This window comes from Zootermopsis nevadensis, unplaced genomic scaffold (genome assembly GCF_977971745.1).
Source record: "Zootermopsis nevadensis isolate Lab colony 2312 unplaced genomic scaffold, Znev_1.0 Znev_ptg000005l, whole genome shotgun sequence".
In the NCBI taxonomy this organism is placed as follows: Eukaryota; Metazoa; Arthropoda; class Insecta; order Blattodea; family Termopsidae; genus Zootermopsis; species Zootermopsis nevadensis.
This window is the reverse complement of record NW_028259137.1, coordinates 1,786,914-2,605,578: the sequence shown is the minus strand read 5'-3', so window position 1 is coordinate 2,605,578 and position 818,665 is coordinate 1,786,914. Positions and strand designations below refer to the sequence as shown.

The following is an 818,665-nucleotide window of genomic DNA, read 5'->3' as shown; positions in this document are numbered from 1 at the left end:
TTTTTTTATATTCTCACGTAAATATATGATTTTTATTATTGAAACATGGTGGTTCATGTAACATCTTTCGCTAATTTTCATAACACTAAGCTCTGACCAAGTGGACAGTGATTCTGAGAGAGATACCAACTTTGAAATGAAAAAAATACCTTTTATGTATTATTCAGATATTAGATCAGTGTAACAGTGTTATATGATGAGAGACGTCACTTCGCTCTGCCTACTTATTTACAGAACGTGTTCTTATGCATAAGTACCACTCCATGCGTTGTATAAAGTTTTCAGGTAAATCTCCACGCACGTTCCTAATCTCAACACTAGATGGAACCATGTGTTGAGTCTCATTTTCCACAGTTTATCCGCACGGAAACAGACCCCAGAAGGTTAAAATGTGTATTGGAGAGGTGCGTAATCTACGAAACCTGTTAGATAAACTAAATATTGTCAATAGACATTGCATCAGATCTGATGCAGGATTTATGTACAAAAAAGATATATAAACTAGAGTACAGCGTATGCAACGTAACTCTGAGCCTGGATTTCGTGAGGCGAGCTTAAAATTCAGCTATTTAAAGGGTCTGCTTAAGGATATCGCCCTGATGATGGAGGCAGTAAGGGCCTTTGAAACTTTTGCAAACTTCTACCAAACTGCACGGCGCTATAACTCAAGAGACAGCTATAAGTTTTGAATTAACATTCACATACGTAGGCGGTGAGTATGAGAAGGTTGGCTACTCGATTGTAGCGCCGTGTAGTGTGGCATTTGTGTACCAATGTTTCAGAGGTCCTAGGTTAGTTTGGATTACGTGCCTTCATCATTATCGCTACATCGCAGAACAAATCCATCTTTTTAACATTCACATAAAATAAATTGTATTGTATCTAATATTCGATGTCAAGTCTGGTCGTAAAATACAGCAATTTGTCGGATGTCGTGAATCGGATGTAGCGATCATCAGAGACATCTATGATGTATTCCGGAAATTATTTAATCCGATACGTTAGTCGACCTGCACCTACGAAACACATTACGTCTACAAGCAGATCTCATCCTGGTAAGCGAAACATAATTGTATTTAATTCAGATGTTACAGGTTTTAACAAGATGATCTACTTTAAAATACGTACCATATAAACAAAATCTGAGGTGGGATATTTAAAAATAAGAAAAGTGATAACATATTTATACTACTTAGTAGGATTTTAGGTTACCATGGTCAGTACGAAGATGAAGGTGTACCAACCTTACAGAGGTCGTTATGGCGATGGTCATATTTTATATATACACGATTTTTTTCGCTATTTTGACATTTCAACGGAATTTATTTGTTAAACCCGGAATTTCTTAATGTAATTAATGTAAATTTTTTTTTGTATAATACATCAACTTCTCTTCCCAGTTTGCGTGATTTCTATTGCAGAGATCAGAAAAATGTATTCATGCAATTATGATCCGTATTTTCTCTTACTGTCTAAAAATTTCTCATCCGTAAGGAAAAGCGAAATTTTCTCGTCGACATTTGGTGTTTTTCTCTGCGGTAAAGATGTCGATATTATTTTCTTTGCAATGTAACTCCGAAACGTCGGTATGTACAGGTTTACCCCGCGTTTTTAAAGGTTTTAAAGGGTTTTTTTAACCTAATTTTCTTAAATTCGGATATATTCAAGAATTTAAATCATTCAATATTTTCAGATAATCTATCGATAAATTCTGTGAATTTATTTATATTTTGAATTAGTGCGTTTTTAACACCACAGTTTAAATATAAATATAATATTTGTAGGTTAAGAACAGGTGTTATGGGTTTTTTTAAAAAAAAAGCTATATCTCCGTCTCCCTACTCGTCTATAGAGTCCTGGGAGATGATACATTATTATAATAGACCTACTATAAACAAAATCTTGACCTCTTCTACTCATGTATTTGTAGATGAACTTAAACTTAACATCGACTTTCGGGTGAGAATCTAATCGGATATTTGGTGTTAATCAACGTTTTGACAAACATCGCAGTTGTCATTTTCAAGAGGTGGGGTCAGTTCTGGTAGATCTTGTATAAGACAAGCAGCGAGAGGTAAAATACTCGACACGGTTCTCACTGTTAAGTCGAAGTTAACGAAGTATTTAACGTTACATTTGTAGGATTTGAAAGAGAAATTTGGATCACTTAAACAAATTTTAAATCTGCTGATCGGAAAATAGATTTTTTCCATCTTTTCTCTTATCTACGTTAGCGTCCGTCATTTTTCCTGTTACATACGTTATACATTATGTACGAGGTGCGATCGGAAAGTTTCAAGACTGTGTCAATGGAGGGCGAACCGGATGTAGTACCAGCTTATGCCGCTAGGGGCTGCGGCCTACATTCATAGTGAATCAGTGTGCCAGCCGGCATCATCGAATTAGCATTTGTTTCTTAGTTACGGGCGTTTTGGTAGTGCATTACACCGACCCTCCTGCGATTTCGGAATGGCGTGTGCATCAAATTTTGCCAAAGACTCGCCAAAACGGCTACGGAAACCTATGAAATGCTAAAGCAAGCATTTGGGGAGTCCGCAATGGGTCGTGCACAAACTTTTGTGTGGCATTCACGTTTTAAAAATGGCCGAACCTCTGTCGATGATGACGAGCGTTCTGGACGACCATCTTCCAGCACAACGCCCGAAAATGTTACGAAGATTCGGCAGGCCATTCACGAAGATCGACGTCGTACCATCAACGACTTGTGCGACATTGTTGGGATAGGCTATGGGACCTGTCAGCTGATTCTAAAGGAAGAACTCCACATGCGACGCCAAGGCTCCTGTCTGAGGACCAGAAGCAGAATCGACTTCTCGTTTGTCAGGAGCTCAAAGATCTTGCAAGAACCGACCCCAACTTCCTTTCTAAGCTCCGTGTGTGACTTCTTCCTCTTCCCAAAGATGAAAATTCAGCTAAAGGGAAGGAGATTTGAGACGATAGAAGATATTCAGGCAGAATCGCAGATGGTGCTTGACAGGCTGACAAAGAAAGATTTCCAGGGATGCTTCCAGGCTTGGCAGCGGCGCTGGGATCGTTGTGTTCACTCCCAGGGGAACTACTTCGAGGGTGATGGATGAATTTAATACCTGAGATAAGTGTACGGGTTTTTATACGCGCAGTCTGGAAACCTTCCGATCGCACCTCGTACGTCTGGATTTCTACCACGATGGCGGACAATTCTAGCGTCTTTTCTGCGGATCGAAGACTTGGGTGGGGCCGTATTTCATCTTTTTTTTTATATTATTTCTCCTTCAGAGGCTTTGAGGGTGTCGTAGCAACCTCCTACTCCATCCATCAACCCCTACTGTCTCGAGAGGGTGGCAGGAACCCTGACAAGCAAGTGGAGTCTAAGGCTTAGGAGATAAGAGGGAACATTTTTTCCCTTTGCCTGCTAACTCCTCCCAATACCAGTTAAAGCCGTCCAATCAGATTTTATCCACCGCTCATTTACTCTCCCGTATTATTTATATCTCTTTATTTTTGAAAGTATGTGTCCATTATATTTGCGTTATGTATGAGGGAATGTTTGAAAGAGTTCACTGATATTCGTACATAAATAGGAATCAATTGGTCGAAACAAACGAGGTCATTGGTTATTTAATAACGTCTATTAAGCCTCGCAATGCATCTACATTCGTGACAGCTCGTTTTCGAATTATACCATTATTTATGTGTTTCGTCCTACGTTGAGAGAATTATGTCTCTGAAAATCAATTTTGCGTATTGCAGACAAGAATATGTTATATAAATTCACATAAAAAGTATAACGATATTTTCCGAAATAATTTGTCACAACTGAAATTAATTTAGCCACCACGTAGTTAATGTTGGTAGCAATGAGAATAAACACAATACGAAGTTAAATGGAGAAACTGTCATATTTTTATAATAATTACATATTAGTTTGTATAAGTAGAATTTGAGGTTCTCACGGCGGTGAATACCATCGTTTCTACGGTTCCTGCTGCCTCAATCGTTACAGAGATAAGAAAGTAATTTAGCAATAACTTATTTCAAGCACCTCTGAAACGTCGGTAACATTCGACCAAACTGTTCGGCGCTACAACCCAAAATACTGTCATATTCATTACAAATTATTATTTAAACGAATCGAAATTGATTTATAAATAATTTTATTTCTACATAAGGAAATTTTGTAATAATTTTCAGTTGATATATGTTGCATAAGCCCAAGGGAAATGTCCAGCAGACCCTGATACCAACTTTAATGTCACCGTGGTGTAGTACGTAATATTGGTTGCTACTCTGAAGGTCGTAAACACGTTCAGTCAGGTTACAACAGAGAACAGCTTTGAGATATCTGGAAATATTTGTCTCAACATTGGGATTACAATTACAAGCATCTCAGAATTACATCAAACTTTACGTTCAGTAAACATAAGTCAGTATACACGAATTCATTTGCTCGTATCTGTATAAAAGTTTTACGAGATTTTATCCAATCGATATTTACTGCAAAAACTATCACGAGTGGCATATCTCGAAGAGTAATCGATGTTCTCTTGAAGTGGAGCGTCACATCAAAGTTAGAAGTGTTCAAAAGACACTACTATACAAGAAAGTCCAGTTGATTCTCTAGGCGTGTATACACATCAAATCCCACTTTGACTATAGAGATTTTATGAGTAATTATGAGTCGATGAATGCTTTTTGTTAGTTTGTTTGTTTGTTCGTTGGATACTCAAGTTTCGGACTTTTGACAGCAACACATACACAGTGACTCTATCGTCTTTATAATGTATAGAACTTTCACACATAAAATATTCAGTAACACAGAACAAATAACATTTGACAATACTGTCACTCGCTTTGTTTAGATTTGAAATTATTTCTTTGCTATAAAACTGAAACAACTTAGATATAATATTATATAGAAATGTTGATATCTTTTTAAGGACTTAACAACTCTCTCTGAGACGCTATTAGTAACTTTCATAAACGAATTTACTGAAAATGTTCTGCAAAATATTTACATTTATTTAAACAAACTGAAGTCTAAGATGGTTTTAAACATAAATGAATCATTAAAAATTATAGTGGCAAACTATTTATATATAAATATATATATATTTCAAAATACATTTATAATATATAATATTTTAGGTTCTTAGGGTAATATTAAAATGACAGTCATCTGAGATCTTGCACCGTGTAGTCTGAAAAAATATTTCTCGACTTTCAAGAAGAGTTTACTGTCTTCATCGTCAGGGTAATAATAGAGACGTAACCCTGATGATTGGAGTAGCCTACATCCCAGAAGATAACATCTTCAAATTTATATCTGAGCTTAAACGACACTGCTGACATTAATGTATTCGAGAAAAAATAACAAAAACAAAACTCATTTAGGCCTACAGACACATTAAAAAGAAAAGTTTCAAAATTCCATATTATAATAGTTGTGCTATGACCGGTCTTTTGCAATGGAGCTTCTTCGTATGTGACACATTCCTATAAAAATAGATTATGGTATGGTACACCAAATTCTTTTGGAGAAATTTATTTTTTGTTTATCCCCATGGTTTCACTGCAGGTTGCAGGGGGTTCGTGAGAAAACAGTCCCAAATGACGGAATCTAAAAATCTAAAAAAAATTAATCTTTGCTACTTACTTAGATTTTCACATTCGTAATTTGCTGGATTTCAAATATTGAAATGTCTGAACCATCTTTCTTTACCTTTTGGGAAGGGAATTTATTTTTGGAATACTTCGTAGAACATATGTTTTTGTGACGTCAAGTTCTTAAGAATGGGCGATTGAAGTTTCTTACCATTTCGACTAGTAATCCGCATGAAGTAATTCCCTAATATTTACCTTTCGTTTGTGGTACCGGACAATCAACCACTGTGCCAGTCAAGACAAGCGCGTCCTTCGGATCGAAGTCCTCATTCAAGGCTCTTATGGGCTACTACAGATTTCATAATTACACGCGAATGAAGTTAAATAAACGTGTGTTTGAGGAAAAATGAAAGATCTTAAAATGTTTTGTGTTTTATAGATGTGATGACTTGAAACAGTGCATGAAGTGAAACATTGAAAATATTACAGTGTTATTAATAAATTTATAATACAATTAATTATACAAATGCAATTTAAACAGATCTATCAAACTGAGTCAGTTTATTATGAACTTCGTGGACATCGTGTGATATTAATCTGCACCCTAGAAATTTGAAGCTGCGATAAATTATTCTGGTAAGGTGATATTAATTATTCTTAACTAATCCCTTCATAAAATGTCAAGACACTTTTATTAATGTTACTGAGATTATAGCGGAATATTAATATGGAGATCGTTGCTACTGACTGTCAAATTTTGTATAGAAAGCAGAGATATCTTCGTTTTCTTTATTCGATCGATTCTTCATTTAGGCAAGTGTTTTGGTTTTCGTGATTGGATATTCTTCAGATATTTACAAGTGATATTTTAATCTCGTGTTTTCTGGAAATTTCATATTTACCTGATAACTGTTTCTGTACACAAGGAAGATTTAAAGTGAGAAAAAAAATGACAGGGGGTTTATCAAAATTTGTTATTCTCGTGAAAGGAATAAAAAATATTAAAAGTATCGGGAACCAGTAGCATATAGAGTATTTCCAGAAACTTCTATTACGTAATAATTATCGTGAGTAACCTTAAGAATCATACTTCTTAATTATAATGACATATTTATTTAAGGGCCAATAAGTTATTTACTGAGGACACTAAATATAATATTTGGGTTTATTCCGTTAAATATTTATTTTTGGAAATAAAAACGAATCACACGTTTTGATGCCGTCGTGAAGAGAACATAAACTAAAATATTCTGTCCTTTAATATTAAAGAATTTCTCTAATTTCAGAGAACAATATTCTATTATTATTACATTAAAATTATCTTAGATACGTCAGAATTGTATAATCCACCAAAACAATTTGTAGTTCCTGCACTTAAAAAAGTTCCTCCTTTCCAAAGAAACGTCAGTTCATACATAGACAAAAATTCTGTTCCTTTTATATTCGCTACGAATTTGTTTTGATAATAAAATTATATTTCTTATACTTGCTTAGGTGTTGCATTGAAGAATCTTATTCCATTGCCTAAGAGTCAACACAAAGCCTGTTCAAGGGGAATTATTATTTTTTATTCATCTGTCTTTCGTATGTCGAAACTCCTAAGCTGGTCTTCAAATGCGCTGATGTCTGTTGTAAAGTCGGTGTTTATTTCGTGCTAATTAAAGTCCCTTGACCGTCTGTATCAGTAACATTTTACTACCCGAGAAATAGGATTATCTACCTTTGAAGTTACCGCCTCGCTGCAGGCTGACAGACAATACAAATTTTGAGTTCTTTGTTGTCATTATGCGAGCACGTGTCGAGGAATGTCGAATGTGAAGGCTGTGATGAGAGGATCGTCCTCTTTTGCTTCTGAACGTCTCTGTTGAGAAGTTCTTTGATCTTTATTAGTGTTCCACGTGGTGACAGCGAATGCCAAGTTCTAAACAGCTGACATGCGCTAGCCGTGTGACTGTGCTGGCAGTATAGAAAGTGGATAGAGTTACCTGACTGCAGTCATCAGACGAAAAGAACAAAAACATATTTCAGTGCAGTAATCCAGGAAAAAGGCTCAGAGACTGGACAGAGATGTGACGTTTCCCAAACTGTGTTCACGAAACCTGAGGGTTCCCAGCAAAAAAAAAAATGTTAAAATATTTTTTTGAAAAAATGTATCATTAAATCGATTCATATATTTGGACATTTTTTTCCCTATATTAATTTAAATATTTTAATTTTTTTTCAAAATACACGACGTTTCGAAAGCTGGCTTCGTGCTCTTTCCTTGTTTTTTTAGTTATTTATTATGAATATATAGTACTGTACGTTTTATTTTTGGTGATTGGTTCATATTTTTTTATATTTATGTTGTTTTTTAACTCAGACTCAGTCATCATGTAAAACCATACAAAATAGTCAGATCTATCGGATCCAGTCTGGGAATTGATCATCAGCTCCGAAACGTCGTATTTTTTATACTTAGGAAAACGTCCAACGATATGCGTTAATAAATAGTTGACGTGGATTATTTAATTGGAACCAGCAGAATATTTACAGTGAAGATAAGTACAATTCAAATTGTAGGCTTTGTATTTTGACCTTGAAATTTCTCATCTCTTCCAATAAGTCTTAGTAATGTCACGATATTAATTTTGCTGGTAAAGATTTAAACCCGTAGTCCTGATTTAACCAAATTACTGTTGATATCAGTAGCATTTGAGGAAAATTAAAATTAATTTTAATGTTGGTAGTGTACTAATTGTTTTCATTGTCTGTTTGAATCGAATTTGGTTTGTTTTGTTTTTGAATTTTCCACTCCGTCCTATCTCTCAGAATGCGAGTGATTCGTGAAACACCTAGTAAACTTTAAGCTACATGAGGGCGAACTGAGTCAAATGGGGAAGACAAAGTGTGCACCTAAGGAACATATTACATGACGAAAGTTATAAAGCCTTCGGTTAACCGACATTCTGTTTTATCCTACGTGCAGTGTCGGAACGTTCCATTTTATCAACAGTCAACGAAATGAATCATTCCCACACCACGCACTGCTATATAATATTTTCGTTTATGTGAATTTTTTCATGAGATGATAAAGTTGCGTCATATTGTGATAAATATATATTTGTTTGTTTAAATCTTGTCAGTCTAATCACAATAAAATTCCTATTAAATATTAAAATATTACTATAATTAACATTTAAATATTTAAAATATATTAAATGATGTTCTCTATCGAAATGTTCGATTTACATTAGACCATCACTTTTTACACGACATGTTTCAGTTCTAAAAGAACCATCTTCAGGGGTATAAAAAATTATATAAACTTAAATATAATTTATTAAATGCAACTTTTAGTCAGATGTTTATCAGAATTCAAATGATGTTTTCTTCCAGATTTTATTGTATTTTAATATCGTATTCGAAGTTGTTCTGTATACGTACGTCGTGCTTATTATGATTTTGTGTGGGTGAACGTTTTGTTGTTGTTTTTGTATCATCCAGAAATGAAGTTGTGGAGGAGTTACGTCCGTCTGGAAGTATTGCCGTGTCGTGTAAAAATTGATGATCTAATGTAAATCGAACATTTCGATAGAGAACATCATTAATATATTTTAAATATTTAAATGTTAATTATGGTAATATTTTAATATTTAATAGGAATTTTATTGTGATTAGACTGACAAGATTTAAACAAATATGACTTTTTTCATTTGATATATTGCATCTTCTTCGTAATTTATTAACTTCTTAAATTGAATTATAAGAGGTCCTCAGTGGCCACGCGGTCACTGGGACCTTGGGTTCGAATCCCACTCAAGGCACGGATGTTTATCCGCGTTCTTCTTTCCTGTGTACAGGTAGAGGCCTTGCGACGGGCCGATCCCTCGTCTAAGGAGTCCTACCGAATATCTATAGATCAAGCCAATGTAAAGTTGGGACCCGCAGTGATCAGACACTAAAAATGATACCGGAAAAATGTATAAATATTATTAAAACCGGAAATATATATATATATATAAATTGAGTTATAAATTAAATTGATATTTATATACTTATTAGTCTTCTGCATTATCTAATATTTCTGTATTATCTGACCGTCTTTTGGTATCATTTTGGTCGGATAATCGAGATTCTGCTGTTATTTATAAATCTAGAAGCCGACTCGTGCATTCTGAATTTTTAAAGAAAATTAAACTGTGAAGTAATGAGTATTTTCGTTGTCCTGGTTTTATCAGTAACTGTTCCTAGAACACGGATGTGGCATGAGGTCTAAATAATTACGTAAACTATCATATTATAACGGAGATGAGTAATTAGACTGTTGTGGGTTATACATAATGAGACAGATTTATCTCAAACAGTATTACAACTGACTGATTATCATTCTTCATAAGTTTTGTGTTGGTTTTTAAAAATCGTTGTTTTGACTGCTCGTTCGTGTGTTCTCATCTGACTGACCGATTACGCGCACAGCACAGTTAAAATATGGTTGTCTTCAGCGTTGTTGTGCCTTGTAGTCTGGTAATTTACGGACGTTTCGTAGGTGCTTACTGCCTTCATCATCAAGGCGATAGCTCTGATACATTCTAATATCTTACATAAATTTCTTACATCTGTATTTTATAGTCACTGATTGATTTTTATCATTTTAGCGATGAAATAATACGTTAATATTTTCTACATTACGCGGATGAGACTTTGTAACTTAATTGGGAATACCTTTCTCTCCGTTACAGTAAACTTCCGAGAACTTAAAAAAAAATATATTTGCCTTGGTACACAGTTCTTAATTGAAAATGTTCTATTTTGTTGATTATGACGTCTGTTCGATTTTAAAAAGATATAAAAATATTTTTTTCGTAAAAACACGTCCGATCTTGTATTTAAAAACCGCATTTGTTGGAACTTGTGTTGGAGAAAAATATTTAAAAAGTTTAATCCGAAAAAAAAACATTCTTATATTACTAGTCAATAAATGATAATAGATTTAGAATGAGTCGGTTAAGAAACAGGTATTGAAGAATGTTTACTTATTTCTCCTTTCTTGGGTTTTAAAGAGATTGTTATATAACCGAAGTACTACATTGCTCGTAATATGTATTTTCTCACATAAATTTAAAGGTCTATTTCACCTTTAATACGAGGCGCGTCTTCAAAGTAAGTTTCCCACTCGTCCCACAGCTAGCAAACCTTATATTGCGCGAAGCGACTGTGCGTACGTGATAGAGCAATGACGTAGCATGGCGCATGCACTAACGGCACCTCCCGCGTTCTCACAGTAGCATCGTTGCAGCTGTTGAAGATGGAGGTTCTTATTCCAGCTCCCGCCGACTGTGAAGTGCGGTCAGTGATAACGCTAGGCCGCACACGGCTCGACGGACAGCAAGTCTCCTGCAGGAGTTCAGCTGGGAGGTGTTTAATCATTCACCCTACAGCCCGGACCTCGCTCCCAGTGATTTCCATCTTTTCCTACACCTCAAGAAATTCCTGTCCGGTCAGCGTCAGCGTTTTGAGAATGACAGAGAGGCGGAGATGGTTGTCACACAGTGGTTCCAATCCCAGGCAGCAGACTTCTACGACACAGGTATTTAAAAGTTGGTCCCACGGTATGACAAATGTCTCAATTCCGGTGGCGAATATGTTGAAAAATAGCTGGACACTTGCTGTATCTGTTGCAATAAATATTTTCATGAAATTGTGTTTTGTTTCTGTAAACGGCCCCAGGGAAACTTACTTTTGGGACGCGCCTCGTATATCGACATAAAGCCAACGCAATTTTGTTACACCTGCTTAATAATTACAACGTAAATCCCTGCCCATCAGAACAAAGGTGTGATTCATGATGACTTAGGTACACAAACCTACAATTTAGGTCATTAGTGTCACAACACATTTAGTGTATCACGGAATAACACACTCGCTGAGAACATGGCAGGTGTTGATGAAAATGTACACAAGAATCGAGGATTCTGATTAATAACACATTTAGCCATATTTTAAAGGTGCGTATGAACCATCTGCTTCGTGTTCAAGATCCATGACGTCAAGAGACTAGAAACATTTTCATCAATAGAAGTAATTGCATTTTTAGTCGTGTGAGGGCACTTTACATAATAACCATTTTCCTGTGTACTATTTCGCCTACACCATATTAATTTCGCCTCTAAGCCATTTTTTCTACCATCCTAATTACCTAATGTTTAGTTTATTCCGTTTTACGTGCATTACATCGAACAAAGCTGTGTCATTGCACTTTATATCTGACAAAACTACATCCTTGCATTTTACCCAAAACCCACCCAAACATCAACAATTATTTTGTAAGACTGCCAGAAAGAAAGATTAAGATTTTGATGAATTAATTTTTTTCTGTCTTATTGGCATGACTGTAGGTTGAATTCTGGTGTCTGAAAACTTTGTTTAATGAGCGGTATAGAACTGAATATTAAGAAGTTAGAAATTTCAAATATGAACTTCTTATATTTAACAAGTTTCGTGTTTAAATTATGTTAGTTGTATTAAAACAGATACATTTTAATAATAATTTATACATAATAAAGTTTTGTTAGTGTAACAAGGAAATTATAGAAAAATTGAGTTTTAATTATTTTATAAATCAGGCAAAAATATTATACAGTTGGTTGAAATTGGATTTAAAGTAGTTTCAAAGACTTTTATCGTTCGGATAGAATGAATAATGGTTTTTTTAGATATAATTTACATTTATTTGCCGTAACTGACAGCATAATTGGTTACACAGATAAATACTGATATTAATCTTTTAAAACCGAAGCTCATCTAAATAATATTTAAAAATTAATTCCGTACTTCAATGAAAAAACGTCACTATTACAGAGATAAATTGTCTATTGCTGTTTATTGAATGGATCATTGTTTACAGTGAAAATTATACGAAACCCATTAGTACGTAATCCAGAGTTCATGATTATTAAAGTAATGGGTTTTAAAATGTTAAACATCTCGAAAATAAATTCATATAAAAATTAATTTCATTTACAGATTATAAAGAAAGAGATAAATTAGCATAACTTGAAAACTTTTGGAACATTCCTATAAATTAACTATAAAACATAAAATTAGAAAATTTTCAAATTAAGATTACCCACAGTCTTATAGGATTTCTAGTGGTGTTTGGTATATGGAAAATTCAATACACAGCTTAGGATTTAAAACACTTCTGCAGTCGGTAGTGAGAATATCATTCACGCAAACTCGTCTAGACATATCAACCGTGAAGCAAACCTATGGTTAGACACCTGCCTTCACATAATATCAACATAACCCCATAATAATTTCACTACAGTGTTATAAGAATTATGAAGAGTGACATCCTGGCTTTTAATACCACGTTGTTGTCTACAAACGCATCAGTTATTTTAAAAATTATTCAAAGGATGTGGTAGCAGTGCATCCATGCCACTATTATTGTATAAATGCAAGAACCAGCCCGAGTATGAAATTAAAAAAAAAATATATGAATAATAAATAAATTGTGGTCATGCTCTTAATGTAATGTAGTGTCAGGTTCAGTGGTTTTTATCCATTAAAAGTTCAACCATTCGATGTACCTACATCGAGTCACGCAAATGTAGTTAAACATTTTAAGTCTGAAAGGTTTTAAATGCGATATGACACGCAAAATATGTGTATAAGTTTATCCTTCACAAAGAGTAAAGTTGTCTCTGTTCCTAAGCGCAAAGCTAACATATAATATTTTTATATTTGTATTTTAGTCTTATTTTGTCGATCACAGTGGTCGAGCGATCTGATATCTAACAATCGAGACATATTTTAGTGTAGGAAGGACCGATCTCTCGTCCATGGGGCCCTGACGCGTGTCCAAGAATAAGATATACTTGCTCAATTTTTATCAGTCAAATCACAATAAAATATTATTATTAAATGTTAAAATATTAAAATATTATTACAATTAACATTTAAATATTTAAAATATATTGAAATGATGCTCTCTATCGAATAGTTCGATTTACATTAGAACATCATCTTGTAATAATATTTTAATATTTTAACATTTAATAATAATATTTTATTGTGATTTGACTGATAAAATTGAGCAAGTATATATTCAACACAATAATGACGCAACATTATCATCTCAAGAATAAGATAATTTATCGAAATCTGTTTTAAATTGTACACTCTACAGACAAAAAAAACATGATCTAGAATAACAAAGTTCTGTTTTTCTTACTACATTAACCACAGTCAGCAACAAGCCAGGAACAATATTTATTAACAAGTAGAAGGTAACAGACTAATGACCTGTATACCAACAAAATAATGCTAACTAAAAACCAGCTAGTTCCATCCGCTTTCTAAGCGAACGTTTCCCAAGAGTGACATTTGAGGTTCTGTCGAGGGTTAAAATGTCGATTTTCAACCCTGAAAATATTCCCCTGAAACACTGGTATCTACCTAAAAGCCCACAAAGTGTTACCACCCAGAACAACAACACAATAGTCTCATAATAAATTTCGCCTCTAAAATTTTGTAAGTATTTATTCTTTCTCCAACACTAGTCATATATCCATTACATCATTCCCCCATCCCCCAAGACTTAACTTTTTTAACACAGTGTCCACTTCTTAGATATGTTAATAGGAATGTCTTTCAAAAATGGAATCTTTACGAATATCCAGGAAAAAAAACATCGTAACAGGACTTCTGTTAATAATAATGTTCACATTTTATGTGCAAACTGTTTTGTACTTGAAAATAATTACTGTCGAAAATATAATTTTGTAACACGAGTTTAAAATATCTTTTATAAAATTTAAGATACTTCCTTATGGATCCTATAAACCTGTAATCCGTTTGCCGCCTAATGAATGTGATTATGTTAAATTTTCGCTTTGTTATGTACGTAATGAAAGAACTTTACAACCCTAGACAAACATTTTTGTAATTATATCAACACTCGAAGGGACAAATATGATCTTATAATAGATTCCATGTACTTTAATAATCTAAAGATGTGTTACCCTGCTCTTAAATAAAACGTCATTAAGGCCTAAAATAAGTAACACCCATTATTATTTTTGTTGTAAGTAAAACGAAGTATCGGACAGGGAATGAATCCGTATGTTATAGCCACGTATCCATTAGCTGTAATATTAATATACCTTCCGGGCAAACATTTTTATGAGAATTATACATCAAGTAATTAAAAACAAAATATGTTGCTTATACTAATCCATTTACTGTGTAATCCGCGTTTTACCTCGGTTCTATGATTTTTACATATCCCTAAAGCTATTATCTAAATATAAAATCATGAATTAGGGTCGGAATTTTTAAGCTTTCGAAAACCAGTAGTTACAGCTGTTTTAAATTTACCCACAGATATAATTTATGGTATTTGCATGACAGTTCAAATAAACTGCGATATACGGAAACAGCATTAAGCAATTGATCTTTGCAATGGAATTCATGTGTTTTCTTTTAGGTACGGACTGAATTTTTAAATTGTGAGCTTCGGCTAAAATGTCTACCTTCTCAACTATAAATTATTTCAAATATATATTTATTATTCAAGTCTATACACAAACTTTTAAATGTTGATGTTAAAATTTAAAATTAATATTAATATTTTGCGCTATTCATCGTTATCTCGATGTTACAATATTGCGCTTTATACTACTACATGTTTCAATGTCATAGCATCATCTTCAGGTTTTTTATCTTTAAAATTTTCAATTTTAAATTTTAACATCAACATTTAAAAGTTGTGTATAGACTTGAATAATAAATATATATTTGAATTTTAAACACAAACATGACGCATCTAAACTATAAATATAAATTATTTATTTGTATATATTCTACTGTCCCCCCTAGCTGATTTCTTTTCATCCTGAAAGGGTTAAATGTCTCACACTTTACTTCTTCAGTTATGTAAGGACACTTCATCAACTGATGAAAGTTAAATAAACTTAATTTCTAATGATACCAAGCAGAGTTATAATTAAGTAAGTAATTAGTATTTTAAAGACAGGTTTTAAACTTTATATATTAGACTCGATGTATATTCTGAGTGACGTTTATCGTGATTTTACTGTGGTTCAATATTAAAATTATTTTCTATTAAATCTTATCTTCACTAAAGTACTAATACGTTCTTTAAAATTTATACCTACTAATTATTCATGATTATCTACTAATATTATACAAAGCTATATAACATTTGGTGCTGAATCAGCGTCATTAAATAACAGTAAACTTATTCCATACAAAGCATATAGTTAATTTATAATAATTCTGTTAATTGAATCAAGTAGTTGGTTTGATTTTTAATCCACTGCACATGTAAGTGATATGTCCCTGACTCGGGTATTATTGAACTAATCGGGCAACAAAGCGACCGGATAATCGTCCTAATTAAAAGAGTAAAACGTGTGGTTAAACAATATTATTTAAGTAGTTAGTATTTACCTGAACAAAATAGGTTCCCCATTTTCTATAACTAGACTTGAAATTATTTCACTAGTTCTGAAATTCAAAACGGAATGTTAAATAGTTGTCTATAATTAATGTCTGAATAATCTCCAAAATTTAACTGGCTTTCTTATGGAACCACTCTCTTGAAAAAGAAAAATCTCTCCGTCGGACTTCGCTACCAATTAAAATTATATTCTTCTTGAAAAAGGCAGACATGAAACGTACGCACTTTGCCAGAAAATGAGACCGACCGTTTATTTAAACAGAAGCAGAGGGAGATAAAGAAACCAATTTAAAACGTGCCTATAACAAATATTAACTGCTCTGATATAAACGCGGTTGAGAAGAAACAGAAATGAATTTATCTTATCGTGGGCCTGTTTGAATTCGATTAGAATTATTCATCGCCCTGATGACGGAGGCAGTATGACCTCCGAAACGTTGGTAAACTTCTACCAGACTACACAGCGCAACAACCCAGAAGACAGAAATCTTCATACTCTGATGACGGAGGCAGTATGACCTCTGAAACTTTGGTAAACATCGACCAGACTACACAGCGCAACAACCCAGACGACGGAAATCTTCATACTCATCGCCCTGATGATGGAGGCAGTATGACCTCCGAAACGTTGGTAAACATCGACCAGACTACACAGCGCAACAACCCAGAAGACAGAAATCTTCATACTCATCGCCCTGATGATGGAGGCAGTATGACCTCCGAAACGTTGGTAAACATCGACCAGACTGCACAGCGCAACAACCCAGAAGACAGAAATCTTCATACTCTGATGACGGAGGCAGTATGACCTCTGAAACGTTGGTTAACATCGACCAGACTACACAGCGCAACAACCCAGAAGACAGAAATCTTCATACTCTGATGACAGAGGCAGTATGACCTCTGAAACGTTGGAAAACATCGACCAGACTACACAGCGCAACAACCCAGAAGACAGAAATCTTCATACTCTGATGACGGAGGCAGTATGACCTCTGAAACGTTGGTAAACTTCTACCACACTAAACAGCGCAACAACCCAGAAGACAGAAATCTTCATACTCTGATGACGGAGGCAGTATGACCTCTGAAACGTTGGTAAACTTCTACCAGACTACACAGCGCAACAACCCAGAAGACAGAAATCTTCATACTCTGATGACGGAGGCAGTATGACCTCTGAAACGTTGGTAAACTTCTACCAGACTACACAGCGCAACAACCCAGAAGACAGAAATCTTCATACTCTGATGACGGAGGCAGTATGACCTCTGAAACGTTGGAAAACATCGACCAGACTACACAGCGCAACAACCCAGAAGACAGAAATCTTCATACTCTGATGACGGAGGCAGTATGACCTCTGAAACGTTGGTAAACTTCTACCAGACTAAACAGCGCAACAACCCAGAAGACAGAAATCTTCATACTCTGATGACGGAGGCAGTATGACCTCTGAAACGTTGGTAAACTTCTACCAGACTACACAGCGCAACAACCCAGAAGACAGAAATCTTCATACTCTGATGACGGAGGCAGTATGACCTCTGAAACGTTGGTAAACTTCTACCAGACTACACAGCGCAACAACCCAGAAGACAGAAATCTTCATACTCATCGCCCTGATGATGGAGGCAGTATGACCTCTGAAACGTTGGTAAACATCGACCAGACTACACAGCGCAACAACCCAGAAGACAGAAATCTTCATACTCATCGCCCTGATGACGGAGGCAGTATGACCTCTGAAACGTTGGTTAACATCGACCAGACTACACAGCGCAACAACCCAGAAGACAGAAATCTTCATACTCTGATGACGGAGGCAGTATGACCTCTGAAACGTTGGTAAACTTCTACCAGACTACACAGCGTAACAACCCAGAAGACAGAAATCTTCATACTCTGATGACGGAGGCAGTATGACCTCTGAAACGTTGGTAAACTTCTACCAGACTACACAGCGCAACAACCCAGAAGACAGAAATCTTCATACTCATCGCCCTGATGACGGAGGCAGTATGACCTCTGAAACGTTGGTTAACATCGACCAGACTACACAGCGCAACAACCCAGAAGACAGAAATCTTCATACTCTGATGACGGAGGCAGTATGACCTCTGAAACGTTGGTAAACTTCTACCAGACTAAACAGCGCAACAACCCAGAAGACAGAAATCTTCATACTCTGATGACGGAGGCAGTATGACCTCTGAAACGTTGGTAAACTTCTACCAGACTACACAGCGCAACAACCCAGAAGACAGAAATCTTCATACTCTGATGACGGAGGCAGTATGACCTCTGAAACGTTGGTAAACTTCTACCAGACTACACAGCGCAACAACCCAGAAGACAGAAATCTTCATACTCATCGCCCTGATGATGGAGGCAGTATGACCTCTGAAACGTTGGTAAACATCGACCAGACTACACAGCGCAACAACCCAGAAGACAGAAATCTTCATACTCATCGCCCTGATGACGGAGGCAGTATGACCTCTGAAACGTTGGTTAACATCGACCAGACTACACAGCGCAAAAACCCAGAAGACAGAAATCTTCATACTCTGATGACGGAGGCAGTATGACCTCTGAAACGTTGGTAAACTTCTACCAGACTACACAGCGTAACAACCCAGAAGACAGAAATCTTCATACTCTGATGACGGAGGCAGTATGACCTCTGAAACGTTGGTAAACTTCTACCAGACTACACAGCGCAACAACCCAGAAGACAGAAATCTTCATACTCATCGCCCTGATGACGGAGGCAGTATGACCTCTGAAACGTTGGTTAACATCGACCAGACTACACAGCGCAACAACCCAGAAGACAGAAATCTTCATACTCTGATGACGGAGGCAGTATGACCTCTGAAACGTTGGTAAACTTCTACCAGACTAAACAGCGCAACAACCCAGAAGACAGAAATCTTCATACTCTGATGACGGAGGCAGTATGACCTCTGAAACGTTGGTAAACTTCTACCAGACTACACAGCGCAACAACCCAGAAGACAGAAATCTTCATACTCTGATGACGGAGGCAGTATGACCTCTGAAACGTTGGTAAACTTCTACCAGACTACACAGCGCAACAACCCAGAAGACAGAAATCTTCATACTCATCGCCCTGATGATGGAGGCAGTATGACCTCTGAAACGTTGGTAAACATCGACCAGACTACACAGCGCAACAACCCAGAAGACAGAAATCTTCATACTCATCGCCCTGATGACGGAGGCAGTATGACCTCTGAAACGTTGGTTAACATCGACCAGACTACACAGCGCAACAACCCAGAAGACAGAAATCTTCATACTCTGATGACGGAGGCAGTATGACCTCTGAAACGTTGGTAAACTTCTACCAGACTACACAGCGTAACAACCCAGAAGACAGAAATCTTCATACTCTGATGACGGAGGCAGTATGACCTCTGAAACGTTGGTAAACTTCTACCAGACTACACAGCGCAACAACCCAGAAGACAGAAATCTTCATACTCATCGCCCTGATGACGGAGGCAGTATGACCTCTGAAACGTTGGTTAACATCGACCAGACTACACAGCGCAACAACCCAGAAGACAGAAATCTTCATACTCTGATGACGGAGGCAGTATGACCTCTGAAACGTTGGTAAACTTCTACCAGACTAAACAGCGCAACAACCCAGAAGACAGAAATCTTCATACTCTGATGACGGAGGCAGTATGACCTCTGAAACGTTGGTAAACTTCTACCAGACTACACAGCGCAACAACCCAGAAGACAGAAATCTTCATACTCTGATGACGGAGGCAGTATGACCTCTGAAACGTTGGTAAACTTCTACCAGACTACACAGCGCAACAACCCAGAAGACAGAAATCTTCATACTCATCGCCCTGATGATGGAGGCAGTATGACCTCTGAAACGTTGGTAAACATCGACCAGACTACACAGCGCAACAACCCAGAAGACAGAAATCTTCATACTCATCGCCCTGATGACGGAGGCAGTATGACCTCTGAAACGTTGGTTAACATCGACCAGACTACACAGCGCAACAACCCAGAAGACAGAAATCTTCATACTCTGATGACGGAGGCAGTATGACCTCTGAAACGTTGGTAAACTTCTACCAGACTACACAGCGTAACAACCCAGAAGACAGAAATCTTCATACTCTGATGACGGAGGCAGTATGACCTCTAAAACGTTGGTAAACTTCTACCAGACTACACAGCGCAACAACCCAGAAGACAGAAATCTTCATACTCATCGCCCTGATGACGGAGGCAGTATGACCTCTGAAACGTTGGTTAACATCGACCAGACTACACAGCGCAACAACCCAGAAGACAGAAATCTTCATACTCTGATGACGGAGGCAGTATGACCTCTGAAACGTTGGTAAACTTCTACCAGACTAAACAGCGCAACAACCCAGAAGACAGAAATCTTCATACTCTGATGACGGAGGCAGTATGACCTCTGAAACGTTGGTAAACTTCTACCAGACTACACAGCGCAACAACCCAGAAGACAGAAATCTTCATACTCTGATGACGGAGGCAGTATGACCTCTGAAACGTTGGTAAACTTCTACCAGACTACACAGCGCAACAACCCAGAAGACAGAAATCTTCATACTCATCGCCCTGATGAAGGAGGCAGTATGACCTCTGAAACGTTGGTAAACATCGACCAGACTACACAGCGCAACAACCCAGAAGACAGAAATCTTCATACTCATCGCCCTGGTGAAGGAGGCAGTATGACCTCTGAAACGTTGGTAAACTTCTACCAGACTACACAGCGCAACAACCCAGAAGACAGAAATCTTCATACTCTGATGACGGAGGCAGTATGACCTCTGAAACGTTGGTAAACTTCTACCAGACTACACAGCGCAACAACCCAGAAGACAGAAATCTTCATACTCATCGCCCTGATGAAGGAGGCAGTATGACCTCTGAAACGTTGGTAAACATCGACCAGACTACACAGCGCAACAACCCAGAAGACAGAAATCTTCATACTCATCGCCCTGATGAAGGAGGCAGTATGACCTCTGAAACGTTGGTAAACATCGACCAGACTACACAGCGCAACAACCCAGAAGACAGAAATCTTCATACTCATCGCCCTGATGAAGGAGGCAGTATGACCTCTGAAACGTTGGTAAACATCGACCAGACTACACAGCGCAACAACCCAGAAGACAGAAATCTTCATACTCATCGCCCTGATGATGGAGGCAGTATGACCCCTGAAACGTTGTTAAACATCGACCAGACTACACAGCGCAACAACCCAGAAGACAGAAATCTTCATACTCATCGCCCTGATGAAGGAGGCAGTATGACCTCTGAAACGTTGGTAAACATCGACCAGACTACACAGCGCAACAACCCAGAAGACAGAAATCTTCATACTCATCGCCCTGATGAAGGAGGCAGTATGACCTCTGAAACGTTGGTAAACTTCTACCAGACTACACAGCGCAACAACCCAGAAGACAGAAATCTTCATACTCATCGCCCTGATGAAGGAGGCAGTATGACCTCTGAAACGTTGGTAAACATCGACCAGACCACACAGCGCAACAACCCAGAAGACAGAAATCTTCATACTCATCGCCCTGATGAAGGAGGCAGTATGACCTCTGAAACGTTGGTAAACATCGACCAGACTACACAGCGCAACAACCCAGAAGACAGAAATCTTCATACTCATCGCCCTGATGAAGGAGGCAGTATGACCTCTGAAACGTTGGTAAACATCGACCAGACTACACAGCGCAACAACCCAGAAGACAGAAATCTTCATACTCATCGCCCTGATGAAGGAGGCAGTATGACCTCTGAAACGTTGGTAAACATCGACCAGACTACACAGCGCAACAACCCAGAAGACAGAAATCTTCATACTCATCGCCCTGATGAAGGAGGCAGTATGATCTCTGAAACGTTGGTAAACTTCTACCAGACTACACAGCGCAACAACCCAGAAGACAGAAATCTTCATACTCATCGCCCTGATGATGGAGGCAGTATGACCCCTGAAACGTTGTTAAACATCGACCAGACTACACAGCGCAACAACCCAGAAGACAGAAATCTTCATACTCATCGCCCTGATGAAGGAGGCAGTATGACCTCTGAAACGTTGGTAAACATCGACCAGACTACACAGCGCAACAACCCAGAAGACAGAAATCTTCATACTCATCGCCCTGATGAAGGAGGCAGTATGACCTCTGAAACGTTGGTAAACATCGACCAGACTACACAGCGCAACAACCCAGAAGACAGAAATCTTCATACTCATCGCCCTGATGAAGGAGGCAGTATGACCTCTGAAACGTTGGTAAACATCGACCAGACTACACAGCGCAACAACCCAGAAGACAGAAATCTTCATACTCATCGCCCTGATGAAGGAGGCAGTATGACCTCTGAAACGTTGGTAAACATCGACCAGGCTACACAGCGCAACAACCCAGAAGACAGAAATCTTCATACTCATCGCCCTGATGAAGGAGGCAGTATGACCTCTGAAACGTTGGTAAACTTCTACCAGACTACACAGCGCAACAACCCAGAAGACAGAAATCTTCATACTCATCGCCCTGATGAAGGAGGCAGTATGACCTCTGAAACGTTGGTAAACATCGACCAGACTACACAGCGCAACAACCCAGAAGACAGAAATCTTCATACTCATCGCCCTGATGAAGGAGGCAGTATGACCTCTGAAACGTTGGTAAACATCGACCAGACTACACAGCGCAACAACCCAGAAGACAGAAATCTTCATACTCATCGCCCTGATGAAGGAGGCAGTATGACCTCTGAAACGTTGGTAAACATCGACCAGACTACACAGCGCAACAACCCAGAAGACAGAAATCTTCATACTCATCGCCCTGATGAAGGAGGCAGTATGACCTCTGAAACGTTGGTAAACTTCTACCAGACTACACAGCGCAACAACCCAGAAGACAGAAATCTTCATACTCTGATGACGGAGGCAGTATGACCTCTGAAACGTTGGTAAACTTCTACCAGACTACACAGCGCAACAACCCAGAAGACAGAAATCTTCATACTCATCGCCCTGATGAAGGAGGCAGTATGACCTCTGAAACGTTGGTAAACATCGACCAGACTACACAGCGCAACAACCCAGAAGACAGAAATCTTCATACTCATCGCCCTGATGAAGGAGGCAGTATGACCTCTGAAACGTTGGTTAACTTCTACCAGACTACACAGCGCAACAACCCAGAAGACAGAAATCTTCATACTCATCGCCCTGATGAAGGAGGCAGTATGACCTCTGAAACGTTGGTAAACTTCTACCAGACTACACAGCGCAACAACCCAGAAGACAGAAATCTTCATACTCTGATGAAGGAGGCAGTATGACCTCTGAAACGTTGGTAAACATCGACCAGACTACACAGCGCAACAACCCAGAAGACAGAAATCTTCATACTCATCGCCCTGATGAAGGAGGCAGTATGACCTCTGAAACGTTGGTTAACTTCTACCAGACTACACAGCGCAACAACCCAGAAGACAGAAATCTTCATACTCATCGCCCTGATGAAGGAGGCAGTATGACCTCCGAAACGTTGTTAAACTTCTACCAGACTACACAGCGCAACAACCCAGAAGACAGAAATCTTCATACTCTGATGACGGAGGCAGTATGACCTCCGAAACGTTGTTAAACTTCTACCAGACTACACAGCGCAACAACCCAGAAGACAGAAATCTTCATACTCATCGCCCTGATGAAGGAGGCAGTATGACCTCTGAAACGTTGGTTAACTTCTACCAGACTACACAGCGCAACAACCCAGAAGACAGAAATCTTCATACTCATCGCCCTGATGAAGGAGGCAGTATGACCTCTGAAACGTTGGTAAACATCGACCAGACTACACAGCGCAACAACCCAGAAGACAGAAATCTTCATACTCTGATGATGGAGGCAGTATGACCTCTGAAACGTTGGTAACTTCTACCAGACTACACAGCGCAACAACCCAGAAGACAGAAATCTTCATACTCATCGCCCTGATGAAGGAGGCAGTATGACCTCTGAAACGTTGGTAAACTTCTACCAGACTACACAGCGCAACAACCCAGAAGACAGAAATCTTCATACTCTGATGAAGGAGGCAGTATGACCTCTGAAACGTTGGTAAACATCGACCAGACTACACAGCGCAACAACCCAGAAGACAGAAATCTTCATACTCATCGCCCTGATGAAGGAGGCAGTATGACCTCTGAAACGTTGGTTAACTTCTACCAGACTACACAGCGCAACAACCCAGAAGACAGAAATCTTCATACTCATCGCCCTGATGAAGGAGGCAGTATGACCTCCGAAACGTTGTTAAACTTCTACCAGACTACACAGCGCAACAACCCAGAAGACAGAAATCTTCATACTCTGATGACGGAGGCAGTATGACCTCCGAAACGTTGTTAAACTTCTACCAGACTACACAGCGCAACAACCCAGAAGACAGAAATCTTCATACTCTGATGACGGAGGCAGTATGACCTCTGAAACGTTGGTTAACATCTACCAGACTACACAGCGCAACAACCCAGAAGACAGAAATCTTCATACTCATCGCCCTGATGAAGGAGGCAGTATGACCTCTGAAACGTTGGTAAACTTCTACCAGACTACACAGCGCAACAACCCAGAAGACAGAAATCTTCATACTCTGATGAAGGAGGCAGTATGACCTCTGAAACGTTGGTAAACATCGACCAGACTACACAGCGCAACAACCCAGAAGACAGAAATCTTCATACTCATCGCCCTGATGAAGGAGGCAGTATGACCTCTGAAACGTTGGTTAACTTCTACCAGACTACACAGCGCAACAACCCAGAAGACAGAAATCTTCATACTCATCGCCCTGATGAAGGAGGCAGTATGACCTCCGAAACGTTGTTAAACTTCTACCAGACTACACAGCGCAACAACCCAGAAGACAGAAATCTTCATACTCTGATGACGGAGGCAGTATGACCTCCGAAACGTTGTTAAACTTCTACCAGACTACACAGCGCAACAACCCAGAAGACAGAAATCTTCATACTCTGATGACGGAGGCAGTATGACCTCCGAAACGTTGTTAAACTTCTACCAGACTACACAGCGCAACAACCCAGAAGACAGAAATCTTCATACTCATCGCCCTGATGAAGGAGGCAGTATGACCTCTGAAACGTTGGTAAACTTCTACCAGACTACACAGCGCAACAACCCAGAAGACAGAAATCTTCATACTCATCGCCCTGATGAAGGAGGCAGTATGACCTCTGAAACGTTGGTTAACTTCTACCAGACTACACAGCGCAACAACCCAGAAGACAGAAATCTTCATACTCTGATGACGGAGGCAGTATGACCTCTGAAACGTTGGTTAACATCTACCAGACTACACAGCGCAACAACCCAGAAGACAGAAATCTTCATACTCATCGCCCTGATGAAGGAGGCAGTATGACCTCTGAAACGTTGGTAAACTTCTACCAGACTACACAGCGCAACAACCCAGAAGACAGAAATCTTCATACTCTGATGAAGGAGGCAGTATGACCTCTGAAACGTTGGTAAACATCGACCAGACTACACAGCGCAACAACCCAGAAGACAGAAATCTTCATACTCATCGCCCTGATGAAGGAGGCAGTATGACCTCTGAAACGTTGTTAAACTTCTACCAGACTACACAGCGCAACAACCCAGAAGACAGAAATCTTCATACTCATCGCCCTGATGAAGGAGGCAGTATGACCTCTGAAACGTTGGTAAACATCGACCAGACTACACAGCGCAACAACCCAGAAGACAGAAATCTTCATACTCATCGCCCTGATGAAGGAGGCAGTATGACCTCTGAAACGTTGTTAAACTTCTACCAGACTACACAGCGCAACAACCCAGAAGACAGAAATCTTCATACTCATCGCCCTGATGAAGGAGGCAGTATGACCTCTGAAACGTTGTTAAACTTCTACCAGACTACACAGCGCAACAACCCAGAAGACAGAAATCTTCATACTCATCGCCCTGATGAAGGAGGCAGTATGACCTCTGAAACGTTGGTAAACTTCTACCAGACTACACAGCGCAACAACCCAGAAGACAGAAATCTTCATACTCATCGCCCTGATGAAGGAGGCAGTATGACCTCTGAAACGTTGGTTAACTTCTACCAGACTACACAGCGCAACAACCCAGAAGACAGAAATCTTCATACTCTGATGACGGAGGCAGTATGACCTCTGAAACGTTGGTTAACATCTACCAGACTACACAGCGCAACAACCCAGAAGACAGAAATCTTCATACTCATCGCCCTGATGAAGGAGGCAGTATGACCTCTGAAACGTTGGTAAACTTCTACCAGACTACACAGCGCAACAACCCAGAAGACAGAAATCTTCATACTCTGATGACGGAGGCAGTATGACCTCTGAAACGTTGGTTAACATCTACCAGACTACACAGCGCAACAACCCAGAAGACAGAAATCTTCATACTCATCGCCCTGATGAAGGAGGCAGTATGACCTCTGAAACGTTGTTAAACTTCTACCAGACTACACAGCGCAACAACCCAGAAGACAGAAATCTTCATACTCTGATGACGGAGGCAGTATGACCTCTGAAACGTTGGTTAACATCTACCAGACTACACAGCGCAACAACCCAGAAGACAGAAATCTTCATACTCATCGCCCTGATGAAGGAGGCAGTATGACCTCTGAAACGTTGGTAAACTTCTACCAGACTACACAGCGCAACAACCCAGAAGACAGAAATCTTCATACTCTGATGACGGAGGCAGTATGACCTCTGAAACGTTGGTTAACATCTACCAGACTACACAGCGAAACAACCCAGAAGACAGAAATCTTCATACTCATCGCCCTGATGATGGAGGCAGTATGACCTCTGAAACGTTGGTAAACTTCTACCAGACTACACAGCGCAACAACCCAGAAGACAGAAATCTTCATACTCTGATGACGGAGGCAGTATGACCTCTGAAACGTTGGTTAACATCTACCAGACTACACAGCGAAACAACCCAGAAGACAGAAATCTTCATACTCATCGCCCTGATGAAGGAGGCAGTATGACCTCTGAAACGTTGGTAAACTTCTACCAGACTACACAGCGCAACAACCCAGAAGACAGAAATCTTCATACTCTGATGACGGAGGCAGTATGACCTCTGAAACGTTGGTTAACATCTACCAGACTACACAGCGAAACAACCCAGAAGACAGAAATCTTCATACTCATCGCCCTGATGAAGGAGGCAGTATGACCTCTGAAACGTTGGTAAACTTCTACCAGACTACACAGCGCAACAACCCAGAAGACAGAAATCTTCATACTCTGATGACGGAGGCAGTATGACCTCTGAAACGTTGGTTAACATCTACCAGACTACACAGCGAAACAACCCAGAAGACAGAAATCTTCATACTCATCGCCCTGATGATGGAGGCAGTATGACCTCTGAAACGTTGGTAAACTTCTACCAGACTACACAGCGCAACAACCCAGAAGACAGAAATCTTCATACTCTGATGACGGAGGCAGTATGACCTCTGAAACGTTGGTTAACATCTACCAGACTACACAGCGCAACAACCCAGAAGACAGAAATCTTCATACTCTGATGACGGAGGCAGTATGACCTCTGAAACGTTGGTTAACATCGACCAGACTACACAGCGCAACAACCCAGAAGACAGAAATCTTCATAATTTGTACTGCTCACCAAATATTATGGATGGAATGGATTAATGTGGCTCAGGATAGGTATCGGTCCTGAATATGAAATTTTCTTTTAATAATTTTTACATCAGCGGAACCCAAGTTATCCGACTATAAATACCACTGAAATGTGGAGTTCTCCGTTGTGGTTTGTTCCCGTACCTTATGTTACGACAGAATGAACGGATCTGTCTTCAGCTGGAGCGAAGAACAGAGCTCACAAATCCACGTCAGATGGCGGTGTTCTTGGTGACAAGCCTGTCAGCGGATCAATAGACATTAGCGCCGAGACGCGGACGTTCGGCAACCCTCCCTACACCCATTAGTGAACCTAGCTACAGCGGTACGCCATGACTGTTCCGCCATTATCCATCATCCGAATCGATCTGATATCGATATTCTGCATCGCATTACACAAAGAGGTTTTGTTGATGTCAGTGACGGTAATTCAAGTTCACTTACACCAGTTTTAATTTTGAAAATGTATCTCGCTTAAAGTGAGAGTTTTAGATTCATATCTTTTACTAAAATTTATAAGACAGAACATGAATATATCTTATTTTTGCTAGAAAAAAAACTTTGTTAGAAATAAAATATTTTTTGATCAAGACGCCAATATTTATACCAACAAAATATTTGATTTATGAATGTCTAAAAGTATGATTACAATGTATTTGTCATATATATATATATATATATATATATATGAAAAGCTATTAATGACCTTATGACCTTTCCCTAAAAATTTTATAATGATGATCATTTGTCAGCAGTATAGACAGGTTAATTTTCAAAATGAATTTTTCAAATTTGAAGTGTCTGTCCTCGCCGGGTATGAACGTAGTCCATACAGGTATCCCCAAAAGATGTATTAACATCGTGTGTATACATATTTTTGGTACACCGTATATCAGTTTCGCGTCTCGATATTTCTCTTGACGTCTGTTCGTGAAAATCTACAATCGACAGCCGAATGTCACGACAGAATTCTTCATAATTTTCCGTCTTTCTAGATAAATCCCGAAATAATTTGAAACATGTCAAGATTAATTTCCTCTAAATCGTAAATTATCTTCATTCCGTCCAGTTACATTCTGTATAATCTCTACATTTCAAAGAAGTCTTTAAATTTGTTTTCAAGAATTAATGTTGTCATATAACGCATGCATCTGATAAAGAGTGGCTTAATAAACTAAGGAACCAAACACAAGGCACAAAATGCGATAATTGGATTACTCGAGTGAATATTTTGAAATTGACAAAAATAAAAGACGCTGTAAGTTGAGCCAGCGTCTTACGTCGATCGATGGAAGATCCAGCCAGTCACTGATGATTAATGACCAGTCACAAAGTGTTCCTACTTCTGATACTTAATTTGGTATTACATCATGGCACAAATGCTAATATAACGACTGTACTTTGATCATAACAGAGCTGAAATATCTGAGTTTGCATCGCACATTACGACAAGCAGAAACACGGCGTAAACGTAGTACGGTGATCGCTAGCCCAAGGGTAGATAAAATACATATAAAAGCTGTTTTATGTACTATATATATATATATATATATATATATATATATACATAGTCTTTTTGGTTTATTTATTTAGTGTTCTGTCTGACGACAGGTCCATATGAACAGGATCCTTTCATCCTTTTCTCGGACTGGGACCTGTTCATATACGTTCTTGGCAGATGATCCAGAAGTGGTTTACCATTGCCTTCTTCTGTGTGTGAATGGAGTAATTGTTGGGATGCCACGGAGGAAAACTCCGTGTTGCCTAGACCACGGCCTTGCCCAACACAAGTTATAAATTCGGGCACCGCCGGGAATCGAACCCGAGACCCCAGGATTACAAGGCCAGCGTTCTAACCGCTAGACCACCTCATCTTATTATTATTTAGTGTTCTGTCTGACGACAGGTCCATATGAACAGGATCCTTCCATCCTTTTCTCGGACTGGGACCTGTTCATATACGTTCTTGGCAGATGATCCAGAAGTGGTTTGCCATTGCCTTCTTCTGTGTGTGAATGGAGTAATTGTTGGGATGCCACGGAGAAACCGGGGAAGCCCCCGGAGGAAAACTCCGTGTTGCCTAGACCACGGCCTTGCCCAACACAAGTTATAAATTCGGACACCACCGGGAATCGAACCCGAGGCCCCAGGATTACAAGGCCAGCTTTCTAACCGCTAGAGTCTTTTTGGTATACATATATATATATATATATATATATATATATATATATATATATAAGATTCAGTTTTGTCTTTATAACTACATAAATCAGAATATTTCTTGTTAATCCACTAGTCAGCTGGTAAATAAAGTTCTTCCACCCATACCTACAATAGTTCGCCCTAATGACCTATTTTCTTTAATTTTTTAGAACTTTAAAATGAAAGCGTCTGATTATAATGTACACTTTGCATTGAGCAGAGTCTTTCTTGAAAAGCCAATTAATACGCTCAGCTACTTAAGAAATTTCCTACCTCTTATATTACCCGAAGATTCATTACTATGTGCATAATAATCCGACACAATTCTATATCCTGAACCATACGAATCCAATCAGTATCTCTAAAATGTATTTCTAAAAATCTTTTTTAATATTATCCTACTGTCTACACCTAGGTCTTTCGAGTGGTGTCTTCCTTCCAATCTTCCTAATTTTCTCCAAATTCCCTTCACCTCTTTCCTGTTTTATTCAAATCTTCTCATAAGCTTCGTGTTCTTAAACATAAGTCATCTATATTATTTCGTCTATACGATGAACCAAAGCTCGATAATAATCCGAAATTGTTTAAATAAAAATCATAATAATGATAAATTACTACGGTTAGGGTAATCTAAATCAGGGGTTCTTACCCCTTTTTCGCTGGAGTACCACTAATTCTGATTTAACACACTAAATGTACCACTAACCAAGTGGCTTCATGTAAAACTCATTTATGTTAATATTAATCATTTCATTTTCTTACTTATTTCGCGTACCACCAGTGGTACGCGTACCATAGGTTGAGAAACGCTGGTCTAAATCATTCATCTATTTCATTTATTGATGATTTAGCACAAAACAATCTATCACAAATTCGGATTGTACAGTCTTACGGCAGAATGAGTCATTAATAATGAATTGGAATGGATAAGGAAGGAAACTATCCCGGCCTTTGCTTGTGAGGGAAGGGTAAAGATATCCGGTCACTGGGCCGGTAGTTGAACCCGGGACCTCCCAGCTATGAAACAGGACTGTTTACCTCTTGGTCGCGAAATTCGATTTAAAGGTGTGTAAGATAGTGTACTTGCGTCATATTGTGATTTATTAAGTTAAAATTAAATTATTTGGTTATTCCGTCAAATCACAATGTATTTAAAATAATATAATTAAAATAATTAAAATATCATTCTGTGTTCCATATCGAATAATCGATTTACAATTGGAATTATTCGATATGGAACACAGAATGATATTTTAATTACTTTAATTATCTTATTTTAAATACATTGTGATTTGACGGAATAACCAAATAATTTAATTTTAATTTAAAGGTGTGTGATAATTGTCGATTCATTATGGGGCCTACTAATGTCTGTCTGTCTGTCTGTGGGCACGTAGAAAATTTGATTAAAAACTTACCATTCTCGAAAGTCTGACTAAACCGGAATCTAGTGGCTAATTTATTCTAATTTCACACAGCAAGTTAACATTCACTACATTAAACTGTTTTATCCGATCTTCATTAGTCGTCTTTCATTTTATTAAAATTATGCCTCAGTAATTTTATGTTAATTTTGTAATATCTCACTCCGTACAAATAAATTATCATGACCCTTCACTGAATTACATTAGCTTTACTCCCACCTCACAAATTTCAATGTGTCTTTGTTTATACGATATAGTTGAGAAGTAAAAGATTATTAAGTCCTCCAGTGGCATGATATCCATACCAACAGTCATATAAATCACTAATTACCGTGTAGGCTATAATATTTATGCTTACGTGTAAATTAGTGGACCAGAGGATAGACGCAAATATAATCCAGAAGAACGAATTATTCCTCCATAACCTACAATTTAACCAATTCGACTCCAGTAAAGAGAAAATTATCGCATAGAAATAATAACGTGTATTCGATTTGAAACTTTTAATTTTTATTTACTTTCAATTATTTTCATAACAATCCTCCATTTTCTTTTAATAAATTTTGGGGGAGCGAATTTTAACGTCTAAATCGAGTTCAAATATCGATTCTTCGATTACAGCTCCTGGTCGAAAGAGTCACATGGTGTTCACTTATCATCATTCATTTTATGAGACAAGCTTTTCCTTGTGTACAAGCGAGAGAACACTAACATGGCTTGTTGCTTGTGATATGAAGTACATTTTCGTGTTGTTTATTACTCATGGAGTCCAATAATTGGAATGTAAGAAACAAAGAGCATTATGATATTTGTCACTATGACAGGTAGTAATTTTATAGCCATAAATGTTAGATATATCATTAATACGAACATTTTATATAGCCTGATTATTATACGAGGCGCGTCCACAAAGTAAGTTTCCCACTCGTCCCACAGCTAGCAAACCTTATATTGCGCGAAGCGACTGTGCGTACGTGATAGAGCAATGACGTAGCATGGCGCATGCACTAACGGCACTTCCCGCTTTCTCACAGTAGCATCGTTGCAGCTGTTGAAGATGGAGGTTCTTATTCCAGCTCCCGCCGACTGTGAAGTGCGGTCAGTGATAACGCTAGGCCGCACACGGCTCGACGGACAGCAAGTCTCCTGCAGGAGTTCAGCTGGGAGGTGTTTAATCATTCACCCTACAGCCCGGACCTCGCTCCCAGTGATTTCCATCTTTTCCTACACCTCAAGAAATTCCTGTCCGGTCAGCGTCAGCGTTTTGAGAATGACAGAGAGGCGGAGATGGTTGTCACACAGTGGTTCCAATCCCAGGCGGCAGACTTCTACGACACAGGTATTCAAAAGTTGGTCCCACGGTATGACAAATGTCTCAATTCCGGTGGCGAATATGTTGAAAAATAGCTGGACACTTGCTGTATCTGTTGCAATAAATATTTCCATGAAGTTATGTTTTGTTTCTGTAAACGGCCCCAGGGAAACTTACTTTGTGGACGAGCCTCGTATTTTGACCATGTTAAAAGCATAGCACACTATTTGTTCAAATTTCTCTTATCTAGACTGAAACAATGGCGTAGTTATTTTAATTGTCTCAAGGATAAGAATAAATATAAACAACATACTGACAATGAGTGAGTTCGTACAATGATATCGCACTAAGGAGAATCGATTTTGAATTTTAGCAGGAAACCAGCAACATATGGCTTTGATGCTCATTTGGTGTGGATGTATTTGAGTGGTGATAATAATGTACATTTTAATTATTTCTGATTATCTTGGGACTAATTCTGTGGGTTATAATCGTTGTCCAACTCTCGTCATCTGTTACGATATGTCTTAAGAGTTTTTCATCAATTTCTCAACATTCAAGCAAGACAGAAGCCATAGATAGTGAGGTGTTTATTTTTTCGTTCTTGTGTTGGTAATTTTTCTTTCGTGTGTTGGTAGTGTCGTAAGAAATTCCTGTTTATTCATCCATTGTATGTTATTTCGCACTAATTCACACATTTTTAAAGCTGATTTATCGTTTCTGTTGGTTAAAAGTCGTCTAAGACTCTTGCCACATTTAACAGGCGACCGGATCGTGTAACTGTCCATCTCATGCCTAATTTAAAAATGCGTGGAACTTAACATCCATTAATCCATTCGTCTACGTTGTGTAATGCATAAATACAGAGAAACTTTGACAATTTTATCTGGATTAGACTTTGCTGTTTCTTGGTTATCTCCCTGGCCATACTCATAGTCTGACAAAATTAGTTATTTCAAATTAAATTAAAAGAGGACGAGGTAGAGGTTTCCTCTAAAACTTCAGTGAATTTTGAGATTTCGAAATGATGTGGTACCCAGATAATACTAAGGCCACATTTCTTCAACCGAACACGACTTAACTCGATGTGTATAAAAAAACCTATCCATTGAGAATTTTTTTATGTGTTTCACAATCTTATTTCTGTTTTAAATATTGTTAATTTGAATTAAATGAAAAATATTTACTAAATTATTTTATTTTCGCCTTGTATTGTAATGAATTTTAATGACGTTTCCTTCTATCCTGCAACACTTTTGTAAAGATATCGATATTAAAAGAAAAAAGTATTTGTTTTTAAAGGGAAATATCCAAGCTGCTTTAAAATAATTTATTTATACAAAAACTTTCACATTTTATGGTCAAAATAATTAAATAATATGTCTAAAGAAATATTTTGTAATGTACAATACTGAAATGTAGGCAGCAACATGCAAGGAAAATGTCAAAATATTATAAATTTATTCAATAATGATTATTTTAACTATTTTTTTTGCGAAGTTTTTTTCACAGCGTAAATCATGGTACACCTGCATTCTTGATTATGTAACAATCAACTTCCTGGGAGCCCCAGGGGACGGAAGTGCATTAAATTTCTCTCGCTAGCTCACGTCCTGTGTCCCTCTGTTAACTTTGTATGGAATTTCCACCCACGAGGACGATAGTTCGGTCAGACTGAACTGCAACTTCAAATTGAATTTAACCATCCCTGTGTGGTCCACGTCCTGTAACTTAATTTTGATTAAGCCCCGTGCTTCCTAGTGAGTTTCTTTCAGTGACTGAGGTTGCTTGTGCCATCGGGGTGGAGTGAGTAGTCTTGGCAACTGGAAAATAACAACGGAGGTCGAATTCAAAGCTCATTGCCGTAAGAAATGTGAACCGGACCGGTACGAGCTGGTACATCTTTAAAAATTGTAGTGAAGTTAGAATATTTGAGAAAAATTTATGAAGGAACTGAAAATATGTTTCAAATACGAGGGAAACTTTGCCACAATCCACGTAAAAATCTTCTAGTCCTCATGTCTCATATCAAGAACTTGAAGATTAAAATGACGCTTACTTAATAAGTTACTATTTTTTGGAGTCTCGACTATTTGTGAAGACACAGTGCGTTATAATACGCAGAATTGTTCTTTTAGACTTTGTACATCGTCTAAATTATAAAAATTCAGAGTTCTGGAAGCTGCAATTTGCTTCTAGCTTCAGGTACAAAGAGGGGTATTGAGTCAGGTTATTATTTGTTTGTCAAAACAGATTCTGCTCCATAGAATTAGGTTAGGTTAGGTTAGGTTAGGTTAGGTTATGTTAGGTTATGTTAGGTTATGTTAGGCTAGGTTAGGTTATGTTAGGTTATGTTATGTTAGGTTATGTTAGGCTAGGTTAGGTTAGGTTATGTTAGGTTAGGTTAGGTTAGGTTAGGTTATGTTAGGTTATGTTAGGCTAGGTTAGGTTATGTTAGGTTATGTTATGTTAGGTTATGTTAGGCTAGGTTAGGTTAGGTTATGTTAGGTTAGGTTATGTTAGGTTAGGTTAGGTTAGGTTAGGTAGGTATAATTTATGTAATTTCTTACTCCTTAATAACAGCCTTTTGCGTACTAGATTTTGTTCAATATCATCATCTTACAGATTACGTCTTGTGACATGTTCCAATTCAGAATTAATTCTAAAATTATGAACCATTTTATACATTTGGTAGAACTCCTTGGATCAGTGACCAGCCCGCCACAAAAGACGGATACAAACATCCATGCCTTGAGCGGGATTTGAAACAGGACCCATTCCCCTCGGCCACTGAGATCTTTCGTAGAATATAATTTACTGAAAATTTGTTGTTTATTTTTTTAGTTTTACTTTTGTTCAATGCCTATAATGGTAGTTAGACGGTTGATTCGACATTCCGAGAGTAAATAATGAAATTATTTATTATTATTATTATTATTATTTATATACATGTTTCCCCTTTCTCTCTTCCATTAATTAAATTTGATCAACCGTGTGTTATAATTCTCTGATATTGTACCTTGTCACTCGTGTATTTTTTAATAATTTTTCTTGTTACATTTCTGTATTTATTATTCTGTTCTTCTCTTGCGATGTATCTATAATTGGTCTTCTGACTTTGAAGCAGTACACTGATAATAAATTAATTAATTTAATCATAATTGTTGCCAGTACATTTGCCATTTCATTCAACTCCTCATTTTCAAGATGGGACATTCGTCTGCACATAAATTTATCCACCGGACGTGCACAGCAGGTAACGTGCAACATTTGCGTCAGAATAAGTCATTTGATTTCTTAACATATCTGGATTATCATTTTGTTACCAGCGGTCATAAACAGAAGCGATCCACAGTGACTCCGGTAGGCGGCTCTGCCCTTTGGTAGTAGACATCACGCCTCACGATGTTCTTTTATTACGCCAAAGATTCGTCAGCTTAATTGCAGCCCACCGAGGCTATAAAACCATTTTTACAACGCACTTTACGACCTGCCTTTTGAATTATGACTCTTTGCCACCCAATGATAACCTAAAACCCAGAATATAATACATTTTTAAGGCTACCTGTTGCAACTATCTTTCTTACAAAAACAGGGGTGGATAAACCAAAAAAACATCGTCCATCTTCGACTTTCAAGCGATTATTATTATTATTTAGTGTTCTGTGTGACGACAGATCCATATGAACAGGATCCTTCCATCCTTTTCTCGGACTGGGACCTGTTCATATACGTTCTTGGCAGATGATCCAGAAGTGGTTTGCCATTGCCTTCTTCTGTGTGTGAATGGAGTAATTGTTGGGATGCCACGGAGAAACCGGGGAAGCCCCCGGAGGAAAACTCCGTGTTGCCTAGACCACGGCCTTGCCCAACACAAGTTATAAATTCGGGCACCGCCGGGAATCGAACCCGAGACCCCAGGATTACAAGGCCAGCGTTCTAACCGCTAATGTTGAAAAGTATCCGTTTCGACAAACGTTCCAGTTGCCATCTTCAGGACGGTTGTTGAGAGTTTTAGTAGGCAATAGGTGGAGATGTGGATTTGATTGGTGGAACGGAAGAGCGGGCTTCTACCCAATGGGAGACTAGTAAGTGACTGAGGAAAAGAGGAGTCCTTTAAAGTTTATTTAATAAAATATGGCAACTTGCCTGTCATGTTCGTGTATTCATTATTTATGGAGTTGTAAACATTTAGCTTACGTATTCTGATTTGTGCATGGAAGAAGGTTCAGATAGTGCTTAGTTCAAAGGATCTCGTCAAGATATTTAATGTTTCTCGTGTTCTCTAAATCAAACAGAAATTAACTACAGAGAGAAAAGTCTTTCTTGAGAAGCTTATAGTCTCTCAGTCAAATTTCCTTAATTGTATGAACTTAAACGTTCATGGCTGTGTTCACAAATCCTTCCATTTCAACTTATCCTAAGCCAGCATTATCCACACACCTTCTCACCCTAGTTCCTTAAAATCTATATTAATATTATCCTCCCACCTACGACTGGATGTCTTTCATTTAGCTTTAAATATGGCAGGTATTTATTTATCAAACCCTGTCCATTTTACGTGTCACATCTCCTAATTATCTCGTACTATTTGAAGAAATTATTAGATAAGTAAAAGTTTTTAAAATTTTGTGTACAAATGATTACGTTTGCATTAATAATGTCTTATGAATACTGTAAAGATTTTAACTGGATTCGATAATGACGCAAAATACAGGGTTCTATGAGAAAAAGGAGAAATATAATTAAATGAAAGGGTGGTATTTTGTGACCAGCTGGTTAAGTATCTTTTCAAAAAAATCTCTCCTTAGTCATCCAGACCCTCAGACCACGAAGATAAATTAAAAACAAACTCTATTCTTATTGACAGAAAGAATTTATTAAAACACTTTATATTCTAAGAATTATTCTTAACTAACATTTTATATTATAACGTTCGGAAAATATTCCCTGTATAAATCCATGTTACCAAATTTGTTTAATTTTCTACTTTAATTACATGAAGTGTAACTATATATAATTTAATGTGCTATCAACATGGCTCTGCACAAAATCATTCAATATGAAGGCCTTTCCACCTATAAGTAAAAATGGCTAATATTTCCATCGACTTATAAACTAACAAGCGCTATTATATGTTCTCTGGTTTAACGTTCTTTCGTAGTTAATGACAATGAAAGAGATGAAACATTTTAAAGAAACTAATATCACAAAGTTGCAGTTAGAACGCCATGCCCGATATAACTCGTTACGTGTTTCCGAACCACAACTGACAGTTACAATGGAATATATTTGAACACACCAAAGTACACAGTATTTTGCCGTATTATAGTTGTTATCGGCATTTGTAATTACATTAAATTCTTATGTCTTAGAAACTGTAAAGCTTCTTTATTCTTATAATTAATTTATGTAATACTGCATATTATTAAGTGCCTTTGACATGGTATTAAGAGTCTTGATATGGAATATTTGAGTGTCAAACTTATCTCAAATATCTTAGTTAATTCTTATGGCAATAAATATTTACAGACCGATGTTCGTATTTTTATTAGAGTCTGAGATTTCCACGAACGTAATCAAAATTATTTATTCTTGGACTGAAATAGATTTCACAACAGATACCCCTCACCCTATAATATAAATTTTGGGATATCATTTACCTTTTATATTTTGATGTAATTCAGATAAGTGCATCGAAGACAGAATTCATAAAAGTTATATATTACATCTGTGATTTTTGCAGGCCTATATAGAATCATATTTAATCATAAAAATTTAACCCTTAATATAATTATGTTAAATTAATTGGCTTATCTCTGACAGGAAGTTAATATTTGGCCTTTATTCTTATATACAGAAATAATAATTGTGATTTCAACACGTATTGTTCAATGAAGACTGACATTAACATTTTTGTGGTTAGTAATAAGTGAATTTCTGTTTAACTTTTCTCCATTTTTCATACTTACGTTCTGTATCCCATATGTACATATTTTCTTATTATTTGTAATTGGTAGCAAACATATATATCAATTAAACATTTCCCAGTTTAAACCAACGCCCAAATAATTTGAAACTGATGGTTATGTTCCTTCATATGTTAATTACAGTTATAAATAAACGCAAACAATGTTAATGAAGCTTTTGAGGTTATGTAGTATTATTGACAGGGCTTTAGTAGACCATAACTTTTGATTTTTAATCCATATACCAGCCATGACAGGTTTCGTGTAGTTTTAAATACCACTTCTAGGCAAACAATGGATAATACGTGTGGCAATGAAACTTATTTTTCATACCCTTTTCATAGTTTCCAAGGTTTGATAATCATCCTCTCAGCTCACATTTTATAAATACCATATGCAGCTGATAAAGCGTCATAAGTTAATCACTACCTATGTTAAGGGTAGAAAAAGGATTAGATTTAAAACGGATCTGATCTGTAACGGGCTTGAAGCCACACTCCTTCAGTTGGTGTCATGATAAATTTTCTCTGGTCTATTTTCAAAGAATCTGCAGTTTTATCGCAAACTTGGAATTCATATTTTGACAGCAGACACACGAGTCCCACTTTGGTTTGAATTACACCAAACCGTTTTCCTGAAACAGTAAACAAATATGTTTTATGTGAGATACTCGCCATTTTCTTCTGGAAGGTAACAATTTGTATTGTAGTCTTTGTGTTATGACTGTGTGATATTGTCGGTGGTTACCAAGCTAACGGACAAGTACTAATTACTAATTCTTAAGGTCCAGAGTTAAGGCACATATACTATTCATCAAAACATCAAAAATATTTCGTTTTTTTAATTACAATTATTTATCGAATTTAATACTTGTGTGGGCCTCGAAATCCACTTCCCAGGTTTTTAAACCCGGATCTTCCTCTAAAACCTTACAGGACTGCACTGTGTCACAACACAGAAGACGTAATCCAGATATATTTTAGTGATTTTCAAACCACACGTAAGCTTATTCTCTGGAAGTCTGTGATAGTGATTCACAAATTACGCTACAGTTACTTAAAACTTTGTCCGCTAAGTTGCACTTAATGTAACTTAATAATTTCTCACTCACATCTTCAGGGAACAGATGCTACTTGTTCCAAACCCCTGACATAGTCATCATTTAATATCATCATTCCATTTCATTCATCACTTTTCTTCCTTATGAATAATTCCGTGTTAATCACCAATAATTCAAATCCAGATCTTCTATTCAGTTAGAGTAAAATACCTTATTTCCTCGACTTTAAAATGTATTTTCTTCACATTTTAAAATATCTGAAATCGCGGTGCGTTTTATATATTATGGCGTCTAAGAATCGATAAGGCATTTTTTTTTTATAGAAAACCTATACCGCGTGTATCACTTCGTCTAAGTAAGTTAAATAATTGGGCTTGAATATGGTAATCAGTAAGACACGTTGATTATTAAATTAAATATTACTCAGATAGTATAAACTGATAAAAATAGTCCAGTCTATTGCAAGAAATATTCAAATTTGTGTAGAATAACCTTCACGAATTTCATTATATCTAACTAACTTCAAGCTGCAAATTCCTTTTACATCTTCCACACCGAAGTAATCAACTACTTGATAAAATCTTCCATAAGAAATTGTTAATTTCTATTTGGCAAGAAATGTCCTGATTTTATGACATTAAAATGTTCATAACAGTATTTACAAAATCAAGTTTCTGGAACTTATCCAGGTTAGAACTTCGGATTATTATTTTCCAAAATCAATTTTAACATCATTTCATCCATGTACATGTATAGTAAATGACATTTTTCATCTACAATTTCCAAACAAAATTTGTTTATACATTTCTTATTTAATTCTAACTCCATTTTACTTGATTTAATCACATTAAAATATTACATTGTCGTCAAATACAAGTTAAAAATACTTTATAGAATTAATTAAATAAATAATGACTTACCTATACAAACTCTGGGTCCATCCCCAAAAGGCAGGTACACGTAGTTTGGCCTACGAGATTTTGTTTCCTCATTGAATCTCTCAGGATCGAATTTTTCTGGATCGGGGAAGTACTCCGGGTCTTTGTGCAGCCCCAAGACAGGCACAACCATCTGGACTCCCTTCTCAATGACGAGGTCAGTCTCAGGAATGTTGTAGTCTTTGGTACAGTGGCGGTTCAGGAATGTTACTGGTGGATATTTGCGCAGTGTCTCTACAGTAAAGACGAAACACGTTTAGATTAGGATTTTGTACATTTGATAAAAATAATATCGCTTGTTAATTAAAATTGCCAATATTTTCTCCCTTCTCACTCACAAAAATAAAGATATTAGTGGATTTAAGATTGTTTAGGTGTGGGCTATGTTCTGTAATCATCAGGACATTCCAGATTGTACTTAGTAGTGTAAACACTTACATGTTGGAAAACATATCACCATATTTATTAACATAAATGTCTTGATAAAGTTTTAAACTGAGATTTCAGAAGCACTTGAATTAACTAATTTTGTTTCCCTTCAAATATCTGATCTATTCTAAACAAAAATACTGTATATAGAATTTATGTTTTACCATATCAAATGGAAAATACGTAATTTCAGGGAAGGAAATAAACCCATATTTTTATTTTCACCTTTCCGAAGGAATATCTAGCGTTATGTTTGTTTGTTGGCACTGTAAAGTCAATTTACGAATATACGAAAGTTAAAAATATTTAGAAAATTTCATTTTGCGTAATGTAATTATATGCGTCCCAGAAATGTTACTGAGTTCAACATACACATTTCTTGTAAATTATAAAATTAGAATATGGCTGTCTTCTGCGTTGTTACGCCGTGTAGTCTGGTAGACGTTTATCGACGTTTCAAAGGTCATTGTTTCTTCTATAATCAGCCTGATGATGTAGGCAGCAAGGAACGCTGAAAGGTCGATAAACTTCTACGAAACTACACGGTCCTACAAACCAGAAGATAGGTATCTTCGTACTCATCGCCGTGAGAACCTAACATCTCACAATATAAGTCTTGTTACAGAAAATATATAATTTATATAAAAAAAACTGCATCTACAAAATAAAATAATTCAGGGCACTTTCGAAATTAATACCCAAATACCTCAAATCCTACAAATATAAAATTAGTTAACAGTTGTACTTTACAATATGAAAACACAAATTTATTATTATGTCAAGATTGTGGAAGTTATTTTTATTTGAAGAGTTCTCTGCCTTCTGGGTTGTTGCGCTGTGTAGTATGGTCGATGTTTACCAACGTTTCAGAGGTCATACTGCCTCCATCATCAGGGCGATGAGTATGAAGATTTCTGTCTTCTGGGTTGTTGCGCTGTGTAGTCTGGTCGATGTTTACCAACGTTTCAGAGGTCATACTGCCTCCGTCATCAGGGCTATGAATGTGTCAATTTCTTTTTATTTGACTCTCGAAGCTGCATTATTAATATTATGGAAGATTAACTTTCGCTTAATGAATAACTGCGTCTCACCTGACACAACTTTGTCCAAATATTTCATCTCCTTTATGGCTTCATATGTGACTCTACCGTTATATTGCTGCAGCACCGTATTTATCTCAGTTGACAGACGCGTCTGGACGTCCATGTTCATTGCAAGTTCATACAAACAAAAGCTCATTGTCACAGAAGTTGTATCGAAACCTCCAACGAAGAAGACAATTACTTGCGCAGTTATTTCATCCATCGTGAAACCAGGTTCATCTGTGATGAAAACAAATTTCTGCATCAGAAGTTGCTCACTGATTTATAGGTACCAGGGCAGTGACGTTTTGAGCTCGGATGCAGCTAAAAAGATTTTGATTTTACTACAAACTAACATTCTCATAACCACGAGCCAACTTTCCCCACCTAACTTCATCCCTAAACACATGACAATTACTTATTCCTTTTTATTACTTTATTTTGCAAATTATTCACGCGTGCCTGACGACACAAAGGTGTTTGAAACACCACGAGACAAATGTTTTACAGTGACTTACAGATAAAGAGGCGTGTTTCTGCAAAAAAAGAGTGTTTTTTCTCATAGATGAAAGGTATGAAGAACTATTAAGGGACGTACATAACGCTAAAACCATGAAGAAGAGGGAACTATTGAATCTGAACATAACAAAAGTTTTGAGAATTAAAAAAAATTGTTGCAAATATAAAATAAAACTGTATAAATCGTATTATAGAAACTTCTATGTTATATACTTTGCCTAAAGAATCTGAGGCATTTTATAAAACTCCTAGGTATTCTACAGAATACCTAGGCAAAGTATAAAATAAACTGTTAGTTTCATACATTGCCTAAAATTTCTAGGCATTTCATAAAATGCCTGGGCATTCGGTAGAATGCCTGAATTTAACAATTTGCCTACTGACTTTAGGCATTATATACATTGCCTAAAATTTCTGGGCATTTCCGTAGAATGCCTGAATTTCATAATTTGCCTACTTACTTTAGGCATTATATACATTGCCTAAAATTTCTGGGCATTTCCGTGGAATGCCTGAATTTCATAATTTGCCTACTGACTTTAGGCATTATATACATTGCCTAAAATTTCTGGGCATTTCCGTAGAATGCCTGAATTTCATAATTTGCCTACTGACTTTAGGCATTATATACATTGTCTAAAATTTCTGGGCATTTCCGTAGAATGCCTGAATTTCATAATTTGGCTACTGACTTTAGGCATTATATACATTGCCTAAAATTTCTGGGCATTTCCGTAGAATGCCTAAATTTCATAATTTGCCTACTGACTTTAGGCATTATATACATTGCCTAAAATTTCTGGGCATTTCCGTAGAATGCCTGAATTTAATAATTTGCCTACTGACTTTAGGCATTATATACATTGCCGGATTTCATAATTTGCCAGTAACATATACATAAAGTAATAAAATTAATTAATCGGAATGTTGAATTGTCTAAACTTACCTTCCTTTCCCCGTTTTTGGTTCTTGAGGTCAATCAGGAGTTGTAAGAAATCATTCCGTTTGACAGCATTTTTCTCCCTGAATTCAATTGTTTCTCTGACGACCTTCCGGAAAAAAGCTGATACACTCCTCGAAGTCAGGGGCAGATTAAAGAAGATTGGGATAGATGGCACAAGAACGTACAGAATCCCTATGATAGATTCCATCAAAGACTGTTCTATCATCCGTTTCCCCCATCGTCTGAATTCTGCGTCCGGATGCTTCAGACAGTTGCATTGAATACCAAAAGCACAGGACGCGATCACATCTGTCGTGAATTTTGCGACAACTTCATTCATCTCGACGTTATCTTTAGAGTACGCATATTCGTCGAGAAACTCCGTCAACCCTTGTCCGCACTCTACCATTGTTTCGAACATGATCTTCATTTTACCGGAGCTGAACGTAGGAGACAAAACGGCTCGAAGATCCTTCCACTTCTTTCCGGTCAACATGAACAGATTACCAGTTAGGGGATCGATTTTCTCGTCGAAGACAAATCCATGGTCATGAAAATATTCGAAGTCTTTAATAAGAAAATTCCTGATCATTTCCGGATCCCTGACAATAAACTGTGGACGGTGCATCAGATAAACTCCTCCAAATTTCATTCCGTTCATCTGTCTGTAAATGTCAGCGTATACTTCTCCCATACTCTTCAGTCTTGTTAAAAGTACTCCAAGGTTCCCGAAAGGAAAAGTCGGTCTCAGATAAGGAAAATTCCTTTTTCTCCAATATAAAAATGCCACATTTAAATATAGATACAAAACACCAATTAAGATTAGGACGACGCTGAACGTTACCGCAAGCCATGAAATTATCCCCATGCCTGGACTCACTTCTATCCTCTGTTGACGCTACACCGAAGTTGAACAGACGACTTTGTGTAGTTGGCTCCTCTCGCTGTAATGAAATGTTACAAGCAGTCTGAGTAGTCTGGACAGGGAGTAAGTACACTTTTCCTCGAGGGCGCTAGTGTCTGTTTATATCATTTATCGGCTTCTAAAGGGGTAGAAGCCAATTTGAAGCTACATCCACAGACATAAGATAGCGTCAGCAATGATAATTTTAAAATCTATAGTTTTTTTTAGCATAATTTCCTTAAAATATTAAGGAAAATTTGGAATTTGAAGTCACACAACCTTGTGTGTCTTTATTTAATTAATTTTTAAATTCTTATAAATCTTAGAAACAGCCATTAGATGTCACCTTAGTTTTACACTGTTTACCATAATTACTTTCCTTAAAACATCGTCTGAGATTCTCTGACAAACATCTTTGAAAATATGCAACGTATGTTAAGGCATTTTTATGTATAATGTAACAAATAACAAGATGGCTGAACAACGAAATTTTGTATTCTTATTTCATTTCGACGATGATAACTAACCAATCATTAGAGACAAACGTATTAATTTTTTGTATAAATACAGCTTATATACATTACCTTAAATTACGTATGAAATGTTGTTTATGAACCAGAAACTTGAAACTTGGCTTCGGTGCGAATCTTTGAGGTTATATTTAACACATTCAACGTAGAATCTGAATTTTAGTATAAAGTCTTTTGTTAGAAGTAAATACTATTACCATATCAATAGAAATAAAAACAACAATAATAATAATATATTAATAATAATAAGTAACGTATTTATAATAATAAAAATAATTTATATTTATAATAATGAAAATAATAAAAGATTCTCTATGGTATTCGATTATGACACGTGCACATCTAGCCCATTTCGCTAAAACATTATATAAATTAAGTTTTATTGTTGGATTACAAACTTACATTACCTATAACAACACTAACAACACACAACTTGCATAAACAACTTGATAACCTTCTGTAGTGTGACTTATGGTTAGCAACTACTGTCTGTCAGTAGGTTACTGTGTCTCACAACAAATATATAGAAACTCGTGTGCTGATAAGAAATTCGTGATAAGTCTGTGACGACAGTGTTCGTTGATCCTAAATGATATTTACAATCATTATGCTACAAAGTCGGTACAATTCGAAATGCTTGAAATTTCATTGACTGCTTAGTTACTCACGAATTCTGTTTTATCATTTCGTACTTGGAACTATAAAACACAATTTTAAAAATGTTGGGTATTTCCAGGTCTCGATCACGTAACATTCTACGCTGTGACGAAACTTCAGCTGTTAGTGCAACGATGACAGGCCACAAGTGTTTAATTTGGTTAACAAAATAACGTTTAAATATTAACGTAATGGAACAGAGCGTCTCTATTAAATTTTTAGCACCCCTGATTTGTATTTTGCAGGTCCAGGGTTTGAATTTTGGTATCGAGACCGATTATTCTGATTGAAGTTTTTCGTAGTTTTTCTCAGTATCCCCAGACAAATCACGGGTAGTGCCACGACCGGGTCCTTAAATATTATTTTTATATTTGTTTGTTTAAATCTTGTCAGTATAATCACAATAAAATTCCTATTAAATATTAAAATATTACTATATATAAAATATTAATATTGTATATAATTTTATACCCCTGAAGATGGTTCTTTTAGAACTGAAACATGCGTAAAAAGTGATGATCTAATGTAAATCGAACATATCGATAGAGAACATCATTTAATATATTTTAAATATTTAAATGTTAATTATAGTAATATTTTAATATTTAATAGGAATTTTATTGTGATTAGACTGACAAGATTTAAACAAACAAATATATATTTATATCACAATATGACGCAACTTTATCATCTCATATTATTTTTAGTTTATTAATCATTATCCGAAGCTAGAGGCTTACATTCTGGGGGGGTTTTATAGCATCGTAAAATATAATATAAATACCTAAACAAATAAATATTAATGTGAGTCTGTAGATGAATGTGTTGGTGAGTGTTTCTTTATATGCTACATTTTACACATTTAATATGTAATTACTTTTAAGTCACACTCTTACAAGTAGAGATACTTCATAGTTATGAAGACGGATTAATCGTTTTCTATTTTTTTATTATACAAACCAGTAATTAATTTTCCATCTGCACATTCTGTATTAACCACAAAATTCCTAGGTAGGGACCATGTGCAATTTATATCTTGCCTTCAGAGTATGAAATCCTGCTGTAATACAAAATAAACACTAATTTAATATCTTAATAATTATCTCGTTCATATTTAATTTATAAAACAAAATATGACACTTTAAGACAAATCTTAAGACACACATCTTAAAGTTTCCTAACGAGAGTATCAGTGTATATATTTTCTCCATCTGTGTATCCACTAAATTTTAAACCATTTCATAAAACCCTGTATTTACGCCATAAAAATGTAGGCTAAATCACTACATGCATAGCCAAGCTAACTTCTAAGACAGAAACGAAACTATTGCTACCTAACGAAGGGCCCTGAAACTTTGTATGGCAAAAGAATATTTTTTTAAGGATTATTTGTTCTTCCGAACGTAAAGTAACACTGTGGTGTTCAACATAAAAATTAAAGACCAGCCATCTTCTAATTTTCTTGGAATTTCTTGAGGATATGATCTTACAAGATTAAAAAACCCACTGAGTATAAAGAATTTACTTTTCGTAGACTGTGAATTGAAAGTTCGTTAGGAAATTATTTTTCTTGTAAACAAGTGTGAGATTATGCTCAGTTCGTTTAATTAGTATTAAATATTTGCCAAACCTCACATTTCCTCGTGTACAGAGTTTTAATCTGCTCTGGCGAAACTGCGCCCAGTTCAAGGCCACGTTTATGCTAAACTGCGAAATCTTGGCTTCTGAAACCTTCTTTCTAGCAGGTTTTATCAGATAAACACTTTTCATCGTAATGCAAGTAATTGTCATTAAAAGATATTACTCGAGCCGTAGAACACGCATTGACGGGCTTTGAGTCGATAAACCCTGTTTTAGAGAATCGATAACCTGATAACCGAAATAGATTAGGTCTAAAAGTAGAATAATGTGTAATGTAAGGTATATAGGTACGTCTTTTTATAATCTCTGGATATTCGGTCATTGTCCTATGAGGCATTTCGAAACAAAATGCCAATGACCTATAACAACGACTCACAGCTTGTGCGTAAGTAAACTCAGTTTTAAGAGACTATTTACAGTGTAAACTAATGAAGAACTTCAGATCAAAGATTCGGACGCATTTTACTCGTGAACGGTTAGACGAATGCATGAGGAAAGCTTTAATATTAATTAACCCTGATCTTGAAACTGACATGGAAAGATTTCTTAAGCAAAATCATTGCTATTTCACGATGATTTTCGGACATTAAATTCCCCTTTAACGATCGTAGTTCTCAGCCACTGGAATATATTTTCTTAGTATTCTTTAGTAAGATAGTGTAATTGCGTCATATTGTGAATATTATAACAATTATTTATTTTAATCCGTCTGATCACAATATTTAAAATTTCTTATAATTAAGATAATAAAATATCATTTATAGGCAGTAAGTAATATGTCTTCCACTCAGAGCTTCGATTCAATCTGAAGTTTTCTAAACAAACAGAAGATTTTTAATTAATATGAGCTTACTCATGCAATTTCTGTGGCGAAGATAGCTGCCTTCTAAGTTGTAGTCCCGTGTAGTTTGGAAGAATATACCAGACTACACCGCGCTACAAACCAGAAGATAGGTATCTTCGTACTCACCACCGTGAGAACCTAACATCTCACAATATGTCTTGTTACAGAAAATATATAATTTATATAAAAAAAAAACTGCATCTACAAAATAAAATAATTCAGGGCACTTTCGAAATTAATACCCACACAGGGTATTTTTTGTGAAAATCCTGCCGAAAACCCCATTTAAAATTTGTCACAAATTTTGGGGAATGGAACTCAAGCACCCAAAAACTTCCTCCATTAGACTCCATTTTCTGGTATATCAACAGTTGCGCTCCTAGTGGTCATCTTTAGATTTACGTCACATTTCTCGTAAGCCACAAAATTCTTTTTTTAAAGTTTTCCTTCCAATGCATACACGACACGATTTAGATTTTGTTAAATAAATATTTGTAACAGTTCAGATAATTTGTGTTAACACTGTACGCCCGAAATTTCTAATGGTAGGTTCATTGGACTGTAGTAGATATTCTAATGTTCGCATTTCTTATCGTCAAGGTCACTGTTCTGAGATATGACAATGAAAGCAAATAGCAAAGTTACCAGATCGATGACCGATAGATAAATATTCCCGTAATTTCTTTGGAATCTCTTATCTTCAGATAATAACATTCTTATTTGCTTGGTCCGTGAGTCTTCAGTCCTCGACGGTCCTTGGCTTCCTCCCTCGCATGTGGGAGGCTTCTTAAGTTATTTAGACATTTTATAGGACTCCTTGGACGAGGGATCAGCCCGTCGCAAGGCCTCTACCTGTACACAGAACAGCATAACACAGAAAAACGCAGACAAACATCCTTGCCTTGAGTGGGATTCGAACCCACAGTCCCAGTGTTCGTGCGAAAATAAAATTCTTCTATGAAGTTTAAAAAATACTAAATGATCACAAAAAGATTTTTTGAAGAAACAAATCAAATTCAGTGTAAACATTTTACATTCCGTAGATTATAATTGGGAGTACAATTGGTCAGCGTATCACTAGGAAGTCTTAAGACTCAGGAGAGAAGATAATTACCATTCAATTTGGTATTTAATTAAAACAAGTAAAGTTTATTAAAATGTCTTCAATAGAAACGTACAGATACATACGTTTTATATCAGTTTCCTGTTCAGAAGAGTCTGATTTGGAAATGCATTAACGAAACTGATTCCAAATTTCCTTCAACTCTCAATGGACCATCAAAATCGTCCAAGAAAATAAGAAGGAATTTTATTAGAAAAAAGCACAGAGCGCAGAGGAAATTAGAATATAAAGGTAGTCACAAGAATTCTGGATGAAACTAACTCTATTGAACAGAGGCCTTCCTGGGTACCTGGCAGTCACCCTAGCTGAAGAAATTTCTCGCCTTTTGTCTACCTTATGACTATCTAGGGGGCAAAATTTGTAGCACGCTGTCTCTGGAAATGCGTCGGTAATGTTTTTGGTTTGCATAGTACTTGCGTTTGATTTCCTTCTACCAGCAAACTAGTGACGTAAGCGAAACTCAAATTTTTGTCCCGGTATTGAAAAAATCTTTTAAAATATGGTTTAGTTAATATTAACCTACTTTAGAGAGTAAATAACAGATCTATAGATCGCATTCATGATGAATTTAGAAATATATTGAGTCATTTTGTCTGTCTCATAGCTAAAACTTTAAAATATAAAAGAGATATAATGTTACTTCCTGTTGTACATGGATGTTAAAATTTGATCTGTCACCATAATGCCACAAGATCTCAGGTGTGCCTTGAAATTTACTAAGAAATTTTATCTCACATGCGGTCGTTACTGTAATAAAATTGCAATATCTTATCTGTCGTAATGATAATTTGTAGTACACACTGGTTTCGGTAGATTTATCTAAAATGTGTGTCGTGTTTTGCATTCATGTCCTTGAACTCTCATAGGGCACGCATTTATATGGATATATATAAATTTGTAACCTCTTTAGGTAAGACGAAATTTTGTGGTGTGACGTCACGTGTCTTTAACAAATTGTGGCCCATGTTTTGAACTAGTGACAGGCTCTTGTAAATAAGGTAATTATTCTTCTAATTTCATGAAAATAAAGGTAATTTATTTCACTAACTCTCAGTTTGTGATACAGGACTCAGATTCAGGTTACAACGAATCAATGAGAGATTTCTCTCTTTGAATTTTAAGGCTCATAGAATTAAGAATGTTAGTTATAGAAATATCTGTTATCATGTTTTACCTTGCACAGAATTTACTTAATAAATAATAGGTTTTTATGTTAACAACTGACGTGTAACTGTTAAGTTTCTCAGACACATTGAGAAAACTACCCTTGTTAATTTTTTTTAATTTTTATTGTATCATCCCAGTGTGAATTCTTTAGATACTTTATATATTTTCATTTGTATTTTTTTTTCAAACACTTTCTATGTGTTTATCGAATTAATATTATGGTAATCCAATTTACGAAGTAATGCATAAGTATTTACAAAACAGTCACATAGATATCAGCACAAAACCGCCCCCTTCCCCAAACACCCTCACATCCTTTAGAGAAAAATACACACTGTTTAAAGCGTCATTCAACATCAGCACGCACTAGGAGACTCCTCAAAAAATTATAAAATCGAAAAAGCATATTTTTACAAAAACACTTTCTGTTACAAATAAATCTGTATCAAACTACATCTCGTTCAAATTTGATCCATACTGTGTGTTAGATAATTTCTGATATAATACATGTGTAATACTTGTGAGGAAGTTAGGAGGAGACTAAATTCCGGAAATGCTTGCTACTTCTCAGTCCAAAATATTTTGTCTTCCCGTCTGATTTCTAAGAACCTGAAAATTAAAGTATACAAAACAATAATCTTGCCTGTTGTTTTGTATGGGTGCGAAACTTGGTCTCTTACTCTGAGGGAGGAACACTGATTACAGGTGTTTGAGAATCGGGTGTTGAGGAGGATATTTGGGCCTAAGAGGGAAGACGATGGGGCGTGGAGAAAACTGCACAATGACGAGCTTAAAAATCTGTACTGCTCCCCCAGTATTGTGAGGGTGATTAAGTCGAGAAGAGTGAGATGGGCTGGGCATGTAGCGCGCATGGATGGGACAAGAGGTGTGCACCGGGTACTGGTTGGGAAACCTGAAGGGAAGAGACCGCTGGGGAGACCTAGACGTAGATGGGAGGATAATCTCAGGCGGGATCTATGGGAGATAGGAGTTGAAGGAGACTGGATTTTGTTGGCCCAGGACAGGGTCCGGTGGAGGGCTTTGGTTAGTTCGGTGATGAACGTTCGGGTTCGGTAAGCCATCTAGTTAGTTAGTTAGTTATAATACATGTGGTACAATTTTTGAATACGTCAGTTTTTCTTTGAATTATATGCTTTCTAAGTATTTTAAATCTAAAGACAAGTTTCAAAAATTTTCATTGAAAGTGTAGCTTAATATTCCTTCGATCATATGGTGGCTAATAACATGATGACTGAATGGTGGATTAAGGAAGATATTGAAGGAAATGTCCCAAATGCCTGTTTTAACGTTGACGTGCTATCAAAGGATTTACATGGAGAATAACAGATGAACCATGGAAAGTCTCAGTTCAGATAAGAGGCTGATAATTGAACCTCTTCATAACTTAATGTATAATCCTAAAAAAGTTATATGGTAAAAACGCTTATAAAGCATTAAACTTATCTCACTGTCATTTTATGTTTTTCTCGTAAAATACTGATAACTGCTCTATATTATTCTTAGCTTATAATGACATGTCGTTAATTCATAAGTTTTCACGTAGGAATGAAAAGTTCTGTTAGGTATAGACACCTACAATTTTGTTTTATAAAAAATATAAACGTAACAGAAGTGCAGAATTTTGAGGTTATGTCTGCAACATTTAGATAATATAAATCTATGTAATTCTATATTAGGTTTTATACATGTAAATAAAATGTTATTCGTATTTTGTTTAGGCATTTTTGTAGTTTTTAAACATTGCCTCTGTTAACATTATGTTTATACAGTTAAATGAAATTGTCCATTGGCCTAAACGTTAAGTTAAAAGTGATATAGTTATAATATAAATAAATTTTCTTTCTTTCTTTCTTTCTTTCTTTCTTTCTTCGTAGTCATTGTACATTGAGTGAGAAAGTACTCCCCTCTAGAAAACTAATTTTTTTTTTTTATTTATTATTAGTGTTCTGTCTGACGACAGGTCCATATGAACAGGATCCTTCCATCCTTTTCTCGGACTGGGACCTGTTCATATACGTTCTTGGCAGATGATCCAGAAGTGGTTTGCCATTGCCTTCTTCTGTGTGTGAATGGAGTAATTGTTGGGATGCCACGGAGAAACCGGGGAAGCCCCCGGAGGAAAACTCTGTGTTGCCTAGACCACGGCCTTGCCCAACACAAGTTATAAATTCGGGCACCGCCGAGAATCGAACCCGGGACCCCAGGATTACAAGGCCAGTGTTCTAACCGCTAGACCACCTCATCTTATTATTATTTAGTGTTCTGTCTGACGACAGGTCCATATGAACAGGATCCTTCCATCCTTTTCTCGGACTGGGACCTGTTCATATACGTTCTTGGCAGATGATCCAGAAGTGGTTTGCCATTGCCTTCTTCTGTGTGTGAATCGAGTAATTGTTGGGATGCCACGGAGGAAAACTCCGTGTTGCCTAGACCACGGCCTTGCCCAACACAAGTTATAAATTCGGGCACCGCCGGGAATCGAACCCGAGACCCCAGGAAGAAAATTAATAGTACAAAAGAAATAATTCGAAACTATTTTTCTAACATTAAAGTTTCTTAACTTGCAAAATTTGTCTTTTTATTTATTTGTGGGTTGTTTATTAAGACACCTGTCTTCTGGGTTATGCAATCTAGTAGAATTTTACCAACGTGTTAAAGATTCTTATTTCTTGCACCATCAATAGTCATCACACTGATGATAGAGGCACGAAATACTTCCGAAACGTTGATAGATTTCTATCATATTTCACGGCGCAACAACCCAGACGACAGCTACTCCTTCACTAGCTGCCGTGAGAACCTAAAATTTCAGAACAATTAATATCAATCATTCTTGAAGTTGATGTAAATTGTCTGAAAGCTGTTCTGTTACAGTAAATAATCCGGGTCATTGTTCTCGACTGTACAGGCAGAAGATAGAAATTTTAAGAGAAAGACAAAATTCCCTTCGCTAGTCACTCCAGTGATAACCACAACATCTTCATGCACTTGCGAGAATTCGTTCCAATTTGTTTGTGATGCGTAATTTGAATGATGTTATCTCGTTTCGTTTCTTCAATCAGCTGATTTCTAAACATTGAAGTAAAAAAGTTTATCAGCTACTACAAATGACGTATGCAGATTCTAGAGGCATGTTTATAAACGATGTTACTTTAAAAAAAACAGTCCCATTTGTCTCGTGCTTTGACGTCGGAATGACCAGGTCACAGAATTTTGTATACGCTTATGTTTATATACAGAATACCCCCAAAAGATGTATACTAATGTATGTAACAGTTATGTGTATACATCTTTTTGGTTTATTTAGCGATATTTATATTAATAATCAAATTTATTTATACCCTTCCTATAAAAATGTCTTGTCTTACGATTAAACTTGTTGAATCGTAGGTTGTTTAAAACATTAAATCAACTACAAACGTTACTTATCATCAAGTTTGTCTGTAGATAGATTTTTTTTCCTAGGAACTAGACAACCCGCGTGATTCGGTCCGCAGTAGATGGAGTTGTGCTGGAGCTGTCTTTTGCCCAAGTTCTTTTTGATTTAACGTTGCAGGAGACACTTTATCATACTTTGGTCTTAACTTAGGGGTTTCATCTCTTACCCTGCATTTGACTGGTCTTGAATCAAAGGCAATTTACATTTAGACGCCGTTTGAATCCCAATGCATGCTACATAACCTGTCTATCTCATCATCCTTTATTTTCGTACGCTAATAATACTTCAAGAACGAATTTCACACACATATAGGCCTAAATAATAAAGTAGGTTTTGAAATAGGCTGTGGGAGTTGTAAAAAATTCTAAATTGAACGTTAGTGAGCATTCTGTGAATATATTCTGTTCTTTGTCTCCACGGTGGTCTAGCGGTCAGAACGCTGGCCTTGTAATCCTGGTGTCTCGGGTTCGATTCCCGGCGGTGCCCGAATTTATAACTTGTGTTGGGCAAGGCCGTGGTCTAGGCAACACGGAGTTTTCCTCCGTGGCATCCCAACAATTACTCCATTCACACACAGAAGAAGGCAATGGCAAACCACTTCTGGATCATCTGCCAAGAACGTATATGAACAGGTCCCAGTCCGAGAAAAGGATGGAAGGATCCTGTTCATATGGACCTGTCGTCAGACAGAACACTAAATAATAATAATAATAATTCTGTTCTTGGCTTCATCATGATTTGTTAATGTCATTCTAAACTACTTATATTTTTCAACTTGAAAACCTATTACCTATCTTCATATTATGATTTTGTCTCATTTTCTATGACAAGACATTAATATTAGGGTCTATTTAATTTTCTCTGCATTCTACACCAAAATTACTTACTACCTTCTAACAGAGTATCTTTGTGGAGTTACAGATGCAGCCAAATCATAAATTATACCAAATATATGAGGAGACAGACTTAATAAAAGTGATAATAACAGGAAGACTTAGGTGGCTGGGATAACTGTTTAGATAAAAAAGATGTTAATTTTTGCAGGAAAATAACTTTCACAAGGTCTGAAAATATCGTAAGAACGAGGCTGGACAGCATTGAACAAGATCTATAGGTTTCTGGAACAAGAGAGTGGAAGACTAAAGCGTTAGTTAGGAATCAACTGAGAAACAGTTGAGGCGTGCACCAGGCTGTACCACCAAGGCAGAAGGCTGTAGTTAACGTCTCAGTAAAGGACGTACTGAAATTCGATTTAGAGAAGCAGTAAATCTCATTGGATGATTTATAGATTATTTCTTTATTTCGCATACATTCAGTTTATCCAAGTTAAAAACATCAATGATATTCACGCCAAAGAACCAACCTTCCTGCATTACAGAGTCACACAATAAAAACTGTTTCCAAGACTTCAGAATAGTAATTGATCCATTCCTTACAAATAAAAACGTGTATGTTCTAGTGACAGATTCTATAAGTTCGCACCTTGTGTTAATCTGATATGCAGAGCTATAAGAAAACCATTTAACTAGGGTCAGTAACCTTTTAACCCCTGGTTTTGAATTCCTCTAGTGCATAATGCTGTCGTTGGGTGGATTAAAACAAATGGCGTAAAGGATATTTAAGTTCTGAAGTCAATAGTTCCTGTAATCTACAATCTGAGGCTGGACAATTATTCTTCCGCGGGGTCCTGAAAGGTACAAAGTCACTGCTTTGTCACATGTGAATATAACTTAACTAACTAACTAACTAAATGGCTTACCGAACCTGAAGGTTTATCACCGAATTAACCAAAGCCCTCCATCGGACCCTGTCCTGGGCCAACAAAATCCAGTCTCCTTCGACTCCTATCTCCCATAGATCCCGCCTGACATTATCCTCCCATCTACGTCTAGGTCTCCCCAGGGGTCTCCTCCCCTCAGGCTTCCCAAATAGTGGACCCAACCAACTAGATGGCTTAGGGAACCCGAAGGTTCATCACCGAATTAACCAAAGCCCTCCACCGGACCCTGTCCTAGGCCAACAAAATCCAGTCTCCTTCAACTCCTATCTCCCATATATCCCGCCTGAGATTATCCTCCCATCTACGTCTAGGTCTCCCCAGCGGTCTCTTGCCTTCAGGTTTCCCAACCAATACCCGGTGCACACCTCTTGTCCCATCCATGCGTGCTACATGCCCAGCCCATCTCATTCTTCTCGACTTAATCACCCTGACAATACTGGGTGAGGAGTACAGATTTTTAAGTTCGTCATTATGCAGTTTTCTCCTCGCCCCATCGTCTTCTCTCCTAGGCCCAAATATCCTCCTCAAACACCTGCAATCTGTGTTCCTCTCTCTTAGTGAGAGACCATGTTTCGCACCCATACATAGCAACAGGCAAAATTGTTGTTTTGTATACTTTAATTTTCAGGTTCTTATAAATCAGACGGTAATATTTCTTACCAACCAAATTTCAGTTCGAAATATCATATCTACAAAATCTCAGTACCTGAACTTACCTCATCAATAACAGTAAACAATTTTATTGGTTGTAAGGACATTTAATATATTTCACAGTATTTAAATGTTGAGATTACAGAATACATATTTTTAATACATTATCACGTTGTACTTAGGATTTCCAACTTATAGATAACTATTCTACCAAAGAAGTCTGTGCTTCCTTTAAAAACAAACCTTAGATGTTTAGCGGAAATAGGTTTTTTCAGTTTGAATATCTGCAAAGAATTTATATCTTCGGGATAAAAATGTTCCACTATTTCCAGTGATCCGTCTTCAAATCCAGCTTCTAGATGACAGTCACGACCAACAAAACCACCTTGAAACTGAATGTGGAACGTATTTATGGTTTGTTTCTTATGCAGATTAAGGTCAATCCACTGTGGTGATCCCTGTTAACGAACAATTAGGATTTCGTGTCAATATCTTTATAATCTTCTGGGTTGCTGCATATATAATATTTTGGCTTTATGCTACTGTTTCGGAGGATTATGGTGATAAAATGTTCCTCCGAAATGTTGACACAGAGCCAAAATACTTTACGTGCAACAACCCAGAAGATCACCACCTGTAAATAAAAATTACAATATTATGTATTATACGTACATTATTTTTCATTGTTTGTATCAAGAGAGTTCAAATTTGACCTGGAATTTTATTTTTCCAGAAGGCAAATCAATATCTATAGTTTAACTATAAATATTAAGTTGGCTGCCCACAACAGATATAATGAATAAAAATTTACTTGGATATTATCCATCGTCTAGTAATAAAACGTAAAACGACGTTTCGGAGATGAGGCTCTATCTCCGTCTTCAGGTTCCTACTCAGTTGGGCCCACTAGATAGAGCTAATCCCTATCTCCGGACAAATTAAAAAGTGAAAGCCCCACTTTCACTTTTTAATTTGCAAACGGAGATAGAGCCTCATCTCCGAAACGTCGTTTTACGTTTTATTACTAGACGATGGATAATATCCAAGTAAATTTTTATTCAATTGACTCTTCACCATCGTCAAGAAGTTTTAGATTTAACAGATATAATGTTCTATTTTAACTAAAAGTGACTATTCGATAAATCACGGCAGAAAGTGATGTTCAAATCTCTGCTACTATAAATGTCTATCACGCGTGATCCACAGAGTACCCTGCCACTGCACTGAACTAGGGTCTGTATGATCTGAAGTTTTCACGGCAACGAAGTATAATGAATTCTTCTCGGGTCTACCAGCCACGTCAGGTTTATTTAAAGGAGAAAACACCATCTCAAAAAACCAACTTTGTCCTCGTCCTCAGGGTCTGAGGTTGTAGGAGATCCCATCCATAATACCCGCTCAAGACTCGTATTATTGGCCGCATGTTAGCCAATAGGGCCTGGTATGTGGAGTGACGTCTGGTTTACGCTGACATATTTATAAAGAGGAAAACGATACTGTGATCCACCATCAAAACCAAAAGGTGCAGATGACTGTACATAGGGATCCAGTTTCATGTTTGGATAGACTTATAATGATGGGCAATGTCCGAAATAATTATCGTATTTGTGACAACACGCCATTATCACCAACATTTAGACTTAGCTTAGAGATTATCCTGTCTGTGCACACTAATGGAACCAACCACCATGTAATTTGTGTAAAAAGTAAAATAGAAAATTTTATATATTCCATACTTAAAAGACTGAATAAACATTCGCAATTTTCCTGTAATTTCTTATGGTGCCATAAGTAGGGTTATGTGTGTTCTTTAAAATCATAAACCATTTGCTATTTTATATTACATCTGAGGTTCTCAAGAGTAGCACAGATGTCACTGTCGATCATCCGCGTAGTAATGCTATGTGGACATATACCCGCTGTCAACCATAACCTCAAATATAATAAGGAAATATTACAACGTACAATTTTCTGCACATTTATAGCATAACTCATAAACAAAAAATAAATTACCTGATCAGAATTCCAGCAAGTTTCTTCATCATCATCAAAGAGATGTTTCTTTCCAAACTGTTTAACATCCCTGTTGAGGACCGAACTTACCCTGAAGAATACGGCACGTAATCTATTAGACAATTTACAACTTTCTAATACGTACTGTTTCAGATTACAAAGTACAGCTCCAGAGAAATAAAACTAAACTTGTGGAACATAATGCCTCCATTTTCAGGGCTGAAGAGGCAGTACGTTCTTCTTATTGAAGAATGGCATATGTGAAAAGGGGAAGATATGCAACAATACATTAGGGTATTTACAATTAACCAATTCCAAACAATGCACCGGGACTTCTAATTTAGAGCAGAACAAAGTGTAGCAATTAAAAAACCCGCTAATTTCTCAAATCTTCACTGTACACTATTTAAAATCTAATAAAATAACTCTTAATTGTACACCTTTTTCAGGACCTAGGTGATATTTCAAGGACATACAAAACAAAAACTATGCCAAAACAAATTCAAGGGAAAACTGAACTGAACCTTTGGTGATGGTGGGCAATTATTGAATAGAGGGGAAAGGTTGTACATGTGCAATAACAGTGGGATTTTTTAATAACTGAGCCACCGAAAACAAGTTCGGTACATACACATGGAATTCAAATAAAATTCCAATAGATGGAAGTAATGTCTCTGGTGAGTTCTGCCAACTTCCAACCGTTGCTGTAGAACCCATTGCATCACTAGATCACTGCTTCATATAAATCAAAACAAATTACTCTAAATTTGGCGGAAAATCGAATGAGTACATACACCTACAGATTTACAAAACCATCTCCAAAATACGATCCCAATTTCAAAACTCAATAGAGAATGTTTACTTTATGCACAAAGTTGGTATCTGAAAACAATACTAACCTATAATCAAATGTTCCTTCTTTCAAAACAGATGTCATTTAATAGCCGCTCCTTGCACGGGTTTCAAAAAATACAGCTTTTAGCAACGTTCTAATACTGCTGTAGTCCCGACTGTAAAGTATAACTCTTCTATCTAAAAAAATTACCTCACTTCGAGTGATACTAAACCAATCATACCTCTAATAACACGATTACATTCTCATGTTGGCAGTACTGGAAATGTGGCTTCATGTATGAAATATACAAAAGTGTTTCCGTATTAATTTCGTTTTAGATACTGTATTTTTTCGAACGTTCGACTTAAATTTTTTGTGTTGGGTATAAAGATACACATTTTAATGACAACCGACAAAAAACATGTTACTTGGCAGTAGCATCATTGCAGTGCTCCTCTGGCATCAAATATACAGATAGCCTACTCCATCTTACATACAATGTCATGAGCAGTCATCAGTGCCACAGAGATAATTGAAACCATCAGTGTTTCTTTTAAAATGAATAGGCATAAACTATGTTTGGAATGTTTTGGTGGGAAGTACAAGATAAACACTAAAAGTGACGTAGTGTTATCAGCAACTTGGACTTTCACCCAAATTTTCCATGCGCTGTGTAGTTCAGTGAAGAGAGGGTTCATTCTCTCATTACAAGGGGAGCGAAATAATCAGTGCCTTTTTTTACATAGTGCTGAATATTTGTTGGGATGGGAACATGTAATGTGGTGTAATATTACCAGTAAATTATATAACTTAAACTAATTGAATGTGTTATTGACGCTGTCATAGTGAAAGTGTTGTTACTGGTATAATCTCTTAGCGTTTTCACCGGTGTTTTCATTCTTAATAACAAAATAGTTTGGGGGAAAATGGCATGTTGTGCGTGGGTTAAGAGTATTACTGTTGAACCAGTATTACTTTTTTACATGTTAGCAATTTTTATGCAGTATGGAATTTTTCAAGACTTGGTGTATGAGGAAGTATGTAGAACAACATTCAATGTTACAGTTTGTGAAAATCTTCATGACCCCATATACACGGAATGTCTTGATACAGTGCAGAATGATGCATCAATGTGGATATTAAGCTCGACTGTGTCATTAGCTTTGCCATCTATAATATCGGCGAACGTTTTGGGTTCTTGGGGTGATCGTTTCGGAAGGAAACTTCCACTAGTATTGCCATCAGTAGGAGGCCTTCTTAGTGCTCTTGTGTATATATGGATGTCATTGTGCAATTTATCTGGCCCAGTATGGCCAATTCTTGTTGCTAGTGGTATATCAGGCATATTTGGTGGGTTTGTAAGTTGCATCATGGCAGTCACTAGCTATGTGTCCAGCATATCTTCTCAGCATAGTCGAACTGCTCGAGTGACCGTTCTAGAAGCTATGACATTTATTGGTGGAACGATTGGTCCATTTGCAGGTGGGGGATTGCTTTCAGTTTCAAGTCATGCAGCAGTGTTTGGCTGCATCTTCATCTTTCACTTGATTGTTATAGCGTATGTGTTATTGTTTGTGCGTGAAGTTGTAGGAACTGAGACAGACAGCTCTTATTGCAGTTGTTTTCATATCAGAGACTCAATAACAACATGCTTCAGATCCAGGGATGGTTGCAAGAGAGCTAATTTGATGTGTTTCTTAGCATGTTGTCTAATTATCATGACTATCATTGCAGGTATGTAAACAAGACTGTACCTTTGTATTATTAATGTGCAGCTTATACAACAGGTTCTACATTACACCATGTTCTAGAATGGTTTTCTCATAAGATATGATTTGGTTTGTGTAGTTTTGAATAAGATAGATTGGGTTAGTTGAGCACAATATAGTCTGTTTTTGAAGCTATTTTATAGAAATTAATTTTAGTCCAGTTCACAAAATTGGAATGGACTATTTTAGCACAGTATCATTATCCAGAGGTCATCTTAAATTCACCTGCTGTAATTATGAGTCAAATTTTTAAATATGTAAGCACACAATGAGTTTTAAAATTAATTTTGTGCAGTTTGATGTGTAGCGTAACTAATATTGTTTGTTTAAATGATCATACAGGCGAATTGGACATCACCTATCTCTACACTAAAGATGAACCTTTGAAGTGGAATTACCAAACCTACAGTTACTATTTTGGTTTTAAATATGCTTTGGCATCTCTCGTACTAATTTTTGCAACTCCTGCATTAAATTACTTTTTAATACCTGATCATATAATATGCCTTGTTGGCATTGTTTCCAAAGCGGTTGGTTTTGTGGTGTTGGGATTTAGTACAACAAACACAATGATGTTTATTGGTAAGTAACCTCTTTATGAAAATAGGTTTCCTTATGTTTAACTTGTGTTTATCTGAAAGTGAATTTAATAATAATTTTACTGTAAATGGATTCAGAGAGAGAAAATTCTTGTCAGTTTTCTGAGAGTATCAGAATTCCTATAAAGACGTACTCATTTCATTATTTTTGTGAAAAATCAAAACGCAAATTTTGTATCATTTTAAATGTGGAAACTGAAATAAATTAAATTTACTCCTGTTAAATTTCATTACTGTATTTTATTATAATTTATTCTGTTTAGTTCCAGTCGTGTCTATGTTCAGTTCATTTTGTGTGCCATCTCTTCGTTCACTTCTGTCCAAACAAGTTGAAACTTGTGAATTAGGTGAGTTTATATTCTGTCTTAAACATAATGGATGATATTTAAATATGTATTTGATGCCTGTGCATAAGAACATGCTGTGAGGGCAGGAGGTAAACCTCAACACATTCTCAGTGTCAACATTAGACTGACTGGGATTTGACGACTATTCTGTCACCGGTCGTCATGTGGTAATTTAGATATAATTTAGGCACAATAGAAGAATGGTGCCAACACTGAAGTTGTTTATTTCAATCGGGAGATTGCAAGAACAAAGAAACAGGTACAAAAATCTGTCCTGTGTTCAAGTCATGGTGACGGAGGTTTCTGTAGTTCAGTAACTAAATAAGATTGTTGGACAGTGCTAAGAATTTGTAAGGATGTAAGAATTTATCAAATTTCATCACAGTAACACTGTGAGTATCTAAATAATTTCTTCTCCTTCTTCTATGACTCTCCGGTCCGTGTTCAGTCCATGGCCTCCTCAGTTCTCCTCTTGCATTCGGTCCTCTGTTAGGTCCGTCTGTCCGGGGCTTTGATTGAGGTTTCAAAACATCTTCCTTTTTACGGTGCAAGGTTGTTAGCCTTGCGACCAACCCCCAACCTGGAGGACCGGGGTACCTGTCTTAGTCTGACCTCCCCCCCTGGCCCTACCAGTAGCTATGCTACCGCCAGCATAGCTCTTGGGGTCACTGAGGTACTCGAGCCCCACCACCACGACAAGGTGCAGGTACCATTAATTTAATTTAACAGAACAAAATTGGTATTGCCATAAAATACATATGAAGAGGTAATTCAGGCCTTAAGTAATATTTTTGTAATGTCATAGCTTCAGGTTCTTAAGGTGTGATACTAAATGATTCATTGTTTTCTCATGCAGTGAACTATTCCAACTAGAATCTTTCTCCTTTGAATGATAACATGTTTATGTCCTAGTACATTATGTGTATTTTGAATACCATTGAATTAATTTCTTTTTGTAACACATTTTACAGTGGTTATAGATCACTTTGCCACTTAAAGAATATATTAATTAATTGTCTGTATGATTAAATATACAGGTTAGTGTATTCTCACAACAACCAAGAAGACACTTAGCAATGAAGGAGCGTTATTTGTAAGTGGTAATTTTCCTTATCCTATGCTGGCGGTAGCATAGCTACTGGTAGGGCGTCCCTAGCCAGATTGGTCGAGGGGGAGAGGTCAGACTAAGACAGGTACCCTGGTCCTCCAGATTGGGGGTTTGTCGCAAGGCTAACAACCTTGCACCGTAAAAAGGAAGATGTTTCGAAACCTTGATCAAAGCATTTCATCTGACAAAAATCTAATCCTTATGAACATGCTGTAATTGTCCTGCTGTACCTACATTTGCTAACTTATTTTAAAAATGTTTCCTTAATTGGCATTTTTATATGATTCATTACCGAATGTCACAACCAAGCAACTAGCGTCACTGCTTTGTGTTCAGAAGGTCTAGGTTTCACTACGAAACCTAGAAACTACTATCTTGACTGATATTTCTTCAGTTCCTTCTGGTAAATGTGAGGACAGTACCTCAAATTCCTTCCTTCCAAATCCTTGTCATCCATCATTCACTATCATTGTCATTCAACATTGTTTAAGCTGATCTATTATCACTGTCATTAAGTAAGCCATAAATAAACGTGATAAATTTAAATTTCCTTTTAAATGAGCTGACTTTATTAAATATTGTCATGGAAACTGTCAATATTTGCAGGAAATATGTACAAATTAAAAACAACAATTTATTAGCTATTGAGGTACTGCATTTTCATAACATTTGCATCTGTGCAAAAAATCTTTGCTTCATATTTTTAAAAAGAACATATTTGAGCAAAAACAATGCCATGACGAACGTGGCTTTCTCTTTGAAAGCCACTGCTTTTATTAACAAGAATTTGTATGTAAGACTTGAAGCTTTCATGATCACTGAACTCGATAAAATCTTCTTCGCTGTCGGTTGCAAACAAAATCCCAAAATATTTCAGAGACCATCTCCGCATCTGCCATCAGGCAAATGAAGTTCACGTACGACGATGGTTTTTAAGATGGATTTGGCCGCTATTCCTTGTCGTCCATTGTATGTCACAGCGAAACTTTGACCATGTACATGAATATTACCAGTGGTAAACCTTCACATTATTCTCCTGATGAGGCGGTAGATCTGGTCTCCAAAACATTGGGCTTTTGTCCACAAGTGACATTCTTAAGAAGAATTTATCAAGAATTTTAATATCTTATTGTTCTGCTATTAACGAAATGCAGATTCTTTGTCTGTCATCTTCTGTTTCTATAAATAATATGTGATCGTATATCTTCTTCTTAATACCATAACGTGCTCCACATATTTAATACATTTCGTCATTTATATTAATGCTAATTAAACAGCAAAAGAAAATGGTTGCAATAACTTAATGACTTACTTTTGCTTTCAGGTAAAATGTATGCATTTGTTGCATGTGTGGAGAATATTTGTACGCTCCTCGGATCGCTTGTGTTTAATAGTTTGTATCCGATTACCAGAACATTTCAGAAGGGACTCATTTTCCACTTTGCAGCTGTGTTACATATTGTTCCGTTCATTATAATGTGGTAAGTAAAAGAATGTACTTCGTTACAATATCACATCTTAATGATTACAGAAATTTAAATGGTATGAGGCAGATATTTACATTAATACAAAGTACATGGCATAAAATTATCGCCAAACGTGGTCAAGTTGTTAATACTGCTGCTTTGTATTTTGGAAGTTTTGGGTTAAAAGTCTCAACTGGCTATCCTGGCTGAGGCATTTCATGGCTTTCCTCAGTCCTTGCAAGCAAATGCTGGAAGAGTATCTTTAATAAGGCCATTACCACTTGCATGATGTGATGTGAATTAGCACTTAAAAAATAGAACCAAATTAGGGTGCTTGTTGGTTATCCGGACACAAAACGGGAGAGTTGAATATCTGGACTTGATTGGATGGAAAACTGTGCATGCATATCAGTATACTGTAATGGAACAAATTGTGGCGGCGTACAAATGATAACAGCGATATTTTTAAAACGATTCTAAAATATATAAGCGAATTTTGGCCTCCGGAGACAGTTAACATCTCATGCATATCAAAATAAAATATAATAATTTGTCATTTATTGAAATAAAATATAATAACTTTCAAGTATATGTCATTTATCCACACATATTAACCTAACCTAACCTATTTTTAAAGTGATGTGTCCCGATAACCCACAAGTACAAGTAGTTATAGTTTAATATCTTTCGGTTTGATTTTGTTCCTTCATTAAGTCTTCTTCTTCTTCTTCTATGGCTCTCCGGTCCATATTCGGTCCATGGCCTCCTCAATTCTCCTCTTCCATTCGGTCCTCTGTTAGGTCTGTCTGTCCGAGGCTTTGATTGAGGTTTCGAAACATCTTCCTTTTTACAGTGCAATGTTGTTAGCCTTGCGACCAACCCCCAACCTGGAGGATCAGGGTACCTGTCTTAGTCTGACCTCTCCCCCTCGACCAATCTGGCTAGGGAGGCCCTACCAGTAGCTCTTGGGGTCACTGAGGTACTCAAGCCCCACCACCACGACAAGGGGCAGGTACCATTAAGTGGGGACATATACCAAGCCAAATGTATCCAGTCTATACACCCCTACACTTTCGTCAAGATACATTTTAATATATTCCTACCCCTAGGTCTTCATCATGCTTTGTCTGGTGTGATACCGTGAACACTGCAATAAGGACCCCCAGTTTTACAGCTGAGATTAGAATCGGGGACCTCCGAAATATGATGGAGGTGTGCTAGCCACTACGCACAATAAAGTGCGGTGTACGCCTACCACTGGTAGGGAAACGTCTTGTAAATCGTGAACAAGTTTAATGCTACCTTATTGAGTAAAAGTAAAGTAAAGTTTGTCCCGCTACTTTCCATACAGGCGCGTGGGGTGAGCGGAGGTATAGCTCCTACTCTTTCTTGACCTCGGCACTAGATGGGGGCGAGTGGTCAGCATCACGCCCCGGTCGTGCTTTACGTCCGGGAAAGGACCCCGGTAGCCATTGGATAGGAGGCTGGGTGGGCCCCAGAGCCAGTTTGGATGCAGAGGCTAGAGGAAAAATCCTCTGCCCCCGTCGGGGATCGAACCCCAGTCATCCGCCCCATAGCTAGTCACTATACTGACTGAGCTATCCTGGCTCATTACCTTATTGAGTACTGAAATGAAAGTTCTTATTTTGTAGGTGGACTTTTCTATCCAACGAATCTGCGGCTTATACAAATTTGAACCAGGGAGGATAGTTTTAGATACCTTTATATTTCAACTCTAGTCTTCCATTGTAAGTATAATGAAGTAATGTACAGCTGTGTTTTGTTATTTTATATAAAAGCAAGTATAATATAACTATCCCCGTTGATGCACTAACTTGGAGTACCTGTTTCAGAAATAATTGGCAGCTTACTGGTCACGGTATGTTGGGAATTTATTTGAAGTTTTACTGAATCGAGGAGGTATGAATCATACACAAATGTGTTTAGTTACTTTGCTAGTTTACTTATTGATTTTAAGAAAATTAACGAGCCATTCAAGAGTCGTTATTGACACGACTGAGTGCTGAAATAATGAAAATTCTCACTTATTTTAAATCTGACGTGTGAATAATGAATATTCCTATTCTGTGCAGATGTCATTCTATTTGATTTCGGAATGTACTCCGGAACTTTAATTGATTTTATCTTTTATGGTATAGAATTGTTGTAAAGCCGTGCAGATCTGACCTGTTTTATGCGGTAGTTGCATTATCGAGAATAATAAATGTGTAAGTGAATGACTTTTTTTTTTCTTTGATGAAATGTGAGAAATATGTACGATGTTCCCGATCAAATACCTGTCAACATTAAATTTTAATTCTGTGATGTCTTTTTGTTACTGGAAAGTGAAATAATACTGTAATAACATTGAAAAGAAATTTAAAATTATAAATATAATATCATCAACCATGAGTTTGCTTAAAAAGTATTTATTTGTGATACTACATGATCCTGCTCTTGCATGGGGATTGCGTGTGGAAAATTCGCGAAGTATTTGAAACATGTCTTCATATTACTCTCTGTCTTCCTTTTCCCTTCAGTAAAATGGTCAGAGAAATTTGTATGAACTGCAATATTTACTTGCATTATTGATCTTTTCCTCCCCTAATTTTTATTCTAGAATTTGTGCAAAATTTGTATTGCTAAAATAAAATTCTACGCAGTGTAATGGTAAACTCTAACGCAGTTGTATCTGTAGTGAATTGTGAAGATATTTTGTATTATTTTGCTGTTTACTGCAAATTATTTTATAAATTAATGGTTAATGTGATTCTCACATACAAGGGTGGTGGTCATACTGCTTGTAAGTTACAGATTAATATTATTATTATTTTGAAAGTAATTCTGTTTCTCAAAAATTGTAAATTTAATGATTTTTTTATTCTGTATCAACTAAAAGAGCATAAAATTTCAAATCATTTCAGTTTCGTGCAGATATTTAGCTGACTCAGACACCAAACAGTATATCTGTATCATAATCTGAATTTAAAAACATTTTTGCATAAAATTTTATTACTTATGGGACAGGCACAGGCACAGTAGGAACTATTTTGTTTTCTGCAAAGTCATAGCTGATAAAGTGAGACAGAAAAATAGATCTTTGAAAAGCTAATCTTATTCTGCAGGGTTGTATATACTCGTAAGATGTTTGGAACAGTGGGAATCCTAGAAGGAAATCTTTTATTACACTTCAATAAATTTGTTTCTGTATAATTTCCTGTATAAACCATATTGCAATCCACTCCTTTACCTAAGAAACTAATTGTTATGTTATCTGTTTATGCAACATTGTTGTGTTTCATTACTGCCGTCAACAATCCGCTTTCGTTATTGCAGAAAGAGCTGAGCTGTGAATCGCTTGAAGAAGTGCGTCGTAGACTAGATAATTTTGTGCTGTTAAAAACGTTTTAGAATATCACTATTACTTATCTTATAAAAGAATTATTAAGAAATCTGTGATACTGCCCTCCACACTCTCCATTTTAGTTTTGATTAAATTGATCATTGCCTGTGGGCATCGTGGTCTCTTACAATTGAACAAAGTTTGAGATAAGGGATTCCTATTTATTATTATTGTTCATCACATTTAATATTTTCATCTGCATTTGTGAACTCGTGTAAGAGAATTAGGCTTGTCTTCTTTTGACGTAAATACGTCTATATGGAAGGGTCATTCGTTCATTACGAAGATGTGTAAGATCCAGCGCCGAGTCACCGTTAAACGTTCATTCCTCAGGAATGGTAAGAGTAAGGTTAATGTAACCTATATGTAAAACGATCAGTAAATAAGGACAAATAAAGGCGCATCCCACTTCACCCAAAACTACGTTTGCGTATTTACGTCTGATTCTCAAGAACCGTGGTTCCACTGTCAATTTTTCCTTAAGTTTGCCAGCATGTAAAAAGTTAAAAAATATAAATTTAATAAAGGCTAAAGGCTGTGAAATTTGTCTTTAAAGTAAAAGAAATAAGTGTACAAATTGAGAAGTGACATTGAGATGACTGTCTTCTGGGTTGTAACGCTGTATAGCTTAGTCGAAGCTTCCCAACATTTCATGGCGGCGATGGGGCCTTTTGAAGGACCCAGCAAAGACCTTTGAATCGTTTGTGAACTGCTGCGAGACTACATGGTGCTACAACCCGGAAGACAACCATTTTCATCAGCTTTATTGTGTGGTCCAAAGGAAACCAACGTCATTTGGTTAACTAGTGTGTGTAGTTTGCCTTTACATCATGTATTTTCCTCACCCAGGATGAGTTGTTTTATCTTTTAAAGTAGCTTAAATGACTATGAATCACGAAACATCGGATCTGGATATTGACCGTAGTTGCCAGGAATTTGAGACTTATTATCATACCACTTTAACAAGCCTGCCGGGTCGTTTCGAAGGATTTGCCATTCGTTACAAGCAAGAAATCTTCAAACACACCGAATTTTGTTTAGATCACCCACCATGTACTACAAAGGAATTCCTTTCACTTCTTTCCTGTTTCCGTTCCCTGTATTATAGTTCAGTGTCGTGTTGAAGATACATCTCTGTCATATACGGTAGTTCTTACTCTATAAACCGTGGTATAAGGGAACTCGTATGATTTTGTTATGTTTTAGTAGGGATATTATAACGCAGTAGAAACAAAAAATGTAATTATATTTAAAAGTGACGTAACATGCATACATCATGCCTAAGATTTTAAGAAGCATTTCAATGACCCAAATATTTATACCTCGTTATCGTTTAGTGGACGAACCACCACAGAAACCCCATTATGTTTATGTTGTAGAAGTGTTGGAAGGAGGTGAACATCTTCGAGTTGAAAGGCGTTACAGCGCATTCCACTGTCTCCACAGAGAGGTAATTCTGATACTAAGTAAAATGTTGAGTTATATAAATCTTTAAAGTAATGACATAGTATGATTGCATCTTTATCAATCTCTGGTATTAAATTGATACAAATGATGCTTCATGGAATAATGACATAATGACGTGTACTGTATCAGACGAATAAAATACTCATTCAAATAACCTTCTCTCTTGTAATAAGAATATATGTTGCAGTCGATTTATGACGGTGAAACGTGTTTATCATACGAGTCCAGGACAATAACAAGGGTTATTGGTAGTAGTGCATTACAGTTTTGGATATTCTGTTTTAATACCACCTATGTCTTCCTCTGGTTACCAGTTGAGAAAATGCTATAGTACCCCATTGTTTCCACCAAAAAGGGTACGTAGCTGTCAACCAAAGGTTCTGGAAAGAAGAAGACAGACTCTGGAACAGTATTTACAGGCAATGTTCAGGTTTGGACCAAGTAGAGCAGAAGTACTGGCATTTCTTGGGGTAAAGAAATTGAAAGACAGTCTTGAGTAAGTATTTTTTTTTCCTAGTTTATATAATGATGCTATAGCAACTTTTCCAATTTTTCTGTTGTTTTTATTATTTTTCTGCTATATTATTGCTATTCATACATTATTATTTTCCATTACTACCACTGAATCTACTAAACTAAAGGAAATTTATAGCTTTATGTTATACCAGATTCTTTAATGGCCTATGTAACTATAAATATGGAGAAATATTAGTTAGGTTAAATTTCCTTTCACTTGACCTGAGGAGGCATCTTGAAGCTCTTTTCTCATTACTTTTAAAGCAAGATTTGCTGCCCATCCATTTTTGGATTCAGTTTGCTTCTGAGTTTCCTCCAGATCCATTAGAGAATACTTCATGTTTTCCATTCATCATAGTATCAAGGCCAGTTCTTCATCTAGGTGTATTTCTTCTGCCAATGCAGTCTGTAAGAGCATCGACATCTTTAACAAAGAGTATATTTCACTTATGCATATTATTTAGCCCTTTTACTTATATTGTGTCTTCTTACTGTTTTTTTTGTATCATACATTGGTTTCTATTTCTGTGTTTGGCTGTAATTGGATATTATACATAATACAGGAAATGTTTTGTTGATCTATTATATATATATATATATATGTTCTTTCTTGGCTCTACAACCCTGCCAGTAACAACCTGAAGAAAATTAGCACTTCACAAATGTATTTTTGATGTATTTGTGGCTAACAATTTAAAAAATGCACCTATTAGTTTTCCATGTCTGTTCAGTTGTCCATATATAATAACCCAAGAACTTCAGAACAGATTTTTATTAAATCTGATATTGTGGAGCTTTACTAAAATTTACTGAACACATTTGAATTTTGGTTAAAACTGGGACAATAATTATGGACACTTTTGTCCATAACTTGCTAAATAATTGACAGAATCAAAAATGTTTCAAAAACAAAAGCTGTAGAAAGAATAACCACATTTTGTGTCCATCCTTTTTCAATATATTCAACAAGATATTTTTACGCTTTGTTATCTCAAACTCGAGAACCATTTTAACTTTATATTGAAGGTCCTTGCTCACCCACCACCTGCTTTCTCTCATAACCCTAAAACTGATGGGTTAATTTTCATCAGAGTTTATAATGGAGGCCATTGTTCATTTGCCGTGTCTGTTTAAAGCTATTTATAAGGGGAAAACAAACATTAACAGTCACAAATTTAAAATAAAGACAATAGCAGCAAAAGCACTGACTTACCTCTTCTGCTTTGCATGGAGCAGAGTATAATTTGTTTTATTTAAATTGGTCTGTTGCTTTATTCAGAGTACTGTGTTCATTGTCTTGTGTAGGTAGGTACAGCTGTTTCTAGCTCCTCTGATTTATCCCCATATGTGTGATTGAGGCAAAGCGCGGGCAGGGCGTGATGCTGACCACTCACCCCTATCCAGTGCCAAGGTTGAGAATTAGTAGCAGCTATACCTCCTCTCCCCTGTACGCCTACGAGGTGCGATCGGAAAGTTTCCAGACTGTGTCCTTTACCTTTTACCCTTTTGTGCCCTGTTGTAAAGTGAGATTCAATATGAGTATGTGGGATACCGAGGCTAGGTTGTTTCTTGAGAGCAGGCTCAAAATCCACCATCGGCCTGCTGAATGTGGCGTTTGTTATTGTAGCATCATTAGCCATTCATTTTCAGGGTCCTTGCAAGACTTTTTCACGTACCTTGGAGGTGTCATGGACTAGGTCTCCGAAAGAAAGTATTGTAGAAAAGAAAATACAAAGGTTGTTACAGCATGTAAAGATTTTGAATTAAATGTCAGTTTACATAAATGAGTGATTATGAAAGTAAGCTGGAGGACATAGGACATGGGAAAGATAAAATATAATAATCATGAAATAAAATAAGTTGGGAGCTTTAAGGGTATCTTCTTCTTCTTCCGTTTCTTGACCTTTACTTCGGTCTTCCAGTGCCACGCTTTGTACCATTGTTTTATATATTCTCTCTTTCGTTCTTTTTGTGATATTTTTGTCCCATTAAATTTGAGTTTAGGGCTCCTATGAGTCTCCTTCCTAGTTTTATTCTTTACTCTGTTTCAATTCCATACATCCCTTGGTCCCCTATCATCGCTCTTAGATAAGGTTTAAGGGCATAAGAAAGAAAATAGTGACTTGTTGAAGTGTCAAGATATTTCAGGAACGTTGGCAGAAGATATGGTTTATTCACCTTTCAGAAACTCGACGCAGCTTGTAGCCTGAGAGTCTTTCATCAACTTCGGTCGCCGCGAGAGCTTCACTTTATACAATTATTGCCACGTTCAAATCAACACTATTTGCAAATATGAGTCGATACACTGCAAATATATTGTTTTTGATTTCATATGGCAATAATACGAAGAAAGGGGAAATGCATTAAAAACAGATAGAAAGAAAACTGAGACACACAGTCTGTTCTTGCCGCATAGTAACTAAGAATGCATGAAACTCAATAATTTAACATCATACGAGGTCACTAGTCCTTTTCTTGATAACGTTCTTATGACCAAAGTCTGAGAGATAGCACCATGAAAGCCAGCATATTTTTGGTTCATTATCTTCTGCATCTGTCTCGGGAGGCTGTGATGTGTTGTTCAAGTAATTGTGCTTTGAAGATGAGTTGCGTCAGCTGATATTAATTTCAAAATAAGATAATGTGCTTTATTAAAGACATCCTAGATGTTAAAGTTACTTCTGTTTTGTTCTCTTCCACTTTAATACTTAAGAAGTTTGTCTTTATTTATTTTTTATGTTATGTGCATTTTTACATATGACGATTCCTGTATTATTAATTTACATTGTTTTGAATTCAGAGAACATTTTTCTGTATGTAAATATTATGGGAAACTTTGGGAATCCTGTGCTAATTTACTGAAATTGGAAATTATGAAAGAGTTTAAGATTTTAAATGCATACAGGATTGGTAAGTATGGGCAGCAAGAAGAGCCTTCGTTTGTAACGGTGAATTATTTTTTGTTTCTTTGGTTTAGTTTTCAGTTTTAAAAAAATACTTCTTAAAAAAAGGGACACAATATTGCATGGGTGACCAAATTTTGACAATCTTGGCTAATATACAGCTTCCAAACATTTTTTTACTACTGTTCACAGGGTTAATTATTAATTTGGTAGCATTGTACATCTGTTTTTCTCCATTTGTATATCAATGAACTTAAAAGTCACTAATTATTAATTTGTTAAGTTTTGAGCATTAAAATTATTCCCCAGACAATTCATATAAATTGTTAAAATTATGTAGGCCTTTCAACCAAAATATTTAATATTTATCTTACATGTTATTAACCACAAATAGAATTTTGCACAGCTGGATTATATAGGCTAGCGAGCTCATCTCTCATTTTCCGCGGATCAAGATTAGCTACTTCTGATGGGTTCAACTGTGTAAGTTCACCTGAGGATGGGGGGAAGACCCATCTCCTGAAACTTGGCAGTTTTTCAGAAAGTATAATGGTGATTGAAGACGACCAAAAAACTAAAATTGGTAAAAAAAATTATATGACTGTTTTCTTCGCAGATGCATGGATTTTGCTGCTGAAGATAAATCTATGGACCATCAGCCAATATATAATTATAAGAAGGATCCATACATGCAAGTAGAAGAGAACAGTAATTTACCTGATGTCGTAACTCAAGGCGTGTTACTGGGATTGTATGGAAACTCTCAATGACTTCAGATCAGAAACTGTTTTTATCGCTGAAACATATTTTGTGAAAAACTGTCCGTAATGGCTCAATTAAAAGTTCTGCAGATATTTACTTTCATATGCGTGTGGGTGCTCTATGGAGCAACGTACCTGGTCCGCAAACCGCTAGGAGCATTAAAAGTGGGAATGAAGGAAGATCTAGGGTTCAGCCAGGTACAGCTTGGCTGCCTTGATACAGCAATGTTGTTGCCATACTCTCTGGCGCAGATGGTACTTGGTTCAGCTGCCGATCGCATGGGACCTCGTCATACCGTGACCATATGCCTTGGCATTGCTGGAATAAGTATGTTTTCGTTTGGATCGTGGGATCATTTTGGGATCCTTTTGATATTGATCTTCATTAATGGAGCTGCTCAGGGTCCGATATGGCCCGCTTGTTGTAAGTGCGTATCAGCTTGGTTTTCCGATGACAAACTTAATTCTGTGTTTGGTTTTATAAATACATCTGCATATGGTGGAAGCATAATTGCTTCAGGACTCGCAGGATATCTTTATAGTGAATACGGCTGGCGCTTTGTTTATTGCCCCTTGTCTGTGGTGGTAATGATGTTGGCTGTAGTAGCATGGTTGATGTTAAAAATGCCCAAAGATTATAAAATTATAATACCAGGCAAAGAGCCGGTAGAAGAAAAGACAGCCTCGTCGAACAAGGTGAATTCATTTCTTGCATTATGGCGTTTGCCCATGGTATTGGAATTGGCAGTAGCGATGTTGTGTAACAAGGTGGTCCGCTATTTTATCTATCTGTGGTTTCCTGTTTATTTGATGAAGGAACTAAATTACTCGGCAGCCAATACAGGATTGCTGGTGTCCTTTTTTGATGTTGGTGGCATTTTAGGTAGCGTGTTCCTCGGAATTGCAGCCGATCGTTACAATTCCCTTGTGCTTGCATTACTTGCCACTGTTGCTGGAACAGCTGGTTTCCTCCTCTTCATGTTTACTGCTGTATGGGGAATGGCTTATAATTCTGTCATGCTAAGCGTAGGTGGCGCTTGTGTGTGTGGATTAGACGCACTCCTTGGTGGCTCTGTCGCAGTGAAAATTGGTGAGAAGGATGGTGGTAATGTAGGCGCAGCAGTCGCTGGTCTTATAAATGGCTTTGGCAGCATGGGAGCTGTAATCCAAGGCCCACTGATAGGATTCATGTCAGATATGTATGGCTGGAATTCCGTATTCCTCCTTGTTGTAAGTTTACTATCAGTTAGTTCCTTCTTAATTTTGAAAGCAATGTATATACAAAGGAGACAAATGGTTGTCAACAACTTGATGCATTTAGAAGATGGTATTACGGTACATTGAATTTATATACGTAGGGCAGTCAAAAAGTTCCTGGAATTGTGGTATAGCACTGTAATGGTATGACATATGGCAACGCTTACCTAATCACCTTCAAAGTAGGACCCTTGCGCACACACACACTTGCTCCATCGAACCTGCCATTGTTGGAAGCACCGGCGGAGTTCGGCCGTCGCATTCGACACCTCGCTGGTTGTGCAGCAATTCCTCGCCAAGAAAAGCATTCCCATCATCACCCAACCACCATACTCTCCGGATCTCACTCCGAGTGACTTCTGGCTGTTCCCTACTCTGAAAATGGGCCTCAAGGGGGCGCGTTTCGCAACCATGGAGGACATCAAATCGAATGCAACGGCTGAACTCCGGAAGATTCCAAACGAAGCCTTCCGCCGGTGCTTCGAACAATGGCAGGATCGCTGGAGCAAGTGTGTGTGTGCACAAGGGTCCTACTTTGAAGGTGATTAGGTAAGTGTTGCCATATGTCTTACCATTACAATGCTATACCACAATTACGGGAACTTTTTGACTGCCCCTCGTAATACCCTTCTGGTGCTAACACTTTCACTGCCTCAGTTTTGAAGAACTGACCTCCAGTTTGGTTTTGTAAAATTATAGTTTTCAGCATGGTATTTGATACATGAATTAATGTTTTTGGTTGTAGTTCTGATGATCTTTGCTAGGTAAGGTCAGCTGTCATACCAACTTCATTCTTTGCAGTCTGTTGCTAGAATTCAATAAATATGATGCAACAGTTTTTATTATATTTGGTATCGGCTTTATCTAGGAAATGGGCGTGCTTGAGCTTGGCAGTGAAAGAGTCAGTGTTTAATCCTGCTTGGATCTGATAATAATTAAATTACCAGCAGTGTGGAATATTGGTTCATTTTATGATTTAAATGTATGCTGTTTGTGATTGAATGTCATATGTGTTTTTAAATGCTGTGTTTTAACTCTGATATTAACTTAATAAGATGTTAATAATTTCTTCAGTGTTACAGAGATCTGTGATTTGTACTGAATGATACTTATGCTAGTTAACTGTCCTTTATGGTCAATTACATGATGATGAAATTAATGCTGGTGTTTTTATTACAGTTTTTGTTGGTATCTTATTAGTGTCCCTCGGGGCTTTCCATTTTAACTCTTAACCTTTAAGAGGGTAATTAAAATTGTAAAAAGATAAGTTTACCTTTAAAATGTCAGTGAGTCAGGCTCATAGCGGTAAGCATTCATTGTGTCCACAGATCAGAAAGAATATTGCCTTCCACTTAACATTCCAGCCAAGACTAAGATTGGACAGCTCCAGTACGTGAGTGTGGTAGGTTGAGTCAGTTTTAGAAAATAGTGATTTTTTTAAATTATCATCCATTGTCATTACAATAAGAATGTATCATCTGGTGACAAAGCCTTCCCCATTTTCCTGTATCCTCTTCTAAGACTGTATTATTATATGTGTGGTCACTTTTCCCTTCTCTGTTTTGTTCATGTTCCTTTACTGGGTCTATCCATTTATTTAATGTAATGATGCATATTAAGCTTGCTGAACTATGAATAGAAGAATTTTTATCATTCAATTAATGTTTTATTGGCTACTCTCTATTGTAACAGATATTAGAGCATGAAAATAGTCTTGCACTTACACATAGCAACTTTATTACAGAACACTGGACATCATCTGAAATGGAGGTAAAGAAGTTCACTGTTCAAATTTGTTTCGGAATGTAAGCCGGGAATTTCTCAATTAGAATTAGTGAGCAAGAATAACTTATTATTGGTTGTGTGGGTTGTACACTGAATTTTTTAGACAGTAAATTTTTGGGAGAACTTAAGCTGAAGTTTGAGGCAGTGTGGTCTTCTAAAATGTTTGTGCCTACCTAAAAGTCCATGCAGTATTTGAATGTGGAAGATCAGTATCTTCACCATGAGAACTTCAAATCTCGTAAAAACATGAATGTGGATATTCGTTGAATCAAGAATTGGTACAATGCATGCCTTGTAAAAGAAGATTGTAGATTTCTTAGGTGATCTTATACACCAGTCAAATATTGACACCAAATCCAAGGTACTGGTCATGTCTTGCAGAACATTTGTGGTTGTGGAAGATGAGGCCTGTATGAAGTCTGGCCATATCATTTTGGTAGCATATTACGGAAACTGTGTAGAGGGTCCGAAGTATTACAAATATAATTAATACAATAATGGAACCAAATAGTACAACTACATCACAGAAGCACCCATGGTATAGAGTTCAGTGATATGTATAGAATAGACAGCAGTGAGGTTGGCAGCACGTTAAATGTTACCAGAGAACGGTGGTCTGAACTGTTTAGTATTTTTCCTATCACTCTTTTATTGTATCACAATTAAGTAGCCTGTTATATGGTAATGTAACACAACCGAAATAGGACAATCTCTGGCATTGAAAATTAAAATTCTGTACTTTGTTTTTTTATCACAGGGTTACGGCCACAGTTGATTACCACAGAGGTTGTGGCACTACCATATGTTTTAATCTGTGGCCGTATTGGTTGAGGAAGGCTCAGTGTGTGAGTAGCAGAGCGTAGGTGGATTGTAGTAACCTCTCTGTTGCAAGTAATTGTTCAGAATTTACTGGAGCAGTAAGAATCCATGTTTGTTGAACTAATGGAAGCAGGATATTGAGCTGTCATTTTTATTTTAGAAACTACTTTTGCTTTGTTTTTAAACTATGGAACCAAAACCTTGTGCTGTAATAGCGAGCTGCACAAGTACCCATCCCCAAGAAATAATCAAATGTAATTATCCACATGTGTGCCATGCCTACAAATTTCTTTGGTCTTTAATTATATTGCAAATACACTCTTTTTGGCTATTTCGTTTCAGTGATATTGGGCGTTGATGAACTTCCCAAGCCAAGCCAAATAGAAGACGGAATTTATGCCTATCCTTGGCATATTGATACAAAGTATTATACCACAGATGTCAATTTGTGCTCTGTCGAAAAGAAAACTTTGGGTAGTGAGCAGTTTGCTATGTCTGTTGAAGCGGTTGTTATACATTTTGATAGTAACAAGGTATTCATGAATCTCAGTGTATTGTGAAAGATGTTGAATTTTGTAAATGTCTTTTAAGTTGTTTGCTTTATCTTAAGTATTCTGAAGTGTGTGGAGGCCACTATGTGTAAATTAGTCATAGAAATGCCTCAGAAAGTAGTTGTACAAAGAACTGCTTTCTTACAGAGTTTTATTGTGTGATATATACAATAATGGTGATATTTCTGATTGGGTCTTCTACATATATTTGAAACTGTACTTTTTGACCATTTCATCCACTTTGTCAACTCTACCATTTGGATTATTATGTTCTGTTATTATTTCAGGCTTTCTTTCTCGCCCTGGATCATTGGTTCCTCCAAAATGCATAATAGATAACAGTGTAACCCCCTTTTGCTAATGATGTAAGACAGTTATCATGTCCTCTTGAAATCTAAACTGACTGCTACAATCTTCTCTGCTTCTAGTAGTTACAAATTGTGGAAATATCTCACTCTTGTTACTTTATAGTGTACCAGTCATTGTTATCTTTTTGTTAAAATGTCTGGTGCATATTTTATGCTACATAACCAATTTTCCATAGTCACAATTCTACATGAATTAGCTGTTGATGACACTAGATATATCACCACATCGTAGGTGCTGTTTGAAACACTATATACCCCTTGCAGTTATTTTACAGCATAAATTGTATATCATACTCTTGTATCTGTATGGGCATGTATTTTAAACCTATGGGATTTGAGGTTTTCACAACAGTGAGTCTGAAGATGGCTGTCTTTTTGGTTGTTGCACAGTGTAGTCTGGTAGAAGTTTAAACCTGGAATTTTTATTACACATGCATGTATAATCTACATCTTACTCTGAAGTCAACCAGTTTATTCATCTGTTTTAGTCACAGCCCCAAAATTATCTAAAATTAATCTGTCAAACAAGAGCTAAATTATCAACCTAACTTATTTCTTGTATGTCCATGATATTGTCAAAACATAAAACATGAAGCAGAATTGAAATTCTTTTCTTGGACACTGCACACTGAATAAAAATTATACCTATTTCACTTCTCTCCAAACTTTCATTGATACTGAGATTTCTTGATTTGGATGTAGGAAGCCGATAATTGTTTGAAGTTCTTGTGTTGTCCCCCTAGCATCCCTTTGTCTGGAGACATTTGTTGAATGGAACAAATACAAATATTTGTACAGTGAGTGATCAAGTCCAAATTGTCAATATCAAAAAATATTGAAAAACATGCAGGTTTAGAACTTGCAATCCTAGCATTTTGTTTAGGTCCAAGTCTTTGAGAATTTGTATTTGTAGCTATGGTACGAACATTTTGAGGGAACACATCTTTTTACCTCTTTGTTTCATTGTCTTCTCCATAGAAATATTTAGAGGACGTCTGCCGTTAGTTTTTATTCATTCTCACATCTGTGCGAGCTGCCTCTGTTTGAGACACCGTGGTTTTAGTTTTGTGACAGGAAGTGAAAGTTTAATGTGGAAAGGCATGGGCTGACTGAGTCACCCCAGAAATAATTTTTCCTTCTCTGTTTCACTGACTAAAAATTACTGAAAAAAAAGTAAATCTTTCCCACTGTACGCCATGTAGGCGCTTGGGGGGGAGAAGAGGTATAGCTCCTACTGATTCTTAACCTCAGCACTAGATGGGGGTGAGTGGTTAACGTCATGTCCCAGCCGCACTTTGCCCCAGGAAGGGACACTAAAAAATATGTTGGTGAGCCTGTTCTTGTCAACAGTATAAACAAACATCTAATTAAATTTGTGTTATGCGGAAGGAAGTGGACGACTCGGGCACCTGGCTCGGCTGTTTCGAGTTAAGGGAAAGTCTTGAACTTGAAGGGTTGAAGATCTGAAGTAATTGTTTTATTGCTTAATGTTGTTTCAGGTTACTGTAGTGCATTTTATTTTGACTTTACTTGATACTTGTTTGTGTTTAATTGTAGAATGATGGTTTAGCTGCTGTGGAGAGTTGGCTTTCATTCCTTAAAGAATTTGAGCCAGAAGTACAAATACTTTTGTGTGAAAGATGTCATGAGAACCCATCGGTTGGAGTTTGTAGAGTGACAGGTACTTTGTTTTAAATACACTGGGTTACAGTCACACGTATTGCAGTAATTAACTTTCTAATTAAGCAATGGCTTCTTTTCACTTCCCATTCACTCTTTGCCCGTGTATGGCGAACAAGATCACTCTTCATAACTTGAACTTAGTGTCCAGTACACACCATTCAGCATGGTGTGCATTGGTGGTTAGCAGGATTCACGACCCATCAGTACATGGGTTTGATCGGGACCACGACATATAACGCTCTTGCTGTGACCCCCTTTTTGCGAGATGATGATGAAAGTGGAGTAATTGTTGGGATGCCCCGGGGAAACCCCGGAGGAAAACTCCGTGTTGCCTAGACCACGGCCTTGCCCAACACAAGTTATAAATTCGGGCACCGCCGGGAATCGAACTCGAGACCCCAGGATTACAAGCCCAGCGTTCTAACCGCTAGACCACCGTGGCGGTTATACAATTATTGATTGAAACTAATAAGTAGTAATGGTAGGTTTAAGTTCCTTACTATGAGACTACCAGTTGGACTTAACTTTAACTTCATGGTTAATGGTTTGGCAGTATGGTAGTGTGATGCACGGCCATCTGAACTTTGTTCAGGACATGACACAGTCAAAAAAAAGGATGTTAATCTTTGCAGTTTTTATTTGGTTAGGTTTTTAAAGCATTCTGTGTATGTAAATGCATTATATTAGTTACTTTTTTCCTCAAAGGCTGTAACTAAATGTAAAGACAAATATTTCAGCCCAAGAGTGGTGCGTCGAGCAAGGCTTCGAGCTTGTGGAGCTGAATCCAGAACTGGATACAGAGTGGGAGGCGGAACAAGATTTTATTGAAACAACTGGCATTAAACGAGTCGTTCAAGCCATGCATGCTCATCTGTGGCCAAATCTGCGGATGAAAGGTAGAGAGGAACATTTACATTTCATGTTTTGTGTGTGTATATATATGTATATATATTACTGGTACTTGTGGGTTATCGGGACACATCGCTTTAAAAATAGGTTAGGTTAAGTTAGGTTAATATGTGTGGATAAATGACATATACTTGAAAGTTATTATATTTTATTTCAATAAATGACAAATTATTATACAGTAGGGCCCCGCTTTACGGCGATTCGCTAATACGGCGCTCAACAGCTGAGTCAGAGAAGTGCGTCCGGCACCATTTTCTCGTCGCTGATTCAATCTGTTTACAGCTTTTGTACGCTCCGCGTCTCCGTATTTCTGGCAATTTTTCAAAGTTATTACAAACTGTAATATTTTTGTGTTTCTACAGTGTAATTACAATGGCGTCAAAGGGTAGAAGCGATAAAAAGAGGAGTCGTAAGCCTCTTACTTTAAATACCAAGTTAGATATAATTAAACTTCGTGAACAAGGCATGTCTATGGCCGAGATAGGACGTAAGCTAAGCTTAGCTCGCAAAACTGTTAGTGCCATCGTGAACGCTAAGGAGAAAGTGTTAAAGGAATTAAAAGTGCCACACGAATGAACTCTAAAGTCATAAGAAAAAGAGATATCCTTATTGCCGACGTGGAAAAACTTTTAGTTGTGTGGATTGAAGATCAAACCAGCCACAATGTGTGTACTACTGATATTCATTTTATTTCATATCGTTTTCTTAGGCCTAGCGCTATTGTGCACTTACTATATGATAGTGTAACATCTTATTAGGCTTTGATATGCATTTGCAAGTGAAATAAGGCAAAGATCCGCTTTTCGGCGATTTTCGCTTTATGGCGGGGGTCTGGTCCCTAACCCGCCGTATAAGCGGTGCCCTACTGTATTTTATTTTGATATGCCTGAGATGTTAATTGTTACAACCTGTCTCCGACGGCCAAAGTTCGCTTATAGATTTTAGAATCGTTCTAAAAATATCGCTGTTATCATTTGTACGCCGCCACATGAACTCGGCTAAATATGAATCCAGACAATGTCGGGCTGTGCCTCTCTGTTTTTTATTCCGCCATTTAGCTGATCCCCATAGTCTCTCTATTATTTGGGTGTGTGCACCGGATTCCGGATCAGCAAAGTTGTATCGATGGTTCACCTTCAAGTGGTTGAAACCTTCCTTTTCAAATTCCGTCGTTATGTACGACTTCCGGCTATCGGAATAAACAACAACAACCGAGTATGCGGGTATACTGATACACATGCTCAATTTCCGTCCAATCCAAGTCCAGATATCCGACTCTCCCGTTTTGTGTCGCAATAACCAACAAGTACCATATTACTTTTTTTTGCAGAATGTGAGATTTGAGGTTCTCGTAACAGTGAAGATGTTGATTGTGGCATGATGCTGTGTCATCTTATACACGCTTACCAGTGTTTCAGAGAAACATACTGCGTCTATTTTCAGAATTGAAGTGGCTTCTGGGTTGTCACATTACATAGTCTTGTAGGTGGTTACCAGTGTTTCCAAAGAATATATTCCCTCCGTCTTCAGGGTTGAAGTAGTTTCTGGGTTATGACACTGACAATTCTGCGTTGTATATTAGCCAGGGGATTAGACAGACCACCGTAGTGTGTTTGTTATACTTTATATGAATTTATTAATGCCTCACGTGACTTAATTTTAATCACCCTCACCAAGAAATAAATTGTCGGAAAATGATGAGGCAACACAGTTTTTTGCAAAAATTTATGTGCACTTTATAAGTGCTATCATGTGGATGTGGTGTGGCTTGAGTACATTTGTTATCTCCTGGAAGGGATTTTGTTGGTAACTGTTGTTTGTCGTCAGTACTAAGTTACATTGTAGATGCTGTGGTGCTGATCATTTGGCATCATACAAGTAAAGTATGTAACAGAAATGGGCATTTATAGTAAGTAAAGCTGTCCCACTATACGCCATGTAGGCGTTTGGGGTGAGTGGAGGTATAGCTCCTCTCTTCCTTGACCTCGGCACCAGATGGGGGTGAGTGGTCAGCATCACGCCCTGGTTGTGCTTATCCCCGGGAAAGGACCCCGGTACCCATTGTAGAGGAGGCTGGGTGGGCCCCAGAGCCGGTCTGGACGCAGAGGCTAGAGGAAAAATCCTCTACCCCTGTCGCCCAGTCCGTAGCCAGTCACTATACCGACTGAGCTACGCCAGCTCTCGCATTTATTGTGTATTGAAATTAATTTTGCAGGTAAACCTCAACATTTGTCTAGAACCGTACAGTCAATGTTGAATGGTGGTGAAACTGTGGGTGGTGAGAGATGCCCGGTGTCCGAATTAGTTCAGAATTTACAGAATGTTCAACTGGGTGCACATAGTGAACCAGTACATGATGCATCTGTTACTGGTGCAAATATAAATGACATTGAGGACCGAATTGGTAAGCATTGCCATTCGTTAATAGGTTTTAATTTATGGACGATGTTTTATTTTACCGTGATTATTGATTTTTTAGTATACGCTATTATGGTTGATGCAGTTTAGTGAGCAGGACTCGTTGGGTTTCTCTATTTTGATTTTCATTTCATTTATTCCATTATTCTATAAGGCAGTGGTCCCCAACCTTTTTGTGCCTACGGGCACATTTGAGAGTTTATGAGATCGTGGCGGGCACCAACCAATTAACAAAGCCAAATTTTCTTTTCGCTGGACAAATAAGATATGGACACCAAATAATACACAAAACAACACGACGTTTAGCGATACAAGAAACCATGCAATCAAAAATACGTAGTTTTATAAGTACAATTATTATTACTCAAGTGGGAAGTTAGTGTGATGTTTGGCGCTGCATTTCATCGGACAGTTTTTCAAATTTGGGAGTGTAGGATGATGTTGCTGCTCGCAAACAATCGTCAAGATGGGCGTCAGTAAGTCGAGATCTGCGCTTTGATTTTATAATGTTCATGGTTGAACAGCCTTCATTGTTCAGTATAACCTCTTTCTGTAACAATGCGGGCACCCAAAAAAGCCTTGAGGACCACTGCTGTAATGCTTCAAAATATATCGGTGCCAGTCTTTACACGTTTCCAGCAGTGAAGGAAAAGCCAGAATATTATTTGTAATAAGGTGAAGACAAAATGTGTTTTTAATGTTTGTAAGGCATGAGGTATTTCTGAAATTTATGTAAATATTTTTAATTGCGAAAGTCTCAAATTTGGGACAAGATTTGTAATAAATCATCGTACTTCGCATCAAGTGCATCTTGTAGATTGTATATAGATTAAATAAATTATAACTTAATAATATTTAACTCTTGTTTGTTTTTAAAGATGAGTTGTTAGGAGACAGTGGTGGGGTGGCTGGATTTTCATCCCTGTTTGAACAACTTCACAACATGAAGGAGCACGTTCAAGGTCTTCCAAGTGATCAGAGAAAGGCCTGTGCTGAGGAGGTAGTTATGGCATTCTGGCGTGCAATCGGCGGTGACGCAGATGAATTGGATGGTCTCGGTGAATCTGGCAGTACTTTTGGTTGAATGGTACCAACAGTTTAATCGCAGTAATTTCACTATTTATTTGAAACTATGTGCATTATATGAATGTATATATCTTGTTTTCTATAACTCCAGGTAAATATTGAACCAGAATAGTAAAATAACCAATGTAATTTTCTGATTTTCTTATTGCGTGTAAATTGTTATTATAGTCGGCTCATACAGCTTGACGTTCAGATATGGTCTTTGATACCCGTCAGTTCACGAACAAATATCTAATCTGTACTTGCCTACACAATCCCATATTGAGAATTTGTGTAAGGTGTGTACTGTTTGTAAGAGTTAAGAAAGTCCCTGTGATGAAGGCGGCCTGGCAGGCAAGTGTTGTGAACATGCGAAACCCGTATTCCGGAGTGGAGAACATTTCTCATGCATCTTTGATGCTTTATGCCACTGCTTCCCAAACTTTTTCCTTCATTACCCAAAACCGCTAATCAGAAAGTCCTTTTTACCCAATGTAGGTAAATTTTTATTATTTTAAATAAATTAAAAATTATATAATGAAGATTACCTTTTCCAGTTGTGTACGGTTCGATTTATAAACGCAGCCAGCGCGATACATACCTCACATCGCCATAGTTAGCAGCACACTGCACCTACAGTTTAGACTAGACAACTAGACTCACTAACTTTAGTTTAGGGGTAGACATATTTTTTCAATTCTCCACGTGCGTGCGAGAACGGCAAAAATGATTGAATCTAATAACAAGCGTATGGCGTATTTATTAAATATCAAATAAATACTCAGGACTGTTTTAGAGCATCAGTGCACGATGACCGATCTCTTTCTTCAGAGTACTTCTACGCTTTTACGGTAAATTTTAATGTGTATTCCGAGGCGTGTCGTTACCCGAAGAAAAACCACTTTTACCCCCTTTTTGGGTAATTTACCCAGGTTTGGGAAGCACTGCTTTATGCTGTCCTTAATATCATTATTCATTTATTTAATTTGTTATTACGGACTTTCATAACTTCTAGTGTTTTAATTTATTTTCAATAAAATTTACATAAACTTAGAAGAAGTGTGTTTTTTGGTCTGCTAATTGGCACAGGGCCTTATTTAACTCCCATGTACAGAAGTACCTCTCCCTAAAAAAATTGTATTCAGAATGTTCTGTAATTATTTGTTAATACTAAAAGTGGAAATTGTTTGGTCAAAAGAAAGTGAAAAATTTCCAAAGTTGACCGATCCCTAAGGCTTTTGTTTCCGAGACAGTTGTATGTTGACATCGGAGTTTCGCCATGAACTTTGGTGAGCTGGTGATCAGTTTTGGCTGATGATACTTTCATCCATAAAGTTTGGATCACTGCATGGATTTTGTAACCTGGTTGTAATTGTGAACTGTCGCTGCACATCGCCTTTGTGCAGCTGGGTAAGTTAGCTGCGCAGTGTTGCCAAAGTGATATATTACGCTGCAGCTTTTGTATGTTCTGTATTTCCTGTTGGTTAATGACGGACCTTGTGAACTTTATTTCTGATCATTTCTCATAACTGCAACATATTTCACAAGTTAAATGTCGAGGGACGGAATTTCTTTGTCTCTCTCGACATGGGGCAAACAGACTCGATGCCAGTACTTTGATTGTGCAGTTATTTTCAGTGTGATGCAATGTATCTTTTACAAATCTGGGATAAGTCATACTGGGGACTCCCGCAATATGCAGGAAGCATCATTAATGCCTCAGATTTATTGGGTATGGCTGGTTTTCCATGTATATTCTACAGGTCACAGTGGCCACGTGGTCTGAGGCATTTGCCTCGTGCCGCTTGGTCACTGGGACCGTGGGTTCGAATCCCACTCAAGGCATGGATGTTTGTCCGCGTCTTTCTGTGTTGTGCTATCCTGTGTACAGGTAGAGGCCTTGCGACGGGCCAATCCCTCATCCAAGGAGTCCTGCCAACTGTCTATAGATCAAAGCCAACAAAAAGTTGGGACCCCCATCTAGTAATATTGTATCCACTGGGCAATGGGCCCAGTTACATAGAGTTTGGAGACAGGTAATTATTAACATTTTTTGGTAAAAGTAAGTTTGTTCTGATTTCACGAAAATACCTATTATCTTTACCCATTATCTTGGAACAGATGATCCCAAAGGAGGTCATCTTTTGAAATAGATTTATCGCACAAAATGTCTGTGATGGGCATATTCAAATTCTTGAGTCATTCTTAGTTTTCTCAAAAAACCTGATAAGAAATAAGAATAAAATGGCTGAGCTGCTATATGTGTTTGACAGTTGGATAAACATGTCGTAGATTTGCGGCATGTAAAAGAAACTTACGAGCATGAAACGGGACGTTTTGTAAGCAAAATTCAGCAGCCATGTTAGTAGTTGATTTTTGAAGTTCTGTTTGTGAATTCAGATGAACATTTTAAAGTAATCTGGTATGTGAGCTTCATAAATATGAAATGTGGAAATTTATGCTGTTGAGTTTGTGGGATGTCTGTTTTGTACATATTTTTTTAAGTTTGAGCTATGTTTGTTGCTTATTCTTGCATATATCATATTTCACAAAATCAACATCAGATAATTCCACATTTCACTTCTCTTCCATTTAGGTAACTCCAGTTTAAACTTGAGGGCGAGATATTGGTGAACTGATAGGAGAAACATATAATTTCAGAACATAGAAATGTAGTCAAACACTTCAAGTTTTGTGTCCATCGGATTTTTATGGTTCAAAGTGACTTCCATTTGTTATGCGGCAGACGTCCCATCTGTAGTCAATATCTTGCCACATGGGGTGTAGCATCTTCGGTGTCACTTCGGCAACTGCGGCGGTAATTCGAGTTCGGAGTTCGGCCACATTTGCAGGTAAGGGTGGCACGTACACTCGATCTGTAACAAATCCCCACAAGAAAAAATCTAAAGGCGTTAGATTCGGGGAACGAGGTGGCCGTGCTATTGGTGCGGCCCGACCGATCCACCGACCTGGGAAACGGTCGTTGAGGTACTCGCACACTTTTCCGAGGTAATGAGGGGGTGCACCGTCTTGCTGGAAGTGAATGCGTCCTGCCTGGTCATCTTCATCAAGTTGAGGAATGAGGAACTGTTGGAGGATGTCCAGATTCATAATGCCGGTAATGGTAGTTCGGTACAATTTTCTCTTTGCCACTGTGGGCCATTGCTTTTGTGCCACTGACAGCAGTGAATTGTGACTGAGCGGCATGTGGAAGTATTTAACTGTCACATTCAGTAAGATCGCTGTAATTAGAATCGTCTCCCAGTTGACCCTGCAGGTGTTGTATTTGAAGTTAAAGAACTGTGTTGTCACTCTTCAACAAGTCTGCTTCATCGTTGAGCTTTGTGACCATATGAAATATTATTTTACCAAGTTCACATCACTAATAGGGGTAAAATAAATTCCTTAATTGGTGTATCATCTTAAAACTGAAGTGAAATAAATGTATTTATGTGCAGACATAATAATGATGATTTTAGTACATCTAAGGATTTTCATCTTGTAAGGTCAGGTCTTAATGTTTGAGAAAATTATGCTAGGTGAATATTTGGACAGAGATGGGAGGAAGTGACAGGAGGCTGAAGAAAATGGCATATTGAGAAACTTCATAATTTGTGGTCTTCACCAAATGTTAGGATGATGAAATCAAAGAGGATGAGGTGGACAGGATATGGAGAGATGAGATATACATTCAGAATTTTGATCAGAAGATTTGAAGAAAAGAGACACTTAGAAGACTTATGTGTGAATGGTAGGGTAATATTAAAATGGGTCTTACTGAGACTAGTAGCTGCTCATCAAGGTACCATTTAATTTTGCGTAATTAATCTATATATTCAAATATCCCCTTATTAAGCTTTTGATATCGATTTATAATTTCATTTGTTTCTATATTAATTTGCATGTGAGTTTTTCAATCTGTATGCATATTCCTGAGTTATGTGTTGTAAATTGTTCACTTTTGTATATTCTGCTTGTGAAGTTTCTGTTACCACATATATTAAAGGAAATGGCACATTGCTCCATTTATTCTACGTGAGCAATAAATGGAAAAATTATTTACTTGTTTTTTTCTCCCCACATTTTAGATATTGGTGCTTTTACTGCAATTTGTATTTTATTGCATTGTTCATCACTTAAGGACATGAAAGTATCAAAATTCTGAGACTAAATGTTTCACACATGTAACAAAATCGTCAGTGTTGTGAAAAGAAATGGGTGGCATTTGTGACCCTTGAGCCAATAGGACATTTTGTAACATATTTATTGGTTATAGGTTGTAACTTTGTTAAACAGTCAGGAGTAAGAGATTTCCTGTAAATGTGTCCTGTTTCTATCTTGTGAAGTGATGGCGATATTCACGGTAATTACGAAAACATTTTCTGATTTGGTCTTCAGAGAAGTGGCCACACATGTCCATTTTGTTCATTTAATAAATAATAGTCAACAAATTTAACCTAAAAAAAATTGTGTTATGGAATGCATCAGAAAATACCATACCATGTTTGTAACTGATTTAATTCAATCATGTAATCGTTATCAAGGCATCTATATGCCAATGCTGTAATATATATATATATATGTAATCACAGTAAATAGTTCAAGTAATATCTTCAAAGAAAAATCACAACTTTATTAGCTGCAAACAGGCCCTGAACACAACCCAAGAGATAGTTTCCTCAAACCTCAACAATGAAAGTTGTCCTGATATAACCATTATTAATGCCCAGCCCACAGGATATTACCTACCACCCGACAGTGATCTACCAACACAATAAATTGTAATGTCAGCGCACACCATGAAGGTAACGCAGAGTGTGGATTGAATTTCTTTGTCCTACAGTAATAATCAGTGGCCGGCTCTTCTGAACATAGTAATGAACCTTTTGATAATGGTAAGGTTACTTTCTCTTTTGGAGATTCACAATTCAAAATCAGAGAAGCACAATTTGCTAGTTTTATACAACAGTAGGGATTTTCATACATTTTTTTTATAAATTCCATAAGTTTATAATTTTTTAGTTAATTTATGTCACTTCATTATAATTATTAACATACCAGACTAAACATTTACAAAATTGTGGTATATAGAATTGAAGCCTGGACATTTAGAGAAAGCACATAAGAAATTAACAAAAAGTATGTAGTGAACTGCAGTGTGGTACGTAAAGGCGCCTTTGATTAACAATAAAAACTGCATTGAGTGTGTATGAAAACATGAATTGTTGCATAAATAAGGTAATACATGGAAACACAAATGTGACTGTATTCTCAAGAAGTTGGTAGTATGCTCAGTTCATTAAGAAATTTCCCACCTTTTGCAGAACCAAAATGGACATTATCTTATTCACAAGTTGCCACATGTGTTTTTTCTGAGATTGATAATCCAATCCACAATTTCTCTAATTCCATTTTAGTATTGTTCTCCCACATATGCCTCGGTCATCCAGTTCTCTCTTCTGTTTGTTTTTTCCAACCAAAACTGTGTACATGTTCCTCATCTCCCTGATGCACATTACATACCACATCTATCTCATCCTCCTAATATTCGGAGAACAGTACGTATGGAGCTGGTCATTATCAATTTTTCTCCTGTCACTAAATCCCTCCTAGGTCCAGATATTAAAAGTACATAACTGTCTTTCTATGATATTCTTACCAGTCACTCCGTTGTGGGTTCAAGTTTAGTCAGGGGATATTCGGGAGTACATATTGGTTAACGACCTCCTTATCATGCATACGTTTAACAGTGTGACATTCATGAGGTGCAGGACATGTATCAATACCCTAAAATATGATAATAAGACTCGGCAAAGATAAACATAAATGTACCCACAATAGACATAAAAATATTATGTTTGCTGTTTGGACGTTCTTTCAGACAATTCATTACAGTTCAAAATTTTACTTATATTTCAATATACTGAAATTCACCACGTTTACCAACTGCTTTTGTTACCTAACAAGAAATGAATGATGTTTGGCAGGAATATGTCTGTGTCTCCTTGACCACAAAGTATGTGGATAGAGAATCATTTCCCCTCAAGAATGCACAACCACAAGGTAACCATTAACACTATAGATGGTTTTCTCTTTCATGATAGTATCTAATAAAATATTCAGTTATGAATAAATACTACCAGAGTAGACATCGATCAGTCTTTACACTTCTTCTTCTTCTTCTTGTATGGCTCTCCGGTCCGAATTCGGTCTATGGCCTCCTCAATTCTGCTCTTTACACTATAACAGGTAATTAATCAATTGTGCATATAACATATATTTAATTTATTTTGGTCACAGATCATAACACAAGCCTGCAAATTATATGTGGCATATTTGTTATTTAATAGCATGATGTAAAATTCTGAGGTTATGTGTGCCAAGTTCTAATTAGGTAATAATCAGTACAAAGAAAAGCGATAAACTGAAATGAACCCCAGAACAGCAAAATGTTATATATTTAGTTCCCACTCTCTTTGCCATATAGACTGCATAATTTAAATGAAAAATACATCTCGAGTTATTTGCTAAACTGGTCACAAATATATATGTCTGTGTTGACATTTCGATTCCTGGTTGCTGACTGGCAAACTGGGATTTGATTAAGGGTAGGTACAGGCATTTTTGACGTAAATACGTCTATATGGAAGGGTCAGTGTCATTCCGCAAAAAAGTGTTACGAAAAAGTGTAACGAAAAAGTGACAGGAAAATGTGTAAGATGGTTACGTAGGAAATATCAACAATTTGTAAATATGGACTGACAACAATGGTCAGCTTGCATGCATTGTTATGTTACCTAGGAAATGTCATCTGTTTATGCAGCATTGTTGTGTTTCATTACTGCCGTCAACAATCCGCTTTCATTATTGCGGAGAGAGCTGAGCTGTGAATCGGTTGTAGAAGAAGTGCATCGTATATTATATAATTTTGTGCTGGTAAAAACGTTTTACAATGTCACAGGTACTTATCTTATATAAGAATTATTAAGAAATCTATTGTTGCATCATACTATGTACAAGATGTACACAATTTTTGATGATTGTAAGAGATTTATTTTGAGTCATTTGAGAAATTATACAAAGATGTTTTCAGTTATGGCCACTGAAGATCCTAATACAATGCCGATAATATTGACAGGAGATTTTAACATTGATTTAAAGAAGGAGGAAAATCAAAGCTTTGTCACATTTATGGAGGAAACATTTGGCTTAATGTTGATGTCAAATCCTTAATGTAGTACTACTAGATCAAAGTCTTGTATAGATATGGTGTTTGCACGAGATGTTGATACTCTAAAATGTACAAATTTTATAAGAATTTGACGTATATACGTCTATACAGTAAGGAGTTTATATAATGGCTTTATTCTAAATATTTTCTTTATACACGCTTTACAATTGATTAAAGTTTGAGTAAGACAATACTGCCTACCTTGAATTAGTTACGCTTAAGATGGGTCTGTGGTAGCTGAAATATGTTATAATATTTGTACATTTTAGAGAATACAGGGCAAAGCGCCCTTTGGAAATGTAGCAAAGTTCAGATATTTGGGAGCAACAGTAACAAATCAAAATGTGTGTGCAGATAAAATTAAAAAGTATCTTAGAGAAGTAGGATAAGGTGGTATGGATTGGATTGATCTGGTTCAGGCTTCCCAGGAAGGACGTGGCTCCATGGAGTAAGTAAGATTGTGTACAGAGTGTAGCGTGATAAATGTCACATTTCCATTATATACAAAACCCATATGCACAATTCAGAGATGCGTTACAAAGTCTTGACATTTCGGAATTTATTTGGCTTGTAAGGATAATGTATGAAGTGGTGTAGTTCTGCATTGACACTTTAAATTACAAGAAACTGAAATGTCTGAATATGCTACAATTTTGCCTGTTATTCTGCATGACTGTCAAACAGTGTTTGTGTGATCAAAGAAATAAGACAGACTGAGGATGTCCAAGGACCATGTTCAAATATAGATTAGAATATCCTTGGACCTAAGCGTGGTAGAGCAGCATAAGTCCTGAGGAAATTGCTTGAGGAATTTACGTGTTTTGTTCAATCATTCTGTTATGTTTTTAGTGTGAATAATTATCTTAATATTATGGAGATGATTACGTCTAGAATGAAGTGGCTAGGGCAAGTAGTATGTATGGGAGAATTAAAAAATTCTGATGAAATGTCTGTTGGAAAGATTTAGACGATGAACCCACGAGGAAGATGTGGGTGTAGATGGAAATATATTAACGCTTATATAAAATAGTCTGTGTGAATGTGGAGTGGACTGATCTATTCAGAACTTGAGCCTTTACTGTTTAATCGTCTTTGCAGTTATAATTTTTTGGGGTTGTAGGCACTAAATATTAAATTTCATTACAATTTATCTACTCACAAAAGAATGAAATTTGTGTAAAATGCATACTATATATTTGTAAACACTAAATAACAAATGCAGTGAAGATCCTTGCACTGATATCAAGGATACTGTTCATTGATAGCAAAATTGAAGCTTTGTTACCGAAGGATGTAGATGCAATGATAGGATATTCAGTGAATTTTAATACGCTGATATTTACGCCTCTTCCCCCATTCACGACTCTTACATTAGAGGAGACGTAAATGTTATTCTGTAGCTCTTCGTTTATTTGATTTGGAATACTTAAAGTTTTAAAATACTTTCTCGCAAACATAGGAAGTTGCAAATAAACTATATATGCACATATCCTTTTGTAGAACTGAAGGAAATTATTTAAGGATTGCAAAGTTTATAAATCTCCAAAAGAGAGGGTGATGCGAATATTCAAAAAAAAAATTCTCGTATTGTAAATCCTATTAGCTATATTTGAAATTTCTGTCAAAGCGGCAAATTTAGTTTAATATTCTGCTTCATTAAAGGATACAGAGTCTTCCGCCTCACTTAAAATTACAAGACTTAATGTAGATCTTTCCACAAATAACAATACTGTGACACATAAGCGTAAATGTTATTTTCTCCTGGTTGTAGGTTCAGGTCCAAAAGAATAGGATTGAGTATACGAAAAGTATAATTCAAATCTTGGAGGCAGCACTACAAGAGGAAATTTCAGCAAATGAGTTTTTCGTAAGTTTGGGGCCTTTACTGGCTAGGACACCTTGCTATTAGAAAAATGGTTTACAACCCTTAACACAAAAGGAATAAACTTTTTATTAATTGCACTGCTGTTTTAGGAGTGACCATTGTCAGGTGAATGCAAATTTATTGTTGTATTTATTATTGAGACAGTTTGTCTAGCAGAAGCTGTGAGGTATTCAAATTCTCCCTTTCCGTTGTTAATGCATTCTTCAAGCTTAACATATTTCGCACTGCCGCTACAACACAGCGGCCAAGTATAAAGAAATGGTCAATTCTGTCTACTAATTTTTTTCAAGGTCGCATGGCGATAAAGTGAAACAGCCGTGGCTGTTGACTGCCTCAAACTTGTGTTTGTTAAAATTTCCATAGAAACATAAATCATAAAGTGCAGCTCATGGACCTGATTTTGTCAGGGTGGTTTTTAGATACAGAGTGAATTGGGGTTCAAATCCTGTACAAGACATGCATATTTTTGTGTGTTTCTGTAGTACAGGTCAGCCAACTTATATGCTTATTGACATAATTCTACCATTGCATTGATTATGCCATGATTTATTCCTTCATTCAGAAGAATACACGAGAATACAGGCACTGTGATGTGCGTGGTAACAGAGGGCAATATTCTAAAGGATAGAATTGACAGTTTTTTTCCTTGCGCTTTTTGCAAAGTATGCATGAATGTTAATTTAATTTAGTATTTGCCCATATAACTGGCCTCATTTATAAATGCTTAGAACAAGGGGAAAATATATAGTTGTCTCATAATGCATTTTATGTAGAATACTACTCATACGTGAGAGCTGGTTAGTTCTGGCCTTGTTCAGTGAGAGTTTGACTTTATATTTAAACATTGTCTTTTAAACTCAGGCCTGTTCTTATCAGCTTATCTGATACGTACTTTGTCACAGGGTCTGGATCTTAAACTGTTTTAAAGCTTATTGAAGTACATTGGCTTTGTTGTAATCCCAGAACAGAAATAAGAATTTATTGTATAATTAATATACGTTGGCTCCACCGCCACGGTGGTCTAGCGGTTAGACCGCTGGCCTTGTAATCTTGGGGTGTCGGGTTCGATTCCCGGCGGTGCCCGAATTTATAACTTGTGTTGGGCAAGGCCGTGGTCTAGGCAACACGGAGTTTTCCTCCGTGGCATCCCAACAATTACTCCATTCACACACAGAAGAAGGCAATGGCAAACCACTTCTGGATCATCTGCCAAGAACGTATATGAACAGGTCCCAGTCCGAGAAAAGGATGGAAGGATCCTGTTCATATGGACCTGTCGTCAGACAGAACACTAAATAATAATAATAATAATAATACTAATGAGTAGCACCACTTCTCCCAGGCCTGCATTCCTCTGTGGTGCAGATATTTCCCCCTGACAACTGTGTCACTGGTGTTATTTGCATATGTCACATTCTGGCAAGAACTCCGTTCTTATGTGATCAGTATATTTCCTAATTTCTTCATTGCTTAGAACAGAAGATAAATGATATGGTATTCTTTACACATAGTGAAATAATGCCACCCATCACAGTTCTGGGTTATGTTTAAAATATTTATCTGTTCTAGGTGCGTATGATAGATGTGTATAAGAAGCTAATAGAAATGCAGGAAGAAATCATTGCTGGCTTAAAAAAGATAACTGAAATTGGCTGTCCATAGTTGAATGATCAATCCCTGTTCATGTATGAAGTTGGTAAACACTTAAATGAAAAAGGTAATGAAAGGGAAATTGTACATTGGATCAGAGAATAATGTGAACGAAGCAGAACACAGTATGAAGATACTGATGATGATAATGTTCCATGTTACTCATGTATGATTTGGGAGATGGGCATGAATCAAGAAGTGGCAATATGGATTCTGATGCGTAATGTAATAAGTATTATTTCCATTGAAACAGCAAATTTATTATACGCTGTCATTGAAGGTTACCGTCGTTTTAGAGGTGATCGCTTTCTCCATCGTCAGGGCTAACTGGCAGTGCTTTACGAAAAAGTAGAAACCATTACCACTTCAGGTCTGGAGATACAGACCATGTTTCTGTGGAATATCTCCATGGTTCAAGGTTATGGTTTTGTGCTTCTTAAAAAATAATAAGCGTCACCACATCTGCTCTGGTGGCTTCTGCCGATGACTATACATGCTACTGAAATACAGAAAAGCATCATCATGTTGTTTACATGCTTCATACAAGGCAAAAAGCTATTTTGTTAATCTTTCTGTTATTATAAATAAGAATTTTTACGAGGACACTCGTATATTTGACTTCAGTAGTGAAAGGATGTTTCTTATGTTTTCAAAACCCCGAAGGGACTTTGTGGACACACTGTATTCTCTTAATATATCATGTACACAGAGACAGGAGGACAACAGGTCATAGAGCAGGTGCCCTGACATACTGAATTTGGTTTATAAGATAGTGTAATTGTGTCATATTGTGAATATTCTAACAATTATTTATTTTAATCCGTCTTATCACAATATTTAAAATTTCTTATAATTAAGATAATAAAATATCATTGATGTTCCATATCGACTGATCGATTTACATTTTGGAACATCTTTTACACAACATGTTTCAGTTTTTATAAAACCATCATCAGGTGTAAATTATTTACGAACTTAAAACTCAAATATGATTCCATTTGGTGATGTTTCATGCCATTTGTTTTTCAATTTTGGGCGAGGTGTTGTCTTTTCTTAATTTTATCAGATGTACATATCGGTCTTAGATGTAGGAGTGATTGTTCCGATATGTCCAAAAGTACTACTGTCATCGTATAGGCGTGGGTCAATAAAATTAAGAAAAGACAACACCTCGCCCAAAATTGAAAAACAAATGGCATGAAACATCACCAAATGGAATCATATTTGAGTTTTAAGTTCGTAACACCTGATGATGGTTTTATAAAAACTGAAACATGTTGTGTAAAAGATGTTCCAAAATGTAAATCGATCAATCGATATGGAACATCAATGATATTTTATTATCTTAATTATAAGAAATTTTAAATATTGTGATAAGACGGATTAAAATAAATAATTGTTTCAATTTGGTTTAGCTGACCCCGAGGTGGCCTCCTGAATATACTCAGTGGAGTAACACCAGTACATCATTCACCCGGATTCAAGGCTCCACTATTTTGGTTGTATTGCTTTTTTCACTGGCAAACACCCTAGTAGAAGGAGGTGGCAGCCTCCAGCACAACTGGGAGTCAGCTGAGAAAAGGATTAAATTAAATGAATTTATAAAAATGTGAAGAATGTACTCATGGAAGTCCACGCAAGACCTTTAGGAAGACAGACTGGGGGTCAACAAGACTAGACAGAGTCAAACGGGGTATTACTGGCTGCACATGAGGAGTGATATCAGGAGAATATGCCAAGAGTGATACACTCCCGCAGGAAGCTGGGTCATCAGACCCAGGACCCAGAAACTGATGCATCCCGGTACATAGGGACACCATTCCAGACGGTCAACATTGACACTGTACGACTCCACCTGGACAGCAAAAAAGACAAATTACAGAATCAATATTACTTAATCACGGTTCCTCACTAACAGCTAAAACAGACTTCTTATCCTTATACAGTTCATCAAACTGGAGAACTGGTCTTGGTACAGAAATTCATACTGCATTTAGTACTACCAGTAACATTGCCAGGCAAATGAAGCCACATAAACATCAAACCAATCTTTAAGAACTATCACATTTACCAACTAGTTTGCCAAGATTGCCCAAAAAGTACTTGGGCCAAACTGGGCATATTCTCAAACAATTTCACAGTGAATATAACTTGCATAAAAACTGAATTGAAATATTCTAAGCATACTCCTGATACTGGACACTCCTATGGCTCTGCTCAAAACATAAGAAACATCCTGTCACTACTGAAGTCAAATAGCTCAAATTGTTTGCGTGCCACAAGTTTTCAAAACCCCGAAGGGACTTTGTGGACACACTGTACTATTCATAGTGATCAATATTGTCTACTGATAAATAAGTGAATTTAAGATGGATGTGAATATTTTGAAGAACCCAAAATATAAAAGTAAGGCATTTCCCTCAAATGGTGCCATGAAGTATGTTCTGCTGCAAACAGAAAGCTGAATACATGTAATTAAGGAATTAACTGAAACAGTACAATTTGTCAAGATATTCCATGCCAAACATGCAATAAAATTATTAACCATTGAGGCATTAGTTATTTACATTTAAATATACTGAGATTTACCATGTCTACCAACTGCTGAGTGATGATGTTTCGTCTGAATATGTCAGTGTGTATAATTGACCGCAAGGTAACCATTAAGACTATAGGTGGTTTTCACTTTCATGATGGAACCTAATAAGTGTTCAGTTATGAATAAATGCAACTGGGGTAGGCATCAAAGCAACAACAGGTAACTAAACAATTGTGCATGTGAAATATGTTTAATTTATTTTGGTCACAGATCATAACACAAGCCTGCAAATTATGTGTGACACATTTGTTATATAATAGCATGATGTAAAATTTTGAGGTTATGTGTGCCAAGTTTTAATATGGTAATAATCAGTACTCATAAAAACGATACACTGTAATGAACCTTAGAACTGCAAAATTTTATATATATAGTTACCACTATCCTTGCCACATAGACTGCAGAATTTAAAGCAAAAATACATCTCAAGTTGTTTCCTAAAAGGCTTGCATAATAAAATGGTCACAAATGTATGTTTGTGTTGACATTCCAATTCCTTAATATTATCAATGAATAAAGATGGTCAACTGGGATTTGATTAGAGGTTAGGTATAGGAATTGCCATCTCTTCTAATAAACAGTGAAAAAATAAAGGAACGTCAATAATTTTCTTCTGACAATTACTGAAAGCTTAAATTTAAATCAAGCAGGGACAGAAGATGCTGTTTCATTTTTAAAAGCTACATTTCTGTAAAATTACCTGGCCTTAATATTCCAACCCCTGGAACTGAGATGAAAAGTAATACAGTCCTTCAAATCAAAAAACCCATCAGGTTATGATGAAATAAGAAGTAAAATTTTGAAAGCTTGTTCAGCGTTAATTAGTTGTCCATTAACCCACATTTGTAATCATTCACTGTATACAGGCATTTTCCCGGACCGCCTTAAAAATACCAGTAGTACGACCGCTGTAAAAGAAAGATGCCAACACTAGTGTGATATACTACAGGCGAATTTTACTTTTAACTACTTTTTCCTAAAGTACTTGAGACGATTATGTTCAGTAGATTAAGGCATCATATGCATACTAACAACATATTGGTCCCAGAACAATTTGGCTTCAGGAAAGGTGTATCCACTGAAGATGCAGTATTCAAACTAACACACAATGTGCTAAAAACTATTAAACAAAAAATGCAATTTGGAGGAATTTTCTGTGATTTAGCGAATGCTTTTGAATGTAAATCATGAAATTTTGTTGGATAAATTACATTTTTATGGCATTCAAGGAATAGCAGCGCAATGGTTCAGATCCTATCTAACAGATAGAAAACAAAAGGTCGAAGTAAAATCACCTAAAACAATCAGAATTTTTTCTCAAACTGGGGAACAATAAAACATGAAGCTCCCAAAGGGTCAATTTTAGGGCCCTTGCATTTTATAATATACATAAATGACCTTCCTCCAACAATAAATACTTTAACAGAACCCATAATATTTGCTGATGACACAAGTGTCATAATTTCTAATAAAAATTTTGATGATTTCTGTTCAACATCAAACATAGTTCTGTCTCATATGAGTAAATGGTTTACTGCTAACAAGCTGGCCCTAAATCTAGATAAAATGAATATAATAAAATTTATAACAAATAACTCACCACAATGTGCTTTAAGTATTGGTTATAATGGGAAGTATATACAAGAGTCAATAAACACAAAATTCTTGGGTTTGCAAATTGATAATCCCCTAAATTGGACAAATCAAATTGTTAAACTGATACCTAACTTAAGTGGAGCATGTAACGCAGTTAGATCTCTGTTGTGTATCAGCAACACTGACACTGACTCTATAATGAAGTGTGGAACAAATTTGGGGGTAATTAATCAAACAGCAAAAATATTTTCATTTTACAAAAGAAAATTATTAGATTATTGGCTGGTGTAAAACCTAGAAATTCATGTAGAAGTCTATTTAAGAGATTAGAGAACTTATCTCTTCCTTGTGAATGCATATTCTCAATAATGAACTTTATTGTAAATAACCAAGAAATTTTCCAAACTAATTCTGCTGTACACAGTGTCAACACAAGGAATAAAAATCAACTTTGTAGACAAGTTGCCAACCTCTCATGCTTTCAGAAGAGTGCATATTATGCAGGAATCAAAATTTTCAACAGTCTACCATCAAATCTCACAAGTCTTGTAAATAAGAAGGAGCAATTTAAGGTAGCATTAAAAAGATACTTAATTACACACTCCTTTTACGTTGTTTACAAATAAGTGATAAATTTTCTTCTGTGTGTAATGGGTAGATTTATTTGTAACTTATCATTTCTCTAGGTGAATACTTTGTTTTGTATTATGTGAAATTTATATAATAGTACGAATTGTACTTTATAATATGTATTGTATTATTATCATTATGACTTTTTCCACATCCTATTGTCGTCTGTCTTATGGAACCATATGTATGTATGTTCTTTTAAGATCTGACGTCCACATATACTCCAGTGTAGTATGTCCTCCATCCCTGGCAATGAAATATGCAGAATATACACTCCATCATAACCTCAAATTCTTCTTGCATACATTTTATGTTTCCACAGATTTTCACATCTTGCAATATATACATTTTTAAAGTAATTTGGATTTAAAGATTGTTCCTTTGTAAAATTATATTTGGGATATGTGAAATATGGAAACATTTGGTAATCATACACTCTGAAAAATGGCAAATGAAAGCTATAAGGTAGTGCTTAAATAACTTAATTCAATTAATTAAATTCTAGATGGTGCCTTGTTTAATTCTTTTATCACATGTAAGGAATGATTTTAGTGCAGACGAATATTTTACTTCCTGTTTGTTTCAGTATGTATAAGATTAGTACTTTTAATACTGCAAAGACAATACAGGAACAGTAATATTTCTCTTACCACACATTACTGTAGTTAGAGTTTGCCATGGGCTTAAAACATGCTGTATGCGTTTGGGAAATGGCAAGCCTACCGTTGAGAAATACGCGGTCATTCAACTGGTCATAAAATTTCCCACCTATGTGGGAAAATCAGTACTCCCGAAGACTTTAATTCTACATGCATATAGTTGGCCATGTATGGTTGGGGTGCCCTCGTACCACCGCAAGCCGCGTCTTCAAATTGCGGATAGAGGGACGGCCTCCAGGTATGGAGGTCAGCTGCGAATATATTGAATAAGCAGTCGTGGACAGCCGTTGAGGGGTGGTCCTCCAGCTTGGGGGTTGGGCGTAAGGCAAACAACCTTTCGCCGTAAAAAGAGAGTTGCTACGAACACTTTAACTAAGCCTCGGACCAGGACGGACTCTTTGGCACGACCATGGCAATTAAAAAAGGATATGAGGTTTGGGAGATAGAAATTGAAGGAGACTGGATTTTGTTGGCCCAGGACAGGGTCCGGTGGACGGCTTTGGTTAATTCGGTGATGAACCTTTGGGTTCGGTAAGCCATCTAGTCAGTTATGCATATAGTAGGCCGTGGTTGATCTAGCTGTTATTATTTGGAGTCCATTGTTGTAGGAGAAACAAGTATTGTTGCATTACAATAGAAATGTGTTATAACAATCCATTGTTTCCAATAAACAGTTCCTATTTGCATAGCCATAGGAACGTGTTGTATTAGTGAGGACATACTTTTGTTCTAAACATGTTCGGAAATGCAGATTTTGGTAAGTAGAATAGTGAATATTTAAAATCATTATAATATGTTTGAGTGCAACCATGTTCTGTAAACGCTTATGAGAATGTGATTGTGTATGGAAAATTACTTGTTAAGTATCAGATTTCCATCAGTTCCGAACCTATAAACAGAAGTCGGAAATGCGTTTCAAATTTTCATTTTCGGAATTTATCTTGTAAGGACAAAGTAAAAGTGATTTAGTTCTACGTTGCCAATATAAATTACTAAATTGCTATAATGGCTTCAAATAGCTGTGACCATGGCAATTGAAAAGGGATATGAGATTTGGGAGATAGGAGTTGAAGGAGACTGGATTTTGTTGGCCCAGGACAGGGTCCGGTGGACGGCTTTGGTTAATTCGGTGATGAACCTTCGGGTTCAGTAAGCCATCTAGTCAGTTATGCATATAGTAGGCTCTGGTTGTTCTAACTGTCATTATTTGGAGTCCATTGTTGTCGGGAAACAAGTATTATTGCATTACCATAGAAATGTGTTATAACAATCCATTGTTTCCAATAAACAGTTACTATTTGCATTGCCATAGAAACGTGTTGTATTAGTGAGGACATACTTTTGTTGTAAACATTTTCGGAAATGCAGATTTTGGTAAGTAGAATAGTGAATATTTAAAATCATTATAATATGTTTGAGTGCAACCATATTCTGTAAACGCTTATGAGAATGTGATTGTGTATGGAAAATTACTTGTTAAGTATCAGATTTCCATCAGTTCCGAACCTATGAACAGAAGTCGGAAATGCGTTTCAAATTTTCATTTTCGGAATTTATCTTGTAAGGACAAAGTAAAAGTGATTTAGTTCTACGTTGCCAATATAAATTACTAAATTGCTATAATGGCTTCAAATTGCTGTGAGTTTCAATTTTAGAGAACTATGTGGTCAATTAATATGATTCGTGTAATTTGTTGTATCTCGGGATAATACAAACAACGTTTGGAGGTGGCAAATTCCGTTTGCGTCATACTGCAACTATGTTGCCAGTAACAAAATCCAGACACCCGTAAAGATTTAAAAATCCAATACCACAATTTTACCTCTTGTTATGCATTGGGTTTGAATCACTGTCTCTGTGGTTAAGAAAATAAGATAGACTGGTGATGCCCAAGGACATTCAGATGTAGAGGAGAATATTCTTGGACTTTGGCGTGATAAAGCAGCTGAAGTATTGACGAATTTGCAAGTTAAAATAAAGAATGGAAATTTTTTGAGGAGATTACTATCCATTTTCCAAGGAGGACCACAATAACAGGCGAGCTTAAGTATTGCAATCAATGGTGTAATATTTTCTGTTGCAGCTGTCTCGTTTCTAAGGTGCCCGAAGGCCGTTATAGTTGACAAGATCGCCTTCCAGATAAAGTGTCTGGAGCAAGCATGCACTGCGGTCCTACCGAGCTATTTCTGTCCTGTTAGTGTGGTTTGGTTCTCGGCTCTGATATTGTTTGGATTATACGTTTACAAGGTAAGTACGAGGTAAATATTTCTGATCGAATTTGTGGGTTGGTAGGAGAGCACAGAGTAGTAGTCCAGTCAGCAGTACTTTCATTGGTCCAGGTTTTTAGTTGGCACGACTGGAAGGAGAGAGAATTATGCAATTTTGTTCGGAGAAACTTTGAAAGCGGCAGCTTAGTGCACAGAAGTAATGTAGGTTAATGCTTAAATAAGAATAAATACGAAACGCGATGTGAAGTTAACTTCTATGACACCTGAAGATTTATTGACGTGTTTTGACTATCATAAGGTAGGTAACCTAACGTTCGGCTAAATAACTCAGGAATATTATAGGAGGGCACATGCCCCAATAACCCAGAAGACAGTCATCGTAATTCTCGTCAGTGTGAGTGCCATAAATTGTGAGGTATTTCGTGGTTTTCTTAAGTGTCTTCAGTCATGTGCTGTGATAGTATCGTTAATTAGCTGATGATTGTTTTTTTCCAATTCATCATTTGGCACTATGTAGTTTTATGCACATAAAACATTGTCTGAGTGCATATTCATAGATATTTATGTTGTAATACGTTATTTGTGGACATATGTTCTGAACGGCTTCTCTGGCGAAGGTAGAATCTGTCTACTATAAATTAATCTGAGTGATCTGGGCTGACGTATGTTGACCAATGTATGTATTTCCTTTACTTTGCATAATGTATAGGCCTATGCACATATATAATTTTCTTGAACTAATGCAGATGTGTATATTACAGTCTTTTTCCTCCGTGAAAGAAGAACAAAATTAATTATTCCATGTAAAATCTTTGTGGCATTACTAAATAGATACCAAATATTGTCAAAGTTAATTCTCTCACGACAGAATGAGATGAATAGAGCAATGTACAAATGGTAGTGTTTTTTTAACGTAAATACGTCTATACGGAAGGGTCATTCGGCAAAAAAGTGTAACTAAAAAGTGACAGGAAAATGTGTAAGATCCGATAACAATGGTTCCCTAGGGAACGTCATCTGTTTACTCGGCATTGTTGTTACCAAGGAAACGTAAAACGTGTAAGATCCGTATCAACAAATAAACAACAATGGTTACCTAGGAAACGTCAAGGAAATATTTAGAATAAAGCCAGTATATAAACTCCTTACCGTATAGACGTATTTACAGTACTTGCTTCGGCACCGTGGTTCCACTGACAATTTTTTGCGTATATTTCCGCCCATAACAGTGACACACAATTGTAAATGTTATTTTCTCTTGGTGCCAGATTCTCATACCAGACCTGAAAGCTTTCTGTATTGGAATGGTAGACGACACTAAAGAAGTAGTAGGGAAACTCAACAATGAAAATCCAGCAAATAATGAAGTGGTAAGTGGAGCCTTTACTGTGTAATTGTCTTTGCAGTTATAATTTTTGGGGTAGTAGCCACTAAATACTAAATTTCATTACAATTTATCCACTCACAAAAGAATCAAATTTGTGTAAAATGCATACTATATATTTGTAAACACTAAATAACAAATGCAATGAAGATCCTTGCACTGATATCAAGGATACTGTTCATTGATAGCAAAATTGAAGCTTTGTTACCGAAGGATGTAGATGCAATGATAGGATATTCAGTGAATTTTAATATAAGTTTATTCATCTTGTAAATGTTATTCTTGGTACTTGTGGGTTTATCGGGACACATCGCTTTAAAAATACATTAGGTTAGCTTAGGTTAGGTTAGGTTACGTTAGGTTAATGTGTGTGGATAAATGCCATATACTTGAAATTTATTATATTTTATTTCAATAAATGACAAATTATTATAAACCAAATTTAGTTTCATAGTCTTCGGTCTCACTTAAAGTTACAAAGTGCCAAGTACAAGACTTAATGTTGATCTTTCCACAAATAACAATTTTACGACACAGAAGCATAAATGTTATTTTCTCTTCGCTCCAGATTGCTGTATCAGGCCTCAGAGGTGTGTACGGTTCAACAGCTGCGGTCATAAAAACCTGTCTTCAAAGGGTGAAATTGGTAAGTGTGGATCCCTTACTGGTTGGAATATCTTCACTATTATCACCTTTTGGTTTGTTCATTCTGAATATTGAATTTCAGGAAGGTTATTTCACTCACAACAGAATCAGATGCCTAGAGAAATTTGTAAATGCAGTTATACAGTGTGTCCACAAAGTTCCTTGGGCGTTTTGAAAAATTGTGGCACGCGAACAATTTGAGCTAGCCACATGCGGTTTGCGGCAGATTACAGTGAAACTCTGGAAGTTTTTTACTGACCTCAGTAGGCCTCGATGCGGGCTCCCTTGGTAGCACGGAGAACGTCCAGACGATATTCGAGCTCTTGCCATGTTCTGTGGAGCATGTCCGCTGGAATAGTCGAGATCGCATTCCTGATAGGGGCCTTCAGGTCATCAAGTATGTTAACTGGTGTTCGGAACACATTGTTCTTGACATAACCCCACAGGAAAAAAATCCAGTGGTGTTATGTCTGCTGATCCATCTTCCTGGAAATGTCCTGTCTAGGTACGCGCGTACCTGCAGACCCCAATGAGGTGGATCACCATCTTCCAGAGTTTTACTGTATTCTGCCCGCAAACCGCATGTGGCTAGCTCAATTTGTTTGCGCGCCACAATTTTTCAAAACCCCGAAGGATTTTTGTAAGTTCTGTGAATGCAAAATTTGGCAAAATCTTCCCAGCAATGACAGAGTAGTGTGACATGTGTAAATAAGATTTTCTCTTGTCGACACTTTCTTATACGAGTCTTGAACGCCCTATGCACACCGGTTGTGGCAATAAAAGCTTGTCTTCAAACAGTGCCCTGGAGACCTAGTAAGTGACGAGCCCTTACTGGCTGTAACATTTACACTGTCATAATTTTTGGGGGTTTTGTATGGGCTAAATACCATATTTTATTAATGCTAATCCACTCACAACAGAGTGAGATGCGTGTAAATTACTTTACAATTTTGACGTAAATATGTCTATAAGGAAGGGTCATTCGGCAAAAAAGGAGAATGAAAGTGTAACCTGGTTACCTAGGAAACGTCGTGTTTACTCGGCATTGTTACCTAAGAAACGTTACATTACATTACTCGGCATTGTTGTTACCTAGGAAATGTCATCTGTTTACTCAGCATTGTTGTTACCTAGGAAACGTCATCTGTTTACTCGGCATTGTTGTTACTTATAAAACATTTCATTACCTTACCTTACCTTACATTACATTACATTTCATTACATTACTTTACATTAAATTCAGCTACCACAGACCCATCTTAAGCGTAACTAATCTTACTATAAAAATTTGTGATTTCGTCGTCGTCAACCAATTTGTCGTCAAAAAATGACGTCATCAACAATATCACATTATATTTGTTTACTCGGCATTGTTGTGGAACACAACAATGCCGAGTACAAGATAACAATGCCAAGTAAACAAATAACGCTTCACTACCAAGCCAGTCGCATTATCACTGCTCCAGAAGCAGCACGTCGCCACCGAACAACGACATAAAACTATTTAAGAAATTAAGAAAAGAGAAAGAAGACGTTATCAAGTATTTGAAACGTTATCAACAATTTGAAGTACCAACTCCAACAAGGTAAAGTGATACTCATTCGATATATTACGATTACGAAAACTATTATGAAAACTGACTTTATGATCGATTTTAAGACGAAGATTTGCAAGGGGGGTTCGTCAAGTGTTTTAACCCCCATTCCGGGGGGAGTTTAGTTTCTTACACAAGGGTTAAAACACTTGAATGAGACACTAAACTAACCCCCCCTGGGTGGGGGGGTTGGTCAGTTGTTTTCAACCCTCCGTTAGAGGGGGTTAGTTTAGTTTCTTACACAAGGTTGGTTGCGTTTTAAAAAAATTGACAACCCCCCCCCCCCCCCCCCCCCCCCCCCCCCGAGGCGCTCCGAAAGGAGCGTTCTGCTCTAGTTCAAGTTAAATAAGCAATGTCTTAATCAAACTTTACTCAATTGTAAAGCATGTATAAAGGAAATATTTAGAATAAAGCCAATATATAAACTTCCTTTCTGTATAGACGTATTTACGTCAAATTCTCTGGAACCATGGTTCCACTGAAAATTTTTTTCTAAGTACTGTAAATACGAAATTAAATGAAGATCTATCAACTAATGTCATAGTTTTCTATCAAAAATATATACATTTCATTTTCTTCTTGTGTTGACTGAAATTTACAAAGTACACGTTGTTTTGTTTTGACATGACCGTGTTTTAAAGAAAACTATACATTTTTATGTTTGATCCACAAGCCGCAAGCAGCCTGTGGGAAGTGCGTTCCAAGCCTCTGCCTTACTGGGTAGGATATCCTACCTGTCCTCTTCAGTATTGTAAGGATTAAAGTTGAAATTTTGTCAAATTTAATCCACTGACATCAGAATCAGTTTATGGAGGAATGTGTAAACAGCCTTTTATCTTTGTAGGTACTGTAAGAACAAAATTTAACGAAGATCTTTCTACAAATAACAGAGTACTGTGACGTGTGCGTAAATATTATTTTCTCTTTGTTCCAGATTGTTATTGAAGGCCCGAAAAGTTTATACAATTCAGTGGTTGAGACCATAGATTTCTGTCTTCGAAGAATGCCCTGGAGATCCAAGAGGGGAGATGTACCGGATGAGACGGCTGTAAGTGACGAACCCTTACTGGCTGTACCGTTTAAACTATCTTAATTTTTTGGGGTTGTAGCGACTAAATACCACATTTTGTTGATGTTAATTCACAGGCAACAGCGTCAGATGAATGTAAATTACCTTATAACTTTGAAAGTACTGTATATATGAAAATTAAACGAAGATCTGTCTATTAAATTTATTTTTTTCTTTTACTAGACTCCTGTCATGAATACTAAGACTGTGTCTCCAGATGAGCAAGGAGGGAGACCGGAAGAATTGGATCTGTCTCCAGAGGTGATGGTAAATGTGTAGTCCTTACTGCAACCGTCCTTCCACACTCTCGTCTCGATGTTTGTTTAGGTCACGGGTCAAACCCGGTGACGTGCCAGGGGCTCGTACAGTTGCAGCCTCGAATCATTTTAATAAAAGTTTAAATTTGATAATGGGCTGAGATTTAGGTCGGTGAGCATGGAACTCCGATTCCCAGGGAATATACGGGGGAAGGCAGTGGTGCGGTTGATGTTCTATGTAGGATGAGCAATCTCCGAGTAACAAAAGACACCACTGGAGATGTTCACTTTATTGTCTTTTGAGACTCTCTGAAGACCAGTTGCAATTAATACTAAGCAGCGCGTTGAATCGGCTGTTGTACGAAGAATCTGAAGTAAGTGGAGCACGTTCTGCACGACCTGGAGATCAAAAACTTGAGCGGCTAAGAGAGAGCCCATAAGGTGTATTCAAATTCAATTGGTCCGTCACAGTAAGGTGATGGTTGTAATGCAGTGGTCACCCAACATCTGAAAGGGTTCATTCTATGTCTGGGATGACTCAAGTGCACTCTGTTTACGTCTCGCTCCCTCCAGATGGAATATCGAGGAGGGAGACACATTCTTTCAATGTAATACATTTAACAAGTCCAAAATTAATAACTGAGTCAAATTTAGATGAAGTAAGGCATCTAATTACACCTTCTTCGTTTATATAAACCAGATCTACAGTTCAAAGTCTGGTTTGCCTTTCATCTCGAGGTTCGGCCCGTTCGGGAATCGAACTATGAACTTGGACTGGCACATTACCATGTAGAACATCTACACTGTTATGAGCTTTGGGATTGTAGGGTCTAAATACCAAATTTCATGAACGCTAAATCCATTTGACAACAAAATGAGATGCATAGTGCATCGTGTAATTTGCATTCCACAGCATATTGTGAATTCTAAATAAAATGGACGTCATTCCACCAGTAACAGAGTTCTGCGAGAGGTGAGCGTAAATTTTATTTTCTCCTGGTTGTAGGTCGAGTACCAACAGAAACAGCTCAAGGGTATGGAACATTTAGTTGAAGCCTTGGGGACGGCAGTACGAGAGGAAATTTTAGCAAATGAGCACTCGGTAAGTTTTGGGGCCCTTACTTTCTAGGACACCCTTGCTGTTATGAAAAATGGTTTATAACCTGTAACATATTAAGGTAAGATCACACCCTATGTCGTTTTCAACAAGATTGTCATATGCAAAGGAACGGGGAATTCTCAAGTGGTAATTTAGGAATTTGTCGCTGTGTGTAACGTGTAATTTTAACACAAAAGGAATAAACTTTTTATGAATTACGCTGCTCTTTTAGTAGTGAAAATTGTCAGGTGAATGCACATTTATTGTTGTATTTATTATTGAGACAGTTCGTCTAGCAGAAGCTGTGAGGTATTCAAATTATCCTTTTCCATTGTTAATGCATTCTTCTTATTTCCCACTGCCGCTACAACACAGCGGCCAAGTATAAAGAAATGGTCAATTCTGTCTACTAATTTTTTTCAAGGTCGCATGGCGATAAAGTGAAACAGCCGTGGCTGTTGACTGCCTCAAACTTGTGTTTGTCAAAATTTCCACAGAAACATAAATCATAAAGTGCAGCTCATGGACCTGATTTTGTCAGGGTGGTCTTAAATATAGGGTGAAGAATGCTGTTAGGGTTCGAGTCATTTATATATTTTTGTGCATGTTTCTTTGTCTCGTATGAATTTACTTACTTATTCGCTGAGATAATTCTGGAAATATGTTTTGGTTCTGCGACGACATACTCCTTCATCCAGAGAAGGATGTAGTGTCCGGGACCAAGGTCTGTAACCCTCGAGGAATGCGGAAACTGTGATGAGGATGGTAGCGAACGGAAGGAAATATTCCGAATCAAGGGATTGACCAAGTTTTTTGCATTTTTCACTAAGTCTTCATGTTAATTTTCTTCAGTTTTTTTTCCATATTACGAACCTGGTTTAGAAGTGCTTGTGCTTTGTGTATAGTATAACACTAAGATGTGAGAGCTATTTAGTCCTGGCCTCATGTAGTGGGAGTTTGACCCCATACTATTCTTATTTAAACATTCTCTGTTAAACTCAAACCTGTTCTTTTTTTTTTCTATTTCTCTCCGATCCGTATTCGGTCCTTGGCCTCCTCAATTATCCTCTTCCATTCGGTCCTCTGTTAAGTCTGTCCGTCCGAAGCTTTGATCGAGGTTTTGAAACGTCTTCCTTTTTATGGTGCAAGGTTGTTAGCCTGGAGGACCAGGGTACCTGTCTTAGTCTGACCTCTCCCCCTCGACCAATCTGGCTAGGGAGGCCCTACCAATAGCTCTTGGGGTCACTGAGGTACTCAAGCCCCACCACCACGACAAGGTGCAGGTACCATTAAGTGGGGCAAACCTGTTCTTATCAGCTTAATTTCTTATACATTTCCATCACAGAACCAGGAACTTAGACTGTTTTAAATCATATTAAATTTTATTAGGTTTTTTTTTTAATCCCAGAACAGAAATAAGAATTTATTCTGTGATAAATATACAGGTTGTCTTTTTTTTTTTTGTTCTACAAATGTTAATGAGTTTCACCCCTTCTCGTCGGAGGCCTGCATTCCTTTAGGGGCGGCTGCAACAAATTTTCCTGAGACAAATTTGATTTCACTATTGCTATTTGCGTATGTCAAGTTCTGGCAAGAACTTGGTCGTTATTTGATCAGTACGTTTCCTAAAATTATTCCGCCCATAACAGTTCTGGGTTATGTTTAAAATATTTCTCTGTTCTAGGATTGTATGCTGGACCACTATAAGCAATTAACGGGTCTACAGGAAGAAATTATCACTAGTATGAAAGAACTAAAATTATACATAGAATCAGAATAAGAATCACAGATTAAAATCAGGTGAGAAATACACAGAAGTGGAGTTCAGACAAACAGGGAAATAGTTTCTCAGATTAGAATACAGAAATAATTTAAGTATTTGCTAATGGGTGGAGCAGTATCATTCAACCACTGCCCCATATTCACTCATGTATCGTTTTCGAGATGAATAAATTGCCCACAGCGATAGTCATGAAAGAGGGCACCGGATTTGAGATCGCAAAGAAGGAAAAATGTGCAGTTCCACCGAACTAACCAACCTGGGCCAACAAAATCCAGTCTCCTTCAGCTCCGATCTCCCATAGATCCCGCCTGACATTATCCTCCCATCTACGTCTAGGTCTCCCCAGCGGTCAGTTTGATGAAGGTGTTAAGTAACGGCTGAAACGAGATTCCATTTGATAGGACTGTTACGGTATTGCATACACTTGGTGAAATAGTTCTGCGAACGACGACGCTGGATTAAATTTAAAATTTGTTACTGTTCTAGGTGAATTTCCCTATGCAGACATTAACGGAGGTCGAGGAAGAAGTGGATTCGTCTTGATTTTAGATCTTGCTGTCGCAGTAAGGATCCTGTCTGGGTTATTATGCTATGTAGCGTGGCAGGAGCTTACCAACATCTTAGAGGTCCTCGCTTTCTCCGTCGTCAGGCCGACTGGCAGCGCTTCTCAAATCATCGCTACCTCGGCTCTAGAGATACAGACGATGTCTCCGCAAGTATTCAGCTTAGGCATGTGAACGTGAACGTGAGGCCAGCAGTCAAGCTAGTCGGCTTTGGCTCTCTGGAGCTGTTATGCCACGGATTTAATTTTTTTTTTAACAAACACAAAGTAATGCTTCAATGGTTAACAATTTTATTGAATGCGTACATGTATAAGTTTAGTTAATCCGTTTGTGTAATATTATCCATTATTATTTCACTATTATTGTATATATTATCAGTGTTTGCCTGTTATTGGCTTCTTGCTGTTGGCAAACACGTAAATAAATTAATTGAATTGAATTACTTTGTGTTTGTTAAAAAAAAATTAAATCCGTGGCATAACAGCTCCAGAGAGCCAAAGCCGACTAGCTTGACTGCTGGCCTCACGTTCACATGCCTAAGCAGAGGTGAACGATCATCCGACCAGATATAGGATGACGTATGGTCAGCACGACGAACCCCCAGCCATTGCTGGTTTTCATGACCGGATTACGCTACCCATCGTAGCTCCCCAATTTCCTCACGATGCTGAGTTGGCACCGGTCGAAAATCTCATGAGAAATTTCTTTTCCCGAGACTCGAACCAGCGTGCATACCGTATCACCGGTCCGAAGCATGATGCCTCAGACCTTGTGGCTATGGCGCTGGACACTTTGTGTTTGTTACTCCCCATATATTTCCTTAAATGTGTATAAGAAATTAATCCAAATTCATTGACAATTGACGTTATTTTGGTGTATTTTATTTAAAACCAAATTCCAGACCTTATTTCATTTTCCTTTACAGGTGCTTTTGACATTTTAATCTAATTATACAAAGGGTCAAAGTGGTTCCCCTTTTTAATTTTTTTTAGAGATAGGCATTTGATGTTCATGTGATTATTTTGTTTTTTATGGAACTACGTTTTTAATACATGTTTTAATGAATTTTTTAAAAGTATACATAAAATAGTGCCCGAATAAGCTACATGGACATGATTAGTAATACATTTGTTTGACTACCGGAGTTAGCTAATATTTTTTTTCAATCAACATGTCTTACGAGCTGCGTTGCAGAAACTGATTCTATTATTTTTGTCTACTATATTTCACAGTTGTGTAAGTGGGCAAAGACTAATCCTTGTCTAGAATTATGAAGGGGTCTGAAAAGTAAGGTAACAGTTTTTTTCTGAGAAGCCAGATTGGTCCAGGGGGAGAGGTCAGACTGAGACAGGTACCCTGGTCCTCCAGGCTGGGGGTTGATCACAAGTGTAACAACCTTGCGCCGTAAAAAGGAAGATGTTTCGAAACCTCGACCAAAGCCTCGAACAGACGAATCTAACAGGACCGAATGGAAGAGGAGAATTGAGGAGGCCATGGACTGAATATGGACCGGAGAGCCATAGAAGAAGAAGAAGAAGATATTTCCAAAAGTTAGCCAGATCACAGTAAGATGTGGAATAATTTATATTAATACAATACATGTATGCAATTACAATTTGTACAGTTTTAATACTTTCACATTATAAAAGCAAATGGTTCACTTAATGTGATATGTCGCAATAAATACACCCATTACAGGTAAGAATAGATAAACTGTTCTGCCCCTTTAATACCATAATGAGTGTTCGAGACTTATAGGATTCGAGGTTCTCAGAGTGGTGAGAATAAAGATGGCTTTCCTCTAGGTTATAGCACTGAAATCTGGTAGAATTTTACATATTTGTCGGATCTCTTTGCTGCTGCCTTGATCAGGGAATGAGTCATTTCCCTGATGATTATCTTCGTAACATTATGACGTATTTGTGAACATTAGCAGAGTAAAAGGAGAGTGTTTAACATTTCTGAACCCACCAGCATCCTACTTTATTTTTATTCCGAACATGAATGTAGGATGATAGGTGGTTTTAGTTTACGTCAATGCCATGTGCTTAGTTGATTCTGAAGACGGTTGGCAAGGAGGTTTTATGCCTAAGTTTTGGCTATACTGTGTTGCCTTGTTGTTAGTACTAAAGCGTGGAGTTTCCTTTTCAACCTTTACAAGGTAAGACTGTTATACGCATTTATTATTTTGTATCTGAAGTGAAGTATAATAGTGACATTTTAATCTTAGAATGTCAGAAAAAAATTAACTCGAAATATAATTTTACCAGAGGGTCGAAAACTGTAGTGGTTACATATTTCATCATTGAACATTAGCTTAGTATAGTGACTAATTACGGACTGGATGACCGGGGTTCGATCTCCGACGGGGGCGTTGGACTTTCCCTGTAGCCTCTTCGTGCAAACCGACTGGGGCCCACCCAGGCTCCTGTCCAATGGGTACCGGGGTCCATTTCAGGGGGTAAAGCACGGCCGGGGTGTGACTCTGATAGCTGACAACTGTCTAATTCAAAGGTTAAGAATGAATAAGAGATACTTCTTCTCTTCCCAAGTGCCTACATGGCGTGCAACTTTACTTCTTTTATCACTGAACATTTTCAATGGTCCATTCACTGAAAATACATAACCTCAAAATTTGTGTTCTGTCATATTCATGAAAGAAGTTTGTGAACAATCTCATTAGCCCTGTTTGAAGCATGTGTGATTTTATTTTTTTGTTATATTTATTTACATAAATCGAAATAGATATTATTTACCTACTTCACAAAATAAAACCCGCAGGAAAAGCAATGACAAATGCTGTGTTACTGCTCTTACTGGATGGAGACATTTGAGTACTAGATCCAGAGATAATTGAGGTACAGGAAGAGGAGGAAATGGAAGTGGATGATGTGCCCTTCACCTTATGTTTGCAAGCTTGTGGTGGTGCAGCAGTTCCAGACAAGCTCTGTGAAGGACGTTGAAGAAGTGTACACTATTTTCAATATGAGTTTTCCGATCTTCCTGAAGATTAAATTATATCATTTCAGAAATATATAAAAACGAAGTGACTGAAAACATTTTTGAAGAATCAAGTTTTACCGTGTTCTGAAATATGGCAGCTCTTTGAACACAAGTTGTATGGGATAGATCAATGTACGTATAGGCATGGTTGGTATCGTAAACGTACCTAGCTACAGGATGTATTGGACTTATGCAAACAGGTTTTCCCCAGTTGCAGATGTTACGTCAAGACACAGATTTGACAAGGCGAGGATTTTATTTTCATATCAACAACAACATGAAGGCCTGTGCTTATCTGGACTATGACAAGTTGTTCAAAGTCAAAACATCTGTGGACACCTTCAAGGCCAGTTTCTTAGAAACGGAAATTGAACCGAAGTGGCGTGACAATAAGTCTGTTTCATCGTACAGAGGGAGGAATGCGGTAGAAGCTGTGAAATGGTTATCAGAAGCACAAAAGAAACACACAGAAGTCCCAAGACGAGTCATAAAAATACAATTGCTTTATGGAAGGTGTTGACTTTCATGATATGCTGGTTGCCCTGTACAGACGTAACACAGGGGTGAGGCGATATTACTTATGCACTGTGTTTCATCAGCTGAAAGTGTGTGACTTCTATACAGCTGTCATTGAACCCAACAAGGGATTAAAAAATGCAGATCATTTCTTGTTTTCTCATCAGAAGTAGTTCATGCTCTGCTGAGAGCAGGGCGTAACAGCAATAAGGAAAAGATATGTCAGCGTATGATAGCCTATCATCATCTAAAGTTGGACCGAGAGGATAGAAATTGTGCCTATGCCAGCGAACGATTTGATGTGTGGCCGTGTCTGTGATAGAAACAGAGGTGTATGTTGAATGTCAGTGCTTTATTTTATTTAGTGTTCTGTCTGACGACAGGTCCATATGAAGAGGATCCTTCCATCCTTTTCTCGGACTGGGACCTGTTCATATGTTTTTTAGGCAGGTGATCCAGAAGTGGTTTGCCATTGCCTTCTTCTGTGTGTGAATTGAGTAATTGTTGGGATGCCACGGAGAAACCGGGGAAGCAGCAAGTGTGACAAAGCTCTTTGTCTATACAAAGACAAAAATTGTTTCACTACTTATCGTGTAAAATCAAATAAGCCAGATTATATTTGTGCTCGTGTTTATATTAATGCCATATGGAAACATGTTAGATTTTTCACAGAAATGCTAAGGAAATTAAGTTGTGTTGAATCTATATTCAGGAAACTTATTTCAGCAAATGTTTTTTTAAAAAGTAATTATTTACCGTTGAAACTAAGTTGGGCTAGAAAGGGTTAAGTAACTTTCTAATGGAATTTTAAACTATGTCCTTTTATTTATGACTTCTGATACTAGATGGCATCTAGTATCTAATAATTTTATTATTAGATACTAGATGGCAGACTTGTGAAACTTTTGATTTCATATGTTCTATAAAGCCAATTCTTCTTATTCTGCGTGTTGACACTGTATGCAAGAGAATTAGTTTTGAAAGTGTTTGTGGTTATTTACATTGAGAATATGTATTGACATGGAAAAGATCTCTAATCTTTTGAACAGACTTGTCCATGAATTTCTGAGTTAGCACCAGCCATTAATCTGACAGTTTTATTTTGTAAAATGAATATAATTTCACTGTTAGACGAATTACCCCCCAAATTGTTCAATACTTATTGTTGAAGGAAGGTTATTTATTTATATTACGAAAAACAAGGGCCATAAAATTGACCCAGGTTGAGAAAAAAAAATTCTGATTTTCTTGGTCAGACTTTACTTGAACCTTGCGTTTTCTGTGTTAGACAGGACCCGAATCACTTTGCAGTATCCCATGAATGCCTTAAAAATGTAATTTAGTTGACTAAATTTCGTGATTTACGCAGTCAATAACTTGTGCTAAATTACAGAATATTCCTTCAGCTTGCATTTTTTGTAGATTTTAGTGCATTATCTGTTAGTTTGAAGGCTGAATCTCTGTTGGATACTCTCATTTTCTGCGCCAAATCGTTCTGGGACTAATATGTTGCTGTATAGTATGCACGAGATGACATAACCTTCCTCGTAAGTACAACTGAAAAAGTTATTAGTGAAACTGGCGTGTAGTTTGTCACACTGACATTTTAACTCTTGACACGAGATGGCAGTCGTGTTCATCTTAGATGATTGGCGTACTGAGGAGTTTCATAAAAACATTTGTTGACGCATGAAGATTACGTGTGGCGTCGTAATTGTTACGCTATGCCAACATTTGATAACTTGTCTATAATTAGGCGTATTTTACGGGATTTGAAACTTGATTCGTTATGTTTTGACTTGTTACGATTACCGATACGACTGGTATATCAGGTCTCAAGGTTTCCATAACAACAGTAGTCGTCGGATAGGCCATCGTATGAGGGGTCTCGAGTATTCAAGGACAAAAATGTACGAAGGCTGACTCAGGTAACGTGCTCCGTAGCGCTTGCGCAGTGGTATTGCATAGATTCTCACAGCGGTGAGTGCGAAGATGGCTGTCTTCTGGGTTGTAGCGCCATCATCAGGACGATGAGTCATCGCCCTGATGATGGAGGCAAAAAGGACCTCAGAAACGTTAGTAAACTTCTATCATATCTACTGTATGGAGCTGTAGTGCAGAAAACAGACATCTAGGGGAAATATTTTGTAAAACAACTGTATGCAAGGTGAAGGAAATAATATTAAAATTTATGATAAGGTACAGATAAGTTCGTGTTCTAAGTGTGTAGATTTTATTTAATTCTCTTTTGAGACATAAGGTAATGTAAAAAGCTCGGAATGCGTTTTCTGTACCGGGATTCACATATTATCATACGCGCTTTGCAACGTGCTTTTAGAAGCATTACATTCGCATTGTCCGGCGAAATAAATAAACAAATGTCGAAGTTCTGCATTTTTAGAATGTATAAAAACCAACAATTTTAAAATTCTAAATTTTTTTTCGAAATTTCAAAATTCAGAATTAAAAACTTCGTTATTTTCAAATTCGAAATTTCAAAACTTAAAATTCATATTTAAATATTATCCCAACTGCCACCAGATTGTAGCACCTCAGTGTCAACCTCACGACTCTACTCATCCATCATTTTGCCATCTCCGCTCGTAGGATATTCAAAGTACGATTTTTAAGGTCGTGCAGAATGGCACAACATCCACACCAAATTTCATCCCAATCCGTCCAGTAATTCTCGAGGCGAATCGACTGGACAGATGGACGGACGGAGAGACAGACATAACATGCCCGTAATGCGTTCTCGCTATGCACTTCATGCAAAGAACGCATAGTAATTGATGAGTTGTTAGGAAAACGAGAGATAACGAACCTCCAACATCAGCTAATGTTTCCTCAGGACCGAAATGTGCAAAATAGAAGTTCAGGTCAATGATGTCGAAATCCGCGGGATGTAATTTGTGGCAATGTACTGACAAACATTAACCTCAAATCTTGTCTACTTTTCCGCCATTTTGAAACTGGGCACACCACTCAAATGATTAACAAAACCATCGACTTTTACAATCGCAAACTGGTCGAATCGAAAAGTTATTGAAATGTGCGATTATTACGAACTGAAATCGAGATTTAGAAGACGGCAACTTATCAAATTTCTGCTGAGCGCATGGAAATACTTCTGTAATGTTGTTAAAATTTTCAACTACAGAGTAATCAAAAAGTTAATCATTCTATTCCTGGCACGAAGATGGGGGTAATGTATCTTTAAACTCTTTATGGCAATTTAATTAAGAACGAGATGCTAGGTAGTGTTCGACAGTGAACACTCTTTGCACTTGTGAAAAAGACATCCTCGTACTTCGACTGTTGAAAGACAAATGACGGACTGGGAGCGAGCAGGTTACATCACGTGACTTGACCTGCGTGAGTTCTTGTGTAGTCACAGCGATGTTATGGTTATTATTCTGCAAATCTAATTGAACTGTATTGCAACCATCAATAAATATTTTAATGTGAGGGGTTGCGTGATTTTCGTCTTGCGCAGATCTGAAAACTAAGCACGAAACAGACTCAAATCAGAACCGGATTTGAGACTTTGTCTCTTTCCGGTGGTATCGGACTGTCAACCACTGTGCCAACCAAAACAAGTGCGTCCTTCACAACGAAGGCTCTTATGGGCTCCTACAGATTTCGAAATTACACGCGAGTGTTTGAGGAAAAATGGAAGATCTTAAAATGTTCTGTGTATTATAGATGTGATGACTTAAAACAGTCCATGAAGTGAAACTTTGAAAATATTACAGCGCTATTAATAATTTTATAACACGATTAATTACGAACACTTAAATAAAGTGTACATTGTTTATTCAGATGTACCACACACATCTGCCAGTTGAACAGATGACATCATGTAATATTAATCTGCGTCTTAGGGACCTGAATCTGCGACAAACAATTCTGGTAAGGTTACAATTATACTTAATTAACCGATTCGTAACTAACTGACTGACTATCTAACTCCCTGGTAGCAGAACTCGCAGGTCCAACACCGACAACACCAAAGCCCGCAATCGGCCACGATCCTGAGCCAACTCCATCCATTTGCCATCATCACAGCTCACCTCCCTAAGATACATCTTGATGCTATCCTCCCATCTCCTTCTTGATGTGCTCAGTGGTCGTTTTCCAGGATTCCCTAACAAGATCCTGTATGCACCACTTGCCTTCCCCTCCATGCGTGCTACATTCATAGCCCATCGGAGCGTCCTATATTTCACTATCCTCGCTATGCTAGGTGACCCGTACAATTCACGCAGTTCCTCGTTATGCAATATTCTAAATTCCCTCACTTGAGATGGTAAAGTTGCGTCATATTGTGATATAATAAATATATATATTTTAAATCTTGTCCGTCTAATCACAATAAATTCTTATTTAATATTAAAATATTACAATAATTAACATTTAAAATATATCAAATGATGGTCTAATGTAAATCGAATATTTCGATAAAGAATATTTGATATTTTAAATATTTTAAATGTTAATTATTGTAATATTTTAATATTTAATAAGAATTTATTGTGATTAGACGGACAAGATTTAAAATATATATTCCCTCACTTATTTAATTCTTCAAACAATTGTAGTCCACGGTCTTCGTTCAAAGTAAGAGACCATATTTTACAACCATACAAGACAACAGGCAAAATTATTGTTTTATATATCCTGATCTTCAGATATTTCCTGAAAATATGTTAAGTTTGTGGAGGGAAATAGATTTTAATCTGTAAGTTCTTTCTAAAATTCCTGTTTCTAGGGCAGTTAAATAAAGCTAAGTCTGCCATATTTTTGACGTAAATACGTGAATGCTAACCTAACGGGAAATATTAACCATTACGCAACTTAAACCCATCTCTACTAGTAAAAATCTAATATCTCTGTTTTGTGTATTTATTTTGGCACGCACTGTACGCACTAAACCATGGAGTCGACGTAGGCAGGTAATAGGATTTTGAGTAAGGTTTCCTGTATTTTTTAAGAAAGATAATACAGCTGAATCAGTACGTCGTAAAGTATAGGATGAATCTAATATCCATTTAGTCACAAAATCGGCGTTCACACAAACCTGGGCTTGCTGGAGAATTAAATAAACTATTTTCTAGGAAGAATAGTCCGTTCGAATGATGAATGGTTACCAGTGATAAAATAGAAACAGACCTGACATGTTTTAAAATATACCCCATAATTTGTTCGAAAGTTATCCCTGGGCCGAAATTTAAATACGTGACCCTGTCCCCCCCCTTTACGCCTGTCGAATGTGAATCAGGACTTTTAAAAACAAAAGAATTCGGCACGAGGGTTTTGGATCAAACAATGGAATTACCATCAGTTGAAATTCCGTGTAGGATTTGAGGTTTTCATGGAGATGAATCTTCTGGGTCGTTGCGTCGCGTAGTCTGGTAGAAGTTTACCGACGTTTCAGAGGTGATTGCTGCCTCCATCATCAGGGTGATATTTCAATATCATTTGGGACATGAAAGTTTCCCTAATTTTTTTTTTTTATTTTGGGTGGGAAGGAGAAATTAAGGATGTAGGATTACGAAAAGGATTAAACAGAGAGAGGGATTTAGTACTAACATTTCTCGCTGAATGACACTGGATGGAATCACAAACCAGCGTTGAAGAAGATAAAATTTGGAATTGATTGTTTATGATCAGATAAGATGCTGCTTTTGACTAAACAAATTGCGTTATTTCGTAATTAAAGATGTAGGTCTTTATATAATTGAAAGAGAACTTCTACCGAGTACAGCCATTTCAACCCTCGAGTCATAACGTTTCTGGCATGACTGTACACTAGGCGCTGGGCCTGAAACCTGTCTTGCCACATTCCTCGACTCCGACCAAACAGCTAACCCCTATTTCTAACTCGTGAATACACTTCTGCGTCTTCTTCTCTAGTTGCTAAGGAGCAGAACCTGTGAAGTTTTCCCAATTCGTAATTAACTTCTGAATTATGAATTCCTTAGACTGGCGATTAGAACGACTCAAGACCTCCACCAACACGGGACAGCGATTCATGCCTCGAGTGGGCTTCGAAAACACAATCTAAGTGTTTTATGATTCAAAAAACGTACACGCCTATTTTAGATTGCCCAATCAGTGTGACCGCCTCAAACACGGATTTTGAAAAAGATATATTATGATTGGAATTGTTTAATACCGCTCAGTTTTACTATTTTTCTCTGTCATAGAGATGATAATGTTGCGTCATATTGTGATGATTATAATTGTTTAATTTTAACCGTCTAATCACAATAAAATATTTTATTAAATATTAAAATATTATTACTACAATTAACTTTTAATATTTAAAATATATTAAAATGATGCTCTTTCTATCGAAATGTTCGATTTACAATTAGAGCATCATCTTTTTCACGACATGTTTCGGTTTTCAATGAACCATCTTCAAATGTAATATTCTAAATATTATATTTGAATTTATATCGATTATACACTTGAAGATGGTTCATTGAAAACCGAAACATGTCGTGAAAAAGATGATGCTCTAATTGTAAATCGAACATTTCGATAGAAAGAGCATCATTTTAATATATTTTAAATATTAAATGTTAATTGTAGTAATAATATTTTAATATTTAATAAAATATTTTATTGTGATTAGAAGGTTAAAATTAAACGACAACTCTGTCATAGAGTTTGAAATTCGTTAAATCTAGACGCGAGGAAGAAAAACTTTAAATTTCTGTAAGAAATAACCGATATTTTATCTGGACGGGGTATGACGTCTAAAAAGAAATATTTTGTCACTATAATCTTCAATTTAGATTTAGAATACGCCGGTCCTTGGTTAAATACCCGGCAGGGGTAGGAATGGTCCTCTTCGCTGGCTCGTTCAGACCGGCCTGGGCCCCATTCAGGGTTCTACGTTGCGTAGAAGCTGTTTTTTTTTTCCAGGGATATAGCGGCCGTGACGTCAGGCTGTCTACTCACCTACAATTAGAGATGGAAAAATTTAATTATTTGTGAGCGACTTGTATTCACGAATTTACGAGCATACTTCGTTCGAGGAATCATTTCTACAATTAAATTCAGAATCTTTCATCTTCTCGTCTTATCCAAAATAATAATTATTAATATATACACAAATATAATTTGACCTGGATGTGAAACCCGGCCTCTCAGGCTGTCACAGAGAAGAGAGAGAAAATTACAAGAAATTACTCATTGAACGGGTCCATAATTCCTACTCTTTTTTAATCGGGAGGTCTCAGGTTCAATTCTCGGCTGTGAGATTCTAATTTCCGCCATGTCGTTTTGCTTAGCTTATCCAGGGAAATGCCGAGATATTGTTTTAAATCGGCCCCGGCCGCTTCCTTCCACATTCTTCCCAGTTCACTATTCCCTAATTTTTTCCAACATTGGATGCTGTAGTCTGAAATTTAGATAACGTTGTTAAATAAATAAAATGAAATATTATACATTAGGAGATCCAAAAATAATTAATATTGACTATTGAAGGTATTATTATGAAATTTTCTTTTGCATTGCAAATTTATAATTTAATGAGACTTATTTTATATTAATGTGTGTGAATTAACCTTAGATCACTGTTGTTCTCAAAAACGGTTCATAGGCTCCATTTTGGGAGACGGTGAATTATAAAACTGACTTATAGTGCCATCAGACTCATGAAATCGCGGAATTACAAGGAAGGACAAATTTAATAATTTGCAAATAAATAAATGTACATTACACAAAATACATTTCACTTTAAGATATGCTACTCTTATGTTAAATATTTTTAGTGTTTTGGATATTTAAGGTAAATATGATGAAGGTAATACTGATTTACGAAATGCTTGCTTTAGCATTTCATAGGTTTCCGTAGCCGTTTTGGCGAGTCTTTGGCAAAATTTGATGCACAAGCCATTCCGAAATCGCAGGAGGGTCGGTGTAATGCACTACCAAAACGCCCGTAACTAAGAAACAAATGCTAATTCGATGATGCCGGCTGGCACACTGATTCACTGTGAATGTAGGCCGCACCCCCTAGCGGCAGAAGCTCGTACTACATCCGATTCGCCCTCTACTGACACAGTCTTGAAACTTTCCGATCGCACCTCGTATATGGAGAACAGCAAAAGATATCTACAGTAAACGATAAAGGAGTTAACGTTAAATCATTGTAAACGGATCTAACACTTTAAGGCCAACTGGTAACTATATGTACCATTTGCTTTAATATTCATTAACTCAACATTTTCCCCACATTTTTATTTACGAGTTTCATATGATTCTCAGAGTATACATTTTTTCCTGGACAGATGTTTTTGAGTACATATTTATAAATTCCATTTCGCACATGTTAAAGAAATTATTGGCATATTATTATTTATTTATCCTTTCAATGATGGTATGTGTGGTGTATTAACAGCTGAATTTATAGTTCTCTTCTGACTTCATCTGCTTTCTATTGCATAATCCTTTTTTATTCTGCACTCATTTTTAATAATATCATTTGTGCTATACAATAACTTTGATTGATATAGCGACTTAAGTAAGCTACCAGTAATGGCTAATTAGAAACTCCTGCGTCATTCCTCTCATGTTGTTAAGCGTACCTGCTATTGACTTGGATCGTGCTGAATCCTGAAGGACAAAGGCCATATAAATGCATGACGAAATTCAAACTACAAAAAACATTCGACCTTCCATGAAAATCTCTCGATATGTTGCTCGATTCAGTAACACGACATTTTGAATCTCGATTAGCCGGTTTGGTCATTTCGTTGTAATCTCTACAATCAGCGAAGGGAGAATACATTTCGGGAAAGTTTTATTTCATTCTTTCCCCCCCCCCCTTCCTGTATCTGCCCCCCTCTTCAAATCCAAAACCTGTTTAGAGATACGAGGACTCTTTCAGAAACTGAGAAACGTCATTGAGCGTGATGCAGTAATTATTTGTCAGCTTTACAGTACGATATCACAGAATAAGAGCTCAGAATTTTACGGTCATTTCCGGACCACTGCCTACACGCAAAATCACAAATTGCTTATTTGATTCTTAGTGATTTAAGTATCACTAAGAACATTTTTGATACTTAGTGGATATGTCCTTTTAAATTAAACGGGGATCGGCTTCTTTTATTACCATAATCCGTTATATATTTCTTCCTTATAATACGAGGTACGATCGGAAAGTTTCAAGACTGTGTCAATACAGGGCGAACCGGATGTAGTACGAGCTTCTGCCTTTACGGGGTGCGGCCTACATTCATAGTGAATCAGTGTGCCAGCCGGCATCATCGAATTGCCATTTGTTTCTTAGTTACGGGCGTTTTGGTAGTGCATTACACCGACCCTCCTGCGATTTCGGAATGGCGTGTGCATCAAATTTTGCCAAAGACTCGCCAAAACGGCTACGGAAACCTATGAAATGCTAAAGCAAGCATTTGGGGAGTCCGCAATGGGTCGTGCACAAACTTTTGTGTGGCATTCACGTTTTAAAAATGGCCGAACCTCTGTCGATGATGACGAGCGTTCTGGACGACCATCTTCGAGCACAACGCCCGAAAATGTTACGAAGATCGACGTCGTACCATCAACGACTTGTGCGACATTGTTGGGATAGGCTATGGGACCTGTCAGCTGATTCTAAAGGAAGAACTCCACATGCGACGCCAAGGCTCCTGTCTGAGGACCAGAAGCAGAATCGACTTCTCGTTTGTCAGGAGCTCAAAGATCTTGCAAGAACCGACCCCAACTTCCTTTCTAAGCTCCGTGTGACTTCTTCCTCTTCCCAAAGATGAAAATTCAGCTAAAGGGAAGGAGATTTGAGACGATAGAAGAGATTCAGGCAGAATCGCAGATGGTGCTTGACAGGCTGACAAAGAAAGATTTCCAGGGATGCTTCCAGGCTTGGCAGCGGCGCTGGGATCGTTGTGTTCACTCCCAGGGGAACTACTTCGAGGGTGATGGATGAATTTAATACCTGAGATAAGTGTACGGGTTTTTATAGGCGCAGTCTTGAAACTTTCCGATCGCACCTCGTATATCCATTTCGTACATTTATCATCTAATCTCATTTTTAGCTTTCTCATTTTACATTAATTTCAACAAGAAAATGGCAGTCAAAAATGTCATCCATTGTACGTACTAAGTTCTCATAACGTATATTAGAAGTATTACAGAAATTTTTTCTAATGGTTTCAGCCTCTGTATAATACAATATTTTTCCATCTATCCCCTGTGAGCAAAGACCAAAGTTGATTTTTGTAGACTAATACCGAATAACTTTCTAGCTCCAAAGTACGAGCCCAACCTCAAAAGATTTCTCATCTAGTCAACAAATTCCCTGTTTTTATGGAAACCGAATTTTTACGGTCGTGTTACGAACGTCCGTTCATTGGACCATATATCTGGAGCCACCTGAATCCAATTTACACTTTTATATCCTATTTATCTAACGTCTGATTTTAATATTATTCACAAATCTACGTCTTGGTTTTCTTGAAGACCAAAGGAGTGTGTGTGTGTGTTCCTTGTCATCGTCCGACCACTGCATTGATACACAGATTATGAAGAACTATAATTTTTAGTTTATTGTTAGTCTCGGTTAATTAATTTATTCCTTAATAACCAAACGTTTCATCTCACCCATTAAGTTATTGATAAAATGTACATTATAAGACTTACGTTTTTTTACAAAACACATAGAAATTAAAAGTCAGGTACTGAGAATGACCAAGTAACGTAAGATGAAATGTGGATTAAATTTGTAATTTATCTTACAATTTATGAATAATATTAAAAAAAACAGCTGCTCATTTAATTACATGTGATTGCTAAAACTTTTATTTCTAAACTCCTTCCATTTTAAACTCCTCGCGTGACGAAACTCGACAAAACCAGGAAACACCTCAGACAGGATTACCAGTTTGCCGAGTATCCGAGCTACTTGTAAGAATAATTACACACTTTTTCCACCTTGCAAGTTCTATTTTCAGAGTTTCGTCTGTAACTTTGTAATCAACTGCTGTTACTGGTGAAACTTTGCTAAAAGTGGACATACATTATCGTAAAAGTTAGCCTAGGGTCAATCATGACTTTATTCGTAAGCCTCCAAAAGGTTACTTATATTCTTTTGCTCTGTGAACAAATTTTAACTGTCCTGTGTACGTTCATACTGGGATAAAGTATTACAAGAAAACTGCTTTGCTCTTAATTTACTGAGAATTCTTAGTGATTTTAATTTCTCTGACATAAACATGAAAGAACTCTAATACAAGATCTGAGGTTTCCGTGGTTATCCGTGGTAAAAATCTTCTTAGTATCCTCTCATATTAAAGTTGTTGAAATTACCGACGTTTCGGTGTAACTTTCTGCCTCATAATAGTATTTCTAAATTAACACTATGTTTTATACCTAAAATGCTAGTCTTTGAAAGAATTTAACCTATAATTTTATAACAATTATTTATTTTAATCCGTCTGATAACAATATTTAAAATTTCTTATAATTAAGATAATAAAATATCATTCATGTTCCATATCGATTGATCGATTTACATTTTCGGAACATTTACACAACATGTTTCGGTTTTTATAAAACCATCATCAGGTGTAAAATATATCTAAGAACTTAAAACTCAATTATGATTTCTGTAGTTTTTTGGTGATGTTTCATTACGTTTGTTTTTCCATTTTTGGGCGGAGGTGTTGTTTTTCTTAAATGTTATTAGATGTACATATCGGCCAAAGATGTAGGAGTGAGTGTCCCGATATGTCCAGAAGTACTACTGTCTTCGAATAGGTGTGGGTCGCCCAAAAATGGAAAAACAAACGTAATGAAACATCACCAAAAAAACTACAGAAATCATAATTGAGTTTTAAGTTCTTAGATATATTTTACACCTGATGATGGTTTTATAAAAACCGAAACATGTTGTGTAAATGTTCCGAAAATGTAAATCGATCAATCGATATGGAACATGAATGATATTTTATTATCTTAATTATAAGAAATTTTAAATATTGTTATCAGACGGATTAAAATAAATAATTGTTATAATATTCACAATATGACGCAATTACACTATCCTATAATTTTATGTTCTTTCGGAGTACAAATGAAGATAAGAAATTGTGGGGGGGGGGTATTTGCGAACGAAGTGCTGAGTATTATAATTGTACCTGGAAGTAATTAAGAACTAATGAAAATTATATAATGAGTAGCTTAAAAATTTCTTACCTAATATTTTTAACTAAGAAGAAAGGTATGTAATTTTTAAAAAAATGAAAATTTTGGGAATTGTGAACAGTGTTATTGAACTGAATTTATTTCTAACACCATCACGGTTTAAATATTATTTTTCAATCAGCCCATCAGTTTTATGTCTAATGAAATTTGGATGTTGTAACAAAAGAATATATGAAGACCAAAGAAACATGGACGAAAGCCCTGAGACGCAGATCAGTTATTAGACCACAGAAGAAAATTAGATATTTTAGACGAACATGATATGGATTTGTCGAAATCAAATTATCGAAGTACGTATAAATAAAACTGATCAGATAATATTAAAAGAATCAAATTTCATTATACACTTAAAATAACTTTTAGAGTACGGGCTGGACGATTTTCAAAACTGACTGCTAGAAGGTTACGCTTTCGAGAGGCCGAAATAGGTCATTTATTGGTCTAACTTCGTGTGTAGAAGAATGAGATATATCGTAAAAGAAAGACAGGCTTTATTAAAGTTATGATTAAATGTAATTTAAAGACAAAATTGGATTAAAATATATAATAAAATACAGGTCAATACACAAAACAATTTTTTTAGGATGTTAAAAATTTAAAATTTAAATTTTAAAATTTTAAAAAATAAAATTTTAAATTTTAACATTTAAATTTTAAATTTTAACTTCCTAAAAAAAAATTGTTTTGTGTATTGACCTGTATTTTATTATATATTTTAATCAAAAACACAAACATGACGCATGTAAACCTTGAACAAAATTGGAGTTAAGGTACTAACATTCCAAATGTTCTTGGGAATAGATTTATACGTACCCACAAATTTTGTATAAAACATTTTATTTTACTTGTTAAAGATTACAAACATGAGAGGGATGCAAAATTTTGAGTTTATATTTGAAGATTTTTACGGCGATGGGTCTAAAGATGGCTGTCCTCTGGGTTGTTGCGCATTGTAGCCTTGTAGAAGTTTACCGACGTTTCAGAGGTACTTGCTACATCCATTATCAGGGCGATGATGGAGAAAGCAAATACTTTTGAAACGTCGATAAACTTCTACCATATTACACGACGCAACAACCCAGAGGACAGCCATCTTTAGAAATTTTATTAGAATTACGGATTTATACATATGTATATATTGTTTTATTCAGGTTGAAGTGGCTTATCTGCTGTCTATTGTGTTCTGTATCAGCCTGTTGGTTGACACAGTGAATGGTACCATCACCTTTAAGGTTTTCCTGCAAGTCATGGAGCCCAGCCTCGAAGTCATTGTAAGTACTTACATTTTCGTTGTATTTTTATTATGTCTGGACTGTAAGGAAAACCACGTCTGTAGTGGATGATCATTCGGTCGCTTTATTAAAAAATATATGTTGGGCCTGTAGTTAGTTATAATTTTGTCTGTTATGACTTCTAAAGTGTTACGCCCTTTATAAGTCCAAGTGTCTGCACTGCTATATTTAATTAACAACAATATATTAGCTGTTTTCTTATCAGAATGTCTGGTATAGTATATTAAGATGTTTTACATAGATTTTTTATTATTATTATCAGTAGTGATTGCAGTATAAAGTTAAACTTTTAGGTTCATGAGAACTTTGTAAATAGAAATCTGGCACCATTTTGTATGAGGGTATTAAGATGGCTGTCACGTTAGTTCTGTGGGTCCAATAGCCTTGTGTGGCAGAATGAAGAATGAATGCAGAAATTCAATTCGGGAACTTCAAGCAATGCCAAATCGACTTCCCAAACGTTAACCTCTAAACGGAGAAGACTTTAAACCAATGTCAGAAAAAGCTTATCCCTTATCCGGTTTCATTGTGTTCCTCGGAGGTCTTAAATAATGATCTAATAAATTTTGTTTCGTCTTTGGTTTCAATTCCATTTTGGGGCAAAGGGGCCAAACGACTTTTTTTTATGGACATTGCTCTCCAGTTTCCATATATGGATCTGAAGATCTTCGGAAGAATGGTAGTCGAGGAACGCAAACTGGATTTGCATTCATGGAAACATATTGAGAATAATCTATTAATTAAAATAAACTAACAAGACGGTTTTCGACCAAACTTATGCACCGAAACTTTCAACTTTATCATGCTTTCTTTACATGAAATAGGCACGTATAAAATGAACTCATAATCGTGAGGTTGTGTCCGTCTTTCCATCTTCAGATTTGACTTTGTATCTGTTGAGAGGAATTAGATTAAATTGGTAATCCAAATCAGGCTATAAATCAGTTGCACATCATTCTAATTTCTTGGAAACTAATTTGGATTCAAAAACTTTCCGAGTATTCTCATTACGAGATTTTATTGTCCCTAGTTAGGGTTGCCTTTCCTTAAGAATCGGTAAAGTAGCGTGTTGTGACTTCGGTGTATCGACTCGTGGAGAGGGATTACAATTTCACATGACAATTAAGTTGACTGAAATTTTGGAGAGGATGAATCTTTATCCTCCCAAAACGGAGAATGTCGTTTTTGGTTTTTAGTTTTGATAAAACCGAAGACTGTTGGGATTTTGGCAACTCGGTGCTTGAACGCCACTGGAACATTCTACTTGTATCTTTATAGGAGATGCTTGTAACACAAAAGAAACTTTGTTGCGTTTTGTTTCGTTAACAATTTCAATAAATCATTTAACTTTAAATTTTTAATAACCTTGCATAACATTGTCTCTTTGCTAGTTTTAATAACGTGTCCACGTCTTTTTGAAAAGTTTATGAAGATAAGAATTATGTCTTCATGCCGTAAGATGTCACATCTAAGATTTAGACTCATAATATTATTTTGTGATGATGTCTATTGTGTAATTTTCGTGGAGTTTAATGTGAAATATGGGACCAAGTCTTTCGCGTGTCTTCAGCGAAGTACACTTGACTGGACTGGTCGAGTCTATTAACAGACACAGGTTGGCAAGAAAATATAAGTTTTTACAAACTATAGGCATAATGAATTCATTTTATACAGAAAACAATCTATCTAAATTTAAAATTTTAACAAAATAACAATAAAAATTCTTCGTAATTGTAGCACGAATTTGGTAGTAATAGGTAAATGTTTTCAATCTTTAATATAACTACTTTTCCACCATCCCTCGTCTTGATTTTTTACAGCGGAGCAAATTTGTGCGATTTTTCCCACCAGAATTATTTTTCTTTCCATCTTGGGTAGACCACGAACAACCATGAAGTTACATATGATTACCAACTACTACTCGTACATGTGCCTTGTGTGACATTCTCACAACACTCAAAAATGAATAAAAATTCTGTCGTTAATTCGAACCAGTCGCCAGAAAAATGGAATTTAGCCAACTCCCGAAACGTCGTGTAACAATATATAAAGTGAATCTCCGTCAAAATCTCAAATCCCATAATGTCAAATATAATATATAATATTTACACAATATGTCTCTTCACTGTGAGGTATTTATAATTTTTATTTAAATCCATTTCACAGATACAATGGTGAACGAATTATAATTAGTTGTCTTGTTACGTAGTGGCGTATTCTGCAGTGGAAATGTGCAACTAAGATATAAACCAGTGGTTTTCAACCTGGGGTACGCGTACCCCCGGGGGTACGCGAAGAAATCTTAGGGGGTACGTGAAATTTAAAAATATATATATATATATTATTTTATGATAAACACTGAATAATCAGTAATGTAATTTATTTAATTTATTTTAGATGTAGATTATATACTATGTATAACTTGAATTATACACCAACAACTTTGGGGGTACAAAGTTGAAGAGAAATTATATCTGGGGGTACGCGAAGACATCTTAGGGGGTACGTGAAATTTAAAAAAATATATATATTATTTTATGATAAACACTGAATAATCAGTAATGTAATTTATTTAATTTATTTTAGATGTAGATTATATACTATGTATAACTTGAATTATACACCAACAACTTTGGGGGTACAAAGTTGAAGAGAAATTATATCTGGGGGTACGCGAAGACATCTTAGGGGGTACGTGAAATTTTAAAAAAAAAAAAAAATATTATTTTATGATAAACACTGAATAATCAGTAATGTAATTTAATATATTTTAGATGTAGATTACGTAAAAAAAAGTTGAATACCACTGTTATAAACCGTCGGAAGAAATATATTAAAATGTATTTCCATTGAAATGATGAACTCCTGATGAGGGGGTGCTGTTCTTAACTTCGGTAACCTAGCTTTATGACGTCAGTTTTACTCATACAGCTAGATAACCAAAGAAAACATCAGCGCCAATATTTCACTGAAGTACTGTATTTAGAGGTACTTACTTATAAGTACTTACCGTAAACTTTCACGAGTTGATTGATGTTCTGTCTGAGCTGACAACTAAAATAAATTTTTCATCGAATAATCGAAACATTTTTATAGTTTATGTACTATTTATGTACTGGGGTCTCGGGTTCGATTCCCGGCTGTGCCCGAATTTATAACTTGTGTTGGGCAACCGTGGTCTAGGCAACACGGAGTTTTCCTCCGTGGCATCCCAACAATTACTCCATTCACACACAGAAGAAGGCAATGGCAAACCACTTCTGGATCATCTGCCAAGAACGTATATGAACAGGTCCCAGTCCGAGAAAATGATGGAAGGATCCTGTTCATATGGACCTGTCCTCAGACAGAACACTAAATAATACGAGGGTCGCTCATTAAGTAATGCCCCACATTTTTTTCCTCAGAATATATTTATTCAAGATGGCTCAAATTTAGTGACAATATAAATCAATGTTTCCCTTACACATACTATTTTTCCACATAGTCCCCATCAACTTGTACGGCTTTACGCCATCGTGGAACAAGAGCATGCATGCCTTGCCGGTACCAGCTCTTGTCCTGTGCACGTAGCCATGTCCTCACTGCTTGAATCACGCTCTCGTCATCTTCAAACCTTGTTCCGCGGATAGCATCTTTAAGTGGCCCAAAGAGATGGAAGTCAGAGGGTGGATGGGGCAGCACCGTCCAACCCAATTTGGTGATTTCTTCCCGGGTTCTCGGACTTGTGTGAGGGCGTGCATTGTCGTGCAGGAGCAAAATTTCTGCTGGATGCTTGTGAGGCCGAACTCGTCGGAAACGCTTCTTGAGGGTTTCAGGGTCCTGATGTACGCGTCTGAATTGATGGTCGCACCTCTTGGCATCACATCCACAAGAATGACTCCATCACTGTCCCAAACGACAGTCATCATGACTTTTCCGGCGGAGGGATTTGACTTGAATTTCTTCTTTCTCGGTGATTGAGGATGATGCCACTCCATTGACTGCCTTTTTGTCTCCGGCTCAAAGTGGTGTATCCAGGTTTCGTCACCTGTAATGATCCGGGACAGAAAGACCTCTCCCTTAGCATCAAAATGCTCCAACAATTCAGAAGAAATCGTTTTCGTTTGAATCCTGTGGTCTGCTGTGAGACTTCGTGGAACCCATCTTGCGCACACCTTCGAATATCCGAGAGCCCGGATAATTGCAATCACACTTCCATTGCTGACTGAAAGCTGTTGGGCCAATTGTCGAGTTGTGATGCGCCGATCCTCACGAATAATGGCATCCGCGCGGTTCAACATGTCTGGAGTGGTGGCTGTGGCAGGACGCCCAGAGCGCGGCAGATCACGGAGCTCGGTTTCTTCACTTCCTGAAGCTTTAACTGTCTTAGCCCAGCGACCAACGGTACTCCTATCGACTGCACAGCTTCCATACACAGCACACAAACGTTTATGAATGTTCACCACAGTTTCTTTTTCAGCAAAAAAGAATTCAATTACAGCTCGTTGCTTGTAACGAGAGTCGTTCACAGACGCCATTTTAACAGTTCACTACAGCTCCGCCATCGGTTGGAATCATTTGAAACTCCGTACACGAACGCGGGAAACATCAAATCTCAAGCATGTAAAAGTACACTTTTCTATCTTCATTATTGGCTGAGAAAAAAAATGTGGGGCATTATTTAATGAGCGACCCTCGTAATAATACATATATATTTATTTAGGATGTTTCTTCTCGTACCAATGGTGTTCCGGATCACTGGTGATATTTCTAGTCCATTTAGCACAAAATTGCCGGGTTTTTTTTATAACCGTTCTTCACTCAAGCATTATATATACTTAGTGTAATTTCTTGGTTGGTGCGATAAAGTTTTAAAAATAGAGAAGAAAGTCTGACATGGAAACCCATTTCACGAGCCACAACGCCAAGTCTGTGGTCAGCATTCCAATCATACCTGATGTTCGTTGTCTGGTCGAGCAGACCAACCCAGGTACAGAACGGGTACTCGGAGGGTGGGTTGGAACCGGCCTGCCTCCTCGCTTGCCGCGGCTAATATAACAATACATTTCGTGGTATAAGAACCGACTGAATGGTTTGCTTGAGGCATCCAGAACTGGTTTTTTATGGTTATACTCTCTTACATGCATTCGGTCTGTTTTGTGAGCTTTATATTTCGACTTCATAGCACTCTCTTCTATAGCACTATCAACAATTTTTCGGCTGATAACTTTGAAGTTACCCCGAAGGAAACTGTAGATGTCTGCTAGTTGAGAAATTCCTCGGTTTTAATGAAAATATTATAGGATTTGGGGTTTTAGAGGCGGTGAGTCTGAAGGTGGCTGCCTTCTGGGTTAGCGCCGTGTAGTCTGGTAGAAGTTTACCACACTTTCGATGGTTATTTCTACCCCCATCATCAGGGCGATGACTATCGTAAACTTCTACCAGACGCTTAAGCCTACAAGATATATATCTTCGTACACTACTTTGTTCACAAGAGTCAACCACGGTTCTTATTCTGAGCTATTTGAATCCAATCCACACCCGAAACCGGTTTTTCTTAAAATATGTTCTCTCGATTATTTCATCCTCCTGCTGATGTGGTCGCTGGGACCATGGGTTCGAATCCCACTCAAGGCACGGATGTTTGTCCGCGTTTTTCTGTGTTGTCCTGCCGATCCCTCGTCCAAGGAATCCTACCAGCCAGCATAGCTAATGTGCGACCTTGTGGAACACCGTTGAATGTTGTGCGTTGACATTTTGTTGAAGTATTTTAAAAAAAAATGTAGATATTATTGAGAATATTTTAAAATAATGTAAAAACCACAGTGTGACTAAAACATATATTTTTTTTGTTTGATGGTGTGTACGTAGTTTTGAATAATTGTAATTTTACATGCGAAACGTTTCTAGTATTGCGAGTGTTATAGAAACCTAAATATTGAACCTTTTGGAATCCTACACAAATGTCTTGTACCGTTAATTTAATTTATATTAAAATTTTGTATCAGTATAATGGGACAGCTTTACTTTTATCAGTTCAGGAAACACTTAATCAAACTTCTGTTTCGATACGATCTATTGTCACGCATGGCTGGCTTTCCTAATGTGTTGAAAGTTGTCTCCCTGCAATTACTATAAAGTTATCTAAAAGTTACGTACACAAAATTTTTGAGACATGTTTTGTTCGCCAACAAAAATAAATTGCACTGGAAAAAAAAAGTTTCTTAAGTGTAGGATATGTCGAGAGCGTGACAAAGTTTGACGGATATCGTCCAAACTATCGCCATTTAACGGCGAAGTTCGACCGGGACTGTTTCTCTCCTGCGCGCTTCCAGCGTCAGGGGAATGTTTCACCAGACGAGATATTTTCAATTTGTTTTCCGAAAGAAAATCGAGAAATGTTTCCCTAAATTAATTCTATGAAGTTATGTAAGAACGAGTTGCCACGTAGTGTTCGACAATGAACATTCGCTGCGCTTGTGAAAAAGACATCCTTGCACTTCGACTGTTGAAAGACGACTGACGGGACTGGAGCGAGTGGGTTACATCACGTGACTTGACCTGCGTGAGGTCCTCTATAGTCACAGCGATGTTGTTTATTTGTTAATTGAAGCATATTGTATTGAATTACAACTATCGACAAATATTTTATCAGCTATTGTCACCGGCATAAAGGACCTCACTTTCGAAGTAATTAATTTAACCTGAACGACGTCAGAGTCTTTGGTTTATATTTACATGTTTCTGGGCAGAATGATGTTGAATTATGTTTCCAGTATAGACAACATTGAGTATGTTATGAGTTGTTGGTTACGTAAACGCCCTTTCTGACTTCTTTGTAAATTTTAAAATGTAGTTGGTACTGATGTTAATTTCTTTAATATAACAAGATTTATTCGTACACAGATATGCTGTTCCAAGGCAGATATCATACGAGAAAATTACTTATTAATTTTTTCGTGAAACAGTAACAAATCAGAAATACATTCACGGACAGGTTAAGAGAAAATCAGATTTGAAGAATGCTTTCTACCGTTCACAATATTGTATCTGTTTACATCGTAAAATATAAACAAATCGAAACGTAGGCTGTGTATGTACAGAGTACTTCAAAAAGGTTTTGCCAAAAACTTACCTTAAGTTCAGGGGGTTGAGATAATACGATAACGTTTCTTGTACCTTCAAACTTTCCCTGTAGTCTGCAAGGCTTTTGTAAACCATCTCGATTATTTCTGTCCATACGTCAGGTGGCTGAACGGTGAACAAACCATATGTTCTTCTACAGTTATCAACAAACACATTTCCTCATAACTGATTCGGAATTTACATGTGGGCCTGCATTCATGGGAAATGTTTTAATCGTCTAAACCAGTGGTCTTCAACCTAGGGTAAGCGTACCCCCGGGGGTACGAAGACATCTTAGGGGGTACGTGAAATTTAAGAATATATATTATTTTATGATAAACACTGAATAATCAGTAATTTATTTAATTTATTTTAAATGTAGATTATATACTATGTATAACTTGAATTATACACCAACAACTTTTGGGGTACAAATTTGAAGAGAAATTATATCTGGGGGTACGCGAACAAAAAAGGTTGAATACCACTGGTCTAAACCTCCTGTACACATGAAATGCGTTTGACTCAACCTCCTTGAAACGTCCTGTATAAGGGAAATACTGATTATTGTAACCGATCGGTCATGCCGCACGGGAGAAAATGTTATAATCGGCCGTGGTCGATGTCGGTGTCGGCTACCGTTGTGTCGTAATCCAGTTTTTGCCTCTGCGATTACTCAGGTGTAATAAGACGTGAAGGAATTTGATATAAATAAAAAGCCGAGTTAATGAGATTCTTCATCAAGGGGTTTGTGGGAGTTAGCAGACAATCAGGCTTGTTTGTGTTTGATAGGGTTACACTTGCACGTTGGAAAAGCTAAGATTCCCCTATAGGGTGCCTCGGAGTTGTATAAAATATATAATATAAGTGCCCCGGGATAGCTCAGTCGGTATAGTGACGGGCTGGACGACTGGGGTTCGATCCCCGATGGGGGCAGAGGATATTTCCTCTAGCCTCTGCCCCCAGACAGGCACTGGGGTCCACCCAGCCTCCTATCCAATGGGTACCGGGGTCCTTTACCAGGGGTAAAGCCGGCAGGGGCGTGATGCTGACCACTCACCCCCATCTAGTGCCGAGGTCAAGAATGAGTAGGATCTCTACCGCCTCTCCCCCCAAGCGCCTAAATGGGGTATAGTGGGACAGCTTTACTTTATTTTAGCTGTGGCATAGGTTTTCTTATTGGAATGATTGTTAGATATTAATTCTTCAGCACGAATATTGTTGGATGACGCACTGATGTACATATAGCACTGTTACAAAAACCTGTACGTCTGCGATTAATCCGTGAGTGTAATGATTGAATGATTGGTTGGCGTCAGTTAACTGCAAATCGCTTTTGAAATTGTTTAATTTCTAGCCTTGGATCCAGGTAAAGTGATGATACATTTCGATAATAGGTGATTAATGAAGCAATACATTACAGACACGAAGTGTCTTCTAGAAACAAAGTCAATTAGCTCAGGGGTAAACGTAAAAAATTCTCACTTTTATACCGAAACTTGAATTTTGTAGGTTTGTTGTGTTTTTTCCGCGTTGTTTTTGGATTGGTGGACTAATTATTTTTTTTTGTCAAAATAACTTTAACTGGTCGGACTGTTCTGTGTCCGAGGTCAAACCTGGCAGTTGGTTCACGTGTTGTCGCTTTGTAACACCTACTCTTGCATACGTTCAATTAACAGTGGCACGATCTGTTCTGGGTGAAATATTGTAATGGTCTGTCAAAGTACGGAGTTAAAATAAGTTTTAAACTTCATGAGTGCGTATGTTTCTCAGATGACCAAATCACAGTCAGAAATAAATGTCTTTTGTCAAGAATTCAAAATTCCAATACCTGTGAATGTTTTTGTTTTTTTATAAATTTAGTACTGGAACAATAGAATTCTACTTTCATCACTTATAAGGAGTCAAAATCTGTGGTCGATTCCAGAAATTGACGATATTTCTGAACAACTTGATGAAAAAAATAAGTAGAATGAAGCAATTATATAATGGAGAGGTTCATAATTTCTGCACGCCACAAGATTTTATGACTGTTATCAAATTGAGATTAATTAAGTGGGCGGAGCACGTTAGCACGTAAGGAAGAGACGAGAAATGCATATTACGTGTTAGATGGAGAAAGTATGGATCATATAAAGGACACCTAGAAGATTTAGGCATAAAAGGAAAGCTGATGTTAAACATGGATGTCTGAGACATTTTGTATACAGGCTGTCTCCGGCTTGAATACAGTGGTGGTGTCTTGTAAAGACGTAACGAACTTTCGAATTCCATTAAAGGTGAGTATATTTTGATGATTTGAAAAAGTATCAGCTTCTCAAGTAGCATTTATAAATAGTTAAATATGTATTACTCAATTTTTTTAAGTACGAGTTGTTAGGTCCATATTTTATGTCATGTTACTATTTCTCGGTTCGTCCTTTAGCAGACCCGAAAACTAAGATTAATTGAGATATTTTTTATCTTTAAGATCCACCATAATATTAGCTAGCCTTACAGCTGCACCATTGTTTGTCAAAGTGTGGTCCGCTAGCTCCCAGAGAGTCGTAGAATGTTCCAAGGTGTTTGAGAGAAAACTTCAAATCGAACTTCGTACTGTTTTAAAACGACCCATCTGAAAACATGGCAAGGAGATAACTTTTGAACAAAGCACTCGAAATGAGTTAAAAAACAGCAGCTTATATAAGAAACGTATAATAATTCCATTTTAATTTTTTGTAGTATTCATTATAAATTTTTTTCAGTTGACTGCATAACTCCGAATTCTTAATTAACTTTCCAAAATGAAAATTAAATGATGAAGACTATGTACATTCTTGTGAGCTTACGTAATGAATTAAAATAAATTTAAATTTTTTTGTCAGTATGTTGCGTCTATTTTTGAACACACTGTAGCCTATTGTATATGTATTGGCATAAACTTAGGCTGCTTTATGCATTGACTTCACCAAATATTATTTGAAATTCTTTGGGTGGGAAAACCTCTTGAACGTGGATGTCCAGTGAAAACATCCAGGCTGTGGCCTAGGCGTCCAGAATTCCCTGTGCATATGTTAGCTTGTATATATATATATATACATATATATATACATATATATATATATATACCAAGGGCCATCATAAATTAGTAAAGCGGTGTACCATTTATCAGTAGACATCAACAAAGTCCATTATTCAGTCATGATAGTATTTTTCAACATCGCCTCATTGAAAATGGAGAACAAATGAAATTAGATAGGGTATTTAAAAATGTTTAAACTGCAGTTGTATTTAAGTTCGTATAGACGAATATTTGTGGGATGCATTTCGTATAAAATGTGGTCTGAAATAAGGAGATGTTTTATCACAATTGCTTTTTAAACTTTATTTTAGAATACGCCATCAGGAAGGTAAGATATAAAATAAAGAGGGATTGAAATTGAACGGAATACATTCGATTCTGGGCTGTGCTGATGTTAATTTATTGGGCGAAACAAAAATATAATAGATAAATTGTAATAAGGGAATTCGTTTAGAAGGTCTCTTAAAGGAAGGACACAGATCTAGGGTGTCTGAGTAGAGTGTACTTATGGATATATTAGGACCTAAGAGGGATATACGAGTGGGGCTTTGTAATTTGTACTCATAACTATTAATAGGTTGATCAGATCAAGGAGGATGAGATGGACAGGGTATGTAGCACGCATAAGGAATATGAGAAATATATGCATAATTTCGGTTGGAGAGCATGGTTGGAAAAGAACACTCGGAAGACCAAAGCGTAGAAGGGAGGATATTTGTATCTTATGACATTAAGGTGGTTTAGGATTAGCAGCGGGCTCTTTTGAATATGGAAACTTTCCTTTAGGTTTCATAAATGTGGAGAATTTATTGTCTAGCTGGATGTATTATTTACTTCTCACTAAGGATTCTCATCCTTTTAGTCAGTCATTTAGTGTCTGGGGGTATATTTCAGCCGTGGCCGTAGAAATATACAGGAACACAAATTAACTCTTACGTAATGGTCAACTGTCGCAGAGATATATTAATGTAAGTAGGTGGCTTGAAAGAACTGGTTTGACTTGCCTCGCAAATTTAAGAATGACTAGCATTATGGTAAAAGTAAAGTTTGTCCCACTATACGCCATGTAGGCGTTTGGGGTGAGTGGAGGTATAGCTCCTCTCTTTCTTGACCTCGGCACTAGATGGGGGTGAGTGGTCAGCATCACGCCCCGGCCGGCTTTACCCCCGGGAAAGGACCCCGGTACCCATTGTAGAGGAGGCTGGGTGGGCCCCAGAGCCGGTCTGGACGCAGAGGCTAGAGGAAAAATCCTGCCCCCATCGGGGATCGAACCCCGGTCGTCCAGCCCGTAGCTAGTCACTATACTGACTGAGCTATCCCGGCTCATACTAGTATTATGGTAATGTATATATATATATATATATATATATATATATATATATATATATATATATATATATAGTCTCGCGAAATTACTAATGTGAAAATCCATATAATTCGAATTTCCAATTTTCCCCTGTGAGTTTATTCCGTTACAAAAATTTTATAGTTTTCCTAATGAAAGCAAATACTTTTTACGTATCTCGCATTTCTGCATATATTTTTCTTGTAAATGTATTTTTGGATGCGAAAAGTTACCGTACTGAATAAGTCGTTTATTTAAAATGCGTTTTCTTACAGGGTTTTTGCTTTAATTCCTCTAAAATCCGTTTTATATTAGGGGTGATGCTAGGCGTTCAGATACACCTCCCCCGAAAAAAATAAAATAAAATTAAAAGCTTAATTCCACCACAGTTTAAATTTCGATGTGCAATAAATGTACCATGCATTGAATTTATACATTTTAAAGTAGACCCTTTCAGCGAATGTTTCTGTTGTAAAATAATAGGAATTATTAAATGTTTTAGAGGGGCTATTGAGGGAAACTATTGACTTGTCGGACTTTTCTCGTGTAACTCCTCGTTTCATTACGCGAAACACGAAGGTACTCAGTTTCCAATGCGTTGTATTTTACAGATCGATCTAACATTCACGCCTCCCATTTCTGACACATGTTCTGTTTGTCAAAAAATAAATTATATTGAAATTAGAAAACGAAAATAATATAATAAGTTTTCGAAATGTCCATCAGCGCTAGCAGGTTATAACATGACGTGACCTGACGGTTAGAACGCTGGCCTTGTAATCCTGGGGTCTCGGGTTCGATTCCCGGCGGTGCCCGAATTTATAACTTGTGTTGGGCAAGGCCGTGGTCTAGGCAACACGGAGTTTTCCTCCGTGGCATCCCAACAATTACTCCATTCACACACAGAAGAAGGCAATGGCAAACCACTTCTGGATCATCTGCCAAGAACGTATATGAACAGGTCCCAGTCCGAGAAAAGGATGGAAGGATCCTGTTCATATGGACCTGTCCTCAGACAGAACACTAAATAAAAAATCAAGTAATATTGTAATATGGACTGTCTGACTCTTCAGTTAATCTGTAGATTTCTCTCGCTATTATATTTATTCCAGGAATTAAAATATAGGCAGTTTTACTGTACATAGGCCCGTATTTATCGACTTCATCCACGTTTCGATTTGTATTTATAATTAGCAACATCTCATAATAAATATCATAACTGTTTGTATGCAGTTTGTCATTCGTCAGATGCTGTGAATCGATTACCGAGCATTGGAAGAGACGCACGTCCGAGCTGTGACCAGTGAACAGAGGTTCTTTCTTAAACATGTTATGTAAACCAAGATTTTATCACGATGCAGATGAAAGTTGTGTAATCAAGAAAAGGTAAAGATAAATCCTGAAACACCGGTTTGAAATACGAATTAAATTAGTGAAAGTGACAACTTGGTAGGTATAAAGTGAAGGCTAGAATTTATTTTCCTCGTGTATAAATATGAAATAACTTGCTGGAGATAACAGGAGATTATTTGAGCAAACTGATAGTTATCAAGATTCATTCTTATTATGGAAATTATTAGTTTATAACAGCCACTATATTTTGTCATTATTGAATTCAAGGATTTATAACAGTCATTAGGTATTTCGAACATTCATAACCTCCGTTACAGCGTGTGTATTATACAGGTGTCCCGAAAAAATGTTTTCACACATTCATTGAATTAAATATAGACATTTTAATAAACTAAACCATTACATACGTCAGAAATGGAAGTTATTGAATTTGTGTTTAAAATTACAACTTTCCATGTCTTTCGTAAACACGACAAACAGAGATCAACAACATATATTCGAACGTTGTAGGACTGCGACCTGTGAAATGGAAAATGGTAAACTAAGGACCAATTTATCCTTAGGTATTTTATTCAGTTAAAATCATGTTTTCAGAATCTACTTCGCGGATGTATGTGCAATACATCTTTGCTTAGACCTCCAAAAGGTACATGATTTGAAGCTTTCGCTTCGACGTAACTCAATAAAATTTTCTCGGGTGATAAGTCGTGTTAAATGGTTAAATGATAAAACCGACGTTTCAGAGACCATCTCTCTCCCTATTATTATTTAGCGTTCTGTCTCACGACAGGTCCATATGAACAGGATCCTTCCATCCTTTTCTCGGACTGGGACCTGTTCATATACGTTCTTGGCAGATGATCCAGAAGTGGTTTGCCATTGCCTTCTTCTGTGTGTGAGTGGAGTAATTGTTGGGATGCCACGGAGGAAAACTCCGTGTTGCCTAGACCACGGCCTTGCCCAACACAAGTTATAAATTCGGGCACCGCCGGGAATCGAATCATCAGAAAATTGTATTGACCTCCAAAAGGTCTTTTAAGATTAGGTTTACTTGTACATCTCATTATTTTGTTTGCGTCTAGAGACGCCTTAGCTTCTAAGGTTGTTTGCCCTATACATTTTTGAGTCAAGTGAAACCCTTACATAAACATATTTCAGTACTGTTTTGTGTTGACAACTTCGTGGCCGAGTGATTATCACTCATGATTCACATTCAGAGACCCGCTGTTCCTGACTGAGATTTCCTCCAGGAAAATGCCGAGAGAGCACCGTAAAGCAGGCCACGGCCGATTCGTTCCATATAATTTCACATAATTTGCAACATTAGTCATCCTATCATTTGGCACTAAGGTCTGAGTTACTGAAATCGAAGTTAAATAAACCAAATGTAAATATCGTGTTTTTGGTAGGACGTAAGACAAAAACACTCAAATATGAATAGCAGTTGCTTTTTCCGGGTCTCTTTCGTTCTTAAAGTCATTTTTAATGTCATTTTAGTGTAGCATATTTGTAAACGAAATTAAATGTAATTTAAATGATATAAATTAGACAGTAAATGATACGTGGGCTAGTAACTGTGTTGTATTTTGTAAACGTATTACGCTTTTTTTTTCTAAAAGACGAAACACGAACCGAAATAATTGCCACTGTATGTGCCAGGCCATTGGCGGACGGAATTCAATCCACTTAGGCGTTAAAGTGTCATTAAGAGCAGGGACACGTCAGCTTTAAGTTCCTGTATAAGGAAAGGAAAGTGTTTTTTAATAATAGCAACAGTTAACACAAATAAAATTCTATACTTTGACAGACATAAAGTTTAAGTGATTATTATGTCTATTTGCTGTTCATATTTGCAGTGCCTAGAAGTGACGTCACTTCGGATTCAGTTTAACGCTTTTAACGACTTTCGTGTTCAACTTACATATGTTTCTTTACTTGTGGCTAGAAGATTTCTGTCTTCTGGGTTATTGCGCTGTGTAGTATGGTCGATGTTAACCAACGTTTCAGAGGTCATACTGCCTCCGTCATCAGAGTATGAAGATTTCTGTCTTCTGGGTTGTTGCGCTGTGTAGTCTGGTCGATGTAACCAACGTTTCAGAGGTCATACTGCCTCCATCATCAGGGCGATGAGTATGAAGATTTCTGTCTTCTGGGTTGTTGCGCTGTGAATCGCCCTGATGACGGAGGCAGTATGACCTCTGAAACGTTGGTAAACATCGACCAGACTACACAGCGCAACAACCCAGAAGACAGAAATCTTCATACTCACCGCCCTGATGACGGAGGCAGTATGACCTCTGAAACGTTGGTAAACATCGACCAGACTACACAGCGCAACAACCCAGAAGACAGAAATCTTCGTACTCATCGCCCTGATGATGGAGGCAGTATGACCCCTGAAACGTTGGTTAACATCGACCAGACTACACAGCGCAACAACCCAGAAGACAGAAATCTTCATACTCATCGCCCTGATGATGGAGGCAGTATGACCTCCGAAACGTTGGTAAACATCTACCAGACTACACAGCGCAACAAACCAGAAGACAGAAATCTTCATACTCTGATGACCGAGGCAGTATGACCTCTGAAACGTTGGTTAACATCGACCAGACTACACAGCGCAACAACCCAGAAGACAGAAATCTTCGTACTCATCGCCCTGATGATGGAGGCAGTATGACCCCTGAAACGTTGGTTAACATCGACCAGACTACACAGCGCAACAACCCAGAAGACAGAAATCTTCATACTCATCGCCCTGATGATGGAGGCAGTATGACCTCCGAAACGTTGGTAAACATCTACCAGACTACACAGCGCAACAAATCAGAAGACAGAAATCTTCATACTCTGATGACCGAGGCAGTATGACCTCTGAAACGTTGGTTAACATCGACCAGACTACACAGCGCAACAACCCAGAAGACAGAAATCTTCGTACTCATCGCCCTGATGATGGAGGCAGTATGACCCCTGAAACGTTGGTTAACATCGACCAGACTACACAGCGCAACAACCCAGAAGACAGAAATCTTCATACTCATCGCCCTGATGATGGAGGCAGTATGACCTCCGAAACGTTGGTAAACATCTACCAGACTACACAGCGCAACAACCCAGAAGACAGAAATCTTCATACTCACCGCTGTGAAAACCTCAAATCATACATATATGTGGCTAATTTAACGACGCTGTCAGTAGATCTGAACATATAGACTGATTACTGAGTAATGAATTGGAAAGCACATGGAAAAAACTAATTTGAGGCGAATTCCGTCGTGTCTGGAAATATGGAGGAAAACCACGGAAGAATTTGAGTTTGTCCGGTCGCCGGGCCGAGATTTTAACCCGGGAGCTCAGGACGTTTCTCAAAAGATGCACCTTTCTCCAGCCTTTCGTCCTTTAACTCACTTTCTCTGCCCTTCTACCTTTTTTAGCATTCTCATTCAACCCCCGTCACCCTACTGCATGGACTCATATACCCATCTTGATTTCCGTCTATCCTGAAGATGAAGGTGATAAGTTTCTCCGAAACGTTGGAACCCCGTACGAGACTGCTCGGGGTCACAACCCGAAGAACAAATCGATATCTTAAAATTAAGTCTTCTGAGGTGATGAGCGTGTGATGGAGTTGTTATCCAACGTTTCGGGGCGTGTCTTTGCCTCCATCATCAGGTTTGATAAATTAATTTTCATACACATGCTTTTCTCGAATGACTTGATTGTATTAATTTGCTGTGAAAACTTGAAATCCTAAGATAGTGTGAGAACTTCAAGTATCAGATATGTTAATTTCAAATAGTTTATAGATATTCGAACAACTTTTGGACTACAAACTTTCTTTTTCTCTAGGAACTTCGGCTCATGAAATAGCTTTATTCTGCCCCAAAGTGAAATTATACGCACAACTCATTAATATGCAGTTGAAACAAAAAAATATTTTTGTTATATTTCGGTAGATTTAAGCCATCCTTGCCATTTGTTGTTAAATGTCTTGCCGTCTTTAAATTGTCGAGTGTTATATCATGTACGCGAATCTTAGCCTGACTTTCTCGTTACATAATGGGCTTGTTGAATGACGTGTCGCAAGCAACTTTAATGTAACAGTACATTCCTGTTAGATATGACTCTCTCGTACTTCAAATGTCTGAATGTATTTATCGACTCTCTATAGTCCAATACGTCACTGACAGACTGATTTAAAATAGGGTCTTATTACTATATCTTGAAATGGATCTATGGTTAGAGCTATCAATTTACGTTTTTTCGTATTTTCGAGAAGATGACTAAATTACAGCCATACTTAACTAATCCGCAAAGGAGAACTGGATGTTTGTATAAACATCCGAAATAATTCTACAAATATTTTCAAGTTTTATATTAGTTTTAAGTGGCTTTTCATCTTACCAAATGTCGCTGTACATTTGTTTCGCTCAGACCGGAAACCGATTCGAGGCCCCGTGTTCGGGTGTCCTGTTTGAGAGAGTATGTAGTTTTCCTCAGTCCCTTCCTAGAAAAATATTGGGAGAGTAGTGACCGCCTCCTTTCGTAATCAAGTTCTCTATAGTCGTATTATTCTAGGTATGTAACTGAAAGGCTTCGTTAAATTAACCAAGAATCCTTAAATTATTCTTAGCGTTACAGTCGATTCCAGCTTGATCGACTATTCTAGATAGTAGATAAGAAGTGGTTAGTCCGTCAACAGGACAAGAGGGAAACATAAATTCCCGGTCCCAATTCGAACACGCGATTTCTGTGTTAAAAATACTCTAAGACACTTTTGCGTCTTGAACTGTTTTAAGAATATGTTTGTACCAATGAATCGTAAGAGATTATATAATTTAAACACTGTCTTAGTATCAATATCGTAGTATATTTAAACTAATCTTAAAACGTTTCTTATCGTTGTGTTATGTAAGCTACGGAGCCATCGGTCTTAGCATTTAGTGAACTTACGAAAAAATTAATGCTCTTTATTAAAGTATTTCTCATTTTTTTAAAAGATATGCTTTGCTGTTAGATAACAGCGAAAAATGTGTCCTTCAATATTTTTGTAATTTTTTTTTCTGTTAACGTTAGCGACTTTGAACATTCAGGTTCTAGTACCAAAACTGGTTCTTGGTTCGTATTAAAATATATTGTAATACGGAATGCGTTCAGGTTATGTAACAAATTAACCATCACAGAAATCATGTTGGTAATAATATTTAATGACTCATTGGTATTGCCATCCCAAATCGATTATCAAAGAAAAATTCGAAGAATTAAAAAAATAACGATTATTAATGGAATATCTGACCGTGGTGCTAAGTTCATTACCCATCACCAGTTTTCAGTTTAAAACATTTTGATGTTTATAACAGTCCTACTGTTAACTCTCAATAGTCTTCATACACAGAAGATAAGACGTCTATAAAAAGTAACTGGTTACTTTTAAATTTATACAAAGATACGTAACACATGTAACGTTATGTCGTAGCCAAACCATAAAAATTATTTCCCGTATAAATAATTAAGAAAATTATTAAAATGCATAATAATTTTATTATATCGTAAAAATAATTATATATCCACCACTGAATAGGCTTACGTGTATTAATTTTTGCTTCCAGTTTTGTGTTTTATTCATTGACTGTAAGCTTAATGATATTTCGTTTGAACAGAAACATGTAATAGAAATAAAATAATAACATCAGGCACTAAATATAATTAAGAATTAGATTTGTGAAATCATTATACAGGGTGTCCCGCAATACGCAAATTTTTCTACATTAGAGTTAAGTGGGTTACCTGCAAAACGGAGTTATCATGATTAGAGCTTCGATTTGATAATGGTGGCCGTTTCGTGGAACAACTGTGATAGTGAATTCAGAATGTAGTGCTATGTATTCCTGAAAACTAAATTGTAATTAAATTACAAACATTAAAAATTCAATTAAATGATATATCTTATTTTCTTTACAAACCGTTGAGGATTGGACCCATGTTAATTAAAACCTTTCTACTCAAAATGATCCCTGGATCGTGTAGCTAAGCTATTGTCATCCTATTACGGGGTAGCCTTTATATACAGGGTGATTCGAAAGGTTAGGGCCAAACTGAAAGAGCGTATAGAGGGACTCAGAGAGAACAACTTTCGAATAGGAATCCATGTCCTCCGAAGTTATCAGCCTAGGGGTCTCTGTAGAATCTGACGGGATATGTGCGATTCAAATTTAAGATAGTAGTTGAATAGCAAAGTACGATTATTTCAGCGGTATGTTATCAGACTGACTCAGGATAACTTCGGATCGAAAATTGTTCTCTCCGAGTCCCTCTATAAGCTCCTTCAGTTTGGCCCTCACGTTTTGAATCACCCTGTATATACATCTTGATATGAAGGCAAGAGAGCATCGATTCGTACGAAGACACAAATAATAACACTGGCTTTGAGGTAGATATCGGAAAAGGAAGACTTCCTGTAATGGAGTCAGTTGCAAATGTAGAGTTGTAATAAAAGTAATCCTCATTCTACCGGAAATGGTGTGTAAGAGCTAAGTGTTGGCGCGTGTGGGTAAGAACAGCCATGTCAAGGGTGAGTGCCCCACAGAGCAAAATTACTTAACGTCTGTCTGGCAAAGACTGGCTGGCATGCGAGAAAACGATTCTGTAATTACCACTGCCACGCCCTGGTCATTAAGAAGTGGTGGGCCGTGGGTAATATTGCAGCGTAGAACATGCCTCGGTGAGTTTAATGTATGTAGCATGAGAAACTGCTCCCATAGACAGTCGTCATACTTCAGCGAGGTTACTGAGTTTCGCTATACAAATTTTACCTCTCTAAAATACTTTCACGATCATCAGCTGTTCGCGTTGATTGAACTATGAACTAGACAGGAGAGATATTTGATTGTTTTAAACTTCTGGCTTGTGTGGTTGCCAACGCACGTTCGAAACGTCGGTGACAACTTATAAGACTACACGATGTTACAACCCTGATGATATGAATCTACAGTTCTGTTTATAATTTCTTGAATACAGATATTTATAGTAAGTACTAGAAATTAAAAACAAATACACTATTATTATTCCATCTATCACCACTTTATAGGACAATCCTTGCCACTGAGATACATAGTGCAGCAGGTATTTCCGAAATACATTTTGTTTTTAATACATGTTACATGTATTATAATTTTATTGTTAGAGATGACTACATATTTTACGACAGCGTCTTTCGAATTACGTATGAAGATCCTAAAATGGCGGTCTTTTGAAGTTCCCTGACGTCGTGATCGCCTGGGATGTTGGCCCCAAATATTTTCTGAGTGACTTGGAGACAGTTCAAATTGCTCCTATAATTATTGGGATTACTTTCACTTTCCACATTCGCTGTATTTCAATGAGAAGGTCCTTGTATTTCAAGATCTTCGTCGCGTCCTTCTTAATCACATTTCTGTCAGTTGGTATTGCTATATCAATTAAGAGACAAGTTCCATTTTTGTTTCGGATTATAATATCTGGTTTGTTATTTGGAATATTTCAATCTGTTTTGACTTGTTGGTTCCATAAAATAGTTATTTGGTTATCCTTACTTGACTGCCTTCGGAATGTGTCCATAATGGCACTGTTGGAATATTGCCCTTTTCCTGTCTTCAGGACGAATTTCGTCAGTGTGGAGCCAAACAGTGTTGGTCTTATGTTTTTTTGTATACATTTTAATTAATTTTACTTCTAAGATTTCTCCAATTATGTCCCACATCTTCTGTAAGTGCATTCTGGTATTTTAGTCATAATTATGATTAACGTTACAAATCCTACACAAGACCTCGAAGAAACTAAAATGGGCCAACATTTTCATAAAAATGAACACTGCACAGTGATTCGAAAATCGAAGTTTGTTTATATAAATTTATGATTTACGTATTCGAAATTTTTGTGTAAATTAGTGGATTTATACTTTTTCATAATCATCAGTTCACCAGAAACGTTGCTGAATAATGCCAAATTGGTAAGCGTATTTTAGGTCCAGTTCAGGTCGAGGGGGAGTAATCTGAAATATCGGTTAGTTAGTTTAAGAGTAACTGACAGCTCGCGGCTGGACACACATGTGCAGTGTACGAACCATCCCGAGACCAAGCGTATTCTCGAATTAAACCATACGAGGTGCGATCGGAAAGTTTCAAGACTGTGTCAATAGAGGGCGAACCGGATGTAGTACGAGCTTCTGCCGCTAGGGGGTACGGCCTACATTCATAGTGAATCAGTGTGCCAGCCGGCATCATCGAATTAGCATTTGTTTCTTAGTTACGGGCGTTTTGGTAGTGCATTACACTGACCCTCCTGCGATTTCGGAATGGCGTGTGCATCAAATTTTACCAAAGACTCGCCAAAACGGCTACGGAAACCTATGAAATGCTAAAGCAAGCATTTGGGGAGTCCGCAATGGGTCGTGCACAAACTTTTGTGTGGCATTCACGTTTTAAAAATGGCCGAATCTCTGTCGATGATGACGAGCGTTCTGGACGACCATCTTCGAGCACAACGCCCGAAAATGTTACGAAGATTCGGCAGGCCATTCACGAAGATCGACGTCGTACCATCAACGACTTGTGCGACATTGTTGGGATAGGCTATGGGACCTGTCAGCTGATTCTAAAGGAAGAACTCCACATGCGACGCATCCTGTCTGAGGACCAGAAGCAGAATCGACTTCTCGTTTGTCAGGAGCTCAAAGATCTTGCAAGAACCGACCCCAACTTCCTTTCTAAGCTTCGTGTGACTTCTTCCTCTTCCCAAAGATGAAAATTCAGCTAAAGGGAAGGAGATTTGAGACGATAGAAGAGATTCAGGCAGAATCGCAGATGGTGCTTGACAGGCTGACAAAGAAAGATTTCCAGGGATGCTTCCAGGCTTGGCAGCGGCGCTGGGATCGTTGTGTTCACTCCCAGGGGAACTACTTCGAGGGTGATGGATGAATTTAATACCTGAGATAAGTGTACGGGTTTTTTTATACGCGCAGTCTTGAAACTTTCCGATCGCACCTCGTACATCCCTACACTTTATTATACACACTGATATCTAACCATGATATGGCGTAATCCTTGGTCCTTTCATTGCCAAATATTTATTTATTTATCCTTGAATCACTTTAACAACGTTATTTTAACTGCAAATGTAATTTCTTTGATGGTCAGTTAAGAAAAGTCTATGTCAACACAAATTATTCTTTACGTCAGCTTTTCTGACCTATAAATAAACGAAATGACGTATAAGATTGGAAGATGTGAGTGATGGGTTAAATATGATTTGGTAGGAAGCAGCCTTGAAGATTTCATAGCCCGCAACTACTAATCCTCGCGAAGGACATTTGTAATCTGCGCAATTTCCAAAATAGTGGAAACCATTCAGTAGTTATTTCCTCAGAGGTGTACAGTTTACTTACAGCAGTGCGAAATATGTTGTTAGCTGTTTTCATGTTTTAAGAATACAGATTCTTCTTAATTATAACTGTTTTGAAGCGTAAGGTTAGCCTATGTGTACTTGAATAATAGATGAGTGGTTAAACATGAAATGTTAGAAAAGAAAAGTTGACGAACATTCAACATCAGCTAAAGTTTCGTCAGGATAGGAATGTGCAAAATCGAGGTCGGATGATCAGACACAAGATAGAGAAGATATACCACTACAACGTTGTTACGATTTTCAGCAAATTTTTGCGGAAAAACAATTTCTTCCTGCGCAGATCTCAAAACCAAGTACAGCACAGACGAAAATCAGAACTGGATTTGAGACTTTGTCTCTTTCCGGTGGTACCGGACTGTCAACCACTGTGCTAATCAAAACAAATGCGTCCTTCTGATCGAAGTCCTCATACAAGGCTCTTATGGGCTACTACAGATTTCATAATTACACGCGAATGAAGTTAAATAAACTTTTGTTTGAGGAAAAATGAAAGATCTTAAAATGTTCTGTGTTTTATAGATGTGATGACTTGAAACAGTGCATGAAGTGAAATATTGAAAATATTACAGTGTCCTTAATAATTTTATAACACAATTAATTATACAAATAAGTGCCGTTTAAACAGATCCAGCAAACGGAGTCAGTTTATTATAAACGTCGTGGACATCATGTGATATTAATCTGCACCCTAGAAATTTGAAGCTGCGATAAATTATTCTGGTAAGAGAAAGTGAAATACTTTAAACTATGTCTTTATAAAAAGTGAAGAAACATGGTTTTATGTTTAATGAGATTTAGTGGAAATCTGTTGTCTGACTCGATCGTACTGACTGTCGAATTTTATGTCAAAGAGAAGAGATATTTCTGTTTACTTCTCTTCTAGCACTTTTTCATTGTCTTTATTTAAGTGATTCTTCTATCATGCACCTCGATTTTATAATTGTTTGTATCTTATAATTATTATTTCCGTTAAGAATGGGATTTTTTTTACATTTACGTAGCAGCCTTTTATACACATATTATTATATTTATTTAGTGTTCTGTCTGACGACAGGTCCATATGAACAGGATCCTTCCATCCTTTTCTCGGACTGGGACCTGTTCATATACGTTCTTGGCAGATGATCCAGAAGTGGTTTGCCATTGCCTTCTTCTGTGTGTGAATGGAGTAATTGTTGGGATGCCACGGAGAAACCGGGGAAGCCCCCGGAGGAAAACTCCGTGTTGCCTAGACCACGGCCTTGCCCAACACAAGTTATAAATTCGGGCACCGCCGGGAATCGAACCCGAGACCCCAGGATTACAAGGCCAGCGTTCTAACCGCTAGACACATACGAAATAAAAAATTCGAATAAATTAGAAATGTTTTACCAGGTTTGGAATTTTCATTAAAGAGGCTTGTGGGACGAAAAGTGTAGGGAACTATAAATCTAGAGGAAAACTGAGGAAAATAACATTAACAAAATGAGGATTTCCGGTAATCTGGTCTGTCAGAAATACGAGTAGGGTCTTAACGATGCATTAACATGCTGGGTGCATTAATTTTATTACCTTCCTAATCCATGCTTTATCCTACGGTCCCAAGTCTTGGTGAATTTCGAATCATTCCTGACACGTAAGAGATGTAGAGTACACATTCTGTTATTGCAAATATACTTGGTTCCAGCGTTTTTGTCCGCTGAGTTTTGTGAATAGGAACCTCGGAGCGAGTCACTTACCAGAAGTTTGCTGGAAGGGATGGCAGCAGGCCGCGTACAGTACACTCCAAATAAAATATCACCACGTTATGTAACACAGGAAAGTCTATTTAACTACATTACACATCATTAGAAAATTAATACTGCAGAAAGTATTGGATAATTTTATCTTCTTAACAACTCTTTCAATTCTTCCACTCCTCACAGACCTTCAATTTCTGACATATCACTCGATTCATCACTGTCCACTCCATCATCTTCAATTACAATGCGTTCAATAGCGTCTTCGATTATGCCTTTTCGCTCATAATAAATTTGTTATAGTTTTTCCACATGCCGACATACATTCTCCCATTCCTCTCGCCCAATTTCTTCGAATCTCTGGCGACACAGATCCTCGACGTCCTTAATTTTAAATGTCGTGTTCTTGCTTGCAACCCATTGTTTTACATCTGCCCAAATAAGTTCATTGGGGTTTAAATCAGGATGGTACGGCGGAAGTCTGAGCACAGTACGTTCTTTGTCTGCTAAAATCTGATCAATCAAGTCATATTTGTGCTTTGACTTATTTAATTTGATTAAATCTTACAGTCGAGCTTTCAAGATGTAACAAAATGGGATGTTTATTTCCAATAGCCAGGCTTTAATTTCGTCCTTCCTTGATTAAGACGTCGTTGGTTTGTCTGTCTGAGTTTTGTGATAAGATGAGTTATCAATGACCAGAAAGGAGAGTGCATCGATTAGGTGGCATGTTGTTAACACAGCACAGTCAAAAGATAATAATTATCAGGTTTCTACACTTCTGCACTGACACAGACTGTACTGACCGACAGAAACTCCTTCCTTCCTTCATTGAGTGGTCCGCATACTGGACACTCCCTACAAGGTCAGCGGCCATAAACGCTGGATCGAGTTATACCAGTGCTTATTAGTGCCACCAACTGATAGGGGAAACGACATTATACCTGATTTTATCTAAAGTTTTATCTGGTGTTCATGAAACAACCCTTCGTAGAGTAATAGATGTTTTAAGTTGTCATTATTCTACATTTTTGCGTAATAAAACGAACACGGCGTTTGGAATATACATTACGAAATTACTTTTCGCAAGATAGCGAGCTTCTGTCTTGGCTATAAAATACTCCGTTCGTGCTTTTCTGGAGAGTAAATGATTTCCTTTGTTTAAACGGGGCGTTTTTATGACGCCTTCCACACTTTCATTTTACTCGTACGTAATAACAAGGGACAAATGCAGCCTCTGTTCTGCCTGCCGGTATACCGAAGTGCTGAATAACCCTTACATTTAATGCTTATTAAGTTTAATGTTGTTGTATTTCATAAATTAACGAGCGTCTTCTAAACGGTAAGGTTTTACTAGACAAATTTTTTGAATTGATATCTTTAATCTATTAGCTCTGAAGCATAGAAATGAAATCAGGGAAAGAACATTAGTTAAATTCCATGACGTCTTTGCAAGCGATCAGTCGAACTCCGACGTTTTGGAGATAGTTCCCATCTGATAGAGGAGATCGAGTAAGCCACGGTGGTCTAGCGGTTAGAACGCTGGCCTTGTAATCCTGGGGGCCTCGGGTTCGATTCCCGGCGGTGCCCGAATTTATAACTTGTGTTGGGCAAGGCCGTGGTCTAGGCAACACGGAGTTTTCCTCCGGGGGCTTCCCCGGTTTCTCCGTGGCATCCCAACAATTACTCCATTCACACACAGAAGAAGGCAATGGCAAACCACTTCTGGATCATCTGCCAAGAACGTATATGAACAGGTCCCAGTCCGAGAAAAGGATGGAAGGATCCTGTTCATATGGACCTGTCGTCAGACAGAACACTAAATAATAATAAGATGAGGTGGTCTAGCGGTTAGAACGCTGGCCTTGTAATCCTGGGGTCTCGGGTTCGATTCCCGGCGGTGCCCGAATTTATAACTTGTGTTGGGCAAGGCCGTGGTCTAGGCAACACGGAGTTTTCCTCCGTGGCATCCCAACAATTCCTCCATTCACACACAGAAGAAGGCAATGGCAAACCACTTCTGGATCATCTGCCAAGAACGTATATGAACAGGTCCCAGTCCGAGAAAAGGATGGAAGGATCCTGTTCATATGGACCTGTCGTCAGACAGAAAACTAAATAAATAGATGAGATCAATTCATTAGTCACAATAACAACTTTAGATTGTGTACAAAATTGGATGCTGTTCAACAGACACTTTGTGTTGTATTCATGAGAAAAGTAATGCCTACTTCATATAATGGCTGTTACGACGTGGAATTCTTATTTCTGCAGAGGGTCAATTACCTTCAATACTACTAGGATTCAAATACCACGATGACTTTCACCGGTAACAAGTATTTTGTATTGTGGAATATTCTTCTTAAAAGTTAATACCGTGTATTTTAATTCTAAATAACACCCGGGCTGTAATTGGTTACACTTTTCACAGGTCTCCTGTTATCCGATTATAGTGTTAAGTAGGTAAATACTTTAAAAACTTGGTCTTTAATTTCGGATTACTCTTAAAATACATCGAAATGTCATAACATCTGAACAACCACCATACAAAACTTATTTTCACAAAAGAATAAAGTTGTGAAAGATGAAAGAAAGTCTACGATGAGAGTATCAGAGATTAACTGATGCTCTGACTGGTTTAAGTTAAATCACGTGACACTTTGCTAACAGCGCTTGCCCGTGAAGCCATAAGAAAGTTAGTCTTCACTACTGGAAGAGAAATTACTTGCTAACTGAATTAACAAACATGAACATGTAATAAAACAAACAATCTTATATTTCACAACTTTGTTCTTGCTTTTAGTGTGGTTGTTCCAAGCTGAAAGGGATTATAATGGAATACGAGAAGAATGAAAGAGGCTGATAAAAGTGCTGATGGTAGCCTAAGAAGGAAAACAGAAGGGGCAAGGCATGAAGCCCTTTTCACTAGTTTATTACAATCGTCAGAATCTGTCGTCTTTCCATTTACTTAAAATTTACTTAAAATTAATCAACTATACTCTTTCAGAAAAGCCAAAAATTTTGCGAAATGGCTAGTAGCTACTGTACGCTGGAGATGAAAAAGTCCCTGTGACGTATACGACCTCAAAAATCACGTGCTGCTGTGCTAGCAGATCGAGAAACGTTGGGCTTGTTCTAATTTGATATAAACTTTGCTAATAATACGTTATAAAGTTATAAAATATTCAGTAATGTAAAAAATAAAACAAAATATTAATTATACTAAGAACAGCTGAGCAGCGGAAAGCAACAAACACATGAGAAATATCTTTGTAATAAAGACCAATAAGGTAGTATATTTGCGTCATATTGTGAATTAGGTTAATATTTTAATATTTTCCGTCAAATCACAATTTTAATAAGATAATAAAATATAAAATATTTAAAATACCACGCCATATAAAAAAACAATACCTTCGTTCTAATATATAAGAGTAATCTGATAAGAACATTTCAATAAATTGCATAACATTGTAAATGATTGTAATTCGAGTTTTAAATTTTAAAAATCTAATTTATACCTGAGGACGGTTAAATATAACCGAAACATGTCGTAAGAGACGTTCCAATTTGTAAATCGATCATTCGATGCGGAACGTGAAATGATATTTTAAATATTTTAAATATTTTATTATTTTATTAAAAATTGTGATTTGACGTAAAATATTAAAATATAAAGACCAATGTTCTCCACTCATGAATAGGGGTATTACGCATGCGCAAACGTGGCTGCCCTACGTAAGAGGTATTTATTTAACTCTCGCGGACAGAATCTGCAGCAATGTTATGAGCAAAGCTGGATGTTCATTCTATAAATTTGTTTTTACCGTGAATGTTTTTTTTCTACCTCGTATTTGGGCCAAAGATTCCAACGCTGTACTTTTCTAGTCCGACCGACCCATAACGTGAAGGGTCACTTCACGGTTGCGCTGACAATAAATCTCACTGTAGGCCTTGGATAAATGTATAAAGCTTGAAGTTTCTGCTAGGTGATTTGTGCTTTTGTCGAAAGGTATGTAGTAGAATGGAGGGCAAATGAAATAAATCAATAAGACAATTACAAGAACTGAAGAGACCGAGGGAAATTCCAGACAGTACAGGTTTAGAATGTAATACTTTTCCGGATGATGCATAGATTTGTGTTCATTCTTCCAGGCTTCTCGGGAATTTTATTTCGTATTAGTTGGAGGATTATCTTATGGCCAATTACACAAGTATTAGTTACAAGTGATATATAATACGAATGTAATGCGAACTGGACCACTTTCTTGCTACTGTGTGTGCTCTCGATGACATCAAGACGGCCGCACTGTGGTATGATCGTATTATGAACTGAGTCACAGAACAAACACATTCATAGACAGAAAAGAAAACTCTTAGCTAGTTTATATATCGAAGTTCTATCTGTTCTTAACCCTTTAAGCTTTGTGGTAAAAGTGCTACCTAGTTTTAAAACCAGAAGCTCTTTATTATATATTTGTATTTCGTGTAATTCTCAAAGTAAGCAGACGTAATTTCCATAAAAGATGATATTTATAACGGTGAAGTGCTGTGTTTCCTTTGCGGTACGGACTGAATTATTAAATATTACTCAATCGAGCTCTTAATTCTGAGGGTTAATTAATTCTATATCTTTTCATCGTGTTAAATAATCTTTCATGACAATCCACGTACAGAAATTTCACGTAAATTAAACTTAATGTACGTTAACTAATTTCACCTACGAAAAATTGTACCCATGTTTCATTCGGTGACATATAACCTACTTCAGTTCACATGTTAATTGGTTTTTACCGGTCCGATTGCAAAGGCGTGAGAGATTGCTTAACTGATATTTTAGCAGACAATGTAAGAATTTCATTGGCTTGTCGAAAATAAATAAAAGTTCCTGTTTTGTTCGTATGACCTTACATTGCCGTACTCGAGTATTAAGCTACCGTAATCCAATAAAATTTAAATTGCCTTTCTAAAACCCAAATTAATTAACCAGCCTAACCTAATGTAGTACTAAAACCCCGAAGACAGCACAATTTAATTTAAAATTAAAAGTAAAGTCACAGAAAAAAGTTTCTAACTTAATTTTCTTTCATATTTCGAAGTCCTTACAAAGATATGAAATATTGCCATCCAAATAAGTAAACTGTATAGACAAACTTTGCTTAAACTACGAGAATAAAATTCAGTACAAATATTTATTATTCTCGCCTTTACTTAGTCTCTCAGTAGAATTTATTTCTTTGATGTTGTAATTTTTTAATATAGTCCGACCTGATCTAAGACAATGTAAACCTTGTGTCATATATGATAAGACGCTTTCGTATTTCGAAGTTCCTTGGCTTGAATCTCGGCCCAGAAAGCAGATATTTTCAGTAGTCTAAATACCATAATAACTACCTTACAATGTGATAAATCCACATTCTTCCATCAACCATAATCATCCTGTCATTCGGCACTGTTAACACTTGTGACGAAATGTCATTAAATGAACCGACAAATTGTTAGTATATATTGATGAAAACTATTTTGAGAACTACAACTTCAAAAGAAGTGTTTTCACAGATAAGGAGTGTAACAGAATTCTGTCGTTACAAGACATGATCTGATACTTTTATGCTGATTTCTGTAATTTGTAAATTTTAATTGTCTAAGAAATTTTATTTGAAGACAATGGATAGGAATGAGACCGTATCGTGGTCTACAGTACATCACGTGTTATTAGGAAAAGACGATTGGGTTTTCAAGAACTCTGTTTTAATCCATGATAAGTTTTGTTTTTAAGAATTCTCCTTCCTTGACAAACAAACAAACAAGCAAACAAATTTCATAGGCCAGAATTCTTCTTGAGAAGCCGGTAGTTAGCTGACCCACAGCTATTCAAGAAATTTCCCGCCTTTTATGGAAGAAAAATGTTTATTGCCGTGTACACAAGAGCCTTCCGCTGGTCCCTATCCTAAGCCAGACGAATCCAATCCACACATTTCTAATCTTCTATACTTTATAATGCTCTGATCCGCGCCTAGGTCTTCAGAGTGAATGTTATCTTCTTTTTATGCTTTGCAATCAAAATTTTTGTAGGCATCTCTTGATTCTCCCACTTCGCTTTCCTTCTCGGGTTCGATTCCCGGCGGTGCCCGAATTTATAACTTGTGTTGGGCAAGGCCGTGGTCTAGGCAACACGGAGTTTTCCTCCGAGGCATCCCAACAATTACTCCATTCACACACAGAAGAAGGCAATGGCAAACCACTTCTGGATCATCTGCCAAGAACGTATATGAACAGGTCCCAGTCCGATAAAAGGATGGAAGGATCCTGTTCATATGGACCTGTCGTCAGACACAACACTACAAATAAATAAATAAATACCTTAATGATATCTGGTGAAGGATGCAAATTATGGGGTAACTTGTTCTACAGATTTCTCCAGGGTCTTGACACTTGGTCCGTCTTAGGACTAAATGTCCTAAGCACCGTTTTCTCAGACACAATAAATTTGTATTCTACCCTGAATGTAAGTGACCAAATTTTAAACTTGTAAAAAAACAGGTAAAATTTTTGTTTTTGGAATTTAATATTTACATTCTCGTGTAGCAGACGAAAAGACAAAAGAGTATGAAATTCACAGTTGGACATGTTGCCCTAATACGTCCACAAATTTATCTCTCTGTAGGAGACGAACTTAAAAGATCCATAATCGCTTTCCGCCTGCATCGTTCTTCGAGAATATCTTATAAACATGGAGAGACAAGTCTTCGGTGCGGTTAGAAGAAAGCGTAGTTCACAATGAGATGACGACTCTTAAGAGTAAATTGAGAAATTCTGACGAGCAGTCGCTGTTTATTATTATTATTATTATTATTAGTGTTCTGTGTGACGACAGGTCCATATGAACAGGATCCTTCCATCCTTTTCTCGGACTGGGACCTGTTCATATACGTTCTTGGCAGATGATCCAGAAGTGGTTTGCCATTGCCTTCTTCTGTGTGTGAATGGAGTAATTGTTGGGATGCCACGGAGGAAAACTCCGTGTTGCCTAGACCACGGCCTTGCCCAACACAAGTTATAAATTCGGGCACCGCCGGGAATCGAACCCGAGACCCCAGGATTACAAGGCCAGCGTTCTAACCGCTAGACCACCTCATCTTATTATTATTTAGTGTTCTGTCTGACGACAGGTCCATATGAACAGGATCCTTCCATCCTTTTCTCGGACTGGGACCTGTTCATATACGTTCTTGGCAGATGATCCAGAAGTGGTTTGCCATAGCCTTCTTCTGTGTGTGAATGGAGTAATTGTTGGGATGCCACGGAGAAACCGGGGAATCCCCCGGAGGAAAACTCCGTGTTGCCTAGACCACGGTCTTGCCCAACAAAAGTTATAAATCTGAGCACTGCCGGGAATTGAACCTGGGACCCCAGGATTACAAGGCTAGTGTTCTGACCGCTACACCACCGTGGCGGTAGCCAGTCGCTGTTATGTGACATTTAAAGACCCTAAATTTCATAAATATATGCGTACATTGATATAGCTCAGAGTAATTTGTTCTGACGGGTTTTGTGAATGCGTTAATGAACATTAGTGTCTCAATAAAGACGGATGATTTCTTTACTGCCAACTTTACAGGAATGTCACTGTTAAATGAGTTAGTAATCTATACGATTATTATACTACGTTGCTGTTAATCAGGTCGCGTATTTTTAAACAAATCAGGATATAACATGTGATCTGTGTTCTCTGGAAATTTCACGGTCGGTGGTCAGTTTTAGCTAAATATGTTTGTACTTTATCCATAGACTTGGAGCTCGAAATAACCTATAATAACATCACTTCGTGTCACTTAACTTACGTCACAAAGACCCGTTTCTCATCTAAACGTCAATTCGGACTATCCGATAATCAGGTTTATAATCCAATCTAAGACATCCCAAATACGAATTGGGAGCTGTTAACTGTGGCACTACGACTTTCCGTAAAATACTTAAGAAATGACGAGTTATTTAAAAAATATATTCCAGTCTTTTATATTTTTTCACGTTGAGAGTAATCACGTTAAGATTCAGTCAGAAAAACTGGATCTCATAAGTTAAACTTTAATCCTTTCTAAGGATCTTACTTGGTAGACAGTCAGTTATTTGATTTCGTATGCCTGATAAATAGAATCGGACATTATTCAGAAATGACGCGTTTCCTGTTGTGATTATTCTGTGCTGAGAATATTATTAACACTGAATTATAGATCTATTTTAGGGATTTGGGTCGTGTGAAATCGAAAGACTATGGAAAGTTCGGCCCTTGTCACCTCAGAAAGGGACGCCGTCAAATTTTAGACGAAGGAGACGTCCTTTACATATCTATAGCTGGGAATCTGTTTAATAAGGAATTGCGGAGAAGTCCTCCAGCTTGGGGGTTTAATGAGGACTCAAAAGTGGTTACCGTGTAAAGCTATCAATTACAAAACTTCGCACAAGGCTTGATATTGGCTGAGGATAGAGTCCTAGAGAGACCTCTTGTGCAAATATGATACTGTGTGTTATTTGATAGAAAAACTTTGACCTTGGTAGTGCAGACCCGCGTCGAAGGCCGATGACTATAAATTTATGACTAGAAATTCATCAGTTGAAACGTATTTATTTCAAGCAGAATTAAAGGTTTATATTTTTTGACAATGTTCGTATGTCTCCCTGTCCACACATTGCTCTTCTACAAATCTTTCTCCTGAGCTTCTGGGCTCCATAAACGGTGAGAATTTCCTTTAATGTCTCAGCTGACTATATTATTTCTCAAAGAGGACTCTACTGCATAGAATTAATTAGTCAGCTAGTCAATCAGTAACTATGTTAATTAAAATTCAAAGAACATTTTTTAAAAGAGAACAGGTTTGAAAGTGATGGCGTTCACAAAGCACAGACATGTAAATCCAGATGAAGAAAAGACCCTCAAAGAATGTATGGACGAGTGAAATTATTTGTAATAAAGTAGCTAGATCATTTAGTAAAAAGGTTCTGATAAGGAGGACACCTGAACCTCTCTTTCGAGTGGTCCAATTCTCAGGCGTTCGAAAGTTTGTTTATTCAATCCAGACAAATAAATGCTTAGGTTACTCGAATTTTTGAAGAAACTGTACTTTCATTCTTCCATCTTTTCAGTTTTTTTTTTAAACTTGATCTGATTGTCACATAACGTTAACTAAACGTGAAGGTACGCCATCTTGTTCCTTCAAAGTGTGGACAAAATGGCTGTTTGCAAATACAGTCACATCCGTAATGTTGTATCGTCATAGGATAGGTTATGAAATAGGTGTAGATGGCGACAAACGGAGTTTACATATTTCATATAATCCTATGTCGAACTACAAATGGAGCTCATTTCGATGTAACTCTCGTTGGTCTTGCCAACATCTTGAACAACGAAAAATAATAATAAAAAAGTCTTTCTTTTTGTGGTTCAGTGTGGTAAGTTCCTCGCCTGTGTGTACAGGCGCAATTAGAAAACACTATAGCGGTCAGAACGCTGGCCTTGTAATCCTGGCGTCTCGGGTTTGATTCCCGGCGGTGCCCGAATTTATAACTTGTGTTGGGCAAGGCCGTGGTCTAGGCAACACGGAGTTTTCCTCCGTGGCATCCCAACAGTTACTCCATTCACACACAGAAGAAGGCAATGGCAAACCACTTCTGGATCATCTGCCAAGAACGTATATGAACAGGTCCCAGTCCGAGAAGAGAAAAGGATGGAAGGATCCTGTTCATATGGACCTGTCGTCAGACAGAACACTAAATAAATAAATAAATAAATAAATAAAAATATCATGTAGGCTTGAGGGGAGGAGAAAATACATGATCTTCCAAGCTAACATGTTAACCAAACCTCGACTGCTAACAGGCTACTTATGTGCTGACTTTTGACGCGCTGAATCATATTTCTGGATTTTGTCATTGTGCATAATGGAAGGTTAAATACGATACTGAATTTCTCAAAATTTGACGTTCTTCCACGCCTTCGGATTTGGCTGACATGTTTGAAAAAAGCCACGCTTCGCCACTGGTGACTCCAGTTCGGGTTGTTGCTCGTGTCTTATCGAAGTCAATATATTTCCATTTGACTCACCGGCAATCTTCGATGGAAACTCTCTGTATATTTGTGCTTTGAAATTTGAATGGGACGCTCGCCATCTGTCGGACGCGGGCTGAGGACCTATAATTGAAGACCTACTTAGCTCAGGGGTGGACAGTTAGTTTTACACTACTGAATAGGTTCCTGAAGATGAATTACTCCTTGGATATTCCTCAGTTGATACTGCTAGAATTTGACCGACGTTTCAGAGGTGCTTACTGCATCCATCATCAGAGTAATACTGAATTCGTTCACATATTTAATTCCTATATCTATAAGATTTATTTTAATATTATTATTCCATCTACGTATTTCTCCCAAGTAATACCTTTCGTCAAAGTAATGTAATATTTTTTATTCATTCGGGACACGCAAATTACCTATATTTTATGTACACACGAGCTCACATCCGTTATGTTGTGCAAGTATTTTCCTCGTCTGTATTCAGAAAGATTCAGTAGAAGCAGAGGTGTTTGCTCATGGGATTGGTCACTGACGTCAGAGCAGGAGAGAATTCAAGTCGCGTCGCCATGCTAATAGATTCTACAAACCGTGTGCTTTATTGGAGACAGACGTTTTCACACGAAGGGATTTACCAGGACATTGTCCAGTAACGCTGTAGTACCGAGAAATATCGATGTGAAATGATCCCAATAATTTATCATTGGCACGCATATATTAATGTCATCATGACAAATGTAATCGTAAACTGTTATTTTTACTTCGAATTCTAAGAATTTTAAAAATAACAATAAATAATATTTTGGAGCTTTCTGTATACCTAAAATCTGGCCTCTTGACTTTGAAGAAAGTACATAAATTATAGAAGTGTTTAAAAACTAAGTTCTCAGGAAAATATTTGAACCTGAGGAGGATAAAGGTATGTGAGGAATTTCGTGTTTAATCTGTAAGACACGTAATATATTATTAATAGGTTAATGAAATGTAGAAGGTTGTGATTCGCTGGAGAAAATGAAGGAGTACGGAGAAATCTTGTCGAAAAAATACTTCGAAAAACTTTCACGTGGTAAGATTCCGATGTAATTTTTGAGGATGGGAGGTGGATGGAACTGACTTGGCTTCGTGAGTATACGGTTCTTTTATTGGCTCTAGGGGGGTTTGTAGAGTGGATCAGGAAAATTTTCCTGTAAAGTCATTGACCTAAACATATAGTGAATATTCAATGCCTTCGAATTTTTTGTTATGCAATGCAGCAAACCTATTAAAGTCCCTTAACCCGCTTTTACTTCAAGAGATTGTTATGGGAAAACAGCGCTACTGCTATGAATGCTGTGCATTAACCGACTAACAACCAATTACTGCCGTGTTTCTATACAACCTGTGGAAGAACATTTTAATGGGGTACAGTTATATTTAAAAATAATTTATTGGACAAGGAATAGGATTGGTGGAGGGGAACAGTGCTGGAGGACGAAATGAAGACTGATGCTTTCAAGCAAGAGTGCATAAAAGTTGAGATGATAATGTTGCGTCATATTGTGATGATTATAATTGTTTAATTTTAACCGTCTAATCACAATAAAATATTTTATTAAATATTAAAATATTATTACTACAATTAACATTTAATATTTAAAATATTTAAAATATATTAAAATGATGCTCTTTCCATCGAAATGTTCGATTTACAATTAGAGCATCATCTTTTTCACGACATGTTTCGGTTTTCAATGAACCATCTTCAAATGTAATATTCTAAATATTATATTTGAATTTATATCGATTATACACCTGAAGATGGTTCATTGAAAACCGAAACATGTCGTGAAAAAGATGATGCTCTAATTGTAAATCGAACATTTCGATGGAAAGAGCATCATTTTAATATATTTTAAATATTTTAAATATTAAATGTTAATTGTAGTAATAATATTTTAATATTTTAATATTTAATAAAATATTTTATTGTGATTAGACGGTTAAAATTAAACAATGCATATAAAAGTTGTTGTGCGTGACTTTATAACATAAAGAATCCGAAGGCACTGAAGATATAAGACGAAATGGTTTGCTCAATGCTGTCTGAAAATTTCGACACGATGAAATTTCTTGTAGCCGTGATAGGTCAGTCGGTAAGCTGGCTGGGTACAGATCGGAGATCTGGGGTTTTTCCGTCTCAGTGACCCTCCGAGAATTACATCACTCGCACGGACGCAACGACATCAGAAGCTTCAATTTCCTTATTAAAGAGATGTAACTGTTTGAAGGTTAGCTGAATGTCTCATCGCAAATTTATCATAATCTCGATTATATTTTATTATGTATCTATAAAAAATTAAATTTTCTACAATTAAAACCAAACACTAGTCGAAAATACAGTGATTTACACTATTTCCTGGTGGCTAATCGCTTGATACGAAGTAAAACGCCGACGTTTCGGAGACTATCTCTATCTTTATGGACGAAGATTTGTGAATGAGACAGTGATGCAAACTGTGGTTTGGCTCTGAAAAGTCTCTAGTGTTGGCGACGTGTTCTCCGAAGTGTTGGATACTTAGTTTGGACGGGAAAATCCGAACACACGTGCATTCCTAAAGCAGCTCAATTGAGACCAGCTGTGTTAACTTGCTCATAGCTTTATTTTATGAAAGAAGACGAAGCATAATGTTCGTTTAGAGAGCTTCTCTTGGGGCCGGGTTCGACGCCTTCGTATTACATGTGCCAGAGGAAATTTTCTTATCCTCTACATTTTAGTTTTAATATTATCATGATTTTAATCGATTTATGAAAAATGTGAACGATTCGATAATAGAACTGCATCTCTTGTGTTGAAATTTCCTTTGACAGGTAGATAATAACAGTGGGCAATTAGTAATTATCTCAAGTATTTTTCAGAGATGTACGGAAAACAGCGAAGTGTTATTCACGAAGATGTCCACGTGAAGACGAATGTAATGGAATAAAACAGAAGTAAATGATATTTTAAATGTGTAGGAGGTATATATTAATTAAAGTATTTCAATGTGCGAATAAATAACGAAGAAAATAATTTCATAGAGCCTACCTTAGAACTAAGTAAACGCAAGGTCCTTGTCTGTAAATACCACAAATTAAGACTCGTGTAGAATTATTATTAATTTTATTATTTATATTATTTCTGTATTAATTATTGTAGTTACAGGAAATTATGGATTTAAAATAAGATTTAGTGCAGAAAAGTAACAAATTTAAAACTAATTTTTACGATGTTTAAATTTGAGGGTTGTAGTTTTATTCGGTTGAATTATAAATAATTGTTTATATAATCTGAGGGATGCAGTTTAGAAAGCGTCTTTAAATATATTAATATAAATAATTAGGAAAAAAAAACGTAATTTTCAATAAAATGTAACCAATTACAGCGACCGTTGATGTAAGTAAAAGACTTGTCTGTGTTGGACGGATGTTCCTTAACGCAAGTTAAATCAGAGTTTCTGTCCCTGCCAGTAAGTTCATTAAGCTGAAATTATATTTACATTTTTGCTCGGAAATTAATAACTTTATAGTGTAATGACAGTTTGAAGGTATTACGACCAGCATCGACGTGATTTTCAATAGTCTCTTTAATCTCGAAATAAGTTTGGTCTAAGTTTGCAAAGAAGAAACATGTGAATATCGCGGTAATTAAACTGACCTTAAAGGACAGAAATTCTCTCTCCCTTTCTTATTCCAACATGCTACTACTCACAGTGGCGTGTTAAATGTCGCTATATAAATCCAATTCAAATCCCATGTTTAATATCAGTTTTAATATTTGACTTCTATCTGTGCCTATACCTCAAGGTTGATATGCTGATGGTCGCTCAGTTAGTCAATTTTTATCTCTTATTGAACCCGATGGTCGCAACCTGTACACATCCTGAGCCATTTGTATCCAATCAACAACATTTTTTATTATATTTCTATGAGATCTATTTGAATATTATCCTCCCAGCTATTTTCAGGTTTACAAATGGCCTCCTTTTAAGTTTTACAACCTTAAATGTTGAAATTTTCTCATCTCTCACTCCGAAGCCTTGATATTATGAAACTCTTAATATCTTGTGACGTGTATATGAAGCTGCTTATTTGTTCATTATACAATCTTCTTCTTAAGCCTTCTTACCACCCAATATCACCTTAGTAACCATCAAGTAATAATTTATTTAAAAATGACTCAATTTCGAAATCATTTTATTTTCTGTATCATGAAATCAAAAGTTCCTTCTCATCTCTTCTCTATCATAAATGCAAAGATAGGACTTGAGGTTTAGATTCAGACTTTCTACGATTTGTTGAAAGAAACTTTGTGTGTAATTGAATGCGGTTGTAGACTGACCCCGAAAAGAAATTTTAGTAAAACGAATATAATATTTTTATGTGGCTGTACACATATTAGGTTCCCATTAATTAATTAATTAATTAAAATATTGATATTTTAAACACAAATTATTCACGCGAATTGATTTTACCCCGATAGTTTTATTCAACACAAAACTTACGAAGATTTTCCGAATTACTCGATGTTAAATGAATGCAGAACAGAAAAATATGTTCTTCTATTTGTAATCTATGCGACAGACATGAATTTTCGAGTCAACTTACAACTTCCCATCTTATCCTTGAATTAAATTCTGCTGTTATTATTTCATGATTAATATCATCATTACTTCAGACACAAAACTATGGACGTATCGGGCTTAATGCCATTCCAAACCGCTGCTGATTATACATTAGAATTGACTTAAGGAAAATCGAAAAAAAAATCACACTGAATTCTGTATTAAACAGTGCTATGCGAAACGTAGTTTATTTAACGTATCTTTAAATAATTGAAGCTTATTCTAATATATTTTTTAAAGATGGCTTCTCGTCATTCTTGATTCTCACAGATTGAACTGCCTTTTCCTTTATTAAGAAATACATTATATCAAATTATGCCAATGCATTATCATTTCAGAAAATACAGTCAGAATTTGTGATTCAGACTTTTGTGGTTTCACTATGACACACTTGGCAAATGCCACCATAGCGTACATATGTTTACCCTGTGGATTACCCCTGACAATCATTCTGACATTTTAAATTAATTAACTGCGTAATCTCTATGTTCGATATATGACTGCAAATGACATAATAATTTGTCAGTTTATCGCAAAGGAAGTTGCCGTGGTCTAGGCAACACGGAGTTTTCCTCCGTGGCATCCCAACAATTACTCCATTCACACACAGAAGAAGGCAATGGCAAACCACTTCTGGATCATCTGCCAAGAACGTATATGAACAGGTCCCAGTCCGAGAAAAGGATGGAAGGATCCTGTTCATATGGACCTGTCGTCAGACAGAACACTAAATAAATAAAATAATATATTACTAGCGCAATCTCAATCACCATGTCAGTCGGCTAGAAACATTTACATCTAGAAACATCGTTAAATAATCAATGTATATATCAATGAGCTATTTCTGGTCATTGGTAAAACAGGTCTATTAACTATACTCTTACTCTGGTGTTGTGTTTATTTATTTCTATGAAGTCTTTGAGGTTTATCATCTGCAGGAGTAACAGTTTGGTGCACTAGGCTGTATGTAATGTGATAAATAAATAGTTTATTCCAACGTGAGGATGGAGACTATAAGCCGCTTGCATTCATAACTAGTTCTAACGCTTTATTGGTAACTCCAGACACGCAGGGAAAGCTGTCCAACAAGTTCTGTCGTCGCAAATACGAAAGTTGAACAGAAAAATGTAACGTAATCCTGGTACGGTCGCCTGTGTTTCACAGAAAACCACGAATTGTACTATCAATTTTATTAAATTTTAAGTAAGCTGTGTTGTTGAAGATGCAGAGACTTTAATGCACGAAGAAGCACTTAATTGTGCAAGCTTGCCAAGTCATCACCTTTGAGGTTCAGTATAAGACGTTGTTAACTGCGTCGTTGAGGAAAGAGCATTATATTTTTATAAATACATCGCTATAAGTTATGGCTGTCATGATTAATTCTTTCATTTCTGAACTGATATCTGCTTAGAAATGCCAATTTATTTGTAGGAAAAAAAAATTACTCTTTTCTTAATTAGTTCGTGCATATCAGAAATTGTATTTGACGTTGTTGGCTTCGTGAACGTATTTGGAGTAATTCAGGAAAACACACGCAAACCTCCAAGAAGAACTGTTATGTATCCTCATTTTATAAACGGTAATGAGAATTTGGAACGTCAGTCTGAACTCTAATAAATTTACTTCAAGTAGAAATTAATTAAATATGTCAGAACAGGATTTCCAACCTGGACACACAAACAGGTTTCAACTTATGTTGCTCAAAGCAATATCCTTTGAATACATAAATACGAAATTTATATAAAAGAATGAGTTTCTGTATCAAAGAATATATACAATACGTCTCTGTTACAAAGATCAGTTGGTTAATGCTGTTTAGTGAAGTAATCGCTGTTTATTCTGAGAATCGTACACTTTGTGATTAAACTGATTACTTATTGAATTTTAAAAATGTGTCATATATAGGTACCACTGTGTTTTAAGGGGTTTAATTGAAATGGCCGTTGTCCAATAATATTTTAATTAAGCACAGTTTGACCAAAATTTTTCATAAATGTAGACATTTTTACATAAGGTTTGGCAACCTGACGCCCCAAACCTGATGAGCCCCTGGAATCTGTTGTTTTACAACAAAAAGGATATATAGTTCTAAAAGTATGTATTTCGCAGAATATATGAAAATTTAAAAGATAAATTTAAAAATATTAAACAAAATGTAATATTGAGGAATATCGCTGCTATCAACCTCATACAAAATTCTATCCAACATTCTTTTGGCAAGATTAACCCCATATGCGAATGAAACTATTGGGGATCATCAGTGTGGGTTCAGACGAAACAGATCAACGATTGATCAGATCTTTTGCATTCGTCAGATACTAGAGAAAAAATGGGAGTTCGGTGGGACTGTACATCAGTTATTTATAGATTTCAAAAAAGCCTATGACTCTGTGAAGAGAGAAGTGCTATATAATATTCTTATTGAATTTGGTATACCAAAGAAGCTAGTGGGTCTAATAAAAATGTGCTTAAATGAAACCTGCAGCAAAATTCGAGTAGGTAAATATGTATCTGAGACATTCCTCATCAAGAACGGTCTAAAACAAGGAGATGCTTTGTCTCCCTTGCTCTTTAACTTTGCGCTAGAATACGCCATCAGGAAGGTCCAAGGTAGGCAGGAGGGTTTGCAATTGAACGGGACACATCAGCTATTGGCATATGCTGATGATGTTAATTTATTGGGGGACGATATAAATACAATAAAGAGGAACGCAGAAGTTTTACTAGAGGCTGGTAGACAAGTGGGGCTGGAAGTAAATTCAGAAAAAACTAAGTACATGTTAGTATCTCGTCATCAGAAGACAGGCGGGCAAAATTATCTTAGGGTAGCTAATAAATCCTTTGAAAGGGTTACAAAGTTCAAATATTTGGGAACAACAATAACAAATCAAAATGATACTTGTGAGGAAGTTAGGAGGAGACTAAATTCCGGAAATGCTTGCTACTTCTCAGTCCAAAATATTTTGTCTTCCCGTCTGATTTCTAAGAACCTGAAAATTAAAGTATACAAAACAATAATCTTGCCTGTTGTTTTGTATGGGTGCGAAACATGGTCTCTCACTCAGAGGGAGGAACACAGATTGCAGGTGTTTGAGAATCGGGTGTTGAGGAGGATATTTGGGCCTAAGAGGGAAGACGATGGGGCGTGGAGAAAACTGCACAATGACGAGCTTAAAAATCTGTACTGCTCCCCCAGTATTGTGAGGGTGATTAAGTCGAGAAGAGTGAGATGGGTGGGACATGTAGCGCGCATGGATGGGACAAGAGGTGTGCACCGGGTACTGGTTGGGAAACCTGAAGGGAAGAGACCGCTGGGGAGACCTAGACGTAGATGGGAGGATAATCTCAGGCGGGATCTATGGGAGATAGGAGTTGAAGGAGACTGGATTTTGTTGGCCCAGGACAGGGTCCGGTGGAGGGCTTTGGTTAATTCGGTGATGAACCTTCGGGTTCGGTAAGCCATCTAGTTAGTTAGTTAGTAATATTAATATAATATATTATATATATTAATGTAATATGTTGCTGTTAAAAGAGTGGGACAAATTTTATTATTGTGTAATAGTTTGTGTATTGAAGAAGAACACTTTCTGTTTGTAAGTATACTTTTAAGGTGTATTTTACTTACGTGTTAAACTCCTTTTGTCAGCATTTCGTAACAGCTTCTTTACGGAGCCGACGGTTCAGCGTCGTGATCACAAAAGCTCGAAATTATACCCTGCTCTAAACTTCTTTAGTTCGAACCACACCGCACATCCTAATCATTAAACTAATTTCGTATCTGTGCGTAGATATCCCAAGTGGTCTATTACCTTTCAACGTTTCAAACAACATTTTTACATTTGTAATGTACATAACCTCTTTCATCATGCGTTGATTATTCTGGGGTGAAGATTACACTTTATGGTGCTCAAAAAATTTCTCAATTGCTTGTTTATGTATTTGATCAAAATGTTATACCTCATCATTATGTTTTCAAACATCATGAATTTTTGTTCTTTTTTTCAGAGTAACAGATCAGAAAATTTTCGTGTTATATGTTTAAGTTTATAATATAACACCAGAAGGTACATTTTTTAAAAAAATTAAGTCGAAATTTAATTTTCATGCCGAGGAATTTTATCTTACTCACTTGGAGAACATGTCTTGAGACACCACTAACTAGATTGTGAAGAATTCTGTACTCCCGAAGACCACACACTCGGATCACATAGACGTAAGAGTAAAGCTCACATATAGATAGGATGTACACACACACACACTACTATCACTCACCGTCCAAAAAACAGACAACACGTCTCAGTTCTAACAACTCACTACACTGCTTTCTAAATCCTCAACTCCTCAACCTTTATACATTACCAACCACTTTACCTTCACGTGGCTTCTCATTGGTTCAGTTCGAATGTTTCCGCGTGACGTCAGGCAAACTCTCCATTTGGCTTTCAATGTTCAAATGATTGGGGAAAAATAGGTAGGGGGATGTGACCGACGGTCTGACTCAGTCTGGTCCAGTGATCAAGGTTTGTAGGACGCTAGAAGTTTCGAGACCTCGAATCTCCTTGTCTCTCCCACCATCACGTTACCTGCCTCACCGCAAAGCATCCGCGATGCTGAAAGATATCAAGGCTGAATTTTTACAGAGCCTAAAATGGGGTATCGCCTATCATTCAAAAATATTTTCCGGGTCTCCGTTTCCTTTTTATTCATTTACTTTGCTAAAAATAAACTCGTGTGTAACGATGTTACGAAACCACAGACATACGGAATTGAAAGTTCTCTGTACGCTATTCCTAAAATAGTCTTAAATGTTGTGGTCATAAGAATATTGGGCACTCAAACGCGGAAAAGATTCTGGGACCTTATTATTTTCTGTACAGCTTTGACTGATCGAGGAAATCACACCCACTAGGTATCCTTCAGAAAATTATCCTGTGACGGATTAGTCATTATGTCTTTGTGCTGATGAGCATATAAAGACGCTGATGCTCTCCTGGGTTTACAGTGTTCCTGGGACAGACCCTGGAACATGAGTAAAGTTAACAGCGCACTTGGTAATTGTCAAATAAAGTGACTGCTTCTTCTTGTTAATATCTAACACGGCATTAAACTCATCATCGGTGTTCATATTAGTGTCTGTTTAATGTTTTTTTCAGTAACAAAATAAAATAATTACGTAGAACACGTGATGTGAAACATGAAAACAGGTAGAATTTTAAGTTATGACGGCGGTGAGTATGAAGATGGCTGTCTTCTGTCGTCTTCGGCTGTGTAGTCTCAGTGTAGATACCCGACGTATTTTAGGTGCTTGCTACCTTCATGATGAGGGCGATAAGGCCTGATGATGGAGGCAGCAGTATCGCCTCTCAGATTACACTGCTCAAGGAGACAAAAGACAGCCATCTTAAAGAAATTTGTGTATTTTGTTTCAGAAAAGTCACTTGGATACTCAGTGGTAAATGAGAGGGTTATATTATTAGCACATATTAGAGAAAATATTGAATTTTATTTAAAGACGATGTTTCAGTTAAATAGACTAGTAAAGAGTCGAGAGAGAAATATTGTGAAGAGTGGAACTGGATTAAGTTAGCTCAGGATGATAACTTTGTGTACATTCTAATGTTTTCATGAAATTAGAACATTTCTTGAAATTTTTAAGAGCTACAAACTGTTTAATTAAGGCAACAAATGTGTAATTATTATCACGTAGGGACAGTATTTAAACTTTTTACCATAAACACGTATCTGCACTGACCGATTTCATGGGGTTCACACCCCATGAATAATCGGCGACTTTCAGATTCTCAACAGATGCGAGTCTGAAGATGGCTGCGTTTTGGGCGGTCGCGCTGATTAGTCTGGTAGAACTGCTACTTGTTTCGGTATAACCTAAACCATTCTCAGGTGGCAGGTAAGGTTTTATTGAAATGTGTCCGGCTTATTTTCTATTAATAATTAAAGTATGAATTAAAAACTAATTTATTATGTTCTACACATTAGATCGATGGTTAAAACATAACACTTTAGAGCACTTTTAAAAACATTCTGTTACAATATTTCATCTAAGAGTAAAATTATATTAAATAAATAGGTAAATAATCAAACATCTTTACCAGCTTATCAGCCCTACAAGGATCCTTGAAGAATATGTTGTATAGTATAAATAATTAAAATATATAATATAATTCAGGTCTATACACAAACTTTATTTACAGATGTTAAAATTTAAAATTTGCGCTATTCATCGTAGTAACGATGATTATATTATATATTTTAATTATAAAACACAAACATGACGCATTTAAACTTTAAACTTAAATATAAATAATTAATCCATATAGATTCATATGTTTCTTGTTTCGATCATTAGGACGATGATTTACTCATCGTCGTGATGATGATGATAGCAAGAAACTCTGAAACGTCATTAAACATTCACCTGACAACACTAAACAACAACCCAGAACACAGCTACCATCTTTCAAACTTATATTTATTAACGATACTTTCGTACTACAATGAAATACGTATTTCAGTATACTATGTATAATTATATTTCCTTTATACCTTAAATATATGTTTTACTAATTTGATTCTAGTGACAATTATTTATTTTAATCCGTCTGATCACAATATTTAAAATTTCTTATAATTAAGATAATAAAATATCATTTATAAATTCTTTCAAATTCTTTAGTGTTTCTTTCAATCATTTACTTACAGGCCGATATGTACATCTAATAACATTTAAGAAAAACAACACCTTCGCCCAAAAAATGGAAAAACAAACGTAATGAAACATCACCAAAAAACTACAGAAATCATAATTGAGTTTTAAGTTCTTAGATATATTTTACACCTGATGATGGTTTTATAAAAACCGAAACATGTTGTGTAAATGTTCCGAAATGTAAATCGATCAATCGATATGGAACATCAATGATATTTTATTATCGTAATTATAAGAAATTTTAAATATTGTGATCAGACGGATTAAAATAAATAATTGTTATAATATTCAAAATATGACGCAATTACACTATCTTATGATTGATTCTAGTGCTTATACGTAATTCTATGTGGACGTTTTTAAAATCACAACGTTACGACAACTTATTATTCCTCATAAGCTATGTCTCCAGACATTTGTTACGTTACTTTTTCGTATATAGAAATCTCAGTGGTTTGTGAAGAACGTGTTTACTGAGAGCATTAATTTTGTTTCCTTATGAGACTCAGTTTTCAGATTCCTGCCTTCAACAGTGCAGTTTAGACTTCTTAAATTGTAGTAATGTGATTTAGAGTTTTGCAAGCTGCTTGTTAATAAGATATCTTAAAGTGTTAGTAGTTATTTGATAGCCCTGCAACAAAAGCTGTGTTAATAATATGCATTGTTTTGTGAAAATAGAAGCGAGCGGTAGTAGCTTATTACAAAAGTACTATTTAAGTCTGGGTTTTAAAATACCTTATATATTATAAAATACCTAGTAATTTTGTATAATACCTTGCAAGATTTATAAACTCACACACGTTATTTTTCAGAGTATATGATATTGCCCACGCAAAACTTATATTATTAGTGTCATATCACATATTGCCAGTGAATAAGCCTTATATTCGGTATAATTATTAGTGTTTTTCAGTCTACAGAACTTTTATTTTTTAAGTGTCTTATTTTAAACCAATATATATTTGCCAGCTTTGAGCATCTTCAGGTGGATCATAAAATTGTCAAATTAAAATCTGTGGTTTATTTATATGTGTGAAGCTTTCGATAATTAAACCATCATCATCATACGACTTCTGTTTCGTTCTCTAGTTGAACAGCTAAAAGGTGGCAACCCCATCAGTGGACTTAACCAGCGTCACGCTAGAAACACAATTATATGTAAAGAATAAAACAGTAATTTTCATTCAGCCATATCTTGCTAAATATTATTAATATAAAATATGCTAAATATTAAGTATATAATAGATAAGATAAAACATTGAAACTGTGAATGGTACAGACACACCTTTCACTAACACTTATAAGTATCCTTATGGGATGTAGTATCGGTAATTTACACTAGTTAAATCGGTAGTGGTGTTTTAAATATTTAAAATCTTCAGTTAGCTTCAATTAAATCTGTAAAATAAAGATGTGAAGTTAATATGTAAATTATTGTAATGAATAACAAGAGCAAGGGTGTGGTATGTAATTATATTTACTATGTGTTAATGGTTAAGGAGGCCCACGGTGGTCTAGCGGTTAGAACGCTGTCCTTGTAATCCTGGGGTCACGGGTTCGATTCCTGGCGGTGCCCGAATTTATAACTTGTGTTGGGCTAGGCCGTGGTCTAGGCAACACGGAGGTTTCCTCCGGGGGCTTCCCCGGTTTCTCCGTGGCATCCCATTCACACACAGAAGAAGGCAATGGCAAACCACTTCTGGATCATCTGCCAAGAACGTATATGAACAGGTCCCAGTCCGAGAAAAGGATGGAAGGATCCTGTTCATATGGACCTGTCGTCACACAGAACACTAAATAATAATAAGATGAGGTGGTCTAGCGGTTAGAACGCTGGCCTTGTAATCCTGGGGTCTCGGGTTCGATTGCCGGCGGTGCCCGAATTTATAACTTGTGTTGGGCAAGGCCGTGGTCTAGGCAACACGGAGTTTTCCTCCGTGGCATCCCAACAATTACTCCATTCACACACAGAAGAAGGCAATGGCAAACCACTTCTGGATCATCTGCCAAGAACGTATATGAACAGGTCCCAGTCCGAGAAAAGGATGGAAGGATCCTGTTCATATGGACCTGTCGTCACACAGAACACTAAATAATAATAAGATGAGGTGGTCTAGCGGTTAGAACGCTGGCCTTGTAATCCTGGGATCTCGGGTTCGATTGCCGGCGGTGCCCGAATTTATAACTTGTGTTGGGCAAGGCCGTGGTCTAGGCAACACGGAGTTTTCCTCCGTGGCATCCCAACAATTACTCCATTCACACACAGAAGAAGGCAATGGCAAACCACTTCTGGATCATCTGCCAAGAACGTATATGAACAGGTCCCAGTCCGAGAAAAGGATGGAAGGATCCTGTTCATATGGACCTGTCGTCAGACAGAACACTAAATAATAATGGTTAAGGTAAGCATGTAGCATGAACTGCTTATGTGTCTTTCATGTGATGATGTGATGAAATATGACGGAGATGTGTAGAATTTGTAATGTACGTATATGAGCAAAGTCTCTCTCCGGTTTTTGTGTGTAACAACATACGAGGGTTATTTTTTTAAATAAGGTGCGAAGTAATCGTGACTTAAAAGTACATATAAAAGTTGCTCCCGGTTTGGCCTGCGTACTTCTTGGGGGAATTTCGTGGGGTTAATTGGCAATTGCCACTGATGTTGTAAATATTTGTTTTTGTGTTTCATGGTTCTAAGAGATTTCCTATTGTACTGATATCTTGAAGGCAATATTACTTTCTGTGCTTTTGAAGAGGTTACTTATTTTTCTAGTTTGAAGACCTACGTATGTGAAGGTTTCCGACGTTCAAGACTGTTTACTTTATTTCTGTGTCTTTCTGAATTCTCCTGTTGTATCGAAGAATATTTATTATGAAATATTATTCCTGTCATTTTATTTTCGATATATGCGATTTGTGTTCATCCTGCTTTCTAAATAACCAATGTCTGCTCGTTTTTGTTCCCAAAGGTGGCGTGAATCATGATAAATGGTGTATTCTGTAGTAGTTGGTTTACTGTAAATGTCAAAGACGAATTTCTACTTCATGTTACGTCCAAGTAGTTTAAGTTATAATCTGATTTTTTCTTCAGCAAATTTCAAAGGGTGTATTGAATTAAAATCAGATAGGGTACTATCAATTTCTGTAGTATGCGTATTATAGACTATCAGTATACGTCGATATATCTCAAGTATCCGATAATATTTTATTTATTCGGAATGTGTAGAATTTAATTATGTTCTAGGAACTGTATACAATTTCGGCAAAGATTATTAATTTTGAATTGTTTATGATTAAATTAGAAATAGTTTCGGATTAAAATAGTGTCCAGTGATTTTCGTAATCCTTAGTGAAAATTACATGAACAAACTCCCAGAGAAATTATCAAGTATATCTTTTTATTTTAGTAACTCTGTTGTGCGTTGAAAATTTTTTATATGTTCAATATGTCATCTGTGATGATTAAATAATTTATTAGAGTAGTGAAGTTTTTGACAAAGAATGTGTTGGGATAATCGGAAAGTTTCATTTTGTTAAACTGGAGCATAACACAAATTTGATTTTGGTCAAATGGGATGAATCAGACGAGGTAAACATTAAAGCGATGTGGTGAGTCGATCACTGGAAGGGGGGGGGGGTGTGCTGTTGCCGGAAGCGACACATAAGAAACTTCAATTGTTTTAAATAATGTATGTATTTTTATAGATTCTTTTGTTGAGGTAGGGGTCTAAATAAATATATTAACTGCATTTGTTAGTCATAAGCTTTGTAATAATTTACTTGAGGCGTAACTGTCTTTCTTTATTTTGAAGCACAGATAGTTTTGAGGCGTCAGGGGGTAGGTTTGCATTTTGGAATGGCGCGAGCTCTCGCTGAGGAAGACGGTTCACTACTGTTTTGACCGCTCAACGTACATCAATTACTTTGAAGCTTTCAGACTGACGTGTGTTGTGTGCTGTGGTGTTAAGACATTTTTACGCTGTTCATTTTTCCAGAGGAGTCCTGTGTACGGAGCAGTGGTAAGTGTTATTGTATAAAATAGGTTTCATTGTCAATCCAGTGTTTTCGAACACGTAGTACAGAGAGTCACAAGGGGAAGGGTGGGGCTTTGTTTAACTCGCCTATCAAACGTTGACGAATCAGGTACAGGCTTGAGTAGTTTTATTAGACCACAAATGGTGAAAGTTTCAGGGTTAAACTCTTGTACATTTTGTTGGTATGAGGTTCTGATACCAATTGTAGCGTGTAGTGTAGATCTAGTGTATTGTAATTCTCTGATGACGTTTTTGATTCAAGGATTCCATTATTTATTCTTGTGTGACGTTAAAGAGGTATATGGTTTATCTCTGTGGGTTTGGGCGAGTTCATATTTCGATATTGCATCAAAAAAGGGGTGTATGGGTTAGTTTCGCTGCAGTTGTAGACACGTGAGGTTGTATTGGTGACACAGCCCAGTTGCGATTACAACGTACAGACAAACATTCGGCCGCTTGTAAGATACATCCTATTCAAATACCATAGTGCAGTGAAAGTGTCTTCTTGTAGTCGTGTTCTTACAGCTACACTACAAAGCTATAAAAATCCAGAGTTGTGTTCTGCGTGTCTCGAGTGTTGGATACGTATGGCAGATGTTTTTTTTTTTCATAGTGATTGCGAACCAGCTCGCTGTAGTGAAGTAAGTAGCTTCTCCGAACGTTCCCCCACTACTTTCCCCTACATTCCCTTAACACGCCGGCCAGAGGCCAGGAATAATAACATGGACTATATACTAGGGTTATTTTTTCTCTGGAGATGAAGCGAGGGGGGTGTCTTCTGTAGGACTACTGCAGAGTTTAATGCGTTATGCTATAGGTCCATTCTTTAAGACATTTTCATAGCCTGGCGCTTAATTAAATCCCAGGGAAAAATTTATTTTATTGTGACGTCCATTGTGTTTGACATATAGTACAAGTGGACACTTCGGGATATTTCCCGCCCGGGAGATGTGAAGGCGTGTGTTTATTATATAGTTCATTTAAAGACGCTTTCGGTCTCAGGCTCTATCGTCTAAGGAGAGGATGTTAGTGAATAATGAATTGGAAGGGATGTGGAAGGAAGCGGGACCGGTCTAATTTGAGGTTCTATAGCGGCATTTGCCTGGAGGGGCCGAGGATAGCCGATCTTCGGGTCGAGATTTCAACCCGGGATCTACCGATTACGAAGCAGGAGTGGAAAGTCGAATAGGCCTAAGGGGCAAGCCCACGTTTGCCTTTAAATGACAGATGTCTGTTCAGAAAGATTTTGTTTCCATTACCATAGCAGACGTGGAGTTGAACGTAATTGATGACTTGAGTACTTGTAACACCTTAATGTGTCTCGTTCTTCATTATACATACAACTCAGGGGTAGACAAATCAGTTTTACTCAGGGGAAGGTAGGAGGCATTTCGATGTGGTCGCTGGCCTGAGCTTTAAAAGTTTGTACAGTCATTACTAATTCGGAAATGTCCCCAAATTTTGACCTGTGTTCCCAAGCATTGTATCTATTCTGGTATAGGACTTACTCGATTTTCTTTCACGTAGTTCAAAATTAGTAAAATCAGGCAATAAATGGTCTCTATTTGTGTCTACAGATACTGAAACACGAATCTGTATCAAAAACAAAAATTATTTTAATATATTTTTAATTTTTTCTGCATATTTTCGAGATTTAGACCTATCAGAAGTTAAGAATCGATATAAAGTTCGTATTATTTATAATACTTGACTAAAGCTTCGGGTCAGATTGACGTTTTTAGCTGATTATAATTTGCTCATCCCTTATGGAACTACATTAGTGTGATATTAATTAATGTAGAAGACAGATCTATTTCTGTCCCATTAAATGTAAATTAACTGTAGCAGATAACATGTTTCAGCAGTTGAATAAATTCACTCTACATGTCGAGCATAACTTTAGAATGAGGCATTTGTGCAACAGAGGGTTATAGGACGCTTTCAATAAGGTTTAGATTATATTTACGTAAAGGTGGTACTTTCAGAAAGTGTTAAGCAGCCTTCTTTTAATCTGTTTCATCTCGGCGAAAGTTAATGAGTGATTTACAATTCTTCACAGAGGTTGTTTCAGATGCAAACATTTCTCGGAGTCTGTCATAGTCTATCAGCTTGTGTCCTTGCGGTGGGATCGTATTCAGTTTGTGCCAATAGACCTAATAGACTTCGATGTCTGTCAGGGGCTACTCTCTTGTCCCCGATGGAGGCCGGTTATTGAACCTCCAAACAAACTAACATGTCCTTACCTGTGATGAATTCGTCGTTAGGTAGAAAGACGTGCTCTATATACAGGGTGAGAAGAAAATAACTCTACGCTTTTCAAAATGGTACAGAAAGCAATTGATGCGTGCTTAGAAATTCACGTGTATACCATTCGATAAAAAACCTTTCGTGGTTTTTCTCGACGTATATGATTTTATTTTCACGTGTTTTGTTTGTTATTGCTGCGTTGATCTTATGAAATGTTTTTTTTTTGGAGTCCTATGCCCTCCGAGTCTTCTCTTTGCGATATCTTCGGTGTTTGAGGTGTCCCGTCGTTCACTAAAGAAGGCCACCTCGCTGTTTCCAAGGGTACTATATCGCCCGTTGCGACGTCGGTCCGGCAAGCAATTTTTGCTCTAATTCCCCGTTTTGGGATTTATCCCCTGGACTGTAGACGCCCACATTCATCTTCGTGGTTTTTGTTTTGTGTTGGCCGTTCGTGTTCGCTGGCATTACTGATTTTTCTGTTATATAATTTTATAATATGTATGTTGTTTAATTTAATTAGATTTTATCACGTTTTTTTGTGTATCTGGATTTGGGATATCCGTCCTCGATCCACGTCCCAGCTAGTGACTTTGTTTTGGCACAGAATCTTTTAGAACACGTTGCTGAGAAGAATATTTTGACTAAGGGAGATAAAATGACGGGAGACTTTAGAAAGTTGCATATTGACAAGCTCCACAATTTATGTTCATCATAAAATAATTCCTTGATAATGAAGTCGATGAATATGAAATTAGTATGGGGAGATGAGAAATGCATACAGAATTTTGTTTCAATGTCTGAAGTGAAGAGATCGCGAAGGAAATCTTGACGTATATGGGAGGATGATATTAAAATGGATCTTGTGTAATAGATTGAGGGTGTGGATTGAATTCATTTGGTTTAGGATAGGGGCCATTGATGGGCTCTTATGAATAAGATAATAAACCTTAGAGTTTCATAAAACTTGGGGAATTTTTTGAAACGTTCAATGGGAAGATGTTTGTGGGCTTAGATGGACCCTGTGGTGTTTAGAATTTTTCTTTTTATAGTTTTACGCTCCAGGAACAAGAGAGAAGTAAAACAGAGTGACCACTAGATCACACTTTGTAACCGCACTTAAATCTCTTGTTTTTGTCAGTAGAATAGCAGCCAGTATAATTCGCTTTTATTGGTCTGAGACGCCACTGTGCACTCCGTTGTCCTGCGGTCCTCGACATTCTACACTTACTTTACTCAGTACTGCCAATCGGAAGAGTTTGTTGACGACAATAACAGAAACGAAGTTCGTTATAAAACTAATAAAATAATAAATTGGAGAATTTTTTTATATAATTCATTTCAGAAACTGTAAATTTTATGATCCTTCCTAATTTCCGAACACAGCTGATTAATCTCTTATATTGTTAATGCCGAATTTCTATTTTTAACTGTTACGTCTAATTTTAAATAGATATTGCAGAAACTTTTAATTTGACTAAAATTTAAGTTTCGTTAGTTACCTAGTCGAGAATAAGAAGTGTTTTAACAGCATCTTAAACTTCGATAGTGGATCCAATGTAGCACTAAAATTGAACACATTGTAAATCAGTAGCAACAATTAAATATTTTTGAATGTGCTCGAACTTATCAGACCTTTCCCAGGTGGAAAGATGTTCTAATTATTGTAAATACGCTGTGAAAAGTTAAAATAATATATTTACGATACAAGTCTTCATGATAATGCCTTCTTAAATTAAATCTGTTTAATTTGATTTTAAGAACCACAAACGAAAGGAAAGGATAGTTATTTATTTGTCTAACTCCATGGAGCGAAGGTTTTTGGAAAGCTAACAGTCGCTCAGCTTATCAAGTCTGAGAAATCCAGTCCAGTCTTTAAGGTATACGAGGTCGCAGATGGTGCTTGACAGGCTGACAAAGAAAGATTTCCAGGGATGCTTCCAGGCTTGGCAGCGGCGCTGGGATCGTTGTGTTCACTCCCAGGGGAACTACTTCGAGGGTGATGGATGAATTTAATACCTGAGATAAGTGTACGGGTTTTTATACGCGCAGTCTTGAAACTTTCCGATCACACCTCGTATTTCTGTATTATTCCTCCACTTGAGTCTAGGTCTTTCTAGTGGGCTCTTTCCTTAAGAATTTCCAACTAAAACTTTGCTTGCTTTTCCTATGTCCGTCACGTGTGCTATATTCCCCGCCAATGTAATATTTTTTTGGTCTGATTATTATAATATGTGGAGAAGAACCCAAGTTATGAAGCTCCATCAAATGAACTTTTCTTCAGTTTCCTGTAAACTTGAGGCCTGGAATGGCTGGTTAGGCGAGGTGTTAACTGTTTTATGTTGTAGACCCAATTATGTATTAAGTTTAGTTCGTGGATTAAATTGCTTTCATGGATTTTCTCAAAATACGTACTTAACTGGTTGGTCTTTTAACTTTTGATCTAATCAAATCTGAGTTATTTCTCTAACTTTCCCTGAACCCGAAAGTTCATTACCGTGCTCACAAGAATCTGCGTTAACTTTATTGTCTACACAATGACAATTTAACGAAGTTTAATGAAATGTAATTTCTGAATTTTTGAAATATACGTAGATTTACGTCTTCTAACTCGTCAGTGACCGTCAGTTCCATTGAGATTTGTACAGTTGAGAAGGAGGCATTCGGAAAATATTATCAGTACTTTTTTCATTCATTTATATGCAAATTCTGTCTTCTGTCGGTATTTGAAACAGGGTTTGTCGTACAGGTTATTAATTGATGAAGCCTTTCATATTTTAGGCCTATAAGAAGGATGGCGTCTATTTTGATCTTTAATTCATGGACGTGGAAACGAGATTTACATTTCAGAACACCAGCTTTCTGCATTTAATTTAGAGATGGTTGACCCCATGTGAATTCAGGCAGCATGTCATAAATTACATAGAACGTAAGCCATTAGCTTTGCATGACGTAATGGTGTACACTTGTATGGAGATACGAAATAAATCATATAGCCGGTGATATGCCTTTTTCACGTTTAGCCTTTGTCACTACAGAGTCTCCTGTGAACGAATTTTTGTTTTAAGGTATAATTTTGCAAGTGTACAGTGAGTGACTTCTGGTAACTGTTTGTATTTCAAAGCAAACAAAATGCACAGTCTATAGTTTGTTTACGTTGTTTTAATTTCGCGTACCGCGTCTGCTGCTCGCTTGTTTAATTTAGTTCCACCTCTGTTAGCCGTTCTACAGGGTGTTTTGAATCGTTACCGTATAAATTTCGCAGTTTTATTTATTTATTTAGTGTTCTGTCTGACGACAGGTCCATATGAACAGGATCCTTCCAACCTTTTCTCGGACTGGGACCTGTTCATATACGTTCTTGGCAGATGATCCAGAAGTGGTTTGCCATTGCCTTCTTCTGTGTGTGAATGGAGTAATTGTTGGGATGCCACGGAGGAAAACTCCGTGTTGCCTAGACCACGGCCTTGCCCAACACAAGTTATAAATTCGGGCACCGCCGGGAATCGAACCCGAGACCCCAGGATTACAAGGCCAGCGTTCTAACCGCTAGACCACCTCATCTTATTATTATTTAGTGTTCTGTCTGACGACAGGTCCATATGAACAGGATCCTTCCATCCTTTTCTCGGACTGGGACCTGTTCATATACGTTCTTGGCAGATGATCCAGAAGTGGTTTGCCATTGCCTTCTTCTGTGTGTGAATGGGATGCCACGGAGAAACCGGGGAAGCCCCCGGAGGAGAACTCCTGCTTTTGTACAACATTTCGCATGGTCGCCATGTTGTTATTTTTACTTTTTATTGAAATGTGTAAATTTGTTAAAAAAAATCATTCTTCATACAATATCTCGATCCTTTCTTGACTGGTTCTAGTGTTACTACCACCTCACATGTTCCCACACAATTAAATTTTCTTACTGTTTATAGAATTTAAATAAGAATTTAAATGTTAAATACCAATATTTTTTACGGAACACTGATATTTGTAGATTGATCAAAGACTCTGGGGTTACAAGCCACGTCAGATGGTTGAATGGTGAATAAACCATATCTTCTGTCAACGTTTCGAGAACAATCTCTGTTGCCATCCTCAGGGTTAGCTGCGTAACAAATCTGATCCTTTGTAGCGCCATTATTTATAGAACGTAGTTATTGCACGTTTTTATTTTTATTGTTCGACTTTTATTTGGTAGTACTCATTACTCTTCAGGACTCCACGTTTGACGTCCCTGACATGATAGTGCAGATGTCAGTGTTAACGACAGAAGATGACCACTGGCGCTATGATCTATGTGTAGTAGGCTGGGCGAATCTGTGTTTTCGACGTCCGTTAAACATGAAAGGCGTGGCGGTGAGATGAATGAGGGGGTAGCAGATAAAGAAGATTATACTATCCATACTTTAAACATTTCCCAGCTGCAATACTTTGTAGCACGCTGTCTCTGTTAATGTTTTTGGTTTAGGTAGTATTTGCGTTTGTTTTCCTTCTACCAGCAAGATAACAAGCTAGTGACGCGGAAATATTACAGGAAAGAGAACTCTTAAGACGAAATAGATGTGAGGATAATATTAAAATGAATATTAAGGAAATAGTGTGGGAGGGTATGGTTCGGTATAGGTATCTGGTTGTACTGCAGCGTGTTTTGTGGATTAAGCGATTTATTTCATACAGCAGTTGTAAAAAGTATTTTAATAAAGTATAATAACGTTAATAAATGAAGGTTTTTAATAAGTCACAGGTTGGGAAAATAAATGAAGAATGAATACGGAATCAAGACTGATGTTTTGTAGTAAGAGTATAGAATAGTTGTGGTTGGGGACCGCATAATATATGAAATTCGTAGACTGTATTCACTCTGTTCATATAATAGGATACCGTTTATGACTTTTTGTGTATGTTAAGTTTAGTGTATTAAATTCTAGGTAACGACGTTAGATGGCAGAATGTAATATTTTGCAAGTGCTGAAGATTTTAGAAGTGCTTTTAAAAGAGATAAAAACACTGAAGAAGTATAATAGCAAGGGATGATGATTCAAAAGAATATCCTCCGTTGAATTGCAACGGGCATTTCTTTTACCACTGTCAGTAAAATTACTGGCTACTGCGAGTCCAGGATTCATGCTCCATCCTGGCAAACCATAACTGAGGAGTTTGCCCGAGACTGAATCGACACTCGGTTTAAGATACTGGCCACGTGTCTTCATGACGTGATACTAATGCATGAGGTCAACTTGGCTTAATAACAAATAATGTAATTAATTTATTTAATATTAGCGTGCTGCATCTACAGCCAGAAGGCCAATTATAGATACGAGGTGCGATCGGAAAGTTTCAAGACTGTGTCAATAGAGGGCGAACCGGATGTAGTACGAGCTTCTGCCGCTAGGGGGTGCGGCCTACATTCATAGTGAATCAGTGTGCCAGCCGGCATCATCGAATTAGCATTTGTTTCTTAGTTACGGGCGTTTTGGTAGTGCATTACACCGACCCTCCTGCGATTTCGGAATGGCGTGTGCATCAAATTTTGCCAAAGACTCGCCAAAACGGCTACGGAAACCTATGAAATGCTAAAGCGAGCATTTGAAGAGTCCGCAATGGGTCGTGCACAAACTTTTGTGTGGCATTCACGTTTTAAAAATGGCCGAACCTCTGTCGATGATGATGACGAGCGTTCTGGACGACCATCTTCGAGCACAACGCCCGAAAATGTTACGAAGATCCGGCAGGCCATTCACGAAGATCGACGTCGTACCATCAACGACTTGTGCGACATTGTTGGGATAGGCTATGGGACCTGTCAGCTGATTCTAAAGGAAGAACTCCACATGCGACGCATCCTGTCTGAGGACCAGAAGCAGAATCGACTTCTCGTTTGTCAGGAGCTGAAAGATCTTGTAAGAACCGACCCCAACTTCCTTTCTAAGCTCCGTGTGACTTCTTCCTCTTCCCAAAGATGAAAATTCAGCTAAAGGGAAGGAGATTTGAGACGATAGAAGAGATTCAGGCAGAATCGCAGATGGTGCTTGACAGGCTGACAAAGAAAGATTTCCAGGGATGCTTCCAGGCTTGGCAGCGGCGCTGGGATCGTTGTGTTCACTCCCAGGGGAACTACTTCGAGGGTGATGGATGAATTTAATACCTGAGATAAGTGTACGGGTTTTTTTATAGGCGCAGTCTTGAAACTTTCCGATCGCACCTCGTATATGTGTCGATAACATGTACAACAGTTTTGCTTGATGTATACTGACCGTCACGAAAGATGGCGGATTGGACGTATGCGCGCGCATCTGCTGTCGCCTGGCACGTGACAACTAGGACAAAGTCGTGCTCGCCTTCTCGCTTTGTTTCTGTCTGTCTCGATAAACATCTCAGAATGTTGCAGGTGAAAATTTTTTTATAACAAATTACAGAACCCCAGAGATGAACCCTCATAGACTATGCATCAACATAAATTTACCTCCAGCAGAGAAGTAAATAGCAATAATAATTATAAATAATAAATCAGTACTTAGTTTAATTGCATGGAAACCATTATACCACCTGTACTGGACTAGCGAAGTTCAAGTGGTTTATCTACGTGTTTTATGCGGATTGAATTTATGTTTTATGATATGTAAATCTGGAAAAAAATGGTTACGTGATTTTAAGAGTCATACGTTGTCAGTAATTGGCAGTTTTTAACCGCTGAGGGTAACTGCTCAGTGTAACGAAGAGCGTAAAATCGAACGCTAAGAGGCGTCTTACTGATGAAATCTCAGAGGAATGAATACAAAACGTAGCAAACAAAAATTAACCTCGTATTGAAGGATTATTCAAGTTAAAGTGACGTCATACAGCGCACTAATGAGTGGTATTATTAAAGAAATGTATGAAATTAATATGTGAAACTGTTTGCAATAAATAAATAACATTCAGAAACTGCCATAAGTTTCAATAAATTGTTCTCATTTATAAACCTGGCTGCCTTTGAGTCTATAAGAATAGATTTAGGGGCTTCAAGTCTTGAAAGATTGTAAACTTGTTACCGGTTGTATGATTCTGTGTCTTATTTAACGACGCTGTCTCTAGCAGAAACTGTATAGCGTCCGATGATTAATGAATAATTAATTGGAAAGGATGAAGCTATCGTTATCCCGGAGTAACTGACGAAAACTGTGGAACATCTCAGTTACGATAGTCGGTCTAGGGGCTTGAACATAGGACACCCGCAATATGAAGTAGAGGTCCTCATCATTCATCAACGATATCTTGGCATTTTGAATACCAGTATCGTGGCTTCATATCCTACCAAAGGCATTGATGTTTGTCCGCGTCATTCTGTTTTGCGATGTCCCGTATAGGTAGAGGCCTTGCGATTGGCTGATAACTCGTAAAGGGAGTAATGCGAAATGTCTAAACCGATTCACAATTTCACATGTAATTAATTCAGATACGGAACGGGTCACAAAGCCTAATCCGTAATATATTATTATTAGCCTCCTGTTATGTAGACTTTCGCTGTTGTAAAAAATCGCTGTTAAAGAATTATTGCTACTAAGGCTGCTAGAATGAGTCATTACAAATAAAATAGTTCTGTCCACTAGACCGGAATGTTCGATTCATCTTAATATTGAGTTAAAAATAGTATTAAAATATATTAAAATTGTCCGTCAATCACAATAAAGTAATATAAGATAATTAAATGGTTAAAATATTATCCTTTGTTCCGCATCGAGTACTCGATTTACATATGGAACATTCTCGACATGTTTCGGCTTTCATAGAGCCGTCATCAGGTGTATGTTATAAACTCTTAATATTACTTTATTGTGATTGACGGACAATTTTAATATATTTTAATACTATTTTTAAATAAAATCACAATATGACGCACCTACAATATCTTAATATTGAGCATTATACACGTGATCCTCGGAGCGGTTGCACTTAGCAACAATTTTAAATATGAATAAATAAGAGAATTGTAATTAGTATTTGGAGCCTGCACAGGGATTAAAGCAGATAGACTGAATACCATGCAGATCTAGACAAACAAGCCATTGGTCGAATGATAACACAGGGGTCGATAACCAGCGTCTCGCCAGTCTCATTAGCAGTACAGGTTACTAGATTATTTATGTGACTTTCAACTGTTTTCATGGAGAATATAAAAAACTAGAATGTTTCACACGTCTCTGTTGCAGGTCGTAATACAGAAATCAATTTATTGTACTTATTTGTATAAACAAAATAAAAATGTAAGTCAGTAGAGACAAGTTTGGTGTAAAATCTCTGTCTAACTTTAAATATGTACAAGTTAATTCAGCTGTCAAGAGCTTTATGCTAAGAATATCAAAATAAATGACCCGTCTAATTTAAAATGTTGATCCTGCTACAGACAGGGAATACGAGGTGCGATCGGAAAGTTTCAAGACTGCGCTTATATATATATATATATATATATATATATATATATATATATAAAACCTGTACACTTATCTCAGGTATTAAATTCATCCATCACCCTCGAAGTAGTTCCCCTCGGAATGAACACAACGATCCCAGCGCCGCTGCCAAGCCTGGAAGCATCCCTGGAAATCTTTCTTTGTCAGCCTGTCAAGCACCATCTGCGATTCTGCCTGAATCTCTTCTATCGTCTCAAAACATTTTCGGGCGTTGTGCTCGAAGATGGTCGTCCAGAACGCTCGTCATCATCGACAGAGGTTCGGCCATTTTTAAAACGTGAATGCCACACAAAAGTTTGCGGACTCCCCAAATGCTTGCTTTAGCATTTCATAGGTTTCCGTAGCCGTTTTGGCGAGTCTTTGGCAAAATTTGATGCACACGCCATTCCGAAATCGCAGGAGGGTCGGTGTAATGCACTACCAAAACGCCCGTAACTAAGAAACAAATGCTAATTCGATGATGCCGGCTGGCACACTGATTCACTATGAATGTAGGCCGCACCCCCTAACGGCAGAAGCTCGTACTACATCCGGTTCGCCCTCTATTGACACAGTCTTGAAACTTTCCGATCGCACCTCGTATGACGACAGTCTGGTTAAGAATTAGAACAGAGATTTCAGTAACGTTCGTCATTTCTTTCATCTTGAAATTGGCCATTTGTTCTAAATATTTCATTTCTTATTGTGTTTCTGATATTTTCATCTCGAGACACGCATCTTTAAGGTTTCTGGCCACTTGAGATCATTTCCAATCGCAGTCTGCGGTGAACAGACTAATTTTATTACCATCTTTCTGTTTTAAAATTTCATAACCGCATTTCCATCATACTAAGGGTGGATAACTTCGTGAACGTTAAAGTAGGTCCTTACTGCACTGTAGTTGGGATAAAGACCGGTCAATACATTCATCCTCATTCCTTCGTGAGAGAATCGTGGGTTTTATATCCCGACAAAGGCCAGTGGTTATCTATGAGTGCGCTGATGTCTACGTCCGGCTAATAAACAGAATTGTTGGGTCGCTAGTTCCTTTTCTCGCCACAAAACCATTAGACTTTGTCGCGATATATTTATAAAGAATAAACTGGATCAGTTGATACGGATTGTTGTTTAGTGTGAGCTGCGGTTAAAAATGTACGGAGTTTTACCTTAACCAGCTAAAGAAAACCGAATCATAACAGCCAGTACAATAGGGGATTCGGGTTTCTAGACGCATTGGTTTATAATGCTAGACAACATCGTATTCCTTTAACATCAGTCCACGATTTTTATAATAAGATATTAAAGTACTTTCCACATTCTAGAGTTAATACTTAACTATTTATCAGCGCGATTAAAATTTCATCCTAACAAACTACCTAAGTATCTTTCTTTAGAAGCTAATCAACAAATTCCCTATTTTACGAAACCCGAAGACATAACCCTGTTTATAAAAGCCCTCTAATGGATCCTATCCTGATTCTGATGAAACCAGTCCACACTAAGATCCATTTTAATATTATCCTTATATTTACACTCAAGTCTTTGAAGTGGTTACTTTCTATTCAGGTTTTCGAACCAAAATTTTGTAGCAAGTTTTTTATATATCTTGCGTTTGCTACGTGTTCCGTCCATCCTATTCTCTTTGTTTTGATGTTCGGTGAAAAGTAAGAATTATAAAGCTTATTATTGTGTAGTTTTCTCTACCCTCATGTTGTTTCATCCTCTTTGGTCCAGATATTCTCCTTGCACCCTATTCTCAAACGTCCTCAGCCAGTGTATTTCCTTAACTTGGGAGATCAGGTTTAAGACCTGTAAGTAACAATATTGTTCTGTATTTTTAATCTACACATTTTTAGACAGAAAATAGGAAGGTAATATATTTGATTCGGGATAAATTTTTTTCAGTTCATTTAGCTATCTACTAAAACAGGCACTGTAACGATATTATTGTTTTAAACACAATTCTAAATTAATATTCAGGTTATTATACATATACGCGTATTCTGTGTTCATTATATACGAGACGCGTCCACAAAGTAAGTTTCCCACTCGTCCCACAGCTAGCAAACCTTATATTGCGCGAAGCGACTGTGCGTACGTGATAGAGCAATGACGTAGCATGGCGCATGCACTAACGGCACTTCCCGCGTTCTCACAGTAGCATCGTTGCAGCTGTTGAAGATGGAGGTTCTTATTCCAGCTCCCGCCGACTGTGAAGTGCGGTCAGTGATAACGCTAGGCCGCACACGGCTCGACGGACAGCAAGTCTCCTGCAGGAGTTCAGCTGGGAGGTGTTTAATCATTCACCCTACAGCCCGAACCTCGCTACCAGTGATTTCCATCTTTTCCTACACCTCAAGAAATTCCTGTCCGGTCAGCGTCAGCGTTTTGAGAATGACAGAGAGGCGGAGATGGTTGTCACACAGTGGTTCCAATCCCAGGCGGCAGACTTCTACGACACAGGTATTCAAAAGTTGGTCCCACGGTATGACAAATGTCTCAATTCCGGTGGCGAATATGTTGAAAAATAGCTGGACACTTGCTGTATCTGTTGCAATAAATATTTCCATGAAATTGTGTTTTGTTTCTGTAAACGGCCCCAGGGAAACTTACTTTGTGGACGAGCCTCGTATTAATTTTCTATTAAAATTATTTTGTTTTCTGAAATAACTTTTTCTACATTTTGAAGTGAAATTACACAAGTTACTTATTATAATCTTTATAATTAGGCTGTATTTTTACGAGAAAATGTGCCTACTTTAACTGATTAGCTTATCGGGTAAGAAAATTGCAATTTATGGCAGTTTAAACGGAACCCTGAGTCAGTTCTATGTTCTTGTCGCTGTCAAAACCTGTTTTTTTTTCTTCTAAGACCCTTCTAAAAACTGTTCACACGTTTCTTTTTCAGTCTTCCAGAATGTTCCCCCATTAAACCCGATCAATCGTAAATGATTAATCATTTTTATACAGTTTCACAACTCCTGTAATACTCCATAGCGTCGAATTATGTAAGCTTGGATGCTTTAATCTCTGTCTCCTTCAAGCTATTGTCTGAATACACGTGCTTTTACGTATTGTACTTTTTATGTCGTAAGAAACTTGGCCGTCTACCGTAGATAGGAATTCTATTCAACAGATTCACGACAAAGAAGTAGAGAATTCAAATTCGATTCTTACTGCAAGTACGACGTAGCTTAGAAACAATATCCTTCTGAGTGTTCCTCTTTCTGTGTTCTCGTGTTGTTTGCGTCTGTGGTTTAGCCAGAACTGGAAAGAAGTATATAGGTCATCAGAAATTACAGTTTGTGTTCAAAAAATTGTTGAAATTCGAGCGTACTATGACAACCATCGCAAATCGCCTCAAAGAATTTCGACGTCTACACATTTCGTAACAAAACAAGTAATTAAAATAGTATTTCCGAAGACAAATGCTGTTTTAGAGCGTTCGGGTTTTTTTAAAAAAAATGTTAAATTTTTCCGAACGCTGTATATTTTTTATCAAAACACCCCTCCCCCCAAAAAGGACGGAAATTAATGAAAATAGCTTGTATTGTTAAGAAATCGTATTGTAATTACTCCCCAAGATTAGTCAGATTCCGATGAAATTTGGTATTGGAAGGCGGCATTGAATTTTTCAGGGTGACTTGGCAGGTATTTGCCCCAGAATAATTTTGACAAAACCACATCTCATATTTTATTTTTTTAATAGACTTTGTAACTAAAGTTGCAGATACACGTTCATTAGCTTCGCCGTGTCTCTGCTCATTTGCGTGTCCACGTCTGGGAATTAGACACTCGCTTAAAGGACGTTTAAAAATTGTAGTTGTAATTAAATTTTGTTGAAATTCAAATCTTGGTAGAAATTGGAAAACAATAACTAGCTATTCACATGGAAATCTATATGCATTTCCGATAGTCAAAGTTAGTGTATGGGTAATCCCCAGGCATAGAAACCTCCAGCTGTTTACAAAAGTGAAATTCTGGAGAAGGTGCGGAATTATTACGTATATTTTATCTATTTTCAGAGACGTTTCAATGTATATTATTTCCACATGACGTAAGCTATACGTAGATGTTCACCATTTTAGAAATTAAAAAAGAATTATGTGGTTTATGGACTCCTTTTAATGAAATTATATTAATTATACTGATATCTGTAGTAGTATTTATTTTTCAAAAATTAAAATCTACCAGCAATAATGATATGTATTCGTAACAAACGAACAGCAGGACCAACTAAGCGCACTAAATCACATAGAATGGATTTGGAAAATTTGTGTTCTCGAATTTGTAGTGCACCTTTTCGCTGTTATTAATGACACAGCTACTGTAAATAAACAAAAAAAGAGTTGATTTGGAATGTCCGAATGAAGTGAATTCCATAATGTTGTTAATTCGACACCAAATATTTTCACGACCTCACCCGAGTCCAGTAATTTATAGTTTAAAATTATCTGTGAAGTCATGCCTTTAATTAATATTTAACCTGTTAACTTCGTTCCTCAAACATTTTTTCTTTCTTAGTATGAATTCTCGTAGGCGTGTCAGCTATTTATAACGTTCAAGAAAGTCTGCGATTCCGTCTAGAGTGAAATACTGTTCAGAATTGTTATTGAATTTGGTACACAACAAAACGAGTTCAGCTAATTAAACATAAATTCCTCACAGGTAAATATAGGTATGTAGACCTGCAATTTTTCTGGAGTATTTTTTGTTTCGAAATAGTCTGAAGCAAGGAAATGATATAACGTTCTTTGTTTTAAATTTCTTTTATAATATGCTATGAGGAAAACCATGGAAAAATAAGAGGGATTGTAACTGAGCAGATGTCTGATTTTAATTATTTTAAATTTTTATTGAAATAATGTTATGCAGTTCAATTATCAACATTTTATCATGTCACCTGTTGGCAGATAGGCAGATGTTATGCCGAAATACATTTTTATGTATTACAGATTTTTGTTAACACATGTTAATATATACAAAATATTTGTGTAGACGGAAATAATACTACTTATGTCATATTACACAATATTATGAGTGAATTACTTAACGATTTTTACAGTAATAAATTACAAGATATTTAATATACTGCACAAGTGTCAGACACAACGTACATGGGGACCCAATGATGGTATTATTAATTTTAAATTGAAAAAGTTTGATATAGTCGCCATATTTAATTAGTCAGAATGAGGCGGATGTTGAGAGAAATGTAATGACTACCCTATTTCCGAATCACATGTAGTCTTTAGTCATTTCAATAACTTCTGAGCATCCATTCGGTTTTTCCAAAATTCGTGCGCAGGAAGCCATTTTGCACTGATCCAGATTACTCCGTTTGGTTGGTTTGGGTTAGGTTAGGTTAGGTTAGGTTAGTGGGGCATCTGCGCAGACGTTGTTGCGCAGTGCAGTCGTATGACGTGCGCATGTGAGGGCAACTTGAGCTCGTTATGGTTAATTGTAAATTATTAAACACTGAAATATTCTATTCCGTCACTTTAAAAAGAATGTTATATTCTGGGCTTCACTTTGATTCCTAATTTAAACATTTTACAAGGATATTATATTGGACACATACTTTCTGTAATTGCATGTATACCAATCACTTATCACTTAAATATGATGTTATTGAATATTTCATTGTGGAAATATATTATGTTGCCACACGAAGAAGAATTTATTAAAATATTTATTTAATTTTATATTGCACTACATGTAATTACTACAAGAATATTAAGTTAATGCCACCCAACTTTGTAGTAAAATTTCAACTGTTTCCGGGTTAGACACGAACGAGATAGTGTGCTTGATATTTCGTGGTTTGAAACATCATGTTATTGGAAGGAAGAACCTGTTTGGTGCAACGACGCGTAGGCGAAGAGGCGTCTAGCCAGACGTGGTGATGTTAATCACCAACACGGACTAGTACCACGTTGCGTGTTGCTTGAGGTGGTTCCACCTATAACTTGAAGTGGAATTATTCATACGCGATGTATTTTATCTGTTTTATATTTTCTTATAGAATGACTCAGGAATCTAATGACAAATAATTCTGACCCACAATTAATGTTATTATTGAAGGAATTACGAGCAGTTCAAATTTAGGTTTGTACATTGAGATTATTTGCGAATAATAATTTGGTGTAATATGAAAGTACCAGAAGAATGAACAAATTAGGCCAAAAAGTAAGATTTTTTTAAAAAAATTGTATTGTTAAGAAGATATTATTATGGTCATCATATCAAGGACAGAGTGGGCGAGACAAGTACAGACAACTCTCGGTTTACGAACATTCGCTATAACGAACGCCACAATTCATTCAAAATTTCTTAAAGTCGCCAATAGATAGAGTTCCTTATAAAACGAAATGCCGAACTTATAGTTAACATAATTGTGAGATTTAAATAAATAAACTTTTAAAAAAATTATATTAATTATCAGAAGATTATTATATGATAATTAGTACATGGTTTTAATGCTTTAAAGCGGCTGCTAACGTATACGATATGTAACGTAAAAGCTCAGGAATGAAAGATACACATAACTAAATAACTAGATGGCTTACGGAACCCGAAGATTCATCACCGAATTAACCAAAGCCCTCCACCGGACCCTGTCCTGGGCCAGCAAAATCCAGTCTCCTTCAACTCCTATCTCCCATAGATCCCGCCTGAGATTATCCTCCCATCTACGTCTAGGTCTCCCCAGAGGTCTCTTCCCCTCAGGCTTCCCAAATAGTGGACCCAACCAACCAGATGGCTTACCGAACCCGAAGGTTCATCACCGAACCAACCAAAGCCCTCCACCGGACCCTGTCCTGTGCCAACAAAATCCAGTCTCCTTCAACTCCTATCTCCCGTAGATTCCGCCTGAGATTATCCTCCCATCTACGTCTAGGTCTCCCCAGCGGTCTCTTCCCCTCAGGCTTCCCAAATAGTGGACCTAACCAACCAGATGGCTTAGCGAACACAAAGGTTCATCACCGAACTAACCAAAGCCCTCCACCGGACCCTGTCCTGGGCCAACAAAATCCAGTCTCCTTCAACTCCTATCTCCCATAGATCCCGCCTGAGATTATCCTCCCATCTACGTCTAGGTCTCCCCAGCGGCCTCTTCCCCTCAGGCTTCCCGACCAATACCCGGTGCACACCTCTTGTATTATTGTTAGTAAACTGTTATGAATTAAGGCGTGTGGGAAACCATGAGGATGATGTGCTTGGCCAATTCCCTGACACTCAGGGTCGCGTGGCATGGCGCCTTGTCGTGGTGTAGAAGTCAGATACCGGAAGACTTATTAGTGACGCTGTTTCCAACGAACTGAATCCAGCAGGCGACGTAGAATGATTCTGTACACAGTGCGATTCATGGCCTGGAGTTTGGGAAGAATCTCGCGATGCACCAGACCCTCCGCTTCAAAGGAAGCGATCATATTTACGTGATATTTGACGGGATTTGGATTTGCCTCAGGGTCTTAGCCATAAAACCATGATTCATCCTCCGTGGCCGTCTTACCGAGTTTCTTACAGAACTTAGACGCAGACGTGGTGCTCCTTTAACACGTCTTTTTTCACATTACAACGGACGGATGAAAAAGACTATTACATTCGTTCATCAACTCACGACTTTCACCCGTTCCTCTGGTATGTGGCGTCAGGAGATGTTGCCAAGTATCCTACATGGAAGACACTCCGATACTATCAGTGGTTTCTCTATAAAAAAATGTGTCAGATATTTTTTTGTTCAGCCCTAATATGGTAGAAAATGTTGTCAGTGGAACTACGGTTCCGGAGAATTTGACGTAAATACGTCTTTACGGAAAGGAAGTTTATATATTGGCTTTATTCTAAATAAGTATATATTAAATTTTGTTCATCTAATCACAATAATTCTTATTAAATACTAAAATATTACAATAATTAACATTTAAAATATTTAAAATATTAAATGATGTTCTTTATCGAAATATTCTAAATATTTCCTTTATACATGCTTTACAATCGAGATAAGTTTGATTAAGGCATTGCTTATTTAACTTAAATTAGTTACGCTTAAGATGGGTCTGTGGTAGCTGAATGTAATGTAAAGAAATGTTTTGTAGGTAACAACAATGCCGAGTAAACAGACGACGTTTCCTAGGTAACATAACAATGAAGTTACACTTTTTCGTAACACTTTTTTGCCGAATGACCCTTCCTCATAGACGTATTTACGTCAAAAAATAGACGAATCCGAAATGGTTTATTTCGGCGGGATTACAGAAACAATGCAATTGTGTAATTTATTGTTTTGTAACATTGAAGGCAGTTTGTCTTATTGGTTTAACTTATCAAGAAAGTTGCTGCCTGTGAAGGGCAAACTGTACCATTTTTTCGATGTCAAAATGTCAGCGAATCATCGAAGCTGCTGTGGAAATTTTACGAAAGTTCTTTGTCCTTCTCTTTGTAATTCAAGTTAGAATCCGGCAACTTATCCCCGCAGTAGAGACCTTTATTTATTTTAACAGATCAGTTTATTTCCGAACCTGTCAAATGTCGATGACATCCATTACGATATTGTATTTCATCTTTTATTCATTTTCTGTCCATACTCCCTCCTACTACATTCTGTGTTGTCCGTGATGGTATTATGGGTATTTTCGCCGTGTGGACTCCTATGCAGAAAAACAGTGTTTCGTAGGAAAATACTACTTTCATCTTCAGGGCTAAAATTAGAATTTTGGGAAGTGAATAGTTTATATTGTGACAGGAGAACGACCATGCTGTGGGGAATCTGTGTTATATGCCTCTAAATTCACACAGCTTTATATCACAGATGACCAACACCCTGAAGATGGAGGCAGAAGGTTTGCACAAAATGTAAGGAGTAACAGGATGTAGGATTTCACGAAGAGCCACACGTTCCTTGCTCTGAAGTTACTGAAAGGTTTTTATTTATATTTATTACTGGGGAGATTTTACACTGAACATTGTCGGTAATATTTAATTAATTTTTGGTTGTGTTTAGCAGAAGCTCAGATTTACATAAATCAGAAATTTAAATTTGTTGATTCTTTTAAAAATTCCTGATCGAAGTTGGACTTAGCCCCTTCTTAATTGTAATCTGTAAATTTTTTGTATGGTTATGTATTAATATGAAAATTGATGGCTTTGATGACTTAATGTTGGAAAAAAAAATTATGTAACTCGGACAAAGCTGACTACACGTGAAATAATCAGTACTTATCGTTCATGTGATACAAATATCTGAATAAGAATATTAACGTATGTTAATAAGCGTTTGGTTCACTGGCACTTTGAGTGTGGCGAAGGAAGACATTTTAAATTTACCTATGGGTTCATATTTATCAAGGTTTCAATCTTAAAATTAAATGTGTATGGCAGGAAAATAAATTAGTCTGATATACATACTTGTTTTTTTTTAATCTGTGTTAAAAATTCTATTACTTTCTATGCAATCTAAACCTCCCCCATGATAGGTGAGATTTTCTGCAATGTAAGGAGACTTTACAGATCAGGATTTATCCAGCGAGGATATACTTTGCGGGTCAGATGATTCATTTGTTTCGTAAGTTGAAATTTGAATACACCTACGAGTGGGATTATGACATTGTGCCAAGACGTTGGTTTCTGGACAGCAGGGTCAGTAGTGACACCTACTGAATAAATTAACAGTCGACTGACAACCAGGAGCTTCGTGTTTAATGAACCTGCATCTGCTGATGAAAATATCACATTGGAATAAGATAGGATGTGTACATTTTCAAGTTGGATTAATGCTCACAGCGTTACAGAAATCAGATTGGTAAATAATACGACTGGGGTTCGATCCCCGATGGGGTCAGAGGATTTTTACTCTAGCCTCTGCGTCCAGACCGGCTCTGGGGCCCACACAGCCTCCTACAGTGAGAAATTCTTACTTATTTAACGCAGTTATCAGAATCTTAGGCTTTTAAGCAGGAATTTCTTTCCTTTTGGGAATAAAAAATGTTTATTTCGAGAATAATAACCATTTTATATACAGTAAAACCTCTTTAAGTTGGACACTTGGGGTTCCACGAAAATGTGTCCAACTTACAGATGGTGTCCAAGATAGAGGGAAAGAGAAATATCAGATTGTGGTCTAATGACAATATAATCTATTTACTTACATACACAAACTGCTGTAGGCTTACTTGAATTAAGAATTAATAACAGTAACATTAATAATAATCTTTTAAAGCCCATTTTCTAAAGTTAATTCCACCAACACAGTCTGAACTCAAATGCAAGCACAGTACTGACAGAGTTAAAACTGTGTCTTCTTCAATACTGTAGTCCAGTTAAGGGTTCAGCAAAAGAACAGTTAAACACTTGCAATGCATTCCAATGATGGGTTCAATGTCCATAAGATATTCCTCCAGAGAGGAGGCATTCATCAGTCAGAAATTCAAAATAACAAAATATGGAACTGAAAAAGTTTCCCTGAAAAGCATCGAAGTTAAGTGCACGAACCTGTCCGACTTACAACAAAAGGGGTGTCCAAGTTCCAGGATAAAGGGGTGTCCAAGATATAAGGTATTGTGGACATGTAAAATTATAGGATATTCGCAGGTTACAATTAAAAGTGTCCAACATAAAGGGCTGTCCAGGATATAGGGGTGTCCAACTTGAGGGGTTTTACTGTACATGTAATGACCCAGTGTTGTGTATCATTTAATGGAGTGCATATTCCAGTCTTTTCGACTACAAAATGTTGTCTTTCGTTTTAATATCCTTCGCCTTTCATCCTCATTTCTTCCTCTGTTTTGTTCTGTGCTTCACTTCCAATGGACCTGAATATTGGCTTGTCTATATTCCGTGATATTTATTTTATGTACAGTTAGTACTGAAAAATGACGGGGAAAAATTCCATTCTCTGTTTGCCTAAACTTTATAATATGCCTGTAATATTTTGAGGCACCGTATAATTTCAGTGACCTGCCGAAGCACATGCAGTTGATTCAACATAGGCGAGAAACTATCGAGAATTTCCAGTTCTTATTCCGATTAAGCCTTCAATGCGAGTTTTTTTTCAGCCCTTCATAAATAATACGGATTTAAATAGGCCACGACATGATTTTTTCATCACTGCGAATTCACTCGATGCTCCAAGTGGTAAATCGCTGTCTTAAAGTAATATTCTGGTTCGATTAATCGGTCTCTCTCTCACCCACTCGATGTGTGTCCTTAAATTTCTCGCTCTCTTATCGATTAATATGTGACGTTTACTCGATCAATCTCACCCACTCAATCTTATCCATTATATATCTCACCCACCAAATCGGTCTGTTCAGTCTCTGCCACTCATTCGAATCTGGTGCCAAGAAACACGTGTCTCGGAGTGGAGTTCCACCTCCACTCCTCAAGAGGTCATTGCGTAATGCTTAGCTAACCACTGGAGTAATTTTACTTTTTGCCGGTGCTTAAGTATCGTGTTATGAAAGATTTCTGAGGAGGGGGAGTGGAGGTAAGATTCCATGCTTCAATATGAGATGGAGCTGAACTGTTGTTACCTTCTGTCTCTCACAGTTTTACCATTGGGAAAAGAGCCCTTCGACTTGTTTCGGAAAAGAGAGTTTATCAGGGCGATGATGGAGGCAGTATGACCTCTGAAACGTCGGTAAACATCGACCATACTACACAGCGCAACAACCCAGAAGACAGAAATCTTCATACTCATCGCCCTGATGATGGAGGCAGTATGACCTCTGAAACGTTGGTTAACATCTACCAGACTACACGGCGCAACAACCCAGAAGACGGAAATCTTCATACTCATCGCCCTGATGACGGAGGCAGTATGACCTCCGAAACGTTGGTTAACATCGACCATACTACACAGCGCAACAACCCAGAAGACAGAAATCTTCATACTCATCGCCCTGATGATGGAGGCAGTATGACCTCTGAAACGTTGGTTAACATCTACCAGACTACACGGCGCAACAACCCAGAAGACGGAAATCTTCATACTCATCGCCCTGATGACGGAGGCAGTATGACCTCCGAAACGTTGGTTAACATCGACCAGACTACACAGCGCAACAACCCAGAAGACAGAAATCTTCATACTCATCGCCCTGATGATGGAGGCAGTATGACCTCTGAAACGTTGGTTAACATCTACCAGACTACACGGCGCAACAACCCAGAAGACGGAAATCTTCATACTCATCGCCCTGATGACGGAGGCAGTATGACCTCCGAAACGTTGGTTAACATCGACCAGACTACACAGCGCAACAACCCAGAAGACAGAAATCTTCATACTCATCGCCCTGATGACGGAGGCAGTATGACCTCCGAAACGTTGGTTAACATCGACCAGACTACACAGCGCAACAACCCAGAAGACAGAAATCTTCATACTCATCGCCCTGATGATGGAGGCAGTATGACCTCTGAAACGTTGGTTAACATCGACCAGACTACACAGCGCAACAACCCAGAGGACAGAAATCTTCTTACTCATCGCCCTGATGACGGAGGCAGTATGACCTCCGAAACGTTGGTTAACATCGACCAGACTACACAGCGCAACAACCCAGAAGACAGAAATCTTCATACTCATCGCCCTGATGATGGAGGCAGTATGACCTCTGAAACGTTGGTTAACATCGACCAGACTACACAGCGCAACAACCCAGAAGACAGAAATCTTCATACTCACCGCCGCGGAAACCTCAGATACTACAAGAGGGTTTGTGACCCCATGACGCTTTCAGAATCTCTAGTATTCGTAGCTTTAGACTTTTGCGTGTTTTTTGTGTGAGAGCAACAAACATTGTACCTTCTTCTGCACGAGAGTGGATGTCTGATCCGTTGTAGAATCAAAGACCTGGGCAGGGAAGCCGGTGGATGACGTAACTGGCAACGCACGGATCCGTGCTTCGGGCGATGTTCTTATTCGAGGCAGTTCTGCAGCCAGAGCGGCAGCTTGTTTGAGTTTCAAAACTGGAAACCAAGATACACGTTCTAGAACACTTTTTTTCATAAGTAGAATCAGGCTGGAGTAACTAAGTCGATAAAGAGACTGCCTACAATAGATGACATGAGTTTGATTACCGGTAGGTATATTTCTCTCTGACTCTGGAATCCACCAACTCTCTAGTACAATAGATTTCGGGTACTTTCCCCTGGAAGCTTGTAGATGAACGCTCATTTTGGGCTAGTCAAGCTGTAGACAACCTTATGCTTATTAAGCACTAACTAACCAACCAGATGGCTTACCGAACCTGAAGGTCTCTGAGGGGACTCAGGCTTCCCAAATAGTGGACCCAATCAACTAGATGGCTTAGGGAACCCGAAGGTTCATCACCGAATTAACCAAAGCCCTCCACCGGACCCTGTCCTGGGCCAACAAAATCCAGTCTCCTTCAACTCCCATCTCCCATAGATCCCGCTTGATATTATCCTCCCATCTACGTCTAGGTCTTCCCAGCGGTCTCTTCCCCTCAGGCTTCCCAAATAGTGGACCCAATCAACTAGATGGCTTAGGGAACCCGAAGGTTCATCACCGAATTAACCAAAGCCCTCCACCGGACCCTGTCCTGGGCCAACAAAATCCAGTCTCCTTCAACTCCTATCTCCCATAGATCCCGCCTGACATTATCCTCCCATCTACGTCTTGGTCTTCCCAGCGGTCTCTTCCCCTCAGGCTTCCCAAATAGTGGACCCAACCAACTAGATGGCTTAGGGAACCCGAAGGTTCATCACCGAATTAACCAAAGCCCTCCACCGGACCCTGTCCTGGGCCAACAAAATCCAGTCTCCTTCAACTCCTATCTCCCATAGATCCCGCCTGAGATTATCCTCCCATCTACGTCTAGGTCTCCCCAGCGGTCTCTTCCTCTCAGGCTTCCCAATCAATACCCGGTGCACACCTCTTGTCCCATCCATGCGCGCTATATTCCAAGCCCATCTCATTCTTCACTGCGCTGTGAAAATATTATATATGGAGCCATTAAGACATAACTCCGCGTTTTTAATCTCTACACCAGATTGAAATACGTTACACATATACACTAGGCCGTAGAAACCATTTCCAATTTTTACTTGACAGAAGACTTTAAGGAAAGCGTCTCTCTATTAAGACTAGGAGCAAATGTACCTCAAAATAAGTCACAACAGCTTCCTTCCACATAATTCCGAGTCCTCTGTTAAGTCACTAGTCACAGTAATAAAGGTTACAGAGAACTTAATCGTCTCTCATTTGTTCAACAAATTTCCCGTTTTCTTATAAATGCCTTTTCAGAGAATGCCGGCCATTAAAACCTCTACTGATCCAGTACGTATCAGTACACCCTATGTTTTAAAAGACATATTTTCGTCCATACATTACTTACTGTTAACAAATGCGTTGAAGAAGTGTTGTGTGTTTCAGAAATGGTTCTTTATCTTGCTTTTATTAATGTTAAAACTGGAGATATTTAAACATGGTTAATGCCCGATTGCTACAATTCGGTACAAAATCTGTTATCTTTCCATCCGTACTCCATTTTCCACGTTGCTATAATGGGCGTGAAACTTTTATGTCTGAGAAGACGTGCTCGTGAGATTATGTAATCCAAAACGAGAGGAAGTAACTTGGGGCTAGATAAAACCACATAATAAGATTAATTAAGAAATGCGAGAAAATATAATATTATATAAGGCGATCAAATCGAGGAATATGATTATTCTAGCCTTCTGGGTTGTAACGCTGTGTGGACTAGGAGGTGGATAGCAACGTTTCGGAGGAAAATCTCTCCCTGAAGATGGAGAGCACACAATAGATCTAGGTAAAGGTGAGAGGACAGTATTAATATACTGGGAACGACCCGTTCTTCAAGTGCCTGAGCACTGCGGGTCCGAACTTTTCGTTGGCTTTGATCTATTACACAGTTGGTAGGACTCCTTAGACGAGGGATTGGCCCATCGCGAGGCCTCTACCTGTACACAGGACAGAAAAACGAGGACAGACATCCATGGGATTCGAACCCACGGTCCCAGTGACCGCGCGGCCACTGTGACCCCGTATTAATATAGATTTTAAATATGTAATTTGCACCGATTAACGCGTGATTTATCTGACTCAGGACAGGGTACAGTGGAACTCGATAATGAACTTGTGAGTTCCATAAAAGGCAGGGAATTTGTAACTAACTCGTGGGCTTCTGAAGAGCGTGGCGTTGGTCTAGTAATGTTGTGGCGATGTTGGTGGTTCTGTGTCTGCGTCATCGCCCGGCTATTACTGGACCCTGCGTGGTCCATTATCATAACCGGTTTGTCGAGTCTCATTCCGATCTGCAAGTGCCGGGGCCTCGCTCTCATCCTCTGATGGGAGATTTTCGACGGAATGTGACTCTCTCCCTCAACATTCAACAGAAACGAAGTTTTAGAGATTTTCCTGCGTACATACCGACTAAATATCAGTCCGGGGGTCTCGTGTCTGGTTGCTGAAAAGCACATGTATGATGAGCTGGCGATGTATTTTTCTTAACTTCGATTTACCCTCAAGATGGTGGCGGTACGTTCTTTAGTAACATCAGTAACTGCCTATAAGACGCTACTGCATTACAATCGAGACTAACATTATCGATATCGTCACATGCTTGTCTCATAGGTTAGGTTTTATAAATTTCTGACAGTTGATTGATGTACTCTTTGGAGTACAGAACAATTTCAGAAGTGTTCTGCACTTCAAATCATTGGCGATTACGTCATCAGGGTAACCATGGGAATAACCTGATATCAAATAATCGTATCCAAGGAACGCAACAGACAGACACATGGAAGGGTCGTAACGTTTTCTTCGCTGACTTTAGGCCGTAAAGAACGCCTCGTAACTGAGCTGGCAGTGTGGTCGCGTAGTTGGCTGTCTTCTGGGTTTTTGCGCCGTGAAATCTGGTAGAAGTTTATCAACGTTTCGAATGTCCCTGTTGCTTCCATCATCAGGGCTCTGATGACCTCTGAAACGTTTCTAAAATTTTACCAAACTACAGCCATCTTCGGACTCACGGTCGAGAGAACCTCAAATTAGACTTGGGGTCCCCCGTGGTTCAGGCCTTGAGTTGGGTCAGGCTCTTCACCTTAGGGATCTACCTTCATTTGCACTGTGACTAAGTTGCTTTACGTTGAAGTTAAACAGCAAATTCCAGTCTCTTCCCGAGATGTTTTCCTTATACCACTTGCTTTAATAACTAGTAACTCTGCATTTTGTTTGCTGAGTTTTTTATTCCATATGACTCTTAGAGTAAACATTGACCAAGTGATCTTTGTAATCGTAAATCGTTGTGTTTTCTTTGAGGTAAGAACTGAATGTTAAATATTATTCAGGAAAGCTTCGGTTCGAAGGGATTAAAGACAATTTGTGTTGAAGCACGGGACAAGATATGGTTTAAATTGTTACTCAGTAAACTCCAGAATTAATTGTGTGAATTTATTTATTTGTTGTTTGTTTTCGGACGTTGTTAACAGATCAGATTACATACTGCGAAATCATATGATGAAATGGAAATTATGAGAAGCGATCCTGACGTAATTTTAAGTATTATTCCAGATTTTACGTGGGGGGACTGAGAGATATTACGAAAAGTTCCTTCTGAACATGAATCAGTTTTGCTAACTACTTGAATGGGGCTATTGGTTTATTGTATAAAAGAATGTTCAAGGATGGATATTCGTATTGGTCAATTTCTTTGTATTCTGTACGTGTTTTGATATGAGATGCTACTTTTGACTTCATTGCCACAAGAACATTTGTTACTCCTAAGATACTTAAGATTAAACATAGAGAGACTGTGTACTGTACTGCGTTTACAGAAACCCCAACAGCCCCTATCCTGAGCCGTATGAATCCAATCCAACTCTATTTCCGTAAGATAAGTTTTATCTAATATTTATATTTATCATTTTTGTTGAAATGTTATCCTAATTATTCTCTTCTCAGACAGTTTTAGTCGATGTTTTTACCTTAAAGTGAGAAACTCGTTTCATACTTATAAAACATGAACAATAGCGTTATATAAATTTATAATTTTAATACATAACAAATGATAAATATAGTCATATCATTTGTATTTAGTTCTTAATTATTTAATGCTGTGTCATCCAATGTACTCCATAGCTGCAAATGCACTTACGAGGTGCGATCGGAAAGTTTTAAGACTGCGCCTATAAAAACCCGTACACTTATCTCAGGTATTAAATTCATCCATCACCCTCGAAGTAGTTCCCCTGGGAGTGAACACAACGATCCCAGCGCCGCTGCCAAGCCTGGAAGCATCCCTGGAAATCTTTCTTTGTCAGCCTGTCAAGCACCATCTGCGATTCTGCCTGAATCTCTTCTATCGTCTCAAATCTCCTTCCCTTTAGCTGAATTTTCATCTTTGGGAAGAGGAAGAAGTCACACGGAGCTTAGAAAGGAAGTTTGGGTCGGTTCTTGCAAGATCTTTGAGCTCCTGACAAACGAGAAGTCGATTCTGCTTCTGGTCCTCAGACAGGATGCGTCGCATGTGGAGTTCTTCCTTTAGAATCAGCTGACAGGTCCCATAGCCTATCCCAACAATGTCGCACAAGTCGTTGATGGTACGACGTCGATCTTCGTAACATTTTCGGGCGTTGTGCTCGAAGATGGTCGTCCAGAACGCTCGTCATCATCGACAGAGGTTCGGCCATTTTTAAAACGTGAATGCCACACAAAAGTTTGTGCACGACCCATTGCGGACTCCCCAAATGCTTGCTTTAGCATTTCATAGGTTTCCGTAGCCGTTTTGGCGAGTCTTTGGCAAAAAATTTGATGCACACGCCATTCCGAAATCGCAGGAGGGTCGGTGTAATGCACTACCAAAACGCCCGTAACTAAGAAACAAATGCTAATTCGATGATGCCGGCTGGCACACGGATTCACTATGAATGTAGGCCGCACCCCCTAGAGGCAGAAGCTCGTACTACATCCTGTTCGCCCTCTATTGACACAGTCTAGAAACTTTCCGATCGCACCTCGTAGAACAGAATAAAAACTATTTAGAATTAAAATTATTATGCGTTCCTTGTAACTAACATGTTTTGCCATTTTCCAGGTAACTTTTGATCTCTGTTACTTTTACGTACGTACAAAAAAGTGTCCGTTGTTTTGCTGCGTCAATAAATTCCAGACCTGATCCTGACATTAAGAGAATAAAAACTCGTTACAGTTTCCGTTTTACCCCTACTGTGTGGATGTGAAAGCAGAATTTAAACTGTAGCCGTATTTTAAATGAGGGCTTATATTTAATGTTTTTATTGTTTTCATGTCATATCCCTTATTAATCTCAGTTATATGTGTGCGTCTCTTTTATCTGTCTTGTAGGAGAGGGACTTTTTATCTGATTATGAGTAAATGATTCATTACGGTGTGTCGTTTCCAAAATAGAAATTTTTATCGTTTTTTTTTCTCGCATAATTTCTATAAATGTACAGCCAAATGTTAAAATATGCAACAAAAGAATATTTTCTGTTATTTTGTGCTGGTGGGAGAGAAGTCTTTTCGCCCTAATAGAAGAGCACGGATGAAGATGTTCGATAAAAAGTTGCTGAGGAAGAGAGAATAACACAAAAAGAACTTCATAATAAGCACTTTTAACCAAATATGATGGCGGTGGCAGAATCGAGGAGGATGAGATGGAATCAGTAGGAGGCCAGACAAAACAATTTTTATTTGAAAATCCTATTGGAATGATAAAAGGTGGGAGACGAAGGAATGGATGTTGGGCAACATTAAAATGGATCCTACAGAAATAGGTTTTGGACTGGATTCGTTCACATTCGGGCTATTGTAGGTACGGAAATGTAATTTCTGTTTCAGTATCCGACTGAGTATTTCTACTCTGAGTGGTTGAAGGTTTATCGTGGACTCCGCTCCGTGCAATCTATTATTATTATTATAATTGTTGTTGTTATTATTCCATCTATTCACCATTTTATAGGTTATTTACTTCTATGTACCCTGGACAAACCTTGCCACTGAGATACATAGTGCAGCAGCTATTTCCGAAATACATTTTGTTTTAATACGTGTTACATGTATTATAATTTTATTATTAGATATGATTATATATTTTACGACAGCGTCTTTCGAATTACGTATGAAGATCCTAAAATGGCGGTCTTCTGAAGTTCCCTGACGTCGTGTTCGCCCGGAAAGTTGGCCAAATATTTTCTAAGTGACTTGGAGACAGTTCCAGTTGCTCCTATAATTATTGGGATTACTTTCACTTTCCACATTCGCTGTATTTCAATGAGAAGGTCCTTGTATTTCAAGATCGTCTCCGCGTCCTTGTTAATTAGATTCCTGTCAGTTGGTATTATTATATCATTTAAGAGGCAAGTTCCATTTTTGTTTCGGATTATAATATCTGGTTTGTTATTTGGAATAGTTCAATCTGTTTTGACTTGTTGGTTCCACAAAATAGTTATTTTGTTATCCTGACATTATTATTATTATTATTATTATTATTATTTTATAATTTCATAAACCAGAAGAAGCTTAGTCACGAAACACTGTAAACCTTTGCTGCCCAACCTTTTTTGTACGTTCAAATTCTCTGTCATCAGTAATGCCAACATCACAGTTTTACGAACTTTATTTGATCTATTTGAACGATAGTAGGACTCCTTGGATGAGTGATCAGCCCGACGCAAGGCCTCTACCTATACGGAACAGACATCGATGCCTTGAGTGGGACTCGAACCCACGGTCCCAGCGATCAGGCGCACGAGTTCATTGCCTCAGACCGCGTGGCCACTGCCAATACATTGGATGTTAATACCTGACAAATTGAATACTGTTTGAAATTACGTAAGTTATAATTATGCACTGAAATTAACCATTAAATTACCGAGGTATCTTTACTACTAATATCACTTAGCAGCGTTTCAATATGTTCTCGTTTTCATATTCGTACAAGGGGTCGAAATTGGTGTAGTATATCCCGACAAAGTCTAGTGGTTATCTGCAAAATGTACGACTAATAAATAGCGAGGACCCCTAGTTCCGTGTCTTGCCACCTGAGGCGTAATCCGTTTGATACAGAATGGTAGAGATTTCATCTCTTCTCACTTCACCCGAAAAGTCTTGTGTGATACGACAATGCATAACGTTTGCGGCGGATAGATAAATTCTGAGCTCATTTTAGTGTCTAGTCAGAGCCTAACTCTCAACTGAGGACCAAGATATAGATGGCATTCCGGTTGGTCTGGCCTATCGAGTTCCTCAGGAATTACTCGTGGAACGATTATAGCGGATGAAACCAATATATTCGAGGTTATCTTTACGACAAATTCCACTCGAAAGGACTTCGGATTGAACCTTGCACCCCACTCTGAAGTACTCGAGTTTTGTGAGATAAATGTGTCTCAATTTTTACGGTACTAAGATCCATGATTAATAAAAATGAGTTAGCCTGGAAACAGTAAAGTTAACCATTTCGTGGTTCCATGTGACACAAGTCAAGTTTTGTCTGTAAATCCATAGAGGAAATAGACGTACGACCAAAATGCTGTTGGTCCCCGAGGCATTCCTAGGTTCTAATGTCACGTAGATGACGGAGTTAACAATCCATTCATAACGCTCGGCTGTCAGTTGGTCGGCCTCCATCTGTACCTTTTATAGAGAATAGGAACGAGACGAATCTTAAGATGCAACGTCATTCCAGTAAGAAAAAAAAAAGTACAACCACATGATTGCATTTTAATGGGACGGACAGAGGAGCATTGACAGTCCACATTTCTAGATTTCGTGCATTTACAAGCCTTATTTGTCCTTCTGGTATGTGGAATGTGTGTGCTGACTTGTATACCTTATTAGAACAAATCATGGCGCCATCTGTGTATTTCCTGTATTTTGTCAGTTCATTATTTCTAAGGGAGTTGCTTTGTTTGTGCAGGGACTCCAGCTAATCAACAATAAAGATCTGATCGCAGCTTCCCAATTATTTTAATACCACTATATTTAACTTATAAATAAAGTAAACTGAAGCTAGTGCAATAGTTTAACCACTGCACGTGGCCGAGTAATTGGCAACCCTGATTCGTATTCGGGAACACCCGGATTTAAATCTGGGCTCCGGAGACTAACTATACTTAATGGTTTTTCGTAGCTTCTCTCAGCCCTTCCATGTAAGTACTACGATAGGCCACGACCGCTTCCTTCTACATTATTTTTAATTAATTATTCGACGCTACACAGCCTCCTCTACAATGGGTACCGGGGTCCTTTCCCGGGGGTAAAGCCGGCTGGGACGTGATGCTGACCACTCACCCCCCCATCTAGTGCCGAGGTCAAGGAGCTATACCTCCACTCACCCCAAACGCCTACATGGCGTATAGCGGCACAAACTTTACTTTACTTGAGATGATAATGTTGCGTCATATTGTGATGATTATAATTGTTTAATTTTAACCGTCCAATCACAATAAAATATTTTATTAAATATTAAAATATTAAAATATTATTACTACAATTAACATTTAATATTTAAAATATATTAAAATGATGCTCTTTCTATCGAAATGTTCGATTTACAATTAGAGCATCATCTTTTTCACGACATGTTTCGGTTTTCAATGAAACATCTTCAAATGTAATATTCTAAATATTATATTTGAATTTATATCGATTATACACCTGAAGATGGTTCATTGAAAACCGAAACATGTCGTGAAAAAGATGATGCTCTAATTGTAAATCGAACATTTCGATAGAAAGAGCATAATTTTAATATATTTTAAATATTTTAAATATTAAATGTTAATTGTAGTAATAATATTTTAATATTTTAATATTTAATAAAATATTTTATTGTGATTGGACGGTTAAAATTAAACATTTACTTTACTTACTTAGTCTGAGCTAAAAGCCTAGTAAATATTTTAGGCCCTTTGTGAACTTTTGGGTCGTCGCGCTTACAAACCTAACCTAACAGCCTAGCTCAACCTAACCCAACCCAACATCACCTACCCAACGCAACATAATCTTACCCAACCATCAATTTAGACACTTTTGGTCATTTATTCCTTTTGGGAAGTCTCGCTTACAAACCTAACGCAACACACGTAACATAACCAAACCTAACATAACCAAACCTAACCTAACCTAACCTAACTTAACCTAACATAACACAACCTTCTTATCCTATCCTAACCTAACGTATTTTGTCATAATTTCATCTAACGTATTGTAAAGTAACACGAATTAACCGATTTTTACGTAACATAACTTAAGCGTGCCAAAGTTTGACTTAGTGAAGTGTTCCCAAGCGTGACTAGGCGTGATCTACTTTCAGGTCGTGACAATGGATCACCATAAGTGTCGAAACGTGACGTGACCAAACGTGATCATGCGCGACGAAGCGTGACTAGGCTTGTAATGTAACGGCGTGACGAGATGTGGCCATAAGTGTCGAAACGTGACAATTATTTTCAACACGTTACCTATCCTAACAAAGTAACCCAACCTAACTTAACCTAACCTAACTCAGCCTATCCTAACCTGTCGTAACATCATCTAAGTTATTGCAAAAATTACAAAATTAACCGTGCGTTACGTATACTGCGTTCCAGCGTTTTTGGCCACTGATCTTTTGTGAATAGGAACCTCGGAGCGAGTCACTTACCAGACGTTTGCTGGAAGGGATTGCAGCAGGCCGCGTACAGTACACTCCAAATAAATATCACCACGTTATGTAACACAGGAAAGACGATTTCATTACATTACACATCATTAGAAAATTAACACTGCAGAAAGTATTGGATGATTTTATCTTCTTAACAACTCTTCCAATTCTTCCACTCCTCACAGACCTTCAATTTCTGACATATCACTCGATTCATCACTGTCCACTCCATCATCTTCAATTATAATGCGTTCAATAGCGTCTTCGATTATGCCTTCTCGCTCGTAATAAATTTGTTATAGTTTTTCCACGTGCCGACATACATTCTCCCATTCCTCTCGCCCAATTTCTTCGAATCTCTGGCGACACAGATCCTCGACGTCCTTAATTTTAAATGTTGTGTTCTTGCTTGCAACCCATTGTTTTACATCTGCCCAAATAAGTTCATTGGGGTTTAAATCGGGATGTTACGGCGGAAGTCTGAGCACAGTACGTTCTTTGTCTGCTAAAATCTGATCAATCAAGTCATATTTGTGCTTTGACTTATTTAATTTGATTAAATCTTACAGTCGAGCTTTCAAGATGTCACAAAATGGGATGTTTCTTTCCAATAGCCAGGCTTTAATTTCGTCCTACTTTGAGTAAGACGTCGGTGGTTTGTCTGTCTGAGTTTTGTGATAAGATGAGTTATCAATGACCAGAAAGGAGATTGCATCGATTAGGTGGCGTGTTGTTAACACAGCACAGTAAAAAGACAATAATTATCAGGTTTCTACACTTCTGCACTGACACAGACTGTACTGACCGACAGAAACTCCTTCCTTCCTTCATTGAGTGGTCCGCATACTGGACATTCCCTACAAGGTCATCGGCCATAATCGGTGGATCCAGTTCTAACACACCTTACCTAACCCAACTTAATTTAACCTAACTTACTGTAAACCAATATAACCTAACCTAACCTAACCTAACCTAACCTAACATAACCTAACCTAACATAACCTAACCTAACCTAACCTAACCCAACCTAACCTAACCTAACCCAACCCAACCTAACCTAACCTAACCCAACCTAACCTAACCTAACCTAACTTAACCTAACCCAACCTAACCTAACCTAACCTAACCTAACCCAACCCAACCTAACCTAACCTAACCCAACCTAACCTAACCCAACCCAACCCAACCTAACCTAACCTAACCCAACCCAACCTAACCTAACCTAACATAACCTAACCTAACCTAACATAACCTTACCCAACCAGACGTTTAGGTCTTAGGGTCATCTTGGCCCTTCCATCCGTTGTCCAATATTCCGTTTTATGCGACCATTCGAAACGCTCCATTTTTAATTAGTAAACTCAGCATTTAGCGTAATGAATAACACTCCCCAGACCACGCAACGAATACGTCTTATGGTTTCAGTTGCTACAGACACTCTCTTGTCCAGGGGCTGGCGTGACCTTACCGGAAAAAAGCAAATTGTTTTAGCGAATTTGCGTCATCGTTTGGTACTGTTTTTGTTTGCGAGATTTTTTATTTGGTTCCCAATTGTTTCTTATAAGTAATTTAATAGTATAGTAAGTTAATTTCTTGTTCAAGTAGGTATCTGCCCTCGTTAGTTTCATTATTATTCCGTATTATCCGACATTTTCGATCGGATAATAGTGACTCTGCTATATTATGGTATCCGGCTGTGTTGTTTTCTGGTTTCTTATAACTGTAAGTTGTTTACTGAACAACACATTTGATGCTGTTCGAGCTAATAGGCGTATTTTTTTTAAATAAAAATTCGTTGTGATTACAACTATATAAATAATAATATGAGGAAGGGCAGAAACTTAGTATTACAGCTTCTCTGGGCAGCGTAGGTCGTCTATTATTACAAACAAAACACGTCATTGGACCAGTGACTGAGAGTGGTAGAGACGCAGGTGTGTAGGAAGTATGGAACCCACCTCTTAAGCTGAGGAGGTAGCTCGCCAAGTGTTTGGTGACGTTGTATCCTGTTTGGAGTAACAGATTATGAATGAGGTCCATAGTCCCAACAAAACTAATTCCATCGTCAGAATTCTTTGGAATAATTACAATTCTTATTCGGTAATTGACGGAATACATGAGTGTTAACGAATGTGGTCTACTGAACTCGGTAATTTCTAACATTTGGATTAACATTGGACCGAGATTCGATGTTCTTAGTGCTGAGATGTCGATGTTGATTTTCCTATGTTCAGCCCTGAATATTTTGGTATCGATCTTGGTATCGATAATCCTGAAGACCAATATCGACAGCCGTGGGCCTGTTAGATTAGGATGAGATAAACGTGTGTTAAGGTAAAAAAAATTATTAATGTTAATGGAGACGAAGGTAATATTTTTGTTTATTTATTATAATGTACTGAATTTTCTCACTTCGCCGTTGTTTTGTCTGAGTGTTGGTCTGGTTTCCTCGTGACATTACTCAAACATCTGGGGTTAACGACGAAACAAATGATCTGCTATTATGGAGAAACTAGCAGAAACATCTATCCGTTCCTCAGAGGAGATTCCAACCAGTGAACGGTCATCTCTGGGCGTTGGTGGTGTTAAATTATGAATCGAAGGAGTCAAGTCCTTGAGAAGCTGATAATAGCACAGTTTGTCAAGGAATTTTACGTCTTAACCCGATGGTTAATTATCATGTTCACAAGAGGCCGACAGTGGATCCTGTTCTGAGGCAGATTAATGCGCTCGCGGTGACGGAATTCGGTACTACAGCACAACGGGAGTCAAACTTGATTTGGTTTACTACAAAATGACACCTCAACCGATTCTGTAAGCATTCTGAATAAATTTCTATACATTTTCAAAGTTGTAAAGTCCTTTTAGAATCACCCTGTATATACCATCTCTCAATTGTACCGGGAAAACATCTGTTTACGTCTCTCGTAGACCATATTCGTGCTACGTGTCTTGCCAGTCTCAAACTATATTTTATTATCTTTGGACGTAATACCTCGTGAATAGTTTGAATTATGACGTTTCTTACTTTGTAAATTTCTCCATCTTCATATTTTGTCCTTTCTCTTACCACTTCATATTCTCCTTGCCGCTTTACGAAAGTACAGCGGTTGGAGTTAATTGAATGGGTGGTTATGACAGTCCAATATCTCATTACTCTCTTGTTGGCATCCGTGATATAGAATGCCCAATCTTCTGCAGGGAACACCACCACAGTACTGTACAATGTAGGTGTATTTTGTGGGTTCAGTACAGAAATTACACGTGAATGAAAGGGCGTGGTGAAGAACCGGTATTTGAGTTACTCGTCCAAGAGACGCCATTCTGAAGGTTCCCAGAACTGCCGTCGGCTGCGCTGTACAGAATGCCAACTTTAACAGAAGCATTAACGTAAAATTATGATGTGGGTAACGTCATATATTAATATATATATATATATATATATATATGTATATATATACACATACACCAGAATCTCATAGAAAAGCAAATCGTACAGAGCGGGTTTTCGCAGCAATAAGGTGTCTGATACATTTGAGAGAATCTTAGTTCGAATTTCAGCTGGGTATCTGTTTTCCTGAGACATCTTGGGTTTTATATATGTCTTACCGCAAGCGAAAAACGCTTTATGATCATGTTATTTCTGTCCGTCTGTCTGTTTTGTCGAAGATAATCGTGGTATCATGTGAAATATTCGTGCTGCCATCTGTCAGTGGCCGGAAGAAGTGAGAGTACCAAAAGCAGAGACTGAATTCTCTGGTTTCCATGACAGCTTGTCTCTCTGTAGTAGCGTCTTCAACCAAACAGTACAACAGTTGTTCAGAGGTGAAAATCACAGTGTTATTTTATAAATTAATTTCTGTAATGGTGACGCATTGTGGTGATTGAATATTTTGAGACATTGAATGTTGTACTCCAAGTATATTTCTTCCTCACGGATAATATTGGAGCTGGGCCAAAAATTAAGCCACTGTAAAATTCCGATTCACCAAAGCATTTGGTTTTTTGTTCTCAGTACAGCTAGGATGCTCAGAATTGTTTGGAAATTACTAATTTTTGTGCACAAAATGAATGTGTGGCATTTCCGTTTTCAGGTACAATACCCGTTATGCCATTATCACTAGAGACTGCCTGGTAAGTACTGGATTTATGTAACAAGCACCACGAAGTTACTTAGTACAGTACAATCCCTCTATAACGCGGTTCGCTATACCGCGGTTCCGGATATAACGCGGGTACATCATGTCCCCCATAGTACAGCAAAAAAAAAAGGTGTATCAATTATCCTTCACACAGAACTCAAGATTCATTTCTTAACATGTACTGTTACCGTGACCTAAGAAAAATATTTTACGTAAGTACAATACAGTTTCTCATAATTATTTTTTTACGGACTCTGATAACAAAAATATTGCTAAATTTACACCTAAATTTCGATATATAAAAAGTATGTACATAGTGTTTATTTGTAAATAAAAAATACAGTACAGTAGTATAATATATTTTAGTAATGTATATTAAAATGCAAGCCAGATTAATTATTTATTACTTTTTCCGCAAAAATCATTCGTAACATAGTCAAATAAGTATGTATACTCTTAAATGACGATAGTCTATCAATACAGTACGTCCAGTACTTGTACAGTTTTTTGTCCGATGCACTCCCGTAATAACGCGGTTTCTCTACAACGCGGGTTTACCCCTATACCCCGTGACCCGCGTTATAGCGGGGTTGTACTGTACTTGAAGGGGGAAATATAACCAGAACAGGGTCATTTATCAGTGTTCAGAATCCTTGAGAAATTTTAATCACTGCCATCTATAAGCTGGACCATTTTCACTGTTTCTGTCATTTGAACACGCAATCGTCTGACCCTACAGCTCTGAATCTGATACACATTTACTCACGCTGCAATATTTTTGGCGAGGAAACAGTTGGAAAACTCAAATCTTCTCTGATTTTTCGTCATCTTACAGCAAGTCTGATTAATGCCCGCATTGGACATACGAGGTGCGATCAGAAAGTTTCAAGACTGCGCCTATAAAAACCCGTACACTTATCTCAGGTATTAAATTTATCCATCACCCTCGAAGTAGTTCCCCTGGGAGTGAACACAACGATCCCAGCGCCGCTGCCAAGCCTGGAAGCATCCCTGGAAATCTTTCTTTGTCAGCCTGCCGAATCTTCGTAACATTTTCGGGCGTTGTGCTCGAAGATGGTCGTCCAGAACGCTCGTCATCATCGACAGAGGTTCGGCCATTTTTAAAACGTGAATGCCACACAAAAGTTTGTGCACGACCCATTGCGGACTCCCCAAATGCTTGCTTTAGCATTTCATAGGTTTCCGTAGCCGTTTTGGCGAGTCTTTGGCAAAATTTGATGCACACGCCATTCCGAAATCGCAGGAGGGTCGGTGTAATGCACTACCAAAACGCCCGTAACTAAGAAACAAATGCTAATTCGATGATGCCGGCTGGCACACTGATTCACTATGAATGTAGGCCGCACCCCCTAGCGGCAGAAGCTCGTACTACATCCGGTTCGCCCTCAATTGACACAGTCTTGAAACTTTCCGATCGCACCTCGTATCTTAATTCCAACGGTGCGATTCCAGATTCATTTTAAAGTAGGCACCGGATTCTTTTTAAACATTTTCGTCATTATTATAATCATGATAAAATACAACCAATGGATGCATTAGCCGTTCCAGGTCCAATGTCCAACCCGGAATTGTCATAGGGTTCTATATCCAGCAACATTCCTTCGGGACTCCATGTCCTGACAAATGCCAACACGTGACCTCGCATGAGCGGTCGGGAGGTTTACAAAATGACTATTATTACTGGTTCTGTACTAGACGGTTGTTTAAGAGATATGTAAAGTGACTAATAAACTTGTTACTCCACGTAGACAAATTTAAGTAAACATTTCCATGATCGATGTCTTTCTTTAGGTAGGTGATGGTTTTTCAACCGTTTGAGATATGTCTCGATGTTCATGACCGTAGAAACATCGTGTACCGATGCAGTTGAACCCCAATTTAAAACTATAAACCTTTTTATGTTAAATATATTTTAATATCCCAGTTTATCTTTATCTCAGAAATTGTATTACTGCAAAGTGCGTTCATTGAAAATTATTTTAGATTATGAATATGTCATAGTTGTCCGTCCCGAATGTCCATTCCTTATCAACTTTTTTGATTTCATTATCCTAAAATATCAGAGGATGTTCATAGATATTCATGAATTTTAATAATTACATAATATTTTCTCGGTACATAAAGTGAATTCATCTCCTTATCTGTCGAAATTCTGAAATACAAAAATAAATACAGTGTTAATCTGTTATACGCGGGATAGTTTAGCTTGTTAACAGAAGTAGACTTGCACATATGAAGTAAATAAAATCATTTGCTCATTAGTAACATGTTTCTTAGGTTTTATTTTCATACGAGGTGCGATCGGAAACTTTCCAAACTGCGCGTATAAAAACCCGTACACTTATCTCAGGTATTAAATTCATCCATCACCCTCGAAGTAGTTCCCCTGGGAGTGAACACAACGATCCCAGCGCCGCTGCCAAGCCTGGAAGCATCCCTGGAAATCTTTCTTTGTCAGCCTGTTGGGATAGGCTATGGGACCTGTCAGCTGATTCTAAAGGAACAACTCCACATGCGACGCATCCTGTCTGAGGACCAGAAGCAGAATCGACTTCTCGTTTGTCAGGAGCTCAAAGATCTTGCAAGAACCGACCCCAACTTCCTTTCTAAGCTCCGTGTGACTTCTTCCTCTTCCCAAAGATGAAAATTCAGCTAAAGGGAAGGAGATTTGAGACGATAGAAGAGATTCAGGCAGAATCGCAGATGGTGCTTGACAGGCTGACAAAGAAAGATTTCCAGGGATGCTTCCAGGCTTGGCAGCGGCGCTGGGATCGTTGTGTTCACTCCCAGGGGAACTACTTCGAGGGTGATGGATGAATTTAATACCTGAGATACGTGTACGGGTTTTTATAGGCGCAGTCTGGAAAATTTCCGATCGCACCTCGTACATGCTACTAAAGAGCCCGGGTAGCTCAGTCAGTATAGTAACTGGCTACGGACCGGGGTTCGATCCCCGATGGGCCCGGAGATTTTTCCACACCAGCTCTGGGACTCACCCAGTATCCTATCCAATGGGTACCAAGGCTAAAACGTGTCCGGGACTTGATGTAACTCCTCAGTTTTATTGACATTTTCGTGAATATCAACTGCTCGTGAAAGATATTGCACTGTGAATTTAGGTGACTGTATGTCTCATGCCAGGCGTAGTCTAATCCTGCTCTTTTGTAAATGAAACACGTATTTCTCTTGGTCCCTTGCAGTCCATTCGTCCAGTATTATGTTAAATTCACAATTTATTACCCGTGAGCGACCGTTGCTACTGAATTTTAATTCAACTTGGCTTGTGAATTAAATGTTGTCGTCACAGACCAGGAAACTGATATACGAATTGAGGTTAGGTTAGGTCTGCGAGAGAGTTTAAGTATGAGTCTTGAGTAACGGACGGCTTTATTTTAAAACTTAAATTGCTAACGCGATTTGACATTGTCACTAAATCACAGGTCTCTTATTGTCTGAAAATTTGTATATTTTTATAATTTTAATGAATTTAATTAATTAATCTTGTCCGTCTAATCACAATTTAAAATTTAAAATTAAGATAGTTAAAATACCATGTGATGCTCCTTATCGAAACATTCGATTTACATTTGGAACATCACTTTCTCACTACATGTTTCGGTTCTTAGATGAACCATCTTCAGGTGTGTAAAAGGTACAATTATATAAACTTAAAACTTAATCATAATTTCTTATATGCAACGTTTTTGTAGTTGTTTATCAGTTATTAGTGGTGTTCAATTCCAGATTCCATTTTAATATATTTGAAGTTGTTCTATATATGTGCGTCGTGTTCGAATAAACTTTTAGGTTGGTGAATGTTTTTGTTGATGTTTTTTATGTCAGTCTGTAATGTAAATAATTCAAAGAATAAATGAATATTAATGAATGAATAAGAATAAAGAGAATAGATAACAAAATAATATATTTGAAAAGTAAATATGAACATACCTGAGTTGAGAGGTGTAGATGAGTTCCGACTGTCTGGAAGTACTATCGTATTTGAAATTTTAATGAAGATTCACAAATCTCTACGTGAAGAATTCAATTTAAAATGCAGTTAATTTGGGTTCAAATCCCATTTTTTGAAACTGTTCTGTATCTATCTTATTTATTAGTTTGTGTCTTTGTCTACAAAAGATTACACTAAACTTTTGTGGGTGCTGGTATTGAATCATGTGATCACTCTCTACTGTAATTGGGTCTCCCTAGAGATGAGACATTCCGATACCCATGATTTAATAATATTAAACATATAAAAGTAATGAGACAAATTCATGTCGAGGTAGACTGATTTGTATTCCTATACTTGCTTCGTATTTGAGAAGTCGCGGGTTCAGACCTCGGTCCGGAGAACGATTTTCCCCAATGTTTTCTTGTGGTTTAGCTTAGTCCCTGCAGGCCAATTCGAGGTATGATATTAAATTAGGCCACGGCAGGTTATTTCTTTAACCAGTCTGCTATTAGTCGCTGTGTTAACTGGGCTACTGGCACTTGTTACATCATAAATACGAGTTTAACTTGTTAATATGTTGTGATTGTAAGATAATGCCAGATTTTCTACGTTCCAATACTCCACTTTAATATCAAAGTCATGAAAAATGAGGTAACGTTTATATTTAGGACTTGCAGTCTGATATTTTGTTTGTTCAGCCCCTGAATGAGATGTGGGACCAGGTGAGCATGGTATGTCCGCTTGTCCGTGGGCGGGCAAGAGGTCTCTCCTCTGCCTTTGTCCTGTCCGGGCTGGTCGCCCCTTGCAGGGGAACGAACACTCAAGGCCGACAGGTAACCAGCGCATTCCACCGCCAGACTGAAGCCTAGTTCACAGCGCTAGGCTCTTGGTCAGTTGACTGTAGGAACACCGAAGTACGTTCGTTTCTCGACAGAGGTACACATCTGACCGAATGGATCAGGGTCGTCGCTGAAAATGTGATAGCTGCTTACGTGGTCAAACATTTCTTAATCTCTATGGATCGTTGAAGTTCAAAAGAGCTGCCGTTGGACCATACATCCTTGAATCATACATCCTTTCAGCCTCCCCCCCCCCCTCCAATTTCAGATTTATTTAATATTACTAATGGGAAATACGAGGTGCGATCAGAAAGTTACAAGACTGCGCGTATAAAAACCCGTACACTTATCTCAGGTATTAAATTCATCCATCACCCTCGAAGTAGTTCCCCTGGGAGTGAACACAACGATCCCAGCGCCGCTGCCAAGCCTGGAAGCATCCCTGGAAATCTTTCTTTGTCAGCCTGTCAAGCACCATCTGCGATTCTGCCTGAATCTCTTCTATCGTCTCAAATCTCCTTCCCTTTAGCTGAATTTTCATCTTTGGGAAGAGTAAGAAGTCACACGGAGCTTAGAAAGGAAGTTGGGGTCGGTTCTTGCAAGATCTTTGAGCTCCTGACAAACGAGAAGTCGATTCTGCTTCTGGTCCTCAGACAGGATGCGTCGCATGTGGAGTTCTTCCTTTAGAATCAGCTGACAGGTCCCATAGCCTATCCCAACAATGTCGCACAAGTCGTTGATGGTACGACGTCGATCTTCGTGAATGGCCTGCCGAATCTTCGTAACATTTTCGGGCGTTGTGCTCGAAGATGGTCGTCCAGAACGCTCGTCATCATCGACAGAGGTTCGGCCATTTTTAAAACGTGAATGCCACACAAAAGTTTGTGCACGACCCATTGCGGACTCCCCAAATGCTTGCTTTAGCATTTCATAGGTTTCCGTAGCCGTTTTGGCGAGTCTTTGGCAAAATTTGATGCACACGCCATTCCGAAATCGCAGGAGGGTCGGTGTAATGCACTACCAAAACGCCCGTAACTAAGAAACAAATGCTAATTCGATGATGCCGGCTGGCACACTGATTCACTATGAATGTAGGCCGCACCCCCTAAAGGCAGAAGCTCGTACTACATCCGGTTCGCACTCTATTGACACAGTCTTGAAACTTTCCGATCGCACCGTACTTGTTGAAATTGCATTTTCTTTATCATTCCTTATTTTATTTAAGATTTAATTTGTCGCTCTAGTGCCTTTATGTCCTTCAGTGGCACTTCTGAAAATTGCCTAATGACAGCAGCATTTATAAAATAGGATATCCTGCCATCTGTAGTCATTTCTTCGAAACTGTCGCGTAAAGCCCAACACACGAAGTCACAAACATTATCCTGTGTTATGATACTTGAGGCAAGACTTCACGTCCTGCATACGCCATTATGGCGTGGGGCTTAGAAACAAAATAGTTTTGGCTTTGCCTTGAATCTCGTATCAGATTTTTTGTGTTTAAGGTTTAGATGCCTATCTCAGCGTTAACATAGAATAGCTGAGACAACCAGTTTTCAGTCAGGACGGCATACAAACAGAGTCGCTGTTTAATACGAAGCAGGACTGCTAACAACTCATCGGTGACGTATAATACCGGATTTACAAATATATGTGAAGTTCATGGGGGAAAAATGCCACCTTGAAGGTATTCGGGAACAGGGTACTGAGTAAAATACTTGGGCGTCAGAGACAGACTTGAGAAACTTCATAGTCTATACCAGAGGTCCCCAAACTTTTATACCTTGGGCCCCCCTTAAAATATTTTATAAATTTCACGCCCCCCTTACAGAACAAGTGCAAGCAAACAGATTTGACATAAAATTTAGCTATGAGTATACATTTTTTTTTATAATTTAGTATATATTATTCAATACATTTAATTTAAAGACTGTAATAAAATATTCACTTCATACCTGGATTAGTGGGATGGATGTGGTTGCTTCTGTGAAAGTAACTTATCATAACGAGGTTGGAGTTTTGAAATGGCCGCTCTAAGGTCGTTTTCCAGGTTCATCGTAGAACGATACTTTGTTTTGGTGTGAGGATGGTCAAATCTTGGAACATGGGATTGCCAGGGGACGGGGATGTAAAAGAATAGAGAATAAAATGTTGGTCGGATCGTCTAAAATACAGGGATTATTTGGTGGACCTAAGCGTAAATTGTAGGATATAAATAGACCTTGAAGAAATAGGGTCGGAGGGTCTGATAAACCAGTGGTATTCAACCTGGGGTACGCGTACCCCCGGGGGTACGTGAATTTTTTTTAAAATATATATATATTATTTTATGATAAACACTGAATAATCAGTAATGTAATTTATTTAATTTATTTTAGATGTAGATTATATACTATGTATAACTTGAATTATACACCAACAACTTTGGGGGTACAAAGTTGAAGAGAAATTATATCTGGGAGTACGCGAAGACATCTTAGGGGATACGTGAAATTTTAAAAAAAATATATTATTTTATGATAAACACTGAATAATCAGTAATGTAATTTGTTTAATTTATTTTAGATGTAGATTATATACTATGTATAACTTGAATTATACACCAACAACTTTGGGGGTACGAAGTTGAAAGGAATTATATCTGGGGGTACGCGAACAAAAAATGGTTGAATACAACTGTGCTAAACGGTAGAGACTGTAATGAACCTTTGGTTTCCATAAAATGCGGGAAATTTCTTGGCTGTTTGAGCGAAAGTTGGCATTCCTAAGACTCTGCTTTGTGGAGATTATTCTTACGTAAAATACTTTACTCAACGGCAGAAGCATCTTGTGGGCGTTTATAAGGAAATAGACATTGTACTTTGTCGAAAACTACGCAGGTAATTTTACGTATGCTTTAACGTAGTAGGAGCATTGAACCATTGCCTCACGCGTCTGCTGGTACTTACTACCAAGAGTTGTCATGCGCATGCGCGAGAAAGTAGAAGCCTTGCGGTGGAAATAGTGTGGTGGGGATACCTTTCAAGGCAGTAATGAAAATAATCTCCGTTTTCTATAGTATAATCGTTATCAGATGATTGAATGTTCGTAAAACCAGACAGCAAACTGACCGGGTTTCACGTCAATGTACCTCGTTCGACCACAGTGGACTCGTCCATGAGCTTGACTCCGCCCAAAAGAAAGGAATATCTTTCCTGACTACATGCCATGACTTGTCTGTCGCCTTGGGTTCACCGACAGGGCGGCTGGACACGACGACGACGACGACGACATGCTCGTTCAGGGAATCAAATCTCGGTCGCCCACATCGTGGGCAGGAAATTCTAAAATGAGATTTTGTTGGCAAATTTCGTTATCTGCGTGATTTTGAAGTTATCAAAGCTACTCGTACGAAGATATCTCTTCTGAGATCTTTCACCGTGAAGTCTGGTACAAACTGACCGCTGTCTTAACTGCCTCCATCATCAGGGCGATGAGTATCGTTATTTAATATAAACAGATCTTTGTCGAAGTGGTGTTGGTTGTCCGTTTATTTAATCGATTCGGTGGCACGGACAATTTAAATAAAGTTAGCGAAATCAATTGAGCAGAGTTCTTATTGATAAGTTGATAATAGATAAGCTGATAAGTACATTTTTGGAACTTTACACAAGTCAAAACTTCGCCGTGTTAGAAAGAACCTTTTGAAGGCAATATTTTTAGCCAGTTGAATCCAGGTCATACACACAGCAACCCAGAAGACAATCATCTTCAGGATTTGAATTTTTAATTATTTTTCTATTATATCTTTAATTTCTATCCTAGTTTGTTAGTGGGTTATTAAATGGATAAATTAGTTTACCTTCGTTAGGAATTTTTATTTTCATATTTATACAGTTCTGTAGTTAGGGTTTTCTTTAAATTTCAAAATAGTTGTTTTTGTTCATTAGAATTCTGTGTGTTCGTCTCAGTGCCTTTGTCTGTGTCTTGGTATTACCGTATTCATAAATTCTCTTTAAACTTATCACTTCCAAGTGCATTAAAAATTACAATGTCGTGACTGCGAAAACATGAAATTAATGTCAATGAAATCTACAAGGTCTAATCTTTCTGAATCAGCAAGCCATTGGCAACTGAACGAAATATTATGATGTGCTGACGATAACAGATGAATCATTGTAGCTCTGATACGTGAAATTTGTGTCGTGACTTGTCAGAGAAAAGGCGTATAATGCAACGAAGCGCGAAACCTGTTCATTGCAACACCTCTTCCAGCCCCTGGCATGTACGACAGTGCAAACCAAACGCAAGTTAGTGCTTAAACACGGAAATGAGCAGGACATTGGCGGAAAATAAAATTCGCTTTAATGTTTATTGTTAGTATAATTTTGATTCATACTGTGATTCTTGGAAGATAACGCAGACATTCTTGTCAAAAGTTGGAAACAGTTAATTTTAAACGTCGACAAAATATGTGCACAACATGTTAAAAGGAATTCTGGGAAATGTGAAAATAAGAAGAAAAAATAAAAACCAAAGAAGAGAGTATGGAGACCAAGGAGCCACGGTGGTGTAGCGGTTAGAACGCTGGCCTTGTAATCCTGGGGTCTCGGGTTAGATTCCCGGCGGTGCCCGAATTTATAACTTGTGTTGGGCAAGGCCGTGGTCTAGGCAACACGGAGTTTTCCTCCGTGGCATCCCAACAATTACTCCATTCACACACAGAAGAAGGCAATGGCAAACCACTTCTGGATCATCTGCCAAGAACGTATATGAACAGGTCCCAGTCCGAGAAAAGGATGGAAGGATCCTGTTCATATGGACCTGTCGTCAGACAGAACACTAAGTAATAATAAGATGGAGACCTATTCTGTGCAGTAACAATAAAGACACGAGTTTGTGTTTCTTGGTTAGGATCACAAACCTAACCTAACTTATTGTCCAACATTCTGTTTCTGTAAGTATCTTCCTGTATTAATGTAAATCGTCTTTAACGTAGTGTATATTGCAATTGGAATTACGTTATAAGCAGGTTTTTCTGTGGTTTAATTGATATTAAAACCCGTAAAGATATCATCCGAGTCAACGTCTAGCTTTTAATATATTTATTTGCTATACAGTTCTCAAAAAGAAGTATAATTACAATGTAATTTATAGTTGTCATGCTAATGTTCACATTAGCGATAAATTTGCATCAATTGTAATTAATATGGAACAACATGAGATAAATGAAACATTCTTGTGTTGATAAAGTTACGTATTATATGCAGTAGAATTCCGATTAACCAGGTTGGTTACATTTTACCCCATGCATACACAGTCACCCATGAGTTGCAGGTGGGAATCACTGTTCTAAAAATAAATAAATAAAATAAAAATTGTTACTTATCTTTAACACTTTTAATTTGCTTGTAAGTAGGGGTGAGATCTCCATCCGGTTTTCAGGTCCAGGAGTTTAGTACTATTACTTTCAATAGACCCCTTAGTTCAAGCTTTTTCATTGTGAAACCCTTTCTCTGTGAACTTCAGGTACAGATAATGATTTATCTACGCTGAGTAACCTTTATTTGAAATTTTAAGAGAATTCATACATTCATGTATTTATAAATTTAATACGTAAGTCCCCTGATACCCGACTGTTAAAGTTTTCATCTTCTCTCTATTAAATACGAAAGTATGTGTCTTTTCTCTCACATCTGATTCAATTCATAGAAGCATATATGTAGGAACTGGTTATATCAGTACGAAACAGGCAGATTCTCTGCTAAGTCTTTTATAGTTGACGCCTTCATATATTTGAATTACACAGTCGAAATGTTAAATATTTATTGAAAACAACATAGCAGTCATATTGTTCAAAATATCAAATTACTGCTGTAATAAACGTAATAGTCCAAGGTATAGGCGTAATAGTAGAAGTTCTGTGTAATTTAGGTTAGGTTCTTACGACGAGCTGACGCGTCCCTCTGGTGGCGGACAAGGGAAACTGCCTCAAGGGGGATACCAGCGAATGCGATGTGTGAGTTGTATCACATAACCTAAAACTGCAACTTCGGCTAACGATATTTCGCCTTAAAAGCTAACATGTTAAAGGATGAAACGTTACAGAGGGCCTCGGACGTATTCAGTGACAAGATTTTATTTAATTGTATGAAAATTGATCTCCCACCTGAAGAACAGAACGCACATCTATGACGTTCTAGAAAGAAATTGCGATAATATTTGAACTATCGAAAGTGTAACAGGATGACGGATTAAAATCAATAATAACTAACTTTGTAATTTTAAACCTTTATGTATTTTAATCAATGCCTGATAATAATTACGGTCTATATGAACATTTATAATTTATTGTCAATTATTAATAATTTGTGTTCTACACCAGACTTTATCAGGGTCGTGATATCAGGTAGTATTAAATCTTAGTGTGTCAGATGTGGACTGATATATTCTGGTCGTTGTCAGGTTAGAGGCTTTTGTAAACTTTCGAGGTTCATTTGTTCTGTAATTTCTCTACCAGCTGAGCCACTGCCAGATTTCGAATAATGACTCTTCTTTATGTAGTGAGATCGAACTTGCGACCTTGTTAGCACGCAGAGCTGTAGAACAGCACAAAAATTGAGAAGGAATTTTTTGGAGTCGACTTAACAGAATTAAACACAAAGATTCTTTTTATGTACTTCGTAAAAAAAATGTTGTTGTTGAATTATTTCGAAACTCTCTTTATAGTGTAAATTCAAAAGTGAAAGGGAACGATAAATTTTCGACTGGAATTTCCTGCGTTGGGGTAAATGTAGAGCGAATTGCAGTTTAAAAGAATGTCGGATTTGCTATTTTCACGGCGGTGAGTCTGAAGACAGACATCTAAAGAAATGTCTTGTCAGTCAGCTGTTGGCTGTTCGATAGTATCGCAAAAGTCTCGAATCGATTTAGTAGCGTTATAAATGAGATGGTAAAGTTGCGTCATATTGTGATATAATAAATATATATTAAATCTTGTCCGTCTAATCACAATAAATTCTTATTAAATATTAAAATATTACAATAATTAACATTTAAAATATTTAAAATATCAAATGATGTTCTTTATCGAAATATTCGATTTACATTAGACCATCATGGTCTAATGTAAATCGAATATTTGATATTTTAAATATTTTAAATGTTAATTATTGTAATATTTTAATATTTAATAAGAATTTCTTGTGATTAGACGGACAAGATTTAATATATAGCGTTATAAAGTTCCAAGAAGCGATCCCAAATGTTACGTCAATCATTTTTTTTTAAAATTAACGGTAGTGTGCCAAGAAATTTCCTATTCTGGAAGATTGTCTGTGTTGTTAAGAATGAGTGTGTCTGTGACTGTTCATTATTCTTGATGACGTCATGGCGACAGTGTTTGGGCCAAGGCTGCTCGATGTACCACGTGGCTGAAATAGCCCTTATACGGTGTGGTCCTCGCAAGGTCGTCGACATATGACTGGAATAATGTCACTACAGCGCTTTGATTTGCACAGAGTAAAGTCTTGGTACTCATTGTGTGCCAAAGATTACTAATGCTTTGACATAATGTCCATTTATGTATACGCATTGAATTTTAAGAGTTTATGCTTAACACAGTTAGACAATCGTATGAGGAAATGTAATTTTAGAGATAAAATAAAAAGTGATAGTGGAACCACGGTTCCGGAGAATTTGACGTAAATACTTCTATACGGAATGGAAGTTTATATATTGTTTCCTAGGTAACAACAATGCTGAGTAAACAGATGAGGTTTCCTAAGTAACATAACAATGAAGTTACACTTTTTCGTAACACTTTTTCGTAACACTATTTCGTAACACTATTTCGTAACACTTTTTCGTAACACTTTTTCGTAACACTTTTTCGTAACACTTTTTCGTAACACTATTTCGTAACACTATTTCGTAACACTATTTCGTAACACTATTTCGTAACACTTTTTCGTAACACTTTTTCGTAACACTATTTCGTAACACTATTTCGTAACACTATTTCGTAACACTTTTTCGTAACACTTTTTCGTAACACTATTTCGTAACACTTTTTCGTAACACTTTTTCGTAACACATTTTTGCCGAATAACACTGAACCTAAAATATAGACGTATTTACGTCAAAAGTTAAATGTTATTTTAGGAAACATATCCATGTTATAGAGCATATTTGTATGATTAAATACACAGTTTTATAGATAAATCCATCATAATTCAAATCTGAATGAAAAATAAGATATATTAACTATTGTATTTCAAAGTACGTACTTAAAAAACACAACGAAGTCAGAGATCAAAGTTGTGTGTGAAAATGTTTATGTTTTAGAGATAAGAGTGACACATAGTTTGTGTTGTGTCAGGAAAATGCACCTTTGAGAGGTAACTCCTCTGAAGTACAAAGTTGTGTGGATTAAGTACTTATATAAGAGATAAAATCGTCATATATTAAAGTTGAATGAAGAAGTTCTGTAGCTTTCTCGATGATAACTGATTTAGAGAAAGCTCAGTGAAGATATTTAAATGCAATCCTTGACATGACTTGCAATGAGGCTACTATCAATTTGAATGATCAGCACGTTTGTACATCCTGATTTACAGTTTTCGTCTTTATCACCAGGTTATATATTTATTTTTTTTTATTTGTAGTGTTCTGTCTGACGACAGGTCCATATGAACAGGATCCTTCCATCCTTTTCTCGGACTGGGACCTGTTCATATACGTTCTTGGCAGATGATCCAGAAGTGGTTTGCCATTGCCTTCTTCTGTGTGTGAATGGAATAATTGTTGGGATGCCACGGAGGAAAACTCCGTGTTGCCTAGACCACGGCCTTGCCCAACACAAGTTATAAATTCGGGCACCGCCTGGAATCGAACCCGAGACCCCAGGATTACAAGGCCAGCCTTCTAACCGCTAGACCACCTCATCTTATTATTATTTAGTGTTCTGTCTGACGACAGGTCCATATGAACAGGATCCTTCCATCCTTTTCTCGGACTGGGACCTGTTCATATACGTTCTTGGCAGATGATCCAGAAGTGGTTTGCCATTGCCTTCTATTGTGTGTGAATGGGATGCCACGGAGAAACCAGGGAAGCCCCCGGAGGAAAACTCCGTGTTGCCCAGACCACGGCCTTGCCCAACACAAGTTATAAATTCGGGCACCGCCTGGAATCGAACCCGAGACCCCAGGATTACAAGGCCAGCGTTCTAACCGCTAGACCACCGTGGCCATCATTTATTTATTTAGTATTCTGTCTGACGACAGGTCCATATGAACAGGATCCTTCCATCCTTTTCTCGGACTGGGACCTGTTCATATACGTTCTTGGCAGATGATCCAGAAGTGGTTTGCCATTGCCTTCTTCTGTGTGTGAATGGAGTAATTGTTGGGATGCCACGGAGAAACCGGGGAAGCTCCCGGAGGAAAACTCCGTGTTGCCTAGACCACGGCCTTGCCCAACACAAGTTATAAATTCGGGCACCGCCGGGAATCGAACCCGAGACCCCAGGATTACAAGGCCAGCGTTCTAACCGCTAGACCACCGTGGCTATTAGGTTATATTACGGAAACTGAAAGTGGATAGAAAATTTTTATATGCATATCATATTAATTTCATGAAGTGGGGATATTATGTTATTCTTCCAGCTTAAACAGACGGAGAATAATTACATTTAAGATAATACATATAAATCTAAATTATAATTTACGCGTTGAAATTAGTTTTTGTTGTTGTAATTATCAGTTTCTGTAATCCCCACGAGACATGAGATCTTTTACGGCGGTGAAAAGTTGGACTGTGGTCTTATAGATTTTTAAGTCGCGAAGTCTTGTAAGTGATTACCGGCGTTTCGAAGGAATCTGCCCCTTCATCTTCAAGGTACTGAACGCGGACACTGTCAGCTCCAGTCTGCAGAGGTTAAATGCTCGGTGACCATTATCATACAAGGAACTCATATTTCTTTAACTGGCGAAGAAATCTCTGATTCTATAAATGTTAGAAATAGTTAAAATATAAATATATAATTAAACAATTTTCTTTTTCAAGTAAGGATTTTATTTGTTTATGTATGGGACGTAATGAATAAATAGCGGGTATTGTAAAGGATAAAACCACGTAGGATCTATGCCCGAAAACATTCGGCCTCAGAACGTGTTAAATCGGTATACATTGGTATTCGACCTATACAGATTTTCTACCACATTTGTAATTAAATGATCAGTTGATATCATTCTGCCATTTCTCACTCGACGCTTAGTAAATTATGCAGGTGATACAGTGTTGTTAAATAAACCGAGAAACAAACACTTGACTATGTAGGATTTGAGGTTATCATGAGTTCGAAGATGTCTGTCTTCTGAGTTGTAGCTTCTTGTAGTTTGGTAGAAGTTTACCAACGTTTCGGCGGTGTTTTCTGCGTCCATCATCAGGACGATACTATATATTTTCTCCCATTTCCCAGTGGTCTTTACTGTAAACAACTTTTAAAAATTGCTTCATAATTAAAGTTATCTCTTTTATAAACTTCAAATTTCGGTTGGTAATAACACCTTGTACTCTGATTAGCAAATTGATTCGAGTTAGAGAGTCAGGGTTAGATTCCCGGCTAGGTAAGCATGAATAGATAGGCTCTAGAGTCCAGCCAGTCCAGACTAATGGATAACGTAGGCTCTCTCTTTTTTCGACTTAATGACGTGATGATTACTTACAGGGGCAACTTTTATCTTACTCTCAGTAGCAAACGCAGAATTCAAAAATAGCATTTCCCCCTGTATTTGGGTTTAAGGAAACACCGCTTTGTGGAAAATTAAAGTTTGATTTTACCATCACGATTGTAATTTTTCTATAGTAATTAGTCATATAATTAATTTGATTTGATTACTTTTGAATAATTTTAAACAGAAAACAATGTAAAATGAGGTCACTTTTATATTGCGTTCATACATCTCTAAAGCATTTTTTTTTTGGTGTGTTAAACCCAACATGCATTCGCGTTATGAAAACAGCTTTCATTTACAAATGAGTCGCGTTATATAGTCAATTCGCGTTATGAAATGTTAATATTCATACGCGAGACCAAATTGAAATCAGTTTTCCAAATATATTTATGCGCCGTTCAGATTTATATTCGGTTGTACAATGATTTTGTACAGATACGGTGGTCTAGCGGTTAGAACGCTGGCCTTGTAATCCTGGGGTCTCGGGTTCGATTCCCGGCGGTGCCCGAATTTATAACTTGTGTTGGGCAAGGCCGTGGTCTAGGCAACACGGAGTTTTCCTCCGTGGCATCCCAACAATTACTCCATTCACACACAGAAGAAGGCAATGGCAAACCACTTCTGGATCATCTGCCAAGAACGTATATGAACAGGTCCCAGTCCGAGAAAAGGATGGAAGGATCCTGTTCATATGGACCTGTCGTCAGACAGAACACTAAATAAATAATAAACAGACAGAGCGCATAAGAGTGATTGTCACCCCTTTAAGTTAGGTTAAGGGCTCGTGTGTGATTTGCAGTATCTTAAAAAAAAACTTGAATCAAACACCTGATGTTTATGACCTGACCTTTTTTTAGATCTTGACACTTCAAGGGCAGCTTCATACTTCCAAATTTAGAAATGTTTATATCTTAGAAGCTTTTTTGAAACCGAATTTCTCTAATATATGTGTGTGTTCTATGCTTAATCGGTGTGCAAGTAATGAAATACATTATGACCGATAAATTTTGTGTTCCTTTGCGTGAAATGAGCTCCTTTCAGTTAATTTGCATATTTATCTCTCAAACTACTGTGAGAGTTTCTGATAAAATTTCTTGTTGGCGAATTGTAAATAGAACTTTTAGAGCAGATTCAGTTCTGATTTGTATTTGGCGAATATAAGCCGTGATTTACGTAAATATCAACAAAACTTCACCAGTTCTTCTGGAAAACAAATATCTTACGAAAAATGAAATGAAATCCTGAACAAAATCCAGTTATATTGAACAGAAACCTCCTCACGGATAAAACAGTCGGTCACATTATGAACAAAGTAGCAGCTTTTTATATGAACCGATTGTTCATCGCCTGAGTTAAATTAATCGAGTCCACGCACTAATAAAGTATTATTTTTATTAATTTTATCAAACATTATTCTCGCTTCCGTGCTTAGATGTTACAATTTGTCTCTTTCCTTGATGTTTACCTTCCAAAACTTTGTGGTTCTTACTTACTTCTATGAGTGTCATAATACTTGGCTTGACTACGCTAATTACGTATGGTGAACAAATTATAAGGCTCCGCGTTCTTCAGATTCCTTCAGCCCCCGTCACTTCATTTTCGTACGTCCAGATGTCCTCACCGTCCTGTTTTATACTAACTAACTTCCTCTCTCAATCATTACATTAAAACTTTGTATAGACATTATTACCATTTTTAAAAATTTATTTCAAATTATGGCTACGAGGTGCGATCGGAAAGTTTCAAGACTGCGCGTATAAAAACCCGTACACTTATCTCAGGTATTAAATTCATCCATCACCCTCGAAGTAGTTCCCCTGGGAGTGAACACAACGATCCCAGCGCCGCTGCCAAGCCTGGAAGCATCCCTGGAAATCTTTCTTTGTCAGCCTGTCAAGCACCATCTCACCACCTCACGCAAACTGGGGCAGTGGCGTAGCTCATATTTACTGGTATCCTCCTTTTACAGCGAGACTAATGCTGGATGACATTGGTGTACGAGCAGAATATGTCATGGGTCACAACGGTGCAGCCATCATGGCTGGTCGGCGAACTACATCTGGATAGACGCAGATGACAAAGTTCCTCGCCATGAATTCGTCCGTGGAAAACATCATCTCCAGTAAGGTAAATACACAAATTTTGTTACTGTTGTTGTATAAACAGTGGTTTCAGATAAAGACATTCCGAGGCCGGAACCTCGTTGTCCACTGAGTGCCCCACCACGCGAATCAGGCTGACCATTAACCCCGTAAAACACGGTGATATCTTCATGCAGAATACAACATTCATCAAAAACTGCTTTTTCCCAGAGTGTATTTTATGACTGTCGAATCATCTTCAAAATGAGCAAATGAACTTTAAACGGAGACGAGTTTTTATTGAAATAGAAAGTAAAATTTAAATATTAATTGGATTAACTTTGCGGTTAATCAAACACAACTGTTTTAAGTCGATCGCGATATAACCTAACTGACATTGTTTCACAGTAATAGCATTACTACTGATATGATTCCATAAAGAAATCGAGATAGAGCACGACCTAGAAACCGATGGAGAGACCAATTCCTATTATACAAATATGTCTCAATCACAGTAACCTCGGTTAAGGAATTTGTGTTTGTTGCTGTGGTTTAATTATAATTGTTGTAATATTGCCTTCTTCTGTGTGAGTGTGAGTGGAGTAATTGTCGGGATGCCACGGAGAAACCGGGGAAGCCCCAGGAGGAAAACTCCGTGTTGCCTAGACCACGGCCTTGCCCAAAACAAGTTATAAATTCGGGCACCGCCGGGAATCGAACCCGAGACCCCAGGATTACAAGGCTAGCGTCATCAGGGCGATGAGTATGAAGATTTTTGTCTTCTGGGTTGTTGCGCTGTGTAGTCTGGTCGATGTTTACCAACGTTTCGGAGGTCATACTGCCTCCATCATCAGAGTATGAAGATTTCTGTCTTCTGGGTTGTTGCACCGTGTAGTCTGGTAGATGTTAACCAACGTTTCAGAGGTCATACTGCCTCTATCATCAGGGCGATGAGTATGAAGATTTCTGTCTTCTGGGTTGTTGCACCGTGTAGTCTGGTCGATGTTTACCAACGTTTCGGAGGTCATACTGCCTCCATCATCAGAGTATGAAGATTTCTGTCTTCTGGGTTGTTGCGCTGTGTAGTCTGGTCGATGTTTACCGACGTTTCAGAGGTCATACTGCCTCCGTCATCAGGGTGATGAAGATTTCTGTCTTCTGGGTTGTTGCACTGTGTAGTCTGGTAGATGTTTACCAACGTTTCAGAGGTCATACTGCCTCCGTCATCAGGGCGATGAAGATTTCTGTCTTCTGGGTTGTTGCGCTGTGTAGTCTGGTCGATGTTTACCAACGTTTCAGAGGTCATACTGCCTCCATCATCAGGGCGGTGAGTATGAAGATTTCTGTCTTCTGGGTTGTTGCGCTGTGTAGTCTGGTCGATGTTAACCAACGTTTCAGAGGTCATACTGCCTCCGTCATCAGGGCGAAGACAGAAATCTTCATACTCAACGCTGTGAAAACCTCAAATCTTACAAATGTTGTTTCGTTTTGTAAACACATTTTTATTAATTTTTGTCTTTCTGTTTTGAAGATTACACAGTTACCATTCTCATTCCTCAGAAGGGAATCTGGCTGATATTGAATAAAAAATAAAATACATGCAAACATCTAAAAATTGTGGTTCTGTTTTGAAGATGGTAGACATTAAGCCCGGCGTACGCTACCAACCAAACCGTACGTTTGAATTGGATTTGCTGTTTGCGTGGGTTTGAAGATGACGTAATAACTTGGCAGTTGCCACTGGCGTGTTACGTGGGTGATGATGTCACGATGTTCTCTGAAGTTTATGTTCTGTTAGACACAAGTCAAAGGGTCTCAGAGACTTCTAAATTTATTCTTGGAGTCATGCATTGTGTTTTCGCATCAAAAGGATCATTAAAAATGCACCTTCCATGAATCACAGGTCGAAATTATTATACTACGTCTGAACATGTGTGTGTAATATAATGAGTGAGGACCTCCATACAGTGCCCAGTTTAGGGATTTCTGGGAATTTACCTTCACTTCCCCATACGTCTTCATGTTTCTGTGGTTTAATAATAATACTACGAAAATACTTGTTATGTTCTCCGGTCTTTTTTGTGGCGATAAGCAGTGATTAATTATGCCCCACTCCAGAAACGTTTCTCTGAAGGAACGTTCTAAAAAAAGGGGTTTCCGATGTTTTTAAGGCCCTTTGTTCTGCAAGGGCATGAAACTTGATCACGAACCCAAAAAGGAAGAATGCAGACTGAAGAGACCATTTCGACGCAAGAGTGAGTAATAATTAATTCAAGGCTGGAAAACATTTCAAAACGATGAGCTTCAAAATTTACACTATTCACCACATACTATTAACTAACTATATGGCTTACCGAACCCGAAGGTTCATCACCGAAGTAACCAAAGCCATCCACCGGACCCTGTCCTGGGCCAACAAAATCCAGTCGCCTTCAACTCCTATCTCCCATAGATCCCGCCTGAGATTATCCTCCCATCTACGTCTAGGTCTCCCCAGCGGTCTCTTCCCCTCAGGCTTCCCAAATAGTAGACCCAACCAACTAGATGGCTTACCGAACCCGAAGGTTCATCACCGAATTAACCAAAGCCCTCCACCGGACCCTGTCCTGGGCCAACAAAATCCAGTCTCCTTCAACTCCTATCTCCCATAGATCCCACCTGACATTATCCTCCCATCTACGTCTAGGTCTCCCCAGCGGTCTCTTCCCCTCAGGCTTCCCAAATAGTAGACCCAACCAACCAGATGGCTTACGGAACCCGAAGGTTCATCACCGAATTAACCAAAGCCCTCCACCGGACCCTGTCATGGGCCAACAAAATCCAGTCTCCTTCAACTCCTATCTCCGATAGATCCCGCCTGAGATTATCCTCCCATCTACGTCTAGGTCTCCCCAGGGGTCTCTTCCCCTCAGGCTTCCCAAATAGTGGACCCAACCAACCAGATGGCTTACGGAACCCGAAGGTTCATCACCGAATTAACCAAAGCCCTCCACCGGACCCTGTCATGGGCCAACAAAATCCAGTCTCCTTCAACTCCTATCTCCGATAGATCCCGCCTGAGATTATCCTCCCATCTACGTCTAGGTCTCCCCAGGGGTCTCTTCCCCTCAGGCTTCCCAAATAGTGGACCCAACCAACCAGATGGCTTACGGAACCCGAAGGTTCATCACCGAATTAACCAAAGCCCTCCACCGGACCCTGTCATGGGCCAACAAAATCCAGTCTCCTTCAACTCCTATCTCCGATAGATCCCGCCTGAGATTATCCTCCCATCTACGTCTAGGTCTCCCCAGGGGTCTCTTCCCCTCAGGCTTCCCAAATAGTGGACCCAACCAACCAGATGGCTTACGGAACCCGAAGGTTCATCACCGAATTAACCAAAGCCCTCCACCGGACCCTGTCCTGGGCCAACAAAATCCATTCTCCTTCAACTCCTATCTCCCATAGATCCCGCCTGACATTATCCTCCCATCTACGTCTAGGTCTCCCCAGCGGTCTCTTCCCCTCAGGCTTCCCAACCAATACCCGGTACCCACCTATTGCCCCACAAACTATTAGATGATTTATCAAGGGAATTTAGGCTGGGCGGGTGTATGTTACTAATGCGTAATATAAGAAATTCATTCAGAATTTTCGTCGGAAACCGTAAGGGAAGAGAACACTTGGGAAAGATAATATTAAAGTGAATCTCAAGGCATAGGATTCTATTGGCTAAGAAAAAACACTGTGATGAATTTTCGAATTCCATAAAGACGGGCAAATTCTTTGCAATGAGTGAATAAGACTTTGCTCTATGAAACTGGTGATGATGGGATGGTATTTGTGTATCGTTACTGAGCTCATAATTGTGACCAAAAGGGATAAGAATGCAAACAAACAGGTTGAAGAAAATGGCGATCTGGATTAGCAAGTCAGATGACGTAACCAAACAGGGTCCAGATGGAGGGGAAAAGTGCTTCTCTCCGTCTGCGTCCAAGTTTTGTCTTATTACTAACTATATAGGTGCAACGTCGCCATCTACAAACTGAGGTTGAAACTACATAACTAGCCCACGATCGGCTACATGATGCAATAGTGACGTGTACAGGTAGCCCTCGATTTATGCCAGTCTAATTTGCGCCGATTCAGAATAACGCCGATTTTGTAACCAGAAAGTGAAAAAAATATATTTTAATATTATTTATAACGTTTTAAAATGTTTCTCGTACTAATTCGTATACTTAATCGTAATTCTTACATCGCTGATTTTGAATAAAAATTATAAATACAGTCATCTCTGCAATTACGTGTGTTTCGTTAACGCGAATTTGCTCCAATGAGATCGATGAATCGGTAAAAGCTGTTTGTGAAATGCAAACTTTTGCATATGCGAGTTTACTCTTATGCAATTTCATTCCTGGCGCTTTAAATTTTCAAAGGACTAATTTAATCTATGTGGAGGTACTGGGGTTATTTTTACTACGCGATTTTCTATAGGTCGGCGTCTTATATGAATGCAACTATCGCATAACAGCAGAGATGACGGTACACTGTACCAAAGAAGTGTATAAAATATTTTGTTTAAATTACCTTTATTTAATTTACGTTATTTCAGAGGTTTAAATGTAATGCCATTATATTACTCGTCAATGTTTGGGTGCTGGGAACGCATGCCATTGACTTCCTATTGATTTACATTATAAAAGAGTTTCAATTTACGCCGGTTCGTGCAGGAACACATCCCCGGCGTAAATCGAGGGCTACCTGTATATAAAACTCACAGATTGGAGAAGTGTACTCTTAATGGAGTATAGCAATTGTTTGGCAACAGCCGTTTTTGACAATCGCGGATTTTATTTTCTGTTTATGTCAAACAATTTTGAATTTGCTTTTTATGTATCAGTGGTTTTTGTGTTCACACAGAAAGAAATTTGTGGCATTGCGCACCGAGATTCACATTTGTTGGGGACAAGGCTGTAATTATCGCTTGCATACAATCAATTTTTAGAGTGATTTTAATATTAACGTGCTATCTTCGTCATGGTTTCTCAAGTAGGCTCTTTGCTTCAGGTTTTACGACTAAAATTTTGCATGTGTTTACGGTTTTATGGGTGTCGGCAGAAGCTGGGCTCCTTCAAATATGATATTTCCCATTCCACCAGGCACTCTATAGAATATACCACTGAATGATCAACCTAAAATGTCCCATACCAGAAATCATTACAAGAACAATGTCGCTGTTTTTTTTAGAACATCAGTTCCTCTCGGTTGCCCTCGGGTGACCTCTGACAGCCCTCGTTCGGCACAAGTGCCTCTCGAGTTACCGGACTAAGCCGCGCCGCGTCAGTGGGTTTCGCACCTTTAAAAAGCAATACAAATAACAGCCGACAACACGCGACACGCCGCGCGCGGCTAGTCGCGCCAGTGGGTCCCTAGCCACACCAGCTAACTCTGGGTCGAAGCTCTCGGTCAGTGCTCTGACGTGGTCGGCGAAGAGCGGGAATTTGCCTGTTACTATCGTACCAAGGCGCGTTAGTCGCAATTCGAAAGAAATAGACTAGAATCAAAAGAGGAAAATACGAGGCGCGTCCTCAAAGTAAGTTTCCCACTCGTCCCACAGCTAGCAAACCTTATATTGCGCGAAGCGACTGTGCGTACGTGATAGAGCAATGACGTAGCATGGCGCATGCACTAACGGCACCTCCCGCGTTCTCACAGTAGCATCGTTGCAGCTGTTGAAGATGGAGGTTCTTATTCCAGCTCCCGCCGACTGTGAAGTGCGGTCAGTGATAACGCTAGGCCGCACACGGCTCGACGGACAGCAAGTCTCCTGCAGGAGTTCAGCTGGGAGGTGTTTAATCATTCACCCTACAGCCCGGACCTCGCTCCCAGTGATTTCCATCTTTTCCTACACCTCAAGAAATTCCTGTCCGGTCAGCGTCAGCGTTTTGAGAATGACAGAGAGGCGGAGATGGTTGTCACACAGTGGTTCCAATCCCAGGCGGCAGACTTCTACGACACAGGTATTCAAAAGTTGGTCCCACGGTATGACAAATGTCTCAATTCCGGTGGCGAATATGTTGAAAAATAGCTGGACACTTGCTGTATCTGTTGCAATAAATATTTCCATGAAATTGTGTTTTGTTTCTGTAAGCGGCCCCAGGGAAACTTACTTTTGGGACGCGCCTCGTAGTTGATAATCTTACGAAGACGTTAAGGGAACAGATTTATCCTGGTAAATCCATTATGAGACCAGTAACAGCGATAAAACCTAATCTTGAATCAAACACGTTACCTGCCCTCCTCTGTACGATATCATAGTAATGTCTTAGGGGCTACAAGCTGAATTCAAATTTCTGTCTCAAATTTTGTCAGGTAACGACTACATTACTCGTCATGTAATTTCGTCCGAGTCCTTGAAGCTATCACCAACCTCCATACGATGAAGGTTTTTAAGTATAAGCTAAATACGCCATAGCTGACGTTTAAATTGACCTAAAAATTAAAATATTTAATAATTTAAACCCTAACTCTTTTAAGTACTAAATTATTTTTACGTAAAATAAATTAATAATGGAATTACACAACTTAAAATTACCGTTGTTAGTTACTGCTAGTCCAGTAATTATTTAGGATGTCCGATTCACTGTCCTGACGTGTTTTTACGCAGACACTCCTTTTGAGACAGGAAACAAACGACTTTTGCCTTGCGCAAGTTCCAATGTCGTCTGACCTCGTTTAATCCGGCAATAAGGGAAAATTGATATTTGATTTTGCTACACGGTGTTTATAAAGCGTTGCTGCTTTACAGAATTTTCTATTTGTCGGACTGAAACATCGATTGGAATGTTTCCAAATGGCTGTTACACCGATACTGTGTTTGAACTGTGAAATGCCTCTCGTTGTATTCACATACGAGGTGCGATCGGAAAGTTTCAAGACTGTGTCAATAGAGGGCGAACCGGATGTAGTACGAGCTTCTGCTTTTAGGGGATGCAGCCTACATTCATAGTGAATCAGTGTGCCAGCCGGCATCATCGAATTAGCATTTGTTTCTTAGTTACGGGCGTTTTGGTAGTGCATTACACCGACCCTCCTGCGATTTCGGAATGGCGTGTGCATCAAATTTTGCCAAAGACTCGCCAAAACGGCTACGGAAACCTATGAAATGCTAAAGCAAGCATTTGGGGAGTCCGCAATGGGTCGTGCACAAACTTTTGTGTGGCATTCACGTTTTAAAAATGGCCGAACCTCTGTCGATGATGACGAGCGTTCTGGACGACCATCTTCGAGCACAACGCCCGAAAATGTTACGAAGATTCGGCAGGCCTTTCACGAAGATCGACGTCGTACCATCAACGACTTGTGCGACATTGTTGGGATAGGCTATGGGACCTGTCAGCTGATTCTTAAGGAAGAACTCCACATGCGACGCATCCTGTCTGAGGACCAGAAGCAGAATCGACTTCTCGTTTGTCAGGAGCTCAAAGATCTTGCAAGAACCGACCCCAACTTCTTTTCTAAGCTCCGTGTGACTTCTTCCTGTTCCCAAAGATAAAAATTCAGCTAAAGGGAAGGAGATTTGAGACGATAGAAGAGATTCAGGCAGAATCGCAGATGGTGCTTGACAGGCTGACAAAGAAAGATTTTCAGGGATGCTTCCAGGCTTGGCAGCGGCGCTGGGATCGTTGTGTTCACTCCCAGGGGAACTACTTCGAGGGTGATGGATGAATTTAATACCTGAGATAAGTGTACGGGTTTTTATACGCGCAGTCTAGAAACTTTCCGATCGCACCTCGTATTCACAGATAACGTTTGTGTCCGCTGATCGCCTTTTGTGTTTCTGTGACGCACAGAATACCTCGTTTCTGTAAACAAAACTGTTTCAAGCCGCCACGTTTGAGGTGCAAAACGTTTAATTTACACATTGAGGTAGAGTTTGATAAGCGAAATGAATTATTTATGTACCTATCACAAAGAGGCATGATATTGCGAACTTCTAGCGAGTACTGAAGTGTTGACGTTGGTTTTGTGACTCCTCTTGTGTTGACCTGTGACTAAAATTACAACATGGAATGTTAGTTCGGACGGAAACAGGATTTACATTCGACATACTCGGAAATGCTGTTCATTTCAAGTCTCTGTGTTCTCCTGAAATTGTGTTTTGTCTATCTGCCGAGAGGTTTATACTCCGTTCTTTGGTTACAGGAGTAATGAATGCCTCTGAAATAGTCTTCTGTGTGACGCAGAATTGCGTATCGACTACCCGCATAATCAGTACGAGCATAGAAACTGAGTTTCCGAAACTAGTAAAGATACTTTTCTGCAAACAAATTCAGAGAAGTAATTATACATGTGTTTCTCTTGAACACACTCGAGAAGTTATAACGAGACGATTACTAACGGAACCATAAATCTTTACGGAATATCCATGTTATCGGAGTTAATGCAATTAATTAATAAAGTGTTTATTTATTTTATTTAGTGTTCTGTCTGACGACAGGTCCATATGAACAGGATCCTTCCATCCTTTTCTCGGACTGGGACCTGTTCATATACGTTCTTGGCAGATGATCCAGAAGTGGTTTGCCATTGCCTTCTTCTGTGTGTGAATGGAGTAATTGTTGGGATGCCACGGAGGAAAACTCCGTGTTGCCTAGACCACGGCCTTTGCCCAACACAAGTTATAAATTCGGGCACTGCCGGGAATCGAACCCGAGACCCCAGGATTACAAGGCCAGCGTTCTAACCTCTAGACCACCGTGGCTATTAATAAAGTGTCTACACAGTAATATTTTATGACCATGGAATATTATAAAATACTAGGCTTCATATTTCGATGTGAATAGCATAATCTTCATGTCTTAAAGCTTTCGTGGCAAACGAATCCACACTCTTTTCGGGTGATTGGTCGGATTAAAGTGGGGTTGAAAACCGACGTTTCGGATAAATACTCTGTCACAATTATTTTTGGTCGTTGTGGTGAAGTGCAAACCAGTCAGAGTTGTCGGGTAGTTATAATGCTCGTTGCTCTGTCCAGGTCGTCTTTTAAGGGACTGCATCAGCTAGCCTCCGTCATCCTCGAGGTGTCTTCAGTCAGACTTTGTTCGGTTCATATCCCAGTGAATTTGCTTGTTATCAGTATGCTGTCAGATGTACCAGTGGGACGAAGTTATTGGGCGCTGGATGTTGTGTTGTTTGTGCGCGTGGATAAAGCAGGATTTTCTGATGGAGTAATCATGTAGGAGAGAACCCCTGGCTGTGGTTAGCTTTTTAAGATCTCCCAACGTCCCTCGGTCAACCGCGACTCCATCAAGGGTCGTACGGGCTAGCTTCGCTGCTCTGTTCGCCGATGATAGGAGAACGGATGCAACCCTGCATATCAGAAGCTCGCAGAGCGTAATGATCTCTGCCTCTGAGGACAAGGATCGCTGTTCATCTTCCCCGTGATGAGCGGTTTGTCCTGTGGTAATCACAATTTGAGAACCTCCAAGCCCTATTCGTATTTAGGCGTGTCTTGTGATGCAAATATGAACGCCATGCTGACTGACGAACGATTCTATTTCTAGCTTCCTACCGCGAACAAGGTCAACGTTCGATCAAGGGCGATTATTCCGTCTTGGGAGGGAAGATGTCAGCTCTGTGCAGTTCTCTACACGAACGTTCTCCACATCGGCTATCGCTTCGAAGGTAGTGATTCGGCGGAGGGGAAATGTGTTGGCTCTGTCTATCTGTTGTTTGGAACAGAGCGGTTTGGATTCCACACACCGAAGCCACTTTCTACTTAAAAGTGACTTACCGTTTCTCGTATCGACGATTAACAATCGATTAGTCACGTAGTTTTAAACATGCAGGCCTAACCTTCCATCTGTGTTATGTATTGTTCGTTATTTTTACTTTTCCACATATAAAATGTAAGAAATAAGAAACTCATGTCCCTTCGTCGAACCCAGGACCGTTTGAATGTGAGGTTTTACTGGTTGTGTGATGACCTATTATTCGAAAGGTTTCCGTTTCGATTCCAACTGTCGTCAGTAATATTTATACGTATTTTAAATCATGTCTTTACCATGACAACCGGACACGGAAATAGAATAAATTACAAACCGTCGTTAATATTAAATGTAGGCCTGTTTAAAAAAAGTGTAATATGTCGATAATAATATTGTTAGTACGAAAACGTAGATCTGCAGTTGCCAATAAGAAGATTAATGTTGAAAGACAAAGTAATCACACAACTGTTCCACCACTGGCCTTTACTCGTCTCTCATCCCTTCATTGTTTGTGCGATAGCCATGACCAAGCAACATTTTATTACACCCTTCATCCTAGGGGACACTTGTGTTAGTGACAAATTTATTCCGCTAGCGATTTTAAATTCAGCGCCGTTATAGTTGTCACGTTGGTACTAGGTTTCAGTTGAAAATGGCGTATTGGAGTGAGAAAGAGTTGAGTTCTGTCTTTGTGAAACAATGTTCTTCTGCGGTTTCTCTTAAGGTTTTACAGTTAAAGTGCATCATCGTTGGAAGTCTAAGATTTTCTATGGATTTATTGAAACAGATATCAAGTGAAGACTTTGAAAGGAAATCGTAAGTAATACTTTTTGATTGGATTACTTTTTCCGGTGCTTCTTGTTTATGGTTAGTGAAACAAGTGCAGCCAACTTCGGTTAAATGACTCACCAGGTTCATGTGGAGTCCACACATACCAAGCAGCACGGAGTATTTATGTCACTAGACGTTTTTGATTTCTCGGTTTAATGCTTTCATACTGCTTTTGATTTTGATTATTTGAAAGTGTTCTTTTTTTACTTGTTATTAATAAGAAAGTGCTGTTCTTACTGCTTTATGCATTTCTCGTCTGGTTTCTGTGTGGCATTACTATGTCTAATGTTTTTATTCGTGATAAATGAATTATATTTATAGCATGTTATTTTAAGCCAATCTTTATCACTGACTCAGAACTTGATTGATCGGAGTAGATATAGATTATTACGGAAATTGGGCACAGATTTTGTACAAGAATAGGTTTTATGAAAAAAAAAGGTCTTGTTATTCGAGATATTGATTTTAAATTTATTTTCAGTATGAAGTATTGGTGACGGAGACGGAATTTTTGTATTTGCAGACGTACTAACAAGTCGTAGTTAAAGATGTGGTTTGCTAGACGACAGAATACAGTTCACTGTTTGTGTTTGTGAATGACCTTCACACGTGTTACTTTGTATTCGATTCGATGAATCGAGAGATGACTGACTGTGCAGTTTCTAGCGATTGGGGGGGGGGGGGGGGGGGAGTGAGGGTTCATGTTCCGTGATAATCCCACGAAGGAAGGATTTCTTACATTTCTCTTCGGAAACACGGAACGAGAGGTAACATTTTTATGGAACCTTCAAAACAGTCTGCTTCTAAAAACAAAATTCCTATTCAAAACCTTGTGTTTGTGACACGGATGGAGGTCATGCATTTGTAGGTTAGGAATGCTTTTATAGCTCTGTACAAGAAAGACGCATTGTTTCCTGTTATACATTCAGCACAAAACAATGAATGCTATTGCACACACAGGATACACTAAACATAAAACTACTTATTTTTGGAATATGTTGAACGTGTTTACTAAGACAGTGTCTCTTATACTTGCCTTTATATATTTTATTAATATCTCGAGACGACGTAAGACACTGCAAATATTGAGACAAGAAATCAAGTGTCCATCCTGTCTGCAGGTTTTCAAAAAAAACTTGTCTGAGGTCTCTTACAAGTAATTGAATCTGAAAACTTAAGTTAATTAACTCGGAATAATGGTATCTGGGCAGGCGTAGTAGAAAAAAATACTTCACAAATTTCTGAAGCTCATTTCACAAACTCAATGAACACAACACGACTTATGGTATGTTATTGAGTTCTTACTGTTACAATATAGTTCATATTCCAAAACTTATTTGCATATAAAATAAATAACTTCCAAATTTTATTACATTTATTTACAGAATAATCTAAACAAAACATAAGATGCGTAAAACGGGAGAATCAACAGAATACATGCTACAATAATAAATATATTGCAAGAATGCATTTTAATATAAAATAGTTTAAAAAAAAACACCTGAAGATGATGTATTACATCGAAACATGTTGTGAAGTGAACGAAAGCGCTCAAATATAACATCCTCATAGTGATGAATAGCGCAAATTTAAAATTTAAAATTTTAACATTTAAATTTTAACATCTAAATAAAGTATTGTTTTGTGTATTGACCTGAATTTTATTATATATTTTAATCAAAAAACACAAACATGACGCATGTAAACCTTAAACCTTATATTCAGGAAAGTACCAACAACCAAATTACCTCCCTTGGTTGCTTGAGTTAGCGGTTTTAACTCGTTATGTTAATATATCAATATTTAACTTGATACAAAGATAAAAGCAACACGTAACTCAAATTATTACGCCAGTCAGTTCGTTCTTTAGACCTTCGGTCTTGTGGAGGCCTCGACTTAGAATAATGGACCGGAAACCGGCTATCTTGACTGGGGGGGGGGGGGGGGATTTCTTGGTTTTCCTCAGCCTTTCCAGACAAATGCCAAGATAGTAGTTCAGATTAGGGCACGTTTGCTATTTTACACACCCCTTTCTATTCAATATTCATTATATCTTTCGAAGTCAATAAAATTTAATAATTTAGTCCGTACCGCAAAGAAAACACCACACTCCACCTTTTCGAAAATGAGTTTCTTAATGGTGTTTAAGGAAGTAATCCCTGTTGACAATGAGATTCATACGTAACACATAAATTTAAAAAGAAAATCAGATTTAATTATTGGTAACAGGTGGGACATAACTTGGCTCTTAGTAGGTGTGCTTAAACAATCAGCAGTTCTGCATTTTGGCCATAAATTTTATTTGTCGGTTTAATATTATTTTATTTATTTAGTGTTCTGTCTGACGACAGGTCCATATGAACAGGATCCTTCTATCCTTTTCTCGGACCGGGACCTGTTCATATACGTTCTTGGCAGATGATCCAGAAGTGGTTTGCCATTGCCTTCTTCTGTGTGTGAATGGATGCCACGGAGAAACCGGGGAAGCCCCCGGAGGAAAACTCCGTGTTGCCTAGACCACGGCCTTGCCCAACACAAGTTATAAATCGAACCCGAGACCCCAGGATTACAAGGCCAGCGTTCTAACCGCTAGACCACCGTGGCCATCATTTATTTATTTAGTGATCTGTCTGACGACAGGTCCATATGAACAGGATCCTTCCATCCTTTTCTCGGATTGGGACCTGTTCATATACGTTCTTGGCAGATGATCCAGAAGTGGTTTGCCATTGCCTTCTTCTGTGTGTGAATGGAGTAATTGTTGGGATGCCACGGAGGAAAACTCCGTGTTGCCTAGACCACGGCCTTGCCCAACACAAGTTATAAATTCGGGCACCGCCGGGAATCGAACCCGAGTCCCCAGGATTACAAGGTCTGACCGCTAGACCACCGTGGCTATGCGGTTTAATATTATTCTCAGATTAAACAGCAATTATTTTCTTAAACAGCTTTGGCTGCTCGACCTTTCTAATGGTTAAGGGTTGTTGTGTTTACTTTGTGGCACTGACTGAAATCTTATGTATTACGTAGAAGAGTTTCGGATAATAATCAAATGGGTTATCAAGAAACTGCACGCATTTTACGGAACCCGAAGGTCCATTACCGTGTTTATAAAAATCCACCACCTGTCCCAATTCTGATCGAAATGAATCGACTTCCTGGGATCCTGTTTTTTCAAGAGCCATTTTAATATCATCCTCCGATCCACGTCTTAGTCTTCCGACTGATTTATTTTATATTCAGGCTTTCTAATCGAAATTTTGTACACATTTATCATCTCCCCCTTTTGTGTTATATAATTATCCTCTCTTGATTTCATCATCCTACCAATATTTTGTGAAGAGTGAAAGTTACGAAGTTCCTCGTCATTACATTTCTCCAGCCTCCAGTCACTCCTTCCTAGTTACGTTCAAATACGTCAGCAGCCTTTAGTCAAACACCTTCAATCTGTGTTATTCCTTTACTACGAGGGACCCAGTTCAACTCCCGCACAAAACAATAGGTGACATTGTATAGTTTTGCATATTTGAACCTTCAAGCTGGGAAGACAAATTATTTTAAAGTACGTATTATCTAGAATTTAATTTTTTTTATTTCATTATTCGTGAACAAGTACGATATATATTTATCAAATCTAAAACTTCTTGACGATGGTGAAGAGTCAATTGAATAAAAATTGTCTTGGATATTATCCATCGTCTAGTAAATATAAAACGTAAAACGACGTTTCGGAGATGGGACTCTATCTCCGTCTTCAGGTTCCTACACAGTTGGGCCCACTAGATAGAGCTAATCCCTATCTCCGGACCTTGAATAAAAATTTTCTTGGATATTATCCATCGTCTAGTAAATATAAAACGTAAAACGACGTTTCGGAGATGGGACTCTATCTCCGTCTTCAGGTTCCTACACAGTTGGGCCCACTAGATAGAGCTAATCCCTATCTCCGGACCTTGAATAAAAAATTTCTTGGATATTATCCATCGTCTAGTAAATATAAAACGTAAAACGACGTTTCGGAGATGGGACTCTATCTCCGTCTTCAGGTTCCTACACAGTTGGGCCCACTAGATAGAGCTAATCCCTATCTCCGGACTTTTTCCTTGGATATTATCCATCGTCTAGTAAATATAGAACGTAAAACGACGTTTCGGAGATGGGACTCTATCTCCGTCTTCAGGTTCCTACACAGTTGGGCCCACTAGATAGAGCTAATCCCTATCTCCGGACCTTGAATAAAAATTTTCTTGGATATTATCCATCGTCTAGTAAATATAAAACGTAAAACGACGTTTCGGAGATGGGACTCTATCTCCGTCTTCAGGTTCCTACACAGTTGGGCCCACTAGATAGAGCTAATCCCTATCTCCGGACCTTGAATAAAAATTTTCTTGGATATTATCCATCGTCTAGTAAATATAAAACGTAAAACGACGTTTCGGAGATGGGACTCTATCTCCGTCTTCAGGTTCCTACACAGTTGGGCCCACTAGATAGAGCTAATCCCTATCTCCGGACCTATCCATCGTCTAGTAAATATAAAACGTAAAACGACGTTTCGGAGATGGGACACTATCTCCGTCTTCAGGTTCCTACACAGTTGGGCCCACTAGATAGAGCTAATCCCTATCTCCGGACCTTCCATCGTCTAGTAAATATAAAACGTAAAACGACGTTTCGGAGATGGGACACTATCTCCGTCTTCAGGTTCCTACACAGTTGGGCCCACTAGATAGAGCTAATCCCTATCTCCGGAGATAGGGATTAGCTTACGTTTTATATTTACTAGACGATGGATAATATCCAAGAAAATTTTTATTCAATTGACGATATATATTTGTTACCTTCCTTTCAAAATATTTAAACATAATTTATTACTAATACTAATTTATATATTTTTCAATGACTAACATCAACTTTTGGATAGTTTTCTTAATTCACTGTTATTGGCTTCTTTCCACAACTGTTTTAACATTCCATGTACCAGTCTGTCTTGAGGTTGTTACGTAACATTGTTCCGAGGTTTATAAATCTTAATTATTTCTTTTGCATACAACTTTTAATTGTGGTATTAGTTAACTAATAAAATATATCAGTATAATAAAAATGAGTCATCTGAAGGTGAGGTCACCATCAAATCCCGAAAGGTGTTGTGTATTAAATATATGTACACGTCAGTCCCTAATTATAATATTAGTACAAAAGAGTTCAGGTATATTTTGCTTCGTGGTTGACTTTTACACATTCACTCAGTCCCTCCAGGAAAATTCCGGGTTAGTGCCTTAAATTAGGCCACGACCGCTTCCTTCCACGTCTTTTGAATACATTGTCATCCTCTCATTCGACTATTTATAGTCTCGATACTTAAATTAAATAAATAAAATATGAAAATAAATAAATACACACCGTAAACTTTGATAACGTTGCAAGGCTACGTCGTCACTTTGTAGAATTTTCATGACGTCATATTCATTGCAGATCTGATGAGAACGCTTTCGTGCACACAATTTCTGGGACGGCGTATCCTGTGACATGCAATCTCTGCCCTGCCTCCACTCTGTGATTATCAATTAATCAACATAATCACCACCAATCTTACACGTAACAATTTTGACATTTTCCTCATATGTCATGGCTCACAGACTTGATTTTCAATTAGGCCGTGGTATTTTGTAACGTTATTGCATTTTGTATCCCCAGAATACTCTACTATGTTATGAAAATGCTGAATAAATGTCGTTTTATTGTGATCAAAGGACATACGAAACTTTCAAGCTTTCAATTTGTTATGTTGTTGTCATTAATATTGTAAGGAGATTTAAAAGCACAAAGGAAATTTGATAATTTTCTACTGGGTTGTTTCTACGTGTAGTCTGATATAAGTTTATCGACGTTTCAGAGTTTCGTGCTGTCTCCATCATCAGGGTATTTACCCCCATGTTGATAGAGCAAGGTAGCAGTACCTCTGAAACGACATTTGAAGTAGTAATAACCTAATTATTAACGGAACACGACATGTTTCTGCCTCAGTAGACATATTGGATCCTATTAAAATATTAGTCGACCTCTGTGGACTGGTTAGCGTGCTCGCCACTGGACCCAAGGTTCGCGGGTTCAATCCCGGCCGAGGTCGATGGATTTTTAAGGGGAAGTGAAGCCGGCGGTCCCATGTCGTGGATTTACGGCTTGTAAAAGAACCTTACGAGAACGATACGAGATGTTTCGTAAGCAAAATTCATCGGCCATTTCTCACCCAAATAGTTTCCTGATTGGCTGCTAGATAGCTCTGGCAGTTAAATCAGGATTGAGTAGAAATTGTACAGAGTCAGTGGGCTAGTCACTCATTACTCACAGATACACACTTCAAGACCAAGAAACCTCCCACATGGGAGGAGGCCAGGGCCCGATTTGGGCTGCAGAGCCATTGGATGGATGGATGGATTAAAATATCAGTGTGTATTGTCATTTTTTTCAGAACAGCATAGACACAATGATGTAAAGATTAAAATATATGTTTTATTGCATCGGATGGGAAAAGAGTTGAAATTTACGACATTAAAAGTTATGTCACATGCAAAATAATGTTTAAATTATGAAATAGTTTCGACACAATCAGATCGATGTTGCCTGACATTGTCATAAACGGTGTTGGTTCAGTTTATAGCACGGATAATTATTTTATTTTAATATTAATATCCCTTCTTGTCCGCCACGGTGGTCTAGCGGTCAGAACACTAGCCTTGTAAGCCTGGGGTCCCGGGTTCAAATTTGGTGCTCAAATTTATAACTTGTGTTGGGCAAGGCCGTGGTCTAGTCATCACGGAGTTTTCCTCCGGGGGCTTCCCCGGTTTCTCCGTGGCATCCCAACAATTACTCCACTCACACACAGAAGAAGGCAATGGCAAACCACTTCTGGATCATCTGCCAAGAACGTATATGAACAGGTCCCAGTCCGAGAAAAGGATGGAAGGATCCTGTTCATATGGGCCTGTCGTCAGACAGAACACTAAATAATAATAAGATGAGGTGGTGTAGCGGTTAGAACGCTGGCCTTGTAATCCTGGGGGTCTCGGGTTCGATTCCCGGCGGTGCCCGAATTTATAACTTGTGTTGGGCAAGGCCGTGGTCTAGGCAACACGGAGTTTTCCTCCGTGGCATCCCAACAATTACTCCATTCACACACAGAAGAAGGCAATGGCAAACCACTTCTGGATCATCTGCCAAGAACGTATATGAACAGGTCCCAGTCCGAGAAAAGGATGGAAGGATCCTGTTCATATGGACCTGTCGTCAGACAGAACACTAAATAATAATAAGATGAGGTGGTCTAGCGGTTAGAACGCTGGCCTTGTAATCCTGGGGTCTCGGATTCGATTCCCGGCGGTGCCCTAATTTATAACTTGTGTTGGGCAAGGCCGTGGTCTAGGCAACACGGAGTTTTCCTCCGTGGCACCCAAACAATTACTCCATTCACACACAGAAGAAGGCAATGGCAAACCACTTCTGATCATCTCTGCCAAGAATGTATATATCTGTATGAGCAGGTCCCTGACAACCTGAAGAGGTTGGAAGGATCCTGTTCATAATATATGGACCTGTCGTCAGACAGAACACTACAAAAAAAAATCCCTTCTTAATTAGAACGTTCTCAAATTTAAATATAAACGCTGAAGACATTAATAGCAGTGCACGAACGAGATGCACACGTTATGGAAGTATAACAAGATTTAAATTCCTCGTAGGTGCCAGACGCCAGAGGCTTTATCAAGCTGGAGCGACGGACGTCTCGTGTCGTAATGGCGTGAATTCCCCGACTAAATTAAGAGCCGGGAACTGGGGAAATGCTTCACGTCAGTGAGATTTTCTTTCCACCTTTACCCTTTTTATAAAGTGCAAAGATAAATCAGCCAGGTCTAGAAACAGATGTGTCGGAATATGGCGCCCAGCTTGTGATCCATCGCCTTCAACAGTCATCGAAAATATATCTTCAATCACCAGAGATAAACAAATATGATGTTTATTATCGACTTAGATGAATAAACCTAAGAAATACGACGCGCGTCCCAAAAGTAAGTTTCCCACTCGTCCCACAGCTAGCAAACCTAATATTGCGCGAAGCGACTGTGCGTACGTGATAGAGCAATGACGTAGCATGGCGCATGCACTAACGGAACTTCCCGCGTTCTCACAGTAGCATCGTTGCAGCTGTTGAAGATGGAGGTTCTTATTCCAGCTCCCGCCGACTATGAAGTGCGGTCAGTGATAACGCTAGGCCGCACACGGCTCGACGGACAGCAAGTCTCCTGCAGGAGTTCAGCTGGGAGGTGTTTAATCATCCACCCTACAGCCCGGACCTCGCTCCCAGTGATTTCCATCTTTTCCTACACCTCAAGAAATTCCTGTCCGGTCAGCGTCAGCGTTTTGAGAATGACAGAGAGGCGGAGATGGTTGTCACACAGTGGTTCTAATCCCAGGCGGCAGACTTCTACGACACAGGTATTCAAAAGTTGGTCCCATGGTATGACAAATGACTCAATTCCGGTGGCGAATATGTTGAAAAATAGCTGGACACTTGCTGTATCTGTTGCAATAAATATTTCCATGAAATTGTGTTTTGTTTCTGTAAACGGCCCCAGGGAAACTTACTTTTGGGAGGCGCCTCGTATATATTATTCCGTTCCGAGGCTGTTGTATCGTCTACTTCTTCAAAAACTGAAGACTGATGTAAACAATAACTTAATTTTTCAAGTTCAGATTGCTGTCTTCTGGACAGTGACACGCTGTAGTCTTGTAGTTTGTTGCCAACGTTTCGGAGGATTTTAGTGCTTCCATGTTCAGGGCAGACTACAACAACCACCGTGAAAACCTCAAATCTATTTATTTGTTGTTTCGTTGTGAAACGTGGTAGCTTAATCTCAGGGAGAAATTTAAATAACGAATAGCCTGTATGAAAGCAGATTTATGAAAACGTTTTAACTCAGGATAAATAAGTAATTTTAAAATAGACATAAATAAGATATTTGCCATTCATTCACGAAATGCGTCGAGAATTTTCGTCAGGACTATAGAAGTCCTCGAAGATGATGAGGGGAAGATAACATTAATATTTATTGAAATTTGTTTCGAGTTAATGTCTTGTGGCAGACTTTGATGTATCGGTGTTGGATGCTTAGGTCCTGCTGCCTGAAATTTGTCTGATCAATCTGAGCGGTATACGTCAGGAGGTACCCGGTTCGACTCTAGTCCGGGTACAGTTGTTTTCCTCAGTCTCGTTAGACCAGTAGTTAACTTCTTTGAAACCGCTACTCGATAAGACCAGGAAACATAGCAAACGTTCTTTTTGGAGTAAAAATCTAAAAACCACTGCAACAGGAAAAAATAAAAATAAAATAGGTTCATAAGGTAGTATATTTGCGTCATATTGTGAATTAAGTTAATATTTTCCGTCAAATCACAATTTTTAATAAGATAATAAAATATAAAATATATTAAACCTCGACCCGACACAGTAATACTTCTAGATGTCTTCCGCTATACACGTTATGTCTCTATCAACTCATCACCGACTAATATTGAACATCAGATGAACCACGCCATATATATAAAAAACAATAAAAATCAATACCTTCGTTCTAATATATAAGAGTAATCTGATAAGAACATCTTCAATAAACTGCATAACATTGTAAATGATTGTAATTCGAGTTTTAAATTTCGCCAATCTAATTTATACCTGAGGACGGTTAAATATAACCGAAACATGTCGTAAGAAAACGTTCCAATTTGTAAATCGATCATTCGATGCGGAACGTGAAATGATATTTTAAATATATTTTATTATCTTATTAAAAATTGTGATTTGACGGAAAATATTAATAAAATAGGTTATTAATTTTATTGTTTTTTTACGTTATGTTGAATAAAACAGTTGAGTGTCTGCTGTGTTTTAAACTTATACCTCGTTTGTTAGGTTCGTTATTCGTAAAATCAAAACACATCACTAGTAGCATTTCTGATGCGAATTTCGCGGTGTGAAATTTGATACAATTTCTGCCAGACGAGCTCAGAGCCCCGAAGTTCAGTCACAGCTAATCCACATGTCAAGTCATGATCTCGTCTGTTCCTTGCCTTAGTTTTGAAGTTGACCTTTGCAGAAAATCCGGATTTATAGCGTTGCGTGGTGGCAAATGGGATTAGAAGTTTGAGGGCGCTGTCAGGATTGCGTGTTCTTAATACTCTTTGCCCGAAAATGTTGTCTGACCAGAATCCTGAAAAATCTTTCAGTGTGTTTTCTTATCTCTATCGAAGTAATTATGATTTTGTCTTTACATACTCGAATTCCATTAATTTTGCTTCCAATATAAATATTTACACAATCTATGTATTCGCGTCGTATGTGACCTTGAAATGTACCCTCCTATGGATTTCGTTGCCGAAAGCAAATTTATTGCAATTCCTTCACCAAATGAGCATCTCTGGATGTATATTAAACCATGTGGACGTATCTCCATTTTACGTCCTTGAAGCTTGAAATGACTGAGGACCTAAGCAACCTTGTATCGAGGTGTGAGAATTTTTGCCATATTTACTTCTAGTGAGAGGTTTAGCTTATTAATTTCATTAACAAAATCTGCGAAATATGTTAATTTTAGAATGAACGTATGATCTATTGTTTTCATAAAAAAATCTTGCTTTATCGAAGAAAACCAATATTTGTTCTCTTAGTTGAAACACTCTTCAGAAGACTTATGCGCAAGACTACAAATTTTCTTCTGTATGAAACAAAAGTTAGCTAAATTAAACTCTGACCTCTCCTCTTAATAATTTTAAAAAGTAATGAGTTTCAGTAACTTCATAGACACTTGTCTAGAGTTGGTGGTAATGTCTTCACAGCCAAAGCGTTTTTTACGAAGCACGTAGTTGGTGAATTTGGAATTACGGGCTACCTGATTTATGTGTACCTTAAACCCAGAAAGGCCCTTTTTATCATCAGTGATGTTTCATCAATACATCACGCGTAGAAGTGATCCGCAATTTTGTGATTACCAATCTTACCTTCACAGATTCACATGTTTACAAGCAGCAACATCTGTTAATTCATTGGGGCTTTTCAATTGAATTGCTTACAAATATCCATTGCAGAGTGCTTGTATATATATATATATATATATATATATATATATATATATATGATCTTTTTTATTTTGCTAAAGCTTTGCCTATAATTAAACACACAAAGTTAAAAAATATTAAAATTAATTTAAAAAATGGTAGTTTACTAATTACATTTGCAAAAAACATATACGATTGTATGCAGTGTTGTAAATTACGTTGTACTACGTTAAAATATTCATACCCTAAAGGAGAAAACTTAGAACACCAGTTAATTATTAAAAGTAATTCAATTTAGTATTAATAAAACTGACATATACTTCAAGTAACAACTGTGTCTGATTTAAGTAGTTTCTCGTTTTACTCAAGGCTGCACCGAAACTGATATATCATTGTAATAATATTTTATAATTACAGATTAGGGATTCTGGAATATTTTTTCTCGTTGATTTTACTCTGTTTATGAGAAGTGTGTATCTGACCAGCTCATCACGACACCTAAAATTCTTTATATTTATTTTGTACAGTCTATACACAAACTTTTGAAGTTTATTGGTGTTGTAAAAAATTATATAATATTAAAACATTTTATTGTGTAAAATATTATATTAGCGCTCTTAATCGTAAATACGATTTTACATTATATTTTTTAGCGCTTTTATTAAAACGACATGTTTCGACGGGTAATACCGTCGTCTTCAGGTTTTTATCAATTTAAAATATTTTAAAAACTATTAGATATTTGATGCAATATATTATAATGATCCGTAGTTCTGTTTGTAGCTTTTAAAATATTTTAAATTGATAAAAACCTGAAGACGACGGTATTACCCGTCGAAACATGTCGTTTTAATAAAAGCGCTAAAAAATATAATGTAAAATCGTATTTACGATTAAGAGCGCTACTCTAATATTTTACACAATAAAATGTTTTAATATTATATAATTTTTACAACACCAATAAACTTCAAACGTTTGTGTATAGACTGTACAAAATAAATATATTTAATCAAACACAAACATGACGCATATAAGATACAAAAAGTTAAAATTCTTTCTTTCCATTTTACCTCGACATTTGATACGGTTTCATTAAATAACCTACGTACCTTTTTTTTATTTTAGATCTAAGTAGGAATGATGTGTAATGAGCGATTACATTGTACGCGGTTATTGGTAGAATGATGGAATGATTTATGAATAACGGATTGAAAATTATGCCTACAGAAGCTACCGTGGTCTGATTTAAGATTCTACCCCGGCATTTGCCTGGGGTACTAGAAACCTCATTCAGGATAGCATTTGTCCAGATCGAGATTTGAACCAGAGACCTGTCGAATGAGAAGCAGGAGTGTGCTAACCACTGACCTGGACGTTCGATGAGTAAGAATGTGGTATGTTATATCCTGTGACTAAGGACGCCTATGATATATAATTTTATCGAAATCCATTGAATAAATCCACAAATGAAAGATTTATGAAGGCCGATTATACAAACGAATTTCTCGTAATTCGAAAAATAACTCATAAAACCTAGGGAGTTACATACATTTTCTCTTGATAGGATATCTCGGCATGTATCCACGCTAAACACAATCTGAGCCCTTGAAAAGAGACTGGCCTATGTTTTTCATTGTACGTTTTTACTGCCGTGTTAGAACCGTACGCCAAATTGATTTACCGACCCCAAGCTCTTTGACCTAAATGTATATGGCTGAGAGCTACTACATGAAGTTGACATGAAATTATAGTGTGTTTCGTAACGTTTTTAAGCCGCTGCTTGGAAAACTATTTATAGTTTCATATTTATATGTCATAGCCACGGTGGTCTAGCGATTAGAACGCTGGCCTTGTAATCCTGGGGTCTCGGGTTCGATTCCCGGCGGTGCCCGAATTTATAACTTGTGTTGGGCAAGGCCGTGGTCTAGGCAACACGGAGTTTTCCTCCGTGGCATCCCAACAATTACTCCATTCACACACAGAAGAAGGCAATGGCAAACCACTTCTGGATCATCTGCCAAGAACGTATGTGAACAGGTCCCAGTCCGAGAAAAGGATGGAAGGATCCTGTTCATATGGACCTGTCGTCAGACAGAACACTAATAATAATAAGATGAGGTGGTCTAGCGGTTAGAACGCTGGCCTTGTAATCCTGGGGTCTCGGGTTCGATTCCCGGCGGTGCCCGAATTTATAACTTGTGTTGGGCAAGGCCGTGGTCTAGGCAACACGGAGTTTTCCTCCGTGGCATCCCTACAATTACTCCATTCACACACAGAAGAAGGCAATGGCAAACCACTTCTGGATCATCTGCCAAGAACGTATGTGAACAGGTCCCAGTCCGAGAGAAGGATGGAAGGATCCTGTTCATATGGACCTGTCGTCAGACAGAACACTAAATAAATAATAAATATAAACTACTGTATCTCGTACTATTTTTCTATTGTTGTAGCGTATTCTAGGACAGCGTTTTCAACATATGGTACGCGTACCATTGGTGGTACGCGAGCCAATGTTGAGTGGTACGCGAACTAAGTAATATAATCAAAAGATAATATTAACATAATTAAGTTTTCCCTGAACGCATTTGGTTAGTGGTACATTTAATGTGTTCAATTATAATTAGTGGTACGCCAGCGAAAAAGGTTGAGAATCTCTGTTCTAGGATAATGTCTGTTGCAGTATATATTTTATAGTCCACCACGTAAATAACAACTTTGCGTAAGTTATGTGAGGTATCTGTCAGTATTTCATGGCAAAGTTTTGTTTTTTTTTTAAATTAGGCCTTATACGTCCGAATAGTGTCTAAATAAAGTTCAGTGTTTGAATTGTTTAGAATTATATTTAATGTATATTATAATTAACTTTCAGGAGAATTATTATCGTACAAACGCTGTAAATATTCGATTCATTTTTGTTTTTAATCTCGTTACGGAAAATATTTGTAAATGTTTCTCAGTTATTCGTTCAATGTTCTGTCAATTTCTTGTGCGTCACTTTGCTTTGAGTGGAAATTTCATTTCAACCGATGATTCAAAGACCCATTTGTCGCTGTGACACGACTAAAAATACACATTTTAATTTAATCTTTTTTATTCTTTTACATTTTCATTTTGTACTCATATTTTCTCATATATATTGGATCTTAGGGTACACGGGTTTTGTTGTGTTATCGTCATATTCACGGTTAAAAGAACATTAAATATTTTAAGTGTACCGTCTGCTCCGTAATATGGCTATAAATATTATATTTTATTTCGTAGGATTTCTATGAAGGCCATAACATTTGTATTTTAATGCCCATGTTTTACAATTGTATTATTCCTATATCTGCTTTAACCACTGAACCGTATTGATTTTATTCTGAATTAATATTTGATTATCAGCGAGCAGCGACGTGTTTATACATTTACTTGTTTGTCGGAATTCATGTATTTGCTGAAATTTTGAATTGTCTAGTAGTAATGTATGTGTATATATTTATTATCACATAAGCGGATTTGAAATCAATTAACGCAACTGCGTTTTATTAAACAAAAATCTACTCACAAATGACCCCGGATGTTGAAATGGGTGTCGGTCCTTCATTTACCATGTTATTTTTATTGTTAACTTGTATGAGAATACACTTATCTACGTGGTCTTAAAGAGACTTTTTTGAGGGGGGTTAAACTCGTGATATTTTATTTGTTTGATCTCCCTCCTGGAAATTTATTAGCTACTAACCAAGAGATACAGCCACGGTGGTCTAGCGGATAGAACGCTGGCCTTGTAATCCTGGGGTCTCGGGTTCGATTCCCGGCGGTGCCCGAATTTATAACTTGTGTTGGGAAAGGCCATGGTCTAGGCAACACGGAGTTTCCCTCCGGGGGCTTCCCCGGTTTCTCCGTGGCATCCCAACAATTACTCCATTCACACACAGAAGAAGGCAATGGCAAACCACTTCTGGATCATCTGCCAAGAACGTATATGAACAGGTCCCAGTCCGAGAAAAGGATGGAAGGATCCTGTTCATATGGACCTGTCGTCAGACAGAACACTAAATAATAACCAAGAGATATAAGATGGTGGTGATACTGAGGAGCTGGAAATAATGGTTCCAATTAGAACCGTGTTATCTCTAGTATTGGGAGGGTGTGATCCATTTTAGGCTGTACGTGATACGATAATTTACGTAATTTCCTACACCTCACCCCTCCCTAAGCCACCAATTCTGGGGTTTTGCAGACATAAATAATTAATCAATCGTCATTTTGTGTAAGAATGGCCTTGTTACATTTTATAACTAGACAGATGTAAGTGTTAACCTAACCTAACCCAACCCAACCCAACCTAACCTAACCTATCCTAACCCAACCCAACCTAACCTAACCCAAACTAACCTAACCTAACCTAACCTAACCCAACCTAACCTAACCTAAACTAACCTAACCCAACCTAACCTAACCCAACCCAACCCAACCCAACCTAACCTAACCCAACCTAACCTAACCTAACCCAACCCAACCTAACCTAACCTAACCTAACCTAATCCAACCTAACCTAACCTAACCCAACTCAACCCAACCCAACCCAACCTAAACTAACCTAACCCAACCTAACCTAACCCAACCCAACCCAACCCAACCTAACCTAACCTAACCCAACCTAACCTAACCTAACTAACCTTTTGTTTACAGTGTCTTATGTTTTGAACTTTTGCTGATGATATTTAATATCGCACCCAGTGTTCTAGATATAAACCAGTTGTAATCTTTTGCAAGAATGGATTTAAGTGTCAAGATTTCAGTGGTTTTTATTGTAGGACAGATCTAAGTGCCAAAGTCTGTAGTCGTTGAAATATGGCTGTCAGTTCTACCTGTGACAATCCTTTGATCGGAGGACTCTGAACTTTTGTATCAACATTGACTTCGTCCTTGCCTGGGGGAAATGGTTTTATGTCACTGAACGTTACCGTCTATAGTTTTAACATCATGTGTGGGCGTCGTAGTCAATGCCTGATTTCTACTCCCTCCTTCCGTCCATCTGCGTATGCATACCTTTTTCCTCGCCCCGTCAAGGTACGGAAAGTATCACTTGTAAGTGAAAAATATTTTACTATATTATATATACAACCGGATATAAACGCAAATAAAATATCGCATAATTGTCGGAGATGGAAATTTATGCCCATAATACCCAAGAGGAAAATTTGCTTTTGAAACAAAACCCCTACAGAACTAGACCGTTGATAAACTTGACATAGTAACTCTGCGGTCCACTACAATATGTGACCACGGTTTAAGACACCTAATGGGAGTTTTGCTATACTTTAACATAGGAATTTTCATAAGATAGTGTAATTGCGTCATATTGTGAATATTATAACAATTATTTAGTTTAATCCGTCTTATCACAATATTTAAAATTTCTTATAATTAAGATAATAAAATATCATTCATGTTCCATATCGATTGATCGATTTACATTTTGGAACAACTTAAGTTTTAAGTTCGTAGATATTTTACACCTGATGATGGTTTTATAAAAACTGAAACATGTTGTGTAAAATGTTCCAAAATGTAAATCGATCAATCGATATGGAACATCAATGATATTTTATTATCTTAATTATAAGAAATTTTAAATATTGTGATAAGACGGATTAAACTAAATAATTGTTATAAGAATTTTATAACTGAGTTGATTTAGTGTGAGTACCTGAACAACATTCTTTGTTTAACAAATAATCTTGTGTGCAGACTTAAAGATTTAATATTTCGATGTTCAATCGGCCACGGCACAACCGCTCCAGTGGAAATTTTATCTTATTTTCAACACCAAGACATTAATTTAACTGATAGAATGGCAACACAGTGCTAAGATGCGTGGATTTTATGTATTCAGTATTTTATTGTTCTAAAGAATTTTTTTTAAAAAAATATTCGATGTTCATTATTATCGGTTTTCGATTAAATGTGGGGGCCAGAATATGGGCCGTGGATTCCGAAATTTGTCGTCCAATACGTGAGGATATGCGGTAAACTGAGTGTATGGATTTTCAATGTGGACGTGTTGTGTGGTTAGGGACATTCAGTAACTTTACATTTGCACCGTGGCGCTCCATTATGACGTTAGGGAGATTACATTTCTACACTTTTTACAACACTGCGGCAAAGATCCTTTGGGAAAATGTTGAACAACGACTCTAGCTAAACTTTTAACGCTGAAAAACCTGCAGTGTATTTATCTGTAGAAAAATTTCAAAAGACCATTAAGGTGAAAGGGAGAGATGCAGGCCAGGGTACGCACACATTACAAAAGTCTCCATGAAAACTGTAATGTCGGAATGTACGAGGCGCGTCCCAAAAGTAAGTTTCCCTGGGGCCGTTTACAGAAACAAAACACAATTTCATGGAAATATTTATTGCAACAGATACAGCAAGTGTCCAGCTATTTTTCAACATATTCGCCACCGGAATTGAGACATTTGTCATACCGTGGGACCAACTTTTGAATACCTGTGTCGTAGAAGTCTGCCGCCTGGGATTTGAACCACTGTGTGACAACCATCTCCGCCTCTCTGTCATTCTCAAAACGCTGACGCTGACCGGACAGGAATTTCTTGAGGTGTAGGAAAAGATGGAAATCACTGGGAGCGAGGTCCGGGCTGTAGGGTGAATGATTAAACACCTCCCAGCTGAACTCCTGCAGGAGACTTGCTGTCCGTCGAGCCGTGTGCGGCCTAGCGTTATCACTGACCGCACTTCACAGTCGGCGGGAGCTGGAATAAGAACCTCCATCTTCAACAGCTGCAACGATGCTACTGTGAGAACGCGGGAAGTACCGTTAGTGCATGCGCCATGCTACGTCATTGTTCTATCACGTACGCACAGTCGCTTCGCTCAATATAAGGTTTGCTAGCTGTGGGACGAGTGGGAAACTTACTTTTGGGACGCGCCTCGTATAACGACGGGTATAAATATGTATTAAGTGTAAAGTATGTCTTTTCGAGATACACTTGGAATGTATTTCTTAAGTATAAAAGTGGTAATGTTTCCTGGGTCTTAGGTTCGACAGCCGATTACGCAACTGTTTTATGAGAGACAATGCCTGCAGATTTCACTCGTGTCTTGGACAAAATTATTATCGTGTACAACGAATCTACTCACTTCTACGATGAGAATCTTTAAAATATCTACGCCATTTAGCAGGGATTGTGCATTACAATGCGAGATTAAAGAAAGGAGAAATAATGATAAAATATGGAGATTTCGTTTTATGACAAGGGAGGAGAATAATAGATAAAGCTTACTAGAAGACATTTTTGACCGAAATATTTCGTGTAGTATCAGTAATAGACCAAAAACAAGTCTTTAGCTGCGTGTACGTACATCAGAATATTAAATTTATAAAGTCTGAACACTCTGTCACCTTTTATTCGAAGAGCAATGTTCAGGCAATGACATTTAACTAAATAATTATCTTAATATTTATATAAAATATATAAAATCATGCATACAGACAAAACTGTTTACAATTTGAAAAAAACAATTAGTGCCAAAAGCGTTTCGACCTCATGAGGTCATTATCAGTGGCAAAAATATTAATTCATTAGTCTGTCTATTAAATCATACAGTTCATAAGACGGTGGTTTGTCGTAAAGCTCTGGGCATAGAAAAGGTCGAAATTATAAAAAAAAAACATACTTCATGTAATACAACATAGAACTTTTAATTGCACGTGAGTTGGTGTATTATCCAAATTGAGTTACTTAGCTTAATGTCCACTGGCCTAAGTTGAGGTTTCTGTTATTGATATTAACACCCACGCAACGTTGAAGTTGACAGGCACAGACAACGGAACCATGGCTCACCGTTGACCAACAACGGGAACCTCAACTTAGGCCAGTGGACATTAAACTAAGTAACTGAATTTAGATAATACGAGGTGCGATCGGAAGGTTTCAAGACTGCGCGTATAAAAACTCGTACACTTATCTCAGGTATTAAATTCATCCATCACCCTCGAAGTAGTTCCCCTGGGAGTGAACACAACGATCCCAGCGCCGCTGCCAAGCCTGGAAGCATCCCTGGAAATCTTTCTTTGTCAGCCTGTCAAGCACCATCTGCGATTCTGCCTGAATCTCTTGCCAAAGACTCGCCAAAACGGCTACGGAAACCTATGAAATGCTAAAGCAAGCATTTGGGGAATTCGCAATGGTTCGTGCACAAACTTTTGTGTGGCATTCACGTTTTAAAAATGGCCGAACCTCTGTCGATGATGACGAGCGTTCTGGACGACCATCTTCGAGCACAACGCCCGAAAATGTTACGACGATCGACGTCGTACCATCAACGACTTGTGCGACATTGTTGGGATAGGCTATGGGACGTGTCAGCTGATTCTAAAGGAAGAACTCCACATGCGACGCATCCTGTCTGAGGACCAGAAGCAGAATCGACTTCTCGCTTGTCAGGAGCTCAAAGATCTTGCAAGAACCGACCCCAACTTTCTTTCTAAGCTCCGTGTGACTTCTTCCTGTTCCCAAAGATGAAAATTCAGCTAAAGGGAAGGAGATTTGAGACGATAGAAGAGATTCAGGCAGAATCGCAGATGGTGCTTGACAGGCTGACAAAGAAAGATTTCCAGGGATGCTTCCAGGCTTGGCAGCGGCGCTGGGATCGTTGTGTTCACTCCCAGGGGAACTACTTCGAGGGTGATGGATTAATTTAATACCTGAGATAAGTGTACGGGTTTTTATAGGCGCAGTCTAGAAACTTTCCGATCGCACCTCATACACCAACTCTTGTGCAATCAACGTCCAGTGTGATATTACGTAAAGTATGGTTTTATAAATTGCCACCTTTTAAGCTTTATAATGAACCATCGTCTTATGAATTGTAATATTTAATATTAATTAAATTGTTTGCCACTGATGGTGCCCCCTTGAGGTCGAAACGCGTTTGGCACTTTTTAAAGTGTAAACAGTTTTGTTTGTAGGCATAATTTTATATATTTTAGATAAATATTGAACACTGCACGATGTGCAAGGTTTTAAGATATTATCTTCATGTATTAAGGTTAAAATATCTAAAACGTTCCACTAGCACAGTATTGAATTGTGGTTACGTAATGTATAGACCATTAAGTTACGGTGTAAAGTTCGCGAATGTTCTTGGTTTGTGAAGTATCTTTGGAGATTTTTCTATTGCGTGATGTGGGCGTCAACTCTGACTGCAAGAGGGCAAGACATGCTATTTGTGATAAGGCATTGAAACGAGATGAAACATTTCTGTGTAATTTAATTAAGATTTTAGTTTTGTTGTAAATACTTTTCTCTGAGAATCAGGCAAGATGTTTGACTTTACTAGCCGTTTAGGTTTGCAACGTTTTTTTGTGAACGTTCCTAGGTAGTGAGTCGTGGAATATCTGAAGTTACTGTATCAACATTATGACTCAAAAACTGGGGAAAACTGTATTAAATATCTGTTAGGAAAACGGTAAGTTCGGGAAGATTCGAACCAGGTAGGCCTTTGTCCTGAATAGAGGTCTGGAACTTTACGACGATAAAAATTTGCTCGCTACAAAGTCTAGAGTAGTAAAGTAAAATTACTTAAAATTTATCTAGAAGGCAATTTAACTTAAAAATAGTTCTTTTTCTGTCCTTCAGTTCGTGACTCAATTTGTGAGGTTGGATCACCTGTCCCTTTACTTTGACGAGTGGATGTTTATTTACATTTATTTATTTATTGTTTTATTTATCGATGCTGTGATTATCTCAGATTTAATTTATGGAGCCTTGTTCAGAGGACCTCATAAACGGTCACTATGCTGAGCCAGATTAATCCACGCTGGCCTTGTAAGCCTGGGGTCCCGGGTTCAATTCCCGGTGGTGCTCAAATTTATAACTTGTGTTGGGCAAGGCCGTGGTCTAGGCAACACGGAGTTTTCCTCCGTGGCATCCCAACAATTACTCCATTCACACACAGAAGAAGGCAATGGCAAACCACTTCTGGATCATCTGCCAAGAACGTATATGAACAGGTCCCAGTCCGAGAAAAGGATGGAAGGATCCTGTTCATATGGACCTGTCGTCAGACAGAACACTAATAAATAATAATAATATGAGGTGGTCTAGCGGTTAGAACGCTGGCCTTGTAATCCTGGGGTCTTGGGTTCGATTCCCAGCGGTGCCCGAATTTATAACTTGTGTTGGGCAAGGCCGTGGTCTAGGCAACACGGAGTTTTCCTCCGTGGCATCCCAACAATTACTCCATTCACACACAGAAGAAGGCAATGGCAAACCACTTCTGGATCATCTGCCAAGAACGTATATGAACAGGTCGCAGTCCGAGAAAAGGATGGAAGGATCCTGTTCATATGGACCTGTCCTCAGACAGAACACTACAAATAAAAAAAAATATCCATTTTATTATCTTCCGAAGTGTCTCGTAACTTCTGGTATTTCAACCAAAATTATTGACGTATTTCTGATGTACTCATGCGTGCTACATTCCCCGTCCATCTCAGGAGCCTTTGGTTGGTCGTCCTTAGAGTAATTTGTCCAAGGAACGTGATCGTTAGGGTGTAATACACGTCGTTTGTTTGATGGTTTACGTTTATGTGCTGTGTAGGTTACGTAACGATATGAAATGTGTATACTAGAACGTGCTTTGTTTCAGGCCTAGATAAATGTTCCATAATTTGTAATTGTCACCTTGGAAATGTATAAATGTCTGGTTCATTTCATTGCTACGTATATATGCGTAGTGTGCCTGTTCGTAGGTTGATGTAGGCGTCGGAATCTTGACGGAAATCCCCGAAGTCCACGCCGAGACGCGATGCTGAGGAGAGGGTAGACGACCAGTTGCGACCTGGCGTGGTGATCGGTTGGCTGTCACTGCGTCATCTCTCACCTCGAAATTCTTCTCGTATCACATCGCAGGCGCTCTGTGGTGAGTCACTATTTAACGTTTCTTCAATTCTTAGAGACAGTAACGCAGATTTTTTGTGGTTAAAATGGGCAACGAACACGTGAGTGTAAAATTGAATATATACGAGTTTATCTGTTTTGAATAATTTAAAGTAAAAATTAAATATCGAAGAATATGAAATTCGAGGCATGAATTTATGTTACATATTAATGAATTAAATGAATATATTTATGTTGCAAGAAGTATATATGTGTTTATGGTTATGGGAAGTTAGGTTATGTTTGTTTTTGAGGTTATGATACCTTGTCTTGTACGTCTATGACGTTTAGATGGAATCCATTTCTTCAATTTTAAGGTTAGAAGTGACGCAGAGGACCACATTATAAATACCAAAGTGGAAATCTGAGCAGTTTTGTCCAAATTAAAGTGAATTAATGATGTCTATATTAAATACTACTGTAATATTTGTACTGTAGGACTCCCAGCAAAGAAACATTTCACGAAATCAAGTCGGTAGTAGTCAATTTTATGCAAATCAGATCTGTTCTTTTCACACGTTGTTTTAAAATAATAAAACAGTAATTTATTAAACAATTCTAGTAGGTACACTTTAGTGCGGTAATTTTTAAAATTAAACTCGGAATTGTAAAGATAGTTTAAGGATTGTATAATTAATAAATTAATCGAATAATTATGTTTGTACAGACAATGCAGAAATCCTTTCCTATCGCCTGTTCATATATTTTATTCAGGAAATCACTGGACAGATTTATTCTAAATTTAGTATTTGAGTCGTGTGCTTATTTTATCGAGATTATTTGTGGTATTTTAACGAGGCTGTTAGCAGTTCAGAATGTATAGCGTTGTATGATAGGATAATTGAATAATGATTTAGGAAGTATGCGAAAGATATGCATGTACTAATTTGCATTTAGGGACTACGGAGAAATCTTAGTTAGGAGATTTAATCTTCGGGGGCGCCTGAATGCGAATCCTCCACGACTTGATGGTCGAATGGTCTACACGAAATTCATCAGATGAATTAATGTAGAATTTTTTTAAAAAAATGGTCACGTCATAGAAAACTGAAAATTATATGAACCGCCGTCTGATATGTGACATGCTTAGCGCGATAGCTGCAGAACAATGAATTTGTATCTGCAATGAAATATGTACACCAAGTCCTGTGTTTAAGGTTTAAATGCGTCATGTTTGTGTTTTATGATTAAAATATATAATAAAATTCAGGTCAATACACAAACTTTATTTAGATGTTAAAATTTAAAATTTAAATGTTAAAATTTAAAATTTAAATTTGCGCCATTCATCGCTATAACGATGTTACAATAGAGCGCCTTCATTCACTTCACTACATGTTTCGATGCGAAGCATCATCTTCAGGTGTTATCCTTTAAAACTACTTTATGTTATAATGCATGTTTTTCAATTTTCAAAACGGACGAATAAATTTAAAAACATGCATTATAATATAAAGTAGTTTTAAAGGATAACACCTGAAGATGATGCTTCGCATCGAAACATGTAGTGAAGTGAATGAAGGCGCTCTATTGTAACATCGTTATAGCGATGAATGGCGCAAATTTAAATTTCAAATTTTAACATTTAAATTTTAAATTTTAACATCTAAATAAAGTTTGTGTATTGACCTGAATTTTATTATATATTTTAAGTCCTGTGTATAAATAAATAAAATAATCTGTGTTATTATCTCATTGGACAACGAGCGTATGTATCACATGACCTAATTATTGGCATAAAATAAGGGTTGACATTTATGTATTCTTTGAACCCTGAGTAAATTAAATTAGTACTAGAATTATTTAGTACGCGTATGCGCTATTGACTGATGACTTATATCTCGAAATTCCATGTTGTGTCCCAATAGATCGTAGCGTAATTATTTCTGTGAAATTTGAACGGAATGAAGTTCGGTGGGAAAATTGCAGCGGTTGATTAGAATTTGTGCCTAATTGCCGCTGATTGACATTGGATATGAAATCATCATTTGTTTTTCCGCTGTCTTGTGTGAAATCGGCGTGCTGAATTTATTAGCATTGAATAAAAATTGTGGTCGGTGTTATTAAAATATCTGCGCTGTGTAGTCTGGTCGATGTTAACCAACGTTTCAGAGGTCATACTGCCTCCGTCGTCAGGGCGATGAGTATGAAGATTTCTGTCTTCTGGGTTGTTGCGCTGTGTAGTCTGGTCGATGTTAACCGACGTTTCAGAGGTCATACTGCCTCCATCATCAGGGCGATGAAGATTTCTGTCTTCTGGGTTGTTGCGCTGTGTAGTCTGGTCGATGTTAACCGACGTTTCAGAGGTCATACTGCCTCCGTCATCAGGGCGATGAGTAGGAAGATTTCTGTCTTCTGGGTTGTTGCGCTGTGTAGTCTGGTCGATGTTAACCAACGTTTCAGAGGTCATACTGCCTCCGTCGTCAGGGCGATGAGTATGAAGATTTCTGTCTTCTGGGTTGTTGCGCTGTGTAGTCTGGTCGATGTTAACCGACGTTTCAGAGGTCATACTGCCTCCGTCATCAGGGCGATGAGTAGGAAGATTTCTGTCTTCTGGGTTGTTGCGCTGTGTAGTCTGGTCGATGTTAACCAACGTTTCAGAGGTCATACTGCCTCCGTCATCAGGGCGATGAGTATGAAGATTTCTGTCTTCTGGGTTGTTGCGCTGTGTAGTCTGGTCGATGTTAACCAACGTTTCAGAGGTCATACTGCCTCCATCATCAGGGCGATGAGTATGAAGATTTCTGTCTTCTGGGTTGTTGCGCTGTGTAGTCTGTTCGATGTTAACCAACGTTTCACAGGTCATACTGCCTCCATCATCAGGGCGATGAGTATGAAGATTTCTGTCTTCTGGGTTGTTGCGCTGTGTAGTCTGGTCGATGTTTACCGACGTTTCAGAGGTCATACTGCCTCCGTCGTCAGGGCGATGAGTATGAAGATTTCTGTCTTCTGGGTTGTTGCGCTGTGTAGTCTGGTCGATGTTAACCAACGTTTCAGAGGTCTTACTGCCTCCATCAACAGAGCGATGAAAATTTCTGTCTTCTGGGTTCTTCCGCTGTGTAGTCTGGTTGATGTTAACCAACGTTTCAGAGGTCATACTGCCTCTGTCATCAGGGCGATGTTTCTGTACGTCTTTATCGAGTACTTATTACGTAGAGAAGAAAGTGGTGATGAATATTTGAAGAACAATGTAGTTAATGACTCCATCCCATTAGTGACGTTGATTATTCCAGAAGGTGTGTGAGGGAGTCAACAGGTAACATTTACTGTGGTTGAACGAATTTGGTTAGTGGAAACTGAAAAGAAATGTTAACCAAAATATAAATAATTACGAGGAAATTTTACAAAAGACGGAGTTCATTGCCTTCAATACCAGTCTCTCTACTGAAGAGTGAAAATCCTGTGTTGTATTTCTGTCTACGCCTTTCATAAATCAGGCAATCGCTTATGTTATTTTTAGTTCGTATATATCCAAGATTAAATTAGTTTCAACAGTGAGACCCCCTCGTAAAAAAGAACACAGTGAATTGTTATTTGAATTATGAGCCAGCCATATTTGTATGCCAAGAAGTGTATTTTGGCTGAAATTAAGTATCCATGAACTTTAAATTTAACTACAATATTTTATTGGCAACAGTTAAGCACATAGAAAAGTAATTCGTTATTACAGACAATATTTGGATAAGCGTTACTTCTTGTCGTTATTTTAACAACGTGGGATACAACGAAATTGATCTCGTAACGTGTTAGAACTGTAGCTACATTCGTAAGTTTCTTTTAGTGAGAGATAACGTAATGAAAATGTGATTTATAAGTATTTCAAAAGTTATAATTTTTTTTAATTATACGTGTTTTACAGAAGGAATAGTTTTGAGCGTTATATAATTAATGTTCCTGTGCTTGTTATTAAGTTAACTGAATATTATTTTACCGCTCAATTCTTGAAGTAATGACAGATCCCTTGTTAGAGATATTCAATGTGGAAGTTTACAGTGAGCTTTATATTTCTTGCTGGTTGAAATGCTTTTGTGACGACAGCTGATGATAACGTCGTCATTTTTAGATTATTTGTTTTTGTTTTCGAGAACACGTACGGAGTTTGAAAGGTAGAAATGAATCATAGAGGTTGGCACATAGGTTGGCGTATGGAATAGACGAATTTGGAAAAATAGATCATTATCATCATCATCATCTTCATCGTGTCCTCAGACTTAGTTGGTTGCATCGGTGGCACGATTTAAGGAGAGCTACCATCTTGAATTTTGATATCGTGTTTCAGAGTGGAATCTAACACGTAAATATTTCTGATCGCTTTTTGAAATTCCTAGCCATCTTGATTATCCACCGCCTTTGAAATTTGAACCTTTGGCGTCCGGCGTGTTGTCCAAACACCAGAGTTCTGGTGCGGGTTAGCACGCATTTCGAGGTGATGAGAAGAAACGATAACATCATGCAAGTACAGGAATTATGGGAGCAAAACACCTTCGTATTTTGTCTTCAATACTGAATTATTTTTGAAAGTTTGGAGAGTAATATATTCGGAGCGGGGTTACGTCATCCGTGTTATTGGCTTTAATACGCGTACCAGGGAAAGTCGCGGTTCTCAGGACAAAGGGGGTTGCCGATGAAGACCTCCTTAGCTCTACTGCAACTCTGCTTAAGACTTTAGTGATTTTACAAGATTGGTCGAACGTGTGTAATGCAGTAAAAGCTGTCGGAGAAAAATATTAAGACATTAATTGTTTGTGTTGAAATAGCAGTGAAAATACGTTTTGAAAAAGGAAATTGTCTTTGTAATTAATAATTCTGTGGAGACGGTTTTAATTTCAGTTCATTAAAGATTTATTTAAATAATGAAATAAATGTATGAGGTAATATTAGGTCTTATGTTTTGTGATCTAACATTTCCACATGTACAAGTAACTCGATACAAGAACTTACCACAGGCCTTCATTTGATTTAAGAGTCAAAGATTTTTTAAATAGCGCATCGGAGTCATTCTAAAAAATGTCATTCACGTTATGAATAATACATTTTGACACTTAATTTTTATCCGATTGTTCCATGGAACTTAAATTTGAGATTTTCACTGTGATTTTCGTTGTGTTCACTCCCAGGGGAACTACTTCGAGGGTGATGGATGAATTTAATACCTGAAATAAGTGTACGGGTTTTTATACGCGCAGTCTGGAAACTTTCCGATCGCACCTAGTATTTATTAATCATTTATAATATTTTTGCTATAAAATATTACTATTACTACTTCAAGTTCCAACATGATTGATGAACGCTGCTAATACACTGCTGGAGGGACTGAGTGAAGTTGGTAACTCTAGCGGAGAGTCATGTAAGCCGAACTCTGAATTGCTTATCGGCTCAGCGAGCCGCTCACGGGCTCTTAGATGATCCATGTCGATTTCATGTGAACTGCCGAGTATTTCTGCAAAGTGACCTCTACTTTATGATGGCTTTGGCTGATGGGCAGGAAAAGCTAAGTATCCCTAAAAGTACAATGGTTCTATTCATTTGACTTCGAAATATGGCTGAGCCCATACTAACATAACATTCATTTGTCGATCCGTGTGTTTTGTGGTGTTGGAGCGTTATTAAAATCTCTTTATATTTTACTTGCGTGGTTATTATTATTATTATTAATTCACCGTTGAATTGGGTTTTATCGATGGCTGTGCGTATATAGAAATGTAAATTTGCGAAATAACTGTATGAAATATATCGAAATACTTTTGTGTAAAATACAAGTAAATTCTTTGTAATGTAATTAAAAATGTCCTGGCTACACAGCATACGTGCGCATTGACATTTGGTAAGTAAGTAATGGAACACCGAGTTGAAACCTTTTTTTGTGACAGCTGTTAGGATCGAACCCAGAACCTTTTTAATATTAGTGTTGTTCACTGAAAGCTGCTCCCTCCCGCGTGTGGAATCCCCAAGTGGGGGATTTCCAATGCCATTCCGATGGAACTAATACCATGTTTACAAGAAAACCAAGTATAGATGTAGGTATTGATAATACGTTTGTTTATTTATTTGTTTGTTTGTGTGTGCATGCGTGTGTTATTGTTAGTATATTAGTGTATTCATATCTGAACATGTTTGAATGTATTACACCGTATGACTATTGAATTTATATCCACTACGCCAAGACGCCATAGATTAATCCTAGTAGCGAGAAGCCGAGAATAGGAACAACTGGAGAGCTCTTTTTGGGCAGAGCAATGGACCTGTCGTAAGACAGAACACTTAATAATAATAAGAGTAACTTATTAATCCTAGTGCATACGCAAAATGGCACATGCGTAGAGAAACATTAGCAACAAGACGAATCACTGCTCTACGAACATAATTTCTCTTGATGTTTATACATGTTTAAGTTAAGTTTAACCCTCTAGAGTCCACTGGTAAATAAATGTACCACCTAATCTGCATTATGCTTACATAGTATCTAGTGGGTGTAGTATTGTTCTCAGAGTAAACACTTAGTATTTCATCAAACAGCGTTAACCAGTCTGTATTTTTAATGGAGACGCGTAGTATTTGAATTGAATTGTTAAATATTATGTAGAAGATTCGAGCATCGAAGTGTTAAATTCCTGACGATCTTAAACAGACAGGTCGACATAAAAGTAGATTATCTATATACAGGATTGTGAAAGGCATTTGAAGTCGGTCATGGCAGAATTTAGGAGTGAAAGTGAATATAAAGATGCTCGTAACTTCAAGCAAACATTTTATCAGACTCTCCTTCTGAAGCACTAGGTACAAATCCCGTTTGAGGGACGGCTAATCTGTCTGGGGGTTCATGCAAAGTAGGAATTATATTCCACCGATTCAGGCCGAAATGAAAATCGGTTCACAGGTTATAACATCTTGAAAATTTGCTTACGAGTTTTAGTAATTAAACTAGGGAACAGGCAGACAGATATTATTTCCTCAAAACACTCTTTATCGACTGTGTGCAAAGAATACGTGAAGACTTAACTGGATAAATTTGAACCTAAATGAAAATATTGATACGTAATATTTATGTTTAAATATTATTTTGTATCAGTTTTAAGGGGCAATGGATTGTCTGCAATCATAATCCAATTACCCATGTTTTGGGGAATGGTTTTGTAGTGGAAAAAACAAAAAAAATATATAACATTTATTCTCCTCCACTGTTCTTTCATTGAAGAAGAATTTTCGTGAAGAATTATATGCAGACAATAATTCCTCTTCGTTGTCCACGGTGGATATGAAGTTAACGTCCACAATACCGTACTGGTATCAGTACCAGTGGAGGTTTAGTCTGCGTTAAGTGCCTTTCATGTTGGATCTCCATTTCATGTTCTAGAACATTCGAGAGTCAGGGACTCGAACACATTGATGAATATGTAAAGTGGTAGAGATCAAGTGAGACTGGTGATTAGTTCTGTCAGATGTCATGCTGTAACTACGGAAATGCTCAGTTCCAGATTTCAGGAATTTCTCGTGATAAACATTTGAAAATTTCAGAATCTCGTCACTGGTGTTCGATTTCATCATGGAAATGAAGATTTTTTTTTATATATTTCAGTATTTATGTTTCGTCTTACAGTGAAAATTCTGCTGTGGTGTGTCCTGTTGGTTTGTAAATTTACGAATTTACACTGGCTGTAAATGTTCTAATACGACTTACCGTTTCCTTAAATTCGGCAAATCTGACATTTTTGTTGATTAATGGGCTAGCTCTGTTCCATTCTTTACGTGACCCGAGTTTCTTAACGCTGGTGGACGAATGAGTAAGTCTGCGCGTTTAGATATCACCGAGAATACTTTTAAATATATTCTGGGACGACTTTTATATGTTCTTTTAAATTCTTCAGTGTGTACAGAGAAACGAATGAAGTTATCTAACATTTTTCATTCTCCCATAGCGAACGTTTCAAGCCCCTCAAAGTTATACGAAACGTTAAACTTGAAGTTTTACATCGCCGTGAATGAATATAGACGTAACACAGATCACAGCAGATATTTTTCTCGTACAAATTGTGTTGATACAGCCTTGATGTATCAGACTTATATAGTTAAGTTGGTTTCTGTACTATTGCCATCAACTCGTAAGGTCGCTATGGTTCAGTTTTTACGTCACACATAGAAACTTTAACAAGATTTGCATATTCAAAAAAAGAAAATTTCTCAGGTTCTGTACAAAATTACTTTGCCGCAAGATATTATGAAGGTAAATGTCGCTTAAACAAATTCGCATTCTGATTAATATATTCTGGATACACATTTTTAGCGATGAGGTATGTGAGACATGGTTAAATATATTTCGTTACGTTAAACTATTACGTTGTCAGATTTTAGTGTGTGGCATCTGCACGTTGTGAAGAATTGATGGAAGTCATCACTAATGTTATTAGGAATATCCTCCATTCTAGGACCTATTTCCAACACTTGGAGGTCCTTGGAACCTGTAAGTTAATCGTAATAAATTAAATCTAAAACTTATTGACGATGGTGAAGAGTCAATTGAATAAAAATTTTCTTGGATATTATCCATCGTCTAGTAAATATAAAACGTGAAACGACGTTTCGGAGATGGGACCGGTCCGGAGATAGGGATTAGCTCTATCTAGTGGGCCCAACTGTATAGGAACCTGAAGACGAAGATAGAATCCCATCTCCGAAACGTCGTTTTACGTTTTATATTTACTAGACGATGGATAATATCCAAGAAAATTTTTATTCAAGGTCCGGAGATATGGATTAGCTCTATCTAGTGGGCCCAACTGTGTAGGAACCTGAAGACTGAGATAGAGTCCCATCTCCGAAACGTCGTTTTACGTTTTATATTTACTAGACGATGGATAATATCCAAGAAAATTTTTATTCAAGGTCCGGAGATAGGGATTAGCTCTATCTAGTGGGCCCAACTGTGTAGGAACCTGAAGACGGAGATAGAGTGCCATCTCCGAAACGTCGTTTTACGTTTTATATTTACTAGACGATGGATAATATCCAAGAAAATTTGTATTCAATCGTAATAAATTAATTTGTGTTCTTGCACGTTCATAAGAACTTTAGAATCATCCTGTAGTTATACATATTTCTATTAAATAAGGAATATGAGGTTTGAAGGAGAGAGGACAGATGTGACAGTTTTAAAGCTAAATCTTTCTTCGCGGTGCTCGTTTTATGTTACATTTGTTGGTCTGATCTCAAAAGTTCTGAAAGTCGTATTTGGAACCAGCAGCTGTAATGTGAAAGACTACCTTATGTTACCATTTTTCATATTTTTTTACTCGTTCATTGTATAAGGTTATCGGCGATTCCATTTATAGTTTATGGGGGCTGCAAGATTTTTTTTTTTTTTTCCAATCTCTCCCTTCTCAAGAAATGTTATGGTCTTCCTCGCTTTCGAAATATATAGATATATTTTTTTTTTAAAATTATCCGATAAAACATACAGGCTTGCCAACACACTTCAGTGGATTTCACATGTATTGAACTGGAAAAATTGTGCTGAATAAATGAAACTAGTTTTCTGTCGTGAGACAACATTTGTTTTGTGACAGATTACATGTTTCAGATATTAATTACCGTGAAAAAAAAACATTTTGTACGACAGTCATTTTGAATCACTGCACCACTAGAAACCTCTTACATGAAATAAAATTAAGCGGAAACTAAAAAAATAGACCCAGTTTAAATTAATTATGCACGCTTTAATTAACTCTACGGAACAGAGTCCTCTATGAGAAGCTGATGTCACTCAGTTGGTCAAGCAATTTCCCGCATTTTATGGAACTACAAGATTTATTGTTGTGTTACCGGTCCCTGTCCTGAGCCAGATTAATCCAGTTTTCACCTCTTTAATATTATTATTATTCATTATCCGCCTGTGTCTTCTGCTTTAGACATTCAAAACAAAATTTGACATTTCGTTGTTTCCAGCTCAACTATTCATGTTGTTACCCATGAAGCAGAACCGTTTATCGTGTGTTTCGACACCTTTTATGCCATCTTCAGACTCATGTTTTCACACGACATGTTGTGGGTGACCAATAGCAGTCACTTTTTAATCTTTGGTCAATTACTTTCTTCAAGACTTTATTTTCGAATTAATTATCGCTCTATGTTCGTTTAATACACGAGACCACGTATCACAGAATAGATGCAAAGTGATATGTCGAATTGTTTGGAAACGTGCAGTGAACACCTGTAATTTATATTAAATATGAGGTTTTCACGTAAATGAGGAATTCGATAAGGGCCTTCTGGGTTGTGGGACTTGTGGTCTTGTAGTTGGAAACCAGGCGGCGTCATAACCAACACGATCGAACGATAATTTGTTTTTATTTAAAAATAAGTGTCCGAATTCGACAGAATAATTGCAGTTTGATTACTTAAACTGTTATAGAGTAATTTATATACGTATGTGATACGAACACATTTGTGTTTATGTGTGGTATGAAAAGTTCGTTCAATTTGCTTAACGTCATTGCTATTTATTTGTGGATTATTTAACGACGGATTTGGAATAATGTCGAAGGATGCGGTCGTGATATAATAATCTATCCGCGGATTAACCTGAAGGGACTTAAGGGCACTTGGAAAGAGTCGTATATAGAATAGCCGGTGTGCGGTCCGGGTGTTGAACCCGGGGCGTCTGTAATATGAATCAGGAATGATATCGATTCGACAGTGCCATTAGGTTTCGTACATATTTGAATTGCAGTGATGTTGGTTGGTAGCCTGATTATGTCTTAGCGAAGCAAATATGAGTCTCGAAATAGTGATCTATGTCCCATAGAGTCGAGTGTTATTAAGTACGCTACACGGGAGAGAATAATTTATATCTGAACGCAAAGGAAATCGAGCGTAGATTTTGTAAACAGAACACAAAGTATGTTATTTATTTGTATAAATGTATTTTTGGTGGATACAAGAGGCTGTGTATGTGTACCAGTGAGTTGAAGCATTTGAGTCAAGGCTGGGTCATTTTACAGTCAGTTTCTGTTTGTCATCTGACAAGCTGACCTGGTTCTTTGTGTGCAGTCCATCGAGCTGAGTGCAGAACCTTTGTTTACAGTAGGATTGTGTTGATATAAATGGGTTGAATGTTAGGATGGAAGTTTATACAATGCGCATACCAAAATAAACGAAATAAAGTTTAGGAGCATTTAAAACTTTTAACAGCTTCTTCCGAGACGATTCGATGTTAGGACATGACAGCAGGCAAATGTATCATGTGATATTCTTTACGTTTTAGGAAGAAGACAAGATTTTTAACTGACTGTCAGAAGTATTTTCGTTTCTTATTCGAGTACGTGGCTCTAATTTGTTATTCTCGTTACAAAATGCTATTTTGCTTGTTAGTGCAATGTTAATTTACTTCTAAATTGTAAGAATTTTTAACTCTTATAACATTTACAAGTAAGAACATGCTGCCCGAAGTTCTAACTTTCAGTGTAAAAACAATCTGTTGTCATGAAGGTACCTGACTCTTCTGCGTTGTAGCGCCGTGTAGTCTGGTAGAAGTTTACCGATGTTTCAAGGGTTCTTGCTGCCTCCATCATCAGGGCGATCGTCGCTACAGTCCGGAAGACAGCCAACTTCGTACTCACCAACGTGAGAACTTCAAATTTTTACGATATCTTATTCCAAATAGATTTGTTACTACTCTAATATTTATCAGTGTGTTTGTTAAAAATATTTTTTCGCTCTTTCCCATTACGCAACGCTTTAGAGGTACGGGACTTCTCGCATTCGGAGTATTTCTTCAGGATCTACCATGTTTGTAGTTATCCCTCATTTGACCTCTCTGAGATACGAGCACCTCACGTCAGTGAAGATATCGATATTGGTCTTCTTGATCGCATCGTAATTCCGCGTAGAATTGTAGATAAATGCTAAAGTTTTTAGGAACATACTGTCTTCATCTTCAGCCCTGAAGTCTGCCCTTCATTTCAGTGCTGAAGACGAACATCGATATATTATTTGCATTTCCCTCGTGGTACATGAGACGTGCGCCGACAAGTGGTCACACTTGAAGAGACGTGAGATGTCTCTGTCCTGCCTCAGGATGTGGGTCTATTTAGGTCTATTTATTCGATCCGCTGAATTCACAAAGGAAATCAAACGCCCGTTACGAGTAACCGCTTTGAATGATAAGGTAAAGTTTGCGTCTGGGTTCCTACTAATGAGATAGGCGTACATAACAAGCAAGGTCTCGTTTAACAACTGTTGATACTTTTAGTAACATTCTGAAGATGGAAGTTATAAACGCGGTCGTATCACCAGAACGGCTCCCGTTTAGTTAATTGTCGCACAAAACATTGTGTAAGATAAAAGTTCATGGTTTATTTATTTTAGTATTTCCATTTAACTCAGGATATACGAGGCGCGTACCAAAAGTAAGTTTCCCTGGGGCCGTTTACAGAAACAAAACACAATTTCATGGAAATATTTATTGCAACAGATACAGCAAGTGTCCAGCTATTTTTCAACATATTCGCCACCGGAATTGAGACATTTGTCATACCGTGGGACCAACTTTTGAATACCTGTGTCGTAGAAGTCTGCCGCCTGGGATTGGAACCACTGTGTGACAACCATCTCCGCCTCTCTGTCATTCTCAAAACGCTGACGCTGACCGGACAGGAATTTCTTGAGGTGTAGGAAAAGATGGAAATCACTGGGAGCGAGGTCCGGGCTGTAGGGTGGATGATTAAACACCTCCCAGCTGAACTCCTGCAGGAGACTTGCTGTCCGTCGAGCCGTGTGCGGCCTAGCGTTATCACTGACCGCACTTCACAGTCGGCGGGAGCTGGAATAAGAACCTCCATCTTCAACAGCTGCAACGATGCTACTGTGAGAACGCGGGAAGTACCGTTAGTGCATGCGCCATGCTACGTCATTGCTCTATCACGTACGCACAGTCGCTTCGCGCAATATAAGGTTTGCTAGCTGTGGGACGAGTGGGAAACTTACTTTTGGGACGCGCCTCGTACTTCGTATAAGAGCTGCAGATATTCAGTTTTAAATCTGAAAAATAAATAAGGAGTATCTTTTTATTGCCGTCGTTAAATAACGATACCTAGTGAAGATTTCTGTCTTCTGTACCCTCTTTGTTTAAAAGACCAATCTTTTTTCTGAATTATTAAAATTGCTTTTTAATTTTAATACATTTTACTTTTCGTTTGTGATATTTTGGTTTTTTGTGCTGATCGCAGGGATTGTTGAGATCTTTGAATTATTTAATTTTTATTTTGGGTGTTATGTCCTTTTTTTTTTAAAAAAAAATATTTTAGTGTTTTAATTTGAGTTTTATTGTAAGGAGTGTATCTCAGAGGTTCAAATATACTGATACATTATTCATTTCTAACAGTGAAGAAATATTATTTCAATTGTGTTTGGTCTATTATGAAGATGCATAGTTTTAACTCTGCTAAAAATCTATTTATTAACTATAGATCATGGAATAGTAGATTAAGCTACTAATCTGTTCTGCCAGTTCCATTTCTGAACAAGAAGACATTTTCGTAAATGACATCCTCAGAGCCAATTTATACGTTGAAGGAGAGAGTCTTAATAGAAGGTGGCGACAAAAGGAAGGAAGTTGAGTATAAATTAATTTACAAGACCAAGCCTTCGCCTTTCGTTCCTAGTTGGCTTCCTTTCGCCCTCTACGCATTTCTGCTGAGATCACTGGAATTGAAAATATATTCTCTTTCCTCTGAACGATCGTTACCACGACTTTCAGAAAGCCTCGATAATTAGTCCCCAGGTTCTGGAGCCAGGAAACGATGTGAACCGTTAACAAGTTTATTTCCTGAGTTTGTCGTGATGAGTAGAATCTCGAGATTGATTGCAAATTTTATCCCCCTTCTAACACCGTATACAGTAACAACATCGTCTCGTTATAAGGGTGAGTTGAGCTGTACATACAAGGTTTAAGAAGTTTATACTTAAATCACTCGTCGTTGACAAGGATTAGGCCCCGTTTTGGTACTAGTTGATTTATTTATTTAGTGTTCTGTCTGACGACAGGTCCATATGAACAGGATCCTTCCATCCTTTTCTCGGACTGGGACCTGTTCATATACGTTCTTGGCAGATGATCCAGAAGTGGTTTGCCATTGCCTTCTTCTGTGTGTGAATGGAGTAATTGTTGGGATGCCACGGAGGAAAACTCCGTGTTGCCTAGACCACGTCCTTGCCCAACACAAGTTATAAATTCGGGTACCGCCGGGAATCGAACCCGAGACCCCAGGATTACAAGGCCAGCGTTCTAACCGCTAGACCACCTCATCTTATTATTATTTAGTGTTCTGTCTGAGGACAGGTCCATATGAACAGGATCCTTCCATCCTTTTCTCGGACTGGGACCTGTTCATATACGTTCTTGGCAGATGATCCAGAAGTGGTTTGCCATTGCCTTCTTCTGTGTGTGAATGGAGTAATTGTTGGGATGCCACGGAGGAAAACTCCGTGTTGCCTAGACCACGTCCTTGCCCAACACAAGTTATAAATTCGGGTACCGCCGGGAATCGAACCCGAGACCCCAGGATTACAAGGCCAGCGTTCTAACCGCTAGACCACCTCATCTTATTATTATTTAGTGTTCTGTCTGAGGACAGGTCCATATGAACAGGATCCTTCCATTCTTTTCTCGGACTGGGACCTGTTCATATACGTTCTTGGCAGATGATCCAGAAGTGGTTTGCCATTGCCTTCTTCTGTGTGTGAATGGAGTAATTGTTGGGATGCCACGGAGGAAAACTCCGTGTTGCCTAGACCACGGCCTTGCCCAACACAAGTTATAAATTCGGGCACCGCCGGGAATCGAACCCGAGACCCCCGGGATTACAAGGCCAGCGTTCTAACCGCTAGACCACCGTGGCACGGTTTGGAGGATTATTTTTTATTTGTAGTGTTCTGTCTGACGACAGGTCCATATATTATGAACAGGATCCTTCCAACCTCTTCAGGTTGTCAGGGACCTGCTCATACATATATACATTCTTGGCAGAGATGATCAGAAGTGGTTTGCCATTGCCTTCTTCTTTGTGTGAATGGAGTAATTGTTGGGATGCCACGGAGAAACCGGGGAAGCCCCCGGAGGAAAACTCCGTGATGCCTAGACCACGGCCTTGCCCAACACAAGTTATAAATTCGGGCACCGCCGGGAATGGAACCCGAGACCCCAGGATTACAAGGCCAGCGTTCTAACCTCTAGACCACCGTGGCCATCATTTATTTATTTAGTGTTCTGTCTGACGACAGGTCCATATGAACAGGATCCTTCCATCCTTTTCTCGGACTGGGACCTGTTCATATACGTTCTTGGCAGATGATCCAGAAGTGGTTTGCCATTGCCTTCTTCTGTGTGTGAATGGAGTAATTGTTGGGATGCCACGGAGAAACCGGGGAAGCCCCAGGAGGAAAACTGCGTGATGCCTAGACCACGGCCTTGCCCAACACAAGTTATAAATTCGGGCACCGCCGGGAATCGAACCCGAGACATCAGGATTACAAGGCCAGCGTTCTAACCGCTAGACCATCTCATCTTATTATTATTTAGTGTTCTGTCTGACGACAGGTCCATATGAACAGGATCCTTCCATCCTTTTCTCGGACTGGGACCTGTTCATATACGTTCTTGGCAGATGATCCAGAAGTGGTTTGCCATTGCCTTCTTCTGTGTGTGAATGGAGTAATTGTTGGGATGCCACGGAGGAAAACTCCGTGTTGCCTAGACCACGGCCTTGCCCAACACAAGTTATAAATTCGGGCACCGCCGGGAATCGAACCCGAGACCGCAGGATTACAAGGCCAGCGTTCTAACCGCTAGACCACCGTGGCCATCATTTATTTATTTAGTGTTCTGTCTTAGGACAGGTCCATATGAACAGGATCCTTCCATCCTTTTCTCGGACTGGGACCTGTTCATATACGTTCTTGGCAGATGATCCAGAAGTGGTTTGCCATTGCCTTCTTCTGTGTGTGAATGGAGTAATTGTTGGGATGCCACGGAGAAACCGGGGAAGCCCCCGGAGGAAAACTCCGTGATGCTTAGACCACGGCCTTGCCCAACACAAGTTATAAATTTGAGCACCACCGGGAATTGAACCCGTGACCCCAGGCTTACAAGGCTAGTGTTGTGACCGCTAGACCACCGTGGCGGTGTACTAGTTGATATAATCGTAAAATTAAATCGCATTAAGTTGGATGTTGTGCTTTACCTGAAGAATATTTAACTCGCTACATTTCGGAATGTTCCCGTACACTCGTTTTCTCATGATCGCCTGTGGTAACACAAACGTGCGTTCATATCTTTTGTGTTTTATATAATAAAACACAGTTATATGATACTAAGTTGATCTGGAGGTAAATACGTAGAAAATAAATCTTTGTAGTCATCAGCTTGCAGGACGAAATCATGATCAAGGATGGGTGAAAATCCCGAAAATGAGAGACTTTAATATTCAGCACTAAAACTTGTAGAAGTCCGTTCTTAATTCAATACGAGGTCTCGTTTCTGCATATTCTATGTCGCCTGAGTGAATCGGTGTTTGGTACAGTGTGTATAATAACCAATTCGTAACATGCTGAATATTATGTAACGATTCTGTAAAACGTATTTTATATACAAAGCATTCGGGAACTTTTTTACTTCTCTCGACTGAAAATAATTGGATGCCGTTGTAAAGACTTGTTTCTATTAACGTTACAGTTTTATTTATAACTAGCAGAGCTTACATTTCTGATCAACTTTTCTTATCCAGAATTTTCTCATAGATGTGATCGTTAAATATAACAGGAAAGAATAATTATTCCCAATCGAAGAATATTTGTTTTTACAGTATAATCTAGAGTAATTAGTTTGAGGGTTATTTGCCATTATTTTACCATACTCTGCCCTCTTCAATAACTCGCTACTAACTAGAACCACTTTAAAACGTGTTTTAAATGAATGTACGATGTTTTAAATATAAATTGAATTAAGAATTTATATTACGGTGTCGAGTAGGAAGATGGTTCTGATAATGGAGGTAGCAGAGACCTCTAAAACGTTGGTAAACTTGTACCAGACTACACGACGCTACAACCCAGAAGACAGTTAACGTCATAAATTGTTACAACACTTAGAGTCCTACCTGATGTACCATCCTAAAATAATGCATTCTATCAGAGGCTGTCTTAAGTCGAAACAGGCGGCACAGCATTATCAAAGACAACTGAAACAGAATAATATTGAATATCTTATTTAGGTGTGTAGCAATTACGTTGGCCCATCGCCATATAATATATTTGGGAATATAATTTTGATAAATATCCGAAGATAATAACTGGGTTAATGTGAGGGAAGTAGGAGGAGACTTAAGAAAGTCACATATTTTCATAATTTATAAAATTCGACGAATTTTAGGATCACCGAGCCAACACTGGCGTGAACCCCTGAAGGAATGATACAACTTAGAAAATGCAATGACATATAAATGACAGTATTAAAATTGACAACTCGGAGATTTTCGCATGACTTCTGAACTTTTCTTACGTAGATAATCCATATTAGAATCGATAGATCCAACAACTGAACCAAGTTCGACAATACGAGGTGCGATCGGAAAGTTTAAAGACTGTGTCAATACAGGGCGAACCGGATGTAGTACGAGCTTCTGCCGCTAGGGGGTGCGGCCTACATTCATAGTGAATCAGTGTGCCAGCCGGCATCATCGAATTAGCATTTGTTTCTTAGTTACGGGCGTTTTGGTAGTGCATTACACCGACCCTCCTGCGATTTCGGAATGGCGTGTGCATCAATTTTGCCAAAACGGCTACGGAAACCTATGAAATGCTAAAGCAAGCATTTGGGGAGTCCGCAATGGGTCGTGCACAAACGTTTGTGTGGCATTCACGTTTTAAAAATGGCCGAACCTCTGTCGATGATGACGAGCGTTCTGGACGACCATCTTCGAGCACAACGCCCGAAAATGTTACGAAGATTCGGCAGGCCATTCACGAAGATCGACGTCGTACCATCAACGACTTGTGCGACATTGTTGGGATAGGCTATGGGACCTGTCAGCTGATTCTAAGGGAAGAACTCCACATGCGACGCATCCTGTCTGAGGACCAGAAGCAGAATCGACTTATCGTTTGTCAGGAGCTCAAAGATCTTGCAAGAACCGACCCCAACTTCCTTTCTAAGCTTCGTGTGACTTCTTCCTCTTCCCAAAGATGAAAATTCAGCTAAAGGGAAGGAGATTTGAGACGATAAAAGAGATTCAGGCAGAATCGCAGATGGTGCTTGAATGATTTCCAGGGATGCTTCCAGGCTTGGCAGCGGCGCTGGGATCGTTGTGTTCATTCCCAGGGGAACTACTTCGAGGGTGATGGATGAATTTAATACCTGAGATAAGTGTACGGGTTTTTAATAGGCGCAGTCTTGAAACTTTCCGATCGCACCTCATACATTGTTTCTTCACTACTGGTGTTGGTAAGCATTGTCTTGTTTCAAGAGCAAAAGATGTAGTTGTTATCCATTGAACCGTGTCATCGATTCCATCATCTGATCGTTCTATAAATACTCAAAAGTCGAAATCTTGGCTTTCAGACCTTCTGTGACGCGAGATATTATTTATAGGAGCGTTCGTACCCCTGCGATGCGCCTATTAAAATTCATTTGTCCTTTCCTCACTCAGCCTGTCACCGTGCGTGGCGCTGAATGTAGAAAATGGTCACTCGTCTAATGACACTTGGGAATTTGACTCGTAAAATCTGATGCTTGTTTCTGGTGTAACTTTCTGACAAGGAAAAGATAAACGAAGAATAAATAGATAAAAGGGAAAGACAAACAATTTAATTATATTTAATATTTGTAGCCTTAGTTATCTCCATATTACTGTTTAGAAAACAATAGAGAAATGTTGGCCAACTTATTCGTTATTATTGCACTGTAAGCGAGTTCTTTTAGCGTCGAAACTGTTTTTTTCAGAGACTGATCATGACAGGAGGGGGAAAAGTGTTTCTTGTAGCTAACTAACTAACTAGATGGCTTACCGAACCCGAAGGTTCATCACCGAATTAACCAAAGCCCTCCACCGGACCCTGTCCTGGGCCAACAAAATCCAGTCTCCTTCAACTCCTATCTCCCATAGATCCCGCCTGAGATTATCCTCCCATCTACGTCTAGGTCTCCCCAGCGGTCTCTTCCCTTCAGGTTTCCCAACCAGTACCCGGTGCATACCTCTTGTCCCATCCATGCCCGCTACATGTCCCGCCCATCTCACTCTTCTCGACTTAATCACCCTGACAATATTGGGGGAGGAGTACAGATTTTTAAGCTCGTAATTATGCAGTTTTCTCCATGCCCCATCGTCTTCTCTCTTAGGCCCAAACATCTTCCTCTACACCTTAAATCTGTGTTCCTCCCTCTGAGTGAGAGACCATGTTTCGCACCCATACAAAACAACAGGCAAGACTTTTCGAAAATGGCGAATACCTGTTTATTTAACTGTCCAACGTGACAGGTAATACCTCCGTTGATAGGCTTACGAAGATATTGATTTTATCGAATACTGAATATTTTAGACGATACATTAAATTTGAACTTCAAAGTGTCATCAGCTGTGCCAACATTATAATCGTGCGAATATGCTGGATAATGTACAATATATTTTTGAATTTAAGAATGAGAGTTATAATAAAAATTACTAGGAAACTTAAGCAAAACAGGAGGACTTTTTCCTGAGAATCGTACCTCGTACTCCTTGACTACGAACCTTAATATTATCACTTAGTTAAGAGGAGGTCCCGACATATATATACCGTAAAATATTGACATTTGAACTCTGTTAACAGATTTAATTGGTTTCGAAGTTAACCCAGTCTGAAAGCAAACTATTCTAAATATGTATTTAATACAATGTTTTATATTTTTATACCCAGCCTCCTCTACAATGGGTATCGGGGTCCTTTCCCGGGGGTAAAACCGGCCGGGGCGTGATGCTGACCACTCACCCCCCCATCTAGTGCCGAGGTCAAGGAAGAAAGGAGTCATACCTCCACTCCCCCCAAACGCCTACATGGCGTATAGTGGGACAGCTTTACTTTTTACTTTTATTAGTGATTAGTTTGGGAAAAAAATCAACAAGATGGCAGAAGGTCGTGATACTGCCCTCATAATTTCAAAATTTTACAATCGCGCAAATATATAAAAAGCTCACGTTATAACTTTCTTCCTCACCCACAAGTAGTTGTACAGTTTTTACGTATAACATTTACAGAGTTCTTGTGCAAATATGTTTTGAAATGAATATATATATATATATATACTTTTTTCCCCCATTTATAACATATGTCAGTAAACACGCTACCATTCAGATCGCTTCCGTTGAATCTTCATATTTTTCGTCCCATTTGCTTTTTCGTCTTTGAATTCTCCACTCACAAAGAAATGTCCCCCCCCCAGCAATTTTCTATATGCATTTCTGGTACTTCTCCAAGACACATCACTAACCCAATGCGAAAACCTTGACATCCCTCTATGAAAGCCAAAACAATAAAGACGATTTCTGTCTTCTGGGTTGATGCGCAGTGTACAGACGTTTCAGAAGTCCTTGTTGCCTCCATCATCAGGGCGATGACTCAGCAAAGACCTCTGAAACGTCTGTAAACTTCTACCAGATTACAAGATTCAACAATCCAAGGTTCAAACTCACCGCCGTGAAAACCTCAAATCCTTAACCATAATTACTGCCAAATACAAAACACGAAATTTCTCTTTTATTAGTCCGAAATATTATCTTCTATTCAGATAATAATCTATGCACAAAAAATTCCTAGTAACAAACTTGTTTGGACTTTGTCTTGTTTAAATCAAAACGACGTTTCGGATGAGTGGAATCTGACTCCGTCCTCTGGTAAACCGCCCTCTGTTGGACCCCAATCGATGGAGCTAGTCCCTATCTCCGACCTGAATGTAAGGGCGGTCGTAGGTGCAAGGTCTCGTGTACATTTCTGTACTTTTTAGGAGTGGTTTCGTCATTTTTTTAAACTAGGTGTTTGTGGTATCCTTTAGTTTATATACCATGACTACTACTATAGTCTGGTCATAGAGACATTGGTTCAACCCAACAGATTAGGTTTTACATGAGGGTGGAGACAAAATCCTGTGTCCGAAACGTCGATTATAATTAAAATTAGAGCGATGTATAATGTCCATAAAGTGTATTGTAATAATGCACCATCGCCACAGAACCTTCTAATTAAGTTTAAATAATAGAAGAATTTTCTGATTCAGTTTGAAAAATAGAAGCAACTGAGTTGGGTTTCATGAATCAAGGAGTACATCATGAGAACGGAAAACACTTTAGATGAAGGATAGAAAGGACTATCCAAGGGAGGTTTCAATTATGATTCACGAAGAAGATGGAGTGTTTTAAGACCTGTAAATATTTAACAAAGGATATTAATATAAATGGTCACAAAAGTAGTATATGAGTACAAAAATGGGTTTACTTCTGAGTTGTAGCGCAGTGTAGTCTGTTTAATTATCGCCCTGATGATGGAGGCAGTATGACCTATGAAACGTTGGTACATATCGACCAGACTACACAGCGCAACAACCCAGAAGACAGAAATCTTCATACTCATCGCCCTGATGACGGAGGCAGTATGACCTCTGAAACGTTGGTAAACATCGACCAGACTACACAGCGCAACAACCCAGAAGACAGAAATCTTCATACTCATCGCCATGATGACGGAGGCAGTATGACCTCTGAAACGTTGGTTAACATCGACCAGACTACACAGCGCAACAACCCAGAAGACAGAAATCTTCATACTCATCGCCCTGATGACGGAGGCAGTATGACCTCTGAAACGTTGGTAAACATCGACCAGACTACACAGCGCAACAACCCAGAAGACAGAAATCTTCATACTCATCGCCCTGATGACGGAGGCAGTATGACCTCTGAAACGTTGGTAAACATCGACCAGTCTACACAGCGCAACAACCCAGAAGACAGAAATCTTCATACTCATCGCCCTGATGACGGAGGCAGTATGACCTCTGAAACGTTGGTTAACATCGACCAGACTACACAGCGCAACAACCCAGAAGACAAATCTTCATAGTCTAGGTCGCAAAGCTAATCATGTTTAATACAAAGAATTACTTTATCCGTGGTTACGGGAAGTTTTGTGCGCGATGGTTGGCACCTGAAATAAGAGAATATCAGATACAGAACTACATTTGTTGGATAAAACTCGGGACTTTATTATAGGAATTAAACAAGCTTGTTATTAGTTGTGGAGCATGTGTGTGGGTGTGTGGTCTCTCGGGAGTTTACTTTGAAAACTAATTATAAAATATTATTCGGTCTCCTCAGTTTATTGTAACAAATTACTAAAGTTTACTATGTAGAAGTGTTAAAGTAGAAGGAAAATCCTTACGGAGCTGACATACTCTTTTAATATCACAAGAAAGACAGAATTAAACTAAGCCAAAGGTGTTACGTCATTAAAACGAGAATATTCTTGGACATGCGTCAGTTTAAGTTAACAGTCGTTCCTCTTGTCAAGAAATTTGATGACACCAATAATTTCATTACCGTGTTTAGAACGATCCGTCACTGTTCTCTAGTCTAAGCCCGATGAATCCAACTCGTGATTTCACATCTTATAAACTTGAGGTCCGCTTTAATATTATCCTTCTCATCTTCGCTTACGTTTTATAAATTGTCTCCCAATTCAGGTATTTTTTTAAAAAAATTATGTACACATTTGACTTGTCCCATGCGTTCTACTCGTACATACCCTGCACGTGTAATCCTCCTTGATTTGATCATCTTAAAGCAGCGTTTATCAACCTATGGTACGCGTGCCACTGGTGGTACGCGAGTTAAGTAAGATCATCAAAAGATAATTTTAACATAAATAAGTTTTCCCTGGACGCATTTGGTTAGTGTTACATTTAATGTGTTCAATTATAATTAGTGTTACGCCAGCGAAAAAGGTTGACAACCCCTGTCTTAAAGTATGTTCGTCTTTAATCAGTCTCCTGTGACTTATTCGTTTTTATCTAAGAATTTTAAAAGTCACTCTCAGTATCTGTTCTTCACTTTGAGTGGCCACGGTTAGAATGACTGAAGTAGCTGGTTTCAAATTTTCACCGAGTTTGCTTCCCAGCCTGAAGCCGCCGTCAGTGCAACACTAATTGAGATTTCCACGGCGGTGAAGATGTCTCTTGCATCTGTAGGAGACAAGACGGTCCTCCGACATATCGGCGACCACCAACAGAACTTCAGAACCCAGAAGACCCCAGGCTGAGAGCGTATTAACCACCACGAAAAGCGAATCATGGAAATTTAGGTCGTGACTCTGAACCTCATTTCGCCGATTTAAGGATTTTGGTTCCTCAGGATACGTTGAAAGGTTCAGGAAAACGTCCTGTGGTGGCCTCTTGTGTACGTACGCGATAACGAACCTTTTGGCCTCCGTAAAAGTCGTAAATTATTCGCAGAGCGACTTCTAGCTTTTTAAAGACTTCAGTCAGGGAAGTTGGTTGTCTACTTTTACCTTGATGTACTCAAATAAGGTATTACCCTTTAATTGCAAATTAATATAGATCTTAATGAATATTTGAGGTTTCGTGTCCCCTGTGAACGTATTTATTATCCTGATTTAGAATGATTTAAAGTTACATATTCGGTTTACAGCGTTTATTGGCTAATGGAGAAAAATAGCCTAGTGTTTAGAATATCGTATACGAAATACTTTTTATAATATTTATTTTAAGTGCAACTGTCAGTTTCTCAAGATATACTCTGCTCCATCGTGTTAGTCAGTGAGAATAAAACCATCATTTTAACAGTTTTGAACTTAACATAATTTTTCGTGGGTGGTTTTCTCACTGTTTGTCACTCTAAAATAAGACAATAATCCCAAGTTACAACCCCCCTTTTAGACACTTCTGAGGGCCCCAGTTGTAATATTTGTATTTAATTACAGGCAGTAATATTCCGTCTGAACTCTGTTTTTTAAACTTATGTATCTTCATGTCTATAAGCAGCGTTGCTCTAAACTTTGAAACCTCGAGGAGATGTTTGTGGATCGACACTCACGATTAATTACCCTGTCAAGAGTTTTCCCATTTTCTGTAGAAGAAGACTGGGGTAGTGAGTGAAAGGGTACAGGTGTTTATTTCTCGTCCCATAACAATCTTTCGTGGTTCTCATTATTTGTCTTGGCAGAAATAGCACTTACCTCGTAGGTGAACTACAGGGTGTTACAAAGATCCTTCATATTTTAAGCTTTATGTCAGCATGGGTAGCCATTCACATTCAAGAACTTATGACTGAATTGTATCATAACCTGATCCTCCGTGCGTTTGTCCTGCGCTCGCAAATCCCTAAATATTCTCAGTAAAGTCTAGGGAAGAATTTTTTTTATGTGTTAAAATATAGCAAAAGTATATTTTTATATGCATTAAAGTAAAAAATATTTTTATTCGTCTTGGCTCTATTACCCAGTTGTGGAGTCTTCGCCGCCTCGTTTTCGGAGGTTTTCCTAGTCTTTTGAAGTGTGCGTTTGTGAGTAGTGAGTGACGAGAACACTGCCTCTGCACAATTTCTACTCAATCCTCATTCGCTTCTCCTCCGAAGGACGTAGTTGTACTACGGATTTTTATCACCCTTAAAAATATAACGACCTCGAATGAGATTGAACCCGCGGACTAGGTTTGAAAATGGCTACACAACAGAGGAGTTGGTGTGTTCTGTAGCTAGAAGAGTCTGTAACAGCTGTGAAACGTTCATTTCGCACGTGGAACCACCCAGCCAAGTAGAAATTTATTCCGCAATCTTTGCCAGAGTTGAGACAGCGAAACAAAACTGCCATAGCTTCCTGGGCAACGGAGACACTACACAAAGTTTCGGACGAGTTGGATTATCGTCTCGACATCTTCCCTATAACTCACGGAGCACATATCGAGTATCTGTGAGTTGTGCACAAAACTTTGAGAGATTTTCTATCGACTGGAGTAGGTCTGAAGTTCATAGTACGCCGTATTTGTTTTCTGTATCATTTTGAAAGTATAAAGTGCTTTTGTTCTCACCCTGTATAAGAATAATAATTATAGTAAATGTAACGTTAATTTTTGATAGCTGATAAGAATTTCTTTCCTCTAGAAATCCGTTGCTTGTTAATGACAATAGGTTGTAGTGTTACCTGTTTTATAAGTGCTGGTACCATTAGGCGGTCTTAGAAATACTTGTAATAGGACTGTGGGTGACGAAAATGTTGCATGGTAAGGCTGATTATTTTATTGTTCGAAGTCGAAAAGTGTAGGAGACGAATAGACAAGGAAGGAAGGAACAAAGGAGGAATGTGTCAAAGGAATGGAAAAGTAACGATAGGTGATAGACATAAAACAAATATTTCCGTTGAATTTAAACGGGTTTTCAGACTTGTTATGCGTTCTTTGCACGAAGTGCATGAGGATAACGCGTTATGAGATGGTCTTGTCTGTCCGTCCTTGCGTCTTTTCTAGTCCATTCAACTCGAGAACCAATGGACGGATTTGGATGAAATTTGGTGTGTAGGTTATGCTATTTATCGTGACCTGAGAATTGTACATTTGAATATCCTATGAGCTGTGTTAACAAATTGACGGATGAGGGATGTTGTGAGGTGGACGTTGAGGTGCTGCGATCTGGTGGTCGAAGTGGAAAGTATGGAACAAGGCAAAGAACGTATGATGATATTTGTATTTCAGTAGAGAATACAGTTTCCGAGGTTCTTAATTTGTACTTCGTGCTTACCTTGGTTTGTAGATTAAACAAACTGAGCGGAAATAAGTCCCACAAGTCTTTTGCAGTCTTTTTGTAAGTTGAAAATTACATTTCGAACACATTTTCATAACTGACACGAGGTCTTCTCTGTCTACCTGGTATTTTCAAAGTTATTTTTTCAAAAGCTAAGCTCTGTGTAGTTGTTGACACTTGTTGTGGGAAGACATGTTGGCCATTTCTAGATGTATCAAAATGTGCTGTCGATGGATTTCTTTCTTCAGGGCGAGCGTTCGAACGCAGTATTGAACAGGAAAGTCTTATCGTGAAGTAGTAGATTAATTCAATACCGCTAATAACACTGAATCCAAGAAACAAGGAAAGAATTCCTCCAATTGATCCTGCAACACAAATGTTTCACTGTTGGTAAGATTTGAGGTTTATACGGCGGTGAGTCTGAAGATTGCTGTCTTCTGGGTTGTTACGCCCTGATGATGGAGGCAGCAAGGACCTCCGAAACGTCGGTAAAGTTCTACCAGAGTACACGACGCAACAACCCAGAAGACAGCCATCTTCAGACTCACCGCCGTGGAAACCTTAAATCCTAATTATAATTTCGCTTACATTTTAATAGCGTTTTGAAACTTCGCCTCTGGCTATAAATGAAGAACATATATATTGCGGGTGTTTGATAAATCGTGCAGAGTGGAAAGGATGCGAAAGGAGAGCAGAAAATTACATAATGAGATGCTTTATGTTATTTAAAAAAATATATTAGATTAATAAAGATGACGAGGAAGCATCCGTTGGTGACGCGGTAAATGCATATGAAATGCTATAGTGTGTCTGCTGACAAAGTTAAACGCAGGTATTACTTCCCGGCACCGGAAGGAACTACATGACACACCGCCAAGCTCTATCAGAAATTACCGCTAAAATTATTCACACAGCAATGCAACAGCGTGTTAAGAAGGCCTGTGACTTTGAACACCGTGGTTTTTGTATGAATCGTATGCAAAATTTGGTTCCCCTACAGAATGTTGGGGAAGTTCAGTTGGTATCAAAATAAATATCCAAAAACTATGTATCGAGTTATCCCGTGAGGTTTATAACATAGATAGGAATTAAACATTAGTAAAATTAATAAATAGAGAATAAAAGTGGTTGGTTTATAAAACATTACGAACAAAAGGACGTGATTTCAAAGGTTTTAAACTCCAACAACCGTGGAATATTTATTGGTTATTATTTAAATAAATTTTTAAAGAAATTTGATTTATCAACCGGAACTTTCTGTGACAATGGTGTCACATTCATAAGCTGACTTGTCATTGAATGACCCAGTTTGATATCATCAGCTTCGGTGTATGTTAACATTGGTTTAACAAACTTTAATATTTTAGTGGTAAGCGAAAACAATTTGTTTTAAACAATATCGGCCACGATAGTCGTAAATTTAATTTCATATTGAAACGTCATTTCAAAAAATTTATGTTAACCACCAATATTGTAAAGCTTGTTGAACCAGTACAGCTTACACCGAAGCTGATGGTGGCCTTTTGAGTCATTCCATCAGAAGTGAACAATATCACAGCCACAGATGAGACTTGTCAGTCTTAATGTGTGAGTTATTTTGAAACAGTACAAAAGAACTGAGTTTCCCTGATATCACCGTTTCTCAGAAATTACCAGTTTTCAGAAAGTATACACAGAGGATAATGTCACGTGTGCCATCGTCACAAGTTAACTAAAAAAATATCTGTGGAAACTTTGATTAGATTCGTATTATGTTGCCCTGGAATTGTAGGTATATGAGAATATTTTAGCGTATACTTATCGGATTAATTTTGTTTGTTACCAAATTTTAGTATGTATTTTATAAGATAGTATAATTGCGTCATATTGTGAATCAAATATTAAATTAATTATTCGGTTTTGTCCGTCTAATCACAATTATATTTAAAATTTAAAATTTACAAATAAGATAATTAAAATATCATTTTATGTTCCACATCGAATAATAGATTTACATTTGGAACATTTTTACAACATGTTTCGGTTTCATCGAACCATCTTCAGGTGTAAAATTATATCAACAAGCTTAAAATATATGAAAATAATCTGGATATGAACATTTCCAAAATGCTACACAACAGAAATTGTAATTGAGTTTTAAGCTTGTTGATATAATTTTACACCTGAAGATGGTTCGATGAAACCGAAACATGTTGTAAAAATGTTCCAAATGTAAATCGATTATTCGATGTGGAACATAAAATGATATTTTAATTATCTTATTTGTAAAATTTTAAATTTAATTGTGATTAGACGGACAAATCCGAATAATTAATTTAGTATGTATTTTAGTTTAAACTTGCCACAAAATTACATCTCTTTCATAAGTTAGTCAAAAATGTATGTGCATAGATCGAATATTTCATAACTGTTAAGAAATTCCAGTATGACATCCTATGCACGTTACCTGGACGATAACTAAGGTTAAAAGCTGTACAGAATTTGGTGATATTGAATATTATTATATATTTTTTTTCTCAGAAATTTGTTGAAATGAGTCTCAGTGTCCCTACTAGGCCGAAAAGAGTCTGAAAACTAATTCTAATCTTGATTTCTAAATTATATATTAATAATAAGTAATCGATGTGTTAAAGGTTTTTTTTTTGTGGTTTTAGGTTTTAGAACCACGTGATTGTAAAACGTGTTACATAAGCCAGCAGCTTTTATTTACTGTTTATTAATTTAACTAACGGGTGACTTCTGGGTCAGGAATTTTCTAATAAACGCCTTGTTCTTACGGAAAAAAACATAGACGAACATACACGATTAAAGTCTCTTTGAGACGCCTTGCAGAAGAGACCGGGATCTCGAAACAGTCAGCAATCAGCGGCGAAAATGACCACACTTCTGCCGTACAAAACCACGTGACCTACCTAGAGAATTAACTTACGAAATCTTTTTTTTTATGACTTAATGATGCTGAATGTGACTAATTTTTGACTTCCTTGTTTCGATGAAGTATGATTTCATTTACAGGAATGTTTCCTTTCAATGTAATCTGTACGAAGTTACTGATCATGACGTAATTTCAACATATTTAAACTGTCAGCACATCGATTAATATCGGTAAATTGAATTATATTTATGGAGCGATGTTTGAATCGTATCTGCACCTTAGAAGAACCGATTGACATGAAATGGAGAAAATTACATGAATAGGAGTTTCGTAGTTTCTACTCTTCAAGGAATAAAATATGGTGATAAAATCAAGGAGGGTGAAATGGACGGGACATGTAGCACGCATCAGAAGTTGAGAAATGCGCACAGAATTTTTTGATGAAAATCTTGTGAATAGATGATAGGATAATATGAAAATGGAACATAAGATATTTGTAGCTTAGATGCGTCATGTTTGTGTTGATTAAATATATATTTATTTTCACAGTCTATACACAAACGTTTTAGTTAAAAATATCTAATAATTTTAAAATATTATAAGATTGATATAAAACCTGAAGATGAGGTCTTATCCATCGAAACATGTCGTTCAATGAATAAAAAAGCGCTAAACAATGTAAATCGTATTTACGATAAAAAGCGCCGAAATATAATATTTTAGACTACATTATGTTTTAATATTATATAATTTTAACAACATCGTTTAACTAAAACGTTTGTGTATAGACTGTGAAAATAAATATATATGGAACATAAGATAGTTTGATGTGAGGATGTGAACTGGTACAGCGACCTCTTTTGAACACGATAATGAACTTTCGGATTCCATAAAAGTTCGTAAATTTCTTGACTGTATCAGAAGGACTGTTTGTTTCTCAATTCTCTGCATCATGGAATTAGTTCTTAATTTTACTAAGATTGGACTAAGCCTGAGGGAAATTAGGTTTTATAGCTCCCACCAGAACGTTATGCCTTTGTTTATATGTCTGTCTTTACAAGGTAAATTTGTGTTATTTTTTATATTTATTGTAGCGTTATACATAGCAGTCTAAATTAAACAGGCATGGGTAGATGTTATCAATACACCATTTGAAATTGGAATTAGATTATAAAATTAATGATTTTAATCTTCCCTTTTGGGGCAGATTTTCTTAAACAAGGAACACCGTCTAGCCACATGGCTGCACCAGCTTCATTTAATATGTGGACCCCAATTTGTGAATAAGCTCGTAACGGAATGTAAACAGTGAAATGGATAGGATTCTGTAGTAATAAAAATGCTCTTTACGTTTTAGATTGCATTGCTTATGAAGTTGTTCGCTATGTGTGAGTTTACATGTTTATATTTAGAGAATATATTTCAAGTGATCTATTTATTAGTAACCAAATATACCTGAGAGAGAGATATACGAGGTGCGATCGGAAAGTTTCAAGACTGTGTCAATAGCGGGCGAACCGGATGTAGTACGAGCTTCTGCCGCTAGGGGGTGCGGCCTACATTCATAGTGAATCAGTGTGCCAGCCGGCATCATCGAATTAGCATTTGTTTCTTAATTACGGGCGTTTTGGTAGTGCATTACATCGACCCTCCTGCGATTTCGGAATGGCGTGTGCATCAAATTTTGCCAAAGACTCGCCAAAATGGCTACGGAAACCTATGAAATGCTAAAGCAAGCATTTGAGGAGTCCGCAATGGGTCGTGCACAAACTTTTGCGTGGCATTCACGTTTTAAAAATGGCCGAACCTCTGTCGATGATGACGAGCGTTCTGGACGACCATCTTCGAGCACAACGCCCGAAAATGTTACGAAGATTCGGCAGGCCATTCACGAAGATCGACGTCGTACCATCAACGACTTGTGCGACATTGTTGGGATAGGCTATGGGACCTGTCAGCTGATTCTAAAGGAAGAACTCCACATGCGACGCATCTCAGCCAAGTTTGTGCCAAGGCTCCTGTCTGAGGACCAGAAGCAGAATCGACTTCTCGTTTGTCAGGAGCTCAAAGATCTTGCAAGAACCGACCCCAACTTCCTTTCTAAGCTCCGTGTGACTTCTTCCTCTTCCCAAAGATGAAAATTCAGCTAAAGGGAAGGAGATTTGAGACGATAGAAGAGATTCAGGCAGAATCGCAGATGGTGCTTGACAGGCTGACAAAGAAAGATTTCCAGGGATGCTTCCAGGCTTGGCAGCGGCGCTGGGATCGTTGTGTTCACTCCCAGGGGAACTACTTCGAGGGTGATGGATGAATTTAATACCTGAGATAAGTGTACGGGTTTTTATAGGCGCAGTCTAGAAACTTTCCGATCGCACCTCGTATATGTACCCGCTGGCGGTGTCTGGTTAAATGGATTTATCTGTGTTTCACGAATTTTCATATCGCTGCCTTTAAAACCTTCAGAGAAACGAATTCTAATATCAATGTACAGTTTTGGTACTAGACAGTATAGAGACTTCAACTGCGATTACTGTTTGATGGAGCGCCGATATATCCACTCAGAATTATCATCGTTGGTTGTTTCGTCTGTACATTATTGGCCGTGTAAACAGGCAATTCTGTATTGTCAATTTTATCGACAGAATATCAGTTTGCTGTAAACAAACCTGTGCATGCATTGTATGTGTGTATTTTGTGAGCTTTAACGGCTGGTTATAGTCATCGATCTGTTAATAAACATCCCGTTACACGTGGGGATTAACGGAGTGTAATAATTAGACTGAGAATCTGTGTTTCATGTGGAAACTTATATTTATGTTGTTACATTTAATCAGTTATGCAAATACATGGATTTGTATTATTAGTGTACTGTTTGTCAAGGTATATTATGTCAGTCCTACCAGTATTTGAAAGAACTACACTCTTACAATCGCTTGGGTTGGTATCACAAGCCTCGTTAATTGTAATTTGTATTTATTTAGAATTGTTTTAGTAGGACACGGTCATTAGAAAAGAATTTTAATCAGAGCTAGTGTTACTCAGCGTCAACACCTCCTGTCCAATGGGTACCGAGGTCATTTCCCGGGGGTAAAGCTGACTGTCACCACGGTGGTCTAGCGGTCAGAACACTAGCCTTGTAAGCCTGGGGTCCCGGGTTCAATTCCCGGTGGTGCTCAAATTTATAACTTGTGTTGGGCAAGGCCGTGGTCTAGGCAACACGGAGTTTTCCTCCGGGGGCTTCCCCGGTTTCTCCGTGGCATCCCAAAAAAACTACTCCACTCACACACAGAAGAAGGCAATGGCAAACCACTTCTGATCATCTCTGCCAAGAATGTATATATGTATGAGCAGGTCCCTGACAACCTGAAGAGGTTGGAAGGATGCTGTTCATAATATATGGACCTGTCGTCAGACAAAACACTACAAATAAAAATAAAGCTGACTACTCACCCCCCATCTAGTGCCGAGGTTAAGAATGAGTAGGAGTTATACCACCTCTCCCCCCAAGCGCCTACATGGACGTAGCGGGATTACTTTATTTTTAATTTTATAGAGCTGTTCATAAAAAACTGAGCTACGTTTTACAGTCAAATCTCATATTAAGTGTATGCAAAATTCATTGGTCCTTACACTAGAACATATCGATATTGATGGCTGAATGAGTGGGTTTATGCATGGCTGGTTGTATGTGTATAAAGTGTATAGTTATAGGTAGGTATATAGACACGTATGTGGAAAAGTAGATAATATACACAGAAAATCAAAGAGGTCATTAGGTGGATATATATATGTGAATAGACTGACAGATGGACAGGTGTAACATAGGTGAATGGGTACATGTGTGTTTATATATTTTGTGGACACTCTGTATCATGTTAGAATGTCATTGGTATTTAAAAGTAAACTTCACGGACTATCTTGTCTTTAGAAAATTCTAAATATAATGAACCTATTCAAAAAATCAGAATCTACGGTATTCATATAGTTCTATACAAAATTTATTCCGTAATGGACACACAGTGGAATGTAAATAACTACGAAGAGCAATTATTTGTGTAAGATATTTTTTTTTACCGATCTTACATTACATTGGCGCTACAAATATTTATAATAATAATTATTATTATTATATTTGAGATTTTAGCTGTGATAGTTGTGTCCATTAGCCGTCTAGAGCCCAACCAGCTTTTTGTAAAATGGTTAACGTGAGATCTCCTGGGGTTAAGATGCCTGAGTAACGCTGACCAGACACTTTTAGTGCGGAGGTAAAGAATTATTTAATGACACGGTGGCACAGAGTGTTTTATTGTTAATTATTAATAAATAACTGGACACAGAATCGTAATTTACGAGTCCACAAGGCATTGTTTCTTGTACAATAAAATTCTATAAAGTATGCAAAACGTGTAAAGAAATAAGCATTTATACAGGATGTATTTGAGGTTATATAAAATTTGCAGTTTGAAAAGCATCGTTAAATAAACGAAGAATTTCTTTAGCAAATGAAATGGTTGATAACGATTCCAATAATTGGTTGTAGTCTCATAATTTCTTAATGTTCTTATAAGTTGTTGTTTTACAAGATTATTGCCTCTCAAAGCTGTTTAAATAATTCCACGAAACGAGAAGGAATAAACTATATATGATGAAGATCTGCAGTATTTGTAACGAAATTTAGTCTACGAATGTGAGAAGTGAAACATAATGTAAATAAAATGTTATTTAGCAAGAGTTAATTAACTTAGAAAACTAAGGTATGTTACAGTCATATTGAAGGAATGAATTAAGAAGAGACATTATCGAAGAAACGTGTTGTACTGATCACCAATAAAGGGTAGAATATTAATATGAGGCTTTGGGTTGTTGATATGGAAACTCAAGCCGTAGAATGAAGAAATGAAAAAGACAAATTTCGGTTGTGAAATTATTAACGGAAGGACAGTCGGACAGACACAATCTCTTCATGTACTTTGTACAAAAAAGAATAAAATTGTGTGTAATGCTCTTCACTAAATTCTTCATCGCTCGCTGCCAAGGGATTTCATCCGACATAAAAAAGTACATATTTATGGGGACATATGAGACCGAGCACGGACCTCGGCCCAAACCGGAATAATCTCGACTCATCTTAAGCTTTGCCACTTGCTAGCGGCGATGCAGACTGACTTTAACCGGAAAGTGACAAGTTTGGAGCTTTTTGGTAACGTGTCTTTGTTTGAAGTGGTTGTCGCCTCAGAATCTCGTCAGTTTAATTACTTACGTGGTACAAGAAGTGTTTAGGAACACCGCATTGTGATTTACTTTGGGGTTAGAAAAGGGACGAATCAAGAAAAATATCTAATAAATCTAGATTTGTCGTCAAATTGAAGTTTAGTTTATTCAGACATAACCTAAAACTTAATTGAAGAACGTGACCTAACCTCCAATCGAATTAATGTTGTTATGAAACCATGAGAGCAAAATCATTTTGCAAACATAATCAATTGCTCAAGGAAAATAAGTTTCTGTAACTGGTCACCAACGCTGGCTTTGTAATCCTGGGGTCTCGGGTTCGATTCCCGGCGGTGCCCGAATTTATAACTTGTGTTGGGCAAGGCCGTGGTCTAGGCAACACGGAGTTTTCCTCCGGGGGCTTCCCCGGTTTCTCCGTGGCATCCCAACAATTACTCCATTCACACACAGAAGAAGGCAATGGCAAACCACTTCTGGATCATCTGCCAAGAACGTATATGAACAGGTCCCAATCCGAGAAAAGGATGGAAGGATCCTGTTCATATGGACCTGTCGTCAGACAGAACACTAAATAATAATAAGATGAGGTGGTCTAGCGGTTAGAACGCTGGCCTTGTAATCCTGGGATCTCGGGTTCGATTCCCAGCGGTGCCCGAATTTATAACTTGTGTTGGGCAAGGCCGTGGTCTAGGCAACACGGAGTTTTCCTCCGTGGCATCCCAACAATTACTCCATTCACACACAGAAGAAGGCAATGGCAAACCACTTCTGGATCATCTGCCAAGAACGTATATGAACAGGTCCCAGTCCGAGAAAAGGATGGAAGGATCCTGTTCATATTGACCTGTCGTCAGACAGAACACTAAATAAATAAATAATAAATAACTGGTCACCGCGAGGAAAAAAAGTTTTATACTCACCCAGGAGTTGGTGCCATGTGTATAACAAGTTTCGCATGTAACGCGTGCCCACCAGGTCGATATAATACACGTGTAGCAAACTGTGGTCTCGCTGTAAGTTCACGCCCTCGCTGGAACACAATTCCATTTCGTACAGAATAAGAAATATGGCCCCAGTTGGGTTGAAACACTATAAAGATATTAAATATTTACACCAAGTTTCTAGAATGAAGACAATGTAAATTCCACGACCTTCTATACGTCCGAAAGTTTCGTATCCGAAACTGCTGAACAAATTTGTGTTCATTTGGTATGCGGTGTTTGAATCTGAATGGTCGATCCACTTATGGAGATCAAATCGAAATTTAATTATCGTATTGTTCTCCCCAAAAGACTGTAGTACAAATTATTTCCAGCATTTCCACAAGATCTTCAGCTTTTGTTTGGGAAAGTTTTTGGCGAAACAACTGTATGAGCCTCCATCATTAACGTTATACGTAGAGGCTTCTTATCTACCATCCACTCAAAGAGCGTTGTAAGAATTCTGCATCTGCCCGGACGTGTAAAATGTCCCATAGTTTCTGTCCCACGTGATTTAATTATTCTGATTATAGCCTGTTATTCGAAGACACGAGGGCCAATTGAATGGCCTCCTCGGTCGCCGTATCTGTCTCGGATACTTTTCTTGTGGGGACACGCAGTTTCTCCGAGGACTGCAGAAGATCTCGTGACAAGATTTCAAGCAGCTGTGATGACGGTAGATGCCAACGTGTTGGGACGTGTTTGAGAAAATGACGTGCGGCGTACGGCCATGTTCCTTGAAATGGACGGAGGCCGCTTCGAAAACCGATTGTAACTACGAGGCGCACGTGGTTAGTGCGCCATTTGACGGTGGTGTGTATCGTGAACGCTAAACGTCACAGGACATATGTTGTATGATATTTTCGATTTTTTAAAACAAAGAATCACTCTGTATGAGAAGACGTGTGAATAAATGGTACGATCATAATATCGTGACGAGTTTTACACTGACCATTGGTTGTAGAGGAGAATTAGTGATTAAAGAAGTTTTAGAAGAAAAATACATGAAGGCAACATTACAAGTATAAGTTAAATTGTTTTAATGAACAGAAGGATTTATTGTAGTATTTATTATGACCTGATACTTACAAGAACGTGGTAGAATCGTGAGCCAAGTGATCCGGCCTATCGATGTCAATCTCGGAGGTGTCTGTTCGATAGAAGAGGGCAGAACATTCAGGAAGACAGTTGCATGGAGTGTGGGAATTTTCCGTACTGTTTTGGGCGTCTCGATTGGTCAGAAAGTAATCATCTGGAAATAACGGACCAAATAATTCTTGTAGGATTTGAGGTTTTTACGGCTGTGAGTCTGAAGATTTCTGTCTTCTGGGTTGTTGCGCCGTGTAGTCTAGTCGATGTTAACCGACGTTTCAGAGGTCATACTGCCTCCGTCATCAGAGTATGAAGATTTCTGTCTTCTGGGTTGTTGCGCCGTGTAGTCTGGTCGATGTTAACCGACGTTTCAGAGGTCATACTGCCTCCGTCATCAGAGTATGAAGATTTCTGTCTTCTGGGTTGTTGCGCCGTGTAGTCTGGTCGATGTTAACCGACGTTTCAGAGGTCATACTGCCTCCGTCATCAGAGTATGAAGATTTCTGTCTTCTGGGTTGTTGCGCTGTGTAGTCTAGTCGATGTTAACCGACGTTTCAGAGGTCATACTGCCTCCGTCATCAGAGTATGAAGATTTCTGTCTTCTGGGTTGTTGCGCCGTGTAGTCTGGTCGATGTTAACCGACGTTTCAGAGGTCATACTGCCTCCGTCATCAGAGTATGAAGATTTCTGTCTTCTGGGTTGTTGCGCTGTGTAGTCTGGTCGATGTTAACCGACGTTTCAGAGGTCCTTACTGCTTCCATGATCAGGGTGCCCCGATGACGAAGGCAGAATGACCTCTGAAACGTCGGCAGTCTTCTACCAGACTACACTGCGCAACAACCCAGAAGACAACCATCTTCAAAGAATTCTTCAGATGTCTCCGTAAGGATCGGAAAGTTTCAAGACTGTGTCAATAGAGGGCGAACCGGATGTAGTACGAGCTTTTGCCGCTAGGGGGTGCGGCCTACATTCATAGTGAATCAGTGTGCCAGCCGGCATCATCGAATTAGCATTTGTTCCTTAGTTACGGGCGTTTTGGTAGTGCATTACACCGACCCTCCTGCGATTTCGGAATGGCGTGTGCATCAAATTTTGCCAAAGACTCGCCAAAACGGCTACGGAAACCTATGAAATGCTAAAGCAAGCATTTGGGGAGTCCGCAATGGGTCGTGCACAAACTTTTGTGTGGCATTCACGTTTTAAAAATGGCCGAACCTCTGTCGATGATGACGAGCGTTCTGGACGACCATCTTCGAGCACAAGGAAAGATTTCCAGGGATGCTTCCAGGCTTGGCAGCGGCGCTGGGATCGTTGTGTACACTCCCAGGGGAACTACTTCGAGGGTGATGGATGAATTTAATACCTGAGATAAGTGTACGGGTTTTTATAGGCGCAGTCTTGAAACTTTCCGATCGCACCTCGTATACGTTGGGAAGTTATTAGAAATTCTTAATTTACTTACATTTGTGTCTTCCTAAGCAAGGGATATCCGTTAAGTTGCAAATTCTTTGCCCGTCTGGAAAAGAAAAAAGACTTCCGATAATTATGCCAGTGTTTATCAGATTAAAACGGAGGAAAATTAAATAATATGCGTACTTCCATGTAGTCTGTCCTTAATACAGAGTTTCCATATAAACCGCCTCCCTTGCATTGCACACAAGAAAGTCTTGGAATAGAAATAATAATATTGAAATAGAATCCCCCTTTAAAGCTACCATCCCCCAAAATCTATGGCAGTACAAATTTAGTGTTAAGCATTTTAATGAAGCCCGATTTCGCTCTACGCCATTTTGTTTGCACGGGCTATACAAGCAAATTCGTGAAATATTGAATTGTAAAACGTTACAATTATGCGTCAACAAATAAGAATCCACCTACAGTGCTGGGAGCTGGTTCGTTACTTAGGGCGGTATCGCACTAGGATGCCATGGCAGCGACACCAACAGCGATGCCATGGCGTCCAGCTGCCAGAAAAAGACGCCAGACAAGCTGCCAGCTTTCGACGCCAGTCGAGCGAATAGATGGATCAACATTATGAGATCACGAAATGATAGAAACACTTCTTAGCTAATTTTTTCTTTTCTACTGTAAATAAATCTCCTCCAAATATTTCCACAAGTTCTTCCCAGTTTCTTTTTTTCAAGTCCCGGTTTGCGTATTCAATAGCAGATGAATCCCATAGTGATGGTCAGGACTGAATTTCAATTATCAATCTTTCGGTGTCGAAATTATCCATATTTGGAAGTAACAGAAATACACACAAGCACATTAACGCACGGACGTCAATGGACTGGCCAGACTGTCATGTGATGTTGATTTGGCTTTGGCCGTGGCAGCGATGCCAGTAGCATTTGAACTTGGCATCTTGGTTGGCAGCGATGCCAAGTTGGAAGCGCTGCCAGACGGATGCCAGGTGCGATATATGACTACTAAATTAATGCATTGAGTTTGGCCGAGATGCTGGCAGCTGCGCCATGGCCTCCCGTTGGCATCCTAGTGTGATACCACCCTTAAGGTCACCGTTGAGTAACTAACAGCACACGAAGACACTTGCAAGTCTTTTGAAAGATTAGAGAAGGTGTGAAATTTTATCTTTCATAAGTAAGACGAACATCCATTTTAATTTACTCTGTCGGTGATGTTTGTTTCTGGTTTATTACTGTATACTGACAACGTAAGAGACCTTACGGCGAGCCCAGAAGACCCAACACCGATATCTTCACCCCCGTGAAGACCTCAGGTCAGATTCAATGATATGTTGTTCCAAAAACCACTTAAATATGTGAAGAATGTCGATTTGTTACTTACATTTTTCTGGGTAATAGAAAGGCGAGCAGCCACAGTGACGTATGGTCAGGTTTTGTCGACATTCAGACAGGCAGTTACTATAGGAATATCGCTGCATACTCCTCAGGTAACTCTCCTTTCGCAGCAAACATTGACGTCTCTTCGAGGGCATTTCCCTGACGCCATTTGTGGTCTGCAATTTCTCGGGGTAGACGGACATCAGCATCATCCTTCCAGCACCCAGAATATTCTCGTCGATGTTGTCGTTCGGATAGTCGTACGGATCGTGCAGCACAACCTGATACAAGAAATATTTTAACGCTATAATCCACCTGCAAACTCTTCGATTCATAAATGAAGTACCGATGTTATAATGTGTATAACAGAACATAAGATTAGCAGATTTGTTTGTAATTATTTCTATTCAGGAGGTGTCCCGGCCTTTAATCTCGACCCAGAAACCGAATATCGTGTCAGTTAATAGCGTACCTTATATCAAGCAAGCTCGCCCGAATAATATTTAATAATTCAGGCCGTACCGTAAAGAAAACACAACGAGTCACCTTTACACACATCAGTTGTAATGTGTTCAAGGAAATAATCTCTGTTTATTCTGAGAATATTTAAAAAAGAAATATATATACAAAATGCATCCTTTAGACTACTTATTGGTAAACGAGGTGGTGAATATAGTTACCACTGTGCTTTAAAGCAGTGGTATTCAAACTTTTTTTTGTTCGCGTACCCCCAAATATAATTTCTATTCAACTTTGTACCCCCAAAGTTGTTGGTGTATAATTCAAGTTATACATAGTATATAATCTACATCTGAAATAAATTAAATAAATTACATTACTGATTATTCAGTGTTTATAATAAAATAATATATATTTTTTTAAATTTCACGTACCCCCTAAGATGTCTTCGCGTACCCCCAGATATAATTTCTCTTCAACTTTGTACCCCCAAAGTTGTTGGTGTATAATTCAAGTTATATATAGTATATAATCTACATCTAAAATAAATTAAATAAATTACATTACTGATTATTCAGTGTTTATCATAAAATAATATATATATATTTTTTTAAATTTCACGTTCCCTCTAAGATGTATTCGCGTACCCCAGATTGAAGACCACTGCTTTAAAGGATTAAAGATAAAATTGGGTTATTATTCGTGATTCTAAATTGTGATCTCATAGAAACTCTCATCGTACACTGTTCAAAGTTATAACGCAGACTGCATATACGTATATAATCTTTGTGAATATATGGCTTCTGAGGTTATATACCTCCAGCGTTCTAGAGTTAAATGGTAAAGTTTGATTACAGACTGTATGTCTTGTGGCGTGTCTACTTCATTACATCCTCTCCCATGTCTTAAGCTCGGCATTGTTATTCGTTTCCCTGTAGATAAATTCTATTTTGACGTTACCATGGAAACAGTGACTCGTCGTAACCATGTTTTACTTAAAGAACTGGTTTTAGAGGGAGTTTGGTGGTGAGAACAAACGAATTCTCACAAAGCTTACAGTAGCGATGTATCAAATATTCTTACAGCTTTGTTAAAGGAATTACATTGTAATATTTGTAGTATTTTGTGTGTAACACGCACGGGACTACTGGTATTGTGAAATGAGATGTTTGATACTGTGACTTAAGTGATTTAGGCCCAGATTCTTGTGTGTGTATTTATAAAGATATAATTTTGAAAATAAGTTCGTTCTTTCACTTAGCCTACGTGGAGTGTCTGATAGATTTGAATTTCCACTCGGTGGGAAAAAACGTTCCTTGTTTACGAAACATTTAGATTTACACACAAAAAAAATCTCTATTATTTTAAAATCTAAAACTTCTTGACGATGGTGAAGAGTCAATTGAATAAAAATTTTCTTGGATATTATCCATCGTCTAGTAAATATAAAACGTAAAACGACGTTTCGGATATGGGACTCTATCTCCGTCTTCAGGTTCCTACACAGTTGGGCCCACTAGATAGAGCTAATACCTATCTCCGAAACGTCGTTTTACGTTTTATATTTACTAGACGATGGATAATATCCAAGAACATTTTTATTCAATTGTCTATTATTTTCGCTCAGTGGTTACAAAATACACGCTACTTTGACATAAATATGGCACTGATTGAATCTATTTTAGGCCTGCGTTATAAAGTTTTGACGGTTGTAAGAACTTGGGTTATATTTCTCTGGGTTACGTCGCCAACTCGGCTTGTATATGGTTACAAACGTTTCTGAACTACCTTCCCTGAAGATGGAAGCTAAAAATTCTTACGAAACAACCTACAAGACTACTCTGCACTGAAAACCTTAACTCGAGCCTAAATTTGAACTCTGGATTGCCGAAATACGAAGCGGGAATGCTAACCACTGGGTCTGTTTGCTCTTGGCAAAATGTGAAATTATACTTATTTAATACGAATAGAAGATGAATGGCTTAGTGGCGAGTAGCCACTTTGACTGAAGGCTTGTGCCTATCTAGACCCCAGAGGTTTTGCTGCTTTTGAACTCAGATTCTGAATTACACCGTTATGCTTTCAACTAGTCTTCCAAATTTAAACATCAAAATTACACCATACTCTGTGGTTCTACCAGATTCCTCGAAGTTTGAGAGTCGAGGTTCATAGTGCAACGTTAGAGACGCTTGGTTGCTGGAGTGGAGACGGACACACAGTACGTTAATTAATTTAAATAATATCTGCATTTGAATAAGTCCTTTTGTTGTAGTACGGGAGAAAATGAATCTTTTATTAGCATTTGTTAGTCATAAGCTGAGTTATATTCTGTATCTGCCTGTATTTTAAAGCGCATAATTTTAAAAGTATCAGGAGGTATGGATGAATCTTGGAATAGAGAAAGCTCCCGTTGAGAAAACGTAATCTACAGTACTGACCAATCTGTGTTCAGTTCACAGATTGAGCGACCTTTGGGCAGTTTTACTATGTCGCCCGTCACCTACTACATATTACAAAACAAGACTTGGGCCCACCTAAAGATGTGTTATTTTAAATAAACTAGAAACCTACAAAAGTTGAACCTAATACATGAAAAAGAACAGTGATTTCGAAGAAAAATAATATAAATCTAAACGTTTTGTTATGGTACTGTCAAACCGTGGGGTATAATTTATCGTTTACCTTACTATTTTTATGTAAAGAAATATGTTTTAAGACAATTTATGATACTTATGATATTGTAACTTATGTTTGCAAAGATAATTGTTGTGAGATTTATTATTCAGATTTGTTGCACATTAAATTGTAATTTGTGTTCTCTTGTCTTTTTTGTCGATTTTTTCAACGAAACTTGCAGGTAATTATCTTAAAAATGGCCACGTGTCTTATTCTTAGCCTTCAACATCCGCCAACATATATTGCAATGAACCATGGATTTTGCATTGCTGAAAAATGTTTCAGAATGGAGAATCGATCCCACAACCACGTGTCTGTAACAAGGAAATCTACTCCTACTTAAAAGCCTTCCTTTGTAAGACATAGTTTTGCTTTTGTTGCTATGGCAGCACTGCGCATTACTTAGCCCTGCGGCAAGTGATGGTTACCATATTTCTTGTGTTACAAGCCGGGACACTCTCTTTCTTATATGAGGAAGAAGATGGCATGTATTGTAGTTCACAAATGCGTTTCGTGCCAATTCATTATGTTTTTTTTTTTCATGTAATAATCAGAGTTTCTTGTTTCTCGTCTCTACAACCCGGTTGTTGGTTTTTGCCGCCTCGTTTTTCGGAGGTTTCCTTCTCTTTGAAGTGTGCATTTTGATTAGTGAGTGACAAACCCACCGCCTCTGCACAATTTCTACTCAATCCTGATTTTTGTCTGCTATAGCCATCTAGTAGTGAATCAGGGGAGATTTTGATAAGAAATGACCGCTGAATTTTGCTTACGGAACATCTCGTTCATGCTTGTAAGGTTCTTTAACCTGCCGTAAATCTACAATATGGGACGGCCGGCTTTATTTCCCCTCCGGAGGAAGTTGTGCTACGGTTTCCCCTCCGGAGGAAGTTGTGCTACGGTTTCCCCTCCGGAGGAAGTTGTGCTACGGTTTCCCCTCCGGAGGAAGTTGTGCTACGGTTTCCCCTCCGGAGGAAGTTGTGCTACGGTTTCCCCTCCTGAGGAAGTTGTGCTACGGTTTCCCCTCCGGAGGAAGTTGTGCTATGGTTTCCCCTCCGGAGGAAGTTGTGCTACGGTTTCCCCTCCGGAGGAAGTTGTGCTACGGTTTCCCCTCCGGAGGAAGTTGTGCTACGGTTTCCCCTCCGGAGGAAGTTGTGCTACGGTTTCCCCTCCGGAGGAAGTTGTGCTATGGTTTCCCCTCCGGAGGAAGTTGTGCTACGGATTTTTATCACCCTTAAAAATCCACCGAGCTCGGCAGGGATTGAACCCACGAACCTTGGGTCTAGTGGCGAGCACGATAACCACCAATTACATCAAATTTCTGTCCTCATATCTGATAGTTATTTTCACATTTTAAGTAACCGAAATCTATTATGACGTTGTACTTCTGGTGGTTGAAATGTTTTTTTATGTACTGAATTCTTTTGAGTGTTTCGGTGTTGACATTCTTTTTGTAATAAATCTCCTTTCGTGTGAACTTGTAGTTCTTCCTGTGGCTCAACAAGGGTGAACTGTTATCCATTATATTTCTCTCAAGTGACAAAACATTGTTTAAAATTGAGAACGCACGTTCTAGAAGTGTTGATGTTGTAGATGAAGATAATTCAAACTGAGAACTTTAGAGCTATTGGGAATAGGAATGTTCCATTTGTTGAAGCGTTTAAATATTTTGACTAAATTGTCTTCAAAGCTGATAGTTACTTCCTTCTAGCCCCTAGCTTGCTGGTTAAGGACTCAACATATCTTATAAAATATCTGACCATTATTATTAATTGGAGACTGTCCTATTTTAATATTTACCAGTTCTGCAATAGTTTTAAATCCAGGCAACTTCACATCATTTTGAGTTCCTTAGCTGAGGGACTCAGTTTTTTTATTTCCTTCCCAATTTATGTGTAACTTACGCTAATTGCATTTCAAAGCGACAGCTTTACCTGGGAACTGTCTAGCATTAAAGCTGTCTAAAAGTACCTTAACTTTCTTGGGTGAACTGGTTATCCCCTGTCTTCAATTTTTGCTTAAGTTCATTGAGTTAGCTAGCAATAATATTTCTTGCAGTAATTGTGCTTTTCTCAGTTTTAAGATTCGTATGATAAACAAATGAAGATCGCTATAGAAAAATTTCAGGAACAATTCTCAACGCAGGTTCTTAAATAAATTTTTGTACTGGTATATATTATTCCTGTGAACCTCAAGGATACTTTGGTCGCAGGAGGGGTGGGGAAATTGAATGTGTCCACGTTGCAAAAGCTCGTACGAAAATTTGACAAAATCGGAAAAGAATTTCGACTGTGTAATACGCGCTGTCTGTATATTGGAAGCGTTTATGAATCTTCACCATAAGAATTGCAGTACGAATGTGTAGTGAATTAATCGTTGTTTGTAGGCAGTTATGGTATATACGTACAGCACAACCCAATTTTTGTGTGAAAACCCTTTCTTCAATCGACTCTACACGTAGTTTCAATCTCTTCTTTCAGAATTCCAAAGTTTGTGTTGTGTTCGTCGGCACATAGGTTAATACTGCAACTCTTGCGTCGTACTTCAACTGTTCGCTGAAAAACGACTTATGGTCTAAAGTTGTAGGTACTTTCTCTCCCAAGCAGTGGTACCTTTTTTGAAACATTCTGCACAAAATTTTATTACCTACGGATTCTGTTCCAAAGTTAAAGTGGACGTCTAATCTGTGTTGTTAAATTAATTGATTTAACAGTTATTTAAAGTTATCTCTGAACATTAATTTAACTTATCAAATGTTACGGGTGTGTGTGTTTCGACTGTTTTGATGTTGGGTATAAATATTATCAACACTAAACTATAAGACTTATATTCAGAATCCAGTGTTCGTACAATCTTTAACCCTTTGAAGCCGGAGATCGTCTGAATATTATTTACGAATCCAGACCGTACCGCGAAGAAAACACTTCACTTAACCATTAGAAGTCGAATCAGGCGGTACCACATAAGATTTAACATCCCGGTCAAAGCCTTAAGAAGATGGATGTCTTCTGGGTTGTTGTGCCGTGTAGTCTGGTAGAAGTTTAATGACGTTTCAGAGGTCCTTGCCGCCTCCATCATCAGGGCGATGAAGTCTGGTAGAAGTTTATCTACCAGATGAAAGCAGCAATGACCCAGAAGACAACCATCTTCATAATGACCGCCGAGAAAACTTTATATCTTACCAAGCAAGATATCAATGCACGGGAGGAAGGCTTCCGGGAAAAGACTGCTTGGAAAACCAAGCGGAGTGTGTGAGAATTACATAGATCTGAGAAAGAGAGAGGAAAAAGCATGGATGTGAATTAGACCGTGTCCAATTAGGGACGTGTCAATAGCGTTGTAGCTTCGGTTTACCACAAGTGGGCAGGATTTTCACGTATCTTTAACACGTAGTTTCATGACATAAAGAATTATTCAAAGACATGGAAACGTGCCGGGTTTTTCTGGTTCTCTTTCAAATCCTCCGCCTTGTTTAGAAGTGCATTGGTTTGTTTTAATGTCACGACAGAGGATTAGTATCCCTGCTTCGTGTATTAGAAGTCCTGAGTTAAAATCTCAGCCAGAGACCTATATCCTGACAGATGCTTATTGGCTTTTCGTAATCCCAGTGAAATGCTGAGATAGTACCTTAAATTACGCTATGACATAAGCTTTCATATACACAGTGGATTCCGGTTAATTGGGACACATCGGGACTAGAACACTTTGGTCCAATTAAGTGGTTGTCCCAATTATGCTAAGTTCCACGTAAAGAGTTAAAAAGGTTTGTTCTTTAAGATTGTCCCCAAATAAAGGGCTGCCCCGATTAACCGGAATCTACTGTATTTCCAATTAATTATTGATTAATCATTATATTATTTGAGGCCAGATAGACTTGAACTACTGATAGTGTCGTTTTTTATGAAATAAATATGTAAATACGTTTAGTAGGGTTACGTGGTCCTTAGGATAGTTCAATGGGGTTTGTTTCCATATGCCGTTGACAGGTCAGGAACTTGTGAAGAGTCAGCTACTGACTTATAAGGAGAATCCTATCACATTGATTTTATCGCAATACAGAGACGAATGAAATGATTTGACCTCCAACTAAATGTTAATTTGAATATTTGGCTTTGTAACATCTGCGAGATTATTTTTCGTCGTTTGTATATGACAAAATGATTCTCATTGGACGAAATGTGTGACGAGGCTGCTTTGTGTAATGAATTTTTGCGACGTTAAGCCTCATTATAGTCTTTCCTCTTCAGTGTTATGGGATGTTTTCTTCACCGATACCAAGTTAATTTATTTCTTGGTTTAATTAACGACACTTTGGCTACTTGGTGAATCTCAAGGTTACTTACATCATAATGGTTTATTTTGTTAAAACAGTTGCTTTGGATACAATGGTTACGTAATTTGTATGTTACTTACGTGCAAATTTTTTAGTGTTTGTGGAGTTAAATGTCAGAAAATATTAAATTTGTAATGAACATTTCAAATATCACCACAATGTGGAAGGAAACTGCTGTGGTCTATTTTAAGTACAGTTTCAGCAAATTTATGTGGAGCCGAGGAAAACCACGAAAAGTCCGAATAACCCTATGTCTGGGTCTGAAATCGAATCTGGGGCCTTCAGAATATGTGGGCTTCTTGATCATCAAATTTAAATGCAAAATTTATCGTGAATGACGTGTGATTATCAAATTTAAAAAAAAATTAATATGGATTACTTACCACATTTGAATAAAAACGGTACTGTATCCGGTTTATTTTTTCAACAAATTTGAATCGAAGTTTTTTCTAATGATCAGCGAAAGTTAAAATACAAAATTTTCAGCTGATGACACATTAACAAATTTTAATAAAGGATTTACCTACGATGACTTCATGATCGATAAATCTGAGTAAATGTTTGCCCTGGTTGACTCATTATCAATAAATTTGGATAAAAATATTACCGTCGATGATCGACAAATCCGATTAAAATATTTACAGTTAATTATTCACGTTCAGGAATTCCGGATAAAGAATTTACCTTGTTCGTTAAATGGTAAACGAATAAATAATTTACCGTGGATGACTCGGAGTGAATAAATTTGAATAAGACGTATTCATTTTCTAGCAAAAAAAAAAAAAATTAGAAAATATTTTGCCGCGATTGATTTCTGTTCAAGAAAGAAGTTGAATAAAGAATTTGCCATGGGCAATGATTGCTTCATGATGAACAAATGTTTGTAATAAATTTATAATATTCGTTTCATGATAGTATATTTGCAGTCCCTGATTCAAGATTGAAAATCCAGTGAGTCTGCTTTATGTTCATAATTTACTATTAATACATGACGAAATGTTTATCGTGGTACTTGAAGTTGATAACACCTACCGTGACCACTTTATGATCAAAAGCTTTGCTGTGACCACTTAATTATGAGGGAAATTGAGTGTCCACTTCATGAACTACAGACATACAACAGAAAGAGACTGACGTTGTAAAATACAAGATGAGCATTAATTTGAACGTTAAACTGTAAACTGAGGATAATAGGATCAGGGGTGTGCTTTGTTAGTTTTTATATGATTATCCGAAAATCACGGAAAATCAAAATATCGATATATCTTTCCGTCCATACTTCATATGCCAAAACGAAAATGAAAAAAAAAATACAAGGTACTGACGCGAGACCTTTGCTAATAATTGTCAGTACACCCCTGAATAAATTTATATTTAATTTAATCGGATTTCAGGCAATGTACTTTTAATCGTAACTTATTTGTTGCAGTAACTGGACGCTTAAAAAATAAAACATGGTCTAACTCAGTGATATTCAAACCTAGGGTACGCGTACCCCCGGGGGTACGCGAAGACATCTTAGGGGGTACGTGAAATTTAAAAAATATATATTTATTTTATGATAAACACTGAACAATCAGTAATGTAATTTATTTAATTTATTATAGATGTAGATTATATACTATGTATAACTTGAATTATTCACCAACAACTTTGGGGGTACAAAGTTGAAGAGAAATTATATCTGGGGGTACGCGAAGACATCTTAGGGGATACGTGAAATTTTAAAAATATATATATTATTTTATGATAATCACTGAATAATCAGTAATGTAATTTATTTAATTTATTTTAGATGTAGATTATATACTATTTATAACTTGAATTATAAACCAACAACTTTGGGGGTACAAAGTTGAAGAGAAATTATATCTGGGGGTACGCGAAGACATCTTAGGGGATACGTGAAATTTTAAAAAAATATATATTATTTTATGATAAAGACTGAATAATCAGTAATGTAATTTATTTAATATATTGTAGATGTAGATTACATATTATGTATAACTTGAATTATACACAAACAACTTTGGGGGTACAAAGTTGAAGAGAAATTATATCTGGGGGTACGCGAACAAAAAAGGTTGAATACCACTGGTGTATAGAGACAAATGATTTTGGAGATCATATGTTTCACTGATAATTTCTATGCGCTTATGCATTCTGAATATCATCATCATATTTGTAAAGCCAAGGAACATTACAGATATTACTCGATGTGGGCATACTCAAGACATCATTTTCCATTTATTTTCTTGAGTTACGATGATTCTGAGAAAACATTTGAGTAAAATATGCAGGTCTTAATTATATATTTGTTATAACTTAAGCGGTTTCTTTGTAGCGTGGGCAATTCTGTATAGAACAAAGATTTAATTGGGTTCCAGTACCAAATTTATTCCACATTAGTTAAGCGATTATGGAGATGAAATAGAAGGTGAAGTTACTTTTCACTGTGGTCTGATTTCATGTAATACTTGCAGTGAACCCACGAGAAACCTCGATGGATGGAACATTATGTGTGACATTTTAGGTTATCGCGATATCGTTGGTCTTTGCGTTGTATCTACGAGGTGCGTCCACAAATTAAGTTTGCCACTCGTCCCACAGCTAGCAAACCTTATTTTGCGTGAAGCGACTGTGCGTACGTGATAGAGCAATGACGTAGCATGGCGCATGCGCTAACGGTACTTCCCGCGTTCTCACAGTAGCATCGTTGCAGCTGTTGAAGATGGAGGTTCTTATTCCAGCTCCCGCCGACTGTGAAGTGCGGTCAGTGATAACGCTAGGCCGCACACGGCTCGACGGACAGCAAGTCTCCTGCAGGAGTTCAGCTGGGAGGTGTTTAATCATCCACCCTACAGCCCGGACCTCGCTCCCAGTGATTTCCATCTTTTCCTACACCTCAAGAAATTCCTGTCCGGTCAGCGTCAGCGTTTTGAGAATGACAGAGAGGCGGAGATGGTTGTCACACAGTGGTTCCAATCCCAGGCGGCAGACTTCTACGACACAGGTATTCAAAAGTTGGTCCCACGGTATGACAAATGTCTCAATTCCGGTGGCGAATATGTTGAAAAATAGCTGGACATTTGCTGTATCTGTTGCAATAAATATTTCCATGAAATTGTGTTTTGTTTCTGTAAACGGCCCCAGGGAAACTTACTTTAAGGACGAGCCTCGTACATACAACGTTTAGGAGGAAAACATTGTATCCATCTTCAGGGTACTTCAGCGCTCAAGGTGGAGACAGAATGTTCCTCAGAAACGCTGATAGTTGCTTACAAGTACACACGGTGTTACAACATAGAAGACCGCAGCTGATTCTTAATTTAGCATTATTCATGGATGTAGCTTGATAGTTGCAAGGTTAGTGTGCAGTCAGCCATATTCCGAAATCGACTTACACGCCCAGTCGATTCATGGCGTATTGAGTTATGACGGAATAATAGCGTTTCAGAGCAGAATTCCTGGAGATCGCATTATCGTTTTGTCATTCACTGGCCAATCCCTGTATTGTTTTTACACTGTTACCAATATCACGGACGATATTAATGATGGTGTTTGATATCTCGTTGACGAAGCTAATCAATAGTCCGGGAGACACGTGCGATATTTCCCTGGTACGAAGTTGCCTGTCTTCTGGGTTGTAGCGCCGTGTAGTCTGGTTTCAGAGGGTCTTGCTGCCTCTATCGTCATACAAAAATACGTCTCACACGTCTTTGTTGCTACATGATACTCCACTGTTCGTAGTATCGGTATTAATTTATTTGTTTAATTATTACTCACTGTTTGTTTTCAACTTCAGTGTCTTAAAGTATTTACCATTAAAGTTTAAATCAAATTAGAATAAGTATGACGTTTTTCGGTCTGATAGTACTGCAGATCGTGAATTTCCAGGTCGCATACGTCACAGAGATTTTAACTTAACTCTTGCTTTTTGTAGATAGTGATCACGTGATTTTATGAACTGAACTCAGTGGGTTGTAAAGCTTATACAGTGGAGTTTCTTTTACTAAACGAAATTGTCATCGTCGACTTTCGTATTGCCCTTTGCCATCCTCAAAATCAATATATCTCTCTCTCCGAGTTTATCCACTGCTCCGTGGAGTACAGTCTCTCCTGAGAATCCTTTAGTTCTGAGCTAGTACAGAAATATTTCATCTTCTATCACTTTCCCCTATCCTTAGTTAACCTGCCACGGTGGTCTAGCGGTTAGAACGCTGGCCTTGTAATCCTGGGGTCTCGGGTTCGATTCCCGGCGGTGCCCGAATTTATAACTTGTGTTGGGCAAGGCCGTGGTCTAGGCAACACGGAGTTTTCCTCCGTGGCATCCCAGCAATTACTCCATTCACACACAGAAGAAGGCAATGGCAAACCACTTCTGGATCATCTGCCAAGAACGTATATGAACAGGTCCCAGTCCGAGAAAAGGATGGAAGGATCCTGTTCATATGGACCTGTCGTCAGACAGAACACTAAATAAATAATATCCTTAGTCATACGAGTCTGTTTGTTTGTCTGTTACTAAGGAGAAAAGATTTGACCTTGAAATGAGGTTACGTGTTGTCGGGGGAGAGGGTTACATATGGACCTTTTCAAAAATATAACAATTTAACTCTGCATAATGTAGCGTTTTAACAAATATGTTTTAACTGATAAATTCTAGCCACATATCTATCTGATTTCCACGTGAGTCTGTATTGCCAAGGTCAAATATATTTTCCTAAATTTAAAACAGTTGCACTCTTATCTTGTTTCCTGAAGATTCATTTTAATATTATCCTTCTATCTACTCCTATGTATTACAAGTGGTATATTTCGTACCAAAGTAAATATGTGGTTAAAAACGCGTTATAAAGTACTGGCTGGATATACAGGGTTTGATTAATGGAATATCGGTTTTATTTTTCATTTGTAGGTAAATTAGCCGGAGCGTCAATCTAACTATTCACCTCCCTCACACGTCCTATACGTCAGTGTTTCTCAACATTTATGGTACCACGGACTAATTCCCAAAAATTGTCTTATATTTTGATATAATAGAATGTACGAGGTGCGATCGAAAGGTTTCCAGACTGCGCGTATAAAAACCCGTACACTTATCTCAGGTATTAAATTCATCCATCACCCTCGAAGTAGTTCCCCTGGGAGTGAACACAACGATCCCAGCGCCGCTGCCAAGCCTGGAAGCATCCCTGGAAATCTTTCTTTGTCAGCCTGTCAAGCACCATCTGCGATTTTGCCTGAATCTCTTCTATCGTCTCAAATCTCCTTCCCTTTAGCTGAATTTTCATCTTTGGGAAGAGGAAGAAGTCACACGGAGCTTAGAAAGGAAGTTTAATGAATACAGCATAAAAAGACAAGAGTAGAATCAACTCAAGTCGCGGACGCCTTGAGCACAAATTGCGGACACCAGTTTAAGAAACACTGCTGTACGTCTTTATGTATTTGCGTTTAAGGACAAGAAAAATATCTTTACTTGTAGATTTACACCAGTACCGACGTGTCACGAGCCCGGGACTTTGGCACGAGATAAAAAGTATGAAAGCCGATTAGAATCAACAGTGGCTTGTGTCTTGAGAAGTGATTCAACTCCGAAATTAAACGTAAATATAAGAAACGAATTGAAAGGATTTTAATACAAGAAAGACTGTGATAAGTAAAATGGCTGGGACATTTAGGAAGGACAGAATTTTTCCATTTACATATTCCAGGGACATTTATGGCCGAATCTTGCCACTGGGTGGTAGCACTGTGGCTACTTATTGAGAAGATCCCAGGTCCAAATCTCGTTCCGGAGACAAGCTGTATTTTTAAGTGTTTCTCGTTGTTATCCTCAGTCCCTCCAGCCTACTGTCTGGATAGTGCATTAAATGAGGTCACGTCAGTTTCCTTCCACATCCCTTTTGCACGGCGTGTAGCGGGACAGCTTTACTTTCCCAACTTTTTATTTTACTCTTCAATGTTTGCCTTAAAATTCGGCGCTATATAATCACTGCTATTAAAACATCGTTAAATTGGCCACAGATAAATAATAACACTTATGAGTGTCAATCCAATGGAAAGAGAGTTTTCGTGCACGACAGGGGTACCAAATTTAGAATATGTGTAGTGTTGGGAAATTTTTAAAGAGATAAGTTTTCACGCTGTTTATAATGAATTTTAGATTTACGGAAATAAGTCTTAAGAATTACTCTTGGAGATAACGAATTTTGGTTTATTAAATTACTGACAATATAGTCCGAACCGCCACGGTGGTCTAGCGGTTAGAACGCTGGCCTTGTAATCCTGGGGTCTCGGGTTCGATTCCTGGCGGTGCCCGAATTTATAACTTGTGTTGGGCAAGGCCGTGGTCTAGGCAACACGGAGTTTTCCTCCGGGGGCTTCCCCGGTTTCTGCGTGGCATCCCAACAATCACTCCATTCACACACAGAAGAAGGCAATGGCAAACCACTTCTGGATCATCTGCCAAGAACGTATATGAACAGGTCCCAGTCCGAGAAAAGGATGGAAGGATCCTGTTCATATGGACCTGTCGTCAGACAGAACACAAAATAAATAATAAATATAGTCCATAGAATCTGAGTACTTCGGCGACGTCATAATTCAAATTTTATATTAATTTGGCAGATTTACGCTGTGTATGGACATTGTCTGTTGATTTTACTTTTTGGATGCTTGAATATCTCAGCGGAACACTCTTTATAAATACTTAACGCATATTTATCACGAGTTTATGATTGCGTCTTTGTTATTTAAATTCACCATATCAACTACCTAGGCTTACAGAGTAGGCCTATTTAAAAGTTTCATCATTGATTTGAATTGTCAATGTATTCTGGTACTTTCTGTCAACTGTAAGGGCAAGGATGATGATCTAGCTTGGCAGGAATATTACCCATTCGAATAGGGTTTTATGTAACGTTACGTAATGTAACCGTAGAATTAAATATTAAAGTGGATTATCATTATTTACGAAGTGCAATACTGGCTATTGTGTATCGTTTTGTTATCTTGATGTCCATTTATCACAAGTAACAAATGAAATATTTCGCTTCTTTGAGGTTGTATATAGAAATTCGTGTAAGGTTGATGAGTATATAACAATGTTTGTTATCACGTCTGTTGATAGAACCAAGAGCGAGGCATATTATTTATGCCTGTGTTACGTAGAGTATACACAAACAAGCCGAGATAGCTCAGTGATTATATTTACCAGGCCACTACGATATAATGTCGAGCAGGGAGAGGTATTTTCTACTTCAAAATGTTTATTCCGGCTTTGGGGCCCCACACAGTCTCCTATCCAATGGGTACCGGGTTCGTTCCTCGCGGAGGGTACGGTCATTACATTAAGCTAACCACTTACCATCATCTAATGGCGCTGTTAATAATACGTGATGTTACAAGTCCATTCCGCCATAGTTTTGCGTGGAGTGAGGCAGAGTTAAGTACGAAGGACGACTTATGAATCACAGAGAAGAATATTTCAATTTGTTTTTTACATTTCTTACAATTTTTTTACAGTAAATTTCTCAGTCAAATAATGAAGTTGTAAATTTCTTGAGATGCATTTAAAGTTAAGATTGGATATGGCATTTATAAATAGAAATTAAATCAGTCCTACGGAAATTTATTGCAGACAACTTTGACTAGATTTAACTAAAATCTCTTTATTAATTTGTGATACGAAATCCAGACGATCTATGTATTCGTTTAAAAGAGTTTAATTTTCGTATGTTTGCCTGTTATTAACTGAACAGACGTTTAAACGCTCCCTGACCTTGTGTAAGCGTGACAATTATGTAGTGCGCAGTCGCAGTAGATGCTTTTCGTCACTGCTAACCCACAGCGCCATTTCTAGATGCTCTACTGTTTGTGTCGTATGTTTAAATGTGTGTTAATATTTGGGAGGAAGGAGACAGATGGAACGAATTAGGAGGTTAAGATGCGAGGAAACATAATTACCAGTTAAAATATTTGTTAATTTGTGTTTGCTCTTGAGTGCAAAGTACGCGTACTAAACTGACCTTGATTCCATAAGATGCCATTGAAGCTTCATAGTAATCTTGGAGGTGGTTGTGTACTAGAACTGTAAGACCAAGCTGGAAGCCACAGGCGCTCATCCGGTACGACGCGTGTGGGTCAACTTCTCCGGACGGGGTGTCTTTTAACCTGCGCAAAATATTAAATTTTACTCTTCCATGAACAGTGAGAGGGAAAGAGAGACAGAGATGTTCTTCCCAACCTAACCTAACCTAACCTAACCCAACCTGACCCAACCCAACCTAACCCAACCTAACCTAACCTAACCCAACCTAACCTAACCCAACGTAACCTAACCTAACCCAACCTAACCCAACCTAACCTAACCTAACCCAACCTAACCTAACCTAAACCTAACCTAAGCTAAGCTAACATAACCTAACCTAAACCTAACCTAACCCAACCTAACTTAACCTAACCTAACCCAACCCAACCTAACCTAAGCCAACCTAACCTAACCCAACCTAACCTAACCCAACGTAACCTAACCCAACCTTACCTAACCCAACCTAACATAACTTAACTCAACCTAACCTATCGAGTTTCTGTAGACAGTATAAAGCGAGTAGCGCTTAGACAAGGACATTAAAACACTTGAAGGCTTAAACACATGATTTGCAACAAATGTTAAATTTAAATTTTTCCGTATTTCGTCAAAATAACTGGATTTTTCTATGACCCCGGTCTACATATCCGGTAGCCATTCACTTTAATGGGGAATCTCTGCTACTTGATGGCGTTCGTTAACATGGCTGCCGATTAATTCTTAAGTTATACGGATAATACTGGTAAATGTATTATAAATTAATATCAGGCTAGTCAGGGCTTTGGAGAAGTTTCCGCGGTGGTTTTTAGGTAGGCAACACTGATGCATGAAGTTTTACGATGGCGAAATTTATTATTCCTAAGTTTGAAGTACTTTAAAGGTAAAGTTGTACCTGTGCTTAATTATGCGCCATGAAGAGGCATGGAAGAACGGAGAAAAGTCTTAACCTCTGCACTAGAATAATAACTAAATATAGGACTATGGCATATCTTTTGTCATTTCTTGCTTTCATCAGGCGATTTTTTGGATAGTGCCTAATAATCGGCCATGACCGGTATCTGCTAAACCATAAATTACTGCCCGAAAATGAAATAGTCCATTCATTTGCCAGGATTTAACCTGTATATAAGCTACTAATACTTGTTAATTTTAACTTGCCGTTGATAATAATCCTTTCAATGGCTTATGCATCTGAATAAATAATCTTCAAACGAGTCCTTCATTAAAATTCCTTTGTTTATGGCTATAAAGTGAACTTAGGAGCATAATCGGGATGGAGTAGCAGCCCGTCGGTTTATTTCAGTCAGAGGAATTTCTATTAGATTTATTGTTAATGCCTGCACTGGAAGTTGCTTACCGAAGTCGATTGTGGTACTTGTCATTAAGTTATAATCGCATCTTTACTGTAATTTAATATTTAATTAAAATCTTTCTTAAAAACGAGGCTTATGCTACATAACTGCGGTAAAGATGAAGTCTTAACGTGTGAGTTCATGGAATGGAGCCCTGGAAAAGCTGTTAGTCGCTCAACTAATCACCAAAGAACCAACCAACAAAAAATTGATTAAGGGCGGAGTCCCTAGGCAACACTCTTTGCTTCAAATGGCAAACGTGCCTTAAAACCTAAAGCCTCGACTATTCAAACTAGGGTCTGTTGCTGCTGATGAGAGGGTATCCGGTAAGGCAGTTTGTCCTTCGTGAAAGGATTTTGGTTGGTTGGGTCTCTGGGTTTTGAACCCAGAGTGGGTTGGGATCGCTTCGGCTGAAGGCCTCCGTCTTTGGGGATAGCGGGCCGTGCGCCCCTCTTGAATTATACCCTGGTATTTGCCGTAGAACTGAGGAAAAACACGGAAAACCTCCTTAAAGTTAATTTTAATATTCTCTCCCATCTACACCTAGATCTTACTAGTGGAGAAGATTCCATGAGTGGTAAAGTAGGACTTTGAAGGAAGTGGTCACTTTTATTTGTTAGTCCAAAAAATATTTGGTAAGGAGTACAGATTACGAAAAGAGAAAATGTCGTAGCTGAGTGGTCAGCACCCCTTCCTCAAATCAGGCCTCGACCACTTCCACAGAATTTCCTATTCGCTATACACTCTCATCCTCTGATTCGACTGTATACGTCGTTAAACGAACTGTAAAAGTGAATTATGAAACCATCTGTCACTTCATCTGTTAGAGGTCCAAATATTTTCCTCAGTACCCTGTTTTCGACACTCTTCTGTTATTTCCTTTTTCAGAGAGGATAATCCCCTCATGCATGCAAGTTTATATATTTTGTATATTTAAAAATTGTAGCTTTTAGGATTCGAGATATTCAAAGCGGCGAGTCTGAAGATGGTTGTCTTCTGAGTTGTAGCACCGTGTAGTCTGGTAGAAATTTGCCGACGTTTCAGAGGTCCTTGCTGCCTGCGTCATGTACCAGACTACACGGCCCAACAACCCAGAAGACAACCATCTTCTAGCTTGTATAGAGCAGATGGGGGGAAAAATACTGGCGAATGTTATGAAATGAAACGAATTCGAGTAAATTATTGTTGCCAGTTTCCAGCTTTGTTGTAGCGAGGTCTAGTATTTAATTGTAGAAGATGTAATTGTAATTAGTGGATTCAGATTAATCTCTGGTGCTCTGTACTTACTCGGTTGCATTCAGTTTGTTTGCAAGATAATTGAACGAGCAGCAATAACCATGCGCTGTAGTCAGGACACTGAAAATATCTCTACAATTTGATATTTTCCCCTTTAACGCGCATTTTATCAGAAGATCCTCACAAGGAAGTGTTACCTGCAATGAAGAATAAATATCAATATAATATTTTATGTTTTTTTTTATAGATTTGTCTTCACTGGTTATCTCTGGTTGTTAGCACGTTAATTCAATTTACTTTACATTACAAGCACAACTTAATTTTTAACAGCAACATGTGTTCATATTGTCAAGATTCGCTGGCTAGAACTTCGCTGATTAAAACAAGCGATTAGTAATTATCACTTTTCAATTCTTCATTTCCTAGTGGTCGGAGAAGAATAAATTATTTGACAGTCAAAATAATGTCATTTGAATATGTTCTTTCGTCTTAAAGTACTACCATTTTGCTTACTACACTTGGACACGAAATATCACACTTACGTGTAACTGTTCTAAGCACAGTCCTTGATGACAAGCTAATAGTAGCTCACTTGATCAATAAACGTAGATTATTTCATCGAACCAGAAGATACATATTGCCTTCACTAGAAGCCGTCACAGGATCCCGTCTTGGGCCAAATAACCCTCATATGTTTTTTCATTAAAATCCATTTTAATATTATTATTATATTCCGATCTACTTCTGCATCTCACAGAAATGTAACTCCCTTTAGGTTTTCTGAATAAAAATTGTACACATGTTTTGTGTCTTCCATACGTACTACATTCCTCGCCAATCTTAATATTCGTTTTTAAATGTAATAACATAGGCCTGTAGTGAATAATTTTAATCATGGAGCTGCCCTTGTCATGAAGTTTTCCTCAGACTCCTGTTACTTTCTGTAACTGAGGTTCAAATACCGTCAGCACCCCAATCTCAAATACCCTCAGTCTATGTTCCTCCCTTAGAAACAACTGATATTAATATTTTTATGTCAGTCTTTAAATTTTTAGATAGGAGACGGAGGGCAAGATTTTGAATTCCTCCCCGTATTAAATCTGCTTTTAATTTCATCGTGAATGATTTGAAAGACTGTAGTTACAATTTCCGACGATGAACTGAGACAGGCTAACCCAAGTAATTCAGTCAAATTATGTCGACTTTTCATTTTTAAAGGCTTGAGATCTGATGTTTGTGGATAGTAGGACTTAAAAGAGCTTAGAGATGTTAAACCTTTTCCATACTGGGCTTACATTTCCAGAAAAAGATGTCATCATTCATTTGTTTCCATGGCGGCCTAATTCTGTTGATAAATAAATTATGTGTCAAAATATGACGGAATAGTTTACTTTCATGGATATTATAATACGCTAAAGACGAACTGTTGTACGCTTGTGTTAAGAAAGCTCCTGTGACGTAGGCAAGTGATTTGCGCATGCGTGAATTACTATTGTGGGGAGAGCATTGGTCCTTAGTACAAAGATATTTCTAGCACGTCATTGTTTGTTTCCGCTGTTCATACTATCGTTATCAATTTATTTGTTTTATTATTACTGGTTTTGTTCCTCACAGTGTTATAAAATATTACCATTAAAGTTAGTATCAAATTAGAAAGAGCACGACATTTTTCGGTCTGCTAGTATTGCAGCACGTGACTTTCTAGGCTGCGTACGTCAAAAGGTCTTACTAACTCTCGCATACTGTATCCAGTGCTTGTAAGAAGGTGTTGTGTTCATGCGAGGTGCGATCGGAAAGTTTCGAGACTGCGCGTATAAAAACCCGTACACTTATCTCAGGTATTAAATTCATCCATCACCCTCGAAGTAGTTCCGCTGGGAGTGAACACAACGATCCCAGCGCCGCTGCCAAGCCTGGAAGCATCCCTGGAAATCTTTCTTTGTCAGCCTGTCAAGCACCATCTGCGATTCTGCCTGAATCTCTTCTATCGTCTCAAATCTCCTTCCCTTTAGCTGAATTTTCATCTTTGGGAAGAGGAAGAAGTCACACGGAGCTTAGAAAGGAAGTTGGGGTCGGTTCTTGCAAGATCTTTGAGCTCCTGATAAACGAGAAGTCGATTCTGCTTCTGGTCCTCAGACAGGATGCGTCGCATGTGGAGTTCTTCCTTTAGAATCAGCTGACAGGTCCCATAGCCTATCCCAACAATGTCGCACAAGTCGTTGATGGTACGACGTCGATCTTCGTGAATGGCAACATTTTCGGGCGTTGTGCTCGAAGATGGTCGTCCAGAACGCTCGTCATCATCGACAGAGGTTCGGCCATTTTTAAAACGTGAATGCCACACAAAAGTTTGTGCACGACCCATTGCGGACTCCCCAAATGCTTGCTTTAGCATTTCATAGGTTTCCGTAGCCGTTTTGGCGAGTCTTTGGCAAAATTTGATGCACACGCCATTCCGAAATCGCAGGAGGGTCGGTGTAATGCACTACCAAAACGCCCGTAACTAAGAAACAAATGCTAATTCGATGATGCCGGCTGGCACACTGATTCACTATGAATGTAGGCCGCACCCCCTAGCGGCAGAAGCTCGTACTACATCCGGTTCGCCCTCTATTGACACAGTCTTGAAACTTTCCGATCGCACCTCGTAGGTCAAGGTTCATCCGACGTCGCAATGTCGCTCTTACCTTCTGTAATGCAGCCGTCGCCGTGATATTATTCATGTCTAACACGGTCTGTAAACGTCCAAGTTTCGTGGCATCATGTTCGTCCATGTCGATCAGTTGTGAGAGGAAGTGAAGGTCGTCTAAAACTTGACCTCGAGTCATCCCAAGGGGCAGTTTCCTAGAACATGAACGTCAATTTCTTCCATTAGCTTGTAACCTAAAACAAACGTGTTCTGTTGAGTGTGAAATTTTATCTTCGTGTCCTTCGGGGAGAAAAAGAGGCTCATGGGAATTTTCAGATCTAAGACAGAGAGGAAGAAACACAGGGAGATGGAAAAATAAGCCTTATTAACTAGCATTAAAATAATTCATACTCTACAACGAAGGTTTTATAAAAAAACGAGATGGTTGAGTCATGTTGTTTACGATAACTGTGAAATGTTTATGAAAACGTCTCACGCCCACCTTCTACAGCCGAAACGTAATAATTTCACATTTATAAGGACTGAGTTATCTCTGCGCATGTGCGAATCGCAGTCTTCACCTCCCGCGCGTGTATGTTTCTGCCATACTCGCTCGGAGATATGTTGCGGAAACTGTAAAAGAGGATTTTGTTGCTAGTGTCGTTACTGGGAACCTTAATGCCTCTGAGCGAAAACAGACATTCAAATATGTTTTATTTACTACAGATTAGAAGTTACTTACGAATACTTAACTGTGTGTATACTTGAAACACTGAAGTCAATATTACGAAACAGATTTCTTGCTACCGTTACTTCGATGACAACTGACACCGAGGAAATCGGTGGTTTTGTAGGAGTGATTTATGAATAGTAATTAGAATGCGTTCTGTCGGCAAAGTGGAAGGATGCGGGTTTGAATCTCCAGATTTTCGATAAATAAATGAATTAATTAATTTAGTGGAGTTGAATCCTTGAAAACGTGTCAGTCGCTTACGTAATCGGGAAGAACGTGTTATTTTATGGAACACAAAGGTTCGTTATTGTATTCACAATACCCCACATCCAGCCTCTGTCTTAAGTCATCTCAACAAACAAAGTGTTGAACGTGTTACTCATCTCACAACGCGTGCTACATTTCGCCTATCTCATCCTTCCTAATTTGACTATTCTAATTTTTTTTTTAAAAAAAAGCACAAGTTATTCAGATTCTCAGTGTTAAATTTCTCCAACCTCGTGTCACTTCATAAATATCCGTTCCTCAAACGCCCTCAATCTGTGTCATTTCTTATAAATGTGGTAATCGTACATAGAATTTTTTAATGAATTCATTCCACAGGACCATTTTTGTGCAAATATTTATTTACTTAGCCTGTTGAATTATATATTGTATAAATTCCTTGTTATTAATCTCGAAGATACATCACTATGCCTGCTTTATGTAACAACATTAAATGTGAAACAGATCTGATACTGGCGTAACCCGGTTTTACCAACCTGTGCATCTTTTAACACATTATGGGGTAGGGATGATATATCTTTTTAGCGTTTGTGTCTTCATGTGTCTTATCATTCTTGCAGAATTAACAGCGACACGTCGTGACGTCGTTAATTTTGTTGTAGATTTTTCATTAATAAGGCTGTTATTTAGAAGAGTTTTATCATTCAAGCAATTAGAGCTTTTTCATTGCTAGTATTCTAATGTTTGATGCAATATTGTTTTATCAGGGCAATCTCTTTTCAATTTTTTCTTTCGACGCATTCGATATATCGATTTTAAACTCGACAAATGCTAATTACAGACAGTAAGTAAGAGTGGTTAAGTTCGTAAACTTACTTTAAAACATAATAATGTTACATTATGTGTAAGTTTCATGTAGGCCGTTATATGTTTATTTTACTTAATGCATTAATAGATTCATTTTTGCACAATTTAAATTTACTGTGCGTTGTTTAAACGAAGTGCACGGAACGAATTAATATGAAGCTGTTCATGTCTGTCTGTTCGAATGATTCAACTCGAGGACCACTAGACGGATTTGGGTGGAATTTGGTATGGACGTTGTGCCACTGTGGGGGATGGGGGTATTTGGATGTGTCTTGGGACGTTGGCACTGGTGAATGAACCAGCTTTTGGTATCGGCATTTAGTAATAAAATTTGCTAATATCGCTTTTGAAACCTGGGTATTTTCGGTGTACATATTACAATTTACAGTCTTGTTAACCTGTTCTTGGTCATAGTTAAATGTTTTCATCCGCGAAAATGGCGATAAATGATGATATAAGATGGATGAAATATATGGTCCTGATATTATTCAGACATCCAACTGGTTTTACATTGGTGTACAAAAAATCTCTTCAGATCGCGATGTTTTTCTGATGTTATCGTTGAAGCCCCATGTTAACTTGCATTTCTTTTCATAAGACGCATAAATTACAGCCCTGTATTGTAACCAAAAGATTATTTATATATTATGGAAATATTTTGGTGTTATAATACGTTGAGTTACTGTATGTGCAACTGGATACAAGAAAATTAAGTGGGACTTACCAAAAGTGGGTTTAATTCATACGAGCACCAATCACAGTTGGGTATATACTGTCAGAATTAATTATTAATCCTAACGATATTACATGTGTGTCATTTGAGGTATGTGCAGTTATATTCAATCAGAACAAAAACGCTGAGAGTTCCCGTACAGGGCTAAAAATTTCCCGTCTGTATTTTCACTTGGATGTTGTTTGCATCCTCTGCTTATGAGCCTCGTGATAGAATAATTCCTGGAAGGTAGGCCACATTCGAGGCAGTTGAACGTGTGATTGAGAAAAAAATTAAATAACTTACAGGTAAATTAACAGAAAGTTTTGTTTTGTAGAATTCGTGAAAGATTTTTTTATAAATTATTTGGAAAAGAAACTTAATGTTGAAGATTTCTGTCTTCTAGGTTGTTGCGCTGTGTAGTCTGGTCGATGTTAACCAACGTTTCAGAGGTCATACTGCCTCCATCATCAGGGCGATGAGTATGAAGATTTCTGTCTTCTGGGTTGTTGCGCTGTGTAGTCTGGTAGATGTTAACCAACGTTTCAGAGAAGATTTCTGTCTTCTGGGTTATTGCGCTGTGTAGTCTGGTCGATGTTAACCAACGTTTCAGAGGTCATACTGCCTCCGTCATCAGGACGATGAGTATGAAGATTTCTGTCTTCTGGGTTGTTGCGCTGTGTAGTCTGGTAGATGTTAACCAACGTTTCAGAGATCATACTGCCTCCGTCATCAGAGTATGAAGATTTCTGTCTTCTGGGTTGTTGCGTTGTGTAGTCTGGTCGATGTTAACCAACGTTTCAGAGGTCATACTGCCTCCATCATCAGGGTGATGAGTATGAAGATTTCCGTCTTCTGGGTTGTTGCGCTGTGTAGTCTGGTAGATGTTAACCAACGTTTCAGAGGTCATACTGCCTCCGTCATCAGAGTATGAAGATTTCTGTCTTCTGGGTTGTTGCGTTGTGTAGTCTGGTCGATGTTAACCAACGTTTCAGAGGTCATACTGCCTCCGTCATCAGGGCCGTGATGACGGAGGTAGTATGACCTCTGAAACGTTGGTTAACATCGACCAGACTACACAGCGCAACAACCCAGAAGACAGAAATCTTCATACTCATCGCCCTGATGATGGAGGCAGTATGACCTCTGAAACGTTGGCAAACATCGACCAGACTACACAGCGCAACAACCCAGAAGACGGAAATCTTCATACTCACCGCTGTGAAAACTTCAAATCTTACAAACTTAATGTTCTTTTAAATAACTATTTTATTTACAGATCTGATACAAAAAGATGGTGAGGCCATGTTACCTGTAAGTTTCACGGCCTGAGCAGAGACTCCAGGCTCTATGAAGATTAAATTTTCGACTCCTGACAGCGGGCCAACCTGCCAGCATTTGAAAAGGTGAGTGGTCCACGCTTTGTGACGATGTATGTTCTCCGTTTGTTAACATACGCGATAAAGCTCAGAGAATTTCGATGATAATTTATATTTTTCGAATTTGTATCAAAATATGTTGACCTAATATTATTTTATATGACATTCGAATCGGACTTCAGCGTTTTTCTTAAAGAAAGGAAAGGATAGTTCATGACGTTGAAATATCGAGTGTACTGACTATTATTTGAAAATTGTAGATGTCATGTAGCCTACATTCAACGAAATAAATTAAATATGACTTCGTTTCCTTAAAAGTGTCTTGTAGCGCCCTCTAATTTAACAATATTTTAGCTCTTACTTTGGGTGTAAGATTACATTGTGATATGTATAAAACTCAGTAAGTGGATATTCAAGACTTTGTATTAACTCATATTCACAAGGAAAGGACTTCGAAATTTGTGTGGTATGAACGAAAATAAGTCTTTAGAAAGAATGGCAATGTGAAAACGTTTAAAATAGAAACTGTTTTCACAAATTTACAAGTACATTCAGTTCGGGAAATAGTTGATATCAGGCAGATGAGAATTTCTTGTCTTCGCGTCAGCTATGTCACTCAATCACTCTATGATGCAGAAAATTTTCACAAAATTCCGCCACCGGACTCTATCCTGAGCCAGCTGCATCCAATTCGTTGCATCGAGTCCTATCTCCCTTAATGTCCATCTTAATGTTATCCTCCCATCTACGCCTAGTAAAGGCCTTTCAGGTCCAAATATCTCCCTCAAAAATCTCTGTTCTCAAAGACCCTCAATCTATATCCCTCCTTCAAATCAAAGTGAGAGACCAAGTTTCGCACCCATACACCACAACCGGCAAATTAAATTTTTGTGAATTTTAATATTTAGTTTTCTTGGTATGAGACGGGAAGACAAAACATTTGGACTGAATGATAGCAAAGCATTCCCTGGATTTAATCTGCTCTTGAATTGGTCATGAGTGTCATTATGACTTGTTAGTATCGTCCCCAAGTTCTTGAATTCTGTCGCATTTTCGAACGATTCGTAAGCTGCCCTTATATTCTGGTTCTGTCCCTTCTTTCCTGCATTTATTTATAGATCAAGATCCCTTAAGAGCGTTTCTGTGTTTGCTTTTATAGGATTTATATTATCACCAAAGACCGAACGCCGATGTGTCCCATTCAATTCCAAACCGCCCTGATTTTCTTGGACTTTTCTGATGACATATTCGAAGGCAAAATTTAAAAGCATCGGCGATAAAGCATCTCCTTGTTTCAGGTCATTGTGTCGGAGAGATGTTTAAGTGCACGAATTTTGCTAGAGGTTTCACTTAAATACTTTTTTAATTAGCCTGACTAACTTCTTAGGTACATCAAATTAAAGCAAGATATTTAAATGAATCATAGACTTTCTAGAAGTCTATAAACAGTTGTTGGACTGTCCCATTGTATGCCCAGGCAAATATATAAAAAATTATGATCCCCAATAATTTGTAAAAGAATGATGGATAAAATTTTGTAGGCAGATGTTAAGAGGAATATTCCTCGATAATTATTAAAATCAGTTATCATCCGTATTCCATATAAAGCAAATAAGTTAGTTCTCGGAGCGCCACGTTTCTCCTTTTAATATGTATGGGTGTGAAATTTCCGATATCAATTAAAGGAACAGGATACTGAAAATTATTTTTGGACTTCAGAGGGGAAAAATAACGGTGAATAAAAGTGTTACGCTTGGTCCAAAGTTGGTGGACCCGAGATTAATGTTTTGTCTCCACAGACGTTCATTCTCAAGAAGTAAGTTGCATCGTAAACTTCAAGGACAGTTTGTTGAAAGATGATATAAAATGTGGGTTAGATTAGAACAATTTTGTTACGTGATTTTTATATATCTAAGGGGAATTAAGGAGAAATGGTGGTACTACGAGGGTCGCTCATTAAATAATGCCCCACATTTTTTTTCTCAGCCAATAATGAAGATAGAAAAGTGTACTTTTACATGCTTGAGATTTGATGTTTCTCGCGTTCGTGTACGGAGTTTCAAATGATTCCAACCGATGGCGGAGCTGTAGTGAACTGTTAAAATGGCGTCTGTGAACGACTCTCGTTACAAGCAACGAGCTGTAATTGAATTCTTTTTTGCTGAAAAAGAAACTGTGGTGAACATTCATAAACGTTTGTGTGCTGTGTATGGAAGCTGTGCAGTCGATAGGAGCACCGTTGGTCGCTGGGCTAAGAGAGTTAAAGCTTCAGGAAGTGAAGAAACCGAGCTCCGTGATCTGCCGCGCTCTGGGCGTCCTGCCACAGCCACACTCCAGACATGTTGAACCGCGCGGATGCCATTATTCGTGAGGATCGGCGCGTCACAACTCGACAATTGGCCCAACAGCTTTCAGTCAGCAATGGAAGTGTGATTGCAATTATCCGGGCTCTTGCATATTCGAAGGTGTGCGCAAGATGGGTTCCACGAAGTCTCACAGCAGACCACAGGATTCAAAGGAAAACAATTTCTTCTGAATTGTTGGAGTGTTTTGATGCTGAGGGATCATTACAGGTGACGAAACCTGGATACACCACTTTGAGCGGGAGACAAAAAGGCAGTCAATGGATTGGCATCATCCTCAATCACCGAGAAAGAAGAAATTCAAGACAACTCCCTCCGCCGGAAAAGTCATGATGACTGTCTTTTGGGACAGTGATGGGGTCATTCTTGTGGATGTGATGCCAAGAGGTGCGACCATCAATTCAAACGCGTACATCAGGACCCTGAAACCCTCAAGAAGCGTTTTCGACGAGTTCGGCTTCACAAGCATCCAGCAGAAATTTTGCTCCTGCACGACAATGTACACCCTCACACAAGTCCGAGAACCCGGGAAGAAATCACCAAATTGGGTTGGACGGTGCTGCCCCATCCACCCTCCGACTTCCATCTCTTTGGGCCACTCAAAGATGCTATCCGCGGAACAAGATTTGAAGATGACGAGAGCGTAATTCAAGCAGTGAGGACATGGCTACGTGCACAGGACAAGAGCTGGTACCGGCAAGGCATGCATGCACTTGTTCCACGCTGGCGTAAAACCGTACAAGTTGATGGGGACTATGTGGAAAAATAGTATGTGTAAAGGAAACATTGATTTATATTGTCACTAAATTTCAGCCATCTTGAATAAATATATTCTGAGGAAAAAAATGTGGGGCATTACTTAATGAGCGACCCTCGTAGATTTGTGTAAGAAAGAAGCTTATGTTAATGTCACAAAAAGTCAAAAAGAGCATGGCTGAAGTGATTTTGAAACTTCATTGATCGTTTCGGCACTGAAAATTCCGTTCAAGGCATGGATATTTATTTGTTTGTCAGCACCTTTCAGCGTTCTGGTGGTGACGGGCTGATCACTCATCTAAGGGGTCATACCAAATGTCTGTAATTATTAATATTTTCAGATGTATTTCAGAATTTAAATATGTCAGAGGGCCTAATCCGTAAATGCATCCTATTTTGAGTATCTGCTGCAACTGTTAATTATTGTCATTACTTTTGTGTTGCTCATAACTGATTCAGAATTAATGTGAGGACCCACATTCATAGAAATTTTCATTATTTGGACCAGTCCCCTGAACACCTAGTTTATGTTTTAATCATTATTTTTGAACACCCTGTATATAGTGTAATAATTTGAGACTCCCAGACTGAAATAATCAATGAAGACTAACATCAATGCGAGTAGACCTGTGTATCGTATTGTGTGCAAAGCCTCGTTACACTCCACACATTGAGAGCTTTACAAGCGGACGTCTGCTGGAAACGTCTTGTCAGAATCAAGACACGCTCTTGATGTTAAAGGTAAATTGATGTGACGCATAGCGTGATCAACCGTACGTATCAGTCAAATCGAGAACGGATAACCCGATTTTAATTAATTCTTTTAATTGTGGAGCGATTTACGACAAATTGTCGAATTACGTCAAATATAATTTACTTCCGACAATTAAAACGACTACTTTACTTACACAAGAGCATAAATATTTATTCAGGTTTATTTAAGTTACTTTCGACGAAGATCGCGGAAATGGATTTTAGCTCTGAGAAATATTCACTTCAGTATTAATAGACTGAGTTGATCATTATTATTAAAGATGTCATGTGCAGTTCAGTTAAATTCTCGTCATTAATTTGGCTACATCGTACTTTCCCAACACCAGCCGGACTAGTTTCCACATGAACATACAAGTGGCGAGGCCATTTTGGTCAAGATGAATTGATGGACGGCCTGCAGATGACGCGAACTCTTCGAAGCACGTCCAGCCATTTTCACACAAGCCGCTACTATTCGGTAAAAGGAGAGACAAAGAATGTTAATTAATGGCGGAATACGACATAACATTAATTTTTTTTAAAAAAAAAGCAGTAATATGAAATATAGACATAAAGTAACGAGAATCTTTAACCCTTTGAAACCGAAGCTCGTCTAAATAATATTAAAGAATTTGGTCCGTACCGCGAAGTAAACGCAACACTTCACCATTACGAATGTCAACTGGTTAACGCTGTTTAAGGATATAATCGCTGTTTACAGTGAGAATCATACGAAATGTATACATAAAAATTAAGACATTGATTCTTAAAGCAGGTGGGACATATAATTACCAGTAAGCTTTAAAGGGTTAATAATTTCTGTACTAACATTCATATTGATTGAGTGCTAATGTTTATTTGCGATGGAACCTTGTAGAAGTCGAGCATCTTTGTGACTTGTCGATATTCCTTAATAAAGAATTAAATATCGCGAGGCTACCGGAAACAGAAATTGAATTCCAATGTTACTATTATTCAATATCTATGGTAGTATATTTGCGTCATATTGTGAATTAGGTTAATATTTTAATGTTTTCCGTCAAATCACACTTTTAATAAGATAATAAAATATAAAATATTTAAAATATCATTTCACGTTCCGCATTTCGATTAATATTTTAATATTTTCCGTCAAATCACAATTTTAATAAGATAATAAAATATAAAATATTTAAAATATCATTTCACGTTCCGCATTTCGATTAATATTTTAATATTTTCCGTCAAATCACAATTTTAATAAGATAATAAAATATAAAATATTTAAAATATCATTTCACGTTCCGCATTTCGATTAATATTTTAATATTTTCCGTCAAATCACAATTTTAATAAGATAATAAAATATTTAAAATATCATTTCACGTTCCGCATTTCGATTAATATTTTAATATTTTCCGTCAAATCACAATTTTAATAAGATAATAAAATATAAAATATTTAAAATATCATTTCACGTTCCGCATTTCGATTAATATTTTAATATTTTCCGTCAAATCACAATTTTAATAAGATAATAAAATATAAAATATTTAAAATATCATTTCACGTTCCGCATTTCGATTAATATTTTAATATTTTCCGTCAAATCACAATTTTAATAAGATAATAAAATATAAAATATTTAAAATATCATTTCACGTTCCGCATTTCGATTAATATTTTAATATTTTCCGTCAAATCACAATTTTAATAAGATAATAAAATATAAAATATTTAAAACATCATTTCACGTTCCGCATTTCGATTAATATTTTAATATTTTCCGTCAAATCACAATTTTAATAAGATAATAAAATATAAAATATTTAAAATATCATTTCACGTTCCGCATTTCGATTAATATTTTAATATTTTCCGTCAAATCACAATTTTAATAAGATAATAAAATATAAAATATTTAAAATATCATTTCACGTTCCGCATTTCGATTAATATTTTAATATTTTCCGTCAAATCACACTTTTAATAAGATAATAAAATATAAAATATTTAAAATATCATTCCACGTTCCGCATTTCGATTAATATTTTAATATTTTCCGTCAAATCACAATTTTAATAAGATAATAAAATATAAAATATTTAAAATATCATTTCACGTTCCGCATTTCGATTAATATTTTAATATTTTCCGTCAAATCACAATTTTAATAAGATAATAAAATATAAAATATTTAAAATATCATTTCACGTTCCGCATTTCGATTAATATTTTAATATTTTTCGTCAAATCACACTTTTAATAAGATAATAAAATATAAAATATTTAAAATATCATTTCACGTTCCGCATTTCGATTAATATTTTAATATTTTCCGTCAAATCACAATTTTAATAAGATAATAAAATATAAAATATTTAAAATATCATTTCACGTTCCGCATTTCGATTAATATTTTAATATTTTCCGTCAAATCACAATTTTAATAAGATAATAAAATATAAAATATTTAAAATATCATTTCACGTTCCGCATTTCGATTAATATTTTAATATTTTCCGTCAAATCACAATTTTAATAAGATAATAAAATATAAAATATTTAAAATATCATTTCACGTTCCGCATTTCGATTAATATTTTAATATTTTCCGTCAAATCACAATTTTAATAAGATAATAAAATATAAAATATTTAAAATATCATTTCACGTTCCGCATTTCGATTAATATTTTAATATTTTCCGTCAAATCACACTTTTAATAAGATAATAAAATATAAAATATTTAAAATATCATTTCACGTTCCGCATTTCGATTAATATTTTAATATTTTCCGTGAAATCACAATTTTAATAAGGTAATAAAATATAAAATATTTTAAATATTAAAATAAAATATCAATATCTATGCTTCAGCTTTAGAAATAACCACTGTTAAATTGATTGTATTTGAATGAAATGGGGTTGGTTTTAACCTCAGTTTAGACAACATAGATAGAGGTCGGTATGCGTGTTACATTGTACTGATAGGTAATTAGGTTTTATTCGTCAGACAAAACAACTCGATGCTCCAAGCTCTTTTTTTTTTTTAGAAAGTCCGTTGTTACAGAGGTGATTAAACCCTAAAGATGCATGGTCTTGTTCATAAATAACTACCTACGAGTGGAACTTATCCTCGAACGATTCAATCCAGTCTACAGCCATCCGTACTATATCCTAAGACCGATTTTAATATTATTTCCAATGTTTCGTAAGTAATATTCTTCTCTTAAGGTATTCTGATTAGTATTTTGTATGCATTTAACATTTCCTTCATGCTGATACGTGTTGCATTAATCCGTTATGTGATACCATAATTATAGATGAATACACATTTTGAATCTCTTTATTCAATGTGTAATTTTCTCCACCTCTGAGGTTCAAATATTCTTTTGAACACCGTATTTTATAACACTCCGTCATATAACCTTTCCTGAGGTAAAAAGAAATTTTCACGTTTTTAATACGTAATATTACAATATACAGTACTATTAAATTTTAATATTTACACCTTAGATAGAAGGCAGGAGATGAAATGCAATAAGGATTCACAGTTTTTATATGTTATATGTGAAAAATATTTTTATTCGAGCTTGTGTATGAATAAAAGTAAATAAAGCTGATTGTGTCTGTCTGTCTGTCTGTCCGCGTGTTGAAGTCTAGAACAGATGGACGAATTTGGGTGAAATTTGGTATAGACGTATTATATCAAGAGATCTGTACCGAAATCATTATTTTAAATTTCTTTCAGTTGATAATGCCAACATGGCGGACGAACAAACTTCTGAGGTGTGATCAAGAATAGTGTCATTTTCAATGTAGCCATATAGTGATGTATGGTTATTAGATTTTCTGAAATACAAAACTTTGGTACAGAAAGTTTTGCATATTGTAAATTAAAACATGGCGGATTTATGAAATCAAAAAAAGGATTTTGCTTGAAGAGGATGCTGCCACAGAGCTGACACACCCTGTGATGTATCAGTCTTGATTTACAGGACTTAAAGGATGCATGGAGACCATATGATTTGTTTTGTTTCAAACTAACAACTCTGAATTTGGATGTGTGTATTCCGGTATTAATTTAATATTTATAATCTTATTACACTGATTTATTATAAATATACCGTAGTAAATATCGAATCCATCAACGAGTTAAACTTAGCAGAATATGCATTGTCTACAACGTTACCGAGGGTGGTAATGTCTGTTGAATATCTGACTAGTAAATGGGCCCGTATATGTCTGTCCGCCCGTTTAAAAACTACGATGTTAGCTGCTACGACACGATTAGAGTCTGAAGTAGGAAGGATATGTCATATTGAAAAATTGCGTCGCCAATTTCCAAAAATACTCACAAAATGTCACATCTTTATTGATATAATAACTCTTTCAGTGTCATGGTTATGAATAGACTTGCGTATCAAAGCATTCATATACAGTTTCTTTAAAAAAAATTGATACTCGTAAATAAAAAAAATGTGAATCCATATTACACAACTTTTCTGTTATAGGAATTTATATATATATATATATTTTTTTTTTTTACATACCATTCATTGGACACAGCGGAAACCATCGACTTCTGTATTCTGTTTATACCGCATAGGGTGACGGCTGGGAAATCGATGTTCCAAATCGGGTAGTGGGCGGTGTCCAGGGCAATAAACGTTGGGTTGGTGTCATTTCGGGTCCACTCAATATGTACCATGGCGATGGCCGAAATTATACTTATCAACAGCACGATACCCCATAAGATCCTGCGAGAGAGATGAGACTGGGTTCAGATAAAGGAGGAGATGGACAGGGCATGTAGCACGCACTTGGAGATTAGGAATGCTGCGGCCTCTTGTAAACATGGCAATGGACCTTCTGGTTCCATTGAAGACGTTAAACCTTCTTGAGCTTAATATCAGATTTTTATGAAATATTAATCCTCGTACTAGCATTTTGGAAGGAGTCCCTGAAGATGGAAGCAGTATTTTCTCCGAAATTTTGTCACTCAGCCAGAGGGCTACACGAAGCAAGAACCCAGAGTAACTTGATTCTTGGATAATTTAACACATCTTCAACTGTGAGGATGACAGTCATTGATGAAATGGAAAATGTATGGAAAGCGACAGTCGTGGCCTACTTGAGGAATGATGATTAATCTGTCATTTGCTGACGCTAAATAGGCCGGCCATCGGATCTAGATTTGAAGCAATGACATACGAAATAAAATCTCTAATCGCTGAACGTCGACGTTTAGACACAAATATGTTCAGAACCCGCTGAACTTAAAATTATGTCTTTTACCAAATTATCATTTCTTATTGTCTAGCGGTTAGAACGCTGGCCTTGTAATCCTGGGGCCTCGGGTTCGATTCCCGGCGGTGCCCGAATTTATAACTTGTGTTGGGCAAGGCCGTGGTCTAGGCAACACGGAGTTTTCCTCCGTGGCATCCCAACAATTACTCCATTCACACACAGAAGAAGGCAATGGCAAACCACTTCTGGATCATCTGCCGAGAACGTATATGAACAGGTCCCAGTCCGAGAAAAGGATGGAAGGATCCTGTTCATATGGACCTGTCGTCAGACAGAACACTAAATAATAATAATAATTGTCGACGAATTGTTATATTGAACGAGCATAGTGTTTATAATTATGTAATAATAAATTATAAGACGACAACCAACATCGATCACGTACTGTAGTATAAAAAAATAAATCAGAAGCAGGTCCACCCCCCGTATAATAGACTCCGCCCAATCTCAGCCATTGGGTCAAGGTCACTTGTTACTAGGCCGCTCCTAACGCCAGCTGTTCTAAAGCTGTGCATATGCAAGCATGGTGTGTTTAAAAGCAGAACGTGTGTTCATTATCCAACATCATTTGTTATTGTTTATGAGGAAGTTAGCGATTTTCGTCCTGGAAAGGAAGTATCGAGTAAGGCAATAATATACCGGCGGGGACATTTCGTGATTTGGAAAGTGTTTGCCAATGACAATTGCTCGCCGAGCGACAAAGCTGAAATTACGGCTGTAGTGATTTAACATTGTACATAAGCAGCAACAACGAGATGCATGGAAAGGATTCAGTATTACCGTTGGATTCGTCGGTTTTTGTGTAGTAGTTTGAATTGCGTATCAGATTGAACACCCTGTATAGTCGGATGGGAACGGAATATCGATCGTACTCAAAATAGTAACCGAGCCGAAAGTTTCGACACTGCTAATACAGAAACCCACAATTGAACAGGTCCTCAACTAATCAAATTCAGGTCACAGACTTATGATGCGTTTTGACGTCACTTCACCGACTCCATCACTTTCCAAGTGATCCCTTTCAAGGAAGTTTTCCAGCGGTATTGTTCCTCAACTCCACTGATGAGATTATGTGATGGAATGAATTTCAGACGTTCTGCAAGTTACAGATCTTGGAAGAATACAGGCAAATAAGTTGGTCTTTATATTGGCGTTAGTTGAAGAAAAGTACTTTTTTTAATTTTGGGAAAGTGTACTAAAGAAATAATGACATTGAATTGAAAGATAAGTTTTTAAATCGCAATTGTGCATTATTATTTTTTTAATTTTTAAGATATACGAGGTGCGATCGGAAAGTTTCAAGACTGCGCGTATAAAAACCCGTACACTTATCTCAGGTGTTAAATTCATCCATCACCCTCGAAGTAGTTCCCCTGGGAGTGAACACAACGATCCCAGCGCCGCTGCCAAGCCTGGAAGCATCCCTGGAAATTTTTCTTTGTCAGCCTGTCAAGCACCATCTGCGATTCTGCCTGAATCTCTTCTATCGTCTCAAATCTCCTTCCCTTTAGCTGAATTTTCATCTTTGGGAAGAGGAAGAAGTCACACGGAGCTTAGAAAGGAAGTTGGGGTCGGTTCTTGCAAGATCTTTGAGCTCCTGACAAACGAGAAGTCGATTCTGCTTCTGGTCCTCAGACTACCAAAACGCCCGTAACTAAGAAACAAATGCTAATTCGATGATGCCGGCTGGCACACTGATTCACTATGAATGTAGGCCGCACCCCCTAGCGGCAGAAGCTCGTACTACATCCGGTTCGCCCTCTATTGACACAGTCTTTAAACTTTCCGATCGCACCTCGTATTTACAATTAATCTTCCCGGCCATTCGTATTTGAGAATAAATTTAGTTCCCAACGTTTCGGAGGTTAACACTGCTTCCATTATCAAGGGTCGACAAGCTGATCGCCCTAGGTATATTCATTATATTTAATTGTCAAGAAAACTTTAAATATTATAAAAGTCTTATCTGTAGAGCGCAAGTTTGGAATATAAACTCTTAATGAACAAATTACCCAAAGAACTTTGAATTCTGAATATAAAATTTTAAACTAGATTCCTTTTCCGATAGAGGGATAGATAAGAGGATGATATTAAAACGGATATTAGGAAAATGGCGGACGTGTAGCGGGCTCTTGTGACCACAGTAATGAACCTTCAGATCCATGAAATGCGGGTAATATCTTAACTACGAATGAGCGCTCTGAAGAAGTACTCATATTTCTGGGGCGAATTAGTTGGATTATTTTCTCTACCATCAGAGTCTTTGACTGAGCCTTGTTACATAGCGATTTGCATTTGTACTTGACTCGAATTCAGAAGATAGCGTGTTCGAATTCCGATGAGGAATTGCTGATAATGGGCGATGTTTGTATTTTTTAATTCACTACCGGTAAATGAAACAGATTACGAAAATTTTTCCCGGTACTACCAATTCACAGTTCATAGTAATCTTCCCACCATACTCAGAGCTAAATGACTTCTTCAGTTGATAAAAGTTGTTAAGCATTTTACTAAACAGAGAAATTAAAGTTGATTTAACCTTACGCCTGAAGATTCGTGTTCGAAAGGTAATCTCACCTATTTACAATCGTGATCAGGCTGTGGCTGTCATAACTGAATATTTCATGATTTTCCTTCGTCACTCCAAGACATTTTCAGTACATTACCTTAAAATGTCTTACCTAAGTTTCAAAAACATGTCACTTCCCTACTCGGCAGTGTATAACTTCTGACGTGAAACATCGTTGTAAAATATGTATTCCATTTTAATTCCATTGAACAGAGTTCCTTTTAGAAGCTGATAATCGCTCAACTAGTCAAAGAAATTCTCGTCTTTTATGGAACCCAAAGACTTCGTTTATTCATGTCTTATTCTGAAATATATTTTTTTAATATTATCACCCCATTTTCCGAATTCCCCGAATTTATAACTTGTGTTGGGTAAGATCGTGGTCTAGGCAACACGGAGTCTTCCTCCGTGGCATCCCAACAATTACTCCATTCACACACAGAAGAAGGCAATGGCAAACCACTTCTGGATCATCTGCCAAGAACGTATATGAACATGTCCCAGTCCGAGAAAAGGATGGAAGGATCCTGTTCATAATATATGGACCTGTCGTCAGACAGAACACTAAATAATAATAAGATGAGGTGGTCTAGCGGTTAGAACGCTGGCCTTGTAATCCTGGGGTCCTGGGTTCGATTACCGGCGGTGCCCGAATTTATAACTTGTGTTGGGCAAGGCCGTGGTCTAGGCAACACGGAGTTTTCCTCCGTGGCATCCCAACAATTACTCCATTCACACACAGAAGAAGGCAATGGCAAACCACTTCTGGATCATCTGCCAAGAACGTATATGAACAGGTCCCAGTCCGAGAAAAGGATAGAAGGATCCTGTTCATATGGACCTGTCGTCAGACAGAACACTACAAATAAATAACCCAAGTGACATATTCCCTCAAAGTTTCCGCCTGTAATAAGCTGCATTTATGTCCACTTCTGTAAATGCGAACTACGATGGGACATCATGTCAATAACGGACCTGATTTTGATACGTACACGGTTCTGTATCTATTATTAACGCGGCTAACAATAATACAGATCACCATAAACGTCATGAATGCACTAGAGGCAAGTCTCACTGTAACCCACTCCAGGAATTCCACCATTATTATCAGTACTCGTAGTGATTCTCCAATTGCGATTGGATGCTGAAATGTGCAGGTACGCTAATCCAAATTGATTATCCCTTCCCGTAATATTGTTTTAATATGTGCTCAATATACAATAAATCATAACATAATAACAGCTTCACACGTTAATTCATTTATAAAATACATTCTTCAACAAGACACTTCACTATTATAAATCAGTTCCATTACAACCTTCCATCTAAGCCTAGATCTTATCAGTGGCCTTTTTCCATCAGATTTTCGATTAGAAATTTATGTGCCTTTATAATTTCCATATTCTTATAATTTGTTTTGATACTCGAGACTCTGTCTGTGGAAATGGGCCTCTGACGAGCCCACTGTATTAACACGTGATACTGACAGGAAAGAATCGAATGACTGAGGAAAACCTTACCCCACTGCCACGTTGCTCACTACAAATCTCACATGGACTGACCTGGAACAAACTCAGGGCCTCCGCGGTGAGAAGATGGCGGCTAACCGCCTTAGCTAAGACACCTACACGTTTCCAAATTTTTCTATCATAAGTATTTTAATCATTCTGACTATATTAGTTTAGGGTGATAATTATGAAATTCCTATGTAATTTTTAATCTCATCTCAGCGTTTATGATATCGTGTTATTAGCTTTCGCGACAAAGAATTAATGTGCGTGACCTTACCTTTCCGCTAGGTTCTCTCCTGGAAGTGCCATGAATTTGTAGCCATGTTGACCCGTGACCAGGCAGTATTCTTTGATATATTCCACCACATGTATCCCCTGCTTTTGCGGTTTCATAATATTTTAACAGACTTCGAAAAACGATCATATAAACGTCTATGTCCAATTTCGTTTCACGTTTAATTAAATCTCGTGCGTGTTAGGTAGCAATAAACAATTTTATTTTCACATGTTGGCCACGCCGTACTTCGAATCAATCAATTATACCATACACTGTTTGAAGCCGAGAGCTTTGAATTTCAGTAATATAGTAATCAGTTTTAATTGTACAATTATACTTCGGATATATAATTGTGCTCGAATTTCGTAACGTCTTGTAATTCTAATCGATGTCTCGAGAGGGTCTGACACAACGCTGTTGTGTCTTAATGAATAAACACTGATTATCGTTTGAGCCCGTTAATTATATGTACCTGTATAAAAAGTATATTTGCGCTATAAATTATGAAATTTATAAGAAAGTATAATTTTACACGAAGAGATTCAATTATATTGACAGCTACAGATTTTGAATTTAAGTTAGTGCATGGACTGACTTTCTGGAGAGACGTTTGTTAATATGTTACAATTTTTATCTTATCAAAATGTAAATTATGGATTAATTAAGTTATAAAAACCACATTGAACTAATATTCAGTTGTCTGATTGCATTTCTTGCATCCCGATCCGCGTTGTCAGTTATTGGTTGAAAATACGGCCTGTTCCTGATGTAGGTTGTTAATCTACCTCCGTGAATTTCATTCCGAGAGCCTCCCGGAAAGACCCTGTGGTTGAAACGGATGTTCTGTACTGAGCAGACAAATCCAGAGAAGCGGGCAACATGACTTGCAGGGGCTGGTTGTTGCCAGTTAGGCTACCCGCACCGCCTGAGTCCGGAACCCACTCGCTTTTAGTGCGTGATTGATCGCTCCGTGTACAAAACTCGGTTCATATGTTACAAGGTCATTTGCTGATTCAGGTCTCGCACGCATCACACATATAGCCAGTCCTGGAAGACTTGATTGTCTGTTATAAAGATTTGCGTATAAAACGCGTATTGCGTCTTGTTTTTAGGAAATCGGTAATGTTTCTTGCTATTCGCCACGGCGTCAGTGGGGACTTTTCCGTGCGGTAAAGTGATTTGGGTAAGAAGCTGACCATGTACTATCCGTCTAATGCCACGGTTAACCTTTTGAAGCCGAAGATCGTCTGAATATTATTTATGAATTCAGTCCGTACCGCGAAGAAAACACTACACCTCACCATTACGAAAATCAGCTGGTTAACCCTTTGAAGCCGAAGCTCGTCTGAATATTATTTACGAATCCAGACCGTACCGCGAAGAAAACACTTCACTTAACCATTAGAAGTCGAATCAGGCGGTACCACATAAGATTTAACAAAAGAACATCCCGGTCAAAGCCTTAATGATTAAGTCTGCGTGAAATTATACATCCAGTCCCCATATATCTTCATGTGGATTATAGCCTTTCAAAAACTGAGATGATGAACTGTAGGTGGTGTGGGAGTAGATGTGTTGTATTTTAAGGCAGTTGTATTCAACCTGGGGTACGCGAAGACATCTTAGGGGGTACGTGATTTTTTTTAAAAAAAATATTTTATGATAAACACTGAATAATCAGTAATGTAATATTTAATTTATTTTAGATGTAGATTATATACTATGTATAACTTGAATTATATACCAACAACTTTGGGGGTACAAAGTTGGAAGAGAAATTATATCTGGGGGTACGCGAACAAAACAAGGTTGAATACCACTGTTTTAAGGTACTGTTTCAGAATTTTCCTCAGGAAAACTATGAAACAATATATAATTGCTGATATCCAGGCAGTAATTCGAAGCAGACACCCCAGAAAGACAAAATGCTACCCACGTGACAACAAAGCATGGTTGTTGTTTTTTAACTGGTTCTCTCCTCCAAAATTTATAGGTCAAAGTTCGACCATGGTGTGGCAACCATTTTGAAAGCATGTACAGAGTCGATGGAACGGAGTTAAAAAGTTATTTTCACGCCAAATTTAACAGAAATTTTTACAAATTATCTTGTCCGCTTGTGTGTGATGTCGCCATAAACCTAAAGATTGACAGTAGTTCAATTCGTGTTTGGCGAGCTCAAAAAAGGAACATAAAACAAAGGAATATAAAAGAAAAATAAATATGCGTGTACCGTAAAACTCACAGGCGTGGAGAAACTGACGCATTTTTATAGCTTTCGGTTGCAAACGCACCTAAATATTGATCTAGAAAGGAAAAAAGTTGAAGAATTGTAGTAAGTAGGAAAGGGGACCTTTAATAAGCACATAATTTCATGTTTAGTGCTGTTAATTTACAGACGTTTGGTGACTGGTATTTTTTGAACACACTTATTTCACACAAACAACTTAAAGATTCTGATATACGAGGTGCGATCGGAAAGTTTCAAGACTGTGTCAATAGAGGGCGAACCGGATGTAGTACGAGCTTCTGCCGCTAGGGGCTGCGGCCTACATTCATAGTGAATCAGTGTGCCAGCCTGCATCATCGAATTACCATTTGTTTCTTAGTTACGGGCGTTTTGGTAGTGCATTACACCGACCCTCCTGCGATTTCGGAATGGCGTGTGCATCAAATTTTGCCAAAGACTCGCCAAAACGGCTACGGATACCTATGAAATGCTAAAGCAAGCATTTGGGGAGTCCGCAATGGGTCGTGCACAAACTTTTGTGTGGCATTCACGTTTTAAAAATGGCCGAACCTCTGTCGATGATGACGAGCGTTCTGGACGACCATCTTCGAGCACAACGCCCGAAAATGTTACGAAGATCGACGTCGCACCATCAACGACTTGTGCGACATTGTTGGGATAGGCTATGGGACCTGTCAGCTGATTCTAAAGGAAGAACTCCACATGCGACGCATCCTGTCTGAGGACCAGAAGCAGAATCGACTTCTCGTTTGTCAGGAGCTGAAAGATCTTGCAAGAACCGACCCCAACTTCCTTTCTAAGCTCCGTGTGACTTCTTCCTCTTCCCAAAGATGAAAATTCAGCTAAAGGGAAGGAGATTTGAGACGATAGAAGAGATTCAGGCAGAATCGCAGATGGTGCTTGACAGGCTGACAAAGAAAGATTTCCAGGGATGCTTCCAGGCTTGGCAGCGGCGCTGGGATCGTTGTGTTCACTCCCAGGGGAACTACTTCGAGGGTGATGGATGAATTTAATACCTGAGATAAGTGTACGGGTTTTTATAGGCGCAGTCTTGAAACTTTTCGATCGCACCTCGTACATTGATCCGGAAACATTTTTGAGTTATAGCCTTTTAGATTTGATGCGTGTTGCAAATTTCTTGGGTCGTACAGACCGCTTATGTACGTAAACATGTCCACATTTAATGTAGCCGTCTTCTGTGTACAGACAATTAGGGACACATTTATTCATATCGATTGTTATGTGGCTATTCAATTATGCCACGAATGTGGTACCACGTTCATTAATATGACTCTGAAAGCTACATTAGCGTTAAGTACCAAAAGCAGCTAATTACAACTGCATCGCCGTAACTCGTCTCGCGAGCCAGTTAAAAGTCTTTGTTTTCTCGTAGAAACCTTGACATTTTAAGAATACGCCTATGACACAGAGAAATGCTGAATAAAACACACCTTGAAGATGGTTGTCTTGTGGATCGTTGCGCCATATAGTCTAGTAGAAGCTTACCGACGTTTCAGAGGTCCTTTCTACCTCCATCATCAGGGCGGTGACTGTCTTATGGGTCGTTGCACGGTGTGATCTGGTAGAATGTTACCGACGTTTCGGAGGTCCTTTCTACCTCCATCATCAGGGCGGTGACTGTCTTATGGGTCGTTGCACGGTGTGATCTGGTAGAATGTTACCGACGTTTTGGAGGTCCTTTCTACCTCCATCATCAGGGCGGTGACTGTCTTAAGGGTCGTTGCACGGTGTGATCTGGTAGAATGTTACCGACGTTTCGGAGGTCCTTTCTACCTCCATCATCAGGGCGGTGACTGTCTTATGGGTCGTTGCACGGTGTGATCTGGTAGAATGTTACCGACGTTTCAGAGGTCCTTTCTACCTCCATCATCAGGGCGGTGACTGTCTTAAGGGTCGTTGCACGGTGTGATCTGGTAGAATGTTACCGACGTTTCAGAGGTCCTTTCTACCTCCATCATCAGGGCGGTGACTGTCTTAAGGGTCGTTGCACGGTGTGATCTTGTAGAATGTTACCGACGTTTCGGAGTGGCTGCCTGCATCAGGGCGATTAGGGTGAGTGATGAGGACAGTGACTCGTCGCCCTGATTATGGAGGCAGCAAGGACCTCTGTAACGTCGGTAAACATTTAAGAAATTACAAGGCGCAACGACCTAGAAGACAAATCTTCATATTCGTCGTCATGAGAACCTCAAATCTCATTCTACAATAGAAGTCTCAACAAAATTGGTAATCGGGAGACAGGCGTCCAGGTGAAAGTTGATTTGGGCTCTGAAATAGATTGGATCTTGGAATTAGCAAAATGAATATTGCCCGATCGAGGTTTTTTTCTAAATGTGTTCTATATTTTTTTTGAGGACGGTCAAAGAGATGTGATTTCGGTTTCTTTCGACCGATCCCACAAAAGAGTCAATGTTGGGCCTCTGTAACTGGTTTTAGATGCGTTATTAAATTAGCTCCAATACGACCTACTCTCTCGACTGCTACAGCCCGATAGTTAAACGGTTCTGGCATCGGAATAGAAGACAGGAGGCAATCAGAAAGCTGTTTTATCTTAGTCCCAGTTCCTGGTATCTTAAAGCTCCATGAAGACAAACACACGTCTTCAATGAAAGTTTTCGTGTATGTAATTAATTTGAGTGCTTTTGATGGAGAAAAAGGTCATAGGTTATTCAGTCATTTGTTTACTTCGAGAACTCTCCTGTGACAATGTTTGGAACGTTTTAGTCTTAAATCTGTTCAAAGTGAGAGAATTTCCTTGTATTCATCATATATTTTTTTTATCGTAATGGAGAATGGTTTATGAGAGATTTAAAATACATTTCATTGTGGCGTATGAGAACAGAGACGCGCAGAATGTTTAGAAATAAGAGAATAAAATGTTAGGAAATTATATGTTAAAGAGTTTCGTACTTGTATTATCACTGTGATAAAATGGAGGAGATTGCGATGGTGTGACATGTAGCATGCATATTCATGATGAATGGTATGGTTGAAAAACTTGAAGGGGAGAGATGTAGCTGGAGTGGAATACTAAAATGGATATTAAAGAAATTGGACATGTCTGTGTTGACTGTTCAACTGGCTTCAGATGTGTTCTTCCAAAACGTCGGTAATCATCTGTAAGACCACGCGTCGCCAAACCCCCAAAAGACCACAATCGATATCGTAACTGTTCTGATAAATTTAAATATCGATTGTACTCAGGCGAAATTTATACTCGACAAAATGTATAATCTTTCTATTACAATCATTACGCCACCGTATCTGTAATTTTTGTTTTTAAATGAATAAGGATTAATTTATTAAAATGGGCTTCACATGGAACATATCCATTCCAGACTTGGTAGTGTTTTACTGTAGCGTTGATATCTATGTTTAACGACGACGTTTTAACTGCATTGTGGATTGAGAAGTGTCATGGTTATAAATACGAAGCTGAAAGGGTAACGATTCTGTCACAGCTTCTCAAATAACAGAAGAAATTTCGTATTGTTTTATGGCGTACTTAAAGACGCTTCCAATAACTTATTATATATTGTCTAATGATAGGATAATTAGCGAATGGTGAATTGGAGAGGATACGAAAGGAGTATGTGGCATAATTTAAGATGATATAGGAATACTATCCCGGAGTTTTCAGGACGTGCAGTTTGCTTAAAATGTTTCTCTCTTGTAGTAATTATCTGTGCCTTGCCAAAGTTGTAATTTGCACTTTTGACGAAGTATTATTAGGGGTGATCAAATTGAGGACGATCAGATGGGCCAGGCATGTAGAACGATTGGGAGACATAAGAATGTACGTAAAATTTCAGTGAGAATACATAATTTGTGTCACATGAAATGTGTACCATTTTACTGCAACAACTGTATTTCGTGTATCAAATCTAAAACTTCTTGACGATGGTGAAGAGTCAATTGAATAAAAATTTACTTGGATATTATCCATCCCGGAATAAAAAGGCATGCCTTTTTATTCCGGGACTTTCACTTTTTAATTTGTCCGGAGATAAGGATTAGCTCTATCTAGTGGGCCCAACTGAGTAGGAACCTGAAGACGGAGATAGAGTCCCATCTCCGAAACGTCGTTTTACGTTTTATATTTACTAGACGATGGATAATATCCAAGTAAATTTTTATTTAATTGTATTTCGTGGCATATTATGGTAAAATAGTTTTCATCTGCTGCCAGGTCTTTCAAGTAATGTCTTCTCTTTAAATTTTCCGATTAAAATGCACGTATTTATGGATTATCCTATGCGTTCTGCATGCCACACTCATCACAACTTCCGTGATTCGATCTCCAGCAATACGTAATGGAGAATATGGTTATGAACGTCATTATATAAATTTGTACACCTCCTTTTTAAAACTACCGGTATTTATTGTTTATATTAAGTATTTTTCAATTGAATAAAATTTTCTTGGATATTATCCGTCGTCTAGTAAATATAAAACGGAGATAGGGATTAGCTCTATCTAGTGGGCCCAACTGTGTAGGAACCTGAAGACGGAGATAGAGTCCCATCTCCGAAACGTCGTTTTACGTTTTATATTTACTAGACGATGGATAATATCCAAGAAAATTTTTATTCAATTGACTCTTCACCATCGTCAAGAACTTTTAGATTTGATATAAGTATTTTTCGTTCAACATAATTTTGTACGATATGCACATGGTGTCAACATTACATGCTATACTTTACAGGACAATTCCTAGTCATTTATGAAATAAAAAGATTAATGCGAATCCCTGAGAACCTCCTTTAAAAAGTTACAGCAATTTAAATTTCAGTTTTCATGACAGCAACTTCAGTACTTTGAGACTGTCTCGTAACATATGAGAGAGACAAAAGTTCTTATAGTAACCTCTATATTTGTAAATTATCACCAAGGAGTCTGGAAATTGCCATTTTCAGGGACACACATTTCAGCTCTCTTGTAAAAAAATTCATGCGCGTCCGAAGGTCCGGGTTTATTCCTTACTTTGTATGCAAAACTCCGAATTCGATTCCAAGGTTCCCTCTGATATAAATTGTAGTGGCACTGACGTGTTCTTCAAATAAATATGCGGGTTTTACGTCCGCAACCAATCCGGCATCCAGGATAATTTTCATACAACTGCCACGTTGAAACCACATACAGTGACCCTATTGTATGTAACATCTTTCAGTTTAGTGACCTTCACGATCACCTAACTTCATTCGTCTAGATTCTTTTCTATGGAAATACGTTATTTGAAGAACAATGTCTAGGCCACTGCATTTGATGCTAGGGATTTTAGAAAGGGCGCGAATTTTTTCACGCCAAGCTCAGATGTGAGGCCGTGGACTTGGAGGCATTTTTGAGTAAAATGAGATTACTAACAGTTAGTTTGTTAGTTACCTTGGTACGTTACAACCCGCCACATTCACAAAGCACCAAGTAGGATCAGAGGTTTTCAATGCGGTGAGTCTGAAGATTTCTGTCTTCTGGGTTATTGCGCTGTGTAGTCTAGTCGATGTTAACCAACGTTTCAGAGGTCATACTGCCTCCGTCATCAGGGCGATGAAGATTTCTGTCTTCTGGGTTGTTGCGCTGTGTAGTCTGGTAGATGTTAACCAACGTTTCAGAGGTCATACTGCCTCCGTCATAAGGGCGATGAAGATTTCTGTCTTCTGGGTTGTTGCGCTGTGTAGTCTGGTCGATGTTAACCAACGTTTCAGAGGTCATACTGCCTCCGTCATCAGAGTATGAAGATTTCTGTCTTCTGGGTTGTTGCGCTGTGTAGTCTGGTCGATGTTTACCAACGTTTCAGAGGTCATACTGCCTCCGTCATCAGAGTATGAAGATTTCTGTCTTCTGAGTTGTTGCGCTGTGTAGTCTGGTCGATGTTAACCAACGTTTCAGAGGTCATACTGCCTCCATCATCAGGGCGATGAGTATGAAGATTTCTGTCTTCTGGGTTGTAGCGCCGTGTAATCGGGCAGAAGTTTATCAACATTTTATCGTCCTGATGATGGAGGCAGCAAGGACCTCTGAAACGTTTTAAACTTTTACCAGACTACACGGCGCTACAACCCAGAAGACAGCCATCTTCAGATGATACAACCATGGACGTTTAAGCTAAAAATGGCTGCAACTTTTAAAGAGATCGATGTTAGGGAAAATATTAATATCGGCTTCTTTACATACTTTGTTGTACATAAATCGTCATGAAAAATATGGCATTTAATAATCAGACACATACATTTTTTGCTCGTTTCTATACACATTCTGGAAGCTGTAATTTCACTTTCGTCCTCTCAGCCAGTTTCTCTCTCTTATCCTTCCCTGATTCAACTAAAATACAGTCCTTAACTACAGGCCATACAATGCATACGTGAGCGCTCTCTGCCTTATGCTACAGTGAACCTCCCAGAAATGTGTTACTAACTTTCTGCTTATCAGGGAATTTTGCACAGACCAAGAAAATATTACATTATGAAAGCCTTGCACGAAAATATGAGGACGCATAGGTATAATTCATAATACGTAGCGTGATACTTTAATATATAAAAAAATATTATATGAGATGAGAGAGACGCAAAAGCACTCCTCATATTCACGCATTAACACGCTCACAAGTAATAAATAAAAGTATACGCCACAGAAGACTTTAATGTAGTTGTACAGGGAGCCAACTCAAATGTGGCTTTCCGGCTCGCTGAAGAACATGAAAGTAATAAAATGAATTTACTAAACATATAAGATGTGCTTAAAACGTGCGCTACATGCCCAGCCCATCTCATTCTTCTCGACTTAATCACCCTGACAATATTGGGGGAGGAGTACAGATTTTTAAGTTCGTCATTATGCAGTTTTCTCCATGCCCCATCGTCTTCTCTCCTAGGCCCAAATATCCTCCTCAAACACGTGCAATCTGTGTTCCTCCCTCTGAGTGAGAGACCATGTTTCGCACCCATACACAAAAACAGGCAAAATTATTGTTTTGTATATTTTAATTTTCAGGTTCTTAGAAATCAGACGGGAAGCCAAAATATTTTGGACTGAGAAGTAGCAAGCATTTCCGGAATTTAATCTCCTCCTAACTTCCTCACGAGTATCATTTTGATTTGTTATTGTTGTTCCCAAATATTTGAACTTTGTAACACTTTCAAATAATTTATTAGCCACCCTGTGACTACACGGCGTTTTTAAGCAGATTTCTTGTTCAGTAGTGACTCAGTAGACCGACGTTTTAGTAAGTGACGGATGCCTATTTGGCAGAGAAAAAAAACTCTGATCATGGGAGATTTACGACGAAATCTTTTTCCGACGCTCTGCGCTAAACCACATTTCTCATGCGATTCTCGCAGGAAAAAAAAACCCACACCCTCCTCAACGTTATATCCAACCACGTCCACACGTACAACAATAACCATTGTTTATCACTGTTTACACTTCGTTTCACTTTTGTGTGAGTAATTTTACGTGTGGTTGGCTTTAACGCTTGGTTATGAGTCTTACGTAGATTATGCACGGAGCTTTTAAGGGATTCTTTGTGTGTTCCTCTCTCTTTCTCTCCCTCTCTCCCAATCCTTCTTTCTGCATGTCCAATTTTTCTTGATTAATTTCCGCACACACGTCTTCATTGTTCGAGATAATCGACCATGTTTGTTTGCGAGCGGATTATATGAATATATAATCAGCTACATGCACCAGATTCGTTTTGGGAAGCTGCTTGTAGCTCAGCTAATTAAAGAGTTGTATGGTGTTCTCGAATAAAGCCAGAAGTGTTTCAACTAACGACTATGTTCTCTTTTGATAAGTTACCTGTTACAACATTTTCACAGACGGAATAAATTTTTAAAACATCGTAAAGGTATGATGGATCATCAGAGCCAGGACAAGATACAGTATCTGGCTCTTTTGAATACGGTAATAAAGTTTTGGGTTTCATAAAATACGGTACAACTCTTTAATTAGCTGAGCTACAAGCAGCTTCGATTTACGTACATTCGCTATAACGAAAGTCACAATTCATTCAAAATTTCTTGAAGTCGCCAATAGATAGAGTTCCTTATAAAACCAAATACCAAACTTATAGTGAACACAATTGTAAGATTTAAATAAATAAACTTTTAAAAAATGTATTTATTACAATAATTATCAGAAAATTAAATATGATAATTATACTGAACTTTTCTTGGCTAATAAAACTAATCTTTTATTTTATTTTACGTTACGTATAGCATACGATAAACCATAACGCATATATACATTATAATTAAACGTATTGTATAGACCATTCGATGTTTAGTAAATGGTTTTAATTCTTTAAAATGGCTGATAACGTATACGATACGTATCGTAAAAGCTCAGGAATGCAAGATACACATAACGAACAAAAACGTATAACGAACGTCTTGGAACGGAACTTGTTCGTAAACCGATTATTGTGATTATAGCTGAATTTTATTAACTTTGCAACAAACTTCAGAGTCAGAAAAATGATGAGTTAAGATCCCTACAGGGTAAGCTAATCGCAAACAGATTCCACAGATTTCATAGGTTTCCGTAGCCGTTTTGGCGAGTCTTTGGCAAAATTTGATGCCCAGGCCATTCCGAAATCGCAGGAGGGTCGGTGTAATGCACTACCAAAACGCCCGTAACTAAGAAACAAATGCTAATTCGATGATGCCGGCTGGCACACTGATTCACTATGAATGTAGGCCGCACCCCCTAGCGGCAGAAGCTCGTACTACATCCGGTTCGTCCCCTATTGACACAGTCTTGAAACTTTCCGATCGCACCTCGTATGACCTATCTAATACCGATTGATTACGTCATCACCGAAAGAGATAGTTTGTTTTGGACTGCGTAATGTTTATAAGGGAAAAAATGAGGATACAAATACAAAGTAACAAACAAAGGTAAAAGTAAGTGGAGCTTTGAGCGGTATGTCCTCCAAGTACCTCCATATGAGAGCTCAAGTGTTGCCGTAGACACACGGCGGCCAAACTCTTATGATAGCAAAACTGATTTCTGCAACTGGTTTTTACAACCAGTACGTCACGATTAAATTTGTCCAAATTCGACTACTTTTTTTAAATACGCCAATTAAACAGTTTTTGTTCAGGGACATTTTCAGCAACTTTTACAGGAGAGACACTTTCGATTTTATTGTTGGCTTGAATTCTATCGGAAAAATCTTTTGGCGCTTAGCGGTGAATCATGCAGTTCCTGCCGTGAAGCGGGAAGTGACATTCGCGTTTAACTTTGTAAATGTACGCATCGTATAAGAAATAGCTTACGACAGAAAAGTGGTCTTTTATTGAAATCTATTATTTCTGATCTTGTGGTTAATATTTCATTTTGTAAAGTTTGTTTATTGTTTATCGTCTAATGTGAATTGGTTTTGGAAGAACGGGAAGATTTTATTCAAAACAATGCAAGTGTTTATATTTGAAAAGATGTAATTTTGGTATAAACTACGTTCCCGAAACTATTAAATCCCAATATTCTGTTTTGAAACATTTGTAGATTTTGTACAATCCAATGGATGTGAAATATTTAAGATTATTTGAATTTATATCTGCATGAATATCTTAATCTGTATTTGAATAAAGTTACTCATTATGACATGCATATTACTTCAATTTACACTAGAATACTTAAGTTTTGTAATGTTTACGCTCTTGTAAAATTTAACCTCTTAGTCAAGACTCAGTCCTCAGTAATATTGGTAGCTTCATTATACCTTCGGGATAATATTATTTTATTAAAACAATTTGTAGAGAAATTACAGACTTTCTACAGACATTTCTGTAAATAGTGAGGCGCAATGATTGATGTATATGTTCTTTTGGAACAGAGAGGCAAGAAATTTAAACTTTGTGACAGGTTCGCGTGCATCTGTTAGCAAACTTTTTTTCACAAATATCTTGATTTACTGTGTTACCAATTTCCTTGAATTAAGTTTTTAATTTAGGCCATGAAATTTAACAAAAACGCATGAATCTTTTTGGGGACTTTCATTATCTGAGTTGTATTTTCAGCGAAAGGGTTGAATTTCTCTGGAATTATATCCAAACTTTATAAAACCAGAAAATCAATATTTTTGCCCTATTCTCCCATTCTGATGTAAATTAGCCTTGTTTACAATTTCTAGTGCGTTGTCTCTGCAGATGATTTGCTTTGACAACACTGGATTCGTATTAACTTCAAGATCAGTGAGAAATACAAAGCATTGGATTGCATCCACTTGGTCTTATAAGTCAGTGGAATCACGTTTGTGTTCAGCGAGGCATGAATGTCACCCAAATTGCAAACACGCTTTGAATCTAAAAAAAAAAAAAAATGGTGGAGGAAAATCAGGCAGTCGTAGGAACCGAATTACTCACGATCCAGCGATCAAAAGGAAAATGGCTGTAGGTGTTTACAAATTACAAACTGTACTACAATTGATAGGTTAAACATTGTAATTACCTTTGTAATCAGTATCGATAGCTCGAGAGTCGTTTGTTTATCGAATTTATTCCTTCTTCTCTAAAGAAAATTTAATTGTGTACCCAACGTCGTGGTCTAGTGGTATTCGGGAGATCCCGGAAGGAAGAATTGATTAATATTGATTATCAGTTGACACCATTAATAAGGCTGTATTCTGGGTTGTTGTTGTTGATTTTTGTTTTTTATTTAGTGTTCTGTCTTACGACAGGTCCATATGAACAGGAACCTTCCATCCTTTTCTCGGACTGGGACCTGTTCATATACGTTCTTGGCAGATGATCCAGAAGTGGTTTGCCATTGCCTTCTTCTGTGTGTGTGAATGGAGTAATTGTTGGGATGCCACGGAGGAAAACTCCGTGTTGCCTAGACCACGGCCTTGCCCAACACAAGTTATAAATTCGGGCACCGCGGGGAATCGAACGCGAGACCCCAGGATTACAAGGCCAGCGTTCTAACCGCTAGACCACCGTGGCCATCATTTATTTATTTAGTGTTCTGTGTGACGACAGGTCCATATGAACAGGATCCTTCCATCCTTTTCTCGGACTGGGACCTGTTCATATACGTTCTTGGCAGATGATCCAGAAGTGGTTTGCCATTGCCTTCTTCTGTGTGTGAATGGAGTAATTGTTGGGATGCCACGGAGAAACCGGGGAAGTCCCCGGTGGAAAACTCCGTGTTGCCTAGACCACGGCCTTGCCCAACACAAGTTATAAATTCGGGCATCGCCAGGAATCGAACCCGAGACCCCAGGATTACATCTAACCGCTAGACCACCGTGGCTCTAATTCTGGGTTGTAGCGCCGTGTAATATTGTAGAAATAAGTTTGCCAACTTCTCGAAAGTCCTTGCTGCCTACATTATCATCCTGATGATGGAGGCAGCAAGGACCTCTGAAACGCTGGTAAACGTCTACGGAACTACACAGCGTTACAACCCAGGATACAGCCATCTTCGTACTTACCGCCGTCAGGACCTGAAATTTACTTAATTGACTGATTTTATAACCGTTCACACTTTCCTCAACTGCTTGCAGTTTTGGATTCGAGATTATAGGTAGGGGATACGAGGTTTGCTGGACCATATCATGGGTAGGGGACCTCTTAATCAAGCTGACCGTTCTCTCATCTGGTCATTGACCAGAATTGTACGAGTGCTTTGAGATTTATGGTCGTAGGAGAGTGGGTCTTGATTTGACGTGATACGGTCGAGTAGATACTTTTGAGTTATTACGTCATATTTTACTTGTCGCTGGATGTACAATTTATCATAAGGTCGCTTACGTTTTGTCAGAAACAGACATTCTGAATTTTGAAGCAATTGGCGACAATCTCACAAAGATGTCGCAGTCGGTCACCATTTTTTACGCTACTTCGTAAAACCAGAAGTGGCTTTCGATAGGACGGTTCATGGAAGGGTGTGAGCATTCTTTATGAGGTTTCTGATATCCTCCTCGCTGCCTTTTGGATTTTCATGTTAAGGAAACTTTTTTATTCATGAACAAGTAGCTTAGTCTCCGCCTATCAGACTGCGTGCCAGGTTACAATATAAAGTCTGTTGTTGATGGTGTTAACATGAACACCGAATTAAAAGCAGAACTGTCATGGTACCTGCTTTTAGTATTTTAAATAATTTATTAATATAATTTTTAATCGAATAATGGAATGTAATCTAGCTCATGGGTTTGCGTAGTGAAATCGTGTGTTTACGGTCATAGGTTTGGATCAAATTCGATTCAGAGTTTTATTACTTGTGATTACAAAATCTTGGATTGTTTTTAATGTTATTATTTTCTTCTGGTTAAGAACTCGTTGGACAAGTGTAGATTCTGCCTGCTTTAAAATATGTTTTATAATCTCGAAGTTTGTTTGTAGTTGTTCATTTACAAACAATATTATTACTCAGTTCGTACATCTGCCAGTAGATAGCAGGAAATTGTGGGGTAAGATGGAGTCTGACGTTACAACGCGCATAGTTATTGAAGGTCTGACAAACTGTTCAGAAGTTTAATCAGAAAACGCACGTAGGCAACATGGTGATATCATAATCGTACATTTTTCCTGACGAAATAAAATAAACTGGAAACTGATGATAAATTCTGCAGCGTTGTATTGCAAATCAAAATGACGGTGATGCAATGTTCTGAGGTGGAAGTATGTGTGTCAGATAACATACAAGATATTGCATTGCGTCTGTGAAGTGGAAATCAGACACCCCGATGATAGTATTGTTAGGGCCCAAAACACGTAGGATAAAATCTCCAATACATTTGTGCATTTCATCTTAAAATAGTTTCAGACCGGTTTTCCCAACTTTATTCAAAATTATCCTAAATACGAGAATAATTCTACACTGTATATACACAATAATTGATGTAACTTCGTAAAATAACCAAAAACTGCGAAATAATTTAATTCAACGTGGTCTTGGTTGTGTCACATTTCGTTGGTCATGTCTGATAATCGTCAAATCGAATCTTGTTCAGTCTCACGTTCGTGGGTGTTCAGCCCTGAAACCCGGTCCCACGATTTGGAAAACTCTCATTCATTCATGTTTTTTCTTCGAATTAGGAAGACATGTTGATGTTTTTAGGTGATACATATCTTGTATACATAATTGCAATTAATAGAAGGCACAGGAGATCCACAAACAAACAAATACAAGGAAATTAATAATATCTGGAACTATGACATAACTCGACTTCTCTTTCAAGAGCGTCGATTCTTGTTACACAGTCGATAGGTATCGAACAACAAGTCACAACATGTATGCAGAGTAATGTGTTTCCAGCGTTGTACTCTTAACAAAATGGCAGCTGTGTGTTAAAAAATATTATCCTGGTTGCAATTGAGAATGTCCGGTTCCGTGTCATTCTGATTTGCTTCTGAAATTTGTGTTAAATACGTGACGTATTTATTCTAGGGATTTTTAATGAAGAACGACTCTGAAGCGAAATGTGAAGATTGGTTCTTCTTGAATTATTTGAGCCTCGGGGCCTACATTTAAGGCGAAAAGGAGTGAATACAAAGTAGTTGAATATATTAAGGAAATGTATAATGGTACCACGTTTCATATGAAGCGAGGAGGCGATAAAGTGTCAGTCTCTGCTGAGCAAAAGTGGCATATACGAGGCGCGTCCTCAAAGTAAGTTTTCCTGGGGCCGTTTACAGAAACAAAACACAATTTCATGGAAATATTTATTGCAACAGATACAGCAAGTGTCCAGCTATTTTTCAACATATTCGCCACCGGAATTGAGACATTTGTCATACCGTGGGACCAAGTTTTGAATACCTGTGTCGTAGAAGTCTGCCGCCTGGGATTGGAACCACTGTGTGACAACCATCTCCGCCTCTCTGTCATTCTCAAAACGCTGACGCTGACCGGACAGGAATTTCTTGAGGTGTAGGAAAAGATGGAAATCACTGGGAGCGAGGTCCGGGCTGTAGGGTGAATGATTAAACACCTCCCAGCTGAACTCCTGCAGGAGACTTGCTGTCCGTCGAGCCGTGTGCGGCCTAGCGTTATCACTGACCGCACTTCACAGTCGGCGGGAGCTGGAATAAGAACCTCCATCTTCAACAGCTGCAACGATGCTACTGTGAGAACGCGGGAAGTGCCGTTAGTGCATGCGCCATGCTACGTCATTGCTCTATCACGTACGCACAGTCGCTTCGCGCAATATAAGGTTTGCTAGCTGTGGGACGAGTGGGAAACTTACTTTGAGGACGCGCCTCGTAGCAAGGCTGTGGATTGTTTCTCTCTGTTTAATATTTGTATTGATGATGTGATCGATTTATTTGGCCGAATTGATGTTATTGGTGTACGTGAGGGACCTGGATCAGGTGGTAAAGCGATTACAAAATTTTTCATGAAATAAGCCATAAAAATGTTTAAAAGTGAAATTGAATGATTAATTAAATGAAAGAAATTAATGATACATTTTTCGTGATACAGATTAGAATATTATGGGGAAAACGTGGACATTTAAGGAAAGATGCAGTGGAAATTTTTAATAATCCTTTTCCAGGTACTAGGAATGCGAATCCATTAACAATCATCTTTACAATAAATGGAAAACTTGCGTGGACGCTTTAAATTTTGTACTTTGAAGGTGAGAAGGCGAAGGAAAATAATGGTAAAGGAGAGAGAAAGAGAGAGAATGCGTAGAGTCGAAGGTTATATTTATACAGATCGCATTAAAATGCTTCCTGATGAATAAGTAGAGGAAACAGTTTTTAACATAAAACAGCCTATTATTAACGACGAAGTAGCTAACAAGATATTGATTGACTATCATTACATCCTGACATTTTAGGCGTGGTCACCTAAAGTGCACAACCAAATCACATAGATGTTACCTTGCCCAGTTAAAGAATAAATATCACATGCCCTCAAAGAATTATTCATTATTCGAACTAAATAATACATTATTTCTGAATACACTGGACCAAACCCATGTATCAAACACCAGTTGTCGATAAAATATTATTTTATCGTGCGTTTTCTGTTTCAAAATGTTGTTCTTTAAGAAATATATTGGGTTAAAAAGCATGTTTGTATAGGCGATAGTTGTTTTATGTTGTCTAAACAAGCTGTCGAATTAAGGTTTTTGTCATTCTTGACAAGACTGGCGTTTTTGAAAAATTTTATAAATACGTTCTTATGTTGCAAAGATTGTGGGGGTGTTACTAGAGTTAATTTTCGAGCTTAACTCCGATTTGTACATTGTTACGTCTTGAAAAATGTAGGATACAAGCGATTATGCTGGTAATGGTGGTCGTTATTATGACAAAATAGTAAGGTATGTTTTATAACATTGCATTTTATTATGTTGTGTGCGTGTTAGTTGTGACCTTCAGTCGCCAGGAGCAGTTAATCTTTATCAGGATAATCGATTAGTGACGCAACCCATTCCTTACACTTGTCTTGTTTGTCAAAAAATAAATTACACCGAAATCAGAAAACAATATTACATTAAGAGTAGGAAATATCCACCACGTTCAGCGAGGCATTAATTCGTCCAAATTATTAACACTTGACAAGCGGAAACTTTTCTGTCCCGTACACTTCCTGTGTCACGGAAATGGTTTACAAGACGAGATAATATCGATTTGTTTGGCACAGGAGAATCGGGAAATGTTTTCGTGAACTCGCCTGGCAAATTAATCAAGAACGAGTTGCCACGTAGTGTTCGACAATGAACACTCGTTGAGCTTGTGAAAAAGACATCCTTGCACTTCGGCTGTTGAAAGACGACTGACGGACTGGAGCGAGTGGGTTACATCACGTGACGTGGCGTGCGTGGGGTCCTCTATAGTCAGAGCGACATTGCGTGTCCATTAATCCAATGGAATTGTATTGGATTGTAGCAATTAAATATATCAGTATGGTGTATACGAATGTTCTGTCATTCTGTATTAAGGGTGTAGAAATACGGATTATAGGAGAATATTTTGACAGCAAAATTAGTAATCTAAAGTATTCATAAATATTATGTGATAAGGTTAAAAAATGCTTAATGTTATCGTGCCAACGATACAGCACAAATATTAACCTGTAAGGCCTAAAATCCCGTAATAGAAAATTACGACTAGCCAGCACTTATACGTACTTCAGATTCTACGGAACATCGCGTCCGAACTGTTAGGTCTCTATCTTTGTATCCCTCAGGTCACGGTTCAAATTTCCACCTGAGACAAGGTTATCGGAAAACAGAGAGAGTTTCCTGTTTGAACTACGCTCCTCAAGGCAAATACTGTGATAGTACCACTTCCTTCCTTATCCTTACTATTTATTCATTCATTAGCCATCCTGTTATTCGATGTTATATAATTTAAACCATATTTGTCATTAGATAAGCCATAAGTAAACAAGTAAATACATTAACACAAATAAAGGAAGGCATATCTGATTCCTTAATCGCAAAGTTTCTACACTGGAGGACCGGCCGGAGTGTTAATTGTGTACTGTCTGATCTATAGATCGTGAAAATTGTAACCAAATGGAACATAATAAAGATCACACAATTTGTAACATTATACTATGAATAAAATAACTAACTTGATGGCTTACCGAACCCGAAGGTTCATCACCGAATTAACCAAAGCCCTCCACCGGACCCTGTCCTGGGCCAACAAAATCCAGTCTCCTTCAACTCCTATCTCCCATAGATCCCGCCTGAGATTATCCTCCCATCTACGTCTAGGTCTCTCCAGCGGTCTCTTCCCCTCAGGCTTCCCAAATAGTGGACCCAACCAACTAGATGGCTTACCGAACCTAAACGTTCATCACCGAATTAACCAAAGCCCTCCACCGGACCCTGACCTGGGCCAACAAAATCCAGTCGCCTTCGACTCCTATCTCCCATAGATCCCACCTGACATTATCCTCCCATCTACGTCTAGGTCTCCCCAGAGGTCTCTTCCCCCGAGGATTCCCAAATAGTGGACCCAACCAACCAGATGGCTTACGGAATTCGAAGGTTCATCACCGAATTAACCAAAGCCCTCCACCGGACCCTGTCCTGGGCCAACAAAATCCAGTCTCCTTCAACTCCTATCTCCCATAGATCCCGCCTGAGATTGTCCTCCCATCTACGTCTAGGTCTCCCCAGAGGCTTGTTCCCTTTAGGCTTCCCAACCAGTACCCGGTGCACACCTCTTGTCCCATCCATGCGCGCTACATGCACCGCCCATCTCAATATTCTCGACTTAATCACATTTATAATATTGGGGGAGGAGTACAGATTTTTAAGCTCATCATTATGCAGTTTTCTCCACGCCCCATCGTCTTCTCTCCTAGGCCCAAATATCCTCCTCAAACACCTGCAATCTGTGTTCCTCCCTCTGAGTGAGAGACCATGTTTCGCACCCATACAAAACAACAGGCAGAATCCATGAATAAAATATATTTATTTAATTCGAACTATGTTGGCAATTTAAGACTTTACTACTGATAATTAAATTTGTCATTGAGTTTCATTTTATGCGCATGTAAATGCAAAGAAGTGTTAAAAGCTTTGGCTTTTGGAGCGATGACTTATAGGCCTTTATGTTTTTTAGTATCGCGCAATACCTCAATAGATGGAACCACATACAATCGCGTATATTCGAAATCCCAATAACCTGCTTCACCGAATGGACATCACATCGCTCATTATTCAATAAAAAATATTGTTTTACCTTTTGAAGTGTTCATGCACTAGTGAACAGTTTACCGTCATAAAACGAAAATAATTCGCTCTGTTTCAGTAAAATGTTGTTCTGAAGTGCTTTATTACTATGGATATATTGTCACACTTCACTTTTGAACCTCACGTTGAATTCTGTGCGTTGATTGAATCATATCACAACTTTATATGACAGCCGCGTAGTAATTTCTAAAACTGATATTCGTGTAAGCTTTTATGAAATTGGTCTATTAGAGATTATACTCATGATTATGCGAGGATGCGAAGGGTAGAATGACACACAGTAAGTTCTAAACCCTAGAAATTCTAATAAAACATTGCTTTATATGTACTAAGTTGGTTTAATAGAATGTAATTGGAAATTATCAAAGCTAGAAAGACATAAATGGATTATACGAGGCGCGTCCACAAATTAAGTTTCCCACTCGTCCCACAGCTAGCAAACCTTATATTGCGCGAAGCGACTGTGCGTACGTGATAGAGCAATGACGTAGCATGGCGCATGCACTAACGGTACTTCCCGCGTTCTCACAGTAGCATCGTTGCAGCTGTTGAAGATGGAGGTTCTTATTCCAGCTCCCGCCGACTGTGAAGTGCGGTCGGTGATAACGCTAGGCCGCACACGGCTCGACGGACAGCAAGTCTCCTGGAGGAGTTCAGCTGGGAGGTGTTTAATCATTCACCCTACAGCCCGGACCTCGCTCCCAGTGATTTCCATCTTTTCCTACACCTCAAGAAATTCCTGTCCGGTCAGCGTCAGCGTTTTGAGAATGACAGAGAGGCGGAGATGGTTGTCACACAGTGGTTCCAATCCCAGGCGGCAGACTTCTACGACACAGGTATTCAAAAGTTGGTCCCACGGTATGACAAATGTCTCAATTCCGGTGGCGAATATGTTGAAAAATAGCTGGACACTTGCTGTATCTGTTGCAATAAATATTTCCATGAAATTGTGTTTTGTTTCTGTAAACGGCCCCAGGGAAACTTACTTTGTGGACGAGCCTCGTATCTATCCTGTTCGACATCGCCTCTTCTAGTGTGAATGTCAATGTATCTGACAGTGAAAAATATATTCTGCCATGTATTTAGAATGTATTTTATATTATCTGTATAGCTCACAGTTGATTCACGTGTTATAATGGTAAGACAAAAAAAACCTCGACTCACATTTCTTTCGTAAATGATAAAATATGTTTATGAGAGTCATTATGTCATGAGCGTTCCACTTTAAATTATTAACAAACTGATTTTTACAAAACTTTGTGTGAACGTTGTGGAGACGAAGTTCTGTACATTTTATTTTTCTATAGTAGGTAATAACTTCATGGCAAACTCAACTGTTTGTAAAGTGAGAACGAAGGGGAGAAATATATATAAAAATCATGCAATTTTTGTTGAGGTATTTTCTGTACACTATCTAACAATCTTGCTTTGTGGTTGTAGATTTAATAGACCACTGGAGTAGCAGATTTCAAAGCTGATATCGACAATTCATAAACACAAATTCTGCGAAGCGAGAAGGAAAATGTTCTTCTACAAAAGATAATTTGTATTTTATTATTTATTTAGTGTTCTGTCTGACGACAGGTCCATATGAACAGGATCCTTCCATCCTTTTCTCTTCTCAGACTGGGACCTGTTCATATACGTTCTTGGCAGATGATCCAGAAGTGGTTTGCCATTGCCTTCTTCTGTGTGTGAATGGAGTAATTGTTGGGATGCCACGGAGAAACCGGGGAAGCCCCAGGAGGAAAACTGCGTGATGCCTAGACCACGGCCTTGCCCAACACAAGTTATAAATTCGGGCACCGCCGGGAATCGAACCCGAGACCCCAGGATTACAAGGCCAGCGTTCTAACCGCTAGACCACCTCATCTTACTATTATTTAGTGTTCTGTCTGACGACAGGTCCATATGAACAGGATCCTTCCATCCTTTTCTCGGACTGGGACCTGTTCATATACGTTCTTGGCAGATGATCCAGAAGTGGTTTGCCATTGCCTTCTTCTGTGTGTGAATGGAGTAATTGTTGGGATGCCACGGAGGAAAACTCCGTGTTGCCTAGACCACGGCCTTGCCCAACACAAGTTATAAATTCGGGCACCGCCGGGAATCGAACCCGAGACCCCAGGAATCTGAACGTAATACAGTTCAATCGACACTAATTTTTTTCTCGACTAAGATATGATCATCGAGTCAGCACGCTATCGTATTAATGTTAAATGTAAATTTGTATTAATTGTCTGTGGTAATAAGAACACTAGATTCCTTTGTCTCTTCTGTGTAATTTAAACTTTTGGGATAAGCCACGGCGTGTTCTGAAAGCCATTCATACAACAGAAGAGTTTTAGGATTAGAATTATGTGAAATAGGATTCTTCCTGAAACTACCTATCGATTAAAATAATTTGCATTGTAAGGTAAGCTTATTTTGATAATGAATTTTATTATAAAATATGATGTTATTCTTTCCACGTGAAATACAAAATGTTAAAATTGGTACTTTAGTTGTAAATTAATGAGTTCTGTTTGTAAAATTATAAGCCGAAGTTTACCACGAAAATATTAAATTCATCGTTAGGTTGTTTATTGATTATTAATGTTGACTTGTAGCACCTTACAGTACCCTGAGTGTGAACTTGTGGAATGCCGTTCAGTATTGGAAGACATTGGGATGAATGTCTGTAAAGAAAGACACAGAAGGGAGATATTCTGTATATAAACGCAGTTTTATAGGGAAAGAATTTTGCCTGTCTTTATTTTACAAGAAAGAATTTTATGTATTTACGTGTAGGAACTTCCGTTATGAAAATAAACTTCCACTTCTCATTGCTAAAGCAAATTTACTTTACTCTTGAACACTACTGCACTGCAAGTAACTTAATTAATTTAATGTAGTTTAAACAGAACCCGGGGTTATAAACTAATTCCTTAATTTTGTCTTAAAATGTCTTGCTTTGTATTTTATTTCTGGCGTCGAAATTGGATTCTTTAACGGTATGAAGGTAAAGTTGACCCTGATATTTTACTGAGTATAACGCCATAAAGACGTATGGAGGAGTGGAGGTATAGCTCCACTTTTCTTAGCCTCGGTAGTATATGAATGTAAGTGGTTAGTCGCGTTAACCCTGGAAAAATGTAATACTGGTTGAATTCGAAGCTGGGTGAGCCTCAGAAACTGTAGCTAAGGAAAATATCTAGCCCCTGCCTGGAATCGAAGCTTGATTAATCTAGTCCGTAGCCTGGACATAATGATTACTGAGCTGTTCCGGCTTACAATTGGATTCTGCGCGAATGGCGACTTAAGTCCGGGAGTAGTTATTCACACTTTGCAGAGGTTAATCGAATTATCTGAAGACCCTCGTCAGTGACGGAAACACCTGTTACACACAGCGAATTAATCTGAAGTCGTCCTCTTCAGTTTCAAGATTTAAGGGAGCACAGTCGTGGAAACTGTTCGAAGCGATTTGACTAAGTTCTTTGCACTCGACAGTGGTTCGTATCTAACGGCCTTCTTTGATTCTTTAACTGCGCGTTTTTAAGCTGAATGTAATCATTCAAAATATTCCATTTTGTATCCTATTTGTATGTGTGATGAACTCTAAAGAAATAGCTCCGTATAAAACAGTAATATTTATACTTAAAATTATTCATTGTCAGGACTTTTTCCATCGTCTGTTCTTTAAAACTACGATGTTTCGGAGGCTAATTCTGGTCCAGTGACAGAGACTAGCTCTATCTAAGGGGCCCAACATAGTAGGTACCTCTCACCTGAAGACGGAGACTGAACCAGCCTCCGAAACGTCGTGGTTTTAAAGAACAGACGATGGAAAAAAGTCCTGACAATGAATAATTTTAAGTTTAAACTACCGTCGTCAAAATCCTTTAGAATTGAGTAATATTTATAATGGTTTAAAAAATGTGCACCTAAGTGTTTGGATTTACATTTTATAACTTGCGTCTACAGGAAAATTACTTAACAGAAATTCATACTTTGTCCTCTGGCAAAATGTCGAACTTGTCCCATCTGACACAATGCATTTTACTAAATTGTATTAAACGTGGTCTCTCACTCAGAGGGAGGAACACAGATTCCAGGTGTTTGAGAATCGGGTGTTGAGGAGGATATTTGGGCCTAAGAGGGAAGACGATGGGGCATGGAGAAAACTGCACAATTACGAGCTTAAAAATCTGTACTCCTCCCCCAATATTTTCAGGGTGATTCAGTCGAGAAGAGTGAGATGGGCTGGGCATGTAGCGCGCATGGATGGGACAAGAGGTGTGCACCGGGTATTGGTCGGGAAGCCTGAGGGGAAGAGACCTCTGAGGAGACCTAGACGTAGATGGGAGGATAATCTCAGGCGGGATCTATGGGAGATAGAAGTCGAAGGAGACTGGATTTTGTTGGCCCAGGACAGGGTCCGGTGGAGAGCTTTGGTTAATTCGGTGATGAACCTTCGGGTTCCGTAAGCCATCTAGTTGGTTGGGTCCACTGTTTGGGAAGCCTGAGGGGAAGAGACCGCTGGGAAGACCTAGACGTAGATGGGAGGATAATCTCAGGCGGGATCTATGGGAGATAGGAGCTGAAGGAGGCTGGATTTTGTTGGCCCAGGACAGGGTCCGGTGGAGGGCTTTGGTTAATTCGGTGATGAACCTTTGGGTTCGGTAAGCCATCTAGTTGGTTGGGTCCACTATTTGGGAAGCCTGAGGGGAAGAGACCCCTGGGGAGACCTAGACGTAGATGGGAGGATAATCTCAAGCGGGATCTATGGGAGATAGGAGTTGAAGGAGACTGGATTTTGTTGGCCCAGGACAGGGTCCGGTGGAGGGCTTTGGTTAATTCGGTGATGAACCTTCGTGTTCGGTAAGCCATATAGTTAGTTAGTTAGTTAGTTAGATAGTCTTAAACGTTACTATTTTTCTCGTCCTGTAGAGACCGATGTCGTTCCAAGTTTCCAATCTTATGTCCTTATTCGTCTGTGTCAGTTTTTACCGCCTTACCAAAGCATTTATCATAGCTGAAAGCCTGTTGTAACATTTCGTGACAGGTTATGGTTAGCGGTTGCTAAAATGGCGTCTTTCCCCACATTCTCAGTGTTCGCGTGACTGATTATTGAACATATTCCAAACCTTTTCTTCGTATCTGAGACCGTCTCCATCTGCTACCTGAGGACTCGCCTTGCCGACTGATTTAACTTGATTGATAACAGATTCGTAACTCAACTCCTTGTCACTAGGGTATTTCCTTATATATTTGTAATTCACATTATTCTTGTAATATAAATAAACACGAAGGTTAAAATATGAGAATATTTATTTTAGCTATTGTTTAACATGGCTGTGAAACATATCTCACGCTAACAGAAATTGCCGCCACGGTGGTCTAGCGGTCAGAACACTAGACTTGTAATGCTGGGGTCTCGGGTTCAATTCCCGGTGGTGCTCAGATTTATAACTTGTGTTGGGCAAGGCCGTGGTCTAGGCAACACGGAGTTTTCCTCCGTGGCATCCCAACAATTACTCCATTCACACACAGAAGAAGGCAATGGCAAACCACTTCTGGATCATCTGCCAAGAACGTATATGAACAGGTCCCAGTCCGAGAAAAGGATGGAAGGATCCTGTTCATATGGACCTGTCGTCAGACAGAACACTAATAATAATAATAATAATAAAAAACAGAAATTAAAGATTATATATTAAGGGTTTATATAGTGTTTTTAAGGTTACTGCGTCACTTAGAGCAAATAAAATTGTGTATATTGAATTATTAACACTCAGTTCTGTGCCCAGGATTCGAAGCGGAACATTAACTTGAGGATATTAAATGTACAACTTCATGAAGACAGTATTTACTCTTTACCATCCTTATGGGAACACGAGACAACTTTCTAGATTTGTGTAAATTCTAAGTCAGAATTGCCAGGTCATGAGTTTCTAGAGACTTCGAACTTAGCTGCTGTTTCAACCACATTCAACCTTTGCATATTCAAGTTTCAAAGTCTGAGTACACATGGCAAATGTATATTACGTGTGCTTCTTGGGAATGAGAATTTTATGAGGCAAGACGACGTAGTGACAGCGCCGAGGATTTGTTGTAGAAGGTACACGCTTTGAATGCTGTCCTGGACCAATGACCGACCTTTAGTGGTCTGTCGGAGTTTTATTCAGTATATACAGACGAATTTCGGTGAGAACATTACTTACAAATGAATCAAAAGTCGTATCCTTCCAAATCCTATCACACTCAGCATTAATGATAACATTTCTGGATACGCTGTCCACCAAACTTTAACGTAACCGAAAAACACGTTAAGGGCCCATCCATGTCTATTGCGTTTTTGAACAGCCACTAGGAAATGCTCAACGTCCAGGGTTTGCCCACAGAACTTGCACTCTTAGTTTTGAAACGTTTCAGAGGTCTTTGCTTCCTCCGTCATCAGGACGATGAGATCGCCCTGATGATGGATGGATGGATAGTGTCTTACATGGCTACTGTGTAAACTCTTGAGGTGTGAACAATTCTATCATCATTAAACACACAGGCCAACAATTTTGTGTGGAGCTAGACCTTCGAAAAGCATTCGTTTTTATTATTATTATTATTATTATTTAGTGTTCTGTCTGAGGACAGGTCCATATGAACAGGATCCTTCCATCCTTTTCTCGGACTGGGACCTGTTCATATACGTTCTTGGCAGATGATCCAGAAGTGGTTTGCCATTGCCTTCTTCTGTGTGTGAATGGAGTAATTGTTGGGATACCACGGAGAAACCGGGGAAGCCCCCGGAGAAAAAATCCGTGTTGCCTAGACCACGGCCTTGCCCAACACAAGTTATAAATTCGGGCACCGCCGGGAATCGAACCCGAGACCCCAGGATTACAAGGCCAGCGTTCTAACCGCTAGACCGCCGTGGCTGATTCAACGTCTGGTGAAGCAAAATTTTTGTAATTTTTTTGAGGGGGATTGGGCTTTAATGGCCGTGTTATTAAATTTAAATTTGCTTTCCGTTTGGTAAAGTTAGTCTTTAAATCACTGAATTTTGGTACACGAGGACCATTAGTATGCCTATAGATTTATTATGATGCAATTTTGAATGTTAAAAAATTGTAATTTGGCTAAGATTGTGTGATACAAATATTTTAGAACTGAAAACTGTGCGCTGACATATATCACACTTATAATATGTAATGTTCGCGAGTTTTTAAGCTAATTTACGTTTTCATGTTCGTCACAGAACTGCTAGTCGTTAGAGGAATTCTATTTACCCATGAGGTCACCGAATGTCATTTCCAAGAGGTCAGCACAGCTGCACCATTTAATGTGTTGTCCATGAAACCCGCTATCCCTCTGATTGAGGTTTTCTTTGTTTTACTCAGCCCCTCTATACAATTTCCGGGGCATCCTTACAGATAATTTATCATCCACCCATTGTCCTAAGACTCGACGCTATATGAATAAAGTTGTTTCAACACTGTTACCTTTGAAACTAACTAACTAACTAACTCCCTGGTAGCAGAACCCGTGAGTTAGTTAGTTCGTTACGTTTGATAGAAATGTTGCATTTGCTATTCGTTTTGAAGAGTGATGTAAGTCGATCCATCGTTAATATCGTAATGTCCTTTACTTCGTGGTTGAGTGGTTTTCGCTTTCTCTGGAGTAAATCGCTATGAAATTGGCTTAGGTGGGAAAATTAATTGATTCCCAGCATTGCACGCAAAAGCGTTCTTTGCGTGCTAGCTAATTACTCTTGTTCCTTGTATATTTGTTCAGTATCATTTAATGTTTTGTTTTATTATTAATAAAATAGTTTTCTTTTTTTGTAATTTTGATGTGAATATGTTACACCGTGAGAGTTAATGACGTATGGTTAGTAAAGAAATTAAATATGTACTAGATTAAATAGACTCATACGAAGTGATAATAAATTTTTATAAAATAGTATAGTTGCGTCATATTGTGAATCAAATATTAAATTAATTATTCGGTTTTTGTCCGTCTAATCACAATTATATTTAAAATTTAAAATTTACAAATAAGATAAATAAATTATCATTTTATGTTCAACATCGAATAATCGATTTACATTTGGAACATTTTTACAACATGTTTCGGTTTCATCGAACCATCTTCAGGTGTAAAATTATATCAACAAACTTAAAACTCAATTACAACATGTTGTAAAAATGTTCCAAATGTAAATCAATTATTCGATGTGGAACATAAAATGATAATTTATTTATCTTATTTGTAAATTTTAAATTTTAAATATAATTGTGATTAGACTGACAAAACCGAATAATTAATAAATTTTTAATTCAAAAGGACTAATAGATTCTACTAACGCAACAGGACTTATATGTCAAGCTAAACATCTTTAGTAAGGAGCGTGAATACTGAAATTTGCCCTATAATTAAAATACTCGACGTTTAAAATTGCATCGTTTCTGTCTGTTTTATTTTATATCTTTATTTTAGTATTTTCGTAATGAAAAGTAATTTCTGTAATAGACTTTGTTTAATAATAATTGTTTAGTATAAAACTGATATAATTCTATGAAATGAAAGTACATAAAAACTCTCATATGAGTTTATTAAATTAAAATTAATGGGATGAAAATATTCGCTACCGACGTTTCTTCTGTTTGTAATTGTAAACATCGAACACAAACACCAAAGGAAAACGCAGTAAACAGATTTTTTTTTCGAGGATTTTCTTTTAAGCTGAGGAAAATTAGGTTTACTCAGCGATTCAGTTATACATTTGATATTTATAAATTCGCATTTCGTAAACACCTGTAGGCCACGTTTTCATAAAAGAAAGATTATTTATATTTTCATTTTTTGTTTTCTTCAGAGAAAGTTGTTAAATCCCTCCGATAACTTTTTGTCCTAAAGGTTTTTGTTTTGCGAAGTGTAATAAACTGGTATTTGAAGAATAAAGCAAACGAAAACCCATTTTGATGTATAATTAAAATGGTTGTGTCATTACACTTACATTACCTCCAGCTTATTCTCCTCCTCAGTCTGTATCCTGTGTAATTATTCATTGTTTCTACATTTTGATTCGTATTTCTACCCACCTCGCTTAGACTCTGCATCTTTTCGTTCATCACCAGTGAGATCATCCATCTCTAAAAATAGAACTCCATGTCGTAAACCAATAATTAAGCTCTTCCCTCACTCTTACGCGTGATTTTCTTCAGTCTCTAAAGAGCTACCGTATTTCATGTATTCCTGCCTGTCCGAGAGAATTAACGCTGAAACCGTGTTATGTACTCCGCCGACAAATATACCAATGGAACTTGCAGAATTTACTAAATTAGTTTAATTCTAAACCTACATTGACTCAGCTGGTAAAAAGTTTTGCGTTGAGTAGAATTATTATTTTGGATTTAATCCATTTTTAAAAATTTTGTAATTGAAACCACGGCGTTTCGATAGCTGTTTGTACTTCCGTCTTCAGGTGACCGATTGGAGGAAGAAGCCGGTATTCTGATGGGATCCCTGACCGAATTACTCAAAACCTTTGTCTGTGCTCAGTATTATTAAATCGTCTGAAAGTTTTAATTAAACGACGACATATCTCAAATTGGCGTCATTTGCCATTTCAGGTGACAGGTCGACTGTCTGAAAATGGATGTAGAACCGACTTCTAAAGCATCGTTTAATTTTAAAAATAACTTAGGCCTGTGTTTCTCAACCTATGGTACGCGAACTAAGTATGATAATCAAAAGATATTATTATTAGTGTTCTGTCTGACGACAGGTCCATTTGAACAGGATCCTTCCATCCTTTTCTCGGACTGGGACCTGTTCATATACGTTCTTGGTAGATGATCCAGAAGTGGTTTGCCATTGCCTTCTTCTGTGTGTGAATGGAGTAATTGTTGGGATGCCACGGAGGAAAACTCCGTGTTGCCTAGACCACGGCCTTGCCCAACACAAGTTATAAATTCGGGCACCGCCGAGAATCGAACCCGAGACCCCAGGATTACAAGGCCAGCGTTCTAACCGCTAGATAACCTCATCTTATTATTATTTAGTGTTCTGTCTGACGACAGGTCCATATGAACAGGATCCTTCCATCCTTTTCTCGGACTGGGACCTGTTCATATACGTTCTTGGCAGATGATCCAGAAGTGGTTTGCCATTGCCTTCTTCTGTGTGTGAATGGGATGCCACGGAGAAACCGGGGAAGCCCCCGGAGGAAAACTCCGTGTTGCCTAGACCACGGCCTTGTAAACATAAATAAGTTTTCCCTGAACGTATTTGGTTAATGGTACATTTAATGTGTTAAATTAGAATTAGTGGTAGGCCAGCGAAAAATAGTGACTAGACCATTAATAATATCCAGTCGAATAATTATACACAGTGTGTATTGTCAGGAGACTTTGTAAGTACAAAATTCTGGCTTATTCCGAAAAAGGGTAACTTTGATCCTTTGCCGCTTGTAATGCACCAGAATTTAATGCAAATAAATTCTCCGTGCCCTTAATAAACTGTAGTGTGTTTGAAGGATGTATAATTGAAGTGCCTTTAACAGCGTCAGGATTCTTGGAAAGTGTTACGTGTTGAAATTCGACAATTTCATAAACAAATTGTTGCAGTATAGTGGTTAGCATTCCTGATTTTATTTGTAGAGACTCGATTCTCGGTACGGACGCCACATAACACAGATTAAGATTATGTCGTGTTTTTCCTCAGGCTTTCCAGTCTCATGTCTTTAATGTATCATTCTAAGTTAACTTAGTGCCCGACTCGACTTTAGATTAAGAAATATGAACAGAGAATATTTTGCTGGCAGAAGTTGGTAGCAAAGGATTTAGTTCTGGGTACACTAACAGCGATACAGATGGTTTGTGAATCTGTGTAATTAAATTCATGTCATTTACGTTTAAAAAAAGAACATTGGCTATCCCTGCCGGCTATACCTTTGTAAGGTTATGTTCAAACTTTACTATCATAAGCATTTGCTTTTGCGAGCACGTAAGTAGTTTATATGAATATCCTGCTTGTTAATGAAAGTGTTTTAAAGTCGTGGGCTTGGCTTAGTTTCGAACCTTCTCACACATTAACCTGGAAAGCAACTGTGATATAGCTGTACAGTAAGTGGGCTAGAATCGATATCGCAGTCGAGATTGCAAAGTAACCACAAGCATGCCTTGTGCAAGGGTAATTTTACATTTTCTACGATGTACGTTGTGTTTGATCTCAACAGGGCTCGGTGTTTGTCGCCATATTATCCAGTGTCTTTTATCTTTCTGTCTGGTTTTAAGAAACTTAAAGATTAAAATATATAAAGTAATCTATAAATTTATATGTTGTTTTGTATGGGCGTGAAACTTGGGTTTGCATATTAAGGAAATAACGCAGGTTCAGGGTGCCCGAATTTATAACTTGTGTTGGGCAAGGCCGTGGTCTAGGCAACACGGAGTTTTCCTCCGTGGCATCCCAACAATTACTCCATTCACACACAGAAGAAGGCTATGGCAAACCACTTCTGGATCATCTGCCAAGAACGTATATGAATAGGTCCCAGTCCGAGAAAAGGATGGAAGGATCCTGTTCATATGGACCTGTCGTCAGACAGAACACTAAATAATAATAAGATGAGGTGGTCTAGCGGTTAGAACGCTGGCCTTGTAATCCTGGGGGTCTCGGGTTCGATTCCCGGCGGTGCCCGAATTTATAACTTGTGTTGGGCAAGGCCGTGGTCTAGGCACCACGGAGTTTTCCTCCGTGGCATCCCAACAATTACTCCATTCACACACAGAAGAAGGCAATGGCAAACCACTTCTGGATCATCTGCCAAGAACGTATATGAACAGGTCCCAGTCCGAGAAAAGGATGGAAGGATCCTGTTCATATGGACCTGTCGTCAGACAGAACACTAATAATAATAATACCTAATATTATTAGGATAATGAAATCAAAGACGATAAGATGGACGAAACAGGTAGCACAAATCGGGGATAGAAAATACATGCAAAATTTTGAGTCGTACGCCAGGATAGAAGAGACCACTTCAACACTAAGGAGTAGATGTGAGGATAATATTAAAATAGATAATAAGAAAATAGGATTGGATGGTGTATACTGGATTTATTTGTTACTTGACAGGGAAGGCTGGCTGTTACGTGTTAATACTGTAATGAACCTTCGCGTTGTATAATAGACGGGGAAGTTCTTAACAGGTTGAGAAATTATGAGCTTCTGAAGTACTGTACTTCGTGGATTTAGTTAGTGTGTTGGTTAAGAGAGAGGAAGAAACATGAACGTGGAGAAAAGTATGATAATGAGCTTCGTAATTCGTGGCCTGCGTCAGATTTCCTACTAGAAAGATCAAACGATTTAGTGGGGCGGGCGGTAAATGTGATTCCCGTGAAGGAAATGAACGAAAATTCATTCCGAAAACCCGAATGAAAGCGTATATTTCGGAGACAGACGGATAATAAAACGATTCTTAGATAAATATGGTGTGGGGCTGTGGACTGAGTTCTTCGTTTTCACTGTAGGGGCGTTGTTGGGAGGGGTCCAGGGTCTTTCTTATTGAACGACACGGGTCCATATTTTCTTATTGTCCCATGGTTCTCGTCGATAGGCAGTTCCCTTAAGTGATAGACCGATTCTATCGCGAGAGAGGTCGCCACAGGACGACACATTCTGTAACATTCTGATCTGTGAATATAAATCGGGTAGGGGGCTCGACACCAAGACGGAGTTGCTGACTGACTAAATAGCGACGTGACTTGGCAGTCACCTTGAGCTGATCCTTTAAACGAAGAAAGAAAACGTTAATTTTTAAACAATCCTAACTTCAGTCCTGAAGATGGAAGTAATATGTTGCTAGGAAACGTTGGACAACAGCCAGAATACAGCACAACAACCCAAAAGACCACCAATTGTATGTAGTCGTAAATCATCTTTCTCTTATAGAATTGTTTCATACACAAAATTTTGTTCTTAATAATGTATTCAGTGCTGACTCCTTACCAGAATTTTGTTGCCTGCATTCGAAATTACAGATTAATACACTAGGAAGGCGCAGTCATAGAGGAGGAAACGGAATTTTGAAGGTTTTTGCAATATGAGGTTCTCACGGAGATGAAAATTTGGATTGTGTTTTTTTTTTGTTTTCTAACGCATTGTGAACTTACTCTGTTACGATATTTCGGAAATATGTATTCAAAATATTCACCGCTGAAGTTCTGCCGAAATGGAGGTTTTAAATATCAGCCGGCCGTCTCTAAAACGGCGTAAGTTTCAGAGATCAGCCGAGTCAGAATAATATTGAGAACCATCCAACGTTTTCGCAGACATTACAGTTGTCATCTTCAGGGCGAAAGTAAGTATATTGGTGGTTTAGGGCGCCTTATGTAGACAGGCATTAGATGGTGAATAGAACCAAGGTCATTTTTGGAACAGTGGCCTTGGGGTACTCTTTGTGGATCCGTTGTTGAACACTCAGTCGGCCCCAATCCGGATCCCTGGTGTCTCCCCTTAAATTATTGAACCTGAGTGCTTCCCTGGATATGATACAAAGACGCCATTGTCATGGAACACTAAAATGGATGCCAAACACTTTTCAGCCTACTTTTGTTCCATGCAATAAGGTTACGTGTTTGTTACTTTTCTTAAATGTTTCAGTCTGTATAGTGGAGCTATCAGTAGCTGTGAATTAACAATTAATACAGATTATTTTATTTGTAGTGTTCTGTCTGACGACAGGTCCATATGAACAGGATCCTTCCATCCTTTTCTCGGACTGGGACCTGTTCATATACGTTCTTGGCAGATGATCCAGAAGTGGTTTGCCATTGCCTTCTTCTGTGTGTGAATGGAGGAATTGTTGGGATGCCACGGAGGAAAACTCCGTGTTGCCTAGACCACGGCCTTGCCCAACACAAGTTATAAATTCGGGCACCGCCGGGAATCGAACCCGAGACCCCAGGATTACAAAGCCAGCGTTCTAACCGCTAGACCACCGTGGCGGGATCTATAAGTCTAACCATTTAAAATTATATCAGTAAACCCTTTGAAATAACAATATATTGTTTATGTTTTAATTAATTTTTATTAATTTTGTTTAAATTATACAAAAACTTATTTGGTTTCAATGTCCTTTCTATAAATGCATGTTTGATGTATTTTGGCGCATTACGCAGACTGGTACACGAAAAAAGGGGTTGAGGTTGTGGACTGATGATTAAAAATTGTTTGCTGTTATGAACTCCGAAACTTCATCAGCATCAGTACAAATACTCTTATTTGGAACCTGAATTGTTCTCTCAAAACCATATTAAAACTTCATATTTCGGAGTATTTTCCCATAAAATGTGTTCTACAATGAAATTCCAATATCCGTCCTATGAGTTGGTATAGCTCAGTCAGTGTAGTGACTAGCTACGGGTTGTGGATCGATCCCCAACAGGGGCAAAGGATTTTTCCTCTAGCCTCTGCGTCCAGACCGACTCTGGGGCTCACCAAGCCTCCTATCCAATGGGAACCGGGAATATTTCCCCGGGCTTAAAGCGCGGTCGGGTTGTGACGCTGACCACTCACCCCCCATCTGGTGCCGAGGTCAAGAATGAGTAGGAGCTATACCACCTCTCCCCCCAAGCGCCTACATGGCGTATAGTGGGACAGCTTTAGTTTTCACTTTCCAATCTGCGTCAAGGTTTTACAATGTAAGATTTGAGGTTCTCACAGCGGTGAGTATGAAGATTTCTGTCTTCTGGGTTGTTGCGCTGTGTAGTCCGGTCGATGTTAACCAACGTTTCAGAGGTCATACTGCCTCCGTCATCAGGGCGGTGAGTATGAAGATTTCTGTCTTCTGGGTTGTTGCGCCGTGTAGTCTAGTCGATGTTAACCAACGTTTCGGAGGTCATACTGCCTCCGTCATCAGGGCGATGAGTATGAAGATTTCTGTCTTCTGGGTTGTTGCGCTGTGTAGTCTGGTCGATGTTTACCAACGTTTCAGAGGTCATTCTGCCTCCGTCATCAGGGCGATGAGTATGAAGATTTCTGTCTTCTGGGTTGTTGCGCTGTGTAGTCTGGTCGATGTTTACCAACGTTTCAGAGGTCATTCTGCCTCCGTCATCAGAGTATGAAGATTTCTGTCTTCTGGGTTGTTGCGCTGTGTAGTCTGGTCGATGTTTACCAACGTTTCAGAGGTCATACTGCCTCCGTCATCAGGGCGGTGAGTATGAAGATTTCTGTCTTCTGGGTTGTTGCGCCGTGTAGTCTAGTCGATGTTAACCAACGTTTCGGAGGTCATACTGCCTCCGTCATCAGGGCGATGAGTATGAAGATTTCTGTCTTCTGGGTTGTTGCGCTGTGTAGTCTGGTCGATGTTTACCAATGTTTCAGAGGTCATTCTGCCTCCGTCATCAGGGCGGTGAGTATGAAGATTTCTGTCTTCTGGGTTGTTGCGCCGTGTAGTCTAGTCGATGTTAACCAACGTTTCGGAGGTCATACTGCCTCCGTCATCAGGGCGATGAGTATGAAGATTTCTGTCTTCTGGGTTGTTGCGCTGTGTAGTCTGGTCGATGTTTACCAACGTTTCAGAGGTCATTCTGCCTCCGTCATCAGGGCGATGAGTATGAAGATTTCTGTCTTCTGGGTTGTTGCGCTGTGTAGTCTGGTCGATGTTTACCAACGTTTCAGAGGTCATTCTGCCTCCGTCATCAGAGTATGAAGATTTCTGTCTTCTGGGTTGTTGCGCTGTGTAGTCTGGTCGATGTTTACCAACGTTTCAGAGGTCATACTGCCTCCGTCATCAGGGCGGTGAGTATGAAGATTTCTGTCTTCTGGGTTGTTGCGCCGTGTAGTCTAGTCGATGTTAACCAACGTTTCGGAGGTCATACTGCCTCCGTCATCAGGGCGATGAGTATGAAGATTTCTGTCTTCTGGGTTGTTGCGCTGTGTAGTCTGGTCGATGTTTACCAACGTTTCAGAGGTCATTCTGCCTCCGTCATCAGGGCGATGAGTATGAAGATTTCTGTCTTCTGGGTTGTTGCGCTGTGTAGTCTGGTCGATGTTTACCAACGTTTCAGAGGTCATTCTGCCTCCGTCATCAGAGTATGAAGATTTCTGTCTTCTGGGTTGTTGCGCTGTGTAGTCTGGTCGATGTTTACCAACGTTTCAGAGGTCATACTGCCTCCGTCATCAGGGCGGTGAGTATGAAGATTTCTGTCTTCTGGGTTGTTGCGCTGTGTAGTCTGGTCGATGTTTACCAATGTTTCAGAGGTCATTCTGCCTCCGTCATCAGAGTATGAAGATTTCTGTCTTCTGGGTTGTTGCGCTGTGTAGTCTGGTCGATGTTAACCAACGTTTCAGAGGTCATACTGTCTCCGTCATCAGGGCGATGAGTATGAAGATTCCTGCCTTCTGGGTTGTTGCGCTCAGGGCATCCATCATCAAGGCGATGAATATTCATCGCCCTGATGACGGAGGCAGTATGACCTCTGAAACGTTGGTTAACATCGACCAGACTACACAGCGCAATAACCCAGAAGACGGATATCTTCAAGGTTTTACAAGTTTCTCATCCGAAGAATGCTCCTGATGAAATCACCAGGTGTGTTTGTCTGCATTTCTGCAAACGTTGAACAGACTTTAAAAAATGTTATGGTGAAATTTTACTGAAATTGATATACGTATTCCAGTTTTGGTTCAAATTTATTAAAAATAAAGGATATTTTTTCATGAAGACCTGAATACTTTTCTGAGCTCGAAAGTGACTGGGTGTAAAATCCCCAGCCGGGGAATCCCCCACGGGGGAAACTACGGGTCCCCGCGCACCAGTATAGGGGAAATACCCGGGAATCCCCTTGTGACGTCACCAACCATCTAACGTGCTTCAGACTCCCAGCTTACACACGTTAGTCACAAGAAACTAACGATAAAGTCACTAGCGCTATTGTCGAAAGCAGGAATATCGTTTTGTGGCTAACTCGCCAGAATTGTTGGGTTGTGTGTACATTTGCTAATTTACTTGTTTTCTCCAGTGGATTAATGTTAGAGTATGTTCACTTTATGGTGTTATTGCAAGGCTCGAGGAGTTTTATTATGAACCAGTGAATATTTAAGTAAAGTTCTGCCTGGTGTCATGCAAAAGTAGACTGTGCCAGGATTCGTTTTGGAGTGGGCGAAGGAAAACCACAGGAATAAAGTAGCTCCAAGTCAGATCCCTTCCACTTGGTAGTCAAAGGTTCTGTGCCCTCGGTGATCGGCTTCAGGGTAATGATCTTGAGGCTGCAGGAACAAAGCCATGAGGACGCTTTGTGCTTTTCGCACTTGAGTGAAAATCCAGTTTATTGCGTGTATCACGTGAGCACGTCTTTTATCACTGGCCGAAGCGCAAGTTTGTTGGATTTATTTTCCTTTGAGATCGCATTCACGGTCTAAATCAATTTTCGTCAACTACTTTGGGACTTAGGACACAATTATCTAAGTCTAGCACAACCATTCTAGCGAAGCTAGTGCGCTAAGACCGCCACGGTGGTCTAGCGGTCAGAACGCTGGCCTTGTAATCCTGGGGTCTCGGGTTCGATTCCCGGCGGTGCCCGAATTTATAACTTGTGTTGGGCAAGGCCGTGGTCTAGGCAACACGGAGTTTTCCTCCGTGGCATCCCAACAATTACTCCATTCACACACAGAAGAAGGCAATGGCAAACCACTTCTGGATCATCTGCCAAGAACGTATATGAACAGGTCCCAGTCCGAGAAAAGGATGGAAGGATCGTGTTCATATGAACCTGTCGTCAGACAGAACACTAAATAAATAATAAGATGAGGTGGTCTAGCGGTTAGAACGCTGACCTTGTAATCCTGGGGTCTCGGGTTCGATTCCCGGCGGTGCCCGAATTTATAACTTGTGTTGGGCAAGGCCGTGGTCTAGGCAACACGGAGTTTTCCTCCGTGGCATCCCAACAATTATTCCATTCACACACAGAAGAAGGCAATGGCAAACCACTTCTGGATCATCTGCCAAGAACGTATATGAACAGGTCCCAGTCCGAGAAAAGGATGGAAGGATCCTGTTCATATGGACCTGTCCTCAGACAGAACACTAAATAATAATAAGATGAGGTGGTCTAGCGGTTAGAACGCTGGCCTTGTAATCCTGGGGTCTCGGGTTCGATTCCCGGCGGTGCCCGAATTTAGAACTTGTGTTGGGCAAGGCCGTGGTCTAGGCAACACGGAGTTTTCCTCCGGGGGCTTCCCCGGTTTCTCTGTGGCATCCCAACAATTACTCCATTCACACACAGAAGAAGGCAATGGCAAACCACTTCTGGATCATCTGCCAAGAACGTATATGAACAGGTCCCTATCAGAGGGAACTTGTTCATGATGTCACCAGGGGTCGGCTCCGACCCGATGGTACAAAGAAAGACAAATACTTCAGAACGTTTTGTATGTCTTTTAAACTTGGCCTCTCACAATAGTAAGGGAAGAACATGTTATAGATTCTGAGAAGAGGGTGCTTAGGAGAATATTAGGACTTAAGAGAGAGATGAAATTACAGGAGGCTGCGATAAACAATGTAATGAGGAATACTAGACGGGTGAGCGAGATGAGAAATACGTGGAAAATTTGATCAGACTCTGAAGGGAAGAAACCACTTGAATGACCTAGGCTTGTGCGAGAGGATAATATTAAAATGTGTCTTAGGTGAATGGTCGGCGATGTGTGTGCACTTTTATTTGTCTGAGTATAAGGGCGAGTAGCGGACTCTTGTGGGCTCGGAAATTAACTTTCCACTTCTAAAAGAAACCGTTAATTTCTAGACTATTTCACCGATTTCAGCTTCCCAAGAAGGAAACTGTTGCATGGAGATTGCTATTTCGGGCACGAAATGCGATGGATATTTTCAGTAATTGTAAAAAAGTTTTATATGCTTCGTGAAGTGAACAGAATTATGTATCTGAATATTTATTTATGCGTTATTTGAACGTAGCACCATAAAATGCATCATAAACTGAACTTTGTGTCGGACAGTGCTCGGTAAATCCCGATTTAATTCGGAACAAAACGTCGCTAGCTAATTTTATTACGATCTTTCGACCCATTATAAATTCAAAAAGTAGCCATTTGTAAATTGTTTGTCGTATAAAATGTATTTGATATGTTCTTTACGACGTTTAGATAGGCTGTGAAGTCTACCCAACTTCATATTCAGTTGGTACTAAGGGCTCCTCAGCTTAGGGTGAGGCGTCAGAGTTTAAAGGTGCTCACTTCCCCGCGTCTAGTGTCGATTTTAAGAATGCGTGGAGGTATTTCGCCATTGACCGGTGCTTAATTAAACATGGGTGCCCGTGTCCTTGGGTTGACAGTCCCATGCCAGCGTGAAAGACTTGATCGTCCCGTTACGAATTGGCGAAGTTTTGTCCATGTCAGAAGGAAGAAAACTCAGTCTAAAAGTTTGCAGCAAGAAGCAGTGGACTTTACTTCTTGGATTATTGCAATGTTTATATAAAATACGAACATAATTACGAAACATTCTTCTGCAGAATTACTAGCAGGAGCCTTAATGTTAAGAATATAAACCAAATTAATGAAGGTTTAGTAAACTGTTTAAATATAGCTAACAAGAATTTAAGGGAAAGTCTAATGGCTTCTTAAAGAAGATCTTTTAAACAGGATAAATATGAATTAAGTGCAATGTTCAGTAGTAATAGCGTAAATATATTTTAAATATGATAAAAGTAATTGCATATTCTCACGTTATAGTTAGGAAAAAATACAATATATTTTATTTTGTAATTAGGATTCGTGACACGCCCGTTCATTATCAATAGTTGTATCCATCATATGTTTAGTCTCCATTAGCCTTAATTCTTATAGGGCAAGTATTTACTCGCAGATAAATATTTATGACTGTGTGTAGTTTCGTATACCGTTTTCGTGAGGCGACATTTCTGTGTCGTGCTGTTTTTTTTTTTTGTCAAATGAAGGTGTGACGAGGATGAAAAAATGTCGCGGAACAGTGGCCTATACTACAATTATTAAAATTCACACAGACATTAAATATGATACTGCGTGTCTACCAGTTATTATTAACTAACTAACTAGATGGCTTACCGAACCCGAAGGTTCATCACCGAATTAACCAAAGCCCTCCACCGGACCCTGTCCTGGGCCAACAAAATCCAGTCTCCTTCAACTCCTATCTCCCATAGATCCCGCCTGAGATTATCCTCCCATCTACGTCTAGGTCTCCCCAGGGTCTCTTCCCCTCAGGCTTCCCAAATAGTGGACCCAACCAACCAGATGGCTTACGGAACCCAAAGGTTCATCACCGAATTAACCAAAGCCCTCCACCGGACCCTGTCCTGGCCAACAAAATTCAGTCTCCTTCGACTCCTATCTCCCATAGATCCCGCCTGAGATTATCCTCCCATCTACGTCTAGGTCTCCCCAGGGTCTCTTCCCCTCAGGCTTCCCAAATAGTGGACCCAACCAACCAGATGGCTTACGGAACCCAAAGGTTCATCACCGAATTAACCAAAGCCCTCCACCGGACCCTGTCCTGGGCCAACAAAATCCAGTCTCCTTCGACTCCTATCTCCCATAGATCCCGCCTCAGATTATCCTCCCATCTACGTCTATTTCTCCCCAGCGGTCTCTTCCCCTCAGGCTTCCCAAATAGTGGACCCAACCAACCAGATGGCTTACGGAACCCAAAGGTTCATCACCGAATTAACCAAAGCCCTCCACCGGACCCTGTCCTGGGCCAACAAAATCCAGTTTCCTTCAACTCCTATCTCCCATAGATCCCGCCTGAGATTATCCTCCCATCTACGTCTAGGTCTCCCCAGCGGTCTCTTCCCTTCAGGTTTCCCAACCAGTACCCGGTGCACACCTCTTGTCCCATCCATGCGCGCTACATGTCCCGCCCATCTCACTCTTCTCGACTTAATCACCCTCACAATACTGGGGGAGCAGTACAGATTTTTAAGCTCGTCATTGTGCAGTTTTCTCCACGCCCCATCGTCTTCCCTCTTAGGCCCAAATATCCTCCTCAACACCCGATTCTCAAACACCTGCAATCTGTGTTCCTCCCTCTGAGTGAGAGACCATGTTTCGCACCCATACAAAACAACAGGCAAGATTATTGTTTTGTATACTTTAATTTTCAGGTTCTTAGAAATCAGACGGGAAGACAAAATATTTTGGACCAGTTATTATTAGGATGATAAAATTAAAGAGGATGAGATGAGTAGAAAGTTAAATACCCACAACATTCCTCAACGGTTGAGACGACTCGGGCAGAAATTGAATAAAAATATCAAAATGGATCTTCACGATGTAGGGTGTGAGGTTATGGGGATCAATTTTTCTGGTTCAAGATGAGGCGAAGTGGCAGGATCTTTTAAAGACAGTAATGGTCCTGTGGGTTCTATAAAAGAATGGGAAATTGTACAATTCTAAATTGACTACTTGGGCGACTGTAAGTTACTCATTAAGGGCTCTGCTAGATGGAATTACTTGCAGTCTGGTTGGTAAGAACTGTAGGAATTTCAGTCTGATCCATAAATGATCAGTGGAGATAAAGTGTAATGATAAGGTTTCTATAAAACGTCTCGTTGCACAAAGTAACATGAAAAAATTCACTTGTCTATTATCTAGCCCAGTGGTATTCAACCTGGGGTACGCGTACCCCCGGGGGTACGCGAAGACATCTTAGGGGGGTACGTGAAATTTTTAAAAAAATATATACTATTTTATGATAAACACTGAATCATCAGTAATATAATTTATTTAATTTATTATAGATGTAGATTATATACTATGTATAACTTGAATTATACACCAACAACTTTGGGGGTACAAAGTTAAAGAGAAATTCTATCTGGGGGTACGCGAAGACATCTTAGGGGGTACGTGAAATTTTTAAAAAATATATATTATTTTATGATAAACACTGAATCATCAGTAATATAATTTATTTAATTTATTTTAGATGTAGATTACATACTGTGTATAACTTGAATTATACACCAACAACTTTGGGGGTACAAAGTTGAAGAGAAATTATATCTGGGGGTACGCGAAGACATCTTAGGGGGTACGTGAAATTTTTAAAAAATATGTATTATTTTATGATAAACACTGAATAATCAGTAATGTAATTTATTTAATTTATTTTAGATGTAGATTACATACTGTGTATAACTTGAATTATAAACCAACAATTTTGGGGGTACAAAGTTGAAGAGAAATTATATCTGGGGGTACGCGAACAAAAAAGGTTGAATATCACTGATCTAGCCTATAGACCTAGACTAGGTATGGCCTCTGGCTTCATCTGATATTCTCATAATGGCCGCGGGTCATGATACTACGTGTCAGGTAAGTTGTTACCAGAATGTAGAAGGATGAATTCTGAAATATAATATAAAAAATATAAAATATAAGCGGGCCAGATTTGGCCTGAGGACCTGGGATTGCCCATGCAATCTCTACAGAATGTTAAGTAATGATCATCTGTCTCAGTAATAAATACGATTTATGATTTCATGGATTACGATGTGTATAATCTCGATTGTCTTTGACAGTAAGCCAATATTTCTTTGTTACAAAATTTTTGTTTTCAAGTTCAAATTTTATGAGACGTTTTCAAAATGCGCGAATATGTTTAGAAACATAGACTAAATGTTAATATTTCCCGTTACGTGTGTCAACTGTTCAAATAAGGTATTTTGTGTGTTTGTGTGTAAGAGATTAACTATTCTGTAAAGACAACTTTCTTTGTATGTTGAACTACTAAGATTTTAACTCATTCGAATACTGATCATCCAATGTGTCTCCGGGTTACTAATACACTTTATAAATGAACGTATACATTAGATTATTTCTGAATAAAATGGCTTGAGACTTTCAAACTTCTCTGACGGTATAACCTGAAGTCTAATTAAAATTTCGCGTTCCATTCCCGTGTTTTACTGTGGTTGAGTACCCGGGCGAGAACTGTCTCTTTTAAAATTCATGTTTTTCCATCGTCAGCAACATTTGTTACGTGTAGAAAGACTGCTGGTTATTTCACACATAGACCACGTAGGCCTAATATCTATGTGATATATATACCGGTCTAGCGGTTAGAATGCTGGCCTTGTAATCCTGGGGTCCCGGGTTCGATTCCCGGCGGTGCCCGAATTTATAACTTGTGTTGGGCAAGGCCGTGGTCTAGGCAACACGGAGTTTTCCTCCGTGGCATCCCAACAATTACTCCATTCACACACAGAAGAAGGCAATGGCAAACCACTTCTGGATCATCTGCCAAGAACGTATATGAACAGGTCCCAGTCCGAGAAAAGGATGGAAGGATCCTGTTCATATGGACCTGTCGTCAGACAGAACACTAAATAAATAAATAAATAATATATTAAAACTGTATACAATTAGTATGATGGCTTCTACATACTTTGAATGAGTCGTTTTTGTAAAATCAATACATATGACTAGTCTATTCCTCCTGTAATTTATAGTAACGCTTGGTAAATGTTTATAAAGACTAATCGAGGAAAAAAAAAGTCAAATGTTTACATCGATGTTGGTCAGTGAATATGAGGATAGAATACATTGTGTTTATTTTAAATTTACATTAATAAATTCTACCATTGTACAAATACACTTCATTGAATTTACAAGCGATTAAAAACAAGAGTTTTTGTTTTACTGACTACATATATAAATACAGAAGTTATATTAACTCGCATTATGGTTTTAAAATGTAACGTTCTGTCAGAAACTGCATATAATCCTACCTCGTGTAAAAACACCAGTTACAAAATGCACACACGGCGTAGTAATCGTGGAACATTTCGCAGAATTTTATAATACACTCTTGTTAATGGTCGGGGAATTTCTCGTCTGGGGACTCCCCCACGTGGCAATTCCCTATCCAATTACTTCGAAGCGCAGATGTATATGTAGATCTTCATTTAAAGTTCCCGTCGTGATTCGATTTTTTCCCAATATTATAATGTGTCGACATATTTTACTACAACTCCCCAATTTAATGAGAATCCGTCACGCGTACAGACAGACGGAGCGATTTTAATAGGCTTTTCGCAGGGTTTGTGGGCTCAAGGTTGAAATTGCTTCAACCATGAAGATAATTTGGTAACCATCTTAAAGACTACTTGTTGACAGTTCTCACAGAATCACTGCTGTGAGTACCTCAGGTTAGGTTATGTTAGGTTCTAAATTAACCACTAATATTTCAGGTACAAATAGACTTATTTACTTAAAATTTTTGTTTTGAAATTCATTCAGCTTGTATTTTTCATTAAAATTAATACGCTACCTTTCACGATCGGTACATAAATCCAGTTTTATTTTAAATTATATTTAGAATTTATGCCGTTAATCTTCATCTGGATGTCACCATTTTGTAAGTATCTAAGAAACAGTCTATAAATCCGATCACAAATTAATTCTTTTGATTTGTAGGCGACTTCAATAAATGTTTATTTTCTTAATATATGGTGTATGTATGATTGGTTATCGAGCCTGCTTTGTGCACGGGAGGTCTCGGGTTAAAATCTCGGCTTAGAAACTGACCAACATTTTTCGTGGTTTTACTCATTTCCTTTACGTAAATACGGAGCTGTATTTCAAATTACGTTCCAAACCCTTCAATTAATTATCCCATCAATTGATGCTGTACAGTCTGAGCTAATTACAACATCGTTAAATGAACCACAAATAAAATAAACCAAAGAACAAAATAATATGAACAAAGAGATGGCTGTCTTCTGGGTTGTTGCACCGTGTAGTCATCATCCTGATGATGGAGGCAGCAAATACCTCTGTAACGTCGATAAATTTATACCAGATTACGGCGCTACAACCCAGAAGACAGCCATCTTCGGACTCACCACCGTGTAAACCTCAAATCCTGCTTGGTATGAACCTGAAAAATCCAATAATAAAAGTGCGTACATACGACCGGGTTTGATTCTCGGAAAAAAGGCAAGATTTTTGTTTTAGCCAGTGTGTCCTGTACACCTCTTTCCAGTAGTCCACTGGTTCATTTCCCTGTGAGTGATGCAACTGGACACTGAAACAGACAAATCAGTACCATGGTTAACAACAAGAGTAGATTATCTCCACTGTGGTATGGCGTAGTATTTGGAGAAATAATTAATTTTTTAATTGAATAAAAAAATTTCTTGGATATTATCCATCGTCTAGTAAATATAAAACGTAAAAACGACGTTTCGGAGATAGGGATCAGCTCTATCTAGTGGGCCCAACTGTATAGGAACCTGAAGACGGAGATAGAGTCCCATCTCCGAAACGTCGTTTTTTACGTTTTATATTTACTAGACGATGGATAATATCCAAGAAAATTTTTATTTAAGGTCCGGAGATATGGATTAGCTCTATCTAGTGGGCCCAACTGTGTAGGAACCTGAAGACGGAGATAGAGTCCCATCTCCGAAACGTCGTTTTTTACGTTTTATATTTACTAGACGATGGATAATATCCAAGAAAATTTTTATTCAAGGTCCGGAGATATGGATTAGCTCTATCTAGTGGGCCCAACTGTGTAGGAACCTGAAGACGGAGATAGAGTCCCATCTCCGAAACGTCGTTTTACGTTTTATATTTACTAGACGATGGATAGGTCCGGAGATAGGGATTAGCTCTATCTAGTGGGCCCAACTGTGTAGAAACCTGAAGACGGAGATAGAGTCCCATCTCCGAAACGTCGTTTTTTACGTTTTATATTTACTAGACGATGGATAATATCCAAGAAAATTTTTATTTAAGGTCCGGAGATATGGATTAGCTCTATCTAGTGGGCCCAACTGTGTAGGAACCTGAAGACGGAGATAGAGTCCCATCTCCGAAACGTCGTTTTTTACGTTTTATATTTACTAGACGATGGATAATATCCAAGAAAATTTTTATTCAAGGTCCGGAGATATGGATTAACTCTATCTAGTGGGCCCAACTGTGTAGGAACCTGAAGACGGAGATAGAGTCCCATCTCCGAAACGTCGTTTTACGTTTTATATTTACTAGACGATGGATAGGTCCGGAGATAGGGATTAGCTCTATCTAGTGGGCCCAACTGTGTAGAAACCTGAAGACGGAGATAGAGTCCCATCTCCGAAACGTCGTTTTTTACGTTTTATATTTACTAGACGATGGATAATATCCAAGAAAATTTTTATTTAAGGTCCGGAGATATGGATTAGCTCTATCTAGTGGGCCCAACTGTGTAGGAACCTGAAGACGGAGATAGAGTCCCATCTCCGAAACGTCGTTTTTTACGTTTTATATTTACTAGACGATGGATAATATCCAAGAAAATTTTTATTCAAGGTCCGGAGATATGGATTAACTCTATCTAGTGGGCCCAACTGTGTAGGAACCTGAAGACGGAGATAGAGTCCCATCTCCGAAACGTCGTTTTACGTTTTATATTTACTAGACGATGGATAGGTCCGGAGATAGGGATTAGCTCTATCTAGTGGGCCCAACTGTGTAGAAACCTGAAGACGGAGATAGAGTCCCATCTCCGAAACGTCGTTTTTTACGTTTTATATTTACTAGACGATGGATAATATCCAAGAAAATTTTTATCCAATTGACTCTTCACCATCGTCAAGAAGTTTTAGATTTGATAATTAATTTTTTGCTTTTAAACACACGCGAATTCATGAAAATGAAGATAAATGTTAGTTCCATGTTTAAAATCCTAACGGCAAATTAAGGCGATGAACGTAACAAGTTAAAAAAAGTTTTTGCATAACCAAGATTTGACCTTTGACCTTTGCGTATGGATCCCGTGACGTCATAGTAGAGTGTTTCTCACGTGGGAATCCCTCCACGAGGGGTTGTCACCTCCTCTCTCATTCCTGACACACGAAGACTGACCTTGACCGCTCTCGGGGAATCCATATTGTGTTTGGAACTGTTTCTCCCGTGATGTGATAAGGTACTCGTTTGATGTGTGGAAATTTTCGGGAATGTGGGACGGGCGGCATCGACAGAATCTAAACAATGCAGGCCTAAAGTTTTAAATATACAAAGCAACAGATTCCGTCACAAACAATACAGTGGATTCCAGTTAAGACACGTCGGGACTAGTCCCAATTTTGCTAAGTTCCACGTGAAGAGTTAACCGGAATCTACTGTATATTTATATTAACGAAGTAGAATTAAACTTTTTTTTTGTTTAAGTCTTGTCTAATCACAATGAAATTCCTATTAAATATTAAAATATTACCATAATTAACATTTAAATATTTAAAAAAATATATTAAATGATATTCTCTATCGAAATGTTCGATTTACATTAGAATATCACTTTGTAAAAATAAATATTTAAATGTTAATTATGGTAATATTTTAATATTTTTAATAGGAATTTTATTGTGATTAGACTGACAAGATTTAAACAAATATATATTTATCACAATATGACGCAACTTTATCATCTCATAGAATTAAACTATATAATCTGGATCATCTTCAGGCCCTCATGGATACAGAAGTGGAGTTATATGTGATTTATTGTCTAGAATTATGTATTACAAAAATTAAATTAAGTAAATAATTACAAATTACAAGTTGTTCTCATGCAGGTAATTGTTGAAACTAATATAAAAATTGTTTATTGTAGTTAAGTAGGTTTATATAATTGTGAGTTATAACCCATTAGCTAAGTTGTTACAGTTACGAGCATGAAAATACAGACCGTATAAAACGCTCAGTACGATGAGGCAGCAAGGACCTCTGAAACGTCGGTAAACTTCTACCAAACTACACGGCCCAATAACCAAGACATCCATATTCTGTTTTTTTTTAAAAAAAATCTTTTGTAATATTTGTAGTAAAATCCCAAATAATTTTAGCCTGTTATTGCGAAATTCATGGATATATCGTGATTTATATATAAATAAAATACGAGCCGCTGTATGTGCATTTCTTACTTCCTTCATCTTATTTCTGAACGTTCAAATTGGCACTTTTTCGCAAAGTTCTTCAACATATGTCGATGCCGGTCATCTGGGTTGTTACTCCGTGTTAAGGTTAGGTTAGGTTACAGCGTTGCATAGGAACATACTGTCTCTATTTTAAGGCTTTACCACCCAGATGACCAACATCGACGTATTCACAGCCGTGAATACATGAAATATTATATAACGTCGTTAATACATTCCCTCTAGGATTATGAGACGAAGTCTGACACACAGTTTGTGTAGTTAAACCTCGATTAAACAGGCTTCCAGCAGGTATAACGAATCTCATTTCCGTTCCAGGCAAAAGAATATTGACGGAGACGCCATGGTGTGACGTAATGACACCTGTTAATGTGACGGCGACGGAGGCTGAGCCCCTGCTTAGCGCCGAGTTCCTGGTTCTACTGTCGCTCTATGGCGTTGTGCTGGTGGTCGGCGTCGTGGGAAATTCGATGGTGGCTGTGGTCATGTGCACCCAACAGACCGCTCGTATGAGGAACAACCTCATGTTAAGTGTGTGCGTGTCTGATCTCTTGGTGTGCGCACTGAGTGGACCGCTGGCTGCAGCATCCAACACATACCACAGCGTCTGGATGTTGAGTCACATCGCCTGTAAGCTAACAGCCTTCTTACAGGTGAGAGACGTTGTATTAAATGAGAGTCGTGATTTGATTTTAACTCCAATCAGCTCACCGCGTTCTCCGCCTGGAGGGAACCATTAGTCGACTGTCACGTGATTGTCATGCGCGTTACGCTTGGTCTGTTTTGCAAGTGAATCACGCGGCATCAGGGATGGTTTATTTCAGTTGGTTATTCGCATACTTTTTATTTTGTAATCAGACTTACGAAACCATTAAAATTACACTATTATTCAAATAGTATTAAAAATATATTAAAATTGGCCGTCAATCACAATATAAGATAATTAAAAGATTAAAATATCATTTTACGTTCCGTATCGAGTACTCGATTTACATATGGAACATTTACGACATGTTTCGTCTATATATAGCCGTCATCAGGTGTTATGTTATAAACTTTTTAACTGAATAACTGATTTTTAATGATTTTTAGTTTTCATTTTTCTTATCATGTTCTCGTCCTTCATATAATATAACATAACACCTGATGACGGCTATATATAGCCGAAACATGTCGTAAATGTTCCACATGTAAATCGAGTACTCGATACGGAACGTAAAATGATATTTTAATCTTTTAATTATCTTATATTGTGATTGACGGCCAATTTTAATATATTTTTAATACTATTTAAATAAATCACAATATGACGCATCTACAATATCTTACACTATTATTCGTTAACACACAAAAATCTGTATGTTTTTTTATATAGAAATACATTCATATAGTAGACCACGGACGAGCTAAATCTTTTGTTTCCGTTATCTGAATAATTTTTATATGTGGATGTGTGGAGTTTGTGTTTATAGTGGAATGAGAATTAGTTTAAATATTTGGAAGAGTTATTTTTAAAAAGGGAACTGAAAGATGTCAACATATACCAGTTCAGTTATATCGTGTTTAAGAGATCTGTAATTTGAAACTAAGTGAACGATGCAAAGGCCTAAGGTAACGGAAACACGTCAGCACGTCGGAGATTGCAAACCTCTGGGGTGTATGATTTTATTCTGAATTTCATTCATCCTTTCTGAAGTAAATAGTGGTGACTTTATCTCGAGTGACATATAACATGAAAAATGGCTCCAATATTGACATTTTTATGTCCCAATGTTTGCTGCCGGCCATTCCAGTGGTCTTTATTTTAAAAAAGCTTTTTGGACTCGAATCACTGACGGTAAATTAATACGCTTCTCTCTACACTTTCTCAGTATTACGCATTCTTTGATCAAACAATAGAAATGTGACGCAAAAGAGAGAGGCCGTAACTGTCTGTTAAATTAATTTCGATTTAATATACGTGATCAGCTCTAAACTTCCTCACACGTAGGCCTACTGTACTCATGTCTATAGAAATCTATAAACCTTGTCAGAATTTGTCAAGAAACTTCGCTGTCAATTGATTAGTACTCGTAATTTGATTTCCAAAAGTCTGTGGTTTAAACCTCTGCTCAGAGACTAGTCCTTCCTGGCAGGTGCTGGGATAGTAAATCAAATAGGCCATGACCACTTCCTTTCATATAATTTTCAGTTTATTATTCATTTGTCATCCTATCATTTGACACTATACAGTATTAACTACGAGCAGCATCTTTAAATAAGCCACAAATAAATGAATAAATAAAAGTAACATTTTCGGATTTATGATAAACGGATTAACGTAGAAACTATATTTGATGTAAAACATATAAAATTTTGTACAAGTTTCGTATAAATCCTCTGAGAGTCTGCACAAGCTCCGTATTTATAACATTTTTATGGGGGGAAAACTGTAAAATGTGTACTAAATTTGAGCACGATTTGCGACGTCTTTATAAATGTTTGTGCAGTGACGGAATGTGCGAGTTTTTTAAAAAAAAATTGTTGGCGAAAATCTTGAAAATTGAGTTCTTACCTCGTGCTTCAGTCACAACACGGCACACGCAAGCAAAGTAGCGTGTTAACAGCCGAGTTTTGGCTAACAACGCCAATGACGGGCTGGCTAACGATAAGTTTTGTCTTTGTGATATCGCATGGCTCTAATGAAACTTGAAGTGGGTAGAGACTGGATTCGATTGATTCAGTGCAGTGACCAGTGTCAGATTCTTTTGCAGGGTGGAATGAAGCTTTGATTCCATAAAAGACGTTGTGGTTGAACGAGGTTTGTAGTTGTATCAGTCATGAAACTGTGAGATTTGAGGTGTGCGGATTGTGGTCTCGTGGAATGTGACACCGTATATTCTTATGGTAGGTGATTACCATCTTCTGCCCTGAAGATGGAGGCTACAAGTTCCTTTCGAGTCCAGTTTAATACCTGTATTCAGATTTGCCAGCAGTTGAATTTGGCTGCATGGTACGTGGAAATTTACTGTTGGTGATAGATTTGTTTATTTAATAAGTAGCACGAATATCATGATATTCTTGAAAATTCAAAGACTTTTTTTTTTTCGAAAACGTGTACTCCAAATTGAAGGACACTTTACCTCTAGAAATCTTACGTTGTGTTTCTCTATGTATGTGCAGCTTCAAACGTTTTTCATTTACGATATGAAGTGTCCACAAGGAGCTTTGATTTCACATAAACAACTATGACGGTTCACTCACATTGATTGAACAGGATCGAGAAAGATCGATCATTCGATCACAGTAGATTAGGGTCGTAGCTGCAATTTTAGGTTATTGGAAAATGTTCTGTATGTTTTTGTTTTTTTCTCCGCGATAATTGGCGTAGACATTGGATTTATGAGCAGTGTTCAGTTTTGTGATTTTTAGTAACCGCGTCCATCTACACATCGAACTATTTACTGTGGCGGACTGATTTACAGAAGTAGTTCTACGCGTTTCATGTAACTCTACGCAGTTGACTGATGGAGCAGAGGTCTGAAACCTAACCTCACTTTTGTAACGCGAAAGCATAATTTGCAATGTAGGAAACGAGACAGCAAATGAATAAAAGGAGAGAGAGGGAGACAGTAAAAGATCTAGAGAACATAAAACAAAGAAGAATAAAGGAAAATACGGAAGAAAACAGTAAAATAGCAATAAATAATGTTATTACTGCATTTGACATATACAATCTTAAAAATATTGATAAAGTTTCCTTGTATTTGTTTTATTACGTCATATCCTTGCTGAGAGGAGATGACGTGCCGTGTGCAGCGGTTACGACGATTACCATCTCATTGCTCGTTGGACTGAATGGTGGAATGAAAATAGAAAAGAGATGCAAAATGAAAAGAAATAGTCTGTAAATGAGCTTCATCTAGAATTCCGTACGTGCCCAACAGAATCCAGAACCTAATGTTTTTCTGGGTTGACAAGGCAATGTTAAAATCTGTAGTACTTAATAACCCTGTTAGGACCTTCTACGTACCATGATTTATGATGGCCGTCAGTTCAGAAGTTACTAGAACGTACAGTCACGATACAATACACATATATTTCGTTTTATAATAAGAAACTCCGCCACGGTGGTCTAGCGGTTAGAACGCTGGGCTTGTAATCCTGGGGTCTCGGGTTCGATTCCCGGCGGTGCCCGAATATATAACTTGTGTTGGGCAAGGCCGTGGTCTAGGCAACGCGGAGTTTTCCTCCGTGGCATCCCAACAATTACTCCATTCACACACAGAAGAAGGCAATGGCAAACCACTTCTGGATCATCTGCCAAGAACGTATATGAACAGGTCCCAGTCCGAGAAAAGGATGGAAGGATCCTGTTCATATGGACCTGTCGTCAGACAGAACACTAAATAATAATAAGATGAGGTGGTCTAGCGGTTAGAACGCTGGCCTTGTAATCCTGGGGTCTCGGGTTCGATTCCCGGCGGTGCCCGAATTTATAACTTGTGTTGGGCAAGGCCGTGGTCTAGGCAACACGGAGTTTTCCTCCGTGGCATCCCAACAATTACTCCATTCACACACAGAAGAAGGCAATGGCAAACCACTTCTGGATCATCTGCCAAGAACGTATATGAACAGGTCCCAGTCCGAGAAAAGGATGGAAGGATCCTGTTCATATGGACCTGTCGTCAGACAGAACACTAAATAATAATAAGATGAGGTGGTCTAGCGGTTAGAACGCTGGCCTTGTAATCCTGGGGTCTCGGGTTCGATTCCCGGCGGTGCCCGAATTTATAACTTGTGTTGGGCAAGGCCGTGGTCTAGGCAACACGGAGTTTTCCTCCGTGGCATCCCAACAATTACTCCATTCACACACAGAAGAAGGCAATGGCAAACCACTTCTGGATCATCTGCCAAGAACGTATATGAACAGGTCCCAGTCCGAGAAAAGGATGGAAGGATCCTGTTCATATGGACCTGTCGTCAGACAGAACACTAATAATAATAATAAGAAACTGGCTACATTTTAATATGCTTAAAACTGTTTTAAAAAAATTTCACGATAAAATCATTCAAAATGATATTCTTCGACGTAAGTGCACAGCCAATTTGTATTAGTTTAATGTTCTATTGATTGACGTATTGTGTGTGTGATTTGAAACCTGTTCTTGAATATCTCAGTGGAGAGGGTTAAGTCAGTAAGTATTAGATTTTAAGATACACAGCAGGCGGTAGGTAACTGTTGGTCGCGGTACTTCGAAGGGAGTTTCAACCTGGGATAGCGTATCATTTCTCATTTCCCACTTAGCTGTTTGTTTTTGCGGGATAACCCCCATGTTCTACGTCAGTTCGGAGTTATATTTATTTATTCACATCATCACCCATTGCTGTTAAAACCGCCATTTTATTCTCACTTTGAACAAATAACTTTCAAATGTCCTTGAAATAAATAACTGTTATTACAGTTAATCATTTTCTTAATGATGAAATAGTTTTTTGATATTTTAACTTCTTATCACTGACTTAGGAGGAAAATGATATTAAAGTCGACCTCTCGAAAATTGTGTATCGAAGTATTTGGTGTAGTCATTTGTCTTAGCGTAGAGTCAAACACAAATTGTTTCTTTATTTCTTTCTATGTAAAAAATAGTGAAGAATCTTTGAGTTTTGAAAAATCATTTAGGTTGTTTGATATGGCTTTAATTTGATGATTATTTACTCATATTGTTATTTGTTATTTAGACATTCGATTAGCCAGGTTACGTAACAAGTTGGCAAGATTTCTGTCTTTCATATTTTTTTCCAATACATTAATCATATCAGAATTTGACGCTATATAATCTGAGCTATCTACAGGGTAAGTTGGTTGGACATTTAATCACTTCGTGAAGTTCCCAATTATTGAAAGAATCTCGTAATTCGTAAGCTGAACAGACGCTGGTTGTTCAGCGAGCACATAACCTCATTCTTTGCTACTGCACGTTCGTGTATTGTCATTTTAAGTCTATTTTAGAGCCCATTAAGGAATTTTATAGTGATAGTCGTTACTGTAGTAATGAAGATTAAAATTAAAATAGGAACACAGTTACCTTTGGCTACAGAACTCAATTAAAATTGTAATTAGATTATAAATGTTCAAAATTAAATTTAGCTGCAATGAATGGAGTCACTGATACATAATTCCTGCAATTTTATGGTAGGGAGTCATTTAATGTTACGTACCAGGATAGTGCCCCCTATAACTTTAATTTATGCAGGAATGATTATTATGCTTGCATATCGATATATGAATCCATCTCAGCTGAACATGTCGATATACTGTAATAAATATTCGATCTGCTTCCGGTCCAGATAATACGAGACATTGTGGCAGAGTTGAAATCAGTTAAGGGCAGGTAGAAAAATACTGGCGACCATTTAGGGGAACTGAGGTAAATATGAACATGTTTTTAAAAATTATATTTCTAGTTTACGTAAAAGGATAACGATTAGACGGTCACACACCAGAGTTATTTACCGACTCTCAGTACCGATGGGATGTGCTCCGACTTAAAATAGCTCGTCTTACAATTAAAAATATTACCCTGTCATTAAGCTGATGTTGTCCCTAACTGTGGATAGCATGACGTCCCTTACAAAATCACTAAGTTTATAATTTTTAGTCAGACAACAGTTTCAAGCAATTACAGAGAAGGCTGTTGTATTTTCCCATCAACAGAAGACAAGCACATGAAAATTTATAATCTTTCACGTTCATCGTATTTCAGCACTCCAAAGACTATTCTTTCCCTTCGAATCACACAGTCTCCTAAATATAATTAGTCATTATAACAGCTTTTGAATTAAAATTATTATTGTTACAAATGTCAAACCTACCTCCATGATGAAACTGTGTTCATATTACCTTTACATGGGTTGATCCTTTATCCCGAAACACTAGTATTTATTTCAGAATGTGGTAACACTGCAAGCTTGATGGATTCAACTTGAAATAAACCACGTAATGTTGCTAAGCGTGGTATCAATGTTAATCTTACATTACTAATAGTAAACGTTCTGTGTCTGGTAAGTCAACCTGATTTAAAAAGAAAATTAAGCAGGAAAATTAGCAGCTGTTATTCAACCATGGCCGTAACACTACATCCGAGCCCCTGATATCATGAACTCTATTCCGTACAATTCCGCTTAAGTTACAATTACTATAAATGCCAATAGTGCTCATATTTTCCCGAATTCCCCCGCTTATGACAAAACGAATGTTAAAAATGTAAACTATACAAGGAATAACCTAATCAAGTTGGAATTCATTGCTATTATTTTTTAAACATCGTTACTAGAACATTACGTCATGTTGTGTAAGAATCGATAATAAGTCAGAGGTTAAAGATGACATAAGCCAATTATGTTTATGATTATATTAGGAGCGGATTCGTAAAATGGTTGATAAAGTTCAGTTTAGAATATATTATCTTTCAGTCTGTTCTCTAAACATTGTAATATTTAATATATAGTAAATACAGACTTATTTGTTTCGTAATATATTCTAACGAAGTTTGTTCTCTCGACTGTGAGAGATGAAAATAAGTTGAGGAGAAAATTTTGACCTGAGAAAGAGGGAGTAACTGGTGAATTGAGAAATTTGCATAATAAGGAACTGTAAAACTTTAATCTTCATCTAATATTCTCTAGAATTGTTGACACGTCAGATAATAAAGAAAAGGGCGAGAAGCCTTAACTCACAAAGGAACACAAGAAGTACGCAGAACATTTTTGTTGAAAAATCTTAAGAGACTGGAGCACGTGGGATACATGTTTATGAATGACTTCTAATGACTCTAAACCACGATGAAAGGAAGATAAATATTAAAATGCATCTTCCAGAGAAAGTTTATGGACGAAATTGAACCCTGTGAAGATGAAATACAAGTTTAGGTTTCTATAAACGCAGAATTTTTCTTAGGAATTTTCTCCAGCTCTTGGCTCACTTTTGTATGCTATGAGTCTCAGGTTTGAGCGTATTTAAAACTTTCTGTGTACGTCACATTGTTTTAAATATTTTCTCGCTTTTCTTACTGACTCAATATAGTTGTCAAACTAAATGCGTTTATCAATAAAACGTAATGTAAAATCGAATATTTCGATAAAGAACATCATTTAATATTTTAAATATTTTAAATGTTAATTATTGTAATATTTTAATATTTAATAAGAATTATTGTGATTAGACGGACAAGATTTAATATATACCCATTATATCACAATATGACGCAACTTTACCATCTTATGAATAGTTGTTTTAGTTAATAAGGTTCATTTATCGTAGATATTTCGTTTTCTCCTGAAGTTGTGCGTCTTGTCTGCTGACTATAATTATATTTATTTAAGATAAATTTTAATGGTGATGCTTATTAAATGTGATAGATTAATAACTTTATATAATTCAGTGGGTTTCATGCAAATACCACCCCTGCTGCTTAGGGGATACGTGGGAAAACAAAAATTTTCCCCGAAAATAGACTACATTTCTCTCAAACACTCGGTAAGAGAGCTCAAGAATGTATTTAAACCCTAAAGCAATGTTGACCTTGAAAACGAATTGAACGGAACGTATGAATTAAGATCCGAATAACAAAAGTGGTGATGTCGAGTTTTATAAAAATTGCGTCAAATGACTCCAAATATTTATGTAAACATTCTTTTGCCCTCCTGAGCAACACATCAATTGAAATTAATTAAGTTCATTAAATTCATACTAATTAATAATCACGTTGGTTTTGTAGGAAGGAATTCAGTCAAGTTATCATATATGACCTTGAAATAAATTATTGTGACAGAATATTTATTCCACGCTAAATAACCAATGTAACTGATAAAAAAATCTTTGAGTACATCAAGAAAGTAGTTATTTATTATTTTATGAACAGTGGTGTTTGGAATTCGATCATATAAATGTGTAGAAATGCAGGTTGACATGTGGAGTTGTGCCACATAGAATAACACGAGTTAAAATACAGTATTCTAGAAATATTTTCTCATTCAGCTCATTATAATAAGCAAAGTAGAGAGTTAATTTTCAAAGGCCCTTTGTCTGTGTGTTGACTGTTCACAGATTCTGCCAGTGACCGCGAGTCTCCTGTCTCTCACTGCCCTGTCCCTTGACCGCTATGCGTCAGTGAAACACCCTCGTTCTTTCACCCAGCTGAGACCTCCGAGCCACGCGATGGTCATCACGATGATCTGTGTATGGGGTGGGGCAGCTCTGACCTCGTCGCCAGTGGTCGTCGTCAACTTTGCGGGTACCGGAGGGCAATGCGAGGAGACGTGGTCTTCTCCGATGTGGCGTACGTCTTTTACGATCTGCCACTTGGGGCTCGTGTACCTGGCGCCTTGTCTCACTGTCGCCGTGTGTCACTTCGCCGTGGGTCACAAACTCTGCGAGGTCTCACTTACGGCAGCAGCTGCCCGAGGTCAACTTCCGCTGCCAATGCCAATCCTACGTAGACCCAAACACGTCATTATTGTAGCGTCCCTAGCGAATGATGCCCCGTCCAAGGTAAAGCAAGTGAATACTTTATGGAGGTTTACAGGAAATTACATCGAATCTGTGAGGTGAGCCCTAATGGCTTTCGAGAGGTTACCGTGACGGTACTGGAGAACATAAAGTCTTGGGAATTCTTTTGCAGCTTTGTTAAGGCAAACAAATTTCTATACATTCGGAGTCCTAAATTTTAATCAAGTACTACGGTATTTACTTCATTGTGGCACTTATTTATTTATTTAGTGTTCTGTCTGACGACAGGTCCATATGAACAGGATCCTTCCATCCTTTTCTCGGACTGGGACCTGATCATATACGTTCTTGGCAGATGATCCAGAAGTGGTTTGCCATTGCCTTCTTCTGTGTGTGAATGGAGTAATTGTTGGGATGCCACGGAGGAAAACTCCGTGTTGCCTAGACCACGGCCTTGCCCAACACAAGTTATAAATTCGGGCACCGCCGGGAATCGAACCCGAGACCCCAGGATTACAAGGCCAGCATTCTAACAGCTAGACCACCTCATCTTATTATTATTTAGTGTTCTGTCTGACGACAGGTCCATATGAACAGGGTCCTTCCATCCTTTTCTCGGACTGGGACCTGTTCATATACGTTCTTGGCAGATGATCCAGAAGTGGTTTGCCATTGCCTTCTTCTGTGTGTGAATGGAGTAATTGTTGGGATGCCACGGAGGAAAACTCCGTGTTGCCTAGACCACGGCCTTGCCCAACACAAGTTATAAATTCGAACCCGAGACCCCAGGATTACAAGGCCAGCGTTCTAACCGCTAGACCACCGTTCATACACGTTGTTAATACTGTATTTAAACGTGGAAATTGACATAAATGCGTTAATGAATGGATTTTATGGTTTTCATCAATTCCCAAACTCGTATCGTAACTTACGAGATCCATCATTTCTTACGTATGATATTCGACACTAAGTAACTTGAGTAACTGATACTGTGTCATAACAAAAGCAATGCAGTGACCAGGTATTTTTATGTGTAGTGTCTCTACGTACTGAAGTAGACACGTCGTATCCTTTTGAATCTGTCGCAGCCATTATCTAACTGTTTTCCCTTTGCCTAATGCACAATTCCATCCACTAGAGTTCGCCATTGATCCATAAACAGTACCAACTTTGACCATTTGTTATCGGAATGAAAATAATTCTGCCTTTTCTAATATGTGACGTAGAGCAAACTGAATTTTTTTTATTCAATTTCTGAATCTCTTGGCTACGTCTTCCTACGATAATTTTTTAATTTACTTTTAATATTTCTGTGGCGTGTCTGTAAAAATATGGCGAAGTCAAAAGTTTTTGGTAATTGGTTAAGTGTTTCACGAAGTGAGAATCGAATTATTTAATTAAAACACAACACTTTCAACCCAGTGACATGATTAGATACCGAATTAAGTACATTATTACGTAGACGTCTAAAATTATTTCTTATTTTACTTAAAATGGATGCCAAGTGGCTTGAACTCCATTTCGTAGGGAACAGACAACGCCAAATCAGATTAAGAGTTTTATATCTTGTTTAAGTCCATGTGACATTTGTCAGCCGGGATAGCTTAGTCAGTATAGTGACTAGCTACGGGCTGGACGACCGGGGTTCGATCCCCGACGGGGGCAGAGGATTTTTTTTCCTCTAGCCTCTGCGTCCAGACCGGCTCTGGGGCCCACCCAGCCTCCTCTACAAAAGGTACCGGGGTCCTTTCCTGGGGGTAAAGCCGGCCGGGGCGTGATGCTGACCACTCACCCCCATCTAGTGCCAAGGTCAAAGAAGAGAGGAGCTATACCTCCACTCACCCCAAGCGCCTACATGGCGTATAGTGGGACAAACTTTAATTTACATTAATTCATGTGACATTTATTTAATTTTTGGTTTTTATTTTGAGTAACTTTCTGATTCACGTATTTTTCCCAGTTGCAATCGGCAAAAGCTTCTGAGTGAAAGGAGTCTATTGCTGCTATTATCCAAATTGATGAATAGCTTGAGTGTTTATTGTTAACTGTGTTTCTTCGAGTTGAAGATATTGAAAAGCGCATTTAGTGACAGAGGATGGTAATTTGTCACGACAGACGCAAAGAATTCCGGAAACGTCGATAAGTCTCGTGACAACATATTTAGAGACTTTCCTCGTGGTCTATAAGGTTTTTTTCGTCTCGTACCCAAAACTTGGACAGTAAAAAAATTGTAACAAACGTCTTTTGGACTGGTGTCCATTCCAAGTACCCAAATGTTAATCTTCGATTATCGTCTCTACAGTTAACCTACGAAATATCAGTTATTATTAATCTACGGTTAAAACCGCGGACGTCAAACTTTAATTCACTTTAATCAGTCGTCGAGTTTACGTATTTAATTTCGGTCCTACTCAGTACAAGTTAATCTGGTTCAAAATCAAGCTAAACCTACCGCTAACATTCCTTGGCACAACAAAGTTAATAACATCGCCTAGAGTAGCATTTATTTATGGTTTATTAAACGACGTTTTTTCAGTAGCGTTGAATGAGAGGATGATGGTGAATAACAAATTTGTCGTGGCCTAATTTAAGGTACTATCCCGGAATTTGCCTGAAGGGAAATATGAAGTCCACGAAAAACCTTAGTCTCCGGGTCGTGATTTGAACACGGGAGCTCCTGAATACGACGTTTGGTCCTAGAGTACGGACCGGCTTTGTCATTAGTGGAGCTGTGACCAACCACAGTTTCTTTTTTGCTTGGCGATACGAGCGTGTGGCAATGAGCCAATGAAATATACATACAGTACAATGTTCGTACTCCAACAACGATCAAAATCTCTATGGATTCTTTGTTAATTGTAACACAAATTAAACCAGACACCTCATTGGCATCTCAGTGTACTAAAATATCCTGGCTGCCTAACATAACCTAACATAACATAACAACATAACCTAACCTAACATAACAACATAACCTAACATAACAACATAACCTAACATAACATAACAACATAACCTAACATAACAACATAACCTAACATAACATAACAACATAACCTAACCTAACATAACAACATAACCTAACCTAACATAACATAACAACATAACCTAACATAACATAAGAACATAACCTAACATAACATAACAACATAACCTAACATAACAACATAACCTAACCTAACCTAACATAACAACATAACCTAACCTAACATAACAACATAACCTAACCTAACATAACTACATAACCTAACCTGACATAACAACATAACCTAACATAACAACATAACCTAACATAACATAACAACATAACCTAACATAACAACATAACCTAACATAACAACATAACCTAACATAACATAACAACATAACCTAACCTAACATAACCTAACATAACAACATAACATAACAACATAACCTAACATAACATAACCTAACATAACAACATAACCTAACATAACATAACAACATAACCTAACCTAACCTAACATAACAACATAACATAACATAACATAACAACATAACCTAACATAACCTAACATAACATAACCTATGTATGGTATATTTAATTACGCTTTCAGGAGCTTACTCTTTCTGGCGTCTAATGATCTGATCATTAATGAGTATTTAATTAGGAAATGAAGCCATTGTGGCCTCATTCGAGGTACTATCTCGACATTTGTCTGGAAGGACTGAGGAAACCCATGAACCACTTCAGTCAATATAGCCCTTGTCCTCTCGAAGATGAAGAAGGGTTGCCAACAACTCTTTCTAGTTTCCATGGTGCTGCAAACATACATTCTCCACTTTCAGTTGTACTAATACGACAGCACAAGACAGGAGGACAAAGACGGATATCCGTGCCTTCAGCGGGTTTCGAACCCGCGATTCAATCGGGCATTATGTCATTCGCCACTATGTACGTAATATACGTGTAATGACCATTTAGTTGTTCAGTTTTAAACAACATTGGAATACGTTTACAAATTTCTTGCGTGAGAACTATATAGACATGGCGAAGCTAATAGGCCCACTCTTGGAACTTCGTTCTGAATAATCGTAGTGAAATAAATTCAAAAACCTTCAGTAGGATGATGTGCATGCCACATTTCATGAGAATCCATTTGTGAAACCTATTAGACGAAAATCAGACGTGGCGTTATCGGCATATATGCATAATTTAAAATAATGATTCGGCCTAAAATGGTATTTATTCTACCAATCGTGATTTAACATTACTAGCGATTAAAACGATGAGTAGGCATTTAGCATATAAGACCAGGGAAGAAATACGAATAGCACGGAATATTTTTGTCGGAAAAGAATAAACCACTTTAGAGTCTTAGGTGTATATGAGAGGATAATATTAAACTGGATCTTAAAATAGTAGGTAGTGATACTGTGCGCTACGTTAAACATGCTTAGGGACACTGTCGATTGGAGGGGGTTTTTTTCTGAAGAATATAACGTACTAAGCGACCGTCAGCTTATTAAGAAAGGTTGGGTTCTCTGTAATTGGATTTAAAATTACTTTGGAATGATTTAACGGGTTTCATAGTCTCTTGAATGTTTTTGTGGTGTGTTGGAAGGAGTCAGATATCCGATCACCAAACATTTAAAATTAAAAAAAATTAACTTGGACGCTGTAGGTTGTCAATAAATACACACAAGTGAGCACAGCTGACTGCAGTATTGTGCAGCTCATGTTCCAATCCAGTGTCGAGATTTTAAAATTGAAATTTTGGTGGATGTAAAATGCGAAAACGAATCGAACTTCGAGAGTTATTTCAGAGTTTACATCAAACGAAAAGTTTTTTTTTTTTTTTAAAATAAACTGTGACGCATATTGAACAAAATAATTATCGCAAAGGCACTACCACTGACATAGCCTACGGCTACCCCGACACGCAACCCTTTCCTGAAACGTGTTCAATTTATCAAAAATAAATTACTTTGAAATTAGAGAACGAAAATCAGAGTTATACAAAATCTCTGTCGCTCTCAGCTTTACATTTATCCAGTCTTTTCCTCATGTTTGATGCAATTGGCCGGTTTATTTGGCATAAAAGAATCGGGAAATATTTCAAACTTATTCTGGAAAGTTTATTAAGGACGACAGTGAAATAAGCCTGTGCAAATTTTGTGAAAAATTTTCGATTTACAGGATAAGGCAGTTTAGAAATTTGACATGAGATCTGAGGTTCTAGCGGCGGTGAAAATGTCGATGTTATTGCTCTCGATTGTAAAGCCGTGTTCACTTGTAGGTAGGTACTAACGTTTCGCCAATTTAGCCCTGAAAACGCAGGCGGTATGTTCTTCCAGAATGTTGGTATCTGTCTACAAGAAGATTAACATTTACGTCAACAATTTGTACTAGTTATAGTAATATTCTTGACTTTGAAAATATACATGTTATTAAAATTATTCAAATTAAGTTAATAGTCTTCGTCATAATGGTGAATGTATTTCATACTCTGTTCTCATTTTGTTAAAACTAAGTCAAATTTTGTTTGACCGTCGTGTAATTGATAAGGACTCTCGCAATGTCACATGCCGTATTTTGCTGAAATCCTGCCGTGATTAGTTTTCGAAATAAATCATGGATATCGCGTACATGATTTGCTTACTATACCATCATTTCACACATCTATGCAATGGGTACACAAACGTTGATAAGTCTTCCAGTAATCGTAGCTGAAACAGCATCCTTTATAGGATCTCTGTAAAAACGAGGAGACTAGTGCTACACATATAATCGTCGATTCACGAGAAAATAATCCCGCTAATCTGGTTTGCCAATGGTAGCTGGATAATGACAACAAATTTGCGACATCGTCCATAATTTCATTACGTGTAACACAATTTGATGTTGGCGGGATTTTTTTTTTCCCACGCAGTAGAAATGCCCCAAATGCATATTTTAAAATATTTACTGATGACCGCAATCCAATACAATTCGATTGGATTAATGGACACACAACATCGCTGTGACTATAGAGGACCCCCCACGCAGGTCACGTCACGTGATGTAACCCACTCGCTCCAGTCCCGTCAGTCGTCTTTCAACAGTCGAAGTGCAAGGATGTCTTTTTCACAAGCTCAACGAGTGTTCATTGTCGAACACTACGTGGCAACTCGTTATTGATTAATTTGCCAGGTGAGATCACGAAAACATTTCCCGATTCTCCTGTGCAAAACAAATCGATATTATCTCGTCTTGTAAACCATTTCCGTGACCTTTGGTGTTAAGTGATGATAGTTTCCGTCGCTTTATATAACATTGTTTTTTGTATCTTATATGCGTCATGTTTGTGTTTGATTAAATATATTTATTTTTTGTACAGTCTATACACAAACGTTTGAAGTTTATTGGTGTTGTAAAAAATTATATAATATTAAAACATTTTGTTGTGTAAAATATTATATTAGCGCTCTTAATCGTAAATACGATTTTACATTATATTTTTTTTAGCGCTTTTTATTAAAACGACATGTTTCGACGGGTAATACCGTCGTCTTCAGGTTTTTATCAATTTAAAATATTTTAAAAACTATTAGATATTTGATGCAATATATTATAATGATCCGTAGTTCTGTTTGTAGCTTTCCATTTTCATGGTAAGTTGTTTATTGTAGTCAGACGTTATATTTATCTGTGGAATTAATGTTTAATTATTTTCTTGGAATGAGTATGAATTGACATAGGAAATAAATAAATAATCGTATAAATATATATTAAAATAGTAAACGAGGAACATACCAAGAGGTGTTGTGTAGAGTAACGTGCGTCTGACAGCTGGTGAAGAGAGTCTGTGTCTGGTGTATGTATGTTGTTTGAGGGTTATTTATATATAAGTGAAAGAATTGTTTTTTGTTTATTGATTTCAACGCAGTTTATTTTTTGACTAATAGAACATGTGTCAGGAATAGGTTGAGTGACGTTTCGAACACCCAGTATTTATTTCGAGACTGGATTCAACGAATCCCGGAATATTTCCGTGAATGTTGGTCACAGACAACCCCCTTTCAAAATTATCCTTTACATATGATTCATGATCACATATCCATGTTATTCATCGTTATGTAACTTGCACAGTGTTTTTAAGTAAATTAGGAATCTGTAGTTACTTTGCACGTATCATTCGGTTAATTATCAGCTTTTCAAAATATAGGCCCTGATTTAATTTGATAATAGCAAAAATTTTATTTGTGGTTAAAAAGTGACACTGGGGTAGATTTTTCTATGACGGAAAGCTACTTGGATTTCCTGGAGCCATTAATCATTGAACTACATTTTACACTCATCTGTGATCTTAATATACAACGGTTAATATAACAGGAAAACTTGACAAGTGTCTTACAGATAAATAATTAGCTCCAAAAATAAGTCCTTCAGAAATTGACAATCATTCTACTGAAAAAAAATCCTCCGCCTTCTATGGAATACTAAGCTTCATCATAATTTTCTCGGCACGGTAAATCCCATCCTGAACACGTTAAGCAGTTCACACATTCACACTATATATCTTTCTTCTTTAAATTAGGCCACGACCGCTTCCTTCCACGTCATTTCCAATTCATCTATTTACTGTAATCCTCTCATTCGACACTATATAGTCTTAAATAAACTATAAATGAATAAATATTCTTTGTAATATTATCCTAGTCTCTCCCAAGTGATTCCTTTACTTCGTAATTTCTGAATAATATTTTATATTAATTTTATCATCTTTCCCAAGCGTGTTATGTGTCCCGCCCATCTCATTATGCATTGATTCTAACACCTTGATAATTTTTGTTGGAGAACAAATTATAAATCTTCTGTTCTGTACTCTCCTGTTAGTTCTGTTTCGTATGTCCGAATACTCGGTGTCATTATGTGGTCTCTTTTATTAGATCTTGAGACTTAGTTTCACATTCATATGAAACAAGAGAGATTTCAGAGTATCACAGCGGAGAATATGAAGTAGACAGCCTTTGGAGGCAATGTTTTAACTTAGACGTATTCTTGGAATAATTTTGTCAACTGTTTACGCTGTTATTTCGTCATGCGTTCGAGTTATGGGACATTGAAGATTTGTCAGGGTTTGATTATAATTTATTTATATTATACCAAATCAAGTAATATTAACGAAGTTCTGAGATATATACCAATGTATATTCCAGGTGATACCGTACCGAGGTGGAGACTTGCAAGATGATGACGATTCTTCAGAAAATGAAGATCTCGCACTACAGATCCGTGCGGATCTGGATGATCTACGACCCCGATTTTCAACGCAGAGAAAACTAAGTCAGATTCAGAGACGCGAAGGAGGACCCGTGAAGCTGAACAAATTACAAAGGGCCACTCGCTCCGAGCGTAGCATTGTTCGCGCCAACCGACGACTCCGACGCCCACCGCCGCCTTGTCCTAGGCCGCCTCTTGTCAAGACGGCCAGCAGACAGTCCCTTCACAGTCGCCGTCACCTGGCCAACATGCTCGCTTTTCAGGTACAGGCAGAACATCGCCACATCGTGCGAACATCTGACCGTAACTTATTCCTTTTTGTCTCCCGTAACACTTTTCATGCTGTACGTGAGATAGGTTGATTAAAAGTCTTTACCTCCGAGCGGTGAGCTATATGGATTATTAAAACAGGTAGGAAGGCTTCCGCTGTCACAACCCCGAGTTAACTCCCGAGTCTATTCTGGCGACGTAGTTTGATAATTTGCCGCTAGATGGAAAATCCGACAATCGATCTACACACAGTAAACAATTCTATCGATTGCTCCACTTGAGATATCGATGTTTTTGTGTGGTGAACTATACGGATTATTAAAACAGGTAGGTAGGCTAACATGGCTTCCGCTGTCCCAACCCCGAGTTAACTCTGAATTGAAATGTCGCGTCGTGTCCCACTCCCGAGACTATTTTGGCGACGTAGTTTGATAATTTGCCGCTAGATGGAAAATCTGACAATCGATCTACACACACAGTAGACAATTCTATCGATTGCTGCACTTGAGATATCGATGTTTTTGTGTGATCGTAATTTTTCTTGACAGCTGTCTTGTGAACAAGGCTTCAAGTATGACTGAAGATGAGATTTTAGATGTTTTAAATAATGACAATGTGTCTTTTATGAAGACAGCGATTATGACTTTGCTATCGACGATACTGTCGAAAGCAAAGACGAAAGTGACGATACGGAAAGAGAGGAAGAAGATGACAACGACGAGGCTGCTCGAACTTTCCTAAAAAGAAAAGTAGACTGCTGCCACAAAATGTGATTCCACGTACAATACGAGTGAATGACACGAATTTTGTGCTACAGAAACGTGATTTTGACCGATCCCAGTGAGTGATTATAAACCTGGGTTGGGACATGCGAAAATTGGGTTAAAACTCGGGAGTTAAATGGTAATCTCTGGCCTTTTCATCTGTGCTAGCCACGGTCAGAATCAGAGTGAGAGAGACACTAGTGTCTTTGCGCAGGTGGCCATCTTGGCGGTGTGCTGGTTGCCGTACGTCGGGTGTGCGCTCTGCGTGGAGCTGTGCCCCTCCTCCGACATGGAGACAGCAAGTTCCCTGCTTCCATTTTGCTTGTTGCTGGGTCACGCACACTCCGCCATCAACCCGGCACTGTATTGGCTTCTCAACAGGCAGTCACTCCAGTTACCCGGTTGTGTTGGTTCACAGCATCGCCTGCTATCCGGAAAACTCCGGATATTCCGGCTACCGGACTTTCACCGCAATTCTGCCGCAGCTGCCCCTTCGTCAACCAATGAGGCCGCACTTGGACCTTTCCACCCGAGATATATCAACTTCAGACAACCTCAACCACAGCGTTTCCCCACCTCACACTTCCTACAGTAGTGAGACATGAATAAATGGTCTTGTTCGTCCTAATGATACCTCGAGGCAACTTCCTAATAAATATCATTGTTGTGTTTAGTCGAATGATTAGTGTTTGGAGTTACAAAAATTCTCCCTGTACCTTCACGACGCCCGTCTGTTCGAAATACGGACAGAGCTAGAACGGATGAACACGTTTTCATGTAGACTTGGTGGACATTTTTTGTAAAATTCGTTGACATTCCCATTGCACTTGACAAAATTACGTAAACGTGACGCTGGGGGCATATCGAACGTAACTCGCTCCATGTGTCAGTACGAAACATTCTTCAAATAAGAACACGAAAATATTTATTTTCTAACAAATATATTGATATTACGTAATAGTACTCATTTTTCACGATAATCTACGATTGGTGATATATAAATAACTAGCAGCGTGTCCACAGTGTTTCTGTATCGAAATCTGACAAATACTTACATTTACTATCGATACTTGGAAGCGTATCGATGATTCGATACTTACTTATATCGAAATCTGACAAATGCTTACGTTTACTATCGATACTTGGAAGCGTATCGATGATTCGATACTTACTTATATCGAAATCTGACAAATGCTTACGTTTACTATCGATACTTGGAAGCGTATCGATGAATCGATACTTACTTATGATCGAACATCGTGGAAAAAAAAATTATCTTCCGTAAACTTACGAATCTTTGTCGTTACATTGTCATCAGCACTGACGAGTTTCGAAGATTTGGTCAGAATTTTACCCGTCCCTGTCGCATGAATATAAGTACCACTTGGGCTCATTCTACCTTCTCAGGTTATTTTAGGTTACTCAGACTGTATTAGTGATATTCTTGAAATAAATAATGTTTCTCGTGGATTCTGTTGCAGCCTTTCTTAAATTTTTAACCCGGAGTCTCGTCACATTGCGTAGAAATAAATTATTCCCAAAAAGGAACAATTTTGACTTTAGAACTGTTGATTTATCATCTTCGATCCATTTGCCTTTAAACAGTCATTTACCACAGTCATATTTTAATGTATATAAAAACAATCTTCACCAGAGTTTGAGCCGAAGACATTTTTTAAGGTTATGGCATCATTAGTTCAGAAACCTCATTACTGGGACTCGAATATAGTACATATCTTCGGGTCTTTGCCCTCTGGTTCTGTAATCCCGTCGCCGGAAAAAATAATTTAGTCTCCAGTTCTTTATTTTAACGCATAGTTTATTTTGATTGATTTCTTTTAATTTTCTGAGTAGAGATTTTTACCTTTCAGCCTTAAAATTTCTATTTTTGTACAGTTCACTTTTCGGATGCCAGAGAACAGTAAACTTCAACAAATATCGTGATAATTGTCGTCTGTATAATTGTTTTCCTCGACTTATCCAGCGTTTAAATTATAGATAAAAACACGATTTGGAATTTAGATTCTCTTTCCATCGTCAGGGTAGAAGAGACTTTTTCCATACTGTTCCTTCTTTACATGAGGGTGGAAGCAGAATCCAGCTTCCAAAATATGATCTTATTTATAATTTAGATGACGAATAACTTTACAAATAATAATGTACCATTTTTAGAAACGTTCAGACTTCATGCCAATTGGTACTGTAACTTGAACACGAAAAATGGTAGCTCATGATTGCGTAAAAGTATCAGAACCTCTCGATATCATGCGAGATGTTTGTACAATCGATCGTGCGAGATGTGTGTACAATCGATAGTTACCACGCAGCGCTCGACCAATTTCGCAATCGTTTGCACATTCAGGCTGGTGTCAAAGATCCCGATACATAAATGGAGCTTCGAAATAAAACAATTTATTGCGGTAAAATCTTGTCGACGTGGGGAAATAAACGTTTTGGGGATTACCTCTGTTTCTATCATCAATGGATTGACGATGAATCACATTTGGTGTTGACCCGTCGTTAATCAATTTTACGTTAAACGGAGTATTTTTTGGTGTGACGTATACACGTTATATGTGGTAAGTAACATATTTAATAAAATACAAACTAAACATTATTTATGCATATGTTAAGTATAATATTTGTACTGTTTATTACGATTGAAAATAACAAAATTTGGTAGTCTGTGTAGTGTAATGTTTCTGCTGTTAATCTGATCAGGATATCTTGAATCCAGGTGCATGATTCTATATTAGTCTCTGCAATTAAATAAATCTAGCAAATGTTTTGCATACTGCAGAGAATGCTTTTGGAAGTCATTTAGTTAAAATCTGGGTAGGCACACATTTTTTTTCTGTTGTTTACTGTAATGACAAACACTCCATATTTCTCAATTATTTGAGAATTTTCATGATTTATATCGATATAGAACTCAAGTGCCCAGAATATGAAATTATCTTAAGAAGATTTTGGTCTTTGAGAATTGTAGATAATTACTACAAATTACATGAATACTAATTTTGATCAAATGAGTGTCCTTTTTGATAACTGGACGTGTTATAAACAAAGGTATCAGGTGGCTAAGTGTCCTAATTCGTAACGAGCTGGCAGCTATAGCAAAGAACGAGTGAAATTCTGACATAACCATAACACACGTCATAAATCACTGTCCTATCGACAATAAAATACACAAATGACAGTACTGTACATGTGCATAGTTATTTTACTTATTTTATCCTGACAATGCTGTTCTGATGTGAGAAATAAACTTTCCTATTGGTGACCAGTTTTGTTGCAACCAGTCTTATATCAATGTTTTCCTTTACTCCATATTCCATACCAGAATATACATAATACACCGATACGTTCTTTGCTACGTGCATTTAGAGGTTGTTCAGTAGTTCCCACTTTGGCCACCAGATCGCAGCACTTCACTGTCTACCGCTTGATTTCCTGACCCGCCATCACCACTCGGATATTCAAAAGTATGATTTTGAGGTTATGCAGAATGGCACAATATCCACATCAAATTGCATCCAGTTATGTCCAGTGGTTTATGAGTGGAATCGACTGACAGAGAGACACAACCATCTCATAATGTGTTCTCATTATGCACATCTGGCAAAGAATGCATAATAATATATAAGCAGTCATCAAACCCAAGGCCTGTAATCTTATGTAACTTATTTTATATTTTATAACAGCAGTTATGGTATCCTTATGCCCATTGACATATGATTGATGATACTGTAATTGAATATCATGCCCCAAATCAGATATACCAAGCCTTTTTAAGCATGCACTACACAAATTCTTGTGCAATGTCAGAGGCAAGAAATGTAGACAGACAGTTGCAGGAAGTATTTTTATGAGTGCACACCCAGACAGATAATTGTGATGCTCGTCCCATCAAGTCGGATCAACACATACTGGTTAAGTTTCCTTAACAGTGACACTGCCTAGAAAATTGACTATGTGTAGTACTCAGAAGTAGGCATAGTTTCGCTTTTGGAGCTATATTTTATGGATATATGAGCATGTTACATTGTTCCAGATCAATACAAAATATTTGCCAAGTTCACGAGATGGTGCATGTGGAATTAAAATTTACTCCAGCTCCATAAAATATTTTGTGATGAATAAATCTTGATTTATGTAAACTGTGTAAGTCATTTGTAAATATTACTTAGTTGTGATACTGGCCATTGGTTTAACGTTTCTTCCCTCTCTCAATTTAAGTCCTGGCATATGGCTTTATTCATTAAAATACAGGCATTGAGATCAAATTAATGCCAAGCTGTACACTGATACTTGCAGTGCCATCTCCTGTTGAAATTTTGAACATGCGCTTCTGATTCTAGAAACCATGGAAAAATATTGATTAGTATTTGGATGCAAGATTATTGGAATTAAGAAATCTTGTTTTAGAACAATAAAAAGTCTTTATGCGGCATTTTAAATAATAAACTTCCTCGCAATCATTCAGTTGCACAAATCATTTTTAAATAACATTGTGTATGTGAAATACGTTCATTATCACAGAACATCAAACGTTAACTGGAATACTTACTATTTCAGAGGCGTACAATATTTTATCATATAGAGAGTACAGCAATGTTCCAGGACAGGTCTCCGCTTGTCCGTATTAAAAGTAATGATATATGTATGGTGATTACTTCACACAGCTTTGTTTCTGTAACTACTTTTGACATGAGCGAAACCTCACCGATGTTGTGAACGTACCCAAGTGGGAGTGTCGATGACGTCATAGATCACGTGGTTTCAACCGGAATCTGGCACAAGCTGAGAGTTTATTGGCGTGGGTAACGGCCGTTGAATGGTAGTATTGTGTTCGACATATTCTTACAGAATTCAGTGCATTTTCACTTGAAAGTTACAACATGGCAACGAAAAGTAGCAAAAAATCAACTGTAACTTCGTCTTCAACTACAACTTCATCTGTACGTGATACGCACACTCCACAACCGAGCACATCATCGCCACAAGGGAGGCCTGGTAGCCCGTTGAGTCCTACCCGGTATAGCCGGCTTCAGGAAAAGGCAGATCTTCAAAATTTGAATGATCGTTTAGCATGTTATATAGATCGGGTGAGGCATTTGGAAGCAGAAAATAGCAGACTTACTCGTGAAGTACAATCGACACAGGAAACGGTTACACGTGAAGTGACTAGTATAAAATCTATGTATGAGAATGAGTTGGCCGATGCCCGGAAGTTACTTGATGAAACTGCACGGGAAAGAGCCAAGTTGGAGATTGACGTCAAACGATTATGGGAGGAAAATGACGACCTCAAATTCAGGTGAGATTTCTCATATATCAGATTGTTTCAGCAGAGTTGTAATGTTTACATTACGTAGACTTGCATATTGGACTCAGGTACATTGGAATTGTAGTTTGATCGTACTCATTAGATTGCTTGATGAGGAACGAACCGATGTTTTCCGCAAGCGCCCGTTACTTGGTGTTGCCTGTAACGAATGCAGAAAGTAGGTCATTGGTACAGCGGTTTGACCTTTCCTTGCCCATGCATAAAATTGATATAAGTTAAGCTTGAACAATGTACAGATAGTAAATTCGTGTATAGGCATTTGTAGGCATATCTTTTTTGTAATGGAAATAAGTATGGATTGATTTGTTTACATCAGTAACTACTAGCACATGCGAATGTTTGAAACATTATATGGCAGAAGTTAATTTCTTACAAGAAAGGAATATAAATGGAAAACCAGTTTTGATGTAGGGCATTCTTCCTTCTGCAGATTATATGTAAGAAAATCAAAACAAATGTAGTCCTTCATGTAGGCCTAGTTTGTTATTGTTCTTTGTCCAGTGCAAGTAGCATACACTTTGTATATTAAGTGGTTTATTCCAGGCATCATTATTGTTCATTATAGATTAGTACTTGCTAGATTCATTGCTCGTGACATTTTATAATGTATTTTCTCCATTGAAATATCCAGGAATGCTGTTGAAGTGCATTCATACTTTGTTAGTTAGGGACTAGGATCAAGAACTGAATGTATGTGGAGTAGCAGCCCCATTTTAAATGTTTTAAATTTTGGCATTAAATTGTTTACTAGGTAGCCATGACTGTTGTTAGTGGTTTGGAAAATATTCAGTAGTTTTCCCCTTTTTGAGTTTTAGAATCAGTGCATTTCTGTCACAGTCGAACTTCGCGGTATTGTGACCCACCATGAACACATGCATTTGGGTTTTATTTAGTCAAACTTTCAGCTTTGCAACTAAAATAAGGCATTGGTCTGTATATTATAAAGATACACTGAGAGAAATTTGTAGGTATTTTTTAATTTCGTGTTGATTCAATGTGTTTCTGTACAACGAATATAGAACAAACATTTGTCTTTAGAAAGATTGGTTGGTTAATGCTGTTTGAGGAAATAAAATCATTTTGCTTCGAGAATCATATAAATCCCATAAATATACTCTGGGCACAGTACAGAATTATTGGTGATTAGAACAGATGGGACATAAAATTATCTCGGGTCTTTAAAAGGTTAATGTTTCATGAAATCTGCTTTGTACTATTCTTGTATAAATGTGAAGGATGAATGAGTGAATTAATGCTTTCAGTCTTATATTTTCCCCCTTAAAAACACATCTTTGGTTAGGGTATAAGGAAATGTGTAAAATGAAGATAACATTTTTGTGATTGTATTCAGTAACATTTTGAGTTCTGTGTGAGTTGGATTATAAATAATGCCAAGATTTCTACTGTTAAGAGTTTTTGTTTGGTTATGTAGCACCAATCTATTAATATCTGATTAATCATGACGAGTAGGTCATGAACTATTTTCAAATATACCAGTTTTCACCTGCAGCTGTTAATGAAGGGTTATTTCCACTCGAGATAGCCAAGAATATCCCATTGAATAAGTTACACAGTTGTATTTTTCAGTATTTTTTTCAAAACATTGTAAGTTCTGAGTTTGGCTCAGACTTGTTTGATAAATATGACGTGCGTTTGGTTGCCGCTTATGGAAGCGTTTAAAAACTGTCTTCTGCGTTGTTGTGCTATGTAGTAGGACTTTCCTGATATTTCAGAGCTACTTGCTGCTGTCGTCATCAGGATGATGTTCGTCCAATGATCACGACTCATCACACTTGTGATGGAGGCAGCATGTGCCCTTAACTGTCAGAACTAAAATATTAGCCTGATCTCAAATTATTGCTGTGTAGTAGGACGTTGTAATTTGTGGCTAGGTCTGTCCGTTTCCAGAACTAAATAGCATCTTGGGCACATGAGAGTTCAAAACTCGCTACACCGTGTAGCAGCATCATAATGGCAACATAAATCACTTTATTCTGCTCGTGTGGCTAAAATAGTAATCTCGGCTTTAATTGTGATACTGTTTGAACATTTGCAGTAACTTTCATTTAGAAGACTTTGTTTTGTAACAAAAAAGTTTTGTATCGATTCAACCAGTGGGCAAAATTGGACCTGGTATTCTTTTCTTGTCATATAGGTTGTTATGTAGTAACTTATTTATATCCATGCTGTGTGTGTGTTTGAGAGGGAGAGAGGTGGCCTAAATATCCTATTTCCTTTCAAACGTTTAATTGAAATAAGTGATTCAAGAGTTATTGTCATTGTACTGAGATATAATAAGACCTTAATTGATAGGTGTGCTAATGATAAACATGAATATTTAAGCTCCAGATATTTCAGTTTGAATTGGAAATATTTTAGTACAACTCTCCAGAATTTGCAACGTTCTGGAAACCGAAGTTTTCAAGATCTGGGTTACCAGCTTTGCACATGCCTCAGTTCTAGCCGAAAATATCCATTACGTCATGCCACTCCATTGCGTCATTCCTAGAACATGACGTCATGGCTTCTTAGGCTGTAGTGTCAACAGCTGCTTGGTTAGAGTTGCATGTTGACCAATCTGACGCTACCTGTCCTTTTATTTGTCGCTTTTGTATAACGTTTAGCAAAAAAACTGGCCCAAGAAGGCAGTAATTCGAAAAAAATGTTTTCAAGTTGGGTTGCTTTGATTCTAAAATGTACGTGTATTTTGTACATCGTAGGTTGGTAGAACAGAATTTAGGTCACGTTACCCTACTTGCCGTCCTTGGCCAAAATACGAATGTATATCTGATGATACTTCACATAGAATCACCTACTACCTCTTCGCCCGAGGTCAGTGAAAGGTGTAAAGTGTACATCACTGATAAATCCATCTTACAGGACACCGACAATAAACAACGCTGTTCTTTAAATGATATTCGTTTGTGTTTTTTTTTATTCTTTCTTTTCGCATTCCTTGGCTTCAGTTTACGCAATCTGCTACCACGGAAATGTGTTGAATAGCTTCGCAGATAAACGCTACCTTGCAGTTGTATCCCCGTCGTATCAAGAACGCGTACAAATGCTGGAATTGTTATGTTTCTTTATAGTTTATTTAACGACGCTTTTCCAGTAGCCCAGACTATAGCGTCGAATGAGAGGATGGTAGGAAGTGGTCGTGGCTTATTTTAAGATTCTATCTCGGTATTTGCCCGCCAGCTTCATCCTCTTATGAGTTTATCTCCCTAATGTTTGGTGAAGGGTGACTTGTGTTAGTAACCAGATAAACATTTTGATGAGTTATGTGTTTATTTTGGTGTATTTGTATGTATCCTTTCGACTTATCAACTATTCTGAAACCGGGCTGCTGCTTTTATTTTGCATATGTTTCTACTTTATTATTCCCCGCTGATCGTGTTATTAATATTTTAAATATTACTATGCGTGGTTTTGACGTGTGCTGACTCGTAGAAAAATGCCCGGAAAGTTTGCTTTTGTGAGGCATTTGTTTGATGGCGATGGTGTAAGTTGTTACCAAGGCAGAGAATTCAAGGTGGGGTTTGCGTAACTTCCCATTCCACGCACAGGTTCATATCCATATTTAGAATTTACGTTCTTTGTGTGAGGTTGGCTTGCTCGCCATGCATTACGTGGGGCAAGCTACACCACTAACCTTGGCGGTGGTTGAATCGGTTATACTTCCAGACGCCAACACGTCACGGGGCAAGGGGAGAGCATGAAGCTTTCACAATAAAACATGGCGGCTTTATTAACTGTTTGCAGCGCCTTTTGGGAGCAGCGGAAAAGTTGAGTGCTTCTTTCTAGCGCGAATGCTGTTTATTACGCTGACGTCATTGGTTTTGTATGGAATAACGATGACGTCATCTACAGAAGCATTTGCTATGACGTCCACGCCCTTTTTTTTTATAGCTGGCTACAAGCACGGTTGAAAGGACAGCGTATTGCATGGAAAGTGAGCGTGATTGTGGGAAGTATGTTTGGAGGGAGGGTTGGGAGTCCCATGAAGGAATGCCATTCTTTTTTGTTTTCGTTTTCAAGGTTGGAGGTAATGGAACTCCACTTTCGTTCAAATTTAGTTGATATAGAAATGTAAATACAAGCTAAAATAAATGAAGAATGCAGTTCATGTGTTTTGACGCCATCATAAAGACAAATGTTTTCCTGTGATGTCAGTAACCAACCAACAAGGCTATATGGTGTTATAATCGAGAACACCACAATCCACAGTCCACATTTCCACCACTGAAAACCCCAAAACTTGACATATAGTTTTCTTTTATTCTATTTTGGCTTTGATATTTTTATATCAATGTCCATTCCTTATTTTATTATAATGATTGTGTGGTGTTTGCTGTAAGGCTGTTGAAAGTTTAAGAGATTGTTGTAAATTGAGTCAGATTGGGGAAGCCATCTTTGTAAAGTGTTCCTTCTTTACAAGATTAATAATGTGAAAGTTGTTAAAATGCCTGAGGTCAGGTTTTGTATTTCTGTGCACAAAAGATGTGCATGTATCTGTCATCGGAGAAGTTTATTAGAAACTTAGCTTTTCCCCATAACTGCGCTGTATTATCGTGGTTATTTGATATTCATGTGATTGTAGTAGGGCTGTTATGAAACCGAAATATTCTGATATCAGCCAATATATCCTGTCATGATCCAATTCATTCTGGTTCACATCGTCAACTGCTTTCAGTTCATCCCCTTCTTAATTTTTCATTGGTTTATTTTATAGGTTGGACAAGAAGACCAAGGATCTGGGAATTGCAGAGAAGAGTCTATCCATTTATGAGTCTCGGGTGTCAGACCTGAGCGCCAAGTATAACCAGGCAGTAGCAGACCGCAAGAAAGCCACTGACGAAGTGAAAGAGCTGGAAAAGGAATGCGAGAAACTACGCAAACAAGTGGAAGATCTGCGTAAGCACCTGGAAGACGAGACCCTTGCAAGAATAGACCTGGAGAACAACGTGCAAAGCCTCCGAGAAGAACTGCAGTTTAAGGAACAGGTTTACAACCAAGAGCTGACTGAAACTCGCACACGACGTCAGGTGGAGATCAGCGAGATTGACGGACGCCTCACAGAACAGTACGAGGCGAAGATGCAGCAGTCACTTCACGAACTGAGAGATCAATACGAGGCACAAATGAGAGCCAACAGAGATGAAATTGAACTGCTGTATGAGAACAAGGTATAACAAATTTAATTTGCTGCATATTTCAGGATTTACAGTATTACTTTCTCTCTTCTTTCTATGGCGCAACAGCCCGAAGTCGAGCCTTGGCCTCCTCCCATGTCGGAGGTTTCTTTGTCTCTTGAAGCGTCCACTGCCTCTGCACAATTTCTATTCAATCCTGATTTGACTGCTAGAGCCATCTAGTAGTGAATCAGGAGAGACTTGCGTGAGAAATGGCTGCTAAATTTTGCTTATGAATCATCTTTGTTTATGCTCGTAAGGTTCTTTGGTACTCGCGGGTTATCGGGACACATCGCTTTAAAAATGGGTTAGGTTAGTTGTCATTTATTGAAATAAAATGTAATAACTTTCAAATATATGCCATTTATCCGCACACGTTAGAAACCAATCAGAATACGATACAAATTATTTAGGATAAACGATAAAAGAGTGATGTAAGATATAATTTATCAGTAATTTCTGCCATCTGCAGTTTGAGATCGTTTTGTCATTAGCAGTTGGTTCTGATTCTGTACTACGTTCGCTTTCTAGCTTTTGTGTCACGTTAACTAAACTTGTGCAGTGACTGAAAGGTAAACAAATGAAGAGAGGATCGAGGGAGGGGTTTGCGACAAGCTGGAAAATTCAAGGGGTCTGTCACGGCGCAACACGCAAAATGTGCTGGAATTATTTTAAGAGTTAACATGAGTAGGAATATTCACACAAAAAGTACTTTTTCTGTCCTGAATAAAGTATTTAATACATTTTCATTTGTATTTTGTCAAGAAACACTATGTGCTGTCATCGGTAGTCATTTAATAAGTGATTGGTGTTAGTCGTAAAGTTGCCGTCATGTAACCGTTTCTTTTCGTCTTTATTTTGCAGATAAAGAATCTGACCAACCAAGCGCAGAGAAACAGTGGCGCCGCGACCGTAGCCGTAGATGAGCTGCGACAGGCTCGTTCCCGCCTCGACGCGTACAACAGCAAAATCGGTGAATTAGAATCATCCAATGCTGCGCTCTTGGTAAGTGTACATTTGAATTTCCCTTGTCTTGTGTTTTGAAGATAATTTTAATCAGCCAGGCGTGTGCGTCAGAATTAAATCTCTATATTATCCTCAGTCTACGCTGTTTATAAGATAAGTTTTACAGGAGAAATTATGACAAGTTATGTAATCGTTTTACAGATTACAAAATATCATTCAAACTGCTTCAGGGTTGATTAATAAGATCCGTGTCATCCCAACACATTTTGCTCAAGCCATACTCAAACATATGTCATATTTCGTATTTTTAATATTATACTTTATTAATTGGAAGTTCTAAGTAATTTCTGTGGTGTGTGATTTTACCACTCTTCTATTTTGTCTAGATTTTCTTCAGGAAGCTAACTTGTTTAAAAGCAGGTTTCTTGTCCATAAGTAACCCAGTCGACCTTAATCAAAATTTACCACCTCTTAGAGCCGTCAACCCCCCCCAGTAGGAACTTCTAAATTAATAGCCCCATCTTTCTCTAATACAAAATTCAAAATTCCGCCTCTTCTGCCAATTATCGCGCTAACGTCTTCACTCTTACTTTATCCTTAACAGAAGGATGAGCGGGCACTGCCTGGGGACCTTCTAAATATAAGGTGCTCTTTCTCCCGACCTGAAATCGAAGCGTCTCTCACTTCTCCCCCCACCGATTTCCCCCCCCCCCTCCCCCCTCTCAGTAGATCTGGCTTTGGTAAGTTCTTAGATGTACTTGGAATGCGAACCTAGAAATTTCTCAGGTTGTTCAGGGTTATTTTGAAACACGTCCATCCGCACACTAATCAGTACTTAACACGATGTTAAACCGAACCGCGTTGTTACGCGATTAAATTTAGCTCCAGATGCTGCTAATACTTTGTGACGAGACTTGTAACTTCTGCCGGGAGCTGGAAAGTGAACTCGCTATTTAAGAGTAGTTTTCTAGAGATCTGCGTGTGATTTCAGATTCGTGTGCGGGACCTAGAGAAGATGTTGGATCTCGAACGGCAACATCACGCAGAGGAGAGGGCTGCTTTGGAGTTGGAATTGCAGCAACTCCGTGACGAGATGGCGAACCAACTACAAGAATATCAAGATCTTATGGACATCAAGGTGGCACTGGATCTGGAGATCACGGCATACCGCAAGTTGCTCGAGTCCGAGGAGGCGAGGCTTAACATCAGTCCCACGCAATCGCCGAACGTACGTGTCACACGAGGAACACCCGTGAGGAGAACACCAGTACGTGGCGGTAAAAGAAAACGCACGACTTTGGAGGAATCCGAAGAATCGTCGACATCCAATTACCACGTAACTTCTCACGCTAAAGGAGAGATTGAGGTCAGTGATGTCTGCGCTGATGGAAAGTACGTGAAACTTCATAACAAAGGAAGTAAGGTAAGCTCGAAGTTTCAATTAAATCTGTAATTATTAGTAAACATTTACTAGAGCTCTGTCGTAATTTTTTTTTTATCGTGACGGAACGTACGATTTATACGTTTAATAACACGGACATGATTTGGGTAAAAGATGACTTCGACATAACCGCGTACCCCTTCGTTTGTAGTACAGCGTGTGCTTGTAATATTCAGACAGTACAGCATATTATTACGCCACTTTTTATCGCAAGTGTCGCACTACCGCGGGTTACGGAATGAGATTTAAGAATGAAAATAAGCGGGATTTCGGGTTCTCACGGTTATGAGCACGGTGATGAAGATGGCCGTCTTCAGGGTTGTAGCACCGTGTAGTCTGGTAGGCCAATGACTGTCGTTGCTTCGATGATGGAGGCAGCCGGGACGTCTGAGATGTTGGTAAAATTCTACTTGATGCAGATACAACTGAGAAGACAGCCATCATCATCTTCAAAATCAAAAATATTTGCTTATTGATCGTTTAGAATGTAGCGTGAGCAAAGAACAGGTTGTGAATTATTTGTTTTGGCAAGGCGATTACAGGAGGAAAGGCCACAGCACAGAAAAAAAAAAACTACTGTGTTCGAGCCGTGACAGTGATTTCTGTACGTAGAAACTGAGCATGATAGAAAATGGCACCACAAAGGCAGAAAATTTGGGTACTTGTGGGTTATCGGGACACATCTCTTTAAAAATAGGTTAGATTAGGTTAATGTGTGTGGATAAATGACATATACTTGAAAGTTATTATATTTTATTTCAATAAATGACAAATTATTATATTTTATTTTGATATGCCTGAGATGTCGCAACCTGTCTCCGGCGGCCAAAATTTGCTTATAGAATCGTTTTAAAAATATCGCAGTTATCATTTGTACGCCGCCACGTGAACTCAGCTAAATATGAATCCAGACGATGTTGGGCCGTGCCTCTCTGTTTTTTATTCCGCCATTTAGCTGATACCCATAGTCCAATCCAAGTCCAGATATTCGACTCTCCCGTTTTGTGTCCCGATAACCAACAAGTACCGAAAATTTGTTTGTTGTGGTGAGGAGATTACTGGTACTTTGGTCACACTTGAAAACTATCCTCAGTTGAGACCTGGCGAGATAAGTTTAGGAAATTAATCCTGAATATCTCCACCGATGCAAGTTTTTTTACTTTTAATTTTATGATACTGTAAAGCTCTGCAGATTGTAGATGGTTTGACAGGTAAGTCCGACTACAAATTTTTTATAACGTACAAGCTGGAGCAGAACATCACTGCTCTCGTCAAGATGGAACAAAAGAGTGTTTTGAAAAACTTCGACAAGCTCAAGGTAAGGGGAGAACATTCCCAAAATCTTTAAATGTCAAGTAAGATTTCTGATTGGCTGATTATTTCATCGTTCAAATGATTCTAATCAACTGTCAATAACTTGATTGATTGATTGATTGTCTATTAAAAATAACCGTGTTGCAAGCAAATTTGATGACTGGAGGCATGACTAGATGTTTTCATGGCAATTTTTGTATATGTAGGAGGTGGTGTTGAGTGGCTGGCAACTTATTCGTCGAGCCGGAGATCTGGAGACTTCATTCAAGTTTCACCGCAGCGTCAAGATAGAGCCAGGTGCGACAGTCACAGTTTGGTCTTCTGACTTGGGCCAAACTCATGAGCCACCCTACAATATAGTCATGAAGGGTCAGAAATGGTTTGTCGCTGATTCCATGACTACTACCCTTCTCAACAATACTGGCGAAGTAAGTTGAAGTGCTTTTAACTTTCTCCTACGCCAGGCACTTTTAAAAGAACTAGATGGAAATCAGTGGTCCCCAACGCGGTGCCCGCGGGCGCCAAGGCTTTTTTTGGGTGCCCGCGTTGTCACGGAAAGAGGTTATATTGAATAATGAAGGCCGTTCAACCATGAACATTATAAAATCAAAGCGCAGATCTCTACTCACTGACGCCCATGTTGACGATTGTTTGCGAGCAGCATCATCCTACACTCCCAAATTTGAAAAACTGGCCGATGAAATGCAGCGCCAAACATCACACTAACTTCCCACTTGAGTAATAATAATTGTACTTATAAAACTACGTATTTTTGATTGCATGGTTTCTTGTATCATTAAACGTCGTGTTGTTTTGTGTATTATTTGGTGTCCATATCTTATTTGTCCAGAGAAAAGAAAATTTTGCTTTGTTAATTGGTTGGTGCCCGCCACGATCTCATAAACTCTCAAAAAAGGTTGGGGACCACTGATGTAAATTATTGCTTTAGCTCTCAAACACACTCTTGTCTTCTTCATTTCTTGTAGTGACATCTGTTAACTAATGTTTTAATCCTTTGATAAATCATAGGTAATTCTGTTTTCATGTATTAACTCCAGTTCCCATCTCCTTTTTTTGAGGGGGGGGGGGGGTGTAGTGGAGTATAACAGAGTGAAGCTTGGGTAAAAGTTTGTCTAAATAGGATCAGGAGACAGTAGGAGGTTAAAGATGACTGTCTTCTGGGTTGTGCCGTCTAGTCTGGTAGAAGTTTTCCGACGTTTCAGAGGTCCTTGCTGCCTCTGTCAGCAGGGCGATGAGTGCAAACTCCTGATTTTTTTTTTATAGAGTAGCCGGGATATTTTAGTAAAATGCCTTGGTATGAACAGGATGGCCAGGATTTGATTTCTGGTGGGGGCAGGATTTTTTGTGTTCGCTGCCATATCCAGACCAATTCTTCAGCCTGCTCAAGGCTGTCTAGTGGATGCTGAGGTGGAAGGGTGGATTAAGCTTGCTGATGCACAAAGCTGATGACCACTTATTGTAGAGGTCTAAAGCATGCGGATTTACATACATGTTCGTATACTCCTTCATGGTGGTGAAGTTTGGCAGGATAAGCAGCATGGGGTGTCATATGAAGCGGGGAAACGCTTGTGTCCTACGTGAGAGACCGCAATAGAAGCAACACGGCCTTCCTGCGCATGCGTCTTCCTTGTACTGGATGGTCAGAGCTGCCTTTTCCTCATTCACCTTACTGCCCAGCGCAGCGACTCGCTCGAAAATATCAAAATATTTGATCCCTCTCCTGACAGCTTCGCTGTAACCTAGGACAGCGCCACACAAACAGCCAGTTTGATATTTCCGCTTCACCCACGCAACTCGCACCGCTCGCATTTAATCGCTCACGTAGGACAGCGGGTAATGGTCTGTGTTCTAGATTCCTGGATGTCATTAATTTACTGTGTCTTTTATTTAGTAGGAAATATACGTTTTTCATCTGTTCTTGATATTCCTCTTTAGGAAATGGCAGTATCTGAACGACGGCGCCAACAGCTTTCCAGTTCATCATCACGCCACAGAGAAGTATCTGGCTTTCTTGCATCACACAGATCCTTGGACATTGGCTCTGAAGATCTGTACCATCAGCAGGTACAGTTTTAGATAATGAGTGACTGAATTTCTGCGTTGGATGGTTTAAAAGGGTCGAGAGGGGTGGCAGATAAGGAAGCGCGTACTGTCCGTACTATAAACATTTCCCAGCGGAAGGACTTCACTTACTTAGGACGGATGATATAGGCAGTGTGTATTAGTATTATCTGTGGCCCATTTTGGTTAGTGGAAGTGTTTCAGTGATGCCCTCGGTGGACTAGTGGTTAGCGTGCTCGCCACTGGACCCAAGGTTCGCGGGTTCAATCCCGGCCGAGGTCGATGGATTTTTAAGGGTGATAAAAATCCGTAGCACGACTTCCTTCGGAGGGGAAGTAAAGCCGGCGGTCCCATGTCGTAGATTTATGGCACGTAAAAGAACCTTGCGAGCATGATATGAGTTGTTTTCGCAAGCAAAATTCAGCAGCCATTTCTCACCCAAGTCTCTCCTGATTCACTGCTTCTGTGCTAGATGGCTCTGACAGTCAAATCAGGAATGAGTAGAAATTGTGCAGTCAGTGGGCTGGTCACTCACTACGCATAAATGCACGCTTTAAAGACTATGAAACGTCTGAAAGGAGGCGGCGATGACCCGCTACTGGGATAAGCTACAAATAGAAGTAGAATTGATGCACTGCATTACAAAAAGGGATATTTACATAAAGAGATGTTTTGTGTGTTTCTGTAAACGCAAAAGTCCAGTCTTCATTTCTCATTACAAAATGAGATGGTACAGAAATCCATGTCTCTTGGGTGCCCTTTTGGGAATTTCAAAGTGACGTTGGCAGATAGTGTTGAATTTCCAAGAGTCCAAGTGAAATATGTCTGGGTAGCTACATATTAAAATTTGAAGATTTCTGTCTTCTGGGTTGTTGCGCTGTGTAGTCTGGGTGATCGCCCTGATGACGGAGGCAGTATGACCTCTGAAACGTTGGTTAATATCGACCAGACTACACAGCGCAACAACCCAGAGGACAGAAATCTTCATACTCACCGCTGTAAAAACCTCAAATCTTACATTAAAATTTATTTTTTGTAGTTTCCTTCCCAGATTTGTGTCAAATCTTGGATTTCGTAATGGAATCTCTTTGTGTGTGAGGAGTAAATGTAAACTGTTCTGGTAAGATTCTACGCTGTGGCAGTCGGGAGTGAATCCTTGTCTACTGCGCTGTTATTGCGGGAAAAACACATGTTTTACTGTTCTGTTTTTCTGTTGCAGGGCGATCCCCAAGGAGAAGACCGGTGCAAAATCATGTGAAATTTTAAAATGTAATTGAGAATTTGTGTCCTTGAATGAAACTTCACAAAGAAAATGAACAGCTGGTTGGTGTTTGATTGAATTCAGTGTTCGGTGATGTGGCATGCCATGAGACTGCCAACATTCAAGGTGGTAAGAGTTCTGTATTTTAACAGCAGAGAGTTATGTTGCCTGCCTGTGCATGGTAACGTGCATTGAAGTGGTGCTGCATTCTCTTCAGGACTTTCAAGTGGTTGCACTTGCTACTGATACCACTTTATATTTTATGGAACTTATTCATATCATAAAAATAATGTGAGCTTTTCATATTTCTGTTACCTCTTTTTTTATGTAAGGTTTATTTTGTTACACATTTTCTAGGATCTGATCATCATAATTCGCTTATCGCTTGCACGGCAGGTCTTTCATGAAAGCTTTGTCTAAGGAAATTAGAATAATGGTGAATTAATTTTAGTATGTATGTAGTTCTAGTAGAATTGTAGGGTCTGGTATATTAACAAAAGATTTTGATGCTTCATTAGTAGTAATACATATAATATTCTGGTGTTAATGGAATCATCAATAATTCCACGGGATGTAGACGCGGATATCCTGCATTCAGCGCTGTCCGTTCTCTTCCGAGTTCGTTGCTTATTCTCTTACAGTCATTAGTAATGTATGACTAAGAAATGTATTTAAATCGTGAGCAACTAAAGTTGGCACATTTTTCTTGTTGCTTTTCACTGCCACTTAATAATACATTTTGTTTGAAGGTTTCGTATGTAGGATTTTACTGATCAAAACATGGTTTGCTAATTGAATATCTGTCGGACGTCATTTATTTTTAGGTGCGAAATCTTGGCTTTCATTTTATAAAAAGTCGCTAAATATAAGGTTTGAATTTGTAGAATTTTCCTTTATAGAGTGAATGACTTTTAGTACGTTGCACTGGGGTGTTGTATTAATAGGGTGTATATCGTTAGATGTCACTGACATTAACTGACGAGTAGCCATATTTTTGGTTCCGACTCCCATTAGCATCACACAGAATCTTTAGTGGATCATATCAGAATTCCATTGCAAATCACAGTTCATGGGAACGTAACGTTCAGATTTAGTACGGACATGCACGCGGCATGACTGATACGGTTCTTGTGCACACTATATTTTTTGTGTGAATGAATCAATCAATCAGGAATATATATGAAAACTTTCATCATTTGTTGCATTAAGTCACCTTGTTTCACTGCAGAACAGTTTGCAGTTGAAATAACATGTTTAATTCAAACCTTATATTCTGCCTCTTTTTTTATTATTATTATTACAAAATGGAAAGAAAAGTATTGTCTAAATGAAGCCGTAACGTAAATTACATCCCATCAGCAAAGACTTTCTTAAACATCAATTCCAAGGTTTTACACTTTAAATAAATGATTAAGAGTAGAAAAAACATTTCTCCTTCCTCTCTTTTCAGCTGAGGCTCGTTTCCTTAATTTTCCCTTTAGTGGATGAAACGTCTTTTATTTCGGTAAATAAGATACTTTTTCTTCTGAACAGACTTGATGACTTGCATAGCCCACTTACATGTTACTGGTTTCACTCCCACCCAAATACCCACATCCATCAAAAACTGTGTCAAAGTAAAATTTTATACAAGAAGTCCCCAAGTTACAAACATCTGACTTGCGTACATCCGTGTCATATACATTAATTACCGTAGCTGACTGATGTGTTCGGGAAGGAAAAAATTGACAGTGAATGCACGGTTGCCTAGTTATCGTTGAATAACGTTTAACTGTAGAAGTGTATTTGTACTGAAATAAAATTTTATTTACACATTAATGCATACCTTTACAGCTTATCTATGCGTGACATCATCCGCCGACAGCTTATCTATGTGTTGCGTCACGTACTCAACACACTCACTCTAGAACCGTTCTTTGTTACCAAATAAATGGCCAAAACTCCTAAACCGTAAGAGTTGGCTGAAATCTGTTTGAAAATTTGAAAAGCTCGTGTTTATTTACGTATTTCACTCGCAATATGTCCCGATCTAACTCTTACGCTTTAGACGTGGCAAGCGGTTGAAGTTGAGGAACGAGGGTATAGTTATTACATGTTTTGGGTAATTATTTCAACAATTTATAGAATAAAGTAAACATCATGTAGAGAAAGCCTTTTATTTACTCTTTAATTTGCATATTAGGTTTATATTCTCTATCTTACAAAGGTCTCGAGTTATTGGCGTTTGAAGTTACACACCGGCGTTACCTTACGTCTTACAGTTTCCGTCGAGTGTACTGCGATTTTATAAACGTTATTCAACGTTAAAAATAGTCTGATAATGTAACAGGAAATTTGGACAATCTGATATATTTCATTTAAAAATACATTTTGTAAATCACAGATTTTTTTAGCGAGGTAAAGCATTTTGTTGGTGTGCGGCCAGCGTTACAATGATTTTAACTGAGTATTTATGCTGCTCCTTTCACCGCTGATATGGGATCGGATTGCACGCAGCAAGGCGGAACTGAACCCCTTGGTAAGCATCAGTATTACCCACTAATATTTATATGATTTAGTCATACAGGCGAAGCTTACGAAACTACACGTAGCAGTGGAATATCGGGTCTACACTACGTGTATGAATGGAAAAGCCTCTTGGTAAGGGCTGCGTAAAATATGCGTACAAATAATTTTTTTTTAGTTTTATTATTTGTATGCTTTGTTTCATTATTGGTAATAGAACAGTGTTTTCCATTATTCAATGAAAGTGTATTATATTTCAGCTTAATTGTATGTTAATTAGGCTGTTATAATCTGACCTGGAAATCCAACAGTCACGAGATAGTTTGTGTTGAAAACATATTTCTAAATAGGATTTTGGAATCAGAACGTAACTAGGGGACTTGATACTGCTTGAAAGTAAATGAGTTGATACCTGCATTTGGCATATCACGTATTTCACTTGTGCAGTAGGTAAGTATCAAATTGAAATGTTCGAATTACTGATGGCCGTTATTTGAATGATAATTTTATCAACTACTATAATCAGATCAACCCACTCCACGTGTCTTGAGCTGCTTACCTTATCCAGCATACTCCACTGTATTCGGATGCAGCTGTTTTGTTTATAGATATGTTGATAAAGATAACCTTCACCAGTGACCGATCAGCTTCTTCTTCTTCTTCTATGGCTCTCCAGGCCGTATTCGGTCCATGGCCTCTTCCATTTGGTCCTCTGTTAAGTCCGTCTGTCCGAGGTTTTGAAACGTCTTCCTTTTTACGGTGCAAGGTTGTTAGCTTTGCGACCAACCCCCAACCTGGAGGACCAGGGTACCTGTTTTAGTCTGATCTCTCCCCCCCTCGACCAATCTGGCTAGGCAGGTCCTACCAGTAGCTCTTGGGGTCACTGAGGTACTCGAGCCCCACCACCACGACAAGGTGCAGGTACCATTAAGTGGGGTACCGATAAGCTCCTTGGGCTTTTTATCTGGGTTCGAGGAGAATGCTACAGTAAGTAGGAATGGGTAATGTTCAGACATAACCCATGCATCTTCACAGCATAGTACACAGTAGATTATGGAATTGATCCTACCGATTTATGTTTTTAACCATCGGGTATTTTGCTTAATGTTGGTGCACACAAATTAAAGTCATAAATGTTTATGGGCTATGTAAGCAAAAACTTATTTTACTTCATTTTTGTGTAACTTCCTCTTTGATCAGTGGTTATAATTTGAAGTAATTATTATTGCTGAACTCTTGTTTTCTTAATCACTATTGCCAGTTATTGAAAATAATGTTCACTATTACTGCTTTTATTCTACCAGTTCAGAATTGAATTTAATCAATGGTCATGACAGTTACAGAAATACAAAATAGATTTGCTTTTATACAGACACTGAATTAGAAATAAGTACAGTAGTGAGCATATAGTGTATTGCTATTTCCCATAAGCACAATGTTGTAATTGTGGGTTATGTTCTTGAATGAGTGAAACATAAATCAAGTTTATTGCCTTAAAACACACAAGCCAAAGAAATATTTAGATTATTACAGTTTAACAGAAATGTGTCCTGTAAACAACAATGGGAAAAATAAACATTTTTCTTGCCTTTTTCTTCCTTTATCTTGGCTTAAGTTACGAGTTTGCATTTAATTGATGAGCCAGGTGGGGAGAATATGTTTTTCATTATGAAAGTTCATATGGGCAAAATGTCACATTGCAAATCTTAATAAATGAAAGGTGGACTTTTAGAAGATAGGAAGAAAGTAACTGAAGAAATTGCATGAAACTGTATAGGTCATGTCTAACCTCACCAATGACAAAAGTTGCTGTGTTCAAATGCAACGTTTGCCCTTTCCTGAAAAGACGAGATTCTTTTTCGTTTCCTTTAATACTTTGAAGCAGAGTATTCCTATGCTATTTTTACCATGCTCTTCAAATTGTTAAGAATATTCAGTGCCAGTAGCCATTTTTAAAAATTTCCTTTTTTTGGGTCATGAAAAGTGAACTTTGGCAAGTTCAAATAATAGGCCAAGAATAAGCAACCATTCTTACTATGCTTCTAAGTTATTATATTTTAATTTTGTACAAGACTCCATATATACAGGATGGGTGGGAAGTAAGTAGGCATTGAGAAATGGTTATAACCTCTATATTTCCAATGTATAGTGATTATTTAATGCCTACTTACTTCCCACCCACCCTGTAGTTCATAGTATGAGTGCCTGCAGAAGACTTTAATGTCTGAAGCACCTTGCTGGAAGACTATATATAATACACTAGTTTCACTCTCTATATGACTTCCATTAACTCTTATTACATTCTTGACCCACAAAACTGATGATAGTTAGGGTTATGAAAGGTAATTGCTTCTGTGTTAAGTGAAGATTGTGCTATGAGTGTTGGCAGGCATTTCTAATATGGGTCTACCAGTAATGTGGAGAAGTATTGTTAAGATTTTGTAGGTAGTAGGTGTTTATTACTAGTGTTGTCCTTGTACTACTGACCTGAGTTCATGTACAGGTCTTTTAGCATTATATTATAATAATCATTGGCATTAAGTGTCAGTGGGTTCAGATTCCAGATACCAGGGAAATGTACAATCATGTGGTTGATTCCTAACCCCAAATTTCATATTTTATGTTTCAAGATGAAGGTTATGAGACCGACTAATTATTGTCTGTAATGCCATTATGAGAAGTATAGCAAAAGTGAGATGCAAGGTTTTCATGGCGGTGAAGTCTGATGATGTTATGGGTTGTGTTGCTGTGTAGACTCCGCTACATTTTGTTTTCAGGGTTATGTGTACATGGTCAACCCAAAAGAGCATCATTACAGGAAAACTAAGTATTGCATTGGTATAATTTATGTGAATTTAATTTAATAAATTATATACTTAATGGCATTTGCAGTATATACTTAAGTCTAGTATATTTGAGTACCATTAGGTGTTGTATTGTCATTTTTATGTATTCCTACTGCTAAATAACTGTGTTTCAGGGAACATCGATGTATAACAAACCTAATTTAATAATAAAATAGAATTCTCTGAATTAATGCAGACTCAAAAGTTTCAACAATGTGTTGGGAAACTTTACTGTTCAGAATTTTTAAATGGCATGGATTTTCAAATGAGACTGGCGGTATATCAATTAAGTATGAACATTACCACAGTTTTTAATCAACTTCTCCTGTACTCGTTCGTGCCCTGGTGTGAGTAGGAAACACCTTATTGGCTGCTTTTTCTCTCTACATGATTCAACTCATGAACTGCAGGACAGATATGGATAAAATATGGATTGTGCTGTTGGGGACTGCCCTAAAAATTGTACTTTTCAATCACCTGTAATAAGTAATAGCAACATGACAGCCAAACAAAAGATTAAATTTGATCATTTGTGCTCTAATGTAATCAACTCCCATTGTTGGGATTGGTTGTTGGGTGTAGATTTGTACACAAATAACCTAGGAGGTAAAATGAATTAAGTTAGGTTGTGGTTCAGGTCAAATTGTATTGGAGTTGGGTAAGGCACAGATTAGGTTTTTTAAGGTTGGGGTAAGATTGGCTAGGTTAGGCAACTTGTGTGTGGGATTCATTAGGTGTTACTGGGTCATGTTTGGTTAATTTACATTAGTAAAGGTTAAGATGGTTGGGTTTTGGGGCTGCAGTTCATTTTGTCAAAGGGGTGCCATGATGGGTACAATTGGTATGTTCTGGAAAGAATAAATAGGAAGGAGAGAGTTACACGTGTCCTGAAATGTTGGAAGACTTTTTGAAGATTGGATGTGGTAGCCTGTTGTGGGATGCTATAAAGCAAAGGGAACAAATTTTTAATAAAATAAAGTGGGGATCAGACTGGGTAAGAGAATATTGTTAAAAATTGAGAAGAGAATAATAGACATGCATGGACAGAATAATATGAAAGTTGTGTGAGGTATGAGGAAATTCAAGTTGAGAGTGATCCATGTTCTGTGCAAGGAGTGGAATACATAGGAAAATAACCACAGTAAAGCCACCTACTTACGGGGGTGAGCCCATGATGCTGGCGGAGTCCGAGGATGGCGCTATGTCTTCTGATGGGGCAGAGAGAGTATGAGTGCGCCTGATGAGGAAGGGGGGACCTCAACCCATGTAAAGCCTCAGCAGCAGATTGTGGAAACTCAACCACCTGCTACCAAGCACACTGACTTGTCGCCTTCCACCCACCGAGTCATTCACCTCTTGGGTTTGCCTATGTCTTATGGGGCCTGATTTGAGCTTGGTTGGTTTTACGTTTGCTACGAAAAGTATAGGAAACTATTTCACTCTAGAGGATTGTGTTCTCTCAACAGTCCCCTCCCTTCGAAAGGGAAAGCACGTTTAAGAGATATCCGACAACCGTCTTCCTCTTTACAGCCGGTAATAATGGCTTAACGAGTGGAGGAACGAACAGTAGGGATATACGCTGGAATTTGGGCAGTGAGGACGAAGATGAAAATGCAAATTCGGACCCAACCACCTGTAAGATATTTCCTTCTAGAAATAGAAGCCCTGGCCGAGTCTTCAGGTTCAATTCCAGCGGGTGAAACACCCATCGGAACCGGCACAAATTGAAAACGTGAATGTAGCAATGCCTACGGCCTACCAAATGACTCAACGTTGGTGGGGACAGGTGAAGTCAGGCCTTGCTGAATCTCTCCATCTCGGTTGTTTCCCTGGTTATGTGCGGAAGGTAAATGCCCTTTACCTTGTCGACGCCCATGACACAGATAATAAAGTTATTGCAAGGTACCATACGTTTAACGCTGGTTGTTCAGTCATTTGTCTGATGTGTTCCAATGAAAGGATACTGAAAATATTCCAATAATGCTGCATCCCTGAATTGCGGCTTACGACTATTCTTTATTCTAGTAATCTCCCATGTCTAATCTGAATTGATTTTATCAAACACATTTACTTCAAATTTAAAGGCTTTTATAATGACTTCTGCGGGGACACGATATCATAATAAATTATGGTAGATGCATAACATCGTTTATGACATAACCTTGTTTCAATGCAATGTTTTTATTTTCAAGGCACAGATTAATGAGTTTCACGTATATGTCTCTGTGGTCAGGTCATCAGATCAAGCAGTTTGTTGCTGTGGCTTCTCATGTTCTTTGCACGGATTACAAATATGGCGGGTGTTTTTGCCATTGCTCTCGAGAACTCGGCCAGTGTTGTTACCGTATAGAAAGTGATTTCAGAACAGGCTTATTTTGCAATGACTGCATACAAACGCGTACAGGTAGGCGTTTGGAATTGTTACGTACCAAAATATGCACTCATCCCGAAATTAAATGCTAATTGTTTTTTTAGATGCAGGTGCACATATTACATGTCTTGTACATGTCCAGGAATCATAACCTATACTTTCAAGGTCTACTCTTACAGAAAGTCTTAAAGTGTGTGTATGAAATGCAGGTGAATGTGTAAGATTTCAATGACATGTAGGTGTTGTTAACTTATTTTATACTTTTGTTTTAGCAATGGAATACATTTGCTCGGGTTTGGCATCTCTACGATGCTACATGGCAAAATCCGTTTGAATCTGCTCAGAGAATAATGAAATATCTTAAGGGTTTACACAAGCCAATCTATCATCCTCTCAGTAAGTAAGTCAGAAATATTCAGGATGTTCTTTGGAAGTGGGCCACTTGTTTTATGTAACATAGTATAGTACATAAATGTGACTGAGCAGTGGTTATTTAATATAATTATTAATATATTATAATTAGTATTATTGCTGTGGTGTGAAGTACTCCCCTTCCTTCTGTGTAGTCTGCTGTTTATTAACTGTGTCAACAGAAGATTTGTGTGTGCAGTAAGTGAACATCCAAGACCATTGGTGAACATCAAACCTTGTAAATTAAGAAATTTGTTAGTATACCCATGAAAATATTGCAGTGTGATGAGACAAAGAACAGCCACAGTTATTTCAGTCTGTGTCTGCTAAAGAAGAAGAAGAAGTGTTGTGTGAATATTGTCAGGCACTTCATTAAATAAAATGAGGTGACATTGGGCCTGATAGTTCTTCCCTTTCCCTTTCTAGATGACTGTGGTGATCATGTGGTGGTGATAAATAGTGGGGAAATTGCACTGCTAGGTGATGAGTGGCGGAAACGGGTTTACTTCCATCACACAGGATATCCAGGTGGTGCTACATGGACATTGGCTTGGGAACTTCATGATAAAGATCCTACAATGGTAAGATATTGAGATAGTCAAACCTGAGCCTCTTTGTAACATATTTATATATAATTGACTTTAATGTTTCACGTCTGTTGCTAGATCTAACAAGTTATGACATTCCTTAAAGTTTTACACCCATTATGTTTAGATTCTGTGGTGTTATTGTTTATTTAATGGCAGTGTTTGAGTAGCTCAAACTGTATATTGTCAAGTGGGAGGATGATGGTGAATAATGAAATGGAAAAATGTGTGGAAGGAAGCGGTCATGGCCTAATTTAAGGTACTATCCTGGCGTTTGCCCGGCAGGACTGACCATAACCATGACATTCAGTTCTGTGGTGTTATTAATATGACACTACACTCCAACAAACAGTGCAATACCGCTTTGGAAATATTCTAATATTGATGTTCCATTAAGTTTTAGTTTTAGGTATGATACAGTTACCAATGTCCACAACCCCAGAAATATTTGAATCAAGTTCAGTTTTTGTGCGTTTTTATTGATTTAACAACGATACCCTATTTTTAAATGTACAGGTAGCCCTCGATTTGTGCCGATTTTGAAACCAGAAAGTCAAGAAGTGAAAAGAAATATATTTTACTAATATTTATAACGTTTTACAATGTTTCTCGTACTGCATCTTATACCAAATCGTAATTCTTACATCGATGATTTCGAATAAAAATTATAAATACAGTCATCTCGTTAACGCGAATTTGCTCTAGGAATGCATCCCCGGCTTAAATCGAGGGCTACTTGTAAATAGTTAGGTAAATATTTGGTAATTTTTCATAACATTTCTAATGCTACTGGTTGTTTCTGTATACAGATTATGAAGAAAGCCGTTTATAATGTTATGGACGGCAATCTTCAGCGTCGATACACAATGCAAAGGCTTCACATCTACCCTGATGATGATGTTCCTGAAAAGATCAAGCAGAACATTACAAATCAAATCAGACAGTTGCGTCCGGTACCAAAGCGACTTGACCGTTATGCTCCCGAGGAGGTGCAACGGTTTCCGAAGGTCATGGACTGGCCAAAGAATTATATCTTACGTTGATAGCCCGAATCTTTAAGACAGTTTACTTTGTACAGAATTATTGTGAAGTTGCTTTACTTTAAACCAAAAATAAAAATTGTAGGTTATGAATTATGGTATTCCCTATGACGCCATCTTGTCTCCTCTTCCTTTCCCACGTAACTTTGGTGCAGCTGCACCGAAATTGTCGGTTTATAGTTACGCTGGTTGCGGTCTGAGTCCAATTAGGCGAGAAATGAGGGAGGTAAGAATTTTCTTTGTGACGATGACATCGAACCAACTGAGCAAATCGGCCCAGTGGTGATCACGGAGTGCCTGGGTAGATACCAGACGTCCCGACTGAAGATTTTTTTCCCTCTTCATTTTTTTGAATCAGCTCATTGTCCTTTTGTTATTTATTTGTGGTTTGTTCAACGATGTTACCGGTAGCTGAGGTCTTATACAGCGTCAGATAATGGGATTAATGAATAATAAACTGGAAAGGATGTGGAAGGAAGCAGTTGTAGCCCATTTTATCGTCTTATATGATCTGAATGTAAATAAACTGTGAAGTTGATAACAGCATGATTAAATATTCTGTCCATTTAACTGAATCTGTTCAGTGATAAGGGAAAATATGATCAAGAATGATTACTGTAGTATGTAAATGTGTCCCTGTGCCTAAGCACCATTCTAAATAAGGGAATGGAGGTAAAACTCCATGCATTCTTGACCTCGTGTCAGAATCGGATAGGGGTGGGTGGTCAACCTCATGTTTTGGTAGCGTTATGACTTCGAAAGGGTCTCTGGCACTGGGTGTGATCCAGAGCCAGTTTAATCCACTAGAAGTCGCTGTACTGGATAAGCTGTCGAGTGTGTATTTTACAGTTCTCGTTCAATAAGAATTGGGTTTCTGAATTTCCTCCAGAGTTCCTTATATGATGTACCCACGTAAGAGTAAAGAATGTTTTCTGCAGAAGGGATACCAACAGCATTGCTGTATCGCTAAACATCTTGAGTTATATCCAGAATCTTTTTCGTCGTGGGATTGATTTTGAAGTAAAATAAAACCACGCTAGCCTGGACCTTATAAACGCACGTATTGAGTAATCTTGTCAGCTGTACCCAAAAGTATTTTCGGTAAAAAGGAAATTTTATAATCTCGTAAGTAGCTGAAGTATCAGCTTTGATAATCATGCAAGAGTGGCATAGCACGAAAATGAACCTTAAATAATTATTTAATTAATTATTCTACCATGACAATTTTATGTAATTTTTCATCAACATTAAAAATAATTTCTATTGCAAGTAGGTAATATAATTATTATGGTGCTGAAAGATTACTTTAGGTGATGTGGTTAAAGGTTCATTTATATTACATTAGATTACGTTTTGGTGTAACTGTAAACATAAGATACAAATTTGGCGATAAGTGGGTTGTAAATAGAGTTATTTTAGTGCACTCTTAAACAGAATCAAGAATGTGATTTATAATATGTAGAAGTGGTATTTAGGACTTTGCCAGTTGTCCCTATTTCAATGAAATTACCGTTTCTTGAGGCTAGCTTAACCAGGGGTTCCAAAGGCTAGGGTTTTAGCCTTCGATTTTTTTTACCTGAAGATGGAAGTAGATGCAGCGTCCGAAATGTAATTTTATTAAAATACACACTATGGACAAAGTCCTGAATGCCACTTTTGAAGATTCTTGGAAATATTGGCAGAAACTTGAATATAAGTGTAAAGTAGTTCGTGAATATGTTTCAAGGTCAGATTTATTTCAGCGTGTCCAGCGTTGTGCTGTAATTACATAATTTTAGAATTAGATAGGCCCTGTTGTTACTCTGAAAGTAATTTCTTAGGTTATGAACAGATGTCTTTAATGAATTTTCAGTCTTTAAAACCTTCAAGTGTTTTCCATTTCTGATTGCGATTGAACAGTCAGTCTTGAACAGAATTTTCCCAGCACTTAACAAAGAAGTGATGTGCAAAAAAGTTAAGCTTCTTGATTTTCTGACAAATAAGTCATTAAAAGTTTTAAACGAAGGAAAAACCCATTAAACTAAGAAGAGTTTGAAAAACACTGGTAAAAGGTTTGATAATCTCTTAAATAATTCACCGAATGGTTATAAATTGATGAAGCTTGATAAATGTTATAATTAAAAAGCTAACTTTGTGCAGATTGACTTTTAATTCAAATTACAACAAATCATTAAAACTGCCTTTTTATTTATGATTTAATATTACTAAACTAATCGTCTAAAAGACTCGAAAGGCTAAAACGTGTTAAAGTGCAAATTTCACATGCCAGGCACACGACAATCACAAATTCTAATGCTACACTGTAAGGCGCTTGTACAAATACAGACCGTAAATTGAATTTCTGAAAAAGAAAGCCTTGCATTAACTGCCATCTATATTCTTCTTTTATAATCAATTCAGTGGCCGCGATTCGCTTCTGTCTACGGCGTTAAGTTAGCAGGAGATCTCGAATGGAGTGGTGTTCATATCGAGTTTCACGAAAATAGTTAAATTAGTGTCTAAGATATACGAGATGCCCACAATTGAATTAAGGAGAGGACAGAAGAAAGATGTAGATAAATATGTTTAAAGTTGTGTATTGTTGATCAAATCCTACTTGTATATTGTTGGCATCAAAATCGATTCTCGGCTATTCTGATATTTGTCATGGTTATTTATATCATGAAAATGGGCAAGATATAGAATTGTGAAGACATGTAAAAAATTAAAGTTTAAAATTAAAGTCTCTGTACATATTTCAATGTACGCAAATATAAAAGGCCCATTGCGGAAGATGGTGACGAAAACATGCAACTTAACTTTCTCTATGAAATGTGTAACTTGAAAGTAGTGGAGACATGTAAAGCAAAGGCAGCCAATGTGGAATTGTTTTTTTTAGCGTGTTAATTAGCGCTTGAAGTGTGCAAGTCAGTGAACTACGTCGCAGGATACATTATGCGCATGGCATGTGGGTAGTAACGTCTCGTAGCGGCCGTGCTGTGAACTATGTTCACGATCACTTGTCAGTAGGGCATCTCTGCCGGAGAATGCTACAGGCTAGCGGCCAGTGCGGTTCGTGACAGGTTATTTGTGGGATATTTAAACCACCTGCCGTTCTCCCATGGTCGTCATTGAATTATATTGTAATATTTAAAAAAGTTCGCATATACCAGTGTATTATTAAGCAGTGGATACTGAAGTTTTGTGCGTGTGTGAATGAAAATGAACGTACTTAAAAACATACAACACGTGATATAATATTGGGAAAATAAGGATCAACAAACGTATAATTGTCAAAACATGTTCAGAAATTGACTTTGATTTGTAGTGTTTACCGCCTGATACTTGAATAGGCTTGATAGTTAATTTTTTACACAGAGCTTTGACATAAATTGATTCTAGTATAATCTAGTTTTTGTAGCATGGTGGCTTTTATATTATGATTTCAACGAAACTGACGTGATATACAGATTATCTTTCGAACAACCTAACCTAGAGACCAGTAATACGTGTTTAATAACGTTATATATGCCAAGTGTGTGTTTTATTTGTCGTGTAACATCGTGGTAATTGTTTTAGAGCTACAAAATGTGGAGTAAATAGAAGTGCACAGACACGGTCTATAAAGACAATGGAATCTACTACGCAAGTAAAATTGCTACATTATTAACTTCGAACTTGGAGAAACTTTAGCTGAGAAGAATGTCAAGCTCCATATTGCGATGGTTAACAAGACTTATTTTACATCTTTATATTTGTGGTAAGTACTGCACAAAGTATTTCATTTTAATTGTTATTAATTAATTAATTAGTACTGTTATGAATTTTCAGCAATTACGAGTAGAACTGTCCATTTGTCCCTGTCTTTCGAGCCGTGACTAATTTCTTTGTGTGAAAGGTGCCTTTCTCCTCAGTTAGACCAAAATTGTGTTAGATAAAATGTCATTATTAATAGCTTAATCGTGTTAGTTACTGTTACAATTTCAAGGCTTTAAAATATTCCGCGAGAGATTTGAGTCTTGCAGGGAGTTTAAATTTTATTTAATTTAACATAAATAATTTCGTAAACATATTTTACAGCCTTGAATTTTGCTAAGAGTAAATATTTTACTGTGATTTTTTTAAATCCCGATATTTTTTATAAATTTATAAGACTTGCTAATGAGACGTCATGCGAGTTGCAAAAGTATAACATTTGCTATTTTGATACTAATTAAATAGTATCATAAATCATCGATTACAATAGCGTAGACTCAAATAATAGTGGTCGGGGTTATAATGCTAACGACGTTTCGGTTCGTTTGTTAATTACAACGGAATAAACTTTTATCGTATGACGATTTTTCAAACTGTTTTTGATAAATCTTTTATATTTTCATGAAGGATAGATTTTATTTGAGTTAGAAAATTATAATTCTAAGGTATACTTGAGATGTGTTAGCAATACAAATTATCAGTATAGACTAATAATGAGGAATAATGCACATTGCGAAAACAATTTCGTAATAAAATTGAAATATCGAAGTGAAATCAAATGGGTTTGTTGTAACTCTCATCTCATTTAAAGTTAATTAATTTACTGTTCAGACTTATACATATTTTAATGCCAGATTAATTATGATTATTCGTGGTTTGTTTATTGTTTAACATTGCTGACAACTTCTGCGACTATGCAGTCTCTAATGGGGTATGTTAGGAATACTCAAATTAATCGTGACGTATGTCTGGCCCAAATTAAGGCAATATTATCGCATTTTGTCGAGGAACTGACAGGTCTCGATCGGTATTCATGTTTTGCTGATAATTATAATCGGATGCATTATCACAATGCTAACACGCTTAATCGGTTTTGAGATGATGAAATGTTGTGGACAACAGTGACAATGAGTTAATATCCACGATTTACACGTAGAATATGTGCAAGCTTAGCGGTAGAAATGTTCATAGCGCATACTAGGTATTGCACTGCTTTTTATATGTGTCCTGTATCCTTCCGCGTCAGTGAACAAACTAGAGCATTGTGTATAAACATCAAAGTTTTGTAAAGCAGCTCGTAACATAACCTCAACTCATAGGCCTGCGTGTTTCTTATATATTGGACGAGTTACAGAGAACTTTGGTCGGTATTATAATTATCGTCATTTGCAGGCAAAGAATGAAAGTGGTTTATTCCCCTAAGGCACAATGGCGACCTTGTACAGCCTGCGGTAACTGAGCATTTTGCCGACAGAGTGCATTTATGATATTTGTATGATCCTCAGAGTTTACAGCGACAGTTTACCGACTGATTTTTTTATAATGGAGAAGTGTTCTCTTTGAGGTAGGAACTGAAATTTTAACTGTTACAAGGACGAGTTTTTGCGTCAATGGGATTTTTGGGCGAAGTATAAACTCGTAAATTAATTAAACACTGTGCGTTTTAATTGGTATTATATTTTTGATGTAGGTGTCATTTGTTGATGAAAGCAGTCATGTGATCACGACTTTTAAGTAATCGTCCGCAATATGTGTTTTTTTAGACTCGAGATTTATTTTATAAGAGCTGACTGAAGTGGTAATATAGCAGATTAATCCGCGCTGAAAAGCGTTTTTCAAACATACGAACTGAAAATTGATATTTATCCTGCAGAATTAAACATTTTCAAGCTATTTCTACATCACCGCGTGTGGTCAGAGTAGTTAAATGATTGCTGTAGACTCGAAAGCTTTGCGTTTTAACGATTCTGACCAGAAATCTGGAATATTATACAGTGGGATAAGTCGATTTTGCACATTATAGAGCTTTTGCATTGGAGGATGAAGTGTAATTCGGATTTGAAATACAGTGAATGCGATAAGACAGGGGAACAGAGCAAAACGTGACTTACAGATAACTTGTTTTTATAAGGTCCGTTGGTAGCTCGGTGTATAATAGAACCAAACTGTGCACCTATTGTCATGTGTATTGTGTAAAGCTCCCGATATTCTTCTTTTTAGCTGTTTTATGACTAACTTTTGAGTACACTTTATCCTTTACGTGTCCCAAAAATGAAGTCTAATGGTCTGAGGTCGGCGAAAGCCAGGAAATGTAACGTACCCAACTTAACTGTTACTGTTTGTTGTGTATCTTTTCGAAGAGTCGGACGTATAATATCATTTGAGTGTCCTCTATGTCTTCATTAGGTTTCAGGTAAGTATAAATTACGAGGATGTGGGAACGTCCCCTGGCATAACACGTATAGAGGTTCGTGAAAATCGTCAAACTGGTTCTTGTCCATGAATTAAGAGTCGGTAACGAGAGAGTGCAATTAACTCACGAGGTTCTGCAGTTAATTTTAAATTTAATTCATTTATTTAAGTGCTTGACAACAGCCAAGCACTAACAACAGTACAGTATAAAATATAATAAAAATAAAAGTAAACATTACAAATACAAAAACAAATAAACAATGAACTAAATATATAAATGTACAGTATTAATGATAATAATTCAATTTAAATTAATTTATTTCATAATAATTAATAAGTAAATGGACTAAAAATAATAATTAAATTAAAATCAGTTAAATTTTAAACAAAACACAGATAACATACAAAATAAAATATTATACTAAATAAACAATAAAAGAACAATAATTATTGTTTAAAAAGCTGACTGACATCAGTAAGCAAAACACGATCTTTGTTAAAGATGTCGATGCTCTTACAGACTGCATTGGCACCAGAAACATCTGGCAGAGGGACTGACCTTGAAATTACGTTGTACGGTCTCTGATAGACCTAGTGGGTATACGGAGACTAGCTGTATCAGAAATAGACGAGGAACTAATGACAACAATAATAATAAGCAATAATGAACTCAATCACTGAGACAGCATCGAAAATCAAAGAACTAAGAAAGTATAAAGAAAAATGGGAGAACAAAATAATGCATGGACAGTATCTCCGAAGTTTGGACACCTCGTGTAGGAACCTTGTTGATAAGATCTTCTCACAGAACTTGGCGACCGTGTCAGGAAGACTGATGGGTCTGTGGGAAGAGGATAGCGTGGGGTCCTTCCCCGGTTTCAGTATGGACAGCAAGCGAGCGTGTTTCCATGCCGAGGGGGAGTGCTGCCTGCGGAGGACCGCGTTGAACACCTTCGAGAGAAAGGTTATCGCGCGCCGTGGAAGATGTCTCAGGACCCTGATGGTATACCGGTGGGGCCCGGAGCCTTGCAAACCTTGAGTCCCTTGATGGCCTGAAGGACTTCCGAGGGACTGGTTAATTTCGGTTCACTTGCGGGGGCATACGCGTATGCTCGCATCGCCTCGTTAACCACGTCAATTACAGCCGGATCCGACGGGTCGTCCACCGGCTGAAACTGGATCTCGAGGTTGTCGGCCAGGGCTTCTGCCTTCTCGGAGTCCGAGAGAGTCAGTCCTCCCGGCACTAGCAAGGGGGGCGACGGAGTGGGGACTCGCATCACCAGCTTTGTCATCTTCCAGAGCGACTGGTCCTCGCAGTCCAAGGATTCCAGCTTATCGATCCACTGTTCGTTCCTCCACTCGTTGAGCCGATAGGTCACCGACCTCTGGAGTCGATTGACCTGGGTCTTAAGAGCGGGGTCCCTCGTGACCTGCCACCGCCTCCTCAGCCGGTTCTTAAGGCGTATTTCATCCTGAATACTAGCGGGCAGGGGCGGTCGCCTGTCAACGCGGGGTCGAATCTTGGGAGCGGACGCCGCTGTGGCCTCGTGGATGGCGCTGGTCAGCTCCTCGACGCACTGTCTCCTCGTCGTTTACCAAGGGATTCCCCGGGAGTCTGCTTTCGAGGCAAGCCTGGAATGCACCCCAGACCATTCTCGCGAAGTCCGGGCGGTCAGGTACGTTATGAAAGGATGATCGGCACGTGGTGTCGATGAGGACGGGCAGGTGATCTGAGCTGAGCGCTGGGCAGACAGTCAGATACACCGGTAGGACGAAGTCCTTGATGAGTGCCTTCGCTTAATTCCACTTACCGCAACCTCTGTAGTTTGCTGTGTGGGCGTCCCCGCAGGCCACGCACTTGGGTGCATGTGCCCGAAGCGTTGACACCGCTTGCATTGCATTGCCCCCTTCGGTGCGACGTACGTCTCCATCTTGACCCGCAGACCGCAGATATCGGTGAGAGCACGTACCCTCGCCACGTCGGGGCCCCGTGTAACAGACACTATAAAGTGCGGCGTAAGGGGACGGTCCCTGTCCTGGTCCATGTCCCGCCGCCGAGATCAGAGTTGCGTGACCCCCTGCACGTTGATGTGTATGGCGATCATCTCCTCGCGGATCTCAGCCTCGGGCATGCGCGCACTCAGGTTTTTAATCAAGAGTCGCACGCACTGATCCTCGGGGAGGGAGAATGTGTGGAGACTCACAAACTCGCCCTCTCCGAGGGATCGCAGGACCCTGACAGTGGCCCTGAACCCTTCGGAGGTCTCGGGCACCTGAGTCACCAGGTTGCCCATCATCTGGGCCAAGATCCAGCAGGCCGACTCCGCGCGAATCCTCCGCAGGAAGCTGCTGATGTTCTTCACCCCGGAGACGTACACCGGGGTTTTATTCCGGCCCTCCCAAGGAACCGGTTTGTCCACTTGGGCGCGAGCAGTGGTGTCAGCTGAGAGGCCCGGACACGTCTCCGGGAGACGTGCGCCTAGATGCTACGTCCGTCGAGGTAACGGGTCCCGGCTGGGACCCGGGTCCGGACATTAGCCCGGGCGCCAGGCGCCTAGTGGCAGGTTCCAGCGAACCGCCTGAGTTGGACGAGTCGTTGGTTTTATGCTTGTCCGATCCAGCTAGCCCCACAATCCACCTGCGGGGGTGTCACCGCCCCCGGAGAAATCAGCCTCGGCTGCCTTTCTGCCCTATGTTGGGACGACCTTCAACCGCATAAGCAGTCTATTGGCCAAGCACAACATCAAATCTATTGGTCCTCCGCCGAAGAAGGTTCCCAGTTTTGTCCGGCCGGTCAAGGACGATCTATTGCTGTAGACGCCTGGCGTATACAATTTGCCCTGCGAGTGCGACAAATTGGTGTAAAATAAGGAACTCGTAAAGATCCACAAGTTTCATTTGGGAAATTCTTTGTCTTATATATTTGATAGAAAAGAAAAACATTGTATTCCCACAGATTCAACATCCGCACTTTTGATTAGCTTCATCAGCAATGGAATTTGTGAATCTGTAACACGTGGTATTTGTACCACTGTTTAGCTTATCAAGAGTTGAAATGTATCGTGATTAAGTGAATATCAAGACGAGTGAACAATCCAAATCACAGAGAATGTTTGTATTCCAAATTAGACTACAGTTTTCCTTTCCTGTCAAATTCATACTCTGGTAAAGCAGCACTCACAAGGTGCTAATGTTACATTATGAGAGTGGGTATTTGTACATAATAACATAAACACGAAAATAGGACTTGGCTATGTCGACAGTACAAGTACTCCATTTTATTATACCCTCTTGCATGTAGTATCCTGTCTGAGCATCAATTAGACGGCTGTACTCCTGGCAACTCTATTGTTATTGGTAATATCACGTAGGTCGGAATTTACTTACCTATTAACACCACGGTTAAGAACATTAGGGGTGTGATCACATTTCTGTTAGTATATAAACAATCAAGAAACGTCTTCTTCATTCCTGAAACACAAAGAACTTTGTATCAGTACTGAGAATTATGGGGTCCCACGCCATAGCCTCGCGGTCTGAGGCTTCGGACCGGTGATACGGAATGCGGGCTGGTTCGAGTCTCGGGGAAAGAAATTTCTCATGAGCTTTCGACCGTGTATGGGGGCGGTGCCAACCCAGCATTGTGAGGAAATTGGGGAGCTACAATAAGTAGCGTAATCCGGTCATGAAAACTAGCAGTGGCTGGGGGTTCGTCGTGCTGACCACACGTCACCCTGTATCTGGTTGGATGATCGTAAACGTGAGGCCAGCAGTCAAGCTAGTCGGCTTTGGCCCTCAGAGGGCTGTTACGCCACGGATTATTATTATTATTATTACTGAGAATTATTAAGGGCATATTTTTTTAGCCTTGTCTACTTTATTGGATAAAAATGTATATGATTTCATTTGTCTTTGGCATTTGGTATTAGCAAAACGTATGTTCTTGAGGTACGACGTTAACTGCATGGCAAGATTCTGTTAAAAATTTCTTTTAAGAGCGGGTAAGTGGACTGAACTTACCAGTTTTATAGAATTTTGTTATATTTGGTTCATGTAATGAACATAATTTATCTAATTTTGATTAAATATAAGGAATTTTCAACAATAAGCAACTGGAAATTAAATTTACCTTGCAAATACTTCTTTATTCTCATTCCAGAAGATACTGATGCCTGTCCTTCGCTATCATCAGAGTCAGAGTCAAAGTCAGAGTCAGATGTATTATCAGAAATATCCAATTCAGAATCTTGTTCCACATCGTGATATTGAGTTTCATCACCAGCTGGGTGTTCCTGATCTCGCACATTACCCATTGTACTCAAAATTATTTTTCTGTTAATCTAGACTTTGCAGGTCTATGCTTCTTCTGACTGCAACACAACAAATATTTGTTGTTTATTTATTATGCCTAGCAACGGGCCACATTATCAACAATGGGCAAGACCAACAATACGAGTTGGAGCTTGCCTCAGTGATTAGCCGATATTTTGCCCCTGACCATGATGGAACAAATAATATTTTAGAATATCCTACAAGCGGCGATAACAAAATGACATATGATTAAAGACAGGAAGTAAATATACGAGGTGCGATCGGAAAGTTTCAAGACTGCGCCTATAAAAACCCGTACACTTATCTCAGGTATTAAATTCATCCATCACCCTCGAAGTAGTTCCCCTGGGAGTGAACACAACGATCCCAGTGCCGCTGCCAAGCCTGGAAGCATCCCTGGAAATCTTTCTTTGTCAGCCTGTCAAGCACCATCTGCGATTCTGCCTGAATCTCTTCTATCGTCTCAAATCTCCTTCCCTTTAGCTGAATTTTCATCTTTGAGAAGAGGAAGAAGTCACACGGAGCTTAGAAAGGAAGTTGGGGTCGGTTCTTGCAAGATCTTTGAGCTCCTGACAAACGAGAAGTCGATTCTGCTTCTGGTCCTCAGACAGGATGCGTCGCATGTGGAGTTCTTCCTTTAGAATCAGCTGACAGGTCCCATAGCCTATCCCAACAATGTCGCACAAGTCGTTGATGGTACGACGTCGATCTTCGTGAATGGCCTGCCGAATCTTCGTAACATTTTCGAGCGTTGTGCTCGAAGATGGTCGTCCAGAACGCTCGTCATCATCGACAGAGGTTCGGCCATTTTTAAAACGTGAATGCCACACAAAAGTTTGTGCACGACCCATTGCGGACTCCCCAAATGTTTGCTTTAGCATTTCATAGGTTTCCGTAGCCGTTTTGGCGAGTTTTTGGCAAAATTTGATGCACACGCCATTCCGAAATCGCAGGAGGGTCGGTGTAATGCAGTACCAAAACGCCCGTAACTAAGAAACAAATGCTAATTCGATGATGCCGGCTGGCACACTGATTCACTATGAATGTAGGCCGCACCGCCTAGCGGCAGTAGCTCGTACTACATCCGGTTCGCCCTCTATTGACACAGTCTTGAAACTTTCCGATTGCACCTCGTATAGTAGAAATATTGAAGGCGACTGAGCTGCTGTGATCTGGTGGCCATTGTTGTGTGTATATATATATATATATATATATGTATATACATACATATATATATATACATATAGAAGCCACAGTGGTCTACCGGTTAGAACGCTGGCCTTGTAATCCTGGGGTCTCGGGTTCGATTCGCGGCGGCGCCCGAATTTATAACTTGTGTTGGACAAGGCCGTGGTCTAGGCAACACGGAGTTTTCCTCCGTGGCATCCCAACAATTACTCCATTCACACACAGAAGAAGGCAATGGCAAACCACTTCTGGATCATCTGCCAAGAACGTATATGAACAGGTCCCCGTCCGAGAAAAGGATGGAAGGATCCTGTTCATATGGACCTGTCGTCAGACAGAACACTAAATAAATAAATGATGGCCACGGTGGTCTAGCGGTTAGAATGCTGGCCTTGTAATCCTGGGGGTCTCGGGTTCGATTCCCGGCGGTGCCCGAATTTATAACTTGTGTTGGGCAAGGCCGTGGTCTAGGCAACACGGAGTTTTCCTCCGTGGCATCCCAACAATTACTCCATTCACACACAGAAGAAGGCAATGGCAAACCACTTCTGGATCATCTGCCAAGAACGTATATGAACAGGTCCCAGTCCGAGAAAAGGATGGAAGGATCCTGTTCATATGGACCTGTCGTCAGACAGAACACTAAATAAATAAAAAATATACATATATAGGGAAAGCAATCTCACTCTGCGCCATGTCGGTGTTTGGGGGGAGGTATAGCTCTTACTCGGCCTTGACCTCAGCACTAGATGGGGGCGAGTGGTCAGTATCACGTACCGGCCGCACTTTAACCCCGCGAAAGGACCCTGGTACCTATTAGATAGGAGGCTGGGTGGGCCCCAGAGCCGGTCTGGACGCAGAGTCTTAGAGGAAAATTCCTCTTCGACTCTCTGGTATCGAACCCCTGTCGTCCAGTCCATGGACAGTCACTATACTGACTGAGCTAAGCCAGCTCATACATTTATATATTTTTTGCAGTGTATCCACAGATTAAATCTTAAAAACCGATGATAACAAAATGTCTGAATAATTCCTATGAAATGTGTATATTGGATTGTTTTCAAAGCTTTTCAATTACACAGAATATCTTGTCTACGACGCACTTCTTCCACAAGCGATTCCCTGCTCATTTGTTTCCGCAGTAACAAATGGCGATTGTTGGCGTCAATAAATAACAATGAAACACAACAATATCAGAGAAAGTATGACGCAACAATTATTGTTTCTTCAGTAAAGAACATGGAGTGCTTTTCACTTTACAGAGGCAATTCTACTGCATTTATAGGTTCGACCCACGCACGCAAAATAAAAATAAAAATAAAACAAATTCTTCACAACTGGCAAAGAAGCTTTAACAAAGCTGATGTATCAAGAAATGATAGCATTTCGAATTATTTTTCTCGATATGTGCCCCGTTTATTAACCATCTGAAGCCGAAGATCGTCTGAATGCTATTTAAGAATTCAGTTCGTACCGCAAAGAAAACACTGCACCTTACCATTGCAAAATCGACCGGTTAATTCTGTTTAAGAAAATTATCGCTGTTTACCTTGAGAAACTTAAGAAACCCACAAATACACAAAGAAGGTTTATTAATTGTGAAAGCAGGTGGTACAAATATTTACCACCAGGCTCTGTTTTATCAAGAATTTCGGCAACTAAAGATGCCTCGTCGTCTTAAACATTCGAATTTCTAATTGTTTAATTGAATATTCAACCGCAATCAATTTTTGCAGTAAATAACCAAAGTCAGTCTAACATTCTTTGAAATTGTGTTCATTTTCTTGCAATTGTTCATTAGTATCAATGAACACATGTAAATATGTTAATAAAATAATAATAGTAAAATAAGAAAATGTCCTTACCTATCTCTTCGTTCAAGGTAAGAGAATTTGATGTCCACTGGCAATAAACAATCGAATTTATAACAAAATTCAGAAAGTTTAGGGCAGTATTCCGCAACAGCACAAAATTGTCTTATCTACGACGCACTTCCTCCACAAGTGATTCTCAGCTCTGTTCTTTACACAGTAAGGAAAGCTGATTGTTGATAGCAACATAACCTAATAAACAAAGGGGACGAAAACTATGACGTAACAATGTTTACTCGGCATTGTTGTTACCTAGGAAACTTGACCACCCCTCCAGGGGGGGTTAAAACACTTGACACTAAAATGTAATGTAATGTAACGTTTCCTAGGTAACAACAATGCCGAGTAAACAGATGACGTTTCCTAGGTAACAACATTGTTGGTAGTTGAAGAAATTACAAAGCGAATTACTCTGTTATAATTTGCTTATTCCCTACTACATATAAAAGGTCAATAATTAATATTAAATGTGTTCTCTATAAGAAGGAAATAAATTTAAAAATAACGAGAGTAGGCACTAAGAAAAATTTGCAATTTTATTTGCCCTTAGAAATGCCAGGTTTTTATTATACTTGATTAATTTTAAAGATGATTTTTGAGGTGCCCGGGCGCTGTTGACCGCATCACCCCTGGGCGAGAGAAATATGGTTCCTTTCTTCGAATCCCGGCAAAGATGTTCTCTGTAGTTCTGATAGTAAGCACTAGGGAAGAATGGCGCTAAGGCAAATTCTGTTTCTGGATAAGGATCTGATTAACTAACCCTGAAAATTGCACCTGAGTTCCAGAAGATGGATTTGTAAGACACTATCGAATTTCCCTTTAGTAAATACTGTTCGTGATATTTAAACTCGATAATTGCGGGTTGACGTGTTTGTTCGCTCACGGCTCGTGATTGAAAAATCTTGCGTGGTTTTCCCATAAGACCCGTAGCAGAACACGCCATATTTAACTGCCGTAAGTGAGTGCTGATTTTGAGGTAATGCTGTTTAAATACAAACTAGCAATGGCTGGGGGTTCGTCGTGCTGACCACACGTCACCCTATTTCTGGTTGAATGATCGTTCACCTCTGCTTAGACATGTGAAGTCGGCTTCGGCTCTCAGAGGGCTGTTACGCCATGGATTATTATTATATAAATACAATTTCGTATCAACTGTCATTTGTTTACCAAATTAAAACCAATAAATTTATTATATTTCTGTAAAATTAAGTCTATATCATTTTTGTGGTCTGAAAAAGTATTTACCACGTATGTAAAATCAGAAACTTGCTCTGTTATTTTCCCTTCTGTTTATATTTTTAGTGTCATATTTTTTCTTCATATTTCCATTGTTTTGGATTTTAAAGTGGAAATTTTCATATTATATTTGTGCGAAATTTTTGTTAGCTGGTATGCTGCAAATTGAACTTTTTTTCAAATTTTGTTATTAATTCTTTATCATCTGCATTCATTATTGTCTTAATTACTTTAATCCTTGTTAACTGAATTCCTTTACTTATAGTTTGTTTCCATTCTTTAACTATTCTACCAATAAATATAATAAATAAAGATGGGGTAGTCCACATCCTTGCCTTACCCGTTTATTGGTAATTATGGGTTCTGAGGTTCGTCCATTTAAATAATTAAAACAATTTTTTAAATTTGTATAAAGCCTTTGTGATGCTCTTATTAATTTTAACTATGATTTCTTCATTTAAAACATGCCACGATTCAAACTGTCACATGCTTTCTCGTAGCCAATGAATAATATAAATTCTGGAGAACTTTAAACTTTTTTTTTTTTTGGATAATATGTAGAAGTGTAAATATAACATCCATAGTGCTTCTTCCTGCCGTAAAACCGCATTGTTCTTCCACTAATGAATGAATTCAATTTATTTCTAAGTATGTTTGCATACAATTTGGAAGCAGTTGATAGTAATGTAATACATCTAAAATTATTGCTTTCGTTTTTAGGTCATTTTTTGTGTATTCTGATAACCAAACGTGTTTCCCTGTCCTTTGGTATTTGAAGACATTGACATATGTTATTAGAAAGTTCAAGTAATTTCTCCTTTAGCAACTGTACCCCATGTTTGAAAAATTAAATTCTTAAACCATCCTTTGTTTCCATCTGTAATTTCTTGGATAAATACAACTGTTATAGCGTATGTCATTATTTTGACGTAAATACGTCTATAAGGAAGGGTCATTCGGCAAAAAAGTGTAACGAAAAAGGGAAACGTCATATGTAAGATCCGGTAACAAGTGTACCTAGGGAACGTCGTGTTTACTCGGCATTGTTGTTACCTAGGAAACGTTACATTACATTACATTACTTTACATTACATTCATCTACCACAGACCCATCTTAAGCGTAACTAATTCAAGTTAAATAACCAAATTCTTAATCAAACTTATCTCAAATGTAAAACATTTATAAAGGAAATATTTAGAATATTTCGATAAAGAACATCATTTAATATTTTAAATATTTTAAATGTTAATTATTGTAATATTTTAATATTTAATAAGAATTATAGTGATTAGATGGACAAAATTTAATATATACTTATTTAGAATAAAGCCAATATATAAACTTCCTTTCCATAAAGACGTATTTACGTCAAATTCTCCGGAACCTTGGTTCCACTGACAATTTTTGTTCCGATTATTACAATACTAACCTACAAATGCACATGACGTCACAACTCAGAAGACATGTTAGATTTAATCTATTTAAATTTAATAATAATTGAAAGAAAGGAAAAATGTAATTGTCATAAAAATGAAACATCCTCACGGGACAAAATGTAAACCGGAATTTGATATTACAATAACAGCGGTATAATTGAATATGATCGTCAGGATTTACTGTCGGGATTGTGATGGGGTCATTCTTGTTATATGACCTCCCTTGTAAAGCAGTTTATATTTACATTCACGATTTTAATTCAATACATCACTTCGATAATCAATACAGACAGAACGTTCCCTATCTTCATATAGAATCAGTATTCATTGGCATATTCATAACTCTATAGGAGTAAAAAAAGGCAGATGTCATCACCAGATTCGTTCAGCAATCCGCCCCTTCAGTTCGACTTCAGTCTTCAGCAACCAACCCCCAGTGGACCGACTAGGATATGTGTTGATATTACTTTGTGGTTGAATCCAAGTCTGCACTAGACCTGCATGCATTCGAACAGAATGTTTCTTCTCTATTACAGCTGTTAAATACAAATCATAATTTAAGATATATATTTTGACCGTAGTGTAAAAATATCGCAGTCAAGGGGTAACATTTCGTATCGTATCAAAAATATTCTCGTACAATTCCGAAATCAGTAATTTTAGTTTCATTTTAACCAAATATTTTCAAAATTTTCCTCGTGTAATCTTGTCTCATTACGAACGTTTGTTAAGAACGTTAAATTCCAGAAATATGACCATGTTTCGCTTATAAGGTAAAATATTACTTTCGGTTATACACAGAACGTCTTTTTTCGATTTTGTTATATTGTTAATTTATTTATTTTGGACTCATCCGTCATCTGCCTTAAAATCGAAAATTTCTTCGTCAACAAGTACAGAGGGAGACATTCTTTTGGATATGAAATCTGTTTTATTTGACAAAATTCGATAAATTTTATATATGACATGATATGTAACGAGTGTTATAGTAAGTTTAATTAACTTTAATTCGGTTAAAGATTTCGTATCACTTTAGAACCTAAATACTAAGGCCTTTTCTACACCTCGCTAAATATTCATCGTAGAGAAAAGTGTCTTGAATAAAAGTTGTAGTAACTGGGACCAAAATGTGCGTTTATCTTACGTCATTAGCTTGCGGTAGAACGAAAAACCGCATATACTACGTAAACTAAAGACATTACTATCACGGGATCTGAGACAGCCAGCTACAAAATACTGCCGTTGGGAAGTAATGTTTTTTGTGTGGATAGTAAATGTTTCCTTATCCCACAACTCTTGACATTTACTTTTAACGGACGTGGAACGCACAGATTCATCCCGAATACTGTACATTGATCCTTGACAAGTTTCAGCCCATACAGTATTGACATTTGCATAAAAATTAATTTATCTCAAGAACATGATTAGTGTAACAACACCTGTAATAAAGTGTCCATCATCGAAAGCGTCATCCGAGCTTCCGAGATTGTCCCACCAAAATAGCTGACGTTCTATTCACAACAAATTCCATTATACGTGGATAACACGACAGGGTTTATGCTCAAAGGTAAGGCGTTGGAGACTAACCTAACCCCAAGGCTTGTTCCCGCTTATTAACAACTCGACTCTGCCTCTGAAATCCTTGACGCTGATATTTTAAACAGCATGCCAGGACAGGATTTGCAACAGCTCGACATGGTCCAATGAAATTTCCTCGATTAGTTTATGAGGAAGTTTCTATTCAGTGTAGCTCAGAGTCGAATTATGTAGTATTCAAATTTGCCACTGCATTACGCTTGGTGCCAAATATCCCGTAAGATTTCGGTTCTGTGACATTATTACCAATATTATGATAATTTGTAATAAGTAAAGACGAAAGATTAATTTATTATTTGTAAGCTCCAGAAAAGTGTTTTCAATATAAGATTTCTTTGGGGCTTTTATTTTGTATATCATACGAGAACCGCACTGATTACGCAATTTTTTTACCCTCTGTGAGTTTTAATTTGGGACTGATATTTATAATTTCTGATACCGAAAATGTTGCGAGCGGAGGAAATTAGAAATTATGCTCTAGGCTATTACACTGCAGTCGGTTTTTAAATTACGAAACCCTCATTATGTGATAACTCATTTTATTCAATCGGAGTAGGCTATAGCTCTCTCTCTCCTTCCACATCCTTACCTCTCCACCAATTGATATACTAAGATATTATTCGTATTGTTATCGATGTTTGTCTTATGGGTTGTAACGCCATGTGGACGTTTAGGTAGATAACGTTTCAGGGAAGGTGGTGTTTAAATATTCCGGGCGTACCATGAAGATAGAGAAGGTATGTTCCCATAAAATATTGGTTTCTACGTAAAAGTCCATAAGGTATAATAACTTAGACATCTTCACTGCCATGAGAATTTCAAGACACATTCTGTTGTTAATTACCTCCATTAATGGATTTGTGTCTGCTATAAATCAGATCTGTGAACTTTTTTATTTTTTATTTGTAGTGTTCTGTCTGACGACAGGTCCATATATTATGAACAGGATCCTTCCAACCTCTTCAGGTTGTCAGGGACCTGCTCATACATATATACATTCTTGGCAGAGATGATCAGAAGTGGTTTGCCATTGCCTTCTTCTGTGTGTGAGTGGAGTAATTGTTGGGATGCCACGGAGAAACCGGGGAAGCCCCCGGAGGAAAACTCCGTGATGCCTAGACCGTGATTGTTGAATGATATTCATGCTTCTGCACGTGAAAGTCTCTCCCAGCTAAAAAAACAATTAAATATTGTAAAAGAAAATCGGGTAATTGTCAGCGTCAGATGGTAAAATTTTAAAGTTTTAGACGGTTGGTAGTGTGAAGCAATGAAGTTACGATACGCGACACAATTTAGACCTTCCTTTTGAAAATCCACTCAATTCCATTCGCGTAAACTTATACTCGTCCTAAGAACTTTACTGGAAGTTCGTAAGAGACGTGATGTGTTTTAGCAATTCGTGTGTTACTACAGGTCTGAGCCCAATGTGACACGAAAGCAGATGTCTGTATGGGAGTTCACGACGAAGTGTGTAATTCACAGAACAACCAGCGTTGATAATATGTTGAGCTTTAATATTATAGTTAAGAGGATAATAGTACAATTGATATTAAAGAAACGAGATGCATAATTTAAACTGGTCTTGACTGCCGACTGTAGAATTTATCGGAGGACTTTTATAAATACAATAATAATACATGGGGTTTAACATAAAAAGAGAATCTATAAATTAGACAAGTCACCATAAAGATTTCAATCTGAGCAAAATAAATACAAATTTATAACTGAAGTAATTCGTAAGATAGTGTAATTGCGTCATATTGTGAATATTATAAAAAATATTTATTTTAATCCGTCTTATCACAATATAATTTTTTATTTAAAATTTCTTATAATTAAGATAATAAAATATCATTCATGTTCCATATCGATTGATCGATTTACATTTCGATCAATCGATATGGAACATGAATGATATTTTATTATCTTAATTATAAGAAATTTTAAATAAAAAATTATATTGTGATCAGACGGATTAAAATAAATAACTGAAGTTAAGTTATATTGAAAATAATTTGGGATAAAATGTGATTTAATATATATATATATATATATTCATAATGCTTGCTCTGAACTGAAGATTACAACGTATGAGTGACGATAAGATTCAGCAACTGAAAGGCAAATATATAAAACAGTTTAAGTGAATTCAGATACGTGTTTTTGTACGGTGTTTAAATTTGTGTGAGGTGTACGTATTTGCATAATGCTCACCTGACAATCTGTTATCCAATCTATTTCTTTACATCCGTAATTTTTCAGTAAGAAGCAACACGCATATTACGCTTTTGAATGAGTGATTGCTATATGAATGTGATATTCCCTGTATGCCCTTCATAAATTTTGTAAGTAAAATTCTGATGAGAAAATTCTTCTCTCGCAGAGAAACTCAGAACACGTAATTCGTTTTACACGAAAAGTTACACTAATTTAAAAATATGCGGAATAGTGCATCGGTGGTCAAGACTACGTAAAAGTATTTACAGAAGCCAGGAATTTAATTCTGTAACATTTATTGCAAATGTAACGTAAAAGAATTTTATTGTTTTATTATCAAGCGTCTAAATGAATTTTTTTTTCCTGAAATTCAGAGTCTAACCTTAATTTATTTAAATATACGAGGCTCGTCCACAAAGTAAGTTTCCCTGGGGCCGTTTACAGAAACAAAACACAATTTCATGGAAATATTTATTGCAACAGATACAGCAAGTGTCCAGCTATTTTTCAACATATTCGCCACCGGAATTGAGACATTTGTCATACCGTGGTACCAACTTTTGAATACCTGTGTCGTAGAAGTCTGCCGCCTGGGATTGGAACCACTGTGTGACAACCATCTCCGCCTCTCTGTCATTCTCAAAACGCTGACGCTGACCGGACAGGAATTTCTTGAGGTGTAGGAAAAGATGGAAATCACTGGGAGCGAGGTCCGGGCTGTAGGGTGGATGATTAAACACCTCCCAGCTGAACTCCTGCAGGAGACTTGCTGTCCGTCGAGCCGTGTGCGGCCTAGCGTTATCACTGACCGCACTTCACAGTCGGCGGGAGCTGGAATAAGAACCTCCATCTTCAACAGCTGCAACGATGCTACTATGAGAACGCGGGAAGTACCGTTAGTGCATGCGCCATGTTACGTCATTGCTCTATCACGTACGCACAGTCGCTTCGCGCAATATAAGGTTTGCTAGCTGTGGGACGAGTGGGAAACTTACTTTGTGGACGCGCCTCGTATCTTTATGGTATGTGGCATGTCACGAAATTTATGACGATATAGTAACTTTTTTATACTTTCGGAGTGCCATAGGACAGGAGTTATACGCCAGGTTATCACCACGATTTCATTTCAGTCCGAATGCCATCTTTGAAAATTGTCGTTGGTGGGACAGACACTGTATCGAGTGTTGCATTTCCCCCTGATAATTATCATTCCTCTAATGATAAACTTCACTTCCAAAAAATATGCGACGATACATTGCCACGACCTATTTCTTAGTTCTAGTGGGGGGGGGGTCCGAAATGAAATTTAACCCCGTGACCTCTCGAATACATAGCAGAAATGATAAAGGTTCATCTGTGACACTCGGTATATATAGGTACATCATACGTAAGGACAGAACATGTGTGTATAACGGGTAATTTAGTCGAGTGGTTAGGATGCATACATACTGAGAACGAGGACAGACAGACTAACTTTAGTGTGCGAGAGAATTTAATTAAGAAAACTGCAAACATCTTTCTCTAACAGAACAGTGTCACATCGACAGTTTTCTAGGGTCACTAGTTACGTAATGAATACTGGAGAGTGTGGAATCAATGTTTAGATTCCACGCAGAGCCCACAAAGCCTACACTCCTATTGTACAGGCCTACAGTCCAATATCTTTCGTGTTGTATTTATATCTTCAAGGCCCTTAGAACCTGAAATCTGATACATGTAGTTTAAGTTTATAATCTACCAACAAAGTTTACCTAATTTATGGTTAGGTTAGGTTAGGTTGTGAGAAGTTGCAGTTTCGGTCTATGTTACATACAGAATGTTGCTATTTTATTTTTATTTATTAATATTGTCATTTTGTTTAGGAAGTATTATTAGTTTAATGCAGATTATGTGTTACATATTCCATCACCAAGCTTATAATTATCGATTTACAAACATATTTAATACGTGACAGGTTTTAGGTTACATCGTACGGACTCGCAGGTAGATATGATACCAATTAACACCTGAAGATGGATACAGTTTACGGCGTAGCAACCCATATCGTCATATCTGATACATGTTTTTGTTGTTGTTGCAATTTTAGGTATGTTTATAGTCTATTTTCTTACAGAAGTTTATATTCGTAGATCCAGTATTTAATTAATTATCTCTGTCAGATTGAATGTCTGAAATGTCGTTGCAATATTTTATGTTGTACAAGTAATTAGTTTAAAAAATATCCATTTCTTGAGATGTATTCTCATGCATTATTTGAAAACCGTAATGGTATTAGTAATGGTATTATGAAACGACAGTCAAAGCGATTAGACACGAGCAGATTTTTAAGTAAGAGGTTTTATAACGTTTGAGATTTCAACTGTTCTCAAACGAAAATAATTGTTACAAACCGATAGAACTGAAATTAATCCTGCAACCAGTTTTATCCACAAGCCATCTCTTTCCAGATATTAATGCCCGTTGCATTGGCCACGGAAGACTTAAGCTCTGTAGAATTGTACCCTGATTACAGCCGGCCAATTCTCAACTCGTTAAAGCCTTTTGGAATCTGAGACGTAAGTTTAGAGTCGGATATAATGAAGATTATTATCGTTGTACAAACGAATGCCCATCGTTATTATATATAATTACAGAATACTGAACATACAAGATTTTAAAAAAACACTGGTTTCTCATTTTTGATAAACTCTCGTTCAGTTTGAAGAATTGTTTTTTTTAGAAATCTGCTTAAAAATGATTTTTTGTCATGTTAATATTGACGATTTACCCGAGTCTCTACAAATTAATGCTGGGATATTAGTTACATTGAAATTTACCTCAATCGAAGGTTTTTAAATTTGTATCTACACACAATTTGTGGTCATTCTTCCATCACATTTGATAATAATTTCCAGTTGAAGCGACGTTTTAATTCAACCGAAGAATAAATTATTTACGCTTTGGATGGGAAATTTTTTCTTAGGAATCCTGTTAACGGACTGATTGCTTGTCCATGTTTGCAACATTTTTATGCGTTTGTCATATTTTTCATCAGTTATGAAATTTAATATTTGCCAGATTTTTGATAAACTTTATATGAAAACTAGTATTATGAAGCCAGGTATAAATGGTGTTCATATTTAACGTAAATTACAATTGTTTTCGTGCGACGTGCTTTCTTTAAGAGGCTAATTCTGCTTTATTTGAGCATCGTAAATCTGAAATTGTAGTAGGTCCATAGGCGTAATGACGTGAAACCCTCCTAAAGTTGCTACACTGATATTAACCAACAAATTAAATTTCTTCGAAATCTGTAAATTAGTTTGGGAGGAGATTATTGTTTTCTTGGTTATGTAACAACGCTTTTAATTATTGTCAGGTGGAACTGAAGGGCGATTAGCGAATTACAAACAATAAAGGATATGGTAGGAATAGGGCGTGGTTTGGAAGGGACTGAGGAAAAATATGATAACACTCAGCTCAGTCATGACACCTGACCTCCAGGACGAGACGTGAACCTAGGACCTCATGAAAGAAGTATAATTGCTGTCTACGAGAAAGTTCGTCAGTCTGTGGATAAAATATGCGGACGGACGGACGGACGGACGGACGGACTTAATTATTCTACTATTCATTCTCCTTGTGTAGTTAGTTAAAATAAAATACATAATAGTACATTTTACTTGAAATCGAATGTGTCTACGGAATTTCGACTGGAAGCCAGAAAGATCTTTACGTGACTTCTACAAACAAGCGATATTCAGTAGGCAATAGTTTTGAGCCTGTGCCGACACTGATAACAGTGAAACGGGTTTATTGACGTATTCTAAAGCTTAGGTTGACACATTTTTATTTTTTTTATTTCTCAGACAGTTAAAGCTTTTACCCAACACGAAAAATGTGACACAGCGTTACCCGTTTGAAGAAAAGCTGTTATGATTATCAATCTGGTAGTAATTTTAATCAACGTTCAGTAACACGTAGTCCATTAAGTGAGACTGAGTGATTACTTAGTTATTATTCTAGGAAACTGAGTAGAAATCTTAGTGTAAAACTGATAGTTCCTAAACCAGCCAAAGAAATTTATGGAGCCAGAAGTTTCATTGCAGTGTTTATAACGTCTGTTGCTCAATCTTATTCTGGGACAGTTAAATGAAACGCACATCCTCACACCCACCTCTAATCCAAAAATATCGACCACAAACTTTCTTATCGGAACACAGTTGTCAACTTAAACGGTGGCCTTGTTAAAAGACGATGAAATAACACGGAAGTATGGATTTGTTGTAAGTGACGATATTTTGATATAAGAATTTATTACAAATAAAACAAGATGCTACGTCATTACAGAATCTGTACGGTATATTCGTAATGAGTAATCACATCCATCCTCCTGTGATTATATTTAAATGTATATCAGTTATCGACATCAGTCTGACACGTAAATTTAAATTTCAATTACAGTGATACTGGAGATTACCACTTACCATTTCGAATGATTTACATGTTGATATTTATATGATAATGAACTAAAATATATGATAGGTGTGTGTTCCACAGTATTCTTTTAATACCCTGTTTTAAAACATTATTCATGTTGTACACACACGCTCATGTATTATAATTAGCCTCTCTTCACAGGACATTAATATAGGTCAATATCTATTCTGTCAAGATTATTTAAATATCGAAATTAACATCACCGTACCCTTCGGATTTTTAAAACGTGCAGTTAAATAACCCAGGGTGATCTAGCGGTTAGAACGCTGGCCTTGTAATTCTGGGGTCTCGGGTTTGATTCCCGGCGGTGCCCGAATTTATAACTTGTGTTGGGCAAGGCCGTGGTCTAGGCAACACGGAGCTTTCCTCCGGGGGCTTCCCCGGTTTCTCCGTGGCATCCCAACAATTACTCCATTCACACACAGAAGAAGGCAATGGCAAACCACTTCTGGATCATCTGCCAAGAACGTATATGAACAGGTCCCAGTCCGAGAAAAGGATGGAAGGATCCTGTTCATATGGACCTGTCGTCAAACAGAACACTAAATAAATAAAACGATGTTAACGAATAAAATATAAAAGTTGTGAAGATTAACAAAGTTTGTGTTTATGTGATAGACCGTGTATGAAGAATGTTATTGAGTTGACATGTAAAAGTGACGTAGAGGACTATACCGAAATGAACCAAAATTATTGACAACAAATGATCGCGTAAGCCACCACGTTTGATGAATTCGGTATGTCGTGTGAGTGATATATCATGTGGATATACTGTCATTACTTTGTAACTTTATGTAACATGTGAAAAATACTCACATGTTTTGTATAGAAGTTTCTAGAATATTTTTGTCTTCCTATGCGTCAGTTTGACGTAGCTACTGGTGGTAATGGAACGGGAAGGAGGGACAGAAACTGAAGACGTGTTGGTTAGCAGACGAACATTTGCGTCAAAATCCAACCACTCTAACTTTTGTCAAAAAAAAACAACAACATAAAATGAAAACTGTAACACTGATGTTACAAGCAGTACCAGAATTTATACTGTTTTCGTGTTCAGCGCTCTGTCAAGTAAAACTTTTACAACATCAGGCAATCCTGAAATGATAAAGCTGAGTCAAAATCACGTAGGAACTTTCCGTGTGTGTGTGTGTGTGTGTGTGTATGAATGTAATGGAGTGGCCTATGTTCTTTGAATAGCTTTGTCACTTACAGGTTTTGAAATATTTAATTGATTTTTGAGACTTATTTCTGTATGTTTAACACTGATATTTCAGGTTATCCTTTACATTATTTAAGTCTATTCTAAGGAAAATTATCTACATACATATTGTAACAGAATCTGCAAGTTGATACCGCGTAATAGAAGCCAGCTATTAGATACGATACTGAGACAGTTACTTAAAATCCATGTTGATATTAAACTTTCATGACACAGAAATGTTTTATTCTGAAAGGTTGTTAATCCTGTACCCATAAATCACTAAAGTGTATAATTATTGATGTATAATGTATCCTGGCCTATGTACATTAAAGTACCTAAGTACCGTCTTAAGTTGTTCACGAAACTTTAGGTTTGGAAATTTATTTACCTTTAAACGTATTTAATGACGGTGCAGAGAAATTTATACCATTAGCGAAAGTTCACTGAATTGTTATTTATGTTATGTAATGTTGTCAGGCCTTCAGCATATAGGAGATCTAATTGCCTGCTCACGTTTTCCTTGGAAACGTCTCGGGACGTAACTTAAAAGACAACAAATATCTGTTTGTCGCACAATCAATTCAGATTTGCCAACCGTAACCATGCCTTACTAAACAGACTTATTGACGTAAATACGTCTATGAGGAAGGGTCATTCGGCAAAAAAGTTTTACGAAAAAGTGTTACGAAAAAGGGAAACGAAAAAGTGTAACTTCTTTGTTACGTTACCTAGGAAACGTCGTCTGTTTACTCGGCATTGTTGTTACCTATAAAACATTTCATTACATTACATTCAGCTACCACAGACCCATCTTAAGCGTAACTAATTCAAGTTAAATAAGCAAAGTCTTAATCAAAGTTTACTCAATTGTAAAGCATGTATAATGGAAATATTTAGAATAAAGCCAATATATAAACTTCCTTTCCGTATAGACGTATTTACGTCTAATTCTCCGGAACCTTGGTTCCACTACCACTTTTTTCTGTGCCTGAATAACATTAACTGTAACTTTTACCTTTTTAAGACTGTTTATAAAACACCCGTTAAATGAAAGCAGGCTGATGATGTAGTCTACTATGTGTTCGTATGTTAAATCCCTAAAGCGACTTAACGGATTTGAATCAGAGTTCGTATTTGCCGTATGATGAGAGTTGATGCGAGAATTTTGTTTCCAACCGTGGGAAATATATTTCCCGCTTTACACAAAGTTCACATAAGAGTATTTGGTTTATAAAATGATCCATAGTACAAGAAATTGGTACATGAAATATATACAGCGTAAGACTGTAATCTTGAGACTTGTGGGGTGAGAAAGTGGGGTCTGCCTTTAACACTTCGGACTCCCTGCATTCCTTGCAAGTCTCAAGATTACAGTCGCATACTAGGTCTCTCTAAAGGTACAGAACTTATATGTAGAATATTTTAGATTTAGTGTATTATTAATGAAATACACAATAAAATAATTGATTTATCATTGTTCGGTTTATATATGTAGTAAAGTTAGATTTGTTTATAATAAGTGGTAAATACAGTATGTAGAATGCACTTGAGTTAAAGTTTTCCATATTTATTTAATTTTCTTTCAGATATTATATGTTATTAAACCCTGAAGCAAAACCTTTATATTACCTGCTGTACACTAGAAATAATGGTGACTGGCTACCAGATACCAGAAGGACGATTATCACCAAAGTACCAAGCCTGAGGCCACTAATCGTTATTCAGGATAGTTAACCAATTAACACGCGTTTACGTGATGTTCTCCTACTCACGTTGTACGGCCAGGCCACAATGAATCCCCTGCAAGGGACATACTGACATTAATCTGTTATTATAATAGTTCAACATTATTCGGTACACAAAAATTTACCCATTGTTTTGTATATGTGTGAAACTTTGTCTCTAATGAAAAAAAATTCAAAGATCTTTAAGAGCTTTGCTGGGTAACATATTTAGATTTGGGATAAATGAAAAATGCAGGCATAATATTTTTTTTAGAAATCTTTGAGAAGGGAGACCACTTGGATAACCGAAATGTGTTGGATAATGTTGAAGTGAATTTTATTGAAATAGTGTGTAAAGTCGTGGACTGGATTAAAGTTTCTCAGGTTTTTGTGATTACGATGATGAACGTGAGGTTTTCATGTGAAATTAGTACTTATGATCAATTTGGATTATACATATAACTCTGTGGATTATATTATTTTTTAGAAGTTGGTAACGCAGAAATATTAAAGGAATTTCCCCACCTTTTGTGGTATCAAAACGTTCATTAAAGTTTTTCCACAACCTCGCTACTGTATCTTGTCTTACCGGAGCTACTAAAATTAAGCCGACACCCACACGTCTTATTCCATTAAGTAATATTAGAGATGTATATTCCATCTTCGCCTAATCTTCCAAATTGTAATTTCCTTTCAGGTTTTCTGGCCAAAAAGTATGATTTATAATTAACTCCATGCATGATTCATGACTATAAATTATGAAGCTCCTCATTAAAAGACATCTAAACTTTAACATGAATTTGACTTTTGACATTTCCATCATAAATTAGATGAATGTAGTGCAAGTATTTGAGTTTCATGAGTTTACGTAATCTCGATTTATCTAATGTTGATGCAGTGATTTAACTGTAATGATTTGGACACCACACTACGTTTATGAAAATATGTTATCCACGTGCTATTTAAATTCTCATGTTTGGGGATATATATATATATATATATATATATATATATATATATATATATATATGCGTGTGTATGAGTTTTTGTGGGCTACAAAACAAGTTTCATTGAGGAACAAGTATTGTGATTCTGTTTATGCTCTGCCTGCTACACACAAAGAGGCTAGGAATAAATTTCCCTCGTAACAAACACAAGTTATAATGCGTTTCTGCTTTTCTTCATAGAGATGCAGACGCAAACACACAAACATTTGTTTTTAACAAGAAACAGGGAAAATGTTCCTTTCCTCGTAGGAGGATGTAACTAGCTGTAAGAGAAACAAATTCTTTGAAATTAAAACGGCTTTAGAAAGTAGACTGTAACTAAAATGAATATCTTGGCATTACGAGACGAATTAGCTTTCCTCATATATGCTACTGCAGTGAACATAACTTTCTCACGAGTGTTGATTTAACCTCTGACAGTTGAAACGAAAATATTTTCGCATGTTGAAGGGCATTAAAACAATCTTAACAAATGAGTGACGATCATATAAATGATAATTTACTCGGATCCGACGTATCCACTTAATAATGAAGTTCGAAAATAAATGATTACTTTGAAAGGACTTGAAATTCCGTCCTTAAAAACCTACAAAGTCCTTGTTCGGATCAGAAACTTTGTGTATCTCATTGGCTGTGATCTTATTAACATTCGAGATAGGAATTACAGAAGTTACTATTATTAACATACGTACCGTGTAAGTTATTATTTTTCTGGGGATGGTAAAATGTGTTTAGAGCATGTAAATGCAATTTTTTTTCTTTAAATTTTCTTTGGAACAATAATCCGGTGAGGTAGAGTGGAAAAACCTTAAAGCCAAGTGTTAAAATCTCTGCAGATTTTCTTTAAAGTTTCTGCACACGAGATAAATTTTACACGCTATAAAATTTTCTCTTTAGCGGATAAATTACACACGGAATAATTGTTTTATGTAATACGATACCACAGTCTTTTTTATCTTTTGTCTAAAGTAGGACCTGTTGCTTAAATACGCACTACGTTACTCAGGCGTATGGTGAAGAGGAGGTATTTCTAACCTCGACATTTAGATTCACGATTCGGACACTTTACTGCTGAGGAAATGACTCAGGTAGAAATTGTATAGGAGACTGAGTGGGCCTCAGTGCCTGTTTCGATGTCGTGGCGAAGAAAGGAATTCTCCCCTGCTTGAAGCCTAACCCCGAATCGAAATCCATTTGTTAAATGTATCGTGCATTACGCGAAACGTTTTGTCGGCCAGCGATCTGTACTTTTGTACTCTTTATGATTTCTCTCACGCTTCATGTATGTCGCATTCGTTCTTAACAAACTTCCCAGCGAACGGAAGAAACCCTGGAGAGAGGACATTCTTTTCAATATCTTGTCATCTGTTTCTTATTTTTCAAATTCATTGTGCTGGTTCATCCTTTGTATTCTCCATCTATGTCCTAGTTGGCGTTCATTTTTCAGAGTCGATGAAGCAGGCTCCAAGATTATTCAAGATAAAATTGTTGGGCAATGCGCCGACTAATCGAATTTTTCTTGCAGATTTGCTGATATTCAAACAGTTTCTAATCCAAATGGGTGTGAAACTTCGTGTCTCGTCCTGAAGGGAAAATATACAGTTTGTCTCAAAAAGATTTACGCACAACAGCAGCTTTGGTGACCTCTTGTCAGTTACTCGTGGCTGTCAACTGCGCCACGAAGCTAACGGTGGTCATTTTGAGCACTAGATTCGCTAATTCACTAATTTCCAATTATGACGAATGCAACGGTTTAATTTAATAAATGTCTTTTTTTAATTCACTAAATAAGAGCATACATCTTTTAGGAACACCCTGTAGATTGAATGTCACTGTTGAATGGTTCTTATTCAGGAGGTACCGAATTCAAATTCCAGCCCGGCAACTGGCTCTCTTGACTGAGGTTTTATGCAATTTTCGTCACTTAGATTCCGGGATAGTATATTAAATAGGCCACGACCACATCCTTATATATTCATTACAATTAATTATTTATTAATTATCCTATTCCGCTATGCTGTACTGTCTGAGCTACTGATAGCATCATTAAGGGTGTCTGAATAAGAAATACTGACGAAAATATTTAGACTGAAGACAGTCGAATTTATAGAAAATTACCAGACACCAAACATTATATTGATGGTCAAACCAGTGAGGTTAAGACGGGGGTTACACACTGGACATGTGGGGGGGGGGGAGATGAAGTCTGTAAAATTGTAGCCGGGAACCCCGAAAGACACCTTTTGAGAAACCTAGGTATACATGGGAGAACGATGTTAGTTATTATGAATATATTTGGTTGAGTACTCAATACAGTGATCTGTGGCCGACTAATACCAGGTTTTCTGAGACACTATAATCTCGTATGTGGGTTATGGAAATTTCTGAGAGAGGTAATGCCTCATCCTCAGGACAGAAGTGTATAAACCAATCATACCGAGATAGCCAAGTTACTTTTATAGACAGTAGAATGTTCTGCTTTAACGTCGGTAAACGCCCTCAAGGTATCATAAATCAAAAGGTCACGATCCAATTTATTGGTGAGACTGGAGGAGATCGAGTTCGGAAAATAATTTTAGGCGTATTTCGTAAAGAAAATTATTCTAAAACTATCCTCAAGGTTCAAGCTCCAGAACGATCTGACCAATTTCGATCAAACTTGGTACGGTAGATTCTACATTTTCTGCACCGTTTAGATTCCTCTGTTGTAAGGGCCAATATTTAATTCCATAAATGGCGTTTTAATTGATTTTTTTATAATAAGACTTACTTAATGACAGAAATGGACTCGAATTTTCGAGGTCTTTGACGGATTTGTATGAAACTCGACATATCTCATTACTTTTTTGCGACTTATTACGTTAACTTTAATTTATTTTTAACTCATTTAAAGGATTACTTTACTAAATGCCTTAAATACGTGTTTGCGTGTATCTTTTGAGCACTTTAAAAGTGTTATATGTTAGATAATTAATATAGGCCTGACACCTTGTCACTTGTTTGTTGTACGCTCGATTTAAAACGCCTTGCAACGCATATGTCACGTGTGAAAGAAATTACCATTTCAGTGTCACATCAAGGGTGCATTTAGAAATTTTTCTTATTTTTATGACTTCGAAACTTACAATTTCGTATATTTTCCAACAAAAATAAAGATTATGATAAACACATCACAATACCAGGTAAACCAATTACAATATGGGATAAATTGACTGACGTAAATGAAGTTTACATTTATAAGATTAATCAAGTCGCTCTGTTAAAGTTTCTGTGGTTAAACTCGTGGCTCTCAACTGAAGAAGCTATACCGTATGAGAAATTACAAGAGCAAATTAAGTTATGTTTCGAAATCGTCATAAAGGTTAGAAGAAAGGACGTAAACAATGATACAGTAAAATGGTACAGGGAATTTCAGAAAGCAGTCAATTTGATACAAAAAATTCATATACGACATCAGGGCGTTTGAAGTCGTTTAGTGGCCAGAATCTGTAACACCGAATTCGAAATGAAAACTGAAAATTTAAAATGAAATCAAAGCCTATCTTTTTAAAAAGATTCTTTGTTTCTTTTCGTGCTAAATCATTAATATCATGGGTTTTTTTTTAAAAAAATGTCGTGTTTTTTCCCCCACTACAACCTTCATGGACATCGATGTCCTAGTTTTGCATTATATCAATTTCCATTTTCCTGCCGCAGAGTGTAACGTTGTTAATTACAGACTTTGAACCTCTTACAGTCACTAGAAGCATTGAATACGTCAAAGAGAAAATTTATTTATCAGATTATTATAGCCACACCGTGTTTTAGAGCATACAGCTCCGAAGAAAATAATTTCATCTAAGATGGGTAAAGTGATAGGAGGCTGGAGAAAATATGCATAATAATAATAAGTTTAAAATTTGTAATTTTCACCAGATTTTGTTACGGTAACTAAATAGGAACATGTGATGGGAAAGGCGTGTAGCAAACGTCTAGGAGAAGGCGAAGATGCACAGGAATTTGATCGGGAAACCTGAAGGGAAAATACCATTAGGAGGTTCTAGGCGGGTAGACAGTATTAAAGCGGATCTTATAGATGGCATAAGTGTCGTCTAACCGCCACGGTGGTCTAGCGGTTAGAACGCTGACCTTGTAATCCTGGGGTCTCGGGTTCGATTCCCGGCGGTGCCCGAATATATAACTTGTGTTGGGCAAGGCCGTGGTCTAGGCAACACGGAGTTTTCCTCCGGGGGCTTCCCCGGTTTCTCCGTGGCATCCCAACAATTACTCCATTCACACACAGAAGAAGGCAATGGCAAACCACTTCTGGATCATCTGCCAAGAACGTATATGAATAGGTCCCAGTCCGAGAAAAGGATGGAAGGATCCTGTTCATATGGACCTGTCGTCAGACAGAACACTAAATAAATAAATGATGGCCACGGTGGTCTAGCGGTTAGAACGCTGGGCTTGTAATCCTGGGGTCTCGGGTTCGATTCCCGGCGGTGCCCGAATATATAACTTGTGTTGGGCAAGGCCGTGGTCTAGGCAACACGGAGTTTTCCTCCGGGGGCTTCCCCGGTTTCTCCGTCGCATCCCAACAATTACTCCATTCACACACAGAAGAAGGCAATGGCAAACCACTTCTGGATCATCTGCCAAGAACGTATATGAATAGGTCCCAGTCCGAGAAAAGGATGGAAGGATCCTGTTCATATGGACCTGTCGTCAGACAGAACACTAAATAAATAAATGATGGCCACGGTGGTCTAGCGGTTAGAACGCTGGGCTTGTAATCCTGGGGTCTCGGGTTCGATTCCCGGCGGTGCCCGAATATATAACTTGTGTTGGGCAAGGCCGTGGTCTAGGCAACACGGAGTTTTCCTCCGGGGGCTTCCCCGGTTTCTCCGTCGCATCCCAACAATTACTCCATTCACACACAGAAGAAGGCAATGGCAAACCACTTCTGGATCATCTGTCAAGAACGTATATGAACAGGTCCCAGTCCGAGAAAAGGATGGAAGGATCCTGTTCATATGGACCTGTCCTCAGACAGAACACTAAATAATAATAATAAATAAGTGTGTTTGTGGGTTGACTGCATCTGGGTGGGAATACTTACCAGTAACCAGTTGATTTTAATATGCCCAGTTATAATCCCTCGGATTCAATGAACAGAAGTCCTCTGTCGATTAACTGACTATCCTTCGCTTGTCAAGGATTCTGCTTTATGAATTGTACGTTGAAGAACGCTAATGTTCCACCAAAAACTTTTCACGGAGTCAACTTGGAATATCTGAGTAAGCTTTTAAATGATGTTGCTATGATCTCTTCAGATTTTGAGTTATAACATCTAAAGTAATTGGATTTTATTAACAACCATTCACATACTCGTGAACGAATTACGTAGCTCTGTTTGGCTGCATTACTTCTGAGGACGGTTGAAAGAGTTATTTATACTTCGGAAATACACCGTGGTTATAGTATAAATTGAATTCAGACTCATATGTTTGTTCTCATAAGTTTATCTGTTTTACATTTAATTTTAGAAACAATGGCGACTTTATAATCTCAAACCTCGGACAGAGTGACATACATTAATCAGCTGTAGTAAATCCTGGGGTCTCGGGTTCGATTCCCGGCGGTGCCCGAATTTATAACTTGTGTTGGGCAAGGCCGTGGTCTAGGCAACACGGAGTTTTCCTCCGTGGCATCCCAACAATTACTCCATTCACACACAGAAGAAGGCAATGGCAAACCACTTCTGGATCATCTGCCAAGAACATATATGAACAGGTCCCAGTCCGAGAAAAGGATGGAAGGATCCTGTTCATATGGACCTGTCCTCAGACAGAACACTAAATAATAATAATAATAATAATAATAATAAAATAATAGTAAATCGCGGGAGTATTTTAGGCGCCTGTCATGATCTCTTTGCTGTAATTATTCCACCAGTTGAATCTTGTACGGACAAAATAGATCGAAGTCCTGCTTCAAGATTTTCTGTAGTCGTTCGGGTGTTAAAATGTCAGAGATATTCTCTCTGTGTCAATGAAACCGAGCAATTGTTTGTGTAATAACAGTTCAAAAATTACTGCACGTTACTGAGCTCTATAGAAATTCATAATAATTTCCCTCGAGTCTTAATTTATTTCTGAAAAGTAAACAAGTAATAAATACAAAATTAAGTTATTTCAAATTGGACTATTAATTATGCCCAAAACTGTTAATTACATTGTGTGTTATATGCTCCCAGAGGATTAAAGTTCTCAGCAATGCCGCTGGATACAAAAATAATTGTATTTTGTAAGAGCTGCGGTCATTAAACAGCCTTAAGAAACACTTGTACTATGCGTGACGAAAACGTTGGATTAAAATAGATGGGAATGGACTATGCGAAGACGGAGGGAAGATATTAGTGGTTGATAAGTTACAGGGAGGTAATGGTAAGGTTGAAGATGGGGAATCAATCATTACCTGATGAATTTCAAAGGCCTTCTAGAGTAATGTTATCTAATATTTAAAAGGTAGTATATTTGCGTCATATTGTGAATTAGGTTAATATTTTAATATTTTCCGTCAAATCACAATTTTAATAAGATAATAAAATATAAAATATTTAAAATATCATTTCACGTTCCGCATCGAATGATCGATTTACAAATTGGAACGTCTCTTACGACATGTTTCGGTTATATGTAACCGTCCTCAGGTATAAATTAGATTGGTAAAATTTAAAACTCGAATTACAATCATTTACAATGTTATGCAGTTTATTGAAGATGTTCTTATCAGATTACTCTTATATATTAGAACGAAGGTATTGTTTTTTATATGGTGTGGTTCATCTGATGTTTAATATTAGTCGGTGATGAGTTGATAGAGACATGACGTGTCTAGCGGAAGACATCTAGAAGTATTACTATGTCGGGTCGAGGTTTAAATTTACCAATCTAATTTATACCTGAGGACGGTTAAATATAACCGAAACATGTCGTAAGAGACGTTCCAATTTGTAAATCGATCATTCGATGCGGAACGTGAAATGATATTTTAAATATTTTATATTTTATTATCTTATTAAAATTGTGATTTGACGGAAAATATTAAAATACTAATATTTAAACTTGCAATTTTAAACTGATTCTGGAGAATGTCACTGTCTTACTAAAGTTGGAAGATAAGTCAGAGTTTGTGATGTTTGATAGTTTTCTGTCCATCTCAACAGACAATCTTAAGATGCGGCTGGGAAGTTTACTTCTTCATAATGCCAATAAATCTCCATAGTAAAGATCGTCTTTAATGACACTTCATTTCCTTCTAGTGGCAAATAGCTCCATTATGACTAGCAGCGCGCGTCGCTAAGACCACAAAAATTGACGGAATATGAAAGAAGCATTTTAAAGATATGACACAAGAGAGACGTAATAATAATACAATTATTATTATTAAGCATCTTGACGTTATGGTAAGATCATTAAAGGAATTTAATACTGTTCTATTTGTGCATGTCTAATAATCGCCACTGTATTTCCCATTAATTATTTTGTTTCACGAAATTTTAATTTATTTTGTAGATTTTTTGTAATATATTAATTTTTGTTGAATATTAACCAAAGTAGCTTATACGAGTTGATTTTTTTCCCCGCAAAGCACATACAAGTTCTAATAAAATAAAATAAGATGATTTTGAATATTAGTATTTGTATGGACAGAAATTCATTAAGAATTTTTATATCAGTTTGCCAGAATAGATGTTTATTATGCCTTATTGATGTGTATTTTTAAATGACGATATCAATGGTCTTTGTCGGGATAGAACAGTCAGACTTTAGCAACATTTTATAATTATATTATAAACCAGGAAGTCGTTGGTGTTTTAAGCCCGTTAAGTTTGATGATAAAACTGTAATTCATCTTCACATTAATTTACTTCAGTTATAAATATATCGTTGATAAAACTAATAAACAATATAAATACTTGCGGTTAGAACGCTGGCCTTGTAATCCTGGGGTCTCGGGTTCGATTCCCGGCGGTGCACAAATTTATAACTTGTGTTGGGCAAGGCCGTGGTCTAGGCAACACGGAGTTTTCCTCCGTGGCATCCCAACAATTACTCTATTCACACACAGAAGAAGGCAATGGCAAACCACTTCTGGATCATCTGCCAAGAACGTATATGAACAGGTCCCAGTCCGAGAAAAGGATGGAAGGATCCTGTTCATATGGACCTGTCCTCAGACAGAACACTAAATAATAATAAGATGAGGTGGTCTAGCGGTTATAACGCTGGCCTTGTAATCCTGGGGTCTCGGGTTCGATTCCCGGTGGTGCCCGAATTTATAACTTGTGTTGGGCAAGGCCGTGGTCTAGGCAACACGGAGTTTTCCTCCGTGGCATCCCAACAATTACTCCATTCACACACAGAAGAAGGCAATGGCAAACCACTTCTGGATCATCTGCCAAGAACGTATATGAACAGGTCCCAGTCCGAGAAAAGGATGGAAGGATCCTGTTCATATGGACCTGTCCTCAGACAGAACACTAAATAATAATAAGATGAGGTGGTCTAGCGGTTAGAACGCTGGCCTTGTAATCCTGGGGTCTCTGGGTTCGATTCCCGGCCGTGCCCGAATTTATAACTTGTGTTGGGTAAGGCCGTGGTCTAGGCAACACGGAGTTTTCCTCCGTGGCATCCCAACAATTACTCCATTCACACACAGAAGAAAGCAATGGCTAACCACTTCTGGATCATCTGCCAAGAACGTATATGAACAGGTCCCAGTCCGAGAAAAGGATGGAAGGATCCTGTTCATATGGACCTGTCGTCAGACAGAACACTAAATAAATATAAATAAATAATATACTCTTTGTAAATAAATAATAACTCTTTGTAGGCGAAGCAGTTCAAGTATGGCGATGTCACAATGTACGGAGGCAGAGGTCACTTATTTGAATACTACTACATTACACTAACAGACGAAGGAGTCAGTTGACTGCAAAGTGTATTTATCCCCTTCCACCTTAGTATTATCGTCGAATTTTCTTCTCTACCTTTTGAATTAATGTTTTCGAGACCTTTCTCCACGTTCTCCATTTTTCCACATTTATCACCCATCGTATTTGTATTTATGGAGTCTGAATGGGAAAGAACACGGAAGAAAGCGGTCTTCGCCTAATTTAAGACTCTGTCACGGAATTTTCTTGGAGCGACATAAGACAATCGAGAAATGCCTCAGGATAGCTTCAAGAAGCTGCTTGAATCCGGGACCTTCAGAAGAGAAAGTAAGATTTCTAACTATTCAGACGTGATGTTCGGTCCCACAGTATTGATTTCACATTTTAACAATAGGTCTACTATGGGACTTGGTATAAATCACAAAGTTTCTTCTTGTGTAATATCATAAATTATTTTAACCTTCGTATTCCAAATTTTTTCCTTAACGTATTGTTATATTCATATTTTTGTTTTTACGCTTTAGAGCATTTTTACAGACATACGATGTGACAAAATTATTGTTTTACATATTTTAATTTTCGGTGATTTGGAAACTAAAATGGTAACATAGTTTAAATAAATACACGACTTGACACTTTAGAAATTTACATCAACGCAAACACGATATTAATTTTTTTACAGCGGAAACTAAAGCAATAGTGGACATGTGGAAGAAGTTTGTGACTTTAGTTACTTAGGAAATATGACTTGGCAACTGCAACGAGACTTTGGACGACCAAAAATGCGATGGACATGTAAAGCCCATATTGGAATTTACAGGAATAGGTCTCAAAGACCTAACTATATTGAGTTCATGTTATGGATGATAGTTATATAAAATGTTTGAAATAATAGCATCGGTGAGTATATGTATATGTGTGTTATTGTGTGTACATTTCTTATTGGAAGAAATTTTGTATGAAATTTCAAATTCATACAAAATTGCTGTTATTAAGTAGTGGTAGGGAGAAAAATTTGTTCCATATATAAAATTTGGTCTAGACTTCGTTTTCGAAATTTCGGTAAAATCCATTACGTGCATTGGGAAAAGAAACACGCAGATAGAAAAGATTTTTTCACCGTAATTGTATTTTATGTTGTTGGTGCAAAGTTCATGGCAGTGTATTCCAAAAGTCTTGATTAAAAAGAAGTACATACATGCGAAAGCCTTGGGTTTTTTTCATTAGTTTTACTATCGCGTGCTGTGAAGTTTTAAAGATTTGTGAGATTCATTGTACTATGGACAGGTGTTTGAAACCTCTCTCTTTTCTTTGTAGAAATTCATAGTCTCTTATTGTTTTCAGTTTAACAACGTTTTCTCAACTGTATAGGTTATATAACATCTATTACCACAAATAACTAAAATACTGCCAAGATTTATTTTGAAGTGACATTGCTGTACCTAATTATAACACGTCTCTTATATAGAATTTGATTTCGGGATCTCCCGAATGCAAAGCATTCACCTGTTGAAATAAATCCCTAATTTAAACAGAGAGACCTAAGAAATAGGGCACGGTAAATCTTTCCAGTGACGTATTATATTTCGAGAGGTCGTTTTGCATACAGAGTAGTGATAAGCAATCTCCTTGCAAAGGAGTCAATTTTACCCGGAGTTGGAAATCAAGACTGAACATTCTCGTAATTGTAATGTGGGCCTAAATATCATAAGTGAAAGATTAAAAGTTATCGACGACTTGATCGAATCGAAATTCAAAATATATCAATCACATAAAAATATATAGGATTATTTAAAAATGACGTTTAACTAACTTCAAAGAGCAGAATTTTTAGAGAAGTTGATACCTGCTTAACTGCTCAAGAAATTTCGTGCTCGTTTGTATTCGAACGTTCATTACCGTGTTCACAACAGTTGATATAGGAAAAAAAAATACGAAGAATCTTAGAAGATGGCTGTATTATGGGTTGTTGCGCTGTGTAGTCTGGTCGATGTTAACCAACGTTTCAGAGGTCATACTGCCTCCGTCATCAGAGTATGAAGATTTCTGCCTTCTGGGTTGTTGCGCTGTGTAGTCTGGGCGATGTTAACCAACGTTTCAGAGGTCATACTGCCTCCGTCATCAGAGTATGAAGATTTCCGTCTTCTGGGTTGTTGCGCTGTGTAGTCTGGTCGATGTTAACCAACGTTTCAGAGGTCATACTGCCTCCGTCATCAGAGTATGAAGATTTCTGTCTTCTGGGTTGTTGCGCTGTGTAGTCTGGTCGATGTTAACCAACGTTTCAGAGGTCATACTGCCTCCGTCATCAGAGTATGAAGATTTCTGTCTTCTGGGTTGTTGCGCTGTGTAGTCTGGTCGATGTTAACCAACGTTTCGGAGGTCATACTGCCTCCGTCATCAGAGTATGAAGATTTCTGTTTTCTGGGTTGTTGCGCTGTGTAGTCTGGTCGATGTTAACCAACGTTTCAGAGGTCATACTGCCTCCGTCATCAGAGTATGAAGATTTCTGTCTTCTGGGTTGTTGCGCTGTGTAGTCTGGTCGATATTAACCAACGTTTCAGAGGTCATACTGCCTCCGTCATCAGAGTATGAAGATTTCTGTCTTCTGGGTTGTTGCGCCGTGTAGTGTGGTCGATGTTAACCAACGTTTCAGAGGTCATACTGCCTCCGTCATCAGAGTATGAAGATTTCTGTCTTCTGGGTTGTTGCGCTGTGTAGTCTGGTCGATGTTAACCAACGTTTCGGAGGTCATACTGCCTCCGTCATCAGAGTATGAAGATTTCTGTCTTCTGGGTTGTTGCGCCGTGTAGTCTGGTCGATGTTAACCAACGTTTCAGAGGTCATACTGCCTCCGTCATCAGAGTATGAAGATTTCTGTCTTCTGGGTTGTTGCGCTGTGTAGTCTGGTCGATGTTAACCAATGTTTCAGAGGTCACACTGCCTCCGTCATCAGAGTATGAAGATTTCTGTCTTCTGGGTTGTTGCGCCGTGTAGTCTGGTAGAATTTTACCGACGTTTCGGAGGTCATCAAATCCTACAAGAATCTGAGACTATGACCGACTTTAAATTGTAGATCGTGTTTTTAACTTGAAGTTAACTTATGAGAAGAGCGTTAAACCAACACTCAAAGGACTTGAGAAAGAACCGAAACTAATCCAAAGGAGGTGACAAAAACGGATAGGAGAGATATCCTACAGATATAGTCTTTGTGAAGGTGGAGAGATAGGCTTGGTATTTACGGGTCGGGGCACAAATACGAAGCCTGGAGATGGAACACATTTATCCAGATTCCAGAGAATGGAGACCTCCAGCTCAGGGGCGAGGAGAATGAAACGAAGAAATGGGACACCCACAATAAAGAGATGAAGGTACGTTGGAAGGAAATTGGAGAGATGAAACAGATAAAGAGAAAAGAAATAAGAAGTATAAAAAAGCTCTTCAAGATGTGCTTCTTGAAAGAGGAGTAGTGGCTGAGCTCTGGTTGGGGGACGACTTTCTTTCATTTCAATGAAATATTTTCCAGAGAAAAGTGATAGAATTGGCTTTAGTAAATTGAGAGTCACCGGGAGAAGAATTTTATTATCAATAAGAAAAACCTATTTTACTACTTTTCTTATTCTTTTCGCGAGTAAACCAATATTGAAACGGGCTGCAACAGACAGAAACGCGCATATAAACATTGATTACGCTAGATCAGACTTGTCTCCGCATATGCCATCTTCCGTCAAAACTGGTGTACCAAAAATCTGACGTAAAAGACAGTACAAACTTGCTTCATCCTGTTTAACTTAAATACTGTGCATTGTATTCCGTATATTTAGGCTAATTATATTACATTATTCATCCTTAAACAATGCTGCATAAACTGAGAACTGTGTAACGGCTAATGAGATGAAAAAACCAAACCTAACCTAACTTAACCAAACCTAACCTAACCAAACCTAACCTAACTTAACCAAACCTAACCAAACCTAACTTAACCAAACCTAACCTAACCTAACTTACCCAAACCTAACCTAACTTAACCAAACCTAACCTAACTTAACCAAACCTAACCTAACCTAACTTAACCAAACCTAACCTAACCTAACTCAAAGGAGACCAAGAAAGAGAAGGGGGGACAATGTCAAGATGGATCTTACGGAAGAGGTCTGTTAGGATTCTAAATGGATGGAGCGGGCTCAGAATCGTGTTCAGTGGCGGGCCTAGATGTTGTCAGTGTTGGACCTGCGGGTTATGCTATCAGGGAGTTAGTTAGTTTATCATTAGAAAAATGTGATAAGAAGAATATGTGGACAAAAGAGGATATAACAGGAGGGTGATACAATTTCATAACGACGAGTTTCGTGATTTATACTCTTTCTGGAATATTTTTTATGGATGTTAATGTAACTTGCATATAGGCATTATATTTTACAAGGTAACCGACAAATTAAAAGACCACATGTTAGATCCTGACGTAGAGGGAATGATAATGTTGAAAATTATTTTAAATTAGTAGGTTGTGTTGGCGTGGACTGGATTAAATTAGCACAAAATAGAGTCCCGGGGGGGGGAGGCTGTTGCGAATACGACAATTAACCTCAAAGTTATAAACGTGCGTAGTTCTCGATCATCTGAGGGACTTTAATTTTCTGAAGAAGGACTCTGTTCTTATGGTGCCAACTAGTCAACTGGACACGGAAGGGGAGCCAGCTATTTAAAAGTCGTGGATGTCTCAGTTTCACCAGTAACTTAGAAATAAGTGCAACATTTGCAGAGTAGTCAATCAGATCTTTGAATAAAATTTAGTCTTTAGAGGCGAAGATGTTATTGCCTATTTCTAGGGACTCTTCTGACAATTATACTGCTTGGAATGACTGAGGAAACACGTAGTATATACCAGTCGAGTTACGCTGTAACATAACCAAGAGATTAGAAAAGAAGTACCTTGTCAGTGTACTCCAAAGAGTATATCTTCCCAATCTTCTTACAAATTTGGAAGATGACAAGAGTAAATTTAACTAGCAGGAATAAGAATTCCAGAACAGATTCGAGGCTGAGACATATTAGAGGGCTCGGCAATCTACTGAACGACCACGCTCTGGCGTTGGGTCACATTTATCTTAGCAGGATCACTCAGTCTCCTCTTTAAGAGGACGGAATTCCTGTGACACGAAACTTACGTCCCAAACGCCTGTACGTAGCTACAGCTTTGAGTCTGATGAGTAACCAAACCCAGTTACCAACTTCACAGTGTCACTATGTAAACAGGTATTAGCTAAGTATATTTGCATGCTCAGATAGATGTCCCCGCTAAAGTAAGGCCTAACTCTTAATTACGTACATTAATTTCAGACTGACCTCTCTAGTCCAATATGGCGGTAAAACGGCTCGTTTTAGAGCTGTAACAATTCAACGTTCTCCCCAGTCTCATAACTGTACAGACAGTTACAAAATCGAATATTTGTTCACAGTCGAAGTTTTCTTCTAAATTTCCCTTCAATTAATTACTTTCTTAATTTATTTATTTATCTTAATCTTTCTCTAAACTTACTCTGCGTCTTCCTTCAATTCAATCATTCATTAAAAATCCCATTCTTTGTTCCAATAATTCGTCCCTGCCTTAAATTTTCCGTTCGTTCATTCACTTTCTTTTGTTAATCCCATTATCCTCACTTCTCTGTCTTTATTTCGTCCATTTTCCCCTCAGTCTTTCCTTGTATCCTTCAACCTTTCTTGTTTTAATATTTTATTTTATTTTTCTTTCCACCAGATTCCTTTTCTACTTATTGTATTAAAATTCAAATGATAAGTAACCATATCTATTTTAAGTCACGAATTATTAACGCTTTGTTTATAACAAAATATGACTATTTATAAAATTGTAGAATTAAAATTAAATTATTTGGTTATTCCGTCAAATCACAATGTATTTAAAATAAGAATAATTAAAATAATTTAAATATCATTCTTTGTTCCATATCGAATAATCGATTTACAATTGGAACAGTTACAACATGTTTCGGTTTTATTAAACCATCATCAGGTGTAAAATTATATTAAATTTAAAACTCAATTACAATTTTTTCGTAGTGTAGTTTTGGAGGTCGTGTCCAGATATTTTCATATAATGGATCAACTTTATTGTTTGAAGTGATGCTTTTGATGTTTACAACGGTCTGCGAATTAAATGATTCAAAGAAACATTAATGAATATGGATGAATATAGAAAACAATTAAATAAATAAATAAAATAATATTATAAGGAAAGTAAAATAAAGTTTTCTGTTGAATGAATTTTACTACCGTGGCGAAAATGGGTAAGGAATGGAGGAATTCTAACTACTATATTTATCTACTAATTAATACAAAGCAGCCTTCAGTATCTGCCGGGTAACTGACAATATTCTACTCGATGTCGACAGCGAAAAAAATTAATAAAATTTCAAATTTTCTAGTAAATTGAATTGCAGTACAGGAGGGAACGGGTTGTCATTTTCCCCACAGATCACCAAATCGTCACGAGTATTCACTGCCCGCATCTATGACTATTTGCAGAACACGGCAGGAATTGTAACGATGTCATGTGGGCACCTTCTCTGTAGACACAAGCCACTGAACATCTACAATTAAAAAAAATCCGTCCACGTGCGTAAATTTACACATGGATTCAATTCCAATTGGGTGGAATCTGGCATATGAATACACACCTGGCAATACAAGCCGCGTATGAAATACAGAGCAATATTTCCAGAGATCATTCTATAACCGGATCGACGCTCCCTGGCTGTAGGTTGAACAACTGACAGCGTCGTTAAATGAACCGCAAATAAATACGTGAATATCATCGAGCAGGTTGCGTTCTGTTACCGCGTGACTCGATCGGTATATACTAAGTATTCTCTCAGTCCTTCCACGCAGTATAATTGTCAGAAGAGCCCCTAGAAATAGGCAATAACATCTTGACACGTCATGGGCGATGACGTCACCAGGGAAATAAAAGGAATTATAAATGTAAAAGTGGTTTAAAAGCAACAATAGTATCAGAGTGAGCGAAATGTTTTATTTTTTATTTGTAGTGTTCTGTCTGACGACAGGTCCATATGAACAGGATCCTTCCATCCTTTTCTCGGACTGGGACCTGTTCATATACGTTCTTGGCAGATGATCCAGAAGTGGTTTGCCATTGCCTTCTTCTGTGTGTGAATGGAGTAATTGTTGGGATGCCACGGAGGAAAACTCCGTGTTGCCTAGACCACGGCCTTGCCCAACACAAGTTATAAATTCGGGCACCGCTGGGAATCGAACCCGAGACCCCAGGATTACAAGGCCAGCGTTCTAACCGCTAGACCACCTCATCTATTTATTTATTTAGTGTTCTGTGTGACGACAGGTCCATATGAACAGGAGCCTTCCATCCTTTTCTCGGACTGGGACCTGTTCATATACGTTCTTGGCAGATGATCCAGAAGTGGTTTGCCATTGCCTTCTTCTGTGTGTGAATGGAGTAATTGTTGGGATGCCACGGAGGAAAACTCCGTGTTGCTTAGACCACGGCCTTGCCCAACACAAGTTATAAATTCGGGTACCGCCGGGAATCGAACCCGAGACCCCAGGATTACAAGGCCAGCGTTCTAACCGCTAGACCACCGTCAGTCATGAGCGAAATGTATTCGAAGGTAAATGTTGCAGCTGTGTGGACATACAGTGTACTCAAAGACGCTAATAATTATGATTTTCCTCAGAGCAGTTTTGTGAAACGTAATATACTAATAATGACTGCGTTAAGACCCAAAAAACAAACAGACGTTAAGATGTGAAATTCTGTCTCGTAGAAATAATAATACTGAATTAAGGTGAAAGTGAGTGTGTGTGGGTGGGGGGGGGGTGTGGTGATCACGGGGTAGCGTCTAGCACTTCCTCAAAGTGAACGCAAAATAGGGGTGCCGGTCAAAAGAATGAGGTCTTATTGGAGTGTTCAGAATTGCACGAAAACCATTTTGGCGATCACACAAAAGCAGGAACATTCGAAGCTTGTAGCACTCTCACCCCATCTACACACACACACACGCGTGGTTCACTCAATCCAATAGGACCAATAGCTATCAGCTCCAAATGGCTGTCTCGAGAATTGAATAGGATTGGGTTCCAGGGATGATTTTCTCTTGGCGCATTTGTTACGATCGATATGGAACGCCTTTTAGTATTTCGCAACCTAAAGTTGGAATTTTTCATCTGCACGACATTTCTCTGTTCCTGAACGTTGGTATGGTGGTATAAATTTTAAAAGAATGTTGCTTAAATCTACGATGGAAGTCATGGAGTCATTTTAAGACTGCTCAGCGTTCTTAGTCTGAAGACACTTTCTGGAAAAAACGAGGCAAGTACGAGCTTTGTTCTGGTAATCGGTTGTCGGTTGTTCGCTATTGTCTGTCTTCTCGAAAGACCGATAATATAAGAAAATAACGAGAGTAATAAGGAGAATAAGAGTAAAAAATCAAAGAGAATAACGAAAGAAGGTTACACGCAATCACCCGGAAAACAGTATACAGGCTTGGACAAGTTTCACTCATCATTGTAAAAATTATAATAGTCGACCAAAATTTATTAAAATTTTGTTCCAAGTAATTTAAATTGAGAGAAAAGTGTTTGTCATTATTGATGAACACTGTAACAAAGTTACTTCTTAAAAATAAAACCCGCCTATGAAGATTGATGCACTGATTTCGTGACACTTTTACGCGGTAACATTGCCGGTGATAAGGCATTGTCTTTTTGAATTTGTTTAAGTCCGTCTGTAAACTTCAGATTCTGGCAAACGTTGAATAATATCATTGTTGTATTTATTATTTTATTGTTAAACATTTTAACGATTACAACAGATTTTCTAAATTAACTTTTAATTTTCACTTAAACCCTATAGACGTAGGATTAAGAATTCTGTCAAATAATAACAAAGAATTAATTGTGAAAGGATTTTGAGAACGTACAGTACAATATTTTTATTTATTTTCTTAAGCGGATTAATGAATCCTCATAAGTAACTTCGGCTTCTCTAATTATGAATGAAGATTATAAGACCTTTGTTAAAAAGAAAATTAAAATAACTAAAGGCCTCCTAAAGCGAAGTATCTTAATATATTCGCGTATTACTTCCATGCCTGAGGAGAATACTTGAAATGATTTTTATGCGGAAACTTTGCAAGAAGATCGTAAAAGAACCAGTTTTTATGAAAATCATAAATTTCGGATAGTTTATTTGTGGAAGGGGGTGGGGGGTGGGTCCCCGTTTGACATATCTCCGTCAAGACGAAAGGCCTACGTGTGGCGTATCAGTCCACTGGCAGACATCTCGTTCCGGAGTTATGGGCCTGCTATCGTGATACTTTATTTTCTGTGTCTCCACAGTTACATAACTTCGACTCTCTTGTAAGCTACAGTGTTTAGAGCTGGAGATATCGTGCTCATAATCTAGCTTTCACTTCTAACTCTAAATCTAGATTAAGCAGATCAATGCTGTTTCCGACCCTAACTCGTTGGAAACTGAAAATATCTGAGCCGTAAATTCTAAGTTCGGTGCAAGCACCATGGATTCTGAACTTAGTTTTAACACGAGTACTGGATTAATGGATGAGAAGATGAAATATTTTTAGCACAAATTAGTTTTGAAGCTGCAATAACATACGGCTTACTTTCTCATTTTAAACTATAACACAAAACCTAACAAACTAAGGGATTTCGTATCTCCTGCTCGATCACTTAAGTTCCAAATATTTCGAATTGATTTGTATATTTTAGAATATCTATTCATATTCGCTAAAACTTAACAATTTTGAAAATAAAAGGTTTTCTGTCTCTATTTTCATCTTCAAAAAACTTTCCAATTTTTTCGAAAATTTTTGGTTTTGTCGGCTTTTTAGACAATTTGTAGCATTTATTGTTTTTGCGAAAAATTTGAAAAATTTGAATATTTTTTCGAAAACCTCCCCACCCGATCTCTAAGAGACTTGGTGTCTGCAAAACTCGGTCTTTGCCTTACCCGATCTCTGACGGTCAAGGTCTCTGCCTCAAACGGTCTATGCCGGACTCTGTCTCAATAACCGTGTCTCTGACACACTCGGTCTCTTCCGGATTCGGTCTTTCCAGAGACGGCAAGACTAAGAATCGTTCTGCCTGTGATCGAGTGGGGAGAATTCTGAAAATTTTTTTTTTTTCAAAAATTAAAAAATTACTGAAAATTGTCCAGAAAGCGCACAAAACAAATAAAATTGAAAAATTCCATCTTCAAAAAACTTTTCAAATATTTCGAAATATTTTGTTATGTGGGCTTTTTAGACACTTTGCAGCTCTTTGTGATTTTTCGGAAATTTTGAAAAATTTGATAATTTTCTCAATTTCGATTTCTACCAGACTCGGTGTCTGCGGAACACGGTCTTTGACTTTCGCGATCTCTGCGGGTCACGTTCTCTGCCTCACACGGTCTATGCGGCACTAGGGCTCTGCATCACAAAGTCACTGCGTTACTCGGTTTCCGCCTCAAAACCTTTCCTCTCGATTCGGTGTCTCCCTCACCGTGTCTCTGACAATCGGTCTCTTCCACACACGTGCTATACCAGGCATGGTCTAAGCGTCACGTGGCCACTACCGGACTGTCTCTACTTCACCCGATCTCTTTCGTTGCCCGTCTTTCCAGAGACGGCAAGTCAGATACCGGTTCTACCTGAGATCGACTGGGGAGATTTAACAATTATTTTTTAAATTTTTCAAAATTGCCAAAATTAAGAAATACTGGAAATTGTCCAGAAAGTGCAGAAAACTCAAATTTTTTGAAAATCTCATCTTCAAAATCTTTTCAAATATTTCGAAAGTTTATGGTTTTGTGGGATTTTTAGACAATTTAAAATATTTAATTATTTTTCGATAATTTTGAAAAAATTGAATATTTTTTTTCAAAAGACCCCCTACCCGATCTCTACCAGACTGGGTTTGTGTGGAACTCGGTCTTTGCTTTACCCGAACGACGCCGGCAAAGTCTGCATCAAACGTTTACTGCCGGATACTGTGTCCACTCACAGTGTCTCTGACACACTCGGTCTCTTCCTCACACGTTTTATGCCGGACAAGGTTTAAGCCTCATTTGGACTCTGTCGGAATCCGTCTCTATCTCATTCCATCTCTTCCGGATTCTGTCTTTACAGAGACGGCAAGGCTAGGAATCGTTCTGCCTGTGATCGAGTGAGGAGAATTTTTAAAAAATTTTTTTTACAAATTTTTAAAAATTAAAAGAACATTGGATATTGTCCAAGAGAGCGAACAAAATTAATTTTTTTTAAAAACTTCTTATTAAAATTTATTTTCCATATATTTCGAAATTTTCTTATTTTGAGGGCTTTTTAGACACTATGTAGCAATTTGTAGACAATTTCCAGCATTTCTCTTTCGAAAATTTTCAAAAATTCTCAAAATTCCCCACAACCGAACTTCACTAGAACAGCTTCCTGCTACAACTCGACTATACCACAGCAGGCCTCTGCATGACTCTTTGACAGCCTCATCAGATCTCTGCCTTACTCAGTCTCTTCCAGACAAGGTCTCTGGCGGACGCGTTCTCTGCCTCACACTGTCTCTGACGGACGTGTATGCCTCACCCGGTCTCCGGCTGAGGCGTTGCTTGCGATGACGGCGCGTAAGAAACAGGGTATAGAGACTGTGTACAGCATAGTCCCTGTCAGTCAGTGAGAGGATTCGCCATAGACAGGCCTCGTCAGATAACGTGTCTGGCAGGTATCGGGTGGGGAGGATTTTGAAGCAAATTTTTCTAAATTTCAAAAAATCGAAAAATGCTGGAAATCTTCCAAATGGCGCACATAACTAAAATATTTTTGAAAATTTTCACATCAAAATTTTCTTTGAAATCTTTCGAAAATTTTTGGTTTTGTGCGCGTTTTAGACAATTTCCAACATTTTTTGTATTTTCGAAAATTATCAAAATTCCCAACAACCTTGGTTCAATAGAAGAGCTTCCTGCTACAACTCGACTATACCACAGCAGGCCTCTGCATGACTCTTTGACAGCCTCATCAGATCTCTGCCTTACTCAGTCTCTTCCAGACAAGGTCTCTGGCGGACGCGTTCTCTGCCTCACACTGTCTCTGACGGACGTGTATGCCTCACCCGGTCTCCGGCTGAGGCGTTGCTTGCGATGACGGCGCGTAAGAAACAGGGTATAGAGACTGTGTACAGCATAGTCCCTGTCAGTCAGTGAGAGGATTCGCCATAGACAGGCCTCGTCAGATAACGTGTCTGGCAGGTATCGGGTGGGGAGGATTTTGAAGCAAATTTTTCTAAATTTCAAAAAATCGAAAAATGCTGGAAATCTTCCAAATGGCGCACATAACTAAAATATTTTTGAAAATTTTCACATCAAAATTTTCTTTGAAATCTTTCGAAAATTTTTGGTTTTGTGCGCGTTTTAGACAATTTCCAACATTTTTTGTATTTTCGAAAATTATCAAAATTCCCAACAACCTTGGTTCAATAGAAGAGCTTCCTGCTACAACTCGACTATACCACAGCAGGCCTCTGCATGACTCTTTGACAGCCTCATCAGATCTCTGCCTTACTCAGTCTCTTCCAGACAAGGTCTCTGCCGGACGCGTTCTCTGCCTCACACTGTCTCTGACGGACGTCTATGCCTCACCCGGTCTTCGCCGGAAGTGTTCCTTGCAACGACTTCGCGTAAGAAACAGGGCTGTACAGAGAACGGTAGGTCTATAGATTGTGTACTGCAGAGTCCCTGTCTGTTAGTCAGTCAGTGAGAGGTTACACCAGAGACCGGCAACGCCAGATAACGTGTGTGGCAAGTATAGGGTGGGGAGAATTTCGAAAGAAATTTTCAAATTTTTCAAAATTATCAAAAAATCGAAAAATGCTGGAAATCTTCCAAATGGCGCACAAAACAAATTTTTTTTGAAAATTTTAACATCAAAACGTTTTTGAAATTTTTCGAAAATTTTTGATTTTGTGCGCGTTTTAGACAATTTCCAGCATTTTTTTGTTTTTACGAAAATTTTCAAAAATTCTCAAAATTACCAACACCCGAAATTCACTAAAAGAGTTTTCTGCTACAACTCGACTATACCACAGCAGGCCTCTGCATGACTCTTTGACAGCCTCATCAGATCTCTGCCTTACTCAGTCTCTCCCACACAAGGTCTTTGGCGGACGCGTTCTCTGCCTCACACTGTCTGTGACGGACGTCTATGCCTCACCCGGTCTTCGCCGGAAGCGTTCCTTGCAACTACTTCGCGTAAGAAACAGGGTTTTAGAGAGGACGGAAGGTCTATAGACTGTGTATTTCAGAGTCCCTGTCAGTCAGTGAGAGGTTTCACCAGAGACTGGCAACGCCAGATAATGTGTCTGGCAGGTATCGGGTGGGGAGAATTTTGAAGCAAATTTTCAAATTCTTAAAATTTTCAAAAAATGCTGGAAATCTTCCAAATGGGGCACAAACCTAATTTTTTTTGAAAATTTTAACATGAAATGTTTTTAAACTTTTTCGAAAATTTATGGTTTTGTGCACGTTTTAGACAATTTCCAGCATTTTTTGTTTCTTCGAAAATTTTCAAAAATTCTCAAAATTCCCAACACCCGAACTTCACTAGAAGAGCTTCCTGCTACAACTCGAGTATACCACAGCAAGCCTCTGCATGACTCTTTGACAGCCTCATCAGATCTCTGCCTTACTCAGTCTCTCCCACACAAGGTCTTTGGCGGACGCGTTCTCTGCCTCACACTGTCTGTGACGGACGTCTATGCCTCACCCGTTCTTCGCCATCTTTGACATCATTTTTTTTTAAATTTTTCGAAAATATTTGGTTTTGTGCGCTTTCTAGACAATTTCCAGCGTTTTTTGATTTTTCGAAAATTTTTGAAAATTTTGAAATTTTTTTCAAAACTCTCACAAAGGGATACATGCCAAGCTCGGCGAAAGCCTCACCCTGTCTCTGCCGGACTCGGCCTCGATTCTTTCCGATTGCTGACTGCCTCATTTTCTGCACAACCGGCCTATGCAGGGCTCGATGTGTGGCCGACTGTGTCCCTGCCCGGCTCTGTATCTGCCTTACGTGTTGCATACCGCACCACGGCTTATAGAAGACCGTGTGAGGCACAGACCGCGTTCGTCAGAGACACAGTACATCAGACACAGTCCGACGGCGATCTGTCCTGCATGGCATTAGGTGGGGTGAAATTTGAAAGAAATTTTGAAATTTTTTCAAAATTTAAGAAAAATAAAAAATGCTGGAATTGTCCAAAAAGCGCACAAAACCAAAATTTTTAAAAAATTCCACTTTCAAATTTTTTCAAAAATTTCAAAATTCTTTGTTTTTGTGCGCTTTTTAGACAATTTCCAGCGTTTTTTGATTTTTCTAAAATTTTGAATTTTTTTTTCAAAACTCTCACCAAGAGATGCATGCCAACCTCGGCGAATTCCTCACCTTGTCTCTGCCGGACTTGGCCTCGATCCTTTCCGATTGCTGACTGCCTCGTTTTCTGCACAACCGGCCTATGCAGGGCTCGATGTGTGGCCGACTGTGTCCATGCCCGGCTCTGTATCTGCCTTACGTGTTGCATCCCACACCACGGCTAATAGAAGACGGCACAGACCGCGTTCGACAGAGACACAATACAACAGACACAGTCCGACGCCGATCTGTCTTGCATGGCATCAGGTGGGGTGAAATTTGAAAGAAATTTTGAAAAATTTTCAAAATTTTCGAAAAATCAAAAAACACATAAAAGAAAATATTTTTGAAAAATTCCACTTTCAAATTAATTCAAAAATTCCAAATTTTTGGTTTTGTGCGCTTTTCAGACAATTTCCAGCGATTTTTGATTTTTCGAAAATTTTGAAATTTTTTCAAAACTCTCACCAAGAGATGCATAAAAACTTCGGCGAATGCCTCACCCTGTCCCCTCCAGACTTGGCCTCGATACTTTCCGATTGCTGACTGCCTCGGTTTCTAAACAACCCGCCTATGCAGGGCTCGATGTGTTTCCGACCGTGTCCCTGCCCATCTCTGTAACTGCCTTATGTGTTGCATCCCGCACCACGGCTTTAGAGAAGTCACTTGTCCAAAGTCGTGAGAAGTCACTTGTCCCGAGTCTTGAGAAGTCACTTATACTAACATTTGAGAAGTCACTTGTCACAAGTCATGAGAAGTCACTTGTCCCAAGTCGTGAGAAGTCACTTGTCCCAAGTCTTGAGAAGTCACTTGTCCCAAGATTTGAGAGGTCAATTTTACCAAGTCTTGAGTTGTCAATTGTCCCAAGTCTTGAGAAGTCACTTGTCCCAAGTTTTGAGAAGTCACTTGTTTCAAGTCTTGAGAAGTCAATTGTCCCAAATCTTGAGAAGTCACTTGTCCCAAGTCTTGAGAAGTCACTTGTCCCAAGTGGGGAGAAGTCACTTGTCCCAAGTCTTGAGAAGTAACTTGACCCAAGTCTTGAGAAGTCACTTTTCCCAAGTCTTGAGAAGACCCTTGTCCCAATTCTTGAGAAGTCACTTATCCCAAGTCTCGAGAAGTCACTTGTCCCAAGTCTTGAGAAGTCACTTGTCAAAAGTCTTGAGACGTCACTTGTCCCAAGTCTTGAGAAGTCACTTGTCCCAAGTCTTGAGAAGTCACTTGTCCCAAGTTTTGAGAAGTCACTTGTAAAAAACGTGGGAAATCGTCTAAAAAGCGCACAAAACTAAGAATTTTTTAAATTTTTTGGTTTCTATGCGTTTCATGCCATTTGCAGCCATTTTTAATTTTTTTAAAATTTCGAAGATTTTTGATTTGATTTGAGAAATTTCAATTTTTTCGAAAATGTTCGAAAAATCGAACGTGGGAAATCGTCCAAAAAGCGCACAAAACTAAGTCACTCGTCAAAAGTCTTGAGAATTCACTTGTCCCAAGTCTTGAGAAGTTACTTGTCCGAAGTCTAGAGAAGTTCTTGTAACAAGTCTTGAGAAGTTCTTGTCCCAAGTCTTCAGAAGTCACTTGTCCCAAGTCTTGAGAATCCACTTGTCCCAAGTCTTGGGAAGTCACTTGTCCCAAGTCTTGAGAAGTCACTTGTCCCAAGTCGTGAGAAGTCACTTGTCCCAAGACTTGAGAAGTCACTTGTCCCAAGTCTTGAGAAGTCACTTGTCACAAGTCTTGAGAAGTCACTTGTCCCAAGTCTTGAGAAGTCACTTGTCCCAAGTCTTGAGAAGTCACTTGTCCCAAGTCTTGAGAAGTCACTTGTACCATGTCGTTAGAAGTCACTTGTCCCAAGTCTTGAGAAGTCACTTGTCCCAAGTCTTGAGAATTCACTTGTCCCAAGTCTTGAGAAGTCACTTGTCCCAAGTCTTCAGAAGTCACTTGTCCCAAGTCTTCAGAAGTCACTTGTCCTAAGTCTTGAGAAGTCACTTGTCCGAAGTCTTGAGAAGTCACTTGTCCCAAGTCTTGAGAAGTCACTTGTCCCAAGTCTTGAGAAGTCACTTGTCCCAAGTCTTGAGAACTCACTTGTCCCAAGTCTTGAGAAGTCACTTGTCCCAAGTCTTGAGACGACACTTGTCTGAAGTCTTGAGAAGTCACTTGTCCCAAGTCTTGAGAAGTCACTTGTCCCAAGTCTTGAGAAGTCACTTGACCCAAGTCTTGAGAAGTCACTTGTCCCAAGTCTTGAGAAGTCACTTGTCCCAAGTCTTCAGAAGTCACTTGTCCCAAGTCTTCATAAGTCACTTGTCCCAAGTGTTTTTGAAGTACTTGTCCCAAGTCTTTAGAAGTCACTTGTCCCAAGTCTTGAGACGTCACTTGTCCCGAGTCTTGAGAAGTCACTTGTCCCAAGTCTTAAGAAGTCACTTGTCCCAAGTCTTGAGAAGTCACTTGTCCCAAGTCTTGAGAAGTCACTTGTCCCAAGTCTTGAGAAGTCACATGTCCCAAGTCTTCAGAAGTCACTTGTCCCAAGTCTTCAGAAGTACTTGTCCCAAGTCTTGAGAAGTCATTTGTCCCAAGTCTTGAGAAGTCACTTGTCCCAAGTCTTGAGAAGTCACTTGTCCCAAGTCTTGAGAAGTCACTTGTCCCAAGTCTTGAGAATTCACTTGTCCCAAGTCTTGAGAAGTTACTTGTCCCAAGTCTTGAGAAGTTCTTGTCCCAAGTCTTGAGAAATCATTTGTATCATGTCGTGAGAAGTCACTTGTCCCAAGTCTTGAGAAGTCACTTGTCCCAAGTCTTGAGAAGTCACTTGTCCCAAGTCTTGAGAAGTCACTTGTCCCAAGTCTTGAAAAGTCATTGTCCCAAGTCTTGAGAAGTCACTTGTCCCAAGTCTTGAGAAGTCACTTGTCCCAAGTCTTGAGAAGTCACTTGTCCCAAGTCTTGAGAAGTCACTTGTCCCAAGTCTTGAGAAGTCACTTGTACCATGTCGTTACAAGTCACTTGTCCCAAGCCTTGAGAAGTCACTTGTCCCAAGTCTTGAGAAGTCACTTGTCCCAAGTCTTGAGAAGTCACTTGTCCCAAGTCTTGAGAAGTCACTTGTTCCAAGTCTTGAGAAGTCACTTGTCCTAAGTCTTGAGAAGTCACTTGTCCCAAGTCTTGAGAATTCAATTGTCCCAAGTCTTGAGACGACACATGTCCGAAGTCTTGAGAAGTCACTTGTCCCAAGTCTTGAGACGTCACTTGTCCCAAGTCTTGAGAAGTCACTTGTCCCAAGTCTTGAGAAGTCACTTGTCCCAAGTCTTGAGAAGTCACTTGACCCAAGTCTTGAGAAGTTCTTGTCCCAAGTCTTGAGAAGTCACTTGTCCCAAGTCTTGAGAAGTCACTTGTCCCAAGTCTTGAGAAGTCACTTGTCCTAAGTCTTGAGAAGTCAGTTGTACCATGTCGTGAGAAGTCACTTGTCCCAAGTCTTGAGAAGTCACTTGTCCCAAGTCTTGAGAAGTCACTTGTCCCAAGTCTTGAGAAGTCACTTGTCCCAAGTCTTGAGAAGTCACTTGTCCCAAGTCTTGAGAAGTCACTTGTCCCAAGTGTTGAGAAGTCACTTGTCCCAAGTCTTGAGAAGTCACTTGTCCCAAGTCTTGAGAAGTCACTTGTCCTAAGTCTTGAGAAGTCACTTGTCCCAAGTCTTGAGAAATCACATGTCCCAAGTCCTGAGAAGTCACTTGTAAAAAAAGTGGGAAATCGTCTAAAAAGCGCACAAAACTAAGAATTTTTTAAAATTTTCAATTTTTATTTTTTTTTCGAATTTTCCGAAAGGTTTGGTTTCTATGCGTTTCAGGCCATTTGCAGCCATTTTTACTTTTTTTAAAATTTTGAAGATTTTTGAAAATTTTCAACTGGTACACCTTTGAGAAATTTCAATTTTTTCGAAAATGTTCGAAAAATCGAACGTGGGAAATCGTCTAAAAAGCGCACAAAACTAAGTCACTTGTCCCAAGTCTTGAGAAGTCACTTGTCCCAAGTCTTGAGAAGTCACTTGTCCCAAGTCTTGAGAAGTCACTTGTAACATGTCTTGAGAAGTCACTTGTCCCAAGTCTTGAGAAATCACTTGTGCCAAGTCCTGAGAAGTCACTTGTAAAAAACGTGGGAAATCGTCTAAAAAGCGCACAAAACAGGATTTTTTAAAATTTTCAATTTTTTTTTTCGAACTTTCCGAAAGGTTTTGTTTCTATGCGTTTCAGGCCATTTGCAGCCATTTTTACTTTTTTAAAATTTTGAAGATTTTTGAAAATTTTCAAAGGGATATCCCTTTGAGAAATTTCAATTTTTTCAAAAATTTTCGAAAAATCAAAAAACGATGGAAATCGTCCAAAAACCGCACAAAACTAAATTTTTTTTAAAATTTTCAACTTTTAATTTTTTTTCGAATTTTCCGAAAATTTTTGGTTTCTATGCGTTTCATGCCATTTGCAGCCATTTTTAATTTTTTAAAATTTTGAAGATTTTTGAAAATTTTCAAAGGGGTACCCCTTTGAGAAATTTCAATTTTTTCGAAAATTTTCGAAAAATCAAACGTGGGAAATCGTCCAAAAAGCGCACAAAACTAAGTCACTCGTCAAAAGTCTTGAGAATTCACTTGTCCGAAGGCTTGAGAAGTTACTTGTCCCAAGTCTTGAGAAGTTCTTGTCCCAAGTCTTGAGAAGTTCTTGTCCCAAGTCTTGAGAAGTCACTTGTCCCAAGTCTTGAGAAGTCACTTGTCCCAAGTCTTAAGAAGTTCTTGTCCCAAGTCTTGAGAAGTCACTTGTCCCAAGTCTTGAGAAGTCACTTGTCCCAAGTCTTGGGAAGTCACTTGTCCCAATTCTTGAGAAGTCACTTGTCCCAAGTCTTGAGAAGTCACTTGTCCCAAGTCGTGAGAAGTCACTTGTCCCAAGACTTGAGAAGTCACTTGTCCCAAGTCTTGTGAAGTCACTTGTCACAAGTCATGAGAAGTCACTTGTCCCAAGTCTTGAGAAGTCACTTGTCCCAAGTCTTGAGAAGTCACTTGTCCCAAGTCTTGAGAAGTCACTTGTACCATGTCGTTACAAGTTACTTGTCCCAAGTCTTGAGAAGTCACTTGTCCCAAGTCTTGAGAAGTCACTTGTCCCAAGTCTTGAGAAGTCACTTTCCCAAGTCTTGAGAAGTCACTTGTCCCAAGTTTTGAGAAGTCACTTGTCCTAAGACTTGAGAAGTCACTTGTCCCAAGTCTTGAGAAGTCACTTGTCCCAAGTCTTGAGACGACACTTGTCCGAAGTCTTGAGAAGTCACTTGTCCCAAGTCTTGAGAAGTCATTGTCCCAAGACTTGAGAAGTCACTTGTCCCAAGTCTTGAGAAGTAACTTGTCCCAAGTCTTGAGAAGTCACTTGTCCCAAGTCTTGAGAAGTCACTTGTCCCAAGTCTTCAGAAGTCACTTGTCTCAAGTCTTCAGAAGTCACTTGTCCCAAGTGTTGTGAAGTACTTGTCCCAAGTCTTTTGAAGTCACTTGTCCCAAGTCTTGAGACGTCACTTGTCCCGAGTCTTGAAAAGTCACTTGTCCCAAGTCTTAAGAAGTCACTTGTCCCAAGTCTTGAGAAGTCACTTGTCCAAGTCTTGAGAAGTCACTTGTCCCAAGTCTTGAGAAGTCACATGTCCCAAGTCTTGAGAAGTCACTTGTCCCAAGTCTTCAGAAGTACTTGTCCCAAGTCTTGAGAAGTCATTTGTCACAAGTCTTGAGAAGTCACTTGTCACAAGTCTTGAGAAGTCACTTGTCCAAAGTCTTGAGAAGTCACTTGTCCCAAGTCTTGAGAAATCACTTGTCCCAAGTTTTGAGAAGTCACTTGTACCATGTCGTGAGAAGTCACTTGTCCCAAGTCTTGAGAAATCACTTGTCCCAAGTCTTGAGAAGTCACTTGTCCCAAGTCTTGAGAAGTCACTTGGCCCAAGTCTTGAGAAGTCACTTGTCCCAAGTCTTGAGACGTCACTTGTCCCAAGTATTGAGACGTCACCTGTCCCAAGTCTTGAGAAGTCACTTGTCAATAGTCTTGAGAAGTCACTTGTCCAAAGTCTTGAGAAGTCACTTGTCCCAAGTCGTGAGAAGTCACCTGTCCCAAGACTTGAGAAGTCACTTGTCCCAAGTCTTGAGAAGTCACTTGTCACAAGTCTTGAGAAGTCACTTGTCCCAAGTCTTGAGAAGTCACTTGTCTTAAGTCTTGAGAAGTCACTTGTCCCAAGTCTTGAGAAGTCACTAGTACCATGTCGTTACAAGTCACTTGTCCCAAGTCTTGAGAAGTCACTTGTCCCAAGTCTTGAGAAGTCACTTGTCCCAAGTCTTGAGAAGTCACTTGTCCCAAGTTTTGAGAAGTCACTTGTCCTAAGTTTTGAGAAGTCACTTGTCACAAGTCTTGAGAAGTCACTTGTCCCAAGTCTTGAGACGACACATGTCCGAAGTCTTGAGATGTCACTTGTCCCAAGTCTTGAGAAGTCACTCGTCCCAAGTCTTGAGAAGTCACTTGTCCCAAGTCTTGAGAAGTCACTTGTACCATGTCGTGAGAAGTCAGTTGTCCCAAGTTTTGAGAAGTCACCTGTCCCAAGTCTTGAGAATTCACTTGTCCCAAGTCTTGAGAAGTCACTTGTCCCAAGTCTTGAGAAATCACTTGTCCCAAGTCTTGAGAAGTCACTTGTCCCAAGTCTTGAGAAGTCACTTGTCCCAAGTCTTGAGAAGTCACTTGTCCCAAGTCTTGAGAAATCACTTGTCCCAAGTCTTGAGAAGTCACTTGTCCCAAGTCTTGAGAAGTCACTTGTCCCAAGTCTTGAAAAGTCACTTGTCCCAAGTCTTGAGAAGTCACTTGTCCTAAGTCTTGAGAAGCCACTTGTCCCAAGTCTTGAGAAGTCAGTTGTCCCAAGTCTTGAGAAGTCACTTGTCCCAAGTCTTGAGAAGTCACTTGTAACATGTCTTGAGAAGTCACTTGTTCCAAGTCTTGAGAAATCACTTGTGCCAAGTCCTGAGAAGTCACTTGTAAAAAACGTGGGAAATCGTCTAAAAAGCGCACAAAACAAGATTTTTTAAAATTTTCATTTTTTTTTCGAATTTTCCGAAAGGTTTGGTTTCTATGCGTTTCAGGCCATTTGCAGCCATTTTTACTTTTTTTAAAATTTTGAAGATTTTTGAAAATTTTCAAAGGGATATCCCTTTGAGAATTTTCAATTTTTTCAAAAATTTTCGAAAAATCAAAAAACGATGGAAATCGTCCAAAAACCGCACAAAACTAAATTTTTTTTAAAATTTTCAACTTTTAATTTTTTTTCGAATTTTCCGAAAATTTTTGGTTTCTATGCGTTTCATTCCATTTGCAGCCATTTTTAATTTTTTTAAAATTTTTAAGATTTTTGAAAATTTTCAAAGGGGTACCCCTTTGAGAAATTTCAATTTTTTCGAAAATTTTCGAAAAATCAAACGTTGGAAATCGTCCAAAAAGCTCTCAAAACTAAGTCACTCGTCAAAAGTCTTGAGAATTAACTTGTCCGAAGTCTTTTTGAAGTTACTTGTCCCAAGTCTTGAGAAGTTCTTGTCCCAAGTCTTGAGAAGTTCTTGTCCCAAGTCTTGAGAAGTCACTTGTCCCAAGTCTTGAGAAGTTCTTGTCCCAAGTCTTGAGAAGTTACTTGTCCCAAGTCTTGAGAAGTCACTTGTCACAAGTCTTGAGAAGTCACTTGTCCCAAGTCTTGAGAAGTCACTTGTCTTAAGTCTTGAGAAGTCACTTGTCCCAAGTCTTGAGAAGTCACTAGTACCATGTCGTTACAAGTCACTTGTCCCAAGTCTTGAGAAGTCACTTGTCCCAAGTCTTGAGAAGTCACTTGTCCCAAGTCTTGAGAAGTCACTTGTCCCAAGTTTTGAGAAGTCACTTGTCCTAAGTTTTGAGAAGTCACTTGTCACAAGTCTTGAGAAGTCACTTGTCCCAAGTCTTGAGACGACACATGTCCGAAGTCTTGAGAAGTCACTTGTCCCAAGTCTTGAGAAGTCACTCGTCCCAAGTCTTGAGAAGTCACTTGTCCCAAGTCTTGAGAAGTCACTTGTACCATGTCGTGAGAAGTCAGTTGTCCCAAGTTTTGAGAAGTCACCTGTCCCAAGTCTTGAGAATTCACTTGTCCCAAGTCTTGAGAAGTCACTTGTCCCAAGTCTTGAGAAATCACTTGTCCCAAGTCTTGAGAAGTCACTTGTCCCAAGTCTTGAGAAGTCACTTGTCCCAAGTCTTGAGAAGTCACTTGTCCCAAGTCTTGAGAAATCACTTGTCCCAAGTCTTGAGAAGTCACTTGTCCCAAGTCTTGAGAAGTCACTTGTCCCAAGTCTTGAAAAGTCACTTGTCCCAAGTCTTGAGAAGTCACTTGTCCTAAGTCTTGAGAAGCCACTTGTCCCAAGTCTTGAGAAGTCAGTTGTCCCAAGTCTTGAGAAGTCACTTGTCCCAAGTCTTGAGAAGTCACTTGTAACATGTCTTGAGAAGTCACTTGTTCCAAGTCTTGAGAAATCACTTGTGCCAAGTCCTGAGAAGTCACTTGTAAAAAACGTGGGAAATCGTCTAAAAAGCGCACAAAACAAGATTTTTTAAAATTTTCATTTTTTTTTCGAATTTTCCGAAAGGTTTGGTTTCTATGCGTTTCAGGCCATTTGCAGCCATTTTTACTTTTTTTAAAATTTTGAAGATTTTTGAAAATTTTCAAAGGGATATCCCTTTGAGAATTTTCAATTTTTTCAAAAATTTTCGAAAAATCAAAAAACGATGGAAATCGTCCAAAAACCGCACAAAACTAAATTTTTTTTAAAATTTTCAACTTTTAATTTTTTTTCGAATTTTCCGAAAATTTTTGGTTTCTATGCGTTTCATTCCATTTGCAGCCATTTTTAATTTTTTTAAAATTTTTAAGATTTTTGAAAATTTTCAAAGGGGTACCCCTTTGAGAAATTTCAATTTTTTCGAAAATTTTCGAAAAATCAAACGTGGGAAATCGTCCAAAAAGCTCTCAAAACTAAGTCACTCGTCAAAAGTCTTGAGAATTAACTTGTCCGAAGTCTTTTTGAACTTACTTGTCCCAAGTCTTGAGAAGTTCTTGTCCCAAGTCTTGAGAAGTTCTTGTCCCAAGTCTTGAGAAGTCACTTGTCCCAAGTCTTGAGAAGTTCTTGTCCCAAGTCTTGAGAAGTTACTTGTCCCAAGTCTTGAGAAGTCACTTGTCCCAAGTCTTGGGAAGTCACTTGTCCCAATTCTTGAGAAGTCACTTGTCCCAAGTCTTGAGAAGTCACTTGTCCCAAGTCGTGAGAAGTCACTTGTCCCAAGACTTGAGAAGTCACTTGTCCCAAGTCTTGAGAAGTCACTTGTCACAAGTCTTGAGAAGTCACTTGTCCCAAGTCTTGAGAAGTCACTTGTCCCAAGTCTTGAGAAGTCACTTGTACCATGTCGTTACAAGTTACTTGTCCCAAGTCTTGAGAAGTCACTTGTCCCAAGTCTTGAGAAGTCACTTGTCCCAAGTCTTGAGAAGTCACTTTCCCAAGTCTTGAGAAGTCACTTGTCCTAAGACTTGAGAAGTCACTTGTCCCAAGTATTGAGAAGTCACTTGTCCCAAGTTTTGAGACGACACTTGTCCGAAGTCTTGAGAAGTCACTTGTCCCAAGTCTTGAGAAGTCATTGTCCCAAGACTTGAGAAGTCACTTGTCCCAAGTCTTGAGAAGTCACTTGTCCCAAGTCTTGAGAAGTCACTTGTCCCAAGTCTTGAGAAGTCACTTGTCCCAAGTCTTCAGAAGTCACTTGTCCCAAGTCTTCAGAAGTCACTTGTCCCAAGTGTTGTGAAGTACTTGTCCCAAGTCTTTAGAAGTCACTTGTCCCAAGTCTTGAGACGTCACTTGTCCCGAGTCTTGAGAAGTCACTTGTCCCAAGTCTTAAGAAGTCACTTGTCCCAAGTCTTGAGAAGTCACTTGTCCAAGTCTTGAGAAGTCTCTTGTCCCAAGTCTTGAGAAGTCACATGTCCCAAGTCTTGAGAAGTCACTTGTCCCAAGTCTTCAGAAGTACTTGTCCCAAGTCTTGAGAAGTCATTTGTCCCAAGTCTTGAGAAGTCACTTGTCACAAGTCTTGAGAAGTCACTTCTCCAAAGTCTTGAGAAGTCACTTGTCCCAAGTCTTGAGAAATCACTTGTCCCAAGTTTTGAGAAGTCACTTGTACCATGTCGTGAGAAGTCACTTGTCCCAAGTCTTGAGAAATCATTTGTCCCAAGTCTTGAGAAGTCACTTGTCCCAAGTCTTGAGAAGACACTTGTCCCAAGTCTTGAGAAGTCACTTGTCCCAAGTCTTGAGACGTCACTTGTCCCAAGTATTGAGACGTCACTTGTCCGAAGTCTTGAGAAGTCACTTGTCAAAAGTCTTGAGAAGTCACTTGTCCCAAGTCTTGAGAAGTCACTTGTCCCAAGTCGTGAGAAGTCACCTGTCCCAAGACTTGAGAAGTCACTTGTCCCAAGTCTTGAGAAGTCACTTGTCACAAGTCTTGAGAAGTCACTTGTCCCAAGTCTTGAGAAGTCACTTGTCCCAAGTCTTGAGAAGTCACTTGTCCCAAGTCTTGAGAAGTCACTAGTACCATGTCGTTACAAGTCACTTGTCCCAAGTCTTGAGAAGTCACTTGTCCCAAGTCTTGAGAAGTCACTTGTCCCAAGTCTTGAGAAGTCACTTGTCCCAAGTTTTGAGAAGTCACTTGTCCTAAGTGTTGAGAAGTTACTTGTCCCAAGTCTTGAGACGACACATGTCCGAAGTCTTGAGAAGTCACTTGTCCCAAGTCTTGAGAAGTTACTTGTCCCAAATCTTTAGAAGTTCTTGTCCCAAGTCTTGAGAAGTTCTTGTCCCAAGTCTTGAGAAGTCACTTGTCCCAAGTCATGAGAAGTCACTTGTCCCAAGTCTTAAGAAGTTCTTGTCCCAAGTCTTGAGAAGTCACTTGTCCCAAGTCTTGAGAAGTCACTTGTCCCAAGTCTTGGGAAGTCACTTGTCCCAATTCTTGAGAAGTCACTTGTCCCAAGTCTTGAGAAGTCACTTGTCCCAAGTCATGAGAAGTCACTTGTCCCAAGTCTTAAGAAGTCACTTGTCACAAGTCTTGAGAAGTCACTTGTCCCAAGTCTTGAGAAGTCACTTGTCCCAAGTCTTGAGAAGTCACTTGTCCCAAGTCTTGAGAAGTCACTTGTCCCAAGTCTTGAGAAGTCACTTGTCCCAAGACTTGAGAAATCACTTGTCCCAAGTCTTGAGAAGTCACTTGTCACAAGTCTTGAGAAGTCACTTGTCCCAAGTCTTGAGAAGTCACTTGTCGCAAGTCTTGAGAAGTCACTTGTCCCAAGTCTTGAGAAGTCATTAGTACCATGTCGTTACAAGTCACTTGTCCCAAGTCTTGAGAAGTCACTTGTCCCAAGTCTTGAGAAGTCACTTGTCCCAAGTCTTGAGAAGTCACTTGTCCCAAGTCTTGGGAAGTCACTTGTCCCAATTCTTGAGAAGTAACTTGTCCCAAGTCTTGAGAAGTCACTTGTCCCAAGTCATGAGAAGTCACTTGTCCCAAGTCTTGAGAAGTCACTTGTCCCAAGTCTTGAGAAGTCACTTGTACCATGTCGTGAGAAGTCACTTGTCCCAAGTCTTGAGAAGTCACTTGTCCCAAGTCTTGAGAAGTCACTTTTCCCAAGTCTTGAGAAATCACTTGTCCCAAGTCTTGAGAATTCACTTGTCCCAAGTCTTGAGAAGTCACTTGTCCCAAGTCTTGAGAAGTCACTTGTCCCAAGTCTTGAGAAGTCACTTGTCCTAAGTCTTGAGAAGTCACTTGTCCCAAGTCTTGAGAAGTCAGTTGTCCCAAGTCTTGAGAAGTCACTTGTCCCAAGTCTTGAGAAGTCACTTGTAACATGTCTTGAGAAGTCACTTGTGCCAAGTCTTGAGAAATCACTTGTGCCAAGTCCTGAGAAGTCAATTGTAAAAAAACGTGGGAAATCGTCTAAAAAGAGCACAAAACAGGATTTTTTAAAATTTTCAATTTTTTTTCCAATTTTCCGAAAGGTTTGGTTTCTATGCGTTTCAGGCCATTTGCAGCCATTTTTACTTTTTTTAAATTTTGAAGATTTTTGAGAAATTTCAATTTTTTCAAAATTTTTCGAAAAATCAAGAAACGTTGGAAATCGTCAAAAACAACACAAAACTAAATTTTTTTTAAAAGTCTCAACTTTTAATTTTTTTTCGAATTTTCCGAAAATTTTTGGTTTCTATGCGTTTCATGCCATTTGCAGCCATTTTTAATTTTTTTAAAATTTTGAAGATTTTTGAAAATTTTCAAAGGGATATCCCTTTGAGAAATTTCAATTTTTTCGAAAATTTTCGAAAAGTCAAACGTGGAAAATCGTCCAAAAAGCGCACAAAACTAAGTCACTCCTCAAAAGTTTTGAGAATTCACTTGTCCCAAGTCTTGAGAAGTTACTTTTCCCAAGTCTTGAGAAGTTCTTGTCCCAAGTCTTGAGAAGATCTTGTCCCAAGTCTTGAGAAGTCACTTGTCCCAAGTCATGAGAAGTCACTTGTCCCAAGTCTTAAGAAGTTCTTGTCCCAAGTCTTGAGAAGTCACTTGTCCCAAGTCTTGAGAAGTCACTTGTCCCAAGTCTTGGGAAGTCACTTGTCCCAATTCTTGAGAAGTCACTTGTCCCAAGTCTTGAGAAGTCACTTGTCCCAAGTCGTGAGAAGTCACTTGTCCCAAGACTTGAGAAATCACTTGTCCCAAGTCTTGAGAAGTCACTTGTCACAAGTCTTGAGAAGTCACTTGTCCCAAGTCTTGAGAAGTCACTTGTCCCAAGTCTTGAGAAGTCACTTGTCGCAAGTCTAGAGAAGTCTCTTGTCCCAAGTCTTGAGAAGTCACTTGTCCCAAGTCTTGAGACGTCACTTGTACCAAGTCTTGAGAAGTCACTTGTCCCAAGTCTTGAGAAGTCACTTGTCCCAAGTCTTGAGAAGCCATTTGTCCCAAGTCTTGAGACGACACATGTCCGAAGTCTTGAGAAGTCGCTTGTCCCAAGTCTTGAGAAGTCACTTGTCCCAAGTCTTGAGAAGTCACTTGTCCCAAGTCTTGAGAAGTCACTTGTCGCAAGTGTTCAGAAGTCAATGTCCCAAGTCTTCAGAAGTCACTTGTCCCAAGTGTTGTGAAGTACTTGTCCCAACTCTTTAGAAGTCACTTGTCCCAAGTCTTGAGGCATCTCTTGTCCCGAGTCTTGAGAAGTCACTTGTCCCGAGTCTTGAGAAGTCATTTGTCCCAAGTCTTGAGAAGTCACATGTCCCAAGTCTTGAGAAGTCACTTGTCCCAAATCTTCAGAAGTACTTGTCCCAAGTCTTGAGAAGTCATTTGTCCCAAGTCTTGAGAAGTCACTTGTCACAAGTCTTGAGAAGTCACTTGTCCCAAGTCTTGAGAAGTCACTTGTCCCAAGTCTTGAGAAGTCACTTGTCCCAAGTCTTGTGACGTCACTTGTCCCAAGTCTTGAGAAGTTACTTGTCCCAAGTCTTGAGAAGTCACTTGTCCCAAGTCTTGAGAAGTTACTTGTCATAAGTTTTGAGAATTTCTTGTCCCAAGTCTTGAGAAATCACATGTATCATGTCGTGAGAAGTCACTTGTCCCAAGTCTTGAGAAGTCACTTGTCCCAAGTCTTGAGAAGTCACATGTCCCAAGTCTTGAGAAGTCACTTGTCCCAAGTCTCGAGAAGTCACTTGTCCCAAGTCTTGAAAAGTCACTTGTCCCAAGTCTTGAAAAGTCATTGTCCCAAGTCTTGAGAAGTTACTTGTCCCAAGTCTTGAGAAGTTCTTGTACCAAGTCTTGAGAAGTTCTTGTCCCAAGTCTTGAGAAGTCACTTGTCCCAAGTCTTGAGAAGTTACTTGTCCCAAGTCTTGAGAAGTTCTTGTCCCAAGTCTTGAGAAGTTCTTGTCCCAAGTCTTGAGAAGTCACTTGTCCCAAGTCTTGAGAAGTCACTTGTCGCAAATCTTGAGAATTTCTTGTCCCAAGTCTTGAGAAGTCACTTGTCCCAAGTCTTGAGAAGTCACTTGTCCCAAGTCTTGGGAAGTCACTTGTCCCAATTCTTGAGAAGTCACTTGTCCCAAGTCTTGAGAAGTCACTTGTAACATGTCTTGACAAGTCACTTGTCCCAAGACTTGAGAAATCACTTGTCCCAAGTCTTGAGAAGTCACTTGTCACAAGTCTTGAGAAGTCACTTGTCCCAAGTCTTGAGAAGTCACTTTTCCCAAGTCTTGAGAAGTCACTTGTCCCAAGTCTTGAGAAGTCACTTGTCCCAAGTCTTGAGAAGTCACTTGTCCCAAGTCTTGAGAAGTCAGTTGTACCAAGTCTTGAGAAGTCACTTTTCCCAAGTCTTGAGAAGTCACTTGTCCCAAGTCTTGAGAAGTCATTTGTCCCAAGTCTTGAGACGACACTTGTCCGAAGTCTTGAGAAGTCACATGTCCCGAGTCTTGAGAAGTCACTTGTCCCAAGTCTTGAGAAGTCACTTGTCCCAAGTCTTGAGAAGTCACTTGTCCCAAGTCTTGAGAAGTCACTTGTCGCAAGTGTTTAGAAGTCACTTGTCCCAAGTTTTCAGAAGTCACTTGTCCCAAGTGTTGTGAAGTACTTGTCCCAACTCTTTAGAAGACACTTGTCCCAAGTCTTGAGACATCACTTGTCCCGAGTCTTGAGAAGTCACTTGTCCCGAGTCTTGAGAAGTCACTTGTCCCAAGTCTTGAGAAGTCACATGTCCCAAGTCTTCAGAAGTCACTTGTCCCAAGTCTTAGTAGTACTTGACCCAAGTCTTGAGAAGTCATTTGTCCCAAGTCTTGAGAAGTCACTTGTCACAAGTCTTGAGAAGTCACTTGTCCCAAGTCTTGAGAAGTCACTTGTCCCAAGTCTTGAGAAGTCACTTGTCCCAAGTCTTGAGACGTCACTTGTCCCAAGTCTTGAGAAGTTACTTGTCCCAAGTCTTGAGAAGTCACTTGTCCCAAGTCTTGAGAATTTATTTGTAATAAGTCTTGAGAAGTTCTTGTGCCAAGTCTTGAGAAATCACTTGTATCATGTCGTGAGAAGTCACTTGTCCCAAGTCTTGAGAAGTCACTTGTCTCAAGTCTTGAGAAGTCACATGTCCCAAGTCTTGAGAAGTCACTTGTCCCAAGTCTTGAGAAGTCACTTGTCCCAAGTCTTGAAAATTCACTTGTCCCAAGTCTTGAAAAGTCATTGTCCCAAGTCTTGAGAAGTTACTTGTCCCAAGTCTGGAGAAGTTCTTGTCCCAAGTCTTGAGAAGTTCTTGTCCCAAGTCTTGAGAAGTCACTTGTCCCAAGTCTTGAGAAGTCACTTGTCCCAAGTCTTGAGAAGTCACTTGTCCCAAGTCTTGAGAAGTCACTTGTCCCAAGTCTTGAGAAATCACTTGTATCATGTCGTGAGAAGTCACTTGTCCCAAGTCTTGAGAAGTCACTTGTCCCAAGTCTTGAGAAGTCACATGTCCCAAGTCTTGAGAAGTCACTTGTCCCAAGTCTTGAAAAGTCACTTGTCCCAAGTCTTGAAAAGTCATTGTCCCAAGTCTTGAGAAGTTACTTGTCCCAAGACTGGAGAAGTTCTTGTCCCAAGTCTTGAGAAGTTCTTGTCCCAAGTCTTGAGAAGTCACTTGTCCCAAGTCTTGAGAAGTCACTAGTACCATGTCGTTACAAGTCACTTGTCCCAAGTCTTGAGAAGTCACTTGTCCCAAGTCTTGAGAAGTCACTTGTCCCAAGTCTTGAGAAGTCACTTGTCCCAAGTTTTGAGAAGTCACTTGTCCTAAGTGTTGAGAAGTCACTTGTCACAAGTCTTGAGAAGTCACTTGTCCCAAGTCTTGAGACGACACATGTCCGAAGTCTTGAGAAGTCACTTGTCCCAAGTCTTGAGAAGTTACTCGTCCCAAGTCTTGAGAAGTCACTTGTCCCAAGTCTTGAGAAGTCACTTGTACCATGTCGTGAGAAGTCAGTTGTCCCAAGTTTTGAGAAGTCACTTGTCCCAAGTCTTGAGAATTCACTTGTCCCAAGTCTTGAGAAGTCACTTGTCCCAAGTCTTGAGAAATTACTTGTCCCAAGTCTTGAGAAGTCACTTGTCCCAAGTCTTGAGAAGTCACTTGTCCCAAGTCTTGAGAAGTCACTTGTCCCAAGTCTTGAGAAATCACTTGTCCCAAGTCTTGAGAAGTCACTTGTCCCAAGTCTTGAGAAGTCACTTGTCCCAAGTCTTGAGAAGTCACTTGTCCCAAGTCTTGAGAAGTCACTTGTCCTAAGTCTTGAGAAGCCACTTGTCCCAAGTCTTGAGAAGTCAGTTGTCCCAAGTCTTGAGAAGTCACTTGTCCCAAGTCTTGAGAAGTCACTTGTAACATGTCTTGAGAAGTCACTTGTTCCAAGTCTTGAGAAATCACTTGTGCCAAGTCCTGAGAAGTCACTTGTAAAAAACGTGGGAAATCGTCTAAAAAGCGCACAAAACAAGATTTTTTAAAATTTTCAATTTTTTTTTCGAATTTTCCGAAAGGTTTGGTTTCTATGCGTTTCAGGCCATTTGCAGCCATTTTTACTTTTTTAAAATTTTGAAGATTTTTGAAAATTTTCAAAGGGATATCCCTTTGAGAAATTTCAATTTTTTCAAAAATTTTCGAAAAATCAAAAAACGATGGAAATCGTCCAAAAACCGCACAAAACTAATTTTTTTTTAAAATTTTCAACTTTTAATTTTTTTTCGAATTTTCCGAAAATTTTTGGTTTCTATGCGTTTCATTCCATTTGCAGCCATTTTTAATTTTTTTAAAATTTTGAAGATTTTTGAAAATTTTCAAAGGGGTACCCCTTTGAGAAATTTCAATTTTTTCGAAAATTTTCGAAAAATCAAACGTGGGAAATCGTCCAAAATGCTCTCAAAACTAAGTCACTCGTCAAAAGTCTTGAGAATTAACTTGTCCGAAGTCTTGAGAAGTTACTTGTCCCAAGTCTTGAGAAGTTCTTGTCCCAAGTCTTGAGAAGTTCTTGTCCCAAGTCTTGAGAAGTCACTTGTCCCAAGTCTTAAGAAGTCACTTGTCCCAAGTCTTGAGAAGTTCTTGTCCCAAGTCTTGAGAAGTCACTTGTCCCAAGTCTTGAGAAGTCACTTGTCCCAAGTCTTGGGAAGACACTTGTCCCAATTCTTGAGAAGTCACTTGTCCCAAGTCTTGAGAAGTCACTTGTCCCAAGTCGTGAGAAGTCACTTGTCCCAAGACTTGAGAAGTCACTTGTCCCAAGTCTTGAGAAGTCACTTGTCACAAGTCTTGAGAAGTCACTTGTCCCAAGTCTTGAGAAGTCACTTGTCCCAAGTCTTGAGAAGTCACTTGTCCCAAGTCTTGAGAAGTCACTTGTACCATGTCGTTACAAGTTACTTGCCCCAAGTCTTGAGAAGTCACTTGTCCTAAGTCTTGAGAAGTCACTTGTCCCAAGTCTTGAAGAGTCACTTTCCCAAGTCTTGAGATGTCACTTGTCCCAAGTTTTGAGAAGTCACTTGTCCTAAGACTTGAGAAGTCACTTGTCCCAAGTCTTGAGAAGTCACTTGTCCCAAGTCTTGAGACGACACTTGTCCGAAGTCTTGAGAAGTCACTTGTCCCAAGTCTTGAGAAGTCATTGTCCCAAGACTTGAGAAGTCACTTGTCCCAAGTCTTGAGAAGTCACTTGTCCCAAGTCTTGAGAAGTCACTTGTCCCAAGTCTTGAGAAGTCACTTGTCCCAAGTCTTGAGAAGTCACTTGTCCCAAGTCTTCAGAAGTCACTTGTCCCAAGTGTTGTGAAGTACTTGTCCCAAGTCTTTAGAAGTCACTTGTCCCAAGTCTTGAGACGTCACTTGTCCCGAGTCTTGAGAAGTCACTTGTCCCAAGTCTTAAGAAGTCACTTGTCCCAAGTCTTGAGAAGTCACTTGTCCAAGTCTTGAGAAGTCACTTGTCCCAAGTCTTGAGAAGTCACATGTCCCAAGTCTTGAGAAGTCACTTGTCCCAAGTCTTCAGAAGTACTTGTCCAAAGTCTTCAGAAGTCATTTGTCCCAAGTCTTGAGAAGTCACTTGTCACAAGTCTTGAGAAGTCACTTGTCCAAAGTCTTGAGAAGTCACTTGTCTCAAGTCTTGAGAAATCACTTGTCCCAAGTTTTGAGAAGTCACTTGTACCATGTTGTGAGAAGTCACTTGTCCCAAGTCTTGAGAAATCACTTGTCTCAAGTCTTGAGGAGTCACTTGTCCCAAGTCTTGAGAAGTCACTTGTCCCAAGTCTTGAGAAGTCACTTGTCCCAAGTCTTGAGACGTCACTTGTCCCAAGTATTGAGACGTCACTTGTCCCAAGTCTTGAGAAGTCACTTGTCAAAAGTCTTGAGAAGTCACTTGTCCCAAGTCTTGAGAAGTCACTTGTCCCAAGTCGTGAGAAGTCACCTGTCCCAAGACTTGAGAAGTCACTTGTCCCAAGTCTTGAGAAGTCACTTGTCACAAGTCTTGAGAAGTCACTTGTCCCAAGTCTTGAGAAGTCACTTGTCCCAAGTCTTGAGAAGTCACTTGTCCCAAGTCTTGAGAAGTCACTAGTACCATGTCGTTACAAGTCACTTGTCCCAAGTCTTGAGAAGTCACTTGTCCCAAGTCTTGAGAAGTCACTTGTCCCAAGTCTTAAGAAGTCACTTGTCCCAAGTCTTGAGAAGTCACTTTTCCCAAGTTTTGAGAAGTCACTTGTCCTAAGTGTTGAGAAGTCACTTGTCACAAGTCTTGAGAAGGCACTTGTCCCAAGTCTTGAGACGACACATGTCCGAAGTCTTGAGAAATCACATGTCCCAAGTCTTGAGAAGTCACTTGTCCCAAGTCTTGAGAAGTCACTTGTCCCAAGTCTTGAGAAGTCACTTGTACCATGTCGTGAGAAGTCACTTGTCCCAAGTTTTGAGAAGTCACTTGTCCCAAGTCTTGAGAAGTCACTTGTCCCAAGTCTTGAGAAGTCACTTGTCCCAAGTCTTGAGAAATCACTTGTCCCAAGTCTTGAGAAGTCACTTGTCCCAAGTCTTGAGAAGTCACTTGTCCCAAGTTTTGAGAAGTCACTTGTCCTAAGTCTTGAGAAGTCACTTGTCCCAAGTCTTGAGAAGTCAGTTGTCCCAAGTCTTGAGAAGTCACTTGTCCCAAGTCTTGAGAAGTCACTTTTAACATGTCTTGAGAAGTCACTTGTCCCAAGTCTTGAGAAATCACTTGTGCCAAGTCCTGAGAAGTCACTTGAAAAAAACGTGGGAAATCGTCTAAAAAGCGCACAAAACAGGATTTTTTAAAATTTTCAATTTTTTTTTCGAATTTTCCGAAAGGTTTGGTTTCTATGCGTTTCAGGCCATTTGCAGGCATTTTTACTTTTTTAAAATTTTGATGATTTTTGAAAATTTTCAAAGGGATATCCCTTTGAGAAATTTCAATTTTTTCAGAAATTTTCGAAAAATCAAAAAACGATGGAAATCGTCCAAAAACCGCACAAAACTAAAATTTTTTTAAAATTTTCAACTTTTAATTTTTTTTCGAATTTTCCGAAAATTTTTGGTTTCTATGCGTTTCATGCCATTTGCAGCCATTTTTAATTTTTTTAAAATTTTGAAGATATTTGAAAATTTTCAAAGGGGTACCCCTTTGAGAAATTTCAATTTTTTCGAAAATTTTCGAAAAATCAAACGTGGGAAATCGTCCAAAAAGCCCACAAAACTAAGTCACTCGTCAAAAGTCTTGAGAATTCACTTGTCCGAAGTCTTGAGAAGTTACTTGTCCTAAGTCTTGAGAAGTTCTTGTCCCATGTCTTGAGAAGTTCTTGTCCCAAGTCTTGAGAAGTCACTTGTCCCAAGTCTTGAGAAGTCACTTGTCCCAAGTCTTGAGAAGTTCTTGTCCCAAGTCTTGAAATGTCACTTGTCCCAAGTCTTGAGAAGTCACTTGTCCCAAGTCTTGGGAAGTCACTTGTCCCAATTCTTGAGAAGTCACTTGTCCCAAGTCTTGAGAAGTCACTTGTCCCAAGTCGTGAGAAGTCACTTGTCCCAAGACTTGAGAAGTCACTTGTCCCAAGTCTTGAGAAGTCACTTGTCACAAGTCTTGAGAAGTCACTTGTCCCAAGTCTTGAGAAGTCACTTGTCCCAAGTCTTGAGAAGTCACTTGTCCCAAGTCTTGAGAAGTCACTTGTACCATGTCGTTACAAGTTACTTGTCCCAAGTCTTGAGAAGTCACTTGTCCCAAGTCTTGAGAAGTCACTTGTCCCAAGTCTTGAGAAGTCACTTTCCCAAGTCTTGAGAAGTCATTGTCCCAAGTCTTGAGAAGTCACTTGTCCCAAGTTTTGAAACGACACTTGTCCGAAGTCTTGAGAAGTCACTTGTCCCAAGTCTTGAGAAGTCATTGTCCCAAGACTTGAGAAGTCACTTGTCCCAAGTCTTGAGAAGTCACTTGTCCCAAGTCTTGAGAAGTCACTTGTCCCAAGTCTTGAGAAGTCACTTGTCCCAAGTCTTGAGAAGTCACTTGTCCCAAGTCTTCAGAAGTCACTTGTCCCAAGTCTTCAGAAGTCACTTGTCCCAAGTCTTCAGAATTCACTTGTCCCAAGTGTTGTGAAGTACTTGTCCCAAGTCTTTAGAAGTCACTTGTCCCAAGTCTTGAGACGTCACTTGTCCCGAGTCTTGAGAAGTCACTTGTCCCAAGTCTTAAGAAGTCACTTGTCCCAAGTCTTGAGAAGTCACTTGTCCAAGTCTTGAGAAGTCACTTGTCCCAAGTCTTGAGAAGTCCATGTCCCAAGTCTTGAGAAGTCACTTGTCCCAAGTCTTCAGAAGTACTTGTCCCAAGTCTTGAGAAGTCATTTGTCCCAAGTCTTGAGAAGTCACTTGTCACAAGTCTTGAGAAGTCACTTGTCAAAAGTCTTGAGAAGTCACTTGTCCCAAGTCTTGAGAAATCTCTTGTCCCAAGTTTTGAGAAGTCACTTGTACCATGTCGTGAGAAGTCACTTGTCCCAAGTCTTGAGAAATCACTTGTCCCAAGTCTTGAGAAGTCACTTGTCCAAGTCTTGAGAAGACTCTTGTCCCAAGTCTTGAGAAGTCACTTGTCCCAAGTCTTGAGACGTCACTTGTCCCAAGTATTGAGACGTCACTTGTCCGAAGTCTTGAGAAGTCACTTGTCAAAAGTCTTGAGAAGTCACTTGTCCCAAGTCTTGAGAAGTCACTTGTCCCAAGTCGTGAGAAGTCACCTGTCCCAAGACTTGAGAAGTCACTTGTCCCAAGTCTTGAGAAGTCACTTGTCACAAGTCTTGAGAAGTCACTTGTCCCAAGTCTTGAGAAGTCACTTGTCCCAAGTCTTGAGAAGTCACTTGTCCCAAGTCTTGAGAAGTCACTAGTACCATGTCGTTACAAGTCACTTGTCCCAAGTCTTGAGAAGTCACTTGTCCCAAGTCTTGAGAAGTCACTTGTCCCAAGTCTTGAGAAGTCACTTGTCCCAAGTTTTGAGAAGTCACTTGTCCTAAGTGTTGAGAAGTCACTTGTCATAAGTCTTGTGAAGTCACTTGTCCCAAGTCTTGAGACGACACATGTCCGAAGTCTTGAGAAGTCACTTGTCCCAAGTCTTGAGAAGTCACTTGTCCCAAGTCTTGAGAAGTCACTTGTCCCAAGTCTTGAGAAGTCACTTGTACCATGTCGTGAGAAGTCACTTGTCCCAAGTTTTGAGAAGTCACTTGTCCCAAGTCTTGAGAAGTCACTTGTCCCAAGTCTTGAGAAGTCACTTGTCCCAAGTCTTGAGAAATCACTTGTCCCAAATCTTGAGAAGTCACTTGTCCCAAGTCTTGAGAAGTCACTTGTCCCAAGTCTTGAGAAGTCACTTGTCCCAAGTCTTGAGAAGTCACTTGTCCTAAGTCTTGAGAAGTCACTTGTCCCAAGTCTTGAGAAGTCAGTTGTCCCAAGTCTTGAGAAGTCACTTGTCCCAAGTCTTGAGAAGTCACTTGTCCCAAGTCTTGAGAAGTCACTAGTACCATGTCGTTACAAGTCACTTGTCCCAAGTCTTGAGAAGTCACTTGTCCCAAGTCTTGAGAAGTCACTTGTCCCAAGTTTTGAGAAGTCACTTGTCCTAAGTGTTGAGAAGTCACTTGTCATAAGTCTTGTGAAGTCATTTGTCCCAAGTCTTGAGACGACACATGTCCGAAGTCTTGAGAAGTCACTTGTCCCAAGTCTTGAGAAGTCACTTGTCCCAAGTCTTGAGAAGTCACTTGTCCCAAGTCTTGAGAAGTCACTTGTACCATGTCGTGAGAAGTCACTTGTCCCAAGTTTTGAGAAGTCACTTGTCCCAAGTCTTGAGAAGTCACTTGTCCCAAGTCTTGAGAAGTCACTTGTCCCAAGTCTTGAGAAGTCACTTGTCCCAAATCTTGAGAAGTCACTTGTCCCAAGTCTTGAGAAGTCACTTGTCCCAAGTCTTGAGAAGTCACTTGTCCCAAGTCTTGAGAAGTCACTTGTCCTAAGTCTTGAGAAGTCACTTGTCCCAAGTCTTAAGAAGTCAGTTGTCCCAAGTCTTGAGAAATCACTTGTGCCAAGTCCTGAGAAGTCACTTGTAAAAAACGTGGGAAATCGTCTAAAAAGAGCACAAAACAGGATTTTTTAAAATTTTCAATTTTTTTTTCGAATTTTCCGAAAGGTTTGTTTTCTATGCGTTTCAGGCCATTTGCAGCCATTTTTACTTTTTTTAAATTTTGAAGATTTTTGAAAATTTTCAAAATTTTTCGAAAAATCAAGAAACGTTGGAAATCGTCCAAAAACAACACAAAACTAAATTTTTTTTAAAAGTTTCAAATTTTAATTTTTTTTCGAATTTTCCGAAAATTTTTGGTTTCTATGCGTTTCATGCCATTTGCAGCCATTTTTAATTTTTTTAAAATTTTGAAGATTTTTGAAAATTTTCAAAGGGATACCCCTTTGAGAAATTTCAATTTTTTCGAAAATTTTCGAAAAATCAAACGTGGGAAATCGTCCAAAAAGCGCACAAAACTAAGTCACTCCTCAAAAGTCTTGAGAATTCACTTGTCCCAAGTCTTGAGAAGTTACTTGTCCCAAATCTTGAGAAGTTCTTGTCCCAAGTCTTGAGAAGTTCTTGTCCCAAGTCTTGAGAAGTCACTTGTCCCAAGTCATGAGAAGTCACTTGTCCCAAGTCTTAAGAAGTTCTTGTCCCAAGTCTTGAGAAGTCACTTGTCCCAAGTCTTGAGAAGTCACTTGTCCCAAGTCTTGGGAAGTCACTTGTCCCAATTCTTGAGAAGTCACTTGTCCCAAGTCTTGAGAAGTCACTTGTCCCAAGTCATGAGAAGTCACTTGTCCCAAGTCTTGAGAAGTCACTTGTCAAGTCTTGAGAAGTCACTTGTCCTAAGTCTTGAGAAGTCACTTGTCCCAAGTCTTGAGAAATCACTTGTCCCAAGTCTTGAGAAGTCACTTGTCCCAAGTCTTGAGAAGTCACTTGTCCCAAGACTTGAGAAATCACTTGTCCCAAGTCTTGAGAAGTCACTTGTCACAAGTCTTGAGAAGTCACTTGTCCCAAGTCTTGAGAAGTCACTTGTCGCAAGTCTTGAGAAGTCACTTGTCCCAAGTCTTGAGAAGTCACTAGTACCATGTCGTTACAAGTCACTTGTCCCAAGTCTTGAGAAGTCACTTGTCCCAAGTCTTGAGAAATCACTTGTCCCAAGTCTTGAGAAGTCACTTGTCCCAAGTCTTGGGAAGTCACTTGTCCCAATTCTTGAGAAGTAACTTGTCCCAAGTCTTGAGAAGTCACTTGTCCCAAGTCATGAGAAGTCACTTGTCCCAAGTCTTGAGAAGTCACTTGTCCCAAGTCTTGAGAAGTCACTTGTACCATGTCGTGAGAAGTCACTTGTCCCAAGTCTTGAGAAGTCACTTGTCCCAAGTCTTGAGAAGTCACTTGTCCCAAGTCTTGAGAAATCACTTGTCCCAAGTCTTGAGAATTCACTTGTCCCAAGTCTTGAGAAGTCACTTGTCCCAAGTCTTGAGAAGTCACTTGTCCCAAGTCTTGAGAAGTCACTTGTCCTAAGTCTTGAGAAGTCACTTGTCCCAAGTCTTGAGAAGCCAGTTGTCCCAAGTCTTGAGAAGTCACTTGTCCCAAGTCTTGAGAAGTCACTTGTAACATGTCTTGAGAAGTCACTTGTGCCAAGTCTTGAGAAATCACTTGTGCCAAGTCCTGAGAAGTCACTTGTAAAAAAACGTGGGAAATCGTCTAAAAAGAGCACAAAACAGGATTTTTTAAAATTTTCAATTTTTTTCCAATTTTCCGAAAGGTTTGGTTTCTATGCGTTTCAGGCCATTTGCAGCCATTTTTACTTTTTTTAAATTTTGAAGATTTTTGAGAAATTTCAATTTTTTCAAAATTTTTCGAAAAATCAAGAAACGTTGGAAATCGTCAAAAACAACACAAAACTAAATTTTTTTTAAAAGTCTCAACTTTTAATTTTTTTTCGAATTTTCCGAAAATTTTTGGTTTCTATGCGTTTCATGCCATTTGCAGCCATTTTTAATTTTTTTAAAATTTTGAAGATTTTTGAAAATTTTCAAAGGGATACCCCTTTGAGAAATTTCAATTTTTTCGAAAATTTTCGAAAAGTCAAAAGTGGAAAATCGTCCAAAAAGCGCACAAAACTAAGTCACTCCTCAATAGTCTTGAGAATTCACTTGTCCCAAGTCTTGAGAAGTTACTTTTCCCAAGTCTTGAGAAGTTCTTGTCCCAAGTCTTGAGAAGATCTTGTCCCAAGTCTTGAGAAGTCACTTGTCCCAAGTCATGAGAAGTCACTTGTCCCAAGTCTTAAGAAGTTCTTGTCCCAAGTCTTGAGAAGTCACTTGTCCCAAGTCTTGAGAAGTCACTTGTCCCAAGTCTTGGGAAGTCACTTGTCCCAATTCTTGAGAAGTCACTTGTCCCAAGTCTTGAGAAGTCACTTGTCCCAAGTCGTGAGAAGTCACTTGTCCCAAGACTTGAGAAATCACTTGTCCCAAGTCTTGAGAAGTCACTTGTCACAAGTCTTGAGAAGTCACTTGTCCCAAGTCTTGAGAAGTCACTTGTCCCAAGTCTTGAGAAGTCACTTGTCGCAAGTCTTGAGAAGTCTCTTGTCCCAAGTCTTGAGAAGTCACTTCTCCCAAGTCTTGAGAAGTCACTTGTACCAAGTCTTGAGAAGTCACTTGTCCCAAGTCTTGAGAAGTCACTTGTCCCAAGTCTTGAGAAGCCATTTGTCCCAAGTCTTGAGACGACACATGTCCGAAGTCTTGAGAAGTCACTTGTCCCAAGTCTTGAGAAGTCACTTGTCCCAAGTCTTGAGAAGTCACTTGTCCCAAGTCTTGAGAAGTCACTTGTCGCAAGTGTTCAGAAGTCAATGTCCCAAGTCTTCAGAAGTCACTTGTCCCAAGTGTTGTGAAGTACTTGTCCCAACTCTTTAGAAGTCACTTGTTCCAAGTCTTGAGGCATCACTTGTCCCGAGTCTTGAGAAGTCACTTGTCCCGAGTCTTGAGAAGTCACTTGTCCCAAGTCTTGAGAAGTCACATGTCCCAAGTCTTGAGAAGTCACTTGTCCCAAGTCTTCAGAAGTACTTGTCCCAAGTCTTGAGAAGTCATTTGTCCCAAGTCTTGAGAAGTCACTTGTCACAAGTCTTGAGAAGTCACTTGTCCCAAGTCTTGAGAAGTCACTTGTCCCAAGTCTTGAGAAGTCACTTGTCCCAAGTCTTGAGACGTCACTTGTCCCAAGTCTTGAGAAGTTACTTGTCCCAAGTCTTGAGAAGTCACTTGTCCCAAGTCTTGAGAAGTTACTTGTCATAAGTCTTGAGAATTTCTTGTCCCAAGTCTTGAGAAATCACTTGTCCCAAGTCTTGAGAAGTCACTTGTCCCAAGTCTTGAGAAGTTACTTGTCCCAAGTCTTGAGAAGTTCTTGTCCCAAGTCTTGAGAAGTCACTTGTCCCAAGTCTTGAGAAGTCACATGTCCCAAGTCTTGAGAAGTCACTTGTCCCAAGTCTTGAGAAGTCACTTGTCCCAAGTCTTGAGAAGTCACTTGTCCCAAGTCTTGAGAAGTCACATGTCCCAAGTCTTGAGAAATCACTTGTCCCAAGTCCTGAGAAATCACTTGTCCCAAGTCTTGAAAAGTCACTTGTCCCAAGTCTTGAAAAGTCATTGTCCCAAGTCTTGAGAAGTTACTTGTCCCAAGTCTTGAGAAGTTCTTGTCCCAAGTCTTGAGAAGTTCTTGTCCCAAGTCTTGAGAAGTCACTTGTCCCAAGTCTTGAGAAGTCACTAGTACCATGTCGTTACAAGTCACTTGTCCCAAGTCTTGAGAAGTCACTTGTCCCAAGTCTTGAGAAGTCACTTGTCCCAAGTCTTGAGAAGTCACTTGTCCCAAGTTTTGAGAAGTCACTTGTCCTAAGTGTTGAGAAGTCACTTGTCATAAGTCTTGTGAAGTCACTTGTCCCAAGTCTTGAGACGACACATGTCCGAAGTCTTGAGAAGTCACTTGTCCCAAGTCTTGAGAAGTCACTTGTCCCAAGTCTTGAGAAGTCACTTGTCCCAAGTCTTGAGAAGTCACTTGTACCATGTCGTGAGAAGTCACTTGTCCCAAGTTTTGAGAAGTCACTTGTCCCAAGTCTTGAGAAGTCACTTGTCCCAAGTCTTGAGAAGTCACTTGTCCCAAGTCTTGAGAAATCACTTGTCCCAAATCTTGAGAAGTCACTTGTCCCAAGTCTTGAGAAGTCACTTGTCCCAAGTCTTGAGAAGTCACTTGTCCCAAGTCTTGAGAAGTCACTTGTCCTAAGTCTTGAGAAGTCACTTGTCCCAAGTCTTGAGAAGTCAGTTGTCCCAAGTCTTGAGAAGTCACTTGTCCCAAGTCTTGAGAAGTCACTTGTCCCAAGTCTTGAGAAGTCACTAGTAGCATGTCGTTACAAGTCACTTGTCCCAAGTCTTGAGAAGTCACTTGTCCCAAGTCTTGAGAAGTCACTTGTCCCAAGTCTTGAGAAGTCACTTGTCCCAAGTTTTGAGAAGTCACTTGTCCTAAGTGTTGAGAAGTCACTTGTCATAAGTCTTGTGAAGTCACTTGTCCCAAGTCTTGAGACGACACATGTCCGAAGTCTTGAGAAGTCACTTGTCCCAAGTCTTGAGAAGTCACTTGTCCCAAGTCTTGAGAAGTCACTTGTCCCAAGTCTTGAGAAGTCACTTGTACCATGTCGTGAGAAGTCACTTGTCCCAAGTTTTGAGAAGTCACTTGTCCCAAGTCTTGAGAAGTCACTTGTCCCAAGTCTTGAGAAGTCACTTGTCCCAAGTCTTGAGAAGTCACTTGTCCCAAATCTTGAGAAGTCACTTGTCCCAAGTCTTGAGAAGTCACTTGTCCCAAGTCTTGAGAAGTCACTTGTCCCAAGTCTTGAGAAGTCACATGTCCCAAGTCTTGAGAAGTCACTTGTCCCAAGTCTTGGGAAGACACTTGTCCCAATTCTTGAGAAGTCACTTGTCCCAAGTCTTGAAAAGTCATTGTCCCAAGTCTTGAGAAGTTACTTGTCCCAAGTCTTGAGAAGTTCTTGTCCCAAGTCTTGAGAAGTTCTTGTCCCAAGTCTTGAGAAGTCACTTGTCCCAAGTCTTGAGAAGTTACTTGTCCCAAGTCTTGAGAAGTTCTTGTCCCAAGTCTTGAGAAGTTCTTGTCCCAAGTCTTGAGAAGTCACTTGTCCCAAGTCTTGAGAAGTCACTTGTCGCAAATCTTGAGAATTTCTTGTCCCAAGTCTTGAGAAGTCACTTGTCCCAAGTCTTGAGAAGTCACTTGTCCCAAGTCTTGGGAAGTCACTTGTCCCAATTCTTGAGAAGTCACTTGTCCCAAGTCTTGAGAAGTCACTTGTAACATGTCTTGACAAGTCACTTGTCCCAAGACTTGAGAATTCACTTGTCCCAAGTCTTGAGAAGTCACTTGTCACAAGTCTTGAGAAGTCACTTGTCCCAAGTCTTGAGAAGTCACTTTTCCCAAGTCTTGAGAAGTCACTTGTTCCAAGTCTTGAGAAGTCACTTGTCCCAAGTCTTGAGAAGTCACTTGTCCCAAGTCTTGAGAAGTCAGTTGTACCAAGTCTTGAGAAGTCACTTTTCCCAAGTCTTGAGAAGTCACTTGTCCCAAGTCTTGAGAAGTCATTTGTCCCAAGTCTTGAGACGACACTTGTCCGAAGTCTTGAGAAGTCACATGTCCCAAGTCTTGAGAAGTCACTTGTCCCAAGTCTTGAGAAGTCACTTGTCCCAAGTCTTGAGAAGTCACTTGTCCCAAGTCTTGAGAAGTCACTTGTCCCAAGTCTTGAGAAGTCACTTGTCGCAAGTGTTCAGAAGTCACTTGTCCCAAGTCTTCAGAAGTCACTTGTCCCAAGTGTTGTGAAGTACTTGTCCCAACACTTTAGAAGTCACTTGTCCCAAGTCTTGAGACATCACTTGTCCCGAGTCTTGAGAAGTCACTTGTCCCGAGTCTTGAGAAGTCACTTGTCCCAAGTCTTGAGAAGTCACATGTCCCAAGTCTTCAGAAGTCACTTGTCCCAAGTCTTGAGACGTCACTTGTCCCAAGTCTTGAGAAGTCATTTGTCCCAAGTCTTGAGAAGTCACTTGTCACAAGTCTTGAGAAGTCACTTGTCCCAAGTCTTGAGAAGTCACTTGTCCCAAGTCTTGAGAAATCACTTGTCCCAAGTTTTGAGAAGTCACTTGTACCATGTCGTGAGAAGTCACTTGTTCCAAGTCTTGAGAAGTCACTTGTCCCAAGTCTTCAGAAGTCACTTGTCCCAAGTCTTGAGAAGTCACTTGTCAAAAGTCTTGAGAAGTCACTTGTCCCAAGTCTTGAGACGTCACTTGTCCCAAGTCTTGAGAAGTTACTTGTCCCAATTCTTGAGAAGTCACTTGTCCCAAGTCTTGAGAATTTATTTGTAATAAGTCTTGAGAAGTTCTTGTGCCAAGTCTTGAGAAATCACTTGTATCATGTCGTGAGAAGTCACTTGTCCCAAGTCTTGAGAAGTCACTTGTCCCAAGTCTTGAGAAGTCACATGTCCCAAGTCTTGAGAAGTCACTTGTCCCAAGTCTTGAGAAGTCACTTGTCCCAAGTCTTGAAAAGTCACTTGTCCCAAGTCTTGAAAATTCATTGTCCCAAGTCTTGAGAAGTTACTTGTCCCAAGTCTGGAGAAGTTCTTGTCCCAAGTCTTGAGAAGTTCTTGTGCCAAGTCTTGAGAAGTCACTTGTCCCAAGTCTTGAGAAGTCACTTGTCCCAAGTCTTGAGAAGTCACTTGTCCCAAGTCTTGAGAAGTCACTTGTCCCAAGTCTTGAGAAGTCACTTGTCCCAAGTCTTGAGAAGTCACTTGTCAAAAGTCTTTAGAAGTCACTTGTCCCAAGTCTTGAGAAGTCACTTGTCCCAAGTCTTGAGAAGTCAGTTGTAACATGTCGTGAGAAGTCACTTGTCCCAAGTCTTGAGACGTCACTTGTCCCAAGTCTTGAGAAGTCACTTGTCCCAAGTCTTGAGAAGTCACTTGTCCCAAGTCTTGAGAAGTCACTTGTCCCAAGTCTTGAGAAGTCACTTGTCCCAAGTCTTGAGAAGTCAGTTGTACTATGTCGTGAGAAGTCACTTGTCCCAAGTCTTGAGAAGTCACTTGTCCCAAGTCTTGAAAGTTCACTTGTCCCAAGTCTTGAGAAGTCACTTGTCCCAAGTCTTGAGAAGTCACTTGTCCCAAGTCTTGAGAAGTCACTTGTTCCAAGTCTTGAGAAGACACTTGTCCCAAGTCTTGAGAAGTCACTTGTCCCAAGTCTTGAGAAGTCACTTGTCCCAAGTCTTGAGACGTTCTTGTCCCAAGTCTTGAGAAGTTCTTGTCCCAAGTCTTGAGAAGTCACTTGTCCCAAGTCTTGAGAAGTCACTTGTCCCAAGTCTTGAGAATTTCTTGTCCCAAGTCTTGAGAAGTCACTTGTCCCAAGTCTTGAGAAGTCACTTGTCCCAAGTCTTGGGAAGTCACTTGTCCCAATTCTTGAGAAGTCACTTGTCCCAAGTCTTGAGAAGTCACTTTTCCCAAGTCGTGAGAAGTCACTTGTCCCAAGACTTGAGAAGTCACTTGCCCCAAGTCTTGAGAAGTCACTTGTCACAAGTCTTGAGAAGTCACTTGTTCCAAGTCTTGAGCAGTCACTTGTCCCAAGTCTTGAGAAGTCACTTGTCCCAAGTCTTGAGAAGTCACTTGTCCCAATTCTTGAGAAATCACTTGTCCCAAGTCATTTGGGAAGTCACTTGTCCCAAGTCTTGAGAAGTCACTTGTCCCAAGTCTTGAGAAGTCACTTGTCCCAAGTCTTGAGAAGTCACTTGTCCCAAGTCTTAAGACGTCACTTGTTCCAAGTCTTGAGAAATCACTTGTCCCAAGTCTTGAGAAGTCACTTGTCGCAAGTGTTCAGAAGTCACTTGTCCCAAGTCTTCAGAAGTCACTTGTCCCAAGTGTTGTGAAGTACTTGTCCCAACTCTTTAGAAGTCACTTGTCCCAAGTCTTGAGGCATCACTTGTAACGAGTCTTGAGAAGTCACTTGTCCCGAGTCTTGAGAAGTCACTTGTCCCAAGTCTTGAGAAGTCACATGTCCCAAGTCTTGAGAAGTCACTTGTCCCAAGTCTTCAGAAGTACTTGTCCCAAGTCTTGAGAAGTCATTTGTCCCAAGTCTTGAGAAGTCACTTGTCACAAGTCTTGAGAAGTCACTTGTCCCAAGTCTTGAGAAGACACTTGTCCCAAGTCTTGAGAAATCACTTGTCCCAAGTTTTGAGAAGTCACTTGTACCATGTCGTGAGAAGTCACTTGTCCCAAGTCTTGAGAAGACACTTGTCCCAAGTCTTGAGAAGTCACTTGTCCCAAGTCTTGAGAAGTCACTTGTCCCAAGTCTTGAGACGTCACTTGTCCCAAGTCTTGAGAAGTTACTTGTCCCAAGTCTTGAGAAGTCACTTGTCCCAAGTCTTGAGAAGTTACTTGTCATAAGTCTTGAGAAGTTCTTGTCCCAAGTCTTGAGAAATCACTTGTATCATGTCGTGAGAAGTCACTTGTCCCAAGTCTTGAGAAGTCACTTGTCCCAAGTCTTGAGAAGTCACATGTCCCAAGTCTTGAGAAGTCACTTGTCCCAAGTCTCGAGAAGTCACTTGTCCCAAGTCTTGAAAAGTCACTTGTCCCAAGTCTTGAAAAGTCATTGTCCCATGTCTTGAGAAGTTACTTGTCCCAAGTCTTGAGAAGTTCTTGTCCCAAGTCTTGAGAAGTTCTTGTCCCAAGTCTTGAGAAGTCACTTGTCCCAAGTCTTGAGAAGTTACTTGTCCCAAGTCTTGAGAGGTTCTTTTCCCAAGTCTTGAGAAGTTCTTGTCCCAAGTCTTGAGAAGTCACTTGTCCCAAGTCTTGAGAAGTCACTTGTCGCAAATCTTGAGAATTTCTTGTTCCAAGTCTTGAGAAGTCACTTGTCCCAAGTCTTGAGAAGTCACTTGTCCCAAGTCTTGAGAAGTCACTTGTCCCAAGTCTTGAGAAGTCACTTGTCCCAAGTCTTGAGAAGACAGTTGTACCAAGTCTTGAGAAGTCACTGTTCCCAAGTCTTGAGAAGTCACTTGTCCCAAGTCTTGAGAAGTCATTTGTCCCAAGTCTTGAGACGACACTTGTCCGAAGTCTTGAGAAGTCACTTGTCCCAAGTCTTGAGAAGTCACTTGTCCCAAGTCTTGAAAAGTCACTTGTCCCAAGTCTTGAGAAGTCACTTGTCCCAAGTCTTGAGAAGTCACTTGTCGCAAGTGTTCAGAAGTCTATTGTCCCAAGTCCTCAGAAGTCACTTGTCCCAAGTGTTGTGAAGTACTTGTCCGAACTCTTTAGAAGTCACTTGTCCCAAGTCTTGAGACATCACTTGTCCCGAGTCTTGAGAAGTCACTTGTCCCAAGTCTTGAGAAGTCAGTTGTAACATGTCGTGAGAAGTCACTTGTCCCAAGTCTTGAGACGTCACTTGTCCCAAGTCTTGAGAAGTCACTTGTCCCAAGTCTTGAGAAGTCACTTGTCCCAAGTCTTGAGAAGTCACTTGTCCCAAGTCTTGAGAAGTCAGTTGTACTATGTCGTGAGAAGTCACTTGTCCCAAGTCTTGAGAAGTCACTTGTCCCAAGTCTTGAAAGTTCACTTGTCCCAAGTCTTGAGAAGTCACTTGTCCCAAGTCTTGAGAAGTCACTTGTCCCAAGTCTTGAGAAGTCACTTGTTCCAAGTCTTGAGAAGTCACTTGTCCCAAGTCTTGAGAATTCACTTGTCCCAAGTCTTGAGAAGTCACTTGTCCCAAGTCTTGAGACGTTCTTGTCCCAAGTCTTGAGAAGTTCTTGTCCCAAGTCTTGAGAAGTCACTTGTCCCAAGTCTTGAGAAGTCACTTGTCCCAAGTCTTGAGAATTTATTGTCCCAAGTCTTGAGAATTCACTTGTCCCAAGTCTTGAGAAGTCACTTGTCCCAAGTCTTGGGAAGTCACTTGTCCCAATTCTTGAGAAGTAACTTGTTCCAAGTCTTGAGAAGTCACTTGTCCCAAGTCGTGAGAAGACACTTGTCCCAAGCCTTGGGAAGTCACTTGTCCCAAGTCTTGAGAAGTCACTTGTCACAAGTCTTGAGAAGTCACTTGTCACAAGTCTTGAGAAGTCACTTGTCCCAAGTCTTGAGAAGTCACTTGTCCCAAGTCTTGTGAAGTCACTTGTCCCAAGTCTTGAGAAGTCACTTGTCCCAATTCTTGAGAAATCACTTGTCCCAAGTCATTTGGGAAGTCACTTGTCCCAAGTCTTGAGAAGTCACTTGTCCCAAGTCTTGAGAAGTCACTTGTCCCAAGTCTTGAGAAGTCACTTGTCCCAAGTCTTGAGAAATCACTTGTGCCAAGTCCTGAGAAGTCACTTGTAAAAAACGTGGGAAATCGTCTAAAAAGCGCACAAAACAGGATTTTTTAAAATTTTCAATTTTTTTTTTCGAATTTTCCGAAAGGTTTGGTTTCTATGAGTTTCAGGCCATTTGCAGCCATTTTTACTTTTTTTAAAATTTTGAAGATTTTTGAAAATTTTCGAAGGGGTACCCCTTTGAGAAATTTCAATTTTTTCGAAAATTTTCGAAAAATCAAACGTGGGAAATCGTCCAAAAAGCGCACAAAACTAAGTCACTCGTCAAAATTCTTGAGAATTCACTTGTCCCAAGTCTTGAGAAGTTACTTGTCCCAAGTCTTAAGAAGTTCTTTTCCCAAGTCTTGAGAAGTTCTTGTCCCAAGTCTTGAGAAGTCACTTGTCCCAAGTCTTGAGAAGTCACTTGTCCCAAGTCTTGAGAAGTTCTTGTCCCAAGTCTTGAGAAGTCACTTGTCGTAAGTCTTGAGAGGTCACTTGTCCCAAGTCTTGAGAAGTCAATTGTTCCAAGTCTTGAGAAGTCACTTGTCCCAAGTCTTGAGAAGTCAGTTGTACCATGACATGAGAAGTCACTTGTCCCAAGTCTTGAGAAGTCAATTGTCCCAAGTCTTGAGAAGTCATTTGTCCCAAGTCTTGAGAAGTCACTTGTCCCAAGTCTTGAAAGTTCACTTGTCCCAAGTCTTGAGAAGTCACTTGTCCCAAGTCTTGAGAAGTCACTTGTCCCAAGTCTTGAGAAGTCACTTGTTCCAAGTCTTGAGAAGACACTTGTCCCAAGTCTTGAGAAGTCACTTGTCCCAAGTCTTGAGAAGTCACTTGTCCCAAGTCTTGAGACGTTCTTGTCCCAAGTCTTGAGAAGTTCTTGTCCCAAGTCTTGAGAAGTCACTTGTCCCAAGTCTTGAGAAGTCACTTGTCCCAAGTCTTGAGAATTTCTTGTCCCAAGTCTTGAGAAGTCACTTGTCCCAAGTCTTGAGAAGTCACTTGTCCCAAGTCTTGGGAAGTCACTTGTCCCAATTCTTGAGAAGTCACTTGTCCCAAGTCTTGAGAAGTCACTTTTCCCAAGTCGTGAGAAGTCACTTGTCCCAAGACTTGAGAAGTCACTTGCCCCAAGTCTTGAGAAGTCACTTGTCACAAGTCTTGAGAAGTCACTTGTTCCAAGTCTTGAGCAGTCACTTGTCCCAAGTCTTGAGAAGTCACTTGTCCCAAGTCTTGAGAAGTCACTTGTCCCAATTCTTGAGAAATCACTTGTCCCAAGTCATTTGGGAAGTCACTTGTCCCAAGTCTTGAGAAGTCACTTGTCCCAAGTCTTGAGAAGTCACTTGTCCCAAGTCTTGAGAAGTCACTTGTCCCAAGTCTTAAGACGTCACTTGTTCCAAGTCTTGAGAAATCACTTGTCCCAAGTCTTGAGAAGTCACTTGTCGCAAGTGTTCAGAAGTCACTTGTCCCAAGTCTTCAGAAGTCACTTGTCCCAAGTGTTGTGAAGTACTTGTCCCAACTCTTTAGAAGTCACTTGTCCCAAGTCTTGAGGCATCACTTGTAACGAGTCTTGAGAAGTCACTTGTCCCGAGTCTTGAGAAGTCACTTGTCCCAAGTCTTGAGAAGTCACATGTCCCAAGTCTTGAGAAGTCACTTGTCCCAAGTCTTCAGAAGTACTTGTCCCAAGTCTTGAGAAGTCATTTGTCCCAAGTCTTGAGAAGTCACTTGTCACAAGTCTTGAGAAGTCACTTGTCCCAAGTCTTGAGAAGACACTTGTCCCAAGTCTTGAGAAATCACTTGTCCCAAGTTTTGAGAAGTCACTTGTACCATGTCGTGAGAAGTCACTTGTCCCAAGTCTTGAGAAGACACTTGTCCCAAGTCTTGAGAAGTCACTTGTCCCAAGTCTTGAGAAGTCACTTGTCCCAAGTCTTGAGACGTCACTTGTCCCAAGTCTTGAGAAGTTACTTGTCCCAAGTCTTGAGAAGTCACTTGTCCCAAGTCTTGAGAAGTTACTTGTCATAAGTCTTGAGAAGTTCTTGTCCCAAGTCTTGAGAAATCACTTGTATCATGTCGTGAGAAGTCACTTGTCCCAAGTCTTGAGAAGTCACTTGTCCCAAGTCTTGAGAAGTCACATGTCCCAAGTCTTGAGAAGTCACTTGTCCCAAGTCTCGAGAAGTCACTTGTCCCAAGTCTTGAAAAGTCACTTGTCCCAAGTCTTGAAAAGTCATTGTCCCATGTCTTGAGAAGTTACTTGTCCCAAGTCTTGAGAAGTTCTTGTCCCAAGTCTTGAGAAGTTCTTGTCCCAAGTCTTGAGAAGTCACTTGTCCCAAGTCTTGAGAAGTTACTTGTCCCAAGTCTTGAGAGGTTCTTTTCCCAAGTCTTGAGAAGTTCTTGTCCCAAGTCTTGAGAAGTCACTTGTCCCAAGTCTTGAGAAGTCACTTGTCGCAAATCTTGAGAATTTCTTGTTCCAAGTCTTGAGAAGTCACTTGTCCCAAGTCTTGAGAAGTCACTTGTCCCAAGTCTTGAGAAGTCACTTGTCCCAAGTCTTGAGAAGTCACTTGTCCCAAGTCTTGAGAAGACAGTTGTACCAAGTCTTGAGAAGTCACTGTTCCCAAGTCTTGAGAAGTCACTTGTCCCAAGTCTTGAGAAGTCATTTGTCCCAAGTCTTGAGACGACACTTGTCCGAAGTCTTGAGAAGTCACTTGTCCCAAGTCTTGAGAAGTCACTTGTCCCAAGTCTTGAAAAGTCACTTGTCCCAAGTCTTGAGAAGTCACTTGTCCCAAGTCTTGAGAAGTCACTTGTCGCAAGTGTTCAGAAGTCTATTGTCCCAAGTCCTCAGAAGTCACTTGTCCCAAGTGTTGTGAAGTACTTGTCCGAACTCTTTAGAAGTCACTTGTCCCAAGTCTTGAGACATCACTTGTCCCGAGTCTTGAGAAGTCACTTGTCCCAAGTCTTGAGAAGTCAGTTGTAACATGTCGTGAGAAGTCACTTGTCCCAAGTCTTGAGACGTCACTTGTCCCAAGTCTTGAGAAGTCACTTGTCCCAAGTCTTGAGAAGTCACTTGTCCCAAGTCTTGAGAAGTCACTTGTCCCAAGTCTTGAGAAGTCAGTTGTACTATGTCGTGAGAAGTCACTTGTCCCAAGTCTTGAGAAGTCACTTGTCCCAAGTCTTGAAAGTTCACTTGTCCCAAGTCTTGAGAAGTCACTTGTCCCAAGTCTTGAGAAGTCACTTGTCCCAAGTCTTGAGAAGTCACTTGTTCCAAGTCTTGAGAAGTCACTTGTCCCAAGTCTTGAGAATTCACTTGTCCCAAGTCTTGAGAAGTCACTTGTCCCAAGTCTTGAGACGTTCTTGTCCCAAGTCTTGAGAAGTTCTTGTCCCAAGTCTTGAGAAGTCACTTGTCCCAAGTCTTGAGAAGTCACTTGTCCCAAGTCTTGAGAATTTATTGTCCCAAGTCTTGAGAATTCACTTGTCCCAAGTCTTGAGAAGTCACTTGTCCCAAGTCTTGGGAAGTCACTTGTCCCAATTCTTGAGAAGTAACTTGTTCCAAGTCTTGAGAAGTCACTTGTCCCAAGTCGTGAGAAGACACTTGTCCCAAGCCTTGGGAAGTCACTTGTCCCAAGTCTTGAGAAGTCACTTGTCACAAGTCTTGAGAAGTCACTTGTCACAAGTCTTGAGAAGTCACTTGTCCCAAGTCTTGAGAAGTCACTTGTCCCAAGTCTTGTGAAGTCACTTGTCCCAAGTCTTGAGAAGTCACTTGTCCCAATTCTTGAGAAATCACTTGTCCCAAGTCATTTGGGAAGTCACTTGTCCCAAGTCTTGAGAAGTCACTTGTCCCAAGTCTTGAGAAGTCACTTGTCCCAAGTCTTGAGAAGTCACTTGTCCCAAGTCTTGAGAAATCACTTGTGCCAAGTCCTGAGAAGTCACTTGTAAAAAACGTGGGAAATCGTCTAAAAAGCGCACAAAACAGGATTTTTTAAAATTTTCAATTTTTTTTTTCGAATTTTCCGAAAGGTTTGGTTTCTATGAGTTTCAGGCCATTTGCAGCCATTTTTACTTTTTTTAAAATTTTGAAGATTTTTGAAAATTTTCGAAGGGGTACCCCTTTGAGAAATTTCAATTTTTTCGAAAATTTTCGAAAAATCAAACGTGGGAAATCGTCCAAAAAGCGCACAAAACTAAGTCACTCGTCAAAATTCTTGAGAATTCACTTGTCCCAAGTCTTGAGAAGTTACTTGTCCCAAGTCTTAAGAAGTTCTTTTCCCAAGTCTTGAGAAGTTCTTGTCCCAAGTCTTGAGAAGTCACTTGTCCCAAGTCTTGAGAAGTCACTTGTCCCAAGTCTTGAGAAGTTCTTGTCCCAAGTCTTGAGAAGTCACTTGTCGTAAGTCTTGAGAGGTCACTTGTCCCAAGTCTTGAGAAGTCAATTGTTCCAAGTCTTGAGAAGTCACTTGTCCCAAGTCTTGAGAAGTCAGTTGTACCATGACATGAGAAGTCACTTGTCCCAAGTCTTGAGAAGTCAATTGTCCCAAGTCTTGAGAAGTCATTTGTCCCAAGTCTTGAGAAGTCACTTTCCCCAAGTCTTGGAATAAGTGACTTCTCACGACTTGGGACAAGTGAATTCTCAAGACTAGGGACAAGTGACTTCTCAAGGCTTGGGAAAAGTGTTCTGAAGACTTGGGGAAAGTGACTTCTCAAGACTTGGAAAAAGTGATTTCTAAAGACTTGGGACAAGTGTCATGTCAAGACTTGGCACAAGTGACTTCTCAAGACTTGGGAAGAGTGACTTCTCAAGACTCTGGTCAAGTGACTTCTGAATACTTGGGACAAGTGGCTTCTCAAGGCTTGGGTCGAGTGACTTCTCGTGAATTGGTACAATTGACTACTCAACACTTAAGACGAGTGACTTCTCAATCCTTGGGACAAGTGACTACTTACGACTTGGGACAAGTGACTTCTGAAGACTTGGGACAAGAGACTTCTCACGACTTGGGACAAGTGACTTCTCAAGACTTAGCACAAGTGACTTCTGAAGACGTGGGCATGTGACTTCTCAAGACTTAGGACAAGTGACTTCTCAAGGCTTGGGTCGAGTGACTTCTCATGAATTGGTACAATTGACTACTCTAGACTTAAGGCGAGTGACTTCTCAATCCTTGGGACAAGTGACTTCTTACGACTTGGGACAAGTGACTTCTCAAGATTTGGGACAAGAGACTTCTCACGACTTGGGACAAGTGACTTCTCAAGACTTAGGACAAGTGACTTCTGAAGACGTGGGCATGTGACTTCTCAAGACTTAGGAAAAGTGACTTCTCAAGACTTGGGACAAGTGATTTGTCACGACTTGGGAAAAGTGACTTATCACGACTTTGGACAAGTGACTTCTCAAGACATAGGACAAGTGACTTCTCAAGACTTGGGACAAGTGATTTGTCACGACTTGGGAAAAGTTACTTATCACGACTTGGGACAAGTGACTTCTCAAGACTTGGGACAATTGACTTCTTATAACTTGGGACAAGTGTCTTCTCAAAACTTGGGACAAGTGACTTCTCAATACTTGAGACAAGTGACTTCTGACAACTTTGGACAAGTGACTTCTCAAGACTTGGGAAAATTAACTTCACAAAACTTGGGACTAGTGAATTTTCAAGAATTGGGACAAGTGACTTATCAACACTTCGGACAAGTGACAACTCAAGACTTGGGAGGAGTGACTTCTCAAAACTTGGGACAAGTGACTTCTCAATATTTGAGACAAGTGACGTCTCACGACTTGGGACAAGTGACTTCTCAAGACATGGGACAAGTGTCTTCTCACAACTTGGGACAAGTGATTTCTCAAGACTTGGGACGAGTGACTTCTCGCAATTTGGGACAAGCGACTTTTCAAGCCTTGGGACAAGCGAATTCTAAGACTTGCGACAAGTTACTTCCCTACACTTGGGACAAGTGACTTCTCAATACTTGGGACAAGTGACTTCTCAAGACTTGGGTCAAGTGACTTCTCAAGATTTGGGTCAAGTGACTTCTCAAGACTTGGGACAAGTGACTTCTCAAGACTTGGGACAAGTGATTTCTCAAGACTTGGGACAATTGACTTCTCAAGACTTGGGACAAGTGACGTCTCAGGACTTGTGACGAGTGACTTCTCAAGACTTGGTAAGGGTGAATTCCCAAGACTTGGGACGAGTGACGTTACAGGACTTGACACAAGTGAATTCTCAAGATTTCGGACAAGTGCCTTCTCAAGACTTGGGACGAGTGACTTCTCAAAACTTGGGTCAAGTAACGTCTCAAGACTTGGGACAAGAGACTTCGTACGACTTGGTACAAGTGACTTCTCACGACTTGGGACATGTGACTTATCACGACTTGGGACAAGTGACGTCTCAAGACTTGGGACTAGTGACATATCAAGAATTTGGACGAGTGACTTCTCTCGACTTGGGACAAGTGACTTCTCAAGACTTGGGACAAGTGACTTCTCAAGAATAGGGACAAGTGACTTCCCAAGACTTGGGACAAGTGACTTCTCAAGATTGGGACAAGTGACTTTTCACTACTTGGGACAAGTTGCTTCTCAAGACTTGGGACAAATGACTTCTCAAGAATTGTCACAACTGACTTCTCAAGACGGGACAAGTGACTTCTCAAGACATGGGTCAATTGATTCCTCAAGAATTGGGAAAACGGTTTTCTCAAGATTTGCGACAAGTGACTTCTCAAACTTGGGACAAGTGAATTCTCACGACTTGGGACAAGTGTCTTCTCATGACTTGGGAGAAGTGACTTCTCAAGACTAGGGACAAGTGACTTCTCAAAACTTGGGACAAATGAGTTCTCAAGACTTGGGACAAGGGACTTCTCAAGACTTGGGAGAAGTGACGTCTCAACACTTAGGACAAGTGACTTCTCAAGACTTGGGACAAGTGACTTCTCAAGACTTGGGACAAGTGACTACTCACGACATGTTACAAGTGCCTTCTCAAGACTTGGGACAAGTGACTTCTCAAGACTTATGACAAGTGACTTCTCAAGACTTGGGACAAGTGACTTCTCAAGACTTGGGACAATTGACTTCTCAAGACTTGGGACAAGTGACGTCTCAACACTTAGGACAAGTGACTTCTCAAGACTTGGGACAAGTGACTTCTCAAGACATAGGACAAGTGACTTCTCAAGACTTGGGACAAGTGACTTCTCAAGACTTGGGACAAGTAACTTCTCAAAACTCGGGACAAATGACTTCTCAAGACTTGGGACAAGGGACTTCTCAATACTTGGGAGAAGTGAATTCTCAAAACTTGGGACAAGTGACTTCTCAAGACTTGGGACAAGTGAATTCTCACGACATGTTACAAATGCCTTCTCAAGACTTGGGACAAGTGACTTCTCAAGACTTGGGACAAGTGACTTCTCAAGACTTGGGACAAGTGACTTCTCAAGACTTGGGACAAGTGACGTCTCAACACTTAGGACAAGTGACTTCTCAAGACTTGGGACAAGTGACTTCTCAAAACTTAGGACAAGTGACTTCTCAAGACTTGGGACAAGTGACTTCTCAAGACTTGGGACAAGTGACTTCTCAAGACTTGGGACAAGTGACTTCTCAAGACTTGGGACAAGTGACTTCTCAAGACTTGGGACAAGTGACTTCTCATGACATGGTACAAATGACTTCTCAAGACTTGGGACAAGTGACTTCTCAAGCCTTGGGACAAGTGACTTCTCAAGACATGGGACAAGTGACTACTGAAGACTTGGGACAAGTGACTTCTCAAGAATTGGGACAAGTGACTTCTCAATACTTGGGACAATTGACATCTCAAGACTTGACACAAGTGACTTCTCAAGACTTCTGACGAGTGACTTCTCAAGACATGGGACAAGGGACCTCTCAAGACTTGGGACAAGTGACTTCTGAATACTTGGGACAAGTGATTTCTCAAGACTTGGGTCGAGTGACTTCTCATGAATTGGGACATTTGACTACTCAAGTCTTAGGACGAGTGACTTCTCAAGACTTGGGAGAAGTGACTTCTCACGACTTGGGACAAGTGACTTCTAAAGAATTGGGAAAAGAGACTTCTCACGACTTGGGACAAGTGACTTCTCAAGACTTAGGACAAGTGACTTCTCAAGACTTGAAACAAGTGACTTCTCAAGACTTGTGACAAGTGACTTCTCTAGACTTGGGACAAGTGACTTCTCAAGTCTTGGGACAAGTGACTTCTCACGACTTGGGACAAGTGACTTCTCAAGACTTGGGACAAGTGACTTCTCAAGACTTGGAACATGTGAATTCTCAAGAATTGGGACAAGTGACGTCTCAAGACTAAGGTCAATTGATTTCTCATGAATTGGAAAAGGTACTTCTCAAGACTTGGGACAAGTTTCTTCTCAAGACTTGGGACAAGTGACTTTTCACTACTTGGGACAAGTTGCTTCTCAAGACTTGGGACAAATGACTTCTCAAGCCTTGGGACAAGTGACTTCTCAAGATTTGGGACAAGTGACTTCTTAAGACTTGGGACTAGGGATTTCTCAGGACTTGGGACAAGTGGCTTCTCAAGACTTAGGTCGATTGACTTCTCATGAATTGGGACATTTGGTTCTCAAGACTTGGGAAAAGCGACTTCTCAAGTCTTAGGGCAAGTGAGTTCTCAAGTGTTGGGACAAGTGACTTCTGAAGACTTGGGTCATGTGAAGTCTCACGAGTTAGGAAAAGTGACTTTTCACGACTTGGGACAAGTGATTTCTGAAGACATGGGACAATTGTCTTCTCACGACTTGGGACAAGTGACTTCTCAAGAGTTGGTAAAAGTGATTTCTCAAGACTTGGGGCAAGTGACTTCCCAAGACTTGTGACAAGTGACTTCTCAAGACTTGGGACAAGTGAATTCTCAAGTCTTGGGACAAGTGACTTCTCACGACTTGAGACAAGTGACTTCTCAAGACTTGGGACAAGTGACTTCTCAAGACTTGGGACAAGTGACTTCTGAAGACTTGGAACATGTGACTTCTCAAGAGTTGGGACAAGTGACTTCTCAAGACGGGACAAGTGACTTCTCAAGACTAAGGTCAATTGATTTCTCAAGAATTGGGAAAAGGGACTTCTCAAAATTTGCGACAAGGGACTTCTCAAGACTTGGGACAAGTGACTTCTCAAGACTTGGGACAAGTGACTTCTCAAGACTTGGGACAAGGGACTTCTCAGGACTTGGGACAAGTGGCTTATCAAGACTTGGGAGAAATGGCTTCTCAAGACTTGGGTCGAGTGACTTCTCAAGACTTGGGACAAGTGACTTCTCAAAACTTCTGACATGTGAGTTCTCAAGTGTTGGGACAAGTGACTTCTGAAGACTTGGGTCATGTGAAGTCTCACGACTTAGGACAAGTGACTTTTCACGACTTGGGACATGTGATTTCTGAAGACTTGGGACAAGTGACATTTCACGACTTGGGACAATTGACTTCTCAAGAGTAGGGACAAGTGATTTCTCAAGACTTGGGGCAAGTGACTACTCAAGACTTGGGAAAAGTGAATTCTCAAGACTTGGGACAAGTGACTTCTCAAGACTTGGGACAAGTGACGTCTCAGGACTTGGGACAAGTGACTTCTCAAGACTTCGGACAAGTGCCTTCTCAAGAATTGGGACGATAAACTTCTCAAAACTGGGTTAAGTAACGTCTCAAGACTTGGGACAAGAGACTTCGTACGATTTGGGACAAGTGACTTATCAAGACTGTGGACGAATCTTGGGACAAGTGACTTCTCAAGACGTGGGACAAGTGACTTCTGAGGACTTGGGACAAGTGACTTCTCAAGACTTGGGACAAAGGACTTCTCAGGACTTGGGACAAGTGGCTTCTCAAGACTTGGGACAAGTGGATTCTCAAGACTTAGGTCGAGTGACTTCTCAAGACTTGGTACATGTGACTTCTCAAAACTTGGGACAAGTGACTTCTCAAGATTTGGGACAAGGTCCTTCTCAAGACTTTTAACATGTGACTTCTCAAGACTTGGGACAAGTGACTTCTCAAGACTTGGGACAAGTGACTTCTCAAGCTTTGGGACAAGGGACTTCTCAGGACTTGGGACAAGTGGCTTCTCAAGACTAGGGTCGATTGACTTCTCATGAATTGGGACATTTGGTTCTCAAGACTTGGGAAAAGCGACTTCTCAAGACTTAGGGCAAGTGACTTCTCAAGACTTGGGACAAGTGACTTCTCAAGACTTGGGACAAGTGACTTCTCAAGACGTGGGACAGGTGACTTCTCAAGACTTGGGACAAGTGACTTATCAAGACTTGGGACAAGTGACTTCTCAAGACTTGAAACAAGTGACTTCTCAAGACTTGGGACAAGTAACTTCTCAAGGCTTGGGACAAGTGACTTCTCAAGACTTGGGACAAGTAACTTCTCAAGACTTGGGTCGAGTGACTTCTTAAGACTTGGGAAATGTGACTTCTCAAAACTTGGGACAAGTGACTTCTCAAGATTTGGGACAAGGTCCTTCTCAAGACTTTTAACATGTGACTTCTCAAGACTTGGGACAAGTGACTTCTCAAGACTTGGGACAAGTGACTTCTCAAGACTTGAGACAAGGGACTTCTCAGGACTTGGGACAAGTGGCTTCTCAAGACTTAGGGCAAGTGACTTCTCAAGACTTGGGTCGGGTGACGTCTCAAGACTTGGTACATGTAACTTATCAAGACGTGGGAAAAGTGACTTCTCAAAACATGGGACAAGTGAATTCTCAAGACTTAGGACAAGGGACTTCTCAGGACTTGGGACAAGTAGCTTCTCAAGACTTGGGACAAGTGACTTCTCAAGACTTGGGTCGAGTGACTTCTCATGAATTGGGAAAATTGACTTTTCAGGACTTGGGAAAAGCGACTTCTCAAGACTTAGGACAAGTGTCTTCTCAAGACTTGGGACAAGTGACTTCTCAAGACGTGGGACAAGTGATTTCTCAAGACTTGGGACAAGTGACTTCTCAAGACTTGGGACAAGTGACTTCTCAAGACTTGGGACAAGTGTCTTCTCAAGACTTGGGACGAGTGGCTTCTCAAGACATGGGACAAGTGACTTCTCAAGACTTGGGACTAGTGACTTCTCACGACATGAGACAATTGACTTCTCACGACATGTGAAATGTGACTTCTCGAGACTTGAGACAAGTGATTTCTCAAGTCTTGGAACAAGTGACTTCTCACGACTTGGGACAAGTGACTTAACAAGACTAGGGACAAGTGACTTTTCAAGGCTTGGCACAAGTGAGTTCTGAAGACTTGGGAAAAGTGACTTCTCAAGACTTGGAAAAAGTGACTTCTAAAGACTTGGGACAAGTGACATCTCAAGACTTGGCACAAGTGACTTCTCAAGACTTGGGAACAGTGACTTCTCAAGAGTCTGGTCAAGTGACTTCTGAATACTTGGGACAAGTGACTTCTCAAGACTTGGGATAAGTAACTTCACAAAACTTGGGACTAGTGAATTTTCAAGACTTGGGACAAGTAACTTATCAACACTTCGGACAAGTGACATCTCAAGACTTGGGACAAGTGACTTCTCAATATTTGGTACAAGTGACGTCTCACGACTTGGGACAAGTGACTTCACAATACTTGGCACAAGTGACTTCTCAAGACTTGGGACGAGTGACTTCTCAAGACATGGGACAAGGGACCGTTCAAGACTTGGGACAAGTGACTTCTCACGACTTGGGATAAGTGATTTCTCAAGACTTGCGACGAGTGACTTATCAAGACTTCGGACGAGTGACTTCTCACTACTTGGGACGAGTGACTTCTCAAGACTTGGGAGGAGTGAATTCTCAAGACTTGGGACAAGTGACTTTTCACGACTTGTGTCAATTGACTTCTACGACTTGGGAAAAGTGACTTCTCGAGACGTGAGACAAGTGATTTCTCAAGAATTGGGACAAGTGACTTCTGAAGTCTTGGCACAAGTAACTTTTCAAAACTTGTTACAAGTGACTTCTCACGACTTGGGACAAGTGACTTCTCAAGAGTTGGGACAGGTTACTTCTCAAAACTTGAGACAATTGACTCCTCAAGACTTGGGACAAGTGACTTCTAACGACTTTGGACAAGTGACTTCTGAAGACTTGTGACAAGTGACTTCTCAAGAGATGGTACGAGTGAATTCTAACGACTTGGGACGAGTGACTTCTGAAGACTTGGGACGAGTTACTTCTCAGGACTTGGGACAAGTGACTTCTCAATACTTGGGACAAGTGACTTCTCAAGACTTGGTACAAGTGACTTCTCAAGACTTGGGATAAGTGATTTCTCAAGACTTGCGACGAGTGACTTATCAAGACTTGGGACGAGTGACTTCACACGACTTGGGACGTGTGACTTCTCAAGACTTCGGACAAGTGCCTTATCAAGACTTGGGACGAGTGACTTCTCAAAACTTGGGACAAGTGACTTCTCACGAGTTCGGTCAAAGTGACGTCTCACGACTTGGGACAAGTGATTTCTCAAGACTTGGGACAAGTGACGTCTCAAGACTTGGGACGAATGACTTCTCAGGACTTGGGACGAGTTAATTTCGTCGACTTGGGAAGAGACTCCTCAAGAGTTGGGAAGACTGACTTCTCAGGACTTGGGACAAGTATGTTCTCAAGTGTTGGGACAAGTGACTTCTGAAGACTTGGGTCATGTGAAGTCTCACGACTTAGGACAAATGACTTTTCACGACTTGGGACATGTGATTTCTCAAGACTTGGGACAATTGACTTCTCACGACTTGGGACAAGTGACTTCTCAAGACTTGATAAGAGTGACTTCCCAAGACTTGGGACGAGTGACGTTTCAGGACTTGGGACAAGTGACTTCTCAAGACTTGGGACAAGTGACGTCTCAGGACTTGGGACGAGTGACTTCTCAAGACTTGATAAGAGTGACTTCCCAAGACTTGGGACGAGTGACGTTTCAGGAGTTGGGACAAGTGACTTCTCGAGACTTCGGACAAGTGCTTTCTCAAGACTTGGGACGAGTGACTTCTCAAAACTTGGGACATGTAACGTCTCAAGACTTGGGACAAGAGACTTCGTACGACTTGGGACAAGTGACTTCTCACGACTTGGGACAAGTGACTTAACACGACTTGGGACAAGTGACGTCTCAAGACTTGTGACAAGAGACTTCGCACAACATGGGACAAGTGCCTTTTCAAGACTTGGGACAAGTGACGTCTCAGGAATTGGGACGAGTGACTTCTCAAAACTTGGTAAGAGTGACTTCCCAAAACTTGGGACGAGTGACGTTTCGGGACTTGGTAAAAGTGACTTCTCAAGACTTCGGACAAGTACCTTCTCAAGACTTGGGACGAGTGACTTCTCAAAACTTGAGACAAGTGACTACTAACGAGTTCGGACAAGTGACTTCTCTTAACTTGGGACAAGTGATTTCTCAAGACTTGGGACGAGTGACTTATCAAGACTTTGGACGAGTGACTTATCAAGACTTGGGACAAATGACTTCTCAAAACTTGGAACAAGTGACTTCTCAAGACGGGACAAGTGACTTCTCAAGACTAAGGTCAATTGATTTCTCAAGAATTGGGAAAAGGGACTTCTCAAGATTTGCGATAAGGGACTTCTCAAGACTTGGGACAAGTGACTTCTCAAGACTTGGGACAAGTGACTTGTCACGACTTGGGACAATTTGCTTCTCAAGACTTGGGACAAGTGACTTCTCAAGACTTGGGACAAGTGACTTCTCAAGACTTGGGACAAGTGACTTCTCAAGATTTGGGACAAGGGACTACTCAGGACTTGGGACAAGTGGCTTAACAAGACTTGGGAGAAGTGGCTTCTCAAGACTAGGGTCGAGTGACTTCTCAAGACTTGGGACAAGTGACTTCTCAAAACTTGGTACAAGTGAGTTCTCAAGTGTTGGCACAAGTGACGTCTGAAGACTTGGGTCATGTGAAGTCTCACGACTTAGGACAAGTGACTTTTCACGACTTGGGACATGTCATTTCTCAAGACTTGGGACAAGTGACTTCTCACGACTTGGGACAAGTGACTTCTCAAGAGGTGGGACAAGTGATTTCTCAAGACTTGGGGCAAGTGACTTCTCAAGACTTGGGACAAGTGACTTCTCAAGACTTGGGACAAGTGACGTCTCAGGACTTGGGACAAGTGACCTGTCAAGACTTGGTAAGAGTGACTTCCCAAGACTTGGGACGAGTGACGTTTCAGGACTTGGGACAAGTGACTTCTCAAGACTTCGGACAAGTGCCTTCTCAAGACTTGGGACGAGTGAGTTCTCAAAACTTGGGGCAAGTAACGTCTCAAGACTTGGGACAAGAGACTTTGTACGACTTGGAACAAGTGACTTCTCACGACTTGGGACAAGTGACTTAACACGACTTGGGACAAGTGACGTCTCAAGACTTGGGACAAGAGACTTCGCACGACTTCGGACAAGTGCCTTCTCAAGACTTGGGAAAAGTGACGTCTCAGGTCTTGGGACGAGTGACTTCTCAAAACTTGGTAAGAGTGACTTCCCAAGACTTGGGACGAGTGACGTTTCGGGACTTGGTAAAAGTGACTTCTCAAGACTTCGGACAAGTGCCTTCCCAAGACTTGGGACAAGTGATTTCTTAAGACTTGGGACGAGTCACTTATCAAGACTTGGGACAAGTGACTTCTGAAGACTTGGAACATGCGACTTCTCAAGAATTGGGACAAGTGACTTCTCAAGACGGGACAAGTGACTTCTCAAGACTAAGGTCAATTGATTTCTCAAGAATTGGGAAAAGGGACTTCTCAAGACTTGGGACAAGTGACTTCTCAAGACTTGGGACAAGTGACTTCTCTCGACTTGGGACAAGTGACTTCTCAAGACTTGGGACAAGTGACTTCTCAAGACTTGGGACAAGTGACTTCTCAAGACTTGGGACAAGGGACTTCTCAGGACTTGGGACAAGTGGCTTCTCAAGACTTGGGACAAGTGGCTTATCAAGACTTAGGTCGAGTGACTTCTCAAGACTTGGGACATGTGACTTCTCAAAACTTGGGACAAGTGACTTCTCAAGATTTGGGACAAGGTCATTCTCAAGACTTTTAACATGTGACTTCTCAAGACTTGGGACAAGTGACTTCTCAAGACTTGGGACAAATGACTTCTCAAGACTTGGGACAAGGGACTTCTCAGGACTTGGGACAAGTGGTTTCTCAAGACTTGGGTCGAGTGATTTCTCATGAATTGGGACATTTGACTTCTCAAGACTTGGGAAAAGCGACTTCTCAAGACTTTGGGCAAGTGACTTCTCAAGACTTGGGACAAGTGACTTCTCAAGACTTTGGACAAGTGACTTCTCAAGACTTGGGACAAGTGACTTCTCAGGACTTGGGACAAGTGTCTTCTCAAGACTTGGAAAAATTGACATCTCATTACTTGGGACAAGTGACATCAAGACTTGGCACAAGTGACTTCTCAAGACTTGGGACGAGTGACTTCTCAAGACATGGGACAAGGGACCTCTCAAGACTTGGGACAAGTGACGTCTCACGACTTGGGATAAGTGATTTCTCAAGACTTGGGACAAGTGACTTCTCAAAACTTGGGACAAGTGACTTCTCAAAACTTGGGACAAGTGACTTCTCTAGACTTGGGACAAGGGACTTCTCAGGACTTGGGACAAGTGGCTTCTCAAGACTTGGGACAAGTGGCTTATCAAGACTTAGGTCGAGTGACTTCTCAAGACTTGGGACATGTGACTTCTCAAAACTTGGGACAAGTGACTTCTCAAGATTTGGGACAAGGTCATTCTCAAGACTTTTAACATGTGACTTCTCAAGACTTGGGACAAGTGACTTCTCAAGACTTGGGACAAATGACTTCTCAAGACTTGGGACAAGGGACTTCTCAGGACTTGGGACAAGTGGTTTCTCAAGACTTGGGTCGAGTGATTTCTCATGAATTGGGACAAGTGACTTCTCAAGACTTTGCACAAGTGACTTCTCAAGACTTGGGACAAGTGACTTCTCAGGACTTGGGACAAGTGTCTTCTCAAGACTTGGAAAAATTGACATCTCATTACTTGGGACAAGTGACATCAAGACTTGTCACAAGTGACTTCTCAAGACTTGGGACGAGTGACTTCTCAAGACATGGGACAAGGGACCTCTCAAGACTTGGGACAAGTGACTCCTCAAGACTTGGGACAAGTGACTTCTAACGACTTGCGACGAGTGACTTATCAAGACTTCGGACGAATGACTTCTCACGACTTGGGACGTGTGACTTCTCAAGACTTGGGAGGAGTGATTTCTCAAGACTTTGGACCAGTGACTTCTCACGACTTGGGACAATTGACTTCTCACGACTTGGGAAAAGTGACTTCTCGAGACGTGAGACAAGTGATTTCTCAAGACTTGGGACAAGTGAATTCTGAAGACTTGGCACAAGTGACTTTTCAAGACTTGTTACAAGTGACTTCTCACGACTTTGGACAAGTGACTTCTCAAGACTTGGGACAGGTTACTTCTCAAAACTTGAGACAAGTGACTCCTCAAGACTTGGGACAAGTGACTTCTAACGACTTTGGACAAGTGACTTCTCAAGACTTGTGACAAGTGACTTCTGAAGAGATGGTACGAGTGACTTCTCACGACTTGGGACGAGTGACTTCTGAAGACTTGGGACTAGTGACTTCTCAGGACTTGGGACAAGTGACGTCTCAAGACTTGGGACGAATGACTTCTCAGGACTTGGGACGAGTTAATTTCGACGACTTGGGAAGAGACTCCTCAAGAGTTGGGAAGACTGACTTCTCAGGACTTGGGACAAGTATGTTCTCAAGTGTTGGGACAAGTGACTTCTGAAGACTTGGGTCATGTGAAGTCTCACGACTTAGGACAAATGACTTTTCACGACTTGGGACATGTGATTTCTCAAGACTTGGGACAATTGACTTCTCACGACTTGGGACAAGTGACTTCTCAAGACTTGATAAGAGTGACTTCCCAAGACTTGGGACGAGTGACGTTTCAGGAGTTGGGACAAGTGACTTCTCGAGACTTCGGACAAGTGCTTTCTCAAGACTTGGGACGAGTGACTTCTCAAAACTTGGGACATGTAACGTCTCAAGACTTGGGACAAGAGACTTCGTACGACTTGGGACAAGTGACTTCTCACGACTTGGGACAAGTGACTTAACACGACTTGGGACAAGTGACGTCTCAAGACTTGTGACAAGAGACTTCGCACAACATGGGACAAGTGCCTTTTCAAGACTTGGGACAAGTGACGTCTCAGGAATTGGGACGAGTGACTTCTCAAAACTTGGTAAGAGTGACTTCCCAAAACTTGGGACGAGTGACGTTTCGGGACTTGGTAAAAGTGACTTCTCAAGACTTCGGACAAGTACCTTCTCAAGACTTGGGACGAGTGACTTCTCAAAACTTGAGACAAGTGACTACTAACGAGTTCGGACAAGTGACTTCTCTTAACTTGGGACAAGTGATTTCTCAAGACTTGGGACGAGTGACTTATCAAGACTTTGGACGAGTGACTTATCAAGACTTGGGACAAATGACTTCTCAAAACTTGGAACAAGTGACTTCTCAAGACTTGGGACAAGTGACTTCTGAAGACTTGGAACATGTGACTTCTCAAGAATTGGGACAAGTGACTTCTCAAGACGGGACAAGTGACTTCTCAAGACTAAGGTCAATTGATTTCTCAAGAATTGGGAAAAGGGACTTCTCAAGATTTGCGATAAGGGACTTCTCAAGACTTGGGACAAGTGACTTCTCAAGACTTGGGACAAGTGACTTGTCACGACTTGGGACAATTTGCTTCTCAAGACTTGGGACAAGTGACTTCTCAAGACTTGGGACAAGTGACTTCTCAAGACTTGGGACAAGTGACTTCTCAAGACTTGGGACAAGTGACTTCTCAAGATTTGGGACAAGGGACTACTCAGGACTTGGGACAAGTGGCTTAACAAGACTTGGGAGAAGTGGCTTCTCAAGACTAGGGTCGAGTGACTTCTCAAGACTTGGGACAAGTGACTTCTCAAAACTTGGTACAAGTGAGTTCTCAAGTGTTGGCACAAGTGACGTCTGAAGACTTGGGTCATGTGAAGTCTCACGACTTAGGACAAGTGACTTTTCACGACTTGGGACATGTCATTTCTCAAGACTTGGGACAAGTGACTTCTCACGACTTGGGACAAGTGACTTCTCAAGAGGTGGGACAAGTGATTTCTCAAGACTTGGGGCAAGTGACTTCTCAAGACTTGGGACAAGTGACTTCTCAAGACTTGGGACAAATGACGTCTCAGGACTTGGGACAAGTGACCTGTCAAGACTTGGTAAGAGTGACTTCCCAAGACTTGGGACGAGTGACGTTTCAGGACTTGGGACAAGTGACTTCTCAAGACTTCGGACAAGTGCCTTCTCAAGACTTGGGACGAGTGAGTTCTCAAAACTTGGGGCAAGTAACGTCTCAAGACTTGGGACAAGAGACTTTGTACGACTTGGAACAAGTGACTTCTCACGACTTGGGACAAGTGACTTAACACGACTTGGGACAAGTGACGTCTCAAGACTTGGGACAAGAGACTTCGCACGACTTCGGACAAGTGCCTTCTCAAGACTTGGGACAAGTGACGTCTCAGGTCTTGGGACGAGTGACTTCTCAAAACTTGGTAAGAGTGACTTCCCAAGACTTGGGACGAGTGACGTTTCGGGACTTGGTAAAAGTGACTTCTCAAGACTTCGGACAAGTGCCTTCTCAAGACTTGGGACAAGTGATTTCTTAAGACTTGGGACGAGTCACTTATCAAGACTTGGGACAAGTGACTTCTGAAGACTTGGAACATGTGACTTCTCAAGAATTGGGACAAGTGACTTCTCAAGACGGGACAAGTGACTTCTCAAGACTAAGGTCAATTGATTTCTCAAGAATTGGGAAAAGGGACTTCTCAAGACTTGGGACAAGTGACTTCTCAAGACTTGGGACAAGTGACTTCTCTCGACTTGGGACAAGTGACTTCTCAAGACTTGGGACAAGTGACTTCTCAAGACTTGGGACAAGTGACTTCTCAAGACTTGGGACAAGGGACTTCTCAGGACTTGGGACAAGTGGCTTCTCAAGACTTGGGACAAGTGGCTTATCAAGACTTAGGTCGAGTGACTTCTCAAGACTTGGGACATGTGACTTCTCAAAACTTGGGACAAGTGACTTCTCAAGATTTGGGACAAGGTCATTCTCAAGACTTTTAACATGTGACTTCTCAAGACTTGGGACAAGTGACTTCTCAAGACTTGGGACAAATGACTTCTCAAGACTTGGGACAAGGGACTTCTCAGGACTTGGGACAAGTGGTTTCTCAAGACTTGGGTCGAGTGATTTCTCATGAATTGGGACATTTGACTTCTCAAGACTTGGGAAAAGCGACTTCTCAAGACTTTGGGCAAGTGACTTCTCAAGACTTGGGACAAGTGACTTCTCAAGACTTTGGACAAGTGACTTCTCAAGACTTGGGACAAGTGACTTCTCAGGACTTGGGACAAGTGTCTTCTCAAGACTTGGAAAAATTGACATCTCATTACTTGGGACAAGTGACATCAAGACTTGGCACAAGTGACTTCTCAAGACTTGGGACGAGTGACTTCTCAAGACATGGGACAAGGGACCTCTCAAGACTTGGGACAAGTGACGTCTCACGACTTGGGATAAGTGATTTCTCAAGACTTGGGACAAGTGACTTCTCAAGACTTGGGACAAGTGACTTCTCTAGACTTGGGACAAGGGACTTCTCAGGACTTGGGACAAGTGGCTTCTCAAGACTTGGGACAAGTGGCTTATCAAGACTTAGGTCGAGTGACTTCTCAAGACTTGGGACATGTGACTTCTCAAAACTTGGGACAAGTGACTTCTCAAGATTTGGGACAAGGTCATTCTCAAGACTTTTAACATGTGACTTCTCAAGACTTGGGACAAGTGACTTCTCAAGACTTGGGACAAATGACTTCTCAAGACTTGGGACAAGGGACTTCTCAGGACTTGGGACAAGTGGTTTCTCAAGACTTGGGTCGAGTGATTTCTCATGAATTGAGACAAGTGACTTCTCAAGACTTTGGACAAGTGACTTCTCAAGACTTGGGACAAGTGACTTCTCAGGACTTGGGACAAGTGTCTTCTCAAGACTTGGAAAAATTGACATCTCATTACTTGGGACAAGTGACATCAAGACTTGTCACAAGTGACTTCTCAAGACTTGGGACGAGTGACTTCTCAAGACATGGGACAAGGGACCTCTCAAGACTTGGGACAAGTGACGTCTCACGACTTGGGATAAGTGATTTCTGAAGACTTGCGACGAGTGACTTATCAAGACTTCGGACGAATGACTTCTCACGACTTGGGACGTGTGACTTCTCAAGACTTGGGAGGAGTGATTTCTCAAGACTTTGGACCAGTGACTTCTCACGACTTGGGACAATTGACTTCTCACGACTTGGGAAAAGTGACTTCTCGCGACGTGAGACAAGTGATTTCTCAAGACTTGGGACAAGTGAATTCTGAAGACTTGGCACAAGTGACTTTTCAAGACTTGTTACAAGTGACTTCTCACGACTTTGGACAAGTGACTTCTCAAGACTTGGGACAGGTTACTTCTCAAAACTTGAGACAAGTGACTCCTCAAGACTTGGGACAAGTGACTTCTAACGACTTTGGACAAGTGACTTCTCAAGACTTGTGACAAGTGACTTCTGAAGAGATGGTACGAGTGACTTCTCACGACTTGGGACGAGTGACTTCTGAAGACTTGGGACTAGTGACTTCTCAGGACTTGGGACAAGTGACTTCTCAATACTTGGGACAAGTGACTTCTCAAAACTTGGTACAAGTGACTTCTCAAGACTTCTGATAAGTGATTTCTCAAGTCTTGCGACGAGTGACTTATCAAGACTTGGGACGAGTGACTTCTCACGACTTGGGACGAGTGGCTTCTCAAGACTTGGGACAAGTGACTTCTCAAGACTTGGGACTAGTGACTTCTCACGAATTCACATCAAAATTTTCTTGAAATTGTTCGAAAATTTTTGTAGAGCCTTACTCTGTCGGACTGTTTCCGATGTACTTTGTCTCTGATGAATGGTGTCTGTGCCAGACTCGGTCCCTGCACGGACCGGTCTCTTTATGACATGGCTCTGACGTGTCGTCTCTGAAAAGCCCTAGTGGGAAAGACAGGACGTCAGGCAGAGATCTTGAACGGCAGTGAAACGGTTGGTGCAGACACCGAGGCAGGCAGCAACCGGGAGATACAGAGGCGGGGTACGGCAAAGACAGGTTGTGGCATTCACCGAGTTTGGCAGGCATCTCTTGGGGAGGTTTTAGAAAAAATTATTCAAAATTTTCAAAATTTTCGAAAAAGCAAAATGTGCAGGAAATTGTCTGAAAAGCGCATAAAACCAAAATTTTCTGAAATATGTGAAAAAAATTTTGAATGTGAAATTTTTCAAATTTCTTTTGGTTTTGTGCTACTTATGACATTGTCTAAGCCTCACGAGGTCTCAACCGAGCTCTTTCGGTTTCGGTCTTGTAAGAAAAGCGCACATCATATCTTTTCAAAAATTTGGAAAATTTGTGGTATTGTGGGCTTTTTAGACAATTTGCATTATTTATTGTTTTTCCGAAATATTTTGAAAAAATTGAATATTTTTTCAAAAAATTCCCCACCCAATCTCTACAAGACTCGGTGTCTGCGGGACTCGGTCTTTGCCGTACCCGATCTCTGACGGTCAAGGTCTCTTTCTCAAACGGTCTATGCCGGACGCGGTCTCTGCCTTACCCGGTCAATGTCTGACTCGGTGTCTGCATCAAACGTTTTCTGCCGGATACTGTGTCCACTCACAGTGTCTCTGACACACTCGGTCTCTTCCTCACACGTTTTACGCCGGACACGGTTTAAGCCTCATTTGGACTGTGTCGGAATCCTTCTCTATCTCATCCGATCTCTTCCGGATTCGGTCTTTCCAGAGACGGCAAGTCTGAGAATCGATTTGCCTGTGATCGACTGGGGAGATTTTTGAAATTCTTTTATAGATTTCCAAAATTTTCAAAAAATTCTGGAAATTGTCCAGAAAGCGCACAAATGAAAAAAAGAAAAATGTCATCTTCAAATTTTTTCGAAAATTTTGAATATTTTTTCGTAATTCTCCCCACCCGAATTCTATCAGACTCGGTGTCTGCGGAACTCCGTCATTGTCTTACCAGATCTCTGTCGGTCACTTTTTCTGTCCCCCACGGTCTATGCGGCACTCGGTCTCTGCCTCAATATGTCACTGCGTGACTCAGTTTCTGCTTCAAAAGGTTTCTGCCGGTTTCAGTGTCTCACTCACCTTGTCCTTGACAATCGGTCTCTCCCTCACCGGGTCTATACCGGACACGGTCCAAGCTTCACGTGGTCCCTGCCTGACTGTCTCTACCTCACCGTCTCTTTCGGTTTCGGTCTTTCCAAAGACGGCAAGTCTGAGACCGGTTCTGCCGGTGATCGAGTGGGGAGATTTTACAATTTTTTTTTTAAAATTTCCAAAATTTTAAAAAATTTAAAAACACCTCATATTGTCCAGAAAGCGAACAAAACTAAAAAAAAATTTGAAAAATGTCATCTTTCGAAAAATTTTGTTTCGTGGGCTTTTTAGACAATTTTCATATTTTGTTATTTTGAAAAATTTGAACTTTTTTCAAAATTCTCCCCACGTGATACCTGTCAAAATCGGTCTCTGACTTACCCAGTCTCTGTCTGACTGTCACCGATGCGGCCTCTGTGACTCGGTCTGCAGGTTCGTCTCTGTAAAGACTGGTTGAGGCAGAGACCGTATATGAGGTGCGATCGGAAAGTTTCAAGACTGCGCGTATAAAAACCCGTACACTTATCTCAGGTATTAAATTCATCCATCACCCTCGAAGTAGTTCCCCTGGGAGTGAACACAACGATCCCAGCGCCGCTGCCAAGCCTGGAAGCATCCCTGGAAATCTTTCTTTGTCAGCCTGTCAAGCACCATCTGCGATTCTGCCTGAATCTCTTCTATCGTCTCAAATCTCCTTCCCTTTACCTGAATTTTCATCTTTGGGAAGAGGAAGAAGTCACACGGAGCTTAGAAAGGAAGTTGGGGTCGGTTCTTGCAAGGTCTTTGAGCTCCTGACAAACGAGAAGTCGATTCTGCTTCTGGTCCTCAGACAGGATGCGTCGCATGTGGAGTTCTTCCTTTAGAATCAGCTGACAGGTCCCATAGCCTATCCCAACAATGTCGCACAAGTCGTTGATGGTACGACGTCGATCTTCGTGAATGGCCTGCCGAATCTCCGTAACATTTTCGGGCGTTGTGCTCGAAGATGGTCGTCCAGAACGCTTGTCATCATCGACAGAGGTTCGGCCATTTTTAAAACGTGAATGCCACACAAAAGTTTGTGCACGACCCATTGCGGACTCCCCAAATGCTTGCTTTAGCATTCATAGGTTTCCGTAGCCGTTTTGGCGAGTCTTTGGCAAAATTTGATGCACACGCCATTCCGAAATCGCAGGAGGGTCGGTGTAATGCACTACCAAAACGCCCGTAACTAAGAAACAAATGCTAATTCGATGATGCCGGCTGGCACACTGATTCACTATGAATGTAGGCAGCACCCCCTAGCGGCAGAAGCTCGTACTACATCCGATTCGCCCTCTATTGACAGTCTTTAATCTTTCCGATCGCACCTCGTATAAAAATAACTAAATCATTTAAAACATGTTAACTGTAATTGATGTACGAGGCTCGTCCTTAAAGTAAGTTTCCCTGGGGCCGTTTACAGAAACAAAACACAATTTCATGGAAATATTTATTGCAACAGATACAGCAAGTGTCCAGCTATTTTTCAACATATTCGCCACCGGAATTGAGACATTTGTCATACCGTGGGACCAACTTTTGAATACCTGTGTCGTAGAAGTCTGCCGCCTGGGATTGGAACCACTGTCTGACATCCATCTCCGCCTCTCTGTCATTCTCAAAACGCTGACGCTGACCGGACAGGAATTTCTTGAGGTGTAGGAAAATATGGAAATCACTGGGAGCGAGGTCCGGGCTGTAGGGTGGATGATTAAACACCTCCCAGCTGAACTCCTGCTGGAGACTTGCTGTCCGTCGAGCCGTGTGCGGCCTAGCGTTATCACTGACCGCACTTCACAGTCGGCGGGAGCTGGAATAAGAACCTCCATCTTCAACAGCTGCAACGATACTACTGTGAGAACGCGGGAAGTGCCGTTAGTGCATGCGCCATGTTACGTCATTGCTCTATCACGTACGCACAGTCGCTTCGCGCAATATAAGGTTTGCTAGCTGTGGGACGAGTGGGAAATTTACTTTTGGGACGCGCCTCGTAGTTTCCAGACAAGGTCATACTATTATTGTAAAGGACAGGACAGGTAAAATGTTACAAACGCATCGGAGTCTTCCTTTAGTTGAATTAATGACGTTGTTTCAACTGCATCCGTTATTTAGTCCGAAATTTTATTTATTGTAACTGCGTTTATAAATTGTAAACGATAAAGTAGAAAAGGTCGCGGTTATTTCATGTTTGTTCTAGAAACTGAGAAAAACAGCGATAGATATCAGGATAGTTTTTGTCCCGGTCAAGATTCGAAATCAGCACCTCCCAAATGCTGCTCAGAAACTTTATTGCTTAAGACTATTTGATCGGTCACTTTTATATTTGTCGTTGAATTTGTAAGCATCCATTATCGTTCTTTGTTGCATGTAGACATATATATTTGTCTTGTACTTATCTGCAATTAGAGGTTCCCTTACTTCGTTAGAGCTGGTGTTAATCCGGAAAATGAACAAATAACTGCTCCTTCAAACAAATAAATTGCATGCCACTATGCCAAATTACAGGCTGAATAGTAGAGCTCTTAATGTACGTAAAATTCTCTCTCGGTAAATCAAGTCTGTTGATGTACTACACACGACGAGCTCTTTGCAAATCCACTACAGCACATTTCTTTGTCCTAGATCTCGCCAAATTGTCGCATAGAGTGCCTTTAATTTATAGCCCTAGTTTAAAAGTAAAATTTGGTCTCTTAGCCAATTGATAAGTGTAACGTAGCAACATAACATGGGACAGAGATAAACAGAATGTAGATACTTGTAACATCTTGAGGCAATATTTCTAAACGGTGAGCCACACACACACAATATGGCTCTCGACATACCGCATCGATTTACATAAAGTCAGACTTCAGTCATTCAAAGCATTTCATTGCACATGTGTACGAGGTGCGATCGGAAGGTTTCCAGACCGCGTATAAAAACCCGCACACTTATCTCAGGTATTAAATTCATCCATCACCCTCGAAGTAGTTCCCCTGGGAGTGAACACAACGATCCCAGCGCCGCTGCCAAGCCTGGAAGCATCCCTGGAAATCTTTCTTTGTCAGCCTGTTGGGATAGGCTATGGGACCTGTCAGCTGATTCTAAAGGAAGAACTCCACATGCGACGCATCCTGTCTGAGGACCAGAAGCAGAATCGACTTCTCGTTTGTCAGGAGCTCAAAGATCTTGCAAGAACCGACCCCAACTTCCTTTCTAAGCTCCGTGTGACTTCTTCCTCTTTCCAAAGATGAAAATTCAGCTAAAGGGAAGGAGATTTGAGACGATAGAAGAGATTCAGGCAGAATCGCAGATGGTGCTTGACAGGCTGACAAAGAAAGATTTCCAGGGATGCTTCCAGGCTTGGCAGCGGCGCTGGGATCGTTGTGTTCACTCCCAGGGGAACCACTTCGAGGGTGATGGATGAATTTAATACCTGAGATAAGTGTACGGGTTTTTATACGCGCAGTCTTGAAACTTTCCGATCGCACCTCGTATACCGCATGGCGAAGATGTTCTGACACGTTGATTTTAAAATCCAAGATGATAATTGGGGTCACAGTGGCCGAGCGGTCTGAGGCGTGGGCCTTGTGCCGTTTGGTCACTGGGACCGTGGGTTCGAATCCCACTCAAGCCATAGATGTTTGTCGGCGTTTCTCAAGAAATCCGTAAAGTAACGTACTGTTAAGTTAATTTCTAAGGAAGATTGTTACTGAACATGTATTCCGCACGTCATTAGACAATATCAGAAGATTTACTGAACGTCCATGTAGGACAGATTGTAAATAATCAGGGATGTTAGAAAAAAGATGATAATAAGTTCTAACATACGTTTCGAAAAGTTAATTAAACTTTTTTAAAGTTTGTTATTTTTATGTTCAATACTTGAGGTAATTGTCGCCCTGGTTAGCGTACTCGCCACTGGAACCAAGGTTCACGGGTTCAATCCCGGTCGAGGTCGATGGATTTTTAAGGGTGATAAAAATCTGTTCATTAAATATTATATACGTATAAGGTCTTTCAGACCTTAATCAAAGGGATTTCTTCTGCCACATTAGACTATTATTTTTTGTAAAACTAGCAGGTTTTTATTTAGATAATCGATGAAATTGGACTTCAGTGATATGTAAATTGGAGTTTAAAGGCCTCTTAACCAGATGAAACCAAAATTAAATTAATCTGACATTGTTTATAAGAGAATTCTATTACGAAATTTAATCAAAATTATTTCAGTAAATTTGTAGTTAGAATCCAGCAGTAAGACACGGGTATGCCAAGAACGTAAAGTATCAAACCACCGTGACTACTAGACAAATCGAAATAATGTAAAGGCTTCGAACGATGTGAAGAAGTAGGACGATTATGAAATATAAGGAAACATAAGAAGATGCCATATTGGGTATTGATTTGTAGCCCCAGTAATAATAATAATAATAATGAGATATCTAAATATGATACATACATCTCAGTTACTTAATGATTTAATCTTATGCGTTTACAAATTATACACGCTGACCTATTACACCTCAGAATTTAAGTATGTGACAATACATCTGAGTCATTATATGTTATTATTAAGTTTCATCTCTTTGTCTTATTTTGTAGATTTTAAAAATTCTGTCTAGAGGATGTATTTAGGTTAATGATATAAAATCAATGTACCTGTCATTATAAAATAATAATAACATCTTTATGGCAATTATTAACTACTCCCTGAGTTGACTCTGAACTTGGAAGGAAATGCAGGAAACAGAGAAACCGCTCTCTAGCACTGTCGGAATCCGGGACCCCAGCGTATTTGCGGGTCAAAGTCACGTGACTGGTCTAATAACAAATGTATTCTATTATCTTGTTACAAATCTTCAAACTCCAATCACAGTTACAACAGCTAATGAGTAGATACGTTTTGGAGGATCTAGCGCCTTGCGGTTTAGGCAACTTCTATGTCACTTGTGTTATGCAGTAGTGTCTGATCATAACTGACAGGGTTTGCCTGCAAACTTGATAATGAACAAACTGCAGAGCTCTGTTTTCGTGTCTCATTAAGTTTTATTACAGCACTTTACGTAACCAAGCACATTTCAGACAAAACTTGATCGTACACAAAGTGTGTTTGTCATAACAGACCGACAAACGAATAGAAAGAATGTTCGACTACAACAACCGACTTCCAAATTCTGCACACTCCATACGCATTCTTTGTACAAAATGTATGAAATGAACGCGTAATGGGAGGGTCGTGTTTCAGTCCGAATTTTTCAGCTCCAATACATTTAACGAATTTTGATCAAATTTTATAATGGAGGTCTACAATACAAATACCCAACTTAGTGACATTTCTTATGGTTCTGGAATAAAGTTTGGTGGTCTAGCCATGTAGCTAGAATAAGAAAAAAAAACAAATGTGTACAAAATTTTGGTCAACCGTTTTGGAAATATATCACTAAAACGGATCTTGAGAAATATTCTGAGGTTATGAAGTGAATTTAATTTGCTTAAAACGATGACGTATAGTGGACAATGTTATTCACAGTCCGGAGTCTCCTAGTTCTTAGATCGTACGCTTGAATAGGTTGTTAATTTTATATTTATTTATTTATTTATTTTAAAAATTATAATAAATTGACGATTTTCTATGTAACTGCAACTGAAAATGACAGTCCGTTTAGACGTGAATGACAATAGAATATCTCCAATATAGCTCAACTCTACACTTTTCGGTAGTTAAAGAACACATTAAAATAAAGTGAAAATCAATCACTTGCATGAAACAGTTGAACCAGCATTAACTTTAGCTTGTGATGGGACATCTGCCTTTGATGGCATTATCGACCGAGCATGTTGGTGTAACTACCGTAGGCAAGAGTTAAAGTAAATACTTTGCGATTTGGCAGGCAAGTGATGTTGTGCGCATGAGCAACCTACCTATTCATATAATTAATACATGTTTTTGTTGATTTCCGATGTTCAGTTTTAAATATATTTATTTTATTATTGCTGCCGATTTTATAACTTCCAGTGCTTTAAAGTATTACCAATAAATTGTAAATTAAATTAAAACAAGTACAACTTTTTTCGGTCTGCTAGTAGACCAGAATGTGACTTCCCCAGGCTGCATACGTCATAGGGATTTACAGAATTAGCTATTTCCACAGACATGTTTATAATTGTTTTCCTCAGTCTCTTCAGACGAATGTTAAGATTGTGATGTCGAAAAATCCGAAAAGCATGCCTGTGATTAGTAAGCTGTACCCAGAGCGTCTGGCCTTATAAAGATCCAGTAACTGTTTCTCGTCTCTCTGCAAATTTTCTCAAATATCCCAGAAACAATGAGAACAGATGACGCAGTTTAGAACCTTTAGGGGGAAGCTCCCAGAAGACGATGCTCCCGGCATTGCGTTACGCAGTTAACCAACGCCATCGCAGGGCTCCTAGAATGTGATCCAAACAATTCGGTGACATTTGGAGTGATTTTGGAAATTCGACGCCGGGCGTCGAGAAGCCTATCATCGTGACGTCATCTCAGGGTCACACTAATGTGATCAGAACCCTTCGGATAACATTTTTCGCAAGTTCAGAAATTCGACGCCAGGCGTCGCGACGCCCACAGCCGCGGCGGCTTCATATGACGTCAAATTTATATCAGACGAGCAACCAGAAGACGATGATCAGTCAACTAAAAAATCGACGTCAGGTGTCACGACGCCTAATGTTTCGACGCGTTCAGAAGACGCCAGAATAGGTGATAAACCCGTTGTACAACAGTTGTCACAATGGTAGAAAATCGACGCCAAGCGTAGCAACGAAGACGGTCATGGCGCCGAGGGGATATTATCGGATACTCAGCGTGACTTATCATAAACCAACCCAACCTAACCTAACTTAAACGGGCTACCTGGAATCACGTCGACCTGTGTGTGACCTTGAAGTATTGAGTGACGTCACAGCTGGACAGCATTTTAAGGCCGTCTACTTTTGATTTTCTGCATGTCATCTACGACAATTTCCCCGTATTTTCTCCTCTCAATTGGATTCTTAAAATGTTAAAGTAATTTATAGAAAAAACACGTCTGCTTTTTATTTTGTTTAATTTGTGAAATTTTTAATAATGCGTCCCTAGGTCTGGTAAAGGTTGAGAAAGCCATATTTTGAAGCCAGGATGGACTGAGTAAAACCACAGTAAAACAATATGATAGCCGATCTCCGTGTCCAGATTTGTAACAGGGACATCCCAAATACGAAGAAAGAGTGCTTAAATTTCTGTCGCGAAATTTCATTACAGAAATTATTCTACAGACTTAGTGCGCCTCGCTGCTGGGACCGTGGGTTCGAATCCCACTCAAGGCATGGATGTTTGTCCGCGTTTTTCTATGTTTGCACAGGTAGAGGCCTTGCGTCGAGCTGATCACTCATCCAAGGAGTCCTACCATCGTCCAAATATATCAAAATGAATAAATAAAAACCTCGACACCTACGGGTAAAATAGGAAAAGTTAACTTTTATTCATCTGAAAATACCATGTTTAATTCATTTCGTTGAGATCATTAACCATGCCTCCAAGTAATTACTTGTAAGATGCCTTGTAGGCAGAAGTTGTCCTCCCAATGTGAATTGTAATTTACGCAATTCATAAATTCACACAAATAAATACTTAAAAATAATATATTTGAGGGGAGGGGTGTTATTTGAAAACATCCCGGTTGTTGCTGACTGACTCGCACATCGAGTTTCTCTGCTGTTAAATCCTCGTGGAACGAGGGTAGAATTAATACCTCTCAGACAGATTTTAAACCGGCGTTGCAATCATAGATGAATTCCTGCTTAATTATGCATACTCAGTAGTATATTAAATAGTATTGGAAAATTCTGTCATGGGAGGAGATGGGAAAGAACGTGTTTCCCAGGGGTAAGTTTCAAACAATTTTCGGTTATCTGGAGCTCTGAAGGCGATGGTTAGGCAGAAATCATGCACAACTTTTAAATTCTCCTCAGCAAACGATTTAGCCTTATTCTGGTTATAAGTGCTTCGCATTCCAGAATTTCGCGGGTTCCAGAACTGTCCCTACCTCACACCCATCACGAAAATGACAACTACAGTGTTTTGCAAAAAATCTTTGGTTAATACCAAACATTTGACGGGGCTCTCACTAAAAAGGAAAATAAGTGAATATAATTCGATGTTATGACTATTCAGGTACATTCTTTGAGGCGGCCGTGTGTTGTAAGGATCGCGTTTTAGGTCATGAGTTCTAATCCCACGGCATACATTTTTACATGCGTTTTTTTACATTTCGGTGATTCTGTATTAGATTGCCTTGAGCTAAACTGAGGCGTTGGGGGAACACGAAAATTAATCTATTTCTGTCTTCTGCTTTAATTATTTATTCCTAATTATCAATATTGAAAGATTATCAAAAACGTTTGCAGTTAATCAAAGGTAAATCACAGATTTTTCTAGTAATATCTGAGTTAATATCAACAAGACAGACCTCCAATGTCCGTTCTTTACATTCATAAATAATAAAAACAAATTTATTATATATGGTGAGCTCTGCTAACAATACTGGTATTTGAGTTACTTAATTCGACTGGTAGATGACTCTGCCGACATTAATAATAACACAGGCGAACATAATTTCTGTCATAATTTGAAGAACTTTTAATTGAGGATTTTAAACATTAAAAAAACATTCATTGTAATAAATATTTCGCATTCGTTTCGTTTAACGCGAGACAAGATGATTGTAATCGGCGATGTTTTATCCAGAGCTGTTTCGAGAACTTTATGAACACTGACTGCAGTTAAGTCACAGTATGGTCAGATGAACGCATGACTAAACCCAATAAAAATTTTCATGTCCAAAACACTAGTCATTGACAAAGCAACAAAGTAAATACCTAAATATTAAAAAAAGGTAAATTTTATGTTTGAATATTGGTAATTCCTATAGTAATATAAGTTATTCTATCCTGAACAACTATAACCAAACGAAGGGTGTGTTTTACAATCGATTGCGTCTTAATATCGAGGACATACAGTGATATTCTATTAGTCACAGAGTATTAACCAGTATTTAAATTTATTTTACGTTGATTTGTCTCCAAAATTCTTAAAACGAGAGAAGGTGAGGGCATTGGAAAAGAAGGGGTGGAATCATCCGTTTGGGTTGGCAACCGAAGCCAACAGGAACATAGCTATAACTATCATTGCATCATGAAGGCAATTGAGCACAAGTGAGCGCTTAGCTGGACTGAAAACATTTTATCGCTCAATATACATTACATTTTGGAGCCATAATGCCATTATACACCACGCATATAAACTGTCGGCATAACGAAAACTATCATAATCTCAAAGTTTAATGAACATAAAACAGTAAGGCATTTACATTATAAATGTCCTGGTTGTTTGCTTATATATTTAACGACCCTGAGTCAACTGTAGTGGTTATTCAGCGCTGAATGAGAAATTTCAGAATGGTTATGAATCGTGGAAAGGAACAGATGAGGTGGCCACGAAGTAATTCATTTGGAAGGTCTGAATATATTTACGATAAACTTACATTGAATTGGAATCCGGTCGTATATTAAATTACAATTAAAAAGGTTTGTAACATTGTATTCATATATTGCTGGTGTTTGAGAATTGGGTGTTGAGGAGGATATTTGGGCCTAGGAGAGAAGACGATGGGGTCTAGAGAAAAGTACATAATCACGAACTTAAAAATCTGTTCTCCTCCCCCAGTATTGTCAGGATGATTAAGTTGAGAAGAATGAGATGGGCTGGGCATGTGACACGCATTGATGGGGCACGAAGTGTGTACCAGGTATTGGTTGGGACCCTGAGGGAAAGAGACCTCTGAGGAGACATAGACGTGATAGAAGGATAATGTCAGGCGGGATCTATGGGAGATAGGAGTTGAAGGAGACTGGATTTTGTTGGCCCAGGACAGGGTCCAGTGGAGGGCTTTGGTTAATTCGGTGATGAACTTTCGGGTTCGTTAAGCCATTTAGTTAGTTAATTAGTTAGTTATAACATTGTATTCCGGTCACATATTGGATAACGAAGTTCTTCAGAACAGTGGTCCAGATTTTTTAAGTTTTGCTATTAGGTGCCCGAAGTGGCTTCCACAGGAGACGCTGCACGCGTCCCAACTTCATGCAGTCTCATGCCACACTCAATGTAGCATATATCGATCGACACTCATTACGCCGTCACAGATTCTGTCTCGCAGTTATGTCAAGGATTCTGGCAAAGGACATACTCATTTTCCTTGACATAGCCCCAGAAAAGAGAATCAACGGATGTGAGGTCGGGAGACAGCGGAGGCCACCTGAAAGGCCAATCTTGGATAATTCAATTATAAAGAGTTCTGACGATGATGGATTACACTTAAAATAGACGGAGACTAGCTCTATCTAACTGACCCAACTGAGAAGGTATGTCTCACCTGAAGACGGAAACAGAGACAGCTTCCGAAACGTTGTGGTTTATTTGCTTAAACAAGGACGATGGAAAATTCCAGACAAAGAATAAGTTTAAATGCAATCTTGAATAACGTTATTTTAGACAAGTGTGGTATCAAGGAAACAGGTGATTCTGCAGTGATATTATTCCTTACCGAAGAACACTGGTTCATTAATCAAGTACCCAAGTACAACAATTTCATTGTCGGGCCACTGTTTTGGAGCAACGAGGTTAAAATATTTTCCATGGATAAAAATATATAAGCCTTTAAAACTGTATTATCCTTTGTGGTCAGGGTTTAAAATACCAATCATAATTATCATCTTCAATTAGTCCTAACGACGTGGTCCATATAATTATTAATCTCGTACAATATTACAGAGTGCATGAGTAGGGGTCAAATCTTCCTTCTCCCACTAAACATCTGGAAAATACATCTCGAAATTAATGAAGTACTACGTTAATATATTATTCAAGTTACGCCATGTTCTCTGATTGACAGTCTTTCGTAGTTCAAGCTGAAATATTTACCAAAAATTTCTTCTAACCACTTTTCAAATGCCTGTGATGGAGTTTTTCTTGTATTGGTAATTACTGATACTTCCACACTTTGGTTTCTGTTTTGTGCTCGCCCTGACGTGACATTTTAAACACCGGTTCCTAGATAGAGCTGAATATCCCTGTTTCAAATAATCTCCCGTCTCATCAGATACCTGGTATATTTTACGTTTATTGTATTTTTCAAGTTTTCAGTTTCTTTATTGTTATTATTATATTTTACTGTGTTCGTCAGTCTTAAGAGATAGCATTACAACAGAGAGGCATGATCTAATATTTGATACTTCTGAGAATGCTTTACAGAAGTATTGAATTCATAACGTTGAAAATTTAAGGTTTTCCGAGATACGAGGTGCGATCTTCGAGCACAACGCCCGAAAATGTTACGAAGATTCGGCAGGCCATTCACGAAGATCGACGTCGTACCATCAACGACTTGTGCGACATTGTTGGGATAGGCTATGGGACCTGTCAGCTGATTCTAAAGGAAGAATTCCACATGCGACGCATCGCAGTCAAATTTGTGCCAAGGCTCCTGTCTGAGGACCAGAAGCAGAATCGACTTCTCGTTTGTCAGGAGCTCAAAGATCTTGCAAGAACCGACCCAACTTCCTTTCTAAGCTCCGTATGACTTCTTCCTCTTCCCAAAGATGCAAATTCAGCTAAAGGGAAGGAGATTTGAGACGATAGAAGAGATTCAGGCAGAATCGCAGATGGTGCTTGACAGGCTGACAAAGAAAGATTTCCAGGGATGCTTCCAGGCTTGGCAGCGGCGCTGGGATCGTTGTGTTCACTCCCAGGGGAACTACTTCGAGGGTGATGGATGAATTTAATACCTGAGATAAGTGTACGGGTTTTTATACGCGCAGTCTTGAAACTTTCCGATCGCACCTCGTACGTACTTTTAGATGTGGATTTGTCTCAGAAGCATTTATGTGTGTTCTGTCTTCCACACCTCACAAAATTAATTTTCGCACAACATCTGTGGTCAGTCAGTGCTAATGTTGAAATCCGCCGATCGTCGCATTGTTTAACGTCCCTCATCTGAGAGCACTTACAAAATAGCCGCTAACTTTGAGCGACTTTTCAATTAAATCTGTTGTTTTAGCACAGCTTTTACACTAGAAGAGTTGATGTAGTGCGATTTCAATGATGAGGAACCAGAAAAAGAGAGGTTTGTTGAGTTCTCTTCTGTCTGTATGCTGGAGATAGCGCACTTGAACTGAGGGATTAATCCAATCCGGAAAATCCTCCCCACCTTTCTGTTTGTCCCAATTTGCTTCTCTACCATTTCCAACTCCAACTCTATTCCTTTCATTCACCTTTACACGTTACCCAGTTTAATCTAAACTCTGATTTACTCTCCCTCGTCTCCTATTCCTCTGCTAACATGAACTAAGCTTTGCCGAATTATATTAGACTATCAAGGGACGTCAATTAGTAGCTAAGGCTCGTCTCATGTGATGATGTTTGAGTCATTTCTGTAATGCTTTAACTGGATGTAAGGGTTTCAGAACTCGTCTCTTCCAGGCAAGTAATTTTAGATTACAGAACTATCATCTTTCTAGGATGTTCTACCGCAATATGAATCCATCCATGCATCTCCGTTGTAGGATAGACTGACGCAAAGGTCCGTTAACTTTCTTACACCACCAGGGAAAAGTCTGTGTTAGATACAATTTAAACGTCTTCTATAAATAATGCAATATATATTTTTCAACACCGATGTTCTTTAAAGCCATTTATAGATTATTAACTCGATAGAATGTAAGATTTGAGGTTTTCACGGCAGTGAGTATGAAGATTTCTGTCTTCTGGGTTGTTGCGCTGTGTAGTCTGGTCGATATTTACCAACGTTTCAGAGGTCATACTGCCTCCGTCATCAGAGTATGAAGATTTCCGTCTTCTGGGTTGTTGCGCTGTGCAGTCTGGTCGATGTTAACCGACGTTTCAGAGGTCATACTGCCTCCGTCATCAGGGCGATGAGTATGAAGATTTCTGTCTTCTGGGTTGTTGCGCTGTGTAGTCTGGTCGATGTTAACCGACGTTTCAGAGGTCATACTGCCTCCGTCATCAGAGTATGAAGATTTCCGTCTTCTGGGTTGTTGCGCTGTGCAGTCTGGTCGATGTTAACCGACGTTTCAGAGGTCATACTGCCTCCGTCATCAGGGCGATGAGTATGAAGATTTCTGTCTTCTGGGTTGTTGCGCTGTGTAGTCTGGTCGATATTTACCAACGTTTCAGAGGTCATACTGCCTCCGTCATCAGAGTATGAAGATTTCCGTCTTCTGGGTTGTTGCGCTGTGTAGGCTGGTCGATGATTACCAACGTTTCAGAGGTCATACTGCCTCCGTCATCAGAGTATGAAGATTTCTGTCTTCTGGGTTGTTGCGCTGTGTAGTCTGGTCGATGTTTACCAACGTTTCAGAGGTCATACTGCCTCCATCATCAGGGCGATTCTTAGTATGAAGATTTCTGTCTTCTGGGTTGTTGCGCTGTGTAGTCTGGTCGATATTTACCAACGTTTCAGAGGTCATACTGCCTCCGTCATCAGAGTATGAAGATTTCTGTCTTCTGGGTTGTTGCGTTGTGTAGTCTGGTTGATGTTAACCAACGTTTCAGAGGTCATACTGCCTCCATCATCAGAGTATGAAGATTTCTGTCTTCTGGGTTGTTGCGTTGTGTAGTCTGGTTGATGTTAACCAACGTTTCAGAGGTCATACTGCCTCCATCATCAGGGCGATTCTTAGTATGAAGATTTCTGTCTTCTGGGTTGTTGCGCTGTGTAGTCTGGTCGATGTTTACCAACGTTTCAGAGGTCATACTGCCTCCGTCATCAGAGTATGAAGATTTCTGTCTTCTGGGTTGTTGCGTTGTGTAGTCTGGTTGATGTTAACCAACGTTTCAGAGGTCATACTGCCTCCATCATCAGGGCGATTCTTAGTATGAAGATTTCTGTCTTCTGGGTTGTTGCGCTGTGTAGTCTGGTCGATATTTACCAACGTTTCAGAGGTCATACTGCCTCCGTCATCAGAGTATGAAGATTTCTGTCTTCTGGGTTGTTGCGCTGTGTAGTCTGGTCGATGTTTACCAACGTTTCAGAGGTCATACTGCCTCCATCATCAGGACGATTCTTAGTATGAAGATTTCTGCCTTCTGGGTTGTTGCGCTGTGTAGTCTGGTCGACGTCCACTAACGTTTCAGAGGTCATACTGCCTCCATCATCAGGGCGATTCTTAGTATGAAGATTTCTGTCTACTGGGTTGTTGCGCTGTGTAGTCTGGTCGATGTTTACCAACGTTTCCGAGGTCATACTGCCTCCATCATCAGGGCGATTCTTAGTATGAAGATTTCTGTCTTCTGGGTTGTTGCGCTGTGTAGTCTGGTCGATGTTAACCAACGTTTCTGAGGTCATACTGCCTTCATCATCAGGGCGATTCTTAGTATGAAGATTTCTGTCTTCTGGGTTGTTGCGCTGTGTAGTCTGGTCGATGTCCACTAACGTTTCAGATGTCCTTACAGCCTCCATTATCAGGGCGATGATGGAGGCAGCAAGGACCTCTGAAACGTCTGCAAACTTCTACCAGACTACACGGCGCAACAACCCAGAAGACAGAAATATTCATATTCTATAGAACTTTATATAATACAGATATTAATTAGTCATATCACGATAAATGTAATCAACGTGACGCTATCACAGTCTTTAAACTGTGCCCAGTATCAGTAAATTCATCTTATGTGTGAATGTTTTTATGGAATACTGTAATATCTTCTTTGTACGTGAAGTAAGTAATGAGGAGCATTAGCTGTGTCCTGTTTCCCTGAAAAATGCAATTTTTCACCGAAACGTAACATTTCCTAATACTCCACGTCTGTTCACTTGCACGTATTGTAAATTCGCTGTACACGTTCCAGCCAATTTGACTGGCAACGTCCAAGTTCCTCACAAAAAGGAAAACAAGTTTAGTCAAATTCTATTCTTGAAAAGGGCTGTCTTCTGGGATCTTGCACAGTGCAGTCTGTCAGAAACTTACCGACGTTACAGAGGAGCTTATTGTTTCTATAATCAGGGTGATAAAATCTTAGAAGTCACATTTTAAATTTCGCCGCGGCGATAACTTCAACGTACGTAATTTGTTTTCATTTGTTTATTGGTAGAAAACTTTGCACAGCGTTTCAAGTAACTTATAAATTTAACGTCGCAGTCTGCAAATGTAGTTTTGTATTGTGTCCCAGATTTCAGTCCAGTTTTAAAATGTTGGAGCGACCTTAATTTTGTACCCTTCCTCGTTTTACCTTTTAACGGAATAAGTTTTATCGTAAATAAATCAACAAACTTCCTTCTTCTGAGCAAAATCAGCGAATTCTGATTCAATTATGGACATCAATGTTACAGCCAGATTATTGTAGGAACAATGCAGGTCAACCTTTCGTGATACTTTAAATTTCTGTCATCGGTTGTACGAGTTCGTAGTGACGTAATATCGACGCCGATTAATATATGACACGAATCTTTCTGTTGTGATGGGTTTACAACTGAAAACAACATTACATTGAAATATAGAATGATGAACGTGGGAAATATTTTTGTCTCGTAACGATAAATGGTAAAAAATTAAAATTGCGTAAAATCTGAGTAACAGTTTTTACATTAACTTTAAAATTCCATGTTTTCTGCCTTTGAACAATACATAACAAATATGCTCTGGCCTTAGGCCAACGTCTACGATGACAGTCTTAAAGGAACATTGCGTTGTGTTTCTCCTAGGTATTATTTCAAAATGTTTGTAACCGCATTATAAAATTTATCTCGGTATTAAGTCTGTTAATGAGTGGGTTTAATTAGGTTAAATCTTGTATCAAAATGTATATGAATATGTGCTTTATTTAATATCTTAATTCAGTTTTGTCCATACCAGAACTTCCTTAAAAATTATTTCACTGAACTTTGTAGGTCTACATAATGTGAAGTCAGAGCTGTCCATATTTTATAAAAATCTAGTTCACATCTCTCGTCTTTGGGGTTATATTTTTAAAAATTTATACACTACAAACAACAAACCTACGGAAAGCGTAGTTACTAGGGGGGGGGGGGGGATCTGTCCAGACCGAGATAAGGTGGCGTAGTAACTTCAGTCAGGAAATTGCCTTAAAAAGAAAAAAGAAAAAAGTTACTGAATGTTTTAGTGCGAATCTGACTACGAACTCCAAATAAAGCAAGAGGGAAAAATCCTGTGTGCATTTTACTTGCTTAGGAATAGGTCATCTTCATTTATGAAGGAACTCCAATCTTTAATATATTCTGTACAGAGGGCCATATTTCTTACAACCTCGTGGCTCGTAAAATAATTTCTCTTTCCCACGTAACAGCTAAAATGATTTTGTCATCTCATTTTCCAATTGATATTGTCATTAGAACTATCACCATCTCGTCTCCTCACCACGTGCTCATCGCCAATTGGATATCAGCCCGTTCTCACACCCCGCCAATCACATGGCATACCAAACCCTATATAAGGCTTCCGAAAACTACCACGTAATATATATTTATCCCTGAAGATGTCAACTAAAATGTCTGCCGAAACAGACAATTTTTCGACATTCGACGCTGCTCATCCACAAATGCGGAATAACAATGTAGATTAGCAGTGATCAACAAAAGATTATATTTTTGTGGGCTCTACATTTAAATTTCCTACTTTAAGAACATTTTTGCGTACATGTGGAAAATTTAGAAGCGAGGTTTGCTGTCGGGATATTTAGAAGTCACGAGAATGTTTTACAAGCGTTAAAACCACAATCTAGCAATTAAAGTTTGTCAAGAATGAAGATTAGTAGACAGGAAGATAACAGTAAATTTGGATTAGGTTTACGTGACAGGTAAGTGTATTTATACCGCTGGGAATTTCCATGTGAGTATAAAGTTAACTTTTACGATCTCAGTTAGATAGTTTTGAAATTGTGGGATGGGTAAGATTACAGTAAAATCGACTTCCCAAATATTCTAAAGCTAATGTCACAAATCCGGAATTAAAATTAGAATCTGAAAAATTATTTCCCTTCCCGTAAATATCCGAAGTATCTCATAAACTTTAATTCACATGGTTTTAATAATTCCGTGTAGAAATGACTTGAATTTTATTCGCAGAGGAGAGTGATACTCGGGAGACATTGGGTTCCACTTCATTTGGGTGTTAACGGAGTCATAAAAACCACAAGATAAATGAACAGCGCTTGAGAAAGACTGAAAATCACGAGGAGGGATACAGAAAGACAGAGAGAGGAAACTAAGATAAGTAGCTTCCTCGCGTAGCGTCGATTAGGCGTTAAAATTAATGAGACAGCGTGTTAATCGTTTGAAATAAGGCCACGTCAGTCTTATTATGAATTTTCATTTGCTTTTTTTATCCTCGACTTTAATATTTTATATAAAAACAGAAAGCTCAGTAACTGACTTACTGATGCGGGACCAGAGAGGCTGTGACTACGAACCCCAGAATTCAAAACTGTAACAATAAGACGAAACGAAAACAGATTAACATTTAATTTCCTTGTTTAATTGTTTAATTTTAACCGTCTAATCACAATAAAATATTTTATTAAATATTAAAATATTATTATTACAATTAACATTTAATATTTAAAATATTTAAAATATATTAAAATGATGCTCTTTCTATCGAAATGTTCGATTTACAAAATAGAGCATCATCTTTTTCACGACATGTTTCGATTTTCAATGAACCATCTTCAGGTGTATAATCAATATAAATTTAAATGTAATATTCTAAATGCAATCCTTCGTCAGATGTCCATTAAATATCGGAAAGTTATCCTCTTCTAGATCAATTGTACTTTGTTATCACATTCAATGTTGTTTCGTAAATGTATGTCGCGTATAGTGTGATCTTGCGTGGGTGAAATGTTTGTAGTGGTTTTTTATAATCGGCCTGTAATCATCTCATTTAATTTCCATCATTTCTGTGGGGTTTTAAGAACGTTTTATTCTCTACATTAAAAGTATCTTTCTCCATTTATCTACGTGCCATAGGGGTTTAAATACACCTCGTCAGTCATTATAACAAATATGGAATGAATAAGGTTTACCAAAATAGAGCACATAATGTTTTTCGTTCCAAACTGGCATTGATGACGTATTGAAAACAAATTTCTGTTATTACATATACGTCTACAAATTCGTTACTTTAAAACTCATCACGTCATAACGTCTACTTGTGTCACGAAATAGTTGGAAGATGGCTGTTTTCTGGGTTGTTTCACCGTGTAGTCTGATAGAAGCCTTGATGATGGAGGCAGCAAGAACCTCCGAAACGTCGGTAAGCTTCTACCAGACTATACGGCGTAACAACCCATAAGACAGCTCATATTCAGAATCATCGCCGTAAAAGCCTCAAATCCTACGTAAGAAAAAGTTAATTATAAATAAATATAATATTATTGTTAATGGAAGACGTAAATAATATATTTGAGGTGATTCATTATTTCTGGAGAGAAAGTTAGTAGAAATATACACATCTGGAGGTCTCAATTAGGACTGTCTTCGTTTTTCTGATACCGAGAGGAGACCGTCTCTGTGTTGTGTTTTATATTATCCTATTGTTAGTTATGAACTTGGCGGGAGACTAACAAAGCTTGTAAGATGATAATGTTGCGTCATATTGTGTTGAATATATACTTGTTCAATTTTATCAGTCTAATCACAATAAAATATTAGATATTAAAATATTATTACAATTAACATTTAAATATTTAAAATATAATGTAAATCGAACATTTCGATAGAAAACATCATTTTAATATATTTTAAATATTTAAATGTTAATTGTAATAATATTTTAATATTTAATAATAATGTTTTATTGTGATTAGACTGATAAAATTGAACAAAAAAGCTTGTAAGTCTGACCTATGATCGATGCTGGAAGCTTCAACGTGGTCGGTCAGTCAACACTCGGTGCATCACACGACGCTTATAAGTACGACGCCATTCTAGCTTATCCTGTGAGAAGTTACAGTCTGACGATAAATAATGGAAATGTGTTCCTCTCTGACTCTTTCAGCTACTTTACTCTCAAATCCGCTTCACCCACGATCAGATGAATGTGACGTCATGTACTGGCGTTCAAAGGGCCGTGCTTTTAATCTTCCCAGTTTGAAATGTGACGGGTCGTTCAACACCATGAGGCATGACCGGTTAATGCAGGCCAAACAATTTTAAATTATTAATTATAAAGATCATTAAGATTCACACAAGAAGCAACTCAACTATTTTTAACTCTTTTAAAACTAAAAACTCTGTAGAGAGTTTACATACCGTGAATATAAAGGTTTAACAGTGACTTTTATATCAGTCGTTCACTTTTCTGTTACCAGACTGTATTCGTTCGATAATGTAGCGATACTTTATGCCTGTCCAAAGTGGCCCTATGAAAGCATGGTTCACTTAACTGAAAAATATATATAGCATATTGATACAAAGAATTTATAAATAAATTTTGGACAACTTATTTTAATTCTTATCGATATTATAAAAAAATATCAGATTATAATATTAAATATATTATTAGTATAATGAAATAAAATAACGAATATTAAACCGAAATATAAAAACCTAACCTGTATTAATTATTTTTACTATGATACAGCTGTGATAAGGGGTTTGTTAATAAATTACTTACATATCACCACAATTAAGAATGTGAAAAGTTATCATCCTCGGTATAAAAATTTCGATTTGAAAACTGAGCTTTCGTTACCAAGAAACTTTGAAACAGCAGAACTTATACTGCATGTGAGAGATGTTTCCAGATACAGCCGCATAACACAAAATTCTCTGAGGGTTAAACGACACATCCATTTGTCGCAATGCGCGCAGTAGAATAACATCTCGGATAATCTGAACATACAAACCAGTTCACAGCAGAGAATCCCTTCATAGTTGCGGTTCTACTCTGAAGTTACTGATAATAAAGATCTCCCTCCAAGCGATACATGACGTGTAGCGGGAATTCTTTACTTCACTTACTAGTTATATACGATGCGTCGCATGTGGAGTTCTTCCTTTAGAATCAGCTGACAGGTCCCATAGCCTATCCCAACAATGTCGCACAAGTCGTTGATGGTACGACGTCGATCTTCGTGAATGGCCTGCCGAATCTTCGTAACATTTTCGGGCGTTGTGCTCGAAGATGGTCGTCCAGAACGCTCGTCATCATCGACAGAGGTTCGGCCATTTTTAAAACGTGAATGCCACACAAAAGTTTGTGCACGACCCATTGCGGACTCCCCAAATGCTTGCTTTAGCATTTCATAGGTTTCCGTAGCCGTTTTGGCGAGTCTTTGGCAAAATTTGATGCACACGCCATTCCGAAATCGCAGGAGGGTCGGTGTAATGCACTACCAAAACGCCCGTAACTAAGAAACAAATGCTAATTCAATGATGCCGGCTGGCACACTGATTCACTATGAATGTAGGCCGCACCCCCTAGCGGTAGAATCTCGTACTACATCCGGTTCGTCCTCTATTGACACAGTCTTTAAACTTTCCGATCGCACCTCGTATATCCTGTTCGCTTCTACGTGAAGCATATGGTCCCTTCTTTAAGACGTTTCTTGATCTATATAGACATATGGTAGGATTCCTTGGATGAGCGATCAGCCCGTCGCAAGGCCTTTACCAATAGAACACAACGCAGAAAGTCGCTGACAAACTTCAATGCATTGAGTGGGATTCGAACCTACTGTCCTAGTGTCCAAGGCCCACGCCACAGACCGTCCGGTCACCGTCAATATTAATTAATTAATGTAGTGGTGGTCAGCTTCTTAAATTCCTCGGATATTTCAAGTCTCCCCCTTTATCAGGTTAGGTTAGGTTAGGTAGCGTCCGTGTTTATCTTAGTCTCTGGAAGTTACGTGGGGATCTTCGACAGACTTCTCTGGAACGGATGTATTACTAATTTCGGTTCCAAAGAACTGTATCTCATTCCTTAGGATTTACTTTATTGCAGCTTGGTACAGAGCTGTAGCACTTTACTTAATGTCGTATGTAGGAACTCGCACATCACAATGGGGAGAGACAGAACACGCTTAAATATGCATTAGCAAGGAGTTTGTTTGCACACTTTCCATAAACAAGCTATTCACTCCGCGAAGTCTCTTTGTCTTCCAGCTACAAAGTTGGATGTAAATATTCATTAAACGGAAGGAGACATCGCAGAAAATGGAAAATGGAGAAATTATAAGCTATTCCCACATGGCCACCCACTTTGGAATAAGAAGAATACTAATCCTGAACATTGTGCATTGGAAAACCATGGGAGGAAGGTCTTTAAAATGGGGATGAATTTATTTTCCTGAGCACGATAATAATTATGTTCGCTAACAGTGTGAGTGCTAATGTTAATAATATTCATGAATATGCAATACTAATATGTGAGATGTTACATAATTTACTCGATTTTCTGTGTTTCTAGTCATGCTCTGTATATTTTAAATGATAATTAAGAAAGATTTTAATATATTTTTCTCCGCGTTCAAGATATATCACATCATTTTTCATTGATACGTGTTGTATTTCAAATGAAATTATTTTATTTCATAACTATATCAAACGAAAGTCCATGTTATTAAGGCGAAACAATATTTTTACAAATATTAATTTATAAATAAAGTTTAAAGATTTCTGACAATGTTACGTTATAATATGTAAAAGTCGTATATATTTTAAAATAAAATTACAATGTTTCGGAAGCTGGATCTTCTTCCATCTTCAGGTAAAATAAGGACAGAAACTCTAACTGCTCAGCTTTCTGATTGGGCAATGCTCAGACCTGGACGAGTACAAGTCAACCATGGGCTGAAGAAGATGTAGCTTTCGAAACGTCGTCATTTTATTTAAATACAGAAGATGGATAGAGCATAAAATAACACTTTTACAGACTAATTTATAACTCACAGATGTATAAAAGGGAATTATTTCTAAAGAACTGATTAATGGATCGTCTGAAGCATTCTTCATGTTTATTGCTAAGTGATATATTCTCTAGACACGCGAACTAATTAAGGCAACTTAGACAAAGGGAGCTGCTAATAACAAAGCATGCCACTGGACATGATCCTGTGGGCTCATTACAATCCGCTTTATATTCTCACAATATATTTTTCTTGTAACGTGCCATCTGATTCCTGGACTTCCAATTAGTTGTCTTCCAAGAGTTTCAGCTAAAAGAATGACGTATTTATTATCCCTCTCGTCTGAACTGATATCAAGGCAATCTTAATTTCCTTGATTTCACAACTATAATGAGAATCAGTTTTTAGTATAGCAAAATCAAGAATTTAATTCGTAACGTATTATACTATTGTTAATACAATTAATAACCAAGAATTTTAACCTTATATTTATGTTTAGCAAATATTTGTAACTACGGCTACTCAGGAATATTAAACTCTGCAAAATTGCATTCACCAAGCATTCATGGCAAGGTAGCGTTAATTATATTCTATTTGTAACACACGAAGTGAGTGGACTGTCAACGTGCGAACTTCTTTAATTAAGAGTTTACGACCTTGCCGAATTGTCGCTTGAATTGAAAGAATCATTTGGTGGGCAGCTGTGTTGTATTCTGAGAATTAACATACCCTAATAATTCGGTCGACATAATATGGCAACTTGGGATTGTCTGTTCTCCTTGTATGGAGTACACCCCCATTTCACACTCATTAAAATATTTGGATTGCTACTTTTCCAGACACGTCAGTACTGTTTTGTTCCATTCCTAATACATTCACTTATCAATATTTCTGATACTAAAACAAACTCTAATAATGCACGAGTCATTTATTATTCAGTTCCATATATCTCTTAGACCAGGGGTTATCAGTCATTTACCCTTTCTTGTAAACTCGCGGGTCTCTGAAATGTAAAATTTTTACAGCAATAGATTATATTCATGCAACAGTAATTTCCTATAGTAAAGTGGTTCTCATTAATCAATTATTTTCTTTAATAAATTTAATGGTTTGCTATTTTTGCTAATTACTCACTTAAAATAAAATATTTATTTCAGATCTTACCTACTTTTATTATACAGGATGATTCAAAAGCTTAGGATCAAACTGAAGGAGCGTATAGAGAGACTCAGAGAGAACAACTTTTGAATAGGAATCCATGTCCTCCGAAGTTATCCTGAGTCAGTCGTGGCCATTGAGGGTAAGAAAGTCTGATAACATACCGCTGAAATAATCGTACTTTGCTATTCTCCTACTGGCTTAATTTTGTTTTTCTATTAATGTACAAGGATTACATTATCAATCTTACAAACCAAATAATTTCAGCGTTATGTTATCAGACTTATCTACCTTCAATGGCCACGACTGACTCAGGATAACTTCGGAGGACATGGATTCCTATTCAAAAGTTGTTCTCTCTGAGTCTCTCTATACGCTCCTTCAGTTTGGCCCTAACCTATCGAATCACCCTGTATATTCAAGTTCAGTGTTACGGTACTTCTCATGAAATATTCCGTTCTATGGAGTCAGAAACTGCCATGATATTATAAATGAGAACTGAAACTTATTGTTTCTTCAACATCATGAATCTGAGGTTTTCTCCAATACTCTATAAACCAGGATTCTGTTCGCAGTCTGTATGTGGATTGAAAGGCGTTATACAGGGTGGGTGGGAAGTAAGTAGACATTAAATAATCGCTATGCATTGGAAATATAGAGTTTATAACCATTTCTCAATGCGTACTTACTTCCCATTCACCCTGTAGATGACTTAAGTTCTGACGACAATATTGTAATTTAAAAGTGCTGCTACAATAAGGCAGCATATAGATGCACGTCTAAACGACACGAAGAAATAGAAACAAGTGATAATTTTAATGTCTGTTCGGATCAGTACTTATAATTTAGCAGAAAAGTAATTCTTAACATTTAAATTTCAAAGCTTCTAGACAACTTAGTGGGTTGTCGTCTAATGTATTATGTGACGTAGGAATTGTACGCTGTGATGCAGTATGCATACCTAAAGGGAAGGTTTGCGAAATTACAGCTTAGCTAATTACATCAGTTCAAACAGAAGGTTATCAGAGTAGCATAGCAGAGTGGAGCGTTCTAATAAACAATATGGCGTAGACTTACTCACCCATCCATGCGGTATAATCGATAAAAATTCTTACTCCCAGCAAACACACCAAACTAAGTTTTTACCCAATTTAAAAATTCTGACCCTAGGTAGCGTTGTAAGAAATGCTGAGGTGTTCCGGAGAGAATGGTTTTGTCTGTCGGAACGTCCACATAAACTGCTAATGCTACTCAGAGGATTTCAGGGAAAATTCATGTTGTGGATGATCTACGTAGCCCATAATTTGTATGAAAATAAACTGATATTTATCGCTTATATAACAGCTCATTGTAAATAACATGTGGAGTTTTTGAAGAAACTTTATCTGATTTAAACATTTTTGACGTGACGCTAACTTAATGAAACATACAAACTAAAAAATACGTAATATACAACGATGGAAAATCTGGAATCATGAAAATAATGTAATTTCACTTTTGGCCTTCAATTGTATACACAACCTCGATCGGTTTGTTATATTTAAATGTGTGTCTTTCAGAATCTTTCAAAATATAATTAGAATTACTATTTAGATTTACTAAATTTATATTTATCTAATGTATTCTCAGTTTTAATAAGGTGTTGGTTAGCCCGTTCTACTTCTCAGCTGTACAAATCTCCGGGAATATTTTCTACTCACATATGAATTATATATAAACACAGTTCACACAAGCTAACTTTTGCATTAATATTCATGCATTATTTTGTGTATCTTATGCGAGTGAAAGTATGCTTTTTGCTGACAAATCTTGGGAAAGACTGGGACATGATTTCCAAGAATCCTTGTTGCCATGTAAGTCTATTAAATTAAGCTACATTAAGCTGTGAGATAGTTTACCTTGTGTTTGTTGTATTACGAAGTATCTTACAAGATATTAAATAGTAATATTACAGCACAACATTCAAGGGGAAGGAAAACTGAGGAATAAACAGTGATAAAGAACAGAAATGTAATAAAACGGAGTGGGGGGGGGGGGGGGCAGACGAGAGGAATTTCTAGGTAGCTGCTAACTCAACTTCCTGTTTCTCCGCGCGCACATCAACATCGTATGGGATAGAGAGAAAGATTCCAAATTTGATGACATCGTAGGCTAGACGTGGTCCAAGCCCTTTTGAAGTTTACGAATAGCAGAATCAAGACAAACAAACAAACAAACACTACGATTGAAGGATGTTTTGTACTGTACCTACGGACACAGAGCTATCTGACGGGAAGTCCACAAAACTTCCAATCCACTTTATTCAATCCAAGAAAAAGAAAGGTCAATATGTAGTAAAGGAATGCTATAAAGCCTTGTTTTTCTCGATAGCATCTGACATCTATATTGTGTCTCTTACATACAGTAGCTGGAAACATAAACAGAAAACATCAGTATAGTCTCTCGTCTTGATTAAGTCGGTTTACCTCTGACGTTGGCAGAGGTTATAAACAATATTGCATAGTTGGTCCTTGTTGTCTTTTGTTTATTAATGTTCTGTGACACATCTAATATGACTGCTGCACCGATAGAATGCTATAAAGAACACCGATCTGTCATCTTTCTCTAAAATTAGTGCTTTGAAATGCTTAATGACGATTCAATGTGGCGAAAAATTTTTGAACCGAAAGATGGAATACGAGTGGGTAGGAATATTCAAGAGTCGTCGAAAGTAACACGTGTTATGATTAAATAATATATAAATCAGCGTATCCGGTACAACATAATTATCAAAACTAATGAAACTACAGCTGATATAAGCATCATACATTGAAGAAAGCTGTGCACGAATGTCATGACGTTTTTCGTGGTTTCTCCCAGACTCTTGAGAAAAATACTATGGTCGTTTTATTCAACAAAATAGAATTATTTCTCAAAATGAATGCAAATTTTTCTATTACTTTTATACTTTGGACCAACATTCATCTTACACAAAACCTACAAAGGATAAGTAATTACTGTTTCCCTGTGCTTATTAACATAAGCTACAACATAATTAAAGGCATTCGAAATAGAAGCTTAAGACCTTTATGTAACACATACGTCATATTTAAAGTTTATACACGATGATGAACCGCCACGGTGGTCTAGCGGTTAGAACGCTGGCCTTATAATCCTGGGGTCTCGGGTTCGAGTCCCGGCGGTGCCCGAATTTATAACTTGTGTTGGGCAAGGCCGTGGTCTAGGCAACACGGAGTTTTCCTCCGTGGAATCCCAACAATTACTCCATTCACACACAGAAGAAGGCAATGGCAAACCACTTCTGGATCATCTGCCAAGAACGTATATGAACAGGTCCCAGTCCGAGAAAAGGATGGAAGGATCCTGTTCATATGGACCTGGCGTCAGACAGAACACTAAATAAATAAATGATGGCCACGGTGGTCTAGCGGTTAGAACGCTGGCCTTGTAATCCTGGGGTCTCGGGTTCGATTCCCGGCGGTGCCCGAATTTATAACTTGTGTTGGGCAAGGCCGTGGTCTAGGCAACACGGAGTTTTCCTCCGGGGGCTTCCCCGGTTTCTCCGTGGCATCCCAACAATTACTCCATTCACACACAGAAGAAGGCAATGGCAAACCACTTCTGGATCATCTGCCAAGAACGTATATGAACAGGTCCCAGTCCGAGAAAAGGATGGAAGGATCCTGTTCATATGGACCTGTCGTCAGACAGAACACTAAATAAATAAAACGATGATGTTCATAGGGAAATGTATCGTTATTAAATTTATGGTTCGTTTTAAATTGGTATCACAGGACCAAAATGCGACTCTGTTTATCAGTTAATTTTAATCTAAGTTAACAAAAAACAAAGGGACTACTTATAATCTTCCGAATAATTTAATAAATTGGTAACAAAGAAACTAAGGACAGAAAATCAGAACAAAAATATCCCTTTTACAGACAGCCAGTGTTTTAGGAAATTGTGGTTGTGGTTATAAAATTTTGTGACGTAAAAAAAATCCATACAGTACTCAGTCTGAAGCCATGTAAAATAATTCACTTAACGAAGCTTTAAGAATATGCTCTTATATTTGAAGAGAAATGCAATTTTACATATATTTCTATAAAAGAAAACTTACAATGCTCTCGGAGTAGTTCTACATAAAGCATGAATGTCAGTCGATAACATTAAATTATTCCCTTTTGGTTGCCATACGTATACAGTATGATACCAAATCTGGTAACATCAACTCTTTTAATCAATTTTAACGAGATCGGCTTCTGGGATGATATTAAAAAATTTAAATATAAATATTTAATACATTTCGGACACCGAACTTTCCTTCATCTTCATGCATGCATGTCTACATACCTACTCTGTGAAGTCCGTAGATAAAGCCAATGTTTATCACTGGCAGATAAATTAAAATATATAAATGTCTTCCTGTCGTTAATAATACCAACTCGTTGCTCACGGAAACATTCGAGGTGGACGCAACACTAGCTAATGTTAATGTTTGCTGGCTGTAAGTTTTTATGGGGATGAACGTCCATAAAATATACAATTTATTTTAAATTAATTTTCAAAAAAGAATCCAAACAATTTGTTTAATAGCAGCTGGGTAGAACTGTGTGAAACTTCATATGACATGGATTATAATCATACCTATGGATTTATTAAATATCACTTCACATTAATTTGCATTCCGTTGTAATACATGGATCACATAAACATTATCATCGAATTACGAGAACTGGAGTTATTAACGAACTAACATGTTCCGAACTTCGAAAGATCATCATGAAGACTGACATTCAAGCGCGTATAACGCAAGTAACTAAAGTGTTATACGATATTTATTTTAAATTTTTGAGAAAAGTTTTCTTTTCCACGTATCTGTAAGAAATATGACTTGTAACTTTTATTTTCCTTGTTTCGCAAACCAGTGACACAAATCTCCTTCAAATGATAAATTTTTGATAATCTGAAATTTTATTGTCGTAATCCGAACACTTTTATCGTCTAATTATAAACCTACAAAAATACGAGCAGAATGTTATGTTTCCAATGAACATGGTGATAAAACAGCTTTATCTTGTTTTAGTCGGAGACTGTGACTAGATGGATAAAGAAGAGAGAGAAGTAGTTTGATCATAAGACACAAGATGTCCTTAATGTAGACCGACTGGAGTTTACGAGCTTGAGAGCTTATTATATTCAAGTTTTAAGTTGAGTACGGTTAAAACACAAAGACCTACTGACTCTGAAGGATAAGAAAAGAACAGAACATACTTATATTTACAGAAAGTCGGCAGGTATATGGAATGTCTAGCTTAAAACAATGAATACGAATTGGTATTACAACTAAGTCTCAGAACGTAATTCGCAACTAAGCACTTATGTATAATTGATGAGTACAGGAGAAAACTTCTGTGTACGTGGTGTAGAAATGAAGTTTTTTTTCTTAAAATACTTATACGACGTTTTAATACGCAAGGTACTGGATTAATTTTTAAACACAGCCGCTATTTAAGATTCATTACCGTATTCACAAAAGCGAATATTGTGAACGAAGAAAGACAGAATTTAAATAAATAAAGACGGAGATAAATAAATAAATGTTAAATCGTCAGAAATACGTGTAATAACAATTTTAAGTAGAGTTTATAGATGACCCGACAAAATTTTGCAGGTTATGTACGTATAGTATTTTCAAAAGAGAATTAATTTTTTATCTTAATTGCAACAAATAAGAGAACTCTTTTTCTGTAATACAAAAACTGCGATATCGGTGGTGTAACAGATGGCAAATAGGCAGCAAACGCTTTGAGGCTCGTTGGCCGCCATATTGATCCATCTCACACTGAGCCACCGTCACCACACGTCTTAATTTTTTTTTTCCATTGTCTACATAATTAGCCGAAACCCCATCTTCAGTTAACCTTTTGCTCTGTTCTGTAATCAACCAATCTCAAAAGCCAGAAAGACAAACATTTATAGACCTGCTAACTTGTGTCTTTTCAGCAGACTTGGCCCAGAGTTTACGAGGCGTTCTCCTAGACGTCCCTGCAGCGGTTCTGACTGGAGACACGGCGAGGCTGGCTTGCGATTACGACCTGGAACATGCAGCTCTCTACTCTATCAAATGGTACAGAGGTGACGAGGAATTCTACCGGTTTGTGCCCAAGGAGTCGCCTCCCACCAGGGTGTTCCCCTTGCCCGGCATTCACGTGGACGTGAGTAGAAGCCACATCATCACTTGTTCTCTGTGTACTGTGTTCAGTCGACCTACTCCAATAGACTAATCGATTGTCGATCGTGAGTGAATTTATCGCTTTGAGGAACGTTGGTCGATAGAACACTTTGTCTTCACTTCATAATACAGATATACGCCAACTATGTCGCTCTGGAAGGCCTTGTTTGGTTGATTGTCGTCATTTAAGGCTTCAGATATACGCTGTATAGCTCCGAGGAACGCGAATTGATATAATTAAGCATTTGACTTCAATCGGGAGTTTTGATATGTGTTAAGATTTCGTAGACTTTTTCTCACTGAAGGAGATTTATTTATTGACATGAACATTTGTAATCAAAGTTATAAATATGCTTCAGACGTGAGCCGGTCACCCAAATTTTTAGGGCCCATCCAGTGGTTAATGTAGTGGCCCCACTTATCCAATAAAATAAACTGTTCCCCATTTTTTATTCATTCCTTAATTATTCTGTTTGCTGATTTCCTTCAACGCTAAAGGCTCGCATGCTACATGCCATTGAAAAAAAGTCAAAAATTTTAAGTACTTTAATACTTTAAATACTAAATACTTTAAATTTTAAATAAATAAAAGAGTATTGGTTATTTTTATATATACATATAGACACTAATTACGAAAAAAGAATGTTATACATAAAAACGAACAATTAATTCTCCTTTAGTAGCTATTATATACGAATATCATAAACGCATCCCTTTAGAAAAATAAATATTTTTTTTGGAAACCGACGTATAACTTAAAAATTCTGTCGTCACAAACCAAAGACCAAAGATTATCGGTCAACAGCCTTATTTAATCATTCAGATGACGTGACGGAGATATATAGTTTAATTCTCGATGTATTTGATGCTATTATGTGATGTGCAATATTATAAGTGAGAATAAACTTCATCGGTTCCGTAGCTAATAATTCGCGAGTTCCTGCAAACTATTACGTAGCTTTAAAAGCAATTTTTACAAAAGGAAAATAATAAAAATGAAATGGTTAATACAACATTGTTAGGGGCACATGACTAGACAAAGCAGGTATTAACTTTTTAGAGTTAAGTTCTAGATACAAAAAGGCAGTTTTGCTTAGAACTAAACTCCTGATCTCATGCTCTGAGACGCTTATGTAAAAGTGTTAAAATACACGTTAAATACGTTACTTCCTCAGTTGTCCTGTAGTAATTTCACTATTCAAATGTAGTACATCTGTGCGCATAAATTAAGGTGGTTTATTAAAATTTATGTTGGGAAAAAAAAAATGCTCAAAATTATTCGAAGGTATAAACAACCTACAGAAATATTTTTCTCGGTTATTACGAAAAGAAAAATAGCCTATATGATACTTCTGTGAAGCAAATAAAAACAAGTATGAAGACCGAATTTTTTATTTAAACAATTTTAAAAATTATTACCTATATAAAATTTATATATATGAGGACAGTTTAAAATGTAAACAAATCTGGCACATAGTGTTTAAGACTGAATTTAAGTAGTTCGTAATTTTTAAAACTCTAATCTTGTAAAAGTATCCAGATTCTATATAAATGTCTCTCATGTTCTTACAGAATTCCTTATGTTGGTCAACCATATAGAGCGAGTAATGAGTCACAGAACTTCAGTCAGTAATTGATCTTATTAAACAATTTTTAACATTTAATGAGTTGAATGTTTCGGCCTGTATGGGTTACATGAGAAGGTATATAAATACCGCAAATATCGACAATTCGGTTTGTATTGCTGGTAATTTAATCACTCGTTTCGGTTGAACGCTTTAAAAAATCCGGAAAAAAAAATCAGTACAGCCGTACCTATTCATACCTAGAAATGAGAGATAAGTGAGTGACGATGTTTTTATTCACATAGAAGCCGGAATATCGGGAAAAAAATAAATATGGATAATTTGTTTCCACATTTTTACGTACAGAATTTGCTTTCGGCACGTAATAATGAATGATGGGACAATTTTGAAATAATTGAGACTGGGATGAAAGTAGGGATTAGTAGATTTTGAAGTGTCATTCGAGAATTAATCTCGAGTAATTAGGTAACAGAACACATTCAGTCTGAATTTCTGGGCTTTGTGACGCGATCCAAATACGCAAAGCGTATAATGAGCCTATTACTGTTAAGTGGAAGGAAGGATGTGGGAACAGACAAGAACGAGCAGACATTGAGCACGTTAAAGTGCTGTTTACATGTGCACATTTATTTTTATTTTATTTAGTGTTCTGTCTGACGACAGGTCCATATTGAACAGGATCCTTCCATCCTTTTCTCGGACTGGGACCTGTTCATATACGTTCTTGGCAGATGATCCAGAAGTGGTTTGCCATTGCCTTCTTCTGTGTGTGAATGGAGTAATTGTTGGGATGCCACGGAGGAAAACTCCGTGTTGCCTAGACCACGGCCTTGCCCAACACAAGTTATAAATTCGGGCACCGCCGGGAATCGAACCCGAGACCCCAGGATTACAAGGCCAGCGTTCTAACCGGTAGACCACCTCATCTTATTATTATTTAGTGTTCTGTCTGACGACAGGTCCATATTGAACAGGATCCTTCCATCCTTTTCTCGGACTGGGACCTGTTCATATACGTTCTTGGCAGATGATCCAGAAGTGGTTTGCCATTGCCTTCTTCTGTGTGTGAATGGAGTAATTGTTGGGATGCCACGGAGGAAAACTCCGTGTTGCCTAGACCACGGCCTTGCCCAACACAAGTTATAAATTCGGGCACCGCCGGGAATCGAACCCGAGACCCCAGGATTACAAGCCCAGCGTTCTAAACCTGTAGTTCCCATATGTTAAAAGGAAGACGTTAATAAAACGAGAAATTAAAGAGGAAAAGGAAGGATTAAAAGAATTAAAACCTGAAATAAAGGGTGCACTTCATTTCATATAGACATGTTACCGCCAGGGTGTACCACAGTAGCAAATTTCACTGCAATCAGACATCCATTTGAGTGCCAGATTGTATCGTTCTACATTTAACCGCATTTAGACGTCGTACTAAACACAAAAATATATTCATTTTCAGTTGATTGAGTTAATATCCCGGTATTTTTACGTTATCCATAAGGCTACATCAGCAAAACTGAAAGTCTGCTGTTTATATACCGATTTTTAGATTACAACTTAACACGATATCTATGACGTGTACACTAAAGTAATATTGGTATTCATAATGTTGAAATTATATACTGCATATACGCTGGCCTTGTAATTCTGGGGTCTCGGGTTCGATTCCCGGCGGTGCCCGAATTTATAACTTGTGTTGGGCAAGGCCGTGGTCTAGGCAACACGGGGGATTCCTCCGTGGCATCCCAACAATTACTCCATTTACACACAGAAGAAGGCAATGGCAAACCACTTCTGGATCATCTGCCAAGAACGTATATGAACAGGTCCCAGTCCGAGAAAAGGATGGAAGGATCCTGTTCATATGGACCTGTCGTCAGACAGAACACTAAGTAGTAGTAATCTCTTCTCGATATCTTGATGTAGCTCCTTTAATTTTAAAATCGAAAGACAAGTTGTTCAGTGTCTCTGACACGCCTCTGAAACGTATTGATCGATGAACAAATAACATAATCCCTGAGCCAAGACCGTGTTACAACCAGAATGATTAATTTCCTCCTTTCTACCTTAACAACTCCCAAGATAAACCAAAATTACTTGTCACAGTCCATGGATGACACTTTTGAGACACAGAGCTCACAATTATTCTGGTCAGGTAGTTGAAACCTAACACTAGGGTGTTTTAATGTCACTGTAAGAAGGCACTTCTCTGTCATCGTCATAAATTCTAACCTTCATCCCTTCAAGATGAAAGCATTGCAAGCTAGGGAAAATAATTATAAGGATTCAATAAAATGTGTACTTTTTATTACTTACAGTTTCTTTTAAATTTTGAATCAAACACGGATCGAACAGGAAAATTCCACAAGGAAACAAGATTTCTAACCACCAGACCACTGGTGACAAAAGACGGTTTAAATGGAACTTTTAAATGTAAATTTTACTCGTATATAAGGCGAAAACATACGAAACATACAACCAGTGAAAACACGACAGTGTAAAATAGAATCTCCATCTCTATTGAGCGCAATGTCCTATGAACATTCATATTCGATTTGTAAATACCAAAATTACTTGATTACAAATCAAATGAATTTCAAATGCGCTTAGAATCAATGCCACACGCCGACACATGCAAATCTAAATACATGGTCTAGAGCAGTGGTATTCAACCTTTTTTGTTCGCGTACCCCCAGATATAATGAGCCGGGATAGCTCAGTCAGTATAGTGACTAGCTACGGGCTGAACGACCGGGGTTCGATTCCCGACGGGGGCAGAGGATTTTTCCTCTAGCCTCTGCGTCCAGACCGGCTCTGGGGCCTACCCAGCCTCCTCTACAATGGGTACCGGGGTCCTTTCCCGGAGGTAAAGCCGGCCGGGGCGTGATGCTGACCACTCACCCCCATCTAGTGCCGAGGTCAAGGAAGAGAGGAGCTATACCTCCACTCCCCCCAAACGCCTACATGGCGTATAGTGGGACAAACTTTACTTTACTTTTTACCCCCAGATATAATTTCTCTTCAACTTTGTACCCCCAAAGTTGTTGGTGTATAATTCAAGTTATACATAGTATATAATCTACATCTAAAATAAATTATACAAATTACATTCAAAATAATGTATTATATCTGAACCTGATTATTCAGTGCTTATCTTTTTTTTTAAATTTCACGTACCCCCTAAGATGTCTTCGCGTACCCCAGGATGAATACCACTGGTCTAGAGCCTGTACCCTTATCAAGCGTTTCCTGTGTTATAAGAAACACTTCAGCATATGGAATCGATATTTCAATATCTATCGATGTGTCTGTTGTAAATCCGTTGCTTATGCATAAGCGGACGTGTTAAGACACACGAGATTTATCGTAGTGCATTCATCTCACTAATGTTTAATTCACAAGATTTGCAGTTTTTCAATCTTTTACTGACAAACTTAAGACAAAAGTTAGGTACATGTTAATTATTTCAGTAGCTAAACGTTCTGAAATAAATGAATTAGTCTGATAGTTCCCTACGTATTTTTAATATTAACACATTTTTTATAGCTCCGCTAACGTTTCCCATTTGACGGGTGTCAATGTCCTACATTACGTACGAGATCTGTGTTTTCCAAACATATACATGGAATGGACAACCAAAAAACTCCTAAAAGTGCAATGCAATGTACGGTCCACGACTGTAATCTTGGGACTTATAAGGAATGCAGGAAGTCCGTAGCTTTAAAGGCAAGTCTCAAGATTACAGTCGTAGACTTTAGACACAGACGAAGATGAAGTTAGAACTCTACGGAAAATAAATTGCCTTAACTTGTCTACGTTAGACGTGATTTTGAAAACTGTTGTTAGAATGTCGTATATACAAACCACGAACCAACAAAGTTTAGTGCTTAGTGCTAAATAGTTGAATATATTATAGCTTTAACAAGTTCACATTTTTTAAAAAAGGGGGATGTCATTGTGTCTGATATTGGTTGTTCACGGAATTTATGAGGTCATAAAATTGGGTAGCCATAAACCCGTATAAAACATAGATACACACTCGGGTAGTATCGATAAACTTCTCGATACTATTTATATTTCGTCGATAGAGTGCATTATGCGATATTTTAGGTCGGCAGACATTAAAATCCAATACTATTCTTCGCTTTGGATACCTAAGCTGCTGTATTAAGGAAATAAATCTTAAATCCACAGCTATTAATAATACCACTTACTTAGCTTGTGTTCTAATTATATTCTGATTAGGTACGAACAAAATACAACTTGTATGCGAATATTTGTGTTTAATAAAACTCAGGTAAAATGAAATATCAATAGTTATTTCGATTTGAAAGTCATAAAGGATCGGTAATTGAAATATACGCACTATATTTGTCTTCAAAGGCAAATGTATAGAGAACGTATTGGTCTTTAGACCCAGCGGTCCATGCAATTTGTAGAGACCCACTTCAATGCTTTACAACCCCAAACATTACGTGAAATTAACACATTTTCCAGGCTACAAATAAAGCTATTGTGTTAGGAAATTACAGTGTTATATGTTGGTATGCCATAGAATTTGGCTTCATCAAAACTGGACTATAGAACATTCAACAATTTTTAATCTGGATATTGACAGTCTAAAAGATGTTTTTTCCTGTTATCTATTCCCGGAAGTGAATTTTTCTTACAGTCACGTTTAAACCGGCTGGGGACGCACAGAAATTCCTATGTAGAAAGCGAGGATTGTTTCCCCGGGGCTAGTGACCGGAGCGTGAAATTTCCCTCTGTGTAATGCAAATTGCTAAAAAGGCATAGTTTAGCTCTGCTTTACTCTTTATACAGAGCGTCGTGTTTAGACTCCAGAACTACTTTATTTCTAAGATTTTAAGCTTTCAAGGAGATTAAGTATAATGAATTCTTCTCGAGCTACCAGCAATGTAAGGTAGTTTAACGGAGAAAACACCAACGTTTCGAAAATTACCTCTGGGTACCTTTGGTGATAGGATGTTTTATATTTAGCATGGGTTATTAAGATTTTCACGAGCTGTCTTATGGGTTATGGCGTGTCGAGTAAGTGGTTACAGAAATTTTGGCTCAGCGAATAGCCTCCAATTACTCTGATGATGCGGACAACAGGTTCCCACTAATTCTGATAATATAAATTTCAAATTTTCTAATTTGACCATAAGCTATCTCCCGCTTAGCATATTCGAAACATTGTTTTTAGAAATTAATTTTAATATTATCTTTCCAACACCTTGATTTTCCAGGTGGTCACTGTTGTATCTGTGAAACTGAGGACAATGTTTGCTTAAATATGTAAGATTCGAGGTTTTTACAGCGGTGAGTATGAATATTTCTGTCTTCTGGGTTGTTGCGCCGTGTAGTCTGGTCGATGTTAACCAACGTTCCAGAGGTCATACTGCCTCCATCATCAGGGCGATGAGTATGAAGATTTCAGTCTTCTGGGTTGTTGCGCTGTGTAGTCTGGTAGATGTTTACCAACGTTTCAGAGGTCATACTGCCTCCGTCATCAGAGTATGAAGATTTCTGTCTTCTGGGTTGTTGCACTGTGTAGTATGGTCGATGTTACCCAACATTTCAGAGGTCATACTGCCTCCATCATCAGGGCGATGAGTATGAAGATTTCTGTCTTCTGGGTTGTTGCGCTGTGTAGTCTGGTCGATGTTTACCAACGTTTCAGAGGTCATACTGCCTCCGTCATCAGGGCGATGAGTATGAAGATTTCTGTCTTCTGGGTTGTTGCGCTGTGTAGTCTGGTCGATGTTAACCAACGTTTCAGAGGTCATACTGCCTCCATCATCAGGGCGATTCTTAGTATGAAGATTCCTGTCTTCTGGGTTGTTATGCTGTGTGATCTGGTCGATGTTTACCAACGTTTCAGAGGTCATACTGCCTCCATCATCAGGGCGATGAGTATGAAGATTTCTGTCTTCTGGGTTGTTGCACTGTGTAGTATGGTCGATGTTAACCAACGTTTCAGAGGTCATACTGCCTCCGTCATCAGAGTATGAAGATTTCTGTCTTCTGGGTTGTTGCGTCGTGTAGTCTGGTCGATGATAACCAACATTTCAGAGGTCATACGGAGGCAGTATGACCTCTGAAACGTTGGTAAACATCGACCAGACTACACAGCGCAACAACCCAGAAGACAGAAACCTTCATACTCATCGCCCTGATGATGGAGGCAGTATGACCTCTGAAACGTTGGTTAACATCTACCAGACTACACGGCGCAACAAACCAGAAGACAGAAACCTTCATACTCATCGCCCTGATGATGGAGGCAGTATGACCTCTGAAACGTTGTTAAACATCGACCAGACTACACAGCGCAACAACCCAGAAGACAGAAATCTTCATACTCATCGCCCTGATGATGGAGGCAGTATAACCTCTGAAACGTTGGTAAACATCGACCAGATCACACAGCATAACAACCCAGAAGACAGGAATCTTCATACTAAGAATCGCCCTGATGATGGAGGCAGTATGACCTCTGAAACGTTGTTAAACATCGACCAGACTACACAGCGCAACAACCCAGAAGACAGAAATCTTCATACTCATCGCCCTGATGATGGAGGCAGTATGACCTCTGAAACGTTGGTAAACATCGACCAGATCACACAGCATAACAACCCAGAAGACAGGAATCTTCATACTAAGAATCGCCCTGATGATGGAGGCAGTATGACCTCTGAAACGTTGGTAAACATCGACCAGACTACACAGCGCAACAACCCAGAAGACAGAAATCTTCATACTCTGATGACGGAGGCAGTATGACCTCTGAAACGTTGGTTAACATCGACCAGACTACACAGCGCAACAACCCAGAAGACAGAAATCTTCATACTCTGATGACGGAGGCAGTATGACCTCTGAAACGTTGGTAAACATCGACCAGACTACACAGCGCAACAACCCAGAAGACAGAAATCTTCATACTCATCGCCCTGATGACGGAGGCAGTATGACCTTTGAAACGTTGGTAAACATCGACCAGACCACACAGCGCAACAACCCAGAAGACAGAAATCTTCATACTAAGAATCTCCCTGATGATGGAGGCAGTATGACCTCTGAAACGTTGGTAAACATCGACCAGACTACACAGCGCAACAACCCAGAAGACAGAAATCTTCATACTCATCGCCCTGATGACGGAGGCAGTATGACCTTTGAAACGTTGGTAAACATCGACCAGACTACACAGCGCAACAACCCAGAAGACAGAAATCTTCATACTAAGAATCTCCCTGATGACGGAGGCAGTATGACCTTTGAAACGTTGGTAAACATCGACCAGACTACACAGCGCAACAACCCACAAGACAGAAATCTTCATACTCATCGCCCTGATGACGGAGGCAGTATGACCTTTGAAACGTTGGTAAACATCGACCAGACTACACAGCGCAACAACCCAGAAGACAGAAATCTTCATACTAAGAATCTCCCTGATGATGGAGGCAGTATGACCTTTGAAACGTTGGTAAACATCGACCAGACTACACAGCGCAACAACCCAGAAGACAGAAATCTTCATACTAAGAATTTCCCTGATGATGGAGGCAGTATGACCTTTGAAACGTTGGTAAACATCGACCAGACTACACAGCGCAACAACCCAGAAGACAGAAATCTTCATACTAAGAATCTCCCTGATGATGGAGGCAGTATGACCTTTGAAACGTTGGTAAACATCGACCAGACTACACAGCGCAACAACCCAGAAGACAGAAATCTTCATACTAAGAATCTCCCTGATGATGGAGGCAGTATGACCTTTGAAACGTTGGTAAACATCGACCAGACTACACAGCGCAACAACCCAGAAGACAGAAATCTTCATACTAAGAATCTCCCTGATGATGGAGGCAGTATGACCTTTGAAACGTTGGTAAACATCGACCAGACTACACAGCGCAACAACCCAGAAGACAGAAATCTTCATACTAAGAATCTCCCTGATGATGGAGGCAGTATGACCTTTGAAACGTTGGTAAACATCGACCAGACTACACAGCGCAACAACCCAGAAGACAGAAATCTTCATACTAAGAATCTCCCTGATGACGGAGGCAGTATGACCTTTGAAACGTTGGTAAACATCGACCAGACTACACAGCGCAACAACCCAGAAGACAGAAATCTTCATACTAAGAATCTCCCTGATGACGGAGGCAGTATGACCTTTGAAACGTTGTTAAACATCGACCAGACTACACAGCGCAACAACCCAGAGGACAGAAATCTTCATACTAAGAATCTCCCTGATGACGGAGGCAGTATGACCTTTGAAACGTTGGTAAACATCGACCAGACTACACAGCGCAACAACCCAGAAGACAGAAATCTTCATACTAAGAATCTCCCTGATGACGGAGGCAGTATGACCTTTGAAACGTTTTTAAACATCGACCAGACTACACAGCGCAACAACCCAGAAGACAGAAATCTTCATACTCATCGCCCTGATGACGGAGGCAGTATGACCTTTGAAACGTTGGTAAACATCGACCAGACTACACAGCGCAACAACCCAGAAGACAGAAATCTTCATACTAAGAATCTCCCTGATGACGGAGGCAGTATGACCTTTGAAACGTTGTTAAACATCGACCAGACTACACAGCGCAACAACCCAGAAGACAGAAATCTTCATACTAAGAATCTCCCTGATGATGGAAGCAGTATGACCTTTGAAACGTTGTTAAACATCGACCAGACTACACAGCGCAACAACCCAGAAGACAGAAATCTTCATACTAAGAATCTCCCTGATGACGGAGGCAGTATGACCTTTGAAACGTTGTTAAACATCGACCAGACTACACAGCGCAACAACCCAGAAGACAGAAATCTTCATACTAAGAATCTCCCTGATGACGGAGGCAGTATGACCTTTGAAACGTTGGTAAACATCGACCAGACTACACAGCGCAACAACCCAGAAGACAGAAATCTTCATACTAAGAATCTCCCTGATGACGGAGGCAGTATGACCTTTGAAACGTTGTTAAACATCGACCAGACTACACAGCGCAACAACCCAGAAGACAGAAATCTTCATACTAAGAATCTCCCTGATGATGGAGGCAGTATGACCTTTGAAACGTTGGTAAACATCGACCAGACTACACAGCGCAACAACCCAGAAGACAGAAATCTTCATACTAAGAATCTCCCTGATGACGGAGGCAGTATGACCTTTGAAACGTTGTTAAACATCGACCAGACTACACAGCGCAACAACCCAGAAGACAGAAATCTTCATACTAAGAATCTCCCTGATGATGGAGGCAGTATGACCTTTGAAACGTTGTTAAACATCGACCAGACTACACAGCGCAACAACCCAGAAGACAGAAATCTTCATATTAAGAATCTCCCTGATGACGGAGGCAGTATGACCTCCGAAACGTTGGTAAACATCGACCAGACTACACAGCGCAACAACCCAGAAGACAGAAATCTTCATACTAAGAATCTCCCTGATGACGGAGGCAGTATGACCTTTGAAACGTTGTTAAACATCGACCAGACTACACAGCGCAACAACCCAGAAGACAGAAATCTTCATACTAAGAATCTCCCTGATGACGGAGGCAGTATGACCTTTGAAACGTTGTTAAACATCGACCAGACTACACAGCGCAACAACCCAGAAGACAGAAATCTTCATACTAAGAATCTCCCTGATGATGGAGGCAGTATGACCTTTGAAACGTTGTTAAACATCGACCAGACTACACAGCGCAACAACCCAGAAGACAGAAATCTTCATACTAAGAATCTCCCTGATGATGGAGGCAATATGACCTCCGAAACGTTGGTAAACATCGACCAGACTACACAGCGCAACAACCCAGAAGACAGAAATCTTCATACTCATCACACTGATGATGGAGGCAGTATGACCTCTGAAACGTTGGTAAACATCGACCAGACTACACAGCGCAACAACCCAGAAGACAGAAATCTTCATACTAAGAATCTCCCTGATGATGGAGGCAGTATGACCTTTGAAACGTTGTTAAACATCGACCAGACTACACAGCGCAACAACCCAGAAGACAGAAATCTTCATACTAAGAATCTCCCTGATGACGGAGGCAGTATGACCTCCGAAACGTTGGTAAACATCGACCAGACTACACAGCGCAACAACCCAGAAGACAGAAATCTTCATACTAAGAATCTCCCTGATGACGGAGGCAGTATGACCTTTGAAACGTTGTTAAACATCGACCAGACTACACAGCGCAACAACCCAGAAGACAGAAATCTTCATACTAAGAATCTCCCTGATGATGGAGGCAGTATGACCTTTGAAACGTTGTTAAACATCGACCAGACTACACAGCGCAACAACCCAGAAGACAGAAATCTTCATACTAAGAATCTCCCTGATGATGGAGGCAGTATGACCTCCGAAACGTTGGTAAACATCGACCAGACTACACAGCGCAACAACCCAGAAGACAGAAATCTTCATACTCATCACACTGATGATGGAGGCAGTATGACCTCCGAAACGTTGGTAAACATCGACCAGACTACACAGCGCAACAACCCAGAAGACAGAAATCTTCATACTAAGAATCTCCCTGATGACGGAGGCAGTATGACCTTTGAAACGTTGTTAAACATCGACCAGACTACACAGCGCAACAACCCAGAAGACAGAAATCTTCATACTAAGAATCTCCCTGATGACGGAGGCAGTATGACCTTTGAAACGTTGTTAAACATCGACCAGACTACACAGCGCAACAACCCAGAAGACAGAAATCTTCATACTAAGAATCTCCCTGATGATGGAGGCAGTATGACCTTTGAAACGTTGTTAAACATCGACCAGACTACACAGCGCAACAACCCAGAAGACAGAAATCTTCATACTAAGAATCTCCCTGATGATGGAGGCAGTATGACCTCCGAAACGTTGGTAAACATCGACCAGACTACACAGCGCAACAACCCAGAAGACAGAAATCTTCATACTCATCACACTGATGATGGAGGCAGTATGACCTCCGAAACGTTGGTAAACATCGACCAGACTACACAGCGCAACAACCCAGAAGACAGAAATCTTCATACTAAGAATCTCCCTGATGACGGAGGCAGTATGACCTTTGAAACGTTGTTAAACATCGACCAGACTACACAGCGCAACAACCCAGAAGACAGAAATCTTCATACTAAGAATCTCCCTGATGACGGAGGCAGTATGACCTTTGAAACGTTGTTAAACATCGACCAGACTACACAGCGCAACAACCCAGAAGACAGAAATCTTCATACTAAGAATCTCCCTGATGACGGAGGCAGTATGACCTTTGAAACGTTGGTAAACATCGACCAGACTACACAGCGCAACAACCCAGAAGACAGAAATCTTCATACTAAGAATCTCCCTGATGACGGAGGCAGTATGACCTTTGAAACGTTGTTAAACATCGACCAGACTACACAGCGCAACAACCCAGAAGACAGAAATCTTCATACTAAGAATCTCCCTGATGACGGAGGCAGTATGACCTCTGAAACGTTGGTAAACATCGACCAGACTACACAGCGCAACAACCCAGAAGACAGAAATCTTCATACTAAGAATCTCCCTGATGACGGAGGCAGTATGACCTCTGAAACGTTGGTAAACATCGACCAGACTACACAGCGCAACAACCCAGAAGACAGAAATCTTCATACTAAGAATCTCCCTGATGACGGAGGCAGTATGACCTCTGAAACGTTGGTAAACATCGACCAGACTACACAGCGCAACAACCCAGAAGACAGAAATCTTCATACTAAGAATCTCCCTGATGACGGAGGCAGTATGACCTTTGAAACGTTGGTAAACATCGACCAGACTACACAGCGCAACAACCCAGAAGACAGAAATCTTCATACTAAGAATCTCCCTGATGACGGAGGCAGTATGACCTCTGAAACGTTGGTAAACATCGACCAGACTACACAGCGCAACAACCCAGAAGACAGAAATCTTCATACTAAGAATCTCCCTGATGACGGAGGCAGTATGACCTTTGAAACGTTGTTAAACATCGACCAGACTACACAGCGCAACAACCCAGAAGACAGAAATCTTCATACTCATCACCCTGATGACGGAGGCAGTATGACCTCTGAAACGTTGGTAAACATCGACCAGACTACACAGCGCAACAACCCAGAAGACAGAAATCTTCATACTAAGAATCTCCCTGATGACGGAGGCAGTATGACCTTTGAAACGTTGTTAAACATCGACCAGACTACACAGCGCAACAACCCAGAAGACAGAAATCTTCATACTCATCACCCTGATGACGGAGGCAGTATGACCTCTGAAACGTTGGTAAACATCGACCAGACTACACAGCGCAACAACCCAGAAGACAGAAATCTTCATACTAAGAATCTCCCTGATGACGGAGGCAGTATGACCTTTGAAACGTTGTTAAACATCGACCAGACTACACAGCGCAACAACCCAGAAGACAGAAATCTTCATACTAAGAATCTCCCTGATGACGGAGGCAGTATGACCTCTGAAACGTTGGTAATCATCGACCAGACTACACAGCGCAATAACCCAGAAGACAGAAATCTTCATACTAAGAATCTCCCTGATGACGGAGGCAGTATGACCTTTGAAACGTTGTTAAACATCGACCAGACTACACAGCGCAACAACCCAGAAGACAGAAATCTTCATACTAAGAATCTCCCTGATGACGGAGGCAGTATGACCTTTGAAACGTTGTTAAACATCGACCAGACTACACAGCGCAACAACCCAGAAGACAGAAATCTTCATACTAAGAATCTCCCTGATGACGGAGGCAGTATGACCTTTGAAACGTTGTTAAACATCGACCAGACTACACAGCGCAACAACCCAGAAGACAGAAATCTTCATACTAAGAATCTCCCTGATGACGGAGGCAGTATGACCTCTGAAACGTTGGTAAACATCGACCAGACTACACAGCGCAACAACCCAGAAGACAGAAATCTTCATACTAAGAATCTCCCTGATGACGGAGGCAGTATGACCTCTGAAACGTTGGTAAACATCGACCAGACTACACAGCGCAACAACCCAGAAGACAGAAATCTTCATACTAAGAATCTCCCTGATGACGGAGGCAGTATGACCTTTGAAATGTTGTTAAACATCGACCAGACTACACAGCGCAACAACCCAGAAGACAGAAATCTTCATACTAAGAATCTCCCTGATGACGGAGGCAGTATGACCTTTGAAACGTTGTTAAACATCGACCAGACTACACAGCGCAACAACCCAGAAGACAGAAATCTTCATACTAAGAATCTCCCTGATGACGGAGGCAGTATGACCTTTGAAACGTTGTTAAACATCGACCAGACTACACAGCGCAACAACCCAGAAGACAGAAATCTTCATACTAAGAATCTCCCTGATGACGGAGGCAGTATGACCTTTGAAACGTTGTTAAACATCGACCAGACTACACAGCGCAACAACCCAGAAGACAGAAATCTTCATACTAAGAATCTCCCTGATGACGGAGGCAGTATGACCTTTGAAACGTTGTTAAACATCGACCAGACTACACAGCGCAACAACCCAGAAGACAGAAATCTTCATACTAAGAATCTCCCTGATGACGGAGGCAGTATGACCTTTGAAACGTTGTTAAACATCGACCAGACTACACAGCGCAACAACCCAGAAGACAGAAATCTTCATACTAAGAATCTCCCTGATGACGGAGGCAGTATGACCTTTGAAACGTTGTTAAACATCGACCAGACTACACAGCGCAACAACCCAGAAGACAGAAATCTTCATACTAAGAATCTCCCTGATGACGGAGGCAGTATGACCTTTGAAACGTTGTTAAACATCGACCAGACTACACAGCGCAACAACCCAGAAGACAGAAATCTTCATACTAAGAATCTCCCTGATGACGGAGGCAGTATGACCTTTGAAACGTTGTTAAACATCGACCAGACTACACAGCGCAACAACCCAGAAGACAGAAATCTTCATACTAAGAATCTCCCTGATGACGGAGGCAGTATGACCTTTGAAACGTTGTTAAACATCGACCAGACTACACAGCGCAACAACCCAGAAGACAGAAATCTTCATACTAAGAATCTCCCTGATGACGGAGGCAGTATGACCTTTGAAACGTTGTTAAACATCGACCAGACTACACAGCGCAACAACCCAGAAGACAGAAATCTTCATACTAAGAATCTCCCTGATGACGGAGGCAGTATGACCTTTGAAACGTTGTTAAACATCGACCAGACTACACAGCGCAACAACCCAGAAGACAGAAATCTTCATACTAAGAATCTCCCTGATGACGGAGGCAGTATGACCTTTGAAACGTTGGTTAACATCGACCAGACTACACAGCGCAACAACCCAGAAGACAGAAATCTTCATACTAAGAATCTCCCTGATGACGGAGGCAGTATGACCTTTGAAACGTTGGTTAACATCGACCAGACTACACAGCGCAACAACCCAGAAGACAGAAATCTTCATACTAAGAATCTCCCTGATGACGGAGGCAGTATGACCTTTGAAACGTTGGTTAACATCGACCAGACTACACAGCGCAACAACCCAGAAGACAGAAATCTTCATACTAAGAATCTCCCTGATGACGGAGGCAGTATGACCTTTGAAACGTTGGTTAACATCGACCAGACTACACAGCGCAACAACCCAGAAGACAGAAATCTTCATACTAAGAATCTCCCTGATGACGGAGGCAGTATGACCTTTGAAACGTTGGTTAACATCGACCAGACTACACAGCGCAACAACCCAGAAGACAGAAATCTTCATACTAAGAATCTCCCTGATGACGGAGGCAGTATGACCTTTGAAACGTTGGTAAACATCGACCAGACTACACAGCGCAACAACCCAGAAGACAGAAATCTTCATACTAAGAATCTCCCTGATGACGGAGGCAGTATGACCTTTGAAACGTTGTTAAACATCGACCAGACTACACAGCGCAACAACCCAGAAGACAGAAATCTTCATACTAAGAATCTCCCTGATGACGGAGGCAGTATGACCTTTGAAACGTTGTTAAACATCGACCAGACTACACAGCGCAACAACCCAGAAGACAGAAATCTTCATACTAAGAATCTCCCTGATGACGGAGGCAGTATGACCTTTGAAACGTTGTTAAACATCGACCAGACTACACAGCGCAACAACCCAGAAGACAGAAATCTTCATACTAAGAATCTCCCTGATGACGGAGGCAGTATGACCTTTGAAACGTTGTTAAACATCGACCAGACTACACAGCGCAACAACCCAGAAGACAGAAATCTTCATACTAAGAATCTCCCTGATGACGGAGGCAGTATGACCTTTGAAACGTTGTTAAACATCGACCAGACTACACAGCGCAACAACCCAGAAGACAGAAATCTTCATACTAAGAATCTCCCTGATGACGGAGGCAGTATGACCTTTGAAACGTTGTTAAACATCGACCAGACTACACAGCGCAACAACCCAGAAGACAGAAATCTTCATACTAAGAATCTCCCTGATGACGGAGGCAGTATGACCTTTGAAACGTTGTTAAACATCGACCAGACTACACAGCGCAACAACCCAGAAGACAGAAATCTTCATACTAAGAATCTCCCTGATGACGGAGGCAGTATGACCTCTGAAACGTTGGTAAACATCGACCAGACTACACAGCGCAACAACCCAGAAGACAGAAATCTTCATACTAAGAATCTCCCTGATGACGGAGGCAGTATGACCTTTGAAACGTTGGTTAACATCGACCAGACTACACAGCGCAACAACCCAGAAGACAGAAATCTTCATACTAAGAATCTCCCTGATGATGGAGGCAGTATGACCTCCGAAACGTTGTTAAACATCGACCAGACTACACAGCGCAACAACCCAGAAGACAGAAATCTTCATACTAAGAATCTCCCTGATGACGGAGGCAGTATGACCTTTGAAACGTTGTTAAACATCGACCAGACTACACAGCGCAACAACCCAGAAGACAGAAATCTTCATACTAAGAATCTCCCTGATGACGGAGGCAGTATGACCTTTGAAACGTTGTTAAACATCGACCAGACTACACAGCGCAACAACCCAGAAGACAGAAATCTTCATACTAAGAATCTCCCTGATGACGGAGGCAGTATGACCTTTGAAACGTTGTTAAACATCGACCAGACTACACAGCGCAACAACCCAGAAGACAGAAATCTTCATACTAAGAATCTCCCTGATGACGGAGGCAGTATGACCTCTGAAACGTTGGTAAACATCGACCAGACTACACAGCGCAACAACCCAGAAGACAGAAATCTTCATACTAAGAATCTCCCTGATGACGGAGGCAGTATGACCTTTGAAACGTTGGTTAACATCGACCAGACTACACAGCGCAACAACCCAGAAGACAGAAATCTTCATACTAAGAATCTCCCTGATGATGGAGGCAGTATGACCTCCGAAACGTTGTTAAACATCGACCAGACTACACAGCGCAACAACCCAGAAGACAGACATCTTTTTTGCTTAACTAATTTGCCTCAAGTATTCTTCTGCATAATACAATTTATGGTACAACTTCACATCGTTTTTACTTTTCAGTAATGAATGACGTCATTTTGAAATAAAAATAATTTGTTGAGTTTATATAAAAGGGTGTAACTGATGTTTCCTGTCAGCTCTGGGATACAGCATCAGGCTCAACACGAACTGCGACAAGAAATTGATTGAGATGGATTTTCCACCATCGATCATAACGTGAAGCAGGTTCTTACACAACAAAGTGCAGACTAACTCAGCGTTACACACGATAAAGGCGTGTCTACAAGCATCGCCCGCCCCACATTCATTTTACAGAATTTGCAATTCAATAAGCTCTAGTGTGTTCTAGAAGAATAAGTAAAGATGATACCCCAGAATAATTTGTTTAACGGTGGCCGAAATTCGTTTAATACGTCGTCATCTGTTTTCGACTGAGCGTTTCCCGTGGTTAGGTTCTTGGTTCGAATCCCGTCAGAAACCGACTGTCGTCCTCGTGTTCAGTTTGTTCCTTCCAGACAATTGCTGGACATGTAACTTAAATTTCGCTATTTGCATCGAAGTGTTCAGATCATTGGCATATGCTGATGATGTTAATTCATTGGGTGACGAAATTAATACGACAAAGAGGAACACAGAAGTTTTACTAGAGGCTAGTATAAAGGTTGGCCTAGAAATACATTCAGAAAGAAACTGACTTTATGTAAGTTACCCGACAGTAGACAGCCGGGCAAAATCATATTAGAGTGGCTAATAAATCATTTGAAAGTGTAACAAAGTTCAAATATTTGGGAACAACAACAACAAATGAAAATGACACTCATGAGGAAGTTAGGAGGAGATTAAATTCTGGAAATGCTTGCTACTTCTCAGTTCAAAATATTTTGGCCTCCCGTCTAATTTCTAAGAACCTGGAAATTAAAGTATACAAAACAATAATTTTGCCTGTTGTTTTGTATGGGTGCGAAACATGGTCTCTCACTCAGAGGGAGGAACACAGATTGCAGGTGTTTGAGAATCGGGTGTTGAGGAGGATATTTGGGCCTAGGAGAGAAGACGATGGGGCGTGGAGAAAACTGCAGAATGACGAGCTTAAAAATCTGTACTCCTCCCCCAATATTTTCAGGGTGATTCAGTCGAGAAGAATGAGATTGGCTGGGCATGTAGCGCGCATAGATGGGACAAGAGGTGTGCACCGGGTATTGGTCGGGAAGCCTGAGGGGAAGAGACCTCTGGGGAGACCTAGACGTAGATGGGAGGATAATGTCAGGCGGGATCTATGGGAGATAGGAGTTGAAGGAGACTGGATTTTGTTGGCCCAGGACAGGGTCCGGTGGAGGGCTTTGGTTAGTTCGGTGATGAACGTTCGGGTTCTGTAAGCCATCTGGTTGGTTGGGTCCACTATTTGGGAAGTCTGAGGGGAAGAGACCTCTGGGGAGACCTAGACGTAGATGGGAGGATAATCTCAGGCGGGATCTATGGGAGATAGGAGTTGAAGGAGACTGGATTTTGTTGGCCCAGGACAGGGTCCGGTGGAGGGCTTTGGTTAGTTCGGTGATGAACGTTCGGGTTCTGTAAGCCATCTGGTTGGTTGGGTCCACTATTTGGGAAGTCTGAGGGGAAGAGACCTCTGGGGAGACCTAGACGTAGATGGGAGGATAATCTCAGGCGGGATCTATGGGAGATAGGAGTTGAAGGAGACTGGATTTTGTTGGCCCAGGACAGGGTCCGGTGGAGGGCTTTGGTTAGTTCGGTGATGAACGTTCGGGTTCTGTAAGCCATCTGGTTGGTTGGGTCCACTATTTGGGAAGTCTGAGGGGAAGAGACCTCTGGGGAGACCTAGACGTAGATGGGAGGATAATCTCAGGCGGGATCTATGGGAGATAGGAGTTGAAGGAGACTGGATTTTGTTGGCCCAGGACAGGGTCCGGTGGAGGGCTTTGGTTAGTTCGGTGATGAACCTTCGGGTTCCGTAAGCCATCTGGTTGGTTGGGTCCACTAATTGGGAAGCCTGAGGGGAAGAGACCTCTGGGGAGACCTAGACGTAGATGGGAGGATAATAACAGGTGGGATCTATGGGAGATAGGAGTCGAAGGAGACTGCATTTTGTTGGCCTAGGACAGGGACATGTGGAGGGCTTTGGTTAATACGGTGATGAACCTTCGGGTTCCGTAAGCCATCTATAGATAGTTTAGATCATTAATGACACATTAAAATCGTATGTTCCAATTATTAATAAATCTAAGACGAGTTATGAAATCTTTTGTTTTCCGGAATGACATGTGGAAGGTCCGTCGACCGATTATTTTAACATAGATTTTACTGTTTTTCTCTGTCTTCTGGCTAATTATGAGATTTTAGCAATTTAAAGTTACTACATGCTTTTCATGCAACCCTCTCAATGCAGGATACGAGGATATAACCTCAGTGACTGTTTGTAAGTTGTAGTACGATGTAGTGTGGTAGAAATTTTACCACAATTTCAGAGGTCCTTGCTGCCTCCATCGTCAGGGCGGCTGATTTATGTCCATGATTTTCTCTTTACACATACTCTTGTAGTATTTTTCTCAACTCGATTTTTTCGTAAGGTTTGATAATAAATTATTTGAATATTTCTTTAGCTTGTATGTTTTGCAGAAATTTAGCGATGGTGAGGATTTAGAGCAGGCCTATGCAACGAATGATCATTTAGTGTTCAGTACGTCTTGAAAAATGGTTAATCTCTGCAGCGTTTTTCCATTGACAAACACTGCCATTGAACATCTAATTATTAATTTAAGGGTGATTTATGTATAAATAGAATATGTGTATATTTTTATAAGGCTTTTGTTTGGGGACACAGTACGTATTCACAAATATACAACTACGCATAAGAAATGTCCCAAAAAAGACGTATACATACAACGTTAATATTTCCTATTACAAGGCGTGTACATCTTTTCGAACAGTCTGTATTTACTTAAACTCAAAATTAGCTGTGCGAATTATAAACGTAAACTTTTACGAACTAGTGGTAAATATATATACCACTGTCGCAATGTATAATAACTGCATTTTTTCCTAAAGAGTGTATTTATGAATTCCACGTGATTCTAGGAATAAACAGTAATTAATTCTTTGCGCTGAATTAACCAACTGATATTTGTATTAGAGGTGCGTTGTGTTTTCTTTGAGGTCCGACCTGTATTTTTAAACATTATTTAGATTAACTTCGGATAAAAAGGGGTTATCTGTTTTAATATACGGATTCGACTAACAGAGAAATGTCTTTTTAAAGCGAATAATTTGCTTCAAATGTAGTAGGACTAATACATCAATGTATTTCGGTATGCGGTGAGGTTTCTGGACATCGTCGCTGTGAATCGATCTCACGCGTTATGAATCTGCCTGACTTGGTTCGAGAAGCGTCCGCACATGTAAAGTAGAAATGGAAAACTCAGTTATGGTTTTTGTCAAACGGTTTCATGAACAGTGATAAATTTCTTAAAAGGTTGATTTAACAAGTTCAAAAGTACTTTATGATAAATAAATGTTTATAAAATACATCGCGTCTGTGATGTTACCGAGGACTTTAATTTATTCTTAACTCCAAATTCAACCACTCGCAGTCAACTTCAAATGATGTCAATCAAAGTTGACTGGCTGTGCAACACGTTTGTGTCAAAACTTGAAGACGAGGACCTTAACATAGAGGCAGAAAATATCTCTGTAACGCTGATAAACTTCTACCAGATTACACGGCACTACAATGAAGTTGTCAGTTACTTAGATGTTTTATGTATAAAGTGAAGCTTTCGCAAAGTTGCTGAAAGACTCTCGGGTTACAAGTCGCGTCAGGTGGCTTGAACGGTGAATAAACCATATCTTATGGCAACGTTTCGAGAACAATCTCTGCTGCCATCCTCAGGGCAGTTGGGTAACAAATCTGATTATTTCTAGCGCAGTCGCTGATGGACGAAACGTTGATAGGGGATATGGTTTATTCATCATGCAACCACGTGACGCGGTTTGTAGATGTTTTACGTTTGGTTCTCAATGACACGGGTTAAAGCCAGATGTAATATGTATCGAATTAAGCCCTTGTGACAAGATATCTGACCGAAACGAACGAAATTAAACCTTTTCGACAGCGTTTAACTGTACATTCCCCTCAAAATTTCATAAAAATCGTTTGGGTAAGTTTCGAAATTGTGTGTTCTTGAAAACAGCGTACTTTCATATTATATGTTATTTTATACGCTATATACAGAAAATTCATAATAGAACGAAAATGTATATATTACTTGGCTTTTAAATAAACTTCCTACAGGCAATTATTAAGGGAGTAGATTTGATATTTTTACGTATTCGAGATCAAATTAACGATTTAGGAAGTAACAAAATTACGATGTCAATACTAAATACATCCATCAATAATAATTATTATTTTAATTTACCAGATATAACATGGTATTATGCTTGGGTTAAATTCCTATCGTAAATATGGCACAGGAATACCTGTATCAAATATTTAGCTGTCGTACACAATATTTTGACATGTTATCAACTCACTATATGATAATGGACGGATTACGCATATGAAGATTTCGTCTTGTAACACGTTTGTGTCTCGTTTTCCTAATTCTCTAGTGCCCATTAGTGAAATTAGCACTTCGTAATGTTCATTTCTATCGAGTCAATTCACACCGACAATTTTAACGTAATTATCTTCATCTATGCGTAACCTCTGCTAATTAACGTATTTTGCATCCAGAAATTTACACACACGCATCATACAGTGAACCTGGAAACAGTGCAGAGGATATTATTTGGTCTAAGCGACATAATATGATACATTATTACGGCCAACGAGTGAAACAGCAAAATTTCTTCGTGGCATATAGCAGGCGTGTATAAAAATTTGAGCGGAAAATCTAGAGTTAAGATATCAGATGGAAGACCTGGGCATAGATGGATTAATAATATTAAAATGGACCTTCATTAAGAGCGTGTGGTTTTGATTCACTTGGTTCGGAATAGATCAACTTCATGGATTCTTAAAACAGTGGGGATTTTCTTGACTAGATGGGCAACTATTAGCTTCTCAAAAACTACTATGCTCTTTGGCGTTAGTAGAGGTAGTGAAATGCTCAATCATTCCGGCCTGTTAACCCAGGAAGAAATCTCAAATCTCATATAAAGAGCAGTTAACACGTTCAATTTCCATAGTGTTTTTTGGTAATTCAAATACACATCCGTCTTATAAGCTACGAACATTTCACTGTTGGTGATAACTTTGGGATGAAGTCTTTAGAGACAATGATCATACTGGGAATGTTGATGATATAATGTTTTGAAAGCGAAATGCTTTACATCTGGTACAGCAAATTGGTAGCCCTCTGACAGATATTTCATGTTGGAGGTGTGTTGTGGATCATATTATTTATGTAATTTTAGTATTATGCTCCAAATAATCATCTAAATTTAACTATACCTCTATGAATAATATATCGTAAAAACTTAATATTTATTCTCTACTTTAATTGATATACATTTATGATTTACTCAAACACGAAATGTGGAAGAATTGTGACACTGAACATAACCTGTACAGCCAACAGGATTATATCCGAGAATGGGACATATTTAAGCCTGTTCTTATGCTGGAAAATTCTCTGAGGCAGGCTTATATTTGATATACAAGACTTCTGAGAGTTGGCTACACTCCCTTCTTCAGAGTAATTAATGTTGGTATTATAACAGACAGCCACCTGTAATGTGTGAATGTACAGGTCGCGTGAGAACTGCTGGCACATGCGCAAAGGACTGATTTTGGTCGTATGAGATGGACTCGTCCAAAGCACGCGCTAGAGGGGTGTAACCTTCAGTTGTTTTGTAGCTCAAGCTGTGTTTAGTTTGGTGAGTCACCGCAGCTGAGGATGTGCGACCCCCACTACTACCGAACTCCCCTCTCTCACGGCTTACACATCGCACATTTAGGTGCCACGACTACTCAGCGACCTATAATGAGAGGAAGTAATGATTACTTTAATGCATAAATTTACATTATGTTTGTGATATTTTTATATGATTTCGTGTTGTATTTTCTTTGTAATTTAATAATGTCGTAAATTTAGTTATGCATTGGGTTGACACTTACCCTTTCGTATTATACGACTGTCCTTTGGACCCGTTTAGGTCGATTAATCGATTAATCGAGACTCTACACAAGTTTGGAAAAAGATAACATTTCCTGTCCTGTTAAAGTCCGGTCTCAAACTTCAGCAGGAGGGTATATTTCTAACGCCTTTGATTCGGAGAATGTTGTCTTTATTCGTCAACTCCTCTTTGTACCTCAGACAGAGGGTTGGACGTCATGATAGACATTGGGGATACAGGCTGCAAGTTCGATAGGTCGATGTACGTCCAGTAGAGGGCTTTGATACGTGTTTTTGATTTATTGGTTTTGCTGCCAGAGAGTTTGTTATTTATTCTCCTGCATAGTTTGCGCACAAGGATTTAAGATTTTAAACTATTAATCATTCTTTGTCACGGTGTTTGACGTCGCACAATAAAAGGGGACTAGGAACATTGAACATTGATTTTTGTGTTATTTTAACTCAAGTGAAATAATGTCGACATGTAAAATCATAAATCATTCGAAACTGATTTTAATTCGAACTATGGCTGTAAAGTATAATCATAAATGGATTTTGTATTGGGTAAAACGTATGGAAAATCTTAATAACTTAACATCTGTGCGACATACTGGCTGTTTTCAGCTAATTACCAGTAGAATATTGGTAATAGAAAAGTTTAGGTTATTCTCCTACGAGTCTGCGGTCGGCCATTATTATTTCTGATATAATTAAAATCTAGGGTGTTTATGAATTATATATCTTCTGTGACAGATACATCTCTTAGGTCCTCATTACAAATCCTGTAAGCCGAAGTTCATTTAACAATATTTATAAATTTTACTTTATTAAACCTTCACGTAACCGTAAGATGGTTGTGTTAAAGAACTTCTAAGAAGCCTTGGGAATTGGACAAATTCGTTAGACAGATCCCAGACGTGTTTGCAGGCCATGATTAATGGAACGTTAAAAGCTTATTAAGTAAAGATCTCTTCGGCGATGAATTATCCCAGAAGCATGTCTACATGCGAGCTTTGATATTAGAGGACTCCGCTATCACAGTTTTAGCCAAGTAGTTCGTTGAAAAAATTAGTGACGTATTTCTATACGCAGTTAAAGTAAATTTCTACCATCTGACTGTTCACCGAATCTATAAGTCTTGTACAGTAACCACATATAAAAATACAATATGTAAAGCAATTCAAATAAGAATGGTATATGTTTAATTAATCCGAATCGTTCATAATTATTTATTGAAAACTGTTTGCTCTGATTGCCTAGCGTCAAGGTTTCAAAGGTTCAGTAATATCTCCTTTATGTTATGCATTACTTGATGCAATGATTTATCATTTAATCTGCTCATTTTTTGATCTCTCCGACTGTGTAAAACACTTTTCAAATACCCTAGTCATTTTGTAGAATCCGAAAGAAAAAGAAAACAATATATATATAAATAAAACTAGATCAATTAATTACATCGGAAGACAATGTGGGCCTCAAAACGTCTTCAATTTTTTTGTAGCCTGTAATTCCTGAACCTGTTAAATCTAAAAGGAGAAGAAATTGGCAAACGAAATCTCATAGATGAATCACTTAAAGCCTTTCTTCGCAAGGATTAATACAGCCGCTGTCAAAGTTAATTACTCATAGATAACAGAAATGTATTTATTTTACTTGTCACTTAATTACAAAACATTTGCTTAGTTAAACATGTTTTTCTGTTATATAAACCAAATTTTCGCTTTAGTGCCTCAGAAATATGACATTCCTATTACGTACATAAATCTCTACGACGCAAATCCGACTTCGTGATCCATCCTATCGACTCATTCCGCCGTTGGTTAGTTCTGATCGTCCTAGCCCTTTTTATGTACCGATATTTTTAGTACAAAACCTTCTTTTGTCTCTAAATTAACAAACCTCATGAAACAGAATGTCTTTTCACAAATGACAGTCAATAAATCCCTCACAAGAACCGGTCAACAGCCTCTGTACTTAGCCAAATTATTCCAGTCTAAAAATTCCAGCTACAAATATCTTTAAACGCTGATTTAAGTATTATGTGAACTTTCGGATATGATTGGAATCCACCTCACTATGTGCCCAGGTCTTAGTGACGTCGTAGACATTAATATTTCGGAAAATTTTACTGGTTTTATCGTCGATTTAAATCTGTATTGGACTGCCAGAAATAGACCAATGGCTGAGAGGCTTAAGTCTGGCGTAGGATTAAAAAAAATATTATTCTCCAACCGATGCCAGATTCTTCCAAGCTCTCTTTTCCCTTTGGGACATCCGATCAAAACATCACTTTTCTGATGATTTCCCGTGTCCATAACAGCCTAAATTTTGTCAACATAACATTTTATACTGCCGTATTTGATTAATCCTGATTCTTCTGTTTTTTATAATTATTATATGTTCCACAGCCTTCTTTACATAGTATGTTAACTCTTTGCATTGTTTATATTACTAAAAGTTTGTGTTTTCTGTTGCGTCATTAATGTTTGTCTCCACAAAACACTCATGTTGAACGTTCGCCTCTAAAAAACAGATATTCAAATTGTGACGCGTATCATTACTCTAACATTCTACCCTGTTTTCAGTTCGTTATTTTCGGTCTAAACATTCTTCTCGGCACTTTTATCATCAACACCCTCAAACTGTATTCTCCTCCTTAATTTACTTCCATACTAATACATTTACGAGTTTGTAGGAACCTAGAGTATCAAAAAGATTTGGAGATTGACCGAATTTCGTTGTTATTTCAAATCAAACAGGCTATATTTAAGCATCAGGCAGCCACCTTCATTGTAAAATATCTCACTCGTACCGTGCAAAGTGTTAACAGAGATATTTAGTATCGTAAAAACAAATGTCTTAAGTATATACGATAAAAGTGATTATTACAACATGGCTAGAAAAATTCGTAATATAAAACTGCTTTATTACTCTTTGAGTAGATGCATAAATTCGAACTGGGCACTTCTTAAATGGAAAGTATACACGTTACCATTTGACAAATGAAGAATCATCACACTAATGATCGAGTCTGTTACTCCAGTCATATGTAAACACATATTAACATTCAAAATATCACTAATGTAATATACGTTAACGAAAAATACGTATAAAGATTAGTAAAGCAAAAACTTGCATGTTAATAAAATACGTGCTATGCTTATAATTTAATTTTCACGGTGGTCTAGCGGATAGAACGCTGGCCTTGTAATCCTGGGGTCTCGGGTTCGATTCCTGGCGGTGCCCTAATTTATAACTTGTGTTGGGCAAGGCCGTGGTCTAGGCAACACGGAGTTTTCCTCTGGGGGCTTCCCCGGTTTCTCCGTGGCATCCCAACAATTACTCCATTCACACACAGAAGAAGGCAATGGCAAACCACTTCTGGATCATCTGTCAAGAACGTATATGAACAGGTCCCAGTCCGAGAAAAGGATGGAAGGATCCTGTTCATATGGACCTGTCGTCAGACAGAACACTAAATAATAATAAGATGAGGTGGTCTAGCGGTTAGAACGCTGGCCTTGTAATCCTGGGGTCTCGGGTTCGATTCCCGGCGGTGCCCGAATTTTTAACTTGTGTTGGACAAGGCCGTGGTCTAGGCAACACGGAGTTTTCCTCCGGGGGCTTACCCGTGGCATCCCGACAATTACTCCATTCACACACAGAAGAAGGCAATGGCAAACCACTTCTGGATCATCTGCCAAGAACGTATATGAACAGGTCCCAGTCCGAGAAAAGGATGGAAGGATCCTGTTCATATGGACCTGTCGTCAGACAGAACAATAAATAAATAAATAAATAAATATCACATAGACTTATGTACGTTACCTACAGGCCTGCATATGATTTGAAGAATGGAATATTACAGAACGTCTATTGAACAAAGGAACTTCACCATTTTAGGAGCCAAATATTTTATGTCTACGATTTAAGTGAATTTCTAGCAACGAAAATTCATCGTTTTAAAATAGATTTCATAGGTAATATGGGTCTTTGCTGGTCTTTGTAGCTTGCGTGAATGTCATGCATATAAGGACGGAAAACGGATACCATTAGCTTACAGTACAGCCTTTGACTGAGGGCCACATGGTTAACGAGACAGACGGCGAAACATCAAAGTGAAATTCTGCTTCAGAATCAACTATTTGTGTATTTAATAAAGTAAAACTAACAAACATTTAATAAAAGTACTCTAAAAATACAGACAGAAGTTTTGAAGAAAATTTCCACGCATAAAATAAGTTTATACACATTTTTCATCGGCACAACAAAGCTAAAAATTTACAAAGGATAAACAGTTTCATATATTTGCCTGAGATAAAGAGAAGGTGTTTCTAAATTTAAATGCACTTAAAAAAAATCCAAGTGTTCGGCAAATCGTTGATCACAGCACGTAAAAGAGGAATTTGGATTCATAGATGTACGGTGTAAAGATTATCTTTCAACGCGGTTGAACATTGACTTTGTCTAGCTTTTGTGTGATGGCGGTGTGTAAAAAAGGGCTTCATCGCCGGAATTTCAGAGATTGTCACTGGGTCCACATCGAAATTACAGGGTCTCAGAAAAGTGTCCGGCAAAACAACCTACCTTGTATTTTACTGTCAATCGAAAAACGGCAGAAATATTTAGTACGAGCAACTTATATTACTGTACATTATTAACAAGCGTACATTAACGATTTCTGTCTTCTGGGTTGTTGCGCTGTGTAGTCTGGTTGATGTTCACCAACGTTTCAGAGGTCATACTGCCTCCGTCATCAGAGTATGAAGATTTCTGTCTTCTGGGTTGTTGCGCTGTGTAGTCTAGTCGATGTTAACCAACGTTTCAGAGGTCATACTGCCTCCGTCATCAGAGCGATGAGTATGAAGATTTCTGTCTTCTGGGTAGTTGCGCTGTGTAGTCTGGTAGAAGTTAACCAACGTTTCAGAGGTCATACTGCCTCCGTCATCAGAGTATGAAGATTTCTGTCTTCTGGATTGTTGCGCTGTGTAGTCTGGTCGATGTTAACCAACGTTTCAGAGGTCATACTGCCTCCGTCATCAGAGTATGAAGATTTCTGTCTTCTGGGTTGTTGCGCTGTGTAGTCTGGTCGATGTTTACCAACGTTTCAGAGGTCATACTGCCTCCGTCATCAGGGCGATGAAGATTTCTGTCTTATGGGTTGTTGCACTGTGTAGTCTGGTCGATGTTTACCAACGTTTCAGAGGTCATACTGCCTCCGCCAACTTCAAACTGACCGCCGTGAAAACCTCAAATCCTACAAGCGTACATTGTTTTCAAGTTAGCTTTTCTGAAATCCGAACGTTCATACCCGTCTTCACAAAAGCTCGCAAGTCCCGCTGCAGCCATCCACTCCACAGTTCTACGTCCCAATTAATACTCATTTTAATAGGTAATTATTCTCCCACCCACACTTGTCTTACAGATCGTCTCCTTACAGATTTTATGGTTAAAATCCAGGAATATCTGATCTTTCAATGTGAGTATTTGTAAACACCACCAATCTCGACATCCTTAGCTTTATTGCTTCAAGAATAGTTATGTATCTTCTAATATTAAGCATATAATCCATAAAAGATACATCTCCATGAATTTTGCTTTGTTTTCATATATATATATATATATATATATAATATCTTCCCAGTTACCGGCTATCCTGACAGAGGTGTTCATGGTTTTCTTCAGTCCTTTTGGGAAGATAAGATAGCGTCTTAAATTAGACCACAGTAGCTTTATTTTATATCCTTTCCAATTCGTTATCGATAAATCGTTGTGTTATTTGTCTATAGTCTGAAATATTCAACGTCGGTAACTAAACCACGTTTAAAATAAATATTAATCAATCCCGCATTTCCTATCACAATCGGTTATAAAGTGTAACACGACGTGAAACACAGGAGCCAATATGTCGTCGTGTTTTTTTGTCTGTATGACCCGAATAATTATTCTACCACATGTGACATGCCCTACTCATGTACCGACAAAATAACCCAATATATAATAATGTGTGACGCTGTCAAAATAATTAAACCTTTATCAAAGTTTTCAAAATGGACAGCACAGTTTAATTTCGTATTTAGATGTTGATTAATCATGGAATTAAGCCTTGGATTTTTAAGGTACATGCATTCAACACGTGTCAACATCCACTGACATGTCAACAACCGCCATCCGGTTGATAAAAACCTCCTCTCGCCAACTTCTCTGTTCAGACAATGTACAGACATAAATGGAATTGACAGTATTAGGCGAACATTTTGGAATGGGATGATCAATGTAGTCCGGGCGACGGTGGATGTTCTAGAGCGTCGTCAAATCTCCCCCGCCCCCGGGCCGATAACCCCATTGTGCTGCTAAATGTTCTATGACGCACACAGCGGCAAATTCCATACCCACATCTCGCACGTCCTGGAACTCATCCGGGGGAAAGTAGGAACATAGTAGGAATACAGCCATCTTCAGACTCACCGCCGTGAAAACCCCAAATCTTACTTAGGAACCAAGTATTTTATTTTAGTATTTTCGAAAATTATGTGCAATTTAAAAAAAATCTGCCCGCCTAAAATATTGGTGCTACGTAGCCTTCTGTGTGTGTAGAACTTTGAAATAGAAGCGAATTTCTCAGTTCCACGCTAAAATATAAAAGTACCAACTCGCATGACACGACTACAAGCCGGAGGTTTCTGGAAGATGATACCGGAAGTGACGCCACTAGCAGAGATTTCTGAATTCTGACCAAAAACTGTTATTCTTATAATTCCATAACTCTCTCGTTACTCTTCATACCATAAATAGTATTAAAATATATTAAAATTGTCCGTCAATCACAATAAAGTAATATAAGATAATTAAATGGTTAAAATATTATCCTTTGTTCCGCATCGAGTACTCGATTTACATATGGAACATTCTCGACATGTTTCGGCTTTCATAGAGCCGTCATCAGGTGTATGTTATAAACTCTTAATTCAATTACTAATTTTTAATTTTATTATCATTTCTTCGTTTTTCATATTGTATCAACTTTTTTGATGTGTTATATAACATTGATGTAATCGTATTGTCGGAGTGATGTTAATGCTGCGTATATTGGTCTGTGAATTAAAGGATTCAAAACCATTAATGAAATTGAATATAGAAAACAAAATAAATAAATGAAAGTAAACGTATAAACTTACCAGAGAAGTAATATCGAAGTTGTAAGAGGAGAGATCAGAAGTACATCGTATCGGAGCGAGGTTGGTTATTGACTGCGGTGTTGGTGGGTGAAAGGTGGTTTGTCAGGGTTGAGGTCAAGGTACTGGAGTGCTTTAAAAATAGGGTTGTTAAGTACAATATTATTATCATTAAGGCATAAGTTTTGTTTATAAGTTTGATATGTTATATTTTTCTATTGTATCTCTGTGTCTTTTGTTTTTTACTATTTTTAATATGTCCATTGTTTCGTCAATTGTGTTGTAAGCACGTCCTGTATTGAGAATGTGATAAGAAAATTAAAAATTAGTAATTGAATTAAGAGTTTATAACATACACCTGATGACGGCTCTATGAAAGCCGAAACATGTCGAGAATGTTCCATATGTAAATCGAGTACTCGATACGGAACAAAGGATAATATTTTAACCATTTAATTATCTTTTATTACTTTATTGTGATTTACGGACAATTTTAATATATTTTAATACAATTTTTAAATAAAATCACAATATGACGCACCTACAATATATTCATACCATGTACGTAAACGAACCGCGTATATGTAGTAACTAAGTCCTTAAGAATGAAAACTTGCCAACTAACGAGAACACGTAATCTGAAGACGTTTAGGTCAAGGTCATCTGTAAACAAGCAAGTTACTCGTTGGGACAAATATGTCCTTGAGAAGTTTATATTCACTGATGTAGTCAAAATTTCCCCGCCATGTATACAACTCGAAGATTGATTAACGTGTCCACAGGAGCCAGATGAAATCTTCTCCATTCATAACTTATTAAAACAGTACACGCTTTACAGAACACAGAAAATCATTACATATGACGAAAATCATTGTCTGTGCGTCACTGCTAACGAGCAAAGTAGTTGACGCATCGCAGAAACATTCTGTCAAGTACATGAACTCTTTTTTTAAAATCCGTCCAGCATCCCCATAATAATCCCATCCCGAAATATATGAATCACGGAATATATTGACCACGGAAATCAGATAGAAAATACCAACATTTTTGAATATATAAGTAGAATATTCTGGTTGGGTCCTACATCATAGGCGGAGGACCATTGGTAATGTTGACATCACGAGAGATCATACTCCCACCAAATTTAATAAAAAGTTGTCAGTGGAAGAATTTGACGTAAATACGTCTATACGGAAAGGAAGTTTATATACTGGCTTTATTCTAAATATTTCCTTTATACAGGCTTTACAATTGAGTAAAGTTTGATTAAGACATTGCTTATTTAACTTAAATTAGTTACGCTTAAGATGGGTCTGTGGTAGCTGAATGTAATGTAAAGTAATATAATGTAAGGTAAGGTAATGTAATGAAATGTTTTGTAGGTAACAACAATGCCGAGTAAACAGACGTTTCTTAGGTAACCATTATTGTCGATTTGTTGATAAACAGATGACGTTTCCTAGGTAACCATCTTACACTTTTTTGCGGAATGACACTGACCCTAAAATATAGACGTATTTACGTAAAAAAATCATAAAATAGTGTAGTTGAGTCATATTGTGATTTATTAAATTAAAATTAAATTATTTGGTTATTCCGTCAAATCACAATGTATTTAAAATATGATAATTAAAATATCATTCTTTGTTCCATATCCAATAATCGATTTACAATTGGAACAGTTACAACATGTTTCGGTTTTATTAAACCATCATCAGGTGTAAAATTATATTAAATTTAAAACTCAATTACAATTTTTTACAATTTTTTCGTAGTGTAGTTTTTTGGAGGTCGTGTCCAGATATTTTCATATAATGGATCAACTTTTATTGTTTGAAGTGATGCTTTTGATGTTTACATCGGTCAGAGATGAAATAGTAGACAACACAGTTGTGTCTGGAGGTGATTCAGAAGTATTACCGTATCCGATCAAGGTTTAATACATTTTAAATACATTGTGATTTGACGGAATAACCAAATAATTTAATTTTAAAAAAAATTCGTTCAGACATTCTCTAGTTCTTACATGCAACGGGCATACAAACTTAATAGGAAATTCGCAGAGATGCTGAAAAAACACTTAAAATTAGTAGGATTACATGTATGATTGATATAATTTTGTATAAACTCTCTAATTAGCAGACTATAAGATACTTAATACACATCGTTTCACTGTGAGGACCTAACTTTGAAATCTATTAAGTCATTAAGTAAACTGTGGATGTAAAAGCGGTTGATTATAAATGATTTTGACAATAGTGTGTCAGAATCTGGAGTACCGAGTTTTTGAAATTTTTCCATAGTCCATCATCTGGTATTATACAAACACTCATCATTTCGAAAACTAAATTTGTTGTTCTGGCTTAGGTTTTCGAGTGATTGATGTTAGGTATTTGAAAAGGACTTAACTGGGTAGGTACCCCTCTTCCGTACAGTTGAGGACGAAACCAGATACAGTTTTCGACACGTATGGTTTTTAGAATACCAGACGATGTACCAACCGCTCATGGTGAAATATACATTACGCGCCGTCACTAACTGCCTCTGAGAATAAGTCTAAGCAACTGAAGAAAGGAACATCTTCAAAGCAAATGTTGATTTATAATCTCATGAAATTAAAATTTTACCTCAGTGTCGTTCTTCAACCGCCGATTATACGTAATTATCTTCAATTTGAAGTTCTCAAAACGGACAGGACCTCAACACTCATCTGTGGTTTTCTGAACTGTGAAGCTGTGTAGTCACGTATCAACGTTTCGAAAGGAAATATCCCTTAGAAGTCCGCTCGCTTCATCAACAAACTACTCCTCGGATATCGTCGAAAGTTATCGCACATAATGCTCACTGCTGTTCAGCTACTCTACGTGAAAATGTCATTAAACATTTTCCAACTAAATTAACTAACTAGATGGCGTACGGAATCCGAAGGTACATTACCGAATTAATCAAATCCCTCCACCGAACCGGACGAGTCTTTGTTAACTTTTTCGTAACGATGCTGTTTTTTTACGGTAAAAGGTTATTAGCATCACGCCCAACCCCCAAGTTCGAGGACCACCTCTCGTCGGCTGTCCGAGACTGCTTGTTCAATATATTCGCAGCTAACCTCCATAACTGGGGGGGTGTTCCCCCATCTGCAAACCTGAGGACGCGTCTTACCATGGTGACAGGGGCCCACCAAACATGGATTAAACATGTTATGTAGGTTACATAAATTAAGTTGAAAATCGTTTTTTTAACCAGACTTTCCTCTATATGGCGTGTTTAAGAATATACAAGCTTTTTCATTAGCGTCACTGAACTTTTGAGGTTTGTTATCTTAATGGTTCTTAATTCATTTTCTAAAAAAGTAAGAAGTAATTAAGAATGTCTGCTAAAAATTTTTTTGACGTAAATACGTCTATAAGGAAGGGTCATTCGGCAAAAATGTGTTACGAAAAAGTTTTACGAAAAAGGGAAACGAAAAAGTGTAACTTCATTGTTATTTTACCTAGGAAACCTAATCTGTTTACTCGTCATTGTTGTTACCTATAAAACATTACCTTACATTACCTTACCTTAACTTACCTTACATTACATTACATTACTTTACATTTCATTACATTACATTACATTACTTTACATTACATTCAGCTACCACAGACCCATCTTAAGCGTAACTAATTCAAGTTAAATAAGCAATGTCTTAATCAAACTTTACTCAATTGTAAAGCATGTATAAAGGAAATATTTAGAATAAAGCCAATATATAAACTTCATTTCCGTATAGACGTATTTACGTCAAATTCTCCGGAACCGTGGTTCCACTGACAACTTTTTTTTCTATTAAATACTGTCAACATCGGGATCATTAAGCGAGCAGTCATTTGACATCTTATTCAGTCTTTCATCCTGAAATTTGAATTGATAACATTCCTCCGAAATGTTGGTAACTCTCTACAAGACCACGAGTCGTTACAACCAACAAGACCATCCGTCACGTCATCTTTGAGTATCACACTTTAAGGCCCTTTCTACTACGGAATAAATTCCAACTTCTGTTCAAGTTTTGCGTCCGTATCTGACTTGAAGAACTCCCATATTGTAACATTCATTGCCATCTGTATTTTCTGTTATACGTGATTTCCTTTTAAATTCGTCTGTTTCGCGAGTGACGTGCACTATTTCTTAAAGACTTAACACGACTTTCTGGTATTTTAGATTGCTTTCGTTTAAAGAAACCGTCCACCAGTATATGGTGTGCATTTAGTCGTGAATTATTTTACGGAGATATATGTAAATGTTGCTTTAAATCGGTACAGGCCTAGTTTCGTCGCTTGATGGGCACTTGTCATAGACAGACACGTTCTGTGTCACGATATTTTGTTACCAGTCGGTATAAATTCATTATATTCGTCAATTTCCTTGCCAGAATAACGCTTCAAGTCCAGCAATGACCATCATTCGGTTAAACGTCAAATGCAACGTATAAAATCCTATAGAACTTAAAATGACAGGCGAACCAATATTAGTAATAAATAAAACTCTACATACGAGGTGCGATCGGAAAGTTTTCAGACTGCGCCTATAAAAAACCCGTACACTTATCTCAGGTATTAAATTCATCCATCACCCTCGAAGTAGTTCCCCTGGGAGTGAACACAACGATCCCAGCGCCGCTGCCAAGCCTGGAAGCATCCCTGGAAATCTTTCTTTGTCAGCCAGTCAAGCACCATCTGCGATTCTGCCTGAATCTCTTCTATCGTCTCAAATCTCCTTCCCTTTAGCTGAATTTTCATCTTTGGGAAGAGGAAGAAGTCACACGGAGCGTAGAAAGGAAGTTGGGGTCGGTTCTTGCAAGATCTTTGAGCTCCTGACAAACGAGAAGTCGATTCTGCTTCTGGTCCTCAGACAGGATGCGTCGCATGTGGAGTTCTTTCTTTAGAATCAGCTGACAGGTCCCATAGCCTATCCCAACAATATCGCACAAGTCGTTGATGGTACGACGTCGATCTTCGTGAATGGCCTGCCGAATCTTCGTAACATTTTCGGGAGTTGTGCTCGAAGATGGTCGTCCAGAACGCTCGTCATCATCGACAGAGTTTCGGCCATTTTTAAAACGTGAATGCCACACAAAAGTTTGCGGACTCCCCAAATGCTTGCTTTAGCATTTCATAGGTTTCCGTAGCCGTTTTGGCGAGTCTTTGGCAAAATTTGATGCACACGCCATTCCGAAATCGCAGGAGGGTCGGTGTAATGCACTACCATAACGCCCGTAACTAAGAAACAAATGCTAATTCGATGATGCCGGCTGGCACACTGATTCACTATGAATGTAGGCCGCACCCCCTAGCGGCAGAAGCTCGTACTACATCCGGTTCGCCCTCTATTGACACAGTCTCGAAACTTTCCGATCGTACCTCGTATGTAGAATTCAACAAAAATACTACAAACTATAGTAAAATAACATTTAATTTTACAAGTTTCGAATAAATCTAATATTAATTAAATAAGAACTATTTAATTGTATTTGAAAATCATGAAGATTTATAGTTTTTAATATCAGACGTCGTTCAGGATGAATAAAGGGATTTGTAATGTCTCATAACCAACCCTTTTCTGCGTCAGAGTTCAATCTCATTAAATTTTACACGTTTTAAATAAAGCGGTGCCTGAATTATATTACTTTATTTAACATATAATATTAAAAATGTCTACCCCTCTGAGCATGATATCCTGTTTGCACGTCTAACATATTTTAAAAAAATTGTTCAACTCTCTTGCACAATTTACGTGTACTTTATGCTTTAGAAATATATTAAAGGTGTTTAATATTGATTCTAGGATTCAATATCGATATAAAGGCGAATGTTTGGTAAGATTTATTTTTAATTCTAAAAATTCTGAACATTTTCATTCAATTCTTCACTTCATGTTTTTGAGTTTGTGTACTGAAGATGTTCTGCACAAATAGAGATTATATCAAAGGCTCTACTACGAGAGTAAATATTTAGTTAGCTTTGCGAGTATAAGGATACTATTCCTTCTTTTAGTAAGGTTAACTGAGAGGATAAAACATATTAAATTCAATGAAACATATACCAAATATTGCATCATGATACTTAATACTACAAAAAAATATAATTTTTAATTTAATACATGCTTAAAAATTAAGGTAAAAAATAACTTTTTATATCTTAACGTTATTTAATAATTACGTAAGTTTTTCTTCAGGATTGTCGCCATAAAAATCCTCATTCAAGATTCCGGCCTGTGGTCGAGTTTCGAACCCTAGACCTTCAAGACTCTTAGCAGAAATTCTAACCTCTGAACCTAAAACATTTATTTCCAACCTGTAAAACCTGTAAAATAATTCCGGCCGAGAAATTGTACCTCTAAAAGAAGTTCAGTGGTGTTCCGGTGAACGTCGCGTCAAAGCAGGTGACCGAGAATCTACGCGGAGGCCAGCTTCATGAGTCTTGCCGAGTTGCTGTTATTTCTTGTAAGCAATTCTTACCACGGATCATTATCTTCTATGTCTTTCTTCTCTCCTTCTGCGTCTTGTTCTTATTCTACTCCCTTGTCCACGATTTCTTTCGTCTTTTATATCTCTTTCTCCATCTTCCTCACAGATTCAGCGACAAAATCCTCTTAGGGATTTTATAATATTACGATATCTGTACACGATCCAAGTCCCTTGCCTCAGAAACCCATTTTTCATCATACACAAGCCTCTTTAAATTTTTCGGTAATTTCACAGAGCGAATTTATATCTTGTTTATTGTTCTTACGTTGAACATAACCCAATTTTCACTTAAATGTTGACGTTACAAGAGAAACGAATTAATGGGATTGTAAAACGAGAAGTAACTGATCATCTTTTGTTACGAAACTAAGATTGAAACAGTCGTGGGATATCATCCCAGCATACACTTGGAAACGCTGCGAAAATCTACGAATATACTCGTCATGTTTGGTATTTGACCGTGAGAGAAACCGTGTATAAGTGAGGCGCGTTCTTTGCTTACACGGCAGTCCCTAGCTTATTTAAACGCCCCAACGTATTTATCTCGCTGGCCCCCGGTCGTTAGAACACTCTGCACAACACCGAAAGGTAGAAACTCGCTACGAAGGCAGTGGAAAATAGTAATAATTCCTTCCTTGGCTTCTAAGGTGCGCTGAACTCCCAAAAGTTTACACAGGTCTGTTTTTAAAAGTCGGTCGTAATTTCTTACCCCTCTGTTCTTGATATACATAACTCTTTTCGTTTGTCTTTTTCTATTTCTTTTATAACTCTTTCTCTCAAAATATTAGCAGTTGAGACCAGCAGTGTTTCCCCCCCTCCACCACCCCCAAACACAATTCACTTCAAGGCTAAGCTTTTGCTAGGTGGCAGCACTAGCTTGGATTCTTCTCACGATCCGAGCTGCAAGACTGATGACCTAAGGGGCAGACTATGACATCAGAGCTTAAGGGTATTGGGGGAGGGGAGGGGAGGTGCAGTTGGGAATTTTCCTTTACCATTTCTTTCACGGTCACCTTGGGAAAACGAAGTATATAGGGAACGTGTCTGGTGGCGCTGTTGTTCAAGTTGCGTAGTATATGGTAACAACACACATTAAGTCGGATCGAAGTCACTATACGAAACCACCCCTCCAAATAAAAAAGTTCTGTTCAGATAAACGATTGTAACTGCTTATATTCTCGATAAGAGGTAATTTCGCCAAGTATTTTAATATTATTATTGATTTCGAGACGACAATGCTATCAGTTGTGAGCAAACGTTGATTTTATTGGACGGTAGACGGATATGCGTCTAGGGGATGGAAAGATTTCTAAGAAAGTTTTTCCATTGGGGCTCTCAAGTTGATGGATAGGGTGTTTATACAATACTGAAATTTCTCCCGTAGGAAGCGGAAACAGATTCAACCAGGTGTATAAACCCAAAGTTTCTTTATCCAGTGTAAAAAAAAATTTCCAACGTCATTTCTTGCACGCTCTTGTAAAACTTTTGTTTGACGTAAAGATATAAAGCTAGAAAGAAATTATACACTCGTTACGTCATATTACATGATTGATCACGGTTATAATGTCTGATTTTCTTTTTTTAGATTCATAATACATAAAAAATAGACTTTTAACTAACGTTACCGACTTATTTTGAAGTCAGATTGACTCAGGAACAGAATAGCGAAAAACGTGACGAATTTATCGCCGGACTGCCGCTAAAAAACGTAAAAACGTGAAAATGTGAACACCCGCTATAAGTGTGGAGATATTACTAGTAGAAGACGCATTTAAAATAGACATCGTACAAAATTCAGGTATACACGCAATCTTATGTCTCTGACTACTAAAGCTATGGGAATCTGTAGGGAATTTCCACTACGCAGTACTGCAACTTGTAACACACTCATTCTCTGTGGGATATGCGCGATGCAATGGAAATCACTCGGTCTCTGACGGCGGCCATAGAAGGCGCGGAGTTGAAGAACAAATTCCGAGCGCTATAGTCAGCCCGCCCTGCCCTCACGCGGTAACAAAGCCAGTTAGTGCAGCTACTGCTAGAGATGTACTCGCCGTTTATATGCTTCAGCCAACAGGCAAAGGTTAGAAATAATACTTTTATCGAAGGCGGTGCGTACCAAATTTACCGCCAACCTCCGATGACCACTTGAAATTGTCTTTTTAGCAAATGTAACGCGCAGTGCTGTAGATGATAAAGATAAGAATACAGAATTTATTACTTAACTTACTTCATCCCTCAAATATCTTTGTTACATCCGTACTACTTATTTATTAATTTTGTTTTATATATATTTTTTTTATAAATCTACTTATTCCACGGACATTTCAGGAACCTCTGGTTTGGTGTACCGGTAACTATTATCAGTAACCCTTAAATTATGCCCTTACACGCAGAAAACGGGACCACAAAGCCGAAACTGCACAGTACCATACATTAGGGATAATTTATACGAAGGGACAATTTTAAATCCTGGAGCAATTAGTTTATAACCTTCCAAGGAAATTATCGAAACACATACGAACAGAAAAGTAAGTACATGTTAATGCTTCATTAGCAGGCTGTAGGACGAAAGAATTAGACCTCTATAAAGAGTAGGTAATAATATTTATTCGCAAATGACAGTAATTAATAAGAATTGCATTCATCAGGGTAATAAAAACAGACAAAATTAGGGGAATGCTTATTACCATGAAGATTATTAAATTCAGCTAAAGGGAGGGAGATTTTATACGATAGAAGAGATTCAGGCAGAATCGCAGATGGTGCTTGACAGGCTGACAAAGAAAGATTTCCAGGGATGCTTCCAGGCTTGGCAGCGGCGCTGGGATCGTTGTGTTCACTCCCAGGGGAACTACTTCGAGGGTGATGGATGAATTTAATACCTGAGATAAGTGTACGGGTTTTTATAGGCGCAGTCTTGAAATTTTCCGATCGCACCTCGTATATAAACTTTCGACTTCCCATCAACTGTCTAAAATCTTAATATACGATATATAATATGTCTGTAGGGACGAGACCACGTGGAGGACGTAGTTATGCATGGAAGTATAATATTAAAATGGTTTCTATTAAAATAAAGGTTGACGGTGTGGATTGGATTTATCTGGCTGACAGTAGAGTCCAATATTTTCTCAAGGTCTCTTGACATATGCCTACTGAGTGTAGTTGGAGAATGGAGGGCACGAAGGTTAATATTTAAGTTTTAAAATTAAGGAAGACGAAATCACATTCTTTCGTGACGTATTCAATAGTCGAAGATCATGACGTCACGTATCCTAACCGTTCCATTGAAGCAATGAAGCCACAATTCTCAATTATTTCAAGCACAATACAGGTTGAACTTAAATTAACTGTCAAGTAGTTTGTTCTTGCAACTATATCAAAGGTGCATTCTGAACAAAGGATGTTCTGACGCATTAAACTAGCTCGTAATATTAATAGGTGATCTTCCTGTGGATGTGACGTATCTCTACAGGAATTACCAGTAATAATTATTCCACTGTTCACTGATTTACGTGCTTGTGTGACTTCATCTGTTCTCTACATTAAATCAGTTGTAAGTTTTCCCGAGATTCCTTTAGATTCTCGAACGTCGTGCGTGTTTGGCAGGGCAACGTGTTCTTAGTACAAAGCAGTATACGTGTATCAAGGTTTCTGATCTCCTCGTCTGCAAGGCAGAGCCATCTGGACTCCGTAAAAAAAATACAAGACAAATTTAGCAAATGTAAAACTTAAAGCAGGTTAATTACCGCATCATTTATCGATGTTCAAAAAATTTAAGATGGCTGTCTTCTGGGTTGTTGTCACGTGTAATCCGGTAGAATTTTACCGGAATTTGAGAGGTCCTAGGTCTGAAACATCGGTATACGAGGTGCGATCGAAAGGTTTCAAGACTGCGCGTATAAAAACCCGTACATTTATCTCAGGTATTAAATTCATCCATCACCCTCGACGTAGTTCCCCTGGGAGTGCACACAACGATCCCAGCGCCGCTGCCAAGCCTGGAAGCATCCCTGGAAATCTTTCTTTGTCAGCCTGTCAAGCACCATCTGCGATTCTGCCTGAATCTCTTCTATCTTCTCAAATCTCCTTCCCTTTAGCTGAATTTTTATCTTTGGGAAGAGGAAGAAGTCACACGGCGAATAAGGAGGGTGCGGGATGACGGCCATGGTGTTTGAGGCCAAAAACTGCCGAACATTTTCGGGCGTTGTGCTCGAAGATGGTCGTCCAGAACGCTCGTCATCATCGACAGAGGTTCGGCCATTTTTAAAACGTGAATGCCACACAAAAGTTTGTGCACGACCCATTGCGGACTCCCCAAATGCTTGCTTTAGCATTTCATAGGTTTCCGTAGCCGTTTTGGCGAGTCTTTGGCAAAATTTGATGCACACGCCATTCCGAAATCGCAGGAGGGTCGGTGTAATGCACTACCAAAACGCCCGTAACTAAGAAACAAATGCTAATTCGATCATGCCGGCTGGCACACTGATTTACTATGAATGTAGGCCGCACCCCCTAGCGGCAGAAGCTCGTACTACATCCGGTTCGCCCTCTATTTACACAGTCTTGAAACTTTCCGATCGCACCTCGTACTTCTCCTAGACTACACTGTGCAATATCCCAGAAACTAGTTGTCCTTATATTTTATTTGATATATTTTTACCGTGTGTTTGACTTTGAAAATAAAAAGGGTTTAATATACATACACAGAAATATCTACGTACACTCCCATTGCAAGTAATGCTAAGACTGGATAAAGAACCAGGTACATGTAGGATTTTATGCAGTTTATAAAACTTGCTTATATTTCAGTAGTTCAATAGCTGTAAGCTAGAATATTTATATTATATTTATCGCTTATTTTCGTTTCATTTTACGTTCGCGTTTGGTACCAGAACTTGAAAAAAAAAATATAAAAAAAAGTCTTGAAAAGATTTCTCCAACGTTTAAGCTAGGTTTATCTTCAAGTAACCCTATATTTTTTGCAATTTTCGTCTAGAGATGACGGTACAGAGGATCGTACGTCTCTTTCAAAGATAATGTGAGCTGAAATATGAAGTAAGTTATCGATGTTCAGGAAACACAAAGTTAAGTTCTCATGTCGTCCTCATCGGGAATCGAAATCACAATTTTCTTGGAATTCGAGCTGGTATTTATACTTTGACTAAACTGTTGAAAGAGTTCACAACTGCACAGAAAATGACATACTCTCTTTTTCCTGAAAGGAAATTAAGTTTCAAATGATAAGAAAGAATTAGTGTGACGTAAGGCCTATTAGATTTACAAACAAGTTGAATATATTACATCGTTTTAAACATTTAGTAAATTGATGAAGTTCAGATGAAGAAATTTCAGCGAAACGTTTATTTGCTTCAGAGAAATTATTTGTAGACCCGTTAAGACCGTAATTAACTCGATAATGAAGCGATGTCCTACCTCAGAAACTAACAGCTGCTCAGGGAGTTAAAAAGTTTTCTGCATTTTAAAGGAATTCCAAAGGTTCATCAAATACACACTAAAGCTTGCAACTGTGGGTAAAAACGACTGTAAAATTGGGGTGAGACATCAGTTCGCGTATTACGGCATATACCTTAAATAATTTTTATTAAAATTTATTTAAAACAATGGAAGTAATAATTTAACCAATTAAATCCAATTGATCTTCGCCAATTATAATATAAATATTTATAAATTGGACGTAATCGTACTTGTCCCATAAATCCTTGGGGACATTTTAACATTTTATTATTATAATAAAGATCAAAAATTTTAAGGATGGCGTGGTATCTTCTGAAAAACAGTTACTTCATGTTCGATTACATAATGTTTTACGGTTAATCTATGTGTAAAGTGGCCTTTCTTATGAAAGTGACTCACTTCTGCCTACTGGAAATCAAAAACAGCCTTCAAATAAATTGGTCGTCTCTGTTAAAATTCAACAAAAATCAGAATTTACCTTTAAATTTTAAAGCATAACCCAGGATCAAATTTAATAAACGCATGTACATGGCGATGAGCGGGAGGAATTAATTTAAATTAATATAAATTAATTTAATGAAAATGGCTAACTACTTGAACATGACATAATGGCCGATTTGCAAGGCTTTTACTTCGTTACAAACCAAAGGGAAATTTCACGATATTCCGTAGAGGGCAGAAATGGTGTTTTCCGACGTCTGGAAATAACGATGAAAAGCAGTTTTTTAATTATTTAATAATTGTGATTGTCTGTATAAATAACAATATTCTTCTACAGGGGGAGGATAATATTAAAATGGATCTTGGCATAATTTATCAGTGTATGAACTGAGGACTGACTAAGGAGCGTGTACATTGTGATGTGATTGTATATAGAGACATGTTCCGCAAATAATGTTAGAGAACTTGATTAAAATGGTGGTCATTATGTTCCTTACGTAACATTACAAGGCAAATCATGTTATGGAACGCCCATTGTAAAGTATCTGTTGACATGGCGTCTGTTGCATGATGAACACTGATCCACAGCACTTTCAGCACATAAATAAAATCAAAATAGAAAATTATCGGTTGGACTTTTCACTCATTTACCAAGAAATTCAGATATTGCGTTCATGAAATTGTAAACTATGTGAGGTGAAGAATTGTCCTTTGTCTTACGTAACGTTTGGAATACATTGGTTCCGTTATTCTCCGAGCGCTAATTAAGCACCACGATCAGATTTTCAAATCACTGAACAGGTAAACCTTACGAAGAACGACTACATATTGTTTTGAGCCAGTGGTTAGTTTTCCGGGAAGAAGTAGCTACCCAGCTGACTTCAGATTTTGAAAATGTCGGTCTCGCGACAAACTGGACACCTCTATATTGTCTGTGGCATAACTGTAACTGGTTAATTATTTTGAATTGTATATTAACACTGGACCGATTATAATTTTTTAAAGTAAAATCCATGAGCTCGCTAAAATAACCATGAAAGTCCGTGATGAATTTTGGTAACTAAAGTATCTTAATAAGAGAATTATTCGAAATGTGATAATCAATTGCGTTATGAGTAGTTGATATTGAATATAATACACAATGAGGTAATTACATTTAGAATTTTAATTAAAGAAACATCGTCATATAATATAGCCTGGAATATGTTACCTTGCTGAACTGAAGTGATTAATTGATAGTGTTGAAAATGTGATTTGTATGTAATGTTTCCTTAACTTAATTATGTTTGTTCTTGGCTAGAGGTAGAACATTTATAAAGCATAGTTGTGTACTCTGTTCTTGGCTTCGCCTAAACAAATTTTAACCTGACCTTTGCTGTGTAATAATTCAGACACTTAATAAATAGCATGTTATTTACTACTGCTGTTGATATTTGAAAGCACCGTTCCACATTCGTTAGTGTCAAAATAAAACATCGACTTGAACAATGCCGAAATAACAGACTCCTTTGAGGGAGCAGAAAATCTTATTTTACTCAAAACAAAATTAAATAATATAACATATTTCAGTGCATAGAAACCATTGTAATTCGAACTGAAAATGTACGCAAATTAAATTTTCATATCATCCAGATACGTAAATCTCGACTACAGATTTCACAATCCAGAAAGACACGAATTATGTGACCTTGTAATTAGTAAAATATCCACCTACACAAAATATTTCAAATAAATCATAAAGGACTTGATTAAATCTGTTTTTATGTCACGTACAATATTTTTAAAAAGAGTCCTTCTTGAGAAATCCTAATATGATATATTCTATTTCGACTTTAAATAAAGTAGGAATAAAAATTAAATGTGTTAAATAATTTCAAATCTGTGCAGAAGATTAAAGGTCACGATCTCCTCCTTGTACAATCTCCATCTTCAGATGCAAATAATCTTAAATATTTAAACTTCCCAGCAGAACGTTAAAGTACAGTATTTTTATAAGTATAAAAGATGTAACGTAAACTTCTATAAGACTAGTCTTTAATTAGTATTTTGATGAGAAGTTTGTTCCACTGTTTCATTCACTTGCCAGGAAGAAACACACTAACAAAGAGTAGAGCATGGTGGTCTCATCTCTTTGCAATGCTCCTACGGACGAAAAATCCTTTTTTTTTTCCTAGCTCCGCCCCTAAAGAAGATCCGATAGACCTGAAGCTGAAACTAGCTTCATTTCTCAAATCCTCTTCCTTGTGTAGAAAATTCATAGCTTATTCTACCTCCCAACCAACTTACTCCATCCATCCTATTCCTTTTATATCCGCTTTATGCACGATGGAAAGATGAGAAAGGTGATATAAACAGAAGACATATTTCAACCAATGTATAGGGAAAAAAAATTCACACAAATTCCCGTTTCGTTCTCATCATCCGCCTCGCTTTACCCCACTTGCCCCCTCCACTCCGTAGGTCACGTGTTTGAGTGTAGATCCAATTGCATTTCCTTTGCTCCTTGATCTTTCACTGTGCTGACCGGCCGCGTAAACAAACATGAGGATTTATGACGAGGAAAATGAATATCAGTCCGTGAGATAGTTTATATCTGAATCCCGAAAATAATAATAATTTCCTCTACTGTGTTTATAGCCACGGTGGTCTAGCGGTTAGAACGCTGGCCTTGTAATCCTGGGGGTCTCGGGTTCGATTCCCGGCGGTGCCCGAATTTATAACTTGTGTTGGGCAAGGCCGTGGTCTAGGCAACACGGAGTTTTCCTCCGTGGCATCGCAACAATTACTCCATTCACACACAGAAGAAGGCAATGGCAAACCACTTCTGGATCATCTGCCAAGAACGTATATGAACAGGTCCCAGTCCGAGAAAAGGATGGAAGGATCCTGTTCATATGGACCTGTCGTCAGACAGAACGCTAAATAATAACTGTGTTTATAAAATTCAATATAATTAATTCTAAACGAATAATAGTAGACGAGTAAAATTATCAGAATTATTTGCATTATAACATTTTACCAAGAACTTTTCTGTCGTTCTGATTTGTATTCGGAAAGTATCCAACTCGAATTAGTGTCTGGGATACACATTTCATTTTGTAATATTTCGGTCATTAACGTTGGAAGATGTAAGATAATATTAGATTATCGTAGGAGAGAATATTTATTTACGAAATAGCGAAATGCTGCTATTAAGTTTTTAAACGAATCAAAGTGATTAAGGATGCGTGTTTGCTAATGTGTGTGCAAGTCAGTTAGTGGACGTGTCTCTGGTATCAAAATATTTATTAGAAAGAAAAGCTAGTTATACACACACACACTAAAAGTAATGTTACTGAACACTAACTTTCAAGTAAAGCTTAACTATACTCAGACTGTTCCTTTTTTTGTATGTTTCATTGTAGCTTTTTTTGTATCGATAGGTCGATGATTAATTACGCGTTCCGACCTCTCGCATTCTCTCGCTAGTAGCGACAAAGCTGCCTTTGCGGGCATGAAGTTCAGCAGCGAAACCGACACAAAAAATATGTGCAAAGGATCTACGAAAAGAATGAGCAAGACAGATAATAAAAACGATAACTCAACAAAACGAAAAACCCCACAAGAAAGAAGTAACGTACACGTGGAGCTAGCCAATTGGATAACACAAGCTTGTACACGTGCTTAGAATGTTGGGCCGGATTAAAAATTGACGATCCAGTGTGGTTGATCGCTCTGACTACAGAAGCAAGCAAGTAATACCGAAACTGGCTGTAGACTGCATGAACCTCATTCCATGCCCCATGTGTACGGAGGGTTGCAGTGCTAGCCTGAAGTCAGGGGCTGTCTTCATACAATTATGATAAATGTTTAAGGATAGACCGCTACAAGATATAGCGGGTTGCAGTGTAGGCAAGGAGACTGGTTATCGCGACGTGATATTTTTTCATTCCTTACTCAGTTACTAGAGGAAAATTCTGGTACCGTACTTTAAATGGATCGCAATTTATTTTTCTATACGTTTCATCACTTAGTACAAACTTACAATTAGAAGCTACGTTATTTTATTTATTTGGGCAGAATACGGATTATTTAACTATGTTCTCAGTATCTCACATATGCTTGTTAGTGGTGACAAAGAAAATATAGAATTCTGAAATTATATCAGCCACGGTGGTCTAGTGGTCAGAACACTCGCCTTGTAAGCCTGGGGTCCCAGGTTCAATTCCCGGTGGTGCTCAGATTTATAACTTGTGTTGGGCAAGGCCGTGGTCTAGGCATCACGGAGGTTTCCTCCGGGGGCTTCCCCGGTTTCTCCGTGGCATCCCAAAAATTACTCCATTCACACACAGAAGAAGGCAATGGCAAACCACTTCTGGATCATCTGCCAAGAACGTATATGAACAGGTCCCAGTCCGAGAAAAGGATGGAAGGATCCTGTTCATATGGACCTGTCGTCAGACAGAACACTAAATAAATAAATAAAATAACAAAGAAAAAACATCAGAGACTTATATTCTGTAATTTTAACAAACAAATATTGTGGAAATAGATAAATTTCTTTGCAATGTGCTCACTACAGTTCTGTGTATATATGGAAGAATGTTGGTAAGAACTTTAATTACAGTTAAATATTCACTGCACTGAAATGAGCGTCATTATATTTTAAATGCTTTAAAAATGACAAAATTACAGCTGTGTAGACGGGAAATAATTAAGTATGTAGAACATAAATGACCTATATACGTAATATTTCCGCTAATCGTCACAAACTTCATGAATTATTTTTATACGCATTGAAAAATTCCACAGTCAATTCATGAATAAATAAATATGTCAGAGATTTACAATTGTATTAATGAGATTAAAGAGTCTTGAGTTTATACAAAGGAAAACACATAAACCAAGGAGTATTAAATGCAAATGGTTAAAAATTACAGTTAAAAAGATTAAGGATCCCGATCGCCGAACAAGACCCCCATTAGGACACACCCGTGTGGATATTTCGCATATGGAGAGAAAAACTGTGTTAGGATTTTTACACGTCACATTAAGTTTTAGGCTACATATTATTCTAAATGATAGCCTGACGAAATATGTAATATATATGTCAAAGACAATAATGAACAAAGAGAGCTTTTGTTATAGGATATAAAATAAAATATGTAAATATATGCAAATTATAAAACACAGAATTAAAAGTGTGAACTTATAATTAAATGACACGTGACCATTCCTGTAATCCTAGTATTTTAAATGCACGCACGGTCATGGGGCACTGTAGTACATGAATTTACATATAAATGCTTTGTTTTAATAATAACATCTCATTCTATATATATAATTTTAACTGGACTATGTCGCACTGAATCACAAAATATATAACAACAGTTATTTAAACAACATAAACTCATACTACTGTCATGAGATCATAGAGGAATACTTCTGGGACAGAAAACGCGGTTCTAAGGGCCATTAACGATTTTCAGATTCGGTGTTACGTGACCCGAGACAATCACATAAAATTCAAAACTGTAAAGTGCTTTAAACAACCTTTGTTTCGAGCGGAAACAGGTGTAATTCCTTTCTATGGCTCGGTGTACATTGTGTTCGTAACGCCATCTAGGCTGCTGTTCTATAATCACTTAATTACGCTTCTAACGAAGTCTGTCACGTGGTCAAAGTCAAACTATTTAGCGTCAGGCAGTCTTCAATACTTCCGATATCCGTTTCTACAGCTAATAGGGAAAACATCGCATATTAGGTCGTTCTTTGAAGTCTGTGAAGTTTCTCTGTTCTGAAATTGGGACATCGATGAACCAAAATGCTTTTGTAACAGACATGGCACAAACGGATGCAGATGATTTAAGGTAAACTTTACTTCATTTATAATCTTACAAGATTTACACACCTATAGCTCGGACCTGTGCCGTCTCTGTGGCCGTGTGGTCACTGGGACCGTGGGTTCGAATCCCACTCAAGCCATGGATGTTTGTCCGCGTTTTTCTGTGTTGGTCTGTCCTGTGTACAGGTAGAGGCCTTGCGACGGGCCGATCCCTCGTCTAAGGAGTCCTACGGAATGTCTATAGATCGAGCCAACGAAAAGTTGGGACCCGCAGATGCTCAAGGCACTTGAAGAATGCGTCGTATAAAATAAAATAAAAATATCTACGACTTATTTTATTTAATTTTCTTATCTCCTGCACTATAATTCATAAACAAGGCTTCTTTTTTTAGTGAGTTCTTTATACTGTCCTTAAATCGTTCTTTGAAGTGACATCTTAAAGCTTTCAGTATCAAAACACTATGCATTCATTTTACCTACGAGTGATTGATATTAGCTCCGGCCACTTCGTTTAGTTCGATTCATCATTCTGACAGTATTTTTTTTATTTAGTGTTCTGTCTGACGACAGGTCCATATGAACAGGATCCTTCCATCCTTTCCTCGGACTGGGACCTGTTCATATACGTTCTTGGCACATGATCCAGAAGTGGTTTGCCATTGCCTTCTTCTGTGTGTGAATGGAGTAATTGTTGGGATGCCACGGAGGAAAACTCCGTGTTGCCTAGACCACGGCCTTGCCCAACACAAGTTATAAATTCGGGCACCGCCGGGAATCGAACCCGAGACCCCAGGATTACAAGGTATTCTGACAGTACAATAGGAAAATGAAATACATATCTCGTCGTATCCAGGACAGTGCAGTCCTCTCGTTAGAGATCCTATACCTTCAGTAATAAACAAACTGTCTTCGCATCGTTCCTCAGTCAAATGTGTGTGGTCGGTCATATCTGCGAACCTTGTCTACTAGAGTTATTTTAAGGCAGCATGTCAAACAATTTAATGTATCCGTTCATTGACGTCACGTGCGACCAATTTCAAGGTCTCATGCGACAAGATGCAGTTTTGCCAGGACGGAGGAATGTACCTACTACAGTAAAACGTTTAGATTTATGAATGTCTGGGGGCCTCTAGCGAGAAAATCTCCGAGGTGTGTACTCAAAAAAGGGCTGTTGCTTGTGGCTGGATGGTCTAAGGCGTCTCCAAGGATGGCACGTTCGCATTAAACCCCCTTCAGAGCATAAATTGTTATAATTTTTTGTTTTATATACGTATAGATGCTGTAATCGTTTATCAAAGGACTAGTTCGTTCTGTCTTAAGTTAATAAATAACACTTTTCGACAACACCGATTATATATAGAATCAGACAGGAAGATGTTATGAAAGGTAGGGATCAGGAAGTTTAGGGCCGTGGTTTGTTTGAAGGCAATTTCCTGGGTATTCATCTGGAGACAGGTTAAATAAGTTACGGCAACCATAAAACCCCAAATGCTTCATGGTGAAACAACTCGGACGACCGACGTCTATATATTAACCCTGAAATTCTTTAATCATAAGACAAACGACTAACTTTTCCTGAATTGTATTTCACATTGAACAGATTTCTCGTAAGATGATAAAGTTGCGTCATATTGTGACAAATATATATTTGTTTAAATCTTGTCAGTCTAATCACAATAAAATTCTATTAAATATTAAAATATTACTATAATTAACATTTAAATATTTAAAATGTAAAATGATGTTCTCTATCGAAATGTTCGATTTACATTAGAACATCACTTTTTACACGACATGTTTCAGTTCTAAAAGAACCATCTTCAGGTGTATAAAAAATTATATAAACTTAAATATAATTTCTTAAATGCAACTTTTAGTCAGATGTTTCTCAGATTTCAAATGATGTTTCCTTCTAGATTTTATTATATTTTAATATCGTATTCGAAGTTCTGGATATGTACGTCGTGCTTAACATGATTTTGTGTGGGTGAACGTTTTGTTGTTGTTTTTGTATCATCCTGTAAAGTAATTAATATAAAGACTAAATGAATATTAATAAATTAGAAATAGAAAATAAAATAATATATTGATAAATTTAATTTTGAAACATACCAGAATTTAAATGTTAATTATAGTAATATTTTAATATTTAATAGAATTTTATTGTGATTAGACTGACAAGATTTAAACAAATAGATTTCTCGTAATTAAAAGTGTACAGTCAAAACTAAATTTTAATCAAGTCTTCAAAACTCAGAACCACTCCTTAAAGTCTGAGCAATTTGAAAGTAAGTGATTTGTTCTGAAAACGATGTGGTATTCGACCTAATCTGTTACAGTCTTTACAGCAGGAAACGTTCTCTCAAAACGACCACACAAAGTCCAATTTTAAGTCCCTTTGTTTCCTTTAAATGAAAAATTCGCGTCTGTACACCACAAACTTAGATTAATTCGTTACATTTTCGTTTCTCACTTAGGTTCATTACAGAATGTAACGTACCATGTCTAGCTAACCCTAGAGCTCGCCGGTTGGACACTCCACTGAAACAGCATGTAAATGATCTGTTCTTTTGTTCAACGTTCTGTAAAACCACACTTAAACGTTTAGAGAACTGCAAAATTTCTTTGCATCAGGGTTTGGAGTTCGTTTAAATGTATGAGCGTAATTGATTACTTACTGTACCTAATACTGAGTCTCGATGTGGGAGTCCTATTTGTTCATTCAGTTAAAACACAGCATGACTGATATTAAATTTAGTTCTATTCATAATTAAAACAGACACGGAAAAGATTTTCAGCATAGTCAAACGCCTCTAGGATAAGATAAAATGAGAATTTGGAACATAAAGGATGCCTTTCCACATTATAATGAATCACTCTATTGTATTAGAAGGTGAAATTATGATCTGATATTTAAATTTAATATTGTATTTACGTTAAACACCGAAACAGCCTGTATATAACATAACTGTGTCGAAACATGATGCCGCTAATTAACTAATAGTTTAATATATATGTAAATGAAGTGAGCGTGTTAATATAGTACTATGTTATGTACATACCCGAATTAAAGTTTGAATAAAATCTTTAATATTCACATGATGGTACATACACATCTAATAATACAAAGAACGATTCGTGGACACCCATCTTATATACATTTCATGTTCAATATGACCACCATTCTGTCGAGAAACTCAAAATACAAAGGGCTACGTTCGTGAACACTCGACAGTAAAAATCTCCCAAAATTTCTCCATATTTGAAGAATCATTATTGAGTCTGGCGATCTTGGAAACAGTTTTCCTTTAAGACAAACCCAAAGGAAGAAGTCGCTAGGATTTGTGTCCGGGCTACTGGGTGGCCACTTCTGTCCACAGCCATGGCCAACAGGATGTCGGTGAGAAATAACACTTGTACCTAAAGGGTTTTGTAGGAAGTTTGCTGTCTGTGGTGTAGCCCCATCTTGCATGAACCACTGTGCACTGAACGGCAAACCAGGGTGGGGCACGGAATTGGTACCCTATTTCTTTTAACGATACGTGCCGTCGAGTTATCACGTTCGTAGCCGTTCGTGTTTCGGAAATTTCACTAAAGAACTGACCATGCAATGTACAAAGGACAAATCTGCACGAATTGTTCTTGTGTTCATAGAAGAATATGTACCATATTATATGAATTATAAAGCTTTTATTTAAGGTTTAAATCGGGAATCATTTCGTGTCTCAACCCGTACATCAGTTATTATTTGAAATAACATAAAAATATTGTTCATCAATTAATCGAATATCTTTCTTTTGTTTTTCAATGGCTTTATTCTACCTACAGACCGAATTCCGTTGTATTAGAATGCAATGTAACACGATAATGTCAATACAATTAAATGTTTTATTGCTGTGATTTCATGATGAAATTAGGAGACTCGTAATTGGAAAATTCTGTTAGTATCCAATTAAAAGCTGTTGTCAGCCCGCCCACTTTAAAAAACTCTGAGAGGATATATAGAACAATTTCGTAATTTGTTATCAGTACGTCTCTGAAAACTGAATTTTATGGAAAACATTTGGAAGTATGTAGGATTTGAGGTTTTCACGGTCGTGAGTCTGATGATTGCTGTATTTTGGGTTATTGTGCATTGTAGCCTTGTAGAAGCTTACTGACGTTTCAGAGGTCCTTGCTACCTCCATCATCATGAATTAAAATTCATCACCCTGATGATGGGGGCAGGAAGGACCTCTGAAACGTCTGCAAACTTCTACCAGACTACACGGCGCAACAACCCAGGAGACTGAAATCTTAATTTGGAATTAACCATGAAGTTAAACATTTACATCAAGAGGAATATTAAATGTGCTCACATGACGCATCCTCGCTGACGTAACGTTTCTACCAGATGAAATTTGTATCGGGTAGAGGAATCCGAATAGATGCGTTAATGCAAAAAAGGACTTTCACATTGTCAAGCAATGTTCTTGGAAATTTTCTACAGATTTTTCAGGATAACGTTGGATGAAGCAAACATGGAAACCCACGCACTGTTTCGTATTTATTGAAATTTAAGTTTCGCGTTTGTATTTTATATTCAAAATCTGATACCTTCAAGGCAAAATATTTGGTAGAGTACGCGATGACCTACTAATAAACTGAATTTATTTCCTTATAGTAACAAATCCTTCAAAATGTGTAGCATATACAAATCATTACATCAGGTAACAAGACTTCTACGTTTGTACCAAAGCATCTCATACATGTAATTGCGGGTATTTATATATATATATTATTTAGTGTTCTGTCTGCCGACAGGTCCATATGAACAGGATCCTTCCATCCTTTTCTCGGACTGGGACCTGTTCATATACGTTCTTGGCAGATGATCCAGAAGTGGTTTGCCATTGCCTTCTTCTGTGTGTGAATGGAGTAATTGTTGGGATGCCACGGAGGAAAACTCCGTGTTGCCTAGACCACGGCCTTGCCCAACACAAGTTATAAATTCGGGCACCGCCGGGAATCGAACCCGAGACCCCAGAATTACAAGGCCAGACCGCTAGACCACCGTGGCCATCATTTATTTATTTAGTGTTCTGTCTGACGACAGGTCCATATGAACAGGATCCTTCCATCCTTTTCTCGGACTGGGACCTGTTCATATACGTTCTTGGCAGATGATCCAGAAGTGGTTTGCCATTGCCTTCTTCTGTGTGTGAATGGAGTAATTGTTGGGATGCCACGGAGGAAAACTCCGTGTTGCCTAGACCACGGCCTTACCCAACACAAGTTATAAATTCGGGCACCGCCGGGAATCGAACCCAAGACCCCCAGCGTTCTAACCGCTAGACCAACGTGAAATTGCGGGTAATGACGCTAAATTGTTTTTGCAACATATTATTTAGTTTTAGAGGTTGATTTATAAATAGTTTCGATAAAAGTTTTTTTCTTTCCGAAACACTGAAATTCAATTTATTTTTACTCTGAAGCACGTATTAAGACTACTGGTCCATTAGTTCAAGTGCTATGTGAGATGGTCGTCTTCAAACACTGCGTAGTCTCGCAAGTGTTTACGGTTTTGATGTTAAAGAAAGTTACGAATTTCCAGGCAGAGGCGACTAGAGTCAATTCCTACGCGGCCGAGACGTGCATCGAGATCGTCTTCCATCACAAGCATGAATTAACTTGAGAACGGATTTTAATTAAATTGTTTATTGGAGAATTTCAGATAAATTTTTCGGAGCCGTTTTGCATGTTCATTTATATCGGACAAACTAGCGATCGCTTTACAGCGACAACAATAATTCTGCACTGCCCGGAAGTCAGTGTTCAGAGAATTCTAAACAGAACGAAGATGGATGTTTCCTGCATTGTAGTCTGGTAGACGTTTACAAGCGTTACAGACGTCCTTCGTGCCTCCTTCATCAGAGCAATGAATTAACCGCGTGTTCAAGACTTTTATTTTTTTTATTTGTAGTGTTGTGTCTGACGACAGGTCCATATGAACAGGATCCTTCCATCCTTTTCTCGGACTGGGACCTGTTCATATACGTTCTTGGCAGATGATCCAGAAGTGGTTTGCCATTGCCTTCTTCTGTGTGTGAGTGGAGTAATTGTTGGGATGCAACGGAGGAAAACTCCGTGTTGCCTAGACCACGGCCTTGCCCAACACAAGTTATAAATTCGGGCACCGCCGGGAATCTAACCCGAGACCCCAGGATTACAAGGCCAGCGTTCTAACCGCTAGACCACCTCATCTCATTATTATTTAGTGTTCTGCCTGACGACAGGTCCATATGAACAGGATCCTTCCATCCTTTTCTCGGACTGGGACCTGTTCATATACGTTCTTGGCAGATGATCCAGAAGTGGTTTGCCATTGCCTTCTTCTGTGTGTGAATGGAGTAATTGTTGGGATGCCACGGAGAAATCGGGGAAGCCCCCGGAGGAAAACTCCGTGATGCCTAGACCACGGCCTTGCCCAACACAAGTTATAAATTCGGGCACCGCCGGGAATTGAACCCGGGACCCCAGGCTTACAAGGCTAGTGTTCTGACCGCTAGACCAGACTAGAGGAAAATTAAAGAAAATTGACGGAATAAAATGAGAGTTTGGAGATAGGAAATATAGAATTGGCCATGGTAGGGTTAGTGTAAGACAGCGGTGTCCTGAGTTGATGCTGTGTTCGACCACGGGTGTCTCGTCCGGATTATCCAGAGGGATGTTACTCTGTTGGTCTTTGACTCTGGTCTCGATGGAACTGCCGGTCTTCCCGATGCAGACTTGGCCAAATTCGCAAGGCACGCCGTAAACACCAGCAGTCTTAAGTCCTAAGTCATGCTTCGAAGACCAGGGGGAAAGACAACACACTTGATATACCTGGTTAGCACCCTGCTGAAGCTGTCTAATATCGTGCTCACGTGGACGTCACAATTTAACAAAAATATATGTCTTTTTTTTATAATAACCTATTTGTCCTTTATCACAATTACTCTGTCTCTTAAGGGTAATTATCTTTACCAATCGACCTCTGTGGTGTTACAGAATTGTCAACGAGAGGTTTTACAACGCACAGTTCGACAAGATCTTGTAAACGAAAAACGTCAGATTGTATTGAACGTATGTACAACTAAGTATCTAAGTTACAGATACTTAATATTTTCAGTATGAATTAGAGAGGTCATACCGCCTCAGGTTGCAGAATACATTACGTTTAACTATACCAGAACTAACTGTACATTGGGATATTTTGCAGATCAGCCATAAATAAAAAATTACACTCACTTAATCGCATGATATATTAAATGATGTCTATAAGGGATTGACATTTTATTTTAAATCATAAATCAAGATTCGAGCTACGTCAATTATTTACTCTGCTCTGTATTGTAGCATTTATTTCGTTGCTAATTGGAAGCAGGTGGCAAGGTTAGCTTGACGACTCTCTGACCTGCCGAAATGCAACTGGTAGCTTGAAGTACGATGTCCTTCATATAAACATCCATACATCTGCGTTGCATTACACTTCATTAAAATAAACTCTCTGCAATACGAGGTGCGATCGGAAGGTTTCAAGACTGCGCGTATGAAAACCCGTACACTTATCTCAGGTATTAAATTCATCCATCACCCTCGAATTAGTTCCCCTGGGAGTGAACACAACGATCCCAGCGCCGCTGCCAAGCCTGGAAGCATCCCTGGAAATCTTTCTTTGTCAGCCTGTCAAGCACCATCTGCGATTCTGCCTGAATCTCTTGCCAAAGACTCGCCAAAACGGCTGCGGAAACCTATGAAATGCTAAAGCAAGCATTTGGGGAGTCCGCAATGGGTCGTGCACAAACCTTTGTGTGGCATTCACGTTTTAAAAATGGCCGAACCTCTGTCGATGATGACGAGCGTTCTGGACGACCATCTTCGAGCACAACTCCCGAAAATGTTACGAAGATTCGGCAGGCCATTCACGAAGATCGACGTCGTACCATCAACGACTTGTGCGACATTGTTGGGATAGGCTATGAGACCTGTCAGCTGATTCTAAAGGAAGAACTCCACATGCGACGCAACCTGTCTGAGGACCAGAAGCAGAATCGACTTCTCGTTTGTTAGGAGCTCAAAGATCTTGCAAGAACCGACCCCAACTTCCTTTCTAAGCTCCGTGTGACTTCTTCCTCTTCCCTAAGATGAAAATTCAGCTAAAGGGAAGGAGATTTGAGACGATAGAAGAGATTCAGGCAGAATCGCAGATGGTGCTTGACAGGCTGACAAAGAAAGATTTCCAGGGATGCTTCCAGGCTTGGCAGCGGCGCTGGGATCGTTATGTTCACTCCCAGGGGAACTACTTCGAGGGTGATGGATGAATTTAATACCTGAGATAAGTGTACGGGTTTTCATACGCGCAGTCTAGAAACTTTCCGATCGCACCTCGTACATATCAAGCTTTCAGTAAGAACGAAAATATTTTATGATAACAATTATGTATCGTGTACGCCATACAGAAATCCATTTTCGAGATTTCGTATTTTCTAGTAACTCCCCCATCCTACACGCCATTCTGATTGTTTATTGTTTCAGTCTTATTGTCGTCCTGACCTCGGTAATATTTCTTTTTTTTTTATAACTTTTGTAACCCTGTCATCCAACATCCCTATAGACCTATACACCACTAATGATACGCAACAGAGCAATACTCCGTGGTCGTTTTGTCAGAAATGCGCATGGACCTAATCCATTGATTAAATTAACAGTTAAGCAGGGAACCAATGGTTTTCATTTGCCCTGGGATTGGTTTACACATGGGACATCGTGGTTTTGGTACAGGAGCGGAGTTAGACGCGGATGGGGTCGGACGTTAGTTGTGGTTATTCTGGTTTTGGGGAGGTGAGAGGTCAATAAGCGAATGAGGAGAGGTACGTGTGTCCCCCTGATTGAGGCAATATGACCCAAGTTATAAAACATTATATTCAGGTAGGCATGTAACGTACGAGCATAGCATGCAAAGTAATCTTCTAATTCGAGCGAAATATTTTGAAGTCAAGAATTATACAGTTTCGGAGGTAAACACTTTCATTTCAGTTGATAAAATTACGCGTTTCAGTTTATACGTAATTTAGCGATGTTACTTAATTACTGCCCGAAAATAACGTTTTCAGTTTGTTAATATCACTCTTATATTAAATTCTTTGTTTAGATTTGCAATGCAATGCTCGAGTACAAAGTTACGAGGTAAATTAAAAAGGCAAGTTAAAATTTATCTTAAAATTGACGTTGAAAGCACTGGAAAGGATATTTAAATATGTATAATATGAATACTGTTTTATTTTCTAAACTTCATTTTCGTTGGCTTGCTTTTACTAATAATACTACGACATTTAATATAATGACTCCATTAACAGATTCCCCACAAAGGAAAAGACCCTTTTGGCCAGAGAGTATAAGAACCAGCGAGGCTGATGGAAAAAACAAGTATGAGGATAGGTGGAAAATGTAAAATCTGAATTAATAAAGACAATCGAATGCAATTAAGTCTTTCTGGCGATCGGGCATGTGAGAATAGAGCTGTGATACAACGTTTCGTAGACTGTTTCTTCCTCCATCATCAAAACTCTATTCTTACATTGCTGATAGCCCGGCAAATCTTCAGTGAATGGTTAGAAAGATTCACAGGCAGTCAGAGAGATGTTGGTGAGTACTCCGGGTTGCATCGACTGTAACATGCGTTTAGGTTAAGGGGCACATGGATCAGCGTATTACGGATATTTGACGATTTAACAATGAAAAAAAAATTGAAAAAAGCTTCTAATGGGAAACGTCACGCAAGATTTTCTCAAGACACAACCAAAACAAAGTCGAAATTAAACAGTAAGAATAGACTGCTACTGTGTCATTGTTTTGTCAGAGGTTATTATAGTTACCTGCAATTCTTCACTTGCTTTCGTATCGTAAAACTCTCAGCAGTGTTATCAACGGATAACTTCGCTGATAATTTGTACCAAAATTCCTTTCCATTTTGGCGCAAATTTAACAAAATAAAAGGTAAAAGGAATAAAGTCTATTAGATTTCGGGGTTATAGTGCCATCTAGTGGTACCAGTTTACTAACGTTTCAGTGGCCTCTAACATCTGAAACGTTGATAAATTTCTACCGGACTACATAAAATTATTGATTTTAATATTAATTATTCGGTTTTGTCCGTCTAATCACAATTATATTTAAAATTTAAAATTTACAAATAAGATAATTAAATTATCATTTTATGTTCCACATCGAATAATCGATTTACATTTGGAATATTTTTACAACATGTTTAGGTTTCATCGAACCATCTTCAGGTGTAAAATTATATCAATAAACTTAAAACTCAACTACAATATCTGTTGTGTAGCTTTTTGGTGATGCTCATATCCATATTATTTTCACATATTGGAGCGAATGTATTGTTTGGAGTGAATGCTTTTGATGTTCTACATCGGTCTGAAAAGCAAATGATTCAAATAAACACTAATGAATACGAAAGGATATAGAAAACAAAATGAAATAATTAAAAATTGTAAAGTAAAATTAAACATACCAAAGATGAAAGAGTAGACACGTTGATGTGTCTGGAGTTGTGTAGAAGTACTAACGTATCTGAACAGTCATGGTTCAATATACAAATATAATTGTGATTAGACGGACAAAACCGAATAATTAATTTAATATTTGATTCACAATAAGACGCAATTATACTTTTTAATGATTTTAATATTATTGATTGTCGACAAATATGATTAAGCCTAAAACTTAATTGTTTGCACTTTTGTAAATTGTAATGTAATAGCATATTTTTGTTATAAAACAAAGCTTAAAGGATGAATTTCAGTGGCCGAATTTAGTTCTGAATTACATTTTGAAGAGAATGTTCCAAAATATATTATATTTCTTTATTCTGACGTAGGCCTGTGGGTGAGCTACGAGGAACATAGATTTCAAGGTCATTTGACCAAAATAAATTCCAGACTTCCATCAAAACTTTATACGATACTAAATGAGGTTACGTCTTACTTACTGTCGAATATTGGTGTAGACAGAAGCAGCTGGTAATCACAATGAGAAACGCTGTACTGGACACAAGTTCTTATGCCATAAACTAATGGCAACTTCCTACATCATAAGCAAAAACTGTTTACACGACAGTGTCCAGCTGACAAGCTTTGCACAACATGACACGGCATTAGCAAAATGAGCACAGAATGCTTATAGAAATTGACCATAAAAAATTCAAATCGATTAAACATACTTTACCTTTTGTCTCATATGTATCCGTTGTTTATTTTATGGTAAAGCTACATAACATGAAAATAACAATAACTCGGCTATACAACGGATCTAATAATAAATACAATAAGTTTACACGTATTTATGAATCAGTAAAGTGAACTCAACCATTCCTAAGATCACTCTCTGAATATAATAGCCTGGATTTTAAGAAAAAATACTGAGATGTGGAATCATTAAATTAAATCTGATATGATTGAGGAAAAATAAAACAAAAATGGGAATTGGTATGATTATTTTTTTAGGAATGGACGAAAATACCTTTTCTAAAATAATTTAAAATTATAAACATGAACGACAAAAAAGAACACGGAGAACCAAAACAAGATGTAAGGATGAATTCAAATGAAGATGGAATAAGCCTGAAACCCTAATTATTGAAGAAGTTTACATCTAGGTCTTTGGGGGTAAGATGATGGTTACTTATTTTGAGGTACGTCCCCGATATTTTCTGCGGGGCGCCTTTTACGAGAAACCAAATTCCCTGATCCCAAATATATGTCGACAGCATTACCGCTACGCTAACTTATGTATTTATACACTGATTTTAAACATTCTTTTTCTGGAAATAACCACGTTTTAGATAAAATAAATTTTGAGTGACGAGCCAGAAGTAACAAAGTCTGGTGATTCATTCGACAGTATTTTTATTTCTTAAGGTTGGTCGACGCATTTTTTATCCGTACACTGATACCAGGTATCTTAGGTACTCACCTTGTCCCTTATAAAATAATTAACACAGACCAGAGGCAATGTACAACAAAATCAAAACACTACGCGATGGTAACGGGTAATATTTTCTGAAGCACGCGTGAAACGAACATATAAACACGTACCAGTACAAAGCGTCATTTTTTTTTTTTTTTTTTGGAACAAGTGCCTAGTGTCGTTTAGAAGGGAGTTACCGATCCCGCAAATTGACTGGTCCGAGATCTCTTACCAATACAAACAAGAAATCCCCTACACTGACATAAAAATAACATTCAAGAAGAACTCGCATGAACAACTCTTATAAAAAAATTACGAAGCTGTTTTTCAGTGGTCCACTGTATATTGTATCTTCTCGAACACGAAGTTTCCTAGCGGATTCTTTTCTGTGTATTCTCCCTTTGTTTATCTTGAGGTACGTTTCACTATATTCTGCTGTTCATCAGATTCAAAGATTTCGTTCAGCTATTATTTTTATCTGTCCTATTTCATCTGTACGAATTCTGATCCGTGGCATGGAGGACTGCCCTTGTTTCTTCACGTTTTATTTTACACAGATAATTCTCATACTGTCCGTCTTTCGTCCCTTATTTCTAATCATGAATGCTTCCGTCTTCAGTTTTATGGCTGCAACATTTTCTACTCCACTGATCCTTCGATTTAACAAAATATTTTCATTTATTTTCATTTTACGTTTCCTTTTATTTTATTACGATCGGAGACTCTCACCAACAACTTCCACGCCAATAACAAAAACAGTGTTTTGATATTTGTATTTCCTTGGAAGCCAATAAATAAATTTATCTTTATTTGTATTGTATACGAGAACATATCAAGAAATAGTTTGCACAGAATTCGTGATTGTTTCACAAGCTAATATTATTTTTCTGCTCAAAAATTTCAAGCCCTGTTGGTTCAGAGTTTAGCTTGTACATGACTTAAATTAAAATTAAATTATTTGGTTATTCCGTCAAATCACAATGTATTTAAAATAAGATAATTAAAATAATTAAAATATCATTCTTTGTTCCATATCGAATAATCGATTTACAATTGGAACAGTTACAACATGTTTCGGTTTTATTAAACCATCATCAGGTGTAAAATTATATTAAATTTAAAACTCAATTACAATTTTTTTTACAATTTTTCGTAGTGTAGTTTTGGAGGTCGTGATTTGACGGAATAACCAAATAATTTAATTTTAATTCAATAAATCACAATATGACGCAACTACACTATTTCATCTTGTACATGACGTCAAGACGTAAGTAAGTCCTGTTGGTTCGCGTTTCAGATTATCTGGGGAGTATCTGCAGATGACACGGCTCGTTTATTTCTATACTTGTAACAGATATACTCGTATTATCGCTAATAATCCGTAGCAGTTTAGACGATTATAGACATTTGTCATTTCGGTGGAAAAAGCATTTGGACATTTTCTTTATCCTCGGATAATGTTGTGGTAGACATGATATATATGTTGAACTGTTTTAAATGGGAGACCCATTACAAGAACATCCAGTGATTTTTCAGTGTAGGGCAAACGTATAACTGCTCCAGAAAAATGGCCACCTGGTGAACTAAGCGATGTCTTTACGCGGTTAAGTGAAACAGAAAAGAATAGTTTTATAGAAACTCCAGCTTTAAGTTCAAATTACCTAGAGATAATTTCAATTCTAAAGGATTTTGACACCGGTAGTTTAAACTTAAAATTATTCATTATCAGGCTGGTTCAGTGACAGAGACTAGCTCTATCTAAGGGACCCAACAGAGTAGGTACCTCTCACATGAAGACGGAGACAGAAACAGCCTCCGAAACGTTGTGATTTTAAAGAACAGACGATGGAAAACGTCCTGACAATGAATAAATTTAAGTCCACATAGTTTTTTGCGTCTTTGCACGCATAATTAATTGCCCTAATAATACACAGACCTATAATTTTACTTGTTTATGGGCGTGAAACCTGATATCTTCCTTACAGAATAACGCGGAAGATATATCAAAAATATTTGGTCCTATAAAGGATAAAGAGGCTGGAGAAAATTGCATATTAAGGACCTCCATAATGTGTTTATTTTATTTATTTATTGTTCTGTCTGACGACAGGTCCATATGAACAGGATCCTTCCATCCTTTTCTCGGACTGGGACCTGTTCATATACGTTCTTGGCAGATGATCCAGAAGTGGTTTGCCATTGCCTTCTTCTGTGTGTGAATGCAGTAATTGTTGGGATGCCACGGAGAAACCGGGGAAGCCCCCGGAGGAAAACTCCATGTTGCCTAGACCACGGCCTTGCCCAATACAAGTTATAAATTCGGGCACCGCCGGGAATCGAACCCGAGACCCCAGGATTACAAGGCCAGCGTTCTAACCGCTAGACCACCGTGGAGCTCCATAATGTGTACTCTTTATTAAATATTAACCATATCAACGCAAATAAGATGAACATGATCAGGGAGATGAGAAATGTGTACAAAAATTTAGTTGAAAAGCCTGCAGTTAAGAGACCACTAGCAAGACCCAGGTTTAAACAAAAACAAAATTGATCTTTCAGGTCTGGAAGACGTGGACTGGATTTATCTCGCTCAGGATATGAAATGCAGCAGGCTTTTGTGATAACAGTAATGCATATTCGGATTCCATAAAAGACGGGAAATTTCTTGGCTATCTGAGAGCATTGTTAGCTTCTCAAAAAGGTCTCTTTTGAGTTAGTTCATTCATTATTATCGGTGTTCTTTGATCTGCTATATATATACATATATGGGTTTTATTTAACGAAGCGTTCGGTAACTCAGACCGTGTCGTGCAGAGTAATAAGGTTGTTAGAGAATTATAAAATGATATGAAATGAAGCCTTACTGACCTAATTTAAGAACCTATCTAGGCATTTTGGAGGGAGTGAGGAAACCCAGGAGAAACATAAGTCTGAATGGTTGATTAACCGACTGAGAATCGAATCCGGGTCTCCCAAATACAGAGAAGTGTTAAACACATGGATATATCGTTTGGTATAAAATGAAAACACACTCTGACTGCGTAATTAGAAATAATGTTCTTTTAAAATTTGGTTATAGTATTCACTATTTCAAAATGTGTTTCAATGAAAGGTCTGAAAATGTTAATGTAATGACATATAACGTTTTGAACCATTACCCGTTTTCCTATAGGAAAAATCAGTGATTTAGATTTGACTCTCGCGTAAAGTTTTTTTTTAACAAAAAATATCTTTACTTAGCAGCTGAAACGTTTCAGGGTAAATTTCATTGCTGTTCGCAGAATAATCTCACGAATTACATTCGAAAGTATCTGGTCACAGCTTCTTCAAAAATATTCTCAAATCTCACATTTTAGATTTTTACCTTTCCACCGTACCACTAACAGACAGATGAGACGTACAACTTAATTTGTTCTTTGTAGCACTGAACTTGTCTTCTTCAAACATAAAAATACATACCAAACCCAGATTGATATTTGCCTTCTTTGATTCATATTCAATTCAGCCCACAGAGGTCTAAAACGTAGATAAGGATTATAGAGATATATGTGAGTGAAAGAAATAGCAAAGAGGTAAAAATTCGAAATAAAACATTTGCCGTTGAATTTCAACTATTCCACTATTCTGAACGTATTCCCTAATCCCCACGTACATCCACTTCCCTTATATTCCGTTATCCATCTGCCAGACACCGAGAGGCCCTTAAAAGGGCCGACTTCTCGGACCTTGTTTTTCATATCCTTACATCCCCGCTCCGTGTGGTTTCCAGGACGTCACCCAACCCTGTGTCCATGCCCCACTGGTCAGACCAAATCTCTCTGTCTGCCTTGACTGACAAGTTTCCTTTATATCAAATTGATTTCATCATCGCCCTGATGATGGAGACAGCAAGGACCTCTGAGACGTTGGTAAACAGCCATCTTTAGACACACCAGCGTGAAAATTTCAAAATCGTATTTTATATCTCGGTTTTTGTGCTCGGAATAAATTCAATTAATACATAATTCCTAGCACGTTACTGGTTGAAATCTCTGCGTGGTTTTTTATTACCTCTGTACTGAACCAAACGTGAGAGAGGTTACCAGACTTTCCTGTTGTTACCAGACCATAGAGTTTGTTAAGCGGACCGTTTGATTTAGGGCCTGGGCATATAGAGGGCCCAGAGAGGGCAGGGCGCAGGGCTCTGGATGCGGAGGTACTTTGATATAGCACACCAATGCAACTGCTGCTGGAATACAGGAGAGAGGAGTTTGATGTGGGAGGTGGATACTCCAGAATCATCCCGCGGTGGGTTTTAGTCGGAACCACTACAGCAGTGATTTAAACTTTGGACAATACAGAAAGGAGGCGATTAAAATTAAAATAATATGCAGATTAGATTTCCCGACGTTGGTTGCTTTTTAAAGTCGATACCATTCCCTTTATTTCAGAGCAAAGCAAGTGGGTAGGAGATCTTTTTTGATGAGAAGCTTCGTCTGTTTTCCACCATCACATTTTTGGCGCTGATGCTTAAGATGGCTGTCAATGCATTCATCGCTGAACACGGTGAACATTTTCAATTTATTTTTATGAACATGTGTCAGGAGAAATGGGTTTCGTGGATTTTCGCTGTATTTTTATTCAGAGTGTTAATATAGATAACATTGGTCGAAGTAAATACATCCCTAAGCAGACTGATGTAATTGTGATGGCAGAATTTATTCATCATAATCATCGTCGTCGACCTATCTCTTATTAGGCTCGCTGAATACAATTCCGAATAATACATCGTTTTACAGATCTTCGGAAACATTATAGTCTTTGATATTTTAAAATGTTTTTTTTTGGAATTATATCAGATCTCAACCTCTCATATTTGTCTTTCTAACATCGTATGCAATCTTCCATAAGTTTATAGTTTAAATGCGTCATGTTTGTGTTTTAAAATTCAAATATATAATATAATTCAAGTCTATACACAAACTTTGTGTTCTTACTTTTACAAAAATCTATACGACAATATCCAAACTCATTTACATATAAATAAATAACTCATATGTTAATTAATTGTTTCACAGAATAATGAAAAACAAAACATAAGATGCAAATAATAAGAAGATCAACGGAACACCTACTATAATAATCTACAAAACAAATATAATAAATGAAAAACTTGCATTAAAAAATATAGAGTAGTTTTAAAGATAAAAAAACCTGAAGATGATGCTATGACATTGAAACATGTAGTAGTATAAAGCGCAATACTGTAACATCGTAATAACGATGAATAGCGCAAAATATCAATATTAATTTTAAATTTTAACATCAACAATTTAAAGTTTGTGTATAGACTTGAATTATATTATATATTTGAATCTTCCATAAATTATGTCATATGTGAAATTTGTGGATTTGACTTAATTTCTCATTTATTTAGGTCCTAAATGTCGTGTTTCACGTTTATTCTTAAACACACACAAGTTCATCGTATTAACTATTATTCACTATCGTAATATAATGTTGGTAGAAAGTATCATAAATACGTATTCTTGTCTTCCTTAGGACTGGCAAGATTTTGAAAATGTGATTTATAATCGATAAACAAATTTACGCAGAGATCACAAACATGTGAAAGTATTAATTTGTTCCAAGCTTTTTATTATTTCTGTAAAGGACAACCTAAAAATCTGTACTTAATTATTAAAATTGTTAATGGCAGAATTCTGTCGTTTGGACCAGAGCACGTTGGTCTGTTACAAGCTGTTTCTATTGTCTGCGAGCAATTGCTTACTTTCTAAATGTGCTTTATCTAAGCCTGCAGACGCTAATTCTAGGACTTTACTAAGTCATGAGGCTTAGAAGAGCACTTTGAACATGTAAGCCTATCCTCGAACATTGAATATTTCCAAATGACAAACATTTTCACAGACACGTTAAAAAATCAGTACACTAAAATATCTTGTAATATAAGACTGTGGAAATATATACAAAACCTTTCTTTACCTTTTAAGTATTTCGAGCATGTTTTACGGAACAAAAATTTAAAATAGGTGGTAGGCATACAGTTTATTCCTATATGAACTTATCGTAATGATACTATTGCTGAATCAGCCAGAAGATATTTATAAATCATTTCACTGATATTTCAGTTTAAGTCTACAAGAAATACACATATCCGTTTTCCTATATCAGATTTTTTTTCAAAATGTCATTTCAGTTTAAATTTGTTTCTGATAATTGAAAATGGTTCTAGCATCTACGAGTGACTGTTTTGTAAGCTTTACGTACTAAAAGGCTATTTAAATTAGACGTAAACGACTCGCAGAATTATTATTTAACTATGTTACAAAGTGACTATACTCTAGATGGATAAAAATGTCTTTCTCTGTTCCCAAATCGTAGTGTAAATTTTTGATCTTGCAAAACACCCACAGCTATTCGTTCAATACGTCCTTCATCAGAACCGCTCTGATTTAAATTCAATATGGCATTTGAAATTAAAATTTGTTCTGCTAACCAAAGACAGCTTCCAGCATTGTTTGTTTCGATAAACGGGGTTTTAATCAACTTTTTCATCTGACTACAAAAATTCAAGTCCGCTAGCGAATGAATCACTTTCCTGCACAGTACAGAAATTCTCTCCTCTAAAACGACAGCATGAACGACTTTGACGAAAATTTCAGCACATCGACAGTAAGCAGAGTATGCGACCAAAGTAACTTCTCGTAGTTTAATTCCAGCACCACCAGGTAGTGTTGGTTGTTAAACATGGAAATTTTCACTGTGAGTATTATATTCAAAAAACCGTGTAACGGCCGTACGATTAATTATAGATATATGTAAAAATAAAAATATTTCGCCGTTGAGTTTTGACAATTTTAATGTAAACTCAGTTTTCAGTTCTAAGTCAGATAATACTTGCCTCTGAACCTCTAATTACTTGCTTTCGTGAGGTTCTAAGTGATTTTCTCCATACTATTTAAAAATTCTAGAATATTATACCGAATTATTCCATTATCGTCTCCTTCTTAATCCTTACGTAGACTTAGGCACTATTCGCAGTAATTATTACTATACATTTAACAGCTATGTTGATCAAAGAAGTAATCAACAGACAGTAATTAAAATACAACAAATTTTCACGTAAATTGATACTCCATGTTCTTTGTGGTTCTGGCAGCGACTATAAAGATGGCTGTGTTTCAGAGGGTTAATCACCCTGATGATGGAGACAGCAAGCTCCTTTAAAACGTCAGTTAATGTCTACCAGACTATAATGCTACAAATTTGAAGACAGCCATCTTCATATTACTGTCCGTTGATCAATTATGGACAGCGAAGAAACTTCGAAGACCTTCACGAGATTTCAAAACCGTGTTTTTTTATATTAAAGTCTATCGTGACGTCACAAGACACACATTCTAACAGATAAGGGATGAAGATAAGATACAAATCACTTTAACACTGAAATAAAATGGACGTTTTTTGTTACTAAATTATAACTTGGATGCACAGTTCAGTAGATTTAGGAGAACCCATAAATTAGAAATTCGTCTTTGATATTTAATATTCTTTACTGACATTTACGTTTATTAATTTTTACTCTGCGCACTATATATTATTGCATATTTAAAGTTGTTGTGGCAAATCTAATCAACAGAAATATACATAATAAAATTCATGTGAAACCTAAATTATTTTAAAGATCTGATGCTGAATAAAGAAATATACATCTTGTTTCATTTAATTAACTTTGGTATAATTTTTTCGTCGAATTAAATGATGCACATCTTCAGTGGGACTATGTATTATGTAATACGTCAATATTTAGAACAATCAAATGTTTTTGAAAAATCCTAAGTCAGACCCGAGTTTCTTGCAAAGTAGGAATTACAGCGACCCCGAGAGACATCAAAATGAAATTCCTTCGATACATCTCCAGTACGAACACCCATCGAAATCTGTTAGAATGTCTGAGACATGAAATATTCGGACCTGCAGATATGAATATCTTCCTTTTATCAGCGACGACGAGGAGAATATGACATATAGAAGTGTAACATTATGCAAAAGGACACGTGAAACATTCTTTATAACAGCGCTGACAAAAAGATGAATGTTTTGCTGGTTAATATCCAACTCAGAAACTGTTTTCAATTCACGCATTTAACTTAATATATTCAAACAATAATAACCTACATTTTCGGAATATATTCCCTCCTCCGTGTTACTATATAAATAATATATATATAGATGTTTAATTCTTTTTCCTTTAAACGTTACTTATCTTATTCACAAAAGCCCTCCTACGGTCTTCATCTTGAGCCAGATGAATCCAGTTTTCGACTTCTCATTCTGTTTATTTAAGATCAATTTTAATATTATTCCCGACGTTACTGACCGCTGCTAATACGTAATAAAAACCAAACTCAGTACCTGTCCACTCCTGCCTCCGCATTAAAGACACTTGAATGAAACTAACTAGATAAGTAAATTAAGAACGACAAAATGTTTGGAGAAAAGTAATGCGTTTTGTAATAGGGCTACTCAAGTAGTCCGATAATAATTCTTCAGTGTATTGTGCTAGAATGTGTGAAGAAGAGATTGGCTTGAAGCATGAATTAATAATTATACAATTTATCGATATATATCTGTGTATAATCTTATGCTGATGTGCATTGCAATACGAGGTGCGATCGGAAGGTTTCAAGACTGCGCGTATAAAAACCCGTACACTTATCTCAGGTATTAAATTCATCCATCACCCTCGAATTAGTTCCCCTGGGAGTGAACACAACGATCCCAGCGCCGCTGCCAAGCCTGGAAGCATCCCTGGAAATCTTTCTTTGTCAGCCTGTCAAGCACCATCTGCGATTCTGCCTGAATCTCTTGCCAAAGACTCGGCAAAACGGCTACGGAAACCTATGAAATGCTAAAGCAAGCATTTGGGGAGTCCGCAATGGGTCGTGCACAAACTTTTGTGTGGCATTCACGTTTTAAAAATGGCCGAACCTCTGTCGATGATGATGAGCGTTCTGGACGACCATCTTCGAGCACAACGCCCGAAAATGTTACGAAGATTCGGCAGGCCATTCACGAAGATCGACGTCGTACCATCAACGACTTGTGCGACATTGTTGGGATAGGCTATGGGACCTGTCAGCTGATTCTAAAGGAAGAACTCCACATGCGACACATCCTGTCTGAGGACCAGAAGCAGAATCGACTTCTCGTTTGTCAGGAGCTGAAAGATCTTGCAAGAACCGACCCCAACTTCGTTTCTAAGCTCCGTGTGACTTCTTCCTCTTCCCAAAGATGAAAATTCAGCTAAAGGGAAGGAGATTTGAGACGATAGAAGAGATTCAGGCAGAATCGCAGATGGTGCTTGACAGGCTGACAAAGAAAGATTTTCAGGGATGCTTCCAGGCTTGGCAGCGGCGCTGGGATCGTTGTGTTCACTCCCAGGGAAACTACTTCGAGGGTGATGGATGAATTTAATACCTGAGATAAGTGTACGGGTTTTTATACGCGCAGTCTGGAAACTTTCCAATCGCACCTCGTACTTCCTTACAGCTGTCAGATACAACCTCAAACTTTAACATAGTAGCAACATATTCCGTATTTTAAAACACAAAAATATTTAATTCAAAGTTTAAAATATATGCTGTATGACTAACGAACTATTGCAGGTAGGTATATTAAATTCGATAAGCGTCAAATTTTACATCAATGTTTACATTTTTTGTCATAACCAATAAACAGAAATTAAAACGTAGTTCCACAACCGCGGTCGCCATATTAGGGTATATTTTGCATTCTGAAGGAAAAACAACTAATTTTGGCTATAGTTACATACAAGCTGTATGGATGATACGGGGTGTGACAGCTAAATAACGTGATTGGCAACACTGCGAAGCGTGAGCTACTCTGTGGTCAGTGGAAAGCGCTACCAACCGTGCGTGAAGTACGATGTACTCGAAAGAGTATCAAATTTGTCTCGTCAAATCTAGCTCTATTTGATGTAGTGTTTCGATGGCTCGTCACGAAAATGGGTGACAAATATATTTAACTTAGGATCGACATGCAGTTCTTTTTAAACTTGGAAAAAATAATCACCGAGGATTAAATTATGTTTTTTTTTTTTTTTTTTACAAAATGGCCCTGACACAAAGTGGTACAACCTGCAATGGAAATATCAGGGTTCACCGTTTCGAATAAAGCGTGGATGTCAAAAATGAAATTCATGACGATGCTGTCTTGTTTCGTTGACTGTAAAGGAGAATGTTAATCAAAAGTTTTGTCACCAAATTTGGGCGAAAAAAAATAGATCGTGAACCCGGTACACCCAGCTGACTCACCAGATCATTCGCTCTGTACGACAAGGAATTATCTCAAGGGATCACATTTTAAAACCGCGGAAGAGATTTGAAAAGTTTACGATGGCTGTTATAAAAATATTGCAGAATAAAATTTAATACAGTAATTCCTGTTAAGTGCAGTCTCGTTGTTAGACCTAGTATACTTAGACAACCCGTTCTTCAGTGCCTTGAGCATCTGTGGGTCCCAACTTTTCGTTGGCTTTGATCTATCAGACATTCGGTAGGACTCCCTAGACGAGTGATCTGCCCGTCCTGTACACAGGACAGCACAACACAGAGAGAAGCTGACAAACATCTATGCCTTGAGTGGGATTCGAACCCGCGGCCACTGTGACGGCAGACCTAGTATATTATTAATAATCATATAATGAGAGAGGTGCTCATGTCATATCCACGTTGGATGATTGTACGACCGCCATATTGGTACTGATTTCAGGGGAAATCAGTAACAGAAGTACGATAGTCATCAATGACGTTAATTAAAGTACGACTTAATTTTCTTCATTAGATCGAAGGTTATTAAGTGTGATAAACACGCACACAGACATACCGAAACCAAAAGCTCTATTTTATTCCAGTATTGCATAAATGCAGTTTAACTAGCATCGTTGGTAAATACACAAATAAAAATAAATATTAAAACAATACCGAAAAATGCTTAGGAATATCAATGCCTAAAGCTGGGATTCGAACCTGTAACTCCACGTTTAATACCTTTGTCTTAGGCTGTGTGATCGAATCGTCATTGAGAAATATTTACTCAGTTAAAATTCTGTAGAGTTTTGAAATACACACATATCCTGATACCCCAAAAATACTGATAGGTTTGAATAGCATGTAAACACGCTATGGAGTACACTCTTTCTTGAGAAGCTAATGCTCTAATGTAAATCGAACATTTCGATAGAGAGCATCATTTTAATATATTTTAAATATTTAAATGTTAATTATAATATTTTAATATTTAATAATAATATTTTATTGTGATTAGACTGATAAAATTGAACAAGTATATATTCAACACAATATGACGCAACATTATCATCTTAAGCTAATAGTCGTTCAGCTGACCATAAAATGTCCTCTTCCTATGGATTCTGAAAGTCCATGGCCGTGTTCAGAAGAAACAGCTACTACATCAAACTTCAATCGAGAGGATACCATTATATCCCTTCACACAGGAACACCCTCATCTTACGACCTATTTTAATATTATCCTCCCATCCACGCCTGAGTTCCAAAAGTGATATCTTCCCTTAACATTTTATGACTACAATTTTGAACGTATTTTTATTTCCGCCATTCGTTCTAAACACCCCACCCATCGGACGACCTTCTACATTTCATTAACCAAATAGAACGCTGACTTATACAAATTACTAAGATCCACTTCATGTATCGTTTCACATCCTGATATTAAGAACGCTATCTTCTGGATTGTTGCGTCGTGTAGTCTGGAATAAGTTTACCAACTTTTCAGTGGTCCTTGCTGCCTCCATCATCAGGGCTTCTACCAGACTACACGGCACCAACAACCCAGAAGACAGCAATCATCAGACTCATTGCCGTGAAGACCTCAAATCCTACATCCTGACATTACATTTTCTCTATTAGTTTCGTGTTATGTTACTCGTAAACAAATGCAAAATATGTATTTCCAGAGTCAATACAACGTTGTCTCTCTTTGTTCTACAGATCTCCCGGTCTGACGCCCGGAATGTGACCCTCCTGAACATTCAGAAACAACTCACTGGATTTTATAAGTGTGAGGTTTCGGCCGATGCACCACTGTTTCACACGGAAATCAAGTCTGCCTTCATGACTGTGGTCGGTAAGTATCAGATATAAACCATTTATTTACATTCATATCTCACGTGTGTTCCGCTGCTAAAATATTCAACGAACCTCAGTACTGTCAGTTAACATAAAACTTTCAACAACTGTCATGATTACGAACACACATGTCAGGGATGGTTAGGACATGTAGCACGCATGGTGTCAGATCAGATATGTGCACGAAACTTTGGCTGGAAAGCCTGATAGGTAATTAACCACTTGGATTTCCTAGGCGCAGATAGGGGGATAATATTAAAATGTATATAAGGGAAATGTGAATTGGATTTATATGGCTCAGAATAGGGAGCTTTTTTGAAAAAGATAATAAAATTTGGGTTCCATAAATTTCATTTCATTAATAGCTGAGCGTAATGATAATTTTTCAAGATGGTCTCTACTACATGAATTTGGGCCTCAAACCTTGGATATTCGAAAGGAAATGAATGGTTGATAACTCTATAGCATGGCAACACATTTATAATATTTGTCACGTAATTACCAGACACTGGGAATGGCAGTATGTAATTACTCTTCACATTTTATAAATATTACTCCGCTCGTTAATTAATCCGCGATCTTAATGTGTATTAGGCGTTTAAAACACATTCTGTCACATTTTCGTCTCATTGGTAGGAACATTCTGTACTGGTGTGTTATGGAGCATCAAATGAAAACTGTAAAATTTAGGATTTTAAATAATTTTGACGTATATGAATTAAAATAATCAGTAAACAGCCAATAATTATTATACAAATTTAAATTAATTTTACACGAAAATAAAAGGGCAAGGCTTTCGTACTTTAGTTAGAGGTTTCAAACCCCGTACTGTAAGACTGTGAAAACCTGATGGAAAGAGACCACTTGGGAGACAGAGACATAGATGGGTGGATAATTTTAAGACGGATTTAAAGAAACAGTGTAAGCGTGTTGATTGCGTTTATCTGACTCAAAAGTGGGTGTAGTCGAAAACACGGTTTGATCCTCTGGGCCCCTTAAAAAGCGTAAAATTTCTTGTCTACCTGAAGAACTTTTCGCTTCTCAAGAAGAACGTTGAGGGATAGAATACCAAAATCCTACTTCCGTCTTATATCCTACAGAATCTAACTTTTTTGTTTATTATTAAACTGTACTTCATTATTTTTTTTTTTATTTGTAGTGTTCTGTCTGACGACAGGTCCATATGAACAGGATCCTTCCATCCTTTTCTCGGACTGGGACCTGTTCATATACGTTCTTGGCAGATGATCCAGAAGTGGTTTGCCATTGCCTTCTTCTGTGTGTGTTGGGATGCCACGGAGAAACCGGGGAAGCCCCCGGAGGAAAACTCCGTGATGCCTAGACCACGGCCTTGTCCAACACAAGTTATAAATTTGAGCACCACCGGGAATTGAACCCGGGACCCCAGGCTTACAAGGCTAGTGTTCTGACCGCTAGACCACCGTGGCGGTACTTCATTATTACTGAGATTAATTCGTCATAGAATCAGAAGCTTCAAAAATTATATAAATTATGTAATTTAGGTCTAAAAATGATAGTCTTTCTTGATTTACCACCTTGCATTCTGGTAGATATTGGACGACGTTTCAGAGGTGCTCGCCTGAACCGTAAGTTAATCGATCCTCCCATATAACAGTCACCTTCATAAATGCTATGATTACCCAAAATCTCACTTAACTTAAGTTTATATTAAAACTGTAGTTTTATAAATAAACAAATCACTTTTAAATTAATATATAAAGTATATTTCCATGTTCGGGAATTAAATCTCTGCACTATTTAATATATTCAGCAAATGGGTCGTTACGTAAATGCCCTATTACAATTTGCACCAAAATATACAGCCCATAAAACTAATGGGACATCAATAACGTAAAATGGAAGTACACAGAATTTAGTGCTCAATATACTTTATTGAGTTTCTGGTGTTCTGTCCTATCTATCCCGTAAGCATATGGCCTAAGATTGGGTTTCCGGAGGTGGTATTAGGGAACAAGTAAACTACAGGATACAGGAGGCAACCCTCCCCTAAGAGCCGAACGCTAATCTGTGGAGATGCGATATCGAATTCTGCACCCAATAGCTCCCTCAGCTTTGAGGATTAAGAAGGTATTCAATTCAAGTCTTACAGGTAAAATATTACAAAGCGTAGGTTTACGACATTTTATAGGTGGGGGCCTAGGGATTATGTGTTGCTGTAGGCGTATAGTAAAATATGAAATCAACAAAATAATTAAAAACGGATCATGGGTAACGTGGGTGAACGAGACATTGAAATAAATTTATGGGGGTTACAAGAATCGGAATATTATTACTCATGAAGCATGTTTGTTAATCATCAGGTAAAAAACGTCCATCCACTTCAATTTCTTTATTATGAGAGTGCTCATTTATTTCCTTGTTAAAATGTACTGTTGGTTTTCTTATTGAAAGTTCTGGGTTCATATACGAGGTGCGATCGGAAAGTTTCAAGACTGTGTCAATAGCGGGCGAACCGGATGTAGTACGAGCTTCAGCCGCTAGGGGTTGCGGCCTACATTCATAGTGACTCAGTGTGCCAGCCGGCATCATCGAATTAGCATTTGTTTCTTAGTTACGGGCGTTTTGGTAGTGCATTACACCGACCCTCCTGCGATTTCGGAATGGCGTGTGCATCAAATTTTGCCAAAGACTCGCCAAAACGGCTACGGAAACCTATGAAATGCTAAAGCAAGCATTTGGGTAGTCCGCAATGGGTCGTGCTTTTGTGTGGCATTCACGTTTTAAAAATGGCTGAACCTCTGTCGATGATGACGAGCGTTCTGGACGACCATCTTCGAGCACAACGCCCGAAAATGTTACGAAGATCGACGTCGTACTATCAACGACTTGTGCGACATTGTTGGGATAGGCTATGGGACCTGTCAGCTGATTCTAAAGGAAGAACTCCACATGCGACGCATCCTGTCTGAGGACCAGAAGCAGAATCGACTTCTCGTTTGTCAGGAGCTCAAAGATCTTGCCGGATCGCCGGATTTAGCTCCGTGTGACTTCTTCCTCTTCCCAAAGATGAAAATTCAGCTAAAGGGAAGGAGATTTGAGACGATAGAAGAGATTCAGGCAGAATCGCAGATGGTGCTTGACAGGGTGACAAAGAAAGATTTCCAGGGATGCTTCCAGGCTTGGCAGCGGCGCTGGGATCGTTGTGTTCACTCCCAGGGAAACTACTTCGACGGTGATGGATGAATTTAATACCTGAGATAGGTGTACGGGTTTTTATAGGCGCAGTCTTGAAACTTTCCGATCGCACCTCGTACAGTGTCGGATGAAAACATAATTTTGACTTCACTGTTTCGACTTCATTACACAGATTCCAATAAGCTGGAAGATGTTTGACTCCGACTATGCAGAGTTATGGCTTATATCAATGTACTGTTCATACATCTGCATGACAAGATACAAGAAACTTCAATTGGTAGAATAAGTTTCAACTGGTACCTCGGCGGTAATTTTAACCGGTTATTTGACGGCCGAATTCATGTCCAGAATGTTACCAGACCGCTCTGAAGTGACAGTCGAGATGCGTGTAGCCACTCCGGGATGAGATTATAAAGTCCTCGACGTTTCTGGTTTAGCCATTAAATATAACTGTAATTACCAAATGCTTCACTTTGTAGTAGTGTATGCTGGCGTACGAAAACACAGTACAGTACTTTCTTTTATAAAGTATTTTTTCATAACGCAAATTGGCTTATAAGAGAAAACTGTTTCCATAACGCGGGTGCATGTTAGAAATAATTCGATCGAAGTAAAGAAATCCAGATAAATAGATCACAAAATCAGGTATGAAAAAGGCAAAATTTGTTCTGATTTTGTTACTAAATCCCTAACAAGAACTGTTAACTTTTCGGCGTGGGTTAACACTTAACCTTGGTGTGTTGAATATTAATAGAGAATGAAATGAGTTCCCGTGTGGGATTTAACAGAAAATAATGCACACTATGGTATGACACAATCCAAAGGCTATTCCCCTAACCCTTTAATTTTAATTAAACCAACGGTTCCTATAACGCAATTTTACCATAATGCGTTATTTTCTAAAAATAATGCAGCTATCGAGTAGTAGAAAGAACGGTTATAGACGATTATTTCATTATTATTGTGTTACCAGCGTGAAGAAACCGCTGTTTTGTGTCAATCTCTTTAAGATGTACGTAATGTTTACGTAAACAAATACAGAAATTTTAATTTAAAAATAACTGAATACGAGGTGGAAAGAATAAATAGGTAGAAAAATGTTAAATATTTACAAACCCCACACCATATTTACACGAAAGTAATGCAATTTAACGAGTAACGATTTTTATATTACGTACAGTTTTCAATTTAATATAACTGGCATTGTAACATTTACATCAACGTATGTAAATGTTTACGGATTATAAAAATAAATAGAACTGTACTAGATATATTTCAATTTAGAAACAATTTTTAAGCGTTCTTTGCAAAACGTGCGTTCAACACAAAGTGCAGATATCATATTTACCCGGTTTGCCTTTCCGTCTTCGAAAGGATTTGTCGGATTCAAGTGAAATTTGTAACTTATTAGAGCATTAAACGTTTGCTGACTGATTTAAATTTTGATTTTATCGACCAATCTTACACGATGAAGAAGCCAAACTTAATCGATCTCCTCGAAAGTGATTCAGGTGTACTAGTATATATATTACAAACATTTCGATATCATTAAGACTTACAGTTCTTAACTTGAATCCTGTTTCACTATGTTGAATAAACGAAAATGATTTGTAAAAATAAGGGAATTACAATATATTTTATTTAACGTGTTATATTAATGTGGCCCCTGTTTCGCCATGTGTCCGTCCGTCCGTCCGCATGTAATAAATCCAAATTGAGAATTTGACATTTTGAATTTCTGCTATTCTTTTTCAACATCTTCAGATTTTGATTAAAATCAGATGACGATAACTGATATTTTACATGTAGATTTAAATAGAAATAAATCTTGAATATAAATCGTCCTGTTTATTTTATGTTATTTATAAGACAGCGTCAGGATATATCATTAAAAAATTGAACATCTGGAGATCATAACAGAGCAAACGCACTAGAATTGTAACATTGTCCTTATATATCCTGACCAATTTACTTGTAATTCAATTTAAATTCTATTTTGATTTTAATTTTGTTTCCTTGTTTTCAAATCCTTTATAAACTTTGTGACATGTGATAAACAAAGCTAATTGATGGAATAATGGGTTTTAAATGTGCTCCATTGCAGTGTTATGTGTGGGACACAAAACTTTATATCCCAACATACATTTTATATTTATATATTTTTCCCTGAATTTTTAGCCACGAAGATTAAAACTTCTCTGAGTTTCAAAATTGTCATCACTGTATTTTATTAGTACATGTCGTGTCGTAAGCCATCTCTTTGCCTGTCTGTTACATCTTGTTCTTAAAACATTACGGAAACTACGTTTTAAATATTTATATGTTGATATTGAACTCACTCAAGGAAGCCAGATGTTCCAGTCCCCGCTGACGTATTTCCTGAAAGAAGAATATAATTCACTCTCAAACTGAAACTTTATCTCTTTTAAATGTGAAACAAATATAATATTTCTATAAGGAGGTACCGTGTAAAAGCACCGAAATCTAACTTGTATGGATTACGCGAAAGTTCTGAAAACTCATTTTGAGGCGGGATCAGTTTCAAATCTTAGATGCCTGTTACAAAATCTCTGTTTTTTTAACAAGCAAAAAAGTTGGCAAAAACGTGTCATACATTAGTTAACGGCCCTGCAACATCAGAATAATCATAATTCGTTACGCTATGTGACACAACTATTAAATAAATTACGAGATGATAATGTTGCGTCATATTGTGATGATTATAATTGTTTAATTTTAACCGTCTAATCACAATAAAATATTTTATTAAATATTAAAATATTATTCAGTTACAACACAACATTACTTCCAGACGGACCTCCTCCACTCTTCATATTTCACCGATTATAAAAAACCACTACAAACATTTCACCCATGCAAGATCACATTATACGCTACATACATTTACGAAACAACATTGAATGTGATAACAAAATACAATTGATCTAGAAGAGGATAACTTTCCGATATTTAATGGACATCTGACGAAGGATTGCATTTAGAATATTACATTTAAATTTATATCGATTATACACCTGAAGATGGTTCATTGAAAACCGAAACATGTCGTGAAAAAGATGATGCTCTAATTGTAAATCGAACATTTCGATAGAAAGAGCATCATTTTAATATATTTTAATATATTTAAAATATTAAATGTTAATTGTAATAATAATATTTTAATATTTAATAAAATACTTTATTGTGATTAGACGGTTAAAATTAAACAATAAATAAATTACATTCTACATATGACTTCAGACTTATGGGATGTTTTGGAGAATTAAACATTCTTAAATGCGTATTATTAAACACAGAGCAGGGATGGATTTTAATCATGTAAAATGTGTAGACAAAGGCTGGAACCTGGAATAGGATTGGAATATGCATACAGGCGTCCATTACTCTATAAATAATATTTTAATTTTGTTACACACACACATATATATGATAGATTTATTTACATGTATTTATTAATAAGTACACCGGATATTAAGATACCGATTAATTTGACTGTGAACTATTAAAAACACTTAATTCCATCTGCTGATTTGAAAGACGTAAACTACGCTCGTTTTTTAACTATGATCGAATTAATATAATAGTTGATTAAGTAAACTGTGATTAAGAAATAAGTATCAATCAGTTCGATTAATGGTGTTGATATTTCATCTACACAAACGTCTTGGGGTGGGTGCATATTTAGCCAGTCAAATCACGGGCTACCCATGAGGAAAACATTTTTGAGTTTGTTGTGACTCGTAACAGTAATTGTTTGTCAAGTCACGCTTATAAACCGAGGATTTGTTCATTGAATGTTATAAACAAATGTTCGTATATTTATAGATACGCAGAATAAGTCAGTAACACAGAAAGTATTTGAGAGATAGCAGAGCATGTTTTCAGGACAGACAGTTAATATTTCTACAAGTGTTTCAAAAGGAGGAGAATTTATTTTGACTGCCTATCAGTTTTCCTTTATTCAATGAGTTATAAAGTGCAAACGACGCTTTGAAATTCGTTATTTTGAATTTGAAAACGATGCATTAAACATGAACTTTGTTTAATTAATTAATCTCGTCCGTCTAATCACAATTTAATTTAAAATTAAGATAATTAAAATAATTAAAATACCATGTGATGCTCCTTATCGAAACATTCGATTTACATTTGGAACATCACTTTCTCACTACATGTTTCGGTTCTTAGATGAACCATCTTCAGGTGTGTAAAAATTACAATTATATAAACTTAAAACTTAATTATAATTTCTTATATGCAACTTTTTGTAGTTGTTTATCAGTTATTGGTGATGTTCACTTCCAGATTCCATTTTAATATATTTGAACATGTAGTGAGAAAGTGATGTTCCAAATGTAAATCGAATGTTTCGATAAGGAGCATCACATGGTATTTTAATTATTTTAATTATCTTAATTTTAAATTAAATTGTGATTAGACGGACGAGATTAATTAATTAAATATATATTTTCACAATATGACGCAACTCTATCATCTTATGAACTTTGTTGCTTATCTCGTCTGTTATTTAACGATGCTGTGTGCAGAGCGGTGTTACAGCAGCTTGAAGTAAGTAAAGTTACGAAAAATACCAGTCAGAATAACGCTGCCCTAGTCAAGAATCGAACTGGACATTTTCGGGATACTGATTGATCCAGACTCCCTAATCTGTATATAAAACATCAGTTATTTTAGCCTTTGTTTATGAATTTGAAATTATGACAGCCTAAATAAGCGCGTTTGAATTCTTCATTAACATTTTATCGTGTACTAATCTGCGCTTAGAACACTCGATATTCGGTCATAAGGATTTCTTTACGAAATATTCTTTGCTGTCTCAGGAATACAATAAAACAAACCGAGTAGAATTTGAGATTTTCACGGCTCTGAGTCCGAATATGGCTGCAAGGCACTACAACTCAGAAACAGCCATCTACGAAAACAAACCATGAATTCTACCGTCCATATTTTGAAATATTCAGTTCTACCTTTTTAACACGAGCTACACGAACCACGTACAATTCCTTCTATCCGGTTGCATATTTAATCTCTTGAATTATTAAATTGCATTTAAATTTCTTATTAGGGACCATCGCCAAAGCTTGTCGAGGGAATTTGATTTTTGTAACTATCGTGCTAAATATTTCTCGTACCCAAATTCGTAACGCGGTATATTTGTGAAGTGTTGTGGTAATCGATAGGAAAACTTTAATTTCAAACATATCTCAAATTAGTGCATATATGAAAAAATCCTAAATAATTTAATGCAGTGTACCTATTAAGAGGCTTTTGGTTATCTCTGTTTATAAATATACTTATCTGCAACAAGAGAGCATGAAGACAAATGAAAGACTCAAAATACGGATTTTGAAAATTATTTCCAAATTAGTGCCCACATTTGCTGCCGTCATATTTATATTCCAAAATATTCCATAACATTTCAAGTCAAAAGTGTAAATGCAAGACTTATCTGAATACTTGTATGACACTGATTTCCTTTTCTCCTCAATGCCTGACGAATTTACAAACAAAAAATATCAAATTTGAACACAATCAAAGAATGAGAATTATAATTATTCGTGTTTTTTCCGTCTAATCACAATTGTATATAAATAAAATTATACATAAGATATTAAAATATCATTTACATATTTGGTACAACTTTTTACTACATGTTTCGGTTACATTGAACCATCTTCAGGTGTAAAGTTAAAAGTTAAAATTATAATCTAATAAACTAAAACTTAATTACTGTTGTTGTGTAACTTCTGATGATGTTTACTTCAAAATTCATTGGAGTGAGGGTATATTTTGAAGTGATAGTAATAATTAAAAATATTTAAATTATTTACGTTACAGGCCAATGTTAAACCACTATTACTTCAAAATATACCCTCACTCCAATGAATTTGGAAGTAAACATCATCAGAAGTTACACAACAACAGTAATTAAGTTTTAGTTTATAAGATTATAATTTTTAACTTTTAACTTTACACCTGAAGATGGTTCAATGTAACCGAAACATGTAGTAAAAAGTTGTACCAAATATGTAAATGATATTTTAATATCTTATGTATAATTTTATTTATATACAATTGTGATTAGACGGAAAAAAACACGAATAATTAAATTTTAATTCACAATATGACACAATTATATCAAGTAATGAGAATTATAATCACAAACTAATACACGATTATAATTAATTCCACACAAGAATTCGATCGTGTTAAACTGTGTAAGTGAATGATTTCATCGTATGTTAATTTTACAAGAGACTGAAAGAAACATCTCGGCCACTTAATAAGAAAAAATGGAACGTAGTTTGGAAGAAGACATGTTGGGCTTGCCCGTGACAGGTCACCACTGTAAATGCAATTTTCTTGTTAAAATGTAAGTGGCTGCAGACGCCTTCAGTATTGATTTTGGCCTTCTGACCCATTAGAAACAAAACCATTACGAAGTACCGTGCTTATAATCCCGAGAAACTTAAAACCGGTGGGTTCACTAAATGGGGTTGAAATTTGGAGATTCGTTCCTCATTATTCTTTATTTTCACGATGCGATCGCGGTTAAACCTTCTCGCCATATTTTTAGCATTATGACCTCCGAAATTATTCGATCAAAACTGTTGAATTGATACTCAAGATTTAACGTAAAATTCCAGGTCAGATTTAATTTTGTTGGAATTATTTCATTTTACAAGACTTTCATTTTTCTTTAAACTAAAATTAAAGCTGTGAATTTAAGAAATCCCCCATGACACTAAAATGCGGTAAATAAAACAGAAATATCATTAATCTAGAAGTTTTATTTGAAACAATTTTTGATATGGAAACAAATGTTAACAAAATACAGTAAAAGTACTTTACATTACAGAGACGTTATTATTTTATTTAGTGTTCTGTCTGACGACAGGTCCATATGAACAGGATCCTTCCATCCTTTTCTCGGACTGGGACCTGTTCATATACGTTCTTGGCAGATGATCCAGAAGTGGTTTGCCATTGCCTTCTTCTGTGTGTGAATGGAGTAATTGTTGGGATGCCACGGAGGAAAACTCCGTGTTGCCTAGACCACGGCCTTGCCCAACACAAGTTATAAATTCGGGCACCACCGGGAATCGAACCCCAGGATTACAAGGCCAGCGTTCTAACCGCTAGACCACCGTGGCCATCATTTATTTATTTAGTGTTCTGTCTGACGACAGGTCCATATGAACAGGATCCTTCCATCCTTTTCTCCGACTGGGACCTGTTCATATACGTTCTTGGCAGATGATCCAGAAGTGGTTTGCCATTGCCTTCTTCTGTGTGTGAATGGAGTAATTGTTGGGATGCCACGGAGGAAAACTCCGTGTTGCCTAGACCACGGCCTTGCCCAACACAAGTTATAAATTCGGGCACCACCGGGAATCGAACCCCAGGATTACAAGGCCAGCGTTCTAACCGCTAGACCACCGTGGCCATCATTTATTTATTTAGTGTTCTGTCTGACGACAGGTCCATATGAACAGGATCCTTGCATCCTTTTCTCGGACTGGGACCTGTTCATATACGTTCTTGGCAGATGATCCAGAAGTGGTTTGCCATTGCCTTCTTCTGTGTGTGAATGGAGTAATTTTTGGGATGCCACGGAGGAAAACTCCGTGTTGCCTAGACCACGGCCTTGCCCAACACAAGTTATAAATTCGGGCACCGCCGGGTATCGAACCCCAGGATTACAAGGCCAGCGTTCTAACCGCTAGACCACCGTGGCCATCATTTATTTATTTAGTGTTCTGTCTGACGACAGGTCCATATGAACAGGATCCTTGCATCCTTTTCTCGGACTGGGACCTGTTCATATACGTTCTTGGCAGATGATCCAGAAGTGGTTTGCCATTGCCTTCTTCTGTGTGTGAATGGAGTAATTGTTGGGATGCCACGGAGGAAAACTCCGTGTTGCCTAGACCACGGCCTTGCCCAACACAAGTTATAAATTCGGGCACCGCCGGGTATCGAACCCCAGGATTACAAGGCCAGCGTTCTAACCGCTAGACCACCGTGGCCATCATTTATTTATTTAGTGTTGTGTCTGACGACAGGTCCATATGAACAGGATCCTTCCTTAATATAATTTAAATACAGAGACGTATTTACGTCAAATTCTCCGGAACCGTGGTTCCACTGTAACGTTTTTACTCTTTGCAGTTTGAATATGTGACATATTAGATTTGTATTATTGTTACGATACGGTGAGCCAATGTGTTTGTATATCTACGGCCGCTTATTGGTCCACTGTCTGTCTTCCAGATTATATATGAGTGAATATGTAGCAGCGATGGGGTGATATTGAAAAGAAAAACTTGGAGACAACTCTCATCCTTCAATTGTCTGAGCTGTGGCCTGAGCTATGGCACAGACACCCCGAGAGATTTAAATGCAAGTTCCGTAATTAACTTCGCCCACTCTCATTAATTTTTTTGTGTAGGTCTTAGCAATTTCACAGCTATTAAAGTTGCTTTAGTCCAAAACGTGGCGACGCTAGGTCTGCGTGTCGATGGCGATAATAGATGTGTGCCTTAAAATGCCAACATCAAAGCCTACAACGAATTATTATATCACGGAGTAATTTACTCGGAAACACTTTCATGTACCGTCGAGTTTACACGGCGTTACAACCCAGAAGATCAACATCGACGTAGTCTGAATGAATGAATTTGCAACAAAAAGCTTAATGTCAAATGTTCTTTTTGCTTTACAAAAATAGTTTTACAAGACTGTAACAAACTAAGTCCAACTTTTATTCTCCTTCCTTGGCTCTACAACCCAGTTGTGGGTCTTCGCAGCCTCCTTTCGCAAGTTTCTTAGTCTTTTGAAGTGTGCAATTGTGAGTAGTGAGTGTATGTTAACATACGGCTTTAAAAGTAACTAACTAACTAGATGGCTTACCGAACCCGAAGGTTCATCACCGAATTAACCAAAGCCCTCCACCGGACCCTGTCCTGGGCCAACAAAATCCAGTCTCCTTCAACTCCTATCTCCCATAGATCCCGCCTGAGATTATCCTCCCATCTACGTCTAGGTCTCCCCAGCGGTCTCTTCCCCTCAGGCTTCCCAAATAGTGGACCCAACCAACTAGATGGCTTACGGAACCCGAACGTTCATCACCGAACTAACCAAAGCCCTCCACCGGACCCTGTCCTGGGCCAACAAAATCCAGTCTCCTTCAACTCCTATCTCCCATAGATCCTGCCTGACATTATCCTCCCATCTACGTCTAGGTCTCCCAAGCGGTCTCTTCCCTTCAGGTTTCCCAACCAGTACCCGGTGCACACCTCTTGTCCCATCCATGCGCGCTACATGTCCCGCCCATCTCACTCTTCTCGACTTAATCACCCTCACAATACTGGGGGAGCAGTACAGATTTTTAAGCTCGTCATTGTGCAGTTTTCTCCACGCCCCATCGTCTTCCCTCTTAGGCCCAAATATCCTCCTCAACACCCGATTCTCAAACACCTGCAATCTGTGTTCCTCCCTCTGAGTGAGAGACCATGTTTCGCACCCATACAAAACAACAGGCAAGATTATTGTTTTGTATACTTTAATTTTCAGGTTCTTAGAAATCAGACGGGAAGACAAAATATTTTGAACTGAGAAGTAGCAAGCATTTCCGGAATTTAGTCTCCTCCTAACTTCCTCACAAGTATCATTTTGATTTGTTATTGTTGTTCCCAGATATTTGAACTTTGTAACCCTTTCAAAGAATTTATTAGCCACCCTAAGATAATTTTGCCCGCCTGTCTGCTGATGACGAGATACTAACATAACATACGGCTTTAGAAGGGATAAACCAATTTGCCCTAGACTTTAAATTTTTATGCCTTGAAACCAAGAAGAGATTTCAGGAATGTCATGATAAATGTCGTTTCTGCATCTAAAAAACAGAGCAATACGTTAACAACTCCAAGAATAAAATTCTTTGTTTCGGCGGGAATATTACTGAAACAAAGACCATAACCCCTAAAACGTCTGGTTTATTGATCTCGGACACTAAAAAACGATAAAAGAACTGCATCAGAATCGAAGTTCTTTGTTTCGAGAGCACAGATCACAGAAACCCCCCTCCCAAAGAAAAAAATGTGTCCTTGATTTGTCATTGTACAGATTGTCTCCGATTACCTTCTTGCTCTGCAGTTAAAATCCTCAGGTTAGCGATAAGCGGAATCTCCTGAAGACGGTAATGACCCTTAGAGATCTATAAATCACGGAATTTCTTGACTACTGACTCTATTTCAGAAGGACTCATAAATCTTCGTTACTGTAGCAATTGGCTAATATATCCCGTCCAAATTCAACGGGGAATGATTTTATATCTTAATTCTTAATCCTATTTGTTTCTTATTTTATCCCCTCGACTGAAGATGGAGGTAGCGGGCAATGTTCCTACGGAATGTTGGTACACACTCACGGAAACATTAAATATACTTCAGACGTACATCCTCTGTTATGTCTAGATATGTTCACAGACTAAACTCAAACATCTTCAGACTCAACGTCGTGAAAACCTCAAATCCTCAGTCTATTTCTTCCTTTAGGGCGAGTCACAAAACAACAGTAAACTCCAGCTTACAGTATTGTCTATTTTAACATTTAGATATTTTGAAAGTAAACATTTAACGAATGTGTTAAAAACCATTTTAAATTCGGTGGATTTTTAGTCTTATCGGTTTTTATACTTTGTAGTCTACTTTCTGTTACCAGTATTTTGGAGAAACTTAATGCCTGCTCTGAAGAAGGAGTCAGTAAGCTCTTCCGAAGCGATGACAGCAATTTTAAAGGCTACACAGCGTAATAACTCAGAAGATCACAATCCGAATTTTCACCGCCATGTGAAAACCGCGTATGTTACCGTCGTTAAAATTACACAGTGATTGATGAATGTGTTTGGCGGATTTTTTATTCAGATAGCCTGTGGGGAAGAAGAATCAATGTTCCATCTCTGAACCTTCAACACTATGCGAGAATACACGTGTTATATAAAAAAAGAAATAAAACGAACATGGCTGTCTTGTGGGCTGTAGCCCGATGTAGCCTTTTAGAATTTTAATCGATGTTTCAGAAGTCGATGGTCGACCTGATAATAGAGGCAGCGAGGACCTCTGAATCATTGGTAAACTTCTACCGAACGTACACGGAGCTACAACCCAGGATACAGCCATAGCCGCGAAAACTCCAATTTCTAAAAACGTGCAAAATGTTTCACACGCTTATTTTACAAACTGTACTTCATAAAGATTGGTTTTTGTCACAATCCTCAAGATGATGTCAGGCGACAAGAGACTGCAGTTGGTAATGCAATACTTTGCATGCGATATCTAACATCGTCCTTGTTTGTGACGTACGGGTCTGACTTGTGACAGGAATACAATAAAATCTTACGAAGCAATTTCATTCCAAGATACGACTCCAGAATTCTGAGATCATCTAAACAGAAGAATGAAATGTGTTCTAGTTTTCCTTCATCTTGACCTCATGGTCAAAATTAACATTCACGTGATAATATTATTTTTAAATTTAGGAGTTTTATCTATTTAATGACTGTATCAACTAATTTATAACTTGTGTTGGGCAAGGCCGTGGTCTAGGCAACACGGGGTTTTCCTCCGGGGGCTTCTCCCCCGGTTTCTCCGTGGCATCCCAACAATTACTCCATTCACACACAGAAGAAGGCAATGGCAAACCACTTCTGGATCATCTGCCAAGAACGTATATGAACAGGTCCCAGTCCGAGAAAAGGATGGAAGGATCCTGTTCATATGGACCTGTCGTCAGACAGAACACTAAATAATAATAAGATGAGGTGGTCTAGCGGTTAGAACGCTGGCCTTGTAATCCTGGGGTCTCGGGTTCGATTCCCGGCGGTGCCCGAATTTATAACTTGTGTTGGGCGATGCCGTGGTCTAGGCAACACGGAGTTTTCCTCCGGGGGATTCCCCGGTTTCTCCGTGGCATCCCAACAATTACTCCATTCACACACAGAAGAAGGCAATGGCAAACCACTTCTGGATCATCTGCCAAGAACGTATATGAACAGGTCCCAGTCCGAGAAAAGGATGTAAGGATCCTGTTCATATGGACCTGTCGTCAGACAGAACACTAAATAATAATATAATAATAATAATCAACTGCTTCTAGTATGTAACATAAACAGAAACATATTAAAATGTATTTTTCTTTGTATCAAGTGATATAAAATTTCTAGAAATTATTCGAATATAGTTGTCACTTACCCAATATAACACCATCATAACTATATATACCATTAGGTTTAACATTAAATAGCCCTGTATTTATTCACAGAATGAATTTATGGATTTTGTATGGTTTCAAAAATAACAATCATCAGTTCCCTAAATAATATTAATAAACTGATAATTGTAATGGAAATGATTTGTGATTTTTAGTGGTAGGAACTGAATTTTAGAAATATTAATTAGACGATATCTTTGTTTACAACTTCGATGCTCATATTTTCCTCGCCGCGTTTCAAAAATTACTGTTTTATTTCATATTCTATGTGCGAAACTATGTGATCAGTACGTGTGACACTATTACTTAACTTGAGTGAAACAAATATATATTTACATTGACGACAAACAGTATTCAACGCTTTAAAAGAAAATAATTCGCAAGATTATCCTATACTAATATTATTTCGCAAATTTTCTGAATAACATATTTCAGGATAGTATTTGTGCGGGCTTTTGTGAACACGATAATGAACCTCAGGGTTCATAAAAGGCATAGAACGTCCTCACTAGCCGAGCGGCCATTACTTTTTCAGGAAAGACTATACTCCTTTAATTGAAATAATTAGTTGGTTAATTCTTATTCTTAGGAAAATAACACACATACCTTACATAAACCTGTTATAAAAATTCTTTTTTTTTAATAGAACATTGCAAAAATATAGGATTTGAGATTTTCACAGAGGCGAGTCTGAAGATTGCAGTCTTCTGGGTTAGTGTAGTCTAGTAGATTTCCACCAACGTTTCAGAGGTCCATGCTGCCTCCATCATCAGGGCGACGAACATTCAGTTACAGCAAATTACAAACACGCACATACTGATGGCTTAAGTCCACGTGAGCAGTGATTCTAGTACGCATGCTCAGAGCTCATTATCGGCTGTGGTTTTGTCATGCTGTACAAATTCACCCTACGAAAATATTAATTCTTTAAAAGGAATGTTTGGTTTTAACGGTTACACGAATAATTCACTTTCACGACATTTTATTCCGTGAGCACGTTTTAAAGTTAACGGATAACTTCTTTTGTATAAAGTTAAGTTTAACTTCTTTGTTTTGTGTGCCCGTGGTAACTCACGATTTTATTGAGTTACGTAGCCATGAAAGCTTCAAATCACATATAAAGATTTATGTTGTTGAAAAAACACAAATATTCATTCTTAAACGGCCCGTCTATGAGCTAACTTCTGTTTTCGACTATTGTAATGCAATTACTATTGAAAAGTTTAAATTATATGTTTATGATTTTGATTTCCATTTTAAAATATATTTCTCAACACAAATAGGACATTTCATAAAAATAAATGTCTTGTTTGTAATAGGCAATCGTCATTACAGAAAATCCTAAATAATCTAAAATGGTCCGCCTATAACCTAACTTATGTTTGGACGTGGTAATATTCTTCTTTCGTACAGACTGTGTTCCGGATATTGTGCAGTAAACAGAACCACATTTAAAAATATAGGTCTACTACGAACTAACCTAACCTAACCTAAACTAACCTAAACTAACCTAAACTAACCTAACCTCAACTAACCTAACCTAACCTAAACTAACCTAACCTAAACTAAACTAACCTAACCTAAACTAACCTAACCTAAACTAACCTAACCTAAACTAAACTAACCTAACCTAAACTAACCTAAACTAACCTAACCTCAACTAACCTAACCTAACCTAAACTAACCTAACCTAAACTAAACTAACCTAACCTAAACTAACCTAACCTAAACTAACCTAACCTAAACTAAACTAACCTAACCTAAACTAACCTAAACTAACCTAACCTAAACTAAACTAACCTAACCTAAACTAACCTAACCTATCAACCAGTAACCAGTTCTGTATTTGCGGGTTTTTAGTCTATCTTCACTGTAAACAGCGATTATTTCTTTAAACAGCATTAACAAGTTGAACTTTTTAAATATTGTTTATTCTGTGAGGTACGGGCTTCATTACTATGTATTCAGTTGCCCTTCGTCTTCAAAGGGTTTAGGATCTACACATTACTTTCAAACCACTTTATCAAAAGTCTAAGAAAATAAAATATTTAATACGCGTATACATCCAAATAAAAAGGCTATTTTATGTTTTGGAAAGCATTTGAAAAATTAAGTAAGATTTAAGTTTCTCACGTGTGGTGAGTAAGAAGATGGCTGACTTCTGGTAGAAGTTTACCAACGTTTCATATGCCCTTGCTGCCTCCATTATCAGGGCGATCATGATATTCCATTTGAAAATTAACGGATACACTGTACCCTACCCTATCCTATTCCATCTTAATGCGTCTTAGGGCCCTTGTCGTCTCAGCCTCAGGCTATTTCTACGGGATAACCACGTCCGATTTTCCCCTCGTCATTTCTGATTCGGCCATCATACACAAGTTATGGCGTATTGCAGTCTTTGAAGTGTTTAAACCTTGGGAAAAATCCCATCGACGGAAGTTAAAGTAGGGGGGTTGATACCATTGCGTTCTTACTTCAGGTAACGACTTAGACCACCTCTTTATCAAAGTCAGGACTTTCAATTTGTAATAAAGTCTTCTCGGGCGATCAGTCCTGTGATAATTACGCAATCCAACGTTTCGGGCGTTTTCCCTGCTTCCATCATCACGGTGCTTATTAAGACGATCAATGTTTCTTGCCCTTTCACGTACACGTCTCACATTTTTGTACTTTTCTGTGTCGGGTTCTCAGAAATTACCGCGAAAAATTAGATACACGTGGATAAGTAGACCATACAATTCCAACTGCACGTTGCAAATCATTTAAATATATTAACACTGACGGCGTATAATTTAAAACAAGTTAGGATTTGAGGTTCTCACGGCGGTGAGTACAAAGATGGCTGTCTTCTGGGTTTAGTCGTTTACGGAAGTATCTGAGGTCCTTGCTGCCTCCATCATCAGGTTAATCTGAAACGTTGGTAGACTTCTACACGGCACCACAACTCAAAAGGCAGCCATCTTCCGACAAATTTAAATGCAACGAAGGACGTTGAAGTCTTCTGATGTTATTTTTTACTGGGAGAAGTGTGTACCGTTTTTATTCTGCAAATAGCAAATTACTCTGTTGTGTGATACACGCCACATAATGACAAGTCCGCGCCGTGGCCTCTAAAAGATTAAACACTCACTTAATTATTGATAACACTCACACAATGCAAATTGCACGCAACTCAATTCAGCTTTTCTGTACCTGATGCAATTTTCATGAGCGCAACGCACTGCCATCATAGTCGTACGATAACTCTGTATATTGACCTATGGCTTTTTTCGAAATGCTTGTTTTCCTAACTTGCACATTTCAATGATCTTGCTGTAAACTAATTAGAGATCATACAACCTTCATCACGCTACGGACATGAGACCTAACAGTAAAATATTTTATTTTATTCTATTAAATATTCTTCATATTCAAACAATTCTTTAGACATATCTTGTATTATTTATTTAACCGCCATGGTGGTCTAGCGGTTAGAACGCTGGCCTTGTAATCCTGGGGTCTCGGGTCCGATTCCCGGCGGTGCCCGAATTTATAACTTATGTTGGGCAAGGCCGTGGTCTAGGCAACACGGAGTTTTCCTCCGGGGGCTTCCCCGGTTTCTCCGTGGCATCCCAACAATTCCTCCATTCACACACAGAAGAAGGCAATGGCAAACCACTTCTGGATCATCTGCCAAGAACGTATATGAACAGGTCCCAGTCCGAGAAAAGGATGGAAGGATCCTGTTCATATGGACCTGTCGTCAGACAGAACACTAAATAATAATAAGATGAGGTGGTCTAGCGGTTAGAACGCTGGCCTTGTAATCCTGGGGTCTCGGGTTCGATTCCCGGCGGTGCCCGAATTTATAACTTGTGTTGGGCAAGGCCGTGGTCTAGGCAACACGGAGTTTTCCTCCGTGGCATCCCAACAATTACTCCATTCACACACAGAAGAAGGCAATGGCAAACCACTTCTGGATCATCTGCCAAGAACGTATATGAACAGGTCCCAGTCCGAGAAAAGGATGGAAGGATCCTGTTCATATGGACCTGTCGTCAGACAGAACACTAAATAAATATAATAAAATATTTATTTAGTTCTCTTGTTTATTTAACGACACTTCTAGTATCACAAATTAAATATCGGATGATATTCTGTTTAACGAAATAAAGCAGTCGTGGCCTAATTTAATAAATATGTCATGTGGCTGATGGGACTGGCGAATGACGAATCAGAGTGAATCTCTTGTCTTTTCGTAACAAAGCCAAAAATGACATCTTTCATAATTCGTAATTCTTAACTCGACGGCAGGTAAAGAACGTACAGTTGATATAACGTAGTTAAATAAACTAGGAAGTTGGACTACTGAGGACTTTCTGTACTTTAGGAGTATGTACGCTGATTATAAATCACTGTTAAGTAAATAAGATTAAATATATACCGCTGTAACATTATTATATTTTATATAAGGCATAAATTTTCTGTGTAGAATTCTGCAGTTGAGTAACCCCACAACACTAGTCGATAACTTACGTGTTCCTTTTCACAGGAGAAAATTTTCAGTTCCAAAAATGACATACTTGAATTCGTCTTAGTGTTAAACAGAAATGAAAAAAAAAAAGTGTTGCCTTAAAATGAACTACGATGATTCCAGAACCACGTGTCGTTCTAGTTTGATTTTCTTTTAAACGGAAATTAAATGTAAAGTTAAAACACGTTAAAATAAATTAGGTCTACAGAATCCTATAGAAAGTTTTTCATGTCCCGATTTTATGGATATGTGCACAGAAATGTTCAAGTTGCTTTAACTTTCCATCGATAATTAGTGTTCACTGAATCACGAGATGAAAATGTTAACGCTTGAATTCATGACTCAGCGGAGACAAGAAAGTCACGTAGTTTACCACCACCGAATAACGTGCAAACGAACGAATTCATCTTTTAACGTTTTGAAGTTCACTGGAAGTTGAAAGGAAGGAGTTTCGGTGGGGTTGAGGAAGGAAGAATCTTTGAACCTAACGTTATTAGCTTTCCTTACGGATATTCATTTTTAATTTATAAGTTCATAAGTACGAAGTAAACGTAGTATAAAATGTTTTTGTAAAAAAAAAAAAGAAAAAAAAAAAAGAAATCTGTCTTCGAAATGATGATTTATGATTTTAAACCATTTCTTATTCCACGACGTAGTTACTGCTTACACAGACGCTTGGTATAACTTTTCTTCTTTCAGACAGGAAGTGAAAATATATAGAAATGGTGTTTGAAAAATCTCCGACGCATTGCAAAAATGTTTCTTTTCTCGCTGTGCCATGACTTACCTAGTATCTCTTTATATCTACGTATATTACGTCCTGTTAGTTCGTGCAGAAGTTGGGAAGGAAATGGACGCATGTGAGTTTGACAGATGTTTAGAGGCAGACCAGTCTACTGCATGGATCGAGGTCTTGGTGTGGGGAATGGACATGGATATATAAGCTTCTCTAGACTCTGCCTCAACTTCCACTATTTTCCCACGGCTACTGGCCTCCCCATCAGCCAATGCTTTGCAATGTCTAGTCTCTCTCACGAACACTGCACATCCAAGATCCAGACTTAATCACAAAGCTCATCGATAGAATAAAAGGTATCGATAGAGACAAGAGAATCGATTATTACTCGACACGTAAGCCGCATGTAAAATCAGACTGCCATTTTACTTGATTGTTTCATGTTTTTGTCTACGTTTCAACTCCAAATATTCTGTCGACAGTCTGTTGGACGTAAACGGTTTTACTACCATGGTGCATATTGTTCAAATTCATGTACGTATCTGACACTACAGTGGTTTCAGTTCAGGCCTGAAGGACGTAACACATATTTACTAACGTAGATGAATGAGAAAAGATAACTACATGCTCTACGGAGTATGAAAGTAGGGTTATGTTCCCTTCTCTAGCGATATAACAGCGTGTTTGACTTGTTATTACGAAACACGACGCAAATTGGCAGACTAGAATTCTCCTCTAATATATAGCCCCCTTGATGATATAGAAAACATGAGAGAGAATTAAAAATGAATACAAAGTTGTGATCGGTATACTTAAAACGACGTATATAACTGTTAGATACCCAGAGAGGGCTGTACTCCACGGAGTTACTTAAGAATAAATCGCCTCGTCGACCGAATATAAAGCGATAAATGTGAATATAACGGCTTTGTACCGTACCAAGCACTAATTCGGTTAAATTCGTTACAGTTTTTCGAATATTTGCAAAAGTTTCGTTGAGATTTTCTAACCAAAATATTGTGCTGTGGAGAACATTCTGACGTGGACAAAACTTCATAACGAGGACCTCCATAATTTATACCCTTCGTGAAATATTACTAAATTTATCAAACACGAAAAGGGGAGCTTATTCCATATATGGAGACATGACAAATGAACACATAATTTTGATCGAGAAAAGGCGCGGAAAACCCAAAGTTGTCAGTGACACACGATCGCACATCAATCCGCGTCACGAAAACGAAATATAGAACTTTACATAGCCATACATGTCCATTCACATACATATATATATCCTCGCCCTATAAGAATGCAGGAACATGAAAACAAACCTTAAGAAGCTGAATAAAGCTATCAATGTTGGTCCAGTGTCTTTCTATGCCTGGATTATTAATTAATATGACAATTAGTGGCACACCTGAAACTTTGTGACAGAACACCAGTGTGCCGCGGCACACAGGTTACAAATCTCTGAACCAGACATAAACCATATCACAGTATTACAAAGAATACTCATAAAATAGGATTTCAGGGTCTTGATTTGATATATTTGGCTCAGGAGTTGGACCAATGGCGAGATCTTGTAAATACTGTTACGAAACTACAATCAATTCAATTCAATTCAATTCAATTAATTTATTTACGTGTTTGCCAACAGCAAGAAGCCAATAACAGGCAAACACTGATAATATATACAATAATAGTGAAATAATAATGGATAATATTACACAAACGTATTAACTAAACTTATACATGTACAGTATTAAATATAACTGCCAAGTACAGGCAAACCCAAAATAGAAACAATATTAACACAAAGCAAAATAAATGAAGAAATATAAATAAAAACAAATAATCCGCCTACGGAACACTAATATAAATATAAGCCTAATATACTTTAATCACAAAATGGAATATGAAAATTGATATACTGTGCCTTAAACAACTTTTAATTAAAACATATTTGTAATTTTTAATATACATAAGCGTTAATTAATCCACTTAAGATAAGATTATGACCTACCTTGGAATCAAATACACTGTATTCCTTTTAGCAAAGGGGATTGTGAGAATACATTCCTACATTTCTCATATCTGAATTTACTAATTGCGTGCCATCTATCGACAAGGAATATAAATATAAACCAACTTAAATATGAAGCCTCTGACAAAAGAAAAGGTTAAGATAATTTACATTTGGTCACAGTGACCGCAGACAACTTAAACAAACTGGTACGAAAAGTTACTTCAATCTCAAAATGTTAGAACCTGCTGGTATCAAAATAAAATGTACGTTGCATAACACTGTCCGGCTGAATCCTGGATTCCTTGTTAATAACATATCTTAAAATACATAGGTCTGTCGAATTTTGTTTAAATTGCTTGTAAATAAATAACATGGCGACAGCGCGAAAACCTATATTTGGCGGCAAGCCTAACACATGAAACATTACAGCTAGGTCGCGCAACGTATTGAGGATACAATTATATTTGAACATTTTATATTAAACATATTAAATGTTAAAATAACAAAAATAATTAACTGTGTGGTACTTTGACATTATATTTTACATCTTTAATTTAAATTGAATCTTTTCCCTTGGGAATTACGAGAAAAAAATAATGATATTTAAATTATAAATTACTAAATTTTAATTCGTGCTAAACTCTACACAGCTTAACCTAAATGAAAGAAAATAGTTGAAATTAGTTCTATTCCCAGATATAAGTGTCGCATATCGGATAAATGGATAAATTATTATTCAAAATGTATGCATATATCCCACAAGCTTGAGGTATTGCGAAAATACAAACATACCTCTCTCTCTTCCCCCCTGCCATACGTAGGCGTTTTAATTGAGTGTAATCAAAATCTAATGCAAAGTGAATGAGAAGACCATCACCCCGCTGATTAACACCGCTGTATTTTGTCATCTGGTCGATAATTCCTTCCAATTAAAACTTAACTGTACTTCAAACAGAATAACCATTTGATAGATCGATCTTGCTGCCATATGTGATTGCTGATGCGAATAATAGCTAAACAAGAGTTGGTGGCATCAAATAATCTTTATAGATATCTTGCTAACTGCAAAATGTAGCTCAGTCACTTCTGTGATGAAGTAGAGTTTAGTAGATGATAATGAGATGATAATATTGCGTCATATTGTGTTGAATATATACTTGTTCAATTTTTATCAGTCTAATCACAATAAAATATTATTATTAAATATTAAAATATTATTACAATTAACATTTAAATATTTAAAATATATTAAAATGATGCTCTCTATCAAAATGTTCGATTTACATTAGAGCATCATCTTTTACACTACATGTTTCAGTTCTAAATGAACCATCTTCAGGTGTAGTGTGTGAGTTTATATGGATTATATACCTGAAGATGGTTCATTTAGTACCGAAACATGTAGTGTAAAAGATGATGATCTAATGTAAATCTAACATTTCGATAGAGAGCATCATTTTAATATATTTTAAATATTTAAATGTTAATTGTAATAATATTTTAATATTTTAATATTTAATAATAATATTTTATTGTGATTAGACTGATAAAAATTGATTAAGTAGAGTTTAGTAGTTGAACGAAATTAATGATACAAATATAACAAGCTGAGCTGTAGTTCGAATTGTAAATAAAATATTGATTTTATATAAAAAAATTATTTGTTTATTGTGTGGTTTAAATTCGTAGCATCCGATGTCTGAAACACTATATAATATATCTGATATGTTTTCTACAAAACTATTCAGCAGATTTACGTAATGTTTTATGCCAGAGGTGTAGTCTTTATCTGTAATGCAGGTTTAATTTTTTAATTCATAACGAAATTCTGTTACACATATAAATGTCGCGTCCCATGGAGATAGACATAATAATTCAGAAATTAATTTGTAACAAATAAATACTTACGTAATGACTAAACAATCTGCATATATTTATCTAAAAATACCAAGAATCGGAGTCATCATGTTTGTTTAATAAGAATTCATTAAAAATTAAAATATAATCCAAACGCCACTATTATACGAAATAAACTCAAAATATTCGTCTGGAGTTTCCAGAAACAAAAGGATGTGATCTTGTTAATCGAAATAGGACACGGAAGGATTTATTAAAGCTACAATTTTAAGAATTAAGTTTACAATAGTAAAAAAATAAAAGTAGGCTTTAATTAAGTTCTTGTTGAAATGTTTGGATTTGTTTACTTTCAAGTACATTATACATTAGTATTTCTTTAATCAAAATTTATTATTCGGTTTTTGTCCGTCTAATCACAATTATATTTAAAATTTACAAATAAGATAATTAAAATATAATTTTATGTTCCACATCGAATAATCGATTTACATTTGGAACATATTTACAAAATGTTTCGGTTTCATCGAAATTTATTTCATGTGAACTATTCAACTTATTTAAGTCTACCTTCCCCCAAAGAATGTGTAGACTGTGGCGAAGAATAATTATCTGAAGTTTAATTTTTTTGTATAAAACATAACTAATTTCCTTCTACGACATTTCAATGATTCTGTTCTGTATATTTCAAACTCATTTATCCCTTTTTTCGTTTCAACTTCCATTCTATACTCTACTGTTCTATTATACTATAACGAAAATATATAATATTTACAAGAATTATTATCTGAAAGGTCACCTATTCTCCGTAATTTCGTTGCTATTAAATAACATCTACTTTATTTTGCACTGATTAAAATTAGGCAAAAACTATTTTAGTAAGACCAATAAAATTTCATATTCTTTACAAAACGCATGATTTGACAGAAATGCGTAAACATGATTCAAATCACGTGATCTCACTACAGTCAAGATTTGATCCATAAATGCTATGAAGTAAAAAGATTTCTTGATGCTGAAGAATTTCCTCTAGATAACCATGCAAAAAGGAGAAGAATTTTAGTCTCCGTCAAGCATACGTTAGAAGAAGATATTTCAATGATATACTAGGAATTTCCTAACATATGAAACTGCTGTCCAGAAATAGCAATTGGTTTAAAGATAGTAACGTTTATAAAAATAAAATAAAATCTTATCTTCCCGAGAATATTCTGTTTGACGCACGTACGAAGTGTAAATTGTGGGCGACTAATAGGTCTGCAACTGTCAATAACATTTCTTTAAGCTCGTAACATAAGATTTCTCCTCAGAGTGTATATCCTGTTATGTCCCTCGTGCTTTTCTCAGTATTTTATTTATTTCCAAATAATAAAAGATTGTAAGATAATCTCAAATGCAAGGAGCTAACATGTTAGCAACATACATTCCTTTGTTATACATGTCTTACGACAATACGAGGTGCGATCGGAAAGTTTCTAGACTGCGCCTATAAAAACCCGTACACTTATGTCAGGTATTAAATTCATCCATCACCCTCGAAGTAGTTCCCCTGGGAGTGAACACAACGATCCCAGCGCCGCTGCCAAGCCTGGAAGCATCCCTGGAAATCTTTCTTTGTCAGCCTGTCAAGCACCATCTGCGATTCTGCCTGAATCTCTTCTATCGTCTCAAATCTCCTTCCCTTTAGCTGAATTTTCATCTTTGGGAAGAGGAAGAAGTCACACGGAGCTTAGAAAGGAAGTTGGGGTCGGTTCTTGCAAGATCTTTGAGCTCCTGACAAACGAGAAGTCGATTCTGCTTCTGGTCGTCAGACTACCAAAACGCCCGTAACTAAGAAACAAATGCTAATTCGATGATGCCTGCTGGCACACTGATTCACTATGAATGTAGGCCGCACCCCGTAGCGGCAGAAGCTCGTACTACATCCGGTTCGCCCTCTATTGACACAGTCTTGAAACTTTCCTCGTATATAAAATTTATTTTATGGCAGAATTTTACGTGTATTTTAACTCATCTATTATTTTCATTTTCAATAACATTTGAGTTCAATTATTTTTCTGCGGGACTTGTCCATAACTTTCTAGTTCTGCAATGTTTATTTGTTCGCATAGACGAATGAAACATATACATATTTTAAAAACTTTACTCTTTTGTTGGCGTCTTGTAATGTCGCAGTGTTATGTTTATTAGATAACAAGTCTGTACGAAAAAATGGTAATAATTTCCTAAATTTATTTTAAGATCATTCAATATTTTGTAAAAAGAGCCAAATACTATATCCGTGTGTCAAAGTTGCAGCTGAGGTTTGATAATAATTTTTATTTCTGATTTTACGCAGATGTCCCGGCTGAAAAGCCCACTTTGACGGTAGACAAACATCGTTACACGGCCGGGGAGAAGATTGAAGCCAATTGTTCTTCAAGGGCGTCCTACCCTGCAGCAAACCTAACCTGGTTCGTCAATGGTGAACAGGTAAGAACACACATCCTAAATAACGTGTAACTCCGTCCATAATACATACATCCGTCTTGTTCCATATATTCAAAAAATGTATAATTTATAGCTTTAAACCCAAAGTTAGTCGAAATTAGTGGCAACATTTATTATATAATCAGTTCCATATTATACAGGGTGATTCAAAAAGGACTTTACAACTTTCAAAGTGTATAGAAATTTATTCACAAGGCTTACAGAATCGGCTGAGGTGTCATTTTGTAGCAAAATAAATCACGTTTTACCTCAAATAGTCATTTTGTTCGATGTGATTGTCATTGGTGATACGGCAGACATCCCACCTGAAATCAATTTCTTGCCAAACGCGATCCAGCATATCCGGTGTCACTTCTGCAACTGCGGAGGTGATTCGAGCTTTGAGCTCAGTGAGATTGGCAGGTAACGGTGGAACATACACACGATCTTTAATGAAACCCCATAAGAAAAAATCGAGAGGTGTCAAATCTGGAGAACGAGGTGGCCATGCTATCGACCGTGTTCGACCAATCCACCGACCTGGGAAACGTATATTGAGGAAATCCCGGACTTCTGTGAGGTAGTGAGGTGGTGCGCCGTCTTGCTGGAAGTGAATGCGTCCTTTTTGGTCATCTTCGTCTAACTGTGGTATGAGAAAATTTTCGAACCATTTTCAAATGCACTGCCGTTTGCGCTCGCGGTGACGGAATTCGGTACTACGGCACAACGTGAGTCAAACGTGATTTGTTTTGCTACAAAATGACACCTCAACCGATTCTGTATGCCTTCTGAATAAATTCCTATACACTTTCAAAGTTGTAAAGTCCTTTTTGAATCACCTGGTATTATACCCAGTAATGGTACGAACGAACAGCCCAATGTCCATTAATCCTGACTCCCGCTGCGTTTTAAATAAGTCGAAAACCGATTTCGAAAAAAAAGGTAAACGTAGAGACACAGTTTTTTGCTTTAAACTAAAAAAATGTGCATTTTGGGTCTGTTCTTAAATGACGCCAGTCTGTACCAAACCGACATGTTTGAATCCTAGTGTAGTTATTACCGAAGTATTATTTTGTAGCTATATAATTTCTCTGCTGGAAATATTTGTAAAAAATAATTATTATATTTCTGCGAGCAAATTATTTGTTACAGACAGCTGAACAAGGATACTCCAGTAGTATTTCAGTACCATCGTAATCAAAATGCATAAACCGATGTAATGGATGCCACGTTTCCTTTGATTCTGAATATCACTAATTAGAATCTCTCACAGATATACAGGGCTATTCAAAAACATTGTCGGAGTTTTAAAAAATCACTACACGTAGTGCAATTGAGGTAGGAATACCAATCTTGCTTTATTGTGTAGCAAAACTCTTAAAAGTTTTTTTTACATGCATATAAATGCTCAATATGTGGGCCTTCTGTCAATCTACAGACATCTACACGATAGTCCATTTCTTCCCACACACGCCCCAGCGTGTCAGCGGTGATGTTCAGAATGGCGGCTCTGATACGTACCTTCGCAGGTAGAGGGAGGACAGATACTTGATCCTTCCCAAATTTCGTGTGGAAGTGCCGTTGGACAATGGTAACGGACCGACTTTGATGATATTCGAGAGTACAAAAAGCCTTCTCCTTACCGCTAGCCGCCATATTGTAAAATATGACACCTGGCGGCCAAACGCGTAACTACTGGATAGCGGGCGGTACAGAACAAAACTTTGAGAGTTTCTCTATCCACCAGTGTAATGATAATAGTCGTATGTTGAATGCATTGCCCCACAAAAATTCACAAAACCCCGACAATATTTTTGAATAACCCTGTATTATTATAACAAAGATATTTTCTGATCTTCACTATTTGTAGTTAAATACCGGGAGCATACATTAAAACAGTTTATCAAACGCTTTCTTCTTTATCAGACTTTATTGACCACCACATTCGTATTTATCATCGACGTTCTATAAGATTCCCACGACCACGGGCGACTTTAGACATTAGGAACCGCGGGTTCGAAACCTGTCGCGTACTTTTCTTTATATAATAAAACAACATGGAGAAAACTAAATTTTGCTTTTCTAAATAGAAAAAACGGTAGCAGTAGAGTAGATCGACTAACCTAACGTTACAGAATGCGCAAGAGGAGATCCTAAAACTTTGCATTTAATAGACCTTCAGATGAAAATATGATCACGGTTAGGGATATGAATTTTAAAAGTTTTTCCACACATTCAGTGGTATTATTATTCCATCTAATCACCACTTTACAGGATATTTACTTCCATGCACTCGAGACAGACCTTGTCCCTAAGGTACATAGTGCAGCAGCTATTTCCGAAATACATTTTGTTTTTAACACGTGTTACATGTATTATATAATTTTATTGTTAGAGATGACTACATATTTTACGACAGCGTCTTTCGAATTACGTATGAAGATCCTAAAATGGCGGTCTTCTGAAATTCCCTGACGTCGTGATCGCCCGGGATGTTGGCCAAATATTTTCTGAGTGACTCGGAGACAGTTCCAGTTGCCCCTATAATTATTGGGATTACTTTTATTATTATTATTATTATTATTATTATCATAATCAACATTATTTTTATTATTATTATTATTAAAAGAATTGAATTATTATGGTACATTTATATATTTAGTTTCATTCGTTTTTGTATTTGTAATGTTTTACATTTATTATTATTGAAATTAATTTAATTATTTATCATATTTTATCCTGTACTCTGGTTTAGTGCTTGGCTGTTGTCAAATGAACTGAAATGAAATTAATTATTTTAATATATTTTGCTTTTAATGTTCTTGTGACTTACTAATAGCACAATCCGAAACCTTCGGGCCTCTGTATGTACTAAAGACCTTATGAGTTACACTTGAGCTTCGTCACAATGTATCACAGAGCCTCTGACGAGGCTTTCTCGTCTTCTAATATTTAGGTTCACCATCAACATTAAATTTTAATGTTCGCTGACGCGTCTGCAGTTGGTAGCTAGAGAAAAGTCCCCCCCCCCACCCTATTTTGGAAATGGCATGGGACTAGGCCCGCGTTAACGTGGAATTGCATGACACACATACTTATTACACATGCACTAAATTCGATCCATTCTTGTTAAACTTGCATTTGAAACATCTCTTGTGGGCCAGACCTGTTTCTATCTCACACTAACACTCCATCTAATAAGGCTTTAACGCTTACGCTGAAAATCTGTCTCTAAAAGCAGCTGCTAATCGTGTTCAGATGTTAACTGAAACGATTCTGAGGTTCAAGAGTTTAATGTTTTGTTAACGCTATGGAATAGCAGGACTGATGATGCTTTCAAATGTACGGAGGTCTTGCTCTGGCATCTCGGCATATACACAGATTGAGAACATTCTTCCATTAATTGGTTATATACGCAGTCTGAATGTCTGTGTTCTTTCGTACTTGTTACGAAGATTTTAATCAAAACGAAACACGTCACTTCAATAAAAAGTCGCGTAATCAAACTTAGTAAAACTTAACTGCAGCGGAATTTTAGGTTATGCCCCAAAGGCTCTAGATTTGTATACTAAAATGTTTTTTTTAAATAGCAGTATCATTTATGTGGAAATAATACTCAGCAATTATGCCTACTAAGAACAAATTATAATTAAATTAATTACAATTTGAGTTTCTCATGGTAGGGAAGATGGCTTCCTTCAGGGTTGTAACGCCATGTGGTCTGATAGAAGTTTACCGACGTTACAGAGGTCCTTTCTGCCTCCGTCATCAGAACGATGAGATGCAACAAGGACCTCTAAAACATTGGTATTCAACCTTTTTTGTTCGTGTACCCCCAGATATAATTTCTCTTCCAACTTTGTACCCCCAAAGTTGTTGGTGTATAATTCAAGTTATACATAGTATATAATCTACATTTAAAATAAATTAAATAAATTACATTACTGATTATTCAGTGTTTATCATAAAATAATAATATTTTTTTAAATTTCACGTATCCCCTAAGATGTCTTCGCGTACCCCCAGATATAATTTCTCTTCAACTTTGTACCCCCAAAGTTGTTGGTGTATAATTCAAGTTATACATAGTGTATAATCTACATCTAAAATAAATTAAATGAATTACATTACTGATTATTCAGTGTTTATCATAAATAAATATATTTTTTTTAAATTTCACGTACCCCCTAAGATGTCTTCGCGTACCCCAGGTTGAAACCACTGCTCTAAAACGTTCGTAAACTTCTATCAGACTACATGGCGCTACAACCAAGAGCACAGTTACCATTTTTATAAAATTTTCTTAGAGAATAGATCGTACATGACCGTTCACATTAAAGATTTCACAACAATTATAGCCGTATTTTATTTTCCCGTAGCGAGACAAATCGTGAGAGACGCTAAGTCTTGTGAGAATGAAATACAATTATCCTCTTCAGGCTTCTACTCTAATGAGTAGTCCTTCATTAATATTGTAGGCAGCAATTAACACACTTTCTCATTCTTCGCTTTTACGTCACCCCACCAGAGACCTTGTCCAACCTCTTTACTTTATAATTCCCTGTTAACAAACCGATAATGATACAGACTTCGCTTTAGAAGGTTCACACTTCGAATCTGGGTCAGATATATACAGGACCATCTATGTTTCCTTTTATCTCCAGGGGAATTTTGTGACAGTACACTGTGGTCTAGAGGTTAGAACGCTGGCCTTGTAATCCTGGGGTCTCGGGTTCGATTGCCGGCGGTGCCCGAAACTATAACTTGTGTTGGGCAAATCCGTGGTCTAGGCAACACGGAGTTTTCCTCCGTGGCATCCCAACAATTACTCCATTCACACACAGAAGAAGGCAATGGCAAACCACTTCTGGATCATCTGCAAAGAACGTATATGAACAGGTCCCAGTCCGAGAAAAGGATGGAAGGATCCTGTTCATATGGACCTGTCGTCAGACAGAACACTAAATAAATAAATGATGGCCACGGTGGTCTAGCGGTTAGAACGCTGGGCTTGTAATCCTGGGGTCTCGGGTTCGATTCCCGGCGGTGCCCGAATATATAACTTGTGTTGGGCAAGGCCGTGGTCTAGGCAACACGGAGTTTTCCTCCGTGGCATCCCAACAATTACTCCATTCACACACAGAAGAAGGCAATGGCAAACCACTTCTGGATCATCTGCCAAGAACGTATATGAACAGGCCCCAGTCCGAGAAAAGGATGGAAGGATCCTGTTCATATGGACCTGTCGTCAGACAGAACACTAAATAAAATAAAACACTGAAATATACCACGGCCGTATCCTTTCAGATTTTCGCATATTCATCATAATTTGTCGCTCAGTGCTGTATAAAATCAGCGGCTAAAAATAGCCTGATCATGAAATACATACAGAAATGGATCCCAGTAAGAACAAAAATTTAAATGATATTCATGCGTATTTCTGGGGTGGAACATCAGAGCCGTTCAGTTCAGCAACGAAAGCAGCGAATTATATCAACATTAAATACTAAATACAGTGCTTAATATACTGAAACGTAATGCATAAAGGGTATTGAGATTAACCGGTCCGATTGTATCAGGATAATCGGAATTTAAATGGGACGGCACGGGGTTAATCGGAACTATGTGTACCAGGGATGCCAACTGATATCGACAAATTGATACCATTTTGATGAAACGCTTTGAATACCGATATGGATCAAGTGTATTGATACAATGCACAATTTATGTTGACATAAAATTACTCTTTTTTATCAGAAAATACTGTAAATTTGAAATTCGTTGATTGTCAAAAATTTCGCTGATAGCAATAAATAAATTAATTACGAGTAGGCCTAACCGTGAACGTTGCGTGGACCTGAAGAAAATTAAAGTAACATCCAGACTGAATTCTATTTATTACTTAACGATTTAAGATCTTATAATTATCCTACGAATTTCCAGTGTAATCTACACGAACTTCAACGTTTTAATACACGTAAAGTCAACCTACAAAGTACAGGACCGCATTTAAGTAGGTAGTTGAACCCTAACTCAATAGAACGATTCGATGTCATTAGCAACACTCATGACTTAAATCTACAAATATTAGGCTTCGCGTTTTCAATACACGTGGTTTTTATAATCAGTATAATTCTCTATTTACGTTCCAACTCATCTTATATAAATTGTGCGTATATTGTAAAGAACCAGACAGGAAGAAACATCCGCTGAATTACGAGAAGAAATTCAACTCATTCAATCGAAGGCTTCAGAATTATTGACCAAGAATGGCGAGAGACCTCTGTTAATGACCTTGTTTCATTCGCCTGCAACTTATTAACAACTTTCTCTGTTTAAGCCCGTTAAGTACGGTCAGGGAAGAATTGGATATTGGAAGAGCTCAAGAAAAGTCTGAAATTGTCTTGAGACCTCATACCACTAGTATTTGGACTATATTTAAGAGTAGGTTATTCTCAGAGTCTCTTTGAGTTTTTTTTTCGGAGTCTCGGTTTGGAATTTACAATCACGTTACATCCCTACACTCATACTATTAATACTGCATGGGGCATTTCGTTGGATTCTGAGTGAGTGGCATGCATAAATTACAAGTGTTATTTGCACATGGCAAGAGACCCACGGGTACTAAAGTCCACCTCAGGAAAAAATTTCTCATACCTAAAAATGTAATATACTAAGAATAAATATTCTTTTATAAAAATGCATGTTACGTGCTCGTTTAGGAATAAACTTAAATATAAAAATACAATCAAACATTAGATATTTTTAGTTCATAAAATGAAGACGTGCAATTATGCCTTAGTAAATGTGGTTTTATATAACAGGCCTCAGAAGCCAAAAGTTTATTTCTATACATTGACCGTGAGCAAAGTGCTAACAAATTTGAGGTTTACACGACATGAGTACGAAGATGGCTGTCTTCTGGGTTGTAGCGCTGTGTAATCTGGTATAAATTTATCGATGTTTCAGAGGTCTTTGTTGCCTCCATCATCAGGGCGATTATGGAAGCCATAACTCAAAACACAGATATCTCAGACTTCTGAGACATTTCTATCATTTAAGAATGGTATTGTTTAACACTTCAATCTATCAGTACTTAACAATAAAATAAAAATCTATACCTCTACTTGTATTTGACGAATTATTATGACGAGGGAAGGAAAAATTAAACTATTTTAGGTGGTTTCATATGAACACAAATGCGAATTCGAAATTATTGCAAGTAACATCGTTAAGTTTACAAACAACAAATCCAAGGATACGAAATTCCAGTAATTAATGCAGTTACGAAAAAGATAGTCAAGGAACCGTTTCCTGACGAAATTAATTCTAGTTCAGGTCTTCGCAACCATAATCTATAAGGTCCATTTTAATATTATCATCGTATCTCATTTACATTTACCAATAATTCTAATACACATTTATAACATAAATTTACTGATATTATGAGTAGAGAGCCAAAGCGAAATGTATTTTTTAAATTACAAATTTCATTCTCATACGAAATAATAACAAGAGTCTGATCGATGTGAATCGATACTATCGTGCAATGTATATCGAACCTCTGTTAACAGCGTTGGAAAAGACTAACTGAAATTACGTTACGGTGTACATTTATTTATTGTTTAACGGCATTCTACAAAATGCAGAAAATATTTATGGTAATTGCAGTAACATGTTTTAAAACAACTTTGTTCAATGTTCAGACACATTTTACGCAACATTGTCCAGGGCATACTGAATTAGTGTTCTGTTATATCACTGAAACTATCTTCTGGTGTCACATCTGAACAAAATGTTTCGACAGGCCAGGATATCTACTGCATGTAGTATCATAAACACATGACAATCGCGCTGAAGTATCATCACACCACCCCACTCGATACACGGCAATAATTACATCCAATATTTTAAACAGTTTTAAACGTGTTTTGTCTTTGAATATTTATTTATAGTTTTGCAGGTTGATGTAACCATGTGTAGCGAGCAAACCGCATTATATACACATTATAAACTTCAGCGACCTACGTACAGATATTGGTAAATAAAGAAAAGTTATGTTCATGGTAGTGAGTACCTAAAATACAGTGGAATAAATTTTACACAAAATCAGAGTTTCCGGACAAAATAGTAAAAAAAAATATATATTTTGACTGATTTCCTTAAAATATTTCAGTTATTTAATTTTATGTCTCATAGAAGTAATGGCAGTTTTGTGGCCTTAGTAATTTACCGTAGTAAACCGACGTTTCGGGAACCAACTCTGTCCCCATCATCAGGGTTCTGATGTGAGTGGATACCTCGGAAGTCATCTGTGTTAATGGTTTATTTAAAGAACAGAAATCTCTTAAATCCACTTTTAATTTCGTTGTGTTGTGCTTATTAAAACAGCCAAGTCATAAACACAAAAACTACACTAAGACACCAAATTCTGGCAAGCAGCTACCTCTTAAGAAACCAACTTGAAGAAAATACGTAAATAAAATCGTAATATTAAAATTTATCCTGTTGGAAAAGATTACGATAATTTACATTACGTTTATTTTTCTGAAGTGAATCCACTGGTAATAATGATGATTTTAATGAAGAATGAAACTTACTGCGTCTACAGAGGGGCCTCAAGGTGAAAGTAACGTAGTCTGACTCATACAAAATCATTTTTAATTTTGAGAAAATTATACTTTCTCATCAAGTCAAGAGGAATCTCAATTTTTATGGAATACAAAAGTCCATTTCGGTTTTCAGGACATATTAAATCCAATAAACATCCGCACACCTTTCTTATTTGAGATGTGTTTCGATTAGGTTTTTATGCCAAAATTTTTTAGGCATGTCTCATTTTCCCAATTCGTGTTATATTTGTCGAAGATCTGATTCTCCCCGATTCGATTATTTTAACAATATTGGTTTAACAAAACAGATTATGAAACTCTTCGTCATGTTATATTCTCCGTTCTGTTCTGTTCTTAGTGTATCCTTATTTACGACTCAAATGCATGGCTGGACAATTTATTATACCATCACAGCCCGAAAATATGATACGTGAAATATCTTGTATAAAATATATACGTTAATTGTATAACCAGAGTACAACTTGTTAGAGAATGAAAGTTCTAAATCGTGTGTTATTGATCGCGTGTTACAGTTGCCTGCAAAATCTGGTTTTACCGTCCGACTTGTCATCACAATGAAGCTTACACATCTGTGACACAAAGCTTTGAAATTTCGGTTCGTTGAATTTATTGAGCAGGCACATCTGTGCAACATAAACCATTCTTTAACAGCAACGATGAATCAGTATCAATAATTATTACAATAATAGACCCTAATGAGTGGTTATAATGATATTTCCAAAAAAATATCTCATTTGGACTACCACAGATATGTTGGCCTCCTCAAACCTCAAATATGGTATCTTGATATATTTAGACATTTGATAGGACTCCTCAGACAAGTTATTAGCCCGTCGCAAAGGTCTCTACCTGTACAGGACATCACAACACAGACATACGCAGACATCCATGGCTTGAGTGGGATTCGAACCCAAGGTCCCAGTGTCCAAACGATCAAGGCCCGCGACCCTACACCTCTCGACCACTGTGATCGGCTTCCAGGATATCCATTTTTAAAATTATCTATTAGTAGCGGTTAGAACGCTGGCCTTGTAATCCTGGGGTCTCGGGTTCGATTCCCGACGGTGTCCGAATTTATAACTTGTGTTGGGCAAGGCCGTGGTCTAGGAAACACGGAGTTTTCCTCCGTGGCATCCCAACAATTACTCCATTCACACACAGAAGAAGGCAATGGCAAACCACTTCTGGATCATCTGCCAAGAACGTATATGAACAGGTCCCAGTCCGAGAAAAGGATGGAAGGATCCTGTTCATATGGACCTGTCGTCAGACAGAACACTAAATAATAATAAGATGAGGTGGTCTAGCGGTTAGAACGCTGACCTTGTAATCCTGGGGTCTCGGGTTCGATTCCCGACGGTGTCCGAATTTATAACGTGTGTTGGGCAAGGCCGTGGTCTAGGCAACACGGAGTTTTCCTCCGTGGCATCCCAACAATTACTCCATTCACACACAGAAGAAGGCAATGGCAAACCACTTCTGGATCATCTGCCAAGAACGTATATGAACAGGTCCCAGTCCGAGAAAAGGATGGAAGGATCCTGTTCATATGGACCTGTCGTCAGACAGAACACTAAATAATAATAAGATGAGGTGGTCTAGCAGTTAGAACTCTGGCCTTGTAATCCTGCGGTGTCGGGTTCGATTCCCGGCTGTGCCCGAATTTATAACTTGTGTTGGGCAAGGCCGTGGTCTAGGCAACACGGAGTTTTCCTCCGGGGGCTTCCCCGGTTTCTCCGTGGCATCCCATTCACACACAGAAGAAGGCAATGGCAAACCACTTCTGGATCATCTGCCAAGAACGTATATGAACAGGTCCCAGTCTGAGAAAAGGATGGAAGGATCCTGTTCATATGGACCTGTCGTCAGACAGAACACTAAATAATAATAATAATAATATAATATTAATCGAACTATCCTAATAGCAGTTTCCAGCCTTTAAACTTCCCTGTCATTTAAAAGACTTGAGGTTTCCAGGAAGGCGGGAATTTCGATGTTGGTCTTAACATCGCGTGGACTTGTACTAAACATTGTCGTTTTCCTCCAATTCTCCTCTCCTTTTACCCTCGTTTCTTCGCCTTTGCCCTATTCACAGTTCTCTCCTCCTCTAATTCTTTTTGGTTAGTTTCGTTTATATACGTCGTCAGCTTGCTATCTGTGTGTATGCACTTGGTGTTCTGTAGAGCTCCATTTAATATTGTGTCGAGGTAAACAGTAAAGAATTCTGCGCAGGCAAACCACCCTTGCTTTATGCCTTAATGGTTATGGCTCTGAATATACGAAGGCTTCCAAACTATCCAGTATGTATTTTCGAAGCATTCATAAGCTGGAGGAAATAGTGATTGAAATATTCTATAGAGTCTACGCTAATCTAAATTGGTCCCTAGATTAAGAAGTTCTTAGTTTCGGATTTTTCAAGGACATGATAAAAGTCTTGTCCGAAGAACTCTTCTGCACGTCTCCATACATCGGGACACAGATTATTGTCCTCAGGAGGATTCGAACCCTGGAGCCATGTTCTCAGCGTGTGACCCCAAGATCACAGTGAAGCATTTTAATGTTGCACAATCATTAATGAGTCGGCTTTTAATCTTTTAACCAATTGATTTCACTTGCAACAGCCACTTTCTAACAAAGGCTTTTGACATGATATCTAATATTACGTGTTATCCATAACTCATCAATAAACAGCCACATTTTGGTTACTATCAACACACAGCTACGTAATTATTAAAAATGTACACCTCAGTATAAATTTCACATTAACACATCTGAACGCACTGCAGTTATTAACATCAGCAATCCTTTTTACAGGTTTAAAATGTTAAACTGTTTAATGGAGCCGAAATACCTTTGTCAGGAAAGCTGACAGTTGTGATTACAGTCGGCTAAAAATATTAAAATTATGGTTAAGTTACACGGTGTGAAAGGACACGAAGATAAATGGGTTTTGTAGTGCAACCACACGCATGTAATGGGTTCATCCCCAGTTATTCTAATCCGTGACCGTCAGAGATGACGTAAACCAGAATTGGTGGAGTTTTCGCATAGATTTCGGTAACAGTCAGCTTTTAGGATTCCCACGCAAATTCTAGGTCATGAACATAAATTGTTCGTGTCGTATGCATGTGAACTGGGGGTGTTTGTGGGCAAAGCACTGACGAAGATATTTTAACCCATGATAAATGTAGTACAATAACAAAGGATTCGAGAGAAAAAATATGTAAAGACGAGCTTCTTAACCCAGCATTGTTAGTGTAAGTAAAAACAATGATAAAATTTGTTTACACATGTAGCACGCAAGAGATGAACGAAAATACTTAAAATTTTGGTTGAAACATTGAACGAAGGAGAATAGTTGGGAGACAGGTTCACAGAGAAGGATAACATTAAGATGGATATTTCACAAAAAAAACAGAAGACATAAAAATTCAGGGACATTAAACTTAAAATTCTTTGAGAACTTGAGTAATTACCACTTTTTTTTCAGAAGGCTGTACCATTATCTACGATCTATGAGGAGTGTCAGAATATTAAAATTATAAAAGTTGACTTGATGTGACAACATCTACACTGTAGGTGGTGTTACAAAAATCATCGGGTCTTTTAAATAACTGTTGACTGACAGTTGGCCTCCGAACAGCGACGTAAAGAACTAAAACATCATAACTATTTAAGAAATGAAGAAAAGTGAAAGAAGACCAACACCAACAAGGTAAACTGATACTAATAATACTACTAATTCGATATATTACGATTACGAAAAACTATTACGAAAACTGACTTTACGATCGATTTTTATTTTAGAAAAAGCGCTCCTAAAGGAGTGGTAAGGAGTCGGAAAACAAAACAAAAAATTATGTGTACCGATCAGCTTCCGACTCGCATTTCGAAAGTGACCGAATTATATTTACGCCTGAAACCTCGTTTATCGATCGAGAGATTTCTTGGATTTACATTTCCCTCTAAAACGAATTTCAAAACAGTAGCCCTACCTCGAAAAGTTGTAATACCTTTCCAGCTGACTTCATTTCATTCATAGTATGAAATAGATTCGTAAAATATCTTAGTGACTACGAACACGAGGTAGAGAAAAGTCTCTGTTTTCCGTACGGAAATAATAAAATTTTGGATGGGAATAAACTGGGTATACCAAGATCCCATATATGAATTTTCATCCGTAAATCGAGTTCTTTGACAGTACCTACATCAATTAATACCTACCCCATAGATGATCTGGTAGATCATTTATCACGTTATGCGATTCTAAGACCAACAGCATCCATTTTAATTACTACGTTAGTGATGTATTTGCTTCGTGATTTTCTATCTAAAGATCTTGGTGTCATGTTAAACAGTAAATTTTGTTTTCATTGTCATGTTGGTATCGTATATTCTCTGGCACTAAGGATATTATAACAACTTATTCATTTTGTTATAATTTTTCTTCTGTAGGTAGTCCAGTAATTTTATAAAGTGTATTAATTATATAAAAGATAAAGCAAGCATCTTTCGTATAAAATAAAATAATATTACACCGACCGACTTCAGTAAAATAGAATATATATATATATATATATATATATATATATATATACTAGTTTCCAAATTCATGTCATGGCCGTTTCTTTTTAGTATATTATTTATATAATTATGATTTAATTTTGAATTGTTTAAGTTTTATAACCTCGTTGCCTTGTTTCTTATTATTAGTTTGTGTGTCTAGAAGAGAAGTTTTCTGTGTAAGAGTGCTTTAAGGCTCGGCCCTTCAGCTATTTACGTCATTGTTGCAAATAATACATATTTTTTATACATTTTTTTTTTACAAAACCTTTTTCTCCTTGCAGTACGCTATCTCGATACCAGAAATTCTTTAGATCGGTTATATGAACGAGTCTTTAGTCCAGTTTTGTTTTCACTTAATTTCTTGTTTTTTAAGTTTATATTTATTTTATATTTTTGTGATGACTCTAATTAGCTCCTGCGGCTGTTGAGGTAGCGCGCTATAATAAATAATTTATTTATTAATTTAATACCATTGATCACAGTCTCTATTGAGAAGTTCCTAGTCGCTCAGGTAGTAAAAACAAATTCCATGAAATTTATAACCGGAAAACACATTATCGTGTTCACAAAAGCTCGCCATATTCCTATTAATTATTTATTTATTTAATTAATCTTATTGTGCTAACCCTGTAATTGGTTCTTGTTAGCACGTTAAAATAAACAATTGAATTGTCATTGTAATAATAATTTATTCCAGTCTATAAATCGTATTACTAATTTCTTTTGTCAGACTCTTACAGTTCCAAGCAAGAGATAAAATTTGAACCTCCGCAAAATATAGAATTAACTTAACTTATTCCCTTTCACAGGCTGTTTGGATGGAAGTGTCATAAACCTAAGAGGAGTATTGATATGCATTGAGAACAAGAACATTTCTAATAGCCTTGTTAATATTACAGTTATTTTCGTGACATGAATACACAGCTTTCCTTTCAGATTTATGTTAATCTTAGTCATAGATGGCGTGTTATTTATGAATAGTACGAAATACTGGCCTAAATTTAATGAAGTTGCAGCTTCGTATACTTCGTATACTAGAGGATATGATCTGACACAATTGCAATTACATGGACGTATAATGGAATATGTTGTATCAGTGAATCACATTTGTAACCTGATACGTCTGGAAATTCCAGTTGTCTAAGCAACGCATCTAAGTTACCTCTTCAACTGCGTATCATTAAAATTAGATATCGGGCATGTACAGAGTTCCCTAGTCAAATTCATAATACGAGTACATTACATACTTTCCATCATTAATATCAGATATATTTTGAATGCAACATCATAAATTCTATATAAAGAATATATAGTATATATAGAAAGAGATTCCGACGATGTGGAGTGGATTAAATTGGCTCCAGATGGGGCCCAATGGTGAAGACTTGTGAATGCTGTAAAGAATCATCTAATTCCACAGTAAAGTAAAGTTTGTCCCACTATACGCCATGTAGGCGTTTGGGGGGAGTGGAGGTATTAGCTCCTCTCTTCCTTGACCTCGGCACTAGATGGGGGTGAGTGGTCAGCATCACGCCCCGGCCGGCTTTACCCCCGGGAAAGACCACGGTACCCATTGTAGAGGAGGCTGGGTGGGCCCCAGAGCCGGTCTGGACGCAGAGGCTAGAGGAAAAATCCTCTGCCCCCGTCGGGGATCGAACCCCGGCCGTCCAGCCCGTAGCTAGTCACTATATTGACTGAGAGGAACAATAAATTTGTTCATTGGATGTGTAATTATTAATATATTAAAACTAACTTGAGATTCTCATCTAACTCACCTAGTTAAAAGTTTCCCTGTATTTTATGGAACTCGAAGGTTCATCCCAAATTTCGTAGAAGCCCACCGGTGGTCCCTATCATGAGTCAGATAAATCCAGTCCTCAACATCTCAACCGATGTATCTATGGTTCATTAGAATATGGTATTTCCATATACGCCTATGTCTACCACGTGGTCTTTCCTATTGGCGTCTTCCCACCGAAACTTTTTAAACATTTCTCATTTCCCACGAGTGCTATATAACCCACCAAAATCTCCCTTTCATGATTTGACCATCCTAATATTATTTTATGATGAGTGAAAATTATGAAATACGTTATTTAAGCGTCATATTAAGAGTGAATTTGGAAATTGGAAATAGCAGCTATATATATATATATATATATATATATATATATATATATATATACAGGTGCCGTGAACTATTTTATAACTTTAAATTACTCCCTAAAGCCTTATATATTTGCATAATGGCTTCTAAATGGTTTCGTGATAGACAGACATGAAATTTAATTAATATGGACCGAGAGAGGCCGACAGACGTTACTAAGTTCGAGTATTTCAACAGCTTTGCGTGACAAAATACAGCTTTTCCTACACGTAAATATACAAATGTCAGACTCGAACAAGAATTAACGACGTATGGTTGACATTCTGCTGTCAGCTTTGCTTAATGTATATTCAAATAAGTGTGAAATGATAACCAGTTTGAAATGAGCAGATAATGTAGACTGTTTCAAAATGATGATACATTGGTTAATATATGACCACTGAACTGCATTGCCTGTTTGCTTCTGCCAAAATTTTAAAACAAACTATTACTTGAAACCTAAACTTTGACTTACCGGCAATTATTTTAAATTTTCCTAGACATCACAAATCTGAAGTAAATTTGTGCGTTATTGGTCGGCTTGACTTGACGGGATTTTTCGGTAAAGTCCGCGCTCTCAGAAAATAAATATCCAAATTTTGGTAGTGGATCTAGACTTGTATTTGAAAGGCACCCGATTCGAATCTCGGCCGAAAAACCTGTTCTGAATTGTTCGTAATTTCTTCCACACATTTGTGACAAACTATCCGAGATTTTGACAGCTTCCATAAAATAAATCCGTCTTTTCTTACATATTGTACCAAAATAATACCGTATTAAAAATACAGTCACCAGCTCACCTTATGCGAGTTGATTTTTCGAGCTGGTAAGAAGAGATTTAATATATTTATATTAACGGACTGTAAACTGTCTCATTATATTAATCGACGCTAATACATTTGCTGTATTTTAAAGTTACCTTCTCAGCGTTATTGTTATTACATGTATATTTATTTACTTAGGTGTGTTCTACATAACGTCAAGTTATCAACTCTTTCTCAATTACAAGGGTCTGCCTGCCTTCTTTTTATATATTTGTATTTCGTCATAACTTTGACTTAATAATATATCTTAATTCTTTCCCACTTAACATCTAATTTTAAAAATATATCACGACCTCTTACAATTTGTGCCTTGTGGCTCGTTCCAATTCATAATTAATTACTTTTTCAAATTATGAATCAGTTCAGACCGTCAAATGGCCTGTGCCTACAAACGAAAACACAAAATGAATGACGCAGACAAAAATTCATGCCTTAAGTAGGATTCGAACCGTCAACCCAATTGTCAAAGCTTCAAAATTTGAAGACGTATCTCCCAACCTATTTTAACAAGTTAAAAACTTTCATGTTTATTATTATATGCTTAATCTTTATTTAAGCCTAGCAATTTTTACACGATTAACCTCCCCTTTGTTGGTTATAGACGCCTGTGTACATAAAGACACTCGTATGTTTCCGCGTCTGTTCGCTTACGCTTACAGAGGAGATTTATAGGTATAAACGGGCGCGGACCTCGGAGAAAACATTAAAATGGCGTAATACGTAACACGTCTGATACTTCTGTTCTCGCGTGACTGCTTGTTTTAAACACTTCGAATAGACAACTTGATCTGTGAGCTTGAAATGGGACACGGTTGCATAGAAGGGTCAGAACAATCGAGGAGGCTTGAAGTGTTTAAGAAACGGGAAAGAAAATAAGACAGAATTTACGCGAAGATAGCACGAAAGAGACGAAGAAAAACAAAGACCTTCAGAGTTGAAGATATGAAACAAAACATTCCCCCGTTGTCTTTCAACTGGCTGTTTACACTCTTAATATCTTTAGCAGCGTTGTCAAACAAGTATTGGGGGGGGGGGGGAGGCAATGCTTTTTCACGAATCATATCCCACTCCACACTTTCCAAAAACCCGCCTTCAACCTTGTTTTATCATTTTTCGCATTTCTTACGTAACAGTCAGTGTATTTCTTCTTACACGTTCTATGTTCCATCTATAGATAGAGAATTATCGATGTACCAAAAGCATTTATAACATCAGAACGAAAAACTTGGTTATAAATCACAACCGGTAATATATTATTCTGTTTGTAATGATATCAAATATGCGAATATTCCTTCATAAAGATAATATCAAATATCCATATGTTATGTTAATTCTTATAGTCTAAGTTTCTACGTTTCAAAAATTTTAATATTTAATTCCTACTGCATCATACAGATGTAAAACCTATGGAAGAATAAACAGAATACAGTAACGTCAGATTTTGTTTTGATGTAGAGAAAACTCTTGCAAAATTCAACCTTCAAAGTTCGACTGAAACACGAACTTTCTTTATGGACGTTGTAACATCAACACGTATTAAAATTGCATGAGATCTGAGACACTGGAGTAACTGAGGCTGTTTCTCAGTGCTGAAACTTTCACAAAGGCCATTCACTTTCTCAGTTCCACTTTCGACATCGAAATTGGCTTCTGGGATGTCATAGATCACACGCGGCCTTGGTTCAGCCAGTGCTACCAACAGAACTGTGGGAACCCTTCAGTGTCTCACGCCAACGGAGGACAATGGCCTCTCCGAAAACGATACAAGCACACGGAATGAACATATATCAAATCATTTTTCGTTGTGAAGTTCTTTAAATACCTATAGTCTACAAGACAAAACTGTAAAGACAATCACTATTCCATATGATCTACTACCCACCCTCAACAGAGTATTCCAAAAAAATGTATACGCGTTATTATATAAATATTAATCTTCTTATCGATCTAAATGTGTTGTGTTTACGAGGTGAACTTAGTGTGGTATACATTTAACAGATGGCACCGCTGGCATATTCTTCTTTATTACGCCGTCTCCTTTACAGGAGGTTGGCGACATTATGAACAGCAACTTTAAAATATGCAATACACAGACCGTGTGGGTCCAACAGAGGTTAATGTTTGACACTTATACTCCGGCTTTCAATATTGGGGTCATATGGGGAAATAAAACTCTCAACACTTCCAGTTCTAAAATTATAGATCTCTTTGTTGTGAACCTTTTAATAATGGCCTGATATACATATTATGTCAATGTCGATATTACAGGTGAATATATTTGCGAAATTGAAAAAAGTGTGCCCATACTATCCAAAACAAATATAAATGGATGCTGTAGTGAGAAAATCATGTTGCAGAACACAACAGAACAAAAATATGAACACAATCCTCGGAACAAAATTTAAAAGAATTTTAAACGTAGAATTAGTGGTTATGAGTTGGAATTTAAAAGTAAACAACTAACTACAATACTCATTCAGAAATATTTACAGTTTTTATTATTTGACATTGGCATAATTCTGTGTGAAGAAACCAACGGATAAGGAAAACCACAAATAAATACGAAAAAGGTTGTCCTCTGTTACCTAAATCACTGTTTTCACAATATAAACCAGCCACAGTGATATAAAAGTTTGCCTTGCGGTCATAATACATGTGTATTTGGTGCAAAAACAGTATAAAGATCCTATTTTGCAATTTCCCTACATCAAGTGGCGTGCTTCGATGCAGATTCCTGGCGATTTTGACAACGTTGCACCTGAACAACAACAAAGAACAAATACCAAGTGGTCAACCAGACTATGCCCCCTATAAAATGTCCGCCCATTTTTAAATACTTTGACAAAATTCAAAGACGTCCACAGACCACGAGAATGCAAAGAATGCGGGAGAAATTTTTAAACACATTTTAATAAACCTAACTAGTTTCATGGGTATACCACACTCAATGAGGATATTGTACAATTATTCCACGAGTTTCGACAAAATACATTAACATGTTTGTTTTTAAATATTGATTTTTTTCCCTTATCTACTGGTTTATTCCTTTATCTAAATCTGACTTTTGATAACAGAACATAGATTCAGAGATCCTGTATTGCCTCCGATACATTATAAAATGTAACCTCAAGACAAAAACCACACATTCGTAAAAATCAATACACTCAATAAGCATGTATTTGTTAGTTCGAAATAACACATGTATAACTATTTAAATGCGGTCTATTAATAATATTTGTCAATGTTACAACATTCATTAAAGATGTCCAAGTATTAAACGTAAATATAAAAATTTTAGACATCGTCAGACACATGATTCATGACAATTATTATAGACGTAACCTATAATTGTATATTTCTTCCCATTTCCATTGCAATGATATTTGCCTATAGTGTAAATGATTCATGTCAAACAATTCTTTTAAAACTTATATTCTACGGCATTTAACTTCCATAATACACTCAAAGGAAAATTATTTTCATTCCGGCATATGTTCCACTCTAGCAGGATAGAAACCACGCCATAACTGCGCATGTACAACATGGCAGAAGTAGCCAGCAAACTTCAACGCACCTTCTAAAAACTTAACCAAGTGTATGCACATACAATCGAACACATCTAATTTATTCTGTAACATTGCTAAGGAAATATGTTATAAAACATTCACGACTTACCAGTGAACCATGACAGATGAAATTACATGCAGCTACACTAAAAACCTCGGCGATAATCACAAAAACAAAACAACATACAACTCACTCTCACAGACATATTGAATCTGACTACAACTCGCCACCAACTTTTCTAGAAGGGTGGGGTGGGGTGGGTGGGGTGGGGGGAAGAGTCATCCGTTCTCTACTCGTATCCTTATTGGCTGGGTGGTCCGGTTAACATTTTTTGAATAAATATTTTCAGTTATTATAACCTCAGATGTGTCTGTTGACAGATTCGAAGATCTTGTAAGAAATAAGATGAACGTGCCACGCTATAAATGTTTACTCCTTGCTATTTCTTGAACAGTAATTTCCTAATTTATAAATAATAACATACTTATTAGAAAACGCCATTGTTACCGGCTCCTCTTTAAGCTTTTAACAATCGTTATTGAAAGACTAGAAGTACATCTCAACGTATATTTAACCACTGAATTAGACGGTGGTGTATGATATCTCTCCGTCCGACTACTACCAGGTCGCTATGTACTAATCTTGCGCATGCGCGTATATCAAATTCCTAGCAGGGCTTTTTTCCTGGTCTGCTGACTGTACACGTAGTCCATAAATAAGGAATATTACGGAAGAATTGTTATCTAACAAATTGTAACAAGGACAGAAATTATTCCGATATTTTAAACAAAATATAATTAAAATAATATAATAATGGGTTTGATTGCTGTTTACCTAACAGATTTTCGTAGCTTATAGCCACGAAACGGTGAGTTTGAATTTACCTGTGGGGAGTAACAAGTTAGGCAAACATCTGCAACGTGATTTTGAACGGAATGCTGATTTTTAACGTTCGATATGCGAGTAGAAACATTATCTGTGAACATGTTAAAACCGAACTGTAAATTGAAGAGTATATAAAATATCACTTAACGTAAATTATATCTTGCAGTTACCAACATTGTTTCTTATCGATTCCGTTGCTGACAAGCATCGTGTGTTAGAATGCAGACAATGGGATGTCGTTCCTGCGGTATGTTAGAAATTCAGTGTTAAATCTTTCAAATTTAAAAGTTACACAAGCGAATTTAATTTTGAAACCTACTAGGCCAGCGCAAACTCTGGATTTACATAATATTAAAATATAATTGCACTTTTCTGAAATAGTTAATCGTTCAAAATATTCGCACACAATATACAGTATAGACCTGTGGTATTCAACCCGGGGTACGCGTACCGCCGGGGGTACGCGAAGACATCTTAGGGGCTACGTGAAATAAAAAATAAATATTATTTTATGATAAACACTGAATAATCAGGAATGCAATTTATTTAATTTAGTTTAGATGTAGATTATATGCTATGTAAAAAGTAAAATTTGTCCCACTATACGCCATGTAGGCGTTTGGGGTGAGTGGAGGTATAGCTCCTCTCTTCCTTGACCTCGGCACTAGATGGGGGTGAGTGGTCAGCATCACGCCCCGGCCGGCTTTACCCCCGGGAAAGGACCCCGGTACCCATTGTAGACGAGGCTGGGTGGGCCCCAGAGCCGGTCTGGACGCAGAGGCTAGAGGAAAAATCCTCTGCCCCCGTCGGGGATCGAACCCCAATCGTCCAGCCCGTAGCTAGTCACTATACTGACTGAGCTATCCCGGCTCATTTATATACTATGTATAACTCGAATTAAACACCAACAACTTTGGAGGTACAAAGTTGAAGAGAAATTCTATCTGGGGGTACGCGAAGACATCTTAGGGGGTTCGTGAAATTTAAAAAAATATAATTATTTTATGATAAACACTGAATAATCAGTAATGTAATTTATTTAATTTATTTTAGATGTAGATTATATACTACGTATAACTTTAATTATACACCAACAACTTTGGGGGTACAAAGTTGAAGAGAAATTATATCTGGGGGTACACAAACTGATATAGACCATATTATTATTAACGATTTATGTCAGTGATTATTCTTTAGGGTCTATTCTAAAATAAATTGTAGCAAGGATGCTCGTTGTTATTTGAAACTTTGTATCTCACATTAAGAGAAAAATACAGATAAAGGTTATTTGAGAACGAGGTGCTAAGAAAATTTGTGTTTTATAATACAGCGAAAGTTATAGGAGAATGACAAAAAAATTGTGATTAGAACATTATAGTTTTAGTAGAAAGATATTAGGGTAATCCAGGACGATGAGATGGGAATTACATGTAGCACGCAGGGAATAGATGAGAAATTAATAGTGGATTAATTTGGCTCACTGGTGGGCATTTGCGAATACAGGAATAAATCCTCAGGTTCCATAAATGGCGTGAAATTTTTTATTGTACTCCGTAAGTTACAACTTGCTCGTATTTTCTGTTATATTCCACCACAACCTCAACTCCACGTTTTATTTATGGCCTGGCATGGAGAAGAATTTTATGATTTTCGTCATTCAAAAAAAAAAACTTGTGGTTGGTAATATTAACTCAGGTTTCGTAGAGTTAAGGAAAATGTCATGGACGACAGAAGAAATTATAAAGTTTCTTATCCAGTTCCTTATGACATATGCTTTTTATTCTCATAAAATAGGCCAGTAGTCGAAAGGTTTGGTAATGGTTATAAAAATTTAATTTTGTTGATAGTAAAAGTATGACTCAAACTTGGAGAAAAGTTTAAAGTTCTCCAAAAACTACAGTAAAGTTGGACTGGTCGTGTATTTTTTGCCTTAAAATATATTTAGGAAATTAATACAAATATCTAGAGTATAAACTTGATTTAATCGATTTCCACCATTGATATTTATGTTCTAATTGAGATATTGCCTAAAACACCCCTTATTTTGCATAAATACTGTTATATTTCTAGTAATGCAATCTTAAGAAGGATCTTCATATATTCTTTATAATGTCTGCTTTCATACTGAATATCAGTAGTTCGTTTAATCGCCATATTTATAATTGTAGACACATCGACACGTCAATCGTCTATATATTTATAAACGTATTAATTAAACATTTATTGCCGTAAATAATTTCAGGGTCCTATATTAAATGGTGACAGTGTTGATTTCACCTCAAGGTCATACGATATTAATTATGTTATTATGATTACATGAAACTAACAAGTATAAAGGTAGAATAGTCTCCATACGCATAGTATTCAAAGCAAAGTTCGTAAAAATAGTCAAAAGTGTTTATCGATAATGTGGAAGAACACTACACAAAACACTATTATTATGTGTAGGAGTCTTCTTCTCTCTCGCCCCGTCACATGTACGAACAACCGGCGCCCTCACCGCTGTAACTACAAACTAAACTAAGCCAATAACTCAATTTAACGGAAGCACGAAGTTAGCAAACTTGCCAAATTTACGCTCGTTGCCATAGAAATCTCAACACCTGAAGCTGTGATCCGACAACGTTGCAGTTACATGATAGTGGCAAGTTTCGTGTTTACGAGTGCCAAAAGAAACAGCGGGGGGAAAAAAACTGTGGATAACCCGTAAAGTGACATCCCATTTCAATAAAAAAACTAGGACAGAGAAGCCAGAGACAAAATGCACCGCGTGTCTTGATTTACAGGTTGATTTCCTCAAACGTAACATGCATCTCGGCCTAAACGATCTGAGATTCATACACACGCACATACCATCCGAATGAAAGGAAATGTGCGACAAAGATGGGAAATAAAGCAAGAAAGAGATAGTTGCTACCTCGCTTTACGAGGTGCGATCGGAAGGTTTCCAGACTGCGCGTATAAAAACCCGTACACTTATCTCAGGTATTAAATTCATCCATCACCCTCGAAGTAGTTCCCCTGGGAGTGAACACAACGATCCCAGCGCCGCTGCCAAGCCTGGAAGCATCCCTGGAAATCTTTCTTTGTCAGCCTGTCAAGCACCATCTGCGATTCTGCCTGAATCTCTTGCCAAAGACTCGCCAAAACGGCTACGGAAACATATGAAATGCTAAAGCAAGCATTTGGGGAGTCCGCAATGGGTCGTGCACAAACTTTTGTGTGGCATTCACGTTTTAAAAATGGCCTGCCGAACCTCTGTCGATGATGACGAGCGTTCTGGACGACCATCTTTGAGCACAACGCCCGAAAATGTTACGAAGATTCGGCAGGCCATTCACGAAGATCGACGTCGTACCATCAACGACTTGTGCGACATTGTTGGGATAGGCTATGGGACCTGTCAGCTGATTCTAAAGGACGACGCATCCTGTCTGAGGACCAGAAGCAAAATCGACTTCTCGTTTGTCAGGAGCTCAAAGATCTTGCAAGAACCGACCCCAACTTCCTTTCTAAGCTCCATGTGACTTCTTCCTCTTCCCAAAGATGAAAATTCAGCTAAAGGGAAGGAGATTTGAGACGATAGAAGAGATTCAGGCAGAATCGCAGATGGTGCTTGACAGGCTGACAAAGAAAGATTTCCAGGGATGCTTCCAGGCTTGTCAGCGGCGCTGGGATCGTTGTGTTCACTCCCAGGGGAACTACTTCGAGGGTGATGGATGAATTTAATACCTGAGATAAGTGTACGGGTTTTTATACGCGCAGTCTTGAAACTTTCCGATCGCACCTCGTATTTACTTCCTTTGTTACTCACTGTGTATCCTTACACCTAAGACAAAGAGCTTAAACAACACAGTGCATCCACTACGTTCTTTAACCTTTCTCGCTTCTCTCACGGACGCCGTGTTTCCTTACTTCCGTCCGTTTTTAATCCACTTCCTTTCATTTTCCTCATTTCAGGACAGAATTTAAAGGAAACAAAGATGAATTTTGAGCATCACAATATTCAAACGCTTTATCTGGTATACCTGTTAATAAATATCAGTAGACATCAAATAACTTGGTCCCGTCATTGAATCGATAGTCGTAGTTATATCGAGATTTTGACGAAGCTTATCGATTTCGTTCTCGATTAAATCGCTGACACTCAAACTGCATCTCTCCCCATTCATCTGTCATGGTAAAGTACAACACGCCTACCACAACGCAGGATAATTATTCTTTTATTTTATTCTTAGCAGAGCAGTAGACATTCTAAATATTAAAAATGGCTGTCATATAGGTTGTTTCGTAGTGTAGTCTGGTAGAAGTTTACTGACGTTCCAGAGGCCTTGCTGCCTCCACCATCAGGGCTTCTACCAGACTTCACGGCGACAACAACCCAGAAGATAGCAAACTTTAGACTCAACTCCATGAAAACCTCAAATCCTGTTCTCCGTTTTGTTTTAAAACGATCTCATGTGACACGAAAATGGTTCTGTCGTGTAGCCAGGGTCCTCCTTTCCGAGCTGACGACGAGACTCGGACACTAAGCGCGACTTCTAACGGAAAGCTCAGCAACTAGATTATCTGTAATTAAGTTTGTGTCTGTGTGTGTAACTCCGCGGAAGCCAAAATACGCGATCGAGTAGTTTAGCATTATACGAGGTGCGATAGGAAAGTTTCAAGACTGCGCCTATAAAAACCCGTACACTTATCTCAGGTATTAAATTCATCCATCACCCTCGAAGTAGTTCCCCTGGGAGTGAACACAACGATCCCAGCGCCGCTGCCAAGCCTGGAAGCATCCCTGGAAATCTTTCTTTGTCAGCCTGTCAAGCATTTAATACCTGAGATAAGTGTACGGGTTTTTATACGCGCAGTCTTGAAACCTTCCGATCGCACCTCGTATCATCTTAAATGAACGCACCGTTAAATAAGCTTAGAATAAATAAATAAATAAATAATGTATGCTCCAATGTGTTGTGTCTTGTTTAGTTACAACACCATAATTTTTGGTGGCATTAGAATTTTAATTAGCATGTTTATAGAAGAACCCTGTTTCCTAAATTTCATTTCAGTCCACACAAGTATAATGTATTACATGCCAGAAAATATCAATCAAGTCTACATCCTTCCGAGCTATTTTCTCAAGATCCACTTTAATATTATACTCCAATCTACGAGTATTACTTGTAATCCGTCTCCTTACCTCACGTTCTAATTTTTCATGATTCTCATGCTATATGCACCCAATAAAAAACTTTGTTTATACATTACTGATTGAGTATTTAGTTTTCTTAATTTTCGTTTTAACTGTTTAAAGTTGATCTAAATTTAAATTTCGTGGCTTTAATTGCATCATCATTTACCTCGGGGGTATTAAGTAATGACAGTCTGAAAACGCGTCCACTTTTATTTTTAACCTCCCCCCCCCCCCAAACCCCCAAAACCCGACAATGGTTTTGGTGTTTATTGCGAAAGCAAATCTGTCGTTAATCTAACTAACAACAGAGCTACTACAGCGCACAAAGCCCAATATTTCATGATTTTTGAAGCCAATGAAAAGAGGCACAATGTAACCGCCATTGCTGTATTTTTTTATTATTTCGTTAAATATATGTCATATCAAAAAAAATGGCTTCCAACTTATGTTCCTTTATGAGACCTGTATTATATACCGGACATAATTTTGCGAAAAGCAGTTTCTACATGTGGTAAATACGAGGTGCGATCGGAAAGTTTCAAGACTGTGTCAATAGAGGGCGAACCGGATGTAGTACGAGCTTCTGCCGCTAGGGGGTGCCGGCAAAGTGGCGCAACCACAACTGGCTGCTGCGTCATGACAACGCGCCAGCGCACACCGCCCTCAAAGTTCGGCAGTTTTTGGCCTCAAACACCATGGCCGTCATCCCGCACCCTCCTTATTCGCCGTGTGACTTCTTCCTCTTCCCAAAGATGAAAATTCAGCTAAAGGGAAGGAGATTTGAGACGATAGAAGAGATTCAGGCAGATGGTGCTTGACAGGCTGACAAAGAAAGATTTCCAGGGATGCTTCCAGCCTTGACAGCGGCGCTGGGATCGTTGTGTTCACTCCCAGGGGAACTACTTCAAGGGTGATGGATGAATTTAATACCTGAGATAAGTGTACGGGTTTTATACGCGCAGTCTGGAAACTTTTCGATCGCACCTCGTATCGATTAGTACACGAGTTAAGACAGCCTTGAATATAATCCCTCAAATAATTAGAAGACGACACACAAGTGGTATTTATTTTATTAGTTATTTATTGTATACAGACTATACAATTAAAACGAATTACAATCCATACCGCGTAAATCCACTAAACCAAACTACAATTTTCACCTTATCTTCAATTGGATATGCACATCTCTTAGAGCCGGGAAGGCGTATGAACACAAGCAAATTGTTTGGTACAAATCCATTGCTCACTGATGGTAGTACTTCATCAAAAAACGTTTTCATACTAAACCCACTCCAATTTCGGGTAAGAAATCTCGTAACTTAGTCAATCGATTTGGTGAACGGAAGGATTTAGAAATATTCGTCGTGGCACCGGAAGTGGTGGACGAAATGGTACCGGAAGTGGTGGACGAAGTGGCACCGGAAGTGGTGGACGAAGTGGCACCGGAAGTTGCGGACGAAGTGGCACCGGAAGTGGTGGACGAAGTGGCACCGGAAGTGGTGGACGAAGTGGCACAGGAAGTTGTGGACGAAGTGGCACCGGAAGTGGTGGACGAAGTGGCACAGGAAGTGGTATTTTTGACGAGACCTTCGGTTTTTCGCTGCAAATCTTTCCACAATTGTTCCATTCTCACCTGTCATCGTCCCACTAAATGTGTAATAGTTCTGGACAAGCAGGACATTATCAAATCCTTTGCCCTAACTTATTTGTTCAATTTCTGACCCGACACCTGGCTGGTCTCGGTGTAAGGATATTCTAATTTTTCTTTATTTTTTTACTTCTGTTCTCTTATATTCCAATCTTTCTCAGCTTCTTTGTCAGGCGCACTTAATGCATTCGTCTGTGAACGTTAAAACCAGATTCCACAGCCTTCTTCAAAAACATTATTTAAAACTCCGAACTGAACAGTAAGAGCCATTTACGAAGGGCAATAAAAGTATAAAATGGACGAAAAGAGAATGAGGTTAAGAACTAGGAACGATAAACGGATGAGAAGGAGACGAAGAATGAAAGAATTTGAAGTCATTACTTCTAATTCTCAACTCGCTTCTAAGAGTAGCCGAACGTGTTATAGATGTGATTAAGACCCCCCACAATTGTTTGCTTATTACGTCGCTGTACAACTCACGGATGGTGTCGCTCTTTGAACGCATCAGCCATTGAAGTGAAGTTATGCAGAGTAGTACAACCAACAGGAGCTCATTACAGCCCCATTTGATGAAGTTCAGATCTCTCTGCGTTTATGTGAAGTATTTACCAAAGTAACTTGGCGCTGCTGGTAAAGTCTGTAACGATGTAACGATGCCGTTAAGCACGCAGGACAAGTATACAGCTCCATAACTGTAAGAGTGTGATATGAGAACTGAATGAATTCACAATAAAACAAGTGAGATAAAAATGTAAATAAGGTATTGTTCTACAGATACATAAACCTGTTTGTTTATTTAAGGAAGACGAATTACAGTAAATAATAAATTGAAAAGGACGTAGAAAGAAGCGGCCGTGGCCTAATTTAAGGTACAATCCCAGAATTTTCCTGGATGGACTGAGGAAAACCACGAAAATACCCACTCAGGATAGCCGGTCTCCGGGCAGAGATTTGAACCTGGGACCTCCTGATAGCCACTCGACTACGAAGATCGGACACTGATATCACATTCTATGCTGTGAAATTAATAACTAATTAAAGCTGTAATAAGTGCTTTCGATAATACACACAGCTAGGCAAGAAATTTACCGCCTTTTATTTAAATAAATTTCATTACAGTGTTCACAAAATCCTACTACAAATGTGTAATTTGACGCCAGTGGAATAAAAATATATTTATTAGCCTGTTTCGTTGATAGTGATTTATATTTGTTGTGGAGATAAATCTGTTGTTACAAGCGAAGCTCACACTAGGTTTCACACAGCATGAAACAAATTATTTATTATTTTATTTTATTAAATATCTTAGTTACATAACTATAGTTAGTTATGTAACAGTAACGGAAACATTTTAATATAAAATTTGGAGACCTATTCGTGTACGCTGTTAGGATGATAACATCCAGGGTAATGACATGTTAGCGTCATACAAGTTGCAGGGGGAAATAAGAATTGCATATAAAATGTTGGTCGGGAAATCTCAGGAGGAGAGGGTTAGACGTAGGCTAACTGGAATACCAAAACGGAATTTGGAGAAACAGGTTGCGAAATTGGATATTTCATTACAGTGGCTCAGGGTAAGTTTCAACGCAGAGGTGTTCTGAACATGTTATTGAGTCTTCGAGTTCTTTTCTAACCTAGGGACTTCTTATCCTAATGAATGTCTGTTTTATTTTGTTAGACGAGACATCCATTTTCTATTTGGGGGGGGGATAATAAAGCCGGATTTGAGTTTCATGTGAAGTAAATATGTCGGGCTTTTCCGAACTACAATTAATTCACAATAAAATAAAACTTACGCCAAATTTGAAGACCGCTGTCTTCCGTATTGTTACGCTGTGCAGTCAGGTAGACGTTTAGAGACGTTTCGGCTGTTCTTGCTGCCTTCGTCATCAGGGCAACGATGATGGTAAAAGTTTACCAGATCACAAGGAGTAACAACCCACAAGACAGCCATCATCGTACTTGATGCTGTGAGGATCTCAAATCTTATTTACCAAGTTAAATCGAAGTATGTAGCTTAGTTCATAGTAACAGAAGTTTTTCGCTGATTGTTTAAATCAGTGGTATTCAACCTGGGGTACGCGAAGACATCTTAGGGGGTACGTGAAATTTAAAAAAAAAATATTATTTTATGATAAACACTGAAAAATCAGTAATGTAATTTATTTAATTTATTTTAGATGTAGATTATATACTATGTATAACTTGAATTATACACCAACAACTTTGGGGGTACAAAGTTGAAGAGAAATTACATCTGGGGGTACACGAAGACATCTTAGGGGATACGTGAAATTTAAAAAATACATATTATTTTATGATAAACACTGAATAATCAGTAATGTAATTTATTTAATTCATTTTAGATGTAGATTATATACTATGTATAACTTGAATTATACACCAACAACTTTGGGGGGTAAAAAGTTGAAGAGAAATTATATCTGGGGGTACACGAAGACATCTTAGGGGATACGTGAAATTTAAAAAAAAAAATTATTTTATGATAAACACTGAAAAATCAGTAATGTGATTTATTTAATTCATTTTAGATGTAGATTATATACTATGTATAACTTGAATTATACACCAACAACTTTGGGGGGTACAAAGTTGAAGAGAAATTATATCTGGGGGTACGCGAAGACATCTTAGGGGATACGTGAAATTTAAAAAATATATATTATTTTATGATAAACACTGAATAATCAGTAATGTAATTTATTTAATTCATTTTAGATGTAGATTATATACTATGTATAACTTGAATTATACACCAACAGCTTTGGGGGGTACAAAGTTGAAAATAAATTATATCTGGGGGTACGCGAAGACATCTTAGGGGATACGTGAAATTTAAAAAAAAAATATTATTTTATGATAAACACTGAAAAATCAGTAATGTAATTTATTTAATTTATTTTAGATGTAGATTATATACTATGTATAACTTGAATTATACACCAACAACTTTGGGGGGTACAAAGTTGAAGAGAAATTATATCTGGGGGTACGCGAACAAAAAAGGTTCAATACCACTGGTTTAAATCATCCAAGGTCTACCACGATAAAAAAATTCATTACAACTTCCCTACGCTCCATTTCTAATATATTATTTAATATTAATATTACGTAATTCAGTACTACAGGCTAGCAAATGTCAGTTTGTAAGATTATTAAATAATTCAAGAAACAAAAAATAATCAGCTTAAAATGACAGATAATTAAAATAAGAGAATATTTTTCATAACCGAAACAAAAGGAAATTGTTTTATGACGGGTTCATTAAATATTATCTTTCAGTGGCCATTACATAAGGTCAGTAAAGCTTTATCGTTGATGGAATCGTAGCTCGAGAAGTTCATTCTGCGCTCTGGCGTGGTATAACTACCATTTTGTTCTATATATCGATTTTCAAGGAGCTAACGAGATATGGCTGATGTGTAATTACATTTCAAATGTCAGGCGACTTGGTGAGCTGTCGTAGCGGGAGGTGTCTGGAATAAGCCTGCCTTTGAAGACATTCGCTTTGCAAAATGAGAAATCATGCTGAAAGCTGAATTACGTCATGTGAAGAGACACGATTAATTTTATGAACAGAAAATGTAAATTATGAGAATTTCTTAGTTCATACATTTCTGTGACCATTACGGACGTCATGCTTTTCTGTTAATTATTTATAATGTATTTTCGTAAGGCCCTGGTTTCAAATCTCAATCACGATAGATTCTTCATGGTACTCATTTCACCACGAGAATTATGAGTGCTTTAAATTCACCACGACCGATTCCTTCCACATCCTTGTCCAGTAAATTCGTAACCTCCTACATTTACTACGACAATAATCTGCTGTTTGTTTAATTTAATAGACTCGTTATTTTATATATTATATATTAATGTAAAATCGAATATTTCGATAAAGAACATCATTTAATATTTTAAATATTTTAAAATGTTAATTATTGTAATATTTTAATATTTAATAAGAATTATTGTGATTAGACGGACAAGATTTAATATATACTTATTATATCACAATATGACGCAACTTTACCATCGTCATTTTAATTTTATAGGTTTCAAAATGTTCCTCTGTCTTTAGTGAGTACATATCTTGGTTAGTAATACAAAGGCATGCGTGTGTGTGAAATTTAATCGTTGATTGAGTTTGGAATGTCTGAGTAAAACATCTGAACCCAAGAGAGAACGTGACAGAAGGCTGAAAAATGTCACAAAATTCGGAGTTTCGTAATTTGTAATCTCCTTCGTATAAACCTGACGTCTTATTATAAGGTTGTGGACAAAGGCTGATAGTATGGGAAGGTAATGTAGCACTCATGGGGGATAAGAAATGCATTAAAAGTGTAGTCGAAAAGCTTTCGGTTGGAGATTACTTGTTACAAACAATCGTATGTAAAAGGAACATATTAAAATTAATTTTAAACAGTCTATGAGCTCAGACTGCATTCGAATCGGTCGGTATCTGATGAAATAGTTTTAAACATGAGAATGAAATTAATGATTCCATAAAAGGTTGGGTAATACACTGAACTAGTTAGTAACCATCAGCTTTTCAAGAAAGATCATGTTCCATTTAGTCAATTTTTGTTTAGACTATTATAGTCTAATAATTATGTGATGCTTTTAAAATTATAAATTGGGGGAGATGTGAGGTTGTCCACGATCACTTTTAAACACGAAATCTTGAAACTTTAGAGGTATATAGGGCTAAAGTTGTTCTAGAAATATTAACTATTTATCACAAGAAAAATTCTTTAATTTTTAATTTAAGAAATGTGACCGATTATCTCCTTAAGAACGATTTTAAACACAAGTCTACCTTTGTGACTAAATCAGTGATATGAGTAGGCTTAAAGGTAAAATGGAGTTAAAGTTCCAATCACCTTTGACCTCCGTAGACGGAGATAAGTGGTCAGCGATCTGCTGTTTTATGACTGTTTCTAAAGGATCAGTTAGGATCCGTAGATGTTCTGGTGAACATAAGTTTTGAAAGCAAACGGATGACTTTCAGCCTTTTTGAAGCAATAATAACTCAAAAGATACAAACTCCTGGACAGATCTCGACCAAACACGGTATGATCGATCCCCAGTAATTTCTTAAAGTCATTAATTTTAAGAGCCAATGTAACTTAAATTTGACGTGTCTACACTATAAAACAGACTATTGCGTATTTGTGTTCGTATTACCGTGGGGAATACGAAGAACATGGCTTGCAAAATGACTACGTAAACAATTTTTACTAAATCAACACGCATCAGCGATATGAAGTTGATATTTAAAGTAAGTTCAAAGAAAGGTTGTTTTATTTACTGAAAAAATTACTTTTGTCTTGTTATTGCCTCTCAATATCTGTACATTAAAAATATTATTATTTCTCATTAAATCACAAATAAATTACTAAACATCATTAATGTTTATAATAGTGACTCAACTAAAATTTTTATTACAATAGTAACAGAAAACTTCCATTATGCTAAAATGTGCTCATATTACCTTTACACGGGGAAATCTTATTACCCGGAACGCTGATATTAATTTGCAGCCAATGGTACGTAGCTATACTGCATTGAGAATTAATTTTACAATATTAATAGCAGAAGCTATTTGATCTGTACGTAAAATACACGAGCGAAGCAAAAATAAACCTCGCATTCAATCAATATTTATAAAAGAACAGCAACTTTCATTACACTACAGTCCTCATCACAGCCGACAAAATCATGAAAGCTATTCCACGAAATATTACGTTACAGACAGAAGGAATCTAAAGGTATTCATATTATCTACAGTTCTCATAAATTCCTGAATTCCCCTACAGTTGAAAACTGACGGAAAAATAACAGGCCATGCCCTTAATTTTGGCCTATTTACGAAAAAGATTAATGTCTGTTTTGAATTGGGTCCACGTGCTAATGTCGGTTAATAATTCTACTGCAATATGAGAATGATAGCCCGAAACAATTAATTACGAGGGTCGCTCATTAAATAATGCCCCACATTTTTTTTCTCAGCCAATAATGAAGATAGAAAAGTGTACTTTTACATGCTTGAGATTTGATGTTTCTCGCGTTCGTGTACGGAGTTTCAAATGATTCCAACCAATGGCGGAGCTGTAGTGAACTGTTAAAATGGCGTCTGTGAACGACTCTCGTTACAAGCAACGAGCTGTAATTGAATTCTTTTTTGCTGAAAAAGAAACTGTGGTGAACATTCATAAATGTTTGTGTGCGGTGTATGGAAGCTGTGCAGTCGATAGGAGCACCGTTGGTCGCTGGGCTAAGAGAGTTAAAGCTTCAGGAAGTGAAGAAACCGAGCTCCATGATCTGCCGCGCTCTGGGCGTCCTGCCACAGCCACCACTCCAGACATGTTGAACCGCGCGGATGCCATTATTCGTGAGGATCGGCGCATCACAACTCGACAATTGGCCCAACAGCTTTCAGTCAGCAATGGAAGTGTAATTGCAATTATCCAGGCTCTCGCATATTCGAAGGTGTGCGCAAGATGGGTTCCACGAAGTCTCACAGCAGACCACAGGATTCAAAGGAAAACAATTTCTTCTGAATTGTTGGAAGCGTTTTGATGCTGAGGGATCATTACAGGTGACGAAACCTGGATACACCACTTTGAGCCGGAGACAAAAAGGCAGTCAATGGAGTGGCATCACCCTCAATCACCGAGAAAGAAGAAATTCAAGACAACTCCCTCCGCCGGAAAAGTCATGATGACTGTCTTTTGGGACAGTGATGGGTTCATTCTTGTGGGTGTAATGCCAAGAGGTGCGAGACGCGTACATCGGGACCCTGAAACCCTCAAGAAGCGTTTCCGACGAGCTCGGCCTTACAAGCATCCAGCAGAAATTTTGCTCCTGCACGACAATGCACGCCCTCACACAAGTCCGAGAACCCGGGAAGAAATCACCAAATTGGGTTGGACGGTGCTGCCCCATCCACCCTCCGACTTTCATCTCTTTGGGCCACTCAAAGATGCTATCCGCGGAACAAGGTTTGAAGATGACGAGAGCGTGATTCAAGCAGTGAGGACATGGCTACGTGCACAGGACAAGAGCTGGTACCGGCAAGGCATGCACGCACTTGTTCCACGATGGCGTAAAGCCGTACAAGTTGATGGGGACTATGTGGAAAAATAGTATGTGTAAGGGAAACATTGATTTATATTGTCACTAAATTTCAGCCATCTTGAATAAATATATTCTGAGGAAAAAAATGTGGGGCATTACTTAATGAGCGACCCTCGTACATATTCAGAATACATCATTTATATACTATCGGTGCTCAGAAAGTACGAGAAACGAGATACGAGGTGCGATCGGAAAGTTTCAAGACTACGCCTATAAAAACCCGTACACTTATCTCAGGTATTAAATTCATCCATCACCCTCGAAGTAGTTCCCCTGGGAGTGAACACAACGATCCCAGCGCCGCTGCCAAGCCTGGAAGCATCCCTGGAAATTTTTCTTTGTCAGCCTGTCAAGCACCATCTGCGATTCTGCCTGAATCTCTTGCCAAAGACTCGCCAAAACGGCTACGGAAACCTATGAAATGCTAAAGCAAGCATTTCGGGAGTCCGCAATGGGTCGTGCACAAACTTTTGTGTGGCATTCACGTTTTAAAAATGGCCGAACTTCTGTCGATGATGACGAGCGTTCTGGACGACCATCTTCGAGCACAACGCCCGAAAATGTTACGAAGATCGACGTCGTACCATGAACGACTTGTGCGACATTGTTGGGATAGGCTATGGGACCTGTCAGCTGATTCTAAAGGAAGAACTCCACATGCGACGCCAAGGCTCCTGTCTGAGAACCAGAAGCAGAATCGACTTCTCGTTTGTCAGGAGCTCAAAGATCTTGCAAGAACCGACCCCAACTTCCTTTCTAAGCTCCGTGTGACTTCTTCCTCTTCCCAAAGATGAAAATTCAGCTAAAGGGAAGGAGATTTGAGACGATAGAAGAGATTCAAGCAGAATCGCAGATGGTGCTTGACAGGCTGACAAAGAAAGATTTCCAGGGATGCTTCCAGGCTTGGCAGCGGCGGTGGGATCGTTGTGTTCACTCCCAGGGGAACTATTTCGAGGGTGATGGATGAATTTAATACCTGAGATAAGTGTACGGGTTTTTATATGCGCAGTCTTGAAACTTTGCGATCGCACCTCGTATGTATCATTTCAGGATTTTAATTATTATGCATATTACTAACTCCAGAAAGATATTAACTGGATTCGACTGAAATACAATAGTAATTATACTATGAAACTGCAATTGAATACCATTTGTTTAACGAGGTACTTGTATATTCATAAACTGATGTAAAGCATTTGGGAATTTTGAATGAAATAATTCTATAAATTCACGTGCGCCAGCATCTTTCTGTCCATCACATGTCACAATTAAATTTGTACGTTTACATTAGAAATTATATTTGTCACATGTATTAAACACACCACATTTCATAACCTCAATGTTAGTTTAGTATTCCATTTTAAGCTGTGGTGTATTTGTGTACTATTCAATTATAATAGTTATAATTGTAGTAATTCTGTATTGTACTCTGCTAATTTTCAATGAATGGTTATTTTGTGATATTTTCTTCTTTGCTTGTAGATTATGTAAGGAAGCTGTCAAGTACTTAGCGCCTAGTGATATGCAAATTAATACGTAAAGAACAGAAATGTTGTGGAAGGAAGAAGTTTTGGCCTAATTTAAAGTATTATCCCAATATTTGTCTGGAGATACTAAGGAAATATACGAAATACCCCTGTTTTATTATAGCCGGGATTTAAATCGAAGACCTCCCAAATACGAAGCTGGAATGCTAATGACTAGGTCCCGCTTTAATTAATTTTGCGTCGAATAGGATGGAAATTTTTTTTTTAAATCTGCAAACATGAACTTTCTCGGGGTGCCATCATTGATTTCGCTAGAAGACACAGAAAGGCTACGAGAAATCTATCGGAATAAATAGTAGATCAGGGGAGACTTGCTAATATCATAAAGATTTTCTCGACTCGCTAATATACAAATTAACGTAATTGTTTACAGAATTTCATTACGCTAATTTTGTAATTAAACTTCCAGCTCAGCGTTCGCAGAACATTTCAAATATTAAAAGACCATTACTCCCCATACCGTGTATATAGACAGAAAAAATAAATATATTAAATAGTCTCTACATCAGTTCTGTATGGTTTTGCTTGCCTAATGGGTCCAGATATTATCCATCTTTTACAGATGGGGGCAATATATTCTGTTCGCATTCAGAATTAATTTATGAAGCTATAAATTATTTCAAAGTCTTGACAGGACTCCTTGCACCGGGTTAGCCGGGCTTATAGGCCTCTCGTGAGACCTTTACTTAACATAGCATAACATATAACATATCCATGTATCGAGTTGGATTAGAACCCACAATTTCAGTGTTCAAATAGTCCAATGCACGTCTTGGTCAGAGATAATTTACTTAAAAATATTGGAGGCTAATTACTACAAACCCAAACATATCACAGATATCACAGTGTATATAATATTTAATTATATAATTATTTGTTCAGGTAAATTATGCTGTTAGTAAACTGTTTGCTTCTTACTGTTGTTAATTGTGAATTTAATTGTATTTTTATAAGAAATCGTCAGGTGATAACGCGGAACGCAAAAGTTAATTTTATCTTGTTTTTATGGAGTGACTCTTTATTCGTAACGGGAATAATAATTCTGCCATATCGCCCTAATAACCACAGAGGAAAAGTTCGTCAAGGGTTTGAAAAAGTGATAAAACCGAACAATGAAACGTCTTAAATGACCTTAAAGTCTCATTACTAAATAAATATTCGCCAAATAAAAGCTTAAATATATTTTTTTTCAAACACGACTCGTCGTACAATATATTTGTGCATAAAACAAGATGACCCAAAAAGTTTTATTTTGTATACGTTTCGTTTTGGTAAATATTTATTTGATTAACAATACTAGTAATTTATGACTGTTTACAGCAGGCATGTCAAATTTGCAAACCTCTTTGTTTTATGAGGCCTGACTGAGCTCTTGAATTGTACAGTACATAAATTACGACCTTAAATTTCCCAATTTTAATAAATTGTGTTTAAAATGCATGGCAAATGAGTACATCGTTTTGTAAATAGCCACTTGTGTACCGTTGTTCTCCATTACTACTAAATTATATTAAAATGTGTTATATTGAAATATTTGTAGGAAAACAGAGAAATTCAATTTATGGTGGTTGTGTTTTGCCCTACGTAGCCGGGGCGTGACGCTGAACACTCACTCCCATCTAGCGACGAGATCAAGAATGAGTAGGAGCTATACATCCCCTCCCTTAAAGCGCCTACATGGCGTATAGTGGGAAAACTTTTTTAATAATCCTATTTATGAATTTTCCCACCCACGTGAAGTCCCCTGGGATATTCATACCATTTATAAGCTGCCCTTAGTAAACAGAGTTTGACAAGCCTGATGTATGGTAATGTCTACAATTTCACCAAGTTTTATTAATTGTATTACTTACTAAAACATGTACGAGGTGCGATCAGAAAGTTTTCAGACTGTGTCAATAGAGTGCGAACCGGATGGGACCTGTCAGCTGATTCTAAAGGAAGAACTCCACATGCGACGCATCCTGTCTGAGGACCAGAAGCAGAATCGACTTCTCGTTTGTCAGGAGCTCAAAGATCTTGCAAGAACCGACCCCAACTTCCTTTCTAAGCTCCGTGTGACTTCTTCCTCTTCCCAAAGATGAAAATTCAGCTAAAGGGAAGGAGATTTGAGACGATAGAAGAGATTCAGGCAGAATCGCAGATGGTGCTTGACAGGCTGACAAAGAAAGATTTCCAGGGATGCTTCCAGGCTTGGCAGCGGCGCTGGGATCGTTTTGTTCACTCCCAGGGGAACTACTTCGAGGGTGATGGATGAATTTAATACCTGAGATAAGTGTACGGGTTTTTATAGGCGCAGTCTTGAAACTTTCTGATCGCACCTCGTAATAGCTACACGGCAGATACTGGTTCATCGTCTCGGAGAGCCCGGTTTCATCCAGGGTAACTTTAGTTGAGATTCGTAGTGGACAGAGTTGATACCTACCTAGTAGATCAGGCTTTTGTCCAACTTATTTGGTTTCATTTTGCTAATTATCATCCCCCACCGTGAATATTCTTCTATCACCGTCCCACAAGATATGCGATATAACTGATGATATAGCAGATTACTCGTACCTTCTGGTCCTGTGTTACGAGCCTCACCTGACACCTGACTGGAGTCAGAGTAAAATGATTATTGTTTTCACGTTATTTGGTAGATAATTCAGGTAACATGTGGCCAATAACCATACGCTGACACGAATATGGAGATAGCTTAGCGCCTAGAAATCTCAAAATATAATGAAGCATATTTCAACGTTTAAAGTTCGTATTATGTTTCAATATCGGTTTTAGTAGCCGAAAAATTAACAGACCTTCTGTAGGGGTGTAGGAGTCATAATGGCGACTTAACGGCAATTAAATCTCGGAATATGCCCTACGCTTACTGAGCTAGTCGGTGGCTACACCGTTTTAAGGGCAAACTAAGACTAAAACATTAAACTTGGTTGGACCTGAAAGTCCTAGGAGATTTTATTAAATGATAATTAGATTATTTTGTTCGCCAGATTATTCTTTTCCAAAAAGGGCTGCAATTATTTTTCATAGTTCTGCTTAGGTGCCCCTCGTTTTTGATTTTTTTTATTAAAGAAACGAGCCACATATGGTCATGTATCCGTTAAAACATTTGAACCACTAGACCAATAATCAGAAAACTTTACATGAAATTCATGTCATTGATAGCTACACGGCCACGTAAATTTTTAAATTCTTACGACCAGTGTTACCAACATGGTGAACGCGCGAACTTGTGATGTGTAGGCGACACTATTATTATATTATTATTATTTAGTGTTCTGTCTGACGACAGGTCCATATGAACAGGATCCTTCCATCCTTTTCTCGGACTGGGACCTGTTCATATACGTTCTTGGCAGATGATCCAGAAGTGGTTTGCCATTGCCTTCTTCTGTGTGTGAATGGAGTAATTGTTGGGATGCCACGGAGGAAAACTCCGTGTTGCCTAGACCACGGCCTTGCCCAACACAAGTTATAAATTCGGGCACTGCCGGGAATCGAACCCGAGGCCCCCAGGATTACAAGGCTAGTGTTCTAACCGCTAGACCATCGTGGCTGTTAGGCGACACTAGCGCCACTTAATAAGTGATTCTGAAAGTGGTGCTTATGGGAAAAAGTTTCATAAAAATATATCACTATTACTGCAGAAATTTTTCTGTAGAATATAAAAAATCAACATGGTGTTTGATAACATTAACTAATAAGATATTCGAGTTATGCTTACGAAATTAGGTGTAGTCATAAGAAAAAGGTAGGAAACTTTCAGGTTAATTTACGTCCAACAAATTAAACGTAAACTTATTCTGTGCTTCAAAATAATATTAATAATGTTTACGCATTTAACAGCTCCAAACAATAGGTCTAAATACTTTAACTTGGAAAGAGAATTCTATCGTATGACAATGTATACACTAGTTTTACCTGACAGCCAGCACTTAAACTGTTCTTTTTAGGTTATGTTTTCATTATTAAAATAGACTGCTAACAACTCATCAAATTTGTAGATCGTAAATTTGTGGAGTATGAAACTAGACACGAATACCGCTCGACATTGATTGTTTATCTACGTATCGTAATCGACTGTTCGGCCAATATCTTGTACTACGGGTCTGTCAGATGCTGTATATAATTCCTTGGATATGTCCTTAACATTTTATTTATCTTTTGAATTTGGACACACAATTCACTTATTCATTCGTTCATTGGAAACAATTCTATAGTAGTTTAATATTTTACCACAAAATAATCAGGCTGCTTAATTGTATAATTATATTTACGTTTGAAAATTATGTCCTTGAGGGTTCTGCCGCCGTGTGGACTGCCAACGTTTCGGAGAAACGTACTGTTTCCATCTTCCGGGCGCCATATGACACCAGAACCCAAAAGAACACTATTATCATTGTCACCGACGCGAAAAACTAAGATCTCAGACACGTTTATAATTTCCCCCATGGGTAAATTATACTTTAAAGACCAATTATTTTGAGGATATTAAATGTTATTTTTAATAAAATAAACTTTAATATAAAATGTTAAGAAATGTATTGTGTCATTTCACATATTTTGATACGAAACAGAAAAGTACCACAAAGAATCTAATTGAAACTTTAATTTATGTGATGTGGCGTTACAGTAAGACAAGGTGCGTCACACATTTCTTTCTACCCTGCTTTCGTAATGGACAGGATCTTTTCCTACTACACCCTTTCTAATTCATGATTCATTAATCGTCTCATCCTTTAACTTCGTACTCTACTGACAACTTCATTAAATAAACCACAAATGAGACAGCGAACAACTGACAAATCAGTTAATTAAGAAAATTAGATTTCTTCTCTTCACTTGTCAGGGACTTTTAACTAACAACAGCTCGTGACATAGAACAAGAGAATTTCTCTCAGACTGTACGAAAAGTGGCGTAGATTGTTATCGGCTTAACATTATCGTTGGTAATAAATCACTTGTTTAATTTAACCGTATATCCCTCGCACCGTAGCTGATAAAAATGCTGAGTTCGCCGATTGATTGTACTTTGAACGAAACTTCAAAATAAATTGCCTGTGTGATCATTTTCTCCCATAATCCCACTCAAACTGCCTACAAACGCAAACCCCATCCAACTCCCAACATTCCCCTGCATAATAATAATGGTCTGCGGAGAAATTTTACAACCCATACGTGAGTAAAATTAATTTATTCGGTAGGATGAGAAAATACCATTTATGAATAATTGATATAATTCGCGTGTGTCCATTGGAGTTTCGCTATAGATCCAACGATAATCTGCACTGCGCAAGATTTTGTACGATAAATTGAAATGTAACGTCAACCCAGGTTATATAACTTCATAGCTTAATATAAACTAATATAAGTGTCTATTACGCGTTAAGGGTTGGTTATAACACGGAGAGTTTTCCTCCTGGGGCTTCCCCGGTTTCTCCGTGGCATCCCAACAATTACTCCATTCACACACAGAAGAAGGCAATGGCAAACCACTTCTGGATCATCTGCCAAGAACGTATGTGAACAGGTCCCAGTCCGAGAAAAGGATGGAAGGATCCTGTTCATATGGACCTGTCGTCAGACAGAACACTAAATAATAATAAGATGAGGTGGTCTAGCGGTTAGAACGCTGGCCTTGTAATCCTGGGGTCTCGGGTTCGATTCCCGGCGGTGCCCGAATTTATAACTTGTGTTGGGCAAGGCCGTGGTCTAGGCAACAAGGAGTTTTCCTCCGTGGCATCCCAACAATTACTCCATTCACACACAGAAGAAGGCAATGGCAAACCACTTCTGGATCATCTGCCAAGAACGTATATGAACAGGTCCCAGTCCGAGAAAAGGATGGAAGGATCCTGTTCATATGGACCTGTCGTCAGACAGAACACTAAATAATAATACTGTTTAGTGATGCGAAATTCTCTCAGGACCTGGTCACAATTTATATTAGCACTAGTGAAATGGTGACGTCACTCATTTTCAGTGTCAAAATCACTCAGACTGTTAAGTGACAGTGTCTCTATTAAAATCCGCTCAGTGTTTCGAATTCATTATAGTACTCCACCAGGCTTTTACATATTCTGACTGTTATAAGCATCCATCAAACTGTGAGAAATTTTTAAAACGCATAATTTTACCACGTGTTTAATATGTGCATGAGGAATTTGGTGTGTCGGGTTAAGGAAAGTGCATAGTTTAACGGTACTCAAGGAGAATATTTGAAAAATGGAATTTTCAGGAAAATGGGGAAAATATCATAACAAGTGTAGGTTCCGTATTATTGTAAGAAATTGTATATGGATGTTCCTCAAGGAAAATTCTTCCTCTTGTATGCATTCAAAAATGAAGACATCTTTACGTAATAAACAAAATATAATAAATGCTAAACCTCAGATGTCTTTGTTATGAGACCTTCATAGCAGCCGAGTACATCCTAACGTGAAAACACGTCATAAGTTCGTATTACTGATGTTCTTACTACATTTCTCTATTTCTCTCCTTAATCCTGTTCCCTATTCCTTAACTTCATTTCTTAACGTATTCTATTACACTATTTTTCAAATGTTTCATACAATCAAATCATCAAGTGATTAATACACTGCATACATTGAGGTAGCGATCTGCAGTGGTATTCAACCTCTTTTGTTCGCGTATCCCCAGATATAATTTCTCTTTAACTTCGTACCCCAAAGTTGTTGGTGTATAATTCAAGTTATACATAGCATATAATCTACATCTAAAATAAATTAAATAAATTACATTACTGATTATTCAGTGTTTATCATAAAATAATATATATTTTTTAAATTTCACGTACCCCCTAAGATGTCTTTGCGTACCCCCAGATAGAATTTCTCTTCAACTTTGTACCCCCAAAGTTGTTGGTATATAATTCAAGTTATACATAGTATATAATCTACATCTAAAATAAATTAAATAAATTGCATTACTGATTATTAAGTGTTTATCATAAAATAATATATATATATATATATTTTTTTTTTTAAATTTCACGTACCCCCTAAGATGTCTTTGCGTACCCCCAGATAGAATTTCTCTTCAACTTTGTACCCCCAAAGTTGTTGGTGTATAATTCAAGTTATACATAGTATATAATCTACATCTAAAATAAATTAAATAAATTGCATTACTGATTATTAAGTGTTTATCATAAAATAATATATATATATATATATATTTTTTAAATTTCACGTACCCCCTAAGATGTCTTTGCGTACCCCCAGATAGAATTTCTCTTCAACTTTGTACCCCCAAAGTTGTTGGTGTATAATTCAAGTTATACATAGTATATAATCTACATCTAAAATAAATTAAATAAATTACATTACTGATTATTCAGTGTTTATCATAAAATAATATATATTTTTTTAAATTTCACGTAACTCCTAAGATTCTTCGCGTACCCCAGGTTGAATACCACTGCTATAGATCAATATCAAGTGCTTGAAGAAAGAGGGACGCATAACGTAAAACATTCTAAGACATTAAACACTCGACAGTAAAAATCTCTCAAAATTTCTCCATATTTGAAAAAATCGTTATTGAGGCTGACGTTCTTGGAAACAGTTTTCCTTTAAGACAAACCCAAAGGAAGAAGTCGCTAGGATTTGTGTCCGGGCTACTGGGTGGCCACTTCTGTCCACAGCCATGGCCAACAGGATGTCAGTGAGAAATAACACTTGGACCTAAAGGGTTTTGCAGGAAGTTTGCTGCCTGTGGTGTAGCCCCATCTTGCATGAACCACTGTGCACTGAACGGCAAACCAGGGTGGGGCACGGAATTGGTACCCTATTTGCTTTAACGATACGTGCCGTCGAGTTATCACGTTCGTAGCCGTTAACGTTTCTGAAGTTGTATGACAGAACGTTGGTCATATTGAACACATTATACATAAAGATACATCTCCACGAATTGTCCTTGTGTGCACAGATACATATATGTAAATTATATCGATTAAACATGTGTTACTCATTGAGAATGAAAACAAGAGGGCCCTACGGGAGGCCAAAGTCTCTTATTCTCATGTCTGGAAAGAATTTAAAACAAGGAGAGTAAAAGACTCCCCCCCCCCTTTTTTTTTTTTTTTTTTTTTTTTTTGAAATTGGTTCGCTCGTGTGTGTGCAGGTTCCCAGTCATTCTTTACTCCAAATTTCATTTTTGTTGTTTTTCCTTTCCTTTCCTTCTTCCTACACTTTATTCTTTCCTTCATAATTTCTTCACACCGATTACGTTTAACCATTATCCGTAATATGAAGTTCGCATCTCAATTATTATATTCGCCTTCTGGATTGTAACTCCACATGAACATGTACGTAGACACCAGGAGCACACTGCCTCCATCTTCATCCATCCCTGAGTACTAGTAAATGCTACTTCGAAACTCTGGTATCTGCCTCCAGTTTCACGCGGATATAAAACCCAGAAGACCATCTTCGACATTGTCACAGCTGTGAGACCTCAAAATTCGTATTGTATTCTTTTTTTAAGGTTCTGGATCCTCCACCTACCATTATCTTCCCGGAACCTGGAGGAAGCTTGGAAACTTCGAGATCTACCCTGGAGCTGGAAGCGGAGAGGGCAACCTCCCGTGACACCAGGTTAAGACTACGGTGCGAGGCTTGGCTCTTCAAGCTTTATCGGCGCAGCAGTGAAGAAGTCGAGCTTCATGAGGACACTCCGCAGATCGCATCTGTACTAGGTCCCAGCATAACGGGTGAGGTCATCATTTGTCATAAGGAGAGCCAGAGTGTATTTGTGATTTAAATCAAAGTAAAATTTGTCCCACTATACGCCATGTAGGCGCTTCGGGGGAGAGATCATATAGCTCCTACTCATTCTTTAACTCGGCACTAGATGGCATCACGCCCCGGCCGCGCTTTAACCCCGGCAAAGGAACCCGGTACCCATTTGATGGCTGCGAGGACCCCAGAACAGCTCTAGACACAGAGGCTATAGGAAATATCCTCTGCCCCCGTCGGGGATCGAACCCCTGGTCGCCAAGTCCTTAGCTAGTTACTACATTGACTATGATAGGGAAAAGATATTCTTGTAGGTATACGTAGACAATTTTAAATATCGACTAAATTATTTAGGGTTACTCAGAATCAGAAATGAGTCCTAAACGTTGAAAATATTACATATAATCTTGTCTGCTAATTATAAATGTATGCGTTACAGCTTAATTATCTTCGTAACACGTAAAGAATACTGCAGTTGAGTCCTGACTTGCAATTTTTCGTTAATTGTTAAATGAGCACTATATTGTTAATTAACACCCAATCCACTACTGTAATAAGCTGGGAAGTGTAAAAATATATTCATAAAGAGTAAACATATTTGCAAAAGAGTTCTTTGCTATCCCGCATATTTGATACTTAATTTATTATAGATAAAAATCCATTTTTGAAAAGTATATCACACCGTGAAAACTCAGAAACAATTTATCTTATAAGCTGTTGAATACATAAAATATAATGAGAATAATGTTTGATGTCACGACGCAAAATTTGTATTATGAGCTGTTTCTTATAAAAATCTAGAAAATTTTAAATGAGCTTCACGTAAACTGTGGTTAACATTGGAACGACGGAACAAAAAATAACTGTAGATCCACAATATGAATTTCTGCCAACATCCGTTGAATAATTTCTGATATAAAACAGCCTTACAGACGAGTTCATATATGATCTCCCTATTAAGCATGAAATCTTTGAAACCGAAGCTTGTAATTAACTAACAAACCAATTAATCACGCAGCCAAGCGCAAGATTTAGTCCAATGATAGGTTAAATCATTCCTGCGTTAAAACACAAAGCTGATCTTGAAAAAGAGTGTTTTGTGAGCTACATCTGGAGACATGTCAGGGATTTGGCTGGACTTATTCAGAGTAGCGTCTAGTCTAAATAATTTGCCTATATGACAATTAAGTCACAGCCTAACACGACATTTCTCTGTTACAAATGTTAACTGGTAAATGTTTTTAACGAATTAATCTCTATTTGTTTAAATCTTATCAGTCTAATCACAATAAAATTCCTATTAAATATTAAAATATTACCATAATTAACATTTAAATATTTAAAATATATTAAATGCTATTCTCTATCGAAATGTTCGATTTACATTAGAACATCACTTTTTACACGACATGTTTCAGTTCTAAATGAACCATCTTCAGGTGTATAAAAAATTATATAAACTTAAATATAATTTCTTAAATGCAACTTTTAGTCAGATGTTTATCAGATTTCAAATGATGTTTCGTTCTAGATTTTATTGTATTTTAATATCGTATTCGAAGTTCTGGATATGTACGTCGTGCTTAACATGATTTTTGTGTGGGTGAACGTTCTGTTGTTGTTTTTTATGATCCTGAAAAAGTAAATAATATAAAGACTAAATGAATTAATCTCTGTTTATACTGACAACCATACTTATATACCCAAAATTCATTATACTGACTCTAGAAGGTATATATTATTACCACTAGGATCTTAAATAGGTAACTACAATCACATAATGTTACCAACACGTACAAATCAATGACCAACTAACGTTCTATATTGTACGACATATCGAAGAACTGATTTAATGAATGATTTATTGATGTAGGATCAGATATTGCTATTTCATAAGCATTAGCATTTGATATGTTACAATCGCATTATCCTGCTTTGAGGTTGATGCAGAATATAACTATCCTATTACACATTTAGTAATTAGTAAGTATTCTATACACGTTAAACGCATTACAAAAGGCGCTGGACTACACGGCGGATGATATTTGAACTTCCCAGCCCAAACAACATAATGACGGAAACAATTTACGTCATAAGATGGTAAGGTTGCGTCATATTGTGATATAATAAGTATATATTAAGTCTTGTCCGTCTAATCACAATAAATTCTTATTAAATATTAAAATATTACAATAATTAACATTTAAAAATATTTAAAATATTAAATGATGTTCTTTATCGAAATATTCGATTTACATTAGACCATCATTTTTCATGTTTCACGACATGTTTCAGTTCCTAAAACAACCATCCTCAGGTGTATATAATTATATAAAGCTTCAAAACGATAAATAATTCTGGTAAAAATGTAATAAAAATGCACGCTGGCATAATGTATGAAAATTGTATTTGAATTATTTATATTTTTGAAGCTTTATATAATTATATACACCTGAGGATGGTTCTTTTAGGAACTGAAACATGTGAAACATGAAAAATGATGGTCTAATGTAAATCGAATATTTCGATAAAGAACATCATTTAATATTTTAAATGTTAATTATTGTAATATTTTAATATTTAATAAGAATTTATTGTGATTAGACGGACAAGATTTAATATATAATATATAAATTTACGTCATATAAACTATTTAAAGTAAATCTTCTGCCCAGAAAGAAAGATCAGAAAGGTTTTTCTATTAAACATGAATTTTAGTTTAATTGTCTTGTGCCTGCAACTCTTTTCACATTGTCACAGCTGAAAATCAAATCCAAAATTTCTTGGTTTACCTAATAATAAATAATGAGATGGTAAAATGGTGGGAAAAATGGTAATTTTTTTTATAAAATTCTATCTGACACTGCTTGGGGGACATGAGAAAAAACAAAGAAACATTTTCCGGTGTGTAGGCCGAGATACAACACGTGGAATCTAACGTATAAAATGTAAAGAATGCTCACCAGAGAACATCAAAATTTGATGAGGAAACCCAATGATTTGTGGTAGCCTGACCAGTAATCTGTCATTATAAAATAAAACTATTTTGCCTTTTTCCTTTCCCATCAATGAAGTTTGAAACAAAATGGGAGATGCTTTACTTCAGGTTTATTAATATGAATATCTGAGATTTACAGAGTAAATTTTCAATGCATTCGGATTTCTATTTTATGTGTCACTTTTCTTCCCAGAACTTGATATTTAAATACAGCGTAAGACGTGCATTAACAGACTAAGAGCCAATTACTGGTTTGATTGTACAGTCTTTGTAAAAGCAATGCAATGATGTACAGTCACGTTCAGAAGTGTAATTATGGAATAAGTCATCAGATTAAATAGACATAAATGAAGAAATACAGAAAGGAACAAAGAAAAAACACATGTCGCAATGTAAAATACAGATTTTTCTTTATAAGTAAGAATATATGATGGTTGTTTTGCGAGACAACACAACAAAAAGTTTTAAGGCATTAAACATTTACTCTGCATTACGTTGAACAATGGGATCATTGCCGAATATCCACGTAATTTAGTCGCAAACTGGAAAGGATTAGGAAGGAAGCGGTATTGAAATTTTGGGGAATTTCCTAAAATTTTTCTTGAGTTACGAAAGAAACCTGAGGAAAACGTGAATCATTACAGCCGGCTTCCTGACCGACATTTGAACTAAGCAGGAATGCTAACCACTCGGTCGAGACGTTCGATAACACAAATAAAGCTAACACTTTAAACTACATATTTATACAGGTGTTCTAAGACATTCCATATTATAACGTGTATTTATCCTATTTTTATATATAAAAATAAATTCTAGCCAACAGAAAATAATAGACAGTGTTCAACACAATACTTAATCTTCAGAAAATCAGCAGAAATAATTAAAACACAAAGATTCGTACGACCTTGAATCGTGAAATTATTCCTAAATGAAAAACAGTATTTCTTAACAAATTCTTGAAGCCCATTCGAAATCAGGTTAAACCGGGGGGGGGGGGGGGGGGTTTGTGACTATTATACAAGTAATTTTCGATATAATACAAGTGGATTAGTCGCCATCTGGGTAAATGATATTTATCTCGTTCTGCATTTTATTTGTAATATAAATTGTTTAAATCTTGTCTGTCTAATCACAATAAATTCTTATTAAATATTAAAATATTACAATAATTAACATTTAAAATATTAAATGATTTTTCATTTTTCATGATGGTCTAATGTAAATCGAATATTTCGATAAAGAACATCATTTAATATTTTAAATATTTTAAATGTTAATTATTGTAATATTTTAATATTTAATAAGAATTTATTGTGATTAGACGAACAAGATCTAAACAATATATATTTATTATATCACAATATGACGCAACTTTACCATCTCATTGTAATATAAATCCTACTGATGAATAAAATATACACGCAGGTGCTATTGACACCTTAAGGATGGCACAAACGATTAATAATCAGTGTAAGCAAAATTCAGCGTCAATTTCTCACCCAAATCTATCCTGATTCACAGCTTCACTGCTAGATTGCTCTGGCAGTCAAATAAGGAGTGAGTAGAAATTGTGCAGAGGCAGTGGGCTGGTCACTCACTACTCATAAATGCACGATTTAAAGACTATGAAACCTCCGAAAGGAGATCCTATGATTCACGTAGGAGTTACAGGAATTAATTGATTGATTGATTGATAAAGACTATAGATGACTAAATCTGTCTTCTTGCCCCATTGATTCCGTAACAGAAATAGCATCTATAAACAAAGAAAGTTTCACACCTGCATCCATCTGCAGGCTACGGTGATCTAATTAACATGGATATTAGGCAAAGAACGTGACAGCGTGCTATATTGCACTGAAATCGCGTTTAAAATGGAATTGGCTTATACCTTGTGGAGACGAGCTAGACTAGAGAGCGGATTATTTTCAAGAAATTAGCATGATGTGACTGCCTCGAGTTTATAAAACCGCCACGCTCTTCAAAGGATTTCTTTAAAGGACTCTACAATGCTGGAAATGATCTAACTTTGCATTTATATTAGATAGTAACGTGACAAATAAGAGGTAAATAAAATTGTGTATGCATATACAAATTTGTAATTAAATGAAACGAATAATTTTAATATGTATATGCTTCATTATCTCAGTTCAGTCATGACGAAAACTTTACTGTAATAGGAGAATTTTAAACACTAAAATTTTTGTAATGAATTAAGAGTAACTCAAATAATTGTTTTTAATAAGACACTACAATGACGCTGCAGAAATGAGTACCAGGAATTGCTGCGACAACAGAGCTTTGAGGATAATCTATTCTAGAATTCCACTCAACGGTATATGTAGACGGTTGTCTCATGGGAATATTTTTCTGCAACCCGAATATGGATCAGTAATTTCCAAATAGTGAACCTTGACTTAACTCTCTTTGATGTATTATTTCAGTATAAATAATAGCCTGAAAGTAACATCAAGGAAATATGTAATAAAACATAACACAAGTCGAAAATTCGTTACGATATTTGTGAGTCTCTTTTCGTCTTTGATAAAAAATGATAGAGAGTTTCTGTGTCATGGAAAAGATTTACCAGACGAAATACTGTAGATTTGTTTAGCAGAGTAGAATCGGGAAATGTATCCATAAATTTATTTTTAATTCAATTTAATTCTTTATTTTTGCGAGGAAAGTAACTTTCCACAATGCCAGGATACCACGAGATGCCAGGTAGTGTTCGACAACGAACACTCTTTGCACTTGTGAAAAAGACATCCTCGCAATTCGACTGTTGAAAGGCGACTGACGGACTGGGAGCGAGCAGGTTACATCACGTGACTTGACCTGCGTGAGTTCTTGTGTAGACACAGCGATATCTAATCTAATTCTATTGAATAATCTATTATTGAAATGTAGGTCTATTATTTACCAAAAAGTCGTTATGTTTATTAATTCTTTTAAACGTTATGTTTTGTAAAGTAATTTATATTTTCCATACAGTACTTTTATTTTCCGTCGTTACACAAGCTTATTGTTAAAATGATATAAAATTTCACATAAAATTGTTACATTTTAAAATTGACGACATGTTTCGATATACAATTCTATCATCGTCAGGTCTATCAAAATTAAAATTAAAATCTGGTGTATCTGTTGCTCTGCTTATATTGCTTATGTTTTATCCGTTTTTATTACATCTCCAGGCTTCTTTCATTTAATTTTGGAGACGCGTCTGGGTGCCTATATCTGCAAAATCAATTTTAATTTTCATATCGTGATTCTGGCTACCGACATAGGAAATGGAATAATATTACTCTAATTTTATATTATTTTAAGGAATTACTCAAATATATCGTAATACAAGCAAAAGAAATACAATCACAAAATATAAAGTATTATAACATACCGGGTTGTGTGTGAGGTGCGTGTCCGTTGTTATTGAATGGCAGACAGCAACTGAGTTGTAGGTATCGTGTGTGGCTATATATATTGGGTGAAAGTTGTTTAGGGGGTTGGGTCAATGGACTGTAGAATGTTAAATATCGGATTGTTCGTGTAAATGTTGCTGTCGTTTAGTGCAAGGTTTTGTTTATGTGTTCTTTGTATATGATATTTCTCTATGGTGTCTCTATGTCGTTTGTTTTGTATTATTTTTATAATGTCCATTGTATGTTCTATTTTGTTGTATGAATGTCCTGTGTTTAATATATGCTTTGCATATGCTGAATGGTCTTTATTATGTTTTATTGCTGTAATATGCTCTTTATATCTTTGATTAAAGGTGCGTCCAGTTTGGCCTATATAGGTTAACGGGCAATCATTGCATTTTAACCTATATATGCCTGGTTTTTCGTATTGATTTGTTGTGTCTATTTGTGGTTTTTGTTTCAAGATGTTTTTTATAGTGTTTTTTGTTCTAAATGCTATTTTTATGTTATTTGTTTTAAATGTTTTTGTTATATATTTGGTTTCTTTTCCTATATATGTGAATGTGGCCCATTTGTTTTGTTTATTTTCGTTTCCGTCTTCATTTATGTTGTTTATATTGTTTATTTTATTTTTGGGTTTTAATTCATAATTATTATATCCGTTTTCTATTAGAATTTGTTTTATTGTGTTACATTCAATTTGTTTGTTTACTGTGGTTATGGGATATGTATTTTTTCTGTTTATTAAGTAGTTAATAGCCATCTGTTTATGTTCATTCGGATGGCATGAAGAGGCATGAATTATGGTGCTTGTATTTGTTGGCTTTCTGTATATTTTGAATTCGAAGTTATTTTCGTTTCGTATTATAGTTAGATCTAAATAATTTAATTTATTATTTTGTTCTTTTTCTAAAGTGAATTGTATATTTTGATTTATGTTGTTAAATTCATTTAAAACATTTTTTATGTCTGTATTTTTTCCATCAAAAATCATGAGTATATCGTCAACATATCTACTATAGTATTTAATTTGATATTTATTTAATATATTTACTATGTAATCATGCTCGAGATATTGTAAGAATATTTCAGATAATATGCTCGAGGTGGGGGCTCCCATAGGTAATCCTGTTTCTTGTTTCCAATATTCATTGTTGAATTGGAAATAATTTTGGTTAATAATAATGTTAGTTATATTTGTAATTTCATTTATTAGATCTATATTTATATTCTGTCTATTTAGAATATCTCTTACAAAGATATAAAGAGCATATTACAGCAATAAAACATAATAAAGACCATTCAGCATATGCAAAGCATATATTAAACACAGGACATTCATACAACAAAATAGAACATACAATGGACATTATAAAAATAATACAAAACAAACGACATAGAGACACCATAGAGAAATATCATATACAAAGAACACATAAACAAAACCTTGCACTAAACGACAGCAACATTTACACGAACAATCCGATATTTAACATTCTACAGTCCATTGACCCAACCCCCTAAACAACTTTCACCCAATATATATAGCCACACACGATACCTACAACTCAGTTGCTGTCTGCCATTCAATAACAACGGACACGCACCTCACACACAACCCGGTATGTTATAATACTTTATATTTTGTGATTGTATTTCTTTTGCTTGTATTACGATATATTTGAGTAATTCCTTAAAATAATATAAAATTAGAGTAATATTATTCCATTTCCTATGTCGGTAGCCAGAATCACGATATGAAAATTAAAATTGATTTTGCAGATATAGGCACCCAGACGCGTCTCCAAAATTAAATGAAAGAAGCCTGGAGATGTAATAAAAACGGATAAAACATAAGCAATATAAGCAGAGCAACAGATACACCAGATTTTAATTTTAATTTTGATAGACCTGACGATGATAGAATTGTATATCGAAACATGTCGTCAATTTTAAAATGTAACAATTTTATGTGAAATTTTATATCATTTTAACAATAAGCTTGTGTAACGACGGAAAATAAAAGTACTGTATTGAGGAACACAAGCATGATGCAATTAAGATATAAGTTATATTTTCCACTTAAGCCAGACATACCACGGTTAATCTACCGCCGTATAATCGGGAGTCTACCGTATTAGATTTTTTTACGAAACAAAATATCTGCGAAATATGTAGCCTGAATTATAATTTTCGGTGTATTTTTATGCATAAATACAGGAAGTAGGTTGCATAATTTATTATTCTTTTATTTCCTTACGTGAAGTTGTGAAGTCAGGGGGTTCGATTCTGTACAGTGGCAATGAATGTTCCCGTTACCACCTCATATTCCCCCACACCCTTATGTCCACTGGGAACCAAGGCCTCTTTCCTGTCGTAAAGTGGGCCAGGGTATTTAACCGACTACTCATATCCGTCTGCGGTGCAAAGGGCTTTGCCCCTCTCCCGTGATGTGGTACTTACAGGAAGAAATACCTTCATTTTCCACCTTCGTCTGACTGCCGTGAACCTGGCGTGGCATGAACTTAAACGTTCCGTCCGTTCGTGTACACTACAGGAAAAGGTCCGTTAAAATTCAACGGGGAATCATATATTTTCTGTTTTCATCCGTTAACCATTTTCTTGTTTGCCTTTATATTCATTGCACATTTCTTTCTCCCATATCACTTAAACTGCCCCCTTCGATTGAGAATAACTTTAAAATATACCATCAGTAACGTTATTGTAAAATTTTATTTTCCCATTTTAGAAATACATCTAAAAACTGCCTGCTTGTGAAACAGAATACTCTGCCATCTATCGTAACATTATCATATGCAGTCAAACACAAACCGTACCCAATTGTAATAATGGACGACGTCAGTTGAAATTGAACTGGAAATTACTTATTTCGTATTTTTATACTTACACGGTTTCTTAGTTTATTATCAATTTAGTTAAAACTGATTCTAAAATCTGCTTGATTGTAGCATCATTTGCAAAGTAAAACTTACGACTGGATAAATTAATTCATATTTTATTATAATTTCATAAGAGATGGTAAATTTGCGTCATATTGTGATATAATAAATATATATTAAATCTTGTCCGTCTAATCACAATAAATTCTTATTAAATATTAAAATATTACAATAATTAACATTTAAAATATTTAAAATTATCAAATGATGTTCTTTATCGAAATATTCGATTTACATTAGACCATTTACATTAATGTAAATCGAATATTTCGATAAAGAACATCATTTGATATTTTAAATATTATGTTAATTATTGTAATATTTTAATATTTAATAAGAATTTATTGTGATTAGACGGACAAGAATTAATATAAATAATTTCATAATTTGAGAATTATGCCTTTTCTTTAATTCCATAAGTTATTTTGTTTCTGTATCAAAAGAGTAACCCGTTTCTTTTACTACATTTTGCTATAGGTTTTATTTAAAATAAAACTCGATTTTCTGTGTGATAATCGACCTTCTAGTAGTAGGACGAATGCTCATCCATAAACAAACACTCTCGCCTACTGTGTATTAATGTCGGCAAAACAAACAGATAAAACCAAAGCTTACGTATCCCAGTCTTAATTACGACGTAGCAACTGTAACACTACACCGCGACCATTAGATTATTATCATCTGGTAGCACGTAATGGCGGAAGTATCTGTGACGTGTTTCCTGAATTCATATTAATTGTCGGTCACTGATATACCCCCATGACGTAACAACAGAATGATTATCATGCTTTAACGCCGAGATAGGAATTTGGTATTCTGACCTATCTCTGCGTATTTACTTGGGATAGCTTAATGTCCTATTCAGACTACGGTATTGATCTGTTAACTACAAATTAAAGTTTTTCGCGAGGCGGAATATGAAATATAAATCAGTATTTCAAATGGCAGAACAAATCATATATTATTTTTCGCATGTCTGTACACGTAAACCAACTAAGATTTAAAATACTACATGAATATGAGAACACTATCTTTTGGGATATTGTGTTGTGTAGTCTGGTAGATTCTAACCGACGTTTTTGAGATACCTACTGATTCCATCATCATGGCTATGATGATAGAAGCAGGACAAAACTCTGAAACGTCGATCAGAACAACAACATATTAATTACTGGCATATTCGTAAACGTAAATTATGTATTTTAATTTAATTAATTTATTCGATAAACCAGTGTGTCAACTGTGACTTAAATTAGTATGCCAGCCATTTATATATAAAAGAAAACAAGGCTGCAAGTTCCCTCGATTGTCTGTGAGATAGCGAAAGCTTATATCGACTTTTGTCTAAGCATCTCTGCACCTGATTCCAATATCCACAGTTCCTGACTTTATTTTTCCTAGCGATTGGAAAAGCTTTCTACTCGTACCGTACTCCAGCTAGCTACAGAGTACATAAAGGTTCTTTCAAAGTCCTTTTATTTTCACCCCTTCTGTTGTTATGTAGGAAACAAGGATGTGAAACAGGCATTGATTTTTTAAATCCAGGTTTATTGAGTTTAGATGGACACAAGACACAAAGAGAAAATGTCCGGTTTTTCCGCACCGCCCACATTTTAATATTCCTCAGTCGACATTTTGACTAATACTGTCACAAGTAGCTTAGTGTCTATTGAAATAAAATAACTAAACAACAGATTACATTTATTCAATTCAATTTCTAACAAAAATACACTTCACAATTATAGTCAGTGTTCTAGTAAATATAAACATAAGTTTAACTTTTATTCAGAATTAAAATTGTTTGTAACAGACTTCTCTTTCTAAAATGGCTGATATACTTCATGCTACACAAAATGGCATGAACACGAATATGACTTTTCAGGAATATTGCACCATGTACTTTGGTAGTTATTTATCGATGTTTCAGAGGAGTCCTGGTGGTTAGGTCTTCAAAGTACTACGGACTTCAATAAGAATGCGTTGTGCAGAATTACGTAAACGAGAACTCAAAAATATTATTATTATTATTATTATTCCATTTGTTCGCAATTTTACAGGGTATTTTTGTTGTTGAACTTTTTTGGAACAACTATTTTCCCGTTCTCCCAAAATTGTGAAGAAAATAAATCATTTCTACTTTTTTTTTTAAAAAAATTCTGAAACCTCTGGAATCGAACCCGTAATACTTGGTTGGACAAAAATGCGATGTAGGGTATTTAAGTAAGTTTCAGAGATCTTTACGAAAGCGCTAAGTGAGGGAAATTTAAAAAGTGTCTTAATTGTTTTACGTAAGGAATTATTCTGTAACAGATTCAGCGTTCGTCATGATATATCTGCTTAATACGAATTATGATCTGGCATAAGAAACTGTTCAGAACTTCTGATTATGTAGTCACTGTTCTCGCAATCACCGCCAATAACAGCGTCGTTAAACAAGCGATAAGGAAGTCTAGTACCACCACTAAGACAGCCACTAAACTGCATTACTTCAGTCGATTAAAATTTATGTTGTATTTATGTATTTACGAAAAAATAAAACTAATCGAAAATGTAATTAATTAATTAATAAATTACAATATTATTTACATTATTCCAAATATATGTGTAGTGAAACTTTAAACACTGTGGAAGTCGTCATTATCTACGTGGATTTTGGATTGTAATGTCACTGAAATTGTCGCTCTATGTAGCGAGTGTGAGATAAACGAAACAAATTAATTCGAACAATTATGGGGCCTTTACCTTTCAAAGTTGTGAATGACGTCAGAGTCGCATTTTCAATAACGTTGATGAGTGGGCACATTTCTCGGGATTCCTCGCCCAGTTACTTCCAACCCAGAATCGCACGAGAGTCTTCGTGTGGAGTACGTGTTATTGGTATCCGATTTTAACCAAAATTGAATTCTGCTGACATTTTAATACACGTCTCCAATATCAACATTTATAAAAACATGTTCAGTGGTTCTCGAGTTGTTTCGTGTGGACAGACAGACGTGAAAATGCTATTTAAAAGGCAGACATTCGCAGGTTTTAATTCCAACCGCGTCTTCAGACTACAGACGACATAACCCGTAACCATAAGCGTCTATTTGAGATTTTCCTCACAACTTTCAATGGTAATGTCAGATGATAAAGAGATTAGATACCATTTTGTAACATGTTTTGGATCTATTTTCTTGGGAGATACTCTGAAATGTGTAATGAAAAGCAAACAGCTGATATACTGAAGTATTATTTGAATGTAACTATGATACGAACACTTGTTTATCATTTATGTTGATTTATAATTATTTTCAGATATCAGCGTTTGTATTCTGTTGTGTTGTGCTCTACAGCTGTTAAGTCTAAGTTTATGAATCTACTTGAAGTTGTAGCCCCGCCCCGAAACTAACTCCTTCGCAAGCATTATCACTTACAGTAAACATAAATTTTCATACAGAAAGCGAGACATTTTCAATTCGTTAATGTATTACCGAGATTGATCTCATATTATTCCTGCGTTATTCAGATATGAGACAAAGATTTGTAAGTCAAACGTTAAATGTTTATATTTCATAATAGATAAGATTAATTTATTTAAAGAGGCTAGCAGAAGACGGATTAAAGCAGTCTTTAACAACAAGCATGTTTTTTATTTATTTAGTGTTCTGTCTGACGACAGGTCCATATGAACAGGATCCTTCCATCCTTTTCTCGGACTGGGACCTGTTCATATACGTTCTTGGCAGATGATCCAGAAGTGGTTTGCCATTGCCTTCTTCTGTGTGTGATTGGAGTAATTGTTGGGATGCCACGGAGGAAAACTCCGTGTTGCCTAGACCACGGCCTTGCCCAACACAAGTTATAAATTCGGGCAAGACCCCCAGGATTACAAGGTCAGCGTTCTAACCGCTAGACCACCGTGGCGGTAACAAGCATGTAGCGCGGATTAATAAGGGTGAAGAAGGAATATTTGAAGGTACAATGACGCATTTATAAAAGGGTGTATAGTCCTGGTAAATAAATCATAGAAGACCAGTTGAAGTCAGCAGATATTTACAGCTAGTGGAATGGCGTACAAATTAATTCAGCTGAAAAACGAATTCAATGATTACCATTTGAAACAAATCGGTGTAGGGACTCCGTAGTTGTTAAAATACAGAGTGAACCTGATAATCTTCTCCCTATAGTAAAGCGAAATAAGTAGCTCCGAGACTGTTGACTTCGGTGTACCCTAAACATGCCCAAAGCGCGGTGCTTAGGCGTAGGGGAAAAATTCCTTTAACCTTTTAAAGTTCTAAACCCGTCTAAATATTTTAAACGCGTCTCCATATCCAAGTAAACACATCATATCACATTATAAATGCATTTTAATGGTTTTAAACGAATTATTATGCGTTATTCAAAGAATAAAATAAAACACACAGGTTCCGTGATGTGGCATTCATAGTTACCACTGGGTTAAAATGGTTACAGGGCGGGACTGGAATACACGACAGTTATGGAGTAGTAGATAACTTACATGTGGAAATCGTAGAAAACCCTAGAGGATACAACTAAAAGTTTTAATTATCACCGAGGAACGTATAAACTTAATAAACAACATAGAAATTACGCTCTCGGCTTTAACAAAATTCGAATCGTGCAAAATAATTGTTTCCATAAGAATTATACAGTGAAGATTCCTTTTTTCACAAATCAATTAAATTCTTAACTGTAATCCAGTTCTGTCCATTTCCTGCAAAACATTCACTCGTATATTTCTTATGGCTAGTGTATTCCAAGTTTTCAGCGCTGAATTACAGTGTCGTACAGCAGGGACAAACCACCTCTCACGAAACCCGATAACGAGCAGTCTAAAGTAGCCTTGAAGATTTCCCTGATGACGGAGGCAGTATGACCTCCGAAACGTTGGTAAACATCGACCAGACTACACAGCGCAATAACCCAGAAGACGGATATCTTCATACTCATCGCCCTGATGACGGAGGCAGTATGACCTCCGAAACGTTGGTAAACATCGACCAGACTACACAGCGCAACAACCCAGAAGACAGAAATCTTCATACTCATCGCCCTGATGATGGAGGCAGTATGACCTCTGAAACGTTGGTAAACATCGACCATACTACACAGCGCAACAACCCAGAAGACAGAAATCTTCATACTCATCGCCCTGATGACGGAGGCAGTATGACCTCTGAAACGTTGGTTAACATCGACCAGACTACACAGCGCAACAACCCAGAAGACAGAAATCTTCATACTCATCGCCCTGATGACGGAGGCAGTATGACCTCTGAAACGTTGGTTAACATCGACCAGACTACACAGCGCAACAACCCAGAAGACAGAAATCTTCAAATTCATCGCCCTGATGATGGAGGCAGTATGACCTCTGAAACGTTGGTTAACATCGACCAGACTACACGGCGCAACAACCCAGAAGACAGAAATCTTCATACTCATCGCCCTGATGATGGAGGCAGTATGACCTCTGAAACGTTGGTTAACACCGACCAGACTACAAAGCGCAACAACCCAGAAGACAGAAATCTTCATACTCATCGCCCTGATGACGGAGGCAGTATGACCTCTGAAACGTTGGTTAACATCGACCAGACTACACAGCGCAACAACCCAGAAGACAGAAATCTTCATACTCATCGCCCTGATGACGGAGGCAGTATGACCTCTGAAACGTTGGTTAACATCGACCAGACTACACAGCGCAACAACCCAGAAGACAGAAATCTTCAAATTCATCGCCCTGATGATGGAGGCAGTATGACCTCTGAAACGTTGGTTAACATCGACCAGACTACACGGCGCAACAACCCAGAAGACAGAAATCTTCATACTCATCGCCCTGATGACGGAGGCAGTATGACCTCTGAAACGTCGGTTAACATCGACCAGACTACACAGCGCAACAACCCAGAAGACAGGAATCTTCATACTCACCGCCCTGATGATAGAGGCAGTATGACCTCTGAAACGTTGGTTAACATCGACCAGACTACACAGCGCAACAACCCAGAAGACAGGAATCTTCATACTCACCGCCCTGATGATAGAGGCAGTATGACCTCTGAAACGTTGGTTAACATCGACCAGACTGCACAGCGCAACAACCCAGAAGACAGAAATCTTCATACTCACCGCTGTGAGAACCTCAAGTCTTATAAATTAGCCTTGTCTGTTGTGAAACTAGTTCGACCACCACGACCAATCCAACTGTAAGAATAATTGTCATCACTGGATCTGATTACTGAATACAGCAGAAATATTGAGGTGCATATTACTCAGAGACACATGGTGACAGTCTGGATTGAGTGGTTAGCATTTTTCTTTCGAATCTGGAAGGTTCTGGATTCGTAGTTTTTCTCACTGCCTCTAGATAAGTGCCGGGACAGTGTATCAAAGTAGGCCACGACCTTTTTCTCCACCAACCTTTCCAATTCATCATAACATTCTATGGTATACAATCTAATCTTATGACAGCGTTAAACAAACCACGTCAGAAGAGGTATTACAGTTATAATTTTAAGAAAATCTATTTGTTAAACGACTTCATAATTGTAGTAGGATTTGAGGTTTTCATGGCTGCAGGTCCGAAGATTTATGTCTTCTGGGTTGTTGCGCTGTGTAGTCTGGTCGATGTTAACCAACGTTTCGGAGGTCATACTGCCTCCGTCATCAGGGCGATGAGTATGAAGATTTCTGTCTTCTGGGTTGTTGCGCTGTGTAGTCTGGTCGATGTTAACCGACGTTTCAGAGGTCATACTGCCTCCATCATCAGGGCGATGAGTATGAAGATTTCTGTCTTCTGGGTTGTTGCGCTGTGTAGTCTGGTCGATGTTTACCAACGTTTCAGAGGTCATACTGCCTCCATCATCAGGGCGATGAGTATGAAGATTTCTGTCTTCTGGGTTGTTGCGCTGTGTAGTCTGGTCGATGTTTACCAACGTTTCAGAGGTCATACTGCCTCCATCATCTGGGCGATGAATTTGAAGATTTCTGTCTTCTGGGTTGTTGCGCTGTGTAGTCTGGTCGATGTTTACCAACGTTTCAGAGGTCATACTGCCTCCATCATCTGGGCGATGAATTTGAAGATTTCTGTCTTCTGGGTTGTTGCGCTGTGTAGTCTGGTCGATGTTTACCAACGTTTCAGAGGTCATACTGCCTCCATCATCTGGGCGATGAATTTGAAGATTTCTGTCTTCTGGGTTGTTGCGCTGTGTAGTCTGGTCGATGTTTACCAACGTTTCAGAGGTCATACTGCCTCCATCATCTGGGCGATGAATTTGAAGATTTCTGTCTTCTGGGTTGTTGCGCTGTGTAGTCTGGTCGATGTTTACCAACGTTTCAGAGGTCATACTGCCTCCATCATCTGGGCGATGAATTTGAAGATTTCTGTCTTCTGGGTTGTTGCGCTGTGTAGTCTGGTCGATGTTTACCAACGTTTCAGAGGTCATACTGCCTCCATCATCTGGGCGATGAATTTGAAGATTTCTGTCTTCTGGGTTGTTGCGCTGTGTAGTCTGGTCGATGTTTACCAACGTTTCAGAGGTCATACTGCCTCCATCATCTGGGCGATGAATTTGAAGATTTCTGTCTTCTGGGTTGTTGCGCTGTGTAGTCTGGTAGATGTTTACCAACGTTTCGGAGGTCATACTGCCTCCATCATCAGGGCGATGAGTATGAAGATTTCTGTCTTCTGGGTTGTTGCGCTGTGTAGTCTGGTCGATGTTTACCAACGTTTCAGAGGTCATACTGCCTCCATCATCTGGGCGATGAATTTGAAGATTTCTGTCTTCTGGGTTGTTGCGCTGTGTAGTCTGGTCGATGTTTACCAACGTTTCAGAGGTCATACTGCCTCCATCATCAGGGCGATGAGTATGAAGATTTCTGTCTTCTGGGTTGTTGCGCTGTGTAGTCTGGTCGATGTTTACCAACGTTTCAGAGGTCATACTGCCTCCATCATCTGGGCGATGAATTTGAAGATTTCTGTCTTCTGGGTTGTTGCGCTGTGTAGTCTGGTCGATGTTTACCAACGTTTCAGAGGTCATACTGCCTCCATCATCTGGGCGATGAATTTGAAGATTTCTGTCTTCTGGGTTGTTGCGCTGTGTAGTCTGGTCGATGTTTACCAACGTTTCAGAGGTCATACTGCCTCCATCATCTGGGCGATGAATTTGAAGATTTCTGTCTTCTGGGTTGTTGCGCTGTGTAGTCTGGTCGATGTTTAACAACGTTTCGGAGGTCATACTGCCTCCATCATCAGGGCGATGAGTATGAAGATTTCTGTCTTCTGGGTTGTTGCGCTGTGCAGTCTGGTCGATGTTTAACAACGTTTCGGAGGTCATACTGCCTCCATCATCAGGGCGATGAGTATGAAGATTTCTGTCTTCTGGGGTGTTGCGCTGTGTAGTCTGGTCGATGTTAACCAACGTTTCAGAGGTCATACTGCCTCCATCATCTGGGCGATGAATTTGAAGATTTCTGTCTTCTGGGTTGTTGCGCTGTGTAGTCTGGTCGATGTTTACCAACGTTTCAGAGGTCATACTGCCTCCATCATCTGGGCGATGAGTATGAAGATTTCTGTCTTCTGGGTTGTTGCGCTGTGTAGTCTGGTAGATGTTTACCAACGTTTCGGAGGTCATACTGCCTCCATCATCAGGGCGATGAGTATGAAGATTTCTGTCTTCTGGGTTGTTGCGCTGTGTAGTCTGGTCGATGTTTACCAACGTTTCAGAGGTCATACTGCCTCCATCATCTGGGCGATGAATTTGAATATTTCTGTCTTCTGGGTTGTTGCGCTGTGTAGTCTGGTCGATGTTTAACAACGTTTCGGAGGTCATACTGCCTCCGTCATCAGGGCGATGAGTAGGAAGATTTCCGTCTTCTGGGTTGTTGCGCTGTGTAGTCTGGTCGATGTTAACCAACGTATCAGAGGTCCTTGCTGCCTCCATCATCAGAGTATGAAGATTTCTGTCTTCTGGGTTGTTGCGCTGTGTAGTCTGGTAGATGTTTACCAACGTTTCGGAGGTCATACTGCCTCCATCATCAGGGCGATGAGTATGAAGATTTCTGTCTTCTGGGTTGTTGCGCTGTGTAGTCTGGTCGATGTTTACCAACGTTTCAGAGGTCATACTGCCTCCATCATCTGGGCGATGAATTTGAAGATTTCTGTCTTCTGGGTTGTTGCGCTGTGTAGTCTGGTCGATGTTTAACAACGTTTCGGAGGTCATACTGCCTCCGTCATCAGGGCGATGAGTAGGAAGATTTCCGTCTTCTGGGTTGTTGCGCTGTGTAGTCTGGTCGATGTTAACCAACGTATCAGAGGTCCTTGCTGCCTCCATCATCAGGGCGATTAGATTATTTTTTCCATTTTGGGTAGTTTGTCTCGCGCTCAGTAATCAAAAGGGGACTAAAGTGGAAGAATCTGGAAGATGTGTTTCTGATTTTGGTATTTATTTTGCTGATTTGTTGAGGATAATAAGAAATTTAATTAATCTGACCTTAGACACGAAGAACAGCTAGCCTGTTAGAACAGAACGGTATAATAATTCCATCATAAAATTAAATAATTTTTAATTCCCCCGATTTGATGATTGAAATACACTTGGTTTGTATTTGAGCTTTCAGGATCTCACGGAGGCAAATATACAATTGTTGGTCTTCTGTGTTTTAACGCAGTGTACTTGCAGGCAGAAGCCATTTTGCATCCGAAACGTTGATATGTATCTATAAGACCAGAATTTGAAGCAGGTGTACTAACCACTCGACAGTGTCAGTGTATATGAATAATACCAGAACTTGCACAAGGTGCGATCGGAAAGTTTCAAGACTGTGTCAATAGAGGGCGAACCGGATGTAGTACGAGCTTCTGCCGCTAGTGGGTGCGGCCTACATTCATAGTGAATCAGTGTGCCAGCCGGCATCATCGAATTAGCATTTGTTTCTTAGTTATGGGCGTTTTAGTAGTGCATTACACCGACCCTCCTGCGATTTCGGAATGGCGTGTGCATCAAATTTTGCCAAAGACTCGCCAAAACGGCTACGGAAACCTATGAAATGCTAAAGCAAGCATCTGGGGAGTCCGCAATGGGTCGTGCACAAACTTTTGTGTGGCATTCACGTTTTAAAAATGGCCGAACCTCTGTCGATGATGACGAGCGTTCTGGACGACCATCTTCGAGTACAACGCCCGAAAATGTTACGAAGATCGACGTCGTACCATCAACGACTTGTGCGACATTGTTGGGATAGGCTATGGGACTTGTCAGATGATTCTAAAGGAAGAACTGCACATGCGACGCATCCTGTCTGAGGACCAGAAGCAGAATCGACTTCTCGTTTGTCAGGAGCTCAAAGATCTTGCAAGAACCGACCCCAACTTCCTTTCTAAGCTCCGTGTGACTTCTTCCTCTTCCCAAAGATGAAAATCCAGCTAAAGGGAAGGAGATTTGAGACGATAGAAGAGATTCAGGCAGAATCGCAGATGGTGCTTGACAGGCTGACAAAGAAAGATTTCCAGGGATGCTTCCAGGCTTGGCAGCGGCGCTGGGATCGTTGTGTTCACTCCCAGGGGAACTACGTCGAGGGTGATGGATGAATTTAATACCTGAGATAAGTGTACGGGTTTTTATACGCGCAGTCTGGAAACCTTTCGATCGCATCTCGTATAACTTAAAGTATACCACTTAGGAGTTTATATAACGTCGAAAAATAAAAGTATTCTGATCTATCCTACATGTTAAGGCTGTTACACAGCTAACACACAGCGGACTATATAAAAAAACTGACTTAAGTCGTGTTTAGCGATGCAAGGAACGAACAACCTGTCTAAGTTTGCTTAATACGTGACTATTATGTAGCGAGTGAGAAAATTTTCAATCAACTTCTACAACTGGCTTGTTTCTCCGTGTACGAAATTTCAACATACGTTCGTTTTATACAGAAGAAAGACACTACAAATTACATTCGTCACGGCCCAAAAGAGGGACGAACCAGGCCTGGTTAAAATTCTACTGAGTTAGGGACATGGAGTAATCCATTTACCGGAGGCAGAGTTGCTAGAATGAAACCATTCTTTGTCCTCTCACTTTGTTCTCATTGCGAAGCGAATGCAAGAGTTAGCACGTCATATTTTATTCCGTTTTTCACTCCCCGTCTAGAAAATTAATTCTATTTGTTCAAATTTGGAATATATTTGTAGAAGAGCTCCAAATAGTCGCCAGATGATTATGGTCACATGCTTGGTTATTTGTTTGGTTCAAAACGACTGAGTTCATAAGCAAACTCAACACTGTTTGCTTTATATTCTTACTGTCATAAAATCACTTACTCTCGATAAGAAATGCGAATAAAATTTTGGTTTGAACGCCTGAAAAAAAAAGACCACTCGGAAGACCTAGGCATAGATGGGAAAATAATGTTAGCCCATGGAAAAAGGGTTTAAGACTATTAATTGGATTAATGTTGCTAGGATTATGGTGGTCTCTTGAGTATACGCTAATAAACTTTAGGGTTTTATTAAATATGGGTGATTTCTTAAGTAGCTGTGGGACTCTTAGCTTCTGAAGAAAAAATATGGTTAAGAAAGTTAGTTGACATTAATGTTCAGGTAAAAGCTAGTGGTGGGATTTTAAAAAGAAGCTAATGATCTTATGGACATCATCGCAAAGATTGAAAGTTTCTTTAAAAGCTTGCCAACTATCAGCTCCTTTAAGTAGATAATTATTTATATAAGTTATCGGTTATTTCCTTGAAATTCCATTTTATTTCTAATTTAATGACTACGTATTAAAATATCGTCATGTCTTAAGCATTTGAAAACAGAACAGAAGAAGGAGAAGGATAGTAGAAAAGTAAAATGATAAAATGATAGGATATTTCTGTTTACAACATAACACCTGATGATGGCACTATTGATAGCCGAAACATGTCGTAAATGTTCCACATGTAAATCGAGTACTCGATAAGGAACGAAAAATGATATTTTAATTATTTTATATTGTGATTGACGGCCAATTTTAATATATTTTTAATACTATTTAAAATTATAGGAAATACATGGTATTTAAAATGTATTTCGTACTTAAAAGAAAACGAGTTTCTACTATAAAGAATATGTTATTTTGAGAATCAAACGAAACATGTAGATTCACAAAAGAAAGACAACGAATGGAAAAGTAAAAACAGAATTGGAATTAGTCAAGAAACTAAGGTCAGAATTAGAGGAAACATAAAAATGAAAGGAACCAAAGGTGAATGGATGGAAGGAAAATGTGTTTAACGACGTCTGCTTTGGGTTGATGAACTTATTCAGATTTTGATTAATGTCGACCAAATTCTAACAGACTTCTCAGTTCGGAGTAGACGAAGAATAATATAAATTATATGGGGACTATGACGTAATAAATTATAATTTATCGAAAGATAAAATTTGTCATGTCACGTGGGCGTGTTCAGAGCATGTAATTACAGGAATAAGGAGGTAAAATTTGTCACATGACGTTCCTGCGCCGAAATATTGGACAGAGTGTGGGTATTCACATGACAGGGTTAATTTAACAATGTTATGTACGCTGAGTACAGGAGAACATGCATGTACATCACGTCATCTGTGTGTGTAGATGATTAATTGCGAAGTATTGGAAAATATAGCAACTGAGACGCATTTGTTGTAACTGACAATTAAATAACCTTTGAAATTTGAAGTGACAAATAAAATAATTAGTAATATATTTTATAATGTGTTTAACGTTACGTTAAATTAGTGCACGAAACTGTCTCAACTTTTTGGTAAAACAATGATTATTAATTACACTCTTAAAATAAATGAAATAGTTATATTTACTGGTCTAGAATAAGAACACCCGGAAATTAAAGTTCTTGATCCTTTTCGGGAAAAAGGCGAAATGATACGAAACCCTATCCACATATGATTTGAAGACTAAACTTGGAAAGATTTTTAATTTTAATAAATTTACGATGAAAATTAAACAATACAGTATATGTTTTATATGTGCAGCATTTTAACAATAAAACAAATAATAATTGGTGAATTTTTGCAGACGATCGAAAAGAGTGTAAAATGAAAAAATCCGGGCCATCTAATTAGTAAGAAATGGGTTTAAAATATATTTTACACAGTACTCTCACAATAAGCGAACAGGAGACAGCAGATGACCCGAAAACGTGCTGGACTGGATGTCACCTCGGAACGCATTGGCACAGAAAAGATTGGAAGAAGCGACTGTCTGGAGGACAATGGCGACTGCGAATCAGAAGACGTCAATAAACCGATAAAATCAGGGAGAGAATTGTAGATGAAATATAAGATTGTCACGGAAACAGTAATAAGATGAATATCTACGATATTCAGTGTGGTCCGGTAAATGCTTTACAGCTCTGATGGTGGATACAGCAGGCTCCTCTGAAAAAACTGTCAGAATATGCCAGATTTCACGGTGCCACATCCTTCATATTGTGTCTCATCCAAGGAAATGGCATTTTCTTTTGTATCTTCATATTTGTTGGCCTACGGTGAGATTAACAGTAAATTATCTGACTTAAATGCTACCCCATAATGTTCGTGTCTTTTAACGAGTGATGACCAACCCAAACAAGTCAAACCATATCAGACCAAACACGAACTCTAATTAACCAAACACGAACAACAAATAACCAACCAACCTAAACTAACCAAACCAACAATGTAACCAGCTAACCAAACACGAACAACAAATAACCAACCAACCTAAACTAACCAAACCAACAATGTAACCAGCTAACCAAACACGAACAACAAATGACCAACTAAACACGAACCAACCAACCAACTAAACACGAACCAACCAACCAACCTAACCAACAATGTAACCAACTAACCAAACACGGACAACAAATAAGCAACCAAACACGAACCAACCAACCTAACCAAACCAACATGTAACAACTAACCAAACACGGACAACAAATAAGCAACCAAACATGAACCAACCAACTTAACCTAACCAAACACGAACAACAAATAACCAACCAAACACGAACCTACCAACCTAACCTAACCTAACCAAACCAAGAATGTAACCAGCAAACTTGTATTGTATTATCTTATCTATCCCCCCTATTATTAATTACAGAACCGTAAAAGAACTTTTTTGAACACAACGAAGAATAACATTCAGTTGAACTCATTAAAATCATAATTGATCTCCTGCGATTCGTAACAAATCAACGTTAAATATCCACTGGTTGTTTTGGGGGCAGCTGTCAAACAAGCAGTAATCAGAGATCACTTTAATAAATTACTCTTATTGAATCGAGAATACTTAAGATGAATCACACAGTTGAAGTACGCATATGTTAACTTAATATTGAGTTCACACATTGTAAACTTTAGACGAAGTTACTAAATCCAGCGATTTTCTTTTCATTAAAGAAATAAAAATATTAAAATAAAACGTGTACCTAATTCGGAACTCCGAGGCTCAGTTTTGTTACAGTTTTTGTAGCATTGTTTGTGAGTTGGTGTTTTATGCATGGCGGGGAATGATTAATGTTTAAGAGTTTGCTTTGCTACACTCTGCAGAACAATGCGGCCAAAACATTGCAGCGATGTTTTTAAACCGAGATTGGTAAGCGGAATGCATTGCACAGAACTTTAATAAAATTCAGCAAACTAACGAGATCCCCTAGCTTTTTATTTCTGTCAGGGTACATGAGCTGCGAGCACCAAAGATCACAAATTCCTGTTATGACCGTGTGTTAGTATGTGCTAACCGGAAACCAATATAATAAATTAAAGAAGAAGTTTAATTATGTAAGACATTATGTGATCCCTATATAAATAAAACAAAATAAAATATAATATTTTTTTCATTTATATCTTACCCGTGTTTACATTTGTCACAAAAAGCATTACTATCATTTTTATTATGATATTATTATTATTATATAGTTTTCCCAAATAAAATATAATATTATTTAATGTATATGTAATTTTTAAACAAATTAATTTAAATCAAATAATATTAACGACACTTTGCTGTATTTATAATATCTTTATTAAACTGAAATTAATATCTGGTATAAAAGAGAAGCAAAATTTTAACATTGCAATTGTATGTGATTCGTTTTATTTTCTTTATGGCATAATATCCCTTAGTGAAATTACTTTGATTGCAAAGACCCACTTTATTTTAATTAACATCTCTTAAAAGAATTACGTACACCACACTGATAATCTACAAATATTTTAACACTTTTCCGGTTATTACCTTAATATACTATGCAATTAATTTTTCAAATATTTTAATGTTCACGTGTACATGTTTCATAGTAGATATCAGATAGAATTCAATATCACGGGAACCAAGTACTTTTAATTATTATCTGTTGGTTTCTATTTATAATTATGGTACATGGTTCTATTTATAATTATACAAACTACTATGTAGTATGTAGAAGCTTTAAGACCAGACAGAATTAAGGGGCTCGCTGTGTAAAAAGAATTGTAAATAGAAGAACCCAACTGGGCCCGTTCTTATAATTTAACATAATATAAAATTGTTTTAATATTCAAGCTCAGTCCTTTGCTAACAATTTGCACTTCCACTACTGTGCAGGATGCCATAAAGTGTTATATGTAGTGAATTACAATTAGTTTCACTAAAACACTTTCGCAAAAAAAAAAACAAAAAAACAAAAGAATATTAGTTTCTGCCAAATTATTCGCTGAAATGAGAAGTGTGAACAGAATAATAAAATTTTATACTTGCATACATTTCAAAATATGATCAGCGCATTGGTATTCGAAAGCAATAAAGTAATTCTCAATGTAATTACACGTGACATGTACGTCAAAGAGATTTACAAGTATACATTTTACATATTACAAATTAACGAAATTCTTATTTATTCGTCACGTTACATCTTAAATCAGTTCCTCGTAAAAAAAAAATTATAAATTTTGTGAAATACTGCAGCGCCGGGGGCAACCAGATAGGTAGGGAAAAATTGTAACTACAAACTTTTACTAACTGAATTCTTATGCATAAGATACATTTCCCTAGGAGCATACAGAAATGTTAATTTAATTGAAAAAACATTTTCCACTTTATTTATTCAAATATAAAACAGCAGCACACAAGCAGTTATTTGAAACGTACTTGGAACATAATATGTATTAAAATTGATGTTTTTGGGGCCACATATCAATAATTTGAGAACTTAGTTTGGCCGTATAAAATTTTTTTAAGATTTCCACATGAAGCCTACGGACACGAGTAGCAACAAAGTATAAGGGAACAGAACCTTTCGATAACACTTTCGTGTAAGTAACACAAAAAATCTACTTTTGAAGAACCCTGTACGTTAGTAAACTTTTATCCATTATGGTGGACTTTTGGAATACTAGACATGGAAAGGGCATATACTCCTACACTTTTCGTTGTGAGTACATTAAATTATGATTTCAACCCAAGGGTTAGCATATAATAAAAATATACTCCCACTTTCTCGTTCATATTTTAAAAAAGCTCTTTTATTAACGTTTTCTTTTGGTGATACGTACTTACATAAATATCACTCTGCTTGAACCGTGAAGAATAGCATAACGCAGGTACCAACACGTCGTAGTTACTTAATATCTGTTATGAATCACTTTCTCAGTCAAAAGTTAAAACAACTGTCAACTGAGTTTAATGTTACAATTTAAAAATCCTACTCGTACATAAAAATGAGAACTACACACATTAATTTTAAAGTAATAATGGCGGTAAATATAATTTTCTTTACAGGTTGTTTACGACAATATTTCAGCAAACTGATTACTCTATTTCTACATCCGAAAACATCAAACGTGGCTTTCAGTTTAGTTACGATCGGCGTATGCTTATACCATTTCTGTCATGGTGGAACAAAATTTGTTGATTGCAAAATTGTAATAGATTGTTTCAGTTGAAATAATTGACGGTACTTTACGTGATTTGAAGATACGAGGTGCGATCGGAAAGTTTCAAGACTGTGTCAATAGAGGGCGAACCGGATGTAGTACGAGCTTCTACCGCTAGGGGGTGCGACCTACATTCATAGTGAATCAGTGTGCCAGCCGGCATCATCGAATTAGCATTTGTTTCTTAGTTACGGGCGTTTTGGTAGTGCATTACACCGAACCCTCCTGCGATTTCGGAATGGCGTGTGCATCAAATTTTGCCAAAGACTCGCCAAAACGGCTACGGAAACCTATGAAATGCTAAAACAAGCATTTGGGGAGTCCGCAATGGGTCGTGCACAAACTTTTGTGCGGCATTCACGTTTTAAAAATGGCCGAACCTCTGTCGATGATGACGAGCGTTCTGGACGACCATCTTCGAGCACAACGCCCGAAAATGTTACGAAGATTCGGCAGGCCATTCACGAAGATCGACGTCGTACCATCAACGACTTGTGCGACATTGTTGGGATAGGCTATGGGACCTGTCAGCTGATTCTAAAGGAAGAACTCCACATGCGACGCATCCTGTCTGAGGACCAGAAGCAGAATCGACTTCTCGTTTGTCAGGAGCTCAAAGATCTTGCAAGAACCGACCCCAACTTCCTTTCTAAGCTCCGTGTGACTTCTTCCTCTTCCCAAAGATGAAATTCAGCTAAAGGGAAGGAGATTTGAGACGATAGAAGAGATTCAGGCAGAATCGCAGATGGTGCTTGACAGGCTGACAAAGAAAGATTTCCAGGGATGCTTCCAGGCTTGGCAGCGGCGCTGGGATCGTTGTGTTCACTCCCAGGGGAACTACTTCGAGGGTGATGGATGAATTTAATACCTGAGATAAGTGTACGGGTTTTTATAGGCGCAGTCTTAAAACTTTCCGATCGAACCTCGTAAAATATCACATACTGTCCTCGGTACATGATGCTTGCTTTCCAGAATTATTAACAAATTGTTATTATTATAAAGACATTTCTTTTACAACGGAATAGTAAAGATTTCTGTGCAGCGAACATTAAGTATCATAAATAGATTATAATAACCGTATTTTGTGTTGTAACGTCGTGTAATCTCGTAGAAATTTACGTCGTTTTAGAATCGATAATTACCCTGATCATGGAGGCAGTAAACACCTTTGAATCGTCTATCAGCTGTTACAGTTTCTGGTATTCCTTAAATGCAATTGTGGATGTCTGGCACCTAATTTAGCTAACATTTTAAACAAACCGCAATGATAGTGTTTCTTAATCGATTCTATAAAATAATATTTCACAGCACGCATCGGAAAGACGACAACTTATATGATATTTTGGTTGGAAATCTTGAACATAAGAGAAATATTTAAATACCTATACGCAGACGAGTGCAATATTAAAATAGTGTACAAGGATGTGGTCTTAATTAATTGTAGACACAATGGTGACAACTGTGAACACGATAATGACTCTCGGGTAACATAAAAGGCGGGAAATTTATTGACTATCTAAGAGACTATTGGATAGCCACGGTGGTCTAGCGGTTAGAACGCTGGCCTAGTAATCCTGGGGTATCGGGTTCGATTTCCGGCGGTGCCCGAATTTATAACTTGTGTTGGGCAAGGCCGTGGTCTAGGCAACACGGAGTTTTCCTCCGTGGCATCCCAACAATTACTCCATTCACACACAGAAGAAGGCAATGGCAAACCACTTCTGGATCATCTGCCAAGAACGTATATGAACAGGTCCCAGTCCGAGAAAAGGATGGAAGGATCCTGTTCATATGGACCTGTCGTCAGACAGAACACTAAATAATAATAAGATGAGGTGGTCTAGCGGTTAGAACGCTGGCCTTGTAATCCTGGGGTCTCGGGTTCGATTCCCGGCGGTGCCCGAATTTATAACTTGTGTTGGGCAAGGCCGTGGTCTAGGCAACACGGAGTTTTCCTCCGGGGACGTCCCCGGTTTCTCCGTGGCATCCCAACAATTACTCCATTCACTCACAGAAGAAGGCAATGGCAAACCACTTCTGGATCATCTGCCAAGAACGTATATGAACAGGTCCCAGTCCGAGAAAAGGATGGAAGGATCCTGTTCATATGGACCTGTCGTCAGACAGAACACTAAATAAAAAATAAATAAATAAGAGACTATTAGCTCCTAAAGAAATATTCTGCTGTACGGAAACCGTTAAATATTAACAGGTGGTATATCGATATCAAAATGGTTACTTAGGGTTACTTCGTCTAAGCTGATAGACTATTTCTTCTTAGAAGATTTCGGATCTTAATCATAAAGACCAAAAGTGGTCGTCATAAACTAGAAGCCTTTCATGTTCTTATAAATTTGTAGTAAACCATTTTGCTCGCGGAAAAATTATCACAAATTTAATTCATGAAAGCCTTAAATTCTCGGCGTTATTCACTGTTTCTACAAAGAAAATTCTTATTAACAGTCCACAAAGATTATTTGGCTTGGAGTGAAAGTCACTGAATGATGAACTGTATATTTCAAAACCTGGTTTATTTGTAGTTGATATGTTACCATTTGCATTTGGGTTCTAAGGAAAATGCAAGCAAACCTAAATTCGGATAATCGTTAGGCGGTATGAGGTTCGATTCTGGGATTTCTGTATAAAAACGGAATTTCTAACTGCCATCATCTGTACATTCGGCGCTGCTGAATGCGAAATGCAAATATTTTAATCTTATAAATTATTGTTATAAATTACGGTCTTGGTCAATAGTAACTCTGTGGGCTGGGTCTCCCTTGTGGCAACCAGCGAAGAGGACGCCGGTCGCTGTAGCGTAATCCGACCTTATAAGCCCTCAGAGACTATTGCAATAAATAAGCCTGTTGCAATTATGTAAAAGGTGCGAAGTGGATTATTATAGTTTATGGTCTGAAAGTTAAGTAAAGAGAAATGATACTGTTCGGTTGGGGAAAAAGGTTCCTTCAAAAGGTTTAAACCCCGAGAGTTATGTGTAATGATCTTGTGTGAGAGAAATGTAATTTTCTAGGTAGACAAAACGAATAGAGTATGAACTTTAATCATTATGTGAAGGTAGTGAATATGTGTGATGGAGGATGCTGTCCGTGAGTCTGAAAATTAGTGCCAGAAATATTCACAGTCACGTCTTTGCAGTTGAGCGTCATCTCTCTTGTTAGTGAATGTATTCATCCGCCAGTAAAACCTGCACATGAAGTGTTTCTGTGTGTTGTTAGGTTTTAATTTACTTCAGAGATTTTTTTTTTACAAAAAAAAACCTCTAATGTTCCGAAATTTCTGTGACAGCGCTAAAGATTTTTTTTTAAAGTTTTGATGAAAAAACTGCAATAAGTTATTGGTACTAACAAGTTAGGGAATGCATGCACATCGTAACAATTCTTCTCCAGATTTTAAATTCCTGAATTATAAATTTTGACGTGTTTTTTTTTAAAAATGACCGGGCGAACGAACAAGGGCCATAATCAGAATAGATGATTTAATGACGTTTCAACCTAACATTTAGTTCGTATCTCAAAGACGTCGTAGCACGTCACAATTTCAAAGAGCAGCAGTTGGTATGTCTGGCGTCATGACAACCAGAAGGTTCAGTTTCTACTTCAAGAAAAACAAGATGTTTGCCATTACAAGGATCAGTTGCTTTATAATATTGCATAAAGAAATGTTCTTATGTAGCGGTTGTTAAATATTCTTCGATCAGATTAAAAATTGAAATGGTTCGATATTTTTTGCAGAACTTCGCCGAATTAAATTTCACGAACATGAAGAACGGAGGGGTTTAAAAGGGATACGAAGGCGCATAAAATGAATGATCAGAAAGTTTTGTATAAATGTAAGCGGAACGTCACAACGTTAATTAACTTCAAATGGTATATTTCTCATACCAGCTGCTAGTCGCTTCCAGAAATTACTGAATAAGGTGGCACCTTCAAGAACAAACATTTCTGCATTAATGTTGGAAAGCGATAATATTAAAATTGTATTTTCTTACTATCAATTTTTCTTCGTCTGTATTTTTAAATGAAATTTTAAGGTTAATGTTTTACTACTGACCTATTGTGTTTGGTTTGAAAATTCACAATTAAAAGTTAAAACCCACATTCTTAATTAACAGATTTCCAAAAATTTGATAATAAAAATTATATATTAAGAAGTATGAGAACTATGAGATGATAAAGTTGCGTCATATTGTGATAAATATATATTTGTTTAAATCTTGTCAGTCTAATCACAATAAAATTCCTATTAAATATTAAAATATTACTATAATTAACATTTAAATATTTAAAATATATTAAATGATGTTCTTTATCGAAATATTCGATTTACATTAGATCATCACTTTTTACACGACATGTTTCAGTTCTAAAAGAACCATCTTCAGGTGTATAAAATTATATAAACTTAAATATAATTTTATACACCTGAAGATGGTTCTTATAATAATTAAAATATTGCGAGAATTACCAAAATGTGACACAGAGACACGAAGTGAGCACATGCTGTTGGAAAAATGGCGCCGGTAGACTTGCTCGACGCAGGGTTGCCACAAGCCTTCAATTTGTATATAAAAAAAGAGGTATGCCTGTATACATTTTTCTTTTGTTTTCAGATACTAACGGTTTAATTTCTTTATAGATGGCAGCATAAGACTGGAAGTCTCAATGCCTGGGTTGTTCATGATTCTATGCATGGTGTTGGTGGTGGCCTGCAGATAGCGCAGCAGTCAACTGAATGGACGCTGAGAATTCATGGTGGGATGAACCAAAGAAGTCCTCAACCTACAAGAGAAGTTAATGAACTTGGAGAATGTGTTTTCTGTAACCTCTGTAATATTTTGTGGGCCGGCCAATGTCTTTCTGTGCGTGTGAATGTATTTCTGTGTGGGTATGCACTGCAGGAAGGTTAAATAATCACTGTAAAATTAACAGCATGAAAACGGACAGATGCAAAATATTCGTGGACACATTAGGATTCAGAAAACTATTCATTAAACACAGCTCAACCCATTTTACGCGAGATTAACGTAAAACAATACAACCTATTTATAAATAATAACATATTTAACTTAGAATGATGTTCAATATTTGCCACTGTTATAATAAATTTAATCCGTGGTAACATTCCTTTATAAATAGCTATGATATATTGTCATAGTAAGAAAATCCTGCTTATATTTGGTCTTACAGACAGAACTGTATCCGTTTTAAGGATGTAAGGAAAGCTGGAAACCTCTTCCAGGGTCTGGATCAATTGTGTGACGTCATAAGTCATGTTTGATCGTAGTAACAGTACATGAAGTGTGGAACCAATGCTGTGCATAGATCTAGAATAAATTAATTTAAAGTGTAATTTTTAAATCTAGTCTGAAGAACTGTAACATAGTAAGTTATGTTGGTTGGAGGGTAACGTTTTAAATATTACCAAATCAGTATTATATTTGTTTAAAACAAATGTTAATATGAAGTGTTGCAATTTTTATTGAATGTTTGATATAATGCATGTTAAGTTAAAACAGTGTTTGATATTTATGTTGTAAATGACCCGTTCATCTTGCAGTGAGAAAACACGTAATTGTAAGAGATCAAAATCTGTTTCTATATAAAAAGAAAGTGTCAGACGTAAATAGATTTAAAATGTCCTCAAGTTTTGTTCCGTGATTAAAATCAAGTTCAAAATATTATTTCAACACTTAAAATGACTGCAGTTCCTTACAGACTATTTTTTGAAAAATATATTTAACATTCAGTCATTCATAATTTATGTTTCAAAACCGCAGAATTTGACCGTTAATATTTGAGATTTTTGCGGGGATTAAAATGAAAAATGTGGTCATTTATCATATATAAAATGTATCTTAATCTATGAAGAACAGGATAATATTCATATAACCTTTAGTGTACACATTGTAAATGTTTATCACACCGCTCATTAAATAGGCCCCGCTGAAATAACTGTATTTAATTTAATATAAATTGTACAGAAATTTACCACAATCCTGTTAGTGAAATAAAATTCGTCTATGGAAGAAATTATGTGTTAAAATTGAACGATATTGGCTCAATAGAGATATATATTCTTTCAATATAAGCATTATATGTCACGTCTTGTTAGGTTAAGGAGAAAATTCAATTGGCTATTCATGTAATTTTATAATTAGCCACTTTGATACAGAAAATGTGTGCATTAATAATTGCAAAAAAAGTAATTGAGTTGAATAGTGGTAAAACGCCTATTTTCTGTGTTATCAAAGATTATGTTGAATGTCATGTATTGTGTTGTTCGATGTACGATCACATGCAAACTCAAAGTCCAGGTCATCTGCACCACGCAAAATGTACAAGTACCAGTGCACTCTTTAATGTTTGTCATAAATTACAGTATTAACCGGAATATATTAAATTTAAAATGAACTTCATTATTTCAATCTTATTCGAAATGTCTGTGTAAGTAACAAATTCCTTGTACAACAAATAAGTAATTATACAACCAAAATTATAAAATTGTCCCCCTGTGCGAGGTATTTTTAAAACAGATTTTGAAAATCTGCTTTACTCTCACGTTCAGCCTTCCACACCAATACGTAAAGAAATAAAGAACTTTGTATTTTTTGCACTTTTTAAGATGCGAGAGGCTATTACGTTTACCCGGAAATTTATTTAGGTTAGGAGTGATGTGGAATACGTAAAGAAATTTTGGTACGAAACCATTCGAAATACCACCGCTTGGAAAACTGAGGTTATGAAGGGAAAATATTAAGAAGAATCTCAGGTAAATATGTTATGACGATAGTCGATTCATGTACTTAAGTCGGAATAATTTTCGATAGTATGCTTTCGTATTAGTGTTACTTCCATAGAGTTAGTGTACCAAAAACAATCTTATTGACATCAACATTATATTACGTTGAAATGCCATGCCAATGAGAAATTTTATTTAGAATTATTATACAATAGAAATGAGCACATTATTTCTGGTACAGTCTGTGTAGGTTTTAGAGAACACTAAAGTGGAAAATGACAATTATTATGCCAGATATTATTATGTAGCTTTTCCTAATACTTAGCAAAGACAGCCATACGGAATTATATTACTTTCCGTTTGCTACAATTTATATCACAGTTTCTGAATCCCTTACCTTAGCGGCTGTGTCACAAATTTTGAAGTTGCGTGAAAAATATTTCAAAATAATGCGAATAAGAACAAGCTTGGAAAAAAAAAAACATCTGAGTTTGAGTTGTGGATGAAAATACCCTGATTCAGAACGTGATGTGAAGTACTGTACTTCATGTGTAGCAATGTAAAATGATACAGCATTAACCTTGTGGCAATATGACTCCACAATATATTTCAGGAGTAGCAATGTGTTATAATCCTGGGAAATTTGGTCTAGCTCGTAGGTCTAGCTAGTACGTGTCATGTACAAGGACTCTCCCAAACAAAACACCATCCACGAGTCGAAACATTATCACCAATAAGAGCGTAATAAAAAATTTGTACAGACAACAGCATTCCAATTGAGGAGAAGTGTAATTACTTATTCTATGCGTCTACCAAGTCGTGTTTAGCAAACGTTAGAAAAATGTTGTGAATGGCTTTATTATACTAATTTCAGGATTTCTGAATCTTGAACATTGAAATATAAAAGACAATTCATAAAAATTAAAAAAATCCCTCCATGGTTTATTGTATATTTACTGACGCAAAGTTAAAAATTCCGGGCTGAATATTAAACATTTATACAATAAAATGCAATGTACTTCCACATTTTTTAAAATAATTAATTCGCAGTTTCTTCGAAAATATTAGCGGGTTTGAACTAAGATTAGTTGCAGTTGGTTGTAATAGAATGGTGTCCAGAAATTATATATTTGGCATATACTGCAAAAATCTTATTTTAAATTATACTTCAGTGAAATACTATCAGTTTTCTTTAATCACTTCAAAAGAAATTTTAATTTATTATCATGTCCCGTTAACATTATTCATTTTGATGGGCTATGATAAAAAATATAAAAGGACCTTATCTAATTATTCTAATGACTTCATCAATGCCTGGTATTAATATTCATAGAATGGATAAAGCAGGGCAAAGGATTATTCCCGACAAAAGAAGGGATGGAACCAAAAGCTGATTTCTTATAAAAAGAAAGAAAATGCTTGTTAAAAGACATAAAGAAGTAATTAACGTTTACGCCCAGAAGAATTTAACACATTACAAAAACAAAAAAGAATGTAGATACGTAATTTGAATTATTTACGTACCTTGGTTTTATGTTAAGCTTTTAATGAGAATTATTTGAAGCAATTAATATTACTTTCGTCTTTCAAATAATTCATTTTCGTTATCAAAGATTTACCAACACCAAGAAACCTTTGACATCAGGCAAATTAAAAAAAAAAGTTTAACAGGAAAGGACAAAAATAATCTCAACACCTTCCAATGACAGAGAATGTATCGTCAACGAAAACATTGTTTTTGCTAAAACAAATCTCAAAAATCCCCTATTACATTTGTAGCATTACAGTTCCTTGCACTTTTCACACTAAAACTGGAATGGATTACTTATTATTTACAACACACTTTAGAATGAAATAAATTAAAGAAAACTCAATTTATTACCTGATAAAACTTAAAATACTTTATATAGTTTGTATGAAAGATTGATGTATCACCAAGACAGTAGGTAAAATGAACACTGCTCGTATTATGTTTAAAATTAATTATTTAAACATTTTAAATTCTAAATTGCGTATACAGTGCGTTTACTGATAATAATAAACACAAGTATCAGTTCGCGCCTCGCGGCAAGAACTACTATGAAGCGAAACTTTACTTGTATCGGGAAACCGTGAGAGTCATACAGTTCTAGCCGAGAGCCGTGGAGTGACAACTGCGTTCAACTTTAACAGTAAACACACTGTACTTCCACAGAGTTCTAAGCACATAATTTTTGTGACTGGTCAGTGTCAAACTATAGACGTTCATCAGTGGACTTATGCCTAGATATATATTTTAAATTCATCATCAAATAGGACAAGGCTGTAATGGCAAATTTAGGCAGGTCCCAAGTACAACTTCTGACTCCCGACAACACAGATCAGTGACGAAATAACACCTGAGAAAGATTACGTTGATAAGTGACTATGGAAATTGTTGGTCTAAGGTAACACACTCTGAACCACAAGCACTATTTGGTGCATTCTACTGGTTATGGTTGCATCTTCCGTGTGGTTTTCTGCCTGTTGGATTTTCAACTTCATGGGTGGTTTTCCTCCGTGGCATCCCAACAATTACTCCGTTCACACACAGAAGAAGGCAATGGCAAACCACTTCTGGATCATCTGCCAAGAACGTATATGAACAGGTCCCAGTCGGAGAAAAGGATGGAAGGATCCTGTTCATATGGACCTGTCGTCAGACAGAACACTAAATAATAATAAGATGAGGTGGTCTAGCGGTTAGAACGCTGGCCTTGTAATCCTGGGGGTCTCGGGTTCGATTCCCGGTTATAACTTGTGTTGGGCAAGGCCGTGGTCTAGGCAACACGGAGTTTTCCTCCGTGGCATCCCAACAATTACTCCATTCACACACAGAAGAAGGCAATGGCAAACCACTTCTGGATCATCTGCCAAGAACGTATATGAACAGGTCCCAGTCGGAGAAAAGGATGGAAGGATCCTGTTCATATGGACCTGTCGTCAGACAGAACACTAAATAATAATAAGATGAGGTGGTCTAGCGGTTAGAACGCTTGCCTTGTAATCCTGGGGTCTCGGGTTCGATTCCCGGCGGTGCCCGAATTTATAACTTGTGTTGGGCAAGGCCGTGGTCTAGGCAACACGGAGTTTTCCTCCGTGGCATCCCAACAATTACTCCATTCACACACAGAAGAAGGCAATGGCAAACCACTTCTGGATCATGTGCCAAGAACGTATATGAACAGGTCCCAGTCCGAGAAAAGAATGGAAGGATCCTGTTCATATGGACCTGTCGTCAGACAGAACACTAAATAATAATAGTACACAGAATCATTAATAAATCACGACAATCACACTAATTAACTCACTGACGTATTAATGGTTGATTAACCACAGAAGTTTTGATCACAAAATTTGACGTATAATTTAAACGCTCAGGCCTATAATTTGGTAATTAGCGTCTGTATTTGATAAAACATTAAAGTGTGGGACGAATAAACAGTTTGTCACTTCGTGTGGTAATCAATTAAAAACTATTTCAAAGCTTAAACTGGCACCATTTGGACATTTCCATCGCCCAGGTTTATATTATGGGTCTATATAAAATGTTTCGGAAATTAACTCCGCTATTCGATCCATTACATGGGGCTAATATTTCTATCCCCGAAACTTTCCATTTGTAAGAATGATGCATTAAAAAATCCAGGCAGTGTGCAGAAGTCATCGATAGGAGTCATCTACTTAAAATACCAGTTCTCTCGCTGACAACAGCCAGTTTAACAAATTGTGACAAGAAATCTTAATTGACATCTTCAACACATACACTACGGTTTCTAATAGCGTCTTAAGTTATCTTGTGTGATGTGTAGGGTCATTGATATATTTTATATTATCTGTCTCTAAACTATATTAATACACAATAATTAAGTTTCGTTAGTAATTTGTCATTTTGTATTTGTCTCTCTTGCAGGGTTAGGAAATTATATTGTACTAAATTCTGTGTAAGATAAATGTTAAAATCTATATTATTTATTAACAAATATAGATTAAAATGTGTATATTTAATAAGAGCTTTGAATTTCGCATATATATTAAGAGCTTAGGAGCGCAGATAAAATAATTATATGAATTATTATTATTATTATTGGTACTATTATTAATGTTATTATTATGACTAAGCCATATTTATGTTTTATTGATAAAAGTCGAGTGCCGAATTTTAAAGTTACATAGAAGTTTGTAAATTTGTTAGACTGTGTATGTTCTAACCAGAACAGGCCTATCGTTAGTTAATAAAAACGCTATTAATAAATGGTTTGAAAACAAATTTCATTTATATTTTATTTCTTCGTAGAGAAATCAATGCAGTTACCCCGAACCGCGGTATTTTTCGCCTATGTAGGAGACGGAGTCAGTGTGCCAAGATTACAAATTCCATCTCAATTAGAAGCGTAAATCAAAGTATTATTAATTGACAGCAAAGGAAAACTTAATTAATCTTCACTTCCTGCAATCGCTTGTCAAAATGTGGTCCATTAAACTTAAAGACAAGCAAACAAGTTGTACTTTAACGAGATTCCCGGTTTTGGACTAAACTCATCTGGTTTAGGATAGTGTCGGCAGGCACGATTTTGTGAACAATGTTACGAACCTCCAGATTCCATAAAATTCTGAACATTTTTTGATGGAATAAACGCCTATCGGCTTTGAACAAGGACTGTGTTAAAGTGAGGATATTTTTAGGATACACTGGGCACGGTCTTGAAACGTCTTCGGTTGCATCAGAAGAAATTTATCCTGGGTTCGATTCCCCAAATACCGTTCTTAATATTGCCAATTAATGACAGAATAATCAGCGTATCTGTAGACAAAGACCATTGATCAAAGTCCTTGAGAAGGTAAAATTACGCTCAGATAGATAAATTCTTTGCCTCCAGGTTCATTGAAAAAGTTGCCTGTCTCCTCAATGCCTTAGAAAACAGGAAAGGAGGTATCAATAGGGACCACGAAAATTACTGAAGCTGTGACTTTACGAAACATAAGATCTGCTCTAAATGCTGTCACATGATTCATATGCCTAACGTAATTTCTGTGACTCGTATCTTCAGTAACTTTGGTACTTCCATCAAATCATCCAACACACGGAAAAATACAGCCATACCTCGATTTATTGCGCTTAGCATATATTGCTTTTTTTTTTATATATATATATATATATATATATATATATATATACAAATTGAAGGTTTGTGGCAACCCTGCGTCGAGCAAGTCTATCGGCGCCATTTTTCCAACAGCATGAGCTCACTTCGTGTCTCTCCGTCACATTTTGGTAATTCTCGTAATATTTTAAAACTTTTCATTATTATATCTGTTAATATACTACAGTATAGTATAAACATAACTTTTATATGCACCGGGAAACCAAACAAAATCGTGACTCGCTTTATTGCGGTAGTCTGGAACCGAACCCGCAATATCTCCGAGGTATGTATTTAATTTAAAAAAAAAAAGATAATGTTTAAATGTCCTTTAGCTATAACAGCAGGAGACAAGTTGGTACGAATATTATCCGATTCTGTTTGCAATTTGTGGGCGATGCAAACATAACATTGGAGACGGTTTTCAGCATTCGTAAGTAAACTTAACTCTATGATGTACCTGCATTTATCACCGCAACTGATCGACTAGAAAATGAGTTAACCAATGGAGTGACCTCGCTTAGCGGAAAGGCCATGTCATGGCGTAGCTACCAAGTACACATTCTGGAGTTGGACTTAACGCCGACCACAGTGACCGCGCATGGACGTCTCTTAGCGTCTGTCTGTGTTGTGCAGAGGTCTTGGGACGGGCTTAACACTTGTCCGAGGACTCTTACCAAATGTCTAAATAGATTAAAATACCCGCTGTATGTGTGGAGGCCAAGGTCCTTCGTGGACGTTAGAGTTAATAAAATATAATCCTACACTTAAGGATGTGATGAAGACAAGAAACTAGCCTATTTATTACGTCATTTGGAGGTAGATTACATGTTAATTTCGTAGGGAAATTTATTGTAATTGATGCAGTGACATTCAATTCTGCCGGAACCAACTTCGCTGAAAGTTGTTTCAATATTAAAATCTTCTTGTCTGTTGGATTTCGCCGCTGGTTTTATTAATTTCAAATACTGGTGTTAGCCAAAGTTTTGGGCAAAAAACTGTATGAGGTACGATCGGAAAGTTTCAAGACTGTGTCAATAGAGGGCGAACCGGATGTAGTACGAGCTTCTACCGCTAGGGGGTGCGGCCTACATTCATAGTGAATCAGTGTGCCAGCCGGCATCATCGAATTAGCATTTGTTTCTTAGTTACGGGCGTTTTGGTAGTGCATTACACCGACCCTCCTGCGATTTCGGAATGGCGTGTGCATCAAATTTTGCCAAAGACTCGCCAAAACGGCTACGGAAACCTATGAAATGCTAAAGCAAGCATTTGGGGAGTCCGCAATGGGTCGTGCACAATCTTTTGTGTGGCATTCACGTTTTAAAAATGGCCGAACCTCTGTCGATGATGACGAGCGTTCTGGACGACCATCTTCGAGCACAACGCCCGAAAATGTTACGAAGATCGACGTCGTACCATCAACGACTTGTGCGACATTGTTGGGATAGGCTATGGGACCTGTCAGCTGATTCTAAAGGAAGAACTCCACATGCGACGCATCATGACAACGCGCCAGCGCACACCGCCCTCAAAGATGGGCAGTTTTTGGCCTCAAACACCATGGCCGTCATCCCGCACCCTCCTTATTCGCCGTGTGACTTCTTCCTCTTCCCAAAGATGAAAATTCAGCTAAAGGGAAGGAGATTTGAGACGATAGAAGAGATTCAGGCAGAATCACAGATGGTGCTTGACAGGCTGACAAAGAAAGATTTCCAGGGATGCTTCCAGGCTTGGCAGCGGCGCTGGGATCGTTGTGTTCACTCCCAGGGGAACTACTTCGAGGGTGATGGATGAATTTAATACCTGAGATAAGTGTACGGGTTTTTATAGGCGCAGTCTAGAAACTTTCCGATCGCACCTCGTAAGTCGTCATTTTCAAAGTTGGTTACGAGGTAGGCACACAAACCAACCGAGAACCAATCTATGGGCGGAGACACGAACAAGCATAGGGCATGATGGTTTGCCAGATTATACAACTCCTGCTTACGAAATGCATTGATGGAAATGGTAAACAGTGCCTTAAAACTATAACACTTGGTATTAGCTTGTTACGTAGGTCTTTGACCCACACGGTTTCGGAGGACCTTTGCCACAACCAGAAGGTTAGCAGCTTTCGTCACCCAGCACCCCGGTCTTATTTAATCCCCAGAGAAGCGTAGTGACTAGGACCATTTCGAAGAACTCTCGATTAGTATCAAGACATCTGATGGGTCCATACCCATCTTAAGTATAGATACAACGCGAGCATTTACCGCTCTGGTGGTAAGTAGTGCCTGCTGAGGACTAAATTGGTCTCAGAAAGGTTATGGGACGCTTAGATAAATCCCTAAGTACAGTGTTTGGAACACATTTCGGGACCAATATTTTCCAAACTTGATTCCTTTGATGTCCTAAAGCATCTCCGAGGGACTAGCGAATTTCGGTTCACTTACGGGAAAACGTTTATAAGCATCGCCTCGTTTAGAACCCGAATAACTGCCTGGTCACGCCACATATGTTTCAGATACCGTCAGTTTATTCGGTGTACACCATGTGGGTGTCAATTGAAGAGCACATAGGCGAGAATAGCCAAAAAGACACGTGAAACATAAGTAACTGTCCAAGGCGCTGAAGAATTGGAACATTACTGTATATTTATTTTATAAGCTGGAGTTCATCACATGGGCGGATTCCCAGACTATGAGGGATGAAATTACCCCGAAGTACGCAGACGCGTAAAATTACTTCTGAGTTGAAGACAAAGACTAAACGAGACAAAAGTAAATGTAGCAGAGTTTCGGATACGAGGTGCGATCGGAAAGTTTCAAGACTGTGTCAATAGAGGGCGAACCGGATGTAGTACGAGCTTCTGCCGCTAGGGGGTGCGGCCTACATTCATAGTGAATCAGTGTGCCAGCCGGCATCATCGAATTAGAATTTGTTTCTTAGTTACGGGCGTTTTGGTAGTGCATTACACCGACCCTCCTGCGATTTCGGAATGGCGTGTGCATCAAATTTTGCCAAAGACTCGCCAAAACGGCTACGGAAACCTATGAAATGCTAAAGCAAGCATTTGGGGAGTCCGCAATGGGTCGTGCACAAACTTTTGTGTGGCATTTACGTTTTAAAAATGGCCGAACCTCTGTCGATGATGACGAGCGTTCTGGACGACCATCTTCGAGCACAACGCCCGAAAATGTTACGAAGATTCGGCAGGCCATTCACGAAGATCGACGTCGTACCATCAACGACTTGTGCGACATTGTTGGGATAGGCTAAGGGACCTGTCAGCTGATTCTAATGGAAGAACTCCACATGCGACGCATCCTGTCTGAGGACCAGAAGCAGAATCGACTTCTCGTTTGTCAGGAGCTCAAAGATCTTGCAAGAACCGACCCCAACTTCCTTTCTAAGGTTTCCTCTTCCCAAAGATGAAAATTCAGCTAAAGGAAAGGAGATTTGAGACGATAGAAGAGATTCAGGCAGAATCGCAGATGGTGCTTGACAGGCTGACAAAGAAAGATTTCCAGGGATGCTTCCAGGCTTGGCAGCGGCGCTGGGATCGTTGTGTTCACTCCCAGGGGAACTACTTCGAGGGTGATGGATGAATTTAATACCTGAGATAAGTGTACGGGTTTTTATACGCGCAGTCTAGAAACTTTCCGATCGCACCTCGTACATACAAGGAAGATAGCAAAACAGTCAATTTTTCATTCCTCAGCGCCAGTTACTGTGAACTTTAAAACATTTCTTGTGAAGTAATGATACATCTTGTAGTGTTAGCAATTTCAGTTACGTGATCACCTACGTTTCAGATCGGCTGAATGGATATATGGTATATTATCATCGAATTAGATTAAATGTATCCAAGTACACGAAAGAATACACGTATTAATATTTATATAAAACTTGTTTTTGCGTCACGCATTATGGGTTGAATAAACTCTAATTAGGATTATTCATGTTTACTGAGTACAGATAATATGAATGGCGAATACGTTCAATTACCAACCATCATGTCTATTTACAACAGAGAATGGTAAATGTATATATTTCTCCAATTAGCATGAAGTAACACCTCAGTCGATATTTTGTATAATTTTCTGCAGTAACAAGTAACCAATTTGTTTTCCAGCGCCGTGTGGACTGGACGTTTCGTAGAGGCTTGCTGTCTCAATCTTTAGGACTGAAGTGGCAATCATTGGAGTCACATGGACTAGATAGTGTTACAGGAGGGGAAATCTGACGAAATGAGCTGATGAGGATAGAAAGAGTAGAGATTGAGACAGGCTTGGATATGGAAACAGTACGATTCGCCGAAATATTGACATCTTCTGATCAATTCACACAAAGCCAGAACCCAAAATATCATAATTATTAACATTGTAAACGCCGTGACTAAACTCAAATTTCACTAGTCACTAAGTATTCGAAGATTTTATAGTTCAATTAATTGCCCAGTGACCAGATATATATTCATTAAATAAAATAATCACCATAGAATTAATATGTTTATTTTTAAAACAATGTACGAAAGTTGATGGCTAGTATCACTTTACAGTATCCAAGAAATTACCTTCGAGAAGAAACAGTTGACATCTTCACCCAGTGAGAACCTCGAATCTCAGATTTTCCCAGTAAACGTATTACTAATGTGGCGGGTTAGTAGTTAAGAGTAATTTTCTTTACACAGTAATGTTTATAGGCTTACGGTTCATAATGTGATTGAAGTCTGACACAATTACTAGGTTTACTTAGAAGGCCACAATTTATATTTTTACTGTCGTGAAGTCCTAAAATCTCGCAAATTTTGCTCGGTAAATTTGTTCTGTTTTCTCGATGTACTTCCGCGTTGTTACTTTAAATTTTTTCCATGTACTTTATAATTTATCCCATTATATCTCTTTCGAATCTTTATGACCTTATATGTGTTGGGCAAGGCCGTGGTCTAGGCAACACGGAGTTTTCCTCCGGGGGCTTCCTCGGTTTCTCCGTGGCATCCCAACAATTACTCCATTCACACACAGAAGAAGGCAATGGCAAACCACTTCTGGATCATCTGCCAAGAACGTATATGAACAGGTCCCAGTCCGAGAAAAGGATGGAAGGATCCTGTTCATATGGACCTGTCGTCAGACAGAACACTAAATAAAAATAAAATGTACATGCAGTTGTAAATAAACTGAATTAATGATAAATCTTTCAATCACTTCAATTCTTCAGATATACCAAGTTTCTTCAGTTATTTATCCGTTCCCCCTCATTATCTCATTCATTAGTTTGCTTTTAATTGCATATTTTACATATTGACAGCAGCTGAGGGAATATTCACGACGTCTGGAACTTAAGTTTTATTAAATTTTGCCTACGAAATCAATTTTTGGTTAAAATGAAATAACAATGGGCATTTTATATGAAATTTTATACTCCGACTTAAAAATTCTATGACACACAGGTCAAACATCATATTCCTTGAGACTAGCCACAACTGTTTCGCTATGCGTATACTTTCTAACTTATTTAGTTTGTTAATTTTATACAGTACTTCAGAAAATTGGATTTTAAAAGTGGTAGCAAATTATTAAAAAAAATTATTTTATCCATTGATTATTTACTTAATCCTCAACTCCACTGCTTCTATCACAGAGCGAAAATTAATATTTTTTTTTAAACTTCGTCGTTTGCGTAAGTTTATAATAAGCGTAAATCTCGAATAAATGGGATAGGCATAGTAATATAAAACTTAGTTTTAAATTTTAATTATTAGTAATAATATCCTTGTACTTCATGAATTACAAAACGAAAATTATTAAATTACGTATAATATATTTAAATTCAAAGGAAGACTTTATAAGTATAATTGCTTTCCAGACATATTTTAAAGATGAAATTACAATGTATTGCTTCTCAGATTTAACCCGACTGTCTTAAGGCTTTAAAGACAGCATTAATTCCCGAGACGAAAACTGAAATATCAAACGTCAATTCGGTGTTATATTTCCATGAAGGAAATTCCACAACGGTATGCCAGAATTTCAGTTATTTTCAGCGTCTTGACTCAGAAAATATGTAAATAAATTTCCCGGCTGATATGCATAAAGCCTTTTTCTCGTCCTCTCTTGAGAATCGCATTAAATTACGTATACGTCTCTGTAACACGGAGCCAGTAAGCTGATGTAAAATCCGCTAGATGCGGGTTTGCTCACTTCTCTTTTTCCAACGGTTATATAAATCTCAATTACCCGAATCGCGTTGATATATCGTCCATTTTTAAAAAAAAGAGCTCAGTCTTAGAACTCAAATCTATGTAAGTTATTTAGAATCCGTTTAAGATGTGTCCCACGAGTCTGATAAATTAATTTGATACAGACAAATTAATTTATGTAACACATCTGATTCTAAAAGAAATTCTACGTAATCATTAGCTATGATTAAACTTGCTTAAAAATAAATTATTTCCTTAAAGGACTATGAAAACATTGGTGTTAGTTTGTTAACTTAACTTCAGATGGCGTACCAAGTACGATTTCTACCATAAATTTAGCTTTAAAAAATCCAAAGTTTTTATTAAAATTCATCCTACATATATATATATATATATACACAGTAAAACCCCTCTAGTTGGACACCCCTCTATCCTGGACACCCCTCTATATTGGACACTTTTAATTGGAACCGGCGAATATCCTATAATTTTACATATCCACAATACCCTATATCTTGGACACCCCTTTATCCTGGACCTTGGTCACCCCTTTTGTTGTAAGTTGGACAGGTTCCACCACTTACCTTCAATGCTTTTCAAGGAAACGTTTACAGTTAGTATTTTGTTGTTTTGAATTTCTGACTGATGAATGCCTTCTACCTGAGGATTAGCTTATGGTTGAGGGTGTGAGACATTGAACACATCATTGGAATCCAGTGAAAGTGTATAGTTATTCTTTTCTTGAACCCCTCACTGGAGTTTTAACTTTGTCAGCTTGCAACTGAGTTAAACAGTGTTAATAGAAATTGGAAAGGTATGCTTTCCCTCATAGTTAACCAGGAATGGTTTAAACTTTATTCCGATTGCTGCGAAAATTAGAAAGGGAATGGACAAATTTCAAGATAAAAGCAAAAAAGCTGTGTTTTGTAACGAAATTTTTACAAGAAATAAGTGACAACATATGTTGAGCTAATGCCTTAAGTACAATTAAAAAGAACATTTAAAATTTCATTGAGGCTGGGGTGTAATGTGCAACCACGAGAGTGGGTTTCAAAAGATTATTATTATTGTCATTAATTCTTAATTCGAGCAAGCCTACAGTAGTTAGATTATGTAAAATAGATTACATTTTCGGTAAACGTAAAGTATCGGTGCCCTTCCATTTGAACTTATCCACGCAAGTTTAATTTAGTGAAAACAAAATTTGTAAAAATTTAATTTACCCTTTTGATTTTTGTTATCAGTAATACCCTTTTTTTGGGGGGGGGGAAGGGCTCCATAATACTCTACAATTACCACATTGTCATTACACCACAATTTGAAAGGATGATTTCCCCTTTCCCTCTATCCTGGACACCTCCGTAAGTTGGACACCTCCGTAAGTTGGACACCTCCGTAAGTTGGACACATTATCGTGGAACCGCAAGTGTCCAAGTTAGAGAGGTTTTACTGTATATATACATATGTTAACCCTGTCCATGTATAAGCAATCTCTCTCAAAATTGTGATCGCCGAGTCTTAATTTATTTGATGTATGAAAAAACCTTAGACGTTAACTTCACGTGTAATGTCTGGGCAGATGAAGTTGAGTTTCATTTACGATAAGGATTAATATAAAGGGTTAAAAGTCACTGTGCTTAACGTCTAAGCCAAGAACTCGCACAATGTAAATGAAATAAAATTCCAAGCTCTGAACCTCGGTAATAGAAAGAGATGTTTACTGAGCCTCACGCTCTGTAAGATTTACCCGAATGGAAATGAAATAATTGTGGAATACTGGCAGCTACATTGATTTAGAGGCTTCACAACGTAGTAATATCACATTAAAATAGCAGAATTAGATAAAACTTTCACAAAAATATAACAATGTATCAGTTTATTCCGTGATTTATATTGTTTTCAAACATTGTAACAGAGATGCAATATTTTTATTTACAGCACAGTACATCAATTTGATGGTGATTACGTATGTAATAGCGAAGGTAAGTTTGAAGATAATTTTTTTACGTAACTTACGCGTATAAAGAGACAAAGAACGTACTATTTAAATCCGTCACCAATAAGAACAAGATAACTTCATTTAATACACGAAAAAGTCTTATTCTTATCAGGATTTGAAACAGAGTGCATTATCTCAAAGTCTGTATTCTGGTTGAAAACTAATTTTCTCTCCTTAGAACTTTAAGACTCCTTGCTTTTCACACTCTGAAGTTCTAAACTAGTTGACCCACTCATGTCACGTGTTGTTATGTAATCATTTGTTCCAACTATTGGTTTCCGAAAGTTCAGCTCCCCGAAATACCAACAAGTTCGCATCATTAAAGAAATGTGTGCTCTTCTGTTTTAATTAAAAGTACAAAAACTCTTACAAATTATCTACTTTCTTTACTGCAGGTACCAAAATTAGTCCACCTATGAAACTATCGGGATAGTATACCTAATTATACAACAACTTTTCTTTCGTTTTGGAATACGTTAATGACTATATTATTAAATTCTATTTAGGTTGAGTGACTGACAGCTCTTTACATAAACTACAGGAATATTTATTCTTTTATATACGTAAAATAATTAAACTAACACAAAATTGGATGACTACATTATAATTTATCTTCAATGGTTCCAAACAACGGAAGCTAGTCCAAGAAATATTCTAAAAATCGTTACCTCTTCGCCGAGTACAGCAGCGCTGCCTAGGAGGTTAAACGGGAAGAAAGCTCTGATGCTGACGGTTACTTACCAATCCCAAAAGATCCCCAGATACCTTCGATATTGTCGTTGTCAACAACCATACAATCAAATCCTTTTCAAAAATTGCAAGTTGTCTGGCGGAATAATCTAATTTCATTATCAACAGACCCTTGTATGAACAGTCAAGGCTTCGACCGAGACAAAACAGCCGATAACGTAAGCAAATTCCTGGTTTAGTTATAAGTTTCTGTTTACCATTTACAGCAATGCGTCTCTTACGCAAGAATGGTGTAACATAGCAAGAGACGATGTCTTGGTTGGTTTCTTGATGGTTGGTAAATGGCTAGAAAGCCGTCAAATAGGGAACAAACGAGCGCCATCTGGTCACAAAACGTCTACTACGAGGTAACACGCTGCATTCTTTATCCGATTGTGTTCAGGATAAAATTCGCCCGAAGAAACAACCTAAAGGAATTTCCTCTTTGAGAGGGACTCCGCTTGTACACGAAAATTTATAAAATCTACCCTGTTAATGGACGCAGAGATAGTCTTTTCGCATATCTCGCGCCAATCTCTTCATTTCCACATCCTCAAAAATCTGTGTCACATATTCCACTCTTTGTCTCTCCCAACAATTCTTCCTTTCAACTGTTCCTTCCATTACCAAATTAACCAATCCTGGGTGCCTCAGAATGTGTCCATGTTTACGAAGAGGATGTTCACCGTGATGTTTGATACCGGAATCCCTAAGCAAGAAAAAATCTAGGCTGCTAACTTCCTTGCAGAAAGACAAACACCACACTGATAAAGGAAAAAACCCAACAGGCACGAAGTGTTCTACGAGAATTCCCGAGACATCACGAATACGCACGTCACTACATGCGACACTAGCGCCAAACGACTAAATAAGCAACTAGACGAGTTTAATCTCATGCATACGAGACAAACAACTTCTCCGGACGAGTTGGACACGGACAAAGCAGTCGTCAACATCAACAATGAGACATATTCAGTGGCTTATCCATTCTAAGCAAAGGGCTCATGTATGATCATGCAAACATCGTCATGTCCGAAATGAGAGAGGTCACAAGTGGAGTGGAAATTGTAATCTAGAAGCTTACTATAGAGACAGCAAAGCCAATTACACGCCGCATACTAAAGCAATCTAAGACACAAAACAGTTGGTCTCTCTTACACCATACAAGTAATTCAGAAGACTCTCTGTAGAAATTCTACAACACCTCTGAAATTCTCGTCAGTATGGATGTGACGTCTTTGTTCACAAATGTTCCGCTACAGCCACCGGGCCGTCGTTTTGAAATCAGCACCATACATGAAGATTTCTGTCTTCTGGGTTATTGCGCTGTGTAGTCTGGTCGATGTTAACCAACGTTTCAGAGGTCATACTGCCTCCATCATCAGGGCGATGAGTATGAAGACTTCTGTCTTCAGGGTTGTTGCGCTGTGTAGTCTGGTCGATGTTAACCAACGTTTCAGAGGTCATACTGCCTCCGTCATAAGGGCGATGAGTATGAAGATTTCTGTCTTCAGGGTTGTTGCGCTGTGTAGCCTGGTCGATGTTAACCAACGTTTCAGAGGTCATACTGCCTCCGTCATAAGGGCGATGAGTATGAAGATTTCTGTCTTCTGGGTTGTTTCGCCGTGTAGTCTGGTCGATGTTAACCAACGTTTCAGAGGTCATACTGCCTCCATCATCAGAGGGATGAAGATTTCTGTCTTCTGGGTTGTTGCGCCGTGTAGTCTGGTAGATCGCCCTGATGACGGAGGCAGTATGACCTCTGAAACGTTGATTAACATCGACCAGACTACACAGCGCAACAACCCAGAAGACAGAAATCTTCATACTCATCGCCCTGATGACGGAGGCAGTATGACCTCTGAAACGTTGGTTAACATCGACCAGACTACACGGCGAAACAACCCAGAAGACAGAAATCTTCATAATCACCGCTGTGAAAATCGAAAATCCTACATACCGGGTCTACAATTTATGAGACTCGGGGCGTGCTTGCATTGCGTGCGCACGCCAACAGAGCGCCGGCCGACCACGCAATGTAAGCACGCCCCGAGTCTCATAAATTGTAGACCCGGTATAATCTTGTCATGAGTCCCAAAAACGGATCTACGCCAAGACATATTGACTGACTGACTTGCTGAGTGGTCGTCGCTTGTATAGGCATTTTAATACTCAATCACATCAACATTAATTATGGAGGAAAAGACTCTCATAAACGTTCGATTACAACTCCATTATCACACGTAAGGAGTTTATTTAACTTCTTTATTATTCTATCCTCCACTCTCTCTGCCTTTCGATCTCTTTTCAATGTCCCTTACACTTCTCTCTTACGTTCTCTTTCATTTTTAACCTATTTGTGCCTTATTTTATCCTCTTTCCTCAATATTTCTTTTTCCCATTATTTCACTCTTTCTGATTTATGTCTTTCTTTGTTCGATTATTCATCTCCACACTCCCGTTGCCTCAAGATTGTTTAACGTTTCGTTTTGTCTCCTCTTTCGAGTTTCCCAGCTGATGGCCCAGTGAATCAGTTGTTTCCGTCGTGTTCTGCCTCTGTCCGTGACAAATCACGACCACAAAATTTTTATATACTGTATTCTGCACAATGTCAAATTACGTATGAATCAATAACTAGTCCTGAATCCACTGATCACATACATTTGCAGTCTACATATCGGTTTATAGTCAGCTAAGTTATATTATAACCATAGGTAAAATGATCTCTGACGATGAAATAGAAAGTATGTGAAAGTAAGTGGGTTAGTATTCACCGCAAGTGTTCTGGTTATCTGAGACAAATGGTCTTCCCCAGACCTAAAACATGGACCCCGGATTTCCCAAAATACGTCTCTATTCTTGTACTACACCGTTTACTCAGTTTGTTCCAGTTTATTTCTGAGGCCTTCGGATTGGATGTGAAAGATATGCAAAAATGAATCAGTGAACAGAAGTCCTCCGAGAGAACATGTTCCTCCGAGCTGTCACTGAAGTGTCTTCACGCAAATTGGATCCGTAAGATATAAAGCGAAAGTATCTATGAATAAACTATAAAATTTTATTACAACACGAGAAGATTCGTGTTTATCGTAACATTTTTCTTACCTATCGACTGAAGGTAACTGTCCAAAAACTGTTCAAATACACAAACTATCAATTATAACAGATTACGTTCTTCGCTTGTTTTAAAGCTGTATCAGAGTTACGTAAAGTCCGCTAATATTGTCATCACTTTCTCCGCGTAATTTAGGGACGATTTATCAACTACACAATTTATAATGTACAATAACAGGATGATTAAAGTTAAGGAATAAAAAATAATTCTAGAGTTAGCACATTTTGTTTTCTATAAAATACTATACCAGAATTGTCATAGAATTGTTATTAATTTGAGGTACATTAAAGACGCTAATACTGCTCAAAGAAAAATTGACCAATTAATTAAAAGGTAAATTAAAGAAAGCGGTATTGGCTTGATTTACGGTTAACTGCCTGGAGAAACTGAATAAAACCACGAACGTCAGACAGTATAACTGTACACCAAGCCCAGATTTTAACCCGGAACGAGCCGAATACAGAACAGGACCATTTTCACCGTTCTATTAATGACATCACATTTGTACGTTCTACAATCAAAACACAGGCATACCTCGGAGATATTGCGGGTTCGTTTCCAGACCACCGCAATAAAGCGAGTCACACGAATTTTTTGGTTTCCCAGTGCATATAAAAGTTATGTTTACGATATACTGTAGTCTATTAACAGATATAATAATGAAATTATTGCGAGAATTACCAAAATGTGACGGAGAGACACGAAGTGAGCACGTGCTGTTGGAAAAATGACGCCGATAGACTTGCTCGACGCAGGGTTGCCACAACCCTTCAATTTGTAAAAAAAAAAAAAAAAAAAAAAAAACGCAATATCTGCGAAGCGAAATAAAACGAGGTATGCCTGTATCACAACAACTTCCAGGGCAGTACACGGTTTTTACGTTCCTCGCTACAAACGTAAAGTTTCTCTCCAATCAATACATTGATTTTTCATAAAAATATTCTATTATCACTCCATTCATATTTTGTTAATAACAAACAGCAAAGTCCATAAGTCGTGAGATCCAATTTAGCCTGTGTGCCTTAAGTAACGAGAAAATTTTTATAAGACTGGAGCGACTTTGGTCGTATGGCTTCAAACAACGTATGAATTTGCGAACACTGATGTCAACCTACACGTTAACTTGCCGTTACAAAGAGAATAATATCGATATATTAACCAATGTCAGACCCTCAAATCTCAAGTTTCTTATAAATAAACCTTTATTTGTGACAGGAAAAGATTTTTCACAATTTTCCTAGCCGTAATAACAAGTTTTATTTTATTCTGTAAGACTTGAGGTTCTCACAGCGGTGAGTATGAAGATATCCGTATTCTGGGTTATTGCGATGCCCTGATGACGGAGGCAGTATGACCTCTGAAACGTTGGTTAACATCGACCAGACTACACAGCGTAATAACCCAGAAGACAGAAATCTTCATACTCAGCGCCCTGATGACGGAGGCAGTATGACCTCTGAAACGTTGGTTAACATCGACCAGACTACACAGCGCAACAACCCAGAAGACAGAAATCTTCAGACTCACCATCTCCCTGATGATGGAGGCAGTATGACCTCTGAAACGTTGGTTAACATCGACCAGACTACACAGCGCAACAACCCAGAAGACGGAAATCATCAGACTCACCATCTCCCTGATGATGGAGGCAGTATGACCTCTGAAACGTTGGTTAACATCGACCAGACTACACAGCGTAATAACCCAGAAGACAGATATCTTTATTTTATTCCTTAAATTCGGTAAGATATAGAATTTTTTCGTAGTCTAGTTTAAGATACTACCCCCCGCCCAATTTTCCTTTAAGACCCTAGGGACAAATCATTTCAAATCAGTAAACTAATCGAATAAATTTGGGATATTTCATTGATTATTAACAATTTTATTACTTACTTTCATTTCCTGACATGTACATCGCCAAGACGTTTGCACAACTATCCATTTATGTACCATTTTAATCAATCTATTAAAGATATTATTAAAAATGTTAATTAAATATTTCAGAATATTATACAACAGTATGTGATTCTGAATTTTGGATTAATATTACAATCAAACGTATTTTAAAATAATATGATCGTTCCTTTGCAAATCGATATATTAATACATTTTTGTTTCGGAAGCCCCGTACCTGTTGACTGCATGTTGAGCCACAGACTTGGGTAGCGCTGATCTTCCTAAGGGTCTTCAACCACAATTCTATTTACTAAATGCTACAAACCCTTAACTACGCTCTTATATGAAGGGTTGTTTGGAGGAAAATCCATCCATTCAAGAGCACTAATTATAACTTTTATTCCGTATTAAACATTTCGGTACGTTAAACAATTATGGGAAATATTCCTAAACAACTCAAAACGAATTATTTTTTCAACCCCTAACCACTGTCTCTCACTCCCCTATACCATGCACACTGACGATTGATTTGAGATCAGCAAATGAGTTCAAACTTCTACCCTGAATTTTTCAAGTACACTTTTAACTGCAGAACACCGTCAATAGGGTTTTTGATAAATCGTAGGTAACAGAGTGTTGTATATATAAACAAATTACAGCCGAAGTATAATCGATATTTCACGGTCTATATTTAATGTAACCTGAAATTAGCCAAAAATTGTTAATTCAGACATAAGTTGGCGTTTAAATAAATAGTATAATCAAATTTATGCAAATTAATGAGAACTTTCTGAATATTTTCGTAAACATTTAGGGTTTTCAGCAACTAATATCCACGTACTCTGCAGTTATTTAACTATTTCCATTAATAATTCTTACTTTAAACAAACAATTACACTCCTCATTTTCGGATATTCCTTTTTTCTCACGTCATCCTTAGTTTTTCAGATATACTTGTTTATTGTTCATTACAAGCAAAAATTTTAAATGTGGACATTTAGTTAAATTGGACATTTTTCATTGCAGAAAGAAGTATTCTTTGTGATACTAAGCTGACCATCACCATCCTCAGTGTAACGAAGGATTCCAACTTTAAAAATATATTAATATTGCTCAGTGTAGTTGCTAATACCACCTTAAAGACATATTTTAGTTATTTTATTTTTTTAAATATTGTGATGTTGGTTGTGGGTTTTGTTTTAATATATCACACCTGTGTGTTAATGAAAGTAATGTGTTTTGCTACATTTTTCGTCAGTTCACTACCAAATCTCGGAAGAGAACAATAATAACGCACGTCATAAAGAATTTTACATGAATTAATGAGATATTAATATTTGTAATTCAACGTGTGCTGTATATTTCAGGGTGTTCTAAATGGCAAACGATTTCATGTCATTTGCTATGCCCAGGATTTGTTGAACACCGAAATATAATTTTTCATAATTAAACTTTTACCTGACTGCCGTCAGATTTCAGACTAATGCCGCAGAACTAGGGGTTATCTCTACCGGAAAGAGAAATCATGGAACCTTGAGGACGACAGAGGAATGGTTGTAGCTAATATTCATCGTTATACAGAATACAAAATTCAGAAGAATCCCATTTAAAAGCCGAGTCTGTATTAAATAACCTTCTACGATAATCAAATCTATCCAAGAATTAAGCGGAACGTCTTGGTTCTAGATTACAGGAATGGAATCTTTTAAAAATAACACAAAGCCAGAAGTTTTTCCGGAATGAGGGCATTCTCCTACCACAATAATGCTAATGATTTCATGAGCGTACTACGAAATTGACGTAAGTCATAGAATCGACGAATGTTAATTGATTTCTTAAAACAGATCTGAAGACTGTTCTTCAAAATGGAAATGATTTATGATCAATCCCTGTTACCTATGCTGTGTACATGAAAATATAAAATTTCTGCTCAGTTTCATAGAATATATATTTTTGGGGGTTTCTATAGATATCTTAAAATCATAACTCTTCTAAACAGCCTGCAAGCTAGGTTCTCCCAAACTCTGCTGGTTTATATGAAAGAGACAGCAACGCGAGATGTTGTCACTATGCTATGCTATCTTTGGCAAAAGAATATTTCAAATGGTCCACGTGTAGATCCATAGAAAACGATTTTATCTCCACTTCATATTAAACTCATGGAGTAATTAACATTCAGTGAAAGTAATGAAAACAAATGAATGTTTTCGGTATCCGTAACAAGATTTTTCTAGGTATCGGCAATGCAAAGATAAAAAATAGATACTTATCAGTCTTCAGAAGAAAGATGTTATCAATGACAGGAATTTTAATGAAGTCCTGGTGGAATTTGAAAAGTGTTCACATTGGTTGTTCAGAAACTTCTGGCATACCGTAAATCTACAGACTGCACACAGTTGACTATGTAATTGCTTGAAGCCTACAGAATGATAATGTGATGCAATATATCGCTGAAAATAGACTTCGTGTATTCTAACATCGATTTCATTTCTGCATCTCCGGAGACGTCAGCAAACACTATCGTGAAAGGTTTCACCGGGAGGAATCACCATGGAGAAAGTTACCAGGGTAATGGAATCCGACTACGCCAGCTGCTGGCATCTTCAAAGAGAAGCTACAGATACACACAAGAGGAAATCAAATGTTACACGTAGATGTACCTATTTTTAATGTTTTATTTATTTTAGTGTTCTGTCTGACGACAGGTCCATATGAACAGGATCCTTCCATCCTTTTCTCGGACTGGGACCTGTTCATATACTTTCTTGGCAGATGATCCAGAAGTGGTTTGCCACTGCCTTCTTCTGTGTGTGAATGGAGAAATTGTTGGGATGCCACGGAGGAAAACTCCGTGTTGCCTAGACCACGGCCTTGCCCAACACAAGTTTTAAATTCGGGCACCGCCGGGAATCGAACCCGAGACCCCCAGGATTACAAGGCCAGCATTCTAACCGCTAGACCACCAATATATAGTATCATCTTTCCTTTTATATATTTAATATTAACCTAAATACAAGTAGAGAAAGAGTTACCATAACATTTAAATATCAGACATAAATACGGAGGCCTGGTCCTCCAGGTTGGGGGGTTGGGCGTGGGGCTGAAAACTCCACCCTGCATTTGTTATAAAAGCTCGAGGAAGTCAAGATCCACCCCGTCAATGTTGATGATGATAATGATTTATACATCAGACGTGTTTAAACGTAATTTAATTCTAAACATTAGGCATTTTATTAGCTTATTTATCGAAACCCTATGGACTACAGAATTACTGATATTAGATGGATTTAAATTCATAATGGACATAAAGCATTTTGGAACTATCGGCCGGAAAGACAAATGATTTTGAACGGCATGGTAGCATACACTAGTACATAAACATAAGTGAAATTATTTGCGGTTCAAATACACCTAATTTATAATGCATAACATAATATTATGCCTCGTGTTTGTCACATCGTTTACCAAAAACGCTTATTGGATTATGAAGACGTAAAATTAGATTATATAAAGTCAGAGTGAATGTGGTTTATGGATTGTTACATATAAAGGCATAAACGGTCGGACACGCAAGCTATGTCTAGAATTTCATAATCCAGTTATTTAATTCCAGTTTGGTTACGCTACTGGCTTTCAGTTATCACGTATTTAGCGAAAATGAAATCAGAACAATTATTTTTTTTAAAAATAACATCGCATTCTAACCTAATTTCACATGATTGTTTGTCATAAAAATTATATGTTAATAAACTTAAGGTAAATCTTTAGATATGAAGACTTCTTTCAACGTAGGAATATTTGGAATTTGGGACCTTGGGCTGTGCAGACGACTGTCTCAGGCGGGACATGACCTTGAACGTTTAAGCTCATATATAGGGGATGTGAAGTTCATTATATTCATCCACGGCTTGAAGAACCATATCGTAACATTTAACAATTTTATTTGTTGTAAGCACACGCGACAATGTTATTTGAAAATTGTGTTATTTTTATTATTCATAAGTTTTATAGTAATGGGATCTTGCCAGAAGTCTATTAAAAATTCTTTTATTGTTTTTCGTATTTCAAATGTAAAAATAAACTTTCATAAGGACGCGACGCACTGAGTCCTATGTTCCACGTATGTGTAGTTTATGTATAAATGCTGCTTTATTGTATCAAAAGATTTAGAGACATAAATATGAAATTCTTACATTGAACATAATAATACGAAATTATGTTGACTTTGAATTCCGCAGAAAATCAATTTAATTGATATGTCTGTGTGATAAAAAGAATTATGGAAACAATTTTTACAGAAAAAATAAAATAGTGAGAAGATGAATATGATTTTTTCTTTGGTTGTATGGCTGTAACGATAAATTACGAAATAAGAGAATTTTCTACTTTTAGTGTGAGCAGTGCGCTAAGACATAGTCCTTCAGCCAGGTGCTTCATCGCTGCAAATGACGTATGTAAATTTTTGGACGTATTTAGCATAAACATTGTCTCCCTTGAGCGCACGTTCTCAATAACGGAAATGATCTAGATAGGTTGTCTGCTTTTTATATTTCTTTAACGTTTTACAATTATATTAGTGTTCCCTAGGTGGATTATTTGTTTTTATTTATATTTCTTCATTTTTTGCTCTGTGTTAATATTGTTTCTATTTTGGGTTTGCCTGTACTTGGCAGTTACATTTAATACTGTATATGTATAAGTTTAGTTAATCCGTTTGTGTAATATTATCCATTATTATTTCACTATTATTGTATACATTATCAGTGTTTGCCTGTTATTGGCTTCTTGCTGTTGGCAAACACGTAAATAAATTAATTGAATTGAATTGAATTTTGTTTCCTTGTATTGTTTTAGTATTTTTAGTGTTTTCACATTTAAATTAGTGTTTACATTGGTAGATTATTTCTTTTTGTATTTAATTTGTATTTTTTGTTGTACTTTTGTGTTAGTGTTTGCCTGTCATAGGCTCTTTGCTGTTGGCAAACACTCTAATAAAGGAATTGAATTGAATTGAATTATAGGTAAAATCACGTGACTAAAGGTAAAATTCAGCGCCAATACAACTACACATGCAACTTTTAGTTATAAACCTATCACATAATGAACTACAACTTCCCAGCTAATACAAATTTCTCATTTCCACAGATTACAATATCGTAAGCGTAACATTTCGTTTTTAATACATATATGTCTTTTATTATTTTTGCAAGAAAGTCTGTTGATTAGCAAAAAACAGAAACATGGTTCTGATGCTGTTTCATGGATCCTTCAATATTTTTAACACGTGTGTGTATGAAATTGTTTTTCTTTAGCAGAGATGGTTTCCCTGGTGGAAACAAAATTACTTTGGCCGAGGTCTAGCAATGGCAATAGTCAGACTGGTCAGCGAGGAAAGTGAACTGACATAAGTGAAAGAGAGAAATATGGCTGACAAAAATGTCTCTCTGTTGCAGAGTAGCGATAAAATTATCCCTTGGAAACTTCAGATATATACAGAAGTCTGCCACACTATTCCCTCTCTGATCTGAGTCGTAACCCTGGATACAAGTGCTTACGTATTTTATTGTGACATCTAATTTGACGTGTAAAGATGTTTAAGACATGATCAACTACACAACAAGCAATCTGAAGAGATACATGTTACATCCTGAAGTTTGGCTTTGAAAATATAAAAATAAAGTGGCAGATACATTGAAACAGATTTAAAAATTTCATGTAAAAAATCCCATGGTTCGAAGATGCAAAATATCTAGGCAACTAGGAACTTAGTAGTAACTACTATATGTAAACCATTTTTAACTTTTCAAATATAATCTTTTTGAAATAACATAAGTTCTTGGTCCCAAGTATATAAAATTACATTATGTGGCGGTCGGATTAGGGGTTTCCACTAAATATGGTTGGGTCAATTTAATTTTTTATTAAAATTTAAGATCGCGGGGCAGTAAAGATGTCAATTTTGGAAGACCACACCGCCTTCATTTTCAGAGAATAAATTGACCTACAAATATACACGATATTAAAGGCCAGAAGATCAATCCAAAATTCAACATCAGCGTATATCAGTCATACATATTCTGTAATTTATACAAAACGTCTAACGAATGACTTGAAACAGCTGCACGCTAAAATGAATACTATGTATAAATAATGACGTATATAATTTAACTCTTTAAATTAAATCATTTGTAAATATCCCTATGCTTCACATACGTAGAGTGATTACTTTTGCAACGAGTTTATATTTAAAATATCGATACCGAGAATTATAATATCGATATCTATGCATATAATATCGATATCAAGGTCTATCAGGTGCATACGAGGTGCGATCGGAAAGTTTCTAGACTGCGCCTATAAAAACCCGGTATTAAATTCATCCATCACCCTCGAAGTAGTTCCCCTGGGAGTGAACACAACGATCCCAGCGCCGCTGCCAAGCCTGGAAGCATCCCTGGAAATCTTTCTTTGTCAGCCTGTCAAGCACCATTTGCGATTCTGCCTGAATCTCTTCTATCGTCTCAAATCTCCTTCCCTTTAGCTGAATTTTCATCTTTGGGAAGAGGAAGAAGTCACACGGAGCTTAGAAAGGAAGTTGGGGTCGGTTCTTGCAAGATCTTTGAGCTCCTGACAAACGAGAAGTCGATTCTGCTTCTGGTCCTCAGACAGGATGCGTCGCATGTGGAGTTCTTCCTTTAGAATCAGCTGACAGGTCCTATAGCCTATCCCAACAATGTCGCACAAGTCGTTGATGGTACGACGTCGATCTTCGTGAATGGCCTGCCGAATCTTCGTAACATTTTCGGGCGTTGTGCTCGAAGATGGTCGTCCAGAACGCTCGTCATCATCGACAGAGGTTCGGCCATTTTTAAAACGTGAATGCCACACAAACGTTTGTGCACGACCCATTGCGGACTCCCCAAATGCTTGCTTTAGCATTTCATAGGTTTCCGTAGCCGTTTTGGCGAGTCTTTGGCAAGAGATTCAGGCAGAATTGCAGATGGTGCTTGACAGGCTGACAAAGAAAGATTTCCAGGGATGCTTCCAGGCTTGGCAGCGGCGCTGGGATCGTTGTGTTCACTCCCAGGGGAACTACTTCGAGGGTGATGGATGAATTTAATACCTGAGATAAGTGTACGGGTTTTTATACGCGCAGTCTTGAAACTTTCCGATCGCACCTCGTAAATACGCAAAAGGTACTTTCTCCTTCACATTTAATTGATTATGCCTTGTGTCTGTTGCATTTCTAAATTTAATAAGAAATTATAGTTACTTTCATTTGCTATAACTGATAGAATAGGGTACCAGTGAACCTACAAAGGCCAGAACAACACAGCCATAAATATACATACATTGCACTAGCAGAAATAAATAATATATCTGTGATTTTTAATATTTTGAAGACGACGTTGTTGCTGAGGTAAGGACTCGTATGTAGACATCGACGTTTTATAGAAGATCACTGTCTCCATCTTTAGGGTCGAACAACATGGCCAATGGAAATCGAGACTCAACTACATCCTTCTATTTTAGTTAAGAATTACGAAGACGTAGACATTTGCCTGTGACCAAATTTCAAGTAAACGGAAATCCATTTTCCTTTGATCCAAGCCATGATTGTTCTCCCTGCCATATAGCCTACCCCAGGCACAGCTGTTAGTGTCAGAACAGCTCACTGCTGCGCTGACGTAGCGACATGGAGTTGCTTATTAGACAAGTCAGTCCAACACTCCCAACGACTTAGCTAATTTCCGCTTTCCTCTTGTGACGGAAAGAGTGAAAGACAGAGAAGAAAAGGAGAATAGATGAAAGCGACTAAAGATAAAAAGCAATCTGAGTTTTATAGTTGTGTAAGCAGGAGTCATTGCCTCATAATATCGCGGTATTCACTCGATTAAAATAAAGAGCTTAGTACCTTCAATGTTTCATAAACTTAAACTTTGTACATAATGTGAGAATTAAAGTCTGCTTTCAAGTAATAATTTCAAAGCGCGTAATTTTTCTGTTTTAGAAAATCTTATAGGCCTATCATATACTTGTACCAACTTGTAAACAGTTATAAAATATGGTGACGTAATTAATATAATATTGAATACGGTGTTCACTCATTTCGTATTGCAAATTCTATTGTGACTTACTTCAGAATAGGCTTAATCGTATATATAAGAAATTCAAATTCCGTAATTTAATTTAAATTAGTTTAATTAATTAATCTTGTCCGTCTAATCACAATTTAAAATTTAAAATTAAGATAGTTAAAATACCATGTGATGCTCCTTATCGAAACATTCGATTTACATTTGGAACAATGTTAAGGAGCATCACATGGTATTTTAACTATCTTAATTTTAAATTTTAACTTGTGATTAGACGGACAAGATTAATTAATTAAATATATATTTTCACAATATGACGCAACTCTATCATCTTATTAAATTAGTTTCTATTTAAATTTCAATAACTTTAATATCATTAATTTCATTAACGGTATAGAAAATGTTTATAGTAGATTCTTTCGTCCTATTCCTTCATTTACAATCGTGACTGTACACCATTGCATTCCTTGTGTATAATCAAATCAGTAATTGGCTCTTAGTCTGTTAATGCACCGCATACACTGTGGCAGCGCTGTGTTCTCATGTCAAGTGCTTGGAAGGAGAAGGGCACAAGACACTTTTAATCGCTTACGCGGGTCACATAACACAGATAACCGAATGCTTTGAACATTCACTCAATTTCCACATATAAATGTTGATATTTTTTCGTATGAATGATAACATTTAAACGTTATTTGGTTTTATTTCTGGAAATAAAAATTGTGCAGATGCTCTTAATAATTCTATTTAAATTAATCGGCTTAGTCATTTTACGTCCTTTCGATTTACGATGATACTATATAGACTAGAATTGAGTCCGTACAGATTATTATGAATTACGAATGGAAAGATATAAAAAAAGAAGTCGTGGTCGATTTGAATACCATTTATCATCAATTTGGGTTCAGAAATTAACGAAACTTACAATATCTAATACCGTATCTAGTCCCAGTTGGGTTTAAAACCTGTACCTCTACGATATAAGTCAGATGACTTAAACAATTCACATTTCTCGAAACCTAGGCAAGTGGGTTCATTGGTAACATGCCGAACTTCGATTAGGATGTACCAAATTTGAATTTTGCTCAGGTTTCTGCTGTCTGTAGTCGACGTCGGGATAATACCTTAAAGTATTCCACGGCAAATGCCTTTTGAATGATTACATGATCATAATTAGTCATTATCTTTTCACAATTTTCGATAACATTAAACATATTGTGTGCTGATATTACTTTTACAGCAGACCTGCGTTATAACACTTACCCTTTACTAAGAATTTTCTCCTTTGTTAATTCATTCCACCAGGGACAGCGCCCCCTTCAATTGTTTGTTTATCTTTGACTTTGCTTTTGTTCACAATGTACATACGTAACAACGTCTAGTCACAACCAATGTTGCCTTAATTTCGTCAGAGATAGAAATAATGATGCTTCTTTGAAGTATAAACTTTAGCCTTGTAATATTCAGTAGACTGATTTTATATCATACAGCCCAAGCTAATTAGGACTCTCGTCTTCGGCATAAAAGTACTCACAGTTCAAATTAATAAAGTCAATTATTATAACAAGTAAAATATCAAGATTACCACATGAAATTTTGGTTGGCCTTCTAAAATATATTTTCCACAATGATACAATTAAAGCTAAAATTAATAACGTGCTTTATTTTCATGATAATAGTTCACTTAGCAACAAAGTCGCCTCAATTATAAAGGGTTCTGACGATGGTGGATTACACTTGAAATAAATCACTGGTCTAGCGGTTAGAACGCTGGCCTTGTAATCCTGGGGTCCCGGGTTCGATTCCCGGCGGTGGCCGAATTTATAACTTGTGTTGGGCAAGGCCGTGGTCTAGGCAACACGGAGTTTTCCTCCGTGGCATCCCAACAATTACTCCATTCACACACAGAAGAAGGCAATGGCAAACCACTTCTAAATCATCTGCCAAGAACGTATATGAACAGGTCCCAGTCCGAGAAAATGATGGAAGGATCCTGTTCATATGGACCTGTCGTCAGACAGAACACTAAATAAATAAATGATGGCCACGGTGGTCTAGCGGTTAGAACGCTGGCCTTGTAATCCTGGGGTCTCGGGTTCGATTCCCGGCGGTGCCCGAATTTATAACTTGTGTTGGGCAAGGCCGTGGTCTAGGCAACACGGAGTTTTCCTCCGTGGCATCCCAACAAATACTCCATTCACACACAGAAGAAGGCAATGGCAAACCACTTCTGGATCATCTGCCAAGAACGTATATGAACAGGTCCCAGTCCGAGGAAATAATTACGTCAATTGCTTCAGAAATATATTAATTTAAAGTAATTGTGAGACAGAGCATTCTAAAAATCCTAATTCAGGGATTAAAACTTGGGCTTTCAGTAAACGTTACTGTAAAATAAATTAAATAAACAATACACTCTGTCCCATTGGCTGCTAATTTTTTACATAAAGTTCTTAAATGTTCCTAACTGAACTTTATAACAGTTAAAGGTTAAAGCCTGTGTCCAGAGACCAGCTTTCCTGAACGTTAACGACACAGGCTCCAAAGAAATGTTAAGACAGTATTTTAAAATAGGCCACGATCGCTTATTTACATATCCTTTCAATTTACCATTTACAAAAATAGCGTACCATTCGAGGTACTGAAAATTCGTCGTTAAATAACCAAAGAATCAGTAGTCATGTAAAACACCCATCGTGTTCAGCAGATACGAAAAGAAGTTTGGGTGTACCCAAGGTGAACTAACAATTCTCACTATACAAAATAAGACAATAAAAAGAAATAAGTATTTTGAATACACTTATAAGTACATAGAAGTATAAGTATATATAGAAAATCGTATAACTATTTCAACAAAACAAAATAAATATTAAAATAAATAATATCGCATATCTCACTGACATTTATTTTAATTTATTATATGTACAAATATTTTGTTGCAAAGCTGTAGACACCAAACGTAAAAAAATACTGTTTTTTGTTTCAGTAAATATTCAACACACAAAATAAAATTTGTCAATCTCAATAAGATCTGTATTTTATGCGATGCAATCAGATTTTTGTAAGATCTACAATTTTTTTTTACAAAGAAATCCTTCGTGTAAAATTACATGTACCAATCGGGGTTAGGAACGTAAAATACATTCGCTTGACAACACGCGGTGTATAACAGAATCAGTTTTTTCATCGAAATCCGTTCTGTGTTTTGCTACGAAATAAATGAACAGGCGGTTTCTTCACGTCGAGCAGAAAACTCCCAAAATATGTACACGCAAATGTACAGTAAAACAGAAGGAGTTTCTGGTCTACCTGCAGCAGCTGTGGCTATGAAACACGATCTGTGACGGTAGTTCCCATTCCGTACGGTTCGCTGAATACGAACACCGTTTCAGAACGAAGTAACAGAAGAGACAAGAGTCAGAAGTAAACGACATTATGCTACTTTGCTTTAATAACATGCAAATGAACACCGAGTGCTCATTCTCTCTCCCCTTTGCCCCAATTCCATCATTTTCCAAAATCTTGTTTCTTATTTGTGTCTTGATTAACAAATGGATTCACTTCAGTTCTCCTCTTCTAACATCCGTTTGCTTATTAAACTTTCTGTATACATCCTACTACAAGGATGCTTTTCAAACCTCCGGGCTGGAGACTCACGAATTGCTTCCTCCTAACCTTCGCCTGAAATGACGTATGAGACTCTAACAACGACGTAAAGAAATCCAAAAGTGCTGTCCTGTTGCAGGATAGATGAAGGCTTTCTTATTGTAAGAAAAAAATTCAAAGCACGTTCTACTAGTCCACGCAATCCCCTGATGAGACACTGGAAGTGCCTTTATAAGAAATTTTGGCTTCCATTAGTGGCTCCCAAAAGGAGAGAAGAAAATCATGTGTATTTTCTAGATAAGAGCGTTTTTCTTTTCGAAAGAGAAGAAGCACACGTAAAAGGGTACAACACCAGGTAAGATTGTACTGAGAATGGAGGTAAAGTTCTACGAATTCGTAAATGCAATACTCCAGGCTCCACCCGTTGTACTAGGTTCCAAAGTGATGCAACCTAACCTAACCTAACCTCATCTAACCTAACCTCACCTAACCTAACCAAACCTAACCTAAACTAAACTAACCTAACATAACCTAACCCAACCTAACCCAACCTAACCAAACCTAACCTAACCTAAACTAACCTAACCTAACCTCATCTAACCTAACCTAACATAACCTAACCTAACATAACCTAACATAACCTAACCTCATCTAACCTAACATAACCTAACCTCACCTAACCTAACCTAAACTAACGTAACATAACCTAACCTAACCGAACCCAACCTAACCAAACCTAACCTAACTTCATCTAACCTAACCTCACATAAACTAACCTAAACTAACCTAACCCAACCTAACCTAACCTAACATAACCCAACCTAAACTAACCTAACATAACCTAATATAACCTAACCTAACCTAGCCTAACCTAACATAACATAACTCAACCTAACCTAACCTTATTGTAATAATTTTCTATTTATCTACATTCTTATTCTTCCACCAGAACAATTCAATCTTGTGTTACAAATCCATGACGCGTGCAGTATTTCAGGCACACTGGTAGAAGGAAACAGGTGAATATCAGCACGCACACCAAACCTAACCTACAATTTAATACCAAAGAAACCAGTAACTTATGTCCTATTGTCCTTTAAAGTGCTCACAGCTCCCAAAAACCTTCGAATGCTGGAGAGATTCCATTCTTTCTTATACCCTCGTGACGTTTAGTTTAGTTTATCCATTCAACATTTCTTTCGTATTCTAACCCTTAAAATATAATTGTCTGTAATGAAAACTTGTGTTTCTAAACATAATATAGCCCACATTGCTTTTCAGGGTGTCATATTCGTCTACGTCACAGTCGGCACATAATCCTATTTAAAAACTTGACACGTAAAATTTAAATTGTCATAAGACCACAGCCGATTCATTCACCGCCATAGAACCTCATCTTTTATATAAAAGTCAAAATAGATCTTTGAAATCACGATTACACTTTTAAATCTTCAGACAAACTACACTTAAAACTTAACTGTAATATTTTCTGTGCACTATATAACTGTTAATTCCTTCCAGAAACCATATTCATATATATTTTGGAAATAAATTTTCTGTTCTTCTCCACGGTATCAGAAATTAAATATTGAAACACGTTAATGTAGTTTATAAGGCAAAGAGTATGAATACATAGATCAAAATGGTGGAGTTTATATCTGATGCCAACATTTCGTATATTCGTCGAGTGTTTCCGACATAATCTTTTGTTCTCAAATCTTCAGTCACACAACGCAAAAAAATTAATATCTTCATCTACAAATGTATACTATTAGTCACCTGTTGATTTGTAGAGGACGGGGTGGCGAAACGTGGAATCGTACTTTAAGGGTAGATTACAGATGAGAATTGTTGATCCCAAAAGACAGGGAGTAAAGACAGATTAAACAAATTAGCATGACGTGAAGTTTCATAATCAAATACCGTTAGACAATATTATTAGCGTGATCAAACAGAAGGCAATAAGGTGGGAAAGACATGTAGAACGCACTTCGCGTAACATATTAAGGGAAGTGATTACTCCGATGTAACATTACGGATGGATTTTAAATATATATGCTGTGAGTATATGAATTGGATTCACGTCGCTCAGGATAGGGTCTATTAGTGGGCTTGTCTACCGTCTTTATGGAAGCAGAATGTTCGTAAGGTGTTCACAAGGGCCAGTTCAATCCAGACCCGGGATTCTCACCCTCTCTCGCTGGCGTACCACTAATTCTAATTTAACACATTAAATGTCATACATATATTTATTCTTCAAGTCTATACACAAACTATATTAATATTGATGTTAAAAATTAAAATTGATATAAATATTTCGCGCTATTCATCGTTTCCTCGATGTTACAATTTGCGCTATGTATTACAACATGTTTCGATGTCTCAGCATCATCTTCAGGTTTTATTTTTAAAACTATTCAATATTTTTTAATGCACGCTTTTCAGTATTTGTAGATTGTAGGTTGTAGTTGTGGATGTTCCTTTTTCTTCTGATTCTTTTTCATATTATGTGGCGTATTATATTATTTGTTCATTATTTCAGGAGTTTGATGTGTCGTGTGTCCTCGGCTGGTCAGGTCTGATCAGGTGAATGTCAGTTCATAGACTCATTAAAATATTTATATCAATTTTAATTTTTAACATCAATATTAATATAGTTTGTGCATAGACTTGAAGAATAAATATATGTATGAATTGAAAACACAAACATGACGCATCTAAACTATAAATATTAAATGTACCACTAACGTTCAGGGAAAACTTATTTATGTTAATATTACCTTTATATTTTATTACTTATTTCGCGTATCACTCAACATTGGCTCGCGTAACACCAGCGGTACGCGTATCATAAGTTTATAAACGCTGATCCAGACAATACCATCAAAACCTATTGCTTTGATTAATTTTTAATATTATCATTCTACTCACGGCCAGGTCCTAAGAGTTATCTCTTCTCTTCAGGATATCCGATTAAGTTTTTTCCCATTTCATCAAACTAATATAATTTGGTAAAGGCTACAAATTATAAAGTCTCTCATTTTAGTTAATTTTCTATCTAACGCATAATATCTGTTTTCAAAATTATCACGTGACCCTCAAATCAAGTTCTTCCCACAGAGAGATAGACTTAATTAAATAACTATAAAAATCAAACAACAGAATAAATTAGAGATTTATATATTTTAATCTTTATGTTTTCATGTCGGATACATGGAAGTAAAACATTCTAAACTGCACATTAGCAAATATTTTCTGAGTTCAATACACTCAACTTCTTCAAGAGTAGCTTTACATAAAATTGCTCTTAAAAAAGCCATGTTTTCATGTAATCAACGTTCCCACCCGTCATTTAGTGTGTAAAGAAGTTAAAATCTATAAGAGTAAGTCTGCCTTTCGGCAAAAGTAATACATTCTATAGCAAAATAAAAATACGTGACGGACAGCGAACAGCTGTATAAACAGAATCAATAAAGTAACGAGTATATATTCACCAATGCAACAGTCTCAAATCTCATATGTAAATGCCTTTAAAATTTAATTTAGTCTTAGTTTAGTCGTCCACAGAACAAGGCGTAGGTCTTGGCCGATCGACGATTCGAATCCCACTCGAGGCATGATTTACTATGTCCGCGTTTCTCTGTGTAACTACGGACCTTGTGACTGGTCGACCTTTCGTTCAATCAAATGTACCTAATGTCAAGACAGTATAAAAAATTTCCAGAAAATTCTCCATAGATATTCCAGTGGGGTACAGCTTTTATAAAAATAATTTCTGGGTTGTTTCGCCGTGTAGTCTGGTAGATGTTTACCGACGTTTCAGAGGTGCTATGCGCCCTCCATCATCAGGGAGAAGACTAAATACTCATATAAGCACATGTGAGCCACGGTGGTCTAGCGGTTAGAACGCTGGCCTTGTAATCCTGGGATCTCGGGTTCGATTCCCGGCGGTGCCCGAATTTATAACTTGTGTTAGGCAAGGCCGTGGTCTAGGCAACACGGAGTTTTCCTCCGGGGCATCCCAACAATTACTCCATTCACACACAGAAGAAGGCAATGGCAAACCACTTCTGGATCATCTGCCAAGAACGTATATGAACAGGTCCCAGTCCGAGAAAAGGATGGAAAGATCCTGTTCATGTGGACCTGTCGTCAGACAGAACAGTAAATAATAATAAGATGAGGTGGTCTAGCGGTTAGAACGCTGGCCTTGTAATCCTAGGGGTATCGGGTTCGATTCCCGGCGGTGCCCGAATTTATAACTTGTGTTGGGCAAGGCCGTGGTCTAGGCAACACGGAGTTTTCCTCCGTGGCATCCCAACAATTACTCCATTCACACACAGAAGAAGGCAATGGCAAACCACTTCTGGATCATCTGCCAAGAACGTATATGAACAGGTCCCAGTCCGAGAAGAGAAAAGGATGGAAGGATCCTGTTCATGTGGACCTGTCGTCAGACAGAACACTACAAATAAATAAATAAGCACATATAAAACGTCGGTACATTTATACGAGATTTCACAGCGAGAAAATTAATTTAATACCCTCTTTTTCGTGCTTTAAATGTTGATCGTACATTGAAAAAAATCTAAATTAAACTTGACGAAAAGAATCAATAAGGTATTAAGCAAAATAGAATGTATGAGGTCTTTGATCTTAACCGACGATAAATTTCTGTCCGTGAATTGAAATAAAACGTTCTGCCAAGCTGTGTTACCTCCGTCTAGTGGAATTCTGAAATTGCGATATGATATTGCACTGAAACCATTCAGAATGATGTATCTGGGAAAAAAAAAGACAAGCTGTAGTACCAAAACACTGAATAGCTAGGTTTTTCTTCATTGCACAATAAAATTCTATAACTGCTTGAAGTGATACATTAAATCGATAAAAGATTCTGACGTCTCACTGTTTTTAGATTTTTCGCTTTCATCTTGTTGAATAAATCGGATACAAGAAGAAACTTTTTAGAGGATTCTAGCAACGCTAGAGAAATGGTCGATTAAGTAAATACAAACGTTCTTCAATTACTACAGAGTTTCATATAATAAAAAATGAAGATTTAATTTAAAACTGATTTTCCTCTTGGAATATCCTCACACTTTTATATGAGGTGCGATCGGAAAGTTTCAAGACTGCGCCTATAAAAACCCGTACACTTATCTCAGGTATTAAATTCATCCATCACCCTCGAAGTAGTTCCCCTGGGAGTGAACACAACGATCCCAGCGCCGCTGCCAAGTCTGGAAGCATCCCTGGAAATCTTTCTTTGTCAGCCTGTCAAGCACCATCTGCGATTCTGCCTCAATCTCTTCTTATCGTCTCAAATCTCCTTCCCTTTAGCTGAATTTTCATCTTTGGGAAGAGGAAGAAGTCACACGGAGCTAAATCCGGCGATCCGGCAAGATCTTTGAGCTCCTGACAAACGAGAAGTCGATTCTGCTTCTGGTCCTCAGACAGGATGCGTCGCATGTGGAGTTCTTCCTTTAGAATCAGCTGACAGGTCCCATAGCCTATCCCAACAATGTCGCACAAGTCGTTGATGGTACGACGTCGATCTTCGTGAATGGCCTGCCGAATCTTCGTAACATTTTCGGGCGTTGTGCTCGAAGATGGTCGTCCAGAACGCTCGTCATCATCGACAGAGGTTCAGCCATTTTTAAAACGTGAATGCCACACAAAAGTTTGTGCACGACCCATTGCGGACTATCCAAATGCTTGCTTTAGCATTTCATAGGTTTCCGTAGCCGTTTTGGCGAGTCTTTAGCAAAATTTGATGTACACGCCATTCCGAAATCTACATCCGGTTCGCCCTATATTGACACAGTCTGGAATCTTTCCGATCGCACCTCGTACAGTGACATAAAAGTTTAACTGAAATGTTCAGTTATTTCTTCTACAGAGTTTCGTTAGGTATTTGAAATAATTATAAAGTGGGGAACGGTTTTGTAAATATTGAAAATAAATTCATCATTTTAACTAGTTCAACGTTAAATTGAAACATAAACTGATTACAAGGTCTGTATGAGTAAGTCACAATTGTTTAATATTTAGAATAACGTACATTAATAAGGCGCATTCCCTTCTGAAGTCTTGCGTAATACGTTCTTCTCTTTAGAGTTTAAAATAATGTAAGTTTCGTTTAGACAGAATTTCCTTTAAAAATTACTTCATTACGTTGTGGTAGCTATATGATCAGGAAATCCAATTTTCAGGCAAATATTTGAACCCGTGGCTTTCGGAATAAGATGTGTTAACCACTCGGTCCCGACTTTTAAGTGTTACGCTGAAGAAAATGTATCAGCCTGTAACATGCCCGTTAGCGCACGAGTTTTCGACAATTATTTGTCTATAAATTTGTTGTATAATAACCAACATCACGTTACGGTGTCTTTTTTTGGTGAGTCATAGTTACTCAAAGAGGCGAGAAATTCCGTCCTTAATGCAAATCAAAGATTAATTTGTTATCATGAAAGATAGCAGGACGCTATTCTGAGCCAATTTAAAACAATTTCTACCCTCATTTTACCTTTTTGTGATGTTAATTTTAAATTAACTTAAAATAAAATTCTTAATCTTCAAAGCGTTATTTTCTTTTCAGGTTTTTCAACGAAAATTTCTCATAACCCCTTCTTAAATATACAATTTACCAAGACTATCTCTTGCCTCTTGAATTCTTCTGAATATCATTTGGTGATGTGTAGAAATTTCATTCTTATTCTTGAGCGTAACCCATAATTTGGTTCCCTAAAGAGTTCATTTCACACAAATTGCTTTCCTTGCAAGAAATAATAATTCCTCAAGAATGTTTAGACCAACCCCTATACAATACGTCTAACTTTATATCTACGCCAAAATATAATTTGGAGAAAATTGTTTGATAACATTGTTAAAATTTGCAGAACATTGAAAATGTATACGTACTTTTGGTTTTACCTATAACAGGCCTATCTCTGCAAACGTAGGTTAGGGCCTCCTTAATGGCAGGTGTACTCCATGTTGCGTACAGAAATGATACGATCTGGTACGGAACGTACCGCTTCAAAGGCAATCAATCACAGCTCTTAAGCTGAGTTTCAATTTTGCAACCTGCGTAGAAATCAATTCACAGTCTCTGCAGGTGGAGTTCAGATAAGCCAATCTCTAAAGGTGACGATGAATACATTATTACGACACTTCGTAAATTCTAATCGCTGTCTGTGAGCAGAAAATGAGGGGGTGGTTTCTCATATAACCATTAATCCGTCATATGTGAAGAAATTTTTGAAAACCTGTGCAAATCATAGCGAAATTTACGTTTGAATTATCTAATAAACGACACACAGGAAATAACATTCTCTTCCATCTGAAATATCTATGGACACTCACAACTATTACGTTCAACATATTTTAGAACATATGACGTGAAGTTTCCATGAAGGATGTCATTAATAAAATCTTCTCGGGCCAGCAGCAGCGTCACTTGGTTAAACTCTGTCGACGTTTCGAAAGCGAGTCACATATGGCCCTCGAAACGTCGACAGAGTTTAACCAAGTGACGCGGCTGCTGACCAGAGAACATTTTATTAATTACTTTTAGCAAGTTGTTTAATTACGATAAAATAATCCTAATGTATGCACAGTTCTCTCCGTTACGTGTTGTTAGAAAAAAGAGATATTTAAAATTGTCACAAACAAAGAAAAATGGAATGATATTATATTATTATAATTATAACATATAGAAATTACTTCTAAAGGGAGGGCTCAGTATAAAATAATGATCCAGTAGAAGAAACAATTTTAATGTTAGGAAAAATTAAAGGTCCAGGTACCTAAATTTATGTGTAAAATGATGGGAAAATAAGTGTACAATTTGATGGAGTGTTTTCTGTATTCTATACAGAAATACTGTTTAGACGAAGGCGTATAAATTAAAAGTTAGATGTTAAATTGGTATAGCAGTGAAAATATACGATAGTGAAACGTGGAAACGAGTATCAAAGACCATACACGAATAGTATACAAGATAATCTAACCTTCGACGCATTAAGCCTACATAATCAAAAATAAACGAGAAGTAAAGTTTCAAAATGCGTTAGAAAATCAAAATAAACAATAAATTTTATGATATAAGTTAGGTGAAAAGTTCTAGAACGCTGGTCCGTGACGAAAATTAAAAATTTGTAAAATCTCATCGTTACCGAATTTAACAGAAGTTGGTCATAACAAAACTTTCGTAAGTGACATTTTATATGTTGCCCAGTAAACACATCAATTATTTCGACGTCAAAGTGACACTGTGTAATCACTAATGTAGCTTCAGAGAATAACCAGATATCTAACAACGTCAAGGCATATCATTGTATACGTAATTCTGTGACCTTCGAGGCAGTGAGAATCAATATAGTGCTCCAAAATCTTTCGAAATTTGGAATTAACTTCTTTCTTCTTGTAGGGCGACAACTCTTAAATATAATATTTGAGGTTTTCACAGCGGTGAGTTTGAACATGACCGTCTTCTGGGTTGTAGCGCGGTGTAGCTGGTAAATTTCTACCAGACTCCACGGTACAACAACCCAGAATACAGCCATCTTCGAACTCTTAACTCAATTAATGAAGTTATTAATCAACTTAAGCATTAACTGGGAACTTAAAAGAACTACAATTTCCAGGAGACTTATACCTCGAAATACTAACACATATAAACTCAACTGCACTCAATCAATGCCATAAAATTACACATATTATTTTTTTTTACCCTAAAGGAAATGTTACAACTCAGCTATAAGCCACTCACTTAGTAAAGTGAAACCTAAATGTTAATAACTGTATTAATAAATACAAAATTAGACCCTGTGAATAGATTAACCCATTTCACACAGCCCATAATCCCATTTCTTTAAGACTGGTTTTAATAATATTCTCCCATTTATACGTGAGACTCACCATAAATTCTTACGACAACTGCGTACGAAATTATAATGTCTGCCACGCGTGCTACATACCCATACCACCTTACAATCCTTGATTTTATGGCGGTAATAACAATGTCTTGGCAGAGTAGGAAGTTCGAAGACAGATTCTAAGAAGAGTAGTTGAATGCTGTCCTCACGAATGCACTTCGAACTAAGTCCCAACAGACCGAAAACACGCCACAAGTATGGCAGAACGCGGTCAATTGAATTTTCTCACCACATGGGAAAACTACTTCTCACTCACTTCAGTGCCATGGAACACAAATGTAAATGACACTTCTATCGGCTAAAACATACCATCACAGTCGGGGTATTCAACATTCTTCTGGGAATAAACAATGACGGACAATACGAGAAAATTCAAAATATAAGAAAATTGGTTAAATGCGAAGTCTTCATAGATGTCTGTCTTCTGGGTGTAGTCTGATAGAAGATTACTGACGTTTCAGAGGTCCTTGCTACTGCCATCATCAGGGCGATAGGATGATAGAGGCAGAAGGGACCTCTCAAACGTCAGTAATCTTCCATCAGACTACACGGCTCTTCAACTCAGAAGACAGACACATTCTTTTATCAACCTTAAACGTAATCCTACTTTTTCTATCAAACTGGAAATTGAGAAAAGTTTTGCCAAAAATATTTTTACAAAATTCTCGTTTTCAAAGCTGTACCGATAATAATTAATCGTCGGTTCGTAGGTCTCTTCTTGTCGAGGCTATAATCTGATTTCAAAACTTAAAAAATAGTATTAAAACTTAATAAAATATGAAGGATAGAACTATTACAAGACTTGTCCGGATAATGATGAGAAGTGGTTATCTGTATATAGGATCCAATTCGAAACTTCTGTAAAACAAGTCTTCATATAATATATGCCTAATATTTAAATTATATTTGCAAAAAGCTGAATAGAATTTAAAATTAGAATGTTATCAACATTTAACAGAAAAGATGTTTTTAAAAAAACCTACTATCAACGGTCTATCGATTTATCTATTCCGTATTACCCATATAAGTATTTAATTATTATAAGACATGCATATGGAATATGCAATTATGGTAGAACTATACACTTTTCTCAAGCTGAGAGAATTTCACTCTTATTGTGACTGTTTCTGGTGAGGATGAGAATACTACTTGAAAATCTACGATAAAAATCTGCCTGTGCCCAGAATGTACGCCACTTTCGTACAAAAGCCACTTCCATAACAATATACGACGTACACACGAAGTCTACCTTGTCTCACTTACATTAATATTAATTTTAAAATATATTTGTATTTATTTTGTACAGTCTATACACAAACGTTTGAAGTTTATTGGTGTTGTAAAAATTATATAATATTAAAACATTTTATTGTGTAAAATATTATATTAGCGCTCTTAATCGTAAATACGATTTTACATTATATTTTTTTAGCGCTTTTATTAAAACGACATGTTTCGACGGGTAATACCGTCGTCTTCAGGTTTTTATTAATTTAAAATATTTTAAAAACTATTAGATATTTGATGCAATATATTATAATGATCCGTAGTTCTGTTTGTAGCTTTCCATTTTCATGGTAAGTTGTTTATTGTAGTCAGACGTTATATTTATCTGTGGAATTAATGTTTAATTATTTTCTTGGAATGAGTATGAATTGACATAGGAAATAAATAAATAATCGTATAAATATCTATTAAAAATAGTAAACGAGGAACATGACGCATATAAGATACAAATTTTAAAATACTTTGTTTTTAAATTTTCCTAATCAAAATGCGCTTTATAATTATATATTGTGTAAATCACAATGCAGATACGGATTTGAGGATAATATTAATATGGATTTAATGATGCAGATATGATTTTACTGATATAATTGATAATTATTATGGTTTCGTTAACACCAGCTTCACCTCGCTCTTAGAATCCCGTTAAAACGAAACGGGGCCCTTGTGTCAGCGTTAGAGTAATATGACAAATACATCCTACTTAAATAAAATTCTACTACCTAATATTAGGTTAGATACGATTATAGTATTTATTTTTAAAATTAATTTTGGTAACTCATGCATTAATATCTGCGTAGAGTTAGGTCATTTGAATTGACTAGAAACCCAGTAAGAAATAAACGTATCCATTTATTTTAAAGAAATAAGTTTATATGCACGAGATTTGTCACAAATACTGAATATATGATCACACCTTGGGCACCCTTAAAAAAAGGATGTGCTTAACGATCGTTCTATTCAAATACAATCCCTATTGAATGACTGAAGAATACAAAACAAATACGCTAGAAGACATTCAGTTGAAGCAAAACCACACATTCGGGACAAAGATTTATTCAAGTTGCAACGATATCGGAAGCGAACAAATGACTATGTAAAAATTCAACTAACTTTGCTATTGTAATGCATAAAGTTCAGTATTGTATAAAACTGTGCATTATCCTCATGAAACCGCTCATCTTTGGTACAGACACTTTTTTATATAAAGTGAAGAGTTTTTGCATATCCAATAAAGTCTTTAAGGTAAATCAGCCGTAAAAAACCGACGTTTCGAGAGTAGTCTTGGTCCTAATTATCAGGGATCTGATATATCTGAGAAGCCTTGGTGAGGACCAGTACTGTTATCGAAACGTCGGTTTTTACGACCACCTAACGCGGGTAATTATCCGTTAATACTCCATTGAATTCAATCACTACAAAAACTATGCAATTATAAACTTAGTAATCAATAGTTGTTTCTCTTAGCTTCAGATTAAAAGACGCATTGACCTTGCATCGTCGTATATTGGATACACCAGATGCAAATCACATTCTGGTTGAGGATTAAGAAACATAACTCAATTTGTCTCTCGTCTTTCGTGATGTATTTAAATAAAATTTACCTGAAATGGATGTTTTATTACTCAGTGGGTCATTTGTCATCACTGCATGGCGTGTCCTCTGGTAGCAGATGAAGACTTTCACTTATACAGACTAGTTGGAAATATACTGATTGAGACGTAGCATGAGTTGGGGCGGGATACGAACAACTTCTCACTACAAAAGCCAGTATGTTAACAATTTTTACACAGCTCCTTGGATATATTTATTTATTTATTTAGTGTTCTGTCTGACGACAGGTCCATATGAACAGGATCCTTCCATCCTTTTCTCGGACTGGGACCTGTTCATATACGAGGTGCGATCGGAAAGTTTCAAGACTGCGTCTATAAAAACCCGTACACTTATCTCAGGTATTAAATTCATCCATCACCCTCGACGTAGTTCCCCTGGGAGTGAACACAACGATCCCAGCGCCGCTGCCAAGCCTGGAAGCATCCCTGGAAGATGGTCGTCCAGAACGCTCGTCATCATCGACAGAGGTTCGGACATTTTTAAAACGTGAATGCCACACAAAAGTTTGTGCACGACCCATTGCGGACTCCCCAAATGCTTGCTTTAGCATTTCATAGGTTTCCGTAGCCGTTTTGGCGAGTCTTTGGCAAAATTTGATGCACACGCCATTCCGAAATCGCAGGAGGGTCGGTGTAATGCACTACCAAAACGCCCCTAACTAAGAAACAAATGCTAATTCCATGATGCCGGCTGGCACACTGATTCACTATGAATGTAGGCCGCACCCCCTAGCGGTAGAAGCTCGTACTACATCCGGTTCGCCCTCTATTGACACAGTCTTGAAACTTTCCGATCGCACCTCGTACGTTCTTGGCAGATGATCCAGAAGTGGTTTGCCATTGCCTTCTTCTGTGTGTGAATGGAGTAATTGTTGGGATGCCACGGAGAAACCGGGGAAGAGGCCCCCGGAGGAAAACTCCGTGTTGCCTAGACCACGGCCTTGCCCAACACAAGTTATAAATTCGGGCACCGCCGGGAGTCGAACCCGAGACCCCAGGATTACAAGGCCAGCGTTCTAACCGCTAGACCACCGTGGCTTGTACTTCCTTGGATATAGCGGGGTTTTTTTAAACACGGTAATGAACTTTCTGGTGTCGTCCAAAGTGGCTGTTAGTGACCTTTCAGTTTTTCAAGAAAGATACTTCATGGAGTTATTTGGTCAATTATTTAATTTTACAGTCGACATTCGAGATGTGTTCGCATAAACTGGCCTGGAATGGATCTTGCCATCACTTATCATCACGGTAGACATCCTTAGGTTGCGGATGAAGAACGTGGTCCCCGGATACTGTTAAGGTATCAGCTGATATATTGAGACGCAGATAAACGGCAGGGAATCTGTTTTCAGGATACAATTGAGAGAGGGAGGCTGTTGGGTGAAATAACCTCTGACGCGTTACGATATACCTCAAAAGGTCTTCGATTTGAAAGGATTCTCTGCTATCACTTAAGGAGACATAGGCGTACGTGGGAACATATCTTAAAAAAATTGCGTTCGAAGAGGGTTCGTCTGTTTCTTGTTAACATGATAATAAGCCAATGGCAGTGATTTTTTTCTAAAACTCGAGAAATTACATAGCTCTCAAGAATTTCTCTGCTTTTACTTCAAGATATTCGAGGAACGACATTCATATAAAAAGTCGGATTTCATCTAACACTTTTGAATTGGTTTAAAAATAACCTGGGTTTCTTATGACACTCTTAATTTCAGGGATTAGGCTAAATCCTCTTCCGATTTCGCCCGTTACATCTTTTCCACGGTCTCCCTTGTACGCGGCGTAATTTAGGTTTGTATTTTAAAATTTATTTTGGTATACTTTCGTCTGGCATTCTGTCTAAGCGATCTATAAATTTGTTCCTGTAATTTTTTTTAGATTTTATATAATTGTCTTCTAATATCTTCGTTTTTAATATGATCCAACTTAATGCAACCCTCAACCAATTTTAGGTATCTAATTTCTGTTACTTAAATTTTATTCATATCTTTTGTTTTAATAGTCCAAGTTTCAACATCCATATAGCAGAACTCGAAGTGCCATTACTTCATAACATTTCATTTGAGTTACTTTTCTTGTTTAGCTTTTCAAAGTCCTTCTCAGTGTAACACACATACTGCTCAATGTATTAAGATATACATTTTTTGCATGTATGTTATTTCATTACCCAAGTAAATGAAATGAGATACTTGTTCTCAAATACAATTATCAATAATTACTTTAGTCGTAATTGGAAACTTGTCCTTGAATGCCATAGCTTTAATTATCTTTATTAAAAAAAATTAAATTATGTTCTTTGCCTATTTTGTTTAATGTTTATAAACACTGCTGGACATTATCCTCTTTGTATTGAATTAATATTCGGTCGTCATCGATATATAATGTGTTTATATACTGACGTTTCAATTTTATTCCTATTTTTATTTTATCATTCCAATTCCTAATGAGGTCGTCTATATTATATATATATATATATATATATATATATATACATATTATATAGACTAGATGAGACACTACAGCCTTGTCTTACAACTTGATTCATTATTTATTCTCCCCTGTTCATGCTTATATTTAACATAATATCTTATTGTCTTAGAGGCTCTGTATTAATTTTATTACGTATTTTATGTAATCTGTTCTTTCTATCGATTGAATCGATTTACTCTGTCCAGGGATTTTTCAAAATATCTTATTTCCCCACTAACATGTTTTATTGTGAACACATTATCTATACAGGATCTTCAGGTCTGAATCCGTTTCGTTTTTTTAATATTATCATATCAGATAATTTGTAAACTTTTATTTATTATAGCCTACGTTTAGTAATCACATAAGTCTATAATTTTGTAATTTTGATATTTTATATAAAATCCTTACGGACATCAAAAGTTTACACAAGCAACTCTTTGCATTATTATTATTATATTAAAACAACATTTTCCCTCTTTGACGTGATTGGATGTCAAATTTTTCGCTATTGTCTCAGTCTTTTATGCTAGTGGCAAATATCGGAATTAAACCCGAGACCTTCTGAATACTATACCAGTATTCAATATAAATATTTCAGACAGTTACCTTGAATAAACGGAGAATCATTCTTTCTTCCTGCTTTGTTATCTTAAAAGAAGTATTTGTTCATGTTTTGTTTTTTTGGTAAGTCTGGACGTGGTTGGTAACTCTGATCGAATCTTATACGCTCCACTACAAGGATGGCTTGAGCTGAGTGGTCATATGAATTATGTATGAAGAGAAAACAGATTAGGTAGTGGGACCCACACCAGCGCTCCAACTCTAGTGTGTCCACTTTGTGAAACGCACCATCCATATCGGAAGACGAATGGTTTGGAAAAAGGAGAGTTAGGTCGGAACACATAAACAGTCAGAACTGAAAAATAAATCATAATATTGATCTCAGCGATGGGCGAAAGGGCCCACAATGAGAGATAACGCTGTGTTAGCAGATCGTGTGGTTGAGTCGAGTATATTTCACAAGTTTCGTCAAGATTAAGAACGAACCACACTGTGTAGCTCGTCTCTATGCAAGATTTGTTGATCAAAAATTGTACACATTTTTATTTAAGATTCGTGTCTAAGCCTGGGGCAGAGATAACAATCAAATATATTTTTTTTAGAATTGGCCTAACACTAATCTCTGCCTAAATGCTACCCTGACTAAAAAATATCATGATTTGCAAATCCCACAAATATGCCTTAAAATATGACATTTTCGCCTCCTTCCAAATTCTTAATTAACTGTCATTCTGTAGTAACAACATCGTTAAATAACAAATTGATCTATCACAAATATGCTTCTTGATTCTTTGTTTATTTAAGTGCGATTTATAAAGCAGAATACTATGATCACAAAGAATTTAAAGTGTAGTGTGACCGAGATTTGAACCCTACGCTTTGAGAACAAACCCCAACGAAATGTAACATTAGCCGAAACAGTATTACAATATCAAATGTGAGAATAATATTATACTATTAGCAAATGTAACATAACGCTTAAAGCCAAACATTTTAAAACTGAACATTGATAGTTTCCTTTAAAACTTTATAACAATTCTAAACTTTTAAACCTGATACATATATTTATTTTCACAGTCTATACACAAACTTATTTAAAATAATGTTGTTAAAATATTATAACATTTACAGTATAAAGTATATTATGTTATATTTATGGTGCTCCTTTATCGTAGTACGACATTACATTATTCAGCGCTTTTATTTTTGAACGACATGTTTCGATGTTTTATGACATCATCTTCAGGTTTATCAATCTATATTATTTTAAAAACTATTATACATTTTGATGCATTGCATTTATTGATCTTTTAGTATGTTTGTAGAATTTTCCGTCTTCATAATGATCTGGTGTCTGTATTTAGACGTTCATTATCTGTGGAATTAATTTCCAAGTGTTATTATGCTGTAAATGTTATAATATTTTAACAACATTATTTTAAATAAGTTTGTGTATAGACTGTGAAAATAAATATATGTATTTGATTCAACACAAACATGACGCACTTAAGATACAAATTTTAAACCTGAGTCTCTCTAAAAATTTGTGAATTTGAAGCTTGACGGTGGACAAAACCTGGATTCCGTTGCGACCAGCCAAAGTTAAGGAGTAACCTTTGACCTCGGAAGTGACAGCGCTTTTACCAGACGTCGGTAACAATCCGAGACAACACACGACGTCGTAAACCAGCACATCTCTTTCCAGACTTCCTTAACAGTTCTGTAAAGTATCATCATGGTGTGGTTTGTTGACTACTATTTTCTGTTCTCCATCAAATTTCACACAATCTCTCCACTGTCTGCTCTCTTGAACAACAAATTTCGAACCGACGTGTTCATCATCAGGTTAAATTCTCTCTTCTACGTCAGTGCACTAAGGATCTCCTCCCGTTGTTCAGAAATAATTATAATTATACATTAAACAGTTTTTAATTCTGTTAAAACGGTTAAAAAATTGAAATTACAAAAACTTCTATCAGATTGTTTTAAAAATATTTTTATCACAGCCTGGTGAGTCCGGGTGTTTTCTCTGTAAATAGAAATTTTAATTTCACTAGATGTTATGTAACATATGCATTTTGCTGTGTCGTAGAATGATGTGGGGTGTCGTGTATCTAATTTATTAACATTTGGGGAGATATTTCATGCTGCTGTCAATGGAAATACGTTTTAAGTTCCTTAACATTTCATTTATGGTCTAGGAATAAAGTCACATCTGCTATATGCAAGTGTAGTCATGATTACAACCAACTCCACAGAGCATAAACGTTTCTTAAAATCCGAAGGTTAATTGCCCTGTTCACGAGGGTATCAATTCAGATTCAGACGAACCCAATCCTCATCCAAAAAAAAAAGTTTTCCTAAAATTCACTTTAACAGTACCCTCCCATCTACGCCCTGGTCTACCAAGTGGACTCCTTTAATTCTCTATAAACAAAATTTTGTACGAATTTGCTATTTCCCCATACGCACCACAGAAACCTGTTAATCTAATTCTCGTTTATTTAATTATGTTGATAATATCAGGTAAAGAGTACGAACTATGGTTTCCTCAAAAGAGACAATTCTTAATTCAGTAACTGCCGACTTTTCAGGCATAATTGTGTGTTTGAGTTGTTATACTTTATTAAGAACTCTGTCATTTATCCGGCCTAACAAGTAAGCATGACGTCAGAGAAGTAAAATGGCGGCAACTCGTTACTTTCGATTTCCATCTCGAGTACTGGAATCGATTAATTCATACAGGTATCGATGGAGGAGTGGTGCTTTACAACGGCTACCTCGAAAATAATTTAAAATGAAGACTAATTTTAGTATGAGGTGTTAAAATTTTAAGTATTTCTTACAATCCTTCAACGTTTACCTATTACGTCATTTGGCCTCTCCCAAAACCAAACCCTAAAACAGACTAAATAGACATAATAAACATTGTATATTTTTCTCACGAGAGATAATATTTGTTTTAAGTATTAAGTAGCCTACCAGTATTGAATATACATTTTTGTTTGTTTATTTTTATTAAATTTACCAGTACACAGATTTTTCCGTCTCCTACACCACCGGTTATTATTTCTGTGATTTTAATAAACAGTAATATGAGTTAACCATTTTATATATATATATATATATATATATATATATATATATATATCTCCTTTTTGCATCAAAGCCTTCACTGAGGCATATTCTGCAACGATGAACCCGCGGGCATTAGCGGAGCTGGCCAACGATTCGAAATCACTGCAGAACGCAGTACAAAGTAACACGAAACACACATCAGTTCCTTGCGGGCAAAGACATCACAAACATTACGATCGGTTTAACAAAATTTCCCTTGGCATTAAGTCAGAATATTTGTATTTAGAAACATTTGAGTCACATCTCCAAGTCTTCTGTTTTTCATTCTTGCTTAAACTTACAGAAATATTTTTTTTAAAATTAAATTCTCTTTTCACGAATATATGTTAGATATATATATATATATATGTAATATATTAACACGTAACTTTCCATACTGACACATACAAAAAAACGTACCATCCTTTACTATGCCCCTAAGAAGGCGACTGCACGTTTAACAGAACGAGTTCTTTAGCCAGAGATTTTAGCGTCCTCACAAACTAGATAACCACTGATCTTAGTCATAATATACAATATCCATGATGGATTTCGGAGCGGAGGAGATAAGGTGAGAGCAGATTTTTTTAAAGGCTTACTGAGATGTGGCCAGAACAAAGTCTTGTGTGGTCAGCATCAGTATGTAGAGATAAGAAAAGATAATATTTACCTTACTTTCCTATCTTCTGTTGTCATGGAAGGTCTCTTTTACCTCACAACTTTAAGAGAGACGAATTCTATCCACCTCGGCCAAATCAAAGCAGGAGAGAAATCTGGTGTTATCAAAACGTAAACATACGAAAAAGAACTACGCAAAAATATACGAAATACTGCTCGTTTTGCTGTTTTCAATATGGCCATTACAACAGTAAATGGAATATGAGAATACAGAAATTAAAATTAAAAACGTCATGACTCACACAAATGAAATATTCTGGCATTAACCTCGTCGAGACTTGAACCTAACATAATACATTTAAAGTCATTGGTTTACAGAAAGAAATTGACCATCGGGTGTGTAGACTAAAATTTAAAATGTAATTTTAAATAGACCAAAATAATAATAATAATCTTTTTTTCAAAATACCTTAACTGAGATCTCTTGTTCATATATCAGCTTGTTCTTTTCGAGACCTTGGTCTACAAACACTTCGGACATATTTACGATCACCAACAGTGAACGTGATATAGGCTTGTTCTTCTTAAAATATTTTAATTACTCGAGATTTTTTACATTCTTTACTAATTTCCAATACGTATTTTTTTTTTGTAATATACGGTCGAAGAACTGGTAACTTGATAGATCCTGATGCTGACAGCATACGGCCTACTGGTCCTTACACGTACAGAGGAGTATTCTTTGCTACAAGAAGAAGTTTTCGCAGCTATATATTTATTTATTTAGTGTTCTGTCTGACGCCAGGTCCATATGAACAGGATCCTTCCATCCTTTTCTCGGACTGGGACCTGTTCATATACGTTCTTGGCAGATGATCCAGAAGTGGTTTGCCATTGCCTTCTTCTGTGTGTGAATGGATGCCAGGGAGAAATGGGGGAAGCCTCGGACGAAAACTCCACGGCCTTGCCCAACACAAGTTATAAATTCGGGCACCGCCGGGATTCGAACCCGGGAACCCAGGATTACAAGGCCAGCGTTCTGACCGCTAGACCACCTCATCTTATTATTATTTAGTGTTCTGTCTGACGACCGGTCCATATGAACAGGATCCTTCCATCCTTTTCTCGGACTGGGACCTGTTCATATACGTTCTTGGCAGATGATCCAGAAGTGGTTTGCCATTGCCTTCTTCTGTGTGTGAATGGAGTAATTGTTGGGATGCCACGGAGAAACCGGGGAAGCCCCCGGAGGAAAACTCCGTGTTGCCTAGACCACGGCCTTGCTCAACACAAGTTATAAATTCGGGCACCGCCGGGATTCGAACCCGGGAACCCAGGATTACAAGGCCAGCGTTCTGACCGCTAGACCACCTCATCTTATTATTATTTAGTGTTCTGTCTGACGACCGGTCCATATGAACAGGATCCTTCCATCCTTTTCTCGGACTGGGACCTGTTCATATACGTTCTTGGCAGATGATCCAGAAGTGGTTTGCCATTGCCTTCTTCTGTGTGTGAATGGAGTAATTGTTGGGATGCCACGGAGAAACCGGGGAAGCCCCCGGAGGAAAACTCCGTGTTGCCTAGACCACGGCCTTCTCCAACACAAGTTATAAATTCGGGCACCGCCGGGAATCGAACCCGAGACCCCAGGATTACAAGGCCAGCGTTCTGACCGCTAGACCACCGTGGCGGTGAAATAAATACTTTTTACCCTCATTTCTGTAACAAAACGTATCTTATAACAACCAATAAACAAACACGCAAATAATAAGTTGCCTGCCAGTTTAATGGGAGGTAAACCTTAGCGAGGTTCACGGTGATTGCTGATTGGTCATCCCGCTTCCCTTCAGCAGCTCCCAGGATCAAAGTGTTACTGAGGAGAATATAGCACGTCACCACCGCAGAGAATTATTCGTCATGTGTTGGTAGTAACAATATCATAATCTTTGGTTATACATCAAGTTATGCAAGATCTTAAGAGACATTTCGAGCATTTCAGGAAATCGATACCGCGTTTGACTTGTATTCCGGAGGTTACCGATTCGAATCTCTGTACAGGACACACCTATGCGTAGGCTGGGATACACAATTTTCTAATTACGCTTACACAATTTTTGCGAAACTTATTTTGTATCTAACATCCCTTTGAAAGTGAAGACAGTCGTTAATAATAATTAATCGTTTATAAATTTTATATAAATTAATAATAGTGTACTACACAACAATAAGGAAATATTTTATTCACAAGCGCATACGATTAACATGTCTCTGTGTGAGTCAGCCGGAGACCAAATGAGAGGATTATAATTCTGCTTCTTATTCGAGAAGTCCCGGGTTCAGTTCAGAGCCCATCTATCGTAATTCCTCAGGGCTTTTTACCGGCAAGGGCAGGGACAATACCCTGAGTTATTCCCATGTTAGTTAATCACTGATGAGTGACGTAAGTCTCGGCAAATAGCCTATTAAACAATAACAAATGTGTAATTTATAAGTACACTGCTTAAGCAACTGATGTCATAAATCCTAATTTTACACGTAAATGATAAAACGTAAATTTTCAAAACTAGAGCATGACCTTGAAATATTAGAATAAATAAAATAAAAATCATTCTGCCATGTCTATCCGGCCTTAGTTCAAAATTCAGTGCCCTCCTGTGAAAATACATTTAATTATGTTAAAATAATATGAGAATAGTAATAGTCCAATATACGCAGGCCTATCATAGATTAAAAATGTCGACAACGGTCAACATATTTTAATATCACGTATATGGTATGTAGATACAATTTATGAACTCACAATTCTGAAATCCGTATGATGTAGTTCTCAGCGATCATAAACATCGCTGTCCGAATATGAAACCCCTGGCGGGTTTCGTCGGCCTATCCATAAAAGTAATAATAATATTTGGACCTAGAATGAGGACACTGAAAACTGTACGATATTAGTAACTTCATGATTTGTACTAGGATAATAAGACAAACGTGAGACGTACGACGCACGGTAGAAACACGACATACATACAAAATTTTAGTCGGGGCACCTGGGGGGAAAGACCACTAGGGGAAAATATTACGATGGCTATCGAAGAAACAGAGTGTGATGATGCAGACTAGATCAAAAGACTCAAGGTAGAGTCCAGAAGAAGGCTCTTCAGATTACGACAGGCCTACAGATGACAAATTTATTGAACAGACTTCACTATCAACTGCAGAAACATTAAAACTTTTTTTAAAATTCTTCAAAAAAATAAAAACACTTTTTTTAACACTTCAGCATGCTACAGCCTAATTATATGTCATTCCTCAATTTGACTTGCCCCGTTTGTGCTGTGTTGCAAATGTCCGCGAGAGTTAAGCTAGTCCTTGTGACGTATGCGAGCTGATAGGTCACGTCAGCACTACTAAGACACCGAAAATCGTGGTGCTTGCTGTAATTTGATGTGCATTTTACTGCTAATACTTTAACACACTAGAAGTTATAAAATTGTCAGTAATAATAAAATTAATTAATTAATAACAATACTAAGGACAGCGTAAAGCAGCAGACGTATGAGAAATATCTTTATACTAACAACTAGTGTTTTGCATTCGGATTACGCATGCGCACATGTCTGCCAAGCCACCTACGTCACAGAGACTTCCTTAGCTGTCGTACAACGCCATTTTTGGTGCCTACCTTGTGTTCCATTCCGCTGTGGTCCATTAATCACTGTTCACTTTGTAATGCTATGCCTCACTACTCAAAACACATATATTTATTAATGTTCAGTCACCAATTCTTGACTAACTTCGTTTCTCGTTGTGTTCACATCACAAGCGATCCAGCAGCACTGGCGAATCGGATGTCTTGTACGCGTATTCATTTGTTTACTACTTATCAGTTGTACCAACATTCCTTCGAGTCAGCGTATATTTGTCGTCGTCTATGATTATATTAAACAACATATTAAAGTCGGTGGCATATGGCTCGTTTAATAATGGTTGGCTTCCAGCAAGTTTGTAAATTTAAAATAATTCCAATACTTATAATTCTTTATCCTTGCGCTAGATTTTTAATATGTCCATCACGAATTGTGTCCCGTCATAAACATGGTTGTGTTCAAGTGTGAGCTGCGCGTATCGTGATTTTTCCTGATTGTTTTATATCCCTTATATGATCTAGACGTGAAATATTTTCGTGTTTGGCCTATGTAAATATGACCACAATTTAAAAAAATTTAATCTATAAATACCACTTCTATTTATCGTGTTGTATATTTGTTTTAGAGTTGGGTTTAATTGTGTTGTCATAACTTTCAAAGTAGTGTTCTTAATCTTTGTTAAAATTCCAATATATTCCGCAAAATACATACATTTTACCTACTATTTTCCCCCTTCTGGTGAAATATTACAAATAGGTTTATTACTTTGCGTTTGTTGTAAGATTTAATCACTTAAATCATATTATGCATATTATTCATTGATATTAAGTTAACTTTAATTTAATTTCTTTCACAGTGATAGAAAAATTGTGTGCCCTATTTAATAATCAGACACTGCACTGAAAACATCTCAACTTCTGGCAAGACTTACTTTCGCCTTTGTGATGAATCATAAATAAAAATAACAATTACACTGGCTGAAACAGTCACAATCGAGGTATTCAACATTTCCTTGCAAATACACAATAACAGATGCACGACGAAAAGGAAACATCTTTCCCATGTAAACGGTATCCGTGAAATCAAAATGAAAATGAACGCACTTGTACCGTCAAAAGTATTCTCCGGTAGGACTGTAACGAAAGACAATTAGTGAAAACGAGACCCGTTTACTTTGCAGCGAGGTGATACGTCAACACTTAACACACGAACTGAGACGTTGAGACGAAATATCAAACAGTAGAAGACACGTGACTTACGAACCACAAGTTAAAAAGGAGAAAGATGAACATTGTGATTGGTCAAACGAACGACGGATCGAAAACATACAGAAGGCAGGTGTGTCTGAAGGACCACATCGAAGTGAGCCATAAAACAGGAAGACAGTTAAAAAAAACAGCCATTTCAGTGGACTCAGACAACGCAGCGGATAATTGGCTTGACCTTCAAACAGAAGTATCAATCTGCGCAGGCGCTCTACGCGGTATATAATCAGCTGACTTTCAGCCCCTCATAAATGTTCTTACATTTTAGTGTTATGTCTTATTCTTATATTTTTATGATTTTATATCAAAAAGGAGTGTAGCATTTTAGTCGGGTCACTGATTTACGACCAAAAAATATCATGCAGACTGCTACAACAATCAGAAAATTATTAGTAAGGTGCTGTTTTTTATACGACAGTATTTGGAGTGACGTCATTGTTTCAAGGTCGAGTCACTTCTGAGCTCGAATAATACAAGCGAAGAACAGGAACAGTACGGATATCATGAGAGGAGGAAAATAGAGGAAGAAACACGACCTACGTTTATACACGGAAGTTTCAAAGAAGAAACAAAACCAACTGGGAAATCGTAGAAGACACACAGTACAGTGAAAGATGAAGCCTTACAACGGATCCACGCGCAAACAGAAATGACATGATTAACCAACCGCGGGAAAACATGCGCTAACTGCCAACTACTCACTCCACTGACCATAAAAACACTCAACAGATACAAATAAAAATACAAATTTGTGCAAAAGCACCAACGTTTAATATAAACGAAGAATGGCCACCATTTACTAAGCTCATTTACGTAGAAAAAATTTCCATTAGCACAGAAATAAGACGTAAACACTGACTTGCAGAATCATATTTGACGTATCTACAACAAGAGATGTTCTCGTATATGACAACGTAGACCAAGAGGGTTATATTCTCTTTGATGACTTTAAGTGTGGATATGACATGGTAGGACTTGGATATATACTACAGTCCACGACTGTAATCTTGAGACTTGCCTTTAAAACTACGGACTACCTGCATTCCTTGCAAGTCTCAAGATTACAGTCGCGTACTGTACAAGTAGCCTACACGAACACCACCAATTAGGGAGTAAGATGCAAAATCCACGACTACAAATCAACTGACAAATATAATTCCTCGTGCAACGCTCTGCAACAGCGTACGTAGACGTAGGAATTTCCCTGAACTAAAGTCAAGACGGCCTTGAAAAATACATCCACGCGTAAACAACACACATTAAGTAGGAAACATTGACCCTAAGATAATGGGACACGTCAGTTAATACACATATTGAAAGTTACCAGAAACATAAAAATATTTATTTGTTTAAATCTTGTCAGTCTAATCACAATAAAATTCCTATTAAATATTAAAATATTACCATAATTAACATTTAAATATTTAAAATATATATTAAATGATATTCTCTATCGAAATGTTCGATTTACATTAGAATATCACTTTTTTTTACTTTTTTACACGACATGTTTCAGTTCTAAAAGAACCATCTTCAAGTGTATAAAATTATATAAACTTAAATATAATTAATTTTCTTAAATGCAAATTTTTAGTCAGATGTTTATCAGATTTCAAATGATGTTATTTATTTAGATGTTAATTATGGTAATATTTTAATATTTAATAGGAATTTTATTGTGATTAGACTGACAAGATTTAAACAAATATATATTTGTCACAATATGACGCAACTTTATCATCTCATAAAAATATTTCTAATCTGGTTTCCGGAAATCAATCGAAGAATATCGGCATTATTGGTTTATCACAAACCACCCAGAACGCATTATAGAAACTATCGATTTGCAACAAAAGCCTCATCTACAACATATAAAAACAAACCCAAGTTTTTGTTATAGTGCATTGTGTACAAATCTTGCCTCTAGAAGACGCACGTTCGACAGACTATCGACGCCATCTTATTTCATACGGACAGAAAAACATTTTCCGTGTCCCTTTAAAGGAAGATGTATTGGAATAACACATAAAATCGGCCGTTACAGTGGCCGAGCGGTCGGAGGCGTGGGCCTTCTGTCGCTTGGTCACTGGAACCGTGAGTTCGAATCCCACTCAAGGCACGGATGTTTGTCCGTGTTTTTCTCTGTCGTGCTCTCCTGTGTACAGGAAGAGGCCTCGTCCAAGGCGTCCTACCAACTGTCTACGAGGTGCTATCGGAAAGTTTCAAGACTGTGTCAATAGAGGGCGAACCGGATGTAGTACGAGCTTCTGCCGCTAGGGGGGTGCGGCCTACATTCATAGTGAATCAGTGTGCCAGCCGGCATCATCGAATTAGCATTTGTTTCTTAGTTACGGGCGTTTTGGTAGTGCATTACACCGACCCTCCTGCGATTTCGGAATGGCGTGTGCATCAAATTTTGCCAAAGACTCGCCAAAACGGCTACGGAAACCTATGAAATGCTAAAGCAAGCATTTGGGGAGTCCGCAATGGGTCGTGCACAAACTTTTGTGTGGCATTCACGTTTTAAAAATGGCCGAACCTCTGTCGATGATGACGAGCGTTCTGGACGACCATCTTCGAGCACAACGCCCGAAAATGTTACGAAGATCGACGTCGTACCATCAACGACTTGTGCGACATTGTTGGGATAGGCTATGGGACCTGTCAGCTGATTCTAAAGGAAGAACTCCACATGCGACGCCAAGGCTCCTGTCTGAGGACCAGAAGCAGAATCGACTTCTCGTTTGTCACGAGCTCAAAGATCTTGCAAGAACCGACCCCAACTTCCTTTCTAAGCTCCGTGTGACTTCTTCCTCTTCCCAAAGATGAAAATTCAGCTAAAGGGAAGGAGATTTGAGACGATAGAAGAGATTCAGGCAGAATCGCAGATGGTGCTTGACAGGCTGACAAAGAAAGATTTCCAGGGATGCTTCCAGGCTTGGCAGCGGCGCTGGGATCGTTGTGTTCACTCCCAGGGGAACTACTTCGAGGGTGATGAATGAATTTAATACCTGAGATAAGTGTACGGGTTTTTATAGGCGCAGTCTAGAAACTTTCCGATCGCACCTCGTATATCGAGTCAACGAAAGTGAACTGAGTGTGTGGAAAGTATAAATGCTACACCCCCTGAAATTCGACGGCTAGTGAACATTTTTACAAGAATGGAGTTACTTCTTAATACCGGAAGACTCCAGGCAAGGGTTTATCAGCAACATAATATACCGGACTATACTACATCAGAAACAGATGGGGCCGACGCGAAAATACCCTCAAGCAACTGAGAACAAACATGGGGGAAACCTGGCACCGCCATTATTACCGGCCAAGGAGCACTCAGGATTGTACCAAGTCGTGCTTAACATAAAACCCAATAACGACAGAGAGAAAGTAAGACTTTCAGATTGTCAGGCACCTTCAAACAACATTGGAATGCGACAAAACCAAATACCATCTAGACATAACTCGTAAACTACGTCGCTTATTACATGAACACTAAACACCATACGCTAATATTAGAAGACTACGCAAATTCCTCAAACGAAATAGATGGGAAAAATGTGTGTATATAAGAAATATCGTCTTCTTCCTGTGGCTCTAACTCCGTGTGGGTCTTTGTCGCCTATTTTTTTAGAGGTTACTTAGTCTTGAAGTGCATTTTGATTAGTGAGTGACGAGCTCTCTGCCTCTGCATAATTTCTACTCAATACTGATTTGACTGCCAGAGCCATCTAGTAGTGAATCTGGGGAGACTTGGATGAGAAATGGCCGCTGAATTTTGCTTGCGAAACATCTCGTTCAAGTTTGTAAGGTTCTTTTACAAGCAGAAGGTCTACGACATAGGACCGTCAGCTTCACTTCACCTCCGAATGTACTACGAAATTTTATCACCATTAAAAATCCATCCCTTGTAATCCTGGGGTCCCGGGTTCGATTCCCGGCGGTGCCCGAATATATAACTTGTGTTGGGCAAGGCCGTGGTCTAGGCAACACGGAGTTTTCCTCCGGGGGCTTCCCCGGTTTCTCCGTGGCATCCCATTCACACACAGAAGAAGGCAATGGCAAACCACTTCTGGATCATCTGCCAAGAACGTATATGAACAAGTCCCAGTCCGAGAAAAGGATGGAAGGATCCTGTTCATATGGACCTGTCGTCAGACAGAACACTAAATAAATAAATAATAGGGTAGGTTAGGTTAGGTTAGAACGCTGGCCTTGTAATCCTGGGGTCTCGGGTTCGATTCCCGGCGGTGCCCGAATTTATAACTTGTGTTGGGCAAGGCCGTGGAATTTTCCTCCGGGGGCTTCCCCGGTTTCTCCGTGGCATCCCAACAATTACTCCATTCACACACAGAAGAAGGCAATGGCAAACCACTTCTGGATCATCTGCCAAGAACGTATATGAACATGTCCCAGTCCGAGAAAAGGATGGGAGGATCCGGTTCATAATATGTCGCCATCCTCCTGTAAAGGAGACGACGTTTTAGAGTAGAAGAAAAATCCATCGACATCGGCCAAGTTTGAACCCGCGAACCTTGGGTCCAGTAGCAAGCACGCTAACCATCGAGGACGACGACGTCCTTATATAAAATATCAATAAATCAATTTTTTATATTTCACGTTTTTGACAACCCAGGAAACCTAACATTTCAATAGTCAGACAGGAAAATTGTGTAGCTCGAAACATTTTAATCGTATTGTTCACGAGAAATAACTTTTTAAAAACATTGGTTGCGTGTAAGCCTACGTTACACATAACCCGGGTTCGGTGTTCTCAAGTGTAATGTTATTTTTTAACCGCCACATGTGTAATTATTCTGAAGGCAACAAAATATCATTTGAATTTTATTCCTTTATACCCATCCTAGGACGAAAATAACTGTTGATTTATCCACGTGTTATGACCGAAATTAAATTATTACTACATAAAACATTTTCAGAATGAGTCATTGCCAATTTGACAACCAGCTTTCACATAAATTATATTTTATGGTCTCCGTAATTACAGATGTTGACACACACGCCACCAACTGAATCACGACGGAGAATTGAACTAAAAAAATCCGTTTTTGCCTACAAAGTAACATTGAAGACGGTTTAAAATAAAATTGTATTTTACGAAGAAGCAGCGATTAGTTAACACCTGATATTTTGGCCTTAAGTAAACTGAGGGTCCGGTGTCTCTACGAAACCGAATCACACAGTAAAAATCGACTGGGTACTTTTTTTTAGAAATTTTGGAAAGATTTTAAATTTACGAAACTCCTATAAGAAAACAGATATAAAATTAGCAACATGTAATTTTCTTTGGCGTGGCATTTAATATTATCATAGACAAAGAAAAATACACCCTGATTGGTAGGAATGTTGGTACAACTGAATATTAGGCCCTAATAGGTTTAAAGTGACAGGAGGTTAGAGGAAATTACATAATGAGAAACTTTTTATTTCGTACTCTTTACCGAATATTATTAGCATTTTCAAATCAAGGTAAATGAAATAAGTAAAAAAATTGCACATGGACGAGATAAGAAATGCGTACAAAATTTTAAGTTCGAAATCCTGAAGAGAAGAGACGATTCGGAAGACCTGTTTAATTACGACTATAATATTAAAGTGGACCTTGGAGAAATAAGATTTAGAGTTTGTGGATTTGATTAATCTAGTGTATTAATAGCTTTTTAAGAATATCTCTGTTTGATAGTATAAAAGGCAGTGTAAAGAAATATCAGAGAAATTTAATAATCTGTACTCTTCAGACAGTCTTGTTACAGTGAATACATGATTGAGGACGAGATAATTTCAGCATGTAGAACGCATGTCTGGGAAATGTAAAATTTTATAGTACCTATTGGAAAACCTCAATGCACGATACTCTTTGAAGACCCAAGATTAAACGTAGATAATGTAAAATAAAATGTAGAAGCATTGAGAACACGTTAATAAATATTAAGGTACCGTACATATAAAAAATTCTGAGGCCTCATTAAATTTATACTACATATATTTTTACTTAAGAAGATTATTTTCTTAAAAAGAAAACAAATCTTGCTACCATGCTCTTCAGAATATTTTTGTAATCTCTTTAAAGACGTATGCTCAAAGATTAAAATACGTAAGTGTTTACTTTCACTTGTTCTGTATGGGAGTGAAACTTGGTCTCTCAATTTAAGTCAAAACACAGATTAAGTGTGTTCAACAAAAGGGCTCATTGACGATAATTGATTTAGAAGGAGTGGAGTAATAGGAATCTAGAAAAAACTACATAACAAAAAGATGTATTTATCCTCCTCACTAAATATTATTACAAATATCAAACGAAGTAGTATACGATGGGCAGATTTTATAGCACGCATGGAAGGAAATTAAAAATACACATATTATTTCTACTGAAAACTTTAAAGGAAGAGGCAATTTTATAGATCGAGGCATAGATTGGATGAAAATATTAAAATTGATGTTATGGAATTAGGTTTGGAAGTTGTGGGTTCGATTCATCACTCTTTTGGCTATAGAAATTTTAATTAACCTTGTGAAAAGAGGCAATGAGTTTCCGTTAAGTCAGTTTATTGTGTTTTATATTCATAAACATCGCCGTTCACTTATAATTTTTATTGTATTATAAACTTTAACACTCAGTGAATCTCCCCTATGGACACACAATAGGTTTATGTCCTTTAAAGCAAAATAAATATTCATAATAAATGACATGATAGGGAATGATTATGGCAAAGCCACCAAAGAAAGGTATTTAAATTTTAGAGAAAGTTTTATATTATCTAGATATACGCGTGCTGTTAAATCCAAATTCATAAACGTCAACATATGGGAGCAGATACGATTTTATTTTATATTTATAGACTATTTATTGACAACTTGAAATTAATGTCGAATGAATTTTTGCATTAATCTGTTAAATTACACGAATTATGAGTGTCAAGTATCGAGTCCGTAATTCTTAACTCAATTTATTTAAAAGTTAAATTTTTCACTCAAACACAAAAATTCCCACTGCATTTAAAAGTTTTAGCTCAAGAAATAAAAAAAAAATCCTTTAACTGACGTGTGCTTTCAACCGAAAATATTCAAAATATAAAATATTGACTGACAAATCATATATACTAACAGACTTTCTGGGTTCTTATAACTCGAAATTCCCTAAGTCGATTCTCGAAACGAATGTCGATTATCGCCATAATTATCGATAATTTACGGTGACCTCATTCGACGTTATATAAACCATTTAACGGGATAAATGTTATTAACCTGACAGAAATAACTGCAGACCTTCGAAATTAATATTATGACAGTTTAAATATGCCATGACGGTTGAATTAACCTTATTTATCTTCCCGTGCCATTATAAGCTAAATAATATATGTAAAATATGCAAAGAAACTACTGAAATTTAAGTGATGACATAATTTGTGAATCTACATCAGATTATTTCCGGTTATCCTACGTTATTCGGAGTGACGTTTCGATAAATTTCTCAGATATTGAACCACTATTTATGCACCTATGGGAATCAAATATTTTAAGCACCAATTCATCCTACGTCACATACACAGGCATAGAGTTTCAAGGTCACAGCCACGCGTATGACGATTTATAGCAGAACTCAGTCGTTCGTTTTCAATTTGACTACGAACAGCAAGTGAAATGATAGAACGTCGTTAAAATACCAAAGAGATAAAGTGGCCTTTCTTTTCAGACCCGTGTGTAATTTTGTTTATTCGTAAATAAGCTTGATTTAAAAAGTAACAGAATTTCACTTGAAGACAAGAGTTGTAAAAATAGCTGAATGCAAATTAAATATTTTTGTTATTTTAATAATTTCGACCTCCAATGACGTGCAGGGTAATTAGTAGCTCGCAGTGTATTGTCGATTCCATAAAAAATAGAAACGTCGATAGAATTTTGTAACACTCACCTCAAAAATGTAATTTTATCTCCTCTACATAGCGAAGTTGTTCCAATTCTTCTTAGATGGAGATGATGTCCATGTTTGAAGTATCATCAACGATAATCAAAATTTCGTTGCAGAATTCACCATTTATCTTTTTTTTAAAAATCACATTTTATACTTCACTATACGATGAGGGATTTTCTTCACATTCAACGTTTTCCACACTCGAACGCACGCACAAAACTTATAATTCCCACAGTTTTTAAACCACTTATCGTCCTTCACGAAGCCCACAGATATTTTCACGTTTTAAACTTAACTTTTTTTAAAATTTATGAAATTCACTTCTACATTTCGTTAGTGATCATCCATATACAAACCAACAGTCTCACTAAATTGTGTCATAGGATTCAAGAACCTGATTCCTGTTGTCCATTTACCAGAACTCCTGCTATAAACGACTTGTATAATTGGAGTATTTGAGGTTTTCACGGGGGCGAGTCTGAAAATTGCCGTCTTCCGGGTTTTTGCGTCGTGTAGTCTGATAGATGGATAAATAATTGGAGCTACTCACGTGCAATTTTATCTCTATAACTTTTATATACACTACGAAAATAATCACAATAGGTTAGTATGCCCTACAGCAGAAGAAACAGGCAAAGGTCACAGGTCACTGAAGTATTCCGGTCTAGAAATACTATCGACAGTTTATAAGATCGATTTCAGCTGTGTATCGACAAAATCTGATCACTTTCAGTACCTCATATCAAGGCCTGAGGTTCGTCCCGTGTAACCAAAGATTGAAGAACATCCATAATACTGGTCGACCTCTGTCTATCCGTCTCGTTGGCCCTAAGACTTGAGGAAGCTTCCTGGTAAGTTTTTACACCATCGGATGACGAATGACGAGTTCCCGGCTGGATGCTTACAAACTCACTCTTGAAACAACCATTCTATGTATAATATTTACGCCTGGAAGTTGGGTTCACACCAGAACGTCTTCGAAATCGACAGCCGTCATTGGTTTTATATACAGAAACCGCACCAAGCTATTAGCTTTCCAAAACCGTGTCGCCATTTTTTCTACTTTGATTACGTCACACATCGCGCGCGTTCAAAATTTTTAATTATGTCCGAAATGCCGTAAGAATTATATTATTACCGCGTAGATTACACTTCTTAAAACATATTATTAGAAATTTTAACATAATTTGTAAATCTCTGTGTTTTAACACAATAATGAAGACGGTGCAAATACCTGAGGTTATGTATGGAATATGTAACGTGGTCGGTACCTACTGGAAATTATACACAAAACCAAATAACTAATTATCATAATTATTATTTTTATCATTTACGTAATCTCATGTAGTACGCACCTGGCAATGAGAAAGACGTAATATAATTTTGTTGTAAAACCTGAAAGGAAGAAACGATTCGGTGGGATGATAATATTAAAAAGGTTGCTTCGGTAATAAAGTTCAAGGTTGTAGATTGGATTCATTTAGGACAGGTACCGATGTCGGGCTCTTGTCAACACGGTAATGAACCTTCGGGTACTATAGAACGCTGGTAATTTCGTAACCATCTAAGAGACTATCAACTTCAGTCGAAGAACTTTGTTCTGTGGATTTAATAACAAGTTATTTATTAACTAATAATATAAAATGAAGCATTTTAAAGAAAGTAGAGTATATTCAAGATATTATTATATTATCCTATAATGTAGGTATGTCAATATATGTACATTGGTTTATCCACATCTGATTTGACCTCGTAGATTAAATTATTCTTATAATATTTGATCAAGTATACATATAATGAAGATATTTATTATGAAACATTCTCGTCTCTTGCTACATAATTATTCCTAGCTTAAAATATCTTCCTTAAGAATTGGTTCTGTAATATTTTCTACCATCAAAGTGACAGCATTGCGTCTATGATTATGATATTTAATTGTCAGTTCGAATTTTAATCTAAGAATCGTAGAATCTTAGTTTGTTAAATTTTCGCCAAAATTTCTTTTCTCTGTTAAATGGAAATCATACGATAGAATTAAGAAGGAACAGAAATGTGTAAAAAAATTTTATCACCGGAAACTTTATGTCATGGTTAATAAAAATTAGCTTTTATATAATTTATAAAGACGTTTCGATAAATACTAGAAATACCATAAACGTAGTCAAAGATAATAAATGTTAAGAGAGTTATATATGTGTTTGTGAGCGTGCTGTAGGAAAGAATATAAAATAATCCAAGAATATTGTTCTAAGAAATTTATAGCTTGTGTTTGTCATTACCAATATATCGCTTAGTCAGGACACTCCATTCAATATTCCGTGACTTAATGTAAAAAAAGTAACTTTTCTGACATTTTTAAAATTGAATGTGAATGTATGGTATCGGTTTACAGACATCCACCTACGACAAGGTTTAATCGTCTGTTGACATGTGATCGATTAAAGGCAGAAACACGAAAATTAATGTGTTATCCATTCAACTCTGCGTTCAATGACCTAAAAGTTGAGATGAAAGGAAAGCATGACCTTTTACCATTTTTAAAAGCAAAATATTCACACCACATTATTGCTAGTTTAAAAATGTATTATCAAATTCTTAAATGTATGGGGTAGACGTAAAAGAAATTATATACTCCATTTTAATTAATTCGTCGCAACAGAAAAAAAAGGTAAAAGAACACTCTGAAAGTAATAAAAATGAAAAGACAGTTTAATTCAATAACAAGGTTTTCACGTAAATATTAAGTGGAGTACAAAAAAAACTTGTATAAAATGCATTTAGTGAAATGAAAGAAATAAACCGATTCAACCGTAAAATATGGGGAAAATATGAGAATTTCATTACTCTATTTTATTATATTCCTACTCTTTATAAACCGAATATTATAATTCTGGAAACTTATATTTATACGTTGCCTTGTACGTCCAAGCTGTAATTAGCAAGAACAGAAATGTTTCGGGTGGTAATATCGTGTATTTTAGATGTTTTTGACGAAAATATTATTTTCACTGATTTGAAAATACAGTCTATTTCTACACGTTGCCATCACATATTAAGAAAATCCACAAAGCATACCTGAGACACTTTATAACAGATAAGTTCTGAGGATTAAAACACTTCTGAAATAAAGTCCGTTGCTAATAAACTCATAAAAACTTAAAAGATATTACCTTTCTTATAAATGTTTATAATTTATTTTACGTCGCTATAAAGTAATCATTTAAATCCACAAAATATATTTTATTCTTTTCTAAAATCTCACTTTCCAAAACAAGTTTTAAAATCTATGTATTATTTTCACCCTTACGAACAGTTAAAGAATCCATCAAACCCTCGATTCCGATTTAAGAATTTCCGCCTTCTTCTATAGTTCCCACTTTAGCCACACAGATCGCAGCACCTCAATGTCCACCTCACAAATTTCCTCATACGCCATTTTGTTGTCACCGCTCGTAGGATATTCGACGGCAAGGTTTTGAGGTTATGCGGGACAGCACAAGTTTCGTATCAAATTTCATCCAAATCTGTCCAGTGATTTTCGAGTTGAATCGACTGGACGGACGGACTGACAGACACGAACAGCCTGTAATGCGTTTTCGTTATTACTTCGTGCAAAGAACGTATAATAACGAACGCGGAGGAATACGTAAGTTTTTATTATCATACTGTAATTGCAATACAATGTAAATTTTTAATTTAACAATTCACTAGGTGCTTTAGAGGGTTAAATAGGTAATATATATAATGAAAAGTAATACTGCTCTTACCTTTTTCATTATATAGTAATGTAACATATGTGCGAAAATACTGGGTCATATTTTTGGGAGTCGGGAACCAAAGAGGTTTTTACTTCGAAATTAATAGTAATTCTATTTACGATTCATAAATTTTCACCTTAAGAACTATTTTTATTGAACAAAGTACGTTCGTAAATCAAGGGTTGTTAATTCATATTCATACGCCACTTAAAAGCTTTTAAATTCTAAAACACAAATAAATGTATATATTATTTAAAAACGCCAACATAACTTTCATCTTTGTTAATGATACTAAAATATTATCGCTAATTGAGTAAAAATTTTCTTGGATATTATCCATCGTCTAGTAAATATAAAACGTAAAAAA

General features: G+C 38.0%; 13 protein-coding genes and 7 long non-coding RNA genes across 40 annotated transcripts; 11 read left to right on the top strand and 9 right to left on the bottom strand.

Annotated features, from left to right (window-relative positions):
* Nucleotides 1-37,705: 37,705 nt before the first annotated feature.
* LOC110829604 (putative cytochrome P450 6a13) lies at nucleotides 37,706-45,737 on the bottom strand. 4 transcript variants are annotated; one of them, XM_022063486.2, is made up of 6 exons: nucleotides 45,630-45,734; nucleotides 45,277-45,374; nucleotides 43,792-44,732; nucleotides 42,336-42,566; nucleotides 40,798-41,049; nucleotides 37,706-39,451 (listed from the first exon to the last, which is right to left on the bottom strand). In XM_022063486.2, the coding sequence occupies exons 3-6, from the start codon at nucleotides 44,654-44,656 to the stop codon at nucleotides 39,276-39,278; spliced, it is 1,524 nt and encodes a 507-aa protein (XP_021919178.2). In that variant the 5' UTR covers nucleotides 44,657-44,732; nucleotides 45,277-45,374; nucleotides 45,630-45,734; the 3' UTR covers nucleotides 37,706-39,275. The 4 variants fall into 4 exon arrangements, with proteins under 4 accessions (XP_021919178.2, XP_021919179.2, XP_021919180.2 ...); XM_022063487.2 differs by having other exon boundaries at nucleotides 45,625-45,727; XM_022063488.2 differs by lacking the exon at nucleotides 45,277-45,374 and having other exon boundaries at nucleotides 45,630-45,737.
* A 10,897-nt stretch (nucleotides 45,738-56,634) lies between these two features.
* Nucleotides 56,635-59,676, bottom strand: LOC110829606 (nuclear receptor 2C2-associated protein). Of its 2 annotated transcripts, none has more exons than XM_022063493.2 (3): nucleotides 59,461-59,676; nucleotides 58,562-58,673; nucleotides 56,635-57,006 (listed from the first exon to the last, which is right to left on the bottom strand). In XM_022063493.2, the coding sequence occupies exons 1-3, from the start codon at nucleotides 59,496-59,498 to the stop codon at nucleotides 56,716-56,718; spliced, it is 441 nt and encodes a 146-aa protein (XP_021919185.1). In that variant the 5' UTR covers nucleotides 59,499-59,676; the 3' UTR covers nucleotides 56,635-56,715. The 2 variants fall into 2 exon arrangements, with proteins under 2 accessions (XP_021919185.1, XP_021919186.1); XM_022063494.2 differs by having other exon boundaries at nucleotides 58,562-58,652.
* On the top strand, nucleotides 59,660-67,097 carry LOC110829605 (proton-coupled folate transporter). Its single transcript, XM_022063490.2, has 6 exons — nucleotides 59,660-61,130; nucleotides 61,508-61,747; nucleotides 62,028-62,111; nucleotides 64,544-64,700; nucleotides 66,338-66,433; nucleotides 66,539-67,097. The coding sequence occupies exons 1-5, from the start codon at nucleotides 60,323-60,325 to the stop codon at nucleotides 66,393-66,395; spliced, it is 1,347 nt and encodes a 448-aa protein (XP_021919182.1). The 5' UTR covers nucleotides 59,660-60,322; the 3' UTR covers nucleotides 66,396-66,433; nucleotides 66,539-67,097.
* A 1,154-nt stretch (nucleotides 67,098-68,251) lies between these two features.
* Nucleotides 68,252-73,838, top strand: LOC110829609 (sorting nexin-24). Of its 4 annotated transcripts, none has more exons than XM_087343377.1 (4): nucleotides 68,252-68,426; nucleotides 69,468-69,538; nucleotides 69,870-70,051; nucleotides 73,591-73,838. In XM_087343377.1, exons 1-4 carry the CDS (start codon nucleotides 68,375-68,377, stop codon nucleotides 73,742-73,744), a joined length of 459 nt encoding a protein of 152 aa, XP_087199503.1. In that variant the 5' UTR covers nucleotides 68,252-68,374; the 3' UTR covers nucleotides 73,745-73,838. The 4 variants fall into 4 exon arrangements, with proteins under 4 accessions (XP_087199503.1, XP_021919191.1, XP_021919190.1 ...); XM_022063499.2 differs by lacking the exon at nucleotides 68,252-68,426 and adding an exon at nucleotides 68,635-68,896 and having other exon boundaries at nucleotides 69,911-70,051; XM_022063498.2 differs by lacking the exon at nucleotides 68,252-68,426 and adding an exon at nucleotides 68,646-68,894.
* On the bottom strand, nucleotides 70,097-72,513 carry LOC147874795 (uncharacterized). Of its 2 annotated transcripts, none has more exons than XR_015533757.1 (2): nucleotides 72,250-72,513; nucleotides 70,097-70,477 (listed from the first exon to the last, which is right to left on the bottom strand). It is a non-coding gene; the product is annotated as an uncharacterized LOC147874795 (long non-coding RNA). The 2 variants fall into 2 exon arrangements; XR_015533756.1 differs by lacking the exon at nucleotides 72,250-72,513 and adding an exon at nucleotides 71,285-71,824.
* Nucleotides 73,802-76,151, top strand: LOC110829608 (glucose-6-phosphate exchanger SLC37A2). The gene has a single exon (XM_022063496.2). The coding sequence runs from the start codon at nucleotides 73,802-73,804 to the stop codon at nucleotides 75,077-75,079; it is 1,278 nt and encodes a 425-aa protein (XP_021919188.1). The 3' UTR covers nucleotides 75,080-76,151.
* A 1,426-nt stretch (nucleotides 76,152-77,577) lies between these two features.
* On the top strand, nucleotides 77,578-88,648 carry LOC110829599 (alpha- and gamma-adaptin-binding protein p34). Its single transcript, XM_022063466.2, has 6 exons — nucleotides 77,578-77,850; nucleotides 77,939-78,129; nucleotides 80,073-80,196; nucleotides 80,936-81,094; nucleotides 83,323-83,511; nucleotides 84,404-88,648. Exons 1-6 carry the CDS (start codon nucleotides 77,784-77,786, stop codon nucleotides 84,607-84,609), a joined length of 936 nt encoding a protein of 311 aa, XP_021919158.1. The 5' UTR covers nucleotides 77,578-77,783; the 3' UTR covers nucleotides 84,610-88,648.
* A 2,042-nt stretch (nucleotides 88,649-90,690) lies between these two features.
* On the top strand, nucleotides 90,691-112,331 carry LOC110829600 (uncharacterized). Of its 5 annotated transcripts, none has more exons than XM_087343372.1 (9): nucleotides 90,691-90,839; nucleotides 102,924-103,087; nucleotides 104,337-104,438; nucleotides 105,021-105,098; nucleotides 107,627-107,740; nucleotides 107,945-108,028; nucleotides 109,025-109,120; nucleotides 110,802-110,917; nucleotides 111,387-112,331. In XM_087343372.1, the coding sequence occupies exons 1-8, from the start codon at nucleotides 90,716-90,718 to the stop codon at nucleotides 110,895-110,897; spliced, it is 858 nt and encodes a 285-aa protein (XP_087199498.1). In that variant the 5' UTR covers nucleotides 90,691-90,715; the 3' UTR covers nucleotides 110,898-110,917; nucleotides 111,387-112,331. The 5 variants fall into 5 exon arrangements, with proteins under 5 accessions (XP_087199498.1, XP_087199500.1, XP_087199499.1 ...); XM_087343374.1 differs by lacking the exon at nucleotides 90,691-90,839 and adding an exon at nucleotides 101,498-101,597; XM_087343373.1 differs by lacking the exon at nucleotides 90,691-90,839 and adding an exon at nucleotides 102,334-102,400.
* LOC147874794 (uncharacterized) lies at nucleotides 91,435-97,905 on the top strand. The gene is made up of 3 exons (XR_015533754.1): nucleotides 91,435-91,551; nucleotides 93,593-93,688; nucleotides 95,276-97,905. It is a non-coding gene; the product is annotated as an uncharacterized LOC147874794 (long non-coding RNA).
* Nucleotides 112,332-112,469: 138 nt separating the features above from the next.
* LOC110829592 (alpha-2 adrenergic receptor) lies at nucleotides 112,470-410,877 on the top strand. Of its 3 annotated transcripts, XM_022063458.2 has the most exons (9): nucleotides 112,470-113,624; nucleotides 128,374-128,493; nucleotides 232,979-233,136; nucleotides 265,551-265,720; nucleotides 329,137-329,263; nucleotides 390,975-391,309; nucleotides 399,745-400,188; nucleotides 408,310-408,636; nucleotides 409,622-410,877. In XM_022063458.2, the coding sequence occupies exons 6-9, from the start codon at nucleotides 391,013-391,015 to the stop codon at nucleotides 410,000-410,002; spliced, it is 1,449 nt and encodes a 482-aa protein (XP_021919150.1). In that variant the 5' UTR covers nucleotides 112,470-113,624; nucleotides 128,374-128,493; nucleotides 232,979-233,136; nucleotides 265,551-265,720; nucleotides 329,137-329,263; nucleotides 390,975-391,012; the 3' UTR covers nucleotides 410,003-410,877. The 3 variants fall into 3 exon arrangements, with proteins under 3 accessions (XP_021919150.1, XP_021919151.1, XP_021919149.1); XM_022063459.2 differs by lacking the exons at nucleotides 112,470-113,624; nucleotides 128,374-128,493 and adding an exon at nucleotides 176,372-178,000; XM_022063457.2 differs by lacking the exons at nucleotides 112,470-113,624; nucleotides 128,374-128,493; nucleotides 232,979-233,136 and adding an exon at nucleotides 243,499-243,658.
* Nucleotides 291,574-343,357, bottom strand: LOC110829598 (sodium channel protein Nach-like). Its single transcript, XM_087343378.1, has 10 exons — nucleotides 342,758-343,357; nucleotides 337,644-337,850; nucleotides 325,379-325,535; nucleotides 322,743-322,888; nucleotides 320,042-320,186; nucleotides 304,551-304,827; nucleotides 303,205-303,258; nucleotides 301,740-301,902; nucleotides 300,591-300,700; nucleotides 291,574-291,928 (listed from the first exon to the last, which is right to left on the bottom strand). Exons 1-10 carry the CDS (start codon nucleotides 342,871-342,873, stop codon nucleotides 291,636-291,638), a joined length of 1,668 nt encoding a protein of 555 aa, XP_087199504.1. The 5' UTR covers nucleotides 342,874-343,357; the 3' UTR covers nucleotides 291,574-291,635.
* Nucleotides 410,878-413,390: 2,513 nt separating the features above from the next.
* LOC110829593 (uncharacterized) lies at nucleotides 413,391-418,424 on the bottom strand. The gene is made up of 3 exons (XR_002543018.2): nucleotides 418,410-418,424; nucleotides 413,978-414,896; nucleotides 413,391-413,764 (listed from the first exon to the last, which is right to left on the bottom strand). It is a non-coding gene; the product is annotated as an uncharacterized LOC110829593 (long non-coding RNA).
* On the top strand, nucleotides 414,309-432,555 carry LOC110829591 (lamin). The gene is made up of 7 exons (XM_022063456.2): nucleotides 414,309-414,727; nucleotides 419,490-419,943; nucleotides 420,814-420,954; nucleotides 421,907-422,338; nucleotides 423,877-424,098; nucleotides 425,627-425,755; nucleotides 426,972-432,555. The coding sequence occupies exons 1-7, from the start codon at nucleotides 414,309-414,311 to the stop codon at nucleotides 427,008-427,010; spliced, it is 1,836 nt and encodes a 611-aa protein (XP_021919148.2). The 3' UTR covers nucleotides 427,011-432,555.
* A 2,057-nt stretch (nucleotides 432,556-434,612) lies between these two features.
* Nucleotides 434,613-436,866, top strand: mRpL13 (mitochondrial ribosomal protein L13). Its single transcript, XM_022063495.1, has 4 exons — nucleotides 434,613-434,768; nucleotides 435,008-435,131; nucleotides 435,573-435,727; nucleotides 436,543-436,866. The coding sequence occupies exons 1-4, from the start codon at nucleotides 434,745-434,747 to the stop codon at nucleotides 436,774-436,776; spliced, it is 537 nt and encodes a 178-aa protein (XP_021919187.1). The 5' UTR covers nucleotides 434,613-434,744; the 3' UTR covers nucleotides 436,777-436,866.
* A 1,622-nt stretch (nucleotides 436,867-438,488) lies between these two features.
* Nucleotides 438,489-439,103, bottom strand: LOC147874793 (uncharacterized). The gene is made up of 2 exons (XR_015533755.1): nucleotides 438,851-439,103; nucleotides 438,489-438,531 (listed from the first exon to the last, which is right to left on the bottom strand). It is a non-coding gene; the product is annotated as an uncharacterized LOC147874793 (long non-coding RNA).
* A 598-nt stretch (nucleotides 439,104-439,701) lies between these two features.
* LOC110838846 (cell adhesion molecule 2-like) lies at nucleotides 439,702-756,585 on the top strand. Of its 2 annotated transcripts, none has more exons than XM_087343363.1 (6): nucleotides 439,702-440,512; nucleotides 573,002-573,210; nucleotides 647,063-647,198; nucleotides 674,163-674,296; nucleotides 718,964-719,189; nucleotides 750,196-756,585. In XM_087343363.1, exons 1-6 carry the CDS (start codon nucleotides 440,455-440,457, stop codon nucleotides 750,273-750,275), a joined length of 843 nt encoding a protein of 280 aa, XP_087199489.1. In that variant the 5' UTR covers nucleotides 439,702-440,454; the 3' UTR covers nucleotides 750,276-756,585. The 2 variants fall into 2 exon arrangements, with proteins under 2 accessions (XP_087199489.1, XP_087199488.1); XM_087343362.1 differs by having other exon boundaries at nucleotides 572,999-573,210.
* On the bottom strand, nucleotides 443,061-450,481 carry LOC110829610 (uncharacterized). Its single transcript, XM_022063500.2, has 4 exons — nucleotides 450,306-450,481; nucleotides 447,050-447,290; nucleotides 446,308-446,391; nucleotides 443,061-445,760 (listed from the first exon to the last, which is right to left on the bottom strand). Exons 2-4 carry the CDS (start codon nucleotides 447,231-447,233, stop codon nucleotides 445,726-445,728), a joined length of 303 nt encoding a protein of 100 aa, XP_021919192.1. The 5' UTR covers nucleotides 447,234-447,290; nucleotides 450,306-450,481; the 3' UTR covers nucleotides 443,061-445,725.
* Nucleotides 559,993-806,708, bottom strand: LOC147874790 (uncharacterized). Of its 6 annotated transcripts, none has more exons than XR_015533747.1 (3): nucleotides 805,381-806,708; nucleotides 652,717-652,756; nucleotides 559,993-561,408 (listed from the first exon to the last, which is right to left on the bottom strand). It is a non-coding gene; the product is annotated as an uncharacterized LOC147874790 (long non-coding RNA). The 6 variants fall into 6 exon arrangements; XR_015533752.1 differs by lacking the exon at nucleotides 805,381-806,708 and adding an exon at nucleotides 694,138-694,240; XR_015533750.1 differs by lacking the exon at nucleotides 559,993-561,408 and adding an exon at nucleotides 595,890-597,440.
* Nucleotides 725,356-726,879, bottom strand: LOC147874792 (uncharacterized). The gene is made up of 2 exons (XR_015533745.1): nucleotides 725,613-726,879; nucleotides 725,356-725,452 (listed from the first exon to the last, which is right to left on the bottom strand). It is a non-coding gene; the product is annotated as an uncharacterized LOC147874792 (long non-coding RNA).
* Nucleotides 726,895-727,513, top strand: LOC147874791 (uncharacterized). Its single transcript, XR_015533746.1, has 2 exons — nucleotides 726,895-727,256; nucleotides 727,417-727,513. It is a non-coding gene; the product is annotated as an uncharacterized LOC147874791 (long non-coding RNA).
* Nucleotides 806,709-818,665: the final 11,957 nt, after the last annotated feature.

Bases quoted from the DNA above. Each gene is read 5' to 3' on its own strand.
- LOC110829604 (XM_022063488.2), bottom strand. From the start codon at position 44,656: ATGGGGATAATTTCATGGCTTGCGGTAACGTTCAGCGTCGTCCTAATC. The intron at 42,567-43,791 runs GTAAGTTTAGAC...TTTTCATCACAG, and splicing joins CCAAAAACGGGGAAAGGAAG to ATGAACCTGGTTTCACGATG. The intron at 41,050-42,335 runs GTGAGACGCAGT...TCTTTACTGTAG, and splicing joins TTTGGACAAAGTTGTGTCAG to AGACACTGCGCAAATATCCA.
- LOC110829606 (XM_022063493.2), bottom strand. From the start codon at position 59,498: ATGACATCTGTTTTGAAAGAAGGAACATTTGATTATAG. The intron at 58,674-59,460 runs GTTAGTATTGTT...ATTGTCTAATAG, and splicing joins GAAGGAACATTTGATTATAG to ATTACGTGCCGTATTCTTCA. The intron at 57,007-58,561 runs GTAATTTATTTT...GTTCGTTAACAG, and splicing joins CTTGCTGGAATTCTGATCAG to GGATCACCACAGTGGATTGA.
- LOC110829605 (XM_022063490.2), top strand. From the start codon at position 60,323: ATGGCATGTTGTGCGTGGGTTAAGAGTATTACTGTTGAACCAGTATTA. The intron at 62,112-64,543 runs GTGAGTTTATAT...TTTTGCTTTCAG, and splicing joins AGTTGAAACTTGTGAATTAG to GTAAAATGTATGCATTTGTT. The intron at 64,701-66,337 runs GTAAGTAAAAGA...CTTATTTTGTAG, and splicing joins GTTCCGTTCATTATAATGTG to GTGGACTTTTCTATCCAACG.
- LOC110829609 (XM_022063497.2), top strand. From the start codon at position 69,365: ATGCCTAAGATTTTAAGAAGCATTTCAATGACCCAAATATTTATACCT. The intron at 69,539-69,869 runs GTAATTCTGATA...TCTGGTTACCAG, and splicing joins TCCACTGTCTCCACAGAGAG to TTGAGAAAATGCTATAGTAC. The intron at 70,052-73,590 runs GTAAGTATTTTT...TTTTCTTCGCAG, and splicing joins AAATTGAAAGACAGTCTTGA to ATGCATGGATTTTGCTGCTG.
- LOC110829608 (XM_022063496.2), top strand. From the start codon at position 73,802: ATGGCTCAATTAAAAGTTCTGCAGATATTTACTTTCATATGCGTGTGG.
- LOC110829599 (XM_022063466.2), top strand. From the start codon at position 77,784: ATGGAACCAAAACCTTGTGCTGTAATAGCGAGCTGCACAAGTACCCAT. The intron at 77,851-77,938 runs GTAATTATCCAC...ATTTCGTTTCAG, and splicing joins TCCCCAAGAAATAATCAAAT to TGATATTGGGCGTTGATGAA. The intron at 78,130-80,072 runs GTATTCATGAAT...GTTTAATTGTAG, and splicing joins TACATTTTGATAGTAACAAG to AATGATGGTTTAGCTGCTGT.
- LOC110829600 (XM_087343372.1), top strand. From the start codon at position 90,716: ATGAATAAATACTACCAGAGTAGACATCGATCAGTCTTTACACTTCTT. The intron at 107,741-107,944 runs GTAAGTGACGAA...TTCTTTTACTAG, and splicing joins ATGTACCGGATGAGACGGCT to ACTCCTGTCATGAATACTAA. The intron at 108,029-109,024 runs GTAAATGTGTAG...TCCTGGTTGTAG, and splicing joins ATCTGTCTCCAGAGGTGATG to GTCGAGTACCAACAGAAACA.
- LOC110829598 (XM_087343378.1), bottom strand. From the start codon at position 342,873: ATGAAACCGCAAAAGCAGGGGATACATGTGGTGGAATATATCAAAGAA. The intron at 325,536-337,643 runs GTATGTAAAAAA...TTCATGTTCTAG, and splicing joins TCCGCTGTGTCCAATGAATG to GAAACTGCCCCTTGGGATGA. The intron at 303,259-304,550 runs GTAAGTAACAAA...TTTCTTTTCCAG, and splicing joins TTTCTATTACCCAGAAAAAT to ACGGGCAAAGAATTTGCAAC.
- LOC110829592 (XM_022063458.2), top strand. From the start codon at position 391,013: ATGACACCTGTTAATGTGACGGCGACGGAGGCTGAGCCCCTGCTTAGC. The intron at 400,189-408,309 runs GTAAAGCAAGTG...TGTATATTCCAG, and splicing joins CGAATGATGCCCCGTCCAAG to GTGATACCGTACCGAGGTGG. The intron at 408,637-409,621 runs GTACAGGCAGAA...GTCTTTGCGCAG, and splicing joins CCAACATGCTCGCTTTTCAG to GTGGCCATCTTGGCGGTGTG.
- LOC110829591 (XM_022063456.2), top strand. From the start codon at position 414,309: ATGGCAACGAAAAGTAGCAAAAAATCAACTGTAACTTCGTCTTCAACT. The intron at 419,944-420,813 runs GTATAACAAATT...TTTATTTTGCAG, and splicing joins AACTGCTGTATGAGAACAAG to ATAAAGAATCTGACCAACCA. The intron at 424,099-425,626 runs GTAAGTTGAAGT...ATTCCTCTTTAG, and splicing joins TTCTCAACAATACTGGCGAA to GAAATGGCAGTATCTGAACG.
- mRpL13 (XM_022063495.1), top strand. From the start codon at position 434,745: ATGACTGCATACAAACGCGTACAG. The intron at 434,769-435,007 runs GTAGGCGTTTGG...CTTTTGTTTTAG, and splicing joins CTGCATACAAACGCGTACAG to CAATGGAATACATTTGCTCG. The intron at 435,728-436,542 runs GTAAGATATTGA...TTCTGTATACAG, and splicing joins ATGATAAAGATCCTACAATG to ATTATGAAGAAAGCCGTTTA.
- LOC110838846 (XM_087343362.1), top strand. From the start codon at position 440,455: ATGTCAAGCTCCATATTGCGATGGTTAACAAGACTTATTTTACATCTT. The intron at 440,513-572,998 runs GTAAGTACTGCA...GTGTCTTTTCAG, and splicing joins TTTACATCTTTATATTTGTG to CAGACTTGGCCCAGAGTTTA. The intron at 573,211-647,062 runs GTGAGTAGAAGC...TTTGTTCTACAG, and splicing joins TGCCCGGCATTCACGTGGAC to ATCTCCCGGTCTGACGCCCG.
- LOC110829610 (XM_022063500.2), bottom strand. From the start codon at position 447,233: ATGGGTAATGTGCGAGATCAGGAACACCCAGCTGGTGATGAAACTCAA. The intron at 446,392-447,049 runs GTAAATTTAATT...TTTGTGTTTCAG, and splicing joins AATAAAGAAGTATTTGCAAG to GAATGAAGAAGACGTTTCTT. The intron at 445,761-446,307 runs GTAAGTAAATTC...TCGCACTCGCAG, and splicing joins CTTAACCGTGGTGTTAATAG to GGCAAATTGTATACGCCAGG.